The sequence below is a fragment of the Schistocerca cancellata genome, chromosome 4, assembly GCF_023864275.1.
Source record: "Schistocerca cancellata isolate TAMUIC-IGC-003103 chromosome 4, iqSchCanc2.1, whole genome shotgun sequence".
Classification (NCBI taxonomy): Eukaryota; Metazoa; Arthropoda; class Insecta; order Orthoptera; family Acrididae; genus Schistocerca; species Schistocerca cancellata.
Window position 1 is genome coordinate 358953773 of NC_064629.1, and position 1153433 is coordinate 360107205.

The window sequence follows — 1153433 nt, forward strand, 5'->3', positions numbered from 1 at the left end:
TTGTATTCCAATCAGGTACATTTGCTTAAACTATTGTGTTGCTTACTACATACACTGTAGCCATACCCAGGAATATTCCCAGTTTAAATTGTACAGAGGCAGCAATTACATTGAATGTTTAACTCAACAGCTCTATGCAATTAGTGAGACTGTGAATACCTTTTGTTACAAAATAAAATTATGACATTAAGCTCTCAAGAAGACACGGCGTTTTTCTCAGCAGAAGTCTGACATATTAGCGAGATATCCTTTGTAGAAGACGATGTGAAATACCGACGTCGTTGTCATTTCACGGGTGTGTACCGAGGTGGAGCACATCTCGGGTGCAACGTCAGTTAATTATTTTATTTATATTTTAACAGGTCTGATTAGGGCCATCAGGCCTTTTCTTATATTGGACCGGGGTTCCACACATACGGTCCTTTTCTACATCACATTTACGTAAGAACTAACAATTTTAATACGGCAAATAGTGTTGAAATGATCTGAGTGTCTATGGTGACAATATGATTAAATGATTAAATATTACTGACTATGAAATAATACTTGTAATACTACCACTGCTACTAAAAGTGATAATAATAATAATAATAATAATAATAATAATAACAGTATTGAAAATCATAAAAATATTGATAGCGACAGATATAGAAAGAATTTAGAATTGTTCAAAACAGTAGTTTTCTGATATAGCAAGTTCTGAAGGAAGGCAATTTATAGAGACAGCGCCAGTTAAGAATGCTGGGAAATAAGGAAGATGTGGTTGGAAAGAATGTAAAAAACTAAAGAGTGCGTACAGGCACGATGGTAATCATTATTGTTGCTTTAGTAGTTATGGCATGAACTGTCTTTTGAAGCTGGATATGTTATTCAGTTCTCTAATGTTATGTGCAAGATGATTCCAGAGTCGTGTTACTTACTGGTACTGAGCACGACTTCGACATAGTGACTGAACGACAGAGTGGGATACAAAGGATTTTGTTGTTATGGGAACAGGAGTTTACGCTGTGTTGTTCAGACAAGCGCATTAAGTTTGAGGAGGAATATGGAGAAGAACATAAGTCGATAAGACAGTAGAGAAGAGGGGGCGTATGGAAATCAATGCACCTGTCTGCACGCAGCCAGGATGGCTGTGTATATGATGGTGAACTATGATCAAAGAGTCGAACATCAGGGATATGACGAACACAGACATTCGTAATCAGTTCCAGGTGCAGTGAGCTTCTTTTGAACCCGATTTTGAAACTGGAGATGCTATTTGTAGTGGACTGACAAGACAGCCAGTCCACAGTGACGGGTAACCGAAAGGCACGCGTTTACACACGCCGGCTGGCGTTATGTCTGAAACAGGATACGTGATGAATGCTATAAAGAAAAGTACGTAGCTGCTGGAATACTTAACTTTAATCCATCATTTGTATACAGCATTCTGGATGATACAAGTGAGACTCTCTCTAGAAATGGTTAATGGCGCCTTGCTAGGTCGTAGCCATGGACTTAGCTGAAGGCTATTCTAACTATCTCTCGGCAAATGAGAGAAAGGCTTCGTCAGTGTAGTCGCTAGCAAAGTCGTCCGTACAACTGGGGCGAGTCCTAGTACGTCTCTCAAGACCTGCCGTGTGGTGGCGCTCGGTCTGCGATTACTGACAGTGGCGACACGCGGGTCCGACATGTACTAATGGACCGCGGCCGATTTAAAGCTACCACCTAGCAAGTGTGGTGTCTGGCGGTGACACCACACTATTCAGTTCCGTAATATAATGAGGGAGGTAATTCGAGAGTGAGGTTCCTGCTACTTCGAGAAAGTGGCTGGACGATGAAGTGGGACAGAAAGGATTTTGCTCTGGTTGGAATGGCAGTTTCTGATTTGTGGTTAAGGTGAGAGCATTATGACTGAGGAGAGATATGAGGGACCGTGTACAGTGATAAGATAATCAAGGAGACAGAGCGCACGGAAATCTCTGCTCTTGTCTGCATGCAGCCAAGAGCTGTTTATATGATAGTAAAATATGACAAAAGGTCGAACACTACACACGTATCGAACCTAGGCGTTCATATCCAGTTTCACCGAGCGAGGTGGCGCAGTGGTTAGCACACTGGACTCGCATTCGGGAGGACGACGGTTCAATCCCGTCTCCAGCCATCCTGATTTAGGTTTTCCGTGATTTCCCTAAATCGTTTCAGGCAAATGCCGGGATGGTTCCTTTCAAAGGGCACGGCCGATTTCCTTCCCCATCCTTCCCTAACCCGAGCTAGCACTCCGTCTCTAATGACCTCGTTGTCGACGGGACGTTAAACAACACTAACCTAACCCCAATATCCAGTTCCAGGCGCCGTTAGATTTCTTGAGAAAGGCCTTGTAAGGTAATATCGCTGTAACCAATAACTGGAAGTGTAAGTGTTTCTACAAGTTTCTTTTTCAGGTCAAGAGGGAAGAGCTTTTTGTATTTTTATAGATCATGAAGAGATGCTGATGATTTTTTGCATATTGCAGTCACGTGCTCGGCCCAGATTAGATTTTTCATCCATTATTACTCCCAGACTCTTTGATTGAGGAGTGTAATTGATATTTGTCCCATTTACGGCTACAGATGGCAGGGATTTCCGATAATTCGGGCTAATTAGTCTAGCGTGACCAACTAGTATCGCTTTGATTTTGGAAGGATTGAGCTTTAACCCTGTATCCTGCGCCCATTTCGGTAGTGCCCATTGATCGGTATTGAGATTCTCGGTAGCTGGTTTTGGAGGTCATCAGCGTACGTGTGGAATCTGCAGGCAGACAAAACTGGTGGCACATCATTGACTTACATTGAGAGGAGTACAGGACCTAATACCTAAGCCTGGGGGAGGCTTGATACTACCTGCCTCTATTGCGACTTTATGGTGCAGGACACGATGCATTTGCCGGCAAAATGGCAGGCATGAACGAAATTTAGGTTGCTATGTTTGAACAGTAAAATGTCAATTCGACAGTATCAGTCTTTGTTGAAGCTTAAGAAGCAGACGATAGTCGTCTCTTGTACAACCACGGCAAGCTTCAGGTCATGCGTTATCTTTAAAAGGCAGAAGTTGTGTTGCGATGTTTACGGAAATCTGACTGACATTCGTCTAATAGGTTGTGTGTGGTCAGGTAGTTTGTTACCTGGTCGTCGACTGTATATTCTAGGGCCTTGCACACTGCAGGAAGAATGCAATATTATGTCCGTCATATTCGGCAATCTGAGCAATTATGACGCGAATTTCTAGACATCAGAGTTCAAAATCAATAATATCGCCTATCACTACAGTAGCCAAATAAAAATTATCTAAATTTTTCTTCGTGAGAATTGAGTGTGGTTCATAATGATGCACAATGATTTAACCAAAAGTATTTAATCATTCATCAAATGATAAAAATGTTTGACAGAAAGAAACCTATGTTTGGAAGAAGAAAGGAAGAAATGGTCTGGAGAACGTGTTACATCTGAAATGTTGTTATTTATCTAATGACATTGAATTTAATGTTTCCTTATGTTACTAAAACTGGTATTTTTTCCTGCTCTATTTAACTGAGCGGCAAGTGGTCAACACGCAGTTATGTTATTTGAAATACCAATTACGTTTGCAAACTGTAAAATTACTCCTCCTACGCCATGTTAGGTCCTCCATTTCGTATTTGTTTACTGCAAGCATATGAATTAAGGCCCGTATTGAGATCTTACTTGTGTATTAAATATACTATAATTATGAGCTTAGTATTGGAAAGTCACTATTTGGATACCTAAGTCAGACAATTTTTCAAATATCGTGTCCTCAAAAAAAAAAAGAAAAAAAGAAATCACAGCACAAATTGCAGGACACACTCCTCACACGTAGACGAAGAAATTACGTCGTATGAACATGGGTATGGAAACGCTTTGTTTCCATGTCACAGGTCGTTTTCTCAACGAGTTTCAATGAGATCAGATCGTAAATTTTAACAACCGGCATGCACTGGTAACGTCAGTCCTCGGGCAACTGTTGAAGTAGAAATCAACAAAGATTTTCTGTAGATATCTGGGCCGGGATTGCTGACTGTTTGGTAGGGCTTCACTTTCTTCCACCCAGACTCAACGGGCCAAGTTATCATAGTTTCGTAGAGAATGTTCTGCTTGATCTGTTGCAGATGTGCCTTTAGGTGTGCTACAAAACGTTTACGTACTACACGATAGAGCACTCCACATTTTAGTCTTCATGTCCGTCGGCCTCTAAATAACAGATTCGGTGACAGGTGTATAGGTAGAGATGGACCAGTTGCCTGGCTTCCACGTTCTCCGGACTGATACCCATTGGACTTTCGTTTGACGGGGCATTTAAAAGCTTTTCTGTGTGGTACCCCAGTACAGGAATTTCAGAGTCTTCGTGCCCGTATTGTGGAAGGGTGCGAAACCATACGCAATACTCCAGGGAAACATCAGCGCATCTGAGATTCACTACGACGGCGGGTTGGTGCATGTGTCAAAGCCCACGGAAAGCACACTGAGCATCTCCTGCGAGAAGGAGTTGCACATGGTATGCTGGTGCGTTCTGTTCGTGTGTGGTTCCCATGATTAATGAGTTGGAGAGAATCAGCTTTAACATGGAAACAAAGCGTTTCCAGACCCATATTCGTATAACATAATTTGCACGTATACGTGTGAGGAATGTCGCCCGTAGTTTGTGCCGTACATTTGTGTTATATCCTGTATAAACACAATCAAGATACAATGTACTGTGCATTTTGTAGCATTACTGCACAGTAAATTTAAAACAGTTAAGGAGAAAATATTTATATATCCACAGTTCCAGAAAGCATTGTGTTTCAGCACGGCAAACGTTTGTCGTTTCGGGGACAGAGAGAGAAGTGGCAATCTGTTGGCTTGACGCGGCTACTTATGGCTGCATTCACCCTTCTGCTGGTGACTGCAGCGCAGTGTTTTCGACAGTGTTCGGAAGACTTCTACAGAAGAGTGAACCCTCGCGCACCGCGGGCTTTTAACTCTCAGGTCGCATATCTTTTTTTCCGCGACGCTGGCTTTGACAGGTCATATTTGGAGCTCTTGTGCTGCACCGCAGACTGTTAGCCCAAAAAGAGAGAGAGACAGAAGAAAGTACGGGAAAAATACGAAGGCAACAGTTGCCGCTGACAAATCGTGAGATTAAGGGTAGGGTAGGCGAATGTGCTGCCAGAGATGCCCCGTCACATTTCTTTAGCACGAAGGCAGCCGGGCCTCCCATTTATTTCCACATCGACCGTAATTATACGGTAGAAGAATAAAACTTAAGGAAAAGGAGGGAAAAAGAATCTCGGCAGAATGGAACTGTCCTGACATTGCTTTTAGACTGTATCCTTCCTGGCCAGTTCTGACATGTAATCTTTTGTACATCCTGAGCTAAATTAGCGCTGTACTATCGGTGCAGCAGCATCCATCCACACAACGTATGAGTGCTTCCTATACCGACAGGGAGCATCCTCTCCAGTCTGACCTCGATTACTGGTGCCTCTACTGATCAAGTTTGTTTCAGATCATGTACCTAAAGGTTAGGGCTACCGTCTTGCAACGTGAAAAAGTGGAACATCTCCCCTTCCTCTCATATCACTCCTGAACTAAATAAATATTACTTTTTCCCTTTTAAAATTTACTTTCAGATGTCATTTAATTAGTAAATATAAAATATTACTTCATAGACAAATTTTACAATTCTTATTATTATTCAGACAGTAAATTATGATGTGCTGATTTCCACGTATAGTTCGCTTTGCTAGTGAATTGTAAACATCATTGAAGTACTTGGTATTTAAAATTTCATAGTCCTTATACCCTAAAAACTTCCAGCCATGGTAACTAACCTTTGCTGGGTCATCGATCAATACAGATTTACTGTTGCAGAAACAACAAAAAAACATGCCAAATTTAATCGGACACAATCTCCAAGACTGGCTATATTTTATAGCAGTTCAAAATTTAGGGCGGACTTAAAAGCGAAATGCTTATAATAGTTTCCACAACGAAACTTTGTCTCGAAACCTGGCAGAAAATCCAAAGAGATTCTGGTCGTATGTGAAATATGATAACGACAAGACACAATCTATGCCTTCTCCGCGCGATAGCAATGGAATCACTACAGACGACAGTGCTGCTAAAGTAGAGTAACTAAACGCAGCCTTCCGAAATTCCTTCACAAAAGAAGACGAAGTAAATACTCTAGAATTCGAATCAAGAAGAGCTGTCAACATGAGCAACGTAAAAATAGATGTTCTCGGAGTTGTGAAGTAACTTAAATCACTTAACAAACGCAAGTCTTCCGGTCTAGACTGTATACCAGTTAGGTTCCTTCAGAGCATGCTGATACAGTAGCTCCGTGCTTAACAATCATATACAACCGTTCGCTCGACTATAGACCCATACCAAAAGACTGGTAAGTTGCACAGGTCACACCGATATTCATGAAAGATAGTAAGAATAATCCACTAAATTGCAGGCCCATATTATTAACTTCTATGTGCAGCAGGATTGTGGAACATATATTGTGTTCGAACATTATGAATTACTTCGAAGAAAACGGTCTATTGACACGCAGTCAACGCGGATTTAGAAAACATTGATCTTGTAAAAGACAAGTAGCTGTTTACTCACACAGAGTTTTGAGTGCTATTGACAGCGCGGCTTGTAGTGAAATTGCGTGCTTATGGAATATCGTCTGTTATGTAATTAGATTCCTGATTTCCTGTCAGAGAGATCACAGTTCGTAGTAACTGATGGAAAGTCATCAAATAAAACAGAAGTGAAAAGGTTGAAAATTGACGGCTGAAAGGTGTTTAATTTGACATCCTCTATCGAACAGCCGAGACTCGCAACCATCACTAAAAAGATGGACATGCAGAGAAGTAACTTCTGGCGTTCCCGAAGGTAGTGTTATTGGACCTCTGCTGTTCCTCATGTATATAAACGATAGAAGACAATCTAAGCAGATGACGTTGTCGTTTATGGACTGGTAAAATCACCAGAAGATCAGAACAAATTCCAAAACGATTTAGAAAAGATATCTGTACGGTGCGAAAATTGGATATTAATCCTAAACAACGAAAAGTGTGACGTCATCCTCATGAGTGCTGAAAAGAATCCGATAAACTTCGGTTACACAATAAATCAGTCAAATGTAAAGGCAGTAAGTTCAACTAAATATCTAGGAATTACAATTACGAACAACATATTTGGAAAGAACACATAGAAAATGGTGTGGGGAAGACTAATCAAAGACTGAGTTTTATTGGCAGGACACTTAGAAAATGTAACAGCTCTACTAAAGAGACTGTTGACACTACGCTTGTCCGTCCTCTCTTAGAATACTGCTGCGGGATGTGGAATCCTTACCAGGTAGGACTGACGGAGTACATCAAGAAAGTTCAAAGAAGGGCAGCACGTTTTGTATTATCGCGAAATAGGGGAGAGGGTGTCACTGAAATGATACAGAATGAGGGGTGGACATCACTAAAACAAAGGCGTTTTTCGTTGCGGCAGAATCTTCTCACGTAAAACGAGTGAAACTGCTAATAAAGAAAATTTGCATGCAACCTGTAGCAACTCCACTACTTTATTTCTTATGATCGCCGCAGCCCTTGGGCTATGGATCGTTTGTATACACAACAGAAGATTCGCTTTACTGTAACTATCCTACAGTACAACGTCGAAGTCTGAATATTACACATCTCCTCCAGCTTAGATAAATGGAGCAATTCCGTGGCTTTCTTTTTGCGTAGTCTCCGGTGCGAGTTACAGGGTTTATGTAGGCAACTTTCAGTTCATGGACGGTCCTTGAGAAAACACGAAAAACATGTTTCCTGCATAATAAAACCGACTTGCGGATTCCAAGACGCCTATGCACAGCAAATGGCTGTAATTTTTACAATATACTACTAAGATCCCGATCTTAAACAACTTTGAAAATTTTAGTGGCTGGCAGAGGGTTCAATGATCCACCTTCAAGCTGTCTCTCTACCGTTCTACTCTCGAGCGGCACGCGGGACGAACGAGCACTTAAATTTTACTGTGCGAGCCCTCATTTCCCTTATTTATCGTGATGATCATTTCTTCCTATGTAGGTGTGTGCCAACAGAATGAAGGGAGAAAACTGGTGATTGAAATTTCAAGAGAAGATCCCGTCGCAACAAAAAACGCCTTTGCTTTAATGATTGCCACTCCAATTCACGTATCATGTCTGTGGCACTATCTCCCCTATTTCGCGACAGTACAAAACGTGCCGCCCTTCTTTGAACATTTTCGATGTCATCCGCCAGTGCCACTTGATGCGCATCCCACACCGCACAGCAATACTCCAGAATAGGGCGGACAAGTGTGGTGTAAGCAGTCTCTTTAGTAGACCTGTGGCACCTTCTAAGTGTTCTGGCAATGAATCGCAATCTTTGGTTTGCTCTACCCACAACATTATCTATGTGATCGTTCCAATTTAGGTTATTTTTAACTGGAATCACGAAGTATTTAGTTGAATTTACAGCCTTAAGATTTGTGTGACTTACCGTGTAATCGAAATTTAGCGTATTTCTTTTAGTACTCATGTGAATAACTTCACACTTTTCTTTATTCAGTGTCAAATGCCACATTTTGCACCATACATATATCTTATCGAAAACATTTTGCAATTCGTTTTGGTCATCTGATGACTTAACATGGCTGTAAGTGACAGTATCATCTGCAAACATTCTAACGGGGCTACTGAGATATCGTTAACATAGAATAATAGAGGGCCTATAACACTTTCTTGGGGAATCTCGGATATTACTTCTGTTTTACACGACGACTTTCCGTCTATTACTACGAACTGTGACATTTCCGACAGGAAATCACGAATCCAGTCACACAACTGAGGCGATATTCCACAGCCACGCAGTTTGGTTAGGACAGGGCTTCCCTACCTTTTCAGCTGGCGGACCCATTCTTCAGTCGAAAATCCATGGCGGACCCCTAGGTCGTCAAGAGCGCAGTAACTTTAAATTTCAGAGCGAAACCCATGCGAACTGAAAGCTTCTTAATGCAAGTGCCATGTTCCCAATGACCCCCCCCCTCCCCTGCCACCCCCACCCCCAAGTATCAGTCTGTAGTTTAGAGATGAATGAAAACAACTTGAAATTAACGATCCTATTTGAATTCCCACTGTATCCAGACACTTACTAGTGGATTTACTCCCTTTGTTCAACACACTATAGCCTGATTAAAATTACTTGGTAATTGACATTTCACACGTTGGAGCTCCCTTATTCCAAGAACAATCAACGTCAACGTCATGTCCAAACTGTTCGCTGTTGACGAGCTGCCACTTGTGGTCTAGCCGCTTCAGTCTGGAACCGCGCGACCGCTACGGTCGCAGGTTCGAATCCTGCCTCGGACATGGATGTGTGTGATGTCCTTAGGATAGTTAAGTTTAAGTAGTTATAAGTTCTAGTGGACTGATAACCTCGGAAGTTAAGTCCCATAGTGCTCAGAGCCATTTGAACCATTTGAACTTGTGGTCTGTTCACTTCCACTGTTTGCCTATTGTTGTGTAAGGAGCATGCATATTTCGTAACAGTCGTGTGTGTATTTGTGTGTGTGCGCGTGTGTGTGGTTTTTCGTGAAATCCGAAGTAAAATGTCAAATGTATGTAAAAGTTCAAATGGCTCTGAGCACTATGGGACTTAATTTCTGAGGTCATCAGTCCCTAGTCTTACACACTGTTAACCTAAGTTTAACTTCCGCTAAGGACAACACACACACACGCACGCACACACACACACACACACACACATGCCCGAGGGACGACTCGAACCTCCGGCGGGAGCGGCCGCGCAATCCACGGCGACATGGCGCCCGAGACTGCACGGCTATTCCGCGCGGCTTTGAAGAAAAGAGGCAGACCCATGATTCGGGATACAAACACCTCACGAAAGAAAAAAGGCCAAGGGATTGCCTTTAAAGGGCTATTGTGACATCTGTTGTGCAGTGTGTGGGAATACATTCACCCAGTTTATATGCGTTTCCAAAACCGGATTTCGTAAGCCGATGTCCAAGTTCGGCTTTTGGTTGGTCAGGTAAACACTTCAAAATCGATTCTGTAAATCTTCTTTTATAAAGCCGTTTTCCAGTTCCACAATCGATCTTCGTGCCCATGTCAACAGCTCGGAAAGTCTAATTATTTTTACGTCTTTGCGTATCGGCAGCTGTCAGTCCATAGCCAGCAGCTAGCAGGCGGCGTTGCAACAGTGTACTGTCAGTTGGTAGCCGGCAACTGGCAGGCGGCGTGGCAACAGTTTAGCCACAGCTAACAACTTAGGCTACTACTTGGACACTATATCGTGGCCGTCAGCCTCGACTGTAAACAAAATTAGGAAAACAAACAAATAGTCTCTCTTATTTCTACACTCCTGGAAATGGAAAAAAGAACACATTGACAACGGTGTGTCAGACCCACCATACTTGCTCCGGACACTGCGAGAGGGCTGTACAAGCAATGATCACACGCACGGCACAGCGGACACACCAGGAACCGCGGTGTTGGCCGTCGAATGGCGCTAGCTGCGCAGCATTTGTGCACCGCCGCCGTCAGTGTCAGCCAGTTTGCCGTGGCATACGGAGCTCCATCGCAGTCTTTAACACTGGTAGCATGCCGCGACAGCGTGGACGTGAACCGTATGTGCAGTTGACGGACTTTGAGCGAGGGCGTATAGTGGGCATGCGGGAGGCCGGGTGGACGTAGCGCCGAATTGCTCAACACGTGGGGCGTGAGGTCTCCACAGTACATCGATGTTGTCGCCAGTGGTCGGCGGAAGGTGCACGTGCCCGTCGACCTGGGACCGGACCGCAGCGACGCACGGATGCACGCCAAGACCGTAGGATCCTACGCAGTGCCGTAGGGGACCGCACCGCCACTTCCCAGCAAATTAGGGACACTGTTGCTCCTGGGGTATCGGCGAGGACCATTCGCAACCGTCTCCATGAAGCTGGGCTACGGTCCCGCACACCGTTAGGCCGTCTTCCGCTCACGCCCCAACATCGTGCAGCCCGCCTCCAGTGGTGTCGCGACAGGCGTGAATGGAGGGACGAATGGAGACGTGTCGTCTTCAGCGATGAGAGTCGCTTCTGCCTTGGTGCCAATGATGGTCGTATGCGTGTTTGGCGCCGTGCAGGTGAGCGCCACAATCAGGACTGCATACGACCGAGGCACACAGGGCCAACACCCGGCATCATGGTGTGGGGAGCGATCTCCTACACTGGCCGTACACCACTGGTGATCGTCGAGGGGACACTGAATAGTGCACGGTACATCCAAACCGTCATCGAACCCATCGTTCTACCATTCCTAGACCGGCAAGGGAACTTGCTGTTCCAACAGGACAATGCACGTCCGCATGTATCCCGTGCCACCCAACGTGCTCTAGAAGGTGTAAGTCAACTACCCTGGCCAGCAAGATCTCCGGATCTGTCCCCCATTGCGCATGTTTGGGACTGGATGAAGCGTCGTCTCACGCGGTCTGCACGTCCAGCACGAACGCTGGTCCAACTGAGGAGCCAGGTGGAAATGGCATGGCAAGCCGTTCCACAGGACTACATCCAGCATCTCTACGATCGTCTCCATGGGCGAATAGCAGCCTGCATTGCTGCGAAAGATGGATATACACTGTACTACTGCCGACATTGTGGATGCTCTGTTGCCTGTGTCTATGTGCCTGTGGTTCTGTCAGTGTGATCATGTGATGTACCTGACCCCAGGAATGTGTCAATAAAGTTTCCCCTTCCTGGGACAATGAATTCACGGTGTTCTTATTTCAATTTCCAGGAGTGTATATAAGAAGACAAAGCATTTCAGAGAACGTAAGACTTTTTTTCTCAAAGGAAACAATTCTGGCAGAGAAGGTTTACTTTCTACAAGGTGGCACGTGAAAAGTCTCCATTTGTTTACGCTCGCAGCCAGTTGCCACAATATAGTGTCAGAGTAATAGCAAGTAATTGTAATTGAAGTATAGGCAGGCCATATTTTTAACTGAGAGGACGAAATATATTATAAAGCAAAGAAATTAGCTTCAGAGATCATTTTAATTTTCGTAACAAAAATATCAATGCCAACAGAATTCAATTAATAATTATTTTGTAAATGATAGAAGACAGAAACAAATTTCCTACAGTGTTATAGTTCAGGTACGTTCACTGAGCATCTACAAAGAAAAATGCTTTCTTCTTTACTATAGATGAGTCAGTAGGAATAATAATGGAATCCTAATGTGATGGCTGAGGGTGCTTCTGCTGACACAATTTTGAAAAGTTGGGTTCAGTTCTTGACAACTGGAGACGGATGTCTGGTTCCGCATCTAGGCATCTTCGGTACTTAGTTTTGTGGGCAGCATAGATCGAGAATCCAGATTCACACATGTATGCTGTGGCAAACGGAAGAAGTACACGCTTTGCCTTTTCAAGAAGGGAGTAGTATTTCTTGTTATTCAAACGTATCCAAAAGTGTGAGTAACGGTCAATGTCAAAACTTAATTTCATGGTAGGGTCTGTGGCAATTTTTATCAACAACTCATATTCATTTGATGATAGAATGTTCGGCTTTTTGGATACAGTGAATGGGTTGACCACCCATTCGTATTTCTGCAGCTTCTCATCTTCAGCTGTTGGGAAATACTGTTCCAACAATGACATCAAGCTCCTGAGATGTTCCAGGATTTGATGAAACACATTCTTCCCAAGCGCCAATGTTTTGTTTTTCAAAAACTCCTTGAGAAGAGGAAAATACTCGACCTCCCCCTCCTCGACACTCTCTGCCCAAAAATTGATTTTACTCTTGAATGCTCGAACTTTGTCGATAGTATTGACCTTTGCTTCACTTTGCCCTTGGAGTGAAATATTCATTTCGCACGTTTTGGAGAAAATATCTGACAAATAGGCCAGTATACACTGCCAATTTTTGTCATTATAAGGTTTGCTTATTTGGTGTTATGCTCCAAAAGGAAAGCTATGACTTCCAATCTTAATTCGTTCAACCGAGAGAGTGCATTCCCACGTGAGAGCCACCTCACTTCTGTGTGAAGAAGCAGGGAACGATGAAGGCTTCCCATATCTTCACACAGTATTGTGAAAAGTCTCGACTTCAACGACCTTGATTTTATATAGTTAATGATTTGAATGGATTCGTCTAAAACTTTATTGAACGAAGCAGACATTTGTTTCGTAGCTAATGCGTATCTGTGAGAGCACGATCTCTACTGCTGCAATTCTGGAGGACCGGGCGTGAGTCGTGCTTCGGTAGCGCAGATGGTAGAGCACTTGACCACGTAAGGCAAAGGTCCCGAGTTCGAGTCGCGGTCGGGCACACAGTTTTAATCTTCCAGGAAGTTTCATATCAGCGCACACTCCGCTGTAGAGTGAAAATCTCATTCTGGAAACATCTCCCAGGATGTGGCTAAGCCATGTCTCCGCAATATCCTTTCTTTCAGGTGTGCTAGTTCTGCAAGGTTCGCAGGAGAGCTTCTGTAAAATTTCGAAGGTAGGAGACGAGACACTGGCAGAAGTAAAGCTGTGAGGACCGGGTCTGAGTCGTGCTTGGGTAGCTCAGATGATAGAGCACTTGCCCGCGAAAGGCAAAGGTCCCGAGTTCGAGTCTCGGTCGGGCACACAGTTTTAATCTGCCAGGAAGTTTGACCCCCGTATTGTTGCGAAACAGTCGATCAGAAAAGCCGCATTCTCCGGCACTAAACTGTGTATGCGTTCTCATTTAGGAACCGCAAAGGCTGCTTGGCAATACGACCGGAAGTAAAAGTACACATGTTTTTCACACAAAAAAATAGTGATGAGTTTGATTTTCACATTTTTATTCAATAATTTTACTCATTATATTACATGATTTGGTGAAAGGTGGCCGCGGACCCCCTAGAAAGAGCCGGCGGACCCCTAAGGTGTCCCCGGACCACACGTTGGGAAGCCCTGGGTTGGAAGATGCTTGTGAGGAACGGTGTCGAAAGTCTTCAGGAAATCTAAAAATATGGAATCAATTTGACATCCCCTGTCGACAGTACACATTACTTCACAAGTATGGAGAACTAGTTGTGGTACACAAGAACGATGTTTTCTGTATCCGTGGTGACTATTTGTCAACAAATCGTTTTCTTTAAGGTAATTCATAATGTTCGAACACAGTACATGTTCCAAAACCCTACTGCAAATCGACGTTAGTGATATGGGCCTGTAATTCAGTGGATTACTCCAATTTCCCTTTTGGGTATTTGTGTGACTTGAGCAATTTTCCAGTCTTAAGATATGGAACTTTTTGTGAGCGAGCGGTTGTATACAATTGCCAAATATGGATCTATTGTGTCAGCATACTCTGAAAGGAATCTAACTGGTATACAATCTGGACCGGAGGCCATGCCTTTGTTAAGTGATTTAAGGTGCTTTTCTACACTGAGGATATCTACTCCTACGTTTCTCATCTTGGCAGTTGTTCTTGATTGGAATTCAGGAATATTTGCTTCTTCTTCTTTGGTGAAGGAGTTTCCGAAAACCGTGTTTAATAACTCTGCTTTAGTGGCACTGTCATCAGTGACCTCACCATTGTTATCGCGCAGTGAAGGTATTGATTGCGTCTTGCCGCTGGTGTGCTTTATGTATGTCCATAATCTCTTTGGGATTTTCCGCGATATTTCGAGACAGTGATTCGTTGTGGAAATTATTAAAAGCATCTAACATTGAAGTGCGCGCTATATGTCGAACTTCGGCAAACCTTTATCAATCCTGGGAATTTTGTGTTCTTTTAAATTTCGCATGCTGTTTTCGTTGCTTCTGCAACAGCGATCTGACCCGTTTTGTGTACCATGGGGGATCAGTACGAACACTTACTAATTTATGTGGTATATATCTCTCAATTGCCGTCGATACTGTCTGTCTGAAATCATTCCACATATTTGCTGCGCTTACGTAACCAGATCTGAAGAAGTGGAGACTGTTTCTTAAAAAGACGTTAGAGCATTTTTATCAGCTTTTTTAAACAGATGTACTTTGCGTTTCGTTTTGATGGTTGTAAGTGCTACGGTATTCAGCCTAGCAGCAAGTGCCTTGTGGTCGCCAATCTCTGTATTCGTCACGATACTCCCTATTTGTCGAGGATTATTGTTTGCTAAGAGGTCAACTATGCTATCGCAACCGTTTACGCTTTGAGTGGGCTCATGAACTAATTGTTCAAAACAACTTTCTGAGAGAGTATTCAGTACAATTTAGGATGACGTTTTATACCTGCCGCCAGCTTTAAACGTATTTTTCTAAGATAGAGTTGCGTGACGCCTACTTGCAAATTCCATTGGATAAAGAATCACAGAAAGTATTTGTTGTAAATACACAGTTGGGACTGTTCAAGTACTTGCGTTTGCCCTTCGGCAGTGCTTCCGCACCCGCGATTTTTCAACGTTACTTGGAACAGCTGATTTCAAAAGTTCCATTTTGTTCAAACTACCTTGACGATATCGTCGTCTCTGGTCGTACACCAGAGGAACACACAGCCAATTTGCGTACCCTTTTTCGAGTGTTGTCAAAAGCCGGACTCAAGTGTCGTCTCGAAAAGTGTGACTCTTTTCAAATTGAACTGCAGTACTTAGGTCATGTGATAAACAGTCAGGGTGTGTGTCCCCTCCAGTCTCATTTGCTCGCAATCCGTGACCTGCCTGTTTATCGCAATGTCCGTGACCTGCCTGTTTCTCCCAATGTGTTTGAACTGCAGTCTGTACTACGCAAGATGACATACTACATTCGGTTCATACCGAATGCCGCACAGATCGCGGCTCCATTGCATCGTTTGTGTCGCAAAAATGCGCCATTTGTGTGGTCTAAAGATTGTCAAGACGCATTTTAGAAACTCAAAACTGCTTTACTTTGTGGCAGGTGCTTAGTGCATTTTGACCCCGCTAAGCCGGTAGTTTTGCAAGTCGACCCTTCATCTTACGGAATCGGCGCTGTGCTTTCACACAGAATTGGTGCACAAGACAGACCCATTGCTTTTGCTTCGAAGTTGCTCACTCAAACTCACCGCAATTATTCGCAAATTGAAAAAGAACCTTTTGCTATTGTGTATGGCGTGACAAAATTCCATCACTATTTGTATGGTCGCCAGTTATCATTAGTGACAGATCACAGGCCTTTGCAGTCCTTGTTTCATCCGTAAGAGCCAGTTCCTACGCGGAATGCTCAAAAATTGCAACGCTAGGCTTTTTTTCGTTCGCAGTATCAGTATGAAAGTGTGTACAGACCTACGGCAAATCATGGTAATGCAGACGCCCTATCTCGCCTTCCGATTGGCCCTCACTCTGATTTTGATGCATCTGCCCCATCTTGTTGCCAAATAGATGCACAGGACTCTGAACTGCTGGAATCTTTTCCCCTGCAATACAGGGAAATTGCACAGGCCACAGAAGCAGCCGCTGATCTCAAGATTTTGTTGCATTATATTCGTACGTCTTGGCCTCGTTCACTGAACAGCATCCAGAACTCAGTTGTGTGACGATATTTTGCACGTCGGCATAGCCTTTCAGTTCAACAAGGTGTCATTATAGTTCAAAATGACAGTGGACAATCCCATGTGCTTATTCCCAAAGTGCTCCAAAAGGATGTGTTGCGGATGCTCCACCGAAGACATTGGGGAATTTTTTGCACTAAAAAGTTTGCGCGACGGCACTTTACTCGACAGGGCATGGACGCCCATGTTGAACAGATGACGTCACAGTGTCACTCATGCGCGGAGAACCAATCCGTTCCGCTACATTCTAATCTTGGCCTAAGACTAAATCGCCATGGCAACAAGTGCACATTGACTTTGCAGGAGCATTTGCGATGTCTATGAACTTTACCACATCACGTAGCACCATTCAAGCATTGTTCTCCATATTTTGCATAGGTTTGCCAGAAGTAATTGTGTTGGACGAGGGAGCATAGTTCACTTCACGTGATTTTGAATAGTTTTGTGAACGATGTGGCATTCGTCATCTAACAAGTGCTCGGTTTCACCCCCAGTGTAAAGGAAAAGTAGGACGCTTCGTACACACTTTGGAACAACAGATGGTCAAGCTTCACACCACCCACACACGGGACCATGCGCTGCAACTCCTTCACGCCTCCTACCGCTCCCACCCACGAGACGGACCATCATAGGCGGAACTTCTACATGTCCGCCGCCATCGCACGCTGCTACACTTGCTACAACCACCGCAGCACCTGGCGCCGCTAATGGTCTGCAAGTATTGCTAGGCGCAGCGCGATCTTATTCTTTTCAGGGTTTATGGCAACCGTGGGCGCTGGGAAAGATATGCGATCCAGGAACGCACTGGTTCTTATATGTACTTGCTTGCAGGTCCCGATGGTTCACAGCGCCGCCACTAAAATCAAATTCATGCGTGTCATTTGCCCCGTGATTCTGCTGCTTTTCTTTCCGCCGATTCAAGGCCTCACGGGATAGCGCGGTCTTCGCAACCACCCGTTTGCCACCAGGGCAGCCCAGTAGGAGCGAATGGACGATGTGTCCTCGCCCCCGCCGTCCCCGCTGGCGACCCGCCGTCGCCGTCATCGCCCCAGCACACGCCCTCAGGCCTGGACGTGTTCCCTGGCAGCAGGTTCCCGGAGGATCTTCCTGTTGCCTCGCAAGCCACATGGTGGGGTACCGTCGGGAGTACGCCGTCCTGCATAGTCACGGCACCCGGCTCATCTCTACGGCCAGCGTCCTCGCTCCTCCCCGTAGTCATTCGCGTCCACCCTACAGGACAACAGTACGGCATTTCAGGGGAGAGGAATGCGATGGCGTAAGCTGTCACCAGAACACCGATCGACAAAGATGCAGCGTGGAGATCGATAGTAAGTACACTCCTGGAAATTGAAATAAGAACACCGTGAATTCATTGTCCCAGGAAGGGGAAACTTTATTGACACATTCCTGGGGTCAGGTACATCACATGATCACACTGACAGAACCACAGGCACATAGACACAGGCAACAGAGCATGCACAATGTCGGCAGTAGTACAGTGTATATCCATCTTTCGCAGCAATGCAGGCTGCTATTCGCCCATGGAGACGATCGTAGAGATGCTGGATGTAGTCCTGTGGAACGGCTTGCCATGCCATTTCCACCTGGCGCCTCAGTTGGACCAGCGTTCGTGCTGAACGTGCAGACCGCGTGAGACGACGCTTCATCCAGTCCCAAACATGCTCAATGGGGGACAGATCCGGAGATCTTGCTGGCCAGGGTAGTTGACTTACACCTTCTAGAGCACGTTGGGTGGCACGGGATACATGCGGACGTGCATTGTCCTGTTGGAACAGCAAGTTCCCTTGCCGGTCTAGGAATGGTAGAACGATGGGTTCGATGACGGTTTGGATGTACCGTGCACTATTCAGTGTCCCCTCGACGATCACCAGTGGTGTACGGCCAGTGTAGGAGATCGCTCCCCACACCATGATGCCGGGTGTTGGCCCTGTGTGCCTCGGTCGTATGCAGTCCTGATTGTGGCGCTCACCTGCACGGCGCCAAACACGCATACGACCATCATTGGCACCAAGGCAGAAGCGACTCTCATCGCTGAAGACGACACGTCTCCATTCGTCCCTCCATTCACGCCTGTCGCGACACCACTGGAGGCGGGCTGCACGATGTTGGGGCGTGAGCGGAAGACGGCCTAACGGTGTGCGGGACCGTAGCCCAGCTTCATGGAGACGGTTGCGAATGGTCCTCGCCGATACCCCAGGAGCAACAGTGTCCCTAATTTGCTGGGAAGTGGCGGTGCGGTCCCCTACGGCACTGCGTAGGATCCTACGGTCTTGGCGTGCATCCGTGCGTCGCTGCGGTCCGGTCCCAGGTCGACGGGCACGTGCACCTTCCGCCGACCACTGGCGACAACATCGATGTACTGTGGAGACCTCACGCCCCACGTGTTGAGCAATTCGGCGCTACGTCCACCCGGCCTCCCGCATGCCCACTATACGCCCTCGCTCAAAGTCCGTCAACTGCACATACGGTTCACGTCCACGCTGTCGCGGCATGCTACCAGTGTTAAAGACTGCGATGGAGCTCCGTATGCCACGGCAAACTGGCTGACACTGACGGCGGCGGTGCACAAATGCTGCGCAGCTAGCGCCATTCGACGGCCAACACCGCGGTTCCTGGTGTGTCCGCTGTGCCGTGCGTGTGATCATTGCTTGTACAGCCCTCTCGCAAGTATGGTGGGTCTGACACACCGTTGTCAATGTGTTCTTTTTTCCATTTCCAGGAGTGTATTTAGGCTGCCGCCGTCGACCTTAGCGCCCGACTGACTCACTCATCGAATTTGGCGTCAGTCAGTACTTTCGCAGAGCGGTCTCAGTTCACATCAGAGGTTATGACAATACATAGCGACCCGATTAGTGACTATAGCGGCACTTTTACGACTGAAATTTGTAATAGCAAGATCACCGATATTGTTTGCAAAAGGACTATTCTGATGAGTTTGTACCACAGAACATGACTCTATTCCAGTTACGTACATGTTTCCAGTACAAATAAATAAAGTGCCGTATCAATCCACGTGTGCATTTGTGTTGTAGAAGGAGAATACCGGCCACCCATAACAACAGCCTCTCCCTTGCCTCCTTATGGTACAAGACTCTACAGCGGCGACGAGGATACTACACCATACCATCACAGAACTCCCTGCATGCTTCGCAAGTGGAATTACGCACTGAGGATTCAAACGTTCATGGGGTAAACAGAGTACAAATTGGTGGCATTTACATCTAGATATTTCAAACTTGCATTCATCAGTGAATAAGAGTTGTTGTGGTTTGGCAAGAGAACCAACCCGGTACTACAAGAGGAAGCCGCAAGGCACGCGTTTTAGCTCACACAGGCTGGCGTGAGGTCTGGAACAGGACAAGGAAATTAGAATATAGAAAAAACGGACGTAGCTGGTGGAATACTTAACTTTAATCCGTAAATGGTGAACGTCGGTCTGACGGTACATGATTAACAAGATCAATAGCAACTGATAATGGCGCCTTGCTAGGTCGTAGCAAGTGCCGTAGCTGAAGGCTAGGCTAACTATCGTCTCGGCAAATGAGAGCGTATTTTGTCAGTGAACCATCGGTAGCAAAGTCGGTTGTACCACTGGGGCGAGTGCTAGGAAGTGTCTCTAGACCTGCCGTGTGGCGGCGCTCGGTCTGCAATCACTGATAGTGGCGACATGCGGGTCCGACGTGTACTAACGGACCGCGGCCGATTTAAAGGCTACCAACTAGCAAGTGTGGTGTCTGGCGGTGACACCACATTCCTCCCCCGCAAATCGGCGGACGGTTGTGGCATAAGGCTTCCGCCCGCAGTGGGGAGGATCCCATGTTCACGTATGCGACGAGGTGGGGAGCCTAACTACAGGCGAGGCTGTGCCACCCGCACCCTGCCATTCTGACCGAGGGGAGCTAGGAAACGCCTGAAAACCTGCTCCAGGGTGCACGCCAACATGCGGTGTATGCGCCCGTAGAGAGACAGGAGGGGCCGAAGGGTCGACCTCCATCGGGCCGGGGCACCCGACGGGCGAAGACGACATAAAATGGTCCGGAGCGGGCAAGAGTTCCATGTCGGAGGACAACTGGTCACGGGAAGCGATCGGCGGCGCGTGACCCAGGGAGGCGCCCGGCGGTCGCAGCGACGCGTCCACTGCGGGCGTCGCCGGCGGGAGAACAGGCGGCGGCGGCGGCGGCGGCGCGTCGCCATGGGGCAAATTGGAAGGCAGCGTCGGTAATACCTGGGGCTGAGGCGAGCCAATAGATGGGTCCCCAGGGCGCTGACCGGACGGCACCGACGCTGAAAGCAGACGGTAAGCGGCAGATCCCGTGCGACGACAGAGGCGCAGCTGATTGAGATGCCGACGCACCTCACCAGAGGTCCCCAAAACCAGATACATAGCGCGGCCGAGGCAGCGAGGAATGCGCCCTTCGAGCGAACGCCGTGAACCTCGATAGTGACGATAGTAGACAACGTCGCCTGGGGCAAAAGCAGGTGTCTGCCGCTGCACAGGAACCTGAGGCGGCGGATGTAGCAAAGACATCACGGTGCGATGAGGGCGACCGTGAAGCAACTCAGCCGGAGAGCGACCATCTCGGGGCTGAGAGTGATACGAGGACAAAAAGAGCAGTAACGCGTCCTCCCGAGAATGCGACTCTTTCAACTTCAACATCTGTGACTTGAAAGTCCTGACCAATCGTGCAGCGGCACCGTTTGACTGTGGCGAAAACGGCGCGGACGTCAGATGTTGAATACCATTGGCCTTGCAGACTGACTGAAATTCTGCGGACACGAATTGTGCGCCATTGTCGGAAACAATAGTCTGTGGAAGACCTTCAATGCAAAAGATAGCAGATAATGCTTGGATGGTGGCCGATGACGTCGTGGAAGACATCTGGACAACAAAAGGAAAATTACTGAATGAATCTACCACAACCAACCATCGAGCATTCCAGAATGGACCAGCAAAATCGATGTGTAAGCGTAGCCAAGGGGAAGTGGCTTGTGGCCATGCAAAGAATTTCCGTGGTGGTGCTGATTGTTGTTCGGTACACACCATGCAAGAAGAGCACATATTCATAATCGCGGCATCGATTCCGAACCAAGTATAGTGCTGACGAGCAAGTTGTTTCGTTCTCACTATACCCCAATGTCCTTGGTGGAGAAGCCGTAAGACAGAGGACTGTAACGAACTTGGTACCACGACCCTAGACTGATCATTATCAGAACGCAACAGAAAAACACCACGTTGTACAAAAAGTCTCTCCTTGTGAGCAAAAAATCGGCGAACCAACGGATCCCCGATCCGTGACTTTGACAAGGGCCATTGCGTAGCGACAAAACGCAGAACGGTAGCAAGGACAGGGTCGGCAGCTGTGGCTGTAGCTACACGACGAAAATCAATCGGAAACGATTCGACCACGTCATCGGTTTCCGAATCAATGAACATGCAAGCAAGTTTGGAGGAATCGAATGCTCTATCCTCAGCAACAGGCAAACGGGACAACGCATCGGCGTTTCCGTGCTTAGCAGTGGACCGATACAAGATATCGTTGCGGTACTGCGAGAGGAAAATAGACCAGCGAATGAATTTCTGCGCTGTACGTGGAGGTAAAGGCTTGGTCGGATGAAAAAGCGATGTCAAAGGTTTGTGGTCTGTGATGATGGTAATGTGACGACCAAACAAGAAATCATGAAACTTTGCAACACCAAATACGAGAGCCAATGCTTCTTTCTCGATCTGTGAATAATTTCTTTGCGCAGACGACAGCAATTTGGACGCAAAGGCAATAGGGCGATCGTGCGAACCATCTTTGTGCGCAAGCACAGCACCGATCCCGAAATCCGATGCACCCATCATCAACAAAAGGGGCTTCCGGGGATCGAATGGCGTAAGGCAAGTATTGGAAAGCAACGCCGATTTCAACTGGCGAAAGGCGCATTCGCATTCCGTCGTCCAGACGAACGGAACACCTTTACGGCGTAAGCGATGAAGCAGAGCTGAAATGGAAGAGGCGTGTTGGATATAACGGTTATAATAATTAATTTATCCCAGCACATTCTGTAGCTGCTTCAAATTCTGCGACGAAGGCAAGTCTTGTATGGCACGGAGGTGCTCTGGACTGGGATGTATGCCTTGGGCATTGAGTACATGTCCCAGATAGGGTAAGTCACGAGCAAAAAACACACATTTGTCCTTCCGCAAGCGAAGACCATTTTGTCGCAAGACCTGAAATAATGTTCTGAGATTGGCTAAATGTTCTTCTTCCGTCTTTCCGGAGATCACAATATCGTCCAGATAGTTTGCTGCAGTAGGTACCGACGCACAAACAGTTTGTAGATATTGCTGAAACAATGCAGGGGCGGATGCACACCCGAATGGCAGTCTTTTGAATCGATACAAACCAAGATGCGTGTTAACCACCAAAACGCGCTGGGAGTCTTCGTCCACCGGTATTTTCAAGTACGCATCTGCTAGGTCCAGCTTCGAAAAATATTTACCCGGGCACAGTTTGTCAAAAAGATCTTCCGGGCGGAGTAAAGGAAAAGTTGCGGTCACTAGTTGTGGATTCACTGTTGCCTTGAAGTCCACGCAAAGTCTCAATTTTCCGGAAGGTTTTAGCAAAATTACTAAGGGTGATGCCCAGAGAGAAGCCTGCACACGTTCAATGACACCTTGTGATTCCAAATCGTGTAATGTTTTTGCGACCTCATGACGCAGTGCATGGGGAACATTGTGCGCTCTGAAAAAATTTCCGTTGCGCGTTTACTTTCAGTTCCAAATGTGCTTTATAGTTCTTAGCGCAACCGAGGCCCGGTGCAAAAATGTCTGCAAATTCGTCACATAGACGAGAAACACTGTCTGAAGGCACAGTCTGGTTCACTGATAGGACCTGATTTACTATAGACAAGTTAAACAACTGAAATAAATCGAAACCAAACAAGTTCACTGCAGAAGAAGAACGAAGGACGTAAAATGACACAAGTTTTGTTTGTCCCTTGTATGTTGCAAGAAAACTGCACTGTCCTAACACAGGGATACGCTGAGCTGAATAGGTACTTAACTTAACATTTGTGGCACGCAATGGAGGTGTGCCCAGCAGTTTGTAAGTGTCTTGATTGATCAGTGAAACTGCAGCCCCAGTATCTAGCTGGAATGGTATCACTTTGCCGTTAATGTCCAAGTCCCCAAAAAGTTTATTGTCCTGCCGACGACAAGAGCGACTGTCTCGTGCAACGTGAACTGACACTGGTACAAAACCACTTGCGACTTGACTAGAGTTCCGGCGATGTCGACGCACACTATTTGTGGGACGAACACAGTCAATGTTAGAGAGAGTGGCACTGGGTGGAGTGGCATGAACTACGTATATGAATTTCCATGGGCGAAGTGTCGCGGGCCTGAGTATCCTTGGTGCGATTCCGATTCCGGCGAGAAGCAAAAGGCCTGGAATGGTTTTGAGCTTCCGATCTGAGCTTTTTCTGGCAAACACTTTGAACAAGTCCTTTTTTATTACAGAAAAAGCAAATAGGTTGGCGTGACGGGCAATTCTCACGCGAATGTCTAGTAGCACACCACAGGCATGATTTTAGCTCTGCATTTGCTTGCCGGTGTGGTACACGTGGCTGAGAGCCAGGCAGCTTTGGCGCGGCCGAGCGCGAGGACTGTTTACTGTTCCGTGTAGCTCGCCCGGCGGGCCGGTTGGCCTGACACACGGGTGGCGAAGTTTCAGATGATTCCTGAGCAAAGTCAGGTGTGTCCTGCCGATCCAATATGTCCGTCACTTGTTGAAGGGAGGGATTAACTAGTTTGAAAATCTGTTCCCGTATACAAACATCAGAAACGTTCTGTGCAATTGCATCATGCACCATAGTATCTGGATAAGGGAGTCCACATTGACACTCAAAAGCACAATCCCTAGTAAGGTCTTGCAAGATTGCAACCCACTCCCGATTAGTCTGACCGGCCGTACGTTTTGTACGAAAGAAGGTATACCGTTTCGCAACTACATTGACTGATTCTTTGAAATATGCATCTAATGCAGACAAAATTTCTTCATAGAATGGAGTTGCTACGTCGCGTCTGGGAAATAATTTGACTATCACATGCTACGTGGTCACCCCGACGGAGGACAATAAAAATGGCTCTCGCTTGTTACCTTGAATTCTGTAGGCGGCGTGATGGAATCCAAATTGGCGTGACCACTCCGTCCAGCATTCCAGTGCAGCATCAAAAGGACGAAAAGTTGGTGCAATGGTGTGTTGTGGCTGCGTTAGTAGTGGAGCGGCGATCGCCGCATCGTTTTGCATTGCACGTCGACCCTGGACGAACTGTCCAAGGGAATCCAGTAAGGCCTGCGTCTGTTGATTCTGTAAGCGATAAAATTCGGACAGTACATCTGGAGATGGTGGCGAAGCAATTACACAAGTAAATCAGGGCAGGATAGTTACGAACGCGGTGTGGCCTCGTCGCCAAATGTTGTGGGTTGGCAAGAGAGCCAACTCGGTACTACAAGAGGAAGCCGAAAGGCACTCGTTTTAGCTCATGCAGGCTGGCGTGATGTCTGGAACAGGGCAAGGAAATTAGAATATAGAAAAACGGATGTAGCTGGTGGAATACTTAACTTTAATCCGTAAATGGTGAGCGTCGGTCTGACGGTACGTGATTAACAAGATCAATAGCAACTGATAATGGCGCCTTGCTAGGTCGTAGCAAATGACATAGCTGAAGGCTAGGCTAACTATCGTCTCGGCAAATGAGAGCGTATTTTGTCAGTGAACCATCGGTAGCAAAGTCGGTTGTACCACTGGGGCGAGTGCTAGGAAGTGTCTCTAGACCTGCCGTGTGGCGGCGCTCGGTCTGCAATCACTGATAGTGCCGACACGCGGGTCCGACGTATACAAACGGATCGTGGCCGATTTAAAGGCTACCACCTAGCAAGTGTGGTGTCTGGCGGTGACACCACAAGAGTCTTTCCGAATCCCATGCTGTCCAATGTTGATGTGCCGTAGCCCAATGAAGCCTTTTCTTGTTGTAAACAGGGTGCAGTAAAAGTTTCCTTCATAAGCAGCCCTTTTCAGTCTATGCTACGCATGTTAGATAGGGTTCATGTCTGGAGAACATGCTGGCCACTCTAGTTGAGAGATGTCGTTATCCTGAAGGAAGTCATTCACAAGATGTGCATGATGGGGGCGCGAATTGTCGTCCATGAAGACGAATGTCTCACCAATATACTGCCAATATGGTTGCACTATCGGTGAGAGGATGGCATTCACGTAACATACAGCCGTTACGGCATCTTCCATGACCACCAGTGGCGTTCGTCGACCCCACGTAATGCCACCCCAAAACAGCAGGGAACCTCCATCTTGCTTCAGTCTCTGGACAGTGTGTCTAAGACGTTCAGCCTGACTGGGCTGCCTCCAAACACATCTCTAACAATGGTCTGGTTGAAGGCATAGGGGACACTCACCGGTGAAGAGAACGTGATGCCAATCCTGAGCGGTCCATTCGGCATGTTGCTGGGCCCATCTATGCCGCGCTGTATGGTATCGTGGTTGCAAAGGTGGACCTCGTCATGGGCGTCGGGAGTGAAGTTACTCATCATGCAGTCCATTGCGCACAGTTTGAGTCGTAACACGATATCCTGTGGCTGCATGAAAAGCTTTATTCAACATGGTGGCGTTGCTGTCAGGGTTCCTCCGAGCCATAGTCCGTAGGTAGCGGACATCCACTGCAGTAGTAGCCCTTGGGCGGCCTGAGCGAGGCATGACATTGACAATTCCTGTCTCTCTGTATCTCCTCCATGTCCGATCAACATCGCTTTCGTTCACTCTGAGACGCCTTGTTGAGATCCCTTCCCTGCACAAAGCAACAAAGCGGGCGTGATCGAACCGCGGTGTTGACCGTTTAGGCATGGATGAACACGAGCCGTGTACCTTCTTCCTGGGGGAATGACTGGAACTGATCGGCTGTCGTACCCCCTCTGTCTAATAGGCGCTTCTCATGCATGGTTGTTTACATCTTTGGGTGGGTTTAGTGACATCTCTGAACAGGCAGAGGTACTGTGGTTGTGATACAGTATCCACAGTGAATGTCCATCTTCAGGAGTTCTAGGAACTGGGGTGAACCAAAACATTTTTTGATGTGTGTATATATCTAACAGCTCATGGAAATACACTTTCTTTACGACGCAAGCGGTTTCTGCGGCGTTGCGCAGGAACACAGCACCCCCACAGGCAGGCTGCGATCACTGCATTACACTCCGACATATTGCTTGGATTGTGTGACAGGTGATACATCGGTTTTAGCCCAAGATAAATTAGACGTATTTGGAACGGTTTTGTGGCACATTTTAGTACTTAGAGCGGTTTACCAGTACCATACCTTAGAGAGCTGACCGGTCTTTTTGTTTCCCAGATGCAACAAAGCGGGCGTGATCGAACCGCGGTGTTGACCGTTTAGGCATGGATGAACACGAGCCGTGTACCTTCTTCCTGGGGGAATGACTGGAACTGATCGGCTGTCGTACCCCCTCTGTCTAATAGGCGCTTCTCATGCATGGTTGTTTACATCTTTGGGTGGGTTTAGTGACATCTCTGAACAGGCAGAGGTACTGTGGTTGTGATACAGTATCCACAGTGAATGTCCATCTTCAGGAGTTCTAGGAACTGGGGTGAACCAAAACATTTTTTGATGTGTGTATATATCTAACAGCTCATGGAAATACACTTTCTTTACGACGCAAGCGGTTTCTGCGGCGTTGCGCAGGAACACAGCACCCCCACAGGCAGGCTGCGATCACTGCATTACACTCCGACATATTGCTTGGATTGTGTGACAGGTGATACATCGGTTTTAGCCCAAGATAAATTAGACGTATTTGGAACGGTTTTGTGGCACATTTTAGTACTTAGAGCGGTTTACCAGTACCATACCTTAGAGAGCTGACCGGTCTTTTTGTTTCCCAGATGCAACAAAGCGGGCGTGATCGAACCGCGGTGTTGACCGTTTAGGCATGGATGAACACGAGCCGTGTACCTTCTTCCTGGGGGAATGACTGGAACTGATCGGCTGTCGTACCCCCTCTGTCTAATAGGCGCTTCTCATGCATGGTTGTTTACATCTTTGGGTGGGTTTAGTGACATCTCTGAACAGGCAGAGGTACTGTGGTTGTGATACAGTATCCACAGTGAATGTCCATCTTCAGGAGTTCTAGGAACTGGGGTGAACCAAAACATTTTTTGATGTGTGTATATATCTAACAGCTCATGGAAATACACTTTCTTTACGACGCAAGCGGTTTCTGCGGCGTTGCGCAGGAACACAGCACCCCCACAGGCAGGCTGCGATCACTGCATTACACTCCGACATATTGCTTGGATTGTGTGACAGGTGATACATCGGTTTTAGCCCAAGATAAATTAGACGTATTTGGAACGGTTTTGTGGCACATTTTAGTACTTAGAGCGGTTTACCAGTACCATACCTTAGAGAGCTGACCGGTCTTTTTGTTTCCCAGATGCAACAAAGCGGGCGTGATCGAACCGCGGTGTTGACCGTTTAGGCATGGATGAACACGAGCCGTGTACCTTCTTCCTGGGGGAATGACTGGAACTGATCGGCTGTCGTACCCCCTCTGTCTAATAGGCGCTTCTCATGCATGGTTGTTTACATCTTTGGGTGGGTTTAGTGACATCTCTGAACAGGCAGAGGTACTGTGGTTGTGATACAGTATCCACAGTGAATGTCCATCTTCAGGAGTTCTAGGAACTGGGGTGAACCAAAACATTTTTTGATGTGTGTATATATCTAACAGCTCATGGAAATACACTTTCTTTACGACGCAAGCGGTTTCTGCGGCGTTGCGCAGGAACACAGCACCCCCACAGGCAGGCTGCGATCACTGCATTACACTCCGACATATTGCTTGGATTGTGTGACAGGTGATACATCGGTTTTAGCCCAAGATAAATTAGACGTATTTGGAACGGTTTTGTGGCACATTTTAGTACTTAGAGCGGTTTACCAGTACCATACCTTAGAGAGCTGACCGGTCTTTTTGTTTCCCAGATGCAACAAAGCGGGCGTGATCGAACCGCGGTGTTGACCGTTTAGGCATGGATGAACACGAGCCGTGTACCTTCTTCCTGGGGGAATGACTGGAACTGATCGGCTGTCGTACCCCCTCTGTCTAATAGGCGCTTCTCATGCATGGTTGTTTACATCTTTGGGTGGGTTTAGTGACATCTCTGAACAGGCAGAGGTACTGTGGTTGTGATACAGTATCCACAGTGAATGTCCATCTTCAGGAGTTCTAGGAACTGGGGTGAACCAAAACATTTTTTGATGTGTGTATATATCTAACAGCTCATGGAAATACACTTTCTTTACGACGCAAGCGGTTTCTGCGGCGTTGCGCAGGAACACAGCACCCCCACAGGCAGGCTGCGATCACTGCATTACACTCCGACATATTGCTTGGATTGTGTGACAGGTGATACATCGGTTTTAGCCCAAGATAAATTAGACGTATTTGGAACGGTTTTGTGGCACATTTTAGTACTTAGAGCGGTTTACCAGTACCATACCTTAGAGAGCTGACCGGTCTTTTTGTTTCCCAGATGCAACAAAGCGGGCGTGATCGAACCGCGGTGTTGACCGTTTAGGCATGGATGAACACGAGCCGTGTACCTTCTTCCTGGGGGAATGACTGGAACTGATCGGCTGTCGTACCCCCTCTGTCTAATAGGCGCTTCTCATGCATGGTTGTTTACATCTTTGGGTGGGTTTAGTGACATCTCTGAACAGGCAGAGGTACTGTGGTTGTGATACAGTATCCACAGTGAATGTCCATCTTCAGGAGTTCTAGGAACTGGGGTGAACCAAAACATTTTTTGATGTGTGTATATATCTAACAGCTCATGGAAATACACTTTCTTTACGACGCAAGCGGTTTCTGCGGCGTTGCGCAGGAACACAGCACCCCCACAGGCAGGCTGCGATCACTGCATTACACTCCGACATATTGCTTGGATTGTGTGACAGGTGATACATCGGTTTTAGCCCAAGATAAATTAGACGTATTTGGAACGGTTTTGTGGCACATTTTAGTACTTAGAGCGGTTTACCAGTACCATACCTTAGAGAGCTGACCGGTCTTTTCGTTTCCCAGATCTACAGTGGGGTCCGAAATTGAAGCAAGAAACCGCTATTTCTCTGTCCTGTGTCTAATTCACCATATACTCACACAAACTGTCAACAGATGTCCGTATGATCGTGTTCTGTGATGAAGACAGTATTCCGGTCAACGGATAACCATCCCAACGGTGACGTCAGAGCATCTATCAAACGTGATAGTGCTTGCCGGCTAGTCCTACATCCACAATCACTGTGTAGACAGCCACAGACAGTGCAGTATGGCACAGAGAAGACGCCTATCAGACTCTCTGCATTGAAGGGCCATGGGAAGAATGGAAGCAGGTCAGTCGCAAAGTGATGTGGCCCTATTGCTTAATGTGAATGGGTCTATAGTGTCTTGACAGTTTATAGAGACCGAAACTGTATCTTGAAGACCAGAGTAGGGCGGACCGCATGTGACATTAGAAAGAGCGGATCGTTATTTGGCTGTAAGAGCACGACGGTATGGCCTTGGTACTGCACAGAAACTGGCATCTGACCTCGCAGTATCCTCTGGGCGTGTTGTATAGAAGCAAACGGTGTACAGAAGGCTTCAGCAGAATGGACTTTATTGTCGGAGATCTGCTGTTTGTGTATCTCTAACACATCTTCACAGAAGAGAACGTCTAGAATGGAGTCGTAAACATGCCATCTGGACAGTCGAACAGTGGGCCAATGTTCTTTACACAGATGAGTCCTGATTTGTCCTAGAGAGTGATTCTCGACGGATTCATATCTAGAGGGAACGTGGAACACGATTTCGGGACCCAAACAATGTGGGGAGAGACCGATATCGAGGAGAATCCCTAATGACGTGGGCAAGGATTACGTTGGCCACTCAAACACATCTTGATGAAATTGTATGGGTGATTCGACAAGGTTTAGCTGCTATCAGATATCGTGACGAGATCTTTGGAACTCATGTGCGGTTGTTGCGAGATGCTGTGGACCCGTACTTCGTATTAATGGACGATAATGCTCGACCTCACAGAGCACGGGTGGTTGATGTTTTCTTGGAAACGGAAGATGCGTGACCTGCTTCATCTCCCGATTTGAATCTTATAGAGCATGTCTAGGATACACTATGGATACGGGCTGCATCATGTCAGCATCAACCAACCACTCCTCAAGACGTGCGAGCAGCTCTGCCTGAAGAATGGCCTCAACATGAGACTGATGACATCATTCACAGCATCCCCCCTCACTGTCAGGCCTGTATTGCTGCCAGAGGTGGTCACACCCTGAACGGAGCACATTAACCAGTCGTCAGAATGTGTGATCAAGTCTGTTAAGTTGGTAAAAACAAAGACAATTTTTGTCCACAGTTATGCATGTTGCAGTTGTTTACGTTCTTAATTTCTTACACTGTTTCTACTTTAGTATCACCTGTTTATAGTGTTTTGTGACAAAATTAACGGAACCTTGCAAAATTTACGTTTAATTCTGGACACCAGTGTATATCCATTTTAAATGTATCTTTGCGGAATCTTAAAAGATAAGTTGGACGCAAACAGTCCCCATTCATTCGTATTACTGAAGACGTAATGTCCACAGGGCGCCGTGAGCACTTCCAATGTACAGAAAGCCAATCTGTCTCATTGTTAACGCAGCCGCAGAGGGGAGGGGTCTGTGGCGGGGGCGGTGGGTAGGGCGGGGAACAGGATGAGTACGCAATGGACGCCATAGGGCACCTGCTTTTGACAGATAAACGAGTGTAAGCCAGGCGAAGATGTAGCGGCCCCAAGACTGGCGGCACACCATTGATGTCAGCTTGTGGTTGTGAGGGTTGTGACGAGGAAACACAGCTTCCTGCAGACGGTACATTTCTTTTATTTTGGTAGCAAGGGTCGTTACGGCTTGTACAAAACATCATACGCCACCGGACATTAGTTTTAACGTACGTTCAATATGACGAACAAGCAATGGCCACATTCTGACTAAGGGTTCAGAGAACACTTTCTGCTAATGACAAGTACACTGGGTTTGAGTAAGATAACACCGTTAAGGGTTGGAAAGTAAAAGTCAATAAACGATGCGTACTTCAAAAGTAAGGCGCAATATGATTGATGTGACAAAAATTGTTCAGGCAATGCTTGGTTGGTTCCGGTGTCAAAAATCATTTAAGTGACATATTTAAAAAATGAGTCACTAGCATTTTTGAAAATGACACTACAGAATTTCTTGCACCAGGGTCTACGATCTATCTGAGACAAATTCTGAGACATAACTTTTTTCTAGATCTGTCAAACAGTTTTGGAGGAACAATACACCGAATACCGGGATTTTTCGCTTATGTCACAATCGTATAAATGTCGTGCAGCCAAGAAGTTCCCACCGTTTTCCACTGCCCATTACCATCGGAACTAGCAATATGTGATGTTTACACCACTGTCGATGAATCGGGAATGGTGATAACCTCCATGTGCTGCGCCATTCAAACGACTACAACAACAGCACCAAAATTCTCGTACTTAACGTACTTTTACAACGTCATTTATGTTTAGATCTATGTAATAGTTATATAAACTTATCATATCACGCAAAGATCTGCGGTTCCGGCGTAAATAATACCATGTCCCATTAGAAAACCGGTAGTTATCGTTGAATTTTTTAAATATACCTTGTTCAAGGGATTTTCGGTGTCGGTAGTGGACAGGACATTTGGAACCAAGCAACCATTGTCTGAACCATTTCCTTTTCCATCAAAATTAATATAGATTTGGTAGATGCTAGAGCTAGGTTGGTCTGTCTAAACAGCGTGATTCAAAAGTAATTTTACACACTTCGTGGTTGTAACGTATACGTAACAATAGGAGTAAAATATTAAATAAAGTTTTGTATGAAATTACTTTATTTCTGAGTTATGACGCATAATGTCATTTGTGGTAGGAATTACATCATGGACCAGTACAGGCTTTTGGCGTGTCGTGTTTGCCTGCATATCGACTGATCTGGCTTTGCACACCCCTCTTTACTGCTCAGCTGATTCTGGTACGATGTGCTTTTGTTTATTTAACTTCGGGGTGCATGGACCAGTACAGGGTTTTGGTGTGTCTTGTTCGCCTGCATATCGACTGATCTGGCTTTGTAGAACACCGCTCTTCACTGCTCAGCTGTTTCTGGTACGATGTGCTTTTGTTTTTTTTAACTTCGGTGTCGTCCGTTGTACTTTATGGCTCTGTTGTAGTATAGCGGCACCAGACGCACTACGAATCGTACATTCATTCTGTCGATTGTTAGATTCCTGCAGTCGTTGTGTACGGTACGGTGGCGTTGTGTACGGTACGGTGGCGTACTCAGACGGTGAATACGCTGATATGCGCCCCCTTAACAACACACAAGACCACGGTATATGAAAATGTTTTCAAACAGACTTTCACAGCAGTAGACATAAGTTTAAGGGAATATGGCATTCGTGGTTTGCACTGCAGGAGTTCTTCCATCAACTGTATAGTGCCTGCTTCAGAGACAGCAATTTCATCCATTTCACCTGCAGAGCACCATATGCTTGATCCAATGTTCGGTTTTCGAGTACTGTTTACAGACGAGAGCCTCTTTAGCCATGGGGGTGTCGTGAACTCTCATAACATGCGCATGTGGGTATACGAGAATCGTCGCGTCACACAGTTTTTGGAACGTGAATTGGGTGGTCTGCTTCACGCTCGTGGACGAACCAATTTATGGTTTATGCCCAGTGGTGCCTATGTACGTTTCAGTTGGGATACAAGAGAGTATCTCAATGTTGCTTATTCCAATATGTGGATAGGTCGTTCAGGACCAATTGGTTGGTCCACCAGACAGCGAATCTTAATCCTCTGGATTTCTACCATTGGGCCCTTCTCGAGGAGCTCGTGTATGGTGTTGCAATTTAGAACATAGCCCAACTACAGCAGCGAATTGTAAATGGCTGTGCAATAGTGCAGAATGAGATGAACGGAGCCCGCAACGTTACGAGAGCGGTAAGGCGTCAAGCACGTCGTTGTCTACGTCTACATGAAAATCATTTTGAACACGATCGGGGGTAAATTTACAGTGTGCAGTTGTGTTGAATTTCGGGTCCCTTCCGTGTCGTTGCTTTCTGAGAACACTTAATTTTGTGTTCTTTTTTGTGTTACACTTCTGATCCTTACTCTACTGCATAACTCTGAAGTAAAGTAATTTCAGGTAAAACTATACTTAAGATTTTACGTTGATTTTGATACGTATGTTACACCTACGAAGTGTGTAAAGTTGCTTTGGAATCACCAAGAATTAATTTTGTGTTTGAGGTTCACTTGTGATCCCTAATCTATTGCCTATCTCGGAAATAAAACAATTTTAGACGAAACTTTGTTTAACATTTTATTCTTATTTTGATGCGTACGTCACATCCATGAAGCGTGTGCAATTAGTTTCTAATTATCCTGTATAAAGAGCATCAATGAAAGAAATATTGACCAACGAATATTTCACAAAAATAACAAATTATCCTTGCCTGCATCTGACTTACTTTCTCCCTCCTGACTGTATAAATTTCTTGCCTCTCTTTTTGAAAGGCCACAAAGGCTTGTGGCGATAATATTTTCTTTCGTGTAGGGTACTCGAATTAACTGTGCTGTTACTTTGTAAACACGGAGCGATGAAGGGGGCAGGCGGCTAGCGGAAGAGAGAAAGGAAGCACAGAGAGTGCAGGCAGCGGCAAAGGCAGGGAACGCGCCGTCGCGCCGTCACGCCGTCGCCGTGGAATGCCGCCGCCGAGGTGCTACAAAGCGATTCACGACGACGTGAAAGCTCTTTCGAGACCGCCGCCGCTACAAAGGCGTTTATAACCGCCTCGCCTCGCCACGCCTCGCCTCGCCTCCCGTAACTCACTCGCCCCACGGGAAACCAATGCAATAAAAAGCACTTCATCGAACTCACCTTATTAGATGCTTCTCCCCGTTTCGCGTGTTGCAACATTACTAACCTGCTGAGAATACAAATACACAATCTGATCAGAAGTATCCAGATACCCAGTACTGGACATTAATAAGGGGTGCCTCCACCCTCCGCCCTTTGACGGCGTAAACTCCGCTGTGAACACTTTCAATGAGGTGTTAGAATGTCTGTCGAGGAATCGCGGCCAAAACCTCCTCAAGAGCCGAAATCACGGAAGGTTGGATGCTAGAGTCTGAAGCGAAGTCGACTTCCAAACTCATTCCAAAGTTGTTCGAGTTGGCCGGCCGGAGTGGCCGAGCGGTTCCAGGCGCTACAGTCTGGAACCGCGCGACCGCTAAGATCGCAGTTTCGAATCCTGCCTCGGGCATGGATGTGTGTGATGTCCTTAGGTTAGTTAGGTTTAAGCAGTTCTAAGTTCTAGGGGACTGATGACCTTAGAAGTTAAGTCCCATAGTGCTCAGAGCCATTTGAACCATCTTTTTGTTCGAGTTGGTTCGGGTTGGGACGCTGGGCAGGCCAGTCTATTTCAGGAAAGTTATTATCCACAAACCATTGCCTCAACGATGCTACTTGAAGATGGGGCGAATTGTAATACTGATAGGAACAGTCATCGTCTCCAAACTGTTCCTCTACTACACGCAATACACAACGCTGTAAAATACGTGCATGTCCTTCTGTTTTTAGCGTTTTCTTATGCTCAATAAGCAGATCACAGCTTAACCACGAAAAACCCATCCACAGTGTAAGACCACCTTGTCCGTAATACACTTTTGGCATCACACATGGGCGGCCACTGTGGCCGAGCGGTTCTAGGCGCTTCAGTATGGAACCGCGCTGCTGCTACGGTCGCAGATTCGAATTCTGCCTCGGGCATAGATGTGTGTGACGTCCTTAGGTTAGTTAGGTTTAAGTAGTTCTAAGTCTAGGGGACCGATGACCTCAGATGTTAAGTTCCATAGTGCTTAGAGCCAATTGAAACATTTTTGACCATCACACATGATGTCAGATGACGTTCTCTCGACATTAGGCAAACCCAAACGGATTGCCAGAGGGTGTAGCGTGATTCATCACCCAAAATCACTCGTTTCGGTCATCCACGGTCCAGTGACGTTACTCGTTACACCATCTCAAACGTCGTTTACCACTGACTACACAATTATGTGGCTTTTGAGGAGCTGCTAGACCACTGTATCCCACTCATGTTAACTCTCTACAGTAATTCTGCTAGCTGTCTGCTTACATCACTCTGGGAACTCATGTACGATTCCTTCCGCTGATTTCATGCGGTTTCTTACAACTGCACCCCGCAACGCTCGACGGTCCCAATACGTCAGTGCCCAATGTCTGACTAGTCGTAGTTAAGCTGTGGTGGTTCTACGTGTCTGTACTTCACAGTCAATTCACCAACAGTCAACTTAAGCAGCTTTAGAATGGTTAAAAATTAATTGAAGTTATTGCGGTTGCTGCTCTTACTGCTTCTCTACTGACAACTGAAGACTCTTCGCCTCCTTTTATACTGGTGCGTTAGTTTCTTGTGTCATCCAATGGCCAATTCCGAGTAACATAGGGGTGTCCAGATACTTTTGATCAGATAGTGTTGTGTCGCTGATCAAGTAGACTTGGGTTTGTTTGTGTATTTTCTCCGATTCTGATCTCAACGTCTGCAGTGAGAAAAGATGAAACATCCATTGTTTTGATGGCTTGCTTGACGTATTGTCTCTGATATTGGTTTTTTGTCTTCATTGTTTAATACAGTTCCTGCTGCTAGCTTTGTAACAGAGGCTCCCCTTCTGAAATGAACTAGTAGAAGCTTGGTATTGAGTAGCAGTGAGAGACAGTGATGTTATATCACGACTTTCTATACAAAGGATAGTTTAGCTCACATGTTTTATGGAGAAGACGAGTTTTAGTAGAACCAGGCAATCTTTAAGATGAAAGTGTCCTGTTTCGGCCGAAACAAGTCATTTCAATTAAATAGTGATCTACATTGTGCTTCATTTTTTTCAAAAGCATTTATTAGTTTCACACTTTTAGCAGTACTGCAATTGACATATCTTGTCTGACAACAGTAGTTATAGATTCATGTTTTAAAGGTGCGAGAGGTTACTGATCTCCAAAGAACATAAGGTACTGTGATAATATGTTCACTAAAAGATTCCCCAGCAAGATAATGATGCATGACACGGGCGTAAAAATACAAGGTATACCACGTGTATATCCGAGCTATCAATTTTATAAGGCGTAGCTCTGACATACTGAAGAGAATAATCTACAGGAAAATGGAACGACTTGCTGAAGCTGGCTTGTTAGAAAATGACTCTGGGTTCCTCAGAAATATAAAAAAACGTGTCAACCAGTGCTGAGCATATAACAAATGTTAGAAGGTAATTTGGAGTAAGGCAAACCTACATTCGATACAACTGTACATTTACAAAATGTTGATAACTAGAAAATAGCCTATGGAAGTTGACACGGATAAAACATGAGCTGCAGAAGGTTATCAACACATTGTAGAGGTAACGCGCTACTGTTCTGAGTCGAAGAACGTGAAAGCAAGTCAGTCACTGAAAAGAGAGTTAGGAATTTCTCCCGTGTTATGCTAAGAAGATATTTGGCTAGAGAGTTACAGTTCTGTGGGCAAGAAATAACGACTTGAGACCGTAATTTGGCAGAGAACGTGAAGGTTTAGAACATCAGTCGAATCTATAGCGTCTTTAAAAAAGGTTATATGATAAACATAAAGTAAAATAAAAACCAAGGGTAATACTGTGTTGTTGAATGAAGTCAGGAAATAAGACACTAAACGCAGAAGAGGAACGAAATAACAGACGACGACAGAAGAAAAGAGATGGGGCTGTCTACTCATATAGCACATGCTATTGGCCCCACAGCTGCACTGCCAGTTGTCCGGGGGAAAGTAAGCCATGAGAAACTCTTAACTGAAACTAATGAGAATATTTAAGATTACGTGTGCGTCATTGTGCACTGCTAGAAATAAAACACTGATATAAAGCTGTATTTCTGAACGCTTCAAGGATAGATTCTTCGTAATTCGGTTCTAATAAAGCACATTTTTTATTTACATGTTCTCTAATATGGTGGTCTGCTTTACACTACCACCCCTCGAATGCTACCCATATTTCACACTACAGAAATAGTACTCTGGGGTACAGGTGTACCCCAAAAGAAAGGACAACATTTTTTAAATAAGTTTATATCTTAAATAACTCATAAAACTTAAAGTGCATTGCCTTTTATGTAAAGAACGACAGTCGATACAAAAAAGAAATTGATTCACCCAAAGGTAGGGCATATTTTCATTTGATACGTCAGATAGATGAACTTATTGCATACGGTGCACTTAACACTGAACTTGATGTCTTAGGACCTAGCACAGAAGGCATATCTTGCTGTAGATGTTTGTGGTCGGACAGATCTTTGAATTTCATTGTCTATTTTCGACTCACTACATATGCTCTCACGGAGCTGGCAAGACAGAGTTGGGATATTCGGATCATCATCTGCGGTCTTAGTAAGGCTATGTGAAGGTTCTTCAAATATGAAGGCCTAGTCTTTATCATTTTCTTCTCCGGTGCAGTTGAACCACTCTAAAAGATCATATTGTTGACCCCAATAACGAAGGTTCGAGTCCTCCCTCGGGCATGGGTGTGTGTGTCGTCCTTAGCGTAAGTTAGTTTGAGTTAGATTAAATAGTGTGTAAGCTTAGGGACCGATGACCTTAGCAGTTTGGTCTCATAAGACCTTACCCCAAATTTCCACTGCCTGCAATATCTGGCATGTTGCCGTCTGAAATGAGAATAATCGCTTGTTGGCGTTACTCAGCCAGTCAGGCAGGAGCAACAGTCTGAGACAGAAGCAGCAACAGGGAAGTAACCGATTTTGTGACTTTTACGAGTTCCTACCCAGGAGAGAATTTTACCATAATGTCATCTGTGTGCTTTGTTAGTTTAGCTCCTTGAGTTTCTGGGTGCTAACTTAATGTCTAATAGACACAGTTTTCGCGTTAGTTCATGAGCCCACGTGAACAGAAAATGGTTGTGAAAACACACTTGAACTCTTAGCACCAAATAATCCTGAGCTAATAACAAGCATCAAAACGAATACATGGTTTAGTGAACACAGGGTTGTCGTAGCCACAGTCAATATTGTAACCCCCAAATCCTCCAAAAATAGACAAAAAATACGCCAATTGGAAAAAGGAGATAAAAATTCACTTGACGCCTTCCTAAGGGACAATCTCCACTCCTTCCAAATTAAAAATATAGGTGTAGACCAGATAGGGCTTGAATTAAAAGAAACAGTATCGGCAACAATTAAGAGATTTACATCAAATAAATTAACTAACGACGGAACTGATCCTCCTTGGCACACAAAACGGCTCAGAACACTGTTAGAGAACCAACGAGACAAACATGCCAAATTTAAACAGACGCAAAATCCCCCAGATTGGCGATCTTTTACAGTAGCTCGAAATTTAGCGCGTATTTGAATGCGATATGCTTATAATAGTTTCCACAACGAAAATTTGTCTCGAAGCCTGGCAAAAAATCCAAAGAGGTACTGGTCATATGTAAAGTATTCTAGCGGCAAGACACAATCAATGCTTTCTCTGTGCGACAGCAACGAAAATACTACCGATTATAGTGCTGGTAAAGCAGAGTTACTAAACACAGCCTTCCGAAATGCCTTCACAAAAGAAGACGAAGTAAATATTCCAGAATTCGAATGAAGAACTGCTGCCAACATGAGTAACGTAGAAGTACATATCCTCGGAGTAGTTAACAAACTTAAATCACTTAACAAAAGCAAGTCTTCCAGTGCAGACTGTATACCAGTTAGGCTCCTTTCAGAGAACGCTGATACTATAGCTCCATACTTAACAATCATATACAACTATTCGCTCGACGAAAGATCCGTACTCAAAGACTGGGAAGTTGCACATGTCACACCAATATTGAAGAAAGTAGTAGGAATAATTCACTAAATTACAGGCCCATATCATTAACATCGACATGCAGAAGCATTTTGGAACATATACTGCGTTCGAACATTATGAATTTCCTCGAAGAGAACGGTCTCTTGACACACAGTCAACACGGATTTAGAAAACATGGATCTTGTGTAATATTACCAGCTCTTTACTCACACAAAGTGTAGAGTGCTATTGACAAGGGATTTCAAATTGATTCTGTATTTCTACCTTTCCAGAAAGCTTTTGACGCCGTACCACACAAGCGGCTTGTAGTGAAACTGCGTGTTTATGGAATATTGTTTCAGTTATGTGATTGTATTCGTGATTTCCTGTCAGAAAGGTCACAGTTCGTAGTAATTGACGGAAAGTCATCGAGTAAAACAGAAGTGATTTTTGGCGTTCCCCAGGGTCGTGGTATAGGCCCTCTCCCGTTTCTTATCTGTATAAACGATTTAGAGGACAATCTGAGCAGCCGTCTTAAGTTGTTTGCAGATAATTCTGTCGTTTATCGACTAGCAAAATCATCAGAAGATCAAAACAAACTGTAAAACGATTTAGGAAAGATATCTGTATGGTGCAAAAACCGGAAATTGACCCTAAATAACGATAAGTGTGAGGTCATCCACGTGAGTGCTACAATGAATCCGTTAAACTTCGGTTATGCGATAAATCAATTAAATCTAACGGCCGTAAATTCAACTAAATACATAGGAATTACAATTACGAACAACATAAAATGCAGGGAAGACATAGAAAATGTTGTGGGAAAGGCTAACTGAAGACTACATTTTGTTGGCGGGACACGTATAAGATATAACAGATCTAGTAAACAGACTGCTTACACTACGCTTGTCCGTCCCCTTTCCGTCACCAACTTTCTCCTCCGAATGTGAAAATATTTTGTTGACGCCGACCTACACTGGGAGAAACGATCAACATTATAACATAAGGGAAAACAGAGCTCCCACAGTAGGACATAGGTGTTCGTTCTTTCCGCGCGCCTTACGATCTTGGAATAATAGGGAATTGTGAAAGTGGTTCGATGAACCCTCTGCTAGGCACTTAAATGTGATTTGCTGAGTATCCATGTAGATGTAGATGTAGAAAATAAATATGAAAAATCAAGAAGTTAATATTAAGCAAAAAAGTTACCGATGGACGAATGTTGTAAGTATATGAGAAATTAGCAGTTCCATTTCATTTTGAAGATAGTTATCGTGTGATAGAAAATAGTGGAAATAGCCAAGCAGTTCGGCTGCCCTGCGGTACAAATGTAACCCAAACAGCCTGCACTTGAAATATAAGTTCACAAATCCAAACAACGAAGACAGCATCAAGAGTGGCTACGTCATACGAAAGTACTGTGATGGACAAACCTGAGGCACTGCCTAGTGGAAAATGGTTGAAGCGTATTTCCGCAGGTGTACCCCGGTTAGCATTCCCGGACTACTCATAGACATCATGATATTATTGAAGGAGACTTTTGCTTTACATTGTTAGGAAAGCTAGCCTGGAGTCCCGGCAGCGAGCACAAACACACACACACAAAAAATTGCAGCTTTACTCACGTGTGAATAACATAATATGGGATATATTCACTGGGTATGATTTTTCTTGGTGAGTGATACGCGAGATTCGTTCCATAAATAATGCCCCACCATTTTTTCTGAGGAATATTAAATTTTCGCCGGCCGGGGTGGCCGTGCGGTTCTAGGCGCTACAGTCTGGAACCGCAGGACCGCTACGGTCGCAGGTTCGAATCCTGCCTCGAGCATGGATGTTTGTGATGTTCTTAGGTTAGTTAGGTTTAAGTAGTTCTAAGTTCTACGGGACTGATGACCTTAGAAGTTAAGTCGCATAGTGCTCAGAGCCATTTGAACCATTTTTTTTATTAGTTTTCAAGAGGATTTGGTTGTAATATCAGTTAACATTTCTTTAAAGTGTTCTGTCTATTGCAGCCTTACTCACGTGTGAATAACATAATATGGGATATATTCGCTGGGTATGCTTCTTCTTGGTGAGTGATACGCGAGATTTGTTCAATAAATAATTCCCCACCATTTTTTCTGAGGAATATTAATTTTGAAGAGGATTTGGTTATCATATCAGTTCACATTTCTTTAAAGTTTTCTGCCTTTCTGCGTAATATACATCTCATTTTACGCCAGCGTTGCGTAATAGCATTTATTCCCCCTTTTTAGTGAACGCCTTTGTCCTGTGCTGGTAATAATGTTTTCAATCTATGATTACCCGCCCTTCACCTTCAAAATTTGACGATGTAGGGAAACCTTAAGTGACCCAAACAGATGAAACTCCGAGGGGGTTGGGTCTTGGCAGCAGGGTGGATGAGGCCAAGACATCGAAGCCAATTTGACGATGTGTGCTCGGGTTCTGAGACTGAGGCGTGGACGTGTGTTGTCGTGTTGGAGTGAGATTTATTTTGGATTCTTGTTAGACATAACACGTCCGAAACGGTTCTTGAGTTTGCTCAGACTCTTCACATCTGCCTCTGAATTAATGGTTGACCCTTACGGCGAGACGTTTACGAGAATGAAATTATCAATGTCCCAAAAGATTGAGTTTGCCGACAGAGGGAAATGTCAATATTTTTTTGTTTCCAGTGACTACTATGTTGTTTCCAGGTCAAGGTAATGCATCCAGGATTCGTCACATGTAATGGTGCGCGACAGAATGGCATCTCCATTGATCTAAGACTGCTCCAAAAGTTAAGAAGAAATAACTTTTCTTTGAATCTTATGGTTTGTTGTGAGCAATCGTAGAAACTATCTTGAGCACACCTTTGAATATCGAAAACTCGCAATCAATGCACACACAATTCCAGATGTCACTGAAAGGTGTAAAACCAATTTCCGAGCTGCGATGCATCAGTCTGCACGAATAATGGCGTCCGGACAATTCACCGCGTCGGGAGGTGTGGTTATGACAGGATGTCCCGAACATTGCCGACCACAGAGCTCAGTTCCTGCACATCCTGAGACTTAAACTCTCTTTGCCTATCGCCCAACACTATTCCTACCAAGTGCATCATTACTATATACTGCACATGTACTTTTATGATTAATTATCACAGTGTCTTCTTCCACAACCAATATTAAATTCCAGCACGTTCATGGTAACGAGTTTCTTGGGCAGACGCCATCTTGTTGGTACACTACGGCTCTGCCATCTGATGTAAAGTAAAGTAGCAGGGCCAGTATAACGACAGATAATGTTCTTATCCGGAGATCACTTCCAGTGGTAGGATAAGACTACCAGGAACTATGTCCACACGTCTAAGGCAATTGGGCTTGTTATTTCCAAGGTAATCAAACTCTCTCACTCCAGGGAATTCCCACATATCAGGCACTTATGTGTTGTACATTAAGGTCACTGAACCACTGTGCCAGTTCTAGACCAGATAAGGATCTAGGCCAACTGCATGCGTTAAAAATGTTGGGAACCCCTCAACACCCTCCCTATTCACTATAAATAAATAGGAATCAAGCTTCCTCTCACTCCTCCCTGTTTTATTACTACAGAAACTGCGTGAAGCTCGTTATTTGAAGTTAGTGAGAGGAAAGATCATCAGCAGCAGAGTAATCCTAGGTAAAAAGTGGTGGAAAATTGTAGCATAATTTATGAGGTGAGAAATTTGTCATAACAGTGTATGACTGTATTACTGTAATTTAGTGATTTCGTGGGATATACTGTCAAATGGCGGTAAATATTAACATAATTTATGACGTAAGCTACTCTGACATTACTGTATGTGGCTGAATTACTATAAATTGATGACATCTTGATATTTTTTGTAAGCACTCCGCAATATGAAAACTTTCCACTGTAATGTGCTATAATTTTACCAATTTTATCCTGATATTCACGGTTCCATTCTGTGATACATGTAAATATGTGATTTTAAATGTTTCATAATTAGCACAGCATATTACTTTAACTTGATCTGTAGATATTCTGCATCAAACAATTTCTGAAATGCAATATTTACCATCAACTACACTCCTGCTTGTATCTGCTGCAAGGACAGACAGATGATTGCATCCCTATATTGCTATTCACAGTTCGTTAAAATTTTGGCGATTCTCTCTCAGTATTCCAAAGACACATACACACACAAATACGAGACTGATGAATTTCCACAGTCTGATATTCAAACAAACTACGTCGTTACTCCACATTAAAAACGCAGCAGGACGTGAGTTCAAGCCGGCTGGAGTGGCCGAGCGGTTCTAGGCGCTACAGTCTGGAACCGCGCGACCGCTACAGTTGCAGGTTCGAATCCTGCATCGAGCATGGATGAGTGTGATGTCCTTAGATTAGTTAGGTTTAAGTAGTTCTAAATTCTAGGGGACTAATGACCTCAGCAGTTGAGTCCCATGGTGCTCAGAGCCATTTGAGCCATTTTTGAGTTCAACATTTCCAGAATGCGTTTCTTGAAGTAAAATGGAATGGACGCAACGTATCTCCAAGCTGAGACAATGGGCAACATCGTACCACGCTCGCAGTACATCTATATCTGCACCCTGCGAACTACTGTAAAGTGCATGGCAGAGGGTACGTCCCACTATTCCGGTTATTAGGGCTTTTTCCCGTTCCATTCACGTGTGGAGCGCGGGAAAAATGATTGTTTAAATGCGTCTGTGTGTGCTGTAATCAGTCTAGTCTTATCCTCACGGTTCCTAGGGGAGCATATGTAGGGGTTTCTTGTATAATCCTACAGTCATAATTTAAAACCGGTACTTGAAACTTGGTTAGTAAATTTTATCGGGGTAGTTTCCGTTATCTTCAAGAGCCTGCCAGCTCAGTTCTTTCAACATCTCAGTGACATTCCCTCGGGCGTCAAACATCCTGTGGACATTCATGCTGCCCTTTTCTATATACCTTCAATGTCCCCTTCCAGTCCTAATTGGTTCAAATGGTTCAAATGACTCTGAGCACTATGGGACTTAACATCTGAGGTCATCAGTCCCCTATAACTTAGAACTACTTAAACCTAACCATCCTAAGGACATCACACACGTCCATGCTCGAGGCAGGATTCGAACCTGCGATCTTAGCGGTCGCGCGGTTCCAGACTGAGGCGCATGGAACCGCTCGGCCACACCGGCCGGCTTCCTAGTTGGTATGGGTCCCACGAACTTAAGTATTATTCTAGGATGAGTGGCACCAATGATTTTCAAGCGATTTCCTTTGTAGAACGATTGCATTTTCCTAGTATTCTACCAATAAAACCGTGTCTGCTATCTGTTTTTCCCACGACTGAGCCTATGTGAACGTTCCATTTCATATCCATATAAAGTGTTACACCCAGGTATTTGTATCAGTTGTCCCCGTCCAGCTGTGACCCATTAGTATTACGGTCATCGGATACTACATTTCTTCGTTTTGTGAAGTGCACAGTTTCATATTTCCAAACATTTAAAGCCAGTTGCCAGTCTTTGCATCACTTTGAAATCTTATCAAGATCTGAATGAATATTTATGTAGCTGCTTCCTGACAGTACTTCACTGAAGATAAGTGCATGATCTGCAAACAGTCTAAAGTTACCATTAATATTGTTCGCAAGATCATTAACATACAACATGAACAGTAAGGGACCCAGCACGCTTCCCTGGGGTACACCCGAAGTTACTTCTACATCTGTTGATGATTCTCCATCGAAGACATCCTGAATTGATTTACATATTTATTCTGATGCCCCATGTGATCGTACTTTTGATAATAAGCGTAGGTATGGAGCAGACTTTCGGATATCGAGAAATACTGCATCTACCTGACTGCCTTGATCTATGGATTTCAGGCTGTGGGAATAGTGCTAGTTGGATTTCACATGATCTATGTTTCTGAAATCCGTGCTGGTTGGCATGGAGGAGGTCGTTCTGTTCGAGATACCTCATTATGTTTGGCTCAAAATATGTTGTAAGATTCTACAACAAATCGATGTCAAGGGCGGTAGTTTTGTGGATAACTTCCCCCACCCTAATTGTAGACAGGTGTGACTACATTTTCTTTCAACAACTGGGCACAGTTTTTGTTCCAGGGATCTACGATAGGTTATAGTCCACGGAAGGCTAGCTCAGCTAGAAATTGCGTACAGAATTTGATTTTGCATCCATTTTACACTAGTGTCCCAAATAACGTCGCTGCAACTTCAGTATAAGTCAGACCAAAGTAAGTTTGCTGTTGACGCATAAATAGTGTTGGAGTACGTGTAATAAATTTCCACGTAGTTCACCACTCCACCAAAACAAATGCTCGTTACATATAATTATCCCAAAAGTTTAAAATAAGCTCGTCTCTACAGCTGCAACATAGTACCTCCTCTCACATACGTCTCGCAATGGGGAGATCCGGGAAACTGTTGCTGATATGTAGGTCTACCGATAATCACTCTTTATCCTATTGCTGAGTTTCTTAAATCTGTGGAACAATTACATATAAGGAGCATTTGTTTTGATAGCGTGACACACTACGTGGAAATCGAATACAAAGACACTAACACAATTTTTCAGTCGGGAGCAACTTACTGTGATCGGATCCCTACTAAGCTGCCAATTGAAAACTATGAGATGTTTATTTACAGTGAGGCACCAAAAGCTACGGCTGGCAACATCTCAACCTTCCCCAGGTATTTTTCTACTGATATGGACAATCGTTACCAACAGATAGTATTTGCTGGTGGTAGTCATTCTGATCATACTGGTTGCATTCCATAGCATTCCAAGCGTAGAACAATAAGTGAACGAATGGTGAACTAGCTTAAACTGATTTACGTGAAGCAAAGAGTACGTCAGGGGCATGCTTCTATATGTACGCATCGAAACACTTCGCCAGGTAGTCAAAAATTTCTGCGTGGGCTCACAGTCGTCGAAAACATGGCAGATACATTCGAATTTTTCTGGATGTATCGCCCTACCCCACAAGGATGCAATACTCGTATATATCCATCAAGCTACTATATAATGCTCATTTTAATACCTCTAAATAATGCAGAGATTTACTATTGCAAAAAATCAGAGGCAGCATGCTACGGGCTTTGTGTTACTCGCTTCCATAAACGTATATTTCGGACATTAGGGATATACACGATACCAGAAATTAAATTGTAACATAGCCTAAATAATATGGTGAAGTTATAGTTCAGTGCTCGTCACCCGTTATGGGTCAACCTGAAACGTTTTTGTTTCGAGTGGGAAGAAAATCTGGTATTCAGAAACTCTAAGAAAATTTAGCGTTCATTCTAAAAGACAACCGGAGCAAGAACATTGAATATTACTACCTTGTAAGTGGCGAACTGTACGCGGAAGCAGATATCACAGGGTGGGGTGGAGGAGGGAGATCGAGCTAGCGATTTAAAAAATAACTGTAAAAGAAAAATTTTAGTGGTGCAGGAAAGACGACTACAAGTAAATATCATCGCTTCCAAGGATGATGGACGACCACGAGATGAGATGTGAAGCATTTACTGCTTTACAAGAGAATGAAAAAGACGTGAGCAGAAAATACAGATAATATCATGTTCACAGACGGGAATGAATAATTTAGCTGGGAGATGGTGGAAGATCATTTCTAAAGGCTGTAGCACTACCATCAGATGATACAAAGAAACAGCAAAGCTTTAACACGTGTGTACGTATATCTATCAGACATAATCCAGACGTAGACAGTATCCCTCTATAGATCTTATAAAAACCATTCTGGTCAATCATTAAGGAAAGAGTACACATAATCAGCTAGGGAGATCAACGCTGCGGGCACATCTACTCTGAAAAAGAACCTGAATGATCTTCCCTGTTCTCTCAAGTGAAAAGAATAGCCGGCGTGGGTGGCAGAGCGGTTCTAGGCGCTACAGTCTGATCCCGCGCGACCGCTACGGTCGCAGGTTCGAATCCTGCCTCGGGCATGGATGTGTGTGATGTCCTTAGGTTAGTTAGGTTTAAGGAGTTCTAAGTTCTAGGGGACTGATGACCTCAGAAGTCAAGTCCCATAGTGCTCAGAGCCATTTGAACCAAACGAAGAATAACAGATTTCAGGTCGATAACGTTATTTTATGTAGACCCGAAAACCGCATCTCGTGCGGTAGAAGATTAAAACAAACCACTTCAGACATTCTCGGGGAACATACGTATAGTTATTACGAAATGGATTAGCAAACTGCGAATACGTTTTGACGTAAGCTGTACATCTGATTAGTGACACATGAATATTTGTGGCGGAGAGGCACTCGAGCCCTGATTTCCCACTTATCGTGAGCTCTTGCCTTACCCACTTCGGTTATGTGTACACGCCACCGGACTGAACCTAACTTTCATACATCACATTGTCCACATGCCTATGCTGGCAGTTTGTAATTCCCACACTGAGAGAGACAAATTTTTATTATCGTCATTTTAGCCCGTTGACTCATATATACGAACGATTTGCGTAATATTTGTGTTTATACTGTGTCTGTTTATTATATTAAAATGTCCTTCAGATGTGTACGCATATCTGAAGAAACAGACATTGTTTGGCGATTCACAGCTGTTGTAACTGTTACGAAATGGATTCACAAATTGCGAATACGCACTGACGTCAGCTGTTCATTTTGTTCGTGACTGAATATTTTTGTGCCGGGCTAGGATTCGAACACAGATTTCCCACTTGTCGCGGGCCGTCATGTTAATCACTTTGGCTATCCGTGCATGCATTTCTGAAGAACATTGTAATGTAATATACAGACACTGTATAAACACAGAGATTGTGTAACTTATCGGTATATATGCCTCAACGGGCTAAAATAACGTTAGTAAAAATTTGTCTCTTCCTGTGTGAGAATCACAAAGTGCGAGCATAGGAGATACGGACAACAAGACATTTGAAAGCTTGGGTCGGTCTGTGAAGTGTGTGCGGATATTCGAAGTGGTTTAAATGGTTGTCCTGTTGTGATATAATGATTTTAATAATGAGTGATTACTGGAGATAGCCTCAGAAATGAGAGACAAGTAATAAAAATGTTAGATAGTTTTTTTAACTAGTTGTATTCTGTGCCCATTGGCTGCTTTACCTGCAATACCATATGGTCTGCTGGCTAATTGTGGCCGTAGGCAAGAGTTACCTTAGTCCTTAACTCTCTCTCTCTCTCTCTCTCTCGTGGGTGTGTGAGTGGAACGCTGTGGCCGTTACTGGCGGTCGAAAAGCGTTTGAGTTGTGTCCTTGTGTCCTTACGGGTATAGCTATGATTGTACTTCCCTCGCCATTAGGCTGGGTTGAGGCGTTTCGCTGTGTCTAGCAGTAACGAGCATCGTGCCAGTGATTTCTGAGCCATCTGGACAAGATTACATGCCGGTGTCCACAAAGCATTTTTTAATTTTATTTTAAATAAAGTCTTTTCTAGCCTATTCCCGTACAGTGCTAGTGGTGCTGAAGGTTAAAGCGTAAATTTAATAGTGAGTCTGTGTTTATATACTTCAGATTTTTGGTAGTTACTTACAAGTTTGCTAAAGCCAGTCTTATGATGACGTATTGCTTTAATTGTTTTAACATAGCACGATAAGGTTTTTTTTAAATACCGATGACAGTAATTGCTTGCTGTGTACATTTATTGATAGCTTGTGAGTGTACATACCTGAATTTTTCGATATTTATTTATGAGTTTACTAAAGGCAGTGATATAGTGAAGTCACACACCACTAATGTAGGGTTAATGTAGATTTGATACTTAGCAAGAGCGCATTTATTGTAAAATATAGCAATGCGGAAATCTTTTAACTTGCGGTATGCGTACATTTAAAAAATATCACGCACTGCTAATTGTTTAGTGCTGATTATTGTGATAATTTGCTTAAATATCACACTGTGGTAATTGTTCAGTCTTGTATTTCTGAGTGTGTCTTTGGAACACTGAGAGAAAGTCGACAAAACTGTAGCGAATTATTATAAATAGCAATAGAAGGACGCCATCATATGTGCAAGTGCTTACAGAAAGTACAACCAAGAGAGCATTTCTTTTTAAATAATGCATTGCAGAAACCGTTTAGCGCAGTATATCTATGTATTTTGGTAAAATAATGGGTACGGTAATCTTTAAAAATGTAACATTACATACACTGGTGTCCAAAATTAAAGCAACAAACCGCTATTTCCCATTCCTGGTTCTAGTTAATCATAAAAAACGGTCAACCAGCTGCCCGTACGATCGTGTTCTGCACGAAAGATGGCATACCGGTCAACGGAAAACCTTGCCAACGATCACGTCAGGACATCTATGAAACGAGCCCCACGTCCACTATCGCTGTGTAGACAGTCACAGACGGTGCAGTATGGCACAAAGAAGATGCTCTCTGGCGTAGAGGGCCGTAGACAGAAAGGAAGCAGGACAGTCGGAAACTGATTTGGCCCCATTGCTTAATGTGAATCTTTCTGTCGTTTCTCGGTCGTGGCGACGGTTTATAGAGACCGAGCGTGTATTACGAAGACCATGGCACGGCCGACTACGTGTGAATTCAGAAGAAAGGGCCGTTATTTGGCTGTAAGAGCGCTACATTACGGCCGGAAACTAGCACGTGAGCTCGCAGTATCCACTGGCCGTGTTGTATCGAGGTAAACGGTGTGCAGAAGGCTCCGGCAGAGTGGCCTTTATTGTCAGAGACATGCTGTATGTCTACCTCTGATACGTTTTAACAGAAGGAAAGTCTGGAATGGAGTCATTCTTTACATCGTTTTTACTTTACTATCACCTGTTTACACTGTTTTGTGGCAAAAGAAACGGTACCTTGAAAAAAATTCTTTTGTTATTTTAGTTTTGGACACCAGTGTATTTACACGTACCTTAGAATGGAAATTTTGGCATTACGAGAAAACTAGTAAAATTATAGCAAATTACAGTTGGAGGCTTTTATTCTTTGGACTGATTACAAAAAAATAGTGTGATGTGAAGGACGCAATCCAGATACAGTCAGTATGTTTACCTGTACGCTTGAAGGCAATGAGTCTGTGCACTACTACTGTAGCGATCAGACAACTTGCTCTTGTAGCCGAGCAAACTTTCACAATCTAGAAATCAGACGACAAAGTGAATGTTCTTACCATTGAAGGTGAACATCGCCAAACGTTTACAGCAGCATTGCGGTTGTTTGCTGAAGGTATCCTGCTCATGCCAAGCTGTCACGTTTGTAGCTATAGAAATTATTAAAAAAAAAGGTTTTTACAAACAGGAAGTGCGACGAACAAAGCACGTCAACAAAAAACAACAGGAAGCTGCAGCTAACATAGTAGCAGCGTTAAAACACGATGCTCATGTCACTACGAAGTAGCTTGAATGTGTGAGTGGCATCAGTTGTAGCACTCTTCTGCGAATACTGCATTCCATAGCATTTCATCGTTGCCAGATTTCACTCCATCAACACATTCATATCAACGCTTTCAAAATTATTTACTGTTATCCAAATGATGTCTACAAAAACTGCAAAGAAATGCTGAGTTTCTGTATAAGTTTTTGTATGCAAATGAAGCATCGTGTACAAATCATGGACAAATCAGTCTTCCGATTATACACTACTGGTCCGTTGAAAATCCACCCTAACTAAAAGAAGTGGACAACAACGCCCTTGATCTGTCAAAGCGTGGTGAGGGCTATTCAAGAATCGCATCATCGATCCCTGTTTTATTGACCGGACTCTAACAAGCCACGCATATTTCTAGTTCCTACAGGTATGCTGTCGCAGTTATTGGAAAACATCCTACTGGACATTAGGGACTTCATGCAGTACCAACATGACGGATGCCCCGCCCATTTCGCACAGATAATTACAGAAATTCTCAATAGATCATATGGAGATCGTTGGATCGGTTATTCGAAAAACACAAAATAACTTCCACGCTCACCACATTTAAAATCTCTGGGCTTCAGTGTGTACGAAAGATTAAAGCAAGAGGTCTACAAGGAACCATCAACGATTCCTGGAGACATGAAATGGCGTTTTACACGGGCATGTGCTACGACAAGTTTGGATTAAATTCAGTGTGCAATATTGTCTGTCCGGAATTGCTTTATAGAATGTGTCAGTACTTAAGGTCAACCATTTGATCACTTTTTATGATATTTAAAGTTATAAACATATGAATCGCACCTGAGTTATGCGTTTGCTAGCATTTGCAATAATCTAAATAAAAAACCTAAAATCAAAAGCAAAGTTTTGGATCAAACCCTTTAAATTTTTTTATACAAATTCTGTATGGTTTTTTTTTAAACTTAGTTACTACGTTTGTGGCCGGCCGCGGTGGCCGAGCAGTTCTAGACACTTCAGTCCGCAACCGCGCGACTGCTACGGTCGCTGCCTCGGGCATAGATGTGTGTGATGTCCTAAGGTTAGTTAGGTTTCAGTAGTTCTAAGTTCTAGGGGACTGATGACCTGAGATGTTAAGTCCCATAGTGCTCAGAGCCATCAGCCAACTACCTTTGTGGGACTTCTTCTCCTGACGTATGCCGTATTGTAAGCATGTTACTGTTTCATCAACTTCCATTTATGCAATGTCGTTTAAATCTTCTTGAAAGCCTCTGTCCAATGTCACTGAACAATTATATAAGGCGTTAAAAACAACTGTACAGATTTGTAGAGTTATTACAGGAGGTAAAAAGAAAACCTTTTGTTATGCAGTGTGATTTTTTCCACCGTGCACAAAGTCTAGGGATTGATGGATGAGAGGATACGGAACAAAAAACTTATGTTCGGAAATGCATGGCTTCCATGCTAGAGACCATTTATTGAATCATACTTTGTTACAGAGACTGCGGTCTACTACGCGCTGTACCATACAGCCACAGTTATAATATGCATGGTTTCCTACTAGAGAGTCATGCTCTGGCGCCCTCTCCTCCCATAGTAATTGGTAATGTTGTGCCCTATTCACGTCTCTTGCTGACTCACCTTGTAGTGGATGTGGTACAGCGTTGTACACATTGGTTCCATATTCGAAACGAGAGCTTGCTGACATGGTGTTTACTTACACAATGGCAAACGGCAAATGGCAACGGGCGGCGGGCAGCAAGGTTGCATCAAGAGACCTATCCCCGCAGACAACAACCACAGCATTTAATGTTTGCAACAGTGTTTCGCCGTTTGTCTGAGAGAGGGTCGCCCAGGGAAAAGGAAACAGTAAAGGACGTACCCGAAATGTTCGGGCAATAGACTCGGAGGAAAAAGTGATTAACACCATGGAAGGCGACCGCCGTGTCAGTACCAGGCAGTTGGTCCACCAGTACACGGTAAGCCAGACGACCGTGTGGAACATTCTCCTTGATAAGTGTAAGTATCCTTATCACTTACAGCATGTGCAGGGCTTACTAGCGACAGACGTTTCACATCGCTAGCAGTAATGTCACTGATTTTTTCACCAGGTAACCACGATTCCAGGATTTGTGCCATCCACCCTATTCACAGATGAGTCCACCTTTACGCGGAGCGATGTCTTCGATTTTCATAAGAGTCATTTGTGGGATAGTATGAAGAACCCCTCATGGTATGGTGACAGCGAATCATCAGCATCGGTGCAGCCGGAATGTGTGGGCTGGCGACCATATTTTGGGACAAGTCTTCCTTCCACATCGCCTCACAGAAAGGAACTATCGGCATTCCTTGCGGGTGACTTTGCCTCCCAGCCGAAAGAAGTGCCATTGATGATTAGAAGGGTTATTTGGCTGCTACATGATGGTGCTCCAGCCCACTTCGCCGTTAATGTCCGGACGGATTTCAATCGTGTCTTCCTGGTCGATGGATCGGACAAGGGGGCCCAGTTGGATGGCATGATGGTTCACTGGATCACAACCAGTGCGATTTCTGGTTATGGGTCCATCTCAAAAGTATCGTGTATGCAGAGCCCATTCCAGATGTGAAGACACTGGAGTAGTGTATGCATACTGCCTTTGACACTTCGAATGCAGCCTGGCCGATGTGAATATGTGAGACAGATCATGCTACGGCGCGTACACGGATGCGTTGAGGCACTTGGAAACCATTTTCAGCACACTGTAACTGTGCCTGCATGGTGCAGCGCCTGTTAGACCGCAGTCTCTGTAACAGTGTATGATTGAGTAAATGCTCTCTTGCAGCGAAACCATGATTTCCGGCTATAAGTTCATTAGAACATTTTTTGTTTCGTATCCTCTCATCGATCAGTCCCTAGAGTTTGAATACGGTAGAAAAATCACCCTGTATAACGCAAATACCAGAGGTGCTCCGTTTCCCGCTACGGGGCCTTCAAGGGTTTGACGCTGGACTTCTCTTAGGCCAACGTTCACAGCCGTTTTCACTGCTGCGTATACAACCTGTTAACATTGGAATCTGATTTACAACACAATCACATCTTACTGCTAGGTATGGTATGTTATTTTTACTGCTAATACAGTTCATGTGCCTGGATAAGGCTTACATTATTATTGTTCATGTTATGTTGTGTTTACATGAACGTTTCTACTGATGTTTATATGTGCTCGACATCTGTGTACACACTAAACGAGTTAGCTGACATGCATCTCACTTTCCCGTTGATGTCAGAGATCAGATGTTTTTCCTACTTTCCTAGTTCCCTAGCTGTGTTGGGAGGGATGTTCCATTACCGTGGCCAGAACGTTCCTCCAAGCTCACTTCTACGTATTTCTTTTTGCGAGGAGAATTAAAGCGTTTGGTGTATGACACACAGACAGACATTCCAGAAATGCTAGTTATCCGTTTGGCTGAAAGCTGCAGCCACAATCCGTGAAACACCTCGTTGTTTTGTGCGTATTCAACAATCATTAGCCTGCAGATGCCAGTTGTGCATTAACGTAAACGGCTGACATTTTGAGCAACATTTCTGAAACAATATTCACACTTTTAGAGTCAAAACCTTCATGGATTCCTAGCAGAGAACCTGTGATTTTTTGCCACATAAAATGGTGTTTCTTTTTATCTCCTCCAAACACTTTAAAATTTAATGCGTGTTTTTTTACACTTAGAATGGTTCTATTTAAAGATAAAACTACGCTTGTCTCATAATTCGGCTGTTATACACTTTACAAAATACTTTCGTCTGTAAGAAACTTGGCCACGTAGTCTGCTATAACTTATCGGAAATCTCTCCTCGATGTATTTACTCATTCAGATTATATTTTGGATGGCCCGTCTTAACTGCATCAGCTTGCATTTGAAACGCAGATCTCTGAATTGCAGATTGATGATGCGGCGGGACGAAAAGAGGACGAAGCGTGCGCGGTGTGCGCTGCACGGCGCGGCCAGTGGGCAGGCATCCAGCGCGGCTTATCCGGCCGGCTTTACCGAGCGAGACTGCGCTGCAGCAGTTTTTTTACAAGACGTACGACGGCTAATAAACTCCCTGCTGAATTTCGCCTGCCAGATAGCGCGCTCTGCTACTAGCGCAAGCATTAATGGAAATGACAACCTGTATGCTCCAAATGGCTGCATACTAACTTCGCCTCATACCAGGAATCACAACGTTGACCCTTCAAATGTTTTGACTTCTAATGTAGATGAGAGGCGCTTGATAAAACGGTAGGTCAATATCACCTTCATTAAATATTTGACATCCACTGTCGCAAACAAATCCCACGAATCAAGATCATCAATTCTGTACTTGCATAATTTCTAACTTCATTTACCTACATTCCGTTCCTCTTCACGACCCTTCCTACATTGCATTCCTTGGTCCATCTACCATTGGTTCCACATGTCCTGCCATTCCATATGAATTACATTCATAATAACATGTTACTCTGCACTTTTTTTCTGCTGATACATTTACTTGTCTTCTCTCATCTCTCCTGGTCTTTATTTTCCTGGTCATTATCACATACCTTCATGAGCTCGGCATGTTACTTTATGAATTTGGGAATAGAGTTAGAGGGTAGCCAGATTTCCTTACTGTCGCCACCCGTCACCCCCCTTCACCCCCCCCCCCCCTCTCACCTAACTCCCGTTCCTGAGATGGAAGACAGAAGTTATGTACCCAGTCTGTCTATCTCTACTGTTATAACATGTGGGTATGAGAACATTTCAGAAATGGCTGCGAATCGAGCAAGTGAGGGTGGGACGTGGGTACCAGCCTGGTATTCATCTACTCGTATGTGGGAAACTTTCTAAAAACCAGATCAAGGTTGGCCCTCGTCGTTAATCGACCGGGCGAATTTGATCCGACACCGGCACGCCTCCCCGAATCCTGGAAGCGGTGTAGCGACGCGTGTGGCTCTCCAGGGAAGTATCCCTGTATCTCGAATCTCTCATTCGTTTCTGCACTGTTTCCTGAACAACATTCAATTCTTAAACGTTAATTGAATTTGGCAATGCGACATGTGGACACTGCTAATATGCTCTGATTGTTATCGATCCGTCTGTGACGCTTTGGACGCCTATTTTTAAAAATTCTACCACGTTCACCAAAAGCAAATGAAAACATGTTAACAGAATCTTCCGTCGATTCTTGGTAGAACAACATTATAATAAATGAAAAGCACCAGTTTGCTTTTGTTCTACAATATTACTTTTATTGTTAACCGGTTTTCGGCTTGCATGGCCATGTTCAGACAATTACTGAGTGGCTCAGCAAATGTCTGAAGATGGCCTTGTAAGCCGAAAACCGGTTAACAATAAAAGTAACATTGTAGAACAAAAGCAAACTGGTTCTATTCATTTATTCAAACCAAAACAGTTTTATTCTTCTGTTCATTTCATTACCTCTCCAACTAGACTTCGATTTCAATTGCAGACTACGTAGAAGTTTGACAGTAGGATTTAAGACGTCGTGGCACTGTTTTCATCCATTGATTATATATTTTAGGCCTACTATCAAACTTAGTCTACTGAGTTCTTTCATTCGTTCTTAAGGTTGATTTTCACTACTGGCCAAGAGTACAGTATCATGAGAGAAACGAACACATTCCATACATTCTAAAGACTTGAGAACTTCTAGTAGGGCTGCAGAGATCACTTCGTGCGTCATGGAATCTCCCTGCTTGGCTCTTACTTCAATTCTGAATACTAAACTCTTACACCAGCGTCATGAGAGTTGCCTAGACGGCGATGCCGCAGGGACCATACCTGGAGCCAGAAGATCTCAAGCGCCTGTCAGGCCGACAAGCAGCAGCATGCACACCACCAGAGCTTACTGACCGCTGTGGACCTGTTTGTTTCTGCAAGATCACGTAGTCGCAAATAGATCCAGTTATATCCTGGCCCTGCCTGGACGTTTAGGCAAGCGCTGAACTGTGGCAGATCAGTTTATTCATTCGAGTCCTCTGAGTCATTCGCTGACCACAGTAGTGGTCCATCAATCAGAGCTCTCGCTAAGGAAATCTTAGAATCTCCGATGCACTTAGACCAACTGCTGCTTTTTTTTTACTGAAAATCTACAAGAATTGGACCTCATTCCGCCTCGTCGTATCCATATTTGGTTTACCAACATACAAGCTAGTGAAGTACTTGTCCAATCTCCTCGTTCCACACGTAGGACACTGCGAACATCATATTAAAAACTCAGCAAGTTTTATCAGCCGAATTAACATTCTTCGACTTAACTAGGGTGATATGGTCAGTTCTGATGTGGTGGCGCTGTTTATGAATGTGCCTATTAGTCCTTTGTAAGTGGCGTGATCGAGAAATTTAGACACACACTTACAATTTCTTATTTTCTGTACAATGGCCAGTATTACTATGAGACGGACGGTGCTGCAATGGGTAGCACTTTAGCTCCAACTGTTACAAACCTCTTCATGGAGAATTCTGAGGATATTGCCTTAGACACGGCGCCATTGAAGCCTAGTTTTTTCTTTCGGTACGTTGATGACATATTCGTTATTTGACTCTACGGACGTCAGAAACTTGACGAGTTCTCGGAACACCTCAACAGAATTAAGAGTAACATCCAGTTCGCCATGGAGATGGAAAACGTCATTGCGTTGCCTCTCCTCGATGGCCTCGAAATGGGTGCCTTGGCCACAGCGTCTGTAGAAAAACTACCCACACCGATCTTTACTTTCACGCATCAGTCATCATCATCCGGCACAGAACCGCACTGTTTTGCATACATCGGTAGATCGTGCAAGAGTAACATCAGACGCTAATAACCTGCCCCATGAGCTGAACCACCTACATAAAGTCTTCAGAAACGACGACTATAACGATCATTAAGTAAATTAAGTGATTTAAAGCAATAATCCCAATAAGACTACCGACGCGGAGCAGGAAAAGAACTTCCTTTCTTGGCTCTGTGGCTGCGTGTCGGGCAAGATAAGCCGCCTTCTGAGAAAACACAAGATCCAATCGATCTTCAGGCCTACGACAAAAATCAATCAACTACTGAGACCAGTTACAGACGCATCTGGTCTCAGAAAACTAGAGATCTACAAGATACCTTGAGAGTGTGGACAGTCTCACTTTGGGCAAACAGTGGATCAACTCAGAAAAGAGCATTAGATGTTTCATCGCCTGAGCTATCCCCAGAATTCAGCTGTAGCTGAGCATGCTTTAGTAAATGGACTCCGGACAAAATTTGACGAAACGTCGGTCTTGATTCGCACTAACGCCTTCTAGGCTCGTGTAATTAAAGATGCCATTGAAATAAAAATCACCGATAACATCCTAAACAGAGACGATGGCCAGCAACTCATCACGGCGTGGGACCCAGCGGTTGTGCTGTTGAAGGGGGCACACCGAAAGCCGAGTCAACATATTCCCATATGAGGCTACGTCTCAAGCACCAGTGACGTTACATCAGCAGCTAGTGTATATAAGGGACGTACCAGAAGCCTACTGGCAATCATACCACTTGACAATGACCAAGGGATGATGTATCGAAAGGTCGGGTAAATTTTAATCAATTGACGTGGCTCGAGTTTTCTTCTTATTATGTTGTCGCCTGTACAGGTTGTCAACAAACGTGAATTTCTATGGCTTCGAGATCCACTTTAAAGGTTAGCATTTAACGATTATTGTTTGAAAGTCGCTATTGTTAGGGAGTATAAAAATAAGTTTATCCTCATTGTGTGCTCTGCTTGACAACTGCTACTCACGCAGCTACCGGTGTTACCATTCCAGTTTATTTTTCCGATAGGTAAGTTATTTATTTTTCATTGTTTAAATCAATAAAAATGAAGAGAAATCACTGAAGAGAACTACTTGCTTAACCAATATTGCAATGGAACTTAAAAAGCTTCAAATAGAAAGGAGATGTCGAACACCACAGGTTCCTCAGGAAATCATGAAGTGCGGACTCCCACTGTTTGGAAAGGAAGACACTGTAAACAGACCGCAAGAGGAAAGAAAGGGAAAAAGATTAAGACGTTACAAGTGTGGTAGATCAGGGGACAAACCAACCAGTAAGTGATGTGTTGGGGTGCGATAAGTCGACCGCCGGCCGGGGTGGCCGAGCGGTTCTAGGCGCCACAGTCTGGAACCACGCGACCACTACGGTCACAGGTTCGAATCCTGCCTAGGGCATGGATGTGTGTGACGTCCTTAGGCTAGTTAGGTATAAGTAGTTCTAAGTTCTAGGGGACTGATGACCTCAGAAGTTAAGTCCCATAGTGCTCAGAGTCATATGAACCACTTCTTTGATAAGTCGACCTGCCGTGACCATTTTAAGAAGTTTGTGTCAACTATTTGGACAGTGCGGACTAAAATAATACATGTGTCAGAAAGTAAGTTTGGAAATATTGGTTTGGCTGTTATATTAATGAGGCTCATATACAGGTATTACAGTGTATAGTTCAGAAGCTACACTTAATCATTTTTACTGCAGTGTAAGTTAACTTTTGTTTGCTTTCATTAAAATATTTTACGTGGGCATGTTATAAGACATATAGTGCGTTCACGTGTGGAGTTCAGAAATCAACTGAATCCTTCATCATTATGAGGATATATATCGTATTATGTTTCGACGTTGTTAAAATAACATTGAAAACAATGGTCGGTGACACCAATAATGTAACAGGACTTCACGCGACTACTGCAGCCTTAAAGAAACGTGACATGTACATCCTTTAGCAGAGTGGTGGGTAAAAACCTTCTTCTAAATTTCTTAATCGACTTCATTCGTGCGTGGTACACATATTGCTATCGGGAAAGAAATACCGGGGGGAGTAAGAATCAGTAATCTCCTATTGGGGTTGGGCTGTTAACTTGGAGAGAGTAGGAGGGAGGGAGAGATGTATAAAGGGGGGGGGGGAGAGGGCATAGACAGAGTGTGAGGGGGAAGGAGGACATTGGCACAGCTATGAGAAAGGAGGAGATGGACACAGTAAGATTGAAGGGGAAATGCACAGAGAAAGGGGAGAGGAGAACACAGATGGGGGGAGGGGCGGAGATGATGGGGAGAGGAAGGAAAGGAGAAGAGATGGGTAGAGAGAGAGAGGGGGGAGGAGTAGATGGACTTATAGCAGGTGGAGCAGGAGTTGAGCAGAGAGATGGGGTGGACGAAATCAATAGAGAAAGGGAAGACAAACAGACAGAGAGAGAAGGGAGGAAGAGATTGCCTGAGAGAAGGTGAGCAAGAGATAGACAGACACAGGGGGAGGAGGAGATTAATGGAGAGAAGAGGGAGGAGGAGATAAAGGTAGTGAGGTATAGAGGGATCGAGAGGAAGGAGAAGGGAGAGGAGGAGATGGACAGAGAAGAGGGCAGATCATATGGACAAAGAGAGGGTGAAGGAGGAAATGGGCTAATACAAACGAAATAAATACATGTCCGGACAACGCCGGGTATTCAGCTAGTATATAGAGTGAATCACCTAAAACGTACACTGCAAATACCGCGGAAATGGAAAGTGCTGTTGATGTGCGGTTTTCACAGAATGGATTGGTAGTCAGTGGCTCGTATTGTTAGCTTGGCTCTGAGCACTATGGGACTCAACATCTTAGGTCATAAGTCCCCTAGAACTTAGAACTACTTAAACCTAACTAACCTAAGGACATCACACACACCCATGCCCGAGGCAGGATTCGAACCTGCGACCGTAGCAGTCCCGCGGTTCCGGACTGCAGCGCCAGAACCGCTAGACCACCGCGGCCGGCGTATTGTTAGCCAATCAACAGATTGTAATAATAAACACAAAGTGTCTTTTTGTGCAAACATACACTTTTTAAATGATTCAATGCCTATTGACATTAACAAAGTAAAAACGTTGTAAATTAGAATCTCAGTGGTGTTTGTTGCAGGATTCTAGTGCCAGTCGTTTACGACAAATCGTATTTTGGAAAGTTTCCACACCTATACCTGTTTGTGCTATTCAGTCTGCGTAGTTGCTAGGTATGATGCTGTTTTGTTTGTTTACAGTGTACTTGTGTGTTCCTTGAGTGCACTGTGAGTTACTATTCAGTTAGCGTGTGTCAGTCCAAGCAGTAGGTCGAGAGTGAACGATGGGATACACCAATGCAGAAAAAGCCGACATGCTCATGGTGTATGGAGAGTGTACGAAGAATGCAGTTCGTTCTTGTACAGTGTATGCAGCAAGATATCCCAACACACGTCAACCATCGCGACAGCTATTTGTCAATCTCGTCAACCAGTTACGTGAGAGCGTAAGTATAACACCTAGACAACCTAATAGAAGGAAACAAGTGACGAGAAAAGAGGGGTAAATTAATGTTTCTGCTGCTGTTGAAGTTGATCTGCACGTTAGCCCCCGCACAATCGCACGAAGAAGTAGCATGTGTCAGGCAAGTGTCCCACGTATTCTCCATCAGCATAGGTTCCATCCCTGTAACATCTCTCTGCATCAAGAGCTGCATGGAAACGATTATGAGAATAGTGTTAATTTCTGTACATGGACATTAAGACAGGATACTCAAAATGTATCATGTATCTTGTTTAGTGATGTAGCCGCATACACCAATCATGGCCTGGTAAACCACCGAAACATGCAGTATTTGTCTGTTGATAACCCCATTTGGTTTCGTCAGATGGAAGGTCAGCGCCCATGGAGTGTAAACAAGTGGTGTGGCAAAGTGAATCATGAACTCATAGGCCGATTTTCATAGACGGTTTACTGAACGCACACAAGTATCGCAGCCTCTTAACACACCACCTTCCACGGATGCTAGAAGACGTTCCTCTGCAGAATAGGGGGAACCTGTGGTGCCAACATGATGGCTGTCCAGCTCATAGTCCACGAAGTACTACAGTTTGTCTTCACGAATTGCTTCCAAATAAGGATTTGATGTCTGTAGACTTTTTTCTGTGTGGAAAGCTGAAAGACGTTGTCCACAAGGACTAACAACTACACCTGATGATATGCAAGGACGCATTAATGCAGCCTGCTCGGATACCTCCGCTGAAACGCTAACACGTTTGCAGCAGTCATTCCATGTCAGACTGGAAGCGTGTATTGGCTCTGCCGGTAGTCATTTTGGAAACAATCTGTGCTGGTAAATTGTATTTTGATTTTTAGTGTGTGCTACCACAGTTACTGTAATGCTGGTATGGAAACTTTTCAAAATACGGTATCTCGTAAACGACACGCACTATAATCCTGCAACAAACATCACTGACATTCTGATTTACCCTGCTTTCAGTCTGTTAATGTCAACAGGCATTTTTCCATTTAAAACAGTGTGTTTGCATAAAAAATACGCTTTCTAAGTGTCATTAAAATCTGTTGATTGGCTAATAATACGAGCCCCTGTCTACCAATACATTCTGTGAAGGCTGCACATCAGTCGTTCTTTCCATTTCCGGTGCAAGTATTAGGTCATTTCCCCTGTATTATAAAATTTCTCTTGTAAATGCTCTTGGAAAATGAAAATAAGTCTTCATTATTTCAACAACGTTACGATGATTTACATTTACAACTATTTACAACACGGTTTCACACAGTCTAGTTAATTAATGTGGCCACAGGTATTTTCGACGTTAACGCGCAGTAATCACTCACAGGCGGCAGCTGGCAACACTAGCAGTGGAGGGTATATAAAACGTCACGGGGGGACGCGGGAAACAGCACAGTCGTTGTCGTAAAGTGTAAATAGACCGACTTATCGGATATCCAAAACGTAATGATCATTGGCTTTCGGGCCAAGCATGAAAGTATTTCCGTACAGCCAAATCTGTAAACAGTTCGCGTGTCGTTGTGGTTAATATATTCTGTACATGGCAAAATGACGTTAACCAAAACAGACGCCGAGGCAGCTGTGGTGCATGACGAGCCATAGATGACAGGCATGAACAACGGCTTTGGAGATGTGTAAGGGAGAAGAGACGCGCAACTATTTAGCAAATGACGACCCTGCTGAACCAAGGAGCTACCCACAGCGTCTCCTCTACGACCGTTCAGGGAACGCTGCTGCATATGGGACTCTGCAGCAGACGCCTGGTTCACGCACCCACTTCTGCATGGGACGCCTGGTTGATGCGCCCATGCTGACTTCCATACATCGACGACGAAGGCTAGAATTTGCACGCCAACTTAATGTCAACTCAGTGGCGACAGACGGCCCTTTAAGGTGACCTTGAGCAGTTAAACAGAGAACCGACTCGTGGCGATAATATATTAGACCTTTTGGTGACAAACAGACCCGAACTATTTGAAACAGTTAACGCAGAACAGGGAATCAGCGATCATAAAGCGGTTACAGCATCGGTGATTTCAGCCGTAAATAGAAATATTAAAAAAGGTAGGAAGATTTTTCTGTTTAGCAAAAGTGACAAAAAGCAGATTTCAGAGTACTTGACAGATCAACAGAAAAGTTTTACCTCAAGTACAGATTGTGTTGAGGATCAGTGGACAAAGTTCAAAAACATCGTCAGTATGCATTAGATGAGTATGTGCCAAGCAAGATCGTAAGAGATGGAAAATAGCCACCGTCGTACAACAACCGAGTTATAAAACTACGGAAGCAAAGGGAACTACACAGCAAACATAAACGTATCCAAAACCTTGCAGACAAACAAAAATTACACGAAGCGAAATGTAGTGTGAGGAGGGCTATGCGAGAGGCGTTCAACGAATTCGAAAGTAATGTTCTATGTACTGACTGGGCAGAAAATCCTAAGAAATTTTGGTCTTACGTCAAAGCGGTATTTGGATAAAAAAAAATGTCCAGACACTCTGTGACGAAAATGGTACTGAAACAGAAGATGACAGACTAAAGGCCGAAATGCTAAATGTCTTTTTCCAAAGCTGTTTCACAGAGGAAGACTGCACTGTAGTTCCTTCTCTAGATTGTCGCAAAGATGACAAAATGGTAGATACCGAAATAGATGACAGAGGGATAGAAAAACATTTAAAATCGCTCAAAAGACGAAAGGCCACTGGACCTGATGGGATACCAGTTCGATTTTACACAGAGTACGCGAAGGAACTTGCCCCACTTCTTGCAGCGGTCTACAGTAGGTCTCTAGAAGAGCGTAGCGTTCCAAAAGATAGGAAAAGGGCACAGGTCATTCCCGTTTTCAAGAAGGGACGTCGAACAGATGTGCAGAACTATAGACCTATACCTCCAACGTCGATCAGTTGCAGAATTTTGGAACACGTATCATGTTCGAGTATAATGACTTTTCTGGAGACTAGAAAACTTCTCTGTAGGAATCAGCATGGGTTTCGAAAAAGACGATCGTGTGAAACACAGCTCGCGCTTTTCGTCCACGAGACTCAGAGGGCCATAGACACGGGTTCCCAGGTAGATACCGTGTTTCTTTACTTCCGCAAGGCGTTTGATACAGTTCCGCACAATCGTTTAATGAACAAAGTAAGAGCATATGGACTATGAGACCAATTGTGTGATTGGGTTGAAGAGTTCCTAGATAACAGAACGCAGCATGTCATTCTCAATGGAGAGAAGTCTTCCGAAGTAAGAGTGATTTCAGGTGTGCTGCAGGGGAGTGTCGTAGGACCGTTGCTATTCACAATATATGACCTTGTGGATAACATCGGAAGTTCACTGAGGCTTTTTGCGGATGGTACTGTAGTATATCGAGATGTTGTAACAATGGAAAATTGTACTGAAATGCAGGAGGATCTGTAACTAATTGACGCATGATGCAGGGAATGGCAATTGAATCTCAGTGTAGAAAGGTGTAATGTGCTCGAATACATAGAAAGAAATATCCTTTATCATTTAGCTACAATATAGCAGGTCAGTAACTGGAAGCAGTTAATTCCATAAATTATGTGGGAGTAGGCATTAGGAGTGATTTAAAATGGAATGACCATATAAAATTAATCGTCGGTAAAGCAGATACCAGACTGAGATTTATTGGAAGAATACACTTGTTCGCCCACTGCTTGAATACTGCTCACCGGTGTGGGATCCGTACCAGATAGGGTTGATAGAAGAGGTAGAGAAGATCCAACGGCGAGCAGCGCGCTTCGTTACAGGGTCATTTAGTAATCGCGAAAGCGTTGCGGAGATCACAGATAAACTCCAGTGGAAGACTCTGCAAGAGAGACGCTCAGCAGCTCGGTACCGGCTTTTGTTGAAGTTTCGATAACATACCTTCGCTGAGGAGTTAAGCAGTATATTTCACCCTCCTACGTATATCTCGCGAAGAGATCATGAGGATAAAATCAGAGAGATTAGAGCCTACACAGATCTCTTTTTCCACGAACAATACGAGACTGGAATAGAAGGGAGAACCGTTAGAGGTACTCAAGGTACCCTCCGCTACACACCGTCAGGTGGCTGGTGCAGTATGTATATAGATGTAGATATTGAATCACATTTTATGCTCCATCTACATCTACATTCACATGGAAACTCTGCAAATCACATTTAAGTGCCTGGCGGAGGGTTCATCGAACCACCTTCACAATTCTCTATTATTCTAATTTCCTATGGCGCGCGGAAATAATCCTTCCGTGCGAGCTCTGATTTCCCTTATTTTATCATGGTGATCGTTTCTCCTTATGTAGGTCGGCGTCAACAAAATATTTTCACATTCGGAGGAGAACGTACGTGATTGGAACTTCGTGAGAAGATTCATCCGCAACGAAAAACGCCTTTGTTTTACTAATGTCCATCCTAAATACTGTACCATTTCAGTGGCACTTTCTCCCCAATTTCGTGACAATACAAAACGTGCTCCCTTCTTTGAACTCCGTTAATCCTATCTGGTAAGGATCCCACACCGCAAAGCAGTATTCTAAAAGAGGACGGACAAGCGTAGTGTAGGCAGTCTCATTACTAGATCTGTTACATTTTCTAAGTGTCCTGCCAATAAAAAGTAGTCTTTGGTTAGCCTTCCCCACAACATTTTCTGTATGTTCCTTCCAATGTAAGTTGTTCGTAATTGTAATTCCTTGGTATTTAGTTGATTTTACGGCCTTTAGATTTGACTCATTTATCGTGTAACCGAAATTTATCGGTCTCCTTGTAGCACTCACGTGGATGACCTCACAATTTTCGTTATGTAGGGTCAATTACTAATTTTCGCACCATACAGATATTTTTCTAAATCGATTTGCAATTTGTTTTGATATTCTGATAACTCTACTAGTCGATAAACGACAGCGTCCTCTGCAAACCACCTAAGACGGCTGCTCAGGTTGTCTCCCAGATCGTTTATGTAGATAAGGAACAGCAAAGGGCCTATAACACGACAATGGGGAACGCCATTAATCACTTCTGTTATACTCGATGACTTCCCGTCAGTTACTACCAACTGTGACCTCTCTCACAGGAAATCACGAATCTAACCACATAACTGAGACGATATTCTAACAACACACAGTTTCACTAAAAGCTTCCTGTGTGGTGCAGTGTCAAAAGCCTTCCGGAAAGCCTGAGGTACAGAATCCATTTGAAATCCCTTGTCAATAGCTCTGAACACTTCATGTGAATAAAGAGCTAGTTGTATTTCGCAAGAACGATGTTTTCTAAATCAATAAACCGATTTCTTGGAGGTAAATCATAATCTTTGAACACGATATATGTTCCAAAATCCTACTGCATATTGACGTTAATGACATGCCCGTGCAATTTAGTGGATTACTTATACTACCTTTCTTGACTATTGGTTTGACCCGTACAACTTTCCAGTCTTTGGGTACGGATCTTTCGTCGAGGGAACAGTTGTTTGTGATTGTTAAGTATAGAGCTACTGCATCAGCATACTCTGAAAAGAAACTAATTGGTATACAGTCTGGGCAAGAAGACTTGCTTTTATTGAGTGATTTAACCTGCTTCAACAGTCCGAGGATATCTACTACGATGTTAATCATGTTGGCAGCTGTTCTTGATTCGAATTCTGGAATTTTTACTTCGTCTTCTTTGGTGCAGGAGTTTCGAAAGGCTGAGTTTAGTAACTCTGCTTTAGCAGCACTGTCTTCGATAGTATCCCCATTGCTATCGCGCAGAGAAGGCATCGATTGTGTCTTGCTGCTAGCATACTTCACACACGACAAGAATCTCCTTAGATATTCTGCCACGTTTCGAGACAAAGTTTCGTTGTGGAAACTATTATAAGCATCTTGCATTGAAGTCCGCTCTAAATTTCGAGCTACTGTAAAAGATCGCCAGTCCTGGAGATTTTGCGTCTATTTGAATTTGACATGTTTTTTCGTTGTTTCCGCCACAGTGTTCTGACCCATTTGGTGTACCATGGGGGATCATCTCCGTCGTTTGTTAATTTATTTGGTATAAATCTCTCAATTGCTGCCGATACTGTTTCCTTAAATTCAAGCTACAACTGGTCCACGCTTACATCGTTAGTTTGGAAGACTTGTAGAGAGAGGAGAAGTTACTCTCTCACCTATTTTTCGCATACAGGAAATTATTAAAGATGTTGTTACAACCTGACGCCCATTGAGCGAGACTTCAGAAAATTAAAGGGGTGAGCAGACATTGATGGAGCCTGGTAGGGCGCCAAAAGCATAACGTATTTTTATGATTCTTAGCTTGTAGAAATGGCTTGTTGGGAGTTGAAAGCAATTGGCGGCGTCCCCATCCCCATCCACAGCCATACAGGGCAGACAGGGCAGCCCCTCATCAGGACAGTGCTCCAGCAGGACAATGCCATGATACCTGCCAAGGTGCCAGCAGAAGCCTGGGCAGGGGCGACGGTCTAAAGGGATGCATCTACACAGTGGAGCCATAAACCGGGCATTATGTGCAGAGCCACACATAGTAAAAATTCACATATTTTCTCGTTCATCGATACTGCAAGAAGGCAGTGAGACACTTCCCTTGGCCACCCCTGTTGCATAAGAAAACTCTAGCATCTGAGAAACTGTTAGAGATGGAATCTTTATTACACCTCATAGCTAGGACTAACAAGCTCCAAGGCACATGCGATTTAGATAAAGATCTTTGAGATTGTATCTGTTTGCTTGTTGCTGTGGGAAGAGACACGACTTCAGAGAAAATCATCTTTTCCCCTCTGTGAAAACTTAAAAAAGCCAATAATTGGCGGTTTCTTTTTTTCCAGAGATGCACATTTCTTAACTCTTGCCCCAGTTTGACATGAGTTTGTGCTGTCATGTGGGAGGGGAGATTTAAGGACTGCAGAGCCTTGTGATTGGCTGAGGATGGTGTGAAGGTGATGTCGTTCGTGCATTTTGCGGGAAAATGGAATTTTCTTTCGGGATAGGTGGGAAGCTCTCGGGCTGTGCGACTTTGGGATGGCTGGCCAGAGTGGCCGTGCGGTTCTGGGCGCTACAGTCCGGAGCCGAGCGACCGCTACGGTCGCAGGTTCGAATCCTCCCTCGGGCATGGATGTGTGTGATGTCCTTAGGTTAGTTAGGTTTAATTAGTTCTAAGTTCTGGGCGACTGATGACCTCAGAAGTTAAGTCGCATAGTGCTCAGAGCCATTTGAACCAGCCATTTAGTGACTTTGGTCTGGTAAGCACTTGCGGTCGAAGCTCTGGCATGTGTGGTTGGTACTTTGGACCTGTCCTGAGACTGACTTCACTTACGAGTAGTTTAGACTGGCACTTTGTGGGAAAAAGGAATTTTCTTTTTGGATTGGTGAGAAGCTCTCGGGTTGTGGGACTTTGGTCTGGTAAGCACTTCCGTTCGAAGCTCTGACATGTGTGGTTGGTAGTTGGGACCTGTCCTGAGACTGACTTCACTTGCGAGTAGTTTAGACTGGGGAGCCTGTGGTGAAGTTCTTACTATAGCGACAGTGTGACTTCAAACATTTCAGACTACTTGTTTGCTGAGGTCATACTTATTCGTTTTTGTTTTACCAGTCTTGCCATTTGGTATCCTTGTGTGCTCTGTCGCATAAGTGAGGCAAATTGGTCCTTGATACTGCCAGCGAACGGGTGTGTAACACACTGAAATCTACCATGATTTCAGGGCTCTGATAGAGAGTATATTGCGATCCGTCTGCCTGATCGCTAGACTGTGAGATTTTTGCATTTCTTTCGAGGCCACGATCGATTCACATGTGCTGCCTCCACGTCTCACCTCCTCCGCTGGACACATCTCGCCAGCTGTAAGTCACGTTGCTGCATGAAGTAAACAGGGTAACGTCGCACGGGAAAGCGGTCTGCGTGGCACCACCTGGGGAAGGTGTGCTGCCTTCCGAAACTGGGTTAAAACCGCCAGGAGACCCTCTGATTCCCGGAAATCTTCAGAATGTCTGAAGTGCTCTGTGGCTCAGAGGAACATGAGTGGGGCGGGGACGTAATGTCCTATCCCGTGGCCTTGACATGACCCCGGCGCTCAGTAACCCCCTTAGATGGGGTGAAGCTAACACGGGAAGGGCCGTCCATGCATGACGTCAAAACGCTAGCCCTTAACTGGGTGCAATCCTCACTGAACCGCACTGGCCCACCGTGAATTATCAAAAGCGGTGGGTGAGACATGGTCGGCCATGATCCCCCAGTACGTGCGGAGGCCCTCCGGGGAACGTAACTCGGGTTTGAGTGCCGCACCGTCTCGATGATGTCAAACTCCACAACATAAGACCCGGGCCATACCATCATTTTTTATCTCATCATCACTCTCATAACACCTCCGGGCTGTGGAACAGTGAGGGTTGTCGTTGTGTCAAGGAAGGACGTTAAACTCCCGTCAAGGTAGGACGTTAAACGCCCCCAACCCAAGACGAAAGCGAAGGGTGCGTGGCACAGGGGGAGCTGTGACTAACCATCTGTCCCTCCCTCAATTCGCAGGGCACAGGACCAGCTGGTGCTCTGCATGCCGGCGACCTCGTTTGTCGGCGTGGGACCTCGGCGCGAGTCGGCAAGTGCGCTTCGCCCCGCCCGTGGGTAACTGGGGCGTGTTGTGCCAAACCCAGAGGGTGGTGACATCGCCTGGGCCAGGTTAGCTGGGTCGAGACCGTCGAACGACTGGGTGACCGGCCCGCCACCTGAGTGGGAGCGGGTCCTTGGCCTGCAGGTGGGAGCTCGGGCTAGTAGGCGGCGAAGGACGAGAAGTGCATCCGCTTCTCCGGAGTGTGGGGTGCACTTGCCGATGAACACTGGGAGAAATCGTCGGTGACGAGGCCACTGAAGGGGACCAGGACACTGGCAACGGTGTGCTGAACTCGGCGGCTCAGGGATGCCCTTGAGCTAGGGACGAGGTTGGTGAGCGAGCTGCATCTTAGTCTTCCCCCCCCCCCCCCATGCCAGGGGAGCCGGTCTGGGGTAAGAGACGGGCTTCCAACTCCTTTTTCGCTTGTCTAACAATGATGGCCACTGAAGAGACAAGCGACCTAAGTGCGCCCATAAGGGCTTCGATGCTATCTGATCCCTGATCAGTCAGGCCGCAGTGCAGGCAATTAAAAATGAACTGGCGGCATGGGCGATAGCCAATGCAAAGCTAGAAGGGAGAATTGAGGAGCTGGAAAGGGAGAATGAACGGCTTAGGAAACAACCAGGGAAGACATGGGCCGGCGTTGCAGCACAGGCTGCACCAAAGGCCCAAACAACTAAAGAGACTATTGCAAAGGTCTCTAAACGACCGGACACTGCAGTCTTCTTAAGACCATTACCTGGCCAGGACATTAAGAAGGTACAGGAAGTTTTTGCCACCACTGTAAACCCCATAAGAGAAAATATTAGGATTAACAAGGTAAAAGTAACAAAAAATGTTGTTATTGTAGATGTAGCCACAGAGAATGACAAAAACAAGCTTTTAGGAAACCAAAAGTTATGCAAGTCAGTTAAATGTGAACCCCCCCGAAAGCGAAATCCACTTGTCATCCTGTATGACGTCCCAAAATCAATGACAGATGAGGACCTATGTGAGACCCTATATCAACAAAACTTTGAGGACACAGATATAAGCATGGAAACTTTTCTAAGAGATTTTAAACTCAGATTTAAAACGGGACCTAGGGACAGAGACGTTGTTCATCATGTTGCTGAAGTTACAGGGGGATTATGGAGGAAACTAACAGCTATGGGCAGGGTGTACATAGGTTTTCACGCCATAAACGTGAAAGACTACCTAATAGTACCACGCTGCCACAATTGTGGGGACATTGATCATATACATAAATATTGCAGTAGGAAGCCGGCTTGCTCCAGGCGTGGAGAGGAGAACCATGTAAGAAAGGAATGTAGGAAATCCGCTGTATGCATACCATGTACACGAAGGGGCAAAAAGACCTGTGGCACAACCGGGAGGAACTGCCCAACATATAAATTACTCTAACAACGCCTAATCTCTAGAACAGATTATGGCTAATGGCAACAACAAAACCGGATCAACCAAAAGAAAGTCTGCAAGTAAGAAGAAAAGGGATGCGGAAAGAGCGGAGAAATTCAAAGAATTTTTAAAATCTCTCCAGGAGACAAAGAAAAAGGAGACAATTATGGTTGATTCAAGCATCCAAACCGAACCAGAAATAGAGATTGAAGAAGTAGAAGAAATGGTTGATTCAGACAATTTGATAGAGCCTAAGACTCTGGTTCATCTGAGTGTCAACTCAACACTCAACCCAGAAGCAGTAAGCTTCGTCACCAATCAAGAAAAAACTAGCCCGCAACAGATAATCATGGTTGACCTATGCATACAGACGGAGCCAGAAGAGGAAACAGAAGACAGTCTGCAACCGGCAGAGAGTAATAGCATTGTTCCAGTTCAAAAAGGATCTCTCCAAACTGTTGTCCAAGACAATACAATCACGAGTACAATGCAGTTGGAAGCATTTCCGAGAGCCCCAGATCCGGATCCTAAAAGGATCTACCCGAACGTGGAGCTTGCTATGCAACTTTCACGCTTGGAGCAGCCGGCTGTCCTCACCACGGCGCTCAGGCACGTCGTACGTATAGGGCATAAATATGGCAGAAAGGTCACCTTCTCAACAATGGAGGCTGTGGAAAGGATACAGTTAAAGTCAATGAATCTTCCCACAGATTTCGGAGCTCTGCGTGACTTGCTCAGAAGGGTTTTCGAGAGAAGAGATCTACGTGCAATCTGTCCTTGCAAATGGCCGAATTGCTTCAGATTATAACAAACAATGGCCTGATTGCAATTTCCACACTTACTTCCCATAACACCTGAAATTGTAATAGGACAAGTAAACACCCATAATAGTCGGCTGGTCATGCAGGAGCTACGAAAGGTAGTAGAGGAGAGGAGACTGGATGTAGTCTGTCTGCAGGAACCATACTCCCGGGCGGGGGAGATCTCCGTCATGTCTACCACTTGGCAGATAATCTCTACCGGAGAAGAGCCGAAGGCAGTCTTAATAATCACAAACAAGGCCCTAAGGGCCACTAGACTAACAAAGCTATCAAACAGTCACTGCAATGTAGTAGAACTACAAACACCGATAGGATTAATACACCTCGTGAACATGTATTACCAATATGGAGGAAATTTTGAAGATTTCTCGGACCACCTTGCGAGAACCATCACGGCGCTACGCGGGTGCAGGGTTATTGTTACGTCAGACATCAATGCCAAGTCCCCTATGTGATACAGCGGCACAAGGGATGCTAATGGTGAGAAGGCTGAAGAACTAATCATGGCTTCCCAACTTGTAGTGGCAAACAAACCTGGTAATCCCCCCAACTACAGAGGCGGCGGAGGGCAGGGGACAAACATTGATGTCACCCTGGCAACTGCCAACGCCATCAGCATCATTGAAGGTTGGAAGGTTATCGAACACGCCACTACAAGTGATCACAACCTAATTACCTTCTGCCTCAGAGAAGAAGGGTGCTGCTGGGACCTAGGATGGGAAATCCAACTCAAATACAATAAAACCGACTGGGACTGCCTGGCTCGGGAGTGTGATATTCCCGCCATTGCCGGAAGGTGACCTGAATATAGATAGGTATGCCGAAGAGCAGGTAGGGTCTATAGTCAGCGCGGTCAAGGCCGCTGTCCCAACTAGAAGGAGAGCCGTGGCGGCTTCCCCATCGCCATGGTCTGCCGATCTTGAACGTATGCGTCAGTCTGTGAGACGGGCGAGGAGGTACTACCAGCGAAGTGCCGTCTGGCAAGAAAAACAGTTCTGGCTGCAGCAGTACAGGGAGGAAAAAGAAATATTCCAAAAAGAATTAAAGGAGGTAAGAATGAAAAGTTGGGAGAGGTATGTTCTGAGCCAGCTAGCCACTGACCCTTGGGGAATACAATACAAACTGGTCAGGGAAAATATCATGTCCCCTGCGGTCCTCTCGACGATCAGAGACGGAGGCAGAATGACAGAGTCGTGGCAGGAAACTGCTGAAGTTCTCCTGCACACTCTGCTGCCAGATGACGAGGAAAATGAGGAGGATGAACTCCAACAACAAATTCGCAGGGAGGATCTAAATGAATACACCAACAACACCATGGTGTACCTCTTCTCAGAAGAAGAAGTGGCTGCACAAATCAAATCATTGAAAAAGGGCAAAGCACCAGGGCCAGACGGCATAGTCGCGGAGGTGGTGCAGTTTCTCGCCCCTCAGCTAGTGGCGTCTCTCATGGGACTGTTCAATGAATGTCTAAGAACTGGGAGATTCCCTAAAATCTGGAAAAGGGCTAATGTAATAATTATTCAAAAAGGGAAGGATAAGGACCCCACAGAACCCAAATCCTACAGGCCAATCTGCCTCCTAGACAACCTAGGAAAACTGTTGGAGAAGCTATTGGCTGACACACAGACATCACACAGGATACTGCGCGGGATGGGCGACAGGCAGTTCGGCTTTAGGCTGGGGCGATCGGCGTCTGACGCAATTGCCCTGGCAGCTGAGGTCTGCAGCTCAACCCCGTACAAGTATGTGGTAGGCATAATGGTGGACATCAGTGGCGCCTTTGACAACCTGTGGTGGCCCTCGCTCTTCTCCCGCTTGCGTGAGAAGGAGTGCCCAGGGCTCTTCTATGGCTGTCTGAGGAGCTATTGCATGGACAGGGAGGTATGGCTATCGTCGCCTAGCAGAAGAACAAGTAAAACCATCACGAAAGGGTGTCCCCAGGGATCAGTTCTGGGGCCACTCTTTTGGGATATAAACATAGAACCCCTCCTAGAGAAATTACAACTAAGTGAGGACGTGCTAGACGTGATAGCTTATGCTGACGACCTCCTCCTGCTGGTAGGCGGCCGCAGCCGAGAGGAACTTGAGCCTAAGGTAGAGCAAGCAATGATAGTGCTTCAGAAATGGTGCCAAGAAGCAAAAATGAAAGTTGTACCGCACAAATCCACATATGTGTTAATGAAAGGCAGTCTCGTCAGAAATCCAACTGTCAGAATTGAAGGAACTCCAGTTCTTCGGCGTCGAGAGGCCAGATACTTAGGAGTCACAATAGACGAAAAATGGAATTATAATACTCACATAGAAAACATAACGCAGCGAGCACTGGAGGTTCTAAATAATCTCATCAGTATAGGCCATAGAAGATTCCACCTACCTCCCAACTTGATGAAACTATACCACAATAGTATCCTAACGTCCTTAGTAGGATAAGCGAGTGGGGTTTGGGCACACAGGCTTACGAGGGTGCTGCCCGCAGTGACCGTGAGAAGGGTGCAGCGGAACATGCTGTTGCGTTCTGTCCGGGCATATCGAACAACACCTGGAGGGGCCTTATTGATAATAATAGGATTATGTCCTTTAGACATAAAAATTAGAGAACAGGGAGCGTGGTACTGGGTCTCCAAAGGAAAAGTAGATAAGACCAGGGAAATCATGGGGGTACAAGTGGGGGATAAGTATGCAATAAAGAGAAGGGGCGAAGAGTTATGGCAACAGCAATGGACAATTGAGGAAACGGGAAGAAGGGTTTTCCACCTACTACCAAATATCAGAGAAAGGCTTCAAATGAGCCACTTTGAGCCGAGCAGAGGTCTGCTGCACTTTCTTACAGGTCACGGGCAACACGGGCAACACCAGCGTGCGACTGTGGTGCTCCGGATGGAACACCCGAACATGTCGTCTATGACTGCACGTTATATGACGATGTGGCGCTCGAACTTAGAAATCAGTTACCAAACAGAGACACATACACGCTACTGCGAAGTGCCGAGACCTTTAATGTCCTCAACAATTTGGCCAATGAAATATCCAAAAAGATCCTGAGGGATTTTATTAGAAACCAACACGGTTAGAGACCAAAAAATATAACCCGATAAAGACTTAGGTGCACCTGCAATTGCCGCCGAGCGCGGTACTTCAAAAATGGTTCAAATGGCTCTGAGCACTATGAGACTCAACTGCTGAGGTCATCAGTCCCCTAGAAATTCTTAAACCTAACTAACCTAAAGACATCACACACACCCATGCCCGAGGCAGGATTCGAACCTGCGACCGTAGCAGCAGCGCGGCTCCGGACTGGAGCGCCTAGAACCGCACGGCCACAGCGCGGTACTGGCCGGTTGCTTTACGACCGGAATCCGCCGCGTTGTCGGATCAGGGGAGCAGGAGCACCATTCCCAGACTTGACTTATGCACTAGACTCTATAGGAAGTAGTTACACTAGAATAATGTAGAATTAGAACATTAACACTACTAACATAGGTAGGGACTGCAGCGATTTCAAAAGTAATTGGCCAGCCCAGTGCCAGGGGCACGCTCACTGGGATTAGCTCAGTGAGCAGGCCTTATTAGTGGGTTTATATATATTATCTGGCACACCTGTAACGCTGCAGAGTAGCTAGTCTTAGAATAACCAGAGTAGTCAAGTAGTTAGATTGACCCTGTCCATAGCAAGTGTCATTAATCAATTAGTATAAGCTGCTTGTTTTTAATATATATAATAATTGGACCCACTAATTATATAAGGTGGTGGGTTAGTGCGTATCATACAATGTTTGTTGTTTATGAATCATTTGTATCATAATACTTGTTTCAATCGTGTTATAATGTTGTTGTATCAATAAAGATTAAAAAAAAAGAACAGGGTAACTTACTGCCGCTCCGGCATTCTCAGGGCGTACAGATCTCAACCGCCACTTGCTCTCAGCTGCACCTATGTAAAGAAACTTTAGTAGATTTGATCAATCAAAGTCTGCTCAGCGTCAGATCAATTCAGCTTGCATTATCCACATTTTTAGGGGCAGAATACTTGAGTCACTGATCACGTAGTTAAACTGTCTTTGCCAACCAGGCGCCACCCAGTGGAGTGGTTAATCATCTGCTAGTTGTTTAGGGAATTCAATCTATAACTTGTTTAGTATAATTTATGTACTGTTTGGTAAAGTAAATGTTGTTAGTATACTAAATTTTGCCAACAATCTCAATCAATTAAATAGTCAAAAGGAGTTACCTATCATCTCTTAGCAAGGCGTCAAGTGAATTTTTTTCTCCTTTGCTCTAGAGGTATATTTTTGGTTTATTTTTGGAGGATTTGGTGGTTTCAATATTCAATCTCGCTACGAAATCCCTGTCTTCACTAACCCCTGTGTCCGTTTTGATACTTGTTATTACCTCAGGATTATTTGTTGGTAAGAGGACAAGTGCATTTTCACAACCGTTTACTGTTCACGGGGCCTCATGAACTAACTGGTCGAAACAATTTTCAGGGAATGCATTTAGCACAATTTCGGATGATGTTTTATGCTTAGCTCTGGATTTAAAGATGTATCTTCGGCAGCATAGCGAGGGTAAATTAAAGTCACCAACAACTACTTCATTGTGAGTAGGGTAAGTGTTTGAAATCAGACATAAATTTTCTTTGAACCTTTCAGCAATTGTATCATCTGAATTGGGAGGTCAATAAAAGGATCCAATTATTATTTTGTTCCGGTTGCGAAGAATGACGTCTGCCCATACTAACTCACAGGAACTACACTCCTGGAAATGGAAAAAAGAACACATTGACACCGGTGTGTCAGACCCACCATACTTGCTCCGGACACTGCGAGAGGGCTGTACAAGCAATGATCACACGCACGGCACAGCGGACACACCAGGAACCGCGGTGTTGGCCGTCGAATGGCGCTAGCTGCGCAGCATTTGTGCACCGCCGCCGTCAGTGTCAGCCAGTTTGCCGTGGCATACGGAGCTCCAGCGCAGTCTTTAACACTGGTAGCATGCCGCGACAGCGTGGACGTGAACCGTATGTGCAGTTGACGGACTTTGAGCGAGGGCGTATAGTGGGCATGCGGGAGGCCGGGTGGACGTACCGCCGAATTGCTCAACACGTGAGGCGTGAGGTCTCCACAGTACATCGATGTTGTCGCCAGTGGTCGGCGGAAGGTGCACGTTCCCGTCGACCTGGGACCGGACCGCAGCGACGCACGGATGCACGCCAAGACCGTAGGATCCTACGCAGTGCCGTAGGGGACCGCACCGCCACTTCCCAGCAAATTAGGGACACTGTTGCTCCTGGGGTATCGGCGAGGACCATTCGCAACCGTCTCCATGAAGCTGGGCCACGGTCCCGCACACCGTTAGGCCGTCTTCCGCTCACGCCCCAACATCGTGCAGCCCGCCTCCAGTGGTGTCGCGACAGGCGTGAATGGAGGGACGAATGGAGACGTGTCGTCTTCAGCGATGAGAGTCGCTTCTGCCTTGGTGCCAATGATGGTCGTATGCGTGTTTGGCGCCGTGCAGGTGAGTGCCACAATCAGGACTGCATACGACCGAGGCACACAGGGCCAACACCCGGCATCATGGTGTGGGGAGCGATCTCCTACACTGGCCGTACACCACTGGTGATCGTCGAGGGGACACTGAATAGTGCACGGTACATCCAAACCGTCATCGAACCCATTGTTCTACCATTCCTAGACCGGCAAGGGAACTTGCTGTTCCAACAGGACAATGCACGTCCACATGTATCCCGTGCCACCCAATGTGCTCTAGAAGGTGTAAGTCAACTACCCTGGCCAGCAAGATCTCCGGATCTGTCCCCCATTGAGCATGTTTGGGACTGGATGAAGCGTCGTCTCACGCGGTCTGCACGTCCAGCACGAACGCTGGTCCAACTGAGGCGCCAGGTGGAAATGGCATGGCAAGCCGTTCCACAGGACTACATCCAGCATCTCTACGATCGTCTCCATGGGAGAATAGCAGCCTGCATTGCTGCGAAAGGTGGATATACACTGTACTAGTGCCGACATTGTGCATGCTCTGTTGCCTGTGTCTATGTGCCTGTGGTTCTGTCAGTGTGATCATGTGATGTATCTGACCCAGGAATGTGTCAATAAAGTTTCCCCTTCCTGGGACAATGAATTCACGGTGTTCTTATTTCAATTTCCAGGAGTGTATCTACCTCAAATTCGCGACAAGGTAAACTATTTCTAATAGCAACAAACACACCACCCGTGATTAGTCTATCCTTTCAGAACATTGCTAGGTTCTTCGCAAAAATTTTGGCTGAACTCATCTCTGGCTTCAGCTAGCTTTCAGTGACTATAACGATTTCAGCTTCAGTGCGTTCTATCAGCTCTTGGAGCTCTGGTAATTTTCTAACACAGCTGCAACAATTTAAAATTTTCATACCGATGGTTGCTGTACCTACGTTCTTCGTGTGTCTGGCTTCCACCCTTTGAGACTGAAGCCCTTTTTTTGTTTTTCCAAGACCTTCTAACGTAAAAAAACCCGCTGAGTCCACTTCACATACCGCCTGTTACCCGTGCAGCCGCCAGCTGCGTGTGAACTCCTGACCTATTTAGCAGAACCCGAAACCCAACCACCGTATAGCACAAGTCGAGGAATCTGCAGCCTACACCGTCGCAGAACCGACTGAGCCTCTGACAGACCCTCCACTCGCCTCTGTACCATAGGTCCGCTATCGGCCCTGTCGACTATGCTGCAATTGGTCAGTTCTGCTTTCATCTGGCAAACAAGACTGGCCGCCTCTACCACTTCTGTTAGCCACTCGAAACCTAACTACCGAAGCACTCGGTTGAAACTAAATAATTCTCCCCAAATTAGGAACTTATAATATATCAGAAAATCCGTTTACTTTCGGACACAAAAGCAAACGCGAGACCTGTGTCTATTACATATTATATTAACATCTAGAACCTCAAGAAACTGAACTATCAAAACACACAGATGAAATAATACACCTTGCTCCTGGTTAGGAACTCGGTAAAAGTCACAAAATCTGTTACCTCCCTGTTCCCTCCATAGGCGTGTGTAGCTCTGCAACAATCGTCCTTACGGTCCAGACCGAAGGAGGGAGCGTTATGGTGTAGGGAATGATTTCGTGGTATTCCCTGGGTGGTCTCGTAATTCGCCATTTGAGTGGATCAACACAAGTATGCATCTATCCTTAGGGACCATGTCTAGCCCGGCATGCAGTTTGTTTTCTCTTCAGCGTGATAGGATCTATCAGCAGGGCAATGTGACATGACACACGGCTTGCAGTGTACGTGCTTGGTTCCAAATGTACCGCTATGGTTCTATTGTACTCCCCTAGAAACCGAATTCGCCGAATTAAACCCATTCAATAATCTATGGAAACACGTCGATCGGGCTGTTTGCGCCATGACTCTTCAAACGAGAAATGCAGCGCTGATGGTCACGGGACTAGAGTCGGCATAGCTCCACATTCCTGTCGGCAGTTTTTAGAACCTGGCTGACTCTATTCCTGTACGTCCGCGTTGAAAAAGGTGGTTGCTCAAACTTTTGACAGGGGGTCATATTAATGTGTCTGGAACGTGTAATTTTGTCGACGAGAGAGAAAAATCAATTGAATTTACTGTCTGAACGGTTTGATAACCTTTGAGAAAGTCATTCTGTAATACAATTAAAGAATGGTACTGTTACGTCGGTAAAGCTGAATACCAATATTTCTGAGGCAAGATTTTTGGGAAACTTTCTGTCTTCTCTAGTAGTGAATACGCTCAAGGATTTAGGTCAGAATATTTCCATAAGTGCAGTTGCAGAACAAAAATGAAAAGACAGTACATTGCATGTCTGCTGTAGTTGGCTATAATGTGCGACGCAGTGAGAGATGGAGTGAGAATTCATGCTTTTTCTACCGACTGCCCTAAAAAACAGTAGTGGCCAGTTAGCAAATTGTTTTCTGCGGGGTTCATGTACCTGGACGGTAGTGCGGCTAGAGTGAGCTCTGTGTGACAGTTTAACTGATTTATTTCCTGAAACTGTCAAATTATGTAATCTGCTCTCGTGTTTCTTACAGAAGGAAATTTAAGGCATATTTTTGTTATGGCAACCAAAGTGAGATATGTTGTTTATTAAGATTTTTGATGATAATTACAGATAAATTCTTTTTTAATATAGAATTGAAACTAGGAAAAGACGTAAGACTATCTGGCGTTAAGAAAACAAAAAACTGTAAGACGTTAAAAAACGTAGAGAGGTCGATAGCTTGCCTACAGTGCCAGTGGAACGTGTAGGCCTCAAAAGCTACCCAGAGCGCTGCGCCATCGAGCGGCAAACTATTTTCTAATATTACGTATCTATTAGCTTTCGGCGGCGTACAGTGGTCAGAGGACTGTAATGTCTCTCACGCTCTGTTGGGGTATTCCGTAATTAACTGCTATGTTATAGTTTTCAGCGTACGGCTGGTGCCTGATGCTCCAGCCACACGCTTTCCGAATTATTCCCACGGATTGCCGCCCTGTCAGACTCCTGCAGCCGACGCAGCTCCACTCCAGCGTGATATCCGCTGCAGTAACGAGGGCCCCACGAGCACCAGACACAACCAGCACTAGTTTGCCTTCTCTAGCCAAGTGACTCCGCCAAACTTCCTGGTATTCACGCGCCGCGCTGCCTTTACAGGACCGGGGCCTGCAACTCTTGATGATAGCGAATCGAGCTTCTACTACGAGCCTCCGACAACAGCGCATCAGAGCCAAGACTCTGATAGTGCAACCGATTCCGACCTTGCCGACGGCAGCGACACCAATTGTGACAGACTGTGTGCTCTTTCTCGCACCTTCACGGAATGGTGATGTATAAGTGACGTTTTTTTTTCTAATTTATAAGGATGATCTTTACGTTCCTTTCTCTCAAAAATTGTTTGTTTTGTTCATGATTTTGTTTGTCTCTTGTTGAAATAAACATCTATTGTTCATTGCTACCGTGGAATTTCCTTGCTCTCTGACGCACAACTTTCTAGTCAGTCCTTTATGTTAACAATGACAAGGGGTAGTCGTAAGGTTTTAATTACTACGTCAAAAAACACGTTACGTAATTAATTTTTTATTTGTTGGGAGGTACAGTTTTACAGTTGTATGAAATACTGATATTCCTCCTCCGCAGTACCGTAGTACTCTGCTAGAAAAGAGAAAACCACATTGCGCAACCCACTGATGAAGAGAGGAATAGCGTGCTAATTCGTTATCGGCGTTTGAAGGGAAACAACGCTACAATAATCCATACTGAAATGGTGTAAGTGTGAACTACCATTAGCCACAGCAGTAAGGTGGTACAGATGCTTCCAGGGTTGTCAAAAAAAGTCCGAATGAGAAAGAATTAAATGGCAAGCTATATCTCCATGAAGAATCGAGAACTGCAAAATAAACCGAGGCCCAGCATATCACAGATGAGTCGATTGTGGAAAAACTGAAAATCTTTGAAAATGACGAATGTTCGCAACTGTCGGGTTCGGCTACTGTTCACTCTTACCAAAAATGTTTTCTGAGATGAGGCAGCAGAGGAAATGTTGCATCTGTGTCATGCCAATCCAGATGACTTCTTTAGCTGCGTAATCACCATGGACGAGGGCTGTGTGTATCACTACGAGCCCGAGCCAAACGAGAAATACAAATATGTGGACTCACCACTTCCGAAACTGGTGAGAATACAACCATCATTGGGCAAAGTGAAACTGTTTGAATTTTTTGGTACTGCCACAACATGTTGTAAACAGATTTCGCAATTTCCTGCGAGGTTACATGAGCATGTCAAGACAAAGCGTTGCTAGTGCTGCCCAAGGCAAGTTTTTACTTCTAGTTTATTCTGCACGTGACCCACATGCTGCTTCTGATACACAGGGTGTTACAAAAAGGTACGGCCAAACTTTCAGGAAACATTCCTCACACACAAAGAAAGAAAATATGTTATGTGGACACGTGCCCGGAAACGCTTTTCATGTTAGAGCTCATTTTATTACTTCTCTTCAAATCACATTAATCATGGAATGGAAACACACAGCAACAGAACGTACCAGCGTGACTTCAAACACTTTGCTACAGGAAATGTTCAAAATGTCCTTCGTTAGCGAGGATACATGCATCCACCCTCCGTCGCATGGAATCCCTGATGCGCTGATGCAACCCTGGAGAATGGCGTATTGTATCACAGCCGTCCACAATACGAGTCTCTACATTTGGTACCGGGGTTGCGTAGACAAGAGCTTTCAAATGACCCCATAAATGAAAGTCAAGAGGGTTGAGGTCAGGAGAGCGTGGAGGCTATGGAATTGGTCCGCCTCTACCAATCCATTGGTCACCGAATCTGTTGTTGAGAAGAGTACGAACACTTCGACTGAAATGTGCAGGAGCTCCATCGTGTATGAACCACATGTTGTGTCGTACTTGTAAAGGCACATGTTCTAGCAGCACAGGTAGAGTATCCCGTATGAAATCATGATAACGTGCTCCATTGAGCGTAGGTGGACGAAACTAAAATGAGCTCTAACATGGAAATTAAGTGTTTCCGGACACATGTCCACATAACATCTTTTCTTTATTTGTGTGTGAGGAATGTTTCCTGAATGTTTGGCCGTACCTTTTTGTAACACCCTGTATATAGATAGATATAAAAATTTTCCTCACTCTTGTATTCTCCTGACGAGACACCTAGTGACCTCCTCCTGTTCGTTAGGATGAAGAAAACGTTACGTGACCAGGTGATCTGTAAGGTGGAATATTTCCGGAACAGCCAAAATGCAGACTTCCACAACCAGAATCTCCGACGAGTCATCCGGCGTTGAGAAATATATGTCACATTGAAGGATGTAAATGTAGAAGAATGCCAACAGCAGCTCCCTCGTAGCATTTTGAATTTTTCAAGGTAATGATTACAACTTTATAATTATTGCTCGTACACTGCTAGCGTTTGAAATCGTAACATCGTTAAGAGAGCCTGCAATATACGTAAGATCGGCGTAAAATGTACATAATGCTGGGATGATTAAATGATTAGCAATTCACAGCAACCGCTTAAAGCAGGTAGGAGCAAAACCACCCGCATTCTAGATTTATGTAAAATTTCGCAGACGGTTTATCATTTGCAAATCGTACTTCAATGTTGGGTTTTGTGAGAAGATCTTTAACGTCTCGTTTCAAAACGAGAAACGTCTACCAACACGTGTCAGAATTTGACAGTGTCAGTTTCTTGGCGTTTTGAGACTATGGTTTATCTTTTCTTGATACTACTGCCCGCATTGGCACGAATCCCATGAGTGTCAAGCAGATATATCGGTGGGTTCAGGATGGCCTTACTGAAAGCCATGCAAGACCTCAGCGACCCCCGTGAATGACGTCCTAGAGGACAAATATAATGCTTGTTTGACTCTACAGGATAGTACATTCAAGGCACCTTACTTCAGTCAGTAAATCGGCTTCTTTAGATCAAGACAGCTACCTATAAGGGCAGAGCCCCGGTGTTTGGAGCATCACGGACTGTCTGCAAGGCTACTTTTGCAGCAAGGAGAGCAACGTCAACAGCGGTGGACCCAACAAAACTGGACTCAGGAGTGGAGACATGTCGTCTTTTCATACGAGTTCGAGTCCTGCGTACAGCATCACGAAGGACATATACGCGTGCGAAGAGTCAGAGCAGAACTTAGTTTGCAAGATTTCATTCTTCATCGTCATATACGATCAGCATCTGGCTTGACAGTATAGAATGCTATTTGGTACACAACAAGATTACCTCTTGATCTCAGATCCGCTATCCATAGCGGTCGTTACCTTATTTATGTGTTAAGGTTGGTGGTTATCCCATATTGCCGAGGTCTCCATGACATTACCTTCAAACAAGATAACTCAAGATCCCTCGTTGTCAGTTCTGTTATGACCTGCTTCGTTGATAAAGAGGCTGTTTCCCTGGCTAGGAGTATTCCAGATCTCTCACGCACTGCAAACATCGGGTCATGAGCTGCCAGGTGACTGGAACGACGGCATTCGCTAGCCTCTACGACTGATAAACTTATTATACAGCTGAAGCTTTATGTTACGTCGTACAAGTATTTCTCATCCAAATTCAGTTCGACTCGATGGCCGAGCAGGCTACAGCAACTGTTGTATCGAGAGGTAAAAGCTCTGTGAACTAAACCTCGTATAACGTAACCACTAAATCACCTACAAATTTAGTCATATATACTTCCTGATGTGCTGTAGATGCGCAGTAAGTGTAATTTCGTCCTTTTCTGTGCTATTTGGTGTTGCAATTCAGGGGAAAAGCAGTACATATGGCTCTGTTGTTGTTGTGGTCCTCAGTCCGAAGACTGGTTCGACGCAACTCTCCGTGCTATTCTATGCTGTGAAAGCCTCTTCATCTTCGAATAATTATTATTTATTATTTTCATCTCTTGGTATCACATTATCTTTTTTACCTGACACCTTCCTCCCCCCCCTGCCACACACACACACACACACACACACACACACACACACTCTTTTCTCCAGTACTATCTTCAGCATTGTTGTGCAGCATTACGTTTTAAAAGTATCTATTCTCTTATTGTCCAAACTACACTCCTGGAAATGGAAAAAAGAACACATTGACACCGGTGTGTCAGACCCACCATACTTGCTCCGGACACTGTGAGAGGGCTGTACAAGCAATGATCACACGCACGGCACAGCGGACACACCTGGAACCGCGGTGTTGGCCGTCGAATGGCGCTAGCTGCGCAGCATTTGTGCACCGCCGCCGTCAGTGTCAGCCAGTTTGCCGTGGCATACGGAGCTCCATCGCAGTCTTTAACACTGGTAGCATGCCGCGACAGCGTGGACGTGAACCGTATGTGCAGCTGACGGACTTTGAGCGTGGGCGTATAGTGGGCATGCGGGAGGCCGGGTGGACGTACCGCAGAATTGCTCAACACGTGGGGCGTGAGGTCTCCACAGTACATCGATGTTGTCGCCAGTGGTCGGCGGAAGGTGCACGCGCCCGTCGATCTGGGACCGGACCGCAGCGACGCACGGATGCACGCCAAGACCGTAGGATCCTACGCAGTGCCGTAGGGGACCGCACCGCCACTTCCCAGCAAATTAGGGACACTGTTGCTCCTGGGGTATCGGCGAGGACCATTCGCAACCGTCTCCATGAAGCTGGGCTACGGTCCCGCACACCGTTAGGCCGTCTTCCGCTCACGCCCCAACATCGTGCAGCTCGCCTCCAGTGGTGTCGCGACAGGTGTGAATGGAGGGACGAATGGAGACGTGTCGTCTTCAGCGATGAGAGTCGCTTCTGCCTTGGTGCCAATGATGGTCGTATGCGTGTTTGGCGCCGTGCAGGTGAGCGCCACAATCAGGACTGCATACGACCGAGGCACACAGGGCCAACACCCGGCATCATGGTGTGGGGAGCGATCTCCTACACTGGCCGTACACCACTGGTGATCGTCGAGGGGACACTGAATAGTGCACGGTACATCCAAACCGTCATCGAACCCATCGTTCTACTATTCCTAGACCGGCAAGGGAACTTGCTGTTCCAACAGGACAATGCACGCCCGCATGTATCCCGTGGCACCCAACGTGCTCAAGAAGGTGTAAGTCAACTACCCTGGCCAGCAAGATCTCCGGATCTGTCCCCCATTGAGCATGTTTGGGACTGGATGAAGCGTCGTCTCACGCGGTCTGCACGTCCAGCACGAACGCTGGTCCAACTGTGGCGCCAGGTGGAAATGGCATGGCAAGCCGTTCCACAGGACTACATCCAGCATCTCTACGATCGTCTCCATGAGAGAATAGCAGCCTGCATTGCTGCGAAAGGTGGATATACACTGTACTAGTGCCGACATTGTGCATGCTCTGTTGTCTGTGTCTATGTGCCTGTGGTTCTGTCAGTGTGATCATGTGATGTATCTGACCCCAGGAATGTGTCAATAAAGTTTCTCCTTCCTGGGACAATGAATTCACGGTGTTCTTATTTCAATTTCCAGGAGTGTATTTATCTTTCATGTTTCACCTCCATACACGGCGGTACTCCAGACAAATACCTTCAGAAAATACTTCATAACATGATTTCAACAAATTTATCTTCTTCAGAAACGGCTTTCTTGCACCAAGCGAGGAGGCGCTGCGGGTAGCGCACTAAACACGCATTCGGAACGACGACGGTTCAAACCTGCATCCAGCCAACCAAATTATGATTTCCGTGATTTTCTTAAATTATTCCAGGCAAATGACGGCATGGCTCCTTTGAAAAAGCACGGACGATATCATTCCCCATCCTTGACACAATCCGAGCTAGTGCTCCGTTTGTCATGACTTCGATGTTAACGGGACGTTAAACATAATTTTTGCTCTTCTTGTCATTGTCTGTCTACATTTGATATCCTTTCCACGTCAGCCATCGTCAGTTATTTTGCTGCGCAAATAGCAAAACTCACCAACTTCTTTCAGTGTCTCGTTTGCTAATGTCACTCCCTCTGCATCACGTTATTTGATTCGACTACATTTCATTATCCTTGTTTTGCATTTGTTGATCTTCATCTTCTATTCTCCTTCCAAGACACTATCCATTCCGTTCAACAGATCTTCCAAGTCCAATGTTGTTTCTGATAAAATTAAAATGCCATCAGCAAACCTCAAAGTTTTTATTTCTTCTCCCTGAACTTTAATCCTTCCTCCAAATTTTTCTTTGGTTTCCTTTATTACTTCCTCAGCGTACAAATTGAATAAGATAGGGGTAGGCTACAACTCTGTCTCACTTCCTTCTCAGCCACTGCTTGCCTTTCATGACCATAACTGCCGTCTGGTTTCTGGAAAAGTTGTAAATCGCCTTTCGCTCCTTGTATTTTACCCCTGCTACCTTCAGAATTTCAAATAGTGTGTTTCATTAACCATACAGTAGAGCTGTATACCTTCTACTAGCTCTGTTATATTAGTGTCTAACTATTCAAAAGGCACATATGTATTTCAGGGACCAGCACTACATACCTTGTGGAGCAGCGTTTGGCGCCGTTGACTGTCGTTCTGCGGATCGCAAGTTAAAACCCAGCCATCACAAAACATTTGTTATTTAATGTATATCATTTCTATATTTTTCTCCAAATTTCTCATGTATTTAATGTTTGTATTTTCTCGACTATTATACGTTTGTGTTAATAGCGGCACTCTCCTCCATCCAGGTGGGCAGTTCTCTTCACTCTCGACGATGGCGCTCTTACACTGAAGAACCAAAGAAACTGATACACTTGCCTGATATTGTGTAGGGCCCCCGCGAGCACGCAGAGGTGCCGCTACATGACGTGGCATGGGCTCAACTAATGACTGAAGTAATGCTGGAGGGAACTGACACTGTGAATCCTACACGGCTGTCCATAAATCCGTAAGAGTGCGAGGGGATGGAGATCTCTTCTGAACAGCACGTTGCAACACATCCCAGATATGCTCAATAATGTTCATTTCTGGAGAGCTTGGCGGTTAGCGGACGTGTTTAAACTCAGAAGAGTGTTCCTGGAGCCACTCTGTAGCAGTTCTCGACTTGCGGGGTGTGGCATTGTCCTGCTGGATTTACCGAAGTCCGTCGGAATGCACAATGACATGCGTGGATGTAGGAGATCAGACAGAGTGCTTATGTACGTGTCAGCTGTCAGAGTCGTATCTAGACGTATCAGGGGTCCCATATCACTCCAACTGCACACGTCCCACTACATTACAGAGCCTCCACAAGCTTGAACATTCCCCCGCTGATACGCAGTGTCCCTGGATTCATGAGGTTGTCTCCATACCCGTACACGTGCAATCGGCTCGATACAAGTTGAAACAAGTATCGTCCGACTAGGCAACGTGTTTCCATTCGTCAGCAGTCCAGTGATGGTGTCGACGGCCCAGACAAAGTGTAAAGCTTTGTGTCGTGCAGTCATCAACGGTACATGAGTGGGCCTTCGGCTCCGAAAGCCCATATTGTTTATGTTCCGTTGAATGGTTCACATGCTGACACTTGTTGATGGCCCAGCACTGAAATCTGCAGCAGTTTGCGAAAGGGTTGCACTTCTTTCACGTTCAAGGATTCTCTTCAGTCATCTTGCAGGATCTTTTTCCAGCCTCAGCGATGACGGAGATTTGATGTTTTATCGGGTTCCTGACTTTCACGGTACACTCGTGAAATGACAGTATGGGAAAATCCCCACTTCATCGCCACCTCGCAGATGCTGTTCCATCGCTGGTGCGCCGACTATAACATTACGTTCATACTCACTTTTGTAGCAGCAGTAACCGATCTAAGAATTGTTGTGCCATATAGGCGTTGCCAACTGCAGCGCCATATTCTGCCTGTGTACATATCTCTGTATTTGAATACTTATGGCTATACCAGTTTCTTTGGCGGTTCAGTGTAATATCCGTGCATTCAGTGTACGTCTGTATGTTTGTAGTATCCCCTTGCATGAACGATTTCTTCAGTCAGAAATTTAAACCTTCGACTTTACTTTTGCTATCTTGACGCCTTGATAAGAGATGAAAGGTAACTGGTTTGGACTATTTAACTGATTGAGAATGTTGGCAACATTTAGTGTACTAACAACATTTATTTTTCCAAATAAGACATACATTAAATTAAATAAATTATTGATTGAATTCCCTAAACAACTAAAACAAGATTAAACACTCCACTGGGTGGCTTCTGGACGGCTAAAACAGTTTACCTACATGATCAGTGAGTCAAGTACTCTGGGGCTAAAAATGTGGCTAATGCAAGCTGAATTGATCTGACGCTGAGCACTGAGCAGACCTTGATTAGTCAAATCTACTGCAGTTTCTCTACATACAATAAAGATTCCATTTCTTAACATTTCCCAGATGCCGGAGTTTTCTTATACAACAGGAGCAGCTGAGGGAAGTGGCTCACTGGCCTTCTTGCAGTCGGCAAAGATGAAAACATGTGAATTTTTATTACATGTGGCTCTGCACTCAGTGCCCGGTTTACGACTCCACTGTGTTGACGCGTTCCATTAGACCGTCACCCCTGCCCAGGCTTCTGCTGGCGCCACGGCAGGTATCATGGCATTGTACTGCTGGAGCCCTGTCCTCACAAGTTCTGCCCAGTCTGTCCTGTACAGCTGTGGACCTGTCTGGCAAGATTTACTAAGGGATGGGGCCACCACCAATTGCTTTCAACTCCCAACAAGCCATTTCTACAAGCTAAGAAACATAGAAATACCTCATGCTTTTAGCACCCTACCAGATTCCATCAGCGTCTGCTCAGGCTGTTAACTTTCTGGAGTCTCACTCAAGGTGCATCAGGTTGTAATAAAATCTTTAATAATTTTCTGTATGCGAAAAACAGGTGAGAGAGTAAGTTGCCCTCTCTCAGAGACAATCTCCACTCCTTCCAAATTAACTGTCATTTGGTCTCAGTCATCAAACACATACATTCTCAAATGCTCAATGAACAAGGAAGTAACATGTGTAATCTGTTTGTCTTATTACCTAAGTTATGTAAATTTGTGTGTTAGTTGCTATGACATGAAAACAAATAGAGGCACATAATCACTGTCGAGAGCATTAATAAATAAGCAGAAAAAACATGGATCTCAAAATCAACACTATTCAGTTGATACATAACAGAACACAAAAAGATATTACATAATGATATTACAGAAAGGTATCCTATCACTCCCTCCACAAGGGTCTCTGGGAAAACAAACTTAACAATTGAAAATGTCACACGAATTGAGAACACGGCACTAATGCACATGCACAAACTGTGACTGGTAGGTCTGAAGAACAGCAATTTTCACCAGAATAGAATGGCCTCTAACTCAGCACATGACATGGCAGAAGTGGCGGCAGACGTCTCTGGCGTTCCCTCCCGTCTCTGGCTGCATCTGGCATCTTGGCAGCATCTGGCATCTTTGGCAGCTTCAGGATCGCAGCTGGACCCTTGGCCTCATCCTGGTCAGGCCGCTGTCAGCCATCAGGGAGTGGCTTGACTGCGTTGCATTTGATGTGCAACCCGCCCCCTGGAGTAGAAATCCATTTAGCATTAGCGCGACATGCGACAGCCCTACTCATCCCATTCGCCTCTTGAATCGGAACGCTCGCCTGCTTTCACGGGACATCGGATTAGCTCGCCTTTTATCGACGGAACACGTCTGTCTTGGCACACCGCTGAGTTATTTAGGCTCAGCGTGCACTCGACTGTGGTGCCACGGAGTGGCCGAGCAGTTCTAGGCGCTACAGTCAGGAACCGCGGACCGCAACGGTCGCAGGTTCGAATCCTGCCTCGAGCATGGATGTGTGTGATGTCCTTAGGTTAGTTAGGTTTAAGTAGTTCTAAGTTCTAGGGGACTGATGCCCTCAGAAGTTAAGCCCCATAGTGCTCAGAAGCATTTGAACCATTTTTTGTGGTGCCACCTGACTCGCTTGACCCTCGATTAGCAGCATGGCGGGTCGTTGGCCGCTAGGGAGTTGTTGCCTGTGTGTGATGGCGTCCCGCCGTCTGCGCTGGCATGAGACTGGCCGCCTCCACTGGTAGACGACCGGGCTGCTTGACGTGAGCACGTCAGCTGGTAAAGGCCGCTTCTGTCATTGCGGGCGGTCCCCCTCACCTTGGCTGCTACAGCTGACTCATTACGGCTGCCCGCTCCACTCACCCTTCACTGGCTGACATAGGCCGTAACATCCTGTCTGCTGTGTTGGTTCCAGAGTTCAATGCCGGATCCGCACAATCCTCATGTGTGGTCAAGTGCCATATTCTTTTACAGATGTCATTACATCGATATAATCAATTTACAGAAAAAATAATGAAGAGTAAACATTTTTTTAGTTAAAAACTTTTTTCTTTTTTCTCTTTGTAGTATTACTAAGGACACAATATCAGAAATAAATTTAATGATTGCAGTGCCCTGTTAATATTGCATGGACGTAAATTATGTGGTGTGAGGTGTCTCTGTTTGTGTGTGTACGTGTTTTTGTTAGTCATTCGTTAGTTCTACTCCCGTCATGCACCCTAATTTTACGCTGGCGCTACCTCTGAACCTCCACCAAACGTGCAGACTTCTCCCAATAGTAAATAATAACTTATTGTACTACCCTACGCCTTTGCTAACGCTACCAAAGCGAAATTTTATTCATTTTGTTCCTTGTATACTCCTCTTTTATTTTTCGATGTCTGGCAGTGTTGTCCGCTGACGCTGAAGTGGTCAGGAAGTGCGTCTACTCACTCAGATGCTGGTGATTTGCCTGAAATCTTTGTAGTGACATTTATGATTGTGTACACGTACTTTAACATAGTACAAGTATGCTTCCTGTCTCCTTTGTCAGGATCGCAGCTGCTTAAATGAAACACAAGCATATATATATAAAATGCAGCATGCTTGTGTTTCATTTCACCGGCAGCGATCCTGACAGAGGAGACAGACACAAGAGATGTATATAAGTTTCACTCGTTTCATTCATAGTCCATCATATCGTTCCTATTTCTGGGTCTGTGGTTCGCCACTCTAACGTGACTTGCACTTCTCCGTGCTAATTCTCCATACTCACATGGCACTGGCGAAATTCCACCATGAGACAGGCTACACCGCACGACAGGCGATGGCTCATATCACACCGAGTCTTAGAACATCGACACGCGCCCAAAGCGTGGACCGCTAACACCTTACGAAACACATCCGAAGATCGAGGCGCACGTGCTCTATGGCACGATTTACCGTCTTTACACCACGAAAAAAACATAAATTGACGTACATCCGTCCCTTGAGCAGTTTACAAGAAACCACGGAAAGTAAACAGAAACAATTTCATTGGCCATGGTGACTACTGTGAAGGCTCTTCTACGAGAATGCTATGACAGAGTAACACGCTCAATTGTGGTCAAATTACGACAGATCCGCCTTCTCTCCTGGGAGCGGAAATCTCACAACAATTGTGCGGTCCAGAAAAATAATAGCTGCACTCAGCTGTTTGGAATATTCAGTATTGCAACGACCGGCATCAGTGGAAGAGCGGTTTTAGGCGCTTCAGTCTGGAACCGCGCGACCGCTACGGTCGCAGGTTCTAATCCTGCCTCGGGCATGGATGTGTGTGATGTCCTTAGGTTAGGTAGGATTAAGTAGTTCTAAGTTCTAGGGGACTGATGACCTCATATGTTAAGTACCTTAGTGATCAGAGCCATTTGAACCATTTAGTATTGCAACGTGTCTAGTCGGGCCTGCCACAAAATGTGCCAGTTGTTGACGAGATATAACTTGCAACGTAATTTCAATTCAATCTGCCACCTCACAGTGAATGTTGGCGTGAAGATGCCACAAATACGCAACTCATTTGACCACGTTCAACAAGGACTAATGCTGAAAAGTAATGGAAAGGACTAACAAACAAAATAACGCCGAAATAGAACAAATGGAAAATAATGCTAAGCAACACAATATCAACATTAAATTGCGTTAAACAGTTCATCCTTGGAGACTATTTACATACTTCACCTTCTCTGATCTATAAATCTACTTCGTACACTGTCTTATTCTACGAATGGCTTTACATGACCGACATGTTGGATGCCAAGAGATTTCCTTCATTTCAAGGTCACTAGTTCCTGAGAGAGCAAGTGAGCGATTCTCCAGACACGGACAGGTCCATAATAGATGGGATACAGTTTGTGGCATAGCTGTTTCCGTTTGTTAGATATAAGGAAACCTCTAACGAGCACTTTTCGGCCAATTCGGTACTCTATCTCTTGTGCTTTTCTATCCCAACTCTCTTTCCGTACCGAGCGAGGTGGCGCAGTGGTTAGACACTGGACTCGCATTCGGGAGGACGACGGTTCAATCCCGCGTCCGGCCATCCTGATTTAGGTTTTCCGTGATTTCCCTAAATCACTCCAGGCAAATGCCGGGATGGTTCCTCTGAAAGGGCACGGCCGACTTCCTTCCCCATCCTTCCCTAATCCGATGAGACCGATGACCACGCTGTCTGGTCTCCTTCCCCAAACAACCAACCAACCAACTCTTTCCGTATCGCTTCTGCCTCACGCAATCTCCTGAGTGCAAGGTCAACAACTTGTTGGTCTTGTTCTCGAGTTCAGGGGGAAAATTTACAACTTCACGTATGAGATCTGTGGGTTACCTGTTCTTGAGAACTGTTATTGGTGCTAATTTGGGTCCACAGCTCGTGGTCGTGCAGTAGCGTTCTCGCTTCCCGCACCCGGGTTCCCGGGTTCGATTTCCGGCGGGGTCAGGGATATTCTCTGCCTCGTGATGACTGGGTGTTGTGTGATGTCCTTAGGTTAGTTAGGTTTAAGTAGTTCTAAGTTCTAGGGGACTGATGACCATAGATGTCCCATAGTGCTGAGAGCCATTTGAACAATTTTTTTTGCTATTTTAGTGACACCGTTTTGCAACTCGTTCATCACGTTCTGGAAGTCACGTAGGAAAACATCCCAGGTGGCGTGTCGTTTCGCACAATAGATATGGGAGAGGTTTCCCACACTTTTCATCACTCTCTCTACTGGCGACGATTGTGGCTGTCATATGGAAGCGAATATGGGTTTAATTCTGTTTCCGCAACATCTCTTTCCACTTCTCTAACCGGTACTGAGATCGATTATTGGAGATGAACCTGTCGACATGACGACATGACCGACTTGCGTGAGGGAATCCTTGCAGAATGCTCTACATACTGACTGCGCAGTTGCTTTCTTGAGCGGGGTTAAAGTCATCATCATCATTATCATCATCATTTAAGACTGATTATGCCTTTCAGCGTTCAGTCTGGAGCATAGCCCCCATATACAGTTCCTCCATGATCCCCTATTCAGTGCTAACATTGATGATTCTTCTGATGTTAAACCTATTACTTCAAAATCATTCTTAACCGAATCCAGGTACCTTCTCCTCGGTCTGCCCCGACTCCTCCTACCCTCTACTGCTGAATCCATGAGTCTCTTGGGTAACCTTGCTTCTCCCATGCGTATAACATGACCCCACAATCTAAGGCTGTTCGTCCTGACTGCTACATCTATAGAGTTCATTCCCAGTTTTTCTTTGATTTCCTCATTGTGGACACCCTCCTGCCATTGTTCCCATCTACTAGTACCTGCAATCATCCTAGCTACTTTCATATCCGTAACCTCAACCTTGTTGATAAGGTAACCTGAATCCACCCAGCTTTCGCTCCCATACAACAAAGTTGGTCGAAAGATTGAACGGTGCACAGATAACTTAGTCTTGGTACTGACTTCCTTCTTGCAGAAGAGAGTAGATCGTAGCTGAGCGCTCACTACATTAGCTTTGCTACACCTCGCTTCCAGTTCTTTCACTATGTTGCCATCCTGTGAGAATATGCATCCTAAGTACTTGAAACCGTCCACCTGTTCTAACTTTGTTCCTCCTATTTGGCACTCAATCCGTTTATATTTCTTTCCCATTGACATTACTTTCGTTTTGGAGATGCTAATCTTCATACCATAGTCCTTACATTTCTGATCTACCTCTGAAATATTACTTTGCAAACTTTCAATCGAATCTGCCATCACAACTAAGTCATCCGCATATGCAAGACTGCTTATTTTGTGTTCACATATCTCAATCTCACCCAGCCAGTCTATTGTTTTCAACATATGATCCATGAATAATATGAACAACAGTGGAGATAGGTTGCAGCCTTGTCTTACCCCTGAAACTACTCTGAACCATGAACTCAATTTACCGTCAACTCTAACTGCTGCCTGACTATCCATGTGAAGACATTTAATTGCTTGCAAAAGTTTGCCTCGTATTCCATAATCTTGTAGAACAGACAATAACTTCCTCCTAGGAACCCGGCCATATGCCTTTTCTAGATCTATAAAGCATAGATACAATTCCCTGTTCCACTCATAACACTTCTCCATTATTTGCCGTAAGCTAAAGATCTGGTCCTGACAACCTCTAAGAGGCCTAAACCCACACTGATTTTCATCCAATTGGTCCTCAACTAATACTCGCACTTTCCTTTCAACAATACCTGAGAAGATTTTACCCACAACGCTGATTAAAGAGATACCTCTGTAGTTGTTACAATCTTTTCTGTTTCCATGTTTAAAGATTGGTGTGATTACTGCTTTTGTCCAGTCTGATGGAACCTGTCCCGACTCCCAGGCCATTTCAATTATCCTGTGTAGTCATTTAAGACCTGACATTCCACTGTATTTGATGAGTTCCGACTTAATTTCATCCACCCCAGCCGCTATATTGCACTGCAATCTATTGACCATTTTTTCCACTTCCTCAAATGTGATCCTGTTTCCATCATCATTCCTATCCCATTCTACCTCGAAATCTGAAACATTACTGATCGCATTTTCACCTACATTGAGCAACTCTTCAAAATATTCCCTCCATCTTCCCAAGGCATCCACAGGATTCATCAGCAGTTTTCCTGACCTGTCCAAAATACTTGTCATTTCCTTCTTACCTCCCTTCCGAAGACTGCTAATTACACTCCAGAATGGTTTCCCAGCAGCTTGACCCATAGTCTCCAACCTGTTTCCAAAGTCTTCCCACGATTTCTTCTTGGATGCTGCAATTATCTTTTTGGCTTTGTTTCTTTCTTCAACATAACTTTCTCTGTCTACCTGGGTTCTGGTATGTAGCCATTTTTGATACGCCTTCTTTTTCCTTTTACAGGCTGCCTTGACTGTATCATTCCACCAAGCTGTTTGCTTCTTCCTACTTTTACACACTACTGTTCCAAGACATTCTTTAGCCACTTCTAGTACTGTGTCCCTGTACCTTGTCCATTCCTTTTCCAATGAGTGTAATTGGCTACATTCAACTAACTGGTACCTTTCTGAGATCGCTGTTATGTACTTGTGCCTGATTTCCTTATCCTGAAGTTTCTCCACTCTTATCCTCCTACATATGGACCTGACCTCCTGCACTTTCGGCCTCACAATCCCAATTTCACTGCAGATTAAATAATGATCAGTGTCATCAAAGAATCCTCTGAATAGACGTGTGTCCCTCACAGCCTTCCTGAATTCCTGATCTGTTATTATATAGTCAATGACAGATCTGGTTCCCCTGCCTTCCCAAGTATACCGGTGAATGTTCTTATGTTTAAAAAAGGAGTTTGTGATTACTAAGCCCATACTGGCACAGAAATCCAAGAGTTGTTTCCCGTTCCTGTGGCCTCCATATCCTCTCCAAATTTACCCATAACCTTTTCATACCCTTCTGTTCGATTTCCAATCCTGGCATTAAAATCACCCATGAGCAGAACACTGTCCTTGTCCTTTACTCTAACAACTACATCACTGAGTGCCTCATAAAAACTATCCATCTTATCTTGATCTGTCCTTTCACAATGCGAATATACTGACACAATCCTAATTTTCTTGCTAGACACTGTCAAATCTATCCACATCAGTCGTTCGTTTACATACCTTATTGCAACTACGCTGGGTTCCATTTCTTTCCTGATGTAAAGCCCTACACCCCATTGTGCTATTCCTGCTTTGACTCCTGACAGGTAGACCTTGTATTCTCCCACTTCCTCTTCTTTCTCACCCCTTACCCGAATGTCACTAACAGCTAAAACGTTCAGCCCCATTTTACTTGCAGCCTCTGCCAGCTCTACCTTCTTCCCAGAGTAGACCCCATTGATATTAATAGCTCCCCATCTCATTACCATTTGTTTGCCAAGTCGTATCTTAGGAGTCCCTGGTTTGTCAGTTAGAGGTGGGACTCCGTCACCTCCAAAGGTCCGAGGCATTTTGCTCTGATTGTTGCCAGTATCATATTTAATGTACCAGGGAAGCAGGTTGCTAGCCTTACTTGCCCCGAGTCCCATTGGGTTTTACCCCTAACGGCTGAGGGACTAACCGGTGGATTTGGTAGTCTTTGCCGTATGAGCACAAAGGTGACCACGACTCAGAATATGTCCGAGATGCCCAGCCTTATTCCAAAGTAACTGGTATCCCGACTGTCGGGACCACTTACTTGGCCACTCATACGTTGCCCGTGGTTCATGAACTAGGACATGACTACAGGCACCCACACCATGAACCACTAGGGGTTAAAGTGTTAAAGTGAAATACTTGGATGTCAGCTCTACTAACACAGGCATGTAGCAGTACCCTCTATTTGTTCGCAATAGTGGGCCCATTAAATCTCTTGCTGCAAGGTGCTTCAACTTCGATGGGATGAAGTGATATCGAGGTGCTTTCGTTGCCACAGTGATGTGCTTTGACATCTGACAAATTTTTCAGACAGTCAAAACCCTCCAAAATTAATCTGTCCATATTCTTGAAATGGCACAGTGTGCGTAATTTTAAGTAGCACTTCCTGGGTCCAAAATGTTTGTAAATCAGGTGCGTGTGCCAAATGATCTTGTTCACCAGTTCATCTGGAATGCAATTGCGCCAGGGCGCTCCTTCTCCCTCACTTCAAAAGAGCAGAGTGCCCTTTCGTACCATGTAAAACTGCCTTAGTTTTGATTCCCTCCTGTCTTTTACCCTCTTTTTTAGAGCAAGTAGACCTGAATCCTTGTCCTGCTCCTTGCTGATGTCCTTGAGGCTTGAGATTACATAATTCTCAAATGCAGCCTTCTTCATCTAGAACAGGCTGCAGTGTTCATCTTCTAGTGGGTTGGCCTCACATGTTTCTAGCCCCACAGTTGAATGTGACAGTGCCTCCGCAATGTGGTATACGTGTGATCGAAAAGTTATACTCATGGAGCAAGATTGCCCATCTCGTTAGATGTTTGCGAAATTTCTCAAGGCCGAAAACAACCACCAAAGTTTCTACCTCAGTCACCGTATAATTTCTGTCACACCTGTTGAGGACTCGGCTTCCAAAAGCAATGGTTTTGCGCGCCATGTTTCTCCCTTGCTGATATCTTTGGAAAATCACTACAGTAATCCCAGAGTAGGAGCTGTCTTACGCCATGCAAAAGTCCTCCTCCAGGTTGGGGTGCGAAAGAATTGTCGCATTATTCAGTGCGGTTTTCTGGCCTTAGAATTCATCTTCCGAAACGTCGTCCCATTCCCACAGCGTCTTTTTTTTTTTGTGAGTTGGCATAGCCACGGTGTCGCTAATTTCTTCACATGGACGAATCGTTTATAGAAATTTGCGATGCCAAGGAAGCCACGTAGTTGTTTCTTGGTTTTTGGATTGATAAATTTCGTAATTGCCTCTGTTTTGTCCGGGTCTGGTGTGATTCCTTCCGCGGGAATGATATGTCCCAGGAATTTTACTCGTGAGGTTCCTATGCATGACTTCATGATGTTGGCGGTTACGCCGCATTCTTTGATTGTCAATAGGATTTCTTTGAGGATCGCATTGTGTTCTCTCCGCGTCGGTTCCGCTATCAAGAGGTCGTCCATGTAGGTTGTGATCCTTTGTTTGATGGAGGTATTTAAGATGGTTTCAAGTCTGCAGATGAAGACACATTTAAATCCATAACATTTCCCGAATTCAAGGAACGCTGTGTATTTCCTGCACTCTGGGTGGAGCATAATTTGCCAGAAACTGGACCACAAGTCAAGAGATAAAAAACCATAACACCATGGAAATTTTCCAGGAGTTCCTCCAGCTTTTCTTGACAATCTGTCTCTGGCTTATTGATGATATTGATTCGGCGTGAATCCAGCACCAAACAGGTCGAGCCTTCAGCCTCCTCTACCACTGTGAGTGAGTTTGTATTACGTGGAGCTCGTCTTCGTCAAGCATCCCCTTGATCTCGAGAAAAACCTAGGGGTGTGGGATTTGATAAGGAAACATGAAGAATTTAGGGTGTTCCAGCACCCGAAACGTGTACATGAATTTTCGAATTGCTCCGGTTTCCGGTAGAAAGACATCCGCGTTTTTCTTTAATATTCCTTCCAGCTCTTCTTTTTCCTGTGTTGGGATGTTTACTAAATTCCCTAGCATGTGGTCAATAGCATCGAGTACCTCTTGCCGAATCTGCTTATCATCTTGAGTGTTGCGGCTACACTCATAGTGCCACGATTGATTTTTTTTTCTTCTCCTCTTTTTGCTGCATAGTTTAGATGGAGGCATTCGGCAGGGATTGAGTGGTCTGCAAAGGAGATCTTCATGACTCCATCTTTATGTAAAGTCAGTTCTCCTCGCCCTACGTCCAATACTGCCTGTTTTTGGTTTAGGAAATCCATGCCAAATATTACCTCAATTGCCAAAGCCGGGACGACCAGAAAGTTCGCTTCTAAGGTGTGCCCTTGGCAGTTGAACGTCAATATGTTTTGTAACTACACTTCTGTCTGCTTTCCTTTCACAGCACCGGTGATTTTGGTTTTCTTCAACGTGAGTGCCGACCAAGAATGATTCGCAGTGCATTTCTTGTATGCCTAATCCGATATCCCGTCACTTGGCTTCCACTGTCCACATTCCCGGTTAGATTGACCTTGCCGACTGTGATGTGAATGATGGGGTGTCATGATCTCCTTCTCTTCCCGTAACAGTTCTCTCATATCTTCATACTCTAAGAAGTTAATACGGCTCGTTCCGATGGTTTCTGTGGTGTTGCTTTGAGCTTAGTCGGCAGAGGCTGTGTATCAATTCCTGTTTGAATTTTTTCTGCGTGACCCCTGCGATGGATTAGGTGGCCTCAGTTCCACATATTCTCTATGTTGGTCATTCCATTGACCTTGACCGATGTATGTCCTGCTATTGCTTTGCTGTTGGCCCTTAGAATCCTGTTGACCCTGGTTCGAGTTCTGTTGCTCTCTCCAGTTTCCATTTCGTCGGTAGTAGTTGTTGTTATGATTATAATTTCCTTGTCGTCTTCTATTTTCCCATGATGGTTGGTTATTCCCATTGAAGTTTGGATTTTGGTTTCGATTCGATCGACGTTTTCCCTCATTTCATCCATCGTCATTCCTCTGGCGAATCTGGCCAGTTACGGTCATTATTTCTACTTCTTTCCCGCGAGTTCTGAATTTCATTCACGTAGTCGAGTTCGCAGAGCGCACTTTTGAAAACTTCGATTGAATCGCTTGCCAGTTGAACTTGTTCTTTGGCCGTTGATGCGTCCTTTTGTGCTACTGTCTTTACTGGCTCCGTCTGTGACCGTTCATATGACTAATTTGTGTCTTTCCGCCTTGACCTTTCCGTCTTTTTTTCTCTGCCTCTTGTCTCTTCCTTTCTGCCTCTTGCATGAATTGCATGACAGTCTCAAAATGAGGTCCACTGCTAACACCTCCAGATCTAGATGCAGCATTTGTGCACCGCCGCCGTCAGTGTCAGCCAGTTTGCCGTGGCATACGGAGCTCCATCGCAGTCTTTAACACTGGTAGCATGCCGCGACAGCGTGGACGTGAACCGTATGTGCAGTTGACAGACTTTGAGCGAGGGCGTATAGTGGGCATGCGGGAGGCCGGGTGGACGTACCGCCGAATTGCTCAACACGTGGGGCGTGAGGTCTCCACAGTACATCGATGTTGTCGCCAGTGGTCGGCGGAAGGTGCACGTGCCCGTCGACCTGGGACCGGACCGCAGCGACGCACGGATGCACGCCAAGACCGTAGGATCCTACGCAGTGCCGTAGGGGACCGCACCGCCACTTCCCAGCAAATTAGGGACACTGTTGCTCCTGGGGTATCGGCGAGGACCATTCGCAACCGTCTCCATGAAGCTGGGCTACGGTGCCGCACACCGTTAGGCCGTCTTCCGCTCACGCCCCAACATCGTGCAGCCCGCCTCCAGTGGTGTCGCGACAGGCGTGAATGGAGGGACGAATGGAGACGTGTCGTCTTCAGCGATGAGAGTCGCTTCTGTCTTGGTGCCAATGATGGTCGTATGCGTGTTTGGCGCCGTGCAGGTGAGCGCCACAATCAGGACTGCATACGACCGAGGCACACAGGGCCAACACCCGGCATCATGGTGTGGGGAGCGATCTCCTACACTGGCCGTACACCACTGGTGATCGTCGAGGGGACACTGAATAGTGCACGGTACATCCAAACCGTCATCGAACCCATCGTTCTACCATTCCTAGACCGGCAAAGGAACTTGCTGTTCCAACAGGACAATGCACGTCCGCATGTATCCCGTGGCACCCAACGTGCTCTAGAAGGTGTAAGTCAACTACCCTGGCCAGCAAGATCTCCGGATCTGTCGCCCATTGAGCATGTTTGGGACTGGATGAAGCGTCGTCTCACGCGGTCTGCACGTCCAGCACGAACGCTGGTCCAACTGAGGCGCCAGGTGGAAATGGCATGGCAAGCCGTTCCACAGGACTACGTCCAGCATCTCTACGATCGTCTCCATGGGAGAATAACAGCCTGCATTGCTGCGAAAGGTGGATATACACTGTACTTGTGCCGACATTGTGCATGCTCTGTTGCCTGTGTCTATGTGCCTGTGGTTCTGTCAGTGTGATCATGTGATGTATCTGACCCCAGGAATGTGTCAATAAAGTTTCCCCTTCCTGGGACAATGAATTCACGGTGTTCTTATTTCAATTTCCAGGGGTGTATTATGCTCGCCATTATTTTTTAGCCTGCACATAACAAAGTTATTGGCTTGTAATCAGTTATTCTCCTTTGTTTCGAAGTTTTGGGCAGAACGAATATAATTTCTGGTTCATTTTCTGAGTATATTTGACGCACTCTTAGTTTATATGTCATGAGCTCCCAGAATTCCACTTTGATAACTGACCAGAAGACTTCGTAAAATTCATACTGTATGCCGTCAGTGCCTGGATTTCTATTTCATGGCAAGTGCTTTTTAATGTCTTTAGTTTCTTATTCGGATATGGGCTCTAACAACACAGTGACATTTTCGTTGGTGAGGGAAGTCTTGCAGTGTTATAGCAAACTTGCGGTCTTAGTAGGATCTGATGGCTGTTCTCCGAACAGTCTCCGAAAATAGTCCTTAATATCTTCCATATTAGCGGCGTTGTTTCCGTCGGAGGACGTTAATTTCCGATAAATCTCCGTCTTCACCGTCTCCATTTTCTACTGAAGTGGTAGATGCTCCATTGTTCGTCTGGAATGTATTGCTTATCTTTGCATGTGATTATTTTGATTTTAGGTTCTTTCTCCTGTAGTTCTAGGACCTTCTTTTTTAATCTCTTCAATTTGCAAGATCGGTCTTTTCCGTTATTCACTTTTCTTGGAGTTCTCTAACAATCACATAATAGAATTCGATGTTTTTTCTTCTAGGGTGTCTGATCCTATACTCTACGATTCTGAACAGTGTACAAATTCAAGGTTACACCAGTTTATCCCATCATTCATGAACGCTACTAAAGAACCGCTTCTAATGAACCCATGTTCGATAACATTCTCAGCATATATAAAATTATAAACAGCCGACCAGTTGCAATGGATAAAGAAATTCCTTACCTAGGTTTCGACAAATATAAATTTGTCTTCTTCAGAAGAGACCAATTTTACATTAGTAAGGACTAATGTACCATCGCCTTTTTTACAATTGTCGACATAGATCCATGTGTCAAAAATAAAATATAGTCGATTGTGAGCTCTGCAAGATCCATGATCTATTTTATATTTACGTGACAAACCCTAATTCTAGGGCTATATTTTATTTTTGACACATGGATCTATACCGACAATTGTAAAAATGACGATGGTACATCAGTCCTTACTAATGTAAAATTGCTACCTTCTGAAGAAGACAAATTTATATTCGTCTAAACCTAGGTAAAGAATTTCTTTATCCATTGCAACTGGTCGGCTGTTTATAATTTTGTTACGTGAAACCGTTACTATTGTGCAGCTATGTTTAAAATGTTGAAGATTCTCAGAATACTATTTTCGCCCACTCAAGATTGAGCAGGTTGCAGTAACTTGTCCTCTCTCAAGCAGAGTACTCTCCAAGTCCTAGATGGACCACTACACAACCAAGAAAGAGTGCCTCGCAGTTGTATGGGCCATCAACATTATTTATTTGGCAAATCACTCACCGTTGTGGCGGATGACCATTCTCTAATCTGGCTAACTAGCCTGAAGGATCCCTCGGGTCGACTGAAGTGATGGGCACTGAGATTTCATTAATACATCACGTTGATGTACGAAATCGAACTCAAACACAAGAACGCCGACTGCCTCTCAAGGAATCCCTTGGCGGAACCCAGCAGTGTGGAGCAAGTCTCACTCATCGCTGCACCGAATGATATCGCTTTTGATCAGAGGCAAGATCTGCCACTGCTGGAAAACCACAGAGAAACTGAAGAAGGAGGAAATTATCAAAGGAGAATTCCATTTAATAAACAGAACTTTGTGAATCAGGAACTATGTTCTGCTGGGTAGAAATAATTGCGCGTCATCCCATCTCATCTCCGACCAGATGTTCTGAAGTATTTCCATAACGCTCAAACATCTGTCACCTGGGACTCGTGAAGTATCTAGACAGTAACAGACACTGGTACTGCTGTCTAGGTCTCTACCGGTATGTTAGTCTCTATGTGAGCCACTGTAAAGGACACCGTATTTACTTCTGGGGCATCTGATACCTATCACGCCTGCAGCAAACCATTCCACCAGTCTGGAATCGACCTCTTGGGAATGTTTTCGATGTCGACAAACTAGAAGTGGTGGTTAATAGTCTGCAAAGGTCATCTACCCTGCTACGTTGTTATCAGAGTTGTGCCGTCTGGGAATTGCAAAGTTTCGTGTAGAAGAGTTAATTTTTAAGCAGGAAGCACCCCGTGTGGTTATCTCCGATATCGGAAAAGGTTTACAGCCGTGACTAATAACAGAGGTAATTTCACTTCGCGACATGACCCATACGATGGCAACTGTCCCTCACTCGCAAATGATTGTCCTCACAGAAGGCTTTAATAAGAATCTGGAAGATATGCTCTGATATACGACTATGCTGATGTCGAACTGAGAGACTGGGATAGAATGCTGCCCATCATGATATTCATACGACACAAATAAATAAGACTGTACTGGCATCACACCATTCCTTCCGCTCCAGGGTCGCAAGGCCGAAATGACAATGGATACATTGTTCCCGTTTCAGCCAAACGATACTAAGGATGACTGTGTGAAACACATCGTCACCAGGATCAAAGAAGAAAGGCAGCTGGCTCGCATATGGGTCCTGTACGACCAGGAGAACGACCGAGAGTGCTATGACGCTAAACACCAGCTAGTGAGATACAGCAGGGAGACTGGGTATGAATTTGTACCCACGTATGAAAAGTGGGACTGTCATAAAAGCTACTAAAGAGCTACTTTTGGCGATATCGTATCCTTCGTCGCTTGTCGAACGTCTCATACGAAGTCGAGGATAATGGCCCTTAATTAAGAAGTCAAAAACACTGTGTACTGCATTTGAAGCGTTACTATAGTCCTGAGGGTCAGATCGGCAGTGGGTGCTTCTCGTTTAAGGAAACCGAAGACCCACTCGATAATCGCAAAGCTGTGACGGGAGGCGCTACCTCTGATTCTCATTATAGTGATGAGGGTGTGAAAACGCGATTAGAATGCGAGGGTTCTCCAGCGCTGCCATGCAGATGATCTCTTTCAAGATCTAGATCCAAGGTGCTGTGGCTGTCTCGAAAAACAATCTCTGCAACGGGGAGTTGTTGTTTATTCAGGAGAGGGAGCAATGTCGCCAGCTTTGCTGCATGCGTTGTGGAGTAATGGTTAAGGTCGCTGGCTGGCGTTCTGAAGTCGTCAGTTCAGCAACCCGCCTCTGAATATCTTCGATATCTTCCTTTAATCCGACGTAGCGAGGATCGGAGACACTCGAGCAGTATTCAAGAATGGGTCGCAGTAATGTTTTATACGTGGTCTCCTTTACAGATGAAACACATTCCTAAAATTTTCCGATAGACCTAGATCGATCATTCTCATTCCGTAGCAAGTCCTTACGTGGTCTTCCATCTGATATCGCTTTGCAGTGTTGTGCCTAGGTATTTAATCCACGTGACCGTGTCAAGTAGCACACTACTAACGCGGCACTCGAATAAAACGGGATTGACTTTCCAACTCATCCACATTAACTTACATTTTTCTACATTTAGAGCTAGCTACCATTCATCACACCAACTAGAATTTTTTTCTGTCACCACATATCCTTCTACAGCAACTCAACGACGGAACTTCCCGTACCACAGCGTCATCAAAAAATAGCCGCAGATTGCTGCTCACCCTGTTCGCGTCTGGTCATTTATGAATACAGGGAATAACAGCGATCCTATCACACTTCCTTGGGCACTCCTGACGATACCCTTGTCTCTGAAGAACACTTGCCGTTGAGGACAACGTTCTGTGTTCTATTACTCAAAGAGTCTTCCAGTCACTGTCATATCTGCTAACCTAATCCGTATACTCGTACCTTAGTTAACAATTTGCAGTGGGGCAGTGTGTCAAACGCTTACCGGATATCTAGGATTATGGAATCTGCCGGTTGCCTTACGTTCATGCTCGCAGGATATCATATGTGAAATGGCAAGCTGAGTTTCGCCTGAGCGATGTTTTCTAAATCCATACTCAGCAGTCGACAGAACCCTTTCCGTCTCAAGGAAATTTATTATATTCGAAATGAGAATATTTTCAAGAATTCCACAGCACACTGATGTTAATGATACCAATCTGTAATTTTTCGTTACGTGCTTTTGCCATTCTTATATACGGGAGTCATCTGCATATTTTTCCAGTGGCTTGGGGTGCGCTTTACGAGAGATTCGCGATAAATTCAACCAAAGTAAGGGGCCAGTTCTATAGAGTACTCTGTAAAGCCGAACTGGATATACATTCGATCCTGGCGACATATGAAGCCTTTACCGTTTAGTGCTTGGAATGACCTGTACACTAATGCGGAGATGTGGACAGAATTCCTCATGTTGCTTCTGTCGCTTCTGTAACAAGATTTTTACCCTTAGAACACATGAATTCATTGAAGACACTATGAAACATCTTATCTTGAATTACTGCTATTACTGTTCCTGCCTACATATTCTCTTACGAGCTTCACCATATGCTTTTCCTGTAAGAAATGATAAAGGAAGTTATTTTGAAAGATATACAACACCTCAAGAACTAGACACATACATAAAAATGGTCCATGGGATTTCATATGTTTTGCTTCATTCACTAATTCAAATTTTTCTCAGTATACAGGATGTATCAGAAAGATTCATCCGATTTCACAAGATCATAACTCCGGCGTGAATGAATATAGAAACTTGGAGTAGCATTTGATCTATGATCGAAACAAAAATTTTACTTTAGCACTATTTGTAAGTTTCCAGTAGGGTTCCCCTTGAAGTAGCCAGCTAACCCGTTATCTCGTTTCCTTACTCAGAATGCGTCCAGGACGTGGCGTTCATAACACAGCAGCAACCCGCGTCTTGACTTCGTAGACAGTATGGTCCTATACGAACAGTTTAAACACACTGAAACGGCAAATACACTGGCATAACCATAGGTATTCAAATACAGAGGTATGTAAACAAGCAGATACGGCACTGCAGTCGTCAGTGCCTATATAACACGACAAGTGTCTGGCACAGTTATTAGATCGGTTACTGCTGCTACAATGACAGGTTATCAAGATTTAAGTAAGTTTGAACGTGGTGCTATAGTCGGCGCACGACTGATGGGACACATCATCTCCGAGGTAGCGATGAAGTGGGGATTCTCACGAGTGTACCGTGAATATCAGGAATCCTGTAAAATATCAAATCTCCGACATCGCCGGGCCCGGAAAAAGATCCTTCAAGAATGTGACCAACGACGACTGAAGAGAATCTTTCAACATGGCAGAAGAGCAACCCTTCCGCAAATTGCTGCAGATTTCAATGCTGGGATATTAAATAGTGTCAGCGTTCGAATAATTGAACGATACATCATCAATATGGGCTTTCGGAGCCGCAGGCCCACTCGTGTACTGCACGACACAAAGCTTTGCAGTTTGACTAGGCACGCCTGGTCTGAGGCGCCTTGTCACGGTCCGTGCGGCTCCCTCTGTCGGAGGTTCGAGTCCTCCCTCGAGCATGGGTGTGTGCGTTGTCCATAGCGTTAGTTAGTTTAAGTTAGATTAAGTAGTGTGTAGGCTTAGGGACCGATGACCTCAGCAGTTTGGCCCCATAAGACCTTAACACAAATTTCAAAATTTTCCATACTTCGACTGGGCCCGACGACATCAACAATGGCCTGTTGACGACTGGAAACATGTTGCCTAGTCGGACGAGTCTTGTTTCAAATTGTATCGAGCGGATTGACGTGTACGGGAACGGAGACAACCTCATGAATCCATTGACCCTACACGTCATCAGGTGACTGTTCAAGGTGGTGGAGGCTCTGTAATGGTATGGGGCGTGTGCAGTTGGAGTGATATGGGATTCCTAATACTTCTAGATACGAACCTGATAGGTGACACGTACATAAGCATCCTGTCTGATCACCTGCATCCATTCACGTCCATTGTGCATTCCGACGGACTTGGCCAATTCCAGCAGGACAATGCGACTCCCCGCAAGTCCAGAACAAGTCTAGGAACACTCTTCTGAGTTTTAACACTTCCGCTGGCCACTAAACTCCCCAGACATGAACATTATAGACCATATGTGGGATACGTCGCAACGTCTTGTTCAGAAGAGGTCTCCACCCCGTCACACTCTTACGGATTTATGGGCAGCCCTGCAGGACACATGGTGTCAGTTCCCTCCAGCACTACTTCAGACATTAGTCGAGTCCATGCCACGCCGTGTTGCGGCACTTCTGCATGCTCGCGGGGGCCCTACACGAATTAGGCAGGTGTACCCATTTCTTTGGCCCTTCAGTATATATGTAAGTGGAAATCCACTGGCAACATCCGTGTGCTCGCTCAGAAAGTAGAGCGCAGAGTTTTGCACGTAGCCCACTGAAGTCTCTTCCTGGTGTAAGCCGATGATCAGTCGTTTCTCATGTGTTATGTCTGACTTGTTTTACAGCAATGTTTGTGTTTGAAATCATGCAGGATTCAGTTGCCAGAAGCCCACCATGATGGTGATAAACAACATCTAGAAGTTCATGGTTTCATTATGAGCGTGGATAAATAAAAGAATTTCCTTTCACGCTCAGAGTTTAGTAATGAAATACGTACCTTTAAACGAAAAATTTAATCGTCAGAACGTAAGAATACAGGCTGTCCTAGAAGTTATGGTCAATATACAGGAATATGTTACGAACGATCATTCCAAGCAAAAAGGCATAGTAACCGTTTGCTCTAAAGCGCGTACCTTAAGAGGTATGAGCAATTCTTCATCTACGAGAGTGTGAAACAAGTCGCTTCTATTGAAAGCTCTTTGCCTTCCACATTTTGAGAGGAGGTAATATGGATCAAAACAAGAAAAGATTGGCTTGTAAACATGGGTTCTAAAAGTATATTTCACAGTAGCGAAGATGAACAGGTGCTCATAGCTCTGAACGTATGCCCTTTAAAACCTGTATCCACTAGACATTTTTTATTGTTTTTGTTCATACTACCACCTCTTAAAATATGGAAAGCAAGGAGGTTACAGTTGAAGAATTTTGTCTCACATTATGGAAGATGAGGAAGTGACTAAAGCATTTAAGAGATACATTTTGGAGCCCATGTTTATTAGACTTTTTGCTTTAAGGATCGTTTCTGTCATATCCCTGAATATTGAACATTGTTCCTGGGACATTATTTATATATCAGGAACCGGCAACCACATTCTTTAATCGAGAACGATAGTGCCATTCCAAAGATACATGTGTTTTGCTCCGTTTCCAGAGAAAAGATTTGTCTTCTGCGTTAAAGGAGATATATCTTTCTACACTGCTGCGGAAATGTGCCGAAAATTTCATTTTTCAACGAGATAGAGCATCACTGCCTCCACACACGTATAAAAGAGCATGTCTTAAGAATGAGCAGCGCTAACGATGTATGGCCCGTAAGGGGCGGACAGATACGTCATGGCTCCATTAGCCTCCAAGGTTGCCTGAGCTTACGCTACGTGATTTTTTTTGGGGAGGGGGAGGGACATCAGTCTCCGCTGATGTAACTCCCGTTCCAACAACTTCTTGTGAACTGCGACGCCACATACCGACAGTAGTGGATGCGATAACTTCAGAAAACTCACAAAATAAGGGGACGGATTTGATTATCATTCCGATGTTTGTCGCGCGTCCGGTGGAAGGGCCAGTGAAGATTTGTGATAGATTAATGAAAAATTTTATCCTAAAGTAACTGTAAAAATTAATACAAAAAAAGTTAATACAGAGTTGTATGTGCATCGACGTAGAAGATTTGTCCTTACAAAATGGGATTATGCTTTTGAGAATAAAATTTTTATAGTTCAATGTGTAACTTAAAATCCACCCCAGAGTTCTGTTCCCATTCATGTAAAAGTTATGGTTTAGTGAAATCCGATGAATCTTATGAAACGCCATGTACGATCACTACTTCCTATTTCCTTTGCCATAATTCCTACTTTCATTTACTGTTTCCATTCTACTGGCCAATGACAGTTTTATGAGCGCATAGTTACTGACAAAACCACCAGAAATAAGAACTACCTCCATTAGATACATAGAGAGACTCATGTAGCTATGAAACAAGTCCATAGAGACTGTAATATGGTTAGTTAATTTTCCCAATGCTGAGGCCTTCCGAATCTGAAACATAATGCTGGTGTATTGGGAGACATTAATTCTAGCCTAATTATGTGGTATATGGAACCGGTTGCCTTAAGCAATATGGGATACACTCAAGTTTGCGACACCTTCTGCTTTACGATTACACACACGGTACGTGGTCGAACACGTCAAATGACTGAATAATTCGTTTCTCGTTTGCCGTTGGAGTCCACGGAAAGCCCTTTTATGTAAGCGTCACCTTTTCTGGGTTCTGAGTGGCAAAAATTTGACAATAGACACTCGAGGACGGCCTGACACAAGGGTGTGGATACGCAGTCTAAGGGTAAATATGGGTGGGGAAAATATACATAGTTCTGACACATTCTGTATGTACTCATTCTGTCAACGACTTTGTTAAAGAGAGCGGAGGAGCGGACAGAGGTTCAGAACACTCTCTTGTCCTTGGGGTGGGAAAATGCTCCTAAAGGCAGAGTAATCAGCAATGATCAACGGGATGAGAATGCAGAAGCAATGGAAACCACTGCATTACGTATAACGTGTATCCACAGGACATGTGACATGTAATTGAAAAAAATGTCATGATGATCTACCCATTGGCAAAAGATTCCGGAATAGTCCCACATTCGAATCTGCGGGAGGGGACTTCCAAGGGCGAGATGACCACGAGAAATGACTGAATAACCAACGAAAGGATAACGTTCTACGATTTATTTATTTATTTATTTATTTAACCTGGCAAGATTAGGGCCATCAGGCCCTCTCTTACATCTAACCAGGCATTCTACTTATTTTACATTCATATGTTTTAGTAGGCATGTTAAACTACATCTAGTACAAAAAGTGAAATAAACAATTACAAAGGTACACCTGGAAAAATACATACATATAGAGTTTATATTCGTAGATCATAAGCACTGTTATAATTAGACATTAATGAAGAGACAGGTTTTAGATAGGAGTGCTGGCAGCAGGGAGTATGAGGGAGACTCATGGTCAAGGAGGAGAAGAATAGAGAGACATGATGAAACATAATTAAGGAAAAATAAAGGAAAAAAGATTGCGTAGCTAATAGAGATAGATGAAGAGGAAGGCATCTCAGGAGCAAGATAGGAGACGCTAGCTTTGACAGATGAGAGGATTGGCCTTGTACATTAATTTTTAGGGCGTGGAATGTCGGAAGCCTGAACGTGGTAAGGAAGCTAACAATCTGAAAACTGAAATGCAAAGGTTCACTCTAGACATAGTAGGGGTCAGTGAAGTGAAATGGAAAGAAGACAAGGATTTCTGGTCAGAATAGTTTAGGGTAATATCAACAGTAGCAGTAAATAGTAAACGGGAGTAGGATTCGTCATGAATAGGAAGGAAGGCCAGAGAGTATGTTACTGTGAACAGTTCAATGACAGGGTTGTTCTTATCAGAATCGACAGCAAACAAACACCGGCATCGATATTTTAGGTGCTCATGCCGACATTGCAAGCTGAATATGAAGAGACAGAGGAAGTACACTCCTGGAAATTGAAATAAGAAAACCGTGAATTCATTGTCCCAGGAAGGGGAAACTTCATTGACACATTCCTGGGGTCAGATACATCACATGATCACACTGACAGAACCACAGGCACATAGACACAGGCAACAGAGCATGCACAATGCCGGCACTAGTACAGTGTATATCCACCTTTCGCAGCAATGCAGGCTGCTATTCTCCCATGGAGACGATCGTAGAGATGCTGGATGTAGTCCTGTGGAACGGCTTGCCATGCCATTTCCACCTGGCGCCTCAGTTGGACCAGCGTTCGTGCTGGACGTGCAGACCGCGTGAGACGACGCTTCATCCAGTCCCAAACATGCTCAATGGGGGACAGATCCGGAGTTCTTGCTGGCCAGGGTAGTTGACTTACACCTTCTAGAGCACGTTGGGTGCCACGGGATACATGCGGACGTGCATTGTCCTGTTGGAACAGCAAGTTCCCTTGCCGGTCTAGGAATGGTAGAACGATGGGTTCGATGACGGTTTGGATGTACCGTGCACTATTCAGTGTCCCCTCGACGATCACCAGTGGTGTACGGCCAGTGTAGGAGATCGCTCCCCATTGGCACCAAGGCAGAAGCGACTCTCATCGCTGAAGACGACACGTCTCCATTCGTCCCTCCATTCACGCCTGTCGCGACACCACTGGAGGCGGGCTGCACGATGTTGGGGCGTGAGCGGAAGACGGCCTAACGGTGTGCGGCACCGTAGCCCAGCTTCATGGAGACGGTTGCGAATGGTCCTCGCCGATACCCCAGGAGCAACAGTGTCCCTAATTTGCTGGGAAGTGGCGGTGCGGTCCCCTACGGCACTGCGTAGGATCCTACGGTCTTGGCGTGCATCCGTGCGTCGCTGCGGTCCGGTCCCAGGTCGACGGGCACGTGCACCTTCCGCCGACCACTGGCGACAACATCGATGTACTGTGGAGACCTCACGCCCCACGTGTTGAGCAATTCGGCGGTACGTCCACCCGGCCTCCCGCATGCCCACTATACGCCCTCGCTCAAAGTCCGTCAACTGCACATACGGTTCACGTCCACGCTGTCGCGGCATGCTACCAGTGTTAAAGACTGCGATGGAGCTCCGTATGCCACGGCAAACTGGCTGACACTGACGGCGGCGGTGCACAAATGCTGCGCAGCTAGCGCCATTCGACGGCCAACACCGCGGTTCCTGGTGTGTCCGCTGTGCCGTGCGTGTGATCATTGCTTGTACAGCCCTCTCGCAGTGTCCGGAGCAAGTATGGTGGGTCTGACACACCGGTGTCAATGTGTTCTTTTTTCCATTTCCAGGAGTGTATATGAGGATATTGAAAATGTAATTCAATACGTAAAGGGAGATGATAATCTAATAGTCAAGTAGGAATGCAGTTTTAGGGAAAGGAGTAGAAGGAACGTTCACAGGAGAATATGGGTTTGGGGCAAGGAATGAGAATGACTCTATGAAAAATGTAAAGAAATCAAAAAACAAAAGACTGTCGGAAATACTGACTCAGCATATAGGAAAGTCAAAACAACCTTCGATGAAATTAAAAGCAAGGGTGGTAACATTAAGACTGCAACGAGAATTCCACTGTTAAACGGCAGAGGAGAGAGCGGATAGGTGGAAAGAGTACATTTGAGATGAGATAGAAGAAGAAACAGGAGTCGATTTACAAGAGATATAGTGTTAAAAACACATAACAGATCAGACGAAATCTCACTAAACGTATCTGAAATAAGATATGGCACTGCACTGGGAGACACTGCAGCTTTTGACAGTGAAAATGAGATGTCAAGTGAAAGTTCCGTAGTAAATTTCATTGATAATGAAGATATGAAGGTGAAGTTTGTTAGGAAATTTCATGCAGAAAGTCATGAAAAAGCAAAAGCTCCAAATTAATCCTTTAAACACACCAAATGGTTTATTGAAAAAAAACCAATAAATCAGAAACTTTGTGTGGTTATGGACAAACTAATCAAAATTAGTAATGTGAGAGAATAAATCCTCTTATAAATCACAGTTTTTCTTAATGAGCACAAGGAGAAAGGTGATTTTTTCAATGATACTTTATTAGAAGAGTTTTCTGTTCACAAGAAAATAACAGAAGCACATGGACTTAAAGTATGAGGAATGACAGAAATTATTTAATGCTACATTTTCAGAAGTATTATCTAATTATGAGCAAACAACAGAAGCTCACGAACTTAAAATTACCTCTTTGAAGTCTGATGTTGTTCTGTTAGTTAAGGGTCAAAAGAAAATTAGTGAAAATTGCTATTTAAATCATGAGCAGCAGGATGCAAAATTTACATAATGTTTCTGGAGCTCAAACTGATTTAAATGGCAAAGTAGTAAACAACAGGTTAAAAGTATACGTAATGAAAATGATAGCAAGATTCTTATAGAACTCTAGATGATTCACGACAAATGTGAAAATAGGTAAGTGCAGATGTAGTGTCCATGACGAATTACTCCAGCCAAGTCGAAGCAGTAATTAAGAAGGGGCTTGATATGCTGTAGAGGTGGGGAAAACAGGAAAACGATCCTAAACGCTATGCGATCCCTGATTATCACTATTTAAAAGTATGCAAATTACACCGATTTTTGACCAGAGGAAACATATACCCACTGAATGAGGTATTAAGAATAGAATTGGGCGTGTGATTAACAGTCTAGAAGGGGAAGTGTTATCCTGGGAAATGAGGTCAAGATCACAACGTAGTTGCTATGATCAAGTAAAGGTCGAGTAGTGAGTGAAATTGCGCTAGCAGTGACCTGTTTGAAGCCAGAAATTTTGACTGCATGAGTGTAACATTACGAAGAAGCTTCCTAAATATATCTGTAAAGCAACTTGTACGTAGACGATCCGCTGAAATAATATGATTTGATCTCAATCATAGCGTTGAAATTACTAGTGTCACTACAAGATAAGTTAATCAGTAAACCCAAAAAAAAAAAAAAACGTTAACGGAACAGTGCAGCCTGTGTGTCAAATAGATTTGTCTGAAACTGGTAAATCGAACTCAGAGGGTTGGCGCAGAAACAAGAAGAGAGTGGAAAGGCGAAGCGCTGCACAAAGATGAAAACGCGCCACCAATGAGAAATGATGTGACAGCCCAAAATAACAAGCGTCGTCACGGAGAGGACGATACGTCTCAACATGAGACTAATGGGCCACATAAATCACTACCACAAACCCTCTTAGACGAGGAAGTGCTGGACGTAACAGTGGAAGAGGAATTTATTATTGGGAGTCGGCAGGTTTTCATGGCGGTTCAAACAGAACTTAATGAACTAAATATTGAGAAATAACCTAAGGAGACCAGAATTTTGCAAGTGCAGTTGAAAGACAATCACTAGGTTCCCATGTTATTGGCTATGCTATTTCATTTTTTTAGTATTTTCTATCTTCCCCTTCTAGCATTCTGAGATTTATTTGTCTTCTGTAATATATCTTTGATTTAAAATCTAAGGGGATCCAGAATTCCATTCATACACTCTTTCTGTTACTAAAAACGAGGGAATACAAAAGGCTCATACCAAGGTTTAACGTGTGTAGCAACTAGCAACGGAATTACAAAGGAACGTGTGAGGTAGAGCAAAGGAATGCCACCATTATTACTAAAATCTGTTTAAAGGAAATAAGGTTTTAATTGAACGCATGTGTAAATCGGAAAATAAATTCTCCTAGCCCCACACAGATTCCGCATTCCATACAGATAGTCCTGAAAACTTCTGGTAGCGAATTCTTAATAGTTAGGAGAATACTATCTGTAAGAATTACCATGAAATACACGGAACCCATGCAATACATAATAAATGATACATGAATAATACTCTTTCTAATTATTGTCTATTATATGTGCCCCACAATATTTACATACAAGTATTGTCATAATTATTACAAATTCGCAAGCACAAATTTTAGACTCTGTTTATGACGTTAGCGATCTGTATGGGGCTAGGCGAAATTATCTTATATCATTTAAAATGGTTCAAATGGCTCTGAGCACAATGGGACTTAACTGCTGTGGTCATCAGTCCCCTAGAACTTAGAACTACTTAGATCTAACTAACCTAAGGACATCACACACATCCATGCCCCAGGCAGGATTCGAACCTGCGAACGTAGCGGTCGCGCCGTTCTGGATTGTAGCACCTAGAACCGCTCGGCCACCCCGGGCGGCTATACCATTTAGACCCACTGAAAAATGTGTGTCATTAAAAATGTATTTATATTAAAAAATTATTTTCTCCATTTTAATATTGCGTATGTGCAATTTCTCAACGGACTTTAATCATTTCGATGCGATTATATTATTTTATTTAAATAATTATTACTATATATTTTACACCATCCTTTTATCCATAGCTTCGTCCGTGTACGCTTATGTCACATATATTGTACACATCTTCTAATGCCCCTCTTTCTGTGGATCTCCTCTTTCTCCCTCTTTCAGTTAAGCTCTGTCTGTGCTCTCGTATACCACCTGGAAGGCATTACGGTACTACACTCCTGGAAATTGAAATAAGAACACCGTGAATTCATTGTCCCAGGAAGGGGAAACTTTATTGACACATTCCTGGGGTCAGATACATCACATGATCACACTGACAGAACCACAGGCACATAGACACAGGCAACAGAGCATCACAATGTCGGCACTAGTACAGTGTATATCCACCTTTCGCAGCAATGCAGGCTGCTATTCTCCCATGGAGACGATCGTAGAGATGCTGGATGTAGTCCTGTGGAACGGCTTGCCATGCCATTTCCACCTGGCGCCTCAGTTGGACCAGCGTTCGTGCTGGACGTGCAGACCGCGTGAGACGACGCTTCATCCAGTCCCAAACATGCTCAATGGGGGACATATCCGGAGATCTTGCTGGCCAGGGTAGTTGACTTACACCTTCTTGAGCACGTTGGGTGGCACGGGATACATGCGGACGTGCATTGTCCTGTTGGAACAGCAAGTTCGCTTGCCGGTCTAGGAATGGTAGAACGATGGGTTCGATGACGGTTTGGATGTACCGTGCACTATTCAGTGTCCCCTCGACGATCACCAGTGGTGTACGGCCAGTGTAGGAGATCGCTCCCCACACCATGATGCCGGGTGTTGGCTCCGTGTGCCTCGGTCGTATGCAGTCCTGATTGTGGCGCTCACCTGCACGGCGCCAAACACGCATACGACCATCATTGGCACCAAGGCAGAAGCGACTCTCATCGCTGAAGACGACACGTCTCCATTCGTCCCTCCATTCACGCCTGTCGCGACACCACTGGAGGCGGGCTGCACGATGTTGGGGCGTGAGCGGAAGACGGCCTAACGGTGTGCGGCAGCGTAGCCCAGCTTCATGGAGACGGTTGCGAATGGTCCTCGCCGATACCCCAGGAGCAACAGTGTCCCTAATTTGCTGGGAAGTGGCGGTGCGGTCCCCTACGGCACTGCGTAGGATCCTACGGTCTTGGCGTGCATCCGTGCGTCGCTGCGGTCCGGTCCCAGGTCGACGGGCACGTGCACCTTCCGCCGACCACTGGCGACAACATCGATGCACTGTGGAGACCTCACGCCCCACGTGTTGAGCAATTCTGCGGTACGTCCACCCGGCCTCCCGCATGCCCAGTATACGCCCTCGCTCAAAGTCCGTCAACTGCACATACGGTTCACGTCCACGCTGTCGCGGCATGCTACCAGTGTTAAAGACTGCGATGGAGCTCCGTATGCCACGGCAAACTGGCTGACACTGACGGCGGCGGTGCACAAATGCTGCGCAGCTAGCGCCATTCGACGGCCAACACCGCGGTTCCTGGTATGTCCGCTGTGCCGTGCGTGTGATCATTGCTTGTACAGCCCTCTCGCAGTGTCCGGAGCAAGTATGGTGGGTCTGACACACCGGTGTCAATGTGTTCTTTTTTCCATTTCCAGGAGGGTATTTGCACAACACTCTGGTTCTGCAAGGTAGCTGAAATATCAGGCGTTACCATCCTTTTTCATTTCCACCCCAACAGCTACCAAACAAACCGACAAGAAAGCAGGCATTATCTTCCAGTTCTCTGAAAGAAACAAAATCAGCAGATGTAAAGGTAATTTCCGCAGCACCCCAAGGAAATACGATAGGGCCGTTATTGTTTACAGTGTATATAAATGACCTAGTAGAAACGTAGGATACGCTTGAAGATTGTTCACAGATGATGCGGTTGTCTATAACAAAGTAGCAACGACAGAAGACAGTATCGAATTACAGAATGATCTGCGGAGGATGATGAAAGGTGCAGGCTCTGGCAGTTGGTGATAGACGTTAATAAATGCAACGCAATGTGCATACAAAGGAAAAGAAAGCCACTACTCTGCAAGTACATTATTATTGAGACTCTGCTGGAAACAGAATCTACTGTAAGATATCTAGGAGCAACAATCCACAGCGATCTTAAGAGGAATTATCACATAAAACAAATAGTAGTAAAAGCGGATGACAGGCCGAGACTCATGGGAAGGCTTCGAGTACTCTTCGAGTACCACCAATATCAAAAGATATAAAATTTTAAAAATTTTCCCTTAATTAACCTTTATTATCATAGTGAGCAACGAATACAAAAAGAAATTGGCAAAAAGTAAACAATCAATCGTTTTAAGAGGATGGTTTCTCTTTGTAACTACTAGGACAAACAGTTTTCACTCACCAATAATTTCATTTGATGTATTTGACAAAAAAATTCGCATTTATCCTAGACATAATCTGACATTTGCAAACTTCCATGAACTCCTAACGCCTAAAACAAATTACTGTCCTAAATAAAATGTAACAATGGGCCTAACATTCAATAAATTTAGTGTTGAAACCATACATACATTGCTGCAGTGGTTTCATTTCGAACCCACTCGTAAAAGCAGTAGTACAGACTCAAATATACGTTACAATAACTTAACATATACTTACTTTCACTGTCAATGATCCACAGAATACGGCCACTAAAAAAGTAAAAAAAAATAATAAAAAAATCCTGTCACGATCTCTTACAATCACGTGGCACCATCTCCGTGCCGACAGTTGCCTTGGACGTCTAAGAGACAGTGACAATGCACTACGTTTGCAGAAGTATCTCAGCGTACCGCTAGATATCTCTGTCTTGCAACGGCATCGGTGATTTCACCTAAAGGATTAAGAATATGTAACTCTTCCACGAAGGAAGTAGCTTAGTGGCTTATAAGGCGCTTATTCGACCGATTCATGAGGACTGTTTATTAATATAGGATAATTATCAGGCGGCACAGATAGAAGAGACAGAGAAGATACAACGAAGAACTGTGCGTTTTGTCACAGGTTCGTTTACTCGGCGCGGGAGCGTTACCCATGTGCTGAACAAACTCCACTTGTAGACTTTACAACAGAGGCATTCTGCATCACGGGGATGTTTACTATCGATATTTCGAGAGAGCACTTTCCGGGAAGAGTCGGATAACATATTACTTCCTCTCACATATATCTCGCGTAAGGAACACGACGAGAAAATACGAGAAATTAAAGCTAATACAGAAGCGTACAGACGATCACTCTTCCCACGCGTCATTCGCGACTGGACAGGGTAGAGGATCAGTTAGTGGTACCAGAAGTACCGTCCATTAAACACCATTAGGTGGCTTGCAGCGTTTGATGAAGATGTAGACGTAGACGCACGAAGACTGTGAGTCAAATATGTGCCGCTGCTTACTTGTTTTGGTTTCATCCTCAAACTAACATTGGCTTTTGAACCCCGAGTTGGATAATGAAGATGAAACTGAGAAGTGTCACATTACGATTACTGTGGCGTAAATGGAAACGCCATTTTACGGAATCTACCTCCCGTTATCAAAATTTTGCTTTGCAGCATTCTATATTTTAAGCAGTTTTACAGTAGATACTCGGTTTTCCTCAAAATAGTGCTATGTTGCATCTGATATTTCACAAGTTATTGCTATTGTTAACACTTCTTCGAGAGTAGGCACTGTTAACTACAATGCTTGAATACAGCCTTCATCAGGTGCATACGTGATTACTGCGTCACACACTAACGATCCAGAATTGAATTGTTTAAAATTATGATTTTCACAAAAAAAAAAAAAATGACGCTTACAGGTCAGTCGCTTCGAAATCAGCTGCTCACGTTGAATATGACTAATGCGACGTACAGGAACAACGAGAAACATGTGAGCCTGCCTGTTGCGACATGTGTTGGCTGCTCGTAATGCTTAGCGAGAAAACTATGGATACTAGACAATTAAAATACTCAGGTTTATGGCTAGGACGTAAGTTTTGTATAAGACACAGTACTTGGGGTTTAATAAATATTATAAAAGCACTGTTTAGCAACGCCAGACGTCTGTAATACTAGTTCCAGTCTTCATCTTTCTGGATAAAATGAGGCGACTGATAGGGATGTACGCTGTTCTGGCCTGATGATTTGCTGTAGTACAAACTGTGGCTTCTGTTGTTGTTCCAGAGATTACTTTTGAATTTGCTACTGTTACAATCATTCTTGTTGTTGTTGTTACTGTTGTTGAATTTAAAGTTGCAGTTCTCTCAGCAAAAGTTCCACTAATTCTGGATCCACGATCACTGAACTTATTCTGTTGTCCTCTCACACATAATCTAAGTATTCTGATTTTCTTTCTGTTGCACACATTCTCTTTGCAATGAGGTGCTACTGACGTCTACTGAAAAAGATGTTTTCTATATGTTAGTGCACTTTCTGTGTGTTACTGCACTTTCTTCACATGTCTTACACCTGCCTCCCCAGTCGAATTAGCTGACACACAGGTGTGATCATCTCTGAAGCGGCCATTTCAAATTCACTTGTCGGAAGAGGTTTTCATCACTAATGTTAGGGAAGAAAGGGAGGTAGTGTGGGCACCGTACAACTCCTGATCATAAAAAATTGGCTCTGAGCACTATGGGACTCAACTGCTTTGGTCATAAGTCCCCTAGAACTTAGAACTACTTAAACCTAACTAACCTAAGGACATCACACACATCCATGCCCGAGGCAGGATTCGAACCTGCGACCGTAGCGGTCGTGCGGTTCCAGACTGTAGCGCCTTTAACCGCTCGGCCACTCCGGCCGGCTCCTGATCATAAGATTCCGTTAAATTCCAAACCTCTCCACAGTGACTCAGGGAGCAGGAACATGTAACACTGTTATCGTTACCTCTTCGTCGGACAGGGACGTTAAGCTTGGCGACCCCTTCGTGCTATTCGAGAGGAATAGGCTACTTCGGAGCACTAGGTTTCACTCTCTCTACTCTTTTGTCAACGGCGACACAAAAATGACGCTGAAAATCATATTTGGTTATGTTTTTTTGGTGTAATTTTAGTGGTATCCAGTCTAAGTTTTAATTTATAAGTTATTTCTCCGTCATAAATTCTAAGAGAATTTTTTTTTCATGTGACTTCTAGTTGAGAAGCAGCTGAAAGTAGATAGCTGGATTACTTTTAAAAGTAATTTACAGTGGGCAGTTGAAGGCATGGAGTGGCCAGTTGCTTACCTATATGAGGCTGTTAGGTTGAGTTGGGTTGTTTCGGGGATGAGACCAAACTGCGAGGTCATCTGTTTCGTCGGATCACGGAAGGAAGTGGGCCGTGCCCTTTCAAAGGAACCATCCCGGCGTTTGCCTGAAGTGATTAAAGGAAATCACGGAAAACCTAAACCACGGTGGCCGGACGCGTGATTGAACCGTCGTCCTCCCGAATGCCACTCCCGTGTGCTAACCACTGCGCCACCTCGCTCGGTCCCATTACGCTCTAACTTGTGGGTTGGAGATATTGCACTGACGTTGTGAGCTCTATGTTGTTGATTTAGAAAAGATGTAAACTGTGACTGAGACCTATAAGTCTTAAATATATTATGAAACTGAAACTGTCATAAACGTATCATGAAAATGTAATTGTTACCTACTGGTTCTGTAAGCATTATGACAAAGTAATATTGTTTAATGTATTGAGCTACGTATTTCGGTGTATTTCTTGTGACGTGTACTTATCATGCCTTCTTTAACCTCCATGACTGACAGAATATTGCATTTCTTACATATTATTACAAAACGAGGTTCGTCATGCTTTGAGCTACCCACTTTCGACTACTTTTCGAGAGCACCCAACTACCCACAATCAACTACTTTAAAAACTCACCATCCTAAAGGAACACGTAGTTTATCGTATATAGGGGTCTTTTTTCGATTTTTGGCAGGACAAAGAATAAGAGAACAAATGAGGAATATTGTTTCAAATCGTATAAGTGCACAGATCATAATTTTTCAGGAAGGGAAAAAAACGTTTCATTTCCTAACCAAATGAAATATGTTCAAATTCTCGGCAGCAGGACCTAAATATTTAAATTATGTTACAGAATTAGTCTAGACTGAAATAATTCCCCAATGCATGAAGACGCCATTTTAATTTTTAAATAGCATTTAATACGTTTTGAACCAATTCACTGAACAAAATACAGGGTGAGCACAAAGGCTTGCCCTGATTATAACAATTTATTACAGAATAACCGTTTGACATAATAATTTACATTTGATGCCGTTACATAGGTTAGTGTTACTAGTTTTTTTTAGAGACTACTTACATTAGTAAACCTCATCGTGTGCTCCCTTGGTAGCGCGGAGAATGTCGAGGCGGTATTCCAGTTCTACATCTACATCTACATCTACATACATACTCCGCAATCCACCATACGGTGCGTGGCGGAAGGTATCTCGTACTACAACTAGCATCTTCTCTCCCTGTTCCAGTCTGAAGCAGAACGAGGGAAAAATGACTGCCTATATGCCTCTGTACGAGCCCTAATCTCTCTTATCTTATCTTTGTGGCCTTTCCGCGAAATGTAAGTTGGCGGCAGTAAAACTGTACTGCAGTCAGCCTCAAATGCTGGTTCTCTAGATTTCCTCAGTAGCGATTCACGAAAATAACGCCTCCTTTCCTCTAGAGACTCCCACCCGAGTTCCTGAAGCATTTTCGTAACACTCGCGTGATGATCAAACCTACCAGTAACAAATCTAAGAGACGGCTCTGAATTGCTTCTATGACCTCCCTCAATCCGACCTGATAGGGTCCCAAACGCTCGAGCAGTACTCAAGAATAGGTCGTATTAGTGTTTTATAAGCGGTCTCCTTTACAGATGAACCACATCTTCCCAAAATTCTACCAATCCGCCTTCCCCACAACTGACATTACATGCTTGTCCCACTTCATATCGCTCTGCAATGTTACGCCCCAATATTTAATCGACGTGACTGTGTCAAGCGCTACACTACTAATGGAGTATTCGAACATTACGGGATTCTCTTTCCTATTCATCTGCGTTAATTTACATTTATCTATATTTAGAGTTAGCTGCCATTCTTTACACCAATCACAAATCCTGTCCAAGTCATCTTGTATCCTCCTACAGTCACTCAACGACGACACCTTCCCGTACACCACAGCATCATCAGCAAACAGCCGCACATTGCTATCCACCCTATCCAAAAGATCATTTATGTAGATAGAAAACAACAGCGGACCTACCACACTTCCCTGGGGCAGTCCAGATGATACCCTCACCTCCGATGAACACTCACCATCGAGGACAATGTACTGGGTTCTATTACTTAAGAAGCCTTCGAGCCACTCACATACTTGGGAACCAATCGTACCTTAGTTAGGAGTCTGCAGTGGGGCACCGAGTTAAACGCTTTCCGGAAGTCAAGGAATATGGCATCCGTCTGATACCCTTCATCCATGGTTCGCAAGATATGTGAAAAAAGGGCGAGTTGCGTTTCGTAGGAGCGATGCTTTCTAAAGCCGTGCTGATGCATGGACAGCAATGTCTCAAGAAAATTCATTATATTCGAACTGAGAATATGTTCGAGAATCCTGCAACAAACCGATGTTAAGGATATTGGTCTGTAATTTTGAGGATCCGTCCTTCTACCCTTCTTATATACAGGCATCACCTGTGCTTTTTTTCAGTCACTCGGGACTTTTCGTTGGTCAAGAGATTCGCGATAAATGCAATCTAAGTAAGCAGCCAACGCAGTAGAGTACTCTCTGTAAAACCGAATTGGAATCCCATCAGGACCTGGCGATTTATTTATTTTCAACCCATTCAGCTGCTTCACAACCCCAGGGATGGCTATCACTATGTTCTCCATACGGGAATCTGTACGAGACTCAAACGGCGGTATGTTTGTACGATCCTCCTGCGTGAAAGATTTCTCAAATGCTAAATTTAAAATTTCAGCTTTCGTTTAGCTGTCTTCCGTTGCCAGGCCAGACTGATCAGTGAGTGACTGGATGGAAGTCTTCGACCCGCTTATCGATTTTACGTAAGACCAAAATTTCCTTGGGTTTTCAGCAAGATCTTTTGCTAAGGTATGACGGTGGTAGTGGTTGAATGCTTCGCGCATCGCTCTTCTTACAGCAGCACGAATCTCTACTAACTTTTGCCTGTCCTCATTCTCCCGATCTTTCTTGTATCGCGAGTGCAACTGCCTTTGTTTCCTGAGCATTCTCCGAATTGCGCTGTTAAACCACGGTGTGTCTTTTCCGTCCGTAACCCACTTTTTCGGTCCATGCTTGTCCAATGCGTTATTTACAATGCGTTTAATATTTGCCCATAATTCTTCCACGTCCAACGTACCGGAAGTAAATGAAGTCGATTCATTTACTAAGTGGGATGCTAACAACTGCTTATCTGCTCTTTCTAGTAAGAATACTCTCCTAGCCTTCTTGACCGACTTTTTAACTTTCGTAACCATAGTCGTAATGACAACATCATGATCACTAATCCCTGTCTCAACACTGACACCGTCGATGAGGTCTGGTCTGTTCGTGGCGTCCAGATCTAAAATATTTCCATTACGCGTTGGCTGTTGATTTAGCTGCTCAAGACAGTTTTCGGTTAATGTGTTCAAAAGTAATTCACACGACAGCTTGTCTGTACCACCTGTAATGAATCCATAGACATCCTAGTCTATACTAGGTAGACTGAAGTCGCCTCCGACTAATATAGCATGATCCGGGTACTTCTGCGATACAGAATGTAGACTCCCTCTGAATGATTCTAGAACTGTCACGGTAGAACCTGGTGGGCGGAAATAACACCCCACAATTAACTTTATTTCCCCTAGCCCTGTTAAACGTGTCCAGATAACTTCACAATCACACTCTACTTCGACTTCAGTAGACATAATATTTTTGTCAACTGCAATGATGACACCACCTCCTACGGTGTCTAATCTGTCTTTCTGATCCACGTTCAACCCTCACTAAATATTTCAGAACTTCCTATCTCAGGTTTCAGCCAGGTCTCAGTGCCGAGAATAATTTGCGAGCCACACGCTTCCTGGAGGGCAGTAAATTCAGGAACATTATTCCGAACACTCTAAAAATTTACTGCTAATAGCCGGCCGGTGTGGCCGTGCGGTTCTAGGCGCTTCAGTCTGGAAGCGCGTGACCGCTACGGTCGCAGGTTCGAATCCTGCCTCCGGCATGGATGTGTGTGATGTTCTTAGGTTGGTTAGCTTTAAGTAGTTCTAAGTTCTAGGGGACCGATGACCACAGATGTTAAGTCCCATAGTGTTCAGAGCCATTTGAACCATTTACTGCTAATATCTTGATAGCTGAAGTGTCTTTACACTGAGCGCGAACTGATTTCCCTGCCTGCACGTCGACTGGTGAGTGTTCATCAGGACACCTCGCACTACTGCCTAGCCTAAAAAAAAAACCATGTGCACGTCACAAGTACTCTGCTACCCGAGTAGCCGCTTCCTTTGTGTAGTGCACCACTGATCAATCTAGGGGCGTCCTACAATTCCCCACCTAATAGCGCAAGTCTAGAAATCTGCAGCCTAGACCGTCGCAGAGTCGACGAAGCCTCTGGTTGAGACCCTCCACTCGACTCCAAACCAAAGGACCCCGTTCCATTCTGGGAACGATGGTGGAAATAGAGAGCTCTGCTTGCACCCCACGTGCGAGGCCAGCGGTGTTCACCAAATACGCCAGCGGCCTGCACGAAATGAGGATCGCCTCAGAACCCAAGCGACAGGCATCATTGTTGCCGACGTGAGCAATTACTTGCAGACGACTGCACCCCGTACGCTCGATAGCCGCAGGCAAAGCCGCCTCCACATCTTGCATGAGGCCCCCCGGCAGACAAACCGAGTGCACGTTGGATTTCTTTCTTTCCCGCCAGGTGTTTCGTAACATGTGTTCTGTCACAGTACCAACAGCAGCTTGTATCCTATGTTGTGGGTTGGCAGGAGAGCCAACACCGGTATGAGAGGAAGCCGAAAGGCACGCGTTTTAGCTCACGCAGGCTGGCGTGAGGTCTGGAACTGGACAAGGAAATTAGACTTTAGCAAAAAAGGACGTAGCTGTGGAATACTTAACTTTAATCCATAAATGGTGAACATCGCTCTTGAGGGTACATTATTCATAATCTCAATAGTAACTGGTAATGGCGCCTTGCTAGGTCGTAGCAAATGACGTAGCTGAAGGCTATGCTAACTATCGTCTCGGCAACTGAGAGCGTATTTTGTCAGTGAACTATAGCCAGCAAAGTCGGTTTTACAACTGAAGCGCGTGCTAGGAAGTCTCTCTAGACCTGCCGTGTGGCGGCTCTCGGTCTACAATCACTGATAGTGGCGACACGCGGGTCCGACGTATACTAACGGACCGCGGCCGATTTAAAGGCTACCACCTAGCAAGTGTGGTGTCTGGCGGTGACACCACATCCTAGCCTTCAGTTCGTCGACGTCAGCAACTGGTGTGACGAAGATACACAGCCTTGATATAGCCCCAGAAAAAAAAGGCAAGGCGCGTAATATCTTGAGAGCGCGGTGGCCAGGGCGTTGGACCGTTCCTTCCAATCCACCGATCCGGACATTACTCCCCTCTGATGGCACAACGATACGTCACGTACTCGTCTAAGGAGAGAATGCAACAGATTTATTACAACCTTTCCAACCAAACCAGTGCATGTATACAGAAGAGAGGGAATGTACATCATAATGATAAGTGGAGTCATGCTGCCAATTTCTTTGTAAATTTGACTCGATTTTATGATCACTGAGATAATATCATATATCCTCTCAGTTCACAAAGTTTCATTTCGTTTCCTCCTCCCATGCTAGGTGCTTTTTTTTTATCGGGCAATATGGTGTCAATGGTGTTCAGCTGAATTTTTCATTTATAATTTAAATCTATATCTAACTCATCTAATTTACCCAATGAATTATTCGATAAATACAAAGAAGGTATGCTTTCAAGTTCTAATACATATGAAATATTTTATCTTGTAAACTATGTGTTTTAAACCCTCAAAAAATATCTCCATTCTTTCTTCCAATTCTTCTAGTCCAGAATATTCGGGTATTTTAGTTTTCGATTACGTTTCTTGCTTTGTACTATAGCTCAGACAGTCCACATCGCCAACTTTGTTCCTCTAAATTCTTGCAGAATTTCTGTATGTAACTTTAAGTTTACAAGTTTAGCGAACAATGGCTGTTAAATGTAGCTATTTCGCCGTTTTTGTACTCGGCAAATGGCTTTTCTTTTGCTAGATGCAAAATGTCCAGTCCTTTTAAGCCGATCCAAATGGGAGTGGTGGTTCATAAGAGGTTTCCGTGTATCTTTTAATACAGCCAGCCTATTTAAATGCATATTATATGTAACTAGCGTATGGCCACTTCCTATTCGTGTTTACAGTAAATGCTGATATCTTGTATTCTCCACTCACTTCCAGATTTTCCCATATACTTTGATTAAAGCAATTTGTAAGCGTTGCTTACATACCTGCAGTGGCTTATTCTCTTTCCAATAATACTTGATATTCTAACTACATGGCAGCTATTTTCACGGTATACTCGAGTTTGTATTTTTTGACTTCAGCCTCATCCATTTCTAGTTTTCTTTTTCATATGGATAACGCATTAACTGCACGCGAGGGAGTAATTCCTTTAACACTCCAGCTGCGCTAGTGCACACGTGTGCTTTCAGCTCTTTCCGTGCGATTGTGAGGGGAATGCTTTTATCACATTGAGTGTAATAATGTCTGGGCTATCTATGCAGAGAATAAGTAGACAGTACGCTGCTTTATATTTTATTTTTGTGTATAAGCTTATTTCGGCTTTATTGCTTTCGTCAGTACGTCTGGAAACACTCGATTTATTTTTATTTCACATAATACATAATTTATTAAGGTTGAAAATTTACTGATAAAGACAATAAAGCCAAATTAACTTATATACAAAAATAAAATATCAAGCAGCATACTGTCTGCTAATTCGTTGCATAATGTCCTTCTGTGACATGATATACGCTGCAGGTCCCATAGTTAAGAAACTTCCGGACTATATGTACGTCAGAAGTCACTGTTACCGTGGAATTTTTCTGCTGCTCTGGATCATTGAAAGTCCCTGTTTTCTAGCTGAATCTTTTTCTGTTTTCTTGAAAACATTGGGAGACACATTTTACATCTTCGTAAGTCTCGCTTGCACACTTGGACATATACTTCCTCACTCCAGGAATTTTGTAACCATTTTTGCGAGGTCATGTGTGTAACCTTCTTTCAAGGTGACAATGATGAGTGCCTTTTGGTAAAGATCATTGTCAGCAGCATTAAAAGATTGATACGTCTATCGGGAAGCTGTAGACAAAAGTGTGACTTCTCTGAAAAGACGCTTTGTCGACTCTCCTGTGTCCAATGTAGTAGCTGGGAGCACCACTGTTGGCGCTCGTCTCCCTGCATCTGCGTCAAATAAGGCTGCAACAATCGTTGTTCTAACAGTCCATCATGTTCGAAACACTCAGAAAAATTAGCAGGAAGTTTCTCCCATGTTTGTATCGTTGAACAAGATTTTCAAGTTTCCTGAATTATGTATGCTGAATGTCAGTTACAAATCACTTCTAAATTCAGGTTTCGGTTTTCTCGCTACATTCCTTTAATACAATCCTTATAACTATTGAATAAAATTGGTCTACGATTTTATACCGAAGAAACAGAAAAACATCTGTAATTGGAAAGTTAGTAGGGCATAGTTGAAGTCTATGTGTTGCATTCGTTCTTTATAATAAGACTGGCAGAATATTATTATTCACAGGAACAAATCCTAATTCGGCGTTGTGGAGAGCAATAACCTAGATTGAGAAAAATATGTTTTTCCGGATTTAGTATAGCACTACTGTCTTATGCTTACGTTGTCCTTCTGTGTGTGAGTGGTAACAATTTCCACATACTTTAGAGACAAGGAATTAAAACTATAGGTACACAGAAGATTGTTTATAAACTTTTCTCAGACTTGATTGCCTGGAAGGTTTACTTGTACACCTGTCAACTATCGTGTATTCCTGTTGACTCAGTAGAGAAATTGCAAAGCACTGTTAAACACAACACTGCAACTGCTGTGTAATGTATCCAGAAGTTTAGGCCGCACAGAAGTGTTTGTCACAGTGTACAGCAGAGCATATGGTGACTACCGTTTGTTGGGATTTAATAAAGTTAGACAGTGGCAAACACACAATCCATTCTGTAGTTACAAATCATAGTTCCCAATATGGTAGTGTCATGTTCTTTAGTCAAAGAACATATGAAAGTTTCTCGTTGCTGCATGTCATGGCACTTTATAAAACCGATACCATGGTTAGTGATATCTTTGTTCACTCTTGGGCTTGTTAGTTTGACATATAAATTTGTTTTATAGGGTAAACTACAAATCCACTGACGAAGTTTCAGAGGTGATATAATACACCGAAACAAGAAGAAATAAAATCTAGCAAACATGGCCTCTAAAATGCATACTTTATGAGCTACGAGCGCTAGTCTATCTTCGCTATTGTGAAACACATTTATTCTCCTGAAAGCTCTTTTCTTTCATAATTTGACATATGGTTGTATGGATGAAACGAAGTAAAGAGTCCAGTAAACTTGGGCTCTAAAGCGCACACCTTAAGAGCTACGCGCATATTCTCATGTTCCCTATTGGGAAACATATCTCTTCTGTATAAAATATTCTCGGTATTCTTGCCGCGTCAGTTCTAGATAAAATCTCGAAACTATAAAGTTGTTCCGGCACGTGATGACGACCACCTACTTCTTGTATGGTAATAAATTTTATGAAATGACAGACGGTATGGCAATGGGCTCTCCGTTGTCTCCATCACTGGCTAACTTTTTTATGGAGAATTTTGAAGAACGTGCACTAAATTCGGCTCCCCTCCGTCCATCCTTATTTTATCGTTACGTTGACGATACATTTATGATCTGGCCACACGGCGAAGAAGCTCTTAAAGAATTCATTGAACACATGAACAGCATCCATTCGAACATCCAGTTCACTGTCGAGATGGAGATGGAAGGGAGACTGCCTTTCTTAGACGTTTTAGTACAACGACAGACGGACGGGCGTCTTGGCCACTCTGTATACCGTAAGCCGACGCATACCGATTTATGCCTGAATGCACAGAGTTTCCATCACCCTGCTCAGAGAGCCGTTTTGAACACGTTGGTATATAGAGCCAAAACTGTTTCTGACGAGGACCACTTAAGGTTCGAGATTAATCACCTAAAGAACGTGTTCCGAAAGAACGGCTATGGTGCACGCGATATTAAGGCAGCGTTCTCCAAAAGAAGGAAACGTGATAATGCTGCAACCTCACAGGATGAAACACCGATTGCGGTTCTTCCTTTTTGTGGCGCAATTTCCAGCAAAATAGGAAGAGTCCTGCGTAGACGTGGTATTAGACCGATTTTTCGTCCTCCTAAGAAAATTAAGGAGATGATGCGCCCTGTTAAGGACGATCTCGACCTCAGGGTCCCCGGTGTTTATAATATACCCTGTGAGTGTGGAAGCAATTATATAGGTCAGACTATTCGTACCGTTTCCGACCGCTGTGCAGAACACCAACGCCATATTAAAAATAGAGAGCTTGAGAAATCGGCAATTGCGGAGCACAGCCTCACGAACAAACACAAAATATTGTTCGATGAACCTAAAATTCTGTCCCATGCCTCCACGTACTGGAATTCTGTTATTAAGGAGGCTGTTGAAATAAGAATGAGCCAAAAGAACTTTAACCGCGATAGCGGATACCATCTGAGTGGAAACGAGCGCTTGGTGCAGAGAAGCAGCAGAGACGTTCCTTCCAAGGTTTACGTTTAAACGGAATCGGTGGCTCCACCGGCGCACACAGTGACACCGCCTGAGACAGCAGCACGTAATCGCCGACCAATCAGAAGCCGACCAATCAGAAGCCGTCTTCGGGCTATATAGAGGCTACCATAGCAGCAGTGGAGACAGTCAGCTCCTGACGATGACGATGGAGGTAATCGTCGAAAGCTCGAGATTTTATCTAGAACTGACGCGGCAAGAATACCGAGAATATTATATACATAAGTGCCGCCGCGAAAAACTTCGTTCTCATATCTCTTCTAGTAAATAAATGCTCATAACTTTTAAGATATTCAGTTTAGTTACTAGATTTTTTTATATTTTATTTTGTTCCATACTATGACCTCTGCACGTTCGCTGAGCAGTTCTACTTCACCTTGTCTATCTTTATGCTACAACTAACGCTCATTCATTTTAAAAGACGGTCCAAATGTCTTAAACTTGTGACCATAACGTTACTGTTTCGTTGGAAGTCCTCTGGCGCACTGAAATCGTGGTTTGATGTTAGTCACACACCTCCATTTTGTTAAAATTGACAGTAAAAACCTTGCGTTACAACCACATTCATATGGAATTATTTATCTACATGGTAGTGCTGCAATATTCCAGGTAGCGTATCCAGAAGTACATTCATTCTAGAGTCAGCCAATTCCTCTTCAAATTGAATGTGAGAAACTAACTCAGACTGATGAACTTTTTGGTTGCTTTGTAATTTGTTCCATACGGGCAACTGAAAGGCACATCTTTCTCCATAAACTCAGATAGAGAATTGAATTCGTTGCTTAACGGATCACATAATGAGAAAAGAAAGACCCGGGTAAATGAGTTGCAGCTGTCGCTGCTCACAAAATTATTAAGCGATTAATAAATGAAGAATGTTACGTATTCACTACACTGAGAATCTAGGCCCGTTGAACTCCAGTTTTAATTAATGTGTCCGAGCACACCCGTAAAAGAAAGCCACTCATTAAGGTGCTCAATAAAAAAACAAAAGCAAAAGGGAATGCTCTCAATGAAAATTGCCACAACTTGAATGAGCCTTAGAAATGCTTGACATGGCCACAAAAAATGAATGAGGTAAGAATAATGATGATCTCAATAAGTCTCTTAATCGCCACTGGACACGAAATGATTGCTGTGATCATACAAGACATCAGGGGAATGATTTGACATGCAAGTATCTAAGGCTACTCAATCATGGATGACAAATTATACAGGCTAAATAGCAGACAGCCCACTGTCCTCTGCTCAGCGCGGCCTTCCTTAGAAATCGCACTCAGCCCCCCTCTAGGCTAACACATGTCAAGTACATCATCATCATCATCATCATCATCATCATCATTTAAGACTGATTATGCCTTTCAGCGTTCAGTCTGGAGCATAGCCCCCCTTATAAAATTCCTCCATGATCCCCTATTCAGTGCTAACATTGGTGCCTCTTCTGATGTTAAACCTATTACTTCAAAATCATTCTTAACCGAATCCAGGTTCTTTCTCCTCGGCCTGCCCCGACTCCTCCTACCCTCTACTGCTGAACCCATGAGTCTCTTGGGTAACCTTGCTTCTCCCATGCGTGTAACATGACCCCACCATCTAAGCCTGTTCGCCCTGACTGCTACATCATTTCCAGTTTTTCTTTGATTTCCTCATTGTGGACACCCTCCTGCCATTGTTCCCATCTACTAGTACCTGCAATCATCCTAGCTACTTTCATATCCGTAACCTCAACCTTGTTGATAAGGTAACCTGAATCCACACAGCTTTCGCTCCCATACAAAAAGTACAGCCACAGGATTTTTATTTTCCCTAGAAAACGTTTCCCGTGCCTCTTGCTGCTTTTTCCTGTATGACTCTTGCTGTCAGATTGTTATTTCCGTGTAGGAGAAATGGTCTTGTCGCCTTTCTGCCATGTGGCATAGAGATGGAGTAGGAGATTGTACCATATTGATAATTTTTAAATGCACCACCGAGTTCCTTCTTTAACATTGCAGACTGTCCCTTCTCTAACCGCTCTTGACAGTCCTCCTGATCACAGATTTCGAACACCATAATGTCACTAAGTGTTCTGTAATGGGCATACGTTCATTTTAATTCTTCTTGCTAAGGAGCATGCAAATTTTGCGGTAATGACAGTAACACGATTTTCTAGGTTCTCCAATGATAATCTCAGACCTAAGAGTTCACTGACTGGGTTTGTCTTCATCTCTAACACCTAAAAGATGTTTAGCTGTTTAAAATATGTAATGTTGTCACTTCCAACTATCACAAAGTACAGTACAACTGCAGTTACCAAAGTTTCTCATATCTTATGAAGAGCAAAGATTGCGGCACATCTGACTGCGTGACCATGCCCCACACATTTAGAAAGGTGCTGGTGGCACCCATCAAGTGAAGTCTAAGTAACACGTCACATAATCCTGGGATCGGCGTTGCAAACTCTGGATATAAAATTATATTATCCTGTACATATACTGGCATGTGGTGGCACCCTTTCGAGAAAATAAAAAAATCCTGTAGATATACTATGTAAAATGGAATTAGCTAGCTGTAAAATGGCTGTAGTAGAGGATGAGCTGCCCGGGATACTATTTTTTTTTACAAAATGAAGACATGTGATCAAAGTTTCAGTGTGCAAGAAGAATACCTGAAACAGTGATTGTAAACGACGACAAGACACTTAGAACAGATTTTAACATGGATTAGCCACTATTTTAGAACAAATACGTATAAAAAATTTATACGTCCAATAACAAGACCAGGAATGAACAAACATATCGGTACCCATCCTATTGATTTTATAAAATGCCTTGCTATATATCTGCGAGTAACATTAATGTCTTCTTTGGCCAAAGAACGTGGTATTACCAGACAAGAAGCTACTATTTATAGGCAGAGAATGGATGATGTATTTGGCCTTGTGGCAGACTGTGTAAGACTTTAGGGCCAACCAACTGTATTTACAATGTACTCTGTTGTACTCTGTACCAACTGCTTCTGTGTGATGTAAACTACTAGACAGCTTACAGAACATTTGGAGTGTTGTGTTTAACAGTGTCTTACAGTTTCTCTACGGGATGAATAAGAACACGCAGTTGACCCACTATGTGATCAAAAGTATCCGCACACCTGGCTGAAAATGACTTACAAGTTCGTGGCGCCGGTATTGCTGGAATTCAATATGGTGTTGGCCCACCCTTAGCTTTGATGATAGCTTCCACTCTCGCAGGTATACGTTCAATCAGGTGCTGGAAAGGACAGTCCATTACAGGGACGTAACCGTCGTGCAACCACTCGGCCACAGACCGTGGATAATGAACAGGTGCTCCATCGTGTTGAAAGATGCAGTCGCCATCCCCGATTGTTCTTCAACAGTGGAAAGCAGTAAGATTCTTAAAACATTAGTGTAGGCCTCTGCTGTGATAGTGCCACACAAAACGACAAGGGGTGCTAGCCCCCTCCATGAAAAACACGACCACACCATATTACCTCCACCTCTGAATTTTACTGTTGACACTACACGCGCTGGCAGATGACATTCACCGGAAATTCGCCATACTCACACCCTGCTATCTGGTCGCCACATTGTGTACCGTAATTCGTCACTCCACACAACGTTTTCCCACTATTCAATCGTCCAATGTTTACGCTCCTTACACCAAGCGAGGCGTCGTTTGGAATTTACCTGCGTGATGTGTAGCTTATGAGCAGTCGCTCGACCATGAAATCCAAGTTTTCTCACCTCACGCCTAACTGTCAAAGTACTTGCAGTGGATTCTGATGCCGTTTATAATTTCTGTGTGATGGTCTGGATAGATGTCTGCCTATTACACATTACAGCCCTCTTCAGCTGTCGGCGGTCTCTGTCAGTCAACCGACGAGGTCGGCCTGTGCGCTTTTCTGCTCTACGTGTCCCTTCACGTTTTCACTTCACTATCACATCGGAAACAGTGGATCTAGGGATGTTCAAGAGAGTGAAAAACTCGCGTACAGACGTATGACACAAGTGGCACCCAATCACCTGACCACGTTCGAAGTTTGTGAGTTCCGCGGAGCGCCCCATTCTGCTGTCTCAAGATGTCTAATGGCTACTGAGGTCGCTGATATAGAGTACCTGGCAGTAGGTGGCAGCACAATGCACATAATATGAAAAACGTATGTTTTTGGGGGTTTCCGGATACTTTTGATCACATAGTGTAGGTGTACAAGTGAACGTTTCAGACAGTCAAGTCCGCGAAAAGATTGTAATCCACGTTCTGTGTGCCTATAGTATTCATTATTTACCTGTAAAGTATGTGGAAATTTTTTTACAGATTAAAAAAAAAACAACATAATTATTATACATAAGCGTTATATTAAAACTGAAGAAATAAGTTTTCTCAATCTACGCCATTTTTCTTCACAATACCATCAAATATAGATAGTACCAAATTAGGATTTGTTCCTAAAAGTAATGTTATTCTGCAGGTTTTAAGAAAAATAGTAAATGTATCATACAAACTAAAACCATTTCCTGTCAAAGAAGTTACTCATTCAAGTGCAGTTAATTTGTTGTGCATACCAAAACGAAAGCTAGAAGTGGAGGAGATCGAAGTAAAAGTTTGCAAATTATATTATGTGGCGAACATTATAGTAGAGGAGGAAAAACAGAAAGTGTCACTGGAGAAAGAACAAGCTATCGAAAATGTGCAAGCAAAGCTTATAAATTACTTTAAATATGGTTTATGGAAAAATCTGGATATGGCTGAGGAATACAACACGTCAGCATTTACTATAAAAACCAACTGAAAGTGGCATTAGGTTAGAGTACTCAAAGGAAACTTAGGTCGGGAGAACATTTACTATGTTAAAAGATACACAGAAAACCTGTTTATAAACCTCCACTACCTTTGAATCGACTTTAAAAGGATTGTTAAATTGTATCTATACGTGTAGGAGTGAACATTATGCAACTTTCAACAGAGAAGCTATTTATAGAGTCAAAACTAAATGAAGAACTACATTTATCAGCCATTGATTTGCTACACTTGTAAACTCAAATTTCCATCCGGTAATTCTGTGGGGGCAAGAATTGGCAGCATACATCCAAGAAGACGTGTAAAGCTTTAGCCGTAGTGTCAAGCAGCAAATTAAAGGCAAAATTAAAATTCGCAAGTGCTCTGTCCTAGAAAAATTGCAAGAAAGAACGGAGCTAATTGTTAAGGTATTGAAATACATAGCTTACTAGAGAAAATATTAAACACATATTAGAATTCGAGAAAATACTAATATTACATTTATCTTATCCTCAGTGGAAAACGAATTAGATAATTAACATGTAGATTGAAATTATAAGTCTAAAATTAAGCTGGAACTATTAAAACTATTACAACCAAGAATAAAGAAAGTGTAGTTTTCTTTGTGTAATGCATGCACAAAAAATAATGAAGATTGTGTAGAATAATGTTTGTTTTGTTATCGTTAACCTGACAGAAATAGAAAAATGTTTCCTATTTACTTTAATCTATTTGCGTTTTTTGGATAGCAATCTTGAAATGTAACTGAATGCGGGTAGCTGAGTAATCTTGAATAGTAGCTGAAAGCATTATTTCGCACTATATGAAGGGGGAGAGGCGAGGTGAGAGTAAGGGGTATTGCTTAGAAGAGAAGTAGTGCGAAAGGGGGGTAGGACAAACAACGGTACTGTAAATACTTTGATTTATGAGGGAAAATGATGAGTTATAGAAACCAAAAATCTACAACTGTGTGCCGAACCACCGGACAGGAAATCCTCACATAACACTTGTCCACATGCAGTTTAATTCCAGTCAAATTTCACTTTCTGTTTAGTAGGTACCGAGAAACCAGTGCTAAAAACAAAGAACAAGCTTATGTTAATTTCGTTCATCGTATTCCATGTTTCAGAAAAGCCTACAACTGTGTCATTCACGGGTTAAATAATGAACACTGCACCAGTTATTTATTTTTTGATGCTTAGCACAACACATTTCGAGACTTTATTTTCATGTTCAAGTGTATTTGTCAATTTGTACGTTTCCTTGCCAACAAATTCACAAATGCACTTGAAAATAAGAATAAATTCTCGAAACGTGTTGTGATATGCATAAAAAATAAGTAACTGATGCAATTATCATTATTTAAATCATGAAAGCTTATGTTATCTTTGAGCTCTAGGCTGTAGCCGTCATAGCTCGTGACTCTGCACAGAGTTCCGAGCCACAGCGAGCTGTGAATTTTCTCTTCAGTTCAGTTCTACCCGTACTTCTCACATCATGGTTTAGCAATCTCTTCAAATGTGGGGTGTGGGCTGAGTTTCTACTGCAAAGGTCAAAGGCCAGCCGTGGCAAAGCGGTAGGCCCTCCCAAGCGTCAGAAACCAGCAAAGATGCAATTACACGTCCAGCTGCATCTGTTCACCAAGAGGGCTTCTCCGTCTCAACCCGATTCGTATATCCATTACCAGCCGTTTGTAAATTGTGAATGTAGAGCTTAAGATAATTTCTGCTACACTTAATGGATGGTAAAGTTTCTACCTACGTATGGCAGTGTAGTTGCATGCAAGGAGTAAAATTTTCTGCCCAACATGGCGTTCGTAAACTTAAATTTCCTTCTCTGATCTTTTCCAGAATAAATGTGTGTTCAAAGTCGGTTCCTACGAACTGCGTAAAGATTTCATGTAAAATTTACAGCATGTTTTTGCAGTCAGCGAAAACTGTGCAGTATATGTAGAGATGCACATCGAAGGAAATATGTGCATAGTGAAATTGACATCGATAACTGATGTGCCCTAATAAACGGAAAACTGGGGTGGTGGTGGGGGGGGGGGGTGGGTGGAGGAGGGGGGGTGCTGGAGGAGGGGGCAGGGGGGGGGGCAACCTACGACTGCGTTCGTAAGACTGAGTTCATGCATTTCCAATTTTGGTTAAGGTATTGGTAGGAAGATACATTTGCGTTTGACGTCTCGTCAACGGCGATGTCATTAGAGGCGGCTGACAACATCTGTCGGGAAAACGACGAAGAAAGGAATCTCCCATATTCTGTCCAAAGGAACCATCAAAGTAATCGGTTTACGCAATTTGATAAAACCACGGAAACAGAAATCTGGATCTTATTACTGAGAAAAAAAATATTTTTTTTCTTTTAATACTATTCTTTATGTTCAGCCAGCTGTATTCATTATTTTTCACTAAACAGTAATCTAATTCAAGCCAGGCACAAGCCTTCATGATCAGGACGTGGTTTGTTAATCACATCACTGCACAGACACGCAAATGTCGATTAAGATGGAGACTTTTGAGCTTTGAAATCTATTGCAGCTAGTGAAAAATAATAAATACCTATTTGGACGTAAAGAATAATAATGAAACGGAATAAATTGATTTTATTCTCCGTCATAAGATGTTTAGCAGCTGACGTCCCCGTCTCTTCCAGTGATATGGAAGCATCAAAGAAATCTGGATGGTACAAGGGTATCACTTACGGACAGTTGTTATTCGATGAGGTCGAATCGTATCGTTGCTTATCTGAGCTTAGGATATCCTTGCTGTTATCTTTATTTGCCATTGTGGGTTTTCTTCATAGAAATTCTGAGAACTGAATGGTTGATTTTGCGACGTACAACCGTGCCCCGATAATTATTAAAGTGTTCGAGACGGTAGTGCAAATATTAGTAGCATTGTATTTTAAGGGAGGAAAGTTACATTTTATTTCCAAAAGGCAGTCACAAATAGAAATTTATCTGCATGAGTTAGGCTATGTAAAGGAAGTTAGAATCCAGTATAACCACATGTGCTGTACACGCCATAATACTTCTATTACTGCGACCGTAAACCTCAATTACCGGACTGCATTTATCTTAAATTAAATTGCAGTGGAACGTCCGATAGTGGCTGCTGAATTGGAATTACAAGTAATTAGTAGTATTTTGATTCAGGCAATACTGGGTCTGTCTCCGTCACTAATGTTTGAGAAACTAGCGTTATTTGTATAAAACTGCTGTCACCTTAGACTCCCATTCATTAACTATGAATGAATATTCATCAATGATTAGGAAATGTATTGGGGCAATAGGCTACAGACATTACAGTGAGGAGATGAAACTTGTGGGACAGCGATATGCACATATACAAATTCCGGTAGTATCACGAACAAAAGATATAAAAGGGCAATACATTGGCGGAGCTGTCCTGTGTACTCAGGCGATTCATATGAAAAGTTTTGCGACGTGATTATGGTCGCACGACGGGAATTAACAGACCCTGAAAGTGGAATAATAGTGGGAGCTAGACACAAGGGACATTCCATTTCGGAAATCGTTAGGGAATTGAATATTTCGAGATCCACAGCATGAAGAATGTGCCCAGAATACCATATTTGAGGCATTATCTCTCACCACAGACAACGCAGTAGCCCACGGCCTTCGTTTAACGACCGAAAGCAGGACGTTTGCGCAGAGTTGTCAGTGCTAAGAGACAATCAACACTGCAAGAAATAGCAGCAAAAATCAGTGTGGGACATACGACAAATGTATCCGTTTGGACAGTGTGGCGAAATTTGGCGTTAATGGGCTATGGCAGCCGACGACCAATGTGAGTACCTGTGCTAACAACACGACATTGCCTGCAGCGCTTCTCCTGGGCTCGAGATCATATCTGTTGAACCCTAGAGGATTTGAAAACCTTGGTGGGGCTCGAGTGTGGTGCAAACCCCAAGCTGTCAACAAGACACTGGGCAAATTGGTTGTGGCTCCACAATGCTATGGGGCGTGCTTACGTGGAATGGACTGGGTCCTCCGTTCCAGCTGAACCGATCATTGACTGGAAATGATTATTTTCGGTTGCTTGGAGACCATTTGCATCCATTCATGTATTTGATGCTCCCAAAGAACGATGTCATGTCACCGGGCCACAATTATTCCCAATTGGTTTGACAAAAATTCTGGACAATTCGATGCGAAATCACATCGAACATTTATGGGACATAATCTAAAGGTCACTTAGTGCACAACATCCAGCACCGGCAACACTTTTGCAGCTATGGACGGCTATATATATGCAGCATAGCTCAGTATTTCTGCAGGGGCTTCCACCGACTGATTGAGTTCATGTCACGTCAAGTTGCTGCATTACGCCGGACAAAAGGAGGTCCGACACGGTTTTAGCAGCTATCTCATGACTTCTGTCACATCAGTGTATACCAGATGTGTATTCCAGTTGTATTATAACAGGAATTTCAAATTCACTCATCCCGAATGTTAGCCGAACACCTTTACAACTACACACACGCCCTCGTTCGGTTTCAACGTATAAGAAAAACTGTATAGCGGAAATAACAATTTAACCAGTAGGGAATTCACACCAACACAAGTATCTACCAGCCGGGAGCATAAGAGCAACACCCCTTCGTTAAAATTATCGTGTCTAAATCATCTGGAAGTCATTCTGACTTCTAAGACAGTTATATAGGGTGTCATAATTAATGGTCTAAACGCATACAGCTCAAAGTACTAGAAACAAACAAATATCAGTAAACATGGGATCTAAAATGCATACCTGAAGAGCTATGGGGACTTTTTCTTCTTCGTTAGACATCTCTTCTACCAAACAAGTGTTCATAGCTTTTAAGGTATGCACTTAAGATCCATCTTTACTGGGCATGTTTTCTTGTTTTGGTCGAGATTACCTCCTCCCAAAATATGGAATGTGAAGACCTAGAAGTAGAAGAGATTTTCACAGTATCGAAAATGATAAAGTGCTCATAGGTCTTAAGGTATGCATTTTAGTGCCGATGTTTACTGTGACTTTTTTCTTCTAGTATAGCGTACTTTCAGTTGCATGCGTTTCCGGTGTTATTTATCATACGCCCTACATAACAGGTACCAGTGATACAGAGCAATCAAATGACCTGGATTCGTCAAACTGAAAGAGCAGCACCTACAGTAAGTGGTGTATGGTGGCTATAACAATATGCGACGGAAAGGTTTAATGGGCATGAATTGTGCAGCCATGTGCAACGGTGGGCCGTGAATGTATCATGGCGACCAACAGATGTGGACACATGCGTCGAGCCCGTGAAAATGTGAGACAGCTACCACATGTGTAGTAGAGCTGCCCTGTAATGTAACACATAGTGTGGTCATCGCTTCAACTTTGAAACAAAGAAAATAATTAAACATGCGCGCAATGAAGTATAGAGGATCCCCTGTGTATGGATCTGAATGATGAGATCCTCACCGACTAAAGTTCTCCTTAGTACTATAAATGAGCAAGAAGCTAAGGGCGTAAAGTACTCCATATAATTTCATGTCAGCGTAATTAATACAACTTTTTAACGTTGGATAACACTTCAAAAAAGTATCATTCGACATCCCCAAAGGAGAGCTGTCAGATGAAATAAATGACCATTAAAGTAGTTATTGCATCTTGTTAATTAAGAAACGCGGCTAAAAATAGAAAATGCCAATTCATTAATTACGTGGATCTGTGTTCCTGGTCGCTGAGTAAAGTGACAGCATGTATTAAATGTTACTTATAGAAATCAGATGAACAGAATATATCAACATCTAATTATAAGGTAATAATGTATAATAACATTTTAGGAAAAATAATGAATAAATTATTGTATTGTGGTCAAATGACACACTGTGGTGTCCGCATCTAGAAGCTGATGAAACCTTCATATCAGTTGAGTTAAATTTACTGAAATGAATTGAATATAGTAAGCTGTACAACAAAATCAGCAAGTAGCAGATGATCTAAATTGTTTTTGTCAAAGAGCTAGAAATACATAATATTCTAACATCTACAGAAGGCCAAAAATACAAAATTGTCTCTAAGATATAAGAAAGACATTAGAAGACATATTCCACCTCACAGGCCTCATAACAGGTCCACTATAGCCACAGTAAGTTCCTACGTAACTTGCCTCCATATTTGTTTTATAAACACAAATTTCAATGAGTTCAGTAAAGCTTATAGATATTTCTGAGGCATATCTAGGCATATCTGTAGTATTTTGAGTTAAGTGTATTGTGACCACAGTACACGTTTGTCATTAGATTCAAGCTTACAGAAACGGTATTATTTTAACACACACACACACACACACACACACACACACACACACACACACACACACACAATCACTGATAGTCTGAGGTTTTGATAACTTTATCGCATGCATAGACGTACACACTAACACTTGCTCGAGGTCAGATAACAAAAAGGCATCCAAATTAATCAAAATCTGATTTACATTCCTTCGGAAGATATCGCAACCATTTTCTTTCTTCACCTCGAGCGAACTCTCTTCAGTGCAATGACCACTCAGATCTCTATCTAACCTCCCTGATATATATGGAAAGCTTTCCCCTAAGCATCTGCACTGCACAGATTCGGTTAGTTTCTGGAATAATGGCACGTTGTCTGCCATGCATTAATTACTTATTGTTTAGTAATGTATTGACACAGGGCTCTTCGCCTTTGTGAGACTTTCGTCGGCAGTCTGAAAGTTCTTTGTTTTCATAAATGAATGTTTTCTAATAACTTTACTGACTTTGTTTTCTAGCCCTGTCTGTCTTCTCAGTTACGTAATTAATTTCAAAACACCTGCAAATAGCGACGAATTCGATTACCTTACATGGTCAAGACTAAGATTGGAAATTATAATTAATTTCCCACGAACAGGGTAAAGAACGGAGAGACTCCCCTTTCCTCATTTAAACGGATTGACGCCCTGTCAACAGCAGTTACAAGTGAGAGTTCATTAAAGTTACCTTAGGCCAGGACGTGGAGGTGCAGTGTGTTGGTAAAGGGGTGACAGTACCACAAATTTGGTGATGAGTGAATACGTGATACTTTGCCTATCAAATTTATGAGATCTATAGGATTTCCGGACGTGTTTTAGGAACTTCAGGGGTGATGAAAATTTAATTAAGAGTGGAAAGGTGCATGCAGGGGAAAATTGGCGGCTGTGGGATGTGAGATGGAGAACATGACGTTCAAGGACTATCTATCCAAGCAACATTTGAAGAGTCACAAATTGGTCAGATAAAGTTTTTGTAGGTGTGAATGACGCTGGGACGGTATAATCACCATGTTCAGCTTAATATTTCCTATTGCATATAATTTTACCTTCCCGAATGACAGCACATGAAGATAGCATTTGGCTCAGTTTCCGAGGAAGATAACAGGATGAATCGGACGTTGGGCTTTAGCAAACCTGCATCGCGCCATTTCCGAGAAAGAGGCAGAAGAAGTTGAGAAAAGGACATTAGAATGGCAGTGTTGGCGAAAGCTGCGTGGTGATGCTGAAACTTGCCCCGACGGCAGCCTCGCCGGGCGCGAAGTTGCACAAGTAATATTGAGGTGCTCCAGCACCGGAAGCGGCCACCGTAACAGCCTTAATATGCAGCCAGTCACTTGGCGCCTCAAAATTTCACAGCACGCAGCAGCAAACAGCTCTCCAGGTAGCACCAGCAGATGGAGGAGGAACTTCCCACAATATTGGCCACATTTTCGCTGAAGTGGTAATATGGTAAGATAAAATTGAAATCTAGCACCAGTTAAGTAACCAGACTAGCGTACAGAATTTTTTAAAGTGTAGCGGGTCGGAGTTTAGTGACAATAGATATTGAGTGTCAGTGACAGACGGGAGAAAAGGTCATTATTTTGTCACGAATGCTGGGAGGGAAAGCAACAATTTGTGGGCTGTGGAATGGGTACTTTATTTGGCTTAGAGGGCGAGATGTGAGAGAAACAATGGTAGTTCCATTAACATTCATTTATTGCCACGTAAGATCCTTAAACAAATAGAGTAATACAAAGTGTTTTAACGCGCTCAATTCCTCGCGACAACGGAGTAGCGGAGGCGTAGCGTGTAGGTTCCAGTGACCGCTGATGCGGCGACAGCTCGTGTTGTAGCGGAGTGCCACCGGCCTATTCTTCCATTCAGTACCATACCTGTGACCCAATGCGACGGCGGCACAGTCTTCTCGTTGTGAATTCGCTCGTTGCGTTACTAACAAGCGGCTTTGGCGTGACGCGAAGTGCTCCGTCCCGGATTCGAACCAGCGACACTCAGATTCGGTGTCTTCTGGCGGAGTTCATCAACCTCTAGGTTCACAGATGACCCATTTGATGAGGCCACAGTTCCTTCGCCCTCACCAGCCAACTGGGTAAGTACCAGGCCAACTTATTTTGGGTAACATCTGAGATGGCATCTTCTGTGTTGACCTACTGACGCGATACCGACATCTTATTCTGTCGAGCAGCATAGTGGCTAAGTCGTTGTAGTGAAGTATGACGTCCGCTGGTTAACCATCGGTCTTTCTGTCCAGGCGACGTTTTTTCGTGTCTTCTTTCTCCCCTCGAAGGACCCCCTCATGCCCGTTTGTCGGAGGTATTTATTTGGTGTTTTCGTCAATGTCGCGAAGTTTGTAGGACGGCGACTGACTCTTCGGTCCTTGATGTATGCTTATCACGGTGGGCAGAAACGTGACCAATGTCAACACAAGTGCCGTCTTTCCTTCTTCGACTGCTGCCACTTCCGAAAATTGTGGCTTAACGTGTCAAAGTCTCTAAAATGTTCACTTAACCTATAACAAGTCTTTACGAATTTTCCTGTCGGATCTCTGCTTCGAACAACAATAAAAAACACATAATTATTATACACAACCATAAATAACACATAGTTATTAGACAAAAGTATTGTACAACTTACATTCCTTCCCCGGCCAGAAAAATCGTCCTCGAATTTTATCTTATGTCCATGTACAAATGACTAACAAACAAGAAACAAAAACTAAGTGGAAACCTTAGTCTGGCAGGAAAATTATACACTCCTGGAAATGGAAAAAAGAACACATTGACACCGGTGTGTCAGACACACCATACTTGCTCCGGACACTGCGAGAGGGCTGTACAAGCAATGATCACACGCACGGCACAGCGGACACACCAGGAACCGCGGTGTTGGCCGTCGAAGGGCGCTAGCTGCGCAGCATTTGTGCACCGCCGCCGTCAGTGTCAGCCAGTTTGCCGTGGCATACGGAGCTCCATCGCAGTCTTTAACACTGGTAGCATGCCGCGACAGCGTGGACGTGAACCGTATGTGCAGTTGACGGACTTTCAGCGAGGGCGTATAGTGGGCATGCGGGAGGCCGGGTGGACGTACCGCCGAATTGCTCAACACGTGGGGCGTGAGGTCTCCACAGTACATCGATGTTGTCGCCAGTGGTCGGCGGAAGGTGCACGTGCCCGTCGACCTGGGACCGGACCGCAGCGACGCACGGATGCACGCCAAGACCGTAGGATCCTACGCAGTGCCGTAGAGGACCGCACCGCCACTTCTTAGCAAATTAGGGACACTGTTGCTCCTGGGGTATCGGCGAGGACCATTCGCAACCGTCTCCATGAAGCTGGGCTACGGTCCCGCACACCGTTAGGCCGTCTTCCGCTCACGCCCCAACATCGTGCAGCCCGCCTCCAGTGGTGTCGCGACAGGCGTGAATGGAGGGACGAATGGAGACGTGTCGTCTTCAGCGATGAGAGTCGCTTCTGCCTTGGTGCCAATGATGGTCGTATGCGTGTTTGGCGCCGTGCAGGTGAGCGCCACAATCAGGACTGCATACGACCGAGGCACACAGGGCCAACACCCGGCATCATGGTGTGGGGAGCGATCTCCTACACTGGCCGTACACCACTGGTGATCGTCGAGGGGACACTGAATAGTGCACGGTACATCCAAACCGTCATCGAACCCATCGTTCTACCATTCCTAGACCGGCAAGGGAACTTGCTGTTCCAACAGGACAACGCACGTCCGCATGTATCCCGTGCCACCCAACGTGCTCTAGAAGGTTTAAGTCAACTACGCTGGCCAGCAAGATCTCCGGATCTGTCCCCCATTGAGCATGTTTGGGACTGGATGAAGCGTCGTCTCACGCGGTCTGCACGTCCAGCACGAACGCTGGCCCAACTGAGGCGCCAGGTGGAAATGGCATGGCAAGCCGTTCCACAGGACTACATCCAGCATCTCTACGATCGTCTCCATGGGAGAATAGCAGCCTGCATTGCTGCGAAAGGTGGATATACACTGTACTAGTGCCGACATTGTGCATGCTCTGTTGCCTGTGTCTATGTGCCTGTGGTTCTGTCAGTGTGATCATGTGATGTATCTGACCCCAGGAATGTGTCAATAAAGTTTCCCCTTCCTGGGACAATGAATTCACGGTGTTCTTATTTCAATTTCCAGGAGTGTATAATACATTGATTGTGTAATGGCTTGAAATAGATCAGCATTAAGAAAACTTCCGAAAGTAATGTTAGAAATGTGGTAAATGGCGATAAGTAACAGTACAGTAAAGTTGCAAGAAACAATTATTTCTACATACATTTTTAGCAATACACATGTATGCTCAGGATTTTTGTAGCCATTCACCTGGAATTCAATGTAGTGATATGTTATTGTTTGTCTTGGGTTTTCGTCTGCTACGCAGGTATTCAGTACAATGTATAACTATGGACAAGAAGGTTCCAGAAATATCTGTGCCTAATATCATAATTCGCGCTTTCTGTTCCGCTTTCCACCATGCAATATGCTACATCACAGCATTGGCCTCAACCTTGCCTTGTTGTGCAATGATAAGAACATCTAATGACCGCAGGATGGAGGAATCAATAGAGTTGTTTAGGTAAGACAAATTTTGCTGTGCAAGTGTGATTCTGGCCAGTAAATTAGGGGTTAGGATAAGCTGACAATGGTAGAAGCCGTTATGGTTGTGGGTAGGTAAAATTTCACGCCTGAGTGAGAACATAATGTGTCATTAACTATCAATCCACTATACCTGTAATATGGCAGTAGCATTGCTAAGCACATCTTACATAATTGTATTTTATAGCAAAAGGTAAATTATTGTGCATTTTGTATGGACTAGATACCCTTATCAATACATTCTCCTGAAGGACTCATACTTGCTTAAGGACACGGTGTCTAATCAATTCCAGTACTTCCTATTATTTAAAGCTAACAACTGCCTTTCGTGCATTTTGCTAATTCCCTTTTCTGTACCTGATTCCTTGTTAGTAGATTATCGCAAGAATCAGTAGTATACAAAGCTTATATACATTTGCATTAGAATCGTAGATTTTGAGTTGTGGATGCGTAACTGACTGCTCGCGGTCGAAGGTTATATGGGGTAAAGTGCGTATTCTGAGTTGTTGGATCAGCGGTCTTCCATTTTCGCAGTCCATCACGCTTCGGAACAGTATTTGCTACTGTTGGTGGCATGACTCCCTTAAAAGGATGCAACCGGCTTGTATGAACAATAGTTGTTTTCGTGTGTAACTGTAACTTGGCGTTAACTGGTGATGTGATTTCGACAACTTGGTAGGGACCCCGATAATTTGTCACAAATTTTTTCGTCTTTTCTTTAGCAACCTAGGGCGTGGATAGAAAAACCCATTGTCCAATTTTGAAATCTGGATACATAGCATGTACATTGCCTATTTTCTCTTGTCATTATAATGCTCTAGTATTTGCTTTCTGTACTTTTTTCCACATGTTCTTAATGATTCGAGCAAATTTCCAAACTTCTTCTCCATTCTTTCCTTCTTTGGGCTTAATAACATCGAATGGCGATGGCATCTTCCTTATATAAATGCCGGCCGAAGTGGCCGTGCGGTTCTAGGCGCTGCAGTCTGGAACCGCGAGACCACTACGGTCGCAGGTTCGAATCCTGCCTCGGGCATGGATGTGTGTGATGTCCTTAGGTTAGTTAGGTTTAACTAGTTCTAAGTTCTAGGGGACTAATGACCTTAGAAGTTGAGTCCCACAGTGCTCAGAGCCATTTCAACCTTATATAAATAACAACATAAGGCGACATGCCTGTTACTTCCTGTGTTTTGGGGTTGCATGCGCTTACACAGTATGGATTGACGATATCCCAGTTTTGTTTTGGTCGCTGATAAAATAACTAAGCATTTTCCCGATAGCGTGGTGGACGCTTTCTGTCCATCCGTTTGCCAGTGGGTGTAATGAGGTGGTGTGTAATTTACGTACTTCCAGCAAATGGTAAAGTTCTTTCATGAGGTCAGACATGAAGTTACTATCTTGGTCACTTATAAGTGGTTCTGGTATGCTATATTTTAAAATCCAATTATTGACCATAGCCTGTGCAATGGTGTTTGCTTGTTGATCAGGAAGACTTACCGCAGTAAGATATCTTGAGAAATGATCTACAGTCGTTAGTATGTATCTATTACAAGATGGCGTTTTATTAAGGGGACCATATATGTACATTCCTGCTATCTGAAATGGGTGTGATGGTTCCGGGAGCCTCAAATGGTTCAAATGGCTCTGAGCACTATGGGACTTAACTGCTACGGTCATCAGTCCCCTATAACTTAGAACTACTTAAACCTAACTAACCTAAGGACAGCACACAACACCCAGCCATCACGAGGCAGAGAAAATCCCTGACCCCGCCGGGAATCGAACCCGGGAACCCGGGCGTGGGAAGCGAGAACGCTACCGCACGACCACGGGATGCGGGCTCCGGGAGCCTTTGTAACGGTATACGTTGACCTCAATAGTCTGCTTGCTGGGTGCATGATATGCAAGTACGCACATATTGTGCTACATCATGCTTTCTTGTCTCCTGCCAGAAACATTCAGCAACGCATCTTTCAGTAGTTCTTTAACCATCGTGACCTGACAGAATGTGATCATGGGCCTCTTGCAAGACTTCCTGTCAGAGGTGTTTGGGAACTACGATTCACGGCCCATGTCTAGTTGTTCAAAACAGGACCCCATCCTGTATGCAAATCTGCCGTTGTGCTGCATATCATTTGCAATATGCATCTGAAGCCTGTGCTTCTAATATCGCTACCTTTCAACTAAGACAATCTGCTTTGAGATGTTTCTTTCCTGGTTTATGAATAACTTTGAAGCCCATTTCGGACAGGCATATGGACCAACATGTCAAACGACTTGATGGATCTTTTAGCACAAGTAACCACTTGACAGCAGCATGGTCCGTGATTACCATGAATTTATTCCCATACAGATAGCAGCTAAAATACTTTGTACCATAGATGACACTCAGTAACTCCTTTTACTTTGTTGAATAATTCTTTTCTGCTGTATTTAATTGTATGGACGCATAGACTACTGGATGTTCTGCACTGTTAATGTTTTGACCCGAAACTGCTCTGATAGCATGTCCAGATGTATAGCAGAACAGAATAAATTCTTTGCTGAAATCCGGATAGGTAAATACAGGACTGAGTGTTAATTTGTATTTCAGTGTTTCAAATGCTGTGTTGCATTCTGTTGTTCAGAGAAATTTAGTACCTTTCTTCAATAACTACATGAGAGGTCGTGCTATTTCTGCATAGTCTTCTACAAATTTCCAATAATAGTTTGAGAGGCGTAGAAATTGCTGTACTTTCTTCACAGATTGCAGTGTTGGAAAATCTGTAACTGCGGCTATTAGCTGTGAATCGGTATTGATTCCCTGTTCACTGATAACATGGCCTAAATATGTACTTGTTTTAATGCGATGTGACATTTTTCCAATTTAATGTTAATCTAACGTCACTGAGACGTCGGAAAAATTCTCGTAAGTGAATCGCATGCTCCTTGATATCTTTTTAAAATAAGATTACGTTCTCGAGGTATATCATGCATTGTAGAGGTTTTAATCCTCGTAATACACCATGTAGCAATCTTTGGAATGTTGCGGGGGCATTCTTTAATCGGAAAGGTATCCTTAAGAAATGGCAGTGACCTGAAGGAGTGGAGAAAGCAGTTTTACGTCTGTCCTATTGTGATACTTCTATTTAATGGTACCCGCTCCTCGAGTCAATTGTGGAGAAATATTTTCTGTTGCCGAGATGGTCAATGGTATCTACGATATGCGGTAATGGATACACATACGAAATTGTTTTGCTATTTAAATGCCTGTAATCACAACAGAATCTCTAACTTTTTGCACCGTCAGCAGATTTCTTTGACACAATTACGACGTTTGCATTGTATGGAAAATAGGAATACTCTGTTCCACAGTCCTTTAATAGCTGATCCATGAATTCAACAAGTAGCGGCTGTAATTGGTGAGGAACTCTGTATGGTCTCCTATAAATTTGGGTGTTGGAATCCTGTGTTGTGTGATGTTCGTTGTTGTTAGCGGTCCCTGTGAACTAAACAGATCTTGAAACTCGTCCAACACTGCTTCTATCGCATCTCGTTCATTTCCTTATAAGTGCGATATCTTCTGGTGCAATGCAGTTATGTAGGCGGCTGGTTTGTCGCTATCACCTACGTCTGATCAATCAAAATCGTCTACCTCTAAGGCAGTTATGTCAGCTATTAAAATTCCCTTTCGTAACTCCTTGTCTTATGTCCCAAAATTATCTATAGGCACCGGTATCTTCTGTACTCCATCAATTGTTGCAGCACGAACTATACTCCCACGCACAAAACAATGTGCTGTGTCTAATTCATCACTTTCCTCTAACAGCTCCATTATGCATAGTGTGTTTGCGGGTAAAGCAGCATTAATGTCCACCTAAAGTAGCTTTCCTGTACCGAATGGTATTTTATCCCGCGAATCTACCTTCAAGGACATTACTCGCTGTTTAGTTCTTCCTCTTCCAGGGTAGAGGGATCTTGCGCCAGAGCGTCCTTGGTAGCTGTGTCACCTATTCGAGACAATGTCCCCCTAAGCTCCACTGGTTGCTGCCCAAGGTTGATTAAGGCTTGATGTTTATTCAGGATATCTAACCCTGTGAGGACATCATATTCGTTCGCTTACCACTGATACGACTTCCACAATCTCCTGCAATCTTACACCCTCAATGTGAAAGGTCAGTGATGTACAGCCTACTGAACTAATGTCACCTCCAATTCCACCACTTGACTTATAGCTTGGAATGTCATGTCTCCTGACCTCAGTACAGTGTTTACAACATGTAACTGACACGTGAGTCCCAGTGTCGGCTAATAGTCTACATGCTTTACCATGAATAGTGCCTCGCAAGCAGCACTCCGCTTCTTGTAGAATATACTTATTCGCTTCATCACTGCTGACAATTGGTAAGTGTTACTATCAACTTTTCGTATTCTATCCACAAAGCTTTCTATTGTTTCTATGTGTCTTTGGAACTTGGTGTTCAACTACTCCCTACAAAAACGGCAACTGTTCTGCTTTTTAAACCTTTTGAGCAATCCTTGCTTCAATTCTTCAAAAGTTAATGCATTTCGTAACTCCTCGTGATAAAGTACGTGCGCCTTAGCCTCCCCGATTAACCGTAACATTGTAATTTGCAACATCTGTTCATCTGACCAGCAACTAAGTTTAGCGGCTGCTAAGAAATCAGAAAAAATGCTTCTATATCCTCGCTTGGCCTGCCAGGGAAGGGAGTAGAACGGTGGCTGCTAATGAATCTAGTACGGAAGGGGGTGCACTAGATGTCGGCCTATACTCCGATAATCGATTCCACCATTCATCATTGTGAGACCTGAATTGGGCTACCTGATTAAGCAGGTTCTGAATAGCCTCGTGGGCGGAAACTCCTTGTGTCTTACTGATTGTCATTGTGATGCTTTCCTGTTTAACGTATGACCATTCCCACAAATATACTTCCTATGACCACAAGAACATAGACTCTGCTACATAAGAGGAACATGAGAAATTTGATTACAGTTCCGACCAAATAACAAGAAAGTCTGTCAGCATCTGAGAAAAAATTCTCTAGTACCAAATTTCTTTGATTGAATGAGAGCTTAACGTTGTTTGTTCTTAGCACCGAGAAAAAGTTACTTAAAAAAATCTGGAAACAATTTGCAGTCACTAATGTCGTGAAATACCGTCCGTTGGCTGCAGGTTGTAGTCTGCTGTCTGTGGATTGCTGGCGGCCCGTCGCTGGCGACGGTGTCATACATTTCTTGTACCACAAATTCCCTACCATGTACACCTCAAAATAGAGCCCAGGTTATCTGACACCAAATGTAGCGTGTCGGGGTATAGTGACAATAGATATTGAGCGCCAGTCACAGAGGAGAGCAAAGGTCATTATTTTGTCAGGGATGGCGCGAGAGAAAGCGATACCTTGTGGGCAGTGGAATGAGTTCTTTAGTTGGCTCAGTGGGCGAGATGTGAGAAAAACATTGCTGGTTGCGCTATCATTCGTTTATTGACACATAAGATCCTGAAACAAACAGAGTAATACAAAGTGTTTCAACCCGCTCAGTTCCTCGCTGCAGCGGAGCAACGGAGGCGTAGCGTGCAGGTTCCGGTGACTGCTGATGCGGCAACAGCTCGTGTTGCAGCTGAGCACCGGCGGCCTGTTCTTCCATTCAGTACCATACCTGTGACCCAGTGCGACAGTTGTACGGTCTTCTCCTGGTGAATTCTCTAGTTGCGTTAATAAGAAGCGGCTGTGGCGTGGCGCGGAGTGCTCCGTCCTGGAATCGAACCAGCGACACTCAGGTTCTGCGTCTTCTGGCGGAGTCCATCAATTTCTAGGCTCACAGGCGACCCATTTGGTGAGGCCGCAGTTCCTTCGTTCTCACCAGTCACCTGGGTAAATACCTCACGAATTTATTTCTGGTAACGTCTGGGACGGTATCTTCTGTGTTGATCTACAGGGCTATTACAAATGATTGAAGCGATTTCATAAATTCACTGTAGCTCCATTCATTGACATATGGTCACGACACACTACAGATACGTAGAAAAACTCATAAAGTTTTGACGGTTTCTGCCGTCAGAGCGCTCGAGAGCGCAGTGAGACAAAATGGCGACAGGAGCCGAGAAAGCGTATGTCGTGCTTGAAATGCACTCACATCGGTCAGTCATAACAGTGCAACGACACTTCAGGACGAAGTTCAACAAAGATCCACCAACTGCTAACTCCATTCGGCGATGGTATGCGCAGTTTAGAGCTTCTGGATGCCTCTGTAAGGGGAAATCAACGGGTCGGCCTGCAGTGAGCGAAGAAACGGTTGAACGCGTGCGGGCAAGTTTCACGCGTAGCCCGCGGAAAATTGGCTCATGCCACAACTGGAGACCGACAGCGCCGACTTCATCTTTCAACAGGATGGTGCTCCACCGCACTTCCATCATGATGTTCGGCATTTCTTAAACAGGAGATTGGAAAACCGATGGATCGGTCGTGGTGAAGATCATGATCAGCAATTCATGTCATGGCCTCCACGCTCTCCCGACTTAACCCCATGCGATTTCTTTCTGTGGGGTTATGTGAAAGATTCAGTGTTTAAACCTCCTCTACCAAGAAACGTGCCAGAACTGCGAGCTCGCATCAACGATGCTTTCGAACTCATTGATGGGAACATGCTGCGCCGAGTGTGGGAGGAACTTGATTATCGGCTTGATGTCTGCCGAATCACTAAAGGGGCACATATCGAACATTTGTGAATGCCTAAAAAAACTTTTTGAGTTTTTGTATGTGTGTGCAAAGCATTGTGAAAATATCTCAAATAATAAAGTTATTGTAGAGCTGTGAAATCGCTTCAATCATTTGTAATAACCCTGTATATGCACGGTACCGACATCTTCTTCTGTCGACAGCTTAGCGGCTAAGTCGTGGTAGCGAAGTATGATGTCCGCTGACTATCCATCGGTCCGCCGTCCAGGCGACGTTTCATCGCGTCTTCTTCCTCCCCTCGAAGGATCCCCTCATGCCTTTCTTTTTCTCTTAGAGGTGGAGCCACTCCACGCCCACACCGGCATGATGACCAACTTTAAAGGTGTACTGCCATCTCTGCATAAGGGTTATTTTTCACTAGAGTGAGGTGTCGCAGGATGTGGGTACTGCGATGTTTTCGTACGTCTGGTTAAGGTTAACCATTAATAAGCGCTCATCTGGAGATAGATTGGGTCGAAGTCGAACGAAGGGTAGCGGTTTGAAGGGCCGTTTGTCGGAGCTATTTATTTGGTGTTTTCGCCAATGTCGCGAAGTTTCTAGAACGGCGACTGATTCTTCGGTTATTGATCTACGCTTCTCACCTTAGGCAGAAACGTGACCAACGACACGTGCCGACTTTCCATTGTTTTACCTCTATGCTGGTGTGGTCGGGCATTGCCCTAACGTTCTCTTCGACATCGCCAGATAAGTCACGCACGTGAGTTCAGTATGCTGACAGTTCCTGGAGCATTGACCGCGGATGTACGAACTGCGCTGGTCGTTGGTTTCCTTGGAAGCATTGCCCGTTTGCTCGGTCGTTGATCTGTCTAAGTGCTGGCTGCTGCTTCACAAACTCCGCTGGTCATCGGCCCTCTCACGTCGGGCAGAAACGTGACCAATGTTGACACACGTGCCGTCCTTCCTTGTTGGACTGCTGCCGCTTCCGAGTATTGTGGCTTAACGTGTGAAAGTCTCTACAATGTTCACGTAACCTGTAATACGTTTTTCCTTATTTTTCTGTCAGATCTCTGCTTTGAACAACCATAAATAACAAATAATTATTATACATTTATACGCCCTGCATAAGGTTGAATAACAAGTACGATGTCTTTTTCCTCCTGATTTTTATTTGTTTCTGACTAGGTTTCGGCTTAGTGGGCCGTCTTCAGGAAACAAGTAAGTAGCTTTTGCATGGGACTTTTGTTCTTAGGTAACCAAACATTATAAGCAAAGAGGCAATCCACTTGCACAGAGTTTTGTGAATCGAACTTGTTTTTTAACGTTGAAATTAGCATTTGCGCAATGGAAAATATTGAGCGCAATAAATAATTAAACCACACAGCATTACAATATTACAGGTTATATATTCATAATGACAGAGCTTGTCAGGTCTCGACATTGGTTGAGAAACTGTCAAACTGAGCACTCTTCGCATATTTTTCGCACCAAACATGATTTTTAACATTGTAAAATACACTTTACGCAATGACCAATATTAAACATAATAATTAAAATATACAACATTACAGAATTACAGATTATATGGTTATGATGCCATATTTTGTGAAGTCGTGACATTGGTTGAGAACTGTATAAGTGAGCACTGGTCACTTATGTTGTTCAACAAATATATTTTACACTGTGAATTAGAGTTTATGCAGTGGGCGATATTATCAGAGTACATGATTAAAATTCACAATATTACTTTATTACAAGCTGTAATGTTACATTATTGAAGTCTATGAGATAAGCATTGTACGGAATATCTGTAGCACTTCTCTGTGGACCTGGTATCTGTGTCCTTCTTTCAGCATATGTTCGGCAACGTTGGAGTCTGATGTAATCTACAGCCCCAGTTCAGTCAGCCTAATTGCTATAGCCCTACGTGTTTGATCGATATAAAGTTTGATGCAGTCATTGCAATTGGTTTTATGTACACTACTGCTGCTCAATAAATATTTTTTGTCGTTGCTGTTGAATAAGAAATGTGCTAAAGTACCTTTCACATAACATTTAATTTTATAATTGCAGGAATTGTAAGTTTTAGCTAATTTGTTGGATACCTTTCCTAAATATGGGATAGTATACCGGTTGGTTTTAGGTATGACTGTTGGTACACTGTCGCCATACACGGAGGGTAACACGTTTCTTCTTTGTTTTTGTGTAGAACATTGTCAGTTATGTGAGGGATATAGCCATCGTTAGATGCAATAAATTTAATGGTACCTGGCAACATCCCTCCTTTTAAGCTTCACATAATCAACCAGCCACATACCCACAGACATCACAATTACACACATTTCCTACTCCTCACCTTACTTAGCTCACAAGCTTCAACATTATAACAATATAACTTTTAATAATGTAATATTGTGTATTCTAATTACGTACTGTGTTTAATATTGCCCGTTGCATAAACTGCATTTTACTATGTAAAACACGTTTGGCGCACAACATAAATGAAGAGTACTCAGTTTGACAGTTTCTCAATCAATGTCAAGACCTCATCAGCTATACCATTATAAATATATAGCCTGTAATAATACCCCCTCCCCTCTGTCAAATGAACCCCGGAAGTTGCCGTCGGTCGGTGGCTTGTGTACCCCAGCGATATAAGCAGCCGTACGGCAGATGTAACTTCAACGGAGGAGTACTGTTGAGAGACCAGAGAAACGTGTGGCTCCTGCAGAGGGGCAGCAGCGTTTTCAGTAGTTGCAGTGGCCACAGTGCGGATGATTGACTGATCTGGACATGTAAAATCAACCAAAACGGCCTTGCTGTGCTGAGCACAACTGAAAGCAAGGCTAAATTACAGCTGTAATTTTTCCTAAGGACACGTAGCCTCTATTCTATGGTTAAATGATGATGGAATCTTCTTGGGTAAAATATTCCGGGGGTAAAATAGTACCCTATTCGAATCTCCACCTGGAAACTACTCAGGAGGATGTCGTCATCATGAGAAAGAAAACTGGCCTTCTACAGATCGAAATGTGAAATGTTAGGTCCCTTAACCGTGCAGGTAGGTTATAAAATTTAAGAAAGATAATTGATAGGTTGAAGTTAGTTCCAGTGGGAATTGGTGAAGTTCAGTGGCAAGAGGAACAGGACTTCTGGTCAGGTGAACACAGGGTTATAAATACAAAATCAAATAGGTGGATTGCAGGAGTAAGTTTAATAATAAATAACAAAATAGGAATATAGGTAAGCTACTATGAACAGAATAGTGAACGCATTATCGTAGTCAAGATACACTCAAAGCCAACAACCATTACAGTAGTACAAGTTTCTGTGTCAACTAGCTCCGCAGATGATGAAGAAATTGAAGAAACTTATGATGAAATAAAATAATTATTTAGACAGTTAAGGGAGACTAAACTTTAATTGCGATACGCTACTGGAGTGCGATAGTGGGAAGACGAAGAGAGGGAAAAGTTATTGGTGTACATAGACTGAGGAAAGGAATGAAAGAGGAAACCGCGTGGTAGAATTTTGCACAGAGCGTGATTTGATCACTGGTAACACTTGGTTTAAGGATCATGAAAGGAGCTTGTATATGTGGAAGTGACCTGGAGATATCGGAAGATTTTAAATCATTACATAATGGTAAGACAGAGATTTTGGAAACAGATTTTAAATTGTAATTGAATATTTGGACTCTGGCCACAATTTATTAGTTATGAACCGTAGTCTAAAACTAAAGAAATTGCAAAAATGTGGGAAATTAAGGAGATGGGACCTGGATAAGTTGAAAGAACCAGAGATGTTGACAGTGTCAGATGGAGCATTAGGAAACGATTGTCTAGAATGACGAAAGAAATACCGTAGAAAACGAATGGAAACCTTTGAGAGATAAGTAGTGAAGGCACCCGAGGATCAAACAGGTAAAAAAAAAGGCCTATTAGAAATACTTGGATAATACAGGACATACTGAATTTGGTTGATGCAAGAAGAAAATATAAAAAAATGAAGCAAATGAAGCAGGCGAAAAGTGAATTCATAGTCTAGAAAATGATATTGACAGGATTAATGATTAACCAAGAATGGCTAAAGGACATATGTGAGGATTTAGAACCACATTTATCTACGGGAAAGAGAGATACCGCCTACAAGAAATTTTAAAGGGCCTTTCAACAAAAGATAAGCAACTGCTGTATGTGTATCAAGAGCTCAGACGGAAAACCAGTCCTAAGCAAAGAAAGCAAAGTTAGAAGGCGCAAGGAACATATAGAGGGTCTATAAAAGGGAGATGAACGCGAAGTCAGTATTATAGAAATAGAAGAGAACGTAGATGAAGATGAGATGGGAATTATGATAGTACGAGAATAATTTGCCAGAGCGCTGAAGGCGTAGGTCGAAACAAGGCGCCCGGGTAAATGACCTTCCATCTGAACTACTGACAGCCTTGGGAGTGTAAGCCATGACAAGACTCTTCCATATCGTGCACAAGATATATGAGACAGGCGAAATACTCTCAGTCTTCAAGAAGAATGTAGTAACTACAATTCCAAATAAAGCAGGTGCTGACAGATGTGAGTATCAGTTTAATAAGTCACGGTTACAAAATACTAACACAAATTCTTTACAGAAGAGTGGAAAAACTGGTAGAAGTTTACCTCGGAGAAGATCAGTTTGGATTCTGGAACACGCGAGGCAATGTTGACCCTACTAATTATCTTAAAAGGTTAGTTAATGTACGGAAAATCACACAATCAAACTCGTTACGTTTATATCAGTTCTATACTTTGAGAAAGCGCTTGACGTTGTTGACTGAAATACTCTCTCTGAGATTTTTAAGGTAGCAGGGGTAAAATACAGCGATCGAAAAATTATATACAGCTTGTATAAAAGCAGACGGCAGTTATAAGAGTCGAAGGGTATGAAAGGTAAGCAGTGGTGGAGAAGGGAGTAGGACGGGGTTGAGCCTATCCCCGACGTTATTCAATCTGCACATTGAGCAAGTAGTAAATGAATCCAAAGAAAAATTCTACATCTACATCCATACTCCGCAAGCCACCTGACGGTGTGTGGTGGAAGGTACCCTGAGTACCTCTATCGGTTCTCCCTTCTATTACAGTCTCGTATTGTTCGTGGAAAGAAGGATTGTCGGTATGCTTCTGTGTGGGCTCTAATCTCTCTGATTTTACCCTCATGATCTCTTCGCGAGATATACGTAGGAGGGAGCAATATACTGCTTGACTCTTCGGTGAAGGAATGTTCTCGAAACTTTAACAAAAGCCCATACCGAGCTACTGAGCGTCTCTCCTGCAGAGTCTCCGTAACGCTTTCGCGATTTCTAAATGATCCTGTAACGAAGCGCGCTGCTCTCCGTTGGATCTTCTCTATCTCTTCTATCAACCCTATCTGGTACGGATCCCACACTGCTGAGCAGTATTCAAGCAGTGGACGAACAAGCGTACTGTAACCTACTTCCTTTGTTTTCGGATTGCATTTCCTTCGGATTCTTCCAATGAATCTCAGTCTGGCATCCGCTTTACCGACGATCAACTTTATATGATCATTCCATTTTAAATCACTCCTAATGCGTACTCCCAGATAATTTATGGAATTAACTGCTTCCAGTTGCTGACCTGCTATTTTGTAGCTAAATGATAAGGGATCTATCTTTCTATGTATTCGCAGCACATTACACTTGTCTACATTGAGATTCAATTGCCATTCCCTGCACCATGCGTCAATTCGCTGCAGATCCTCCTGCATTTCAGTGCAATTTTCCATTGTTGTAATCTCTCGATACACCACAGCATCATCTGCAAAAAGCCTCAGTGAACTAACGATATCATCCACCAGGTCATTTATGTATATTGTGAATAGCAACGGTCCTATGACACTCCCCTGCGGCACACCTGAAATCAGTCTTACTTCGGAAGACTTCTCTCCATTGAGAGTAACATGCTGCGTTCTAATTGGGAGTAGGAACTAAAGTTCAGGGGGAAGAAATAAAGTCTTTGGCTCTTGCCGAGGCAATTAGGATAGGAAATGAGACTGTTAAAGTAGCAGATGATTGTTATTTTCTGGACAGCAGAATAACTGACGATGGCCGAGGTAGAGAAGCTATAAAATGTATACTGGCATTGGCAAGAAAAGTGCTTTTTAAGAAGGTAAATTTGTTAACGTCGAATATAATACAAGTGTTGGGAAGTCTTTTCTGAGTGTTTGTACGGAGTATAGCCATGTATGAAAGGGAAACATGGACAGGAAACAGTTTAGAAGCTTTCTAAATTTGGTTCTACAGAAGAATGCTGCAGATTAGATGGGCAGATATTGCGCAACTAATGAGGAGTTAGAGAACAGAACTGTGGAGAAGAGAAATTTGTGGCACAACTTCACTAAAAGAAGGAACCGTTTGATAAGACACATTCTGGGACATCAAGGCATCACCAGTTTAGTACTGGAGGGAAGGATGGTGGGTAAAAATTGTAGAGGGACGCCAAGAGATGATGCAAGCAGATCAGATGGATTTAAGTTGTAGTAGTTACTCGGAGATGAAGGGGCTTGCACAGGATAGAGTAGCATGGAGAACTGCGTCAAGCCTATCTTCAGACTAAAGACCACTACAACAAAAGCCTGTAATATTATGTCGTTTAATTATCTATTGCGCTTAATGTTGTCCATTGCATAAAGCGTAATTTCAACGCTTAAAAGCAAGTTTGGTGCATAGCATACTATGAAAGTAGATTGTATTTCTGCTTATAGATTAGATTAGATTAGATTTACTTTCATTCCAATTGATCCGTAGTGAGGAGGTCCTCCAGGATGTGGAACATGTCAGAAAAACAACAATACATGACAAATATTTACAACTAAAACAAATAAGCTAATGTACCATTCCACAGGTCCCAAGTGGAATGATCGTCATTTTTTAATGAACACTAAGAGTCATTTTACAAATACGAATGCACTGAATTTAAAATAAAAAAGTTTTTTATTTATTTATAAGGTAATAAACATGTAATACAACTTCTGTAATACTTATTTACAATGAACACATTACTGCACTGAAATGGTGCAGAAGTTAGATTATACTTACACACAACCACACACACACACACACAGACACAGACACACAAATTTTCAGTGAACACATTACTGCACTGAAATTGTGCAGAAGTTATGTTGTACTTATATACAAATCAGTTGGTTTTACTAAGAAATTCATCAATGGAGTAGAAGGAGTTGGCCACCAATAAATCCTTTAGGCTTCTCTTAAACTGAATTTCATTGGTTGTTAAGCTTTTTATGGCTGCTGGCAAGTTATTGAAAATGTGTGCTCCTGAATAATACACACCTTTTTGTACAAGACTAAGTGACTTTAAATCCTTGTGAAGATTATTCTTATTTCTAGTATTGATTCCATGAATTGAGCTGTTGGTTTGAAAAAGTGATATATTTTTAATGACAAATTTCATTAAGGAATAAATATATTGGGAAGCTGTAGTTAGTATCCCTAGTTCCTTTTGTTACCTACAAACTAGAGTCCCTTACAGACAATAACCAGTTGTTTCCTGAAACTTGCCCAATAAGCCGACAACTAGTTAGAAGCAAACAAAAACTAATAGTACAAAAACAGTGTACTTGATACTCAACCTTAAATATGGAAGTGTTCTACCACAAAGTAACGCAAGAGACCATAAATAAAAATACAATACAGAAGTTATACACTCTCAAGTTTGGAGAGAAGAAATAAAACCTTAGAGATTTGCCAATTACACTGTAATTCTGTCAGAGAAAGCAAAGGTCTTGGAAGAGCAGTTGAACGGAATGGACAGTATCTTGAAAGAAGGATACGAGATGAACATCAACAAAAGCAAAACAAGGATAATGGAATATGTTCGATTTAAATCAGATGATGCTAAGGCAATTAGATTAGTAAACGAGGCTCTGAAAGTAGCAGATGAGTTTTGTTATTTGGGCAGCAGCACAAGAGGCCACGAGGGTTGCGTAAAAAGTTATATATCGTAATCTTTCACCTGCATTGCCAGAAAAAGTGAATTTTGTTCATTATGCAGAGATACAATTTAAAAATAAAAACTTTTACCAGTCCTCTTACTGAAACGGCAGCTAATGATATGTTTGAAAACATTAAAAACTGACAAAGCAAAAATATTTGTCATTACGTTTTCACAATTTTCTGTAGGGGCGAATCTTGTGCTTTTGAACAGTTTTCAGAGTTTCGTCTGTGTAACAGAAGTATTATAATACTCTATTTTCATTTTTAAATGATAGCATTCACTTTTGGCTTGCTGCGGTTTTTTTTCCTAAATTAAAAGTATTAAAAGTTGACCCAGGACAGACCGTCACTTATTCTGCTGACGTCTCATTTGTGAAACGCAGGTTTTCAGCCACCACAATATCTATTCCTAAGAAGAGGTATTCCCCATGGGGTCCCCCATCAGTGGGACCCATCGTTTTCTTGGATCCCACAGAGAACATAATATTCAATAACATTGTGAAATAAGAAGGGTACAGAATAATATAGTGGCACCCCTACGTGGATGATATAATTTGTCTCGTAGATGAAACACAAAACAGGCAGAAGACCTGCACAATAGCATCAGCACAATACATCTACATAGACACTTCACAATGGAAACTGAAGAAAACAAGAAACTAAATTTCCTGGACCTTACAGTAACGGGAAAGGTTAACCGACATAAATTTTCCATCTACAGAAAACCTAAGCCCACAAGAATTGTTATCTATAGCTCATCCAACCATCCGATAGCTCACAAACGTGCCTGTATCACACATATGCACCACACGATGAAACAGAACACTTCTTAAATCTCGAAGATACACACACGAACTTAATATAATCAGAAAAATCGCTGTTGAAAATGAATACAAAACAGACACCTTAAAATAAACGAACAACAAAATAAAAATGAAAGATAACGACAGTGGCCATCCACTCAAGTACACAACCAAAGGGTCTAAAAACACTGATGGGGAACACACAGACAACACAGCAGACCACACCTCATCAGAAAAAAGTACAAATGGTACACACTGATATACAATTATAACACAATACATTAAATTGGAAATATATTGAAGAAGTAATGGATACCAGTAACGTCCAGAGCGAACACTACAGTGCAACAATGACTAAAATCAGAAATGCGGTGTATGCCAAGTCTGCATTTAATCCGTAATGATTACATCTCAAAAGCGCTGGGATGACGAATTCGTCGAATGCAGTGAGGACCGTCGTAAGCTGAAAAAATTTGCTTGAAGTTGTGTTTACCTTTGTGTGATATTCGCTGTGACTGAACTAAGTCTTTTTCACCTATCTGGAAATTTCTGCCTCTGCCTTCTGTCCTCTGAAGTCGTTTTTCTTCTCTGGTGCTTGCTTGATGTTTGCTAGCGCAATGTCTACTATTTTGTGATGTCGTAAACATCGTGGCTTAGGAAATGGTAGAGTTTGTCTAATTCTCTCTGGTGGTAGTTTGTTCTTGAGCGTAAATAAAGAGAAAGTAACGTAGAATCGTTTGGTAAAGAATTAATGATATCCTGAAAAAATGTTGATGTATTTGTCCCATTTCTGTGTTCTTTTCTGACAGCAAAGTCTGCACAATTTACCAGTTTCCTTTGTGATCCTTTCTGCTGGATAAGATAATGCATGGTGATGGGATATAAAAATTGGCTTAATCTTCCTATTGTTCAATCTGTGAAGCCAAAAGCTTGATCTAAATCGATTGTCAGAGGTAACTGTGTCAGCATGTCCCACTTCCCCTAAGAAGTTCTTAACGCATGCCGCTAAGACAGTTTTGGCAGTTGCTTTCCTCAATGGTGTGAACGAAACGAATTTGGACGTAAACTTTACAACTATAACAATGTAGGAATAATCTTTCCTACTACTCGTAACAGGTCTAGACAGGTCAACGGCTGTTAAATGACGTAGTATAACAGTAATGATAGAGTATAACAGAGCAAACTATGAATTATTTGATGTTTTATCCTTTCGACATAATTTACATTTCACTGGAATTCGGCGAATCTGTTTTTCCATGTTGAAAAACTAAGAAGTTTGTCGAAGTATGTAAAAACATTTTCGTGTTCCATAGTGTGCGTAAGTTAGATGACTGTACCATATAAGTTTGCTAACTAAATCTTCAGGAATACGGACAACCTATGTAGTACGCTCAGATTTTAGACGTTTGAAAAGAATGTTGTTTCTTACAAGATTAAAAAAGTCTAATTGCAGAGTTGGTTTGACACGCTACTGTTGCTTAGTGTTTTTCCGTATCGGATCTTTGTTTTGTTGCCTTACAATGTGACTTAAAGTTGGTGAAACGTAATTTTCGTTTGCTACTTGTGATATGTACAGTACGCTGAAATTGGATTGACAAATGTATGTAGGTGAGCCAGTTTGTGTTCCTCCAAGAGATTGTGATCACACCTGTGCTACAAAGTTTTCTACACCAGGAATGTATAAATGATAAAGCTAAATACTTGTAAATACATTGCCCATCTCATTAACCGATCATGAGGAAATTAGGGTGTCCTGAGAAATTGTTAGGCTAGTTGGTCTGTGTAAACTTTAGTGTGTCTTACAAACAAGAACCGTCGAAATTTAGCGAAAGCCCAAATTACTGCTAATCCCTCGAGCTCATTTGTGGAATAATTACATTCAGAGGGTGATAGTACTCGATCTGCAAATGCCATACTTTTTGAACAATAACCCCATTTTCTTTAATCTCATGGAATAGATATACTCCAGTTGCCGTCTTTGGACTGTCAAAAGCCAAACAGAAGTCGAGAAAAAGGTAGGGATGTGAAATTAATCCTTAACCCGAAACATCGGTCTCTCAGATTCCACGTTTATTTTAAATGTCAAGTGTGGCAGCATTGCAAAAAAGCGGGGCTTCACTTTCACAGTACCTTCACCGCAATATTTGCCGCTTGTAAAGCAGCAGTCAACAATCAGTTTTACTTCTTCAGTGAAGACATACTGAGTATTGTTTAGAGGAGTACGTGAAGTTGTGTGCCTGAGATAACGAGAAACATGGCTCGGAGCACTATGGGACTCAACTTCTACGGTTATTAGTCCCCTAGAACTTAGAACTAGTTAAACCTAACTAACCTAAGGACATCACAAACATCCATGCCCGAGGCAGGATTCGAACCTGCGACCGTAGCGGTCTTGCTGTTCCAGACTGCAGCGCCTTTAACCGCACGGCCACTTCGGCCGGCCCTGAGATAACGGATGTTTCGTATTATGTACAAAAATTTGGTAGGTCCAATAGACTTCATGTTTCTAATTACGAGATATTCTGCTTCCAGTGACTGTTATTTTACAGCGTCTTCTTCTATGCGTGAATTTATGTCATGTTTTAGGTATAACACGAATCGACTTTCTAAGAAGAGTAACATATCTGCAGCTAATCCAGATTTGGAAGCCTGGGTGCAATCGCAGTTACGGGATTTAAATGAAGAGGAAAATGGGATCGATGAAGACTCATTTGACGATTTTGATGATGATCCTGATTTCGTGATAGGTGATAGTCACCATGATACAGAGAGTGATACTAGTGAAGAAAATGTTTTATTGGAAGAAGAGCCTGGAACGGTCAATACTACAGATAATGCCTCACAGCAAACAAAGTACTTATATGGTAAAAATAATTTCCAATGGGAACGTTCTGAGCCTGTTAGAACGAAACGAACACCAGAGCACAACATTCTGAAATGAGGAATGCCTGGCCTAACAGCCAAAAGTCGAAGTTTGGGACAAAGTCCTACTAAATCTCAAATATGGGAGAATTTATTAGACGATAACATGATAGATGAAATAGTTTTACATACAAACGTGAAACTGAATACAATAAGGGCAAAGTTGCGGAAAACACTAATCTGTCCAATTACAGAGATACTGACAACGTTGCAACTAAAGCTTTCATAGGACTTCTAAGGATGACATCAATATTCTAATCGTCTCATGAAGATATGTTGTCTCTTTTCGAAAAGGATCTGAGCGGTCGTGCTATATTTGTGGTGACAATCTCGGCAAGGCACTTTGAAGTACCTCTAAGCAGCCTGAGACTTGACGAAGCGACTGCTAGAGACGAAAGAAAGAAGTCAGATCGCGCAGCTGCAATATCAAACATTTTTCAGGAAATCATTTTCAATTCTCAGCAACTATAATGTATGAAAGTCAATGTTACAGTGGACGAAATGTTAGTACCATTCAGGGGAAAACGTCCTTTCAGCGTTTATATGCCTAGCAAACCAACCAAATACGGCATAAAAATATGTGCCAGGCAGACTATGGAAGCGCTTACTTCTTCAATACCTATACATATTCCGGGAAAGATAGTGACGGATGTGGTCGGACAGAAGAAGAGAAAAAACTTGCCAAACCAACTCAGGCTGTTTTACGTCTGTGCAAACCAATAGAAGGAAGCAACAGAAACATTACCGCTGACAACTGGTTTACATCTATAGAACTCATTCGTGAGTTAAGAAAGAGAGGACTAGCATACGTAGGAACGGTCAGAAAGAATAAACGCGAAATTCCCAAAGAGTTTTTGGCTGATAAAAGTGGGCCAATTGGGACGGCTTTGTATGGATTGTCTTCAATGCATCACTCCATTGAAAATGATACTATAAAAAACAAGCCAGAAGTTATTTGTTACTACAACGCAACGAAATCTGGAGTGTATTTTCTCGACACAAAATGTGCCAATTATTCGTCAAACAGACGTACAAGGCGCTGGCCAATGGCAGTCTTTTACACACTTGTAAACTTCAGTTGCGTGAACAGTTTCGTTCTGTATTTGTGCTACAGAGGAAACCCCATGTATACTCGTCTGAAACTTCGCCAAAAGTCTGGCCATGGAGCTGATAGATCCAAATCTAAGAAGACATCTGGAAATTCAAAATTTACCTAGACATACCAAGGAAATGATCCACAAAGTTCTGAGAGACACTCAGCAACTAAGCGAAGGCATAGCAACGTAGAGAATGGACAAAAGGAAGACGTGTATGAAGTGCCCTGCGTCCAAGAAGAGTAAAATGGCTGATAAATGCATTAAATGTGGTCACCCAGTTTGCCTGGAATGCAGCAGAAAGATGCGTGTCGACTGTGCAAAAGAGATGTTTTTTAATATTTCATTTCAGTTGCTTATTATCTTTTTCGAATTTTCTGCAATATTTCATTTATATTTAGGAATATATTGTCTGGTATAAGAGTGGTGAAAATCATATGAAATCTGACACTGAATGACTGCACGTACTTGTGATATTTCGTGTTTATTTTGTGTTATTTTAAACAACGAAGTGTTTATATGGGCTGAAAAGTATTAAACTTACTTATAACATGAATTAATCGACTATTTACTTGAGTTCTGTCAACTTATGTGGAGTTCTGTGTTATAAAATGTTAGGTGGTCTCAGAGACCGCATGTTTCTAGTTACGCACATTTCAGAGATGTTTCGGGTTAAGACTATTTTAAAGCGACAGTTCTTTATGAACCTGTTCGCCCGAGGACCGGTTTGTGTTGTTACCACTAAGCTGACATATCCGTGAGTTTCAAGAATCAATGAAACGACGAGGGAAATTTATGAGGCGAAGAAAACTTCTCACTTGGAGTTTAGTGGCAGGAGTAATAATATCTCGAATGGCCTTAAGTTTGTCTGGATCTGTAATCAAATGTCCTAAAAATTTAATTGAAGTATTTCCAAATTCCGATTTATCCAGACTAACAGTAATCACACGTTTTTGAAAAAATTTCGAGCAGTGAATTTAAAGCGCTGTTGCGTTGGTGCCATGTTTTCTCTGCAATTAGTATGTCATCGACGTGTATAGTGATTCTGTTCTTTAATTCTTCGCTTATAATGCAGTTTAATCGGACGATAAATGCTGCTGAAGAAATATTCAGGCCGAAAGGCAGTTTACAAAATTGGTAACAGATTCCAAAGCAAAGAAACGCTGTGTATTTGCGATAATTTGAATGCAGTTCAATTTCCTTCTAAAAATCGAGAGTGGGAAATATGGTAACACCATGAAATTTCTGTAACAATTAGTCCAACTGTCTGTTTCTGGTACAATGACTTCAATTATTCGCCTAGAATCCAGAGCAAGTGTGAGAGATCCGTCTTTCTCTGGTACAATGTGTAATGGACTGTTGTAAGGGCTAGCTGCTGTTTTGTTGCTGCCTTGCTGAAGCATGGATTCAGTCTCCAGTTTTACTTTATATTTATAAATGGATGAAATAGTGTAATATCTTTCTTCACTTACAGTTCGTAAAGAAATCTTCCAACGGTTCCCGGAATGTAGTTCAAAGCATGTGAGCATGCGTTTGAAGAACCTGCTGTAATTGTCGTTTGTCGTGGTCAGATGTGGCTTTGCAACTGTCTTCTTTGGTCTGTATCACCTCTAAAACGTTTGTTGGGGATTCGTCATCTTTATTTGCATAAGAGAAGTCTGTGTTATTTAACTGTGTCTTGCACCAATCAACGCTTTTGTTTGACGTTAAGACATGATGTCTGTTGATGTCCTGTTCTTCTCTCGATAGGCTTTGTTCAAAGTGTAATGAAATCTGAGCATCTTTATTGTACAATGATATGCAAGAATTGTTGAAATACAATACTGCTTTGTGTTTGTTCAGAAAATCGATACTCAGTATTGCTTCTGTTGTACGTAGAGGTACTATCAGATAGATTCGAAAAAAGTGTGACCTTGTACCGTGAATTCCATATGTGTTTGTGATTTGACATAAACTCCATTCCCTGCAACAGCACCTTTTATTTTAATTTTGGGTAAGGTTAAAGTAGGACAAGATTTCTCTGAATTACATTTGTTGAATTGCTGATAACTGTGACGGGGAGCCTGAGTCTAAAACTGCATTTAAAGTGTGTCTTCCTATTTGTTTACTGACTTGGTAAACGTGTTTCTGTGGTTCTTCATTCTCTCGCAATAGCAAATCTCTGATGTCTTATGAACGGACCATATTTTCAATAGTGTTGTCTGAATGAGTAGTATCCTGTGCCGTCTCACTGAGCGCATCTTCTGGCGCCTAAGATTTCTAGGCATTGTCGACCTCCGTTGCAGCGTCTCTCTGTGTTGGGTGATGAAACTTTAACTATCTGTACTGTTCTTTACTGTTCCGGATTATTCGGACAGTGCTGCTGCTGCTGTGGATGGAAACCGTTGTCTATTTCATTTAAAGAAAGATTTTGTTGGTTATTAAAGATTTCCCTTCTCAAGTTTTTGTTATTCCTACTCCCAGAACTGTTATCTTGATTCTGATAGTGTTGTCTGGTCTCCTTCCAAAAACTGCAAATAAATTCTAATTTGTGTGTGATTGGCCAAGTGGGTAGTAATGAAAAACTTAATTGCTGGATCCAGTCTAACGGATGTAACTCGTTTGCTCTATTTCGACAAACTTTAAATTTCCTTACTGATAAATAGAGTTTGTGGTAAAAGCTGTCATGTCTCTGTATGTCGTAAGAATTATGTCTATTGGAGTAAGTGCTATAATTCTCGTGTGTTCGTGCAAAGTCTCTTTTTCTCATAGATTTGGTTAAATATTGCTGTTGAATATTTTCCTTTTCGTGTTAGTTATAGTTTTCTGTGCAGTTGTGAGTAGAATCCCGAGAAGTTAATCTCTTTTCAATTTCTGCAAGATGAGCGTGACTCTCGCACAGTTGATTCGTTCTGGCGTCGATCATTTTTGTGTATGTTTCAGTTTTTTCTATCTGTTCTGAGTGTGTGCGTGACTTCTTTTATAATCTGGTTACGACGCTAGGATCTACCTTTTTGATATTAGCAATAATTAAAGCTTCGACTTAACGGTATGTGTCAGTGATTACTTTAAGCCATGCATCTACCTCAACCTCTGTTTGCGAAAAACGTTGTTCCAACAACGTGCGTGTTGCTGCAGTTTCCTCGATGCTAGAAGTTACATTCTGAATTTCTGTTTTATTTTATTTTTTTTGTTTATATTCCTTTCAAGTAATTATGGGTTTTCTTTTTCTTGTTTTGCTAGTTCCTTTTGAACAAATTTAACTATAATGTCAAATTGTTTTCTTGTTTCTTTGTAACAATTGCTGAAGCAGAAGGCCAAGGTTGTTCTTCTGCAAACATTTGGTAATATTTGTTGAGTGATGAACCGGTTGTATGACTGTAGTGTCTGAAAAATTTTGCATTGTTTGAGTGGCTGTGGTTTTTAATGGGACTGAATTCATAACATTTGATCTCGAGTTTTGACTGTCCTCAGAGAAAGAAAGGTTCAGATTTGCAAAAATATTGTTATGTGGTGTTTGAATCGTGTTTGATTCATAAGTGTCGGTATTTACTGTACTCTGACGGCCAGGACGGGACGTAACAGCGTCCTGCAATATTGCATCTACACTCCTGGAAATGGAAAAAAGAATACATTGACACCGGTGTGTCAGACCCACCATACTTGCTCCGGACACTGCGAGAGGGCTGTACAAGCAATGATCACACGCACGGCACAGCGGACACACCAGGAACCACGGTGTTGGCCGTCGAATGGCGCTAGCTGCGCAGCATTTGTGCACCGCCGCCGTCAGTGTCAGCCAGTTTGCCGTGGCATACGGAGCTCCATCGCAGTCTTTAACACTGGTAGCATGCCGCGACAGCGTGGACGTGAACCGTATGTGCAGTTGACGGACTTTGAGCGAGGGCGTATAGTGGGCATGCGGGAGGCCGGGTGGACGTACCGCCGAATTGCTCAACACGTGGAGCGTGAGGTCTCCACAGTACATCGATGTTGTCGCCAGTGGTCGGCGGAAGGTGCACGTGCCCGTCGACCTGGGACCGGACCGCAGCGACGCACGGATGCACGCCAAGACCGTAGGATCCTACGCAGTGCCGTAGGGGACCGCACCGCCACTTCCCAGCAAATTAGGGACACTGTTGCTCCTGGGGTATCGGCGAGGACCATTCGCAACCGTCTCCATGAAGCTGGGCTACGGTCCCGCACACCGTTAGGCCGTCTTCCGCTCACGCCCCAACATCGTGCAGCCCGCCTCCAGTGGTGTCGCGACAGGCGTGAATGGAGAGACGAATGGAGACGTGTCGTCTTCAGCGATGAGAGTCGCTTCTGCCTTGGTGCCAATGATGGTCGTATGCGTGTTTGGCGCCGTGCAGGTGAGCACCACAATCAGGACTGCATACGACCGAGGCACACAGGGCCAACACCCGGCATCATGGTGTGGGGAGCGATCTCCTACACTGGCCGTACACCACTGGTGATCGTCGAGGGGACACTGAATAGTGCACGGTACATCCAAACCGTCATCGAACCCATCGTTCTACCATTCCTAGACCGGCAAGGGAACTTGCTGTTCCAACAGGACAATGCACGTCCGCATGTATCCCGTGCCACCCAACGTGCTCAAGAAGGTGTAAGTCAACTACCCTGGCCAGCAAGATCTCCGGATCTGTCCCCCATTGAGCATGTTTGGGACTGGATGAAGCGTCGTCTCACGCGGTCTGCACGTCCAGCACGAACGCTGGTCCAACTGAGGCGCCAGGTGGAAATGGCATGGCAAGCCGTTCCACAGGACTACATCCAGCATCTCTTCGATCGTCTCCATGGGAGAATAGCAGCCTGCATTGCTGCGAAAGGTGGATATACACTGTACTAGTGCCGACATTGTGCATGCTCTGTTGCCTGTGTCTATGTGCCTGTGGTTCTGTCAGTGTGATCATGTGATGTATCTGACCCCAGGAATGTGTCAGTAAAGTTTCCCCTTCCTGGGACAATGAATTCACAGTGTTCTTATTTCAATTTCCAGGAGTGTAAATTGAACTCACTGTTATTAGCAACTTGGTATATCATCTGAAATCCTGCTAGCAAAACAATTAACATAGTGTTCAGATCAAAGGATAAAAAATATGACAGCTGGTCTCTGTAATAGCTGGAAGGAAATACAGATTGTTAGTAAATGTAGCAGTGACAAAGCACATATGAATAGTGTAAGACGAGAGCAGTGCACTTATCTGCTCTCACAAAACAAATTCCCTGACGACTTATCCTTGACGAAAGTCGACATGTGAAAATTAACTTAATTAAAATAATATGGTTGTTGTTATTTAGTAAAAGTTTTACTTGCTGGCAGTGTAAACTATCTGCAAACTTACGTAAACTTTCAACATAGGAATTCGTAAACTTTGAACTCCGTCTCAGACAGTAATAGCATTCTGACTGGAAAAAAAAAACTGAAATTCGTTACTCTTCCTACAAATCATGAAAAAATCAGTTCTCTAGTAACTCACTGCGAGTTTTGAAAATATTTTCTAACGTCTAACAACCATGCCGCAATGCTCCTGTACACGTCAGGCACTTACCTCGTCTTGCCGCTGCAACTGCGTGATCAGCAACATGCTAAAAATAATTCAAAACAAAGACTGCGAGCCATGCAGAGTGCAATGCATGGCCACAGCTGCTGTCACATTTTTTAAATATAGAAACTGAATGATCAGGAGAGGTTTGGTCAACAAGCCTTAATTGGTGTAAAAAAAACAATAAAAACTTTTAAATTACTATTTTCAGAAAATTGATGATTTTAAAACTGGAAAACTTTACACAGAGACTTCCCTTTCGTACGATTTCATGCTTAGCAACAACTTTAATTTTTTAACAGTGCCTCTATACAATAATCACCAATCTGGTCACAACGAAAATGTGTGATTTGTAAGTCCTGGTGTTTCATACAGGTGAAGTTTCGTGTTTTCTGGAGTATGCAATGTATATAGCAGGTATGGTTGGTATCTCAGACTGTAATCCGTGTTCTTTCCATCATCCCTAGCTCTTACACCTCATAATACATCTTGTCAGTAGAAACAAAACTTCAATAACACTGTCCTCACAGAAGTACTTTCATGACAAAATAAATCTCTTTTTAAGATATTACTGTGACTCTACCTTCGGACAAAGTGTGCACAAACAGAACCTCCATGCATCTAGTATAGCTGTGGGTTGCTTTGTTCAAAGAGCGTACAGTCCTTAGCTTCTCTTGTTCCATAAATACATGCAAAAAATTAAAAGAAAATGCTTGCCCATTAAATCGTATATAATGCCCCGTGTGTCTCAAAGCAACATATTTCATTAACCTTGAGCATAATATCCAACGAATCATAATCCACTTCACATAATGTATCATAATTGCACCATAATAAACTATAATAGCATCATAAACCTCCCATGGTAATCCTAAAGCAAAATTACTCATCGTATTTCATATCTATGTCACACAGTATTCCCTAGATTCATCATGTGTATGCATAAGTCTCTGAAATTATCACTCTTCAAGATACGTCCTAAATAGCAGAACACGCAATAGTCACAGATGTTCCTAGTTAATCTACTGGCCATCAGAAACACCTTTCTCAACTCAGGACCACTCATACACAGTCTCTTATTCAGAGTAAAATCAGCAGATACCTATGCTTCTAGAATTCATTACCTACTTCACAAAATACTCAAAAATAACACAGTATTCTGTCCGGTAAGGGTAAAGAAAAATGCCCATCTCAAGTTACCACAAGGCACAAGTAACTTCATTACGTATGCAAACTATCTTCCTAAAGCAAAAAAAATGATTAACTTATAACCTCAAAAGCAAGTCTTCTCTGCTGTACCAAGATCTCAAAAGAAAAGTTCCAATCTCATGAAATAAGATAACAGTATTACATTTCAAACAGATACTTCGCCAATAAACTCAGTATAATACCAGGTGAATACAAATTGTTTACAGATAGCTTACCATTCCATATTGTCATAGTGCAAAGACAAATGCAAAAAAAATTGTCTATTTCCACTGTATTATCACTTTGTCAGACTATGCTTAGTCAATTCAAAGTACTTTTCTTCACACATCACAAATCATAGATCGTCCCTATTCATTAAAATTCCCTATTAAGCAGATTAACAGTAAGAGATACATTTACAGATATATAGATTAGCTGAAGAGTATGGAACAGTGCTGCAAGCTAAAGTAAGAAAATGCACTGCAACAGCTGGGACATCTATGCTCGCCACTGCATGGATATGTTTACCAAAGGACAGTAAACCCCATAGGGTACTCTTCTTTGTACACTTTGATGTTCGATAGATGATGAAGACCTCGTGGCTTATGTGTGAGTATGTATTCAAGTTCCACAGTAATAGAACGTGATAGAAATATTGGTTTGAGTTTTCTACGTCTCAAAGTTGTTAGCCATGTATTAGAACAAAATTGTGGGCCATTATCAGAAATTACTTTGTCAACATGCCATAAGTCTTTCAGAAAATTCTTTACGAATGCTAAAGAAACAGATTTTGCAGTAGCTTTCCGTAAAGGTGTGAATGACACAAATTTAGAGGTAAGCTCAACAGCTAAAAAACAAGTAAATGGCCATGTTTAGATCTCGTTACTGGGCCGAAAATGTTGACAGCAGCTAATTCTCTTAGTTTCACAGGAATGATCGGAAACATTGGTGTTCTGTGCATAACGGTAGGTGGTTTTGCCTTTTGGCACAGCTTGCGTTTTGCCACGACAATGCGAATTCGCTTTTCCATATTGTTGAAGTAACATGTATCCCGTAATTTAACTGCAAGAAAATGTTTGCAAACGAAACCAGCGCTTCTCTGAACGGATGAGTTTTCTCTCATACCGCATTCCAGTCATCATGTTCTGCAAACATATCATGTTCACGAGAGAAGTGATCAGCGTTACGCGAATTAGTGCCTTGATTGTGATTTCCAACGTGATAATTTTGAAACTCCTGGTATCGTTATTGCGACCGATCCTCTCTACGATATTGGCAAACTGATCCTTTATCTTTTTCACGTCGCGTTCATTTTGCTGATTAATCGCAATCAGTTCTTCTTTAAACGTTGGAGAGACTATAATTCCTCGGTATCAGCGAACGGAAACGGCTGATCGTCGTCTGAGTTTTTATCTGATTCATTGTTTGTTTGCGTTACTCTTTGGGATAATTGTTTGACACGTTTTGCGACACTCATCAACTGAATTTACCTCTTTGAAACTTCAGTGTCAGTCTGTAACTGCAGTGATTCGAACTTTTCTGTTGTTTCCTATGTTTGCAATTCTTCTTGTGAAGTCTGAGCCGGCCGCTGTAGGCCGAGCGGTTCTAGGCCCTTCAGTCTGGAACCGCGCTGCTGCTGCGGTCGTAGGTTCGAATCCTGCCTCGGCCATGGATGTGTGTGACGTCCTTAGTTAGTTAGGTTTGAGTAGTTCTAAGTCTAAGGTACTGATGACCACAGATGTTGAGTCGCATAGTACTTAGAGCCATTTGAACTATTTGTGAAGTCTGTTGTCTCTACTCAACAATATAAACGAACTGTACATGATCATGTATGGACTCAGGATTATTAATATCAGACTTGAGTTCCTCGCGTACCTGAGTTTTCATTCGCTCTGACATTTCCTCGAATTTACGATTTAAATGCAATAGCAACACGAAGCATCTCTAACTGCGAAGTCGTCCAACGAAACGACTTCCTATCAGACAGTTCGACAGGTGAAAGTTATTAAATTTTATTTTAAACTTCAATATATTTGTAATCATTATTTGTTCTAGTGAAAGAAGTACGGAAATGTGTGACGTTCCACATCAAATAATAACATTGTTGTGATTGAGGAAGATAAAAGAAATTGATTACTCTCCCTGCAAATCATTAAAAAGTCAATTCTCTGATATGTGACTGCGAACTTTAAAAATACTCTCTAACGTCTCCTAACAACTATATAGCAATACTCCTGTACAGGCAACGTAACTAGTCTGTCCGCTGCAACTGCGTGTTCAACAACATACTTAAAGTAATTCTAAATAATATTGATGTCCACGCAGAGTGCAATGCATGGTCACAACTACTGATACAACTACTTTTATATGTTTTTATATAGAAAATTAATGATCAAGTGGGATAAAAAAAAGAAAGAAACCAAAAAAAAGTTTTCAAATTACTATATTTAGAAAACTGATGATTTAAACACTGACAAACGTTACACAGACCTTTTCTTTAGTTCGACTGTATTACTCCACAAAGTCTATAAACAATAATCACGAATCTGGTCACAATAAAGATACGGATATTACTCTCAGTGTATGCATGCACAAATCTGACAAAATCCGCCCAGTGAGGAGGCAAGCAACAACTATATGAAGCAAAAAGGCATATTACCAAAAATCCTCGATTTACATCAGTCTACTCCAGTGCTACCAGCATTGTCACGGCAGGCTGTGCGACCTCTTCTGTCGCGCGGCTTTTCACCACCGCACGCTGCGTCCAGACATTTCCGATTCCTCTCTACGAATGGTCGCTTGCTACTACTCGCGATAATACTGTAATATATCAAACTCAGAGTTTGTGTACGCAACCCACAGCAAAATAGATGGCCAACTTTCCAAACAAATATTAACGCCCGACTGTCAACTTAAAAGTCCCTATGTCATTCCTTGACTGTTTAAACATTCGTAATGGCCAGAATACTGACTGAATTCAACACTGTGAATCATTAAATTTTTAAAGTAATAAGCTGGCCCTGGAAAAACTCAGTGTTCCCTTTTTTATTGTTTAATTTTCGCTTACTTGTTGCACTATGGAAACACCTTGATACTGCTCTTGTCTTGAAAGTGCATCGCATTTTCTGAGCTACAACTAACTACTAAGATGCTTCTGGTGTAATTTTCTCTCTTTTTTTTTAAAAAAAAATGGCAAAGCATACCTGGTCCAAATAAATCTGAATAAGTAATAATGATAACTTACATTCTGCCGTGGACTTAAGATGGGGATAATGATTTGCGATAAATTATAACATCAGATGCAATTATTTTTCTGATTAGAAAAGTTCTATACTGAAAAATTATCTCTTTCTTTATTCACAAACATTAATATACAAAAATTACAGTTCCTGAGTGGCAAACGTAAGTAGTATTTAACATCAAATGAGATCTTTTCAAACATGCAACTCGTAAAAATGACATTAAATATTCAACAATTAATTCCTACCCCCAAATTCAAATTGAAAACTATGCACAGCTGTTTATCTTTCCCTGTACTCAAGTCTCTGGATTTCTGAACCAAGAATGCGTAACTACTAGCTGCCTCAATGAAGTACAAATCAAATCAATTACCTTGAATTAAATTATCTTCTATTACTCACCAAAATAATCATAATAAAATATTCTTCTCAAAATGCTTTAATTTCTTTCGTCATCTCAAATAATTAATGAGTAAATCAACATGTTCCACTTCCTCAGAATATAACTGCACCCGTACCACACGGCGTATGCCGTAATACTACTCATTACACACCACTGCCTCCTCATCTCACTATTATCAGTACACATCATGTCCCGCGAATCTTGCAGAGCAGAGATTGTCCAAGCAAACCTGTAGGCGACACAGCGTCTCTGATGACAGTGTGCGCTTAAAATTTCAAACAGTAGAAAGGCACTTACGCGTTCATGATAGCCAAATCCTAGAGAAATGACCATGAAATTTTCTGCATGAAATTATCGACGTGAAGTCCATGAATAGCTTCAAATGATTTCCAGGTATCCGAACATAACCATTTCCACACAGTGATCAGTTCAATTGGACCGGAGGACCCAATCTGTTCCATGGAAACACAGCCCACTACATTATAGACCCACCGCCAGCATGCACAATGCTTCGTTGACAGTTGGCTCCGTGTCTACGTCGGGTCTGCACCACACCCGAACCCCGCCATCAGCTCTTACCACCTGAAATCGGAACTCATCTGACCAGGCTACGGTTTTTCAATCGTGTAGGATCCAACCGATATGGTCACTAACCTAGGAGCGGCGCTGCAGGCGTTGTCGTGCTGTTAGCAAAGGCATTCGCGTCGGTCGTTTGCTGCCGTAGCCCATTAACGCCAAACTTCGCCGCACTTTCCTAACGGTTACTTGCATTGTACGTCCCACATTGATTTCTGTGGTTATTTCACACAGTGTTGCTTTTCTGTTACTACTGACAAGTCTATGCAAATGCCGCTGTTCTCGGTCGTTAAGTAAAGGTTGTCAGCCACTACGATGTTAGTGGTGAGACGTAATGCCTGAATTTGGTGGTCTCGATACGTTGAATTGCCGAAATAGAATGTCCCATACGTCTAGCTCCAACAACCATTCCTCGTTCAGTGTCTGTTAATTCCAATCGTGCAGGCATAGTCACATCGGAAACCTATTCACATGAATGACCTAAGTATAAATGAGAGCTCCGCCAATGCCTTGCCCTCTTGTACCTGGTGTACGCGATACTACCGCCATCTATATAAGTATATATCGCTGTCCCATGACTTTTGTCACCTCAGCGTATTTTGTCATTTATAAGCTTACATCTGAACAGGGAGCACAGACTCAGTACAGTGAAGGAGATCCATTTTTCTGGAGTTGAGAACATCAGTCCAAATTTCATTTCTGACCACTATGGACTGATCTGAGTGCTCAGATTCGTTGTGTTAAAGCTATTTTGTCGACTGTACATCGTCGAGATAATGTAGAAACGTTACTTGGTTCATCAATCACCAACAGGTGAACTCACTTGTAGTATGACTAGAATACAGATGCTAGGACAAGTAACTTGCGACGTAAAACGCTGAGCACCACCTCGGGTATGATATGGGTGCAGTCATGATCACGGAGAGGAGCAGAGCTAATAGCGTAAATGTTGTACTGATCACCTAGCATGATCTAATGTCATCTGCATAGCCCACCAGCCCTAACTTTCATTTTTGTAACTTTAATTTAGTGATTTATAAGAAATATCGACTATTTTATTAATAATAAAATTACTGCAATTCCTTCTTCTAATGTATCTGGTGTAATAAAAAGTAAGGACTTCTAATAATTCTGATAGCGTGCATTTTCCTCTTGCGTGTAACAACGAAACTATCTCTTTCAGTTTTGGTTTTGTGTTCATGAGACCCAGAAAATATTAGATACAGGCTCCCAGGTAGATGCCATTTTCCTTGACTTCCGGAAGACTTTCGATACAGTTCTGCACTGTCGCCTGATAAACAAAGTAAGAGCCTACGGAATATCAGACCAGCTGTGTGGCTGGATTGAAGATTTTTTAGCAAACAGAACACAGCATGTTGTTCTCAATGGAGAGACGTCTACATACGTTAAAGTAACCTCTAGCGTACCTCAGGGGAGTGTTATAGGACCATTGCTTTTCACAATATATATAAATGACCTAGTAGATAGTGTCGGAAGTTCCATGTAGCTTTTCGCGGATACAGAGAAGTTGCAGCATTAGAAAATTGCAGCGAAATGCAGGAAGATCTGCAGCGGATAGACACTTGGTGCAGGGAGTGGCAACTGACCCTTATCATAGACAAATGTAATGTATTGCGAATACATAGAAAGAAGGATCCTTTATTGTAAGATTATATGATAGCGGGGCAGACACTGATAGCAGTTACTTCTGTAAAATATCTGGGGGTATGCGTACGGAACGATTTGAAGTGGAATGATCATATAAAATTAATTGTTGGCAAGGCGGGTACCAGTTTGAGAAGCCGGCCGCGGTGGTCTAGCGGTTCTGGCGCTGCAGTCCGGAACCGTGGGACTGCTACGGTCGCAGGTTCGAATCCTGCCTCGGGCATGGGTGTGTGTGATGTCCTTAGGTTAGTTAGGTTTAAGTAGTTCTACGTTCTAGGGGACTTATGACCTAAGATGTTGAGTCCCATAGTGCTCAGAGCCATTTGAACCAGTTTGAGATTCGTTGGGAGAGTCCTTTGAAAATGTACTCCATCAACAAAGGAGGTGGCTTACAAAACACTTGTCCGACCTATACTTGAGTGTTACTCATCAGCGTGGGATCCGTACCAGTTTGGGTTGACAGAGGAGATAGAGAAGATCCAAAGTAGAGCGGCGCGTTTCGTCACAGGGTTATTAGGTAAGCTTGATAGCGTTACGGAGATGTTTAGCAAACTCAAGTGGCAGACTCTTCAAGAGAGGCGCTCTGCATCGCGGTGTAGCTTGCTGTCCATGTTTCGAGAGGGTGCGTTTCTGGATGAGGAATCGAATATATTGCTTCCCCCTACTTATACCTCCCGAGGAGATCACGAATGTAAAATTAGAGAGATTCGAGTGTGCACGGAGGATTTCCGGCAGTCGTTCTTCCCGCGAACTACACGCGAGTGGAACAGGAAAGGGAGGTAATGACAGTGGCACGTAAAGTGCCCTCCGCCACACACCGTTGGGTGGCTTGCGGTGTATAAATGTAGATGTAGATGTAAGGGGGACGCAAATGTTCCCATAAGCCAGAGAGATGAGCTAGAAAAAGAGAGACTACAAAAAGACTGTCAGGAAAAGAGTAAAGCAACAGGAATGGGAAAGTAGGTGATGGAAAAATAATTTGCAACAAGATTGTGGTTGTCGCTTGAAAGGATGTGAAAAAGAAATCTGACGAACAAGGGCGGCTTTTTTAAAAATCATTCTATGATCTTTGTGATCAGATTAAGCAGAAATTATTTGTAAGAAGCTACGTTCAGTCCTCTGTCGTCAGAAGATAGCCATTAAAACTGCTACACCAAGGAGAAATGCAGATGATCAACGGGTATTCATTGGACAAATATATTATACTAGAACTGACATGTGATTACATTTTCACGCAATTTGGGTGCATAGATCCTGAGAAATCAGTACCAAGAAAGGACAGCCCATTTTGTATTATCGCGAAGTAGAGGAGGGACTGCCATGGATATGTTATGCGAACAGGGTGTCAATCATTAAAACGAAGGCAATTTTCGTTGCAGCAGGATCTTCTCATGAATTTTCAATCTCCAAGTTTCTCCTCAGAGTCTCAAAGTGTTTTGTTGGTGCCCTCCTGCATAGTGAGAAGTGATCATCATACTAAAATAAGTAAAATCAGAGCTTGCATAGAAAGATTTAAGTGTTCGTTTTCAGGCGCACTATTCTGGAATAGAACGGTAGAGAAGTAGCTTCAAGGTGGCTCGATGAATCCTCTGCCACGCACTCAATTGTGAATTGCGAAGTAATGACGTAGATGTACATATAGGCCTCCTGTGAACCATGACTTGTACAAGAAGCTAGTGACCACTCGTAAGGAACACAACGGTCAAGTTCCAGAGAACTGTAATATCACTTATTGTGATTATTAGGCACATCGGAAGTTAAAGCGAAAAAAAGTGAACTTTTTCAGTTGATATGAGTAACTCCTGAAGAAACGCAAAGTTATATTTTCTATGTTTCAGTGATCACCTGTGTTGCATTTTCACAAAATTTGTACAGCACACAGAATTATAATTACCACAGTAGTATCATGATGAATAGCAGTTTGCGTTATAATTGAAAATGAATTTTCAATATTCGGTCACGCGGTGTAGCCGCGCAGTCTGAGGCGTCTTGTCACGGTCCGCGCGGCTTCCCCCATCGGAGGTTCGAGTCCTTCCTCGGGCATGGGTGTGTGTGTTGTCCTTAGCGTAAATTAGTTAGATTAAATAGTGCGTAAGCTTAGGAACCGATGAACTTCGCAGTTTGGTCCCGTAAGATCTTATCACAAATTTCCAGTTTCCAAATTCAATAATCATTAACTTTAATCTCAGTTTTCTCAGTTTCTGTAGCACTGTATTTAGTTTGGCCACTGAATGGCACAATAATATATTTTGCCTCGTGTATGAAGGAGGGACGTATTCCAGCATGTATCGAAATTTCACGGTGTTAGGCTCGTGGCATATGGAGACTTGGTTTATCGTTTTGTGATAGTGCTGCCTGCGCCGGTAGCGATTCGCGACCACCATGGAAACGTGGAATCGATTGATTAAGGAGGGACGTAGTCGACACCATGCAGGATCTTAGGGCTGGTCCCGGCGGAGGTTCGAGTCCTCCCTCGGGCATGGGTGTGTGTATTTGTCCTTAGGGTAATTTAGGTTAAGTAGAGTGTAAGCTTAGGGACTGATGACCTTAGCAGTTAAGTCCCATAAGATTTCACACACATTTGAACATTTTTGAACAGGATCTGAGCGGCCGCGAGCACTGACGTAGTTTTCACTCGACTTTGCATGAGCATACAGCCATGTCTCGTACCTTAAGTAAGTAAATGGGCTTATTTCCACTAATAAAAGTATACACATGGGCCCTGCGACGACGTCTGGAGCACCACAGACTTTCAACATGGTTATAATTGTTGCGGCTTCCCGAGTCCCGTAAGCAGAGAGAGCCGTGCAGAGAATGGTGCGCTCAGCAACACACTGTACATAGGAGTGGTACCACGTCATATTTTCAGACGAATCCTGGTGCTGAGTACAGTATCACGATGAAAGTGTCCGCCTCTGGAGGCTCCGAGGACAACGAACAGTGGCAGACCACATTCGTCATCGTCATGACGTATCTGCACATGGCACGATGGTATATGGTGCCACTGGGTACACAAAATGATCTCCTATGATTCACATAGCTGGTAATTTGGGCAGCAGTAGTTACATTTTTTGCGTATTAAGGCTGTTGGCTCTGCTATCTCTTCGAGGTTTCCCTGATTTTATCTTCTGAACAAGCTACCGCAAGTTCGTATGCTGCCCGTGTTGTTCTGACCCTATACAGGTACAGAGACTGTTTTCGTCTGTCGTCCTGCCTTGCACGTTCTCCTGATGTCTAACCCACTGGAAACATCTGGTAACGTGTTGCCAAGAGACTGGCACGCCTTTATGTATCATTGTATTGTATGTATATTGTTTATAAACAATATGCTCAAATGTTTATCAAATGTTTTTACCACGTTTGAGACTACTTTGCGGAACACATTGACACTAAAGTAGTTAATCTCCGTTGTTATGTTAATCTTTAGTTGCGCAAGTGTGTGTGGCCTGTTTTTATACACAATTTGTTTAAGACAGCTATACAGGAAGAAGTCAGGGTACGGAAAGTCAGGGGGGGTGGGCTATAATCCTTTAGAAATGATTAGATCACAAGAAAATTCGCTTAAGAAATGAATTTTAATTTTCTGTCGTGCGAGATGTTTTCATGAAAAACACGTACTTTTTCGGTTGACCAAATTCTTGTGTTTTAACTACTTGTATATTCTCTGATGTTAACCACGTTTCATCAGTGAAGAAAAAGTAGGATAGTGCTGCGATTCCATGAATGTCAACGAACGACAGAAACAGTGTGCAGTGCAGTACGATATACGCTTGTCTTTACTCGGTGCCTTCCAGTCCTGCAGACTACGATCATGAATGCACGACATTTAAACTTCTGTATGACATTTTGAGCTCTACCATATGAAATCTTAGAATGGACTGATAGTGTTTTCAAGCGTTTTGTAGGAAAACGCTGCGTCACATTCCTCACCTCAGTCAGTTTAGCGCCCGTCAGAACGGCCGGTCTCAGGTTCTCCGAAATTGATTCGCATTCCCGAAAACGGGCGATAATCTTGTAATTACTGAACTGTCGGCACTGCGTCATCTAGATATTTCACCCCAAAATCCGACTACAGCAAGTGTATACGAACGACTGGCAAATTACCGTTTGTCAATGAAAACCTGTTGGTGTTGGGAACACCACAAGTTAACCGAGCAACGAACTGCGGAACACAACAGACGTGACCTGTGCCAATTACACTGATGTCTTCGTTTGACGTCTGTAATGCCAACAGTACTACCTTGCAGTGGCTGAACGAACGAATGAAGTACAACTCCACATAAAGACTCATTCATTTTCACGTGCATGACTGTGCGAAAAGCTTCTAGGGGAGGTGGAGCACGTCTTAAGGATTGCAAATTGTATAGAAACCCGTGGGTGCAAACGTCAGGGGTAAAATGTAGCACAGGTCAAAGATCGGAAAGAAAACGAGAGAGTGAATCATTTAAAACATTATTGGACGTAACGAGCACACAGGATGTACGACATGAATAATGTTACAACAGATCCTCGCTGTCTGCACAATCAGACGCCACGCATGCGTGACACCGACGGGCCACTGACTACCAAACACAGTTGAACACACAGCGAGTTTTTTTTATTATAGCAGCTGCGAAGACGATTCTCGTGACGAGATCAATTTCAGATTCCAGAGGATCGCGAAAGATTAGAGATTTTACGGCTGCCCACAGAGAGAAATCAGGGCTCGATAAATCCGGTGAGCGTGGGGCCATGGTACTGGTCCACCACGCCCAGTCCATCGATACGCGAATTAGCTCTTCAAATGCTTCCGAACAGCCATTCCAAAATGAGCAGGTAACCCATCATTTTTTAATCACATGTTTTTTTCTCAGATTTGCTGGAACATCTTCAAGCAAGACCGGAAGAACCTATTCCAGGAAGGTCTGATGCTTGGCTACCGTCAAGTGGCTCGCCCATTGCACTCAGCTGTCCCATACATTAAGTGCAGAGCTGGAAGCTCACCATTTGTATACCGTTTTGTACTCCTCGTAAGCTGGCTCGCTCGACTGAGGGAATACTCACTTCTCCTGCAGTACTTTCGTGTACAGCATCACTTAGCGGCGTACGACGATGTTTGCTGCCATGGTTTGCTATGCAATTCTCAGTCCTTATGGTGTGTGCCATCTCCCCTGTAAGTCTGTCGAACATTTCTCGGACAACCTGTATATGCACAATAAGTACAACCTTGTTATTTGGATTCCGTACCTATCCCGGCAGAAACGGAACCCTCACAGGATCTCTTTGTTGTCCGGTCGTCTACCTGTCCAACTGCGAAAAACTCTCTTTATCAAGAACTGATAGACATATCAAGCTGAAATTTGTGCCAATTACTGAGGCCCACGGTCCTTGATGGTGTACAGAATTGAAGCTTCTAAATCAACGTAATCAGAAGATACGGTAATTTATGCCATACACAGTACTGGTCATTAAAATTGCTACACCAGGAAGAAATGCAGATGATAAACGGGTATTCATTGGACAAATACATTATACTAGAAGTGACATGTGATACATTTTCACGCAATTTGGGTGCATAGATCCTGAGAAATCAGTACCCAGAACAAACACCTGCCGCGCGGGATTAGCCGAGTGGTCTCAGGCGCTGCAGTCATGTTTTTAGTAATTAACATTTTTAAATGTAAGAAACGGCATTGATTAAGTACTTTTTCTATTTTCAGCTGTGCTAAAAATAATAACAAGTTAAAAAAAATCATACTTCCGTGCACTTCTCAATGGTCTGCATTAACTAATTACACCAGCCTCTCTCCTCACTTTCGGTCTGCGGAATTGGTTATTCAGTGGTTTTGGAGGTTTTCCAGTGGTGATGTCAGGTGACTCACCTTGTAGTTGCATACCCTACAATTTCACTGGCACCATGACTCCGGTACGTGACGGACGACAAAAGTTACTACTAACAGCACTCCACTCAGCTCATATCCGATTGACATGGACCCCGTCGTCAACAACCTGCTCGTGACGGAGATCGCCGTCGAGTATTGTGCATCGCAACGCCACGTAGAGCGGAATATCACTACCCTACTTAATGCTGTACAGCAACAGTCGGTGGTCAGTCGTAACATCGAGGACCGTCTTCTAAACAAGTCACTGTCCCGTGTGTGCAACTTTGGTCATTGCACGAACTTGATTGGTTTTAGATGCATCCAACTTCCCAATAGGGGACCGATCAGTTCATGAGGCATGTGATTTCGCGCAGAGGATACACAAATGGGATAAACTGTTGTCCTGATACGTTTGCTATCGCCTTTCACCAGGCAACGAAACAGGAACCTACAGTCTGATCAATGAGCCACCGTTTATTTGATTACAGTATCCCACAGGTGAACTGTAACTTGAGGGTGACAATGAACCAGTCTATCACTCGAACCGTGCTGAACAAATTTGAGAACCACTGTACATTCGTAAGGGTGCCAGTGTGGCCCACAGTTCACGTGACTGCAGTCGATGTAACACATGTCGAAGAATAGAGTAATATGTGCACACCTGAGTTTTCAACGCCTCCGTAAGTTTTGGGCTGTCGTGGATCGGGGTGGCTATGCAACGCTTTCCAGTTTTCGTGTTGTCTACGCCACGACATACTGTGAGTGCGGATTGTGTAGTTAGGTTCGTCTCAGTCGATCAACCAGAAGAACAATTTACTATTTTTTTAAACTTTTGAATATGCTGTCTGTTATGGAGCCATACCTAATATTCTAGAAGTAGTCTGAAGTTAAGTCTCTGATTTCATATTTAGGCTGAAACGTTTCATAGCTCGCCCACTGTTACTTCGGGGGAATATTAGAATTGATTCATCTTCAATCATACATCTGGAGTGGAACTAGTTTTCCCTCCCCAGCACCATCGGTATCAACGGTGCGCTTAGCCATAACCGCTTTATGAGTGTACATTATGTTTCCAAGGGCGTATTACATATTTTTGGCAAGTATTAGTGTAGATTAATACTTATAAAACATGCGTTACATGTGATAAATTTTTATTGGTTGCAGAAATATAACCTACCACAGATGTAGCTTTCCATTTCGACCGTTGGTACCCCAGTTTCTATGGTTTATTTATAAATTCTCAATTTTTTGTCGTTGAAGAGTGAAGTGGTGTTTTAGTTTACTTACTTGAACTTTTCAAATGTGATTGCGATTTTTTGGCAATTTCTATTGCAGCGTTTATGCATACCGGATGTATTTACAAATTCTGAGGATGTTCACATGGTATTTGTGTGAGAGTTTGGTTATGGAAGAGCCCATTCTGACTGTAGAGTATTTGGTAGACGAATACCCAACTGAAGACTACTGAATTCTGACCGTTACTTGTCATTTTACTGAACATTGTGAGACTGGTCCAGTGCCCTGCAAGATTATTGCATCTGAACTTGCGAATGAAAAGCGCATAGATGAAGTAGATGACATAATTCAGTTGGTAGAACGTACTTCGTTAACAAGCACGACAAGAATTTATACATGAATCGGTGTACCATATACAAGAATACGGCGGAAATTACGTATGCACGGACTTTATCCTTATCAAATTACCAAGTAATACCATTAACACTTTTTACTCAAGCAATCATTTTCACTTGTGATTGTATCAATAACATTCTTAACTTACATCGGTGGTCGGACGAATGGCTTCGTGGAGATACATTTTCAAGAACGCATTTCAGTAAATGTGTGGTGTGGTGTGACAGATAATCAGCTGATTGCCCGTGCTATCGAGATTTTCTTAAAAACGAGCTTCAAGTTTACTGAATGAAGTTCTTTTGGCTACAAGAATGGATATGTTCTTGCATCAGGACGGGACCCGTACACATTCTAGTCGTCATAGTCGTCAGGTGACACATCATCTATGGCTAGTGTTTCCTGGAAGATGGAGCTGCAGAAATGGTCGAGTTTCTTGGCCACAGAATTCCCCACCCCATAACCCTCTAGATTTTTTCCTGTGGGAACTGCTGAAAGGTGAATTCCACAACGGAAAAATAAGCAAAAGAGACGATTTAATCGTTCGAATTATGAATAGTGCTTTCGTATAAGAGAATGGCAAGACAGTCTCAGATGATCTATACTTGATGTTCTCAAGGGAATTCGAAAATGCATAAAGTCTGAGGTGAAATTTATAAAAATCAACTTAGTATTTACAAATTTTCCTTTGCTTAACAACTTCAGTGAGCATTTTTTTATAAACTAACAGCTGTTTATCTGTAACAAATAAAAAATCTACACACGTTATAGTGAATGGTTTATTCGAATTGACCTGTATTAAACTGAGCAGGGAGATCCCAGCAAACGCTTCGAAACATCGATGTTACCTTCTAATCCGATTTAAAATAATGAGCTCGTAGCACCTGGTAACCCACGGTGGATGACGGGTTGCTGAAGGACCTTCGGGATTTGTCGGATGCAATTTACTGGAGGGGAAGCAATTACCCTCCGGCCATCGATTGCGCCAGGGGACACACGTTTTCGTTGCTGCCTGGTTAATATGTTCTTTAATGGAATTGCGGGAACTCAGAGGTAATACGCGAACCCAGCGCTGGCAGTGGATTGGTCATCGGTTGCCGACCTGCGTCGTCGGAGGATGGGATACAATTTATCTTCTCATGTCTAAGTTTAGTCCGATATCTGCAGCCTAGCTACTGCTGAAGACTTACATAAAGGCACGGCGTCTGTATCTGCCATACATAGAGTGTATTGTATATAATACTGTATACAGTCACGGGTGAAAGTATACGATACCTGACGCAGAACCGTTCAAGTAAACGTGGGTCAGAAAACGGATCGTTTGCGAGACAACGGCAGAAGTGTGGTTACGTGCCGAGGCTGAGTTCAGTATAAAATATTGTACTAGTTAACATAAATGTATTCGAAATTTATACTTTTCAGTTAAGTCGCCGTCCAATTGGACTCAATTTTCCGCTACAGCCTACCTTACCAAGAAATGTAATACTACTTCAACACGTCATATGTTAAAATTCTCTGCTCAGAAAACTCCATCTCCCGATAACATTTAACTCTGTAAACAATAACACATCGCGGACTGCTTCCTATGCGCAACGAGCATCAGTGATGGTTCGTAAACGCATTTCTACAATCATCTCGCAAAAGGCTCTCTTCTTGATCCACATTTATTGGGCCGTTTTTACTTTTTTTTTCGTTTACATTCACCACTGTGAGTTTTCGTAACTAATTATTATGTTACAACCCGAAGTACTTCGTGCTGTACAATTGAATCACTGCGTGAGGCAATAGATTCACGTAAACACTGTATAAATACAGTAATGTAATGTTTTTATAGACATAAAATAGTGATGCAAAGGTTTACCGCTGCACTTGCTGTCTACAGTGTGTTCCATATTACAGTCTAAATTTCTTCTTTTATTCACATCTAGATCTACATCTACATCTACATAGATACTTCGCAAGCCACCTACGGTGTGTCGGGGAGGGTACCCTGTACCACTATTTGTCATATTCTTTCCTGTTCCACTCGCAAATCGAGCAAGGGGAAAACGACTGTCTGTATGCCTCCGAACGAGCCCTAATTTCTCGTATATCGTGGTCCTTACGCGCAGTATATGTTGGCGGCAATAGAATCTTTCGGCAGTCAGCTTCAAATATCGGTTCCCTGAATTTTATGTCACTGACTAGTTAATAAATTTATTATTTTTGCAGCTGTTATTCAGTAGACCCTTGTCGAAAACTGTGCATTTGCTACAGCTGTCGACAACGTACTGAAACATGGTTAGAAAAAGACTTAGAGTGCTCTTACTGAGATACTAACACGCAGAAAGTGCATGGTTAAAATCTCAGTCCAACTCCTTTCGTGTGGGTTTTCCATAAAATACTTGGGATGTTTGTCAGGACGATTTCTTGTAAAAGGTCAAGGTCCACCCTTCTACAATATAAGCCTATGCTCCGTTGTTTCAAAACTTGCATACATACTTTGTAAAGATTTTTTATATTCAGAGGAGCCACTTGCGATAACTGCTCAGTAATACGGCAGCAACTGCCAAACATTTAGAAATTCTTATTGGAAATGTTCATGTGGGCAGCGTCATGTTCAGATTAAATTCAGCTGAAGAAATTGAACGATTATTCCGAAAAAAATAGTACTTGAAAGCGCAGTATGACAGAAAAAAATTTTAGACTCTTATGTTATCTTACCACTCGATACAGTGTGATTCAGCTAAGCTATAGCACTTACGTATTTCCTGAACTGTTTAGGAGCTCCTAATTCTGGTGTAACCCAAATGAATTGTGAAAAAGTCCTAACTAAATGACGTAGTTTTTGTTCATAATTATATTAGTTACGGAGATATTGGTTCATTGAAGGTTTTTAAATGGAATGTTTCTTCCGCTAGTACTGCAGTACTAAAATAGATTTACTGGTGCTCCACTCCTCCAAATCCGATTAGTAGTTTTGGTGAACTTACAACATAAAGATTTATCTCTTTTGAACATTAAACTCATTGCTATCTTTTGTGGATGTCTGCTTACAAAAGCGGAATAGTGGAGAAAAGTTTAATTTGGAATCGATACTAACCACACTAGAGATCATGAGTTTGGATCGACACAGCAAGCGGAAGGCAAGACTCGTGGTATCTAAGGTTGATGATGATGTTTGGTTTGTGGGGCGCCCAACTGCGCGGTCATCAGCGCCCGTACCAAGTCCCAATTTTGACACAGTCCAATTTTTTTCACAATCCAGTCTAGCCACTGTCACGAATAATGATGATGATGATTAAATGATGAGGACAACACAAACACCCAGTCTCCAGGCAGGGAAAAATCCCACCCAAGCCGGGAATCGAACCCGAGACCCCGCGATCCAGAGGCAGCAACACTAGCAACTAGACCACGAGCTGCGGAGTATCAAAGGATGATTCACCAGTTAAGTGCAATTCTGCTCTTGCTTCTGCCAGAAGCTCTAAAGAGAGGTGCAGGTAACAAATCGAATGGATTTGTAGAAGGTGGAATAGAGGTATGAATTTTATTAAATAATAACTACGTGTCTTTAGTTTAATATCAACATACACACTTAAATAGCAAAATTTCATCAGAAACAGCAACAAAAATGATATCAAGAACGAATGCTGTCTTAAACACTTCCTTAAAATTCCATTCATGCCATGATGTGTTCGAAATGTCGACGTATATTCCATCACACATTTACAAACACTGACGCACGGACTTTTGGACAGATGGAAGAGATTCCTTCAGTATTACAGCACATGGTGCAACAGTGAGATGATTTAAATCCTCATGCATCGTCTGAACTCGTACATTGTCTTTCTGTTTGACTTCATACAACAGAAAAAATTCCATTGGCATCAAATCAGGCAACGTCCATAAAAACTGATGATGCCTTCGCGACCTATCCAGTGGCCAGAGAAGAGCGAGGTGAGCGCTGTCATAGCGACAGGCGCGTTAGTGAGTGGGCACCCATCCTGCCAGTGCCAAATACATCTACTACTCAAGCGATACTTCTCCTAGAAAAGCAGGTAGCACATAGGTACTAAAATGTGAGTATACAGTGTGACAGTTATTGAACTACATGAAAACACACGAAATTAGTTACAAACTACTGCGTGCACACACTTTATTCAACATGTAAACGTGACTACAGATATTCGTATTTAGGTTATGACCTGTTATATATGCTTGCCATAATTGGCGATGATGTGTCGCAGACGAATAGCGAAATTCTGCATGACCGGCTGAAACATCGATACTGTCGACGACCTTCTCAGTGGCTGCTTTCAGCTCAGCAGTGGCTTTGGGGTTATTGCTGTACACCTTGTCTTTAATACAGCCCCAAAAAAAGGAGTAGCATGTGTTCAGATACAGAGAATATGGCGGCCAATTGAGGCCCATGCCAGTGGCCTCTGGGTACCCCTAAGTGCCCCTCCAGGACATTAGACTCTCTCCTGCTTCGATGGGGTCGAGCTCCGTCTTGCATGAACCACATCTTGTCTAAATCAGGGTCGCTTTCGATAATGGGGATGAAATCATCCAAAACGTTGTCGTACCGTTCGGTAGTCAGTGTGCCATCAAGAAATATTGCACCAATTATTCCGTGACTGGACATTGCACACCGCGCAGTCATCCGTTATGGATGAAGAGACTTCCTGATCGCGAAATACGGGTTCTCAGTCCCCCAAATGCACCAATTTTGCTTATTGACTAAGCCAGCTATATGAAAGTTGGCCTCATCGCTAAACCAAACCATACAGCGCATACTAATTCCCATCACGCTCCGCGGCCAACCGTGCAGTTTGAACGACGTAAGTTATGACGATATTATTTCATATAGTTCAATAATAGTCACCCTGAACATTACCTGTTGAAGTTCCGTAAATGAAGTATGGACCAATAGGCTCAAATAACCCTGCATAAAACGTTCACGCAGCATTGCCTCTAATATTCAACATGCTTAAGCAAGTGGGGAGTTGGGGAGTTACACAGGCCTAGTAATGCGCATTCCTCACAGTCCTCTTTCCATGATTTATAGAAGAAGCTTCCTCAGTAAAGAGCATTCCTTGGCGAAAGAGCCTATTGGCCTGATCTCGCATAAGGATGGAGCGAGAGAATTCTATGCGTCGTCAGCAATTCTGACGGTTAATCTCTTGGTAAAGTGAGATGTAAGCTGCTTGTCCACAAAATGCGAACAATGCTGGGCTGACTCGCTCAAGAGGTTCTCACTGTTTTTCTGAAGTTAACATGTCGATTACCAGCAATACCTGCGAAAACATCTGTTTCTTTCGCTGTGCTCGTTACAGACTTATGTTAATAGGTAGACTGCGTTTTGGAACAAAGAATGCAACTGCTGATGTCAGCATCTGCACTTTCTTATCTTCAAAGTCTTGATGTCCGGTTCCAAGGCATTTGTGGTTATTATATTTCGCTGACAACAGCATCAGCAATTCCTTATGACTAATGACACACCCCATTCACACACCCCGCATACCCCTCCCTCCACCCTCAGCATGCATGCTCCCAACCCACTTGTGCCCGCCCCACATCCCTAGTATTCCCATGCAACCACACAGTAAACTACATAAAAATTTTACCCTCCTATCAAGCAATGCTTTTATAATAATGTGATTGTGTATGCATCATCATTTACTGTCCGACATGAAGTGCTGCCATCACCAGCTGCAGTGATCAGATGAGAAGAAGAAAAGTATCAGTAAGTATTTTGTCAATTAGTCTCTAACTATTATTGGTAAGTGTGTTTGCCAACATACTTACAGTTTTGTTCTTATAATTGTTACAGATGAGGACATACAGGAGTTGGCCACATCAAAGCAGCAGTCACTATCCACAGGATGTCTTCCTGACCTAGTGTTCTTGAAGTATCCAATAGTACAGCCATGCAGCAGCAGCAACCAGTGCCTGATCCAGTGCTGGATGAGAACACTCAGAAGTCACCATCTGAACCACAGCAACAACAGCAGTCACTCACCACTGGATGTCTTCCCGACCTTCCAGACTTCGTGTCATCCAACTATGCCATAGTACAAGTACAGTATCGAAGTCAGGCGAGAGTACAGTTATTCGCCAACACATACAATGTAACTGCCAGTGGTTGGTTGGTTGATTTTGGGAAGGGGACCAAACGGCGAGGTCATCTTTCCTATTGGGTTAGGGAAGGATGGGGAAGGAAGTCAGCCGTGCCCTTCTCAAAGGAGGGTTGGGTTGTTTGGGGGAAGAGACCAAACAGCAAGGTCATCAGTCTGATCGGATCAGGGAAGGACAGGGAAGGAAGTCAGCCGTGACCTTTCAATGGAACCATCCTGGCATTTGCCTGAAGCAATTTAGGAGAAATGCGAAAACCTAAAACAGAATGCCGAGACACGGATTTTAACCGTCGTCCTCCCGAATATGAGTCCAGTCTGCTAACAACGACATCGCCTAGCTAAGTGACTGCCTGTGGCTCCGAGTGCGTGAATGTAGACCTTGTACATGACAATGACTTAGAAGTAGTTGTAGAAGTACAAAATTCATTTATCGATGCTAAAATTCATTATTCATGATATGATTGGACTCTCTATGAAGTATGTTGGAACACATAAATAGGATGATGATGAACGAGTATGATGCATCACATAATGCTTCTTACATTCACTGTTTGCTCATAAGATGCCTATGGTAGATATATGCAGTGAGAAAATGCTGGAATTAACTTGATGGGGCATGAATATATATCTATAAAATCAAAGAATTGTTAAACTGAGCCGGCCGAAGTGGCCGTGCGGTTAAAGGCGCTGCAGTCTGGAACTGCAAGACTGCTACGGTCGCAGGTTCGAATCCTGCCTCAGGCATGGATGTTTGTGATGTCCTTAGGTTAGTTAGGTTTAACTAGTTCTACGTTCTAGGGGACTAATGACGTCAGCAGTTGAGTCCCATAGTGCTCAGAGCCATTTTTTTGTTAAACTGAAAGAACTTTATTGTGCATTATCAACTGCAATAGAAAGTGTTGTTGCTGTACATAGGCAAAACGGTGTACTACAAATTTATAGAGCATTTATGCAACAACAGCATTAATAATGTTGTGGTATCAGACGCCAAATGTAGTGGGTGGGTGCCAGGAAGTTTCGTATTAACACATGGCGAGAACTTCCCAAATGATTTATTTGCTTCCACTACAGTGCTCAATTCATCTGCGTCGGCGTCACAAGGCCCCACAATGCTGAGGAAGCACCCCAGCAGCCTGTGCAACACAACGGTATGTCATGCCGGCCTTGGCCAGCCTGCTGAGTTCCCATGATGTCAGGATGGCTGCACCAGCAGCCGACTCAGCGCTGCTCGGTATGAGCTGCGGGCGGCCAGCTGTGTCCTTCTCCTCACTGGCGTGACTGAGACCGTGGTGACGAACAAGTGCCTACTATCCAACATCCGAAGGTGTGGCCTCACCTCAGAAGTCTCCGGCGTGTGTCGGGAGACGAGACGACTGGCCCTCGGTAGTGATCCGAAGAATGGCCTGCCCTGGCTGGCTGCGGACCCCATGTCAGCCTCAGAGAGTCGAACCAACGACCCGCCATGGACTGGGACGCTGACGCCCCATCTGTTGCTGCATGTAGCCTGGCAATGTGACACGCCCCGCTTTCCAGGAGAGCTGCCACACCTGGATGAATCTTGTTAGAAAATTGCACCTATTTATACTCGGCTGTGCGCCTCTGTTTTACTAATCTCGCCGCTTTGCATCACATATGCACAGCACTTGGGTTGACCAGTGGCCCTCTTCTGCCTGTGACTTGCACGATGGAACTGCTGTGTGCGCCCTCTCCGGCAGTTCTACACCCCTGTGGCCTCTGTTTGCTTTGCAACTGCTGGTATGCGTAACTTGCTGCAATCCAGCCCTCACCTGGCTGTAACTCGTGCTCCGAATATTGCACGAAACTAACTTTCCCTATCCTAAATGGTGGTGCCGCTACAATATAAACCAAGCGGGGCAATAAATGAGTATCTGTATTCCTCCTGTACCAAGGCGTGTAAATGTTATGCCTGCTACCATAAAATATTTGAAGGCTCAGTTTACTGAAGGAATGCTCATGTATTTAATTGCACATACAGAAAATAAGTGAAACGTCCCCTTTGACTGTGCTAAAACTGACACACAATATTTTTAGCGCAACGCAATCTGACTTTCAATAATCCCTACAAAATAATGGCCCTGACTAACATTAACTTATACCTTTCACAAATCACTTACCTCACAAAAATCTTCGTTACTCAAACTACTGCAATACAGCGAGCGGCACTACGACCAGCTAAATAAAAGATTCAAACTACTGAAGGCACTAACTACTGATAGGCATAGTTAGCAAATGAAAGATTTTGATAGAGAACAACAATGTATTTACCTTACTAGTGTTCAAAAGTCATAATATATATAGCAGTTCATGACATCCATTCTTGCAAATGTACTGTTTCTGATGGACACACGTCCAGATCATCCGCTCTCAAGAATCCGCCATCTCACTTCCTCACATCCACCACTGCTGGCGGCTCACCTCCAACTGCGCAACGCTACGCGCTCTTAACATCCAGCTGCCCAACACTACAATGGCAGACAACAATGCAAACTAGCCACAGACTGCACACAGCACAGCTAGTGATTTTCATACAGAGTGCTACGTGGCGTTACCAATAAGAAAACCTAAACAGCCTACTTACACAAGTAGTTGGACAGTACTCTGAAACTGATTGATTTTCTACGACAAACTGTTGTTACAATTGTTCATATGTCCTTCCACCTTACTATAACTATGATGGTGAAAACATTAAACAGTATGCATACTGCCCCTCCTAACTGCAGTTCCTCTAAGTTTGGATCTTCCCACTTGTATCATTACCACCACACGAGGGAGGAAAAGGACCCTCCATGGTCTCCACTGCGCATGTCATCTGCAACACTCCATGCTGTTCTGCACTGGTGCCGGCAGTAAGGTCCATCTCTGGTCATTCAGGGCCAGGTAGCAGGCCTCTGTGCAGTGCAGTCAGACGAGGAACTCAACTGTGACTTGCTCCACAGAGCTAGCGCTGTCTGACATTAGGTATGACCTATTTTTAACACACTTCTTACATATCTCTCCTTACAGACAGGGTTCATACAGTGAAGATGTCTCTGTCTAATATAAAAAATTGAATCGTTTATGCATATTTCTGCATCTACCTATTGTAGGAAAGCGTAAACTGATCACTCTTGATAGAATGGACATGTGCAATGCAGATGTAACCGCACATTCTAAAATACTTTGAACTCCCATTCAAACAAGAAAAATAATTCCAGTAAACATGGATCCGGAAATGAATACTTTCTGAGATAACACATGTGTATAGGAAGAGCAGTGCGACACTAGGTTGTGGATATTAGCACAATCGTTGCATTGGTGCTCCGTCTAACGAGTTGTCAGTATTATGATGGTTACTCACAACACTCTAGGTATCATTAGGTGGTTTGCAATTAATTGTGAGATTCGAGTTGAGCTGTAGACTATTGTCAGTTTTCGTCGTGTTTGTGTGCCTTATTGTACAGTACTGTCAACCCTGGGTACGTATTACGGTGTTTTACCTTCTTCCACACATGGATTCGCTTATGTGTTTTCTGTTATTGCGCTGTTTGTACGTACAAATGGTGTAGTACACTTACATCATCTCTCTTCCACCACTTGTTAGCAATGGAGGTCTACTACTTGGCAAGTGATGTGGCGGATATGATATTCTGCTACGGCTTAGCAAACGGAGAGACCGTGTCCTCTACGCTGAAAAATATCCACAGCGCAGAGTGCCCTCTGATAAGCTGTTCGGCAGACTTTTCCAGCGTCTGAGAGTCACAGGTACCCTTGCACCTCAGAAGACTGACAGTGGAAGGCCTCGCACAATCTGCGCCCTTGAAATGGAGTATGTGCTACTTTCAGTGGAAGAAACCCCTGCGACCAATGTGTGGCAATTAGCAGCAGGAGAAGGTGTGTCTCACTCTCTTATCCGGGAAATGGTGGGGGGCAATGGTTTTTCATGATCAATTCCTGCATACAGCCCCTATGGCCACAGGATCATGATGGCAGATGGCAGTTCCATCAATGGCTGTTGAAGAAGTGTGCCGCAGATCCACTGTTCACTTCTAAGAGTTTATTTACCGATAAGGCCATGTTCACAAGAGATGTTGTGAATTTCCATAACCAGCACGTATGGGCAGATGTAAATCCCCAAGCAATTCATGAAAGAGGGCATCAAATCAACACTGTTTCTCAATCAACATATGAGCAAGCATACTTGGCGATAGATTTACGGGGCCATGTGTGCTACCACAATGTTTAACTGGGGTGCATTATCTGGAATTCCTCATTAATGAATTGCCTACCTTGCGTAAGGCTGTGCCACTGCAGCAACGAATACAAATGCAGTTCATGCATGATGACGCACCATCACACTTTCATTAGAAAAAGTGCAAACATCTGACGTAGACATTGCAGGACTGCCAGCTTGGTTGGGGGACCCAACACCTTTGCCTGCTCGTTCCCCACACCTCAATTTCCTAGACTTCTGATTATGGGAACACATGAAGGAACTGGTCTACGCCACGCCAATCAACGATGTACATACACTACAGGGTCACATCATTAATGTGTGCCAGCAGGTAAAATAATAACTAGGTATACTTCAAAGGGTGCATCATTCCTTACGCTGGAGGGCAGAGGGGTACATTCTCATGAATGGGCGCCACATTTAACACCTCCTGTAAACACGTGTTTATCATAGAAAGTATGCATTTCCAGACCCATGTTTATTGGACTTACTTTTCTTGTTATGATGAGTACTACTACCTGTCACAGCATTCGACACTTTTTCTAACACCCTCTATATATGTTCATAGCACCTTTTCCCTCCATTTCTAGAAAACCCCTACAGTTTGTCGGTTTTTGAACAGCCTATGTGTAGGGTTTGAATGGAAATGGAAGGAAAAGGTGCTGTGAACATGTGTCTAGAAATGCATCATTGCCACGTGGAGGAATGTACCTGGAATTCCTGTGAAATACTCTGACTTGACTTCTTGAGAATGTGACTTTGGCAGTAAGACAGGTTACGTGGTTTCTGCATGACAGAGCACCACCCCACTTCTGCATTACAGTTCACCGACACCCCAAATACATCTTCCTCTGGCGTCAGACAGGACATGGAGGCCCTGTAACATGGGCCGCTAGATCACTGGACTTAAAGGTCCTGGATTTTTACTCTGAGGCGTTTGTAAAGCGTTGCGTACGCTGAACTAGTTATTGGTGTGCGGACCCTTCAACAGCGTGTTCACGACGCCTGTAATGCTATTAAGAGAGACGCGGAACATAGAGGACAGTGCAGCAATGCATGATGCGAAGTGTGAAGGCGTGCACTATATTGTACAGAGGCTACTTTGAACATCTGTTGTGATATAGATGTTATGTAACCCTGTACTTTGTTCTGGGACGATTTGCTGTCGTTGCATGCACACCGTCCATTTCTGGACACATGTTCATAGGATTTATTCCCTCGTTTTCCAGTCAGGAATCCGACTGGAGTTTGTCGCTTTTATTAATATTCACCCTGTGTACGGCAAGCTAGAACGAAAAAAACGAATGACTAGAGCTTACTAAATAGATCTATTTGTAATATAGGTCTTTCTTACGAAACATATGTTCCACATATCGGACTATTTCACAGGATACATATGTTCTCAATACAGGAAAAACAATACGCCTCACATGTTGGGTTTGTTTTTGTCATAGAAAAACAAGGTAAAAAACTGTGTATACACAATATTTACAAAAGTAGGCAACAATATATATATACAGGGTTATTACAAATGATTGAAGCGATTTCACAGCTCTACAATAACTTTATTATTTGAGATATTTTCAAAATGCTTTGCACACACGTACAAAAACTCAAAAAGTTTTTTTAGGCATTCACAAATGTTCGATATGTGCCCCTTTAGTGATTCGGCAGACATCAAGCCGATAATCTAGTTCCTACCACACTCGGCGCAGCATGTCCACATCAATGAGTTCGAAAGCATCGTTGATGCGAGCTCGCAGTTCTGGCACGTTTCTTGGTAGAGGAGGTTTAAACACTGAATCTTTCACATAACCCCACAGAAAGAAATCGCATGGGGTTAAGTCGGGAGAGCGTGGAGGCCATGACATGAATTGCTGATCATGATCTCCACCACGACCGATCCATCGGTTTTCCAATCTCCTGTTTAAGAAATGCCGAACATCATGATGGAAGTGCGGTGGAGCACCATCCTGTTGAAAGATGAAGTCGGCGCTGTCGGTCTCCAGTTGTGGCATGAGCCAATTTTCCGCGGGCTACGCGTGAAACTTGCCCGCACGCGTTCAACCGTTTCTTCGCTCACTGCAGGCCGATCCGTTGATTTCCCCTTACAGAGGCATCCAGAAGCTTTAAACAGGGCATACCATCGCCGAATGGAGTTAGCAGTTGGTGGATCTTTGTTGAACTTCGTCCTGAAGTGTCGTTGCACTGTTATGACTGACTGATGTGAGTGAATTTCAAGTACGACATACGCTTTCTCGGCTCCTGTCGCCATTTTGTCTCACTGCGCTCTCAAGCTCTCTGCCGGCAGAAACCTGAAGTGCGGCTTCAGCCGAACAAAACTTTATGAGTTTTTCTACGTATCTGTAGTGTGTCGTGACCATATGTCAATGAATGGAGCTAGAGTGAATTTATGAAATCGCTTCAATCATTTGTAATAGCCCTGTATATATATATATATATATATATATATATATATATATATCACTTGTTATATCTTCCTGTACATATGATACACGTTTCAACAGCTTGGAACAGCCATAGCACAGGTGAGAGCCTTATACAGTTTAACTAAACTTGACATGAAATATTTACTTACAGCTGTCCAGTTCAATAGCTTGGATAGTGGTAGCAAAGTTGATGGCATATTTTAACTACATCTGACACGAAATGTTTATTTGCAACTCCCTGTAAGACATAAAACTAAACTAAAAAGCGTGATCTCTTTCGGTATAGCCAGCAGCAGTAAACATTAACCTACTGTACAGACAAGACACATATGGTGTTCAAAAACAATATGAATCAAATGCATAGTGTGCAAAAAAAAAAAAGTACTCACTCACATGTACATTTTGCAATCACACAAAGATGCACTCAAAGGATAGGTGAGGCATAGTATTCTACATACACACACACACACACACACACACACACACACACACACACACACACACACACACACACACATACTTTTTTCAGCAAATACACAACACACGCCGGCCGCGATGACCGAGCGGTTCTTGGCGCTTCAGTCCGGAACCGCTGTTACAGTCGCAGGTTCGAATCCTGCCTCGGGCATGGATGTGTGTGATGTCCTTAGGTTAGTTAGGTTTAAGTAGTTCTAAGTCTAGGGGACTGATGACCTTAGATGTTTAGTCCATTAGTGCTTAGAGCCATTTGAACCATTTTTGAACACAACATACACACTCTACCACCCAAGTAAACAGCGTGCATATTGTAGAGTTTTCATGTTGCAGTCACATTTGATTCACTTATTGTCATGTCGTGATGGGCCAGTTCTCATTTGCAATTCACTGTGCTCCTTGTGTCTTCACGATTGAACGATGAACTGCTGTACCATATGCAGAGCGCTGCCAGCACCACCGCATAGACACTCCAAGTAGTCTTCGTCCATCAGAGTCACTGATGCCACACACTACACACCCTTAGTTTGTCTAAGGGTGGCACCTGTTGCTGTACAATATGCATTCGTTTTTGATTGGAAAGCTACAAACTTAACATTTGGTGACCCATTCGCTTCGTCTTTCATCAGGCAGATGTTATATCATGAGGATTATCGCTTGCATATCCAGACATGTCGAATGCGTCAGGGTATCACCTTGTTACTTCGTACGGTTTCCAACACTTCACCCAGCAGTACCCATTTCAAGTAACTTTGGACTTGTGAAATAAGTTTTTACAAACTCATAATGGAACTAGTGTGTGTGGAGTTTGGATAGGTCTAATATACATGCACCGAAATAAACATGTTTTGTGAAGCGTAGCGAAACCTTTGCCACAGAACAACGAAATCTTTGTTGAATATTGTGACTCGTTTAAAATTTCGTCTGGCGATACACGAGTATGCTGCTGCATCATAATGCCCTTCGAACTGGTAACTAAGTGAATATCGCGATGTTCTCTGACATTTGGCATAGTTTTGTGGAAAAACAGAATTATTCACAACTTCGTAAAATGTTTCTCAACTTTACTCATCGCTAGAACCCTCTCTTCAGCGTTTAAATAAATGTATTCCTTCAAGTAAGGACAATATTTCAAGGAAATAAGTATCAGCCACAACTTGATAGATTGCTGAAGTTTACGATAATGCAATATGTACCTCGTTTTTCTCTCCAACGTTGTAATCAGCTTGGGTTGGGAACCTTTTTCTGGAACTCGGTGCTCTGTACAAAGTGGCAAATCACTGTGCACATCATGCAGAGTATTAGGGTAAGTTAATCCTAACTCTAGGACGCACACTGTTTCAGAACCCACATACACATATTTGATTTTTTTTACTCACTCTGATGCTTTCCTTATTAGTCACCACAACAAATCAACAGGTAGAAATTGCTGCATGGAATGCCTGTATAAGTCCTTTGCAGCTAACAAGTACATGCTGTAACTTAAATCACCAGATGCAATAAATGTTCACACATTCGTGAGTTTTTTGCCTTCGGATGGCTATGAACACATTGACAAGGCTTTTTGTGAAACCCACATTTGAAAAACAACAACATTTCAACATCAGTCAAGCGATTAATCTTGACTTGTCACTTTTTGAACATAGCGTGCCATTAGAGCCTTGGTGCGATGTACTGATAGACAGGATACAGATCAAATGTGTCCAGGCATACACTCTGGAATCGTTTGAAAATATCTGCAAGTAAGCACACATCTGCGTCCATATAAAGTTTTGCACCTTCATACAAAAATTATATCTGTCGAGCTCCTGCCATACACTCATAGCAGGCCCATACATTGCATTCGAAATAGCAGTGCCTGAAAATTTGCTAGAGAATTTGGTTGTCTTGGGCAAAATATTTGTGTTCAGTTTGTCCATAAATGCAGATACTCGTCAGGTAAACCCCTATTTCGCTACGAGCTGATACTTAACACCATCAGAAAATGCAGCTCGAGTAAGCTGTAAGTCTTCTTGATGCATCGTTTCAGCAAGTTTCTGTAGTGATGCCTGCATGAATCCTAGTGAGTCGAGGAAGCTCAGTGTAAATATATTGGTGATTCTCTTCGAAATCTAAATGTATCTCATACTGGTGTCGGGTAAGAATAATCAGCCAGTGGCTCGACTAGGAAGTAAGCATCACACTCAATTAAATTGTGAATGAAAACGGGTATGTGTCCTGGGAGTTGGCAATTTTAGTTGGATAATTGTGTGCAGCACAGCGGAATTTGACAGTTAGATGACTATGATCCCTACATGATATTTCCAGTTCTTTATCTAATCGCTGCCCGCAAATATAACAATTAACTGTATTCTTGAACAGTAATAGAAAGCAATCAATTTGCATGGTTAGTCTACAATGTACAAATCGTATGAGCATACAACTTCATAGGTGGCTTCAAAGGTACGTGCCTTTCTGTGATAGTGGTATGAGAGCCATAGGGTCCCCCACACGACCTGCCACAGGAGTGTGGAAAACATTCAAAGTCGTCTTACACTGCAAAGGGTACTCGCTTGTTGAGGAGAAAATTCTTAAATTTTAAGATTTTTTATCCTCTGTAGGCGTCACAACACATACTGAGTCCTTGTTAGAGCAAGCGACCAGATGTTTTAATAAACTCTCTTTCGTTTGGAATGCGTTCAGGCACATAGACCAAAATGTCGTTTACCATAATGTGTTGCCATCTGGGGGAACAGAACATGGGAGATGTCCTTGATCCAGCAGTAGTGTTGTTTCTCACCCTTGTTTATTATCACAAAATCTGCGTATTGCATGCTGAACCGCAACTTTAAAAAGTGAAGGGGTCCGAAGACGGTGTGTGTTACAACATCATTAGCTGATTTTCATTCTATCAGGCAATATACATGAATAGATATATGAACAGTCTACTTCTCAAATTTGCCTATCTCCTGCAGCTACATGGGAAATTTAATGCCAGCCTGTTTATAACACCCACTAAGATCTTCCACTTGGCACTGATTAGGGCAGTGTGTATTTTTCTTATAATTCCTTCTGTAAGTCAGAAGTGACCACAGAAAGCGGTACTGGTCTTTGTTTAGGCATTAAAAATGGTCTTTTTATGAGTTATTTCCTTTGGAAGGCGGATATGCAGGAAGCCCCCTCGCATGCTTTATCACACATCTGTATGTGAATGTCCAACTCTAGAGAGGTCTTTACCCAGATATCTCTGTTGAAATTCTCTCTGTGCTGGCTTTAGGGTGAAATCATCAAACCACTCAGTAATTGAAATTCCCCACAATTTCTCATCATTATCATCTTGCTTATGAATGAAGACATTCTTCGAGACACCCTCCTTATGAGGTAAGAGTGAATTGCAGTATATGATTGCATTTAATGGCTGGATGCTGCAAATCTTTTAAGACTTTGGGAAGTTACTTTTCCAGAACGTGCAGACACAGTCATTAAAATAATTGGATCTTCGTACTCGATCGCATTACAAATGTTAATAAGCAAGATCCTGTCTCCAAATGCACCTCGGATCACCGAAAATGGTAACTACGTGCGACATAAATGAACATCCTTATCTTTACTGTTAGAATGGGCAGAGGGGCTGCTACTGGCCAGTACTTGATTGCCACTAATATCACGGATAGTCCATCCCAGTGACACAGCTGTCAGTGATGGTGGTGCTGGTTGCAGTGGTGATGACAATGACATAGACATCGACGGTACTGCCCTGATGCTCCTAGGTTGGGGGCTGTAGCCATTTGGGCCCAAAAGAGGTGATGCAGGTGTCGATGGTCACAACAATGACGGGTCTGGCGATGGTGCTGGTGTTGCCTGCATAAGGCGAGGTGCAGCGGCAATTTCATCCAACGAAGTATTATCAACACTACCTAAGAAACGATATAACAGTCAATAAGTCAATAAGTCGATAAGTATAGATAAAAAAACATTGTCTCAAACACCCACATAAAATATGCATTAACTTTACATATGTAATAATAACTTTGCATGTAATGCGTCATAGAGAACGGGAGAAGGTAGATTCCCATCATACTTGAAGGGGAGGCACTTACTAGATTGAAATGAGTAGGACCTATTCAGCGCTGATTGTATATAGGCTGCTGATGATTTTAATGTGGTTCAAATGGTTGAAATGGCTCTGAGCACTGTGGGACTCAACATCTGAGGTCATCAGTCCCCTAGAACGTAGAACTACTTAAACCTAACTAACCTAAAGACATCACACACATCCATGCCCGAGGCAGGATTCGAACCTGCGACCGTAGCAGTCGCTCGGTTCCGGACTGAAGCGCCAAGAACCGCTCGGCCACCGCGGCCGGCTTTTAATGTGGATTTGTTGAAAACCTCCGTCAGTGGACAATTGCAATCAGTAACATTGTCATTCAATTTAATTCCTCTGTGAACTTTGCAACTATGGTATGTAAATACTCTGAGACTTCTGATGGTAATATCTTCGTAGAAAAATGTAAGTTAAAAGTACACCCAGGCTGAATAACATCAGGAATGGACAGCAACTCTCTCTCTCTCTCTCTCTCTCTCTCTCTCTCTCTCTCCCTCCATCCTCAGCGAACGCTATTCCTCATATCCTTTGACTACAGTCAGGTTTCTTTGCAAGTTGTCAGTAAGTTTGCACCCACTGTCTTTTATCACTGCAACATTCAGAATATCATTTCGTCTTTCATTCAACACTGTCAGATGTTTTCACAAAATCCACACATGCTAGAAACGTAAGTTTGCCATTCTTAAACCTGGGTTCTAAGACGGGGCCTTTATTGTCTCGTGTGCTCCTACATTTCACCTGAATCCAAACTCTTCTTCCCTGGACTCGTCTTCTATTAGTTTTACCGTACCTCTGTAAATAATTCGTATCAGTATTTTGCAATCATGGCTTATTAGACCTATAGTTCAATAATATTCTCATCTGTCAGCAATTGCCTCATTCGGTACTGGAGTTCCCCTTGAAGTCTGAGGGTGGAATAATTTGTCATGGAATTTTTTCCCAAGAATCCGAATAATTTTGAGTAGACGACTCTACTCCAAATGTCTTGCTTTGACTTAGGTGAATCAGTACTCTGTCAGTTCAGTTCAGTCTCCCCTGTTCTGTACTGTCCAAGAATTTTGTTTATCTGCCACTAAGCCTGCTGTCGGTATTAAGCCTTACAGCAGCAAATCTTAACCAAAGCGATTGTGTTCCAACAAGGATTTAAGCGTCGGTAAATGAACAACAGATAGCAACTGAGATGGGACGTCTGTGTAGTTTGTGGGGCTCCGGCATGTCAATGCAATTAACATGTTGTTGAGCAATTCTTTCCCCGTCAGGGATTACGTAAGGGTAATAATGACGGAACAAACGGCTGCTGTCGAATTGTGACCAACGAATGAGCTTTTCAGTTGGCAAGAGCCACTGAAGAGTAGGGCCACGCAAATAATACCTCCTGCTATCAATTTATTGTGTTCAGGTTGCAGTCAGTCAATCCGTAAATTATTCATAACTACACATTAACTCAGACACTTAGATACAGAAATGAGAATAAAATTCATTGGTATATTCGCTTAATGAACTCAGCGGCTGACTGTGACTTGTCTTTCAAATACAAGTAGCAAACACTCAAGAAACAGCTCAGCTGTGGAAACGTGTTTCTGCTCCCACTAGCTAGATACCTGACTACGTCCTGGACTATGTTTGTCAACACCATGATCTTCGAATTACTTCCTGCAGTGGCTGAGAATTATCCTACTATAGTCACTTGGTATTTTCTTATAATTTCAGTTTAATATTTTGATTGATTCTCACTTCAGGGATAACGTAGAGACATTAAATTTAGGGTCCTTAGTCCAAGTGGTTTATTCCAAACTGAAAATACAAGCACCTTCGTCTTTTAGATTGAGAATTACCCATCTTAGATATCACTGGGAAAAATACGGGGCAGGGTCTGTTAGGTTTACTCCAGTTCTGTCGTAAAATGTGTGTCCTGCGAAGAGAATATAGTGGTATCCATCAGTTCAGATATCACTGTGCACAAAATTTTTAAACTTCTCCCTCAAACGTTTTCTTGCTACCTTGATTCAGTACCCCATAGATCTAAAGGTGAGATACTTGCAGATATGTGGACTTGTAAATGGCTGCATTTTCTGCATATAACGAGATTTAAATGTTTTATGAAGACAGTTGAATTATGTTAATTGTGTCACGAAGTAAATCAACTATAGCTCTTTATGAGCTGCCCCCAAAGCTAATTTTTTATGCTTTCTTGATAGTTGTGAAACGCCACTCAAGTATGACCATGGACTGCGCATAAACACAGACTGATTTTAGGAAAATGGTGTAATGTCTCCCTAACCCTTGATTATTTGGAGACGCTTATGTAGTGGATACTTTGTTTTATTATAGAAAACGTTTGTCTTAAGTTTACCAGGGTAAGTTGCAATTCACTTGTTTTAGTACACTGCACATTTTATTGCGTTTTTTCATTAGTTTATTGACCACAGCAGATACGCATGGGAAATAAATTAATCATCAGCAATATTGTCTCAAACATTATCGTACATTATCGATCTTGTTCTCGACTGATTCATATGTTTCATTTTCTTCATGGTTTTTGAGTCCGAGTTTTTGGTCTCTGCGCAAAATTTCCTTGTCCAGTTCGCATTTCTGCTGTGAAACTATGTTATTAGCAGCTTATGAAATTTCTATGTGGATGATCGCGTTTTGCATTCAGCTTTATATTTTCCTTTCATTTGTGTTATTATCTGAAGAAGTGGTGGTAATTAAAGCGTTGTTATTAAAAACTGTTTTTAAGTGTGTTATATTAAAAAGAAAATTATTTCCTCATGATTTTTAACAGCGTCTGGTGAAGCTAAAAAGCGAATCACTTCCGGTTAATGAGGTTTTAGTGTGAAATACAGTTAATACAGATAAACAAAGCTACATACGACTGCTGCTGAAGAGGAGCACTACAAAAAAAAAAAAAAATCTTCCTGCTCTTTATTTATGATGTTCGAGAAGTATTTATGAAGTCATTTGCCTCTTATTTGTAACCACGCTTTAGACCAAAATATAATTACAGAAATGTTAATAAAGTCATGGGCATGTACTCTAGATATTTCAGCAGTGCAGTGGCAACACCCTGTCTTTAAAGTATGAGCCTCATAATTATCAGTCATCTCAGAATTTTAGCTGAGCAAACACGTTCATACTGTAGCTAGTCTGATGGAGAATTGGTAAAATTGTTGGATATGTTTGACAACTATGCGACCACAGGTTTACTCCTGGAATGATTCAGAACTGTCCTGGTAAATTCACTTGATATTTTCTGGTCATTTCCAACAGATATTCTGAATGAGTCTCACTTAAGTTGTAACACTGGGTTATCAGACATATCATTTGATTCCACGAAGTTTGTTCAATACTAATTTTATAATTTTCATTCTGAATAGTCTTTGTTCTCGATCACTTCGGCAATGAAAGCATGCTGCGTGCAGTACCGAGTCGCCAGGTAAGTAGTAATGTTGCTACTTCGTGAAGGGAAAATGCAGTACCTTTAGATTGTTATCTTCTTGGAGGCCTAGAGAATTGGCTGCTTTTCACTTCTTCTCTTGCGGAGCTACAAGCTTCTAACTCGAAAATCAGTAACGAAAACTTAACTTCTTCGTCTTAAGTCTTATCGCAATCTCGATTTACTAGGTGCTAGATCCAAAGGCGAAATACTTAAGAAGTTGTGACATTGCAAACTACATATAACTTATATTTTTCTGCTTATACCGACGTACTTTTTAGTTCCTTGTGAACACAGTTCCACTGATTATGTGTGGCACTGAATAACTGGTCAACTGTTCTCGTCGCTAGACTACTCTTACTGCCATGTTTATACACTGATAAACAAAACCATTGTGACCACTGCCCACTGCGTCGCTGGATGCCGGCTGGTAGTGCTGATGGAACGTTACACGGTAACAAAAGGAAGTAAACGGAGCCGGCCAGGGTGGCCGAGCGGTTCTAGGCGCTACAGTCTGGAACCGCGTGCCCGCTACGGTCGCAGGTTCGAATCCTGCCTCGGGCATGGATGTGTGTGATGTCCTTAGGTTAGTTAGGTTTAAGTAGTTCTAAGAACTAGGGGACTGATGACCTCAGAAGTTAAGTCCCATAGTGCACAGAGCCATTTGAACCATTTTTGAAGTAAACGGCGTAGCCACGGATGGGGATCACCCCAGTGAAGGTATGGGCTCATATTGGAGATATCCATTGAGAAAAGGGGGACTGTGATAAAGGCCAGAGTATTGCTTTTCTGAGCTTTTGAATGAGTATCTCGAAAACGGCGAAGCTGGTCGAATGTTCACGTGCTCCTGTCGTTAGCATCTAGGGAAAGAGATACAGGCACAGTGAAACTACCACTAGGCGCTAAATGGTTGAACGTCCACGACTCTTTCCAGATTGTGGGGCTCGGAGGCTTGTTTGCTCTATAAAGTAAAATAGATGGTGGTCTGTGGCGTTTCTGCGGAAAGGAAGCAATACTGGTGCACGCACAAGAGTCTCGGAGCACACCGTTCATCGTACATTGTTGAAGATTGAGCCACGCAGCAGACCACCCCTACATGTTCACATGTTCATTCAAATTCATAGTCAGTTACCATTGATGTGGGCAGGCGACTAGTGGAAAAATGTCGGCTCTTCAAGTAAATCACATTTTTGCTGCATTAGGTCGATGGCCGTCTCCACAAAGGCTGTCATCGAGGTGAACGGCGGCTCGAAACGTGCAGCGTGCCACAGACGTGGACAACTTGGAGCAGTGTTACGCGATGGGAAACATTCTACTGAGCTTGCATGGGACCTGTGGTAATAATGGAAGATACGCTGACAGCTGCGAAGCACCTTCATCCCTCAATGCTTCATCTTTTCCCCGACAGCGATGCCATCTTTCAGCAGTATAATTGTCTGTGTCTCGGAGACAGAACCGTTATACAAAGGTTTGAGAAGACTATAGTGAACCCGCGTTGATATCTCGGCAACCAAATTCACCTGATGTAAATCCTACGCACCCGCCTGGGTCGCTATCGGGCGCCATCACGGCGTCCGCAAATCAGTGAAGCTGCGCGGAGTGGCCGCGCGGTTTGAGGCGTCACGCATGTCACGGACTGCGCGGCCCCTCCCACCGGAGGTTCGAGTCCTTCCTCGGACATGGGTGTGTGTGTTGTTCTTAGCATAAGTTAGTTTAATTTAGCTTAAGTAGTGTGTAAGTCTAGGGACCGAGGACCTCAGCATACACATTTGATCATTTTTTGAAATCAGCGAATTACTTGACCTGCGCGTAGACATTTAATGCTACATATCTCCACAAATCTGCCAATAGGCTGTCGGAATCCTGATGCGCAGAATCAGTGCTGTATTTCGTTCCAAAGGCGGACAAACAACCTATGAAGCAGGCGGTCAAAATGTTTTGGCGCATCAGTGTATATGTTCGTGGTAATCCCGAAATGCTTCTTGGACAGCATACAGGACGATGGAACAGGCCATATCGAGGTCAAAAGTGTTACCCGTTTGGCTGGCCAGAGTGGACGAGCGGTCCTGGAACCGCGCGACCACTACGGTCTCAGGTTCGAATCCTGCCTTGGGCGTGGATGTGTGTGATGTTAGGTTTAAGTAGTTCTAAGTCTAGGGGACTGATGACCTCAGAAGTTAAGTCCCATAGTGCTCAGAGCCATTTGAACCATTTTTTTACCCGTTTGAGGGTGGTAGAGCGGAAGAATAAATGCTGCAGGGATCTCCAGTCAAGCTCCTGGACGGCTTCTTTTGTCAAATCAGAAGTGTAGACGTGCATTCTCATACAGCAATAACACTTGGAGTTTTCATGCTTCCTTTCTTGTTCTGGGACTACAAGGCATCTCAGGTGTTTGCAACAGATACAAACTGCGTTGGTCAAAACCCTGGGATGCAGTTCTTAACACAAAACACCTTCTTCGCTTTTTCAGATGCATTACGCTACATTTTCAGGATTCAAACTGTTCTTTGCTTCAGCTATGTTTTGTTAGGACCAACCATTATTTTCCTTTTCTGAAATTAACACACAGAGCTTCAAATCCCGCTCTGACTATCCAGGTTCAGATTTTCCGTCATTTATTTAAATCTGTTGTGGCAAATAATGAGATCTTTCCTTCAAGTACACAGCCTATTTCCTTCCCCATCTTTACCAACCGTAGTTTCTCTTCGTCTCTAATAGTCTCATAGGCAGTGGGTGATTTAACTCTATGTTTAAGTTCTTCTTTTTTCCTTACATTACATACTGAATGCAAGTGTCTTCCGAAGGTTAAATTGTCACAGTTGATCGCATGTACCAATATTTGGGTGGGCCAAATTGGTAAATCATAAAAACGTTATTCATCAAAGACCGTTGATCTTGTTGAACATGGCAAATAGTCTATGTCGAAACAATCCTACTGGAAATGGGAAAATTATTTTCTGAAGTGATTTCTTCGGCACACGTACCCCATAAACGGCACAAAATTTCCAGCTGCCTCCGCAGCATGGAACCCCGCATTAAGTACAAAAAGAGTGAAATGTTTCAAATGACAGCCATTTTCCGTTTCACACTCCATTTTCTAATACTTCAACAACAAACTTCATAACTTTCAAATCTGAAACATTGAATAAGTCATAGCAAAACAACACAGAACCTAAAATATAAATGACTATTGATAAATAGACTTGTAGCGATCTGCGTGACAACATGGCAAATAAGATCTCCAGTAACTAATGCACCAAACTACTTTTTTCAAGTAAATTTTGCGTTGGTAGTTATACACTTAAATATTCTGCACGTAATGTGCTGAATGGGGAAAGGTCACTACGCTCTCGCGTACGCGGTTATATGAGACGAAATTCAGTTTAAATAAATAAAGAAAAGTGTGTGCTCAGTGTCTAGCATTTGCGTTTACATCAAATGGTTCATTTTGGCTCTAAGCACTACGGGACTTAACATCTGAGGTCATCAGTCCCCTAGACTTAGAACTATTTAAACCTAACTAACCTAAGGGACATCACACACATCCATGCCCGAGGCAGGATTCGAACTTGCGACTGTAGCAGCAGCGCGATTCCGGACTGAAGCGCCTAGAACTGCTCGGCCACAGCGGCCGGCTTTGCGTTTACTCTGCGCCATATTTACCACTAGACAAGAAATACACTGATCGGCCAGAACATTGTAACCACCTACCTAACAGACGGTATGTCCGCCTTTGGCGCAGGAAACAGCGGCGACGTGTCGGGGCATGGAAGCAACGAGCCCTTGGTGGGTAGTTGAAGGGAGCTGGCACCATATCTACACACACAAGTCACAATTCCCATAGATTCCGGGGTCGGGGGCGAGAGCTCTTGACACCACATTCAATCACATCGCATTTGCGTCCAATCGTGTTCAGATCTGGCTTGTTGCGGGGCCCAGCACATCAACGGGAACTCGCCACTGCGTTCATCGAACCATTTCATCGCCATCCTGGCCCTCTGATATAGCGCATTTTCTTGTTGAAAAATGCCACTGCCATCGGGAAACACGATCGTCGTGAAGGGGCGTACGTGGTCTGCAACAAGTTTACGATACTCCTTTTCTGTCATGGTGCCTTGCACGAGCTCCACGGGACCCATGGATGCCCACGTGAATGTTCCAATGTCCCCCAGAGCATAATGGAGCCACCTGCATCTCTTCTCCGTCATGCAGTGCAAATGTCAAGGAGCTTTCCCCCTGGGAAACAACGGATCCGCGCCAACCCATCAGCATGATGAAGAAGGCATCAGAATTGATCAGACAATAAAACGTTCTGCCACTGGGCCAACGTCCAGTGTCGATGGTCACGTGCCCATTTCAGGCGTAGTTGCCGATGTCGTCGTGTTAACATTGGCACATGCATGTGTCATCAGCTGCGTAGGTCCCTCTTTAGGAGTCTTCGGTGCACTGTGTGTTCAGACATGCTTGCACTTTCACCAGACTTAAGTCTGTTGTTAGTTCCGCTACATTTCGTCGCCTGTCCTGTTTTTCCAGTCTGCCCACCCTACGACATCAAACATCTGTAATGGGTGGCCGATCAACCCCACGACGTGTGGCCGTGGTTTCAACTTGGTTTCACAAGGTGTTGAAGAAACTCACCACAGCACTCCTCGAACACCCGACAAATCTTGCGGTTTCTGAAATGTTCGTGGCGAGTCTCCGCGCCACTGCAATCTACCCTCTGTCAAATTCAGGTAGATCGCCCGCCTTCCCCATTCTACACTAGGACAGCACGCTCACTAGTACTACATGTCTGACCAGCAGTCATTCTTCGCCAGTCGACACTGCTATCGCCTGGACGAGTTTATATAGATAGTAGATCGATGGTAATAATGTTCTGGTGCCCGCATCTCGTGGTCGTGCGGTAGCGTTCTCGCATCCCACGCCCGGGTTCCCGGGTTCGATTCCCGGCGGGGTCAGGGATTTTCTCTGCCTCGTGATGGCTGGGTGTTGTGTGCTGTCCTTAGGTTAGTTAGGTTTAAGTAGTTCTAAGTTCTAGGGGACTGATGACCATAGATGTTAAGTCCCATAGTGCTCAGAGCCATTTGAACCAATTCATGTTCTGGTTGATCAGTGTAAATACACTATTACAGATACTCAAGTGGAAAGCAACACTTCCTTCATAAATTTCCGCAACGTACAGTGTTGCCAGTTCGTGCAGATGGCCGCTATGTGATTTTATTTGAGTGATGAGTACGTTAGGTAGAATGTACACATTGTTGGCTGACGCAGCCATCGATATGAACGAACAAGGAAAATGAATTTTTTAAAGGACATCATATTCCTCGTTGTCTTTAGAAATTATTTGTTTCAGAATTGCATTTTCGGTCTCCAGCCATTTTCAAGCGGTACTGCAAAAGCTAAAAGAATACAAAAATGAAGCACAGGATGTATTTCTATAAATACAAACATTTCACGTAATAAGAAGGACATTACAAAAATGCTGAAAATAATACATCACTTAAATTTTGTTTCAGTACGATTAAATCTTTAAAATCCTCTGACATAACTACAGTATGTGACCAAAAGTATCCGGAAATCCCAAAAAACATACGTTTTTCATATTAGGTGTGCGTTGTGCTGCCACCTACTGCCATTTAATCCATATCACCGTCCTCAGTAGTCATCAGACATATAACTTACAGGTCAACGCACTTCCAGTGAGGAGGCACCGTCTTCGTCGGACCTCAGCGCCGGTGGTAGCCACGATCTAGTGTCATTTTCTTACCTCATTCTGTCACGTTCAAGGTTACTGCGGCTAACATTTACAATTTAGCTCCCACATTCACGAGCAATTTTTAACACTGTTCTTGCACTGGTTACGCCATATTTCAACTCAGTATCCTGTTAGTGCCTACCGAGTTTCCGGTTTTGTACCGATCATTTTTACAGTTCAATTTCCTAGCCGATGCACCATATGTGGGGCGGCGGAGGATTACCGTCGCCGTTTACAAGAGTCTGAAAACTATTTTTGCGGTGAGCCAGAAAGTGATAGAAAACATAGTTACCGTAGTTTCCAGTCTGAAAGACCGTATTATTCTTGTACTCACTGAAAGTAAATGTTCCTACCTGTTATTTACTCAGTGGTATAAGGAACTATGACTATAAATAAAAGTTTTGAATTATAACCGATTAACATATTCAGTAAATGTTCACACTCACAAACATAATAATTTTCCTGAAAATAATAATAATGTCCCTACCGGAAATAGCACTATTAGCAGTTCAGAGGAGACGTCTACGGTAAATTCCAAGTAAAATCATCTATCAGCCTGAAGTCAAATCATGAAAGTTTATTGCTCGCCTTAAAAGTGGAAAATAGTCTCGCCGCTTGCCACAAGGTTTTGTCAGCATTACAGGTGGCGCACAAACAGTTACTTCCATGAAATCTAAGTGATCCAGGACGGTGTACATTGTTAGCGAGTCCACCTCCTGCTTTTACCGCAAACGCGTTTGGTAGCTATCCCGTTGTGTCGTTATCTGAGGCACAGGACTGATCAAAATATTGTCCCAATCAAGTTGAGACTCATAAGCTTTGATTGTGACATACATTTGCCAAGTCCGAACACTTTTGGCTTTCTAGCTTCATCATTTAGCGCCACTTATATTTTCTTAAAGTAATATATTTAGCGAAACATATTTATGAGATCATTCTCAGGCTTCACACTGTTACCATTAATATGCTGAAGCACACACTGACGAAGTTTGGAGAAGTTATTTTAATTTTTAATTTCATTCTTATATTATGGCGCAATACTTTGTATGCCATGCCCAGGCGCATTCTACTGACGTGGCGCTAGTAGTAGTGAACTGGGTTCAGTCCTGCCACACTCGATCGCCTCTGTATCTCTCACAATGATACAGCGCTTGTTTCGCCACAAACTGACCGTCCAGATGAATCAAGGGGCGAAAGTTCATAGATTGTTGCTGTGTACAGGCCTGCGCAGCAGGTGTTGTTAATCGGAGACGAAGGCTGAAATTTGCACGACAGTACCGGAATTTGATGATACTGCTTCGCAGATGTCGGAATATGAAGTCTGCCTGAGGCAACCATCCAGCCTCAACTAAACCCCTAACTGTCATTCTATGCCTACCCCGGATTAAAGACAGGGGAAACCAAAACATACACATAAAATGGCTCCAACGTTGCAATGAAACATTAACAAGGTAAGAGCTCATGTCAAGAAACTGAAAATTGTATTACAGGAAAGACTATTCTGCTTGTGACTACAAGAAACACATTAAGGCTTCTGATACCCATGTGCTTAAGTGGATGTAGGCGCCACAGAAATTACGACCTCAGTGGGGAGAGACACAAAGTTGGAGAGGCTAGCTTTTCAGGTGATCCACACCACTCTTCTTCTTTCAACCTTATCACTAACACGCAAGCAGCTGCTATCGTAGTATGTGTACCACATGTGCTCACTATCATTTCCATCTACTTGCCCTCTCAGAACTATCTCACCAGCGTCATTACTAAGGTTTACCGCCGATTCCTCTTATTTGCGGATTTTAACGCACACAATGTGCTATGGGGATGCTTACCCACACGGATGATCTGTTGAGAACCTCTCGTTGAAAAAGAACCTTCGTCGCGGAGCGTACATTTCAGCACTGCTATGGAGTTGATCTCTACTACTGATCTTTCCATATGCACTCCCGCTAGTCGACCTCTACCAGTCGCTATGTCCTTAGCAGTAGTGAATTCGTGCTAATATTTTATATCCATGACCTAATGAACTGATTATTCCGTAATGTAGCTTTTGTATACCGCCTGGAAGGCGGCGCGTGTGTAGGAGCTGCAAAAGGTAATACACGTCGGTACTGCAAATACAGTTAAAGCACCTTTACTAGTGTATAAACATATGCAAACATATTACATAACTTTAGGTGATGACACGCAGGTGCGACGTTGTGGCTCCACCGTAACTGATACAAAGTCTCAATAGCAAGCTAAGGTGAAGCGATGTTTCCTGGCTGTCTGCACCTGATGAAATGGGAAGAATCTGTAGCGATGCTCGTAGAGCTCTCCAGCTTCGGCTAGAGGGCGCTGTCATCGGTGCCGGTGTCGTAGTGCCAACTTAACTGGTACCTATGCCGTGGCATCGTAGCTACCGATACCACAGTAGCTGTGTATTCAATTACGGTTTGCTTGACTTTCGGTTTTTTATATTCTTCTAGCGGTCTCAGGATGTTTCGCCTGTCTCAGAAAATTCTACCGACAGCATTACTATGTAACTGAAAGATATTATCTTGTCACTACACTAAGTTACTTGCGAATTAGCACGAATTTCGAGTAAGAACTTTCAGCCACAGGGTTATTGTGTGGGAGTGCTGGGGCGTTATAGCACAGAGTGCAGACCGTTGTCAACTGGCTGACAGCCCAGGGCGGTTTCCTCGCTCTGCACTGTGCGCTTTGCTCTTACAGCAGCCCTGCTAGAAGGCTGTCTGTTTAACTTAAAGCAGAAAATAGTTTAAAGGATGCCGTTCTACAGTTAATTCTTTCATCATCCGTGTATTCTATTTCACAGCGTCCTAGTACCCTGTATCAACATCTTCATACATACTCCGCATACTATTGTAGAGTGTGTGGCAAAAGACACTTCGTACAAGTATTATCAGTTTTGTATTTTATTCCACTGAGTGAGAGAAAAATGACTGTCTGTTTGTTTCTGTATGCGCCCTAATCTCTTTACGTTACTCTCATGATCCCTACGTGCGCTATGAGATGGTGACACCATGATAGTAGCACAGTCTGCTTTAAAAAAGATCCACTACAAAGACTCCAGTGGACACAAGTATGGATATGCAGTTAGAGAAAACAGCCCAGTACATGTAACAAAAAACGCACGCGAAGTGGTACTTCAGACAACAGACCAAATACCTGAGGATTTTCTACCGAGTCTCTAACGGCAATTTGAACGCCAGGGGCTCGAAAATTACACTGCAGCCGCCCCTGGCGGGCACAGACCTAGGACGGAACGCCTGACACTGCACGTCACAACAGAACGCTCTAGATTACAGGAGGTCTTAAATGACGACAATCGAAAGATTAAATGTCTAGACATTCAGAACTTCATACACCAAGACTGACAATGGATAATAGCCACAAAGTACTCGCACAGCGCTCCGAACAGCCGCGGCTGGAAGAAAATATTACTGTCGCAGCTGTTGGTCGGCACATGCCACGGACAGAGCGCCTAACTCCGCGCGAACCGCAGGCTGAGCGCTTAGCACAACATAGGCGTCAATGCCGCACTCGTTCCAACTGGAATCAGTATCATACAACATCTGAAGAAGACTACGAATCACGCAGTTGAAATGTCGTGCAAGTTAGATGCTAATAACTGGCAGAAACCCGATTGTTCAACATGACAACGTCTCGCTGGGGAAGCCTGAAGAATTACATATCCACTATATTACCCAACAGATGTTTTAGAGAAGTACATAGTCATTATTTCTAGGATAAACATTTTAGTTCCCCGAGAATTTCTGTTACAGTATCATAGGATCTATACCGACCAACTATGACGATAGTAGCGCGCCACTCAGAAGTAGTCCCACGTCTATTATCATGTCTATTTGATAAGGAATCTAAATACTGGAACAGTAATCCAAAATTGGTCTCATTAACAAAACAAATGTTCAAATTTGTGTGAAATCTTATGGGACTTAGCAACTAAGTTGATCAGTCCCTAAGCTTACACACTACTTAACCCAACTTATCCTAAGGACAAACACACACTCATGCCCGAGGGAGGACTCGAACCTTCGCCGGGACCAGCCAGGTCTCATTAACATCTTGTCTGGGATTTCCTTTCCAGATGCATTACGCTTTCCTATAACCCTTCCCAGAAAGTTAAGTCTTCCATTAGAATTCTCTAACACAAATATTATGTGGTCTTCCCATTTTACCTTCTTCTTAGTACGAGGTGCATTAAAGTCCTAAGGCCTCCGATTTTTTTTTCTAATTAACTACTCACCCGAAATCGATGAAACCGGCGTTACTTCTCGACGTAATCGCCCTGCAGACGTACACATTTTTCACAACGCTGACGCCATAATTCCATGGCAGCGGCGAAGGCTTCTTTAGGAGTCTGTTTTGACCACTGGAAAATCGCTGAGGCAATAGCAGCACGGCTGGTGAATGTGCGGCCACGGAGAATGCCTTTCATTGTTGGAAAAAGCCAAAAGTCACTAGGAGCCAGGTCAGGTGAGTAGGGAGCATGAGGAATCACTTCAAAGTTAATATCACGAAGAAACTGTTGCGTAACGTTAGCTCGATGTGCGGGTGCGTTGTCTTGGTGAAACAGCACACGCGCAGCCCTTCCCGGACGTTTTTGTTGCAGTGCAGGAAGGACTTTGTTCTTCAAAACATTTTCGTAGGATGCACCTGTTACAGTAGTGCCCTTTGGAACGCAATGGGTAAGGATTACGCCCTCGCTGTCCCAGAACAAGGACACCATCATTTTTTCAGCACTGGCGGTTACCCGAAATTTTTTTGGTGGCGGTGAATCTGTGTGCTTCCATTGAGCTGACTGGCGCTTTGTTTCTGGATTGAAAAATGGCATCCACGTCTCATCCATTGTCACAACCGACGAAAAGATAGTCCCATTCATGCTGTCATTGCGCGTCAACATTGCTTGGCAACATGCCACACAGGCAGCCATGTGGTCGTCCGTCAGCATTCGTGGCATCCACCTGGATGACACTTTTCGCATTATCAGGTCGTCATGCAGGATTGTGTGCACAGAACCCACAGAAATGCGAACTCTGGAGGCGATCTGTTCAACAGCCATTCGGCGATCCCCAAAAACAATTCTCTCCACTTTCTCGATCATGTCGTCAGACTGGCTTGTGCGAGCCCGAGGTTGTTTCGATTTGTTGTCACACGATGTTCTGCCTTCATTAAACTGTCACACGCACGAACGCACTTTAGACACATCCATAACTCCATTACCACATGTCTCCTTCAACTGTCGATGAATTTCAATTGGTTTCACAAAACGTTTCAGAAAACGAATGATTGCACGCTGTTCAAGTAAGGAAAACGTCGCCATTTTAAGTATTTAAAACAGTTCTCATTCTCACCGCTGGCGGTAAAATTGCATCTGACGTACAGTGCTTCCATCTCTGGGACGTATTGACAATGAACGCGGCCTCATTTTAAAACAATCGGCATGTTTCTATCTCTTTCCAGTCCGGAGAAAAAAAATCGGAGGCCTTAGAACTTGAATGCACCTCGTATCACCGCTAAACACGTCTTATAGAATGTGGCGTGCTCAAGATGTTCACCACAGCTGGAAATTTAGTCCGTATCTTTCTTTACGGTCGTCCGAAGACGATACTTTACAGTAGACAACATAATCGTCAGCAAACAGTGAGCAACTCTTGGTGTAACTTGAATTCCGTTGGCTTACGTATTAATCAGTGTATGTACACGTTTTACGTTTTACTGGAGTAAATAAAAGGTATCTTGGTTGTTTGTTGAAGGAGATTCGATGAGACAGCTCAGCACGTATTTCAGCTCCTGATCTCGTGCTCATTTGTGTACCAAAATATGCAATGAAACTGGTGAGAAGTAAATATTTGTCTGACTTGTTCGTAAGCTTGTAGAAAAAGTAGCTATAGGATCCCTAACATCAGCACTTAAAGAAATTTCTCTATTTTCTTGTCACGTTAAATGTGGATGAAATGTCAAACTTCCAACAGTACAATCTTGATAATAGGCAACGAACTCATGTTAATTGTTCACTTGTAATGGAATCTTTCATTGCTTTTTGGCAGTCAGCAGCTTTATATTAACAATAAAAATGAAGTAGTTGATCAAATCGATAATCAGGTATCCCAAATCAGTTCTTTGCACTTCCATATTAATTAACTCTTTTATGTAATGTTCCTCACCTTCACCGTAACCCGTGAGATTCAGTTAAGAATTCGCAACTATGTAACAGTTGATTTCATTCCAATAGTAAATAGATTGGAATTTTATCAAATTCCAAGAAGAAACCAAAAAACGGGAAACATACAATGCTAACAATCTCTATCCAGCACGGATATAAATAGTTTGAGAGGGGTTCTGCATTGAGTAAAAATACTTTTTTCTTTTTTACATACATGTTTTTCGGCAAAGTTTTACCACCATCAGTGGGTCAATTTTATTTACTGTTGAGTAACACGAAACGATTTCATCATAAAATATACAGTTTTGAAATTAGTCGTTTTTCATAACGTTTTAATAAAACACATATCTTAACAGCACATACTGATGTACGTATATTTAGATGCCTGTCACCTGCAGTACAGCTGATATTTTGATACACTCTCTCATCTACAACTAACAGCGATTTCTGTATTGTACCTTACATACACTAAACGAAAATGTTAGGCCTAAAATGAAACTGTCGGCGATTGGTGGTGTTATATTAGTTTGCTACCGTTATTCATATGCTACATTCTGCTATCAACACTTCTGCGTTAAAATTATTTTTCAACTTTATTTTCTATGTTGTTATAACTTAATTGTTTTAGAAAGTGCTTCTGATTGTTGGTTGTGAAAATATGTCACTTGTGACGGACTTGGCAAATTCGTGAGTGTGGGGTAGGAGGAAATGGAGGGGAGAAGCATTATACGTAATTTCTCTTTACTTATTACTTATTTCTAGTTCCCACGTTGTATAACTTTATGAGAAGTGAACTCGCAAATACGCAATGTTCCAGCCTTAACAAAATATGCAACTGCTACGCCTTCTTATTCTATACATTCTGGAAAGGAATTTTGAGAATTGTTTTGAGAGTTTTCAGAGATTTGTGTGTGTGTGTGTGTGTGTGTGTGTGTGTGTGTGTGTGTGTGTGTGTGTGTGTGCAGGATGACCAATTTATCTTGACCACCACAAATTGCTTTGTCCAGAAGGAAACTAATAAATTTATCAAGCAAATGTTGTTTAGCTACCAGTGGAATATTAACCAGCATGACTCCTTTTACTAAGTCTTTGTTAGTCATAAGAATAAAACAGCTGTACACATAACTTGTTCAAAACTGTTTCATGTATGTACGTCAAAGCAACATTCAACTAAATAAGAAGACGAAGGAAGATTTAGAGTTTAACGTCCGTGGACGACGAGGTCATTAGAGATGGAGCCCAAGCTCGGATTAGGAAAGGACAAGAAAATAAATCGTCCGAGCCCGTTTCAAAGGAAGCATCACTGCATCTGCCTGGGGGAGCTACGGAAATCACGAAATACCTCAATCTGTGCGACCGAACGTGGATTTGGATCGTCGTCCTCCTGAATACGAGGCCAGTGTGCTAACCACTTCACCACTCTCTCGGTAACTTAATAACAAGCGGCGATCCTTAATACCCTTTTGTAGCACTGTAATTCGTTGTGGGTATAAGGAGATGACGAACTTTGATAGGATTCCAAATGGTGACCGTGGTGAGTGGAACACTGGTCCACCTGTGGGTGAGAGAATTCATTACCGTTTCCAGTGAATTAGTGCTTAAGTGAATTACAATAAGCAGACAAAGTCATGGGATACCTCCTAATATCGTGTCGGATCTCCTTCTGTTCAGCGGCGGGCAGCAAGTAGACATGGCATGGATTCAACAAGTCATTCGATGTCCCCTGCAAAGTTGTTGAGCCAAGCTGTCTCTATAGCCGTCCATAATTCCGAAAGAGTTGCCGTTGCAGGATTTTGTGCACAAACTGACCTCTCGATTACGTCCAATAAATGTTCAATGTGACTCATGTAAGACGACCTGGGTGGTCAAATCATTCGCTCGAACGCTCCAGAATGTTCTTCTAACCAATCACGAACAATTATGGCCCAGTGACATGGTGCATCGTTCTTTGAGAACATGAAGTTCATGAATGGCTGCAAATGGTCTCCATGTAGCCAAACATAACCATTTCTTGTCAATGGTCGGTCCACTTGGATCAGAGAACCTAATCCATTCCTGTACACACAGCCCATACCATTATGGAGCCACCACCAGCTTGCAGAGTGCCTTGCAAACAACTTGGGCCCACGGCTTCGTGGGGTCTGCCCCACACTCAAAACATACCATCAGCTCTTACCAAATTAAATAGCAACTCATCTGACCACGCCACGGTTTTCCAGATGTCTAGAGTCCAACCGTTACGGTCACTAGCCAAGGAGAGGCGTTGCTAGCGATGTCGTGCTATTAGCGAAGACATTCGCTTCGGTTGTCTGCTGGAGTAGGCAATTAACGCCAAATTTCGCCACAATGTCCTAACGGGTACGTTCGTTGTACGTCCAACATAGATTTCTGCAGTTATTTCACGCACCGTTTCTTATCTGTTAGCACTGACAGCTCTACACAAACGCCGCTACACGTAGTCGTTTAGTGAAGGCCATCGGCTGCTGTGTTGTACGTGGTGAGAGGTAGCGCCTCAAGATTTAGTATTCTCGGCACACTCCTGACACTGTGGATCTCGGAGTTTTGAATTCCCTAACGATTTCAGAAATTTAATGTTCCATACATGTAGCTCCAACTACCATACCGTGTCCAAAGTATGTTAATTAGCGTTGTTTGGCCATAGCCACGTCGGAAGCCTTTCCACATAAATCACCTGAGTATAAATGATAGCTCCGCCAATGCCCAGTTCTTTTATACATTATGTACGCGATACTACTGCCATCTGTGTATGTGCATATCACTATTCCGTGACTTTTGTTACCTCAGTGTGCAAGCAAGCACAATACGTCCCTGTGTCTTCTATGTTCTTGTTGGAATATTGCAATAGCCTAGGGGTCCCATGACGGTTCTTCCACCGCGGTCTGGCCTGGTCCCTACTCTTCCCACATTTTTATTCCCCTTGTTGTTTTATGTTTGCCGTTTTTAATGTTTTATCCTTCCTACGCTTTTATCATCTTAACTGTGTTACTCGTTTCCTTGGAGTAACAGACAGTGAGATGGTGCCGGTGGGGTACAGAGGGTGCATCTTCCACAGTATACCACGCTATGGGGACCTCCAGCTGCATTCTGGGCAGAGCAATTCGCTCACCTTATCCCCTTTCACTCCCCTCCTACTTCTCCTTCATTTTATCTATGTCTTATTGTATCTTTCATAAAATCAGGCTTCCCAGGATTCGCCTTTTGTATCATTCTTTTGAGGGTTCTTCCTGGTTCGATGCACACATGATGAAAGAACTTTTGACTTTGCAGATCGTTCCCTTTAACTGCAACAACCAACCAACCTTCGGTTCATAACACGATATACATGCATGGCATTATCTTAGGGACATCCATAGAGTAGATACCACAGAAGCATTACAGGCCCATATCACTAACGCCGATTTGCAGTAGGGTTTTGGAACATATACTTTATTCGAACATTATGGAGTACCTCGAAGAAAACGATTTACTGACACATAGTCAGCACGGATTCAGAAAATATCGTTCTTGCATAACACAACTAGCTCTTTATACTCATGAAGTAATAAGTGATATCGACAGGGGTTGTCAAATTGACTCCATATTTTTAGATTTTCAGAAGGCTTTCGACACCGTTCCTCACAAGTGTCTTCTAACCAAACTGTGTGCCTATGGAATATCGCCTAAGTTGCGCGACTGGATTCGTGATTTCCTGTCAGAAAGGTCACAGTTCGTAGTAATAGACGGAAAGTCATCAAGTAAAACGGAAGTAATATCCGGCGTTTTCGAAGGAAGTGTTATAGGCCGTCTAGTGTTCCTGATCTATATTAACGACATGGGAGACAATCTGAGTAGCCCTCTTAGATTATTTACAGATGGTGCTGTCATTTACCGTCTTTTAAAGTCATCACATGACCAAAATGAATCGCAAAAAGATTTAGGTAAGATATCTGTGTGGTGTGAAAAAGTGGCAGTTGACCCTGAATAAAGAAAAGTATGAAGTTATTCATATGACTACGGAAAGAAATCCGCTAAATTTCGATTACGCTATAAGTCACACAAATCTTAAGGCTGTACATTCAACTAAATACTTAGGGATTACAATTACAAATAACCTAAATTGGAACGATCACGTAGATAATGTTGTGGGTTGAGTAACCCAAAGACTGCGATTCATTGGCAGAATGCTTAGAAGATGCAACAGATCTACTAAAGAGACTGCTTACACTACACTTGGCCGCCCTGTTCTCGAGTATTGGTGTGCGATGTGGGATCCGGATCAGGTTGAACTGACGTATGATATTGAAAAATTTCAAAGAAGGGCGGCTCGTTTTGTATTATCGCGAAATAGGGGAGATAGTGCCACAGGCATGATACGTGAATTGAAGCGGCAATCATTAAAACAAGGGCGTTTTTCGTTGCGACGGGATCTTCTCATGAAATTTCAATCACCAGTTTTCTCCTCCGATTGCGAAAACATTCTGTTGACACCCAAAATAAGAGAAATGAGGGCTCGCACAGAAAAACTTAAGTGTTTGTTTTTCCCGCACGCCGTTCGAAAGTGGGACGGTAGAGAAACAGCTTGAAGGTGGTTCACTGAACCCTCTGCCAGGCACTTAATTGTGAATAGCAGAGTAATTACGTAGACGTAGACGTAGATTCAGGTTCTTCGAGGCATTTCGTCTGGAAGCTGAAGAAGAACTCGTGTGAGAAAGTTGATACAAGCCCTCCGTGTAGGTTAACATTGATGAATGAAGAACCAACAATTATAGTATCAAGCATTCCACACCACACTTAAACTCTCTATTGTCAGCGATGTTCGACCTATCTAAGCCATTGTGTGTTTTCGCTGTAACATTAATGCATGGTCATTATATTTAGTTGTCCTTTCTTTGAAAAGAAACATTCATTAGTTAAAAGAACATCGGAGTAGAAGCTTTGGATAGCGAAGATTTGCTGCTGTGCCCACGGACAGAACTGTACACGATTCTGGAAATCATTCCCATAAATTCTTGGTGTAAATATGTGGGTGAAGGATGGACAATCTGCTATTCAAGCTATCGTGTGCTCACAGGTGAAGTCCTGCAAAAGAAACGAGAACACTAGTATTGGCGGATTTGTATGTGGGAGTTCTCCTTCCTGTTTCCCGAACCGTTACAAGTCGAGAAAATATCCGTCAGGAAATGGGTTGTCGATCTCCATAGAGTTCCTCTGCCTGAGTAGCATTAACCCACTTTCAACCACAATAAAAGAAAGGCTATGGTGGTGCAGACAGTTACAACGACTGCCTTTAAGGTAAACAAAAAATCGTTTAAAAGTACTGCAGTACTGTATTACAAGTATCTGTATGGTAAATAAGAAAACATTATTGCAGTTGCTGTTCTGCTAACTTAAAGACTCCATAGATGAGTAGCATTTCTACCTTCTCTGCGTTGGTGTACATTTCACTCAGACACACCTTAACCTAGCGGCTACTGTTTGCGCCACGGTAGCTGCGTGGTCAACGCTGTGGATTCGTAAGTGGAGGGGCCTGGATTCGTTTCCTGGACTGTCCTTTTGTTCTTATCGGCTTCACAGGCATTCCACTATTGAGATGGCTGTATGGGCACGTCCTGAATGCTAATATAAAAATGGCTGTAGATTAAATGACAAGTTTGTATTTTCCTTGTGTTTCTATTTGTTTACTGTCACCTCTAGCAAATGGGCGTACCTGCAAAATGTGCTGATACACGAGAAGCAAATAAATTTTGCGTTTGTTCTTAATAAGGTTACATTTTTAAGAACGCTACTTTTTTAATAAAATACGAGAACTGTTCGCTGTGATAATTTTTTCACAGGGTCTACCAAGAAAGGAACTGGATTACGGGAAAAATACATGTTGTTATCCAAAAACACATAACGACCAAAGGTACAAAAGAGGTAGCTCTGCTGGTTAACGTACTTTCGTACCTTCACGAAATTTGTGTAATATACACTCCTGGAAATGGAAAAAAGAACACATTGACACCGGTGTGTCAGACCCACCATACTTGCTCCGGACACTGCGAGAGGGCTGTACAAGCAATGATCACACGCACGGCACAGCGCACACACACCAGGAACCGCGGTGTTGGCCGTCGAATGGCGCTAGCTGCGCAGCATTTGTGCACCGCCGCCGTCAGTGTCAGCCAGTTTGCCGTGGCATACGGAGCTCCATCGCAGTCTTTAACACTGGTAGCATGCCGCGACAGCGTGGACGTGAACCGTATGTGCAGTTGACGGACTTTGAGCGAGGGCGTATAGTGGGCATGCGGGAGGCCGGGTGGACGTACCGCCGAATTGCTCAACACGTGGGGCGTGAGGTCTCCACAGTACATCGATGTTGTCGCCAGTGGTCGGCGGAAGGTGCACGTGCCCGTCGACCTGGGACCGGACCGCAGCGACGCACGGATGCACGCCAAGACCGTAGGATCCTACGCAGTGCCGTAGGGGACCGCACCGCCACTTCCCAGCAAATTAGGGACACTGTTTCTCCTGGGGTATCGGCGAGGACCATTCGCAACCGTCTCCATGAAGCTGGGCTACGGTCCGGCACACCGTTAGGCCGTCTTCCGCTCACGCCCCAACATCGTGCAGCCCGCCTCCAGTGGTGTCGCGACAGGCGTGAATGGAGGGACGAATGGAGACGTGTCGTCTTCAGCGATGAGAGTCGCTTCTGCCTTGGTGCCAATGATGGTCGTATGCGTGTTTGGCGCCGTGCAGGTGAGCACCACAATCAGGACTGCATACGACCGAGGCACACAGGGCCAACACCCGGCATCATGGTGTGGGGAGCGATCTCCTACACTGGCCGTACACCACTGGTGATCGTCGAGGGGACACTGAATAGTGCACGGTACATCCAAACCGTCATCGAACCCATCGTTCTACCATTCCTAGACCGGCAAGGGAACTTGCTGTTCCAACAGGACAATGCACGTCCGCATGTATCCCGTGCCACCCAACGTGCTCTAGAAGGTGTAAGTCAACTACCCTGGCCAGCAAGATCTCCGGATCTGTCCCCCATTGAGCATGTTTGGGACTGGATGAAGCGTCGTCTCACGCGGTCAGCACGTCCAGCACGAACGCTGGTCCAACTGAGGCGCCAGGTGGAAATGGCATGGCAAGCCGTTCCACAGGACTACATCCAGCATCTCTACGATCGTCTCCATGGGAGAATAGCAGCCTGCATTGCTGCGAAAGGTGGATATACACTGTACTAGTGCCGACATTGTGCATGCTCTGTTGCCTGTGTCTATGTGCCTGTGGTTCTGTCAGTGTGATCATGTGATGTATCTGACCCCAGGAATGTGTCAATAAAGTTTCCCCTTCCTGGGACAATGAATTCACGGTGTTCTTATTTCAATTTCCAGGAGTGTATTTCTTTTTTTATTTTTTTTTTTTGGTTCTGGACCAGAAGTTATTGAGTTCGTGTAAATAGCTGTGCTTGTAGTGGTGGCTTTCCCTCTACAGAAAACAATGTTAGCTGTTGGTTGGTGTATTGTGAGGGCGACGAAGTTTAACTTTTGTCATCATTATACATATTCACAATAAGACAAAGTTAAGCATTCAGAGGGGGAGGGGGGAGGAGGGAACGAGGCTGAAGAGGGTACGTAATGTTATTGGAGTGATTAAAAGTTTCAGTCAATTTTACAAATAACTTAGCAGTATAACACAACTTATTGGTATGACGTTGCACCCCTCTTCCCTGGATGCTTTCATGTATTCGATTGGAAAGGGTATCATTAAGCCGTTGTTCCTATCCTGAGGCAACCTGGCCCATAACTGTTCTAACTAGTACGTGATGTCCTGGATACTCGCACTAGCACAGTGTGCTCTCTGCCGCCGTTGGATAAGCAGCTGCCAGCAGAAAGTCGTATACTCCTAGATCATTATTTGTTACATAGTTTAATTAATTTCTTTGCATGTTTTTGGTACTTGCATTGTTTAATTCATAAATTTCGGGCGTATTATAGTATTTGAAAGTTGTGGCATCGCGTTTTAGTACCTGAATAGTGTAAAATCGCGTTGTTTCCTTCCGCCGCCGAGCAGTGTGTCAGCAGTGCGCAAGTAGCAGCATTACTGCATATTCTAGGCAATCTTGTATTTTAATAACCGTTTAAATTTTGTGTCGATTTGATTGTGCTCTCTGTACATTAGTTCAGACGTTCTTTGCACAACAGATTTTAGCATGGATAGGGACTGCAACTGCTGTGTTCGGATGCAGGCTGAGTTGGCATCCCTTCGCTCCCAGCTTCAGGCAGTGTTGGCTTTGGTCACACAGCTTGAGGCTGTTGCCAATGGGCATCACTGTGGGGGTCCGGATGGGGGTTTGTCGGGGACGGCCAGCTCGTCCCACGCATCCCCCGATCGGGCTACGACTGTGGCTGAACGGGATACTGCCCACATTGAGGCTGATCCCTCACCTGTGGTAGAGTGGGAGGTCGTCTCGAGGTGTGGCAGGGGGCGAAAGACATTCGGGAGGGCTGAACGGAAGGCCTCTCCAGTTTGTCTGACGAACCGGTTTCAGGCGCTGTCTCAGGCTGATACTGACCTTCGGGCGGACATGGCTGCTTGTCCTGTTCCAGAGGTTGCCCCTCAGTCTGCAAGATCCGGGCGGTCGCAGAGGGTGGGCTTACTGGCAGTTGGGAGCTCCAGCATCAGCCGCGTAATGGGGCCTCTTAGGGATATGGCAGCAAGAGAGCGGAAGAAAACCAATGTGCACTCCGTGTGCATACCGGGGGAAGTCATTCCAGATGTGGAAAGGGTCCTTCCAGATGCCATGAAGGGTACAGGGTGCATCCATCTGCAGGTGGTCGCTCATGTCGGCATCAATGATGTGTGTCGCTATGGATCGGAGGAAATCCTCTCTGGCTTCCGGCGGCTATCTGATTTGGTGAAGACTGCCAGTCTCACTAGTGGGATGAAAGCAGAGCTCACCATCTGCAGCATCATCGACAGGACTGACTGTGGACCTTTGGTACAGAGCCGAGTGGAGGGTCTGAATCAGAGACTGAGACGGTTCTGCGACCGTGTGGGCTGCAGATTCCTCGACTTACGTCATAGGGTGGTGGGGTTTCGGGTTCCTCTGGATAGGTCAGGAGTCCATTACACGCAGCAAGCGGCTACACGGGTAGCAGGGGTTGTGTGGCGTGGACTGGGCGGTTTTTTAGGTTAGATGGCTGCGGGCAAGTACAGAAAGGGCAACAGACTCAAAGGGTGTGGGGCAAAGTCAGGAAATGCGGGGACCAAGCAGCAATCGGTATTGTAATTGTAAACTGTCGAAGCTGCATTGGTAAAGTACCGGAACTTCAAGCGCTGATAGAAAGCACCGAAGCTGAAATCGTTATAGGTATGGAAAGCTGGCTGAAGCCAGAGATAAATTCTGCCGAAATTTTTACAAAGGCACAGGCGGTGTTTAGAAAGGATAGATTGCATGCGACCGGTGGTGGCGTGTTTTTCGCTGTTAGTAGTAGTTTATCCTGTAGTGAAGTAGAAGTGGATAGTTCCTGTGAATTATTATGGTTGGAGGTTACACTCAACAACCGAGCTAGGTTAATAATTAGCTCCTTTTACCGACCTCCCGACTCAGCAGCATTAGTGGCAGAACAACCGAGAGAAAATTTGGAATACACTTCACATAAATTTTCTCAGCATGTTATAGTCTTAGGTGGAGATTTCAATTTACCAGATATAGACTGGGACACTCTGATGTTTAGGACGGGTGGTAGGGACAGAGCATTGAGTGACATTATACTGAGTGCACTATCCGAAAATTACCTCGAGCAATTAAACAGAGAACCGACTCGTGGAGATAACATCTTGGACCTATTGATAAGAAACAGACCCGAACTTTTCGACTCTGTAAGTGCAGAACAGGGAATCAGTGATCATAAGGCCGTTGCAGCATCTCTGAATATGGAAGTTAATAGGAATATAAAAAAAAGGGAGGAAGGTTTATCAATTTAGCAAGAGTAATAGAAGGCAGATTTCAGACTACCTAACAGATCAAAACGAAAATTTCTCTTCCGACACTGACAATGTTGAGTGTTTATGGAAAAGGTTCAAGGCAATCGTAAAATGCGTTTTAGACAGGTACGTGCCGAGTAAAACTGTGAGGGACGGGAAAAACCCACCGTGGTTCAACAACAAAGTTAGGAAACTACTGCGAAAGCAAAGAGAGCTTCACTGCAAGTTTAAACGCAGCCAAAACCTCTCAGACAAACAGAAGCTAAACGATGTCAAAGTTAGCGTAAGGAGGGCTATGCGTGAAGCATTCAGTGAATTCGAAAGTAAAATTCTATGTACCAACTTGACAGAAAATCCTAGGAAGTTCTGGTCTTACGTTAAATCAGTAAGTGGCTTGAAACAGCATATCCAGACACTCCGGGATGATGATGGCATTGAAACAGAGGATGACACGCGTAAAGCTGAAATACTAAACACCTTTTTCCAAAGCTGTTTCATAGAGGAAGACCGCACTGCAGCTCCTTCTCTAAATCCTCGCACAAACGAAAAAATGGCTGACATCGAAATAAGTGTCCAAGGAATAGAAAAGCAACTGGAATCACTCAACAGAGGAAAGTCCACTGGACCTGACGGGATACCAATTTGATTCTACACAGAGTACGCGAAAGAACTTGTCCCCCTTCTAACAGCCGTGTACCGCAAGTCTCTAGAGGAGCGGAAGGTTCCAAATGATTGGAAAAGAGCACAGGTAGTTCCAGTCTTCAAGAAGGGTTGTCGAGCAGATGCGCAAAACTATAGACCTATATGAACTGATAATTAAATGGACACCCTAGCTGCAAACAGGCGTTGATGTACTTCATTGGGGACATGTTGAAAATGTGTGCCCCGACTGGGACTCGAACCCGGGATCTACTGCTTACATGGCAGACGCTCTATCCAGGAGATCCCGGGTTCGAGTCCCGGTCGGGGCACACATTTTCAACATGTCCCAAATGAAGTACATCAACGCCTGTTTGCAGCTAGGGTGTCCATTTAATTATCATTTCATTTCTAGCAAAGCTGCATGGTCATCCACGGTAATTGTTCTTTCGGGAACAGATACTACCGTCATATATATAGACCTATATCTCTGACATCGATCTGTTGTAGAATTTTAGAACATATTTTTTGCTCGAGTATCATGTCGTTTTTGGAAACCCAGAATCTACTCTGTAGGAATCAACATGGATTCCGGAAACAGCGATCGTGTGAGACCCAACTCGCTTTATTTGTTCATGAGACCCAGAAAATATTAGATACAGGCTCCCAGGTAGATGCTATTTTCCTTGACTTGCGGAAGGCGTTCGATACAGTTCTGCACTGTCGCCTGATAAACAAAGTAAAAGCCTACAGAATATCAGACCAGCTGTGTGGCTGTATTTTTAGTAAACAGAACACAGCATGTTGTTATCAATGGAGAGACGTCTACAGACGTTAAAGTAACCTCTGGCGTGCCACATGGGAGTGTTATGGGACCATTACTTTTCACAATGTATATAAATGACCTAGTACATAGTGTCGTAAGTTCCATGCGGCTTTTCGCGGATGATGCTGTAGTATACAGAGAAGTTGCAGCATTATAAAATTGTAGCGAAATGCAGGAAGATCTGCAGCGGATAGGCACTTGGTGCAGGGAGTGGCAACTGACCCTTAACATAGACAAATGCAATGTATTGCGAATACATAGAAAGAAGGATCTTTTATTGTATGATTATATGATAGCGGAACAAACACTGGTAGCAGTTACTTCTGTAAAATATCTGGGAGTATCCGTGCGGAACGATTTGAAGTGGAATGATTATATAAAATTAATTGTTGGTAAGGCGGGTACCAGGTTGAGATTCATTGGGAGAGTCCTTAGAAAATGTAGTCCATCAACAAAGGAGGTGGCTTACAAAACACTCGTTCGACCTATACTTGAGTATTGCTCATCAGTGTGGGATCCGTACCAGATCGGGTTGACGGAAGAGATAGAGAAGATCCAAAGAAGAGCGGCGCGTTTCGTCACAGGGTTATTTGGTAACCGTGATAGCGTTACGGAGATGTTTAGCAATCTCAAGTGGTAGACTCTGTAAGAGAGGCGGTCTGCATCGCGGTGTAGCTTGCTCGCCAGGTTTCGAGAGGGTGCGTTTCTGGATGAGGTATCGAATATATTGCTTCCCCCTACTTATACCTCCCGAAGAGATCACGAATGTAAAATTAGAGAGATTCGAGCGCGCACGGAGGCTTTCAGACAGTCGTTCTTCCCGCGAACCATACGCGACTGGAACAGAAAAGGGAGGTAATGACAGTGCCACGTAAAGTGCCCTCCGCCACACACCGTTGGGTGGCTTGCGGAGTATGAATGTAGGTGTAGATGTAGATGTAGGACACAGTTGATCTACTTTACTAGTTGGTCCCACTCGTGTTGTAATGAGAGCAGACCTGGGGATCTTGCTGGTCACGTGAGTACCTTAACGTCATGTAGACAGTTCATAGACACACGTGTGATGTGTCGACGACGAGCATAGTCCAGTAGAGAAATGGCACAACGGTACTGTCGCACGAGAGGTAACACACACGGACGCAGGATTCTGTGACCTACTGTTGTGCGTCAGTTCCCTCAATCACTACCAGTCGTGATCTGAAGTCACACGTGATGGGTACTATGACCAAACCCATTTTACGTAAACTCGGTCCGTACTTTAATGCGGCGACCAAATGCATGCAATTGCTTCAAGTTTCTTATGTAACAGTTTTCGTAACACTGCTATTTGGTGATCAACTGGTCTTATAACTGTTTGTTACACAGGTCAATGTCGTTTAAATGCATCAAGTACCGTCAAAAGTTTTAGCTGAATAACGAAAGTTATTGATCCGCGTCATCGGCCATTGCGCGCGAAATCGGGCGTTGTAGATGCCGCCTTCTTAGTCTTGGCGCGTGACCTTGGCTGTAGCACTGATCGTAATTTTAGCCTTTGCAGAAGTTATCAGTGTACACAGATGATTCGCCCTACCACTCGTTGGAGTCCTTGCATTGAAGTTCCTTACGCAACTGTCTTTCCGAACTGATATGAGTGCGTACTAAATGGATTATTGTTTAACAGTTAGGACGATCGACTACTAATTTCGAAGTAACTGATAGATGCAGGCGCTCGATCGCAACATTCACTCCGTACTGTCGTATCACTCGCTACTATCGTAGCACTGCTTACCTTCAGTACCGTTTTGATACTGTCAAGACATCCATGCACTGAACAGTCAAAATTGCAGGTGCAGAGAATGATGTGATTTTGTCTTTTGTTATTAAACCCCCTGAAAAATACACTCCTGGAAATGGAAAAAAGAACACATTGACACCGGTGTGTCAGACCCACCATACTTGCTCCGGACACTGCGAGAGGGCTGTACAAGCAATGATCACACGCACGGCACAGTGGACACACCAGGAACCGCGGTGTTGACCGTCGAATGGCGCTAGCTGCGCAGCATTTGTGCACCGCCGCCGTCAGTGTCAGCCAGGTTGCCGTGGCATACGGAGCTCCATCGCAGTCTTTAACACTGGTAGCATGCCGCGACAGCGTGGACGTGAACCGTATGTGCAGTTGACGGACTTTGAGCGAGGGCGTATAGTGGGCATGCGGGAGGCCGGGTGGACGTACCGCCGAATTGCTCAACACGTGGGGCGTGAGGTCTCCACAGTACATCGATGTTGTCGCCAGTGGTCGGCGGAAGGTGCACGTGCCCGTCGACCTGGGACCGGACCGCAGCGACGCACGGATGCACGCCAAGACCGTAGGATCCTACGCAGTGCCGTAGGGGACCGCAGCGCCACTTCCCAGCAAATTAGGGACACTGTTGCTCCTGGGGTATCGGCGAGGACCATTCGCAACCGTCTCCATGAAGCTGGGCTACGGTCCCGCACACCGTTAGGCCGTCTTCCGCTCACGCCCCAACATCGTGCAGCCCGCCTCCAGTGGTGTCGCGACAGGCGTGAATGGAGGGACGAATGGAGACGTGTCGTCTTCAGCGATGAGAGTCGCTTCTGCCTTGGTGCCAATGATGGTCGTATGCGTGTTTGGCGCCGTGCAGGTGAGCGCCACAATCAGGACTGCATACGACCGAGGCACACAGGGCCAACACCCGGCATCATGGTGTGGGGAGCGATCTCCTACACTGGCCGTACACCACTGGTGATCGTCGAGGGGACACTGAATAGTGCACGGTACATCCAAACCGTCATCGAACCCATCGTTCTACCATTCCTAGACTGGCAAGGGAACTTGCTGTTCCAACAGGACAATGCACGTCCGCATGTATCCCGTGCCACCCAACGTGCTCAAGAAGGTGTAAGTCAACTACCCTGGCCAGCAAGATATCCGGATCTGTCCCCCATTGAGCATGCTTGGGACTGGATGAAGCGTCGTCTCACGCGGTCAGCACGTCCAGCACGAACGCTGGTCCAACTGAGGCGCCAGGTGGAAATGGCATGGCAAGCCGTTCCACAGGACTACATCCAGCATCTCTACGATCGTCTCCATGGGAGAATAGCAGCCTGCATTGCTGCGAAAGGTGGATATACACTGTACTAGTGCCGACATTGTGCATGCTCTGTTGCCTATGTCTATGTGCCTGTGGTTCTGTCAGTGTGATCATGTGATGTATCTGACCCCAGGAATGTGTCAATAAAGTTTCCCCTTCCTGGGACACTGAATTCACGGTGTTCTTATTTCAATTTCCAGGAGTGTATTATGTCTAGATACATGAAATGTATAGGCAGTTGCGTGTATGGACAGCCGCCGGCTATATAATGGAATGACGACAGTGAAAATGTATGCTGACCGGGATTCTAACCCGAATTTTCCGCTTATCGTAAGCGGTCGCCTTGCTATTAGACTATACAAGCACTCTTCACGGCCAGCCCCTAACCTTCATACGTCTTCAGCCACGTGTCTACAACCTGCACTCATACATCCATAATGCATATTTCTGTGCAGGGGAGACACTTTAATTGAATGGCGCTTGATCGGTGTCGGTGGATAAATGCATTTTGGAAGTTTAGAACTGACCGCGAAGCGTGCTCCGATAGTGTATTGGTAAGGAGACCGCTCACGATATACAGGAAATCCGGGTGCGAGTTCCGAGGCGGCACCAAGTTTTAACTGTCGCCATTTGATTATGCAGTTGTTGTTTGTCCATTCTCTCAACCGCAAATACATTTCACGTATTTCGTAACGGATGTAGACGCCGTCGTGTCTGTTCTTTCGAACATGCATGCATGCCCAAAGAACATTGCATCGTACTTCTGAACAACACAGGCACTGTAATACGGCGTTATGGCTAGGTTCTAACGATAGCCATACTGTGCTACGAAAGAGGTAATCTGATTTTGATTATTTCTGAAATTTACTGTTAATTTGAAATCATAGCTGTGAACTGTACTTTGTGTCCAAAATTCTAAGATGGAAGCAAGCCAAACTAATGCCAAGCACCGGCAGCCACCTTTAAAATGTTTTACGTGAATGACTATTGAAAATTATTAACTGAACTGTCGTGGAGGAGCAGGAAGAGGAGGAGAAGGAGGAGGAGATTAGTGTTTAACGTCCCATGGACAATGAGGTTATTTGAGATGGAGCCGAAGCTCAGATTAGAGAAAGACGGGAAAGGAAATCGACTGTGACCTTTCAAAGGAACCATCTCCGCGTGTGCCTTAGGGGATTTAGGGAAATAACGAAAATCCTAAATCGGGATGGCCGGACGGGGTATGAATCGTCGTCGTCCCGAATGCGAGTCCGTGTGCTAACCACTGCACTACGACACTCGGTAAATGCTGGATTGTGACTCTCAGTTAGTGGAATGCAGTTTATCGAACGGTAAAACAAAGGCGGATATATCCTAGACACTTATAATTGCTGCTTAAAGAAACTAAATTCTTAGCACTTTATTCTGAATTACTATAATCTGGAAATATTATTAGGATTCTCAAGACCGCAATTTTTATAGAATTTTTTTTTAATGTCATGATACATGACTGAGGATAGTATGTTAATGGAATTCTTAGATAAAATTATGATCACTGTTAAGAGTAAGCTATAAAGTTGATATGTAATGTCCTTTCACTTTGGCTTGTCATTACTGTTACTCCTTCATTAAGTTACCAAACAAAATGAAACTTTTGCATTATCGTGGTTTCCGTCATTGAAGGGTTCCTGGACGATGACCTCACCCAGCTTCTTCACGTCTCTGATAATTTAATACATATGCAGGCTTTCAAACTAATGAATGAAATGAAATGATGCCGGCCCTCAACTACGTGCCCTCCAACTCAACATTGAAATATTAAAAGTTTTGGCTTGTTTCGTGGTCTAGGGGCTGGGATACGTAGTTGTCGCATTGCAGGCGAAATACTGCTGGGTCTACAGTATACGATAAGAATACACACATGAATCGAATGGTTGAAGGTTTCTATCACTCGGCAGTTGCGAATATTGAATGTAACATATTAATTATAAATGAAAGATTGCAATTAAATGAAATCTGCAGGTACTATCATAACGACTTTAAATGATGAGTATGATAGTAGAAGTACTTTTGAGAATGCGGTATATTTCTACAAAACACTTATTGGTGTCGGTGGTCCAGCAATTAAATAAAATATAAGTTGAATAACAGGGAAATAATAGATTCCTACACCACGTAATTAGTTATGAGTAACAACACAGCTCGCGAGATATTCACTTCTAAACGCACACTACGTCTTCACTGTAGAAGCCACGAAAATCTCAGAAGTGCACAAGTCGGCACTCCAAAGTATTTCTATCTGCCGCGACCATGTGCAAACCGCTCTACACTATCCAAGTCTCTCTAACGCGACCGAGCGTCCGTAGCGCCGTCACGTCCAGCACTCCCCGTGTCCTGTGCCATAATCTCGAAACGGTCCTCCTCCCCCACTTCCATGCACTCTTGCCATTAACGAGCGCTGTGATTGGCAAGAGCGCTCCCTCCATGTCTCCAAGCCAATGTACTCTCACAAACATATTTAAGCACATACGAAATACTGGATTTACATTTAAATACTTGAAATTAAATAAATATTCCTACGGTTGGACCATAAACACGCTCTAACACACACTATTAAATACATAAACAAATCAAATAAACATATATCAAGGAAATAGCAAGAAAAGGTAGGCCAGTAGCCTAATGTCTCTGTGCTTTCTAAAACGCAGTAAATGTTTAACAAATTTCTTCACGAATAGCATATATCGGATATAAACAAAGACATAGATGAATAAATACATTTATAATCATGCTGCTACCGTTTTTCGTGTAACTGTGGAGTACTTATGGTTTGACGAGATCGATAGTGACCACCAATAACTCATGTACTAGTCAAGTTACATGCCTGTAATTCATACCAATTTAGGTTTACACTAATAGCTTTCTAAAGACAAGTAGATCGACGAAATCAGATGAAGCGTTTACATTTTGAAAGTTCGTTGCTGGGTGTTACTTGTATAATTTCTCGTCAGTTACTAAACTTTAAACTAATAAAGATATTGGAAATCTGATTACACCATCAGAATCGTCGTGCAAATAATAGTAATGTACATGTTTCCTTTTGAGGTATCATGATTCATCTGGCTACTATTAATTTATATACGAACTGTGAAATGTCTGCCATTAAGGTTCCCCAGAGTCTGCCATCTTTGGCCCTCCCGGCGCACAGCGTCACCAAGGAATTCCCAGCCACGTGCTCGATGGACCACGTGCTCCGGCCGTTGTGAGGCACCACGCGGATGCTAACGAGCTCGGCCCTGCCGCGCGGCCCGAGCGGTGTCCGCCAACTCTGAACTTAGGATATTTCCAGGGCGCCGCAACTCGCCCGTTATCTCACACACGCCAAGTAACATGATGTTTCTCAGAGCCTTTGGTCCAGCGGCAGCTATGGTTCACAAATCTTCACCGCATTTTAAGTCCGGAAATTCTTCTATCTGCGACTTGATGATTGCAGAAATGACTTAATAGCGTGTAAGTAAAAATTCGCACCACTTAGATGAAGACTCGATGTACATTCTGCAACACTATAATTTTTACATCCACTGCCATCGACAAGTGCCTAAACCATTCAAAGTTTGCCCCTGTCTCTCCTTCCGCTACAGTTGCGCACAGCGGTACTGATAACATCCAAACCAATTGCTAGATTTTTTTGGTATTAATTTTCTCTTAATTAAAGCATCAATTTAATCCTTCTAGAACAGTCATTACAATTTGATAAATTAGGTATTACATTTTTTCACAAATTTTCAATACTGTACATATAAAAAAATCATACATTTCGTAAGTTTACAAAGAGATCTCTATTGCCTATGTCTACATATTGTTTTCAGGCTAATCGATCAATATTTGTATGAAAAGTGATTTTGGAAAAAAAATATTTTTGAGGTTTAGTTCTGTTACATACGTCCCACATTTTCTTGAGTTATACTCAAAAGTATAATCACAAGAAAATATCTCATCCAATGACTATACTTCCGTGTGTCAGTTAGTGTATCAACTATCTTATACTTATATACTAGAAACCATAAGTAAGAGAAATATACAATAAATATTTGCAATACATATATAATTTTTACAAACGTTGTATTAACCAATTTTAATCTGTGTATGTAACTTCCATATTCACATTCCATAGAAGTATATGATCTCTTTTATAAAATTGTGTGTGTACCATATACACTTACTTTTCACTGTGTAGTTGTTTCCTACATTTCAGGTGTAACACCTTGTAAATTGTTGTAATTTCTTTCCCTTAAAAATGAAACTGTCTTCAAACGTTTTAGTCTTTTATCTTCTTTTATGCTTATCTACAACAAACATACACCTCACTTTATCAGAGTCTGTATACACAAATAATTCAAAATTTATGACGCATCAACACCTTTCTCTAGGATAATGCACCCTGTAGTGTCCTTTGCTCTATGTTGCTTCCGCTTTTTTCAACTTCTGGTTACTTAACGAGTCCTCTATTACTCATAATATATTACTCACTTTTAAGTACTTTCCCTCATAAACAAGATTTTTCTTCTTATAACCCTATCTTTATATAGCATGTTCGTTTTTTGACATATCTAAAACTTGCAAGACGCTTTTTATAAATTTGACATAGGCAGTATCTTTGCGCATAGATAGAAATATAGCACACAAAGTTCTTTGTGTCTCATCAGGATTATTTTTCAAGTGAGGTATTTTCATCAACAATTCTTGGTTCATATTTTCTTAGATCTGTAATATTCAATACTCTATTGTTTTGTTTATATAGGAATTGTATAGTTCTTTTTGAATTTCGTCAAAGCTCAAGTAGCAAAACCAATTAGTTTGTGGATGATTTGATCTTTTACCTGTTGTTCCTGAAAAATGTGACCCCTAGTCCTAAATCAGAACTATCCACAGCCATATAGAACTGCTCACTTATATCTGGATGATGCAATTCACTGTTTTTGGACAGATTCTCTTCAAACTTATTAAAAGCAAAATCGCATTCAGGGGGCCATACAAAAGCGCTACTGTTTCTCATTAAATTACTTAGGTTGTTCCTCAAGGTAATTCTGATAAAATGAACACATGCCTCGAATGCCTTTTACATGTTGCCATGTATTAGACACGGGACAAGTTCTCATAGCTTCCACTTTCTTTGACACATTCGTAATGAAATTGGTCCATATTATAAACCACGAGAACCTAATTTCTTGTTTTACAAACTCGTACTTCTTCAAACGTCAGTGTCATCCCTCCCTTGACCAGGGCCTCGAACACTTTGCCCATCAGTTTTAAATATTCTTGTCAGTCTTTTTAGCTATGTCTACGTAAATAGTAGCTTGAGATTTTATCGCATTTTGTAAAATGTTGTCTACTGTTCTTATGAATACTGACACCGAGGTGTTTAACCCGAAGGTCACTAATCTGTAGTCATAGCACTTTCCTAAAAAACAAGGAAGCTGAAAACGTTCTTGATTCAGGAGCTAATTTTACCTGCCAGTATCCAGCAGCTAGTTCAAGACTAGTCATAAATTGAATCTCATGAAACCTCTGGAGCAATTCCTCAGGGTTTTTGAGATAGTCTGTCTCCCATTTTACCACCTTAGTTACTGTGAGAACGTCAATAACCACACAGAGTCCCGTCTTTTTTGAAGATAATAACTAGCAATTTGTTGTATGGACTATACCTCTGTTCAGTTATCTCCAATTCTATCCTTATATATATCCCCATTTGCATTGTAGCTCTTTTTGCCAGAGGGACTGTATTTGTAGATTTGAAAAACGGTTCATGTTCAATGACATCAAAATGATGTCGACAACCCATCACTCATCTGAGTGTATTACAAAACACCTTTCCTTTTTATTTCAATACCTGCTATAAATCACCCTTTTCTTCTCCTGGCAAACGGTCAATTTGTTCCCCAATTTTTCTACACTTGGATTTCTCTCGTTCTGATTCCCTATTATTCCGAACATTGTAACTGTCTGAACCATTTCCAAAATTGTAATTGTCATCTTCCCTGATAAATTTTAAAGATTACATTACATCTCCTTCAAATTTATTTACTGATTCAACCGTCACTTGTAGTCTTGTATTTCCTGCTTGGCACATTGTCGCTCTCCCGTCGCAATAAATGGTGACTCGTTGTTTCACCAACCAGTCAATGCCCAATGCTCAATTCCAGCACAGCCAAAAAGTCATTGATAAATAACTGTCCTTTGATGTTAAAGTCAGACATGATCTGATAGTTAATGGCCTTGCTTACCTTTCCGGTGGCCCCTACTACTTTCTCGCCGTTTACCGGCTTTATTTCTATACTAGAATTCTTTGTGATCATTTAAAAAGAGCATTTGATACGTAATTTATTTGCACTCGTGCCTCTAGTAAATCAAATAAATAGTTCTCATAAGCCTCAAAAGGAACGATAATCTTTGACGGGTATCCAGTCTTCTGTTCTGATTACCTTCCCGTTACAAATCCTTTTCTACTGATAGGTCTTTTCATGAAATCCGTTCCACATTTGCTTCTTGACCCTTGCCTGGAAGTTTCTTCCTCCTCTAACCCTCTATGTATATCACTGCGTTTTCTTTCTGTCGAACATTACCATTTCCTCGATTCTTGGTTTCATCACCTTCAACTTTTATTCCTACTGGTGGGTCGTCACGACCGGCGATAATCCCTGTGAATGCACCTTGTAACAAACAAGTTTCCCCTTTATTCTCACTAGCTTCTGTTGCGCTCTCACTATGGTTTTCTTCCTTATTCGTATTCCGTCATGATAACACAAGATTTTCTGTGCATCTATATGCCTCTTTCTCAAACTCACTCACTTCTATCACGAAACTATCACAATCGAAAACTACATTATGACTTTCTACCAGCATGCTAACTGTATCATTTTGCAACATATCAACATTTACATACGTATTTTTGGCCAAAGTTGTTACTCCGTTATCAAATTCCTCATCTTCTTCACTGTCACTATCCTCTGAATTGCTTCCACTGCTGTCTGTTTCATTAAACATATCATGTTCATTGAATATAATTTCGTCCTCGCGGCTACTAATTGGATAGTTCTCACTAACATACCATTCTACTTTTACTTCATAAAAATCTAAATTAGGATGGTTTCCCACTAATCTAATGTTTGGATCGTGTTCTATCCTCCAAAACGTAGATCGAGTCTTTCTACATAATCTGCGAATGGGATTATTTCATCTACATCATCTTTGGCAAGTATCTTTGTGCTATGCCCGTTTTCCTCCTTACTTCCCTTCATGGTAGAGTCTCCTACACGCGACTACCTTCTTCTTTTTGCCATTCTTGAAGCATGTCATAAATCTGACTCAGTTTCTTCCCATGTGCCTCCTCTTCTTCCTCGTCCATTTGTCGGCCATTGTCTCGCGAAACGACAACCTGACTTTCTATCAGTGCTGCCGACCTCCACTATTACAGATTCCTTACTTCACCCTGCTTATCACCATTTGCCTCAAATTCCCAATCGTATTCCTTTCTTTGAACTGGTTTTTGTAACCTTTTACCATTCAGAGAATGCTTTGTTCTCCTGCCCCTAAACTCATCTCGAGTATATATATATTTCCTATCGTCTTAGGGCCAAGCCCTCGAATTGAGTGCAAACCAATTTTCCTTATTACTGTGTATTCTTTTATTATGGTAGTTACCCTATGCGTCCTCTCATCATACTAATTTTTGGTCCATTCCGGCCATCCCTGTCAGACCCATTCACTCTGCTGAAATTTTGTTGTTCTCGAGTTTCGCTTCAACTTTTTTTATTCTCTATCTTTTGAAAACCTCGTCGAATGTTTTATGGTTACCCTCAATGCAACATATTGAGTCATCTGCCTGAGATTCAGATTTTTCTGTCTTTCAGATATTAGAGTTTTCGAAACCATGACTCACGAAAGTCTTTGATAGAATTCCATTCGTTGTTATCTGGCATTCATGTGACGAATAATTTGCACCACAAATTATCTTGCTTTTGGATAGACCATATTCTTGCAAAAACTTGTCTTTGAAATCTATAGACGTCATGTTAGTAGCATCTATATTAAAACACCACATCTTTGCAATACCTGGTACTGCATCAGTTATTACACTGATTTTCTTTCTATTACTCATATCGTTCGGAAGTACTCGTTTACGGTTCTTTACAAAATCTGAAGGGTGCCAAAACCCCTGTTCCTTCAACGAGTCGTATTTCTCTTCTCTGCTCAGCATTTCAGTTTTCTCAACTACTAATGAAACACTGCTAACCCTACCCTGTAACTGTTGATACAATGATTCCATTTCCTTGCGAGTTTCAGTGGTAGCATTACCTAATGTTTCTCGCAGTACTCAATAACCTACTGTATTTCTCAAATCTAAGATATCTGCATTTGTTTCCGCAGAAATTTACATTTTCAGTTCAGGAGCCTATTTGTATCCATCTACCTTAGCTAGATTCTACTGCCTCCAACATACATTTCGTGTATGGACCATGAAGATAAGATTAGACAAATTAGGGCTCGTTCGGAGACATTGAGACGGAGAGACAGTCGTTTTCTCGTCACTCTGTTTGCTAGTGAAATAGAAAAGGAGATGACTAGTACTCGTTTAGGGTAACCTCCGCCACGAACCATACAGTGGCTTGCGAAGTATGTATGTAGGTGTAGGTAGGTAGGACAAGGTGAGGAGGTTCATAAGGAAAGGAAAAGAGAAAGAAGCATAACTGGGAGAAAACAGGAGCGTTGGCCTTGCTCTTTGACAGAGTTGAGGTTCTGGTGAAGCGCTATGAGGATGGCAGGAGGAATTTCTTCAAGATTTTCTTAAGAGTAGCAGGACATCGAATTGTGCGATGAGTGCAGGGCAAAGTTTTTCAGAGACAGACAGCAGCGACAGCGAAAGAGTTTACTCACACATATATTCATGGCTAGTTCTAACCGTCTTCTTTTTTTACTACTTGTACCATGCTGAATTACATCACAATAATTGAGGTTCGCCAGAACGAGTGACTGTGCTAGTTCGTGTTCCACGTACAGTGGAATTATGTTTCGAAAGCTTCTTGAGGGTATAGAGGCAAGTGGAAGTCTTCCGGCATATGGCAACAACACACTCTGCCTAATTTAAATGCTCATCCAAAATTACGCACAAGTTATTCACTACTTTCTGATGTGGTATTGGAATGCCGTCATGTTGAATGGGAGGCAACTGATCGCGGAATTCTGTACTTATTAATTTTCTTTGGGATATTAAGATTACTTGCGACTTTTTTGTATTTAGTTTAAGCCGCAGGTTTTTCACCCATGTCACCACTGAAGACAGATGATGATTCATCTGGGCAGTCGTGGTGTTTACATCTGGCACTTAGGTAGAACTGGAGGTCCTCGGCATAGAAGTAATATTTACAGGAAGCCTGAACCGAGGAAACATCAATGGCGTACTAGGGAAACAAAAGTGAGCCTAAGACTGATCACTGTGGCACTACTGAAGTAACATGTCTCCAGGACAATTTTTGATTCCCACAACAACTCTTTGCTGTTTGTTTTTCATGTAGCTTTCAGACTACTTCAGGGCACTGTCTGAGGAATTCACATGTCTCATTTTTCTGAGCAGTATGCCACAACTGAAAGTATCAAAAGCGTCGATGCGATCTAGTAGAGTCAACGTTGTGGCCTCACGATTGGCATATTTCAGGTCATCAGTTACCTTGGTTACTGCCGTGTTTACGAAAGCCGGATTATTTGTCAAGCTAGTTGAACGGGCACAAGTGATCAGTAATTTAGCGGCAGGAAATATATTCCAGAACTTTGGAAACGGCAGGTAATATGATGATCGGTCGGTAATCACAAGGCGATTATGGGTTTTCGATCTTAGGAATAGGTCGGACCACCCCTTTTTTCCATGAAGTGGGGTATATTCCATTCACAACAGAAAAAATAAATATGTCTGTTGAGACACGTATTAAACTATCGGCTACATTCTTGATGATGGTTATGCTAATAACATCGTTGGTATCACTTCGGAAGAAATTCTCATTATTGATTTTATTGTTATATTTATTGTTAGGTGTTTTAGGTGGAGCAATATTTACAACAAAAAAACATTAAGTTACATAAACACAAGCATATCGTTGCAACTCACTTGGAACGAAAATTAATGGTACGTCAAGTTCTGTGACAGAACTCTTTCTTCATTACGTAATGCTTTATGCAACAGAAATTTTGTAGAATCGTGTCACCGTGAAGCCACGTCTGACTGAACCCTCACAATTTTACGTAAACTCAATCTGTACTTTAAAAGCGCGACAAATTGCGTACCATCGCTTCAAGTTTCTTATGTAACTGTTGTTATAAAACTGCTATTTTGTGAGCAGTTGGTCTTTTAATCGTGTGTTGCACAACTTAATATCGTTTGAAAGCATCAAGTATGGTCAAAACTTCTATGCTGAATAACGAAAGCTGCTGTTCCGCATCATTTGCCGCTGCGCGCGTTATTAACTGCCGCCTGCTTAGTCGTGGCTCATGACCTTGGCTGTAGCACTGATCGTAATTTTAGCCTTTGCAAAAATGGTAAGTGTACACAAGAAAGTCGCCCTATCTTTTGCAGAAGTATTTGAATTGCATTTTCTTCTGCAACTAATGATATTATCACTTTGTTTTACGAACTGAATTGTTTGCCTACTAAATGGATTGTAATTAAACAATGAAGGCGGTCGACTATAGGGATGGGAAAAACCGACCACTTAAAACCGATACCGATATTATATTTCTGAATAACCAGAATTTACCGGTGTTTGTTTAGTCTCAGTTATGACACCTGTTTCTTTTTATTTTTGATTAATAAGCGAGTAAAAATACCGAAATATTATTTAGCCATAGTAGCAGTGCTAAAATTTTTCATTTTCAAATAAACATTTTTTTTAAAAAAGGAGTAATTTTTACTCTTAAAAGTTGTATTGATTCGAAATATTGTATTGTTACAGGAAATCTGAAAAGGGACGAATGCTAATTTAATGACAATGCCGACAGAGACGAGCAGCAAACACAGGGCATAAGAATTGGTATAGCATTGCTGAGACAATAATGCCCGTGTAGCCGTGTGTCTTGGCTTAATGCATACGTGTATGCGCAGTGTGCAGGACTTGCCCCCACCTGGTTTATAAGGCAGTTACCCACTATCATCGCCGGACATTCGTTATACTGCAGTATACCACCGACCCTGGTCTGGAAATACTTTCACGAAGTGACATAGCTATGTAGTACAATCCTACATTCGCTTTAAAAGGTTAAAGATTTGTCTGCCATTTCTATGAAATAATAAGAGGAAGGAAGTTCGGTAACAGTTATAAATTGAAAACTTTACGACAGTTCGTTCATATTATACATTTCATAGACAGATAGTAGCTAACCTGCCGGCTTTGTCTACATAATACGTCTTTATCTGTTTGTAGCCCTTCAAAATGAACAAATTAACACGAAAAACTGAGTTCTTCAACCTCAGCTTTCACCTTGCAGCAGAGACTATTCGTAATGCCCAAATTGTGGAATCATCCCTGATTACAGTACGATTTTTGAGCCGAGTTTCAAAATATTGGAATCAGTTGGAGAATACTGGTGATTTTCTATAGTATTCAGCTACTTATCACTTTTCGAAAACAGAAGCGAACGGTGCACGGATTAAGCTTTCTTTTATTTGCCTATTTAATTTCTTATATTGATTCTCTGTATCTTAAAACTAGGAGAGTCAAAATTTTTGCATCTTTGTTAGATTTGTACGCTTGTTACTGGAAGTTACAGGAATAAAAAACGGAAAATCGGTTGTTTCAGAAACTGCTTATTTTGCGCGGTTTTAACGGTCAGGTTAAACTTGCCCGGAAAAAAACCGATATGTCCAAACACCGGTAGTTTCGCATCCTTTATCGACAACTAGTTCCAAAGTAACTGACAGATGCAGGGGCTCAATCGTAAAATCCACTCCCAGCTATAAGAAGACTGACTTAATCATGGCAGTGCATACTTTCAGAATCGTTTTGATTCTATAAATACACCCATCCGTTGAACAGCCCGAGCTACAGGTGCAGTGAAAGAGATGATTGTGTCTGACCTCACTAAACCGTCTGAAAGAAATATTTTGTCTAGCTCCTTAGTGACAATAAGCTCAGCTCTGAAGGAGCTTAGTTGATTTTAGTTAATTTTCAAATTTACTGTGAATTTGAAATCATAATAGTGAACTATATTTAGCGCTCAAAATTCTAAGATGGAAGCAAGTCAAACTGATTTTAATGCAACGCTCTGGCACATATCTTTAACATATCTTACGTAAATAATTATTGAAAATCATTAACTGGATTGTAACTTTCAGTTAGTGGAATTTATTTCAGCAAATGGAGAAACAAAGGAGCCCAATGTATAGGTACATAAAATTACTGTTTAAGCAAATTGCATTATTAGTATTGAACTGTGAATCACTATAATCTGAAGATATTATTACGATTCCAAATATTGTGATTTTTATACAAGTTATTACTTTTAATGAAATGGCAAAGGTAGTATGTTAATGGAATTCCCAAATAAAGGTCCGATCACTGTTATTAAGTAAAGTACAGGGTGTAAATCAGCGATACATGTCAGCTTAGAATTGAAAATGGTTAGCGTCATATTTTGAAAGATGTTACGGAAACACCTGTAAATCAATCCTTTATATTGCAACTGTTACAAGCTTTAAGAGAAAGTGACAAAGAAAAACGAGCTGAGTTTAACAAAATGCAGACTGAATATGATTTTCTTAACAAAATTGTGTTCAGGGACGAAGCCACCTTTCATACCTACGGTAAAGTGAATCGGCGTAATATATGGGTATGGGGTGAGCAGAAACCACCTCACTTAATGCAACGTGTACGGTACTCATCTAACATAAACGATTTTTGCGCAGTATGTTTTAACAAAATTTACGGTCCTTTCTTTTTTGCCTAGTCAACTGTAACTGGTATGTCGTACCTAGACATGCTTGAACATTATTTAATGCCTCAATTACAACAAAATATGTGCACAGAATTTATTTGACAGCAGAATGACGCGTCAGGAGATTACTGATTTAATCCCAATGGACTTCTATGTATGGGGTTATATTAAAGACAGAATGTTTGTCGCCACGCTTTCAGGAAACATCGACGAACTGCGACAAAGAATAACACAAACACTTGCCACCATACATCAAGACTTGCAACGTAAGCATAGGAAGCAAACAGATTGCGGGCTGGACATTTCTTGTGTTACAGAAGGTAGCACGTCGAACATTTGGCAATAAGACTTGAAGATATGCTGCATTCAGTGCTGTATCAAACATTTCTGTAATTTATTTACCTTTTCAAAATTAAAGGTTACTTTTGCATAACTAATTTATAAGCATATTGTACAATGTAGAAATTAAATGTTCCTCCACTTCGATCTACCGTGACTGTTATTCTTACATTAAGTTACCGAACAAAATGAAACTCTTGCTTATCGTGATTTTCTTCGACGTAAGTGAGATTGTGGTTGCGTCTGTGAAGCGGTGGTGGACGATGATCTCACGCAGCTTCTTCACGTCTCTAATAACTTAATACACGCCAAACAACATGACGCGCCTCAGAGCCATTGTTCCAGCCGCATCCGTGGCTCACGAAACTTCGCTGCCTTACAAGTCCGCAAATTCTTGCATCCACGACTTGGTGATCACTGAGGCGACTTAATAGCGTGTAAGTGAAAGTCGACTGCACTTTGATAAAGATTCGACGTACTTTCTGCAAGACAACAACTGTTTACATTCACAGCCATGGACAAGCGTCTACATCGATCAAAGCCTCGCCAATGCCTCCTCATCTACTACGGTAACGCAAGACACTACCGATAGTGCCAAGCCAAATGTCCTATCCGGTTGCTACATTTTCGAGGTATTAATTTTTCTCTCAATTAAAGCATCAATTAAACCCTTGGAGGTAGAGCAGTTAGTACAGTTTTTAAATTGCACTATATGATCAAAAGTATCCGGACACCTGGCTGAAAATGACTTACAAGTTCGTGGCACCGTCCATCGATAATGCTGGAATTCAATATGGTATTGGCCCACCCTTAGCCTTGAGGACAGCTTCCACTCTCGCAGGCATACGATCAATCAGGTGCTGGAGGGTTTCTTGGGCAGTGGCAGCCCGTTCCTCACGGAGTGTTGCACTGAGAAGAGGTATCGATGTCGGTCGGTGAGGCTTGGCACGAAGTCGGCACTCCAAAACATCCCAAAGGTGTTCTATAGGATTCTGTACAGGCTAGTCCATTACGGGGATGTTATTCTTACGAAACCAATCCGCCACAGGTCGTGTATTATGAACAGGTGCTTGATCGAGTTGAAAGATGCAATCGCCATCCCCGAATTGCTCTTCAACAGTGGGAAGCAAGAAAGTGCTTAAAACATCAATGTACGTCTGTGCTGTGATAGCGCCACCCAAAACAACAACGGGTGCCACCCTCCTCCATGAAAAACACGACCACACCATAACACCACAACCTGCGAATTTTACTGTTGACACTACACACGCTGGCAGATGACGTTCACCGGGCATTCGTCATACCCACACCCTGCCATCGGATCGCCATATTGTGTACCGTGATTCGTCACTCAACACAACTTTTTTCCACTGTTCAATCGTCGAATATTTACGCTCCTTACACCAAGGGAGGCGTGGTTTGGCATTTACCGGCGTGACGTGTGGCTTATGAGCAGCCGCTCGACCATGAAATCCAAGGTTTCTCACCTCCCGCCTAACTGTCATAATACTTGCAATGGATCCTGATGCAGTTTAGAATTTCTGTGTGATGGTCTGGATAGATCTACATCTGTATGGATACTCTGCAAATCACAATTAAGTGCCTGGCAGAGGGTTCATCGAACCACCTTCTGCCTATTACACATTACAACCCTCTGTAGCTGTCGGCGGTCTGTGTCAGTCAACAGACGAGGTTGACCTATACGCTTTTGTTCTGTACGTGTTCCTTCATGCTTCCACTTTACTATCACATCGAAAACAGAGGAGCTAGGGACGTTTAGGAGTGTGGAGACGTATAATACAAGTAACACCCAGTCACTTGACCACGTTCGAAGGACGTGAGTTTCGCGGAGCTCCACATTCTGCTCTCTAACGATGCCTAATGGCTACTGAGGTCGCTGATATGGAGTACCTGGCAGTAGGTCGTAGCAAAATGCACCTAATATGAAAAATGTATGTTTCTGGTGGTGTCCGGATACTTAGGATCACATAGTGTATGTATTACATCTTTTCATCAATTTTAAATACCGCACACAGAAAAAATAGTATATTTTATAAGTTTGCAAAGGTATCCCTATAGCAGGTTTTCACAAGAAACGTGTTACAGTGGCAATCTGTGAACAGCAGGGCGTGAGCAGGGAGCACCGTGAGAACGTTACTCCTACTATCGGCACAGAGCGCAGAGTGGAGAGCCGAAAGGAGAGCCGAGTGAAGAACACAACAGCTACCGTCGCATGTTCGTCAGTCAGTTTAAATCCGTAACCAGTTGCATAAAAATCACTTTATGAAATATTGCTGCTACAAATGAAACACATAAATAAAAATGTACACGTGCCACATTATCTTATTAACGTGTTCTTGTACATTTCTCTTAATTTTCTCTGACTTTGTGAAAAATTATACAAAAAAATGTAATTAAATTTTGAGATTCTAGGGTATCTGGCACTTTTTCCCTTGTAGAATTGCTTCTGTATCCGGAGTAGTTCTTCTTGTGCATTGTAGACGCAGCGCACAGTTTAGATTGCGATCACACAGCGAGTGTCTCAGGCGCGTCTTCTTACTTTTCATTGCAGAGAACAATTGTTCACGAGCATACGTGGAGCCGAACATTGATTATTATTGTAGCCATCTGTTTGCGGAAACGAGGAAATCTATCCTGAAGCTGGCATCTATAGCATTCCAAGTTCTTTTCCTTGTACTGACATTTATCTTTGTATCTGTCACACTGCAGGTCAATAATTTCTAGTTGTAGTTCAGGACGAATCTCTTCAGTATATCCTGGTTATGAAGAGGAAAAAAAGATCAAAATCACTTTCTAATGCCGTTAGATCTTGAAAAAGTTGTTCAAATTCTGCCTTAAGGGACACTAAAATATGTGGATAACGTTGAAACTCTTTGCCGAAAACAGCATCTTAGAAGGACGATAATTTAGGAAAAATGAGCTGGATTTCTTTTAACAGCTGCCATTTTGCATGCCTATCGTTTTGTGTAATGAGGGAAGATTCCTCGCACGGGAGATTGAGGTACGAAGAAATGTCGGTGTTACGCAATGCCGACTCGTCACTGTTGCTATCAGATGGCACCGCTGCCAAAGCTACGTCCGCCGCTCGTGGTCTCGCGGTAGCGTTCTCGCTTCCCGAGCACGGGGTCCCGGGTTCGATTCCCGGCGGGGTCAGGGATTTTCACCAGCCTCGAGATGACTGGGTATTTGTGTTGTCGTCATTTCATCATCATCCAGGAAAGTGGCGAAATTGGACTGAGCAAAAAGGTTGGGAAATTGTACGGGCGCTGATAACCACGCAGTTGAGCGCCCAACAAACCAAACATCATCATCATCGCTGCCAAAGCTGACCCTCCAATATTTCGCATTTGTCGCTTCTTCCGTGTTGTCGCGATCGCACGATGCACGCGGACTTCCCCCACTCCGTACCACACCGTTTTAAAATCTGCGAGTTACTAGGCCCTGCTCTATTTCAAACCTTTACATATTGTTTCAAGACTAATCGATCAATATTTGTATAGAAAATGATTTAGGTACCATACAATATCCACAACAAAACGCCAGGAGTGGCACTCCTGTGCCTCTCGAAAATATTGGGCAAATGGAACCTCTCCCCTGGTCACCGAGCATTCTCACAGACGTTGGTCATCTGGAGTACTGCAGAACCGTGGTTTTGCTGAACAAAATCTGACGCCTTCATTAGCAGTCCACGCTTCCTGGTGACGCATCACTCTAAACGCAGCCGTTTGTGTTGTAGCGTTAATGGCAGCCTACGGATAAGACGATAGTTCCCCGACCGGCTGCTGTTAGTCAGCAGCAGTTGAGTGGGTGACACAGAATGTCGCAGAGAGACCATTACTCGCTTTCGGATGGCAGGCGCGGATCTAAAGGGCTCACAATTTGCTTGGTGTGTAATGCGGCAATCACCTCTTGTAGTGGTCAGACGTGGTTGCCCAGTACCTTGAGAGCGAGTCTGCGTGCCCTAACTTGCCTCTACTGGCAAACTGTGGCATCCGAAGGCCCCACAAGTATGGATACTCCACTGTTCGACCAGCTGGCCAAATGAACACCCACAGTGAGAACCCTTTCACACGCTTTTCAGGTGCTGATAACACGCTTGGTCACTTGAGTATGTGCCATCTCTGTTATCTTCACAGTGATCACTCAATATCTGATGCTGTTGTTAACGCTGATTATGTAGCCTACCAGGCCTGGTAACTGCAATAAACGCGAGCAACACTAACGCACTCTGGTGGCCCTTCTCCCTGTCATATATATACAGGGTGTTACAAAAAGGTACGGCCAAACTTTCAGGAAACATTCCTCACACACAAAGAAAGAAAATATGTTCATCTACATCTACATCTACATTTATACTCCGCAAGCCACCCAACGGTGTGTGGCGGAGGGCACTTTACGTGCCACTGTCATTACCTCCCTTTCCTGTTCCAGTCGCGTATGGTTCGCGGGAAGAACGACTGTCTGAAAGCCTCTGTGCGCGTTCTAATCTCTCTAATTTTAGATTCGTGATATCCTCGGGAGGTATAAGTAGGGGGAAGCAATATATTCGATACCTCATCCAGAAACGCACCCTCTCGAAACCTGGCGAGCAAGCTACACCGCGATGCAGACCGCCTCTCTTGCAGAGTCTGCCACTTGAGTTTGTTAAACATCTCCGTAACGCTGTCACGGTTACCAAATAACCATGTGACGAAACGCGCCGCTCTTCTTTGAATCTTCTCTATCTCCTCCGTCAACCCGATCTAGTACGGATCCCACACTGATGAGCAATACTCAAGTATAGGTCGAACGAGTGTTTTGTAAGCCACCTCCTTTGTTGATGGACTATATTTTCTAAGGACTCTCCCAATGAATCTCAACCTGGTACCCGCCTTACCAACAATTAATTTTATATGATCATTCCACTTCAAATCGTTCCGCACGCACACTCCCAGATATTTTACAGAAGTAACTGCTAACAGTGTTTGTTCCGCTATCATATAATCATACAATACAGGATCCTTCTTTCTATGTATTCGCAATACATTACATTTGTCTATGTTAAGGGTCAGTTGCCACTCCCTGCACCAAGTGCCTATCCGCTGCAGATCTTCCTGCAATTCGCTACAATTTTATAATGCTGCAACTTCTATGTATACTACAGCATCATCCGCGAAAAGCCGCATGGAACTTCCGACACTATCTACTAGGTCATTTATATATATTGTGAAAAGCAATGATCCCATAACACTCCCCTGTGGCACGCCAGAGGTTACTTTAACGTCTGTAGACGTCTCTCCGTTGATAACAACATGCTGTGTTCTGTTTGCTAAAAACTCTTCAATCCAGCCACACAGCTGGTCTGATATTCCGTAGGCTCTTACTTTGTTTATCAGGCGACAGTGCGGAACTGTATCGAACGCCTTCCGGAAGTCAAGGAAAATAGCATCTACCTGGGAGCCTGTATCTAATATTTTCTGGGTCTCATGAACAAATAAAGCGAGTTGGGTCTCACACGATCGCTGTTTCCGGAATCCATGTTGATTCCTACATAGTAGATTCTGAGTTTCCAAAAACGACATGATATTCGAGCAAAAAACATGTTCTAAAATTCTACAACAGATCGACGTCAGAGATATAGGTCTATAGTTTTGCGCATCTGCTCGACGGCCGTTCTTGAAGACTGGGACTACCTGTGCTCTTTTCCAATCATTTGGAACCTTCCGTTCCTCTAGAGACTTGCGGTACACGGCTGTTAGAAGGGGGGGCAAGTTCTTTCGCGTACTCTGTGTAGAATCAAATTGGTATCCCGTCAGGTCCAGTGGGCATTCCTCTGTTGAGTGATTCCAGTTGCTTTTCTATTCCTTGGACACTTATTTCGATGTCAGCCATTTTTTCGTTTGTGCGAGGATTTAGAGAAGGAGCTGCAGTGCGGTCTTCCTCTGTGAAACAGCTTTGGAAAAAGGTGTTTAGTATTTCAGCTTTACGCTTGTCATCCTCTGTTTCAATGTCATCATCATCCCGGAGTGTCTGGACATGCTGTTTCGAGCCACTTACACGTTTAACGTAAGACCAGAACTTCCTAGGATTTTCTGTCAAGTCGGTACCTAGTATTTTACTTTCGAATTCACTGAACGCTTCACGCATAGCTCTCCTTACGCTAACTTTGACATCGTTTAGCTTCTGTTTGTCTGAGAGGTTTTGGCTGCGTTTAAACTTGGAGTGAAGCTCTCTTTGCTTTCGCAGTAGCTTCCTAACTTTGTTGTTGTACCACGGTAGGTTTTTCCCGTCCCTCACAGTTTTACTCGGCACGTACCTGTCTAAAACGCATTTTACGATTGCCTTGAACCTTTTCCATAAACACTCAACATTGTCAGTGTCGGAACAGAAATTTTCGTTTTGATCTGTTAGGTAGTCTGAAATCTGCCTTCTACTACTCTTGCTAAACAGATAAACCTTCCTCCCTTTTTTTATATTCCTATTAACTTCCATATTCAAGGATGCTGCAACGGCCTTATGATCACTGATTCCCTGTTCTGCACTTACAGAGTCGAAAAGTTCGTGTCTGTTTGTTATCAGTAGGTCCAAGATGTTATCTCCACGAGTCGGTTCTCTGTTTAATTGCTCGAGGTAATTTTAGGATAGTGCACTCAGTATAATGTCACTCGATGCTCTGTCCCTACCACCCGTCCTAAACATCTGAGTGTCCCAGTCTATATCTGGTAAATTGAAATCTCCACCTAAGACTATAACATGCTGAGAAAATTTATGTGAAATGTATTCCAAATTTTCTCTCAGTTGTTCTGCCACTAATGCTGCTGAGTCGGGGGGTCGGTAAAAGGAGCTAATTATTAACCTAGCTCGGTTGTTGAGTGTAACCTCCAACCATAATAATTCACAGGAACTATCCACTTCTACTTCACTAAAGGATAAACTACCACTAACAGCGACGACCACTCCACCACCGGTTGCATGCAATCTATCCTTTCTAAACACCGTCTGTACCTTTGTAAAAATTTCGGCAGAATTTATCTCTGGCTTCAGCCAGCTTTCTGTACCTATAACGATTTCAGCTTCGGTGCTTTCTATCAGCGCTTGAAGTTCCGGTACTTTACCAACGCAGCTTCGACAGTTTACAATTACAATACCGATTGCTGCTTGGTCCCCGCATGTCCTGACTTTGCCCCGCACCCGTTGAGGCTGTTGCCCTTTCTGTACTTGCCCGCAGCCATCTAACCTAAAAAACCGCCCAGCCCACGCCACACAACCTCTGCTACCCGTGTAGCCGCTTGTTGCGTGTAGTGGACTCCTGACCTATCCAGCGGAACCCGAAACCCCACCACCCTATGGCGCAAGTCGAGGAATCTGCAGCCCACACGGTCGCAGAACCGTCTCAGCCTCTGATTCAGACCCTCCACTCGGCTCTGTACCAAAGGTCCGCTGTCAGTCCTGTCGACGATGCTGCAGATGGTGAGCTCTGCTTTCATCCCGCTAGCGAGACTGGCAGTCTTCACCAAATCAGATAGTCGCCGGAAGCCAGAGAGGATTTCCTCCGATCCATAGCGACACACATCATTGGTGCCGACATGAGCGACCACCTGCAGATGGGTGCACCCTGTACCCTTCATGGCATCCGGAAGGACCCTTTCCACATCTGGAATGACTCCCCCCGGTATGCACACGGAGTGCACTTTGGTTTTCTTCCCCTCCCTTGCTGCCATATCCCTAAGGGGCCCCATTACGCGCCTGACGTTGGAGCTCCCAACTACCAGTAAGCCCACCCTCTGCGAATGCCCGGATCTTGCAGACTGAGGGGCAACCTCTGGAACAGGACAAGCAGCCATGTCAGGCCGAAGATCAGTATCAGCCTGAGACAGAGCCTGAAACCGGTTCGTCAGACAAACTGGAGAGGCCTTCCGTTCAGCCCTCTGGAATGTCTTTCGCCCCCTGCCACACCTTGGGACGACCTCCCACTCTACCACAGGTGAGGGATCAGCCTCAATCCGGGCAGTATCCCGGGCAACCACAGATGTAGCCCGATCGGGGGATGCGTGGGACGAGCTGGCCGTCCCCGACAAACCCCCATCCGGACCCCCACAGTGATGCCCATTGGCAACATCCTCAAGCTGTGTGTCCGAAGCCAACACTGCCTGAAGCTGGGAGCGAAGGGATGCCAACTCAGCCTGCATCCGAACACAGCAGTTGCAGTCCCTATCCATGCTAAAAACTGTTGTGCAAAGAACGTCTGAAGTAATCTACAGAGAGCGCAAACAAATCGACACAAAATTTAAACAGTTATTAAAATACGAAATTGCCTAGTAAATGCAGTAATGCTGCCACTTGTGCACTGCTGACACACTGCTCGGCGGCGGAAGGAGACTACGCGAATTTACACTATTCAGGTACTAAAACGCGATGCTACAACTCTCAAATACTATAATACGCCCGAAATTTATGGATTAAACAATGCAAGTACCAAAAACATGCAAAGAAATTAATTAAACTATGTAACAAATAAGTGATCTAGGAGTATACGACTTTCTGCTGGCAGCTGCTTATCCAACGGCGGCAGGGAGCACACTGACTGACCGACCGACACTGGCCGTTCAAAACAAAAACAGAAGACAAACGACTACGCGAATTTACACTATTCAGGTACTAAAACGCGATGCTACAACTCTCAAATACTATAATACGCCCGAAATTTATGAATTAAACAATGCAAGTACCAAAAACACGCAAAGAAATTAAGAATTAAACTATGTAACAAATGAGTGAGCTAGGAGTATACGACTTGCTGCTGCAGCTGCTTATCCAACGGCGGCAGGGACAATGTGTCCGGAAACGCTTACTTTCCATGTTAGAGCTCATTTTATTACTTCTCTTCAAATCACATTAATCGTGGAATGGAAACACACAGCAACATAACGTACCAGCGTGACTTCAAATACTTTGTTACAGGAAATATTCAAAATGTCCTCCGTTAGCAAGGATACATGCATCCACCCTCCGTCGCATGAAATTCCTGATGAGCAGATGCAGTCCTGGAGAATGGCGTATTGTATCACAGCCGTCCACAATACGAGCACAAAGAGTCTCTACATTTGGTACCGTGGTCGCGTAGACAAGAGCTTTCAAATGCCACCATAAATGAAAGTCAAGAGGGTTGAGGTCAGGAGAGCGTGGAGGCCATGGAATTGGTCCGCCTCTACCAATCCACCGGTCGCCGAATCTGTTGCTGAAAGCGTACGAACACTTCGACTGAAATGTGCAGGAGCTCCATCGTGCATGAACCACATGTTGTGTCGTACATGTAAAGGCACATGTTCTAGCAGCACAGGTAGAGTATCCCGTATGAAATCATAATAACGTGCTCCATTGAGCGTAGGTGAACGAAACTAAAATGAGCTCTAACAGTGTCGTCGTAACTGCCGTCTGCTTCACGTCTGCTGTGCAGCGAGCTACCTTAATTTAAGTATTAACTGTATTTTTCTTACTTGTCACTTCTTCTTCAGTGTGTATTTGCTTTTAGGAAGCTTTAATTATCGGGTGCTATTAATAGTGTTCCATAGATTTCGTGTTTGTTTTGAATACAGTCAGAGAGAGTCCCTTTAGTCAGCCATAGTGCCAGTAGAGTCAGTGTCGTCGTAACTGCCGTCTGCTTCACGTCTGCTGTGCAGCGAGCTACCTTAATTTAAGTATTAGCTGTATTTTTCTTACTTGTCACTTCTTCTTCTGTGTGTATTTGCTTTTAGGAAGCTTTAATTGTCGAGTGCTATTAATAGTTCCATAGATTTCGTGTTTGTTTTGAATACAGTCAGAGAGAGTCCCATTAGTCAACCATAGTGCCAGTAGTGCTAGTGTTTGTTTTCAATACAGTCCAGAGACAGGTAGTGCTATTTTCATTGTTTTCTACAAGAAGTGGCTAGCAACCACAGTTTAGTGAATAAACAGCCGCCTTTAGTGAATTAGCAGTCTAGTTAAAGGTTGATTAACTCTCTTCAGTAAATTGATTCCTTAGGATGGATAGGATGTGTGACTGCTGTGTACGGGCGCAGGAGGAGCTGGCCACTGTTCGCGAACAGCTGAGCGTGTTGATGGCCGCGGTCAGCCGTCTTCAGGCTGCTGCCTCGGAGTGTAGCGGCAGTGGGGAGTCTGGTGCGTCGCAAGGTACACCCCAGATGTTACATGCTTCACCCACTGTCCCTGCTGTCGAGACATCCTCGCGGGTACTGGGCGCGGTTGGGCCACCCTCTCCCCAAGGGGTGTGGCGGGTTCAGCGGCGTTCGCGGCGCACGAGGCGGAGGGTCAATGTGGAGGCTGGCCGTGTGGCATCGCCCGCTCTGCCTGTGAGTGGACATGTGGCTGCTCCTTCAGCAAGGTCCGAGCAGGCACACGGGGGGAGGGGTTTATTAGTTATTGGGAACTCCAACGTTAGGCGGGTGATGGAGCCCCTTAGGGAAATAGCGGGAAGGTCGGGGAAGAAGGCCAGTGTTCACTCTGTCTGCTTGCCGGGGGGTCTCATCCGAGATGTGGAGGAGGCTCTACCGGCGGCGATAGAGAACACTGGGTGCACCCGACTGCAAATTGTTGCTCATGTCGGCACCAATGACTCCTGCCGTCTGGGTTCAGAGGTCATCCTCAGTTCGTACAGGCGGTTGGCGGAATTGGTGAAGGCGGAAAGCCTCGCTCGTGGGGTGAAATCAGAGCTAACTATTTGTAGTATCGTTCCCAGAACCGATCGCTGTCCTCTGGTTTGGAGCCGAGTGGAAGGCCTAAACCAGAGGCTCAGACGATTCTGCGGAGATCTGGGGTGCAAATTTCTCGACCTCCGCTATCGGGTGGAGAAATGTAGGGTCCCCCTGAATAGGTCAGGCGTGCACTACACGCCGGAAGCGGCTACAAGGGTAGCGGAGTACGTGTGGAGTGGACATGGGGTTTTTTTAGGTTAGAGAATCCCCTCCCTAGGCCTGACAAGACGCCTCCTGAGACGCGGCAAGGTAGGAGTAGGCAAAATGCAACAGGGAATAACAATATTAATGTGCTAATAGTAAACTGCAGGAGCGTCTACAGAAAGGTCCCAGAACTGCTCTCATTAATAAACGGTCACAACGCCCATATAGTACTAGGGACAGAAAGTTGGCTGAAACCAGACATAAACAGTAATGATATCCTAAACTCAGATTGGAATGTATACCGCAGAGACAGGCTGGACAGTGAAGGGGGAGGCATGTTTATAGCGATAAGAAGTGCAATAGTATCGAAGGAAATCGATGGAGACCCGAAATGTGAAATGATTTGGGTGAAGGTCACGGTTAAAGCAGGCTCAGACATGGTAACTGGATGTCTCTATAGGCCCCCTGGCTCAGCAGCTGTTGTGGCTGACCACCTGAAGAATAATTTGGAAAATATTTCGAGTAGATTTCCCCACCATGTTATAGTTCTGGGTGGAGATTTTAATTTGCCGGATATAGACTGGGAGACTCAGACGTTCATAACGGGTGGCAGGGACAAAGAATCCAGTGAAATTTTTTTAAGTGCTTTATCTGAAAACTACCTTGAGCTGTTAAACAGAGAACCGACTCGTGGCGATAACATATTAAACCTTCTGGTGACAAACAGACCCGAACTATTTGAAAAAGTTAACGCAGAACAGGGAATCAGCGATCATAAAGCGGTTACGGCATCGATGATTTCAGCCGTAAATAGGAATATTAAAAAGGGTAGGAAGATTTTTCTGTTTAGAAAAAGTGACAAAAAGCAGATTTCAGAGTACCTGTTGGCTCAACACAAAAGTTTTGTCTCAAGTACAGATAGTGTTGAGGATCAGTGGACAAAGTTCAAAACCGTCGTACATTATGCGTTAGATGAGTATGTGCCAAGCAAGATCGTAAGACATGGAAAAGAGCCACCGTGGTACAACAACCGAGTTAGGAAACTGCTGCGGAAGCAAAGGGAACTTCACAGCAAACATAAACATAGCCAAAGCCTTGCAGACAAACAAAAATTACGCGAAGCGAAATGTAGTGTGAGGAGGGCTATGCGAGAGGCGTTCAATGAATTCGAAAGTAAAGTTCTATGTACTGACTTGGCAGAAAATCCTGAGAAATTTTGGTTTATGTCAAAGCGGTAGGTGGATCAAAACAAAATGTCCAGACACTCTGTGAACAAAATGGTACTGAAACAGAGGATGACAGACTAAAGGCCGAAATACTAAATGTCTTTTTCCAAAGTTGTTTCACAGAGGAGGATTGCGCTGTAGTTCCTTCTCTAGATTGTCGCACAGATGACAAAATGGTAGATATCGAAATAGACGACAGAGGGATAGAGAAACAATTAAAATCGAAGGAGGAAAGGCCTCTGGACCTGATCGGATACCAGTTCAATTTTACACAGAGTACGCGAAGGAACTTGCCCGCCTTCTTGCAGCGGTGTACCGTAGGTCTCTAGAAGAGCGTAGCGTTCCAAAGGATTGGAAAAGGGCACAGGTCATCCCCGTTTTCAAGAAGGGACGTCGAATAGATGTGCAGAACTATAGACCTATATCTCTAACGTCGATCAGTTGTAGAATTTTGGAACACGTATTGTGTTCGAGTATAATGACTTTTCTGGAGACTAGAAATCTACTCTGTAGGAATCAGCATGGGTTTCGAAAAAGACGGTCATGTGAAACCCAGCTCGCGCTATTCGTCCACGAGACTCAGAGGGCCATAGACACGGGTTCCCAGGTAGATGCCGTGTTTCTTGACTTCCGCAAGGCGTTCGATACAGTTCCCCACAGTCGTTTAATGAACAAAGTAAGAGCATATGGACTATCAGACCAATTGTGTGATTGGATTGACGAGTTCCTAGATAACAGGACGCAGCATGTCATTCTCAATGGAGAGAAGTCTTCCGAAGGAAGAGTGATTTCAGGTGTGCCGCAGGGGAGTGTCATAGGACCGTTGCTATTCACAATATACATAAATGACCTGGTGGATGACATCGGAAGTTCACTGAGGCATTTTGCAGATGATGCTGTGGTGTATCGAGAGGTTGTAACAATGGAAAATTGTACTGAAATGCAGGAAGATCTGCAGCGAATTGACGCATGGTGCAGGGAATGGCAACTGAATCTCAATGTAGACAAGTGTAATGTGCTGCGAATACACAGAAAGATAGATCCTTTATCATTTAGCTACAAAATAGCAGGTCAGCAACTGGAAGCAGTTAATACCATAAATTATCTGGGAGTACTCATTAGGAGTGATTTAAAATGGAATGATCATATAATGTTGATCGTCGGTAAAGCAGATGCCAGACTGAGATTCATTGGAAGAATCCTAAGGAAATGCAATCCGAAAACAAAGGAATTAGGTTACAGTACGCTTGTTCGCCCACTGCTTGAATACTGCTCAGCAGTGTGGGATCCGTACCAGATAGGGTTGATAGAAGGGATAGAGAAGATCCAATGGAGAGCAGCGCGCTTCGTTACAGGATCATTTAGTAATCGCGAAAGCGTTACGGAGATGATAGATAAACTCCAGTGGAAGACTCTGCAGGAGAGACGCTCAGTAGCTCGGTACGGGCTTTTGTCAAAGTTTCGACAACATACCTTCACCGAAGAGTAAAGCAGTATATTGCTCCCTCCTACGTATATCTCGCGAAGAGACCATGAAGATAAAATCAGAGAGATTAGAGCCCACACAGAGGCATACCGACAATCCTTCTTTCCACGAACAATACGAGACTGGAATAGAAGGGAGAACCGATAGAGGTACTCAAGGTACCCTCCGCCTTGCAGGTTATGGATGTAGATGTAGACATTAAGTGTTTCGGGACACATGTCCACATAACATCTTTTCTTTATTTGTGTGAGGAATGTTTCCTGAAAGTTTGGCCGTACCTTTTTGTAACATTGTGAGGAATGTTTCCTGAAAGTTTGGCCATACCTTTTTGTAACACCCTGTATACAGGGTGGTTCCTTGATCGCGACCGGGCCACGAAATAAGCGTCAAACGAAAAAAACTACAAAGAACCAAACTTGTCTAGCTTGAAAGGGGAAACTAGATGGCGCTATGGTTGGCCCGCTAGATGGCGCTGCCATAGTTCAAACGGATATCAACTGTGTTTTTTTCTTTAAATGGGAACCCCCATTTTTATTACATATTCGAGTAGTACGTAAAGAAATATGAATGTTTTAGTTGGACCACTTTTTTCGCTTTGTGATAGATGGCGCTGTAATAGTCACAAACATATAAGTACGTGGTATCACGTAACATTCCGCCAGTGCAGACGGTATTTGCTTCGTGATACATTACCCGTGTTAAAATGGACCGTTTACCAACTGCGGAAACGGTCGATATCGTGTTGATGTATGGTTATTGTGATCATAATGCACAACGGGCGTGTGCTATGTATGCTGCTAGGTTTCCTGGACGACATCATCCAAGTGTCCGGACCGTTCGTCGGATAGTTACATTATTTAAGGAAACAGGAAGCGTTCAGCCGCGTGTGAAACGTCAACCACGACCTGCAACAAATGATGATGCCCAAGTAGGTGTTTTAGCTGCTGTCGCGGCTAATCCGTACATCTGTAGCAGACAAATTGTGCGAGAATCGGGAATCTCAAAAACGTCGGTGTTGAGGTTGCTACATCAACATCGATTGCACCCTACCATATTTCTGTACACCAGGAATTGCATGGCGACGACTTTGAACGTCGTGTTCAGTTCTGCGACTGGGCGCAAGAGAATTTACGGGACGATGACAGATTTTTTCACGCGTTCTATTTAGCGACGAAGCGTCATTCACCAACAGCGGTAACGTAAACCGGCATAATATGCAATATTGGGCAACGCAAAATCCACGATGGCTGCCACAAGTGGAACATCAGCGACATTGGCGGGTTAATGTATGGGGCGGCATTATGGGAGGAAGGATAATTGGCCCCCATTTTAGGGATGGCAATCGAAGTGTTGCAATGTATGCTGATTTCCTACGTAATGTTCTACCGATGTTACTACAAGATGTTTCACTGCATGACAGAATGGCGATGTAATTCCAACATGATGGATGTCCGGCACATAGCTCGCGTGCGGTTGAAGCGGTATTGAATAGCATATTTCATGACAGGTTCATTGGTGGTCGCCGGCCGGTGTGGCCGTGCGGTTAAAGGCGCTTCAGTCTGGAACCGCGTGGCCGCTACGGTCGCAGGTTCGAATCCTGCGTCGGGCATGGATGTGTGTGATGTCCTTAGGTTAGTTAGGTTTAAGTAGTTCTAAGTTCTAGGGGACTAATGACCACAGATGTTAAGTCCCATAGTGCTCAGAGCCATTTGAACCATTGATTGGTTGTCGAAGAACCATACCATGTCCCGCACGTTCACCGGATCTGACGTCACCGGATTTCTTTCTGTGGGGAAAGCTGAAGGATATTTGCTATCGTGATCCACCGACAACGCCTGACAACATGCGTCAGCGCATTGTCAGTGCATGTGCGAACATTACGGAAGGCGAACTACTCGCTGTTGAGAGGAATGTCGTTACACGTAATGCCAAATGCAGTGAGGTTGGCGGACATCATTTTGAGCATTTATTGCATTAATGTGGTATTTACAGGTAATCACGCTGTAACAGCATGCGTTCTCAGAAATGATAAGTTCACAAAGGTACATGTATCACATTGGAACAACCGAAATAAAATGTTCAACGTACCTACGTTCTGTATTTTAATTTTAAAAAATCTACCTGTTACCATCTGTTAGTCTAAAATTGTGAGCCATCTATCACAAAGCGAAAAAAGTGGTCCAACTAAAACATTCATATTTCTTTACGTACTAAACGAATATGTAATAAAAATGGGGGTTCTTATTAAAAAACGCAGTTGATATCCGTTTTACCTATGGCAGTGCCATCTAGTGGGCCAACTATAGTGCCATCTGGTTTCCCCCTTCAAGCTAGACAAGTTTCGTTCTTTGTAGTGTTTTCGTTTGACGCTTATTTCGAGAGATATTTGGCCCGGTCACGATCAATGGACCACCTTGTATACTGTCGGGAAAAAAATTAGTACTCCCTTTTAGAGGTTTTCATTTCACTCAAGATTTATTGTTGCAACAGTGCTTATGGAGTGCATTAACTGATTACATTTACAGACCAGTAGCACAAGCGGTTCTGAGATACCAGGTATCGAACCATACCGGAAGACCTACGTTGGTACGTTGTGAGCGTTCACGGGCGGACTGCTGGCGCTGGCAGATGGTGAATACTGTCACGGAATACATTATGCCACGCCTGTTCCACCTGTTCACGTAGTTCTTGTGACGTCCCCGTTCGTTATCCTAATTAGGAACGTTAATTGCTCTAATGACTGTGTTCGGCAATCGGACTCGAAGAGACGGGAAGCGACCATACGCAGTAGCTTTTCAGCAGTAAAACTACTGATCGCTCTCTATATTAGACAGCGCTTGCACATTACCACAAGTTACATTATACATAATTAAACAGTACAGACTGAAAGTAGAGGAAAACTGACTAACTTTATAACTCTTTTGAGGTCACCATGACGGTAAATGGTTAATTTATGTGCAACAATGTCTATCGAGCATATCTACATATACTCACACAGAAATAATTACTTTGTAACACTGGTCATAGGAATATTATATTAACTAGCCTGCAAAGCATAGAAGATGCTTAGCTTACTGTGTTGGAAGATTTTATAAGTGCACTGTCACGAACATTTATTTCGTATCAAAGCTGAAAATATTTAGATCATTCTCCACATCTGACAAAAACTTACACTTTCTGTTTCACCTATTCTTTGAGTTTAACTTTGAATAAACGGAATATTATTTCGTCACATGCGCATTAACTGAGAATTTTCGTAATGTACAGTCCACCACAGTGCTTTCAACAAGAACAATAAAAGTTTCGCATTATCTTGCGATGCAGTCTTCTTAAGTTCAGCATCAGCAGCACGTAACATTTATGAGAGGATTTAGCTAGTTCATACTTTAAGAATTGGCTTCATTTAAGTAATTGGCAAATATTTCTATTAAAATTTCTACCGGCTTTTAACACCACAAAAGATAATCCGTTTAACACACACTCTCTAAGAAAAAAGAATCATTTCCTATCTACACAAATAATAACATTGTAAAATGCGTTTGCCTTAAGAATAACTCAAATAATTATTACTTAAATTGAAAATTAGAATACAGCAGAAATTTCACGACTCAAATATGGCTTCCCTGTATGCAGTCCGTATTACACAAAAGCACATACAAATACAAACTTGTGTGGTGAGCTATGTCCAAGCATGCGTCGATAATGCTACTATAAAAAGCACTTTACAGTGTACACTTTTGCAGCTCTGAATAATACTGATTAATTCTTTGTACCAACAGCCAGTACCATGTATGTTGAAGGTTTGCAGACCCCGGGACTCCACAACATATCTGGCATATACTTTGAAATAAATCAGATTCCATTTCTTCTTAGATCATTACACGTATCTGTTTAGCTGCTCTTTTTGTACAAATGTATTATTCCACTGTTGTCCTCCGAGGCTCCCTTTGATAATTAGCTCAGTTAATACGATACACGCACATTTCGTCTTCATGTCACCGGTTCTGAACTACGGTTCTCTATATTGTATTGTTCTGAATCTACGGTTACTGAAAAAGGCGGGATATGTCCGCACCAATGCATCCCTGAGGATTTTCCTACAGAATATCCGTTACTACTAAAACCATGTCTCCTTACAATGAGAAATACATAACTTTACAATATTCCTAATAACAAAATTCGTTTCACAAAATCAAACAATATAGATTTGCATATTTCACGAATATGGTTGGTTAATAAGCGTCTACAGCATCATTAGTTGCAACTTAAACCCCGATGTAGCAGCACGCTACCGTCACTTCACAACATTTGTTCTCGTTACACCCATTAGATGGTAGATGTGTATAGTTAGCCATGCTCTATGATGCGCCTCTTTACTCACGGGAACAGACAAGTGCTTAAGTGTTACCATCTGTTGCAATGCAATGTTATTACGGAAAGATTTATATAGTTGGAAGTGTACTGTTTATGGACATAATAATGCTTCACGTATTACATTCTGTAAGAGTTGTTGGTTGACGAACCACACAAGGCACTTCTCGTCCCATCACTTTCCACACTTACGCGACTGGAGACAACTCCGAAGATTGTACTGGCCAGGGAAGTTGCTGCACGTTTTGCAGAGCACATTGAGCTTCACGAGCAGTGTGTGGTTCAAATGGCTCTGAGCACTATGGGACTTAACATCTGTGGTCATCAGTCCCCTAGAACTTAGAACTACTTAAACCTAACTAACCTAAGGACATCACACACATCCATGCCCGAGGCAGGATTCGAACCTGCGACCGTAGCAGTCCCGCGGTTCCGGACTGAGCGCCTAGAACCGCTAGACCACCGCGGCCGGCGTAGCAGTGTGTGGGCGAGCATTATCCTGATGGAACAACACATCACCTTCCTGTTGCAAGAACAGCAAAACAACGGGTCTAACAACATTGTGCACGTACCAAATGCTGGTCAGCGTCCCCTCCAGAAACACCAAAGATGAACGACAGATGTAGCTTATTGCACCGCAGTATGTAACTTCTGCGGTGAGACCAATGTGTCTTGAGCGAATGTACTCTACGAGACAGCACTCACCAGGTCTACATCATGTGTCCAAATGATCATCACTTGCTTGCAGACATAATTAGAGTTCATGGCTGAAGACCACGGCGCGCCATTCCATCTTCCAAGTGATCCTCTGATAGCAGCAGTCGAGCTGTGCACGTCGATACTGTGGTGTGAGTGGAAGATGAGCTAGAGGCGCTCATGCCCGTAGTCCCTTTGCTAAAAATCGGTTCGCAATAGTTCGTGTTGACACACTTGTGCTCACAAGCCCTCTTATATGTGGTGTGGCACTGCTGCCTGTACGATACGACGATCCTTGTAGACATCTATGTTGCTTGGACGCCCAGAACCTCGTCTATGGGTGTGTAAAGTTTCACGTTATGTTATCACTGATACCAGAATCGTTGCACAACTATATGAGGGAAAGAGAGAGATACGTAAGCAGCAGAGGATGAGACAGGCAAAAATGATAGGTGCATTGGATACAATGCATGAGACATTGAATTTATTTGGTGAAGGAAGAAATTACGAAAATGCAACAAATAAAGTTGACAAAAGGGAACACAGACTTCTAAAAGTGAGACTGACTGAAAGTACAAAATGGTTGTGCAGGCATAGATAGAGGAGAAATGTCACGTTGTAGAAACATGCATGAATAGGCGAGAGATAGATTCCGCCTGCAGGAATGTTAAATATACTGTTTCAAAATCAAGAGTTCAAATCACAAATGGGTTGTAAGTAAAGAAGGAAAAACTTAATATCGTAAGAAATATACTGAAAGGCTAGTAAGGGATGTGTAATTGAAGGCAACATTACAGAAAGGAGGAAGGAAATGACGAAGAGATGGGGGATATAATACTGCGAGGAGAATTTGACAGTGTACTGAAAGGCCTTAGTCTAAACAAGGCACCAGCATTAAATCACATTGCGTCTGAATGATCGGGACCCGTGGGAGGTTCAGCCATGGCAAATCCATGTCAACTGGTTTGCAAGATGTACGAGTTGGGCAAAATATCCCCACACTTCGCAGTACTACTGGACTGGCAACACAAAACGTAATTGGTCTTCGACCTTGCCAATCAACCCCCACCACCTTCTTCTGTCCACGAATTCTTCCCTGGCTAGTCCCATCATACTCATATCCTCCTTGATCCCGTCAGTCTATCTGAGAGTTGGAGCCTTGGTCTATAGCCTTTGATGTCTTCTTCCACCACCTGCCTGGTGATCCGATCTTCTCGGTGCATTATGAGCATATGCCACTTCAGTCTCTTTAATCACAAGTACAATGTCCAGCAATTTGTACACCTGCAATTCGTCGTTTTTCCTTTTTCTCCAACCATCTTCATCCTTCACTGGTCCAAAAATCAATCTCAGTACAGCATTATCAAACGACATAAATTTTCTATCTATCTTTTGAGACACAATCCAGGTCTCTTCTCCATATAGGACCTCAAATTGTATTTCTGTCCTGCGGATCGTAATCTTCGCGGATCTATATAGCAGCCATTACTTAGGCAGCTTATATTAAATCGATATCAAGTAAACTGTAATATAATACAGTCTGAGGAGAAGACAACGATGCCAACTGGGTGACATAGTGCGGCGTCGTAACTCGTCTGGAAAGAGCATCCACACTTGATTTTGGCCAAGCAAAGCTTGACCATATATGGTAGCACGAAATTTACTTTGCTGTGACTGGCTAAAAGGCTTGAGCCACAAATTCTCTTGTATTGACAGAGAAGTGGGGTGACAAAGGGCCAGGTGGACGGCCATGTCGGTTGTGGCTCTAGCTGATTGCCACAAAATATTGTTTTATGAAAGATTTTAAGAATGTATGGCTATCGTTCAAAAATCTGCAAAATGTGTTAATTATTATATTATTGAAGAGTTGGCATTCCACAAGCAGTTCGATTAGAAATGATTAACCAGTATGTGGAACGTAACGATTTTATGTGGAACGCCCTGTATGTAAGATTAAAGTATTGTCTGAAGCACAGTCTCCTCGAATAATTTATTAAGAATCTAGTATCTCACAATCACTGAATGATCTAAAAGTAACTAATAAGATTTGTGAAATGGCTCACCAGCAGCAAGACAAGAGATAGAAAAGGTTCACGTTGATTTGTTTAAGAGAGTAGACCTACTTAAGATATTTCTGGTGAATACAGGCATACTTCGTTCAGAGCTGAAAGAAATTCCAGAAAAACTGACAGAAGACATAAGGTAGAATTAGAGTCAGTGGTTGAGCCTGAAATAAACCAAATGTTTGAAGCTTGGTCAGAGCAGGAAAAATAGAAAGATAAAAACTACGTAATGTCTGACTATCATATTTGCGAGTGTGTGCGTTTCATAGATTACCTGTCACAGGGAGTATACATCCTGTGCGCCGGCCGGGGTGGTCAAGCGGTTAACGGCGCTACAGTCTTGAACCGCGCGACCGCTACGGTCGCAGGTTCGAATCCTGCCTCGGGCATGGATGTGTGTGATGTCCTTAGGTTAGTTAGGTTTAAGTAGTTCTAAGTTCTAGGGGACTGATGACCTTAGAAGTTAAGTCCCATAGTGCTCAGAGCCATTTTTATACATCCTGTGCCATTCGAACAACAGTTTGAAGAAATATTTCCGAAACACTGGGATGATAAGAAGAAGATTGGTTGCGTAATTAGTGGGTTAGAAAGAGAAGCTCTACGCTGTGGAAGGCGAACAGGATCTATTAACACTGAAGAGCCAAAGAAAATGGTACACCTGCCTAATATCGTGTAGAGCCCCGGCGAGAACGGTGAAGTGCTGCAACACGACATCAAATGGACTCGAATAATGACTGAAGTAATGCTGGAGGGAACTGACGCTATGAATCCTGCAAGGCTCTCCATAAATTCGAAAGAGTACGAGGGGGTGGAGATCTCTTCGGAACATCACGTTGCAGGACATCCCAGATATGCTCAATGATGTTCATTTCTGGGATGTCTGGTGGCCAGCGGAAGTGTTTACGCTCAGAAGATTGTTCCTGGAGCCACTCTGTAGCAATGCTGGACGTGTGGGGTGTTGCATTGTCCTGCTGGAATAGCCCATGTCCGTCAGAATGCAAAATGGACATCAATGGATGCAGGTGACTAGACAGGATGCTTACGTAGTTGTCACCTGTCAGAATCGTGCATACACGTATCAGGGGTCCCATATTACTCCAGCTACACATGCCCCACACCGTACAGAGCCTCCACCAGCTTGAACAATCCTTTGCGGACACGCAGAGTCCATGGATTCATGAGGCTGTCTCAATATCCATACACGTCTATCCGTTCTATACAGTTTGAAGCGAGACTCGTCCGATGAGACAGCATGTTTCCAGTCATCAACAGTCCAGTGTCGATGCTGACAGGCACAGGCGAAGTGTAAAGCTTTGTGTCGTGCGATCATCAAGGGTACATGAGTGGGTCTTCTGCTTAGAAAGCACATTCCGATGACGTTTCGTTGAACGGTTCACACGCTGACACTTGTTGATGGCCCAGCATTGAAATCTGCAGCAATTTGCAGAAAGGTTGCATTTTTGTCACGTTGAACGATTGTCTTGAGTTATCGTAGGTCCCGTTTTTGCAGGTTCATTTCCCGGCGGCAGGGATGTCGGAGATTTGATGTTTTACCGGATTCCTGATATTCACGGTACACTGCTGAAATGGTCGTAAGGGAAAATCCTCACTTCATCGCTACCTCGGAGATGATGTGTCCCATCGTTCTAACTCACTTAAATCTTCATAACCTGCCATTGTAGCTGCAGTAATCAGTCTAGCAACTGCGCCAGACACCTGTTGTCTTGTATAGGCTTTGAAGGCCGCAGTGCCGTATTCTGCCTGTTCACCTATCTCTGTATTTGAATACGCTTGCCTATACCAGTTTCTTTGGGGCTTTCATGAATCAATATCGGTCGAGCAGCACACGAAGTGGAAGCAGAGAGTTCTATTTCATGGTCTTAATTTCAGTGGTAGTGGATGCAGGAGGTATAAAAAGTCCCTGTAGGCCTATTTGGAAAAGACTATGTATCTGTATAATCTACGTAAAGAGCCAGATCTAATTTCAATTATAATAATTAAGTTAGCTATATATAGGCACAGAAAAAGTTATTCCAAAAACAGATGTCAGTACTATTGTTCAGGCATTAGATCAGTTACTCACTGGTAGGTAACAGGCAGAATTTAGAAGTTTGGTGTAGAAACGGATTGAAAGTTAACAGGCAGAACGACATAGAAAGATGAGAAGATTTACCACCCTCAAGATTTAACTTGTTGCCAGATCAATTAGACTCATGAGAGCGGGAAGAGAAGTAGCAGTGTGATGCACAAGGTCCGCATAATTACTGTTACAACTCTCCCAGAAGAGTAAGGAGCGGATTTAATAGAGACAGAGGAAGAGGAAATTACCACGGGGTGATCTAAAGACTACAATGGTCGTCATAATGGAAATTAAGAATAGGAGGTTTCACCTTAGGGAAGTTCAAAGGATGTTCTGGTGAGGTCCACTCGCATACGGCAAAAGATAAGGGACTGTTCCAGATAAACTACTTGAGTCTACTACAAAGAATGAGTCCATGTCGGCTAGAATGTAATACCTGCTAAGATACGAGAAAAGGGTACGTATTGAATAGAGGAGAAGTGTGGTTATGACCCTAAAAACGAGGTAAAAATGGATCTGAGAACGATATATAAATGGAAAGGACAGGTAAGAGACTTGATTTGACTGAATCAGCAAAGCAGAAAAAAGTGAGCAACACCTCTGAGCATGATAGGAGCAACGTTTCACACATCAATGTATTACAAGTAGTACACGCAGAGAATCTGGTCTTTTGTAAATCGAAGGTTCGATCCATACAACAATGATTCGTTAAATATTGATATTTTAAGAACAAAGGTTATGGAAGGAGAGATAATGTTACATTAAAGACTAAAGAACGTATAAATAAGAAACATAGGTAAGACAAAACTATTATGAAATAATCACAGCAGATGAACGCATGGGCTCATTTTTTTTATGTAATTCATGAAGTCATGTTGCACATAGAAAAGGAGTCAAATAAGATCGGTGATGAGGATATATAAATACAATATATATCTTTTTAAATACAATATAATTAACTCAGATGTAGAAGAGAAGAGCGTGGTTGAAGATGACAAATATAAAAAGTACAGTAACTGATAGCAAAACAGCAGGGATTCTACCACTATGCAAAGTATCTAGCTGAAGTCTGCAATGACCCGGCTTGATGGTTCATATTTCTTCCATTTCATTTTGTATATGGTCGTGGGTTCCACCACTATTCTGTCAGTCTTTCAAGCATAATGTCCGTCCTTCTGTAATTACGTATAATACACCAAGGCCGAGGCACATGAAGAAGTGGTGGAGATCATGAACATGAGGTAAATCAAGAGACTCAGCAAGGGAAAATTGGGTGCAGAGAAATATGTTAAGATAAAATTACGTGGGTGGACAGTATGTGCCACAAAAATGTACTTAAATGCTTACTATATGGCAGATGACACAATTACTATCATTGTTATGTTGTTGCAGACATAACAACTCTAAAGTTGAATAAGCACAGAAAATAGACGTGATACTTATGATGATCAAAGTTGATAAATCAAAAGTATAACCAAAGGTACTTGTGAAGGCTGTTATGAATGAAAATTGGTACTAGTGTTAATAAAATAATAAATATAAGTTCTTACAGGAAAACACCTGGATCAGACAGCTGAGGTTACTTAAGTGACTACTGAGTAATGCAGGCGACAACATTATGTCACATTTTAAGAAAATAAGCTTAAAAAAGGTAAGAGAATATTTAGTAATATAGGCAACAGGTAAAAGGCAACATTTTGTTAAAAAATTATTGGGTAGACAACCAATAAGGTGCACTAAATCTTTTGCACTTTTGAGGAAAATACTCCAGATACTAACAAAGGGGTACAAACAGAACCAAAACAGCGTTTTAGCAATTTTAGCAAAAATTAAGCATATGGATCAAAAGAGCTCATAAAAAGGAGACAATTAAAATGAAGAAAAATGAGGATGAGTGCTTCTTAATTACCCTGTTTGTCCAGATTATTATTGCCTGTGAGAATATCCCATTTTGAAGAAACAATTGACGGAGGGTATTTGTAATCCTTATATTAAATTAATACCAGGTAAATTGTAATATGGTGTAATTTGGCGCAGTATGTACAGTCTGGGGAGAGGACAACAGTTCATCTGGATAACCAAGAATGGCGTCTCATTTCGCATGGAAACAGCGTCTTCGCTTGCTATTGGGTGATCAAGGCATGACGATACGTGGCAGCTTGAAATTTTCTTTGAAGTCATTGGTTAAAATGCCGCACCCAGAAGCTGTCTTCTATCAAGAGAGATATAATGGTTCTATCTGATTTTTGTGAAACATAGTTTCACTAAAGAATCTTTCGGCGGAGCTGAGATTGAAATGCAACTCATGTAATGCCGTTGTTCAAAAGTCTTCAAGTTGTATTCATTATGGCATTATTAAGGAGCTATGTGAAGGCAGTTACAGTGAATATTTTCGGACAGGTGATGTCACTGTTCCCACGTGGTCATTTTTGTAATAATTTGATTCAGGCACAGGCTGGATCTGAGAGCTAACGTGTAGATGGACAATTGTTTGTAATAAAAAGAGTTCGATATCGTCCTGATTTTCGAGGTAATGTACTGATAAACATACGAGTACATGTAATGTTGAACGTGCAGTTTTGAGAATTACAGTACTTAATGAAAGGGACCCCTTGGAACAATAATTGTGTGCTCTTTACTGAAAAGTTGTTACGAATTTTCGAATAATTTTCGCCATTACAGCACCATTTCGAAACGAGACCACAACCCATAATATCCACTGCAGCGAGAGAGACGTCTTTACGAGATGTGAGGTGAGTGCTCAACAGACAAATATCGCGAGATGGGCCTCATGTTGTCATGTACAATGACACGTGTGTACGGCTCATCTGAGCATCCAGATACAGAGGCACGTTGGTATAAGGAAGGAGACGCAAGTGTTGTAATTTCATGAATATGTAATAATCCAAACTCAAAAAAGCAGGTACTGAAACGGGTGAACATTAGCGAATTGTTAGTGCAATAAGTCGCGGCATAGTAGAGAAACTGGTAGAAGGTGACTTCGGGGAGACATTTATTAACACGAGAGGCGGAAATGACCATGTAATGTATGTTAGAAGGTATAATGAGGAAAGGTTCACCTACGATTGCAGAAATTATAGACGTAGAGAATGGTTTTGACAATGAAGACTGGTCTACATTCTTTGAAATTGTAATGGTAGCAGGATTAAAATACAAGGAATGAAAGGTTATCTACAACTTATACAGGGCTGAAACTTATCGCCGATATTAATAAACCTGTACACTGAGCAAGCAGAATTAATTTGGAAAAGATTAAAAATTCAGGAAGAAGAAATAAAACGTGGTGGTTTGCTGTTGACACTGTTATCCTATCAATGACTACCATTGACAAGGGAGAGCAGTTCAGTGGATTGAATAGCACACTGAAGATGATGTTTGGTTTGTGGGGCGCTCAACGGCGTGGTTATCAGCGCCCGTACAATTACCCAATCTTTGCTCAGTCCAATTTCGCCACTTTCCTGGATGATGATGAAATGATGAGGACAACACAAACACCCAGTCATCTCGAGGCAGGTGAAAATCCCTGACCCCGCCGGGAATCGAACCCGGGACCCCGTGCTCGGGAAGCGAGAACGCTACCGCGAGACCACGAGCGGCGGACGAATAGCACACTGAAAACATGTTTTAAGATGAACATCAACAAATGTAAAATAACGGTAATGGAATGTTGTGGGGATAAAGCAGGCACTGCTGAAGGAACTAGCTTAGGAAATGAGACACTAAAAGTAACAGATGAGTTTTGCTATTTAGGCAGCAAAAAAATGATGATGGACTAAGTAGAGAGGTTACACAATACATACAGGCAATATCAAGAAAGGCATTTGTGAAAAAAGCGCAATTTGTTAACAATGAATATAAATTAATTGCTATGAAGCATTTTATGAAGATATTTGTCTGGAGTGTTGCCTCATACAGAAGTGAAACGTTTGCCAGAATCAGTTCAAACAAGAAGAGAAAAGCTTTCGAAACGTGGAGACTGCCGAACATTAGTTGAGTAGGTTGAATAACTAATAAGACGGTAACGAACCGAATTGTAGGAAAACGAAGCTATGGCATCACCCGAGTAAAAGAATGGATCGGTTGATAGGGCGCATCCTGAGGCATCAAGGAATCGGCTGCTTGGTTATGGAGGGAAGTGCGTGCGTGCGTGCGTGTGTGTGTGTGTGTGTGTGTGAAAGAGAGAGGGAGACAGAGAGAGAGAGAGAGAGAGAGAGAGAGAGGGAGGAGCGAAGAGGCAGAAGCGAAAAGTAAAAGTTATAGAGGGGTGCAAGGGCTCCAATAAAATAAGCTGTTTGAAATTGTTGTTGGTTACGGAAGTTTCCAGAGATAATGGAACTTGCAAAGGATACGCTAGTGCGGTGAGTGCAACAAACCAGTCTTGGGACTTTGAAGCGGCTGGAACAGTTTCCAGTTTCGCAGCGATCTACGTTAATAACTAAACTGAATAATCAGTTTAGTAACATCTTTAAGTTGAGAGGAGTACTGTAGTTTCGGTAGTAAACCTCCACATTTACTCTTAACTAGCAGAAAGAGAGATTTTTCGAATGTTTGGAGAACTGCTGACTTAGCACTATCGTGCTCACCTCTACGAGTGGCCGCTATGTGGTGAGTCTTGCAAGAGGTACAGTGATCCTAGGGGTAGATTGTGGCGTCAAATTTAGTTTTATTTCATGCGGATAACCGGTTTTTAATTTTTTTAAATGTTTCTGTGAAACCTGTTTCTTATGTACTGTTTTACTATTCATCGTACAGATTGAATGCATTTTATTTCTCGTTCGTTGATTTTAAAAGACTGGAAAGTATTATTCTTCTAATTTGCTTCTAGAGGTCAGGGTTGCGTAAGAAATTTTTGTTGCTATTTGACTACACTATTCACAAGCGAGCGATCGCGTCATCTGCAACCAGCAGTGACGTAAAAACTTTGCACTTGTCGAGCACGTAATTGACTCAACTCTGTACACACATAAACAGGTACGAGGACATGTATTACACTTTCATATATTTTGTTAGGAATATATGATGCCAGAATGAATTTAAAACTCGTTCCCATCCTCCAGTCGTATCTAAGGTTCTTGGGAGGAGTACGTTGATTGTACGGCAAATGCCGGAACTGAGTACCCCTCTCCTAAATACTCCAAGTTGGGAACCCTTCAGCTCTCGTAGTGTACCACTGAAAACAGCCTTACTCTGCAATAGGTCACAATTCGAAGATTCCACCCTGCCTTTAGGGACAGTGGAGGGAATGTATATAAAAAACTGATACTCTGCCCTGTTAAAGAATTATATAACCTTTATTTTTGTAATGTCGTATGAAGGAAATAGCGCCATTGAGTTTATTTAAGTTATGTGTTTTAAGTGATGACAGTATACTGTCTTTCTATACCTTACGACGCCTCAATAGTTCTATGTTTTGTTTAGTTTATAAACAATATCTTTTTTCGCCTTAAAGGTATGCGACTTTGAGACATTTTTAGCACTTTTCATAATATAACTTAAACAAATATGTACTACGAAATGTAATTTCCGTGTATATGGAATTTTACGACATTTGTCCTTTAATTTTCTCAAAATAAAGTTTTTATGTCCAATGAGCCATTCGGAACATGAACTTTTAACTTTCACAAAGCTACTCCGAGGAAAACATAGTGACATGAAGTTTAAAATAGGAAAAACAGGGTTTACTTCATCTGCCACAAAGGTGGGAAGTCCTTGTGTTTCTCTATGAGGCGAAGTTATAACTTCGTTACAATTTTAACAAGTTTTATAAGTTTTCTCTTATATATTGACAGAAAAACACTTGTCACAAAGTTTTTCACTTTGGTGACGTTTATCATTTCAATTTTCTTTAAAATACTAATAATTATAGGCCTACCATAAAAGAGAAAGAAAGTAAACTGCACTAAGTAATTGAATAAAACAAAACTTTTAGACACTTCCTTATGCATGCGTTCACTGTAGCCACATGAGAAAACACAGGTGATATCACTTAAGTTTAACGTAAAACCCTGTTAATAAGATAATTATTTTAAACAGGTAGACAATTGGTTATAATTCAGTGGTACGAGAAAAAAACAAGGTCATGACACATTTCACACAGTATTCTGAGCAACTTTACCTTATGCTTGGAAACAAAGTTATAATGCGAAAGCCGGCCGGTGTGGACGAGCGGTTCTAGGCGCTTCAGTCTGGAACCGCGCGACCGCAACGGTGGCAGGTTCGAATCCTGCCTCGGGCATGGATGTGTGTGATGTCCTTAGGTTAGTTAGGCTTAAGTAGTTCTAAGTTCTAGGGGACTGATGACCTCAGATGTTAAGTCCCATAGTGCTCAGAGCCATTTGAACCATATAATGCGAAATAAAACTTGGTATTGTTTGTAAAACCATTTAGAAATGTCCCAAATTTCGCTAATGATACTGACTTTCTACAATTTCAGTTACCACATATATTTCTTCAGGTTATACGGGCTGTTTCCTTAAGACCGTGAAAAAATTTAACAGGACGTTAAGGATGCTCCACTGAACTATTTGAGGTAGGGAACCTTGGATCAGAGAAACCAGCTTAAGTAGATGTGGAAGTAAACTTGTCTACCGCTTTGTCTATCATCACTGTTTTGCAGCATGTCTACAACTAACATGCGCACAGGTTTACACGTACTGTGTTGTTTATTTATATGTATATTCTTTATGTCCCGCAAGGAAACAAGGAGGACGAGCTATATCTTCTACCTGGCCGTCGGAATGGCCACCTGTCTTGAGGTTAGTGCAGAGAGTTCTTTTTGAGTTGTCGGAGGACGTAGCCTTGACTGTTCATGAGAGATTATGGATACAACATGCGGATGTCCGCAACCATTTCAGTGCTGTATTTCCTGGTCAGTGAATAGAAAGGGGAGGTCCTATTCCATGGCCTGCGAGGTCACCTGACCTGAATCGTCTTGATCAGTTCCTATGGGGATATCTAAAGTCACTTGTGTATGAGACCCTGATGGGTGCCGGTATGGAATTAGTTGCCAGAATTGTAGCTGCCTGTGATGTGAGTGGAAACACATCAGGGATATTTGTCAGGGTGCGTCAGAATCTTGTTGGTCGAAGTCATGCTCGCATTGAGGTTGATGGCTGTCAGTTTCAACACATTTTGTAAGATAAAGTACGCCTCAAACTGTTCGGTGGAGCGCCCTCTATGTCCTGTCAAATTTTTGCAGCGTCTTTCGGAAATACCCTGTATGTAACGTCACAAAGTCACTCCTATAATCACCAGAAATAAGATTTTTCGCTTTCCAATAGCGGAAGATATTTTTCTTCTACATTTCCATCTACATCTACACTCCGCAAACCACCTTGAGGTACGTAGCGGAGAGCACTTTGTGTGCCACTGTCACTTCCCTCTTTTCTGATCCAGTCGCATACGGTTCGCGGGAAGAACGACTGTGGATAAGCCTCCATGTGGGCTCGAATCTCTGTAATTTTATCTTCTTTTTTTTAATACGGAATGATCTGTAAATAATATCTTCACATCAAATGTTCTGCCTTTAGTCAGGTCTTCAAAATTATCAACAGTATGAGAAAATTTCGAAGGAATCAGTAGTTATGTTTTTCCACATTACAATACAATGGCTTTCCAACCAGCACCGCTGTGAAGCATGTACTCGCAACTTCCATCACAACACTATGCAGGAACACACTGCAGCAGAGCTATATGTTGACTGTTGACATGAATTACCGTATCTATACATATTGTCGGTACGTGTTACGCATTTGACAGCATGTGCTACCTAATATGTTCTAAAACGCGGCGCATAAGAAGACGAATTTTCTGGCTCTCATACCTCGAATTCCATTCGTGATAGGTAGGGTCAAGTGTTTTCAATAGCTCTTGGGCTAGGGACCAAATGTATACCGAACAGAAGGATCGACTTAATGTAACTATCCTCCAGTACTGGGTCAAAGGTTGAATATTACGCACTTCCTCCAGCTTATGCAGATGAAGAAAATCGGTTAGTTGTTTATGCGTTAGACGTTGTGGGCATTAGCAACGTCTCCTGCCACTCACGTAGCTCGCGGTGCCGCCCACGAGCTAATTATGAATCGTTGGCTGGAGAGTGCCAGCAGGCGGCTGGCGGACTCCGCCCGTGGCGTGTGGTCCTGTGGAAGTGGCGGCACAGTATTGGGCGCCAAGTCCTGGGCAGTCAGCCAAAGGGCTGTGGGTCGTGGCCCGGCAGCGGCGGCTTCGTAGCTGTATCAGTAGATCTCACGGTGACAAACGACACACGCAGTGGGTGCTGTGACATAGCCGCGCGATGTCACTCATGGGAAATCGGCTGGGCTACTGTTTAAATGCCGTTGCTTGGCGCTGTCTGAACAGGGCCATGGCCGGGATCTGATATAGAGCTCCTGTAGTAAATTCCCGGAGACTGGTGTGGTGTCATCGCGTGGAAGGCTTTGACGCCGAACTGTTGGCTGTACGGCCCGCACGTGGACAAGTACTGGCGCTGGCTGTCGTGGTGCTCCATCTCTGCCTCCAAGTCCTTTCAGAGTTTATCGCTTTACGCTCCTCTCTTCTATGAAAATCTTTTGCCGCCAGATTTTACTGCAACATAGACACTAATTAAATGCAAATATTTACACTTTACGTTTACACCCCCATTCGAGGGGTTAGTTTCGTCCTTTGCATTATTTACGCGTTTCTCCTTTTCGATCGCGCTAGCACTTGGCTCACCACTGAGTCTCAATATTCTCATTTACACTCTCTTCACTATGTTTATACTTTCCTTTTGCCCTATCATTACCATCTTATCAGTAATGAAAACTATTTATAGAACGAAGAGGCCAGTGGTAGCATTTCCATTGTTGCGTTTTTGATCGTACTGACTGGAAAGAACTTTACGACGAACGCACTTCTCTAACTTCGTTCCCACAATATGCATGTAACACATCGTCGTACGATTCTTTATGTTTCTTCGTAATTAACCTCAATCTCTCCACACACAGATAACTCTCTTTCTGACGGAATACAAGTAGTCCAGTGGTCCCGCTTCGTGGGCTCTCCGATACCACGGACCAGCTACAAGTGTCACAGCCTGTCAGCTACTCTCCTGTGACCATAACATATTTTTTACTTCTATATTCCGAGAAATTATTTCCTGGACACCCCTCCTTCCGATAATGCACTTTTGAAAGTACTTCGTAAAACTTTCCCCGGAATGTTCTCACGCAATAATGAATTTCTACAGACACAGTTGGCGTATTTACTGCTATCATGTGCACTGTGTCCTGCACTAAAAAGTTGGTACGAAGATGTCACACAGCCAAGGGCAGATGGGGAGGGGGGGTTCACTGAGCCGGAGGCAGGCGCTTAAATACCGGATAGGGTATGTCATTATTGGCTGGTGGGACCACCTGCTCCACTGTGGCGCCCTCACGCTATACACGGGCCAGGAACGCGGGCAGCCACGGCTTATGGCGCGACGGCTGCAGAGACCACTAGTAGTAATCGAGGTCCATGCCGTCTGGCGCGGATTCGAAACCCGCGGCGCTCGGTACCAGAACTATCTTGCCCAATGACAATTTTGATTGCAAACCAGACAAATCACATCATGTGGCTCGGTATACAGGGCTGAACACCCTTTAAAGTTACATTGCGTACATGTCACTGGTGTTAGGGCTAAGGCCCTTGTGCCTTTGCCAAATACTCACGCTGAGTCTACACCCGACATATTGAAGAAAAAGGAGACTATGATACAAGGCTTCAAGGATAAAAAGATATAGAATTTGTACAGAGTGTCCCAAAAATGGTGCGACTAACTTGTAGGGGAGGTGGGGCACATCATAAGGACTGAGGACTGCATAACACATGTCGTCATACACAGCTAAGTGATGCTGAGCAAGACAGTACTGGAAAGGAACGCCGCTAGGTTCTCCCCGGCTTGCTTGTAGATGTCCCAGAAAATGTGAGATGTAGCCTGTAGTTCTAACAAGATGGAATGCCAGCTCATTTTGACCTGGCTGTCCGTAGGCATTTGAACACGTCATTCTTGGTTCGAGGGATTGGGCGAGGTGGACTGTTTTCCTGGCCGCCATGCTCACTGGATTTATCGAGCTCTGATTTCTGTATGTAGGGAGCCATCAAATCCCTTATCTATCACGCTTCCCTAGAATAATGTGCGCAGCAGTTACCAGAAAAGATACTTCAGGTGTGTTTGTGCGTGTCCAGTAGTCAGTGCTCCGTTCGGTATCAGGCACGCGTGGCGCCTGGTGGTACAGGCATCGAGCATTTGAGTTGTATTCATGTGGTGTACCACGTGTGCTCACTATGTACAATGAATGTTTCAAATGAATCACTCTCCTGTTTCCTTTCCGATCTTCGACCTCTGTTACCACCTTCCCCTGACATTTGTGGCCATGGGTTGCTATGCAATTCTCAGTCCTTACGATGTGCCCCACCTCCTCTACATTTTCGTCGCATCATTTCTTGGACACCCTGTAGGTCGCACATGAGAAAATAAAATGTCTGTGCTGCTACTTACATATTTTGTTGTCCCATTTGAATCGCCACTTGCAGCCATTTTCCTTCTGTCACCAAAATGTGACGGTGCAGAGCAAGACGACCCCACATTGGGCGAGTAAATATAACAGCGCTCAGTAGCCGCGGAGAAACAAGTGTGAAATAGAAAACAGTTCTTGCTTGCCAGGATTTGCGCGAGTCCTCCTGGGGCCCTGTGGGGCTCGTAGATGGTTTTGCAAGCTGGAGACAAACCAGCGGTGAATACAAAAAGTATTTCGTTAGTTTATTCAACTTAGACATTTTTCTGAGTGCTCCCTCTTCTCTGGCGCGGTCCGCCGCTCTCTCATAATATTCCGGTGTTGTAGCACCAGGCAAGAAATACTCGGTTCGCAGACAATAAGCGCTGCAGGGGCAGTAGCATACTGGTCCGGCGTCACAGGCACGCCTAGTGCGTATCTTGGTTTCAAATTCCAGGCTGCAACACAAACTGTCATTTCAAGTTCCAACATAAACACAACCAGCTACTGGAGAATAAGAATTACAATTTTAACATCTCCTTGTTTGTACTCCCAACTGTCGGCAGGTGCTGCTTTCGGATCCCAGTTAAACACAGAAATAACAATCAACTCATTTAATGACTGGAGTCGATTTAAGACATTAAACTTTTGCCGTGTCGCTCAAGAATAACACAGCTCGCTTTGATTAAAAAATCGATATCCAACATCTGACTGTGCTTAGACAATAATGTGATTAGTTACTGAATTCGAATCCCCATCTTGTACTAAACGTTACATCTTATCATTTCAAGGTTAAACATGTACACTCATTGCAGTTTACGAATAGAACTACGAATACCTCATATTTAATGTCTTTTGCATGCTTAGTTGACCAGTGTGTTCGCAGTCCAACACTAAAACTTTCGTCTTATAATTTTAAGTTCAGACTTCCTAATATTTCGATACATGAGAAAAGTTCTATATTTACCAAGTAAGCTCTGTTCGAGTCTCGGTCGGTAATTGAAGCTTTCATCATGTGAAACATTCCAGCTCAGACATTCGCAAATACCACTAATGGTGTCAACTTTGAAAGGTGGCTTTCATTTGTGACATTCATTTCGCAGATTATTCTGCATATTTGGAGTAAATAAACCCATATAATGGTTAATTAGTCTTATTAGGTGGATTAGAAAGAGAGATACGTGATGATTAGGAACATGTCTGAAATAATACGGGCTTTGGTAATGACAATACTTAGTTACATGCTGTAGGTGTAAGCAAAGTGGATTTGCCAGTGGTGGCGGGGAGGCGAAGGCCGGTGAGCGCTGGATGAGCATTGTGCAGGGGCCGGGGGTCCAAGGGGATGCGGCCGCTGACCTGCAAGCATCAAAAGGAACGCCGCCGAGTGCCAGGTGAGAGAGAGAGGGGAAACGTCGAGCACACAGAGAGCGTCCAACGTACGCGCTGGCGCCGCCCGGTCGCGCGCTGTCTTAAGGCCGGTTCCCACTAGGGCTGCCGCGCGTCAAAACCGCGCGTCAGCGGCGTGGTTGCCATGGAAACGGCGTCAGCGGCAAGGCGCGGCGGGCTCTGCGTCGCGGTTTGCCCACGTCGAACCGCTTCCGCTGCCGCGTGACGCGCCCCAGGTGCGCGCCGCCAATCACAGAACGCGCTGAGCGTGACGTCAGGTACGCAACCCCGGGCCACAAGAATTTTCGCCGAACCGCTGGCGCGGACGCGGCGGCAGCTATGAAATACTTATCATCCGATTCCAAGGAAACTATTCGGTAGAAAAATTTGATTCTTGGGCATGTTACAGCCTGATATCTTCTCTCGATAAAGGGCCGAATTTCTTTCCGATATTCGTCGTGGTTACTTGCTGTATCGCATTTACGTAAACCTTTACACGAAATTTTAATGAGTGTGCAGAGGTAAAAACGCATTGCGTGGACTTTGCGTACAGTTCATTTTAGGTAATACATTATTGCGTATGAAATTTAGTCAACATATCGAAATTGTTTTTAAAGCTGAGAGCAGATCGATAGCTATCACCGTTCTCGAGATATTGAATGGTATGTCGGCGGACGGGCTGTGCGGTGACCGCGCGTGGGTCGCTCGCGACGCGACCGATACTTCGTCCTGCTCGTTGTAAACCATGTGGTTGTATCAACTGCAAATTTCGTAAACGGTTCAAGAAATCTAAAAGCGTTTTTTGCAAACGATAACTTGTAAAAAGTCATATATTTCGTCGCATGATAAATATCCAAAATCTGTTTATCTACCGAGATATGAAAGAAACTACAGTTTTTCAGAAGGGATAGATGATTTATTTTAAACAGCATTTAATAGCGTGTGGAATGAGAAGTTAAACAGAAACTAATTTGCTGGTATGTCATAAGATGTAATTTGCTAAGTATCTACAGCTATTGATTATTTCCTTTGGTAAGTAACAAACGTTTTTTTTTCTTTGTCGAGTGTACTTTATTGGTTCAAGACGCGTTTCGCCTTTTACTTTAAGGCATTTTCGGTGGAATCTAGAATGATTCAGTTTTGTTTTAAATGCATAACTGATTACTTACAGTGAATCGAGTTTTTGGCGGACATATACGTTTCCCCTCACCTGGTCACATGCTGGAGGTTGAACTAAAACTTAGATTATGGAACATAAGCACATTTTCATGTTCGCTCTTTTTTCTTCTGTCACTAGCTGTAGACATTTTACCGAAAACACTGATTTGAAGTCGTAACTACAGTGTGTTCACCTCATGCCCCTTCCTGTTTGGTTTCTTTATGTACATGTTGCCAACCTAAAGAATTATATGCTGAAATTGTTTGTTTATTTCTGTTCTCCTTATATCTGTATATGTGTGGGGCTAGCCTGTGATAGTTATAGAAAGTTGAAAGTGAATGCAGCAGTTGTCAGACAGTGGTTAAAAGGTTTGGTGTTCAGCTGATTTCAGTTTTGGTTTAAATGTTTTTGGAGGAGTGCATGGAAGACTAAATTCACTGCTTACATTAACAGATAAAATAGTAGAATAGCGTTTGAGCAAATGATTATTATCAGAATACTATCACCCAATCCCTTTGTCCTCACTCTTTGACGCCTCATAATATGACCTGTCAACTTACCCCTCTTGTAGTCAAAGTTGTGCCGTAATTTCCTCTTCCTACTCTATTTAATTCCGTACCTCTTCTTTAGTTACACGATCCTCATATCTAATCCTCAGCATTCTTATTGATCACCACGTTTCGAAAGCGTCCATTGTCTTCTCGACAGAACTGTTCATCGCCCACGTTTCACTTACAAGGCTGCACTCCACACAAATACCTTTGGAAAATAGTACCCAACCATTAGAATTTATATTCGATGTCAACAAATTTTCTTTTTCAGAACGCTTTTCTTGTTATTCACAGTCTTCATTTTATATCGTCTCTACTTCTGCCTTCTCAATTACTGCTTCCCTTTCAAGTCATTGAAGTCTTAGAAATGCAGTTTGGTTTCTGTACAAGTTGTAGATAATCTTGTGTCCCTGTGTTTTATCGATGACATCTCCAGAGCTTCAAAGAATGTTTTAATTAAGATTGTCAAAACCTTTCTCTAAACATGCAAATGCTATAAACACAGTTTCGCTGTTCTTCAGTGTGTCTACTTAGTTAAGTGGTAGGATCAGAATTGCCTTGCGTGTTCAGACATCTCACAGGAATCTAACATTGTACTTATGTTAGTTTGTACAACCCCTCCCCTGTCTACATATTGCTTCCACTATGTAGCCTTCTCTTATTTGCTTAGTTCTGGCTTGCCAAATGAGTTCTTGACAGTTGTTTCTCCTTTGAGCAAAGTTTTCTTTGTTCTTTCTCATTTTCATTCCCTTATGTTTTCCAAGTGCAAAATCACATTGCAATTTTGGACTTTCTGTCAACGTCATGTTTAGACATTTCTATTTCCAATGGCCTACTTTATTTGCTGCATTTTTATATTTTTCCCTCTTGTCAGATTTAATATTCCACGTTTTATCTAACGATTTCTACTGTACCTTCTTCCCGTTCTCATACTCTGCTGCATTCACCACTTCTTCTCTCAAAGATATCCATTCGTATTCTAGCGGATTCCTTCCTCTGATTCAGTCAGTCGTTGCATTACGCTAACTTTAAGATTATCGAAAAACTGTGGGTATTGACTTATTCAAGTTCCATTTCCTTAATTTGCTACCGTTTACTGTCTCTTTAGTTGTAAACTGCAGCTCGTAACTAATAAAGTACTGTAGGTTTGCGTCTGCACCGGGAAATGTCTTATAATTTCAAATCTGGTTTCGAAAACTTTGTTTCAAATATGTATTATTCTTTCATGATTCTTAAGCAATATGCTAGATAGTGAACAATGATGAACGGTAGTCATGAAATCTGTTTATGGTAAAATGAGAAAACATGCATAATGGAATATGTTAAAGAGTACATTGTACAGAAAATGAAAAATTGGTATGTCTTCACCCAACTAGATATAGTTTTTCAAACGCACCGCGCGTTTCAGTGGGTCCTGCCCCGTACCTCAGTGGCTGTCCGTCATTGGCTACCGCTAACGTCTGCCGCTTCCAGATGGGAACGCCAATTCCGCGAGCCGCCGCGTCAACGCGGAAAACGCTTGCCGCTGCCGTTTCCGCACGCCGCGCTGCCGCGCTCTAGTGGGAACCGGCCTTTAAGGCCGTTTCCCACTAGGGCTACCGCGCGTCAAAACCGCGCGTCAGCGGCGTGGTTGCCATGGAAACGGCGTCAGCGGCAAGGCGCGGCGGGCTCTGCGTCGCGGTTTGCCCATGTCGAACCGCTTCCGCTGCCGCGTGACGCGCCCCAGGTGCGCGCCGCCAATCACAGAACGCGCTGAGCGTGACGTCAGGTACGGCACCCCGGGCCACACGAACTTCCGCCGAAGCGCTGGCGCGGACGCGGCGGCAGCTATGAAAAACATATCATCCGATTCCGAGGAAGCTATTCGGTAGAAAAATTTGATTCTTGGGCATGTTATAGCCTGATATCTTCTCTCGATAAAGGACCAAATTTCTTTTCGTTATTCGTCGTAGTTACTTGCTGTATCGCATTTACGTAAACCTTTACACGAAATTTTAATGAGTGTGCAGAGGTGAAAACGCATTGCGTGGACTTTGCGTACAGTTCATTTTAGGTTATACATTATTGCGTATGAAATTTAGTCAACATATCGAAATTGTTTTTAAAGCTGAGAGCAGATCGATAGCTATCACCGTTCTCGAGATATTGGATGATATGTCGGCGGACGGGCTGTGCCGTGACCGACCGCGGCTCGCTCGCGACGCGACCGAAACTTCGTCCTGCTCGTCGTAAACCATGTGGTTGTATCAACCGCAAATTTCGTAAACGTTTCAAGAAATCGAAACGTGTTTTTTGCAAACGATAACTTGTGAAAAGTCATGTATTTCGTCGCATGATAAATATCCTAAATCTGTTTATCTACCGAGATATGAAAGTAACTACAGTTTTTCAGAAGGGATAGATGAATTTTTTTAAACGGCATTAATAGCATGTCGAATGAGAAGTTAAACCGAAACTAATTTGCTGGTATAACATAAGATGTAATTTACTAAATATGTAGAGCTATTGATTATTTCCTTTCTTTTTTCTTTATCCAGTGTACTTTACTGATTCAAGACGCGTTTCGCCATTTACTTTATGGCACCTTCGGTGGAATCTAGAATGATTCAGTTTTGTTTTGATATGTGATACTTGCAGATTATAAAAGAGTTAACATCTTTTTTTACGTAAATGACTGATTACTTACAGTGAATCGAGTTTTGGCGGACATATACGTTTCCCCTCACCTGGTCACATGCTGGAGGTTGAACTAAAACTTAGATTATGGAACATAAGCACATTTTCATGTTCGCTCTTTTTTCTTTTGTCACTAGCAGTAGACGTTTTACTGAAAACTCTGATTTGACGTCGTAACTACAGTGTGTTCACCTCATGTCCCTTCCTGTCTGGTTTGTTTATGTACATGTTTCCAAACTGCAGAATTGTATGCTGAAAACTAATGTTTGTTTATTTTCGTTCTCCTTATATCTGTATGTGTGTGTGGCTAGCCGGTGATAGTTATAGAAAGTTGAAAGTGAATCCAGTAGTTGTCAGACAGTGGTTGAAAGATTTGGTGTTCAGCTGATTCAGTATTGGTTTAAATGTTTTGTGGAGGAGTGCATGGAAGAGTAAATTCACTACTTACATTAATAGATAAAATAGTAGAATAGTATTTCAACAGATGATTATTATCAGAATAGTATCACCCAACCCCTTTGTCCTCACTCTTGGACGCCCCATAATACGTCCTGTCAACTAACCCCTATTGTTGTCAAAGTTGTGCCGTAATTTCCTGTTCCTCCTCTATTTAATTCCGTACCTCTTCTTTAGTCACACGATCCTCGTATCTAATGTTCAGCATTCTTATGAATCACCACGTTTTGAAAGCGTCTATTGTCTCCTTGACAGAACTGTTCATCGTCCACGTTTCACTTACGTACAAGGCTGCACTCCACACAAATACCTTTGTAAAATAGTATCCAACCATTAGAATTTATATTCGGCGTGAACAAATTTTCTTTTTCAGAACGCTTTTCTTGCTATTGACAGTCTTCAGTCAGGTTTGCGTCTCCACCAGGAAATGTCTTACAATTTAAAATCTGGTTTCAAAAACTGTTCGAAATATATATTATTCTTTCGTGATTCTTAAGCAAGGTGCTGGCGATGATTACATTATGCTCTGTGGGAAATTCTATCAGGTGGCTTCCACTTTCACCCCTTCCACCTAGCCTTTGTGTTCTTACTGTTTCGTGTACCTGCTACCGTATCACATTTTAAATTTTTGTCTCGCTTAACTATCTGAATAATTTCTTTTGTCGTACATTGTTTCAATGTGTTAGGAGATAGTGAACAATCGTGAACGGTAGTCATGAAATCTGTTCATGGTGAAATGAGAAAACATGAATAATGAAATATGTGAAAGAGTACATTGTACAGAAAATGAAAAATTGGTATGTCTTCACCCAACTTCGTCTTTCCTTCATGTAGGTGTAAGATATAGTTAATCAAACGCACCGCGCGTTTCAGTGGGTCCTGCCCCGTACCTCAGTGGCTGTCCGTCATTGGCTACCGCTAACGCCTGCCGCTTCCAGATGGGAACGCCAATTCCGCGAGCCGCCGCGTCAACACGGAAAACGCTTACCGCTGCCGTTGCCGCACGCCGCGCTGCCGCGCTCTAGTGGGAACCGGCCTTTAGGGCCGGTTCCCACTAGGGCTGCCGCGCGTCAAAACCGCGCGTCAGCGGCGTGGTTGCCATGGAAACGGCGTCAGCGGCACGGCGCGGCGGGCTCTGCGTCGCGGTTTGCCCATGTCGAACCGCTTCCGCTGCCACGTGACGCACTCCAGGTGCGCGCCGCCAATCACAGAACGCGCTGAGCGTGACGTCAGGTACGGCACCCCGGGCCACACGAACTTCCGCCGAAGCGCTGGCGCGGACGCGGTGGCAGCTATGAAAAACATATCATCCGATTCCAAGGAAACTATTCGGTAGAAAAATTTGATTCTTGGGCATGTTACAGCCTGATATCTTCTCTCGATAAAGGGCCGAATTTCTTTCCGATATTCGTCGTGGTTACTTGCTGTATCGCATTTACGTAAACCTTTACACGAAATTTTAATGAGTGTGCAGAGGTAAAAACGCATTGCGTGGACTTTGCGTACAGTTCATTTTAGGTAATACATTATTGCGTATGAAATTTAGTCAACATATCGAAATTGTTTTTAAAGCTGAGAGCAGATCGATAGCTATCACCGTTCTCGAGATATTGAATGGTATGTCGGCGGACGGGCTGTGCGGTGACCGCGCGTGGGTCGCTCGCGACGCGACCGATACTTCGTCCTGCTCGTTGTAAACCATGTGGTTGTATCAACTGCAAATTTCGTAAACGGTTCAAGAAATCTAAAAGCGTTTTTTGCAAACGATAACTTGTAAAAAGTCATATATTTCGTCGCATGATAAATATCCAAAATCTGTTTATCTACCGAGATATGAAAGAAACTACAGTTTTTCAGAAGGGATAGATGATTTATTTTAAACAGCATTTAATAGCGTGTGGAATGAGAAGTTAAACAGAAACTAATTTGCTGGTATGTCATAAGATGTAATTTGCTAAGTATCTACAGCTATTGATTATTTCCTTTGGTAAGTAACAAACGTTTTTTTTTTCTTTATCGAGTGTACTTTATTGGTTCAAGACGCGTTTCGCCTTTTACTTTAAGGCATTTTCGGTGGAATCTAGAATGATTCAGTTTTGTTTTAAATGCATAACTGATTACTTACAGTGAATCGAGTTTTTGGCGGACATATACGTTTCCCCTCACCTGGTCACATGCTGGAGGTTGAACTAAAACTTAGATTATGGAACATAAGCACATTTTCATGTTCGCTCTTTTTTCTTCTGTCACTAGCTGTAGACATTTTACCGAAAACACTGATTTGAAGTCGTAACTACAGTGTGTTCACCTCATGCCCCTTCCTGTTTGGTTTCTTTATGTACATGTTGCCAACCTAAAGAATTATATGCTGAAATTGTTTGTTTATTTCTGTTCTCCTTATATCTGTATATGTGTGGGGCTAGCCTGTGATAGTTATAGAAAGTTGAAAGTGAATGCAGCAGTTGTCAGACAGTGGTTAAAAGGTTTGGTGTTCAGCTGATTTCAGTTTTGGTTTAAATGTTTTTGGAGGAGTGCATGGAAGACTAAATTCACTGCTTACATTAACAGATAAAATAGTAGAATAGCGTTTGAGCAAATGATTATTATCAGAATACTATCACCCAATCCCTTTGTCCTCACTCTTTGACGCCTCATAATATGACCTGTCAACTTACCCCTCTTGTAGTCAAAGTTGTGCCGTAATTTCCTCTTCCTACTCTATTTAATTCCGTACCTCTTCTTTAGTTACACGATCCTCATATCTAATCCTCAGCATTCTTATTGATCACCACGTTTCGAAAGCGTCCATTGTCTTCTCGACAGAACTGTTCATCGCCCACGTTTCACTTACAAGGCTGCACTCCACACAAATACCTTTGGAAAATAGTACCCAACCATTAGAATTTATATTCGATGTCAACAAATTTTCTTTTTCAGAACGCTTTTCTTGTTATTCACAGTCTTCATTTTATATCGTCTCTACTTCTGCCTTCTCAATTACTGCTTCCCTTTCAAGTCATTGAAGTCTTAGAAATGCAGTTTGGTTTCTGTACAAGTTGTAGATAATCTTGTGTCCCTGTGTTTTATCGATGACATCTCCAGAGCTTCAAAGAATGTTTTAATTAAGATTGTCAAAACCTTTCTCTAAACATGCAAATGCTATAAACACAGTTTCGCTGTTCTTCAGTGTGTCTACTTAGTTAAGTGGTAGGATCAGAATTGCCTTGCGTGTTCAGACATCTCACAGGAATCTAACATTGTACTTATGTTAGTTTGTACAACCCCTCCCCTGTCTACATATTGCTTCCACTATGTAGCCTTCTCTTATTTGCTTAGTTCTGGCTTGCCAAATGAGTTCTTGACAGTTGTTTCTCCTTTGAGCAAAGTTTTCTTTGTTCTTTCTCATTTTCATTCCCTTATGTTTTCCAAGTGCAAAATCACATTGCAATTTTGGACTTTCTGTCAACGTCATGTTTAGACATTTCTATTTCCAATGGCCTACTTTATTTGCTGCATTTTTATATTTTTCCCTCTTGTCAGATTTAATATTCCACGTTTTATCTAACGATTTCTACTGTACCTTCTTCCCGTTCTCATACTCTGCTGCATTCACCACTTCTTCTCTCAAAGATATCCATTCGTATTCTAGCGGATTCCTTCCTCTGATTCAGTCAGTCGTTGCATTACGCTAACTTTAAGATTATCGAAAAACTGTGGGTATTGACTTATTCAAGTTCCATTTCCTTAATTTGCTACCGTTTACTGTCTCTTTAGTTGTAAACTGCAGCTCGTAACTAATAAAGTACTGTAGGTTTGCGTCTGCACCGGGAAATGTCTTATAATTTCAAATCTGGTTTCGAAAACTTTGTTTCAAATATGTATTATTCTTTCATGATTCTTAAGCAATATGCTAGATAGTGAACAATGATGAACGGTAGTCATGAAATCTGTTTATGGTAAAATGAGAAAACATGCATAATGGAATATGTTAAAGAGTACATTGTACAGAAAATGAAAAATTGGTATGTCTTCACCCAACTAGATATAGTTTTTCAAACGCACCGCGCGTTTCAGTGGGTCCTGCCCCGTACCTCAGTGGCTGTCCGTCATTGGCTACCGCTAACGTCTGCCGCTTCCAGATGGGAACGCCAATTCCGCGAGCCGCCGCGTCAACGCGGAAAACGCTTGCCGCTGCCGTTTCCGCACGCCGCGCTGCCGCGCTCTAGTGGGAACCGGCCTTTAAGGCCGTTTCCCACTAGGGCTGCCGCGCGTCAAAACCGCGCGTCAGCGGCGTGGTTGCCATGGAAACGGCGTCAGCGGCAAGGCGCGGCGGGCTCTGCGTCGCGGTTTGCCCATGTCGAACCGCTTCCGCTGCCGCGTGACGCGCCCCAGGTGCGCGCCGCCAATCACAGAACGCGCTGAGCGTGACGTCAGGTACGGCACCCCGGGCCACACGAACTTCCGCCGAAGCGCTGGCGCAGACGCGGCGGCAGCTATGAAAAACATATCATCCGATTCCGAGGAAGCTATTCGGTAGAAAAATTTGATTCTTGGGCATGTTATAGCCTGATATCTTCTCTCGATAAAGGACCAAATTTCTTTTCGTTATTCGTCGTAGTTACTTGCTGTATCGCATTTACGTAAACCTTTACACGAAATTTTAATGAGTGTGCAGAGGTGAAAACGCATTGCGTGGACTTTGCGTACAGTTCATTTTAGGTTATACATTATTGCGTATGAAATTTAGTCAACATATCGAAATTGTTTTTAAAGCTGAGAGCAGATCGATAGCTATCACCGTTCTCGAGATATTGGATGATATGTCGGCGGACGGGCTGTGCCGTGACCGACCGCGGCTCGCTCGCGACGCGACCGAAACTTCGTCCTGCTCGTCGTAAACCATGTGGTTGTATCAACCGCAAATTTCGTAAACGTTTCAAGAAATCGAAACGTGTTTTTTGCAAACGATAACTTGTGAAAAGTCATGTATTTCGTCGCATGATAAATATCCTAAATCTGTTTATCTACCGAGATATGAAAGTAACTACAGTTTTTCAGAAGGGATAGATGAATTTTTTTAAACGGCATTAATAGCATGTCGAATGAGAAGTTAAACCGAAACTAATTTGCTGGTATAACATAAGATGTAATTTACTAAATATGAAGAGCTATTGATTATTTCCTTTCTTTTTTCTTTATCCAGTGTACTTTACTGATTCAAGACGCGTTTCGCCATTTACTTTATGGCACCTTCGGTGGAATCTAGAATGATTCAGTTTTGTTTTGATATGTGATACTTGCAGATTATAAAAGAGTTAACATCTTTTTTTACGTAAATGACTGATTACTTACAGTGAATCGAGTTTTGGCGGACATATACGTTTCCCCTCACCTGGTCACATGCTGGAGGTTGAACTAAAACTTAGATTATGGAACATAAGCACATTTTCATGTTCGCTCTTTTTTCTTTTGTCACTAGCAGTAGACGTTTTACTGAAAACTCTGATTTGACGTCGTAACTACAGTGTGTTCACCTCATGTCCCTTCCTGTCTGGTTTGTTTATGTACATGTTTCCAAACTGCAGAATTGTATGCTGAAAACTAATGTTTGTTTATTTTCGTTCTCCTTATATCTGTATGTGTGTGTGGCTAGCCGGTGATAGTTATAGAAAGTTGAAAGTGAATCCAGTAGTTGTCAGACAGTGGTTGAAAGATTTGGTGTTCAGCTGATTCAGTATTGGTTTAAATGTTTTGTGGAGGAGTGCATGGAAGAGTAAATTCACTACTTACATTAATAGATAAAATAGTAGAATAGTATTTCAACAGATGATTATTATCAGAATAGTATCACCCAACCCCTTTGTCCTCACTCTTGGACGCCCCATAATACGTCCTGTCAACTAACCCCTATTGTTGTCAAAGTTGTGCCGTAATTTCCTGTTCCTCCTCTATTTAATTCCATACCTCTTCTTTAGTCACACGATCCTCGTATCTAATGTTCAGCATTCTTATGAATCACCACGTTTTGAAAGCGTCTATTGTCTCCTTGACAGAACTGTTCATCGTCCACGTTTCACTTACGTACAAGGCTGCACTCCACACAAATACCTTTGTAAAATAGTATCCAACCATTAGAATTTATATTCGGCGTGAACAAATTTTCTTTTTCAGAACGCTTTTCTTGCTATTGACAGTCTTCAGTCAGGTTTGCGTCTCCACCAGGAAATGTCTTACAATTTAAAATCTGGTTTCAAAAACTGTTCGAAATATATATTATTCTTTCGTGATTCTTAAGCAAGGTGCTGGCGATGATTACATTATGCTCTGTGGGAAATTCTATCAGGTGGCTTCCACTTTCACCCCTTCCACCTAGCCTTTGTGTTCTTACTGTTTCGTGTACCTGCTACCGTATCACATTTTAAATTTTTGTCTCGCTTAACTATCTGAATAATTTCTTTTGTCGTACATTGTTTCAATGTGTTAGGAGATAGTGAACAATCGTGAACGGTAGTCATGAAATCTGTTCATGGTGAAATGAGAAAACATGAATAATGAAATATGTGAAAGAGTACATTGTACAGAAAATGAAAAATTGGTATGTCTTCACCCAACTTCGTCTTTCCTTCATGTAGGTGTAAGATATAGTTAATCAAACGCACCGCGCGTTTCAGTGGGTCCTGCCCCGTACCTCAGTGGCTGTCCGTCATTGGCTACCGCTAACGCCTGCCGCTTCCAGATGGGAACGCCAATTCCGCGAGCCGCCGCGTCAACACGGAAAACGCTTACCGCTGCCGTTGCCGCACGCCGCGCTGCCGCGCTCTAGTGGGAACCGGCCTTTAGGGCCGGTTCCCACTAGGGCTGCCGCGCGTCAAAACCGCGCGTCAGCGGCGTGGTTGCCATGGAAACGGCGTCAGCGGCACGGCGCGGCGGGCTCTGCGTCGCGGTTTGCCCATGTCGAACCGCTTCCGCTGCCACGTGACGCACTCCAGGTGCGCGCCGCCAATCACAGAACGCGCTGAGCGTGACGTCAGGTACGGCACCCCGGGCCACACGAACTTCCGCCGAAGCGCTGGCGCGGACGCGGTGGCAGCTATGAAAAACATATCATCCGATTCCAAGGAAACTATTCGGTAGAAAAATTTGATTCTTGGGCATGTTATAGCCTGATATCTTCTCTCGATAAAGGACAGAATTTCTTTTCGTTATTCGTCGTGGTTACTTGTTGTATCGCATTTACGTAAACCTTTACACGAAATTTTAATGAGTGTGCAGAGGTGAAAACGCATTGCGTGGACTTTGCGTACAGTTCATTTTAGGTAATACATTATTGCGTATGAAATTTAGTCAACATATCGAAATTGTTTTTAAAGCTGAGACAAATCGATAGCTATCACCGTTCTCGAGATATTGACTGATATGTCGGCGGACGGGCTTTGCCGTGACCGCAGGCGGCTCGCTCGCGACGCGACCGATACTTTGTCTTGCTCGTCGTAAACCATGTGGTTGTATCAACCGCAAATTTCTTAAACGTTTCAAGAAATCGAAACGTGTTTTTTTGCAAACGATAACTTGTGAAAAGTCATGTATTTCGTCTCATGATAAATATCCTAAATCTGTTTATCTACCGAGATATGAAAGTAACTACAGTTTTTCAGAAGGGATAGATGAATTTTTTTAAACGGCATTAATAGCATGTCGAATGAGAAGTTAAACCGAAACTAAATTGCTGGTATGTCATAAGATGTAATTTACTAAATATGTAGAGCTATTGATTATTTCCTTTCTTTTTTCTTTATCCAGTGTACTTTACTGATTCAAGACGCGTTTCGCCTTTTAATTTAAGGCATCTTCGGTGGAATCTAGAATGATTGAGTTTTGTTTTGATATGTGATACTTGCAGATTATAAAACAGTTCACATCTTTTTTTACGCGAATGACTGATTACTTACAGTGAATCGAGTTTTTGGCGGACATATACGTTTCCCCTCACCTGGTCACATGCTGGAGGTTGAACTAAAACTTAGATTATGGAACATAAGCACATTTTCATGTTCGCTCTTTTTTCTTCTGTCACTCTAGCAGTAGACGTTTTACTGAAAACTCTGATTTGAAGTCGTAACTACAGTGTGTTCGCCTCATGTCCCTTCCTGTCTGGTTTGTTTATGTACATGTTGCCAAACTGCAGAATTATATGCTGAAAACTAATGTTTGTTTATTTTTGTTCTCCTTATATCTGTATGTGTGTGTGGCTAGCCAGTGATAGTTATAGAAAGTTGAAAGTGAATCCAGTAGTTGTCAGACAGTGGTTGAAAGATTTGGTGTTCAGCTGATTTCAGTTTCGGTTTAAATGTTTTGTGGAGGAGTGCATGGAAGAATAAATTCACTGCTTACATTAATAGATAAAATAGTAGAATAGTATTTCAACAGATGATTATCATCAGAATAGTGTCACCCAACCCCTTTGTCCTCACTCTTTGACGCCCCATAATACGTCCTGTCAACTAACCCCTATTGTTGTCAAAATTGTGCCGTAATTTCCTCTCCCTCCTCTATTTAATTCCGCACCTCTTCTTTAGTCACACGATCCTCGTATCTGATGTTCAGCATTCTTATGAATCACCACGTTTTGAAAGCGTCTATTGTCTTTTTGACAGAACTGTTCATCATCCACGTTTCTCTCACATAAAAGGCTGCACTCCACACAAATACCTTTGTAAAATAGTATCCAACCATTAGAATTTATATTCGGCGTGAACAAATTCAGCATTCAGCATTCTTATGAATCACCACGTTTTGAAAGCGTCTATTGTCTTTTTGACAGAACTGTTCATCATCCACGTTTCTCTCACATAAAAGGCTGCACTCCACACAAATACCTTTGTAAAATAGTATCCAACCATTAGAATTTATATTCGGCGTGAACAAATTTTCTTTTTCAGCACGGTTTCTGGCTATTGACAGTCTTCAGTCAGGTTTGCGTCTGCACAAGGAAATGCCTTACAATTTAAAATCTGGTTTCGAAAACTGGTTGGGCAGTTCATAAGAAAGTGCGGGAAACGCTGAGCGTCAACGCTCGCTGTTTGGTCAGAGAAATTTTTGGATAGGTGGAGAAATTGTATCACTCTGCGAAGGAGATGTGGGAGGCCTTTGCAGCGTTTGGATTGGCTGATGAGAGTTTGGCGGCAAGATTGTCGCAATAGCATCGTGGAGAGCGAGGCAAGAGGAGAGTGTCTGGTGCTGTGAAAGTGGACGGTCGCAAAGTTCGGTAGCTCTGAGATAGGGACTTATATTCTGAATACTGTGCTGTGTATGATCTAGAGTCTGCAGCTACAGTAGGACATCAGCGTCCACGATAGGCATTGCATTGACTACTAGTATAATTGCAGTTGATTCCGCCTTGTAGGCTGGCAGTCACCATTGAACGTAGTCAACCAGTGCACAGAGCTATCATACTGGGATTGCACGCTAGTACAAGACGCACTGGGCTGCACCTTAAAGGTTGTTGAGCCAGTCTTGAAAGCGTTGTATACCATTTAGAGGAAATATAAGGCTTGTGATATTAGCAGTTTCTGAGTAGTTTATTCTGCTCAAGATATTTGAGAGACTTATCTTAATTCAGCTGCAGTCGTCGCCCCAGCAGAATCGATGGAGCCAGCACGCTGGTAGACGGTATTGTAAAACTTGCAGCAGCGGCATAAAGTTCAGAAATAGTTGTTGGATCGTGTTCTTGCCATCCACTGAGCATCCGTGCAGTTTTGCTTACGATTCGTTATTGGTTATTTGTTTTTTTGCATGTTGTTTGGTTTGTTTCTTGGTGGTGGTGTCCGAAGTGCGTATTAATTCAGACACAAATGAGATTATAGGAATGCAGTCAGATCGCATTTACCATTTGCTTATCCAGGGGCATAATTAAATCTAACTTCGCATCAACTTAACATTATGAGCTGAGAGCCAATCTTACCAGTGTAGTATATCTAAGAAGAGTGTACAATTTGTTTAATTTGTTTTTATTCATGATTTGTTCAATATGATCTAATTTCTATCGTGAGATAATTTACAATAAATACAAGTTATTTACAATATCGCTTTTGATTCAGTAGTAGGTGGTAGTTAGCCGTCACTGTCAGAATAATATATTTTATTCTTGTTTAATAACGGCCACTACCTCAATACTAAGTCCTTCCAACTTCTGCCTGTAATGGATGTTTGTCGTCAGTTAGTAGCAACTATGGATGTTGTGTTCGAATCCAGGACTAGAACAGAACATTTCATCCCGTCATTTGAAATTCAGGCTTGTGCGTAAGCATCCTGTGTCACTTTTTACTACATAACATGAGTGATGGGTGGCTTTCAAACGGCAAAAATGTCCACATGCCATCATGAGGGAAGTGACATTAGTAGTGATAACCTAGTCCCACTTTATACACAGAAAAGTAAGCAAGATCTGCCAGATGAAGCAAAGATGGGAAGAAAAACAACTTCCAAATGCTACTTGCGAAAATCAATTGATGAGCTGTGAATTTTTGACTTTATACAGTTTGACACCGTTAATCTCGATTTTTCTAACGGGTTAATTCATGAATCTGCTAATGTAAACTGCTCACACTGTGAACAATGGTTAATAGACTGCTGGAAAACCAGCAGGTGATTAGTGGTTAATTTCCAGTCTTGGGTCACAAACATATGGCATGAGCGTACTGTTGGCATCTTCTATATGCGAGCCGAGTCGGCGCCTAACGAAAGTGAAACCGGTCAGCCCATATTCCCTTTTTTAGTCCGTGTGCAAACAGAGCGTAGGACAGTCTATCTGCACTAAAGGATTTATGTGAACTTGCATTTACTTCCTATAGCGATAAAGGAAGCAGTGACTAACCTTTTAAGGAGTATCCAAGCAGATTAGGACCTTTAAGACACCAAGAAAATATCGAGTCATCATACAATATTGACAGTCCAATCATACCTGCACAATATCGTATTCGCACATAAATTTATTTTTGTCAAGCGTAATAAACGAACTATGTGGTAGAATTACGGACATTATTGTCTCTGATATTTCACACCTTGTATTCAATTCCTGCAACTAACATTCGGGGACCGTATAATCAAAGGTGACTCTAAATAGGCAGGAATTCGAGACATGACGTTTCTCTGAGAATGGAATAGTGTGAGATTCTGACTCCATTTCAATCCGAACGTATTCCTTAAATTTTATGTAATATCACCATGATATTCTTTTTTTCAACAGCATTCTAGAACGTACATGAATTCTTTTTCTGATTATATTACTTCATGGTAAGAGTGCTTCTGCAGTTAACTTGCTTCAACACACTTACTAAGTGCTGGCAGCCGAGGCGGCAACTGAGTCACACTCGATTACAAATATTACTAAGAGCGTACATTTCATTCGCTCAAAGTACTTCGTTACCCCAGAAACTGAGAATGATGGAACCGAAAAGGTGTTGTTAGGCGCCCGGTCTTTAAATAGTAGGATTAGATCGAATCGTCGTGGAACTTTGGAGTACAGAATTTCTTGCAAAATCTCTTATTCACAAAAAATTTAATTTGCACCAAGAGCCCCTGAGTGAATTGTGAGACAGAAGCTGAGCTCTGTAGTGTTATCTGCGCTTAAACAGTTATTTATAAAAAGAATGCCCAGGCATGTATTTACTCCAACCTTCTATTACTCCATCTCCTTCTTCCACCTATCTCTGTCCATTTCTTCCTCCCTCCCCTCCCCCACACACCCTGTCCATCTCCTCCATTCATTTTCTCTATCCACCTCCTCCACCCCCCCCCCCCGCTCTCTGTGCATCTCCTCCTACCCCCTCTCTCTGTCCAACCCCCTCTCTCCCTCATCCTGCCCATCTCCTCGTACATCCTCTGCCTCTTAATCTCCTCCTCCCCTCTTGCTATTCATCTGCTCCTCCCTCCTCTTCCTTTCCATCTCCTCTTTCCCTTCTCTGTGCATCTGCTCTCACCTTTCCCTGCCCATCTCCTCCTCTTCTCTTTCACTATCCTTTCCTCCCGCCCCTCCCTCTGTCCACATTCTCCCCCTCTCTCTGTGTCCATCTCCTCCTACCACTATCTCTCTCCATCTCCTCCTCCGTCCTGACTGTGTCCATCTCCTACTTTCCCCTCACTGTCTGCCCATCTCTTCTTCTCCCTTCTTTCGACACATTGTCACCCTCCCCGCAACAGGAGGCTGGTGGTTCGTACCACCACAGTTCTTTCCAGGTCGTATTTAAAAGGTGTACCTAATTTGGTTGAAATCGTACCAGATGTCTAGAATGAACCTTTTACCCTTGGCTTTGCACCCATCCGAACATGTCAGATATTTTTCATATGTATTTAACATATTTCACTTTTTTTTGTACATATTTTCGCCTATATCTCTGGCGAATTTCACACTGCAGTTTCATTTTAACGCAGCTCAACATTTATGATGTCTTATCTTCTGAACTATGTGTCGCATAATATGAATGTTTTGCAAGAACATCCAATGTACATGCGGCTGATCTCTGCGGAACATGTGAATAGATTTAGTAGTGACGAAGTAAGAAATTAAAACGTCACGCATGAGGCGGCAGTTTCCCACGCATCTCAGTGTTTATGATGTGACGTCTCCTGAGCTATGAGTCGTTGAATGATACATTTTACTATGTACACTCAATGTCATATTTGGATACTTTATGCGAAATTTGTGGCCAACAGTGTTAGCAGCAAAGAAGTAATAAATGAGAAAGCTATTCTTCATACGGCAGTCTTACTACATGAAGAGCATAAACGTAGTAAGTTACTTTTTTCCTTTTATCGTTTTGTAGGGGTTGTCATTGAGAAAAACTTCGCAAAGGCTTATAATTATGTGTAAAATTTGTTGCATATTACTAAGTGCTCTCATTCTCGATTACTGGATGAACAAATTATGGACATTACCACGTCGAGAGCTACAATACTTGTTCGCCGCCCCCCCCCTCTCCCTCTCCTCCGCCACCCCTCCCCCCCCCCAGCCATTTCATAGGTAGGTAAATATAAGGGAGCCTATGTATTAATTGAGGTTAATAGCTATCTCCATGCCAAACTTAATACCATCCGTCAAGCGATTTCAGCGTGACACACAAACACACACACACACACACACACACACACACACACACACACACACACACACAAATTATGTGTCTGTGTAAGGTTACCTGACAGATGTCTCGGCATGATGTGCTCGACGAAGAGGCTCTCAGTGATCTTCTTACACAGCTCCCCCACCCCTTCACCCTCTGTGGTGATTTTGATGCACACAATATGCTTTGGGGCTCTGTGAGTACTTGCCCCAGGGGTAGAGCAATCGAGAGGCTTCTTCTGTCTCCCAGTGCCTATTTGCTAAATACAGGTCAAAACATGCATTTTTGCATTGCAACTGGGTCGTTCTCTGCCATTGCTCTATCGCATTGCTCTCCAGCCATCGCCCACGCTGCTGAATGGGAAGTGGTTGATGACTTACACGGCAGCGATCACTTCCCCATCTGGATTCACCTGCCACATGCAGTGGAACCGGAAAGGAAACTGCTTCGATGGGTGCTCGGTAGAGCCAACTGGGCACTGTATAGTCAGCTAGCCCAGTCTGAACATCAGGTCAGTGTCCAGGAATGGCAGGAATGGGTGGATCATATTACTGAAGTGATCCACCGCGCCAGTGAAGCGTCCATCCCACAGTCCACAGGACAACCGAAGCGGCAGCCTGTCCCTTGGTGGAGCGACGAATGCCGCTCTGCAATCAGGGCTAGGCGGGCAGCTCTGCGTAGGTTCAAATGACGGCCAACTGTAGAGAATCTTGCAGCCTTTCGGGTGGCGAGGGCAAAGTGTCGTCACATTATACGAGAGACCAAGAAGAGGTCGTGGCAGCAGTTCCTGAACACCATTAATCGTTCTACACGAAGTTCCATTGTATGGGAGACCATCAGGAGGATTTCTGGGAGGGGTGGGAGGTGCCCTATGGCTGCTATAATGCGGAATGGTACTCTTCAAACGACCCCAAAAGATATTGCCCAGTCTATGGCGGCTCATTTTGCAGCTATTACTGCAAGAGCCAGTCAGAATGCAGCTTTCCAGCCCCACAGAGTGGCTGCTGAGAGGAGCAGTTTTGACTTCCGCTCACCCAATACAGAAGAGTACAACTGCCCACTTTTCATGTGGTAACTGGATTCTGCATTGTGTGGGGCTCGTGATACATCCCCTGGTCCGGATTGAATCCACTACAGCATGCTACGGCACCTCACAGGAAGAAATAAAGAAATCCTCCTCCGACTTTTTAATCTTGTTTGGATGTCCGGTCACTTCCCCGACTCGTGGCGTGAAGCAATTTTAATTCCTCTTTTAAAACCTGGAAAAGACCGCACGTGCCCAGGTAGTTAGTGTAGTGTTGCCATCACTAGGTGCGTGGGAAAGACTGTAAGGTATCAGGCAAATCCAACACCTTCCATGAAATAAGCAAATGATAAGCAAATCCAGCAGTATGTCACATAGCTCCGAATAAATCGCGACATTAAATTAACCAAAGTAATACAATCAACGAGTTAGCAAATGGAATACCACAGACTAACACAAGAACGCCTAAATGCATGTCATACCTTCCCACCGTGAAACAGACGCAGTTCCGAGGGGAGAAACGAGAACAGAAGACGAGAGCAGAACCGTGATAAGCTAGAAGGCCCTACGATAAGGGACACCCACGTCGCCAGCCAACCGCCAGGACCACCCCTCAGCCTATGTTAAAAGATAGAGCCCTCCAGAAGAACAATATAGATCTTACGATAACACTAAAAGGGCCACACCAGATGCAAGTTTTAGCGAGAGACTTTTTCGCGTCTCTGTTACGTTGCAAACGTTAAAAACATTGCCCCACCACGAAAAGTATAACGTTTCTCATTGGATAGACAGAATATTTGTAGGCGGAGCTTAAGGTTAACATTGAGACCCTGATTGGTCAGATGAAAACACAGCCAGATAGTTTTTTTTTAAACCAACTTCGGTAAAGATAGTTTTTTTCTTTTAAACCAACTTCGGTAAATTGTAGTAAGGAGAAGTTAGTAGAGAGTTGCTTCCGAGACGGCGAGCTGTATGGAGCTGTGCCGCCCGCTGCCCCCTGACGCTGCCTAACCAACGACAAGGTAATTAACGCACGCACATAAAGCTTCACTCAGAACTGCAGAAGTCTCATCTGTTACACCCCCTTTTTACGTAACACTAGTGTCGATCGTCAATTAAATCTCATGGTGTTCACATTTGCTACTTGAAGTAAAAATCTGAAACTCGATGATTTTTCTGTTATATAATTATTGAGAAGCCACATCAGCCACTGTAATTTACGACAAGTTACATAAGTAATTAAAGATAATTGAAGGTCACTATAGACCATTTTGATAGTTTTCTCTTTCGTGAAACTTAATTTAAACCTAGATTGTAGATGTAATATGGCATAGGTCATCCTTCGATCCATTGTAGAACTTGGAAACCGATTCAGGGAATATTCGTTCACATTTTTGTTGAACACAGTTGGTTTTTATCATCCTTTATTAAAACATTTCCTTTTATCAATAACGCAATTTATAAACAATATTTTGTGAGTAGAATAAAATTTCCAATGGTAAACTTAACTGCTTTTTCGACGTTATTTTACCAGCTAACTAAAAATAGGAAAGCCTTGAACCCCTTCCACTAACTTTAGTTAGTATTAAGATTCTTTTACATGGAGTGCAGTGGAGCTGACGCTGAAATCATTACGTATTTGGTTATATCATCGCTAGCCTCACTGAACTCTTCTGAACTCTACATGTCATGTGTGGTCTGGCGTCTCCTTACCAGCAACAGGTCCCAGGTTCAAACTAGTCAATTCCCTAAAAAAACACGCTCAGAGCGTCGTTGCGCAAAAGTGGTAGGGAGACACGACTTAGAATAAACAGACACAACCCAGAATGTTAGAAGACCTTGGAGAGGATGGTCAACCGCCGCCTTGTCTGGATGTTAGAATCCAGACAACTCCTTAGTCGTTTTCAGTGTGGGTTCAGGAGGTATCGCTCCACCTTTGATAACCTGGCCCTCCTGGAGGCGGCTATACAACAGGCTTTCCTGCGCCAGCATCACCTGTTGGGAATATTTTTTGACATTGAAAAGGCATACAACACTACTTGGAGGCATCTTATCATCAGGCAGCTCCACGAATGGGGTTTTCGTGGATGTCTTCCCAATTTTATTCGGTCCTTCCTGTCTCCACGTTATTTTCGGTACCGAGTCGGAGACGTACTGTCTGGTCGCTTTGAACAAGAGAACGGTGTCCCTCAAGGTAGTGTTTTAAGTGTGACGGTCTTTGCCATTTCTATTAATAGTATTACGTCTGTCGTGAAAAGTCCTGTGCAGTGTTCCTTGTTTGTGGACGATTTCTCTGTATTTTGTTCTTCTTCAAGCCTTGCAACGACGACTCGTCAGTTGCAACTCACTCTGCGACGTTTGGATGAATGGGCACAGAAGAGTGGTTTTAAGTTTACAACTGATAAGTCAGTGTGTGTTCTTTTTAACCGTTCTCGTTCCATTTTTGATTTGCCTGAGTTGAGGATGAGGGACACCGTTCTGAATTTTAAAGACACGGTGAAGTTTCTGGGCCTCACTTTTGATTCTAAGCTTACGTGGCTGCCACACATTAGGAACTGAAAAAACGGTCTCTTAAGGCGCTGTCTATTTTAAAATGTCTTAGTCACCACACATGGGGAGCAGGCAGGACTTGTCTGCTCCGGTTTTACAGAGCCTTCGTGCGGTCCCGTCTTCATTATGGATGCACGCTGTATGGTTCTGCAAGACCTACTTATTTAAAGCTGTTGGATGTTGTGCACCATGAGGGGATTCGGTTGGCCACTGGGGCGTTCAGAACGAGCCCCATACCGAGCCTCTGTGCAGAGGCAGGTGAACCGCCACTTCACCTCCGGCGGCGTCTACTAATGGCGCACCAGGCCTATAAAACACTATCCACACCATACACACCTGCATACCACACTGTTGCTAGGCCTCCACTGGAAAGGCTTTTTCGCAACCGGCAACGAGCAACAAGGCCGTATGGGATTCGTGCAAAGGATTGCATTTTAGGGATGGGTGTGGCCAGTTTTAATGTTTCACGTCGAGGTTGGAGCAGATATCCACCTTGGCTCCTCCAGAGGCCCTGACTGATTTTAGATTTGGCAAATTTTAAGAAAGACAGTACATCAGATTTTACTTTCAAATCTTTGTTTTTTAATATTTTAGATAGGCATCATGATTTTACAGTAGTCTACACTGATGGACCCCAACAGGGGGATTTTCTTGGCTGCTCAGTAGTGTTCCCCGAACGTGTCATCAGGATTCCCCATCCCCAGGAATACACTGTTTTTTCCGCAGAACTTCACGCGATCCTGAAGGCATTGGAGCAGATACGGTGTACTCACGGCAATTACTTTCTAATTTGCTCTGACTCACTGAGCGCATTACAGTCACTGCAGAACCTATACCCAGCGGAGAAGTTGGAACAGCTGATTTACGACCAACTGTAAATCCTCCAACGACAGCGTAAGCATGTGTCCTTTTGCTGGGTGCCAGGGCATGTGGGCATACGAGGAAATGAACAAGTTGATCGAGCCTGCCAAGGACGCCTGCAGAATAGCGGAGGTGACACAATGTTCTATTACTTTGCAAGGTGTCGTTTCTGTGCTGCAGCGGAAGTCTATGCAATTGTGCGAGGAGGTGCTGGCGGTGAGGGAAAATAAGCTGCGGTTGGTGAAACCCACCATCCAGCCGTGGTGTTCCTCCTGCCGGTCACCAAGGCGGGACGAAGTGACCCTTACACGACTTCGCATAGGACACTGTCTGTAATCTCCCCCTCACTTATCGACCTTAATGACAATGAAAAATTAAACCGCCTGTACCTATTGGAAATTTGGGGAAAGCAATCGTCACCGAAGTTAATCTGTCGGTAAAGAGGGAGGAAAGGGTTACATCTAAATGAAAGAAAAATGCATATGAGATTGGTGGAAACTAATTTTGAGAAAAGGGCAAAATTAATAAAGAAAGTAAATGTGCGGTCGTCACGTTAACAATTATTTGGCGTTAATTAGATTTTGAGATTTGGGGAAAATTACGGTCACCAGTCCTATGGACAACTACTATAATAACTGAAAAAGAAAGGTTATGGCACACATATTTAGCACTAAAAGCGTGGCAACTGAAGGTTGACACGTGTTGTGTGAAAACTGAAAGTTTGTCAGAAGTAATAAATTTCGCTACACTCTGACTTAATTTAGCAAAAGAATTAATAAAACCGGAAAACTGAAAGTTAATTTAGTGACAGAAATTAATAGTGAGATTTTTTTCTGAAGCACTACGAAATTCAGTAAAATAAGGTTAATCTTGGGCTACCTCAACAATCATTTCAAAAGCTACTTGAATCTACGCAATTTAGAAATAAGAGATTTAACTTTGAACTTGAATTAAATGATTCTGAACAATTAACAATAGTAAAATTTAGTACGTACCAATCTGAGCTGCAGTCACAGGTAAGCTAAAATATGGTAACAAAACTCGCACTCTTAATTTCTGCTTGTGTATTCTAAATATTGTGGCTACTATGAATACTTTAACTGAACTTTGAAATTAAAGCAGTGAAATGGAATGATATTACTTTAATGCTGGGGTATGAATTTCAACGACATTCGGGTTCATTCCAGAAAAGGAAGGGACCCTACTTGGTAATGCAATTTGGACAATGAGCAACAAAGGTCCATGCTAAGTTGCTGTATTTTTGTGATGCAACAGTTTTAAAAGCTGAGGTCCACCATACAGTTCTAAAAGTTTACATGCTTCCAGTCTTCCTTGTTGGTTGATTGAAGGTTTGAAGCCGTCGATCGAGGAGGTGGCGACAGTCACTCATTGTCGGCCGTCGCTGTTGCAGAAGCTGGATGTGGGCGCGCCTTCTTCTCGACTCGGTCACTAGGCGAATCGGGCTCTTGATGTGCGCCAGCTAATGCTTCCCGTCCGCGACACCGTGTCGGAAACTATCATAGCAATTCGAGCGCGATTACATGCTGCCAAACCCCGAAAGCGCGGCAACTCGCGGGAGCGTCACGCAACACACCTGTTCCACCGCCCTACTCCAGCCAGACTCCCCCTCTGCCCGCGCTCCACGCGCCAGAGTTAACACTACCAAAGATCCTAAACCCTTTGGTTCTCCACACGACCTATCGATGTAATCGTTCGATAGCATAGTTTTACCTAGGCAAGACCCAGCGTAAAAATACAAATAATATTTACAAAACAAACCAATTATACATCGGCATAAATGCATAAATATATATATACAAATAGTAAAACAATTACAATATATAAAGAGACAGAAATGTCATATCTTCAGGTGACAAAATAAGGAAAAAAAAATTACAGTACCATACATGGAAATAGGAGGATATGCATTTACGGCGTTACATGTCCTCTTACGCATGCCTTCGTATTACGGCGAGAGGAACCCCCGTTGTGTGATGCCTGTGGCGTACGAATCACTGTACGCCAGATTTTAGTTGAGTGTGATTTATATCGTTCTGTCAGGGCGGCAGTTAATATTAGTGGGGATCTGCCCTCGATTTTAGCCGATGACGAGGTGAGTGTCAAGAAAGTTCTAAGGTACTGTGATGTTTCTGGGCTTCAGCCTAAAATTTTAGGTTTGAATTTTTAGTGTGTTGCCGAGTGGCTGACCACTCCTTTTTATTCTTGTAATAGGCCAGTTCCAAACATGAGCTATGTGTTTCATTTTAACCCCGTCCCCTACGTTCTCTTGCAGTTTTCCTCTTTACATGCTGCTTTCCACTTTGCTACTGTTGACGTGCACACTGCCTACGTAGACTGTCACCTTTAATTTTATTCTTATTTTTGCACTTGCTGCATTTTAGTGACACTCGTCCGTTATTGTTTCCGTTCGGTCGCTAAAGACTACACTGTTGAGCGCCCATAACACCATATCCATTCCATTCCATCCATCTAGGGCGAAATTCACTAGAATAACAGATGAAATATGGGTCCATATATGTGTGAAATATATAGAACACATGTCAAATATGTGCGGTATGTGCGTATGCGTGCAAAGCCAGGGGAAAAAACTCGTCCTACACCCCCGGAGGGATTTAAATTAGATTTGGTCCACATGAAGTTACGATCTGGAAAGAAATACTGTGGTGATAAGTGTCCTATTAGGATGAGCGTGACAATGTAGAGAAGGAATTGGGGGCGGGGGGAGGAGGAGATGGACAGACAGCCAGGGGATATAGGAGATGGACGCTGTTAAAGGAGGGGAGAAGAGAAGGTCTATACAGAAGGGTAAGAGGAGGGGATGAACAGAGAATGGGAAGAGGAGGGTATGAAGAGGAAGAGAGGGGTGAGGAGATGGACAGAGAAGTGAGAGGAGAAAATGAACAGCGAGGGGGTGAATTTTGAGATGGACAGAGAGGGAGGAAAGAAGAAAATGGACTTATAGAATACTGGAATAAATACGTATCCAGCCAATGACGGGTACTCAGCTGGTATACACTCCTGGAAATGGAAAAAAGAACACATTGACACCGGTGTGTCAGACCCACCATACTTGCTCCGGACACTGCGAGAGGGCTGTACAAGCAATGATCACACGCACGGCACAGTGGACACACCAGGAACCGCGGTGTTGACCGTCGAATGGCGCTAGCTGCGCAGCATTTGTGCACCGCCGCCGTCAGTGTCAGCCAGGTTGCCGTGGCATACGGAGCTCCATCGCAGTCTTTAACACTGGTAGCATGCCGCGACAGCGTGGACGTGAACCGTATGTGCAGTTGACGGACTTTGAGCGAGGGCGTATAGTGGGCATGCGGGAGGCCGGGTGGACGTACCGCCGAATTGCTCAACACGTGGGGCGTGAGGTCTCCACAGTACATCGATGTTGTCGCCAGTGGTCGGCGGAAGGTGCACGTGCCCGTCGACCTGGGACCGGATCGCAGCGACGCACGGATGCACGCCAAGACCGTAGGATCCTACGCAGTGCCGTAGGGGACCGCACCGCCACTTCCCAGCAAATTAGGGACACTGTTGCTCCTGGGGTATCGGCGAGGACCATTCGCAACCGTCTCCATGAAGCTGGGCTACGGTCCCGCACACCGTTAGGCCGTCTTCCGCTCACCCCCCAACATCGTGCAGCCCGCCTCCAGTGGTGTCGCGACAGGCGTGAATGGAGGGACGAATGGAGACGTGTCGTCTTCAGCGATGAGAGTCGCTTCTGCCTTGGTGCCAATTATGGTCGTATGCGTGTTTGGCGCCGTGCAGGTGAGCGCCACAATCAGGACTGCATACGACCGAGGCACACAGGGCCAACACCCGGCATCATGGTGTGGGGAGCGATCTCCTACACTGGCCGTACACCACTGGTGATCGTCGAGGGGACACTGAATAGTGCACGGTACATCCAAACCGTCATCGAACCCATCGTTCTACCATTCCTAGACCGGCAAGGGAACTTGCTGTTCCAACAGGACAATGCACGTCCGCATGTATCCCGTGCCACCTAACGTGCTCTAGAAGGTGTAAGTCAACTACCCTGGCCAGCAAGATCTCCAGATCTGTCCCCCATTGAGCATGTTTGGGACTGGATGAAGCGTCGTCTCACGCGGTCTGCACGTCCAGCACGAACGCTGGTCCAACTGAGGCGCCAGGTGGAAATGGCATGGCAAGCCGTTCCACAGGACTACATCCAGCATCTCTACGATCGTCTCCATGGGAGAATAGCAGCCTGCATTGCTGCGAAAGGTGGATATACACTGTACTAGTGCCGACATTGTGCATGCTCTGTTGCCTGTGTCTATGTGCCTGTGGTTCTGTCAGTGTGATCATGTGATGTATCTGACCCCAGGAATATGTCAATAAAGTTTCCCCTTCCTGGGACAATGAATTCACGGTGCTCTTATTTCAATTTCCAGGAGTGTATATACAGGTGAAATGCAAATTTTCGTTGCGACTCCACGTGGTTAACACATACTTATGAAATTTACAGCATGCAGAAAGTAAATTCAGCATCACTAACATGATTTCGTCTAGTGCAGAGTAACACCTGTTAGACTGTCCCGTGTACTGGCGAATGGTAGGGAATGTAGTTTCTCTTCTAGGAAAAAAATCTGTGTGTTGATTACATTTCATACGAGAACCATTCATGATGCAAAATCTGAGAATTACATGCCATTTTAATAATTAATTTCAAAGTATACTATGATATACGATAATAAGTTCTTTATGAAGCTGTTACTTGGGTCTGTAAGATTAAGAAAATTCAACTTTTTATGTGGACTGGCTTTTTGTTGTTTAAGTGTAAGGAAACATTATAAAGCGAATTAAAGTCTCAGGATGAGAAATTGTGCTTTTTAATTTTTTGTATAAAAATTTACTTCATAAATGGGTGTAGCTAGGTGCTTTAAATGCGTCTTTCCTTTGTGTAAACTGCTTTTATTTCTGACGTTTCACGTTCTTCTTTCGTATATCTTATACTGAACAACACATTTTCATTTATTCGTATATTTGGGGAAATTTATGTTACAGGCACCTGTAATTGGGAGAACAACAAACATGTGAATTTACCATTGTAAGTTGCGTTTCTTTGGCATCTCTTGCTGATTATCTTAGTCATTCCGTTGCTGAGGTATCTAGTCAATGAAGATGTTTACTACCAGCAACATTTCATCCAAAGTGTATTAAGAATTTATAACTATTATTTAAGTGAGTAAACGGTCGGAGACATCCAGTCGTGCTATCAAAGTCGTGATGTCTTAGCGTCGTTTATGGTGTGTGGCCTTCGATGGAGACGCTTAGATGTTCATCTCAAGCCCCACTATAACACTATCACTCCTCTCGTTTATGTTCTGAAACTATCTTGTTAACCAATTATGGTATATAGAAGCAGTACAATGTTACCCTCTGCAAGAATTTTGTAGTTTTGACCGTGAAATGCCTAAAGGGTGTAGCCTATCGGACATGTAATTGAATTTACGTAAATGCACAACAGGAAACAGACCCTATTTAGAAACTGTTTTCATAAGCAAATTGCTAAAATGATAAAGAATACGGCCACCAGCCTAATTAGGCATAGAAATATGTAACATTTCTTTTCAAAGAAAAAGATATAAGCAACCCTAGTGGAAAGACACAGCATATACTTCTCTCATACTAAAGCGCAATGAACCCAGTCACAAGCATATAAAAATGGTAAAGTGGGTGCTAACAGTCATAGTAAAGGAAACCTGTCCTCACAAACACCACAGACACTGTTATTCTCTTTAACACAAAATACTTTGTCAATATGAGCAACTTCGTTAACGCTATAAATGCAAGTGAATACTGGACTGGAATTTGTGCATGGACCTAGTCTTATGTTATCCGATGCTTTCTACACAGCACAAATTTAAATGAAGTTCACTTGTATAGATAATCACACTATTCTTTAAAATGAAGTAACTGATTTCATAGATAATGTTATTTCTTATAACTTTACCTTCAGTAGGAACAAAGCAATAAGTGGGTGTTAATAAAGTGGTATTACACCTTTTCGCACATACAATGAGCATAAAATTCAACATAAATTTTATGTAGTAACTTTGTATATTTTGAGCAACTTTCAACAGTGGGGGCTTTTAATCTTTATCACAGCAAACTGACACACTATCTAAAACACTGACTCACCTTTTGAACTATTTCAAGAAGCTGCACAACAAGTTTATTTACCAGGAAAAGCATTTCAAACCAATCTTTGATAACATTTAATTTGAAACCAACCTCAAAATGGTATGTTGCCTCTCCGTTATCATCACAGCCTTTTACTTTAAAGTCAGTAACTAAGCAAATGATTTTAAAAGTACACAAATCTTTAAATTGATATATCTTAAATACTGGGAGGCTTTCACAAAGCTTCACTTGCTACCTCCCTCAACTTTACCAAATTTCACAGCAAATTTAAATTCTCCTTTTCACTAAATTTCGAATAAAATTAATTTAATAACTGTTTTACTTTATGGCTTTAATTTTTCACGACATGGACACTCGGAAATCATAGTTCAAACGGAGAGGACCCTAAGAGGTTTTATGATTGGTAACAAATCAAGGTAATTTTATAAATTTTGTTGTGAGTTACCTTGTATCTTTAACAAATTAAATGTGCTGATCCCACACTTTACAAATCCATAATTCCTCCAATCCGTTGCAGTCATTGCGCAATGTGGTGGCGAGTACATCATGGTATGTGGACTTGCTGGTGGAAGTAATATGCTGTGTCACATTCTTCATAGCGACGTTCCTCAACTTTTTGAGATAATTTCCAGTAACAGAGCATAATAATTAATCCATCAATCTACTGAGGCTTTGGCATTGTGAAGACAAGCACTAAAAGTCTTCCTCGGCACATAATTTCCTTTCCAGAGGGAACCACAACACCTTTTCATACACAAAGAAGTAAGAGCCCTAAGTGAGGACCAGCAATTACAGAGTAGCAAACAAACATTCTAAAGAAAACATATCATTTGTTTATATCGACAGTTCAACATAAAATTAACTAAACAAAACTATTCATTTCTAAATACTGTCATGTCCTGACAGGTAGGAGAGGGAGAAAGGGGTTACTGGTCAGTCTGCGCTCCCGAGCGGTACAGAGCAGAAGGCAGAAGGAAAATTCACAGTGAAGGCATTTGATTGTTTTCTTCTATCTGAGCCAAAACTGGTACAGGCATTTACTAGAAATGCAGGTGGTGAGACTCGGTAGGGAACTCGTTGTGGAGACTCTTGGACAAACAGGATTTTGAAATAGTTGTTTATTCCAAACAGGACTAACTAATACACTTGAGGCTAGTTCTAGGGTTAGAAAAGGCGTGAATAACAGTGTTACAACATAAGCCAGTGCAGAAGTCCCAGGAGTGGATGCTAACCACAGTAGCAAACACGAGCAGCATCTTAAGGCAACAACTTAGTTGTAAAACATAACATACTGAATGTGACACTGTTCACTGAGGCTCTCCAAGAGAGAGAGAGCAAACTTAGGCGGAGCTGGACCGAGGCTGGAGTCGACGGACGCGGATTCGGCGCCCAGATCGTCTGACTGAGAAATCTGCCGAAATGCGGAATCTAGGGGTTGTAAAAAGTCGCGTGGGGCACTGTTTTCCCCACTTAAAGCCACCCAGCCAATCCCGTAGGTTTCTTACAGGTGGCCTGACAATCCCGGTTTAGTTAGGTCCCCTCTACAGCTCCTAAGGCGGGGATGTTAATGCAGTTGCACTAACTAAGTCTGTATTTGGTATCAACATTGTTCAGTTGAAAGTTAAACGTAACTGCTCTGCCAAATAAGGCTTGCAACAATATTTTTATACGTCATTTAGCCCCGCCCCTCGGACTCCACGGAGTAGGGACAGCTAGGTCAACAGTTTTTTGGCGTTTTCGCTCTCTTTCTAACCTTTGTGAGCCTACTGACGTTGCTGTTCTCAGGTCTGGTATCAAGCTGGATTTCTACATCTACATCTACATCTACATTTATACTCCGCAAGCCACCCAACGGTGTGTGGCGGAGGGCACTTTACGTGCCACTGTCATTACCTCCCTTTCCTGTTCCAGTCGCGTATGGTTCGCGGGAAGAACGATTGTCTGAAAGCCTCCGTGCGCGCTTTAATCTCTCTAATTTTACATTCGTGATCTCCTCGGGAGGTATAAGTAGGGGGAAGCAATATATTCGATACCTCATCCAGAAACGCACCCTCTCGAAACCTGGCGAGCAAGCTACACCGCGATGCAGAGCGCCTCTTTTGGAGAGTCTGCCACTTGAGTTTGTTAAACATCTCCGTAACGCTATCACGGTTACCAAATAACCCTGTGACGAAACACGCCGCTCTTCTTTGGATCTTCTCTATCTCCTCCGTCAACCCGATCTGGTACGGACCCCACACTGATGAGCTATACTCAAGTATAGGTCGAACGAGTGTTTTGTAAGCCAACTCCTTTGTTTATGGACTACATTTTCTAAGGACTCTCCCAATGAATCTCAACCTGGTACCCGCCTTACCAACAATTAATTTTATATGATCATTCCACTTCAAATCGTTCCGCACGCATACTCCCAGATATTTTACAGAAGTAACTGCTACCAGTGTTTGTTCCGCTATCATATAATCATACAACAAAGGATCCTTCTTTCTATAAATTCGCAGTACATTACATTTGTCTATGTTAAGGGTCAGTTGCCACTCCCTGCACCAAGTGCCTATCCACTGCAGATCTTCCTGCAATTCGCTACAATTTTCTAATGCTGCAACTTTTCTGTATACTACAGCATCATCCGCGAAAAGCCGCATGGAACTTCCGACACTATCTACTAGGTCATTTATATATATTGTGAAAAGCAATGGTCCCATAACACTCCCCTGTGGTACGCCAGAGGTTACTTTAACGTCTGTAGACGTCTCTCCATTGATAACAACATGCTGTGTTCTGTTTGCTAAAAACTCTTCGATCCAGCCACACAGCTGGTCTGATATTCCGTAGGCTCTTACTTTGTTAATCAGGCGACAGTGCGGAACTGTATCGAACGCCTTCCGGAAGTCAAGAAAAATAGCATCTACCTGGGAGCCTGTATCTAATATTTTCTGGGTCTCATGAACAAATAAAGCGAGTTATGTCTCACACGATCGCTGTTTCCGGAATCCATGTTGATTCCTACATAGTAGATTCTGGGTTTTCAAAAACGACATGATACTCGAGCAAAAAACATGTTCTAAAATTCTACAACAGATCGACGTCAGAGATATAGGTCTATAGTTTTGCGCATCTGCTCGACGACCCTTCTTGAAGACTGGGACTACCTGTGCTCTTTTCCAATCATTTGGAACCTTCCGTTCCTCTAGAGACTTGCGGTACACGGCTGTTAGAAGGGGGGCAAGTTCTTTCGCGTACTCTGTGTAGAATCGAATTGGTATCCCGTCAGGTCCAGTGGACTTTCCTCTGTTGAGTGATTCCATTTGCTTTTCTATTCCTTGGACACTTATTTCGATGTCAGCAATTTCTTCGTTTGTGCGAGGATTTAGAGAAGGAACTGCAGTGCGGTCTTCCTCTGTGAAACAGCTTTGGAAAAAGGTGTTTAGTATTTCAGCTTTACGCGTGTCATCCTCTGTTTCAATGCCTTCATCATCCCGGAGTGTCTGGATATGCTGTTTCGAGCCACTTACTGACTTAACGTAAGACCAGAACTTCCTAGGATTTTCTGTCAAGTCGGTACATAGAATTTCACTTTCGAATTCACTGAACGCTTCACGCATAGCCCTCCTTACGCTAACTTTGACATCGTTTAGCTTCTGTTTGTCTGAGAGGTTTTGGCTGCGTTTAAACTTGGAGTGAAGCTCTCTTTGCTTTCGCAGTAGTTTCCTAACTTTGTTGTTGTACCACGGTGGGTTTTTCCCGTCCCTCACAGTTTTACTCGGCACGTACCTGTCTAAAACGCATTTTACGATTGCCTTGAACTTTTTCCATAAACACTCAACATTGTCAGTGTCGGAACAGAAATTTTCCTTTTGATCTGAAATCTGCCTTCTATTACTCTTGCTAAACAGATAAACCTTCCTCCCTTTTTTTTATATTCCTATTAACTTCCATATTCAGGGACGCTGCAACGGCGTTATGATCACTGATTCCCTGTTCTGCACATACAGAGTCGAAAAGTTCGGGTCTGTTTGTAATCAGTAGGTCCAAGATGTTATCTCCACGAGTCGGTTCTACGCTAGTACGTGCCTGTTGGTTAGAAGCTCTACGGTGGCAACCTACTACATCGTCTAAACGACATATTAAGTTACATGTTAATTCCTTGAAGAGTAACTAACGCCCTGGGGGTGTTGGCATTTTCGCAAGGCTCTCCCCTTACGGTTTACTTCATGTAACAATATCTCTCCCAGTGTTGTGTGTCCTGAGCACCGTCTCTGCTTCCGCACCTTGGAACGCCTGTCCTCCTTTCTCACAGCCTCAAGATAACACTACAGTAGCAAGGAATAATCAATATATTGCAATACAACCAAAGAGTTTGTGTATGAAAGACCAAACATATTACAGCATATCACAGATCATATAGTAAAGAGATTACATTTCACATCAAATACACTACTGGAAATTGAAATAAGAACACCGTGAATTCATTGTCCCAGGAAGGGGAAACTTTATTGACACATTCCTGGGGTCAGATACATCACATGATCACACTGACAGAACCACAGGCACATAGACACAGGCAACAGAGCATGCACAATGTCGGCACTAGTACAGTGTATATCCACCTTTCGCAGCAATGCAGGCTGCTATTCTCCCATGGAGACGATCGTAGAGATGCTGGATGTAGTCCTGTGGAACGGCTTGCCATGCCATTTCCACCTGGCGCCTCAGTTGGACCAGCGTTCGTGCTGGACGTGCAGACCGCGTGAGACGACGCTTCATCCAGTCCCAAACATGCTCAATGGGGGACAGATCCGGAGATCTTGCTGGCCAGGGTAGTTGACTTACACCTTCTAGAGCACGTTGGGTGGCACGGGATACATGCGCACGTGCATTGTCCTGTTGGAACAGCACGTTCCCTTGCCGGTCTAGGAATGATAGAACGATGGGTTCGATGACGGTTTGGATGTACCGTGCACTATTCAATGTCCCCTCGACGATCACCAGTGGTGTACGGCCAGTGTAGGAGATCGCTCCCCACACCATGATGCCGGGTGTTGGCCCTGTGTGCCTCGGTCGTATGCAGTCCTGATTGTGGCGCTCACCTGCACGGCGCCAAACACGCATACGACCATCATTGGCACCAAGGCAGAAGCGACTCTCATCGCTGAAGACGACACGTCTCCATTCGTCCCTCCATTCACGCCTGTCGCGACACCACTGGAGGCGGGCTGCACGATGTTGGGGCGTGAGCGGAAGACGGCCTAACGGTGTGCGGGACCGTAGCCCAGCTTCATGGAGACGGTTGCGAATGGTCCTCGCCGATACCCCAGGAGCAACAGTGTCCCTAATTTGCTGGGAAGTGGCGGTGCGGTCCCCTACGGCACTGCGTAGGATCCTACGGTCTTGGCGTGCATCCGTGCGTCGCTGCGGTCCGGTCCCAGGTCGACGGGCACGTGCACCTTCCGCCGACCACTGGCGACAACATCGATGTACTGTGGAGACCTCACGCCCCACGTGTTGAGCAATTCGGCGGTACGTCCACCCGGCCTCCCGCATGCCCACTATACGCCCTCACTCAAAGTCCGTCAACTGCACATAGGGTTCACGTCCACGCTGTCGCGGCATGCTACCAGTGTTAAAGACTGCGATGGAGCTCCGTATGCCACGGCAACCTGGCTGACACTGACGGCGGCGGTGCACAAATGCTGCGCAGCTAGCGCCATCCGACGGCCAACGCCGCGGTTCCTGGTGTGTCCGCTGTGCCGTGCGTTTGATCATTGCTTGTACAGCCCTCTCGCAGTGTCCGGAGCAAGTATGGTGGGTCTGACACACCGGTGTCAATGTGTTCTTTTTTCCATTTCCAGGAGTGTATAATTAATCAGAAGAAAATTATTTGTCATCTTACCACAGTGTTACACCACCTCCAACTGTCCGAGTGTCTCCGGAAACCGGACGTCGTGGTCATCCATGGCAACGAAACTTACGTTATGGACACCCAGGTTTTCGGCGAATATTTGGATACCGGGAAGTATCACCAGTGTAAAGTCGCGGTCTGCGAAGGAGATGCCGTCCACCAGGCGCTCCGTGTCTGACTCCATCGGTCCACCATATCACTACGAGCTCCACTACCATCTCCTGAAGAGGCGTGTGTGGTTCTCAGACTCTGCAAGAAATGTCTGTCTACTGGTGTTCAAGAACAACGATCTCGTGACGAAGGAAACAAAAGTCCTTCTGGATACAGTGATGGCAGTGGGCAAGTTTGACATCAGGACTGCAACATGCACGAAGTCCCAGAATGGTGCTTGGTGTTGATCTAAATCTGTGTCTCCAAGAAGCTGCCTGGCGTTTGTCCTTAACATCTTCGTTTCTTGAATGCGAGTAGATGCAATATTTACGTATGTTGATCTGACATATTTCAAGTAACGTACTGTGTAATCGGGTAATAAAGCGTTTTATAACCAAATGCTTCGTCATATAATCAGAGATAGAGCAACGTACATGGTGGCTTGTGGGGTCGTGTGGTAGCAAATTGCGATACTGATATAACTCTCACAAGTATGCAAGTGGCTAACAAATTTACAGATTAGACAGTATTCGATGGTACCACGTCAGGTAAGCATAATGTAATTGAATATATTTTTCCCTCTATATTACATGACTCGATTATCAGTATAGTTATAAGCACACAGACCAACACCTGCTTTTATGGAAATGTGTTGCTAAATAGCTTATCGAGACTGATGTTCAAAAATGGTTCAAATGGCTCTGAGTACTATGGGACTTAACTTCTAAGGTCATCAGTCCCCTAGAACGTAGAACTACTTAAACCTAACTAACCTAAGGACATCACACACATCCATGCCCGAGGCAGGATTCGAAAATACGACCGTAGCGGTCACGCGGTTCCAGACTGAAGCGCCTAGAACCGCACGGCCACACCGGCCGGCGAGACTGATGTATTGTAGTGTATGATACATTAGTTTATATATCATCCGACCCAGTCAATTCCATTGTGTATGTAGAAGAACGCATAAAGTTTCAATTTACATTAATTATTCCTAATGAGAATTAGAATTGTAAATATAAATTACTTTAATTGGAGCTATTACCAAACTATTTAAAATTACGAGGGTTACCCAGAAAGTAATCCACCGCATTTTGTTTTTTCTCAGCCGAAAAGAGTTCTACGAAAGCGAAACATCCCGTCTGTATTATTTGAAGTCTGCTGAGTGAGCGCGTCAAGTTTACGTCACTTCCGACAGATAGCGTAGCTGCAGGACAGTTTCAAAATGGCATCATTAGGTGATGTACGTTACAAGCAACGTGCCGTCATTGAATTTCTCACTGCGGAGAGAGAAACTGTGGGGAATAATCACAAACGCTTCTGCAAAGTCTAAGGAGCGTCTGCTGTCAAGAGAGTACAGTTAGTCGCTGGGCACGGAGTTTGAGGTCATCAGAAGGCGGTTCGGTGGAGCTCCACGATTTGTAGCGGTCGGGAGACCATCCACGGCTGTCACATCTGACATGTTGCAGCGGGCTGATGTTGTCATTCGCGAGGACAGACGTATTACGACTCGGCTGCTGGCGCTATATCTCTCAATCAACAATGGAAGTGTGGATGCAATTATCCGCTCTCTTGGATATTTAAAAGTGCGTGCAAGATGGGTCCCGCGGTGTCTAACGGTGGATCACAAATTGCACAGAAGAAAACAATTGTCTTGACTTGCTGAAGTTGAGGGGGAGGCCTTCTTGTCCCCGATTGTGACAGGTGCTGAAACCTGGTTCACCATTTTGAGCCCGAAACAAAACGACAGTCGATGGAATGGCGCCATTCCCACTCCCCAAGAAGAAAAATTTCAGAGCAACTGCTTCGGCTGGTAAGGTCATTTATCACCGTGTTCTGGGACTGTGAAGGTGTGATTCTCACTGATGTGATGCCAAGAGGCGGTACCATTAATACAGAAGCAAATGTCAACACATTAACAAAACTCAAGACGCGCTTCCGGCGACTTCCGCTCCACAACGACCCAGAAGATGTTTCAATTCAACACGGTAACATTCGTCCCCACACAAGTTCAAATAGTTCAAATGGCTCTGAGCACTATGGGACTTAACGTCGGAGGTCATCAATGCCCTAGAACTTAGAACTACGTTAACCTAACTAACCTAAGCACATCACACACATCCATGCCCGGGGCAGGGGTCGAACCGGCGACCGTAGCAGTCGCACGGTTCTGAACTGAAGCGCCTAGAACCGTTCGGCCATCGAGGCCGGCCCCACACAACTCTGACGACCGCCGAACACATCGCAAAACAGTGTTTTACAGTGTAACCTCATCCACCCTATAGCCCTGACCTAGCCCCCTCGGACTTCCACTTGTTTGAGCCATTACAGGATTCTATTCGTGGAAGACATTTTGACGACGATGAGGGACTGATTCACAGAGTGAAGCACCAGGACAAGGATTGATACCGACAGAGCATACACGCCCTTGTCTCGCGCTGGAGGAAGGCCATAGAAAGGGATGGAGATTACGTGGAAGAATATGGTGTGTACATAAAACACTATCCTTTCGTGTATGTAACTCTCATTATGTTCAATAAAGAATTGTTGAAGAAATAAAATGCGGGGCACTACTTTCAGGGCAACTCTCGTAGGTTTGCAGTTGTTTCTAGTGTAAACAAATGTTGCATTTATCACCTTCACTACAAACTGAAACAACTCCAACAGGAGGAACGTTAAATTATAATTTAATTATGTTTAAAAGTAACATTTGTGAAACTGATTGCTAAAAACGCTTAAAATGTAAATTATGATTTGAGGCGATGCACATTTATTACATTTTACTGCGAAACCTTTAAATATACATGGTGTAACAAAAATGATTGCAGAACGCATTCCTCGCACGAAGAAGAACATGGTTCTGAAAACGCTTTCCTTCCAAGTTACAACTCATTTTATATGCCACGGGGTGTAGCCGCGCGGTTTGAGGCGCCTTGCCACGGCTCGCACGGTGGCTCCCCCCCCCCCCCCCCCCCTCCTCTCCCACCGTCGGAGGTTCGGGTATGTGTGTTCTCCCTAGCATAAGTTAGTTTAAGTTAGATTAAGTAGTGCGTAAGCCTGGGGACCGACGACCTCAGCAGTCTGGTCCCATAGGTACTTACCACAAATTTCAATTTCATTTTCTACAACTCATTAATCATAGGAAACACACCCGATCAGAACGTACCAGCATACCACATGCAACTCTTTCTCACAGGAATGTTCCATATGCCCTACGTGGGCACTGATATATCCACCAGCCCACGAGACAATCATGTGGCAACACTGAGTGTTGCAGCTACATGTCTTGTACTGACAGAAGGGTCGTCGTCAACTGCATGAAGCATTGCCGCCTCCCGTTGCGGTGTCCTCGTCCTTGTACCCTTTTCCCGTATCAGGCTTAAACGCCCCCTGTTCCCTAAGTCGACAATTAGTGGCTTCAAAAGTTTTCCTGTCGGGACACCTTTCTCCTGGAAATCTCTCCCGGTGCAAACGTTGAGCGCGAACGCCATTGCCGTTAGCTAACCCTTCTAATGGGCATCTGACATCTCTGCATTTGTGTAGACTTTCATTACACCAGCCAAGTCTGTGATTAACTCTATGCAGTAACCCGTGTGCTTGCAACGGTCGTACCGATTGCAGGAACAGTTGGTGTGACCTGTAAACAAGTAATGACGTGCGTCGCATGGCGACAAGTAAACAAAACACTGGCGGACCACAACGCAACCGGACGTCACCAAGAATGCATGTCCCTATAATTCTAACGTTCAAAAATGGTTCAAATGGCGCTGAGCACTATAGGTTTAAGTGCTGTCCTTAGGTTAGTTAGGTTTAAGTGCTGTCCTTAGGTTAGTTAGGTTTAAGTAGTTCTAAGTTCTAGGGGACTGATGACCATAGATGTTAATTCCCATAGTGCTCAGAGCCATTTGAACCATTTTGCAACCGGTCAGTCAGGTGGATTTCTAGAAGTTTGGACAATGCTGTGAAATTGGAACTTGTATTCTTTAGAAATAATAATAGACGTACGTTCATATGTTATTCTGTGAATAAGTCGAAAAAAGGGACTAAACTTTTAGTTTGAATAATTATTCTGTAAAGATGATATTGTTCTCAAACTGCATTATTTAGATACGAGGCTATCTTCACCAACAGGAACTCGGGATAAAGAGCAGTTACGTATTAATTATAAACGTAGCATTAGCTGTTCTGAAACATTTAAATTTCAAAGACGCTTAGTTACTACTAGAAACGCCTGCAGTTAACTAACTTTAAACTTTTAAATTCAAGTTGTAGTTTCAATATAAAAGCGCAAGAAAGTTAGAGCATTCCTCAGCAGCTGGGGAAGGCCGACTCCGAAGTGGACATAGCTGCTGCTGTCGCCACCGAATCCATAAAGCAAGCCATAAACTTTGCTGTGCCACTGAAAGGGGAGTCGACGGCGCCAGCCCGGCGCCAAGCACTCTAGAATTAAACTGTATCCTTCGATCTGTTCGATAAGTGAGGAGATGTTTGCAGCGAAACTTTACACCACATAAGAGACACATTTAGCGAGAGATACAGAAAACTGGGGGAACAGTATAGGGCATGGATAACTTGATAGCTAATTATCGTCTTTGTTTTCTTAGCTTCTAAGACAAAAAAATTAATTGCTATTAACTGACTGCAGCCGTTTTTCCAGCAAGGACTAGAGAAAATTCATGGCTTTATTTGTGTGGCTTGAAGGGTTGACTTTCGCAAGCGCAACGGGAAACGAACTGATGGGCCTCGGAAGAGGAAGAAAAGTATTACAAGGCGAAAGGGTGGAATTAAGTGTCTGCAAAGATTATGAAACTTATAGTGTAATGGAGATAGTCTTTTGGATTACCGTTCGTGCTATGCACATGTTTCTGCATTTTGCATGATCTGAAACAGCTCTAAACTTTACCTAAATCGAAGAAAATTGATCGCTGAACTCTTAAAAGGAGCATTTCTCTGAACGTTTGGTGAAGATTGATCTGCAGCGCGTGCTGCTCATATTTACACTGAAGAGCCAAAGAAACTGATACACCTGCCTAATATCAGTGCAGGGCCCCAGCGAGCACGCGAAAGTGCCGCTACGCGATTTGGCATGGACTCGACTAATGTCTGAAGTAGTTTTGGAGGAATTGACGCAGTTAATCCTGCAGGGCTGTCCATAAATCCGTAAGAGCACTAGGGGTTGGATATCGCTTCTGAACAGCACGTTGCAAGACATCCCAGATATGTTCAGTAATGTTCATATCCGGGGTGTTTGGTAGCCAGCAGAAGTGTTTCAACTCGGAAGTGTGTTCCTGGAGCCAATCTGTTGCTATTCTGGATGTGTGGGCTGTCGCATTGTCCTGTTGGAAATGCCGAAGTCCGTCGAAATGCACAGTGGACATGAATGGAAGCAGGTGATCAAACAGGATGCTTACGTACGTGTCACCTGTCAGAGTCGTATCTAGACGTATCAGTGGTCCCAAACCACTCCAACTGCACACGACGCACACCATTACAGAGCCTCTACCGGCTTGAACAGTCCCCTGCTGATATGTAGAGCCATGGATTCATGAGATTGTCTCCATGCCTTTACATGTCTATCCACTTGATACAATTTGAACCGAGACTCGTCCGACTAGGCAACATATTTCCAGTCATCGACAGTCCAATATCGGTGTTGACGGGGCCGGGCGAGGCGTAAAGCTCTGTGTTCGTGTAGTGATCAAGGGTACAGGAATGGGTCTTCGGTTCCGAAAGCCCATTTCGGTGATGTTTCGTTGAATGGTTCGCACACTGGCACTTGATGATCGCCAGGCACTGAAATCTGCAGCAGTTTGCTGAAGGGTTCAAATGGTTCAAATGGCTCTGAACACTATGGGACTTAACATCTGAGGTCATCAGTCCCCTAGAACTTTGAGCTACTTAAACCTAACTAACCTAAGGACATCACACACATCCGTGTCCGAGGCAGGATTCAAGCCTGCGATCGACGCGGTCGCGCGGTCCCAGACTGTAGCGCCTAGAACCGCTCGGCCACAACGACCGGCTATGTGAAAGAGCCATGTGTGAACACGTGACCGAGAGGAACCAAGACCAGAACGAGATCAAATTCACGAGCAACTGGGGCCACTCCAGGCCGAATTCGGAACGAATCCTCGCACCAGGCCGTCTGACTGGCTGCTGCAAACCAGAAAGACATATCTCCATCTGACCAGGCCAAACAGTTATGCAAGGCAGTACACTATCAATACCTGCATGTTCACATGCGTGCCTCCTCGGATAAAACAGATAGCGTCATTTTAATGTATCAAAGAAATGAGTTGGGGCGAGAAACAGACATGTTTCAACTGAAGTGAAAAATAACGGAGGGCCATACATTTCATCCGTGGAGCATCCCGTAACAGATAGTAAGGGTGAACTTTAGAGCCACAACTACGCCCTCAAATCTGACATATAACGGGCAGGAACTAAGAAGTACCAACACTTGAGAGGAAACAGAAGTGTGTTATCGGAGGTGACGAGCCGTCATAATAGCAGTGTCATAATAGAAGCCCTTGACCAAAAAAATCTGTCATTTACCGGACTACTCATTATTGGCTCACGAAGCGACAGACATTATTTCATTAAAAACATGGAAAAGGGGGAAGCCCCTGGTCCTGATATGCTCCATATTTAGGAGTTTGACAGTAACATGTAGAACAGTACAAAGGTTTGGCAAACTATAGAAAGGTTTCACGAAGTTTTCCCAGCAGATCATATGTTCCATCATCATTCAGGCGGGGCTCCGAGATATTAATTATTCTTGTTCCAATACTTCGGGTGACAACCTTACAACCATTCTCAATGTCAGCTACTTGCAAGATTTTCAAATCATTTCACGCAATACAGTATTGTTCTGGTGATTTAAAAATATTACAAGCGATTCAACTTGAGAATGGCTGTAAGGTTGTTAGCTGAAATATCGGAACAAGAATTAATAATATTCCAGGTGCTCGCCCGAAATATGATGGAATATATTGAAAGGGTACAGTACCGCCCGACATTGAAAATAGGTACAACATACTTCATTATTTTTGTCAGAACAACACATATTTTTTGGTAATATAACTCAATTTCAATTCATACAGCAAAGCCGGATACCAGTGTGGGAAAGAATGACAACTTATTTATTTAATTGATCACATGAGCACTCCCACAAAATTAATCCCTACATCCAGTTTGGTGAGATCTGTGAAATGAATGAATGTATGGTCGTCTGCTAACTGCAGATAGTGAATGTGAATATATGATCATCTTTGAGACGATCCTTTGGCCACCTTTGGTGGGACCAAAGAGATGAAATTTACCTGAGCTTTGAGTGCCTGAAATGTGGCTGACCAATACAGTAGCAAGGTGCTCCCCCACTTCGGCAGAGGTGCGAGAGGACCTGAAGAACGGCCATGTTTCAGGACTCTGCCGCTGGATCTTGTGCTGTTAAGACCTGTCTTAGGTGTGCTCCGTAAACACAAAAGAGTGGAGACATGGTATGCATGTGGAATATTTAAGAGTAGTTTGAAATAATAATTTCTCTTTTTCAGGAACTTTTGTGGGGAGAATTAGATGTCAGGCAGGTAATATTAATGGGATCGTAGTAATCTTCGGAAGTGACCAACGGTCACAATGAAACCACGTGTAGCAATAAGTTGAAATACTTCCGTGTGCTTAAGTTAAGCTGAATTACTAGCGTGTGTACTATAAGTTGAATTATTTAAGGAATGGCGTGTGCAGGACTTGAAATTAGAGACGAGTACTTCCACGTGGTGAATACTGTGTGAGTCTCAATCTGTGTATGAGACAAAGGATAAAGAGAAGTACTCGTCCATGGTATCAGTTGAGGACTCGCGTGTGTGATGAATATACTCTTAATATTACTTTGCATGTTATGTTTCCGTGTGACGCTTGATTCAAACTATAATACTCTGAGAGAGAAGCAAGGTGAGTCAGCCGTCTATCCAGCAACGCCACTTGGCTTGCATTGCACAGGAAGACGTGCATATATCTCCAGAGTTCATAGTAGGTAAGAAGAATTACGAAGTGGGGCAGTGTCGTGTGAAACTGGGATAAATACTAATTGAAGTGGGAAAGCTGAAAGTGATAGTGTTGCGACTATTTATTGTGTTGTATTCCATGTTGTAGTGTGGTGTATGTCATGTAATTTGGGTATGTGTGGTTTGCATGGGAGAGTAGCTAGGTAGTTGCAGAGGTAGTGGGTTATGCGTGTTCCTTTTGTACCGCTCGGTCTGGAGGAAAGTTTCGTGATGATGGTTGTGAGAGTCCAAGTGTGAGATATAGCAAAAAAGATCCAACATCCTATCCAGAAAGTGCACTGTAGCGTTCAATAATTACGAGACCATAAGATAGAGAATCACCAATGTAAAGACATGCCCACTGGGCGGAATTTCTCATGTGTTATTGTTGTAGGTTATAGAATTTGTGTGTTTAGGTTATAGAATTTATCGGAATAAATAAGATAGTGAAAAGAAAAAGATTGGTGGCCTTTTCCTTCGAATTGTATGTTGTCATGAAATCCAGAATTTATAATGTGTGCGCCACTCATATTCAGTGCGATGGCCACGTGTTGATAAAAGCCGTTATATAAAAAAAGAAAATGTGATATTGCCAGTGCGTAGTCAACAGTCAGAGTTCTGTAAATTACTGATAGTCAAATGTGCGTTTCCGTTGCGCATTATTCATACAGGAGGATAATTTGTAACTTTATTGTGAGTACTAGAGTTCATGTTACTCGACAGATGAGAATGAATCCACTCGCTAGGCAGACCAGTCATCTTGCAGGCCTGACTGCTTGATGCCACAATATGAGCAAGGCATGTGGGTGCCTCTCAATATGAGTTGCCTTACTACAAAAAGTTTTCCGACCGTATGGAGAGTCGCAGATGTAGCCATGCTATGTTAAGGAACTGGAAAGGATGCAATGAAGACAAATTTTTATCGACCAATACATTATCGAGAGAGACATGGGAAAGTGCTAGTGTGACAGATCGTGGTTTAAGCGAACGCTGAACGAGTAGAAATTTGGTAGATCCACAGAAGACGTGGTAAACCTACAGGCGCATATCGAAAGCGCCATGCGATTAGCTGCGATGTAGCTGAACGCCATGTTTCGTCAGCCGCACGGAAAGCCCCACGCACCTCTCGAGTCGCATTCGGAGAGGGCTCGCCAGCACAAAAACGAGTAAGACCCTTGTGGATAGCAGTGATAGGAAACGACTGCCGCTTACTCGGCTTCTTCACGAGGAAGCAGTGCTCTAGTACCAACAAACCGCAGGCAGCTGAATAAGGCAAGACAACAGAGGAGAGATCCTTCTCTACCAAAAAGAATACAGAGACTTACATTCCCACAGTGAGCAGAAACGAATGAAAGAAATCCCATTTTCCGTTTCTACACGCCTCGTTTAGCCACAGTCTGCAGACCTGTGTTCACTATCATACGCTCGGTGAAATACTGATAACTATGAATGCACACTTCTATTTTATATCCTGTAAATTTGAACAGTGTAAAGATGTGAAAATTTATTGCTAATATAGCTCTTAAATCAGCTGTATGACACATGTAAATTTTAATTATTTTCAGGTGATTGCTTTTCAGATTGTTTCCTTGAACTGCAGTTTTCTGGAAATTATGTTAAAACAATGTTCTGAACACTGATCTAAACATATCATTATTATTGTATTGAAATATTTTACTTGTATAACTGTTTTTATTAAAAGCAGGCATTGTGACATAGTGAAAGTGAGTATGATCACAAGTTGTATTGAGGAAGAGGGAGCCAGTAACAAAGTGTGACATCCCTCCTGTGACACCTGTGACCAGGGGAACTGTATGGATGCTTAGACGAACATTCAAGGGACAAAGTGGTACGGATGTTATCTTCTGACTCAGAGGTCCAGGAACGTCACTCAATGGTACTCGCAGCCCTCATTATACGAACGTGTATGGTATGATGTGAAATTGGAGGCGCTGCTTTAGTGTCAACAGGAAGAAGCGTGTAGTTAGGGGCTGTCGCCTATGCTGACGAAATTCTGGTCATGGTGCAGGGCAACAGAAGACTCTAATTAAATGTAGATGTAAGCTGGCTACAAAGAATCTCAGTGAGTGGTGTAAAAGCACTAAACTGCATGTGGAAAATAGATCTAGTTATTTTTGTTTAAAGGGAAGATTGACCGGGACCCAATATTTAAATTTAACGACTTGGTGATACATAACGAAAACGCGAGCAGTTATCTGGAGAAATACGTGGGCGAAGGACGGAATTTTAACTCAAATGTTGAAAAACGTCATATCTGTCGAGAACAAGCTCGTCATCATAGTGCACGGGTTAGCCGATCTTTCACCCGGTATTGTAGAGCTGTATCACGGAAACTTACTTACGTCAGTGATGGAGTATGGTTTCAGCGTGTGTACTAACAGGTTCGATTTGATGAGACCCCCAAGTTGGTGAGAGTAATTCAGTGAAATATCATACTATTATCGTTATGTACATTTGGTTCATCCCTCACCGACGGGCTGTTAATTGTAATGGGAGTGCCTTCATTAGACCTATCAATAACGCAGAAATGTGTTGCTGATGAGAAGGAAATTTTGATAAAATATAGGAGATGATGGGTAAACACCTTCGAAGCTATGTGACTATAAAACAAGAAGTTCTTGATGTTTTTCGGAGCGGTCCAGCAACACATGCAAATTCACAATATTCAAATTAGAGACCTGCATAATTAACTGATCTTGATTGTGCACGTGATCGTTATTTGCAGTAGTATAAAAATCGACTTGCGTCCAATTGGGAAGTAAGGAAATGGTTGGAAGGAAACTGGACGTCGCGGCCAATGAACTGAACATGTCGTCTAATACTATGGTCGAAAGTCTGAATTTTTGGATTAACATACAAACGAATGTTCTACCTTCCCTTCTGAGACTGACTGCGGGTGGTGCATGCAGATATGTCCATAACGTAACGTCAACATCTCTTAAAAGCCTCCTAAAGGTTCCACCGGAATCGACCAACATTAAGTTGCTTCGTTTTATCGATAATAAAATACCTGCACTACGACTGACTCCAGCATCATCCACATTAAGCTGTAAATTCGTCTAACATCATGAAAGCTGTTACGTGTGCCTGGCAAATGCGTTTAAATTCATATTATCCTGTTTGGAGGTAATAATAAGGTTCGAATGAACTCTTATCAATTGCTTTTGGTTCTTACAATATGGGCCAGTTAGATAGAAGATATCAACGCTTTTATCTCTGCCGAAGCAAATGTATTTTCATATTTGATTTTGATTTTCCACCGCATAGTCGAATATGAATTCTGTATTAAATTTTACTCCTTCAGGTAGTGCGATATCGTCGTTTTCAGTGACATTCTTGTACGTGATGCCGTCAATGCTTGAAAGTATTTCCTCCATTAGCTGATATTTATATTAGGGTAGTATTTTTGAAAATACATATACATTCTTGATGCGATTAATGTCTGGACATACTAAGAGACCTAATAATTTTTCAGCAGTCAGATGGGCCAATAATTAAAGATCTGCTGCTGTTCAGCAGTAATGATCCATTTTCTTATTCTGTTTATCAGAATTATTTTCAGATCAGCCAGTTACCACGAAGACCTCGTGAAGTGGATGTTTCGTCTACGACTACACTAACAAACATGGGTTGTCATAGGAATTGAGAACAAAGATATCATTGACACTGTGTTTTTATTTACGTGTAGTCCGATATACACTCCTGGAAATTGAAATAAGAACACCGTGAATTCATTGTCCCAGGAAGGGGAAACTTTATTGACACATTCCTGGGGTCAGATACATCACATGATCACACTGACAGAACCACAGGCACATAGACACAGGCAACAGAGCATGCACAATGTCGGCACTAGTACAGTGTATATCCACCTTTCGCAGCAATGCAGGCTGCTATTCTCCCATGGAGACGATCGTAGAGATGCTGGATGTAGTCCTGTGGAACGGCTTGCCATGCCATTTCCACCTGGCGCCTCAGTTGGACCAGCGTTCGTGCTGGACGTGCAGACCGCGTGAGACGACGCTTCATCCAGTCCCAAACATGCTCAATGGGGGACAGATCCGGAGATCTTGCTGGCCAGGGTAGTTGACTTACACCTTCTAGAGCACGTTGGGTGGCACGGGATACATGCGGACGTGCATTGTCCTGTTGGAACAGCAAGTTCCCTTGCCGGTCTAGGAATGGTAGAACGATGGGTTCGATGACGGTTTGGATGTACCGTGCACTATTCAGTGTCCCCTCGACGATCACCAGTGGTGTACGGCCAGTGTAGGAGATCGCTCCCCACACCATGATGCCGGGTGTTGGCCCTGTGTGCCTCGGTCGTATGCAGTCCTGATTGTGGCGCTCACCTGCACGGCGCCAAACACGCATACGACCATCATTGGCACCAAGGCAGAAGCGACTCTCATCGCTGAAGACGACACGTCTCCATTGTCCCTCCATTCACGCCTGTCGCGACACCACTGGAGGCGGGCTGCACGATGTTGGGGCGTGAGCGGAAGACGGCCTAACGGTGCGCGGGACCGTGGCCCAGCTTCATGGAGACGGTTGCGAACGGTCCTCGCCGATACCCCAGGAGCAACAGTGTCCCTAATTTGCTGGGAAGTGGCGGTGCGGTCCCCTACGGCACTGCGTAGGATCCTACGGTCTTGGCGTGCATCCGTGCGTCGCTGCGGTCCGGTCCCAGGTCGACGGGCACGTGCACCTTCCGCCGACCACTGGCGACAACATCGATGTACTGTGGAGACCTCACGCCCCACGTGTTGAGCAATTCGGCGGTACGTCCACCCGGCCTCCCGCATGCCCACTATACGCCCTCGCTCAAAGTCCGTCAACTGCACATACGGTTCACGTCCACGCTGTCGCGGCATGCTACCAGTGTTAAAGACTGCGATGGAGCTCCGTATGCCACGGCAAACTGGCTGACACTGACGGCGGCGGTGCACAAATGCTGCGCAGCTAGCGCCATTCGACGGCCAACACCGCGGTTCCTGGTGTGTCCGCTGTGCCGTGCGTGTGATCATTGCTTGTACAGCCCTCTCGCAGTGTCCGGAGCAAGTATGGTGGGTCTGACACACCGGTGTCAATGTGTTCTTTTTTCTATTCAGGAGTGTATATACATACTCTAATAGTGATGTAATTCGAAGCTTACATCAAGTGCTGTAAACTCATACATATATTCAGGTATTGGTGTGCAGCACACTTCGAAATACTGGGGCACATTTTTTTCTGTGTGATTCGCAGTTTGTTGAGACAGTCATAATAGACTGGCCAATAATGTTTCCATTTCAGTCACTGATTTAGTGCATGTTATATGGCGTAGCTGCTATACATTAATATCTTGAAGATCAATTCCTGAATGTGAACGAATTCTGTTTCGTTAAAAAGATTGGTTGTTCGTGGAAAATCGTCTGCACTGATTTTGTGATTGCTGAACACCACTGTAGGTTTGTGACTATTTTGAGCGAACATGACAGCAATCGCAATTGATTTGCCACACAGTCTACAGCACTCCATAGAGGATAATACCAGGTTAGTGCACATCAACACGGACTTTCAAAAATCACAGCTGGATGGAATCGACGATCAGACAACATCCCGATTCTAATATGTTTACTTTTACTTGACTTGAATATGAAATTTGACTATGGATATGTATACCAGTTGAGATATTTACAAGATGGCGGAAATGTAGCTTGACACATCATGAGGTTGATGTTAGCTCATCTATCGCACATTACTAACTGAAGTCATTGCTTATGGGTGTTGAATACATTATGTTTTTTCAATGGAGTGTGGGTAACTTCATAAAAAAATAAGTGTGCAATCAATGTATTAAAGTTCTCTGAAAGGGTGGGGGGAGACTAACTGTTGCAATACTTGGTACTATAGGAGAGCAAATATTTGAATTTGCCACCACAACCCTATGTGGAACCTACTGCTTGAATCTACAATTACTACAACTGCAAGTCTACCAACTGCACTATCCCTACTACACATCCTTATTCACTTTGTAGTGGGTGATTATCTAAAAGGAAGTTATTAGTGTACGAGTATCATCTTCAAGTTTGTTTATTCACTGATTAAGTTCCAAGAGTTTCGAATCAATATATTTTTTAGTTACTACGAGAGTCTTTCAATAAGTAGTGCAATACAATGTTCTTCTGAAAGCAGGTTGCTTTCGTTCAGGATTGCAATAGACCATGTTATTCTCCACTCTTTTGGCTACAAAATCCTATTTTCCAAAGTAATTCCCATTCAATGCCACGGTCTTACGCCACCTTACTGTAAGGGCCTGTGAGCTAGCGCGGTACCAATCCACTGTTCATCCTGCTGCATCAATAACCTCCCCATTATCCTCGTACTGCTTTCCATGGAGAGTATCGTTTATTGGACAAAACAGATGGAAGTCGGAAGGTGCGAGATCAGTGCTGTAGGATGGATGAGGAAGAACAGTCCAATGAAGTTTTGTCAGCTCTTGGTGGGTGTGCAGATTTGGGTCTCACGTTGTCATGGAGAAGGAGAAGTTCGTTTGCATTTGTGTGTCGACGAATACACTGAAGTCGTTTTATCAATTTCCTGAGGGTAGAACAGTACACTTCAGAGTTGATTGTAGCACCTGAGAGAGGACATCAATCAAAATAGCCCATTCAGAGACCCAAAAGACCGTCGCCATGAATTCACCGACTGAGTGTGCAGCTTTCAATTTTTTATTCGGAGGAGACGTGGTGTGGCTCCACTGCGTGGATTACCGTTTTGCATCTGATTCGATGAGACTATGTTTCATTGCCTGTGACGATGCTCGACAAAAAATTGTCACAGTCGGCCTCATAATGATGAAGAAATTCTGCACAGATGGTGTTCTGTTATGCCGCGAGGAACCCAGTGGGCACGCACAGCTTTGAGTACCTCATCTGGTGGACGAGAGTATCAGCACTACCAACAGAGACGTCCAGTCGAGCATCGAGGTGTTTAATTGTGATCCGTCTATTACCACGAATGGAAGGGTCCGCACGTCCCAACATTGCAGGAGTCACAGCTGTGTGCGCCAGCTCAGCACGTGGGAGGTCGCAGAGGTTTGCGCGACCTCATTGCGTTGATGACTGGCGCTTCGCCCGCCTTAATTCACTTCCAGGTCTCCGAAGAGAGTCTGCAAGCGCCTATGAACGTCTGCGATGCTCTGATTTTCCGCCAAAAGACACTCAATGACAGCTCTCTGCTTGGGATGCACCTCCGTTACAGACGCCAATTTGAAGGTCATATATAGCCCCACCATCTATCGTAAATTCATGTAGCTAGAGGGTGTGATGCGGTAATGTTCTACGATGTCCCAAAACAAGTTCCTCATTTTTTCAACCGAAGTTGGCCCAGAAAAGAATGTGTTGCTTTAACTACTGAACTCGTCTTGTACATTGTAACTTGAAACACAAATACCCTGAAGAGTGAATTTTCGTGTGTCAGCTGCAAATATGCCTGCAGGTCCTTACACATCTGAGTGCTTTTCATCATGATAACAGCTTTATACCTGCAGGAGGAAAACATGTTAGAACCTTCTATAAGGATTTTAGGTTTCCAGCTATGCTTGGTATAGGGTAAACCATAGCATCACAAATAGCAGGTAGGCAGGGGGGAAAGTATGTTTGGATTTTCAGGTTTCCAGCTATGCTTGGTATAGGGAAAGCCATAGCATCACAAATAGGAGGTAGGCGGGGGGAAAGCATGTTTATATCACCAAGCAAGTTGTTGGAAACAGCTAGCATGTTTATTCAGGCAATGGGAAAACATCTTTTGTCTTTACGATGAATAGTACCCTTCTAAGTATATTTTTATGTTGCATAAAAACAGGTCATCTATTAATAGCAACCCATGCATCAGCCTGTGTGTAACGAGACATGTCTGTGAGAGAAAATCGCAAATATTTCTGGAGGCTTAGATGTCCAGTGGAGAAAAAATCATTGTCCCGGCTCTGAACAGCAGGCTGTCCCATTCCTCAGTGAGATTAGAATCCCCAGCTTAGCACGGCCTTGTCGTGAGCATGCCGTGGACTCGGAGGTGGGCAGTGTGAGGGGAAGCTGGAGCGAGGTAGGCCAATGTGGTTGAGAAGAGGTGGGGAGATGGTGACCATTGCCCACACAATTGGCATCGAGTAGAGACCTAGGCAGCCAGTTGAGGGTACGTAGTGGTGTGCAATAAGTCAGCCACTTATACCTGAAGTGTCTAGCTATCCAGGTAGACGACTACTGCATAGCTGCGGTGGACCGACCTAGCCTGGTGTCGCTGTCAGCTGAGGTTGCATAAAGCAGTCATTTATTCATGGCGTGTGATCCGGCACAACACAGTAAACTGGACTATGCGCTGCATGTACGTTGCATGATGCGAACACCCCATTCAGGCTGCCAATCATTAAATTTTCGGCTGCAAAAAGGGGGCTTTTCACGGTGTGCTCTTTGTTTTTCCGATCCTACCAGTGGTGGCAGGCGGCCATCTCCCCGCCTCTTCTCAACTCCTGCTCCCACCAGCCTGCGTCCGAAGTAGAGCTCCTGTTTACCTCAGTGATGGCGTTTGTGGAGACGACCATCGACATGGTGTAGCAAAAATGTGATGCACTTGAAGAGCCGACGCGTTTCCATAGATCAACGGTCGAATACCGAATTCCGTGACCACTGCAATCATAATTGACGATGTCATTACGTCAACATGTGAACAGGTAGGGGTGACTGCTGCGGAGCTCCATGTTCAGCAATGTACGATGAGCGATGTGCACCGAAACACTTGTGCGTGCACCAGAGTTGTGCTCTTTCGGCAGAGATGCCACAGATCACCATCTGCCCTACTTTATAGAGCATACAAGCATCCGAACCCCACGATCTGTGAAGAGTCCTGAACGTCCAACAATTTAGCTCCCAGTAGTAGTTTCACTATCCTTCAGCCTCTTTCTGTATATTCTCACGATAGCAACACGTGAACATTCGACTATCTTCGCCATTTTCGAGATACTCGTTCACAAGCTCTGCATAATAAAATCTGCTTTTTGTCAAAGTCGCTTATCTCAGTGGATTTCCCCATTTGCAGTCCATATCTTCGCTAGGGTGATCCCCCGTCTGCGTCTGTTCTGTTACCACGTCACGTGCCCGCAACGCCACCAGGGGGCATCCATCGTAGCGGTGGGCTGTGGTCGTAATGTTTCGGCTTATCAGTATATATGTGTCGTGCATGATAAGATTTGTTAATTTTGTGTTCAAGTGTCCTGCACATGCAGTTCGTGTGGAGAAGTCAAATACTGTTTAGTGGATTACAAAGGCACGTTTGTTAAGCTTCACGTCGATTATTAAAAAAAAAACGTGTGTGAAATCTTATGGGACTTAACTGCTAAGGTCATCAGTCCCTAAGCTTACACACTACTTAACCTAAATTATCCTAAGGACTAACACACACACACACACACACACACACACACATACACACACACACACACACCCCCATGCCCGAGGATGGGCTCGAACCTCCGCCGGGACCGTCGATTACTCAAAATGAATCTTAGTGAAGAAGAGAGGATACATATTTTTCAGGTGTTAGAGGACAAACAAGCACGGGATGATAATGAAACTATTAGCAAGGGAACAGGAATTGAATTAATATTGTAGATCAGCGACAAGTCACAGGAAGCTTTACATTTATTGACATGTTTCACTTGACAGAAGTGAGCTTCTTCAGAAATTAAGTAGCTTAATGCAAAAGTTAAAAAATATTTTACAGTTTATAGTGCTGTCGTCATACTTTGATAGGTAATGAAAAGATTGCGACAAACAATGATGAGCCTGAAATGAGACTATGAGCAATAAGGAATGTCGATATGAGAGAAGGGGATGAAAATCTGGATCAGTGGACTCAGGAAGCAATTAAGGAATGTATTTAGGATGATGTGACGTCAAACTGCGGATGATATAACAGTAGGTAGGGTGAAGGAGAAGGACCCTAGATCTGTCAGTATAGATTCCGTACAAAAAGCTAAGAACGAGAAGTGGCCAAATGGAGCCGAGGAGAAATGAGAGAGTGACCTACGTGATGTGGGACAGGACTTTTGGAATATAAGGAGGAAAAATGTGAAGAGTATAAGGACAGACATGAGAGAATTGAAGAAAGATTAGGGAAAATGGATAAAGAAGATTATGGTCGGAATAACAATTTAGTGACAGTGATGAGGAAGTAAATAAAATAACAAATGCAGTATCAAATGAAGATTCCAGTGAACAGGAGGAGGAAAAAATGGTTTCATGTAAGGGCATGCCAAAATGAGTAGCAACAGTGCCAGTGAGGTGGCTGAATTGAAACAGAATATGATCAAGTCTAAGAAAGGATGTGCTCTGAAAAATGTTGTTGACTTATAATTGTGCACAATTAGGGAACACAGTACTAAAATGTTAACGTAATGAACATAGTAAGAGAAATAAAATTCTGGGATTCAGGACTCAAATAAAGACAAATGGCACCAAGGAGATTTAATTAGGGGAAGTCTCGAAAAGGAGGAGATGAACCAGAGTAAACTATAAATGTTTGATAACGTAACAGGTAGTTAATTCTATAGAAATATATGAATTTTTGTTAAGATGTAATGGATTGGTTTTAAGGAAAGTATTTCAAATAAGTACAAAAACGTGTTCAACAGAGGCCATAGCAGATGCGTCCAATGTTGGTTTTAAAAAATCGATTTGAGTAAAACAGAGAATCATTTAACTGATGTGATGAATGATCCTAAGACTAACACAGATAAGAACAAGAAATATAAATGAAGAAAATGCATCCCTTTTAGCCTTCATATACACTCCTGGAAATGGAAAAAAGAACACATTGACACCGGTGTGTCAGACCCACCATACTTGCTCCGGAAACTGCGAGAGGGCTGTACAAGCAATGATCACACGCACGGCACAGCGGACACACCAGGAACCGCGGTGTTGGCGATCGAATGGCGCTAGCTGCGCAGCATTTGTGCACCGCCGCCGTCAGTGTCAGCCAGTTTGCCGTGGCATACGGAGCTCCATCGCAGTCTTTAACACTGGTAGCATGCCGCGACAGCGTGGACGTGAACCGTATGTGCAGTTGACGAACTTTGAGCGAGGGCGTATAGTGGGCATGCGGGAGGCCGGGTGGACGTACCGCCGAATTGCTCAACACGTGGGGCGTGAGGTCTCCACAGTACATCGATGTTGTCGCCAGTCGTCGGCGGAAGGTGCACGTGCCCGTCGACCTGGGACCGGACCGCAGCGACGCACGGATGCACGCCAAGACCGTAGGATCCTACGCAATGCCGTAGGGGACCGCACCGCCACTTCCCAGCAAATTAGGGACACTGTTGCTCCTGGGGTATCGGCGAGGACCATTCGCAACCGTCTCCATGAAGCTGGGCTACGGTCCCGCGCACCGTTAGGCTGTCTTCCGCTCACGCCCCAACATCGTGCAGCCCGCCTCCAGTGGTGTCGCGACAGGCGTGAATGGAGGGACGAATGGAGACGTGTCGTCTTCAGCGATGAGAGTCGCTTCTGCCTTGGTGCCAATGATGGTCGTATGCGTGTTTGGCGCCGTGCAGGTGAGCGCCACAATCAGGACTGCATACGACCGAGGCACACAGGGCCAACACCCGGCATCATGGTGTGGGGAGCGATCTCCTACACCGGCCGTACACCACTGGTGATCGTCGAGGGGACACTGAATAGTGCACGGTACATCCAAACCGTCATCGAACCCATCGTTCTACCATTCCTAGACCGGCAAGGGAACTTGCTGTTCCAACAGGACAATGCACGTCCGCATGTATCCCGTGCCACCCAACGTGCTCTAGAAGGTGTAATTCAACTACCCTGGCCAGCAAGATCTCCGGATCTGTCCCCCATTGAGCATGTTTGGGACTCGATGAAGCGTCGTCTCACGCGGTCTGCACGTCCAGCACGAACGCTGGTCCAACTGAGGCGCCAGGTGGAAATGGCATGGCAAGCCGTTCCACAGGACTACATCCAGCATCTCTACGATCGTCTCCATGGGAGAATAGCAGCCTGCATTGCTGCGAAAGGTGGATATACACTGTACTAGTGCCGACATTGTGCATGCTCTGTTGCCTGTGTCGATGTGCCTGTGGTTCTGTCAGTGTGATCATGTGATGTATCTGACCCCAGGAATGTGTCAATAAAGTTTCCCCTTCCTGGGACAATGAATTCACGGTGTTCTTATTTCAATTTCCAGGAGTGTAGTTATCTCAATCTGAGGTAGTCAAAAGATTTGTGGTATATAACGATTTTGAACCGTGTATAGAATGATAGTTTTTCCAAGTAAGATATCGAGTAATAGAGATATTATGAAAATGCTAATAATGTAAAAAAGAGATTATGGGAACACTGAGAGAGCGCTTCATGAAAAAGCTTATAATAAAAATGAGCCTGAGAAACGAGGACGCAGTGAGAACTCTAAAATTTGACTTTCATTACTTTTTCTTTTATTTTAGAAATTTTATTTGCTTATAAGTCGGATTTTGAGAAGATTTTTGGCTATCTCTAAATATGTTATAATATTTCTTATTAAAACATGTAAATAAATAGGGGCACTTATGAAGTGGGACTAAATTTACCTTGTTCTGATAAGGCAAGAACCGCAGTAGTTGCTAGCTTTAAATCTGACAGCTATTGTGCATTTTTCTGTGGCTGTTGTGGCTGTTGTGGCTGGTTTGTTCACAATATCACATGAGTTGCATGCGTTGGGTGCGCTAATGTACACTCCTGGAAATTTAAATAAGAACACCCTGAATTCATTGTCCCAGGAAGGGGAAACTTTATTGACACATTCCTGGGGTCAGATACATCACATGATCACACTGACAGAACCACAGGCACATAGACACAGGCAACAGAGCATGCACAATGTCGGCACTAGTACAGTGTATATCCACCTTTCGCAGCAATGCAGGCTGCTATTCTCCCATGGAGACGATCGTAGAGTTGCTGGATGTAGTCCTGTGGAACGGCTTGCCATGCCATTTCCACCTGGCGCCTCAGTTGTACCAGCGATCGTGCTGGACGTGCAGACCGCGTGAGACGACGCTTCATCGAGTCCCAAACATGCTCAATGGGGGACAGATTCGGAGATCTTGCTGGCCAGGGTAGTTGATTTACACCTTCTAGAGCACGTTGGGTGGCACGGGATACATGCGGACGTGCACTGTCCTGTTGGAACAGCAAGTTCCCTTGCCGGTCTAGGAATGGTAGAACGATGGGTTCGATGACGGTTTGGGTGTACCGTGCACTATTCAGTGTCCCCTCGACGATCACCAGTGGTGTACGGCCAGTGTTGGAGATCGCTCCCCACACCATGATGCCGGGTGTTGGCCCTGTGTGCCTCGGTCGTATGCAGTCCTGATTGTGGCGCTCACCTGCACGGCGCCAAACACGCATACGACCATCATTGGCACCAAGGCAGAAGCGACTCTCATCGCTGAAGACGACACGTCTCCATTCGTCCCTCCATTCACGCCTGTCGCGACACCACTGGAGGCGGGCTGCACGATGTTGGGGCGTGAGCGGAAGACGGCCTAACGGCGTGTGGGACCGTAGCCCAGCTTCATGGAGACGGTTGCGAATGGTCCTCGCCGATACCCCAGGAGCAACAGTGTCCCCAAATTTGCTGGGAAGTGGCGGTACGGTCCCCTACGGCACTGCGTAGGATCCTACGGTCTTGGCGTGCATCCGTGCGTCGCTGCGGTCCGGTCCCAGGTCGACGGGCACGTGCACCTTCCGCCGACCACTGGCGACAACATCGATGTACTGTGGAGACCTCACGCCCCACGTGTTGAGTAATTCGGCGGTACGTCCACCCGGCCTCCCGCATGCCCACTATACGCCCTCGCTCAAAGTCCGTCAACTGCACATACGGTTCACGTCCACGCTGTCGCGGCATGCTACCAGTGTTAAAGACTGCGATGGAGCTCCGTATGCCACGGCAAACTGGCTGACACTGACGGCGGCGGTGCACAAATGCTGCGCAGCTAGCGCCATTCGACAGCCAACACCGCGGTTCCTGGTGTGTCCGCTGTGCCGTGCGTGTGATCATTGCTTGTACAGCCCTCTCGCAGTGTCCGGAGAAGTATGGTGGGTCTGACACACCGGTGTCAATGTGTTCTTTTTTCCATTTCCAGGAGTGTATGTGGAGTGATTGGGTGCATAGCGGGTTGCATGCATACTACTTATTAACAACGTTGGTGTTATATACTTGTGAGCAACGTATGTACAGTCAAGGAATGATATTTACGTAATTTTTTCCGCCTGCTTGATGCACGCTTGAGTAAAAGCACAAAGCTAATATACACTTCTGGAAATTTAAATAAGAACACCGTGAATTCATTGTCCCAGGAAGGGGAAACTTTATTGACACATTCCTGGGGTCAGATACATCACATGATCACACTGACAGAACCACAGGCACATAGACACAGGCAACAGAGCATGCACAATGTCGGCACTAGTACAGTGTATATCCATCTTTCGCAGCAATGCAGGCTGCTATTCTCCCATGGAGACGATCGTAGAGATGCTGGATGTAGTCCTGTGGAACGGCTTGCCATGCCATTTCCACCTGGCGCCTCAGTTGGACCAGCGCTCGTGCTGGACGTGCAGACCGCGTGAGACGACGCTTCATCCAGTCCCAAACATGCTCAATGGGGGACAGATCCGGAGATCTTGCTGGCCAGGGTAGTTGACTTACACCTTCTAGAGCACGTTGGGTGGCACAGGATACATGCGGACGTGCATTGTCCTGTTGGAACAGCAAGTTCCCTTGCCGGTCTAGGAATGGTAGAACGATGGGTTCGATGACGGTTTGGATGTACCGTGCACTATTCAGTGTCCCCTCGACGATCACCAGTGGTGTACGGCCGGTGTAGGAGATCGCTCCCCACACCATGATGCCGGGTGTTGGCCCTGTGTGCCTCGGTCGTATGCAGTCCTGATTGTGGCGCTCACCTGCACGGCGCCAAACACGCATACGACCATCATTGGCACCAAGGCAGAAGCGACTCTCATCGGTGAAGACGACACGTCTCCATTCGTCCCTCCATTCACGCCTGTCGCGACACCACTGGAGGCGGGCTGCACGATGTTGGGGCGTGAGCGGAAGACGGCCTAACGGTGTGCGAGACCGTAGCCCAGCCTCATGGAGACGGTTGCGAATGGTCCTCGCCGATACCCCAGGAGCAACAGTGTCCCTAATTTGCTGGGAAGTGGCGGTGCGGTCCCCTACGGCACTGCGTAGGATCCTACGGTCTTGGCGTGCATCCGTGCGTCGCTGCGGTCCGGTCCCAGGTCGACGGGCACGTGCACCTTCCGCCGACCACTGGCGACAACATCGATGTACTGTGGAGACCTCACGCTCCACGTGTTGAGCAATTCGGCGGTACGTCCACCCGGCCTCCCGCATGCCCACTATACGCCCTCGCTCAAAGTCCGTCAACTGCACATACGGTTCACGTCCACGCTGTCGCGGCATGCTACCAGTGTTAAAGACTGCGATGGAGCTCCGTATGCCACGGCAAACTGGCTGACACTGACGGCGGCGGTGCACAAATGCTGCGCAGTTAGCGCCATTCGACGGCCAACACCGCGGTTCCTGGCGTGTCCGCTGTGCCGTGCGTGTGATCATTGCTTATACAGCCCTCTCGCAGTGTCCGGAGAAGTATGGTGGGTCTGACACACCGGTGTCAATGTTTTCTTTTTTCCATTTCCAGGAGTGTATGATTACAGCGTTATTGATCTGGGGTTAGACGCTAAATTATATTTACACCCATATGCTTGAGTAAAAGCACAGACCTAATATATGATTACAGCGTTATTGATCTGGAGTTAGACGCTAAATTATATTTACACCCATATGCATGCACTAACACACACACGCACGCAGGCACGCACACACACACATACACACACACACACACACACACACACACACACAGACAGACACACACACACACACACACACTCACGGGCGCGGCACGAACGAATATACGCGGCACACACAATAGTTTTAAGGAAAATATTTTGTTTTTATCCTAGTACATTTTTTTAAGTTTTTAGTCGTATAAGACACAGCTGCCTGATTAGACGTTAGGTATGGGCGCTAAGGATTTACGCCCATATAATTGTATCGTCATCGCCAACTGTACAACTACTGCTAATTTCAGATGCTTTGCACTGAATGGCAAACTCCAACACTGTTGGTTTTGACAGAACAAAAGCTTTATATTCTGGGGGTATCTGACTGCTGAAACACAATGTTACTACTTGTTATTCTAAGAGTGTCTAGAATGTGAAACAGACATATAATTCCATGTTCTGTCACAGTTGGTAACAGATAAGGCTACTGAGCAAATATTTACCAGCTTGTTTATGATGTTACGAAAACTGAAAAGTACAGTGCTAATCGCAGTCGGAACACAAAGAATTTCTCCAGTAGTTTTCAAGCAAGAAACGTTACGCTTCGTTATAGCTTGCAATCAGTTATTGTGTTACCAAGTGCGTTTACGCCTGTCGTTCTCGTTTCACTGCTTTCTGCTATCGTCGCTCTCAGAGTTATTGTTACGACCGATACTGTGGCGACACCTCAATAACAGGCACACCGTTACCTGTTCCACTTCTGACCATAAATTTTCTTATGTAGCTTGATGTACAAACCGAAAATCACATTTATCGAGTTGAATGGCAGTGTAGACAAGAGATTTCTAAATATAACAACCACTCCACACTGACTGATTCTTGCCTATTGTTTTCAGGTATTGAGCAAATACACCTTATTTCACGAAGGGGGACGTCATGCTCATAAAGGGATTATTCATACCTGTCTCATACCTATTTTGATCCGATTCCGTGACAAATTTAACTTTTACATCATTAATTGGATGGAGGGCGCTCGACACCCATTGATTCCATAATCTCTATACTACATTCTAACAATAATGTCTTTTATTTTATCTGCAGTCTCACATTTTATGCAATGATAATCAGTTTCATTCAACTGCATGACAGCTTTGATCCATTGCAGTAGCAAGGCAACCAGTCATTATCAGGTGCTGTACATAGCGTCTGTAAGTCTTCTAGGTGCCGTGATAGAACACTACGTCCGTAAGACACTGACGCTACAGTAACATTAGTGATTTACAAGCGATTCTACAGCAGCTGAAATTGTCTGGTTGCTCTTAAACGGCTATTGTTCCCAACATGTTCTATAGTTGAACGAAATGAGCCATCTTTCGGCCAAAACGCTATAGTGACTTGTAATAAAAGAAATTTCAGGCATTCACTCCCCGTGCGTTTTTGTGCTGAACAGTATGTCAAGCTTCCACTGATTATAAATCTTTCTAAAGACTACTGTGAGTAAAGCCGACATTTACCATTAACTACAGTGTCGTACAGCACAGAATAGTAACGGATAGAAATTAGAAAATTTTTATTAAAACTCACTCACATTGCCAAAGACAGAACCAAATCATTCCAGAGACAGAGGGTGAAGCAGGAAGCGAGACAGTGTGTCGCAAGTGGGTCAGGTTGTCGACACATTACGACACCATTTGTCGGGTGAAGAAACACAATCAGTGGAAAGGAGACTACGACGGGTAACCAAAGGAAGTGAGACACGCATATCTGTTAGATTGTACGACATGTTGCAAGAAACTTTACATCTTTCACTAAAGCACATAGTGAGAAAATGACTCGGCAGTTAATAGCCTGTTACGTCAGTAGAGCAGAATAAGGAGGACACATGCGGTCATTACGAGCTGAAAGTTGCCACGATAGCTCATTTTAAATATCCCAGCTCTCCAGCTCTAGTCATTAGTTGATTATTGGGACCGATGGCATTCGCAGCTTTTGATTCCACGATTACAATACTGTAGTGAATCTATGTCCTACATCCTCCAGCACAGACTATGTGTGGGGTCCTGTCCACTCATCTCATAAAGGGTGCCTAAGGCATGCTGCGTTCTTGGAATGCTATACAACAATTCAAGCAAATCACATTAATAGTTTTCATTACACTAAAGAAGATAGATAAGACTTATCTTTGTATTACAAGAACGTGTCGCAGGCGATAGGCGACAGGCAAACAGTCAGTATCTTTCTCTATATACTATGTCCATACAAGCAATGGATATGGATCACTAATAAATGCTATCGTAGTGCTCTTCTAGAGCCGGTGTAGTACTGTGAGGCCGACGCTAGAAGAAGCGGCGCTTACATTTCCTTAGGTTGTTCCTGTCGTGGTGCGCTCCTAGTCAGCGGGCTATTGGCTGACGTCGTCCCACAGCCTTCTCTGCTGTTGTGTTCTTCATCTTCGTGCCGGCGCTTGTGGTTACGCCGGAACCCTATGAACTAGCGGATGATGTACTCGAAATATACTCCAGCATCCGGCCCGAGACGACTTCGAGCTAGGCAATGGCCGCGCCTGCTCGCTAGCAGCCTGCCGCAGTACTGGGCTCGCTAAACATCGTCTGGGCTTACAACCCCGGAGCTGAACAGGTGCCAGCTAGAATCCAACACGCAGCTGAATGAGCAACAGCCGAGGCTGATGCGGAAGAGCAGCGACTTGTAAACAGTGTTTAAATGGTTGAACTCTAATAATATTTTTCTAGCGTCGTTCACACTTCACAGGTTCCCAATAGCTATCCCGTCGTCACGCAGAGCTGTCTCCACTCGGCCCTTGGTAGGAGTGAGGTGGTGCAGTGTTCAAGGCACCCGACTCACTGCTGAGAGGAGTGGACTTCAAACCTACTGTAGGCCGCCAAACGTACCTCCAATCTATGTGAAGCAAAACTGGAAATTTGTGGTAAGGTCTTATGGGACCAAACTGCGGAGGTCATCGCCCCCTAAGCTTACACAGCATATTCTGAAAAGAACCTAATTGTTATCCAATCTGGATGGGAAGATTTTCTTTTATTTAGTGATTTAAGTAGCTTCACTACTCCGAGGATATCTACTTCCGAGTCACTCGTGTTGGAAGTTGTTATTGATTCAAATTTTGGAATATTTACTTCGTCTTCCTTGGTGAATGAATTTAGGAAGGCTGTGTTTCGTAACTCTGCCTTAATAGCACTGTCATCGACTGGACTTCCATTGCCATCGCGCAGAAAAGGCATTTATTGGTCCTGCCGCTAGTAAACTATGTATACGACTAGAATCCCTTCGGATTTTCTGCCAGGTTTCGAGACAAAGTTTCATTGTAGAAACTATTATAAGCATCTTGCATTGGATACTACGAACCAGATCACGCGTAACCGATTCCGTATACGGTGAGGCGTCGTCGTGCAGCAACACGAATCCTTTCGAAATCAGTTCCGGTCGTTTCCCCCGAATCACGTGCTGCAACCTTTCCAGTGCGGAGCAATAACTAGGAACATTCACAGTCTTACCATGTGTCAGGAAATCAACCAGCAGCAGATCCTACGGGTCCCAAATGCATGTGCCATAAATTTCATCTTTCTTATGAAGCTGAGATGAGGTGTGTCTCCATAACATCGATGCTTTCATCCTGCCAGGTGCTTCATGGGGCACCCATGTTTTATCCACTGTGTTAACACAGTGCAGAAATGGAACAATCACTGCCTGATACAACATTAAGTGCTGGAGAGGAAAGCCCATTCGCTTGGGCATGTTTTAGTTGTAGTGGTATTCAACCAGAACAAGTTTTCCTGTTGTGCAATATATTGCCCATGATATCCAATAAACTGCCAGTGGAGATGTTCAGACTGTGTGCAATCAGCTTCACAAGAATTCAAAGATCGTCTTCAATCAGCACTTCTACGCGTAATACGTCATCTGTGGTGAACGTGCTCAGCCTCCTGGACCTTTGCTTGTGTGCCCTGCCTTCATCAAGTTCGTGGTGGGAAAATCACATTTGCTTTTGCGGCAATACACTAGGCTCTGTAAGCGTTCACTAGTTGGCGATGATTTTCAGATGGGGGTGTTTTCTTTAAACACAAAAAAACTTCTTACATTTCGCATTTCATCAGTGCCTGTAACATCAAACTCTAGTACGAAGCGCAGTGGCACAGTTTACACTGCCTATCGGTGCCCTTTAAAATTTTTGATCGTCCCTTCTCTACAGATTTGGAATTTATTGTGATCAGCCAAAACATTTGCCCACCTGCTTAATAGACCGACCGCGGTGGCCGAGAGGTTCTAGGCGCTTCAGTCAGGAACCGCGCGACTGCTACGGTCGAAGGCTCGAATACTGCCTCGGGCATGGATATGTGTGATGTCCTTAGGTTGGTTAGGTTTAAGTAGATCTAAGTTCTAGGGTACTGATGACCTCAGGTGTTAAGTCCCATAGTGCTCAGAGCCGTTTTTGAACCTGCTTAATAGGCCGTCGGTCCACTTCTTGACCGCAACGCTACAGCTATTGTGCGTGGCATGGACCCGATAAGTCCTTGGCACGTTTCCGGAGCAATGCGACACTAGGTGTTTACGCGCACGTAGTACGCGTATTCCACAGCAGTGAAGGGGTCTTCTATTACCAGCACAGGTGCCAGTGAGGCCATGGTGAGTGCCCCTCAATGCATAATACTGCCCCAACCGGGGTGGCTCAGAGCACGTTTAGAGCAGCTGTCATCAGAGTAACAGGGAGAACATGGCAAGTACCATAACCCGATTTCCCAGAAATGGAAGAGGGCTCAAAATAAGTGAAAACGTGTCTCGGCTTATCCATAGATACTCGACCATTTCTGAAAAAACTTTTGCAGGTACATTACGTATCTTTTAGGAAGTGAATATTTCAACCGAGGCGGTAGCACTGTGCTAATCGACGCGTCTTCACAGTTTTACGCCCAGCGTTAGAATCTGGATTATAATTTTTTTTTCATTTATCTACCCATGTCCGTGGAAGACTGCTATATGAATGTTTTTCAGTGTATACTGAAATAACGTTGTCGTTATTCGTCTACTAATTTGAATTTTTTCGGTGAAATTCCTGTAGTGTATCTTAATTCATAATCAATAGCTAGTACCAGTCTCCGGAAAAGAGACCCGTTATTTATTGTTTGCCACGAAATTATTGCCAAAGCGTGAAATCTTCAGCAATGTTAACGACTTTTCTTTCCCGAGAGAGATTCATACGAAGAAACGTCGCTGTGGCAAATCTGCCTTCGCGCGATGTTCTTGGTGACCGGAATTTCTATGCTTCGAATGTTTCTACGATCAGTATCATCCAAGAGAATGCACGAAAACCCACCGAAGAGTAAGCGTAAGAGTAAAACATACGAATTAAGAGATTTTATATAAGAGTGAAGTGTAAGAATATGAGAATTTAAAAAAAAATGTAAACCCTGAAAGTGCCATACACATATATATTATATAATACATGTGTTGCACTTATCGTAAAGCTAGTTGTGATTTTACAATTGACATAACGCCCTTGTATTCAATAACTTAACAAGAAGCATTCGTATAGTGATCTTCTACAGGCATGGGTAGATAAACGGAAAGATTAAAATAATAGCCGGGTTTCAAACACGGGACGCAGAATTAGTAAACTACGATGCTAGCCATTGAAACATCAGGTGCACTCAGCTGATGCCCTATAAAAAGCATTTACATTTTGTCGATAATTTAGCCGGCCGTTTACTCAGAAACGATCGCCTATCTACAGATAAGCCGAGACACATGGTCACTTATTTTGGTTTCATTTCCACTGAGCCAAGTTTCTGGGAAATCAGATTATGGCACTAGCCGTGTTCTCATCGTAAGCGACACGTTTCCATTGATCCACGGTTCACTGCGGAGGATCCCGTGTACGCTGCAACAGTGGTTGACAGTGTCCTTGTGTCAACATGGGAACCCACTGTGTTCGTTTACTGCGGAGACCCATTTTGAGCAATGTGCGCTGAACTGCGTGCTCCAAAACATTTGTAGCTGCACCATAATTGTACTCCGTCATAAAATCTTACACATACCGCAGAATGTACGGCTTCATAGAGTGCAAAAGCCTTCTGTGTTGAGGCGTGGGCTTACATCACTTTGTCACCTGCTCGTCGGAAGCGTCCTTCAACTCTATTCCATAGATACTCACGACGTACAACCGACTACCTTAACCCTTTCAGAGACGATGTTTACCAGGTTCCGTGTCATAGCAATTTGCTCGTATGTCAGTTGATTTCTCCATTTTCTGTACTACCGTCTCTAAAATAATTATCCATCCGTCTTTGCCATGCTTATAAACTCCCTTTACCGCGTCGCGTGCCCGTAACGATGACAGGCGGCATTCAGTCTTCGGTGGGCAGTAGTTTAGTTTCGTCAGTATAATTCGATAATTCGCAGTGGGTATTCACACACACGTGAGAACTCTTGTTCTCTTATTTGTTGAATCAGCCTCGTACATGCAACGTGAGACTCGTATAGGATGATAAACAGGCTCTACGGAACACAGATTAAATGAGAAGCATGATTTCGAATTTGAAAATTGTTTCCCTATTGCATATTCAGCGAAAGGTTTCTGAGACAGCATTGTTACGGATACTATTTAAGACAGAGTGTCACAGAATCTACTTATACGGATAAAGGATCTGCCCCCAGGGTAAGTTGGCAGGCCACGTTGCAAGACGGTAACGACTGTTCGTCGTCGGTCAGAGGGCGGAAGCTGCCAGCCGCGTAAATGGGGCCGAGAGGCCGTTAAATTGTTCTGGAGTGGCAACGGCCGTTAAATGGCCGTTGTGAGCCATGCCTTTATCTGTGTTCGGGCTATGACACACCGGCACTGCGCCAGTAGATGGCAAGAGGGAATGTGCGCCCCAAAACGTTGGGGAATTCTGCGGATTGACGCGTGTGGTATATAGAGAAGATTTTATTGCGTCGCCGCCCCGTTACATCCTTTTGCAAAAACTCTAAAATCAGTAAAATTGTTTTCAGGAAAAACGAAGGTAAGTCACGTTTTTAGCTTCTCGTCGAAGAGAAAATCATTACAGAAGGAGTGAAGTCCCGGTTTAGACAAGCACGGGGCAGGAAGTCAGGTGCGGCCTTTCCGTAGTAACCATCCCACCATTCGCTTCAAGTAATTCAGTGAAGATTCGAAACACCCAAATTTAAATGTTTGTGCGGCTATTCAGACCACGCTGTTCTCGAATACAAGCCCACTGTCTTTCCACTGTGGCACTTTGCGCAATGGTAAAAGCTTTAACGCTTCGTCCTCTCTTTAAAATCAGTTCGTTTATGGAAGCCTTGTCTCGTAGTTCTGAGCCACTGACAAAGATTAGTAAAGAAATTGTTCTTAACGTTTCATCTGTCACTGCTACAGAATTTTCACATAAAAATTATTTCAGTATTTATTTTTGAGTAAATGGGGCGTCCTTAGGATAATGAAGTACTTATATAATTTTATTTTAAAATAACGTAACATGTTGCGCTCAGTGAGATGCAGTTACACTAACGCACACCTATTTTATGAACGATGGGGTACAGAGCCAGCCGGGGACATTAGGCAGCCGGCCGCGGTGGCCGTGCGGTTCTGGCGCTGCAGTCCGGAACCGCGGGACTGCTACGGTCGCAGGTTCGAATCCTGCCTCGGGCATGCGTGTGTGTGATGTCCTTAGGTTAGTTATGTTTAAGTAGTTCTAAGTTCTAGGGGACTTATGACCTAAGATGTTGAGTCCCATAGTACTCAGAGCCATTTGAACCATTTGACATTAGGCCTAGTTCCCATGGGAGCTGTCAGATTTCACTAGAGGTTAACTGAACCTCTGCTGTTCGCAGTTTCCACCGTTCACGAAGGAAACCGTGGCTGTCACGAGGGCAACAAGTAACCTGAATATTACTGCGCGTGGAATTCCCTGGTTAGTGACCGTTAATGAGCTGTTAATGACGTAAGAGCTACTGTGGGAAATGTAGAGGGGCGCGAATTATTTCACGGACGCCATGTAAGTAAAACAAGTACTAAAAAGGCTAGGTAATTTAAAATAGTACCATATGGAAGGAAAAAAACAAGGCGAGAAATCACGTTTAATAAATTTCTCAGTATGTTGAAAGCTGTATTAATTAGTGGCAATTAAACTGTATATTCACATCTGTTTTTTTTAAATACTAATAACCCTTAAAGACTTTAACTAACAAAAACGGGTCCAATGATAGCGCTTTGACTCCGTCATCGAAGGACTGTGCTCAACATGTTATTGAACAAATTTAATTTGAATAATGAGTAGGAATATTAGTGTCGGTGGTTAAAAATCAATTCAAGTAACGATAGTTAAAAAATAGCAATAAGTATAGTACAGGATAATAAATCACAGATGAAATCTGTAGATTTATAATTCTTTTTACGTTCAAGTAGTCAATAATGAGTAACGTCAATTCTGAGTCACTAATTATAATAACGTACAGATAAGCCCTAAACTAACTGCGGCAGCAAAATTCCAGGGACACCACAGGAACGCAGTAAAAACTGCAGTTCTGACTGTTGTATAACATATTAATACTATGAAGATCCGCTTCAGTGTCAGTAATCTCTTATCTCTTACACGACTGGCTTCGATGCACAAAGCATCATCTTTAGGTGCCACCAAATTAATAATGAAAACATAAATAAGTGGAAGTTGGGACAGTCACTGATGACGGTCCACACCCACGCCGAACAATCGCGTGGGAGCGCAGGCCAGCAACCCTAGCGCTCGCCTCCACAGCTGACATGAAAGTGCAGGGTTGCAGGAAGCCAGCTGACCGCAGTGGTGGAAGCAACTGACGTAAGAGCCAATGTGATGGGGAACAGAAATAGACAGCTGGAAAGACGCAGGAAAATAGGACTGACTGGTTAGCCCACTTCCATAAATGTGGTTTACAGGATCGATAAAAAAAATAAAACTACGAATGTAAGAATAAATATAATAACATATAAGGGTTTGGCAAAAACGCCTAAAGGTCAACGTGACAGAACGCTTAATAATAAAAGCTAAAAGATAAAAATACAACTAAATGTATCTAAACGTTAAGCACTAAGACGACGACAGATGAAGTTTGGCAAGAAAATAATGCCAACCTTTAAAATTGGTAGTGATGTGTAGAGTCGTCTCTAACAACCAAAGCAGGGTCTTAGTATAAAAAAATAGTCAGGATTAAAATAACATACACAACAGGAATAGCAACGTAAATATATAAAACGGAACGGTGCATCCTCACAGGACCGGATGTAATAAAAATAAGAACAACTAAAAAGGATTATAAACTAGAAATAGAGAAAGCGAGTAAATAAATTAAAGCCTACATGTAATAAATGAGAACACGGATATAGTAGGATGTGTCGTTAAAATGAAATAACATAAACTGTATTAAATGCATCTCAACGTTGAAACAGTTTGTCAGTTATTAGGAAATGTAAGATTCGAAGACGTACATAAGTGTGACTCAGTTAGTCCTTAAGAAATTCGTAACTACTTGGAATAAACTTGCTTTTACTCGTAGTTTGCTCATCTAACGTTACCTCAGGGCTCTGGTGCAGATTGTGCTAAGTTTCTGTTTCTCCAAAGAGTCAAGCACTCGTTCTTTAGGATGTTGGTAGAGGATGCTAAAGTATTTGTTAACATCAGGGATTGGCTGTTCACAGTGTTGTGGCTTGGCAAGACAGCCAAGCCACTATGACGGGTAGCCGAAAGGCACGTGTTAAGCTCACGCAGGCTGGCGTGAGGTCTGGAACAGTTAAAGGAGTTGAGTCTAGTGAAAATAATACGTTGCTGCTGGAATACTTAACTTTAATTCATAATTGGTGAACATCGGTCTGACGGTACATGCATCACAAGATAAATAGCAAAGGATAATGGCGCCTTGCTAGGTCGTAGCAAATGACATAGCTGAAGGCTATGCTAACTATCGTCTCGGCAAATGAGAGCGTAATTCGTCAGTGAACCATCTCTAGCAAAGTCGGCTGTACAATTGGGGCGAGTGCTAGAAAGTGTCTCTAGACCTGCCGTGTGGCAGCGCTCGGTCTGCAATCACTGACAGTGGCGACACGCGGGTCCCTCGTATACTAGCGGGCCGCGGCCGATTTAAAGGCTACCACCTAGCAAGTGTGGTGTCTGGCGGTGACACCACACACAGACCTTAACGTGGCCGTTTAAAGTGAATTTAGAGTTACTTAGATCCTGGTGCTCCTTAAGGCTACAGCAAACGTCCGTCCTATGTATTGATAGTCACAGTCTTCACTCATAATTTTGTAGATATCCGATTGTATGTATGGTCTTTGTTATGGGTTCCATACCACCTGAATTGAAGGCCGACGTGGTATGGCGTATGGAGAGCTGGTCTGAAGACAGCCTTCTTTAGCCATTTATTCACTTTTATAGATACAGTTCCTAGGAATGGAACTTTGCAGTATTCACTGTTCGTATCCTTATTAACAGATGTAAGGATAATCACTCAGTTAATGCTGGTGCGCTTCTTCTGCTGAATCTGCTCGTCGAGCGATTCAAATACTTGTGTTGAATAGCCGTTAGTGTGAGCAATATATTTAATGGTTAGGAGTTGTCTGTTATGATTTTGTGTGCTCAGAGGAACCAATAAACTAAAATAATAAAGGAACAAAAGTTTGGCACTGCAGCATATACAGAACTAATTGAATTTTTTGAGTTTGTTTTAGCTTATAATTTTCTCACCTTTAGCGGGAAAATATATTATCAAAAGATGACCTTGGGATGGGCAACAGTCCAGCTGACACCTTAGCAGATATTTTTGAGAATGATTTAAAACATAAAGCTTCTGCAAAGTTTCCACAGCTACAGGAAGAAAATATTTACTATAAACTTTATGCCGACGATATTTTATTCAAAATGTGTGTGAGATGTTATGGGACTTAACTGCTAAGGTCATCAGTCCCTAAGCTTACACACTGCTTAACCTAAATTATCCTAAGGACAAACACACACACTAATGCCCGAGGGAGGACTCGAACCTCCGCCGGGACCAGCTGCACAGTCCATGACTGCAGCGCCTAAGACCGCTCGGCTAATCCCACGCGGTTATTACCGTTCGAGGGTGACGCCAATGAGGTTGACGCATTTCCACAATCAGCACGCACTTTTACTACGGAAGTAGAAAAAGAGAACTCTATTAATTACCTAGACCTGACTACTAAAGAAGTTCATTAATTACCTAGATGTGATTATTAGAGAAGTTGTCAACGAACATAAGTTTTCCATGTTCAGAAACTTACATCCACAGGTATTATCATCAGCAGTAGTTGATGCCACCCTTCACCATATAATACAGCCTTCTTTGACTCAATGTTTCACTCGCCCTTCAGCCAGTAGAGTTTGTCTCTGGTTCAGATGCTAAAACAAAAGAAAGAAAGCATGTTCTATGAATTTAAAATTATTTTAGAAGGTGATGTTAATGGGAGAATATAAGTAGTATAACGGTGTATTCTTGAACGATTTAAAACCAGTGATAAGATAGTAGTCTGAAAGTACAGTTAAAAAAATCAAGAAACATTTGAATAACACTAAACACTTAAAAAGCAATTGCAAATCGCTGAACACGACAGAAGACAATTAAAAACGGTGCACCGTACACTTTAACTAAAACTGAAAAATGATCTGCCCAGGTACAGTAGATTGTAGATGAAAAGGAGAATGGATATGGAGGGAGATAGAAGAGTGTTGGTGATGAGGACTGAGGACTGGTAAGAAGTGGAGACGAAACGAGGATGCCTGTGGGGGAGGAGGAGAGCAGTGTAACTGATTTTGGTATCTAAGATTTGAGAGGAAAAGGAGGTGCGGAGCGACAGCGAAGCGGGAAACGTGGGGGCGTGCTATGGGTAGAGAGGGAGGAGGGAGCCCTTGGGCGAGTTGATAGCTTGGTGTGTGTTCAGAGTTGGTAGAATGGGCACATCTTACGGTGGAGTTCGTATTCCTGGCGAGGGAGATGGTTGAAATTTCTTTGGAAGAGGACGTGGAGGGGAGCAGGTGAAGGGCTGGTGAGAGGTATAGGTAGAAGTGTGGCAGTACACTAGGATTGGAAAGGAGAGGGGACACAATAGGTTTGCTGGAGACGAGTTTACGGATGGTGTAGATTATTCAGAGGCGTTCAATGTCAGTGAGAAGACGTGGGAATTTAATGAGTTGGTGAAGGCTCCTTGTCGGTAAAGGTATGCAGATGTGGAAAGTAAGACAGAAAGCATGTTGTTCGAGGATATGGAGGGGCTTACAGGATTTTATAGGAGCGGTTATCCATACAACATTTCCATAACAAAGAAATGAACTGATTTATAAATGTGAAGGACAGTGGAGAGGTGTAGTCCCATGTTTGGCTAGTTAGTAGTTTCATTCTGTTCTGGGCTTTCTGTTGGATGGTTAGTAGGTGAAATTTCCATGTTAGTTGCTGGTTGAAGGGTGGTCCAAGGTATTTTAATGTGTTAGATACCTGGATAGGGAGGTCGTAAATGGCGAGGTAGAAGTCATGGAGACAGAAGGTGCGGGAGGGTGCCCCACAATTATTTTTTGGGGTTAGGAGGGATTAATCTCAAGAAGCCACTGGTTGCACCAGGAGGGAAACTGAATGAGGTGGATTTCGAAGGGCTGTTGGGTTTTGTGGAGCTCAGGGCAAAGGGCGAGGAAAGTGGTGTTGCGAGGGGAGAGAATGGAACCCTGGGGCAATCCTGCAGTGGGGTGGAAAGTACAGAAATTGGTGTTGTTAACTATGACTTACGACGGGTGATTGGAGTGGAAGGATGCAGTAGGGAAGACATATTTGACTGGAAGCTCATAACTCTGGAGTTTGAAATAGAAACCATAGTGCCATATGCAGTTGTATGCTTACGCTAGGTCAATCGAGACAAAGATGGCGGATTTACAGTTGTTGAGCTGGTGGGACAGGAGGTGCTTGAGGTACAGGAGCTTATCATCATCAGAGAAGGAGGTATGGAAGCCACCGTGGATAATAGGAAACAGATCCTGTTGGTGCAGATGGCTGTGAATGCGTCAGGAGAGGATAGATTCAAATACCTTGCTGAACACTGAGATGAGACAGATGGCATTGTACAAGGAGTTATCAGTGGAGGGTTTGCTTGGTTTCAGGAAAAGTAGAATTCTGGAGGTTTTCCATAGATCAGGACAGTAGCCCATAGTTGTTAACAATTTTTGGACAGAGACTGGGATGAGGTGCATTGGGATGGGATAGTGTGTAGGATATGGGGGGGAGGGGGGAGACATGTGAATGGTCATTTCCAATTAGATCGATGACTTCTGTAGTGAGTCGACCAAGCAGGTTGGGAGAGGCTAAGGTGACCTTTGGAGTGGTGTTGCTTTCAGGATGGGTGGGCTGTGGAATGGAAAAAAATGTCACGTTGGAGGGATTTGGTAAAGTAACACTACCACCAAAGGTCTGCGGGTGATCTGCTATGAATGTTTAGGTCAGTGGCAATTATGTAGATGGAACAGCTATGGTCAGTGTGGGTGAGGATATCATAGGGGATGTGATTATTAGGTTGGATGTATATGGTAGCACAGGTGAGAGTTATGGTTTTGAAGAAGAGACTAAGGATAAGGCGTTCAGTGGGATTATTGAGTAGCGGTTATGGCTGAATGGGGATGTTTTGTGATGGTCAATTGCTACTCATCCTCTGGCCAGGGAGAGGCAGTTAACATCTTAGTGGAGGATGTATGGAGAGGTACGGATAGTGTGGTGTGATTGAAGGAACCTTTCATTGATGATGGTATCGATGTTGTGTTCGGACAGGATATGCATACAAAAGGGGCTTGTTGGTCATGCCATGATGAGAGGCTAGGTAGCAGGTTGCAGGGGTTAGGGGTGCAGAGGTTTGTACAAGTGTGTCAAGACCAGTGAAACTGTAGTGGACCTGGTTCCAGGAGTATGTGGCTGGGATGTTGAGATGGAATACTGAGCAGGCAGCAAGGGAGATTCACTGAAGGGTGTGTGGTCGTTGGAATGGGTTAATAGTTTGTAGGACGATTGTAAGGAAACAGGTGGGGATGGGCAGATGGGGTGTTGGGATGGATGGGATGAGCAATAAGATGGACAGGCACAGTTAATTCATAATAGAAAGGGCAATCAAACGGTTTAAAATTAGAGATGGTAAGATAGTTTGTATTAAAATTAAGTGAAAGTCCAAATACACATTAGCTGTTTATTGTGTTGTCACTGTATGACGATCGGTTCCATACCCTGAAGGTATATCTTCAAGTCATATCTGTATATAGATAAAAGTTCTAGTAGTCAACATAACCTACCAAACAAAATAGAGAGTGAACAGATAATAAAGTGATGTACTCACAAAACAAATACCGCATGCGCCACGAATTCCAAGGTACAAGTGCGCGTAAAAACATGTCACTCCTCGGTAAAACCTTGGATGAAACGGCAGATGGGTATCCAACCCGAACCATGCATGATCGCTACTACATCTACAAAACACAGTCAAAAGACGAGCCTAGACAGCACATGACGATCCATTTATGATAGGATAAAACCTATGAGAACACAATATTGCAGAATGAATGTCATGTATTTTAAAACACGGCTTGCGGTGTCGGTAGAGTATAAAAGAGAATAAACGTTCCATCGTCAAAATCTGCGGGAGGAACAAAGAATAAAAACACACACAGTTCTTGGGAGTCATCAGCATACTAAATTATACTGTCATGCATCAAACAGAACAACACGATACAGCGCTAGTTACTCATTGAACACTGTGAAGCCAAGCACACGGCATCCTTTCGCGAGTTGAAGATCGCGACATCTGATGGTAGAAACCACATTAAAAGAACACACAGACTGGACCTTGGGAATCGCTTATCAAAATGGATCTTAGTGTCAAACAACAATCCAGTCGAAGAGACAGAAGATATTAATCATTATACTTATGAAAAGTACGATACAATTGGAATTAATTAAAACGAAGGAAACTGAACTGTCTGGTTCCGTCCACAACAAGATAATAGAAACCGACTTAGGTCCCAGTCCTTGATGGCAATATGTATTAAACCAATAAAAATGTAAAAAATATACGAAATACAGAGAACATAAAAACCAAAATATCTAAAATGGTGTTAAGTAGTAGTAGACTAAGTTGACATAAAACTAGCCCCTATTGTTGTCGATGTAACCAGGTTGACGACTCCCAAGAATTGTGTGTGTTTTAATTCTTTGTTCCTTCTGCGGATTTTGACGGTGGTATGTTTCTTCTCTTTTATACTCTACCGACACCGCAAGCTGTGTTTTTATATACATTACGTTCAGTCTGCAATGTTTTGTGTTCATAGGTTTTATGCTGTCATGCGTGGATTGTCACCTACTGTCGAGGCTGGTCTTCTGACTATCTTCTGGAGATGTATTAGTGATCATGCATGGTTCAGAATGGATGCCCATCTGCCGTTTCATCCAATGTTTTACCGAGGAGTGACATGTTTTTACGTGCACTTGTATCTTGGAATTAGTGGCACCTGAAGTATTAGTTTTGTGAGTACATCGCTTTACTTTATTCGGCAGGTTATGTTGACTGCTAGTGCTTTTGCTTATGTAGTTTCATTCTATATGCAGATATGACTTGAAGATATATCTCCAGGGTATGAAACAGGTCGTTATGCAGTGGTAACATAATAAACAGCAATTCTAATATAGACTGTTTCACCATATCTAATTTTAAATATTGTCCTTCACTTCATGTATAACGTTTTTAGCTGTGGCTGCCTGACCTGTTAGCTTATATTTGTAACACAGTTAATTCAGGTTTGACAGATGCAACCACCTCCCCGGCTGTGATCTCAGGGCCAAGCTTCATGATCATGGCAGTGAGCATGGGAGTCGGTGGGGAGGCAGTGATTGTCTGGGTGGGAAGTTGGTGGTGACACGACTGAGACTGGCATAAGGACCAAAGGTAACATGGGGCAGTTTGAGGAGAATGTCTGTGTGGAAATTGGGATTGGTTAACATGATGAGAACCGAGTCTTTGTAGGGGATGATTTGGGTGACAGAAATGTGTGTGACATACTTTCTGCTTTTGAAGGTGAGGGATTTGGGGTTTTGCAATTGAGGGTCAGGGCAGGATAGGAGAATGTTTTGGTCAGCCAGAGGAGAGGGTGTAAGAGATGGAGCATTGTCTGTGTGTTCAGTAATATCAGGGTTGGTTTGATGTTTTTTAGTGGTAGCGCTGGCTGTGATGTCTGGATTGGGTCACTTTTGTGCTTTTTGGTAACTATGGGATTGGTTTGCAGTTGAGGAATAGGAAAGTTTGGGATGTGGGGCTGGGCAGGTCCTTCCAGTGGGCTGGAGTTAGTGAGGCTGCTGGTGGATGGTGCCATGGTGTCTGATGTAGTGAGGGTGGCAAGGCGAGATGTAGCTCATGCAGATGTTGCAGGGTAATTGGTGAGTGTGGGAAATGTTGGGAGTAGAGAATCGGCAAATAAAAAAGAGAAGGGTACGGAAGGTGTCATGTGGAGGAGAGGGTAGTCGGCTGTTGTGACTGTGGGTGGGGAGGAGACTCTGGGGAATGGAGTGGACATATTGTGGCTGGCTGGAGGAAGCGCTCCTTTTAGTGATGGTAGGAGCTCCGGAGTGAGAGTGTAAATGATGGAGGTGGCTCGGATGTCCATCAGCCGGCCAGTGTTGCCGAGCAGTTCTAGGCGCTTTAGTCCGGAACCGCGCGACCGCTACGGTCGCAGGTTCGAATGCTGCCTCAGGCATGGATGTGTGTGATGTCCTTAGGTTAGTTAGCCCAGCAGTTCTAGGCGGTTTAGTCTGGAACCGCGCGACCGATACGGTCGCAGGTTCGAATGCTGCCTCAGGCATGGATGTGTGTGATGTCCTTAGGTTAGTTAGGTTTAAGTACTTCTAAGTCTACGGGACTGATGGCCTCAGATGTTAAGTCCCATAGTGCTCAGAGCCATTTCAACCATTTTGATGTTCATCATGGGTTGAAGAGTCAGATATAAGTTTGATATGCACTGGCGATGGAGCATCGCTGAGATGGTGTAGGGTGGCCTCTACAACGTCTGAGATGATGTGATGATGGCAAATGAAGAATGGTGGTGGTGGAGACGAGGTCTGGTATATGGCAGCAGCGAGGAGACTGCAGCAGCAGTGGCAACGACGAAGACAAGGACCGGGACGGATGCAGAAAGGTGGCGGCGCCAGAAGCAGAAGCGGCAGCTGGCACCAATGATGGCTGGAAGCTTGAGGTTTTGCAAAGAACGATGTCAGTGGACAACGGTCAACTACAAACGAGTGATTTGGTGTGGTGAACGTTACCTAAATGGTTCAAATGGCTCTGAGCACTATGGGACTTAACATCTGAGGTCATCAGTCCCCTAGAACTTAGAACTACTTAAACCTAACTAACCTAAGGACATCACACACATCCAAGCCCGAGGCAGGATTCGAACCTGCGACCCTAGCGGTCGCGCGGTTTCATACTGAAGCGCTTAGAACCGCTCGGCCACACTGGCCAGCGAACGTTACCTACCATCACTGATGTATGGAGATGATGCTGTTTGGGTATAGGTGGTATTCTTCATGGTTATGTTTGGGCAGCCTCATGCCACAGAAAATGATAGATGTAAAAGGATGTAAACACATTTTAGCACTTTTTGTACTGTAAAACAGCAGAGGAGTAGTTTCGGGACGATGATTGTTAGCATTAACATGAGAATACTTCGTGTCACAAAGCAGAATCTGTGAGACAACGGTTTGTGGAAAATAATATTCCTGAAATGGACTGGTCTGCCTCGAGTCCTCACCTGAACCCGATTGAACCCAGTTCGGCTGCGTTATAACATTGATTCTGGCCCAGACCTCAGTGTCCAACATCACTAACGTCTCTGGTTTCGGCCACTGAGGAAACCCTTCCTATAGAGACATTTAGATGTCTCATTGAAAGTCTTCTCAGCAGAGTTTAAGCTGTAGTAAACGTGAAGGGTGGACACATCCCTTATTAATTTTACCAAGTTGCAGTTTTTTCTAGTGCAATTTGTTGCAGTTGTTGTAACGTCAGCCAATTGAAAGTGATAAGCAATAACTCACATGATACTAAAATAATATCTATTGAAGAGTAGCTTAAATTATAGTTCGAATTTTGCAATAGTTGTAGAGGAAAAAGAAAAATACCCAACTGCAAAATGGGAAGTATCATATAATAATATTCCATTTGTTCGGAGATGTCCGCAAAAAGTGCATTTTGCAGATTAGAAAATTTTGAAAATAGTTCACGTGCTTATTGTATGGAATTTCACATATCAAACGGCATGCACTGGATCTTTGGAACAGATGCTAAGCGATCGTAGTCCATTCCACAGAAGAAGGGAAAGTATAGATGGAACTGTAGAGCCAGTATTATGTCTGCACTCATGTTCCTTGCAAATGTGAGAAACGTGGAAATACGATGTTGCATCAACAACATGTTGACGTATGTTTAATAATCACATTTTTACCTGTTAACTCAGCAAGGCAGCGTGTTATAAAAACAAGAGGACTCATTGTAGTAAGTTGTCGTTGATACTGCACCGTCACAGATATCATCATCATAATCGTCATCATCTTCATCGTACCTCTTGCCTTCGAAAAATCTAAGTACAACGTCCACCACATACAACTAATAGATTGTATATATTTTGTATGTCAATTAGTTGTTATAATACAAGAAAGCAGAGATTCCCTATTAAAGAACATGTACGCACTGCAAGCTACCGATGATGGAGAAGAAGCAGTGCCATCCAGTTCTGAGCGTGTGAGGTGTCAACATCGAACTTCGAGTGACACTGCTCATTCATCTGAAAGACTGCAAGATACATTTCAAGTCAATATTTTCTACTATCAGCCAAGCTAAACTTGACATTCTCAACAGTAGCTGTGTGTACGTAATAGAGTATGGAAAAGTGAGTAACACAGACACAGCCAATTTTAGAAATATTGATACGTAACTTTTATCGTGCTTAGTAGAAAAAAATTTCAGTTTATTTTCATGGACTATTATGCCACGGAAGAATGTGAGATATTAATATTACATCTACATCTACATCTACACACATCAAAAAAGTTTTGCATCACCCCAGTTCCTAGAACTCCTGAACATAGACGTTGACTGTGGACATTGTATTACAGACACAGTCCCTTTGACTGTTCAGAGACGTCACTAAACCCGCCCAAATATGTAAACAACCATGTATGAGCTGCGCCTTTCAGACGGAGGCGGTCCGACAGCCGATCAGTTCCAGTCATTTCACCATGAAGGAGGTACACGGCTCGTGTTGTCTGTAGTTCAATCATGCCTAGACGGTCAGTACCGTGGTTCGATTGCGTCCGCATTGTTACTTTGTGCCAGGAAGGATTCTCAACAAGGGAAGTGTCCAGGCGTCTTGGAGTGTACCAAAGCGATGTAATTCGGACATGGAGTAGATACAGAGAGACAGGAACTGTCGATGACATGCCTCGCTCAGGCCGCCCAAGGGCTACTACTGTAGTGGATGACCGATAACTACGGATTATGGCTAGGAGGAAACCTGACTGCAACGCCACCATGTTGAATAATGCTTTTCGTGCAGCCACAGGACGTCGTGTTACGACTCAAACTGTGGGCAATAGCCTGCATGATGCGCAACTTCACTCCCGACGTCCACGGCGAGGTCCATCTTTGCAACCACGAAACCCTGCAGCACAGGACAGATGGGTCCAACAACATGCCGAATGGACCGCTCAGGATCGGGCTTCACCGATGACTGTAGCTATGCCTTCAACCAGACAATAGTCGGAGACGTGTTTGGAGGCAACCCGGTCAGGCTGAACGCCTTAGACACACTGTCCAGCGAGTGCAGCAAAGTGGAGGCTCCCTGCTGTTTTGTGGTGGCAGTGTGTGGGGCCCACGCACGCCGCTGGTAGTCATGGAAGGCGCCATAATGGCTGTACAATACGTGAATGCCATCCTCCGACCGATAGTGCAACTATATCACCAGCATGTTGGCAAGGCATTTGTCTTCATGGACGACAATTCGCGATCCCATCGTGCACATCTTGTGAATGACTTCCTTCAGGATACCGACATCGCTCGACCAGAGTAGCCAGCAGGTTCTCCAGACATGAACCCTATCAAACATACCTGGGATAGATTGAAAAGGGCTGTTTATGGACGACGTGACCAACCAATCACTCTGAGGGATCTATTTCGAATCGACATTGAGGAGTGGGACAATCTGGACCAATACTACCTTGATGAACTTGTGGATAGTACGCCACGACGAATTCAGGCATGCAACAATACAAGAGGATGTGCTACTGGGTATTAGGGGTACCAATGTGTACAGCAGTCTGGACCACCACCTCTGAGGGTCTCGCTGTATGGTGACACAAGATGCAATGTGTGGTTTTCATGAGCAATAGAAAGGGCGGAAATGATGTTTATGTTGATTACTATTCCAGTTTTCTGTACAGGTTCCGGAACTCTCGGAACCGAGGTGATGCAAACCTTTTTTTGATGTGTGTACATACATACTCTGGAAGCCACTGTATGGTTCATGGCAGAGGCTACCTTGTACCACTACTAGATTTTCTTTCCTGTTCCTCTCGCAAATACCGTTATGAAAAAGAAAAAAAGGGTATCTATATGACATCACTGACAAGACTGCCCTTGCAATACTGACAATCTGCACTAACGCTTGCACTTTAAAGGTCAATTGTCAACCACCTTGGATTGTGACATCAGTGATGTCCGATACTGCAATCCAAAATCTATCTGCGAAGTTGACTGGAATGCCCATTCCGCTGACATCAAACCGGAGATTATACCTGGCCGCCGGTCCACCGTAAGACACATTATATTGTACTGTGCTCAGGTAGTTACCTCGCTTACACGACACTTTCGTGACCTGACTTTTTACCATATTTCAACTAGACTACATTCTGGATTGCTGTTATACTGATTACTCGCGGATTTACTGCAGCTGGAGTATCTGGGTTAAACTCGTGGTTTTTTCTACGATTTACAGAAACGTGGAACAGATTGATTTTGTGAATTATTAAGTGACTACAGTGTATCCATGTTTTCTGTGTAATAGAGTATCTGTCGCCTCATTGTGGGTGTTGTATAGTCGAGTGTATGTGAGGACAACAGACTAAGTTTAGTGACAACGGATTCGGAATTCATGAAACTGTAGCAGCGCTGGCTGCAGCTTCAAAACCAATACCAGGCACGACAAGAAGAACTACAAAATCAAATGTAGAACAACAACAGCAGCAACAGCTTATACTTCAGCAGCTCATGAAAAGAACACCATCCTCCGTCACTATTCGCACCATTTCATCCAGAAGACGAGGACTGCGTCTCATACTACTAACTACAGATATCTGCAGTTCAACTTCCAGGAGAGTAACATAACCAACGTTGCTAAACATGTAGTTACTAGCGACCTCCACCTCCTCCCATCGTTAATACTGTGTCTTCTAAAAATTTACAACTGCTGGATAAACCAGAGTATTTAGATTTGTCTGATATCCGTAGTTTGCTATCTAAGTATTATGAGCATTAAACACAAATTGCAGAAGTTATACTCCCATTTTTTTCGTTTTCGCTGCGGATGTTGTCTGTTCAGTCGGCAGTTACATTTTTTACCGACTTTATTATGCTTTTAGTAGATCATGACAGTTAATTTCGGAATACTTCACCTGTATCTACTGTACTCAGACTGATTGACTCAAATAAGTTTTTCAAGCTACCTCTTTACATGTCCACTGAGACAGTTTCGCGTCTTTGGAAGGCCAGGCTATCTTTTAAGCCAATGGATTCTTTCGTGGCTTAGGAACCGCGAGGAGTAATTGTGTGGACCGGCTTCCGTAATTCTGTTCTGGTTATGGTACTGTTCGGTGTTCTGTGTTGGCTAAAGATAATTTTACTTTGGGAGGAAGACTGGATTTGTATGGTGTCGATCTAACTTGATTTGGCGACGAAACAGTAGTGGAGAACTTACATGTAATTCTTTCGAGTACTTGTTGTGGTGAAGCTTAGGTGAATTGGTTAGGTTATCTTTGAACTGTCTGCAAAATTACTTCATAATTTATTCGCGATTACTCCGTGATCAGGAATGTGGCGGTGTTAACCCACATGGCAAAACTGAACTTCGCAAATTACTCAATTTTGATTAAATGGAAGCTGTTGATAATGAGGAATATTATCCCTTGAATCCGTTTTGCTATGGATTCAAATTTCTCACCCTGTCCTGAAGTAGAAAGGAGATGATATATTAAACGTAGTGTACTGGGAACTAAGTATCCGATTGCTGAATGTGAAATCCACGCATGTTGGTCTGGCTTTGAGAACCTGTGTGGATTTCTAAGTTTATTCCACCATTTTAGTAATAATAAAGACACATTAATGAGCTTCACTCAGAATTATTTCTGCCAAAACCTCGTCTTTTTTTTTTTTTTTTTTTTTTTTTTTTTTTTTTTTTTTTTTTTTTTTTTTTATCTGATAGAGCGCCATGCTGTTACAGTGTCATGTCGGTTTCAGCTTCTTGTTTCTAATCATCCCTCATTAATATCCTAATTTATCATGAGCTTCTCGTTGAATGAAAGTTGCAGGTGTCTTGTTTATTTTCTTTTTCTACGATATTAGTGCTCATATGCTGAAAGGTAGGTCACAGCTGCAGCTCTGGCCATCGGTGTTCACTAAATGTGCTACAGAATAAACTGGCACCTTATTGAGATATTAGATGGAAATGATATCGACAATTTACGTATTATTACTGATGGTGCAATGTTTAGTTCACACATAGAGTCAATGATTACATAGTGGAGGGGATATCCTTAATGGTCTGCTCGACGCTACAAGCGGAAGACAAACTCTTATTTAGTTCTTGATAAGTTTTGTGACGAATCGTTAATTATTGCTTAATATTCAAATGAGAATTATGGAAAATTCTATTTCGTTCTGCTTAAATTATGTAAGTCTGTGTTTGTGTGACTACTCTATTAACCATTGCAGGTCATATAACGCATCCATTTACATTCTGGATCCACTTAACGCATAGCTTAATATTTTAGAGATCGTCTATTCACTGCTCATGGATGTAGTTCACTTCGTGGAGCACACAAAACTTACAATATCGGTGTACCCTGCCATAATTTACTTCTTGTGTTCATATGATTGCTGCACATAAAAAGGCTTTTTAACATGTAATTCTATGAGGATCACCAAAATTAGAGTTTCAGATCATCTTCATAAAATCTTTTTTTCCCTTGAGCTGCTGACTGCTTTACAGGGACGATTCTTTCATTTAACCGTCAGTGATTATCAGCATTTTGCTTAATTTTTTCACTTAATGGTGTCATTTAATTACGGCGAGAACATAGAACTTCATACGTAACAGTCATGTTTTGAAAGCAACTTACTGATAGATAATTATGTGCATACTAAGTACACATTGCCTGTCGTATCTTGAAAGCAACTTACAGTTGTGATATTTTTGAAGTTGCATCTTTTTGTGGTTCAGTGTTAATAGCTTTGTGTTACCTGGTGTGTTGTTTGAAACATTATCAGTCAAATAAGTTAAAACTGAAGTCTGATATTTTATGTACATTTCATGTATGGAAACGTCAGTGTTAGAAGATGTTATTCTGGTGAGATTTTGCGAGGCAGAATTAATTTTCATTTATCACTGAAAAGAGAAATAGAAATTATATTATGAAATCAATCAACATAGTGTGGAGAAGTGATGGAATATTTTGGAATTTGTATGTAACTAAGACTTACTATGTGCTTTAAATACAGAGTGGAACCTTTCTTTTGTTTCAAAATATATGAAGCTGCAGAATTAAACCGTGGAAGATTACTTTCAGGTCATTAGAAAGTGAAATTATGCCATTTTCTTATTGAATTTCTTCAAGACAAGGTGAAACACATTTTGCATTCTGGTAAAGTAATAATTTTATACCTTGAAAGTTGAATTTTCTGGAATGAATTGTGCCATATGGTATCAATATTTTCAGATGTAGATATTGGTTCATTATGACCGTATTTTGTTGATTGAAAAGAATTGTAGGACTTTTATTTACTATTTCATGACTAATTTGTCAGTAAACGAAAGCTTGAGTGGAACTCTGTTGGCGTCTTGCACATTTAATAGTGTTATAAGGCAACCAAAAGAGGTACTTTGCTTGGTAAATCAGTCTTCGTAATCTGAGGTGCAGATCTGGGAAGATTTCGCCACCCCCCACCTCCGCCTGTAATTTCCGATGAACGCGTTGTGTTACAGAGCTGCTTCAAGAGACAGTATCAGACAATTGAAGTGTGCTAAAGAGATTGAGCATACTGTAATTTACCTAATTTATTTATTTAATTGTCTATGAGAAATGTTTAATTGGGACTTAATGAAATTCGTGAGTGAAACTGACTCGTTATATTTTTGTGCGTACTGCGGAAATGTAAAGACTGTTTGGCCTTTTTTGTAGTTCAGATGGTACTTTTGATAATTAATTTGCAGTGTTGTTTTAAATCCCTCACTTCCATAGTGCTATTTTGTTCAACTTTATTTTTCATGTCATTTTTTTCTCTTACTGAGTACCTGATTTCGGAGCTGTACTGTTCTGCTGATTAGTCAGCTTGAGCAGTCGTACACCTTGTCTCGACAGTTAAATACTTTGTAGGGTTGTTGGAGGTTCACTGCATTATTTATCATTTTTGTAAATAGAAGTTGGACTTGTGAAAACGTTTTGTTTGGGGTGTCTGTTGAGGTGTTACTTTCATGTGATTGTTCACAGTCTGGTCGTTATATTAATCATTTTAGGATGGCGAAGTCTGCATTTAATCAAAGGGAGGAAAGCAGTGGTCATTTCAGGAAGACTCAGGGAACAGTAAGAAATCTAGGGTGACTGAACCATCTAATTTTAGTATCTGGTGCAGTGATGTTGGTAAGGGAGGTGAAAGAGTGTCCAATAGTGATCCACCTATTATGTCAATTAGCCAGGTAGCAAGTATTGCCGCCAGTGGAACTGATGACGTAAATCAAAGGGTCAATAATGTTGTTATGAATGAAGGTGCATTTGTCTCTGTAATGATGCATCCACTTGACTCTATTAGTAGTTGTGGTGTCTCAGGAGGTGCTTTCTCTGCCTCTACTTCTTTCCATGTTCAGACTGAACACTAGCACCCTTATGACCAATTAGTAATCATATTTGGTCTTAACGTGAATGGATTATTACTGGAATTATGGAGAGAATTTAAGTAACATATGAATAATATAAGAGAGCAGAATGAGAAGTTAGGGTGAACAATGGAAAGAATGGAGACTAATGTGAGATATTACAAATCAGCGTAAAGGAACTACAGGCCAGTAATATAGACTCGGGTAAGGTTACCCAGATAAAATGGAGGTTAGTAATAAAGAACTGGGAAAGGAATTAGGAGAAAGAATAGAAGTAAGTGCCAGGAAATTAGCTGGGAGATTAGGAGCAAATACTAAGGACCAGCAAGCTATTGCTATAGCCTTACAAGGACAAATTCATAACTTAGAGCAATAATTTGAATCAAATGGGGAAAAGTTTAGAGAGAAATTTGTTGTAACCATGGACCTTGCTGTTGGTGGGGAGGCTTGCGTGCCTCAGTGATACAGATGGCCGTACCGTAGGTGCAACCACAACGGAGGGGTATCTGTTGAGAGGCCAGACAAACGTGTGGTTCCTGAAGAGGGGCAGCAGCATTTTCAGTAGTTGCAGGGGCAACAGTCTGGATAATTGACTGATCTGGCCTTGGAACACTAACCAAAACGGTCTTGCTGTGCCGGTACTGCGAACGGCTGAAAGCAAGGGGAAACTACGGCCGTAACTTTTCCCGAGGGCATGCAGCTTTACTGTATGGTTAAATGATGATGGCGTCCTCTTGGGTAAAGTATTCCGGAGGTAAACTAGTCCCCCATTCGGAGCTCCGGGCGGGGATTACTCAAGAGGACGTCGTTATCAGGAGAAAGAAAACTGGCGTTCTACGGATCGGAGCGTGGAATGTCAGATCCCTTAATCGGGCAGGTAGGTTAGAAAATTTAAAAAAAGAAATGGATAGGTTGAAGTTAGATATAGCGGGAATTAGTGAAGTTCGGTGGCAGGAGGAACAAGACTTTTGGTCAGTGGAATACATGGTTATAAATACAAAATCAAATAGGGGTAATGCAGGAGTAGGTTTAATAATGAATAAAAAAAATAGGAGTGCGGGTATAGTTAACGCATTATTGTGGCCAAGATAGACACGAAGCCCATGCCTACTACAGTAGTACAAGTTTATATGACAACTAGCTCTGCAGATGATGTAGAAATTGATGAAATGTATGATGAGATAAAAGAAATTATTCAGGTAGTGAAGGGAGACGAAAATTTAATAGTCATAGGTGACTGGAATTCGAGAGTAGGAAAAGGGAGAGAAGGAAACATAGTGGGTGAATATGGATTGGGGGAGAGAAATGAAAGAGGAAGCCATCTGGTAGAATTTTTCACAGAGCATAATTTAATCATAGCTAACACTTGGTTCAAGAATCATGAAAGAAGGTTGTATACATGGAAGAATCCTGGAGATACTAGAAGGTCTCAGATAGATTATATAATGGTAAGACAGAGATTTAGGAACCAGTTGTTAAATTGTAAGACATTTCCAGGGGCAGATGTGGACTCTGACCACAATCTATTGGTTATGAACTGTAGATTAAAACTCAAAAAACTGCAAAAAGGTGGGAATTTAAGGAGATGGGACCTGAATAAACTGACTAATCCAGAGGTTGTACCGAGTTTCAGGGAGAGCATAAGGAAACAATTGACAGGAATGGGGGAAAGAAATACAGTAGAAGAAGAATGGCTAGCTTTGAGAGATGAAGTAGTGAAGGCAGCAGAGGATCAAGTAGGTAAAAAGACGAGGGCTAGTAGAAAACCTTGGGTAACAGAAGAAATATTGAATTTAATTGATGAAAGGAGAAAATATAAAAACGCAGTAAATGAAGCAGGCAAAAGGGAATACAAACGTCTCAAAAATGAGATCGACAGGAAGTGCAAAATGGCTAAGCAGGGATGGCTAGAGGACAAATGTAAGGATGTTGATGCTTATCTCACTAGGGGTAAGATAGATACTGCCTACAGGAAAATTAAAGAGACCTTTGGAGAAATGAGAGCCACTTGTATGAATATCAAGAGCTCAGATGGAAACCCAGTTCTAACCAAAGAAGGGAAAGCAGAAAGGTGGAAGGAGTATATAGAGGGTTTATACAAGGGTGATGTACTTGAGGACAATATTATGGAAATGGAACAGGTTGTAGACGAAGATGAAATGGGAGATACGATACTGAGTGAAGAGTTTGACAGAGCACTGAAAGACCTGAGTCGAAACAAGGCCCTGGGAGTAGACAACATTTCATTGGAACTACTGACGGCCTCGGGAGAGACATTCCTGACAAAACTCTACCATCTGGTGAGCAAGATGTATGAGACAGGCGAAGTACCCTCAGACTTCAAGAAGAATATAATAAGTCCAATCCCAAAGAAAGCAGGTGTTGACAGATGTGAAAATTACTGAACTATCAGTTTAATAAGTCACAGCTGCAAAATACTAAAGCGAATTCTTTACAGACGAGTGGAAAAACTGGTAGAAGCCGACCTCGGCGAAGATCAGTTTGGATTCCGCAGAAATGTTGGAACACGTGAGGCAATACTGACCCTACGACTTATCTTAGACAATAGATTAAGGAAAGGCAAACCAACATTTCTAGCATTTGTAGACTTAGAGAAAGATTTTGACAATGTTGACTGAAATACTCTATTTCAAATTATAAAGGTGGCAGGGGTAAAATACAGGGAGCGAAAGGCTATTTACAATTTGTACAGAAACCAAATGGCAGTTATAAGAGTCGAGGGGCATGAAAGGGAAGCAACGGTTATGAAGGGAGTGAGACAGGGTTGTAGCCTGTCCCCGATGTTATTGAATTTGTATATTGAGCAAGCAGTAAAGGAAACAAAAGAAAAATTCGGAGTAGGTATTAAAGTCCATGGAGAAGAAATAAAAACGTTGAGGTTCGCCGATGACATTGTAATTCTGTCACAGACAGCAAAGGACTTGGAAGAGCAGTTGAACGGAATGGACAGTGTCTTGAAAGGAGGATATAAGATGAACATCAACAAAAGCAAAACGAGGACAATGGAATGTTGTCGAATTAAGTCGGATGATGCTGAGGGAATTAGATTAGGAAATGAGACACTTAAAGTAGTAAAGGAGTTTTGCTATTTGGGGAGCAAAATAACTGATGATGGTCGAAATAGAAAGGATATAAAATGTAGACTGGCAATGGCAAGGAAAGCGTTTCTGAAGAAGAGAAATTTGTTAACATCGAGTATAGATTTAAGTGTCAGGAAGTCGTTTCTGAAAGTATTTGTATGGAGTGTAGCCATGTATGGAAGTGAAACATGGACAATAATAGTTTGGACAAGAAGAGAACAGAAGCTTTCGAAATGTGGTGCTACAGAAGAATGCTGAAGATTAAATGGGTAGATCACATAACTAATGAGGAGGTATTGAATAGAATTGGAGAGAAGAGTAGTTTGTGGCACAACTTGACAAGAAGAAGGGACCGGTTGCTAGGACATGTTCTGAGGCATCAAGGGATCACAAATTTAGCATTGGAGGGCAGCGTGGAGGGTAAAAATCGTAGAGGGAGACCAAGAGATGAATACACTAAGCAGATTCAGAAGGATGTAGGTTGCAGTAAGTACTGGGAGATGAAGAAGCTTGCTCAGGATAGAGTAGCATGGAGAGCTGCATCAAACCAGTCTCAGGACTGAAGACAACAACAACAACAACTACACAGTTAAGGGAGCAGTTTCATTCAGACGCTCATGAAAGATTTTCTGCTGTTAAAACTAAACTCGCAGTTCTTGAGGAAGGTCATAGTAAATAGCAGGTGCTTGTTAGTGTACAGAATAAGCAATTAAAAACTGATTTTCCAATTTTAAAGGAAGAACGTGTGTAGAATAAGACATATTTTTTAGAGATTAGTTATTGTGCCCAGTCACGAAGTTATTGATCATGTTCAAGAGCAGAAGAGGTGAATTTTGAGGAATCTAAGACTAGTTCATAGAAACAGATATAAGCAACAGGCAAGAGATCCTGAAATAAGTCAACAAGTTTGCTACCTTGGGAACTTCTGTTACACAGTTCATTGTTTATGCTGAAAGAGTTCACGTGGTACACTCGTTGATAATATTCACAAAACCCCTCGCCTCTTCGCTATGCTCAACTGCACAGCTTTACTTCGTGTTAACACTGTGTAACATGCAAGGAGATGAAATACTACCAATATATTGTCTATAAGCGTGAACTCGAAAACGATCGGAACATTTTTGACCGTTTTGGATAATCTGAGGGACTATATGTGTGATGACTTATTTATCTCTTATGTTTATCTGCTGCGTTCAATAAACTAACGTAAATACACTATTTTGAATGCACTGTACCAATATAAATGAATTACAACTTATCACGATAACGTTACTAAAGAGTCTTGTTTTATTTAATAAAACAAACTATCCCAGATTGTCACGAATTACCAAGGTAATATGTACTTCCGGCTTCGAAAATGTCTGTGTCTACGTTCAGCCCACAGTCATACTGTAGTATTACAGAACTACCATGTAAGTATGCAAATGTAGCAGAAGGGGTAGATACGTAACAAAATCCAGTTAAAAAATCCTTCAGTACCACAGTTAATTTAATGCAATAGAGTGAAGCAGAAAAAGTAGACACTAACAAATGTGCAGAGCTAAAAATCTTATCTCTAGCTGGATTAGAACCGAAATCGAATGCATTATTCTACCTGAAGAGCGAACTCTCTACCGCTAAGATAGCATACATCTGCGTCAAACATTGCCCGTTTACGTTCCCAGTGATGTTCAGGACAGAGAATTCGTAATGTAAATGACATAGTTAGCCGCAATTTCTGTTGGGACGAGCTTCTTGGACTTAAAATCATAAATTTACTACCGCTATGTCATCCGAAATGTGGTGCTACAGAAGAATGCTGAAGATTAGATGGGTAGATCACATAAGTAATGAGGAAGTATTGAATAGAATTGGGAAGGAGTTTGTGGCACAACTTGACTAGAAGAAGGGATCGGTAGGTAGGACATGTTCTGAGGCATCAAGGGATCACCAATTTACTACTGGAGGGCAGCGTGGAGGGTAAAAATCGTAGAGGGAGACCAAGAGATGAATACACTAAGCAGATTCAGAAGGATGTAGGCTGCCGTAGGTACTGGGAGGTGAAGAAGCTTGCACAGGATAGAGTAGCATGGAGAGCTGCATCAAACCAGTCTCAGGACTGAAGACCACAACAACAACAACAACAACAACAACATGTCATCCCTTACAAGAAAATAATTCAGAATACCTAATCTAAAAAGCAAAAAATATCGAATGAATTTACCAGGTCAATTCCCAATAAAACCCGGAATTAAACTGAGAGTCGCACAGTTGCCAAACATACATTACAATTTCGGCAATTCTCCATTAGACTAGCGACAGACAGAATACATTTGTTTGGCTGATGTGAATCTTGAATCGCCTGACAGTGGGGAAACTCTGCCTCCGTAGACACAGTACCACTGGCTGCCACTTCACTCTCTGGGAGAAGAAATATCTAGTATAGCTCAATGAGTCCGTAAGTATGATTTGGGTCTGAAGCGTAGTTACGAGTAATATGCAGATGCACTGACTGCAACTCGAATGTCATAAATCATTTCCGGGGTTCTCCTCTTCCGTAACTGTCATACGTATTATTCCCATTCTGTCTTAAGCAAATTACAAACAAAAACCACATTCACTGGAAGCGATTCGCTTTTTTAGCATCACCAGACACTATTATCATCATACATTAATAACTCTCATTTTAATATCATATATCCGGAAACACTTTTCCTAACGAATGTTTCCATTGGCACCACCTATAATACATAATAACGCAAATAAAAAGACAACGTAACACTTTTTTGTGGATTTTCACGTTAATCAAATCTCATATGCTGTGAACAACATATATTTGTAGTTTGAAATCACAAAAGCAAACAGTGAAAGGGAATTTTTCGGAATGAATGAAAAATATAACTCAAAGACCGCTAATATAATTAAACAAGTGGGTCATTACAGTGCAAGTTCGATATCAGATTCTGATAACATGAAAGGAAAAGCAGTTGTGATGAAATGTAAGAACAAGGAACAAAAGATGCCGACAGTAAAGTGTCAAATATGACATTCACAAGCAGAACTGTATAACATGTCACTCTTCGACAAAACCAAGGAGACGAAAAACATTGTCTACTCTTAATGATTACAATATGGCTATGGTAATTCTCTGTTAGTAATAGCGAAAAGTGCCTGATGAATGAGCTTCACAATTTTCAAACAGCTTGCGATAGAGAGGAATCAGAATAACAAGAAGAGGTGACCCTAGATGAGCATGGGACGGAATATCTGTGGAGTATCTCACAGCTGACGCATTTCGTCCGTAGGTTTCTTGGTTGTTACACTAACGACCCCTGTAGCCTATCATAACATTTATATGTGAACTATCGAGGTGCAATTGTTAAAGCAGATTGCTATTTTAAATATTACGACCCTTGGGACCAGATCTGACTCAGTTGACAACGCTAATTGTAATTTAATTTCGTCTTGTAGGCTATTGGAAAGGTTTAATAAAGCTTTCAAGATAGTCACTGCGCACATCAACTTGTCTCCTGAAACAACTGCTCATTATCTCTTGCTTAACTAATGGCTGATGGTCACATAAATAGGGTAAAGCCAGAACGAGAAATAGTCACTGAGACTGGACGTCTCAGTCTTTACATCTCTGCAGAATAACTTGAAAACGTTAAGTACTGGGAAGGTGACGAATTATATTAAATTAGGTTGACAAAATAAATTTCATATTTAGAGACGAAAACTAAATCATTTGTTCGGTAAGTATTTCCGTTTTGAAATCGTCCCTACACAGCTGACAAACGCCAAATACGTGTAGCTGAAGATTTCTTCAAATGTCTTTACATTTAGGTATTTAGATCCTTAAAGATGTTGCCTTTCCTAATAATAATGACATTAAGGTATGTGAATGTAGCATATAATCGTATCCCTTCGCACATTGCTGGTAATGCTTCGATTTTTTATGCTTTGAACTAAAGTCACTCGTTATTTTCTTTTCATTTGCATTAAATAGTCTGAGTAACAGTCATTTAAGATATGACATAGAGGAAGCAGTTTTATGATTTTGAGTCCGGAAACTCATTCCAGTAGAACGTGCAACTAACTTCGGCATTTACATTATAAATTCTCTGTATTAGCCATCACTGGGACAACAAGGGAGTGCTGTTTGATGCAACTGTATGTTACCGTAGCGGTAAACTGTTCGTCCTTCAAGAGGAAGTGTGCTTTAGTTTTCGGTTTTAATCTCGTTACAGACAATATTTTTGCCTCTTCTACGAAAGAGCCTCTAGCAGGTAAATCGACAAACAGTAAAGAAATTCTTAGACAACTTCTCCCTCAAACGTTTTGTCGCTACTCTGTTTCTGTACCCACTATATCAAAAATACCTTGCTGAATTGCACACTTGTTAGTATCTGCTTTTTCTGATTCTCTCAACTGCATTGACATATGATTTGTTAACTGAATTTTGTTATGCATCTACCACTATTGCTTAATGAATTCTCAAAGTGAATTTAAGAATTGTGTTACAAAGAAACAAAACAATTTTTACACGGGCCTTCTCTAACAAAGCTTAAATCACTAAACCGTAACCGACAATGTGCTGTTGGACATAACACACTGTTACAGTAAGTGGCTGTTTAGAGAGGTGCGTGCCTCTCTATTGATACTGACCTACCTGCCAGTACTGCATCTTATAATGCCACCCACGCTATCACGATCCATCATACTCAACTAACATTGCCTGCAGTGTAGTTATCAGAAAATCGCACTCCTTACATGTGAACTATGCCATATTAAGTTTCCAACACAACGACACACTTGACGAATTATACTACACCTACAATTAAAGTGAAACTACTTTCGGTAAAAGTTATCTATATTGTGGATGACCAGAATTCTCAGAATGAGTGGTTGCACACTCATAATTAAGTCGAAATAAAACAAGGATGGCACTTATCTGAATCAACGATCTGTTAAGACCCCAACTCTTCCTAACGGCAGAAATTATAATTCCTGATGCAGCGTCAAACAGTGGCAATGTAGGTATCGGAATAATTAATAGTGTATATAGATTTTGTCAGATATTCTTTAAGTGTAGGTATAAGAAACATTTTAGTAAAACAGCTGAGTCTGACACATGTCCAGCTTTCGGTATGTGGGGAGAGTGTTTCGGTGCCCGCAGCACATTGGCAGGCACATGTAAGAGGGAAGGTCGGGCGTAAAAGTGTGGCGGCGGTCAGTCGTACTGCAGCTGGAGACCAGATATCGTGATGCCTGGTGGAGGTAGCAGCAGGTGTCCTCGCAGGTGAGTGGAGTGTTTGATGCACCACAGCAGCGCAATAGGCAATGCAGCGGGAAACCACGAAACTACTGGTTGCAATGTAGGCTAAGCTCTCACTACAAACTGTTGGAAACATAGTAAATCTTAAATTCAGATTCTCAGATCAGATTAAAGACCCACTAAATAACAAATTACGAGACGATGAAATAGTTGATATAATTAGTATTAAGAGACTATTAAGTAGTAAACGAGTTTTTAGTCTACATATGAATCCAATGAGCTTATTATTCGACTAGGAGACAAGGATAGAATTTTCACATATTGTAACTTTATAACCAGTGGCAGAGAGAAATCAGGCGCTCCTCGTGGAGTGGGCCGAGATAACTGGTTTTGCGTTATCAGATAATGGTTGTTCAACTGATTAAAACTGAACAAGCAATCCCTGAGTTGAGCAAATTTGTCTTGTGGTAGGAGTTTTGCGATGGGACACCGTTTGATAGACTAATAAGGTGCCCAGTACTTGAACAGATCTACCGAAATTTAACGACATTTTTTTATAAAATTACTGGTCTACAGAAATTCAATGGGAGTTGCTAGTGGACCTCTGTAGTGGTAGCAAATATCAAGCAGATTGTGAGACCGTAAATGAATTTTGTGAATTTTGGTGGAAGTGAATAAAATATCTTGATGCTGGTATGGCTATCGGATTGTTTGCCATGGGTATAAAATGAATGTTTCCATTCTTCATCCACTGGCAATTGCTAACTATACCTATGGGCAATCACGAGCGGTGTGCGAGGTTCCTGGCACGGTTGGAACGCTTGCATGGTAGAGACGCCGGCTGCGGTGGCCATGCGGTTCTAGGCGCTCAGTCCGGAACCGCGCGACTGCTACGGTCGCAGGTTCGAATCCTGCCTCGGGCATGGATGTGTGTGATGTCCTTAGGTTAGTTAGGTTTAAGTAGTTCTAAGTTCTAGGGGACTGATGACCACAGATGTTAAGTCCCATAGTGCTCAGAGCCATTTGAACCATTTGAACCATGGCAGAGATATCAGCCAGGAAAACATGTAGCCATGGTGAGATGAGACGTGACCGGTACATCTTAGGTGTGACAGGGAGTGTTCGCATACTGCACATGACAGGCGACAGAATATTGTACGGTGTGAGGAAGAGATGGAGTACGAAACTCAGCCTACTCCTTGTGAACTGTTACTCTAGACAGTGTCTAAATGCGGGATCGGCCGGGGGCAGAGAGGTTCAAGGCTCTATTAGGTAACGAAGATTCGTCAAAGAATAGGTACGGAATTCGGGTTAACACAGTACAACCAACAGCTGCCACAAATGACCTTGGTGGCGAGATGCAGACGATAGTTGAAGTAATAGTCCCAGCACCCTAGGCACCAGGGCAGTTAGCACGGCATGCGAGCGAATTTGGAAAAGAAATGGTGAGAGGTACCCTGGAAGTGTGTTGTCATGAGACAAAAGGACAGCATGCATGGACCGGCTGGAGGTGTGACCAACACGGGGGATACAAAGGTCTGGAGGCGGGGATGTGTTCAAAATTGCATATTTATTTGAAGAGCAAATAACAACGGCAGGAGAAACAGTAACCAATAAATATTCATTGAGTCAGCAAGTGTGGGACTATGATGTTCAAAACCAGATTTTCAAAATTTCAGGAATGAACATTATTCTGAAGTACAAACGAGAGAATTTGCACTAGCAGAAAAAAAAGCACAAAAGTGCCGAGAGGACAAAGCAATGTTTTCTCTAAGTCTGTGTTTGAGGAAAATTATGAATATGTGTAAGGCGGTTGTATAATTTTGCCCCGTAACATACTATTTTAAATATAGAAACGTAATCTACTCATTAAGCGGAGGAGTTTGATACCACGTATGCCCTACGTCAAGTAAAGTGATACTAATTTGCATAGTATGGAGAGTAATCATTCATACGTGGCTGACATAAACTCGATACTAACAAGCATTCCCTAATTTGCATGGTACCATCATGTAGTATCTCAGTCACTGTAAACTGAAGTGGATGCAGGGAGTTCCCAGCCGTCGAGAGAAGTAGAACATGGAACGCGTTTCGAGAGGGGTCAAAAAAACCGATCCTTCACAGGGGGAAGACAGGCACCATTAGCGGAGCCCCAAGCTGGTCGTATATGACAGTGAGCAGCTAACAACAGGACATTAAGCAAGCTTCTCTGACCCACACCTGCGTGAAACGGAAAGAAACAGCATAGCAACGGTCATTATGGTCGCTATTAGAGTTCCAACACACGGAATCCGTATTTAAGAACAATGTTGACACACACAAAATAAAGTTAACAACGGGTCCGAGACGACTGGACAGAACACACGTAGGAAGACCACTCCTGATGCCTGGGAAAGCTTCTAGGAAAAGAATGCTTTCAGAGTCACGACAGGAGGTCTTTGAAAAGCTCGATAAATATTGTCACTATGTTTCCGTTTTCGAAACAGAAAGCAGGACACAGTGGAAAGCACCGCTGTTTTTACCACATAATCGCATATCGCGTGATGAAGGCGTGGAGAACATGAGGGTGTACGTGGACAGCTGGTGTATGGGCGGAGTCTGAGAGGATAGGAGCAAAACATGAATGCTATAGGCCAGAAGGAAAATAGTCTGCACCCCCAATGTGCTTCTCAAGCCTCACTGGGCCAAGAAACACCGCAAGTCGTACTACAATTATCATTGGCTGCAAAGAGTTTTGGTAGGGGATGATCACAAGGTACAGTGGGGGGAACCAAAAAGATATACAGGATTGTCTCGTCAGTGAGAGGGGAGAGGTCTCTTCAGACTGGGCTGTGGGTAGAAGGGAGAGAGGTCTCTTCAGACCAGGACTGCGTGTAGACGGAACACTTCCTGTTCTATCGGCCTAGGAGGGCTTTTTAGTGAATATTTGCATTCACAGGGTCCGAAAATCTTGTAACATCTCTGAAGTGTAGATTACGGATTTCGACCCAAGTTAGTTACGTTCTGCGAAACAATTAAAGAGGGCAGAGGTGTACACGTCACTAAGCCAGAGGGAGTGGACGTTGCCAACAGTTTAGCTAGGGAGAAACACAGTTTTTCGCCTCACGCTAACTCAGGGCAGTTTCCCACTGCTAATACCGTCATGGCCAAAATAGTATTGAGGTTTACAGGTCCTTACAGAGACGATGCGCCGCCGTCATTATACGCCACTGCCGACTACAGCAGCCACCGACAAAGCACGGTAAATATTGCGTTTGCTCAAGCGCTCAGTAAGAGAGTCAGTAGCTTCTGCTTGCACTTCAGTTCTATTACAGATTGGAGGTGTGTTATGTATTTTCTTCTCATACCGTCATGTCCATGCTAGCCACGTATCGCGTGTGTGTTCATGGGGCTTAAAAGTCGAGAAAAATACCGGTAAACATCCGTTATTGTCCAGCTAAAGTAGTATAGACAATAGGGCATACTGAGGTGTTGCGAATGTAATATTTTGGAGTGTAAATTGTTTTGGGATCATTGTATTGTAAGTTACGCTAGTAGTTCTTTTCTCAGGTAGTAACGCTCTTGAAAGGTTGTAATTTGTTCATGTTTATCACGATTAATTTCATTCAGCTTGTAAATTCATTGGCAGGATCTTCCTAATTATAAAGGATTTTCCAGCGTCACCAACTACACACTTGAACCCAATGTGTATGGTGATTCTGTAATAAAAGGATTTAGCACAGATAATAGTTGTTTGTGTTTTCTAGAATAGAGGCTACCCCTTCCTCACTGAAATATTTTATTGCGTGTATGACCGCTGTTATACTGATGTCTAATCGTGACTCCATCCGTGATCTCCTTACCTTGCAGGGCCTGGGTTCACAGGTACTTTAGTTAGGTCAGATATCTCCATGCGTGGCAACTGGCAAGGATGGGTCAGAGTGACCAGAGGAGTACGTTAGATTTGAATGACGATTAAGGATAGAAAACGAGGACACTGAGCTTTTAGACTCGCAAGCTGATTGTGATGAGACACAATGCATTCGACAACTGTCCCTTCATGACAGGCTGTTTATTGTATTCAAATATTTGCCGTTAGGAAGACTAAATCCAAAAACTGCCACAGTTAGTCCAGATAAATACCCATCAGCAGAAGATGAGCCTGTTTTTCCATTTCAGCTGAGGTATAACCTATTACTGCTGTAAGTGTAGGTGGTTCTGGAAAGTAAATTGTTAGTAGATGGGAGATTTTTGGCCACTGCAGTAGATTTTGACAAATAAATTACTATGGTAGTGTGGTCAGTTTCCAATGCGAAAATATTTGCTATTTCCCAGGAAGTGACATTATCTGTGAAAATTGTAGATGTAGCCGTGGAATACATGTTCCTAATATTTACAAAGCTCAGTGTGAAATTGCTACATGACATAGAGTTTTTAAATGGGGATAATGGTGAAGTAAATTTGGATTTATGTGCTATGAAGCATTATATAGATGGTAAATGCGTTGTGGTACCTTCTATACAGCCAAAGGGCTAGCTAACGATTGCCTGCAGAGGTCAGTATCCCAAAGCCAAGGATGGTGAGTGTGGGGAGAGATTAATTCTGATACAAAGAATCAATTGAGACACTAAAGAACATGACCTAGTCATAAGAGGGCAGAAGCATATTAGAAATGAGATTACGTAGAGAGTAGAAGGTATGTCAGGATTGTCAGAGGCCCATAAGGTAAATTTAAAGACAAAATTATTATCGAACGGAAATGTGTTCTCTGTTCTCCCAGTGTGGTGATGGACTCTGAATGTCAGCTGAAAATTTTAGCCTTAGACGTACTCAGTGTCTTTTGTGCATTGAGACATTGTGCAGGACGAAATCATTAGGATATTACCTTGGGGAGTTCTTGCAAGAGCGAGTAGCGAGTATACATAAGCCCCTTATTTGTTGTTCTGAAAAAGGGGAAAAAGGGGAGTAGTGTGCATTTAGTTTCAGAGGTGTATAACTTAAATGTAATAGTCAAGAGAGAATGTCATAGGCCTGTGTCTGTTAATGAGTTACTACAACGGTGTCATGGCACGAAGTTTTTGTCATCCATAGATGTGATGTATGCTTATTGGTACAGCCGATTAACAGAGTAGTTGTGGAAGTACACTATATTTCTCCACATGGGCTTATGCTATCATTTTCGAGTATTGCAATTTGGGTTGAAAATTTCGGCATGTGTATTTGTAAAGGCCATACATGAAGTTTTGGGTCCAGAATTGATGGAATAGCTTCATGTTTCTGTTAATGACATACTGTTAGCCACACTGATGTGTGCTCCTCCGCATTGAATACTGTTATAAAGATTGTTAGATGCTATGCAACAAGAAGGTACGAAGTTGAAACTCAGTAAAGCAGAATTAATAAGGAGGAGCATACGTTTTTAGGACATATAACTGATGCAGATGGTATTACACCGTAAGCAGCAAGGTTGAAAGGCGTAGAAGGATTCGCCTATCCAAAGAACGAAAAGGAACCCATGGCCTTGCAGAAACACTTTTGGGTTTTATTGTCGGTTTCTTTCATCCAGCACTGAAACAACTACTCAAGTCAAATGGACCAGCCTGCCCGGTTAGCCGTGCAGTCTAACGCACTGCTTTCCAGACAGGAAGGCGTATAGGTCCCTCACACGAATCCGCCCGGCGGATTAGTGTTAAGGTCTGGTGTGCCGGCCAGTCTGTCGATGGTTTTTAAGGCGGTTTTCCATCTGCCTCGAAGAATGTGGGCTGGTTCCCCTTATTCCGCCCCAGTTACACTATGTGCGCAAACACTTTCTCCACATACGCGTACACCATAATTTATTCTACCACGCCAACACTGGGGTTACACTCGTCTGGTGTGAGACCTTCCTGAGGGCAGGGGTCCACTGGGGTCCGAACTGCACAATAACGCTGGGTTCGGTGTGGGGCGGCGGTGGGGTGAGTGGACTGCTGTAGCCTGTTGTTGGGTTGTGAACCACTGAGGGCTACGGCGGGAACAGAGCCTCTCCGTCGTTTCTAGGTCCCCAGTTCCATACAATACAATGTGCCATATAAGTGGCTGGAAGAATGTGAAGCCTCATTAAAGGAACTGAAGGCTCAGTTGCTGCAGTGTCAGATTTTATATCATCCAGAATTTATGAAGTACTTTTATATGTCTTTGGATCCATGTAGATATGGAACCAGTGTGAAGATCTTTCAAATGGAAGGGAAAAAAATGAGTCCCACCACCATGTCATATCCATTGCCAGCAGGACATTGACAATGGCGGAATGCACTTACTTTGCGGCCAAAGATGATCTGCTGGCGATGCCAGCAGGACACTGACAATGGCGGAATGCACTTACTTTGTGGCCAAAGAGGATCTGATGGCGATATTCTATGGTATTTAGGAACTTGAGGTTTACCTGACAGGAAACCGTACAACAGTGTTAAGGGATCATACAGCACTGAGTTTTATGAAGAGAAGTCGTTTGACACATCCTTGCTTAGCTGGTTGGGCGATGTACCTACAGGAATCTGACACTGAGGTAAGGTACATAAAAGGCAGGAACAATGTCACAGTGGATGCTTTGTAAAGATAACCGGCAGAAGGAGACATAATGGAGCAAGGGATAAATTCGGGACGTTTGAGAGACTTGTTCACGAAAGGCACCAGGAATGAAGCGACTACTCAGCGAGTATGTATGGAAATTCGTAGAGAGCAGAATGAAGACGATCGTCTAAAGTATGTGAAACAGACTTTGGGATCGAATCAACAGCCAAAGATGAAGGTGTTTTATGAAATACATCAAGGAATACTTTTCCAAAGACGGAAAAAATATCAGAAGGTATGGAAATTGTGTTCTCCGAAGCAACATGCAGACGAATTGATTGACATAATACATGGAAGTTATGGACATTAAGAAGTCTGCAGATGTGTAGCGAAATTATAGGAGACGATACATTTTGAGAATATGTGTAGACGTGTGTAGTGGTGGATCAGTGCTTGGGAGCAATGTCGGAAGTTGAGGGCAGCCTTTGTTCCTATTCAAGGTCTTTCTTCAAAGTATCCAAGTGGACGCACCTAGGAAATTAATGGCAGTGAATGTCTGTCTGATGTCTGTTGTCGATGTTCAGCACAGGGGTGTACTTAAGTTTTTATAGCATTGGATGTTTCCTCCAAAGGCAGTCGTTTATATCCGATCAGAAGGGTGAAGACCAAAATTTTGATAAATAACCAAGAGAAAGAGTATTTTGCATATCAGTAAACCAGATGCTTTGCATTGTATAATGGCCTCCAGTTTACTGTACATAGTTTTGAAGAAATGTTAGAATGGAACAGGTTTAGAAATGTAACATTTTCCGCATTTTTGCTTCAGGGCAACCAAAAGGAGCGAATGATGAGAAAGTTAAATCGTCTATGCAGGACAATCTGTCATAGTCGCAACACAATCTGGGCCAATTTTATTCTGGCTTTGTAGGAGGTGATCAATAACCTCTGCCATTAAGATACAGGTTTTTTACTGTGCAAACTAATATTTATGCAGAAACCTACAAACATTACGTGGGAGGATGTAGTCTTTCTGGTGAGTTCCCACTCCAGATGAGATCGGAAAATTAGCCAAGGAATTAATATTAAAGAAGGCAAAAAAAAAGAGAAACAAAAACGTCATCATGAGAAACCTAAGCCAATTGTTTTACAACTGGGTGACTTGGTACTAGTGAACATAAAAGAGAGGTCTTGTGGCGATTTCTCCACACACACAAATGCATATCGCTTTGTGTAGTGGTTGGTTTAACAAATGTACTACATATCGAGAGGTATGTACAGTAAGATTCTGATGGAGATACGTAGAGGAGCTCTTACTCTTTAAGAGACTTAACAGCATTGGCACTGTGCACACTTCAGTTGTCAAGAGCAATTCTTATTTTCCCTGGTCTAGTCTCTTCTGTGATCATTTTTTTGTCTTTTGACCTAAGATGGGTAGGGAGTTTGTCACTTTTTAATATAGCGTAATTTTAGGACGAATTTAGAAAGAAGGGCTATGTGAGTCGAGCTGGTGGTCAGGGGAATAGGAAGTAAGTCTTATAACTCTGTCAAGAAAGATGTAAAGTACAGATGGTTGCCTCAAAATGTATTAGTACAAAGATAAATCTATCTAACCCAGCATAAACAGTCTAAATGAACGTATGAATGAGTTTTGGGATATATTTTAAAGTTATATGGTTGATGGTGCCGTACGGGGGTGAGAAATGTGTGAATGCTGAAGTATGAGGCAAGGTGTTTATAAGATGGAAGATCTGGAATTGTTTTGGATTTAGTGATTAGAAGTTCCAAAACCAGTCTCATAAAGAACTTGCACATTCTAGTCAATCGAGACTTTTGTTGTGAGATCATATAACATGAAAATTACCAATGAGATCGCTTGATATGTCAATGGAACAAATTACATAGATGTGGCATCACATAATATGAAAATTATCGATGAGATCGCCCCACACAGGGTGCCAACAATTAATTGATATCAGTAATTAAATGAAGTCAAACATAAGAGGTTATGAGATTAAGTGGATGATGTATGAATGGAACAGACTGCTCAGATGATTAAAACATGGAAAAAATGTATTTATTTCAGTAACGTTTACGCACCCCAAAACAAAATTACAAATCTCAGGAACGATTTGACTGGGCATGGACACGACTAATTTATTAAGGGAATAGAGGGAGGGACAAATCATTTCACGATTATTCGTGATCATCCGCCGTGTGGAGCTTTCGGCGGCAGGCGCTGCGTCAGTACGGCGCGTCGCCTCGGAGCTGAACGGCGCGAGTCACTTGCTTTCATCAGCAATCGCGGCTCTGCGACGGGGCCCAGGTACAATCTCTGCGTTGCCTGGCCGTTGTGGGTTGCGTGGTCAAAGCTGCAACATCACGGTGTCGGAAGGCGGATGCTGGCGATGGATGAAAGTGCCCCCATGTCCTCTTGCTTCCATGCTGTCTCACTCACTGTCTACTTGACTCTTCATCCATCTCTCAGCTCAACGGTTCCCCGATATATTCTCCTCTCGCGGCGCTGTCATTGGCGGCTTCAATCTGCGATGCCACCCAATGACTGAACGGCGTTTCATAACCACTTTCTCTGTGCTGGGTGGAAATATCCTATCTAGCCAGTGATGGGGTGTGACTCGAGAACTGGCGTCTTTCTCAACATTTCACATTCTCCCAGTGTTATCTCCGTTCCAAAGTTGTTGTGAGAGCAACCACGCATTTCTTTATAACCGCTATCTCTGTACGAGGCATGTATGTGCTTCGTCTCGGAGTCAGCTGGCGTCCATAGTTTATTGTACAGAAACATCTTTTTAAGAAGGGTGTCTTCTTTCACACGCCTCCCCGTGCAAATTCTTTGCGCTTTGTATACGCTCCTGCCAGTGCCTGTGGGATGCTGGAATGCAGATAAAACTACTGCTGGCAGGCCAGAAGAATTTACATGCTTTCACGAGTGTATTCTTGACGTTCCATCCTAATGGCTGCACGGTTCCATCATTTTCCAGTGTACTTCTCAATGTCCGCCAGGCTCTTCGCAACGTATCCATTCTTAAGTGAGGCGAGGGCGTCAGTTGGCTACCCCCTGTGTGCTTGCAGAATGACTGCAGTGTCCCCTTCTCAGGCGCTCTTTGTCTCAGCTATAGGCAGTATAAGTCGGTCAAAGAGCCTCCGGGCCGAGGTATCACAACATAGTGTGAAGCCGAAGAAGGTAACTAAAATTGTAATTTATGATGGGTCAGATGACTGTAGGTTTGGTAAGTGAACAAAGATTTATAATATTTCTACTGACAAGGGGAAGTCTCAGACACGGCCAACCGATTCGGCTCAAATTTGGCAGGTCGCTTGTGTACAACCTAAAACGAAGGAAAACTACGATATTTTGGGTCAACACCCCCGCAATTTTGAGAAAATCACCCCTAAAGCTTATGACGAGCAATTGACTCACAATTGTGGGGATCGATAGATAATTGTAAATACAGCATTTTTCATCATCAAGTATGGGATCCGAAAAAGTATACTTTTTCCAGAAATCGAGGTAAGAAACTATTACAACTGCCGCTTCAGTACCCAAATGCTAATGCTTTTGGCCGATAGCACTGTTACTTGTCCTCATTTTTCTTCGAACAACTACACTACTGGCCATTAAAATTGCTACACCAAGGAGAAATGCAGATGATAAACGGGTATTCATTGGACAAATATATTATACTAGAACTGACATGTGATTACATTTTCACACAATTTCGGTGCATAGGTCCTGAGAAATCAGTACCCAGAACAACCACCTCTGGCCGTAATAACGGCCTTGATACGCCTGGGCATTGAGTCAAACAGAGCTTGGATGGCGTGTACAGGTACAGCTGCCCATGCAGCTTCAACACGACACCACAGTTCATCAAGAGTAGTCACTAGCGTATTGTGACGAGCCAGGTGCTCGGCCACCATTGACCAGACATTTTCAGTTGGTGAGAGATCTGGTGAATGTGCAGGCCAGGGCAGCAGTCGCACATTTTCTGTATCCAGAAAGGCCCGCACAGGACCTGCAACATGCGGTCGTGCATTATCCTGCTGAAATGCGAACAATAGGTGACCGAGACGTGTAACCAATGGCAACCCATATCATCACGCCGGATGATACGCCAGTATGGCGATGACGAATACACGCTTCCAATGTGTGTTCACCGCGATGTCGCCAAACATGGATGCGACCATCATGATGCTGTAAACAGAAACTGGATTCATCCGAAAAAATGACGTTTTGCCATTCGTGCACTCAGGTTCGTCGTTGAGTACACCATCGCAGGTGCTTCTGTCTGTGATGCAGCGACAAGGGTAACCGCAGCCATGGTCTCCGAGCTGATAGTCCATGCTGCTGCAAACGTCGTCGAACTGATCGTGCAGATGGTTGTTGCCTTGCAAACGTCCCCATCTGTTGACTCAGGGATCGAGACGTGGCTGCACGATCCGTTACAACCATGCGGATAAGATGCCTGTCATCTCGACTGCTAGTGATACGTGAACCCACCAATTCCATACTCTGCTAACAGTCATTGGATCTCGACAAACGCGTGCAGCAACGTCGCGATACGATAAACCGCAATCGCGATAGGCTACTATCAGACCTTTATCAAAGTCGGTAACGTGATGGTACGCATTTCTCCTCGTTACACGATGCATCACAACAACGTTTCACCAGGCAACGCCGGTCAACTGCTGTTTGTGTATGAGAAATCGGTTGTAAACTTTCCTCATGTCAGCACGTTATAGGTGTCGCCACCGGCGCCAACCTTGTGTGAATGCTCTGAAAAGCTAATCATTTGCATACCACAGCATCTTCTTCCTGTCTGTTAAATTTCGCGTCTGTAGCACGTCATGTTCGTGGTGTAGCCATTTTAATGGCCAGCAGTGTAGATGGATGGTACTTGTCATATAAACATTCGAAACAAATATACTCACAGAACCAAGAACATCTAATGAATGCAATCTTTCGACAGCTACACTGTTGCTTCCGAAGAATAGGCGGAAAACAAAGTTGACATACATTTAAAAGTATGTCTTTTCCGGGAATTAATTTTGATGGGTACCACGCATACGATATCATTGTCTGAAAAATCGGTGCTGAAAGTTGGTTATGAATTATTCTATGGATAGTTATTGCATACGCGCAGTTGTACAATTTCCGCTGGGTTTCCAGAAGCACACTGCAATTCTGAAGCCTGGAAATAAAGGTTTTAACCTGGCGATAGAAATAAACATCACACGGCTGGCACACAGGTGTGAAGTTTGGCGGTATTAATTTTACTGTGCACGTCGGCTGACCCTCGCCATCTGTAAACATTGTGTCAAATATTGTAGTACTAGTTTGGCCACTCCAGGAATCCAGTATTAGACAAAACTTGTTATCAGAAAAGTATGGTTTCAAAATATGCTCAAGAAATGTTCTGTAGATCGCATACGTCAGTTTCCCGGATTTGGAGCATTTTTCAACGAGTCGGTTAAACGATTGACCTCTTCTATAACCCGAGGACCAAATGTAACATTCGTTTCTTGTAAACACAGGAAAACCTTAGGCAACACATTTCCAGAGGCTGTGATGGCATGTTGCGCCGTGAACGAATGTGTTAGTTTGTTTTTACTACTAACTGCGACCAGGGTTCGTTTTTCTCCCTTATGTGATAACGTGCGTCAAATGTTCACCCGATACTACCATCCTGTTTGATCGGTGTTGATCACGTAATCACGATTAAAACCGGTCATAAGTTCAAATGGCTCTGAGCACTATGGGACTCAACATCTGAGGTCATCAGTCCCCTAGACTTAGAACTACTTAAACCTAACTAACCTAAGGACATCACGCACATCCATGCCCGAGGCAGGATTCGAACCTGCGACCGTAGCAGCTGCGCGGTTATGGACTGAGCGCCTAGAACCGCTCGGCTACCGCGGCCGGCCCCGTCATAAGTGACGCCGTTTGCGTGCTGAAAAGAGCCGCCACTTTCTGTATAACTTTTGTATTTTGTACCTCCTTGTGAGAGACGTGTTTAGTGACGTGCCGTTGACGAATTTTATACTCCGATTTGAAATTTCTTACCCAAGATAAAGATGCAGCAAACGTAAAATCCTTGTTGGCCGCATGCACCTGCAGCCCACTCCTGAAGTATTCTCGTTGTTACATTTTCGTTACGACAACGAGATTCGACAAATCGGTAGTATGTCCACTTATTTATCGCCTGGTGTTTGTCGTATCTTGTCCCTCCTTTAACGATATCGCTTTCCCACAATTTCAAGTCCTTCTTCGTTTTCAGGGCTGTTGTTGCTCCATTCTTTTGCAGTGTTTGTAAGTTCCAATTTAGATGATTCCTGTCTAGCACTACTTTATTTTTACTTCAAGGGGTATGGCACCGTAGTTCAATCGTTTAGTAACCGGTTCGCAATACTCATCGGGAACAAATGAAACACTTATTCCCAGTGACGTGGAGATTTCCAAAGTGTTACGACAATTTAGCGATTCACTAGTCGGGATATCTTCCAGTGAATCACCTTCTGCTTCGTCTTCATGCTATAGTACTTCAGTATCAAGAAAAGTCATTTCGTTCTTCAGCTCCAAAAATCACTAGACGATAGCCGCGCCTATCAATGTGGAACTCCGAGAAACGGAACTGCTTGCTTCCGGTATTGCATTGATAATGCATCTGTCTTGCAAGACCTTTACAAACCAAAACAAGGCGTCAGTAACTTCCCGCTTGCCATCGTCTGTGACAGGCTCCCAACTATAGATTACAGCGCTAGTCGAAGGGTGTACATACTCCATTATTCAGATTATGCACCTGAAAGATATGACACAACAAACAATAACTAGTTACTACGGCATAAACAGACGAGCTAGTTACTACAAACTACATACAGTACTCGTCATATGTTACTTACGGAAGAACACTGTATTCAGTCACAAAACGTATTTCATTCGGCGGATTCAAAAATGGTTCAAATGGCTCTGAGCTCTATGGGACTTAACATCTATGGTCATCAGTCCCCTAGAACTTAGAACTATTTAAACCTAACTAACCTAATGACATCATGCAACACCCAGCCATCACGAGGCAGAGAAAATCCCTGAACCCGCCGGGAATCGAACCCGGATTCGGCGGATTAACGATGGAAAAATCACTACATGTATTCGCGAGGTTCATGGCAGCCTAATGACGGAAATCAACTCTTTCAGATTGACTTCTATAAGTCTCGTGCTGAACACCTTCACCCTACCAGCTTCACAACTATGATATGACGAAGACGCAACCGAGACAACATAACTCTCCACGCGTGCATTCTGTCCCGTGCCTCGCTGTAAACAAGCGTCGCGCGGTTGCCTGTCTGTGATCCCTCGTGAGGAATTCGCAGCACTCTTCCTCGGAGTTGTTTTCATGTGACTAGGCTCAAAAGTTTAATACTTTACTAACTCATGGCGTTTGGTAAATTAGTTTGCCTACCTTATTATTATCATTCCTTATTGTTTTACTTACCTTATTAGCCCTCCTATCCCTATCAATTGAGATATGGAAAAATACAAAAAAAATGGCTCAAATGGCTCTGAGCACTATGGGACTTAACATCTATGGTCATCAGTCCCCTAGAACTTAGAACTACTTAAACCTAACTAACCTAAGGACAGCACACAACACCCAGCCATCACGAGGCAGAGAAAATCCCTGACCCCGCCGGGAATCGAACCCGGGAACGAAAAATACAAACGAAAAGAATAACATCCGCTAGGTTTCTTCGAGATTCGAACCCAGACCCGGGTTCTTCGATTCTCAGCCAGTTACCTTGGCCGTCGCGCTTTTTTTTATGAAGTGAAGGACACCGTCGAGCTCTGCTCCTGTCACAGCCACAGGAATTCTGGGGACAAGGAATACTTTGGTTCATGAAACAGTGGGAAGTGGTGCTCAAGACTCTAGTGATTACTTCTGAATGAAGACATCAGTTATAGCCATGGCAGTGTTTCATACCGTAATTGATCCTAGTACGTGGAACTTGCAAAGTGTACATTTAACTGATCCACAGTTTTGGTTACCTGGAAAGATTGATGTGTTGCTAGGAGCAGAATCTGGCCCTCACATTCAAAGGTAAAGAACTATCTCCACAGGGGTAGATCATCCCATGCTTCAAGAGACAGAACTAGATTGAGTCATATCAGGCCAGTATCAAATGGTAGAGTACACAAAATTGTCACTGCGGCTTGTCATGTTGTGCTTCGTACAAAGTGACACGGATGCTCAAACAAACTCAATTTTGGGAGGCAGAAGAATTACAAGTTAAAACGACAAAAGAACAGGACAGTATGAAGCACGTTTCACTGAACACATGACGAAAGATCCCACAGGCAGATTTGTTGTCTGCCTTCCATATCGCCAAGAGCAAGATCATCTAGGTGATTCTTTCCTCACTGCAGCAAACACCTCTCAGACAGAACAGAGTCAAGCGAGAGAACTGAAGCTTAAGGGAAGCTACACTGACTCCATGAAGCGATACGACGACATTTGAAGGGAACCGTTTGTTAGAGTTACAAGAAATCATATTAGATGCAGTATGGAACCATGTAGGTATTATGGAGAATCCAGTTCATCTTATATCACGAGGAGCGTCTCCTGAAGATCTCCAAGAAAACAGCCTTCGGTGGGAGTTGTAACGCCGGAAATGCATGTCCTCCTATTTCCATCTATTGTACTATGAATTTTTTTCCTTATTTTGGTACCTGAAGATATGACATTTCTGTGTCTTTATATATTGTAATTGTTTTACTATATATATATATATATATATATATATATATATATATATATATATATATATATATATATATAAGGTGTTACAAAAAGGTACGACCAAACTTTCAGGAAACATTCCTCACACACAAATAAAGAAAAGATGTTATGTGGACATGTGTCCGGAAACGCTTAATTTCCATGTTAGAGCTCATTTTAGTTTCGTCAGTATGTTCTTCCACCTACGCTCAATGGAGCATGTTATCACGATTTCATACGGGATACTCTACCTGTGCTGCTAGAATATGTGCCTTTCCAAGTATGACACAACATGCGGTTCATGCACGATGGAGCTCCTGCATATTTCAGTCGAAGTGTTCGTACGCTTCTCAACAACAGATTCGGTGACCGATGGATTGGTAGAGGCGGACCAATTCCATGGCCTCCGCGATCTCCTGACCTCAACCCTCTTGGCTTTCATTTATGGTGGCATTTGAAAGCTCTTGTCTACGCAACCCCGGTACCAAATGTAGAGACTCTTCGTGCTCGTATTGTGGACGGCTGTGATACAATACGCCATTCTCCAGGGCTGCATCAGCGCATCAGGGATTCCATGCGACGGAGGGTGAATGCATGTATCCTCGTTAACGGAGGACATTTTGAACATTTCTTGTAACAAAGTGTTTGAAGTCATGCTGGTACGTTCTGTTGCTGTGTGTTTCCATTCCGTGATTAATGTGATTTGAAGGGAAGTAATACAATGAGCTCTAAAATGGAAAGTAAGCGTTTCCGGACACATGTCCACATAACATATTTTCTTTCTTTGTGTGTGAGGAATGTTTCCTGAAAGTTTGGCCGTACCTTTTTGTAACACCCTGTATATATATGCATTTATGTCGATGTATAATTTCTTTGTAAATATTATTTGTATTTTTACACTGGGTCTGGTCTAGGGAAAACTATGCTATCGAACGACTACATCGATAGGTCGTGTGGAGAACCAAAGTGTTTAGGATCTTTGGTAGTGTGAACTCTGCCGCATGGAGCGCGGGCAGAGAGAGTCTGACGAGAGTATGTCGGTGGAGCAGGTGTGCTGTGTGAAGCTCCCGTGAGCTGCCGCGCTTTCGGGGTTAGGCAGCATTTACTTGCGCTCGACTAGCTATGATAGTTTCGGACACGGTGTCAAGGACGGGAAGCATTAACTGGCGCACATCAAGAGCCCGTTTCGCCTGGTGACCGTGTCGAGAAGAAGGCGCGCCAATATCCAGCTTCTGCAACAGCGACGGCCGACAATGAGTGACTGTCGCCACCTCCTCGATCGACGACTTCAAACCTTCAATCAACCAACAAGGAAGACTAAAAGCACGTAAAGTTTTAGAACTGTGTGGCAGACCTCAGCTTTTCAAATTGTTGCATCAAAAAATACAGCAACATAGCATGAACCTTTGTTGCTCATTGTCCCAATTGCATTACCAAGCAGGGTCCCTTACTTTCCCGGAATGAACCCGAGTGTCGTTGAAATTCAAACGCCAGCATTAAAGTAAATTCATTCCATTTCACTGCTTTAATTTCAAAGTTCAGTTAAAGTATTCATAGCTGGCTACAAAATTTAGATTACACAAGCACAAATTAAGATTGCGAGTTTTGTTACCATATTTTAACTTACCTGTGACTGCAGCTCATCTTGGTACGTACTAAATTTTACTATTGTTAACTGTTCACAATCATTTAATTCGAGTTCAAAGTTAAATCTCTTATTTCTAATTTGCATAGATTCAAGTAGCTTTTGAAATGATTGTTGAGGTAGCCCAAGACTAACCTTATTTTATTGAATTTCGTAGTGCTTCAGAAACAAAGTTCACTATTAATTTGAGTCAGTAAATTAACTTTCAGTTTTCCGGTTTTATTAATTCTTTTGCTAAATTAAGTAAGAGAGTAGCGAAATTTATTACTTCTGACAGACATTCAGTTTTCACACAACACGTGTCAACCTTCTGTTGCCACGCTTTTAGTGCTAAATATATGTGCATTAATCTTTCATTTTCAGTTATTATAGTAGTTGTCCATGGGACTGGCGACCGTATTTTCCCCAAATCTCAAATATCTAATTAACGCCAATTAATTGTTAACGTAACGACCGCACATTTTCTTTCTTTATAAACTTCACCCATTTTCAAAATTAATTTCCACCAATTTCACTTGCATTTTTCCTTTCATTTAGATGTAACCCTTTCCTCCCTCTTTACCGACAGATTAACTTCGGTGACGATTGCTTTTCCCAAATTTCCATTAGGTACACGCGGTTCAATTTTTCACTGTCATTAAGGTCGAGAAGTGAGGGGGAGGTTACAGAGTGACCAGCCTGACTTAAAGAAGACACCACTTCACGGCCTGTAACTTACCTCTAACGATTTTGCATCTCAAGAGTTGCCACAAGAAAAGGCTAAAGTCCTCTAAGACATCAGCGGAGCAATCGGAGATGGTCTCATCTGTCAATTCTCGACATTATCACGATTGCATAGGATAATGCCATACAGTCTCCGGTTTATTAATAACTGCAAGACTGCAGAGGAAACAACAGTAATTACTGAATTGTCTCACAGTGAACTGCAGGACGTCTTGCTATGGTTTGTCAGAATAACACAACAAGCTGTACATGCAACGGAAATCCAACAGTCAGGGACCAACGGGCTAGTAGACAGTAATAGAAAGCTCAAATCACTGTATTGTATTCTTGATGACGTGAGATTACACAAGTTGGAGGCAGGCTACGAAATGCTTACCTGTAATATGAGGAGAAGCATCAACTCATACTGCCACTTCACCATCACCTCACGAGCCTAATAGTGGGAGCTGAACATCGTCGTCTTTTCTGCACTGAGCGTCAACTGTTCCCTACACATCTCAGGAAGCAAAAATGGGCGCCTAACAAATGTTCAAATGTGTGTGAAATCTTAGGGGACTTAACTGCAAAGGTCATCAGTCCCTAAGCTTACACACTACTTAACCTAAATTATCCTAAGGACAAACACACACCCATGCCCGAGGGTGGACTCAAACCTCCGCCGGGACCAGCCGCACAGTCCATGACTGCTGCGAATAAAGACCGCTCGGCTAATCCCGCGCGGCGGCACCTAACAGACGAAGGGCAGTACAGCATGTTCTGTGTCAGTGCTTGACTTTTCAGGGATGACTGGCAAAGCCTGCACAAAAGTTCATGGGAAACTAGGCATTCCCTTGTTTAGAAGCTGTGAGGCCTTTGTTCCGTTGTGAGATTAATTACACAGGACCGTACTAAGTGAAAACTGGCTCGTGGCGATCAAAATTAAAGAAATGTGCTATGTTGCCCCTATTTGTGTGCTTGGCGATACAGGCGGTGCATCTGCAGGTAGTTGGCAATATGACTACTGATGCATTCAGAAACGGTTCAAATGGTTCAGAGCGCTATGGGACTTAACTGCTGTGGTCATCAGTCCCCTAGAACTTAGAACTACTTAAACCTAACTAACCTGAGGACATCACACACATCCATGCCCGAGGCAGGATTCGAACCTGCGACCGTAGCGGTCACGCGGTTCCAGACTGTAGCTCCTAGAACCGCACGGCCACTCCGGCCGGCTGATGCATTCCTTCAATAATCATGTGCCTCTAACCATAATACCACGCCGTTCACATACAACACTCGGCATTTGTATCGTTTTTCTTAGGTTCTCCTAAACGCTTTTGTCTAACGGCATGTTGTTAACTGAGGCCTAAATGCAACATATTGTACCAAGAGTGGCGCTTCTGATAAATCTTTAATGCACCATTGTCTTGAAACGGCATACTGTCATTCTATCGGCGCTGTCGGCGAAAAGCGTTTACCATGTGGGTACAGACGCGGCAGTTCTAAAAGTTTCTTTCCGGAAAAGTTTGCGTTTGCGGACCCCATACCTGATGATGAAAAATGCTCTATTTACAATTATCTATGGATCCCTTCAATTTTGAGTCATTTGCTCGTCATAACCTTTAGGGGTGATTTTCTCAAAATTGCGGGGCTGTTGACCCAAAATATCTTACAGTCCTTCGTTTTAGGTTGTACACTAGCGACCTGCCAAATTGGAGCCAAATCGGTTGGCCGTGTCTGAGTCCTTCACCTTGTGAGATGCCTTGAGCTTCCGGAGTAGGATAAAATTTGCATGTTGAAGATGTATACGTTTAGGTCTGTGATATGTGTTCAAGGAGACTGAACTGCCATGAGCGCCAGTGAAAGAATCTTCGAAGCACGTACGTACATGTATGTAGAGGTAAGGGAAAGAGAAGTCATATGCTCCAGAAGGTTCGATATACAGTAACTAGAAGTAAAACAGTAATAAACTTTAAATAAAATGTTCTTAGAACCGGAGTAGGGGGATAATACAGATGATATTACTGAAAAGCTTCTAACGTTTTCAGGATGTGGAGGAAAGCGAGCATTAAATGTCAGGTTAACAAATACGTAACTGGGTCAGGAGCATTACCGAACTTGGGAAAATGTTAAGATAATAGGTGGTCATCTCAGACCATGGCAAAACTGATTTTGGCACTGCAGCGCCATGGCTGAAGGAGTCGACAGCATTACGTCAATGTGGTGATCGCTGTGGTCCTCCCATGTCCCCTGAACATATTAGACCTCAAGGTGGCGAAATAGACCCACATCCCAATTATGTCTACAGTGTAAAGCGGTTATGCATGTGAAAAGTGACTCGAGGTGAATGGAGGATATGAAGAGTGAAAAATGCAGCGGCTAAGCAAAGCATATACAAGCAAACTGAAATGACATATCGAACGGTCAGGTACTACAATTAGATTTAGATGTTAGTCATATGATCAGGTTCCAAAATATTCATAATAACAAATAAATGTTCTGATAGGGTGGCGAGTAATAATGTTCATCGTTGGAAGTGGAAGTGAAGTCCAATGCTTCTTGACAGAGCGTAGGGGAACCATGCAGGAGACACGCACTGCCGGACTAGGTAAGGTCCTAATGGAGGTGGTTTGCCGTTGCCTTCCTCTACCGCAATGGGGGTGAATTACGATGATGAAAACGACACAACGACACCCAGTCATCTCGAGGCAGGTGAAAATTCCTGACCCCGGCGGGAATCGAACCCGACACGCCGTGCTCGGGAAGAGAGAACGCTACCGCGAGACCACGAACTGCGGACATGTACAGCATTAATGCCAAAATTAGTACATAATTAGTATAAGTAGTGAATACTGCCAGGATCCACTGAAAATGGTTGCAAATTATGATGTTAAAGGGAGTAAGAGGGGTAAAAAGATAAGCACATAATAGTCATAATGAAAAAATTTAGTTTATCGTATTACTTTTTAAAAAACATGAAAATTTAAAAACAGTGTAGGTGGGATAAGGCGTGACAGAGTCCTCTCTTTACGCTGTGCACACACTAAGTTCATAATAAAAAAAAAATTAAACAATTAAGCATAATAATTAAGGAAAGTAATTTTCTGCAAAAAATGTTAAATGATACAGTATTTCATTACACTTAGAAAGGTGAAAATAGTATAACAATCGGAGTATATATAGTGAAGGTACTTGGGTTTCAACTCAGCGAGCCTATCCGAATTTGCTCTGCGGCATCTGGAGATCAGATAGGGCGTTTGTTGGTAGGCATGGACAGTGGCGCCCAAACATTGCCAGTCAGCACGGTTTACTAAACCAGCGACTCTGGAAAGTGGAAGGGCAGGCACAGCAATACTGGAAGACCACCTGAAGTGAAAGTTGAGACGTAGTTTTCAGGGGCAGACTCCCCTTCATTTTGGTTGCTGCGGACGAGGCCATCAGCAGACTCAGCCCAAGGGAAAATAGTCCTCTTATTGCGGCCGACAATAGGGAACTTGTAGTATTTATTATTGTAACGTTTAGATTTTGTTTCCATGTCAGTAAATTGTGATATAATTACAAGCGGAAATAACATTCGGTAAAATGTAGTGTCTGACGTCACTGCCATTAAGAATTGGGAGCAGTGCGGCGACACGTCATTGTTGGATGAGACATGGCTCAGACGTTGTCCGAATGGATGTGTGCCGAATGTCTGGGCCCGTCGGGAATGCACAGTAAGTTTTGTTAAGGGCTCATACTGTGCTATTGATGTTATCTAAGTTAAACAACGGGGGCAGTGAACTTTATGAATGTGTTGTAAGTATATCTGTGCTGGTGGCAAACTGCTGAAGCCTAGACGCAAGTAGTTAATGAGCAATGCTTGTGTCGCGTGTGGTGTATCACTCCCGAGTATGAAGGCAGGCTGGGCATAGCGTACTGACAAGCTGTTTACTACTCAAGTGCTGTGATAGTGTCGTCACTGGTTAATTTGTGGTCGTGATCGTAGTTTACTGAAATTAGTCGGCTTGGAGAATATCTGATTATTTCCGTACTTTGTTGTGGCTTTTATAAAACATCATAAATTCTTACAAGCGTGGTGTGTGTGGCATTTGTACCACTGGCATGGACAGATTCGTTTTCGAGCAAGCTCTGTGATTCCAGATAATCACAGTCATTGATTTCGTGTCGTTGTAGCTTCGAATGTACAACCACTCATTTGAGAAATCTGGGCCTTAAAAATATAAATAAATTTTACTAGAATTAGATTTTTCTTTGATTGTAGGTGAGGTACAATTTTCAATTGTGGCTTTGTTTAAAATCAGTATCAGTAGAGGGGCCGCACCCCTGTAAACAACCACTTACTGTAACAGTTCCTTCTCACCAACACTATGTTGGCAGCTATGGTTTGACGTTGTAAGTTCTTTCAGAGGCGGCCGATGTACGAGTTGTTATATTCACTTTAGGAATCAATCTAACTACGAGAAGATATTAGAAATGCTACAAACTGGAGTTTGAATAAATGGGATTAAGTAGATAACGTTTCGTCTCTTAAAATTCTTTGTTAGGCAGTGGTAATTATTCTGAAAATACAAGGTATGGGCTGGGTAAGCAAAAGGTTAGAAATTCCTGATTACATTTTATTAAGATTAAGACTGTGGACATTCCTTTTGCGTTTTGCGAAATGATTATGTGTGTAAGTCTGAGACATCATGTCCGTCGTGTCAGATGTGCCGTAAACTCTGCCTCATAATTAAGTGCTGATTTTGAAGTGAATAGCACAGTGTTAATTTAAAACGCTAGTTCATACAGTTATCTAAGTGCCTGAGCTTCATAGTTACCGAAACAAAGTTGTCTCGAAGTGTTTTGCTTCCATACGAAGAAGTTTTAGAGTATACAAGTTATTTTCCGGGAGGGGTTGGTGCATCGCGAGGCCGCCACCTCCTGCTGGCACGAGGTACGCGGAGGATCGTAGTCGGCAGAACAGCCGCACCCGGGAGCGCGTCACTCGCCACGAGCGCGATGACGTCAGCTGCGTCGCGCAGCACGTCAGCGGCCGTCATGTCACGTAATCTGCTCCAGCACGGTGCCAACGAAATTTCCGGCCCCGTGGCGTGCTTCACAGTACGTGACGCTACAGGAATTATGAGGTGCAGCGACCGTCTCCAGCGGATAGCCACTTACTATTTCGTATAACTTTAATACTTAGTAGCTGTGCGCTTAAGCAGCCCATCGTCTCGAGAATATATGACAATGTTAAGGACTTTATTGACATACTGATTTCCTGTCTGGCCCAGAGCGTAACTGAACGTTCGCGCTGTACACTGAAAAAAAAAAGAGAAAAACACCGCGAAAGAATTATCCGAATGGGACGGAAATCGGTAGATCTGATTTACATATATACACAAACAAATGATTATAGTTTCAGAAAAACTGGATAATTTATTGAAGTGAAAGAGCTTCAGAAATTGAGCAAGTCAATAATGCGTTGGTCCACTTCTGGCCCTTATACAAGCAGTTATTCTAATTGGCATTGGTTGACACAGATGTTGGATGTCCTCCTGAGAGACATCGTGTCATATTATGTCCAATTGGCCCGTTAGACCTTCAAAATTCCGAGATGGTTGGAGGGCCCTGCCCACAATGATCTAAACGTTCTCACTTGTGGAGAGATCTGGTGACCTTGAGGGTCAAAGCAGAGTTTGTAAAGCATAAACAAGAAACACTCGCCGTGTGTGGACCGACATTATCTTGCTGAAATGCAAGTCCAGGATGGCTTGCCATGAAGGACAACAACACCGGATGTAGAGTATCGATGATGTACCGCTCTGCTATAAATCTGACGCGGAAGACAACTAAAAGCTTCCTGCTACGAAATGAAACGGCACCCCAGACCTTCAATCCTTATTGTCGGGTCGTATGACGGACGACAGTCAGGTTGGTATCTGACCGATGTCTGGGGTGTCTCCAGACACGTCTTCGTCCTGAAATCCCATTGTCTGGAGGAGAATTGTCTTCAGTGAAGACTCCCGCATCGAACTGAGCCCGAATGACCACCAAAGGCGAAGTGACTATCTTTTACAGAACATTGAAATTTAACGCCGACTTCATTGCGAAATGCTTATAATATTTTCCACAACGAAACTTTGTCTCCAAATCTGCTAGAAAAACCGAAGAGATTCTGGTCGTATGTAAAATATGCTAGTGGCAAGACACAATCAATGACTGCTCTGCACGACAGCAATGGGAATACTATCGGTAACAGTGCTGCGAAAGCGGAGTTACTAAACACAGCTTTCCGAAATTCCTTCACCAGAAAAGGCGAAGTAAATATTCCAGAATTCGAATCAAGAACATCTGCCAACATGTGTAACTTAGAAGTAGATATCGTCGGAGTAGTGAACCAACTTAAATCACTTAATAAAAGCAAGTCTTCCTGTCCAGATTGTATTATCTAATGGTATCCTACGCTGAGTTACCAGCGTTGCAGGTCACAATCCTCCAGGATGTAACAGATAGACAAATCGTATTAGCAAAGCTCCCATAGCTGACTTATCTCTTCCCTTCAAATACTTTTACATTCTCGTGTAATGAAGATGCACTGACGGTCCGCCTGTGACAAAGGTCCTCACTTGACATATCCAGATCATCCTCATCCAGGATGTCCAATTTTGCAATTAATAAAGTTTTTGGTAGAATCACCTGGTAAGAGACAAAACTAGCCACACTGACTAGAGCCGTGCAATCCCCATCTATTTCTTATACATGGACCACTCTTCTATACGCGAAACAACGTAATGTATCCATCTGTAATTGAATTCCAACGTCTCTACGTCACACAACATCGCACTCAGAAGATCTGGTCGCACACTTACCCACACTACCTCTCGGTACTTCATCATGAGTACTGAACTTCAGTTGCACGTGCCTGCAGTTTATTTGGTACCACCTTAATGGCTGGTACACTGTGCGACGATATAGTCGTTCCTAGCTGGAATAATGTCCCACTGAGACCGATCGTTTACTGCGAAACATCAGTTTTTGCGTGATGCTTATCCAGAAAATCTAGTCCCGGATGGCGCTATACTCCTTACCAAAATGTGGCAATATTTCCATACAATCCTGAAAATTCCTTGCTCCATGACTGAAACTGAGCAACGCTGACCATAATGACGCCACATTATTGTCCCCTGCTCCACGTAACTTATGTCGTGGAGACTTCAGTCTCTTCCCGCCTAGGAGATCATGGCTAGCTATGAACACATGAGCAACCGACACACGAGCCCCTGTGTCCACAAAATACCTGTATTCCATTTTGTTCACTATGGACATAAAGCAGCACTCCACCTCTGCATAACCTTTTGCTGTTCTGTGTTTTATAGGAAACGGTGTCTGGTGGTTGACGTACTCCCATCGGCGTTTAACGAACACTTATCGTGGTGCTGCCTACTTTGCCTCTGACTCTGATAGCCGTGAGCCCCTTGCTCTTCAACATTGCATTCATAACGCTTAAGTTCACGACATTGCTTTCTAGCATGGCTCATATGTCCACATCCTTAGCATTTCACATCCCAGAAAAAAACAACCACTACGCTATCTTGTCCTTGGGTCACAATGTCGACCTCTTCCAGTTGCGGAGCAACCATAATAGCGGTGGCTAAGTCCTTTGGGCTTTCCATTCTTGTTCTCCTTGACACGTCTGCTGAAACTCCTTAAAATGCATCTAGAGTCTTGTTCTCTGCTTCTTGCAGAATAATTCTGTCTGCTTCTGCGATGTGCTTAAGCTCATAGGTGTCAGCACTGATTTCTCCAATTTTGTCTGCGAATGCCTCTACCGATTCGCTTTGTTGCTGAGACAACCCATTAAGCTGTTATCTAAAAATGTTGCGCTATTCTGCTTGCGCCAACGTCAATAAAGCCCCTTCTTAAGCTATTCAAATGTCTGTGCTTTATTCAGCCCCTCATGATACATATTTTGCTGCATCGCCAACTAACAAAAACTTAGCTATGTCCAAGAATTCTCTCATCTGGTCAATTACCCAATTTGTAGGCAACTTCCCGGTCGTCAATATACAGTGACACATCTTCAGTTGACTTACCCGAAAAAGGAAGGAGGGAATATTAGGCTTTAACGTCCTGTCAACATCGATGACGCCGCACTCTGTGGCCGAGCGGTTCTAGGCGCTTCAGTCCGGAACGACGTGACTGCTACGCTCGCAGGTTCGAATCCTGCCTCGGGCATGGATGTGTGATGTCCTTAGGTTAGTTAAGTTTAAGTAGTTCTAAGTCTAGGGGACTGATGACCTCAGATGTTATGCCCCATAGTGCTTAGAGCCATTTGAACAATTTGAAGATCGACGTCATTATAAACAGCCGAAGAGGAGTCACTAGATTAGCTGCAATGGGATCCACAAAAGGGATAGGTGCAGTAACCAAAGCTTTTGCTTCCTCTTCCTCGTCTTGTTCATGTTCATTCACGGCTTTTAAAACGTCTACCTATTTTTGCAATACATCAGTTATCTCCCTTAGCTAGGCAAACTACCTCGCCAAGACTTCAACTGATTCAAGTGTTATCATCGGTCGTATTTCTGAAATTTGTGTAACCTCTATCTAACACACAATACAAATGAAGGCATCATCAGTAACACACAGACATGTATACAAGAACAAACAACACTAACCCTTACGGTGCATTACAGCCCAACGTGATTCAGGGCACTGACAGATACACTTCATGGCCATTCCTTCGGCATGTGCTTACACACACACACACACACACACACACACACACACACACACACACACACACACACGCACACATACGGCTGGCACAGCTTTCGTGCATGGTAAGTCATGTCCAGCCAAATTACAATTCTGGCATCTCACCGGTCGTAGATAACATTCTCTATAATGTGCCCTAAGTTGCAATAAATGCACAGGCTTCTGTGGCTTTACAAACTTGACCTTTAAATTTCGCTGCACGATTTGCTTATTCACCAAGACCACAAAGAGAAGAAAAACAAAAAAAAAGCCAGAACAAAAATTCACTCACCAAAGCCGCACCGCTAGACTACACGCTTCTACAGGATTCGTGGCCCTGGACCCAGCCGCAGATTCCAGTGACAAATTCTGTCACCAGATATAACGACCGGGAAAGTCGGTCGTTGTGGTCGGTGGCGGTGATGGCAGATCGAGGTTAGGAGATCGATGTAGCACCACAGAAGGCGACAGTGCACAGCAGTGAGGTGGATGGATGCTTTCCAGACACCCAATGTGATGTCAGAGAAACAGTACTGACAACGGAATGTTATCTAGAGTACAACAGCAGTCGGTGCGTCGCTCCAGGCAGCCTGCGCTCTTAGGTCGAAAGCAGTACGCGCACAGCCAGTGGATACTGTCGTCAGTGCGAGGCCAGCGTTGTCACGGCGGTTGACATCAGAGGCGGCTCTAGGCCGCTGAGGCAACAGATCGTTACCCGGCACTGCCTGGTGGCAGCCAAACGTCCCGGCACAGGGCGCACTGAGGCGCACCAGGTCACACAGTGGACCTCAAAGCAGGGCAGGGAACCCACAACAGTGGCGTCTGCCCGCAGGGGCAGAAGTGCGCAACAGGAAGTCCGCTCGATCGTCACATAGCGGATGAGCAGCCGCACGTCTCCAGTCTTATACTGTAGGCCACAAGGACGCCTTCTGGACGAAAGGCGCTAAGTTGGCTACGTCGGACTCGGAACGAACAGCGACGCTGTGGCTAACAGCGGTAAATCCACCAGGCTGAGACTTGCAGTTCCATTGAAACTTTTCACTGTTAGACGAGTAGACAGAAGGCTGACATAGTCTCCTCCTCGAAGTCGGACATCGGCAGACTGAGCCAGTATGAGAATCAGGATCTCATTTGGGGGATATTTCTCAAGTCTGCTGGCTAGTGCCACTCCTGCAGCAGCACTACCACACCAGAAAAGGCAACAGGTCGTAATAGCCAGTCGTCGTCATGGGCTGGCGATGACTTCATTCGTTGTGCTCTTTTTGTTTAGTCAGCCAGAGCTGTAATGTTGTCCAGCTTCACCCTTAAGAAGCACTGGTTAGCTTCTCCCGCTTTGTCACGTTCCTGGGTGAGCGTTGTTGCAATCTGAATAATTCTTCTTGTCGTATAATGTGTGGTCACCACAGTGACGGCACCTTCCCCCATATGACGCCATTTTGCTGCACAAGCTCAAGACGGCTCAGTGCCCCAGACTAGGCTGTTGCTAAACTTTCTTCCTTTCTGTGGCTTCTTGCGTTACCAGGGAAGGCGTCTTTATTTTTACCCGGTGCATTAATTTGCTGCGGAGCAATGTGTTTATATGTCCCTTCATTATGTGTGATGAAGAACAAGTCAGGGTGCGATAAAGCTATAAAGTACCATCTCTTAGGTCGTCTCAAGTTTTATTTAAAGATTGTTACATTTCCATGAACAATTGATTTTATGTGAAGAACTCTCAGTGTATGCGTAAGGCGATAGGCATTTTATCGCAACTAAAAGAACTGTGTAGCCTTGATGAAATGTAAGTGTTAGAAGGGGACTCTAATTCATTCTTGTGTACAATATAGTATGTGTAGATTTCTCAGGTGATAATTATTCCATCCTTTAATTATTAAATTTTTTGTAATGGTTATTTTTCGTTTTGTAATTAACGATGTAGGAAGCAAAAAAATTGTAGTAATTTCCCCCACTTCAAGTTCTTCAATGAGCGGGACGGCAAAGACACACGACCTTTATGGAAACGGGTGCTTTCATGTATAATGAACTTTCTCCAGGATCGGCATAAGTCTCTTATTTGATCACAGACGATCAGTAATGCGTCACCTCTTTCTACTAGAACGAGGCATCTTTCGACATCGAGAAAGTACAGGCTTACCTTACCGAGAGCTAACCGCCAATGAAAACGGTAGGCGGCCAAATTCGGTTCAGCTCCGCCCCTATTTGCGGGGCAAAGCTACTCCTTTCTTTTCCGTTGTCGGAGACAACATGCTGTACCATGCAGTTATGCAGACATTTTCCTAGTGTAAATATGGTACTTGATCAGAAAACATCGGTATTTTGGTTAGTTCGCAGTCAGCCACAAGCACTACAATCGCATTCATACAACTGGGAACTATGACAGAAGTCAGGTTAGATAGAGTCACATCTATTTCGACTGTTTTTGCGCACATGTCTCACATGCGGCATATCGTGTCTTCGTTGCTGTTATATATAATTGGAACCATGGTGATATGAATCCATCTCCGTTTAAGGCATATATAAACGAATGTGATAAAAATAGCATTTCACACTCATTTCCTAGTTTAAAAAAAGAGCTGTTATTTTATCTCTACTGCGAATCTGAGATGTCGTTCAAAAGTAATGTTAGCTATTTTTATTCTATGTTCACCCACGGCGAAATTTTATAACTATTATATTCATAAATTACAATTTTTATTCATTTTAGTTTTCGTGAATTCATTAACTCACACATATTACTAGTACAACGAATCTCAACAACGCGTATTTATGTCCATGTTATAATTCTCATGTACTTTCATGACGTGGAACTCTTTTTGCTTTTTCATTGTAAACACATATTAGCGAATAAACTGTGATCTACGTAATTGTCTTTTATGTTTCTGTGCAGGTTTCTGCAATGAAGATATATAATTGCATCTTAAAATATTGTCAAAGATGAAAGCTCTTCAGTTAAGTCTTTACAATGGGTGATTCTGAAAGTAAGGAGAGATTAAATATTTGTTTACTGTCATAAAACATCAAAGAGCAGTCAGTCTCTGCTTTAGGGAATTTATTTGAGGTTCTGCAAAGATAAACATCATGCGAGGCCAAGCTAGAGCTTCACAAGTGACATGCAAAATGGCTGGAGCGTACAAAAATCAGTTATATATTTGGATAGAGTATTGGAGGACGAGCTAAGAGCAACAGGTAAACCACAAGCTGGTGAATGCAGTAGGGGAGAGTGTTGAAATTCGGAAAACTTTTCTGAGTTTTCGACTCTAGCCAGTCCTGTTACACAAGTTAAATAAGATTTTTTTATTTCATTTTGAAATGATAGAATTCACTTTACGTGTGCTGCAGTCTTTTTCCGAAATAACAAAAATTATTTCTGAAAAATAAAGTTTTTCCAAATGTGAAAAATTGTCTGAAGGTAAAACATGGTAATATACCGAGGAACAATTAAAGGAACAAATATTCTACTCAAATTTAAAAGTGTTGCGGGAGATAAAATTTTGTTAAAACTGTACTACATACCAATACTCAGAATGTGCAAACTAATTAAGAAGTAGCGTTATCGAAAACCAGTTACAGGTTACAACGTTCTGAAGGACAGATAGAATTGTTAAGACATTAAAGAATCCATGTTCAGTTGCAAATACCACGTGTTCCAAGTTAGAAGACCTGTTTCCAACTGGCAGAATGGTGCATGACCTGAGAAGTATGGGTTAATCCCTATACTTACTTTCTTTATTTAGTTTTAAAATTATACAGAATTTTACTCTCCATGTAACTCTGTAATTAAGAATTAACAGTACTCTCCAAAAAGCGTTAACTACGCTGGTGTGCAAAACTTAAGGACGAACGTAACTTTAGCCTAAAGTGTCACTGATATGTATATTGCACCATTCATAGAAAGAAATGCTGCAGTGTAGTGCAGAAGGTAACTGAAAGAATGTGGTGTGCTGAGATACCACACAAGAAGAGTTTGCGACAGGTGGTACCAGAAGTACCGTGGGCGTCCGTGAGCAGCAGGAACATCGCTGCACGCAAACCAATCACGCTGCCCGCGAGAGTCACGCCCCCTGGAGCGCCAGAGTCACCAGGAAGAAAGACGCGCGTAAGTACCCGTGCGCGAGCAGAAGTTCTCACTTACACATTGTACGTCAGTTCGAGCCTTTCTAGGGAATTCCTGCAGAACATTCGTATTGTCTTCAAGTCTTCGCGCCGTGGAGTGAGATAGAAACAGTTGCCGATAGACAGACAGCATTTAGTCTTCAGTAAAAACAGAACAGGGTTCAAATGTGTGTGAAATCTTATGAGACTTAACTGCTAAGGTCATCAGTCCCTAAGCTTAGACACTACTTAACCTAAATTATCCTAAGGACAAACACACACACCCATGCCCGAGGGAGGACTCGAACCTCCGCCGGGACCAGCCGCACAGTCCATGACTGCCGCGCCGCAGACCGCTCGGCTAATCCCGCGCGACACAGAACAGGGAACAAAATTATTGCATATGGACAGAGACTGCCGACCTAGACATTTAACTGAGTTCTGTTAGTTTGGAACTATTCTTCGAATAGTACAAGGCAGAAGATTAGTTTTTCTTCAACTTCAATTCAAACAACATTATTTATTTTGTATTCATGGTACTGTAGTCAACACAGAACATATAGTCTGAACCTGCATTCTACAACTGCTGTAACCAGCGGGCGGTGGTGTGATGGTGTGGTCGTGTTCTTCATGGAGGGGGCTTGCATCTCTTGTTGTTTTACGTGACACTATCACAGCACAGGCCTACGCTGATGTTTTAAGCAGCTTCTTGCTTCCCACTGCTGAAGAACAACTCGGGGATGGTGACTGCATCTATCAACACGATCGAGCACCTGTACATAATGCATGGTCTGTGGCGGAGTGGTTACACGACAATAACGTCCCTGTAATGGACTGGCCTGCAGGGGAGTCCTGACCTGAAAACCTTTTGGGATGTTTCGGAACGCCAACTTCGTGCCAGACCACACCGACCGACATCGATACCTCTCTTCAGTGCAGGACTCCGTGAAGAATGGACTGACATTCCCCAAGAAACCTTCGAGCACCTGATTGAATGTATGCCTGCGAGAGTGGAAACTATCATCGAGGATAATGGTGGGCCAACACCATTGAATTCCAGCATTACTCATGGAGGGCACCACGAACTTGTAAGTCATTTTCAGCCAGGTGTCCGAATACTTTTGGTCATATAGTGTACATAAAATACAGATATCTAGCAAAATATGCGAATTATATCCTACCGAAACTGATCATTGTCCAGTGTTTCACTGTTTTAGCTCCGTAGCGTACGGGAAACGAAGTAAAGTTGACAATGGGGCCAGTATGTACGATGATTTGCAGACATATGCAATTTCCAGCACCATTGGACGAGAATGATGTCACACACTGCTCATTTTTATCATAGAAAGGTCTCTGATTATCTTATCTCCGAGAAATGATATGGAAAGGCAGAGTGGAGTGGCTTAAGAAGGGGTTGAGAACGTGATCTGACAAGCTGATGATGCAATAAAATACTGACCGGTGACTGGGAGAACTAAATACACTCCTGGAAATGGAAAAAAGAACACATTGACACCGGTGTGTCAGACCCACCATACTTGCTCCGGACACTGCGAGAGGGCTGTACAAACAATGATCACACGCACGGCACAGCGGACACACCAGGAACCGCGGTGTTGGCCGTCGAATGGCGCTAGCTGCGCAGCATTTGTGCACCGCCGCCGTCAGTGTCAGCCAGGTTGCCGTGGCATACGGAGCTCCATCGCAGTCTTTAACACTGGTAGCATGCCGCGACAGCGTGGACGTGAACCGTATGTGCAGTTGACGGACTTTGAGCGAGGGCGTATAGTGGGCATGCTGGAGGCCGGGTGGACGTACCGCCGAATTGCTCAACACGTGGGGCGTGAGGTCTCCACAGTACATCGATGTTGTCGCCAGTGGTCGGCGGAAGGTGCACGTGCCCGTCGACCTGGGACCGGACCGCAGCGACGCACGGATGCACGCCAAGACCGTAGGATCCTACGCAGTGCCGTAGGGGACCGCACCGCCACTTCCCAGCAAATTAGGGACACTGTTGCTCCTGGGGTATCGGCGAGGACCATTCGCAACCGTCTCCATGATGCTGGGCTACGGTCCCGCACACCGTTAGGCCGTCTTCCGCTCACGCCCCAACATCGTGCAGCCCGCCTCCAGTGGTGTCGCGACAGGCGTGAATGGAGGGACGAATGGAGACGTGTCGTCTTCAGCGATGAGAGTCGCTTCTGCCTTGGTGCCAATGATGGTCGTATGCGTGTTTGGCGCCGTGCAGGTGAGCGCCACAATCAGGACTGCATACGACCGAGGCACACAGGGCCAACACCCAGCATCATGGTGTGGGGAGCGATCTCCTACACTGGCCGTACACCACTGGTGATCGTCGAGGGGACACTGAATAGTGCACGGTACATCCAAACCGTCATCGAACCCATCGTTCTACCATTCCTAGACCGGCAAGGGAACTTGCTGTTCCAACAGGACAATGCACGTCCGCATGTATCCCGTGCCACCCAACGTGCTCTAGAAGGTGTAAGTCAACTACCCTGGCCAGCAAGATCTCCGGATCTGTCCCCCATTGAGCATGTTTGGGACTGGATGAAGCGTCGTCTCACGCGGTCTGCACGTCCAGCACGAACGCTGGTCCAACTGAGGCGCCAGGTGGAAATGGCATGGCAAGCCGTTCCACAGGACTACATCCAGCATCTCTACGATCGTCTCCATGGGAGAATAGCAGCCTGCATTGCTGTGAAAGGTGGATATACACTGTACTAGTGCCGACATTGTGCATGCTCTGTTGCCTGTGTCTATGTGCCTGTGGTTCTGTCAGTGTGATCATGTGATGTATCTGACCCCAGGAATGTGTCAATAAAGTTTCCCCTTCCTGGGACAATGAATTCACGGTGTTCTTATATCAATTTCCAGGAGTGTATGTGCTTTAAGTTCCTTGGTTGACCAGTTTGCTAGACGATATCGAAGTTTTCCTGGAAATCTAGGAACAGGGTATCAACTTGAACTGTGATATTTACTTGTTCCGGCATCTCCTGCACGAACAGAGTAAGGTGGGTGTTATACGAACGCTACCCGTAGAAAGTGTGTTGATTCATACTTAGGAGTTATTCTTCTACAGCACACTCTTCGCACACGAGAACAATATGTACTCCAGAATTCTACAACGAGTTGATATCAGTGACTTAGGTTTGTAGATTTTGCGACCTACCTGGGGCGACCCGCACAGTTCGTTGCTCCAGCGCCCCTGCGTATACAGTTGATTCGCTTATTCAGTTCAGAAGCTTATAGGTGACCTATCAGTCCTGTGATAATTCCCCTTTCGGGCGTTTTGAGTTTTGTGTTTTCAAATTCGTATTCACTTCTTTCATTATCTGTCATTTTAATTTCCGTCCCACGGTCTAAGTTTTGGACTTCAGTCGTTCAGTCGACTCGCCCAGACACTCGCTCCAATGCTGACGATAGCATTAATTATAGAGTTATGATACAGCCGAATATCAAGCAGTAACTAGTAACCTGTAGCGTTGGCATAGGAAACTAAACACATAATGTTTACTGCCTTTGCGAAAATCTAGCTATATGTGGCGAAAAATTTATAATCTGATAACGATGGACACCCACATATATGCTAATATTGTCTATTTAACACGATTCTTTGATTAAGAATGTTAGAAATTATTGCATTGACTGGCATTATCGTTTGTAAGACGTTCAATGAATTTCCGTACTTTCTTACGTATGTGCTGATCTCCTTCGCTTCCTATTTTACGGAAATAGCACTATATTACAAGTATACAGTTCACACAAGCAGATACCTTCCATACCTTTCGTACATTTCATATAATTTAAGTTATTGTTAATTCTAGAAGAAATGGCATTTTCAAGGTCTTCACATCAACGATGGCGAGACAATTTTAAGATAACTTAGCATCACTTTGCTTCGCTTGGGGACAAAGGTTTGAGAGCTGTGCTGAGAGGTACGAGAGTGGCGGCAACGCTGCCGGTCAGTGACTGATGAAGAAGTCTCTTGCCATGACAGATTGCCACATGGTCCTTCACAGATGTCGCTGAACCGTGCGCTAAATGTCGACAGCTTAGGACAAAAAACTGGAGCGAAATGAGTCACAGAGAATGAAGTAAGCTGCATAAATTAAAGTAAGGCAGTTAGAGAGGAATTTAAAACGTGTTGGTCCAAACAAAGTGTGAATCTCGTGTGAATTTACTTTGCCTCCCTAGCAGTTAGTTATGATTTAAGAAAACCTACACTATCATTTTGTGACAACAGTACTTAATCGCTACTCTATCGATAATAACTGAGCAATGTACAAGCCAGAGACGAAATTTTGAAGCACAATTTAAGAAAAAACTCTCAAGGTCAGAGGTTTTCTAGATCAGATCCTCCATAAATAGAAGGCTTCAATTAATAAGTCATACTCAACGAAGATACGCAGATCCTTGTCACCAATATTCCATAGTATGATGAAAATCATATCAATTCTACAGCACACTCTTAAAATCAGTTTTGTAGAACACGTGTAGTGTTAAACAGACAACCACTCTTCCAAATACGGTGTACAAATCTGTAAAGGATCCGTACCCTCGAGTAATTTAATAGTCCCTCCACTGTTAAAATCGTATAGTTCCTGGGGCGACTTGTACAAACGGTTCACGGATTGTTAAAAATTTAACATATCTCAGTAGGGCAAGTTTGGTTTACTCAGAAACGGGTTGGAGACTGTTTCCTGCTGCATACAGGGACGACGCTGTTAATTGTCGAGTTGTCAGCCACTGTCCTGATACAATTGATTTACAAATCGACAGAGTCTTCGTATAAGCAGTTTAGATTAATACACTACAGTCTTATTCAGTGGTAGTCGTGAGCATAAAGGTAAACACACAAGCATATCACATTCTGACAAGCTTTAACAGAGCAAATGAGATGTTTAAAGTGATTCATCTACAATGGGTATTGGTATAAGACGAAATGCCAAAGCAATCCAAATGGAAATACTGTAAGAAGCGATCAAAAAGTTTCTGTTCGATAGCCGCAAACGCAGATTCGGAATGCCAATCAGAGAAAATCGCCGTGAGCATTTCCGCAATCATCTCACCGGCGCACTAGGCTGAAGATACCCGTTTGGTAAAAGAAAACGTGTCCAGCTGCGTGAAGAAGCCCGTAACTGCCTGATGCACATCCTCATCCGGCTGGAATTTTCGACCTTTCAAGGCCTTTTTAAGGGCATTAAGAGGTGATAATCACATGGAAAGAGACCAGGACCATAAGGCGTGTGCTGTAGTGTCTCTCAGTTGATTTGGAACGACTTCTGCGTTATCTCATTTGGAATATGAGAACGTACGTTATCATGATGCAGCATCACTCTTTGTAACCATTCCACAACAGTGGTTTTGACAGACATGCTCTCCCACATACATTTTTCATCCTCTGATAGATGTCTACTAGTGTTTTTCCTTTGGCAAACAACAAAAGAATAATAGCATTTGGTCCTGTTGTGACGCAGTTGATAATAACGTCGCCAGAGTTCACGTTCCGCATTTACCGCACGCACGGCGAAAAGACTCGAACACCACACCAATCCCTTACCTAAATGTCGGTGTTTGTACACAGCTTCAGAGTCGCGCTACGATGCATATCCACTGCCGCAACGCCCTCAACCGGAAACGTTTTCATAGCCCTTATTAACCGAACAGTGATTTTCGTATTACACTTGTCTTCTATGCAGCAGCAGAATGAAATATGTTGGTACACCAAGAACGTTAACTCCAAAATCATTTGTTATTAAGCGACACCGAGACAGATTAAATGCTATATTTGGTTTCTTAGTGGTAATCTCACAAGAAAAGATATTGTCACTATGAACAGATTGCGAGCAGATCACATGAAAACTAATAAAAATCCTTTACGTGCGACAACCTTTTAAGCGAAACTCTCTAGAAGTGCAGGATTCAATAAGAGTTTAGGGTAAATACAGAATAGGAAGTCTCTAAAGTCAGGAATAACATAGACATTGATATTTTTAATGAGTTGTTAATTTCCAGTATTTATTGTATATGAGTAGTTCGTAACACTATTATCCATATTAATTATAATGGTTTTATCTAACTTCCTTGTCTAGTTTTACTTAATGTGACTTCTGTATAATCATGCTCTTTGATGTAACATCAATGCAAGTGTTTTATTCATTACTTACGATAATTTATGTAATTGTAACTAACCTATGCATGTATCAAAAGCAATACACAGCAAGAGAATGAAAATGTTAAAACTTTACTTGTAATACCGGTTCGTGTATAGGGAAAGTAGTGTTGCGGCCACATGTAGTAAGCGTTGCTTCACGCAATGGATAATGGAAAAACAGAGGCACGCCCGCGACCGAGGCGTTGGGAAATAAGCACGCACAGATAGCCTTGCTGACAGCAGCAGTCTACCAACAGACTGACTCGAGGATGCATACAGACCGAGCGTCGAGCGAAGCCTGGAGAGTGCTGAGTAAGGGGAAGCACGCTAAGTTACGCTGCAATATACTGCGGTAGTAATACAAAAAGCTACCACTGAGGGTAAAAAACGTCCTCCTGCCGGATGTAAATAGTGGAGCGCAGGCAGCAACAGACAGAAGCCATTAGGAAGTAGCTCGGATCCGAGGACGGACGTGGTCCGTGTCTGAATGTTCAATCTTCGTAGGTGACGATTCCGGAAGTCTGTTCCATCTCGCAGGAGTCATCCGTTCGCCGCCAGATGTCAACTTCAAGAGGTCGGCCCGAGTTCGGTCGGCACCATGGGTGACTAACTACGGCGAGAACTTCCAGCAGGACCAGCCGCAGCGCGGTCTTGGGCACAGGTGCCGCTGGGGACTGACTCCCGGACTTCACGGCAGCCCGGCCCCATGGCGCGTGGTCCATGCATGACGGGACCTCGCGGAAATCACGACTGACGGCTTCGCAGCCGCCGGTGCAGCAGGCGTCGGCAGCTGACCTCACGGCGACGCGGCTCCCTGGGCGTGCCCGTACTGGGGGCGCCGAGCAGAGACGAGTTCATCTCAACCACAGGGCATCCTGACTTCAGCGGAGCACTGGTGGCCTAGGGCTCCCGAGTGCGATCAGCGGCGCGCATGCGCGCATTGTCGGAGTATCTACACAGCAGCAGCCAGGCGGAGGGATCCGCAGGGCTGGGCAGCGACGACGAGGGAGAAATTGTAAAGAAAGTTCAATGAATAATTGTAAAACTCCACGCCGCCTCAGTCGTTGGCGCAGCCAGTGTGTCTGCTGCTAACAAGTTACAGTAGGTTTGTAGTCATGTGGAACTTGGAGGTAAATCTCTTCGCAACGGAACTGGCTAGGTGGGAATAGAAAAGGTGGATCTGGCGGTCGAACTACCAGGCTCTTGTGTGGCATGAGTCAGTCAGTGGCTAGCAGGCATAGTGTGCTCTTGTGAACCGAATGAGGTAACTAGAACTGCAAGGTTATATAACATAGCCTCGGATGTGGACGTAATTTGTCTCATTCATGGGGTACTTTGGCTGGCTCTGGACTACGAAAACTCGACTCTAAGAAGAGAATTTTCAGAGCTAGTTACACAGAAAGAGCCATGGATACTTCTGCCGCCTTTTTTCAATAGCAGAGAAGACCGATACTGCCACCACCGTCATCTCAAATTACCAGTTGAGTAATGTATAATTGTATGGGCCAGTGTGACATTCCTGGCTGTGGTGGCCAGTATTTTGTCTTGCTAGAAGCTCGCCTTGATGCAGCTTGATACACGTGAGGTAGCATATGGAACAAAAGTGGAGTGGAGTACAAGCAGTAGATGGTACAGTATGTACTATTCCCTTGGGAGAGACCGCCAATAGTACTGAACTTGCTTCTGATTGGTCGCCACATTCGGGTGTTAGGCGCCAAAATGCCTAACTTCTCTTATTAATTATTTGTATACGTTTCATTGTATTTAACCCAATTTTCAGTATGACAGTCTCTCATGATTACCCTACGAGTCTAACGTTTATGTTCATTAAATTTCACTAGTTTTGAGAAAGAAGAACGGCATCTCCGCCGAAGAAGATCCCATGACCGTCGAGCTGTCTTCTGCGCTGGAGACAAAACTTTAGAAGACGACAGGTTGGTGGATAGAACGGTTAGGGACTCTTATTCAATGATATTACAATAGAAGTGTTTCGGACACCTTCTGGACACTTTGACGCGCCTGGGAGACGAATTATTTAGGCTGTGCTAGTCACTCTGTTTCGGGTGTTCTTCAGAACATGACATTTATTTCTGTTTCGGACGGACGTGTCGTACTCTATATCGAAAGCTGTCAGTTACCACACTATTAAGAAAGCTATGCCGACTGTTGTAGAAGACAGTGTAAAAAGCGATATTTTAAAATCTAAAAAAACAGGATACATTAATGAGAGGTGTCGCCTATCATCATTGTCAGTACTACAGATCTTGCCCTCTGTAGATACAGAGCATCCCACAAAAGAAGCACAAACACAGGTTCAAGGTCGATATGACAGTACAGCACCTCCGCCGAAGAACATCCCATGACCGTCGAGCTGTCTTCTGCACTGGGGACAAAACCTTAGAAGACGACAGGTAGGTAGATAGAATGATTAGGGACTCTTATTCAATCTCTACAGATCTATCCAGCTTCCTGATCTGACTTACAATATGACAACGAAATAATTTATACATGGGAACTCTGGTGGGGATCGTGTATTTAAAGAAGAGGCTACTATCCATTAACGAGAAGTATGAACCGGATGAGATGTGAAAATCATAGTGAGAACAGTGAACTGTAATGATTAACATAAAACGCCCAAATCAGTAGCGTATGAAGAGTGAAAAAGATAAAAAGCGCCACTGTGTGTACGGTGAAGTTATATCCTATTTGAACTTTTGGAAGTTTCTTTGAAGTCTTAGGCAACAAAATCGATAAACACCGCTAATTAATCCAACTCGCGTAGTTGAAAGTGAAAACGCGAAAACGAAAATCGAAGTGTAAAGTTGTAAGTGTGTGCGTGGTTCAAACGGATTACGTTTTATTCCACCGCTACGAGAAACAACGCTTCAGGGAGCAGTTAGCACAGCAGCATACAGTAGGCGAGGCAAATGACTTGGAAGCAACACCTATCGCCTCCACCGGCTGCAGAGCAGCGTCAGAGAGCGGCGAAAGGTATGGTACGCGTCTGTGGTCGACTACGGCAGCCGAAGACACCCAACATGACAAAGACAATGCTACGAGCAGCAGCATTGCATCGGACAAGAAGGTAGCGTGTACGCTAATCACTTTACAGCTAGCTATAGAAAGCTAGTATTAACACCCATAGGGATTTTTAAGAATATTGTTAAATTGTTTTATAATAATTTCCTTAATAACAAAGTGTCGGGGGAAAGTGAAATGCGGTACAATCTTAGCATCAGGGAGGCAGTGCAGCCTCAGGGTAATGAAACTGAAAAGGCAAGCCAATTATAGGGCATGCATGACGATATTGGTAATGTAAGTAAGGAGAAAAGAGTAGAAAACCAAATGGGTGGTAGCTATCTACCAGAATCATCTGATGTATAAACTGAAGTTTAAAAAAAAATTAAAATTAAAATTCAGATAGCAGCAAAGGTGAAATAAGAGAGGTGGAGACATGAATGTTAATAATAAGTTAAATAAGGTGAACGTTGATGTCAGAGGTGATGACTCTGACGCCATCATTGCTAATGAATCAACAAGTAGAATAAGTTTGTTAAGCCATCGAACAGCATAAGTTGATACATTATCTACACAAGATAATAATAAAAGTGTAGTTGAAATGTTGGAGTTAGTATCTGGGCAAAAAGAAATAATAAAGGATTGAAATGAATTACAGAAAGGGTAAAAATTACTAAATGATAAAATAGAAGCAACAAACGAGGAGATATCAAAACTTAATCGTAAGTTTCAACATTTAGAGACCAGGGTTGATTCTCATGAGACTAGAGTAGGGGCTTGTGAAAAAGGAATTGAGCATGAGAGTAAAGAATGGGAGCAAAAATTAGATAAGTGTAAGCAAGAGGTTCATCATAAGATCGATGATGATGTAACGAAAGTAAATTATCTCATGCAAGCTCAAGATACTTTTGTATTGTGAGTTAGGTATGAAGTCATTAAATTAAGTAATTTCAGTGTAAAATAAACAAAACTTGCAAAGATACTCATGAAAGACAAAACAAACAGGTTGTAGACTTAAATGATGAAAATATAGGGCGTATAGTATCACGAATAGAATCTGTTTGTAATACGATTCAGGGTCGTTTGAGACAAATAGAACAGAAGGTAAAAAACTTACCTCAACTAAGTGAGAAGAGTAAAAACATAGGAGATGTGGAAGTTGCGTTAAAACAGAAACTCGAAACGTGGATTGAATGGGGAAAATGTAAGGGGGTTCTTAATTTTAACGAAAGTAGTCAGTAACGCCAATGGTTACAAATTTTATAACTTTTACAGCAAAGGTAGAATACATCCTGTTGCTTTCATTCGTCAGTTTGAGGGTATCATACTTGCCAACATTACAGAACAGCAGAAAATCAAATTTGTAGCCAGTCGTTTTGAAGGTGACGCAATATCATGGGAAACAGGAGCCAGTAACACATGTGAAACATACCAAAAATTTGTTAGAGCATTCTTAAGACAATACTAGTCCACAGATACACAAAAAAGTGTAAGAACAGAAATATTTGAAGGTAAGTAGGAGCTTTGAAATCAGTGATTGTGATAGTTATAAGAAGTACTTTCAAAACTACTGGGAAAATAACCAATATTTAACTGATCCTTTACGTGAATCTGACTTAGCAAAAACGATAGTTCGTAAGTTTCCAGTGTCTGTACAGGAGAAACTAATTCATGTCAACAACAATAACGTTAACAACCTCCTGTATATATTAGCACAGTTGGACGCGCTTTAAGGCAACAGACAAGCGCCGGAAGGCTGGCGTAAGAACAGGTGGTGTGCAGTCCGCTGCATCCTCTGTGACTCATGCATGTCGAGAAACCTCAGGGACAGTAACACTCTTTGCATTGCTACGTAGCTGACATCTACCAGGTACCTGAGTTAACTAACAGTTTACTCCCTTTCTTTTCATTCTGTTTGTTCTTCCCTCTCCATCATTCTGAACCAAAATCTGCCATCAATTCTTCTTCTCTATTAAAAAAAAATAAATAAAATAAAATAAAATAAAAGAGACACAAAAAGGGTTAAACTGAAACAAAAGACGTACTATTTGAATAGTTAAGCAACCAATCACAGACTATACTTACGTATCACGAAAGATAACTTGCAGCATAAAGTTCGCAAAACAAGTACAGAACCTAGGCTATACGACCTAAAATCATCATCCATACAGGCAGCAGAACACCCTGTAAACCACATACAGAAAATTTTTATACGTGTTATGAAACACAAGGAAATTACCTACGCGTATATACAGAGAAAACAATCCTCTACATTTCTTTATTTAGCTGGCTTACAGCTGACGCAGAGGAAAAGGATGGCGCCAAACCAAGTAAGTCGCTGATGACCACGCCGTTTAGCACCCGAAAACTACAAACCACACACACACACACACATCAAGTAAGTGGACAAAGAACAAACAGTACACAATGGTCCTGAGAAGATTAGATTAAACTTTATTAGCAACAATTGGTAGATGGTCTGCGAGTGGTTATAAACAGTGATGAGGTTTCAGCTGCTATACATATATATTTAGGCTATGATGAGTCCAGCCACAGTTAAAATGATAATAAAAGAGTTTTGGATCGACCACAGAAGTCGACCACTCGTATATATTGATAGGGAATAGGGAGGTAATAGGTGACGTGAGAGTCGGCCACACATTTAGGGATTAGTAGCGGAGGTATTTCCGTTGAACCATTATCTTCAGTTCTCTTAAAAGACTGTGAATCTTGTTTGAATTCCTAGTTAAGTTATCAAATGAAATGAAAATAAAACCTGAAGTATAAAATGAGAGCTATTCTCATATCATTTCCATTTTCGATATGTGGACGCAAGATAGCGGTGCGTCGAGCGGCGTTATTAACTTGAATGAAAGTAAGCGCTGACTGGGATGAGTCACGCCTGATGCGTAACGGCAAAACATTAACAGCTGGTGCGAAAGTGCACTGACCGATGAGTCAAGGTTAGGAACACTAGCCACGCGAGGAGACAATTCAAATGAAAGCCCTGTAGTCACCATAGCAATTACAAAGTCTTTGTAAATATTGTTGTATTATGTTCAATGCAACATTATGTACAGGGTCTTTCAGAAGTGGTGGTCAATATTCAGGGATATCACAGGAATGATCATTCGCAACAAAAAAGTCAAGTAAACATGGTGTCTAAAACGCATACCTTAAGAGCTATGAGCAGTTCTTGATCTTCGATACTGTGAAAGAAATCTCTTCTACTGCGAGCTCTTTGTTTTCCTTATTTTGGAAAGTGATACTATGGACCGAAACAAGAAAAAAAGTCCTTAAAAGTTATGAGCACTTGCTCATTAGAAGAGTTGCGTTTCAAAATAGCTCTTAAGTTATGCGTATTAGGGCCCATGTGAGCTAGACATTTTTTCTTGTTTTAGTCCATACTACCACTTCCCAAAATATGGACAGCAAAGAGCTTGCAGTAGATGAGATTTGTTTCACAGTATCTAAGATTAACAATTTTGCTCATAGCTCTTAACGTATGCGTTTTAGACCCCATGTTTACTTGACTTTTTTGTTTCGAATGATTAGTCCTGCAATATTCTTGAATATTGACCATCACTTCTGAAACACCCTGCATATTGTGAAACTACGTAACATCAATGTATGAATTTTATGTATGGACACTTATATGCTGATATAATTTAGAGTATTTATGAATTCTGCGATAGTAAACAATATATATGGACGGCCTAGTGCTAGCATAAGTAAAAAAAAAATTGAGTTTTATTAGGTAAAAGTGGACAGCTCTGCACCGATGTTACATGAAAATCATGTGAGGGCTATTAGGTAAAAGTGTACGGCACTGCGCTGATATTCGATGAAATACGTGTGTTGTGTAAAGATGGATGGCATTGCGCCGACAACATATATTGTGTGGTTCCTATTATAGATAAAGATCAGTAAATGTAGTTAGTGTTCATGAGGAGATTTAATGGTCGAGGTGCCGATGTTCTCTGTTGAATATCAAGACTACAAAAAATTTAAAGGACAGCTATGTGCTGAAAACCATAAATGATATTTTGTAGTACGAAGAAGTTCATTATGTAATGTGTGTTTAGTTAAGGTTTCTTTGATGGAATTAAGACGTTTAGCATTAGTAAGTCAATGGTTTTGGTCAATTGGGCTCATATTTTAGGAACAACAATTCCCTAAGTTCTTTTTTTTTTTGAGAATTAGCATGAACCAGGGAGTTGGAGAGCTACTAAGGGACTCGAAAATGCAGTCAACTTTTTTTTTATATATGGGGTAAAATTTTCTCATTTCCAAACTTGTTAGTTGTCTTCGAGAACAGACCAATTTTGGAAAGCAAAGAAGTAAGGGGATGTGTGAAATTCCTGGCTGTGGACACCAGTATTTTATCTTGCTAGAAGCTCGCCTTGATGCAGCTTCATACAGGTGTAGTAGCATATGCTACAAAATTGGAGTGAGGTACAAGCAGCAGATGGTACAGTATGTACTATTCCCGTGAGAGAGCCTGCCAGTGGTACTGAACTTGCTTCTGATTGGTCGACACATTCGGGTGTTAAGCGCCAAAGCGCCTAACTTCTCTTATTAATTATTATTATTATTATTTATATACTTTTCGCTGTATTTACTCCAGTTTTCAGTGTGACAGTCTCTCATGGTTACCCCATGAGTCTACCGTTTTTGTTTATTAAATTTCACTGTTTTTGAGAAACACACACTACCGTTCATTAATTTCAATACACCTAATAAACGACATCTAGTTCTCTCTAGGTAAGGTCTAACACCATGGGTATGGTTGAGGAAGCAAAGGAATAGTACAACAGTTGCACACATGCCATGATTTTTATTTGTGGGCATAGAGATACAATAGTACCCAACAAACAATGTGGTGTACATAAACGTTATCTATATATCTCATACGTTTGTTTACCTATTTGCCGACTGACGCCGCATTTGGTGCACCTGTGTGGTTTCCTGTAGTGATGTGATGTCGGCAGCGAACGGCAAACATTGCTACGATTAATAACAAGTGGTTCCTGCACGTCACTTCCTTCGTGGCATTGAAGTGTGCACATCGCTAGTATCACTCCACGAGTGGAGATATCCATAGAAAAACGTGTGCAATTGTATCACTTAGCCAAGAAATAGATTCAAAACAGCGCCCCAAATTCTTCCTGAATTGGTAGAAATGAACACGACAACAGTATCTATTGCAACGGTAAAAAAGGAAACTGACTGAAGCCGGTCTGAAAGGATCTGTCACAGCAAGAAAACCTCTTCTAAGGCCCATAAAAAAACAGAAGATACTTGAATGGGCTAGAAAACATCGTAGTTAGACATGGGAAGTGTAGAAGAAGGTGTTATTCACCGATGATTCGAAGTTCCAAATTTTTGGAACCAAAAGGAGAATGTTTGTTCGCCTATTTGTAGGGCAACGGGTAGCCCAGCAGTGTGTTCTACCTAGAGTTAAACGCGGTAGAGGTTATATTATTGTTTGGGGATGTTTCGCCGGAGATAGTGTTGGCGACATTTTGAGAAATAGGAGGATGTACAGATCAGAAGAAGTACCACCGCATACTTCAGTATCATGCAGTACGAAGTGGATTGCACTTAATAGGGAAAGTGTTCACTTTACAACAGAATAATGACCAAAACATTGATCGGCATACTGTACGAACTACATTGCATCAAAGGAAAAACGTAAAATACTGAATGATGTGGTATGGCTGTCCCAAAGCCCTGCTTGTAATCCCATTGAAATGGTCTGGGATGAAGTGGACGGAGATATCAGGGAGGTTAATATATCCAGCAAGAAACATTGCTGGAATATTGTTAAGCATATGTGGAATCATATGGGTTTACGACACCTACAAAAACTTATGGTCTGCATGCCTCGAGTTTGTGAGGCAGTCATAAAATCCAAGCCGGCCGGTGTGGCGCTTCAGCCTGGAACCGCGCGACCGCTACGGTCGCAGGTTCGAATCCTGCCTCGGGCATGGATGTGTGTGCTGTCCGTAGGTTAGTTAGGTTTGAGTAGTTCTAAGTTCTAGGGGACTGATGACCTCAGAAGTTAAGTCCCATAATGCTCAGAGCCATTTGAACCATTTTTTTGCTCCCTGCTATATCCGTAGTTTCCGGGTAAGTAAATTCAGTGAGCTGATGGTTAGTTTCATAGGCTTGAACAAATCTTTTAACATCCAGCAGTTCTGGGCGATCTAGTTTACAGAATCACTTGCTGCAACGTTGAGTCAGGAATTTTCTGAACGATAACGCCGCTAAACATTTGAGAAACAATGTAGTACAAAACAAATCGCATTGTTTTGCCAAGCATTTAAGTTCAACAATAAAATAAAGATACGACTGCTCTGATTTTTTAATCTTCTGTAAAAAGCAAGAATCCGGAAACAGTGTTGTTTCTGACCTGTCGAGATGCATCTAGAGCTTATTTGCAACGTCTGTGAATGAACGGTCGGTGAGCGCAGTAGCAGTGAAGAATTGGGATACTATAATCCTACCATAACTATTGTAATTTGATATGCTTTTACCTAAATAACATAAAACCCGGTCTCTGTGTTGCCACGTATAAAACTGTTACTAAAGTTAGTTTAGTTTTCAAATAAAGTACACTATGGAAGGATAGTCCTGTTAATAAGAAAAGCTAAGCAAGATAGTTACCCTTTTTACAAGATTTGGCCGTGTGTTGTGTATAATAGATAATTAAATTAGATTATTCAATTCTTTCTCTGAGTTCTTACCCAGTAGTTAGAAAGAAACGACGTACGAATAGTGTGTTATTGAAACTAGCACAACTCACTTCCAAGTTCAAGAATGATTATTCACAGCTTAAGTTAATGGTTCACGCTGTACAGCAGTAGTATACAAAAAAAACCTTATTTGCTGGCTGTAGGCTTGAGAGTGGCGAACAATTATAGCTGCTACACTCCCACAGTACGGCCTACAAGTGCCTTGCTGTATGGGCTCAATTTCTCTTCTTGGCGTCGTTCAATTTTACATACAGTAGTCCAACAACTCGCAGGTATGCCGTAAGCCGTTTGCAGTCCTCATACGAGGCATTTTTGTACAAATTTGCAGGCAAATCTTCTCCTGCTCTAGAATGGTGTTGGCTCAATCACCGCTGCCAACAGACCTACGAGTACTTACTTACAGACTTACGAGTACTTCCCGCGCTTGCTCTTGGTAGCGTGCCAATTCGCCCTTGCCACCGTTTCCTGTCCTCATAGACACTTTCGTTTCAACCAAAAGCACACTGGCTTTTACATAACATCTACGTCTTTCATTGTTCCTAAGCGTGACCATTTCTTACAATTGTCAAATTTACATCAACATGAATAATTTACAGACACAAATATTTTTAAATGGAAATGTCATCAGAAAATTATTTAACTTAGAAAACAATTTTCATAGTATTTTACATACATTACTCACATACAATGCAAAGAACTTCAACCTCCAGAACAGTACACTTTACTTTGCATATACATAAAATATAGCACCAATAGGCGAAAATTTTAAAGCAAAAAATTATAAAAATTTAGGTGAACCATAAACAAATAGTGCCACAGTATGAGAGTATGCATCTCAGTGCTGCACCCTGTAATAAAGAAGACTCTGCTCCTAGACTCACCAATAATGCGGTAGATTACGAAGATTTGTCACAGTCACTCGGCATGAATGAGGAATGGCTCGATATCTTTCCTGTAAGCTTCACACGGCGGTGGGATTGCTCCACTGTCTGAAGCCTTAGGTGTTTTCATCTAATTGGAGACAATCTGCAAAAACTACAGTTGTCTGTCAAGAAGGGCTTCCTTCGTTTGTCTCGTTGTCGTGTCCTGACATAGGTAGGAGAGGAAAAAAGGGGTTGTTGGTCAGTCTCCGCTCTCGAGCGGTACAGAGCAGAAGGCAGAAGGACAATTTACAGTCAAGGCATTTGATTGTTTTCTTCTATCTGAGCTAACACTGGTACAGGCATTTACTAGAAATGCAGGTGGTGAGACTAGGTAGGGAACTCGATGTGGAGATTCTTGGACAAACAGGGTTTTGAAATAGTTGTTTATTCCAGACAGGGCTAATTAATACATTGGAGGCTAGTTCTAGGGTTAGAAAAAGCATGAATAACACTGTTACAACAGAAGCCAGTCCAGAATTCCCAGGAATGGATGCTAACCACAGTAGCAAACACTAGCAGCATCTTAAGGCAACAACTTAGTTGCAAAACAACACTAACGAACGTGACACTGTTCACTGAGGCACTGCAAGAGAGAGCAGACTTACGCGAAGCTGGACCGAGGCTGGAGTCGACGGACGCGGATTCTGCGCCCAGATCGTCTGACTGAGAACTCTGCCAAAAGGCGGAATCTAGGGGTTTTAAAGAGTCGCGTGGGGGCACTGTTTTTCCCACTTAAAGCCACCCAGCCAATCCCGTAGGTCTCTTGCAGGTGCCTGCCAATCACGATTTAGTTAGGTCCCCTCTACTGCTCCTAAGGCGGGGATGTTAATGCAGTTGCACTAAGTAAGTCCGTATTTGGTATCAATATTGTTCAGCTGAAAGCCAAACGTAACTGCTCTGCCAAATAAGGCTTGCAACGTTATTGTTATACGTCATTTAGCCCCGTCCCTCGGGCTCCCCGGAGTAGGGACTGCTAGGTCAACAGTATTTGGTGTTGTCGTTCTCTTTCTAACCCTTGTGAGCCTACTGACGTTGCTGTTCTCAGGGCTGGTATCAAGCTGGCTTAATACAGTAGTACGTGCCTGTTGGTTACAAAGCTCTTCGGTGACAGCGTCTACACGACATATGAAGTTACATGTTAATTCCTTGAAGAGTAACTAATTCCAGAAGTTACATGTTAATTCCTTGAAGAGTAACTAATGCCATAGGACCGCGTCTGGGGTCGTCTGCATTTTCGCAAGGCTCTCCCCTTACTGTTTACTTCATGTAACAATATCTCTCGTACTTTCGTGTGCCCTCAGCATCGTCTCTGCTTCCACGTCTTGGAACGCCTGTCCTCCTTTCTCACAGCTTCATGATAACACTACAGTAGCAAGGAGTAATTAATATATTACATCGTCTTCTCTACTGATGCAGAGATGACTGAATCAACTTTTTGCACGGATTCAGAAAAAGAACACAGAAACAGAGAAGTAATGCGCATGACAGTAATCAACAGTAAAAACTTGACATATACTCATAGTCTACATTCCTGACAAAATCATTACTTTCATCACTTTATCCTCGTCACAACTGTAAAATTTGCGAATAATCCCAAAATCCAAGACTATAATGTACAACGTCTTTATTCTAAGAAAGGATAAATGATTACTCTTCGGATTAATTTTCGGAGAAGTGAGATTCCTTAACCTTGGCAACAATAGATCGGATACGTTATGTATCTGGACGTTAACTGGAGTAACTAGGGTTAACTAGTAAACAAAGAGAATACAGTAAAGCAGTGAAGACTGTGCACAACACAGTTCTTGTATTAGGTCGTATTAGTGTTGTTGATGTGAAAAACCTATCACTTAGTCACTTAGTAAATGAAACAGCGTGGCTGTTGTATTCCTCAACTGAAGTGTTGAACAGTCCGTTTCCAGGTCGGCTTCGCCACTGTTAGAGAATCCGTAGCACAGTTCCTGATGTAGTTCAGGTGAATAGCAACCGGTCAGAGTTCAGCATATTGACTGGGCGCTGTCCAGGAAGTGTAGTTAAGAGCAAACGTGCCTCCTGCCTGTTGTATCGCAGTTTGATAGCCTGTAGGGCTGTGGCCAATTTAATATGTACTGCTGCTAATCGATAGGCTTTCTTTCTATCACCGCTTACGTTGTGATCGGGAAACTTCCTTCATGGCGTCCATAGGCCGCAAGGTATCGCCGGCCGGGTCGTCCTCGTTGTATATACCACAGCCTTGGAGCTCACACCTATGGTATCTTCTGTCTCCACGGTGTTATGATCGGAACGAACATAAAACAGTGTACAGGCTTAATGAAGAAGAACGAAAAGCACTAATTCATAATGACAGGATTAACATATTTCAAGACACATTTGTAGGTCAGCATGTCGTCAGTAGTGGTTCAAAAATTGTTTAAATGGCTCTGAGCACTATGGGATTTAACATCTGAGGTCATCAGTCCCCAAGAACGTAGAACTCCTTTAACATAATTAACCTAAGGACATCACACACGTCCATGCCCGAGGCAGGATTCGAACCTGCGACTGTAGCAGTCGCGCGGTTCAGGACTGAAGCGCCTACAACCGCTCGGCCAACACGGCCGGCGTCAGTAGCGTGTCTCAACGAAAGGCATTAGAAGTATCACATCATAGGACCCAATCAGAAAAAAAGTATATATCAGGATGGTGCATTGGTACGTTGCGTTTCTCTTTTGCATGTCGGTATTCCAGTTGCTAAGTGTTTGTTTATCCATTGTTCTTTTTCATTTGTAGTTTACTGTTGCTGTTTAAGTTTACATATTTTCATTTTGTCATCTGGAGATACTGAGTGAAGCTGTGGATGCTATAAAATTGATTGCCTAATGGAGAAATCGTAACATTTCCGACACATTCTTCCCTCTGAGTTCACTAGAGGGGTGACAGCAGCGGAGGAAGCCAGAAACATTTGCGTCGACTATAGGGATAATACTATTGGACAGAGCACGTAAACAAAGTGGTTTCTTCATTTCAAAGAGCATCGCTATGACATTAGTGACTCTCCATGTTCAGGGAGACCTTCGGGGTTTGATGAAAATGTTTTAAAAGCATTAATCCACAATGATCCACGTCGATGTACTCGAGAGAAAATCAATAGGTGGTCGTATGTGCCTCCCTGCTTGCTCGTCATCAATTGGCTCGTGAACAACACCGACAATACGTATCCCGTATCGTTACTGGTGACGACAAAAGCAGTCGTTATACTAACGCAAGGGAAGGAAAAGAATGGCTGAGGCCAAACAAAGCAGTAACTACGTGTACAAACACCCACACGTAACCATAAAACACAATGCCATGCATGTGGTGGAACAGCGGCGGTTTGGTGTACTACGAATGGCTTCCCCGAGGTGTAACCGTCACTGCTGACATTTATTGTCAACACCTGATACGTCTTGCAGTAAGAAGTCAAGTACAACGACCAGGATGACTGCGTGGAGTGATGCTACTCCACGATAACGCCCTCCTGCATTCTGCTAGACTGACGAAAAACTCTGTACAGGACTTGGGTTGGGAAGACATTCTGCACACATGTTATTCGTCTGTTCCTGTGCCCCGGATTTTCAGCTTCTCCGCTCTCTGTCGAACAGCTTTCGAGGAACTTCCTATATGGATTAAAATGCGCTCCGAACACGACTCGACGAAGTCGCCTAAAAACCACGTGATTTCTACAGTCGCAGAATCGAAAATTTATTGCAGCTTTGGCATATTGTTGTAAATACTGAAGGAGAGTATATTATTGGTTCGGTTATGTGTATCTGTTGTGTTGATTAAACTCATGGAAAAATGCTACTAACTTATGCACCAACGTAGTACAATGTCGTCGATGTTAAAATTTGTCGTGGGTATTAAGATTGAACCCGTTTTGCTATGATTGGCGTGAAAACCAGACACTGAAAAAAGTACCTGCTTTGTGAAAAAATGATGAAGTGTTACAGTGACAGTAGATTTCATGTAATTAAATGTGTGTAGTACAATAATGAAATAGGATTACCAGGAAACAAGTGATAATGAAGTGTTGTGATAAACGTCCTTTAGGCCAATGTATGCACACACGAGGCAGCTTCAGTTGACTGAAATCCTTGTGGACGATGAGTAAGGGGGCACGTGAAGTCGAGCATCGCATTTAAAGAGCGCTGGACATTTCGGTGCTAATAGGCACTCGGTAGATGGCGGCAAGCTGTGACGTCTGACACGCAGAGAAGTTACGGTGACGTAGGCATGGGCGTGTCACAGCAAGAAAAGTAAACATCCCATGTGTACGGCATGTGTATAGTTTGAATGGACATGAGTCGCAGGCAATAGCATAATGAATAATATTTAATGACAGTGTAATAATAAAATGGTAAAGAGTGCACATCTCATTTTAAAAAAGATGCAAAGGAAAATGAGTGAAATCTGTATTTCGTGTAATAAGAGTATTGCAAAAATAATATCTAAATCATCAATGCTATCAAAACTTTATGTAGCAAGAATATTTAAAATGTTGATTTAATGTTCGATTTGTGAAGGACCTTATTATCAGGTATTGCATGATTTCCAGCTGCATGAAAGGAGCTCTTTGATAAGTCTATATTTATGATTTTACAGAATGGTTGTGAAATACAGCACCTTCTTTGTTAAATTTATTGTGTTTGCCTTTTGATAAATTACAGACAGCTGACAAATATCGATACTAAAAGAGCATGACAAATAGGCTTTGAATATTGCAATGATATGAAAGAACAGGAAAATAATATGCCTCTGTCACATTTCTATAAATCTGTAAAACTTTGTTATTTATCGTAAATTCCAACGAGGTTAGTTGGAGAAACATTTGTGTTTTGGGCAGTTCGTAATAAAATTCTGTATTTGTTCTGACGCATAGGAAACACATAAATTTAGTGTACAAACAAAAAAGGAAATGACTGAATTTGAATGCTAATGTTACGAACTTTAATACCGTTATTCCACTATTTACAAAATTGGCATTTTTCAAAAAAATTTTTGAAGATGAATCACCGAGGGGGATAAGTGACGCTCCTATTATTTTGGAAAACATTTTATTTTCTAAACTTTACATTTTATTGAGACGCTGCAGCTAGCAGAAGTAATTTACTGCCTTAAGCTGCACCACAGATTACTACAGGACAGAGTCAGAATGTAATTCGCACGCAAGCGTTAGTAACGTATACACTATACGGCATAGCAGTGATTCATTGGAGTGAGGAGGTGCATGCTAGCAATGAGAAAGAATCTCACTTGGTGACCTGCACATCAGGAAATCACATACATTCAGGCACAAAACAGACAAATTTATTTATTAAATAATAATTGATAAGATCCACTTTTGTCAGACTAAACGCTAGATGGAGCATAAGTGTTATTAAAGCTTCAATACTACAGTTCCGCTATGCAGTAAATCAAGTGAATTAGCATAGAAATGAAAATCATCACCGAACACATACAAGCAGCTACGAACTTGTACGACGTATACACGAGATTTTTATTGCTTGCCAATTTCGACAGTCAGCGATAGGACATTATCCGAGTCTCTTCTGCTCTTGAATTTTAGTAACTTTTGTGATAAATTGTTTCAATTATTTTATGGTGTTCGTTAATAAGTTCACGGTAATGGCATACTGGGACTCATTTCAACTTGATTATCTATCCATCCTCCATAATTATAGACACCCATGTTGCCTGCTTGCATCTCCAAACGAATCCAGTGCACTCCCAAAACTCTTTTGTGGGACTACATCAACGAGAGGTCTTCGTTGAACAGGTAGGACAAAGCCCCACGTGCTGATTTATTGAGGTTATCCAGGAAAGGGTTAACTTAACTTACGAATGAGAAGATATTACCTGTTGTAAATCACGTCACATATACCACTTTCTACGGATTCGTGGCTCAATGGACCACACTGTATATACCGGGTGATCAAAACGTCAGTATAAATTTGAAAACTTAATAAACCACAGAATAATGTAGATAGAGAGGTAAAAATTGACACACATGCTTGGAATGACATGGGGTTTTATGCAGGATGGCGCTCCACGCCATATTGCTAGGCGCGTGAAAGATCTCTTGCCCGCGTCGTTTGGTGATGATCGTGTGCTCAGCCGCCACTTTCGTCTTGCTTGGCCTGTCAGGTCCCCAGACCTCAGTCCGTGCGATTATTGGCTTCGGGGTTACCTGAAGTCGCAAGTGTATCGTGATCGATCGACATCTCTAGGGATGCTGAAAGACAACATCCGACGCCAATGGCTCACCATAACTCCGGACATGCTTTAGTGCTGTTCACAACATTATTCCTCGACTACAGCTATTGTTGAGGAATGATGGTGGACATATTGAGCATTTCCTGTAAAGAACATCATCTTTGCTTTGTCTTACTTTGTTATGCTAATTACTGCTATTCTGATCAGATGAAGCGCCATCTGGCGGACATTTTTTTAACTTTTGTATTTTTTTTGTTCTAATAAAATCCCATGTCATTTCAAGTATGTATGTCAATTTGTACCTCTCTATCTACATTATTCCGTGGTTAATTCAGTTTTCAAATTTATACTGACTTTTTGAGCACCCGGCATATATATATATATATATATATATATATATATATATATATATAAAAGGTGGTCCATTGATAGTGACCGGGCCAAATATCTCACGAAATAAGCATCAAACGAAAAACTACAAAGAACGAAGAAACTCGTCTAGCTTGAAGGGGGTATTATATCTCTTAAAAAATAATGTAACTATTTATTTAGAGGAAACACTCTCCTAGTAAATTTGTTTGTTCTTTGATTTATCGTGATCTGTTACTGATTTTTAGTGAAGTTAGTTTTTACGTTTAGTTTTAAAAAAATATATACAAAAGAGATATAATAAGCAAAATAATGAATTTTGTAGGTAGCCAATTACGTATTGTATCTGGTTTTACCGAGCGCCAGGCTCCCTACAAATTACTGTAAATGCAATAGCGTAGTATTACTCCGCCCTGAAATTGTTACTATCACAGAAAATAGACAAGTTTTCATAAAATTATTTCACTGGATTCCTTCAATTTATCTCACTGAATATTTTAACATAATTTCTTTCGCTCCGGCTATCAGACATTGTGCTGTGAAAAAATATTTTTAAATGTACCGCGTAATGGCGGCTAATTGTTAACAGTCAGAGATCACTGTTACTCGCTCCGCAGCAGCTGGAAACATGCTAAATAATTTTCATTAAATATTCTTTTCATAAGATAAATGTGGCGTAGGTTCTTGAAATAACACACGGAGATCACTTTATACTAATATATTCTTACTAGGACACAGTTTACACCATTAAATATTTGCAATTACGTTACGACAGGAACAAATGCTAGCGCAGTACAATAGCTTGGGTACCTTATTCCAGCTAAAACCAAAACGAACAGAACGAAACAGACTAGACAGAAGAATGAGCATTGCATTGTGTTTTATACTCTTACAAAGATAATAATACTTCTTTTAATTACTTACACATTATAATCTCGTACACGGAAAATAATGTCTTTTCTGCATCTATCGATCTATATTTTATATTTTTACAGTTAGTGTTATTACCTTTCGCAGATAAATCGATGTTTGCAGTTCATTTTGAGTCACATACAGTCATTTTTATTTATGTTTCACCTCGATAATGGTGAATATTGCAAAAGGGACACTACACGGTCCCCTGGGCTACAAGGAACACACTACTTAATGTTTGGTCCTTGTAGACCACGAGTGTCACTTTTATTTTGTTCGTTGGTCACTTTCAGTTCACTTTACCGTGTATTAGGTCATGGGTACACGTTCATTTTGAGTCTTTTTACATAACATGGCTGGGGACAGTAACAATATAAACCCCAGAAAAACCTCGGCAGAGCTGATAGATTCAACCCATTGTGTTACTGACATAAGTTGGTTCTACATGTTTTGGTATTACAAGTATTTACATCAAATATAAAATTTTCTGAAAAAGAAACAAACATATAGTCTTTATATGAGAGTGTTCATCAAATTTTTTCTATTATGTTGGTAATATTTTGAGTTTTTTTTATTTTTGTCGGCGAATTTCTCGTCGTGTGGTGTGGATGACGCTGTATGTCGCTACCGCGATGCCTCGTGGCCGTTGCCATGGAGCGTCGGCTGAAAACTGTTGTCTTGTTTCTTGTCCGTAGCCAGCGGTCAGGATGTGGACTACGGATCGACGTTATTTTGTCTGCGTGGTGCGTCTGCATTGTTGCGCACCGCTCGTTAAAGTTTTCAGCACGGGAGAGGATGTTGACTCGTGCAAATCATGAAACAAATGCACATATGTTATAGAACGGATATTGTAAGATGTTATGGCTGTGGGTAAGAATTGATTAGTGAACATTATTGCATCATCGAGGCACAGGCTCAGTTACTTGGTATTTTCGTGTTCGTTTGCACGTACTGGTGCTGAATAATGCAGGAGATATGATGCTGAAGTAAGCACTGCACATCCCTGTTGTCAACACTTCGTATGGAATATTTATGTTTCATTATTTTTGTTTGACGGCGTTCCACTGTAGTTGCCATTGCAGTAACGTCCTACTACGTGGTCCGTGACGTCATATTAATTGTTGGCGCACAGGAGGTAGCGTCCAAACCAAAAATGTTGTCTGTACAGTTTCGAACACACAGTGATCACAGTTTTGTGTTTTCGGTCACTGCACACAGATATGTTTTGTTAATGTTTGTACCTCGCGTTTTTTCATTTGTACAGCACATAAGTGTTCACTGTCCAAGTTGATCACTAATACAGTTCTCAAAGTTCTCACTTCCTCCGCGAATAAAAACATACTATTATAGTTCCTGTTAGTATTGCTTACAGCATGACTTTGATACAATTGTATTACATGATTACTGTTTTTTTTATATATCGCATAGTGACACAGATGTCTGTTCGTTTACACAATATGTTACAATGAAATTTCACAGATCAAAAGCACTTTTGTTCTGTTATTGCATACAATTAAGTGTTACATCATACATGCAACGGATTCTGGCCTGACTTGCAATACTTTTATACTTGAGCATTAATAAATTTGTCATAGGGTATATTCATTTGGGGATTAGGATCGCTGCGCATGTGCTTGCTCCATAAGCTGTTAGCGTAATCGCGTATCCTATAAAAGGTTTGCAACTGTCAAAAACCGACTCTAAAGTGGAGCTCTCATTTAATGTCAAATATTGTGGCTAGATGCTTATACTTTCTCTTTTAAGTCAAAGCACAGCATCACAGATGTCACATGGTATGTGCACAGTCTTTTGCATACACCATTTCTATTCATTTTTCACGTGACAGATTAGAATATTTAGTGCATTCTTTAAATAAACATTTATCACACAGCATAATAAAATTTATAGTTACTAACTCTAATAACCACTGAAAAACATCTTATACCTACTGATTATGTTTCTAAACCAATTCAATCATTGGACTAATGGTCCTTTAGCTTCTTTTTACTCATTTTTGTAGGCTGATGTGTAAACCATTCCTAGACATAAAGACAAAACATCTTACATACTAAGCACAAACAAAACATCAAATTCTTACAACTACACAAAAATATGTATTGAAGTCTGTGCAAAACCTACATATTACACAAAAATACGGTAAACCATTCATGGCCTATTGTCAGGTACCACAAATTTCTTTAAGTCCTTACAGCGATACAATCCTTTGATCTTTTCATAAGCTTGCTGACACTCTGCGGACCAGTTCCATGTGACATTTTTTCGCAATAAGGTGAGCAAGGCTTCATTGTTGAGCAGCTGATTCGGCACAAAACGTCGGAAAAAGGAGACTAGTCCGATAAATGATTTTAACTGTTTTTTGTTTGTGGGCTGTGGGAATTCCTGATCGCTTGTATCTTCTTGGTATCAGGCATTATTCCGGAAGGTGATATGATGTGTCCAAGGAATTTAAGCTGATCCCTCCCAAATTTTGATTTTTCAAGATTTTCAGTTATTCCTGCTTCTGCTAGCTTTTTTAACACTCTTTCCAGGATTTCTATATGTTCTTCCCATGTGCTTGTGGCCACTAGAAGGTCATCCACGTAAAGAGTAACTTTTTCTAGCAAGTCTGCACCTAGCGCTTGGTCCAATGCCATAATGAATACCCCTGCGCTTACGTTGAGTCCAAAAGGTAACACTTTGAATTGATAACTCCTTCCATTGAAAATGAAGGCGGTGAATTTTCTAGATTCCTTGGTTAGCGGGATTTGCCAGTAACTACTTTATCTATCGAGGTGAGATAGTTGACTCCATAGATTTTCTGTATTTGTTCTTCTAAATTAACCGGTCTCGTCCTAACGGATACTATAATTTTATTAATGTTCCTGGCGTCTAGGACAAGTCTGATATTTCTATCTGGTTTGGCTACAACTACCAGCGGACTGCTGTACGGCGAAAGGGATGGTTCTATTATACCCCATTCCAGCATTTTTTGTATTTCTTTGTTAACTGTCTCCCTTTTCGTCCACGGTACTGAATATGATGCTTGGAAGAATATCGCATGGGGAAACACATCTATATTATACATATACCCTTTGATGATTCCAGGTTTTTCAGAGAAAACATCACTGTAGTTATTCAATAACTGTGCGAGTTGCTTTCGTTGGGATTCAGTTAGATAACATGATTATTGTGCTTTGTTGTTAAGGGTTTCGGTCCAGCGAAGCGTTTCGTTGTGAGCTACGTCCGAATAATATTCTCCCTGGCCCTTAAATTGCGGCTTAACTGAAATATGGGCATCTCTTCGCTTTTTACTCGTACGCTCGGGTAATCTTTAACGGGTGTACTTACTGTTCGTGTTAAATCCAGTACAATCCGCTTATTTTCATTCAGTAGGGAGATCTTCCCGCTGGAGAAATCAATTTTTGCTTTCTTCTCGCTCAGGAAACCTCCCCCCAGGACGCAGGTTACTCTCAATCCTTTGACTACGAGAAAGATACACTTTACGTTATCTTCCCCTAGGCATAAATCTACCAGCACCTGATTCTGAACGTTTTGTGCTTGTGCTCCCATGGCTCCAATGACACAGCAGTTTTGTACAGGAAATGTCGGTAAGTTGCGGTTTTGGCTCAAGGTTTTGAATAGATCATAGCTCATAACATTAGTAGTGACACCTGTATCTATGTATATTTCTACTGGAAATTCATTAATTCTAGCTTTTATGATGGTTTGTACTTCAGTTATTTCTTTTTTGTTACATTGTTTTGATTCCATAAGTAAATCACGTTGTGTACTGTTTCCATCTTGGTACCTCAGTAATAATGTATTATCTTGAGTATTGTTTATAGGTGTGCCCCTGTTTTTTCGCCGACCATCAATTGGGAGCTTATTGTGGCCGTTGTTCGTTTGACGGTCTTGCACTATGGTGGTTTCCGTCGGTGGGAATTTCTACTATCCTTATGCTGCTATTCGAGTCTGTCCATGTTTGTGGTATTGCATTAGTATTCTGCATAGTATTCCTATTGTCACACTGGTACTGATTACCGTTAGGAGGCGGTGGTGGTGGCATAGAAGTTTGCATCCACTGCACCGGGTAAGTGCGGTTGTTGGCACTACTGCTTTGTTGCGGCCATTGACCCTCATTTCGACGTTTGTTATTGTAGTTATTATTACTGTTACTGTAGCCGGGATGTCCTCTATCTTCCCACCTACGTTTTTGATTGTAAGATGGTTGACCGTTTCCGTTCTTCCTGTTTTGTTCTGCGGATTGATCTTCCTTTCCATTTCCGTGGCTTCCAAAATTGGAATTGTTGTTGCCATTTTTAAACTTGCGTGGTGAACCATTACTGTTCTCCCGGTCTTTATTTATCCTATTTTCTTCCTGGGAGAGATTGATTTCGTCCAGCACAGACAAGTACCGTTCCCGGTCATTTTCGGGTACATTTATTAATTTGTCTCGTATATAAACGGGCAATCGTAATTTTAAGATTCTGACCACATCACGGGCTGATATAGGGTCATCCCAATATCTAGTTTTGTTGATATATTTTTCAAAATATTTACGGAGTGTACCCTGTTTGTGGTTGTACATTTGCGGGCTGTATACTTCAGTCCTCAGGCGTTCTTCAATAGCCTTAGACCAGTATCTGTCTAGAAAAGATTTTTCAAATTGTGCCAGGCTATGGCAATTTTCAATGACTTCATTTGCCCATAAGGCAGCGTAGCCTTGTATGTGTGCGATTATGAACTGAAATTTATGGCGTTGATTCCAGGCACTCGGTAATACTTTTCAGAATCCTTTTATGAAGATTACCGGATGCACTGTCTTCTTTTCCGCGTTAAATACTTGGAATTGTCTGTGTTTTATTAAGCTTTCATCAATGTTGCCTGTGGAAGTAGAAGCTGCCCCCGCGGGGTTATGAATAGGAATGCTTCCTGTAAATTGTATGTTTTCTCTTTCCGAGTCACTTTTTTGTTGGTATGAACTGTACGTAATGTTCTCATTACCGTACACGTTCCTAACAGGCGTGCCACAGTTGTTGTTAAGCATTTGCAAATGTACACGCTCGAGTTCAGCAATTCTGTGTGTCATTTCTTGCTGCCACAGCGGTACTGGCAATTTGTATCTCGCTTCGCTTTTTTTCACCTGCGAGTGGTAGCGTGTCTACTGTGGGTTGTTTACATACAGCTGCTCCGTTAGTTACTTTTTGCAGAGCAGACTGTATTTTGCTTTCTACACGTTCTGTGATCTGGCTTCCTTTTTCAGTGAGCCAGTCATGGAACTCTTTTTCTACTTTCTGGGCTTGATCATTTAAATTTCTATGGTTTCTTTTTGTGTCATTTCTAAATTGTCCATTCGGATCGCAAGCTGTTCGACTTCGTCCCGGATGACTGTGTTCGCCGTCTGAAGCGTCTGCACATCTTGTGCTATGTTGCTTACAATGTTCGGCAGTTCGGTATGGGCTTTCTTTATTTCTGTCATTTCTGAATGTATCTTTGCGAACATTGTACCTATACTTTCTTTTCATAAGACAAATGTGGCGTAGGTTCTTGATATAACACACGGAAATCACTTTATACTAATATATTCTTACTAGGACACAGTTTACACCATTAAATATTTGCAATTACGTTAAGACAGAAACAAATGCTAGCGCAGCACAATAGCTTGCGTACCTTATTCCAGCTAACACCAGAACGAACAGAACAAAACAGACAAGACAGAATAATGATTTTTTTTTCCTTTATTGAGTTTCAATTGCCCCCGAAGGGGGCAGGCTGGCAGCAGCTTAGTACGCTGCTCTACAGCCTACAGACTTTTATTTTAAAAACGGAAGAAGAAAAGAAACAAAAAAACAGGCGATAAAACGGTAAAGTAAAGTGTAAAATGGCGGAAAAATGTGGAAAGTTAAAACAGAAAGCAAAAGGGGTTGGCAATGTTAATAAAAGACACAGGAATCAGACAAGTAACATAGTACACACACATTTAAAAAACACGGCGACAGTCTGGTTTCTGTTTGCAAGAGATAAAAAGCACACCCAGCGATAGTATGATGGCCGTTCGCAACACTTCCCAAAAAACACAACACATAACACTCACTGTAAAACACTCACTGTAAAACACTGCACGAAATGGGCGGCACAAAGATGACACTCCCGAGCCAAAGGCAGATGGGGGGAGGGACCTGGAGGAGGGGGAAGAACAAGGAGGGAGGAAGGAAAAAAACGAAAAAGGGGGGAAACCAAGGAGGGAGAGGACTAATAAAGGGGGAGAGGGGCAGGGCAGACGCGAGAGGGAATGAGAGGAGGCAGAGGAGGGAAATGCAAAAGGACTCAGGGGAGAGAAGGGGGCAGAGAGAGGGGAGGTGGGGAAAAAAGAGGATGGAAGGGGGGAGAGGGAGCCCAGGAAAAGGACAGAGGAAAGGAGGGGGAGTGAGGATCAGAGTTGATAGGAGGGATAAATGGAGGGAGAGAGGGCATCATCCGGGAGGGGGAGTTAATGGATGCCACCTTGGGAAAGGAGATGAAGGGTGTAGAGATGGAGGGTAGGGGGGAAACAACAGTGAAGATGTGGCTGGGGGCAGGGATGGGAGAGGTGAGGAGCAACCAGGGGGTGAGGGGAATCACGGCGGCGGGAGGTGTAGAGGATGCGGATATGTTTGAGGAATAGGAGCAGATGGGGAAAAGGAATGAGATCATAGAGGATCCGCGTGTGGGACGGGAGGCGTATACGGAAGGCGAGGCGGAGTGCATGACGCTCAAGGATCTGGAGGGACTTATAGAATTTGGGGGGGCAGATATCCAGGCAGGACTGGCATAACAGAGGATGGGATGGATTAAGGATTTGTAGGTGTGGAGGATGGTAGAGGGGTGCAACCCCCATGTGCGGCCAGAGAGGAGTTTGAGGAGTCGGACGCGGTGGTGGGCTTTGGATTGGGTGGAGCGGAGATGAGGGATCCAGGTGAGGTGACGGTCAATGGTGAGGCCAAGGTAGGTGAGGGTGGGGGTGAGGCAGACAGGACGGGCGCAGACAGTAAGGGAGAAATCCAGGAGCTGGAAGGAGCGAGTGGTATGACCTATGATGATTGCCTTTGTCTTGGAAGGATTGATTGTCAGGAGCCACTGGTTACACCATGCAGCAGAAAGGTCAGGGTGATTCTGGAGAAGGCGTTGGGCCCATTGGAGGGTAGGGGCGAGGGCGAGGAATGCGGTGTCATCAGCATAATACAAGAGGTGTACTGGAGGGGGGGTTGGGGCATATCTGCCGTGTACAGGAGGTAGAGGAGAGGGGAGAGGACAGAGCCCTGGGGCACACCTGCAGAGGGGTAGAAGGTGTGGGAATTGGCATTATGGATGGTAACATGGGAGGGGCGGTGGGAGAGGAAGGAGGCCATCAGACGGATGTAGTTGATAGGAAGCGTGTAGGTTTGGAGTTTAAACAGGAGAGACCAGGATGCCAGACACAGTCGTAGGCCTTTTCGAGGTCAAGGGAGACAAAAATGGCGGAGTGACGGGAGTTAAGCTGGAGGGAGAGGAGATGAGTGAGGCGGAGGAGTTGGTCATCAGCAAGCCTCCATCTGATGCCTCTTCCTATCGTCCTATCTGTCTCACATAGGTGTTCAGCAAGCTCTTGGAATTCATCCTTTCCCGGCGCACCCATCACCTCGATAATGGTGAATATTGCAAAAGGGATACTACTGGGGAAACCAGATGGCGCTATGGTTGGCCCCCTAGATGGCGCTGCCATAGGTCAAATGGATATCAATTTTTTTTTAAGTAGGAACCCCCAATTTTTATTACATATTCGTGTAGTACGTAAAGAAATATGAATGTTTTAGTTGGACCACTTTTTTCGCTTTGTGATGTATGGCGCTATAATAGTCACAAACGTATAAGTACGTGGTATCACGTAACATTTCCCCAGTGCGGACGGTATTTGCTTTGTGATACATTACCCGTGTTAAAATGGACCGTTTACCAATTGCTGAAAAGGTCGACATCGTGTTGATGTATGGCTGTTGTGATCAAAACGCCCAACGGGCGTGTGCTATGTATGCTGTTCGGTATCCTGGACGACACAATCCAAGTGTCCGGACCGTTGGTCGGATAGTTACGTTATTTAAGGAAACAAGAAGTGTTCAGCCACATGTGAAACGTCTACCACGACCTGCAACAAATGATGATGCCCAAGTAGGTGTTTTAGCTGCTGTCACGGCTAATCCGTACATCTGTAGCAGACAAACTGCGCGAGAATCGGGAATCTCAAAAACGTCGGTGTTGAGATTGCTACATCAACATCGATTGCACCCTACCATATTTCTGTACACCAGGAATTGCATGGCGACGACTTTGAACGTCGTGTTCAGTTCTGCGACTGGGCGCAAGAGAATTTACGGGACGATGACAGATTTTTTCACGCGTTCTATTTAGCGACGAAGCGTCATTCACCAACAGCGGTAACGTAAACCGGCATATTATGCACTATTGGGCAACGCAAAATCCACGATGGCTGCCACAAGTGGAACATCAGCGACCTTGGCGGGTTAATGTATGGGGCGGCATTATGGGGGGAAGGATAATTGGCCCCCATTTTAGGGATGGCAATCGAAGTGTTGCAATGTATGCTGATTTCCTACGTAATGTTCTACCGATGTTACTACAAGATGTTTCACTGCATGACAGAATGGTGATGTACTTCCAACATGATGGATGTCCGGCACATAGTTCGCGTGCGGTTGAAGCGGTATTGACTAACATATTTCATGACAGGTGGGTTGGTCGTCGAAGCACCATACCATGGCCCGCACGTTCACCGGATCTGACGTCCCCGGATCTCTTTCTGTGGGGCAAGTTGAAGGATATTTGCTATCGTGATCCACCGACAACGCCTGACAACATGCGTCAGCGCATTGTCAATGCATGTGAGAACATTACGGATGGCGAACTATTCGCTGTTGAGACGAATGTCGTTACACATATTACCAAATGCATTGAGGTTGACGGACATAATTTGGAGCATTTATTGCATTAATGTGGTATTGACACGTAATCACACTGTAACAGCATGCGTTCTCAGAAATGATAAGTTCACAAAGGTACGTGTATCACATTGGAACAACCGAAATAAAATGTTCAAACGTACCTACGTTCTGTATTTTAATTAACAAAACCTACCTGTTACCAACTGTTCGTCTAAAATTGTGAGCCATATGTTTGTGACTATTACAGCGCCAAATATCATAAAGCGAAGAAAGTGGTCCAACTAAAACATTCATATTTCTTTACGTACTACACGAATATGTAATAAAAATGGGGGTTCCTATTCTAAAAAACGCAATTGATATCCGTTTGACCTATGGCAGCGCCATCTAGCGGGACAACCATAGCGTCATCTGGTTTCCCCCTTCAAGTTAGACAAGTTTCGTTCTTTGTAGTCTTTTCGTTTGACGCTTATTTCGTGAGATATTTGGTCCGGTCACTCTCAATGGACCACCCTATATATATATATATATATATATATATATATATATATATATATATATATATATATATATATATATATATGCCGGGTGATCAAAAAGTCAGTATAAATTTGAAAACTGAATAAATCACGGAACAATGTCTATAGAGAGGTACAAATTGACACACATACTTGGAATGACATGGGGTTTTATTAGAACCAAAAAAATAGGTAAGTTCAAAAAATGTCCGCCAGATGGCGCTTCATCTGATCAGAATAGCAATAATTAGCATAACAAAGTAAGACAAGGTTTGATTTAGAGAGCTCATTCACAACATGTTCATTTACACACAGTTTTAGAAAGGGTAACGTATTGAAATGGCGATCTTTCTTTTGGTGGGACTTATCCAAATTGTGTACATTGTGGAACATCTCCTTCATGTAGAGTGGAGCGACGTGATATGTCAGTTTTAACCGGCACTATTGTTTAATAGTGTGCTTCCGGGTGTTATGCTCAGTTGTTTCCATTTCCGGTACAATATTTCGACGACTGACACATTCGTCTTCTTCAGGTACTGAGAGTTTAACAGTTACGAGTACTCGCTGTCTGGAACCAAACCAGATTGTGAACTATTGTTGGTTTCTTTCTCTTCCCTCGGGCTGCTGTTCTGCCTGCTGCCATTTTTGCCAGATGTTCAGCTGTTAGTTTCCTGTTGGTCTTCGGCTTTGGAGCCTCCTGAAAAACCTAGAATTCCGTTATTGCCTTTGTATACTTGTCCCTATTCATTGCGTCCATTTCTGTAGGTCCTAGTTCACCGAGGTCTTTCTTTATCCCTTGCAACCAAGAGTTGGGTGCTTTTATCTGTTGAATTATATTGAAGATTTTCTTCGTTAACCTGCCATCATCCATTCTCCCCAGATGACCAAAGAACGTCAGCCTTCTCTTTCTCATTTCCGTTGTGACTGGTTTAATAAATTGGTAGATAATCTCATTGCTCAACTTTACCTATTTTTCACCATTCCTCAGAATTACTCTTTCCTTCTTCTCGAGCTCATCTGTTAGTCCTTTGTTCTTGCGGGAGAGTGTTTCTGTTGCATACTGACCTTCTGTTCTCGTCACTGTATTGTAGTGTAATAACTTTGCATTTCGAGATAGGCATTTTGACAGATTCTTTTTCTATGCCAGTATCCGTTATTTTTTTTCCCAGATATTTAAAGTGTTTGACCCTTTAGGTACAGCTAATAATTGTGTGCAATTCTTTGATTTCCTTATATTTGTTAGACATGAATTTAGTTTTTCTTGTGATATCTGTAAACCAAATTTAGCTGCATTCTTGGCTAAGATATCTATTTTTTATATTGCATCTTCTATATTTGTTGATAGGAGAGCAATACCATCTGCAAAAGCTGGTGCATGTATCGTAAGACCTTTAACTAATCCTCCAAAAGAAATTCCCTTTACTTTTTGTTGTGTGTATTCCTCCAATGTCTCCCTCATAATCTTTTCCAAAGTGATGTTGAATAGAACTGGGGAGAGTCCATCCCCTTGTCTCATACCCGTTTCGATTTTAAAAGGTTCAGAAATGTTGCTTCGAAATTTTATTATGGACTTAGTATCTGTCAGTGTTTGCATTTTTCTATCTCTCTAGTTTCTCTGTCAATTCCAAATTCCTCCAGAGTTCTTATGAGGCTTTCTCTATCTATGGAGTAATACGCTTTTCTAAAATCAATAAACGTCGTAACATGTGGTTGACCAGCAAGTGTTCTAATTATGTTTGTAAGGTTAATAATTTGCTCCGAAGAGCTCCTCCCTTTTCTAAATCCACCCTGGTATTCTCCTATCTGTGCATCGTGACTGGTTGAGTCCTATTTAGTAATATCTTTGAAAGGACTTTGTACGGAACGGGTAGAAGGGCCCCCTGTAATTGTTCACATCTGATCAGTCACCCTTTTTGGGGCTCTGAGCACTATGGGACTTAACATCTGAGGTTATCAGTCGCCTAGAACTTAGAACTACTTAAACCTAACTACCCTAAACGCGTCACACACATCCATGCCCGAGGCAGGATTCGAACCTGAGACCGTAGTGGTCGCGCGGTTCCAGACTGAAGCGCCTAGAACCGCTCGGCCACACCGGCCGGTAGTCACCCTTTTTGTGAAGTGGATGTATAAGTGCCGTCCTCCAATCTTGTGGGACCTTCTCGATTCACCAAATTTCCTTAATAATTGTACCGAGGTGTAGTGCTACTTTTTCCTCACCCAGTTTCAAAAGTTCAGCTGTGATTCCATCGTCACCAGGTTTGTTGTTCTTGAGGGATTTTATAGCTTGCCGAACTTCATTTAGAGTTGGTGGATGTGATTCTGCATGGTTTTCTTCTAGAGTTTTGAATTCCGGTTTCTCTGGAGGCGCTCAGCTGAGAAGATCTCCGAAATAGTATGCTAAGATGTTGCAGTTTTCCCTGATTTGACACGAAAATTTAAATTGGGTGGTTCGTAACCTTTCAGGTGTCTTTTGGAAGTTTGGTAATAGTCTCTGAATTTCTTTTGAGTGAAGTACACCAGTATTTGTTGAAGGGATAGTTTTTCATACAGTGTCTTTTCGTTTCTGATATTGTAGGATGCTATTTTTCTGCCTTCTCCGAAACTTTCGAGGTTGTTTTGTGTCGGATTCGATTTAAATTTTTGCCATGCTTTTGTCTGTTTTCCAAAACTTCATTGCACTTTTCATTTCACCAGATATTCTTGTGTTTAGTTTTGGTTGGAAGAGATTCTCCTGCAGCATTCATTGTTTGAGACTTCATTTCGTCCCATGTCTCACCTTGCAATTTTGATTTGAAATAATTTTGAATATCTGCCTCAATATTCCTGGTATCAAAATGCTTTCTCATTGGTTTATTATTATTTATTCCTGAGTTTGGGATGAATTTAATTTTAGACATAACAAGATAGCGATCCGTATCTATTTCGGCTCCTTTCTGTACCTTAATACGTTGAATTGTCCTAAATTCTCTTCTAGAAATGGCTGTGTGGTCACTGTGTTTCTACATTTGATCGTCAGTGCTTGGACGCTGTTGGACGTAGAGCTGAGGATTGTTACGGACTCCGTTATATTTCTTCTAACAATAAAAGCTGTACCTCATAGAGGGCATTTTTCAAAGATTTTTATAAATTCTGTAATTCCCCGTTTCAAAAGAATTTTCATCAGTATAGCGAGTATCTTGTAGTGCCAGAATTAGGATATTATGGTGTTCAAGTGCTTGAGTCAGTTCTTGATGTTTTCCCGTTTCGATCAATGAGTTAATGTTCAGTGTTCCTATATTATATTTCTTCTTGAATTTGAGTTTTTCAGGTTCTTTTGATAAAACAAGAGCAGAAAGTGCAGGCTCCCTAGAATCCGAAATGCCTGCTTGCGACCTGAGGTCGAGCGATTTTGCTCCCTGGGGTAATTTGTTCTCGTTATCACTCATAGTCCACAAAATTTGTAAGGTTGAAGTGGTGGAGCTTTCTGAAGAAGGCTCGAGACACAACTGGAGTGTTAATGCAGAGGGTTTGTGTTTGAGCCGTCGAGAGCTATTTTATTTCGCTCAAGTCCGCTGGCAAGGCCAGAGAGGACACCCCCCCCCCCTCCCCTATCCACCACCTGCGGACTCTCCACGTCGGAGTAGCACCTCTCTCATTTTTTTCCTGATCTCCGGAACTGTGTGAGTTACGAAGTCGATCAAGATCACCACAACGGATGATTCTTCTGCAGAAATTCGGGTAATCGTTTGTCACTAATTTTACTCACTGACGTGTGTTGCCAGCTAGATGAAGATGTCCTACCAGAAATTCAAAGTGATTATAGCCAGTCATTGTTATCTGTTTCTTGGTTTATTTCCTTTCTTGACAAGCATGCCCTTGAGGACATTCTGTTTGCAAATATCTGTACGAAAATTTCCCAATGTTGTGAAGCAGATAACATTAAATAAAAGGATGTCAGTAGACACACGACTTTCAAAACTCGCACAATGTACCACCTCTCAACTACAGTTTAAGATCCTGTGTTTAAAAAATTCATAAATATTCCCAAAATTATAATTTACAAACTCGGCAAAAGTTATCAACTTTTCAGATATCCTGTTTGAATTATGGTTTATTTGTTAAAATGAAAAATAATTTGACCACTACAGAGGCCTTACTTCTGACTGGTAGATAAGTATACGTAATATTAGTATCACTGAGAATATGCAATACCAGTCGTACCTTATAAAATATGTCCAGTTACAAGAAAGACACTGCAGAAAATATTTCAATCTAGATAAGGGCTATTAACATGAAATAAAATATCAGTTTTAGAATATCTGCCATAGAATTGGACAATCTTTCAAAATTAGTTAGTTTCATATTCCATGTCTCATTTGCACGATAAATCATAATGACGTGAAATGAGTCATTTTACATACACATAACAACATAGTTTTTAAATATGGCCACATGATGGACATTTATGAACGACGTTTGTTATTTTTTGTTTATTTTTCAAAATGATCACAGATGTGAGTTGGTAATTCCTACCCACCACCTTGTACACATAAATGGGGAACAATAGTGGAACTAGAATTGAGCCTTGGGGAACCCCATACGTGATATCTCCTCAGTCAGACTAATGTCCCCAGACTACACTGGCTGAATTACTAAGTTAACCTCTCTTCATTATTTTGGTTAGATATTACCACGTACTTTGGTGCTCTTTGAGAGCATAGATTCTCATGTTAATTGTCAAAGATGTCTGTAGATTATTTTAGGAAGCAGAAAATGATTTTCAGTTACATTATATTTTGTTTCCAATAAATTTATATGCATGTGTAAATAATTAGAAGGTGCTGTATCGCCTCGCCCAAAACTCAATTTTACTGCGCAACCTGCCTAAGAGAAGAAATCCGCAGATATGACATATCATGCAGCTTCAAGGGATCGTCAGTTAAGTAATGTCGTAATTAAAATTTCCTCGAGAAAATTGAGTCTCATCTTCATCCACAATAATGATGGAATCTGAAGAAATTAACGAAAAGTTATGCTACGGTCGGGACCTTAACCTAGATCTTCTTGCAGAGATGCTAGCCATTACACCATCGCAGCACTGCAGCTAACATTGCTGCACGGACTACCCTAGTCCAATGCCCTCCCCAACACCAACTTCAATTCACGTCTTCAGCTTATTTTCCCCTTCTTAGATCGTCACTACTGCCGAGGCTCTCCACCATTGGGATATCACCACAGCGTTGGACATAATGAGGAAATCCTGTACCTCAAGTGTAGGTGATCCATAGTTCGTGATGGAGAGAGCACTGGACTTGGGTAGTCGGTGCAGTAGTAATTGCTGTAGTGCTGCGCTCGTGTTATCGCTAGCATTTCTGCCTAGTAAGCAAGGAGAGCCGGGTTCAAATTTTATTTCGCATCTTCAGTTTCCATCATTAATTACGTAAGGGGCCGAAATTTGAGGGGGAGGGTGGGGTTAAAAGTTGTAGAAGGAGACCAAGGCTCAACTACGGTAAGCGGGTTCCAAGGGATTTAGGATGGAGTAGCTATGCAGAAATGAAGAGTCTTGCAGAGGATACACGAGCGAGGATAGTAACATCAAGCCCGTCTTCGGACTGAAGACCTTAACAACAAAATCAATAACAAGAATGAGTTTCATTTTTACAATTTCTCAACCTGACAAGAAATCTTGGAAACTTTATTGCAGTATTTCAATTTTTACTGAAGACGAAACGTAGACTTTTTTTCAGAATTTCAAATCTTAAAATTATCTAACGGAAATTTATTAATCCTCGTTCTATTTTCTTTAATAACAGGATCAAATCAGATAAAAATACACTCCTGGAAATGGAAAAAAGAACACATTGACACCGGTGTGTCAGACCCACCATACTTGCTCCGGACACTGCGAGAGGGCTGTACAAGCAATGATCACACGCACGGCACAGCGGACACACCAGGAACCGCGGTGTTGGCCGTCGAATGGCGCTAGCTGCGCAGCATTTGTGCACCGCCGCCGTCAGTGTCAGCCAGTTTGCCGTGGCATACGGAGCTCCATCGCAGTCTTTAACACTGGTAGCATGCCGCGACAGCGTGGACGTGAACCGTATGTGCAGTTGACGGACTTTGAGCGAGGGCGTATAGTGGGCATGCGGGAGGCCGGGTGGACGTACCGCCGAATTGCTCAATACGTGGGGCGTGAGGTCTCCACAGTACATCGATGTTGTCGCCAGTGGTCGGCGGAAGGTGCACGTGCCCGTCGACCTGGGACCGGACCGCAGCGACGCACGGATGCACGCCAAGGCCGTAGGATCCTACGCAGTGCCGTAGGGGACCGCACCGCCACTTCCCAGCAAATTAGGGACACTGTTGCTCCTGGGGTATCGGCGAGGACCATTCGCAACCGTCTCCATGAAGCTGGGCTACGGTCCCGCACACCGTTAGGTCGTCTTCCGCTCACGCCCCAACATCGTGCAGCCCGCCTCCAGTTGTGTCGCGACAGGCGTGAATGGAGGGACGAATGGAGACGTGTCGTCTTCAGCGATGATAGTCGCTTCTGCCTTGGTGCCAATGATGGTCGTATGCGTGTTTGGCGCCGTGCAGGTGAGCGCCACAATCAGGACTGCATACGACCGAGGCACACAGGGCCAACACCCGGCATCATGGTGTGGGGAGCGATCTCCTACACTGGCCGTACACCACTGGTGATCGTCGAGGGGACACTGAATAGTGCACGGTACATCCAAACTGTCATCGAACCCATCGTTCTACCATTCCTAGACCGGCAAGGGAACTTGCTGTTCCAACAGGACAATGCACGTCCGCATGAATCCCGTGCCACGCAACGTGCTCTAGAAGTTGTAAGTCAACTACCCTGGCCAGCAAGACCTCCGGATCTGTCCCCCATTGAGCATGTTTGGGACTGGATGAAGCGTCGTCTCACGCGGTCTGCACGTCCAGCACGAACGCTGGTCCAACTGAGGCGCCAGGTGGAAATGGCATGGCAAGCCGTTCCACAGGACTACATTCAGCATCTCTACGATCGTCTCCATGGGAGAATAGCAGCCTGCATTGCTGCGAAAGGTGGATATACACTGTACTAGTGCTGACATTGTGCATGCTCTGTTGCCTGTGTCTATGTGCCTGTGGTTCTGTAAGTGTGATCATGTGATGTATCTGACCCCAGGAATGTGTCAATAAAGTTTCCCCTTCCTGGGACAATGAATTCACGGTGTTCTTATTTCAATTTCCAGTAGTGTAGAAGTACAGTGAACTGGATTAGAAACGCAAGGCACCTTCCGTTCATTTCTTATTGTACGGAAAAGGAGAGTCGTGAATGATGGAAAGATCTAGTTCATTCCAGAGGATGAACGGTTATGACCCGACCCCTGATTACAATGCTTTTACCATCCCTGGTGCGATCTGCAGCTTGAGTAAGGTAACGGGTCTGTGTAGTGACACGACTATACTGCAGAGTCTCTAGAGGACTTACAATCTGCATGCTAATCTGGCTGACAGCAGTTCAGTTCTTTCAGACACTTCTGCAGATTGTGGTATAATTTTAATCACCAAGATACGAAAATACTGATGCACAGGGATGCAGGGAAAAGGTAGCAAATATAAACCTATGGGAGTATAGATTCACAAATTTAACAATTTTTATTAAGCATATAGAAACTCTAAGGAAGGGCATTATGCAATTCTGCAAGATAGCATTAGTTACACTATGTGATCAGAAGTATCCGGACACCCCCATATTAGATGAGTTGTGCAGCCAGGTACTCCATATCTGCGACCTCAGTAGTCATTAGACATCGTGAGAGAGCAGAATGGGGCGATCCGCGGAACTCAAGGACTTCGAACGTGGTCAGGTGACTGGGTGTCACTTGTGTCATACGTCCGTATGCGGTTGTTGAACTAGACAAACATTTATCTGCAGCGAATTCATCTAGAATCAGTCACCTCTTTAACTGGCTGGAATCTAGAAACATCTAATGCTAAAACCATTGGTTTCGAAAAGATTATTTATACCACGTACTTTGGTGCTCTTTGAGAGCATAAATTCTCATGTTAATTGTCAAAGATGTCTGTAGATTATTTCAGGAAGCAGAAAAGGATTTTCAGTTATATTATAGCTTTTATACTGTATTTTGTTTCCAATAAATTTTATGAATATGTAAATAATTAGGAGGTGCTGTATCGAATCGCCCAAAACTCAATTTTACGGCGCAACCTGCCTAAGAAAAGAAATCGGCTGATATAACATATCATGCAGCATCAAGGAATCGTCAGTTAGGTAATGTTGTAATTAAAATTTCCTCGAGAGAATTGAGTCTCATGTTTATCGACAATAATGGTGGAATCTGATGAAATTACGAAACGTTGAAGGGACACGCACAGCACAAAAGCGTACAGGCCGACGTCGTCAGTTAAATCACACAGACATTCCAATCTGCATCAGGATTCACTGCAAGTACTACGACAGTTAGGCGGGAGGTGAGAAAACTTGGATTTCATGGTCGAACCGGTAAATGCCAAACGACACCTCGCTTGGTCTAAGGATCGTAAACATTGGACGATTGTACAGTGGAAAAACGTTGTGTGGAGTGACGAATTACGGCACACAATATGGTGATCCGGTGGCAGGCTGTGGGTATGGCAAATGCCCAGTGAACGTCATCTGCCAGCGTGTGTAATGCCGACAGCAAAATTCTGAGGCGGTGTTATGGCCTGGTCGTGTTTTTCATGGAGGGGGCTTGCACCCCTTATTTTGCGTGGCACTATCACAGCACAGGCCTACGCTGATATTTTTAAGCACCTTCTTGCTTCCCACTGTTGAAGAGCGATTTGGGGCTGGCGATCGCATGTTTCAACACGATAGAGGACATGTTCACAATGGACGGTCTGTGGCGGAGTGGTTACACGACAATAACATGCCTATAATGGACTGGCCTGCACAGAATCCTGACATGAAACCTATAGAACACCTTTGGTATGTTTTGGAACACCGACTTCGAGCCAGGCCTCACAGACCGACATCGATACCTCTCTTCAGTGCAGCACTCTGTGAAAAACGGCTGCCATTCCCCTAGAAGCCTTCCAGCACCTGACTGAACGTATGTCTGCGAGAGTGGAAGCTGTCATCAACGCTAAGACTGTGCGAACACCATACTGAATTCCAGCATTACCGATGAACGGCGCCACTAACTTATAAGTCATTCTCAGCCAGGTGTCCGTATAGTTTTGATCATATAGTGTATGAATCAGCTACAGTCGATTGTTCAGTAGTCGAGAAACTATTTTAATTATCTATGTACTGCTGCGATTTCAGTGTGATGACTCTTCAGCAGTATAGATTCAGAGTATTTCGTTCTCCTCTTAGCAACATAAAAATTGTACACTGAAACCCTTACGAGTTCTTGATCAATGTACGCTACGAAATACTGTTAATTGAACATGACTAATACCGTATGGTACTACAAGATACTTGCGTCTCTTAGATACGAATTATATGTTGGTTATCTTGTTGACTACCATTGTCCATTGTGTCAGAGTTTATTTCCTGTACATGAAAGTAATATTCTTTCTACCCTTCACCCAAGAGGGTAAAAATGTGTCATGACTCTAGATTGTCGTCCATAATTACGCAAATCAAACTAGTTGCAGTCATTAAATCCCCTTTAGTCAAATTTAAGCTCACTAAAACAGATGTGAAAATCTAATTCTCCAACCATCACCACATACATGACGTATAGTGTTCTTCGCTATTAAATTACGTAAAGTGAAATTACAAAAACAGCCAATATACACTCCTGGAAATTGAAATAAGAACACCGTGAAGTCATTGTCCCAGGAAGGGGAAACTTTATTGACACATTCCTGGGGTCAGATACATCACATGATCACACTGACAGAACCACAGGCACATAGACACAGGCAACAGAGCATGCACAATGTCGGCACTAGTACAGTGTATATCCACGTTTCGCAGCAATGCAGGCTGCTATTCTCCCATGGAGACGATCGTAGAGATGCTGGATGTAGTCCTGTGGAACGGCTTGCCATGCCATTTCCACCTGGCGCCTCAGTTGGACCAGCGTTCGTGCTGGACGTGCAGACCGCGTGAGACGACGCTTCATCCAGTCCCAAACATGCTCAATGGGAGACAGATCCGGAGATCTTGCTGTCCAGGGTAGCTGACTTACACCTTCTAGAGCACGTTGGGTGGCACGGGATACATGCGGACATGCATTGTCCTGTTGGAACAGCAAGTTCCCTTGCCGGTCTAGGAATGGTAGAACGATGGGTTCGATGACGGTTTGGATGTACCGTGCACTATTCAGTGTCCCCTCGACGATCACCAGTGGTGTACGGCCAGTGTAGGAGATCGCTCCCCACACCATGATGCCGGGTGTTGGCCCTGTGTGCCTCGGTCGTATGCAGTCCTGATTGTGGCGCTCACCTGCACGGCGCCAAACACGCATACGACCATCATTGGCACCAAGGCAGAAGCGACTATCATCGCTGAAGACGACACGTCTCCATTCGTCCCTCCATTCACGCCTGTCGCAACACCACTGGAGGCAGGCTGCACGATGTTGGGGCGTGAGCGGAAGACGGCCTAACGGTGTGCGGGACCGTAGCCCAGCTTCATGTAGACGGTTGCGAATGGTCCTCGCCGATACCCCAGGAGCAACAGTGTCCCTAATTTGCTGGGAAGTGGCAGTGCGGTCCCCTACGGCACTGCGTAGGATCCTACGGTCTTGGCGTGCATCCGTGCGTCGCTGCGGTCCGGTCCCAGGTCGACAGGCACGTGCACCTTCCGCCGACCACTGGCGACAACATCGATGTACTGTGGAGACCTCACGCCCCACGTGTTGAGCAATTCGGTGGTACGTCCACCTGGCCTCCCGCATGCCCACTATACGCCCTCGCTCAGAGTCCGTCAACTGCACATACGGTTCTCGTCCACGCTGTCGCGGCATGCTACCAGTGTTAAAGACTGCGATGGAGCTCCGTATGCCATGGCAAACTGGCTGACCCTGACGGCGGCGGTGCACAAATGCTGCGCAGCTAGCGCCATTCGACGGCCAACACCGCGGTTCCTGGTGTGTCCGCTGTGCCGTGCGTGTGATCATTGCTTGTACAGCCCTCTCGCAGTGTCCGGAGCAAGTATGGTGGGTCTGACACACCGGTGTCAGTGTGTTCTTTTTTCCATTTCCAGGAGTGTATCTGCGAGAGACAAAATATTTCCATACGTAAATAATGTACCATAGACCCGGTATTCACATTCATGACTTTAATTGAAGCAAATACAATTCTCCCCTGTGGGTCTGGGGGTTAGAATAGGCCCGAGGTATTCCTGCCTGTCTTAAGAGACGACTAAAAGGAGTCTCAAACATTTCGGCATTCTGTGATGGTCCCCTGTAGGAATTCACTTCCATTCTCCAAAATTCCTCCGAAGAGCGACCCAACTGGGGAAGGGTGGCTTACATGGTGCATCACGTCCATCATGCACTGAGACCTTCAGCATTCTTTATTGTCGCAGTTCTGCAGTTCCGCTCATTTTCCATCTGTTGGGCGAGGACACTTTCCTGGTTGCGTTTTCCTCCATCCATTGTGCAGTGTCGTTTTCTCCACCGACGATGATCATGGACTTCTTTGCACCTCACATCCAGCACAGAAGCCAGTCCGTTGTGTTGGGGCCGCCATGTACCCTATTGGTTGTAGACCCCTGACTACACAGGGATCGCTCTGCTGATGCCTGCGCCGTTAACTCCCCATGTATGCCAAGGAGTAGATGCTCATCTCCCTGCGGTATTGGGACTCCTGGCAATGGTCATTCTGCCAGGTGGCCTTTGTTGAGGCTGGATGGCACCTGTGCGGAGGGCCCCTGGTCGGAGTGAGTGGCATCAGAGTGGATGACACCCCATTAAGCATACTACGTCATCACTTGCTGGTGGTGAAATACCTCTTGTCTCTAAGCGATCAAGGTCTCAATTTAATGCACGGAAGTATGGCCCCAAATGGTTCCCCTCCCTGGCCATACCATGGGAGGAACGCCAGGCTAAGGATTGCCGTGAATCTTATTTGCCCCAGTACCTCATACGTATGAGAGTTGATGGGGAATCCTTCATGTCGATGAAGCCTCAGTTTTTTGTGGAGCATTTAGAGGACAAGTTTGGGGAGGTGGAAGGATAGTCCAAAATGCAATCTCGGTCTTGATAAAAACAGCATCCTCTGACCAGTCTGGCGACCGCTGCAGGACCTAAATCTCGCTGGACCCTGAGACACAATGGATATAGAATGCTCAGATACTCAGTTGGTGGCAGCAGGTGACCCTCAGGCGTAAACTGCCTCCTTTATTGCTCCATGCCTTCCCAGCCTCACTGTGACTTCATCCTGGAATTGCGCCGATTTTTCCACCACCTGGCTGAGCTATGACAACTGTTAAGCTTTACATTTGCTTTCTCCATTGCCCTCCAGGAAATCTCGTTCCTGGCAGTGCAGACCCCTGCCCTCTGCAGCTATAGGGGATATTACAAGAACCGTGGCGAATATAGTAGAGTGTGGGGTGGAGTTTGCGTCTATGTCCTGAACTCAAAATGTAGTGAACGTATGCCCCTTCAAACTCCCCTTGAAGCTGTGGCTGTCAGGATAAGAATGGCGCGGGAAATAACAGTCTGCAACATATATCTTCCTCCAGGTGATGCAGTACCCCTGAACATATTGGCAGCACTTATTCATGAACTCCCTAAATTTAGGAGATTTTAACGCCCATAACCCCTTGTGGGGTGGCACTATGCTTACTGGCCGAGGTAGAGATGTTGAAAATTTACTGTCTCAACTCGACGTCAGCACTTAAATACTGGGGCCCCCATACAATTCAGTGTGGCTCATGGTACTTCCTCGGCCACTGATTTATCACTCTGCAGCCCAGGACTTCTCCCATCTGTCCACTGGAGAGCCCTCAATGGCTTGTGTGGTAGGCGTCATTCCCCCAGATGCCTACCCAGATGGGATTTAAACAAAGCAGACTGGGAAGCTTTCACTTCTGCTGTCACCGTTGATTCTCCCCCACACGGTAACATCGATGTGGTGGTTGAGCGAGTAACCAGAACGATCGTTTCTGCGGCGAAAAATGCGATCTCTTGTTCCTTAGGGTGCCCCCGGCGAAAAATAGTACCTTGGTGGTCGCCGGAAATCACTGAGGCCACTAAAGAGTGTAGGCGAGCTCTACAGCGACATAAGCGGCACCCATCCCTGGAGCACCTATTAGCTTTTAAACGGCTCCGGGCCCCTGTTCGCCAGCTCATAAAAAGACGGAAAAAGGAGTGTTGAGAGAGGTATGTCTCAACCACTGTGCACAGTACGTCGCCTTCACAAGTTTTGACGAAGATCAGACGTGTGTTTGGGTACTAGACCCCGACAGGTCTCCCTGGCATTAACATCAACGGCCTATTATCTTCAGACGCAAACGCAATTGCCGAGCACTTTGCTGAGAACTATGCTCGAGCCTCTGCGTCGGTGAATTACCCCCCAGTCTTTTGGACCCTTGAACAGCGGATGGAATGGAAACTCTTCACATTCACTGCACGCCACAGGGACCCATACAAAGCTCTATTTACAAAGTGGGAGCTCCTTAGTGCCCTTGCACATTGCCCCAACACAGCTCCTGGGCCAGATCGGATCCGCATTCAGATATTTAAACATCTCTCGTCGGACTACCAGTGATATATCCTCGCCATCTTCAACAGCATCTGGAGCGATGACGAGAGAGGGCCATCGTTTCGGTGCTTAAACCTGGTTAAAACCCGCTAGATGTGGATAGCTATCGGCCCATCAGCCCTACCAACGTGCTTTGTAAGCTGCTAGAACTTATGGTGAGTCGGCGGTTGTGTTGGTTCCTGGAGTCACGGAGCTCACTGGATCCATGCCGGGGTGGTTCCCGCCAGGGCCGCTCTACCACTGATAATTCCGAACAGCTTTTTCCAGACGCCAACACATTATTGACTTCTTCTTAGATTTAAAGAAAAATTGTGACACGACGTGGAGACATCATATCCTTGCTACATTATATGAGTGGGGCTTCCAGGGTTCGCTCCCGATTTTTATTCAAAATTTCCTGTCGCTCCGTACTTTCCGTGTCCAAGTTGGTGCCTCCCATAGTTCCCCCCGTAACCAGGAGAATGGAGTCCACCAGGGCTCCTTATTGAGTGTCTCTTTATTTTTAGTGGCCATTAACGGTGTAGCAGCAGTAGGGCCATCCGTCTCACTTTCTCTGTATGCAGACGACTTTTGCCTTTCCTGCTGGCTCTATCCCACGTAAGCTGGTGTGTTTCTGGCAACAGTTTTCATCGATCGTCATTTTGATCTTTGAGTCGACTTCGATGCTTATTTGTCTGCTGCTCATCTTTGGCGCTGCTGGGGAGGTGTGTCGGGATCGGCGGTGAGCGAAAGTCACGTGTTACTGTGTACGTAGGCAGGACGGCGAGTGGACGAGTCGGACGACGAGGGAGCAGAGGCCAGCGGCTACGGCGTGTTGAGTCGTGAGGGCAGATCCACCGCCCATGGTGATTTGGTTTTCCTAGAGGTCGGAAGGACAAGCTCCTTCGAGTCTGTTATAAGCTACGCCGGCCGATGGAATTGGAATCGCCGAGTTGCTTCGGTGGGCAGCGTGCAGCTTAATTGAATATGCCAGTGTACTAAAAATCCTTTTGAATTGTTCTATTTGTTTATCACTTAGCTCGGTGTCGTGACTAACTATCTTGACGGCAGTTAAGGAAGTGTGGCTACGCCTAACCAACCGACATGAAGCGTGGTTAAAGACGTAGCTAGAAATGTAACGAGTAGTGAGTAAGTCCGGCTGTGGCGTTTCAAGACACGCCGAGATACGTGCTCTATTCTACCCTGTAGTTCATTTGGTACTTTGGAATGTAAATGTGCGCCGAGATAATTCTTGTCGTCTTAACTTTAGGGCATGATATTTAGCGGACTCATTAATCAAAGTTTTAGGGCTGGCACTGGCCAAGTATCTCACGGAGGCTAATTTGTTTCTATTCAGTTATATTGATCACCTGTTCTCTAGATAAGATTGTGTAGTTTATGTCTCAGAATATTGTCTGCCGATCATGTGTGTTGTGTTACAGATAATTGGCAGCGGTCGACGCGACCACACTGGGTGCAGAGCACCACACGGGCAGAGAGATATTTAAGGCCCTGTTCTTTCCTTTACATCTTGATTTATGTTGCCACTGTTGCGTGATTCCATCTTTCCGGTGGAGAATTATAGCATCTGAAGTTCAATTACAGTGCAAAGTTGAGTACATTTCTATGTCATTTCCTGTCTTGTGGATCTCTCGTATTGATTTGAATCCTTGGTCTGCTCGCGTCTATCGCTGATTCACACGCAATATTGAAGCTACCTCATTTTAGGGGTATTGTCATATGGTCACATTCTAGTTGTTATCATTGTAAGAATATTGTTGATTAATCAACTGAGTAAGTAAATTTGAAGATTGGGTTGGTCAAAATTAAAGCACCTCCTTAATTATTTTAGTCATTTGTATATAGTTTCGCTTAGGAAAGTTGGCTAGCCAAACCTTAAAAGATCTGTGTTCTTACGCTTAACCTGTTCCTCAGCTGATTGGAAATAATGAGCGTTCTGATGGGAATTGTATGGACATTTGTGCTATTTAAGTAAAGCTTACCTGAGTATATTTACCTAGTCATATTCAAATTTCAATTTTTATGGGTCTTGTTCCGGTTAAAGAAATTTATTTGTTATTTGTCCAAGAGATCTGGCCTTGCAAGGCAGTCTCCTGTATTATTGTGATTGCGATTTTATAATGCTTTTGATTGTAATAAAATATGTAGCAGCTACAACGGCTTTCTATTGTGATTCTGATGTGTCACTACCATAACACATTTCACCACGGCTTCCGGTTTTCAGCCACAGAGTCGTTTGTCATGCACTTCTGTCGGCGTCGTACCGTTCATCCGGAACCAGAAATTACCTTGATGACGGTCCACTCACTGTAGTGGAGACATATCGATTCTTAGGATTGGTTTTCACGCTCACTTAACTTGGCTCCCTAATCTTCGTCAGCTTAAGCGGAAATGCTGATAGAACCTCAATGCCCTCCACTACCTGTGCAACACCAACTGTGGTGCAAATCGCTCTACACTGCTGTACCTCTGCAAAGCCCTTGTTCAATCCCGCCTTGACTATGGGAGTCTGGTATATGGTTCGGCTGCGCCCTCAGCGTTGCGGTTACTAGACCCAGTGCACCACTCCACTGTTGAGTTCGACTAGCGACAGGAGTTTTTAAGACGAGACAAGAGACTAGCGTACTGGTGGAGTCTGGAGTCCCTCCATTGCAGATCAGGCGTGCACAACTGTTCGCCAGTTACGTTGCATACATTCATAGCTCTCCTGAGCATCCAAATTACTGTCTCCTTTTCCCAACCACGGCGGTTCATCTCCCGCATCGGCGGCGCATGTCAGGGCTTACAATTGCGATTCGCGTTCGATTCCTTCTGTTTGAACTGGAGTCCTTCCTTTTACCACCCCTACTCTCGTCCGTTCACATACACTTCCATGATGTAAACCTAGGCCGCAGCTTCGTCTGGACCTTTCTCATTGCCCTAAGGAGTCAGTTAATCCCGCGACTCTCCGCCGTCACTTCCTCTTGATTCTTGACAAGCCCCAGGGCTTTGAAATGGTTTACACAGACGGCTCGATGGCTGATGGTCACGTTGGTTTTGCCTTTCTTCACACAGGACATATTGAACAGCACTCTTCACCAGATGGCTGCCGTGTATACGCTGCAGAGCTGGTGGCCATATCTCGTGCCCTTGAGCATATCCGTTCATGCTCTGACGAGCCGCTTGTTCTCTGCACTGACTCCTTGAGCAGCCTCCAAGCTATCGACCAGTGCTACCCTCGCCATCCTTTGGTAGCGTCCATCCAGGAGTCTATCTATGCCCTGGAACGGTCGAATGGTTCAGTGGTGTTTGTCTGAACCCCAGGATACGTCGGAATCCCAAGCAACGAACTTGATGACAGGCTGGCCAAATGCTCTATGCGGAAACCGCTTGTGGAGATGGGCATAGCTGAAATTGACCTGCATTCAATATTACGCCGCAAGGTTTTTCAGCATTGGGAGACGAATGGCATAACCTTGGTATGCACAACAAACTGGTTGCCATTACAGAGATTACGAATGTGTGGAAGTCCTCTAAGCAGGCCTCTCGCAGGGACTCTGTGGTTGTCTGCCGGTTCCGCATTGGCCACGCCTGGGCGACCCACGGCTATGTCTTGCGCCTTGAAGACCCACTTGAGTGTCAGTGCGGCACTCGGTTGACAGTGGCCCATATTTTGTTGCGCTGTCCTACTTTGACTGCCCTGCAACGAAATCTTCGGTTACCGTACTCGTTACCGTTAATTTTAGCTTACATCGCCTCATTGGCTGATTTAGTTTTACTTTTTATGCGTGATGGGGGAGGGATTTATCCTTCTATCTAAGTTTTAGCACCTGTCGTTTGTTCCTCTGTGTCCTCGACTATAGTGCTTTTAGGCTAGATATTTTAATGTGTTGCAGAGTGGCTGGCTTATCCTTTTACTCTCGTGGTTGGCCAGCCACGGTCATCTGCTCTCTTGTTTTAATCACTTCTACCTGTTTCTTGCATTTCTCTCCGGTTTTCTTGTCCTGTTTTGTTCATTGTAGTGTTTGTTGACCTTGTGTGGTTCTCGTGGTTTTTTCCTTTCTAACTGTTTTGTGCTATGAGTGTCGTTTGTTTTATTCTTTCTCTTGCGTGATTATTTTAATAGGCACAAGGGACCGATGACCTAGCAGGTTGATCCCTCCCCCCTCCCTCCCTCTTTAAACCAACCAGCCAAATACAATGCTAGTAAAAGCATGGCGTCCAGTGCTCGCAGCAACCGGGAGAGCTATCGTTGTGCAGTGTTTTTCTATACAGGTTCACTAACAGAGACAAGTCGCATGCACCACCTGTCGGTGGATTGTACGTATTTGTTCGGTGTATATTCACACTGTAACTGTTTGTCCAACTGTGCTCTAGAGACACTGCTAGAGCACCAGCCTTTTGTATGCTGAGACCAGCGTGGAAAACGGCATAAAATCAATGCTCAGGCTCACCGATGTCTCATACGAACAGTCTTGAGGAGGCATTCATTTTTGTTCTGGTCTGGTTCACTGACCTGTCTCGCAAGCTAGCAGGCTGTGGGTTAACAATATGCGCAGGCCTGACAAACGCAGTTTAAGCTTTGTACTTTAGTGATCCAGTTCTATAATGGGATGCTTACGTAAATAGGATCACGGACAATTTCCTGCCGTATTCTTGTCCCATCTAGCTTTAATAGCGCTTCTAATGACTCTTACATGGACAGGATACTTAAATTTTAAGTTCCTTGTTTTTCCCTGTAAAAGAAAATTCCTGCGACTTAGCCAAGTAGCCAGGGGAAAAGTTCAGGGCTAAACGATTCTATGGCTCATCTCAGTAGAGTGTAGAGACTTCCCGCCATCTGAATCTCTCTAGAATCTCCCGGGGCGACTAAGCTCTCTGTGGAAGTGAGTAACGGCAGTTTCATAGTTCTCAGCAGCTTCCTAACCGGTTGTGGCATAATGCTTCCGCCCCTTCGTCCCGAAGTGCTCTGTAAACTGGAAATCCCTACTTCTGTACGCACAAAACTCCACGTGGGTAATCAAAAGCGTTACTTTCGTTATGAAAAGCGCTTAACGCAAAAATTCACATTGTAAATGGATTCAACGATAACGTGACTCTGAACCATCACTGACTTTGGCTTTGTATCGATCTTCATATCTGATTAACGGCAGGTATGTACTCCCTGAGAATGTATTTCCTTACACGAAATATATACGAGGCTATCATCGACAGAGAGAGACGGGCGGGAGCTTTCTTACTACGTATTTATTAGATTGGAACCTAATTTCGTAGCGGTTTTCCTTAAGTTTAATAAGTATAACAAATAGACTTAAAGAGACTTTTGTCATCATTAATATAGTCTCCTTCACTATTTACAACAGTCTGCCAATGATGGGGTAATTTTCCGATTCCGCGATTGTAGGAATCACGTGGTTTTTAGGCGAACAACCCATCGAGCCGTGTTCAGAGCGCATTTTCATCCGGATAGAAAGTTCCTTGAAAGCTATTAGACAGAGAGCGGAGAAGTTGAAAATCCGGAGAGCAGGAACAGATGCATAAGGTATGTGCGGAATGACTTCCCAGCCTAACTCCTGTACAGCGTTTTTTGTGACTAGCAGAATGCGGGCGGGCGTTACCGTGGAGTAGCATCACTTCACGCAGTCTTCCTGGTCGTTATTATTGGATTCCGTCTCAGTTGTTGACAATAAATGTCAGCAGTTATGATTACACCTCGGGGGAGCAATTCGTAGTACACCAAACCGTCGCTGTTCTACCACATGCATGGGATTATGTTTTATGGATGCGTGTAGGTGTTTGTACAGGAAGTTGCTGCTTTGTTTGGTTTAAGACATTCTTTTCTTTCCCTTACGGCAGTATAACGACAACTTTTTTCGTCACCAGTAACGATACAGGATAGGAATTTTCGGTGTTGTTCCCGAGCCAATTGATGACGAGCAAGCAGAGATGCACATATTGATTTTCTCTCGAGTACACTGAAGTGGATCATTGCGAATGAATGCTTTTAAAACATTTTCATGAAACCCCGAATGTCTTCCTGAACGTGGACAGTCACTAAGGTCAGAACGATGCTCGTTGAAACAAAGACACCATTTTTTTACGTGCTCTGTCCAATGGCATTATTCCTACAGACGACGTAAATGTTTTTGGTTGTCTCCGTTGCTGTCACCCCTCCATTGAACTCAAAGAGAAGAAAGTGTCGGAAATGTTACGATTTCTCCACTTGCCAGTCAATTTTCTGGCGGCCACAATTTCACTTACTGTCCCCAAATGACAGAATGACAATATTTAAACTAAAACAACAGTGAACTAGAAATGAGAAATGTCAACAGAAAAATAGACTCATAGAAACCGGATAACAAACATGTAAAATAAAAAATAAACACTACGAACCTACGTACCAACCTAATAATTTCGTTAATCACTACCTAAGAAGGATTGTCGCTGGACCTGGCATCCAGTGGAAACAGTTAAGAGGAGATAATCTCCTGTTTATCGATTTCAACGAGTAGAGCTCTTAGTGTATAATTCGATAATTATATGCATTTTCTGACTGACATATTACTCCTAAAGGAGAGTTACGGTAGCTGCTAGGAGAAATGGAACAGTTAGAATTGCATCAGATGAAACTTTGTGCTTTTCTGTTTCATGTACGGGACGATGAAAAAGTCGCTCATTCGGTCTTTGCTGCACGATTCCTCACATACTAGGAATACAAAAATGTCTTTCTCAAAATATCGCCATGCGCATATTTCTGGCAGTAAATGGACATTAAGTATTTCAATCTGGCAACACTCTAATCACATGTTCAGCAGATCGGAGTAGTGATGTGGAACTAGTGCAATGGATAGTGTTTTAAGTTGGCATACAGGAGGAGGAGGGTTCGATTCTAGGTCGGGGCATGTTTGCTTTTATTTGCTAATTTTAGTCCGCCATATAGTACTGTAGTATACATCGTTTCTTAAGCCATATGAATCCAAAATTTACATGGTACATGTGTGGAAGCTACTTGCAAAACACGTTGTTGGCCTTACTGGTGACGTCACGCCAGCATGACTTGAACATAGCAAGAATAACAGTGGGTACTAATCGATGGGACCATTGGGGAAGAGCACGCAAAAAACGTGTTTGGAATCTAGAAGATGTAGTGGTTTGAAACAATTTAAAAACTGACCAGTGAAAACGATTGTTCTTCCATTTCTGTGTTCGTGCAAATGTTTTGTAGAAGACCCGTTATTATAGCTGTATGACGATTAAGAAACGAATACCGTACCACGTAGACTACATTTAGCAAATAAAACCAAATACGCTTCGACCGAAAATTGAACCCTTGACCTTCTGCATGCTAACCCAAAACGTTACCCACTGTACCATTTGCACAGCAGGGCTCCCGTTTGTTGACAGGTAGCTGCGGCATATGTGATTACAGTGTCGCCAGACTGCTAGTCTTTAACGTCCATTTACTCCCGGAAATATGTGCAAGGCGAAATTTTGTGACAGACAAAAAGTGGTTCAAATGGCTCTGAGCACTGTGGGACTTAACATCTATGGTCATCAGTCCCCTAGAACTTAGAACTACTTAAACCTAACTAACCTAAGGACAGCACACAACACCCAGTCATCACCAGGCAGAGAAAATCCCTGACCCCGCCGGGAATCGGACCCGGGAACACGGGCGTGGGAAGCGAGAACGCTACCGCACGACCACGAGCTGCGGACTTTGTGACAGACACTTTTGTATTGCTAGTATGTGAGTAATCTTGCTGTGAAGTCCGAGTGCGCGAATTTTTCTTCGCCTTGTATATTCTCATCCACTGAGATGAGCGGGAAGTGTATCGACCGCAGCCTTACTTAGTAGAGATCGTAAGTTGTTGTCAGCAGCTAACGTCAGGAATAGCCAAAGACGGGGCTAATATTCGATGAATAGAGTTGCATGTTTTCCAACTTTACAGCTATTGTAGAACGGGTGCGCACAGGCAGTGGCCAGAGAGACCCTATGTACTAAGGTGCAAACACCACAATAAAAAGTTGTTAGTAATGGATCATCAATAACCCGCCAGGTTAGGCGAGAGTAGTTCGCCGGCGGCCGGCGTGGAAGTAGGTTGGTTGTTTCGGGGAAGGAGACCAGACAGCGAGGTCATCGGTCTCATCGGATTAGGGAAGGAAGTCGGCCGCGCCCTTTGAAAGGAACCATCCCGGCATGTGCCTGGAGCGATTTAGGGAAATCACGGAAAACCTAAATCAGGATGGCCGGACGCGGGATTGAACCGTCGTCCTCCCGAATGCGAGTCCAGTGTCTAACCACTGCGCCACTTCGCTCGGTACGTGGAAGTAGGACGTAGTGTGGTGTGCGCTGCGCCGTCTTTGCTTCCGCGTGGTAAGTCTTGCGCTTGTTGCAGCTTATAGCTCTGTTTATAAAATACTTCGAGAAGTAATGAGTAGTATGCAGTGATGGCCAAACCATGTCGAAAAGATACATTGAAACTTACTTTTGATACTTGCTATGATCGACCCAAGTCGTTTGAAGTAGAGAATTGGTTAGAAGAAGATGGGAAGCTCTCCTTTAATGATATAATAGGGATCCACCTGTCGATTGTAGCTCGTGTTGTGTTCGTAAAATTGAGTAGTGCCGAGTTGTGCGAGAAAATAGTTGAGTCTTCCGGAGGTGTCACGAAATTTAAGCAATCTGATGGAAACGTGGGTGAAGTCACCGTTGCACATGTTGGTTTCAGCATTCCCACAGTTCGAATCTTCGAGTTGCCGTTTGAGATTACAGCAGAACAAATTAATGCCGTAATTTCACCCTTCGGGAAAGGACTCAGCAACTCTGCCGAGAAATGGTCAAGCGCGCACAAATTTCCAGTACTAAACGGAGTACGGCAGCTTCGAGTAGAGTTACAAAAGCACATCCCGTCGTACATCAATGTCTGCGGGTGTAGAGGGATTGTAATTTATGACGACCAACCGCGAACCTGTGCGGCCTGTAACAAGTCTGGGCATGTTCGCGCAGAACGTATACAGCGGCACGTGGCACAGCTTCCGGTCGGCGAGGCCGCCAGGCCATCGGCAATGACAACACTGCCTGGAACTTGTGCCGCCGTGTCACACGCACGGCCGATTACTTCCTCAGTCCCAGAATCGTGTGCAAATACATGTATTCCAGACACTGAAATTCCGATGGACGTCAGTGCCATCATAGCTGACGACCTACAAGAGTCCCGTCAGTCTACAAAGACAGTTGAAGTTCCACTGATACATGCACCTGCAACTGTAAAGGAAGCAGATCCGCCGGAAGCTGAAGGCCGAAACTCCTTGCAGGAAAGCGAAACTAACTTGGATACCGAAGAAAGTCCGTCGAGAGGCAATTCTCCAAAGGAAAATAAGAAACGCAGGCTGGCGCGCAAGGTGCAGAGGAGACAGCTCTCATACTACGACAAAAAAGCGAAAGAAATAGGTAGTAGCTTAAGATCGATAGCAACACGAAAGCGACACCAGTTTCTGAGGAGCGTTACTCTTCTCCGCTGGAAAAACGAGACGTCCAAGGAAAGCTAACAAAGAAAGCATCCAACCGCTCCCAAGAAACGAGCCACTCTCCTGAAGATTTACTCGTCCCACCCACGACGACAACGTCAACCAGCTGGGCACACGAAAGCGACCTTAACAATGTGGATGAATAAATGAAAGAAGTTTCCGAAACGAAAACAGACTGTACGCCAGCCCCAAAGGAGGCTGATTTCTTCAACGAAGACGTCTCCGTGAACGGGCTTTTTATAGAACAAGGACACACCACCGAAACGTTTGCTACCGGTGAATATTATTAAAAAGAGTTTTAAAGCTGGCACTTGCGAGATAAAACGGAAGAATGTTTTTTTTTTTTTAATTTGATCAAGTAGAACGAACAATGTCTGACATACAAGCATACAAGTTTGCTACAGTAAACCTTAATAAGATTCATAGTTCCTTTAAATTACAGAACTTAAAAGATTTTATATATGCTTCTCACAGTGACATTATCCTTTTACAAGAAATGACAGACATTGAGCTTGACAACGTACCTGGCTTCAACGCCATAACAAACCCAAGGCATGGAACGGAAATGGGCACAGCTCTGTTCACAAAGGAGGGCATAGTAGTCCAAGATGTGGTAAAACTACCAAACAGTAAAGGCATAGCGGCCACAATAAACAAGATACGACTCATTAACGTATATTCCCCTTGAGAGTCCAGCAACAGGCACCGCAGACCGGAGTTATTTAAAGAAGAAGTAGTCCCTCTGTTTGGAACTGGGAGGAGATTTTAACTGAGTTTTGCATGCCAAAGACCAAACTCCCAATTTCAACAAGTGTACTGAACTGGAACGTACAGATAATGATTTAAGACTAATAGACTCATGGGAGCATATGCACGGTGCAACAAGCGACCTACCGAGATAGAGGCACATGGTAGCTCAACATCTCACATCTGGAAGACCATGTTTGTCAGGAGGCATTTTACAAAGTATGGAGAGAGTGTGGAAGCAAATTTCTCTCGTACAACTCTGGCACTGACTTGTGGCTGAAAGATGATAAACCGAAAATATGGAGGTTTTTTATAAATTACTGAAAAGACAAAAACTTTAGGTACAAATCCACTATAGAATTCAACTTTAACTGTCTAAGGAATTTGTAGAAGTCCGATGAAACACTTGTGGGCAACTACGAAATAATTAATCAAATTAAAGCAAAAATTTTGGCACTTCGGTATAAACAGCTGGAAGGCTACCAAATAAACTCGCGTGCCCAGAATATAGCACAGCACGAGGTAACTTCCATTTTTCATGTCATTCGTGAAAGCAAAAGGGCGTCTCGCAAGATATTATCTGAAATAACAACTGATGATGGAAGGAAGCTGATGAAGCAAAGAGAGAGTAAAGAGGCAATCATACAGCACTTTGAATCCTTAATGTCTAGTCAACCAGTTGACGAACCGCTTCAAGTCGAGTTAATGATCAACATCAAAGGCAATGTAGTCTACGTGGAAGCACAAAGAATTTTATCGCAAATTCAGTGGCCTCGTAAAAGCCAAGTTTACTCTCATTTGCAACGAACTACTAAATCCCGAAAATGACATCCCGAAAGAATTTCGAGAGGGACTCGTAGTGTTAGTGCCAAAAAATACCAACACGAAAACTGAAGCGCTCTGAGGCCAATTACGTTTTTAAATAGGGATTACAAAATATTTGGTAGCATCCTCGCTCGCAGGCTGAAAACCACAATGACCAGCGTCATCGGCCCTTATCAAACAAATGTGGGCAAAGACAGCAAACTTCTGCAGACCCACTGTGATTACAGGGACCTAGTTTCAACGGTCGACGTGTACAATATAAAGTGTGCACTCATCTCATCAGACTTTGATAAAGCCTTCGACAGGGTTAATCATCGTTTCTTCCTTCGGACCATGGATGCAATGGGCTTCCCACCTAGATTCATTGCAGTAGTACGCAATACATTAACGAAAAACTCAGCCAGATTTGTCATCAATGGACACATTAGCCACCCGATTGAAGTCACCGGCTCCTGTAGGCAAGGGTGTCCAATGTCAATGGCACTCATCATCATAGGCATCGAACCCCTGCTTGCCTCCCTTATGAAACATCTCCAAGGACTACAAATAAATGAATAAAAGATCGTGTGCAATGTGTACGCTGATGATGTTGGTTTACTAGTAGTGAATGGCACTGAAGTGGAGAGCGCACTACAAATAGTAACAAAATATGAAAGGCATCTGGTGCAAAACATAATAGAACAAAGTCGGGGATTTTCAACATCGGCCGTGGCATTGGTACACAAACGAAGGGTCTGTTACAAGCGCTTGTAAGCATGAACTGTCTCTGCATAGATTTTAAAAGAAATATCAAGCACACTATTGCTGCGAATTATCGAAAATTACTTAACAGCATACGTGCCTCTGTACAAGCACATGTTGTTGTTGTGGTCTTCAGTCCTGAGACTGGTTTGATGCAGCTCTCCATGCTACTCTATCCTGTGCAAGCTTCTTCATCTCCCAGTACCTACTGCAACCTACATCCTTCTGAATCTGCTTAGTGTATTGATCTCTTGGTCTCCCTCTACGATTTTTACCCTCCACGCTGCCCTCCAATGCTAAATTTGTGATCCCTCGATGCCTCAGAACATGTCCTACCAACCGATCCCTTCTTCTAGTCAAGTTGTGCCACAAACTTCTCTTCTCCCCAATCCTATTCAATACCTCCTCATTAGTTACGTGATCTACCCACCTTATCTTCAGCATTCTTCTGTAGCACCACATTTCGAAAGCTTCTATTCTCTTCTTGTCCAAACTAGTTATCGTCCATGTCTCACTTCCATACATGGCTACACTCCATACAAAGACTTTCAGAAACGACTTCCTGACACCTAAATCTATATTCGATGTTAACAAATTTCTCTTCTTGAGAAACGCTTTCCTTGCCATTGCCAGTCTACATTTTATATCCTCTCTACTTCGACCATCATCGGTTATTTTACTCCCTAAATAGCAAAACTCCTTTACTACTTTAAGTGTCTCATTTCCTAATCTAATTCCCTCAGCATCACCCGACTTAATCTGACTACATTCCATTATCCTCGTTTTGCTTTTGTTGATGTTCATCTTATATCCTCCTTTCAAGACACTGTCCATTCCGTTCAACTGCTCTTCCAAGTCCTTTGCTGTCTCTGACAGGATTACAATGTCATCGGCGAACCTCAAAGTTTTTACTTCTTCTCCATGAATTTTAATACCTACTCCGAATTTTTCTTTTGTTTCCTTTACTGCTTGCTCAATATACAGATTGAATAACATCGGGGAGAGGCTACAACCCTGTCTCACTCCTTTCCCAACCACTGCTTCCCTTTCATGCCCCTCGACTCTTATCACTGCCGTCTGGTTTCTGTACAAATTGTAAATAGCCTTTCGCTCCCTGTATTTTACCCCTGCCACCTTCAGAATTTGAAAGAGAGTATTCCAGTCAACATTGTCAAAAGCTTTCTCTAAGTCTACAAATGCTAGAAACTTAGGTTTACCTTTTCTTAATCTTTCTTCCAAGACAAGTCGTAAGGTCAGTATTGCCTCACGTGTTCCAACATTTCTACGGAATCCAAACTGATCTTCCCCGAGGTCGGCTTCTACCAGTTTTTCCATTCGTCTGTAAAGAATTCGCGTTAGTATTTTGCAGCTGTGACTTATTAAACTGATAGTTCGGTAACTTTCACATCTGTCAACACCTGCTTTCTTTGGGATTGGAATTATTATATTCTTCTTAAAATCTGAGGGTATTTCGCCTGTCTCATACATCGTGCTCACCAGATGGTAGAGTTTTGTCATGACTGGCTCTCCTGAGGCCATCAGTAGTTCTAATGGAATGTTGTCTACTCCCGGGGCCTTGTTTTGACTCAGGTCTTTCAGTGCTCTGTCAAACTCTTCACGCAGTATCTTATCTCCCATTTCATCTTCATCTACATCCTCTTCCATTTCCATAATATTGTCCTCAAGTACATTTCCCTTGTATAAACCCTCTATATACTCCTTCCACCTTTCTGCTTTCCCTTCTTTGCTTAGAACTGGGTTGCCATCTGAGCTCTTGATATTCATACAAGTGGTTCTCTTCTCTCCAAAGGTCTCTTTAATTTTCCTGTAGGCAGTATCTATCTTACCCCTAGTGAGACAAGCCTCTACATCCTTACATTTGTCCTCTAGCCATCCCTGCTTAGCCATTTTGCACTTCCTGTCGATTTCATTTTTGAGACGTTTGTATTCCTTTTTGCCTGCTTCATTTACTGCATTTTTATATTTTCTCCTTTCATCAATTAAATTCAATATTTCTTCTGTTACCCAAGGATTTCTATTAGCCCGCGTCTTTTTACCTACTTGATCGTCTGCTGCCTTCACCACTTCATCCCTCAGAGCTACCCATTCTTCTTCTACTGTATTTCTTTCTCCCATTCCTGTCAATTGTTCCCTAATGCTCTCCCTGAAACTCTCTACAACCTCTGGTTCTTTCAGTTTATCCAGGTCCCATCTCCTTAAGTTCCCACCTTTTTGCAGTTTCTTCAGTTTCAATCTGCAGTTCATAACCAATAGATTGTGGTCAGAATCTACATCTGCCCCAGGAAATGTCTTACAATTTAAAACCTGGTTCCTAAATCTCTGTCTTACCATTATATAATCTATCTGAAACCTGTCAGTATCTCCAGGCTTCTTCCATGTATACAGCCTCCTTTCATGATTCTTGAACCAAGTGTTAGCTATGATTAAGTTATGCTCTGTGCAAAATTCTACAAGGCGGCTTCTTCTTTCATTCCTTCCCCCCAATCCATATTCACCTACTATGTTTCCTTCTCTCCCTTTTCCTACTGACGAATTCCAGTCACCCATCACTATTAAATTTTCGTCTCCCTTCACTACCTGAATAATTTCTTTTATCTCGTCATACATTTCATCTATTTCTTCATCATCTGCAGAGCTAGTTGGCATATAAACTTGTACTACTGTAGTAGGCATGGGCTTTGTGTCTATCTTGGCCACAATAATGCGTTCACTATGCTGTTTGTAGTAGCTAACCCGCACTCCTATTTTTTTATTCATTATTAAACCTACTCCTGCATTACCCCTATTTGATTTTGTATTTATAACCCTGTAATCACCTGACCAAAAGTCTTGTTCCTCCTGCCACCGAACTTCACTAATTCCCACTATATCTAACTTTAACCTATCCATCTCCCTTTTTAAATTTTCTAACCTACCTGCCCGATTAAGTGATCTGACATTCCACGCTCCGATCCGTAGAACGCCAGTTTTCTTTCTCCTGATAACGACGTCCTCTTGAGTAGTCCCCGCCCGGAGATCCGAATGGGGGACTATTTTACCTCCGGAATATTTTACCCAAGAGGACGCCATCATCATTTAATCATACAGTAGAGCTGCATGTCCTCGGGAAAAATTACGGCTGTAGTTTCCCCTTGCTTTCAGCCGTTCGCAGTACTAGCACAGCAAGGCCATTTTGGTTAATGTTACAAGGCCAGATCAGTCAATCATCCAGACTGTTGCCCCTGCAACTACTGAAAAGGCTGCTGCCCCTCTTCAGGAACCACATGTTTGTCTGGCCTCTCAACAGATACCCCTCCGTTGTGGTTGCACCTACGGTACGGCCATCTGTATCGCTGAGGCACGCAAGCCTCCCCACCAACGGCAAGGTCCATGGTTCATGGGAAAACTCGATGAACTTCAGAAAGTAAGAGTGTAAAATGTATACATCACTTCCAAAGTTAATTAAATGTATACATCACTTCAAAAGTTAATTACAAGTTGTGCCACCAACTGCGACTTTGTCTACAAGTATCGCGTCTGCACTAGGACATTTTTTGAGCCGCGGACGTATTTTCAAAGTCAAATATGACACTCTGATGCTCCCTACGAAATGTGGTGGGTTAAATCTCACCGATGTCAGCAAAAAAGAGCAAGCCTTATACCTTTCTACCACATACAAACAGTGGAAAGAACGAAGTGGTACCCTTGCTGCACATTTGTTAAACGAAATAGCTCCTGCCGACGTAAGGGTACCTATGAATGTCCAACACATACCCAACGGACTATACCACTTGAAATACTTTTTAGTGAAATACAACTACATACAAGCAAGGATCCCTGAAAAAGACATCATGAAAATGAAAGAACTTTACAATAACTTGATGAAAGACAAACCCAGAAACGATGTAGAAAAAGTATCATTGCTATAACTGGGAAAAAATATGGGAAAATATTCACTGCCGGAACCTGCAAACGTATGTCAAGTCGACCTGGTACTTTGCTGTCAACAGGAAAATTACGACAAACTCTAAACTTCACTCTTTTCGATTGGCAGAGTCACTGCTGTGTACATTATGTAATATACCAAATACCGAAGAGCATAGATTGTTGTGTGACAAGGTAGAAGACATATGGCTCTACATAAGACAAAAGACAGCGAGCATCAGCAGAACCACGCCAAACGCCGTTACGTCTACTGAATTTTTAAACCCTGACAGTATACCTTACCCTAAAGCAAAACGAAACGCAATCAACTGGTTGAAAGGTCAAACGGTGAATTACAACCTAACAAAAGAATCAGGCAATAGGGAGGACTTCTGAGTATATCTTACAACTTGTGAGCGTGTGGGTGCTATTCTGTCATTCAGCGCAACGGATTAATCTGAGATGTACCCTTCACCCTGTGGCTCCTGCAAGATGCAATTTCCACCCCCACACTACTACAGAAGTCAGACAGACGCTCCTAAAGTTCTAAATAAAATGCTTGAAAAACTTTCAGCATTAAATATCTTCTGGAGTCGCCCACTGTAAGGAAATGACACAAAAATTCACAAAATTTCTTACGTAACTAGTGGGATACTTGGGTGCTGGAGTAGTGCTAGTTAGTGTAAGAAAAACATGAATCTAACAAAAATTAGTATTTGTTTTGCAAAAATTCTGAGAAATCAGAATGGTACTTTTAGTTATGAATTGAACAAGTTATTTCTGGGTTCTTTTCGGAATATGAAGCTACCTCTCAAGGATACGATTCGCTAATGAAATTTCTATACAAAGTTTAGGATTGTTATTGACCTGGCAGAATGGCTGAGAGCCTCACCTACTCAACTTGAATAATTATCCGTTAGAATTTTGCTAGGTACGGTCGAGGCTGTCGTGTGTGGAATGCCGTTAAGTGTACTGTTGTGGAGGAAATATGGGGCTCGCAAGTGTGTAGTGCGTATTACCGTAAGCTGCGATGACTGCTGTCTGTGCCGCTCGCTGCTGACAAATAAGATAACTCTCGTTCTATCTGGATTGACCTTCGCCAATCAAACTCTCCTTACTCCTTGATGAAGTCAAGGACTCCTATTCGCCCCTAGTCTAACTATTGGCGTGGTACACTGGTCAGATAACCAGTCGACTGCGATGCCACTCAAAAATTCGCTTGCAGGTGTTTAACTATAACTCTGTCCGTTCACACCGCACAGTAAGTGTAGCGGCCAACACAGTGAACAACGCTTAATCGCAAGGACTCAATATAGAGTCACACTCCGATTCGCCTCGACAGAGGTGCTCTCTCAGTGAAGTACTGAGGAGAGACTTGTTCCTCGCTCTTTGAGTACACGTACGATCACACACGCTTTCGTTACGTGTTCTTGCTGCAAGAGCGACAACAGAACGGCCCCTCTCCATGCCAGACGTGAAGGGGTATATCTTTCAGTCTCTTCCATTACTCCTTCAGCTCAAGGCGTCAGGATTATCGTCTGCCAATCAGCATTGCTCTTCTAAAACGGGAGAATGACGTTTCGTTTAAGGCGACCAATCCGGAAATCTGTAGCATCGATGTTTGGCGTTTGCTGTCTCCTTGTGAAAATCTCTGAAACTGCATGTTATGTTGTAAAGAATGCGTAGGCTGGGTGCTCCCACACAATTTAGCGGAATTTGCTTTTAAGCCGAACACGGGGTTGTCCCGTCTGCTGTATGGGTGGTCGCGCACCGAGATAGATAGGTTGAGTCATCCTCTGAAGGGACCAGCCTCCTGGCGTGCGGTCTGCCTCTTTCGAACTAAAAGCTCCTGTGACCGTCGTGTGTGGAATGTACGTGTGTACGCCTGCCTCGAGTATTTCAACCACGGTGCGCTTACTTGTTATTTGCATATTGTTTACATGAATTTATACAACACTGACTTTATCTTATCGAGTTTGGGTTAGAATGAAGCGTCTTGACGTGCGGAATATGATTGTGAGGGCGGGATATGTAAGCAATGAACGTCAGGAGACCACGACGTCTTACAAACTGAGCACCACAAGTTGATGTGTGCTAAAAAATACAAAGAAAATTTTGCAAATTTTTTAACCAAAACCATACTGTACACAATAGAAGTGAGTAATTTACATTACACAACCAAACATTTCGTATATTAGACGATTTTTGGTTAAAGTTTCTACTTCACGTAGCAGGAGGAGGTATCGAAACAGCAAGCAAACTGAGAAGCTCATCAGCATAGACCAGTTAAGCCCATGTGTATATATTACTTTGTTTTGAGGAAAGCATACAACAGAATGATGAAACTGGCAAATACCTATTATTTAATAATTTTTTCTTTCTTTTTCTTTTCACAAGAAGACAGTTTTATGTTAATTGTATGTCAAATCAAGCAGCAGAAGCCTATTTTACTTAATTACCTTCCTGAAGAAGAAAATTGTACATATAAGCAATAATGAGTTTGCTTCTTTCCGTTTTTCCACACACTGGGAAAGAAATTTATAGATGCAGTTACGTTTCCATAAGAATTATGTAAATGCCTTCTCAATGGAAATTATATCTATTTTGTTCAAGCCATGTTGCAAACGAAAGACAACAGAAGGGGCATACTTAGTTTGCTGTTCAGAAGAAGCGCCAAAAAAGAAAAAAGAAAAAAAAAAAGGAGTGCTAATATGCTGCTTCCTGGACTCGGGTAGGCGAGCCGGCCCCAGATCGAACCTGTCCAGTGGATTATTGACGAGGATTAAATTAGCAGTAAAGCTCTATTTGTTTTCGTAACAGCTTTCTAACATGGCTGTCGAACCACAATGGGTCTACCACATCCCTCACAATTTTGCTTGGGACACACTTGTATAGAGCCTGGAAGTGGTTTTTAGGCGGTTTTCTACATCCCACTAGGTGAATACCGGACAGGTCCCCACGTCCCGCCTAAGTTCCATGACTCGTAGACGTTTGAAACACGTTCACAATATTTCATGATTTATCCTAGACGCAGACAGCTGTGGTACACTGATTATATCCCAGGGCTACAGGGTGCCGCCAAGAAGAGCTCAAGCAATAATGGATCATCAATGAGGGAATCTCCGTTTATCTGCTAGTGACGCTAAGCAATAAGGAATGACTACCAGTAGGATATTGTCCCTGCATACAAGTCATTCTGAAACATTTGGTGCGCTGAATAAATTAATTTGCCGAGGCCAAAACTCGGCATTGTTCTTATCGCCGATTTCAGTGAGTGTGTATTCACAGTTTCGTTTTATTACACTGAGATACCGAAGTCAGTTCGAAAACCGTTGAGGAACTGATGGTTTATCAACGAGCAACGAGAAGATGCTCAAAAGGGAATTACTACAATGGACACTAGCACAAAAAATGGATCATGGGACAAACTGTAAATGAAGTTATTACGATTGTAGTGCAAATTTAATGGAGGTGGGCAGCACATAAATCGATGATAGGTGGATCAATGGTTCAAAGAGACGATTAAGAGATCAAGATGACAACCTAATGGAAGGTAGAAAGGTCACAGATCTCAACGCTGCTTGTGCAAAAAGGGAAAGTCTAGGATCTATCGTCGCAGACCCTTAAAAATGAATGGGGATCACAGAAGAGATGGGTGAGGACTCACAGTATGCATTATGTAGATACATAATCGGCAGTACCACTAATGTGCTGTGAAACAGCATTACAACACCATGCAGAAACAATTTAAAAATTTAGTCGATAATTGAAGAGATAAAAATTACAATGATGGACAAAAGGTTGTATGGAAGTCATTGTTCTGTGCATGAAGGAGTACCTTGTGTTAAATACACAGGCATGACACATGTGATGGTCTTGGTAGGGGGAATTGTAAATTTTCTGAAGTCGCACGCATTGTTACCTCGTCTGTTGCAAAAGTTTTTGACGGAATTTGACGAAGAGTATGGAGTGTTATACATTACTGTAAACTGCGTTGGTTAAGTCAGATCAGCTATGCAGTTTTTCTGCAAGCAAACGGAAAGCACGAACCAAAATTAGAAGATATGCAATGGCATACAGACATTTCATTTTCAATAGAGTTGACCCCAGACCACCGTCAGTAAGATATTGCCAGAAAAAAGCAAATTATTTCTGATTTCATGGCGAAAGCGTAAGCATAAAAAGAAAATCGTATTGTGGAAAGGACAACTTCTGAAGCGTAACAACATCCATTTCCCTAAGGTCATTGGCGTTATGGAGATGTCAATTTTAGACAACTGTTCCTGGCGTTGACAGAAGGCCAGGAATAGCTTTCTAACCGTTTGAGGATTCTGAAAATCTGTCATCTGTTTCTAAGCTGTTTTTGAGGCCGTTTACCTTTTCAGTTGAAAGCGTCCCTGTGACCCACAAACGGAGCAGGTCGGTCTGCAACGTATTCCCTGTTTAAAAGACAGATTCTCTTACGTGAAAACTGTCCAGGAGACCCACATTGTTTTCCTCAGGAAGAATTCCCGTATCTCCATAGTGAAGATGCAAATCTGATATCAACGTTTCCATTAGCATACACGGACGGAAAAAATAGCAACACCAAGAAGGAGTTATCCGACATAAACGAAAGCTGGTAGGCATGTTTCTATGTCCTCTCAGATATCGCGTCAGTCGCGTAAGACTGGTGTTAGTGGGGCCAAAAGGAGGATGTAAAAAGTGTTTGCTTCAAAACACTCTGTAAAGGTCGTGAGCGTTAGTCACTTTTGGGATTTGTCATGGTGAGCTGATGTTAGCCAAGAATGCGTTTAAGATGACAAAGACGCCAACATAAACACGCCACTCAGTTTGAACGAAGTCATGTAATAGGGCTACGAGGAGTTGAATGTTTCTTCTGCGATATTGCAGAAAGACTTTGTAGGAATGCAGTCACTATACAAGATTTCCGGCAGCGATGGCTACGAGAATGTACGGCGCAAGAAAATCGGCCTCCGGAAGACAAAGTGGCACCACCGAGAGGCAACAGCATCGCGATCGGCATATGGTTCTGGCGCATTGTATTGCATCGACAGCTGTTTGAGCAGCGGTTGATACCACATTGACACAACGAACTGTGACAAATTGGCTACTTGAAGGACAGCTCCGACTCAAACGCCCTGTAGCGTGCATTCCACTGACCCCAAACCAACGCCATTTGTGTCTTCAGTAGTGTCAATTGAGAGCTGATTTTAGGGCAGGGTGGAGGTTTGTTGTGTATTCTGATGAAATGTGGTTCTTTGCTTCTATCTCGGTGCCAGTGATGCCCGTGTGTTGGTTAGAAGGAAGCCAATTGAGAGCCTGCAACCATCCTGTCTAGCATGGTAGACACACTGGGCCTATACCTGGAGATATGGTCTGAGGTGCGATTTTGCATGACAGCAGGAGCACTCTCGTGGATATCTCACGAACCATGGCACAAAAATTTGTACGTCAGTTTGGTGACTCGACATGCTGTGCTGCCATTCATGAACAGCATTCCATGGGTGTTTTCCAACAGGATAACGCTTGCCTGCATACCACTGTTGTAACCCTACATATTCTACAGGGTGTCGCCATATTGCTTTGACCTGCTCCACCCCAGATATGTCCCCAATCGAGTACATACAGGGCATTATCGGACGAGAACTCCAGCGTCATCCACAAACAGCATTAACTGTATCTGTGTCGACCGACAAAGTGCAACAAGATAATAATCCATCCCACAAACTAACATGCGGCACCTGTACAAGACAGTTCATGCACGTTTGATTGTTTGCATTCAACATTCTGGCAGTTACACCGGGCCGGTCGGTGTGGCTGTGCGGTTCTAGGCGCTTCAGTCTGGAACCGTGTGACCGCTACGGTCGCAGGTTCGAATCCTGCCTCGGGCATGGATGTGTGTGATGTCCTTAGGTTAGTTAGGTTTAGGTAGTTCTAAGTTCTAGGGGACTGATGACCACAGTTGTTAAGTCCCATAGTGCTCAGAGCCATTTGAAGCCATTTGTTACACTGGTTATTAATGTAGCAGCATTTCACATTTGCATTGACTTCTCATGTTTAATGAACCAGTGATACCGCAATGTTAATACTTAAATATGTTACCTAAACAAATGTATTCCCGAAATTTCATTACTTTACATTGACTGTATTTCGGTGATGCTATTTTTTCCCGTTAGTATATGTGCGTGAAATCCTTTTTTCGCTTACGAAACTAAATAAGTCATGATTACATTTCAACCTTAGTGACGAAAGTCTGCGAATCTGTCTGCGTCAGTCCATATTCCGAGTGTTTGTGCAAGCTTTTGGGTGAACATTAATAAAACTGACAAACAGTGGGGACAGATTCTTGAATGCAAATGGAGGACAAAAGTCCTATGAACATGTGTTCAGAAATGGACAATGTGTGTGCAACGACAACAAATCATCCCGGAACACAGTACAGATACTTAATGTCCACGTTACATCAGATGTTCAAAGCGGCCTGCGTGGGATTGCGTGTGATAGGGACAATAGCGGTTGTCTTGCAGGATGCTCATAGCTGTACTTTGGCTCACACCATGTTGGCGGGCCACTTGGCTGGAGCTCGTATAAGGGTCCGTCCCAATATCCCATAGAATCCGCACCTCGAAATCTGGTGTACGCACGGTCCGCTGCCCCCTGCACGTCCATCTGTGGTACAGCCGCGCTGCCTCTCAACTGTTTCCACCTGCTTGGTCGTACATAAACACCATCTTGGTTTGTTTCCAACAGTGATACCTGGCCACTCTGCTGCTTACAGTACGCTGCGTCGGTCACACAGCCTGCAACACAATGGAACACACGGTACGTGGTCAGAGGAACTGTCATTCGTCAGCGCCATCTACCGTGTCAACGATGCATTGGACACATGTTTACAGGACCTTTTTTCCTCGATTTCTTATCAGAAATCTGTCCCCACAGCAACTTAATTGCAACTAAAAAGTAATTAAGTTGCGAGGTGCCGGGGTGGAGAAGAGTTTGTACCTCTTTTATTCTGACGAATTTTGCACGAGAACGAGACATGCATTCGACCCCCTCCTTACCTACCACCTAATTAACTATGCACACAATGGTAACGAAAGGAAATGATGGTGGAGCCCGCTAGTTGGTAAAATAAGGAGTGCACACTCACGATAATTTAATAAAAATCGTAATCTACTCAGATAAAAAAAAGAGAACTTTATCATAATAAACAACAGGAAATGGGGTTCTGCATGTATCTACGAAATGATAAGCGGATTAAATAATACAATGAGATTTATTATACATCAGAACGTAAAGGCACATGATTATCGTTACAAACAGTAGGTGAAGGATAGGGTATACTGAACTATCATGAGAATAAGAGTTGGCTCGAGAACAAGGCGCTCATTGTCGTCAATAGTGTGATGATAATGACTAGAGGTCCTAATGAATCAAATATTACTCTCCTTGCTATATTGCAGTATCGCGGTTAGTAGGGAGAGTTCAAATGGGATCACATGGAGAAACAAGCAAGGTGGACTTGGAGAAAAGCGAGTGCGCGTTGCTGTAAAGCACTTCTGTATAAAACTGATAGGTCCTACAATGACAGAGCCACAAAATACTGTACCAATCCTGAAATCTGTTGCAGGTCGTCAATAGGCAGCTTTCTGATGATGTAGGCGCTGCCTTCTGCTGTGCAGCAACTCTGTTCCATCCCCTGGCCTCGAAGGCTGTCCGAGAATTCTATGTTCTGCCGAAAAAGTGCTACTAAGTCGTAAGACCGTCCGACTCTCACGAAGATCAGATCCCGAATGCCCTGCGCCCGTGCAACGCAAGAGAGAAGCTAACATTGCTCATCTACCTACTACCCTAGAAAACCGTAAATCAGCATTCAGTGCTGAATCCAAAATTCCCCCACACTGTCTCAGAACATCATTCGCGCCAACAGCAACTGTTCCTTCCAATTTCGAGCAGGGCTTTATGACGTGAACTAGCCTCAGTTTAAGTTGACCAATCATGCCTCCGCTATTCAGCTGAGGCCACTAAACGTGCCGTTTGACTGGCTAAAAAAGAAAAAAAGTCCACGGGGCATCCGGCGCCAGACAGTCGCGCCCAGCAGGGTACGGTCCACAAGTATTCTCAGAATCATGAGGACAATGCAGTCAGTCAGTGCCAGCAGTCTTGGTTCCCGACGCGCCAGAACGGTAAACACATAAACTGAAGCGACACTAAGACGTCTCGCAGGTCGTTTCACCCTGAATACAATAGGCGAAACTCGTCCGCCAGTTGCTTAAGCCCACTGATGTATTCGCAGAAGTGCAGTCCCCAACCGGAAACTCAGTGTGTCCCGTTCTCTGGTGCTCGCCTCGCACAGGCCACCCAGGGATGTAACCGAACATGCATAGGAATCAAGTGAAAAGTATTTTTAGCTCTCAGTACAAATACTCGCATTACAATAACATTATTCGGCCAGTTATCATCGTACAATGACGAAAAAAATTAATAAAATTAATGAAAATGACAGGCAACATACAAAAGAGGGCATGGAACCTCTCAAAGTAAAGCTAAGAATTTGTTTTATTTGTGGTCAGTGTTGTTGAGAAATATGAAATATGAAACAAAGCTGCATGCCGCATATGGCCCTTCTGCAGTTCGCCCCCGTTTCCGCTCCTCCCTATCACAGTTTGGCATGGTAAACGGAGAAGTGCGCACTCAGCGAGAGCGATGTGTACGTGTGACATCAAAATAATACAAAGATGCAGTGCTAAAATTATAATAGGTCAACACAGCCGAAACGAAAGTATAGTACAGTTGATTGCGGAATTCACATGCATTCTTTGGAAGAAAGGCGTTGGTATTCTCGTAAAACTCATTTGGATCAATTTAGAGAAGCAGCATTCGATTAAGATCTTTTTACAGTTGTAGTAACACTATGTCCCCTCTCTTAATTATGAGAATAATGTACGAGAGATTATGGTCTGTACAGAGGCATACAGACAGTTATTTTCCCCACTCTCAATACGCGAATACAGTAGGACAGAAAGTCGTTAGTATTGGTATAAACTACCTTCATACGCATACTGTACAGCGGTTTGCGAAGTAGGTGGTTGTATGTTCATCTTGAGTTATTCATAGAGAGAAGTAAGAATGTTTAGCCAGAGGTTCAACATGTAGAAGATTGAGCAAAGGGACACCTAAGGATGCACCATGAGTTGATGATCAATTTACATAAAATCCTCATTTTAAAATGTGGCTGAGTGATACATGTTATGGAACTCGTCAATGGCCTCTCTTTTTCCAGTACCAGAGTATTCGATACATGCGATAAATTTGACGAGTCGACCCCATAGAGCTAAAATTGTGATCCTTCATTTTATATAGCTTTAACGGTATTTATAAGAAAGTGTTTTACACTTATATTCAAAGTACGTTTTCCAACATATGTATTCGAATATGAACCTGGCATAAATGATAATGAATTTGTTATTTCTAGAAGAATTTGATTACTTATTAAATATTGCATGTATTTCGAAATTTAGTTATTGAGTAATAACTGTATTTGAAGTTATCGAGATTGAAATTGTTGAGCGTAAATTTTAAAAATATTGTCATCATGTAAGTCATTTGTTATGTAAGGCAGTCACTCAGATATGCATATAATCTTTCTTCTTGTTAGCTAGTGGAGTGGGATGGCTGTTGTATGAGGTTGTCTGGAAAAGAGCTATGTGAATGTTGATTTTGTTAGACACACTCACACACAAACACACACACACACACACACACACACACACACACTCGCTGCATTGTGTTGGTAATTCACTTACCAGGAAGATAATCCTTTGAAAGTGTGCAGGAAATGTTATATTTGTGTACATTTTGTTTTACTAGTTTTAAAGAATTCTGCAGTTAAAGAACCGAATTGATCCTTAAAAATGACTAAAAATCGTCATCTTCTTGTTTTGGCCATTTTGCATTCAGTCCTCTGTTTGGACACTTTGTCTTTGTTTTTCTTTTTCAGTTCTTCTTTACTAGTCCGTCAATCGCGAATGGTTTTTTCTTGTTGTTGGAGGTCAGAAATGCCCCTCAGCTGCACTGTTTCCATGTTCTTCTGCATATACCGTTACTTCCAGTTTACAGCACGTATCATTTGAGTTCCTTTCGTTTTTTATCCATTATAAAATTAGCTATTAACAAAAGTATTCTATCGTTACCGATAGCACAAGTCACTTTCAATTCAAGTTCACTGGCACCGTAGACTGCAGTGATGTATCACAGGCTAGGAAATATTCTGAGTTTGTGACGCCGGGCGGGAGGGACAAGATGTTAGCAAGTTTCTGAATGCCCGCCACTCATGTTTGTCGCGTCGGTGCACTGTTGCTGTAAGTTGAGTCCAGTGTAGCCAGGTAGAGATAGATTTCCCGTGGCATCGAATACATGGCTATTTTTAAGACTGGGGGAAACTTTAAATCAAACATTGGACATTTTAATGTTAATTTCGAGTGCAAGACATCCTTGACTTTTTGAGGCAATTTTTCGAAGAGAAAAGTGCGTCTTTAGAATCTAAGGCACTTCCAGACAACAGTGTCTGCTGTAAGCAGAAAATGTATGAATCTTCGAGAAAACAAAACAATAAAAATTATTTTCAATTTGATCATTGGAAATAATATAAAACTAGATCGTTGTGTGAAACAGATCTGCAAACAAAATTTGAATGACCGATGATTTTTCCTATTTAGGAGGTGCCTCCATTAGGTACTGTAAAACAAAGTAAGATGAGTATACAGACTAAATACCTTTACTAGTTGCCATAGTAGCCCCTATTGCCCACAATACAAATTTAGCGACGTTTATAAATGTGACCTCTTTACGAATCAATGAAACGACTTTATGCCCGTCAGAATTTGATGCGGGTAACTATGCTCTGAAATTAAATGACGAGCGGCCTGTGAGGCCCTTCGTGGTGAATGTTGTTGTTGTTGTTGTGGTCTTCAGTCCTGAGACTGCTTTGATGCAGCTCTCCATGCTACTCTATCCTGTGCAAGCTGCTTCATCTCCCAGTACCTACTGCAACCTACATCCTTCTGAATCTGCTTAGTGTATTTTTCTCTTGGTCTCCCTCTACGATTTTTACCCTCCACGCTGCCCTCCAATACTAAATTGGTGATCCCTTGATGCCTCAGAACATGTCCTACCAACCGATCCCTTCTTCTGGTCAAGTTGTGCCACAAACTTCTCTTCTCCCCAATCCTATTCAATACTTCCTCATTAGTTATGTGATCTACCCATTTAATCTTCAGCATTCTTCTGTAGCACCACATTTCGAAAGCTTCTATTCTCTTCTTGTCCAAACTATTTATCGTCCATGTTTCACTTCCATACATGGCTACACTCCATACAAATATTTTCAGAAACGACTTCCTGACACTTAAATCTATACTCGATGTTAACAAATTTCTCTTCTTCAGAAACGCTTTCCTTGCCATTGCCAGTCTACATTTTATATCCTCTCTACTTCGACCATCATCAGTTATTTTGCTCCCCAAATAGCAAAACTCCTTTACTACTTTAAGTGTCTCATTTCCTAATCTAATTCCCTCAGCATCACCCGACTTAATTCGACTACATTCCATTATCCTCGTTTTGCTTTTGTTGATGTTCATCTTATATCCTCCTTTCAAGACACTGTCCATTCCATTCCGAGCCCTAAAGTCTCCAGGCGAAAAGGCTGGAGCATCACGAATTGCGGTAACTTAGGGTCCCTCCACCATGGTGGGAGGCAATTCTAACGTAAATAAGGGATATATGTCTATATTGTAAGCAGTAAATTTTTAAGTTATGTGAAGTATTAACGAATATATACAGCTTTCCAAACTTATTCAATTTTTTTTATGGTTCGTAATTGAGGACACGTTCCTCCTCATAGATCTGGAAGCTCAGTCTGCTCCTAGATACGCTTCCTGATTTCACAACGACGCTTTAAGGACCTGTTTAAGAGAAACCTCTTACTACTCCATTGTCCAACGTCTCATCAGAAACAAGTCATGTTAAGAGGAGCTTTGACTATTTGACTAGCAACGAACGTAAAACACGCGTGTGTATCAGCTGTTGTAAACTCTTTCAAATAGTGGTTTAAAGCAACTGTTACGGCTCGTGAATTGGGTCGTGTGATAGTCTGATTCATAATAATCGGAGTAGCGAAATTTGTTTTAGTGCAGAGGATGCGGTTCGTGGATTACAGCTAAACAGAGCAGCTTCGTCGGCATGGCGAGTTTCTTCAACTGTTATAGCGCGGCACTACCGTCGTTTATCAACACTGAAGCCATGAAAGTGCGCGGAAATGGGCGCGCTATTGAAACTTGCACGACTGATCGTCTCACCAAAACCGGCCTTTCCATCAAAACAGCAGTCTTCCGTTTCTACCGAAGTTTTGATCTTCCCAGAAAAACCTGTCACTATCGACTATGTTCTGAATACCGTTGTAAGTGACTAATTAAAGCGGTAAGGGACATAGTTTCTGACATCAACATCTCGCATTCCTCTCGCATATCTGGAGTCAACATTTGTATATTACAAGAACTGCTGAAAATGTAGATCGATTGGTTCAAGAGTGTAATTTGTGTGTTAAAGAGGTAATGACGCCAGTAAGGCGTCTTCAAAATGCCAGTACACCAGTTGTTTTTTTCTAATGTATTTCTCTTTATTAGTAACACTGTATTCGTTAACAATATATCTAAATGGGGACGTATACTAAGGCATGCCAGAGATATTCCAACCGGATCCAGGGTTCTGAGGTGCTCTCGTGTATAATCATTTCGTCCCACTGCTCAGTTCATATTCGATAATTTAAGCAAAGTACCATCCACTGCAGAGATTCCCTATGAAGGAAATTATTTCAGAGTGAATGTTGCAGTTGATGACGTATGTCATCATTGCAAAGGTGTTGGTCATATTAAGAAATACTGCTCGCAGTTACTGATTATTCCGAAAGGAGAAAGCGAATTTTATGCTCTCGAGCATAATGTTGCTACGTAAACGTTCGTACCATTAGTACAAGAAGCAGCTCCAAATCTTCCTCTGCCCCCTACACAGTCTGGAAAAGAGCAACATACATCTGACTCTTTTGCTACAGTACAACAAATATCATCATCGGTGTAAGAAGTAGTTCCTAAAATTCCTATACCTCCCACGCAGTCTGAAAAAGAGCAAGATATATCTGACTCTGTAGATAGCGTTCTAGAAATATCACCTAAACACACTACAAGAAGTCGATCTGATTTCGATTTCACTAAGGAAACTGTCAACAGTTCAGTCGTCACTAATAACAATATTTCTTCCAATGAACACCAGATCAAAAATCTGTCAAATGCAGCTGTCAGTGCCCTACTGCGGAAACTAACAACTCACGTGAATTTTGCGAGACTGATGAATCATACTAAAGCTCACATAGCGTCACGTGCAGCAGCTACTCCTGAAACTCTACCTGCATCTGGTGCTACACACCAAAACGATGACATGATAGATACGGAATCCGAATGTGGTTCGTTAGCTTCAGACTCCTCAATGAGAGGTGTGCCACTGGCGGAAGATATCCATAAAGATTACCTCATTGTTCAAAAGCATTCAAAGCCTTTTTGGAAGAAACAAGAAATCACAAAATAATACTTCAGATAGCAAAACTATACACTACAGATTTTGTAACTTTGGAACAGTTAATTGATAAACTACTTACAAAAACGAAAGCAATCGACAAACGTCGTCACCTTCAGCAATTTTTAAGTGCGATTAAAAAAGAAACGGCCGCTAAATGTCCCTGCGTTCGGGCAAGAACAATTCAATAGCATGGATACATCCGAAGTAAATAGTACACAACGCAAACAGAACACTGATTATCACTAATAGCAACATCAAATAGAAGCCAAACAAACTGGTGTCTTAAAAAAAAGATCAAGTGCATACAAATAGATCTACAGCTCTCCAGGCGTGCAACAGCTAACATAACGCAGCTTATTATACAATATCAGATTGACATTGCTTTCATACAAGAACCATATTGTTATCAACAAAATGTAGGTGGAATCACTAGAGGCTACAAGATATCTAGCGCAGATGACACAACAAAAAGGGCAGCAATACTTATAACCAACAAAGTTATTGATTACGTAATGATCAGCTACTTGTGCAACGAAGATACAGTATTTTTAAAAATAGTAAAAGAAAATTTGCAATTTTTCGTAGTACCGTATACTTAGACATCACAAAATTCATCAAAGTTGATCTGAGGAAAATTGGCGACGTGATAGCCTACAATAAAGGAGTTGGTTTAGTAATTGCTATGGACAGCAATGCAAGATCTAACATGTGGCATGATACAGCAACCAATTCTAGAGGAAGGAGATGGAATAATTTGCGACGTCCTCTAATCTGTACCTACTGAACGATGGGAATCACGGACCACCTTTTAAAAACAGTAAAGGAAAGAGCATTGTTCATTTAACTATGGCCACCTCTCATCTACTGCCGATGCTGAGCCAATGGACGTGTGGTGAAGAAGAGAGTTGCTCCGACTACAAGACTATTACTTTTATCATAGGAGTGTGTCTAACAGCATATGCTGGAAGCATAATTCAAACAAAAAAAATATTGTTTGAGACGAAATCCTGAGAAACTTTGACGGGTACTTGTTGGAAGAACTTACGCACAAATATTTATCATACACGGACTTAACACAACTTAAAACAAATAGACTAAAATTTGCCAGTAAAAGTTCAAGCTCAAACAAATACTGAAACTCATATCACAGAATTTGAAGATGTTCTGGGTACGAAGATGATCTGGGTACCTCATGCAATAAAGCAAAATTATCTGAAGCACAGAACTGGGAGAAAATCTGTCCCCTGGTGGATATGTGAATTAACTGCAGTGAGAAAAAAAAACTAACGCATTAAGACGAATTTATCAATGGGAAAAGGACGGTGAACAGCTGATGGAGCTACGAAGACAACAATATTGTAAAGAGAGGAAGGAATACAGCACAGCTACACAGAAAGCAAAAACAAAGTCCCGGAAGCAATACTCCAACTTGATCCCAACAAATAACCTTGGAAGGCAGTCTATTGAATCGTATCGGGGAAAATGAGAAATAATACTCCCATGACAATGCTAAGCAAAAGTGATAACACGACAACAACTGGTTTAACCGAAACTGCCACCCATATATTCGAATATTTTGTGACTGAGGACGATCAAAATCAAGATACGGAATACTATAAACTAATAATATCTCGCATGCTGCGACCCAATGGAACGGTAGATCATTTCGCTTTTAGACAGATAGAAATAGAGAAAGTAATAATTAACTTGTCTTCAAACTAGACTCCTGGTGAAAATGATGTTAATAGCAAGATCCTTCGTTGATTGTATAGCGTTTTCACAACTACCTTACTACCTAATAAAAGTTGCCTAAAGAACTCTGGCTTGCCGTGATTGAGGAAAAGGGCCAAAATAGTACCCATTCTCAGGCCTGGTGCAGAAAACAGCATCTACGTGTCCAAATTTCGTCCCAATCAGCCTTCTGTATACGGCGGCAAAAGTATTGAAAAAGCTATTAATTAACAGAATTATGCACCATGTGTTCTCTAACAATCTCCTAAGCAACAGTCAGTATAGATTTACTCCACGGAAAGAGACGGCCGATGCATTTTTGGCTGTCAAGAACTTCGTAGAGGAAAGCATGAAAATATGTAATAGTGGTCAGTCTTGATGTTCAGGGACTTTTGCCGCAGCCTGGTGGCCCAAAATCCATAAAGCGCTCCTCGAATAACCTAAAAACTATTTCACTTGCAGTATAGCAGTGTTGGCGTTTAACAGTGAAACGTCCCCTTAGAAAAATTGTACAAGACTGTGCTTAAACTGACTCACAATATTTTTAGCGCAACGCAATCTGACTTTCAACAATCCCTACAAAAGAATGGCCCTGACTAACATTAACTTATACCTTTCACAAATCACTTAACTCACAAAGATCTTCGTTACTCAAGCTACTGCAATACATCGAGCGCCACTACTGCCAGCTAAATAAAAGATTCAAACTACTGAAGGCACTAACTACTGATAGGCATAGTTAGCAAATGAAAGATTTTGATAGAGAACAAACAATGTATTTACCTCAATAGTGTTCAAAAGTCATAATGTATATAGCAGTTCATGACATCCAGTCTAACAAATTCCAAAACTCCGCCACTTCTCTCCCCACATCAACCACTGCTGGCGGCTCACCTCCAACTGCGCCACGCTACGCGCTGTTCGCATCCAGTTGCCCAACACTACAATGGCGGACAACAATGCAAACTAGCCACAGACTGCGCACAGCACAGCCAGTGATTTTCATACAGAGCGCTACGTGGCGTTACCAATAAAAAAACCTAAACAGCCTACTTACATAGCCCCCATGCTTCCCCAAAAAAAATTTTACAAATTGATTTGGGCAGTGGCCAATACAGATTTGAAAAAATTTTTCATAGTTAGAATAACAAAGATATCAAATGCACACACTTATTGATACAATGTTGGTCATAAGCTAAAATTTTATCACAGTCCATAAAGACAGTCCTGATCATTCATCACAGTAAAATTGCAGTGCAGTCTTGAAGAATTAGTGTTGTCCTTCCAACGGAAAGACAGTGCTGACTCTTGACATGCAGACAGGTAATGGGCCACAACAGAGCAAACCCACAGCAGAGTCAGTCGAAGTTTTGCAGAATATTGGTAGGTAGGTTGTCACATAGGAGACCCACTGTAGTCTTGGTAGAGAGTATGGTATTGGTGGGCCACCAGAAGTGCAGACCCACTGCAGTCCTTGTAGAAATAATGGTATTGGTGAGTTATCAAAAATGTAGACCCACTGTAGTCCTTGTAGAGATGGCTAGCAGCCGTCTGCTGTGACTGTGCAGGTGCACAATCACCATTGAAGAGTCTTGCGGACAATATAGCAAGTCCATGAACCACCACTTGTGCACTCACAATTTTTTTTAAATGTTCTTAGAACCAGCAATGCTGTTGAGTAGTCCCTTGCTGAATTATTAACACACATGCAAACACTAACAGTCCCTACTTCTCACATATTGTCCATATACTATGACAAACAGAAACGTGTGCAGTGAAATGTAACTTACAAGTTAATAATATGATGAACTGGTGTCAATTACAATTTTATAACATAAGAATCAATTACAAAGGTACAAAATACATCATTAAAGAACATAACAGTATAGATAACATTTGTAGTAAAACAGGCTTTACAAAAGAATAGAAATAAACATGTACATCAGTGTTACAGGAATTATGACATAAGTAAATACATAAAAGATCAGAATAACTTTCGAAACATCAACTTCACACATGAGCATTAAAACAGAACTGAATAAATAATGTCTAAACATCTTTACAAAGAAAATAACATACTATTTGAAAAATTCTACAACATAAATCTTATTAACTAAACACATAAAGACAGGAAAAAGACAAATACACAAGGATACATAAACACATAGCGGAATAATACGAAAGGAAAGACAGGGTTCGTTTTCAGGGTAACATTTGGTACTGCAGTCCAACCCAAAACTTCATTCGATAGATCGTCCCTCTTACTTCAACATTTGCTCCAGCCAACAAAATCCTATCCAAGCATGCTTTCTGTATTCTGTTCATATCATATTTCAAAAATAGTTTTTCTCCACTGTACACTACTTTTTTGGCCAAATCATTTTCTTATAGCTTCTCAATGCATTTCTTCCAATCCATCATAGTTAGCTGCTTATATAGTCTACCCCTCTTAAGCTAACTTAAATCTACTGAGCTCACATATATATACATACTAAGAGACGAGGGAATGCAGCAGCGCAAAACAGTTAACACAAACAGCAATGACAAGAAAAATGGAAATTGGCAAAGCAATTGCAATATTACAACAAATATAAGGCACTGTGCAGCAAACAAGAAAAATAAATCCGTAGTAAAACTGGCTTAACAGCCTAATAAAAAGTCAAATTCAGCAACATTATGCCTGGCAAACAGCAGCAGCAAATGCAATAACTTATATCTAAACATGACAAAGCTCAAGCAGAAAAAATATTACAGTAAAAATGGCCGTGTTTAATACCTATGTCACATCTTAACACTAGAGTGATGCATCACTGTAACTTGCTCTAGCAGACAAGTTACCAAGTCACTGACAAAAATTATGTATGCAATTCCTGTGAAGTGGAAATGTCTTATTGTGCTCCCTCATTTTTTGGAGTACATCCATCATAAAGTTATTTTTTACTGGATCTGTAGGCACAAAATATTTATATTAGTACATCTATAAAATTTTATTTTAACCAATGCTGCAGTGCAGCTAGGAACTAGATATTAAACAAAATAGGCAAAGCAAGGCATGAAACATCATTCACTAGCCATACGGCATTTCATAATGCAGTAAACAATCTTTCAACTAGCAAGACAATAGACATGAAATGTTTATCATCATTTCATTTCAGTAAATATCATAAATTAAGAACTCTACTGTGTAATCATGTTTTCAAGTTTGAGGGTGTCGTATTTACGATGCTTTCTACAAAGGAATGTCAATAGCGAGGATAATGGCCTCTTTTTTTTTTCCTCCACCTGTGCCTCTGAAAGGCACACACTAATGGCTTTTTTCCATGCGTCTGTCGCGCAGCTGGATGCCCATGACGCATTACGTGAAGGTGGTCACTTAACTTTCTTACCGAAATATTTACGACAGCAGTTTCCACTACAGTGACAATCTCATATAAAAATATTTCACAGGTCAAGAATTTGCGTTACAAATCTGTAGAAACAAAATCCTATTGATATAACAGTCTCCAAAAAATATTCGTCGGCATTGTAATACATTCACGCATTTACATACATTTCATAACTCTTAAAGTACGATTCTTGGTTTCCAACAACCTTTTTCACGAACCAGACTCCCTAAACACTACTCATTATTCCTTACCTAATTCGTCAACACTTCTTCAATATCTCATCATAACAGATATGTAGCATAATCAAATAACTCATGTAGCATCAGCTTATTGATCATAAACATACCGCAACAGCATGATACACATAGTCATCGTAATAATATCATAAGATCTCAGTCAGTTCTCAAAATCGTCATAGGTTCCTCCCATAATTTCAAAACCTAAAAAAAATTCTCTGCTCATGTAAAAAGTGTCGTCTGCCTCAAACGTACTTTAAAAATCGTGATCCCATACCAGATATATCATCCAAAGCTCTCATAATATCACAATGGGTCCGAAAAAATATGAACAGTTCACAAAGTACAGACAAAATTTAATTTTGTAAGTGTGAAGTAATCCAACTCTATAATTGCGTAAACATGTGTCACTGACATAGTAAAAAAGTTTGTCTCTCTCAGTTAAATGATCAGATAGCTGTGTATTTATGTGTTAGAGAAATATGGTACCAATGTGTAAAGTTGTGTAAGCAAATACCATATTACCTAGGGCTCCTTGTGCTTGCCAAACACATGATACACAAAGCAAGCGTGTACCCTCCTGAGGATTAATGTAATTATACCCTCAGGTGTTACAGATTACAGCAATGGAATGAAATGTATCACGGAAAACTTTCTTGTAACTCAAAAATCTTGAAAAATAAATGGTTCAAGTACAAAATTAATCACTCAACTGTCTGTCCTGTAGCACTAAATGTGCGTCTTGCTGTAAGATAATCTCTGTGGAAGTGTCGTAGTTATCGTCCTCCGAAAGCTAAGTTCTGCAGAAGTGAATGTACTTACCTCATGATAAACAAAAGTGAAATGCTTTGCGTATAGATATCGCAGTTGTTACGCTTATTGGCATGATGAAGTAAGTACTGTGCTGTAACGTATTGTTGTGCTACGGAAAAGGCTGTCTCCTTGTAGCTATACCACAAAAGTTACTACTAAATTATGTTTTACTTTCCAGAATAATACAGAAAAACTGTGCAGATATGAAACAGAAACACCGCAAAAGCACATTGTAAATTGTCACTCATTAGTAGCGTCGTGATAAAACCGTGTAGCTGTCACATAAACTAACCACTGTGTCATCTGGTATCTCACAGAAAGTACTTTAAATCCAGAATGTATTTTCAAGTAAACCAAAATGTTGCATTAAAATCTCATTAGCAGTACCAGTATATGTTCTGAGTATGTAAGCCTTATAGTCGTTACGTAGCCGTGCAACTAACAAGCAAGAATGTACACACACAATAACACTGTGACGTCTGTTCAGTATAACAGTGCATTCGCAATTTCTGTTTAAATACGTTCTCTTGGTTCTTGACTGGATATTTAACTTCAAACATTGTTGCATGTTACCAGTATCTAAGTCTGACAAAGCATACTAGAAATGTGAAGTGAAAAGTTTTATGGCAAAGACAAAGTTAAAAAGCAGATTCTCTCTCAGTAAACGGTTTTACATGTGAAATGTAATACTTTACTCTTCCTAGTACACAGAGGTTCAACTTGAACGGAATTATCATGCGGTATACGTCGGTGAGGAATGCTAAAATTTTTCTCAAGGTTAGCGTTTATGTTATTTTTCTCTGAGCCAGCCGGCGCACGCAGCTGCCTGCGGTGCGAGTCATTGTCTGTTCCTTTGTTGGCGTGCGTTGTTATTGGGATTAGGAGACCTAACTTCTACAAATTCACCTTGATGAAAGGCCCTGCCCTGTTTGAAGCTCGCCAGTTCTGATGGAATTCGGGTCTGTCGTTTTGTCGGTAGTTTACATAGTTTCTTGTTTGTCGGTCATGTGGTGGAGAATTTCTCCCAGAATAGTAGCTGCGTGTTGGACCGTTGCATCTGAAGTTATTCTGTCTCCCTTGATAATAATTATTTTGGTTCCCATATTGTCTGTTCCTATGGTTGTCTCTGTCACATTCATTACTACGGAAAAGCGATCTTTCTATGTAACTATTATTCTTCCAACAGTTGTCATACGGATGGTGTCTGTTTTGGTCACGATTTGTGTTGTGAGAATAGCCTTGTCGTGTCCAGTTATTATTTCTTTCATCGCGGAATTGTGACGGATGTGACCTGTAATTGTTGTGTTCCTGGTTTCGCGTTCCGCGATATCCGCGATTGTCAGTGTCAATTTCCAGTTCTTGTAATAGTCCCTGAAAAGCTTCAATTGCGTCTTTGCAACTTCCTACTAAAGTAATATGTCGTAAATGTTAAGGTAATTTGATTAAGCAAATGCGGATGAGTTCTGAGGGGCTGTATGGGTTTGACAGGTACTGATTCTTGTGCAATATGTCTTCAAAATATTTCACAAGACTCGAAAATTCAGATTGTTCGAAATGTTTCATCATTATGATGCTATGTTTTACTCAGTCTTGTGTAGCTTGAGACCAATATGCTGAGAGGAAGGCATGATAAAATTCTCCTTCACTGTGACAATCGTGAATGACCGATCGCATTCTTACAGCTGGTTCATTCTCCAAGTAGCCACACCTAAATTCTATCCTGTGCTCCAATGACCAGTTAGGAGGAAAACAATGAGAGAATTGATGAAGCCATGCTTGTGGATGAATGTCGTTGTCAGAATTCTTAAATGTTTTGAATTTACGTTTAGTAATGAACAGCTTATAGTCGAAATCATCGTGTCGGCGAGTCGCACTGCGCTCATTGTTACTTCGTTTCGGCGGTCCCATCTCAAAATCCAATGCGCCTTGCCAATTTCTTTCATAATTTCCGAAGTGTCCTGTGTTATTATTTTGTGGTTGTTCCGTATTTCTATGTCCCTCTTCCCATACTGGAGCGCGAGTGTCCTCTGAAATATGCAATTCTTGTATTACCTGCGTCAACTGATCATGTACTTCCCGGATTTCTCTTTTGTACTGTGTATTGATTTGATTTTGATTTTGTTTGAATTTTCTAATTTGTTCATACTCTTCTGTGTTAGTGAAGGCTACGGGTCTTGTGTCATTCAGATCATCATCTACCTTTGTAGATAAGTTAGTGAACTGATCCGAAAGTTCGGTTACTTTCTCCGATAGTGAACACATTTCCTCAATGTGTTTTTCTAAACGAAGTTTCAGAGTGTCCATTTGTGTTGAAATCGAATCTACTGTGTCCTTTAAGTTTTCCTGACTTTTTGCAAGTTGCGTAACCGAATCGGTGGATGCAACTGAGTCAATTTTAGCTAACAAGGTCTCATGATTTTCATGAACAATGGTTAGCAGTTCTTTTATGGCTGCTTCGTGATTCTGTAATGCATTTTCATGCCGCAAAAAATAGGTTGAAAATGCTCAAAAATTTGTGTTTTTACGTCATTACAGACTTTTTGACATTTCGATTCAATGTTATGTAACTCAGTAGTTAAATCTTCCCGTGTTTGTTCAAGTGTGGTGTCTAACTTCAGAAGATTTTGTTCCATTGTGTCTAACTTTTGAAGATTTTGTTCCATTGCGTCTAACTTTTGAAGCTTTTGCTGAGTTTGTCCCTGATTTTGTTCCATTTGTTGCATTAATTGTAATAATAATGTATTAGTGTCTGGAATCTGTTTCTCTATGCTTTTTGGCAGTGCATTTTCACCGGCAACATTCACATTTTGACAAGCAGAAAATGTGTCTTGACTCATTTGAGAAAACGGTGAGGACCCAAAACCTAAGTCTACAGTATTTGCAATATTGTGTTCTGTCATTTCCGATTCCTGAGGCGAGCTGTTGCCGACCGATCGATCGATAATGCTTCCCTGTTCACTACCTGTTTCACTGTCTACACCATTATTTGCCTCCCACTCCATTTCCCTATGCACAGTTCCCAAATTACTACTTCGAATGTCTGTTAATTCACTACACAGTGGTGCTGATAAGCTACGCTCGTCGTCACCATTATTTCTCAATTTACTTTGGAGCCTAGTGATACGTTTTTCACACGCCATTATTGTGACAATATTTCACACGATAACAGAGAAAAGCACAATTTGAAGAGCAAAATAAGAGAACACATTAACATAGCACTGAAAATAATATCTAGTTAATTGCAAGCGCAGCTGCGAAATACTTGGTGCAAATCTACATGCATGCCACAACTGTTTTACAGTACAACAATGAAAGACTGCAACTACAAAGGAGATTATCTCTACAATTACGCGCTGGCAATAAACAATAGCTACACTAATTACACAAACTACAAGAAAAAAATCAGAAGATTCCAGTGAGGTATTCTCGGCTAAGGGTCGACATATGAAACGTCCCCTTAGAAAAATTGTACAAGAGTGTGCTTAAACTGACACACAATATTTTTAGCGCAACGCAATCTGACTTTCAATAATCGCTACAAAAGAATGGCCCAGACTAACATTAACCTATACCTTTCACAAATCACTTACCTCACAAAGATCTTCGTTACTCAAGCTACTGCTATACAGCGAGCGCCACTACTGCCAGCTAAATAAAGGATTCAAACTACTGAAGGCACTAACTACTGATAGGCATAGTTAGCAAATGAAATATTTTGATAGAGAACAAACAATGTATTTACCTCAATAGTGTTCAAAAGTCGTAATGTATATAGCAGTTCATGACATCCAGTCTTACAAATTCCAAAACTCCGCCATTTCTCTCCCACATCCACCACTGCTGGCGGCTCACCTCCAACTGCGCCACGCTACGCACTGTTCACATCCAGCTGCCCAACACTACAATGGCAGACAACAATGCAAACTAGCCACAGACTGCACACAGCACAGCCAGTGATTTTCATACAGAGCGCTACGTGGCGTTACCAATAAAAAAACCTAAACAGCCTACTTACAACAGCATCAAACTAGAAAAGAAGGTGAATGGCCCAGGTTTTTGAAACATACGGCAAAAGTCTGTGCGTCGTTTGGACTACACAGCAAACAAAAACATGGTAGCATCTACGGATGACTTAATCGTATTGAGCAAAGTGGATACTGTCATTGTTGGTGAGGAACTCTGCAATAGAGAAATGGAAAAAATATCACAACTTGGGCCCAAATCAACAAGATTCGTTTTAATGAGAAAAAATCGAAAGTAATGCTATTAACAAGGAGAAAGTGTAAAGACAAAGCAACAGTTAGTATCGTTCTAAACAATAGCGTTTTGAAAGAAATTGAACGATTAAAATAATTGGGTATAATTATTGATTCTAAGTTTATTTATAATGGAAGTATACAGCACATGACTTAAAAATGCATGAAACGTATCATTACTTATCTAAATCAGCAAGGCTCAACTGGGGACTTGATTCAGGAGCAATGAAAATAATTTTTACAATGCAATATTGTCATATGCAGCTCTTGTTTGGATTCACGCACTAAGAAGGAAATATATCTGTATGAAGATTCGAAGAACCCAACGCTTGATCAGCATAAAGATTGCTAATACATACAGAACGACGTCTACTGAAGTGTTGTGCATTTTAACAAGCCTTTCATCAATAATTATTAAACCTGAACAATATAAAACTGAAAATCCTATAGATGTTTAAAGATGGGAGTTATTCAGAAAATGTAACAGGTTCAGTAGTGATAATAATGATGAATGGCACATCTGCCTATCGATTGAAGTACGCGCTAAAGAATGGGTGCACCGTTAACCAAGCAGAACAATAAGCTATCTTGCGAGCCTTAGAGAAACTAGAGAACTTATTCGAAAAAAAATGTCAGAATGACTGTTGTAATTCGCCTTTCGTTAAAATTACCGCAGTCATCTAATCTTACAACAACGTTAACTGGCTATGGAAAATGAATGTCTTATTACAGTCGGTTCAGGTTAGCCCCAAGTGCTGCCTGTACGTGCCGAGAGGGTGATAAAAAAGTGAATCACCTGTTATAGTTGTGTCGCGAACTTAATACAGAGAGAGTGCCCCAAGAATGTATATTGCAGGAAAGGGAGACAGCTGGCGCATCGATAAACCAGTTTTACTAAAGCTATACATTATTAACGATTCCCAGCATGTGAATATTTATGTTAGTAAAAGCTAAAAAAGTGATGTTCTACCTGAAAATCTTATATCGATCATAAAGAAGTTTGCTGCTGTAAATTTAATTTTAGTACATCTTTTATCATGTTGTACCTGGAAACCTATCGATCGTACTGAAGTTTTCTGTTGTGAATAATTTTCGCCCATACAATTGTAACTTACTGAAATTGGACTTGTTCCTTATGTAACTTGGTATCTAAACATGTAGTATTACAAATATTGTAGTGGGACATGTTGAATAAAGAAAGCTCATGTTATCAACAAAAATATGATTTTTATGCACCTTCACTACTACTACTACTATTACTACTAGTTAGGCTATCTTTGTGAGGAAATGTTATAAAATAGTTTTATTTATCACAGTAACCCAGAAATTATCTTGCGCGCATTTAAATGTTTTCCTACGTTTTGTGTTATCTTTTAAACGAAAATATATGAAGCTTTTGTCTTGTTCTGTGGAATGTGGAGGATCGTAGTTTGTTGTAAATAAGTGTTAAGCGTTTTTGTTTCCCCAACATGTTCCCAATTCTCGAACTCCTAACTTTGGGTTTATGGAACAACAGCGTATCTACATCTGCATATACATCTACATCCACACCTACTCCACTGTTTGCAGATTACAAATAAGTGCCTGGCAGAGGATTCATCGAACCACGTTTAAGCTAATTGTCTACCGTTACACTCTTGAATATCGAACACTGAAATCTTTCCGTGCCGGTTCTCATTTTTCTTATTTTATTACAACGATCATTTCTCCCTATGCAGGTGGGTGACAGCAAAATGTTTTCGCATTCAGAGGGGAAAGATGTTTATTGAAATTTCGTGAAAAGTTCCTGCCGCAACGAGAACCACCTTTCTTTACCAGTTCCCACCTCAACTCTGGTAACATATCGGTGGTACTTCCTACCCTGCTTCGCGCAAATATAAAACGAGCTGCCTTTTTCAAATTTTCTCCATGTCCTCCGTCCCTCCCATCTGATGCGTATCCCATAGTGCGCAGCAGTATTCCGTAAAAGGACGGACAAGTGTAGCGTTGGCAGCCTCTTTAGTAGACCTGTTGCGTCTCCAAAGTATTCTGTCGTCCCAGTTTAAATTAGTCGTAGTTGTAATCCCGAAGTATTTAGTTGAATTTACAGCTCTCAGATTTGTGTGATTAATCGTGAAACAGAAATTTAGTGGATTCCTTTCAGTGTTCACGTGGATGACTTCACACTTTTCATTATTTAGGGTGAATTGCCACGTTTTGCATCGTATATATGTTCTGTCTAAATCATTTTACAGTCGGTTTTGATTATCCTCAGCAAAAAATCAGATAGTCTCCTAAATCATTTATATAGATTGAGAATGGCAGAGGGCTCATAACACGTACTTTGGGAACGCCAGATCCCACTTCCGTTTTATCGATGACATTTCGTCAAATACTACGAACATCTCTGATAGGAAATCACGAAACCAATGGCACAACTAAGACGATACGCAATTTGATTAAAATTAATTTGCGAGGAACCGCATTAAAAGCCTTCTGGAAATCTAGAAATATGGAATCATTCTGAAACTTCCCAATCATTACTTCATATGAATAAAGAGGTAGTTGTGTTTCACAAGAACGATATTCTCTTAGTCCATGCCGACTAATCGTCGATAAATCGCATTCTTCGTGGTAACTCATAATGTTCGAACATAGTATATGTTCAAAAGTTCTACTGCAAATTCACGTTGGTGATATGGGTCTTTCTTCAGCGGATAGTCTTATTTTTTTCCTTGGTTATTGATGCAACCTCAGAAACTTCCTAGACATTAGGTACGGATCTTCCATGGAGGAAGCGGTTGTAAATGATTGCTTTATATGGAGCTGTTGTACTGGCATACTCTGAAAGGAACCAAATTGGAACGCAATCTGAACCGAAAGCCTTGCCTTTATTAAGCGGTTTAAACGGCTTCACTACACCAAGTATGTCTACGTCTACTTCTAAGTTATTCGCTTGGCAGCTGTTCTTGGTTCGAAATCTGAAACATTTACTACGTCTTCTTTGGTTATGGAATTTCGAAATACCGTGTTTAGTAACTGTCTTCGGTAACATTATCATTCCTATCGCGGATCTGAAGGTATTAACTGTGTCTTGCTGCTGGTGTACCTTACATATGATTCGAACGTCTTTGGATTTTATGTCAGATTTTGAGACAGAGTTTCACTGTCAAAACCATTAAAACTATCTCGCATTGAAGTCCACGCTAAATTACAAGCTTTAGCAAAAACAACACCAGTCTTCTTTTAAATTTGCCAGGTTTTTCCGTTGCTTCCGCGACAGTGTTCTGAGTTGTTTTGTGTACCGTGGGGAATCAGTACCATCTTTAATTTATCTGCTATACACCTCTCAACAGCCGTCGATAGTATTTCTGGAGTTCAAGTCATATCTGGTCTACGCTTACATAGTCATTTTGGAAGTAGTGGGGACTATGTCTTAGGAAAGCGTCAAGCTAATTTTATCAGCTTTTCTAAATAAATATATTTTGCGTTCATCTTTGGTGGATTTCGATATTACGATATTCAGTCTTGCTACAACGACCTTGTGATGACTAATTTCCATATTCGTCTGATGTACCCTATCTGCTCAGGACAACTTGTTGTTTAGAGGTCGAGTACACTCCTGGCAATGGAAAAAAGAACACATTGACACCGGTGTGTCAGACCCACCATACTTGCTCCGGACACTGCGAGAGGGCTGTACAAGCAATGATCACACGCACGGCACAGCGGACACACCAGGAACCGCGGTGTTGGCCGTCGAATGGCGCTAGCTGCGCAGCATTTGTGCACCGCCGTCGTCAGTGTCAGCCAGTTTGCCGTGGCATACGGAGCTCCATCGCAGTCTTTAACACTGGTAGCATGCCGCGACAGCGTGGACGTGAACCGTATGTGCAGTTGACGGACTTTGAGCGAGGGCGTATAGTGGGCATGCGGGAGGCCGGGTGGACGTACCGCCGAATTGCTCAACACGTGGGGCGTGAGGTCTCCACAGTACATCGATGTTGTCGCCAGTGGTCGGTGGAAGGTGCACGTGCCCGTCGACCTGGGACCGGACCGCAGCGACGCACGGATGCACGCCAAGACCGTAGGATCCTACGCAGTGCCGTAGGGGACCGCACCGCCACTTCCCAGCAAATTACTGACACTGTTGCTCCTGGGGTATCGGCGAGGACCATTCGCAACCGTCTCCATGAAGCTGGGCTACGGTCCCGCACACCGTTAGGCCGTCTTCCGCTCACGCCCCAACATCGTGCAGCCCGCCTCCAGTGGTGTCGACAGGCGTGAATGGAGGGACGAATGGAGACGTGTCGTCTTCAGCGATGAGAGTCGCTTCTGCCTTGGTGCCAATGATGGTCGTATGCGTGTTTGGCGCCGTGCAGGTGAGCGCCACAATCAGGACTGCATACGACCGAGGCACACAGGGCCAACACCCGGCATCATGGTGTGGGGAGCGATCTCCTACACTGGCCGTACACCACTGGTGATCGTCGAGGGGACACTGAATAGTGCACGGTACATCCAAACCGTCATCGAACCCATCGTTCTTACATTCCTAGACCGGAAAGGGAACTTGCTGTTCCAACAGGACAATGCACGTCCGCATGTATCCCGTGCCACCCAACGTGCTCTAGAAGGTGTAAGTCAACTACCCTGGCCAGCAAGATCTCCGGATCTGTCCCCCATTGAGCATGTTTGCGACTGGATGAAGCGTCGTCTCACGCGGTCTGCACGTCCAGCACGAACGCTGGTCCAACTGAGGCGCCAGGTGGAATTGGCATGGCAAGCCGTTCCACAGGACTACATCCAGCATCTCTACGATCGTCTCCATGGGAGAGTAGCAGCCTGCATTGCTGCGAAAGGTGGATATACACTGTACTAGTGCTGACATTGTGCATGCTCTGTTGCCTGTGTCTATGTGCCTGTGGTTCTGTCAGTGTGATCATGTGATGTATCTGACCCCAGGAATGTGTCAATAAAGTTTCCCCTTCCTGGGACAATGAATTCACGGTGTTCTTATTTCAATTTCCAGGAGTGTATAATGTACGTTTTCTTATCATAGTTAGGTCATTTGTAAAAATATCTCAAGCTTCAGCCAGCTTTCGGTACCTATAACAATTTGAGCTTCACTGCACTCTAATAGAGCTTGGAGCTCTGGCTTTCTCCCAACACTGCTACGACAATTTACATTTACAGTACCTATTGTTGCTAGGCCTACTCTCGTAATTTGTTTGCTCTGCATCCTTTTAGACTGACGTCCTTCCTGCAATTTTCTGAGATACTATAGCTAAAATAAACGCTCAGTCCAGTCAACACACCCTGTGCTACGCTTCCTGAGTGTAATATATTCCCTGACCTATTATCGGAACCCGAAAACACACCAAGCTGTGGCGCATATCGAGGAATCCTTAGCCTACACTGTTGCAGAACCGTCTAGGCCTCTGGTTCAGATCTTCCACTCGGCTCTGTACCAAAGTCCGCAGTCGCTCCTGTAGACGATGCTACACATGCTGAGCTGCGCCTTCACCTCACAAGCAAGACTGTCAGTCTGTATCTCTTTAGACAGCAGCCAGAAACCAGAGACGTTAGTACCGGCATGAGCCACCACCTGCAGCTTTCTGCAGCCTATGCTCTTCAAGGCATACAGAAGCACCCGTTCCACAACTCTGATGACTCCCTCCGGTTTTGCATGCTGGACGATTTCCTCTCCCTGTCATTCTTGTACCTAAGTGCCTCTATTACATGCCTAGCGCTTGAGCTCCCAACTACCAGTAAACCCACCCTCTGTAACTATCCAGATGTTGCAGGCCGTAAGGCTCCCTCTAAAACAAGTTAAGTGACTGCATCTGACTTAGGATCAGACACAGATAGCGCCTGAAACCTGTTCGTCAGACGAACTGGGGATACGTTTCTATCGCCTCACTAACAGATAGTCTTTCGCTGCCTTCCACACCTACGAACGACCTCTCACTCGACCATGGGTGAGGGGTGAACCTCAGTGCTGGGCGGCCACAATAGTGGACCCGTTGAGTTACACGTGGGACAGGCTGGACGTTCCTTGGATCTCCAGCTCTGGTATCCCACAGCGACTCCCAATAGCAAGAGACTCAAAGTGCATCACCGAAGGCAGCATAGCCTAGAGATGTGAGCGAAGGGTCACCAACTCAGCTCGATCTACACACTGCAATCACAGACGGTTTTCGTACTTAAGCTGGCGGAAATATACACTAGATAGCTTTTAAAAAGCGGAATTTCTATGCCGTCACAAGAACATTTGGGGCTTCATATAGAGATTCTCGGATTCTCGGTCCAAACCCTCAATTGGTTTCCTCTGTTTGTTGTTGTGGTCTTCAGTCGAGAGACTGGTTTGATGCAGCTCTCCATGCTACTCTATCCTGTGCAAGCTTCTTCATCTCCCAGTACCTACTACAACCTACATCCTTCTGAATCTGTTCAGTGTATTCATCTCTTGGTCTCCCTCTACGATTTTTACCCTCCACGCTGCCCTCCAATACTAAATTGGTGATCCCTTGATGCCTCAGAATATGTCCTACCAAGAGAGCTCTTCTTCTAGTCAAGTTGTGCCACAAATTTCTCTTCTCCAAAGTTCTGTTCAATACCTCCTCATTAATTTATGTGATCTACCCATATAATCTTCAGCATTCTTCTTTAGCACCACATTTCTAAAACTTCTATTCTCTTCTCGTCTAAACTATTTATCGTCCACGTTTCCTCTAAAACTATGAAAAGGTGCGTAAGCAATTTGCCAGATGCAGAGACCGATGGCTGAATCGTGTAAGTGAAATTGTCTTTGTAGTGCATCTGCATAGTCACTCGAAAAGAAGCTCTCACAAACAGTCAAAGAGCGTACGTGCCGTCAGCAAACGCCGGTCTGTTGAGTCGGTGCTTTCGAGTACGTACTGCTTGGATCGCTATATGCAGAAAACAGTCGCTGCGAAAAGTTCTTCATAACATGAAGACGGTGATTTCAGGACTTGTTTCGTACGTTAATAGCTGTTTCTGAAGACTGTTTTGAAGATTATAAAAGAATTGGAACATTCGGTAATACGCCTTGTTACCATCTCTTGGGGCCGTCCCGTCCTCCACCACTTCTCGCTAGCCGGTGCTGCAATTTGCGGCCTGCTGTATACCGAGGTTCGCCAATGGGGTACAAGACTGTACCACTAGTTGGCGACACCATAGACCACGTCGCGAGTCTGCCGAGAGCTGCTCGTCCTGGAGCTATCTTATTGGTGCCTCCTGTTATACCGTATAAGCCGGCGCCGACAGCTCTGCAGCAGCCTCGTCTGCCGTTTGCTACTACTATGGAACTGTACATCGCCGCACGACTTCTGGACCTCGCTACCCTTCAGGACCTCTCTCTCTCATGGAACTCTCTGTCGCCTATTACGCATCGCACAGATTTCTGGACGTGGCCATCAACACTGACGTTTCTTCGGATTCACCTACGGACTGCATGTATTTGTCAGTGTTCACAGAACCTGTGGTGTTGAACAAAGTTGTTGCCAAACTGGTGTGAGATTTTGCATTGTGTGTAAACTACATCTGTTTACAAATAGGGAAGATGATAACCGTTAACCCAGTTAATATTTGCTGAGATCTAAATGATAATTTCAGCAGTACGCAATTCCACGAGAGTTCTATCAGTACTGAAGAAACGGAACTGAAAGACACCATCGATTTATGACAGCATTCGACAATTATGGAACAAAACGGTGGAATACGGTTTGATGGATCGGAGCTCCATGATATAGCAATGAATGATGATGATTATTATGTATCTGATATTGAAACACATCGGAGTCCTCGTCCCAGGTAATGTCCTTTCTTCAGAAAACAAATTAAATTTCTAATATAAGAAACCTGCGTTTGAATTTTGGAAGAATGGAAAGAAGGGAAAAAGGAGCTTCATCCAAGCAGCATCAACATTGCAAAATTACTTAACTGAAACCGCTGTATCACTAGGAGAAGTTTGTTCTTCATGATGGCTCAAAACGTGATAAGGTGAAAGTAAGACACTGCTGAAATTTACAAGAAGTACTAGAAACTATCGATCATTGACTGGATATCCACGATAATGACTTTCGAAAGAGGGGCTTACAAATGAGCAGGTAAATAAAGTTACATAATCTCAAGGAAAGCCCCAAATGGCTATTGAATTTTAAAAATGCACATGTAACTGTCTCTGGAAAAACAACGAAGTTTATAACTAGACACTATAGAAACGATAAAAATGACCACGACTAGGTCACTTTACGATTTGTAGCGTGAGTTAAGAAGCACATCAGTGTTTAGGGGTCTGAAAATGTGTGCAACTCTGATCAGAGCGGATTCAACCTGGAGTTGCGCTCTGGACGTACTTTGTTACGAAAGGGTGCAGAGAAAGTTGAATCGATAGTGCAATCATTGTCATCAATTACTCACAACTACACAGTTCAGCCTACAGTCTTTGCAGATGGTAAATTGCTTACTCATCTTTTCATAGTTTAAAAAAAGGAGACTTTGGACCAAGAATTGGATAATTCCTTTTTCAACACAAAAATATTCTTGTGACGGCATCGAAATCTGGTAGACTAACGTCTGATCACGTCAAAAGATATTTGCAGAAGTTTTATTTCCCAGTGAGGGAGAAAAATCTGTAATATTGTTAGATTCCTGGGGTGATCAGTGTGGAAGGACCGTTTTGAGTGTCATCTGTTTCAAAATTCTCGACGGAGTAGGTACAGCAGGTGGACGTATACGGTTTTCGATGTTGGAAGAATCTTCTGATTATGTTTGCAGATCTATTTCTGCTGCATAGGTATAATGTCAATCTCCACTTGCGAAACAAAATAATCAAGCTGCAGTCGCTAGTACGCAGTCAACTCTTCACCCAGGTTTCCCATTGTACTGAAATATGATTAGTACGCATCAGGGTATTTAGAGGATCGCCCGCCACAATTTACGATACCTGCTGATTTTTTTTTTTTTTAATCGTGATGTAAACCGTGTGTATTATGTGAAAAAATGCCGTTTATTTTGTGTGCATGATGGGCAAAAATGTTATGTTTTAAGCATTTCTTTACAGATTATCATTATTTAACGGTACTGTATCATAATAATGAGTTATTTATTATTTTTTATGAACAGAATACAGATATGTGGAACAATAAACTAAAAGACAACGAAAGAACGCGAACTGAAAACGTAAAATAACAATTTACATAATACAACTAAAATATGTACGACAAATAATTTGCATACTAGTGAACGTTTAGATACTTTAATTAGGAATGTTGGACATACTTCTGCAGCACATTTTGTATAACGTATTTCCCAAAACTCGTATTACGGAAACCAGTTTTATTAAACATGGATGTATGTGACGTGAAAGCTTCCTTAATTTATCTTGTAACTAAAGTTTCCATTTTCAAAATTCATTAATGGTGGTGGCGTAGTTAGCAAATTTTCAGATATTTTCAAAACCTGATTATATAGTTTTCCAGAACGTTAATTACAGTTCAACTTTTATACCAACCACATTTTTTTATATTTCACTTTTTAGAAGCTGTTCCCTCTAAACCTGATATTTCAAATTGCATTTCGGGGTGTGTTTTACGCATTAGTAGTGAAATTGGCACAAATAAAACAATATATATTTCATTATTTTGCCCTTCTAAACACGCGACAAGTTTCGTCAAGACCCTTCATTGACACTTAGGAATATTCCCTTGTAAGTCCACCACAAGCAAGTTTTCAATCGTCATGAACGCCACAGGGCACTTGCTTGTTATTTAATCTGAACCTGAGATATTAAAAATTTAGTGCTGGACTGGGATTCGGCTTCGAATCATTATTTTCGCGAAATTTGATCCTTTCAGGACTACACAATTTCATCATTTCGTTGTTTTCCCCATATTTCAAACTCTTCTACATCTCCACAGAAGGTGCGTCTAGGGTTTCGAATCCTGGTCTGGAACAGAAGTTGGCATCATGTCGTTTCAAGCTCTAGCACTGACACACCTAACTATTTCTGAAAAATAACTTAAATTTTCAACATCTGTTTGCGTGTTGTTAACAATAACGGTGGGTGCCGGTTTTGTCTCCTAACAGACTGAGACCTTTTCATCAAATTGATTCGGGTTCTGAGATGTTGCTCCTAGGTACTGGTGAAAAGATGTGCAGCGTTTGAACCCCAGTCAGCAAAGAAAATTTAGTCACTTCTTTTCTAGTTCAGATATGAGTACATGGCGCAATTGGTTAAAGAAATCGATATTTAACTTCTATCCGTGGCTAGAAAATAAATAGGAGAATTCCTGGGTTCAAAGTCTAGTAACACAAAAAATTCAAACATTTCGTAACTGGTGAAAAAAAATTATGTCTAACATTTCAATGTGCTTAGTTAATACAGTATACCGATTAAGAGCTGATTTGCAGATCGCGTCCAACACAGAACTTTGTGTCACATTATCTCAAGTTTCGTCATTTGCGCAGTTTGTTACTTGTGAATGAAACCATATTTAACATCTTTTGCGGTTAGTTAACAGAGACACAAGTTGCTGGATATGAATGCCGGTTCAGTACAAAAATTTTAGTCATTAAATTCAAGCTGAGACTTACTGACTGATAGGGGCCAAAAATTAGATAGTTAATGTCTTCTAATAACTAGTGAGCAAAAATGCTCTGTGCCGTGTCCTAGACTCGATTAGGCACGAAAGCTTTGCTTGGTTAGCGTTGGCTATAGGTGCTAGTTTGAATTCATACCCACAACGAAACATCTGAAATTCAAATACGTGAGCAACTTGCTGCTCATGAACCACTTAAATCTTTACTGTCCCTTTGTGCTAGATGACAAAGACGATAGGTGACTTTCAGATTGCACATATATCAACGTGTCGTCATGAGTACGGTGAAATTACTAGATGTGTTGTTGATGTTGAAGCTTCTATAGAGCACTTGACTCAGTTAATCTTGGTTTTCCTAATTGATTATTTCATCAAATGTGTAATGCAAAACCACTCTCCAAGCGACCGACGGGATATAGGTGGCAGGAAAACCTTTTCGAGAGCAAGAATACTATAAATTATCACAGGAGTTAGGAGTAATAGTTGTCTCAGACGCTAATGAGAGTGGTAACATTTTTGAAACGTCACTTACTTTAACAAATCTGAGTTTACTAGCGATACGGCCTGTCTCGTCTCTGACAACGTGTTTCCTGATATTTGCAATATTCTGGCATTAATTTACGTCTGGAGATATTGTCATACGTAGCTGGGTTCTCTGGAAGTCTCTTGAGGCAAGTATTTTGCATGGTAAAGCGACTGTATCAAAAGAACAGTACAGGACGAGCAAGAAAGGTACGTTATGAAGGATTCATGCGTATCAGACGGAACGCCGTTAAGGCTGTTCCGATACTTTGGAGTTTGATAGTTCATCATTACTGCACCTGCGTTTCAATAGACGCAAAACATATGGAGAAAAAAGAGGATCTGGACGTATAGTTTCTTGTACGATAGATACGGGAAGTTTTACGTCTGTGAAAAATAGCGTGAAAAATTCTAGTCTATTGCCAAGGAAAACTAGTGAGCACTACAACGAAGTCTGTTGCATTAGCCCGTTTTAATTGTATTCACCCACATGATTTTACATTTCTGAAGAGATGTCTGTGACGAACAAGCGAAAATGAACACTTTAGGGAAATATGATGTGAGGTAACATCAAGCCAGAGGAACAAATGCTTGTAGAAACGACGTGATGGTAGAATTATCGATTTGTAGACGAGAGAAGTGGTACAGTGGGTGAAGCGCTGCCAACGTCATCTGTACAAACCGTCGACGGGCTCATTCCTCACCCAGCTGCCAGCGCGGGGGTCGCGCCCTTTCTGGGCACGGCTTCTTGGCAAGCGTCAGAGCGATAGCTGGTGATTAACGGCGCCGCTTCAGTCTGCTAACGTACGTTACTTAGGGGCGCTCATCTGGAAACAACCTTCACAGAACACTGACCTCGCTCGCTGCTATATTCTTCGTGTCCTAGAGATGTTATAATTCTGTCTAACAACTTCTTGGACGGAGATCTAGTTATCCTGCGGCGCTCAGGTTCTTCCTACCATCAGTTCCATCAATAATACGGGCACATACTTCAAGTATAAATAGAGGTTTAATTTCGATCAAGTTGTCTCTACTCACGCAGAAGTAAACAGTTATTGGCGTCTTTAAATTCCTGACTCTTATTAATAAGTTAAATTTTGACGCCAAACTGGAAACATAGAACACAACCTACCAGGAAAGTAGATAATCCCACCGGCAAATCATTAGTTACTCCCTGAAAATAGCACACTAGTCGCTTTGGACCGCTACAGATGGTGTTCAGCTGTACCAGGGATCACTGGAACTTGCAACGCTGACTTACGTGATGGCACTGAAGTGTTGTGTATATATCAGTCCAGCGCATGAAATCAGCACAGTAAGATGGGTCCACATGGAAACGTGACGAAAAGGCAGAGAGGACTGTCACGTTATGACGTTCCCATGACCACACCACGAAAAAAATTGCCAGATTTGTTTGTGTATCAATGCAAACTGTCCAAAGGGTTTACTAGGAACGGGGTACCACACGCAGCCTTGTAATGCTGAGTAAAATGAGCGGTCGTTACAATATCCTAATATTGGAGACGAGTGTACCGCCTGGTCAATGACAGTAGGTTTCAAATCCGACAGGAATTGCCTCTCTGACTGAAATGAGGTCCATCTCAACCAGTTCCCGGGGCACGGCGTACGACAGACATTTGATATTATTTTTTCGCAAAATAATGTTTCTCACAGCGGCAAATAAAGGTGAACGTCTTCACTGGAGCAAATAACATAGAAACCGCACTGCAGCTGTCTCGAGTCAAGTCTAGTTGTCCAGCAAGTAGCGATTTCATAGGCTTTTCAAATGACGCAAGACGTCGAGTACATCGACAGCCCAATGAAGTGTTTAACCCGCAGTGTGTGGTGAGTGTATTTCTGGCTAGACATGGTTCTGTGGTGACACGGAATAGCTTTCCATACAATGTGTCGGGCTCACCCATTACGGTTACTGTTAATATGAACATTATAGGTGATCAAGTGTTGACTTTTCTTCTTCGCCTTCAAGATGAGTGTTTTGTGGACACTCCTGTCGTCCAAGATGAAAGCAGCCGCATTCACCATCTGCACATTTAAGTTACTGGGCTGATGAAAACTCAGGCAGCCTGTAGCACCTCAACTGATCCGCTAAATCACCCAATCTATACTCCATAAAAACGTTTTGGTCTATTTGCAATAGTTGGTGAAAGGTAGCAATCAGCATCTCCGAAATCTGGTAGCTCTGTGGGACATAATCATCATCGCTGTAGCTCAATGTAGCATCCTGAAGAAACAATGAATCTCGTGTTCACCGAATTGAGGCTATTTTCAATGCTAGAAACGTTGTTACATGGGTCTATGTAATTTATTCGTCCGTTGAGCTCTGTCCTTGCTGCAGCATGTCAGAGACCACTATTTTATTTGCTAATTGACACAGCTTCTAGTAAGAGGAGACTTATTTTCATTTTACTATGTGCTTTTGGGTATATATTTTTAATTTTCTTGTGTGTTTATTTATTTACCAGGCACAATTCAATTAATAGATTGTATTGTATTATACTGTATGTTAAGCGGAGGCCTAGAAACGATGGAGTGGCTCCGTCTCCGCCGCAGCTGCAGTGGTCCACAAACCCACGACGGCTACCGCAGTCCACTTCACCCCTCCGCCGCCACCCAGGGTTACTGTGCGGTTCGGCCCCAGGTGGACCCCCCCCCCCCCCAGGGAACGTCTCACATCAGACGAGTGTAACCCCTATGTTTGCGTGGTAGAGTAATGGTGGTGTACGCGGACGTGGAGAACTTGTTTGCGCAGCAATCGCCTACATAGTGTAGCTGAGGCGTGATAAGGGGAACCAGCCCGCATTCGCCTTGGCAGATGGAAAACCGCCTAAAAACCATCCACAGACTGGCTGGCTCACCGGACCTCGACACAAGTCCGCCGGGCGGATTCGTGCCGGGGACCAGGTGCTCCTTCCCGCCCGGAAAACCGTGCGTTAGACCTCACGGCCAACCGGGAGGGCTTAATAATAGGTTACTTCTTATTTTCAGCTAATGATCTATTCGTCTATGAAACGGTAAAGTAAAAAAATGTACTGCGTAATATAATAGTTTAATACATAAACCAACATAAGTAAACAAATAATTGGAATAATAATGAAAGTTTAGATATTTTAATTAGGTATGTTAAACATACTCCGACAGAACGTTGCGTACAACTCATTTTCCAAAAATGATATTACAGAAACTATCTTCATTACACATGGACGTTTGTGGTGTAAAAGATTCTTTAATTTATGTTGTAACAGAAGTTCCTATTTTACAGATTCCTTTCATCTTGGTAGGATAGTTTGAAAATTTACATTTTTTAAAAAATTGATTATACACTTTTCAATAATGTTAGTTCATTTCAACTTTTGTATGAAACACATTTTTGTTCTTTATCGTTTCGAAGCTATTCCCTGCAAATTTAATATGCCAAATTACTTTTGGGGTGTCCTTCATCCGTTGAAAGTGAAACTGGGCACAATAAAAAAAATGTATTTTATTTTGCCCCCTCTAGACACCCGGCATGTTTCATCAACTTCGTTCACTGACACTTGGGAACGCTCCCTTGTTAGTGAGATGTTTGTCTCTGTCATGGTCTAACGTAAATCGACAACACTCCATTCAGAAGCAAAGATACATAATTGACATAATGTTTATTGTGGATATGGATCCACGTTTCTACCTTAGGTTCTTCACTTGAGCAAACCACAGCTGAAAAGGGTCTGTTCATGCCTGAAAAGTAATAAGGTAGTGAAATCAAGTAGACATTGATTCCACACCTTATTCATAACAAACTACCATCAATCCAACAAACCAGCGAATTCCGCATGCTGCTACGTCATGTTATACTATGAACACAGGAGGCCCATACTGAATGATAATTCTCACACCTTGGAGCGGCTTACTGGCCGTTCAGTCATTAGCCAGTAGCCTAAGCTATCTAAAGCATATATCCGGATGATTTTGTAATCACTGAAATAAAATCATATAACCTCGATCTGCTGACATTGCAGGATGCGGTAGTTTCTGCAGAAGGTGTTACTTCCTCTTGAGTTGTCCGGCCGATGTATATGTACGATACAAAAACGTCTCCCACAAAATTTCGTCCTGCGCATATTTGGGGCAGTAAATGGACGTTAAAGACTGGCAATCTGACAACACTTTAATCACATGTACGGTAAATACTTCTGTTATGATATAACACTAATGCTGTGCAGTTGGTGCAGTGGATAGCGTTTTAGGTTAGCATGCACGAGTCGAGGGTTCGATTCTGGTTCGAGGTTTTCTTGTGTTATTTGCTAGAAGTAGTAAGCGTAGTACGGTATCTGGCGTCTTAGTCGCCATACAGCGATGACAGTGGGTCTTCTACAAATCATTCGCAGTTACGTACTACGATTACGGAAATGCAAATACAACCGTTTTCATTGGTCAGCTTTAAAAAAACCTTTCGCATGTCGTGGAGTCGAATTTTTTCACACCAATCCATCTCCTAGATTCCAAACTTGTTTTGTGTGTACTCTCCCCCAATGGTCCGGCACATTAATACCACCTATTATTCTTGTCAAGTTCAGGTCCATTACATTTTGTTAGGGCCTTTAGTCACCAGTAGGGCTAGCAACGTGCTTTGCAAATAATTTGGATGAGACCACTGAAGGAGAGTACACACAAAACAGGTATGGAATCTAGTAGATGTATTGGCGCGAAACAATTAACATCAATACATACACTGAAGCGCCAAAGAAATTGGTATAGACATACAGAGGAATGTAAACAGGCAGAATACGGCGCTGAGACTGGCAACGGTTATATAATCCAACAAGTGTCTGCCGCAGTTGTTAGATCGGTTACTGCTGCTGCAGTGGCGGGTTATCAAGACTGAAGTGAGTCGGAATGCAGTATTATAGTCGGCGCACGAGCGATGACATACAACATCTTCGAGGTAGCGATATATTGGGGTTTTCCAGTACGAACAATTCACGAGTGTACCGTGAATATCATGAATCCGGTAAAACAGCAAATTTCCGACATCGGTGCGGCCCGAAAAAGATCCCCAAGAACGGGACCAACGACGACTGAAGAAAAGCATTAAACGTGACAGAAGTGCAACCCTTGCGCAAATTGTTGCAGATTTCAATGCTGGGTCGGCAACAAGCGTCAGCGTGCGAATCATTCAACAAAACATCACCGATATGGACTTTCGGAGCCGAAGGCCCGTTCGTGTAACGTTGCTGACTGCACAAAGTTTTACGCCTCACTTGGTCCCGTCAACACCGATATTGGACTGTTGATGACTGGAAACATGTTGCCTGTTCGGACGAGTCTCGTTTCATATTGTATCGAGGGGATGGACGTGTACAGGTGTGGAGACAACCTCATGAATCCATGGACGCTGCATGTCAGCAGGGTCTGTTCAAGCTGGTGGAGGCTCAGTAATGATGTGGGGCGTGTGCAGTTGCAGTAATATGGGTAATATGGGACTGCTTATACGTCTAGATACGACTCTGACAGGTGGCACGTATGTAAGCGTCCTGTATGATCACCTGCGTCGGTTCATGTCGGGCGGACTTGGGCAATTCCAGCGGGACAATGCGACACCCTACACGTCCAGAATTGCTACGGAGTACCTTCAGGAACACTCTTGTGGGTTTAAACACTTCCGCTGGCCACCAAACTCCGCAGACATGGACATTAGTGAGCATACCTGGGATGCCTTGCAACATGCTATTCAGAAGAGATCTCCGCCCCTTAGTACTCTTATGGATTTATGGAAAGCCCTGCGGGATTCATGGTGTCAATTCCCTCCAGCACTACTTCAGACAATGGTCGAATCCATGCCACGTCGTGTTGCGGCAATTCCGCGTGCCTGCGTGGATCCTACGCAATGTTTGGTAGGTGTATCAGTTTCTTTGACTCATCAGTGTATAACCAATGAAAACGGCAGATTTCTGTTTCTGTGTTTACAGTATGTAATTTCAAATGTTTTGTAGAAGACCCACTGTAATCGCTATGTGAAGATTAAGATGCCAGATACCGTACCACGCAGACTACGTTTAGCAAATAAAAACAATTAATTCTCGAACTAGAATCGAACTTTCGACCTCCTGCATGCTAACCCAATACGCTGTCCACTGCACCATCTGCACAACACAGCTGTGTATACTGACAGAAGTAGTTACTGTACACGTGATTACAGTGTTGCCAGATTGCTGGTCATTAAAGTGCATTTACTGCCCGAAATGTGAATTTTGTGGTAGACATTTTTGTATTGCCAGTATGTGAGGAATCGCGCTGCAAAGTCCGAATGCGCGAATTTTTCTTCACCCTATACAAATATATAATGTGAAATCTAATGGTAATGTACCTTTTTTTTTGGAGTATACACCTAGATTCCTACAGAGATACACGTGAACTCCTACAGAGATTTTTGGTCCCCAGAAAATTCATAATATGCACGGATAATGCACAGATATTTACTGTCCGATCAGTAGTATCAGGTTACTGTACGTAATGCGGTACTGAGAACTAGATGTCACGAGAGCTTAACCTGCCACTATGAATAGAGGCGGGGAGTACTGTGTTGTCAGTAGAGAAACAGTAACAGGACAGCGCTCATCAGCAGAGTCCCGTGACTAGTCTTTGGATGTCACCTGAGTAACAGATCCATCACGGAAATTTCAACACTTCTAACGCTGCCCAAGTCTACTGTTAGTGACGTGACTGTGAAGAGGAGTCACGAAAGAACAACCACAGGTTAACCAAAACCAGGCAGCCCTCATGTACTAATAGACGGTAACCGTCGAGCATTGCGGAGGGTGAGAAAATATGAAATCAGAGGAAGAAATTACCTTTGAGTTCCAGTGTACTACCAACAGTCCCGGTACCGCAATGACTGTGTGTTTGGAGTTGAAAACAATGGGGTACAATCGTCGAGTACCTCCTCAGAAGCCACACATCTCTTTCGCCTCTGCTTGAGGTGATGTAAAGAGCGACATCACTGGACAGTATAAATTATGACTGGAAAGAGTGATTTGGAGGATGGATCACGCCTTACTCAGTGGACGCCGATGGAGGGTTTGTGTTTGGCGAATGCCTGGAGAACGTTAACCTGCCGTCATATGCAGTGCTAACAGGGAAGTACAGAAGAGGTGGTGTTGGGGTATGGGGGTGTTTTCCATAGTTAGGGTGTAGTCGCCTTACTGCGCTTAAGAAACCAATAAATGCGGTAAGTTACTAAAACTTATCACAGCATTGTTATTGCGTACTGTAGAGGAACAGAAGATGAACAATGTACCCTTTCTTAAAGTAGCTTGTCTGACTCATTGGTTTGTGGATAACAGCATGCATGAAATGAACTTGCCTGCCCAGATACCAGACCCCTACAGTCGCCAAGATCGTGCCAAGCAGGTATTCAGCGAGTTACGGCCCGCAGTGGACAGTGATGGACAGCAGCTCTGCCAACTAATCACTTAAGCTCCCTTGTTGACATCGGAGACATGCGCCCATATTAGCCTCCAATCCTACCAGGGGCCCTATTCTGTATCATTCATACCGATCGGTGCATTAGGTTAAGCTCGGTAGTGACGACATTTTCGGTTCTTTATCTGAAGTTCCTATTCAGTAGCCGGCCGCGGTGGCCGTGCGGTTCTAGGCGCTCCAGTCCGGAGCCGCGCTGCTGCTACGGTCGCAGGTTCGAATCCTGCCTCGGGCATGGGTGTGTGTGATGTCCTTAGGTTAGTTAGGCTTAAGTAGTTCTAAGTTCTAGGGGACTGATGACCACAGCAGTTGAGTCCCATAGTGCTCAGAGCCATTTTTTTTCCTATTCAGTAACCTTGTGAGGCCTGTTACGGATCAGTCCTCCTGCCAATTTTTCGACAACTGTACCGAGACGTTTTGGATTTCGGTACGGCCCTGTCGTTCGGTTCGGTGTGGCGTATTTACACCTAGAATTTGTTATTTTAAACATATTGAGCGGTTTTAGCTTCCGATTTAGTGATTGATACTGGAGAGTCACCAGGACACTTCCGAGTGGAAAGTGAGTCCATAATAGACTACATTGCTTTGTTAGAAATATGGTTTTATTGTTATTACTGTGAACGATTATAACAGTTTCGGTCAATATGCTCACAAAATACTGATAGTTTTACGTAATTAAGAGTTTAAAAATCATTACGTTTCAAAATGTCAGCTCTGCTTACGTATATCACATGAGTGTTAGCTGAAATTACTAGTGACTTTGTGTACTTTTTTACGCAAATGGTTTAATTATTAAGTACCGAAATGCATTTAAAACTTAAATAACAATGCAAAGGAATTTTGTGAAGCCTGATAGAGGAAACCTTCCAAAATGTCATGTATTTGCGGCTTACGCCTTCATCTTTTAAGTGAATAGACTATACTACCACTTCTACCTCTCCACTGCTTTCTGTAACTTAGCTCACTTTTGCATTCAATATTTTCTGATTTCCTTCTATTCAAATGAATAAATGTAATGAATCTGGCATCAGAGAAACGTAAATGTATATAGTAAACAACATAAGCAAGTGCTAACGGACTCAGCCTGGGAGACATTCGACATTCGCAAAATACAGAGACAAATCGAAATAATTACCTGAACAGCAACGAAAATCAAAAACAGAACAGATTGTCTTACTGAAAAGCGTAACATGAAAACTGTTTTGTAAAACGAAATTCGTTATCTTGTAAATAGAAGTCCATACCGGTTAAAAAAAAGTGCTAAAATATTTTTTGTGTTTGTAACACATTCTGAGACTTGGTTAATCGTCAAAGTCAAGCATTTTTCCGAAATATTCGTTGTTATGTACACGTAAGAGCGCGCTTTCTCAGTAACGAGTATCTAAATGGTTCAAATGGCTCTGAGCACTATGGTCATCAGTCCCCTAGAACGTAGAACTACTTAAACCTAACTAACCTAAGGACATCACACAACACCCAGTCATCACGAGGCAGAGAAAATCCCTGACCCCGCCGGGAATCGAACCCGGGAACCCGGGCGCGGGAAGCGAGAACGCTACCACACGACCACGAGCTGCGGACTAACGAGTATCTAAATTTTCGTGACTTCCATATGTTTAAGAAATGAAAGATGAAATTTCTGTGGGTGAAGCAACTGACAGTGACATTAAATTTTATCTTGTCGCAAATAATTCACCATTTTTTTTCCTAATACCTAGCCATTTCCCAGTTTGTAGGACGGGCTTTCAAATAGAAAATGTGATGAGTGGCCGTCAACTACGTACCCTCATTCTCAGAGTTGAAATACACTCCTGGAAATTGAAATAAGAACACCATGAATTCATTGTCCCAGGAAGGGGAAACTTTATTGACACATTCCTGGGGTCAGATACATCACATGATCACACTGACAGAACCACAGGCACATAGACACAGGCAACAGAGCATGCACAATGTCGGCACTAGTACAGTGTATATCCACCTTTCGCAGCAATGCAGGCTGCTATTCTCCCATGGAAACGATCGTAGATATGTTGGATGTAGTCCTGTGGAACGGCTTGCCATGCCATTTCCACCTGGCGCCTCAGTTGGACCAGCGTTCGTGCTGGACGTGCAGACCGCGTGAGACGACGCTTCATCCAGTCCCAAACATGCTCAATGGGGGACAGATCCGGAGATCTTGCTGGCCAGGATAGTTGACTTACACCTTCTAGAGCACGTTGGGTGGCACGGGATACATGCGGACGTGCATTGTCCTGTTGGAACAGCAAGTTCCCTTGCCGGTCTAGGAATGGTAGAACGATGGGTTCGATGACGGTTTGGATGTACCGTGCACTATTCAGTGTCCCCTCGACGATCACCAGTGGTGTACGGCCAGTGTAGGAGATCGCTCCCCACACCATGATGCCGGGTGTTGGCCCTGTGTGCCTCGGTCGTATGCAGTCCTGATTGTGGCGCTCACCTGCACGGCGCCAAACACGCATACGACCATCATTGGCACCAAGGCAGAAGCGACTCTCATCGCTGAAGACGACACGTCTCCATTCGTCCCTCCATTCACGCCTGTCGCGACACCACTGGAGGCGGGCTGCACGATGTTGGGGCGTGAGCGGAAGACGGCCTAACGGTGTGCGGGACCGTAGCCCAGCTTCATGGAGACGGTTGCGAATGGTCCTCGCCGATACCCCAGGAGCAACAGTGTCCCTAATTTGCTGGGAAGTGGCGGTGCGGTCCCCTACGGCACTGCGTAGGAGACCTACGGTCTTGGCGTGCATCCGTGCGTCGCTGCGGTCCGGTCCCAGGTCGACGGGCACGTGCACCTTCCGCCGACCACTGGCGACAACATCGATGTACTGTGGAGACCTCACGCCCCACGTGTTGAGCAATTCGGCGGTACGTCCACCCGGCCTCCCGCATGCCCACTATACGCCCTCGCTCAAAGTCCGTCAACTGCACATACGGTTCACGTCCACGCTGTCGCGGCATGCTACCAGTGTTAAAGACTGCGATGGAGCTCCGTATGCCACGGCAAACTGGCTGACACTGACGGCGGCGGTGCACAAATGCTGCGCAGCTAGCGCCATTCGACGGCCAACACCGCGGTTCCTGGTGTGTCCGCTGTGCCGTGCGTGTGATCATTGCTTGTACAGCCCTCTCGCAGTGTCCGGAGCAAGTATGGTGGGTCTGACACACCGGTGTCAATGTGTTCTTTTTTCCATTTCCAGGAGTGTATTAAAAGTTTTGGCTCGTTTCATTATCTAGGGGCTGGGATACGTCGTTACCGCATTACAAACCAAATACAGCTGAGTCTACAGTATACTATATGAATATACACATGAAACGAATGGCCAAAAGGTTCATATCACACGGCAATTGCGAATTTTGAATGTAACATAGAAATTTCTACATCAAAGTTTGCAATTAAAAAAATTTGCAGGTACTATCTTAACGATAGCAGAAGTGCCTTTAAGAATGCCGTCTATTACTGCAAAACACTTATTGGTGTCGATAATCCAGCAATTAAATAAAAAACAAGTTGAATAACAGGCAAACAGTAGAATCCTACTTGATGTTCAAAATGGTTCAAATGGCTCTGAGCACTATGGGACTTAACATCTGAGGTCATCAGTCCCCTAGAACTTAGAACTGCTTAAACCTAAATAACCTAAGGACGTTATACACATCCATGCCCGAGGCAGCATTCGAACCTGCGACCATTGCGGTCGCGCGGTTCCAGACTGAAGCGCCTAGAACCGCATGGCCACAACGGCCGGCCTACTTGATGTAATTAGTTATGAACAACAACATAGCTCGCGAGATATTCACATCTAAACGCATACTACGTCTTCACTATGGAAGCCAAGGAAATCTCACGAATGCACAAGTCATCACTACGAACTAAGTCATCTCCCACGACAACGCGCCAACTGCTCCACTCTCCAACGTAGTTCCAGCGACCGACTGTCCTGCTCCCCGTCAAGCACTCCTTTTACTGTCCAGCATTCCTCCCCCACTTCTATCCAGTCTCCCCATTAACGAGCGCTGTGATTGGCTAGAGCGCTCCCACCATTGCTTCAAACCAATGCACACTCACAAACATATGGAAACACATACGAAATACTGGATTTACATTTAAATAACTTGAAATTAAATAAATACTTCTATGGCTGGACCATAAACACTCTCTGACACTCATTATTAAATACATAAACAAATCAAATAAACATGTAGCAAAGGCATAGAAACAAAACGGTAGGCCAGTAGCCTAATGTCTCCATGCTTTCTAAAACACAATAAATATTTTACCAATTTCTTCATGAATAGTGTATGTCGGATAAAAACAAAGATATAGATGACTAAATATATTGATAAGCATGCTGCTACCGTCTCTTCGTGTAACTGTGGAGTACTTATGGCCTGACGCGATCAATAGTAATCGGCCACTTCGACCTCCAATAACTCATGTACTATTCAAGTTATACGGCTTTAGTTCATACCAATTTAGGTTTACACTAATAGCTTTGTAATGACACGTCGATCGACAAAATCGGATGAACCGTTTAGATTTTGGAAATTCATTGCTGTGTGTTGCTTGTATAATTTAATGTCTGATACTAAACTTTAAAGTAATAAAGATTTTCAAAATCTGATTACACCATCAGAATCGTCTAGCAAATAATGGTAATGTCGATGTTTCTTTTTAAGGTATCATGTTTCCTCTAGCTACTATTAATTTCTACATGAACTGTGAAATGTCTGCCATTATGGTTTCACAAAGTCCGCCATCTTTGGCACTCCCGGCATACAAATCTCCTTTATCACCACAAAGAACAGTCCTTGTCACAGCTTCAACATGGAATGCCCAGCCACGCGGTCAGCCTGGACCACACGCTGGGGCTACCCCTCTTGCTCCGGCCGATGCTTGGCACTACGCGGCCACCGACGACCGGCGGTCCGCCGAGAGGTCCCGCACGGCCACGCCAACTCCGAACTCAGAATATTTGCAGCGCACCACATCTCATACACCTCCACTTATTAACATTCTGGCTTGCCGGACTGTTCAGAAGTAGCACCCTTCAGTTCATACAAGCACATATAAAACAAATTACAAAGAACAGAATTAAATGATTAAACCGCCAGCCCAGTAGTTTTGTATCCCGCCTGGAAGGCGGCGCGTGGGTCTGCTCCTGTAAACTGAAGGGTATTCCGAATGTACGAAGTGAGTAGGAGCAGGAAAGGGTGAAATGCCTGGTGCTGCAATTAGGTTATAATTCTTTTACTTAACTTTGCGTACAGATGAGCAGTCTGTAATTGCTAGACCCCTATGAAGCAGAAACAATGTTGCCAGGTCGCCTCCTCGGAATCATATGGGCTGAATCTGGAGCGGAGCTCGTAGGTCTCCACAGTGTCGGCTAGAGGGCGCTGTCGTCAGTGTCGGTGTCGTAGTGCCAACCTAAGAACTTGCACCTACGCCGTGGCATCGTAGCTATCGATAGCACAAATAGTGTTTACAAAATTTTTATAGTGGTGTGGGAGCAGCATGAATTTCGAAATAAACTTAAACTAACACAAATTATGAACGAAACGGCATATTAAATAAATGTCTGCATTTAACTTACGTATAAACAATTTATTTTGGACAAGAAATAAAATATTTTAAATGCACTTTCACTTATGTGCCATTTTCTAAGCACTTTTTGTGTCATTCACTCAGCGCTAAGGCGCCTTCTCGAACTAATTTTTCAGTCGCACTGCACACGCTTTTAGTACGAAGTATTGATCAACTCACATCAGTCTTTTGACCAAGTGCCTCGTAGAATTCGTTCTGCCTCTGAATTCTGAGCTTCTCCATTTATTGTGACAAAGCTGTCTACTACGAAAACTAAAAGAGGAAACCCGTCAGCAAACCATTTCCCAAACCCATCCAGGGTCCTCGCTAAAGATTCCCTTCAGCTGAAACGATACTTTACGAACAAAGTCACAAGGCAAACGACTGAATCACAGTAAGATCAAATTCCCACAAGTTCTATTTAATTGCCTTTAATAAATCCTTGCTACCTACATGCATCAAAAAATTGCATGCACACACAATTACGATTTTAATACCCTCAGTGCCTACACTTCCCCCACTTGCACACGTACAGTGCCACAATAAACTAACAAATTATTAATGAATCCCCAAGTGAAACATAAATTATCCCTCCAAAATTGCTACCACTAATTACAAATTAGAATAGCTTTCATTTTTCCCCTTTCTCTATATACTCTTAACTGCATCAATCACTGCATCATTCACTTCCCTACTTCCTTTACTAGACCACTCACTACACAGCACAGTATCTGGAATTTATTTTCTCCACATTTAAATTCTAAAATTATTTGTTGTCTTAATGGCCTACTCACACTACCAACTGCTGTTTTAATCCGAACGCCAGTGATTGGGAAGATTACTAGTTTCCTATTTTTGATCATGTTCATAAAACTTTCCGACACCACTGACACATTACTACCTGATTCTAGAAGTCCATCTACCATTTCTTTGCCAACTTTAATTTCAATAATTGGCTTACATTTACTATTTCCTTTCGTTCTAAATATTTTTCCCTTAATAAATCATTTTCTATATCTCATCTCTTCTCTTCCAATTCTAGCGTACACACATCCTGTTCTATCCATCGTGCAATCTCATGTTCATCCCAAAATAATTCATTAAATATTTTCTTCGCTCCAAATTCATTCCCTCCCTTTTCTAAACCCCTAGCAATTTTAAACTTCTCTCGTTTCCACATATACGGCAGTAACGACCATAACGTTCTACCATACCAGCCCCAATCAGTCACACTAAAATCACATTCCTCATTCATATACCAATTCGTACGAGCTTCATTACACAAAGATGGCCGCCGAGTGAGATCACAGATATTTTCTTCGTCAGCTAAAAGAACTTATTTAAGATAAAGTAGTGTCAAATTTAAATTTTCTTTGTTTTGTATACTTGCTGCAGTGTCTGTTCTTGTCACACAACTGAATATTAGCGTCCAAGCAGCGCATGTTCTGGAAAAAACTTATCCTTTAGCTGAAATCTCGATAATGATGACATATCCCCGAAATTTTGCGTGACATAAACACAAAAAAGTCTATTCAAGTTTTCTTGATAGTGCTAAATTCGTTTAAAAAAGACTGCTACTAGTTTCATCAGCGTCTATTGTCGCAATAAAAGTATTGTTAAACGTTTATAAATCATATTTAACTAAAACATTTCGTATTGTTTACTGGTTAGATAGACGCGATCTAGGCCTAAATTTTCCGAGTTATAAACGTTTAAAAACCTGAACAAGCACGCCTGATAACGTGAATTCTCCAAAAGCAAATAAATTACAAATTCATTCTTCTTTCATTGTATCTCTAAATCAATACAAAAACAACAACCACATCACATAAGACGTTTGTGTCGTTTTATGTTTACACACAACCAATCTCGCGTACTTGAAAAATTTAAAACATTCCTTAAACTTAATTATTTTTTTATTGCGGAACAGGAAAGGAAACTCTATCCCTTCAGGTACAGTTGGAAGAAGCGAGGAACGAACTCATAAGGATCAAGGGGGATAGGAGGGGGGGGGGGGGAGAGTGGTTGGTAACTGGCAGCTGGTAGGAGGATAGATTCCTATCGTGATCTGACCACTGCCAGAGTTAAGTGTATAAGAGCCTCAGGTAGAACGAGGAGCAGAAAATGTGCAGCACACTTCAACTGAGGCCAAGAAGTCTAGGAATGTACAAAATGTTAGGAAGAAGAAAGTGCTGCTGCTAGGTAGTAGCCATAGAAGAGGTGTAGGCCCTCAGTTACAGGAAAGTTTAGGGGCAGCGTACCAGGCTACCAGTATCTTCAAGCCAAATGCAGAGCTAAGTCATGTGATAGAGGACCTAGCGTCTTTATGTAAGGACTTCTGCTTCATAGGGGTCTAGCAATTACAGACTGCTCATCTGTACGCAAAGTTAAGTAAAAGAATTATAACAGGGATGGGGATTATGACATAGGTGGTGATCTGGACAAGATAGCTTCCCTGAGTCATGACACCAACGTACACTTTGTTGAGTTGCTCCGGCGTCGTGATCGACCACACCTTGATGGAGCGTGAGGCGAATCAGTTTGGGGTTAGGGATGGCTCTGAGGACAGCCAACTTTTCTCACGTTTCTCTGGTGTCCGTCGGGACTATCAACAGATGGCGTTTCGCTAGGCATTGCCTACACCTAAACACGACTGGGAAGAAAGATTGGTACAGCTGATTCATGAAAGTATAGGGGGTAGATCTCGGGCCACACATTGTCAAATACCTGTTGTCATAGGTAGGAAAAGTAGGTCTTTTTTAGGATAAATCCAGATAACAGGTTTCCCTGCCTAAAGAGTAACTCCAGCACTTTAAAAAATACTGAAACAATCACTCACAAGACAGATTTTAGCACCTCAAATATTACACATAAAAATATTGAAACAATCACTCACAAGACAGATTTTAACACCTCAAATATTACACACACCAGATGCCACAAAGAAAAACAAACCATTGGAAAGAGTAACATGGGCCATTTCACAGACTTAACAATTCTCCATCAAAACATGCAATCAATAAAAAATGAGATATAACAATTAGAAGTTGAGCTCGAACCTTTGAACTGCACAGTAGTTTGTATTGCTGAGTACTGGTGTAGAGACACAGAAATCCAACATATAGTATTATCGTTGTATGAAAAGGCAAACTTTTACTGCAGAACTACTTCAAGGAGTGGAGGATCATGCATTTATATCAGAAAAGGAACACAGTTCAAATCAAGACATGACCTCAGTACCGTAAGTGAAGAGCTACACTTTGAAATATTAGCTATTGAATTAACAGGGCTTGATATCACCAAGAAAATAATCATTTTGTGTGTGTATAGATCTCCCACTGGTAGTGTGGACATTTTTTCTATAAGTTAACAGAAGTTCTAGATAAATTCTCAAGTACAAAGGTCAATATAGTTCTGTGTGGGGACCTTAACATCAACACTAACATCATAAATGAATCCAGCAGCACCTTCATAAACATCCTTCAGAGTTTTTTCATGTCCCTATTGGTCAATAGTGCAACAAGGGTTACCACAACGACTTCATCAGTAGTACCATGTGGCCACTAATGTGGACAGGGAAACATGTGATGTAACTGTAAAAGATCTCGGACTATCAGACCATCTCTGTCAAATAACAACAGTAAAGTCAGGCATCGAATCATTCCCTAAACTACAAGCCTACAAACGACATCTATCAGAAATCAAAACAAAAGATTTTTCAAAAGAACTAGAAAAACAAAGCTGGGACGAAGTGTATAAGGAAACCAATGTGAATACGAAATTCTCTAAATTCTCTATATTCTTTAAACTGAACATTGAAAAGGCATTTCCAAAAGTATGCATGTCTGTATCAACATCTCACAAAAGCAGATGGATAAAAGCAGGTATTAAGAAGTCCTCCCAAACACTTAAACACCTCAGTCCCATGAAAAAGATTCCCAATGATCCAGAATTCTTAATTTTCTATCACAGATACAAAAAGATCTATAGAAAGGTGCTGACTGCTGCAAAAAAAGTCGTTTAATGACAAAATAATACATAATGCAGAGAATAAAAGCAAAGCAGTCTGGGGCGTTACAAGAAAGGAAACGGCGAGAGGCAAACCAACACAATAACATACTGCTAAGGGAGGGGGATAAAGTAATAAATCATCCAAAGCAGGTATCTAATGACTGGTTTCGATCATTGATAGGGTACAAAAAGCAGAGATAACACTTACTTCAAATAGATCTAAAAATTTAGTAAAACACTTATCAGAACCCAATTAAATTAATATAGGGGTTCCACAAGGTAGCATATTAGGACCAATACTGTTCCTGATATACATCAATGACTTTCCCAGTAGTGTTACTCATGGTGAAAAAATCCTGATGACCCACTGAGTCTTTTAGTTACGTATTATTCATATGTAGACTCAATTCTTAGCTGTGGCATTCTTTTTTGGGGAACAAAAATGCACAAAACATGAACACAATTTTCAAACTCCAGAAAAGAGCCATAAGAATAATAACCGAAAATACTAGTCGAGCTCATTGTAAACATCTGTCCAGAACACTGGGGATTTTAAATGCTCCATGTGAGTAAATTTGCCAGTCAGTTGTACACATCAAAAATAACATTGGTAATTACTGCACAAACAGCTCTGTCCATGACCATGCAACAAGAGATAGATTCAACTTACATTTACCAAGAAAAAATAAATATAAAACTCTAAACAGCATTTTCTACCAAGGAATAAAACTGTACAATAAATTACCAAGAGGGATTAAAGAAATTTCAAAAATACACTTATTTAGAAAGGCAGCTAAAAAGTACCTGTTACGCAATACATTTTATACAGTGAAGGATTACTTAGCTAAAACAGAGTAGGGGTTTGATAAAAATGTTATTCAAATAAATAATAATAATGATGATGATTATAAAACATCCAACATTCCACATAATACCTTCACTTTATGTTTTGTTTCCCCTCTACTTTTCTTCCTGAAAATACTTACCCTCAAGCTATGCATAGCACAATACTAACACCTCGTCCTCTTTTTGAGCTCAACATCCCACTCATTATGGAGGGATGACGATTCAGCTTTTCAGGATAGCAAATGGGAAGTTGCGGTACAGAAAATGGCCCAGAGATCACCAGTGTGTGTGTGTGTATGTGTGTGTGTGTGTGTGTGTGTGTGTGTGTGTGTGTGTGTGCGTGTGTAGTGAGTGAAGTGTTATGAAACAATGTGTGTATAGTGTATGCAGTGACTGATAGTGAGATATGAGTGAACAATGTGGCATTACATAATTTAATAAGTTATTTGTAAATAAGTATTGTATACCAGAAGTAAATCTAATGATTGTCTCTAACGAGAAGTCTGTAAATATATGTGTAAACGAATTAGCTTATTTTAAATTGATCTAAATTTGTAAATACTTTGACATGTCCTGTATCCTTGTAAAAAGAGATCTAGGATGAATAAAGCTACTACTACTACTACTACTACTACTACTAAAGTACCCATATCCACACTATTTACTTCAGCCCTCTCTAAATTTTCTGTTAGTTCTTCCACACATTTCACCGATTCACTACCCACAGCATGATTAACTTTACTGTTTTTCCCCTCCAAAATATCGACCCTTGCAACTTCAACGAAATTACACATGAATTCACTGTTAAACACTTTATCTTTCTGAAACAATACATCGATGCTTAAGCCATCATCACCATAAATATTCATCTCAGCAACCTTATCTTCTGATACACCATTTAAATCACTACATAAATTCACATCAGAAACCGTACTTTCCTCCGTCGACAAATTAACTTGACGTGAATGGTACACAACTTTATCCTTCACCGCTACATTACACAAATTGCTGCTACCTTATCGTACAATTTTGGGGCTTCAAGACTTGCTACATTCCACTATGATCGGACAAAAATCAGCACACACTGACATTTCTACACACTTTTCATCCAGATTAACCCCCGTGCCTACTTTACATATATTCTCACTTCGTCTGTAATTTTCCCCATATCGACGGACACATTTTAATTTATCATCAATTGCTTTTTCAAGGTTACCCATAATTTTTTTCAACTTCCTCTTTCACAGGGGAACCTGTTTCAGATCGCATTGTACCCATATCAATCCGAATTGTATTCGTAAGTGTTTGCAATGTGCCCATATCTGTTCGAAATGTACCCACATCTGTTCCAATTGTACTGATATTATTTGACATTGTATTCATATTATTTCCCAATCCCTGGATCATTTGCATTAGCTGAGACATCATATCTCCCCCACATTTATTCCCCTTGCCTGAATTCCTACTAGTTACACTTTCGCGCTCTGATTTCGGACTAACTGGCTCACTTCCGTTTTCCGAATTACCCATACTAGGTGATTGTTTTCTATTCGCGAGCTCTATAAGTGGAGCTTGAACTAACTCACTATTTGTACAGGCACTTATCTGATCTGAGATGGTTCTCTCTGCCATGGTGATGCCGTCGGTTGTAGTGGAAGACGACACTGAAGACTGCACTGGAGCAGTCGAAGACGCTGCCATCGTACTGCTGTTGAACTGCGTCCGCCACTGGAGAAGTCGCCTGATGTAACTGCAGCCGCCGGTTACCACGTGTTCCAGCCCTCTCCGATACCGCTGTTCATTAAACATGGTAACCGCTACTGTTCCCTGCACTCAACTTATTTAGACCCTGAGCCCCCACGCAAAATTGCCTCTAACGTGATAGATCAGGACCTCTGTCGATAGCATGTGTTAATTGTAAAAATTACTGCGTTATTTCACTATTTCCAGAAACCTACTTGCGGAAAAAACGGATCTCACACTGTGTTTCGTGCGAGGTTCACTCGACAGAAATCGCTACTGGTTTTTCAAAGATTTTTACACTTCGCATAGTACACTGAATAACAGAGAACAAAGGAATTACCACTTTTAAGAACACAAATCCCGGGTGAGAAACCTTCAATTGCGGGCTTTCAAATAGAAAATGTCATGAGTGGCCCTCAACTACGTACTCTCAGACTCAGAGTTGAAATATTAAAAGTTTTGACTCGTTTCATTATCTAGGGGCTGGGATACGTTGTTGCCGCATTACAAACCAAATACAGCTGAGTCTACAGTACACAATATGAATATACACATGAAACGAATGGCCAAAGGTTCATATCACACGGAAATTGCGAATGTTGAATGTAACATAGAAATTTCTACATGAAAGTTTGCAATTAAAAAAATATGCAGGTACTATCTTAACGACTTTAAATGATGAGTACGATAGCAGAAGTACCTTTAAGAATGCCGTCTATTACTGCAAAACACTTATTGGTGTTGATGGTCCAGCAACTAAATAAAAACAAGTTGAATAACAGGCAAACAGTAGGTTCCTAGTTGATGTAATTAGTTATGAACAACAACATAGCTCGCGAGATAATCACATCTAAACGCATACTACATCTTCACTATGGAAGCCAAGGAAATCTCACGAGTGCACAAATCATCACTACGAAATAAGTCATCTCCCACGACAACGCGCCAACTGCCCCACTCTCCAACGTAGTTCCAGCGACCGACTGTCCTGCTCCCCGTCCAGCACTCCTTTTACTGTCCAGCACTCCTCCCCCACTTCCATCCAGTCTCCCCATTAACGAGCGCTGTGATTGGCTAGAGCGCTCACACCATTTTTTCAAGCCAATGCACACTCACAAACATATTGAAACACACACTAAATACTGGATTAACATTTAAATAACTTGAAATTAAATAAATATTCATGTGGCTGGACCATAAACACACTCTAACACACATTATTAAATACATAAACAAATCAAATAAACATATATCAAAGGAATAGAAACAAAAGATAGGCCAGTAGCCTAATGTCTCTGTGCTTTCTAAAACACAGTAAATATTTAACCAATTTCTTCATGAATAGTATATATCAGATATAAACAAATATATAGATGAATAAATATTTTGATAAGCATGCTGCTACCGTTTTTCGTGTAACTGTGGATTAGTTATGGCCTGATGTGATCAATAGTAATAGGCCACTTTGCCCTCCAACAACTCATGTACTATTCAAGTTACATGCCTGTAGTTCATACCAATTTAGTTTTACACTAATAGCTTTGTAAAGACACGTCGATCGCCAAAATCGGATGAACCGTTTAGATTTTGGAAATTCTTTGCTGTGTGTTACTTGTATAATTTTCTATTTGAAAGCCCGCAACTGGAGGTTTCTCATACGGATTTGTGTCCTGCAAAATCGTAATTCCTTTGCTCTCTGTTATTCAGCGTACTGTGCGAAGTGTAAGTACAGTCAGATACTAAACTTTAAACTAATGAAGATATTGAAAATCTGATTACACCATCACAATTGTCGTGCAAATAATGATAATGTACATGTATCTTTTTAAGGTATCATGATTCCTCTGGCTATTATTAATTTCTACATGAACTGTGAAATGCCTGCCATCTTTGGCACTCCCGGCTTACAAATCTCGTTTATCGACACAAAGCACAGTCCTCGCCACAACGTTAACATGGAATCCCCAGCCACGCGGTCGGCCTGGACCACACGCTGGGGCTACCCCTCTTGCTCCGGTCGATGCTCGGTACAACGCAGCCGCCGACGTACCGCGGCGCCTCGAGAGGCCCCCGCACGGCCACGCCAACTCCGAACTCAGAATATTTTCAGGGTGCCACAACTCGCCCGTTACCTCACAGTAGCCAGAACAGGAATCGAAGAGCACAACGTAAAGTGCTGCGAATAAAACTAACAGCAATCGTCTTTATACTCTAGCCCGTCACAAGTATTTATCTGCGATCGAATTCTTAAATTACAGTAGACAGAGATGAAAGCTTTCAGCGACAATATTTTCAGACTATGCCACCATATATGTAACATTTTGATTCATCAGATGCACGTTATAAACTACAACGAAGTTCTATAGCTGCACTCGTCACACGCTCTCGAAAAGGCGTTTTTTTTTTTAAATTTTGTTTTTATGAACCAAGTCGTTGATGTATTGTATAGCGAAGTAGGCTAAGGCATAATTTGGATCCATAGGATCGAGTTACAACCACATTCTATGTATCTTCTTATTCTTTGACACTCTCTTAAACAATTTTTCAGGCTCGTCTAGATGTGTTCCTTGTATGCAACTAATTGAAAGCAGTTTGTTTATTGCCACACACGTTTCGCTTCTTTTATTTGTGAAGCATCTTCACGACTAAAAGAAGCGAAATGCGAATGGCAATCTTCATGAAGAAAGAAGTGTAATGCGTATGGCAATAAACAAACTGCCTTCAACTAGTTGCATAGATGGAACGTACCGCCATGAATTTTGAAGCAACTAACGAACGACGGAAAACAGAAGAAAATGACAAACTTTTCGGTTGTTTCTATAGATGCATTTGTACAATGTGGTATTACACTCCATTCCTAACTCATATGCCGAAACGTAAAATCGAAAACAAGACGTCGATATCAATGAGAATAAAATGACAGAATGTGATATTTATGACAGTTTCCGGAACCCAGTCAATATTCTATCGTTATCATTCATTCTTAGAAGCACCTGGTCAGCGAAATTTGAACAGTATTTCATACTCTAACCACACTTTTGGGTACTGTGAAGAATGGCGTGCCTGTGTTGGCTGCTAGCCGCTTTGGGTTCATGCTGCTGTGGCGATGCTGTGTGCATGCGCTGATCTGTGATTGGTTGGCGCGAGGAGAACTGACAACAGCGTTTCGGTTCGCTAGGACCGTTCGGTATGGCTTCCAACATTCTTACAGAACAATGTTGGGACTCTCCTTCGAAAACATGACTGTTCGGTGCGCTTGCATACCGAACCGATCGGAAAATGGCAGAAAGGTACAGAATAGGACTCCAGGAGTACTCGTTGCAATGCAGAGTTCACCCACGGCTTTCAGTTAGGACTAGAGACCATGAGCATCTGTGTCGCATAGAGGAACGAGTCGATCCGCAGCAATGGCCCCACTTATCACAACAGCCTCTTGGCCCCACTCGTCAACCTTTCCGCAAGCTAATAGTTTGATGGCGGTCCCTGCGCCACACCAGTGATGACCTGTAAGTTGGCACTGCAGGGTCTCTCCAGTGAGACTTTCGACTCCATAGGAGATCGTAGATGGTTAGGCTCGCAGAAGGTCGACTGACACAGACTCTCTGAATCACAGGACAGCTGCAACTGAGATCATTGATTAACAGAGGCGTTATATTTGTTCTGGTGTTTTCTGTGTGCTCTGCTGTGGTGGGGGTAACAACGATATCTTGTATACTAGTTTTCTTGTGGGGTGAGCTCTGCTAGTGGCTTCAGGTTTTCGTAACTTTATCTTTCAGACACTCTTTTCTGCTGAATCAGTGACTGCACATTTGCTGTTGCATTGTAAGTGGGCTTTCTTGTCGCACTCTGCTCTGTTAACATTATGGTGGCATTTGCCTGTTGCCATGATGTCACTGTGTTACGTTTGCAGACTAGGGCGCTTGGCCAGTCCCGCTTGTTGCAACTGGTTCTGTGTTCACCTTATCCTGCTTAGCATTTCCCCATAGCTGGCAGACTACTGGTCACTCATTCATACAGCTTGTCTTCTGCCGTCACCAGTGTGGAAGTTTATCAAATGTTTAGTCTTCGCCTGCGATACTATTCTGGGGCTCGACAGTACGGACTTGAACCCAATCTTTGGAATGAGAAAGAACGTTGGTTTCGTTCCAGACCCCAGCATCCAATTTCACCACTTTCTTTGGCTTCGTGTCTTAACGAAGAATTGGCTACTATTTCACCCCAGACGTTCAGATATGTCATTAATAGTCTCTCCAGAAGGCGAATGATGAACATACCCCATTTCAACGTTCTCTAATAGGTATCTGGTTAATGTTGATCAGACAGTGTAAGCCAATAGCTTTGTGCGTCTGTTAGACGATATTCTCTGAAAACGGAAAATATTTTCACTTTTTTCCAGTCACCAGGAACTCATCACCACCTCCAGCGATCTACACCACACTGTTGCTAGGAGCGGAGAAAGGTCTTTTGTATACTTTACTTAGAATTCCGTGGCCTCCCATGAGGTTCACTGGCACTTCCTGTGTTCAAATACTTCAGCTGACATTTTTCCACGACTTCACATATTTCCATATCAAATATTTTGACGCATTCATTTTTGATACTTTTGGAGTGACTTTAATCCCATGGCGCTCATTTAAGAGAATACAGACATTCTGCTAATGACATTAACAAAAACATCACCATTCTTTATAAAACAGAAATAGGTCGATTACTAAACATTCTGGAAGAAACTGAGATATACCCTCAAATGACGAAACACCCTGGCCACATAATGAACAATTAAAGTACCGATGTAAATATAATACTTTAACAGCGTTTTCAACGTCAACTTCGGTTTGGAGTCTCTCCATCTCCTGCATCAAAAAATTGACTTATTTCACATGATATGTTGGATCAACATTATATTCAAGACGGAACTGACAAACTTGTATTCGCCCTTGGCCTTCATTGAGAGTGTTATTAGATGTCCTCCTGAGGGATACTGAGACAAATTCTGTCCAACTGGCGTGTTAGATCGTCAAAACACCTAAATGGTTGGAAGGCCCTACCCATAACGCTCCGAACGTTCTCAATTGGAAAGTGAGCCGGCAACCTTGCTGGCAAAGATAGGATTTGGGAAGCACGAAAACAAGCAGTAGAATCTCTAGCCGTGAGCGTGCGGTCATTATTTTGCTGAAAAATGGTTCAAATGGCTCTGAGCACTATGGGACTTAACATCTGAGGTCATCAGTCCCCTATAACATAGCACTACTTAAACCTAACTAACGTAAGGACATCACACACATCCATGCCCGAGGAATGATTCGAACCTGCGACCGTCGCGGTCGCGCGGTTCCAGACTGAAGCGTCTAGAACCGCTCGGCTACAGCGGCCGGCATTTTGCTGAATGTAAGCCCAGGCTGGGTTGCCATGAAGGGTAACAAAACGGGGCGTCGAATATTTTCGGCGTACCGCTGTACTGTAAGGGTACCTCTGATGATAACCAAAGGCGTCCTGCTGTAAAAGGAAATGGCACTCCGGAACATCACTCCTGGATGTCTGACCTTATGGCGGGCGACAGTCAGATTGGTACCCCACTGCTGTCCAGGGTGTCTTCAGACGCGTCTTCCCTGGTCATCGGGGCTCAGTTCGTAGTGGGACTCATAGTTGAAGACAATTCTACGCCAGTCAATGAGATTCCAGGCCAGTGATAAGACATGAGGCGCCTTGCACATCAGTGGGATGCCAAGCTGACTGTCGCCTGCCATATGGGCTGAAATCCAGGAGTGAAGGTGTGGGATGCCATTTATTTTCATAGCAGGATCCCTTCGGTTGTCATACGAGGCACCCTTACAATACAGTGGTACGTGGAAAATTTCCACTCTTCGTTTTGTTGGCATTCATAGCGAGCCACCCTGGGCTTGCGTTTCAGTAAGGTAATGCTCGTCTGCACACGGGGAGAGTTTCTATTTCCTGTCTTCGTGTTCCACAAACCCTACTATGGCCAGCAACGTCGCCAGATCGCTCCCCAATTCAGAAGTTTAGAAGCAAAATGGGTAGGACCCTCCAGTCATGATTTTGAGGCTCACATCTACCGATTTCCATCTCATACGTATAATTCGTTTGCGGTGCGTCTTTTTCTCTCTTTAATTTTTTTCAGATTGTACCTTACTCGTACTTTTTTATATATTCTTCCCTTGCATACTAACTGTCCTAATGTGATATTTTACGTAGAAGAATGCATGTCAAAATGCTTATAAACACGATCTCAGAAATAATAAAAATTTGTAATGTAGACTCTTTGGCCAATTTATCGTTCAATGTTTACATTACACAACAGTTATGTCGTATGTGACCAATAAAATCATTGTCTAAGAATAGACAGCCCGCATCTCGTGGTCGTGCGGTAGCGTTATCACTTCCCACGCCCGGGTTCCCGGGTTCGATTCCGGGCGGGGTCAGGGATTTTCTCTGCCTAGTGATGGCTGTGTGTTGTGTGCTGCCCTTAGGTTAGTTAGGTTTAAGTAGTTCTAAGTTCTAGGGGACTTATGACCACAGCAGTTGAGTCCCATAGTGGTCAGAGCCATTTGAACCATTTGAACCATCTAAGAATAGACAGCAGTAACATGCATGACGACTTGTGTACTGTGAGGCATTATAACATATTAACATAGATACGTCTATAATTGAGATCTAGGTATGCACATGGTTGTTTGCTTCCTAGATGAAGATCAAGTTGAAGATCACAAAGAAATTACAACTGATACACATGCTATTGATACAAAGATACATAACGTAATTTGACTTACTTTTCTGTCCGCCCCTGGCAGCTGAGTGGTCAGCGCGATTGAATGTCACACCTACCGGCCTGGGTTCGATTCCCGGCTGGGTCGGAGATTTTCTCCGTTCAGGGACTGGGTGTTGTGTTGTCCTTATCACATCATTTCATCCCCGTCGACACGATAGTCGCCGAAGTGGCGTAAACTCGAAAGACTTGCACCAGGCGAACGGTCTACCCGACGGGAGGCCCTAGCCATACGGCATTTACATTTTTTACTTGTGTTTCTGCTGTTATACACTGAAGAGCCAAAAAAACTGGTTCATCTGCCTAATACCGTGTAGGACCCACGCGAGCACGCAGAAGTGCCGCAACATGACGTGGCATGAACTCGACTAATGTCAGAAGTGGTGCTGGAGGAGTTGACACCATGAATCCTGCAGGGATGTCCATAAATCCGTAAGAGTACGTGGGGGTGGAGACCTCTTCTGAAATGCATGTTGCAAGGCATCCCAGATATGCTCAGTAATGTTCATGTGTGGGGAGTTTGGTGGCCATCGGAAGTATTTAAAGTCAGAAGAGTATTCCTGGAGGCACTCTGTAACAGTTCTGGATTTGTGTGGTATCGCATTGTCCCTCTGGAATTGCCCCAGTCAGTTGCAATGCACAGTGGACATGAATGGAAGCAGGTGATCCGACAGGATGGTTACGTACGTGTCACCTGTCAGAGTCGTATCTGCACGTATCAGCGGTCCCATATTACTCCAACCGCACACTCCCCACACCATTATAGAGCCTCCACCAGCTTGAACAGTCCCCTGCTCACATGCAGCGTCCATGGGTCCGTCAGGTAGTCTACATACCCGTACACGTCCATTCGCTCGATACAGTTTGAAACACGACTCGTCCGACCATGCAACATGTTTACAATCAGCAGTCCAATATCAGTGTCGACGAGACCAGGCGAGGCGTAAAGCTTCGTGTCGTGCAGTCATCAAGGTTATACGAATGGCCCTTCGGCTCCGAAAGCCCATTTCGATGATGTTTTGTTGAACGGTTCGCATGCTAACGCTTGTTGACGGCTCAGCATTGAAATCTGCCGCAATCTGCGCAAGGGTTGCACTTCTGCCGCCACACTAATGAGTGTTAGCAGATTTTCCGGCACAGCTTCTGCGAATACGAAAGAAGTGATAACATTAGTTTTATCCAATAATGTCTGAAATATTCGTCTAATGTACGAAGCTATCATTTTCTATCTGGTGCTGATGAAACACATTTCACTACATTTAGTTCCATTGATACAGTTTCAGTCTGAATGTTGTATAATTCACGTTTCAGTATGATTCTTTTCACTGAAGTCATGTTATTTTTCACAGCTATTGTGGGCGAAGACAATATTCGTGAAATACAGTGTACCCTGGAAAGTATAAATTTATTTGTCAGTCTACTTCTTCGACTTACATAAATACGTGTTATAGGACACCTTATAAAAATTATTAACTGCACGTAAAAGCGTTTAATAGCCAAATAGGTACTCACGTGTATGACCCATCGTCTGCCGAATCTGATGCGGAGGGCAAAAAATAATTATATGTACATGGACATCTACAACATGACAATTGTATATACACTGAAGTGCCAAAGAAACTGGTATAGACATGCGTTTTCGAATCCAGAGATATGTGAACAGACGCAATACGGTGCTGCGGTCGGCAGCGCACATAAAAGACAACAAGTGTTTGGTGCAGTTGTTAGATCCGTTACTGCTGCTAAAGTGGCAGTTTATCAAGATTTAAGTAAATTTGAACGTGATGTTATAGTCGGCGCACGAGCGATGGAACACAGCATCTCCGAGTTAGCGATGAAGCGAGGATTTTCCAGTACGACCATTTCACGAGTGTACCGTGAATATCAGGAATTCGGTAACCCATCAAATCTCTGACATCGCTGCGGCCCGAAAAAGCTCCCCAAGAACGGGACCAACGACGACTGAAGAGAATCGTTCAACGTGGCAGAAGTGCAAATGGTTCAAATGGCTCTAAGCACTATAGGACTTAACGTCTGAGGTCATCAGTCCCCTAGACTTAGAACTACCTAAACCTAACTAAGCTAAGGACATCACACACATCCATGCCCGAGGCAGGATTCGAATCTGCGACCGTAGCAACAACGCGGTTCCGGACTGAAGCGCCTAGAGCCGCTCGACCACAGCGACCGGCACGTCTTCGGAATGGAATCCCATTGACTAGAGTAGAATTTTCTTCACTGATGAGGCCTGTTTCGAACTGAGCCCCGACGATCAGAGAAGACGTGTCTGGAGACGCCCCAGACCGCTGCGTGATACCAATCTTACTATAGTCAACCATTCGGCCCGAAAACCAGGAGTGATGGTTTGGGGCGCCATTTATTTTCGTACCAGGACTCCTTTGCTTATCATTCACGGCACCCCAGTGGAATGTCGGCAATATTCTACGCTCTTTTTTGTTTTTTGCCCTTTATGGCAAGTGATCATGGATTTACGTTTCAGCTAGATAAAGTCCTCCCTCACTCAGCCAGAATCTCTACTACCATTTTCGTGCTTGGCTGGCAAGGTCGCCGGGCCTCTCCCAATTGAGAACGTTTGAAGCATTAGGGGCAGGGCTCTCCTACTAGCTCGGGATTTTGACGATCTAACGCGCCATTTGAATGAATTTGGCACTATTTTCCCTCAGGAAGACATCCAATATCTGTATCAATCAGTGCCAAGCCGAGTAACAGCTTATACAATGGCTAGAGGTTAATCAAAGCGTAATTGACTTGCTCAACTCGTGAAGCTCATACTCCTGAATAAATCATGCAATTTTTCTGGAATTATAATTATTTGTTTGTCTGTACATTACATCACATCTACAGATTTCCGTTCCATTCACATAATTCCTTCATGGTGCTCCTTTATTTCTTAGGTTGTGTAAAAATATGGTACATACAATATTTGCAAAAGATGAATTAGTTAAATGACAATTCCAGTTTATAATTCACATGTTATACAATAACTGTAGTACACCATCAGCTCGTTTCTGCGCTGTGTCGTTTTCAAGAATTGCCAGTTTAAATGGTTTGAATATAGCTTTAAATTTCTTACATTTCTCAGATTTTTACATTATTTGCATTTTTCAGGTACAACAAAAAAAAATCACTATTATTTTCCAGGCAGTTGTGGCCAAAGCCAATGTATTCACCTTATCCATTAGCGTAAAACGTTTATGAAGCTGTGGATATAAAGCCCGCCTCTGCCGTTTAGTAGCAGAAATCACATGGTGCTTTGATGGAATTACGTATTGCGGTGTTGTTTTAACGTCCGAATCAAGCAGACTTTGCTTGTAATCAATAATGTTTAATCTATTAACAGAAGAGAGTTTTATGTGTTTTGTTCTGCGCATTATGCATGCAGACTCTCTCAAGAGGATACATATTTGCTTGTGGACCGACAATTTCTGTAATACGTTCTCAATTCGATTCACCTGTCACTACTCCAAGCCCTGTTTTATTTAACAGCGGATTATCGTTATCTGTTTCTTACAAGGAAACCAAAAGTATCAAACACTGTGTGGATATCATTCTTGATATCATCGTAAATGTATGGTGCCGTAATGTAACGGATTAAGCTGTTGGTGTCTGTGCAGCACAAGTTAACTTGATTTGCTGGGAACTTGTTTTATTCGAACCCTAGTGAAAATAGACAAGAAGGGTTTTCGATTATGCAAAATAGTCTTTACCACTGCAATGAGTTTATCAAAGGCTACGATAAGATTATTCTGTTCGATCCCAACTAAATTCTCGTTAAAAATAATACACCGTTCAAAATTTGATTTAGCTATTAATTCGCAGGATGTCACAAGTTTTATGTTTTGCATTTTCACACATTTTTCATGACTTTTCCAAACACACTATTTTCACCAGCTTAAAAAAATTCACGAATTAATTGATTGCACAAAGTGCTTTTGTACATTAATCTCAATGTATGGCTTCATTTATGATTACTGCCTAAATGATAAAATTAGATGAATATTTTCTAAAAGCAAGTAACGTTGGTAACATTGTTTCTGGTTCCTGTAACACAGCTTTTTATCACACAAGGTTCAAAATCATTTCTTTCGTTTCTTGCTATGAGATGGTGGTGACATTTTTTTCAGGACTAAGGTCTCATCTGAATTAAAATCGTTAATTCTTTCAAGATATTCGAGATTCACTTCTATGCTGGATCAGTCTGACACGGTTCGATCGTCCCCAGCTGTAAAGACTATTCACATGAAAACATATGATATAAAAATTCGTCGCTTTTGTCACCCTAACTGTCCATTAAACTGTTGTTGGCAATAGGATGTCAGCAATGTCAATGGGCAGTACCACATCTAATGCCTCTTTCAACAATCTGGACGTGTTCGGTTTCGGTTACATGCTGAAGAGCATCCCATGCCAAAGGAAATGAGGTAATGAAATGCTCAAGATCCAGTTCATACGTTTGAAGACATAGACCATGAAAATTTTCAGACTCATTGTACAAGAGTAGCACGTCAGTTCTAAAACACAAGTTAGACCATCACGCCTTGTTGTCAGGCCGTATGGCGGACGACCCTCAGGTCCCACACCTGTGCAGGCTCAGTTCGAAGCGGGACTCATTATTAAAGACAATTCTACTCCAATCAACGAGATTCGTCTGGAGACGACCTACATATCAACCTGACTGTTGCCCGCCATATGGCTCGACAAACAAGAGTGCTGGTCTGGGAAGCCATTTCTTTTCATAGCAGGACCTCTTTGGTCGCCATCCGCGGCACCCTTACAGCACAGCGATACGTCGACGATATTCCGCGCCCCGTTTACTTGCCCATCATGGCAAGTCATCTTGGGCTTACATTTCAGCAAGACATTGATAGCTCACATATGACGACAGTTTCTACTGCTTGTTTTTGTGTTTGCAAAGCCGTACGTCGGCCACTAATTGAGTACATTTGGAGCATTATGGGCAGCGCCCTCCAACCAGTTCGGGATTTCGACGACTAATGCGCCAGTTTGAAAGAATTTGGCACGATATCCCACAGGAGGACATCCAATAACTCTCTCAGTCAATGCCAAGCCAAACAACTGCTTGCATAAGGGTTAGAAGCGGAACAAAGCGTTACTGATATGTTCAATTTGTGATGCTCTTTCTCTTGATTAAATCTTACAATTTTCTGTTATTGTAATAGTGTTCTTCAACGCCAGTGAGCTTAGGGAAATAGACGGTGTTTTTTGTCAGAATTTGTGCCTTCAGGAATGTGATTTTCTTTGTAAATGCAGCCCCATCAAATCAGAAATAAGTTGTAATGTGGGTAGTATACAATCAAGTCTGCTTACAATATCAGGTCTGATATTCTTTATGGATGTTCTAATTTTCATTCCTTCTCTCTTTTCCTTCATAAATTCTATAATACCGGAATTTAAATCGGATAATCGTTCCAGGCATGCTGCTAGACCTAACCAACGTACTGTGAGGTAATATTTGTAATTCCCATGCTCTGCTGTTGCAAACGACAGCGCAACAATGCGTGCGAGATCAGAAATTTTACTGTTTATATCTCTAATTTCATCACGTGTTCCACGCCTGCAAATTTAGCACAAAGTGCTTCTTCATGTTCAGAATGATGAATCCCGTTCGTCGATCTATGTAAGCTTTTCCTCTTTCATCGTCCACTAAAGCTTTAAATTTCTTCTGCGTGGTGTCGTAACGACATTTAATAGCAAATATGCGGTACCCGTTGGATATGCGACTGCATGATAGATACTGAGAATTCCCTGCGATTCCCATTCATTTTTAAAGGCATGTACCGGTAGAGCGCTAGACTACCACATTTTGTGCAAACAGCCACTGGACCTATGAACTTCCTTAATATTCCGAACAAACAGTCAAGGTTGAATATCGCTGACACCTCGATTCTGCCGAACTCTAGAATGTCATCGCGAGCGAACAATGCCAGGCCGCAATGCTAAATGAAATGTCGCGCTGTACCGCGCACGTCCGAGAAGGACCAAGCTTTGCCAATACCGAACGAGCCTCGGTCCACATGTACGCTGCACTTGTGCAGCTTGGCACCCTGTCTCCGACCCTGTTCTATGGAAATGCGTGCAGTATGGAAGCGTTTTTTAAAACGACTTGTGAGTATGAAATTCCTTGACGCAAAACGGAGATGAGAGTGAATATTACTTTGTCAACAGAGAATCGGTAACAACTGAATGGCTGTAATTTTTCGGGTAACGGAAGACGAAAACACGGAAGAAGACGACTACGAGTCGGTTTCATACCATTTTCTGACATGTATTGTCAAAAACTGGTAGACTGCTCGCGAAAACTCCACATAACACCAGTTTTCCGCCCGCCTGCCAAAACGCGAGCTTTGTTAGGGACAGTGATAGGCAACCGGTGTCTCAAATAAGCGAGGGTGTACGAAGTTCCGTGAGATCTTATACTGGACAAACGATGCGCACAATCGAAAATCGAGCAATAGAACGTTAGCGCCACACCCACTTACTACACACTAAACACATCTGACTAACAGAACACTGCACTGGAAATAGATATAAAATAAATTACCCGCAGATACATTTTTGGACTTCATTTTCTAAGAAGCAATTGGAGTTCGTGGGACCCATAATTTTATCAACAAGGACACTGGTCCCCAAATTAGCAAGGCACAGGAGCCATTACTATATTAAAAAAAAAAAAAAACGTTGCACCCGGACGCCATATGCGACGTGTACGCCTGGTGGAGGGCTATCGAGACTCTTCCCTCCACCGATTCATCAGCACGTACCTCACCACGGCTCGGAACCAGCGAAGCTTGATCTCTTGACCGGCGGAATAGTTCTCCGCTGAAACATAGTGTACTTTCCACTTTCCGCGATCGGTTCCGGCAGTACACCCGAGAACCATGGAAGCAGTACTATAATACTGTTGCTTCATTGTAGTAAGCACTACAGACAGATGAAATTCGCTGATTGTGTTGACGAAGAAGATGGTGAGGCAGATGTGGAAATGATGTACGTACTTTTTTATGTCATGCACACGTACGTGAGATGAAAGGCAGAGGTAGAAAGAGAGAGAGATGGGGAGAGAGGTGATGGTGATGATTCAGTGGAATTATTATGAGAAACGAAATTTAATTACGAGAGAATACTATATTTACAGAGGTGGAAAAGTGTGTGAGTGTGCGCGCGCGCGCGCGTGTGTGTGTGTGTGTGTGTGTGTGTGTGTGTGTGTGTGTGTGTGTGCGTGATGGCGATTATTTGCACAATTCATAGAGAAATATCTTTAAACATAACGCCATCACTTATACCCCACTCAGAGGCAAATATCTCATATATCTTATAACTGGATGGCCGGCCGGGATGGCCGAGCGGTTCTAGGCGCTACAGTCTGGAACCGCGCGACCACTACGGTCGCAGGTTCGAATCCTGCCTTGGACATGGATGTGTGTGATGTCCTTAGGTTAGTTAGGTTTAAGTAGTTCTAAGTTGTAGGGGACTGATGACCTCAGAAGTTAAGTCCCATAGTGCTCAGAGCCATTTGAACCATTTACAACTGGATGCCAATTCAGGTGAAGTAACTTTTTCGGGAATACTAGATTTCTTCGTGCTTGGTGCCATTTTTACACTGTTCAAGTCACTGACTGCCTCCTTTTATGAGACTGGCTGGAGAGAGTAGGAAAAGGGGGAAGAGGAAGAGGAGGGTAGAGGGAGGCAAAGGTGAGAGGGCGTAATTTGTCACCTCGTGGCGTTGATGATGTCGTTGATACGACTGATAACGTCGTCAACAAGGATGATGACGTCTCGGCTAAAGAGAACGGGGCTTTCGACGTAGTGGACGGGGCACTGATCTGTTCATGTAACATCACAAATGTAAAAAAAGTGAGTCAGAGGCGGTATACATTACTACTGCAATGCAAGTAATCTTAGGAATGAAAATAATAGGAAACACAGTGAAGCTGAAGCGAAATGGCTGCAGGGAAAAGGTGAAAAATTATGAAAAGAAATAGTGGTCGGCAGGAAAGATCCCACATACAGAAAAGTGAAAATAAAGTTAGGTGAAATTAAAATTCAGGGCGTTAATGGAAAATGAATTCTGTTGATTAACGAAGAGGAGAGAGGGGACAGGTGGAGAGAATAGATTTAAGGAGGGGGGAAGTGTCAGATATCGTGACTGGAGTAGAAGTGGATGTTGATTAGAAAGAAATAAGGATCTGTTTTTGGAATTAAAGTTTGACAGAGTTTTGTAAGAACTGAGAACAAACAAAGTGGAACTGAAAACATCCCTCAGGAATTTCTAAAATCATTGGGTTAAGTTGTTACCAAATGGTTACTCAAGTTAGTGTGTAGACTCTATGAGACTGGAGACATAACTTCTGATCTTACGAATACGTCAAAGGCAGATAAATGGTAGACCTGTCGCACAACCAATTTGACAGTAATGCAGCCAGGTTGCTGATAAGAATAATGCAAAGTCGAATGGATAGACAATACAGCAGCTCTTAAATGTCGATCAGTTTTGCATTAGGATATGTAAATGCACCAGAGAGGCAGTTCTAACGATGCGCTCAATAACACAGCCAAAACGCAACAAACAGTAACACATCTTCATTGGATTTATCGATCTAAGAAAAGGATCTGACAACGTAAAGTGGTGTAAGATGGTTGAAATTCTAAGAAACGTAGGAATAAGCTGCAGGGAAAGAAAGGTAATTATGATACACAGTATGTACAAAGAACCAAGAAGGAGCAGTAATAATGTAAGACAGAGAGATGAATGCTCAGAATCAGTCTTTTTTCCCTAACGGTCTAACTGTACATCGAAGAGACAAGGACGGCGATGAAAGAAAGGTTCAGGAGTAGGTTTTATTTACAGGGTAAAAGGATATCAACGATTAGACTCGTCGATAGCGTTGCTGTCTGTAGTGAAAGTAAGGCAGAATTACAGAACTTTTTCAGTTGAGTGAATTGTCTTTGCGATCACACAGTGTACACTAACAATAAACCAAGGAAAGAAGAACATAGTGAGGAAGATCAGAAATTAGATTAGCAACGAGCTTAACGTCAAAACTAAGGACCACGTAGTAGATAAAATGAGGGACCTTTGCTACCTTGGAAGCAAAATAACACATCATAGACGAAACTACGAAAATAAAAAAAGTAAACAAGTCTACTAGCATCAAACGCAGCACTCGAAATGAGGAAAGTGTTCCTGAGAGTTAATATATAACACACAGCGTTCTGTGGAAGTGAATCATGGATTGTGGGAAATCCAGAAATGAAAACAATCGTAACGTCTGAGTTTCGTAAAATATTGGAGAGAAAATCCTCAGCATTCGCACCTCTGTCAACGATACAATGGCAAGAAAATAAATGAAAACGTATCACTCGATTCGAAGACATGAAATTTGTAGCTTATCTCACAAAACACCGTTAAGTCCTTCCATAGTGTACCTTTTTGTAATGGGCTTCTGACTGACTAAGTGAAATCCACTAAAAACCGATAATTATAATTCCGATCGTCAACTCAAATTACCTGTGTAACAAATAAAACAACCTGATATTTTGGGAATAGATCATCAACTATTAGACAACATTTTACTGGCTTTACTAGGAGGGGCTACGGCAGCATTTCACAGCTCGGGTTTAGCGAATCTCCGCTTTACGGAAAACGAGGAAGCCGCTTAATAAATGTGATTTACAGCTATTAAATCCGCTGGAGAAACGCCGGTGGAAGTGAGTCTAGAATAAAGTGCGTTCTCCGGTGGTATTTACCCGAAGCTCGTTACGTCCGGAGCTGCTGCACTACACTGTGTTCTGGTCTACTTCTAAATGCGGTTACGGATTACAGTATGACTGTTAGTGCCAGCGACTTAGCGGCATAATCAGGTAAAACTGGCTTTTGTTTTTAATTTCCGCCGCAAAGCATCCGAGTAAACGTAGCCGGTTTCCACGGGCTAAAATTTCTCCTCCTCTGCTCTCTAATTAACGGCCGCAGCTTATTCAGCAAGTGAAATCTCACTTCTCCGTAAAAGGACCTATTGTTCGCAACTTTAATGAACTCGGGATTTGCGAATTCCTGTTTTTGAAAAACTTTGGCCGACATTTTCGAGCGATGTGTGAACTGTTTGCGCCTGTTTAGCTGATGGGACTAATATAAGAAAATCCAACGTGCATTCTTCTTATTTTGATTCGGGTTACAACAGTCGTTGGACTAAAAAAAGCGGATGAAGGATCAGGAAACAACCAACGAGTCTCGATCTATCAATAACTACTTTCTATTTTTAGACAGTCGTGCTCACACTTATAACCATTGTTGTTGCTGGCGCCATCGTCGTCGTTTATGTTGTTGCTTCTGATGTAGTCTACAGTTCGAAGACTTCTTTTGATACAGCCTTTCACATTATTTTATCCTATGAAAGTCTTTTCGTGTGTGCATAACTACTGCGGCCTCTACACATTTGGGCCGGCCGTGGTGGCCAAGCGGTTAAAGGCGCTACAGTCTGGAACCGCGTGGCCGCTACGGTCGCAGGTTCGAATCCTGCCTCGGGCATGGATGTGTGTGATGTCCTTAGGTTAGTTAGGTTTAAGTAGTTCTAAGTTCTAGGGGACTGATAACCTTAGAAGTTAAGTCCCATAGTGCTCAGAGCCATTTTGAACTCTACACATTTGAATGTGCTTATTGTACTCAAACTTTGGTCCCCCTCTGCAATTTTTATCTCTCACATTTCCCATTATTATAAACTCAATTATTCCTATATGTCTCATGATGTGCAGGTTGAAGTGTTGTGTCTTGGGATACCTTTCACTCTTTCTGCTCTGGGGAGCCCTGTAATAAAAGTTAAATGTATTTTCGTATTCCAGTTGCAGATAACACCATTCACTTGATGTGTGCTACATTGTTTTCTTTTCCTGAAATTACAAACATTACCCAGGTAAATTAAGCTTTTCGCAAACGTGAATGGATCGTACACCTAGCCCCTGCAATCCCATTACCACTCCTACAGCCGTGTACCAAGGTCCGTCGCCATCCTCGCCTACTCGTATACGGGCTCCAGCGATCACAGGAAAACAATCTTCTTTATACATAAACATGCAAGTATGTTTTGTCTCCAGCAGTCGCCAGGTGGCACAAGCCTCGCCGCATGTGTCGCTGCCAGCACAGGCATGACATCACTGCCCCCAGTCATATGCCTCGAATCGTTGGTCGGTGTATATATCTGCAATCCATCTGCTACCACTCAGCTTGTCTATGTCAATCCACATCGGGAGTCGCTCCGTGGCTATATGATGAGCGTCTGCACCCCCTCAACACTCAGCTCCCTTCATCGAGTACACCAATCTTTCTCGATCAACGCTGCCCGCACTTCACAGAGCGTCTGAGTCAGAGTCATCCGCCGAAGATCGAGGGCACAGCGCAGGACGCGTGTCAAACTGTTGAACCCTCGCCGAGTGCCTCCTCCACATCGATTCATGGACGTTGCCTTCGTTATCTTCTCCAACCCCTCCTCATGGCTACCGGGACCATATCTAGCAGCATGTTGTTCTCACTCAGTCATGAATACAGAACTTGCGAAAAGGACTGTTGGTTTTCAGGTTTCATTCCCCAGCTCACACAGGGTAGCCTGTTTTTGTAATTCATCCTTTCACACTGTTGCACACATTTTTTTCTTTCTCTTTTCGCTATGGCACAGTAGTCCCAGGTTTTGTCGGCACAGTTGCTCCTTGTACAGTCTATGTTGTGCAAAAACGAACCCATGTGGTGCCACACCGACCTTTTGTTGTAGTTTCTCACTCGCCCAGTCGCTGCCCCATCACAGATGTGAAGGCCAAAAGCGCCCGTCACTTCAGTTGTTCGATGACGCATTGAAGCCTTCCTCATCCCACTAGAACAGTATTTTCTGGTCTCTGAGCTTCGTGGGGCCTCTCATTGACAAGCTGTTCTTCGCTTTTAGCCTGTCGGTTTGGCCTATAGCATCCATCAGTCTGTCAACCCTTTGGTCGATCTTCCCTCCTTCTGATATACTCACTTGCAGGACCAGCTCACAGCGTACTATCTTGTCTGCTGCAGATGTCATGCTTCTGCATCTTCTGTGTCCCCTTAGAAATCCCAGCTCCACCATCCCACCACTCCTGCCGTCCTGGATGTTCTGCTGCATCCGCCATTACCTGAGATGCCATCGCTGGGGAAAAGTCGCAACTGGCTTCATTGCCTGTAGACACTGGCACTGTTGGCTCCAGCCCTGTTGATGCCAGTCCATTCAACACCTGCCCAGTAGTCACCTGCACTGTCAACGCAGACGCTGTCACCATAGACCCTCTCTCCTGTCGTCCAGCAACCCTTCCCTCCACGTGGCCCTTTCGCCTCCTGTTCCGTTTTACTTGCTTAACATGTGACTCCACGGCACATACGGCGCCTTCTCTAGTTTTCCAGCTTGTTCGCTATTCTCTGCCTTCTCCAGACATGCTGCCGGATGTGACCTGTCGGATCTTCTGCTTCACGCCAGGTTTCCGCTTCCCCGCACCCTGCTGCCCTTGACAGATTGCCAGCTACTTTACACTGAGGTTTCGGCGCAGGCCTCACGGATGTTTCGCCTTTAGCATCACAGCCGTCCCTCCACAATGCCAACCTACTGCGAATCTCTTTCCTCTGCAGCATCTTCCGTTCGTCTTTCTTCCAGCCGTAGCTCCCTTAGCCCAGGCCTCCAAGATCTCTGATACACCTCCCAGCGATCATCTCGCCACTTCGGGATGCCTCTTCCCCTGTGGTGCCAAATTACCTCTGAGATGGAGCGTTCAGTCTCTCCCTAAAGTTGGAGGGATATCTCACGGATAGCACCTGCAATCCAATCACCACTCACAAAACCGTGTAACACGTGTGGACGCCTTCCCTGATTGCTCACTGCACGGGCTCTGGTGATCAGACTACAGTTTTAAAACTGCGTATGCTACCACAGACCATCGTAAGTAAGTGTAGACTGCGCTAGTTTTCCTAGAAGTCTTGGTCAATTACGATGGGAAACGCGTAACCTGTACGTTAGATGTGTTGCATACATATCGGGCGTAATCTCCTTTCCAACCCTTTAACTGGGTATGCGATCAGTGTTTTACTAGATTCCCATAGAAACCGGAAGCTAGACACTGAGTGACAATATGTAAATGGCCACGTAACCTATGAAATATTTTTGCTCTAAAAAGTTATTCCCCTGTCTGTTGCTTAGAAATAAACAGTATTTACAGCAAAATTTAAACTGTTAATATTTAATTCAGATTTTATTTGAAAATTGTTGATTGATAACATAAAATAGAGGGATGTTGTAGTGAAAATAGGAAAATTGTATAGATTTATCTTGTAGCTCTAGAAAACGCTATTTCCTAAAAAAGGTTAAATTAAAAAACAGCAAAACAAAAACATTCCAAACATCACTTAAATACTTCGTCAAGCTTATATAAAACATGTTTGTGTTACTGTTATCAATAGCAGGAGATTCCAGCCTTTGATCATGATGAAGAACCTTCTATTGAGTACAAAATAACAACAGTAATTATATAGACTTCTTCATGTTTGTGCATGTAAACTGTACATGCACTGAAAGTAATTAATTATTTTGGTTCAGTAAAAGTGTAGAAGATATTCGTCAACTAATTTTTATTGCTTATAAAATGTAATTTGTATTTTGTAAGGATGCATAGTAAAATACACAGTGGACAAACAATGAACGATGTGAGGTTCTAATAATGTGCAGAACAAACAAAATACAGACAAGCAGAATACAAAGAGAAGTCTTCAGCTTCCAGTTCCCCTCTCACTCATTCATTTACATTACTTTCCCATCAATTCTACCGATACTACCGGTAATCCTACCATTCACTACGTTATTTGTGCTCTGTACCAAAACTACCGAACCGTAGTTTTGGTTGAGCGCAGCTCTACATAAGAGAAATACAATGTGTCGTACACATCAACAAGTGGGATTGTTTTCCCTCCGGGTCTCTTCCAGCCGCGAGATGGCGCGAGCCTCGACACACGTTGGCACTACATCTAGTTCCCGCCAATCACGTGCCTAAAAGCGCTGGTTCGTATATCCATCCGCTACACGGCAATATACGTCGATATTCGGCCCATCTAAGGCAGTCCGCTCCGTGCCTCAATGTCAGCCTCCCCGCATTCCCACAATATGAAGCTCCCTTCGCCAAGCGCGCCAGTCTGTCTGGATCAATGCCGGCCGCACCTAGCGGCCACCCTAAGTCGAAATTCACCATCCAAGACTGAGGAGCACATCACAGGTCGCGTTTCAAACCGTCAGGACCCCGCCGATTGCCTCCTCCGTACCCCTTCGCGGTATGTCGCCTGCGATGTAAGAAAGACTGAGTAGCACGTAGCAGGTCATTTGTCAAACCGTCAGGTCATTGCACGGTGCCTCCTCAACACCGCTTCGTGGGACATAAAAAAAAATGGTTGAAATGGCTCTGAGCACTATGGGACATCTGAGGACATCAGTCCTCTAGAACTAGGAACTACTTAAACCTAACTAACCTAAGGACATCACACACATCCATGCCCCAGGCAGGATTCGAACCTGCGACCGTAGCGATCGCGCGGTTCCAGACTGAAGCGCCTAGAACCGCTCGGCCACACCGACCGGCCGTGGGACATCAACTCCGTCATCATCTCCTCCATCGTCTCCAAGCCCTTCGCCTTGCCGCACTTCATTCTACCACTGATTGCGTCCATCTACAACCATTCCTAGGACGTTCCACTGTGCAATGACTGACTCGAAGCCTGCACCAAGCTATGCACCTAGAGACAGTTCTTGTGTTTTGACTGGGTGTTGTGTGATGTCCTTAGGTTAGTTAGGTTTCAGTAGTTCTAAGTTCTAGGTGACTGATGACCATAGCTATTAAGTCCCATAGTGCTCAGAGCCATTTTTTTTAAGTTCTTGTGTTTGTTCACTGAGTTACTGAAGTTCTAATATTCTGGCTAGCTGGGCTCGTATCTAGTAGTGCGTTCTTTCCACTCGGTCTCCAACACAAAGCTGTTCCAAGGTACAACATGGTCATGTACCTAGGACCAAATATTCTATTCAAATTTCAAAATGTAGCACTAGTGTAAATGCCGTCAATACAGTATTTAATGGTGTGTATGTTACATTGATACTCTACTACATACCAATATTAGTAAGTGAAATCAAACCGAGAAGAAGGATTGTTAGGAACTAACACCTAATTTCCATTTCGAAGAGGGAAAGTTGTTAAGAAATTAAAGAAACTCAGTTCATTTGTAAATATGACCTGTTGCATAGAAGATGACCTACAGTTTTAAGGCACAAGGTGATGAACAGCCATCGACGTATGGCTTAACGTCCACACGCTATGCAAGTAGTTTTAAAAATATAGAAAATTTTATCGACCATAACTCTGTAACACAAGGATTAACAGTATCCTTCAAATAGCTTTATTGTATTGTACGAAACTTAAATACGAGGTGCTCGTAATATTTACAAACAGTGTGCAAAACACAAATTCATGTTTCAAAACAACAAAAACAGTAGAAAATTCTGGAAACTGCTTATGGTGGTCTTTAGTGCATGTTCCTTCGTGTAACTTTAAAATCGGTCAGTAGACTGAAACACCGACTAAGAAACATCATCTGTTCATGGGTACAATACACTCCAGGTACAACAACAACCCGCCCCTAATATCAACCTACCCATTCGTTTGTCAAATTTCGACATAAAGCTCACTTCTCCGCAGTTCCATGTGGTACCACTTTACTCGTCATCCGATCTATCTGTTTTATATTCAGCATTCTTCAGCAACAGTATATTTACAAAGTTGCTATTCGCTTCTTCTCTGTACTGTTTTACGTCCACGTTTCATTTCCAGGCAACGCTACACTCGAGACAGATACTTTCAGAAAGCACTTCCTTTCAATTTTCTTCGATGTTAATAATTCTCATATTCAGAAAAACTTCCCTGCTAGCGACAGTCCGCATTTTATATGTTCATTAAATGTAAATCATGTATGTTTGTAGGAAATAAGTACTTCTATAAATGTTAGCAAATGAATCTTATTATTTAATTTCACTTATGATGTCAAATAACAGGTAAATTAGTCCAATATTGAAAGAAACTAAGTGTAAAAATTCCCATAATTTAGTGAAAATTTCCTCTATTGTCGAATTCAATATCTTATACTTAAGTTAGTCCTCATCGTCGTAATCTTACATAGAAGGATTGGGTATCTGCCTGTACTGTCACCACAAATCTTCCGTCCATCGTTCCCTTATCTGACCTGCACTGATGAGCGAAAACGTTATGGCCTCCTGCTTCCTAGCGTGTTGTTGGTCCACCGATGTGAAGCAATATATCATCGATTCTACGTGTTGTGGATTCGATAAGTCCTTTGTAGTTTCCAGAGGTATGTAGCACCATATGTCTACGCACTGGTCACGCAATTCCAGTAAACTGCAGGCCGGGGACTTCTGGGCACATGGCTGGCTCCCGTTAGCGTTCCGGATTTGTTCAATGAGGCTCAGATCAGGTGGATTTGGTGGCCAAGGAGTCAGTGTGAGTTCATTACTGGATTTACGACACGGGTAGTTATCCTGCCGGAAATGGCCACCGCCGTCGAAGTCATCAAGCATGAGGACATGTAGGTGGTTCCCTGGTAATATTTGCCACTGTAGGTCCATTGGAAGCACAGCTGAATGACTCCAGTATCATAATACTGCCCTCACGAGCCCAAGTCCGTGGAGCGGTTCGTGATTCTAGCAGCCGTTCTCCTGGACGTCGACGTATCCGGAGACTACTATCTGCGCGGTGTAAAAAGAAACATAATTCATACTACCAGATAGCACGTTTCTATTGATCTTTGGGTCATTTTCGATTACCCCATGCCTAGTGCAATCGTAGTTAATTATGTAGTTTGGTTAGCATGGGAACACTTAGGGGTCGTCTGCTGTGCAGACCCATATTTAACAATGTGCGCCGAAACAGTTGAACTAGCACCATCGTTGTACTCTGTCGTCAAATCTGCCACAGATTGTCGCCTATCCTGCTTTACAGAGCTGGCAAGTTTTCGACCTCCACGTTGTGCGATTAGGCGTGGACTTCTAACACCTTATGCCTATTCCTGCTTTCACCGTCCTTCACCAACATTTCATAGATTCTGAGGACAGGATGAACGGGAGCAGCCAACAGTTCCACCATTTCAGAGATGCTCGTCCCCAGGTGTCGGACCATAAAAATCTGTATTCTGCTAGATTCGCTTATGTCAGTGGATTTGTCTATTTTCGGCCAGTATCGTCGCCAGAATGATTCCACATTCGTCACTGCTTCGCTTATTCACTTTCTTTATCGCGTCACGTGTCTGTCCACATCTCCACCAGGTGCTATTCATTTGCGCGGTGGGAAATGGTCATAATGTTTTGGCTCGTCAGTCTACGTCTCTCCTTCCTTACGGCTTGTAGTAGTACAGAATTTCTTTTTCCTCCTTTCCTTTCTTGTCTACCCTATATTCCACTTGTACCTCCGCCCACATTGCCTACGATTCATCACTAAATTAATACATGTTGGCGTTCCATTCATTATAAATTACTAAATAAATCACTGCAACACACTACGGTAAGATTCTGTCGTATTAACTTGTGTTTACTTCTTTGAAAATAAACTGTCTGATGGTTTGAGTTACAGAATTTGGTGCTAAAAACTGAACTGAGTCATATTCGCGACGTATAGAGTCAGCACTGACATATCTAGAAGTACTGCTCTCACGATCAGGAAAATAAAGTTCCTTGATGCGGTCTTCCTATTTTCTTCATGATCTGTCCCTCATAGTACTGCAAATAATAGAATTTTTCATTCTTGGCTGGTATGATGAAACGAACGAGCTATGCAGCGCATTTCTTGCGTTCAGATGATATTCTCCGTTTGCTTTTGTCATCCATAGACTCTTCAGCATTTGTAGCAACGCAACATATCTAGACATTTCTATTCCCACTCAACGACGTATCGCACGGGTTCCTTCTTCACTCTTCCTACATTCGAGCTTGTGCTCCGTCTCTAATGACCACGATAGCGATGGACATTAAACAGTTGTCATCCATCACTTCTATTCCGTTCTTTTTCTGTTGCCAATATTTCACAGAGGAAGGTCGTGGAAACGAAAATGTGAGTTATTGTATGTCTTATTCTTGTTGCGATGATATCTGAATCAAAGAGACTATTTTTGCTGTTAGTTTTGTTCGTTATCGAGTCTCTTTCCATTCAACTTCATTTCTTTATCTTGTGTGAAAGGTACAGAAACTTCATGAGACTTTCGAAAAACTTTCCGTATAGATTACATTTGGTTTTCCTGCTGTCTCTGTCCTTCTCCAAAAGTTAGTGATTTCTTTTCACTAAAATGCAACGACTATTCAGAGAGATTCCTATTAACTATGATATACCGACTATTCAGAGAGATCTCTATTCATAATGATGTGACGACTATTCCTTTCACCTGATTCAGTCTCAAGGAGCTGTGTTGCATTAAGTAACTCTGTTCGACAGACCATGAAAGAGTACTACTTTATCCATACAGAGATCCCTGGTTGCTTACTTAATTAGTTATTTAAAAATCCTACAGATCATTAGAATGATACATCATTAGCATGATATATCGTGACGGCGCAGAACAGTCCAGTTTACTGGCTACTAACAAGTTAAATTTAATACTGATTAGATAGTAAAAAGTGCATTCGTGTAGCATGATTGGCTGGGAGTGCCACAAGAGAGATGTTCAGCAGCCCATTTAGACGTCACTTCGGGGACTTTCGAGCTCTTAACCCACCCCAGCGATCTTACTAGGGAACTGGGACCTACAATTTGACATGGAATGAGAACCACGTGTCGTCCCTGAGATATTTTCAGATCATTGTGAGGTGAACGCTAGCGGAGAGCCGAATTGAAAAATTATTGTGCCTAACTGAAATTCGATACTGTGACATTACTATCTCTGTGCTCGCACTTTTCAATTGGACCGTCACGGTCATCATCTTCCAGTCACGGATAGAATGACTGCCTGTTCTGACGTCGTCACTCTTTTGTTTGATTTGTATATCTTTTGTCTCTTCATTGGTATGACATCACTTAGTTTTGAATTCTTCTGGAGTTAAAAGCGCATTATTTATCTGCATTAATTTCTGTGTCTATTAATAATTTGAGATTTGACTTACCGACAGAGTCTTCATCTCTCGTAAGGCCTGTTTCTGTTGCTGTCACTTAGAAACTACACTTCAGCAGTTCGTATTTCTCTTCTTCGTTCCTAATGACACATCTTTCACGCCCATGTGTTAAGACTGGTACTGACATTTTTTTTGTAGTTCACGGATCTTTTTATTGTGCCAGGCGTTGATCAAAATTTATTTAATTACTTTCATCTTTATTGTAATTTTCTGTGAGGTCACATCCCAAAACCAAATAATATTACCGTTTGTTCCACAATCAATTTTCAGTGATAAATATAGTCACAGTTCAGTCTCTAACAGTGAAATCTGTCATCTTCGTTTCCTTAACTGTTATTTTAAAAATCGTACTCAGTAGACTGTGTACACTACTGTTTTAGTTCATTTCATTTAAGTGAATTTAATAAAACTGCCAACGCTGAGTTACTCCTACATTTCATACAGGCTTGAAAAGTACCATAATTCGTCACTGCACGGTGCATTTAATTTATCTCAAGATCTACTCTTGGCTGCAAAACCGTCATAAGGGAATGCGTGTGCATGGATGCCCTTTATATCCCGTGATATTTGCGGGCTACTCGCTAGGCATGGCTCGAGCAGCGCGGTCTTTCCCCAAAGCAGAAAGAAAGGCACCGATGGGCGCTCCGTGCTACATTCAGCCGGCTGTGGGCCTTGAGGGGCTTGCCGCGGATTTTCGCAGCGCTTTCGGCCCAGTCTTCTGGGAAGTCTTATCCGGCACCAACATGACACTGTGACGCTAAACCGGAAAGGAAACCTTACATCGGCCGACTCTAAACGATTACAAAGCACAACGAGGTAGAAAGATTATAACTAATCGTTCCATTGACATCGAGGTCACAAGAGACAAACAGTAAATGGGGAGGCAGTCTGTCGTAATGTTGCTGGGAGAACCCACCGGATGAAGTAACAGGAAAAGTGTGCCCTTGCGCAAGTTACTCCTCTCATGTTAAAACAAGCAATTGGCATACTGATTGAATAATAATTTCATCTTCTCAGTTTTGATATTGGAGAATTTATCTGACGCTGCTTAATCAAAAAAAAAAAAAATGGTAGACTCTTTGCTTAAAAGTGTTGGATGTCAGTCGCTATCTTCTATGTTTGTGGCAAAACTTCATTTTTATGTACATTTTATGTCTTCACAACTGGTCTTGGTTATCCGTCCAAGTATACTAATCGATAGTTTTGTTTTCTTATTTACTGCATCCTCAAAGAGTTAATGAAGGAATGTGTTCAAAATGTCCAAATGTGTGTGAAATAGCCGGCCCGTGTGGCCGAGCGGTTCTAGGCGCTTCAGTCTGGAACCGTGCGACCGCTACGGTCGCAGGTTCGAATCCTGCCTCAGGCATGGATGTGTGTGATGTCCTTAGGTTAGTTAGGTTTAAGTAGTTCTAAGTTCTAGGGGACTGATGACCTCAGATGTTTAGTCCCATAGTGCTCAGAGCCATTTGAACCATTTTTTTGTGTGAAATATTATGGGATTTAACTGCTAAGGGCATCAGTCCCTAAGCTTACACACTACCTAACCTAAATTGTCCTAAGGACAAACACATACACCCATGCCCGAGGGAGGACTCGAACCTCCGCCGGGACCAGCCACACAGTCCATGACTGCAGCGCCTAAGACCGCTCGGCTAATCCCGCGCGGCAAGGAATATGTAGAGAATTACTTTGTCTATTTCTGCAAAGTTTCCAATATGAATATTTCAGTTGGCAACAAAGTGTACTGTTGCTATGAAACTCCCTGGCAGAAAACTGTGGACCTGAACACGAACCCGAATCTTGGCTCTTAGGGTCAATGATGTTACATAATGAACTTATCAGGTACGGCCCACGCTTCCATAGCATCAGTTCTGCCAGAAACTATATTACGCAACGGTCTAAGAAGCAGGAGAGACATAGTGAGTCGTACCGAGATAGCTAATCTGGTGAAAGGATCGACAACGAAATGCAGGGGTTTGAGTTCGAGTCCGCGTCAAGTACACGGTTTCTGTCTGCCAGAAAATATGTCTTATTTGTCCATCTATTCTTTAAGAAGAATTTTGTTTTACTGTCATAATTATCTGAATTAATATGTATGCGATGCTTCCTTTGAAACTCCTTTGACAGCAATTTATTTCGTCTTCAAGGACTTCCTTCATACCTCGGGGAAACTGTAGTGTATATAGGGATTATCTTCAGATACGTTCGGCTTTCTTCGAATTACTTTGTCTTAGATTCCGTACAGCACTCTGTATGTTAATTTGTAAGTTCATTAGACGCATTTCATCTTTATAAAGGTTGATTTAGCTAAATTGTGACAAATTGTAAAAAAGAACCCCGAGAGGATAAGGACTAAAAGTGTTTGTGAACGCAGTTCGGGTCCGTGCCGTAGATTTTTCGTGAAAAGGAGGGTATAAATTCGTTAGAAGTATTTCGTATTAATATGTAATTTAATTAACGATCTCTTTAATAAAAAGATTACACAGAGTGGTCCCGTTGATACAGGATAGATAAATTACGAGTTCGTACCGTCACTGGCCGCTGTATTCCCTATGGGCCAGCTATGTAATCCCTTTGCGCAGTTTTTTCATTTCCTTTTCGATGCTGCCATAGCTCTCGCATTCACTCAGCACCGGACGTTATTGAATTCCAGGATTTATTTTGCCGCGAGCTTTCGTCGGACTTCTGTCTTCTGCAATTCGGAGCATATTTACAAGTCTTATGAGACGACATCTTTCATTATTTTGCAATTTTCAATCAAATTTCAGTCATATTCTAGCGTCTATTTTTATTATCTCAGTTTGTTTTCTAGTAGTGCTCCGCAAGCTCTTCACAGTGACACCCAAATCAACATCCTAGGTAAACGCATTTCTACGCTACACTAATTTATGACATTACACAAAGCTGATTTGTAACAATCAAACACTTGCTCCTACAGTGGTACGATGTCGTCACAGGCAAACCAAATACTGCGTGACAAACACGTAGGAAGATGATCTATCCGTTGCGGGCTCAACGATTGTTTACGCATTATTAGTCTCTTAGTTATTAGCGGTTAACATCTGAGGGTATTTTTTCACACAAGGAAGTTCGACGAGTGAACAGATGTTTCAACGTCAGAACAGGTGAGGTGAACATGCGTTCCAAGGGCAGTACATACACTTGAAGATGGAGACAAAATATCTGTGACAATGACTCTGATGTCAGCAGCAGACAGGTGGCCCGCCAGCATGGGGTAAGTGTCACACCCCCTGCAGGCGCGTGCAGGCCTTATTACCTACGTACTTTCCACCATGGCGACGGTTTTGAAGTTGGTTCGTCGCACAGGCCACCATAGTGCTGGGATTTCTGTCATCCATCCTATTTGTAGAGGCTACCTTTAAGTGGGTGGTATCGTCAACTTTGACAACACTCACCTGTGGGCTACGGCCTCACAGGCGAGGCATATCTCCACTTGCTGTGGGTGACCCCTGCCTCGCCCGCTTGAAGACGTGCCTTTGGGGTACGCAGGCTAAAGTCACTGCTACACGATAGTGCTCCAGATCATTGCTCTCTCTCTCGTGTGACGCTAAAATACTAGTACAGCAGGATATCCCCACTTGCCCATTGTTCTCATGGGCGCTTTAAGTCATTGAACCCAACACTGTCAAGAAGCGCTGATGACCTCGATGTTGAGCGCCCACAAACCCCAACATACACACACACACACTGTCAAGAAAGGGGAACCTCCTTTGAAATGCATTTGCTGGTGTTTGTCCTTCTCACTCTTTTCCTTCTTATCATCTCAGGGATCATTTCCTGCGGTTTGTCTCCGTTTATTAAAATCACACTGTATAGTACATCACTTGCAGAATAAGTTCCAGATTCATACAGGGTGTACATAAAGTCCGGGAACACTTTCAATTATTTATTGCACGAGAACCAAACATTGTACAGATGTCATGAGACACTCTGAAAGTTTTCCTTTTTTAACAAACATTCGATATGCGAAACATGAGTGACCCGGAAGACGTCAATACGGTAATCGAATTCTTGCCATACCCTTCCCAGCACGGCATCGTCGACTGTGGCAGTCGTTCCCCGTATTCTCTCCCGGAGCTCTGCTACATCACGTGGTAGAGGCGGTACATACACCAGATCTTTAATGTGTCCGCACAGAAAATCTCTTACGGAGTGTGGTCTGGTGATCTGGGAGGCCATTTCATGAAACAGCTGTCCCCTTAGTAGCACGGCCGATCCATCGATGCGGCAGCTCCGTGTTCAGGTACCCACGAACTTCACGATGAAAATGGGGTGGAGCCCCATCCTACTGAAAGATGAACGGAGAGTCCTATTGCATTTTAGGCAGCCATTGCTGCAACATGTCCAAATAGGAATATCCAGTGACAGTGCTCTCGTCGAAGAAGAATGGCCCGTACAGTTTTCGACGTGACAAGGCACAAAAAACATTTACCTTTGGGGACTCACACTCAAATTCAATGCATTCGTGTGGATGCTTCGTACCCCAGATTTGACAATTATGCCTGTTCACTTTCCCATTAATGTGAAAAGTGGCTTCGTCGCTAAAAATTAAGCGATCAACAATGCCATCCCCATCCTCATTCAATTGTTGCAATTGCGAAAAAAACTCAAAACTTCTGCGCTAGCTTCAAGTTGATTGGTTTCATAGACAGCTGCTGTCGCTGGACTTTCCACACTGTCATTGGAGCCATTTCGAGTTCACGTGATGCACGACGCACGGACTTCTTTGGACTCCTTATGAATGTCCCTCGTACGCGCTCCACATTTACTTCACTCACACTGGGACGTCCGCTTCTCTTTGCCGGGCACTAACCACCCGTAGTAACGCATTTGTTGTGCCAGTGATAAATGGCCTTCCTTTATGATGGATTCTTACTGTACTTCGTTCTAAACATCCGTTGAACAGCTGGAGCACGCTAATTTCTGTCGAATTCCAACACACAGAAAGCTCGCGCCGCACCTGAACTCGCCATGTTTGCGACTAGCGCTGACTATCGGCAAATTACCAAACTACACTGTGGCGGTATACATGAAAAAAACTTTCTGGGTTTCTCTTCAAAATGACATGTGTATGATATCTGTACAATGTTTGGTTCTTGTGCAATAAATAATTCGAAGTGTTCCTGGACTTTATGTACACCCTGTATTAATATCGTAATATTCAACTTTTTTTCCGTTCACGTGTAAGACAAAAATGGCAGCAGATAGCTGATTAGTGTCTGGTTAAAAGCTGAGCAGCATAAAGAATTGTAATGTAATATGCACAAGTAGATGAAATGGTTACATATAGTTTGAGTACACGATCGGCAATAAATCACTGAAATTATTCTAAAACTTCAAATATCCAGGAGCCCTCGTCTAGAGCAGCCTTGGTCAAGATTTGCGTAACCGAGTCTATTCAGCACTCCGGCTTCCACCAACAATGCACCGTTCCGAGTAGTTGTGTGCGTGAGGCGGCTATATGCTGAAGGCTATACGTGCGAGAATAGGTATGTCAAACACATTGAGTCTGTTTCTAATAAGCAGACCACACAGCAAAGGAATTTTTGTGTTTTATTATATTTGCACTGCGCAGAGTTCAAAACTCAAATTTCACTACTTACAAACAAATCAACCCAACTACCACATTCCTTGAGATAATCTACTTCGAAGTTTTCCGAACATCTGTAATATCCTAATGCAAGTATGTCTTTCGACAGGACACGTGACTGTGTGGAAGAATGCTCACCAGCAATATGGAGGACCAGGTTAAATCCCTGAATGTGATAAATTTTTAAAGAAATTTGCATGTTCTACAAGCATTGCCGTGAAGTGTAAAATTCATATGGATGAAAATACTAGTAATTTATAATTTTTAAAAATTTAAACGATCCTCATTATGCAAAGTTTTGGTTGAGCTGTTTAGCATACCCCTAAGACACTACAAGTCCTAGCTTTTTATCACTGGTGATCTACTGGGAAAGAGAACCTCCCCATAAGATCATGCAATTTTAAAAGGAACAATGTCACGTGATGGATAACGTCTTATTAAATGAAAATTATTAGGGCGGCCAAATTAAGCATGAAAGTACAGGTAGTACACAGATACATTAATGGAAGAACTCATTTACCTACAAAAGGAAAGTATCATTGACTGTACCAATTTGGTTTATTGCTATAAGAAATCAAGTAAAATTATTTATACATTGAATGATGGATGTAAATATTTAATAAGTGGTCAAAAGTGCTACAGTTATAAACTCTAGCCTTGGTATAGTTGGGTAGACATACCAGAATATAACACAAAACTATATCATCAATATGGTCAGCTACCATGAAAATGGGCAACGATTTGAAGACAGGACAAGGAAAAGCAAGAACGAGCACCTATAGTTTCGCCAGAGTGTGTGATGGGTACAACTAGATGGCCGCTAATGTTTAAAATGTGCGGTTAAACCCTGATGCAATTTAACTAGTTTCGTGTTCTCCTCGCCTGGGACGTAGCGTCGATAGCTCATGCTTACCACTCTGAAAATGAGCGAGTGTGGCAGAGTCCATATGAACCTTTGTACTCTGCTCTAATTCAGAGACATCTCGCTCCTACAAGTATACTCTTCAGCGTATCTGAAGCAAGCGTACTCTTACTAATCCCACCACAAGCATACCCTGCAATCTCTCTTCAGTTAGTGTTTTCTGACCTTACTCTCCAAACATTGGCTTGTTCTGCAAGCGTAAGAATCTTGCTGACCAGTTTCATCAGACCTTGCCATTTCCGATCAATAACAATTTTATAAACAGGTTTAATAAATTGCTACTCTCATGCATTTTGTCATTGTTAACGGATAATGGTATGGTGTGAGAATGAAGGTAGAAGATCTGTTCCACTACATGACAGATTTTCAATCCAGGCCAACCAAAATTCTTGCATGTAAACACATGTGGAAAAAACGCACGTTATACTGAAATAGTTACTGTCTGTCAGTAACAGATCCTGTTATCCAGATTTTAATGAACATTCCTGTGTGGTGTGGCCATAACCAATGGTTTGTCCCAAGGTCTCAAGCTCTGAGTATTGCGTTTTGGATACTATTTCCTTTTTTGTTGTGCGTGGTATTCAACTGGTGAGTTTCGTACCATGTATCATGGGTGGAGAAGCCTAGTCTGCTGCCAAGGTGACAACATGAAAATATACATGAACACTTGCGGCGGGGCGGGGTCGGTCTGTCGTTCATTCGTCTCCTTTGCTCTCTCTCTCAGTGACTTTCATCGAACAGTTCACCTGCCTCTATATTTCTTCCTTCCGAGCCGGCCGGTGTGGCCGTGCGGTTAAAGGCGCTTCAGTCTGGAACCGCGTGACCGCTGCGGTCGCAGGTTCGAATCCTGCCTCGGGCATGGATGTGTGTGATGTCCTTAGGTTAGTTAGGTTTAATTAGTTCTAGGCGACTGATGACCTCAGAAGTTAAGTCGCATAGTGCTCAGAGCCATTTGAACCATTTTTTCTTCCTTCCGACGTCCCTTCACTCTGCAGTAGTAGATATGAGCTAGGCAGTGCAAAGCAGCGTTGATGAAACCAGTACCTAATATCTACCACACAGACGCCGCGTAATTCAAGTTGAAATCAGTTCCTGTAAGTTCATTTTCACAAATTTCGGGTGGTAGGAGAATGCAGTTTAATTGCAGTAAGCATCTGAAAATTCTATTAACGTCTTTTTATTCATAAGGAAGCTGATAAAACGGCTATCAAGTCCATATTTAATAAGGCTCTATTATTCCAAGTTCACCGTCTATTCAACATGTTTCAAACGGAAAAGCTGCCAGAATTCCTGCAAATCCGTCCCGATTAATTTTTGCGATCTAACAGTCACTGACCCACAACTATTAGCGAGATTAACATTCGGTCGTTTCAGTGGTCTTCTATGTTAGAAGTTCTCGCCAAAGTATTCCATAAAGAACACGGAATATGCCACGCGGAATTGTCACTATGACCAAAAGATGACACGCTTATAAAACTTAAACTAATTAATTCCGAAACATCGCACTTTCCTCAGAATGTTCATAACTTAAACCGCTTCAGCCGCAACACGTTCTATCTGAAATGATCTCACTAGCTCTTCATTTTACATACTATTTTCGTGGAGACATCTAGCTTGGTGTTACTCGGAAGCAGGTTAGCGAGCGACTCTCTCGATGATCCACCCCTCTCTTCTGCCTATCTAACTACACTCCTGGAAATTGAAATAAGAACACCGTGAATTCATTGTCCCAGGAAGGGGAAACTTTATTGACACATTCCTGGGGTCAGATACATCACATGATCACACTGACAGAACCACAGGCACATAGACACAGGCAACAGAGCATGCACAATGTCGGCACTAGTACAGTGTATATCCACCTTTCGCAGCAATGCAGGCTGCTATTCTCCCATGGAGACGATCGTAGAGATGCTGGATGTAGTCCTGTGGAACGGCTTGCCATGCCATTTCCACCTGGCGCCTCAGTTGGACCAGCGTTCGTGCTGGACGTGCAGACCGCGTGAGACGACGCTTCATCCAGTCCCAAACATGCTCAATGGGAGACAGATCCGGAGATCTTGCTGGCCAGGGTAGTGGACTTACACCTTCTAGTGCACGTTGGGTGGCACGGGATACATGCGGACGTGCATTGTCCTGTTGGAAAAGCAAGTTCCCTTGCCGGTCTAGGAATGGTAGAACGATGGGTTCGATGACGGTTTGGATGTACCGTGCACTATTCAGTGTCCCCTCGACGATCACCAGTGGTGTACGGCCAGTGTAGGAGATCGCTCCCCACACCATGATGCCGGGTGTTGGCCCTGTGTGCCTCGGTCGTATGTAGTTCTGATTGTGGCGCTCACCTGCACGGCGCCAAACACGCATACGACCATCATTGACACCAAGGCAGAAGCGACTCTCATCGCTGAAGACGACACGTCTCCATTCGTCCCTCCATTCACTCCTGTCGCGACACCACTGGAGGCGGGCTGCACGATGTTGGGGCGTGAGCGGAAGACGGCCTAACGGTGTGCGGGACCGTAGCCCAGCTTCATGGAGACGGTTGCGAATGGTCCTCGCCGATACCCCAGGAGCAACAGTGTCAGTAATTTGCTGGGAAGTGGCGGTGCGGTCCCCTACGGCACTGCGTAGGATCCTACGGTCTTGGCGTGCATCCGTGCGTCGCTGCGGTCCGGTCCCAGGTCGACGGGCACGTGCACCTTCCGCCGACCATTGGCGACAACATCGATGTACTGTGGAGACCTCACGCCCCACGTGTTGAGCAATTCGGCGGTACGTCCACCCGGCCTCCCGCATGCCCACTATACGCCCTCGCTCAAAGTCCGTCAACTGCACATACGGTTCACGTCCACGCTGTCGCAGCATGCTACCAGTGTTAAAGACTGCGATGGAGCTCCGTATGCCACGGCTAACTGGCTGACACTGACGGCGGCGGTGCACAAATGCTGCGCAGCTAGCGCCATTCGACGGCCAACACCGCGGTTCCTGGTGTGTCCGCTGTGCCGTGCGTGTGATCATTGCTTGTACAGCCCTCTCGCAGTGTCCGGAGCAAGTATGGTGGGTCTGACACACCGGTGTCAATGTGTTCTTTTTTCCATTTCCAGGAGTGTATCTTTGCGCGGGAACCGCTTAATTCTGATTGGCTACTGATCAGAATGACTAATTACAACGATCCTTCCATTTCATTCTCGCGGCAAAACTTGCCTTAGCCAACCACTAACCAGATAGTCATTTACGTCATTACAATTTCAATTTCTAATATATTGTTTAATAAAATAGAACGAAATGCAAAATATTCTTTAAATTAATATAGAAACTTTTCCGCTTCAGACTTTTATTCCGGCTGCTCTCTTACAAAAGAAAACGCACATCGACCTACATCACCAGCATCGTGGTTGCAACACAATTTTCCCACGGTTTAATTTATAAGGTTTTACATAATATGACATTAAGTTCTAATGCATGTCCCACAAACACTCTCTCATTCATTCCCACGTATGCACACAACAAAATAATAAACAAATAATAATTTTGAATGATTTTATAGTACATAACGTAAAGTAATTAAAATTTTGAAAAGCAAATTCCAATTAAGTGATTTTATATACTGTGAGTTTTGTTATGACTCCAAATGATAATAAAAGATATTCGGTTATTGTTCCTAAGTTTTGAAACGTAAGTGTCGGTTTTAGGGCATTTAAGTAATTTTCTCAATCTCTGAAACTATAATAGATAAAAAATTCTGCAATTTTGACAGGATACCTTCCTTAATAACAAAAGATTGCGTACCAAGTTTGAACAAAATCGGATTATAATTACTACGGTTGATTTAGATTCGTAGGGGGTATGAATTTGCATACCGACTGAATGTTACTTCAGACCGTTCTCATGGCTGGTAACGTCAGCTGCGCTGTGAGCAGAGCGAAGAAAAAACATAGCCATCCTGAAGCCACCGTGCTACACGGCTGTGTGCCTTACTGCATAGAATGTTATCTCGTAATAAATGTCAGTAATCTATCCTTCCCTAGATCAGGGTTCAGTGCCTCATGTTACTGGCTTACCTGAATACTGTTTTAAAAAATCCTCATAGGCATGATACTCCATCACGTCTGGTGAAATATGAAAGGTTCGGTGCTCCGCCGCTACCGGTAATACCCACAACTGTCATCTAATAACAAAACTACAACACGCAAATCATTCTCATAGGGTAAAATTACCCAGTGTCTCATCCGATGCTTATATTATTGTCATCTTCCAATATCGTCTCAGTGGCTACTGGAAGTCGTCCACATGCAATTCTTAACAAACTCTTCCTTATCATCCAGCTCTGCTCTTTCTTTCACACTCGAACACAGTTGTGAGAATGGTTGTTTTTTTCTCTGACATTGCCTATTCAGTATATCTTTGAGGTCACTGGCCTGTTCATTTGTGGCTCCTGAGGGCCACAATATCTACTACTATGTTATGTATATTGTACTATCCACAACTCATATAAAAAAACTTACGATTTATAAACTTGCTCTTACTGGATCCCTTTCTCCTCTTCAGCACAGCTTAATTGTTTCAGCAAACTTACTTCGTCTCATTGCGCTCTACAGCTTTTGTGGCGTCTCAATGCAAACGTTCAACTTGTGCACACACACTAGGCTTCCTGAATCCAGACTACATGGCACAGCTACTTTTCCAAATGCTATAGGAATTACAGGGTACGCAGTGTCATTTGGTCCGTTTCCGAACGGAGGGACATCTTCTGACAGTTTCTTCTTGAAGTCTTCTTAATTTACTAGTAAGGCTCCTGGAAGATGAGTCCCATCTCACCGCGTAGTTGGAGCCTCAACCACTAATCAATTTCGCCTTCTGTTCCTCTCGTCTTCATTTTCTCAAGGATTCCTTTGCGGACCTGGACCACGTACTACTACAATTCCCTCACACTCTTGTGTCTTATCACCGTGTCCTCCGTAATTTCGTCTCTCATCTGCCCAATACCGTGACGCCCATGAACTATGAGGATTGTTTCTATGCCATTTGTTTCCAATTTTGTGGGGCACATAGTGTGTTTGCATAGAGTGGACCGGTTCTGTACCATCAACTCCACGATCATAGCCGAGCTCTTTAAGTAAACGCAAAAACTCGCCTGCTTCATTCATCCCACGACTGGCCAACGTAATACTTTTGTGAATCCTGTTCGGTAATTTTCTTTGGCAGATACATTTAACTCCTTCTGCCCAAATAGTGCATCGCATCGAAGAATTGGTTTGTTTTCACCATTTCTTTGAAATACTAAGCTGACTTACGAAATTGCCATCCTGCATAAGACTCCATCATCAGAACGCCTAGTCTCATATGCTCCTTTTGTTTTTTCTCCCAAAACTCGTGCTAATACGCCTGTCTAATTCCTCGTACATCCTGCATTTTGGCACGATCACACGCATCATGGCGGCTGCCTCTTCCCGAAGACGCACTCCTACGATATCGGTTTGCAACTGGCAGGCCATGACCTCAGAAGTCCTTCCTAGACATGTCGAGTCAAATTTTTGAAAACAAACTCTTCGAGCTATCCAGGAACAGCGCTTGTTTTTGTAACAAGCGAAATGATTTCTCATTTAGTCCTCTTCGACCTCTTGATATTCTATTCCCATCGATATGGCTGACCGTATATTCACATATGTCGATTCTAGATCGTCATGTGCATGACTAATTCTGTCTCTTGATTGCCGTGGTTTCTCCTTTTCCCTCAGCCTATCTTATTTATTAACGTCTCTCCAATCCTCGTACTGGTACCTGAAACACTGTTAGAGTCTCTCTCCTTAAGCAATTCTACCAGCGCTTCTCTATTATGACATCTGATGTCTACTTGTAATCCCTTAAATTGTAACAACACGCTTATTTTCTCCAGATCTCTCAAGTTTACAGGAATAGCCCTACCTGACCCTGCATCACTACGTAACGATCACTGCTCATTTCTTGGGTTACTAATTTACTCCTACAAGTACTGATTTGTTTCTTAACAATCTATTTAATTGTGCCTTCGGATTTCTTAATTTCTTCCCCGATCTATTTATTCAGTTCTACCTTCTTTCCGTCACACCCTTGTACATCACCCGTTAACGGCTGTTCTTATTTCTTGAAATGTTTACTATGTTCTTTCAACTGTCCTTCAGTCGTTTTGAACTGTGCATAATTCTTCTTGTCTTGCTGTTTAATAATCAGTGTGAATGCTACGAAATTTTTGTCCATCTTTTTGTAACACACTTCCGCTCTTTTATGCTGTTTATTATTTTCTAATGCTACCTCAGTTAAGAATGACTGGAGATCAAAAGATGTCATACGATCGGTAACACTCATTCTCACAGTCGCATGTTCAGCGTCCACGGAGTTTTCCGCTGCATGTGAGACAGTCATATCCTCTCCACATAACAGCTATGCTTCAAATTATTCCTTCTTCTCCTGTATGTTATCCAGTTCAGTATCCGTCAATACCGATCCTTCCAAGTTGCTCTCACGATTTTCTCTAACATCACCATGCTGCGATCTGTCTTGCTCGACTTCCATGGACATCCCAGGAATAACCAAATTTCTGACATAGACATTCCATGAAACACAATGAAATGCTACGAAAAACACAAACACACTAAAATATTACCCCCAAAAGTGCAACGTGGAAACTCAGGACAGTGATATACTCTGCTCATCTGCCCCTGCAGTGTGACAAGTAGAATTTAGCTCAGCGCAATCAACTTATAGTTAATTTAAATTCTTGGAGTTCCTTTATTATTGTTGTTTTCGTGTTTACTTTTCAGGTTAAAATGCGACCACTAAGCAAATGATTCAGATCGTGAAATTCTTTGATCTAAAAACTGACTATATATATATATATTAGAGGATACCAGGCTTAGAAAATCTTGGAAAATGGTTGATAAATTCCTATTTATCAACCTAAAAATTTACTGCATATATCAGAAGATCGCGGGATTCCAAAAATAAATCCTGGTCAGAAGCCACCAGATTTCTGTTTGCGGAGTCAGTCGAGCTATTTAACGTACCGCTTAGACGCTACACATCCTATCCCTGGTGACATACTGGGAGAGGGAAGCTCCCCATAAGATCAGTCAAATTTAATAGAAACAATGTTAAGCAGTGGATAACGTCTTAGTAAATAAAAATTACCTGGATGGCCCAATTAAACATAAGTTTGTGAGTACCACAACCGGCACGATGCACTGCTGGAAAAAAATAGTACATTCTTTTAGATGTTTCCAATTCACTCAAGAATTATTGTTGCAACAGCGTATAAGGAGAAAATGAAATGATTACACTTACGTATCAATAGCACAAGCAGCTGTGAGGTACCAGGTACCGACCCATTCTGAAACACCCATACACGTTAACTGATGTAGCCTCCACTGGCGGCATCAAGTCAATCGTACAGCTGGCAGATACTGGCGTGAAATACGTTATGCCCCGCCTGCTTGGCCTGTTCATGTAGCTCTGTTAGAGTTGTTTTGACGAGTCTCACACCCCTGTGGCCGAGCGGTTCTAGGCGCTTCAGTCTGGAACCGCGCTGCTGCTACTGTCGGTCGCAGGTTCGAATCCTGCCTCGGGCATGGATGTGTGTGATGTCCTTAGGTTAGTTAGGTTTAAGTAGTTCTAAGTTCTAGGGGACTGATGACCTCAGAAGTTAAGTCCCGTAGTGCTCAGAGCCATTTGAACCATCAACGTGGGTTCACAATAATACTCTTCAAACTACTGAAGTCTAGCTCCGTCTCCGAGACACGGGCATTTATTCTGCTGAAACATGACGTCGCCGTCGGGAAGATATCAAGCATGAAGGAATGCAGGTTTTCGATTACTACCACAGGTTCCATGCAAGCACAGGAGAATGTCTCCCATAGCATAATACTGATCCCACCAGCCAGCGTCCGTGGCGCGCTACACGTTTCGAGCCGCCGTTCACCTCAATGACGGCGTTTGTGGAGACGACCATCGACCTAGTGTAGCAAAAATGTGATTCACTCGAAGAGCCGACAGGTTTCCACTGATCGACGGTCGACTCCGTATAGTCCCGTGCTCACTTCAGACGTAAAGGACGATATCGTTGGGTCAACATGTGAACACCTATGGGTGGTCTGCTGCGGAGCTCCATGTTCAACAATGTACTGTCAACGATATGCTCCGAAACACTTGTGCGTGCACTACAATTGTGCCTTTGGCAGTGATACCACAGATCACCACCTATCGTACTTTACAGAGCAGATAAGCCTCCGAACCGCACGTTCTGTGAAGAGTTGTGAAATTCCAGTGGTAGTATCACTGTCTTCCTACCTCTTTCCGTAGATGCTCACGACAGTAACACGTGAACATTCGACCAGGCTTCGCCGGATTCGAGATACTCGTTCACAGGCTCTGCGTAATAACAATCTGCCCTTTGTCAAGGTCAGTTATCTCAATGGATTTCCCCATTTGCAGCCCATATCTTCTCTAGGGTAATCCCCCGTCCGTGTCTGCTCCGCTTACATAGTTTTGTTACCGCGTCACGTCCCCGGAACGCCACAAAGCTGCATCCAACGTCACGGTAGGTAGTGGTCATAATGTTTCAGCTGATAAATGTGTATCCTGTCAATCTGGAGGTAACAAGAGGGTACATCCGTAGCCGAAATCGAGAACAGTCTGACAAAATAAATCGAAAGCAGACTTTAATATGCAGAGTCTAGGAATCTCTTTGAGAACTTATGATGATGAGTTTCAACTGTCGAAAAGTAGTCGTTATGTATGATCAATAAATGACCGCTATCTGTTCCGAGAAATATTCCATATCATGAATTAGAAGCTGATATTTCTATAGCATTAATTATCATTTAATAACATCAATCTTTACCATCATATTTGTTACCAAATGATTCTCTCCTTCCAATAAAAGACGTAAGGAATTCAAATAACTGGTGTTGTCGACCATAACTCAGTTTGAAATGATAATTAAATCAAGGACTTAAGCTGCCGACAGGCTTTGATATACATCAACGGGGACAGTTGAAAATGTGTGCCCCGACCGGGATTCTAAGCCGAAATCTCCTGCTTACATGGCTGACGCTCTATCCATCTGAACCACCGAGGGCACAGTGGACAGTGCGACTGCAGAGGGATTTATCCCTTGCACGCTCCCCGTGAGCGAACATGTCCGAAAGAACAGATACCACCTTCATATAACTCAGTTTTTTCCCTAATGGTTTCCTTAAGTTCAGCCAGCATTGACTCTCGTTCGTTAGAAGACAAGCACGTTGGATCGTCTTTGTGGGTGGCCTTGTAATGGTGTTACAATGAAAGCTCCTCCAACTCAACAGTTTGATGGCGTATTAAGCATTTAGCATAGCATTCAAACCATACGAAAAGTAAAGCAATTGCCGCGCGGGATTAGCTGAACGGTCTGACGCGCTACAGTCGTGGACTGTGCGGCTGGTCCCGGCGGAGGTTCGAGTCCTCCCGCGGGCATGGGTGTGTGTGTTTGTCCTTAGGATAATTTAGGTTAAGTAGTGTGTAAGCTTAGGGACTGATGACCTTAGCTGTTAAGTCCCATAAGATTTCACACACATTTTAGTAAAGCAATTCTCATTCAGCTTTGAATGATGTGACTCCCAGAATTTTTCTTTTTTTTGACAAGTACGTAAATACCATTGTGTTCCTAATGCAGCACGTAATTTTGATTTAATACAACTGGTATTGTTAGCAAACTGTAATAATCTGACTGGCTTACTGTACCCCCATCACCCCCCCCCCCCCCCCCCCATACCAGCCTTTCCCACTCAGCTCCTATTACCAGGCAAGAGCGTAGCCGATGTTCTCTGCTTGCGCTGTTTGATCAGGCTTTACATCAACATCTACAATCTACAATTATTATTCCAATCTCGTACAGCGCGCGGAAGAAACGAACACCTATATCTTTCCGTGCGAGCTCTACTTTCCCTTATTTTATTACGATGATCGTTCTACATATGTAGTTCGGCGTCAAAATATTTTCGCACGCGGAGGAGAGAATTGGTGATTGAAAACGAAAAACGCCTTTGTTCTACAGATGTCCACCCCTAATCCTTTCTCTTTTCAGTGACACTCTTTCCCCTATTTCGCCATAATACAAAATGTGCTCCCCTTCTTTGACCTTTCTCCATGTACTCCGTCAATTCTCTCTGGTAAGGATCCCATACCGTGCAGCACTATTCTAAAAGCGGACGGACATGCGTAGTGAAGGCATTCTCTTTAGTAGGTCTGTAACATTTTGTAAGTGTCTTGCCAATAAAACGCGGTCTCTAGTTAACCTTCTCTACAACATTTTCTGTGTGTTCCTTCCATTTTAAGTTGTTCGTAATTGTAATTCCGAGGTACTTAGTTGAAATTACGGCCTTCAGATTGGTCTGATTTATCGTGTAACCGAAGTTTAACGGACTCCTTGTAGCACTCATGTGGATGACCTCACACTTTTCGTTATTTAGTGTCAATTAACAAGTTTTTAACCACACAGATATCTTTTCTAAATTGTTTTGTAATTTGTTTTGATCTTCTGATGACGTTACTAGTCGATAAACGACAACATCATCTGCCGTCTTGGCTGCTGAGATAGTCTCCTAGTCCTAACGCTAGAAATCACATCTGTTTTACTTGGCGATTTTCCGTCAATTACTACGAACTGTGTTCTCTGTGACAGGAAATCGCAAATTCAGTCACATAACTAAGACGATATGCCGTAAGCACGCAATTTCACTACAAGCCGCTTGTGTGGCACATTGTCAAAAGCCTTCCGGAAATCTAGAAATACGGAATCAATCTGGAATCCCTTGGCAGCAGCACTCAGCACTTCATGTGAGTAAAGAGCTAGTTGTGTTTCACAAGAACATTGTTTTCTAAATCCGTGTTGACTGTGTGTCAATAGACCGTTCTCTTCGAGATAGTTCATAACAGGGGGGTTACTATTTTTAACGGGGGCCTGGAGGGGTGGCACTTCCTGCCCCGTGGCCGTTTCCCGAATTCTGTGGTTGGTTTGCATTTCGCCTGGAATTTGCAGGCGGTTGTGGCCTACTATTTGGACAATGCACGCTTTGGTGACCCATGTTCCTGCACTGATGACAATATGGCACGCGACATTGCTCTGTCACATGTCCTTGTCTATTACAGCGCCCACACTTAGTATCGTTCGAAAAGACACGTCGGGGCTCGCTTTGCCGCGCGGAGACGGCCTCAAATCGGCTCGCCTCCTCTCTCAAGAGTGCTAATCGCACGGCTTCGTGTAAGGTGCGGGGGGAAGCTACCTTGATTTCGCCCCCTATTTGAGGGTTTATGCCACGAATAAACACGTCTATTGCACGACATTCTGATTCTTCCAACAGAACCTCGTTACGAGCAGAACTGTCACTTAGTGCGTACGTGTGGCATGCGACGCTTCTAATCCTGTCCGCGAATGCTTCTAAATCTTCACCCGGTTTTTGCTTAAGGGTGGAAAGCAAGTCGCGATAGTAACTAGTACCACGTTTGTCTGTATACCTTTCAATCAACCCTGTTGCAAGGGACTGGAAGGTAGGGGCATTTTTCAAGCTCTCAACCGACTGCACATAGTTCCGCGCTTCGCCGGTGAGTTTCATTTTCATCACGTTTAAGAGAAATTCATCTGGCCAACCGCAAAGCTTTCCGATGCCCTGGATATTCTGGACAAGCGTTTGAATATCCTCGTGCGGCTTTCCAGCGAACGCCGGAATAAACGCTACTGCTGGAAATCTCTGCACCAAAGTAGAGGTGGCTACTGCCACAGGTGATTCTGCACTAGTGAGTGATGGAGTCACCTGCTTCGGCTGTTCTTCCACTAGCACTTGCTTAGCAACATTATATTGCGGAGAAGCCATTTTCAGACCATCTATCTGTTGCTTAAGGTCCGCGTTAGATAAAATTAATTGATTTAACTGGGACTGCAGCGCCAAGAGGGGATCTTCATCCTCTCCGGCTGCTCCTGCCTCCGATTGCTGCCTGGTGATCGTCATGTTACAATAGTATGGGCATCTACACCACCGTAGCGTCGCTAGCGACTTACATTATTTGGTGGCGTGCAGACGACGGACGGCGGCGGTGTCGACGAGCGGCGACAGGCGCGTTGATCACGCGCTGGCGCAGCAGGCGGCGGGCGACAGCACGGACAGCTGCGACAGCGGGGCGGCGCGAGGGCCGCACCCCGGACCCCGGCGCAGGCGGTGACCCGTGGCAGCTACGGACAGCGGCGGCGGCGGCGGCGTCGGCGAGCGTGACTGCTTTGCGGACCCTCCTCGGCTCGCGTCCGGCGGCGAACTGCGTCACGCTTGTGGCGCGCTAGTGCGCGGCCACGCACATTCTGCAACGCAGGCGACCAGCTGGCACGCGCATGGCGCGCTGCAGCCTCGCCACGTTCGGTCTAGTTTCCTTTACTTGCTCAGACTCGCCCTCTTTGTAGTACTCATACTCAACTGATCAGTTGATTTTACAACCGTAAGGTAGGTCGCACCCCACTTCTGACACCACTTGTTCGTCAGGATAGAGGTCAGGAGCGGAGGGCGTTGTGAAATGAAAATTAATTGAAGTGGAATGGACCCAGATTATTCTTGTAATGATGGTACAGTGGTGCCTACGTAGGGCCGAGCAGCCCCAAGAGGGGTTGCCGTCTGCTCATCAGAGAGGCAGAGGCTAGAGGAGCGACTACTCGGGGCCGGGGTCAGAAGCTAGCTGAGCGGAGCTGTTCCCAAGCCGCCCTCGCCGCTCCCGGCCGCGTCCTCACGTGATCACACGATTAGTCTCTGATTGGAGGATTGATTCCGCCAACGCGCCTTGCTAGTAGCGTACCCCCGTCAGCGCAACCAACCCGTGGGACTTGAGTCTGACCGAGGAGCACGTGGCAGGAATGTGCCGACCATAGTCTTCCGGCCAGCACCCTCCGGCCAGCCCAAGCCGGCTACGGCCGAACATTATGCATAAAAAATTTATTTAATAAAATTTTGTCGGGAATGATCCCTCTTGGGGGGGTCTCCTTTCTGCACATTACTTTTTTCGACAAATGAACTGCATTTTACATAAAAATCACTATTTTTGATTCCCTGTTGGTTTCCTCGGCAGCAACGCTAACAATTTCTGCTGAAACAAATAAAAAATAAATCTATTACTGTCATGTAATGATTTCACATCATTCACTGGGTCAAGCGTTTCTTCTGATGTTATGAAGTCGACGCTGTTATTCTAGCCCATGCCTAGAAACAAACACATCTGCAATGTCTTCATGTTCTTTCTCTATATCCTCACGTGAATATCTATTATCTTCTGATATATCATTTTCAACTTCATCTATTGCTGTGATGTGGTCTTTGTCGATTGCTTCCATTTATTCATTTAATTAATTGTGTATGTCCCATTCGTTTTCGTTGATACTGACATCGGAATTGTGTAGAATGTCTAGTATCTCCTCTGCAATTAATCCTTTGGGCATCTTCATTTGCCGCTGAAACCTGGACTCAAGTAATTTCAGCTCAACGGTGAACGTCTAATTCAAATTAACAGTAGTATCTGAAACAATAGAGAACAATATATGTTATTTGAACCAACAATGGTAAAACTCAGCAATGGAAAAATTAAATACCTGGGATGAATGAGAGAAATATTTCATAAAACCATCTTCCTTGAAACAATACGAAAATAAGATATTTCATGCCATTCGGCATACTCTCACAACAAAACCAATATAAACTACCAATAATAAATACGAAAACAAACAAAAATGCGTCAGTCTCGATCGTAACCATCGACGCCACAGCCCTCCCCCCTGAAACGGCGTACCGTCGTGGAATAGGGCTTCCGACGGCCAGCAGAGGGACCCAGGGGCGGAGCAATTGAGGGGCGGATAGCTGAACTGCCGGGACGTGCTGCCCACCGCGTTCCTGAATTGCTCGCGAGGGGGCGAGGAAAACGCCCCTTGCAAAACCTGCCCAGGACACACTGCCATTGGGTATGCTCAGACGAAGAGGCGGAGCAACAACCCCCATGGGCGACGGCGGCGGCAGCGCGACGTCAGCCTCAGCGTCCACCGGCTCCGGCACCGCGGAGGAACACGACGGCGACGGCAGCCGGAGGTGGGGCCGCGGCCGTGACGCGAGGCGCAGCAGACCGCACCGGTCGCACAGACACAAGCGCCCGCGCCGTAGGCGCAAGCGGCGGAGGCGCCGTCGGTGGAGTCGCAGCCTGTGGCGGCGGAAGCCGCGAAGCACCCGGTTCTGCCGGAAAAGAACCAACGGCTGAAAACCGAGGACGGCACGAACGGATCTGGTTCCGGTGTCGCTTGACAGTGCCGGAGGGACCAGAAATTACAAACAAGGCGGGGCCAAGCTGGCGAAGAATGCGCCCCTGCTCACAGCGCTGCCTGCCAGAGAAAACACGATAGATAGATGCGGTGCCAAGCCAGAACGAGTCGGAGCAGCGGGAGAGAGCAGCGGCGGGTGCAACAGCTGCAATAGCGACCGATGTGAGCGGCCATGTAGCAGTTCCACTGGAGAACGGGCGCCGCGAGTCTGGGTGCGATATGAAGCAAGGAAAGTCCATAGCGCGCGCTCGCGAGAATTCGTGGTGCGCAACTTGTTCATCAGCGACTTAAATGTACGCACAAAGCTTTCAGCCTCGCCGTTCGACTGGGGGTGGAATGGGGTTGAGGTCATATGGCGAATGCCACTAGCAGCACAGAATGCTTCAAACTTGGAGGATACAAATTGGGGCCCATTGTCGGAGACAATAACTTCAGAAAGGCCCTCAATACAAAAATAGACGTCAATGTCCGAATCGTACTGGCAGATGTGGTAGAAGACATAGGTACAACAAAAGGAAAGTTGCTGTAAGCGTCAATGACTATCAACCAGAGGGTGTCCCAGAAAGGACCAGCAAAATCAATATGAACGCGCTGCCAAGGTGCAGTAGGATTTGGTCACGCAAAGAAGCGCTTGCGAGGAGCAGATTGGTGCTCCGCACAAGAGCGACAATTAGCAAGTAAATTCTCAGTTTGGTTGTCAATACGAACCCAAGTGCCGTGACGACGCGCTAATTGCTTCGTCCCCACTATACCCCAATGACCAGCATGCAATGCGGAGGATTTCTGACTGCAATGAACGAGGTACAACGACGCGAGACTGATCTTTGTCAGTTCGTAACAAAATAAGACCGTGGTGTAGAGACAAGTTGTGACATTGCGCAAAGTAACGTCGAGCAAGGGGATCACTAATCTGCGTAGCAGACGGAAGCCACTGAGTATGAATATACTACAAAACAATCCGCAAAGAAGCATCAGCAGCTGTTGCGGAAGCAAAGCGACAAAAATCCACTGGAAAACCATCAGCGAAATCCTTATCTTGCGAATCAATGAACACGCATGAAAATTCAGAAGAATCAAACACCTCGTCAGGACCGATAGGTAGACGAAACAAAGCATCGGCATTATCAAGCTGAGCCGTAGACCGAAACAAAATTTCATAATTGTAATTAGACAAAAACAAAGACCAACGTTGCAACTTTTGTGCAGTACAGGCTGGGACTGGCTTTGACGGGTGAAACAACGACGTCAGAGGCTTCTGGTCGGTGACCAAATAGAGCTTGCGACCGTACAAAAAATCATGAAACTTGGTCACTCCATATACAATAGCTAAAGCCTCTTTCTCGATATGAGAATAGTTTTGCTGGGCAGAACTCAACCATTTAGACGCAAAAGCGATCGGGCGATCGCCAGAAGTAATGCGGTGCAAGTGAACACCTCCGATGCCGTGAGAAGACGCATCAACAGCCAGTACATCTGGTTTGGAGGGATCAAACTGACTCAAACAGCGATCGCTTAACAAAGCAGATTTGAGCTTGTGGAAAGTAGCGCCACATTCCGAAGACCAAACAAAAGGAATGTTCTTACGTCGTAGGCGATGCAACGGTGCTGCAATGTGCGCTGCATTTGATATAAACCGAACATAATATGTAATTTTGCCTAACACAGACTGAAGTTCTTTCAAGTTCCTGGGTGCTGGCCAGTCCCTAATCGCACGGAGATGTGACAGGGAGGGGTGGATACCCTGTCTGTTAATCATATGTCCTAAATACTGAATCTCAGTTTGAAAAAAATTCCACTTGTCTCTGTTACACTTGAGTCCTGCTGCAAAAGTACACTAAATAAGGCACAAAAATTCTGCAGATGTTCGTTAGGGGTACGACCTGATACCAAAATATCGTCCAGATAAATGGAACAACCAAGGACAGTGGCACACTGCTGCTGTAAGTAAGACTGAAAAATACCAGGAGCCGAAGCACAACCGAACGGAAGGCGGCGAAACTTGAACAATCCAAGGTGGGTGTTGATCACAAAATATCGCCGCGACTGTTCGTCGAGCGGAATTTGAAAGAAGGCGTCCCGTAAGTCAATCGTTGAAAGCAATCTACCCGCACCAAGCTTACCCAAAATGTCTTCAAGACGCGGCAAGAGAAACGTAGTTACCATCGTCTGGGGACTGACTGTAGACTTAAAGTCAGCACAAATACGGAGACGACCGTTTGGTTTTTACACACACACTATAGGCGAAGCAGAAACAGGTTCAATGACACCACTGTCTTGCAACTGCTGAAGTTCAGCAACTACGGGGTCGCGCTGTGCATGCGGTACCGGTCGTGCGCGCCGGAAAATAGGCATGGCATTGTCTCTAATAACAATATGCGGCGCAAAGTCTGTGGCACAACCAAGGCCATCAGAAAATAGTTCAGCAAAATAATCGCATACTGCGGCCACACTGTCTGCATGGTCATAAGCGTTGACGCAAAGTACATTGTCCTGAATTGCGAGGCCTAAAAGTTCGTATGCGTCCGTGCCAAAAATGTTTGGAGCAGTACTAGAGTGGAGCACATGAAAAGACACAGTTTTCGTATGTGGCTTGCAAACTACACACGCCTAGCATTGAGATTTCCTATCCAGTAAATGCAGCCAGCGTGGAATGCGAACGACGAAGCGGGGCGAACCAAGGAGGTCATACGTCGATCTGCTGAGTAAAGAAACAGACGCACCAGTGTCCAGCTGCATGCGAAGAGAACACCCACAAATGTTCGAAGTCACAAAAAGTTTATTCGCATCGTGCTGAATGCGAGAGGAAACGTCCGGCAAAACTTGTTCATGCACACTACGTGCTGTAGAAGCACGTGAAGCAGAAGGCTTTGAAAAAATGGCGTTAATGTCGAGCAGGAATAGCACAATGTGGTGTAGGGTTTCACATCAGGAAAGAAATGGAGCCCAGCGTAGTTGCAACAAGGTATGTAAACGAACGACTGATGTGGATAGATTTGACAGTGTCCTGCAAGAAAATTAGGATTGTGTGAGTATATTCGCATTGTGAAGGAACAGATCAAGATAAGATGGATAGTTTTTATGACGCACTCAGTGATGTAGTAGTTAGAGTAAGGGACAAGGACAGTGTTCTGCTCATGGGTGATTTTAATGCCAGGATTGGAAATCGAACAGAAGGGTGTGATAAGGTTATGGGTAAATTTGGGGAGGATATGGAGGCCAACAGGGAACGAAAGTGCAGGAGGTCAGGTTCATATGTAGGAGGATAAGGGTGGAGAAACTTCAGGATAAGGAAATCAGGCACAAGTACATAACAGTGATCTCAGAAAGGTACCAGTTAGTTGAAAGTAGTCAATTACAGTCATTGGAAAAGGAATGAACAAGGTACAGGTACACAGTACTAGAAGTAGCTAAAGATGTCTCGGAACAGTAGTGTGTAAAGGTAGGATGAAGCAAACAACTTGACGGAATGACACAATCAAGGTAGCCTGTAAAAGGAAAAAGAAGGCGTATCAAAAATGGCTACATACTGGAACTCAGGTAGACAGAGAAAGTTAAGTTGAAGAAAGAAACAAAACCAAACAGATAATTACAGCATCCGAGAAGAATCTTAGGAAGACTTTGGAAACAGGATGGAGACTTTGGGTCAAGCTGCTGGGAAACCATTCTGGAGTGTAATTAGCAGTCTTCGAAAGGGAGGTAAGAAGGAAATGACAAGTATTTTTGACAGGTCAGGAAAACTGCTGGTGAATCCTGTTGATGCCTTGGGCAGATGGAGGGAATATTTTGAAGAGTTGCTCAATGTAGGTGAAAATACGATCAGTAATGTTTCATATTTCGATGTACAATGGGATAGGAATGATGATGGAAATAGGACCACATTTGAGGAAGCGGAGAAAATGGTCAATAGATTGCAGTGCAATAAAGCGGCTGGGATGGATGAAATTAAGTCGGAACTCATCAAATACAGTAGAATTTCAGGTCTTAAATGGCAACACAGGATAATTGAAATGGCGTGGGAGTCGGGACAGGTTCCATCAGACTGGACGAAAACAGTAATCACACCAATCTTTAAACATGGAAACAGAAAAGATTGTAACAACTACAGAGGTATCTCTTTAATCAGCGTTGTGGGTAAAATCTTCTCAGGTATTGTTGAAAGGAAAGTGCGAGTATTAGTTGAGGACAAATTGGACGAAAATCAATGTCGGTTTAGGCCTCTTAGAGGTTGTCAGGACCAGATCTTTAGCTTACGGCAAATAATGGAGAAGTGTTACGAGTGGAACAGGGGATTGTATCTATGCTTTGTAGATCTAGAAAAGGCATATGACCGGGTTCCTAGGGGGAAGTTATTGTCTGTTTTACGGGATTATGGAATAGGAGGCAAACTTTTGCAAGCAATTAAAGGTCTTTACATAGATAGTCAGGCAGCAGTTAGAGTTGACAGTAAATTGAGTTCATGGTTCAAAGTAGTTTCAGGGGTAAGACAAGGCTGCAACCTGTCTCCACTGTTGTTCATATTATTTATGGATCATATGTTGAAAACAATAGACTGGCTGGGTGAGATTAAGATATGTGAGCACAAAATAAGCAGTCTCGCATATGCGGATGACTTAGTTGTGATGGTAGATTCGATTGAAAGTTTGCAAAGTAATATTTCAGAGCTAGATCAGAAATGAAGGTCTATGATACGAAGATTAGCATCTCCAAAACGAAAGTAATGTCAGTGGGAAAGAGATATAAACGGATCGAGCGCCAAATAGGAGGAACGAAGTTAGAACAGGTGGATGGTTTCAAGTACTTAGGATGCATATTCTCACAGGATGGCAACATAGTGAAAGAACTGGAAGCCAGGTGTAGCAAAGCTAATGCAGTGAGCACTCAGCTACGATCTACTCTCTTCTACAACAAGGAAGTCAGTACCAAGACTAAGTTATCCGTGCACCGTTCAGGCTTTCGACCAACTTTGTTGTATGGGAGCGAAAGATGGTTGGATTCAGGTTACCTTATCAATAAGGTTGAGGCTACGGATATGAAAGAAGCTAGGATGATTGCAGGTACTAGTAGATGGGAACAATGGCAGGAGGGTGTCCACAATGAGGAAATCAAAGAAAAACTGAGAATGAACTCTATAGATGTAGCAGTCAGGGCGAACAGGCTTAGATGGTGGGGTCATGTTACTCGCATGGGAGAAGCAAGATTACCCAAGAGACTCATGGGATCAGCAGTAGAGGGTAGGAGGAGTCGAGGCAGACCAAGCAGATGGTACCTGGATTCGGTTAAGAATGATTTTGAAGTAATAGGCTTAACATCAGAAGAGGCACCAATGTTAGCACTGAATAGGGGATCATGGAGGGGCAGAAGCTACCTGGATTCGGTTAAGAATGATTTTGAAGTAATAGGCTTAACATCAGAAGAGGCACCAATGTTAGCACTGAATAGGGGATCATGGAGGAATTTTATAAGGGGGACTATGCTCCAGATTGAACGCTGAAAGGCATAATCAGTCTTAAATGATGATGATGATGATGATGAAGATGTCCATAGGCTGACGATGGGAGCTATGATCACGGCGGTTTCCGTTGCGTTGACGTCCACGCGATTCACGCGAACGTGAAACAGTCTGAGAATTAGTGTGTCTCTTACTACTCACAGCTTGCACATGTCCTTTCTTATTGCTAAAATAACACTGTGCATGATGCGATGGGCAACTGTCCCGTGGGTGGGCACGATAGCAGTTCGGACAAGATTTCAGTTTCTTAGTGGGTGTTTGGTTGGAAAATTGTTTACTTGCGCACGAGCGGCGCGGCGTGACTCCCTGTACCGGGACAGGGCGGGAGGGCACGTCTTGTGCCTCGTTAATAGTACACACACACGAGGTCACGCGAACGCAGAAGTAGCCATATCTAATGCATCATGGCTGTCTAGCAAGTCTACTAGTTCCTGCAAAGACGGGTTTTTAAACCTTAGGAGAGAACCCTAAAGGATAAGGATGTCAAGACGTACTATATCATTATTCCCTGCTGCGAGGCACTGAAAGTACTAACGCCGATGCTGGTAAACTGGGAACGAAAAGAAAACGCATATAAACTTAACTAATAATGCGCGTTTTCCTTACAGCAGCAGGTACGTGACGTGAGCATAATGCTGTTCAAGCAAACCTGCTCTTTGAACGCCAGTGGGAATAAGCTTGTTAGTGCTGGTATGATATGAAATATGGAGTTCCACCGAGTGATAGTATTTGAAAACTCTGGATTTAGTGTCGTCAAAGAAATATTAGCCATGGATGAATGGCGTCGACTATGTGATGTGTCAATGCAGATTGTCCGCAGCTCGTGGTCGTGCGGTAGCGTTCTCGCTTCCCGCGCCCAGGTTTCCGGGTTCGATTCCCGGCGGGGTCAGGGATTTTCTCTGCCTCGTGATGACTGGGTGTTGTGTGATGTCCTTAGGTTAGTTAGGTTTAAGTAGTTCTAAGTTCTGGGGGACTGATGACCTTAGATGTTTAGTCCCATAGTGCTCAGAGCCATTTGAACCATTGTCAATGCAGATTTCGGCCTTATTCCACAGAAACGTTTACTCCCCCTCGATGATGCTTGGTGAACGTACAATCTCTGTGTGGGACTTCCATGGTGCAGTTAAAACATTTAACAACACAGAGTGCATACATCTACAGGAGAGTACTTTTAAGAGTTTAATGAATGCCAGCTGTGCAGTACAGCATGAGGTAGAGTGTCGACAAAGGTGGCATTCATACATCTACAGATTCTATGAGACATTGTCGAATAATCTACTGGAGAAAACACGCCAAAGTATCCGCCCATCAGAAGAAACTATAGCTCAACTTTACGACGCATGCTGTGTATCGATGAAGGTGGAAGCGTATGAATCAACATTACCAGACGTGGGCACTGAACTACGCTCTTATTTAAGCTCGTTTCTATATCAAACTGTATGTAAGAGTTTATAAAAACCATTGCATTCCAATGTAAACAAACAGTTGCCACCATGATCGAATGAACGAAACAACATCACCACAAGTGTCTTGTAGTACGCTACCGGCCCTCCAGTGATGAAGTTGGAAACCAGAAAAACAAGACGAATGAATCATTACTTCCCGATATAACACAGGCTTTGGTTATTGGGCCTTCGGGCACTGAGAAAACTAATCTTGTTGTAACACTGTTAACACATCCTGTCAGAGTTCCTTTCGAACTCGTATATATTTTTATAAACTTCTGCAATAGATTTTGCACGGCATTGAGGGAGTAACGTAGCAGACGTTCAGCGAAAGCAGTGATATTCTACCGCCTGAAAAAGTAAAACCAAACAGCGTATTCATATTTGACGACGTCTCAGTAGAAAATCACGATGAGATCCACAGATATTTCTGCTTTGGTAGTTATCTGCAAGTCAATATATTTTATTTGAATCAGACATACTCAAAGATCCCGAAGCAGTGTTCCGGCATAGTGCGAACTTTATTATCGCTTTCAGACAAGACAATCTGAATTTAAAGCATTTTTGCCAAGCACATGTAGGAACTGACATGTCATTCAGCGAATTCGTTATCATACATGGGGAGTGGTGAAATAACTCACGGCATTGCTTTCTGGTTATAGATAAAACTAGGATAGTGAATGAGAGCCGCTATAGACGGAAATTCAATCAGATTCTGCATAAAAGGCAGTTTATCGAAACGTAACTGTATTAGTATACTGTACACAATGGACAAATTTGTATGAATGTCACATACTTGCGCTGAGTGCACGAAGCACAAACGCCTATTTGACAAATTATTGGAACAGGAAAGTTGTGTCGAGGCGGGGCTATAAATGTCGAGGTGATGAATGCTAGCAGACAACAATGTGAACTATATGTCAGTGAGAAAATTGAAGAAGTCAACGTAAAACAAGCAAATATGCGCGAATATATCAAGACGATAGCTGAGGCACTTGCCTTCCATAATGACTAATAGTCTCAAAGTATATACAAATTGTAAAGAATCTCGAAAACCGCATAATGTACAGCATCATTCCGTTGACAAAGAGTAAAGTTGTCGAGGCGCGGAAGGCTATTCGACGGAAGTTACGATTGTTAAAGTTAGAGCAGTTACAACGAGATCAGCATCTCTTGGAAACGTTTAAGACAGTAACCAACAGTCTGAAACGGCTGTCACGAACTATGGAAGGTGGCAGAAAAGAAGAAGAAGTAGTAGAAGAAGAAGAAGCAGAAGATGAGGAAGTAAATGTTATTACTGACTTCTTTATTTGTTACAGTAACGGTGAGATACACAGAGCAGACGGGGTTAGCAGGACGAAACCACATACAGTATTTCAGGTAAGCACTCATTACGTTTAATCCAGAATAAAATAAGAGTTGGGTTATTAGTACTAACATTCTTAGAAACATCGAATGTCAAAAAGTATACCACGAAAGATGCAAGAGCGTATGGTTAAATATTACGCATGACCAATGCACACACGGCCCCAAAACGACGAATTAAAGCCTGGAGGAATGACAAATACAAGAGTATAATTAAACGGGCGCTAGCAGCTACACATAATTCGGATAAAGCGACTGAAGTACAACATAAAAGACAGAAAAATCCACCACTAGAGTACATATATTGCGATGAAGCGAATGAAATGATAGATAGATAACGACTACTTACGGCATCATCTACCGCAGGGAATGCAGGTGGCACGAACGAAGTATTATCAATCTTATCTGAAGTTTGAGTCAAGCACTTCATCGAATAATTATGGAATACTACAATGTAAGCATTAATCTTACACGACCGTCTCGTAAACTACTCGCTGCTAACAGGAATTGTACAACGAGTGGTATAAATATAGAAGCATTACACAACATATAACGCATTATACAACGATATCTCAAAGAGCAAATATTGTTGCAGACACACAATTGTTTTATGACCAGTGTGGACGATTTGAATTTAAGGATGTGGCATTCCTTGCATTCTCCGACGCCGGACAGTACTAACTAGGTGTTCAGCAACTGTAACGCCACCCAAACTGTTTAGCACAGTGCAGTGTGCCGAAACCCGAAAAGCTGCGGCCTGGAGGACTCGATTTTACCACGCAAATCGGTGACGGAATATGGTTTTGTCGCCCCGAGCGAATGATGATAAAGACAGCATAGCTTACGTCAAAGGCCGAGAGAGGATTTCCTCGTCTCATAAATTTATGAATCGGAGAACGTACAACTATTATTCAACTGGCTTACGAATAAATAAACTGTTTCTTAAAAAAATGTATTTGTTTATTGACTTCCTATTTCCCACCTCCTCCGTTACAGGCTTTAGGGAGCAGGAAACATCGTAACAGCAGCCACTGGCAGAAAGCAGCAGGACCACACACGGAGAGCGAACTTCGTTAAATTGCGCTAGAACATTATCGCGGTGCTGCATAAGCACTATGTGCAGAGGCATTGGATTACAGGTACCGTGAATATGAACGTAGCAATGGTGGATTTCACGTACTTATGTATGCGAACGACAGCTAACTCCAGCTCTCACGAAAAGCGCGCACGTAGCGGTACGTGCAGACGAGGCCACACGTGCGCCTCTCGCTCCCAAGGAAACCACCAACATCAGCGCAGCACTGGATTCGTATGAACGTAGATGTCTGCTTCTCTCTCGGTACATGTGTACCTATACTCAAGACCGCGCGTCCCCTGTATATAAATCAGCGCTGAATGGTTCCATTTCATTTCAGTCCGATCAGCCATGAAGCGCCCTGCACAAGCTGTTGACGAAAGCGCTGGTAGGCGCGCTCGTTTGTCAGACGATTACAGCTTGGTTCCAAGCATAACGTCACCGCTGTTCGATGATCAGACAATGCCTTTTCCCATTAATGATTTACGTGAAGATGAACGTAAGACTTCATATATTCGTGTAATTTTTTTCGTGTTTGCGCGTGATACTTGTTACTTTTTTTCTGCTATTGGTAAGCAGATGGATATTGATCTGTCACAGCAAGCCCCAATGACACTATTTTCCTCTCAGAGCTTATGGGGGATGACACCAGTTGTTGAAAGGCAGATACATGAGTGGTAGTATTACCACTTCTTCTATCAATAATAGTAATTGTTTTTACGGCTTTTTTAGATACACTTGATGCTGATATTGCAAGAGAAGTGGAAACGGAACTAAACCTAAAATACCAGAATATAGCAGATGTAATATTATGATTAATATTGAGGTTGATGAGTGGCAGATAGCACTTATCATCGGTGGCCGTGGACGTAAGTGTCAGAATTTAATTATTGTTTGTGGATTTATATACCTATTGCTTACATTTGTGTGTGACACTAATAAATTTTGGTTCTTCTTCTTCCGTTGCAGGAGGAAGTGGGCTCCTCGTTGATGCGGGCTTCGACGTCTGCGTGACCTAGGCCTAGTAGCAGCTGGGCGGTGCTGTCGACGTCATCGTCGTCACTCCAGCCGGTCCTATCAGGCTACTGACCCCGGCCTAGCAGTAGAAGGGCGGTTCCGTCAACTTCATTTTGGTCATTCCATCCTGGGTCAAGCAGTAGTAGCCCACAGCCCGTCTTGTTCACCAACATCAGGTAAATCACGCAGACACATTAGACTACTCTGTGGTTGCTGGCGCTTTCAGGGATAGGGTCTTACAGACTTGATAACGTCAGTGCTGTATTTCGAAACTCAGATACCGTCCTACTTGCATGCCAAGCAGTGTTGGAAAGGAGGCTCCCAAAACAAGGTAGCAATGATGCTGCAGGGACAAGTATCATCAAACTGTTGGGGGAGGATAGTGTGATATCATAGGACATGTAAGTTGCATAGTGGCATGGAACTTATATCGAGAGCGTCATACTAAACCGTTTTTCCAAATGAAGGGAAGAGGGTGTGGTAAGGCACTTAGCAGCGTACTCCTCTTTGACGAGTACTTGCATTTTTTCATCCAGTTAATGGGGAGTCCAGTTTCATCCCTCTTCCAGATTACATTGCCGCTTTTCATCAATAATTCATCAGCATCGGTGTTAATACTTACACTGCCTCGCAGCGGGGAGTGTTGGAATAGTACGCCTTGACATCCTTACCCTTTGACATTTCTCTCATGAGTCGGTGAACTATTTATCGGTCGCTGTAAACATATGTTTTCGCTGTATCTACTACGATTATTATTATTCCAGTTATTTTAAAAATTATCTTACGACGTTTTCATCAGTCGTTGTCAACACGCAAAGACAACGAGAGACTGCCGCACATTTCTATTTGACCTACAAGCTGGTGAGTAACGAAACGTAATGACGATTGTAGGTAGGTCAATAGTCACACACTTACTCTTCATACGTAATAGCGTTACATCAAGGGCGTGGAGGTGCAAGGGGGCTTGGGAGCCTGGGGCGTGAGATGGGGCAGCTTAATGCAAAATTTGCAGAAGTGAAGGGGGGCGGGGAGTTGAGGAGTGGAGGTGGTGGTGCAGATGTCAGCGAAATAAGACATGCAGTCGAGTCTCGCTCCCACGAATGAAGGGGTGGCGCTCAGGATTGGGGGGGGGGGGGTGATTCATGCAAAATTTGAAGAAGCACTGGGCTCTCCCCTCTCCTCGTCTCCTTGATTTTGCCACGTGACACGATTTCGTAATTCCTGGAATGGCCATGGACATGAGAAAGTGCTGATGCTGACGTCAGCGAAGTATGACACGTACAATTGCTTCAGATTTCCCAGACCTTTACGTTGGGGTCAAGGTTATCTCGTCTCTCCTTGCCATGCTACTGCCATTTCTAACACTGCTCCTGAAAAGAAGTAAATCCCACATATTACGAAGTACACAAAGCTGATTGAAACCTGAAACTGATAGCTGTGAGATTTTTTGTGAAAATTTAAGTGTATGTCGAAAGGATAGGCTAATGGGAAATGGAGGTGGTGGTTTCGTTGCAATGGAAAAGAAACTCAAATCCATCCAAACTGAAGCTGCATGTGAGGTTGTTTGGGCAAGACTCAGTATCAGGGGCGGGCATAAAATGGAAATTTGATCATTCTGTCGCCCACCAGGCTCACATCCTTATGTTATCAAAAGCTTTAGAGAAAACATCAGTTCGCCGGCACGTAAGTTCCTCAATCAAATTGTGAGCATCACTGGAGAATTTAATCGAAAACAATCAATTAGAAAAACTACAGTTGTGTTAGTGGTGGGCGTTACAAGATATCATGTAAAACATTTCTAAAAGCCTTCTCTGAAAACCACTTAGAACAGATAGTTAGTAACCTAACTCGTGATGAAAATGTGTTATATCTAATGGCAACAAACAGACCAGACCTTCTTGAGGATGTCCACATCGAAAATGGTACCAGTCACCAGTTCATAGGACAAGTAAAACAAGTGTAAATATATGTCTGAAAACTAGATGAAAAAACAGAAGAGCCATATCTCAGTGAGTAAATTGTAACTTTCAAAACAGGACAGGTGCATGTAGAGGAACTATGTCTCAAGTTTAAAAGAAATGTTACTACGCACGAGATAGATACGTAGGCAGTTGGACAATATTATGCGAGAGATCTTCCGTGATATACAGCCACTGTAAAGAAACTTCTAAAGAAACAGAGACTGCTCGATAATGTGTGTAATACAGTGTACAGGACTATACACACAGAGATGCAGAATGAAACGCGTCTGGCAATCAAGAGAGCAATGAGTAAAGCCTTCTATGACCACCGAGGCAGAGATCGGTCAAATCATCTTTCAAAAAGCCCAAAGAAATTCTGGACGTACGTAAAGGTTTTAGTGGCACCAAAGTTAGTGTTAAGTCATTCACGAGATAGGAACTGTACTGAGGGTTGCAAAGCAAAAACTTAAATGCTTAACACCGTTTTCAACTGTGCGTTTGCAAAGGAAGACCCAGGAGAATTTACGTTATTTAAGTCTTGTATCACTAAAAGGTAAATGATATAAGCGATATTTTTAGTTGTGTTGAGAAATCGCTGAAATCACTAACACTGAACGTAGCTCCTGGGGCCCGCATCTCGTGGTCGTGCGGTGGCGTTCTCGCTTCCCACGCCCGGGTTCCCGGGTTCGATTCCCGGCGGGGTCAGGGATTTTCTCTGCCTCGTGGTGGCTGGTTGTTGTGTGATGTCCTTAGGTTAGTTAGGTTTAAGTAGTTCTAAGTTCTAGGGGACTGATGACCATAGATGTTAAGCCCCATAGTGCTCAGAGCCATTTGAACCATTTTTTTTAAGCTCCTGGGACCGCTGGATTCCCTATGAGATTATATACTCAATTTGCGGCTGAGTTAGCTCCTATTTTAACTATAACCTATCTTACACCACTGGAACAAAAAGAGCGTGGCCAGTAGTGAGGAGAAAATCCAGGTCACATCCATTTATAAAAAGATTAGTAGAAGTGATCCACAAAACGATTGTCCAACATCCTTGACATACATTTGTTGTAGAATCTTAGGACATATCCTTAGCTCAAACATAATGAGATATCTCGAACAATATGACGTCTTCCATGCCAACCAACACGGATTCGCACATGCCCGCGAAAGGCAAAGGTCCCGAGTTCGAGTCTTGGTCCGGCACACAGTTTTAATCTGCGAGGAAGTTTCATATCAGCGCACACTCCTCTGCGGAGTGAAAATCTTATTCTGGAAACATCCCCCAGGCTGTGGCTAAGCCATGTCTCCGCAATATCGTTTCTTTCAGGAGTGCTAGTTCTGCAAGGTTCGCAGGAGAGCTTCTGTAAAGTTTGCAAGGTAGGAGGAGGTACCGGCAGAAGTAAAGCTGTGAGGACGAGACATGAGTCGTGCTTGGGTAGCTCAGTTGGTAGACCACTTGCCCGCGAAAGTCAAAGGTCCCGAGTTCGACTCTCGGTCCGGCACACAGTTTTAATCTGCCAGGAAGTTTCAGGCTAAAAGATGCTCAAATAAGGTAAAAAAAATAGGGGAAAAGGTACTGGTTTATTCAACTAATCCCACGAGTTCTCTTTCCTCTATTCTAGTTTACTGAATTAGAAACAACTGCATCAAATTATAACTCATGAAAAGAAGGAAAAAGATGAAGCTGTTGTACTTCAAGACATTGAGTATCTCTACAGTCTCAAAAGAAAATCTGTTTATATTAGGAGATAGAATTTTTTTGTAGATGCTAAAGCTTCTTTCGACATCCAGAGGAGCCAGTGGGGCAAACCATATATTCATTCTGAATGGTAACTCTACCGATGTGGCGAATTCATCAATCTCTGGTTTGTTCTGAACACTAGAGGCAAGTTCGTCTTTGGCAAAGACATCGACCTGCTCCGTCGTGAAAGTAAAAATATCCCACTGTTTCTCCTTTTCCAGACCTTGTTCTTCTAATTGTTCAATAGCTGCACTCAGGTACTTGTAACTATAAACACAATATAGTTCTCTCTGCAAATTATGTACTTTCTCCTGTAACAGAAGTTGCTGTGGGTGGAGCCAAAGAAAGCACAAACTCTCTAAATTTGTCAAAATTCTCACACAGCATAGCAGCACACTCAGTCGAAGATCCCCAACGAGTAACAACACGGAAATTTTGAAGGTGTAGACCAGTGGTTTCCCTGTCGGCAACAATACGACTCGGAGCCTTCAGGAAAATGTTCTACGGGGCAGAGATGAAGTGATTTGCAATATCGTATTTGTTCCTTAAGGATTCACAAAATCTACAAAGGACATGAAGTAAGTATGTCACATGCTTCAACTTGGGAAATAAATGTTTCAATTGGTTAACAGCTGAAACTATGTATGGAGCCTGGTCCGTAACCACAAGAAGAAGTTTTTCAAACACGATGTCAGTAGGCCAATGTTTTCGACAGAAGTCCTTAATTCAAATGTTCAAAAGTGTGTGAAATCTTATGGGACTTAACTGCTAACGTCGTCAGCCCTAAGCTTACACCCTACTTAAGCTAAATTATCCTAAGGACAAGCACACACACCCATGCCCGAGGGAGGACTCGAACCTCCGCCGGAGTCCTTAATTGACTACACTACTGTAGTGGCATTGGCTTTCTGCAGCTCATACATTTTTAACAACATGGTCATAATTTTCTCCCCGGCTAAGGGAAAAACTAAAATGTTGAAAACATATCGTTCCATTGAGTCTATGCCTTCATCCACAATGACTCTCACATCGCAGTCAGATTCTTCCTCCTTGATTCTTTGTAAGGTTTCTTTGTAAACAGGCGCCATGTAGTTTTTTTCTTAAAGTACTCTCGTCGGGCATTGACACGTTTGTGTATTTTCCAAGAAATCCCTTGAAGGTTGGAGGGTTCGCCTTATTGAGTGGAATTCCTGCTTGTGTAAGAATTCTGTTGAAACGTATTTCGTAATAGAGGTTACCGCCATTTGTTTGCTTGAAGAGTCTTATTCATTTGATGCTTAGAGCTAGAAATATGTTGGTTGATGCGATCTCGTTGGTGTTTTTCATCTAACAAAATTCCTGAATCGCAAGAGTACGTCGCATAATAGTTCCGCAGTGTCTATGAAACCTTGTTTGAGTTCCTCACCCAGAACAATAAATCTGGCAATGGACACCTTTGACATGATAAAAGTAGTAATGTAGCAAAGAGCTAGCACCCGTTCACGTGCTAACTCAATGCGACTGTCACCCAACACTCTTGAGCCCACACGCTCACTTGCTGTCCACACTCTCTTTTATATCACCGCGACATTTACCAGAATGTTCTCATTCATGCTGGGACTCCAGTCTCAGTAATTACCAGTAGCTACGAGCAGAACCCAGTTTCAACTATCGGAACTACGCGGGTGCAGTCACTGCCGTCTCTGCGAGACCAGCCTCCGCCTCCATGCCTACAGATGACGTCTCTCACATAAACTCATATTGATGAACAGCAGGATACTGATTCTGATGAGATAGAGTTGCTCATTCTCAGTTACATTACTGCGGGCTACTTTATATCTGTAAAGCGAGAGAAAGAGGTTTTGTCGAACACACAATCATTTTCCATTGTTGCAGACGTGCTTTCAACTTCGGCCCGGTGTTTACTGAAAGAGGTCGGCTTACTGTTAGCACCTACATAACAAACTGAGGAGACGTTAATTGAAAGATAAATATTTTATATTGATTTCAAATCTTGTAGAATAAACGGGAATGGAACTTAAAAGTAAAAGTGGGGGAAAAGAGGATTATGGGCATGATGGGGGGAAACGGGATAAAGGTCCCAAAAAAGGGATAAAGGTGCCAAGAAAGGGAAAAAGGTGCGTGAAAAAATGCCTCTTTTCGCAACTAGAAACAAAATTTCACAGTGATATCTTTCAGAACAGCTTTAATTTACCGTAAGAAAAAAGGTGCGCACCTAAAAATCCTAACCCTAGTGATTACTGTTTGTTGTAGAGGCAAGGCACTGCCTGGACATGTTTGGTTCTTGTCCCAAACACCTGGCGTTGAAAAGTCCATTCACTATGCTGTCCTAAATTGGTTCCATGGACAGGTCTCATTCTTGCACCGCTCAGCAAAGAAATTTTCAAATTTGGGAATAGTAGTAAAATCTCATTTTCGCGAAAAGTGGACGTATTTGGTTATTGCATCAATGCCTTCCAGCATAAAACTGTAGTGAGACGAAACCGAAAATAAAAAAAAAAACAAAAAATTAGATCACAAGTAATTGTTTTGGATGCTCAACATCAGACCAAATATGAATGCAGACACCGACTGAGTTGGTGCAGTGTTTGGCACACAGAAGGACAACAGTTCAAACCCGCGTCCGGCCATTATGATTAAGGTTTTCCGGGATTTCCCTATATCGCTTCAGACAAATGCCGAAATGGTTTCTTTGAAGGTGCATGGCCGATTTCTTCCCCATCATTATCTAACCCGAGCTTGTGGTCCGTCTCTAATGGCCTCTTTGTCAACGGGACGTTAAACACTTATCTCTACCTCCCAGGAATGCAGACAGAAAAGTGAAGAAGAAGTAGCCTTAATACATGTAGTTTGGTTGCATTCATGTAGCAGTACTGCTACTGTGTAATTTGAATATTTGGCTGTTATTGCTGTTGGTATTATAAGGGATCAAGTCCGTGTTTTACTAGTGGTTTATTTAAGGTCCTGCGGTATTTTTTGCCCGACAGCGAATTTAGTTTCGCATTTTGATACCTGCAACGTCTCGTCAGTGTGCTGCTTCGGCCTGAAAAAGGTCATAGCACACACTAGCAACGCCTTTGACGTCTTGCGTTACACGCAATGCAGGCTTAGCGGAAGCGGCGCGTGTCGGCTTACGGAAGCATTAGCGCTGTCCGAGGGTGGCTGTTCGATTCCCGGCGGCGTGGGCGCGTGGCTGTCCTTTTGTTCCCATTGTGCCGCCACCCTCTCTGCTGAGTACGCCACTCTTCCGCCGAACAATGGCACGGAAAAACACACAACTAGCAGAATGAAAGGCACAAAATATCTGTTCACCCCAACAATAGTACATTCGGACGGAACGCCTATTTTGCAGTATAAACCGGACACCCCCGTACGTGTGGCCAGAGATGAATACAAATTAATGTGTCCAGTTGGTGTATAAGGACACTGCCTGTTCTAAATGAAAATCGTCTGTTGATTATTTGGCTGGAAGATAAATGCTTTGTCAGCATTATGTGCGTTTGTTTTCCATATCACGTCATGTACACTATTTTGATTGATTTGTTGGACGAGAATTCACATAGTACGAGTGCACAAGTGTGAGTCGATCGAGTTGTTAACCTAAGACAGTTCCAGAACACATGGAGATATCGAAACACGGTTTTCGACAAGTGATAGTACGAAGCCGTCGCAGACGGAACACAAGCCTAGACTGGGAAAGAAGGGGTAGCCAATCAGCCACGTCATTGTTATAGAACATCTCGAACTTCGACTAAAGCGTTGCAGGAGAAACACTTTAAATCTCATAATGTATATGTACTGACAAACAAAATTCTATACGAGACTGGGACATGAACGCGCATTAAAGTGTTATTGAAAGTTGAGTGAAGGCTATACGCGTTCTCAGATAGATTAATAGCACTCAAAACAAAGAAAGCCATAAAGCATTTTAGAAAGAAAAATTATTGGATACTTGATAAAAACCCACTGCTCTTTTTGGATGCCACCTATCAGTTCTATCAGTCCTACTTGATAAGGGGCCCAGATTGCCGAGTAATAGTCAAGAATCGGTCAAATGACGGTTTCGTAAGCTATTTCATTCGTCGATGACTCACCTTTCCGTGTTCCTTCTGCTGAATCTCAATATGACATCTGAATTGCCGACAACTAGCTGCATACGCTCGTTTCACCTCAAACTGCTTCGGACACATGCTGACAGATATTTAATGGGTGACATTTCTTAGAGGTTGTTCGCTAATTACGTTATCATGCAATAAGTGATACTTACGCACAGCACGCTAAGCATATTATGCATGGAGCTAGTCCCTGTTCCAGTTATCTGTTCCCTGAGTGACTCCGTAGTATTTCATTAACAGTTTCATGCTTCTCAACTACCCTGCATCAGCTGCAAAAAGTTTCACGGAACACCTCGCTACAATTTCCGTTCCGTTTTTCGGAAAGTCATCTGTCTAATCACCAAACTAGTACGGCATTTCGTAAATTCGTATTGTGTTCTCTAGGGGGCAATGAGGAGCCTACCATAATGCTAACTACATGGCATAGGACTCAGGGCCGCTTCGTACTACCTGAAGGAACTCATCAGTGATCAAAGCGACCTGAATTTAACAATATTGCTGTTTGCAGAAACATTTTGATTCGTAAAAAGGAGGGTTTCCGTCTCCAAAGTTTATCATAAAACATGTTCCATAATTGTGCAACAGATTTACGTTGATGAGAAAAAATATGACCACTGCTCACAGCGAAAATGGATGCCACCTCATGGCGTTGCGTGCACGTGATACGGTAAAGTAGGAGATGTGCGATACGAACGAGAGTTGGTAGGAGTGTTTCTACATCTGAAAGATGATGACTATTCAAATTTAGCCGTAGAGTGGCGCTAGCAGCGCCACTATGAGGATGCGAATCAGATTTGCGTTAAATACACGTTGTAACAGTTGTCAGTGTTAGTTACCTTTTCGATCGAATGTGGTGCACTGATGTTAGTCAGATATGCCGTTAAGATGAAAAAGACACCATTATCAAAATCTCACTAATATCAAGGGCTAAGAGAAGCTGGATGTTTCTTCTGCGATATTACAGAAAGACTTGGCAGGAATGTACCCATTGTACATGATTTCTGTCAACGGCTGTCACGAAAATGTACGAGCGCAAGAACACCGTTTTCCGGAAGCCCACATGGAATTACCGAGAGAGAGGACCATCGTGTTCGGCGTATGAACCACTTGCGAGATATGTTGATAAGACATGAGCAACTAACTGTCTGTCGTTCAGTACCAAAGTCATAAGATAATGATGAGTATTTGCCCCACGTCTGGAGAGAGTCTCCACATTTTCCATGGACGGTTCGGGTGCGTTCAGAGTAGTCTAAATTGCCCGAGGCCGTTCAAATCAAAGGGGCTTCTCCTCGACGCATTGCTGTGTCAGGCATACTGGAAGACAGTTTTGGTTCCAGCAAAATTTCCACATTCGATGGCACTGGATTCATTTTCAGAAGAATCTTGGCTTTGATAAGAGGGGACGTCTTGGTCTTAGTCTTTCCACTCCACAGGGAATACATGTATTCCCTGTGGAGTGAAAAGACTAAGACCAAGACGCCCCCTCATTCAATAGCTGAAGGTCGGGGCCATTGCCAGTCTTCTGGTATACATGTGGTAGCACACTATTCCGTCTGGTATCGACAGACAGAATATGACTCAAGGTAGGTAACTGGTATGTGGTTGGAGATCGTATTGACCCACTAATAATACGCATAGATTCGTTAACTTGAACATCTATCGTTTTCACATGTATACTGTTAAGCCAGACAGACGCACAGTACTCCTCTGTAACGTACATAAATCCGAGTGCCGATGCTCGAAGAATATCTGCCGACCATCCCCAACTAATGCCACAGAGCTTATGAAGAATGCTATTTCTGCTACTGAGCTGATCTGATATTCGCATTAAGTACTCCTTAAAAAAGAGTATCCTGTCTAACGTATCCAAAGGTATTTTGGATGAATGCTATGAAGAATTGTGTCTGCCTCAAAACAGACCTCAAGGACTGTGTGTGCCAAGCTATTGGAGAGATGAAAACATGCAACTTCTGTATTATTTGAGAGAGGTTGTAACCTCAATTTATGGCATATTAACTTAAGATGTTTAGTTCAGAAGTTTGTATTCATTCAATTATTTCGAAGGTTTTGTGCAGGGTAGATATTGCACAACCATCTGCATAGTCCAACTTTCTGGAGTGTGTTGGAGAGAGAAAAATAAAAATTAAGCAAGAGAGGAGCGAGGACGAATCCCTGCGATAAGTCATTATTCATTGCTTTTGGACAGCTAGTGTCTTTTCCTGTAGTTGCAGTAAATGTCATTCAATTTTTTTGTCCAGCTGCATGGAATAAGTTATAATAATTTATAAAGCAGCCCATGCTTCCAGATCGCGTCGTATACCGCACTTAGATCGATCTAAGCAGCTGATGATTTCTGCTTCGCTTGATATCCTGCTTCAACGAATGTTGCTAGTCATAAAAATGGGGAAGTCCACTATCAGCGGCTATTCTGACAAAAGGCAAATTGTTATGCCCCGTCCCCTTGAAACGAGCATCTCGGAAATGGCGAAGGTGATCGGCCTTCCGAATGCTACTCTGATGTGTATCTGTCGAACGTGGTTGAAGGACCGTGAGATTATGGGTGGGCAACAAGTTGTTGAACGTCCACGCCTGATACTTAACGGCACTGTGAAGCGGGATGGGTGTTGGTCTGTTGCAGGTGTGATGACAGAGTACAGTGCTGATGCAGGCGTAAGTCATTCGAAGCACACCGTTCAGCGCACGTTGTCGAAGATGGGGCTCTCCAGCAGGCAACCCTTACGTGTTGCCAAGTTGGTCCAACGACATCAACAATTATGGTCGCAGTGTGAATGGGATCATCGAGACTGGACCGGGTATCAATGGAAAGCATTGCCTAGTCAGAGGAATCACATCTTGTTCTACTGAGTCGATGGTCTTCTCTGGATACACTGTCATCAAAGCAAACGGCTGCCGAAACATCCATCGCAACACAAACGGAAACCAGTAGAGGCAGTGTTATCCATTGGGGTCATTCACCTGGGCTTCCATGGAACATGAGGTAGTAGTAAAAGCCACCGTGACAGCTGTGGACTATGTGGTCATTATTGCAGCCCACCTGCACTCCTTAATGCTTGATGTTTTCCCGAACCGAAAGAGATGGTGTCTACCACCAGGACACCTTTCCGTGTCACGAGGCCAGAATCGTGCCTCAGTGGTTTCAGGAGGATGACAGCGAACACTATTTAATAAATTACTCACCAAATTCGCCTTATCTGCAACCGATATGACGCTATAGGGTGTCATTTCCGCTCCCACAAGTGTCCAACCCATAATTTACAGCACTTGTGTGACTGTGACCAATGTGTAGAAATTTTATGCTAAATGAGTCCGAAAACCTACCAAGCACCTATCGGATCTATGCTATGCAGAGTCGCTGCTGAATTGCGCTCCTAAAATGGACCCACACGCTATTAAACAGGTGGTTATAATGCTGTAGCTCATCAGTGTATGTGGGCGTTACAGAACTACAGTTAAGGACATCCGATCCGTGACGCTGGATATGACCTGCACCTTTACCCAATCTCTTTCAAGGTTTCATTGTTCCATTTGCCAACGATACCTTCTGTTCGAAGGCGAGAAAGCATTTCCACAAAACCTCTATAGAACTGCACAATTATCTTGCACAATAATTTTGCAAAATAATCTCACTACGGCTAGTCATATTTCCTGTATTGAGTGATGTAAATTTATTTTATATTTAATTTTTCACCTCAGTGTTCGTATGACGATAGAAAGGAGGCAACGCTTTACGATCTTTCCCGTAAAAGAGGGAATTAAGTATTCCAGCCTTCTCCTTGTCATCTCCAGTTTAGGTACCGGAATGAACACTGAGCGACTGTATAGACAATTTTGAATCATTTACTGATATTCTGAAGATCTAAACTACCCAATTATTTTGGTCAGATCAGTACACAGAATTTTCTATCGAATTCACTGAACGCTTTTCATATTTATGTCCTTACGGTCATTTTTCCTCTGTTCAGTTCCTGTTAGTGAACAAAGCTCTGACTTCATTTAAATAACTGATGAATATCTCTTTGCTTTCGTAGCTACTTTTTAACTCGAGGGGATCCTTCCTATCCATCGCAGTCAAACTGTCTAAGACGTATTGAGAAAGACTCTCTAACTTTACTCACTGTTGGAATGATCGTCTCCGTGACATTCCTTAATCCACTAGTGTCCTCTGGGTGGTGCTAAAGAACAGTCACTTCCACGTGAATATCTGAGGCCGAGAAGCAGAGGTAGCCAGATAATCTCAACGATCTCCAGGCTAAAATTAATTTGTCACAATACATGGACTCACACAGTTCTTCTCAGGACCCTACAACTATAAACCTTGACTCTCTTATCAAGACCGCGCGACTGCTACGGTCGCAGGTTCGAATCCTGCTTCGGGCATGGATGTGTGTGATGTCCTTAGGTTAGTTAGGTTTAAGTAGTTCTAAGTTCTAAGGGACTGATGACCACAGATGTTAAGTCCCATAGTGCTCGGAGCCATTTGAACCATTCTTATCAAGATCTGTCAAATAAATATTGAAGGCATATGTAAATCAAAGCGCCAAGTCATACAGAAGTATTTATCAAAACATAATGTCGACGTTATTGGCGTACAGGAAACTCATACTGAAAATGAATATCAAACGAACCAGAAAGGAAAAATGTCTGACTTTCACATACTAACACCAGTGTACCATCGTGCTTAAGGTATTGCAGCATACATTCAATCGTCAATCAAAAACGTCCTTTTCTGATCTCAGTGTCAACCACGAAGTTACAGACAAATGGAAGCACTAACAATAGTTAACTTACCAAACGTCTAGTCGTCATACACAATGGAAGTATAAGGGAAATGATGAAAATGGTTATGTAATGATATGAAATGATCGTGTGGCATTGTTGACTGGGAGGCCCCTTTGCGGCTGCACGGTACCTTTCGTCCTTTTTACCAGCACCTACCTGTGAACTCGTTGCCGGTAGGGAAGCCGACCAGAAACCTACCATACTGCAACTCGCACCAGGCTGCATACAACGTAACTATTCTAAGAATCGGGAAAAGGTCTTAATTTTGAATGAAAGGTGAAAATACTGGCAAAATTTCGGTATATTCTGAAGTCTGATAATTTACACATTCACTGCCAAGCCCGTGCTAATCCTAACATAGTCATGTACAAGGCTTTTCATTCACGTTCGCAAGTTTATGGTAACGTATTTCCCGAAATCTAAATAGCTACTAAGCACGCATTGTTCTTAAATGAAAATGCTCTCCACACTATTAAGTTTATCTGTGTCTAATTTTTAGTCACACATCTGCTCAATATGCCCCGCGGAATTACTGTCTTTTCTCATACTAAAAATTACTTAAAATATTCGCACTTTCTAAAAACCACGCCGGAATAAATAAGCCTTCTCTTCAAAGCACTTTTGAGGCATGTAGCACGACTAAAACCGACAAATTAAAACTTCCTTCAGAGCTCATACTACACTCGACCGTACCATTGAAAGGCTGGGCTCCGACTACTTTAGACTGCTGTAAGCATTATACAGTGTGGTCGGAAGTTCCCGTTACAGACTTCTAGGACTTGTAGAGGGAAGTGAGTACATCGTATTTTGAATAGGAACCCACGTCCGGAATCATCATCCAGCGAGACGACAGAACGTCAAAGTAATAAGCGCAGGCGTCTGTAAATATACGTAGGCACGGGGTGATTCCGTGATGATGTTACAGACTTTCTAGGATGATGGAGAACGATAAATGTATTAATTTGAAGTAAGGATCCCTGCACTGGAAACGAGCGAGTCGAAAGTTATAAACTAAAACCGTTCTGATACCTCTGACAGTCGAATACATGTACCGGTTCTTGTGTTGTGAAGAGTGTAGGGTTGGTAACTGTCAGTAGAGGTAGTGTGGAAATAAACGAGAAAAAAATGTCCAGTGAACGTGGGCTCTAAATTCCATAATTATGACCATTCGTTCATCTTCGCTAATGTGAAACACATCTCCTCTACTGAGCAAGTGTTCATAGCTGTTAAGGTGACGCCACATTGGGAGACTTGTGTGTCAATGATGATGAATGATGGTGTGGACAACACAACACCCAGTCCACGAGCAGAGAAAATCAACAATCCGGCTGGGAATCAAACCCGGGCCTGCTGCATGGGAGGCAAGTACTTAACAACTCAGCTGAACTGGCGGACGGTGACCTAGTATCGTCCAAAGCTCGTGGTGCCATGTCAGAGTAAACAATTCGCACCGGTATCACAGAAGTTAGTGCTGTATCGCTGCAATTCGTACCGACGAGTGGGAAGCGATGGCGGAGCCTCACCCTCGCTCCTAGCTCTGCAGCACCACTGCACGGGGGCCGGTATACGCTGAGATGACAAGAGTCAGGGGATATCTCCTAATATCGCGCTGGATCTCCTTTCGCCCTGCATAGTGCTGCAACTCGAGGCGGCATGCCCTCAACAAGTCGCTGGAAGTCTCCTTCAAAAGTATTGAGCAATGCTGCCTCTATAGCCGTCAATAACTGCGAAAGTGCTGCCGGTGCACGATTTTGTGCACGAACTGACTTCTAGATTACGTCCCATAAATGTTCAGAGGGATCCAGATCGGGCGATCTCGGTGATCAGTTCATTTGTTCGAGTTTTCCAGAATATTCTTCAAACCAATCACAATCAGTGGTGGCCTGGTGAAATAGTGAATCATAGTCCCTCATCTGCCCTATCCTCTGCTACACCCACCCTGCCTGGATCTCCGCCCCTCCTACCTTTTACAAATCCCTTCAAATCTTCGAACACCATGCTCTTCGCCTCGCCTATGGCGTCCATCTCCCCTCCCCCATGCGGATCCTGTACGACCTTATTCCGTTCCCCCACCTCCTCCTTTTACTCGAACAGATACGGATCCTCTACACCTCCCGTAAACTAGATCCCCCTCACCCGTTTGTCTCTCACATCCTGTCCCACCCCCGTCTGCTGCCGCGCCTGTATTTCCACGTCCCACCTTCTCTCCATCTCTCCACTCTCCGTACCCTCTCCCAAGGTGGTTTCCACCATCTCGCCCTCCCTGATGATGCCCTCCTCCCCTCTATATACCCCTCCTGTCAACTTTGATCCTCCACTCCCACTTATTGTGTTTTTTCCTCAGGGCAACCTCTCTCCCTTCTCTCTCCCTTCCCTCCCTCCTCCATTCCTCCTCCTTCCCCTGCCCGGGCTTCTCCTACCCCCATACCTTCATTCCTCCCCCCAATCTCCTCTGCCATTGGCATTTCTGCTGTCCCCTTTCCCTCCCCTACCACCATTTTCTCCTTTTGGCAGGTCCCCAGACTCGCACACATTAAGTGAACATTCGTGCGCCAGAGATCATTGCCATCAGTTTTTCGTGTGTGTGCCGCTGTGTTTGTGATTCAGTGTTCTTCGACACCCACGATCCTTTGCTCATGTGTGTCATCTAAATCATCAGTGTTTGTGCACAGTGCCGACAGCTTTCTTATTTTCGTCGAGTGTGAATGGCTTCATGTTTTTAATTACTGTGTCTACTGTTGTTTTTAACCACCATTATGTTACTTTTCTGTCTTCATTGGTTTTTTCTCTTATTGTACTGCTTGTGACTGAAGAGCGGAGTAAAATTCGCTGCTGCCAGCCCACCTTGTATGAGGTGCAAAATAACAATTAAAGGAAAAAAATCTAACATTCTGCCTTTAGTGTTGGATTCCCTCCTTCGAAGGCACCTACCCTCATGGTGTGATCTACGTCTTCGTAGCACTAGTTGCTGTTGCTGTTACATTTGGTGTCTGTCGCCTGCTGCTGCTGCTGTTGGTGTCTATCCATCGTCGTCGCCACTGCCTGGTGTCCGTCCGTCTGTTAGTCGCCGTCCATCGCCTCCGCTGCCTCCTGTCCGTCCGTCGCCGCCCGACCGACATCGTCCATCGCCGCCGCCGCTGCCTGCTGTCCGTCCGTCACCATTCGTCCACCATGGGCACTCCCACCTCAACTGTCATCTACACCTCTCCCTCCCCCTCTTCCATAGTCACTTCCTGGAGTGCCGCACCTGGCCTTCCTCCTTACACCTCACCTCCCCTTCTCCCACTTACCCATTCCCCTATTTCCTCCCCTGCTGTGTACCCCCACCTCTACACCCTCCTCCAGCCTCCACACCCTCAACAGCTCTCACTATTTATTACCCCCGCCCTCACATACGCCTCTGTTGCCACCTCTGCTGCCATCCCTCAGGTGGTCAGCTTCCCCTCTCTCACCTACCCCATCACTTCATCATCTGCATCCCCCGCACGCATCATATCACGCCAAGCCACCATCGCCACCGCTGAACCGGCTGCTTCTCCCGGCACCTCCACTACACCACAGGGATCTGCCACCTGCCACCTCCCTCTCCTCCCCGTCCCACTCCCCTCCTCAAAGCCTCCAGTCTCTGAAAAACCCCAAAAGCGCGTCATTACCGACTCTGCTCCTGCCACTTCCCACAAAAAGTCAACACCACCTCCCCCTCCTCCTGTCATCTCCATGGACACCACCCCTCCCTCAGCCACCCATACCCCAGCCCCCACCCTCCACACCTTTGTCTTGTCAAATTCTGATCCTTGATGCCCGTACCCTCACCATGGAGATACGAAAGAATTTACCTGGTCCTCCCATCTCCCAACTCATTCCCCGCAGGGACTCAGTCCTTATCAAGTCCTCTTCCCTTCCTTTCACACAGACCTCCTCCGTATACTCCCATGAGCTATGTTTGGCCTCCTTGCATCTCTGACAGCCTTCCTCTCCACTCCTTGTCAGCCCCAGCCTCCCAGTCGCCCCCTTCCCCACCTACACCGCTGTGACCACCAAGATGAGCCCGGTGATCACAGAAGATGAGGTGTTGGCGAAACTAAACTCCCACCCAGACCTGGAAATTCGCTCTGCCCACCATATCCACAATGCCTCTGGTCCCACCTACCTCATGCGGGTCTTCTCTGAGTCAGCCCCTCCATTGACCCTCTCCTCACCCAGGGTGGCCTGATTTACCACCGTCACCACCCTGTTGACTCCTCCAAATCCCCAATCCTACTGCTGCCAGCAGTGCCTCATGTACAATGACCACCTGACCCCCAACTGCAGAAAACCCCCCACCTGTCCCCATTGCAAGGCCTCCCACTTTCTTAAAAACTGCCCCAACCTCGCTGCTCCTCCTTCCTGTAAGACCTGCAATGGCCCCCATCCCACCTACTCCCACAAGTGTACGGCCAAACCTTGTCCAGGCACCCCTGAGCTTACAATCCCTGTCCATCCCATTGACCCCTCTGTCCACCCCAACAATTCCCTCCGTCCACCCCACGGCCAAGGACATCATTCGGTTCCTTACCGTTGTACTCCAAAACATTCATGCTTTTCAGCGCACCCACACCTTCCAACAAATCTCCCTTGCTGCCTGCTGTATTTTCCACCTGAACGCCTTTGCTACTTACTCCCACAATCAAGCCTGCTTAACCTTCACCAGCCTAGACACCCTAGTTTAAGCCTCTTCCCTTCCCTCTCTCCCCCCCCTCTCTACCCCCCCTCTCTTCCCAAAATGGCACAACACGAGTGTTGCATCCTCTTCTAGAACATTCGCTCCTTCTGCTCCAACAAATACCTACTCATGCACACCCTCTCCTGCCACCAGGTCAACACCTTCCTCTGGAACGAAACCTTTCTCCTGCCCCACCATTCTGTCCGTACCTCTACCTATATCCTCCACTGCGCTGACGCTCCTGGTCCTCGTGCGCAGGGTGGAGTCGTGACTGGCTACCTTAAGCATATCCCCGTCCGGCCACGACCTCTCCTCAATGACCCCACAGAACACCTTCTCCTCAGCGTCATCTTCCCCTCCCTCACCATTACCTGTCCCACCATCTATGTCTGCTCCACTACTCCTCTTCAATATGACTTCATCTCGCACATTGATCACACCTTCTCTACCTATGTGATTGCCGCCGACCTCAACATCCATAGGCGCTCTCCTGCCGCCCTTCAGCGGTGGCATAAGGTCCTCTCAACGATCCAAAGTGACCTTGTTCCCCTTCCCCAGCACACCCGACCCAAAAGTGACACCACCCCAGATGTTGTTATTGCCTCCACCAACCTCCTTGGATGTATGGCTGTCATCATTCTTAACCCCACAGGTAGCGATCACCTACCCATCCTTCTCATCATAATGTCTGCTCACCACCCCCCCTCCGGCTCCCCACTCTGCACCCACTCCCAAGTTCGTCCATTACTACCACCGTGCCAACTGGGATGCCACCTGGGAATCCATCTCCACCCAGGTTGAAAGCCATCCCCTTACCTATTGCCATCTTGACGACATCATCCATGCGTCGTCCTTCCTTTAGAAGGTAATTACTAACGCCGTGGTGGCCCATGTTCCTACTAAAACCAACCACCCCCACCATCCCACTCTCCTTCTGCGGGCTGTCCTCTTCCTTCCGCCTCTGTCGCTCCTTCCTGCCCACTCATGACAGGGATACACTCCAACACCACCAACAGACACAGCGACACGTATGCAACGAAACGCCGACACTGGCGTCAGACCTGCACACGACTCAACCCCACCCTCCCTCTCAACTCCTCCAAGTACTGGTCCGCCTCCATTCCCTTACTGGGTCCCATTCTGCTCCCCACTATCCCCTTCTCTATAATGATCGCCCCTTCCTGACAACCTTAGTAAGGCCAACCACTTTGCTTCCCACCTTTCTGAAGACTTCTCCATCTCAGATGATCCCCACTTTGATTATTCTCTTTTCCCCACCATCATGCAACGTTCCAATACCTTGGTCACTCCACCTGCTCCTTTTCTCCAGTACTTGTGGCAGTTGCCCACCCCCCCTGACATCTACACTCCAATCACAGCACAAGACATTAAGCTTCTCCTCTGGTAACGCAACATGGCCCCTGGTCACGACTGTGTCACCTACCGCCACCTTAGAGAAAGCCCCTATTCCTTCCTGACTGTCCTCGCCCATCTCTATAATGTCATCCTCTCTACCGGCTTCTACCCTGACCTTTGGAAGACTTCTCGTGTCCTCTTATTCCTCAAACCCAACAAATCCCCTTCTGCTGCCTCTTCCTATCGTCCCATCTGCCTCACCTCCATCTTCAGTAAGGTCTTCGAATCCATCCTCTCCTGCCATATCAATCAGCACCTTAATCAACACCACCCCCTCCCCCTTACCCAGTGTGGCTTCCGACCGTCCTTCTCCACTGAAGACCAACTCCTTAACCTTGTTCACCTTCTCTCCCTCCAGCTCAACTCCCATCCCTCCGTCATTTTTGTTTCCCTCGACCTCCAAAATGCCTATGACCATGTATGGCGTCCCGGTCTCCTCTTTAAATTCCAAACCTACACCCTGTCTATCAGTTTTGTCCGTCTGGTCGCTTCCTTCCTCTCGTGCCGTCCTTCCGATGTCACCCTCCATAACACCAACTCCCGTATCTCTTATCGCACTGCTGGTGTCTCCCAGGGCTCTGTCCTCTCCCCTCTCCTTTATCTCTTGCATACGGCTGATATACCCAAGCCAACCCCACCTGTCCACCTTCTCAAGTATGCTGATGACACAGCCTTCCTGGCTCTCTATCCTACCCTTCAACGGTCCCAACGCACCCTCCAAGCCCACCTGAACCAGTTCACCACTTTGTGTAACCATTGGTTCCTCCGTCTCAACCCCTCCAAAACCCAGGCAATCGTCATAGGCCTCACCAGACGCTCCTTTCGTCTCCATGATTTTTACCTCACCCTTTATGGTTGTCCCATCCAGCTCACCCCCACCCTGAGATACCTTGGCCCCACCTGCAACCGTCACCTCACCTGGACGCCTCACCTCCAGACCATTCAGCAGAAAGCCCATTCCCGCCTCTGCTTCCTGAAACTGCTGTCTGGCCGGACATGGGGATTGCATCCCACACATCCTCCACACCTGCAAATTCCTCATCCATCCTATCCTCTGTTATGCCAGCGTTCTACATTCTACATTCTACATTTATACTCCGCAAGCCACCCAACGGTGTGTGGCGGAGGGCACTTTACGTGCCACTGTCATTATCTCCCTTTCCTGTTCCAGACGCGTATGGTTCGCGGGAAGAACGACTGTCTGAAAGCCTCTGTGCGCGTTCTAATCTCTCTAATTTTACATTCGTGATCTCCTCGGGAGGTATAAGTAGGGGGAAGCAATATATTCGATACCTCATCCAGAAACGCACCCTCTCGAAACCTGGCGAGCAAGCTACACCGTGATGCAGAGCGCCTCTCTTGCAGAGTCTGCCACTTGAGTTTGTTAAACATCTCCGCAACGCCATCACGGTTAGCAAATAACCCGGTGACGAAACGCGCCGCTATTCTTTGAATCTTCTCTATCTCCTCCGTCAACCCGATCTGGTACGGATCCCACACTGATGAGCAATACTCAAGTATAGGTCGAACGAGTGTTTTGTAAGCCACCTCCTTTGTTGATGGACTACATTTTCTAAGGACTCTCCCAATGAATCTCAACCTGATACCCGCCTTACCAACAATTAATTTTATATGATCATTCCACTTCAAATCGTTCCGCACGCATACTCCCAGATATTTTACAGAAGTAACTGCTACCAGTGTTTGTTCCGCTATCATATAACCATACAATAAAGGATCCTTCTTTCTATGTATTCGCAATACATTACATTTGTCTATGTTAAGGGTCAGTTGCCACTCCCTGCACCAAGTGCCTATCCGCTGCAGATCTTCCTGCATTTTGCTACAATTTTCTAATGCTGCAACTTCTCTGTATACTACAGCATCATCCGCGAAAAGCCGCACGGAACTTCCGACACTATCTGTTGCCTGGATCTCCTCACCCACCCGCTTTTAGAAGGCCCTCCAAATCCTCGAACGCCATGCACTCCACCTTGCCTTCCGTATCCGCCTTCCTTCACTCACACGGCTCCTGTATGAGCTCATCCCCTTCACCCACCTCCTCCTCTTCCTCCAACATCTCCACATCCTTTACATTGTCTGCAGGCTTGATCCCCCCACCCCCTGGTTTCCTCCTTCCTCTCCCCCCACCCCCGCCTTTTGCCACACCTCTATCACTGTTCCCTCCCTATCTCTACTTCCACACCCTCCATCTCCTTCATCAAGGCAATTTCCAATGCCTCCCCCTCCTGATGTTGAACTTCGCCGTGACATATACCCTTCCTTTCAACTTTAACCTGGCCTGGTTTCCCCCCTCTCCATAGCCCCTTTGTCCTCTTCCCTCCTTCTCCAAGAGCGGATTTTCCTCCTTCCCCCCCCCCCCCCAAGACCCGGCACCCCATCCTTGCCTCTTTCCCTCGCACATCCCTCCCTACTTGGCCCTCTTCGGCGCGCCACCTTCCCATCTCCCCCCTCTCTTACCCTTCCTCCCTTCTTCTGTTCTACCTCATCTCCATGCGCCTGGCAGATCCTCCATTTTGATCATCGTCAGAGTGCCACATCAGTGTTGTGTTTAGTGCTGTTTCTCCTGTGCGTCGAGAGGTGTGAGTTTAATTGTGTGCTGGCCTTGTACTTAGTGTTACTGTCAGTGTTTGTTATGTGATATGTCATCTGTCGATACTTTTATGCTCCGGTCATACTGTGCCTTGTGTTCTTTTAATTGTCCCAGTTTGTGGTTTTTTTGTGTGCGCTACTTTTCTATGGTTTTTGTCTCCATTTTCCAGTCGCCCCTTTTTTGTCTATTGTCTTCCATTATGTTCCCCCTTTTCTTATATAAATGTTCATCATGTTTTCTCCTTTGTTATTTTTAAATGTCTTCTATTGTTTGTTCTATGTCTTTTGGCTGAAGAGCAGCGCATATGCTGCTGCCAACCTGAATTGAAATACAATAAAAGGACGAAAAAGCTAATATTCTGGCCTGTCTAATTATTGTTTTAATTAGTGCCATGAACCCTTTGCTTCTTTTATTTTCACTTCGCAACTTTTCGCCATGTTTCAATTTTAACCAGTCGCCGTTTTGTCACCTGTTTTTATTGTTTTATAATCTTCTCATGTTTTTAATGTATGTAGGCCGCAGAGCGGAATATTAAGCTGCTGGCAGCCCATCTCCCTATGTGGGGGGGGGGGGGCGGTGGGGAATCGTAATTCAATAAAAAAAAAGCTACCATTTTGTTTCCCTCGACCTCCAGAAGGACTATGATCGTGAATGTCATTCCATGTTCCAGGTTCCTTTTCAAGCTCCAGACCTACACCCTTCCTATCAACTTCGCCTGCCCCATTTCCTCCTTCCTCTCCCACCGTCCTTCCTCGGTCATGATCCATAATACAAATTCCCATAGCTTCTACTCTACTGCAGGTGTGCCCCAAGGCTCTGTCCTTTCTCATCTCCTATATCTCCTGTACACTGCTGATATACCCAAACCATCTCCACCTGTCCATCTCCTTCAGTACACTGATGACACCGCCTTCCTGGCCCTCTGTTTTACCCTTCAAGAGATGACACTGCCTTCCTCGCCCTCTGTCCTACCCTTCAGCAGTCCCAATGTACCCTTCAAACCCACCTTGACCACTTATCCACTTGGTGCAGCAAGTGGCTCCTTCGGATCAACCCTTAAAAGCGCAGGTATTCGTCATAGGACATACCACCTCCTCCTTCTGTCTACACTATTTTTACCTCACCATACATGGCTATCCAACTTACTCCCACCTTGAAATACCTTGGCCTCACCCTTGATCGTCACCTCGCCTGAGCTCTCCATCACCTTACCATTCAATTCAAAGCCTACAACAGACTCCACCTCCTAAAGCTCATGTCTGGCTGGACATGGGGATTGTATCCTTCCACCATCCTTCATACCCACAAATCTTTCATCCCTCCCAACCTTTGTTATACCAGTGTTGCCTGGATCCCTGCCCCTCGTAAATTCTATAAAGCCCTCCAAATCCTTGACCGCCATGCACTCCACCTCACTTTCCGTATCTTTCTCCCATCTCCCACGGTCCTCTATGACTTCATCCCTTTCCCACATCTCCTTCTCCTTGAACCCATCTGTATCCTCTACACCATCTGCCGGCTCGATCCCCCTCAACCCCTGATGTCTCCTTTCCCTTCCACTCCTCACCTGCTGCCGCAGCTCCACCGATGTGTTCCACCCTCTCTGCATCTTCACACCCCCATCTGCCAAAGAAACTTTCAGTGTCTCTCCACTCTGGATGATGAGCTTCAACTCGGTATTTATCATTCCTTCCAGCTCTGACCCCCTCTCCCTCTCCCCTCCTCCTTAGGGCTCCCTCTCCTCTCCTCCTTACGGCTCCCTCTCCTCCCCCCCTTGCTGATTCCTCACTCCCACCCCCCCTGTCCTTCTCGCTTGTTCTTTCCCGGCCTGTGTGCTCATTCCTGGATTGCTTCCTCCCTCACCAGCCCTGTCTCCTGTCCCTTGGTGTGCTACCGGCTCACCCCTTCCACCCCTTCCTGCCCCCCCCTCCTCTGCCGACGCCCACCTCTCCTTCCTCTTTTCTTCTTCTCTGCTCTCCCCTCCCTTGGCAGATCCTTCCATTTTTAATCCAGTTTACTTCCATCGTGATTTGGTGCTCGCCATATGTGCTACTTCAGTACAGTGTGTTTTTAGTTTAGTTGTTCCGTGTGGCTCTTCATACTGTGGACGCTGCCTTTTATCATGCTCTTACTGCCACCAAATTTTCTGTACTACGTTTTCGTCCAGTGTGATTTTACCTATACGTTGATTTTATGCAAATGGATTTTGTTTATGTAAAGGTTTTTTAAATTACCGCTACCAGTCACAAACTTAGTTAACTATTGTATTATTTATTTATTTTGCTACATGTTTCGAGGGAATACCTCATCTTCAGGCTAAATGCCATTAAAAAACAATTTCACGTTAAGATTATACTGATGTTACATAGTCATTTAATAAATGCTTTGGTTACCCTGTGGAAGAAGAGGAAACTTAGTAAGAGGCGGTGTCACTTTGGAATCTGGACAGATCTTTGCATGAAAATGTTTTGTAACAGTCACTCACTTTGTTCTTCTGGCATGGCAGTCTCGTTGTGATGAGGTGAGGTGTTTCCATTTCCGTGGCTCTCTTGGCTTTGATCACTGTTCACAAATTATCACTAACGTAACAGTAACTTGGAAACACCATCACAAGAACAAATCTGTAGTGCAGTGGACAAGATGGCGGTTAAAATACAGCTGGTTTCGATTTGACTCTCGATCTGTCGATCTATGCGGTGTCAGATGTTTACATGTCTTCTTCACGTTTTGTTATCGTATTACAGATAAGGTTGACAAAATACATTACAAACTGAGCACCTGTTACAATATTATTGTACAAATCATGATATAAACTAATTATTTTACATATTTCTAAGCTATTGTTGGGGCTAGAATCTAAATGTCATCATCTTTTATTCTAAGAGTCTTGTAGTGAAATTGGAAACGAAATGTGAATTTTTGAAGTCCGTCATTTCATTCAGGATCTCGTTATTCCCAGTGTGGCCATGGATAAATATTTCCATTTCTTCCAAGATGTCCATTTTCCAGCTCTTTTCTAAATTATGTAGTACTTTGAGATTGTTGTCTGCTTTACATTGTGCCCTGTTTCATTTATATGTTTCGCTACAGCTTATTTATTCGGTTTGCCAAGTCTGAAACAGCAGGTTTCAAAAATTTCTTCCCGTTTGGCCAATGTGATATTTGTTGCAGTGACTGCACGTAATTTTATAAATTCCTGATTTGCTAAGTTTCTCTGTGGGATGTGAGATGTCATGTATCAGTTTCTTCTATAAGTTGTTGTTAGTGGCAAAAGTATCCTGATGTCTGTTATTTTAAACAGCTTGGCTATTTTGTCTGATATCACACGTAAATATGGTAATGTTACATACTTGGGTTTTTAGATGTTGTGTGAGGAAGCTGTTTCACAAGGGTTTTTTTTTTTTTTTTTTTTTTTAGTTGTGCGTTGTGATAGTGTGTCTATTTCATGTTCGTAATAGCTGTTATTATGTGCAATGCATTTGATAGTGTCATTTCTCTCTTATAGTTGACAGCATTAAGTGGGGAATTTCTGTGCTCTGTTTAAGAAGGATCTGAAAGCAGCTTGTTTATGTGAGTTGTGATGTGTGGTAGATTTATTAATGACTGTGTCTGTGTATGTTTGTTTTGTGTATACACTGATATTTAGGGTTTGGTCTATGTTACTGTCATGTCTAGAAAATTAATTTTGTTATCTTTCTTATGTTCTACAGTGGACTGGATATTGTTGTGTATATTATTGAAACTGTTTAATAGAGTTTCTATTTATTCATCTGTTCCGTTGTATCCAATGAATGTGTCATCTATGTCTTTGTTGTTGAAAAGTTTAGTTTCTAGGTGGTTAATGAAAATTCCAGCAATGATTCTACTTAGAGGACTTCCCATTGCTAGGCCTACATCTAGTTTAGACGTTTTACCATTAAATGTGAAATAACTGTGTGAAAGAACAAGCTCTAGCAGTTTTTATGTGTGTATTTTATGCTAATGCCCCTCGTTAAACTTCTTTTCTGTGTATGTTTACTCCAAGGTTCTCCCCACATCATCTTTCAACTTCATCTTTTATTTCATTATTTGCTTTTAACGTTTCTCCTGTGTTACTTATATTAACCCTTAGCTGAAGAGAGGCGAATTGTGCCGCTCCAGCCCACTCCTGCCTACATGGGACATAGTTATGAAATGAGAATGAAGAAAAAAAGGCTAATCTTCCATCTCGTTGCTGGCCTTCTGGACGGCATTCTTGCCATGGGCTAGGCAGCTCACAGTGTACTCCCAAAATGGGCACATTTCGTAACTGTCTGGTCTTTAAGCAACGTGCAGTAGCAAGATTTCAAATTGAAGAAAATCTCCATCTCCTCATGGAGATCGAGATATCTGTCTTCTTCTCTCGTGCGTAGCAGTCAAAGCGTTGTCAAGTTAGGAGGAGCATGGCCTGTATCGGCCAGATTTGCTTCAAAGTTGGATCTATCGGCAATATCTCTCCCATCCAGCGCCACATAACTCACGATATCTTACTTCGAGTTTTCTCCCTGTCTGCCCCACGTAAGTATCATTACAATCAGCACGCTTTTATCTGTAAACCTCTGACTCTGCAAAAACGTTAAATTTGTATGTATAATTGACTAACATTTTATGGAGCCTATCTTTAGTTGAAAGTGACGCCCACACTCATTTTTTTTTAATCATACCAATTCTAGTACTAAAAATCCGGGTAGTTATTCACTCTATCTATATACAATGTAGTTTGAAATTGAGTTATGAATCGGCTTCTGATAAAGGTAATCTAGGCATTCTATTGACGGCAAAATTGAAATACGACTTTTTATGCTTTTCTGGATGGTTAGAATTATGATCCAAGACTGTCTCAGTACACGTATTCCTCCATAATTTTCCGAAGGCGTGCCTACCATTTTCATTTCTTATAACTAGGTCTAAAAATTATAGAGTCCTCCGTCCATATCTGAACTGTAAATTCAATTTTCTCATGTAAGTTGTTTAACTTACTTACTATTTCATCAATTTCAGTATTGTCCCCCTTGATTAATAAAAGTGTATCGTAAACATAACTGTAGTAATGAACCCTCTTGCTAGCTAGTTCAGAACAATTACGGAAAATTTTCGCTTCAACGTAATTAATGAAAACGTCAGTCAGAAAACCTTAAATTGCGCTACCTATACTTAATTCATCTTTTTGAAAATATATTTTATCATCAAACCAAAAATAGTTACATTTTAATCAGAAAGAAAGTAAGTCTCTAAATTCTACAATTTCCATCTGAGATATACTATCTTGTCTTTGAAGATTGGCATGACAATGTCAATTCTCTGATTTTCAAGGACATTCGCCTATAAGTTTACAATGTCCAGTGAAACAAACGTCATATCGTCTGTTATCGGTACACCTTAATCAATTTTGTTAACTCTATACTATTTTTTACTGAAAAATGTCTATTAAATTTCTTATATTTCTTAAGAAATCGTAGGCCTTTCCTAGCAATCTTGTATAAAGGGCCTTCCCCTCCCATCTATGATCGGCGTTATCAGATTTAATTCCTTACGAAACTTACGAGGATTAAATGAAATGTAATGCCTCCACCTTCTTTAGTTGGGTTTGGATGGGAATATTTTACTAAATCAAATGCAGAAATAATTCTTAGAATGTGATCTTTAATTACAAATGTTACCTTTTCCACATAATCACCAGCCAATTGGATACATTTCTGCCAACAATAAACAAGTTTTCTGAAGGCGTCACGGAAGAAGTCGACACACTGTTTCCGTAACCACAGTCTCACGGTTCTCTCAACGTCTTCATCAGAAGCATAATGATGTGCCCGCAGATCGTCTTTCATTATCGGGAACAGATCGAAGTCAGACGGTGCTGAATCTGGACTTTACGGAGGATGGTTGTGAAACTCGGTGGTTGCTCTCACAGGACGTCCAACTCTTTGCTTGTCACGCAGGTCAGATGTTCTCACCTCAACATCTTTAAATTTACTCGCCCAACGACGCACAGTACTCACATCAACACAACCACCATGAACTGCTTTCATTCTCTAATGAATCTCCTTTGGGATGACACCCTCTGCTGTCAAGAATTCAATGACTGCACGTTGCTTAAATCGCATTGACCGACAGTCTGCACAGGGTTCCATACATTACACTGTAACAATACAACCGTTCAATGCTTAGCCTTTCCGCCAACTGGAGCTGTAGAGAAGAGGCTACGGAACAAGTCAGTACCTGCCGCATACGAATGCTGCCAATTGTTGAATAGTTACGAATTGGAGGCATTACTTTTCAGTCAATCCTCGTAAATTGTGCCCTCAGTTTGGGTGCACAAGGGTTCATTACTTTAAGAACATGTGCCCCTTTAGGTGAGAGAATTTCATTATATGAATTAAATATTTTCTATTAACTTTATCTGAATGTCATTCGTGGGGTCCCTGTCAACGCTGTCAATCCAGTTTTCTCGAAAAAATTTTAAAGTTTTCTCGATATACTCATTTTTGGAAATTACTATATCAATATTACCTTTATTAGCTTTCCTGGTAAGAGCCCCATTAACAACTAACTTCTTATTGATGCCTTTCACTAATTTTATCTCATTTGTGGAATTGTCCGTTATCAGATTCTTGCTAACCAATTTATCAACTGCAGCTGTCTAGGGCATGGCAAGAAAGCTGTCCACAAGGGCAGCAACGAGACGGAAGATCAGTCTTTTTTTTTTTTTCTTTATTGTGATTTCATTCCTTTGCCCAATCCGCCGCTCTTCAGCCGAGTGAAATTACAGTTAAAAAGGAGGCAACGATACATATAAAAGGCAGTAAAAATAGGGACATAAGAACATAGTAGATGGAGAAAATAGAAGTAAAGTATACACTGACATGGAGACGTTCATTGTGGGACAGTTATAAAAAGTCGACATAAAGGTTATAAACACATTTGACGATTCTTGGAGCACATGAAGTACACTGAAGTCATACGCACAAGATAAAAGCTGACCACAGCATTAAAAAAGTCCAGAATGAAAACACTTTAAAACCATTGTAAAAGACGGAGCACACACAACGAAGAATAAATGCTGCTGGGAGGTACCTGCCGAAGAGGAAGGAGACCTCAGAGGAGGAATAAGAGGGAATAGGAAGGTGCAGTGGGGAAGGGGTTCTGGTTGGGTTGGGATGAAAAGAAAAAGGGAGGTCGGGGATTGCACCAAGGGGCAGGAGATGGGTGGGGTGGGAGATGGAGAGGGTAGGCCATTCACGAGGGAGCATAGAGACAAAGAGGGGTGTGCTGGAAATGAAGGGAGGGTGGAGGAGGGAGGAAAACCGTCCAGGGGAATGGAAGACGAGGGGAGAGAGAGCCCTGAGGAGGGGGAAAGATGGGGTTAGAGCTGGTAGAAGGGATAGATATAAAGGTTAAGCTCATCATCCAGGATGGGTAGGTGCTGGAAGTTGCTTTGGGAAAGGAGGTGGACAGTGTGGAAATGGAAATAGGGTCGAAAACAATGGTGATGGCACGGCAATGGGCTAGGCTTAGAAAGGATAAAAGACACCAGGGAGTGAGAGGATCAAGTTGGTGGTTGATGTACAGGATGTGGATGTGTTCCAGGAAAAGGAGAGGATGTGGGAAGAGAAGAGGTTGTAGAGGATCCATGTGGTTAAGACAGGAGGTGGATATGGAAGGCGAGGCATATTGCATGGTGTTCAAGGATTTGGAGAGTTTATAGAATCTGAGAGGGGCAGAAACCCAGGCAATGCTGGCATAACGAAGAAAGGTACAAATCAAGGATTTGTAGGTGTGAAGGATGGTGGAAGGCTGCAATTTCCATGTCTGGCCAGACAGGAGTTTCAGGAGGTGAAGTCTATTGTGGGCTTTGTGTTGGATCATAAGGAGATGGGGAGTCCAGGTGAGGTGATGGTCAAGGGTGCGGCCAAGGTATTTCAGGATAGGTGTGAGGTGGAGAGAATGATCATAAATGATGAGGTAAAAATCATGAAACGGGAAGGAGCAGGTGGTAAGACCTATGATGATTGCCTAGGTCTTGGAAGGGTTGATACAAAGGAACCATTGATTGCACCAGGCAGTGAACTGGTCGAGGTGGGTTTGGAGGGTACGTTGGAACCGTTGAAGGGTAGGATAAAGGGCCATGACGGTGGTGTCATCATCAAAATGGAGGAGGTGAACAGGTGGGGAGGTTTGGGCATATGTGCAGTATACATGAGATAGACAAGAGGGGAAAGGATGGAGCCTTGGGACATGCAGGCAGTGGGATAGAAAGTACAGGAGTTGCTATTGTGGATAGTGGCATAGGAGGGACGACAGGAGAGGAAGGAAGCAACGAGATGGTCGAAACTGATGGGAAGAGCGTAGGTCTGGAGTTTAAAGAGGAACCCAGGATGTCAGACACGGTTGTATGTGTCCTGGAGGTCGAGGGAAACGAAGATAGTGGAGCGGCAGGAGTTAAGTTGGAGGGGAAGAAGATTGGAAAGATTAAGGAGCTGGTCATCAGCTGATAAGGAGGGCTAGAAGCCACACTTGCTAAGAGAAAGGAGGCGGTGCTGGTTAAGGTGATAATGAATAAAGTGGGTGAGGATGGACTCGAAGACATTACTGAACATTAAGGTGAAGCAGATGGGGGCATAGGAGGAGGTGTCAAAGGGGTTTAGGCAACAGCAGGACATGGAAAGTCCTCCACTGGTCAGGGTAAGAGACAGTGGATAGGAGGACATTATACAGGGTAGCAAGGGCAGACAATAAGGAGGGGGTGAATTCCTTGAGGTGGCAGTAGGTGCCACTATCATGACCTGGGGCAGTTTTACATTTTGAGTGGAGCATGAGTTTGATGTCATGTGCAGTAATGGAAGTGTTTATGAGCGTGGTAACTGGAAATTGGAGGCGAGTGGTGGGACAGAGAAATCGGTGAATTCAAGGGCTGTGAGCAAGAGGGAGTAATCGAAATGGGGATCTTCAGGATTGGAGAAGTCCTCGGAGAGGTGGGAAGCAAAATGGTAGCCTTACTGAGGTTGTCAGGGAAGGGGCGGTTGACATGGAGAAGAGGGTAGTGTAGGGGTATGGCTAGCATTAAGGTGGTGGAAGGCAGACCAGTATTGGAGGAGTTGACATGGAGGGCAGAGTTGAGGTGTGTATGTGTCTGGCACCAGTCCAAGGGTTTCTTTGCTGTAAGGAGGTTACGGATGTGTCGTCGTAATTGCCAGAGGCAGAGGGGTGTATCCCGGTCATTGGTGTGGAGGAAGGAGCAGTAAAGTCTGCTGGCTTCATGGAGAAGAAAGATGGCCTGTGGAGGAAGAGTAGGGTGGTGAGGGTGGATGAGTTTGGTTGGAGTGAGGGCCTCCACAGAGTCAGTGATGGGTAACATCAGTGGGATGGTGAAAGTTAAGAGGGTGGCTTTCGACCGGTGAGGCAATGAATTCCCGATAGGCATCCCAATCCGTGCGGCAGTAGTCATGGATAGACTTCGGATGGGCAGCAGAGCGAGGGCCAGGAGGGGAGCGATGGGCTGAGGAGATGGTGAGAAGAACTGGGAGGTGGTCGCTACCAACAGGGTCGAGGACATTCACAGTGATACGACCAAGGAGGTTTGGGTAAGAGAAGACGACATCTGAGGTGGAATTGCTTTCGGGATGGATGTGCTATGAGAGGGGAGCAAGGTCACCGTGGAAGGTGGCGAGGAACTGATGCTACCAACGGAGGGTGGCAGGGTCATGGCTGTGGATGCTGCGTTTGGTGGCAATAATATAGGTGGAGAAGGTGCAGTCAAAATGGGAAATGAAGTTGTAGGGGAGAGGAGCGGTGGGATGAATATAGATAGTGGCACAGGTGATGGTGAGGGAGGGAATAAGGATGCTGAGGAGAAGGTGTTCAGTGGGGTCATTGAGGAATAGTTGTGGCCAGGCACGGATATGCTTCAAGTGGCCAACAGCGACCTCGCCTCGTGCAAGGGGAAGGGGGTAGTCTGTGTGGTGAAGGAGATAGGGAGAGGTGCGGACAACATGGTGGTGAGGTTGGAAGAAGGTATCGGTAAGGATGAAGAAGTCGACCTGGTGCTGGGACAGGTTGTGCATGAAAAGGTATTTGTTGGCAGGGAAGGAGCGAATGTTTAGGTATAGGAGACGGTATTGTTAGCGGACGAGGAGGCGGATGGGGGGAGGGAGCGGAGGGAGGAGGAGAGAGAGGCTGCAACGAGGGTGTCTAAGTGGGTGAAGCTGAAGTGCGCCTGGTTGTGGGAGTACGTAGCGTGGATATTCAAATGGAAGACGGAGCGGGAAGCAAGAGAGATCTGCTGGAGGGTATGGGGTCGTTGGAAGGGGTGGATATTCTGGAGGAACGGAAGATCAGCCCGTATGACGCTCTTACACAGTGCAATACGCTGATTCACGATATGAGTGTAAACTTGCGCATTTAGGCAAGCCTCTTCTTCAGCAATTTTACTATAAGATATTTAAGAAGTTTCCTAACAGCAAATGGTGAATATTAGTTTTACTTTTTATCCCTATTTGGCATATGTCTGGTTATTCATTGAAGTTATCATACTCGCCCACTTTGTCGCTATTGAAATATAATGTCAGTTGCTCACGTGAAAAATAGTAGTATTACCCGTCTGGTATATCATATGGGAGATTATTGTATTTTTTAATGTCATTTTATTACTTTTAGTGAATGCCTGTTAAGAATTTACGCTGATAATGTCAATCATTAGGTTACTCAAGTCTACGAGTATGATAAGAGGGGGTAACGTCCAAATGTAAATGATTAATCATTTAACATTTAATCGATGTTTTTGGAAATGTAAAATGACTGTTTGTGATGTTAACTGTTACGTATTTATTTTAAAGAAATTACTATGAGCTTTTACGTTACGTATAGTCCTATAAAGTTTTACATTTATGTACTTTACGTCAACTGGCGTAACTTTATTGTATATTCTTTTATTACGCCCGTACCGCGTTTTTCAAAGTTTTGCTACGACATTTGACGGTAAAAAATCATCTGATTTTGAAGGTTGTTTTTTTTATGTAAGCTTTGGTTTTTCTATTGGTGGTATTTGATGTTGGTGTGTTGTACGCTTTGGAATATAGAAGGCACTATGATGCTTGTTTTTGCAATACTGAGCTTAGCTAGTTGGCCGTATAAGCTACAAACTCACTGTACGTTGGATGGACAACTGCTAACGTTAACTGCTAAGGTTACAAGATAGGGTTTTCCGTAAATTATAATTTATTGTAAGCAGGAAAAGCAAAGATATTTGTTGGAAGTAATCATCACAGTAAATCTTACACCTCATAGAAAATGTTGTGCTACTATGATATGAGCCTACAAGGATCAAATAATTTGGTATGTACGAATAATTTGGTATGTACGAGGATTGCATATTACTATACATTTTTCTATTTCTGTATTTTTCATGGTAGTTATAAATAGGGCCACATTTTTGTAAAGATCTTAATTTCTGATGGTTGTTATTAATGTTTAGCACTCAAGATGGTCATGCAGTGACCGAAATCGATCTGTAAAATAAAGAATTTCAATATTTACGACATATGCTGCCATTTATCCTAAATATATTAACAATAGTACTGTCGTGGTGCACACGGTTCCCAATAGAGTTAGATATCAATTAGATGGAATTGTACTTTTGAACACTGAATTCTTTGTATATCGAGAGAAGAGTTTAGTAAATGTGTGCATCAACTGATGGTTTCATATTCGAAGACAGTTGTAAATATTCGGCACATTCCTGTGGCTACGGACTGTGTGAAGTTAAGTATTTTTTTATCATTCTTGCAATAAACTGAAGTAATATTTAATATGTTGCTGTTCCTATCAACCATTCCCAGAGCAATCAATGCAACCCACAGTTATTACCAGACGACAGTAGTTTCCTTAGGTCGTAAAAGGTGAAGCCACTGTGAATTGCGTAGAAGGCAATTATTTAAATTTGGTGCTAGATGTAAAGGATAAGGAAACATTTGTATCAGCAAATTTGAGAGAGGATTATATTCCCGATCTATGCTCTGTAACAACTAACGAGAATAAAGTACCTTGTAAAAATTCCCAGTCTCTATTACAATACTTCCCACACAGTCAACACCTTCCAATCTTGATTGAAATTGGCACAAATATCGCACTCGTTTCATCCGTTCCTCGACCTGGGTGAAACGCTAGAAAAGCAACGTAGGATGTATTTGTTAAAAACAATCTGCACAAACGTCTTCGTTGGATTCTGCCAAAAGTAAAAAACTATGGGAGCTTGTTTACGTTAAGGTAAGTGCAGCAAAGAAGTCCCTCTTCAGAGTCTAACGAAGGAATTTATTGCAGGTTGGAATGAAACTAAGTAGGAACAGCACAATGAATCTATAAGAAGTGGTGAACCGGAAACAGTGGTTAACCTACATTATAAACTCGATACTGACAGACGTGCTAAGTGGATTGAGACTGATGAGTCACTCCATTTTCAAACATCAAGTAAAGAAGCATGAGCATTACTAAGGAATTTAGCTGGAAACAATGTTAAAGTAAAGCGACGACACTCATACACTATGTGATCAAAAGTATCCGGACACCTGGATGAAAATGATTTACAAGTTCATGGCGCCCTCAATTGGTAATGCTGGAATTCAATATGGTGTTGGCCCACCCTTAGCCTCGATGACAGCTTCCACTCTAGCAGGCATTCGTTCAATCAGCTGCTGGAAGGTTTCTTGGGGAACTGCAGCCCATTCTTCACGGAATGCTGCACTGAGGAGAGGTATCGATGTCGGTCGGTGAGGCCTGGCACGAAGCCGGCGTTCCAAAACATCCCACAGGTGTTCTATAGGATTCAAGTTATGACTCCGTTCGGACCAATCCATTACAGAAATGCTATTGTCATGTAACAACTTCGCCACAGGCCGTTCATCATGAACAGATGCTCGATCGTGTTAAAAGATGCAGTCGCCATCCCCGAATTGCTCTTCAGCAGTGGGAAGCAAGAAGGTGCTCAAAACATCAATGTAGACCTGTGCCGTCAGAGTACCGCACAAAACAGCAGGGTGTGCAAGCTCCCTCAACGAAAAACCGACCACACCATAAACACCACCGCCTCCGAATTTTACTGTTGGCACAACACACGCTGGCAGATGACGTTCACCGGGTATTCGCCATATCCACACCCTGCCATCGGATCGCCACATTTGTGATTCGTCACTAAACACAATGTTTTCCCACTGTTCAATCGTCCAGAGTTAACGAGCCTTACACGAAGCGAGGCATCGTTTGGCATTTACCGGCGTGGTGTGTGGCTTATGAGCAGCCGCTCGACCATGATATCCAAGTTTTCTCACCTCCCCTCCTAACTGTCATAGTACTTGCAGTGGATCCTGATGCAGTTTGGAATTCTTGTATGATGGTCTGGATGGATGTCTGCCTATTACACATTACGACTCTCTTCAACTGTCGGCGGTCTCTGTCAGTCAACAGACGAGGTCGACCTGTACGCTTTTGTGCTGTACGTGTTCCTTCACCTTTCCACCTGACTATCACATCGGAAAGAGTGGGCCGAGGGATGCTTAGGAGTGTGGAAGTGTTGCGAAAACAAGTATGACAGTAGTAACATCGAATCACCGGACCACGTTCGAAGTCCGTGAGTTCCGCGGTGCGCCCCATTCTGCTCTCTCACGATGTCTAATGACTACTGAGGTCGCTGATATGGAGTACCTTACCGTAGGTGGCAGCAAAAAGCATCTAATATTAAAAACGTATGTTTTTGGCATTGTCCGGTACTTTTGATCACATAGTTTATATCAGCTAACAGGATTGCGTCACATCTACTGTCATCATCGAGAGCACCGAGGGATCAAACTCATACGCGTACAAGATACATCAGATGGAGACCTACACTGCTTAAAAAGAACACTAATGGCCAATCTGAATTCTCAAGAACTTTCTCTGAATTTGAAAAATCTCCTGCTCTTACAGCTCTAAAACTCGGAGAGGCACCGGGAAACGATGAAGTCCATCTCGCATTTCTTTTGCATAGTCGAAAGTGAGCAGAAATATGGCTTGCGGATTTATGACGACTGGTGTTCAATACAAAACAAAATGAGGTCAAGCGATCAAAAATCGTAGCAATACTCAAGCCCAGCAAAACATCATACCAGCCAAAGAACTACTGCCCAGTCGCCCTATTGAGCATTGCTTACTAGTTCTTTAATAGAATTTAATAGAAATCTACACAGTCGGATTAGTCCAGCGATCTTTCAGAACCTTCCTGCTGCGCAAGCTGGATTACAACCAAGACGGAGCTGCGCTGATCAAGCCTTCTCATTAACAAAATTTACTGAAGCAAGACATCAAACGAAGCAGAAAGCATCGGTTGCTTTTGTTGATCTAAGTGCAACGTATGATTTAGTTTGGAGACATGGAATGCTTTATAAATTATTACAACTTATCCTTTGCAGACGGACAACAAAGAAATTGACAATATATTAGCTGGAAAGAAATTTACTGTAACTCCATGAAAAGACAATGTCTGTGGAAAAGTATTGAATAATGTCTTACCACAGCGATCCAGCGTTGCTCCTCTTTCGATATTTCTACAACACAATCCACAGTTGGGGTATGCGGACAACTAGGCAGTAATTACCTTTGAAATAGCTGCAGAAATCCACACTTCTGGTGTAGACATCTTTAGTCAAAATTTCCATAACTGTAGGTTACAACCAGATTCAAATAAAACAGAAAAAATGAGATGAAATGCCGTGTGGCTATGGCCTCCCGTCGGCTAGACCGGTCGCCTGATGTAAGTCTATTTAGTTGACGTGAATTCGGCGGCTTGCGTCTCGATGAGGATGGTATCATGATGAAGGCAACATAACATCCAGTCCCCGAGAAAATCTCTGACTCAGCCGGGAATCAAATCGTGGCCCCTCGCGTGGCATCCGGTCGCACTGATCGTACTTTTTTCTATAAAGTTTAGCAGAAGTCCGACATGGGATTTAAAGAAACTAGGGAATAGTGTGGTCTCTAACGCGCTACCTTAAGTTTACAGAGCACGGAGTTTACCATTTTTTTGTTTACCCATTTTTAATATAATTGTAATTAATTGAGTTGTTTAATATACAGTTAACTTATATAGAAATAAAGATCATAACCACTGAGAGTGACACACTTTACATATAGGCAAATAGAATTAATTAGATGAAGTACGAGAGAAGTGTCTGAATGTTCTGGCAAACAGGAAATACATTTTACAAAAAGCGATCAATAATAGTCAGCTTCGGGCTGGTGGAGACAAAGTAGGCAGGGGTGGGATCCCGAAGCCTGGCCAGAATGGCTCTCCCACCCTGACACTGAGATACTCCCTCACATAGCCCCATATTTTTTTCTTTCTTTCTTGTGTTTTAAGTTTCCAAAAATAATACCAATAGCGCAAAAGGAGGGAATACAGAGGAAAAACAGATAAGCGAAAACAAAAGCGCAATGAGAGCAGCAGCTGGTGCCAGAACTGATGAACGCCCTGTCTTTGAAAGGTCAGATTCAGAATGGTGCAAAGAGTTCTTGAAATCGGAGCAGTTGCAAGGAGGACCAGTAAGCCGTAGACATAAACTGGCGAAAGGCCAAATGGTCATCATCACCTTCAGCACCAACGACAAAATTTATAAAGTGGCCAATCAAACAAAATGCGGTATTAGTCCTTGCCCTCGGAAAAAAAGAAGTAGCCACCCGCAAAATCATATCAGTGGAATATGCAGCTTCTGTAGAGTGAGTAAGGAAAGCCAATTGATTCCTGAGCCAGGACCTGTTTGCTAGGTGGTCACGACAAATAAACCGGTGCTGCAGAGTATCTAGGGACGCACACCTACTGCATCTATCTGTTTCACTAATCCTGATTCGATGCAGACGCTCGCTGGTGGAAATCAAATTGCTGACTGTCCTGTACCAGTGGGAGACCACTGCCATTGATAGAACTGGGAGGTTAATATTAGTCCACATAATTTTCAAAGATATTTGCGATGTTAACTGTTCAACGGATTTGGGGCAGGGATTCTCTTCCCAGCGGGTCAACAAAAACTTGGTCTTGAGCACCGGCCGCTGCAATATTTCAGGCCCCAAATAGCTAATGGCAAGGTAGAACTCTCTAATGTGTCTCGCCTTAAAATTTAGACAGCTAAAGTCAACATGGGAGTGAAGTCTTGCTGGACGTACTAAGATGAACAGTCGAGGCATAAAAGTGTGTAAGTCCAGATTGACCTTCGAAATGGTGTGTTTAATGTATAAGACAGATGCCTTCCTCATAATGTCGGAAAGGCCCAATCTGCCGAGGGAACCTACTTTCGTCACAGTGTCGTATCGCAACCTGAAGAGATGACGCACCCATAAAAGGCGACCCGACAACTGCTTCAGCTTCTCAACTATCAAAAAGAGAAGCGAGAAAAGCTGTGCGATGTAATAAGCGTTGCACAACACGTACGCATCCAAAATTCGTACCTTCTGAAGAAGCGTAAGAGAGTGGCGTTTATGTTCGAGGGTTGCCTTCTGGATTTTATCAGTAACCGATTTCCAATTGAGACTCACCATTTGGAAAGGACAACGATCAAAAGCAGTTCCCAGTAACGTATGACGATCCACAGCAATGGCCCACGTGATTACGGCTCCATTTAAACCCCGTAAAGACATCGAGAGTGGGCTCCTCTGTGGCACTGCTCGACCGATGAGAATCGAAGGCGTCAGTTGCCAATTCATAACTACCAAAGGTGCAAAGATTGTGAACTTATTGTATAACTCTCTACAAGCCTCCACAGTAAACCCGATCATCTCCAAAATCCAAAGCAAAAATTCAAGATTTACGCGATCGACAGCTTTACTAAAAAACAAAAATGAAAAGGCACAGTGGATGGAAGTAACGGCAGCAACCGAAGCCACAGCACAGTAATCGACACAGGAGTGATAATAGAGCAACCAGGGAGACAATTCTGATATTCATCGACGACAGTCGTCAGCTAGGCAGGAATCCTGCGATTTACCGTCCTCGCCACAGGCTTGTCATCAAAATTCAGTACGGGAGAGTACGAAAATTATCAACACTATTACGACCAAGATGTTTAGGTATCAACACATTTTTCTACAACGTGAATGGAGCGGTCAGAAGTGCCCACATATCACGTCTTCAACATGTACGTGTATGTGACACCGAAGAGGGGCCAAAAACGCACATCAAATTCCTTTGGGAGCCCATCCATACCGGCTGGCGATTTGAGAGAAGGAGAAGTAACAGTAAGATCATATACGTCATCTGGGTGAAAGGTGACAAAGAATTCGGTGTTCTGTTCAGGCATGAATGGCGTACCTAGGGTACCAATAGCTGAGTCGAATGGGAAGTTGCTAGGTGTATCCACATTGTAAGAGAGTGATAGACAGACACGGTTCATGTGGAGGTGGGACAGGAGAAGGTACAACTAATTCATCACCATCCTGAGTGTGGCGCCGCTTATTATGAATCGCGCGCCGTCCAAGCAGCTGCAGGAACTGGGTCAGGCTTTGTTTGCAACTTCAAAAAGTTATCTGCAGTGAAAGTGTAAAATGTTGGATGATCGCCAGAAATGAGAAATGATGTAGCTCCAAATTCGTTACCAGAAGAGACAAAGTCACCAACCGTCAATTTACACTGCTGTCCCAAAAAAGACCGCGAAACAAAAACTGTCCGAGAGCGTTAGTTCGGAGATGGCCACTTTCATTGCATCGCCACCTGTCCGCTGTACGTAACATGAATACGACAGCCACAAACCTGCAGATGAGACGAAACGTTCTTCTTCATTTGCAATTCCACCGAACATATGCCGCTATAGCACTGTAGCTTGTGTAGACTTGACTAACGTTCACGGCGAATACCTCTCACGTCACCATATTGCACCAAAACTTCCTTAAGAAAAACGTCTTTTTCCGGAGGAAGATAGAATATTCGAACATTCGTATATTAAACGTTCGCATTATCAGGCAGCACCATACTGACCGAATCATCTCATGCCGAAAGGGACGCTGAGTACCATGCTATAATAGGAAAATGTCTACTTGTAGGGGATTTACGAATTTCACAAAAAACACATAAATCTCAGTATCAGAATAAGCAGTATGCACTTGGCCCGAGGTAATATGAAAAGTATGAATTTCTAAAGAACCGGGGTGCACGTTACGTGTCGACTTGTCAAACGAAAAACTCATAGTTCTAATCTTGGATGCCACTAAAAAGAAACAGGAGTGGACTAGGCCGCTGTCAGAGATACACTCAAAGAAGGACGGAAATAGACAATAAAGATGTCACACACACAAAGGACAAACTCCACTGAAGCGAGAAACTCCCGATCAGCGAATACGTAAACAGCGACCTGCTCACTCGACGCATCAGGCGGAACTCGGCCACTCAGTTACAGAGGCGGACAAATAAAACAGAGGCTGCATGTTGGTTACTGCTGTGTGGTTGCTCTGCCTAACAGCATCCCATTCAAGAAAACCAGTTGCGACTTTGATGTTGCTCGTATGTTACGTATCTGGGCTATGTCCGGTTCTGTTTAAAAAGAGTACCTCGGTGTGGTCATAGGGTCGAGCCACGCACGTCTGCTTTCATGTGCCGCAGCTAACTTGCTGTAGCTGTAAACCATCTATGCATAGGCTAGAAATAAAAGTAACACATGAATATAAAATAAAAGTTAAATGAACAAAAGCCGGCCATTGTGGCCGAGCGGTTCTAGGCGCTTCAGTCTGGAACCGCGCGACCGCTACGGTCGCTGGTTCGAATGCTGCCTCGGGCATGGATGTTTGTGATGTCCTTAGGTTAGTTAGGTTTAAGTAGTTCTAAGTTCTAGGAGACTGATGACCTCAGAAGTTAAGTCCCATAGAGCTCAGAGCCATTTGAACCGTTTTTTAAATGAACAAAAAGGGTTCTATTCCAACATCGTTAATTGATAAAGACGACAGAGAATTATGTTGAATAATGTTTATTCAAGAAAAAACATCTCAAATGAACGGGAAGTGGTCCTATGATATTCATTTAAAATACAAACAGAAAATACACTTGCCAAATGCAGAAAAGTTACATTGAGAACGTTACGTGAAAACTAAGTCCATTTCGTGATCACAATACACGAAACATTCACCAGCTCAAAACAGTTAGGAGTCAAACATAATGATTCAAAAATTAACACACACGGTATAAACAATAGCAAATCATACTCCGTCTGCCCTGAGGTTTCTTAATATAACCAGAAAAAAGTAGAGTCCTACTCTGGAGCACATTCAGACCTCTCGAACTATAAAGACGCTTCAGACTTATGATAGCAGCCATTCACCGCCCAGAATCAAGCACCTCCACGATCGCATCACGCACGTTAATGTAGACAGGTGTGCCATCCACAAGAACTCGTCATAAAATGTCCAGAATCGCTTCCTTGAGCTCTTTACTCGACAAATCCCACTTTCCACCTGACTCCCGTAGTGTCCCAGTTCTATCTGCTTTTCCACTGGCTAAAGGTCACCCCTTCCAAAAATACATAGTTTTTAAGCTCTACAGACATGATCTGATTCAAGTTGGCCACCTCTTGGACTAAACTAATATATTAAAACAATATTTAAATCAAGAAAGGTCATAAACATTGGGTTACACTCAGATCATTTACATTAAATATAAGTAATAGTTGATTCAATAAGCCAGAATTCTTGCGCAAGTGTTTTCACGATAAATGAAAACCGATTGTACTTAATTATTGTTTAAACAGTTGTTTATGCCTTCTTGATGGAAGCGTCTTTTGGTTCTCTTTGCAATCGTGGTGTCCGCTACCACAAGTGACTGACCACTTATAACTAATAGAGCTTGTAATAGCACTTACAGTCAACATTTAAAGAAAATTACTAGCAAAATAGTAAACTGTTCGTTAAATAACTACACAAGTATGACAATGCGAGGTATTGGATACTTTGTTCTGATCAACATTTGCATACTGGAACAGATAGAAAAGATGTCGTACATCAATAAAAAATAGATACAGCTACGTAGGTTTCAGGGATGATAGCTATAGCACAATGCTATTATCTGAGAAGTCGTTTGTTGAAATAGCGTGAAGCGATTAAAAGTTATTAATTTTGAGGTCCATTGTATAAATATTTATTCACTGTGAAATATTAACTTCGTTTTTTTAAAGATATTTAAATTATTATTGTGTCGTTGGATGTGCCTCATTTTTCTGGAATGTCCGATGTATTCAGAATTGCATTTAATACTTGTCTGCAATACTGTACACCAGAAAACCGCTGATAACGCATCAAACTTAGCTCGACTGTCTGCTGTTTGCTGGATCTTGTGAGGCGAAAAGGATTAAGTTCAAGATACCACCTTTTAACATAGTCAGGACTCTTATGGAAACAGAATTCAATGCAATTGATAAGTGGAAACTCTGCTGGCGACAGAACTGTCCTCCACAATGCCAAAAACTACCCTGCATCTTGAAGAAACCCTCTGGATTCGTCCAGCCCTGGAAATTTGGAATACCTTGAACGGCATCCGAGCGAGCCATGGAAGATGTGCAGACACTCTCCATAAGGGGACAAGTTTTCATCACCATCTTGCGACTATGATGTGGAACGACAGCCAGATCATATTTTGTATCAACGTGTCCCACCAATACTTACAAGAGTCGTTTGGAAGATTTGCTGACAGCGACGAGTAGTGTAATAAAAATACATAAAAGACCTTGATATCCATCTATAGCTGTTGTCTTTTGTATTGTTTTATGCTGGAAAGCTGTGTTAAATGTTGACATGTAGTAGTTAGTAACATTTGTATATGTATTGCCATACGATACAAAAATAAATAGCCCAGATTTTCAACCCCAAAGAAGAATGTTTGATGATGAAATTTGTTTCCTGGTGCGTTCCTTTTTACAAGTGCAGTTAGTCTTAATCTAACGAGTTAATGGTCCCTGCTTTCGACATATACAGTGACCGAGTCGGAAGCGCGTGCCCATTTGTAACCAGAAAGTCGAGAACTGTACCTTCACGATTCGGTTTTCTAACAGCTCATTATGATTCTCGAATAAGGCGCATAGTACAATGTCACTCGCGTCTCCATCTATGCCATCCACTTTCATCACTTAAGTTGTCTAATCTATGGCCGATAACCTCTTCCTGATACTACAGCATCTATTATAAACTTCCACCAACTGTTCTCCGAAACACTCTAACACTAATCTGAGGTGTGTGATCATAAAAACATCTGATCCGTTTGGCCTCCTTTTGACACCATCTCCAAAATCATTTGGTGTTCGGAATTTGTTATAACCTTACTACATACGATACGCAGCAATTGCACAGCAGCTGTCGTTGCCCATCCCGTCTTGGTGACACATACTCCAGTCGAAGCTAATATTTAATTACACTGTGTACAAAAACAAAATTTTTATACATTACGCTATGTAAGAAACAGTATATCTTCGTTGGTAAAACTATGAGGTGGAAGGACATTTATATTTTCACTACATAAATATGCGAGCACGAGTAATAGATCGGTTACTTCACTCTGAACTTTTATTTTCCGTAGCAGCCACCCTTAGGTATAGTGTGCGAGGGCAAAAGTTTGTCTTCGAGCTACTTAAGGACGTTAAATATTCGTGTTGGTGGAGGGAGGCCTGAGTTTGTTGGTGGGTAAGTTTTATGGAGTACGACACGAAACAAGACAACTGCATACAGGTGATATGTTGCGACTATACTAAAAACAGAAAGTTATTCTGCGACGAATACCGTAGGAGTCGGCGTTGACGCTATCGGCCACCATTTCGACCTCGAATGAAAGCAAATTTCACTCCGCCGGTAATTGTTTGCTCTGTTCATACCTGAGGTCCAGAAAACAATATACAGTCGAGTACAGTTTGGTGCGCCTCTTGGTTTTCAGAAAGCTTAAGATACTCTTCTGTACTGTTGCTAAGTACAAAATTTTTACTATTACTAATCGTATGGCAGTTACACATCACCTTAGATATATAAATAAAATATGTACATTACTTACAGATTTACAGATACATTAATTACATAATTTATCACATTTACTGCAGAGTCCGAGGGGCTTTCGGAGTACGAATTTTGAGGGCACTCTTCAACACTGTATCTGACTGTCTTGGGAAGGAACAGATGTAACCCGCAGTTGCAGTATTTCCTCATCTGTATAGCAGGTCACCTCTTCTCTCCCACGGTTAGTCCTAATCTTGATGAGCGTGCTTCGAGTCCTCCAGGATATATAAAGTTCCCGTGGTTTGTTGTTGACCTGAAGAAAGCTACGGAGCTCTGCTGGAGTATTATTACACAACTCTTTCGTCCAGAATTCGTGGGTATTGAAGTTATGGTCCACCAAGTTGATAGCTGTTCTGACTGGGAGATGTCTGATGCGGAGTTTGTTGATTCACATAGCAGCTAGAGGCAGTTCCACAAGGAAGTGTACGCCGTTATCTGTATGAAATAAAATACAATGTTATAAAAATATGTTTACATGAAAATAGCTGTTATTGCTAATTGCACTATTACCTAGTAGTTAATCCAATCGCTGCCATTATCGGTTATTGTTTGTCACCTTAGCCCTCTCCCCGGTAAATCGTCCACGTTTCCAGCTATAAATATCGTTTGATCCACTTCGCAACGAATGTCTTTGACTTTCTAAGAGTTTTGGCAGTAGCACTATATGAAAACTTTGGTCCCTTTGGATGATTTACAAGGAACACTGCCTCCTGACGCTTCAGATATTTCGCACGTATTTCAGACTGCAACCGACAAAACCAAACATTCAACACTCACACTGTTTATCTAAACACTGTGCAAAAGCACGTTGATTATAGATTCGAGACCGCTATCAGAGATGTCGATGTGGAAGTTGCATTAAAAATTATGGCGTACACTTTCTTGTAGAACTGACGGTATGTCCTCATGAATGGTAGCTGCTTGTTGTTGCAGAATTTATTATAGTCCTTCGGAAGGGTAGTATTTCGTCTCTGGTTAGGGGGTGGAATGCAACTCAGGGCAGGTAGTCAGAATACTGGAGTGTACTTGATTGTGCTAGTAACATTCCACATTGTTTAATTTAGTTCCGTATCTACCAACTTCGTGAGGCTACTGTTTATCCAAACAGAGCTGCAATATTCAGCCGTTGAGTACACAAGATCAAGGGCAGATGACAGTAAGGTCGAAGCCACAGAGTCCCATGCTGTTCCACACAATTTTTGCTCAGTATTATTTCTCAGTTTAGCTAAGGTCTTTGTTAGACGCTGTTTAAATGGCAGAGTTCTGTCAAATATAACTCCAAAGTACCGTGGATATTTGTTATGGACTTGGCTATTACCAGCGAAAAATGCGTGCAGTTCACGGTTGGCTAGGGTATTACTAGAATGAAAAAACTTGATTCAGTTCTGTTACGGTTGGGCTGAAGTCCCCGTTTATGAAAATATTGTCATATTACATTTTTTCTATTTTGAAATATAGCTATCACACAGTCATCAGCGTAACCAAACTTCTTGGACTGAGTGGCTGGCATACCTACAACATACTAGCCACAGTAGCGTAACTAGGACTGAAACGGAGAGAGGACTGAACCTTGAGGCAGACTATTGTTCAGGTTCTTTTGGTCACTAGTTGTCTTGCCTATAATTACCACAAATTGTCCGTCAGTGAGCATGTTCTAACAAAGTTGTGCTACTATTCTGCAGGGTATCACACGGAGCAGCTGATATACAACACCCTGCCTCCACGCGGTATCATAAGCTGCAGACAGATCAATAAATACAGCATATGTCTTTACTTCTTTCTGGAAGCCAGCTTCTATGTCAGTTGACAACGAATGTACTCAATCCACGCAGCTACGGTTTGGTCGAAATCGAGCCTGTTCAACAGGAATCTTTACAAGTATCTCGAAACACAAAATACGTCTGTACGGCAGATAAGCGATTGGGCTGCAGATTACTATGAGAAAGGACTTGATATCGTTGTTAACCAGGACACATCGCCAGAAGAAGTACTGTCGTCGGAGTATTTCGAGATCGTGTGAGAATGCTACTGCTTTTCAGGATATGCAGGGTGTTAAAAAAAGTGACGAATACTTTGAGAGGTCGTAGTACTCATCGAAAGAAGAAAAATAAATTCAGTAAACATGGGTCCGGAAACGCATACTTCTGAGCTAAACACGTGTTTATAGGAGGAGTTCAATGTGGTGTCCATTCATGACAATGAACCCCTCTGCCCTCCGGTGTACTGAATAACGTACCCTTTGAAGTGTACCCGGTTGTTGTTGTACCTGTTGGCACGCTTTGACGACGCGACCCTGTCGTGTTCGCACACCGTTGATTGGCGTGGCGTGGACCACTTCCTTCAAGTGTCAAAGAAATGTGTGTGAAATCTTATGGGACTTAACTGCTAAGGTCATCAGTCCCTAAGCTTACACACTACTTAACCTAAATTATCCTAAGGACAAACACACACACCCATGCCCGAAGGCGGACTCGAACCTCCGCAGGGATCAGCCGCTCAGTCCATGACTGCAGCGCCTTGGACTGCTCGGCTAATCCCGCGCAGCTTCAAGTGTCAACATAAACAGACGTTGACGGGATTGAGGTCTGGGGAAAGTGCAGGTAAGTTGTGCCCCCACCCCCGACCAATCCAGTGGTCCTGAAATGTCTGCGTCAGATGTTCGCGTACATTGTGACGAAAGTGTGCTGGTGCGCCATCGTATATGTACCACACTTGTATTCGTATCTGCAATGGCACAGCCCCCAGCAAAGTAGGTAATACATTAATAAGAAATTCCCGATAATGCGCCCCAGTAAACCTTTGTGGTATCACATATGGCCCTATTAATCTATCGCTAAATACGCCTGCCCCTACGTAGACTAAGAATCGGTGTTGATGCCCTGTTTCCTGAATTTCTTTAGGATTTACATCTGCTCATACATGTTGGTTGTGGAAGTTCACAACACCATTTCTTCTGAACTCTGTTTCATTGACAAATAGAATCTTGGAGATGAACCGTGAATCTGCGGCTCTCTTCTGCAGTAGCCATTGACAGAACCACCCTCTGTCATGATAATCCTTTGGCGTTAAGGCGTCTCAACGCACTCTAGATGGTATGAGTACAGCAATACTGTTCATGAAGAACCCCCCCCCCCCCCCCCCCGCCAGATAAGAGAGTGAGCCACGTCTTCTGCTGCCGCTGATCATCGCACACTGGTCTCAGGGATTTCTTTCACACAACACAACACGCTCTCCTTCATGTCATCATGTCAGTCTTGCGGACTGTGTGGGGCCATCCACTGTCAGTCTTCCGAGATGCTAGGATTCCTGGGTCCCTCAGACGTTGGAAAAAACTGCACAACAGCTCATTAGAGGGCACGCTACGCTGTGGATATTTTTCAGCGTAGAGGACACAGGCTCGCAGGTTACGTCCATTTGCTAAACCATAGCAGCCATTCGTATCCACCATTTCACTTGTCGAGTGGTAGGCTTCCATTGTTAACAAGTGGTTGAAGAGATAAACTGCAAATATGCTACAAAATTTGTACGCACAAACCACAAACAGCGCGATATCAATAAATACTGAATTGTATCCGCGTTTGGAAGAAGGTGAAACACCATGATACGTACCCAGAGTTGACAGTACTGTACAAGAAGGCACACAAAACCAACGACACCCAACGTAGCCTACAACACGACTAGAACAACACAGCTGACTGCAGACCATCGAATGTTAGGTAGAGTACTATGAGTAAGACATCATAATACGCACACGTCATAATTAACTGAGCGCCAATGCTACGACTTTGCTAATGTCCGCAACAAAGCGTCACGCAGCCTTTCCTGTAAAGAAGTATGCCTTTCCGGCTTCATGTTTATTGGACCTATTTATCTTGTTTCGATGAGTACTACTACCTCTCACCTCTCAGAAATTTCTAAATTTTACTTGAACATTGTGTGTGTGTGTGTGTGTGTGTGTGTGTGTGTGTGTGTGTGTGTGTGTACTTGAGATTGACGATTAACAGGCTGAAAACAGTGGTATTTGACCGGAGTGACTTAAGGTGAAACGAGCATACAAATTTATCCTTGGTGACTCAGATTTTTGGGAGGAGTCCACAAGAAGTTTAATACACAGACCATAGAGTTCGATCAAAAAACCCATTTCCTACCAGTTCTTGAGAATTAATCGTCGCTATGACACCATAAGCGTTTTGCATTAACGGAAGAGATAGAAAAGATTCAAAGAAGAACTGCACGATGCCCAACATTTATCTTCTCGTTATCGCGCTCATGTCGTATATACTGAAGATATGCAGTGTACCATATCGTAGCCTGTTACTGAGTAGTGTCGCGTAGGTTTTAAAATGTACACCCCCTGCAAGTATCTTTGGTATTTACTGGCCATTTAATAGCTTGTTCCAAACAGTGATAAGTTTAGCTCCATTACGCGGGAGAGCGTTTGATGTTGATCAATCAAACTGTGCGCACATGGGGCTTTGTGTGTGGATGCCGTTGTTAATATTGTTTTCACTTCACCCACAGTAAATGGTTCGTGTAGTTCCGTATTTTGCTGCACTATTAATGAGCCTCTTTCTCTGTGGTATTGTATCAGTTCGCTACTTTCTCGACTGGGAGATGGATAACACAGTCTCATTTTTGTTTTAATGGCTCTGAGCACTATGGGACTTAACATCTATGGTTATCAGTCCCCTAGAACTTATAACTACTTAAACCTAATTAACCTAAGGACATCACACAACACCCAGTCATCACGAGGCAGAGAAAATACCTGACCACACCGGGAATCGAACCCGGGGACCCGGGCGCGGGAAGCGAGAACGCTACCGCACGGCCACGTTTTGTTTTAATTCTAGGAAGATAAATCTCAGTATTTATGCCCGTGTCTTGTGCAAATTAAACTCTGCGTCCTGTATGCTACGATTAGCCGAGACTGCATGCGCCTGTGTACCTTCATTATGTGCAACACTGAAGCTGGAGACTGATATAGCGCCTGTACTTTTCGTGCTCTAATTTTAAATACTTAGACCCAAATACTTAAACTGAATGAAGGTCTATGTTGATGATTTTTGCTTTATACCGGCGAACTGCTTGTATTTTATGAGACAATTGTTATAACTGTGGCAGAGTTCTGCGAAATGAAAATCCTCATTCTTTTTAATTTATTCTTCCCTCTCTCTCGTTTTTGTTTTGTAAAATCGTATTATCCTATAGTTTAATAACACGTCCAACATTGTAGGTCGTTATGGAATTGTCATTTAGCGGTTAATAGTTTTTTTTTCTATGTGGAAGTCTCTATTTCTTATTCCTCAAGGAGTTAACAGTCTAGCCTTCATAAGCTATACCCTCTGCGAATATTTTGCGGAGAGTGCCCAATGATGGTATACGCTGACGGAAAAAAATTGCAACACCAAAAAATAATTAATGTAGAGGAATGAAATTACGGGAAAACATATGTCTATGTAACATTTTTGAGTGATTACCATTGCAAGATCACAGGTTAATGTAAACGCAAGGTAAGCCACTCCAGGTGTGAAATGCGAGTATATTAACAAGCGGTGCAACCGCCAGAATATTGAATGCAAGCATACAAATGCTCATGCATTGTGCTGTACAGGTGCCGGATGTTAGTTTGTGGCATGGAATTTCATGCATGTTGCACTTAATCGGTCAGTTCAGGGATTGTTAATGCTGTTTATCGATGACGCTGGAGTTGTCTGATGAGTATTTTGCATAATAACAGAGGTACGTGGACGACGTTATCCTGTTAGAACCCCCCCCCACCCCCCCCCCCCCCCCCCCGGAACCTTGTTCAAGAATGGCAGCTCAACGGGTTTAATCGCCAGACTGCCGTACAAATTTGCAGTCAGTGTGTATAGGATAATCACGAGAGTGCTCCTGCTGTCACACTAAATAGCCCATAACTCCAGGTGTAGGTCCCATGCGTCTAGCACATAGACAGGTTGCTTTCAGGCCCTTAGACGGCCTCCTCCTAACGCACACACGGCCATCACTTGCACCAAGGCAAAACCCGCCTTCATTAGAAAACACAACAGACCTACATCCTGTCCTCCAATGAACTCTCGCTTGGTACCACTGGAGTCGCAAACAGGGGTGGTTTGGGGTTAGTGGAATACAAGCTACAGGGTGTGTGGCTCGGAATTGTCCTTGAAGTAACCAATGTGTAACAGTTCGGGGTGTCACTTTGGTGCCAACTGCTGCTCAGACTGCTGCTATAAATGCAGTACGGTGCGCCAGTGCCATACCCCGAACACGAAGGTATTTCCTCTCAGTAGCGGCACGTGGCCATCCGAGCCCGGTATTATTACGACCAAACACTCCCGTGACCACAGATGCCAGCAGTCATGTTCACTGGCTACATTCCTGCCAAGTCTTACTCTCGTAGCCTTACTACACGACCCCGTTCAAACTCAGTGAGTTGTTGATAATGGCGTCTTTGTCACCTTAAAGGCATTCTCACCACTACCAGTGTCAAAGGCTACTAACGCTCGTGGCCATTGCAGCGTGTATTTAAAGCCAATCTTATTTACATTCTCATAGTGTCGCTTCTGGCGCCACCCTAGGCTAGGAGCAAATTGAGACGCGTATAGCGCGTGTGGCGCGGCGCGGCGAAGCACGCGTTTTTGTAACTTCACAGGCCGGTTGTTCTGGCCGAGCGGTTCTAGGCGCTTCAGCCTGGAACCGCGCGACCGCTACAGTCGCAGGTTCGAATCCTGTCTCGGGCTTGGCTGTGTGTGATGTCCTTAGGTTACTCAGGTTTAAGTAGTTCTAAGTTCTAAGGGACTGATGACCTCAGATGTTAAGTCCCATAGTGCTCAGAGCCATTTGAACGAATTGTAACTTCACAAGTTCAAATGGGACCGCGAAAATTGGGACGCGACGCGACTGGGACGCGACACGCGCCTGCGCCAGGTCGTGCGGCTTTGTGGTTGCGGCACAGTTTCTCGCGCCTCGCGTCACGTGAGCTAAGCGGGAGGGGCGAGGCGGGGAATGGGAAGGCAGTCCTGCCATATGCTTACTTTGGCAGAGCGCAAATGGGCAGCGGAAGTATTGCCCATCCCAAAAATGAGCCTTACGGTATAATGAGTTTTATTGTCACCGATTAATGTTTCGTTTTGCACCGTTTAAGCGTTCCATATATTTTCGTTAGTTCATAATAGCTTTCAGTTACATATATCTGTATACTTTTTTGTTTTGTTTATTCTTTGTCAAAACCAATGCACAGTTCAGTAACCGGTGGGCCATTAGCCACTGGAAATATATCTTCTGCCTCCACATTGTTTTCATATCTTAAGAAGGGACAGACGATTCGTCGTGAGGGTAGTGAATAAGGAAGTAAGGAATATTATAAAAATCATGCCATCTAGAAGCAAGGCAGGACAATAAAACAAAGTTATCTACTTGCTGCCTGTTATGCTGACGTATCTCTACGACGTGCTACAAAGGCGTAATTTCCACAAGTATGACCCCTTTGTGCTCCTGGTAAAAAGCGTCCGGGATATGAAGAACATAAGTTTCACTATCATTATCTGGATATGGGTAGAATAAGAGACATTATACTACATACATGCGGAGATCACATTTCCACTGCTAGCCAGAAACAGTCGAGAAGCCCTCATAAATAACCATGATTTAATCGGCTCGTCGTGACGAGAAAAATTATTTAAGCGGTTGCATACGCGCTATCAACATCAATAAATTAATTACACAACAGGCTACACAAACGAAGCAGTGGTCGGTATTATTCCAAAAGTATGAGTATCCTGAAAGAGTGTGGTGATTTGATATATTTATTTTGGTGAAATGTATTGCTGATGAAGGCATATCTACTTTCATGCCAACGTTTTTCGAACGGCGTGAACTCTTCCTCTCACAAAACACACTTGGCTAGCTTCCGCATTCCTGTCGCGCGTATTATTCTCAGCTGCTGACGATACACTCCCTATTGTGTTGTGCCACGTATCAGTTGTTTACTTTTATCAATAACAACTGTTTTATTCGCGAATCAACCATTGTCGGTTTGGCAAGACGTAGGTGAGTAACAGCACCAGGGATGTGCGTCTCATTCCGCCTGAAGGGTACGCTGTTCATTACTTTAATACAGCTCAGATGACGCTTTGACCGAGCGGTTCTACGCCCTTCACTCTGGAGCCGCGCGACCGCTACGGTCGCAGGTTCGAATCCTGCCTCAGGCATGGATGTGTGTGATGTCCTTAGGTTAGTTAGGTTTAAGTAGTTCTAAGTTCTAGGGGAATGGTGACCTCAGATGTTAAGTCCCATAGTGTTCAGAGCCATTTGAACCATTTGAATTCAACATGTTAGCTAAATTTCATACGTAGCAACATATGGTGTAATATGCACCAAACACAAAATCATAGCGGCCCCTATTTCTCATTGCAAACTTTTTGAGTTTTGCATAGTGTCTTACTAAAATGTGCATACATCAATAAGCATGACCATTAGAGAGATGATGGGCACTTCGCCACGAAGCTGACACATAACCCTACAAGTAAGACAAAAATCGAATATTTTCAGTGAATAGTTTCCGTAAAATCGCTTGAGAAAGATAACAGGGTGCGCGCGCTTTGGTTATGTCAGCGCAGAGCGTCGCCTATCGGCGTGTGTAATGTACAGGGCTATTACAAATGATTGAAGCGATTTCATAAATTCACTGTAGCTCCATTCATTGACATGTGGTCACGACACACTACAGATACGTAGAAAAACTCATAAAGTTTTGTTCGGCTAAAGCCGCACTTCAGGTTTCTGCCGTCAGATCGCTCGAGAGCGCAGTGAGACAAAATGGCGACAGGAGCCGTGAAAGCGTATGTCGTGCTTGAAATGCACTCACATCAGTCAGTCATAACAGTGCAACGACACTTCAGGACGAAGTTCAACAAAGATCCACCAACTGCTAACTCCATTCGGCGATGGTATGCGCAGTTTAAAGCTTCTGGATGCCTCTGTAAGGGGAAATCAACGGGTCGGCCTGCAGTGAGCGAAGAAACGGTTGAACGCGTGCGGGCAAGTTTCACGCGTAGCCCGCGGAAAATTGGCTCATGCCACAACTGGAGACCGACAGCGCCGACTTCATCTTTCAACAGGATGGTGCTCCACCGCACTTCCATCATGATGTTCGGCATTTCTCAAACAGGAGATTGGAAAACTGATGGATCGGTCGTGGTGGAGATCATGATCAGCAATTCATGTCATGGCCTCCACGCTCTCCCGACTTAACACCATGCGATTTCTTTCTGTGTGGTTATGTGAAAGATTCAGTGTTTAAACCTCCTCTACCAAGAAACGTGTTAGAACTGCGAGCTCGCATCAACGATGCTTTCGAACTCATTGATGGGGACATGCTGCGCCGAGTGTGGGAGGAACTTGATTATCGGCTTGATGTCTGCCGAATCACTAAAGGGGCACATATCGAACATTTGTGAATGCCTAAGAAAACTTTTTGAGTTTTTGTATGTGTGTGCAAAGCATTGTGAAAATATCTCAAATAATAAAGTTATTGTAGAGCTGTGAAATCGCTTCAATCATTTGTAATAACCCTGTAAGTACGCGTCGCAATATGCGTTGGACCAGCGCGACATGTACGGAACGTGCGCGTCGCGCTGTAGTGTCGTGTCACGTCACACGTGATATACGCGTCTCAATTTGCGCTTAGCCTTGCGACTGGCGCGACATATGAATAGCCATCATCTTTCAGATGTAGAAACACGCTTACCAACTTTCGTTTATATCGCACATTTCCTTCTTGGTGCTGTGGCTTTTTCCGTCAGTGTAGTATTTCGCGCTGTCTGAAAATTACAGAGGTCAAAACTCGTGTTCTTCTACTTTGGGTACAGCGCCACGAGATAGGTTCTGTCACGAAGACTGGCTGCTTGCACTGAAACACATGAAAAAACTTTAACAGTGGGATGAGTTTTAGTCGACGTATCAGTGAGTTGTAATAGATGTACTAGTGTCTGGAATTCTTAACGGATTTTACAATTGGGGAATTTATCACCGCGTTCAAGGACACAAATAAAAATATTGAAAAAGATATTACTGAAAAGCAGAGTGCTCTTCCCTTGATAGAAGTCAGGCCTGACTTCATGCTTGGCGTTGGTTCCTCTGGATGCATAAGCACATCGGAAAAAATATTAGTCTCCCACACGCGACATTAAGCTAATACCTTGCAACATCGTCTCTACCCTTGATAATGGCCTCATTCGTCAACGAAGAGATTCCACAACTTCCTTCAAGTAAGTCACATACAGCGGAAGCTACTTGTTGATTATACTCTGTGAAGCTACCAAATTACTTAGATGCTGAGTATGGTGTCGTTTGGTAAGTTGAAGACGTGTAGTGTCATGTGACGCTGTGAGCAGTGGCCGTTTGACATATATCCGACTCCAATGTCCGTTGCATCCATTACTATTAACAGCGTTCCCTCAGAAACTGATTGAAATGAACCTGCATTCATTGTTAGCAGCAATACGGTAGAGTTTGAAACCGACTGTCATTTACAGGGCATGATACTGGTATCCGGATCCTGTTGGCTAGGATCCTTTTGCAACCACTTACCTCCGCGGAATGTTACATGGCAGCTACTGGTACACCACACGGCATTCCTGCTAGAAACCTTGGACAGTCTGTGTTGCTACACCGACAGATCTTAGAACTTCAGCCATATTGTAACGTCTCCACATCGACATATTTACGACCGACTAGTAAATACACACCGCTTCACTGTCACGAAATGGTGGCACTGGAGGTTCACAAACCACATGGGACCAGCTCTCCAACATCGATACGCACCTAGGCACCAGCCTGCTCCTTAAGAGAGTGAATAATATACTCGTGTGCAAAACTTATGGCCTAAAGTCACTTCCGCATAATGTGCTCTATAAAACTTCGACCATACATAGAAAGCAGTGTTACAGTATAATGCAGAAGGTTACTGAAAGAAATACGTAATGAGCCGAACAAAAATGGCATTTTTATGCAAAGACAATAATTACATTGAATTCATCACGATTATTTATGGTCCTCTGGACATTTTAAGCGGCGGACAGGGTCACTAATAGCGTGTTTGATCGCCACGGACAGCAATGCATATGCTGCAACATGCTCCCACACTGGCCACTAGCTCGATAAGCATTTGTTGTGGAAGGGCGTTCCATTCCTGCACCAGCATGGTTGACAACTGCCCAGCGCGTTCTTACACACATCTATATCTCGCTGGGATTTAAAGCTGGCGAACGGGAAGGCCAGTTCATTAGCCGAATATCCCCTCGTTCCAAGAGGTCCTCCACCTGTGTAGCTCGGTGTGGTTGTGCTTTGACATCCATAAAAATGAAGTCTGGGCTGAATGCATCCTTAAAACGAGGCACATGGAGAAGTTCCTAAGTACGTTACAAAATGGTTCAAATGGCTCTAAGCATTATGGGACTTAATATCTGAGGTCATGAGTCCACTAGAACTTAGAACTACTTAAACCTAACCAACCTAAGGACACCACGCACATCCATGCCCGAGGCAGGATTCGAACCTGCGACCGTAGCAGTCGCATGGGGTTCCGGTCTGAAGCGCCTAGAACCGCTCGGCCACAGCGGCTGGCGGGTATATTACGTACCCTCATATGGCGAGAGATGGGAACACGTAATGAACCCAGGAACATTGTTGGAGATGATCGTTTTGGTGGTATAAGTGTTATGGTATAGAAGGCATAATGTCGCAGGGGTGCGCTAAAATCTAAAGTTTTGAAAACGGTAGACGCACCGTTAAATGTTATCGTGACCCTGTTGTCCTTCCTCATGTGAGCATTTCTAGCAATGCATTCGACCCTGATATCATTTTATCGATGTCAATGCGAGACCGCATCAAACAGCGCAGGTATAATATTCTTGGAACGAGAAGATATTCGGCGAATGTACTGACCTGCCCGTTCTCCCAACTTAAACACAATGGACCAGGTGTGGGATGCGATGGAGAGACGTACTACAGCACGTCCACAGGCACCAAACACCTTCCAGCACTAGTCGACCGCGCTGCTGGAGAACTGTATCACCATGCCACAAAAAATCTTTGTCAACCTTGTTGTCAGCGCTGAAGAACGTTGTGGACCATGGATTGCCAACCGCAGTGATCACACACCCAATTAAAAACCATGTTCTGCCTTAGTAACGTCCTGGGAACCGTTATGAATCACAATGACAATAGTGTAATTATTTACGTAATTTACATTTGTTGGTGTCAGGATCAGCAACCCAATATATTTGTAATATATTAATTAAGTTTACTTCGGATTTGAAAGTAATATTTTAATTAATGACTAGTTTCGTACTTTCCGTTCATTCTCAAACCTTTACCTATATTATTTGATATAATGTTATCAACAATCAATTAAATACAAACATTTTGTGTGCACAGATTACAGTAGTGGAATAAAGCTTTTGTGTCATACCTGAATGTGTAATGTTTCATTGTACATAATACATTTGTTTTTACATCAGAAAAACATAATAAATACACTGAAGAGCCAAACAAACTGGTGCACCTGCCCCACATCGTGTAGGACCCCCGCGAGTACCCAGAAGTGCCGCAGCACGACGCGGTATGGACTCGACTACTGACTGAATTAGTGTTGTGGGGAGTTGACACCATGAATACTGCAGGGCTGTCCATAAATCCGTAAGAGTACGAGGGGCGGAGACATTTCCTGAACAGCACGTTGCAAGGCATCCCAGATATGCTCAATAATGTTCATGTGTAGAGAGGTTCAAATGGCTCTGAGCACTATGCGACTTAACTTCTGAGGTCATCAGTCGCCTAGAACTTAGAACTAATTAAACCTAACTAACCTAAGGACATCACACACATCCATGCCCGAGGCAGGATTCGAACCTGCGACCGTAGCGGTCGCTCGGCTCCAGACTGTAGCGCCTAGAACCGTACGGCCACTCCTGCCGGCCCTGTGTGGAGAGTTTGGTGGCCAGCGAAAGGATTTAACTTAGTGTTTCTACAGCCACTCTGTAGCAATTCTGGATGTGTGGGTGTGTCGCATTGTCCTGCCGGCATTGCACAAGTCCGCCGGAATGCGCAATGGACATGAATGGATGCAGGTGATAAGACAGGATGCTTACGTATGTGTCACCTGTCACAGTCGTATCTAGACTTATCAGGGCTCCCATATAACTCCAGCTGCACACCCTCCACACCATTACAGAGCCTCCACCACCTTGAACAGTCCGCTGCTAACACGCAGGGTCCATGGATTTATGAAGTTGTCTCCATACCCGTACACGTCCATCTGCTCGATACAATCTGAAACGAGACTCGTCGGACCAGGCAACATGTTTCCAGTCATCTATAGTCCAATGTCTGTGTTGACGGGCCCAGGCGAGGCGTAAAGTTTTGTGTCGTGCAGTCATCAAGGGTACATGAGTGGGCCTTCGGCTCCGAAAGTCCATATCGATGATGTTTCAATGAATGGTTCGCACGCTGACACTTGTTGATGGCCCAACATTGAAATCTGCTGCAATTTGCGGTAGGGTTGCACTTCTGTCATGTTGACCGATTCTCTTCAGTCGTCTTTGGTCTCGTTCTTGCAGGATCTTTTTCCGGCATCAGTGATGTCGGAGACTTGATGTTTTACCGTATTCCTGATATTCACAGTACACTCGTGAAATGGTCTTACGGAAAAACCCCCACTTTATCACTACCTCAGTGATGCTATGTCCCTTCGCTCGTGCAGCGACTATATTTCTACATTCATCCCGATTAAATCTTGATATTTTGCCATTGTAGCAGCAGTAACCGATCTAACAACTACGCCGGACACCTATAGTCTTATATAGGCGTTGCCGACCGCAGCGCCGTATTGTGCCTCTTTACATATCTCTGAGTTTGAATACTCATGCCTATACCAGTTTATTTGGCGCTTCAGTGTATTACTTGACTAATACGTTGTCTTGGAACATTCAAGAAACTATAGGCGTCCTTAGTAGTTCATAAAAAAAGACAGGCACTTTTAGTTGTTTGTGTGTCCAGATGCCTTTCATAGATCTAAATGTTACAACAAAGTGAACTGATTCTGTGTTGGCAAAGGTCTCGGACATTATCGAACTGTTTTTAAATTGCTGATATGTCATAAGCTAACTACCTTACTGAATCATGAATCATTTTTAAAACGAGCAAAAATACACTCCTGGAAATGGAAAAAAGAACACATTGACACCGGTGTGTCAGACCCACCATACTTGCTCCGGACACTGCGAGATGGCTGTACAAGCAATGATCACACGCACGGCACAGCGAACACACCAGGAACCGCGGTGTTGGCCGTCGAATGGCGCTAGCTGCGCAGCATTTGTGCACCGCCGCCGTCAGTGTCAGCCAGTTTGCCGTGGCATACGGAGCTCCATCGCAGTCTTTAACACTGGTAGCATGCCGCGACAGCGTGGACGTGAACCGTATGTGCAGTTGACGGACTTTGAGCGAGGGCGTATAGTGGGCATGCGGGAGGCCGGGTGGACGTACCGCCGAATTGCTCAACACGTGGGGCGTGAGGTCTCCACAGTACATCGATGTTGTCGCCAGTGGTCGGCGGAAGGTGCACGTGCCCGTCGACCTGGGACCGGACCGCAGCGACGCACGGATGCACGCCAAGACCGTAGGATCTTACGCAGTGCCGTAGGGGACCGCACCGCCACTTCCTAGCAAATTAGGGACATTGTTGCTCCTGGGGTATCGGCGAGGACCATTCGCAACCGTCTCCATGAAGCTGGGCTACGGTCCCGCACACCGTTAGGCCGTCTTCCGCTCACGCCCCAACATCGTGCAGCCCGCCTCCAGTGGTGTCGCGACAGGCGTGAATGGAGGGACGAATGGAGACGTGTCGTCTTCAGCGATGAGAGTCGCTTCTGCCTTGGTGCCAATGATGGTCGTATGCGTGTTTGGCGCCGTGCAGGTGAGCGCCACAATCAGGACTGCATACGACCGAGGCACACAGGGCCAACACCCGGCATCATGGTGTGGGGAGCGATCTCCTACACTGGCCGTACACCACTGGTGATCGTCGAGGGGACACTGAATAGTGCACGGTACATCCAAACCGTCATCGAACCCATCGTTCTACCATTCCTAGACCGGCAATTGAACTTGCTGTTCCAACAGGACAATGCACGTCCGCATGTATCCCGTGCCACCCAACGTGCTCTAGAAGGTGTAAGTCAACTACCCTGGCCAGCAAGATCTCCGGATCTGTCCCCCATTGAGCATGTTTGGGACTGGATGAAGCGTCGTCTCACGCGGTCTGCACATCCAGCAAGAACGCTGGTCCAACTGAGGCGCCAGGTGGAAATGGCATGGCAAGCCGTTCCACAGGACTACATCCAGCATCTCTACGATCGTCTCCATGGGAGAATAGCAGCCTGCATTGCTGCGAAAGGTGGATATACACTGTACTAGTGCCGACATTGTGCATGCTCTGTTGCCTGTGTCTATGTGCCTGTGGTTCTGTCAGTGTGATCATGTGATGTATCTGACCCCAGGAATGTGTCAATAACGTTTCCCCTTCCTGGGACAATGAATTCACGGTGTTCTTATTTCAATTTCCAGGAGTGTATTATTGTATTTAATTCCGGGTTGTTCGTTTATCAGTTTGGCCGGTTCCTTAAACTTCCGTTTATATAGTTCCAATGCTTGAGCTACGTCAAACTTCATTCCTTTAGGTGGCACGTGCCAAATTTTCATAGTGCTGTCAATACATCCATTGTATGTTTTGTGATTCGCAAATGATGTTCAAAAGCAGCCTTGTTGTTAGTTTTTTGAACTTGTGTCTTAGTTTAAACGTTAAATAATAATCTGCAGTTCGCAACCGTTTATCCTTTCTTTTTTTTTAACTGTTTAGGGAAAGCGTGCGGCAGTTTCCCGGTAATACGGCCAAAATACTTCGATGTAGTAGTTTTTTTCTTTTCTTTGTGTGGGTCTTTCTCGCTTTTGCATATTTTGAGGATTTTTGTAACTGAGCTCCTAATAAATCCATTGGTCCCAACTACTTGTTGGAGGATGGATAACTCCCGTTCAATTTACGTTTCATCTAATGGAAGCTTGCCTAGGTGAGCTACCATAGCAAATGAATACATCTTTTTATGTTGTGGTGTGTGGTTGAGTCGTCCCTTGTTACTGCATTTGAGTGTGTTGGTTAACGATAAATGGAAAATTTCTACTTATTTTCTGCCCTTGTTACTGTTAAGTCCAAGAAGCTAATTTTCCTTTCGAGCTCCTCTTTTAAAGTGCATTTAATACTGTGATACTGCTGGTTAATAGTCACATGCAGGGTATGCAGATCCTCCTCCCGTCCCTTCATTGAAATAAACGTAGCGTTTGTACATAACTATCTTCTGTATCAACAGCGGGTTATTCTGAAACACCGCCGTCTCTGTGTTTCTGATTATGATAAATATGTCCGCTAATATCCCATAGAAGCAACTGCCCGTCGCCAAATCATCCTTTTGTTGGTAGACTTACGATTAATGGTATTACGTCTGTTATTCTGGTGTATTCCTTTACTGTGTGTGTCTTAAAATAGCTCAAACTAAGCACCCGTGTTTTATGCAGAAGGACACGAATAATGAAAGGATTGTTGCGTGCCCAATCGCCTGCCGAATTTTGGAGAAATGACTTATCTTATTAACTACAAGGTTCAACTTGGCTAGTAACTAGTATACATGCATCCTCGTAGCTGGATTTACAAGGGAACGCCAGTCAAATCACGTCAGTTTTACTCGGAAACGATCAGATGTGACATCGCAGCGCTATTGAAACTAAATGAGAAACAAAAGGAGCGCAGAACAGTTGTATCCCGAAGCCACGCCACATACGAAAGCCTACCTACAACCACTTGTAGTGACTGACAAAGAAACCTTGGTAGCGACTGAAAAATTACACATGAAAATTCCTTGGACTAATGATGGGTCAGAATTTAATCAGTGCAGGTGGCAAAATAATCACTTTCAGGGTCTGTTCAGCCCCATGGGCAGGGTGAAACACTGTCCGGCACCACATGCAATCAGCCACAAAACAAAGGTTCACTTACTTTATGAAAATTATGTTCGTGAACAATAGGAAATGCTAGAGAACAATATTGAAACAATTCATATTGAAGAAAACCTCTGTGGGTGTTTTTTTTAACACCACGACATATGTGAAACATTCACTGGTACCATGTGCAACCAGTCACACCGGCAGTTCGACTCAAATTCGAACTACCGTAAATGACTGAAAGTCATTATTAAAATCATTTATAATGAAAAATAAAAACAGTGGTGATATGTTTAACAGAATGAGCTACATCAAACACTCTCTAGTAACACGTGAAATCAGTTACAATGAAACACTGGCTTAGTTATGAAAGTTATTGGAAATGTTAGAAGAAAATTATTTAAACAAACATAACGAAGAGGAAGCACTGTAAGAATCTGTTTGAAACCACCAGACCGAACAAAGTCCTACGTAGCCACATGTGGTCAAGCATCACAAGAAGAGATCGTCTAATTTAAGGGATTAAATATCACAAAACATCAGAAATTATGAAAAGCACCCCTCAAACTAGTTGAATGCAGAAGAGATTGTCATCAATTACATCTAACTAGCCACAACATTGTAAGGGCCCTGAACCATAGTGGTCAGTCCAACGCGTCAGGAAAACCTCATCCAGATGGCCTTCCTGTGACCGTTCGCAAGAAGAGTGTCCACATTTTCTTGCTGCGCTTCTTGCTTCTCACTCCCACATGCACGTTCTCCCAAAACCCAACGGATACTATAAAACACGTAACCTTATGCCAACCTCTGCAATCTAACAGAGCTTTACCTCGCTGGCCAGCGATCTCCCTATCTATTCACAAGGCCAAAGATACCGTAGTTACGTCCTTCGCAAACCGTTACGATTATGGAGGTTGTCAGTCAAATACTACCAGCACTTCTATTGTTAATAGCAAGAAGGGAATGTGGCAACATTGTACGTGGCAACAAGATACACGTGTCTGTCATTTCTCTCATTATTTTTCTTGTTTTATTCTGTTTGTGGAAGCAGTGGTCTAATATTTCTCGTCTTACGAAAAAGTCTGCACAAAACTCGGCTGATGTGGTTCACCACCCAAAACGTATTTAGAGCAAATAAGTATGAATGTTTGACTATGAATTATTGCCAGGCATTCTCAACTCTTTTCGATCTGAAGAGCAAGTCAGTGTGGGTGTTTGGCTATGAATTATAGACAGGCATTCCCAACTCTTTTCGTTATCTTTTTTAGATACTGCAGTCGAGAAAGGAGAAGTGATTGGAAGAGGGGTGATGCACATACCTGTTTATTTATTTAGATTTTCATGCCACACATTTATTGTTCACATTCCGCATTAACATTTACCCATACACTCATGCATGTTGTGGCGGCACAGAATACAGATGAAACACAGCAAAGATACCTCAGAACATAGCATTCATTCGAGCAAGATACAAACAAATACATAGGTGAACCTAAGATAAATCATACATAGATCAAAACTACAACATTAAAAATGGAATATATAGACAAGGACATCCTAATGCAATATATAAAAATCTTTCACAATATATATAAATGGCAGGAACAGTTTAAATACACAACAGAGGACAGTTGTACTCCAAATGTTATGTAGTTGTTGAATAAACATCACTATGCATCTAATTATACATAAAAAATTAACAACTTTCCTTTTTTACAACTAATCAAGTAATGTTAACTATTTTTATATCCACAGAACCATAATGAGAATGTTGTCGTAATCAGACTCAGAAAATATTACACGAATAGATACGAAATTAAGAGAACACTTTTTGGAATCATTTGATGAAACGTCTTAACCTCATTTATGTGGAAAAACAAACCATCACTCCAAACATATGTGTTGTCAGAGAAAGAAATATCTTTTTTGAACTATTATGATGAAATTATCATTATACTTAATATGAGAAGAATAACATGACTATTTCAAAAATGAGAATAGCGTCTATATACAACGTTCTCACCTCCACAAGTATGGAAACACAGTAATGAGACTCGTTGCGAAGTGATCCCTGATGGCCAGCGAAGACTGTTTGCACAAGGACCAATGCATTGTTGACTTGTTCAGTTTGTGAAGATATACATTTTAAAATATGAGGAGAAAAACCTTGCGCACTCATATCACTACTATCTTTTACAGTATCAAGTAGCTAACCTGGTCGGTAGCTCTTGGCCTGAGTCCTTCCCCTCTCTAGGCAATTACAGTCACACAAAAATAAACTACAATGAATATTGACTGATGTTCAAGGAAAGGTAAGTCACATAAAATTGCTGATATAGAAAACCACACTAGCAAATGTTCATCAGGGACATAAGCACCCACAGTAGACAATGTCTCGAGTGAGGGTCCTGACTGCACTTATGATTTCTTTGCCTCATCACAAATATGGGATATTGCTGTCTGTAGTCTGAATTCTAACGAGCCAATCAAGTTCTATGCAAGTACTTTGTGGGCAGTCAAGTGTCTCAACAGTCATTCTAAGGTTACGCTGTCACAACGTTGTTCTACATTTGTGGTTGAGGCCCATCACTCTACTACTGCTGGCGTAACTTGGGCGACATATCTACAAAAGTATAATCTAAACACAAGAAAAGAATCATTACAGAATATATTCTTGAAAGGAGGGAAACACAAATCCCCATCAGTTGCAATAAGTAAATGATAAAAAAAATTAGCACATGAGAACCTTCAGAAGCTGTCCTGACATAACAAAGCTGACCTATTCACATTTGTTTTTCTTCTCTATTTCTCCATAACTATTTGTGGGTACAACAAGTGTGATAACTCAGTTATCTTGCACGATATCGTCACTATTCTTAACGACGAGGTAAGTGCAAACTGCTATTAAGGAACAAGATCAAAACCAAGTGGATGAAACTGCTAGGCTGCGCTAGACGCATGATACAACATGCATTGAAATCACTTCTGAGGTCTACATTGACTTGTCTTTTTGTAGTGCTCAAATTCACTTCAGTGGCGGACGGTCGTCATTGCTCACATTCTTACTTGGATCTGGTGATCGTATTTCTACAACATCAACAGGTGACCCTTTCCTCTCTGGTTCGCGTCGTCTCTGTCTGATATGATGCCCATTATGCCTAGAGAAGTTACCCCAGTTTCCTTTGTTCTCATTGTAAGAATGGAAGTTGCCTTTGCCTCGCTTACGAAATCTGTCGTTACGATTACCATTTCGGTATGTCTGGTTTCGGGAACTCGTCTGTTCTAGCTCTTGCAACAACCCTATGAAAACTTCTACGTTATTATTACTTCGTCCTGTAGGGTCGGTAGTTTACTGACAATTTCATGTAAAAGAGGCGAATTATATCGTCGGGAGTGAATGACTAGTCCATAAATTAGGTTTTTAGTATTCCTTCGAAAAATTCTGCTGGGCTGTTGAAATATGAACCATCAAAAGTTTCTACTCGTCACGATGTCGGGATTTACTCATCTTTCACCATACCTGACCAGTAATTTGCAAAGAACACTTCCTTGAAGCATTGGTATATCTTGCAGTCTGGTACCACTGGTCACACGCATGTTGTGGGTCCACTTCCAAGATATCCAAATACAAATTCCAGTCTGTGATGGAAAAGCTAAGTAGGTGTCTACCAATAACCAAACTGCTCTACACATACTTGAGGATGTACCACATTTCCAATGTCCCTAATCACGTGGAAGTTTCATGCAGATAAGAATGCTTGTTATCAACAATATCGGTCTCTTGTGACATCTTATGAGTGCCCATAGGAGAGTAACAATTTTCTGATGGCACGTGATGATCAAGAGCATACTGTTAATCACAGTTTATCTACACACACACACATATTCCTTTCCGCGCACCGAATTTTCCTTTAGTGGTGCTCCGTCACTACTAACGTTCTCACTGTCCCATAAACCTAACACGTAAGCAAACTTTACTTTGAAGACTTTGTGTTCATTAAACACTGCGTGAATGTTCCTGCGCTGCCGTTCCTTTATCGCATTCTGATTCATCCAAAATTTAAGAAGGGAACGTAATTCCTCAGTTCCCGCAACACGAGTTGTTGGCATATTTGCCGAACCCTCTCTCGTATTATGGACTTCTTGTTTGATCGCGTCTCAGTTACTAAAAGTTAGCCTCACAACTGCTCCTACCAGATTACAATCAACTTCTTTCGAAATTTTGCGGAGCTTTTCCACTACTGCATTTAAATCTCTCTTGACCTCTGCTGCTCTATGGTGCATTGTTCCACACGGTCGACGTCATTCTCTATTGTCTGGATCTGGTGTAGCTACGTTTCCAACTCGGCTAACCGCTCCTCTACACCTGTTATCTCTCCTTACAGAATCCAAATGGGCTTATGGCACCGATTAAACAGATCCTCCGGTTTGTCTGAAATATCCTATTCTGTTATCTCATTTATTTCCTGTTCGGTGTCCTGCAGATCCTTCTTCAAATCTTGTTTCATTACTTGTAACGATTTCTTCAATTCCTGTCTCATTTTTCCTAAATAGTCTAACAGCATATCATACTTGTCTTGACCGTAATAAACGTCTGACGTAGAAATTTATGAAAGATATTGTTCCCACTCAGGGGAAATCAATCGATATACCGAAGAATTCAACAAAAATATGACACCGTCCCCGTAAGATACTGAAAATCTGCGATCGACATTTCATAAGAGATCGTCAAGGACAGTATTCCAAAGCAATGTATCCAATGACTAGATAAGAATGCTCATACAAAATACAGTGAAACCTACGTTTTAAGTGAATACAAATGTGTGGACACTGTACTTAATGAGTCAGCGACGTAGGTTCCTTCATGTATCTGGAAGCTTTTTAATATATTATGTGGACAATATTTTTAATCGAACATTCAAGAGAAGTAGCTTTGATATGTTGTATCCAGAAGCGGATTTTTAGATGAATACTTCGGAACACAAGACAAGTGATCGTGAATAACTCTGGGAAATGTGTAGCTATCTCACCCCGTTGTCTTTCACAGGTATAGAAATCGCAGGCGGCGAAAATAAAAGGATCTTGTCCCAGTCTGTGGGCGCAGTAAATGTTAAAAGGTCACCGGGATTTAAAATTAATTATCTCTCCAGCAGTCGACCATGGAGAAGTCGGCTTCGTCCTTAATAGCAAGCGGTTCCTGACTTGCTGGATAATGTGGGAGGATATCACAATTCCAATAATAAATAAGGAGTAACACAAATATTGATATGTTTTGAAATTAGAATGAACTAAAACACATTACTTAGCCAAGGGTAACCTTTCCTTACATTACGCTGTGATAAGGACGCAGAGCACTTGTACTGAATCTGTATCTAGATACACAGAACTACGATAAATCCGGAGAAAGAGTATTGAACCAGCTAACGCACTAACAACCATTACGGGATATTTTCGTAGTTTGATCAAGGTAAAACCGCCAGGGACTGCTGGCATGCATACAAAAAACTGAATAAAAGACTACCAATAAATTAAAGTAAGTACTGGAATATCCCAACTAAAGTCAAACTTTTCGTTTCCTAGCTCCAAGATAAATTCAGTATACCTGATACTTCCATCAACATTACGCCGTATGTCCGGAAATGCATTGACACAGCAACTGTTCATCTTGTTTCTAACTTCCAGTACCAATACCTGAGACCCAGAGTCGTGAAAAATGTAACAAATACTTATCATCCATAAGCCCAAGAAACCTCTTACCGATTCCTCCTGTTACCAATCCATTAGCCTTACGTCAGTATTCTGGAATCCACCCTCTTCAAAAATATTCGCAAACATCTCAGACGAAACGTCCCACTTTTCAACACTTAGTGGACTTCTGCCCCATATTTTTCGCAGATATTAAAGTCCTACAAATAGTCTAGCTCACTGCAATGTGTCAACCCCCATTATTCCTGTCCCTGTGTCCATGTATGGAATTCCAACCTCCTTTTCAGACTCTACTACTACATACTTTTAATGAACCACATTTGTGTCAATCCTACGGGCCCGGGTTCGATTCCCAGCTTGGTCAGAGATTTTCTCCGCTCAGGGACTGGTAGTTGTGTTGTCCTATTCATCATCATTTCATCCCCATCGACGCACAAGTCGCCGAAGTGGCGTCAAATCGAAAAACTTGCACCTAGCGAACGGTCTACCCGGCGGGAGGCCCTAGTCACACGACATTTACATTTACTTAACAGCCCCGTAGCTTACTAACCGTTCATCCTTCGTAACTATCAATAGCATCATCCACTTACACTTTCTCAACCAACTGCAAGTGTTCTACAAGGATAAGTTCTTTCACTGCTCTGTTATCTCCCACACACAACTGACATCCCAAATTCCTCCCTCTCGTTCCATGTAGCTTCTTAAATATGCTGTCCATTCCACCTTCCATTCGTTCGATTGATCCCTTCATCTTTACTTCAACGTTTCCACCTTCTGGCGTAATCAGGAGTATCCCTCCGTTAACCCTGCAAAATACCAAATAATACTTGTCGGAAAAGAGATCCATATTTTTCTTCCTTGAGACATTTAATTAACAATTCAAACCCATCTACTACACTTAGCTGAGATAATTAGTACCTTGGGCTAACACTCAACAGAATACTAATTTGGGGCCGCCTCATTCCTATTAACAATGCAAAGAAAGTACAAAATAGACTGAAACTACTAAGTATAGGAAATTAATCTTATTATAAAGATGCATTCATACAGGATTATCATTCACGTTGTCCTTACCTACACTGATGTTTCATGGTCCTCCGCTCCTTCCCAGTTTTACCAATGTCTCAGAAACTTTAAACTACTGTCATACCCATTATGCCAAACAAGAACTTTCTCACCTGTAGCATTGCAGATGAAGAGTCCAACCTATCCTCTTCATGACAAAACGAAATACTGCTATATCCTAATTCCTACATTCAAACTATTACTTCCTTCACCCATACACATATCGTATGCATTTTCATATGACCTCCCAACCCATGTTTATCTCACAAAAATCGTTACTTATAGTTATCAGTAGACACGACTACCACCTGCCTAAGACAGCAGAAGAGTTGATCGACTTTTATGCTATCAAAATTTTATTTTTACATTGTTTCTGTTTTGGTGAAACAAAGCTTCAAGAGCGGCAATCAGGTCGCTTTTAGCTCGTCTCCTATAAAGGGTAACATAAATAAGGGACAGATAATAAATCAAGTACTTATAAACGAGACTGTTTTTAGATTATCGTTCTCTGATTTGACTGGTTGCTAGTTTAGGACTAATTACTTTTCTCCACTGAAGAATACTCAGTTCTGTGACTACATTATTTTCAATTGTAACATGGTCATTTAAAGTTTAGTAAAGGAAGAAGCGTCATCACGTCTCATTTTCTGTCTGCGATAAGGCGTAACAAAACATGGACCTGGATTGTCCTAGTGTTACCAAGTCCGGCAGAAACACGGATTACTTGAAATGTTTGTTTTCAAATAATAGTATTATACAGATATTCGTGTTTTGTACAGTAGTGTAGAGTGTTTCCTAAGTTATTAAATTTGCATTAAAGAAATTCTATATCATTTTCAAATTGAAAGCTTCGTATGATTGTACAGGTCCAATTAAAAAATCGTGGCAGTTCTTGGCATTTAAATGTTTTGCAAAAAACTATCTGCCAAGAGAAAAAGACAAACTTAATTTTATGCTTTTGCACGTAGCCCTTGAACGAACTATGTAGCACGCGGTTTGATTTTTCTCATGAGTTGACATAGCAGTCATAATTACCAATGCTGCTGTAATTTTTATTTTCGTGTGACTTGTTATGCACTGGGGGTGGACAAAAATGTCGAAACACCTTAAACACGACACATTACCATGTCTAGTTCGGTATAGGAAAACCGTTGACATTCAAAGCAGCTTCCAGTCGTTCCGGAATGGATAACCACAAATCATGTATGATTGTCAGGGGAATCTCCCAAAGACTGGCAAATTCAGATAACGATCATAGAGGTGGATAGCGATCACGCATCCTTGACTTCAAAGTAGAAGATTAAGACTCTATATCATTGAAATCTGGTGACTTTGTGGCCAGGGGAGTTGCAACAATTCATTCTCGTTCTCACAAAACCAGTCCTACGCGATGTTAACTGTGTGAATAAGGGCCTTGTCGTCTTGGAACACAGCATTACCTTCTGGGAACCAATATTGGTCCATGGGATGAAGCTTATCACCCAGAATGGTCACCTTATCCTTGGCAGTAAATCTGTCTTGAAGCGTAACATGGGGCCCATGGAATAACACATTATATGGCTGCCCAAATTGTTACTGAACCCTCGCCATTTTTCACTCTTGGCAGCAGGCAGTGTGCATCGCCAGACGTAAATTCGGCCGGAAATTGGAAACAGTGTGAAACATCATTCAACACATCAAATGACTTTCATCATTGGTTCATCGCGCAGGTTTTACCTCTTCGGCACTACGTTTTCCTGTTACGGACATTTCCATCACTGACAAGTCGTTTTGGAATTCCAGCACTTTCGGCAATTCCCGGCTTATAGACCTCACTTCGTGTTGTTTTGGTGCCGACAGAGTTCGTGAGCGTGGCATTCAGTTCTGCAGTGTCTCCTTGCAGCTGTCTTCCTCTTTTTTCGTCACAACACTCTTCAGTGACCGTCTGCCACAAGCACTTCCCACATACTTTCTTCCGAGATGTAGCTTAGTGGATGATGTTTTCCAGCTTTCCCTGTAAGCGGCATAAATTTTCGATACGGTGCCTCTTGAAACTCCAGAAACTTCCGTTCCCTTTTTTACAGAAGAACTCACCATACGAGGAGCAACAACTTGCCGACGTTCTAATTAACCTTGCTCCGACATAATGCACCCACAACTACACAGCAGCAGGATTTGCTGTCATTTACATTTATATCTAAGCATGCATTTCTCGCGGTTTCTCCGTATTTTAGTACAAACCCTGTGCGTTTCTCAGCAACATTAATCCTCAAAGGTTGAGTAGTAATTAGGCAGGTCTGGACAGCTAATGTTCGTGAAGGTGACGGATATTTAAGAAAATATAGTGTTGTTGTAGCTTTGAAGCTGTCACAATCACTACATTTAGGTGAAATCTTGCGGTGTAGCTGTGGTTATTTATTTAAGCTTACCACTGGGGCAACAAATTGGGATGAAGCAGAGTAAAGGACAGTTACCATTCACGTTACCACAATACCGTTACCCCACAATCTGGAATCTGGTCTATCTCTTAGATATTATGGGATTTTTAACTCTGTCCCACTATTCGGAAATAGAGACGTGCGGTCGTGTTTGCGCAGTCCCACTACCAGTAGCGCGTAAATCACAGAGTTTACAACACGTGTGCGCTACAAATCACGAACATACCTCCCCGTTCCACATGGGATCACGTGACGCAGTCAGTTTTTTACAGTTCATAAGAAAGATGCCAACACGCCTAGAGAAGAACCATTAATGCGGAAGCCTACTGCTCTCATCTTTTACTTCCCCCCCGTTGGGGAAGTGTGAGGGGGGAGTTTGTAGGCTTTCGGCCTTTAGTCCCCTGTGAACGTGTGTGTGATTTTTCTATAGTTTTTTGGTGTATGTGATATGTGATGATTGTTCTGTCTGTGTCTGGTACTTGCCTGAGGTAAGCGAGTTGACTGGTGTTATATAGGAAGGAACAGGATTAGGGATTGGGTGTTGGGATTTTCTCTTCGACTTGCGAAAGCCTGCAGAGGCGCGGAGTAGGCCGATCGCCGGCCTGTGGGCCTCACTCCGCAGGCTGTCCAATAGGCCGCTGCAGCTACGACGAACCAAGCACTGAAAACTATCACTGCAATGGATGACGCCTTAGACTCGGCCAACTTGACAGTACAGCTCCTGGATTCGGAAGATGAGCAACGCTTCAGGCCTCCAACAATTGAAACTGCAGTGAGAAAACGTAAGAAGGGCTCCAGCTATTACCGCCAACTTACGAAGCAACTCCACCATTAGTAGTTCAGTTTAAAGAGAACTACAGGCAGATTCAATAGCTTATACGGAACAGGACAACCACTGTTTTCAATGTAAAGATAGTTGTCAGAGACCTCTACAAGATGTCACTGTATACTGCTGAAGATTTCCGACGAGTTGTACTCCGTGATCTGTACTTCAATATCTAGTCCCGATCACTTAAAGGAAGAACTTAAAGCACTCAACTTGTCAGTAGGGACGGTCGTAAAGCTAAAATCACCGAATACAACAGAGGATATACAATTATTCCTGGTTATTGCAACTAACAATTCGTAAAGCAGAGAGCTTTTGCAGATGACACCCCTCGCCAGTCTCACGGTGCGAGCAGAAAACCTAAGAGCTGAAAGAAACACAGTGCAATGCTACCGGCGCCAGAGCGTCAATAACACTGTACGGCACTGTTCCCTGTCAGACAAGAAAGTGAAGTGTGCTGGCAACCGCACTAGGCGTGACTGCTCGCTCTCATGTGGTTCGACGTCGACATGCGCACTTTGCGCGTATGTTACTAGCTTTGGCGGCTGCACCGAATGGTAGCGCGCTGTAGCTTGCGAACGTTAACAAATTACTGACGTCCAACAAAAGAAGAAGTCGAAAATAAGTCCTGTTGTATCCTATGTGCCAACTCCCGCTACTACGAAAGCAACATCATCCACACGACGCACTCGAGGGGTAATTCACAACCACTATCAATAGATATTCTTGCATCCATAACTGATCATAGCAGAATACATCTAGAATGACAGCTTCCAAGGATCGCAGCACTAAACGATTGCTCAGTGGCCTCCACCGAAATGTCGAGGTGGGGATAGCAGCATATCGAACTCGAGAATACGCAAATACAAGTGTGATCACTACCCTCCATCTCGATGATGATTATATAGGATGATTCAGCTGCGCTTAACTTTGTCTTTTTATGCAAAGAGCAACGTTATAGATGGCCTCCAAAAACTACCCGCTAGATTTTCACATTATCTCGCTCGCTACGCGCAAACTATTAGTCCTAGAGAAAAAATGAGCTGGACCTTTGGGAAGGAAATTTAGTATAGTTAAATTTTGTGCAAGGATACGTTTCCGCTACATGTCGTAATTTTCGAGTTTCTCAAGAAAAACTTACAAAGCTGATCCTCAAACGCACCACTCTCAGTCCCCACCATTCAGAATTTCTGGTATGTTGTTTATGGCACTCCCACCTACCACTGTATAAATATTTGCGACTGCAAGAATAATTTCCTATATTCGTCTTTTATTTGTCTTCATTGACTGGCCTCATTAGGCCATTAGCTTAGTCGAGCAATTACAAATTGTAACATTGACGTTTGTGTAAATTTCACCTAACGATTTTGAGAGTTTTAACAGTATAAAATGAAAAATTACATCTTTGTATTGCAGGGCCTTTTCACTACGAAACTACTGTGCTTTTAAGGGTTAAGTTTGGATCGGACTGTCGACGAAATTAATTTTAGCTTAACGTTTACAGAGGTCGTTCTCTTTTCATTGCTCTCACGGGCACGTTGAAATTAATAATGTGAACGAAGTAGCCGACCGTGCTGGTGACGGATTAGCCCAAACAACAGAGACCAAGAAAGGTCGAATATCGGAAATAGTTCGTGTAGTTGGAAAGGTTTTTTTTATAGTGGTTGCGGGGAGGGCTATGAATAACATCCTAGATATCTAGACTATTGAGATATAAGGATGTGTTGGAGATGCGTTTGAAGGTCTCTTTTGTACGTTTTTCTTGAATATCTCTAAAATCGTGATCTCTAGTGAAAACGTGTCCCGGTACAAAATTTAAATACATTAAATTTAGCCGGCCGTTGTGGCCGAGCGGTTCTAGGCGCTACGGTCCAGAACCGCGCTGCTGCTACGGTCGCAGGTTCGAATCCTGCCTCGGGCATGGATGTGTGTGATGTCCTTAGGTTAGCTGGGTTTAAGTAGTTCTAAGTCTAGGGGACTGATGACCTCAGATGTTAAGTCCCATAGTGCTTAGAGCCATTTGAACCATAAAAGTTCCTACATAAATGCTCTACTCATTTTTATGTGGAAGTAATAGCTTCCGCGTAACGAGCCAGAGAATACGAAAATATCGCGCGGGTTTTTTAGGCCATCGTGACATTGCAGGTAGCGTAAAAAGATAACGACAGGGGCAGTTGATCCACCCTGTATCTGGAGGACAACCAATCACTTCTACTGACGCACTAAGTGGCTGCCTCTGTTTCAGGACGGCGACAGGATCATCAGTGACCCAAGTGACAAAGCAAACACTTTTGTTAATGCGCTTGCTGTAATTTTCACAGCTGTAGACGATCCAGTAGATGCAGCGGATATCGCGTTGTTGGCTGGGCGGCTCTCACACTACGTTGCGGGGAGACATGAAGAGGACGAGGTAGAACAATCATCAGCTGAAGAGGTGATATCTGTACTCCACAGCTTCAACACCGCGTAATCTGAGTCCCCGACGACTTCAATAATGTGCTATTGAATCATATTCCACCAGCTTCTGCTTCACATCTGATCAGCATATTCAACGAGATTTTCCGGACCTGTGACTATCCCAAGGTGTGGAAACATGAACCGATAGTGTCCATACCGAAGACTGTCGAAGATCTGGGACCGGCGCAGAATTATAGACCTATAACAACTCTATTCAAGGGCTTGGAGAGCGTGTATCTCAAAGAGCTACAGCGTTACGTCACTTACGAGAAAATACTACCCGATGAGCAGTTCGGGTTTCGAAAAGGTCATGCAACAGAATATCAATTCCTACAATTAGTGAAAGAGACTTCGATGCTCAGGAGCGTGACGAGTACTTCCGGGCAGTGCTCCTCGACTTTTACAGGGCGTCTGATAGTGTGACATGACGGCCTCTTGTTCAAGTTACTTGAGCATACGATGCCGGTATCACATATCCGCCTTATCCGCACCTATTTCGAGGACAGGGCTTTTCACGTGTGAGGTGAAGCAGGAATGTCCACAGTCTGTCGTATCTATACAGACGTGCAACACTGATCGGCCTTTGGACCACTTCTGCAGCCACTCCACATTGCTTCCGCACTTAGGACCGGCCGCGTACCGCTCACTCTCACGCTGATGATGCAGTAATTTTCACCCGAAGAATTAATGCCAACACTTTCCAAAGTGACTGTAGCTCGCCTCTACAAAGCGGCACCTTAAATTCAATGCTACCACAACGCACCCCTTGGTAGTTACTCGCCGCACTATTCTCACAAACCTACAAACCTCTCACCTATCAGAGGCAGCCTTCTTCCACGCAGTGATACGGGTCGATATATCAGGGTATGGAAAACCACCTTTTAACGTGGAGCCAGCATATCCGAGACGTCAGGAACAAAGCCATCGGACGACTCAGCAAGTTGTATCTGTTGTGGGTTGGCAGGAGAGCCAACACCGGTATGAGAGGAAGCCGAAAGGCACGCGTTTTAGCTCACGCAGGCTGGCGTGAGGTCTGGAACAGGTCAAGGAAATTAGACTTTAGAAAAATGGACGTAGCTGGTGGAATACTTAACTTTAATCCATAAATGGTGAACGTCGCTCTTGACGGTACATGTTTTACAGTATCAATAGTAACTGGTAATGGCGCCTTGCTAGGTCGTAGCAAATGACGTAGCTGAAGGCTATGCTAACTATCGTCTCGGCAAATGAGAGCGTATTTTGTCAGTGAACCATCGCTAGCAAAGTCGGTTGTACCACTGGGGCGAGTGCTAGGAAGTCTCTCTATACCTGCCGTGTGGCGGCGCTCGGTCTGCAATCACTGATAGTGGCGACACGCGGGTCCGACGTATACTACGGACCGCGGCCGATTTAAAGGCTACCACCTAGCAAGTGTGGTGTCTGGCGGTGACACCACAGTATCCACCGCTGAATACATCTTCCATCTTACCGCCGCTGCTTGCTACCACATTGCACAAGGCGCGGTCCCACCCTGTACTGGAATGTACTGCTGTTATGTGTGGTCAAGCAGTCGAAACGCACATACAAACGCTACAAAGACTGCACAAGCACGTACTGTGGTTGGTTCTGCACCAACCAAGGACCTTACCGACAGCTCAGCTGCATGAAATGGCTGAAGTCCCACGCTTAAGGATCGCTTCAGGCAAATGCCGGGACGGTTCCTTTGAAAGGGCACGAGCGACTTCCTTCCCCACCCTTCCCTTATCGTATGGAACTGATGACCTTGCCCTGTGTTCCCCTCCAACAAATCAACCAGCTAATCAACCCACGCCTAAGGGAATATTTTACAGCGGCTGCGGTCGCACAACATGACGCTAGGCCGGAAAGTTCAGCGTAGCGTTCATATAACGTGGCCAAAACAGCTTGGGGCACAGGCAACAGCTGCTTACTTATGGCAGGTTAGATAAACTAGACGACAGTAATAGCTAATGCACAAAAAAGGAGTAAGCACTTACACAAGTTGCGAACTCCAAAAATAGCTGGAGAATTATGCATAACGCAGTCAAGAACCGTCGCATGTATTCATGTAGAGGACCACTTGCGAGTCGTTACTTCTACTGCGACCACTGGGGCCGAAATGGACTTTGAGAGGTTTACTGTGCCGGCCGGATTCTCACCTACAGCTCATAATCCATTACGCCTGGACTTGGTTCCGACTATTCTACTAGGGGGTTTCTAAAAGTAAGTTACACTCGCAGCGCTACACTAAGACCACTGGTCGACATGGTAACGGACATAGATGACCTGTATTTCCTGCAGACACAGTGCTGCTGCGTTATATGTAACAAGGGCGTCACAGTGATGAAGAAAAACGGCGCGGCAGCTATAAACGTTACCCAAAGTTGAAATACGCGATTCTTGTAGGCAGAACGTCTATATTTCAAACAGACTCACCGTGAGATTCTGGCGTTGTATGGACCAAGTACAATGTCGTATCCAGCCGTGGTGAAATGGTGCCAACAACTGAGCAAGTCCACATTGACATCGATTGTGCTGATTGGGAAGTAAGGCCTTCAATATTGTCCACAGACGACAATGTCCAGGTAATGAAGGAACTAATGAGCGACAATTGCAGAGTATCCGACGATGAGGACGTTCATACAATTGTTCTCGAATGGATCCGTGATGAAGAAGCGGATTTATATAGTCGAGGAACTGTGCGATTGGTAGAACGTTCCAACCATTTTTTACAGAGATTTGGTGACGTTGAAAAATAATGTAATGCACTTGTGTCACTTTGAAGTCTAGTGCAGCTTTCAATAAGAATTTCTTCGGCTGCCATAATAATTTATGAGTTACTTTTTGAAGTCCTCCTGTGTTTATGTTCTGTATAACCAGTGTATTGTTCTTAATTAATTAGCTGTGTACCATGACTCAGCGATGGCGAAGAGGCTGTACGAACGCGCAGGGATACAAGATGGACGTTACAGTTGTAGAATTGTTGAGAGCCCAGCAACAGCAGATAGCGGCTCAAGAGGAATGGTATCAATAGTAGATAGCCGTGCAGTAACAGCAGGTTGAAGCCGTAACAGTAGCTATCACCGCAACTATTCCTGTAACTCCAAGATGGAGCTGACGACTGGGAAATGTACCTGCAGCGACTACGTCACCATTTCACTGCCTTCCAAGTAAACTATCCGTATCTGTAGAAATCCTTTTTCCTATCTTGGTCGTCTCAGGAAGCTGTGTATCATCTCAGGAAATTAGATCCCCTTGCAGATGTTGATAGTTTGTCGTTCGCGAAGATTCGCAAATTGCCGGCAGAATATTACACACGTAAGTGGCGTACGATGTTGTTCAGGGTAGAATGCTATCAAATTTGAAAAGTGGAGACTGAATAATACTGTATCTGTGTATCTGTGTAGCCTTGAGTCATCAGAGTAATTATGTATGCTAATGAACACAGTAAGCTATCACATGCAGATTCTATAATTAAGGACTAAATTACTCGTTACACTCCAGGCTAAGAAGTTCGCAGTCAAGCGTTAAAATCTCCAGATCCTTTCTTGGACGAAGTGCTTACAACTGTAGAAAGCTTAGCATTCACCAAGATACTGAACAACATTAGTAAACATACTCGAACGTTTCCGCCTTGTGTACGCCTAAGAGGGACAATCAACAGGCACAGCCAACAAGGAAGTGGAGTACAGCGAAGGATAATTCTTACAAACAACAAAGTTCACGGATTTGCGCACCGTAGTGCGAAAGAGACAAGCAACATTCTCAAATCGTGGTTTAGACGCAGGGTTTTGATCCAGCAACTCTAGCCACAGTTCAGTGTCGCGTAATTTCCGAGTTTCGTTACATTTTCTTCGGTAGCCACGCCTTCAGTGTTCTGTGCGATATAATGTTTGTTTCTTGTTGACCCACAGTTCAGGAATAAGTCTGTTGATACTGGAACCTGGAAAGAGAACACACGAGTATAAATATTTCATTATATGTGGCATAAAAGAGTATTTAGATTGATGTCAACGAATAAGAATTCTCGACTTTCATGACTGAGTGGACGTTTTAACTACAATCCCTTTTGGGAAAGCTATTTGAAGAATTCTTGTGAACACTCTCACTCTAGTCCTTTCTTGCAAATGTATTTGCAGTTCATAATATTATTCGGTTGTGACATGTGGTGTAGAGGGAGCGTCTTTGATTAGTAATTAAAAAACCTCGGTCCCGGATTCGAACACAGCCATCGTTCACCTTTTCAAAACAAATCATCAGCAATGGCGGCCGAAGATTTTCGGCATAAGTATTGGCCTTGTCAAAGAGTGCAGGGGAACTTACAGAGATTCAGGCCACACTCTTGGCCTCAGGATGGGAAACTGCCCCTAAATGCGGAAGAATCAGCAATGTTCAACGGCATGAGGATGTAGAAGATAATGGAAACTACAGAGTTAAAGACACAAAATGAGTAGCCACGGGGCAAGTGACCTGTAACTGGCAAAGTGTCACGATGATCTCTCCATTGGTAAAGGATTCCCAACTAGTCCCCCATTAAGACCTCCGGCAGAGGACTGCCAAGGGAGAGGTTACCATGAAAAAAAAAAAAAGAACGAAATGATTAAGGTTCTAAGCAAAAATGGTTCAAATGGCTCTGAGCACTATGGGACTCAACTACTGTGGTCATCAGTCCCCTAGAACTTAGAACTACTTAAACCTAACTAACCTAAGGACATCACACACATCCAAGCCCGAGGCAGGATTCGAGCCTGCGACCGTAGCAGTCGCGCGGTTCCGCGAGACCACCGCGGCCGGCAAAGTTCTAAGCGCCGGGGAGTAGAATGTCAGAAGTTTAAACTTGGTAGGGAAGGTAGAGAATCTGAAAATGGATTGGTAAGGCTATGTCTAGATGTAGTGGGCGTCTGTGAAGTAAAATGGAAAGAAGACAAGGGTTTCCAGTCAGGTGAATGTAGGGTAGCATCAACAGCAACAGAGAATGGTATGACAGGATAAGCATTTGTTATGAATAGGAAGGCAGGGCAGAGAGTGACTTACTGTGAACAGTTCAGTGACAGGGTTGTTCTCATCAGATCGACAGCAAACCAACACCGACAACGATAGTTCAGGTACGTATGCCGACGTCACACCCGTAGATAAAGAGCTAGAACAAGTATTTGACGATATTGAACAGGTAATTACGCACGTAAAGGTAGATGACAATCTAGTAGTCATGGAGATTGGAATGCGGTTATAGGGGAAAGAGTAGAAGAAAGTGTTGCGGTCGAATATGGGCTTGGTACTTGGAATGAGAGATAAGAAAGACAAATTGAGCTCTGCAATAAATATCAGCTAGTAATAGCGACTACTCAGCTCAAGAATCACTCGAGGAGGAGGTATACTTGGGAAGGGCGGAGAGATACGGGAAGATTTCAGTTAACTTACCTCTCGCTCAGGCAGAGATTTAGAGATCAGAAACTGGATTGTAAGGCGTACCCAGGAGCAGATATAGGCTCAGATCACAATTTAGTGGTGATGAAGAGTAGACTAAAGTTTAAGAGACTTGGCAGGAATAACCAATGAGCAAAGACATGGGATACGGAAGTACTAAGGAAAGAAGAGATACGCTTGCAGTTCTCCGAGGCTACAGATACAGCGATAACAAGTAGCTGAGTGGAAGAGGAATGGACATCTCTACAATGGGCAGTCACAGAAGTTCGAAAGAAAAACATAAATACGAAGAAGGTAACTGCGGAGAAACCATGGGTAACAGCAGAAATACTTCAGCTGATCAATGGAAGAACGAAGTATAAAAATGTTCAGGAAAATTTTGGAATACAGAAACACAAACCATTTAGGAATGAAATGAATAGAAAGAGCAAGGATGCTAAAGTAAAATGGCTGCATGAAAAATGTGAAGAAATTGAATAAGAAACGATTATCGGAAGGACTGACTCAGCATATAGAAAATTAAAATCGAGGGTAGTAACGTGACGAGTGCAAATGGAATTCCACTGTTAAATATAAAGGAGAGAGCGGATAGGTGAAAATAGTACATTGAAGGCATCAGTGAAGGGGAGGACTTTTCTGATGCCGTGATAGAAGAAAAACCAGGAGTCGACATAGAAGAGATAGGAGCTCCATTGTTAGAATCAGAATTTAAAAGAGCTTTGGAAGATTTAAGATCGAATAAGGCAAACGGGATATATAACATTCTAAGAGAATTTCTAACATCATTGCGGGAAGTGGCAATGAAACGACTATTAACGTTGGTGTGTAGAATGTATGAATCTGGCGATATACCATATGACTCTCGCAAAAACATCCGAAGACTGCAAGAGCTGACAAGAGCGAGAATTATCGCACAATCAGCTTGACAGCTCATGCATCCAAGTTGCTGACAACTATAATTTACAGAAGAATGGAAAAGAAAATTGAGGATGTGTTGGATGACGGTCAGTTTGGCTTTAGGAAAGGTAATGTGACCAGAGACAGTTCTGACGTTGCAGTTTATAACAGAAAAATCAAGACACGTTTATAGGATTTGTCGACATGAAATAAGCGTTCGACAATGTCAAATGGTGCAAGTTGTACGAAGTTCTGAGAAAAGTTGGGGGTAAGCTCTAGAGAAAGACAGGTAATATGCAATATGTACAAAAGCCAAGAGGAAGTGGAACTGTTCAATCTATATATCGAATGATAGAAATAAAAGTTCAAGCGTGTAATTAAACTTCAATGCGAAAGGATATCAGTGATACAGAATTTGGATTTAGAGTAAATCGAAGAAAAACGAAATTAAAGAGAAGTAGCAGAAATGAGAACAGCGAGACACTTACCTTCAGGGTTGTTGATCACGAGTGGATGAAGTTAAGGAACTGTGGTACCTAGGCAGCAAAATAACCTCTGACGGACGCACCAAGGAGGACATCAAAAGCAGAAGAGCACCAGCAATAAGGACATTCCTGGCCAAGAGAAGTCTACTAGTATCAAAGATAGAAATTAATTATGAGGAAAAAGTTTCTGAAAATGTGCGTTTGGAACACAATATTGTGTGGTAGTTCAACATGGATTGTCGGTAAACCGGAAAAAAAGAGAATCGAAGCATTTGAGATGAGGTGCTACAGAGGAATGTTGAACATTATGTAGACTGATAAGTTAAGGAATGAGAATGTTCTCCGCAGAATCGGCGAGGAAGGGAATATATGAAAAGCACTGACAAGAAGAATGGACGTGACAATGGGGGACGTCTGTTAAGACACAACAGAATAACTTCCATGGACCTAGAGGGAGATGTAGAGGGTAAAAACTGTTGAGGAAGACAGAGGTTGCATTACATCCACCAAATAATTGAGGTCGTAGGTTGTAAGTGCTTCTTTGATATGAGGAGGTTGGCATATGAGACGAATTCGTGGTGGCCGGCAGCAAACCAGTCAGAAGACTGATGACTCAAAAAACATTTCCTTTGCATTTTCTTTTCATACTTTTTATGAAAATATTAGTATATATACATGTTGTTGTTGTGGTCTTCAGTCCTGAGACTGGTTTGATGCAGCTCTCCATGCTACTCTATCCTGTGCAAGCTTCCTCATCTCCCAGTACCTACTGCATCCTACATCCTTCTGAATCTGCTTAGTGTATTCATCTCTTGGTCTCCCCCTACGATTTTTACCCTCCACGCTACCCTCCAATACTAAATTGGTGATCCCTTGATGCCTCAGAACATGTCCTACCAACCGATCCCTTCTTCTGGTCAAGTTGTGCCACAAACTTCTCTTCTCCCCAATCCTATTCAATACTTCCTCATTAGTTACGTGATCTACCCATCTAATCTTCAGCATTCTTCTGTAGCACCACATTTCGAAAGCTTCTATTCTCTTCTTGTCCAAACTATTTATCGTCCATGTTTCGCTTCCATACATGGCTACACTCCATACAAATACTTTCAGAAATGACTTCCTGACACTTAAGTCTATACTCGATGTTAACAAATTTCTCTTCTTCAGAAACGCTTTCCTTGCCATTGCCAGTCTACATTTTATATCCTCTCTACTTCGACCATCATCAGTTATTTTGCTCCCCAAATAGCAAAACTCCTTTACTACTTTAAGTGTCTAATTTCCTAATCTAATACCCTCAACATCACCCGACTTAATTCGACTACATTCCATTATCCTCGTTTTGCTTTTGTTGATGTTCATCTTATATTCTCCTTTCAAGACACTGTCCATCCGTTCAACTGCTCTTCCAACTCCTTTGCTGTCTCTGACAGAATTACAATGTCATCGGCGAACCTCAAAGATTTTATTTCTTCTCCATGGATTTTAATACCTACTCCGAATCTTTCTTTTGTTTCCTTTACTGCTTGCTCAATATACAGATTGAATAACATCGGGGAGAGGCTACAACCCTGTCTTACTCCCTTCCCAACCACTGCTTCCCTTTCATGTCCCTCGACTCTTATAACTGCCATCTGGTTTCTGTACAAATTGTAAATAACCTTTCGCTCCCTGTATTTTACCCCTGCCACCTTTAGAATTTGAAAGAGAGTATTCCAGTCAACATTGTCAAAAGCTTTCTCTAAGTCTACAAATGCTAGAAACGTAGGTTTGCCTTTCCTTAATCTTTCTTCTAAGATAAGTCGTAAGGTCAGTATTGCCTCACGTGTTCCAGTATTTCTACGGAATCCAAACTGATCTTCCCCGAGGTCGGCTTCTACTCGTTTTTCCATTCGTCTGTAAAGAATTCGTGTTAGTATTTTGCAGCTGTGGCTTATTAAACTGATTGTTCGGTAATTTTCACATCTGTCAACACCTGCTTTCTTTGGGATTGGAATTATTATATTCTTCTTGAAGTCTGAGGGTATTTCGCCTGTTTCATACATCTTGCTCACCAGATGGTAGAGTTTTGTCAGGACTGGCTCTCCCAAGGCCGTCAGTAGTTCCAATGGAATGTTGTCTACTCCAGGGGCCTTGTTTCGACTCAGGTCTTTCAGTGCTCTGTCAAACTCTTCACGCAGTATCGTATCTCCCATTTCATCTTCATCTACATCCTCTTCCATTTCCATAATATTGTCCTCAAGTACATCGCCCTTGTATAGACCCTCTATATACTCCTTCCACCTTTCTGCCTTCCCTTCTTTGCTTAGAACTGGGTTTCCATCTGAGCTCTTGATGTTCATACAAGTGGTTCTCTTATCTCCAAAGGTCTCTTTAATTTTCCTGTAGGCAGTATCTATCTTACCCCTAGTGAGATAAGCCTCTACGTCCTTGCATTTGACCTCTAGCCATCCCTGCTTAGCCATTTTGCACTTCCTCTCGATCTCATTTTTGAGACGTTTGTATTCCTTTTTACCTGCTTCATTTACTGCATTTTTATATTTTCTCCTTTCATCAATTAAGTTCAATATTTCTTCTGTTACCCAAGGATTTCTACTAGCCCTCGTCTTTTTACCTACTTGATCCTCTGCTGCCTTCACTACTTCATCCCTCAAAGCTACCCATTCTTCTTCTACTGTATTTCTTTCCCCCATGCCTGTCAATTATTTCCTTATGCTCTCCCTGAAACTCTGTACAACCTCTGGTTCTTTCAGTTTATCCAGGTCCCATCTCCTTAAATTCCCACCTTTTTGCAGTTTCTTCAGTTTTAATCTACAGGTCATAACCAATAGATTGTGGTCAGAGTCCACATCTGCCCCTGGAAATGTCTTACAATTTAAAACCTGGTTCCTAAATCTCTGTCTTACCATTATATAATCTATCTGATACCTTTTAGTATCTCCAGGGTTCTTCCATGTATACAACCTTCTATCGTGATTCTTAAACCAAGTTTTAGCTATGATTAAGTTGTGCTCTGTGCAAAATTCTACCAGGCGGCTTCCTCTTTCATTTCTTAGCCCCAATCCATATTCACCTACTACGTTTCCTTCTCTCCCTTTTCCTACACTCGAATTCCAGTCACCCATGACTATTAAATTTTCGTCTCCCTTCACTATCTGAATAATTCCTTTTATTTCATCATACATTTCTTCAATTTCATCGTCATCTGCAGAGCTAGTTGGCATATAAACTTGTACTACTGTAGTAGGTGTGGGCTGCGTATCTATCTTGGCCACAATTATGCGTTCACTATGCTGTTTGTAGTAGCTTACCCGCATTCCTATTTTCCTATTCATTATTAAACCTACTCCTGCATTACCCCTATTTGACTTTGTGTTTATAACCCTGTAGTCACCTGACCAGAAGTCTTGTTCCTCCTGCCACCGAACTTCACTAATTCCCACTATATCTAACTTTAACCTATCCATTGCCCTTTTTAAATTTTCTAACCTGCCTGCCCGATTAAGTGATCTGACATTCTACGCTGCGATCCGTGGAACGCCAGTTTTCTTTCTCCTGATAACGACGTCCTCTTGAGTAGTCCCCGCCCGGAGATCCGAATGGGGGACTATTTTACCTCCGGAATATTTTACCCAAGAGGACGCCATCATCATTTAATCATACAGTAAAGCTGCATGCCCCCGGGAAAAATTACGGCCGCAGTTTCCCCTTGCTTTCAGCCGTTCGCAGTAGCAGCACAGCAAGGCCGTTTTGGTTATTGTTACAAGGCCAGATCAGTCAATCATCCAGACTGTTGCCCTTGCAACTACTGAAAAGGCTGCTGCCCCTCTTCAGGAACCACACCGTTTGTCTGGCCTCTCAACAGATACCCCTCCGTTGTGGTTGTACCTATGGTACGGCTATCTGTATCGCTTGAGTGTAATTTTGGTTTATTTTCACTGTACGTAACGTAAAACCTGGAAATAAAAGAAAAATAACGTTTCCGAATAAGGGCTCGACCCCACACCCTTTGTATTACTGTTCTCTGTTATTTTCGCGGTGACAACCGGTACCTGGAAACAGTGCTAACATAAATTGCTCTTTCCTCCTTAACCCGCGCCAGAACAGTATTTTTCTAAACTTCTGCTCATCTGGAGGTCCCATTTCTCTCACTTTCATTTCTGTCCAACGCTTACATATACGAGAAACGGGCGCCTTGTAAGTGTGGTTCCACATTCTAGATACAGTAGATTCACTGCACAGGCTAAATTATCAAGGAGATGGGATTTATTTCTCATAAGGGAAGGATGTGTATCCAGTAGAGATGAAAAATTTGGAAACGTGTCCAATAATATGTTGTGTTTAGGAGCAGTGTGATAAAGGACTCTATAAAACGGACATGATCATTAATATCCAGCTTGGGGAATTTTTCTGAAAAATTTATTAGATGAAGTGAAGATTGCCTTTCTTACTATATATTGTAACACAATGTGGTATATTATGCAAATTTTGCCTTGAGACTGAGACTCTGAGAGGTGAGGAAGTGACTAATATTTTGGCATGCCTAAATTTTCATTGAATATTGTGAAAACAGTTGTCCTGTAATTGAAAATGGCACAGTCTGTATTTTTGTCAGATATCTTGGTTTTCCCCTGACATCACTCACCTCAGACAAAAGATGTTTGTTTACCCTTCAGGTCCAAACATGCTTGTTAGATGAAAAATGTTTTTCTCCTGCCAGTCTGAGTCAACAATTCTGGGACAAAGGGCATTGTCTCCCAGTGTCATCCTTCTCTCCCTGTACCAGATCAAGGACAAAGGGTATTGTCTTACCTGAGACAAAGGATTTTTCCCCTTATGTTAGTCCAAGCATGTCTACTATTCACAGCCAGGACAAAAGGTGTTTGTTTCTCCTACAGATTCAAGTTAGTGTGCTAGACAAAAGATACTGGTCGCAGTCTATTGTTTTTTCACCATAAAACTAGTAAATAGCCTGAACTTGCCTGCTGACATATTTAATAACCTTTCCAAAGCGATTACTCCCTCAGATGTATATGGTTATTTTCATAACAGTCAGCTACGTTATGTATTTCACGAAGGCAACAGGTGTCACACACATACTGTTTCTCCTAAATCAAAATCGAATTCCCCTGATTTTGGATCTGACCAAGGATATAAATGGTTCAAATGGTTCGAATGGCTCTGAGCACTATGGGACTTAACTTCTAAGGTCATCAGTCCCCTAGAACTTAGAACTACTTAAACCTAACTAACCTAAGGACATCACACACATCCATGCCCGAGGCAGGATTCGAACCTGCGACCGTAGGGGCCACGCGGTTCCAGACTGTAGCGCCTTTAACCGCTTGGCCACACCGGCCGGCGACCAAGGATATAAATGTTCATGTCTTCATTCTTAAACAAATTCCTTACTGGGAGAAGAGTGTGTGTTCAGTTCCACTGTCACTTCTCCTCCTGACTGCCATGCCGCCCTACACCACCACTCTCATCCACATGCTTCCATGGTAGCAGACTAATCTGTGTATGGCACTGCTACTACAGTGGACTGGAGAGCATCCACTGCAGAGTCAGCTGCAGTGACCATTGGCTCGATTGCGATAGTACCCAAACCTGCCGCTCTTTACGCTACTCTCACGCCACCTGTACTGCTACAGGTAATTCTCTCCCTCCACCACAGCACTCCACAGACTGACACGACCTAGACGCGGGTTTTCCACTCTGACGGTGCCCACTAGTGACACAGTGCATGACGTTACATCACTAGTCGCTACCCCTACCCACAGCTGCTGTCCAGGCTGTCCAGTGCCGGCCAGCAGCTGCTGCTTCCTTGCTCAGCCAAGTACTGGTTGCGCACACCAGTCAGCATCAGCATGCGCCTTAACTGTGCACTGAGATTACAGATAGCAATGGGACCAGACCTATTCCATTCATATCTGAGACGAAAACAGGTGTGTCCAAATCTGAGTGGATTGTAATTTATAGCCAGAGTGAAATATGTTTGTTTCACCTTACAGGTCGAAGCCTGTCTGTTAGAGAAAGGTGTTCTTCTCTTGATAGTCTGAGCTTGTGGTTTTCTGCAGACCTTTATCACATTCCAACATAAAAATATTCTTAGAATGGTTACTACTAATAGGCGTGAGAGTGAATGCTCGGCATTGTCAGGATGCTTAAACATATCATCATCCTGCTGGTAATGGCCAGTTCACTATATATACAGGGTGTGATAGGTATTAAGTGCAGATATTTTTATGTGTGGTACCTTAATATGTACACACATCAGCGTGTTGATGTTTTTTCTCTGCATCAGTGTCCCCATAAACACATCACAAACTTTATGACCTGATGTTTTCTGCATGGACCTAACTACACAACTAAGTGGACTATGCCTTTCAGTATAGATTACCTGTTTTGAATCTATGCATCCGCACTTCAACGTCTGACCTGCTGTCCAGAGGAAAATAAATATTAATGGTTTGCTTTGCCAAATATATTTGGAGGTACCAACCAACCTAAAACCATACAACTTGTTAACAGCTGTAATTGTTAGTCTTAAACTGTTGTAAGGTCTGATGTAATGTTATTCACTACACCAGCATCAGTTACCAACAGAAATATCTGTACTTATACCTGCTACACCCTGTATGTACGTATAGCTGACCTACTCTCAGAGAACATGCAAAACCCCTTAGCATACTTTTCCACTCCTTATTGTTCACTTATAAAGAAAAGTTATCAGCCCTGTAACGACCTGCAGCGGTTTTTGTAGCTGAGCAGCAACAATTCACTTGTTACGGTTTTAGAGCTTCAAGTTACCGCACATACTGCCTAAATTTTGGCACTATCAGCACATTAAACGATAATAAATGAACCTTCCAATCTGGTAATGAGACAACAGATCGATTCAAAATTGGCAGAACGCAATCAGCGAATATAAAAGCTTGAAGATGATAACCATACATTAAAAGCCTTCTTGTTTCACCACAATCAACCTAAAAAGTGAATATAGGTGTGTGGTCAGTGTAAAGTAATTAGTGTAAAAATGGTTCAAATGGCTCTGAGCACTATGGGACTTAACATCTGAGGTCATCAGTCCCCTAGAACTTAGAACTGCTTAAACCAAACTAACCTAAGGACATCACACACATCCATGCCCGAGGCAGGATTCGAACCTGCGACCGTAGCAGCAGCGCGATTCCTGACTGAAGCGCCTAGAACCTCTCGGCCACAGCGGCTGGCGTAATTAGTGTAGTCATAATTCTTGTAGCAGGTTCCACATAGAGTTGTGGTAGTAGGTCCATTCATAGATTCAACACGAACTCCTTTCCTACCAAAGGTTCAAACATAATTCTAACATTAGGTCCCCCTCCCCTCACATACAACTGCAAAACATCGACCACAGTTTTTTTAATGAAGTTACCGACACAGTATTGCAAAAACCGATGAAGACTTGTCAATAGGAGTACACATTCATTTTAAGTATATCTTGCATTCTAAATTCATGTCGAAGATAATGTGTCAGAGTCAGAATGTTCTCAGATCGTGAATTAAACCCAGCTGTGATTTTGGAAAAGCTACTTTATTGTGATGCTAAAATAATATTATCCCCTGCAGAATTGTGTAGGCTGTGTGACAACTCACTAGTGATTACATGCGTGTTTACTCGAAATGCTCAGACACTTGCAGTAGTACTGGGTAATCACCTGATCAGTATAGGTGACTTCCCACGAATAAACAAAATTTTTAACGAAACAGAATTTACTCACATGCAGGAACGGACCTGCAAGAATTTAATGCATAATTGTTACACCATACATCACGTACTCGACCAGAGACAGCTGGCAGCCTTACCTTTGTAGATTCTATGAAACATTGAGGACCAAATACTGGAATTTTTGCTGAAAACCACGAATCCCGTAGAAAAAGACATAGCTCGATATTTTAACGCATGTTGCACAGCCGTATATGAATCTATCTATGAGTTTACAGTACTTGATGTAGGCACAGAATTGTGCTGTTGTTTGAGTGTGTGTATACACCCAGCTATCTGTTGATATAAGTGAAGTGTATATGACATTTGTGTTCTTCTTTTTCCTAAAAGAACTTACGTATGATAGTGTATCCACATAGTATTCAACATCAGCTGATGGGCAAAATATCACCTTCACAAAGAGTTTGTTGAAAATGATCTTTCTGAGAATACTTCAGAAAAAGAGAAAAAGAAGAAGGATCACTACTGTAAGACAGAATCAGGTCGATTATCTTTGGGCCATCTGACTGCAGGAAAATGAATATTCTCATATCCCTCCTCATGCTTACAGATGATGTTCACTTCAAGTACTTGTATATATTTTCGAAAACACTGTTCCAGACCAAATATTGTAAGTAGGCTGTTTAAGTTTTCTTATTGGCAACGTTACGTAGCGCTCTGTATGAAAATCACTGGCTGTGCTGTGTGCAGTCTGTGGCCAGTTTGCATTGTTGTCTGCCATTGTAGTGTTGGGCAGCTGGATGTTAACAGTGCGTAGCGTTGCGCAGTTGGAGGTGAGCCGCCACCAGTGGTGGATGTGGGGAGAGAAATAGCGGAGTTTTGAAATTTGTAAGACTGGATGGCATGAACTGCTATATATATTATGACTATTAAGGTAAATACATTGTTTGTTCTCTATTAAAATCTTTCATTTGCTAACTATGCCTATCAGTAGTTAGTGCCTTCCGTAGTTTGAATCTTTTATTTAGCTGGCAGTAGTGGCGCTCGCTGTATTGCAGTAGTTCGAGTAATGAAGATTTTTGTGAGGTAAGTGACTTGTGAAAGGTATAGGTTAATGTTAGTCAGGGCCATTATTTTGTAGGGATTTTTGAAAGTCAGATTGCGTTGCGCTAAAAATACTGTGTGTCAGTTTAAGCACAGTCATGTATAAATTTTTCAAAGGGGACGTTTCAATATGGCTACCTGTGGAAACAGTTTCTGGTGTTGTAAAATTTGAAATTTTTCCCTGCGAATCAACTGTTCAAAAAGATTTCGGGCTTGCAGCAGGTCATTGTAAACTTCATTGCACGGTATTTCAGCTGGACAACTGCCAGCCATCTTCAGGTGAGCCGAACGAGGACTGACGAAGATGTTCTCTGCTCCAGCTTACATAGTGCGCTGATAGTACTGCCGCGCATGCGTTGCAGTAGCGAAGCGGCAGAGCCCTCGCTGGTGGAACTGCGAGACTCATCTGCCGTCGGTATTGTCGCTGACCGCAGCTATCGAAGTCTTCTGGCGTCTTCGTCTCGAGCAAATTTCTGAGATGACGGGATTCCATGCGTTATTCAATTGGTAACCACTGTCACAGTTCATTAGATTTCCCGCAATGCGTATTCCAACTGATTCGTTGGTAATGGAGTCCGAAAAAGTTGTTCCAGTGGCTGAAATCGAAGTTTTATCGTACTCCATTGAATGTCCGTTAGAAATACAATGTTCCGCAACTGCAGACTTACTGGGTTGCAGTAGGCGAGTGCAACGTTGATGTTCTGTACAACGCTCTTCCACTGTACGCGTTGTCTGTCCTATATGGGCCATACCACATTGACACGGTATTTTGTAAATTCCCGCCTTCCGCAGTAACAAATCATCCTTCACCGATCCCAGCAAATCAGAAATCTTAGAAGGAGGACGAAAAACCACTTTCACATGAAAATTTTTAAGAATCCTTGTCATCTTGAAAGAGATATTTCCGACAAAGGGAAGAAAAGCTATGGATTTGGCTAGCGCGTTCTCCTCTTTATCCACTTCCCGGTTCCTGGGTCTAGTTGAGAAGGGCCCGTCAATTTTCCGGGTCAAGTACCCATTGTCTCTGAACACTGTCCTCAAATGTGCCAGTTCCTTAGGCAAATTCTGTGTATCCGACACCGTGTGTGCCCTGTGTACAAGGGTTTTAAGTATGCTCATGGTCTGGGATGGCTGATGGCAACTTGAAGAATGCAAATACAAATCAGTGTGAGTGGGCTTGCCATCACCCATCGAACTACTGCAATACAGCGAGCGCCAATACTGCCAGTTTAATGAAAGATTCTAACTACTGATGGCACTAACTACTGATAGGGATAGTTGGCAAACGAAAGATTTTGATGGAGAAAAAACAATGTATTTACCTTAATAGTGTTCAAAAGTCATTTTATATATATATATATATATATATATATATATATATATATATATATATATATATATATATAAATCAGTTCATGACATCCAGTCTTACAAATTTCCTTTTTCTGATGGACACACGGCCAGATCGTCTGCTCTCAAAACTCTGCCATCTCTCTCCCCACATCCACCACTGCTGGCGGCTCACCTCCAACTGCACAACGCTACGCGCTGTTCACATCCAACTGCCCAAACACTACAACAGCAAATATTCCAATAATGCAAACCAGCCACAGACTGCACACAGCACAGTAAGTGATTTCCATACAGAGCGCTACGTGGCGTTACCAACATAAAAACCTAAACAGCCTACTTACATAGCCCCAATGCTAACCACAAAAAATTTTACAAATTGTTTTGGGAAATGGCCACTACATATTTGTTAAAAAAATGTTATATAAACGCTAATAAATATATCAAATGCACACATTTATCGAGACAATGTTGGTCAAAAGCTAGAATTGTCACTAAAGACAATCCTGATCATTCATCACAGTTGTAATTATAGTTTTTTTTTCAAAGTCTGAGCAGTAAAAGAAAATGCACACAGAAGTAGTGGAGTTCCATGCAGTCTTGAAGAAGTAGTGATGTCCTTGCAATGGAAAGACAGTGCTGACTCTTGACATGCAGACAGGTAATGGGCCACAACAGAGCACACCCACAGCAGAGTCAGTCGAAGTTTTGAAGAATATTGGTAGGTAGGTCATCACAGAGCAGACCCACTGTAGTCCTGGTAGAGATTATGGTATTGGCGGGCCACCAGAGGTGCAGACTCTCTGTAGTCCTTGTAGAGATAATGGTGCCGGCCGGAGTGGCCAAGAGGTTCTCGGCGCTGCAGTCTGGAATCGCGTGACCGCTATGGTCGCAGATTCGAATCCTGCCTCGGACATGGATGTGTGTGATGTCCTTAGGTTAGTTAGGTTTAAGTAGTTCTAAGTTCTAGGGGACTGATGACCACAGCAGTTAAGTCCCATAGTGCTCAGAGCCGTTTGAACCATTTTTTTATAATGGTATTGGTGGGCATCAAAGGAGCAGACCCACTGTAGTCCTTGTAGAGATGGCCAGCAACCATTTGTTGCGACTGTGCGGGTGCACAATCACCATCGAAGACTCTTGCGGACAATATAGCAAGTCCATAAACCACTACTCATGCAGGCACAAACTTTTTGGAATGTCCTTAGAACTAGCAGTACTGTTAACCAGTCCCTTGCTAAATTATCAACACATGTGCAAACGCTAACAGTCCCTTTTTTAACTTCTCACATATTATGCATATACTATGACCAACAGAAACGTATGCAGTGAAATGAAACTTAATTTGAAGAACTGCTGTCTATACAATTATTAATTTACAACATTAGAATATAATTGCAAAGGTACAAAATACACCATTAAAAAACGTTATAGTACAGATAACATTTGTAGTAATACTGGCTTTACAGAAGAATAGAAATAAACATATATATCAGTGTTACAGGAATTATGACATAAGTAAATAAATAAAAAAATGAGGTGAGCTTTCGAAAGATTAACTTCACACATGAGCATTAAAACAGAACAGAATAAATAATGTCTAAACATCTTTACAAAGTAAATAACATACTATTAGAAAAATTCTACAACAGAACTTGTCAGATAAACACATAAAGACAGGAAGAACACAAATACACAAGGGTACACAAACACATAGCGAAATAACACAAAAGGAAAGGACAGGGTTTGGTTTAGTGCAGCATTTATCGAATTTATTTGCAAACAAAACTTTCTTTGCTTCTTGGAGATCTCCCTTAGTTCTTCATTGTTCCCAAAAAGCACTATCTATACCTGTTGTCACTAAACCCTACTGTTTTGTTCATATCCTCTTTCAAAATAATTATTCTTCATTGTACATTACTTTTTTTTCAAACTTTTTTTCTTATAGCTTCTCAATGCATTTCTTCCAATTCATCACAACTCATTCTCTTACATACCCTACCCCCTCTTAAGCTAACTTAAATCTACTGAGCTCAGATATATATACTAAGGGACAAGGCAATGCAGCAGCACAAAATAATTAACACAAACAGCAATGACAAAAAAATGCAAATTGGCAAAACAAGCAGCAGTATATCTAAATTAGCAAAGCAAATGCAACATTACAACTAATATGAGTCATTGTTCAGCAAAAAGAAAAATAAATCAGTAGAAAAACTGGCTTAGCAGTGTAATACAAAGTGACAAATGCAATAACTTATACCTAAACATGACAAAGCTCAAGCAGAAAAAATGTTACAGTAAATATATGAAATGTCTGATACCTATGTCAGATCTTAACACTAGAGTGATGCATCACCTTAACTTACTCTACCAAGAAAGTTACCAAATAGTTGAAAAAATTATGTATGCAATTCCTGTGAAGGGAAATGTCTGTTTGTGCTCCCTTTTCTAAGAAAGTAGATCATAAAATTATTCTTTACTGGGCCTGTAGACAGATAACTTTTCTATTAGTACAATATTAAATTTTATTTTAACCAATGCTGCAGTGCAGCTAAAAACTAGATATTAAACAAAATGAGCACATATATACATAAAGCAAGGCATGAAACGTCATTCACTAGCCATATGGCATTTCATAAGGCAGTAAGAATCTCTCAACTAGCAAGACAATAGACGCAAAATGTTTCTCATCACTTCATTAGGCATTTCAGTAAATATCAGAAATTACGATCTCCAAAGTGTAATCATATGTTTTCAAGTATGAACGTGTCGTATTTGCATTGCTTTCTACAAATAAATGTCAATATCGAGGTTAATGGCCTCTCCTTTTTTTGTTGTGCCTCTGAAAGGCACGGCTTTTTTTCCAGGCGACTGTTGTGTAGCTGGGCGCCCACACTGCATTACGTCAAGGTCACTTACCTAGTTTACCGATATATTTACACCAGCAGTTTCCGCTACAGTGACAGTCTCATATATATAAAAATTTCACAGGTTGAGAATTTACGTTAGAAATGTGTAGAAACGAAATCTCATGAATAGCAGTGTTGCGATACTCATGTTCATTTATACCTGAAAGCCCGATTCTTGGTTTACGGCATCCTTTTCATTAATCAAAGACCCTAACCATTACTCATCATTCATATACATATAAACACGTAATCACATTCCTGATATAGCATCATCTTATTGATCATAAACATACCTCCACAGCATAACACACATCATCGTCGCAATAATATCATCATAACACCTCAGTCAAATCTCGAAAACGTCGTAGCTTTCTGCAATAATTTCAATACCTAAAAAAATTTCTCTGCTGATTTCAATATGGTCATCTAACTCAAACGTACTTTAAAAATCATGATTCCATACCAAATACATCATTCAAAGCTCTCATAGTATCACAATGGTTCCGAAAAAATATGAAGGGTTGACAAAGTACAGACAAAATATAATTTCATAAGTGTGAAGCTGTCCAATTGTGTAATTGCGTAAACACGTGTCACTGATGTAGTAAAAAAAATGTTTGTGTCTCTCAGTTAAATGATCAAATAGCTGTGTAATTCTGTGTTAGAGAAATATGGTACCGATGTGTGAAGTTGTATAAGCAAATACCATATTAGCTAGGGCTCTTAGCGCTTGCCAGACGCTTAGTACGCAAAGTAGGCGTGTACCCCCTGAGGATTAATGTAATTATACCCTCAGATGTTACAGATTACAGCAATGGAATGAAATGTATCACGGAAAACCTTTGTATCTTTGTAATTTAAAAACCTTAAAAATAGATGTTTTTTAAGTACAAAATTAATCACTCAAATACGTGTACTATAGCGCTAAATGTGCGTCTTGTCGTAAGATAATCTCTGTCATTACTTAAGGGTAAAAAATGTGCCAAGTGTCGTAATTATCGTTGTCTGTAAGCAAAGTTCTGTAGAAGTCAGTGTACTTACCACGTAATAAACAAAAGAGAAACGCTCTACGTATATATATCTTAGTTATCACGTACATTACCGTGATCAAGAAAGTACTATACTGTAACGTATTGTTGTGCTATGGAAAAGGCTGTCTCATTGTTGCTACACCACAAAAGTTACTACTAAAACATGTTTTACTTTCCAGAAGAATTCAGAAAACTGTGCAGATATGAAACAGATACAGCTCAAAAGCAATAATATAAATTGTGTCACTCATTAGTAGCGTCGTGATATAATAGTGTACCTGTCAAATAAACTAACCACTGTGTTATCTGGTTTCTCTCAGAAAGTTCTTTAAATCCAGAATGTATTTTGAAGTAAACAAAATGTTGCATTAAAATCTCATTAGCAGTACCGGTATATATTCTAAGTATGTAAGCCTTATAGTCATTACGTAATCGTGCAACGAACAAGGAAAAATGTACACACAATAACACCGTGTCGTCTGTTCACTACAAAAATGCATTCATAATTATTGATTTCTTTCATAATCCGTTCAGATGGGTTACAATGTGGTGAGTACAATGAAATAAAAGCACGTTCGATTTTATGATTTTGAAGCGTGCGTGACCAAACTGCAGATCTGAATTGCGGTCCGTTATCTGAAATGACTTTGGCAATGTGGCCAACTTCATGTAAGAAATTTTTAACAAAGGCGTTGGATACAGACCGTCCAGTAACGGTGTGAAAGAAAGTTCAGCAGCTACTAGAACGTACGAAAATCCATTCGATGTTCTGTCAAGGGGTCTCAAGATATCAACAGCAGAAAATTCTTTTAATTTAGAAGGAATGATAGGAAACAACGGAGCACGATGTGAGATAGTAGATGGTTTAGCCCTTTGACAAAGTTTACAAATTGATAAGACTCTTCGAATTCTCTTTTCCATATTGTTAAAATAACAAGTCGTCCGAAGAATATGATAACATTTTCGTGGACCAAAATGTGCGTAGCTGAAATGAATGTACCAAATGAGCTTATTAACAAAATCGTCAGGAATGCAAAGTACCCATAGCTTGTCATCAACAGTGCAGCGTTTGAAAAGTATATTGTTTCTAACCAGATAATAATGCCGAATCTGCGTGTTTATCCTTTCATGCCATTTACTTTTGATGTCTTTCCAAACTGGATCCTTATTTTTTTCTACTTTAAAGATGCGGTGATGAAGTTTTCAAAGGTGACTTTCTGAATGTAAAAAATACTGAAATTTTTTTCGAGGTTTCCTTCTGTGTTACTTTTCTCAAGCCCAGCCGGTGCACGTGACAGTGCGTCGGCAACAATGTTCACCTCTCCGGGAATATAGACTATTGTGAAGTGGAATTCTTGCAGAAACAATGCCCAACGTTTTAACCTGTCATGATTTAATTTTGAAGACGTAAGAAACTGTAATGCACGATGCTACGCGCTTTTCACATCCAACTGCCCAAACACTACAATAGCAAATATTCCAACAATGCAAACCAGCCACAGACTGCACACAGCACAGTCAGTGATTTTCATACAGAGCGCTACGTGGCGTTACCAACATAAGAACCTAAACAGCCTACTTGCAAGATTCAATAGTTTACACGAAAGGAAGTGAGAAATTTTTATGGATACCTGATATTTACAGGTACACCTTGGTTGCGGATGTAGAAACATGTGGATGTCATCCATTGCATCGTCTAAAACTGAGGAAGAAGTAAAAGAAGACAAAGAAGAAAAAGAAGGAATTTTTGTATACACACTGTATAATACAAAAGTACTATTTATTTGGATTATAAATAAATTATTTTAACTGTCTATCACATCTTCATATTTCATAAATGCACCCCTAGCACTCTACCAGAAGAGCCACTGCAACATGTGTCTGCTCCCAGTGGATGCTGGGACGGTACTGGCTGAAATCTACCCCCACCACTGCTCCGCTGTCCTTTTCTATTTAAAACGGCCCAGCAGTCTCAGTTTCACATCAGTCTACTCCCAGAATTCGCAGGTGAAGTTTATACCAATCTCAGTTGCCATCATTAATCGGTCAGGCAGTGATACTGGTAGCAGCAGCAGTAACAGGTGCCCTCGTTTTGAAGGGGAGGTCGATGTTGACAGTGTTTCATCGAACCTCTTTGTGATGTGGCGTTTCCTTCTTCAGTGCAGCATATCGCGGACAGTGCGAATCTTTTATGTAAGGTTCAGCTAGTTTTTATGTTCATGTATCTGTATCTCCGACACTTATTGACAGCTATGTTCTCGCATTTTACTTAACCAGTATTGTGCTTGCAGTTTCAGAATCAGTCGATTATTGCATTAAACCAATAACACAACGCACAGCTTCGACAGTACCAGAGGGGTGGTGCATAAACATTGTTCATGACATTGAGATGCTGGCTACAACATCTCAGGGTATCTGTGACATCGTATGCATTTTTCTCATAGTTTTTTACTTAACCAGTATCGTTGTTGTTGTTTTAGGATCGAATAATGTTATGGTACTCACTGCATTTTTGGCATCCCCAGCACTGTAGGGCTGACAGCTAGACATTAACCCATGTATTGAGACGTTAGCCACACCATCTTAGGCCACTGACGACGGTAAGTAACTTATACACTAATGTGACAAAAGTCATGGGATAGCGATATGCACATATACATATGGCGGTAGCATCACGTATACAAAGTATGGTAGGCCAGTGCAACGGCAGAGCTGTCATTTGTATTCAGGTGATTCATGTGGAAAGGTTTCCAACGTGATTTTACTCGCACTACATGAATTAACAGAGTTCGAATTCGGAATGGTAGTAGGAGCATGGGACATTCCATTGTGGAAATCGGTAGCGAATTCAATTTTCCGAGATCTACAGTGTCAAGACTGTGCTGAGAATACCTCTCACCACGGACAACTAAGTGGCCGACGGCCTTCACTTAACGACCGAGTGCATAGAGTTTTCAGTGCTAACAGGCAAGCAAGACTGCTAGAAGTGACCGCACAAATCAATGTGGGACGTACGATTAACGTATGCGTTGGGATAGTGTGGCGAAGTTTGGTATTATTTAGCTATGGCATCAGATAACCGACACGAGTGCCTTTGCTAACACCACGAGATCGACGTCAGCGCGTCTCCTGCGCTCTTGACCATATTGGTTGTAACCTAGATGACTGGAAAACCTTGGCCTGGTCAGACGAGTCCCAATTTCAGTTGGTAAGAGCAGATAGTAAGGTTCGAGTGTGGTGCAGAGCCCACAAAGCCATGGACCCAAGTTGTCAACAAGGCACTAAGCAAGCAGGTGGTGCCTCCATAACGGTGTGCGCTTTGTTTACACGGAATGTACTAAGGCCTCTTGTCCAACTGAACCTATCATTGACAGGAAATGGTTATGTTCAGCGACTCTGAGATCATTTGCAACCATTGATGGATAATATATTCCGAAACAAGGATGGAATTATAATGGATGGGAATGCGCGATGTCATCGGGCCAAAACTGTTCGCGATTGGTTTGAAGAACATTCTGGACATTTCGAGAGAATATATTTGGGTACCTAGATTATGAATCCCAGCGAACACTTGTGGGACATAATCGATAGATCAGTTCAGGCACGAAGTCCTACACCAGCAGCACCTAGTGCCACCTATCCACTGTCCTCGTTCATGTCCTTCAAGCTCGCTACTTCGATATTCCCACAGGCCACCGAATGTAATTTTGCATCCACACTGAAGGTGGTGGATTCATTGCCCATTGGGGCAAATCAGTTATATAAATACGTGGTGTCTGTTCTTTCAGACTGAGGATAGGTGGCGTTAGGTGAGAATGTAGATCAGCTGGGAGGCGTCTGAGATAGTCCCCCCTTCTTGCAGCGGTGTACCGTAGGTCTCTAGAAGAGCGTAGCGTTCCAAAGGATTGGAAAAGGGCACAGGTCATCCCCGTTTTCAAGAAGGGACGTCGAACAGATGTGCAGAACTATAGACCTATATCTCTAACGTCGATCAGTTGTAGAATTTTGGAACACCTATTGTGTTCGAGTATAATGACTTTTCTGGAGACTAGAAATCTACTCTGTAGGAATCAGCATGGGTTTCGAAAAAGACGGTCATGTGAAACCCAGCTCGCGCTATTCGTCCACGAGACTCAGAGGGCCATAGACACGGGTTCACAGGTAGATGCCGTGTTTCTTGACTTCCGCAAGGCGTTCGATACAGTTCCCCACAGTCGTTTAATGAACAAAGTAAGAGCATATGGACTATCAGACCAATTGTGTGATTGGATTGAGGAGTTCCTAGATAACAGGACGCAGCATGTTATTCTCAATGGAGAGAAGTCTTCCGAAGTAAGAGTAATTTCAGGTGTGCCGCAGGGGAGTGTCATAGGACCGTTGCTGTTCACAATATACATAAATGACCTGGTGGATGACATCGGAAGTTCACTGAGGCTTTTTGCAGATGATGCTGTGGTGTATCGAGAGGTTGTAACAATGGAAAATTGTACTGAAATGCAGGAGGATCTGCAGCGAATTGACGCATGGTGCAGGGAATGGCAACTGAATCTCAATGTAGACAAGTGTAATGTGCTGCGGATACACAGAAAGATAGATCCTTTATCATTTAGCTACAAAATAGCAGGTCAGCAACTGGAAGCAGTTAATACCATAAATTATCTGGGAGTACGCATTAGGAGTGATTTAAAATGGAATGATCATATAATGTTGATTGTCGGTAAAGCAGATGCCAGACTGAGATTCATTGGAAGAATCCTAAGGAAATGCAATCCGAAAACAAAGGAAGTAGGTTACAGTACGCTTGTTCGCCCACTGCTTGAATACTGCTCAGCAGTGTGGGATCCGTACCAGATAGGGTTGATACAAGACATAGAGAAGATCCAACGGAGAGCAGCGCGCTTCGTTACAGGATCATTTAGTAATCGCGAAAGCGTTACGGAGATGATAGATAAACTCCAGTGGAAGACTCTGCAGGAGAGACGCTCAGTAGCTCGGTACGGGCTTTTGTCAAAGTTTCGAGAACATACCTTCACCGAAGAGTCAAGCAGTATATTGCTCCCTCCTACGTATATCTCGCGAAGAGACCATGAGGATAAAATCAGAGAGATTAGAGCCCACACAGAGGCATACCGACAATCCTTCTTTCCACGAACAATACGAGACTGGAATAGAAGGGAGAACCGATAGAGGTACTGAAGGTACCCTCCGCCACACACCGTCAGGTGGCTTGCGGAGTATGGATGTAGATGTAGATGTAGTAAATGTAGATGTAGCTGCAATAAAAACTGTGCCTGGATGACGCAGTGGTTACCACAACTGCATAGTAAGCACGAGATTCTGGGTTCGAATTCGGCTCTGGCACATATTTTCACGTGTCGCAGTTGAGTCCGCATGAAGTCTTGATGAAGGTGACATCAATAATTCCTTACGTTCGTTACTCCTCCCTCCACCTTCAGTTTACATACTATGTATCACAGCTGCAGATTCCGTGCAGTGTCTGTTCTTTTAGACATTCCAGAAAGTAGAGACATCACGAATTCATATAAATGACTCGCTTGGTGGACTATGAATTCACCGCCCTCAGTGCAGATGCACAATTACATTCGATGTCCTATGGGAATCTCAAAGGAGCAAACAGGGGAGACATGGATTAGGACTGTGCATAAGGAGCGCTGGGTGAGAATGTGGGTCAGCCTGGAGACATGGCAAGATAGTCCGTGCAGTTGCAATAAACACTGTGTCCGGATGGCACAGTGGTTAATGCAAATGCCTAGTACGAAGGAGACCCTGGGTTCTGGTTTGGCACACATGTTCACTCATCGCCACTGATTCCACATGAAGTCCTGGGGCAGCTGACATCAATAGTCACTTTCCTTCCCTGTCTCCCCCTTCCATCATCAATTTACATAATTTGTATCACAGCTGCGGATTCCATGTGGTGTCTGTTCGACCTCCAGCAGGAATCTTAAAGTGGCAAGCGTGGAGGACATGGATAGGGACTGTGCATATGTGGCGCTAGGTGTTGAAGTGGGTAGGTCGGGAGGTGTGCTGAGATAGTCCAAGTGGTGTCTGTTCTTCCGGACATGTCGAAAAGAACAGATATTACGAATTCATGCATGCCCATTCTTTATGCAGTTGTACAGGAGTTAATGTGCGAATCAACTGCAACAGCAGTAAGGACTTCAAATTCCCCCTGTACTGCCGGCAGCTGTTCCCTTCTCTTACGTTGTCTAGGTGTTACACTACCATTTTCACGTAACTGCTTGAAGAGAATGATAAATAATTGTTGAGGTAGTCGACGTATATTGGAATATCTTGCCACGTACACCATACAAGAATGAACTGCATTCTTCCTACATTCTCCATACACAGGAGCATGTCGGTTTTTTGCGCATTCGTGAATTTCATCGTTCACTCACAACTTACTGCTTAGACTGTCACACACCAAGTGGCTAGCAAGGCGCAGTACACTCAAAGAGCACACAAGTACACTGAAAGCAAACATAACTAAATCGTACCCAGCAACTACGCAGGTAGAATGTCACAACTAAGTGTCGGTGAGGAAAACTTTTCAAAATACGATATCTCATAAACGATTCGCACTAGAATCCTACAATAAACACCAATGACATTCTAATTTATTTTATTTATTTATTTATTTATTTAACCTGATCAGATTAGGGCCATCAGGCCCTCTCTTACATCGGACCAGTGTTTCACACATGCAGCATTTCACACATCAGAGTTACATCATGACAATACTTTAAATAAGAAAATTAGATTACTCTAGTCACAATATGAATAAAGAATAATGACTAAGACCTAATAAAGTAAGTACTGGCAGTATTTTTACGACAGGTACTATACATACAAATTATGATAAAAGTAATAATAGTTACAGTAAAAAAAATTAAATAATAATGATAAACATGAGAAAAATTGGCAATAGTAATGAAGATTTGTGCAGATGTACATTAATATCTTGGTGTGTAAAGTAGATGTTTACTAGTATAGCGAGTTTTGGGGGAGGGAGACTTAAGGAGGGGGAAAGAGGGAAGTAATGAGGTGAAGTGCATTCGTGTACAAAGGAAATCATTACTGTTGCTTAAGTAGATACGTCATTAACTGTTTTTTGAAGCTGGATATGCTTTTAAGTTCTCTAACATACCGAGGGAGGTTATTCCAGAGTCGGGTTCCCGCTACTGTAAAGGACTTGGAGAAGGCGACTGAGCGATGCAGTGGAACAGAGAGGATTTTATTATGATGGGAACGTGTGTTTCTATCATGTTGTTCAGACATAAGCGTTAAGGACGAGGAGAGATATGAGGGACAGTGTACATTTATAAGGCAGTAGATGAGACAGAGTGTATGGAAATCTCTGCGATTGTCTGCACGCAGCCAGGACAATTTTGCATATGCTGGTGAAATGTGATCAAAAAGTCGAATGTCACCGATATATCAGACACAGGCGTTCATGACCAGTTCCAGACGTCGCGAGTTTTCCTGAGAGAGGCCTTGTAGGATAATATCGCTGTAATCAATGATTGGGAATACAAACGTTTGTACTAATTTCTTTTTCAGATCGAAAGGGAAGAGTTTTTTATATTTTTGTAGGACATGGAGGGATGCTGATGCTTTTTTGCACACTGCAGTTACGTGCTCTGTCCAATTTAGATTTTCATCTATTATTACTCCCAAACTCTTTGCTGAGGGAGAGAAGTTAATATTTGTTCCATTTAGGATAAGAGATGGTACGGATTCCCGATGTTTTGGGCTAATGAGCTTAGAGTGACCAACAAGTACCGCTTGGGTTTTAGATGGGTTTAGTTTTAGTCCTATGTCCTGTGCCCATTTTAATAGTGCATCTAGATCAGTATTGAAGTTTTCAATAGCTTTCTTCAGATTGTTTGGTTCCGCACTTAGATACAACTGAAGGTCATCAGCATACATATGATATTTGCAACAAGTCAGAACCGATGACACATCATTGACATACAGAGAGAAGAGTATGGGACCTAGTACTGAGCCTTGGGGAACGCCGGACACTACCTGCCGCCATTGTGATTTTATATTCCCGGACAGGACGCGTTGCTGACGAGATGTCATGTATGATCGAAGCCATTGCACTGCACTTGGTGCGAAATTTAGACCGCTAAGTTTGGCTAGTAAGATGTCGAAGTCGACAGTATCAAATGCTTTGCTGAAATCTAAGAAGCAAATGATAGTCGCTTCTTGTCTGTCCATGGCAAGTTTCAGGTCATCTGTCACCTTTATTAGTGCGGATGTTGTGCTTCGATGTTTACGGAAACCTGATTGGTACTCGTCTAGTAGGTTGTTAGTAGTTAGGTAGTTGGTGAGCTGGTCATGGACTATATATTCTAAGGCCTTTGATAGTGCAGGAAGAAGGCAGATGGGGCGGTAGTCAGAGGGTGCTGTGGCGATGTCCTTTTTGCAGTGGCTTAATTTGTCCCAGTTTCCAGGCCTCAGGGAAAACACTTGTGATTAATGAGTCGTTGAAAATGTCTGTTATAGAGGGCAGTAGTTGATCAATAATAAGTTTTACCATCTGGATAGTGATGCCATCATGTCCAGTAGATGCTGATCTAATCCGCATTATGGCTTTCTTGACGGTATTGCAAGTGACGTGCCGTAGATAGAATTTTTCTTTGCTACAGTCGATCATCCCCACCCTACTTTTAGTTTGTTTATGTCAACAGACATTGTTCTACTTTAAAAATTGTATGTTTGCTCAAAAAGTACACTTTATAGGTATTATTACAATCTGTTTATTGACTTACGGCACGAGCCCCTGACTACCAATCCATACTTTGAAAACCGCACATCAATGGCGCCCAGCAAATTTTCGGTGATTCACTCTGTTTATTTATTTCTAATGATGACGCAGGTGTTGGTGATTGGGTTGGTAGTTCCAATTCGTCAAGCATTTCTGAAACAGCACAGCAAAACGGTCAGTAAGTATCAGAGCATTTACACACAAACACAAACACACACACACACACACAGTGACAGAGCTAAAAGGGCCACAAAAAGTCTGTGTCGTCATTCTCATCCTCAGACTCTGATAGTTGCCTTGTGAGGATCCAACGACCCACAAAGAAATGCACGCTTTTATATACACTGTGTCCAAAATTAAAGCAACAAGCGGAAGTTTTGCAAGATTGCGTTTATTTTGCCACAAAACAGTATTAACAGGTAATAGTAAGGTAGAAACAATGTAAAGAACGGAGAACGTCGACAGCTGCAACACGCTTAATTTGTAAGTTGGCCGTTTAGGTTTTTATGTTGGTAATGCCACGTAGCGCTCTGTATGAAAATCACTGAGTGTGCTGTGTGCAGTCTGTGGCTTGTTGGACTCACTGTTGTAATACTCGCTATTGTAGTGTTGGGCAGTTGGCTGTGAACAGCGCGTAGCGTTGTGCAGTTGGAGGTGAGCCGCCAGCAGTGGTGGATGATGGGGAGAGAGATGCGAGAGTTTTGAGACGTTGCTAGAAGCGGACGATCTGGACAAGTGTCCGCTAGAAAAAGGAAATTTGTAAGGATGGGGGTTATATATATATATATATATATATATATATATATATATACTTTTGAACATAATTAAGGTAAATACATTATTTGTTCTATATCAAAATCTTTCATTTTCTACATGTGCCTATCAGTAGTTAGTGCCTTCAGTAGTTTGAATCTTTTATTTAGCTGGCAGTAAGGGCGCTCGCTGTATTGCAGTAGTTCGAGTAACAAAGATTTTTGTGATGTAATTGATTCATGAAAGGTATAGGTTATTGCTAGTCAGGGCCATTCTTTTGTGGGGATTATTGAAAGTCAGATTGCATTGCGCTAAAAATATTGTGTGTCAGTTTAGTGATGATCAGAATTAGTAAAGAGAAAAATGTCTGAGTACGGTCAGATTTGCTCAGCTGTTTGAAAAACAAATAACTTAAGAGGTTTCCCATCACTGTCATTTATAATTTTTTCTAAAGTGCTGTTTCTAATTGTAGACAAAAATCTTCTTCGTTTCTTCCAACTTAACGGATTTTCACACACTTTCTGACAACTGGTTAATGTGCTCATTATGGGGTGTGACCACCTCTGGCAGCAACATAGGCCGTTTCCAAGGAAAAATCAAGCACCAGGGCTCTTTGAAGTCGAGAATTATCGCCCGTCAATAGGAAGTCTTGGCCCACACTACCTCCCAACAACCCCACCCGAGGTCCCAAGATCTCGTCATGATACCTCACAGTAGTTACGCCCTGTCGATTCATTCGTACAATTTCATAAGAGGTGTTCGAGTGTACACATACAGCAGGTCTTCGACATTAAAGGCCACTCTGCCAAAGCCTTTTGTACACCGTTTCCCTCGATACGACACGTCTTGTGGATTCTGCGAAGTCAGATGCCAGTTGCTGTGCAGTATTACGGCGATACCGTCGTGTCCTTACAGCCAAAAAATGGTTCTCCCTTTCTGATGTCAAACGTGTTGGGCCCTGCTCTGGTCTTCAGGATACAGTTTCGATCTCTATAAACTGTCGCCACATCCGAGAAACAACAGAACGTTTCACATTAAGCCATCTCTCCCAATCAGTTTGCGACTATCCCGCTGCCATTCCCCCTATGGCCCTCCACCGCAGAGTCTGGTTGGCTTCTTCTCTATGCCATAATCTACCTTCTGTAACCGTGTACACAGTGATTGTGAATGCGGATTATCCGACAAACTCAACTCTGTTTTATAGGTGCCCCGTCGTCATAGTTGGTGTGTTTGTTCGTTGACCGGAATGCTATCTGCCGTGAACAGGCATGGGAAGGCGAAACAGCGGTTGGTTCCTTTAATTTTGGACTGTATGTGTGTGTGTGTGTGTGTGTGTGTGTGTGTGTGTGTGTGTGTGTGTGTGCGTGCGTATGTGTGTGTGTCTGCGTAAATTTTCTGATATTTATGGACTGTTGTGCTGTCCTGTTACAGAAATGCTTGACGAATTGGAGCTACCATCCACTCACCAACACAAGGGCCATGACACAGCACACAAGTGGCTCACCATGTGTAGTAGCAGTGACACTCAATGGACCACTATGAGAGGCAGCAGCACCATCATATTAGCGTCACCACCACCAGCAGGAACAGCAGCACCACCATCGCCAACACCTGGACCATCGGGATGGGGTCTTCATATTATTAGTGGCCATCAACTATCAGCCAGCAGTAGGTCGTCCATCTGTTCTGACAGTGAAGATGTTCAGGTATGGTACACATACCATTTTCAGTGATTCAACATGCACTTGGAGACGAGATATTTATTACCCAGATCCATAATTGGTCGGCTACTGAGATCTGATCATTTTCGTGAAAGATTGCCTACCATTATGAAAACAGAACTTTTCAAGATTTTAAATAATGTGCAGTATCCCGCAGTTAAATGTAGCACAATGATGTGGTGCAACTTCACTCTCCCATCTAAGGAGGGTGTCTCGAAGAACGTCTTCATACATAAATGAGATGATAATCAAGAGGTATTGTGGGGCACCTCAGTAGTTAAGTTGTTGTATGATTTACCCTAAAGCACTGCAGTCATGGACTGTGCGGCTGATCCTTGCATTTGAAAACTACACGCCGCGCGGGATTAGCCGAGCGGTCTGGGGCGCAGCAGTCATGGACTGTTCGGCTGGTCCCGGCGGAGGTTCGAGTTCTCCCTCGGGCATGGGTGTGTGTGTTTGTCCTTAGGGTAATTTAGATTAAGTAGTGTGGAAGCTTAGGGACTGATGACCTTAGCAGTTAAGTCCCATAAGATCTCACGCACATTTTACCCCAAAGCCAATACAGACCCAGCTCTCTGAATGTAAAAAAAGACATATGGGTAAAATTCTCAGCATAATTCTGCATTTGAACATTCATGTACACGTCCTTGCATATCCCACTACCAAAGGATATAGCTGATAAAAAGGCTGTCATTAACATAAAAATAACGACAAGTACTGTTTAGTGTGGTCACTTCTAGTTTTCAAAAGAAATAAAAAGAAAGATGCACAGCTTATACAAAAATGCCATGTGGATATTAGTGGTTATTATAAACATGATGAAATTAATTTCCTTATGAGCCTTCAGGAAATTTGAGATGCAGAATACTCATATATTTATTTAAGTATATGGAATGAAGGAATTCAAGTCAGATAATGGTATTGTTATACACGAACTCGTTGGACCCCTTCACCTTTCCAAACTCACTGGTAGCATATCACATGTGCAGATTTGTTGTTAACATCCAAGGATAAGAAACAACACTACTGTTGGATCAAAAGTATGTCCCACAATAACAGATGGTTATCAATAGCATTTTCACCCTAGGCACCTGATCTCATTTACTACAAGTGAGCAACTAACATTGTATTGTTGTATTGCTCTATCAAGAAATGTAGAAATACTTACTAAGGAGAACAAATTTTTAAAGTTTAAGAATTTACTCCACAAGGAGTAAGTGCAATTAGCCATATATGCTGACTTTCAACGTTTTGTCGCTCCTGTGGCGAGCTGTGAGTGTGATTCTACTACCTCACATACGATTCTCATAGAATGGCATGCACATGATGCCAGTCATAATCATTTTGAATTATACATTGGAGATAATCCTGTGGAGTGGTTGCTCTCTGAGCTTGATAACTTTGTAACAAAAGTTTATATTTATAACAAAACCATTGGTATGACCAAAACTTGTAAGGATGAATTACTGTGCAAGAATGCCCTTGACTGCTATATTTGTGGGCAGCCTTTAGATAAAAAAGCAGAAGCACCACGTATGGATCATTCTCATTTAAATACCAAAATTCACAGCGTTGCATACAATGCATGCAACTTGAATCACCAACTCACGTGACACATACACATTTCCATCCACAATGTAAGCTGGTACGGTTTAATTTCCTAGTCTGATGGCTGTCTAGTAAGGAATTCACCAGAGTGCATAAAAAAATTAAATATGTGCCAGGAGATTCTGTAACGATATACGTTTTAGAGATGGATTACACGTAGCCTATAAATTTTATTGATGCTGACAGCGATTACCCACTATATAAAGAGTACCGACTTCCAGGAATCGTTTCCCAGCCTAAGCTGAACGAAATACAAATTATCGTTCAAAATGGTTGAAATAGCTCTGAGCACTATGCGACTTCTGAGGTCATCACTCGCCTAGAACTTAGAACTAATTAAACCTAACTAACCTAAGGACATCACACACATCCAAGACCGAGGCAGGATTCGAACCTGCGACCGTAGCGGTCGTCTGGTTCCAGACTGTAGCGCCTAGAACCGCACGGCCACTCCGGTCGGCCAAATTATCGTAATCTCCAGCATTGTCTCCAGATTGAAACTGGATAGAATGACCTGCGGTATTACCTTCAAGCAGCGTCCCTGGTTGAAGGAATACATTCATTTAAACGCTGCAAAGAGGGCTTCTGTGACGTGTACACTTGAAAAAAGTTTTTACAAACTTATGAATAATGCAGTTTTAGACAAAACTATGCTAAATGTTAGAGAACATCACGAAATTCACTTAGTTACTCACGGGAAAGGACATTATGAAGCTACAGGCTATATAGCTAGCCCAAATTCCAAATGGACTACAATCTTTAACAAAGACTTCGTTACTCTGGAGATAGTTAAGATTTCGATATAGTTTACAATGGATGTTTTTTGGGGTGTCTGTGTATGAGACCTGTTTAAACTTCTCATGTACCAGTTCCATTGTGAGTTTGCAAAAAATCATTTTACAGATCCAGAGTTATTTTAAATGTATACAGACAGCTTCGTCTACTGGGTGAGGGGCTGTGATCCATATGAAGTAATAAGGTGTCATCCTCGGGCACTCGATATGTTTGAATATGCAGTCGATACTCCGTATGTCATAACCCCTGCAAACAACAAGGTTATTGGCCTGATTAAAGACGACGATAGTGCGTTACTAATTGTGGAGGTTGTAGACCTCCGCCCTAAAATGTCTGCATACCAATCATACACAGATGCCACTGTCAGATGACCGAAGGGTGTGCAGCATGCTGCATGTGGTGTCAATGGCTTTCATGTTTGGGGACCAGTTGAAGTGCCTGCGCAGTGCTCCATCTCCTACTCCATATTTGGCGCAACAATTCAGTTTTCATCAATCATGAAGATAATCGGAACGTCTTGGACCGTTGACAAGTGGGTTTTCTGTGATGTCAGGATTAAAACCCTAACATACACACACTATTCACCTGAGTGACAGAGTGCATAATTATGTGGAACAGTATGACCTGTCTACCACAGTACACGTAGGATGACAATTATTGAACCATATGAAGAAAAACACAAATTAGTTACAAATTACGGCGTGCACAAACTTTATTTAACATATAAACGCTCCTACAGATATTCGGATTTAGGTTACGGTATATTCGATACGCCTGCCATCATTGGCTGTGATGTGGCGCAGACGAGTACCGATTTTTTACATGACTCGCGGAAGTGCCGAAACATCGGTGCTGTCGATGACCTCCTGAACGGCTACTTTCAGCTCAGCAATGGTTTTGGGGTTATTGCTGTACACCTTGTTTTTAATATAGTCCCAGAAAAAGGAGAGCATGTGTTCAGAATCCTAGAATATGGCGGCCAATCGAGGCCCATGCCAGTGGCCTATGGGTACCCCAGAGCCAGAATGCGGTCTCCAAAGTGCTCCTTCAGGACATCAAACACTCTTTGCTTCGATGGGGTAGAGCTCCGTCTTGCATGAACGACATCTTGTCGAAATCATTGTCACTTTGGAAAATAGGAATGAAATCATATTTCGAAACCTTCACGTGACTTTCGGTAGTCACCGTGCCATCAAGGAATATCGCGCCGATTATTCCGTGACTGGACATTGCACATCACACTCACACGTTGAGGGTGAAGAGACTTCTAGATCGTGAAATGTGGATTTTAAGTCCCGCAAATGCGCCAGTTTTGTTGATGAACCCATTCAAATGAAAGTGGGCTTCATCGTTAAACTTGACCATTTATGTGCATACTAATCTCCATCGTGCCCCGCGGCAGGCCATGAAGTTTGAACGTCCTAACGCGGTGTTCAGAAGTTATAACGACATTGTTTTATATAGTTCAATAATTGTCACTCTGTGTTTAAAAAAAGTGCTACATCCTTCGAAGTGGTAGTACTCATCGAAACCAGAAAAATAAGTGCAGTAAATGTGGATACGGAAGTCCAATAAACATGGGTTCGGATATGCATACTTTCTACATGACAATGCACTCCTTTGCCCTCTGTCTTAAGGAATGACACACCCTTTGAAGTATATCCAGTTGTTGTTGTACCTGCTGAAACAAACTGAAAATGCGATGCTGTAGGGTCTGCACATCCTTGATTGGCATTACACAAACCTACTCCTTCAAGGGTCCCCATAATCAGAAGTCTAGCACATTGAAATTGGGAGAACGAGCAGGCCAAGGTGTCCCTCCCCCCCCCCCTCCCCCAGTCCATCCAGCGGTCCTGAAATGTATGCATCAGGTGTGTGCACACATTGAGATAAAAGTGTGTGGTGTACCATCATGTATGAACCACATTTGTATTCGTTGTTGCAATGGCACAGCCTCCAGCAAGGTAGGCAATAAATTAATGAGAAAGTCCCGATAATGCGCCCCTGTTAACCTTTGTGGCAGCAGCTATGGCCCTATCAATCTATTCCCAAGAACACCTGTCCATATGTTCATTCAGAATTGGTGTTGTTGCCTATTTTCCTGATTTTTTTATGGATTTGCATCTACCCATTCATGCTGGTTATGGAAATTCGCAACACAATGTCTTGTGAACCCTGCCTCATCGGTAAATAAAATCTTGGGTGTGAACAGTGGGTCCGTGTCACAGTTCTGCAACAGCCATTGACAGAGCCACCGTCAGCCACGACGCTCCTGTGGCCTTAGGGCCTAAACGCACAGTAGATGATACGGGTATAGCACCTGTTCATGAAGTACCACTAGATGCGAGTATGAGACACGCCTTTTGCTGCTGCTAATCGTTTTACACTGGTCCGAGGGGTTTCTTTCACCGAACATAGCACACGCTCCTCCATGTCAGGTGTGCAGACTGCGCGGAGACTTCCACTGTCAGTTCTCTGAGTTGCAACGGTACGCTGGAAAAGTCTTCCGAACAACGTATCAGAAGGCACTCTACGCTGTGGATATTTTTCAGTGTATAAGGCATGGGCTCACAGGCTATGGCCATTTCCTAACCCATAGCAGAATATCATATCAACCACATCACCTGTTTAGTAGTAGGCGTCCATTGCTAACAAGTGGTGGAAGAAAGAAAATGTAAATGAACTACACCATTTTTACGTACAAACAGAGCAATAACAGTAACACATTCGGAAGAATGTAAAACGCTATGATAGGTACCCACGGTCAACAGTACTGTACGATAAGGCACACAAACATGACGAAAACTAACGTCTCGAACGCCACAAATGACTGCAGACCACTTAATGGTAGGTAGCGTGCTGTGAGTGAGACATCATAGTACGCTGATGACACATTTGACGGAGCGCCAGTGCAACGACTGTGCAAATATCCGCAAACAAGCTTTACAAAGCCCTTTCTATAAACATATGTTTCTTTCAGAAAGTATGCGTTTCGGGACACATGTTTATCGGACTTATTTTCTTGTTTCGATGAGTATTATCATCTCTCAAAGCATTCGACGATTTTTAACACCTTTTATACAGGGTGTCCCAGCTATCTTGTCCACCCAAAATATCTCTGGAACAATAACAGCTATTGGAAAACGACTTTCACCGGTATCAATGTAGGGCTGGGGCCCATGAATGTACATATTTGGAAACATTCTAAAACGAAAGCATATGTGTTTTTTAACACAAACTTATGTTTTTTTTAAATGGACCTCCTATATTTTTTCTCCAGCAATCCATAGCATGACAAAGCACATACACAATGGCGTTGATTGCATAGCAATATTCCCATTACATCCCGAGATATTAAGACGCGAAGTTGACGCTTGAAACACCCGACATGCGCTGCTAGCGCACGTCCTGCACCTCGATATCCCCAGGTATGCTGCAGCTCTTCTTTGTTCTAATTACGATGAGATATAGGTATTAGTGGGCGAGATTTAATGACTTTCATAATATTAATAATAATGAACATCATAATAATAATATTATTATAGGTACAAATAATAATCCAATTAAATGCTATAGTGCGATAACACTTTCGTTTATACATTGTACGCGTTATTTTCATTTAAGTTATTCTTACTGTGCATGGGATGTGCTCCAAAATACTCAAAAACTTTGCGGGAAATATCGGATACGTTGCATATTGGCCTTTCTACGACACGTTGTACCTGTAAAGCTCCCACAGTTCTTAAACGCATCTCTGTGCGTCTAAAAATATGCGCAGAATGTACACGTCACGTTGGAAAACGTTGTGATTACAGCCTTTACGCCTCAACTGTATTGCGGTGCGTCTCAAATGGTTCAAATGGCTCTGAGCACTATGGGACTCAACATCTTAGGTCATAAGTCCCCTAGAACTTAGAACTACTTAAACCTAACTAACCTAAGGACATCACACACACCCATGCCCGAGGCAGGATTCGAACCTGCGACCGTAGCAATCCCGCGGTTCCGGACTGCAGCGCCAGAACCGCTAGACCACCGCGGCCAGCCGGTGCGTCTCCCCATGGAGTAGTATCATATAGGTGAAATCTTTGCTGGAGTACACTGCAGTTGTTACCTGTTTGACTGCAAGACCTGAGTCGAACTACAAACAGACGCCATCCAACCTTATCAGAGCGGAACCAGGAGGAAAATGAACGCAGATGGTGGCTCGGCTCGGTGGAGGTTCGCTTATACGTGTTCATCCCCTTTGGACAGCAGTGACGAGGGAACCCTTCTTGCACTAATGTGTGTGGGAAACATAAAACTATGTATGTGTGTGTGTGTGTGAGAGAGAGAGAGAGAGGGAGAGAGAGATTGCATAATGTGTATATGAACTAGTTTTTTCTTTACTTAACATATGTTTCGGTACATACTGTTAATACTCGTATGCTTTTTTGCATGCTGTGTGTGTGAGTTACAGTGTTTTGCACACTGTGTGTGTATTGCATACATAGTCTGTACAGCAGGTTACGTTTTACTGCTGCTAGCTGCACCAAAAAAGATGTCATTTAGTTTTATGCGCTGTCTGACAGAGGTTCTGTAATAATATATTCCATATCTTCTGTGATTAAAGTGCATCAATGTATAAGTTCATCAACCGTGTTCCGACAACATTATAAGCCGTACTATGGCCATTCAAAGCTGTTAGAAGAAAAACGTAAAAAACGTGTATCAGCTACGGAGGAAACAGAACCTGTGAGTCATACTTTAGTACATATTTCTGTAAGTCGTTAATTTATTTGTTGTAAATAATGTATATACACTTTTTTGTTCCTTCTCCTTTCTGTTTGTTGAAATAAATATTATGTAAATTCCAACATATGGGACTTTCTTTCTGATAAGGAAATGTGGTATCTGAAATCGATCATCATGAGCAAATAAATCTAGTTTATTTATACTCTTTGTTCCCGAATTGGTACACTGGGAGGTGGGTGGCCTTGGCAGACAATCCCCTTTGCCGCAGAATCACAGGCTCAGACTGGCAGGAGAAAAGCATGTTTTATCTAATAACCATTCTTGGACCTGTAGAACAAGCAAACATCCTTTGTCTCAGGTGAGTGTCACCAGCGAAAATCAAGGCTATCTCTCAAAATGCAGACTGCGCCATTACGCCAGGTCAGCCATCTCGAATTCCAGGATGACTATTCACCATCTTGGATTTCCTGCCAGCTTAATCTTAGGACAATATCACTACTTCCACAGTGATGTCATAGAACTAGGGACAATCACCCAGTAGCACAGTGGGGGTATTTTTGAATTTCCTACGAAATTTTGAATTTCCAACCACTTTTTTGATTGCCGTCACTTTATACATACAGCGATTGGCCTATGTCAGAGGGGTTGTCGGGGACAGGGAGGTCGAAATCGCAACAATGTAGAGCACGCCAGAATTGGTGCTGCCTATCTTGTGTTGTGCATTACAAATATTTACATGTTGTTTAACACGGACATTGTGGCAGTATTTGAACTTCTCTATTTCAAAATACACCATACTACGTTTTTTCAAAGAACTTGCCATATCTAGCTACTGTACCCCTACTCTGCTGTGAAGAATAAATTGCACTACTTAATAGTCTACAATACGCAGTCTAGGAATTCATCACATGCTATCAGTTTTCTATAGCTTTTCTTAAGTGCGTTACATCGTTGGTCGCACCAGATCAGGCTGCGGATTTGTGGAGCTAAATGACGTAAGTGAATAATGAACTGGAAGGCACTGCACCGCCGCAATTGTTGACGGTGCTGTGTCAGTTGGATGACAACGTTGAAACAAGTGGAAAGATTCGAGAGTGGCAGGATATGTGCCGGCACCAGTTTGCACCCTCTTCGTACCCTTCATCCGAATATCGCGACCACAACACTACAGTGTACAAGCAACCATGACGGTCATCCATACTACACAGATACACATGTAACACATCGCAACATGTCAGAGGAAGGCAACGGTGAACAACCTCCACCGTGAACTCACCCAAGACGGCAGTGTCAGTTTCCAGTACTTGCCATCAGCGCATTTTTCTTTTGAATGGAATTAACTTCGCCTTCCCTCTTCATCTATATCACTCAGTTTGCCGGCGTAGTGGTAATACACTGGACTCGTAAACGGACGGCCTGTGGCCCAAATTCCCTTACGAGCATCCTAATTTTACAATGATTTCCTGAAATCGCTTTAAGAGGATAGAGAGACACTTCCCACGAAACGGCTTGGCAGATTTCCTTTCTGAATTCGAGCTTGCACACTGTCCATAGATACATCGTCATCGAAAGAGCGTTAAACCGTAGTTTTGTTGTCTTCTTCCACTCCATCTCAATATTAATCTTAATGTTAAGGAGTGGTATATTTTTTCTACGGTCAGTGAACTACTGAAAAGCTTCGACGCCTTGTGGCTAGACAGTAAACGTGACGAAATAAGGGGCTAACGAGGTGGCGCAGCGGCTAGCACACTGGGCACACTTTCGGGAGGACGAGAGTTCAATTCCGCATCTGGCCCTCCAAGTCTACGTTTTCTGTGGTTTCCCCTTAAATGCTCCAGGCAAATCCTAGGATGGTTTTTTGCAAGGGCACGGCCGATAACCTTTCCCATACTAACCCAAATCTTCCATCCGTCCTTCTTCCTACGAAATAAGACGACAGACGGTGGGAAGATAACGGTCTGAACTGGAACTGATGTCCAAAGACCTACTGTTTGCCTGCAGCAGGAATACCCCATCACGTGTAGAACAATATAACTCACTGTAACTATGGTAGTACCTATATTCAGTACTTCTGGCTCATTTTCCATTTTCTAGCTCACTCATTCGTTTCACTCGTTCCTTCACTAGAAAATTAACCGTACCCAGAACCTACTGAATCTAGCTACTGTAATCCACTTTTTCGGCTCTAACTCACTTAATTTCATTTGAATTACTCAGAAAAATTAATAAAAATTAATATTTTTTCATGTCAGGTTCACCAATTTTCAAAATAATAATTTTTTCATACAAAAAGTGAATGTAAGAAAACAAAATTTAATATTTTTTTATAAACGGTGAATGTAAGAAAATAAAGTTTCATATTGTTTCATAAAAGGTTAACGTAAGAAAATAAATAAAATGCATTATGGTGAATGTGAAAATGTATCTTTTACTTTTACAGGGTGTAATTTTTTCAGGTTGGAATTATACATTGAAAGTCCAAAATTTTCACATTGTGAATGCAGTATCCTGAAAGTCATTATTTCTATTTTCAGTTTTCTTCATTCCTCTATACATCATTTTCATCCATTCATTTGCAGTTCATTGAAAATTCCAATAAGTAACAGATTTAGAATATCTATCTGGAAAATAATTTTAAACTCGTTATTAAGATCTATAAAATTTAGTTCTCCATATCTAGTACATAAATATTCATATCTAGTAACATAATGCAAAACATTTATCTCTAACTCAGTTTTTTAAACTCTTTTGAGACACTTGTGTTGTTGAGCTTCTTGATTATAGTCTCCATTTATAAACAAAAATTTTGATTATATATTTTATAATTTGTGAAGTGACTTAAGTCTCAGACTCCATAATATCCATATGGTAATATATCTATTCTATTTTCCAAAACATATCTTTTCTCATGAGAAGGAGTCAATGCTTTCTTGTTTTTTCAACTGTGTATATTCAGTGTTTTTCACTTCCAATCTTATTAATTCTTCTGCACTGTTCTTTAATGATAAACAAACACTCTTCACAATCTTCTAAGCTTAGTATTTTTTTACAATACATTTCTTAACTCCTTTAGATTTTTCCTCTATTTTATCACCAACTTTATAAGCTACACTTTTGCTCTATTATAGGTAAGTTAGCACAGCATTATGCTTTCAGCTACTCAGTAGCAGCTCCTTTCTAATTTTTCTATTTTTTAACCCTTATAAATTCTAGCTATTCTTACACAAATCTAATATTTTTTCCTCTCTAAATCGAAGCTGAAAATAAAGTGTATGTAGCATATGAAAAAATATTCAGTAAGACAACTTTTCAGAAATAAATTAAAACAGCAAATGAAAGATTTGTATTATTGTTGCTTACACAAAATATAAATAATGATAATCTTAATACAAACATTGGCAGTATTACCTATACAAATGGAGAACAAAAATTAGAGGAATTTAAACCAATTATAGAACCATATTGTGACAATATTACAATTGTAAAACAAACAGATTTTACAGACTGTGGAGGAGAAATGAAAAATAATAAGTTACTCCTAAAAAAAGAAGGTTATGGAACTCTTAGAATTTTTTTAAATCTAGATTTTTAAAATTTAATTTGGCTGGACACGGACTTACAGCAAAAATTCCTTATTTTTTAGATTCTAATATACCAACAATTAAAGGTACTAAACAAATTATTAATAAAAATAGAAAAGTTATTGAACAAAAATATAAAAATCCTATAGCTATTGCTTATAAAATAGGTTTAGCAGATGTTAAATTAGAAACACTTTTAAGAGAATTACCAGAAATTGTAGAAGAACTTAAAAAGAAACATTATTATTTTTTGGATTTAGATATTACACAAGATTTTGCAGGAATTTTTAGTAAAGAAGAATTGACCGAATTCTAATTTTCAAAAACAATGAGAATATAAAGAAGTTCGTAATACAATAGTAAACAACAACAATTCTGTTGGAAAAGACTATTTAACATGGAGTAATTCTAATTCCAGAGCAAAAATATGCAATAAATTTATCTATCAATTAACAAGTCCTGCAGTTAATAAACAATTAGATAATCATATAATAGATTTTTAAATTTTATGGCCAGGAAATTAAAAGAAACATTCACCTCTACATTAGCTAAAGCAAATGGAATTACAGGACTGGAAGCATCAATTTGTATGTATATTAAGCTAGATTTCCAAAAGGAACACGAATTTGATCCATTAACAGATTGTTTAGAACTAATAGGAAATAATACCAACTATTTCCAGAAAGCTTAATTTTTTTCTGTTCCACTAGCTAACAAGTGGGCAAAATTAACAGATACCTTAAAGAACAGTTGTTGTCTAATTTGCAACAATGGCTTGCAGTATGTTTATTGAGATCACAAAAATAAAGAAATTAACAAGAACACAAATAGAAATTGAAACAGAAAATAAAGAAGAAAGAGAAAAATTACTTAAATTTATTTCATCTGCTTTTAACTTTAGCTTCTTAGCTATTAACTGTATAGAAATTTTCGAAGAGACAGAGAATATAATTTCTGTGAAACAAACATGCTTTATAAAATAAGCAGACACACAGTTTTCTAAATCCAAGAGTCTGCTTTCTACAATACCAAAAGAAATAAGTATTAAAGAATTAGGATTAGCTCGTACCAAAAATATTATTCCATTTGTATGTAGAAAAAGAATAAAAATAACCAATAAACTTTCTCCATTTCCTATTAAAAAATTAAACCGATTAATGCAGTGTATTTGGAATCAACTGAAAAATTAGAACAAGAACTAGAAAATTGAAGCATACAAGAAAGAAAACTATAATATTTGGATAAAACACAATCTTAATAGGAAGAACACAAAAATATTTTCGAGAAGAAACAAAAAATAAGAGGAAAGAAAGAGGAAATAAAAGAATATTTTAAATGGCAATAGATATCTTTTTCAAAAAGTGGAGTTAAAAAAATTTATGCTTTCATGGCAAATGATAAAAACAACTATCAATGCATTGGTGTTTCGGGTAAAAAATGGTAAAAAGTCTGTATATGTTATTAAGAATGCCAATAATAATATATTTATCGATATAAGTAAAGACAGAGAAAATTTAAAGAAAAGATGGATTTATTTGTAATCCATACAACAGTTTTAGAGAGGAATTAGAGATTTTTTACTGACCTAAAGAAGAACCATGTTTGGAAATAAAAACAGATGGTCTTTCCACTTTTAAGAGACATTCATTTCCTCAAATAATTTACTTAAAAACAATAATGATTTTCCAATACAAAGAGAGTTCATTGTATAAATAAGAAGATAAGGAAATAATGAAAGACATAAAAAAGGGTTAAATATTAGGAAATATAGAAATTAAAAACTGTTAATGACCAGAAGATCAAGAAGAAGGATTAGAATTAATTATGTCTAACATTACAATCGATAACTATATTGGGAAAGAGTGATATATTTTAAAATTCTAAAAATACCAGATTTCTATTGCTCTAATTATTGGATGGACGAAGAAAGTAGAAATAAAAATATATATGTAAATTACAAGATTAAAGATAAGATTGATAAAACTAAAAAAACATCAAATATATATCAAGGAAGACTGTTGTTTAATTTTTATGTGCATACGATTGCAACTGTATCTATTTTAACTGTTTCGAATTTTCAGGAATTACTATATTACTCTGCTTAAAAAATCTAACATTAATTGTAATAATAAGTTTATTGCAGCCAAATAGTCATACAAATTCAATGTACAGTGATAATAATAAGATAAATTAGAAATTTCACATATTGTGATTTGCATAGTTACTAATTGTTCGTGTCCTTTTGGTACAGAACTCTATATGGTAACGTTTGCAAATTTGATGACACAGTTTACACTCACACATTTCATGATATGACGTGTTGTTGCAAATAAGGTAGTGGAAACCATGGACTGCCAATCTGGTGACCACATGTCTCATTTCGAAGTTTTCCTTTGCCCAATCACAGCACGTGTGCTGTAAAATTCTGGAGATATGTCTTCCCTTCTTTCCTTCAATGTTTTAAGTAGACTTTTCTAGGCGCTGCTATTGGGTAGCATCAGGATTGTCCGAAGGTCTTCAATGAGGACGGGTTCCCTCGCTAGCAGGTATAAAAGTCTCGATCGTGTTGTTTTGGACACTCCTATTGCTTTCTTTATATAGGTCTCCTTCACTCTTTCTAGTGTTGTTAGGTTGTTCATTGTAAGATGTGGTCCAATAATTTCTATGCCGTACGTCAGTAATGGGAAGATTTTGGCTCTGAATAGCGCCATTGCTGTCTCTAGGCTAAGGGATCTGATGTATTATATTTCATGTATTGCCATTATTGCTTGCATTGCTTTCTCTGTTACATGTTTTGTGAAACATTTTGCAGTTGTTTGTATTGTGAGTCCTAGGTACTTGTAGTCCGGTACAATCTTCAGTTTTCTCTCTCGTATAAAGATCTCAGCTGATGCAGGTGTTCTTCCTCCATTTCTGAGTACCATCATTTCTGTTTTCGCCACATTTATTTCGAAGCCGTGTTCGACACAACAGTCTTCCTTATCGTTTATCGCTTCTTGTAACTTTACAATATTCTTTGCACCTATTACAATATCGTCTGCATATGCATATGAGACTACACCCTCTCTTTGGGGTATTCTTACAATTTCTTCCGCTGCAAGGATAAATAACAGAGGACTCAGTGGGTCTCCCTGTAGTAGTCCGTTTGATTGGAGTATCGGCTCCGATAGGGAGAGATTGTCTGATATTCTTACTTCGTTCCATTGCCGTATTGCGCTTATAATTCGTGTCCAGATGTTGTTTTATCCCAGGTTTTCCTCTAGTTTTTTGGTAATTAATTTTCTATTTATAAAGTCAAAGGCTTTTGTAAAATCTATGAGGTCTCCCTGTAGTAGTCCGTTTGATTGGAGTATCGGCTCCGATAGGGAGAGATTGTCTGATATTCTTACTTCGTTCCATTGCAGTATTGCGCTTATAATTCGTGTCCAGATGTTGTTTTTTTCCCAGGGTTTTCCTTAGTTTTTTGGTAATTAATTTTCTGTTTATAAAGTCAAAGGATTTTGTAAAATCTATGAATACTGCATAGAACTTTTCTCTGGCTTCAAGGGCTTCCTATACGCTCTTTAGCAGGAGTTCTATTGCTGTAGGAGTTGATCTTCCCTTTCTGAATCCCATTTGGCTTTCCTGGAGGTGTTCGTCGATTATTTGCTTAATTCTTCCTGTTATTATTTTTGTGAACACTTTGAAAGGTAAGTTTTCTAGGGCTATGCCTCTGTATTTGCTAGGGTCCTTGGGGTTTCCTTTCCCTTTATAAAGCACTTCTACTGTTGACTGTCTCCACTGTTCCGGAATGGAGGCTGTTTCTATACGCTTATTGTAGAGTTTTGTCCATATTGGCGTTAGTATTTGGGCAGTGTCTTTCAGATATTCGCTATAAAGTCTGTCAGGGCCTGCAGCGTTTTTATTCTTAGAGCTGTTAATGGCATCTTTGATCTCTTCCGTGGTCAATGGGATCCAATCCACAGTTGTTTGCAGCATTGTATCCACTCTGCCCTCCGGTCACCCTCTTAGTCCTTCCTTATTCAGTACGTTGTCGAAGTGCGACTCCCACATTTTCATGTCTATGTAATGTTTTTCCGCTCGTTTTCTGGGTCGTAGCACAATGTATGGGTCTTTTGGGGCTTCCTCCACTAGTTTCTTTCCTTCTTTTGCCCAAAATGATTTCTTCTTCTCCTTTAGAGTTTTCTTATAGATGCTTCGTTTTTCGGCGTAATTCCTGAGGAGTATAGGGTTCTCTGCACACTTTTTAGTTGATATAAGCTTCTTAGTACATCTTTTCTTAGACTGTGACACTCTATGTCGAACCATTTTTTCGCTCTTCTTTTGTATCTGGGGTTGGCGGCTTGTCTTAGGAGTTCTCCTATCGCTTCTGTTGCCTCCTCTAGTCGCGAATTGTCTATTAACAATTCGATTTGTTTTATATGATCGGATTCTGCTTCCACTTTCCCGACGTCTATTGTTCTCGAGAGTGCTTCTTCCTCCTTTTCTTGCGTTTTTCGCCATGCTCCTTGGATATTTATTTCCAGAGGGATATGTTTCCGAAGTAGTGTGTTGTCTGCAGTCTAGAGAGGTGATATATTACCCCTGATTGGTCCCCTTATGAACGTAATGTCTATTGTACTTTTGCTGTTGTGGGAAATATATGTAGGTATGTTGGGATTGTTTAACAGGATAAAGCCTTCTTCCTGCAACTTTTCCACTGTTACTTTTGCTTTGTAATTTTGTACATCCATTCTGTAATTTATGTCTCCAGCAGTAATTAGTTGTTTATTATGTTAACTCTGAGTGATCAGCTGGCCTATTTCATCTATTATATCAATGCATGTGTTTTTCGGTTGGAAGTATGCAGATATTATTATATGTGTTTCGTTTCTGTCAGGAGTGCATGTTCTTGTTTGATAGTTGCAGTTATTGGCGTTAATTCCGGTTTTATGAGCACAGTTATTCCTCCACTGGGTCTTCCTCTGTCGCGTTGTTTTTCATGGAGATGAGTATAGTAAAATTCTGGGTGTTGCCAGTCTTCGGTGAAGAATGTTTCTGTTAAGACTGCTATATCATATCCCTGCAGAAAGTCTGTTGGAGCTGCGTTGGTTGCACTTTTTAGACCTTCTATATTCCACAGGAGGATCTTTAAGGTTCCTACTGCTCCTTCTTCTTTGCATTCTTTTGGGCTGCATTCTTGTGTCTTATGGGAGAGGCACCCCTCCGTTTTCTCGAAAAAAACGGGGAAAACCTGCTGGCCAGAATTCAGGTTTATTCACCAACTCTAAGTTGTGAAAGGGATGCCTACGTTAAAAGACTTCGTATTATTGTTTTCTGCCAGTTCTTCACATTTCACGTTTTCTTTGATTCCTTTCTTATTGAGAAATAGTTTTATTGAGTCCGGTGTTGTCTCAGGTTTAAGCCGTCCTACATAGAGCCAGGCCGTATTTTCTGCAGCTTGTAGACTTGCGTCTCGTCGTCCAGCGCCAATCAGCGTCTCCCGTTGCTTATTTTGTCTTCTCTTTCTCCTATGGGTAACTTCAGTCCAGTGTTCTTCATTTCCATTCGTTTCCGTTGCTTGGTATTCTCGCGTTGTGGATATTCGTAAGGAAGTCTAACTAAACTTGCTATATGTTTGCGAATATAATAACATCCAAACGCATAACAAGGATTAATTAAATTCCCATCTTCTGTAGAATAAATATTATATCCTAAATAACTAAATAATAACATAAGTTGTTCTTTTTGATGGTCTCTGTAGTTATGTAAACAAATACAGCTATTTCCGAAGGTGCAATATCTTTGGGAATAATTAGTTTTTTCATTTAAATCTAATCAAATTTATTTATGACTTACTAAATATATGCAGTAATGAATGGAGAAATACAAAAATGCTAGTATTTTAGAGCTATTCTACAAGAAAAAGTGCATTAAAAAGATACAATAGAAAAATTAAACAGTTTGTTAGACGAAGAATATCAAGTAGAATGTTTGGATTTAATTTTATTTAAAAACGGTTGTGTAAAAATAACAGTTTACGATAAAGGATAAGATACATTTGTAGAACTGAAAGATTTAAATAAACGTAGTAGAGAGAAATACATAAAAAACGTTCTTAAGACAATTAACAAATGTTACTTGGAAGAAAGCGATTCGAACTCTACTGAAGAAAGCGAAACAGATAGCGATAATTATTATAAAGACGATTTTCCACAAGAAGAAGCTGTAAAAGGGCACAATGGTGGTCGAATTTACCGATGAAGAATTTAATTTTTATTTATTGTTTTGCTTGTTTAAGATCTGTTACGCTTAAATTTTTAATCTCTGGATTTCCATAATAACTTTCTTTAAGAAAAAATATAAGACTAGTCTAAATGCGCCCCCACAAAAATTCAAATTTTTTATTAAAAAATAATGGGGAGTTTATTCGCGGCACACACAATAATTCAACACGCACTGCAGTGGTCGGAAAAATCGACGCTAAAAAATTAACTCGAAACGAAGATAAATTGATTAACGATAAATTTCTCTTATTGGAATAGAGACTGAATTAATCGACTTAAAAACGGAGGTAAATTAATTAAACTCGAAACGAAGATATATTAATTAAAATCGAAACGAAGATAAAATTAACAAATACTTTTCTGTTGAACGATGATCAATTTAATTCGAAACGACAATAAAACAACCAACCAAACGTTAAATGATCGTTAGGCGTTAAAATTTATGTTAATTATATTTATGCTAACGTTTATGTATAGTGATACGCACTATATCACGGAATCTGTCCGTTTTTGGATATAGGTTTTTCTCAAATCTCCATACATCAGACGCCCTATTAACATCCTAGAAGCTAGTAAGAGGATTGTTGAAATAACCTGAATAATACACTACTGGCCATTAAAATTGCTACACCAAGAAGAAATGCAGATGATAAACGGGTGTTCATTGGACAATTATATTACACTAGAACTGGCATGTGATAACATTTGCACGCAATTTGGGTGCACAGATCCTGAGAAATCAGAACCCAGAACAACCACCTCTGCCCGTAATAACGGCCTTGATACGCCTGGGCATTGAGTCAAACAGAGCTTGGATCGCGTGTTCAGGTACAGCTGCCCATGCATCTTCAACACGATACCACAGTTCATCAAGAGTAGTGACTGGCGCATTGTGACGAGCCAGTTGCTCGGCCACTATTGACCAGACGTTTTCAATTGGTGAGAGATTTGGAGAATGTGCTGGCCAGGGCAGCAATCGAATATTTTCTGTATCCAGAAAGGCCCGTACAGCACCTGCAACATGCGGTCGTGCATTATCCAGCTGAAATGTAGGGTTCCGCAGGGATCGAATGAAGGGTAGAGCCACGGGTCGTAACACATCTTAAATGTAACGTCCACTGTTCAAAGTGCCGTCAATGCGGACAAGAGGGGACCGAGACGTATAACCAATGCACCCCATACCATCACGCCGGGTGATACGTCAGTATGGCGATGACGAATACACGTTTCCAATGTGCGTTCACCGCGATGTCGCCAAACACGGATGCGACAATCATGATGTTGTAAACAGAACCTGGATTCATCCGAAAAAATGACGTTTTGCCATTCGTGCACCCAGGTTCGTCGTTGAGTACTCCATCGCAGGTGCTTCTGTCTGTGATGCAGCGACAAGGGTAACCGCCACCATGGTCTCTGAGCTGATAGTCCATGCTGCTGCAAACGTCGTCGAACTGTTGGTGCAGATGGTTGTTGTCTTGCAACCGTCCCCATCTGTTGAATGAGGGATCGAGACGTGGCTACACGATCCGTTACAGCGATGCGGATAAGATGCCTGACATCTCGACTGCTAGTGATACGAGACCGTAGGGATCCAGCACGGCGTTCCGTATTACCCTCCTGAACCACCGATTCCATATTCTGCTAACAGTCATTGGATCTCGACCAACGCAAGCAGCAATGTCGCGATATGATAAACCGCAATCGCGATAGGCTAAAATCCGACCTTTATCAAAGTCGGAAACGTGATGGTACGCATTTCTCCTCCTTACACGAGGCATCACAACGTTTCACCAGGCAACGCCGGTCAATTGCTGCTTGTGTATGAGAAATCGGTTGGGAAATTTCCTCATGTCAGCACGTTGTAAGTGTCGCCACCTTGTGTGAATGCTCTGAAAAGCTAATCATTTGCATATCACAGCACCTTCTTCCTGTCGGTTTAATTTCGCGTCTGTAGCACGTCATCTTCGTGGTGTAGCAATCTTAATGGCCAGTAGTGTGAGTGAACAATCACGATTACTAAGAGTAAGTGAAAGTGTCCTGTGGTAAACACCTTTCCGTCGAGACTTAAGTCGTGCCTGTGTATACTAATCGAAGTTATCATTCTCTTGACATTAGCGAACAACGTTCTAATGGCACCTTGAACCCAGTACATAAACTCCGCAGCTTCTCGGCGAATATTGAGAATATTGACTTACTCTCTGACTCTTTCAGTAGTTCTAAGTTACTTCGACTACCAGAAGCACAATACGACTAGCCACCAGAACAGCTACTTGAAAGCACTGGACAACAAATTTGTCACCCCCAGGAGATATTACACGAATGACGTGTAAAACAACATCTAACCTTGATAACTGTCTCGAGTTGGCGACGAAGAGAGCCTACATACAAGTGTCGTCAGGTATGGAATATCAAGCGGAGGCCACACATTGATTATTACATGGGATTAAGATGGGATGATTTGGTGGACCGGTAGAGATGCGGTAGTGTACACGAGTAGTCGTCAGATCAGTAACTCAAAAGTGGCCCCCTGCGAATAGAGCTGTTGCCATCTTGGAAGACGAGAGTATCCACAAGAAATTCATCACAAACAAGCAGAGAAAAGGACACTTTCTCATCGAGGGTGTTGAAATGGTCGATGTTCACAGTAACATGAATGAAAGGGGAAAACACATCCAAAATATTACAGAAACCTCATTGGGACGTCGGTGTATTCCACGCCCTACGTCATTTGAAAGTGGTAAAACCGCTAACCGCCAGAACAAACTACAAGCCTCCAGGCAGGCACTGTCCAATTTCAGTATTGTTTCACCCATTACAGACGTGCAGCTTTATTTGCCGCTTTGAACAATGGCTCGTAGCGTATTTCCCTCCGCTTTGTCTGCTCCGAAACTGGTTGAACTGGAGCATAATTCATTGACATTAGGATCTCCTATCGGGCTCAAAATCAACTGCGACTGACAAGGCGTGTCACTCGACTCAGGTCCCTGAAAGTTTTTTTAATGTGTGTATGTGTGTGTGTGTGTGTGTGTGCGTGTGTGTGTGTGTGTGTGTGTGTGTGTGTGTGTGTGTGTGTGTGCGTGTGTGTGCACGATCTATGTTCTTACTTCGTGTTACTTGGCTCCGTGAGGTAAACTGTTCGTTATAGACACGTTCTACTGTCCGATTTAATAAACGAATAAACTGATAAATTGGGCAACTTCATTCACGGTGTAACACGTATAAACACGATAGGTCCTTTCTTCTATTCTGTCACCTTTCCTCGACGATCCGTATCACTGTGCTGTTTCCATACAACAGACAGGAACGTTCATTCTTTTATTTATTCATTGTAAATTTAAAAATCTGCAACGAAACGTTATATAACAGGTCGTACATACTGTAGTTTTCGTTTGTCACCTTTTTGGCTGTTTTCGTTTTGTTATTATGTGTACCGTTTGACACGGAATAAATACTTTTTTAAAATAACAAATAATTTGAGGTTGGAATATAAATAAAATTTTGTTGTTTTAAGAAAAATGTAGAAATATTTTAGGAGAGACTTGTTAGTGCCACCACCTTTTATGACTGGCGGTGAATACCTCGGACACACAGGCATATACACAACGTACGAGAATCATATCCGCGTTGGCGAATATGGCTAAACGTTGGCTGCACTATGAATTGGTGGCAACGAAAATTACTGCCAGGCCGTGGCTCGAGCGCGTATTTTCCGCTTGACGCGAGCGGTCACCTTGACTGCCTCGGCCATCCGAGCACGTTCCCTGCACCGACGCACACTTCCATTTAACCGCTTTCGTCTACGTCCAATACTCGCACAGATACTGTACATTCCGAATAGGAAGAGGCATATGATTAAAATCGAAGCTCAGTTATCAGGCACGAAATATTATATTTGGAGTGCCCGTCTTTTTCTAATGTACTTTGCAATGTCCTTCAAACACGCATGTCTGACGGAAATTGCAAAGTAGATCAGAACAATACAGTCACTGCTATTTAGCAGAGACACAGCACCTGACTGTCATCCGAACGACAGCTCTGGTGGTTCACCACCCACAATGCTCCAAAGCAGCCATGTTCTATTTCTCAGTGATAGCTATTATTTTGTCCTGTGACCGAATGTATAACATATATTTGTCTAACTAGGGAAGTCCAGTCCATATAATATACATATAGTATTTGCTGGCCCAAATCTTTGCCGGCCGGAGTGGCCGTGCGGTTCTAGGCGCTACAGTCTGGAGCCGAGCGACCGCTACGGTCGCAGGTTCGAATCCTGCCTCGGACATGGATGTGTGTGATGTCCTTAGGTTAGTTAGGTTTAATTAGTTCTAACTTCTAGGCGACTGATGACCTCAGAAGTTAAGTCGCATAGTGCTCAGAGCAATTTGAACCCAAATCTTTAGGGTAAAAATAATACATACGGCAGAGGATCCTGAATGGAGTTCTTTGAGCTAACGAAGTACGAGACCAATAGTAAGAAGTGAATATCTCACAAATAACGAGGTCTTGAAGGGGCAAGAGATGAGAGTCACCTCTTTGTGAACTGTTTATGCTGCACGACAAGTAGTTGCCAGCAATATTTACTTTAGCAGCGTTACCTACAGAAGCAACAGAAGTGTCCACAGCGTTTACTCAGGTCGACAGTTCATAACTAGAGCGTCACAAATTACAAGAACTTTTCCATATGCATTTAATCTATGGTGCGCGAGGGATGTAGGGTCCAGAAAGCCGAATGAATGTACAGAGAATTATTTAGAAGGACGAGACATCGTACTGGAAGAAATATATCACCAGTGATATACATTTAGGGAAACGTAAGAGGTTAAAACCACACAGGCCTGGCCAAGATTCTTTTCAAACAATTATTATGGTGTTGGATCCTGCGAGTGAATATTCATCAATAACGATCCATCAAGTTCGCCGTTCTCACTTGAAAGTGAGTACTTAATGTGATATTCTCTGTCATCCGTATTTTTTGACCGTAGATATTTGATTCTTGAAGCCTTCACCTGCCATTTTCTTCATTACCTGTACGATTGAATAATTTCGGTCTTAGGCCATTTTCATGTACCGTATTTTATGAATGATTTTTTGGTAACAGATTATGTCATGTACGTCGTTGCTCCTATGACATCATGTTATACTCATAAATTAGTTGACCGAGCGAGGTGGCGCAGTGGTTAGACACTGGACTAGCATTCGGGAGGACGACGGTTCAATCCCGCGTCCGGCCATCTTGATTTAGGTTTTCTGTGATTTCCTAAATCGCTCCAGGCAAATGCCGGGATGGTACCTTTGAAAGGGCACGGCCGACTTCCTTCCCCGTCCTTCTCTAATCCGATGAGACCGATGGCCTCGCTGTCTGGTCTCCTTCCCCAAACAACCCAACCCATAAATTAGTTCGAGGTGTTCACGTTAGCCGGCCTGGGTGGCCGAGCGGTTCTAGGCGCTACAGTCTGGAACCACGTTACTGCTACGGTCGCAGATTCGAATCCTGCCTCGGGCATGGATGTGTGTGATGTCCTTAGGTTAGTTAGGTTTAAGTAGTTCTAAGTTCTAGGGGAGTGATGACCTCAGAAGTTATGTCCCATAGTGCTCAGAGCCATTTGAACCATTTCTTCACGCTATTTTAGGAACACGTTACTTTCGAGCAGTTGTTGCAAAGTTTTGGAACACAGCATCATCATTAGGCAGCAAACTGAGTCACATAATTCAGTATTTTCATCGTGGCAGCACACCAGCAACCGTTACGAAATTGTCTCGAATGAAAAACAGCCCACAGTTGCACTAATTATGTTTATTCTAAATCTTGATCATGGTTTCTGCTATAATAGTATAGCCTTCAGAAGTCTTAAGCTTTTAAAAATGGAAAACTTCTTAGCCCAGCGGCTGCGTCAAGATCAATAAAATAAAATAACTTCAACAAACATAAACATGTTTCGATCATAAGTAAAACTACGTACATATGGAACCGTATGTCCTCCGCCACTACATCTGTTATACTATTTGCTGTTAGATTTGGAAGCATCTGACCCACGTTACATTTCAAGGCGGTGGGTTACTCTGTTCTGTTAATGAAATAAATAAATGAATAAATAATGATACTCAATTCATTAATGCTTATGCACCGTGAGACACCACCAAATGTCGCGATCGGGCTAGGTTCCATTCCGCTGACGTCGACCCCCTCTGACAAGGACGGTATGAACACAGTATCTTCGCCGGTGTTTTTAATTGCGTCCTTCATCCCAGTGATCAAATCCAACATTACACGCCTTGTCTGGAATTTGGTATGGTGATTCACGATTTTCACTTGTGCAACACTTGGCGACAGCTCTTGACAAATCCATATTAACAGACCTACGGTGATCGGTCTGCCACACAAATATGTGACTCAGTGTCTTACACAGGGAATGGTGGCCGTCGGAGAATGACCTCTGGCCGTCATGATAACGGTTCCTGTTTCTGCGGGATGCATCTCCATCCTCAGTAAGTCTGGCGTAGTAGCGGCCTTTGGAAGACGGACGTAACGCACCTCCAGAAACCGAACTGCCGTCGGCAAGTCACGTTTATGTGGGGCAAACGTGAACGACGTCACTCCCGATATCATCCGATCTTTGGTATGGTGGCTTCTCTGCTGAAGACCGGCCGGCAATCTGTAAGACACTTACGGAGTTTGGGAACGACGCAGCAGCGTGACACGCTCACGGACCCCGTAGCCCTACGCCATCGGTGGAGAGACAACGAGAAGGACGCCGAATCAAGGCTTACATTCTATCGTTGACGAAACGCCGAATAGAAGGCGCCATAGCCCGCTCGTGATGAAACGATCGAACGGTGCAAAGGTGTCCACCATGCACCACATTGTGGCGGACATGTGCCAACACCGCCTACAGTTAATCACATGATTTACGACGCGAGACAGTCGCTCCTGTACAACCCAAGCAACCATAGTGAAAGCCATGGAGGATCATTTTCATCTTTACCAGCAAGGAACCGCAAATGACGAGGCCACTGCGGAAGTGTTACAACAGGTGGCACGCACTATCGACAAGGCAGCAGTGACGACACTAACAGAGGAAGTCTCGCCTGAGCAGGTGGAGGACGCATTGGACAAGGGCGTGGTCAATAATCCACCAGGGCCTGATAGATTACCGTTCGAGTTTTATCGGACCTTCTGCAACATCATGATGCCCTGCTGGGTTACAATATCCCCAGAACGCATGTCCCTGGACTGCACTGTCGCACCTACTTTAGCCGAGAGGCTTCTCATACTGGTAAACAAGCCGGTGGGAGGACATCCTGCGGCACCTTCTGGCAGCAATCAGCTCTCAGGTTCAGGTCAACTGACAGACGGTAGGCCCGAAACCCACTAAGAGGTCTGTACGACAAGCTTGCGCCTTCCTTTCTACCTATATGCAATAGCGCTCAAGCTACTCCTTGGTGTTCTCAACCGCAGGCCATCTGGCATCACCCTGTGGGATATCACCCACATCTACAGAGCATACGCCGACGATCTGTTCCTGCTGCTTCGTTCAACCGATGAAGTCCGCACTATACTAAGCTGGATCGAGTGATGTGGACGGACTGCAGGCAGTCTTCTCAACATCAATAAGTCGGCAGCGCTGAATACTGAGTGTTGTCTCAGGCTCAGCGCTGTTGCTCCCCTCCCGCTAGTTACTGAAGTGAGATATTTGGGAGTCGCGTTTACAAAGGATGTGATTGGAAAGGCTGTGGCAAACTATCGATGATTACTACAGATCATATGGGATGATGGTATACCAGAAAACGTGGCACTGATTGTCCCTCTACGGGCTGTGATAGGTTGCAGACTTCCGGCGGCTTTCACTTGTCTCCTATCCACAGGACACATATCGTATTTAAAGTACTTATGACACTCTCACGTACCCCTGCATGAAGAAGGACTGGGGCTGGTTAACGTCCGGGCACATGGAGCTGCCGCCTGTATGAACAATACGTAGGAACGATGGAACAGTCAGCACACCTCTTTCATGGATCTTCTATTGGAGGTTATGAAGCTGGTCTCTCACTGCCCACTTGTGTCGGTGGCGCCGGCCGGAGTGGCCGAGCGGTTCTAGGCGCTACAGTCTAGAACCACGTGACAGCTACGGTCGCAGGTTCGAATCCTGCCTCGGGCATTGATATGTGTAATGTCCTTTGGTTAGTTAGGTTTAAGTACTTCTAAGTTCTAGGGGACTGATGACCTCAAAAGTTAAGTCCCATAGTGATCAGAGCCATTTGAACCATTTGTGTCGGTAGCCCTTTCTCCCATAAGTCGACTCTCATTCCTGACTACAGCTATGTGATATCCGATCTCCCAGCAAAGCGGCCCCCGATGGCAAGAGATTTTGGTATCACCCTTCTGCGGGCAGTTCCGCGTAACGTGGTAGAAACTAAGTACCGAAATGCCCATTCACCACGGGCGTGGAAAACGATACGTTACCATTTTCTGCCCACCATCGTTCAGTCGAAATGGCATCAAGTCACCAACAACAAATGAGCGAAAGGACACCAGCTCCAATCTGTTGGATTTACGAACTTATCCCTTTGCCGTGACTGTCGCCTCCTGCAAAACCGATGAACACCGCTTCAAATGCATATCGTCGTCCGGCACAGATCTTCGCTTATTCCTTTCGTGTCACGCCTGACGTGGCTGAACCTCATACATGTCTGTCCGAATTACTATTACTTTCCTCGAAGTGCTCATATGGTTCAAGGAAATGACCATCGACTACGTCTTCGGCGATGGAGAAAAAGTGATCTCGATTTTTGGTAGAATCTGCAAAACGCTCACAACGCTCTTGAACGCACACGCAGGTACTGTACGCTCTTTGCAAACTGTTTACTAAGTGTTTTCATTAACTACCTTCCCGCCCCTCTTGGTTGGGAAGCGCCAAGCTTATTTTCACGTTCTGCTCAGCATCACATTGAAAACATAATAATTTAATTGTAAGCAGAGAGGAAGGAAAGAGATAGGCTGATTCATAGAAAGCTCCATTCATTGATTCATTGGCAGAACGGCATGAACCTGTTGTAGATATTTTAGGCGGCGTTGTTGAAGATTCACATCGCCAATGGCAATGGACAAGAAAACTCCAGTTGTACCATTTCTTGAAAAAAGATTATTTTGGTTGAAGTAGCACAAGCACTATACAAAAGCTACTTTAGTGTCTCTTCTAACTAACTTTTTTTTGTAACACTATGTTTTATAAGATTTTCATTTTGTACAAATTCACAAATTATAACTATGTAATAAAAATAAATTTGTAAAAAATTTTAAATAATTGTAGAATTGTGAATCCTATTACCTTGGGAGAATTTTTGGGAGTAATTAGTGGCAACGCCTAAAGAGGGGTACGCCATTTTTTATTTTTTTATAGTAAAGTAAAAGTGGTTCTGTCAAGTAAGAGTAGTTTTTTAAGGTTAAACATAGTTAGAAAAGAAGATTGCCGCAAAAAAGTATAAAAGTAAAAGAAGGAGTATGGTTCCAGCCTTGGACTAAAAATAGTAGCTGAACTGAAAAAAAGTAGTTTCATTGTAAAAAGGAAGTGGTAAGAGATGGTAAGGAGACGGCTCACGTTAAGCGGAAGATCCGGGTTCGAGTCTTGGTCCGTCACAAATTTTCACTGTCGTCATCCCATTATACAGCAGATGGTTGTTCATATTGGTAACTGCGAACACATGCGCCTGTTCCTTCGGACATGCATATCCAAAGGAACATTGCATTGTACTTCCGAACGACACAGGTACTACAAAATCACATTTATCCGCCAACATCGGGACAGTAACTATGTTCCAAAATCCTGCTTTATATCGAAGTTAATGATATGGGCCTGTAATTTAGTGGATTACCCCTACTACCTTTCTTGAATATTGGTGTGACCTGTGCAACTTTCCAGTGCTTGGGTACGGATCTTTCGTCGAGCGAACGGTTGCATATGATTGTTAAGTATGGAGATAATGCATCAACATACTCTGAAAGGAACCTAATTGGTATACAGTCTGGACCTGAAAACCAGCTTTTATTAAGTGATTTAAGTTTCTTCACTACTCCGAGGATACTTACTTCTACGTCACTCATGTTGGCAGCTGTTCTTGATTCGAATTCTGGAATATTTCCTTCGTCTTCTTTTGTGAAGGCTTTTCGGAAGGCCGTGTTTAGTAACTCCGCTTTGGCAGCACTGTCTCCGATATTATGTCCATTGCTATCTCACAGAGAAGGCATTGATTGTGTCTTGCCGCTAACATATTTCACATACGACCAAAATCTCTTTGGATTTTCTGCCAGGTTTCGAGACAAAGTTTCGTTGTGGAAAATATTATAAGCATCTCGCATTGACGTCCGCGATAAATCTCGAACTTATGCAAAAGATCGCCAATCTTGGGGATTTTTCGTCTATTTAAATTTGGCATGTTTGTTTCGTTGTTTCTGCAACAGTGTTCTAACCCGTTTTGCGTACCAAGGACAATCAGCTCCGTCGTTTTTTAATTAATTTAGCATAAATCTCTCACTTGCTGCCGATACTATTTCTCTCAATTCAGTCTTGCTACGACAACCGAGTGTTCACTAATCCCTGTATCCGTTTTGACGCTCGTTATTAACTCAGAATTATTTGTTGCTAAGAGAGCAAGTGTGTTTTCACAATCGTTTACTATTCGAGTGGGATCATGAACTAACTGCTCGAAATAATTTTCAGAGAATGCGTTTAGCACAATTTCAGATGATGTTTTATGCGTACCTGCGGAATTAAACATGTATCTTCACCAACATATCGAGGGTAAATTAAAGTCACCACTAACTATAATCGTATGCGCCTGGTACGTGTTTGAAATCAAACTCAAGTTTTCTTTGAACTTTTCAGCAATAGTATCATCTTAATTGTGAGGTCGGTAGAAGGAACCAATTATTATTTTATTCCGGTTGCCAACAATGACCTCTGCCCCTACTAACCCACAGAAACTATCTACTTCAATTTCACGACAAGATAAACTATTTCTAACAGCAACAAACACGTCACCGCCAACCGTGTTTAGCCTATCCTTTCGGAACACCGTTAGGTTCTTCGCAAAAATTTCGGCTGAGCTTATATCCGGCTTTAGACAGCTTTCAGTGCCTATAACGATTTGAGCATCAGTGCTTTCTATTAGCGCCCGGAGCTCTCGTACTTTCTCACCACAGCTGCGACACTTTAACACTGTTATACCGATGGTTTCTGTACTCGCCAGGGTAGCCGAGAGCACTAACACGCTGCTTCCTGGACTCGAGTAGGCGCGCCGGCCCCGGATCGAATCCTTCCGGTGGATTTAACGACTACGGCCGGTGTGCTGGCCAGCCTGGATATGGTTTTTAGGCGGTTTTCCACATCCTGCTAGGTGAATACCGGGCTGGTCCCCACATTCCGCCTCAGTTAGACGGCTAGCAAACATCTGAACACATTCGCATTATTCCATGGATTACACCAGATGCAGACAGTTGGGGTACACTAATTCCTTTCTGGGGGGGGGGGGGGGTATGTGGTGGCAACAGGAAGGGCATCTGGCCACCCCTTAAAATTAACATGCCACATCCGATTAACCAGCAGACCCCACAAGGTGAGATAAATCTTCGGTAGAGAGAGAGAAAGAGACTTTTGTTTGCTGTATCAGTTTTCGTCCTGTGTTAGGCCTGCATCCTTCGTGACTAAGCCCTTCTTGTGTTTTCCTGAGGCCCTCTAACCTAAAAAACCAGCCAGCCCACGCCACACAGCCCCTGCTACCTGTGTGTCGCCTCCTGCGTATAGTGGATACCTTACCTATTCAGCGGAATCCGAAACCCAACCACCCTTTGGCGCAAGTCGAGGAATCTGCAGCCTATGCAGTCGCTGAACCATCTGAGCCTCTGATTCAGACCCTCCACTCGGCTCTGTGCTAGAAGTCCGCAATCGGTCCTGTCGACTATGCTGCAAATGGTCAGCTCTGCTTTCATCTTGCAAGCAAGACTGGCAACCCTTACCACTTCTGTTAGCCGCTTGAAACCAGAGAGAATCTCTTCTTATCCAAAGTGACACACACCATTGGTACCACGTGAGCCACCACCTCAAGTTGGCTGCACCCTGTGCTCTTCATGGCATCTGGGATGACCCATTCCAAGTCTGGAATGACTCCACCCGGTATGCACATGGAGTGCACATTGGTTCTCTTTCCCTTCTTGACAGCCATTTTCCTAATAGGCCCCATAACGCGCCTATCAATAATCCCACCCTCTCTGATTGTCCATATCTTGCGGGCTGAGTGGTTTCCTTTGAAACAGGATAGGCGATGGCATCTGGCTCAGTGACAGTGTCAGCCACAGACAGCACCTGGAACCTGTTTGTCAGACAAACCGGGGAGGCCTTACATGCGGCTGCCTGCTACGCCCTGAGGTGACCACCCACTCAACCACAGGTGAGGGGTCAACCTCAATGCGAGTAGTAACTGGGCTGGCCACCAGTGACGACCGATCGGAGGACTCCGACGTGCTGGACGTCCGTTGGATCCCCACAGCCTGCCGTCAACATCCACTACAGCCTCAAACTGTGTAACCGAAGCCATCACACCCTGGAGCTGAGAGCGAAGTGTCACCAACTCGGCTCGCCTCCGCACATAACAGTCACAGTCCCTGTCCATACTAAAGCCTGTCGAAAACTAAACTATCCAGATAAAAATGGTTCAAATGGCTCTAAGCACTATGGGACTTAACATCCGAGGTCATCAGTCCCCGAGACTTAGAACTACTTAAACCTAACTAACCTAAGGACATCACACACATGACCGTAGCAGCAGGGCGGTTCCGGACTGAAGCGCCTAGCACCGCTCGCCACAACGGCCGGCAAACTATCCAGATAAATGGACTATCGGCATGTGCTTGCGGAACTCTACTGTAGACACTGACGAAAACGCAGGAACTGTGTCTAATAAATTAGAATAACGCGCAGAGATTCAGAAACCTAACTACCGAAGCACTCAGGTGAAACTAAATAATTCGCCCCTGATTAGGAACTTGTAATAAGTCACAAAATCGGTTTACTTTCCGAGGTAAACGAAACGCGGGAACTGTGGCTATTAGATATTAAATTTACATGCAGAAACTCAAAGCACAAACCATTAAAGCACACAGATGATATAAAATTCGCTCTTGGCTAGGAACTCGTAAACTTGTTTTATTATGATGATCATTTCCCCCTATGTGGGACGCAGTCAACAAAATATTTTCATATTCGGAGGAGAAAGCTGGTGATTGAAACTTCGTGAGATAATTCCACCTCAACGTGATGCGCCTTTGTTTTAATGATGTCTACCCCAAATCCAGGTTTCTTTGGTGAAGGAATTTCGGAAGACTGTTTAATAACTCTGCTTTAGCAGCACTGTCATCGAAATTACTCGTATTTCCACTGATATCGCTCAAAGAAGGCATTGATTGTGTCTTGCCGCTAGTGTACTTTACATACAACCAGTCCCTTGTAGGGCATTATACACGCTGGGTGTACGAGTGCAGGTTGTAGGCACATGGTTGACTACATATGGAGGTTTTGAGTCTGGCCGTGATGTGTGCGGATAGCCTAATACAAGGCGACCGCTCGAGATAAGCTGGAAATCCGGGTGCGAGTTCCGGTTCGGCACAAATTTTCGCTGTCTACATTCCATCATACGCCTGATGCTTGTCCAAATTCTCAACTTCGAATATATTTCATGCCCTGAAATGCATGGCCGGATAAGGGAGAGTTTTATTGATTACTGTGCGGCTGGTCCCGGAGGAGGTTCGAGTCCTCCCTCGGGCTTGGGTGTGTGTGTTTGTCCTTAGGATAATTTAGGTTAAGTAGTGTGTAAGCTTGGGGACTGATGACCTTAGCAGTTAAGTCCCATAAGATTTCACGCACATTTGAACATTTATTGATTGCTGCTAGAATGACTTCCAAGCTGAAACTTTTCCAGTTGAGAAAGTAATAGATGTAGTACATGGCCTTCGGCGACAGGAACCCTCCGGCTGAGACAAAATTCCTGTTATTTAGAAATTATAAAGTCTTTTAACGACTGTGCTAAAAATTCTGTACAGTTGATGCTTATGAAGAGGACTGACCAATGTTTGGAACGTACGAAAGTGGTATTGTCACGGAAAGAACTACAAAGTGTACTTACAATTCCTAAATCATTTCGCCCCTTCTGCTTAACTGAAGTAACGGACAAACCTCTATAAGGAACTGGTCTGTGACAGACTTACGTTTCTCCATTTTTATTTTATGGGAGTGATAGTTGGGATTTCGAAAAGTTAGATCGATGACATATATAATTGACTGAATGGGTTAACTGGTCTACATTCAAACCTGGTAGTCGCGCGGTCTGAGGCGTATTATCACGGTCCTCACGGCTCCCCCCGTTCTCCCTCGGCCATGGATGTGTGTGTCGTCCTTAGCGTAAGTTAGTTTAAGTGAGATTAGTATGTAAGCTTAGGGACCGATGCCCTTAGCAGCTTGATCCCACAGGATCTTACCACAAATTTCCAATTTCTATTCAAACCTAAAAGTACCCAGCTGCAGTCATAGTAAACATTTATCGGTATTTTCACAGTCTCTGCCATACATCACTCCTTGCCCATTTATAAGAAGCATACTGTCGATGGCTACTCTATGAATTCCTGAAAAACTACTGTAAGCATGAAATGATGACCCTGTCGTCCTCAGATATATCAATAATATGAATGCTGTATGCAGGTTCACCTCAGCGTAAGTATTACATTACACTCATCTTTTATGAAGTAAATATAAGACTAGCTCTGATATCCTTATATAATGAAAACACATTTTTGAGGGCGATGCCTTACACTTGGGACCTACTCCTGTTAATGGCAGGCAATATTATACTGGAAGAAAGTTATAAGTTATTCAGATCTACTTTGGACAATTTTATGCAAAACTTGCGATTTTTCCAAGGGAGTCAAATTAACTATTATTAAGGGGGCATTGTAAATAAATACCATGATCAGCATTCAGGAATCCAGTGTAGAAAGGGAAACCAATGCGAGATATTTGGAGTTTTCCACAAACATTGAGCAAACAAGTGCAAGAGCGACATAAATACTAAGCGAACTACTAAATGAACTGAGAAATATTCATTCTACTTTGGCGATTGGAATCGTTTGGGATACTCCACTTAAAAACAATAAAATAAAATATTACTAGCGAAATCTGCACGGAAATGTTTAAACTACAGAGTAATGATAATGGCATGAAAAATTAAATCCATGTCATTCTGGCATTCAAACCCAGATCTCATCTGCTGTTACCATAGCCAATGACGCCATTTGAACACATCCATAAAACCGACTAGAACTGCCAAAGCGATCGATAATTCTTTTCAGTTATCCCCATGGGTATCACCATCCTCGGGTCTGTGATACAGGCATCTGTTCCCCAAGAGGTAGTGTTTTCATATTCTGAAGAGGTGATAGTTGAAAGGTGATTCGGAGCTGGAGACGTGGTCGGGTGGCTTGATTTTGTTAACAGAAAGATGCAAACCATTGGTTAAAAACATATATAGCAAGGATGAGATTGATACTTGGTGGCCGGCCGGGCGGCCGAGCGTCTCTAGGCGCTACAGCCTGGAACCGCGCGATCGCTACGGTCGCAGGTTCGAATCCTGCCTCGGGCATGGATGTGTGTGACGTCCTTAGGTTAGTTAGGTTTAAGTAGTTCGAAGTTCTAGGGGACTGATGATCTCAGAAGTTAAGTCCCATAGTGGGGTTGGGTTGGGTTGTTTGGGGAAGGAGACCAGACAGCGAGGTCATCGGTCTCATCGGATTAGGGAAGGATGGGGAAGGAAGTCGGCCGTGCCCTTTCGAAGGAACCATCCCGGTATTTGCCAGGAACGATTTAGGGAAATCACGGAAAAAATAAATCAGGATGGCCGGACGCGGGATTGAACCGTCGTCCTCCCGAATGCAAGTCCAGTGTCTAACCACTGCGCCACCTCGCTCGGTAGTCCCATAGTGCCCAGAGCCATTTTTGGATAGTTGGTCTTCAAGTGTTTAATAAACGTGAAACAAAAGATTTAACCGTAACTCTGTGGAAACAGCAATGGGAAACCTCGTTCGCTGACGGAAGAACATTTCACATGTTTCCGGACACCCGAGAAAAATTAAAAATAACGTTTTTCCAGACAATAAAGAAGATGATACTTTTTCTCATTGTTCATGGACAGTTTTTCACAACGGTAAAAAGTTAACTTAGTTGTCAATGTGTGCTACAGGAAAGAACACCAGATCGTATAGTTTCAGGTGTAATATGTGTGTAAGTTGTCTCTATGGAGAGACAATAATCACACGGCTGGCATTTCTCTGATATAATGAAAACTTCAACAGCTAATGGAAGAACATAACACATAAAGTCTGAAAGTGGCCCTGGGAAATAGCTGTAGTAATATAATATAATAATTATAATATATAGTCAAAAAATGCACAACAAAACAGTGCAAATTGACAATGAAATTGTAGAACAAGATGAACAGCTTTTGTATTTGGCGTAGTCAAAAACTGGAAATTTGTTGTAAGATCTTATGGGACCAAACTGCTGAGGTCATCGGTCCCTAAGCTTACGCACTACTTAATCTAACTTTAACTTACGCTAAGGAACACACACACACCCATGCCCGAGGGAGGAATCGAACCTCCGACGTGGGGAGCCACTCGGATTTGGGGTAGTTAAGAACACGACTGTATCGATGAGCAAAGAAATGAGTAGAAGAGTAAAAATGACCTGCGGTGCTTTTTGTAAGCTAAATAGAGATTTCAGAGCTAGCTTTCCTACATGTTTGAATCGGGAAGTGTGAAATTAGTCTATTTCATCAGTTGTTTCTTAAGTCAATCAGACATAGACCTGTGGTGCGAAATCAATTAAAAAACAACGAGTAGCTCAGCGAGAAAATTAAACATACATGATGGCAGTTTCTAGGAGAGACAGCAACCAGATTAATGGTCCGGAGAACAGACTGCAGTGGAAGACGAAATTATAAATTTCATGACAGTGAATCAGGGGATGACAGAGTTTTGAAACCAAGTAAAATGATGGTATGTCGATCGAGGAAGAACTTTGACGGATTTCAAGAGATAATACAAATCAGTAATGAAAACTGGGTGAATGACATTAGAACACGTTCAGGAGCAAAATTATGCGTGTTGCTGAAACCGTAACGCTCGGAGAAGCCTAGCAGAGGCCGTTATGGAGCAATTTATGTCAGATTGTTGGTGACGACGAAACATGCGGAATATACACAAGACCATGTCCAGAAAAGTGAAAATATTGCACTAGAGTTACAAGCTGAAGCTTGTCTCCTAATACTCCCAATTTTAACAGGGCTAATTTTATAAACAGTTCCGTTCTCATACACTGAGTGTAGATTAAATTGTGTTAAATGTTCTATAGTGATAATTTTGAGGGTATTTTGTTGGAGTTGTTAGTTAAGGTGTATTTTTAGGTGAATTTAGATTAAGCAGATCATAATACACTCATGTCAGACTCTAGGTAATGTACAATGACGTATAAACAATAGTATCAATCAGTCAGTAAAGTCAGTTGTCATTTATACTTGGATGATGGCCAATGAAGCAACTGGGTAGACAAGATCATGTTCATATATCAGAGGTTGTTATACGGATTGCGTCCCGAATCCAGTCGTCAAAAGTCCCGAAATCTGACGTCCGAACGGCCTATAAGACGAAAGCCATCAACCCACCTGTGTGTAGTCCAGCATTCGAGGCGAATACCTAGAAGTCGAAAGTCATCTCCTCATTGTAAGCTCCCACGCAGTTCAACCAAGCATGTGACCCAAAGCACAATGACAGAGGTACTGATTTATAATACTAGAATTTTTGTCGTGATTTATGATGTGCACTTCGTTACGTGGATGTACTTGGTTAGGGCTGTTAATAACAACAAAGTATCGCAGGACAGGAGACCAGTTTACAGAGCTCTGTGACCATAGGGATACAGGATGTTTCACAACTGCTATTACAAGTTTCTAGGGTTTGTAGAGGGCAGTTAGAAGATAAAGTTTTGGTAAGTAATCCATGTCTGGAAATCTAACGTTTGGATGTAAAATTACGGATCTTTTCAAATCTCTCGCATCACTGTACACACACGGCGGAGGCAGTGAGCTGTAACCTGCGTGCTCCACAGGAGCCTGTGGCGTGGGAAATGTTTCGAGTACTCGTCGTGTTCTGTTCTATGTTACGAGGAACGTCCTCTTCAAAAATCGTGAGTGCGGCTCGTCCGTGGAGCAGCACAGCCTACCCTCCCAGGTCCAGACGTACCAGTTCCACGCAACCATATATGGAAGAAAATGATATGTGATGTATAGTTACAACAGGGGCTGACGACGGCGACTTCTTCTCAGTTTGTGTACGTACTGTGAAGCGGGAGATTTGAAAGTTATGGGATCTTCGAAATTGTTTTATATCAAAGCGGTACATTTTCGGGTATTGGTTCCTTCTCAGAACTTTATCTACTAAGTCCCCCCACAAATCCTAGAAACCTATAACTGAAATTGTGAAACATCACGTTTATTTTTAGCTCATCCTTTCTAGCCTTAGACGAACCGATCGGAACCGACCGATCCCCTAATCACCTAGTGCCAGAGCATTACGGAGGGACGTCACGTTAGCACTGCACTCACCCGGCTAGTTCAGGGTTCTCAGATATTGGAGCCGGTACTTCTAACTCTTCCATTTCGTCAGTAGACTTCACGAGACTGAGTGGATACTGTTCCACTACTCCCACCAAGGTCAAATCCTTGGCAGTACATGGGATTGAAAATAAGTCTTCTATATGGCAACCAGACACGCTGACCACTTAGCTTCGGAGGCGGACACCCTAATATATAGAAAACTATTTTTTTTGTGAAACTTGCATAGAAGTAGCTCAAACGTTTTTAGAATCCAAGCAATGGGCAACGAGTTAACCAATCAATCAGGTAAGCCAGTTGACATTTATTGTTGTATGATGGATAATGCAATCACACCTGATCGTCTCTATGTACGATGTCTGGAACCGAGTCACCTGCTGTGCTAGTGTCCTTCTGGAAAAGACGCGACAGTACATCTAACCACCCTCACAGAGCCCATGCCTGTTGGCCCAACATCACGAGATGGCGAATTCCTACTCAGTCCACTGGGCCTCAACAGCAAGTTGCGATACCGGAGGTGACAGTTGGCTGGCGGACGGTTCCCAACTGGAGGAGTGTGGGGTCCCAGTGACGGGGAAGGCCGCGGGAGGAACCGTAAGGCGGGCATGCAGACTCGGTCGCGTGCCCCCAAGGACGCGCTGACACCCGCCAAGAGCCGCAGAGGCTGTCGCGTGCTTGTGGGTGTCGGGCGTCCATTGATTGCGGTGTAGCGTCGTGTAGAGGGTTGTGCGCTTATCGATCGCGCCTATGCGCGCGGCGCGGAGCGGCGCGGCGTGCCGGCGCGACGGAGGCGGCCGCCAGTTGTCCGCCGGCAGTGGACTCGACAGGTCGCCACAGCCGCCGCCTCCACAGCCAGCCCAGCCGCAGCCGCCCCCGCCGCCCTCATAGCGCAGCACTGCGTGCCCTCTTTGCTGACTGCCCGCTGACAACGCAGACTAGCGCCCATGATTGGCTCATTCTGGAACCTGTGCAGAGCGTGCCCATCCATGCCGGTGGATAAGGTACGTGTACCCGCTGTCCCGCGCCTGCGGCGCCTCCCGGACGGCGGCCGCTGCAGCAGCGGCGTCTGCGTCCGGCGGCCGTTGCCAAGTACCGCGACGCGCCACGCTTTGCGCGAGCCCGCTGCGGCCTGCGCTCACTGCCAGCCGCCCGCCGCTGGCGAGACCAACTTTTTGATAGGCACGCTGTTCGGCTAGCCATCTGTGTGGCTTCCTCGTTAGGAACTTGTCCGGCTTCGGCGCTTTTCTGCGTGAGCTTTACCGTTAAACCTAGCCACTTCCGGCCCCGCCAGGTCTTCTACCGCTAGACGTCTAATTTTTGCAGTAAATAAATAGTCGTCTGTCGCACTGAGCACTTTCTCGCGATCCTCCGAGAGCTATCATTCGATATAGGACATTTTCTGACACTGTCGGAGGTTTCCTTCTGCCGCCCGTAGCGTAAGGGTGTTTACGGCAGAATAGCATGCTCCGAAACAAGTCTGAAGCTTTTTGCCCGTCACTGCCTTTTACACTAGAGCAAATTTTTCTGTGACAGAAAACTTTGAAAATCCTAGTACTCTGCTGCAACCCCCGTTTATTTTGAAAGATAATACAATTTAAAGAAAAAAAGCGAGAAAAACTCGTTTTAACTAGCTATTACTTAATTTTAAATCGTAACTAATAACACAAAAATCTTAATAAAATTCCTTAAAAGTAATTAGTATCTTCAAAATGTCGAAAAAACAGCACTGTTATTGATAGTTCTTAAAGGAGCACTTATTCGCTTCCCACGGAACACCGGCGTCCCACAGAACACAACTCGGGGGAACCATACACTACAAGGAGAAAGAGTGTCGATGCATTTCGACAAATTTCAGGTAGCGCTGAAGATTGCGCTTCATAGGGGACTTGTTAGTTTCAAAAATTCAGATAGAGAGAAAGATGGAAGTATCGGATGTAGTTGGTGTGCGAGGAATGCTTCACGCCTTTCTTCTGGAAGGGTGTCGTGCAAGAAAGATCGCTGCTGGCCCCAGAAGCAGGGCGGCGCAGTGACGCCTCGCAATGCGCCAACTCTGCGGCGGCCGGCATCCTCCTTTCGGGTCGTTTACTCTTCGTGGTTATCTGTACAGCAAAGACAGACATCTGCAACGTGGCTGGGAGTTGCGGTGGAAAAGTTCACTTAACAACTAATTGCTTTCTTTTCCGCCCACAGACCTTCCAACTGTACGTGGAAAGATCCTTACCACCCTCCAAGCCTTGAAACGTTTACCCCCGACGTTAGCATGTCCCTCTGCAATTCGAGATTCATTTTTTTCCTACATTGAGTTAAAACTCCTGGAACAAATTTTCTATTATTTCTCTTCACTTTTACTGCCTTTCTCAACATTTCCGGCGCAAACAGTTCAGATTTTCACCATCTGGAATAATTAAAAAACTGAATAATAGAGAAATGGTATGCAGTCTGCTTGAGTAAATCAGATAGCCTCGAAATATTTACTGTTGAAACATAATATAATCGTTTTATGTTGCAGGAACGATACAGAGCACTTAAATTTGGACGATAGCTGCTGATCTTTGGGTTCAAATCTGCCGAATTTATACACGTCGACCAGATTTAACCTGCACCGTAGGAGCTCATCTCAACACTTTCGCTCATCTAACAGCGCCCACATTTCGGTGACAAATGCGAATGGATTGGCAGAAAATAGGCTTCCCTGGCAGTGTTGTGGCCTCACTGTCGGCAGACCACAAAACTGAAAACAGTGTTTCACAATACTTTCAGTTATTGTAAGCTAATGTAACTGTGCACTCGTGTTCAAACAATAGGCAAACGAACTATTTTCCCATGTGTACATCCTCTTCCGGTAAATGAGTGTGGATTCTAGTACGTACAGGTGCCCCCGTGCCCGTCGTTTATTCTCAACTCTACAAACCTCCGCGATAATTTAAGGAGTATCAGAATGATAGTTTCGTGTAACGCCGCATGAATGGATTTTCATTGGCATTAAAAGCTCAGCACGCACCTTCCGTGTTTGCCGTACGTAGTACTTCCAGTCACGCACACAACTTCTTTCAGTCAGTGGTTCATTTAACTTCTTTTTAAGTTTGTATAAAAATAAAACTGGGTGGTAAAAATTTATGGAGCACCACCCCTCATCGAACACCTTCTTTAAGTATCAGGACGTTATCGACATAGTTCGGCGACTGACAAGTGAAACCGCTTAGAGACACTTTGTCACGATGCAAAAAAGGAAGGAAAATGTATTCATCAACAGCTCATATATCAATCGTAGCGTCTTCTAGTGGCACTCATTAGCAGCATTTTGCTTCACATCCGTAGAATGTTAAAATTGTACATGGCTGTTCAACTCCTTATCTAAATGCTCAGTATCAAGTAAAGATAGTAATTTTATACGTATTTTCACTCAATTCGTTCTGACAAATGTTAATCTCATTTCCCCTTTCGGAAGTCTTCGCTTCGCTAAAAATTTTCTGCTGAATTGTAGGAGAATGGTCAGTTCTTTGGACTTGCTGAAGTATGTGTGGCGTTCCCTGAAGTCACGTCGTGTTGGAAGGACATATATATATATATATATATATATATATATATATATATATATATATATATATATATATAAGAGCTTTAACTTTTTAGTGTAGCAGTGATAATGATATTATCTCGAAACAAACTGTGCGCTTGAGACTTCGACAACGTATTGGAAAGTAATCTTTAAGGTATCGCAAGGCAAGTACAAAAAAGTAGAAAAAAGAAAATGTGAAAGATCTTAGACAGTCGTTTTCAGACGTCTATTACTAGATTTAGAATAACTGTACGTAAGATATCCTTAACGTGTATGCAATAAAATAATTTGCACTGTGGTGGTGAATGATGTAAATGAATAATAACGAGTTTTAGTATACATGTCTAAATGAAATCTAGATATTATTTCAATAAAACAGTCTACATCGCATGTAAGTTGTACATATTTCGTTTCGTGATCAGGCTCAGTCATCTGCACATACCATCTTCAGACCCTTTTTTTACTCCGTAAACAAGAGTATTACATATTGTAAGTGATCAAGGAATGATTACAATCACAGAAGTAAGATAACATAAAAGAAATGGCCGGTACACCATTGGCGCGAGCAGAAGCTGGTGGTCTGGAGCAGATCGCTCTGGGGCGTGTTGAATACTGCCGAGTAGAGCTCAGTCGCTCTTGGTTGTATACCGAAAGCTTTCACCAAGGATATTTCAGCCATTTATTTTATGTTATTTTACTTCTGTGACTGTATTCATTTCTCAATCACTTACAATATGTAATACTCTTGCTTACAGAATTTAAAAAATGATCTGATGGGGAAAGACCGAAACAGATCACCAAACGAGATATACACAACTTACATGCTCTCTGGACTGTTTTATACCGAAATAATTTTAATATGATTTTAGCGATCGCTGTTTTCCTCAGGACAGTGTTCCAAAAAATTAGAAATCAAGAAAATTTATCATTCGATTAACAAAGTTTTGATTGCGAATGGAGAAATGAGGATTGGGGTTTAGCGTGTGATACACAGCAAAGTCTTAAAAGATGAAGCAGATCCTCAAGTTGAGTAAGAAAGGATTCGTTGTTGCAAATTTAAGAAACAATCGTAGCTTTTATCTGACTGAGTTAGGTAAAACGCGTGAAACGTGACTCAGGATGGCCGGAAGAGAATAAAAAACTGACTCTACCAAAGAAGAATCCAGTGTCATTTTCGTGGCGCCATCTCACTGTGTTACATTCCGCTCTTGGACTTTGAGGTCAGTACGAGTACGGTCCAAATCAACGGGGTTACACAATGCAGAAAATACGCAAAACCAGACACAGTTACAGGTGTCCTCCTTCACTTTAACTAGACTCACCATGCGACCATAGTTTTTAGGAGGAACTCTTGGATGTGTACCGAACTCTGAAAGGTTGTGATTACATCACACGTAATTTTATTCTTCATTTGACACGCGGCATGGTGTCTTACTGTTAGCATGATACGGAATATCGAAAAAGCCTTCAAACTGAAGCACATTACATTAAGAAAGTCACTAAAAAGTCAGAAATTAACTTGCATAATTTTGCTCTACGTATAATGATAACGTGGAAAAAGCCCCTAAAACAAACTTGCTTGAGAATTCAAAACCTCTTTCGGTTAGCTCTATAATCGATTCCCATTAGGTGTCATCGTCGACGCTCATCAAAAGATTACATCGTTCTGTTTTGGAAGCAGTATGTAATATTCGCACCGTTTCGTTTAATATCCTTGTTTCGTCACGACAGATGATCTAAATATCAAAGTAACCTACCTAAAATTTACCATATATGAGCAGTAAACGATTCTAAATATTGCTGGCATTTTAGCAAAGATGCCGTAGATCGGGAGAAACATAGAGAGTGTATTAAAAACGTGTTGTAATTTACAATGCAAATTGGAAGAAATAGCTTCATTAACCATTCACGGACAAATTAAAGTAACACTTTACATTATGCACTTTGCATTATGCAGATCTATCTAGACTAATTTCTTGTCATTCAGACCTAAACAAAAACAAAAAAATTTTTAAAAAAAGTGGGTTCGCGGGTTTCTAAGCACAGTATTATTTGTTTCCGATTTTGTATACAGTGCATCATGTTTTCGACAATGGAGTTACTAGTGAAGCCAAAATCATTATCTGAATGTGAACAATACAATCTTAATGTGAACATTACAATCTAAGATCTGAAACTGGACGTAAACCCCGAAATTCAATAGTACGCCTGTCATCACCGGAACCAGTTCCTCAATGAATTAGAGAGGATACATGATAAATTTAGGCAATTAATTTTATTGGATACTCGTTTGTATATGAATCAATGCAGACCCTAATCTTCTTTTCTACATTCATTAGCGAAGTGAATGTTTTTGACAGATAACGTCACAGGCACGCGTAATTCGATAATTATTTCACTAAAAATATAAGCGCTTCTTCAATCACCTGCTGCAGTCACTCGTGATGATGCGTTAATGGATTGATTTTAATACAAAAATTCGATAATTATTTCACTAAAAATATAAGCGCTTTTTCAATCACCTGCTGCAGTCACTCGTGATGATGCGTTAATGGATTGATTTTAATACAAAAATACAGCACGAATAGTCAGTAGGAATATTTCCTCTTGGTGGAAGGGTGATTATTAAATAAATATCAAAAGAAACAGAAATTATCCTACATTTCCAAGCGACGTACGCAAACTTGCCGTCTCATGTGAGGACAGATTAATGGTGCTTAACTGAGTGAAGTGCAACGTTATTGACAAAAAGTCAATGAAATTCAATTTCATTTTACGTTTTCTCCAACAACTTCCGCTCACGACCAATAAAGCTGTTCAGATACCGTGGGATGAATTTGTAACTTCAAAGATCCCAGTGCGAAATATTATTGTACTTTTCACCATTAGTACTCTACAGAAGTACCTTATTTTAAAATTATGTAAGATGTTGGTCACAATTTTTGAGCTGTACTATACGTGTTTTGCTTCTGTAAAGCAGAATGGGTCGGTTAAACTGCGTTTATGAGAAGCCGGTTTTGCAGTAGCTTTGTAACAACGGACACCAATCTGCCTGAAAAATTTCTGCAGAAAATCTCGAACCCAGTACAGTGTGACAGATCTACAGTAGGAGGTAGAGAAGTTCACACTAAAAACATGGTCGTGGAAATATCTCGTAATTATATATTCTTTCCACCAAAACTGTTAGATATGACAAAAATTTGAGTTGTAGAGACATGCACGTTACTTCCTGCCTCTTTTAAATCACACCGAAACAAAGCATAAGAAACACTAGCTATTTGTTATCAGCACGACGTCCGACATACTCACAGAACTGTAATACCGTTGCAGCACAACTAACGTTTGCAGTAAGAGAAATTTTTCAAGCAAACTTGGCAGTATTGTCGTCGACGAAATTTTCATCACTAAGAAATGTTTTATTTTCTGACGAAAACATTTCTTCTGATACTAAAAATCATTTTAAAATGAAGAAATAGTACACAACTTGACACACGAAACTACTAAAAGCAATGAAAAAAAAATTAGAAAGTGCAGTATCTCATTAATTTTCTGTATGATTAATTTCCGCAACTTTTTACCTACTAACGCAAGGCAAGTACGCCTACTTTTTCTTGGTTTTTCGAAATATAGCCTCACTTTTTTAACGGTATTCGAGAGGCTTTGAAGGAGGTATGCAGTAATAGAGCACGAGTTATGTTTTACATAGAAACTTCTTCGATTAAATGGTAAATAAGTTAAATAAGACGTCAAGACTTCCCGTTGGTGGAATTCCTTTCCTGTTGTCACATAAAGCTCAAGTAACTGATCAGAACTTGCGTTTTGTAGTTTTTCGTAGGTTTCGTATTTCCTGAATTTTCTTTTCTACTGTAACAGCTGTAACAAACCTTACATAACCACACTTCTCTTCATAATCCATCTCTAGTCCCTTTAAAAAGGTTTAAAGTACCATTAAAATACTTCCTTCAGTATGTCAGAAGCTACTTACCGTTAGAGTTAACATCCATGCAGCAAATTGCTCGTTCCTTAACTTATCCATCACCATCATCAGCCATCTGGCATCCAGTGCTAGGTAAACGACTACTCTAGACTTTTCCATGATTTACCATCTTCAGTTACAAGCATGTATGTTTTCTGATTTCATGTATCCGCCTACCATTAAGTCATCGACGTTGTCTTTTCTTAACTCTTGAACTCCAAGAAAGAAATTCTTCGATCCATCTACCAGCCACTCTCATGGTTACTTGACCCTCGCCTTCCCCTTCGGTTCAGTTTCTTTAATTTAAATTACGCCTTACATCCTAGGTGGTTTCTTAGTCGATTTCTTAGTTTTCCTATCACTCTTATCAATTTACAACCAGATCTGTTCATTGATGAGTAACCCTCAGTTTTGAATGGATTATCACTGCCGCAAGTCAAAATTACTAAGAGACACAAGTTATGGTTTTCCCTTCTCAGCAATTTTGTGTGGATAGTTTTGACTACTATATTTGTCGACCGAAAGAAGTCCACACAATTTCTACTCTATGGTTTATTGTTTCTCCAGTTAATCTAGTCGGTGTCGTCATCCACCTTAAATACAAATTCTCATCAGCTGCATATGTGAAATAATTGTTAATGTGTACTGTTTTCATTTCTATGTAGTTATCGGACGTATTTTTAGTTTTACTATAATTAATTTGCAGGAGTAGTATCTAAATTCCCTTCTAACACCGTCGTTGTTGAAGTTTATCTGCAGTAGACACAAACAGTACAGTGACATCAGCAAATATAATTCTTTAACTAATACTACCCCTTCCTTATAATATTTTACAGTGCTGAAACCTACCACTTGGACTACAGAGAATAGTTTTCGTTGTATATAACCTTTTCACTTGCCGTCTCTGTTTGAGGAATTTCTCACTACCCTGATGCAACTTAATGGGATTTTTACTATTGATCTTGTTTCTCAAGAGCTCATTGCGGAGATTCTGGTACAACGGAGTCAAAAGCTTTCTCAGAAACTCTGAATACCAGACGGAATATTATTTCATAATCATCACTCAGTTGCATAAATTAGTTCTCGGCTTGCATTTAACCACTGTGCTATGTCTGCCGCTAAAGTCGACTGTTCTAATAATCTTTCTTTGTAATGTTTGCTAACTTTAATGAGTATCTCCTACGTTATGGGGAGATGCTGGTCAGTCTATGGTTTTGTTGTAACTTGTCTTTCTACTTATTTGCTTATTATCACCTTTCAAAAATCGTCTCGACATCTCGTACCATTTATGAAATATTACGGATATCCGTATTATGTTGGATAATCTGTATGGACGTTCCATGTCTGAGGTACTTGCAGTAGCTGAATAAGGGCTATAGTTACGCACTATTGTCAGAGGCGGTTTATCCACAACAGATAATAAGGGTCCCCATATTCTTACCCCGCATCCGCGCTCTAAAACAGTTCAGAAGTAAATTAATCTTCTGAAGTTTTGAACTGAAAATTATTATGTTGTTTAAGACTGTGTGTACATGATTGTGCAGCAGGTTAACGAACAACTGAAGAACGCAATGATCATAATTCTATTACATTAAATCACAAATTTGCATAGGAGTTTGAGTTCCATATTTCTAACTTCCATCGCAATATTATCGACAGAAATTGTTTATTTGTTACTTTTAAATAACCCTCTGCAAAAGTCATTGTATACCCTCCCATCAAACGACGAAGGTCACTGAGTGAAACTGTCGTATAGTCAGAATTCCTTTCAGTTAAACATAGTTGCAAACTAGCTAAGTTAATGCTGTTTTTGTAATCCTATTTATGTTCCTTTCACTAATTTAAAGTTCAGCCTGTATGACTTTACTGTAGATTTGTATATCATCTTTCAGTGGATTTCTACGAGTTTCACATCCGCTTTTAAGTGTTTGACTCACTGAGATACACCACTGTGGTCATTCTCTCATGCCGAATGACTCAGTGTCAGACTTCCCGCTTGCACCATTAACAACAACGTACATCAGGTGTTTCACGACGTTTTACTGTACATCACACCCCTACATAATTCTATCCAGGAATTCAAACTGTGGAACTTTATAATAAGAAGCGCCTTGTTTTTTTATGGTGAGCTGTAATCAGTTTCGAGAAAGTCTGTACAGTTCAGAAGAAACCGTGAGTTCGGTTCTGTTTGATTGCAATTCGATTGATGGAAAAATATTGTAACAACTCTTCACAGTAAGTGGAAACAAAAGTATGAATAACCTGGTCGCTTGGTGAGTTTCAGTGTATACACGACGTAAACAGGTAGTCGCAAAAAAGTTGTATTTCAGTTCAGTTATCTAGTACCTTATTATTTCTAACAGGCACACTAGTACTTAAATTCGGGAAATAAAATTTTATTAGATGTTATAGAAGTAAAAAATACGTCAAAAAATTAGTACAGCGCTACGCGCCTCTCGCGATCTTAAAGAGTTTCTGATTGTTTTCAAAAATGTGTGGGAATTCCTAAGGGACCAAACTGCTTAGGTCATCGGTCCCTATTCTTACACACTACTTAAACCAACTTATACTAAGAACAACGCACACACCCATGTCCGAGGGAGGATTCCAACCTCCGGCGTGAGGGGCCGCGCAGTCCGTGACATGGCGCCACAAACCACGCGGCCATTTCGCGCGGCTCTGATTGTTTTGTCAATGTTAAATATTCTCCATAAAGTTATAAAGCTATTGATGATTAAGTGTATGTTAAGATGCTTTGAGAAGAATCAATTCGTGTGTCATGTTATTTAAGAAAACACACAGTCGTTTGCCCTGAGTGTTTCAGGAATTACGGATTTTTTTATTAGAGATGATTGAGTACCTTAGATACGCCTTTACGACTGTGCCGACGTAGCCCTCGCTCTGCTTAGCATTTTACATAGATTTGATGCGGGTAGCCAATTCTTCAAAACACCTACTTTAATTTATGAGGACGACCTGTTTTGAGCTGTTACCAGCACACACAGTCTTATGCGTGTGTTAGCTAACACGAATCAGCATATATAGCTTCAGGACACACAGATTCATGCTTTCGGCAACTGAATGGGACGGTGCAGAAATGATTGACATTTTCCATAAAATATCCCGGCGAAAAATGATTTACGAGTGTGCTCTGTAAGCCAGGAGCAAATGCAATCCCATCCCTGAAATATTAGAAGTATGCTACCTTCTGAAAAATATACATGTTGAGAATATGTGTATGCAGTTCAAGCATAAGGATTAATACAGCTATGAAAAAAAGATAAGGTTTTAGCAACTTACAAAGTCATCTTGACCCACTTCAGGTTTGAAACATCCGTCTTAAGATGGGTGATACGGATTACTTTTATTTTTAAGCCTGTCTCTGGAGGGGTTTTAGTGTGTTTCTAAGCGACACAAACGTCGTGTATTACTAATAAAACTTCTCAGATCTTGCTGACCCTAACAGACGTGCCGATATACCTGACAGAAAGGAAATCATTTTTGGAGTTCAGTATGTATTGCTCGTGGCACCACATCCCAACTGCGATTTTTCCTTAATTTGATGCTCTTCAAGATTTGTCCTTGCAAAAAAAAAAAAAAAAAAAAAAAAAAAAAAAAAAAAAAAAAAAAAAAACTTCTGAGGTCATCATCAGTCCCCTGGACCTTAGAACTACTTAAACCTAACTAAAGACATCACACACATCCATGCCCGCTCGGGCACTCCGGCCGGCTTGTTCTTGGGTAATTACGGTATAAGACATATTGTGAGTCTGCCTATGGCCGGTTGTTAGGAAATGACTATAATGCTCATTATGTCACCTTAATTGAATTTTTCAGCGATATATATGGCGCTCGTTCATCAAACCTCATTCTGAGAACCTGCTTTCCCAATAAACATTCACAGGGTTGAAGAATATACGACCAGTATCACACTACTAAATGACCCGATGAGCAGGCATGAAGAATAAAAAGCATGTAGGAGAAACTGAAGGCTAAATTTGTAAATTCTTAACAGACAGCGATTTTTAAATAAATAATTTACGTCTACAGTGTGGCAGGCTGCTGTTTCTCAGTTGCAATAACTGTGGTAGTAGTACAGCACCCTGAAATGCCCACACTGTTTGCAGATTGCAAATTTGGTTCTAGATTAAGTATAGTGTGAATAAAATTTAGTCATGCTATTCTCTAGAAAAATGTATCGATAGGAATACGTGGACAACGACGATATATAATGTACGCCAGATGAAACCGTGATGACCCCACCAGATTTCCCGATACGACTGACAGCAAGCAAATCATTTTTGGAGTTCAGTATATATCACTAGTGGACCTTCCCAGCTGTGCTTTTTCTTTACTTTTCTCGTACCATAGCAGGTTGTTAAACTAGTTTAATTCACTCCGCCGGGTGTGCTTGTGATACGAATCTCCATCACGCTTAGTTTACAATGCGCTTTAACCATGACTTTCTTGTATCTCATATTGACATTTATGTCTGCTGTTCAGCACCGCCACCTTGTCTAGTATGTTATCCTACAATTTTTCCAGTCTTATTCTAGATCTTCCTTTCCTTATGTTGCGAGGATTCCTTCAGAGCAATAACTCGAAGGCAGCTGGCTCTTCGACATGTCCAAACATTACGATTTGTCCTTTAGTTTCAGTTACTGGCAGCATTTGTTTCCTTTTCTCGGCAAATGTTAGCGCCTCACAAAGCAAAACGGGTAAAACGACTATTTAGGACAGAGAAGGAGAATAGTCTTTATTTCATAATCTGAGAGAATACGAAAAATGCCCTGCTAGCGAGTGCTACCCAAAGCCTAACAAGTCGTGAAAGCGAGCTGAAATTAGTGTACAGAACTACCAGGACAGAGACTCGATGTAAGGTGTACTAAGTCCCTATTTATTTCACAAAATAATAAAAATAGCCATATAAGGAGTGTCCTGCGTGGCCGAAAATGGAATGGCATCGATAAGAGAGAGGTCATCAATTGTGCAGGGCTACGTATCGTTAGGTTGGTGTACCGCGGTCCCTCGTCCGCACCGCCTAGTACCTCATTAGGACGGGCAGTGGAGCGTACTGCGGTGCCACTGCAGTACGAACGACTCACAAGTCTGAATAAAATTCCGAGGCTTCGTCTCGCTCCAAAAACATGCTGTGTAATTTCATTGTCACAGATGCTATTATAATAAGTTGCCAGAAAAGAAGTGGATGGACATTGTAGTTTTCGATGCATAAGAGTAACAAAATATCTCTTGGGGAGAATCCCTCGGTTTCAAAGGTTTGTGAAAGAGGAGAGATCGAATACCATCAGTACTAACTAACTTAAAAAACGTCAAACTGAGTGACAGCTGAATCCTGGGATAACATCAGGCCGTGAGATCAAGAGTATCCACAGCGCTCCCAAAAGGGACCGAAATTTTCTCGCTCAGCTCGCGACGCTCAGGTCGCGATGCCTGCGATTGCATTGGATTAGGGGAAAATTATTAAATGTTATTATCGTTGACAGTATTCTCATTCAGAGATAGTTATTCAAGTTTCAACATTTCCGAAGTGGCTCATGGATAGCAAAAATAAATACCTTTTCCTGCTATCCTCGCGAGTGGATGAGTCATTTAGTCCTGTGAGAAGTCATCATCATCATCATCATCATCATTTAAGACTGATTATGTCTTTCAGCGTTCAGTCTGGAGCATAGCCCCCCTTATACAGTTCCTCCATGATCCCCTATTCAGTGCTAACATTGGTGCCTCTTCTGATGTTAAACCTATTACTTCAAAATCATTCTTAACCGAATCCAGGTACCTTCTCCTCGGTCTGCCCCGACTCCTCCTACCCTCTACTACTGAATCCATGAGTCTCTTGGGTAACCTTGCTTCTCCCATGCGTGTAACATGACCCCACCATCTAAGCCTGTTCGCCCTGACTGCTACATCTATAGAGTTCATTCCCAGTTTTTCTTTGATTTCCTCATTGTGGACACCCTCCTGCCATTGTTCCCATCTACTAGTACCTGCAATCATCCTAGCTACTTTCATATCCGTATTCCATTCATTTCTGAAATACGATGCAAAACATGTATCACAATACATCAGGTAAGAATTTTAAAATTGTGTTCTGTATATTATTTTAATACTACATTGATATAAAGAAATCAGCTTCTTGTCTTACATGGAAAATATAGAGACGTTTGGAATATCAAACCAGATAATATCAAACCAGGGAAATTGATTTGATAAGGTAACGGAGCGGTACAGCTTAGGTTGTAGTAAAACTACAAGCTTCGCGTGATTAAAAAATTCCGGATTCCAAAGTCACTACTTCCCGAACGCCACAGTTCATTAGTTCCGCTCAAAATGTCTCCTCGTTAACACTTAGTATCACATATCCCACCTTGTTTTCCCTACAGTTTCCATGATCCACAGCTACGGCAATAAAAGAAAACGAACATATGCATACCGTTCATAAACCTTTGTTTCGCTCTACATCGGTTTCGGTTTCAAAGATCATTCTTTAGTATTACACTGTTCCAAAGACGTTATTCGTGCCTCATGCTTTACTGTGAATCCACAACATAAATTAAATGGTAAGCCTAAACACATCAAGAACCTACATTATTCAAAGGAAAAATTAAATTACAATAGGAGACATTATTGAAATTATATCTAACGTAGGTAACGGGTTAAATATCGGACTACAGATTTTCAGTATGTATTATGAAGTGTTGTTTACAGCACAATGAAGTAAGTGATCCTTGCAGTATTAAAGTGCAGAATATTTGTTTCAAATAGTAGAATTTTGTATTACATATGAGTTTTCGTATTTATGTCACATAAATTATATATCGTTTAAATGAACACCACAGGGTGAGCAGGTGGAGTCACAGCCAATAATGTTCATTTATATTATTCATATGAGAAACGACGTCCCTAAATACTGCAAAAATTACTGTACAAAACTTAGGCTGCCTGTTATGTAATAAATAGTGCCCGAGTGACAGTGAGGTGTGGTGATAACACATTTAATCTTTAGTCTCAGTTAGGTACCACACTGTCAGTGCCTTGTATCATATTTTGATTCCCCTATTGTTTATTAAAAGATCTTTATTTAATAAGCATTTTTGACAGTTCTTTGGCGATTCTAGATAATTTGTTTCATAGACCACCAAATGGTGCTAATACCTTATTTGTAATAGTGTAACCTTAAAAATGGACTTGGAGCCTGAAATCGTGCCTGTGTGAAATAATAAAATGTAAAACATAGATCAAATGTGTTAGCTGTGTAATGATTACAATTTTGAAAAAGAATGAATAATCAATAAAAGGAACATCACCGATTTGCAAGGTGTTACAAGTATCATCATTCGGTAATGCACAGAAATAGAAATGATTTGCTTATCAGTGGTCCACTTTACTCGAAGTAATTTCTGTAATTCCATACAACTGTTCACAGTGATATCTTTAAACGTCCATTTAGCGAAAAGTGCGCCTCTTACATACACAGTGCATTCAATAGGCGGTCTCAATTAATTTTATTTCTATCAGTCGGCAAATCCAAGTAAAGGTGGACGTTTGACGTGAGTCAGACACACCGGTAAAAATTTAAATTTTCTTGTTGTAATTATCTTTATTTAAAAGAAACGCCGAATATTTATCTGTGCGTCTGTGGAAGCTGCCTTACACTACCGTCTTCACTTCCCGAAGTTTTCTCGCGTCTGGCGTATTGTACAACCAGTGGTTGTTGGTATTTATTACTTCTTTTCATATATTATGATGAAAATTGGTTTTTTCTTCGCTGTTATCAGTTATTGCAGATGATAAAAATTTGATTTCACATTCCACAACTCGTTTTTTTCGGCTTTTAGAAGTGTGACTTAACTGACTGTCTTAATTTTGTTTTCGTAAGACTTCGTGTGGTAGGTGAGTTCAGAAAAATACAGCTACCATAAAGCTTCTGTGAAATCACCTGTAACGCAAATGACCACCAATGATTCTTTACTAATAAAGCAAAAAGCGCCTGGTGAAAAACTTCCTTAATTTTCAGTTCGCTTAACACAAGAAAGGCCAAATAATACTCATTACGTAACAGACGCTGCGTAAAGTAGTCAGCGAAACAAACCAAACAAACATAGCAATAAGTTTCACTTTCTCTGTATGCTTATTTGCCATCCGGTGTTGATTAACCCGTAACTTCTCTTCTGTGCTGCCGTGACATTTACGCCAGAAAAGGGGAGAGCGTAGCATGTGGCATACAGACGAACCACCTTCATCTGACATGTATTATTTCCTGTTCTCTTAAGGGAAAAACGAGAAATGACTTGCAATGCTGCAACTCTTCCTTCTCTGCAACTTGAGTCAGCTTCTGTCGCTTGAAATAATCGGAGAAAGTCTGTCGGAATAACATTTAGGGTGTATGGTTCAAAAAACCGTGTAGTAAAGCATTAAAATGAGAAGCAAAGAAAACGGAAGGAGGGAATTCTGTATAAATGGTGGCAGAGAGATATCTTTGAAAGATTTGAATTAACACTCAGCCGCCATTCTGCGCGCATTAGACAGAAAACTCGATTTCTTTTGAGCCTTTAAGTCTGTATGCAAGAGGAGCTCGCTATTAGCACTGTGTTGAGGAACGAGTCGCTCCCCTCCTTGCAGTAGCCAAATGAACGGTCGCGTGGCCACTGCATTGCAGATGTTCCGATGCCTCCGCGGCACGACGCAGGTAGCAGACTGCTTTTCGCTCATAGAAAGCAGCAAGGTTACAAACACCTGTGCATCTTGTAAAGCAGTAATTTTTTAATGCATTAGTTGCCAGTAGCGGAACTTGCGGCCTACGGAAACCCTCACTCAAAGGGAAAACATAAAAGCTCAATCTGGACACTCCTTCTTGGGCGCCAAACTTTTTTTCAGTTAGGCCGGGATACATAACAAGCATCTACCCAGAAAATCGCTACATTTCTTTATTAACAGACATTTCGTCATGTTCTGTCCGTGACTGGAGCTTTCAGGTTATGGATAGTTTTACCGAAATATACCATTTTCAGTCACAGTACAGGTCGAGTCAAAAGTCCTTGGACACCTTCATAGGTTGGAAGATTAAAGGAAAAATTGAAATGTTATGATGGGAACATAGGTTTGATGTGGTGTCGCTACTTTTGGAGTGAATATCGTTCACGGCCGCCATCTTTAAATCCGCCATTTTGGATTCAAGTCTTTTTTTTTTTTTTTGGGAAAGGGGGTGTATGACAAACTCGCTTAAGCTCTGGAATGTAGTGGTGTAATTTGGCTGCAATTTTATTAAATAAATTAGTTTTTGTCTATGTTGTACAGTTTAAAGGTTATTAATTTTAAAGGTGGGAAATTACCTTCATACCGACTGCTACAACACATGTTCTTCGTGTTGTCCATCCCGTGCAATGCACAACTGTAGTCGCCGCAACCACATTAATAACTTCTAAACTGTACAAGATAGACAAAAACAAATTACACCACTCAATTCCAGAGCTCAAGTGAGTGTTATTTGATGTGTCATACACCCCCCTTCCCATAAAAAAATGACTTGAATCCAAAATGGCGGATGTCAAGATGGCGGCCATTGAATGACATTCACTCAAAAAGTTGCGGCCCCACGTCAAACCTATGTCCCCATCATCACATTTCAATTTTCCCTTTAATCTTCCAACTTATGAAAGTGTCCAAGGACTTTTGACTCTTCCTGTATTTAGTTTTATGTATTAAGTCCAGCGCGTTATGGAGCTACAAACGCATTAATGTTTTTGGGCGACACGCATGCTTCAGTTTGTCCGCTTGCCATAAATGTACGAAGAAAGCATCTTGGGAGGAACTGCTGAACAAATAAAATATTATTCAACGCTGATAAAACATTATTTGTTCATTAATCACACCTAAGACGCTTTTATCGTTGTACTAACACCTGTATAGCTCATTTACTGCTGGATGATAAACTGAAGCAGTTATAACGCCCAGTACGTCAACATAGTACTTGAAAACTGAATTTTCTCTCAGAAACACAGGAAACGGCGTACTACTGCTATAAATACTGTATACGGGGTCTTATTTTCTGATATACTTCAGTTTAATGTAATATACAGAGCGTAGCAGCGCGTTCTCATTCATATATCTCCGTCAGAAGGCATAACAGAATTATGGCAGTAATAAAAATTGCGATTAAGTGTAAAATCACTTCACACTCTTTCATACGGTATACCAAGCAGTCATATCCTTAAAATCAATAGTGAGTAGTGAGATGAAAATACGGTCTAAAATGTTTATCTGAATTATTATTAATTATATAATTATACCTGAAATAGAAACGCCGAATTTTTGCAATCTTGTTGGAAACTAAATTGTCATCCGAATTCCAGGTTTGTTCTTATATATTTCTCTTTTTCGTCGAAATGTTTGTGACGTAGTTAGATGAAGTTACCAATGAACTTGATGGGAGACGTTTACTTTATTAATTCTCCTTTCTGCAGCCTAGAATGCTGCACAGACATTGGTCCTTTTCTTCAGTAACGAGAAACCTTAATAAAAACTTTTAACACCTACTGTACTGATCCATTTTTGACAAGTCGTTACACTCTAAAGTTCATTCCATTATTATACCACAAATTTTGTAACGGGTGATACTTCAGGTTTATTTTCGTTCCGTGTGCCAGTTCACTTGTTCATTATCAGCAAAAGAATATAAAACTGAAGCTACAAACTTCTTGTTAGAATTATGTCGAAACTTGTTCTCAGCTGACTGTGAAGTACCTCCCGCTGTTCACAAAACAGTGAAATCACCGATTCAGTAAAGACGTGAAACTAACTGCGGAGAGTGAGAGTTAGTTTCCACTGGATCCATTAATTTCAGCGTGCGTACAGTAACTATATACTGTAGGAATAAATAAATGTGACTATTTTTATTAAATGTACGTTACTTCCATCTAAAATGAATCTATAAAAACGCCAGTTTATCAGTCATGCATCGTCGTATGATTTCCACTTAACAGTTTTCACATATACCACACTGATTACAAAAGTATTACCCAGCATAAGAAATGTCGATTCCTCTTCCAACACAGTTCCGCATTTTTCAAACATTTGTAACGCAAGCGTAGAATTGTCAGACGTTCTTAGTGCCAAATCTCGTATTTGTCAAGAGAATAAGAAAAACAATATATCTCGTTTTGCACATACCGCATTTTCACACATATCATCATCATCATCATCAGCCAATTCAATCATTAGATGATGTGGCCTCTTCGAGTCGTGGACTCAGGTAGGCTTTCAGCAGTCTTCTCCAAGTGGGACGGTCTTGGGCAGTTCTCTGCCAGGTGTTACCAGCGATCTTCTTGATGTCTTTGTCCCATCTGTCTGGTGGTCTTCCTCTAGGCCTCCGGTGCTCTCTCGGACTCCACTCCAGTACTAGCTTCGTCCACCTGTTGTCTTTTCTTCTTGCGACGTGGCCAGCCCACTGCCATTTCAAGGAACCTACTCTCTCTAAGATGTCATTAACCTTCGTCACAGACCGGATGTCATCTGCCCTTTTCCTGTCCTTTCTTGTATAGCCCAGCATTGATCTCTCCATGGCTCTCTGTGCTGTCCTAAGTTTCCCTTTTGTGAATGAGTTCAGTGTCCATGTCTCGCATCCGTACGTCATCACAGGAAGAATGCATTGATCAAATACTGCTTTCTTCAGATTTACTGGCATTTTTGATCTGAATACTTTTGAATTCTTCCCAAATGCTTGCCAACCAAGCTTGATGCGTCGATAGATTTCTGGTCTTATGTCTCCCTTCATATTTATAATCTGGCCAAGGTAGACATATTCACTGACCTCTTCTAGTAGACTGTCCTTGACTTTCACATCTCCAGCTGGGACCCATTTGTTGGATATTACTTTTGTTTTGGAAAGGTTCAAGTTCAAGCCAACCAGCTGACATTCCGATGCAAGATCTGTAACTAAGTTTTGGAGCTCTGCGAAGTCTTTGGCCAGTAAGGCAATATCATCAGCAAATCTCAAGTTGGTAAGCCTTCTTCCATTAATTCTGATTCCCTTACCTTCCCAGCTCAGCTTTGACATAGCCATTTCCAATACAGCAGAGAACAGTTTTGGGGAAATGGGATCGCCTTGCTTGACACCCCTCATGATGCGGAATTCTTGAGTTGATTCGCCGATGTTAACATAAGCTGAAGAATTCTCGTAGATTTTCCTGAGCACTTCAATGTATGCTGCTCCCACACCTTGCTCACTCAAAGCTTGGAGGACAGCTACATGGCTAACGGAGTCAAATGCCTTTTCAAAGTCAACAAAGGCAATGCAGAGAGGCATTTGGTATTCATTCGCTCTGCTTATCACTTCACTAATGGTCAGAATGTGGTCAATAGTGCTAAAATTGCTTCGGAATCCAGCTTGTTCTATAGGTTGGGCTAAGTCTAGGGTGGAACTAATTCGATTTAACAAGATCTTTGTAAAAATTTTGTACAAAATTGAGAGCAAGCTGATAGGACGGTAGTTTTTAATATTGTGAATACTTCCTTTCTTGTGTATCAAAATAATCTTAGCCTTGTTCCACGATAGTGGGATTGAAGCATAGTGCAGGCAGGAAGTAAATACTTTTGCCAAGTGATTTATTGTTACCTCTCCTGCCAGTTTGAGGATGTCAACGCTGAGCTCATCATCACCCGGCACTGTTCTCTTCTTCATGCTATCTAGAGCACACTTGACTTCCGATGGGAGTATATCTGGAACACTAGGTATATCATTTAAATTAGATACACTCAAATTTTCCCCTGTATTGCTATACAAATTGCTATAAAAGTCTCTGATGAACTTCAAAACCGCCTCCTTTTCAGTGATTCGACTGTCATTTCCATCGAGTGCGATAATCTGCTTTTTACCGATTGTGAGTTTGCGTTTGGCTGACTTTAAACTTGTCTTGTTCTCCAAGCTTGCTCGTAAGGTGTCTTCAGTGAATTTCTGTATGTCAGTTTTCATTTCTCTTCGCACTGCCTTACATAGTTCGGAGTACGCCACCATGTCACGATCGGTTTGGATTTTCATTTCTCTCCTCTGTTGTAAAAGGGTTTCAGTTTTGGCACTGAATTTCTTTGGTTGTTTATTTTTTTGGCATAGGCCACCGACTTCTTGTGCACTTGAAACAATCATTTCCGCCAAATCACAATCTTTAGTTACGTGGAACTTGCTTTGGAGGACTTCTTGGAATTTCGAGGAATGTTCTTCCAGGTTTTTGAGGTTGATTACCCTTCTCTTCCCTTTCATAAGTTTACTCCTTTCATTTCTTACATTGAGTTCGACCCTTGCTCTCACAAGACGGTGATCACTGCCAGTGTTGAACTGATTTAGCACTGATACGTCTTTTACAATCTGCGGAATATTTGACAGAATAAAGTCTATCTCATTTTTGACACTGAAATTTGGGCTCCTCCAAGTCCATTTTCGGTCTGGGTGCTTCTTAAAGAACGTATTCATGATGGACATACTGGTGTACTCAGCGAACTGGACTAATCTCTCACCTCTGTCGTTTCGGTCGTCAATCCCATAGTTGCCCACCACTGTGTCGCCTTGTTTCTTGGTGCCAACTTTTGCATTGAAATCGCCAATGACCATCTGGAAGTGACAATCACTACCTTTTTTACAGGTGTTATCCAGACTTTCGTAAAAGGATTCAATTTCTTCGTCAGGGTGACTTGAGGTGGGAGCGTACACCTGAACAATCTGTATTTTATACCTATTCGACACCTTCAGGACCATTCGAGCTGTCCTGCTGGAAGTTCCTTCTAAGACAGATACTCTATCAGCAATATTCTTGTTGATTAAGAACCCAACTCCATTGAGTTTTCCTTCTGGGTCGCCACAAAAGTAAAACAAGTTGCCAGAGCGCAAACGGAGACAGTCTTCCCCTTTTCGGCGAACTTCGCTTAAACCAACAATACTCCAGTTGATTTTTGTAAGCTCTTTCTCGATCTCTTCTAGTCTGTCGTTGCCTATTAGAGAGCGACAGTTATATGTACAGACGTGAAGAGTCTGTATCTTCTTCTCAGCACCACTTGGTGTTTGGGACATCAAAGTTGCTCCCACCCGGAGATCCGACTGTGGGGCTATTACTCCGGAAAATTTAACATTAATGTCACACAACATAACTCGAAGGTGAGAAGCATAATCGCCACGCTTGCTTCAGAACGGATTGGCGATATAATTTCCAGGCCGCCCCTGACATGGGGTACAGACACCTTTGGTAGGCCGCTCCACTAGAGTACAGACGCCACCACACTGCTAGTTTTGGTCCACCCCGGGTATTTCATTTCCCCGGTGCCACCCATATCTGGGAGGCTTTCCCCTATCCGCCACCTGGGGAGGCGCCCGATGGGGGACTAGCAACCCCACACGGGATTTTCACACATATAATTGAGACAATATCCTGATACCACAGAATTATCCTGTTCACCACATCGTTGCAAGAAATAATGAGAGAAATTAGAAAATAAATATTTTTTAAGAACGTTCTAGGTGCCATACCACGGAACTGACTGGTTCCAAATATCCTAAAGATAAATTTTGCTTCAGTTACCATTAATACTGAGCTCTTTATTTGTGATAATACAAGTACAGAAATACAGCAGTAACGTTTCAACTAGTAGAACTGTAGTAAACAAAACCATTCACTCATTTACTTTTTACAAGAGAACAACAAATTTAATTTTAAGAAAATAATTTTTCAGAATTTATGTCTGTTTCTTACATAACTCGATTCATGGGATCGCGCTGATAACCTCGCCGTTGAGCGCCCGTAAGCACCAACACCATTCTTGGGATCAGGTACTACAAAGTTTACTGTAGAACTTTCGGTGCTGTTAACGAAGAAATGGTAGAGCCGTAACATTTCCTTCCTGGCAACTGATAAAAATCGTTGATCTTTCATCTGAAGTACGGCCCAGAGTACATCGGCTATATTCTTTTCTCTTTTGAATACATTGACATTTTTTCTTTCTTCTGTTTCAGAGGGGCAATTTTTAACAGCTATTTGAGATAGATGACTATCAGATACTTTGATCATACTGCGTTTGGAGATCTTACACACCTGCACTGACAACAATGTCTCAGCAGCATATTTAAGATCCAAGAAGACAGTTGTACGCATTGCAATTACATCAAATGGCTTCGTAGCTTTAGCTGACTCAACAATCGTGTGTAAATCTTGCATAACAAAGACTTTGAGGAACGGCACTTGGAACTCCAGATGTAAGCACTGATTGGCACGAACACCATATGCCATCTACCAACGACTGTCTGAAACATTTTTTTCCGTGATTTGGTATTTAGAATAAGTCTAGAGTCAGACAACAGAAAATTGAGATCACAATGGTACTGTAAACTTGTTTTGTGAAAAAAAATAGTACTTGAAACGGTTGACATTTACACTCAACAATTGTTTTCAGTTTTCTTTCTTAAGCGAATCAAAGTAACTATAAGCTAGTTCTATCGAAAAATTGTCTTCGATCGGGCTACAAGTCTCTCATCTTTAGTTAACACATAGTATTTGCAGAATTTAATGTATTATCAGCTATTAGATTTATTATAGTCAAGGAGGTGTTGCTCGCAACGAATTAACATTTTAGGCTCTCATTTGGCTTTTCTACACGATTTAATAATTAGAATGGTTTTACAGGTTCATAAAAGCGATTAACAGATCGCTACCAATTGACTGAAAGATAATATCTGGAAAAATAGTTTTTCGTGTGTGGATTATATTATTCTGTTGATTCGGATATTAATTTATACTTAATAAGTACTTCAGTTCTTTTACGAATTATATCTGTTTCATAATAGTATAGAATGTCTGATTCAGGATACTGACATTAGGAAGTGAGATGAAATTCACGATCTAGCTGTAGTAACACAAAACATATTGTTCAGTTTGTTACAGTGAAACAAAACACGTGAACGAACGTGAACACTTTAAAATCTCTGTGGAAGTAGTTGTAATTGCTGAAAATAATTAATGTCATTTCTGTGTCAAAGTTAAACAAACTAGCTTTGCCGGGAAGTTGTGCTAAACAATGTTGAACCCTCCAACGTTGACATTTACAAGTCGAGCGTATCAGAAAATTCCAAAGAAGAAAGCCTTTTCAATCCAAAGAAATGTGGTACTGTTGACACTACCTCTGAGACTAACAAACACATTATGCCGCTTATTCTAGACCAAGGCTGGTGACAATGCACATATCTGCATCAGTTACGCCAAGCGATTCGTTGAATGAGTGACTACCGTTTGACTGCTGATAGATCCCTCACGTAAACCGTATTTCATTTCTTAACTGATGTAAAGACGTCGTCGCTGATCTCTGATACAAAGGCAAAAATTAACTAATTCAGTCAGTCTCTCTCTCTCTCTCTCTCTCTCTCTCTCTCTCACACACACACACACACACACACACACACACATACACATACGCACACGGAACCTCTCTCTTTCTTTATACTGCAGTTTATCCTATCGTAAGGGTCCCACATTTTTTACGATTTTGCAAACTGATTTTATTTTTACTTTGTGGCTGTTTGTTGACCTTTCTGTATTTACAGTCGTCAGTGAACCTAAAAGAGAGAAATATTCTGCACTATCTGTTCGTGAATCGTGAAATGTTTGATCTGTGTGTAATCAGGTTCAGCTGTTAGTGTATTGTATTTTCGGAGGCGGAGGCTGAGGACGAGAACAGCATTTGCCTAAACGGGTGTGGACAGCAGCTTAAGAACTAAACTGCGTTTGGCCGACGCACCAGATTAACTGCCGTCGATCCGCCACGGGAATTCGATCCGAGTCTGGCACATTGTTGCATCTGGCAAGCTAGTGGTTCAAATGGTTCAAATGGCTCTGAGCACTATGGGACTTAACTTCTGAGGTCATCAGTCCCCTAGACTTAGAACTACCTAAACCTAACTAGCCTAAGGCCATCACACACATCCATGCCCGAGGCAGAATTCGAACCTGCGACCGTAAGAGCAGCACGGTCCCAGACTGAAGCGCTTAGAACCGCTCGGCCACAACGGCCGGCTGCAAGCTAGTGCGCTGCGTGTTAAGTTGTACGAACAGGTCACACTTAAACGCGTTCAAAATCGTATGAAATTTTTTAAAGCTCTGCTAAGTTATACCTAGATGTATATAGGAAATTAGAATCATTTTTAGCGGTTCCTATGGTCTCCGGTGGTTCGTCACAAAGTATCTTTTAAAAATACCCTTAAAACCGTAAAAAGCCTGTAATACGAAATCATTCTGACGCGAAATGTTTCGATCATAGGCGCACGGCCGGCCGAAGTGGCCGTGCGGTTAAAGGCGCTGCAGTCTGGAACCGCAAGACCGCTACGGTCGCAGGTTCGAATCCTGCCTCGGGCATGGCTGTTTGTGATGTCCTTAGGTTAGTTAGGTTTAACTAGTTCTAAGTTCTAGGGGACTAATGACCTCAGCAGTTGAGTCCCATAGTGCTCAGAGCCATTTGAACCATAGGCGCACGTCTGCATACAGATGCAAAAATAGTGTGATCTGGCTGCCGCCGCTGTGGGAACGTTTTAGCATAACGTCGTTGTGTAACTCTTCCATTGCATTGAGTGAACTCATGCACGGGGCGTACAGCGACCAACTCTTCATCAGTGAACCTATTCATAGCACTGTGCATCGGTGTTAACGTACGACTAACACTGCTGGAAAAACCAACCCGAGAAAGGAATGTGCAGTACTGAGTGAAAGCTGGAGAACAAGTAGTAAAGTGTTCATTACTGTAGTCAACAGCAATCATCGTGGGCGAATGGAACACGTTTGTTTCCAACCAAGTCACACAGCGTATACCGAAGACATTTCCACCGCTATGAAAAATGTTTCTGTGTAATCCAAAGGTAAATGACGGTATGAAATCATGGATGGTTGGTTGATTGATTTGTGGGAGAGACCAAACAGCGAGGTCATCGGTGCCGTCGGATTAGAGACAGATAGGGACGGAAGTTGACCGTGCCCTTTCAAAGTATCCATTCCGGCATTTGCCTGAAGTGATTTAGGGAAATCACGGAAAACCTAAATCAGGGTGCCGGATGCGGGTTTGAACTGTCGTCCTCTCGAATGTGAGTTCGGTGTGCTAACCACTGCAGTACCTCGCTTGGTAGGAAATCAAAAGAAATGTAATAACGCTGTAACTAGTCACGTGGTTCGCTGAAACAAAAATACTCATAAAATATCCCTGAAGAACTAGAGCAACCCGGCCGTGGTAGCCGAGCGGTTCTAGCCGCTACAGTGCGGAACCACGCTGCTGCTACGGTCGCAGGTTCGAATCCTACCTCGGTCATGGATGTGTGTGATGTCCTTAGGTTAGTTAGGTTTAAGTAGTTCTAAGTTCAAAATGGTTCAAATGGCTCTGAGCACTATGGGACTTAACTTCTGTGGTCATCAGTCCCCTAGAACTTAGAACTACTTATAACTAACTAACCTAAGGACATCACACACATCCATGTCCGAGGCAGGATTCGAACCTGCGACCGTAGCAGTCCCGCGGTTCCGGACTGCGCGCCTAGAACCACTAGACCACCGCGGCCGGCAGTAGTTCTAAGTCTATGGGACTGATGACCTCAGATGTTAAGTCCCATAGTGCTTGGAGCCATGTGAACCATTTGAACTAGAGCAATTTTGCCTGTGGAGATTGCATTCATCCTGTGTACTTGATATCATCTGAATGAATATTAGATTTCTCAACATTTCGGTGACATTCTCACTGTGACTATTCGTGTTGCCCGTCTTGGTATACGTTCAATATTTCCTGTTGGCGCTATGTCGAATGAGTCCCATACACTTCAGCAATATCCTAAGATCATGGATACGTGGTTTTTGTAAGCAATCTCCTTTATAGAATGCATTTACGCAGTATCCCACCAATGCACCAGAGGCTGCCACCTACTTTTCTTACGATTGTGATAATTCCATTTCATATCCCTACAAATCTGTGTTTTGTGAAGCGCAGAATTTTACATTTACGAACATTTTAAGCGATTTATAGATCTTCCCCCCCCCCCCCCCTTTGACTGAATATTTGTGCGACTTTCTTCAGATTGCACTGAAGCTCCGTATAATTGCTTGATCTTCGAAAGAAGTCTGCAGTTTCTATTCCCTGTCAGGCCATTAACATACAACATAAGTTGGAAGGATCCCAACACGCCGGCCGGAGTGGCCGTGCGGTTCTGGGCGCTGCAGTCTGGAGCCGAGTGACCGCTACGGTCGCAGGTTCGAATCCTGCCTCGGGCATGGATGTGTGTGATGTCCTTAGGTTAGTTAGGTTTAATTAGCTCTAAGTTCTAGGCGACTGATGACCTCAGAAGTTAAGTCCCATAGTGCTCAGAACCATTTTTGATCCCAACACACTTCCCCTGGAGTACAATGGTTTTCTTCTACATCAGTCGATAATTTTCCGTGCAAGATATCATACTGCATTCAGATCATCACGACATCCTCAATCCAGTCCAAAATTTTGTTTGACACCTCCTTACTACTATACATCAGTTAATAAGCGTTGATGAGCATCCAGGACATCGAGGTTTCCGTAGTTTCCTGGATATCATGTGAGATAGGAGCAGGCTGTATTTCGTAAGAGCGATATTTTCAGATTCTATGCTCATTGAAATGATGACGTCAAATCTCCTCTAAGCATATAATTCCGTCTGAGTCCAGAATAAATTTTTCGACACCCACAGAAATCTAATATAAATTATTTACTTATATGGTAGCATTATTTAGCCGTGCATAGTTCGTTAATGTGCCAAAAAACGGCAAAATCGTATTTATACGTGTTCACGATGTTGTTGTTGATTTTTTTCCTGGCTTTTCTTCAGCTCTGCTCCTTTGATTTCCGTGTCTTAGCCGAATAATTTTTGGAGAATATATAACTTAGTATCGTTGGGAGATGATACTGTGAAATAAAGTGAAACGTTATTCATCAAAATAAAGACCGATTATAGTTGAAAACGACGTCATGATACCGGGATTATTCGTAACATTAAAACTGCGGACGTTAGAAAGTAAAGTCAGATATGTCTAAACGTGCAAACATTTCATACACTCATTAAAACATAATTATGTGCCTCATGCCTTTACTACTAGCAAATAAGTTTATCGTTTGGAGCTGAGACTGCCTATACGACATTCACATAGCTGATACGAAACAACACCCTAGGTGATACGAACTCAGTTGTGTTTATTAGATATAGGCGAAGGTTTCAATGTAGATACACATACATTCATAGACTATTCATTTCTTATTTCGTGTAGTACTTTTTACACGTGTTTATGTCTTATCTATGATTATATTCAGACATGGAACTTTAAATATTAATATTCTTGCCTTCTTTCTTTCTTTTTTAACATAAGTGCTTTATTAACCACCTGTTGGGATAAGTAGCCACTCTAATGTGAAGACTGAAAGTTAATGCAAAAATTGTTTCCAGAATAATATTTCGTTCTGTAGCTGAGTGTGAAATGATTTGAAGCTTCCTGGCAGATTAAAACTGTGTGCCGGACGGCGAGTCGAACGTTGTATTTTTGGCTTTGAGTTTGAAGTTGGCGCTGCAGAATGAAAATTCGCTCTAGAAACAATCCTCCATACTGTCGCTAAGTCGTGTCTCTGCAGAATCCATTCTTTCAAAAAAAATGGTTCAAATGGCTCTGAGCACTACGGGACTCAACTGCTTTGGTCATAAGTCCCCTAGAACTTAGAACTACTTAAACCTAACTAACCTAAGGACAGCACACAACACCCAGCCATCACGAGGCAGAGAAAATCCCTGACCCCTCCGGGAATCGAACCCGGGAACCCGGGCGTGGGAAGCGAGAACGCTACCGCACGACCACGAGATGCGGGCATTCTTTCAAAAGTGCTAATCCCTCAAGATATGCAGGAGAAGTTCTATGAGTTTTGGAAGGTAGGGGATCAGGTACTGGTGGAAGCAAAACTATGAGGCCGGGTCTTGAGTTACTCTTGGATAGCTTAGTTGGTAGAGGATATTCCAGAGAAAGGCAAAAGTCACAGTTTCAAGTCCCGGTCTGGTACACAGTGCGAAGAAGTTTTGAGACACGGAGAATATAAATTATGGAACCTGAAGCATTGTAAAACGTAACGATAATAATATTTTAGTAGACTATTAGAGAAGCCGGAGTCCTTAGGATCTGTTTCAGCTTTCGTGAACATCATGTGAACGAAGTCCTTCACTATTTTTTTCAGTTACCGGTCACTTATTTATTGACATTATTAAATTTCTATCTTTTAATTTCTCTATTGATCACTTGAACAAATTTTTCCATATCGGGTTCTGCGACCACGAATTTATTAAAAGACAAATTCATTTTCTGCCTCGTCGTGATGTAGTCACTGCCATTTATATTACACCAACAGCTCTTTTCGTCACTTTGCCACTTTCATGTTCTACTCCGATCGTCGTAAGTTTCACCGTCACCCTCCCGTGAGTGCATACAAATGCGCGTCAGGCGATGATGCAGTCGACGTGAGCGAGAAATTAGAACGACAGGAGGACCCTTTGAAAAAAGTGCAGTGTTGAAATCTGCTGATCTTCTATTGGAAGTGACACTGCTTGAATGACAGCCAAGGTGGGAAGTAAAATTGTCTTTTATTTTATCATTTGATTTTTTTCTTTTTAGACCATTCTGCTGTCAAGCAACAGCCGTAATAATAATAATAATAATAATAACAGTGTCTTATATAGTCGGTGCTTCATATATAGATGTTGAACGTCATTTTCAGTTATACACAAATAAAAATAGCGGAGCACGCAGAAGACATGATCGGATGTCAATTTGACTACGTACATGTGCACACCATCGGTGGGTATGTAAATGGTTCGAGTTGCATAATCCTGTGACAATTAGAATGACCACCAGAGTACAGTAGCGTCCTTACCAGGACTGGTAGGGTATAAAAATGGCACGAAAAGAGTCAGAATTAAAGCGATCACTGTGAGAGGCACGGAGATATCGCCTACACTTGTGATGCAGCGTTATCAGCACCTGGAATAGGTTGAAAGGTTTCCCTTTGTGAGTCTCCATTTGACCTGCAGGCCGAATTGTGCAATATCTAGATTTTTGGGACATTCTTATGTGATAGTGGCCCAAAGCTGTACTGTACGGGGAATGTGGGCAGGCATATTCGTCGCCCAGGTTCCTGTCGACCACGGCTGACCACCACGTAGCAGGATCACCTTACCGTGCACCATGACCATCGTAACCCCTTTACATATGCTCTTGCCGTCCGAGAATAAGTAATGGGCTCTCGGCTATATTCTGTGTCAATCCGTACCATTGATCGGAGACTAACAAGAGACGAAATAGTGAATTTCCGTCCCATGCGTATGCTACTTTTAACACCACAACATAAACGGCTGGGTTCTGAGAGGTGCCCTGACTGGGAAGCTTGGACTGCTGATGAATGACTTCGTATTGTGTTCGGCGATGAATCGCAGTTTTGCACTACTTCGGCTGTCCATCGTCTACGAATACGGCGGCGATTTGGGGATTAGTCCAGTTCCTCGAATGCGTTGCAGAGTGGTGTTACTCCAGAAGTCGTGGTGTGGGGACCAATCGGCTACGACGTCAGGTCACGGCTGATAGTGACTGAGGGTACTCTGACGGAACAACGGTACTTCACGGTCTTCTTGCGTCCTCTTGTACTACCTCTTATACGACAGGATAGTGGCGTAACGTCTCAACAAGACTGTGCTCGTCCTTATATGACGTGTGTCTCTATAAACTGTCAGCATGATGTCGAAGTACTCCTGCGGCAAGCACGATCCCCAGACTCGTCCCCAATACAATGTGTGTGGCACCAAACTGGACGTCAACTCCGTCCTAGAACCAGTATTCACTAAGTCTACATCTACATCTACATCTACATCTACATCTACATTTATACTCCGCAAGCCACCCAACGGTGTGTGGCGGAGGGCACTTTACGTGCCACTGTCATTACCTCCCTTTTCTGTTCCAGTCGCGTATGGTTCGCGGGAAGAACGACTGTCTGAAAGCCTCCATGCGCACTCGAATCTCTTTAATTTTACATTCGTGATCTCCTCGGGAGGTATTTGTAGGGGGAAGCAATATATTCGATACCTCATCCAGAAACGCACCCTCTCGAAACCTGGACAGCCAGCTACACCGCGATGCAGAACGCCTCTCTTGCAGAGTCTGCCACTTGAATTTGCTAAACATCTCCGTAACGCTATCACGGTTACCAAATAACCCTGTGACGAAACGCGCCGCTCTTCTTTGGATCTTCTCTATCTCCTCCGTCAACCCGATCTGGTACGGATCCCACACTGATGAGCAATACTCAAGTATAGGTCGAACGAGTGTTTTGTAAGCCACCTCCTTTGTTGATGACTACAATTTCTAAGGACTCTCCCAACGAATCTCGACCTGGTACCCGCCTTACCAACAATTAATTTTATATGACCATTCCACTTCAAATCGTTCCGCACGCATATTCCCAGATATTTTACAGAAGTAACTGCTACCAGTGTTTGTTCCGCTATCCTACAATCATACAACAAAGGATCCTTCTTTCTATGTATTCGCAATACATTACATTTGTCTATGTTAACGGTCAGTTGCCACTCCCTGCACCAAGTGCTTATCCGCTGCATATCTTCCTGCATTTCGTAACAATTTTCTAATGCTGCAACTTCTCTGTATACTACAGCATCATCCGCGAAAAGCCGCATGGAACTTCCGACACTATCTACTAGGTCCCATAACACTCCCCTGTGGCACGCCAGAAGTTACTATAACGTCTGTAGACGTCTCTCCATTGATAACAACGTGCTGTGCTCTGTTTGCTAAAAACTCTTCAATCCAGCCACACAGCTGGTCTGATATTCCGTAGGCTCTTACTTTGTTTATCAGGCGACAGTGCGGAACTGTATCGAACACCTTCCGGAAGTCAAGGAAAATAGCATCTACCTGGGAGCCTGTAACTAATATTTTCTTTGTCTCATGAACAAATAAAGCGAGTTTGGTCTCACACGATCGCTGCTTCCGGAATCCATGTTGATTCCTACAGAGTAGATTCTGGATTTCCAAAAACGACATGATACTCGAGCAAAAAACATGTTCTAAAATTCTGCAACCGATCGACGTCAGAGATATAGGTCTATAGTTTTGCGCATCTGCTCGACGACCCTTCTTGAAGACTGGGACTACCTGTGCTCTTTTCCAATCATTTGGAACCTTCCGTTCCTCTAGAGACTTGCGGTACACGGCTGTTAGAAGGGGGGCAAGTTCTTTCGCGTACTCTGTGCAGAATCGAATTGCTTTCCCGTCAGGTCCAGTGGACTTTCCTTTGTTGAGTGATTCCATTTGCTTTTCTATTCCTTGGACACTTATTTCGATGTGAGCAATTTCTTCGTTTGTGCGAGGATTTAGAGAAGGAACTGCAGTGCGGTCTTCCTCTGTGAAACGGCTTTGGAAAAAGGTGTTTAGTATTTCAGCTTTACGCTTGTCATCCTCTGTTTCAATGCCATCATCATCCCGGAGTGTCTGGATATCCTGTTTCGAGCCACTTACTGATGTAACGTAAGACCACAACTTCCTAGGATTTTCTGTCAAGTCGGTACATAGAATTTTACTTTCGAATTCACTGAACGCTTCACGCATAGCCCTCCTTACGCTAACTTTGACATCGTTTAGCTTCTGTTTGTCTGAGAGGTTTTGGCTGCGTTTAAACTTGGAGTGAAGCTCTCTTTGCTTTCGCAGTAGTTTCCTAACTTTGTTGTTGAACCACGGTGGGTTTTTCCCGTCCCTCACAGTTTTACTCGGCACGTACCTGTCTAAAACGTATTTTACGATTGCCTTGAACTTTTTCCATAAACACTCAACATTGTCAGTGTCGGAACAGAAATTTTCGTTTTGATCTGTTAAGTAGTCTGAAATCTGCCTTCTATTACTCTTGCTAAACAGATAAACCTTCCTCCCTTTTTTTAATATTCCTGTTAACTTCCATATTCAGGGATGCTGCAACGGCCTTATGATCACTGATTCCCTGTTCTGCACTTACAGAGTCGAAACGTTCAGGTCTGCTTGTTATCAGTAGGTCCAAGATGTTATCTCCACGAGTCGGTTCTCTGTTTAATTGCTCGAGGTAATTTTCGGATAGTGTACTCAGTATAATGTCACTCGATGTTCTGTCCCTACCACCCGTCCTAAACATCTGAGTGTCCCAGTCTATATCTGGTAAATTGAAATCTCCACCTAAGACTATAACATATTGAGAAAATTTATGTGAAATGTGTTCAAAATTTTCTCTTAGTTGTTCTACCACTAATGCTGCTGAGTCGGGAGGTCGCTAAAAGGAGCCAATTATTAACCTAGCTCGGTTGTTGAGTGTAACCTCCACCCATAATAATTCACAGGAACTATCCACTTCAACTTCACTACTAACAGCTACAAACACGCCACCACCGGTTGCATGCAATCTATCCTTTCTAAACACCGTCTGTGCCTTTGCAAAAATTTCGGCAGAATTTATCTCTGGCTTCAGCCAGCTTTCTGTACCTATAACGATTTCAGCTTCGGTGCTTTCTATCAGCGCTTGAAGTTCCGGTACTTTACCAATGCAGCTTCGACAGTTTACAATTACAATACCGATTGCTGCTTGGACCCCACATGTCCTGACTTTTCCCCACACCCTTTGAGGCTGTTGCCCTTGGTGTACTTGCCCGAGGCCATCTAACCTAAAAAACCGCCCAGTCCACGCCACACAACCCCTGCTACCCGTGTAGCCACTTGCTGCGTGTAGTGGACTCCTGACCTATCCTGCGGAACCCGAAACACCACCACCCTATGCCGCAAGTCGAGGAATCTGCAGCCCACACGGTCGCAGAACCGTCTCAGCCTCTGATTCAGACCCTCCACTCGGCTCTGTACCAAAGGCCCGCAGTCAGTCCTATCGACGATGCTGCAGATGGTGAGCACTGCTTTCATCCCACTAGCGAGACTGGCAGTCTTCACCAAATCAGATAGCACCTGGAAGCCAGAGAGGATTTCCTCCGATCCATAGCGACACACATCATTGATGCCGACATGAGCGACCACCTGCAGATGGGTGCACCCTGTATCCTTCATGGCATCCGGAAGGACCCTTTCCACATCTGGAATGACTCCCTCCGGTATGCACACGGAGTGCACATTGGTTTCCTTCCCCTCTCTTGCTGCCATATCCCTAAGGGGCCCCATTACACGCCTGACGTTGGAGCTCCCAACTACCAGTAAGCCCACCCTCTGCGACCGCCCGTATCTTGCAGACTGAGGGGCAACCTCTGGAACAGGACAAGCAGCCATGTCCGGCCGAAGATCAGTATCAGCCGGAGACAGAGCCTGAAACCGGTTCGTCAGACAAACTGGAGAGGCCTTCCGTTCAGCCCTCCGGAATGTCTTTCGCCCCCTGCCACACCTCGAGACAACCTCCCACTCTACCACAGGTGAGGGATCAGCCTCAATGTGGGCAGTATCCCGGGCAGCCACAGTTGTAGTCTTATCGGGGGATGCGTGGGACGAGCTGGCAGTCCCCGACAAACCCCCATCCGGACCCACACAGTAATGCCCATTGGTAACAGCCTCAAGCTGTGTGACCGAAGCCAACACTGCCCGAAGCTGGGAGCGAAGGGATGCCAACTCAGCCTGCATCCGAACACAGCAGTTGCAGTCCCTATCCATGCTAAAAACTGTTGTGCAAAGAACGTCTGAACGAATCTACAGAGAACACAAACAATTCGACACAAAATTTAAATGGTTATTAAAATACAAGATTGCCTAGTAAATGCAGTAATGCTGCTACTTGCGCACTGCTGACACTGCTCGGCGGCGGAAGGAGACTACGCGATTTTACACTATTCAGGTACTAAAACGCGATGCTACAACTCTCAAATACTATAATACGCCCGAAATTTATGAATTAAACAATGCAAGTACCAAAAACACGCAAAGAAATTAAGAATTAAACTATGTAACAAATAAGTAAGCTAGGGGTACACGACTTGCTGCTGGCAGCTGCTTATCCAACGGCGGCAGGGAGCAGTTACGACAGTTACGGCAGTTGTGGGCCAGGTTGCCTCAGGAGACGCTTGAACGGTTTTATGGTACCCTTCTCAGCCAATCACTGCATACATCCAGGCCAGAGGGGATGCAATGTCTTTCTCATAAGTAAGCTGATACTGCCAAGTTCTTTTTAAAATTTGAGTCGATTTGTATCAAGGCAGTAATAAATTTTTGTTGCCGTCTCTCCATATGTGTGTTTCGCTTTCTTTTTTTTGTCAGGCAATGTATACTCACCAAAGGTGCCTTATATATATATATATATATATATATATATATATATATATATATATATATATATATATATATATATATAAGCGAGGTGGCGCAGTGGTTAGACACTGGACTCGCACTCGGGAGGACGACCGTTCAATCCCGCGTCCAGCCATCCTGATTTAGGTTTGCTGGGATGGTTCCTCTGAAAGGGCATGGCCGACTTCCTTCCCCATCCCTCCCTAATGCGATGAGACCGATGACCACGCTGTCTGGTCTCCTTCCCCAAACAACCAAACCAAACCAATTAGTGTAGCACGTGGTTAGTTTTGAGAGATATAGAAAACAATAGTATAAAAAGATAAAAAGTAACTAAAAATTAGTGTAACTATTTATGTTATCGATATAGGACTGTTATATTGTACATACGATGTTGAGCGTATCCACGATGTGAGATTTATCGACATGACGATGAATAACACTGGTATGTAGCTGGATTTTATTTTTATATTCTTTTATTTTTTTATTTTTGTACTATTGTCGTCTATATTTCACAACATTCACTATCATTTACAATGATTTGTAATTATGTGTACTCGTACAGTATACCTTAAATCGGTGTTAGTAAAATACGAGTTTGATAGTAAATTAAGTTGTTGTACGTAGCAGCAGTTGTTAATATTTTCATGAAATTATACTGCATACATTAACAGCTGTGGTACTTTTTCAGTGTGAACAGATGTGTTTTACAGTAGTGAAGAAGAACAGGTGCTCATAGCTCTTAAGATATGCACCTTAGAGCCATTGTTTACGGTACAATTTTTTCTTGTTTTAGTCTACACTCCACCTCTGAAACTTTCCTACCCTACAGTCTTAGCAATATCAGTTCCGGTACATGTATACCAGTGTCAGAGGTCTTCGAACGATTTTCACTTATATCTTTCGACTCGGTCGTTTCCGAAACAGGGTCCCTTATCTCAAATTTATAAATTAACGTTCTCCATGATACCTGAAAGTTTGTAACATCGTCACGGAATCACCGTGTTTAGAAGGTCTTTACAATGGAAACAAGCTAGAGGACAATGTTGTTGAAACCAAAGAGAAAGTAGATGAATTTGAGATGGGAGATAACAGAGACAAAATGCAAGGACTGAAAGGTTATTTACAATATGTGCAGGAACGAGTCTGCAAGTATAAGAGTCGTAGGATGAGAAAGGGAAGCGCTGAGAAGAGAGTGAGACTGGGTTTTAGCCTATCCGCAGTGTTAGTCAATCTGTACACCGAGCAATCAACAAATGAAATGAAGGAGATATTTGTTAAGGTAACTAAATTTGAGAAAGAAGACATAAAAAAATTTAGGTTTTCCTTTCACGTTGTAATTCTCTCAGAGATGACAAAGGACCTGGAAGAGAAGTTGAAGGGATTGGGTAGTGTCTTGAAAAGATATAAGATTAACATCAGCAAATGTAAAGTAATGGTAATGGTATGTAGTCTTATTGACGAGCGATGCTGGGGGAATTAGACTATGAAATGAGATAATGGAAGTGGCAGATGTGCTTTGCAGTTTGTATAACAAAATAAATGATTATGGCAGAAGTAGAGAGAATATGAAATGCAGGCTTCAACAGCAAGGAAAGAGTTTCTCAAAAAGAGTAATTTCATAAGATCTAACATATATTTAAATATTAGGAAGTCTTTTGTGCAGATGTTTTTCTGGAATGTAGCTTTACGTGGGTCTGAAACGTGAACGATAAGCAGTTGCGTCAAGACGGGAATTGAAGCTTTTGAAAAGTGGTACTATAGAAGACGGTTGAAGATTAGATGGTTTGGTCGAATAACTCATGAGGAGACACTGAATCCAACTGAAGAAAAAAACGTGTGGTGCGTAACTTGACTAAAAGAAGACGTCTGTTGATTGGAGAAATTGTGAATCATCAAGGTATCGTCTGTTTGATTTTGGTGGCTAGTGTGAAAGGTAAAAGTGTAGAGAGAGACCAAGGCTTCAATAAGGTCAGGAGCTTCAAGTGTACGAAGGTTGTCGTAGTTATGAAGAGATGAAGAAATTTGCTCACGATAGACTATCGTTGAGCGCTGTGCGAAAGAAGCCTTTGGTACTAGAACAACAACAACAGGAAACGTATTTAAAATAGGAGCTGCATAACAGTGCACACCTAACAGTGCAAAATCATAGAAACCTAAAAGAGCGAGGCATGCCTTCTTGATTCAGTACTTACGTCTCGGAATTAATATCTGTAAATGTTTTAGCGGGACTCTTTGTATTAACAATTTAGAAGACTTATTTGTTTGAACTGACATGGACTGTATTTATTAAATACTCAGTAGGTTGCCTACTATTCCTATAAAAATCAAACAGTCCAAATTAACCTACATTTGCCTCGAAACTGACAACATTATTTCTTATCATATTTGTGTGATTTCTGGGGCTTATGTCCTACTTGCTCCTGTGTGGTACTTTTCATTCATCCGTCTGTCTACGCCAGCTGCGACAAATGCAGTGGTACTGTGATGCTGAAAACCACATTTAGCGTTTGCTTCACTAATTCGCTGTCAGTGATCCACTGTTTTCACGGTAATGGAAGTGATACCAGTATGCGAATGAGCGGTATGTCCCAGCTAAATCGTTTGATGTCTGTACAAGAATAACTCAGTGGCAGGACGATTCAGCAGTGCACTAAGGCTAATGAACTACTATGGCAACCGTTTGCGGCATCTCCCCACAAAGTCAGACGAATGAAACACTATACAGTCTCTCCAGCCTGGTCCAATGTTATTTGTGTAACAAACGCAATTAAAAATTTACTTTAAATTCGGTAAATAAAAGCTATCGACAAACAAAATCTCTAGTGCCCGTGGAAACCGACTGCGACCGTCGGATACAGTTTTCACTTGTTATGCATTATCTATTTACACACAATTTTTGGAAATTGTAAATGTTAGTAAGATAAGCTCCATTATCGTTAGAATACGCGTTGCCGAATATCGAGCTCAAACTGAAAGCATTTCTGTGTTCATGAGACTACAGGTACAACCTCCCTCCTATTTATTTAAAATATGCTGCATATCGTAGCATTTCCGTCAAAGACCGTAATAAATGTTTTCTCAAATAACTGAACTAAGAAGTATTGTTAAACACTACTGTAATTCCGTATAGATCCTCACTGAATTTATCTTGTCAAGTGGTTGTCTTAGGAATTAAATACATTCCTCTATTTTAATTTAAGAAATAGACAAAAAGGAAAATTTAGACACTCTGCGCTTTATCCCTTTACACAAGATACCATCACTTCAGATCGAAATGAATTTATTTCGTTTGTAAGAGTGCTTATACAAATGTTGTAACCATATTCTTATATTTAGTAGCGGCTATAAAAAATTGTTTCACTTTAATTGTAAGGAAGATGTATTCGTTTCATTGATGGTTTTTTGTGACTATGTTAATGTCGAATAATATGTAGAATGTAAAATAACATTTCATTTTGGGAAGGTTAAATGAAAAAAAGACGAGAAAGGAAATCACTTTTCGATACAAAATAGAACTTCAGGTATCTTCCCGCTAGCTTCAGTTCAATATATCGCGTTATCAAGCTTCCACAGTCTTTCTTTCAGCACGCTACCTATAATGCCATAATTATTTGCACAGAACATTGCACAAGTATATTTATGTCTTACGTATACGGAATCTAGACGAGGAAACCGTTAGGCTTTTTCGGTTCTTTGAGTCTAAAATAATGCTCATAGTTCGTAAACCACAATTTTCAGTACATTTTTTGTTGTTTCTAATTTGGATTGTACTGTCTTATACCTGCCGTTGTATGTCTCACGTTCTCTTTGTGAGTGGCAACTACTTTTTGGAGACACCTCTTTTTCTTCAATCGTCCATTACAAGACTGTTACTATTGTGCAGCACCACAGCTCTTGCCTTAACGTCTCATGCGTATTGAGTAGAAATGTACAGTTTCTATTCTTCATGTTTCTCCTTTAACACCTTCCTGATATTACACTTCATCAACACAAAGTACATTTTAGTTACTTAGCAGGCGATTACATTATTCAAAATGACTATTTTACGCGTCAAATCACACATCATTCCCTTTTGTAATATTACTTACGACCTACTATTTCTAAAGTTTCTGTATTTGGCTTTATGCAAGAAGCTATATTCTGCAAAGAGCATGAATATTAAGAGATAGCTGATGTGGAAGGAGCATTTCTGCCGCATCATTCTATTTCCTCCTCATATAGTTCATGAGACAATAAATCTCAGTGTGTCTACGAGCCGTCGTACTCCCCATGAAGAAAATTGTGCCCAAAATCATAATATCCATTAGGCTTTGTCCTCAACCGAGTCTTTATGACATTTACAGTTCTAAAGTGTAATGTAAGGCTATTAAAGTTGAAAGCGACGTAATTTTTAATTATCACATCGAATAAAGTGATGATTGAACACATATTGCAAAAAACGATTTATTTTTGTACCTATGTATGTGCTGCTGATCGTAAGCCGTAATTCGATCGTGACTTGATTTATCCTCCATTTTTGCCAAGACAGTAGTCTGTCCAAACACAGTATAAACGCCCTTAAAGTGTTCATTATGCTAAGCCAAATCGGCTACCGAATATCTGTAGCTCATCTCTCATTTTTCATTTGAAGTAGGATTTCCACGTTTTGACAGTTATAGAAACGGTTTTGACGTCTAGTACGTAATTTCGACTACTGCAGCTAGATCTAAGTTGATAACAAAAACATTTCTTCTCCAAATAGGTTTTTTGCAGTATAGAATCATATATACATTGTGGCCGCAGTAAAACAACCAAGAAATGGCCGCTTCAAACACCGATCTTAACATTACGGGAAGGCTGCCCATCGTATTGATGAAGTTTTCTGCTGTCCATTGGTGCCTGTTCACCCAGAGTTCACAATGTCCGACTCAGCTCCTAATCATAAAGAATGGAGAACTGAGGGTCATTTAATTCAGAAGACATAGGCAGAACGAAACACTCACAAATTTGTATGGAAGTTTTGACACATGTGTAACAGGTTAAAAAATGTTCAGACTCGTTTACAGTGGTTTTCCATCGATCTCTTGTATAAAGAATTCATTATCACGACGTACAGAAAACAGCTTTAGAGCCAGTTTTGTTTTGGCCATATTGTGTAAGCAACCTGACTACACAGCTGCTGTTCAAATTTCTGTTGTATACAGAGATTATGAGACTGTATTTGGTAATCCAAATTTGAAAGTGTATGACTTGTTCGCATACCAGTACGGTATAATTCCAGCAGTGAACGATACAAAACATATTGAGGAAACCACTTAGCTCTAGATCATCAGCACTGGACATACAAAAAGAAAACTTTTCCAAGGTGTTTTCTCAGCTGGTGATGTGCTACTGTTTTCATTAGTTATTAGTTTGGCAGCAGAGAGCACGCTTCCGTACTGTTGCCTAGAAAACGAAGTACTTGCAGGCTAAATATGCCAACAGATATGCGGTGATAGTCAAGATCAGACTAAAAACGGCACTCATTGTGTCGTTCTAAAGAGAAAACGTCGTCAGAAGCTAAATGGACCTCACCGTAGTATGGCAAGGCCGCTCAAGATCACAATACACTCGGTGTCCTAAATCCTGAGCGCTAAAAAGCTATAGAAAAAGCTATAGACGGTAAGAGGACATCACTAAGAGCTAAATGCTGAGACAGAAGTGAGCTCAGATAGCGAATTGGGGCAAAAATCACTAGACAGTTGAAAGTGGCACTTAGAAAGCTTTTGAAAGGGCAACGAGGAAAGCCTATTTTAAAGTCTTTGCAACAAACGTCTAGGATAATAGATGTGCAACAACTATTGTTAGAGATAAAATTTTCGTTGGCGCTTTCCAGCTTCGTTTTTCGTCATTTAACACAGGTTATGCCCCTGAGAGGTGACAGGGCGTAAACAGGCTGCGGATTCATATGCAGTATGTGTAGTCCGCTATCCAGTCGCCTGCTCGTCGTGAAAGACGATAGGCCGAGCAAAATTGACGTACCTGATTCGATTCTACGACATCTTTCTCCGCTTAGAGACACTCTTATGGTTTTCTTGTTAAAACTGATTCTGTTAAAGTACGGAGATAGGTAGTGCGCAGCACACCAGCTTAGTAGATCCTACTAGTACGGTGAACTCTCGTCCTCTCAGAGGAAATGAATACCAAAGGAGCCTAGCATAACTGGAAAGACCAAGCGAATATTTTTCCTCGAACAAAAGTTGTTCCCGTTGACATGATCTATCACCCCTAGACTACCAAATGCCATTATATCTTTTATGGGCACAAAGCTTTTATTTTCCAGTTTTTGGTGTTTCCAAACAGCTCTAATTTTTTCTCCGCAGATTGGTTTGTTTTTCTTCAAACCAGTTTGTCCCTGGTCTAGTGGTGACTTCATTCTCTCGCAGTTCTTTCAATTTGCTAATTTTTTGTCTGTGTGAGTTTCTGATAAAAACGTGCGACAGCCTTATCTAATTTCTTTCTGACTTTCTGGACCCATTTTATGGTTTCGAGTTGTATGTACTCCGAAAATTAAGTGAGTGAGGCTTGTTGTTGGGACGTCTGTGGATGTGAACATAAAGTTTTAATTTTCTTTTTGTGATGTTGGCCGCAAGATTCGATACTTTATGGTTAGTTCTTCGGGATTGTAGTCTGTATCCATCTTCTGTTACTTTGGCGTCGTATATCTGTTTTAGAAGTATGCGTTCTTCTTTTACAATATCTTCTATATCACCATTTTTGTGAAGTGTAAGGGATTCGCTATGGTACCAGGCTTCAGGCTTGAAAACTGCGTCATAGTGCCTGGTTTTCATGTGTGGGGACATACATTTTTTGTTGTATATGTTTCAGCATTTACCGTAAGCTCTCCTAGCTAAAAAGAAAATAGCCAGGAAGACTAATGCTCATTTGTGCAACTACTGTAGGCTGTTGATGATCGTTCAGATGGCTCTCAGCACTATGAGACTTAACACCGTAGGTTATCGGTCCCCTAGACTTAGAACTACTTAAACCTGAGTAACCTAAGGACATCACACACATCCATGCCCGAGGCAGGATTCGAACCTGCGACCGTAGCAGCAGCGCGGTTCCAGACTGAAGTGCCTAGTACCGCACGGCCACGTAGGCTGTTGACCCTGAGGTATCCTGAGAGGAAAAAAGTGGTGAAACGTGTGCCTGTAAACCTTAAGACAGCGATCACGAGTCTAGTCGTACCACCTACAAGAAATATTTCAGTCTGCCTTTAATCTAGCCTTCACCTCTCAACGATGTGAAGATTCGCTAGGAATGACACTTGGTTCAAATTTCACATTACAATATAGGTCCCCGTTCCCCAGTAGGATTATTGGTTCGAGTCCTGGTCGTCACTAACTTTCAACTGTAACGATACATTCATTACAATTTTTGGTTATTGTTCGTCGAGCGATATCATTATCAAATTGAATTAACGACAGGGAGAAAAGAAAGTCAGAGAGCTGTGCGACTCGTCACTGGTTTCCTTAGTCAGAATAAAGATGTCAGACACTCAACAAACTGCAGTGGGAGGCGTGAAAGGCGATGTTTAACGCGGAGAGCCTAACTCATAAAAATACTCCGACCGCTCAAGCTGTGGAACTATTCAAGAGGAATACGCACGTCTCGAGTAATGACCATGTGGCTAAAATCAGCGAAATCCAGGCTCATAAAGAGGAGCACGGACTGTCCTTCTTACTACATACACTCACAAGGGAACCATCAGATCTGTTAATCACCGATTTTGATGAGTCTTAGGTACACAACGAAATCAAAAGTATCCGGACACCTAGCTGAAAATGACTTACAAGTTCGTGGCGCCCTCCATCGGTAATGCTGGAATTCAGTATGGTGTTGGCCCACCCTTAGCCTTGGTGACAGCTTCCACTCTCGCAGGCATACGTTCAATCAGGTGATGGAAGGATTCTTGGGGAATTGCAGGCCATTCTTCACGGAGTGCAGCACTGAGGAGAGGTATCGATGTCGGTCGCTGAGGCCTGGCACGAAGTCGGCGTTCCAAAACATCGCAAAGGTGTACTATTGGTTTCACGTCAGCAATCTCTGCAGGTCAGTCCATTACAGGGATGCCATAGTCCGTCCATTATGAACAGGAGCTCGATCGTATTGAAAGATGCAATCGCCATCCCTGGATTGCTCTTCAACAGTGGGAAACAAGAAGATGCTTAAAACATCAACGTAGGTCTGTGCTATGATAGTGCCACGCAAAACAAAAGGGGTGCAAGCTCCCTCCATGAAAAACATGAGCACACCATAACACCACCGCCTCCAAATTCTACTGTTGGCACTACACACGCTGGCAGATGACGCTCACCGGACACTCGCCATGCCCACACCCTGCCATCGGATCACCACATTGTGTACCGTCATTCGTCACTCCACACAACGTTTTTACACTGTTCAATGGTCCAATGTTTACAGTCCTTACACAAAGCGAGGCGTCGTTCGGCGTTTACCGGCCTAATGTGTAGCTTATGAGCAGCCGCTCGACCATGAAATCCAAGTTTTCTCATCTCCCATGTAACTATCATAGTACTTGCAGTGTATCCTGATGCAGTTTGGAATTCCTGTGTGATGGTCTGGATAGATGTCTGCGTATTACACATTACGACCCTCTGCAACTGTCGGCGGTCACTGTCAGTCAACAGACGAGGTCAGCCTGTATGCTTTCATGCTGTACGTGTCCCTTAACGTTTCCACTTCACTATCACATCGGAAACAGTGGACCTAGGGCTGTTTAGGAGAGTGGAAATCTCGCGTACAGACGTATGACACAAGTGACACCCAATCACCTGACCAACTTCGAAGTCCGTGAGTACCGCGGAGCCTCCTATTCTGATCTCTCACGATGTCTAATGACTACCGAGGTCACTGCTATGGAGTACCTGGCAGTAGGTGGCAGCACAATGCACTTAATATGAAAAACGTATGTTTTGGGGGGAGTCAGGATACTTTTGACAACACAGTGTATATTGCAGGGGCCCTGTCTTGGGTAACTGTCTAGCGGCTTTTCATGCGACGGCCCATAGTGTCCGAGAAAATCGATGTTGAAGTTTTATGCGGATCTCCTATACCCGTAATGTTAGTTTTACCTCTATTCAGCGAGCGTAGTGCAGCTGCTAAGTGTTACGGCCATAACGTTGGAGGTACGGATGCACCCCTCCTTTCTGTTTGTTTCATCGTATATAACATCATGCAAAATACTTAAAATAGTCAGTTTCGTAGTAGAAATTTACTAACAAATGTCAGTTTGCGGTATACAGGAACTGTGAATTCCGTAACGGTCCATGAGAAAGAAGGGACAAAAAGAAGAGAGTCACGTCTAGGAAACGCAGAAAGAGAACGTTGTCTAAATATTTTGAGTTTTAACTGTGAACCATAAATGGAATACACTTTTGAAGAAAACTTGCTGTAATGATGGATTTATTAGTCAAATTACTACGACGAAAATAACTATCCTGAATAACTTTCATGACATACGCTATTTAATGATATTCCTTTCAAAGAAACTGAGAAACAAATATACACGGGAAACACTTAGACTTCTGCCACCAGCGTGGTAGACGCAAAGATTAACCGATGTGCTACCCTCGCTTGGTCGAAACCTGACTAACGTTACAGCAGTAGACAGTAACCCTAAAACTTCAACATCGATTGTCTCGGAAGCTATGGTCCGTCGCATGAGAAGCTACTAGCCTACTAGTCACGACAGGTCCACTTACAGCATTCCGTAAACTCATCAAAACGCGTAATTAGCAGGTCTCATGGTATCCTCGTTAGATGAATGTCTGCGGGAAGCAAAGAAAGATTCCTCCATTCCGCCCCGAGATCTGTGACGTTGATCGTCAGAAAAATATTACACTTCCTTGTCAGCCTTTTTGAGTATCAATTTACATTGTTTATCGAGTCACAGTTTCTATATTTTTTATGTACAGTACCAGTGTGAGGAAGGAAAGTTCCTGTGAAACATGAATGCAGACAGCACACACACAATGCAAGCAAGAAACGGACCCGAAACTTTATCATTGCCGATATCTTCACTAAATAAGCAAACTGTGTATCGCAACGAGAAAACAAATTTCTCTAGCTGCATACACAGAATCAGATTTAATGAACTGTTAGTACAGTAGATACTGATTCCATGAACATACAAACGAAGGATGTCTTCTTTCATTTCTCTAGCGTTTATTCCATCTAGTACGGAGGCCATGTTGTCAAGAGCTGGCAGTTTTTTTAATTAATGAACTTCGTGGTCATATGCCTTTCGTGACACCAACGTAGTCAAAATGACCTAAGGGCGGGGAGCACTGTGTGCCATCTATCTGTGAACGGTGTAAACTATAGTCTCTGTATTATTCGTATTTTAACTGTGTATCGTGTTCTCTGTGGCGAAGTTTGGTGACAAGTACAGAATGTGCCTAAACAAGCGTGGGAAACCGCCTAAAAAACAACAGGCCACGATCGCTAATTTGCAGCGCAGATACGGTCCTGGCACGGATCAGCTCCTTCTCTCCCTGGCTAGCATCCTGACCGTTACACAATACGAGTAGTACACAATGGAGAATTTGACCTATATTATTTCGGAACTATTAGTACACAACACAGGATTGATGTTTTAATATCTTACGTTGCACCGGCCGTGGTGACCGAGCGGTTCTAGGCGCTTGAGTCCGGAACCGCGCGACTGCTACGGTCGCAGGTTCGAATCCTGCCTCGGGCATGGATGTGTGATGTCCTTAGGTTAGTTAGGTTTCATTAGTTCTAAGTTCTAGGGGACTGATGACCTCAGATGTTAAGTCCCGTAGTGCTTAGAGCCATTTGAACCATTTCTTACGTCGCTCAAAGCTCTTCAGCTCAGTCACTGTTACAACGTTGACGTAGTTGTAGTCATGAAGTTATTTTAGAAACAACATGCGCTGCTCTGTCCAGATCATGTCACCTCACAGAAGCCCAGTTTCTGGCATGCACGTTCTTCTCAGCTGTAGGCTTTATGAACAGAATATAAATAAGGAAGAGAGAAGAATTATACTGTTTGTGCGTTCACAGGTACGCCAAGCCGCATAATACACGAATGAGTGAGGAGGAGCACAGGCCCCTTGATAAGTCCCCGTCCTGTCACATTAATGTGACCACCTCCTACATTCGATGTCAACATGCGATAACCACCCACAGACGGCAGGTGGAGTCACTAGCAGTGAAATATATGTAATGTGTGTCAAGGGAACGCGGCGAACAGTGCATTCATTGTCGTAATGCGGAAACAGAGTGATTTATCTGACGTCTGAAAGGTCATGATCACTGGATTTTGGGCGAAGGGTGGAAGCATTTCCGACTCGGCTTATTCTGTAAACTGTTCATCTGTCGCCGTGGTTTAAATATACCCCGCATGGCAAAATAGCATTATCTTAAACCGGCTCCGAGGCAACTGTGCTATTCAAAGAGCCACAGATGACAAGGAAGAATGACGGCTGCGGAAATGTGTACGGGCGAGTAGACGTCTAGCTGTTGAACAGCTGACCGTCTAGATGAAGCAAGGGGCTACAGACAGTCTCCTCAGCGACCGTTCAGCGAATGTTGCTGCGTATTAGCCTAAGCAGTAGGCGCCTGTTTCATGAACCAATGCTGACTGCCGTTCATTGGCGACGGAGGCTGTAATTTGCAAACCAATACCGAAACTGGACGTCCACTGAATGTCGACAGGTGGCCTTTTGAGACGAATCAAGTTTTATGCTCCATCAGACAGATCGGTTTGGCGTTTACGACGTGAAACGTCTGAAAGTGAACAGTTTGCAACAATCGCCGGAAGGGCACAGGCCGGAGGAGGGGGCATTATATTCTGTGGAATGTATTCGTGGCTGTCCCTGAGCGATCTCGTCATTCTGAAAGGCGTAATGGATCAACAATATTATGTATGTATCCTTGGGGACCATGTTCACCCCTACATGCAGTGTGTTCCTACTCGGCACGATGACCTCTACAAGAGGACAATGCAACTTTTCCCATAGCTCGCAGTGTGCGTGCGTGGTTCGGAGAGCACCAGAATGAGTCTACAATACTCCCATGGCCACCAAACTTCCTGGATTTAAATGTAATGGAGAAAATGCGGAACGACCCAGATCAGGCTGCTCGCAACACCGATACCTTCCAGAACCTCACTGACTCGTCTAACAACAGTCCCCCCCCCTTTTTTTTTAAAGCGTCCCTTCCATCTCTGGTCGGGAAAAAAAATTCTTTATTCTTTAATATACACTCCTGGAAATTGAAATAAGAACACCGTGAATTCATTGTCCCAGGAAGGGGAAACTTTATTGACACATTCCTGGGGTCAGATACATCACATGATCACACTGACAGAACCACAGGCTCATAGACACAGGCAACAGAGCATGCACAATGTCGGCACTAGTACAGTGTATATCCACTTTTCGCAGCAATGCAGGCTACTATTCTCCCATGGAGACGATCGTAGAGATGCTGGATGTAGTCCTGTGGAACGGCTTGCCATGCCATTTCCACCTGGCGCCGCAGTTGGACCAGCGTTCCTGCTGGACGTGCAGACCGCGTGAGACGACACTTCATCCAGTCCCAAACATGCTCAATGGGGGACAGATCCGGAGATCTTGCTGGCCAGGGTAGTTGACTTACACCTTCTAGAGCACGTTGGGTGGCACGGGATACATGCGGACGTGCATTGTCCTGTTGGAACAGCAAGTTCCCTTGCCGGTCTAGGAATGGTAGAACGATGGGTTTGATGACGGTTTGGATGTACCGTGCACTATTCAGTGTCCCCTCGACGATCACCAGTGGTGTACGGCCAGTGTAGGAGATCGCTCCCCACACCATGATGCCCGGTGTTGGCCCTGTGTGCCTCGGTCGTATGCAGTCCTGATTGTGGCGCTCACCTGCACGGCGCCAAACACGCATACGACCATCATTGGCACCAAGGCAGAAGCGACTCTCATCGCTGAAGACGACACGTCTCCATTCGTCCCTCCATTCACGCCTGTCGCGACACCACTGGAGGCGGGCTGCACGATTTTGGGGCGTGAGCGGAAGACGGCCTAACGGTGTGCGGGACCGTAGCCCAGCTTCATGGAGACGGTTGCGAATGGTCCTCGCCGATACCCCAGGAGCAACAGTGTCCCTAATTTGCTGGGAAGTGGCGGTGCGGTCCCCTACGGCACTGCGTAGGATCCTACGGTCTTGGCGTGCATCCGTGCGTCGCTGCGGTCCGGTCCCGGGTCGACGGGCATGTGCACCTTCCGCCGACCACTGGCGACAACATCGATGTACAGTGGAGACCTCACGCCCCACGTGTTGAGCAATTCGGCGGTACGTCCACCCGGCCTCCCGCATGCCCACTATACGCCCTCGGTCAAAGTCCGTCAACTGCACATACGGTTCACGTCCACGCTGTCGCGGCATACTACCAGTGTTAAAGACTGCGATGGAGCTCCGTATGCCACGGCAAACTGGCTGACACTGACGGCGGCGGTGCACAAATGCTGCGCAGCTAGCGCCATTCGACGGCCAACACCGCGGTTCCTGGTGTGTCCGCTGTGCCGTGCGTGTGATCATTGCTTGTACAGCCCTCTCGCAGTGTCCGGAGCAAGTATGGTGGGTCTGACACACCGGTGTCAGTGTGTCCTTTTTTCCATTTCCAGGAGTGTATATGATACATAACAACCTACCACCTTATGCAATTAGTGGGTCCTAGTTGATACAATTTGGTGTTACTACTACAGCTTACTCTATGTTAGTTTTCTTTTGCTCTCACTATGGGCACTACTGTTATGTTCTTCTATGTTATTTTATTCTACTTACGCTAATCTACATCTACCTGCAGCGTTACAGATGTGCCAGCGTTGTATAAACATTTGTTAGTGGCCCTGTTCACCGAGCTAATCCCGGTGAAAGTGCCCCTGGCACCGGGCTGGCCGGAGTTGTTGATCGCTGCAGTACTATACCAATTTTGTTATCCTAGCTTGCCGCCTTGCGAAAAATATTTATTCAAGTTTTTGAAAGGTCGTATGATCAATTTGACTGGACAATGTACTACTTTTACGCCTATGTACCCCTCGCCACACATTATCCGGTGGTTTGTGAAGCAGAATGTGGCTGTGGATGTTATCCACGAGATCGGGGCAGCAATCTCAACGTTGACATTCTTTATGACTGGCGCGTAATGAGGAAATGGTGGCGAGCAAAGCTCGGAAGCCGCGGTCGATGTGGTTTTGGCAGGCGGAGATGCGGAGTTGGTGCTTTATCGGCGCATGCGGCCGCCAGCCGGCGGTCACGCGAAGTCGTATGGCTGCCCGCTGCCGCTCTGCACTGCGCCAAATACCGCGCTACCTGCCCCGGCCACGCTACGCCACGCTCTATCAAAATTTACACTCCGCGGCAGAGACATCCTCCACACAGTCTGAATCTATGCTCTGCTATCCGACCTACATTCTTATTAAACTTTCACGTCTCATTAACAGCGAGGTCGTTTCAGACGGGCCACTAATTTCTTCCTGGTGCAGGCAGAGAGCAGACTTGCAGAGGAGTTTGTTTAAGAAGCCATTGCGCCATTAGCTATCAGTGATTATTTTCAGACAGAACGGCGCAAATATACAGGGTGAGGCACCAAACCTGCTAATTTTTCCGTAATGGATTAAGTACAATGGAGAAAGTACATTTTTATCACTTGTATAACAAATTATTAATTTTTGTGAGCTAGGTTCAAGTGCCGGCCGGTGTGACCGTGCGGTTCTAGGCGCTTCAGTCTGGAACCGCGTGACGCTACGGTCGCAGGTTCGAATCCTGCCTCGGGCATGGATGTGTGTGATGTCCTTAGGTTAGTTAGGTTTATGTAGTTCTAAGTTCTAGGGGACTGATGACCACAGATGTTAAGTCCCATAGTGCTCAGAGCCATTTGAACCATGTAGGTTCAAGTGGCTCTGAGCACTATGGGACTTCTGAGGACATCAGTCCCCTAGAACTTAGAACTACTTAAACCTAACTAACCTAAGGACATCACACACATCCATGCCCGGGGCAGGATTCGAGCCTTCGACCGTAGCGGTCGCGCGGTTCCAGACTGTAGCGCCTAGAACCGCTCGGCCACACTGGCCGGCTGTGACCTAGGTTTTGGGATGTTAGACCACTGTCTTGCATTACTGGCTAAGATATTATTGTACATATTGGTACAATTACAGACAAAGCAAAAAAATTTATAATGATGCAAATTTACTGCTAAAACTAAATATAAAAAAACAATATACTCACTGCTCTATAGTATAATGCGCAGAGGGCCAACTTGGGTACTGAGACCCTAACAGCGAGCCTACGCGGCAGAGTTATGATTGTCAGCCGATACACCTCCTAAACCGATTGTTGTTTTAGGTGGTTTTCTCTGCTCTTTTTTAGGTAAGTACTGAGCTGATCATCAATATCAACCTCAGAATATACGACTCGCCAACAGTTACATTACGGAGCCACACACAACGATGTTTACACAATCCACGCGCAGATGGCGCACAAGACTTCCTCCATCGGTTATCTGACGACTGTGACCACAGGAAAAGAATCTAAACACACTGTTCAAAACATAAATAAACTTGCCAAATCATGAAAACAGTGGACCCTGTACAACGAGATAAACGCTATGACAGAATATTACAGCGAGTTGCAGGTTTTATAGGCGCCGCGCGGGATTAGCCGAGAGGTCTAGGGCGCTGCAGTCATGGACTGTGCTGCTGGTCCCGGCGGAGGTCCGAGTCCTCCCTCGGGCATGCGTGTGTGTGTTTGTCCTTAGGATAATTTAGGTTATGTAGTGTGTAAGCTTAGGGACTGATGACCTTAGCAGTTAAGTCCCATAAGATTTCACACACATTTGAACATTTTTTAGGTTCTATAGGCAGTAGTGCTGGTCAGGCATGGCTAGGAAAACTCCGTTGCAAGATACAACATATTTTATTTCGAACTGAGCACCACCGTCCGAGGACTGTGACGCTCCTGAATACACCGTCTGTAGGTACCTGATCCCCCGGCAGTGCGAAGACGTTGGACGGTCGCTGCGTCGGGCTGTTGGCCATTTCACCTTCTCGACTTCCTTTGCTGACACTATTTATCTCCGTCATGAGGAGACCACGGCAAGTGCCGTAACCTGATTTTCCAGAAACTTCGCTTAGTCGAAGAGGGGTAAAAATAAACGATACGTGTTTCACTTTATCCCTAGATACTCGACCGTTTCTGAGAAAACGGCCCCCAAAATTTTCGACCTAATTTAGATGCCTTTTAGGGCGCATTTATCTCCACTGAAGTGCTGGAATAGTGGATAGCATCACGGTTTCACACTTTTCGCCCATGTTCGAAACCAGATATTATTTTTATTTTTGTTTCTCACTTATCTACCCACGACCGTAGAAGATTACTATACGAATGTTTTTCGATTTATAATGAAATACCTGTATCTTTATTCGTCTACTAAGTGTATGCCTGGTGAATGAATTAAGAAAAAACTATAAATGAATAAGAAAATTATTTTAAATCGTTTTCGGTGAAATTCCTGTAGTGTATTTTAATTCATAATCAATTACGAGCGCCAGTTTCCGGTAAATTGAAGGGTTATATGTGTCAACACTTGAAATCGTCAGCAGTTCCAACGATGTTCCTTTCCATTCATACAAAGGAATGTCACTGCGGCAAACTTACCTTCACGCGATGCTCATAGTGTCCGAAAATACTATGTTCCGCACGTTTCTACGATCAGTATCATCCAGGCGAAAGCACAAAATCTTTCTGAAAAATAAATATAACAATAAAATTCGAGAATTAATATAAGAATTGATAAAAGAATGAAATATGAGAATATGAGAATTTAAAAATATTGTAACACCTTAAAATACCATACACACGTGTATAATAAGTGTATGACACTTATTGTGAAAACCAGTTGTAATTTTACAATTAATACAACACCGTTGTATCCCCTAACCTGACTTTCAAATAAATAAAAATGGAAATAAAATACATAATAACAATTATCGGGTTTCGAACTATGGATATGCATGTCGGCTTATTTTGACTGCTCTTCCTCTGAGTGCGTGCCTGAGTTAGCACTATGTGGCCCTCAGTGAGCAGTGCCAGCGACGCATGCGTCCACTGGATTCTCGTACGAGGCCACTGCTATCGGACTAGAAACTCGCCCTGGTGCAGCAGGATGGAGCCAGTACCACCCTGGGCTGCGAACCGCAGACGTCCTAGGCAGAAGTTCGTTGCTGCGGTGGAGCCTGGGGGACGGCTCATTCGTTGTGTCGTCCTAAGTCCACGGGAGCGTACTTAGAACCATGAGCTGGTCTGGTGGTGCAGGCCGTCCAGTCTGGCGTTAGCTGATGGCTGGCCCATAACGTGATCGACTCTTGTGTGGAGCCGGCGGAGCCGAGCGGTTCTAGGCGCTACAGTCTGGAACCACGCGACCGCTACGGTCGCAGGTTCGAATCCTGCCTCGGGCATGGATGTGTGTGATGTCCTTAGAATAGTTACGTTTAAGTAGTTCTAAGTTCTAGGGGACTGATGACCTCAGAAGTTAAGTCCCATAGTGCTCAGCGTCATTTGATCCATTTTTCCTTGTGTGGACCCGATGCCGCAGAAAGTGCTGCCAGACTGTGCATAGCTGTGCTACAATCAGAGGGTATTTGTAGTGGTTAATAGCACAGTTGTTGTTCAGATTCATTGCTTCCAGGCAAGTACAATTCAACACCTCTGTGTCCCTGTTGTGTGAAACCACTCCGCAGGCTGGCTTGTAGTTGCAGACACTTTCTACAATGTCACCGCGATCGCACGGCTTAGCCGAGTCGGCTTACGATGTACAAATAAGCTCGCTTGTGAAATTACATATCAGAGCATCTGTGCCTCCCTGTTTGCCTCACACATGGCTGCAGTTGAGCTGCTTTTGAATCAGTAATGCCTAAAATTTAGCGACGGCTGTACATAATTCCCCTCTTTGGAGAGATCCGGACCCCACGTCAGAACCTGTGACCATTCTGCCAGGGAAGACTTCACACAAAAAGTTACGGCACACATTAGTTACACTTATCCTCCTTTATTAAGCAACAATGCTCCAAAGGTGACTCACATTCCCTCTACATTTCTCAGCCTATCGGGCCGTCCATCCATCCTTAAGCTGCTACACAATATATCCATTTTAGTTTGAGTTACATTTTTAACATTAACCCCTCCAAAACAATAAACAACTACTTATACAAATATCCCCTCGTCGTCCCATTGTGGAGTCTCATACTCGAAGCAACAATGCTAGTCTTAACACCACTTAAAGTACTATGTCTTTCAAAGCACAATTAATTATATACTACAACACTCTTATTAATATATGTTGCTTCTTGCACCCCTCGTACGTCCTCATGTACGAACAGTTAACCGGTCCAAAGGTATCTGATGTACAGGAGGATCGCTCTGACGAGCAGTCCTCTGCCTAAGATAGACTAAGTTTGTTCAAAACAGAGACAACACTAACACTGTACCTGTAATTGTGACGCGTATGTTCTTGATTATGTGCTGCTGCTCCGATATTGCTGTACACGTGAAAACATTGAGCTACTGAAACACTTCCCTCTTGCATGTCTGCTATTCAGTGTAAGCATAGGATTAGGTTATGATCCAACGTTTCATTTAGGTAGGTCATATTTCTCACTGGACGGATTGCTAGTGGCTTCTATGCCAATACAACTGCGGCTGCGTAATGTTCAACCTGGTTTCCCACGTAACAGAGTCTGACAAGTGACACGTATGCCCTGTTGTGTCACAATCCATCCCGTTAATAACCATTCCACTCTCCTGCAGTTGTAAACGTTTAACTCCCGAGAGCTTACCTTGCTAATAGCAGTTCACTGCCACAACTTCGGTTCTGTTCACAGAATAAACACAGTGCGAACTCGCTTGCTGAAAATAGAGTCGCGGCATCAGCACGTCACGTGAACAATCCTAAGCTTCTGCTGTACCCAAGTACAAAAATGGCTCTGTGCACTATGGGACTTAACATCTGTGGTCATCAATCCCCTAGAACTTAGAACTACTTAAACCTAACTAACCTACGGACATCACAAACATCCATGCCCGAGGCAGGATTCGAACCTGCGACCGTAGCGGTCACGCGGTTCCAGACTGAAGCGCCTAGAACCGCATGGCCACACCGGCCGGCATCTAAGTACAGTTGCGTCTCGCACGTTCTGGAATCTGTATACACTCTCTGGGTTGAGCAAATGGTAATCCCCTCCCTCAGATAATGTTCGAGTCCGCGACCGTAGCGGTCACGCGGTTCCAGACTGAAGCGCCTAGAACCGCATGGCCACACCGGCCGGCATCTAAGTACAGTTGCGTCTCGCACGTTCTGGAATCTGTATACACTCTCTGGGTTGAGCAAATGGTAATCCCCTCCCTCAGATAATGTTCGAGTCCGGCTAGAGACATCACCGCATGACTACCACCGTCTTCTGCGGTCATCAGTATCTCTTGTGTCTTTACGTGGACAAACTTCCCCAACGTTCCCCACATTAACGGATATGCTTGTATGGTGTAACGTTTCAATCTGTCTCACGCGTTGCGATATCTGTCTTGATCTCGACTGCTACTGTAAGGTAATACAGTGGCAAATTTAAATTCTCTAGTTCAACTACAAGTTCCAATTCTGGTGGCAGCTCCTTCTGCACTTTCTGCAGGCCTGCCAAAAACTGACCCAGCATTAAGAGAGTTTCACTCAGCTGCCCATGAGCCGCTTGTAAGACTACTTCCTGCAACTCTATCACCGCTACCCAAGCATCCCACAAGATATCAGCTAAGGATTGCAACATTCTTGCTACTGCCATTCTCCTATCCAAACTATCCTCTCCGAGCGTGTGTAACTTCCAGGTTCCAGTTCACAGATTTTACTGTCGTCTTTACCAGGGCCGTATCCTCTGTTATTAATCTTCGTAACACCAGTGAGTTGCTCAAGACTACTTGTTACAAGATAGTTGCCGGCCGCTGTGGCCGTGTGGTTGTAGGCGCGTCAGTCTGGAACCGCGAGACCGCTACGGTCGCAGGTTCGAATCTTGCCTTGTGCATGGATGTGTGTGATGTCCTTAGGTTAGTTAGGTATAAGTAGTTCTAAGTTCTAGGGGACTGATGACCTCAGCTGTTAAGTCCCATAGTGCTCAGAGCCATTTGAACCATTTGAACAAGATAGTTAACTGTATAGTGTGCCATTCCATGGTCACCTTGTTCCTCCTTGCTGGATCACTCCACTCTCTCTGTCGTATAATTAGTTCCCGGATGTCACCGACATCCGCAGACCCGAAAACCGCAGTAGACTAACCCCTAAATCTAACCACTCTCGCTTATGTCGCTGTATTATGCCTGGCATTACCTCCACTATCTGCTGAATTTGCTTTCACAATTGCTCATATGAATGATGCAACTTACCGTACTCAATCCTAATTTACTTCATCCCTTATTTTCCTTCGATCTCCTTCCGTAATTATATAAACACATCTTCCAAACGTCTCACCTTGTAACGCGTTTCCAAAGCGTTCAATGTCAGCTTCAGTGCCCTATCATAGCTTGAGGGTACTACACCCTCTTGTCGTGTGAAAAATACTCCAATTGTCAATTGCAGTACCCGCAATGCCCACCACTCCTCACCTGGTGAAGAGGAGAAAAACTCTTGTCATCTTTACTTAAACCCACGGCAACCTTGGAATTGGACTCCAATCACTCTCCTCTCCCCTCCGAATGGTCTGCCATCTCGTAGACATACAAAATAAACTCAACCCTAAAATAGCTAGCTTACACACAAACGAACATCGAAGTATAACAGTACATATAACATGAACAAAAATGCTTTCTCCTATCCTCAGCCTCAACAAATATGCTAAACACTTATGCTTCTAAATAACATGTACATCTAACACGAATGTAAACTACTCTCTTCCAGTTATTTTGTCGAACGGCGACGGCATGTACCTCGCATAAACTACCTCATATGGTGATTATCCTGTAGCAAAATGGATTTTTGATTTATACGGGCTTACAACGAACAGCGCACACACTTCCCAATCGTTCTGATATGCGTTCACATGACTCAACATCCCTCCGACTGTGCGATGTACCCTCTCCGTTCTAGAGGATGTAGTGGATTTTCCAGCGACTTTCTAACTTATAGCCAATTACACAGCTGTTTTAACGAATTCGGCATAAAGTTTGTCCCCTAATCAGTGAGCATAGTCTCTGAAACTACAATTCTGAGCACTCAGCTGTTGGCTAATGCTTGTGCTATCATTGCTGCCAGTTGATTACGGATTGTTATCATTTCGACAAATCGAGGAAAATGATCAGTAATACGCTCCAAAACAATAAAAGAAAAACCACGACACACCACGAAGGAACTATCCGAATGGGATGAAATCGGCAGATGTGATGTACATGTACAGACAAACAAATAATTAAAATGTCAGAAAAATGGGTGAGTACCTTAAGAAATAGAGCTTCCCAAATTGAACTAGTCAGTGCCGCTTTGGTCCACCTCTGGCCCTTATTATGAAAGCAGTTATTCGGTTTGACAGAGTTGTTGAATGTCCTCCTGAGGTATATCATACCAAATTCTCTCCAGCTGGTGCGATAGATCGTCAAAACCCCAAGATGACTGGAGGGTGCTATCCACAATATTCCAATCGTTCTTAGTTGGGGAGAGAGCCGGTGACCTTGCTGGATAAGGTAGGGTTTGGAAAGCAGTATTCGGCTTATCATTGATTGAAACAGTTGTTGGATGCCATCCTGAGGGATATCGTGCCAAATTCTGTCCAATTGGCTCTTTATATGCCTCAAAATCCCGAGCTGGTTAGAGAGCCATTCCCATAATGCTTCTAACGTGTTCAGTTGGGGAGAGCTCCGGCGATCTTTATGGCCAAGGTGGGGTTTAGCAAGCTCGAAGGTAAGCGGTAGAAACTCTCTCTGTGTGCGGGCGGGTACTAAATTGCTGAATTGTAAGCCCAGAATGCCTTACCTTGAAGAACAAGAAAACGAGGGCGTAGAATATCGTCGACGTACCGTTGTACTGTAAGATTGCCGCGGATGACCACCAAAGGGGTCCCTCTATGAAAAGGAGTATCACTGCAGACCTTCAAACCTAGTAGTCTTGCCATATGGCAGCCGACAGTCGGGTAGGTATCCCGCCGCTGTCCGGGGCGTCTCCAGACCACATCTTCGCTAGTCGCCGGGGCTCAGTTCGAAGCGGGGCTCATCACTGAAGACAATTCTACCTCACTCAATGAGACTTTAGGCCGAAGACGTGCCTGCGGTCGCACAGACAGCGGTGGGATACCCACCTGACTGTCGCCCAACAACCAGGACTGACGGTCAGGGGAGCCATCTCTTGTAATAGCAGGACCCGTTTGGGTGTCATTTACGGTACCCTTACAGCACAGCGATACGTCGACGATATACTACCCCCCGTTTTGTTGCCGTTCGTGGCAAGTCATCTTGGGCTTACATTTAATCAAGATAGTGCCCGCCCACACCAGGCAACACTTTCTGCTGCTTGTAAAGCCTTACCTTGGTCAGCAAGTTCGCCGGATCTCTCTCCAACGCAGGAGGACATCCAACAAGAGTATCAGTTAATTCCAAACCGTATAACTTCCTGCATTTGGGCCAGAGGTGAACCAATGCATTACTGACTTGCTCAATTTGTGAAGCTTTAACTCTGGAATAAATCATCTAATTTTTCTGATTTTTTTCCTTAGAATGTAGTTGACACAAATCGATGCCCGGTTGGAGATCTGTTGAATTTCCCGAGGACGTCCAGCCCAATAATTTTAAAAGCATCCGTTGTTTCTGGTAACATCTGCAAAGGTATAAATTTGTGACTCATATCTGCCCATTGCCCGCGTTGTACACAACTCCTTACGTACCGATGTACATCATCTTTCCTAACTTCCACCAGTAGCGTTCCGCTACTCGCCTATTCGTTGTCCGGCAACCCCCTTTTAATGACAATATGTGGGCACGTGCTTCTTTCAACACTTCTTCTTTTAGCTTGGCTGGCACTACTACCCGCAGCCCCAACGTCGTTGTCTTACACAATAACTCGCCACTCACAGTGAACTGCGGCTTCAGCATACACTGTTTACACTTTGCGTCGGTGTTACAGTACATTCACAGTCATCTAACATTAAAATAAATTACTGGCAGGCGTTACATACTTCCATTTAGCTTATAATTTCTTTAATTATTGCTACTTCTTTGCATTGTTTTCGGTTGTATGAGTATGCTCAATAGTATCTTTGCCAATAACGCTAGAATTTGTGATAATCACCCGAAACTTAGGTCGCAAAAATAAATAATTAGTGGATAAGCGTCATAAACCTGTTTTTCTATAATCTACAGGTAAATCTGTACTTTGCAATCCTAGCCGATGGAGGAGAGTACATCCAATTGTATCAGTTATTAGGAGTTATTACCATTCCAACTGCAAATTTCTCTAATCTTGCCTCCGTGGTCTCTACGGGAGCGATGCGTAGATAGCTTTAATACATTCCTTGGTTCCTCCTTTAATGCTGGTTCTTCAGGTTTTCTAAGTAGACGTTCGTGGGGTAGTTGGGGTCTATCTTCATTTTTCTGTCAGTTCAGCATCACTGTGACGCCCTTCTTTGTCTCTCTTCAGTATCCGCTGACAGTACTATTACGTATAGGTCCTACACATTTGAGCAGTGTTCTGGCATAGGTAACTGCATTTTCCCAGTATCCTGGCAATGAGTCGAAATGTGCCACCTGCTTTCCCTACAACTGGTCGTATGAGATACTTCCACTTTTTATTCTCGGAAACTGTTATACCCAGGTATTAGTATGAGTTCATTATGGTCATATTTCAACAAGTATCCACAGTGAAGTCAACAGGAATTATGAAATTTAAAATATTGTGATTCTGTTTTACACACAGATGAATTTTTAAGGAAGTTCGCCCTAAGTGCAGTATAGCCTCTCACGACAGCAACACGAATTGCAGTTCTTCAGATATCAATTATTTTTTCGAATGGAACTACGAAGTGGTGTCAGACTACAAACCTAAAGGTCTTAATTTCTATCTTGGGTTGGTCCCTGGGGTCGTCTGTTACATACCGCTCCTCCCCTCTTTGACAGTGAAAAACGTCAAGGTGCTCTGTAATTCCATGTTCAAGTTTAACTGCAGGTGCCCCTGAAACTGGCAAGGTGAGTCAGTTACAAGGTCAGAGGGAAACATTTAAGGCATTTCTACTAAAGCACCGTCATGTTCGAGCAAACATTCCGGTGGAGCTAAACTTTGCTTTAGTTTCGTACACTTTAAAGAGACAGTTCAACAGCAATTCACCCTCCCAAGTACGGTAAGCAATTTTGGTGGAATTTCGCTATTTATAAATTGGGATTTCTTTGTTTGAGACATCATGCTGCTTGTTGTGTCATACGTAAATTTATTATGTCGTAACCAAACGAGGAAATATGTCTCCCAGGTGATTTAGGTCTTGCTTCCAGATGATGTCGACGTCTTTCCAAGATATTTCAGCTGATAACCATTCATCCATCTTCAGGTAAGTTTTGCACTGGAGATTTCTGGTGCATGTCGCTGACTTTATATCAGAACTTAGCACGGTGGGACATGCACATAGATTTTCGCTACATGACTGTCCTGTTCCGGGTCAGAAGCTCCCTGAAAATATTGCTCCATCTGAGGTGCACACGCACATACGCAACGGTGCCACTGCACGGGCGCCTTCTGTCGAACTGCAAGCCTGAGGACTTAAAATTAATTATCATTGGAACTGTCATCAGCTGATTTTTTTCGCTGAAGATATCTGAGAAATTACCGTGTCCGCAGATTCCTTAATAACTGAATCAAGGTTTTCTTGGCAGAATAAGCCACAGAATGTCCTGTAGAGACACAATGTTCGGTTATGGTGGCCGACTTACAGCTCTCCAAAAGCCGAGAGTAGCGAGTGTGGGACGTTCCGAGCACCTATCCTCAACAGAAGACGTGGTCTGACCAATATAGGCTTTGCCACATTGGCATGGTATTCTATAGACTTGATCCTTCCGTAAACCCAGGCCATCGTTTGCCGAGCCTAGAAGAGCACAGGTTTTTGTAGGTAGCCAGAAGATTACTTTAAAATAATGTTTCTTTGGGTTCTGCCACATTTAGGTGAAGTATTGCCGACGTACGGACGAACGCCCCGTGCTTTATCAGCTGCTTCTCTTGTGAATGGTAACGTATACTCCTCGTTAAAACTGTCCTGAGTGAACGTGAAAAAACTCACATCTTCAAAACATTGAGCTACGTGATTCTTGTAACCGAGAGAGCGAACTAGCTACTCCAGCTACCGACGACCACATGAATCAATAACTTACAACTGGCGCCAGGCTAAAATTTTAGTTTCGATTCGTAAGATAATATTAACCCAGAGTCTCTGTCTCCATTCGTATAAAAGATTCAGTCTTATGAAACTTGATTTATCTTTTTGAAACTTCCTGTATATTTACAAGAAACTTTTTCTAGTTTAGTGTGGGACACATTTTTGAAAAGTGGTAGACGACTGTGCTAGTGAGTGACTTTCCATCATTTCTTTCTTAAAAAACTTTAATTCCACCTCTGAAGGACGTGATGGGTTGAAGTACACTTGGGTGCTTCACAGCTGGTTGTGGTTAATTATGTTGTTGCACAGTTTATTTTCTAATAGGAATTTTTGTTTAATTTATGACTCATTTGTCTATTATATTTTTGGGGAGAGGTGATACTTCTGTTTCATTTTAGCCCCATAATCTGTTTAACAGCTGTTTGCTGTTCGAGTGTTTGGAATCCCCATCACATTGGATTAAAGCAGACATTAAGAAAATTCAGAGACGTGGTGCTAAGTTTATTAGCGATATGTTTGATCAACATGCGAATATTACGGAATTGCTCCTTGAATTCAGATGGGAATCCATGGAGGGAAGATGACACTCTTCTCGCGAAACACTAGCGAGAAAGTTTAGAAGATCGTCATTTGCAAGTGACTGCAGAAAAAGTCTACTGCCAGTTCAGTGAACTGAAGCGTTGAGGAATCCGTAGGGATGTAAGTTCGTATTGTTGACCTTGACTACATCTCCTCAGAGAGAAACTTTTGTCGAGGTGTGCACGGAGCCTACCGAGTGATGAGTCCGGCAGTCCAATTCTGTGTGGGTATATGGGAGTAATACATCAAAGTCATCCTAAGTGGCTCTAATTACAATCATTAGGGAATAATGGAAAGCGTGAAGTAGATTATGTGGCAACCAGTATAACTTGTGAAATAAAAGTTATTACACGCACGGTAAACACTGTGTTGATGACAGAAATTAAGTAAGTTCAGTACGGTGGATTAACCCAGAATAGCCGAAGGTAAAGCGACTCTATATTTTTCCGCACGTGTACGCTCTAGGCGTGACCTCTTTACTCTGTGTGTTTGTCGAGAATGTATTTGAGGCGCAAGCCTTACGTGAGCCTGTGGGTCGCTTGGCCAGCAGAAGCCATATTCATGTTCGATTGCCGCACTGTGGTCTAGATTTGAACTAGGACCCACCACGTCTCGTAACGCAGTGTGCTGTTTTTAACGTGAAACAGATATGAAGCTGCCATTATAAGAAAACCTGCGAGACTTTTAAGTGGAAGAACCAAATTTCAAAAAACTGCTGTCGCCTTATGATCACTAGACCATGTTGCCTATAAATATCTCCTGAGGATTTTCAAGAAGAATGCAATATTTTACCCTCGGGGATTTTATTTGTTATTACTGTCTAGATAAAAACACAACTGTATTAAACAGCGTTGCTTCTGTCAATATTACTTACGCTGCGATGAAATTACTAGCAAGAACTGATGATATTTGTGGTGACTTGATTACTATATTTTGTATAAATAACGAAAACGCGATACGTAGGAAAAAAATCTTACTTGTTACACGAAACAGTAGCAATTAGAAGCTTGGAACCTGAAAGATTAGCTGCCTTACAATATATCAAGTGAAAAGACCATACGAAATTAATTTCGCGAGTGACAGGAACTTTTTTTTTTTTTTTTTTTTTTTTTTTTTTTTTTTTTTTTTTTTTTTTTACAGCATAAAGCCGTAGTACATCCGTCGAGAGCCTTTCCTCTGTACGAAATGAAACATAACCAAAGTCGCTCAGGAGAGGGGTTGCCTATTAGAGTCTGCATCGATATTTACTAAAGGAGTGTTCCCTGTTCTGACAAAAGTATTTTGAAAACCTTTGAAGCAACAGAGCATAATACTTGACGGGTTTATGACGTAGGGCGTCCCAGTTCTTAAAAAGCAGCAAGACTACAGACACTATCACGCACGTCAGATTCTTTTAACGTTATGGAAGATGTGTTGTGCTCATATATGATAACGTATCTAGATATAGAATAGGGATTTCAAGGGATTTTTAGATATACAATAATTCCTGTGTAAGAGTCAGCAAGAATTCCACAAAACCTGATCGCGTGCTGGTCAGTTTGCTTAGCTCTTTCACTACACCCAGACGGCGGAGTCCAAGCTGATCCCGTCTTCCTTGACTTCGAGAAAAAGCTTACTCTATATTTCTGCATTGTCATTTTGTAAGTATAATACCTACTTATGTCACACCAGACCAGATATCAGTCGGCCACAGTATATAGCAACTCGGATGATGGTTCTTCGGTCGGCTTGCCGTGAGTCCGTATCACGGTCGTCGTTATGTGCTACATATTCGTCTCTACTCTCCAGATCTACATCGGTCATTATATTCTCTGTTGCTTATTATGTTAAATCTCCTCTGCGCCAACATTAATTTTCAATTCTTTTTACATGTTTTCAAGCTTTTAACCCGTCATGTTCGATAATCTTAGATAAATAATCTTTGATTATTTGTTTCAGGGTAGTTAAATGCATGGAAGAAACTTTTTTCTGCAGTGTCTTGTTTGATTGCATTCCAGACTACTTCTGTAGAGTTCAAAACACAGTGGTGGGGTGGGAGCCTCAGAACTGTATATCCCTTGCACTTCAAAACTGCATCCGCTTTAAAAATAGGCTTTCGCTTATTACAATGCACAGTTCGTAAAAGCTCATTTTTCCTTAAGTCTGCTTCATAACTGATTTTGTTCTGAATGAATGATGCAATTATGACCATTTTTCGAGTTGCAGTAGCGGGATTTTATTTTTTGGAAAATTAGGATACGGTGCATTATCATGAACAATAATAGTACCATCTGGCATGTTAGGAATCAGAGTCTCACCTACTCATTTGTGATAATTATCCCGTTTCATATCATTGTGATATTCTTGGGGTTCAAATTTCGAATCAAAAGTAGCTCTGTTCCCTCTACGAAACTCATTGCTCCTCCAGAGTGAACAGCAACAGCTTTATGGCCTAAACCTCTATTAGTGACTATACTCGGAACTTATTTATGCTGCCAGCGCTTTTAAGTAGTATACGTACGCACCCACGTTTCGTACGTGAATACGACTAGTTTATTTGGCACCTTTTTATTATTTCTGATTGCCTTCAAGTATTCTGCACGCTTTACAACACTGTAGGAAAGTTCTGTTGGTATAGTTCCTTTATTTTTGCATTGTTTGAAAAGACATCGCATCGCTTTCAAAACTTTCCAAAATGTTTCCTTAACCGCCCCCCCCCCCCCCCCTCTTTCGAAAATTTATCTCAGTGTTGGTATTTTCTTCTTCTGCTAATAATACTCCAAAAATTTTCTTCTAACAAATGCTTTATCTAAGTCACATAGAGAGATTACTTTTCTATAATGCCTTTGTTTTCTAGGAGTTTTAACGTTTTCCCTGTTATCTTTCGCTTTCTTAAAGTATTTGTCAATGTCATTTATTGTTCTTTCTGACTTTCCTACCATTTTTGCCTCCAGCAAGATTGCTTTTCTCTTTTTACAGTCACCTGATTCCGGTTTTTTGCTCCTAGGCAAAACTGTACAACTTTTAATAGAAGCTCTTTTCACCTGAACGTATCCACTTTCACGATATCTTCCTGTGTTGTCCACCGTCAGCGGCATTCACAGTTATGGCTAACATTGCGCTGCACTTCTTTCACGTTCTGTCGCTGCAGTCCGGAACCGCGGGACTGCTACGGTCGCAGGTTCGAATCCTGCCTCGGGCATGGGGTGTGTGTGTGATCTCCTTAGGTTAGTTAGGTTTAAGTAGTTCTAAGTTCTAGGAGACTTATGACCTAAGATGTTGAGTCCCATAGTGCTCAGAGCCATTTGAACCATTTGAACTTCTTTCACGAGGACAAACTGAACTACATGGTAGTAAATACACAACTAACATGAAAGCATTTCCCTTAGTCACCACTGTACTTGGTTACTGTAAGGTCACCGCGTGTTTCCGATAATGGCCACGGCGGGGGGCCAAATGAACTAGTATTGTGGTTTGGTAGTATGTGACTGGATGAAAGACTTGTTATTAAGGAGAATCCATGAGGTGATTCTCAATGAAAAGACGTCATCAGAAACGAAGCTGACACGTTGAAGAGTGATAGGACTGTTAATATTCGCTATGTAACTGCCAGATATACTATGCCATCAAAAGTATCTAGACACCTGGCTGAAAATGAATTACAAGTTCGTCGCGCCCTCCATCGGTAATGCTGGAATTTAATATGGTGTTGGTCCACCCTTACCCTTGATGACAGCTTCCGCTCTCGCAGGCATACGTTCAATCAGGTGCTGGAAGGTTTCTTGGAGAATGGCACCCCATTCTTCACGGAGTGCTTCACTGACGAGAGGTATCGATGTCGGCCGATGAGGCCTGGCTCGAAGTCGGCGTTCAAGGCATTCCAAAGGCGTCCTATAGGATTCAGTTCACAACTCTGTGCAGGTCAGCCCATTACAGGAATGTTATTGTCGTGTAACCACTCCGCCATAGGCCGTGCATCATGAACTGGTGCTCTACCGTTTTGAACAATGCAATCGCAATCCCCGAATTGCTCTTCAACAGTGCGAAGTAAGAAGTTGCTTAAAACATCGATGTAGGCCTGTGTTGTTATAGTGCCACGCAAAACAACAAGGGGCGCAAGCCCCTCCATGAAAAACACGACCACACCATAACACCACCGCCTCCGAATTTTACTGTTGGCACTACACACACTGGCAAATGAGGTTCATCTGGTATTCACCATACCTACACCTTGCTATCGGATCACCACATTATGTACCGTGATTCGTCACTCCACACAACGTTTTTCCACTGTTCAGTGGTCCAATGTTTACGCTCCTTACACCAAGCGAGGCGTGATGTATAGCTTATGAGAAACCGCTCCACCATGAAATCCAAGTTTTCTCACTTCCCGCGTAACTGTCATAGTACTTGCAGTGGATCCTGATGCAGTTTGGAATTCCTGTGTGGTCGTCTGGATAGATGTCTGTCTATTACTCATTAGAACTGTCGGCGGTCTCTGTCAGCCAACAGACGAAGTCGGCCTGTACGCTTTTGTAATGTACATGTCCCTTCACGTTTCCACTTCACTATCACATCGAAAACAGCGGACCTAGGGCTGTTTAGGAGTGTGGAAGTCTCGCGTACAGACGTATGGCCCAAGTGACACCGAATCACTTGATCACGTTCGAAGTCCCTGAGTCCCACGGAGCATCCCATTCTGGTCTCTCACGATGTCTCATGAATACTAAGGTCGCTGATATGGAGTACCTGGCAGCAGGTGGCAGCAAAATTCACCTAATATGACAAAAGTATGTTTTTGGGGGTGTGCGGATACTTTTGATCACATAGCGTAGCATCAGTAGCTCCTTGAGCCTATTTGCAGACCAATAAATATCCCACCATTAGAAAATAGTTGTGAAATGCGGAACACCTGAAATGTTGAACAACTGAAGATGATAATCGTGTGGGGCCAAAAGTGAATCTGACCATTTTGTTACAGAAGTGTAATGTTATGACCCTAAATAGGTGAAGGTACATAATTTTTCTGATAACACCATCGCTTAGTTACTCTTAATTTATAAATACTGATCAAATACAATATAAGAATATCCGAGCCTGATAAGAAAACTATCCGCCTCAAACAAATATGGCGCTCGTTTCAGTATATTCTTTAACACAATAAGTGTTGCGCATAGCTTAAGTCAGGTGTCGACTCCATACAAGTGCTCAAGTTGCTTTTGTTTTGTTCAAATGAATGAAGTGGAATAAAATGCCGGTATCAACTTCTCTGTTCTGGATGGTCCATCGTCAAAGAAAATTTATCGCTGCCTCAAAAAATCTGTTCATTCACTCTCAGCATCTAGGAAATTAGTGACTGAACAGAAACGTGCATACTCCTCTCGAATATGAACCACGTGAATGGTGCCCCAAAAAAGGAGCCACAGAAAAGAGTGCAAAAAAGGATTTCAAGATACAGGACGTCAGAATTGACGGTATTAAATATTTTATACGAAGAATGAACCATGAGAAAGTTTGCACAAGGCAAGTGCTTCATTTTTGGAATGCTTCGGTCTTTCGAAATTCCAACTGGAGGTAACGAGCGAGATAGAGCATTAGGCAAGACATTGGACTTACTTTCGGGAACTATGCTGTCAAATTCCAATACGGCCATCCAAATTTGAGTTTTACATCCGTTTCCTAAATCGCTTAAGGTGATTTCCAGCGTGGCTCCTTCGACAGAAACACGCACTACGGTTAAACAGCATGCAAACTGGAACCCTGATACATAACAGGAACAAAAGTATCCCGGCACTCTATGTAATGTGGAACTGACCACTAGATTTCACGAGAGGCGGACCCAACAGTATAGAAGGTTGGGCTCTGACAGCGATCGTTTCGCGCGCTCCCTCTGCAAAGCAACCTGTCGTTGAGCTCACTCCCTCGGTGCATTCCATGCGACTGTCAGAATGTAAATTTATCGTGGAGCTGGGTTAGGGCGCATTAGGGCTAGATAAGAGTTCGGGACTATCCTGAGCATGAGACAGTGTCCTTGCCGCTGGAGATCCCGCCCGCTTCTTCTAGTCAAAGGTCATGGTAGACATCAGGCCAGAAGACGAATCTGCTTCGTCGGTCGCGTCTGAGACATCGGCTATGCCACCGCCTCGCAGGTCGACATCAACGAGCTACCAATGGAACACCAGCAACTCATTCAAGACATCTCACACCGAGTCACCCATCTTAGGGCGGTGGGAAAGGGAGTCATGCACGGCATCACCACAGCGAATCTGATGAATATGCCCAGCCAGGAGAACTATGTGGGTCGTCGGACGAGGAGTCGACGTCGCCAGATGCCTCTGACAACGAGATCCCGGACGAAGACACACCCACCGTTTGAAGGCACTACGGAAAACCCTCTCGATCAAGAAACGGTGGACGACTGCGATTTCACATTTGTGACCAGGAGTCGAACAAGTGTCACCGTGCCAAGACATTTGAACCAACTGGGACGCGTACTGAAGACAGCAAGCAGAGTGAGCAGGACCAGTCGCCATTTCCAGTGCTTACTCAGAATACCTTTCCTGGCACTCGCTGCTGAAGAGGACATGGACGTACAACCCACGATGGCCAACACAAACCACTCCACGCCCCAGAGACGAGTAAACCGCCGCCACTGATGGTGCACCATACCTGCAATTACTTACAACTGAGTACAACCCTCAGAGACACCGTTGATGCCGGCCTTCCGGCGATTTAAAAGGGAGCCATACTAAATGTTGTTTCTCTCGGCGACTGATTACCAGAAGGCAGAGCCTTCCTGGACCGACATAATTTCCACTATTTAACGCACCAACTCCCGAAGATGCTTAAAAGTGGTCCTCAAAGGATTGCCAAAAGGGGTACCTGTGGAGCAGCTGCACCAAGAACTCACTACGAATGGCTATCAGGTGACCAATGTTCATCAGTATATCAAACTTTACACGTCAACGAAGAAGCTACTACCAATGCCTACTTTTGTTGATTCCCTACCAAAGAACAAAAAATCCGACACCATGTACAATGAGCGCTACCTATCAGAAATACGGGTCTAAGTTGCAAGTGACAAGGCAAAAGGTGGACCGAACCAATGTAAAAATTGTTTGTGGTTTCGCCACACGGCGAAGTATTGCCACCTGCCGCCACGCTCCGTCAAGTGCACGGGCCCATACGACGCCGTGTAATGCAAGCTACCCCGACGGACAAGGACACCTGCTCACTTTGTGGCGCCACAGGACATCCCGCGAGGTGGAGTGTCTACCTGGTCTACCTAAAGGAGCTTAAACCCTTCGCAAAACTTGCTTCCGGGGCCGCTGCCTCGCGCCCGCAGTGTATTCCAAATTTGCAAGTTTCCACAGCTTCCATCTTCATCGGTGGCCCAGAACGCTCTACCTGGAAGTCCACAGCAGCAATATTTTTGGACTGGGAGAAGGTATTTGTGAGGGTGTGGCTGGCGAAGCTGATACAGAAGATGGCTACCCAGACCACCATCTCTGACTGCTATATTCAAGTCGTGGATAGTATCCTGCAAGGAAGGTCCATCGTCGTCGCCATCGATGGAGCAACATGGAACCAAAAAGCCTTACTCGCCGGTTTCTCACAAGGGTTGGTTCTTTCGCCTGTATTGTTCAACATATACATCAACGACCTGCCCGTGGAGGCCGGTACGTTCTTAGCCTAATTCATCAACGTTATGGCCTTTTTCCCTAGGGTCCGCCCACAATTCACGAACTTCTTCCAGCTCCAGAGGCAACTGAGGCGTGTCGTCACTTGGTGCAGACCAGACAAATCCATGTGAAATGCGACCATAGCAGTCTACTTTTCTACCGGATCGGCTAGAGCTACAGGGCCACAGGAAACCTTGGTCGTCCCATTCCTGGTACCTGGGAGTTACCTTGGACACAGGATTGTTTTTATTTAGGCACATAGTAGTGAAATAACAAAAAGGACTCCAGATGGCGATAGCGCTCTCCCCCTTCTTCATCAATGACGAACTCGCACCGTAAATGAAACTTCGACTATATAGAGCCATGTTCTCCCAGTCTCATTATACAGTAGCACCACTTGGGGCATCATGTCAGCTACACAGCTTAATTGTCTCCATGTCGTGCAAGATAAGGTCCTCCGCTGCATCCTTCGGGCATCCCAGTGGGAGCGCATATTGAACCTTCATGCGACCACCCACTGTGACACCATTAGGAAAGCGATTCACAGGAAAGCTTACACCCTCTATACAGAGGTTAATACACTCTGCCTTGAGCTCCCGCAGATCACAGGCGATGTCACTGCACACCTACAACTAGGCCAACGCTATAGAGTACTACTTAGTCTCTTAGCGCCAGCGGATTAGCGTCGACCTACCTGTCTTCCTAGGGACTGAGAAATGCAATTGACACGCCACCAGGAATGTTGGGCCTCTGAAGCCCACACGTGCGTCTTCCTTTAAAGAGTATACTCTGATTACAAATAACAATATGATACAACCCTCACCTCTGTCACCTATCCATGGCAAGTCGCAAGAACGATGGGCCTGTTATACCACAAAAAAGGTAGAGAAGCAGTTAAAAGCAGAATGGGCCACACTGGGTAGCTGAGTAACAAATCCACCAGGGACACTTCAACCCTTTCAAAGCTGCCCAATTGGAGTGTTGGCGATCCGATTGTGATGTGGAAACGCGAAGGAACAAACGCAGCTGAGCCAAGACGACGCAGACCTAACGTACCGAGGAACAGGGACAGTCGAGCACTGTAAAACATACATGAAATCATCGGCAGGAAACACAGTGACGAATGGCGTACAATGGTCGAGCAGGCCAGACATTTCTGTAGTCGACTCTAAGCGACGCTTGAAGTGGAAGCGACGCCACTGCACAGTGGATGGCTGGAACCGAGTGATTTGGAGTGATGAATCAGGCTGTAGCCTCTGGCAATCCGATGGAAGGGTATGGATTTGGCGAATGTCTGGTGAATGTAACGTATCCTCACATGTAGCGTCAACAGTGAAGTACAGAGGAAATTTTGGTACATCAAGGTAGGTGTGGTCACATTATCGAGCGTAAGAAAACGCTAAATACGAAAGAATATGAATCAACTTTACCCAAGTGGAACTGCTTTGAGATGAGTTAGAACGTCGACTTCGCTCCAGGCCCCACGGTCCAACATGCCCATCTTCTCTGGCTTGGACTCTTGAGAAAGAGAGGGCTTCCATTTTTCCACAGACATCCAGAAACCACAATGAAAGTGTTGCCATCAGAGTTCAAATCATCATAAAAGCGACGGGTGGGTGTACCCCATATTAATATGCACTAATAGGTTTCAGGATGCTTTTGATTCGATACTGTATAGGTTAACATTACTGTGAAGTTGTTTGGTAACGCCCATGAGGGATAAATCACCAAATTTGCGATAAAATGAAGAGTTTATTTCCAATACGAAACTTTCTCGCTTTGTGAAGAGACTTCTTTTATGAATTTAATGTAAATGTGAGCCCAAGCACAACAGTGAATGTTCAAATTATGGAACTTTATGCAAAGTTTGTAGTACTCCTGTAAGGTGCCTCTCCTCACAGCAGTCGTTTACGCAAGTAATATGCTTGGCTAGATGAGCGGCATTTGTTTCAGTATCCCGAGAGAGTGTCGCTAACTCTGCCGGCGGCAGTGCAGATGCCGGCAATGCGCCCGCTTCTAGCTGCGATGCCTGAATTATGTACTGAGCAGAACGGAATGTACTTCGCCGCGGGCGCAGGAGGGGGAACGCAGGGACAGACAGCCCCCAGGGTTGACAGAGGCGTCGGGCGTCGCCCGCTTTGCTCTGCTGTCCCCGTGCGCCTGCTTTGTTCAGCCAATTTACACCCAACAGTTAATTCGCTCTCGTCATCATCTCGTTCTATTGCTGGACAAGAAGACAAGGGTGTTACGTAAAGACACTTTTTCTTTCACTCCTTTCGAATTTGCCTCAATGTCGAAACCAGAAATTGGAGGACAATATTATAATGTTTCTCGGATGAAACGAGAGGCATGTGCGATCTTCGTCATATTTTTAGTGCACGGCTATGCATTTTACGCTATTACGTCATATTCACTGCTAAATTTAACTGTATTTGCTGTCGTTTGCCGTGTTGCCACCTAGGTGTGAGGTGCACCTCAGTTTATCTTCGCCTCACATGTTTCGTGTAGCACGACCGCACGACCACTTACTGCCCAGGTTCTGGTGTAAAATTAACCGTTAACAGTTTTGAATTAGAACTAACAAAAATGTTCAGGGTTATGCGTGCACAATTGTGCTGTACTTTTAAATATTTCTTTGAGATTAAATTATGTATATTTACGAAATTTTCATGAATCAGTTTGTTGTAACTCCACTATACAAAACTTCATTTCACATCTTACAAATTACCACATGAGATTTACTTATATGTTCTGTTCTACTTTCGTCTACTGCATACTTTTAAGAAACTGCGCCAAAATTTTTTATACAGATATTATTTGCTTTACAGTGAGAAAATGGTTTAATGATACTGTTCGTCAAACGACGTAGACCACTGAGCGAAATAGTCATAAAACCGTAATAGTTCCCAAGTGTGGCAGCTGTTCCTTTTAATTAAGTTTGGTGATTTACGGCTAACTTAGTGCTGTTTTGCGATTCTGTTTTACTTTCCTTTAATTTTAAGTTCGGCCTCAATGTGCTTTTGCTGTATGTTTGTCTACCACATTCCAACACATTTCTTGATGCAACAGAGAAATCAGCTGAGTCATCCATCATCTAATTAAGTCAGCATCGCTACCATAGTTCTTCAGTCATAGACATAATCTCTGGTAGCATATAGATGTTTCGTGACTGCGTGATGTATGCATGAGATGATTCAGTGACTCCTTAACTTCTTTCCTAAAAGTTTTTTTAGGGTAGTGTACTTCCTGATTGTCACCCACTTCTGGAGTAACAGGATACTTAGCCAACCACAGTCTGATAACGACATGATTGTTACAGTAGACACACAAAATAGCTGCTTATAACGATTAATCTTTATTTACATTTACGACAGACTGTTTCGGCTTTATCGCCATTTTCAAGTACGTCTAGATTGATGTGACGTCCATATTGCGTCGTTAGTGAACCGTTTTGTAATTGTCACTGCTTTAATAAGATCGTAAATGTTGCTGTCAAGATGTTAAAATTAACAGTTTAATAAAGCACATACAAAACCAAATACCATTTATCACCTGTTATTACTGCTACCACATCTAAATCACTATTAAGCCAGTTACACAGACGATTTATCCATTAATTCTATTAATATGTACGTATCGTGCATTTTATTTGGTCAAAACGGATAATTTTAAGACCTCTAGTTAAACAAAACTGTATTAATACTACCGTATTAACTCTCATATTATTTGTAGGGTGCAAATATGAATTGATATTCTAGCCTCGAAACAACTGGTCATGATAATAAATGTACACATTGGCCTGTACAGTGTTATATCTTCTATGTTAAGAGGCGTGACGCTCTCACGGTGAGAACGAATTTACGGTACTGATGAAATGAATCTGGGAGTAACGAACTGGTATATCTACGGTATGAATTGTATGCGGGAAATAAAACATGGAAATACCGATATGTAGCCCTGTTCGGTACTCCGAGTCCCTGCTCATTCATCCCATAGAAATTTACTAATTGTAGAACGAAAGGTTATGCCCGCGTCGGTCACTAATTGTGGGCAAGAAAGAAAGCATGCAACGAAACATATAAGACAGCACCGAAATGGTAGCTCGAATTTCGTAGACTAACCGTTACTAAATAACGAATACATACGATTTTGTATAGCTCTACCACAAATACTACAGTACCAGGCTGTGCTCCGAATGTTTTAAATTAGTTGAGACTGTTATGATGAATAACTAATATAAACACTAATATAAACATTCCAAACAGTTTCGTCAGTGATAAGTAATCTGTCAGCCTGACACAATAGATATTTCTTCCATAACTTGGGAGAGTTCTATCCCGTTCCGAAGTTCGTATGATTCAGTTCGCAGCCTCTGTATATCTTAAGCATTTAAGGGCAAACTTCGCCTGGTGACCCAATCGACGGCAGTAAATTTACTGACAGAAAGGTATTCCTCTAAACCGCAAATTTCGTGAGGGAAAGACGAAAGTAACAGGGGGCGTAAAAGAAGGACCAATACTCCCACTACTTATTATAAACAAATAATTTGTCAGATAGGATCAGCAGCGCTACTACATTTGTCAATGACAGTGCTATTGCCTGCAGCGAAGTATCGTCGTTGGATGATCTTAACGCAATTCAGAAATACTTGGACATAATATTCACTCTAGATAATGAATGACATAAACGTAAGATAACGGCCATTACAAAAAGTATGAGCCTGACAATAGTCGATTACAAGTGTAATAGTAAGAGTCTGTCACAATGTTTAACTGTCTGGGAGTAAAACTGAGAAGCGATATGAGATGGGACGTTGATGTAAAACCAGTATTAGTGAAGGTGAAAGGGAGACTTAGTTTTCTTGGAAGTGTCTGGGTACGTGCGGTGGATGTCTAAAGCAAATCGCATACAAGATGCCAGAGTGCTACTACAGCGGTTCGAGTCCTTATCAAGTAAGTATGACAGTAGGCATCGAGTTGATTCAGTGACCCATTGTTGACGGCGTAAAAGGTCGCTCTAGGCCATACTGCTCGTATTGTGTAATACAGGTACTCAGGGAAGGAAAATAGGTTTCTTTGAAAAAAGGCAGCATTGTTTTCTACAATACATTTAGAGCACAGCTTTTCAAGAAAAACAATACAACTATTCTGCTGCCATCAGTGTATATCGAGTGGAATCATAAGAATAGGATAAGAGAGATTAGGGCATGTATAGGTAGTCCCCGATCTATCCGAGAATGGTATACGACAAGAAGTCTCTGATATTACTGTGAAATACCTTCCACGACGAACTATCCACTGCCTTGCAGAGTATATATGTAAATGAAGGTATGGACCTCGACTTACCATCGTGAAACAATTTAAGAAGGAATGCTGTAGTATCCTAAAGCAGCTACGAGATGTTTTAAAATAATAGCAGTGATACTGTCTTATGATACGGCAGGTGTACCTAGTTATTCGCAGGTATTATCAGATATACAGTTCTTCGTTCCTTATGCCCTAAATGGCCCTCGTAATTCCACAGGTTTCATTACTGACGAGATCTGCAAATTGAGCTTCGTCGTAAATAAAAGAACAAGTGCATCTCGTGTAACGTCAAACTAAGACACTAGAATATAGCGGTAAAAACTGAATACCTGTACACCACTTAACAACCTCTCGATGAACTACAATCAAGAGGATTTGGATATCCCGGAAAAGAGAATGCTACGAAAACTCATAGGTACGTTGCAGACTGAGGGCGGCAGGAAACTCCGGAGCAACAAAGAAGTGTACCAGAATGTGGAGAGAATTTGGGAGACAACGAGGAAAATGAGGCTGATATTTCTTAGACACCTGTACAGAATGGACAAAAATAGGTTATCCAGACAAATATTTGATTAACTCTGGTACAAGAAGACCAGCACGACGTGGATTAAAGAACCTTGGAGAAAACTTGAGAGGCCCAACACCGCAGAAGCCCTCATGCTTTAACGGGACATGTGTCGAAAGTTTAGAAGGGTTTCAAGTTGAAAAAGGAACTACAAAGAAAATGGACGAAAGAACAAACGTAACGGAATAACACCCTACGAAGGAGCACGGGAAACAGAGGAAACTCCGGAAAAAGAGGACAAAATGACATTCAAGCGTCATCCTAAGTGGTCAATTCGCCAATAAATAAAGGAAACGTTATTGATTAGAGGAGATAACCTGTAACTGGTGTGTATTAAAATACAGCGTATACAGGATGTATCATAATTAATGTCGAACGCGCATACAGTTGAAAGTGCACGATACTAGAAGCAAAAAAGTCTCAGTAAAAATAGGGTCGAAAACGCATACCTTAAGGGGTATGAGCAATTTTTCATGTTCGATACTGTGAAACCAGTCTCTTCTATTGCAAGTTCTTTGCTTTTCATATTTTGGGAAGTGGTAGTATGGACCAAAATATGAAAAAAATTGTCCTGGAAACATGTGGTCTAAAACGCATACCTTAAAAGTTACGAGCACTTGATCATTAGAAAAGTTGTGTTTCAAAGTAGCAAAGATGAGCAAGTGCCCATAGCTCTTAAGGAATGCATTTTAGAGCACATGTTTACTGGACTTTTTTTTCTTGTTTTGGTCCATACTACCACTTCCCAAAATATGGAAAGCAAGGAAATTGCAGTAGAAGAGATTTGTTTGACAGTATTGAAAACGAAAACTTGCTCGTAGCTCTTAACTTATGCATTTTCAACCCTAAATTTACTGAGACTTTTGTGCCTCTAGTATCGTGTACTTTCAATTGTATGCGTTTACGCCATAAATTATGATACACCCTGTATATTGCTATTTACTATTTTTTTAGATTAAAAGCGATGTGAAATATTGCTGCTTGATTTTGAGTACTTTGCCATGTACATTGTGTTTGTAAGCTGTTAGTGTGCATACGACGATTGATGACACCCCAGAAAAATATCAAGGGGTCAAAAGCTGCTTAATCTGCAGTACACTAATATACAGTAACTTTCAGTAAGTCAGAGACAATTCTGTATGGATTAAGTGCCAGCCAACGTCATAAATAGTTTTATAATCATTAATTTTCAGGTTATTGAACTTGGACATAACACTTAATGAAGAGCAGTGAAACAAACGAAAAGCAACACTAGATTGGATGTCTCCGTGCGTAACTGTCTTTATCCTGTAATCAAGCTTCTTGAAATTAAAACTATTTCCCAGACCTTTTTTACCACGAGCAACGCTCGTACCATCTGAGAATACTGCTACTGCAGATTGCAATAATATTCCTGCAATTTTGGCAGACTCCACAAAGCTGCAAATTCATATTACCTGGGAGTTCCTCCTAGAAATCCACTTTTAGTAGAATTTCCTTGACCTCACTACACCCCCATCGTGGTCATAAGTTCCTTAATACAAAGGATAACACTGTTCTGAACATATCCTAGGAGGTGATATCTCAGAACAGGTTTCACTCTCAAATGACAAGGTAGCCATTAAACATATTTGCTAAGGAAACAACACAATCAGAATATTCACTTCACACTGTACGACATTCCATACGATAAATCAATCAAAATTATTATAATTTCTAAAGGCTAGGCTCCAAATGACTGCAACCTGACTAGCAGTTACTTGTCAGTTACACCGCATAACCTTGTTAAGTCCGAGCAAGACGGTGATAGGATGTTAGTTCAAGTTCCAGTCTAGGCATTTAGATTTTCCGTGGTTTCCCTGTGCCGCTTAAGCCATATAAGGATTTCTTTGAAAAATACGCGGCTTATTTCCTTTTCCTGGCACCTTTGTAACGTTCAGTTCATATTACACATACAGGATGACTTTCCGATCTGTTAGAAAAATCAAACAATCTACAGATAATACTGAAAGGAATCGAAAATTTCTGTACCGTTGTGTTACGCAGACCAATATTTATGGAGCTATCGCTAGTTTTCAGTGGCTCACAAACAACGGGTTGAAAGAACACAAAATTAATTGACACGTGAAATGAAGTCCATTTGTGAACTGAACGAAAGAGGGACATACGTTACGTCTTGTGGGCTTGTTCAGACAGCTTCACTTTTGCTACTACGTGGGCTCTTCCCCGTGTCACAGACTGTTCCAACCATCGTTCCTACGAATCAAAAACTTTGGCATTGATTACTGACTAAACCGTTGGCCTAATAATCGAATAAAAAATTAATTTTTAGCTGCCAGTTAGATGCTCTTTGAGAGGCTAAGTTTCAGTGTGCATAAAAAAGATACACTGTGTAAGTTATTGATTTACGTGTTACTTTTGCATGCAACTTTAGCACTTCCCTCACAGCTCTGTCGCTCTCATGCTGCCTCATTGCTATACGGGATGGAAACGCTTCTTCCCTCTCCCCCCCCCCCCCCCTCTCCCACCACTGCCGCGCCTTGCACCGCACCCAACAGCTCTTGGTGTAATCGCCGGCTTATCCAGTCCTACCTGCGAGCGGCGAGAACAGAATTATCTACTCTAAGTGCGCATCTGTCCTACAGTAGAATAATCATCCCCTACTATTAGATGAAATAAGTAACACAGTGGGTATTGCGAATGTGAGGCACAAAGCCTCACAACCCAATTGACAGCACGAGACCCGCAGTACCTCTTTATTGGCTGAAGCGCATTCACTTATGGTAAAACACCCGATTCGAGTACCCACCCAGCCCACAGACTCTCTTTCTCAAACATAGTATCTTTATGACAGAAACGTGAACGTCTTCCTAAACAAAGCATTAAACACCACAAATAAGAAATCTTACAGACGAACAAATATGCATCGGAATTCTTTCTTTTTTTAATAAGTGATTAGTTCTTTAGCTAGACATACATAAACTCATATTAACGTATTATCTGTATGTTTCTGTAAATGTCATTATCTGTCTTATAGTGGCGTTGAGGTCCTTACGGATAATGTACAACCCAAGTATTACTTTTTTTAAATACCCATCTGGCACTTTTTAACTTTTTTAAATGAACAAACCGCCATTTGATTTTATTGTTGTTTATTTAACTGCGCTCAAGTTTTCGGCTATTTATGCCATTTTCAAGTGATTGAGTTTACGTCATTAACATATATGTAATTAACGTCAAGCTCGGAGCTCGGAACTCAGTTGTCCTGCAATATATGTTAATGACATAAACTCAGGCACTTGAAAATGGCATAAAAGGTCGAAAGGTCGAAACCTGGGCCGTAATTGAATAAACAACAATACAGTCAAATGGCAGTATGTTCAGTTAAAAACTATTGTATGACTTTTGCTCAGCGAGATCAAAAACTGTTTACTATCTGAAACTCTGGTCCTCGAAAATGAAAGATAATATTTCACGAAAGTAATGTTCTCTTTCTTCCACCGACTCTGTTTTTCAGTTTCCTAAGCATACCTCAACAGTTTCGTATGTAAGTGACCGGCTAATTATAACCGTACTATTAGGTTTCTGGCCAGCCGGAGTGGCCGTGCGGTTCTAGGCGCTACAGTATGGAGCCGAGCGTCCGCTACGGTCGCAGGTTCGAATTCTGCCTCGGGCATGTATGTGTGTGATGTCCTTAGGTTAGTTAGGTTTAATTAGTTCTAAGTTCCAAGCGACTGGTGACCTCAGAAGTTAAGTCGCATAGTGCTCAGAGCCATTTGCACCATTTTATTAGGTTTCTGAGTTCGCTTGGTGTTTTTTTCAAGAGGGGTAAGCATAAGAGATATACTAAGGATTGTATTTGATAGTGTTGATGGCTATTATCTTTGTGGGTGTTGGAAACACGATGAGATTTTTCCAATTATATTGCAAGTTTTCATTTGTTACACTTGTTTTCTTTATGTAAACGACACCTACTTGTACAGGTTGCGTGATTCAGTTCAGACGCTTCTTACTAACGCTGTAGCAGAAGACGTCTGAAATTCATTTCTTGTTTACGCACTTTTTAACATAATTATTCTCGTTTCAGATGAGATATCATTTGCTACACCAAGCGAATTTTTATCTAGCTAGTTCTGGATTTCTTAACAACTCTGCAAGAATAACTTCCGCCATTACTATTTGCTAATATTTATCTAATTTCTGTAAGGAATTTATGATCCTGAGTCAAAGTACTATGTCGTTCCATATATTCCACTAATAAGACAGGAATGTTCAAAGGCTCTGAGCACTATGGGACTTAACATCTGTGGTCATCAGTCCCCTAGAACTTAGAACTACTTAAACCTAGCTAACCTAAGGACATCACACACGCCGGCCGCGGTGGCCGTGCGGTTCTGGCGCTACAGTCCGGAACCGCGGGACTGCTACGGTCGCAGGTTCGAATCCTGCCTCGGGCATGGGTGTGTGTGATGTCCTTAGGTTAGTTAGGTTTAAGTAGTTCTAAGTTCTAGGGGACTTATGACCTAAGATGTTGAGTCTCATAGTGCTCAGAGCCATTTGAACCATTTAAGGACATCACACACATCGACGCCCGACACGAATGTTCAGATGCAGATCGAATATAGAGTATAGGCTAAGTATACAATAATACGTTGAACAGTAAATGCTTTACTTAGGTATCAGGAAGTCTGTTACTATGAAGTATGCTAAAACATAAACTACATCGAAAATTAAAGACTTCTTCGTGTAATGCGGCTGTTAATGTTACTTTTATATGGAAACGTTAGTCAAATTACTAATACTGAAAATAGAAATTTGATATAACAAAAATAAAAGTAATAAAACGAGAGAATAGAAAACATAACAATCCGAGGGCGTTGCTCGCACTGCACGCACAATCATTTGTAAACAATAAGAATTCTCGCAGCTATACCGCTCTTATTGTGGGTACCACCTGACTTTAAGTTTCTTTGTGATTAACACTTGACGTGCAAATAACGTACTGGATTCTACCTGTTTAGGACTCCTGAAATCATCACGACTTAGGGAGGAAGAAAAATTCGTGTTCAACGTTACGTCGAAGTTCTGATTGTTAAAGGTAAAATTTTTGCTGGATTGGAGTAGATTTGCGAAGAAAAAGCAGCTGTGGACTGCTGTAGGGTTTATCTAGGGATTTGCTTGAAGTGATTCGTGAAAACAACGTTATCACGTAAATCAGGTTGTTCGGACTGGCATTCGACTCCTACTTCTCCCGAACGCAAGTCCATTGCCTTCGCCGCTTCCTGTTCTCATTCATTTACATGGGATTATTGTCTGTGTTTCAGAAAAGTGGTATCTCATCGATAACGTGCTCTTTTGTTTTCGCTTTTTCTTTGGAAGAGGATGGTAGGGGGAGAGGGAGTTAATCTGGTGTAATCTCCTTGTATACAACTTCATTCCCTCCGAACCACTAAATACGTTTGCCAGGTCATTAACATGTGTGAACACTAACCGAGTACTCAGCATTGCCCGGGTATGTGTTTATTCCAACCTTCTGTTACTCCGTCTCCTTTTCCCTTTCTCTACTCAACTCCTGCTTCCCCAACTCTGACCATCTCCTCCTTCCCCCTCCATATGTGCACTTCCTCCACAGCCCACTCTCTGTCCATCTAGTCCACACCATCTCTCTGTCCGACTGCTTCTCCCTTATCTCTGTCCATCTGTTCCTACCCCTCTCTGTCCATCGACTCTTCCATCATCTGTCTGTCCCTCCCCTCCTCCTCCTCTATCTGTACATCTGCTCCACCCCCTTCTGCCTCTCCATTAGCTCCACCCTCCTCACTGTTCCACAGCTCCTCCCCTCCCCCGTCTGTCTATCCATCTCCTCCTCCCACCCCCCACCCCCTCGCTCTCCATCAGCACGCTACCGCTCCCACCCCAAAAGGAGGTCGGTAGTTCTCACTCCAAGCGTATTTCATTCCAGATAATAAGTAATATGTGTACCAAGTTTTGTTAAAATCGATCCACGAATTTGGGAAGAAATTTTTCTCACGGCTTTACTTGTAGTCTCACTTGTCTCATATATTTCACCTATATTTAACATATAGCACTCCTATTTGTACACATAATTCACCTATATCTCTAGCGAATTTTACCCTAATTTTTCGTTTTTAGCGGCTCAAAATTTGTGACCTCGTATTTCCTGGACCACCGAATAGAGTTACTAGTGACGAAGTGATGGATTAAAACCTCATGCATGATATGGCAGTTTTTCTCGCGTCTTAGTGTAATTGCCGTCATATCTGCTGAATTATGTGTCGTACAATCATATGTTTTGTCACCTATATTTAATGGTATATGTGAATACTGTCTGAAAAATTTGTTGCGAATACAGTTAGTAGTAAGTAAGTAATATACTAAAACTTCATGCGGCAATTTTATTGCATGAACAGCGAAAATGAAGTAAGCGATAAATATTTTTCCTTTCACCATTTCTAGGGGGTTTTAGCGAGATAAAGTCTCGCAAAGGTTTGAAGATAAATACATTATTTGTTGCTAATCACTAAGTGCTCTCATTCCCAAGTAGTGGATGAATATCATCGGTCTATTTGCGCGTTGTGAGCTACGCTTCTTTTTCACTCACACCCCTACACCTTTGAGAGGTAAGTGTTTCTTAGACCCCACAGTGGTTCTCTTCAGACAGCGAGTGATGTTTGAACCAAGTCTGTTTGAAATTGATCCCGTGGTTTAGGGGGAGGTGTGGAACATACATAAATACATACATACACAGATATACACATTTTTCTAATAGGTACGCATTCCGTGAATATAGCGATCCTGTCACACTTTTCAGGAGTACACCTGGCATTAGTAAAGCTTCGGTAATCAGACCAACTGCATAAATGTTTCGATAGTCGTTATGTAAACTTTTTGAATTCTAGGTGACGCTCCGGACACGCACCGAAGGCTTTTCGGAACGCGATAAACACAGCTTCAACCTGTACTACATTATATCGTGAACAAACAGACCAAACTGAATTTCTCATGATCGGCGCTTGCGTTGGTTCCCACAGACGGGTTGTTCCGAAAACAAAAATAAATAAATAAACACCCGAGTATTTGAGCACTGAAAATTTCATGCCTACATCGGGCTTATACATTTCTGCATCACTGATTTAAGAGCTTGAGTGATATTCAAACAGTGGTATTGTACTACATTTCACTTGCCTAAATGAAATTTTAAGTGCAGAATGTGAGATATCTGCTTACATCCGATGAATTCCTTTTCAGTTCCAGGTTAATTTACGACTGACTACCTGAAAAGTCAGCTATTACAGAAAAGAAGGCAGGAAGATTTTGGTTTGAGTGTTCCGGCGAATAACAGATGATTAGAAAAGGGACACCGATTAGGAATGTCTAGGGATAAGACAATGCCTTTTCGTCCTTTTCGAAGGAAGCATTTGAGCAATTTAGGCTAACTATGGAAAAGCTAAATGTGGATAGCTGGACAGAGATATGAATCGCTGTCCTTCTTAATGCAAATCCATTAACTCACAACTGCGGCATCTCGCTCGGTTATGGAGCAACACTTATCTTAAACATTCTGAAAGACCTTTCGCCGAAATCACTATGTGGAAGGTGTGTTTGGTATCACGCATAGCTGTCATTATAGACACAAAACTTGGTGTTACTGTAATTATTCTTTCATCGTATTTTGAACCGATAGTGTAGTTACATCTTCTCAGAACTTACAGAATGTTACTGGGAAATCAAAAAGGCGTTTTGCCTTCCTTAAAGGCTTAAACTTCGAAGCGCTGGTGCCATAACTTTTCTTTATTGTATCGTAGCAATCTTAGCAATTTATGAGATGCCAACAGCCCCAGGAATTTTATTGCGTCATATTTTTCTCATTTCAGTATACATCACGTCGTCGGCTATGGAAAGGTTGGGAAGATTGCATCCGTCGTCTGTGTATACGCATTTCTCCATCGCCGGGATACGATCGACCGCTTTCACGACCGATTACCCTCAGATATGGGCGGTCGTCGCCGTATACAGATTTCGTGGCAGGGGCCTCAGTATTCTGATCACTGCTCATCTCAGTACACAGCCAAAGGCACAAACGAATAAAGCAATTTACATTACCTCAGCAAGAGATATCTCCGGACTATAGAAAGGCTGGAGAATAGACACACACTAATTAGTTCGTGGAGTAGTTACTGGTTTAATGAGAACTCTTTCTTCGACTACACACTTCTCTTCGTGAACTGATACCATAATTCGCAATGTGATGAGTGACTCTTGACTATTCACCGATCGATGTAAAAGCAGGTGATAAAATTATTCTTAATTTTTTTATTGTTTCATAAATAGCTGTGATTCGTTGGAATTTATTTGAAATTCAGAAGATGGATGATTTTGTTTACGAAATGCAGAACTATAGGACAGTAATTGTAACAGAAACTCAGAAAAAGACTTCACTAGTGCTTCTTAAAGATACTATTGAAGTTTACAATGGATCGGACTCCAGTACTTAGCGTAAGCATTTATCGGTGAATAGCAAGGTGGTTTAAAGGAGAGTCGATCCACAATGATTAACATCTTTCTTACCAGAACAGTCACCGAAAGTATAAGGCGAAGATCTGCATCTGCTTACATTGTTGCTACTTTGTCCGAAGAAATGAGTGAGTCTTCAATGAACAGGGTCTGCCTCCTTGTAAATGGGCAAGGCGCAGAGTTTATCGTTATTGTCAGCAATCAAGCCAGAGTTAGAATTCTGTTCCAGCCACTGATAGTGCGAAGACGATCCTATGTTAAGGTCACAGAATTCGAGTACCTTAGAGCAGTTACCACAAAGGACATATATCAACGCTCGGAATCGTTCTTGCTGTGGTCTCAGGCACTTATTCAAGACTATGATTTGTCGAGGAAAATCGAACTACAAATGCACAAGACACTCATTCAAGCAGCGATACTGTCTGCATCCGGACCATACAGTTTTTGTAGTTAAAACTACAAAGGAAAATTTTCTGTATCGAATAAAGAAGGGGCTTGATAATTATGGATTAGGAACAATTGTGACTTGTAGGAAATGTAAGGAAATGTACGAATGCCCAAACATTGTAGCCCCAACTAAGAGCACACGTCTAATGTGGACAGACCATGTCATTGGAATCGACAGCAGTCGATTGTAAAAGTGTCTGGTTTAGTCCTGGTTGGAAGAAAGCCATAATGAAGGCTAAAGAAATGTGGACAGATGGACGAGGTCCCGCTGCGAAACGGTGTTCAGTAAAGATGACACTAAACAGCAATAAACAGAATGCAGTGAGGAGGAGTCTTGTAAATGCGTCCCTTAATGATGATGGTGAGGACTTTAGAAAAAGCATCTGCATGATACAATCGAATAACTACCATGAAATAGCGAGAGCAGGGCCGCTAAGACGCTGAATCGGTTTCAGCAGGATTACGCATTAGTTATCCGTCATGTCATCCATATTTGAACTTTGCTTTGCATCTAAAACTCACCATTCGAATGTTAAGATTGTTCATTTGAAAATCCCCCCCTTCCCCCCGCAGGCACTTCTTTTCCTCAAATTTGTCCAACCAAGCTAGTTTTCCACCTCTAAATATTTCTACGTGGATTGTACTTTAAACCCATAGATATCCTTCTGTACCACAAAACTATTTGAAAACTTAGCTTTTTCGATAATTAATTAGTTGAAGTGTGATGAAGTGCATGTTATCATGAATATCGTTAACATATTACATTAAACAATCTCAAGTTCATGAGTGTGCACCTGCCTGACAGAAAATAGAAGCTGTTGTGAAAATCCGATGTGAAAACTGACGCCGCAAATCCGACGTACAACATGATTTCTTTATCGATGTTAACTTATGTATAATTAATCGACAAAGGAATTACAGGAGTGCACCAAACCCTACTGTATTTCTGCCGGCAAATAATAGTGGCACGAAACAGGTACTGGAATCGATCTACAATAGCACAGCGCACACTACACCAGCCACAGCAAACACAAGATATTTAAAAAAAATGGTGTCCTGAGCTTTCAGACATCAGTGTCGACATCACCATTGGCCTCTCACATTCTACAACAGGAGTGTTTGCTACCACCTCGAAAGTGTCGGCTTCACAGATACTACTGCCACCACTCTACGAGACACTTCATTATTGCTGAGTGATGGGATATTAGACTTAGAACATTTATTCCTTCCGTATAACCATTTTACTGTATATTCTACCAATATTCAGCAAATTTAATCTCTATAAGTACGGATTTATTAGGTCATTGGCAGCTAATACTTGTAAGGATGAAGTTTGAGACATTTGATACATTCGAATTTTAAACTTCATTCGGAAAAAAACGAGATCCAACTCTCCGTCGGTCTTTGTTCGTTATTCTTCTTCAGGAACGTTTGAGCTTATCGGCTTTCGCAATCTTGTCATCTTCGTCGCCGTCGCTGTTGCCGTCGTCTCCTCTTCAAATAACCAGTCTCCAGCTTAGCTCTCGGTCGTTATTACTTTGTTCGCAAACGCAGTTGTTTTCTGTAGGTATAAGGCATCTGAATACGAATATTGTGGCCTGATGTAACCACTTAATCAAGGCGTATTCTCTGATATTTCGATATAATATATCCACTCCAAATTTAGATTTTGCCAGTTGTTACATATCTGGACGGTAACTTATCACGTAAACGACTTACAAAACGTTCCAGGACTTTTTCAAATGGATGCTACAAATGACTGAAAATTTTCTGGAGCTCTCTTGGGAGCAGTTTTTAGCATTTGCGTTGTTCTCATTTGCAATATAGATTCATTTTCTTGCTTAGATGACACTTAAATTTTAATACTATGTTTCTAATCATAGTAGTTACTTACTTCTAAACAATCTTCTATATATAAAAGGCAATATCCTGACTGACTGACTTACTCATCATCATCTAGCTCAAACCGCTAAGGACATAAACTTGAAAGTTGGAAAAAGTGTGGGTCTTATATCTTTCTTTTTTTTTTTTTTTTTTTTAAATGTCGCTATTAAGGCAATTTTGAAGCTAGCCCCACGAAAATTGGTATTTGGTTTCTCGGTCAGAAATGAAGAAATACGTCTTCCAAAATTTTTTTGAAAATTTAACCCTATGGGGGTGAAATAGTGAGTGAAACCTTTTTTAGAAAATATATCGTGATTAAACTACGACTGAAGTATTTTTAAAGCTACATCTATGAACATTGGCATTTGACTTCTCGCTTACAAATAAAATCTACATGTTTCAGTGTTTTTGAAATTGAATCCCTAAGGAGGTAAATAGAGGAGGAATAGGGTCAGACTGATGCACGGACTGGTAATGGCCCAGTTCAAGCCACTGAGGATAGAAACTTGAAGTTTTGAGAAGGTATGGATCTTATACTGTAGGCATCGTTTAAGAAGGAATTGTCGCAAATTCCACTCCTAAGGGGGTGAAATATGGGATGAAAGGCTTTTTGAAACTATGTCGCTATTAAGAGAATTTTGAAGCTAGAACTAAGAAAATTGGTATTTGGTTTCTCAGTCAGAAAATAAAAAATTACGTGTTTCAGCGTTTTTGAAAATTCAACCATTAAGGGAGTAAAACAGTGGATGAAAGATTTTTTTTTTAAATAAGTAATTACTAAAGAACTACTAAGGGATTTTTAAGGCTCCAGTTATGACAATTGGTATTTGACTTCTCGGTTAGAAATAGAAAAATTAAAGAAACGTGTTTCAGTGTTTCTGGAAATTCAACCCCTAAGGGAGAACAATAGGGGATAAAAATTTTTAAGAAAATATTCCGTTACATTAAACAAATTTTAAAGCTAAAAATATGAAAACTGGTATTTCACTTCTCAGTTAGATACAAAGAAACATTTGTTAAGAGATGAAAGTTGTTATGGAAATATCTCAACAAGAATGCAAAAGACGTGATTGACAAAGACTTTGGACTCCAGCTTCCAGAATGGCTTTTTGGTCAGAAGTAAATTCGGAAAAGATTATGCTTTTATGGCCTTAATTAGCGTGTGAAGCTTCGAAGGTGGAGCAGTTTGTGAACAACATAAAAATTCGATTAAATTAAAAAAAAATCTCTGCAAGCCATACAGGCTACGCTAGCGAAGCAGCGGGAGCTAAGCATTTTGGTAACGAAAATTTATTCATTTATGTCGTAAAAATATTTTCAAGTAATGCATATTTATATAATATTAAGAGAAATACAGATCTCACCAGCAATTGGGCACTGATTTAAATTCTGGGGTGACAAGTGAAAATTTCTGCCAGACCGGAACTTGGACCCGAATTCCGCACTCTACGCTATTGGTCGAATTAATCACTTCCGTTATCCGGACAAGCTTCCATTTCCACCCAAATTATCAGCTTCTCGCATACCCCATATGTAGTGTCCACCGTCCATTATCCTCATTGCTCACAGCTTTACCTGATTCCCTCAAGTTTTCGGATATAGTGTGCATACATATTAAATTTATCATTACCGTAAAGGCGCATATAACAATGCAATGTATATTTAATTCAATTTTGTACATAAAACCTACGCTCATTCGTTTTATGTTGAGTGCAAAGATAAATGAACTTATTGTCACATTTCTTTTATAGCATCCAAACAGCGGAAGGATCTAGCATGTTATCACTCTTCACTTGCCTAATACATCTAAAAAAACGCATGTACACGAATACAGTATAACATATAACTTGTTCCCACTGATTTTGTAGATAACATTAGTAATATTTCACTGTATAAGTTCAATTATAATGTTTTTTCCGTTGTCTTCCCTTCTTCGACCACTAATTATTTCTATACTGAAACGTTCGTCCCTTAGTACTGAAGGCAAATAACAAAATTTTAAAAAAAGATGCGTTATTACATCAGGGAAAAATTTCAGGTTTCTAGTACTACTCATTTTGCCATACGGATATATACCAACCAAACTGAAGTAACTGAAATGAAGTAAATCAAGTTAATGAAGTTGCGATGCATTTAACGATATCGATGAACACCTTCCACAAATGCTTCACCTGCAAAGTAGTGAAAATATCGTACAAATATTATTCTGGTAAGTGGTTTCATTCTTTCTGAAAAGTTATCAGTATTAGCGTTTCGTGTCACATCTTCAGTGATTGCATCCACATTGAGTTCATTAATTTCATTATAGTGAATTGTGTTGGTATACATCCCTGTGCCATGGCAAGCCGTCATCCTCTACCAAATCGTATCAAGTTAGCAGCCGGATCACGTTATGAGACTGAGATGATGCTTTGGTCATGAGTCACGTGGCCAGCTTGTGAAATTAGGGCTGTATGAAGAGTAGCACTAGGTAGCGCCTGGCGTATATGCGACACTGCAAGACCGCACCGTTTGATGGGTTGCCGCACTGTCAGGTCGGGTTATCATCGATTCGATTTTACAGGCCACCTTGTATAGGCATCACGATGGTAAACAGCGTTCACGCTGGTTAAAAACACTATACTAATTGACTACGTAGTCTAACAACTAAGTGAAAACTATTTAACGAACACAGATGACTTGTTTATGTTCTCAAAGGGCCTGAAAATCGTCAACATGCGATGAAACAGTTGGTACACACAGTGGCAACTATTTAACCAAGGGATGTGATACGATCGTTGATGTTCCACCAAGTGTGTCAGCTTTCCGTACACAATGGGTTTAACTGCCCTTGTGCATGCCCAGCTTAACATCATATTTAAGCGGAATAAGGAGCTTAACAGTGTAATAGATGGTTGAAAACAAGCTCGTAAAAAAGAGTTTTGTCTATTTGGACCTACATGATCACCACACACGTACAATCTCCCGTAAATTTATTCCACTTCTTCTTGATGCTTCTGTTAACGTATTCTCGCTTGGAGATTGTAATGAAATGCAGCAGGTATTAGAAAACATTTACATCCCACGGTTTGTTTGTTTAAGTGTGAATGAATCCAAGATACTTCGTACAGCACGTATCCCTCATGTGGTTTGAATAATTAGCAGTAATCTTTCGAAGTGGTGTGAAATAGGACGAAACAATTAGTAGAGACCGCGAATAGAAGACGATCTGTACTAAGCTTTCTGGCGAAGGGCTGTGTATCTGCGAAAGAAAACTGTCTCCAACACGCTGCTGTCAAGAAATCTGGATTATTGCTTTAAGGTTTAGAATCCTTACCAAGTATGCATGACAGCAGTCATTGTCAGTATTCAGAAAAGTAATGAAATGAATGGAGTCAATGGAGATGAAATAACTGAACACGTGGTTATATAAAACGACTTCAGTGGAAATTATTCAGAAATGTGAACATACAATGCAATGAATATATTGTGGCATTCAAAACATACCTCAGACTGATATTACTACGACATATTTACCCAAACGAAGGTTCGACGATTCTGGGAGCTTTCACTGATATCGTTCCGTGCATCTTCTTCCTCACTGCGGGATGCATAAAACCCACAGGTAGGGGCAGCTGAATCACTCTGTACAAGGAACGCGAACAGCTTCAAATGTTGATTGATCATTGTGAAGGCCATGGAGATACTGCGTATTCGTGTAAGACAGCGTTACGATCATTTGACAGAGTTTGAAAGGGGTCCGATTCAGGCTCTATATTTGGCCGCATGATCGAATCATGAAATATCCAGACTTGTCTGACATTCGAATGTGACAGTGGCATTGGACTGGATGGGAACGAGAGAGCAGTCATATTCGTCGTTAAGGTTCCGGTCTACCACGACTGACCACTACAAGGGAGAATCAATGTATTTGGCACCAAGAACATTCTAACAGCTTTAGGTCTGTGCCTGCAAGCCGAGAACAAGCGAAGGACTACTGCGACAGTCTATGTCATTCCGCTCCATATGTCAGAGATGAATAGCATCTGGAGTAGGAATTACCGTCCCATGAGCAGGCTGCCGTTAACAACACAGCACCAACGGCTGGATTTGGAATGATTCCCTGACTGGGATGCTCGCACTATTCTAGAATGACGTCACATAGTGTTCAGCAATGATTCACGCTTCTGCACTACTCCAAGTGACAATCGTCGGGGAGTGCAGCGACAACGTAGGAAGAGGTCCCATTATTCAAATGTTTTCTGAGTCTCAGCGGAGTTAATCCTGGCGTTATGGCGTCGGGCGCCATCGGGTATGACTTCAGATCAAGGATCGAGGGAATTCTGATGGCACAACTGTAGGTCACTGACATCCTGATGGTTCAAATGGCTCTGAGCACTATGGGACTCAACTGCTGAGGTCATTAGTCCCCTAGAACTTAGAACTAGATAAACCTAACTAACCTAAGGACATCACAAACATCCATGCCCGAGGCAGGATTCGAACCTGCGACCGTAGCGGCCTTGCGGTTCCAGACTGCAGCGCCTTTAACCGCACGGTCACTTCGGCCGGCGGACATCCTGAGTCTTGACGTGTTACCTCACTTGTGATAGTATCTTGGTGCTGTTTTTCACAGGACAACGCTCGTCTCTGCATGAAGCGTATCTCTAACAATTGTCTGCTTCATGTTGAGGTAATAGCGTGGTCAGCAAAATTACTAGACCTGTCCCTCTTAGAACATGTGTGAGACCATCTCAGACGTCAACTCCGTTCCAGTGACAGTATCCAGGACATGAAAGACCAGCTGCAACAATTGTGGACCATCTTGCCTCTGGAGAGGATGCAAGAGCTTTATGACACACTTACGAACTGAACAACTGCTTGCATCCAGGTCAGAGGGGGTGCAACGTGATACTGAAAAGTGGTCAAATACTACCAAATTCTTTCTAAATCTGACTCGACTTTGTAAGCACTGAAATAACGTCACATTACCTCCCATCCGTTAAGTTCCATTTCAGTTCCTTCTCCTCTTAGAACTTTTTTTTTCGGGTGGTGTACAGGATTAATCTCCAATCATTCCCGAAAAATATTGATCGTGAAATTGTAAATTCTATGGCATTTCCCTGATTAATTAAATTTAAATATGTCAGTTTCATCACGTCCCCGATTACCTTACTTCAAAACAAAGACAGACGTAAGTATTATTTTTTAAATCACGCAAGTACGTAGTGAAGCATTTACTAGATGAACATAGTGGTTTATTTTGTCAATACTTATAAACGTACTATCTTGCAATTAACCTTCCAGAGTTATCGCAAGACACCTTTACTGAACTGTGTTCAAATGATTTATCAGTTCTCTTTTAGTTTCTTTGTTCCTATATGTCTTCCTGTTTTGTAACACGGAGTCGAGGTTCTGCTGTAAATCCTTAAGGAGATACTTCTGTTTCACGTGTGTACCCATGTAGTAGTTTTACAGTAGCACTTCGGTAGCTTTCTAGGATATCAATAGTTCTCTTACAAAAATCAGAAAATTCGTCTTCATAGGACGAACATTATCCCTGGTATCCTTATATCATTCATGGACTGTAGTGATAGGATTAGAGCGTTACGTAAGAGGCAAAGCGTAACGGACGGCAATAGTAAACGAAGGAATATTTGCGCCTTGAGTGGGGAGGGCAAAAGATACCACGCTTATGGAGAACGGAGGCATATGTAAGCAAATGTGTGAAATCTTATGGGACTTAACTGCTAAGGTCATCAGTCCCTAAGCTTACACACTACTTAACCTAAATTATCCTAAGGACAAACACACACACCCATGCCCGAAGGCGGACTCGAACCTCTGCCGGGATCTCACTTGGGCATGGGTGTGTGTGTTTGTCCTTAGGATAATTTAGGTTAAGTAGTGTGTAAGCTTAGGGACTGATGACCTTAGTAGTTAAGTCCCATAAGATTTCACATACATTTGAACATTTTGAACATATGTAAGCTGTCCAGTATAACTCATACACTACCGTTACGTTTGCAAGGCTTAGTGTTGAGAACAGACTCTACTGGCAGTGTTCGGACAATGACACGTTGGATTTGAAATAATTGAATTCGTGTGATGGCGGTTAACCGGATAATACGCAATGCGAATGCTGGTTGTCGTATTAATTTTCGTCCCTAGTTTTCTGATGGCAAAGAGAGATGTGATATATTCATGAGCTTCTTCAGTTTGGGAGGATATTATTGATGGTGCGTAGCTGATAAAGATTTTTCTAGACATAAATTTTTCATAGCTACAGTTGACTTCTTCATTAATTTATTGTATCATAACCCGCTTCGAGATAAAAACCTAATTAGCAAATACTCATCATCATCATGTGGCTTTAGCAATTATAAAGCTGCCACAAAATATTAAAACGAAAGCCGAAGTTCCATACGCTCACTGAAACCAAATCATACGTGTCTAATCCACTAGACATCATATGCAGAAGTCAGATCAAATCTAAAATGAGGAGCTTTCATTAGATATTAACAGCCAAACAAAAATCACGTAGGTCTTCCCATGCAACCAGTAATGTGCAAAGATTGTTGAATTCGACGATTTATTTAGTTTATCACTTTTGTCCTGACTTCATTGTGAAATTATATAGCTTTTTCTTCGATGTGCAAACACATTGTCCTATTTAAAAAGAAATATATTTGCTTCAGTGTCTCGGTAGTTGAAGAAGGTACCAGCACTGGTCACACAACTTCGCTGAAAATATTGGAATATTAGTCTGCCGCTGGAGAAGTTCCTGGCAGGCGAGAAGCAGCGCGCCGCCTCTCTTCAGTCTGGCGCGTCCTCTCGTGCAGAGCTTTGTGAAGCGTCAGCACCGTCGTAGCTGTCCTTCAGTCTTCCGTTTTGTCTTTTTCTCCATTTGTCTTGCGGCGCCAGTCGTGCTGAAGCAGCAGGATCTGCAGTATACTTCGTCCCTGACAGTAGCTTACACATGTGAGCCATCCTGCGTTTTCATCTCAAATACCTGTTTATTCGGCAAAGATATTGGTGATCAAATTTCCCGTCCCAGACGCTTAGTAAAATTAAGGCGAACGTGTTGTTGTAATATCATTGAACACCTGCGTATGTACTTCAACTTCACTTTTAAAAAATGGAACACTGTAGTTTAATTTAACACCCGGAAATTTCTGACACTCTCTAAATGAGCTCTGTCAAATGTCCCACTAAATCTGATCTACATAGGTACTGAATCAGGTGCACATAATTCTAAGTCGGTGAAGCATTGTACCGTTTTTTAATTAATTTCTTCATTGCCTTTCAGGGCTCTACCCATGCAGCAAACATTTAATGTAATTCATAAAATTTCTGGAAAACCTTATTGACATTTTAGCTTTCAGAGAGGCAAAAATGACAGATAGTGCTTTAAACCGCGAGAACATCCGAAAAACAATACTTCGTATATATTTTCAATCTTTTACCCCCAACTTCTTTCTGGACCTAAGAAATAGTTATATAAATGTAATTTTGTAATCGCAGATAGCAATTGAGAAGCAAAGAAAAAATTCTGACTGCAGTTTGAGGAACAGAAGAAACGATGATTTTTTTCTTCTTCTTTAGTTTTGCTGAGCTACGAACCATGTTATTTCAATGGTATCTTTCCTTGAGTTTCGACTTGTAACCAATATTTTCGATTTCCTTTTCGGTGAGCCTGCTACCTGTTTCAGTACCTTACGGCTGTGTCATCTCGCTCGCTATACTGGTTGGCTATTATTTTATTGTCTTCTTGTGACTATGTCTAATTAAGATAAAAGTTGATTGTAGATATTTGAGAAGAAAAACTCAGAAACCTAATTCCGTTTGTTCAACAGTCACGCTAGGTTCGAAGGGACACTTAAATTCACAACAAATTTATTAAGAAGTTGAAGCTGTGTTCTTTTATTCCAACATACCTTTACCTGAGGAATACTTTTGATCGAGAATATGGATGACTGTTTCCTGAAGAGAGAATGCCTCAAAGAAAAATGTGATCTCAGTCCTCGACACGATGTTACATGGAAGTTCCCCTCGGTGTGTCTACGTCAAATCAGAAAGACGAGGTCACCAGGAAGTAAATGAGGTGGGGTACATTTTTCAAGCAAATGAATTTTTGCAGAACTGTCTATTCCACATGGAAACACATGACTGACGACAAATCAGTTCCCCATTCTGTCGCTGCAAATGAAGTTTCTCAAGTCTTTCCAGAATCACTTTCCGTTAACTCTACGTTAAAATCTAACCATTGCTTCCTTCCTTCAATTCACGAACAGTGCTTGTACCCGTGTCACTGTCAGCATGTAGAGCAGGTAAAACAAAGAGCCAGGAACTTTGTGGTTGGCTAATTATTAATGGTGAAACGGGTTCACACATCGATTTTAGTGAGTTTATCTTCACTACCTAATCTACCCATACAATTATTAGTTGACGTTGCAGCTTTACAATGGCCTGAAATCTGCTGCGAACATTTTCAAATAGGTATGTCTTTGCCTGTTGAGTAAAGGCAGCCCATTCTGACTCATGAGCCGTAACCGGAGTAGGTAGTGATGTTGAACGCTGGGATCCGGAGCGAAGTCGACGTTTTACTCCATCCCAAATGTGTTCCATTGGATTCAGGTCTGGAGTCTGTACTTCAGAGATGCCACTACACGTGATGCCAGGTACTATTTTCCTGGATTCGCCAAACCCAGACCTTCCCATCGGATTGCAATAGGGTACAGCGTGATTCATGACTCCAAATAACTCGTTTTCAGTCATCCACTGCCCAGTGGCATTTTTCTTTACATCACTTCAAGCTTCGCTTTAAGTTGACTATAGAAGTGTGTGGCGTAAGAGGAGCTGCTCGACCACTATATTCCATTCTCTTAACTCTCTATGCACTGGCACTGTACTAGCTGGACTGCTAGCACTTTAGAACTCACAAGTGACTCCTTCTGTCGCTTTCATGCACTTTCACAACCATCTTCCACAATACTCGACGATCCCTCTCCGCCAGTATATGAGTCCTACCTGGTCCCAATTTGGCTGTGGTTGTTCCTCCACGTTTTCACTTCATAATCACATCGCCAACTGTCAAATTGTGCACATTTGTAAGGGTTGAAATGTCCCTGTTCGATTTGTTTCTCAGGCGAAATTCAGTGACTAATTCACTGTGCTCTCCCGACTGATCATTTCCGTTGTTACAGCTTCTCTACAGTCAACACAATACTCCCCACCTCCTTTTTCTCCGGCAGGTCCACCTTTCGTATTATCTAGTAGTCAATTCCGCATTACATAGTGGTATCCGGATACTTTTGATCTGATAGTGCACATTTGGCTATAACGGGACTGACAGCAATCGCAGCTCTGTCTCGTGAGCGGGTGAAAACCGTAACACTTGCGTCGTCAGAAATTTCAAAATCTCTTCCTTCCTGTGCGGTGCGGTGTCGTTGATAGTCGTCACATTGTCCCGTTTCTTTCAGTAGCATAATCTTTTGGTAAAAAACGTTCAAACGCACTTTTTGGAACGGGACCCTCACACCTATCACTATTTAGTCTTACAGAATTTCCGTAAATACTATTCTTAGTTTTGGATCAATCGCAGCATTACCGACATATGGCCACCAGAGTTCTCTTTACAGGATTATTCTTTACGAGGTTTGCAAAACTCTGAATTCTGCGGAAAAAATGTAATGTAGGGTGGTAGTTAACGATCTTTTTTTGTGCGACCGTTAGAAAGGAAAACAGGCACCAGCTTAAATCGCAGATAAAACGTGTTACTACCTCTTAGCTATCTGAAAGAGGAGACGTGTCTCCAGTATAACGACAAATATGCTTTTAAAGTAACTTACCGATTGTTCTAACATATGAATCTGAAACCAACACAGTAGTGAAAAAGTATGAGGAATCTCCCAGGGTATGCGACATGTGAACTTTTGAGAACCAGTGAAAGACCCTGTCATTGGAGAACGGCAAATCAGAAAAAAACATGCAACTACTTGATCTGTCTAATGAATACGAAATTGCAACAGAAACAGAAGCTAAAAGTATTAAGTATGTTACTCATCTACTAAGATTACAAGAAGTCAGTTTCTTTACGCAGGTGGTAGAAGAATCCCTTAAATAAGGATGGGCGATGTTTAATGTAACTTTTGAAATAATACTGTTGTTAATCTTAACTCTAAATCAAATACGTACTATGATAGATGCTATTCAAATCCTAATATGATGGAATTCGACAAATGAGTCGCCTTCTTTGATAGCCATGGAAGAATTATTAATTTTTCTACTACAATTTTCCTCTCGTCGGTAAGATTTCAGTTATTTAAAGCAAATGAGTAAGGTTCTTGACTTAACACTGTAATTGGAAACTTCAGAGTTCCTTCTCGTATCCTATTACTAGCCACTAGCTCCATGCGATCAGGATGTTATTCGCGTGCCTGTAACGAATTCGTTCCTTGGGAATCAGTTACCTGTTACATCGCAATAGCCTTTAATAGCTCCACGGTGCTGCATCGTATTCGTTACTTCAGTAACAGTTAATGAGTGCTTGGTACTGCCGGGCGTGCAAGTAGTGCCGCTGTTTCCCCACGGAAGACTTGACACGTTTACAATTGTGCGCTCTTGTGAGTAGTCTTAGACTCGCACTTAACCCAACTACTGCTTTGCCGTAATGTGTAAATGTGGCTATGGTAATTTTACATTCAGTTTGGGTTCTATGTGGTTGTCAACACCGAATAAAAGCTACAATTGTAGTTATTTTTGAAGATATTTTTCTGTAAGAGACGAATGAATCAGGTACGCACCGTACAACTTTTGTAAGTCAACACTAAATTTCAAATACGCACACTAAGATTTTTGTAAGTCATCCCTAAATTTCAAAACGACTGTAAGGAACCTTAGGAAGATGATAGTGCACAATAAAACCTACAAATTCAAAACCATCGTAGTTCTCCCTTAAGCAGAAACATGTAGAAAAATCTTTATTTTTAAATGTGGGGTGTTATTTGTTAAAGGAAAAATGTATGTCCTGTTAGGGACTTGAATGAATCAAAATTCAAAATGATTTCATTAACCTCATAAAACACTTTAAAGACCATACTACAGCACCGTAAACTGTTTCGATGGTTTCAGCGTACTTCATTGCCTACGTGGAATCTACTAAGTACTTGGTAGGTATCAGGAACCCATTATTTCGTTGCACTGGAAGGTTGTGATCAATTACTCTTAATCAATAGCTCGACCCACTGCAATTCAGGACGAACAAGACCACGAGGGTGGCTGAGAATAAGATTTTTAGATGATGGAAAGAACATAAAACTTTTAGAAAATTGATAATTACAAGAAAACAGTGTAAAAAGAAACAGTTTGCGAAATTTTACTAAGTAAGCTAAGTGCTTACGCAGTTTGTAATTACTTCTTCGTAATAATAATGATAATAATAATAATAATAATCTGTAGTTTTAGTTTTCGGATGCTCAGTGTTAATGTGGAGTTTTCAAATCCATCTCAGTGATGGGTACTATAAACATGTTTCCCAGTTTAAAATTTATCTCCATTTATCATTATTCACGTATGGGCTCAGTAGAACCACCTGACGTACAATCCATCAATGTCACGTTTGATGGCTAGCCTTTCTTTGTGCCCAAATTTGTTTCATCCTTTCAGAATGGAGTCTCTTTCTTTCATCAGACCACGGTGTTCCAGTACGTTTTCTAATTTCCCTCTGAACAACTTTCCAATCAAACATCTTTTGTCAGAATGTTTTCCTATCTGTAAGGTATACCTGAGTTATACCGGATGCTTTAAGATCCTTCTTAATCGCAGCAATCCATTTCATTGGCTCAGTTTTGGCCTTACTTCTGTTTTCGTAGAATTTTACTGTTTGTTTTGTCAACCTAGTGGGTGCCATTCATTTACTGTGTCCATAAAATTTAAGTCTTCGTTTGATCATGTCACCATGTATGTCTGTGTTTTCTTCTATTTCCTTATTACTTCTCAGCCTATAAGTTTTTCCATTAGTAATTTTAGGGCCTAATATTTTTCTAATAATATTTCTGTCTTTCTTTTGAACGTCTTCAATATCCATCTTCCTATTTAAAATTAAAGTTTCTACTCCATAAAGACATCGAGGTTTGATTACAGTGCTGTAATGTTTAAATTTACTGAATTTAGAAAGTGATTTTTTATTATAAATATTTTGTGTTACTCTGAATGCAGTTGCCATCTTTTGACACTGAACTTCATTTACAGCCTTTTCCAGGCCGTTTTCTTGCATCATTCTCCCCAAGTATTTAAACTTAGATACCCTTTTTATATTTCCATATTTCGTGTTTTTTCGAATGATATTTGTAGTCCTACCTTTTCCCAGACTTCTTTATGAATTTCAATTTATTCTTGAGCTGTGGTAACATCCCTAGCTAAAACTGCCAGATCACCTGCAAAGGCGAGGCAATCTACTCTAATATCACTTCTATCGAACTTGATTGATTGGTCTATATTTTGAATCGAGTTTTGTTCTCGCCATTCTGTAATTACCTTTCCCAAAACACAGTTAAACAGTAATGGAGAGAGTACATCTCGCTGTCTAATACCGTCTTCTCTGGATGCTTTGTTGTTTTTAAGTCTCTTAGTTTGTTTAGTTATTTCGACTTCGTCAGGTGCTTTAGACTTAGGGTTGGTGTTATGAATTTGCTGTGGTTGGCATTTATTCTCTGGTTCTGGACAGTTCAACAGTTTTTCAAAAAATCAGCAAGTAACTTACAATTTCCCTGGTTGCTAAGAGCCAAACTGCCATTTCCAAGACTGCAAAGACTTTGAGTTGGTAACCAGTTAGTTTTCTTTTTTAATATTTTATAAAAGTTTCTTGTATTGTTCGTTTGGAAATCTTTTTCGATTTCCAAAATTGGCGCATTTTCGTAGTTTCTTTTAGTCTGTCGGATTAATTTAGATGTTCCTTTTCTCACAGTTAGAAATATGTTGTGCTTCTTTTCAGTTTTCTTACTATTCCAATTTTCGAATGCCTCATGCCTAGACTTAAAGGCTGTTTCACAATCCTCGTTCCACCAAGGGTGTTTTTGTTTTTTTTCGAAGCGGAATTAAATTTTGTGCTGCTTCGATGAACTTTCCTTTTAGGATTTGCCAATTGTTGGATTGTTTTTTGTCAAGTTCACTTATTAGACTTGGGGTTATTTTAGCAGTGTCAAATTTTGGGATACATTTTTGGTTTTGAAGAGTTGCTGAGGATGAAGTTTTACTTTTATTCACGTTAGATAGTGGTCAGAATCAATATTAGCCTCTTTCCTAACTTGTACATTTAAAATTTCTTTGTAGTTGGGGTACAAAATTACTACAGGATTGATTTGAAATTCCCCAATAAATTTATTGGGTGCCCTGAAGGTTTTTTGTTTAGGAGGGTTCTTTTTAAAATGTGTTGCCATGATTTAAGGTTAAAATTTTTGCGTGTTTCAACAAGTCTTTGGGCATTTTGGTTTGACCATTTATGCGCAGGAAATCCACCCACCGTTTTGTTACAATTTTTTTCTCTTTACCTAATTGAGCATTAAAGTCATCCATTAAAATTTTAGCATTGTTTGAGGGCATTTTCTAGTTGATGCTTTCTGATGTTTCCCAAGCTTCATTAACGTCGTAATTTTTCTACGTTTATTCTCACTGACATATGGACATTAATTACAGTGTATGCTTTATTTGCGCATTTAAGAGAAATTGTCATTAGTCTATTATTAATGGATTTTATCTTTGTTATTAAGTTTAAAATATTTTCGGAGACTGCAAAAGCAACTCCCACATGTGGCGCATTATTAAGTATTCTTTTATCAGTTTTACTTTTAAAAAGACGATAAATGCCGAAGTCCATGGTGTTATTGTCCGTCATTCGTGTTTCTTGAAGTGCCACATTTTAACCTTCTGTTCTTTTAATGTATCTCCAAACTTATGAAGTTAACCTTGTTGCAAAAGTGCTTGTATGTTAAGTGCTCCAAAAAAACTATTTGTTTTGGTTTTAAGTTAGCCACTTCCTCTGCTGTATCACATTGCATTTTAACCTGGCAACCCCAGAATCCGAAAGACCAGTTGCGCCAGTGATACCGGGGTGGATTGACCACCTGGGGTAATCCTGTGATTATCAAAATGCTCCATGATGATTGTATCTGGAATGCGATGGGGTTGAGAAGACTCATTAAGTGAACTCAGAATGTTAATACTGGAAGCGTTAGTTCCAGAATATGAATTTCAGCCACACCACTGGTGAACAGACGCTGACCACATCGCCGCTAGCTACAAGACAGACGCTAAGTGTGTTTGGTTTGGTTTTCTCCATTAGGTTCTCCCGCTCTCTCTGCCGTTGGGAGTTAGGATTCCTCTTCCGCCTTTGCGACCGTTGACCGAGCCTCACCTCTAACCCTAGGCAGGACCCCTCACAGGGTGCTACCATTCGGAGCCAGATGGGCCCAGGTGTTTTTTACGAGGTGTTACTCTTCCCCCTACTCCTTCGTCATCACTTGAAAGATGAGGCCCCGGGCTTGGGACCGGCAGTGGCGGAGTCTAATCTCCATTTATGAGTACCTAGAAACGAAACTTTCTGTCAAGGTGAGCCAGGCTAATTACTGCAGACGAACATCCGTTGTTCCCACCGTTTCATTCAAGAATCGCTCCTCCCCTTTGTGGGGTGTGCGCTGAGAGGCACATTGAAATCATGCACAGTACTCTTAGCTTGCTCTCTCCAGACTGTGTCATTGAACAAGGTAACCCCCATCCTGCAGGCTCACAACTCATACAGAGCTATTAAATGGAACGTGCCGTATGCTGTCGGTTTTAAGTAACGTGATTACAGAAAATTTCACACATATTTATTGTCCCTCTTCAGTGTACTATTGACGTTTTAATACATTTCAGTTTCATGGTATAATTTTTCAGTATTTGTCTCCAGAAGTTACTGATTCAAAAGAGGTTTCGACTGTCCATCTAACAGCCAAGTTAGCTTGCTTCAATTTTCCTCACATGTATGTACAAATAACGGTCGTGACACTTCAGCTAACGTACACTTTCAAATGAAACTTCCTGGCGGATTAAAACTGTGTGCCGGGCCGAGACTCGAACTCGGGACCTTCGCCTTTCACGGGCAAGTGCTCTACCAACTGAGCTACCGAAGCACGACTCACGCCCCGTCCTCAAAGCTTTACTTCTGCCAGTATCTCGTCTCCTACCTTCCAAACTTTACAGAAGCTCTCCTGCGAACCTTGCAGAACTAGCACTCCTGAAAGAAAGGATATTGCGGAGACATGGCTTAGCCACAGCCTGGGAGATGTTTCATCTCATTCTGGATACACTTTCAAATGGTTCAAATGGCTCTGAGCACTGTGGGACTTAATATCTGAAGTCATCAGTCCCCTAGAACTTAGAACTACTTAAACCTACCTAACCTAAGGACATCGCACATATCCATGCCCGAGGCAGGATTCGAACCTGCGACCGTAGCGGTCGCGCGGTTCCAGGCTGAAGCGCCTAAAACCGCTCGGCCACACCGGCCGGCTAACATACACTTTGCTAGAAGATTTCAGAGAACAGATTACATGTAAGTGAAGTACTTAAGTCTCCAGCAAGAACAGGTAATCGGTCTCCAACACTACCAATACCTCTGAAACATTTCCCTGTTTAATTTAAATTATGAAGTTCTTTTGTGATGATAAAACGAATACGGAGTTAGGTGGTTTCAGGAATAAAAGTCTCTAACGACCTCATTGTCATTATATCAAGATGTCTCAGTTGTCGCGCATCAGAGCGCAGAATCGCTAACTACTCTAACTTTTCCAGCTCATACAAGCCAGAGGAAGAAGTATCATTCGTCCGTGACTTTGTGCAAACAATGTACGTATATCTGTATAAGCGAACTGCACATTCAACCATTAGTAAAGCTGTGATTTTTAAACAGCCGCATGTTTCTCAGTGTCACCTATTCACCTTTTATTACGTCGTCGTCTCGGTCTTTTCTTATCTGTTGGAACCCATCAGCGAACTTGCTTGTTCCATGTAGCATACATCACCTTGGCTACATTGCCAATCATTTCTATTTCATGTTGATTACAGTGATTGTTACCGCTTTTTAAAGAGATAGTTATTTGCGCTGGTCGTTCTAAAAATTAATTTATTTAAACTTTAATAGACAGTATAAACCCTTAACCCGCGAGGTGACTTTTCTGTAACATATACCAAGAGGTGGGGTCTCTGGGACCCCTATGTTTAAACCGAGATTTAATCCAAAAATATTTGAAATTTTTAATTTACGCTATATAACATCTATTTTTACAATTATATAAGAGTTGTTTAAATGCTTCTAGTTTATTTTATTGCAGTAAACAAAGCCTGCAGCATTTTACTGTTTATCACTCAAAAGCACGTCATTTTGTGTGTTTGTTTTAAATAATACATATAAATAGACTGTCAGAGTACTGAATTTTACATTCTGAAAAATTTTAAAATCTCTAGAACAAATAAATTTCCAAATAAAACCAAATTCCAGGGTTTAAATTTGCGCATAAAAATTCCACCCTATAGACACAAAGAGAAAGTCTGTCAAATTGACATTCATTGCTGGGAACTACATTCTTCTTATCACTACTCAGAACACATTCGATTTTAACAGACACTTTAAGTATTTCATTGAAGAAACAGTCGGGTTCCCATCACAGCCTACCTGAAGTCCTTCCTCTGAAAGATACTCTTGTTCGATAGTAGAACTGTGATAACTGGGTAATGTAAAATCGTCGTCTTTTTCGTTTATTTCTTGGCCTCTTTCACTGACACATTGCTGCACAGACCGACTAACAATTTCATTAAACTCGGGGAAACTTCGTACCAATACATTTTGAGCTATACGGTCCCGTACTGAAGAAAACAGGTACCGGTACGTAGTTCATGAGGTCTAGGAGACTCCAACACCTATCAGTAACACGCATCAACAATAAACACAGAAGGTGATAACGCAACCGACAACAAACATCGTAGGCTTGTCAATTTAAGGAGGATAGGGGGAGTATACGAGTAGAAGCATCCCGCCACAGCTGGCCTTGGAGAGCGAGTTCGAAAATTTTCGCGCGGTCTAAGAGACCACACCTCGTGAGTTAAGGGTTGATGTTCCACAACAATATTTATTTGACAGTTCGTTATGAACTGGCTTTGGGCTTCCTTGGCCATCGTCGAATAACTTAATACTAAACAGACTAAGCACACAGCTTCAGCAAGAGTTCATAGCTGTACAGAGTTTGTTGTACAAAGATATATGAATTTTACTACTATATAGATACAAAACACGAGCATAATGTAATATCCGAAGAGGCTCTGAACAAATAAATATTATATTACAGTTCATTAGACCTGTTCATTACATTCACCAGTTTGTGCATATAATATAGAAGTCTGTGTCATTATGCACTCGTACAACATATTTGGCTTATACATTAACATGCTTATAATCTTTGAATATAGTGTAATATAAGGTTTTCTGGTTCAGAGCCTCTTTGGGTATTACATTATGCTTGTGTTTTGTATCGACATAGTCGTATAATGTCACATATCTTTATACAACAATCTTTGTACAGCTATGAACTCTCGCTGAAGTTGTGTGGACTATCTGTTTAGTATAACTGTATCTGACGGTGGCCTAGGATGCCGAAAGCCGGTTCATATCGAATTATTAAATAAATATTTTTTTTTTTTTTTTGGTCATCAGTCTACTGACTGGTTTGATGCGGCCCGCCACGAAATCCTTTCCTGTGCTAACGTCTTCATCTCAGAGTAGCACTTGCAACCTACGTCCTCAATTATTTGCTTGACGTATTCCAATCTCTGTCTTCCTCTACAGTTTTTGCCCTCTACAGCTCCCTCTAGTACCATGGAAGTCATTCCCTCATGTCTTAGCAGATGTCCTATCAATCCGTCCCTTCTCCTTATCAGTGTTTTCCACATATTCCTTTCCTCTCCGATTCTGCGTAGAACCTCCTCATTCCTTACCTTATCAGTCCACCTAATTTTCAACATTCGTCTATAGCACCACATCTCAAATGCTTCGATTCTCTTCTGTTCCGGTTTTCCCACAGTCCATGTTTCACTACCATACAATGCTGTACTCCAGACGTACATCCTCAGAAATTTCTTCCTCAAATTAAGGCCGGTATTTGATGTTAGTAGACTTCTCTTGGCCAGAAATACCTTTTTTGCCATAGCGAGTTTGCTTTTGATGTCCTCCTTGCTCCGTCCGTCATTGGTTATTTTACTGCCTAGATAGCAGAATACCTTAACTTCATTGACTTCGTGACCATCAATCCTGATGTTAAGTTTCTCGCTGTTCTCATTTCTACTACTTCTCATTACCTTCGTCTTTCTCCTATTTACTCTCAAACCATACTGTGTACTCATTAGACTGTTCATTCCGTTCAGCAGATCATTTAATTCTTCTTCACTTTCACTCAGGATAGCAATGTCATCACCGAATCGTATCATTGATATCCTTTCACCTTGTATTTTAATTCCACTCCGGAACCTTTCTTTTATTTTCATCATTGCTTCCTCGATGTACAGATTGAAGAGTAGGGGCGAAAGGCTACAGCCTTCTCTTACACCCTTCTTAATACGAGCACTTCGTTCTTGATCGTCCACTCTAATTATTCCCTCTTGGTTGTTGTACATATTGTATATGACCCGTCTCTCCCTATAGCTTACCCCTACTTTTTTCAGAATCTCTAACAGCTTGGACCATTTTATATTGTCGAACGCTTTTTCCAGGTCGACAAATCCTATGAAAGTGTCTTGATTTTTCTTTAGCCTTGCTTCCATTATTAGCCGTAACATCAGAATTGCCTCTCTCGTCCCTTTATAGTCGAACTAATACTGTTTATTCACATTTTTAGTGTGTCTACGTTCCTCCATGAACCGACGGAGTATTTCATAGACGTTAATTAATTTATTCTTAATTGTGACTGGCAGTTTCACCGGCCGGAGTGGCCGTGCGGTTCTATGCGCTACAGTCTGGAACCGCGTGACCGCTACGGTCGCAGGTTCGAATCCTGCCTCGGGGACTGATGACCTCAGCAGTTAACTCCCATAGTGCTCAGAGCCATTTGAACCATTTCTTTAACTGGGAGTTTCGACATTCACGTTATTTTCAAATACCTAGTATGCATGCCTGGGACTGAGTACAAACGACATTAAATACCCTGTCATGATGGAGAGATTTAGACGACATGGTATTTACGATGGACACCAAAGGTTTAAAACCGTTTGTCACGGTATAGAATATAATAAAGTACATTTAAACAGCCAATTCTGAGAATGACCTCTTTTAAGAAATTTATATCGACTGAGATCGCAGCAGCAGCAATATTAATTACCTATTCTATTCAAGTCTGTTCCCTGATCAATTTGTCCTATATCACTGTCTCTCCGTTTTTGTGATATGTAATATCCTTGTCTCAAACCTTTTACAATGATATTCTGATAATGTCTGATGGATGGTATACTTCTGATGAACATATTCTTCCGAATACTATAATAGCTTAAAGCAATACCTTGTTTGTCAAATTTTGCAGAAACTGAATCAAAAGCTTTCTCAGAATCTATGAATCTCTGTCAAAACGATAATTCGTACTCATTTCTACGTTCTATAGATTAATTCACAGCTTCGAAATTGTCAGTTCTAATACGTAAACTTGTAACGTCAGATTGTTCCTTTGCTCGATTAAAATACATTGTTTGGCCTTGTGATGTAGCTGTAAAGCGCGTGCCTGAAAACCCAAAGCTCCCAACATCTAATCCCGATCGGACCACGCATTTTTCTGTGTGGCTTTCATCTGGCCTTCACTTGTCAGTGATTGAGGAATTGCCAGGAACGACATACGGTTCTGATTCCAACTTAAAATGATGCTTCGTTTCACCGATTGGGTAACGGGGGTTGATTATGGATACGCAAGTCATCGAAGTAGTTTCCAATGCTATACACAATCTGTTTTTTGTAAAGTACAAAGGGGGCGCTACTTAGCTTATAGTTTACTTTATAGTTTCGCTTGCCTCATTCACTGTGATGTAGAAGAACGGTCTGTCGCCAGAAGCTACATTTTAAAAAATTATATTGAAGCAAAATAAATATTGTTAGTGTTCTTTCTCTGTTTTTGCACGTATGGCATCACAAATCACACCATTACGTTATGAGTCAAAGCCAACGTCCAGAACCGATATTCTCAACCCACACGACAACAAATAGGAAACGGATTCGGTAAGAACCAAATGAAATTAAAAACGAAATTTACTAATACTTACGTAAAGAGCGAAAAACATTGCAGGTAAGGATAAGATAAAATGATAGAAATTATCAGATGGGAGAGGCAACTCTGCAACAGAAGACGAGAGTTTTAATTAGATACATGACAGAATACAAAGCATACGAAACCCTTAGGAACTGTCAGCGGCGAGATGTGGGAATAATGTTGAAAATGTAGTTAGAGAAGCAATGGCAAGCAATATGAGTAAGTGGAAGATTATTCGCTTCATTAGTTAAGATGATAGTATATGATAGAAACTAACAACAAAGCCAAATTGAACTATCATTCGAAGATTTCCTTACAATTCGTGTAATTAAAGAAATGAATAAGAAACAGGGATACTTGTCAATGAAAATAACATTCCACATATACACAACCGTTCAATGTACGAAGAATGTAACGGGCCCTGGGGACGACGGGGTTTTAATAGATGTGAATGAAGTTGGGCGAAAGATAATGTAAAAGAACTTCCAAGGTTATTTGCAGAATGTCTGTTGAGGAAGAAAATTCCTCTAAATTAGAACAAAGAAGCGTTACCCGACGTCTTGCCTAGATTGAAAGATTACAGTTCGGTTGTGAATTGTCGAAGAATGTGATGTCTTGAGAATAGGTATGACTCTTGTCAAGAGACGTGTTTTACGCATATTGGATTTCGATGAGTAGTTTATGTACTCTGTTTCCATGACGAATGGGTAAAAGGAAGCGGGTGGTATCGCCAGGTTAAATATTTCATTATTTTTTTCCGTGAAGAACATTTTACCGAAAGACATGTGGTTCTAGTCGACGAATTCTACTAATTAATGTACCACTGAAAGTTTCTCACAGGATAATCGTTCTTTAGTTTTTGTCCATCTTTTGTGTTGAATTCTCTTGTTATCACGTAGTAAGATGCTTAAGACATCTGTACGCGTTTGTAAACCTCTCGTTTAACGTGTAGTGAAGAGTGAGATAAAGTACCCAGTTTCGGGATAAAGTAAAAAAAAGTCAAGTTAGTGTTGCTATGTAGTGTAAAATCAGTGAATTAGTTCCAAAAAACCCCATGATTTTGAGCTGGATTTTGAAGCTGAAAGAAGACAGGGTTTCCATGTGACAGTAGTTTTTGTTTTGGTTGGGTGCTCGCACCTCTCTGTGTGGCATTTCTGAAATGAATGTAAGAATCAGACACTGATGACCTTATGGGAGTGTGTGTGAAATATGACGGATTTTGCAAATACAATTTTGTTACTCCCCTTCCGCGTATCTGATGCAGTTTACATGACACTGCGAAACAAACGAATATCGTAATTTAGGTTATCCTAAACTTGGAAGCAGGTCTTACGGCACTGGTCATTTCTTTCAGATGGCTCCCGGAGTTTGGAAGCCATGGTGTGTAGGTTATATGCGGAAAGCTTATAAAGATACTAGAATCGAAGGTAGCTCGAATTTTCAATGTTCCATTCTCTAAACTAGAAAATCATGTGAACCACGAATCTAAGACGAGTGAAGAACTTTATAGTATGGAGTAAAAGACAAAGTGTGCTTTAAATGCAGACGTGAAATGTGAAGAGATGAAATATTATAGAATAAATGAAATAGAAGATTCTTTTGGTTATAGCCATCGGGCATCAGAGTGATAGTTTATTAGTTGGCAGTCTACAACAATTTGGATCACCTGTCTACAGTTACAAAAGGGATGGATGGAACAAGTGATTTGGAGGATCTATGAGGTGTCGTCATAAATTCATGTTACATAGGCCTCTATCAGTTCCATTGGCACATCTCGGAAGCCTTACCTCAGAAAGTGTAGCTGCTTTTTTCCCATTATTGAAATAAAATTGCTCCTAATTGATCCTGAGCCAGCAAAAATATTTAAAACAGATGAGACACGTACATCAATTGTGCAGGGAACAAGGTTCACGGTCATAAGCACGAGAGGCAAACAGGCTGTTCGCAGATTGTCGCCTAGTGAAATGGGATATGGATGAATGCTACTGAAAATATTACGTTCTTCATATTTTTTTAACATTCCCAAGGAAACATAGGATACAAGAATTACTGCACGGGTGGCCTCCGCAGCACTGTTCTGGTTGAATTTAACCTCAGTTATAGCTGCAATGGCTATAAAATTTTATACCAAATTCCTCGACCAAAATAATTTTACTGTCAATGAAAAGTCCCGTCTGCACACATTCTGTTGAGAATCATTGTTTAACGATCCTATCTTCACACGTGTACTGTTGATAACCACAAAAAAATCACGGGAAAATCATTTCCCCCGCAACCTGCACCGCTATAAAGTCTCTGTATAGTTCCCGCGACCACTGCCTACCATTCAACGACTCTCGTTTCATTTCGTGCATGAAGAACTGTCATCGTAATAAGTGGACCGCACAACACAAATCTAGAGTTCTCAAAACACAAATATTTTGCAAGTTACTGCTTCATGTTCACACCTAAACTTGAACAACAGGAAGAAAAAGAGGTATGAGTAGACTCGTACAGGAAACCTGTGTTTGAGTGTATTTCAGCAAACAGGTTAAAAATAACGATGAACCCGTCCGCTTTGATCCCCTGGATTCCCATCTGATAACTTTTTAGTTACTCCCGTGTCACTTAACCGAGCCACGCGCCCTGTCCATCTCAATCCGGCTGATTTCACTATGCTTCTAATACACTCCTGGAAATGGAAAAAAGAACACTTTGACACCGGTGTGTCAGACCCACCATACTTGCTCCGGACACTGCGAGAGGGCTGTACAAGCAATGATCACACGCACGGCACAGCGGACACACCAGGAACCGCGGTGTTGGCCGTCGAATGGCGCTAGCTGCGCAGCATTTGTGCACCGCCGCCGTCAGTGTCAGCCAGTTTGCCGTGGCATACGGAGCTCCATCGCAGTCTTTAACACTGGTAGCATGCCGCGACAGCGTGGACGTGAACCGTATGTGCAGTTGACGGACTTTGAGCGAGGGCGTATAGTGGGCATGCGGGAGGCCGGGTGGACGTACCGCCGAATTGCTCAACACGTGGGGCGTGAGGTCTCCACAGTACATCGATGTTGTCGCCAGTGGTCGGCGGAAGGTGCACGTGCCCGTCGACCTGGGACCGGACCGCAGCGACGCACGGATGCACGCCAAGACCGTAGGATCCTACGCAGTGCCGTAGGGGACCGCACCGCCACTTCCCAGCAAATTAGGGACACTGTTGCTCCTGGGGTATCGGCGAGGACCATTCGCAACCGTCTCCATGAAGCTGGGCTACGGTCCCGCACACCGTTAGGCCGTCTTCCGCTCACGCCCCAACATCGTGCAGCCCGCCTCCAGTGGTGTCGCGACAGGCGTGAATGGAGGGACGAATGGAGACGTGTCGTCTTCAGCGATGAGAGTCGCTTCTGCCTTGGTGCCAATGATGGTCGTATGCGTGTTTGGCGCCGTGCAGGTGAGCGCCACAATCAGGACTGCATACGACCGAGGCACACAGGGCCAACACCAGGCATCATGGTGTGGGGAGCGATCTCCTACACTGGCCGTACACCACTGGTGATCGTCGAGGGGACACTGAATAGTGCACGGTACATCCAAACCGTCATCGAACCCATCGTTCTACCATTCCTAGACCGGCAAGGGAACTTGCTGTTCCAACAGGACAATGCACGTCCGCATGTATCCCGTGCCACCCAACGTGCTCTAGAAGGTGTAAGTCAACTACCCTGGCCAGCAAGATCTCCGGATCTGTCCCCCATTGAGCATGTTTGGAACTGGATGAAGCGTCGTCTCACGCGGTCTGCACGTCCAGCACGAACGCTGGTCCAACTGCGGCGCCAGGTGGAAATGGCATGGCAAGCCGTTCCACAGGACTACATCCAGCATCTCTACGATCGTCTCCATGGGAGAATAGCAGCCTGCATTGCTGCGAAAGGTGGATATACACTGTACTAGTGCCGACATTGTGCATGCTCTGTTGCCTGTGTCTATGTGCCTGTGGTTCTGTCAGTGTGATCATGTGATGTATCTGACCCGAGGAATGTGTCAATAAAGTTTCCCCTTCCTGGGACAATGAATTCACGGTGTTCTTATTTCAATTTCCAGGAGTGTATGTTGATCCTTACGTATGGTGTATAGTACATGACTATACCTCCTCCTCCTCCATCTTCTCCTTTCACAGGATTGGCCAACGATTCTTCGAAATACCTTTCTCTCAAAGGCATCTACCATTCCTTTATCTTCTGACGTTGATCACCAAGTTTTCCAGGCATATGTAAACACTGATCTTGTAGCCGGTTTATTGATAGTTAATTTAGTGCAACGAGTTAAGAGTCTTCAAGAAAGTAGTTTTTTAACACAAAAAAGGCTCTGCTATAAGTCTCCTTCGTAAGAGGTGTCATTAGAGTTACTGACTGTGGACAGTAAATGTTTAAACTGCTCAGTTCTCTGAAAAGTATAATCGCCCGGTGTTATTAAGAGTGGCATATTCTTGTATGCTTCCCCAGCGGTCATACATTTTGTTTTCTGTTGGCTGATATTCAGTTCCATATTCCTAATGACCTGTTTAAGTGCGATGGAAGTCTCCTCCACTGCCTTGCTAGTTCTTGCGATTACGTATATATATATATATATAACCCAAAAAAGCTATTATCTTCATTGACTCGAGATCGTTTCCCTGCACAGCGGATTTGGATCCCCCATTCACGAGACACATCAGAGCGTCTCATTGCCATACACCGTCTTGTGTATCTAGTGGATCAGACACGATTCCTCTAGTTCTTAATCCCCTCTGTAATTGGGACACCTCTACTACTGTTCTGCGGCTGATTTTAGTCCTGATGGGGTATTTTCCTAAAAAGGGCCATTTCTTGTTGCTTTGTTGGTACCTTAAAGTTATAATTTGGGCTTATATTGTTTAATTTATGTACCGCTATCTGCAATTTATCTTCATTGTTCTGTATGATAACGTGGTCGTTGGCAAAAAGCTTCGTATTTAGAAACGTGTCTGTCCCAATTCCTATACCTATTCGGTATGTTGTCAAGACGAGGCCGCAAATACTAGTGAAAGATGGAGAAGGCATGATCCCCTAAACCGGGAACTCACTGTTTTTAATGAGTTAATCAACTGCATGTTTTAAACAAAACATTTTGACAATTAGTCAAGAAGAAGTGATTTCTGTATATTCTGTCCCTTAACTGACGGTATTCTAGAATTTGTTTCAAATTTCTATCCTGTGAAAAGTATAATTTTATTTCATTTTAAGAAAAATACAGACTAAACAGTCTGCAACTGAATATATAATATTTAATTCACATCGAGGAGAAGTAGTCAGTTTCTTTACAAATCTAATTTCTAAAAAGAAACGGATTTCGAAAAAAAGTGCCAACAAGAAAAGGTAAAATTGTGCATAACTAAATTTAAAAGCAAACGCTTCGCTAGATATTAAAAATATAGCGGAGAAACTCGCCGATAAGGGGGTTTCCAGATGGCACAAGGACGGGTTAGAAAGGCTGGTATGGACGCACAATAACAAAGGAGAAAGAAAATGGATAACGTGCATGATTGCCATATGGAGGACCCACATTCAGTTCAAGATACTCGTATGGACTTCTCCTCGGTAGGACATGATTTAGGAAGTATTTTAACGGGAAGTAGCCTGCCTAGCCGGGCAACGGCCGGGGGAACAGTGTGCTGATCCATTTTCCCTCTATATCGCATCGGAATGGCGCCATATGGCAGAGTATGACACAGTGGCCCGGCAGCGTCGCGTAATCTTCTGGGACAGATCACGGAGTACAATCCTAGGCAGTGAAAATTTGGATACTCCAGTCGAAAATTACCTTTCATTCAGTAGCAGTTTGTTTTACGCTCGAAGTATTCAAAATTGGGCACTTCACCTTAAGCTTCATCAGCGGGGCGGCTGAGAGGCACGCTGCTGAGACGTTTACGGGCCTCAGTGCCTCCTTCTGCAAGCAGTGCAGACTTTGTGAGACAAAGGCCCGCCGTGTGTGCGCTTAGAGATAGCAAATAGAATACGAGGCGTAACGAGGGCGCAGTTAATGAGCCAGGAGGGCGTAGGATGCGTGCGACAGCGCCGGTGGAGGGGGATGGAGGGGCGCCGAGGGAGCGGCGGCTATTGAACCCGGGCCGGCGGCCGACGAGACGGCGCCAGCCGCCAGGCGCCGCACCGCCTCCTCCGCGCAATAAAACCGACTTTACGGCGGATTCGGCATTTCCTTCCCTACTGTACACCACTGCCCGTCCGTCCGTGCAAATTTACATTTAACGCTTGGCGAAAGCCTACTGATTCCAGAAACCTGAGTCCCAAGCGGAGCTTGGTATTCTGCTGTGTCCTACCCCATAGAGACCGTTAAGGAACAACTACACTAATAAAGCTTTTCTAACTGAAGACTTGACGTCTCCCTGCCGCCGTTGGATAAGCAGCTGCCAGCAGAATGTCGTATACTCCTAGCTCACTTATTTGTTACATAGTTTAATTCTTAATTTTTGTGTTTTTGGTACTTGCATTGTTTAATTCATAAATTTCGGGCTTATTATAGTATTTGAGAGTTGTAGCATCGCGTTTTAGTACCTGAATAGTGTAAAATCGCGTAGTCTCCTTCCGCCGCCGAGCAGTGTGTCAGCAGTGCGCAAGTAGCAGCATTACTGCATTTACTAGGCAATCTTGTATTTTAATAACCGTTTAAATTTTGTGTCGATTTGTTTGTGCTCTCTGTAGATTCGTTCAGGCGTTCTTTGTACAACAGTTTTTAGCATGGATAGGGACTGCAACTGCTGTGTTCGGACGCAGGCTGAGTTGGCATCCCTTCGCTCCCAGCTTCGGGCAGTGTTGGCTTCGGTCACACAGCTTGAGGCTGTTGCCAATTGGCATCACTGTGGGGGTCCGGATGGGGGTTTGTCGGGGACGGCCAGCTCGTCCCACGCATCCCCCGATCGGACTACGACTGTGGCTGCACGGGATACTGCCCACGTTGAAGCTGATTCCTCACCTGTGGTAGAGTGGGAGGTCGTCTCGAGGTGTGGCAGGGGGCGACAGACATTCCGGAGGGCTGAACGGAAGGCCTCTCCAGTTTGGCTGACGAACCGGTTTCAGGCTCTGTCTCAGGCTGATACTGATCTTCGGCCGGACATGGCTGCTTGTCCTGTTGCAGAGGTTGCCCCTCAGTCTGCAAGATCCGGGCGGTCGCAGAGGGTGGGCTTACTGGTAGTTGGGAGCTCCAACGTCAGCCGCGTAATGGGGCCCCTTAGGGATATGGCAGCAAGAGAGGGGAAGGAAACCAATGTGCACTCCGTGTGCATACCGGAGGGAGTCATTCCAGATGTGGAAAGGGTCCTTCCGGATGCACATGAAGGGTACAGGGTGCACCCATCTGCAGGTGGTCGCTCATGTCGGCATCAATGATGTGTGTCGCTATGGATCGGAGGAAATCCTCTCTGGCTTCCAGGTGCTATCTGATTTGGTGAAGACTGCCAGTCTCGCTAGTGGGATGAAAGCAGTGCTCACCATCTGCAGCATCGTCGACAGGACTGACTGCGGGCCTTTGGTACAGAGCCGAGTGGAGGGTCTGAATCAGAGGCTGAGACGGTTCTGCGACCGTGTGGGCTGCAGATTCCTCGACTTGCGGCATAGGATGGTGGTGTTTCGGGTTCCGCAGGATAGGTCAGGAGTCCACTACACGCAGCAAGTGGCTACACGGGTAGCAGGGGTTGTGTGGCGTGGACTGGGCGGTTTTTTAGGTTAGATGGCCTCGGGCAAGTACACAAAGGGCAACAGCCTCAAAGGGTGCGGGGCAAAGTCAGGACATGAGGGGACCAAGCAGCAATCGGTATTGTAATTGTAAACTGTCGAAGCTGCATTGTTAAAGTACCGGAACTTCAAGCGCTGATAGAAAGCACCGAAGCTGAAATCGTTATAGGTACAGAAAGCTGGCTGAAGTCAGAGATAAGTTCCGCCGAAATTTTTACAAAGGCACAGGCGGTGTAGAGAAAGGAGAGATTGCATGCGACCGGTGGTGGCGTGTTTGTCGCTGTTAGTAGTAGTTTATCCTGTAGTGAAGTAGAAGTGGATAGTTCCTGTGAATTATTATGGGTGGAGGTTACACTCAACAACCGAGCTAGGTTAATAATTGGCTCCTTTTACCGACCTCCAGACTCAGCAGCATTAGTGGCAGAACAACTGAGAGAAAATTTGGAATACATTTCACATAAATTTTCTCCGCATGTTATAGTCTTAGGTGGAGATTTCAATTTACCAGATATAGACTGGGACACTCTGATGTTTAGGACGGGTGGTAGGGACAGAACATCGAGTGACATTATACTGAGTGCACTATGCGAAAATTACCTCGAACAATTAAACAGAGAACCGACTCGTGGAGATAACATCTTGGACCTACTGATAACAAACAGACACGAACTTTTCGACTCTGTAAGTGCAAACAGGGAATCAGTGATCATAAGGCCGTTGCAGCATCCCTGAATATGGAAGTTAATAGGAATATAAAAAAGGGAGGAAGGTTTATCTGTTTAGCAAGAGTAATAGAAGGCAGATTTCAGACTACTTAACAGATCAAAACGAAAATTTCTGTTCCGACACTGACAATGTTGAGTGTTTATGGAAAAAGTTCAAGGCAATCGTAAAATACGTTTCAGACAGGTACGTGCCGAGTAAAACAATGAGGGACGGGAAAAACCCACCGTGGTTCAACAACAAAGTTAGGAAACTACTGCGAAAGCAAAGAGAGCTTCACTCCAAGTTTAAACGCAGCCAATACCTCTCAGACAAACAGAAGCTAAACGATGTCAAATTTAGCGTAAGGAGATCTATGTGTGAAGCGTTCAGTGAATTCGAAAGTAAAATTCTATGTACCGACTTGACAGAAAATCCTAGGAAGTTCTGGTCTTATGTTAAATCAGAAAGTGGCTCTAAACAGGATATCCAGACACTCCGCGGTGATGGTGGCATTGAAACAGGGGATGACACGCGTAAAGCTGAAATACTAAACACCTTTTTCCAAAGCTGTTTCACAGAGGAAGACCGCACTGCAGTTCCTTCTCTAAATCCTAGCCCAAACGGAAAAATGGCTGACATCGAAATAAGTGTCCAAGGAATAGAAAGGCAACTGGAATCACTCAGCAGAGGAAAGTCCACTGGACCTGACGGGATACCAGTTCGATTCTACACAGAGTACGCGAAAGAACTTGCCCCCCTTCTAACAGCCGTGTACCGCAAGTCTCTAGAAGAACGGAAGGTTCCAAATGATTGGAAAAGAGCACAGGTTGTCCCAGTCTTCAAGAAGGGTCGTCGAGTGGATGCGCAAAACTATAGACCTATATCTTGACGTCGATCTGTTGTAGGATTTTAGAACATGTTTTTTGCTCGAGTATCATGTCATTTTTGGAAACCCAGAATTTACTCTGTAGGAATCAACATGGATTCCGGAAGCAGCGATCGTGTGAGACCCAGAAAATATTAGATACGGGCTCCCAGGTAGATGTTATTTTCCTTCATTTCCGGAAGGCGTTCGATACAGTTTCGCACTGTCGCCTAATAAACAAAGTAAGAGCCTACGGAATATCAGAGCAGCTGTGTCGCTGGGTTGAAGAATTTTTAGCAAACAGAGCACAGCATGTTGTTATCCATGGAGAGACGTCTACAGACGTTAAAGTAACCTCTGGCGTGCCACAAGGGAGTGTTATGGGACCATTGCTTTTCACAATATATATAAGTGACCTAGTAGATAGTGTCGGAAGTTCCATGCGGCTTTTCGCGGATGATGCTGTAGTATACAGAGAAGTTGCAGCATTAGAAAATTGTACCGAAATGCACGACGATCTGCAGCGGATAGGCACTTGGTGCAGGGAGTGGCACCTGACCCTTAACATAGACAAATGTAATGTATTGCGAATACATAGAAAGAAGGATCCTTTATTGTATGATTACATGATAGCGGAACAAACACTGGTAGCAGTTACTTCTGTAAAATATCTGGGAGTATGCGTGCGGAACGATTTGAAGTGGAATTATTATATAAAATTAATTGTTGGTAAGGCGGGTACCAGGTTGAGATTCATTGGGAGAGTCCTTAGAAAATGTAGTCCATCAACAAAGGAGGTGGCTTACAGGGTGTTTCAAAAATGACCGGTATATTTGAAACGGTAATAAAAACTAAACGAGCAGCGATAGAAATACACCGTTTGTTGCAATATGCTTGGGACAACAGTACATTTTCAGGCAGACAAACTTTCGAAATTACAGTAGTTACAATTTTCAACAACAGATGGCGCTGCGGTCTGGGAAACTCTATAGTACGATATTTTCCGCATATCCACCATGCGTAGCAATAATATGGCGTAGTCTCTGAATGAAATTACCCGAAACCTTTGACAACGTGTCTGGCGGAATGGCTTCACATGCAGATGAGATGTACTGCTTCAGCTGTTCAATTGTTTCTGGATTCTGGCAGTACACCTGGTCTTTCAAGTGTCCCCACAGAAAGAAGTCACAGGGGTTCATGTCTGGCGAATAGGGAGGCCAATCCACGCCGCCTCCTGTATGTTTCGGATAGCCCAAAGCAATCACACGATCATCGAAATATTCATTCAGGAAATTAAAGACGTCGGCCGTGCGATGTGGCCGGGCACCATCTTGCATCAACCACGAGGTGTTCGCAGTGTCGTCTAAGGCAGCTTGTACCGCCACAAATTCACGAAGAATGTCCAGATAGCGTGATGCAGTAATCGTTTCGGATCTGAAAAATGGGCCAATGATTCCTTTGGAAGAAATGGCGGCCCAGACCAGTACTTTTTGAGGATGCAGGGACGATGGGACTGCAACATGGGGCTTTTCGGTTCCCCATATGCGCCAGTTCTGTTTATTGACGAAGCCGTCCAGGTAAAAATAAGCTTCGTCAGTAAACCAAATGCTGCCCACATGCATATCGCCGTCATCAATCCTGTGCACTATATCGTCAGCGAATGTCTCTCGTGCAGCAATGGTAGCGGCGCTGAGGGGTTGCCGCATTTGAATTTTGTATGGATAGAGGTGTAAACTCTGGCGCATGAGACGATACGTGGACGTTGGCGTCATTTGGACCGCAACTGCAACACGGCGAACGGAAACCCGAGGCCGCTGTTGGATCACCTGCTGCACTAGCTGCGCGTTGCCCTCTGTGGTTGCCGTACGCGGTCGCCCTACCTTTCCAGCACGTTCATCCGTCACGTTCCCAGTCCGTTGAAATTTTTCAAACAGATCCTTTATTGTATCGCTTTTCGATCCTTTGGTTACATTAAACCTCCGTTGAAAACGTCGTCTTGTTGCAACAACATTGTGTTCTAGGCGGTGGAATTCCAACACCAGAAAAATCCTCTGTTCTAAGGAATAAACCATGTTGTCTACAGCACACTTGCACATTGTGAACAGCACACGCTTACAGCAGAAAGACGACGTACAGAATGGCGCACCCACAGACTGCGTTGTCTTCTGTATCTTTCACATCACTTGTAGCGCCATCTGTTGTTGAAAATTGTAACTACTGTAATTTCGAAAGTTTGTCCGCCTGAAAATGTACTGTTGTCCCAAGCATGTTGCAACAAACGGTGTATTTCTATCGCTGCTCGTTTAGTTTTTATGCCGTTTCAAATATACCGCTCATTTTTGAAACACCCTGTACAAAACACTCGTTCGACCTATACTTGAGTATTGCTCATCAGTGTGGGATCCGTACCAGATAGGGTTGACGGAGGAGATTGAGAAGATCCAAAGAAGAGCGGCGCGTTTAGTCACAGGGTTATTTGGTAACCGTGTTAGCGTTACGGAGCTGTTTAGCAAACTCAAGTGGCAGACTCTGCAAGAGAGGCGCTCTGCATCGCGGTGTAGCTTGCTGTCCAGGTTTGGAAAGGGTGCGTTTCTGGATGAGGTATCGAATATATTGCTTCCGCCTACTTATACCTCCCGAGGAGATGACGAATGTAAAATTAGAGAGATTCGAGCGTGCACGGAGGCTTTCCGGCAGACGTTCTTCCCGAGAACCATACGCGACTGGAACAGAAAATGGAGGTAATGACAGTGGCACGTAAAGTGCCCTCCGCTACACACCGTTGGGTGACTTGCGGAGTATAAATGTAGATGTAGATGTCTGAGAAGCACCAGACAATGAGTGAAACTCATTCTGGATCATTCACTATGTTTACCGTTTTCGATCTTGTGAACATATTGCAGACCGTCAAAGCAGAAAGTTTAGACAATGATTTAATTCCTGGCGTAATTTGCAACGTCAGTGCAGTAACTACGGTGGCAGCTTGCACTAACAACTGTAAACAATAGATATGCATCCGTCCGGTCAGCTGTTATCAGGCAACGTCAAGTAGTGAACGTGCAACCGTAACGCGTCACCGTTGTTGTGTCACAAAACGCAGTGGTGCAACATCTCTCAATCAAGCATTCGAGACAGTCTCCAAGATGTTTTGATGAAGAGGAACGTGTGTGCGAAGATCGTCCGGCACACATCTCGTTTCCAGAAAGAACAACTCGTGGATGCCTGCTCCGCCCTGACTCAAAAGTGAAACGTGGACAATTCTTTTCTGGGAAAGATCGTCACAGGGGGCGAGATTTGAGATTTGGTAATATCATTACTAACCTACCATAAGCCGACAAAGCGCAGATGTTCACATAAAGGGTCACCGATTTGACGATACAACCGACATTCAAGCCAATGTGATGCGCGAGTTGAACAACATCCCGAAGAAGGACTTTTCTTACAGCTTTGCATGGTTGTATAAATGTTCTGTGGGTTATACTCAAGTGTGGAACGGGGGAGGGAGGAGGTTATATGGAACACCAGAACCGTTAAAACCACCATCTTAAGTCTTCTCTATTTTTTAGTAACTCTATATTACTGAACCCTCCTAAAATTTAGGATTGCAACTTGTACCAATTCGCGAATCCCGCCACCTAATATTGTCCGTATAGTGTGTAAAACTGGACATTTTGTCCTTATTTCGTATGTGACGTGACACTGGAGACCTCATAATCGTAATTAACTAACGCATAAACTATAAATTATTAATTCCTTTGAATAAAATATGTAGTAGCAAAATTTACGAGCATTTAGTAACAATGTAACATTTCCCACCCTTTAGTGTTATAGGGTTAAACCAGTCTCGAAACTCTTTAGACTGACAGGGTGTTCAGATATAAGGCTACTACTGTAAAGTGGAGCTTGTCCAAAACGGTTACAATAGTAAACTGTTGTACCCTCATCCTTGCAGACGAAATGCCTTTCGCAGCACTAATCTTGTATCTGAACATGGTCTATTCATTAAATCCAATCCTGTAATCAAAACAGTAAACATAATGAACGATTCAGACAGTGTTCCTTTTACTGTAATAACATTTTCATTAGATTTCTATTCTCCACAAAGCATCTGATGGTGTGTGATGAAGGGTACTTTGTGTACCGCTGTCGCTTCCCCTCCTTCCTGTTCTAGTGGTGACCGAGAACGATTATTGCTAAACTTCCGCCTGAGCTAGAATTTCTCTATTCCTACCTTCACGGGCTTTTCGTGAAACATACTTATGGGGAAGCAATATACGTGTTGACACTTCTACGAACGAACACTTTTTCAATGTTAACAGCAAATCATAGCGTCTGCCACTGGAGTTGAGCGACTACGTCTGCGTGGTGAATTAGTCCTTACGAAACGTACTCGTGAAGAAACTCGCTGATCTTCTTTGCATCCTCTCTATTTCCTTTATCGATTGTATCTTGTAATAGTCGCAGACAGGCGAGCAGCATTCAGTTAGCGGTCGAATGAGGGTTTTGTAAGCAACATCTTTCGAAGGTGCTCTACATTTCCTAAGGATTCTTCCAATGAAAATCAGTCTCACATCTCCCTATGATACGATTAGTTTTGCTCGATATTTCAGTTGCAGACTGTTCCTTAGGCGTACTCCCAGACGTTTAATGGAGGTGACTATTTCCAGAGATTGTTCGACAACTTCTAAATCATATAATCGCGAGTATATCCACCTATCAATTCGTAATACGTGACATATTATGAACTGTAATAGTTGTATAACGCTCCAGTGGGATACGCCCTGAGTAGCTCTTACTGCAAAAGGTTTCTCTATTTTAGAATTACATGCTGTTTTCTACTTGCTAATAACTCCTCATTCCAATTACAAAGCAGGTCTGATATTCCATACTATCATTTTGTGAAGGAAATAGAAGATTTGTAAGTATCAGACTAGATTTTACTGAATCCACGCCTTCTGTGGATTTAGAGTTCAACAAGTCGTCCTTTTCGAGTTTAAGTAGACAGATGCGCGGTCCATTCACACTAATGTGACCAACGCCCATTTTCGACGTCAGTATGCAATAACCACTCACAGACGGCAAGTAGCAACTTTATCAGTGGAAGGAATGTAAAGTGTGTCGTAACAATGCGGAAAAACCATCCAGTCGTTGTCGTAACGCGGAAATGGAGCGATTTATCTGATGTCCAAAAGGACATGACCTTGGCTTTCGGCCCGAGGGTGGAAGCATTTCCGAAATGTCTAATTTTGTAAACTGTTCGCATGCCGTCGTGGTTTAAGTATACCGCGCTTGGCGAAATGGCGCTATCCAAAACCAGCATCGAGGCGACTGTGGTCCATTCCGGCCATAGATGATAGGGGTGAACGACGACTGAGGTGATGTGCACAGGCTAATAGATGTACAACGTCTGAGTAACTGACCGCCCAAATGAACAAATAAGCTACCAACAGTGTCTCCTGAACGACCGTTCACTAAGCGTTGCTGTGTGTAGGCCACCGCAGCAGGCGTTTGGTTCATGCACCCATGGCTGACTGGCGTTCATCGGCGACAAGGGCTGTAATCTGCTAGCCATTGCCGCAAATGCACGTCTACAGAACAGGGACAGGCGACCTCTTCAAATGATTCATTTTTATGCTCCATTGAACAGATGGCCGTTGGCGTATAGGGCGTGAAAAGTCTGTAAGCAAACACCGTGCAACAGTCGTCGGAAAGGACCGGATTGAAGCTGTAAGCGTTATAGTCTGGGGAATATTTTCGTGGTATTCTTTAGGTGATCTCGTCATTCTGGAAGGCGAAGTAGATCAACTCAAGAACGCACTAATTCTTGGGGACCATATGTACATTTACATGCGGATTGTTTTTCCTCGGCACAATGGCATTTACCAGCAGGATAAAGCAACGTTTCACACAGACCGCAGTGCACGTGCGTGGTTTGAATAACACTAGGATGAGTTTACCGTACTTCCCCGGCCACCAAACTCCTCGGATCTAGCGGCAGTCGAAAAACTTTGGGACCACGTCGATCGGGCTGTTGGTGACTTTGATCCTCATCCGAGCAACTTAACGCAGCTGTCCACAGCAACAGAGTCGCCATGGCTCCACATACCTGTCTGTACTTTCCAGAACCTCACTGACTCTCTTCCTGCAAGTCTAGCGCTGCAGAATGTCGTTCTTCAGGCTTTCGACAGGTGGTAGTATTAATCTGACTGCACAGTATATGATTCCAAAAGAACCCCAGGAATTGATATACGGCCGTAACGGTGTACGATACGCATAAATGATCTACTGGATAACGTTGGTATGGACGATGAATTTCTCTATAGGATTGTTCCAAAGCCGGGAAACTGTTGCGAAATCACGGAAAATCTGCAGAGGATCGAAGACTGGTGCAGGGACTGACAGTTTATCTTCAGCACAAATAAGTGAAGCATGCCGCTCGCGAATAGGCGAAGAGAAGAATTACGTTTCGATTACCATTTTGGCGATAATTCACTGGCATCATTAACTACCGTAAAATATGTACATAGTGTTACAAAACGATACCGACAAACTTCGAGGGCTTGTAGAGGGTACCTTGTTGAAGAAACTGAGGACAGGAACCCGTGTCCTGAAATATCATTTAACGACGCCAAAGAGCATCAAAGTTAGAGATGCCAGCGCCTGCCGCTTAGCCACCTCTTCGGCAACTAACGTGACCTCACGCACTGACGTCACGAAACAGACCTTACAGCATTCTGGACGTCAGACAGCTCCGAAAGCGTCTACGCCTGTCACAACCACACTGCAGAGACCGCTAACGGCAGAGGTGGCTGAGGGGAAAGACAAACATACGCAGTAGAAACACAGTGCTTATTCGTAGGTTGTCTCGTGCTGTTGTGCCGCATCATGGAGAACATCGCTTGGGCCGAGCTGCGCGATATACATTTCGTTTATGGCGAGGCGAGAGAAAATGGGCACGCGGCTTTACGCGCCTTCTGGCAAAGATAGCCAAATAGGCATCAGCCACTCCACTTTACGTTGCCGCTATTCATCAGCATCTGGGTGAAACGGGTGGTTTCAAAGGAGGTCAAAACGGTGGAGGCCGTATTCAAAGTATACGCTCGCCGCGATTTGAAGAGGACGTATTTGAGAGATCCGATGCAGACCCATCCACAAGCACTCGCGATGAGGCACACGCGTTGCAAAGTAATTACATAGCGGTGGGAAGAGGGAAGGCATCCATTCCATTTTCAGAAGGCACAGGCGCTGAGACGGCATATGATTTTGCTCTGCGTGTTGAGTTCGGCCAGTGGTTTTGGCAGCGTTGCGCGTCGCAGCTGTATTACTGTGGGTATGTTTCGCACACGGACGAGGCGTCCTTCAACCGTGAGAGTATGTTCAACGCTAACAGTTGTCAGATTTTGGCAGAAGAGAACCCCCACGCCACTCACTAACGAGGTCATGAAAGAAAGATTGCCATAAATTTATGGGCTGACATGGTACACGATTACTTCATTCGCCCCTAGATGCTTCCTCCTTCACTCACAGATGATAACTATGCAACTTTCGTTCGAGAAGTGCTACCGGAATTACTGGAGGTTGCGCCGCTTGCAGATCGTCGACGTATGTGGTAACAGAACGATATGGCACTCACACCCTTCAGACTAGCTACCATTACTGAAATCGGACACAAGTTTGTAAATCGCTAGACTGATCGACGTAGCATGTAACTTGGCTGTTTCGGTCGACTGACCTCAAGATGCTGGTCTTTTCCTTGTGGGGTCATCTGATGAATGTGTCGTATGAAATGCCAGTGGAGTCAGCGAAAGATTTAGTTGAAAGGATTCGTGTATCGTGTGAAGATGTTCACATCGTGCCAGATACCTTTGAGCGAGTGTGTCAGTCAGTCGTACCCAGGTACTTGCTGCAATTGTGGATACAGGCCTTTTGAAAACATCTCTCAGTTTTCTTTAATTTCCTTTAATAATAGAATAAATACTAATATGCACTCCTTGAAACTTGTTTTATGTTGCTTGTCACAACGAATACTCTTATGTTTCCCCCTCTGTCCTTCGCATTAATATTTCCTTTCTTTCAAACTAGTTACGAGCGCCTGATTCTCGAAACCTCTATCATTATTCATTGAACACAACTGGTTGTTGCAAACTACAGCGTAGTAATTTCGATGTTCTCGGTATCTTCTGTTACATCATGTATAACGAAAAACAATATAGATTTAAGAACGTCCCACGAGAAAAACGAAGTGCAGATGTAAACTCACGTCCGAAACCGTCATCCTCCGAGACAACAGAGCATCACATTCATAGGAAACAAGAGCTGCCTACGCAGCACCTAGCTTCATCCTCTCTCCTGGCGATCGTGGTAATAAGTCGCGATCACTAACAAACAACACAGGTCTGTTGCGTGACGTTCAGCCAGCGGCCCGTCCGCATACAACTACACGTTTTCACCGAAGGGGTTGCCAAGCGCTAGGCGCCGGATCCTGCGACTTACACCCTCTGTAGCGTCTGACGTTATCGGATACGGATTCCTGCCGTCAATTTGTTCCTCGACACACCATTTACAACCCCTCGGAAGTTGGTATCGTTTTGTAACACTCAGACAATAGGACTGGCCACCCGGAGAGACCATTGGGCAGATTTCAGGCTGAGATTCATTGAAGAATCTTAGCCGCGTGGAGTGGCCGCCTGGTTTGAGGCGCAATGTCACTGATTGCGCGGAACCCCCGCCGGGAGTTCGAGTCCTACGTCGGACATGGGTGTGTGTGTTGTTTTCAGCCTAAGTTAGTTTAAATTAATTTAAATAGTGTGTAAGTCTAGGGACTGATGACCTCAGCAGTTTGGTCCCTTAGGAATTCAAACACATTTGAACACTTTTTTGAAGAATCTTACGGAAACGTAATCTACTCACATAACATTGGTTCTACAGCCTCTTATATATTTATTAGTGGTCTGACCCCTTTAACAGGTAGGATTAATAGAACAGACAGTTAGTATACACAGAGAGGGGAACATTTCATCACAGATTCATTTAGAAAGTGCTAAAACAGTACAGAGATCCTCATCTAACTGCAATGGCAAATGTTAAAAAAGAAACGTCTATCACAAAGAGGATATCTGTTAAAAATTTGAGACCACGCTTTCCAAGAAAATTCACCGATCATACACTGGTGTGCAAAACTTAAGGATGAAAGTAAGTTTCATATGATGTGTCACTGTCAAGTAATGTAGCTCGATGAGACTTGGGCCACACATCGGAAGAACTGCTACTCCATACTACAGACGTGACTGAAAGAAATACTCAATGAGACGAACGGAATTCACACTTTTATTCAGAGACAATAATTACACCGAAGTTACTGCGATTTATGATGCTCTCCTGGACAGTAAAAAAGACGGGACATGATACTTAACACTGTGCGTGATCACTGCGGACGCCAATACCTCCTTCGCAACGTGCTCCCATGCTATCCACAAGGTTGTTAGTGAGTTCCATTCCCCCACCAGCGAGGTTGACAACTGTTGGATGTTCGTTCGTGCATATGGACGTGTAGCAGTAGGTCTCCACAACGCATTCAAGAGTGCTCGATAGAAATTTTAGTTGTGGAAAAGGGCAGACGAGTCCATCTATCGAAAATCCTCTCGTTCCAAGAGCTGCTCCACCTGCGCTATGCCGGTCCCTGTGGCCGAGCGGTTCTAGGTGCCTCAGTCCTGAACCACGCGGCTGCTACGGTCGCAGTTCGAATCCTGCCTCGGGCATGGATGTGTGTGATGTCCTTAGGCTAGTTAGGTTTACGTAGTTCTAAGTCTAGGGACTGATGGTCTCAGATGTTAAGTCCCATAATGCTTAGAGCCATTAGAATCAGCCTGCGCTATTTGACGTCAGGGCTGAATGTACCCGAGAAAAGGAGCACGTGGGTGAGAAGTACATTGTCCCGTTGACCGGTGTTCAAAGGTTTGGAGGTCAGTATGCCTATGCAACACCTACGCAACCTTCCCGCACCGTAACACCAGGAGTACCATACTGACTACGTTCGACAGGGCTGGACGTATCCTCATATGGCCAGAGTTGGGAACACGTAATGCATCTAGGAACACTGCTTATTTCGATGGTCCAGGTGCTACGGTGTGGGGAGGCGTGATGTTGAACGGGTGTACTGACCTCCAAATCCTTGAACACGGTACACTCATTGGGAAACTTCATTATGACCCTATACTCTTTCTCCATGAACTTTTCAGGGTCTCATTCGGCCCTGACTTTATTTTCATGGATGACAGTACGTGACCGCATGAAAGTGTGCAGATGGAGGGGTACTTGCAACGAGAAGATATTTTGCGAACAGACTGGCTTGACCGTTTACCCGGCTTAAATCCTAACCAGCGTCTGTAGGATTCACTGCAGCACGTCCATATGCACCAACGACCATCCACCAGCTGTCAACCGTGCTTGTGGAGACCTTCTTACCAGCTGGTAGCCAGCATAGGAGCACGTTGCAGAGAATGCAGCTCCACCGTCAGTGTCTGTATGTGCTATAGAGAAGCATGACCTGCCTTTTGAAACGTCCAGAAGGCATCATAAATCACAGTGGAATTATTGTCTTCGAATAGAAGTGCCATTTCTGTTCGTCTCACTACATACTTCCTTCCTTTACCATCTTTATTATACATTAGCAGTTCTTTCAACGTATGGTACTAGTTTCATAGAGCTATGTTATTTGCCACTGACACATTACGCGGAAGTTACTTCGTCCTCGAGTTTTGCGCAGTAGTGTTTTACTTCGTTTGACGTACAGGTTGAGGCAAATAAAAGTGATTCGATGAAAACAATTCCAGGGTACAAAGAAACACGGCAGGGGAAAGGAAATGCAGTACTAACCTGACTACAGTAGATGTTGAAAGTGACCCCTATTCATCTCTTGGCACTTTTGGACCCCAGTCAGCCAGCTGCTGAAGGCGGACCGAAGCTGGAATGCTGGAATTGCTGCAGCCTTATCCGAAATGTTCTGCCGCAGTTCTGGAAGAGTATGAGGGTAGTTGCGATACAGCTTAGACTTGAGGGCTTCCCACACAAAGTAACCGAACACTCACACATCCGGGGACCTGGGTGTTCAGTTAGGGCCGCGACCAGACTGGCCTCTGCTAAGAACTCTGTCAGACGTGAATATTGTGTAAATGTGCTCCAAGGTTCGGCCGGCTGCACGGGCAGTTCGTCCATCATGTTACAAGTAACTATAGTTCTTTTCTACCTCCGTTACTGCTGCCACAAATGGCATGCACTCGTCCGGACCACAGTTGTTTGCCCCACCCTGTACATATTGCGAAATGACTACGACGCAAAAATTTGAGGAATTAGAGCTCATAGGATGAGTACTAACGGTCAATCTGCCCACACACTGTTACCGAATGGAAGAGGAAAGAAGAGAACTGACAGTAGTACCGGAAGTAGCCTCCGCCACACACCGTAAGGTAGCAGTCGGAGTATGAGTGTAGTTGTACACCACATTATTATTTGTTTGGTCATCAGCTGTGCGTTTAGCAATACTCTTAACCAGCGGGTTATGTGAGTGAAGAGATGAAAGTCAGGGGAAGCCAGGTCTGGGCTATGTGGTGGGTGAACAAACACTTCCCGTCGCAAGGGCTGCAGGAGCGTCTTCATTGCCCCTGCAGTGTTCGGCTGCAAATCGTCACGAAAAAGGAAATGCATGACAGTTACGTTAGGTGGGCTGCACGAAATCAGGCGAGATCTCTCAGCTGGACTTCACACTTGGCAGGGACGCTAATTTACATACACTGCGTACTCAGAACTGAACAGTGCGATGTGACGCTATAGACAGGCATACTAGAGACACTGTTCAGCACATGTGCGCAAAGCTTCACCCTATTTCACTATAATTTCAATTTCGCGACCGGTCAGATTTGGAAATAACAGGCCTCCCATTACCGCAAGTATATTTTTTTTCTCTCCAACTGTGAACTTATACTGTGACATCAAAATCCATCCAAAATTCTGCCAATTTGCAGAGTCTGTAATCAAAGATGGCTTAGTAGACGCCTGGTAGGCTAGTATTTCTCAAATAAAATGCGCTTTAGACTATTGCAACGCTGCATTATAATCGAAAAATGTTTGTAAATCCATTAACAGTGTACTGTGCGCTTTTACCTTTCATTTTAGTAATTTATTTTTATTCTCTTTTGTACGTGGGTGTTGGCCTGTCACCTTGTTGCCAGAAATAGACAGTAATTAAAACCTCACTGCGCTGTTTGCCATATACAGTACAAACCAACAGCTACCTTCAACTCGTATATCTGTCAGCAGCGTTAATTGCATAACAGAGAAAATTAGTCACTTTATTGCGAACAGTTTTTTTCTCAAAAAAGCTGCCGTAGGTGTTTACTGTTAGGTTAAATGGCACGAAATTTCACAGTATGAGCGTCCGTTATGTATATTTGCTGTTTTCTTGGCGTTTTTCTGTATCACGTAGAGGAGTGTGTTGTACCTTGGTACACTTTTCAGACTTCCACCTCTAGCCATCCATGTAATAGAAGTTTATTATATTTTCTTATTCCATTTTTAAATTATGGCATTCACTTTTTATATGCTACAATATTTTTCTGAAATTACAAAAATTACTTAGGAAAATTAAAGGGTTTTGAGATCTGAGAATGTGTTCCAAGCATTTCAATCGAGGAAAACTTGTCAGTTCTGTGTTTAATGTTCAAATGTGTCTGAAATCTTATGGGACTTAACTGCTAAGGTCATCAGTCCCTAAGCTTACACACTACGTGACCTAAATTATCCTGAGGACAAACACACACACCCATGCCCGAGGGAGGACTCGAACCTCCGCCGGGACCAACCGCACAGTCTATGACTGCAGCGCCTTAGACCGCTCTGTGTTTAATAGTTTATCTATTATATTATTACTCTACTAGACACAGGTAATCGGAGATTGAAAGTAAATTTCGCAAGAGTATAGTCGAAAACCAGATACAGGTTAATTACATTTTGAAACTGAAGCTACTGGAAACTAACACAAATGTCCATTTTCGAAAAAGGGAATTTTTTTAAGACATTAAAGAAACTCAGTTCAGTTGGAAGTATCACATGTTTCATAGTAAAAGACGTTCTGGATCAAGGTATAAGATGCTACTCGACTGGCGAAGTAGGACTTAACTGTTCACATATAATACAAATAGTTCTTCAAATGTATATCATGTTACTCATCACATATTTCTGTACCTCAAGAATTAACAATATAATCCAAAAACACTGAGGTGACAAAATTCATAGGACACCTCTTAATATCATGGTGGACCTCCTTTTGCCCGGCGTAGTGCAGAAACTCGTCTTGGCATGGACTCAGCAAGTCGTTGAAAGTCCCCTGTATAAATATTTAACCATGCTGCATCTATAGCAGCCAATAATTGTGAAAGTGTTGCCAGTGCATGATGCTGTACACGAACTGAATTTTCCATTATGTCCCATAAATGTTCAATGGGAGTCATGTCGGAAGGTCTGGGTGGCCAAATCATTTGCTCGAATTGTCCTGCTCTTTCTTCAAACCAGTCGCCAACGGCTGTGACCCGGTTACATGACATCTTTGTTTGGGAACATGAAGTCCATGAATGGCTGCTAATGATCTCTAAGTAGCCGAACATAATAGCCGGACATAACCATTTCCGGTCGACGATCGACTCAGTTTGACCAGAGGACACAGTCCATGCCATGTAAAGACAGCCCACAACATTACGGAGTTACGACCAGCTTGCACAGTGCCTCCTTGCCAGCTTGGGTACATCGCTTCCTGGAGTCCGTGCCACACTCGAACCCTACCATCAGCTCTTAGCAACTGAAATTGGGAGCCATCTGACGAGGTCACTGTTCTCCAGTCGTCTATGATCCAACCGCAGGCGATGTTGTGCTGTTCTCACAACTTAATTAATAATCGAGGTACAGGCGTCAAACCTTTTTCCCTGCAAATACACTACCTGATTAAAATCATCCGAACGCCTACGTGTAATTCGGAATAAAAGACAGATTTCTGTAGTCAGTGGTAAGCAACGTTTGAGGTAGATGGCTGGAAACGAGTGATTTAGAGTAATGAATCACGAGAGACCGACCCGCCAGCGTAAAAGGAAGCAGTGAGCATTGCGTTGTCAGTAGAGAAGCAGTGATAGCAGACTCGGTTGGCCAGGAGAGTTCGGTGACTTTGAACAGGGACTAGTCATTGAATGTCCCCTATGTAACATATTTATCAACGACATTTAACCCTTATAATGTGCCCCAAGTCGACTGCTGTGATAGTATATTGAAAATGGAAAGGAACAATCTCAGCTAAACGAAGACCACCCAGACCTCATGCACTGAAGGATGGGGACCGTCGAGGATTGAGGGGTTGTAAACAGTCGCAAGGAATCAGCGGATGGAGTCACTCGTGATTTACAGCGTATGACGAGCAGTCCAGCTATCACAGTGACAGTGCGTATGGAGTTAAAAATAATGGGTGCGACGGTCGAGCAGCTCCTCATAAAAGACAGATTTCTGTAGTCAGTGGTAAGAAAAGTTTGAGGTGGATGACTGGAAACGAGCGATTTAGAGTAATGAATCACGACACATCCTGTTGCAGTCAGATCTACATCTATATGGACACTCTGCAAGTCACATTAAGCGCCTGGTAGAGGGTTCACCGAACCACCTTCACAATAATTCTCCTAATTCTCTATTATCCTAATCTCGAACAGCGCGCGGAAAGAACGAACACCTATATCTTTCCTTGCGACCTCTGGTTTTCCTCATTTTATCATGATGATCGTTTCTTCCTATGTAGGTAGGCGTCAACAAAATATTTTCGCATTCGGAGGAGAAAGTTGGTGATTGAAATTTCGCAAGAAGATTCCGCCGCAACAAAAGACGCCTTTGTTTTAATTATGTCCACCTCAAATCCTATATAATGTCAGTGACACTCTCTCCCCCATTTCTCGATAATACAAAACGTGCTGCTCTTCTTTTAACTTTCTCCATGTACTCCGTTAATCCTATCCGGTAAGGATCCCACACCACTCCGCTGTACCCCAAAAGAGGACAGACAAACGTAGTGAAGTCAGTTCTTTAGTAGATCTGTTGCATCTTCCAAGCGTTCTACCAATGAAACGCAGTCTTTGGTTCGCCTTCCCCACAGCATTTTCTATGTGTTCTGTGTGTTATGGAAGGATATGGGGTTGGAGAATGCCTGGAGAACGTTACCTGCCATCTTGTGTAGTGCCAACAGTGAGTTACGGAGCAGGTGGTGTCACGTATGGTGGTGTTTCTCGCAGTTAGGGTGTGGCCTCCTTAGTGCGCTTAAATGTGGGAGGATATTAACCCATTCCACAGCACTGTGTATTGCATGAAGTAAAGAAACAGTTCTAAGACGATGGTTGTATCAGCATAACCTATACCCTCTCGTAAAGAGGCAATTTGTGACAATGGGCAACAATTTTCCTGAAACGGGCTGGCCCGCCCAGAGTACAATGCACGTCAAGTGGAAATCCTTTGAGATAGCGCATCGGCTGTGCTCCAGACCCTAGCGTCCAACAGCACCACCCTTCTCCCGTTTCGGTTGTTGAGGAAGAATGGGCTGCCATTCCTCCACAGACACTTAGACACTTCTTAGAAAGTGTCGTCAGCAGAGTTCAAGCCGTCATAAAAGCAAAGGGCGGACATGCCATTAACAGGTGTACGGATACTTTGATCTATTAGTGTATGCTATTTTATCTGTTGGAACTGAAGATCTAGTTGAGAAAAATTCAGCGACATTCCTCTTTTGTAGATCTAACAAGAAATCATGAAGTAAAATTATATTGATTATAAGGATTTATGTGCTGTTGTTGCGGCCGCTGAAAGGCCCGCTATCCAGAAGTTTACCTCACTGTCCGAGGAAACGTATGCCGCCGAGCAACTCTCTATCGAAATCCGTGTCGTCGAGACAAGAGATGCGACGTCATTTGTGGGTTTTCTTTCGGAGAAATTAACTGAAGTTTAGTGGTACCACTGTCTATGTAGATCAGGTTTATTATGAGGAATGTCGCAATTCATTTACAGTGTGTTCCTAGTAAAACATCCACGTAGTCGAATTGTTAGTGAGGCATACACCATTTTCAGGAGAACACTGCCACTTACTGATGAGGAACTGCTTGACGTGTTCTTAATTTATGGCGAATGTAACCAAAATACATCCGGACTTTGGAAAAGTACAAGCACTGACTCACTAATCTATATACGAGGGGAGACTGCTACTAACGAAGCTGCAGAAATAGCTATTGATGCAGCTGCTGCAATGAATCCGCATGCCAGTTCTCGTTAATTTCGAAGACAGGTTAGTACCAGCCAAATAAACGTTCCATCTAATCTTACTAGTATTGATATTAGTCGTCCCGTATTTCTCTGCATGGGATATATTCCGTGGGTTCTCCATCGAGTCAATAATTTTGTGGAGACAGTTTTTTTTTATCGATGAGGCCACGTTACAGGTTACTGTAATGTAAGTCTGAGAAACATGCACAACTGGCCAACGGAAGAAACCGTACTGGCTTCATTCAGTGTTGAACCAACGTCAGTGGAATGTGAAAGTGTGCTGTGGCATAATCAGCGCGTGATAGGCCCCTGTTTCATTGACGGTAAGTTTAACGGGGAAAAGTACGCACTTCTTTGATAAAAAAAATGTGCCCTAAAAATTGTCAAATAATGTAGCCTTACAACGAAAGATTTCAATTTCAGTTCCCTTATTATCGTCTTCGCTCTTCACACTTCCACGTGTTCTAAAAAGGACGTAGACAAAGGGCAGAGGGGTGGGGGTGTCCATCGGGTCGCCCCCCACCCCAATCACCAAAATGAAATTACACACGACCTGGTTGCCGTGTAGTAAAACTGAAAGATATTTTGATTTCCAGTAATACACACTATGGATAGTCAGCAAGTCCAACGATAGACTTAAGCTATCCACAGCGCTATCGGGTACAGCCAATCGCTATTGTAGCAAAACCAATTGTTGACCTTGCTTGAGCTCACTTGTTTTGTTAATCAGTTCAGTTCTTACTTGCAGGTGAATTTGACGTAAGTGCTACCATTTATTGTTTTTGTGCTGTTGTGATTGTTTCTAATTATGGATAAATTTGTACCGAGAAAGAAGAGGGAAACGGATTTTGATTCGTCCGCTGGAGTTATAGTACGTCAAAAATATGTTCGCACCACCATAATAGCCTAATTACCTATCTATAGTTGTTTAATGTTCCCACTGAACTCGCCATTTGGAGGCTGGTAGAACGTTGAGGTTGCAATATTTCAGTGTTTCACTAGGCAGCGGAGCGGTAAATACCATTATAAATAACATTTAATTAAAACTAGTGCATAAAAATACACTTGAATTTTTCTGTGTCGCCCAAAAATCACGTTGATCAACAAAAAATCGCCCAAAAAACGATGATTGCATTTCTTTAAGAAAATTGCTTAATGTTCTATCATTAATAGCCCAAATGGCTAAATATTACCGAATCTAGTCACCCGGGTGGTACTCACTTATGAAAACCATTTCCGATACGCCCCAGGATGTGGAGGAGTTTGTGGAGAGCGGAAGGGGTCTGTATTGACGGCACATTCTACAGTTCCTTCAGTTCTAAAAGATTTTTTCAGTGGGCTGCTTGAATTCGTCTGAGCCAACTTAGCCAGCAATTCCATGCACAATTAAATCTTAAAATATGCATGCAATCATGCACTGTCAAATAACTAAAGACGCACAATTAAAGGAAAAACATGCACTGTCGGGGAACAATTTTTTGTCGTGATGCATTATATTTTATTTTAAAACAATGTACAGCAACAATTTTTTCCAAACTCACCACCGAATTGGGGTAGCTCTGTTTGTTTAACCGCTGAGCTAGCAATTCCTGGATTCGGGAGCAGAGTTGGCTTAAATCCATCCGTCTGCAACCTTCAAAATGTTGTTCTGTGGCTTCCTATTTCCAATTCAGAGAAATGTCGGGGTTGGTTCCTTATTATAGACCACAGCCAATTCCTTCCGAATACCTTTCTTTCACAACAGATACCAATTCCCTTAAAGATTCAGACCCTCTGCTTAAGTGTAAACAGCTGCATCGAAGGTGAGCCGAGCATCTCTTCGAAGCCTCCTGGCATGATAGATAAATAATGATATAATAGGTATGATATGATAGATATAATAGATAAATAGGAATCCAAGTTCTTCTCATTTACGCTCGTGCATTTGTCTGCCGCTACATTCTTTAACGCAGATAATGATCTTTCTTACATTGCAAGAAGTGACAGATGCATTTTTAAATGAGGGAATTTGGGAAAGTGTAAGGTTGAATTATTCTTGTTGCTTTGCATTTTCGTCAACAAAAATTATTCTAGCTTCTCTGTCGAACAGAGATCTCTTTATTCCAAAAGCCCTGTAGGTAATAAATATATCCCAAAGAATTAGCGCTCGTCCACTCCTGATATCTTCTTGAGCTTAAATCCAGTCTGAAGGAAGAAGAATGTAAAATGACCTTGGAAGGTGAAGGGAGATTGGAACATTACTGCTTCTTTGTGGTTTGCTAAAATACTTGCTTCCAAGTAACTAGATTATATCTAAGCTTAGTGGTAACTCCGAGTTCATTGTCGAATAAAATGGTTTATCATTCGTTATGGAAATTTTCAGAATAAGTTAAAAACGTGGGTCTTTTTAAGGTCGTCTTTAACAAATCGGATCACCCCATACGATTTTACTTTATAACTACTTCAACAGTTACAGGAAGTAACACAAACAATAAGTTTCATTCAAAATTTTTGTGCATTTAAATGTACAATACTGGCAACAGAATTAATTGAAGTTGCAGTTGGTAGGATGCATACCGGATCTGTTAACGAAGAAATTTGTTAGATCATTTCATAAATTCACGCCCTCCACATTTTAAGTGTTTTATTCTCGGTGTATGATTTACAAATGAAACAGCGCAGTGGAGATGCTTCAGGGCTTGCGTTTAAGAAGAGTGGTTTTCAGGTTCCTTCCTCGCCATACTGTTACAGCTTTTCTGTGATTGTCCTAGTTCAGAAAAGGCAAATATCGAATGGTTATTGTTAAAAAGGACACCGCAAATGTCCTTCTTGATCGATGTCCATTCCGAACTTAAGTTATACCGCAAACCAGTGTTACTTGGACACAGCTTTTACGTATTTCTTCTACATGTTCTTGCAAAACCATAATTATCAAAAACTGGTACTGGTAACTGTATTGCTGTTGATCTACAACTTTTGTGCGTACTGTTTGCGACAGTTATTATTATTATTATTATTATTATTATTATTATTGAGTTTCACAGTTTAAGAAGTAAAACAAAACTGGGTACAAGCAGCCCTTAGGTTGGGTTCTTGAACCCATATTCTATTTTACCATGCAACTACATCATTAACATGTGTTGGATTCAAGTAACACGTAGGATCTTTAAATAAAACCTAGATGTCCTTTTACAAAATAATTTTATTACAAAAATTCTCTTAAAAAGTAGAATAATGGAAATACTTGCTTTTGGAGGGTTATCTTCTCATGACACCATTTATAATTTAGAATGTCTTTTTGTTCAGGCCAATACCATAATTCTTTTGTTTGCTGCATAACTCGACGACAGGCCGTTGTCGTCTGTACTTGACACTATGCCACGAAATTCAGAATTCTACCATAAAACGATTACAAAGTTGTCTGCCGGCCGGGTTGGCCGAGCGGCTCTAAGCGCTACAGTCTGGAACCGCGCGACCGCTACGGTCGCAGGTTCGAATCCTGTCTCGGGCATGGATGTGTGTGATGTCCTTAGGTTAGTGAAGTTTAAGTAGTTCTAGGTTATAGGGGACTGACCTTAGAAGTTAAGTCCCATAGTGCTCAGAGCCATTTGAACCATTTACAAAGTTGTCTTCTTTCAGTGCCTAAGATAACTCTCTTTTGAATCACTGTCTTCTCTTTTATTCCCTCTTTTTGCACCGCTCGTCTTAGTTTTTTTCGCTGTTAAACAGACTAAAATCACTTTCTCCTGATAACTGGAGACTGAAACTATCAGCATCTTCTGATGTTGATTCAATGAGGACTGTTTTGATGGTTTCTTGATTTTCTTGGTATTCTTCTTCCCTTTTCCTGCGGTTGTTTTGTTTGACATTTTTAACATGTTACCATAGAGTTTCAGCATTTTTGCAGTTGTTCATCTGCAAAATCATTTTACTTGCGGCTCCCAGGCAGTCTTCTGTATTCAGACAGCATAGTGAGCCTTAAACCTGTAAAGAAATAATCTAAATAGTTCCACACATATTCTGTATTAGGTACAAATTGAAAATAGCTTGTCACAATTCGTAAAAAGTGTTTTTTTTATTTTTATTTAAATGAAGTATGTACATATCTATGGGTTATTTGGACCCAAATTGTCGTGGGTATAAGTAGCCCTTGTATTTCGTTATCAGTACACCAGCATACACTATGATGAATACCATTTTAAAGGTGATTTATAATTAAACTTTTACATAGAAATTACATAAAGTGTTATTTAAGGAATAAAACTGTGCACTTACTATATTCAAAATATCGGCTCTTCTCATGTTGGACAAAGAAGTTGTAAGACGAGAAAAACGGTACATGTGTTATACCATCAACATAACCTCCACTGAACTCTAGCAGTAACTCGTGGAAATACATGGAGTGTGCCAGAGCCTGCTGAGTTCTGGTACCTCGTTGAATATTTCAACAAAGCAGTTCCAGGGACGGCTTAAATCACATTAACGTTTTGCGTTCTGTTAACCCCCAAGGGTCCAAGTGACCCTTATTTATGGTCTCTTTCGTGTCCTCGTCGTCATCGAGAAGTTAAAACCTTTACCTCCCTTCCTCTGTTCCGTCGTCACTTCACAGGCGTAGGAAGATAATGATTGTTCATGTCCCTGCCTGCGGCCCTTTAGGGTTTATCTGCAAGCATATAGCACCCATAATCAATTGTACTGACAGTGTTGTCCTCTCCCCTCCTGCAGGTAACTTCGTGCCCAAATGTTCGCGCACCGTCTGCTTCATAGCAGACATAATCTATGATTCCTCTTGTGTCGTAGTAGTATGCATTGACGATTAGAGGGTTGTAAGGTTCTTCTTGCTGACATTCGGTGGCACGTTACACTGCAGAATGCATTCTCACGCTGGGGAGTTGCCTTCTGTTGTCCCTGTCCGTAATTGCCATAGGCCCAAGCACGCTCGTGCACGCTTCGTAATTTTTACAAAACACATACTGACATCTCAACAGATTAGGTCATTTCCTATATATCAATGACCATGAAGTTTATGTTGCTTTTTATTGTAGCAGTAGTTAACTAAGTGCAGTGGCGTGATGTCGTTTTTTTCCAAAACTTATTCGCTTACCTCATTCAGTACGGCCTGCCTTGAAGCGATGTATAATGTTTAACCTGGAAAAGCTGTTTAAAAGACAAGTTGCACGATACGCGTCAGAAAGGTGAATGAAATTTATTTCCTCATGACTGTAAAGAGTGTTCGTTCTATTAGGTCTGACTGAAGCTACTAAATGAAACAAGATCTTGCCTGAATATCCGTGCTGTATTTTCACTTTAACAATACAAAGGATTCTACGAAGCACTCCCCAGCACACAGTGGTGACGCTCCACTGAATGCTGTAGTTAGAAGACGCGGAGTCGTCCTAGGGCAATGAGCAGAAATTCCAGCTGACGTAATGAAGGAAACGGCCGGCAGTTCCTCTTTGCTAGGGTCACTGGCTTTGATTTATTCGAGATCCCCTGTTCGTCCGACCGCGATGCCCTTAGACCCTCAGAACTTCGGATAATCTGAGAAGCGGGGCTGTAGGGGAATTGGTGCAGCAGAATAAGCTCGCCAGTGTTTCGCTCATCACTCTACGTCAGGCCATCTTAGAACTAACTCGTTACGCGACAAGTGCGTATTCCAAGCACGTAATAACATCGTACCGCTTTTGACAACTAATTAAATGTTTCGAGCAAGTCCCTACTTAGGCGTCTGATATATGTGGCTCAAATACAAGTTCAGAGGACGCAACTTGGCTGACACAGTTTCTGCAGATGCAGTATTACATTAAACTTCCCGTCGACACCGAGGTCATTAGAGACTGAGTACAAGCTCTTATTGCGGAAGGATGGGGAAGGATACAAACTGTGCCACTTGAAAGAAAATATGCTGGAAGTCGCTTCAAGAGAATTAGGGAAATCACAGAAAACACACATCCGGGACTATAACCTCCGTTCTCCGTCACATCGTCTGGCCTGTGTCAAAAAACTCCCAATAAATTAACTGACGACGGCAAACGAAAATAATGACATAAAATGCAGACTGGCAATAGCAATAAAAACTTATCTGGAAAAGAGAAATTTGTGAACATCGAATATAAATTTAATGACAAGAAAGTATTTCCTGAAAGTATTTGTCTGGTATGTACACTTTTACGGATATTATTCCTTAACAATAATGTTGCGCTACAGAAGATTGGTGAAGATTAGATGGGCAGGTGGAATAACTAAGAGGTACTGATTCGAATCGCGGACATAAGAAATTTATAGTTCTGTAAAAAATGTGATAAGCTGAAAGGACACGTCCTGAGACAACATACAGAGTCCGCCAGAAAAATATATACACATTTTAAGGAACGTAAAGTATTACTTATGAGTTTATTTTACATTTAACAATTTATCACACATGTTGTACAACCTTCAGTTTAGCAATTGCTTACTTTATATGTTCAAAATGATCACCGTTGGTGGCTATACACTTAACAGAACGACGAGCGGTAGCCGCAACTATGCGGCTGCACATGCCGCTGCACATGTCGCTGTAATCTCCTGGCGAAGTTCCTCCAGTGTGAGTGTCTTACGTCGGTAGACGTTATCTTGCACACTTCCTCACAAGTAAAAGTCCATAGGTGTTAGATCTGGCGACCGTGGAGAGAACTCAATGGGCTCTCTTCGTCCAATCCAATGCCCCGGAAATTGTGATCCAGGAAAGCTTTTACGGCTAGGTGGTAGTGTGGCGGCGCCCCGTCCTGTTGGTAGAAGAGCTCTTCATCAGCTCCATAAAGCGCTTCTACACATGGCAAAATCGATGCGCGTAACATTTCCAGGTACACTTCTCCAGTGACAGTAGCATCAAAGAGAAAGGATCCTACTAAGACTCTAGATGATAGTCCACACCACACATGAACCTCTGGTAGACTGATCGCCTTATCCACACAAACATATGGATTTTTCGGTGCCGAGTACACACCGTTATGCCGATTCACGGTTCCATTAAGTTTAAATTGTGCCTCGTCACTCCACAGTACTTTCGTCACAAATTGTTCGTCATCATTAATCGCGTTCAGTAATCGTGGAACGTAAACTTTCCACTTTGCAGCTTTCAGAATTCTTCGTACACTTGTACTGCTAACCCCCACTTCACGTGCACATTGTGTAACAGACTTCCGTGGAGAATTAACAAACGTTTCCAACACGAGAGCCAACGAAACGCAACTTTTAACGTACGCTGTCTTCATGATCTTCCTTTGTGAATATCATAAATCGTTCCAAGCAATTCAAACTTGTCAATGATGCGTTTAATTGTTAGGCGAGTTGGCAGCTCTCTTTAAAACTTCCGCCTCCACTGACGTTGCACTTCAACGGCATTGTCAAACTTGAAAAACCACTTCACAATACATTTTCTTTGCTCGAATGTCAAGTGTGCTCCAGCCATCTTGTTTTCTCAATGCCGAGATGAAAGTACTAACATCTGTTGAGCCAAAGACCACATTACAACACACTTGTAACTCAAATCGAATGACAATATCGATATATCGACAGATCCTGACAAGGAGTGTATAAATTTTTCTGGCGGACTCTGTATACTTGTTAAGTTTGAAGAACACGTAATTGTGGGTAGTACAAACTGTGGAGCGAGTCCAAGGTTTGCCTACAGTTGACCTAGGTTTCGGTAGTTACAAGTAGACTCGCACAGGATGCAGTATTATGGTGAACTGCATCAAAGCAGGCTTCGGACTGATAACCACAACAGAGAAAAACTGCTATGAAAACAAAAACGCCATTTAACGCATTATGTCGTTATTAATATGAATGTTTTTGTTAGTCATGTTTAGGTACTACTGGACCACATAATGTTTAACAAACGGCATTTCATTATTTTGATTTAGTCTTTCTCTGAGCTCATATTACTTTCATTGTCTTAGAATGTGAAGTTTTCCTATACCGTATTACAAAAAACGGCATTATGTCTCTTCGTTAAGCCTCATTGCTACATCTCACTCCGAGCAAGATAGTGTGCTATGTGAAACATTGTGCGAGATTCTCACTACTAATACACTCAGACACGGTCTGTAAATCGATTACAAGTGCAATGGTCAGCGAATCTTAGTATCTTTCTTGTAATATACGGTTTAATAAATGGCTACGCAAACTGACTTTGAGCTGCTTCCAACAAGCATATCTCTTCAACCACGTAATTGAAGATGATGATAATGATGCCCCATTAATTCCAGTGAGCACTATCGCTGAAACATTATTGATATATAAAGGTGGATTTTAACTATTAGTGTACAATAGGTCAGTCTCTCTCGTTCCTAGTGATTATTCAATCGTATGGGACTTGTTATTTTCATAATTTAGTAGTTTTTTATTTCTTACTTGTAACTTTGTGGCCAAATGCCCGTCCTGTCGCAGCAGCAGTCAGTTAACCTAAGACAATCGTGTGAACTTTGTTCTGGGTGTAGTATTTTAACTGTTTGTGTATCGTTGAGAGAGGGGAACCAGCCCAACATTTGCCTAAACAAAGATGGAAAATAGCATAATAAGCACACTCAGGCTGGCCGATGTTAGACTCGTGTGGCATTTCACGTTCCCTGCCGTAAGTGAATACCAGCGTCTACCGCGACTTGCGAGACCACGAGACGTTTCTTCGAGCGGCTAAAGGCGATATCCCGGAACTTATGCTAACCCCTGTGTTCTGTGATGAGCTTTTGAGTCCAAAGCGAACTGTTCGTTCTAGGCGTAGCAGTAGCTAACTGTTTGTTGTCTATACTAGTAAGACATGTCTTTGTTTAAAGTTGTTACCAAAGATCTCGTAAAGTTCTTGATCGATTTACTTCATATTTTTACACGATACTCTAGTAAACATTTGGACAGACATAGGATATATATATTTAATATATATAAGGTATAAATATTTATAAATATATAATGGGGAAACGTTGTTAGAACAAACCTCGAAAGACTCCTGATTGATTTACTTCAAATTTTTACACAATACTCTTAGAAACATTCAGACGCTGCAAACGTTGTCAGAAAAATCTCTAAAATTTCTCTACCCATTTTCTTCAAACTTTACATGATACTCTAATAAACATTCAGACACGCCTAAGCTGTATATTTTTTAAAAGGACGAGTACAGGTAAAACCAACTGCGAGAAAGGAAAACCTGTACTATGAAAATGTGCTGTTTTGTTTTCTTTCTCGCAATACCGTCAGACAAATTGTTTCTCCTGTGTACAAAATAGGCTATTTTCCTTTGTTAAAAATATAGTTCGGTTTGTTGTTATTCGGAGTGAGACGCAAATCTCATTTACAGTCAATATTCTCACAAACAACTTTTATTTTTAGATAGTTAAAGTTTAAAAATCATTAAATATCCAGATTTTGTCACGTGACCGTAAACGCTGTTTTTTTTGACTGACGGTCCGGTGACGTCGCAGACTAGGAGTAAGACGAAGCTGTACGAGTTTTATATGACGGGTAGACGTAGTTCTTACGTTTTTAACTACTTTTTCCGCAAATAATTTAGATATTTAGTGATAGAAAACGTATTTACAACTTCTAAGTGACAACAGAAAGCAGTTTTGTTAGCGCTGATAGTGGAAACCTTACGAAAATTGATGCGTTTGTGCTCCACTCATTTAGAGCGGCGATATGTGCAAGAACGGACATTCTTTTCCCTGCTCCCTGCAACATCATTAAATCCGCTCAGAACTAAGGAATTGTGGAGCTTTTGAAAATGGGTCCGTTTTTTGTGTCTAGATTGTCGACTACCGGTCATGAAATGCAACCCAAAGCACAATAAAATTATCCCCGGCAAATCTTAGTGTTGATTTCCGGTACTGAAGGACTCAGTAGACCAGATCTAACAAGCATGGGCTCTGTGGCGCAACGGGTAGCGCATGTAATTACGGATAAGGAGAACGCAGGAAGGGTCACAATTTTTTCAGAGTTTTACGTGAAATGTGAAAACAGCGTTAGCAAGAACTCATTCTATCATTTGTTTCGATGGTGGGAAGTATAGTCCATAGCTTCACATTAATCTTAGTCTGAGCAATGGACAACTGATGATAAATGCATTTACTTTGTTTGCAGACAATTAACTTTTTTGGAAAGCATTGCTAGGATTGAAGATATCACCGCACTCCTGCAATACAGCGAGGTGTAGTACGATGAGGTTTTGTATGCGGAGAGATATGAAGCATCTGCAACATGCAGGTGACACAAATGTAAGGGCTGTGCTGTTTGTGAGTGTATACTAACGTCAGTGTCTGAAGCAGACTTAACTTCATCTTATGTGAGATGACGAAACTTCAAAATCTTAAACAATAAGGATCCTAGCTGGACAGTACGAAGATACAAAAAAGAAGGAAAAAACACATTGTTCCTAATCAACTATAAAGCGCGTGGTCACATTAACCAGTGAATACCTTTTTCAATATGGCATATGTAAACAGCTATTGCAAATGTAAGCGCATGTAAAAGCAAGGAAAACTCAATAATACTCTGTTTCTAATTGGTGCGGTGAAATTTTAAAATTGTGATTTGGTTTTAATATGATAGTACTGTCGATTTGTTTTATAAATACGTTAAGATATTATTGCAGGCTAGATTCGAACCATGGACATATTGATATTGTCTTTTCATATTCCATAATCCACCCATCTACGAACCGAACTACCGACGGTGTGGAAAGAAGTGGGTCTAACGATAATTTTTACTAAGAGTTTAATTTCCTCGACAGACGCTGCCTTCTTTGTAACAGGGGGGAAGCGTATCTAGGAGGTAAATTAATGTTAGCTTCAGAGTGCAAGACACTTTTAATTAAGGAAACTTGGTCATCGATGTGGTGGCATTTCACCGGTACAGTCCAAACAATTGTTACACACCTTCTCATTCTCTGAAACATTCAAAAACCATTTTTAAAGAGTTTTTATGGATGTATTTGTACAGTATAGTACTACATACTATTTGTTATCCATTTTCAGAAACGTAAGTTACAAAACAAGACATCGCTGTGAATCAGCTTTATGACAGCAGGGGCAGCGAGATAGTCAGTGACGTCACAGGCATCACATGACTCGAATGGAGCGTTTTAGCGGGCTTTCAAATTATTTGAATTTCATTTCCGTTTTTATAAAAGAATGCTGAAATTCGAGAAGGAAAACAACATGTTTTGAGCATAACATGACGTAATTAACAATTTAAGACGATTTTCAGAAAACAGTCAAATACCCTATAGTCAGAAAACGTCTGAAAAGCTAGAAAGAGTGTTGCAGGATAGGCTGTGCTGAATAATAATAGTCCAGAAAAAATTCGATACGTAGGGCCGTTCCCGAATTAATTAGCATTGAAGGTAGCCGATCAGGCCGTTGCGTGCGCAAGTTCAAGCGGCCCGCAAGAGACGGTGTCGCCAAACGTGTTTGGTTTTCTAAAACATGGAATGGTAGTAAAGATCGAACCCGAACTAAAGGCTGAGCAGTCTCGTGCTGTCATTTACGCTATGTGACCAGCTGACACTAATTGTGCCTAGTGTGCAGCTTGCATTTCTGCGCGCAATGGCCTGATTGGCTAAATTCGATGCTAGTTAACTCGGAAACGGTGCAACATATTGATTTTTAATGACAATTATTTCTCAGAACAGCCCACCCTGCAACGCCCTTACAAGCTTTTCAAACTGTTTCTGACTGCCCTGTATATTCGTCCTCCTTCTATATAATTTTGAACGAAAATTGTATACACAAGTATGTGCTGTTTTTTCTCGTCCTCACCGTCGGTTTTATAGGAAACAGGAAAGTTGTATTGAAGACTTATCGACTTATGATTGAAATACTACCGTAGAATCTGCATTGTCCGAATTTTTTCAATCCTGCCAGTTCGCAGAATAAAACTATGCGAAATACTCTCGCTGTCGCTACTATCCTCATAGATCCAGCATTCGATGAAGTATCTCTCATATCGCATATACCAATGATCCCAATCGATTTACCCATTCATTTAATAGACTTCAAATCCCAATCGAGATTTCGTTTGCAGTAACAATAAAATAGGCTCAAGGTCAGAGAGAGAGAGAGAGAGAGAGAGAGAGAGGAGGAGGAAAATCAAATGGTTCAAATGGCTCTGAGCACTATGTGACTTAACATCTGAGGTCATCAGTCCCCTAGAACTAGAACTACTTAAACCTAACTAACCTAAGGACATCACACACATCCATGCCCGAGGCAGAATTCGAACCTGCGACCGTAGCAGCAGCGCGGTTCCGGACTGAAGTGCCTAGAACCGCTCGACCACAGCGGCCGGCTAACTCTTGGTATACCTTGTCACGGTGTCAAGAGAAAAGTCCATTGCTTGTGTGACATCATTGGTAGAATGTGGTATGTGCAGCACTCCCAAGTCTTCCATTATAGTGATACGCCTGTCTTGAACTCGACTGTCAGCCCAATGGTTACTACAAGTGCTGTCGACATCACAGCCATGCCATTTGGGAATACTATCAGTTAACCGATTGTCTTTTAGGTAGCTTCTAATAAATCACCATGCAGTGCAGACGATTTTCATTCATACAAGTTCACTATTGTGGTAATTTCGGGTAGTGGCGGATGAATATGTAAAAGGGAAGAAAAGACAGGAAGACACATATACACTACTAGACAAAACGTTTCTGGACACGTATTATTGGACATTAATATCGTGTGTCCATCCTTCGCCTTTATGAGAGCTGGAACTCCGCTGGAGATACTTCCAGTAAAGTTTCTGAATGTCTGTGGTGGAATGGCAGCCCATTCTTCCTCAAGAGCCGAAATCAGACAGCTCAGTGATGTTGGAGGCTGGGTCTGGCGTAAGACGGCGTTCTATCTCGTCCAGATGTGTTCCATTACGTTCTTGTCGGGACTCTGGGCAGGCAAGTCCATTTCAGGAATGTTATTATCTACTAACCATTGTTCAGAGATGCTGCTTTATGACAGGGTTCATTGTGATACAGACACCAACAACAATAATTAAAATTATAATCTCTTATGGCTCAACGGTCTGGTGCAAGTCTTTGAGTTAGTTACACTTCGGCGACTTGGCGACTTGAGTGTCACTGAGCCAACGCACGCGCCGTTCCTAGGCAGTCATCCATTTAAGTATTAACCAGACACGACGTTGCTTAAATTCGGTGATCGGGTGAGAACCAGTGTATCCAACGTGGCGAGGATGCTGGCGTCACGTCAATACGATCTTCTTTTGCGAAATGTTTTTCTATTGTATACAGTGCGCAACAGTGTAAAATGTGCTTATATCCTACCACGTTTGGTGTTTTATTAAGAGCAAAGAGTGGATACCTCCCTAATCCCATATCGCAGCACCAACCCCTCTGTACTTCACAGTTGGCACTACTTGTGATGGCACGTAATGTTCTTCAGGCAAGTGCCAAACCCAAAATATTCCATCGGATTGCCACAGGGTATATCTACATCTTCACCTACATAGATACTCCGCAAGCCACCGTGCTATTAGTAATTTCCTTTACTGTTGTACTTGCAAATAGAGCGAGGGAGAAACGACTGTCTATACGCCTCCGTATGACCCCTAATTTATCGTACGCGCAACATATGTTGGCAGTCTGCTTCAGATGCAGTTTCTCTAAATTTTCTCGATAATGTTTCTCGAAAACAACGTCTCCTTCCATCCAGGGATTCCCCTTTGAGTTCCTGAGTCATCTCTGTAACACTTAAGTGTTATTGAAACCTACTGGTAACAAATCTAGCAGCCCGTCTCTGAATAGCTTCAATGTCGTCTCCCAATCCTACCCGGTCGCACCAGCGTCCTGCATGCCGTTTCCTTTGCAGATGAAACTCTCCTTCCTAAAATTAACCCGATAAACCGAAGCCGACCATTCGCCTTCCCGCCCACTTCCTCACTTGCTTGTTCCATTTCATATCGCGTTGCAGCGTTACCGCCGAGATATTTAAACGACTTCACAGTGTCAAGCAGGACACTAGCAATATTTTTCCGAACAACACAGGTTTTCTCCTTCCTACTCATCCGCATTAACTTAAATTTTTCCACATTTAGAGCTAGCTGCCATTCATCACACCACCTACAAAATTTGTCTATGTTGTCTTGTATCTTCCCACCGTCACTCAACTTCGACACCTTACCGCACACCACAGCATCATCAGCAAGCAACAGCAGATTGCTGCCCGTCCTGTACGCCAAATCTTTTATGTATATAGAGAGTAACAGTGGTCCTATCACACTTCCCTGGGGCACTGCTGACAATACCCTTGTCTGTGATGAACACTCGCAGTCGAGAACAACATACTGGATTGTATTACTTATGAAGTGTCCAAGCCATTCACATATCTCTGACATTGTTCCATATTCTCGTACCTTCGTTAATAGACTGCATTCGGGTACCGTGTCAAACGTTTTCCGGAAATCCAGAAATATGGAATCTGTCCGTTGCCCTTTATCCATAGCTTGAAGTATATTATGTGACAAAAGGGCAAGCTTAGTTTCACACGAACGGTGCTTTCTAAAACCATGCTGATTCTTGGACATAAGCGTTCCAGTCTCAATAAATATTAATACAATCGAAATGAGAATACGTTCAAGGATTCTGCCGCAAATCAAAGTTAGGGATATTGGTCTGTAATTTTGCGGGTCGTTCTTTTACCCTTCTTATATACTGGAGTCACCTGCACTTCTTTCCAGTCACTTGGAACTTTGTTCTGGGCGAGAGATTCACGATAAATGCAGGCTTGGTAAGGGGCCAGTGCTGTCGAGTACTCTTTGTAACACCGATTTGGGATTCCATCCGAACCTGTTGATTTATTTGCTTTCAGGTTTTGAGTTGTTTCTCAATACCAGGGATGCTTATTACTATGTCCATAGGGAAATGTCTCTGATGGTCAAACGACGGTATTTCGGCAGGATTCTCCTGTGTGAACGATTTCTTTAAAGTGAAATTTAAAACTTCGGCTAACTTTTTGCTGTCTTCAATTGACACGCCAGACTGTTGAACAAGTGACTTAATGGAAGCCTTAGACCCGCTTAGTGATTTTACATAGGACCAGAATTTTCTTGGGCTCTCTGTCAGAACTTTTGCTAAGGTTTGTCGGTGGTAGTTGTATATTTCGAGCATAGATCTTTTTACAAACACATGAATCTCTACCAACTTTCGCATGTCGTCATCTGAGCGTTCTCATTTGAATCGAGAGTGCACCAGCCTCTGCTTCCTTAGCGTGTCCGGCCTATTTGTAGTTGCAACGTCTAAGATATTTCCATTGGGTGTGGGCTACCGAGCTAGTTACTCAAAAGTATGTCGCACGACTGTCTGTCTGTACCCTCCGCAATGGTTCCATAGACATCTCAGTCTATCCTCCAGAGTTTAAAGTCGCCTCCAAGTAGTATTGCATGATCTAGGTATTTACGTGTTACTGACCATAGATTTTCTTTGAATGGCTCTAGAGTTGCGACAGAGGAATCGAGTGGCTAATAAAAATTGAAACAATTAGCTTCGTTTCACCTACATCTGTCATATGCGACCAGACAACTTTACTGTCACAGTCAATTTCGACCTCAACAGAGACAATGTTTTCGTCAACTGCAATGAACAACCCCCCTACTTTGGCCTCTAATCTGTCTTTCCGATATATGTTCCATGACTTGCTAAATACCTCAGCGCTTTCCGCCACAGGTTTCAGCCACCTCTCAGTCCCAAGCATAATTTGAGCGCGAGAACTTTGCTGGAGGGCAGAAAATTAGGGAACTTTATTACGAATACTTCGACAGTTTACTGACGAAATTTTGACAGTCGAAGTATCTTTATTATGAACGTCGTCTGACGTCCCTTGCTGCATATCGACTGGCGAGTGTTCATCAGAGCACCTCAAACCACTGTCTAGCCTAAAAAAGCCTCATGCGCACTCCACAAGTACTTTGCCACCTGAGTAGCTACTTTCTTTGTAGTGACCTATCAACTGGAGTCCTACACATCCGCACACGATAACGCAGGCCTAGAAATGTGCAGCCAAGACCATTACAGAGTCGAAGAAGTCTTTGGTCGAGACCCTCCACTCGGCCTCAAATCAAAGGACCCCTGATCAGCTATGGGAACAATGCTGCAGACTGCGAGCTCTGCTAGCACCCCACGCATGATGCCAGCAGTCTTCACCACCTCCGCCAGCCGCCTGAACGAACTGAGGATGGTCTCAGAACACAGGCAACAAGCGTCTTTGGTGCGGAGGTGAGCCATAACTTGCTGACGACTGCACCCTGCACGCTCGATAGCACTAGGCAAGGCCACCTGCAAGTCTCGGATGAGGCCCCCCAGCAGAAATACAGAGCACAAATTGATTTTCTTTCCGGCCCTGATCGCTATAGCCTAAGAGTCTCCGTAAAGCGCCTAACGTTGGAGCTCCCGCTAACTAGTAAACCCCTCCCCCAGTGGGCCTGCTCGGACACGGCTCAAGGAGTGGCCACCTGTACACTCAAAGGATGAATGGACGTAGCAAGGTGGCCAGTCTCCACACTGGCCCTTCGCTTCGAGAGACGCGAAGTCGTTACTACCCGCCACTTACACTTCAGTGAGGGCGGATCCACAGCGTCGGGTGCGCTAGGAAGAGCCTCGAAAGCAAGTCCGTAGACAAAACAAGCAACACCTGAGGTGACCCATGCGACGCGCCAGACTCACAGCCATCGCTACACCCCAAGGCAGCAGCTGAAAGTCAAAAGCGCATTCAGCTGTTCGGGAACTGTGGCCAGCTCCTCCTGCATCCGCACACAGCTTGCACAAACCCTAACCATCCTAGCAAGACTAACTGGAGAAGTAAACTATAAAAGCAGGCAGCATCCTAGATATACCGCTTGCTACCCCTCTGATGTGCCACCAATGGACGCTGATGCTTTAATGAGCTATGTAGCTGGCTGTTCAGTGAGCAACTACTGCGCTACAGAGTGAATGAATGTACACTGCAAAAACGCGAGATTACAAATCTTATACAGAAAACACTTACGAAATTTAATAAATATGCTACGAGCAAAACACAGATTACGATAAGCGCTTAACTTGCCGCTCTGTAAAGTATATGAGCCGAGAGTTGGAGCTTGGAGCGTGGTTCAGCTCTCCAACTCTCTCATATCCAGTCATCCACTAGCCACGCCGTCAACTACTACACTATCTCAAGCGTCTGGCGTACGGTGAGTTACTCGTCTATTTTATCAAATTCTTTTTAACTCCATATGACTATCATTCTGCTAGGTGGAGAGCTGCTAGCCCTTTGAATCTCAGAAGTATCTCCTTCGGCAGATATCATGCGACTGTTAACAGCCACACTCTGTAATGCTCGATGGTCCATGTCCACCAATAAATGAGGTCTGCCTGGTGTCGGTTTAGCTTTGGTTCTACCTTCGACTTTCCACTTCTCAATCATATCATTACATTCGACTTGAACAGGTTTTTAAGGGTTTAAATGTATCTGATTGGTGAAATCCAATGACTAGTCCACGTTCGAAGTCACTGAGCTGTCGTGAGTGACCTATTCTGCTGCCACAGCTTCTCCAGCGATAACACAATACTCCATGCCTCCTTTTATTCTTGCGGGTCCGCCTCTCGTGACTTCTAGGTGTCAACTACGCATTTCACAGCTACACTGAAGCGCCAAAGAAACTGGTATAGGCATGAGTATTCAAATTCAGATATATGTGTACAGGCAATAAACGGCGCTGCGGTCGCCAACGCCTGTATAAGACAACAAGTGTCTGTCGCAGCTGTTAGATCGGTTACTACTGCTTCAATGGCAGGTTATCAAGATTTAAGTGAGTTTCAACGTGGTGCTACAATCGGCGCACGAGTGATAGGACACAGCATCTCCGAGGTAGCGATGAAGTGAGGACTTTCCCGTACGATCGTTTCACAAATGTAACGTGAATATGAGAAATCAGGTAAAAAGGTAAAACATCAAATCTCCGACATCACTGTGGCCGGAAAAAGATCCTGCAAGAACGGGACCAATGACGACTGAAGAGAATCGTTCAACGTGACAGAAGTGCAACCCTCCCGCAAATTGCTGCAGATGTCAATGCTGGGCCATCAACAAGTGTCGGCGTGCGAACCATTCAACGAAACATCATCGATATGGACTTCCGGAGCAGAAAGCCCACTCGTATATTCTTGATGACTGCACGACACAAAGATTTACGCTTCGCGTGGGCTCGTCAACTCTGACATTGGACTGTTGATGACTGGAAACATGTTACCTGGTCGGACGAGTCTTGTTTCAAATTGCAGCGAGCGGATGGACGTGTACGGGTACGGAGACAACAGCATGAATCCATTGACCCGGCATCTCAGCAGGGGACTGTTCAAGCTGGTGAAGGCTCTGCAATGGTGTGGGGGTCGTGCAGTTGGAGTGATATGGGACCTATGACACGTCTAGATACGACTCCGACAGATGACACGTACGTAAGCATCCTGTTTGATCACCTGCATCCATTCCTGTCCATTGTGCATTCCGACGAACTTGGACAACTCCAGGAGGATAATGCGACACCCCACACATCCGGAATGGATACAGAGTGATTCCAGGAACACTCTTCTAAGTTTAATCACTTCCGCTGGCCACCAAACTCCCCTGACACGAACATTATTGAGCAGATCTGTGTTGCCTTGCAACGTGGTGTTCAGAAGAGATCTCCACTCCCTCGTACTCTTACGGATTACCCCTGCAGGATTTATGGTGTCAGTTCCCTCCAGTTCTACTTCAAACATTAGTCGAGTCCATGCCACGTCGTGTTGCTGCACTTCTGCGTGCTCGCGGGTGTCCTACACGATATTAGGCAGGTGTACCAGTTTGTTTGGCTGTTCAGTGTATGTCCGGATACTTTTGATCAGATAGCGTAGGTTTTAGCTTTGTCGAACAGTACTGTCGTTGCAGTTTCCTTATGTTGCATTATTAACAACATTTGGTTCTCCCTATACTTCATTAGACGCTATGAAGAGTTTCCCAACTTACCTCAGGCGCTGGAGCAAAAACCGTCGACTAGCGGCTGAAGGTTGACATTTATACGGTAAAATGCCGACGGGATACAAAATCCTCTTCACGTCAGAGATCCTCCTTAGCTCCAACTTGGGCCGTTGAGGCAAGCCAGGGGTATTAAAACTAGCAAACTAGCACTGAGAAAATTAGGCGCACCAGTGTTCTCCCTACTCGTGCTGTCGACAACTTTCACCCGTGCGTAACTGCTGTCAGCACCCAGTTCTTAACTGGCAGGCCCTTGTATTTTCTCACGTTTTTGGAACACATATAACGGCCAGCGAGAATAAAGTATTAAAAAAATTGACGCAAGGCTGAGACACTCTCGTAAATAACGAGTATCTTCTAGAAACAGTAAGTAGAATGCAGCGAGATTGTCGAAGTTAATCAGGAGACGAGGTAATCACTATAGAAGAACCGATGAAGCGCATTAGCAGTCTGAATAACAAGTCGGTACCTGAAGATCATGGAACTGCGGCATAACTGCTGACAAGTGAATCTGATGCTCCTACGTCAGTTCTGTCACACAGAGGTAATGTTTAAAGAATGGACTGGAGTTCTGATATGGTCAGTCTACAAAACGCTTAATGACAGACTAGAACAACTACGAAATTACATCACTCCTTAGCATAGTATATGACATACTCTATATAATTTTGTTAAAAAGACTAAATGATTAATAGAGCATATTCTGAGATAGCGATGGTAAAAACATTGTGAGCATGACAATGACTAATTCTCCCCATAAATGCACTTAAAAACCCATATGAAATCCTCTAACATGAAGGCCTACATCATATCTTAAAGTAGTCAAATATATCGAGTACCCCGATAAACGAAACAAGAATGGGTTTACGAGGTTGGCTTCATGGTGTAGAGCATTAAAATGAAGTGTGAGTTCATACAGGGTGGTTGTTTAAACTGTTGCTGCAGTGAGACATCAGGCTTACGGAAAACGTTATGTGACTGATACAAAACTGAATGGACATACTAGACATTGGGCCTACTAAGCACATGTCATTGTGGTGATGCGTCAAGACAAAAACGACATGAAAACTGTACCAGAAGGCATCACTTCGCATGTAGAAAAAGTGCCTTATCGCGAGTTTTCTTGTTCATGATTAGCTGATTTCGTTGAATATAATGACAAATCTAAACAAACGACACATTACATTCTCTAAAAAGGAAGCACATTACTGGAACAACAAACTCAATCCTGAACAGTATAAAGCGACGTAGTCCATGAATCAGATGGGTACATCATGAATACCTATCTGTGAAGATGAGTGGTTTTAGGCCCCTCCAGTGCCGAATCCGTCGTTGTTGTTGTCCATCACTTGAGAGTCCGACCCCGGTAGCTGAGTGGTCAGCGCGACAGAATATCAATCCTAAGCGCCCGGTTCGAATAGCGGCTGGGTTGGAGATATTCTCCGCTCAGGGACTGGGTGTTGTGTCGTCCTAATTATCATCATTTCATCCCCATCGACGAGCAAGTCGCCGATGTGGCGTCAAACTGAAAGACTTGCACCCGGCGAACGGTCTACCCGACGGGAGGCCCTAGTCACACGACATTATTATTATTATCACTTGAGAACTAGATGTTTTCCGCTGAAGTTCGACAAACAATTAAGGTCAATTTTTCTCACATCTATATATTAGGTGACATGAAAGCACTCTTCTCTAGATGTTGGAAGTGTAAAAGTGAATAAATAAAAAATCGTCTTATTTGAGGAGTAATCATAAAATTTCATTGTCGCCTCGAAAAATCAAGCTTCGTCATGAAAATTGGTGACCGTGTTAGTTCTTTACATATTCACCTTCCGATGTGACACATTTCACGATTATTTTCCGTGTACTTCCACAAACTCAGCACGGATTATTGCAGCGTTCTTCCCCTTCAAAAGCAGAAAACCATTTCCCATAGATACTCAATGTTACCAGTAGGCTACACCATTTTCTTTTGGCTCCTCTATGGGAAGTGCTACAGCATTGTACAGCAGTAGAAACTCTCGCCGTTTGCGAAGGGGCATTATTTTGCTGAAATTTAGGTCCGGGATGGTTTGCTATGAAGGGCAACAAAATGGGGCGTAGAATATCGTCGACGTACCGCTGTACTGTAGGGGTGCCGAGGATGACAACCAAAGAGTCCTGCAACGAAATGAAATGGAACCCCAGCCCATAATTCCTGGGTGTCGGGCCGCATGGAGAGTGACAGGCAGTTTGGTACGCCACCGCTGTCTTGCTGTCTCCAGACAAGTCTTCGCTGATCATCGGTGTCTGGAATCTCATGACTCTCCCGCCATATTGCCCGACAACCAGGATAGATGGTTTGTGGTGCCATGTCATTTCATAGCAGAACCTCTTTTTTTGCCATCCGTGACACCCTTACAGCACAGTGGTATATCGAGGATATTCTACGCTAAGTTTTGTTGCCCTAATGGCAAGCCATACTAGCTTTAAATTCCAGTAAGATAATAGTTAATGCTGCTTGTCTTCGTGTTTTCCAAGCAGCTCGGGATTCTGATGATATAACGCGCCAATTCGACAGAACATCCCTCAGGAGGACAGCCAGTAACTAATTCAATGAATGGAAAGTTGTACAATTCCTTAGATAAGGGACACATGTGAACCAACGCGTTGTTGACTTACTCAGTATATGAAGGTCTTTCTCATGAATAAATCATCCAATTTTTCTGAAACTGTAGTCCTTTCTTTGTGTGTATATATACGTCACAGCTACCAATTTCCGTGCCGTTCCGATAATTCCTTCGTTGTGCGTCCTTTGTTTGTTTTCTTTTCTTTCCTAAGAGCGTAACTGAACAAATGTAATTTGAAAACAGCAAGATATTGCAGATAAGAAGTAAAACAAAAGTCAAGTCGAAATTGCAACTATTAAAGTGAAGAGGATAATTGGGAGTAAACGGTAACAGGAACATGTTAGATTACGCTGTGATAACCTAAACCTTTGGGCAATGTCTTCGAGAGAATATGAGATAATACTATGAAAATTTGTCCATCTCCGTAGTCGTGTGGTCAGCGTGCCTGATTGCCAATGTGGAGGAGCCGGGTTCGATTCCCCGTACTGCGAAGGAGATTTTCTTAGTAGAAGGACTGGCACGGAATGAACTCACCCTCGTTCTGCCAGTTGAGAAGCTACTTGGCGGAGTAGCAGCGGCATCAGGTTTGCTAACACGACAACGGCCGAGAGTGATGTACGCTGATCCCTACCCTCCCATACCTCATCAACATGACGCCATTGTTGAAGGACAGCACGGTTTTCAGACGGTTCCGATTGGCCGGTCTGGGGTGAGAACGGCGGTGGTGCTCTGTGAAAATTTAATAGGAGAAGTAACTGAAGGTATTAAGCGTAAAAGCCTGCAAGAATGCAACGACATTATTTGCTAACTTCAATTGTAAATAACTCGGAAACAGCGCAACGTTTCAGATATTTTACTAAACAATTATTTCTCAGCACAACTCCCCTGCAGCGCCCTTACAACCTTGTCATATTGTTTCTAACCACCCTATATGTTTTGAAACTGTATTTCATTAAGTGTTACACAAGTGATTTTGCTTGATGTGCGATTCCCGTGTGATTTCATGAGGGTTGCTATTGTTCTATTACTATTTCACATCTAGAGTAACGTTCGAAAGTATATTACTAATCTGTTCAGGATTACTTACCAGGGTTTTGTCAAGTGACGTAAGACTTTTTCTTCTCGAACTGCTTCCATGCATTGTCTTTTACGAAGAGTTGTGATGATAATTACTGTTTACATTTATACAGTAAGTAAACGCATGGTTAACGAAAGTGAATGTTTACCGTGAACTAGCGATCGTTCGTGAAAACTGTCAACGTTTACGTGAGTGTGGTTGTACTGCCTTACTAAGCCATATTATATTCGAACTCTTGTGTATTTTTAACGGGATTATACATTAAATATCTTCTATCCAGTTTTGAAAACTGGGGAAATCGTTTTGGCACTCACCTATTTCAATTTATTCTCTCTGACGTAAGATAACTTATCCATAATTTAGATCACATTTGCACGGCAAAAAATTATTACAACATCAGTGAAATCGGCAGGTGCAGTTTCAGTTTAACAGAACACGATTAGTATTATGCTCGTGTCCATCGCAATAGGACATTCATGTAGCAATATTCCAAACAGAAGTTTTACGGAAGTTTCGTGTTGAAATTAAATGATACGATAGATTATTTAATGCAAGTGTAGGAAACTATTGCCCCACCTCAGTACATCAGTAGAAAGTAATAGTCACAATGACATGATCTTCTGTTTTGGCAAAGTAAGGTTCAATGTCCCGTATGACAAAAGCTCACATCACACCAATATGTTGCAGCTTGGCGAAAGGCTTTCATGAACAACATCTCGGTTGCTCACTGCCTAGTAACATTAGTAGTGTTCACCCGGTAACATACCCAAAAATTCTTTATATCTATGTTGGTCGCCATTTGTTGGTTGACTGCTAATCGTCGCCATTGAGCGTTCTGTCTCAGTACTGCGGATACAAACTTAAATTAACAAAGAGTAGCGAGCGTACTCTTTTTCTGGATACCTTGGCCACTCCTTAGAGAAAAAAAAACTCCTCATCGCCCTGTCGGTTTCTTTTGCAGACCTGATCCAGTCTCTTCAAAGCTTGCAATCTAAGTTTGTAACTTGTGTTTTATTGCGTCAGACCGTAACGCCCTACCAGGAAATATGTCATAAGTCGCTCTACACAACTCGGATTACTGGCGTCCTTTAAGCCTTTCACGATAAAGTCCCAATGACACCCACTTCCCTTTCCCAGGAGTATTATATGGCTAGATAGTCCATTCTTCAAGACCTCGTTTCCGCAGTGCTTCTACCTGTTACTTTTTGCCATAACTCGGTTAAAATTTTCTGTATCTCCTTATCGTCATGTGAACACTTCGTTGGCATTGTTTTTTGACTGATCTGGCGAGGGACGAAATTAAATCATAGACTGATTGAAAACTGAAAACTAAATAATTATTCCATTACACAGAAAAGATACTTATTTCTATTGTATGAAATAGACAAAAATTGTAATCGGATGTTGCACATGCTTCCAGAGACCGATATTAGTACTTTACAAGCTTTGGTCTCCAGTAGCTTTCACTTGCTATATGCTTCAACAATGCCCACTTTCTAATCAACAAAATGTAGGTCTCTGTAGGGTACTCTTTCGTTTACAACTTATATTCAGCTATGCTAGCGAAATCATCACGTCTGGAGATGAAAGAAGGTATCTCCTTAAACATGTGTTTGTCTCGAAAAAATTCTGCAATTTAGTTTTCGATAAACGCTAGATAATGCCCATAAACAGGAGAAAAACCGCGACACTATCCTATTATAAACTTATAGAACAAGATACATCATTTAAATATTTGGGGATAATGCTAATGAGCATTGTTTAATGGGACTAACATATAAAATCAGTAGTAAGAAGGGTGTATGGGAACCTTCAATTTGTTGCAAGATTTCTGACAACGTGAACTGCGTCTATAAATGAAACCACATTCAACAGATTATTGCGACCTATTTTAGAGTACTCTTCCAGCGCTGCGATGCTTTATCAAATAGCTATGACAGCAGATACAAAACGAACTCAGGGACACTCCTCTAAGTTACTAAAAGATCGTTACAGGCTACGTGAAAGCTAATGCGACATGTCGGAAAACAGAGTGGTGAATTCTAGAAGAAAGTGACATTGTACTCCCGAAATCCTGAACTTATAGAAACGGTATTCGAAAAAGACTATGTTACAGTTCTGTTGCCCCTGTAATATAATCTCACGTAAGGATTGTGAGAATGTGATAAGACAGATTACGGTGCATATAGAAGCATATATACAGCCGTTTTCTCCTTACCTCATACACGAATGAAATACACCAGAAAATCGCTATTGTCGGTAAAAATCTGCATTCAGCAAGGGCTTACAGTGGCTTGTGAAATATGAATGCAGATGTACAGGGGTGGAAAATAATACGGAAACATCAAAGACACAACACATTACCGTACTTAATACTTTGGAGGAAGGACATATTACTTTATCTTTGACCAATCCCTTCGGACCAAACTCCAACTTTCATACTAAGTATCATAAAAATACCTCAGTACACTTTCAATCGATTTATAGAATGTCTTTTATAAAAAACGTATGACAAGTTTATTTTACGGTGTAATGCGGGCCATATCTGAGATGTAGTTTTGAGATTATCCTTAAACAATATAGGAAACCACGGTAAATCTAAACCTGGATGACTGTATTAGTTTTTGAAGCCCGCTCCTCCCGAATACGATTCTAATGTTGTAGCCGGTATTCCACCCGGGCTTGATCACTTCAACAAGGGGCTTAAGATTCTTTTCAGTTCCGCAGGTTACACATGAAGTCCCGTTTTATTCTGAGAGAAACTGTTTGCCTGTGTCAAATCAAATGACTGCATGTTATAATTGAGCAATTGTAATTCTTGTGAATTATTTGTTCATTGAGTCACACGTACGTCAGTTTCTTGAGAAGATAAACACATGTTATTATTCTGTCTGTCTGTAATCAGTCTACCATTTTCTCGTGTAAACATAAATTTCATGGAGATTGCCTCTGGTTACACAACAGCGACAAATCTGGGGATACATAATCTGCCATAACGAACATGCATTACGACCTGTATTCAGTGGCTGGATGGGAATTAAATCTTTTAGTCTGGATGTAAAGCTATCCAGGCTAACTGAAATATTTCATCCCAGAATGACCTGATCCCATTTCTTCGAGAGGATGCCTGCCATCATTCTGCATGGTATCATTTCAAATAACGGTGATAAAGCTCCGTGACGTCATAGCTGAGCTCTTCAACTGTGCAGAAAATGCTGTTTCAGTATATATTTACAGCAACATATTAGGATGGTGCAGAAGTTCGTGAGGTTTCTCTGTTGCATTTTCGCATTCCGGTTGCTACGGGTTTATTTATCGATTGTTATTTTTTATTTGTAACTCACAGTTGCCATATGAGTTTACATATTGCCATCTGGAGATAGTGAGTGGAGCTGTGGACGCTAGAAAATGGAGTGCCAAGTGGAGAAATCGGAACATTCCAACATGTTCTTCTGCTTGAGTTCAGTAGAAGGGTGACAGCAGCGGAGGCAGCCAGAAACATTTGCACCGTGTATGAGGATACTACCACTGGACAGAGCATCGCAAGAAAATGTTTTCCTCTTTTTAAGGAGGATCCTGTTGTCATTAGTGACTCTCCACATTCAAGAACACCTTTGTGGTTTGATGAACGTCGTAAGAACGCATCAATCTGCAATGATCCACGTCAGTGTACTCGAGAATGTGATGAACTGTGATCTTTCCACCATCGTGCGACATTTGCACGCAATAGGAAAGACACAAAAATCACGTGTGTGGGTACCGTATGCTCTAAGCCAAAATCGCAAAAATCAGCGGGTGGCTATATGTACATCTCTGCTTGCTCTTCATCAACTGGCTCAAGAAAAACACCGAAAATTCCTATCCCGTATCGTTACTGTTCACGAGAAATGGTATCTTTATGCTAACATTAGGATAAGAAAGGATGGTTGAGTCCAAACAAAACAGCAACTCTCCCTGCAAAGACCTGCGCGCATCCCCAAAAGGTAATGTTATGGATCTGGTTCAACAGCGACGGTGTGGTGTACTACGAATTCCTTCCCCGAGATGTAACCATCACTGCTGACATTTGTTGTCAACAACTGAGACGTCCAAGAAGAACGACCAGGAAGACTGCGTGAAGTCGTGCTACTCCACGATAATGCCCGCCCGCATACTGACCGGCAGAAAACGCTATCCACGAGATTGGTTTGGAATTCATTTCGTAACCACCTTACTCACCCGATCCTGCGCCCTTAGATTTTCACCTTTTCTGCTCTCTATCGAAAAATCTTCAAGGAATTTCCTTTCCGGACGAAAATGTGCTCCGAACATGATTCGACGAGACCTTCGCCACAAAATCTCTTGATTTCTACAATCCAGAAACTGAAATGTTACCCGAGTGTTACTAGACTGTTGTAAACAGTGAAAGAGAATGTACTGTGTATGACTAAATTCTCTGTTATGTGTCTCTGTTGTGTTTTTAAAGTTACGGTGAAAGCTACGAACTTATGCACCAGACCAATGTGTTATCTAGATAAACGATTTCGGAGACAATGTGAGCAGCCGTCTTAGGTTGTTTGCAGATGACGCTGTCGTTTATCGACTAATAAAGTCATCAGAAGATCAAAATTGCAAAACGATTTAGAAAAGATATTTGAATGGTGCGAAAATTGTCAGTTGACTCTAAATAACGAAAAGTGTGAGGTAATCCATATGAGTGGTAAAAGCAATCCGTTAAACTTCTGTTACACGATAAATCAGTCAAATCTAAAGGCCGTAAATTCAACTAAATACCGAGTAATTACATTAATGAACAACTTAAACTGGAAGGAACACACAGAAAATGTTGTGGGGAAGGCTAACCAAAGACTGCGTTTTATTAAACTTAGAAAATGTAACAGATCTACTAAGGAGACTGCCTAAACCACGCTTGTCCGTCCTCTTTTAGAATACTGCAGTGCGGTGTGGGATCCTTATCAGATGGATTGACGGAGCGCATCGATAAAGTTCAAATAAGGGCAGCACGTTTTGCATGATCGAGAAATAGGGAAGAGTGTGTTACTGAAATGATACAGGATACTCGGAACCTTTGCCTTTCGAGTCTCGGTCCGGCACACAGTTTTAATCTGCCAGGAAGTTTCATATCAGCGCACACTCCGCTGCAGAGTGAAAATCTCATTCTGGAAACATCCCTTAGGCTGTGGCTAAGCCATGTCTCCGCAATATCCTTTCTTTCAGGAGTGCTAGTTCTGCAAGGTTCGCAGGAGAGCTTCTGTAAAGTTTTGAAGGCAGGAGACGAGATACTGGTAGAAGTAAAGTTGTGAGGACGGGGCGTGAGTCGTGCTTGGGTAGCTCAGTTGGCAGAGCACTTTCCCGCGAAAGGCAAAGGTCCCGAGTTCTAGTCTCGGTCCGGCACACAGTTTTAATCTGCCAGGAAGTTTCACCAACTTTTTCCTCCGAATGCAAAAATATTTTGTTGACACCGACCTACATACGGAGAAACTATAACCACGATTAAATAAGGAAAATATGAGCTCGTACGGAAATATATAGGTGTTCGTTCTTTCCGCGTGATGTATGAGATTGGAATAATAGAGAATTGTGAAGGTGGTTCGAAGAACCCTCCGCCAGGCAGTTAAATGTGATTTGCGGAGTATCCATGTAGATGTAGATGTAGATGTAGATGTACCTCGTAAACACGTAGCGGAGGTTACTGGGCACAAGTATAAGCGGCTTTCTGTCCGATTCGCGTTTTCACCATGGGAAACATTACGGTATATGACTCTGTGTGCTTCATGATCACTCTTATCTTATTTTAATGGGCCCTGCGTGTGATATTTAATGCTGGCAGCAGAACTCTCGTAAATTCTTTCTCGAATACCAGTTCTGAATTTACCAAACAAAAATTCGCGGGAATAATGCTGCCTTTCTTCCATAGTTTCTCATTTCAGGTCCCCAAGCATCCCTGGTAAGCTTTTTATGTGGGATATCGATCGGTTACGGTCGTTTCAGAGGGTCTCTAACTTCTTCCGCTGTCTGCTGGCACACCTACTTGAAACTCCAGACGCTGAAGCAGTGATTTGTAATAAGTCGCAGTAGCGTACGTATGATCCAGAACTATGCTGCGCTTAAAAATATGTTGAAACTGTTTCTGGTACAATCTTTGAAATTTATTCGTAATAACAGTAAAAATAACTGGTATCATACTTCAACAGCTTAGCATTTCATTTTGTTCTCTTTATTGTTATCCCTGTGAACTCTAACTTCTGTCTTAGCCCTTTCGTTTTGAAGTAATCCTTCCCATCTTCGCCTCTTTACTCATAGCTCGTATTCGTGTACTATTATGTCTCGCCCGTCGTCTTTCTTACTTTTAGCCCACTGCTACTATTTACCACAGTCCGATTTTTTTGTTACTCTTGCTTTACTAGCACTGCTTCCGAATCTAAAACGAAAACTGTCGTTAGTGTCACTGTATCTACAATTTCTGGCTCTTCCCGAGCGATGTGGTGCTCTAGTAGCATCGAGGTTCCTGAATCCTGTTTTGCGATCCAAATTTAGGTTTCTCGTTATTCATCTAAGCTGTTTAAGCCAAATGCCGAGACGTTTTCTCTGGGATGCACACAGCCGATTTTTTTTTCTCCATCCTTATTATATTTGATCTTTTGCTCTATCGTCATAATCACGTTAAACCTCAAACTTCCTTCTTTCTGCCTTATTACAGTATTGATGCAGGATGGAACATTATGTCGAGCAACATCTATTCGCGTAAGTCACTTTATCACTATTTCTAAAGAACAGCTGATTCGTTGTTAAAGTGGTCCTAATATGACCGAATAAAAAAATGTGTGATTTAAAAAACAGCTTCTGCTAATGTATGATTTCCTTCACATCTGCTCCTACATTAGTTTGCTTCTTTCCTCATATAGTGGACATGCTGGGTACTCGTAAATTCACGTTACATACTTGTAGGACCTGTTAAGGGGAGTGAGTACATAATATTTTGAATAGGTTCAAATGGTTCAAATGGCTCTGAGCACTATGGGACTTAACATCTGTGGTCATCAGTCCCCTAGAACTTAGAACTACTTAAACCTAACTAACCTAAGGACATCACGCACATCCATGCCCGAGGCAGGATTCGAACCTGCGACCGTAGCAGTCGCGCGGTTCCGGACTGAGCGCCTAGAACCGCGAGACCATCGCGGCCGGCATTTTGAATAGGAAGCATGTCCGGAAACGTACCGTTTCAGTGCTACAGCCGTTTGAAAATATATTTGCTAGGTAGGTAGGCAACAGGGGAGTCATGATGGGGGGTGGCTACGTCGGATCTGCTGATGTCATTTGACGTCTGTCCTACCTCTCTGACTTCGTGCGAGCCTCATTCATGTGTGCGTGAGTTTCAGAGTAACATGGCTGAGTATACGTTATCAGTATACGCCGACATGATACTTGTGAATGACAAAGCTCGCAGTAACGGCAGAGCTGCTCGTCGCTCTTATCAAGATTGCTCTCCACAACGTCAGATTCCATCGCATACGCTTTTCGCCCCAATTACGCAACTGCTTCGAGAAATAATACATTCATAGTCAACAGGCGTGACTTCGATGCTCCAAGAAGACGCCGCACACCCGAAATGGAAGAGGCCGTACTGCATGACATTGAAGCGAACCCATAAACGAGAATACGAGCGATTTCTTTGGCTATTAATGAGTGGAACTATAAAACAAATAATGTACTAGGTCACGCTTAGTTCATTACTTGTAAAAGAGGTCGCGTTACCGATATGTTCTCAAATTGTTGTAGCACGGAAAGGGTACGTTTGGGGACGTGGGCTACAATTCAAAACATTATCTACTCACTCCCCTCTGCGAGTCCTAGAAGTTCGTAGCTGGAATTTCAGAAAGCGCCGCATATACCAGTTATTCCGTCAACTTTATAGAACAGTTCATCGAAATTTGTGATGATTAAAAACGACTTGCACTCAGTTAAAAAGGATAGTTCCTGTGAGAAACGCCTGAAAGAGCGTATCTATCCTGAGAGATGGAGGCATTACTTTGTGTCCTCCACGAAATTTGCAGTGTGTAAGACGGATCAGTTTCTATGTTTTTCTGAAAGGAGGGTAATGATCGATTGTAATCAGCATTAACATCGCTTTGTTTTTTGTCCTCTACATCAGCGTTAGCGACTTTCTGTATATTTAATATTATTCCTTAGTCTCAGGCTTCAACGTGGTTACCAGACGATTAAGACAATCTGAAAACCTAACACAGATTTTGTTGTGATATCATAATCTCCTCTTGATTTCTCTACTCTACTTTCCTCCTCACTTGTAGTGCCTGAAAGTTTTTTTTCCGAACATAGGGTGTTGGAGCCCATAGACAAATTAACTGTGAACTGTGTGTAACCATATAACAAACACAAGCCTTTATATGTGAGATTAGCAGTAAACTAGGTTCAATTCGAGTCTCCTAATGAAATTGATGACTGTTAAAAATATCACAGCATGTTCAAAAAGTTATTGTTTTACACATTTCCCGTTGAGCTTAGGAAAGGAACGGTAACGTCGAGTAAATTACCTGTTGGTCGCACGTATCGCTACGCATATGAAATGCAATGGGGAAAATTTTAATGGAAGAAATATTAATGTAAAGAATTCAACTGTGTATATGAATACCGTTTTGACATTAACAGTTCTGACGGGATATTTAACAGCTCTAAAATTCCTCGCAGTGAATACACCCTCAAAAATTTTAATTGGAAATGACAGATGTGGAAATTCATTATGTGAGCTGATTAATCCCGGCATTCAATCAATTTAATGAAATTTCTTTGAAATAACGAGATGTTAGTCCAAACTGATCGAAAGTGACTACAACAAAATGTCACCATTACGACGAATTCAATTGAATATACTTTTCCAAATGACCGTTTAAGTTAATTACACGAAAGTTTGTGCGGTGACACATGCAAAGTTATTTACTTTACTGCTCGCACTTAGTGAGCCAACATTTTAATTACTAAATCTTACGAACTACTTCGAATGAAAGTCAATTAGCATGATGTTATCTCCAGGCAATGGAAACTCTGTAAGTATCTTCTATTTGGGACCGTGTACAAAATCGAAACCTGGAGAACAAGCATTCAGTGCACCTAGTATAAGAGGTGCGTACATGAGAACTGTATAGCAACAGTTAGTGTTACCTTCTTTGTTTACAAAAAAGTCAGGGTTTATTTAAAACTGACATGGAATAATCCTAAATTATTTGTCTAACAACTTATGTAATTGAGAACTTTTGACATTGCACTGTGTCAGCAATCGTGAATAATTTAATGATTATATAGAATCCGCCCCGATTGCAAATACACTCCTGGAAATGGAAAAAAGAACACATTGAAACCGGTGTGTCAGACCCACCATACTTGCTCCGGACACTGCGAGAGGGCTGTACAAGCAATGCCCACACGCACGGCACAGCGGACACACCAGGAACCGCGGTGTTGGCCGTCGAATGGCGCTAGCTGCGCAGCATTTGTGCACCGCCGCCGTCAGTGTCAGCCAGTTTGCCGTGGCATACGGAGCTCCATCGCAGTCTTTAACACTGGTAGCATGCCGCGACAGCGTGGACGTGAACCGTATGTGCAGTTGACGGACTTTGAGCGAGGGCGTATAGTGGGCATGCGGGAGGCCGGGTGGACGTACCGCCGAATTGCTCAACACGTGGGGCGTGAGGTCTCCACAGTACATCGATGTTGTCGCCAGTGGTCGGCGGAAGGTGCACGTGCCCGTCGACCTGGGACCGGACCGCAGCGACGCACGGATGCACGCCAAGACCGTAGGATCCTACGCAGTGCCGTAGGGGACCGCACCGCCACTTCCCAGCAAATTAGGGACACTGTTGCTCCTGGGGTATCGGCGAGGACCATTCGCAACCGTCTCCATGAAGCTGGGCTACGGTCCCGCACACCGTTAGGCCGTCTTCCGCTCACGCCCCAACATCGTGCAGCCCGCCTCCAGTGGTGTCGCGACAGGCGTGAATGGAGGGACGAATGGAGACGTGTCGTCTTCAGCGATGAGAGTCGCTTCTGCCTTGGTGCCAATGATGGTCGTATGCGTGTTTGGCGCCGTGCAGGTGAGCGCCACAATCAGGACTGCATACGACCGAGGCACACAGGGCCAACACCCGGCATCATGGTGTGGGGAGCGATCTCCTACACTGGCCGTACACCACTCGTGATCGTCGAGGGGACACTGAATAGTGCACGGTACATCCAAACCGTCATCGAACCCATCGTTCTACCATTCCTAGACCGGCAAGGGAACTTGCTGTTCCAACAGGACAATGTACGTCCGCATGTATCCCGTGCCACCCAACGTGCTCTAGAAGGTGTAAGTCAACTACCCTGGCCAGCAAGATCTCCGGATCTGTCCCCCATTGAGCATGTTTGGGACTGGATGAAGCGTCGTCTCACGCGGTCTGCACGTCCAGCACGAACGCTGGTCCAACTGAGGCGCCAGGTGGAAATGGCATGGCAAGCCGTTCCACAGGACTACATCCAGCATCTCTACGATCGTCTCCATGGGAGAATAGCAGCCTGCATTGCTGCGAAAGGTGGATATACACTGTACTAGTGCCGACATTGTGCATGCTCTGTTGCCTGTGTCTATGTGCCTGTGGTTCTGTCAGTGTGATCATGTGATGTATCTGACCCCAGGAATGTGTCAATAAAGTTTCCCCTTCCTGGGACAATGAATTCACGGTGTTCTTATTTCAATTTCCAGGAGTGTAGAAATCGAATGTTGACCTAGGTTTCAGCGCGGATAACCACGCCTTCTTCGGAACACCTTAAAACTACAAAATGTCTAAAGAGGCATGGTCCAACATTAATACAGAACGCCCAAAAGGGCAAAAGACTCGCATAAAATATAAAATAAACGGTATGTGTGTACCATGTCAATAGCTGTACTTAGCTCAAACGTCAGAAGCCATCTAGGAGGATTATGTCATGAGTGAAAACAATAGCTATTCAGTGAAAGAAATTAAGAGTTGTAGTTAACTATTACATCTATGTCAAACTGAAATTTGTAACTCAGTTGATACTATATTGAGTAGAAAGCGAATTATTGCAGTCATTATCGACCTGTAGGTTTGGTAAATCGTACACTCTTTGGTTAATTAAATTAACTGAAGTGAAAGAAAGGAATATTTCTGGTAATAACGTAATTGAAGGTATGTAAGTTCCTACTTTGTTATGTTAATGGTTAATTTCTTGTCCAGCATGTGGAGCATGTAGATGCAGGTTCCGCTGGTGTGGTATTGATTTTGAATAAAATGACAAAATTGCTGTACTTTCATTTTTATTTCAGAAATCATGCCCGGTTTCAACTCCAAGGCCATCATCCACTAGGTACGTCGGACGTCCTGAGAGAACACAGAACAACAGTTGAGTCGTTCTGTGTTCTCGCAGAACGTTTAACATATAACCACTGGAAATGTGAAACTGTTGTCACAGTTTTATTCAAAATAAGTCGTTAAACTCTAATAATATTTCTATTAATGTATGTAATATACATAAGGAATTACATTTTCTCTGTAAAAATATTAAATTTATGTTTATAAATTCATCTAACAATAAAAAATTTTCCTTGAGATCTTCGTGGTTTACTTCTAACTATAAGATAGTTAGATAAAGAAAAAGGAAAGTAACATATTCAAAAAGCAATAGTTAAGTTATAAATCTTAAATATGGAACTATATAAACATAGAACATAACCAACAAAAAATGTACTATATACAAGGTTTCTCTTCAGAGTAGTCAGATACAATTTCTCTGGTGTTCCGGCAGTTATTTTCAGTTTCTTCTTTGCAGCAACAAAATATATAGCCCATCAAGCCTTTCATTCGACGTTCAGTGCCAACAGAAAATGTCGGTTTGTTTCCCGTTACGAGCAAAATTATTTTTAAAGTGGAACTGTATGTTTCCATTAGAAACAGCGGTCCAAAATTAGTCTAGTGCTGTAGTTGTTTTAACAATACGTATTAACAGGGCAGTAAAACACAAAGAGAAACGAGCACTCCAGCAGCAGTTACTGATCAGCGGTGCTGTGTGGCGGTAGGAGTCAGTGCGGATCTGGGTAGTACTGTACCTGCTGGAGTATTGGTTATCCTCCGTGTCGCTGTTAATATATATCGATAAAACGAATATCGCACTAGACTAATTTGGGACCACGCAATCGAACGGACATGTAAAATTCGGCTTTAATAATCATTTTGCTCGTAGCGGTCAACAGACAGAGGTTTCCTGACGGCACTGGAAGTCGCTTGAAAGAAGTGTTGTGCAGTATTTGTTTGGGCTGACACCAGCTATAAATGGCAAAAAACAAAATTGCAAATATCTGCTGAAACACTAGAGAAAATGCACTTGCCCTTCCGTAGGAGAGACGCCGCGTGTAAATGAGGTAAGATAATCCAAATAAGAACCTAAAACAACCACAGTAATTTTTGAAACAACAAAAATAAAACAGTTTACAGTATTTTCACCATATATACAATGAAGCACCAAAGAAATAGGCATGCGAATTCAAATACAGAGATACACTATGTGATCAAAAGTGCCCGGACACCTACAAAAACACACGTTTTTCACGTTAGGTGCATTGTGCTACCACCTACTGCCAGGTACTCCACATCAGTGACCTCAGTAGCCATTAGACATCATCAGAGAGCAGAATGGGGCGTTGCGCGGAACTCACGGACTTCGAACGTGGTCAGGTCATTGGGTGTCACTTGCGTCATACGTCTGTACGCGAGATTTACACACTCCTAAACATCCCTAGATCCACTGTTTCCGATGTGATATTGAAGTGGAAGCGTGAAGGGACACGTACAGCACAAAGGCGTACAGGCCGACCTCGTCTGTTGACTGACGGGAGGACGGCCATCCTGATTTAGGTTTTCCGTGATTTCCCTAAATCGCTCCAGGCAAATGCCGGGATGGTTCCTTTGAAAGGGCACGGCCGACTTCCTTTCCTAATCCGATGAAATCGATGTCCTCGCTGTCTGGTCTCCTCCCACAAACAACCCAACCTCAGTTGACTGACAGAGACCGGCAGTTGAAGAGGGTCGTAATGTGTAATAGGCAGACATCAATCCAGACCATCACACAGGAATTTCAAACTGCATCAGGAACCACTGCAAGTACTACAATAGCTAGGCAGGAGGTGAGAAAACTTCAATTTCATGGTCGAGCGGCTATTCATAAGCCATAAGCCACACATCACGCCGGTAAATGCCATACGACGCCTCGCTTGGTGTAAGGAGTGTAAACATTGGAGAACTGAACAGTGGAAAAACGTTGTGTGGAGTGACGAATCACGGTACACTATGTGGCGACCAGATGGCAGGGTGTGGGTATGGCGAATGCCCAGCGTGTGTAGTGCCAACAGGTGGTGGTGTTAGGGTGTGTTCGTGTTTGTCATGGAGGGGACTTACACTTGCTGTTTTGCGTGGCACTATCACAGCACAGGCCTACATTGATGTTTTAAGCACCTTCTTGCTTGCCACTGTTGAAGAGAAATTCGGGGATGGCGATTGCATCTTTCAACACGATCGAGCACCCGTTCATAATGCACGGCCTGTGGCGGAGTGGATACACGACAATAACATCCCTGTAACGGACTGGCCTGCACAGAGTCTCGACCTGACATCGATACGTCTCCTCAGCGCAGTGATGTCCGCCCCGATAGCTGAGTGGTCAGCGTGACGGATTGCTGTCCTACTGGTCCGGTTTCGATTCCCGGCTGGGTCAGAGATTTTCTGCGCTCAGGGACTGGTTGTTGTGTTGTCCTCAACATCGTTGCATCCCCATCCGGCGCACAGGTCGCCTAATGTGGCGACGAATGTAATAAGACCTGCACAAAGGCGGCCGGACCTGCCCCGCAAGGGGCCTCGTGGCCAATGTCGCCAAACGCTCATTTCCATTTTTCTAGTGCAGCAATCCCTGAAGGATGGGCTGCCATTCCCCAATAAACCTTTCAGCACGTGATTGAACGTATGCCTCCGTGAGTGGAAGCTGTCACTAAGGCTAAAGAGGGGCCAACACCGTATAGAATTCCAGCAGTACCGAAGGTTGGCGCCACGAACTTGTAAGTCATTTTCAGCCAGGTGCTCGGATATTTTTGATCATATAGTGTATGTAAACAGGCAGAGTACGGCGCTGCGGTCGGTAACGCCTATATAAGACAACAAGTGTCTGGCGCAGTTGTTAGATCGGTCACTACTGCTACAATAGCAGGTTATCAAGATTTAAGCGAGTTTCAAAGTAGTATTATAGTCGGGCACTACTGATGGGGCACAGCATCTCCGAATTAGCGATGAAGTGGGGATTTTCCCGTACGAACATTTCACGAATGTACCGTGAATATCAGGAATCAATTCTCCGACATCGTTGCCGCCGGAAAAAATCCTCCAAAAACGGAACCAACGACGACTGAAGAGAATCGTTCAACGTGACATAAGTGTAATCCTTCTGCTAATTGCTGTAAATTTCAATGCTGGGCCATCAACAAGAATCAGCGTGCGAACCATTCAACGAAACATCATCCATAAGAGCTTTCGGAGCCGTAGGCCCACTCGTGTACCCTTGATGACTGCACGATATATAGCTTTACGCCTCGCCTAGGCCCGTGAACACCGACATTAGGTTGTTGACGACTGAAAACATGTTGCTTGGTCGCAAGAGTCTCGTTTCAAATTATATCGAACGGATGGACGCGTATGGGTATGGAGACGACTTCATGAATCAATGGACCCTTCATGTCAGCAGGGGACTGTTTAAGCTGGTGGGGGCTCTGTAATGGTGTGGGGCGTGTGCATTTGGAGTGACATGGGACCCATGATAGTCTAGATACGACTTTGACAGGTGACAAGTACGTAAGCATCCTGTCTGATCACCTGCATCCCTTCCTGTCCACTGTGCATTCCGACAAAAATGGCTCTGAGCACTATGAGACTTAACTTATGAGGTCATCATTCCCCTAGAACTTAGAACTACTTAAACCTAACTAACCTAAGGACATCACACACATCCATGCGCGGGGCAGGATTCGAACCGGCGACAGTAGCGGTCGCGCGGTTCCAGACTGTAGCGCCTAGAACCGCTCGGCCACTCTGGCCGGCCTGCATTCCGACAGACTTGGACAATTCCAGCAGGGTAATGTGACACCCCACACGTCCAGAATAGCTACAGAGTGTCTCCAGGAACTTTTTTCTGAGTTTAAACACTTCCACTGGCCACCATAGTCCCCAGGCATGAACATTATTGAGCACATCTTGGATACCCTTCAACGTGCTGTTCAGAAGGGATCTCCACCCTGGCGCACTCTTACTTATTTATGGACAGCCATGTAGGATTCATGGGGTCAGTTCCCTCTTGCACTGTTTCTGACATTAGTCGAGTCCATGCTAGTTCATTTTGCGGCACTTTTGCGTGCTCGCGGGGACCCTACACGATATTAGGCAGATACATCCGTTTCTTTGGCTCTTCAGTGTATAATCCTCCGTACTGAAAATTATATATATATGACAATATTTATAAAAATGGAATGTACTAAATCTAAAATGAAAATTATTACCAATATAGAACTATTTAAATTATGTTAAATTACGAAGTTCCACTCAATAAGTACTACATAATAAATTACTACCTAATAAATACCTGATCTATAATTTAAAATTCTAGAAAAATATTAAAGAAAAAACACAAAGAACAGATAAAAAGTAAACACATGGCTTAAAGTGAAAAACTTCATGTCATTGTTTCCATAAAACTACGTTTCCATCAACTACTTAATTCTAGCATTGAACAAAGAAATGTTCACATTTAGGTAAAGAAAATTTAAATGTAATCAATAAAAACGTGTGTCTTTGATGTTCAGACCAGGAGCCCATCAGAGTTCAAATGGTTTGATCTTTACTATATATCTTTGGTATTCAAATGGGGAATCACACACACATCTTTCAGCAGTCCAAAACGGTCCACCAAATATCCAAATAACACCTTCGTTTCTAAGGAAAAAATCAAGTTTTCTTCAGTCCGTAGGCTGATTTGAGAACCAGTGCTTTTCTAGGCATTGTCCTGTTAGGTGTAATTTCCTTGACTCTCTCCAGTCTCTCAAACTGGATTGCATAGCCAGTCTTAGGAGAACTTAAAGTTTATAGTGGATCCGAACCACGTTACAACTTGGCATTTATGGCGGAACAAATAATTTCCAGAGGTGAAAGAAGCTATATTCGATTTAAAGCATTTAAAGAATTGACTGGTGAACGCCAGACCTTTGGATAACTAGTCTGGCAATTACTCATTAAACCATCCACCACTAGCGCCCATCGACTACAGCAACGCTTTAATCACGGTTTCTATGTTACATCCACAGTCTATGTGCTCACCGAGCTCTCCGCGGATATCCTTCAGTCACGCCGATATCTATGGTATACGGTAAGTACCTCGATTTCGGGGAAAACCGTCACAGGGGTAGCCACAGACAGTCGCGGTTTGTAGCAACACACAGACGGACCACATACAATCAAATTACTCGCTTAATCTACACCTACATCTTCATAGATACTCCGCAAGCCACCGTACGGTGCGTTACGAAGGATAACCTTTGCCATTATTTATTATTTCCTTTCCTGTTCCACTCGCAAATAGAGCGAGTGAAAAACGACTATCTATATGCCTCCATATGAGCCCTAATTTCTCGTATCCTATCTTCATAGTCCTTACACGCAATGTATGGTGACGGCAGTAGAATCGTTTGGCAGTCAGCATCAAATGCCGGTTCTCTAAATTTTCTCAATAATGTTTCCCAAAAAGAAAGACGTCTTACCTCCAGGGATTCCCATTTGAGTTCCCGAAGCATCTACGTAATACTTGCGTATTGTTCGAAGCTACCAGTAACGAATCTAGCAGCTCACCTCTGAATTGCTTCCATGTCTTCCTTCAATCCGACCTGGTATGAATCCCAAATACTTGAGCAGCACTCAAGAATAGGTCGCACCAGCATCCTATATGTGGTCTCCTTTACTGGTGAACCAATCTTTCCTAAAATTCTCCCAGTAAACCGAAGTCTCCTATTCGCCTTCTCTATCACAGTTCTTACATGTTCGTTCCACCTCATATCGCTTTGGAACGTTACGCCCAGATATTCAATCGATGCTGGACAAACATTTATTGTTCTGCTTTCAGTATAATATTGCACTAACCAATCAGTCCTTAATTGTGTAAGACTTGTATGAGGAACACGCTATAGGCTAGTGAGCTGTTTACTGACGCCATCGCGTGAGGTGCCTTGGATCCAAATTCGATAAATATAGGTGAGTTGTTGGCGGCGGTTGGAAGGCCACGGATCAGGATGACCAACCAGCGGTTTCTAGGTTTCATGTAGTATATTCCAAGTCGCATGGACATCGTCATCAGGACGAAATCGGGTGCTGCATGCCACTAGATAAGAAATCCCTAGGGGAAGACTATCATTTTTGCAGCTTATTACAAAAAATGCCTATAATTTGTTATTAATTGAGTGGCTATACTCGACGCCCAGGAGTGTTGGAAAGTTTGTTCTTATCTCTATTCCTAACTCTAATACTAAGTTATCATTAGAAATTGCTTCTTTAAATTTGGTAACAGTATAAAATCTTACTTCACTGACAACTTCATTGAAATCGTGTATCTCTGCTGTTATAGGACCCATAGTAGTCTCGTTTCGGGAGAAGTGCTTATGGAGAGTACTGTGGCCACAGACTAAGTAAAAGAGCTGCCCCATCATCATTTCACGTCAGGCCCGCTGACCCCTGGGCGAGTGCTCTGCCCTCGCCCAGCCGCCGTATGCAGCAGGGTGCTGCTAACAAGGAGTTTAATGGAAGAGAGCTGATACAAGAGAGAAACCAAGCTCTCGCAAGAACAGCAAATGCACCCCTCAGGAGGCAAACTACTCGAAAGGATTTGCGCTGTTCTTAACAACTACAGAAAAAAGGTGTGGCAGAACAGATTAAGCGAGTTTAACAGCAGATACGTTTTATACATACAGGTGCGTAAGAAGCTCATTTTCTCAATAAATTTTACTTACCTCTTGAAATTCATCATCGAATACAAACTTTTTTCCCACCGAAATATTTCTTCGAACTTGTAAACAAGTTAAAGTTACTTGGTGCTTGGTCTGAACTCTACTGTTGATGCGGCAAAACGTGATACCCGAAAGAATGCAACAAACGCTACGAGGCACACACAGCTTGCGTGTGCAGAGAAAGATATAAATATTGTAAGAACTGTGCATTATGGTAAATAGAAAGTAATCTTTCTTGACTAACGGCACCTGAAATTTTACAATTTACAACTTGCATCAAACCAACTACTATATCTGTGAATAATGTTCCTTGGATATTTCACAGCCTTTAAAAACATGATGCACGTTAAGGCCCACTGAAAATGACTTTGAGGTAACACTCTTAGACGAACAGTTTTCGAGACAAATTTGCGGTAGTTGTTCACAACGTTGCCTGCCACGGACACGACTGTGTGAGTATTTAACAGTCATTGCTGAAGCTATAGACCACCAGTTTCGATATACAAGTGATAGTATTGACCTTTCCTGCATCAGAAGTTCAGTCGCGAGGGCCAGCGTCGGTGCCGACCAATGTCTTGTATGATGTGGTAGTAAGAATGTGTCGTGTCCTGCCCACTCGTCTCTTATAGGGTGCCTAAAGGATGCTGCTCTCTCAGATAGCTATACAACAGTTCAATCACATTGATGGTTTTTATTACAATAAAGTAGATTGACAATACTTAACTATGGGTTGCAAGCAATTGGTCACATGTAAATAATCAATGTCCTTTCCTATTACAATGTTCATGCAAATAATTCACACAAGTACATATGGATCACAAGTAACTGCTCTTCTAGTGCCTCTCTTCTAGTGCGTGGTTTCTAGGCCGGTTCTGCTAGTGCGCGTCTTCTACTGCCCGGGTCTACTAGTGCTGGCCAAGGCTGGCAGGAGCCGTGCTTACATTCACTTCGGATAGAGGCCGCTTCTGTCGTGGTGCGGTCCTAGTCAGCGGTCTACTGGCTGACGTTGTCTCACAGCCTTCCCTGCTCTTGCGCTCTTCATCCCTCCCCCTCCCCCCCCCAAAAAAAACAAAGACCGCACTGTCTTGCACAGTACAGGATACTCCTCTGACCCACCTCTTCCCATCCGACGGACACCAAATGTGGCGCTAAGTTACTGCTGACCTGCCAGACTGTACCGCCCTGCTGCAAAAGCTTCCGATGAAGATGCAAAGTCAAAAAGGGCGGCAAGAAAAGAAAGGGAAAGGAAAGGGAACAAAGATTTAACGTCCTGCCGACGGCGAAGAACACAAAGATATGGGAGGGAAACGTCCGTGTTAATTTTAAACGAAAGTACTATCCCGTCACTCGTCTTATACGATACAGAGAAATCTCGGGAAACATGATTCTGAATACCAGGTCGGATATTTCAACCTTGCCTCTCCGGAATGCAAGAGTGAGTGAGCGTCTCGCCGATAATACTGACCGAACGTTGCTCCAATGATGAGTATTCCCACTGTTCATAGTTCGTGAAAGTGTGATCGGCCAGCTGTCATAGTATCATACGGCTAGCGCCTGCGATTCGACTACCCTTCAGACAGCTGGTAGCAGACGTGGCCGTTAAACGGACTAAGATTATCACAGGGAAGCGAGTTCCTCGGGCGTGGAACAACAGTCGACCAAAGGCTGCACTTCAGCGATTTGGTTGGTAAACACTGCAACATACCCCGTACTGCCCGTACCTTTCATCGTATGATTTTCACGTCTTTGGGGAGCTGAATAAAGACATCCGTGTATACCAGTTTCAGTCGGACGAAGGAGTGCAAGAGTGGGTGCGGTTGTTGATTCGTCAACGGCCGACCGCGTTCTACGAACCTGGAATCGATTATCCCTCTCCCAATGGGATAAATATCTAAAAGTATTGAGTGATGACTTTCTGACTGCTGGAACCATTCCATGGTCAACATGTGGAGGTTTGTATCGTTACCATTTGACTTTGCCTCATACTTCATGACCCATAATGATTCTTCGAAATACTCAAGTATACGACTTGACGATGGATCTGCATTAATTCTCATAATTAGATCGTTGTGACGCCGCACAGCATTCCGGTGTCACAACTCCTCGCTATACATGGTGGTTCATAATTCCTATTACACCCGTATAGAGGTTGTAGAACGAACTTAGTAGATAAATTCTGACAATCTATGTCCGGAAGTTTACCGTTTGGATATAATACAAGTCTTAATATCGGATCACTTTCAAATATTCCGCTTTAGAGTACGCACACAAACTCATGAGGATGATGTTTGGTCTATGGGGCGCTCAACTGTGCGGTCATCAAAGCCCGTACAAAGTCCCAATCTTCTACACCGTCCAATCTACCTCCTTCACGAATGATGAGGACAACACAGGCCCCTGGCAGTGAAAATCCCCAACCCGGCCGGGAATCGAACCCGGAATCCCGTGAAACAGAAACTGACAAGAGGGCATCGCCGTCAGATCCTGTTGTAATTACTATATTAGACATCATGCTGCGAGAAAATGGTACGTTCACAACTAGAAGTGTTGACTGCGGTGCTCCACGGACCCTCCGCCCTCTCGACTTTGAACACGACGTTCTTCATTTCGCAGAACAGAAGGCGACGGCGAGTACTCGAAACATTGCCCACGACATGGACTGCTGCACAGCACACAGGTGAGATCTCATTGTCTCAGATGCGTATGTGTGTGTGTGTGTGTGTGTGTGTGTGTGTGTGTTTGTCGTGAAGCGACAGACTTGAAAGTGATCCTATCTTCAAACTTATGTTAGATCCAAGCGTTACATTTCCAGACATGGGCTCCTTAACAAAATTACATCTACCAAGTTTCTTATACAACGCCCAGACGCCTATAACAAGGGTTTTGAAAGTCTTTAAATTCTTAGACTGTAGTCGACTCAACGAAGGAAAATTAATGGAAAAAATGTGTACAGTCGGCAATTTTTGTACAGTGGTAGCAGGCAGTGCCTTTAAAAATATCCTGACCGATGGGGAGTGAACGTTGGGGTGGGAGGTCTTTTAGAGGTCACTTTTTTATGTTTTTCTTGAATAACCCGAATACTGCGATTTCTAACGAAACTTATCGCAATGCAGAATGAAACTACATTAAATTTTTTATCAAAAGATTTTACTCATGTTTCTCTACTCTGACAGTTTCCACGCTGCAAAGGATGGAAAAATTGTAGATTATTGGAAATATTATTTTAAAGGCAAAAATTAATCATTAGCTTTAAATGAAGAGGGTTAAAAATAATTATTCAATGATTGTATCGCGTCTAAGAGCAATAGTACCGTATTAACGAATATATTGTGTTCAGGGAGTGTAACAGGAAGGAAGGGGGAGGGTGCGTGGGGTAGAAGCGTGAGAGAAGGTAAGTCGCCAGATTGTGTTCACGCGCTTCCGTCCTTCAAACGTCTGCAAACTGAAGATCGAACAGGTGATTATCCAGTTTGTCTACTCCACTACGTGAGAAGAAGCAACAAGAAGCACAAAGCTATACCGACCCTCCAAACCGCACCTCATGAGTCAGTGGCGACGCACTGCGCAGAAATTCCCAGGGGGTGTCTATTTTCACAAAACGCTTTAACATGGTATGCAGATACGTGTTACTAATATCACTGACGCAAGAAACGCATGCGGATAGATTCTCCGTAAATCTCTGCGCACGATTCTGCTCTGTTAGAGGGAAAATTGATTCTTTGTCATCCTGTACGGCAGCTGTTCCTCCGGGAAAGGCAAATTCCCCCTCTACGAGCGCTGCTCGCTTTTCAGTTTACAGACAGCCAATTTCCTGTCCAATTCTCTTATGCAAATAGACAAAATAGCTTCACTGAGCACATGTTTACGCAAGGTGTCCGAGGACGAATGGTCAATGTTGCGCATACGACAGAAACGATCATTCGAAGCAAAAACTTCTAGTAAACCTGGGCTCGAAAACGCACACCTTAAGAGCTACAGGCTCTTCTTCACCTTCGATACTGTGAATCACATCTCTTCTATTGCAAGCGCTTTGCTTTCCATATTTTGAGACGTATGGAGCAAAAGAAGAAAAAAAAATCCAGTAAACATGGGCTGTAAAATGCATACCTCATGAGCCATGAGCATTTGTTCATCTTCGCTATTGTGAAACACAGTTCTTTTTCTGACCCTTTTTGTAAGAATCTTAATGTAGCTTAATTTTTTACTGGGGAACATTTTCCCTACAAGTCGCTGTTTTCATGTTATTCAAGAAAAATATAAAAAAAATTACCTTTGAATGCTTCTCCCACTCCAACACTCACATCCCATCGGTCAGGAGTTTTAGTATTTTGTTCATGGTACTCCCTCTAACGACTGAGAAAATATTTGCGACTACATGAAATTTTTTCCCCAGTCGATCTTACTTGCTCTTCGTTGAATGGCATTCGTAATAGCGGTGGCATACGGGAGCGCACAGGTGGCGCCGTGGTATGGTACCGTATCAGTTGGTGTCTCGTCCCAACAAAAGGCACTTAAGTGCCGAACTACGGTTGTTGTCGCGACGGTGATTTCACTGCGCTCGTCGGAACTCGCAGTTGGAACAACAGACAAATATCAGGTTCCTCCAGAAATTAGACAAAACACCGAAACGCTTTAAATGATGCAGCAAGTTTACAGCGACGAGATATTCAGTCGCAGTATAGGGGGTATCGACGTGTTTTGCAAGGGCGAGACAGTTGGGGGATGATGTGCGTACTGGTCACCCAAAAACGGTTCCAAATAAATGAAAGATAAAGAGGAGGATATGTTGGTGCGTGCCAACCACTCCCAAACGGTAGACGGTCTCGCAGCAGTAGTAGGGGTCAGATTCGAACCTGCAACAAACTTCTGACAGATGACCTGAACATGACGCTTGTTACCCAGCACAGTGTGCCACTCAGCCTAACGCAGTATGAACGTGATGATTGCATGATAGTTTATGGGAACCTCATCAGTAGTGCCGACGGTTCTCAACCGTATCATAACTTGAGACGAAACGTGGTGTTTCTTGTACGGTCCGCAACTGAAGCGACAGTCCATCACCTGGAAAACGCCCGTATTTCCACGACAGAAAAATCGGCGACAGGACAGCCCAAAAGCCAAGCTGATGCTTGAACTGCTTTTTGAATCAAATTAAACTGTTCACATGGAATTCATTCCAGATGGTGCAACGGTATAAAAAGCCGCTGCAAGGATATCCGCAATTCAAATCGGCGTAAGTATCCTGAGCTCTGGCATGAGAAGAAATGGCTGTCGCTACTCAATGTCCCTGCACATCACTCTACCCTCATCCAAGAGGAACTTGCAAGGGATTACAGTACAGCTTTTCCCAAAACAGCTCCGTAACTGTATTAGTAACCACTGTTCAAATTAGACTACCACGTCAATTCAAATTACAAGCAATGCATGAAAGTATGCATGTAACTGAAACGAAGACCAGTGATTTTGAATTTAATAAGTATTTTTTCAATTTAATTGTATATCGTGGTGAAAGCTGTGTGTAGCTTTTCTGTGACCAAAGTCCACTCGCTGGCGGTGAGAACGCGAGGGCAACAGGAGTAGAATAGCAAGTGAGTCGCGTAACGGTTTTCCGATGAAAGGCAGAGTCCCTGGCGGATATTCACTGAGCGACAGCCGCTGTTTGGGAGCGGGGAGTAGGAGGCCAAACACGCCAAGTAGTAAACTCGCATTGTGAGAAGCAGCGAAAAGAATGCTTTCTAGAAAAGACAGGGACCTGCAAGGTGGTGGGACAACATGAGACACTCAGAGAGAGCGGAATCTGCTTGACTCCAAGGAGGTTAGCAGTAATTGATATGTAAGCTCTGTAAGGGATCCCAGGATTTGCTTACAGAAATTGCGAGTGTCTACGTACAGACGCTATCATTGGCCTAAATTTTAACTAACCTCATGCTGAGAGATAATTTCTGCTTTCAGGTCTTCTGTAAGAGAGAAATACATGTTACTTGTAAATCACAGCAGATTATTTAAGAGAAGGGAGGTTTCTAGTATTTTTATGAATATTTGATTGGTTGGAACTCGAAAGGTCCACAGTAACTGGCTAACGATAATTCGGTGATGACAGAACTATAAAGGATTTAGAGGGTGAGTTACAGGGACTTCTTCTTAGAGCTCCAGGAAGGGAAGACTTCGTCTCTGTCTGCACTTCCTGCACACAATGATTTAGCTGACAGTCATCCTGACATTCTTTCCCAGAATCAATCACAGACGCTGGGGCCGAGTTTGTAACTATCAGCTACCACTGCAGCCATTCTCTGCATCTGAGTTTTAGAATAATGGTAAGCACGTGCAGCATTTGCGCACGATGTGCCGAGGCCGATGTGAAGTCATTTGTTTCGACTGTCCGCCCCCGGTAGCTGAGTGGTCAGCGCGACAAAATGTCAATCCTAAGGGTCCGGGTTCGATTCCCGTTTGGGTCGGAGACTTTCTCCGCCAAAGAACTGGGTGTTGTATTGTCCTAGTCATCATCATTTCATCCCCATCGACGCGCAAGTCGCCGAAGTGGCGTCAAATCGAAAGACTTTCACCCGGCGAACGGTCTATCCGACGGGAGGCCCTAGTCACACGACATTTACATTTTATTTATTTGCTTCGAGTTAGAGATTTGCTTTCCTATATTCAATCTCGAATTCAGCTAGTGAAGTCAGCATGTGCCTAGGCAGGGGAATTGGTGCTTATATGTACCTTCTGGGTAATTAATTTAAGCTATTAGTGGACTCAGCAATCACTGGCGGTTTTACACGGACACATATATTCGTTAGACATCATTATCATTTCCTTTCTAATTCCACCGATGTTGAAAGTACTATTGTCTATGTTTAACAAGCCATTTGAACCATTGTACACTTAATAATTACATGTATTATCTGTTCAATGTTTGGAGCCAAGGCCACGTGTTGTAGCAGTAAAAAGAACTTTATTGTGGCCTTTTGTTTCTTTCCTTAGCTAGATGACATGGACCCATCCGTAGTTTACTTTTCTCCTGTATACCTAAAAACACTGAACATTCTAGAGGGTTCCAGGAGAAAAATAAACTGCGAATGGAAACCCGTGTCCGCAACAGAGCATCGCATTCATAGGACGCAAGGCCTGTCTACGCAGCAGCTAGCTCCATCTTCTCCACTGGCAACCGTGGCAATCGGTCGCGATCACTGAATAACAAACAACGTTGCGAGACCTGCCCACGGTCCGTCGGCTACAAAATGAAGTTTGCTGCCGAAGAGACGGACTAGTGACAGACATCGGCGTCCATAACTTCGACACTATGTAGTATCTTTGGATGATCCTTCCGGACACGGGTTGTTATCCTCGATTTGTTCCTCGAGACACGCTCTACAACCCTTCGAAGTTTGCCGCAATATTTCTGAGGCACCCTGTGTAGTCCATGAGGTCACCAACGCTCAGTCCAACTGATCACATCTACGATGCCACGAAGCCAAATGTACCCAGCTAATCCTTGATTTGTGAACGACAGTTGTGAGAGTCCCTGCAAGACGCGTCACCAGGGCTGATGGTGCTACACGTTGATAGCTGTGTGTCTCTAATTCACTTCGTTATGAGTAAAAGTCCTTCGTGTTGCATACGTGGATGCAAGAATAATTCCTTATATAATTTTTTGGAAGCTGTACATAAAAGAATCGCATCTTCCTGAACATTATTCGATCGATGTGCAGATTATTTGCGTGCTGGTGATACAGATTTTCAGGGGTGATGAAGAAGAAAAAATGTTGCAGTTTGTGATAAGGAATTCCGGTGCAGGAAAAACTAAGTCGAAAGATCTTATCTTTCGACTGAGCCAATGTGTTGTAAGGTTCGCTCTCCAATCGGTTACGAGAAGCTACAAATCGTTATTCGTAAAATATAATAAACGTATTTGTTATGCATGTAGAAGGATCGCTGAGTACCACCCAAATCATAAAGTAGGCGTACATCACTGGAGATCTAGACTACGCATTCAGTGAGCATTGAATTGCATATAGCTTCAGTTCTTACACGTTTGTGCCTCCAGCATGATGGAGTTTAGCTCACTTTGCACATATCGTTCACGGAAACGTGTACCAGACGTTCACAGAAACGCGTAGAAGAAGAGAAAATGACCATCTCGTTCACCTGATCTAAGACCACTTGGCGCCTTCTTGTGGGATCGTGTAAAATATCTTGTCTATGATACGCCTGTCGAACCTGAAGAGGATCTTTTGGTAAGAATTCCTACTACATGTGTCACTGTTCAGACAGCACTACGTTTGTTCAAATGAGTACGCAACAACTTTGTGTAATGTAAAATAATTGCAAAAAATTACAAAAAGTGTTTATTGGAATTTTTATGGTTGTCAACAGACCAATGGTAAATATAAATTTCCCTCATTTTCGGTTATAGCTGTTTGCTTTGTCGTTTCACTACTTCAGATTATCCACCACCCCTGTAAGTTTTTTAGCATCGCAGACGCATCGTTTATATATTTTTCCAGGGCTGCAAGAAGAGGGGGGCTGAAAATGTGAATTTGACTAAAAATGCTGAGTAATTCTGTAAAACATTATTCCAGGCCTCAAAGAATTCACATTTTCAGTGCTTCTCTTCTTGGAGTTCTGAAAGAATATTTCATAGAATTACCCAGTATCTTTATTCAAATTCATATTTTCAGCTTTCCTCTAAATCTAAAGTCTAACAGTGTTGACCATAATACCTGAGCTCCGTAATGCGCAGTTAAAGAGTGCTGAAGTATTTTGCCCATGTCGGGATTGTGCTCTGCAGCCGCTGTATTTGCGGTACTGATCGAAAAAAGGACTACATAGTAACAGGAAAGCAAATAAACATATGTAAACGGGTTCTTCCGAATGTATCCATTCTTTTGGTGGTTTCCTTACAAGATTAAACAGAAAATATTTTATTTGCGTTAGGGTTCAAAAAATGGCTCTGAGCACTATGGTACTTAATATCTGAGGCCATCAGTCCCCTAGTACTTAGAACTACTTAAACCTAACTAACCTAAGGACACCACACACATCCATGCCTGAGGCAGGATTCGAACCTGCGACCGGAGCGGTCGCGCGGTTCCAGACTGAAGCGCCTAGAACCGCTCGGCCACACCGGCCGGCACGTTAGGGGCTTTTAATGGTTGACCACCAGACAGAGAACGTAGAAGAGACAGTCCGTTCAGACTATGCCACCAAGCAAGTGGGTCGTAAGAAGTGTACCAGAAAATATCACGCCGCTCTCTAACCATATCGACTTCCCATTCAAGAAAACTAAGTACTTCCTATGCCATACTCAGCTTGCAGGAAAAGTAAGTGCTGTTACGCATCAATATAAAGGTCAAATCCTCCAAGTTTACTATTATGATCGTTGCAAACTAGTACTTCTCAAGGCTTTCGCCACGTTATCCGCTAGGTTGAATTAAGTTGAAATTAATATTTGACCCCTTAATCAGCAATTTAAAGTATTGTATAATGTTCCCATTTCCAAATTATACTCCCAACCTGCTTCATTTACTGATGCAGATCGCAAAATCAACTGCACATTCAAGATGATTGCGTAACAACATAAGGGAACAAATAAATAGAGGTAAATGGCTTCATGTGAATGCACTACTTCTTTTGGTGCGCTCCTTTTGACGCTAAACAGAGGAAATATTTTATCTGCATTCGGGACACGGTAACGATTTCGATGCTAGAGAACGTATTGGGGACAAAAGGGCGCCCCTTACCTGGCTGCAGGAATCGGGGAGATGCCGAAGCAGAGATGAAGAAAGCGTCCCAGATTGGCAGGAGAGCACTTTGTAGGGCGGGCGGCAGCGCCTTTGAAAAGAGCCGAGACAAAGCGGCGCTGCCTCTGATAAGGCCGGGCCAGCGGCAGCTGCCAGCAAAAACGCGCCGCTCACTGCAGTGCTGGCTGCTGGGCCACAATCGATAGCACCAGCACTGCGCCCACCGCCGAATAACGCCCGACATCTCTTCCTTCAGCCGTCCCCCGACACCTCGATACGGGATGGTAGTTCTTCGGATTTTCCCGGCGAAATTCGGGGCTTAAACTTTTCTGAATTTGTCATTTTCTCTTTTCACGCTGTTCCGACAATTTCCCAAGTTGCCTTCGTCAGGCGCCGAAACAGACTTCGGTGCTCCCTGCGTTGACTCCGAACAAACTGTCACGGGTCGGCTGGGCTGGAATCCACACAGAGAGCAACGAAACCTGAGCTCAGTGCCTTACAAAGAGAAAAAGGGAAGTAGTCGAAATGTCGTGCAAAGAGTAAATGACAACTTGGTCACAAACCCAAAAACTTGCACAGCACTTCTGTTCTACCATGGTCACTTCAATCGTCGATGTAGGAGTGGAAGAGGTAACTCTCAGTGCCATTCCGATATGATCTACAAACTATACGTAATTTAACTCACTGTAAATTACACTCTACGACAAGAAACGACGCACAATCGAGGAATGGGACGGAAATCGGTTGACATGATGTAGGTGTATAGACAAACAAATAACCAAAATTTCACAGAATTGGATTATTTATTCAAGAGACAGAGTTTCATAAACTGAGCAAGTGAATAACGCGTTCTTCCACTTCCGGCCCTTATGCAAGCAGTTATTCGGCTTCACATTGATTTATGGAGTTACTGGTTGCCCTCCTGAGGGATATCATGCCAAATTCTGTCCAGCGGCGAGTTAGATCGTCAAAATCGCGAATTGGTTCGAGAGTCCTGCCCATAATGCTCCTAATGTTCTTAACTGATGAGAGATACGGCGAACTTGCTGGCAAAGTGAGGGGTTGGGAATCGCAAAGGGAAGCAGCAGACACTCTTGCCGTGTACAGATAACCGTTATCTTGCTGTAATGTAAGCCCATGATAGCTTGCCATCAAGAGCACCAAAGCGAGGCGTAGAACATCGTCCACGAATCACTATACTGTAAGGGTGCCGCGTATGACAGAACACTCTATAAAATAGAATGGCATCCTAGACCATCACTCCTGGTCGTCGGGCCGTATGGCGGACGACATTCGCATAGGTATCCCATCGCTCTTCGAAGCGTCTCCGGACATGTCTTCTGTCTGGAATCTCATTGACTGGAGCAGTATTGTCTTCAGTGATGAGTTCCGCTTCGAAACGGGCCCCTATGACCAGTGAAAACGTGTCTGCAGTCGTCCCAGACAGCAGTAGGATACCAACATAAATTGTGGCCCGCCAACCGGGATTGATGGTCTGAGGTTCCATTGCATTTCATAGCAGGACCCGTTTGGTTGTCTTCCGCGGCACTCTTACACGATAGCGGTACGTCGACGATATTTTACACCCAGTTTTGTTGGCCTTCATGGCAAGCCATCGTGGGATTACACTTCAGCAAGATAATACCTGCCCGCACATGGCGAGGGTTTCTGCTCGTCTTCATTCTAGCTAAACCCTACCTGGGACAGCATGGTCGCCAGATCTCTGCCCAACTTAGAACATTATGAATAGGGCCCTCAAATCAGCTCGGGATTTTGACGATATAACGCGCCAGTTGGACACAATTTGGTACCATATCCCTTAGGAGCTCATCCAATAACTCTATCAGTCAAAGCTAAGCCGTACAATTGCCTTCATAAGGGCCAGAGGTGGACCAACTCGTTATTGACCTGCTCTATTTGTGAAGCTCTTTCTCTCGAATACCTTATCCAATTTTTAAAATAGTTATCAGTCGTTTGTCTGTGCATCACAACTACCGATTTCCGTCACATTCGGATAACTACTTCGTGATGTGTCTTTTGTTTGTCTTAGAGCGTATTATTATGTGTTTTGAAACTCGCTAGCTGAAGAGCGAATGTGTTACCACTGACAGGCCACGCGCTGCGCGGGTGGGCTTAGGGCGATGAAACAACAATGCGTTTTTGCAGCGTGTGACAATCCACACTGCCTTCATTCTGTACGCTCAATTTCCCGTGGCAGTCGACCTGATAGGGAATCAGCACCAGTGGTATTCCAGACCACGATGTTACAAGTGTATTGCAAGAAATGTTTTTCATAGACCAACGATAGTTTCCTAATATCCTAGCTTACTATTTGTTTTAATTACAATTCAACCTTCGTTTCATATCGACGTAGACAAACAAATTCAAAACGTATCAAATCCATGCTGGCCAGTCGCATTAATGTGACCAACTGTCAAAAGCCTAAATAACACTTTTTGCAGCACGAACGGCTGCGAGACGCGCAGGAACAGTCTATGAGGTTCTGGAAAGTACCGACAGGGATGCAGAACCGCGAAAACTCCAGTGCCGTGACCAGCTGCGCTAAATTTCTCGGTTGAGTATCCATGGCACGTTCAGCGCAATCGAGGTGGTCCTACTGATTCTCGTTTGAGTTTACATCCACAACCTTTGATGGCCAGGGGAGTACGGTAAACTAATCCTAGTGCTCTTCGAGCCACGCACATACATCGTGAGCTGTGTGACGCGTTGTCCTGCTGGTAGATGCCATCGTGCTGAGAAAAAACCGTCTGCATGTTGGGGCAGATATGGTGCCCAAGGATAGATGCATACTTTTGTTGCTCCGCTGCGTCTTCCAGAATGCCTAGGTCACCCAAGAAATGCCACGAAAACATTTCCCTGAATATAACGCTCCTTCTCCAACCTGGACCCTTCCGGCAATTGCTGCAAGGTGTTTGCTTTCTGACGTTTCACGCCATTGACGCCAGTTTGCATCTGTCCAGTGGAGGATGAAACGTGATTCGTCTGAAAAGGCTATCTGTCACCACTCAGTCGACGTCCAATTTCGATATTGTCTTGCAAATTCCAATCGATGAACAGCAGTCAGCATGGGTGCATGAACTAGGCGCCTGCAGTGGAGGCCCATCCGCAGCACGTTCGCTGAGCGATAGTCGACGAGACTTGTTGGCAGTCCTTGGTTTATCGCGGCGGTCAGCTGTCAACAATTGCACGCCAATGCTCCCGCAAACATCTCTGCAGCCGTCGTTCTACGGCCCGTGGTGCACCACGTTTGGATAGCACAATTTTGCCATGCGCGGTATACTTTCACCACGGTGGCACCCGAACGGTTTACAAAGTAAGCTGTTTCGGAAATGCTTCCACCCTTGGCCCGGAAGCCAGTGATCATGCAGTTTTGGACGTCAGATAAGTTCCGTTTCCGCGTTACAATCACTGCACTGTTTTCTGCATCCTCCTCATGCTAGCGCTTCCACCTGACATCTGGAAGTGTTTACTGCATGTTGACGTCGAAGATAGGCCGTGGTCGTATAAATGTGACAGGACCGTGTATACCTACATCTATATTCTGCGAGCCACCTTATGGCGTGTGGCTGAGGGTACTTTGTATAAAACTGTCACTTCCCTTCTTTCCTATTCTAGTCGTAAATAGTTCTCAGATAGAACGATTGTTGATAGGCTTCCGTTTGAACTCGAATTTCTCTAATTCTGCGTTCATGGTGTTTTCACGAGGTATATGTAGTGGAGACAAATATATTGCCTGGTCCTTCTGTGAATGTACACATAAGGAATTGTTTACAGTAAATCACATAGCATCTTCTCCGATCTATCTTCTATGTTCGATGTATATAACTTCTATATCTCCTATTTATCTTCTATATTTGTATGAAGTCCCCCATCGTGGTTTCTGCCTATATGCTCGGGCTAATCTCAGAAATTGCTGTAAGGGTCTGCATACAGTTTTGACTAATGTGTGGAGTGAATGACGTGGAAGATTACGGTGTAAAATTTATAGATATTTCCTGCAAATTGGCTGAACTATGATGAAATAAAGTCTCGTGTTGCTGTGAAAATAACGTCTTAGCCGTCTAGCGGTGAGGGGCAGAACTCCTTAGGATAAAGTCCCTTACCGCGTTTTTCTGTCTGTATGTCAAGGCTAATCTCAGGATCAAACGTGGTGATTTTGATACGATTTTCACTAATAGATAGATAATTCATTGTTTATAGTTATGACGAATGTAAAAAATATATATTGTTACCTGTTCCATATTTAATTGACGTCTGCGGTGAAATCTCATGGCAGTGATGGGACCTAAGAGCTGTTTGGCTTAGAGAGCCTATACACAGAGTGAGTCAGAACTCCACCGACAAACTTTCACAGATTGTTCAGGGATACCTTGTGAATATTTTGGTATAAGAGGGCCGCGCGGGATTAGCCGTGCGGTTTAAGGCGCTGCAATCATGGACTGTGCGGCTGGTCCAGGCGGAGGTTCGAGTCCTCCCTTGGGCATGGGTGTGTGTGTTTGTTCTTAGGATAATATAGGTTAAGTAGTGTGTAAGCTTAGGGACTCATGACCTTAGCAGTTAAGTCCCATAAGATTTCACACACATTTGAACATTTGGTATAAGAGGCCTAGCGTCTCTGGAAGCACGTTTCAGAGTTAATGCATTTGGTTTGCTTTCTTTCCCCAATTAGCTTTGTATCTGTATTGCACTGAAAGCAGTATAAAACATTATAAATGTTGAAGATATGCGCTACGTCTTATTTTAATTCTCCCACGGTATATGCTATTGATAGCCGAAACGCCCTCTTCAACTCGTTCCCGTCAAGTTTGAATTCAGTACTGCTCGGTTATTTCTAGGGTTTTATTTTTTTGCAGTGTCAGCTGAGCGTTAAAAGTGATGGACAGCAGTACTATGAATAGAATTACTTGTGAAGAGTGGAAGATATGCACTTCGTGTATGAGTTCACTGAATGCAATGGAAGACTGGCACATCGACGCTATGCTGAGCTGTTCCTGCACCAACGGCAACCACGTCATATTACTTTTGCAACGGCCTTAGGATTGTTGCAAGACAGTGCATTTTGTGTTTCATATTTTGGCACTTTATATGTCTGGCTTTTTCACTGATGTAAAGTTTCGTTCGCAGAAAAAGGAGTAATTACATTAAGAAATAGAATACATCATAATTACATTATAACTCTGTAACGAACTTCCGAATTGCATGTGTCCCTTATACCAATATACTCGAAAGGATTCCTGAGCAGCCTCTGAAAGTTTTTCGATGGAGTCCTGGCTCTCTAGTCATCTAGAGAGGATGCGGGATCTGACGGCAAAACCCGTAAATAGCCTCCGTAACTCCAGAGAACAGGAAAACTTGACCAGAAATTGTACATCTTACTTATTAAAGTCACCGTTTTTCTGTCTCATTGTGAAAGCTAATTTCAGGAACTACTGTCCAGATTTTCATGCGGCTTCCTCTAATAAACAGACTGATTCACGAGGAATGTTTTTGTATATCACAACATATTATAAGCAAGTCTTTCAGTCGTAGGTACTTAGTACTGTCCGTTTGAAACTGAATCGGGTCGCCAGTCGAGAAATAGACATGTACGACGTAAAAGAGAAAATTTGCGCCACAAAATTATATATAGTAACAAGAGCATGTAGATTACGAAACAGAGCAATTATATCTTATTGAGATCATTTAGAAAAAGGATCTCATATAGATGTATCGTATCTGTCTCGAATACCCCCGTTTTATAACTTTCTTGCAGTTCTACATATCTATGTTTGTCCTTTCCGTTAATGAACGTCGTTTTTTGCTTTGTATCGCCAAATGAACATGACCCACGAAAAGAGAAATTTACTGTACCTCACATCGTTAATGCACGATGCTGCAAAGCGATGGAATGGCATTCTTCGTAAATCGCAGTACCCGATGGAAACGGTCCCTCTGCGTTGCTGACTGCAAACAAAAGCTCACTCGCCAGCATTGGCGGTTTGTAATTCCCAGTGGCATACCACAGCTTCGCTTTCAACGCTGCACATTTGTAACAGGTGCGTTAACAGACACGCAGCGAGCTTGATGAATGCACATTAAAATGATATAAACGGTTATTTGAAATTCAGAAATGGTAACTATTATATTTAGTTATATGCGTAAACAGTCCACCTCCGTAGCTGCGTGGTCAGTGCGTCTGATAGCCATGCGGGACCCCGAGTTTATTTCTCGGTAATTTTCGGATTTTTCCTTGGGGTGAGTGCTGTGAAGTCCACTTAGTCTCGTGATGCCAGCTGATGAATTAATTGAGTGAGAAGTACAACTTTAGGGTCCGGAAAGCCGACAACGGCCGGGAGGCCAGAGTGCTAACCTTATGCCCCTCCGTACTGTATACGAATGTCGCCACATGGTAGAGGGTGACACGGCAGCCGTTCGGCATGATGGGGTCCTCTATGTCTGATTACGGAGTTTAATTTCAGTATGCTTAAATACTGTCTCATGTTAATTGAGACAGTTATCGTGCACAAAAATGTATATAAAGGTTTCAGTCACACTTACGGCAAATGTTTAAAGATTCATAAAGGTGATCGCTTCGTGCTTTTTGCGGAGGTAGGAAGACAATAGAAGCGTTGGCAACTATCTTGATCCTTACTCGATCAATAATAACTATTGTCTCAGGCAGCAATCGAGACGGACATAAAATGAATGGGATTGGATAGTCTATTGGCCAACCCAGTTCGTTATGTTCATTGAGTGTTGATAGAACCATTATGATACAATTTGGGATCGAAGGGATGCAACGCTGTCTTTTCGTTCGTACATAACTGCGTTGATGTAGGCGTACAAACAGGCACACGTATCGCGTTAGCTGATGCCGATGTGTATCAATATTTATCGACTCATCTCTCCACATAACAACTTTCGATGCTTAGAGTGTCCAATAGTGGTCTTCCTGCGACAGTACTAAGCCTTACAACTATTACATGAATTCAGTAGAGACAATAGTTCTCGCACTCTGTAGCAAGGAAACGCTAGTGGCTGGCAGATTTGCTTGAATTTTGGTGACGCACACCACTGAATGGTAGGTTGAACTGTTGCAGTGTGATTCGTCACATCGAATAATACTCGTACAGCACATGCAATTTGTATGTGACCTCTGTAACTCACAAATTTCGTATCGGAGAAGGTACTGGCATATACGGTTTTCTCCAACACTATGAACTCACTGTAACTTCTTGGCACCATGGTCTGTGAACAGCTCGGTGCTCGCGCGATTGTGTGGCATGGTGTCACAAGTATTTGTTTACGAATATCAAAATGTTGAGCTATTGAGCGTTACTCATCCTGTTATCCGAATGGCCATTTCAAAGCATTAAGTGAGGTATGCAAAACATATGCCACAAATAGATAATAAACGAGAGAGTAAGAACACCCCCCCCCCCCCCCCCCAGACGCACACAGGGAGAGAGAGAGACATTGAGAGAGAGAGAGAGAGAGAGAGAGAGAGAGAGAGGAGGGAGGGGGGCAATAGGTGACAGAGAAGTAAAATTGACGCCCAGACGACGTAGGAAAACAGTCGAACACAAGCTGCAGCCACTAGCGCCGCACGAATATAAACATTGTGTTTGAAGTCCAGTGCTTAACATTCTTGTGGATGTTGTCACTAAAAACAGAATTTACAGTGTTTTTGAGCCTGTATTTTTACGGGAGGTACAGTTACTCGAGGAAAAACACCCTGAAACTAACTATAAACGCTCACGAAATCCTCTCGTTAAATATTTCCACACCCAGCGAGATTACAGCAAACAGAATAAAAATTAATAGCTACCACCTACCTTGTTGCAATTGACAAGCTATATGACTGGTAATGAAGGTCTTCCAACACACGTTCGACCGGTAATCACCGTAAATGTTTGCAACAGATAAAAAAATTTTAGATCTAAATTTCATTCGCAAATATTAACGTAAGACATCTCGTAGTTTTAGATTTCATTTGCATAAGAACGTAATGTTGATTGCACAAAAGTACTGCAAAATATTTGGGAGAGAAAAGTAATGCAATGACAATTTGTGTTCCGCATAAACAGACGGAACACAGTGCCACAATTAGATGCACACGACTAAGAGAAAATCTCAATTATTGGAGGTGCATATCATTTTCAAAGAAACATATTCAACAGTAGTTCCGTTCCATACATGCTCACTGACCGACTACGACGTGCGTACTAGGAAGTGATTATTGAATCACCTATTTGACTTCCTTATTCCATTAACAGCTGCAGCGTAGGAGGAAAGATTGAGTATATTGTTCTGTATGTACTATTAGCAGTTTAATTTTGCTTTCACGAACTCTGCGAATGCGACATGTACGAATCTGGAGGTTAGTCGCAGTTTCCACCCTAAAAAGCGTTTCTTGCAACTTCCTAATCAGCTTCCCACAAGAAATTAGCCTCCTTTCTATGATTTCTGTCACCTCAGATTTTCCAGCATATCTGTTCGGTCATTCACTAGTCACACAAACCTGTTTAAACTGGCTCCTTCTTTCTTGCTTGGTACGCTTGATTTCCCCTGTTAGTCTGACCTGATTTGGATTCATTACACTTGCACATTATTCCAGTATCTGTCGTGCAACTGTTTTGGGAACGGTATCTTCCATAGACAAACTGTGGTTTCCCAGTGTCCTATCACTAAATCTAAGTCATCGTGATCGTTCTGCTTCATACCGCTTTTCATTGTTACTGCAAGGTATTCGTATAATTTAAATGTCTCCATTTGTAGCGAAAGATAGCCATATCTTTAATTTTCGTGAAGTATACACTTGATCAGTTCTCTACCCCCCCCCTCCCTTAAGTACTTTGATAAATTGTTCACATCTAGCAGAATATTTCTATAATTTTTCTAGGAGACTACCTCTTCGTTATGACAGTGGCGTCAACTATTAAGTCTGAGAAGATTCTAAGTAAGGGTATTTGCTAAGTCGTTAATACATATCACGAATTTTAATAACAGTGCTACTATTCCCTCGAGCATGCCGAACTTCCTTTTCTGTCCGCGGATAGGTTTCCGAACCCTTGACAAGGATTTTAAATAAAGATCAGACTTACTTTTCTTCCGTCTGCCTCGTTTCCATTTGACTGTCTCTTGTATAAGATTCATGCGATGGTTTCGAACCCAGGAAATCCATATTAATATTTCTCTTACTTACAGCAGAATCATTAATATGGCTTTCCTGGGTCCGAAACCCCGAGGATATAACTACCTGAATTCTTAATTCACTTGCATTAGCATATTTCCTTGTCTGTTTGGTTAGATGAGGTAGGTTTATAGTCCGGTACCGACATATGTGTAAAATAAATCAAGGTTAGCGTTTTTTCGTCGGCATTGAAATAATTGCAAACGGAGCACTGCCACGATGGTTATACATAAACACCGGATAATCGAAACCAAAACTGTAGAACTCCGCTCCTTCCACACTTACATCTGTGTCACGTCGCGCGATTATTCCGACGGATGAATCATCTTCAACAGTGCCACAGTTATAGCCACACCAACACTTCAATGCGCGGTAACATTACTGGGATGAAATTTCTTCCAGCACCGATATTTCAAGTGGAGTCCTCCTATGCCACCGTAGAGAGTGTAGTTTGTGACCTTTACATCGGAGGCAGTTTCCTTGTATGAGAAACTACGCTGTCTGCCGAAAATGTCAAGGGCACAGAAGAGGAAAAGGAAAAATAAGGAAACTTCGCTGTTTGAGAGGGAACGCGATGTTATTTCAGTGATTACAATATCTAGTCAAATTTACAAAGAAGTATGGCTGCTTGATTCGGGGGAGGAGACCAGACAGTGAGGCCATCAGTCCAGACGGATTAGGGAAGGATCGGGAAGGAAGTCGTCCGTGGCCTTTCATAGGAACGGTCCCGGTATTTACTTGAAGCGTTTTAGCGAAATCGCGGAAAACCTAAATCAGGATGGCCGGATGCAGGTTTGAACAGTCGTCTCCACGAACGCGAGTCCAGTGTGTTAACCATACTGCGCCACCTCTTTCGGTGCTTAGGAGTATGAAGCTGCTTATCGGTATGACGTTGCACATACTTTGGCCTTGACATACGCACTGATTCGGTGGGGGCGTTGTCATAATGCCGTTGTTTCGTCTCCTGAGGCGAAATGACCCACAACAGATTTGGAGATCATGCTGGCAATGGGGTACCTCAACATCAAGCAGACAGTTCACAGGTACATGTGTCACGTGTGGACAAGCATTGCCCTGTTGAGGAATGGCACCACGCTACTGTTGCCTGAGAGGTGACACGTGAGGACACCGTTGCGCTGTCAGAGTTCCCCCAGTCACTGTTAGCCATGACCTGATGTCACACCCGATGGCTCCTCACACCATGATGCTAAGAGTAATACTCTGCAAAACACTGGAGGAATGGCATCTCTTCACAGGTCGTCACCATACTGTCCGGCGATGGTCATCGGAGTAGTGCCGAACAGCGATTCATCGCTGAATACAATGCGACGCCATTCATCAGCAGTCCATGTTTGGTGGTCACAGCAACACTCCAAACGTAAGAATATGTGATGTTGTGGAAACGGTAGTCGTCGCATGTGACGGTAATTCCTCATTTCAGCCGATAATGCGGGATGGCATAGAATGCTGTAGAGACACCATTACTTGTTCCCTGGTTGTAGGTGCAGATTTGAAGAGGTTACATTGTGCATGGTGGACAATACGACGATCCTCCTTTGTGGTGGTCAGATGTGGTCGTCCAGAATCCTGACTTCGAGAACAAGTGCCCGCACGTTCCCCCGCTTCGCTTAGACGTTCAATGGCCCACAAATCTGGATCTTGAACGATTCGACCAGTGGGCCAAATAAAAACCTACAATGAGGCCACTTTCACACTCTGTGAGGAGTTGCTGTCAGTGTCTCACGCCTGGATGCGGCATCTCCATTTTCCTAGCGATCACTCAACATCTGGCGTTCTTCACGCCCCTTATGTAGCCTAAACAGATACAATACTGTTCTACCTGTCACAAAGAATTTCAACTCTAATAATTTACATACCCACCTACTGTGGGTACGAAATTGCACTGACATCGGACCATGTCTTTTGGGTGCTTCAATTTTTTTGTAGTCAGTGTATTTGACTAACGATATAAACAAAATATGTAATCACGGAGAGTCTACTTAGAATACACAGAAGGTTTTCGACCATTTATGGAAGGAGAATTATTGGGCTCTTCTTTGATCACAAAAACCGAGGGAGGTGGAGCAGTTTTTAAGGTGCTGGACTCACATTCGGGAGGACTACATTTCGAATCCCCGTCTGGCCACCAAGACAGAGGTTTTTGCGGCTTCCGTAGATCGTTTAACGCAAATGCTGGCATCGTTTCTTGGAAAAGCACACGGTCAAATACAGTCCTCTTTCTTTCCCAAACCAAATTTGTGCTCCGTCTCTAATGACCTAATAGTTAATGAGCCTTCCTTCCTTATTTTATTGAAAACAGACTACTTTGTAGGGCCTGCTGACGTTTCGAGCCACTAAATTTACACTGACACGTCACATCACGTATCTTGGCGTCCGTAAGAAACTTTGTACCATGTCAAACGTGTACATTATAAAGCGTTTTTAAGTTGGACCTAGGTGACATTATTTCCCGCAGGCTTCATGTGGACGTCATGTGTTCCAGTCAGGTTTGCTGTAAGGTTCCAGCGAAACGATAACAGGGATGTTCAGAGATAGAATGATGGATTCCTATTCATCATCATCAGTTTCATCACTCACTTAGCATCCAATGCATGAGAGAGGCTTCCTCTCGATTTTTCCAAGCATTACAACCTTCAGTTAGACGCATCCAAGGTGTTCCCGTATAGCCGGCCGGAGTGGCCGAGCGGTTAAAGGCGCTACAGTCTGGAACCGCACGACCGCTACGGTCGCAGGTTCGAATCCTGCCTCGGGCATGGATGTGTGTGATGTCCTTAGTTTAGTTAGGTTTAAGTAGTTCTAAGTTCTAGGGGACTTGTGACCACAGCAGTTGAGTCCCATAGTGCTCAGAGCCATTTGAACCATTTTGTTCCCGTATGTTGTCTAAAGTCATACATCGACATTCCATCATGAATCTAAGTTCTTCCTGTTTATTGCCTAAAGTCGTACACAAACATTCTATTATCCATCAAAGTTGTTATTTGTTCTCTAAAATCATACATCCAAAGTTCATTACGCCGTCGTCTCTGTCGTTTGTTATCACTTAAATCCAGCAAAGGATTCCTTTTCCATCTACCATCAGCTTGGATACATATTTCCGCCACCTCCATTTCTTTTTCACTACAGTCACTATTATATCGTCCACTCCAGCCTGTTTCCCGATCTATCCATTTCTTTTTCTAACTCTCTTAATAATTCCCAACACGCTTTCTCCATCGCTCGCTAAGACACCCTCAGTTTTTGATTGATTTCCAGATTAAAATTCCATGTATCATTGCCACAAGTTTAAACTGGCGATACATAATGACCATAAATTTTCCTTTTCAGAGACATTTAGTTATGTGTAAAGGACGTTCTTCTGGTTACTCTGTTTTACGGCAGCAAACTAGTTACCCAAACATTATGAAGTGAGCCTCAAGTGTAAAAGGTGGAAGTTAATATTAGATAGTTAGGAACCTAGACGACAGGTGTCGGTGACGTTTTGACGAAATATCGAAACGAGCCCCTAAGCCTCATCCTCTACGATGTTCAGAATCAGAGGCCAGGTGAAATCCGCATGGTCCTTCTTCAAACCGACATTCGTTCCCGGTCTGCTGAGCACGCACTCCCAATAGATGGTCTTCTAAAAAAGTTGCGTGATACACGGTTTACAGCATACTTACCTGTAGCCTTTAACATAGCAAAATCTAACCAGAAATGAACTTTCGTACCTCTTCCTCTGCTAATCTCAACAAAATGTATGACTAAATTGTGAAAAGTGGAAGTTAAGTGCCGGTTTGGGTGGCCGAGCGGTTCTAGGCGCTGCAGTCAGGAGCCGCGCGACCGCTGCGGTCGCAGGTTCGAATCCTGCCTCGGGCATGGATGTGTGTGATGTCCTTGGGTTAGTTATGTTTGGGTAGTTCTAAGTTCTAGGGGACTGATGACTTTAGAAGTTAAGTCCCATAGTGCTCAGAGCAATTTGAACCATTGAAAGTTAAGTACATGTGGAACTATGACTAACTAGCTGGCGATACGTCCCTGCACCATGGGACAACTGTGGTCTTATTTTGCCATTACACTAGATTCCGAATTCATTGACTGTGTTTAAACACTTGCAACAACACTTTATGCTGATTTGATCCTAACAGTGTCTCGTCAATAGACCTAAGTATTTTTATTTACATCGAATGTTTCACGACATTCGGGGTTAGTATGCTGAGCTGTGACTCGAACCCGGACACCTACCACTTGTCAGAGCTATTTCAACTAAGAAGTGAGGATTTCAGTGACTTCCTGTTTCGCAGCAGTAGACTACAACTACCTTCCTCCTTTATTCCACATCCAGCAGAGATCAAGTTGTAGAGATACGAACATTGTGGAGAAAATGGCGTAAACACAACATCAGATGCTATCAGACTGCTCTGCCTGCGCGAATCACGATTCAAATCGACTATCTAACCGGTGTCTAAACACTGAAACTGTATTCTTAATCGCGAACGCTATGCTCTTCTTCCAGAGATATGCTCAACAACACTGGGTCAGGTGACCTAAGACTACACGAGAATTACCGTTAAGTGCTCCACAAACCATTCTTACATAAATCGGGAGTGAGCGCACACATCACCAGGGTGGTCCTGCAGATGAACAAAAGGATGCACACAATTTCGTCATAGGTTTCTGTATCGACACGGTGGTGGACGAATCAGGAGCCTCACTTCACCCCATATATGTGTCCACCACCTGCCTGAACGGTGCCCATTTAGTAAGCACGTGACTCGTGTTGTTTTCGACATGCTCGTATGCTATCATGTTGTGTAAAGGACCCATCAGTTCAGGGGACCTTTCTAAATGCATCAAGCGTCCTAAGGTGCTGTGCCCTGTGATGAACTGTGAGTAGAAGAACGCATTTGGGGTGATGGTTTCTGTACCACATAGTTAGCAAGAGGCTTCGGCTGCTCTCGGATTATTGTTGTCTCTCATTAGAATGCCAAGTGATTTGCTGCTTTGAGGTCCATCTATCGGCAGAGATAGTCAACGGCAACCCCTATTACCATCACTACCAGCAACTTATTGCCCACCTCAGTTGACTCTAGGGACAACCTAATCGATACACGGTTGATAGGGCGACACGTGAAACGTCCCATGCATGGTTTGTCCTAAGGGCCGGGCATCCAAGACACGGCTGTGCTCCAGCGGGCAGATATCGCGCACCACTTTCACGTAACACAATAGTATAAGATTTAACGATATCCCAGTCACAAGGTGTGTCAAGCTCTTTCATTCGCTATGGAAATCTGAGTGTGCCCTTTCCAATACACCAGCTATCCCTAATTCAGTTGCGCAGGAATAAACATGCTTCAAAAATACATGGCCCTCTCCTCATCGTTTCCTCGCTTCTCGAGTGTTTCATTCCATATTGGATATTAGGCTCTGGTTGTAAGGATGATTTAGTCGATTTATTTATCCGAGTCGACGTTTAATTTGATTCGTAAGACCTCGTATTCTCTTGCATAGCAAACCATTTTCCTTCTGTTGAAGTACATCACAAACAAGCTTGACTTTTCTTTAGCGCTGTCACATATTTAACGGAATTAAAGGTTCATTCCTTGTAGCGCGATGTTTTGAAGAAGATGTCTTGAAGGGGAAAGCAAAGAAATATTTAAATATTATCTTTCCTAGTAAAGATATTTTTCGGGCAAGCTGCAACGATCAGCAAGTGAAGGAGTTGCCAAGATCCTCAGAAAGACTTACGTAATCAAAATACTTCAACAACAACAAAAAAAAGAATAAAGGTTTCTCGCGTGTTCATGGAATTATTTGTCACTCCATGTGAGTGATTATTTTTCTGACATTGCGTTTTTACTCTTTCATAAAAATCAATGAACTCAGTTGCAGAAAAATGGAACGTTGCCTGTAGTTGTGCTCTTCAGATCAAGCGTTGAGAGTGAAACCCATATCAGTCCACACACATCTATATTAATTCCTTCCTCCGTTCAAAAGATTTCTGCATGTAATTTCCACTGAGGCTACACGGAAAGGCCTGTTTTTGCGTTCCGGTGTAGAGCAAAAGCAAGTGTAGAGTGCAATGTTCTTCCATTATAGCCGAAATGATTGGATTAGGTGAAACGTTTCACAGGGTAAGGACATAGTTTGTAACCTCCCCCTCACTTATCGACCTTAATGACAGTGAAAAATTAAACCGCGTGTACCTAATGGAAATTTGGGAAAAGCAATCGTCACCGAGGTTAATTTGTCGATAGCGAGGAAGGAAAGGGTTACATCTAAATGAAAGGAAAAATGCTAATGAAACTGGTGGAAATTAATTTTGAAATAGGAGTAAAGTTAATAAAGAAAGTAAATGTGCGGCCGTTACGTTAACAATCAACTAGCGGTAATTAGATATTTGAGATTTGGGGGAAATTACGGTCGCCAGTCCTAAGGACAATTACTATAGTAACTGAAAAAGAAAGATTATTACACATATAATTAGCACTAGAAGCGTGGCAACTGAAGGTTGACAAGTGTAGTGTGAAAACTGAACGTTTGTCAGAAGTAATAAATTTCGCTACACTCTGACTTAATTTAGCAAAAGAATTAATAAAACCGGAAAATCGAAAGTTAATTTAGTGACTGAAGTTAATAGTGAGCTTTCTTTCTGAAGCACATCGAAATTCAGTAAAATACGGTTAGTCTTGGACTACCTCAACAATCATTTCAAAAGCTACTTGAATCTACGCAATTTAGAAATAAGAGATTTAACTTTGAACTAGAATTAAATGATTCTGAACAATTAACAATAGTAAAATTTAGTACGTACCAAGCTGAGCTGCAGTCACAGGTAAGCTAAAATACGGTAACAAAACTCGCACTCTTAATTAGCGCTAGTGTAATCTAACTATTGTAGCCAGCTATGAATACTTTAACTGAACCTTGAAATTAAAGCAGCGAAATTGAATTATGTTACTTTAATGGTGGCGTTTGAATTTCAACGACACTCGGGTTCATTTCGGAAAAGGAAGGGACCCTGCTTGGCAATGCAATTGGGACAATGAGCAACAAAGGTTCATGCTAAGTTGCTGTAATTTTGTGATGCAACAATTTTAAAAGTTTGAAAAGCTGAGGTCTGCCATACTGTTCTAAAACTTTACGTGCTTCCAGTCTTCCTTGTTGGTTGATTGAAGGTTTGAAGCCGTCGATCGAGGAGGTGGCGACAGTCACTCATTGTCGGCCGTCGCTGTTGCGGAAGCTGGATGTTGGCGCGCCTCCTTCTCGACACGGTCACCAGGCGAAACGGGCTCTTGATGTGCACCAGATAATGCTTCCCGTCCGCGACACCATGTCAGAAACTATCATCGCAAGTCGAGCGCAATTACATGCTGCCAAACCCCGAAAGCGCAGCAACTCGCGGGAGCTGCACACAACACACCTGCTCCACTCGCTACTCCAGCCAGACTCCCTCTGCCCGCGCTCCACGCGGCAGAGTTAACACTACCAAAGATCCTACACTCTTTGATTCTTCACACGACCTATCGATGTAATCGTTCGATAGCAGTTTTCCCTAGGCAAGACCCAGCGTAAAAATACAAATAATATTTACGAAACAAACCTATTATACATCGACATAAATGCATAAATATATATATACAAATAGTAAAACAATTACAATATGTAAAGACACAGAAATGTCATATATTCAGGTAACAAAAATAAGGAAAACAAATTTATAGTACAATAGATGGAAATAGGAGGATATGCATTTCCGGCGTTACAAGTTCGTGGTCAGAAAACTGTCCCTTATTAACACGCCACGACAAATAGTTCCTCAGTAGTGTGGGCAGTTTGCTTTATTGTTTATAAACATATGTATATTTAGACAGCTGGCTTGACAAAGCTAAAAAGAGAGAACCTATTTCCGAACAGAGTGACTCTCTTGTGAGGAGAAATGCCATTGTGAATGTGCATGTTCGCTCTGTGAATTGAAAGCGCTGCAAGTTTGTCGAAGCTCGCGGAGGAAGTGCGAGATGACTTCTGCATTCCGGCCGACTTACTGAAATCAGTTCTCAGCAATTCTGCTGAACGTGCTCACGGTTAAATTAACCTGCGTAACTCTTAAAGTTTTAAGTGGTTTCTAGAAAATCTCGAATATCGCTGGAAATATTAAATCCGCCAATAATGAGACCTTTCTAAAGACAATAGCTGGCCAAGGAAAAGAAACTACGCAGGAAATTCATTTCGATGCCAAAACTTCTGAAAAGTAAAATTAAATTCAGGGTGATAGAGCAGACTTTTAGTGCTAACATATTATGCTTCCCACGACTACTCAGAGGGCTGTTCCTGTGGAAGCTACCATAATGTACGTCATCGTATGATATGGTCATCGACATACAGAAAGCGCAAAGATTTTTGGTTTGAACAATAACGAATGGACATTCATAAACGGTAAACTAACACCGCTCAGCATACTAAAAATATTGCAGATGTTAATGAAAATATAGACGTATAGAATAGTCTACAAGCGTATCGCATCTATAAACGTTAAAGAGGCGTAAAATTACCATTCACCAAACAAACTTGCTTTGACTTCGTAGGAAGAAACAGTGCAAAACATGATTTCCGTAGAAGCTCTCTTTGTTGACTTGCATCATTATAAATCGTAAAAAAATTACGTTCCTGGAGTATTCTGTGTCGAAACATGATGTGTGAACTAAATTCAGAACGTATGAATGATGCTGACATGCTCCTTGCCTTTACCTACAGACTGCATTTATTTTTGCGTAAAGCACGATTTTTTGCACTGCAGAGAGTATCAGAGACACTCCTACAAACTTATTAAGTACTCAGATATAGACAAAGAGCGAATTCCACATAAAAATATGCCCGAACTTCTCATTATTGCTGATTTTTGCATTTGTTTACGTCGGAAATTACGAACGCGTAAGTCAGCCACATGATGAATGTTGCACTGTAACAACATACCATTGAATATAAAGGTGTGTATTGTATGTTCATAATACCGAAAGAAGAACCCACAGGGCACTGAATAAAAGAAAGTGCATCTGGCTGTAAATTAGACCTAAATATACGACTTAAAAAAAGTGGTAGCTAACGTTCAAAATGGTTGAAATGGCTCTGAACACTATGGGACTTAACTTTTGAGGTCAACAGTCCCTTAGAACTTAGAACTACTTAAACCTAACTAACCTAACGACATCACACACATCCATGCCCGAGGCAGGATTCGAACCTGCGACCGAAGTGGTCGCGCGGTTCCTGACTGTAGTGCCTAGAACCGCTCGGCCACACCGGCTGGCAGTAGCGAAGGAAATGAATATATAATTATATTATGCTGATGCGAAAGACGTGTGAAAACGTGAAATTGATTTGGCGTAAATAAAGTTAAAAATGACACGCTACTCTACTTTTCAAGTAACCATAGATCATAGATAAATTAACTTTTGTATCCTTTATCGACATGTTCGAACATTATCTTACCCCAACAGTTCATCCACATTACTATCTTTCTCTACTTCTTCTTCTTCTTTTTCTTCAGAACGGAACATTGCATTGGTGGCGGGTGTATCACAGGCAGACGAAGGAGAGAGAAGGGATATGCTGTCTCCGTGTACAAGTGAGCGTCGCTTCACAAACTAGTAGCTGTTTTGTGGATCTTCTCGAGGCCTAAATTATGGCCATTTGAAAACATGGTTTATGCTTAACTGCCACGTTCGTCTCCATCACTTCAGTAACTAACGCATGACTGCACTTTGACTTGCGGTACTTCATCTGAAGTTACGTTTCACGGCATTTACGAGAACTGTTTGAGTTACACTGAAAGGAACTTGCAGAGAACAGGCTCTAACAAGGAGTTTTTATATCTGTCTGGTAGCTGAGGACGATCTTAAATGTGTGCTGAACTCGCTAAAAGTATGGTGTTTGGCAGTATGTGCCAAGAAACGAATACGTCATTTTAAGTTCTGTTTACACAACAAAGCTAGAAATCATTCGTGAAGGTTTGTTGTTTTGTCCTAATACACCGAGGTGACAAAAGTTGTTGTGCACCTCCTAATATCATGTCGGACATCCTTTTGTCCATCGTAGAGCAGCAACTCGACGTGGCATGGACTCAACAATTCCTTTCAAGTTCCCTGCGGAAATATTGAGCATTGCTGCCTATATAGCCATCCGTAACTGAGAAAGTATTGCCAAAAAATGGCTCTAAGCACTATGGGACTTAACATTTGAGGTCATTAGTCCCCTCAAGTTAGAACTACTTAAACCTAACTAACCTAAGGACATCTAACACAGCCATGCCCGAGGCAGGATTCGAACCTGCGACCGTAGCAGCAGCGCGGTTCAGGACTGAAGCACCTAGAACCGCTCGTCCAGAAAGTGTTACCGCTGCACGATTTTGCGCATTAACTGATCTCTCGATTATGTCCCGTAAATGTTCGGTGGGATTCATGTCGGGCGATCTAGGTGGCCAAATCATTTCCTTAAATTGTTCAGAATGTTCTTCAAATCAATCGCGAACAATTGTAGCACGGTGAAATGGTACTTTGCCATCCATAAAAGCGAACTCCATGTACAGCTGCAAGCGATCTCCAAGTAGCCGAATATAACCATTTCTAGTCAATGCGCTGTTCAATTGGACCAGAGGACCCAGTTCATTCGATGTAAACACAGCACACATCATTATGGAGCAACCGCGAGCTTGCACAGTGCCTTGTTAACAACTCGAGTCCCTGGCCTCGTGGTATCTGCGCCACACTCGAAAACTACTATCAGCTCTTACCAACTGAAATCTGGACTCAGTTGACCAGGCAACGGTTATCCAATCATATAGGATCCAACCTATACGGTCACGAGACCAGGAAATGCGCCGAGGTTTATGTCGTGCTGTTGGCAAACGCACTCGTGTCGGTGGTCTGCTGCCATAGCCCATTAATGTCAAATTTCGCAGCACTGTCCTAACGGATACGTTCATCGTATGTGCCGCATTGATTTATGCAGTTATTTCATACAGTATTTCTTGTCCATTAGTCCTGACAAGTCTACACAAACGTCGCTGGTCTCGGTCGTTAAGTGAAAGCCGTCGGCCACTGCTTTGTCCGTCCTGTGAGGTGATGCCGTTTTCTCTCGGCACGCTCTTGACTCTGGATGTCGAAATACTGAATTCCCTAACGATTTCCGAAACCGAATGTCCCATGTGTCTAGCTCCTACAACCATTCCGCTTTCGAAGTCTATTAATTCCCGTTGTGCGACCTTAATCTCGTCGGAAACCTTTTTACATGAATCACGTGAGTACAAATGACGGCTCCGCCATTACACTGCCCTTTTATACCTTGTGTACGCGATACTAACACCATCTGTACATGTGATATTGCTATCCCATGACCTTTGTCACCTGAGTGTAATCTTATCACCGTAGTAACGTATTTCCTAACGCAGTAACTGCATGAAAATACTTACTAAAATGTACTATCGTGCTTGACAATTCCGATAGGAAATGAATGTTTCACTTGGTGGAATTCCACGATCGCGACGCTACAGACGACCTGTACGCGTTTAATCCCTTTCAACAGAAGAAATGTCCCCCTTACAGCCACAGGCTCTTCTGCACTAGTTACTACAACACCATTGGCCTGTAAGCTGTTTGCCTCGACTTTATTAGAAACCACTGGAATCGACTGTATTCTCTGGACGCATACTGGACATATTTTTACATTAAGTGCCTGAAGATACGCATTAGAGATAATTCAAAGAAACACATGTTGGATTTGAAAAAATGTGCGTATATTCGAGGGAAGTGTTGCAATATTTATATTGTATGTGAAATTTGGAAATTTTTGGTAAGGTCTTATGGAACCAAACTGTTGAGGTCATCGGTCCCTAAGCTTACACACTACTTAATCTAACTTAAATTAACTAACGCTGAGGACAACACACACGCCCATACCTGAGGAAGGTCTCGAATCTCCGACGGGGGAAGCCGCGCGAACCGTGACAAGGCGCCCAAACCGCACGGCTATCCAGCGCGGCATGTATGTGAGACGTCAGACAAATGTGCGTAATTGTATAGGTACTTTTCTTTGCTTTGATAGCTTTATGACGAGTAAAATGTGCACAAGTCTCCTTGACAATTTAGCTTCCTATTGCGCAGTGCTTCTGATGACTTTAGTCATTACGGTTTTTCTCCAGCCACTTGCGGCCGTAGTGGGCAGACAAAACACGTGGCATAGCCACAAGGACTGCCGTTACCAGTGCCAGAAACAAATGCAGAGTGATATAAAATTAATTCAGATTATCTGAATTCTCATTCATGTTGCTGGCGAGATAACAAGCTGATTGATATCGAGCAAGGGCACATCAGTTGCTTAATTTAAAAGCTCCCTAATTTAATTATTCGATTTGACCATTGAAGCTAATTTTCTCCGACCGTCAAACCACACCGATGTCATGTCCACAAAGCGAATCATTGGGTTACGATGCAAAAAAAAAAATGGTTCAAATGGCTCTGAGCACCATGGGACCTCACGTCTGAGGTCATCAGTCCCCAAGAGCTCAGAACTACTTAAACCTAACTAAACTAAGGACATCACACACATCCATGCCTGAGGCATGATTCGAACCTGCGACCGTGGCGGTCACGCGTTTCCAGACTGAAGCGCCTACAACCGCTCGGCCACATCGGCCGGCTTCGAATAATCAATGACATTTCTTCCCGCAGGGAAGCCAAAGTGACCCGCAAGAAGCGCCGATGGTTCCGACCTGTTAGGCGACGTAGAAGGAAGACTGGTCTCAAAATACGGTCGCCAGTTATACCGGCCCACACATTCCAGCTGCACCGATGCTGATGATTGTTGTCACCATATCATGGGTGTTCTGCATACTATCCCACCGGTGACTGTTATGATGTCCTTAGGTTAGTTAGGTTTAAGTAGTTCTAAGTTCTAGGGGACTGATGACCATAGATGTTAAGTCCCATAGTGCTCAGGGCCATTTGAACCATTTGACTGTTACGAAAGCTGAAGATACCACTACGCATAAAGGTGGCATCATCTGTGAATAGGATCGTGGTTGCCTGGTTAAGAAACCAGTGACAAAAATGCTCCTCATATGGAAAGTCTGTCGCTAGTAAGCTATGCACACGCTATAAGTGATAAGGGTAGTAACAATTGGCATGGGGAACGTTCCACACGGTCGTCTGGCTTACCCTGTACTGGCGGACCAACTGCCTGGTACTGACACGAAGGTCGTCTTCCTCAGTGTTAATCTCATTTTCCTCCAAGTCTGGTGTCCGAAGATTTCGGGTACGTCCTTCATGATGTCCTGCTACCCGAAGCGACTCTGTCTCAGACAAACGGCGAAACACTGTAGCAAACATTAAATGCTGTGTTTGTTGTCGCCGGGGATAGGTCTCCTGATAGAGCCTTGCTGCCCGCCGTCCTTTGCCATTTGCCTTTCCGAAAGTAAACACCATGTCGGCAAGCTCTCGCTTCGAATACGGAACCATTGTGTGCAACGCTGTGTCACATCCACTAAAAGGTGAGTCAGCAAGGGAAGTGAATCGCACACAACATTACCAATTACTACGGCAGGAGAGGGCGCTATGGCATAAGGCATACGGAACAGTACCAACCTCTGGGAGGAAACCATCCATACTGTAGCTGTGCTGAATGGTACAGTGCGTATTAGACCGTAGTGTCTGTAACACAGTATGACTGAATAAATGGTCTCTAGCATGGATTACGCCTTTTTTGTTCCGTATCCTCTCACCGATCAATCCCTAGAATTTGTACACGGTGGAAAAAAAATCACTCTGTATATAAGTCGCTATCCCAAAAACACAACTTTGATGGTGGAATATGGCATACTTCTGCGTATGATCTGTTTCCAGAAGACGCTACAACGCCATTTGAATTATAGTCGGGTTCGCAAAGAGAAAACCTACTAGGTGCAGCTACTACGCCCATTGAACGACTGACAAATGTGGGAAGGGCTGTTAGTGGCTCGAGTCGCTGATTTCAGTCCTCAAACTGAGATATTTATACATTTTTGGTTGGATACTGAATCAGAATTTGTAGCCAGTGAGCATATTGTACATACGAAAAAGGTAGGAGTTTTGTGGTATTTGTTCACGAGGTCAAAAATTCTTGCGTATTTCTATCACATTATTCTTGAAAAATCTTCCGATTCGACATTTCTTCTGGGTACACAGCGCGTAGCCAATTTTCAGAAGAAGGCCACGGGATGGAAGCTGGAACGTCGGATAGAAAGATCTGCAAGAAGGAAGCGGTACTAATACCCAAGAACAGCACATTGTTCACAGTTCAGAGTCTTAGTGGTGCCTCAAGAGAGTGGATCATATTTACATGACAGGGGATTGGGTGCACTTTGCCGCGAAAGGGAAAGTGGGATGCTACTTGAAACAGAAGTACAGTATCTGGTTTCGAAATATTATATTTATAGACGTAGAATGGTGTCCTAGGCACATACCTCCTGATAATGACATCCAGTAGTGACGTCGGCAGAGGACAGCCCAGTCGACATTAAAAATGTTTTACTTAGATCAAACACACAAAACCAAGAAATCCTGAGTATTTTACTTTCTACAAACAGCGATGACACGTTGAAAGCCTACATGAGTTGTGTTTCGACTAGAGATATATAAAGTGCCCCTGTTAATCCGACACAATTAAACTTTTCTCCTCAAAATAATGAATAAGGAACTTATTAGCTACAAAATTAAACAAGAATCACTATCAATTCAGTTTATTACATTGAAAATACATGATAAAACACCTGGCAAAGATTGGCAGATCGGAACTAATGCCTAGGAGAGGCTGGTTAAGGGATCTGGGGTCCGATTATAATGACCACCTAACAGTAAAAGACAATTATAATCGCGATTTCCTATCGTAATTTCCCAGATGTTAGCACTGAAAGGGGTATACGTTTGCAGCTATGTACGGATTCAGATCATAATGGTCGTAAAATCTGCAAGCGAGTTCTCAGAATGAAGCTTGAAATTACCGAAATTCAAAAGAAATGGCTTGATTGTCCCTACGGTTCGTCTCACTCTCACAGATAAAAGTCACATTGTTAATCTGCATGTGGGGACTGAAGCGGCACTGGACTCGCATTCGGGAGGACGACGGTTCAATCCCGCTTCCGGCCATCCTGATTTAGGTTTTCCGTGATTTCCCTAAATCGCTCCAGGCAAATACCGGGATGGTACCATCGAAAGGGCACGGCCGACTTCCTTCCCCGTCCTTCCCTAATCCGATGAGACCGATGACCTCGCTGTTTGGTCTCTTCCCCCAAACAACCCAACCCCAACTGAAGCGGCTGCAAATTTAGTCTTTGTTCGTGTATGCGATCTAGTGATTTTCTAGCTACTGGTTCTTAAAAGGAACACACGCATTTTCACTTTTTCGTTTGTCATGTCATTGCGATTGGTTGAACTATGAATATTCCGAGCGCCGACTAGTAAGAAGATGCTTTAAAAAAGCTGGTTCCCTCTCTGACTCTGATTTCAGGCAGTTAACCAATAACACTCTCCACTCTTTGCGCTGGAAAGATGTGTGCTGCTCTCTCTTTCTGTCTCTCTCTCTCTATGCGGCTACTGAGTTGATTCCTAGGTAGCACAGTCGAGTCTCTCTCTCTCTCTCTCTCTCTCTCTCTCTCTCTCTGTCTCTCTCTGTCTCTCTAACTTCTAATTTATTTACGTTACCGAGATCTGGTGGCTCTTTCATTGTGTTAAACATTCTGTTTTTGCAGTGCCTGTGTTCGGTGGCATCCCTTGACTTCCAAGAAGGCCTGACTACGGGATCTCACTCCGGCGGGCCGTTTAGTTCAGAGAAGCCTTGTTTTCTACATTCTGTTCACTAAAGCGTCTTTCTGGACCTTGCTAAAATAGCATTGCTCCTCGTTCTACATTCAAAAACACTCTGGTGGTGGCCCTACAGTATAGGAAATCGCATTTGTATTGTGACTTCATCGACCGGCAAACAGTTGGGGCTCCTCTAAGAAAGACTGGTTGACCGTGGGGCAGTGACCTGTGTAGCTGTCGACTAGTGCCTGCAGAGAATCCTCCAGGGGGTGGGATCCCCTGTCCGGCTGATGTTAACCGCTGCGTCCTCGTGCGCTTATAGCTCAATTTAAAATGCTTCCAGAGTGGGCTGTTATTTAAGTAGTTCACTTACCAAGCAATCGTGCATGCAGCACTTTCTCAAGTGTCGTTTTCTGAAACATTTAGTTTTTCACTTCCCTACAGCCGATTTTGCGTGTTCATTCCACTTTCTGTCGTATCATACGAGTGTTCGTTGACATATAACTTATGAGACGACGTCCAGTAGTCGCTGATGACGTCGTAATGGGAACATGTATGATTACTGCCTTTTTGTATCATTTAGCTTATGTTTCGCTATATTTTGGGTGTGATGCCATTCATTACACTAGGAGAAAATGTTTGTTGAGTCAGTTTGGATATCTGTATATGCTTTTGTAAAGCAACAGCATCGGCACTGAGCAAATTAGTGCTCAGACTACTTGAAAGTACATTTATCTGTATTGTAAAGAAAAACAACATTGCTTTACTTCCAGGTGAACTGCCAGATGTTAGTTGTGTTCGAGATCATCAGTTGAGGCTAATGTACTGTTCTGAGTCTGATAAGAAATATGCGATCCAATCATCTATATGTTTGGGTCGGCGTTTTCGAGTAAAGTTTCCTTGAGCACTAAGGAGTACAAATCAAACGGTGAGAGAACGTGCTGGAATAACGTGCGACGTGCTTCGCTTAATGTGGCTGACACTTTTTGCCACAGAAATCTTCTTTCTTACATTTTCTATATAAGACGCTTCATCCCACAGAATTTGTATTTTCGAGTTAGTATCTTTTGTAAAGGAAACTTCAGTGCTGAGAAATTTTTAACGTTCCATATTTGCTGAGACAATTCGTTACATCCCTATACAGCGAGTTAGAAGTCTTAAGCAGTCTTTCGAGTAGTAAAAGGTTCACTCCCAAAGGCATTTTCAGAGATCCGCTGAAAATTTGATTGCGAACTGTCTTGAGGCTGGCGGGTCGGTACTTCCCTCAGTCGTAAAGTGCAGCCCGGCCGGGATCTTTGTCAATAACGGCGTAGCGAATGACCGCCACTAAATCTGGAAGCAAGCGATGTACGACCAGCAGCATTAGGCCTGTCGGTATAAATGCCAAGGCGGTTATCTGGATCGTTTCTCCGTCTAATCCTTCGGAACGATGTTGGCAAAGTTCCGTGCTGAGCACATGAGAGATGATCAGATCAGACGACGTAGTTCATGAGGCTGTTACTACTGTCAGGATAATGCGTTCAAAACATCAGAAGTATTAATGACCCGTCAGCAAAATGTATCCAGCAGTACAGAACTACTTAATAGTTACTTCCCTGCAACGAGATGGTACGATGGCCGAGACTCGGAAGAAAAGGCTTTCAGATCTTTGTACGGCCGTCCTGATTTTGGTTTTCTATTTTTTCATTGAAATATCTTCGGGGGTTGTCTCCATTAACACGCTACCTTCCCGTCTTTTCTCCTAGTCTTCATCGCAACTATCGCTCCGTCATTAACGATCTTGACGGAAAGTTAAAATGGTTCAAATGGCCCTGAGCACTATGGGACTTAACGTCTGAGGTCATCAGTACCCTAGAACTTAGAACTATTTAAACCTAACTAACCTAAGGATATCACACACATCCATGCCCGAGGCAGGATTCGAACCTGCGACCGTAGCGGTCGCGCGGTTCCAGACTGTAGCGCCTAGAACCGCTCGGCCACTTCGGCCAGCCGGAAAGCTAAACTCTAATATATCTCCTTTTCATATTTTCTTTCTTTTATTCATGCTGATGTCATAATTATTTGCATTTTCTATAAACCATTGGTGCTAAGACTATGACTAATTTACGTAATGGATTGCTGTGTCAGAACTCCTGAATACTAGACGTACCATTTCACTACATTGAAGAGAATAAAAACTGTTTCATTGTAAGATACTGTTATATTAACCGTTGCCTATTTTATTTGGTATTGAATCACTATTTGTAAATCTTAAAAGATTACGACTACCAGACAATTTCAGAATACTGATAAGGAAACGTTTATGCACGTGCATTAGAGCAGCTCGTTACATTGCACGTTCAGCATATTACAATCGACCTCACTGGTATCTTGCACTTCATAACTTCTTCCCCATTTATTTCATTTTTTTTGTATATGGCACTTTGTGGGAATCTAGTTGCACTTTCGGGAACAAAGTCAAGTTGTTTCAGAGTTCTGAGTTCAACAACGATTGATGTTGTTGTCTTCTGCAATTTATTAGGCCATTTGTTTACATGTATTTAGTGTCTACCTTTTTTTTCTATCTCTCTTCATGCCTGTTCCATTGTTATGGACCTTCTGCCTAGCTAGCTAGTTGTCTCTTGGTATATTGTTCCTTAGTGTCTTACCTAATTGAAGTTTATGTTACTCTTCTTTCATACTATTCTAGTTTTCTTTTAGTCTATAGTTTCTTACTGTCCTACCATCTTGATCTTTATCATCAAGTTCTTCTATTGTCCTTCTTGGAACTTCTATTTCCTACGCCACATAAGTGGAGTCAAAGTTCCCACGTCTTATAGATTCCTTACTTAATCCCAATTTCGCACAGCTTTTAGATTGCTAACCATTAAAATTGTAACACCATGAAAGTGTCATACAAAACTATGCCAGACTGGTATCAAGCATACAACATACCTGGATATGAAAATCACTAGCATTTCAGCACAATCGCACAAAGTGGGCAGACGTAGCTCCATATGTTCCTGCATGAACTGAAAGACTGCGCAGTGTTTCTGTCATTCAGAGATTACATTTGAAAGATGGTCGGGTCGGCCTCTCTCTTCTGTAAGAAGGTGAAGCTTTTAACGCCACGTGTCAGAAACTGACTTCGGCGGGATAGTAGTCTGTAGATACTGTGTTTTATTGTTCCGCCGTGATCGGGATCCCACGACTGTCACGTGGATATAGAATAGACGAATACAGGATTTCCATTCTCGACGCCACGCAAATCTCAGAGGCCCCACGTGGCCAGAACCGCAGAGAACAGACGGCTCACTTCTCCATGCAGGCTGTTATGGCCATGTCACTAATTTTGAGTCAGGCAATGGATTTGATTGCAGAAATACAAGCATGCGCACGGGCAGTGCAAGAGCGTCTGGAGCACCGCGGTCTGTCCACACGGCTACCATATTGGGCATTCCCTGGATGCTCCATCAGAGAGAGCCGCACGGGCAGCGATAAACCGGTCAAAGGAGGGACACCATGTCGTGTTTTCTGTCGAGTCGCTGATCTGCGTGCAGCAACACAACGGATGTAGCCGTGTGTGAAGGCTGGGAGAACGACGAACGTTGCTAGCCTGCATTCATCATCATCATACGGGCCTAGTACTGGCATGATGGTATGAGGTGCCATTGGGTACACAACACGTTCACCTCTGCTTCACATAGACGGCACTTTGAACAGCAGGCACTGAATTTAAGACAGGTAAAGTACGGTGTCTACGCCCTACTTTCGACGTCTCTGTGGCGCTATCTTTCAACATGATGACGCGAGAGCTCTAGTTGCTTGTGCTGTTATGACCTTCCTCAGTACAGGAGTGTTCGATTGTGGCCGTGGCTACCGCTTTCTGCTTACCTCTCAGCCACTCGAAACATCTGGGGTTGCCAAGAGACTGGCACACTACAATTTGCCAGCCAGCACGATTGGTGGACTCTGTGAGAATGAGGTACTCTCAGCCAAGTTATGTTCGACTCAGTTCCTAGCCAGCTCAAAGCTAATTTTTCTACCAGAGGTGACAGATAATACGTACTGCATTTCACGTACTACTTATCGTCAAATCACCTTCCGATTTTGTTATATATTGTTCCTACTGCACCGTATACGAATAATATGTAAATTTTTGTTATTTACTATCTTTCCTGTCACTGAAGTTTTAATGGCCTTCAATGATTGTGAAACAGCTAAGACATGCCACCGATATATATCCAGGACGATTAAATACACTCAAAGACAAAAAAAGAGACGCACCATGAAGGAGTTATGCAAACTGGTCGCAAACTGATATTCATACAGGTATCGACGGAAAATGCAAAATTGTAAACTTTGCCAGCCGATGTATGAATGTGTGACACTGCAGCGCAAGTTCAACGTGCAACTAGCAAGAATAGTAAACAGCTTTCATAGTCAACAGCAAACATTTTTCCATGATGGCATTCACCGTATTGTCTCGCAGTGAGATACATGTATTAACGACTGTGGTGCTTATTTTTGAAATAACAAACTTTTTTTTATTGTCTCGTGTTCATTTGGCTTCCCTTCATATAATATTCGTAAGATAGTTCCATCTTGTAAGTAGAAGAAACATTAATATAGCGTTCCTGGATGATAAATCCCGAGGCTATATCCAACTGAACTGAATTGTTCTGTAGGTTTTCCACTAACGAATAGACCACATAAACTGCCTTGTAAAGTCACCGGACGTGGCCCTCTTTAAAAAAAAAAAAGTGACGGTTGTACGTCCTCGTCATCAAGGCAGTTAGCCAAGATCCCTGCTCCTTGTGACACATGACGTTCCACCGCCAGGCAACACAGTAGTCACTGTAGCATGGCAAAAGCTTACGGTAACAAGAGGAATGGCGGCCCTTACCAGTCCCCAGGTCAGCAACCTCAGGTTGGCCAAACCCGTACCCAACCAGCGAAGAATGAACTTCCTGATGTGTTCGCCATTTTGCGCGGGCTGGGAGGCGCCTGTGGCTTGTCGAATACCATGGACGCGGCGGTATTTATCCCACTGTTGCGTTCGTTAAATAGTAACCATTTGTCACAATTTAATTTCTTCTCTCCACAATGGGTCTCTGAGTTGATCATTTATTTCACTTATTTCAAGTCAGTTAATTGTACTGAAGCTGAAATGCCTCACTCTTCACATGAAAACTCACGTGTATTTCCACATTACGTCGAGCTACATACAAGTAGAATCTGCCACAACGATATAAGAAAACTAGACTCTCTTTAATTTTCTCTGTAATGTAATAATCAGTCTCGTAAATTTACATAAGGCCGGGAGAGCAGTGCGCTGATCACATGCCAATCCACATCCGCGTCTAGTGACACCTGAGAGCCGAGGATGAAACGGCGGCCGGTCGGTAGGCCTTCATGGCCTGTTCGGGTGTAGTTTTGTTTAAAAAAATGTTCAAATTTGTGTGAAATCTTATAGGACTTAACTGCTGAGGTCATCAGTCGCTAAGCTTACACACTACTTAACCCAAATTATCCTAAGGACAAACACACACACCCATCCCCGAGGGAGGACTCGAACCTCCGCCGGGACCAGCCGCACAGTCCATGTTTTGTTTTTTAGTTTAATGATGTAATAATACAAACCAGGCCAAACAGAACATGCAAGCTGTATATGCCGGTACTTTAAATTCAATAATTTTTAAATGTTAAGCGATAACATAAAAGTACAGATATAAATACAATGAGCACAAAGAAATAATCAAATAACAATAAAAAACAGATATCTTGGAATTATGATTTGGACATACTTGGCCGTCAGAATTGGTTTTATGTCTCATTATACCTTTTTCTGTGACACTTGCAAAGAAAGAAGCATAGCTGACCCTTTAAACTACACTCATATCCACTCTAGAACATTTTTGGGGCACTTTCTGAATTCAGAACGGAACAAAACGGTCTCCTCCATAGCAACAATTCTTCATTCTGGAAATATTGACTAAGAAAAACTTAACTCGCGCTCTTCACGCGTGACACAGCATGAGCCTTCTATAGTGTGTTGACGAATAATAGCTTTTGACACTACAACGAAGAATATCCTGCTAAACAACATAAGTTCGTTTGGGGTATCTAGCCAAATTCATGACTATGATAAAGTCACTCTAAAACGAAAAAAAGACAATACATTATTCAAGACAGAGAATCGAACAGAGACCCACAAGAAATGTCAGATACGATTACATCGTAGGGAAGTATTTCAGAGGCCGCTACTCTCTGTGTTGCATATTGATGAATTAATAGATAATCTTACCTACAATCCCTTTGTTATCTGTGGATAAATGTTATACGAAGACAGTTTAGTAACATCCGACAAGCACTTGAGAAGAAACAATCATGGCGAACGATTAAGAAGTAGCTGTAAATGTTGCAAAACGTGAAGATATGCAGACTGACATTCACTCTGCAACTGAGCGTACGTTGTGTTGAACTACCTGACGGATTAAAACTGAGTGCCGGACTGGATATCACACCATCGACTTTGGCGGTCATTGCTCTTATCACATTAGTTATTCAGGGAAAACAGGACTCCTCCCCACGGTCGTACTTCTATCAGCACCTCTCTCCCACTTTCGAAACTGTACAGAAGCTTTTCTGCATACCTTATTCTTACTGGACTAGCATTTCCCAAGAAAAAGAAGAGCATTGCCAGTAAAAGGCAATAGTTCAGGTTGGTGGCCCAGTCTAGCACACAGTTTTAATGTGTCAGCAAACCAAAAACTGTGCACCTTCCGCTGCAGAGTAAAATGTTTATTCCAACCTCCATACTTCCGTGGTAGGTACCGTCATATTTGAATCTGTGAAGAGAGGTCGTACCCTATGCCTAAGCAGTTAAGCTGAACGGCAAATGCGTGTCATAGACTACCGGTTCGGAGCACTATTTTACTTAGAGAGGTTCATGAAGTCGTGATTTCCGTAAAAGTAAAAATAAAACAGCGTTTGACAACTCGACCGAGAACTCGTAATCAGGATCAGTCACGCTTTAGAAATGTCTAACATAATTACATGTCTGGTTTCTGAATTTAAAGTATCGCATTGGTTGAGTTCGTGATAAAGCAAATGACGCTGCATTTCGCGGGAAACGCACCGACACTGTTCTCTCCACTGTCTGTGACAGACTCATCGACTTTGTGAGTTTCCAGAAACTCTCCAAATATGTTAAACATTTAAGCCTCTTAGGAAATCAGCTCTCTAGCTGGAGAACGATTGCCTTGTTTCTCGTCCGCGGTCATCCTCATTGGTTTAACCTCATTTACCTCTAATAATCACTCCCTTGATGCTACCGCCTCTCAGAACCACTGGTAACCGAATTTCTCAAACCTCATGATCAAGAAAGTTACATTGCGTCACAGGTAACTCTCTGGACACAGGTGCAATGAAAGTTTTTCCGAGAGATTTGTGGAAAATTCCCCCACCTCCAAAGGCTCCCGACAAAGGAATAATACCAGTTTCCATACGGTTCGAAACAACACTGAAGCTCGAACCTGTTTCAGCGACTATGGCGGTGTATTGCACCGCACTTGAACCACCTTGATAATATGTTCCAGATAAAAATGCAAATAGAATAACTACAAACCATCCGTATTGGCACTGAAAAGTGTATATTCTCACTAAGAGGGTAATGAAGACTCTATAATAATCGTCTCGATCTTTAATATAAGTAAAATGGAATGCTGCAGATCTCATACATTTAGAATTTTAGCCATAGAAGAATCCTGTTGATTTCTGCTCATTCGGTTGCCTTTAAAAGTTCACAAGAAGACAGTTTTTTTTTGTCGCAAATATCAGTTGTGAAAGGGGTTCGCCCACCGTACACAACGCAGCGCAAAAGGGAGCAGTGGTGTGTTCCACCGGCTATTCGTTAGCTGTTGGGTGGGACATAGATGGAAGGCTACACGCCACCGCTACCACTAATGCTGAGGAACGGCGCGCAATTTTAGCTCTCCCGTGGCGGACACTTTATCTCGCTTTCTGAGGGGAAATAGTCGCGAAACGTGGCGGATATAGCATCTAATAGCGGTTATAGGGTTGAAGTTTCTGGCGAAAACCACTAACGCAATAGCAAGTGCGCTATTTAGTGTAAAGGAGAAAATTAATTGGACAAGATAATATGCTCAAGTATGCAATAACAAAATTCAAGGGAAACATAGGGCATACTATCTCATTCCAGTGTTAAAGCGTGCTACCTAAAGGGTGAGAATGTATACGCATTAGGGTTTTACTTACGTCTATACTGCGCAAGCCACTATATGCTGATGAGGAAAAACATTACGACCACTGCCCAACATGACACTGAATGCCACCTGAAGGCATTGCGGGACGTGACGCAGTAAGAAAAGTATGTAAGCTGACAAGAGACAAATGGGGAACCATTCTAGTCCTGATGTAGGCAGAAAATGGAGAAATTACTGACATAACCGACTTTGATTAATGTCAGATTCTTATGCACCAATGAGTGGGAACGATCACCTGGGAAACGTCGAAGCTGAAAGGCTGTTTGCGTACTCCTGTCGTGAGTATGTAAGGAAACTGTATGGAGAACAGTGAAATCACGAGTAGGAGACAAGATGTTAGACGTCAACACACCACCACTTGATGTGAAGTTCAAAGGCTTCCCCAATCTGCAAAGCAGGATAGGCGAAAGTGTGTGGCAGAACTGCAGAGCACAAGCTGGTGCAGGCACAGGAGTTTCGGTGTACACCGTCCAGCGCACGTTGTTGAACTCCGCAGTAGAAGACTGCTACATTTCCCCGTGTTGACCAAATGGGTCAAATGGCTCTGAGCACTATGGGACTCAACATCTTAGGTCATAAGTCCCCTAGAACTTAGAACTACTTAAACCTAACTAACCTAAGGACATCACACACACCCATGCCCGAGGCAGGATTCGAACCTGCGACCGTAGCAATCCCGCGGTTCCGGACTGCAGCGCCAGAACCGCTAGACCACCGCGGCCGGCCCGTGTTGACCCATCGACACTGTATCATCGAGGCTGGGCAGTAGATAGATGGAAACGAGTCATCCGGTCTGCTGAATCACGGTTCTTGTTTCATCTCGTCGATGGTCATGGCCAGATACGAACGGCTGCCCGAAAAGTGCACCACGCCAAGATCTCAGGCCGGTGGAGACATCATTATGTTTTGGGGGACATTCACCTGAGCTTCCATGGGACTTGTGGTAGTAATCGAAGGGACCATGGTAGCTGGAGAGTACGTGAACGTTATTAAGGACCACTTGCAGCCGTTCGTGCTTTATATCTTCCTCGACGATAATTATGTATTCCAGGCGGATAACTGTGCCTGTCACAAGGCCAGAATTGTGCTACAGTGTTCTGAGGAGAATGTTGATAGTGAACCCACGTAGATGTTATGTCCACCAAATTCACGTGATCTGAACCCGATGATATATGACTGGGACGCTATGGAGGGCCAGCTCTGCGCCCCTGAACCACCGGTCCGTAACTTACGCGAACTGCGTGATTTTTGCATAGACCTATGGTGCCATTTAGCTCTAGAAACTTGCCAAGGACTTGTCGAATACATGTCACGCAGAATCACTGCTGAATTCAGTTCCAAACATGGATCACTACCTAAACATTAACCAGGTGGTCATAATTTTTTGCCCCATCAGTAGGCCTAAGCAGTAACGGCCCTGTAACACTAACTTGTGATATCTTCGAAATTACGTTTATATTTACTGACTTCGTGTTGAGTTCCGGCAGGAAGGAATTCTTGAATCCAATCTCAAATCTAGCCTGATACTTATGTAACGTCGTCCTTCGTTCACTGAACGGCAAAGTAGAACTGTATGGACAGGATTACAAGTGGAAATTGTCAGATATTAAATACATTGCGGTGTTAAATGTTCGTTACGGCTGATATCTTTGGTTTCAGAGCCGCCATGATTGTTGCGACCTGTTTTGTCTCAGACACAGTAACGTCGTCGACTGTAATGTTAGCCTAGTCCTACTTCAAACAGGCAAACATCGTCTGACTGAAACTTCCTGACAGATTAAAACTGTGTGCCGGCCGCTGTGGTCGAGCGGTTCCAGGCGCTTCAGTCCGGAACCACGCAGCTGCTACGGTCGCAGGTTCGAATCCTGCCTCAGACATAGATGTTTGTGATGTCCTTAGGTTAGTTAGGTTTAAGTAGTTCTAAGTTCTAGGGGACTGATGACCTCACATGTTAAATCCCATAGTGCTTAGAGCCTTCAGGTCAATACGAAGGAATCAATATTTGATATTGCAAGGAGGGGTGAGAGCGATTACACATACTGAAGAGTTCAAATATCTTACAGTAAGGCTCACACAGAATGGTAAACAAGATAAACAAATTAATTCAAGGATAATTGCTGGAAAGTTTGCTACTGGAACAATTAAATAGTATTTTATGGGGTCAACAGAATAGAAACGAAACAAGAGAAAATATTTTCAAACAATTGTTAGTTCATGATGAAGTCTTCTCGGGTTATCAGCCGAGTCAAGGCGTCGTTCTGCGGCAACGTCTCAACAGGCTTCCTAGTTGCCATTTTCGCCTGAAGATGACAAGTGGGAAACTTGTTGAAACGTTGCCGCAGAACGACGCTTTGACTCGGCTGGTAACCCGAGAAGACTTCATCATCGAGATTCGCCGAGATTGTCTAAATTCGCAATTGTTGGTGCATTATGACATATTGATCACAAGTGTGGACAGTTAGATCCTAGTTAATGAAAAAAATATGGCAACTAAGATGGGCTTTTGGAGACGATCTGTAGGTAAATCGTGGAGAGAAAAGGTTATAAATGAAGCCATCAGGAGGAAAATAGGATTTCGCGACTTCGATTACTGATTTTATAGAATAAAAGCAGCTCATAAGATAAGCTCATACGAAAAAGGTATCAGAAAAGAGGGATTGCCCCTACGGATCACGGAAGGGAACTACCAGGAACAAACAGGACAGGGAGCCCACCGGATACGTGGACACAAGGAAGTGGCATCACTTAGGAGAAACATTGAAGAAAATTTATCGACAGACAAACACAAACTGCTAATGAAAATCAAATCTGATGTATAATCTTGGGTTACTCCGGTAACAACATTGCAAAACCAAAAATAATACATCTTTTCATACGGTAATTGAAATGATCAGCCTACATTGTGAAATTTTATCAGCCACGTTTGTGTCGCGCAGTTGTAGTTTTAACCTCTCATCACTACTCCCAGGATCAGTGGCGTTAGTTGGAACGTGACTAGGAGCTCTGCAGAGGGAGGAAAGACAGAAGAGACGAGAGAGGATAATCTCGGCTCTGCGTATTGTCGTGGACTCGTTGCTAGTGAATTAATACTGGAAGTAATTTCCGGCAGACAGGCAGACGGGCAGACGGGCATTGTCGCTGTCGCTGTAGAGCAGCCAACCTTTGGCTGCAGCTTGGCTATCTGCCAGCCACCTTTAGGTCGCACTGCCTGCAGCCGCCGGCAAAGTTTTCCTGTTCCTATATAGTGCTACGAAGTTAGAGCCAGTGCACATTCATACATATCTCCTGAGTGGGTGAAATATGTGTCGACCATAATGAGTGAAATTATCGAAGTCATATGATAATTCAGATTCATACACTACTGCCGACAGCTGTGCGCTATCGTAACATGTGATCCCCCTATCTAAAAGCAATGAATACAAAGTTAAATTTTTATAAAAGGTTATTCGCACATTCTGAGAAAGTCGCACGGCAGACCACATACACTGCCTAACAAAAACGTGTAGCTCTCAGAAGATATGGTCGTATATCAATGTATGCTCGTACACATACACAAAGTTGGCGGACGTGCAAATGATTAGAGTTGGAATTATGTGTGAGAGATAGAACGGCCACAAGAGTGCAATAGCGTTTTTCATGTTTCGAGTCTTTACCACTTCCAGCAGGGCGTGTACCGTCTGTGAACAACACCAGATGATGAGTGATCACTGCGAAGGATATGGAGATTCTGCCTAGCCGTGTGAGCTAACGTTATCAGCAACTGACAGAAGTTTGATAGAGGCCTCATTCTCGGTCTCCATGTAAACAGTCGATCGAATCGTACAATATTCAGATTTGTGGGACATTCGGGTGTGACTGATGCTCGATGTTGGACTACATGGGAACGTGACAGGAGGCTTACATCTACATCTACATCTACATTTATACTCCGCAAGCCACCCAACGGTGTGTGGCGGAGGGCACTTTAGGTGCCACTGTCATTATCTCCCTTTCCTGTTCCAGTCGCGTATGGTTCGCGGGAAGAACGACTGTCTGAAAGCCTCTGTGCGCGCTCTAATCTCTCTAATTTTACATTCGTGATCTCCTCAGGAGGTATAAGTAGGGGGAAGCGATATATTCGATACCTCATCCAGAAACGCACCCTCTCGAAACCTGACGAACAAGCTACACCGCGATGCAGAGCGCCTCTCTTGCAGAGTCTGCCACTTGAGTTTGTTAAACATCTCCGTAACGCTATCACGGTTACCAAATAACCCTGTGACGAAACGCGCCGCTCTTCTTTGGATCTTCTCTATCTCCTCTGTCAACCCGATCTGGTACGGATCCCACACTGATGAGCAATACTCAAGTATAGGTCGAACGAGTGTTTTGTAAGCCACCTCCTTTGTTGATGGACTACATTTTCTAAGGACTCTCCCAATGAATCTCAACCTGGTACCCGCCTTACCAACAATTAATTTTATATGATCATTCCACTTCAAATCGTTCCGCACGCATACTCCCAGATATTTTACAGAAGTAACTGCTACCAGTGATTGTTCCGCTATCATATAATCATACAATAAAGGATCCTTCTTTCTATGTATTCGCAATACATTACATTTGTCTATGTTAAGGGTCAGTTGCCACTCCCTGCACCAAGTGCCTATTCGCTGCAGATCTTCCTGCATTTCGCTACAATTTTCTAATGCTGCAACTTCTCTGTATACTACAGCATCATCCGCGAAAAGCCGCATGGAACTTCCGACACTATCTACTAGGTCATTTATATATATTGTGAAAAGCAATGGTCCCATAACATTCCCCTGTGGCACGCCAGAGGTTACTTTAATGTCTGTAGACGTCTCTCCGTTGATAACAACATGCTGTGTTCTGTTTGCTAAAAACTCTTCAATCCAGCCACACAGCTGGTCTGATATTCCGTAGGCTCTTACTTTGTTTATCAGGCGACAGTGCGGAACTGTATCGAACGCCTTCCGGAAGTCAAGAAAAATAGCATCTACCTGGGAGCCTGTATCTAATATTTTCTGGTTGACCACGTTTGACGCAACAAGCTCATCGCAACTCCTTCAGATCTTCGCCTGTCACCCGAAAACAAGTAGTACACTCCCTGAAACCTTCTGTGTCATCCCGTAACATTGGTCGAAGATCAGCAGCTCCCACACTAGGTATTTACCGTCCTACGCGTAGGCAAAATACAAACCGTGGCGTTTCGTGACCCTGAGGCATGAACTGCTGGTGAATGGCATCTCACTGGGTTCAGCAATGCCGGGGGGGCGTCTTGGGCGTCTTGTCACGGTTCGCGCGGCTGCCCCCGTCGGAGGTTCGAGTCCTCCCTCGGCATGTGTGTGTGTGTGTCGTCCATAGCGTAAGTTAGTTTAAGTTAGATTACATAATGTGTAAGCTTATGGACCGATGACGTCAGCAGTTTTGTCCCATAAGACCTTACCACAAATTTCCAAATCTGTTCAGCAATGAATCTGAGTTCTACATTATCACGAAAAACGTAGTCGGCGGGTATGGCGACAACCTGGGAAGTAGACCCACACTTCAACTCTCTTGGAGACGATCATCGGTGTTAAATCTGGCATCATGGTGTGCGGAATCATCGAGTATGAGTTCGGGTCACAATTGGTAGTGACTGAGGGAACTCTGACGGCACGTGTGGGTCCCCATGTGCTACCTCTCATGTGACAGCATCGTGTTGACATTTTTCCACAGAGTAATGCTCGTCACAAACAATAAATGCCTCAGTGAACTGTCTTCGTGATTTTGAGGTACTCCCGTGGCAATCAAAATCTCCACATGCGTCCGCGATAGAACACGAGTGGGATCATCTCGAGCGATAATTTTGTTTACAGTACAGAACAATCAACATACGTATACTGTTGGTAACAATCTTAGGACATTAACGAACAATAAAAAACTTAAAAAAACTAAACAAGTATTTCTTATTACTTAACTTTTGTGACTTCATCTTCGTCTTATATCTGAGCTTCGCACGTATTATATCATGTTACAGAATATTCATTACACAAAAGTTTTTGATAATGAAATGCATGCATTGTTTGTCTTCCGATTTCTTTCTTCTTGGACAGACTTGGCATATAGCACTTGTTTTTTCACCGTTGAAACTTCAGTTTCATTGGTAAATCGTTTTATAACTTGCTGTAGAGTATGGGACACATTTTAGATTGTACTCGTATGCACATCTTCGTCCAGTCACACAAAATTCTTTCTTCTTGTCTGCCCATCTATAAAAATAGAAAATAATGTTGTTGTTGTTGTTGTTGTTGTCTTCTGTCCTGAGACTGGTTTGATGCAGCTCTCCATGCTACCCTTATCCTGTGCTAGCTTCTTCATCTCCCAGTACTTACTGCAACCCACATCTTTCTGAATCTGCTTAGTGTATTCATCTGTTGGTCTCCCTCTATGATTTTTATCCTCCACGCTGCCCTCCAATGCTAAATTTGTGAACCCTTAACGCCTCAGAACATGTCCTACTAACCGGTCCCTTCTTTTTGTCAAGTTGTGCCACATACTCATCTTCTCCCCAATTCTATTCAATACTTCATCATTAGTTAGTTAACTCATTTCGTATATACTTGGGCGTCGTAAATAATAAAAAATACAATAAACCAAGAGCAATACACATAAAATGACGTTTTAAAAAACATGAAAAGCGAATTCTATACTTACGTCGACACTCGCGCAGTGAGCTAAATGCCGACGTCGATGATCGGCCCAACCAACTGCGAGCGACACCCGCACACTGAAACAACAGTTTGTGCATGTCGGAGGACGTATAAAACACGACTGCTGAGCGAACGAGAACCCTGTAGGCATTACTGACAAAATACAGTGACTTAAAATTTCTGTGAGAAAAATGCTCATAACGTTAGTACTCGCGGGTTAATCGAAAGGTTTACATTTCAACAATATTTCTTCTAATTAAGGCAATATTTCGTGCTGAACACAGTGGTGGTTCGTAGCCACGCACTCGCAATTATTTTACAACTTCTCGTTTGCATGTCCATATTTTTGCTTCTAGTATCGTTCACTTTCACCCGTGTCAGTTTTCACTGTTAACGATCTTTACTTCTGTATTTCACTGCTGTTAAATGAGTGTAGCGCTTCGTATCCTCCCAGCTTAAAATGTTGAGAGATTTTATCTTTTTACTCACCTGAACCTATAGATACAGTGCAAATTGTAAACAATTTATGAAATTTTAAAACGCAAAGAACAGTTTTAAGATTTACCTTTTAAAACATCATCTCACTTAAAATTTAACCTTCAGGGGTTGTTCGGTATAGTGTTCTGTGATTTTTAGAAGCACTTACTTAGTAACGTAAGTGTAGAGCAAGTTTATTTAGTCCTCACACCATCCTAACTTGTCTTGTTCTATTAATACATGTTTGAAACTGCCTCCTACAGGTCCTTACCGACAGCATTTATTTCGTTTTCTTTGTAAAGGGGCATAGAAAATGCATGAAGGGAAGCAGCTGGAAGTATTACTCGGACATGCTAACACAGCTCCAGTCTTCTGAGTCTCTAAACGCAGCCACCGAGGCGTGATGTGGCACCTTATCGGAGAGCTAGCAGCGTACACGAAAGAAATATTAATCTTGAACACATGAATGGCAATGTTGTCCCAGTAACCAGAGCGGAATGAGGCCTGAAATTTATGGAAGCTCTAATATTGCGTGTGAGGCACAGATATGTAATATACTGCGGCACTTCGTGATTACAGGGAACGTTCATTCCTCTTTACCATTTAGATAGGGAGTAATTATTTACACCCTATCGCCCCCACAGTGAATAAGGCCATATGCGTTATGGAATATACTAATTTTATGGGCAGTAAGGTTCCTTGCTTATCACAAACCGGAGACATGTATGTTACTGTAAGCGCGTAATATTGAAGAAAGGCAACCATTCGGATATTACATAGTTCGCTTCTTAACTGACGACAATGATAACGCAAATAAAAAAAAGAAACAAGTAAATGAGCATGAGAATTTAAGCACATCAGGTGAAAGAAAAGTATCTGTAGAGTAGAGGAACTGAACAGATCCTTCAAAAGGTCAGTGATTTCATTGGCCAATCGTAACCCCCCAGCTTAAAATGTTGAGAGAGTTTATCTTTTTGCTTACCAATATTTATAGAGCCAATGTAAATTGGAAATACGTAATTTATGAAATCTTAAAATTCGAAACTTGCTGATCTGTATCGACACCAGTGACACCAGTGCTTTGCGAGAAGGGGATACACTGTGTGCCAAAGAAATATGCTGTGCCTCTGTATGAGACCGAATTTCTCTAATTTCAACACCATGATCGCGGTACGTGAGATGTGTGGGTGCTTCTGCAAAACAATTAAAATGATTTTAAGACCGGCTGAGTAGGCAAGATTACATTGGTGGCATACGAGGGGTCGGCACATAAAAGATTGGCCGGTGTCAGGTGTAAGATATGTCCGCTCAGGTGAGCCATCCGTCAGGTGGAGACGTAATGCTCGCCTGCCCCCTGGGTGCTATTCCAGAGAAGTAGCGTGTGTGCCGGCCCCTCGCCCTTTTTCATCAACACGAACGTGACACAACTCTGTACGCGTAACAACCGTCCAGAAAAACTTGACACCTCATAACAGGTCGGAAATAGGCAAGAGCAAACCGCCTACACTAAGATCTTCTCCAATACACCTACTTCCAGAGTATGGTACTGACTTTGACTTACTTGTATAGTCTCCTCGTATTCATCACAATACGGACAGCCTTGGGATACCTCCTAATATCAGGTCGGATCTCCTTTCGGCCAGCGTAGCGCAGCAACGACGTGGCATTGACTCAACAAGTTTTTGGAAGTACTCTGAAGAAATATTGAGCCACGCTGTCTCTATAACAGCCCATATTTGCGAAAATGTTGTTGGTGCAGGATTTTGTGTACGATCTGACTTGTCGATTATGTGCATAAATGTTCGATGGGATTCCTGTCAGCCGATCGGAGTGACCGAATCATTCGATCGCATTGTTCAAAACGTTTTTCAAACGAGTCACGAACACTTGTGGTCCAGTGACATGGCGCGTTGCCATCCATACAACTTCCACCATTGTTTGCGAACGTGAAGTCCATGAACAGTAACAAGAGGTCTCCAAGTAGCCGAACGTAACCATTTACAGTCAGCAATCGGTTCAGTTGGATCAGAGTTTCTAGTCCATTCTTTCTAAACATAGCCCACACGGTTATGGATCCACCGTCACCACCTTGCACTCTGCCTTGTTGACAACTTGGGGCCATGGCTTCATAAGGTCTGTGTCACACTCGAACCCTACCATCAGCTCTTACCACCTGAAATCGGGAGGCATTTGACCAGGCCACGGTATTTGTCATGCGGCCATAATCACGTGGGATACCGTTTCACATGACTCACCTGGGTACAAATAATACACTCCTGGAAATTGAAATAAGAACACCGTGAATTCATTGTCCCAGGAAGGGGAAACTTTATTGACACATTCCTGGTGTCAGATACATCACATGATCACACTGACAGAACCACAGGCACATAGACACAGGCAACAGAGCATGCACAATGTCGGCACTAGTACAGTGTATATCCACCTTTCGCAGCAATGCAGGCTGCTATTCTCCCATGGAGACGATCGTAGAGATGCTGGATGTAGTCCTGTGGAACGGCTTGCCATGCCATTTCCACCTGGCGCCTCAGTTGGACCAGCGTACGTGCTGGACGTGCAGACCGCGTGAGACGACGCTTCATCCAGTCCCAAACATGCTCAATGGGGGACAGATCCGGAGATCTTGCTGGCCAGGGTAGTTGACTTACACCTTCTAGAGCACGTTGGGTGGCACGGGATACATGCGGACGTGCATTGTCCTCTTGGAACAGCAAGTTCCCTTGCCGGTCTAGGAATGGTAGAACGATGGGTTCGATGACGGTTTGGATGTACCGTGCACTATTCAGTGTCCCCTCGACGATCACCAGTGGTGTACGGCCAGTGTAGGAGATCGCTCCCCACACCATGATGCCGGGTGTTGGCCCTGTGTGCCTCGATCGTATGCAGTCCTGATTGTGGCGCTCACCTGCACGGCGCCAAACACGCATACGACCATCATTGGCACCAAGGCAGAAGCGACTCTCATCGCTGAAGACGACACGTCTCCATTCGTCCCTCCATTCACGCCTGTCGCGACACCACTGGGGGCGGGCTGCACGATGTTGGGGCGTGAGCGGAAGACGGCCTAACGGTGTGCGGGACCGTAGCCCAGCTTCATGGAGACGGTTGCGAATGGTCCTCGCCGATACCCCAGGAGCAACAGTGTCCCTAATTTGCTGGGAAGTGGCGGTGCGGTCCCCTACGGCACTGCGTAGGATCCTACGGTCTTGGCGTGCATCCGTGCGTCGCTGCGGTCCGGTCCCAGGTTGACGGGCACGTGCACCTTCCGCCGACCACTGGCGACAACATCGATGTACTGTGGAGACCTCACGCCCCACGTGTTGAGCAATTCGGCGGTACGTCCACCCGGCCTCCCGCATGCCCACTATACGCCCTCGCTCAAAGTCCGTCAACTGCACATACGGTTCACGTCCACGCTGTCGCGGCATGCTACCAGTGTTAAAGACTGCGATGGAGCTCCGTATGCCACGGAAAACTGGCTGACACTGACGGCGGCGGTGCACAAATGCTGCGCAGCTAGCGCCATTCGACGGCCAACACCGCGGTTCCTGGTGTGTCCGCTGTGCCGTGCGTGTGATCATTGCTTGTACAGCCCTCTCGCAGTGTCCGGAGCAAGTATGGTGGGTCTGACACACCGGTGTCAATGTGTTCTTTTTTCCATTTCCAGGAGTGTAGCTCCGCCAATGCACTGCCCTTTCATGCCTTGTGTATGCGGTACTGCCGCCATTTGTGTACTTGCATACCACTATCTCTAGACCATTGTCAAATCAGGACAATGGACACAATCACTTTGCGGAGAAAATGTACTGACAGTGCTAACGGTGTACGAGGAACCGTAGACGTCTGTGAACAATCCCTCTGAAACCTCCCAGCTTAAAATGTTGAGAGATTTTATCTTTTTATTCACCCGTATTTATACAGGCAGTGAAAACTGGAAGCACGTAATTCATGAAATTTTAAAACTCGAAATTGTACATGGTGAAACACAGTTTGGAATATTTCCCACCCCTTCTAAAACATTGTTACTTTGTTACACAAATAAATCTGTATCATTTATTTTCATATTTCCTGTATGGCAGACACTTTCAAGTTTGTATGTTGCTTTTGTTCTTTGAAAATAACACTACTTCTGGTTTGTTGGTTCGCTGTTCCTTAACAATCACATGGCCCGCAGCTCGTGGTCGTGCGGTAGTTGTGTTCGCTTCCTACGCCCGGGTTCCCGGGTTCGATTCCCGGCGGGGTCAGGGATTTTCTCTGCCTCGTGATGGCTGGGTGTTGTGTGATATCCTTAGGTTAGTTAGGTTTAAGTAGTTCTAAGTTCTAGGGGACTGATGACCATAGATGTTAAGTCCCATAGTGCTCAGAGCCATTTGAACCATTTTTTTGAACAATCGCATGGTCTCTCTCTCTCTCTCTCTCTCTCTCTCTCTCACACACACACACACACACATACACATATGCGCGTACGTCCAGAATAATGGGAGAGCAGACCTGACTCATTGGTTATACCGCGTCAGGCCAAAAATATTCGAGACTGGATTCGGAAAAAAAAGAAACAAAAACGTTAAGATTTAAGTTTCAATGCTTCAGGTGTTCTATACAGTCCCCCCCCCCCCCCCACACACACACAATTAAGTACGACTCACAGAATTCTCAACAACAATGTAACTGTCAGAGAAGTCCGTCTATGAGACGTTGCTCAATTCGCACGTCGCATTGGCTTGAATGTTGAATATGTCGACAGAGCGTTGATCCTTCATGTTAATTTCTGCACTGTGCAGTTTTGTGGAAAGGTCGTGTTGATAGTAAATCTGATCACACCTGATGATTTTTTTTAGAGAAAAAGAATTGTCCACGTTTTGCATTTCTACCAATTTGCGGGAGGCGTCCGCGTGAATGTATCGTCTACTATTAAAATTCAGAGAAGAGTAAAAAAAAATTTGCTTCCTCCTACGTATATATCACGAAAAGACGATAAAGAAAAAAGTAAAATCATTCGACGATAAAGAAAACATTACAGTTGTTCGAGCCCTTACGGAGGCTTAGCAGCAATTGTTATTCCCACGAACCGTACGCTACTGGAGCAGAAAAATGGGGAAGTGACACTGGTACACAAAGTCCCTCAGCCACGCACTGTAAGGTGCTTAGCGGAGTATACATGTAGATGCAGATGTACAGATTCGGCAGATGCGAGAAATAATGTGTGGTGTAAACATACCGTAATAATAGTACGCTACTGTACCCGACACGGCGTAATTTACGTTCTGCCGGAAGATACATCCTGCGTGTTAAACAAACGCGAAGGAATACGTTGCTCACTTTCATGTTAAACCTACAATGAATACAATGAGCAGAGTATACAGATATGCTCTGCTGAAAAAAAAAGGGAACATAAACTAGGCCTGACACAAAATTAACGATGCTGATACCGCAGGTTTGTGTACTTAACCAAATACTTTCAATCAGTGGTGATCTGCATTGGTTCGTTCCTCTGCATGTCGTTGGCTACGTAGAAGCTCCGCTGATTTTACTTTCCTACAGATCTCAGGAACACGGCTGTAGAGAAGTGGTCGACGGCTGGCGCTGCTCATCAGCGTCACAGCGTAAGCACCAGCTTGAAAATGGAGAAAGGGCGCAACCTCATACACCGCGAAACGTGGGAAACATACGTCTTTAGCAATTCGATCAGTTTCGTTCCTTATCTTATTTCCGATATTGGCATTTCCATATTGAAGGATCGTGGAGTATCCTACCTTTAAAAATGTGTTTAATTTCTATGTTTACTTAAATACAGCACAGTACAATAATATAATTGCGCTTTTGTTTTTTATTTTGAACTTAGATTCACCTTCCTCTTTCAATTTTTTGCGGTTGGTACTCCTAATACAAAGGTAATACATTTGTCAAGAGGCGATAATATCTGTGTCGATCATTCTCTGACAAATTTTATTGCGTACCAAGGTCTGAAGACAGAAAGATGGAGTACTTTCGCCATTGGAAGTCACGATCTAATTTTAGGAGCAAGAGGTTTTCTTATTTTGGCGTCATAAATCACGTCTTATCGTTTTCGTGACCAAACAAAGGCGTGGCTTCTGCAAGGCTGTGCGTAGTGTAGTTGTGAAGGCGTGCAGCAGCCTGTCTTCCAGAACGGTGCCCAGATAAGCCAGCATGCCGCATCGATAGCGCCTCCAGCCGGCAACTGAGCACGCCGATAACGTGGCCCGTTAGTACGTCCTGCTGGCCCACAACAATAGTCCACTTTACACTCTGACTAGCCTCGGCTAATACCAAGACACAGCGACTGGGTGCCCGACAGAGAAATCTGACCTAGACACCTCAAATGTGTCCGCGGTACGTTTTACAAATGTTTACGGTTCGTGGTTGGTTGTCAAAGACGCAGCAAAGCTCGTTACAAGAATTTCCATACACTCATTTAATGTACTGTGTAGCAGGATTTAGTATCTGGAAAACCGAACAAATACAGGTTGAATCTGAACTTCGAGAGCGAAAAAGCCGTGTAATATGCTATCTCCAAAACGTACAACACGAACCACACTAGTATATAATTCCGTGTGACTCAATAGCCTGCTGGTGCAAGTCTCTCAATTGGACGTCACTTTAGCGAACTGTGTGTTCCTGTCCAACCCTAGTAATCATATGGGTAACAGAGACCTATAATTTAGTGGAATACAAACCACGTGTCGTTCCTGGCGAATATTCACAGCACTGAGAGGTGAAGACTAGGCCAAAGACAGATTAAAAATTTCGTGGTTCGACCGGTATTCGACTTTCCCATTTTCAAGCACGCGCTCTACCACCAGAATACGAGACTCAACAACGCAAAGTAATGCAACAATCTTCAATCGATGCACGAATACTATGATGTGGCTGCTATCGCTCAGAAACGGCTCAGCGGAGCGTCGTTCCGCTCTCTCCCATTGCTTTCAGTGCATATCAACCACTTCTTCACCAGAACAACGGTAAAGCGACATCTATGATCACAAATGACGAATATAGTTCAGTGGAGAGACAACCGCAAGGTTTTGCAGTAACGAACCTGTTGTAAGACTTAAAACTATACACGCCAACCTGCCGTGTTTCGGTTTCAAGAAAACTGAATTGCTCTCTTGCAGAAATAAACCACGGGAAAGAAAGGAAACTCAGTGAACTGCGAATGCAAGTTTTTCTGAACAGTTAGAACGTTCGATTAAGTGTACAGCTATTCCCGAAATGGATAGTGACCGGTACCAACACGTAACTAAATTCTGAGTGTTGATAACTGGGCCGCACTGGACTAGCCGAGCGGTCTAGGGCACTGCAGTCATGGACTGTGGGGCTGGTCCCGGCGGAGGTTCGAGTCCTCCCTCGGGCATGGGTGTGTGTGTTTGTCCTTAGGATAATTTAGGTCAGGTAGTGTGTAAGCTTAGGGACTGATGACCTTAGCAATTAAGTCCCATAAAATTTCACGCACATTTGAACATTTGATTTGATAACTGGAAAAAGTGATGCTAAGCCGTAGAATGTCAGATAAATTAAGCAACACTATGTTTGATATCAATTATGGAAATTTTATGTTGCGTAGTAGCGATAATTTCTCGCCTTTCCCTGCGCTATTCGACATGGCTACCAGCAACGCTCATTTCTGTACAACAAGAGTAATGGTTCAGTTATTTTTCGTTTTAGTTGGGTGACCTGTTTTGCTGTAATTAGATATAACTTTTTATCTCACGTAAAGGTCAATGTGGTTTCTACAATGTGCGTGCTATTTTCATCGTACGATGACAGGAAGATAACCATCCTTCAATTTTTTTAATGTTTGGCTTTTTGGCTTATAATCTGCGAGCCACACACCCATCTCGCAGTGTTTTTGGCAGTTTTTTTGTCGTGATTTTACAGGGTAATGTAAGATTTATTAAAGTTTGTAATTGTTCTTAAAATTAAAATTAATATTTTGATGAAGGATAATTGCTGTATTAGTTGTTAGTGGTTGATGACACCTAATTGACTGTTGCAAGAAATCCGATTCCTGTTTCGTATACAATCTACGTGCGAATAAAATGTGATTTATATATTTTATTCTACCACATTCACAGGAAGAATTATTTCGTACGTGTATTCGGTGAAGATGGCTTGATAAAATCTTAGTCGAATTACGAAACTTACCAGCTTTTTACACCCCCTCTCCGTGTGGAACCATATATTTAATGTCAATAACAGACCATCGATACTTCTTAGAAGGGAGTAGCATCAATACTCCCTCGTATACGGATGTTCATTTGTGTTCTGATCACGAAAAATTCCTCCTTTACTTTTCTATCCCTGTGGTGTGCTTACTTAATGAGCCTGTGGAATATGGGATATAAGCAGTAACCTAATGAAACACACTGAAATATGAAGAGGATTTACTTAGTTGCAGCAGCGCGGAGTGGCCGCGGGGTTAGAGGCGCTATGTCACGGATTGCGCGGCTCCTCCCGCCGCAGGTTCGAGTCCTCCCTCGGGTATGGGTGTGTGTGTTGTTCTTAGCGTAAGTTAGTTTCGGTAATGTGCAAGTACAGTGACCGATGACCTCAGCAGTTTGGTCACTTAGGAATTCACACACATTTGAACATTTTTTAGTTGCAGAAAGTTTAATTTCTACTGATGTTACAAACAGTTTTAATAAAATCGTTATGAAATATTCGACAAGTAATTCAGGTGGATAAATTGCGTGGTTATTTATGGAAACATGTTTCTGTCTGTGCCAAAATCTGAGTTAATTCAAACATTTGTTTCCCTCTTCGCGAATGCTTCTCCCGACATTTCTGATGGAACGAGCCTGTCAGTGTTAAAAGAAACACCTCTCTATCAGTGAACTGGAATGATTGCAGACTGAAAGAGCGGAGAAAAATTCCACTGCAGACGCCGCTCACAAAAAGGAATCTGCGAGTCGGCATTTGTCGCAGTGAGACAATCGGCGTACCAAACGATATTAGCATTACTGAGTACATCTGACAAACGGCAAAAGCCATTACAAGAAAGAAACGCAATGAAAAGAAAGAAACGCTATGCCAGCAGAACAATATAGGAGGATGTTTCTTACCGATATCAATTGTGGTAAACATGACAATTTATTAGACGCCACGACAGCTTTTGTTAACACGATAGTAATATTTTGATTGTAATATACACCTTGAGACAAAATAAGTCATTCTCACGTAATATTTACTGCCAAATTTGAGCACCCTGGAAGAAGTGTTAAAACACTTCCCTCACTGTCTGTAGAACTTAGGGTGAAGTCGACGTCCAGCCGTGCTTATTTAAAGTTGTCGTAGTTTTCGTAAATCACTTGATGCGAAAGCCAGATGATTACTTTCATTGCATAACGGCCATTTTTCTTCTCCATCCGATCCACTCAAGCCTTATACACTGTCTCTAATGACCTCGTCGTTGACGAGACACTAAATGATGAATTTAGACCAAGGCTATCGTTAAGGAGTATAGCTCTGTTTCACTTACACTACACAAGTATCCTATATGCCGTGATCGACAAATGTCTTGGCGTCCATAATTACAGTTCGAGTTTCAAAATGCTGCAGAATGAGAAACACTGACATCAAATTTGAACAGCATATTATTGACGTAGGGGAAAATTCATGGAATAAAAATTTCGAAAATATCGAAAATTTTACTGATGGCTGGCGCTGCAAGAGTCTTAACATACACTATGTGATCGAAACTATCCGGACACCTGGCTGAAAATGACTTACAAGCTCGTGGCGTCCTCCATCGGTAATGATGGAATTCAGTATGGTGTTGGCTCACCCTTAGCCTAGATGACAGCTTCCACTCTCGCAGACATATGTTCAATCAGGTGCTGCAAGGTTTCTTGGGGAATTACAGCCCATTCTTCACGGAGTGCTGCACTGAGGATGTCGATCGGGGAGGCCAGGCATGAAGTCGGGGTTCCAAAACATCCCAAAGATGTTCTATAGGACTCAGGTCAGAACTCTGTGCAGGTCAGTTCATTACAGGAATGTTGTTGTCGTCTAACCACTCCGCCACAGGCCGTCCATTATGAACAGGTGTTCAATCGTGTTGAAAGATGCAATCGCCATTCAAGAATTTCTCTTCAACATCGGGAAGCAAGAAGGTGCTTAAAACATCAATGTAGGCCTGCATGGTGATAGTGCCACGCAAAACAACAAGGGATGCAAGCCCCCTTCATTTGAAGCACGACCACACCATAAAACCATCGCCTCCGAAGTTTACTGTTGCCACTACACACGCTGTCAGTTGGCGTTCACCGGGCATTCGCCATACCCACACCCTGTCATCGGATCGCCTCATTGTGTACCGTCATTCGTCACTCCACACAACGTTTTTCCAATGTTCAGTCGTCCGATGATTCGGTTCTTACACCAAGCGAGGCGTCGTTTGGGTTTTACCGGCCTGATGTGTGGCTTATGAGCAGCCGCTCGACCGTTAAATCCAAGTTTTCTCACCTCCCGCGTAACTGCCATAGAGCTAGCAGTGGATTCTGATGGAGTTTGTAATTCTTGTGTCATGGACGGGATAGATGTCTGTCTATTATACATTACGACACTCTTCAACTGTCGGTGGTCCCTGTCAGTCAACAGCAGTAGGTGGCAGCACAATGCACCTAATATGAAAAACGTATACTTTCGATCGCATAGTGTAAAGGGAGTAGGCTGCTAATGACGGATGAACCGCAATACAATTGCTGTGGGTTGAGTTGCACATTGCAACATTCGTATTGTTCGGTGTGCATGACTGCACAAGTTCAGCAATCAACAGCTGTGAGAATCTTCGTTATGCAAGCTCATCCACCACAACAAAGGTCGTACCACAGCGAATAGGAAAAATTGGCTTTTAGTTGTCCTGAGACCCAAAAGCAAACACGGATTAAGATTAGGTGATCTAGACAACCAGGCTGTAGGGAAATGTCAGTTGCCGGAAAGCCTTTGTAGCAGCCGCTTCAATGACTGTGCTATGTGCCGAGGAGTGCCATCTTGCATAAAAATAATGTTACCAAAACATCCACAATGTTGAAGGGTTGGAATGACAGTGGTGCGCAAAAGTGTCTTGTTGCATTTACCAATGACACTACGGATAATATAACCTTTAGGACTCATCTCCTCGAATAAATACGAACCTACGATAAAGGATGTCATTAATCTGCACCACAGAGTCACCTTTGCAGAACGAAGTGGTACCGGTTGATTGTGTGCGGATTTTACATTGTTGATATTCTGCAGTTCTGCGTATTGACATGTCCTTGGAGATATAAATGGACTTCGTCTGTCCACAGAATTTTCTATGGCCATTTACTGTCCACTTCCACGAAATGGTTCAAATGGTTCTGAGCACTATGGTACTTAACTTCTGAGGTCATCAGTCCCCTAGAACTTCACACACATCCATGTCCGAGGCAGGATTCGAACCTGCGACCGTAGCGGTCGCGTGGATCCAGACTGTAGCGCCTAGAACCGCTCGGCCACCCCGGCCGGCCCACTTCCACGAGATCAGTAAATTCCAGAGTGAACGTTTGTCTCACTGGCAGGTTAGCAGGAAGCAACTCCTGTACGTGGATGATTTTGAATAGATAGCAATGCAAAATCTTTCGTAAGATTTTATGCGCCATGCTCACAGGCATGTCTAACGTTCGCACAATTACCTGCTTGCACACAAACGCTCGACCGCTCCTGCAGCGCTGTGGCCACGCATTTGGCAGACATCGGATCAACGGCTTTCATCCCTCTGCCACAATCCTCTTCAAAAGCATCCATCTTTTCGAATCATTATCTCCAGAACCTTAGCGGACATTGGACAAGCGCCTTTTCATACCTTTGAAAAGTGGCAGCCAAGATTTCGGCTCATAGGCCATAGACGGGCCCGAGTGTTAAAGCGCTTTGCCTCGCTTCACATTTTCCCCACTGCCACGCCATTCTGTCTGAGCGCAAAAAGGAGGAGGGGAGAAACTGCGAACGCACCGCATTCAAAAATCGCAGTGCTGTCGTACTGCAAACTATTTGGTTTTATATTTCACATTTGTCAACAACGTAGGTCACAAACAAAACCAATTTTCAGTATTATTTAATTATTTTTCGCTGAAGACACAATACTCCTATAATTACACTACTGGCCGTAAAAATTGCTACAACACGAAGATGACGTGCTACAGACGCGAAATTTAACCGACGCGGTTAAAGGCGCTGCAGTCTGGAACCGCAAGACCGCTACGGTCGCAGGTTCGAATCTTGCCTCGGGCATGGATGTGTGTGATGTCCTTAGGTTAGTTAGGTTTAAGTAGTTCTAAGTTCTAGGGGACTAATGACCTCCGCAGTTGAGTCCCATAGTGCTCAGAGCCATTTGAACCATTTTAACCGACAGGAAGAAGATGCTGTGATATGCAAATGATTAGCTTTTCAGAGCATTCACACAAGGTTGGCGCCGTTGGCGACACCTACAACGTGTTGACATGAGGAAAGTTTCCAACTGATTCCTCATACACAAACAGCAGTTGACCGGCGTTGTCTGGTGAAACGTTGTTGTGATGCCTCGTGTAAGGAGGAGAAATGCGTACCATGGCAATACGGAACGCCGTGCTGGATCCCAACGCCCTCGTATCACTAGCAGTCGAGAAGACAGGCATCTTATCCGCATGGCTGTAACGGATCGTGCAGCCACGTCTCGATGCCTGAGTAAACAGATGGGGACGTTTGCAAGACAACAACCATCTGCACGAATAGTTCGACGACGTTTGCTGCAGCATGGACTATCAGCTCGGAGACCATGGCTGCAGTTACCCTTGACGCTGCATCGCAGACAGGAGCGCCCGCGATGGTGTACTCAACGACGAACCTGGGTGCACGAATGGCAAAATGTCATTTCTTCGGATGAACACAGGTTCTGTTTACAGCATCATGATGGTCGCATCCTGTTTGGCGACATCGCGGTGAACGCACATTGGAAGCGTGTATTCGTCATCGCCATACTGGCGTATCACCCGGCGTGGTGGTATGGGGTGCCATTGGTTACATGTCTCGGTCATCTCTTGTTCGCATTGACAGCACTTTGAATAGTGGACGTTACATTTCAGATGTGTTACGACCCGTGGCTCTACCCTTAATTCGATCCCTGCGATGCCCTACATTTCAGCAGGATAATGCACGACCGCGTGTTGCAGGTCCTGTACGGGCCTTTCTGATACAGAAAATGTTCGACTGCTGCCCTGGCCAGCACATTCTCCAGATCTCTCACCAATTGAAAACGTCTGGTCAATGGTGGCCGAGCAACTGGCTCGTCACAATACGCCAGTCACTACTCTTGATGAACTGTGGTATTGTGTTGAAGCTGCATGGGCAGCTGTACCTGTACACGCCATCCAAGCTCTGTTTGACTCAATGCCCAAGCGTATAAAGGCCGTTATTACGGCCAGAGGTGGTTGTTCTGGGTACTGACTTCTCATCATCTATGCGCCCAAATTGCGTGAAAATATAATCACATGTCAGTTTTAATGGATCAAATGGCTCTGAACACTATGGGACTTAATATCTGAGGTCATCAGTCCCCTAGAACTTAGAACTACTTAAACCTAACTAACCTAAGGACATCACACACATCCATGCCCGAGGCAGGATTCGAACCAGCGACCGTAGCTGTAGCGCGGTTCTGGACTGAAGCGCCTAGAACTGCTCGGCCACCACTGCCAGCCATGTCAGTTCTAGTATAATATATTTGCCCAAGAATACCCGTTTATCATCTGCATTTCTTCTTGGTGTAGCAATTTTAATGGCCAGTAGTGTATAATCTACTACAAACCGTCAGCATACAGACAGACACATGCAATTTCAAAAAGTTTCTTTCTCAAGTTGCTCTGTAGTGGTGACTTATTTACTTTCATAATCGAAAAAAGGTGTCTTGCCCAAACATGTCAATCAAAATAATGTAGTGCTTTTGCAACTTTATTACGGAGACTTGAAAAGTCTACCTGAGGCAAACACTGCAGACATCCTGGACAGTCTTAAAGTAAATAGATTTGTCATTGAAATTGGAATTACCTTGTAGATCCATCAGTTACATTGGTGTATTCACAAGGGCGCTTTCAACTGAAACACCAAACGGTCTTAAAACAGCACAGCAACAGATATAAGATTGACACTGTTCTCAAAATCTTTATAAAACCATCCTTGTAATGCCACAACGAATTCTTCTAACCTCGCGTTTCTTTAACGGCAGTGTACTTTGGGAGTTGACTGTCATTGTCGAAATGTGTCTTTTCTACAACAGGATTTTCTTTTTAAGTACATCCACATCAAATCAGAAAGAAGCAACTTGCAGTGTGTACGATCGGCCGTGTGCAGTCAAGTCCACTTAAAATGCAAAGGCTGTAATTCTAATTTTCGTTCTTGTACTCCTTTCTGTTTCACAAATTCTACAATAGCGAGTTTTAAATCGAAAAAGCGTTCCAGGCATGCCCCTTGACTTAACCAACGAACTTTGCATTAATATATGATGTCTCCATACTCTTCATTCACTTCCACTGAGAACGGTTGCAACTGACAGTGGAATAATGCATGCGAGCTCAGAAATTTTACTGTTCGAACGACCAATTTCTTCACTTACTCCAGACCTGCAAATTTAGCACAATGTGCAGAATAATGAATCCTGTTTATCGATCATTGTAATTTTTGCTCTTTTTCACTGTCAAATAAATTTTTAATTTCTTTCTTCATGGTATTGTAATGTCGTTTCGTAGCAAATACATAGTACCCATCGCTTATGCTAACTGACAATTTTATCCTTCTCTTCTGTCGTTCCCATTCATTTCAAAGGTTTGTGACGGTAGATCGTTAGACTGCCTCTTTTTGTTCAAACAACGATTGGACCTGTGAACTTTCTTCATTCCACGCACACACAACGAATGTTAAAATGCGGTGACAGCACGAATCTGTCGAACTCCGAGAGTTTTGGCGATCGAAAAATGCCGCACCGCAATGCTAAATGAAATGTGGACTGATCAAATCCGAGTGGCAGACCGGGATTTGGTGTTGACGGGGCCCGTGCATGCTGCAAGCAGGATGTTTGGCACACCGTGGCCGGCCCTGCCTTTGAGTGTCCGGAACTTCCTGAGGACTACAGGCGCACAGTCGCGTTCCTGTAGGACGCAAACTGGGCAACAGCCGTGTGCCGCGCGTCTGCTGGTGTGAATATTCTGACGCTTACAGAGCCATCTATTGATCAAATTTCCGTTGAATTTTTTTCTGTTCCATGACGTTTGCCCCTGCGTCAGCAATATGGTGTTCAAATCTGACGTCGTTCTGAGCAGTGGTTCTCTTTCTACAGCGTTTTGAAACTGGAAATGTAATTATGGACTCTCAGAGCATCTAAATTAGCACAAGGGACAAAAATGCTGTCAGCCCCGGAAGATATCACGCTAATACCGCCTAGAGCCGTCATAATGGTCTCAATTCTGCAAGGAAAAGAATCCATAAGTTTCTTCAGATATGCCAAACCCAGTTTGAGCAACTCATTGATAATTAGATCCCGTAGAGTTACCAAGCTGCCAAGATGTCAAGATGTTGTTACGTTTCATCTGCTGCTCCAAATAGTAGGAAGCGTTTCTGTAGGATTAAGATCGGGCCACTTGGCGAGTCATATGAGGTGCGGTAGTGTGACTGAGTATTCGTCAGACCAGGCAGTTTCGCATGTAGACCTGTCAACCCGTTTGTTGCAAGACGGGCGTATCCTTAGCATAAACAACATGAAGACATTTGGTCAACGGGAATTTCGAAATAAACGTCCTGGTTTATGTTCACGATAACCATAATGAGTGGGCCCAAGACGCAGTACGAAATACACAACTGAAACGACATAGAACCACGGCTGGTCTAAACTACACCCTCACGCACGACTGGTTAAGTGCCTCATTGCGCCTTAAAAACACTCAATGTATTGCATGATTTGAAAAGAGGAGAAGTCGCGACTACAGTGAGTTACTGTCCAATTTCTGTGTTGACTGGCCTATTCGAGACATTCTGCTTTATATCTCCTTGTAAGAATTGGCCTTTTACGAACTACCCGGCAAAAAAGTATCCATTGCAATGGAATTCCCTTCGTGGTGTTTGTTCGAAAACTGGTTTAGACGAATCTGCACCAAGAAGGAGTTGTGCGACATAAATGAAAGTTGGTAGGCGTGTTTGAACAGCTAAAAGATGATGTCTATCCAAAATTCGCACCAATCGCTTAAGAGTGGGGCTATTAGCGCCACTATGAGGATGCAAATCGGGTTTTCTTTAAAAAGACGATGTAATGGTCGTGCGCGTTAGTCACCTTCGGGACTGGACGTGTGTAGACTAGAACGCCTTTAAAGCGACAAATACGCTATTATCAACAGCTCACTGAGATGGGACGATGTTGCGTAATGGGGCTACGAGAAGCTGGATATTCCTTCTGCGATACTACAGAAAGACTTGGCAGACATGTAGCCACTGTACATGATTGCTGGCAGCGGTGGTCACGAGAATGTACTGTTGCAAGATGACCGGGCTCTGGCCGGTCATGTGGCACTACAGAGAAGGAAGACAATCGTGTACGGTGTATGGATCTGGCAATCATATTGCATCTGCAGCAGCAATTTGAGCAGCAGTTTGCACCATAGTGACGCAAAGAGCTGTTACAAAATATTACTTCAAGGACAGCTCCGAGTTAGACGCCGTGTTGCATGCATTCGTCCTTCCCCAAACCACTTCAATGCTGTTGTGATAGAGCTCATTGGAGGGTAGGGTGGAGGTATATTGTGTGCTAGACACACTGAACATATACCTGGAATTGTGTTCTGGGGTGCGATTTCTGATGACATCAGGAGTACTCTCGTGGTTTTCCCACGCACCCTAATTACTACAGTCTGGTGATTAGACCTGTCATGCTGCCATTCATGAACAGCATTCCAGGGGGTGTTTTCCAACAGGATAACGCTCGCCCACATACCGCTGTTGTAACCCATCATGCTCTAGAGAGTTTCGACATTTTGCCCTGGCCCGCTCGATCACCACATCTGTCTCCAGTCGAACACATATTGGACACCATCTTATGACAACTCCAGCGTCTTCCACAACCAGCACTAATCGCACCTGCATTGACCGACTAGGTGTAACAGGCATGGAACTCCATGGCACAAACCGGCATCCGGCAGTCGTACAACACAGTGCATGCACGTTTGCGTGCTTGCATTCAACAGTCTGGCGTTTATATAGGTTATTAGTGTATCAGCATTTTACATTTGCAATGACTTATCTCGTGCTTATGATCCTCGCAATGTTAATGACTTACAAGGGAATGGTCATACTTGTCATGTCGAAACCTGTGTTGCTTTTTTTACTACTGTGAGTTAACATTGCAAGAAGTCTGTATGCAGAATTTTAGCTGCTGACATGACCTGGAAGTCTGTAAACAATATTATGAAGTTAGACATTATTGTCTCATGGTTTCCGCGCTTGTAACTGCCTCTTGTACACCCCTGACCTCTCTCGCTACGTTATACCAACGCCATCTAGGGACAAAGGTGGCGTCAGCTAGGCGCCGCTCTCTTGCCACAGCAGTGAGAGAGCTGATTCCCCCAGTGAAAGCGATCGTATGATAATTAAACATTCGTTGACAAATATGGCTGATATGTTGTCTACAACATTCTTTCCAAATAGCTATGAAATACACAAATAAATGTACGGTTTAGAACACGTCCAAATTTTATTTCTTGTAATTACCGCAAAAATGCGAAATATTGATACAATGTTCAAAACAAAGGCTTTTTTGTGCACCAAGATCATACAAGCAAAGACGACATATGACAGCCCTGCGAATCACAGACGTTGTTAGATGTCCGTAGACAAAACTGCGCTGGTGTTAGGAGTGAATCAGGCCTAGTATCAGTATATTTCGAGGAGTGCCACGCGTATTTAATCAAATTCTGAAACCGTGGGGAGAAAATTGATAATGTACTACTGATTGCAGCTTGACAATATTGTCACGGTGATAGACAGAAAAATGCAGTGATCTGCACACAATAATTTTCTCTGTTAGTTTTCAGTAAAATGCCTTCCACTGACGGAAAAATTCTCTGTCTAAAGGTTGAATTACGTTCGTCGTGCCGGGTGGAATCTGAAGTATCTCTACTTCTTTGTCAGGGTGAGCTCGAAATACAGCTTTTAATGAATCAGACCTTTTATGACCTGACCACGAATCTAGAAGGAGAAGAGATTTGTTCCCGCAGAACGGAAGAAAAGCACGACGCATGAGAAGTGTAGCGTTTTCATTTCCCATTTTTCCAGACTTCGATGGGTCTACCACAAGATAGTTTGCGTAGAACATTCTCCTTATGACACGTGGTCCAAAACGTCCAGTTGGTTTTTGAAGATCACATATAGTTTAGGCAGCAATGAACCATCCAGACTAATTATGGGCATTATAGTGTATGAATGGGTGAGCGCAGTTGTGGACAGCGCAATCGCCTCAATATGATTTTGCCCTTTGAATGACAGTGTTCTTTTCGCACGCATTTCTTTTTGAAAACCTGACTGATCTGCATTGTAAACGTACGATTCACTGAAACTAGCGATCTTATTTTTCGCATTCGTAAGAAAAGCTTCTATCATTTCGATTTGTGTCACTTCGTTTTCCTACCTGTTTCTCGATACAAATTTTGTTATTTTTCTTGCCACAATTTTATCTGATCTTTTGAAGCGACTAATCCAACTTTGAGAAGCTGTAAATTTTTTAGCGCCTATCTCTTTGGCAATCTCTAATGCCCTATTACGCAAACTTGTATCGCTGACACTAAATGACTGTTGTCTGGCATCGGTAAATAGCTCAAAAAGTCGCGCATTTATCTCCGTCGCAATTTCCAGTCGGCTCATACGTCGTCCAGCGACTTCCTTTTTCCATCTATACAATTCACATTCAGAACGGACAAAGCGATACTTATTTTGAACAGTACTGACACGTAGGCGTTTCTTACCACTTTCGTTCAACCAATACGTCACCGCTTTTTCTTTGTCTGATAAGGTAATTGTAGTTGCTGGTGTTACTTTCGGAGATAATTGACGATGGTACGTGGCACTAACACTCGAAGAGTCTTCATGAGTGCAACTTTCGTCGGTGTCTTCGCCGTCTGTAGATTCACAGTCTGCAATATGTGTGCTTCAGTTGTTTCTAGCGACATGTCTGCGCCATTTACATGTTCGTCTAGAAGTTTAACAACCATGTCGCACAACACATAGTCTTCACGCGTGTTTTCTGTTGATTGCTTCATTTGGCGTCTGTGGTATATCTCCATGGCAAGCAGCAAAACATTTACAGGGTTCGCCATCACCTGTGAGGGGAGATTGAATGTTCACCGTAAAGTGGCTTGCGTAGTATAGAAGAACATGTACAGAACATCTTTCACATCTCTAACCAGTTTCAGGACGGTATGTTTCGAAATACGTACCAAAAATTAAAAGGACGTGCATGCCACAGAAGCGAATATTCGTTTCCCCTTTCCACCAAAACCGGGCAGCGATATTCCTCTTTAGTGAACGCCGCGATAAGACGGCCGCACTTCCCGACCATGCGCACAACGCCAGCGATTCGCCATTTCCAGGGGTGGCCAGCCGTCACTACAAGCGCCAAGCAGGAAACACAGCCATGTTCGTGATTTTTTTAGGTGACTTCCAGTTCATGTCAGCAGCTACAATTTTGCATGCGGACCTTTTGGACAGTTAAATAACAGTGCTAAAAAAAGCAATACATGTTTGGGCATGACAAGTCTGACCATTCCCTTGTTAGACAAATGTATTCCAGAAATTTTATTATTCTAAATTAATAATTTTTTGACGCTGCGGTTTATTTCCATCAGTGTACGCTGCATCTCTCTGAGGTGGGCCCTGACTTGTGACACCCTCTCTGTCTATGGCTGTCTAACTTATTTGGTGAACACAGCAGCTATGATCCTTTTACGACCACTGCTATTACGCAGCGTCACATCCATGTGGGGAGCGCTGTAGCAACTGGTACTAGCTGTTTACCATTTACAGTGTTCCAAACCGACCAGTGTGATCTTTCAATGGGCTGCCTCTAATTTGTCCGGTGAGCTTACCTAAAGCGCAACACACTGTACAGTGCGTGGCAGATAGTGCTTTGTACCACGACTAGTCATTCACTTTTCTGTCCCACCCGTGTATGGAGCGAGGGAAACATGACTGTGTGTATGACTACATGCAAAATTTTTCTCCGCATTCACAAAAAAATGCAGTAAACGTACAGCTCGTAGAGCGGGACAGTAGTACACGATGTAGCTGATATACACTCCTGGAAATTGAAATAAGAACACCGTGAATTCATTGTCCCAGGAAGGGGAAACTTTATTGACACATTCCTGGGGTCAGATACATCACATGATCACACTGACAGAACCACAGGCACATAGACACAGGCAACAGAGCATGCACAATGTCGGCACTAGTACAGTGTATATACACCTTTCGCAGCAATGCAGGCTGCTATTCTCCCATGGAGACGATCGTAGAGATGCTGGATGTAGTCCTGTGGAACGGCTTGCCATGCCATTTCCACCTGGCGCCTCAGTTGGGCCAGCGTTCGTGCTGGACGTGCAGACCGCGTGAGACGACGCTTCATCCAGTCCCAAACATGCTCAATGGGGGACAGATCCGGAGATCTTGCTGGCCAGGGTAGTTGACTTACACCTTCCAGAGCACGTTGGGTGGCACGGGATACATGCGGACGTGCATTGTCCTGTTGGAACAGCAAGTTCCCTTGCCGGTCTAGGAATGGTAGAACGATGGGTTCGATGACGGTTTGGATGTACCGTGCACTATTCAGTGTCCCCTCGACGATCACCAGTGGTGTACGACCAGTGTAGGAGATCGCTCCCCACACCATGATGCCGGATGTTGGCCCTGTGTGCCTCGGTCGTATGCAGTCCTGATTGTGGCGCTCACCTGCACGGCGCCAAACACGCATACGACCATCATTGGCACCAAGGCAGAAGCGACTCTCATCGCTGAAGACGACACGTCTCCATTCGTCCCTCCATTCACGCCTGTCGCGACACCACTGGAGGCGGGCTGCACGATGTTGGGGCGTGAGCGGAAGACGGTCTAACGGTGTGCGGGACCGTAGCCCAGCTTCATGGAGACGGTTGCGAATGGTCCTCGCCGATACCCCAGGAGCAACAGTGTCCCTAATTTGCTGGGAAGTGGCGGTGCGGTCCCCTACGGCACTGCGTACGATCCTACGGTCTTGGCGTGCATCCGTGCGTCGCTGCGGTCCGGTCCCAGGTCGACGGGCACGTGCACCTTCCGCCGACCACTGGCGACAACATCGATGTACTGTGGAGACCTCACGCCCCACGTGTTGAGCAATTCGGCTGTACGTCCACCCGGCCTCCCGCATGCCCACTATACGCCCTCGCTCAAAGTCCGTCAACTGCACATACGGTTCACGTCCACGCTGTCGCGGCATGCTACCAGTGTTAAAGACTGCGATGGAGCTCCGTATGCCACGGCAAACTGGCTGACACTGACGGCGGCGGTGCACAAATGCTGCGCAGCTAGCGCCATTCGACGGCAAACACCGCGGTTCCTGGTGTGTCCGCTGTGCCGTGCGTGTGATCATTGCTTGTACAGCCCTCTCGCAGTGTCCGGAGCAACTATGGTGGGTCTGACACACCGGTGTCAATGTGTTCTTTTTTCCATTTCCAGGGGTGTATTTTCTTGTTTGGTTTCGCTTTACTAAGGCAGAGGTGCAAAGTCACAGCAGGTTCCGCTGAGTTGTAGCCTACCGGCTGCCATCCGCTCGCAGTAGCTGGAATAGTGCGTCTGTGCTGACTACGTAGCTGTAGTTCCGCAACGAATCGCTTTTGCCATATAGCTATCTGATGAATTTTGCTCGATAGCACGTGCGCTAGCCTCCTCCGCGCTTGCTATCAGTTTTTTTTCTAGCAGCTTGAATATGTGTTGTTAAGCAGTTGTTGTGGTGTTGCAGCTGCACTCGGAGTACCGGAGCACTTACAAGTGGCACGAGTACACGGGGCCGCGCCAGGAGGTGGTGCGCCGGCCTCCGCAGTCGCAGACCAGCCCGCCAGCCGCCAACGGTAGGCCACTGACACCTGCACTTCTTCTTCTTCCTCTTTGCCCATTTCCGCTGCCAAGGGGTCAGCATTACTATATACGGATTGGCAATGTTGTTGGCAGTTGGTGGCCGGATACCCTTCCTGACACTACCGGGACAGAATATGTATATCCCATTTGTCTGCGTCTAGAGTAAATTTTACGTTCAAGCACAAAATGTAACTGTCCTGTGACTAGGGCCACCCGTCGGGTAGACCGTTCGCCGGGTGCAAGTCTTTCGATTTGACGCCACTTCGGAGACTTGCGCGTCGATGGGGACGAGATGATGATGATTAGGACAACACAACACCCAGTCCCTGAGCGGAGAAAATCTCCGATCCAGATGGGAATCGAACTCGGGCCCTTAGGATTGACATTCTGTCGCGCTGATCTCTCAGCTACCGGGGGCGGACTACGTTCAAGTGAAGAACATTTTTCGGAATGTTTGGGTATCGTGTATCTGAGATTGGACGTAGGTACCAGCTCTATGTGCCTAGATGAATGTTGGAAACCGCATAAAAACCACTTCCAGGCAGCCCCGATCACCAATCCTCGTTGGTAATCCGCGAGGCTCATCTCTCCAAATCTCGGATGTGACGCTTTAAAGAGCTTTTTTTTAGTACGATGAAATTTTTATATTAAGGAATGCACTGAGGGGGGAGGGGGGGGGGGGGCAGAGAAAGCGGGGTTCGTCTTTCGAGGCCTTCGCATAAAAGGGAAGAAGGAGAGGAACGGAGGTTCGGGATGGAAAAGAACAAACTTAGCGCTATCCAGAAACAATTTCTTTCAGTCGATAAATACGACGTAACGTCGTTACATGAAGAAAGAAAACAAAAGTGAGTCTGCCCTCCGATTAAAAGAAAATGAACATTCATTGTGGTATTACTTGCAACTAGTGTCCTAACGTTGTCATATCATCCGTGCATATATTCTCGTGTCCTTTTTTGGGTCACCGTTGTTCGTTCCACAGTCATCTGCGTTCAACATGTGCATCGTCGCTGGCCGTAGATGATCCAGCTGCGCGGCGGGTTATGTAGCGCACTCCAGACGTAGTTCGAAAAATATTGTCTATGTTTGTGGTTCCTAACTATCGTGCAATGCCGTTCCTATATATAGTTCCAAAAATCAAGTACATACTTTCGTCCGTGACTGAATAAGCAATTGACGGTATGCCCTGAAATCCATGTGCCGGCGTTGGTCTTGGTCCTCGGATAGTACGTCTCGTCCGGAAGAAGAAGATATTGAGCGATGACATGTGTCTATGTTACCTGCAATAGAAAAGTCAATATTTGTGTGATGAAATGCCAGACTGCAACAGCCTCCCCGCAGCTATGTAGGTGTCCGTCTCAATCACATTACAATACATAAGCGATCGGCTATCCGCGTCGTATCACGGGTACTAACTTGCATCCCACTTATTTTATGGCTACGCTTAAGTACTTTCCACGAATGTCTGTTTAAAATATAACGTTAACAGTCAGTAAACTTTACGATTTTATTTGTGACGCCTTTCAGTGGTTTTATTCCTCCATAGGTGAAAGTTCCGGTGTTTAGCTCAACTGCATTGTTTCCAGGAAAACCACAGATGTCGAAATGCCTGGAGTTCTGCACCTGTCCTTTGTGTACTTTACTCAAGAGCTCTGCATTTCAGCGTTCACATTCAGTGTTTGCACTCTAATTAGAGCGACCAAAATCCGTCTTCAACAGTAAATTTAAGTCGTGTTCTCTATTTATGGTCAAGTTGTGTTCTCCATTTATGGTTGAGCTGTGGATTCCGATGGTTCAATATGCAGTATGGAGTAGCGAGAGAATGACGACGTTTATCGACGGAAATCATGCCAGTGTTATAGTGCTCAAGCCGGCCGGTGTGGCCGAGCTGTTCTAGGCGCTACAGTCTGGAACCGCGCCGCCGCTAGGGTCGCAGGTTCGAATCCTGCCTCGGGCATGGATGTGTGTGATGTCCTTATGTTAGTTAGGTTTAAGTAGTTCTAAGTTCTAGAGGACTGATGACCTCAGAAGTTAAGTCCCATAAGGCTCAGAGCCATTATAGCGCTCACGAAACCGTGGGCTTGTGGTTACGGTAATGAAGACAGGTTACTCTTCAAAAATCCAGTTTTTACGTAATTTTAAAGCAGCATAATACTAAACTTAGAAAGTTGTACTTTTGAAATCAGGTTTAGTAGGTTATAAAAATTATACAGAGCTTTTCATGAAGCTACCTCTTCAGCTTTACGATTTATTCAATTTTTTTCGAAATCTCAAAAGCGCAGCGTATTTAAGTTTGTAATTTGGTTCAGTTTATCATAAAAATATATGGTATCAGTTTTCATGAAGCTACCTCTCTTACCTTCTGAATTATTAAGTAAAAACCAAATTTCTTGCCAAAAACTGGCAAAAAGAACTAGATTAACTTACCTTAGTAAACAAGATACAAAGCATTGTATTTGACATAAGTAATAATGAAACTGAACCAACTTTCACTATGATATTCAGTAAGGGTATTTAGAAAGAGACACTTCAGATACCACTATCTACCCTCGGTTCCATCTGAAAAATCCAGAAGTCTAAAGTTGAAAATCTACCGGCTGGGAAATTTATACAGTATAAAATGGTTAAAATGGCTCTGAGCACTATGGGACTTAACAGCTGAGGTCATCAGTCCCCTAGAACTTAGAACTACTTGAACCCAACTAACCTAAGGACATCACACACATCCATGCCCGAGGCAGGATTCGAATCTGCGGCCGTAGCAGTCGCGCGGCTCCAGACTGAAGCGCCTAGAACCGCTCAGCCACTCCGGCCGGCAGAGCAAAGATTAATGATTTTCAAAATCAATATTTGTGCGAGTGAACTTGTCAGAATATACTGCCCCGTTAAACGACAGTAGCCTTTTGTTTATCGTCATAGTTCCTCAATCGTTTGGGTATCAAAACTGGCACAAGACTATAAGACATTTCAACTTATAGAACTAAATGCCGCCCCACATGATAGAATAAAAAGTTCAGCACTGTAGTGTTCAAACCACTTCCAGGTCCATAACAGCTTTGCTTTTTCTTTAACGTAAGTAATTTGCAATTTTAAAGCACATTGCAGGGAAACTAATATATATTGATAACTTTTATGAATTATGAAATAAAAGTGGAATTTGCACGCGGCATTTTGAGTCAATAGCCACTAAAAGATAAAGAGTGGCAGCTGTAGAAAAATCGGTTGCACTATAACCGATTTATTTACATCAAATACGTGTGTCTGGGTTATAGCTAGACTGATTGCGTTGTCCTTTACAGAACTTATGTCGACACAGTCAGTATACCGGAAGCCTCTTCTAAGACTCGACCAAGTATGGTGGCACAGTAGTAAGACTCCAGATACACTGAAACGTCTCAGGCTACAACCCGCCTGTTGGTTCTATTCTTATTAATAGTACTAGTTACTCAATCGAGGATATGTGGTTTTTCATTTTTATGTTAGTTAAATGCAGGTTTTGTTACGCTATGTGGTCGTGGTGTGCAAAATGTGGGGTCTTGGTGGCATACCTGGCCCCTCCGATAAACGAGTTACCTGTGGCATGGATGGCCTGGTCCCCCATTTCCCTAATTAGTCGGAGTGGGAGAACTGACGTGGTCTTTCGTAGAGGCAAAGGGCGAGTTCTTTTGCACCGGCCAAGGCTTCCACAATTTTCTCAGGTGGGGATTTCACAGCACATTATTGTAAATTTGTTTGAACTGGAAAATCACGTAATTGGCTTAAGTAATAACAAACTTTTAGGAAGAGAGAGGGAAATATTTGCTACGTCGCATCTCTTTGGTAGCATTGTGAACATTCTGTTTGTTTGGGCTGTCAGTAACCTGTGATGAGTTTTCTGCAGGGAACTCAGAGGAGCGTCGTTTTTGAGATATTCTAGGTCGGCACACGAAGCTGAACGGTACTCTTAGCTAGGACGTGAATGTGAATCAGAACAATAATCTTGATCGGCACGGAGCCTTAGGAGTTCTCTGTGGCTGGACAGGTGTCGAGGGGAGAAATTCATCTTCCGTGTGGTCCGTGTCAGCATTTGCAAAGCAGATGCCATCTGCAGTTTCTGAGGTCGCGACCTCTATTCCTCTTCTACAGTTGGTAATTCTGGCAGTAAAGCGAGGAGAGACGCTAGTGACGAGATAGTAGCAGGTGCGTTTTCAGTTAAAGCACGGAATTATCTCGCCTTAAACCATGCTCTGGCAATTGACGGTTTAACCATGACTCAGTTATTTGGGTTTCCGAGTTTGTTTTCCTAACCTCACCAGAACGACGCAATGATCGTGTACAATGCGGAACCGCAAACTTAATTTACTTGACTGAACTCATGAGTTAGTTGCCAGACTATGTTCTTTCCTTCTACATAGACTTTTCCACAAAGTTTCCAAGAACTGTTTCATTATAGGGACTTCACATTACGATTTCTACTCATCTACAGTATATGAGTGAGTTAACTATCACTTTGTCATGTGCTGTTCCTCCTATTGAATATTTTGTAATAAATGATGGTCTAAGTTACTCCTGACAAGAATAGGATACAGAAGAATGGACAAGTAAATTGATGATCTGTTAGACCATGATCAGATTGTCTTTGGGAAAGGTAAAGGCATGAGACAGGCAGCTATGACGTTGCGGTTGATAATGGAAGCAAGACTGAAGGAACATCGGGACACTTTCATAGGATCTGTTGACCTGGAAAAATCGTTCGACAATGGCAAATGATGCAAAGATATTTGAAATGCTTAGAAAAATAGGGTTAAGCTATAGGGAAACATAGGTAATACACAATTTGTACAAGTACGAAGGGAGAACAATAAGAGTCCACGTCAAAACATGTGTGCAACCAGTTCGGATTTTCAACGGCATCTTAGTTCAAATAGTTCAAATATCACGACATCGAGGGCCAGTTTGTCGTACGAAAGAATACAACGAGTACAGCTGAGTGATAGCCTTTCCCATGGAATCAGTGTACATGTCGACTCCCGACGAGAGATTAGATTGCTCGTCCATTCCACTCGCTTTTCTGATCACCATTTCACACGACTATTACTTCTACATAAATGAACATAAAAACTTAGGATAAACGGCTTTGCAAAAGTATTTAGAAAAATTCGGGGATGGTTTATTTGTGAAAAAAAGGCCATAGCTGACACCGGCACCTGGCTCCAAACTTCCCCGACGTTGACAAACAAAATCTGTACTTGCTTCCTCGGTTGCCAATGTCGAGTGGATGCAAATTAAAAATAAGTTAAATGGAGGACAAGCTATGAAGTCGAAACTTCCTGACAGATTAAAACTGCGTGCCGGACCGAGACTCGAACTCGGGGCCTTTGCCTTTCGCGGGCAAGTGCTCTACCATCTTTTTTTTAAATCTCATTTTGTTCGTCGCATCTGCTCGGGGAGGACGTCGTATGACATCCGTTTAAGTTCGTTGTTGATCAATTAACTCAGTTTTTTTTATTACAGTGGGCAGCTAACCCTCTGAGCAAACACGCTGAGCTACCGTGCCGGCAAACCATCTGAGTTACCCAAGCACGATTCACTCCCCGTCCTCACAGCTTTACTTCTGCCAGTATCTCGTCTCCTACCTTCCAAACTTTACAAAAGCTCTCCGCGTTTTCTGGACGTTCGCGGTAATACTCCACTTTCAGCTAGGTCGATACACAGGGTGATCCGCGTGAGGCATAATATTCCTTTTATCGTTATAATCTTCAAAGAAATGACGACGCGGTTTGCATATTTAATGTTGTTATATGGTAGGGCTACAGACATTCGATGTATTCAATCTCTGGTCTGTCTTTTATTACTAAGAAGTTTACATCTACAGTTGTTGGACAAAGCTATGGAAACATTGCGAGACACGCATGCTTCAACATAAATGCAGAAGCTAGGTACGCCTCCAGGCGGGCTATTGTATTTGACCACGAACGGAACCTCTGCAATGCCCTCGATACCTTGCAAGTATCAGTCATGATCAGAACGGTGTTCTGTGTACCTGTGAGTGCATTATGTCGGAGGTGAGTGAATTCGAACGTGGGCAAATTGCTGACGTTCATACGGTGGCTGCTGCCGTGGCCATATTAGCCGCAGCGTTTGGTGCTTCAAGAGGCACCATATCGAAGATTTATACCGCATACAGGGAAAGCGGAAAACACCGTGCGCTAAGTCACAACATGGCCGAAAATGTGTGTTGAGTGATAGTGACAGACGCTCACTGAAGAGGATTATGACGGAAAATAAGAGAAAGACAGCTGTAAAAGTCGCTGCAGAACTGAACATTGCTTTCCCAATCCTTGACAGCACCAAAAACACTCATCAGCGATGCACATTCCTGTAACAAGAAAACGTGGTGCCGAAGCCTTAAACCCTGCAAAATCGAGCAATGGAAAGAAGTCATTTGGTTGGATGAGCCTTGTTTCAAACTCTTTCAAAATTCTGGCTGTGTTTATCCTTGGCGTACGCCACCACATGCCGACGATCCAGACTGCTTGCTGCCAAGAATTAAACATGGCGGGTGTCGGTGATGATATGGACAGCCATATCGTGGTTTTCCATGTGTCCCATGGTTACTCTGCGAGGATGCATTACTGCTAAGGATTATGTGACCATTTTGGCCGATCAGGTCCATCTCATGGAACAATATTTGTTCCCCGATGGTGATGCTGTGTTCCAAGACGAGAGGACCCTTTTCACACTGCTCGCATCGTCCAGGACTGGTTTTGTGAGAGCGAGGATGAATTACTGCGCCTCTCCTGACCACCACAATAACCAGAGCTCAGTCTCATTAAGCCTTTGTGGTCTACTTTGGACAGAAGTGGGCGTGATCGCTATTCACCACAATCATCCTTACCTGAATTTCTGACCATTTCGCAGCAAGAATGATAAAAGAGTCCATTTAAAATCGCACAGGACCCGTTTTATTCATTCCGAGTACACTGGAAGCTGATACGAATGCGAACCGTTCTCCTGCACCATAGTAGTTGTGACAATGTGTTGTGTTTCTGGTGTTTCCATGTTTTTGCCCACCTTCTGTTCATCTACACGACTACTGTGCAGTTCACACTTAAGCGATCGAGAGAGGGTTCATAGCACCGCTTTCAGACTATTTCTGGACCGTTCTCCTCTCGAACAGGACGCGTGATGAATGAACTCCCAAATATTTTGATGCGGGTTCTAGTTTCTCTTATTTTGTCACGATCGTCGATTTTCCCTGTAAGGTGAACTTGGGAAGGGAAATGCCAGGGTGGTTCCTTTCGAAAAAGACACGTCCGATTTTCTTCCTCGTCCGCAAGATTTAAACCCTATTCTCTTTTCCTCCAGAATGAGTTTAGGAAGTCAATTTGAAATACGTATATATCTCCCTAATAAAATGGACTTCTATTGTGAGAACAGCTGTGATTTTATCAGATCTCCGGGTCCACTTATATGAAAGGCACGTGACGTTTTCCCATAGATATAAACAGAGGAATGGCCGCATAGTATGGTGTGGTTTAAATGAAAACCACATAACAACAACACAGCTCCTTACACTAGAATTATTTGTTTGTTGATACACAGATTATAAAGATCTTATTGTTAATTCCATCTCAGAATGAAAAATGTATACACAGGATTTACTTTCTAAAAGACGCACTTCACAATATACCCTAGTAACGAAAGCTAACACAAAGACCATTTATGTTCTACCATCGTAGACTCGGTACTGATAGTGTCTCCAGGGATTCCACATTTATTCCCTAATTCACGGTCTTAACAGGCCTGAACGATGTTCTAGGACCGGAAACATTAAACGAAATTGAGAGAACGCAAGTATACAAGTTGAAAAAAATGGTTCAAATGGCTCTGAGCACTATGGGACTTAACATCTATGGTCATCAGTCCCCTAGAACTTAGAACTACTTAAACCTAACTAACCTAAGGACATCACACAACACCCAGTCATCACGAGGCAGAGAAAATCCCTGACCCTATACAAGTTGATCACAGACTATTCTAGTGCCAGAGAAAACGGTAGTTGTTAGATTCCACCGACTGACAACTCTGTGTTGCAATGTCGACTGTGCTTCTATGTAATTCCAGCGTTGTTGTTTTGTTTCACTGTACTGTACTAGGCTTGTTATATAAGAGTGAACTTCATCTTCAAAGGAGGATTTATTTTAGCTCCAGGTATTTTGCAAATACTACGTTTAAAAAAGTTAAGAGATGCTTGTATGCCGTGACTAGCAGAGAAAATTATATGAGGGATACTAACTTAACTTCGAAGCACGGCACAGACAGGAAGTGACACGAAGTGACAGAGAGAGAGAGAGAGAGAGAGACGAGGGGGGGGGGGGAGATGAGTCTGGGTAGAAAGCACAGAGAGCAAGAGATCCCTTTAATCTTCTCTGTGTAAAAAAAAAGTGTGAAATGTTACTGTAGTAAAGATGGTGGCTTGTCCTTCCCATTGCGTTGATTCGTTCTAGGTCGCTGTCCGTCTGTGCATGTTGCTGCCATCCAAAACCCTATCGGTTGCTATAGATCCTGAGGCTAACGTAAACAGTGTGGTAGCATAGTGGTTAAGATATCAGTCCTGCATTCTGCAGGAGTGGGGTTCAAATCTCCATTCAGCAATCCATCTTCGAGATTTCTGTGAATTTCTTTATCGCTTCAGCCGAATACCAAAATATTTCCTTACAAAAGAAAATGGCGATTTTCTTTCCTATACTTTTCCTAGCAGTCTCCAATGATTTAGTCATAAACAAGGCGGAAAAACTCAAAAATATTCCATCATCATTCAGTAGATACCTGATTTGTGTGTACAACAATATTGTCAGGCCAACAACCGCATCCAACGAACGTATTTTCCGATTATAAAGTATACGGTCTTGCCATCAGAAGTGCTACAATATTTCTTCTTTGAAGTGATTTCACGTGTCCCTTGTCTATTATTATATATTAATTACTTACTGTAATGACTGTCGAGCAATCTAGATATAATTCGACGTTTCTGTACAACGGAAAACCCGCATTACTGGCTGAAGCTCTCAGAGGGAATCACATTTAACAGCATGACCATCTGAAACATTTGTCCCTCCTAGCCTTCACAGTGACGTTTTACGCTAACACGTGCCTGAATCCTACTTCTCCACTAATTTCGCTAGCGCACCAACGCCGTGGGCGTTTCAGAGTTCATGTTGTGTCAGGATTTCAATTTTAGATTTTATTGTGATTATCATTACGATGCGTGATTGGACCCTATCCGACACGCGAAGCTATTATATTTCAAACTTCAGAGTTTCCAACGAGCTCTCATTTTTTCTGCCTGGGTGCAGGTCTAGTGGAGACTCCATTCCCTGACAGTACTTGCGATTTCCTAATTTTTTTGTCTGTATAAGTTTCTGTTGAAAACGTCTGTTGTACTTCCATGCGCCTTTCCTAAATCCTTTCTGGTCTGCTCGAACCAGTGTATAGTTTTGAGTTTTTTTATGTACGTTGCAATTTTGTGAGGCTAGTTGTTGGGAATCTGTGGATATGTACATAAAATTTCAGTCTTATTTTTCTTATGGCTGCCGCGAGATTAGATATGTTTTCGGTTGCTTTTTGGAAATTTAGTATGTATCCATCTTCTGTATTTTTGGAGCCGACTATCTTTCTCAGAATTAGTACTTAAGTCTGTTGGAATAATTGTGCAAATGTAATGGGAACGCATGCAGCGCTAATGCGAGCATTTTAGAGCATTTCTCCAGTGTCTGAAGTCCTTATCCAATTGACGTGATGTCCGCCGCTCGTGGTCTCGCGGTAGCGTTCTCGCTTCCCGAGCACGGGGTCCCGGGTTCGATTCCCGGCGGGGTCAGGGATTTTCACCTGCCTCGAGATGACTGGGTGTTTGTGTTGTCCGCATCATTTCATCATCATCCAGGAAAGTGGCGAAATTGGACTGAGCAAAGATTGGATAATTGTACGGGCGCTGATAACCACGCAGTTGAGCGCCCCACAAACCAAACATCATCTCTCAATTGACGTGATAACTGATAGCCAAAGAATTCAGAGAAGCGCAGCTAGTATCGTAACAGAGATGCCCAGGAGACTTAAATGGGACGCTGTAAAAGTCAGGCGGCATTATTCTCGCGAAACCCAGTTGAGTAACTTTTGAGAAGCGATACTCGAGGAAGGTTGTACGACAATTCTGCTGACACCATCACATATCTCGCATACGCATACGTATACGCGTATGCATTAAAGGGTTACGGGACATGTAGATGCATATAAATATTCAGTTCTTTTTTTGCTCAAAACGCTGTTTGCATAGGACAGAAAATTACTATCATTGGTATGCAAAGTAGTGTGGCATGCGGGATAAATATCTACAAGCCGCCCGGTGTGGACGAGCGGTTCTAGGCGCTTCAGTCTGGAACCGCGCGACCGCTACGGTCGCAGGTTCGAATCCTGCCTCGGGCATGGGTGTGTGTGATGTCCTTAGGTTAGTTAGATTTAAGTATTTCTAAGTTCTAGGGGACTGATGACCTCAGAAGTTAAGTGCCATAGTGCTCAGAGCCAAATATCTACAGGTATAGGAAACGAATAGCCTCTCACTCTATCTAAAACCTCATTATTGCAACATGTGGTGACATTGTAGTCAAAGATTGCATACAAGACAACGAGCGATTGGTAAAATATCGTGAGCGATACGTATTTACAACGACTTCGTTCCCGTCTCGCGTCGGTGACGGTAAATGTTTAAGGACCACCAAATGTCAATCTTGAGGGCTTTTCACTTAAGTGTTACTATTTGTAAATGAATCTGAGCTACATCTCGGAGCTAAAGTGACTCATAAAAATACTGCAGATCTAGGAAGAGTGTTTGTCAGATGTAGTTGACCAGAATAAACGGATCGTCCGCTCCTTGTCACTGGGGCCGATCAATGACGCAGCCGACCTTGTTTTCGTTCCTCGCGGGGAAAACTGCAGCGTCAACAAGTCTGGAACACAGGGGGAGAGATGATAACTGGCAGAGAAGACGTTCGGCTGACAATTTCGCTTTATAGCCAGGCTCCGTTTCTACTAGGTGAATCTGTAGCAGTATTGCATAAAATTCAGAAAAAATGGTTTACTACAATTCTCAAAATATGCACGTGATGTACTTCAGAAAATAACGTTTAAATATCTGGTATTATGAGACTTACGAAACTAGGTATGACTACGCTTTATCTTATGTTTGATAATTAGAGATCAAATTTGCACATTAGTGCTTGAGAATTTCCTGATTGAAACACGTTTTAGGGCATCGTCGGGTTTAGAACACTTAGCTACCGTTCTAAACGCTTTTACAATAAAATGGGGATATTGGAAGTTATTTCTTTTGGGAAAACTTTCTACACAGTTCGAAGAAGGAAGGGAGATCAGAGTTTAACATCCCGTCGACAACGAGCTGCCGGCCGCGGTGGTCTAGTGGTTCTGGCGCTGCAGTCCGGAACCGCGGGACTGCTACGGTCGCAGGTTCGAATCCTGCCTCGGGCATGGGTGTGTGTGATGTCCTTAGGTTAGTTAGGTTTGAGTAGTTCTAAGTTCTAGAGGACTTATGACCTAAGATGTTGAGTCCTATAGTGCTCAGAGCCATTTGAACCATTTTGAACAACGAGCTCATTAGAGACGGATCACAAACTCGGATTAGGAAGGAAATCGGCCGTGCCCTTTGAAAAGAACCATCCCGGCACTTAGGAAACCCTCGGAAAACCTAAATCTGGATGGCCTGAATCAGATTTGAAACGTCGTCCTTCAAAATACGAGTACAGTGTCCAACCAATGTGCCATCTCACGCTGTGCTCTATTCGTTAACAGGACACGGGTTAGATACGGAATATGACACGTCCTCACTACTGTTCAAAGTAAGTTATGGGCAAAGTGATCAATAAATGGAAAAAACGTATGTAAGTGTATAATTTTTGCTAGATGTTCACATATCAATATTCATCTTTACTGAAGCCATTCAATCGGTAGAGAAAATACGTTAAATAATAACAGCAACGGACTCCATATTACATGGACATGGCGAAGTATACGGAAGGAGCGATACTGGGATTCAATAATCAATCTTCATTCGCCCATCATCATCATCGTTAGTCGATTTACTCATTGCTGCTTGCCGTGATCTCTTTTCTTCATTCACTTCTGAAGTAACTGGATCTTTGACTAGACGTCTCCATCCACAGCGAACTTCAACTCTTCTTAATTTAAAGTATAAGAGTATGCCGGTAATCTTCTCCTGATTGAACCATCTAATTCCTGCTCTTCTTCGTGGATTTATGCCTTCGATTTTACCTTGGAAGTTGGTCTTTTCTAAATTATTCCCTTCTCCTTTCAAAAAGTGCCCAAGGAGTTGACAATAGCTTTGGAAGATAAACTTTATCTGACGCTAACACCTTCTATAATGTAAGAATAGGTTCTTCTTTATTTCAATGATACCTGTAACATCTTCTTCGAACACCACATTTAGAACAATAAATTTAGTTCTTATCACTACTTTTCACTGTCCATGTCTCGCAGCCATATAAGAACACATGGAACATCTTCGTTGTTTTGTCACATTTAAGTGAGTTTAACCATTGCAGATTGGCCTAGGGCAATCCGTCGTTTTATTTCTTTACCAAAGCTCTCGAAAATTATTCAAGTGGCCAAATTCAATAGTTTTAGTGAGATTATTAAACTGGCAGGGCCAAGTCGGAAGCTAACAAAGAAACAATTGCAAAACTACAAGGAGAATTAAAATCTCACTTCAGACAAATGCAATAAAACATCTCCATCAAGCTATAATATTATCAGACTATTTGTAAGCAGGAGCACTTCACGTACTTTGAACTACTACAACTGGTGACAAATCTCTAATAATAAACATCGAAAAACAATAAAGACAAGTTTTGAGGCAAATATGAATATAGAACTTGGATGACGAAGAAAATAAAGAAACACTATCAGGCTACAGACAAAATGACAGATACAATCAGGAAAGAGAGATTTCAGTTTTATTGTCTTTTACGATGAATGAGTAACAGCAGGCTCACAAAAAAATTCTGAATTTAACTTTATCGGCGAAGAACTGAAATAACTGCCGAGCAGAAATGCATGAAATCCTAAGGGAAACTGACATATTTCAAGGAAACTTTGAAAATAACATAATTTCGAACCATAATACAGAATCATGAATTTCCCGAGATGCCCTCTCGACAAGCTACAGAACCGACGGTAGAATGGAAGATGCCTCTTAGCGAAATCATGAAGGGGTAATGATAAGAAGAGAAATGCTTCGTAAGTTCAAATGCGCTTCCTATTTGGGTACAAAAAATTTAAAAAATGTAAAGGAGGGAAATACTTAATCCTTACATGAGCAGTGGTGTCTGTATCGGTAACTTTCATTGGCCACTGACACAAAAGAAGTAAATTAATGATTTGTTACATTAAATACCAAAAACTGAAATTTATTGCAGCATTTGGATCTTCACCTTGTCTGCCAAAGATTCTTCTTCTGTGCCTGCTACGGTCGCAGGTTCGAATCCTGCCTCGTGCATGGATGTGTGTGATGTCCTTAGGCTAGCTAGGTTTAAGTAGTTCTAAGTCTAGGGGACCGATAGCCTCAGATGTTAAGTCCCATAGTGCTTAGAACCATTTGAACCATTTGATTCTACTTCTGGTTGTAATCTTACGGCCTGGAACTGCTGGAAATATATCGTTTCAGTTAATTTCAGAGTCCATGATAAACGTAAAGGTGCAGGGAAAGCCTGTGGCGCAAGTCCGTGTCCAAACTGTCGGCCTGACTGCAGGTAGAAGGCAGCCGTTCTATTCGCCGCGGCACTAGAAGAGTTGGTGGGCCCCTCTCCCCAGCCGTTTGCCAAACCCGCAGCCCTCCCCCTCCCCCTCCCCAGAGTCCATCGAAAATATTAACGGCACTCATTTTGACAGCAGTATGAGTGGAGCTAGGGCCGCACTGGAGGGACTAGATCGAGGAAAAATCTCCGTCCCTATCCTGAACTGAACCTAGGACCTTCTGGGTCGGTGTCTAATGCTCCACCCACCAGACCATCACCGCCACCAAAGTCTTCCGTAAATAATAAAGTGAATGTATAATAACTATTGCATTTTTCTTACATTTATTCAATAATAAGTACATCGGTGGGTGATTATTTGAACCTATCACACTGAAAAAGTTACTGTTAATACGAAATTAATGACGCTGCTTCTTGTCAGTAGCAAGGAAAAGCCATCACCTAACGATCTCGAGTAGTTTCCTAAGGGTAGTATTGTTGGATACACAAAACGTGTTTGGGTGGCAGATCCGAGAGCCATACACTATCTGATCAGAAGTATCTGGACACCTGTTACCGGTCATTGATTTGGAGTGTGTCTACCCTCCGTCTTTATGACAACTTGAAGTCTGCTGAGGACGCTTCGTGTTGTCGACTGGGGACGTCCACTTTGATGATAATTTCGCTGCCGCTGAAAAGGAGTAATACAGGTGTCCTGGTGTGGACGGATGCATGGATTCTAGAGCAGTACAGACAATGAAAGTAACACAGAATAGTGAATAGGAAAATATATTACTCAATTTTGGTAAAGCTGATTATAGCATTGCAGAATGGATTGCAGCCCACCTGCCCTCTGTTGACTACTTTTCCGTGAACACAAATTAAATAATTTTCTGTGAACTAAAGTCATAAGAAAACTAATCTTCTGTCTTGATGCACTATTCGAAGAACAGTGTCAAACAAACAATACTCAATTAAATCTCTAGGCAGGTGGTCTTTCTCCATACACGATTATTCCATTCACTGTTTTGTTTCTGCTGAAAACTAACCGCTGTCTATTTATCAGCCACTCTTTCGTTTCACTCGCAGACTTGAAGACATGACGAACATTCTGCAGAAACTCCCTAGCAAGACTCGGACTGACTTCCGACTTGCAACTGACAACTTCTGCTGGTGCGCGGTTACTTAAGCGCACATCTCTCTTGCTGGTGGCGCTGCCGTTCCTGGGGACGTTATTCTCTCGGGTAGCGTGATTGGTTGGCACGCAGCGATGTTTCTCCTGCGGACGGATGTTCACCCAACTTCTGGCATCAACTGTTGCAGAATCTTCTTGTGTGGTATCTCACAAGGGAATGGTCAGACTTGTCATGCCGAAACATGTATTGCTTTTTTTAGCACTGGTATTTAACTGTGCAAAAGGTCCGTATGCAAAATTGTAGCTGCTGAGTTGAACTGGAAGTCACTTTAAAAAAATCACGAACATGGCGCCAGCAGTGACGGCTGGTCACCCCTGGAAATGGCGAGTCGCGAGCGTTGTGCGCGTGGTCGGGAAGTGCGGCCGTCTTATCGCGGCGTTCATTAAAGAGGAATATCGCTGCACGGTTTTGGTGGAAAGGGGAAACGAATATTCGTTTCTGTGGCATGCACGTCCTTTTAATTTCTGGTACGTATTTCGAAACATACCGTCCTGAAACTGGTTAGAGATGTGAAAGATGTTCTGTACATGTTCATCTATACTCCACAAGCCACTTTACGGTGAACATTCAATCTCCCCTCACAGGTGATGGCGAACCCTGTAAATGTTTTGCTGCTTGCCATGGAGATACACCACAGACCCCAAATGAAGCAATCAACAGCAAACACGCGTGAAAATTATGTGTTGTGCGACATGGTTGTTAAACTTGTAGAAGAGCATGTAAATGGCGCAGCATGTGGCTAGAAACAACTGAAACACTCGATATTGCAGACTGTGAATCTACAGACGGCGAAGACACCGACGAAAGTTGCACTCATGAAGACTCTTCGAGTGATAGTGCCATGTACATTCATCTCCGAAAGTAACACCAGCAACTACAATTACCTTATCGGACAAAGAAAAAGCGGTGACGTATTGGTTGAACGAAAGTGGTAAGAAACGCCTACGTGTCAGTATTGTTCAAAATAAGTATCGCTTTGTGCGTTCTGAAGGTGAATTGTATAGATGGAAAAAGGAAGTCGCTGGACGACGAAAGAGTCGACTGGAAATTACGACGGAGATAAATGCGCGACTTTTTGAGCTATTTACCGATGCCAGACAACAGTCATTTAGTGTCAGCGATACAACTTTGCGTGATTGGGCGTTAGAGATTGCCAAAGAGATAGGCGCTAAAGAATTTACAGCTTCTCAAAGTTGGATTAGTCGCTTCAAAAGATCACATAAAATTGTGGCAAGAAAAATAACGAAATTTGTATCGAGAAACAGGTCGGAAAATGAAGTGACACAAATCGAAATGATAGAAGCTTTTCTTACGAATGCAAAAAAAAGGTCGCTAGTTTTAGTGAATCGCACGTGTACAATGCAGATCAGTCAGGTTTTCAAAAAGAAATGCGTGCGAAAAGAACAATGTCATTCAAAGGGGAAAAACATATTGAGGCGATTGCGCAGTCCACGACTGCACTCACCCATTGATACACTATAATGCCCATAGTTAGTCTGCATGGTTCATTGCTGCCTAAACTACATGTGTGTCTTCAAGAACTGGACCTTTTGGACCACGTGTCAAAAGAACAAAGTTCTACACAAACAATCTTCTCCAGACGCATCGAAGTCTGGAAAAATGGGAAGTAAAAACGTTACACTTTTCATACGTCATGCTTTTCTTCCGTTCTGCGGGAACAAATCTCTTCTCCTTCTAGATTTGTGGTCAGGTCATAAAAGGTCTGATTCATTAAAAGCTGTATTTCGAGCCCACCCTGACAAAGAAGTAGAGATACTTCAGATCCCACCCGGCAAGACGAACGTAATTCAACCTTTAGACAGAGAATATTTCCGTCAGTGAAAGGCATTTTACAGAAAACTAACAAAGAAAATTATTGTGTGCAGGTCACTGCAATTTCCTGTCTATCACCCTGACAATATTCTCAAGCTGCAATCAGTAGTACATTATCAATTTTCCTCCCCACGTTTCCAGAATTTGATTAAATATGCGTGCACTCCTCGAAATATACTCATACTAGGCCTGATTCATTCCTAACACTAGCCCAGTTTTGTCTACGGACATCTAACAACGTCTGTGATTCGCAGAGCTGTCATATGTCGTCTTTGCTTGTATGTTCAGGTGCACAAAAAACCTATGTTTTGAACATTGTATCAATATTTCGCATTTTTGCGGTAATTACAAGAAATAAAATTTGGACGTGTTCTAAACCGTATATTTATTTGTGTCTATTTCATAGCTATTTGGAAAGAATGTTGTAGACAACATATCAGCCATATTTGTCAACGAATGTTTAATTATCATACGATCGCTTTCACTGGGGGGAATCAGCTCTCTCACTGCTGTGGCAAGAGAGCGGCGCATAGCTAACGCCACCTTGTCCATAGATGGCGTTGGTATAACGTAGCGAGAGAGGTCAGGGTTGTACAAGAGGCAGTTGTAAGCGCGAAAACCATGCGGCAATAATGTCTTACTTCATAAAATTGTTTACAGACTTCCAGATCATGTCAGCAGCTAAAATTCTGCATACAGACTTCTTGCAATGTTAACTCACAGTGGTAAAAAAAGCAACACAGGTTTCGACATGACAAGTCTGACCATTCCCTTGTCAGTACACCTCACTTTCAGTGAGGTGTCTCAATGCATTTGGAAGAATGGCAACCCATTCTTCCTCAAGAGTCAAAACCGGAGGAGTTAGTGACACTTGTCACTGGGGTTTGGAGCGTAGTCCCCATTCTAAATCATTCCGAAGTGTAGAATTAGAAGGAGAATCAACACTGGTCGTATTTTTTTTTTTTTTTTATTATCCGCAAAATCGATTTTCGGTCACTTAGTGACCATCCTCAGTGCTGTAATATACAATTAAAATTGGTAGGCACTGGTATCAACAAGCTTAGAGACACCTCAGTGAAAGTGTGGTGTACTGAGATACCACACAAGAAGAGTCTGCAACAGCTGATATCAGAAGTACAGTGAACATCCGTCCGCAGCAGAAACATCGCTGCATGCAAACCATCGCTCTAAGCTTGTTGATACCAGTGCCTACCAATTTTAATTGTATATTACAGTACTGAGGATGGTCACTAAGTGACCGAAAATCGATTTTGCGGATAATAAAACAAAAAATACGACCAATGCTGATTCTCCTTCCAATTATATCTAATATTTGGTCGTGGTGCACAGAACACTCCATGGAGTCGCCAATCAATCCCAAAGTGTCTCATTAGTTCACGTCGGGACTCTGGGCCGGCGAGGAATTCCTGCATCCAATCATAAATCTGATCCGATACTTGTAAGAACATATGTTGTTAACCAAACGAGTAAGTGGAACTGTCCAGAATGTCTTCCGGAAGTCAACGAACACGACATCAACCTGAGCACCTCATAGACGAACAGAGTGAGATGAGTTCCGCAAGATCTCTGTTTACGGAAGCCATGGTTATTTTTATAGTGAAAATTTTCGTTCTCCGAAAACTTCATAATGCTTGAGCGTAAATCATGTTTTGTAACTGAACAACAGATTGACGTCAGTGGTACAGACCTATAATTATGCGCGTCTCTCCAACGACCATACTTGTACACAGGAATGACATGCGCATCTTTCCAATCGCTACCTACTCTTCGTTGCTTCATTGACCTATCGTAAATTACCGATACAAGGGAAGCGAGCTATTTCGCGTAATCTCTGTAGGAAGTCACTCGTATCTCATCCGCCCCATCTGCATTTCCACTTTTGCGCAATTTCAGTTGATTTTCTGTTTCGCGATTGCTTATCTCAATATTTGCCATTTCGGGATTCGTGCTAAGATCGAGGTGAGGAACCGTATAGCGATCTTCCGCGATGAGATAATTCTGGAAGATCGAATTCAGTATTTTAGCATTCTCTCTGTCCTCTTATGTATCAGTGCCAGTGTGGCCACTGAACGACTGAATAAATGTTTGATTCACTTACTGGCTTTATATAAGACCTCAACTTCTTAGGATGTTTTGTGTAATTATTTTGCAAAAATTTACTTTGAAAACCATCGCTCTCCTCACGTTCAGTTTTATCCATTTTTTTTCATCTACACGTTGACTTTACTTAAATGGGAGATTCGTCTCTCTCTTCTTTGGCAGCAACTTTTTAATACGATTACTGAACCTCACTGAGTGTTCTACACTCTCAAAATCCTTTTGGACACATACCTTTGCACAGCACATTGCACAAAATTTTTGAGTTTCACCCTTTTGTGTTCCACATCTTTACCTTATGAGATGTCGTCCACTTAGATACTCTGCAATTTGTATCCTGTCACTCTTGCTAACCAAAAACATTTTCATGCCTTTGTAACATTGCTTGTAATATACGTAGCCATTGACGCTATCACAGCCTTATGATCACTGATTCGTTCCTCGGTGTTAAATGATTCAAAATGTTCGAGTGAGTCAGTTGCTACGAGGTCTAAGATACTGCAGTCGCGCGTCGGCTACTTTACCTCTCTGCTCGAAGGAATTTTCAGACCATACGGTATGAATGGCCTCACAAAAATCTCTTTCTCGAGCAACAGTTACAGTTGCATGACACTCTCACTCTACAGCTGCATAGTCTCCTCCTATTACAATAACATGATGAGAAAACTTACGTATGTCCTTCCACTTGTCTCTGAAGTGCTCTGCTACCACAGCTCCTGACGCAGGTGATATATAAAGGCATCCGAGTACCACATTTGACCCATCTTCGATGCTTGTTTTCACCCAGACTACTTCATATTCGGCATATGTAATAACCTAACTAGATATTATCAAGTTTCTTACGGCAATAAATGCGCCACCGCCTCTGGCGCCTATCCTGTCCTTGGCATATACAGTTCAGATTGCAATTAATTTTTTCTCTGCTAAACACTTACAATTTCGCCCCACTTTCTGTTTCTAATACTACGTGACGTTATTACCTTTTATACGTAAGACTAATTCTGGGGTCTTACCGTGGGTGATCAAGCAGTTTATTAACAATTCATCAACACCTTCTTTTTCCGATTTTTAAGGCCGGAAGTTCTCCTCTGGGAGTAATGTAGCTGATCGGCCTTCATTTTGGTAGACATTCCATCATTGACCTTAAGGAGGCATTCCACTCTCTACTGCCCGAGTAGCTTCTTCCTTTGTGTAGTGCATTCCTGACTTGTTGAGGGGATCTCGCAAGTCACCACCCTATAGCGGAAAACAAGAAATTGGCAACCGAGATCATCTCAGAACCGTCTGCGCCCCTGGTTTGTACCTTCTACTCGGCTCAAACCCAGAGGACTGCGATCGACACTGTGTACTGTGCTGCATATTGTGAGCCGTACTCGCATTCCGCGCGCGATGCTAACAGTCTTTACCAATCCTGCCAACCGCCTAAAACAACTCAGGCGGCAAGCGGCATTTCTGCCGATTGGACCCACTGTATACAGACTATTGCACCCAGTATGTTCAATAGCCTCAGCTAGAACTTCCTCCATATCTCGGACGATGTATCCCGGCAATCGTACCGAGTGCACACTAGCATTCTTTCCCAACACGCCTGCTATTTCAATGAAGGACTCCATTACCAGCGTAGTTTTCCCCCTTCCCATGACCAAAAATCTTCTTCTCTCTAATTGTCCAGACTTTGCAGGTGAAATGGCCAGTGGATCAACAGACGGGGCATCCCGTGGTGACTCAGATGTGTTATCAACATAGGACATCACCTCGTACACGTTACTAAGGTGTAAGAGGGCAACCGTACGTCAGCTGCCAGTTTCACCTTCCACCTAGAGATACGTGAACCCATCACAGTCCGCCACTCACCCTAAAGTGAGGACGACTGTTCAGACGCATTGTCATTGAGGTTGCTATGGGATTCTAGCGGCACCAAAAGTGACACAGCTTCCGCAACTGGTGCCCCAACATTGTCGAAGCTTGTGGCAGCTGCCCGGCCTTGTCGATCGTGTCCAACGCAGCTGTAGCTGTTTCCGAGCAGCGGCCAATTCGTCTTATGTTCTCACACAACAAGCACAGCACCTACTCATTTACCACGACGTATAAACTATACAAAATCAGGAATGAATTTACTAACCAATAAAGTGACACAAGCGCTCACAGCGGCTGAAAACTACACTACGAAGTCTACGCGCTCTACACTAATGATAAAAAATAAGCAACCTTTTACAACTAAATAAATAATAATTCTAAAAAGAGGTAAAGAAACAGCTCTTGTTAACGTCTACTCAGAATCTCGTAAGAATACCACTAAACTGAATGACCTATACAGTCTTTGTACAAACTGTGAGCTGCTGGCGCTGATCTCTCAGTTCTTCAACAGGAACTCTGCTCCATATCATGAGTACCTAAATATAAAAGGCCACCACCAGCCGAGGACCACAATACTTTGATGACAGGGATAGCTGCCGGCTATCGGGAATCTTAACAGCGAACAGAACTAAGAGCAGCAAATCACACGTCAGTTTAGTGTGAGACAACAAACCACCTCACCAGTGTATGGAATAGAAGACAACGCACCAAACGTACATTTCCACTTGCTGCACTTCATAGTGGGGCATACGAGACTCTCTTCCTTCATTTACTTTCCTATTCAGTTTTATCTGTAGACTTTCCACCTGCATTACGTGTTGTTTACATGACTGGCTGTGGGATATCGTGTAGCGGTGTAGGTAATCCACCCATCTAACATTTCATTCTTGTAGTAGTTTTTTCTCACTTAATGCATCTGGTCCTGACAAGGGGAACTGCTTTTTGCTGGGGCGTGAACAGGGAAACTTTCACATGTTCTGGAAGAGTTGCCGGCCATTTAGATTACAGGTTCTCACGTTAGTGAGCCGCATGGGCAGCCGCACGAACCTTTGCAGGGATGTCCCTCTGCCTCATCTTCCACGGACAGTGAGTGACCGAACGCAAGACTGATATCCTCAGTATCGGAACGAGAAACCATTGGTAGAAGGGATGAGAACTTAGCTTTGTTAGTAAACATCGGGTGGAGCCCTCAGCTGTCATTTTGCTTTTAGGGTGCTTTGTGTGGTCTCCAGACACGTTACCTCAAGCAAAATATATTGCTGCGCGTGTGTCTGCAAATTTCCAAACTTTGCCCTACCCGTGGGAATGGTGTGCGAAGCGGAAAAATATTTCCAGAATTTCCGACAAACAAGTTTGGACGTGGTATCGGGGCGACACACGCCTGCCATTTCCATCTACACGTATCTCAATGGCGGATATATTTTAACTTCATGGTGGTAGCTAGGGAACGGACTTCCAGATCCCTGACAGGAACAGCCCTTTCTGGGATTGGCTATAAAAGATTTCGTGGGGTGCCTTTCCGACGTCTGAAGGAAGGCTATCAAAAATCGAGAGAGGCTCTCGGTAGTCATATTGGGATTCGTATGAGTATTCTAATTCGAACTTCCATTTGGTGATGTTAGTCTGAACTCCGCGCTCATGGGCTCACTCCAGCAACAGCTAGCAGCTCCCGCAGTTCGGCGCACCGCGATTTGTCGGCAACCATCCCAACGGCAGTCGTGGTAAGACTGCCGTTCTGACTTCGGGAAGCGCGATATATCGAGGGAAGAGGAGTACATTTCTGGTTTTTAAATTTTTGTCTTCCTAACTTGATCTAATGCTTTGCACAGTCGTATGCAAGGTTTTCTGCAGTCTAATTCTTGCTTCAAAGCGGATTTTTCTCGGTCACCACTCAAGTTCGTTTCGCAGTCGATTTAACTCATTTGAGTTCACCCGCCTACTGACGTTTCTTTCTTATTCTTCCTTTATTCGTTGATCTGTTGTACGTTCTATTCAAGTGCATAACTTTTTGTGTAATTTTACAGTTTTGCAAGCGCGGTTGAAAGCATAACTCGTGTTTTTTTTTTCGTCTGAGCATCATATCAACCATAATTTCCCAACTTCACGCTGGTTGCGATCCTAACAATCATTAACTATGTTGTCGTTGTTCTATTTTAATTACGTAAATTCATTCTCAAGCTGTTTTATAGCGTCGACGTTTATATGTCATGAGCGATATTTACACATTATTTGAATAAATATTATTGTACCAGACAAAATACGATCATTCAGCAACCATTAAAGTAAGTTATTCAACTGAAGTGCCCGCGTCTTCCAACCATAAGCAATAGGCGAGGCCGCTGACGAGTTCAGGAACTTAGCAAATAAAGTTTTCCTACGTGCGCGGCAGTTGATTTTCAAAGTAGTCCATTAGCTTCACGGGAGTAATCTATCTGGAGTGATAGATTCAGCAGTCTAATCTGCATAACTACGGAGCACCTGACTAGCAAGAGGTCGTGTTCATAGCACATAAGGCTTCTGGCAATACCATCATATAATGTGTGTACATTTGTTCGCCCACGTCACCTGTACCTTCAAGGCGACTATATACCCCACCACCACTCCATAGTTGTGTTAGAAGTTTCTTAAGAATTCCCCAAAGACATTTGCTATTTCATTTGCTAACGGAAGAGGTTTTACTACTTCGTCGGGGTAATCGTAGCCACGATCCTGGGAACCGGGGTGTACACTCACTGCCGTTGCAAAAAAATGGTTCAAATGGCTCTGAGCACTATGGGACTTAACATCTTAGGTCATCAGTCCCCTAGAACTTAGAACTAATTAAACCTAACTATCCTAAGGACATCACACACATCCATGCCCGAGGCAGGATTCGAACCTGCGACCGTAGCAGTCACGCGGTTCCGGACTGCAGCGCCTAGAACCGCAAGACCACCGCGGCCGGCACTACCGTTGCATGGTTAAATAATGGTACAGCTCGGTAGCTATTACTATGCAGCAGGTAGCGTTCCGACCATAGCTGCAGCATGCAAGGTGTACATTTGGGCACTTCGAAGTTTTGATCTTGTCTTGTGGAACTTTAAACGTGCTATGTTTGTAGTATATGCTATGATTCCACGCTAAAACGTTTCTCAGCATGTACACCAAGATTTATTGATATAATAAGGAGAAAGACAGAGCTGTTGATAGCTTTTGCAAACTCAGTTTTATGAAATTAAATGGGTAACCTACACTCCTGGAAATTGAAATAAGAACACCGTGAATTCATTGTCCCAGGAAGGGGAAACTTTATTGACACATTCCTGGGGTCAGATACATCACATGATCACACTGACAGAACCACAGGCACATAGACACAGGCAACAGAGCATGCACAATGTCGGCACTAGTACAGTGTATATACACCTTTCGCAGCAATGCAGGCTGCTATTCTCCCATGGAGACGATCGTAGAGATGCTGGATGTAGTCCTGTGGAACGGCTTGCCATGCCATTTCCACCTGGCGCCTCAGTTGGACCAGCGTTCGTGCTGGACGTGCAGACCGCGTGAGACGACGCTTCATCCAGTCCCAAACATGCTCAATGGGGGACAGATCCGGAGATCTTGCTGGCCAGGGTAGTTGACTTACACCTTCTAGAGCACGTTGGGTGGCACGGGATACATGCGGACGTGCATTGTCCTCTTGGAACAGCAAGTTCCCTTGCCGGTCTAGGAATGGTAGAACGATGGGTTCGATGACGGTTTGGATGTACCGTGCACTATTCAGTGTCCCCTCGACGATCACCAGTGGTGTACGGCCAGTGTAGGAGATCGCTCCCCACACCATGATGCCGGGTGTTGGCCCTGTGTGCCTCGGTCGTATGCAGTCCTGATTGTGGCGCTCACCTGCACGGCGCCAAACACGCATACGACCATCATTGGCACCAAGGCAGAAGCGACTCTCATCGCTGAAGACGACACGTCTCCATTCGTCCCTCCATTCACGCCTGTCGCGACACCACTGGAGGCGGGCTGCACGATGTTGGGGCGTGAGCGGAAGACGGCCTAACGGTGTGCGGGACCGTAGCCCAGCTTCATGGAGACGGTTGCGAATGGTCCTCGCCGATACCCCAGGAGCAACAGTGTCCCTAATTTGCTGGGAAGTGGCGGTGCGGTCCCCTACGGCACTGCGTAGGATCCTACGGTCTTGGCGTGCATCCGTGCGTCGCTGCGGTCCGGTCCCAGGTCGACGGGCACGTGCACCTTCCGCCGACCACTGGCGAAAACATCGATGTACTGTGGAGACCTCACGCCCCACGTGTTGAGCAATTCGGTGGTACGTCCACCCGGCCTCCCGCATGCCCACTATACGCCCTCGCTCAAAGTCCGTCAACTGCCCATACGGTTCACGTCCACGCTGTCGCGGCATGCTACCAGTGTTAAAGACTGCGATGGAGCTCCGTATGCCACGGCAAACTGGCTGACACTGACGGCGGCGGTGACAAATGCTGCGCAGCTAGCGCCATTCGACGGCCAACACCGCGGTTCCTGGTGTGTCCGCTGTGCCGTGCGTGTGATCATTGCTTGTACAGCCCTCTCGCAGTGTCCGGAGCAAGTATGGTGGGTCTGACACACCGGTGTCAATGTGTTCTTTTTTCCATTTCCAGGAGTGTAGTTTGAAACAGCGCCAAGTGCACATACTTTTAAAATGTAGCACATCCTAGCAAAATGTAATCTTCTGAAAACATTTGCTTAGTTCACCACAATAATAAGCTTCAAAATTGTTCGTAAGGTATTTGAGTGCCATATGCAACATTTACTTTCATAAGGAGCTGACTCCGGAGGTAAAAAACCTCTAATGGCACGCATACTAGCGAACGCGGCACACCACAGCAATTGCTAAATGTGTGTGTGAATTAGATGTACGTCATGAACTCCTTCTGTAAATCCCCTTCCATCTGTCCATTTCCTCCCTCTCCCCTTCCTCTCCCTGTGCATCACCTTCTTCCTCTCTCTCTCTCTGTCCATCTCCTCGCTCCCCATGTCTATGCCCCCCCCCCCCCCCGTTTCTCCTCTCTGTCTTTCTACGATGCTCTCTGAGCCTGAGCCATGTTTATTGTTATTGCCAGCGAAACCTTCATTGGAAATAGAGGCCGCTTAAAATGAAGGGATAGATCAGGTGGTATCGTTGGCGCACGGCGTGTGCTGGATGTGTGAGGATCGTAACTTCAGTGAGAGTATTTTACATAGTTTTAATCTGCAAGTGGGTAGGATTACAAAGTTTCGGACTATTCAGATTCCGTAGCAGTATTCTAATCATAAGTCGATAAGCCATTAATACACCTTTCCCGTTTTCTGCAAAACAGACGACAAGAAAGAAAAGAAAAACAGCACATTGCCATGTGTACAATTTTTGTTTCAAATTATACCTAATCAGAAGGAACCTATATGTGAGAAACTGTCTGTCTAATGGTTTACATGCTTTGCAACCGCAGGCAAAACTGACTGCAAAAAAGAAAACTAAACCGCACGTTTTCAAAGCACAGCTTTTTCTTTCTCGAAGTCGCCTGTAACAGAAAACCTGTATATTTTCGTTTACAAAATAGTGTATCGAGTGTAAATTTGAAGTAAATGTGTCAAGAATTTTTCAGAATTTTTGGTAAAATCGCTTCCCCTTTATACACTCCTGGAAATGGAAAAAAGAACACATTGACACCGGTGTGTCAGACCCACCATACTTGCTCCGGACACTGCGAGAGGGCTGTACAAGCAATGATCACACGCACGGCACAGCGGACACACCAGGAACCGCGGTGTTGGCCGTCGAATGGCGATAGCTGCGCAGCATTTGTGCACCGCCGCCGTCAGTGTCAGCCAGTTTGCCGTGGCATACGGAGCTCCATCGCAGTCTTTAACACTGGTAGCATGCCGCGACAGCGTGGACGTGAACCGTATGTGCAGTTGACGGACTTTGAGCGAGGGCGTATAGTGGGCATGCGGGAGGCCGGGTGGACGTACCGCCGAATTGCTCAACACGTGGGGCGTGAGGTCTCCACAGTACATCGATGTTGTCGCCAGTGGTCGGCGGAAGGTGCACGTGCCCGTCGACCTGGGACCGGACCGCAGCGACGCACGGATGCACGCCAAGACCGTAGGATCCTACGCAGTGCCGTAGGGGACCGCACCGCCACTTCCCAGCAAATTAGGGACACTGTTGCTCCTGGGGTATCGGCGAGGACCATTCGCAACCGTCTCCATGAAGCTGGGCTACGGTCCCGCACACCGTTAGGCCGTCTTCCGCTCACGCCCCAACATCGTGCAGCCCGCCTCCAGTGGTGTCGCGACAGGCGTGAATGGAGGGACGAATGGAGACGTGTCGTCTTCAGCGATGAGAGTCGCTTCTGCCTTGGTGCCAATGATGGTCGTATGCGTGTTTGGCGCCGTGCAGGTGAGCGCCACAATCAGGACTGCATACGACCGAGGCACACAGGGCCAACACCCGGCATCATGGTGTGGGGAGCGATCTCCTACACTGGCCGTACACCACTGGTGATCGTCGAGGGGACACTGAATAGTGCACGGTACATCCAAACCGTCATCGAACCCATCGTTCTACCATTCCTAGACCGGCAAGGGAACTTGCTGTTCCAACAGGGCAATGCACGTCCGCATGTATCCCGTGCCACCCAACGTGCTCTAGAAGGTGTAAGTCAACTACCCTGGCCAGCAAGATCTCCGGATCTGTCCCCCATTGAGCACGTTTGGGACTGGATGAAGCGTCGTCTCACGCGGTCTGCACGTCCAGCACGAACGCTGGTCCAACTGAGGCGCCAGGTGGAAATGGCATGGCAAGCCGTTCCACAGGACTACATCCAGCATCTCTACGATCGTCTCCATGGGAGAATAGCAGCCTGCATTGCTGCGAAATGTGGATATACACAGTACTAGTGCCGACATTGTGCATGCTCTGTTGCCTGTGTCTATGTGCCTGTGGTTCTGTCAGTGTGATCATGTGATGTATCTGACCCCAGGAATGTGTCAATAAAGTTTCCCCTTCCTGGGACAATGAATTCACGGTGTTCTTATTTCAATTTCCAGGAGTGTATATTACATATATGTATTTATGTATTATATACTCTAAAGAAATATATGTTCTATGTCTGTCCGAATTTTCGTTGCAGTATCGTGTGAAAATTAGAAGCAAATCGGTCACTATCTTTTGGAGATATTTGGTAACAACGTTAAACAACGACTTATCTTTATATAGTAGTATTGATTAATTAGTTAATTTGTTTAGTGATAAATTCATTTCTTTCTATATTTTTATGTGTAAGACAGTTGTTTCATCCTGCAGTGGCATGTGAGCTTTGATGTGAAAAACGAACAGAGAACTGTACGAGAATAACGGATAACCTGTGAAAGTCAAATTATAAAAAGGAAACAGTCTAATTAAATTTCATGTAAACCTTCATTTCAAACATTTTCTAACAGTGTTAATGCGGCTACCGAGGAGACTTGCACATGGCCTATATAACACTTCTGTGAAGAATAATCTGCCGAAAATTGCCTCGTCAAAAGACAAAGGCCGCTCGTCTGATGACAGCAATACTCATCAGACGTCAAATACCAGATGCACCATCACAGCCACCATTCAAGATTTTTAAGCTTTATTACGTCATTCATCCACGGGCTCTCCAAATCTCATAAAGCTATAGGCTCTGAACTGCAGTCATAATTCGTGTATGAAATGCATTTTTATTCCCGGGCACCTTTTCATGAATGTTTATCGAATTCGCAGAGGTGAATAGCAGTGGCAGAAAATGGACTGAAATAGCAAAGGTGCCGTCAGCTTTAGCCTTCCGCACTGACGTCACAGTTGCCCAGCAACCTACGTCATTGTTCCTTGCTAGCAAAGTGGTAAGTGAATAGCTGCTGGACAGCTGTAGCAGCGGCATTTGCATAATTTGTGGACGTTTCGTGGCGTCAGAATTCATTTGAACATTTTACGAAGGGTGAAGTGACGCAATGACGCGTTCATTGCATGAAACGACATTTACGACGTAACTCAGAGAAGAATTCCCTTTTCGCAACGTTTGCAGAGACTTTAGTCTAAACCCAACCGATATCGTACACGAATAATTTAAAATACAATACAACGGAAAACAGGCAAAGTTACAAATTTATTCCAGCATGCTGGAAGTTCGTAATTAAAAATTTGTCCTATCGCTCCACCTTCCAAATTATCCTGAAAAATAAGATACCGATTAAGTGGTGCAGTAGTAAAAACAGTGGATCTCATCATGTTCAAATAGCCCTCCGAACATCCAGCTTTAGCCTTTCCGTGGATTTCCTAAGTCGCTTAAGGTAAACGTGTTTATGATTCCTTTAGAAAGGACATAGAAAATTTCCTTCCTTATCTTTCCACTATTCGAGCTTGTAGTCCGGATATGTTGATATCATCGTCGACAGGATGCTAATCTATAGATGCTCCAGTCATCACCAGGTATCTATAGCCCAAAGTTAAAGAAATTCCACGATGGAGCGATATTGCCCCACTTATCAAAGTAAGACGTATGCAGGGTGTCCAAAAGTAAGTTCTCCGACAATAGTGTGTCGTATGAAACTCGTTCCGCTTGAGAACATCACAGGGTAACCATATTAGTTTCATCTTAAATGAACCTGCAATCTGTGAAAAAAGGGTAAACTGTTAATGAATTCCTACTTTTTCTGTTGTGTTATGATACTATGCTCTAAACTAAGTAGCTTTTTTTAAAAAATTCGTTATTCCTGCTTGTTATCGGAAGATTCAATGTTAAAATGCATCTCCTGAGATCTGATTTGTTGTGTCCGGTAGCTTTCCAAAATGACTGACTTTATAGTTACGGCTATAGATCGTTCGAGTCGAACACAACAATCAAATAATTAAGTATTCATGGCGATTAAACTTGGATCGGACACATAAATTTGAAGTACCACGGCAAGAGCTTCACACATCAAAAATTGTTACAATTCATAATATATAAGTTATAACCTGTTTAATAAAGTTGAAAAACGTTTCTGTATATACTGCTGCTCCAACGCCAAGAAACTAAGGTAAGACGAAACGCATGAAGACCTGCAGAGCATCCACGCCCATTGCACTGACGGGCAGTTGGACCTTACGTGAGTTTTCCAATCTCGAGGCTTCAAAAAGTCGTTTTTTTCTTATTTTGACCCGTTATAGTATTAATAAGCTGTGATCAAAATGATTTTGTCGGGAAATTATTCCTGGGTTGGACCAAGTCATGGTACAAAAACATCCTCAATACATCACGGGAACGCCTCTGGCTTGTTCTACACCCTCCACACACTACAGATTGAACTCCTCATTGGGTCGACGGTGGACTCGACACATAGCATCTCTGAAAAGAGGAAAAATCGCTACTCAGCGTGTCACACTACACGCTTTCAGTAAGATACTGTTCAGTTTCCGTATTGTTTCACCTAATGAATATGTGTAGCTTCATGCGCTACTGTGAACTATAGCCATTTGCGAGGTACTGGACTCCATGTATCCATTGCATGCAGTTCCCATCGTAAAGTTTACTTGGAAACTGGTGGAAATGGACATGTCTTTACTGACTGTAACAATTCTTTTCGTGTTTGAAATCGAATTTACTTGGCCTGGCCTGAAACTCGTCTCCGGGCTCTTTCAGTCAGGATCCTTTTACAAACATTGTTCTAAAGTCGTGCTACGTTGGTGTCAGACATGTTGGAAAGTTTGCGTTGATACACCAACAAACTGGGCAACTTCATTCAGCGTGTGGTCACCGGTACCTCGAAACATGATACCTCACTTCTCACATACTGTTGCGTGTCCACATAAACCCACCTAACTGCGGTGATTCTATACAGATGAGCGGCACTTACGTCACACATCACTGCCATGACGTACTTCACCAGCCGAGAGTCACATGACCGCCCAGTACCAGTTCTACACCACCTACAGCGCGCCAAGCGACGAATGTGCTCTTTTATGAGGGCGATTAATGTTAATACGGTGAGATTACATCTCACGAAATGAAATGATCGTGACTGTAAAATCAGCGAATTTAATCGACAGTTTTCCTTCTCGCTCACTATTCGTGAATGGGGAGAGGGGCGAAAAGATTGTGACACATGGAACAGCTTCCCCAGCAGACCGTTAAGAGGCTAGCAGAGTGAAGTTGTAGATGTAGTTTGAAAACAGCAGTTGGACACGTCCGATCAAAAACTTTTTGCACCACGAAAAGAAATCGCCTTGCTTGAAATTCAAAACCCCTGAAGACAGTCAGGTAATACGGCGCCTTTACCCAGCCTCCGTAGCTGAGGGACCAGTGTGGCTGACTGCCATGCAGAGGACCCGGGTTCATTTCCCGATACTAACAGAGATTTTTGCTGTTACGGTGTGCATTCGGCTTTGCGAGGCCATCTGTGGAGCTACTCGGCGGAACAGGAGCTGTTACAGGGTCAAGAACCCCAGTAACGACAGCGGGAGTGTTGTGCTGAACCCACGCCCCTCTATACCGCATCCGATGACGCCATTGGTTGAGGATGACATGGCGATTGGTCGGGTTCGATTGGTGCGTCTAGGATAAGAACATGTACCCACATAATTCGCGTGATCGGCAGGACGATAAAATTAAAGTAGTTCAGTCCTGTGCAGAGCAGAGGGTTGCAGACAGTCCATACCCTTCGAACCTTTTGCATCTCGAATAGATGAGACGGGCTTCGCATATGTATATATATATATATATATATATATATATATATATATATATATATATATATATATATATATATGTACTCCACAAGCTGGTGCTCAGTGCTTGGCAGAGGGAACTTCGTGCCAATGTTACCGATTTTATATCTTCTTCCAATAACGTACTGAGCGGCGGAAACTGGATGTCTATATTCCTCTGTACACACCCTTAACCCCTCTTCATCGTAGGATGATGGTAAACGAGTCGTCGGACAGCCATCCTTGAACACCAGTTCTCCAAATTCACCCAGAGATTTCCGATTAACGTCTCAGAGAGTCTGTTTTACCCTTAAAGCTGTTATTGGTTTACATCTATAAGAACTTGTTTCGATTGTTGCCACGTGTCTCTGAATTGATCAGATGTCTCGTCTTGTATCGTTTTGATAAAAACGCCAAACACTTAGGCAGTACTCTGCAACTGCTGTCGCTGGTGTACTGTATGAGATAGGCATTAAAGATGTACCACGATTCTCTAGAATTGTCACAAGACATAAAAATATTCTATTTTCCTTCCATGCTACTGATTTCACATCTCTGGGACATATTACATTGCTTGATAGTGTTACACCAAAATACTTAAACGATATGATGTGCCCCAGGTGTTCGTCATTAATCTTACAAACAACATACATCTATCCACTTTGGATCCATTTTTGTCAGTAAGGTGTACTCAAACTTAACAGACCACTATAGCGGTTACGCGGCTATGATTTCATAATACTCCTCTCTGCTTCAAAATACTTCGAAGCAGAAATTAATACCTAAATTTATTACTGAAGTCCATATCGCAAAGCATCTATGAATAAATAGGTGTAAATTCTTTCTACGATGCTCCATTGCCGGCCGCTGTGACCGAGCGGTTCTAGGCATTTCAATCCAGAACCGAGCTGCTGCTACGGTCCCAGGTTCGAATCCTGCCTCGGGCATGGATGTGCGTGATGTTCTTAGGTTAGTTAGGTTTAAGTAGTTCTAAGTCTAGGTGACTGATGACCTCAGATGTTAAGTCCCATAGGCCATTTGAACCATTTGATGCTCCATTGTCCATAGAAGATGTATCTAAAAATGTTGGTGAAAGTTATCGTCAACAAAAAAAGCAGAGAATGTGAGAAATATTCCTTTATTCTCCCTCTCCGTAATTTCAAGCTCTCACAAGAAGGAAAAACAATATCATACATATATGTATGTCCGGAATGTTTGTCAAATGCGTTCCTTTTAGCATTCTCTATCGGCGGTTTCAGCGGCTGGGACAGGCCTGTGGGTCAGCAGTAACGAAAGTACCAAGAGGCATGTAAGTAAGGATATGGCGCTGGAGTGATGGTACTCCGAGGCCGTCCTTCTGGTGGATGCGATATGCTACTTCTTTCCCTCTGCTAGTCCTTCAGATACCACTTTTTCTTTATATGCTACGAGCTGACTTTAAAAAGTAAGTTACACGTTATTATGCCCGGCCAAGTATCGTTTATCTAATTTTGCACTACATTTCGAACTGACGCAGATAAGCGACACTGTTTTCCAACATAGTCACCAAATCTCTGTAAACAACCAATCGTTCAATTCCTGGTCGGTAGGAATTCGCTTCTTGGTTGCAGAACCATTAGAGAATATCCGTGCGAAAGATAATCACCCTTAGCTGCTTTGAATCACATTCAGCTTTCATCGAATGGTGCTGAACGGTCCCTGGTGGTTCCAGCCTGTACACGAGAGCAAAAAGTGCGGTGGAGCTGCGCACCAAACGGGTGTGATCAGCCCTTAAATGTCCTTAGAGAAGAGTTAAATTGTCCAGGGGTGTCAGCAGCCGGCCGCGGTGGCCGTGCGGTTCTAGGCGCTCCAGTCCGGAACCGCGCGACTGCTACCGTCGCAGGTTCGAATCCTGCCTCGGGCATGGATGTGTGTGATGTCCTTAGGTTAGTTAGGTTTAAGTAGTTCTAAGTTCTAGGGGACTGATAACCACAGCAGTTGAGTCCCATAGTGCTCAGAGCCATTTTTTGGTATCAGCAGTGTCAAAGGTTGCCCTAACTGCCTGTCTCTTCATGCATCTGACAAAATGGATACTTGAGAGATTGCGGAAAAAGGTTTTCATGGTCGTAATGCACGCACTGAAACTCACTTACATCATTTTAAACAGTTACTATGGACGTATCTCAGCAAAACAAAATATACATTTTCAAACATTATTTCGTTGTCTCAATGTACTCGATTGGGAATCTTCTATTAATTATATAATTTGACCTCAGTTATTTGGCACACTCTGTATACCTATTTGAGAACAAAGGTACCCATACTAACAAAAATACTGCAAATCAGATATGAAACTACATTTAGGAAATCAAAGTATACATCAATGTTAACAATTAAGTACAGTAATTCATGGCATTTAAAATCCTTATTAAGAATAGAAGGTCGTCTAAATCGGAGGAAATTACGGTCCTCAATACCTTTCAGACGGTTGGCGCAGATATATGGCAGTGACAAAATCTTCGTCAAAGTCAGACTTGAAAAATTCTTTCGAGGTGGATATACAAAAACTGTACCGCCTAACTTGCTATGCGTGATCCATTTTTTCCAATAACCATCATCACCGGAAGTTGGAGATCGAAATTTTGTACTCACTGGACCTTGATGCCGTAAAATATGCTTAATATTATATTGATACTGCACTTGTAAAACGAATCCTTTTGTGTCACCGAGCGAGGTGGTGCATTGGTTAGCACAATTTACTTTCATTCGATCGACGACGACTCAAATTTCCATCCGGCCATCCAGATTTAGGTTTCCGTGATTTCCCTGAATGCCTCCAGGTAAATGACGGGATGGTTCCTTTGAAAAGGGGCGCGACCGATTTCCTTCCACATTCTTTTGTAATTACTGTCCATGGGACGTTAATCCCTAATCTTCCTTTATTCCTTTCCTTTTCAGACGTTAGAATTTTGGCACCACTCCATCGTTCGTTGGCTAGATTCGATGTTTATTTGTTACTCCTTAGTGCCATGAGAAGAAGCTTCACACTACTTTCAGCTGGGTACAGAAGACCATTCTATTTTATCATTGTGCGTTCGGCACTCCTCTCCACTTTCATGCACTTGCATGGATTTTTACCAGACGTTGTCATCTAGGTAGCTGTCCATTTACAGAAAGTTATAGGCGCACATTGCCAAGTCGGCAGCTCATTTATGACATGATAGAATACGCCAATAGTAATCAGTGTCCTCCCTTGGGCATGGATGTGTGTGTTGTCCTTAGTGTAAGTTAGTTTAAGTAGTGTGTGAGCCTAGAAACCAATGACCTCAGCAGTTTGGTCCCATAGAACTTACCACAAATTTTCTAAAAATTAGTTCTAATGTTCTAGCTGGCGCAAATTTGTTCTGTCTTACCACTTCTCTGCAAAGGTCAGCTGAGTTGAAGAAATATTCAAAAACACTTGCTTTATTGTTCTAGTCAGCTACGAAGTTTTCTGCATATCGGCAATAAAATTACACGTATGTAAGTTTATTTCCCACAACCAGGAAACAGGTAGTATAGCAGTAAAGATATTAATAGTAACGTGGAAGATGTGTTAAAGTTGCGTTAAAGTTATTCAAGAATAATTATTTGAAAAGTGTGGACGACTTAATAATTAGGCGCGTGCACTCTTTAATGTTCGATACTTATTTAAATTTAACTGATTAGATAACTAAATCAGTTTCACTTTCGTGATTTGTTTACATGGTCTTTAATCGTCATTAGGTACAGTTACAGCTGAACAAGCGGTTTCTCACATCGTGTTTTGGTTGTACGGCACCACCATCCAAAGGCATTTTCACCGCAAGGGGAAAGTGAAAACTAGTCTAAGGAACAAACAAGGTGTATCTTAACGTGAACAGCCATTTGATGACGAACCTATCGGTTGGAAACCAGTAATGGCTGATGGCTCTCGATCTTCCACCATAATTGAGTCCATCAACATAAGGTAGCCAATATGAGGTAGCCAAGGAGGTGGAAACGTGGGTTCTACTATGCAAAGACTGCTTGGTAGCTACAACAGGAAAAAAATTAATTATCAGGAGTGCAAAATATGAATGTATTTATTACTTAACTTTGCTGTGGTCCATGATCAGTTGGTTAACAATCATAGAAGACGCGATTAGACGAAGCGTCTGTAAAATAACACAATTTACAAGTCACAAATCTTGCAATGACGAATTAATCTCTCGTAATCTTGAATGTCGAATCCGGTGAATTTGAAGACTAACTTCGAACTGGGTTACAAAAACTTGATGGCAGCAATGACTGAGCTGCAGACGATGACTAACATCGGCGCTGGCTGACCACTGAGCGCAGCTACGAACTGTAGACTGCACTTCTCTCCTACTGCACATGATGTGGCCTAGCGGTGCCTCGCGGCGAGCATAAGTACTACGACTGGTTGTGTACTCTTTGGCTAACACTGTCGTTCTTCTGTTCCGTTTATTGAGAGAACCGCATCCGGTGGATCGATCTCTCAGGCAGCGGTGTGGTAATATGACTGACGACATCACAATGGCGCTACGTATGTGAGCAAATAGCATTACTAAAAGTGGCTGGTTGCTGTTCTATTCTCTGCTACAATCAGCTTGAATAGTTTTATAACTACTGGGAAGAGCTTAGCGCAGGCCTCTTACGCTGCAGTGCACTTTCAGATATACTCGTGAATAATGTGTTACAGGCCAGAAGTTTCCGAATGTAGAATGTCAATATTTTTCAGTATTCGATCTCTGACATAGTCCCTTATATGTCGAGTCATCGTTTAGCACAGCTACAAGAGTTAATTAGAAATATGGGGATAGGTGAACTACGGTAGCTGCAGAATGTGGGATATTACACGCAGGCCCTGCTTTCGCAATATGCGAAGCACATCATGTCAGCTCTAATACGTCCAGGATTACTGCACGCTACATGTAACCGTTGCAAATGCTCACACCGGCGATTATTTCATTCGCAGCATGGCCAAAATCTGTTATTCGTCGAATATTCAACATCTAGTTCAATCCTATTTTTGCATTGTTATGATGTGATAATTTTCTACTTACTATTTCCATTATTTTTAATATTTTTAAATAAATTTAAATGGTGAAAATATACACTCAGGAGTTAACAAAACATGCACATACATGTGTCCTCGATCCCCCTTTTCGGTTGACAAATGTGTTTTATAATGAAAGGGATAATATGGAGCTGTTTTAAGTCCAATTTGGTAATGTATAAACTGTTTCTATATATGGTTATCGTTTTATGGTACAAAAAAGTAAAATACCCACTGAAAAACTCTGGATGTAAATTGTGGTGCCTGAATTGACGGAACCACATATTCAGTGCATAACTGACAGTTAACACAAAATGTTATTAAGAAATTATAACAACAATAAATTAAAAATGATTTAAATGAGCACGAGTTGAAATACTTCACAGTTGAAGCTCATAAACGAACCATGCTCACTCCAGTTCGCTGCGATGTTAAAACTCTTTACAGGAACACTGCACAGGACATCGATGTCAGGACAGATGTGTAACTCTCCGTGAACCACAACATTCGTTAGGTCTTGGAACGTCAACGATATCCCAGATGCACAAATTTTTGTTGCATCTAGCGACACCAGTCCCAGATTGGTTCAGAGATCTCCATGTGGTTCATCTCGCCTTGTAGCCACCCGCGATAGATTCTGATAGTGTGTTATAAAATGAACGCAGTAGTTTCTGTTGGTTGATATGATCTAGCGATGAACTGTTTGAAAGTTATTTCATATGGTGTACTTGTGACTGGTTTTTCACTATCTATGGAATTATTTTCTGTCAAAAGTGTTGTAATTTGTGTTGTATTTTTAGCAGCAGTTCTTCAAATGGCACCACTAGTATCTATGTGAGATACACTTCTATGTTAGTTAAGTACCTGATATTACTCTTATAGGCCACGAAATATCTGTAGTCTAAGAACAACGGTAATAAACAAAATCTATTAATAGTAATGTTGATTACAAATTCCTTATTCACACTCGAAAATCTTCACTAATTATTGAAAGAAAAGGGGGAAAGGAGTCCTATGAATTTTAATTTCGTGTGGTTTCCATAGCTTGTACCTATTTTTGGTCTCTTGTGTCATTACTACAGGATCAGTGGGTAGGGTTGGTCCTTAGAATCGGAAAAAACGAGACAATCTGCTTTGCATTTCGCCATAAGTGCTATCGACGATTAGGCGCAGCCATCAATACAGAGGAAATTTAATTTTATTTCCTTTTTATCTGTATTCATCTTCTACAATGAATTACCGATGAACTACATTGGACTCGCATTCGGGCTTACCGATCCTTTCGTAGTCCGAGCTTGTGCTCCGTCTCTAATGACCCTGTCAAAAGTATGTTAAACTCTAATCTCCCTTTTTTCTTTTACAATGAACTGTAGCATAATTACCAACCATTTTCTCAACGTTTTCCACTGTACTTGGGTTTTGTTTTTAATTATTCGTGAGAATGTGATTTTCCGGATGTCTTGGTACAATCTCGGCAAAAGTTTTCCAACGAATTCTTCAATTATTTGCTTCTTGTAAATGTCTATATAGATATGGTCGATAGATTATATGAGTAGTGTTCCTCGTCCAGACATTAATGGGCCAAGTGATATCTACCGGACGTTGTGGGATCATCAGCCTTGCGGCGGCGTGCGGATGAGGTATGCAGGGGCATGTGGTCAGCACACCGCTCTCCATGCCGTTTTGCTGTCTTTCCAGAATGTGGATGCGCTACTACTCCACCAAGTACATCTACATTTACATCTCCAGCTCCTTATTTAGCATCACGAGGCTGAATGCACCCCGAACCAGTCCTCTCACCAAGGAAAAATCCTTGGCAGTACCGAGAATCGAATCTGGGTCCTTCGCATGGCAGCCATCTACGCAGACCACTCAGCTATGATGGTGGACGATAGATTACATGATTCTGATTAAAATATAATAGCTCAAACTCTTTTGGGGCCAGTCACCTATTTTATGATGTTACTGTCTTCAGACGGTTAATTAAGATGTAATGGCTATTTTATTCACTTCAAGAAGAAATACAAATGATCTTTAAGCTTCTAGATACCTATAAAAGCTTCCTGAACTACTGCAATTTGTCTCTCTCTGTCTCTCTCCGTCTCTCTCACCTCACCATGTAATGTGTAAAATGACATTCACACACAAGCGTGAGATTGTACCTGAAACAAGTCTTATCTGCGGTGTTTCATTTTAAGTCAGTAAGCACATCTATGCAATGTCTTTTGTCGTTTCTCCGGTTATGGTCATCGCGAATAATTTTATCCTTGGTTTTGGCGATACATGAGATATATAATGTTTGCGTACAGCGTCAGAAGTTCGCGCCGGCGATATTTAGTGTATTCAGGTCACGCGCCTTCAACGTGACCGAAATATTCACAGCCGTTTACTGTGGTACACGTGGGCTCTATGCCAAGAAGCCCCGGAAACACCAATGCACGATCACAAAACGAAGGCTTCAGACTAGCAGCTCTCTTCATTTTTCGCCAAGGTATGTTAAGAATTACAGCATCTCCTTTAACGGCGTTTCTTTTTTAATTAAAATCGTCGGTGGCAATAGACACCAGACAGAGAGGCTTGCGTAACTCGGAATAAATTGTGGATGCGATAATTTCCCAGCATAGTGTCATCTGAATATTAGAAAGGAACAAATCATCGGCAACATCGTAGACTTAATAAATACCACTTAAGTATACATATTAATGCAGTAGTTGCCGCATATAGCGGAAATGTAAATGTGAAGTACTCGCTAACCAGCACTAAATGTTCAAATGTTGTTCATAGGTTAACAACTAAAGATGCCGTTATTGAGCCCATAACTGGCTAGCAACAGTTTTTTTTGTTTCAACACTTCTCGTTCTGTTGCTTCATACGCCTATTTTTAAGCTAAACCCATTATATTTCGCTTCTTCACCACTAATGGTTAACTAGCACGACGTCGCTCGTGTAAATATTTCAGCGTTTTCTTCACTTCCGCTCCTGATTTATTGCACGACAAAGTAGAAATTACGACACTTCTAACATGCCGATGACCATCTTAGAAACTCGAACTGTTACCAATATCTTTCTTTACTGAAGGAAACAATATCACGACGTCACATTACGTAACATTTTCGTATGTTGCAATCTGGGTTTTAGGTGACAAGACATATTTTCAGATAATTTCATCGTCTAACACTTGTTTTAACACGTAATGCAAGTTTGTGTTGAAAAGTCGTTTGTGGAAGAATTTCTCTGGAGCATTGACGTTGTTGCTGTTGTTGTTGTGGTCTTCAGTCTTAAGATTATTTAGTGCTGCTCTATATGTTAGTCTATCCCGTGGAAGCCGCTTGATCTATGTGTAACGACTGCAGCCTACAGCCATTTGAATCTGCTTACTGCATTCGAGCCTTGGACTCCCACTACAATTTTTAGCCCCCATGCTTCCATCCATTACCAAACTGACTATTCCTCGATACACCAGGGTGAGTCCTATCAACAGACTCCTTCTCTTACTCATACATTTCTTTGCTCCTCAAATCGACACGACACCTCTTTACTAGTTGTCGATCACCCTATTTACCCTTCAGCACTCTCCTATAGTACCACATTTGAAAAGTTTTTCTGTTTATCCCTGTCTGAACAGCTTATCGTCAACGTTTCAATTTCATACAATCCAACAACGTAGCCTCGTTGAATACACCGGTTCTAGGCAGATCACCGACATTAAGCAACGTCGGGCAGGGTCAGTATTTGGATCGGAACCCTCAGGGCACGGCTCGTGTTTTTGGGGAACTGAGAATCCATATTTTGCGATAGCGATATCTCTGCACCCTCAACTGGTGACTATGTAGTGTGCAATGTCCAGTCACGGAATAATCGGTGTGATATTCCTTGACAGCACGGTGACCACCGAACGGTACGTGAAGGTTTTGGATGACGATTTCATCCCCATTATCCAAAGTAACCCTGATTTTGACAAGATGCGGTTCGTGCAAGGCGGAGCTCGACCCCATCGAAGCAGGAGAGTGTTTGATGTTCTGGTGGAGCACTTTGGGAACCGCATTCTGACTCTAGGGTACCCAGACACCACTGTCATCGGCTTCGATTGGCCACCATATTCTCCGGATATGAACACATGCGGCTCCTTTTTGTGGGGCTATATTAAAGACAAGGTGTAGAACAATAACCCCAAAACCATTGCTGAGCTGAAAACAGCCATTTAGGAGATCATCGACGGCATCGATGTTCCGACGCTTCAGCAGTTAATGCAGAATTTCGCTATTCGTCTGCGCCACATTATCGCCAATGATGGCAGGGATATCGAACATGTTATAACTTAGATCCGAGTATCTGGAGTGACGTTTGCATGTTGAATAAATTGTGTGGAGGTCGTAGTTTGTAACTAATTTACGTTTTTTTAATATAGTTCAATAACTGTCACCCAATAACTTCGGTATGTCTCTTGCCTATACCCTGCTGTCTTTCAGCCTTCCCTTCGTTGCTTAGCACTGGTTTGTCATCTTAGCACTTAATGTTCATACAGATGCTTCTCTTTTCTCCAAAGGTCTCTTTAGTTTGGTATCTGTCTTTCCCCCAGTCATGCACGCTTCTACAGCTATAAATTTCTCCTTCAGTCATTCCTCCTTCGTTGTTCAGGCCTGTTTGTCAATCTCATTTTTCATACGCATGTATTTCCTTTCGTTTGCTTCACTCAGTGAACCTTTACATTTTCTCCTTTCGTCAATAAATGCAACATCTCGTGTGTCGTTCAAGTATTTCTGTTATGCCTTGGGTTTTTGCCTGTTTGATCCTCTGTTGCCTTCACTATTCCATCTCCCAAAGCTACTCGTTCGTCTTATTTAGTATTCCTTTCCCTGTGACAGTCAATTGTTATCTAATGCTCCATTTGTCACTCTAGACATTATGTGGTTCTTTCAATTTACCCAGACGCCATTTTCTTACTTTCCTACATTTCCTCCAATACGTGCAGTTTTAATCTGCAGTTCCCAAACTCAAAACTATGTCCAGAGTGCACATCTGCCCCTGGAAATGTTTTTCAGTTTATAATCTGGTTTAGAAATTTCTGTTTTACTATTGTATTATCTATCTGAAAAGTACTCGTGTCTCCAGGTCCCTACCACTTAGACAGTCGTATTTAATTATTTTTAAACAAAGCATCTGCAATGATTAAATTGTGATCTGTTGTTCAGGCCTGTTTGTCAATCTCATTTTTCATACGCATGCGGCCTCCACTGTCAGTCCCTTGTCCCAGTCTATGTCCTCCTATTATTTTTCCTTTCCATCCTTTCGCTTCATCACCTGCGGAGCGAGGCGGCATATAAACTTTTAGCATAGAACAGAAGTGAAACGTTGACATTAGCAGCACAGACAAGATGAGAATAGGACCTTCTGAAACTTGGAGGTCCAAAATAATGCTGAAGATCATATGAGTAGATCGGATAATTAACGAAGACATACAAAATCGAATAGGCTAGAGAAGGAATTTACGGCACAGCTTGAATAACGTAATCGGTCTGTTGATAGGATACGTCTTGTGGCATTAAGAAGTCGCCGATTTGATCATGGAAGAAAGTGTGGGAGGTAAGAACTGTGTTGGAGGAGCAGAGCTCGAATACAGTAAGCGGATTCAAATGGATGTAGGCTGCAGCTGTTTTGCACAGAAAAACGGTCTTGCGATGGACGGACTAGCGTGGACCATCTTTCGGACTGATGACGATGACAAACACAACACCAAGGATGTCTGCTGTGGTTAAGTCACGTTTTGTAAGTAATGATATCAGGCCATGGAAACGAGAGAAATTCAGGACGGCCAGTACGAGAAAAAGAACGAATTTTTGTTATAAGCATATTATTGTCTCCGTAGTACCGCAACGAGTTTAATGGTCAAGGTATATGACCTACAGTTTTGCTCTAAGAGCAAGGAAACTACGAATCCATTATTCGGTCATTTTATCTCTAAACCCCGTACAAAAATAGCGGCAACACTCAAAAAGATTGAGTGTCGTTTGTTTTTACATACACCAAATCTCGCGTCCTTGACAAACTTGATAAATCTTTAAAGATAAACTAGATTCTTCTTTCGGAATTGACTTTGAGTGGGAAATGTGGGAGCTGTTATAGGATCGTGAAGATGGGGATTGTTGTCAGTCTTGTAGGAAATATTTTCACTAATAGGTGGGGGGGGGGCAGTGGGGAGAACATTGGGAAAACAAACTACACTGTTCATAGTAGGTGCGTTTTGACTGAGGAACACAAAAGGCAAACCTGTCCCCTTCAGACACGTTTGGAGCAAGCAAGGAAGGAACTTATTAGGATCGAGGTGGACAGAGTGGAGGAGGGTGGTTGAGAACTACCTTGTGGGAGGAAGACATTGCGAAAGAGAATGGGACCTGATAGTTTAACTATAACTGTAAAAGCAGGTGTCTTTCACTGTCAGAGACAAGTGGAGAAAAGCTTCAGGCAAGATTAGGAGCAGGAAATGTGTGGAACTCTGTAACCGACGCCAAGAAGCCCACGAATGCCCTAAGTGTCAGGAAGAAGAAAGTGCTGCTGCAAGGCAGCAGCAATGGTCGAAGTGTAGGCCTTCAGTTACAGAAAAGTTTAGGGGTAACGAACCAGGACACCAGAGTTTTCAAGGCAAATTCAGGGCTAAGTGAAGTGATAGGGGACTTTAGGTCTTTATGTACGGATTTTTCAAGATGACCATGTAGTTATAGTGTGTGGGGCAGGAAATAATTTGATAGGCATGGGGCATATAAGGAAGATAGTTTCTCTAACTCGTGGCGCTAATGCACACTTCGTTGGGCTGTTCCAGCTCCATGATCGGCCACATCTTAATTGAGCTCTGAGAAGTATTAATGTGGGATTAGAGACGCCAGTGATGGCAGCCGACATCGCGCATGTTGCGCCGGTGCCTGTCGGGACTATCAGTAGACATGGTTTCACTACGAATGACTACATTTAAGCAGGACTGGGAAGGGAAGACTGGTGCAGTTGGTTCGTGAAACTATAGGGGGTGGATATGGGACCACGCATGGCCAAATACCTGCTGTCACGGGCAGGAGAAGTAGATCTCTTTAGGATAAATACAGACAACTTCCACTTCCTAAAGAGTATCTCTAGCAGTTTAAAAAAACTATGAAACAATCATTCACAATATCAATTCTGACTCACCAAATCACACACATACAACATGTCTCAAAGAAAAAAAAATTAGTACAAGTAACATGGGACATTTCACAGACTTAACAATCCTTCTTCAAAACATGCTATCAATATAAAAAAAATGCAGTAGGTTGAAGTTGGACTCCAATCCTTAAACTGTACATTAGTTTGTACCACTGAGCACTGGTGTAGAGACACAGAAATCCAATATGTAGTACGTATTACTATTGTGTGAAAGGACACATTATTATTGTATGACTACTTGGAAAGGCTGGTGATCGCTCATTTATATCAGAAAAAGAACACAGAAGACATGACCTTAATACATTTTCAAATATCAGCTATTAAAGTAACAGAGCTTGATAACACTAAGAAATTAATCATTTTGTGCGTGTATCGATCTCCCAGTAGTTGTGTAGACACTTTCTTCAATAAATCAGGAGGATCTCTAGATAAAATCTCAAGCACAAAAGTCAACATAAATTTGTGTGGAGACTTAAACATAAACACAAATATCATAAATGAAATTAGAAGCATCGTTATAAATATAATATCCTTCGGAATTTTGGCATGTCACTGTTGGTCAATTAAGCAACGACGTTACTACATGCATCAATGACTGAGCAGTGGCGACATAGAAGGAAAAGTTTGATGTAGCTCTAAAAATCCTGAACTACCAGACCACTTCTGCCAAATAGTTACAGTAAAATCGGTTATGGAAAAATACCCTAAACTGCAAGCTTACCCATCCTTGTCAGTCTAGACATGTAAGTCTGTAAAAGTTTGTGTATGTGAATTACTCTATTTTTATTTTTCTTAAATGGTAATACCGTGACATGTCCAATATCCTTGTAAAATAGATCTGTTGATAGATAAAACTACTACTATTACTGCTGCTCATACCACTTTTACTCGGCGAAGCTGTACAATAGATGCGGTAACGGATTCACATATTGCAGAAACAGAATTCCAAGCCCTACCACGGCATCTAGATTCAGACTTCTCAGAATCTTCTTTAGTCACCTTAGGGAATATTTGGATTGTTCTATCGTCGTTGTCCAAAGATGCTAGTCTTCCGTTTGAAATGATGTCGTCGACGAGGCAATGAAATACGTTGGGAACTTTCACATTTGATAATTTATTTTCAGAGCAAAAAGTTCTCCATTAAATTTAATGTATTTTATTTGTATGTTAAATATATTGTATATGTTTCGCTAGAATGTTAAAATCGAAGATGCGTCCTTTACTCAAAAAATACAATTTCCTAATTGTAGCTATTCCTCGATGCGAATTGTGCAATGAATGTGAATTCGTACCTCCAGGTTTCAGTTTGTGGGTGTATGGAAATTCGACAAAACAAGTTTCTTGTTTAATATACGTACCTGGATGAGAAGCTACGTTATCGCTGTAGGCAGTAAGGATCTGTGGGAATTTTAGAGTTCATCTTTTCATGTATTTGTGAATTTTAGTGAAACAAAAAGCGATTCACTATGTGATTACATATTACTTTATGCTGTTAATGGCGATAGTATACTAAGTGTGCAGAAATCTTATTTCTAACATTTGTAGATCGATTATCAAATGCGTTTGGATGTAGACATCGTTCCCACTTCTAGATGGTAAACGTTGCGTAGTAAGAAACGCGATTATGAAAGGCATACTTCAGAAACTACTACGTTTAAACATCCGATACCAACAGAAAAAACTGAACTCTTACAGAAGTCGTTTGAATACATTTTGTGTGACTCAGGCAACGGACCTTAGATTTAAGCGACGAATAAATTTGTGTACTGAATGATTTACAAACATAGCGGAAACGATACTTTGTGAAAGTGTCGTTTAATTGACCAATAATCTAAGCGTCTGCAGGCAAAGTAAATGCAATTTTCGTCAGAAAACCGATAATGGAGAGTGGCTGGTGAGAGCGGCTGCTCTTCCCTTGTAACGCCTGTCATCGCGTAAGAGCCTTAATGCCACTCCCTCCGGCAGGCTGTGAGGGCAGCAAATTATCGGGCCTTAAAACTATTTCGACAGCAGCTGTACCTAAGAGGATCTCGTGTAAGGTAAAATACTACCGATAATGTGTTATTTATGTGGAAGCAGTAATCCTCAAGGGAGGGAACAACGCTGATACTGAATAATATTTTAAAATTTAGTTTTCATCACGTATATATAAGCCGTACTGAGCAAAGAAAATCTAACGCATACCATATCTAGGAAGTTCTTGGCCCTCTAAATAAAGAAAGAGACGACAGACACGTACGTGTGCTACGTATCTTCACTGAATCTTTTGTTAATCACATGAAGTGCGTGTGCTATGACCTTGAGGGAGATTACGGTTCCGTAGAAACTTATCCCACTGTACGTACTCTGGAGATAGAAATGCTACCGTCTTCTAAATCCATATATAGTGTAAAAATGGATGTATCTGTGTGTACGTATGTGTGTGTTTGGTGATGATGATGATGATGTTTGGTTTGTGGGGCGCTCAACAGCGTGGTTATCAGCGCCCGTACAATTACCCAATCTTTGCTCAGTCCAATTGCGCCACTTTCCTGGATGATGATGAAATGATGAGGACAACACAAACACCCAGTCATCTCGAGGCAGGTGAAAATCCCTGACCCCGCCGGGAATCGAACCCGGGACCCCGTGCTCGGGAAGCGAGAACGCTACCGCGAGACCACGAGCGGCGGACAGTGTGTGTTTGGTACCACGCTAGTGACAAAAGATGGAACTGCAAGAGCGACTTCGTCGATGTTCGCAGGTTACTTAAATAATTGTATTCTATCTTGAGGAGCCTTATGTCTTATATTAATGTATATTTAAATTTGTTAATGAATGAATTATATTTTAGTAATGTCATTGTTTATTGCAGCTTTTATCAATGCTATTACTGGTATTAAGTGAAAATTTTCAAATAAGAATGCTGAGGCCCTCTGTAGAAAATTACAATCTAGAAATGTGTGGATATAGATCGACTGGGAGTACATGAAGGTTCACACTAAAATCTGTGTTGAAATAGTTCTGAGCTAGGCTTATTTTGGAGCTATATATGTCCTGTTAGTATTACGAAGTTGTTATTATCATTGTGAAATGCGTGATAACTTATATGTCTGGAAATAAGTGTTAGGAAAACTGTGTGATGTTGCTTTCGAACTTAAGTGCCTTTGAAGCATCACGAACGTTGTCTTTCAGTAACGGCTTATTGCTCATAAACTGTTCCTGTTCCGGAACCTAATCGTAGTTTTTCTTTGAAGAGTTTATTATGAGGATTTTGGTAACAAACTGGATAATTGTAATATTAACGTTTTAATAAATGTCACTCTGTACTCATTTTCCGAGTTTAATTTGAGTAGTAGAAATTCTACGGAATAGTGTGTGTGTTTCACATTTCCTCCTAAACCACTTGACCGATTTCAGCCAAACGTGATATACTTATACCTTACTGCCAGTAACAGTTGCTGTAGGAGTAAGAATCACCTACCTATGAAAGCGTTGGTGGTGGTGGTGGTAGTGAAAAAGAAGCGTAGCTTGCGGCGCGTGAATTCCCAGATTTTATTAATTTAGTATTTGACAATGAGAGCACTTAGTGACTTACAACATACTTAACACATAATTTAAAATCTTTACGACAACTTTTTCTCGCAAACAACCCCTACAACATGATCAAAGGAAAAATTTTATCACTTGCTACTTTTCCGCTGTTCATGCAGTAAAAGTACACCCTAAGACATGACGTTATAATTTATTACTTCTTTACTACTATTACCAAACTTTATTTGCGATACACTTCACAGACATAATTCATACATATCACTCAATGTAAGTGCAAAATTATATCATTGTAGGACAAATAGCTTAGGAAGTATAGCGTCATAAACAATAAGATGCGTGGGAAAATGCCGCGTCATGTATGACGTTTAATATTTATTTGGTACAAACTCTATTCGCAATCAATTTGGCAGACAGTATTTATTTATGTCGCTGAATGTACCTGCAATGTTATACCGTTGTACGACACATAGTTCAGCAGATATGACCTCATTAACATTAAGCACAATGTCAGGCACTGTTTGGTACGGGCGTGGACGCACAGCTATGAATAAATACCTGCGCAGCGCCGGGATTCTCCGTTAGTGATTTATTAAAAACCTGAGACATATAATGCGAGCTGAAACCCAATTTACGGAAAACGGTAATAACGCCGATAGTAAGAGGGCTATTCAGAAAGTAAGGTCCGATCGGTCGCGAAATGGAAACCGCTGTGAAAAACAAAAATGTTTTAAGTTTGTTTGTGTGGCCATCCTCCGCAGCAAGCATTTTGAGCACATATTTACTGGACATTTTTTTTTGTCCATACTGCCACTTCCCAAAGTATGGAAAGCAAAGAACTTGCAGTAGAAGAGATTTGTTTCACAGTATCGAAGATCAGGAAATGCTCATAGCTCTTAAGCTTTGCGTTTTAGATCCCATGTTTACTTGATTTTTTTGTTTCGAATGATCATTTCTGTCATATCCCTGAACATTGGCCATCACTTCTGAAACACTCTGTATAATGCTACCGGTGGTCAGTATATAAACCACTGATTGTATTCATATGGCCATCCAAACATTTCGAGTAAGTATTCAAGATCATACCGGACATTCATCTGAAGCAAAGTGGTGCTACGGAAACATCACTCATTATACTATGAGGTTGCATGGATTAATGCCAGTTACAATGACTGCAGTTAATTGCAGGTACTATGAGGAGCTGCCACAAACCCAGGAACGCCATAGGGGACAAAGTTGTACCCTTTTCCACAAAGCCGCTGGTACTTCTTTCCAACAATCAAGCGAGGTGGTACAGAGATTATTGTAACATATTCTTATAAGGGAGGGGCGAGTTTCAAAACCTCGTTGGTCCAACCAGATGTATGTTTCCGGAAGTTTCCTTAAATCGTTTCATGCGAGTGCTAAGATGATTCTTTCGATAAGGTCGCGAACGACTCCACTGCGAATCTTTCGTCCATACAGAAACTGCTCCTTTTATAATTGCCACGACGTAGCCGAGACATTGAACTCTGTCGTTCCTTGTGGCTTTCCACTTATTTCAGTAAGATGCAGTACAAGCGCACGCTGAAGAAAACATTGCTGCGTAGCACGTCAAAAGAAGTTTCTGCCTTCGACTGCTCGTTTGCCCGTCGTGTCACCTGCTGGCCACGTATGCCGCAAGGTTGCACGGCAATCGATAGGTCAGCGCACTCCAGGCCACAGTACTAATGTACTCGTACTGCGAACGTAGATCGTCGATATACATGTAACATATTTCAGTCTACAGTAAATTACAGAATAATCCTTTCACATTCATATTTTTCGGAAGCTCTGTGTATCACTGTTAATGACATGTAGCCTCATATCCCAACCCTCCCTCAATGTTTTTCAGGGCGCCGGAATTATTTTTCTTCCACCACAGTTGAAAGCTGTAAAGTATTCCGCACTCTCCAATTTGAGATATCTCAAGCGAAATAATTATTCAATACAATGCCTTAATACTTTCATTTACTTGACTTGCTTCACAGGTTACCCAGTAATTTCGTAAAAATGGATAGGTTATGTTCGCAGTTCTGAGGTGAAGGAGTTACAAAGATGCCATGAACAGGTCTAAAAGTCTACGGTTAGCGGTAAGAAATGAGAATATCTAACTATATCTAATGGAAATGAGCGCATGGCATCGTTGGTTGGGTGGCCCCATCCGGGGAAGTTCGGCCACCAAGTGCAAGTCTTCTTTCAGTCGACGCCACATTGAGCGAGCTGTGCGCCGGTGATGAGGATGAAAGGATAATGAGGACAACACAACACCCAGTCCCTGAGCAGAGAAAATCTCCAACCCTGCCGGGAATCGAACCCGGGCCCGTTTGCATGGAAGGCGAGCACGTTACCATCCAGCTAAGCAAGCGGACGTTTTTCAATATGTTCTATACCTAAATGTGCTTATTTGAAGCATAATACATCGGTAAAAGCCCCTCAACTCTATGTTAGGTAGTAATAGTATGCGGGAATGGTAGAATACAGCCACTTATTAATGCTGTAACACAGACGTAACAATTTCGTGTACAATGAACCCCTTTGTATCTTACACTTCTTCTTTTCCATTTCTCAACTTTTAGAAGCAGGCGTACCTGCAGTTTATAAACAGGGCGTGGTGCATCGAGTAATATGCATTTGTAAGTTAGTGCGCGTTACAGTTAGAAAATATGACGTGAGGAATTAACAATACCAATTTATACGTTATCACTCAATTATACGACTCCTGATCGTTCGTGAACGTTTCCAAAGAACTGTAATTTTAAAACAAGCGTTGGATGCAGCCGTTGTGATTTAAAGTAGTTGTGTGAATTAAGGTATCCGTAACGCATGTTCAAATGGTTCAAGTGGCTATGAGCACTATGGGACTCAACTTCTGAGGTCATTAGTCCCCTAGAACTTAGAACTACTTAAACCTAACTAACCTAAGGACACGACACACATCCATGCCCGAGGCAGGACTCGAACCTGCGACCGTAGCGGTCTCGCGGTTCCAGACTGCAGCGCCTAGAACCGCACGGCCACTTCGGCCGGCGTAACGCATGTTCTTACTGTCATTACTGCACCATCTAATTAAATGAAACTATTCTATGTCGAAAGACAAACTACACGTTTTTTATAAGCGTGATGAAAACTGCAGTTCTATCCTCCAAGATCGAACGTGAGCGCCATTAATTGTTACTACGTGATGGTTCAAATTCTCAGAATTTACGTATAGGAAGGTATATTCTGTGACATAACATAATAGACCCGATTGGTGTTCCGTTGGAGTAATTTAGATTAAATATATGGAACCCTAAGGGAGTATCGACAGACTGTGATGAGAAATTGTTACGTGATTAGCTCATTTTTCCTTTTGCTGTTACTATATTCCTTTTACCCCAAACAGAATGAGGTTGGGCCTCACAGGTAGATACTTCCTTTCTATCTTCAGCCAGATAGTTTTAAAACATATAATTTAAAGACATTGAAACCGTGGCAAATATATGATTTAAAAGTTAAAATAACGATAACTTCCCTTGAGTTTTTTTTATATATATATAAGGCCGATTTTCTTGATGATTACATAGATAAAAAGTGTCTTTCCCTGGTATTGGGTATTGTTGGTGGTTCTGGTGGTACACAATTTCGGATTCTTAGGGAGTAAGGATGGATGATAAGTGGGAGTTGGGGATTTCGAGGATGTACTGAGCAGTAGGTGGAATGGATTTTCGTAGGATGGTAAGCAGAAGGAAAATGATGGGGAAGAAAACTCTGAACCAAGTTGTTGGGAGGGAGAGAGAGGCATGGTCAGGGAGAGGATTGTTCTTTAAAGCTGGATATCGTGGCGGATTGTATGGTCAGGTAGAGGGATGCCAACGCGGCAGAGGACGAGGTTTGGTTATCAGTTCGGAACAGCTTGGGTGGTTGGTGTCAAGTGTGCAGACAGTTGATCAGTTTGGGAAAGAGTCTTAGGAAATAAAAAGATACAGGATTCGAATGAGTGCGGGCAGAAGTTCGAGGATTCAGAAGGAGTAATAGAAGTTTGTTGGGGCGGAAATCCAGGTGGCTTTGTCATAGCAAGAGTGGTTCACCTCTTTTACTCAAAACTAATTTTTAATAGCACCTTTTTCGAGCTCAACTCACAAGCACTGACTCGAGCTACATCTAACATCCGACTGTTATACATGAGCCCTTTCTCAGCGCTACCCACTTAACCAGATGCAAGGTGAGTTATAGCCACGCGTGCTTTACGGCGTTCCTTGCATAATACAGTATCCATCGCAACTGAATATGACGTAAGGGAGTCAGTCATCACTGCGAGTGTGATTACATTTACCTTCTCTGTGTTACCTGAGACGGCGCGTAACTGCCTTCAACTGTACTGCGGTAGCAGGTCATGTAAAGGGACCACTTGTGTCTTGCTGCGTCAAAGCAATACACAAATTTTCCACCGATCTAGTGTTTTCACGTACTGTTTTTGTCGTCCCAGCACAGAGGTAGCGCGTAGATCATGATTTCTCTGGTTTTGCTGTAAGGCTTTCAAGCGACTACGAGGGCATGATGAAAAGTAATGCGTCCGAATTTTCTATGTAAAAACTCTTAAAGCATTTTTAATAAAACAAACGTTGTTAATATTCTACATCATTATTATTCATGTCTGCATATTTCCACCCTCTGCCGCTAGAGGGCTCCGAATTGTAGCGCGTAACATGGCGGTGTGTAACGTAACTATGTCGCTGCGTGAGGAACAGTGAAATGTTCGAATTAGAGGAGTTCGTCCACAACATGTAGCAACCTCTCCTTCAGTATAACAATGCCAGACCACACACGAGCGCTGTGACATATGTAACAATCCGACACCTTGGGCTTACTGTCATCGATCATTCTCCACACCGACACAACTTAGTCCCATCCGACTTTCATCTGTTTCTAAAACTTAAAGGACACTTTCGAGGACTTCTCTTTGATAATGATATAGCGGTTCAAGTAGATTGTGGCTCTATCAGCACACTCAAGCTTTCTACAGCGACGCTATCAACAAAATGTTCCCTCACAGGGAGAAATGTGCTCGTCGCGAAGGGGACTATGTTGAAAAATAGACATTAAGAATAAAGTTGAATATTGTCAACAACTTTTGTTTTATTTTAAAAATCTTTAAGAGTTTCCACATAAAAAAATTCGGATGCATGCCCTCCTACCAGTAAAGAGGCTAAAGCTCTTTCTTACTAAAGTAATTATGGTCGTAGTTTAAAGGGATTCCAGCAGTTCTTTTATTATGCACACATTCCCAAATAAAATTGTTAAGTACACAGTGATATAATGTAGTAGGCGAACGCTTACAGAAATTACATCTCAGGTTAAAGACATTCTGATCGGTCAAATACAACGTTTCCTCATTTTCGAACAGAGTAGCAAATATTCTTAAAATTTCACACAACAAGTTATACACACACAAACTCAATTATACTCTGCATTGCTCACAAAGTTCCGATCTTCTACGTGCACTGAAATACTTCCTCCTAGCTGCTCGGCCTCTCCGCTAACGGCCGGCCGGAGTGGCCGAGCGCTTCTAAGCGCTACAGTCTGGAACCGCGTGACCGCTACGGTCGCAGGTTCGAATCCTGCCTCGGGCACGGATGTGTGTGATGTCCTTAGGTTAGTTAGGTTTAAGTAGTTCTAAGTTCTAGGGGACTGATGACCTCAGCAGTTAAGTCCCATATGGCTCAGAGCCATTTTTTCTCCGCTAACGACTAAACAACTTGGTGCGAATAACTTCGCTAGTCGGTCATTCGGCGCGACGTCAATGACACATGTATTCATTCGCCTCTTCCTAGGCACTTGAATGTTCTCAAGAATTTTATAATAAAAATGATGTGTTGGCTACGCAGTGATAGCGCAGTATTAAGGGGTTCTTCCGTATTATTATATACAAAATCTGAGTGTTGATTTAACAGTATTTAACCAACGAAACAATAGTTTATCGCGCTGGTAAGGAGACAATCCCTCCGTCTTTCAGCACAGTAACCAGTCAAAACACAAGCCGATTCAGTTAGGAAAATTCCGCAGCATCTGTCGTTACTACCTAACTCCACTTTCTGAGGTAATGCATCAGCTACCTACTGTGTCTTATTTCAAATGAGATGTGATATGTGGGAATAGAGGTATGCCTCTAAGAGCCCTCTTACAGCTTTATGAGAGAAAATAATCGCTAACTCAGACACCCGGAGTGAATTTTTTGTTACAATATTGCCTATGTCTGACAGCTGAGTGTCGTTAAAAATTGTATTTTTCCTAATTATAATTAAATTTCTGAAATTGTAACTAATAGTATTCAACCACGCAAATGCTCAAAGATCCATCTAATAATGTGTGAGTAAGATTGCAGATACGGCCATCCATTGATTTTAGCTGCTTTGAATTAGAGCAAGCCGTACTGCCGTATCCCAACCCACGACTGTTAAACCTCGCCCACTGAATGGAAATGTCACACGAATTTTCAGTGGATGCTGTTCATCACATTTGCCAATTATCGAGCGCACTGATGTGAACCATCACGAAGTACACCGTATAAAAGTTTTTCGTCAAAGCCCATGGGCCTTCCAGAATGTGGAGAATGATTCACGTCAGTACTATCCCGTTAATACGCGAAAAACGTTTTGCGACGTGATTTCTGCAGTGAACTCCCCCCACACACAACACAAATGTTTCGAGCAGCTTAAATTGCCTTCACCACTCTATTGAAACCAGAGCTAACAGTCCATCTGGAAGATTAGACTTTTTCAATTTGACACTTCATTTTTCAACGCTTAAGCAACACTCGTAACATTAAAATATGCAAAATCCAATAACTAAATGCAAGGAAAGTAGTAGCACTTCAAATTAAAAGGATAACTGGTAGATAAACTCATAGCAGCCAGTGCACCAACAAGCCAGACGAAATCGCTACGAACCAGCTTAATATTTTAAGACAAGTTTTAACCGTGATGATGGATTAAGTGCTCCAATATTCCTTACGTCGTATTCTTCATAGGCTGCTGTTGTTACTTCACGATGTTCAGGCAGTTTATCGAAGATATTTCACGCACTAACTAACAATAAATAATTTATGCTTGCCAATGCGAGTGCAGCAATATGAGCTGTAGATCATAGTCGAAGGGTGCGATGCCTCACGATAACCTGGAAGCACTCCGCATGCCAGCAGGCGGCTTCTAGTGACCGACACCGGTTGTTCTCAGCCGGCCAGGAACTCAAGTACTCTTTCTCAGTAACGTTTTTAGGAAGGTTTTTCTTTGACCGATGCATCAGAAAGTGAAATACATTATCTTTGCACATCCAGTAGATTGACACTTTTAGCACAAAGGCTGACTGTTGGTAAATATGTCAGAGAAGTGATCGAACTCTCGACTTCGCTTTCGTATAGCGCCTTGTTGACCGCTACACCACGAGCGCATACAGCACCAGTATAGCTCGCTTCCGATCCTTCAGCCTGCCAGTTCGTGCAGATAGTGAACTTAAGCTTCTGAGAAGTGGCCTACTTTATTGCTGCCTCAAGTGAACAATTCGAACCAGGTTTTCTGTCAAAGACCCACCTTTATTCGTACGTAAATATTTATACTGTATATATCAGGCATTTTGAAGCATTGTCACACATTTAACTTGTAAATTTGTAAGCATTAAGTGAGATAATAAAAGTTAAAGTAATGTATTTTCTACATACACTAAAAGAAGATATCATGTTCTCTTTTAAATTTATTGTTCTGTTTCGTGTATTGAGTGCAGGAGAACTTGATGGCGCCACCAGTGCCTTGAAGTTATCCTCTATTGATCACAAAAATTAATTACGTTAGTTTAACTATGGGCGAAGGGCACAAGATACGTTAGATCATTAAACATTATAAGTATTGCAAGACATATATTAATGTATATACCGCTTTATGACACGTTTGAGTTATGCATAATCCTCTGGATGTTCATTACATTTTTTTCTATGGTAGTTCTGCCAGTGGTTTTCGAAGAGAACCAAAACCAGTCACAATAACTAAAAAGAACTTTGATAATCCAGATATAACTGTTATAATTTATGGGGATCATCGATCTCAAGATATCGTCAAAGTTAAAAAAAATAATTTGTCATGTTTCGTTCAAATCAGAATCATAAATGGGCTTCAAAGACAGGGTAATCGATTTACGTTTTGGGAGTGTGAAAGATCACATTTAAGTACACTTTGTCCTGCGAAGCTAACTATTTCGGTGCTCATAATTATAAACATGGCTGCAAGAAAAAATGTAAAACCAGCGAAAACCATAGATACATTGTATAACCATCAGGATCCTATCGGAACCGTGTTTCTAATTATAAATACTGGCACAAACTACTTTCCTCCCCAAATCGATGTGTGTAATTATATTCGTTGGTGATGGAGGACATATTGATACACTTTACGACCTCTCTTCCCGTGAATCTGTAGTTACTTTTATACCGATAATAAGTGAATGTGCTGTGTAACCTTAAGTACTTTGCCGTATTTTGTGCAAATGTCGAGTGAGGAGAAGCGAGCTTGCGTCCGATTTCACACCTCCGTCGCGCCATCGAGATTCAGGCCAAAAACTTAAAATAGAACCAAGCGTCACGAGTCCTAGAACATTGTTTATCACAACCTTGTTGGAAACAGCTTGTGCTCAGGCTGTAATCATGTTGCCGGAGTAACACTCCTGCCATTTTCCATTGTACATGTGTGGAATGAAGATAAAAAGACGTACTTCTCATGTGCTGAAACTTTTAAGTAAACATACACTCGAAAATTTTTTTCCTTCTGCTGAAGTATTACGAGGAGAGCTATGACGCTGGCAGAATTATCATCGTAAAACCAACGTTTGTGCTTGGTTCATTTTTACATTCTTCAGTTCCTCACCAATGTTGGGCGACTGTTATCGATACAAAATTTTCTACTGATGTGCCATCTTGAACTGCATTTTAATATTGTATATGTTTAAACGCTGAAACGTTTGCGGCCAGAAATAGCGCCTGGTACAGAAACCTCACGTAATCAAGTATAAACAGGTCAGTGGGAGGCGTAGAAAGCTCTGTTCACATCCGTTTCCATCAGCATAATAGATTATTGGACGTCGGCATGTCTTACTTCCATTCCATATGCACGAACAGTCATGGACGTTATAACCTTGCGCCTGTATTTGATTTCTGAAGCAGTTTGAGAACAATAACTCCATTTACTATATTTCCACTAGATTACCGCTTGCGCTGAGTCATACCACAACAACTGCGACGCGTAATCACTGAGTTGACAGAAAACTAATTCAGTGAAGTGAAATATGTCTCACGGTTCGTTACACCATGTGAGTCGTATTCACTGGAGAAGCACGAGAAAAAGGGCTGTGTGTGTGTGTGTGTGTGTGTGCGTCTGCCTGCCATTAATATAAAATTTTATCCAGTAGTTCTGTGAGAACTCCAGATTGAGGTTTACCAAAAACGAACGTGAGTGCACGCATTACAAAGGAACCCGCTAACAAAAAACGACAGTAGGTTTCCTAGCAACGGGAGCAGTATCGTTCGTCTTGTCAGGTTACATATTCCTACATTCCTCACTAAAGGTAAATTAACATTCTGTGAATGGAAGTTTCACAAAATGAAGGCTGTAATCATTTTCCACGCAGAAGGCATCACCAGTAGATTTATCAAACTTTCTTCAACGCTATGTGCTATGATGTGAAAAAAAAACTATGCTGACCTTCCTTGAATAGCTTATAAATTCCCCATTTTAAATTCATGCTTAATTTTACTAAACCATCTCACTTAAGGTATTTCAAAATGGTTCAAATGGCTCTGAGCATTATGGGACTTAACATCTGAGGTCATCAGTCCCCTAGAACTTAGAACTACTTAAACCTAACTAACCTAAGGACATCACACACATCCATGCCCGAGGCAGGATTCGAATCTGCAACCGTAGCAGTCGCGCGGTTCCGGACTGCAGCGCCGAAACCGCGTGGCCACCGCGGTCGGCAAGGTATTTCAAATCCGTCTATGGCACTAACAAAAATGATTATTTATTCTATAATTATTTAATCTACCATCGTTTATAATTTTAAAACATCGCCAATGGTCTGGAAATAAAACACATTTACAATTTTGATTTGGTTCTGATTACGTCCGAAAGTGTCGTCTGCATGACATTTGCCAGATATTCACTTTATATGAAACCGTTATTCTGATCTGCTCTCTATCATATGTGTATGGTCCAAATAGCTCTGAGCACTATGGGACTTAACTGCTGAGGTCATCAGTCCCCTAGAACTTAGAACTACTTAAACCTAACTAACCTAAGGACATGACACTCAGCCATGCCCGAGGCAGGATTGGAACCTGCGACCGTAGCAGTCGCGCGGTTCCAGACTGAAGCATCTAGAACCGCTCGGCCACATTGGCCGGCGATGACATGCACCATAAATTAAGAGCATATCGACCAACTCCACTTTAGCGACTGGCATTATATTGTTGAAAATTATTTATGCACTACTAACTATTCGACTATGAGGATGTTTTACAAGCAACATTCTGTAAATGAATTGGGACATTCCTCATATAAAAACGTAATCTACATAGACAGTAGTTCCACTACACTTAAGTTAACTCCTCCGAAGGACAACTTATAAATGACGACGTACCTTCTGTCTCGACGAAACGGGTTTGCTTCGAGAGTAGCGTAAACGTCACGTACCTAATGCTCGGCGACGTAAATGGCCTAAACTTTAGTTTGGCAGTTCATCCAAAGGCAGAAACAAGAGCAGATCAATTCCTATAATCAATGTACTTCTACTCTGTGATTTCTTGTTAAATTTACAGGAGAGTTACATCTCTGAATTTGTCTCGCCGAGATCTCCCATTCTGGTCACAAAAAACAGCGTAGTTCCATTTAGAAGGAAAGCTAATTTGACGCCTGTACTCGACTTTTTATGATGTTATGAGAATGCTTCTTTTTTTTTCTTGAGCCCTGATCACTGTTCCACGATTAGGTTAGCCTAGAAAGGGGAGCCAGAAGTAAAAAGTAGCCCACATCAATTATAACATTTCAATTGAAACAACAAATGGTGTTCGTAGGATTATCCAGTGATTGTAGTCCACTTCAGCTGCCTTCCATAAAGAAGAATGCACAACAGGTAAGACGCTTACTTGTGAACTGGTTGCATGAGAGAGCGAAATTGGTTTTCAGTGTGTCGAAACACAAACTTTGTGAAATATATTCTTCTGCTGATTTTCAGACAAAGGAATTTATTGTAATTAAAAAGCTGTTTAATTAATATGTTGTTTATTATACGTTAATTTCGTGTGGGGTTCAATGTGTATTTTTTCGTATGGTCGGAGCTGCTTAGGCTGAATCTTAACATGGCGAGATGGGAGTTTTAACGGCGTAACAGTGTCCCAAGAATGAGTTACAACTGATCTACAGAGACAAAGAATCGTTTTGATGTTCACTTCTCCGCAATTTTGCTTATTTGAATAGCATCTACAAGATACGTATGTTTAGTGAGTGGTCTATATTAACGTCGAGATTCCAAAAGTAGGCTATAATCCACAAAACTGTGCATTCAGTGTGGAGGACGGGAAGAAGCTTGTTTGCGTGAAGACCATGCAGCCAGCTGCCAGTCTGTATTATGGGTTGCCTGTTACAGGTGTTAGAAAGTGAGACGATCAGTGCACAGAGGTATGACGTGTAAAGGAAATGGAGGGAATAGATTGGCTGAATGTCTTTCTGAAACAGAGTTGAGAGAGTGATGAATATGGTGTTGAATGTTTCTGTTTCGTCTGCATTGATAATTATAAAAAGAACAGATCGGGAAAGAAATAGGATGCATTGCTTAAAATCTTCGGAGTCCACAAAGGAATATAAACGTTACGAATGATTCTAAGATAATAATTTGTGTTTACCACCAGCCTTTCTTAGAAATGTTATAATAATATGTTTTAAACCCTAATGTTATTTATAACATTCGCATGATTACTTTTAGCTTTGTAAATAAATGTTACACTGCAATTCAGAATTGTCTTTCATTATGACGTCTTAAAAATTATAATGAATATCAATTAATCGTTAGTGGATTTGTTTTATGAATAATCTATGTCATAATGTATTTTGAAGAAGATACAACTGTAATACCACTATTATATTCATCAAATGGATATGTTGCAGTTGTCCCCGACCTGTGTTACAACATCTGGGCAGAAATGTAACACACAAACTTTTCAAGTAGAAATTTAAATAATATGTAAGACATTACGCAAATATTGTTAATGAAGACAGAGTCATAATTACAAAGGAAAATGAACTGCATGGGCCAAATTATATAATTTTTCTATCGTAAGTAGAGCGTTCATTACAAAAAAATATACTTCGTTAAAAATCACAGCAATCCCCCATATATTCAATAGTGCGTATCACAAATTTATGAATGTCATAATACTGAAATGGGTGAAAAAATGGGTCCCAGTGAAACTAATAAATTACTGCATGGTTCTATAATAGTATGACCTTTCTTCCTGAATGCAGTGAGTGTGAGTACTGTGATATTATGACGCAAACAACCAGGATTTTGCCCTGCAGCGCACAACGCTCAAGTAAAAGACGGATCTGACAAACAGTTAAAATAAAATCTGTAAGGAACTTCCATTTCTATGCGCGCTATGCTACAAAGAGATATTTTTCTTCTGGAAACTTACTGGTGGCAAATGAACAGGAAATGATATACTTTATAGAGTTTTAACGAGGTGTCTGTGTTGAAGTCATTAAAATAGGCAAATCTAGTTTACATTTATATCTCCTTAAGTGTCAACGAAGGAGGTTGGGACACCAACAATGAGTGTAGCAAGATCTCTTAAAAGCTTTTGATTATTTGTCGTCGAATTTATCTTGGCAAAGCCACTTATCACCCATGCAATCATTGTCGCATGAAGAGACTAGAAGAGAATATTTTAAGATAATCATTTGTCGAAGAAAATTGTACGACTCGGATGGGGTGAGGGAGGGGGTTAGCAGGTAAGGGAATGTGAGAAAGGAGAAAGGAGGGAAGGCGAAGTGTCGTTTAGCATTCTGTCGATAACGATGTCATTAGTGACGAGCATAACTTCCGTGACCTTTCAAATAAACCATCCAGGCTTTCGCCTTAAGCGATTTGGGGAAATAAAGGAAACTTAAATGTCGATGGCCGAAGGGGGATTTAACCCGCCATCGCTTTGGTACTAATCCGGCTCAGAATGAAAATAGGTAGCAATTTCAGTTTGCTTTTACGAGGAATGTAGTTCTGCGTCTCTCAAATGTCAGTAACTTTGTTTAAGAACTGCAACAGCTAGTTACATTTTAATTCCATTTATTTAATTAAATTTTGTTATTTTTCTCTTCCTCGCCTATCTAATTCTTCATCTCCTATTGTCTCAACGTGTAAGAATTGTTAACCTCTTTCCCTTTCCTCCCTTTTGATTAACCCGTAAATAATACAGTAAAATGACTTGTGCTCTAGCTGGCTTCGATTAAGAAAATAAAGAGCGGCTCAGTGATTAAACGTTGAATTTCGAAATGCAACTCAATTATCTCTTCGTTTGCTTCTCACACTGATCTGTACATGGTTGTGAAAGCCAAGTTAAAGGTCACCGCAAACAATGGCATTCATTGCACCTCCAAAAAGACCATATGTCTCAGAGCACTGTGATTACAAAGCCACCTTCGTGTTCAGCAGTGCTTTCGTTAAAAATATTCCTTCATGAATAACCTGATTACGCTCAAGCAGATCACGGAAAACCCAAATCAGGATGGCCGGACGCGGGATTGAACCGTCGTCAGCCGGCTGTTGTGGCCGAGCTGTTCTAGGCGCTTCTGGAATCGCGCGAGTGCTACGGTCGCAGGTTCAAATGCTGCCTCGGGTATGAATGTGTGTGATGTCCTTAGGTTAGTTACGTTTAAGTAGTTCTAAGTTCTAGGGGACTGATGACCTCAGATGTTAAGTCCCACAGTGCTCAGAGACATTTGAACCATTTTTGAGACATATTAGTGGACATTAATAAAGGTTGTGTCCACCCATCGCCTTTATGACGGCTTGAACTCTGCTGGGGATACTGTCAAAGGTGTGTCTGAATGTCTGCGGAGCAACGTCAGCCCACTGTCCCTCAAGAACGGACACCAGAGAAGGTAGTGATGTTGGACGCTGGAATCTGGAGAGTATTTGACGTCTAACTCTTCCCAAAGAGTTTTGTTCAAGTCGGGACGTTGGGCAGGTCAGTCCGTTTCAGGAATGTTATTATCCACAAACAATTACATCATAGATGCTACTTTATGAGACGGCGCATTGTCATGCTGATACAATCAATCAACTTGTCCGGACTGTTTTTCTACCATACACGGTACACTATGTTGTAAAATATGATGATACCTTTCCGCATTTACCGTTTCCTTAAGAGCAACAAGGGTACCACACCCTAATCACAAAAAACACCCCAAGCTCTAACATCAGCTTCTCCCTACTCCACTGTTGTAATTGCACATGGTGGCAGGTAACGTTCTCCAGACATTCGCCAACCTCAAACATTTCCATTTATTGCCACAGCGTAAAGCGTGATTCGTCACTCCTAATCACCCGTTTCCAGACATCCACTATCTTGTGGTGTCGCTGCCCACACAGCCTCAAGCGTCGTTTAACACTGACTAAAGAAATGTGTGGTTCCGCAGTGTTCGACGCTCCTTTTATGTCAGTACGTGAGGTCATCTTGGCCTTGGTTTAGCTGTGGTTGTCCCTCCGCGTTTCCAGTCCATAATCACATCACCAATAGTCGATTTGGACAGCTTTAGAAGAGCTGAAATGTTCCTGAGGGATTTGTTACTCAGGTGACATCCAATGATTAGCCAACATTCGAAGTCACTGAGCTCTCCTGACCGACCCATTCTGCTATTACTGCCGGCTTCTTTGGCCGAGCGGCTCTAGGCACTTCAGTCTGGAACCGCGCTGCTGCTACGGTCGCAGGTTCGAATCCTGCCTCGGGCATGGATGTATGTGATGTCCTTACGTTAGTTAGGTTTAAGTAGTTCTAAGTCTAGGGGACTGATGACCTTAGATGTCAAGTCCCACGGTGCTTAGAGACATTGGAACCATTTGAATCTGCTATTACCGCGTCTCTACTGACAACGCAAAACTCCCCGCCTCCTTTTATGCTGATGAGTGAGGCTTTCAGGACATCCAGTTGTCAATTCTGCATTTCATCAGGGTATTTGGATGCTTTTGATGAGGTAGTGTACTTTGTCTGGCTGGACTGAAAAACTGACCGTAGGCATATACGAACGTGTAGTAGACTCAATGCCAATCTGTTTTTTGTTACATATCGTCTACATGGTGTTTCACTTTCGATGACCTACAGTGTATATGTTGTTCTGTTCCGATTTCTTCAAACTGCCTCTCTATACCTGCTCCTGCTCAGGCACATGCAAACGCGCTTCCTCATCACGCAATTACAGCAACTGATAGCCATCCTTCCTTAGACGCTCCGAAGGAAGTATACCGTTCGTAATTTCCAATGTTCTGAATCCTGGTTCTTCATTCACTGATCGGGCATAGCACAAAGCTTTGGCCGTTTCGTGGTGTTCTGGCCGCATGTTTTTTATTGATATGCATAGCCAGCTCGTAAATTTTCGAATTAGTTATCCTTAATGCATAGGTAAGTATTCTGACAGCTCTTAAATTCTTAGCTAGTGCATCACTCAGAACTGCAAATGTTCTACGCTACTGTGCTGCGCCTCAGATGATTTATCTGTTGTGAGAGAATTACACTCTGACGAGAAAAAGACTGGCGGTAAGACAAGGCCATTGTAAAGTCAATGAAAGCAGCCCTCCCGATTTCCGACGTGTAATTTTGGGGGGCGGCACCACAGGCTTTTATTTGGGGCCAGCAGAGCGCCCTTTTGTTCAGTGCCAGCACCTCGACTCCTTTATTCGGCGCTTATCATTTCCTCGACCTACACCCTGGCGGATCGCACAGTTGAGCAACTATACGCTCAATAACGTCCTTTGTCTGCACGAGAAAATTCCTATCAGAAAAGCGAACGTCGACCTTTCTGAATACAGCAAGGATTTTAGCTCTCGTTGAGTGCCTCACTAGAGAAATAAGCATTTATGCCACTTGCGAAATTTTCTGGGTAATTCCGCATCCGAATTTCATGCAACTATTCTTCTGTCGGCACACTATTTCCAAAAACAAGGAAAGATGCCGTTTGAAAGCAGACAGCTGCATTGGAATTTTTCACGACTTGGAAGTAGTACCGCCAAAATTGAGAGTAAGCTCGTATGCGTAATGTGGTCGTGCGTCATGTTGGCGGCACTGACCTGTGTTGTATTCATGGCGGCAAGTGCTGCCAGGGTACAAGCCCGCCGTAAATTCCGTACTGCATACGATCTGTTAACCTGCTCTGCTTCGCAGAATGGCCGTTCCACATTAACAGGCTTCCTCCTCGCTCCATTCCACGGATAACTTCGCGTATTATTGACGTAGCCGGAGCTTCATAATGCAAGAACGAGCCGCAGACGAGCCTGGTGCTATGGCTGGTGACAGCGACATGCCTGGGCAACCTAAATAAATAAGGGCTTAATGTAATACCACAGTAGGTATTCGCACAAATCAAGATTTTAATTTATTAGCCATTTGCTGAAAGTGGGTTGTGTAAATTAGATGATGTCCCATAAGTCAATAAATGACGCATCAGTATGGATTGTGGTATAGCTGTCATGCAGAAAACATAACTTTCGCTAATTTTTTAAAGTGAACTTTCACTATCCGTGGCATGACTGTGGAAGTGACCGAGATTGCTATAGGATGATAATGAGTATAATTACTATTTTGTCATTAAAGGGAGAAAAGCTAGGGGCGTAAAGTATCTGGGCGTCTTATTGTGACCTAGAGACGTGAAGGTATGACTCTCATTTTAAAGAGGACATTTCAAATCATTACTCGTCCATTCTTATCAAGAGCTTACTAAGTTTTCCTAAATTGTTTCTATTAATGGCCAGCACGTTGTTACACTCATACATAAATCTACACAGACTATAATCTGAACGTTAGACATCATTTCGACAAATATGGTGCAAGTAATCTATGCATGGTTTAAGCAGGTTACTCATTCTGACTGCCGTATCAGCCAGCCGAGATATGGTCAAAATTGTAGCAAACACACCGATGAGCCATATGACCACTGCCTACGACAACGCTGAATGGGGGGAGGGGAGGAGGGGGGGGGGCTGGTAACATTACAGGCATGCGACACAGTAAGGAAAGCACTTAACTGGTACTGAGACAATTGCGTAATCACCCAAGCGTGACATGTGCCTCAAGTGGGAAAATCCTATGACAAAACGGCTTTGACAAGGAAGGTTCTTACGACCAGTCGCGTTGAGACGAGTATCTCGCAAACGTGGATACTGGTCGGCTGTTCGTGTACTACTTTCGTGGGTATCTATGGAAAGTGGTTGAAGATACCGCCATGAGTAGGTGACAGAGTAATGGACATCCACGTCTTGTTACACAAGGCAGAGGTTGAAGGCTTGCCCCCTCGGTAGAGTAGGATAGGCGGCATACTGTGGCAAATCTAACGGCAGACTAGGCACAAGTGTTTTGGAGCACACCGTTCAGCGCACATTGTTTAACATGGGCCGCCGCAGAACACGACCACTACATGTTCCGACGTTGACCCAACGACAGGGTCAATTACGATTGAATGGGACACGGTATCATCGGGATTGGATCGTGCGTCAATGAAAATGTATCGCTTATTTGAGTGAAGCATATTTCTTGTTACAACAGGTCGAGGGTCGTGACCGCCTACACCGCCATTCAGGCGAACGGTTACTCGAAACATGCCCCGCGTCAAGGACACAGACCGTCGGGTCAGCATAACGCTATGGCAGGGGTTCTCCTGGGCCTCCATGGGGCCTCTGGTAGTGTTCCAAGGAATCATAACAGTTGTGGTCTACGTGGAAATTTACCTGAATCTCCTCACATGTTTATGTCTTTTCCGATGGCGATGGAATCCTTCAAAAGGATAAATGTCCATGTCACAAGATCAGAACCCTGTCATAGTGTTTTTTGGGGAACCAGATTATGAACTGACGTTGATATCTTACCAATCATTTCGCCTGACCTGAACCCGATGTAACATATATCGAAAGCAATCGGGAGCCAGTTAAGCGTCCACAAATCACCGGCCCGTAGTTTACGGGAATTGTGTGACATGTTTATAGACATCGCATGTGACATACCATCAGAAACCGACCAAGGACTTATCAAAACCATGACAAGCAAAATCGCTGTTGTACAGCGTTCCAAACACACAATTAACCAGGTGGTCATAACGGTTTGGCACATCAGCATCCATAAAATTAGTGAGCATTGTCCGGGAACGGGAAGCTTCTGATTGGGTTAAGCTCCTGCACCAGTACCACAATGGCTATCGTTTCGTATCTGCACCACATGAGCTAATACTCCTGCCACAACCTACGTTTACAGCTACATCATTTGCCTGGCGGAGGGTGCATAGCTTTTTATAATAATCTCCTCCCCATCATTATTCCATTCGTGGACGATAAGGGGCAGAAATACTATTGACACCCTTCTGTGTACACTGGGATTTTGTTAATTATACCGCCATGGTCACTACGCGAGAGGTTAGTTCGAGAAAGTAACATACATCTGGATTCGTTTTGGAATTTTATTTCAGACAATAATGCTCCCCTTTGTTCTTACAGTGCGAGTTTCATATACCAGATGTCGAGACCCATTCGGAGAGCTGAGCAGCCAACATGTAAGATCAGGGCACATTTCACTGGTCTGTCGAGAACTACATCCTTCTTCCGCAAAATGAAGAATTGTCATAAAATATCGTTTTGTTGCGGTCTTCAGTCCAATGAATGATTTTATGTAGCGCTCCACCCAACTCTATCCTATGCACGCCTATTCGTCCCCGAAAAACTACTGCAACCAACACTCATTTTAATTTCCTTCCTACATTCATCTGTTGGTCTCCCTCTACAACTTTTATCCCCACACTTCCCTCCAATACTAAACTGATGATTCCTTGATGTCTCAGAAGTGCCCGAACATCTCATCTTGCTTTTAGTCTAGCTGTGCCACAAGTTTCTGTTCTCACCAATCCGATTCAGTACCTCCTCATTAGTTATTAGATCTACCAATTTAATCTTCAGCAGTCTTCTGTAGCATCGCGTTTCAAATACTTACTTTCGATCCTTGTCTGAACTACTTATCATTCACGTTTCGCTACCGTAAAAGCCTGCATTCCAGAAAAATACCTTCAGGAAAGACTTCCTAAAACTTACATTTATGTCGATGTTAGCAAATTTCTCTTCTTCAGAAGTGCTTTCCTAGATACGGCTAGTCTGCATCCTCCCTACTTGGGCCATCATCAGCTATTTTACTACCCAGAGAGCAAAACTCATTTATTATTTTTAGTGTCTTATTTCCTAAGCCAATTCCCTTAGAATCATCTATTTTAATTTGACCACTTTTTATTTACATTTGTTGATGTTCATCTTATATACTTCTTTCAAGACACTGCCCATTCCGTTCAATTGATCTTCCTAGTCCTTTACTATATCTCACAGAATTACAATGTCATCGGCAAAACTCAAAGTTTGTATTATTCTTCCTGAATTTTAATTCCTTCTCCAAATTTTTATTTGTTTTCCTTTACTGTTTCGTAAACTTGCAGATTAAATAACATCAGGGATAGGCTACCACCCTGTCTCACTCCCTTTCCAACCACTGCTTCCCTTCGTGCCATTCGGATCTTATAATTGTCGTCTGGTTTCTGTACAAATTGTAAATTATCTTTTGCTCCCTGTATTTCACACCCGCTACATTCAGAATTTCAAAGAGTGTGTTCCAGTTAACATTGTCAAAAGATTTCTTTAAGTATACAAATGTTATAAACGTAAGATAGCCTTTTTTCAACCTATTTTTTAAGTTACGCCGGTAGGTCAGTATTACTCCGCGTGTTCCTACGTTAATCCTAAACCCAAACTGATTTTTTCGAGATCAGTTTCAGCCAGTTTTCGCATTCTCCTGTAAATAAGCCGTGTCAGTATTTTGCAACCATGACTTACTAAACTCATACTTGGGTAATGTTCAGACCTCTCATCACCTGCTTTCTTTAGAACTGAATTATTACAGTTTTCTTGAAAGGTTATTGCGCCTGTCTTACACATCTGTCACACCAGATGGAATAGTTATTTTGTGGCTGTCTCTACCAAATATATCAGTAGTTCTGAGGGTATGTCTTCTACTACAGGGGCCTTGTTTCTACTTAGTTCTCTCAGCGCTCTGTCAAGTTCTTCTCCCATTATCCCATCTCCCATCTCATCTTTATATACTTTATCTTCACTTTCTGTAATATTGGCTCATTTCCCTCGAATAGCACTTCTATATATTTCTTACACTTTTAGCTTTCCCTTCTTTTCTTAGTACTGGTTCTCCACCTTATCTTTTGGTATTTATACGCCTGCCTCTCTTTACTCCAACGGCCTCACCAGTTTTGTTATGGGTAGTATTTACCTTTCCTCTAGTTATATCGGCGTCCATAGGCTTTGCATTTGTCCAGTAGCCATTACCGCTCATCCACTTGGTACTGTCTTCTAATTTTTAGTTTTCGTTATCCCCTTTCGCCTGCTGCATTTTCTGCATTTTTATATCTTCTCTTTTCATCAATTAAATTCCGTATCTGCTATGACATCCAAGGATTTCTAACAGGCCTGCTCCTTTCTTTTACACCGAGCGAGATGGCGCAGTGGCTATCACAATGGATTCGCATCCAGAAGAACGACGGTTCAAATTTCCGTCCGGCTATACAGATTTAGGTTTTTTGTGAATTCCCTAAATCGCTCCGTCCAAATGCCGTGGTAGTTCCTTTGAAAAAGGGCAAGGTCAGTTTCTTTCCCGACCCATTCTTACTCGAGATTGTGCTCCATGATCGCTCTAATACTCAGGCTGACGACGGGACGTTAAACACTACTCTTCCTTCCTTTCGTTTTTTATCAATTTGAGCCTCTGCTGCCATCATTATTTCATCTCTCACAGCTACCCATTCTTCTTCTATTGTGTTCTTTTCCCCTGTTTCAGTCAATTGTTACCTGAACCTCCCTTTGAAACTCTCAACAACCTCTAGTTGTTTGAACTTATCCAGATCCCAGCGTCCTATCTTTTTGTAATTTCTTCACAGAACTTCACTAATTCTCAGTATGTCTAACTTGACTCTCTCAGTTTCCCTTTTTAAGTTTTCTAACCTACCTATCCGATTACAGCATACAACTTTCCACTCACTGTAGTGTAGAGTTCGAGTATTGTTTTTCCTCCTGAGTAGCCCCACCCGGAGATCCAAACAGGTGTCTATTTTACGTCTGAAACATTTTACCCGCAAGTATGCCATCATCACTTAACCATACAGTAGAGCTGCATGACCTCGGGAAAAGTAATGGCTATAGTTTCCCCTTGCTTTCATCCGTTCGCAGTACGAGCACAGCAAGGCTATGCTGGCTGATATTTCAAGGCCAGATCAATCAACAATCTAACCTGTTGCCACCGAAAATACTGAAAATTCTGGTACCCTTATTCAGGACAGGAACCACATGTTTGTCTGGTCTCTCCACAGAGATGCCCTCCACTGTGGTTGCACCCGCGTCACGGCTATATGTGGCGTTGCGGCACACAAGCCACCCTACCTTAGCAAGGTCCATGGTTCATGGTGGGAAGATCATAACATAAATGCATTACTTACATTCAGGCTGATTTTTCTAACGCTAATTTTCGTATTAACAAGTTAATTCGCACAGGGTAGTTACGAAAGGCCGTTTGTTTCCTCAATTACTCGTGGCCCGCGAGTGAATTCCAAGGTGTTGTCAGAAAACCTATTGTATAACCGGAATCCCCTTAAATCCAACTGTTCCCAACAAATGCACCGACATTACTGTTAGTGACAGGCGTAGGATACCACTAGTTCTAGATGTCGGCCAAAGCTTCTGTTATGTAACTGAAAGAGATTTAGGGGGAAAATGAAATGATTTATTGCAGATATGTGTAAAGCATGGTGATATTACAATTACAGTTGGAGACGTAACTAACTTCTAGCGAATAAGTGCAAAATTAGTCTCAATGTAAATAAAAATATCACTTAGAACACGTGTACGCCTACATGGTAAACACAACGTGATCTAGGGATACCTGACAAATGCATCAGAAGAAGTTAGCTGCACCAATTACTTCAACGCCATAGCAACTGAAGCCAAAAAATAATAAGTCATAAAGAGGAGATGGCAGTGTCTATCAAACGATAACAGGAACATATAGATAAATTCTGCCCGATGTAAACTGCAGTCTGCATATTTTTGCTTTAGCCATACATTTTTCAACACTTTCTGTGGGATTTTGTATATCATTCTGTCTGAAGATTACTAGGCCAGATTATCAGAATCTGTCTGAAGATTATCAAAACATATTAACTAACAAAAGCCTGTTGAACCTAGCGTAAGAAGTGTTCAAACATGTACTGATAAAGCAAAAATAAACAAACAATCTTTCATACGGAGCGATTATTCTTCAGTTATTGTTAGCATGCACGGAATGTAAGATGAGCTACATCATCCAAAATATGGTTAAGAGCAACATGAGTGAGTATGTTTAACTAAATAAAACTGTTCGTAAATGTCTTTGGGAAGTTGTCAGAAGGTACAAAAACACTGGGCAAGAGAAAAGATTCAAAACTATAACAGTGCAAAAGAAAAAGAAACTGATGCAGATGCAGGAACTGGGTAGACGCATCTTTACGCTGTCATGAAACTCACTATAGCTCTTTGCTTTTCTTTGAAGCCTCAATTTTTCTGTATTCAACATGAGTGAGTGCAGTGAACGGTCGACGTGAGCACGTGTTCGCTCCGTCGTGAAGTGGGTGTGCGCTCATGATTCTCTAGAGGCGAGTTTAGGCTCAGCGCTTTTACAGAGACCACAACTTCTTCCATAGGCAATCTTATTACGATCCCTTCTTACCATTTTACAGCATCCAGCTCGTTTCTTCTTGAAATGATCATAGCATGCAATTGTGCGACATATAGCTCATGGGATGCGACATTATAAACAATGACAACCATACAAAAACTAACTTTTGCTTAAAACGGAACACAAACTACCCGGACTATATTAATCAAGTGTTTGATAACTAGAGCACTTCGCGACTTGCAACAAATTGTAAAAATAACTTCAGACGTTTGATAAACTCTTTCACGCTTACATTCTTAACTTCAGATATTTAATACATCCACTCAGTTGTAAAATAATCAGAAATTTGAAGATGTTTTATGCATGGTAGCTCGCTCCTTTAATGAATCGTGGGGCGACTGGTAGTTTATAAAACATTATCTAAAACGGTATTCTCCAAACGGTATATTTCAATTGCCTTCGCCCACACCACACACGATACATACTTCCTTTGTAAATGTTACACGGTACACAGATTGCTCCACTGCTGTCCCATGGAGAAACAGGCGCTGAGGAGCGCCCGTTAATTCGCTCGAGGACAAGCGCTGCTAGTATAGGCTATCCGCCAGCTAACTTCGTTGCACGCGTTCTGCGCATGCCCGCGGGCGGCAGGCCACGTACGATACAGCCCAGGCCGCAGCTCTCCGCCAACCACTGCCCGCAGGCGCAACGGTTGCCCGTGGCCGGGCTCTAGAGCTTCAACTGCCTACTTTAAGAGATTCACTTACAAGGAGACGGAACGACCGTGGGTTCCGGGATTTGTCCGAAATTTTGTTTGGTGGAAGAGGACCCCTAACACCTCACGTGGTTAAAATATTAGGACGCACTACTCGGAAAATCCCGAGAAAAATCGATTCAAAATTTCTTAGGTGCATTATGAGTTTAAAATGTTAGTCCATTGCCGAGCCGCCGTCTGGCCTACATGGTTAGCGGTCGGACCCTTATGGCAGAGGTCTCGTGTTCGATTCCTCCTCTGGCACTTTTTTTTTCCTTCTGTTGCTTGCAAAATTGCAGCGTATTGTTACAGGAGAATCGTGAAATTAATTCCCGGGAAGGCCGTATAAAAATTCATTCTATAATTCACCGTCAGTTACCGTCACCAATATTCAGAGACATGATTCAATATGCCTGGTTTGCCTCAAAATTATCAGAAACTCAAAACATTTTCGTAAATGTTAATGGAGCATATTTTTGTACAGACTTATTGCAAACGCCCTGTGATTGTAAAAAATCCGGTGTTATATGTTGCGCAAGATGACGCAAAAATTATTGCATTGTTTGTTTTTACGATAGTTACCACTGCAGATTTTGTTTATAATTATTATATGTATAAAAATTGAATGTCCCCCAATCGAATTTGTTATTCTGATAAAACACCCGATGATTCTCCTTATATACTTTACAATGAAAAATGGAAAACCCACCGCCATGAATTGTGTTGTTGGATAAAAAGAAAATAATTTTTATTCAATTATGTAACTAATTTGTTAAAGATAATGTAGGTTTGGGAAACTTTCTGAATAATTGGTGGAATAACAAAAGAAAATGAAACAGAAGAAAAAAAGTGCCAGAGGAGGAATAGAACCCGAGACCTCTGGAATAAGAGACCGAGCCCTGACCATTTTTTTTTTTTTTTTCCTAGGGGGTTCCACTACGGGCCGAACCGCACAATATCCATGGGATCGGTGTGGGGCGGCGGGGAGGTTAAGTGGACTTCAGTAGTCGTCGTGGGGTTGTGGACTACTGCGGCTGCGGCGGGGACGGAGCCTCTCCGTCGTTTCTAGGTCCCTGGTTAACATACAACATACAACAAAAACAATGTGTTAGAGGGATTCGAAACATCGCCTCGTTCATAACCACTTTTTTTTTTTAGAGGCTACCCCGTTTTTTTTTACAGTTTTGTAGGTTTTGGAAACTTTCTAAATAATTAGTGAAATAACAAAAGAAAATGAAACAGAAGAAAAAAGTGCCAGAGGAGGAATCGAACCCGAGACCTGTGGCGTAAGAAACCCAACCGCTAACCATCTTTTTTTTTTTTTTTTACTACAATTATACTGGTTTCTCCTTCCAGTAAACAAAAATGAGTCTCCTTCGTCTTGTTGGCGAAGAAGCAATCTTTTGGAACAAAAAAAAGTTTCTCAAAGCCAAAATCAAATTTCTTTATCCTTTAAGAACAAATTATGAGGAATAATATTTTTTTTATTTTTATTTTTATTTTTATTTTTTTTTTTTTTTTTTTTTTTTTTTTTTTTTTTTTTTTTTTGTAGTCGTCGTGCGACTTGTAGTTAAAGTCCAGTTCTTACAGTAGCTCCTGAAGTGTATCCGCCTACAGCATGCCAGCTCGTCCAAACGTGTCTTCTCATGGCGTAGGCGTGGGTTCTGGGTAGCAGATCTATTTAGTTCGGTTCGGTTTATACAGTTTTCAGCTTCTCAGGGCTTGGACGTTCCAGCTACTAGGTGGGTCATCGAAAGTGCTCCGTAAGAAATTGGAAAAATATTGTTTATAGCGTGGGTTGCGTATCAGGACGCAGTGTCGTTCGTTGAGATAAGTCCAATATCCTAGCGTAGATATGTCGCCAGAAGTAAAAAGATATCGGATCGTGTGGCCACAGATCCAATTCACAGAGTGAGTTTTGGCGGAGGGGTAGAAAGTCTTATCGGGGTACAAAAGCATGTGGACGTCGATCTGAGCCGGTGTCTGGCGAGTAAGAAATTCCAAAATTCGCCGCGCAAGTGTCTAGACGTCGAGCGCTGTGCCACAGTGGAACCGGTGGACATTCGTGTCATCCGCTCCACAGTGGGTGCAGAGGGATGAATCGGTGAGATGGATGCGGTGCAGACGATCTCGGTTAACTTGTTTGCCATTCACGGTGATGTACCACGCTGATTGAACGTCTGATTCGAGAAAACGCGCATGGATCGCCTTCCATATGTGTCGCCACACGTACTGTGGATACTTACGTTCGATGGGGTTGGACGGGCGGCACTGTTGTAACAATTCGGAGACTGCTTTCGTGAGGTACAAACGTGTAAGTGGTAAGGACCGGTAGACAAAGCTGAACTCCAGGAAAAATCGTTGGATGTAATCAAAGGGGGTTGGAATGGTCGATACCAGTACTGGGGCGGACAAGGAGGCTGGTGCAAAGTTGTGAAGCAGGTGGCTAGTAAGGCTCTGCGGCAACGATGTCAAAGCTTTAGTTGGGAGCTGACGAATAGTGCCTTGACACGAGTCGGCACGTGGATGAGTCCCACTCCGCCACGATCTCGTGGCAGTGCAAGGGATTCATACTGCACCTTGAATAACATCCCCGAGCTGACGAAGGAGCCGAAAGCCATCAACAGTCGTCGCGCCAGGAGATTTGGGACTGGTAGTACTTGAACCACGTGTGGTATACGGGAAGCATGATACATGTTCACGTATTGCGCGCGTTGGATAACGTCGAGAGCTCGTAGCCGGTGATATGCGAGATTTGCTCTGATTGTCTGTAGCAAGCGTCTACCATTGATAGTCGCTGAGCGGCGCAGGTCTGCTGTGAAATCAAGTCCAAGACACCGTATGGTGGCGGCGACACTAAGGGGGGCAGCGCATCTCTCCGGCAAGCCCTCACCAATGAGCAGGACCTTGGATTTTGAAACGTTGAGGCAGCTCCCCGACGCTTCGCCGTAAGTCGCCACCCATGTCAGTGCTGCTCGTACTTCATCTTCACTGCGCAGATGTAGTACTATGTCGTCTGCGTAGGCTGTACAACAAAAACGGTGGCCTTGCACAGCCATGCCTTCCAAACGTTGGCGCATGCCCTGGAGCTGGGGTTCCAAGGCGAAAGCATACAAAATCGTGGAAAGAGGGCATCCTTGTCGCACAGATCGTGCGATGACCAGGGACGGTGTAAGGCAACCATTGTACATGATTTTAGAGGCTGCACTACTCAACAGGCGCATAACAACTGTGACAATACCGCCAGGAAAACCCATATGCTGAAGAACTGTCCGTAAATAGAAGTGGTCAACACGGTCGAAAGCCTGGCTAAAGTCCAGTGAAGCCAAGGCGCCAGGGAGACGCTGATAATGCGCTAATGGTATCATGTCTCTGTAACGACAAAGTGCCGTACGGATGATGTTGTCGCCTCCTAGGGAAGTCTGGTCGCAGGATGTGACGTAACGTGCGACCTTCTTGAGTCGCGATGCCAGTAGCCGTGTGAATATTTTCATGTCGCTGTTGAGCAAAGTAATTGGTCGATAGTCCTGGACCCTCGATAACCCGTGCGGTTTATGTACGGGGATAATAATGCCTTCAAGAAAGGCGCTCGGGACCACTGTCATCGGTGACATCAGCTCTTGTGCGATTGCTGTCCACGTGGAAGCCAACAAATAGTGAAAATTTTATAAAATTCGATGGGTATACCGTCAGGTCCAGGAGATCTGTTATCGGAACCCGCCTTGATAGCATCTACCACTTCATCTGTGGTTACGTCGTCTTGGAGGTCATGCACTGCATCCTCCGTAAGAGTGTTCGTAGTAAGCTGAGCGACTTCTGTGATCAGTGCTGCAGAATGCGGTATGGCTGCGATAGCCCGGCAAAATGAGCATGCTTTGTTGGGTGTTGTGCCGGCGCCCTTCCAAATCAGTGAGGACTTGGATCAGAGCTCGTCGTCGTCGTTGTCCTTCCTGAAGGAGGTGGTACATCGACGGACGTTCTTGAGGGATTCGATTAGAAGCTCGAGAACGGACTACAGTGCCTTCCAAGTTACGCCGCATGATCAACGAGATCTGCGCTTTCGTGCGATGGACCATCGACTGCCGGGCTGGCGAGAAAGGCATCGTCGTACAGTCACGTAGAATGGTGTAGTAGAAGTGCAGGGTATTAGTTTGCCACGCCTTTAATTCCTTCCCATAACTCATCAGAGTCTTCCGGAGGGTCGGCTTTGCACAGGAGAGCCACCATGATAAGGTGGAGTCATAGGCCCAGGAAGCTGACGACGTGAACATGTGCCGGTCACGTACTTCCGGAACGGGTGTTGTGGATTCCACAACATGAGTGGCAGGGGGACCGCCGTCATCATGTCGCGGGAGTTGGTCCGCGGACTCTTGTGACGAGTTAAAATCCCCACCGAGTACCAAATCGTCCTGCGGACCGGTGAAGAGGGGTGTGACGCTTTCGGTAAAAAAAGTTTGTCGGTCATGAGGCGTCCAGTGCCGGACGGAGCGTAGATATTAATAATACGCACGCCGAACAGTGTGAGAGCCATACCTCGCGCAGTGGGGAGGTAGATGACGTCCTCTGCAGGGAGTCCGTCGCGTAGCAGGATGGCGACGCCGCTACCAGTATCGGATGCGGGGGAAACATGGGCGTTGTATCCGGTGGGAACTAGGAAGTCAGCCACAAACACCTCTTGTAAGAGTGCTACATCCACATCCGCAGAGTAAAGAGTGTCTCTGAACATGGCCAGTTTATGGGGGGCACGAATGGTGGCAAGATTCATCGTGGCGATACGATATTGCTGTGTACGGCTGTCCTCAGTATTTGCACAACGTGCGGTAGAAGTAGCCGGCAGGTGGATACCCGCCGGTGGTCCCGCAGTGGTGATAATTACTGGTGGGGCGCCAGCCCCAGTGTCGCCGAGGTGGACTCCTGTGCAGACACGCTGGCAGTCTGTTCCACTTCTTCTTCAACGTCATCGGCCCAGGAAGCTGACGACGTGGACATGTGACGGTCACGTACTTCCGGAACGGGTGTTGTTGAGGATTCCACAACATGAGTGGCAGGGGGACCGCCGTCATCATGTCGCGGGAGTTGGTCCGCGGGCTCTTGTGACGAGTTAAAATCCCCACCGAGTACCAAATCGTCCTGCGGACCGGTGAAGAGGGGTGTGACGCTTTCGGCAAAAAAAGTTTGTCGGTCATGACGGCGTCCAGTGCCGGACGGAGCGTAGATATTAATAATACGCACGCCGAACAGTGTGAGAGCCATACCTCGCGCAGTGGGGAGGTAGATGACGTCCTCTGCAGGGAGTCCGTCGCGTAGCAGGATGGCGACGCCGCTACCAGTATCGGATGCGGGGGAAACATGGGCGTTGTATCCGGTGGGAACTAGGAAGTCAGCCACAAACACCTCTTGTAAGAGTGCTACATCCACATCCGCAGAGTAAAGAGTGTCTCTGAACATGGCCAGTTTATGGGGGGCACGAATGGTGGCAAGATTCATCGTGGCGATACGATATTGCTGTGTACGGCTGTCCTCAGTATTTGCACAACGTGCGGTAGAAGTAGCCGGCAGGTGGATACCCGCCGGTGGTCCCGCAGTGGTGATAATTACTGGTGGGGCGCCAGCCCCAGTGTCGCCGAGGTGGACTCCTGTGCAGACACGCTGGCAGTCTGTTCCACTTCTTCTTCAACGTCATCGGCCCAGGAAGCTGACGACGTGGACATGTGACGGTCACGTACTTCCGGAACGGGTGTTGTGGATTCCACAACATGAGTGGCAGGGGGACCGCCGTCATCATTCGTTGACAACGGCGAGGACACGTCCCTGGCTGGAAGAGTAGGCGTCACAGGAGGGGCGCCTGTTGCTGCCACATCGCGTGACTGGACGCAATGTGGGAGATCACCGTCAGACATCAGGTCGACATCTCGCGGGGCCGCCTGAGAAAGGGCGTCATCGGAAGGCGTTCGTCGTCGTTTCCTGTGTTTGCGAGGCGACCGCTGTTTTCTGATGTGGCCTTCTGAATCAAAATGTGGTCTCCCGTCGTCTGACGCCGAACCCGTCTCGACAAAGGCAGACGTCGGCACGACACCGAGGTCGACGTCCATGGTTCCAACAGGAACATCGGTTTCGGTCTGCAACCCGGACGGTCCTGAAGCGAGCACTGGAGGCGACGCCGTGCTTGTTTCTTCGGCGCGTTGTGCTGCGGCGGGTGGCGTTGACGGTGCTGCTGGCGCAATCGAGATTGGTACGACGGGGTCCTGTGCAACCTTGGCGTAGGTGATGGGTAAGGACGTGACCGTCGAAGCCTGGGTCTCTTCACGTAACGGCGTCTGTATTAAACGGCGGTGTAAGCATTCGGAACGTACATGTCCCTCCTGGCCACATTCTGCGCACGTTCGTGGCTGTCCATCGTACATGACGATGGCCCTCACACCGCCAATCAGCAGGTACGATGGGACATGTTTCGTCAGCTCAATTTTTATTTGCCGGACGCCATTTAATACGGGGTAGGTCGTAAATGTTTGCCACTTCTCCGCGACGTGACCCAAGACGGTGCCATATGGTTGGAAAGCGGCAATGACCACATCCTGAGGCACCTCGAACGGGAGCTCAAACACCCGCTATGTCCGGAGACCGAATCCAGCATGGGCGACTGTCACAGCACCCATATGTCCATCAGAGTGTTTAAATTTCAGTCCGGTGGCATGACGGTGAATTATGTCATTGCAAATTTCCTCCGTCGATATCTTGATGTAGACAACACTTCCAGTGATGGAAAAATGTATGCCGATTACGTCCTGGGGGTTCGAACGTAGATCCTCACGTATGAACTGTTCGACTTCGAAAGCTCTGGGTCGTGGATGTTCGGCCTGAAACGTTACTTTTATCGTTGCACGGCGATACGAGTGTGCCATGGTGTACGTTAGTACTGGACTCGACAGACACAAACACCGCGACGCGGAAGTAAACACCGCCGAGAGCGGAGCGTCGGACGGCGCGCGGAGCAGCTCCGCACGGTAGCACGGCTGTGAGCCGACTGTATGACCTCTGGCATAAGAGTCCGAACCCTGAACATCTAGGCCAGACGGCAGCTCAGCGATAAACTAACATTTTATACTCATACAGCACCTAAGAAACTTTGGATCGATTTTTCCCTGGATTTTCCGGGTAGTGCGTCCCAATATTTTAACCACGTGAGGTGTTAGGGGTCCTCTTTCACCACACAAAATGTCGGACAAATCCCCGACCCCATGCTCGTGCCGTCTCCTTGTTTGTGTGAAAACTTTTACTTTGATATTCGATGTATAATCTCTCGCTTTCAACCCGATGGGCTCGAGGTTGCAATATAGGTCGGACAAAGAAAGAGCTGAGAGTCCAACTGTCGCATGGACGTCATGGAGAACGGTCCGAGCTGGCTACAAGTTGCGCACATGCCACTCGATGGCGTCGCAGACGTGGGCCGTAGTAATGAGTCAAGAAACCTGGAACCAAACCACCTGCTCATGTGATCTTCACACCACTCTGAACAAAATTCAGAAGTGATTGGGTGGTGAACTGTCTGCAAGTGAGCAAAGAGAGGTAAATGATTTTATGGGGAAGGACAATGACAGATATGTCAAATTCATCCCATGTAATCAACTCCCTTCCCTTACACCGACTCCCCCCCTCCCTCCCCCCCCCCCCACACGCACACAACATGCACACAAAGACCACCAGCTCGAATCGTTCCCTGTTGGCACCTGGGATGCGTATCCTCATCATACTTTTATCGTTTTTTTTTGTACTGTTATTGTTCTGGATTGTTTATCTTGCCAAATGTTTTTGTACCGTCCGACAACTTCCCAAAGATATTTACGAACAGTTTTATTTAATTCACCATACCCACTCATGTTCCTTATAACCATATTTGGATGATGTAGCTCATCTTACATTCCCGTGCATGCAAGCAATAACTGAAGAGTCACTCCTTCATATGGAAGACTGTTCGTTTATTTTTGCTTTACCCATACATGTTTCAACACTTCTTATGCTAGGTTCAGCCTGGTAATTTTCAGGCAGAATAACATACAAAACTCCATAGAAGATACCACAGAAAGTGTTGAAATTTGTATATCTGAAGCTAAAATATGCAGACTGCGATTTCCATTGAGCGGAATTTCTCTGCATGTTCCAGTTATCGTTTGCTTGATACTGTCATCTTCTCCTTATGACTTGATATTTAGGGCCTCAGTTGCTATGGCGTTGAATTAATTGGCGCAGCTAACTCCTTCTGAAGCATTCGTCGGGTATCCCTAGATCACGTTGTGCTTCTGTGGTTTACCATGTGGACGTGCACATATTCTTTTATTTACATTGAGATTAATTTTGTACTTATTCGCTAGAAGCTATTTAAATCTCCTACTGTACTTACAATGTCACCATGCCTTTATACGTACCTGCACATAATCATTTTATTTTCCCGTCACTTGGATGTGTGGCCATGTCCCCGTAGTTGCCAGTCCGGGGCCTCAGCGCTCTTGTAGAGACCACACCTTTTTCCGTAGGTACGGCATTTTAACCATTTTAAAAATGGTTCAAATGGCTCTGAGCACTATGGGACTTAACATCTGTGGTCATCAGTCCCCTAGAACTTAGAACTACTTAAACCTAACTAACATAAGGACATCACACACATCCATGCCCAAGGCAGGATTCGAACCTGCGACCGTAGAAGTCACGTGGTTCCAGACTGAAGCGCCTACAACCGCGCGGCCACATCGGCCGGCCTTAACCATTTCAGTGGTTTTCATTTTATAGTCTCAGGCTTGTTTCTGTTTCGGTGGCCCTAATAATTTTGATGGCTCATTCAGCAGTATATGTGTATACTGTCTTTAAAACGTGTAGCGGATAGTGTTACTAATTACGAAGTAATAAATTAAATCATCATGCTTGAGGTTGCAGTTTTACTGTACGAACAGCGAAAATGTAGTAAGCGATAAATATGTTTTCTTTCATCATTTTCTAAAAAGTTAAGTACAGATTTGAAATTAAGTGTAATGATTGTTGCAAGTCATTAAGTGCTCTCATGCTCAAATATTGGAGAAATGAGTTGCGCCGTCTTAAGACGTGTACACACTTACTAACTGTAATATTTGATTTGTTGTGTTAAACCATTAACATAACAGTTCACCTCTTCATAAGTAGATTATAACAGCATTTTGAATTTTTAAATTCGGTTAATAATCACGCGAAATACTGAAAATGAAATCTTTGTTGCCCCTGAAAGCCGTTAGATAGCTAACCTGCAATTGGGATAGTGAACCATGTGCTGGTACATAGCATTCAGATATTTCATTCAGTTTTGACAGCTCCACAGAGTTATTTAAGTCTAATGTTCTTATGACACTGCAGCAGTGGTTACGCAACACGATTGTCTGGTGTGGAGTCTGATGAAAAGTAAAAGTAAATGGACTGAAAAGTTGTATATCTATAGATCTGGCAGAGGGATAGTTTCCAAAGGAGCCACTCTCAATTCTTTGTCGGAGTGTCTGCATTTTGAGCTTTGAAATGGCGGAACCACTTGTGAATGTAAGCTAACAGATTTTGTGACGGAATAAGACTTTACTTGGACCCCCATGTCGTATAAGATGAGCGCCCATGTTCTCGTCGCGGTTTTAAGCTGTCAGGATGTTTCACAACAGTGCATACTCTGCAGCAGATTGAAAGATTCAGTATGCAGCCTGTGACTTTTTAGCTTATCCTGCTGTCCTTTCGGATACTCTCAGCGTGATCGTGGCTGTCTGCAGTTCGTGGTAGCCAATTTCAAATTCGTTTAAAATAAACAATCGAGTGAGTCGGTAGTCATCACGCATATCATGTAGCCATCAGTAGCCGGTGTAGTGCACAATGTGGAAAATAATCACATAATCTTCCATTCATGTACAGCAGTCGTTCCAATCACAGTGCAGAGGCCAATACAAATATGGTTTACTGCCGATGCTTTGCAACTTTTAATTACTCAATTTCTGAATAAATTAACGGCGTGTTACTGCGTTTACTAATTCACCGAATCCATGTTTCCGTGAAAACACGATTTCAGCGAAGATTACTAGAATTAGTATTCGCTATTTCATTGTTTTCCAGATTTATCCATCGTGTCGAACACCTTCCCGATTTAAGAGAAAATTCGGCAACGGCGCAAGGCGCTATTTGATCAACTCTTTATGGCCCTGTATTACTATGAGCCAGATTGTTTCAACAACATTGTTCAAATTGCTCGATGAATTCACTAAAGTTTTCTTTCTGTGAGCACTGATAAGTGTTTCTCTTGTCCTTTTATGTAAATACTTGTCCTACCGGTTATTAGGTTAATTAAGAATCTATTCAAATAGCATAAATGAGAAATGTTGATGTGATAAGCAGAAGTCATATGTGCCTCCGTAAGCAGTATCGTTAAACGTAGTTACGTAGTAGAACTGGAGATATGGGTTGACTGTGTACAATTGCTCAGCTATTTTTCAGACACATTGTACAGAGGGTGGGACAAACCACGGAGAAACCAAAAAACGGCTCATTACCACGCTTAATAAGGTGTAGGAAAACCGTTGGAACTCAAAACAGCTTCCACTGTCTCGGAATGCATACGTAAAGGTGAAATGTGGTTTTCAAGGGAATCTTATCCCATTCTTCAAACAAATAGTGGCAAGTTTCGGTAATTATGATGGAGATGGATAGCGATCACTCATCGCTCTCTCCAAACTAAAACTTGTACAAAGGATCAATAATACAGAGATCTTGTGGATGTGATGTCCAGATGTGATGTGACAATTCATCCTCAAGCTCAAAAAACCAGACCTGGACGATGTGAGCTGTGCGGACGGGGTTCTGTCGTCTTAGAACACAGCGTCGCCACTGGGGAACAGGTATTGTACCATGGGATGATCCTGGTAAGTCAAAATGGACACACAATACTTGGCAGTAGTGCGATCTTACAGTGTACCCACGGAGCCAATGGAATACTACGATATTGTTGCTCAAATCATCACCGAAACCCCGCCATGCTCCACTCGTGGGAAGTAAACTCGACCAGAAGTTTGAAACAGTGTCAGACTCACCCGACCAAATGACTTTCTTCCATTGCTCCCTAATACAGGCTTTATGGCTTCTGAACCACGTTTTCCTTTAAATGCGCATTTGCATCACCGGTTAGTGGTTTTGGAATTCTAGGTCGCCGTGCAATTCCCACCTTATGATGCTCCCTTCGTGTTGTTTTGGCCTTGAGAGGGTTCATGAGAGCGACAATCAGTTCTGCAGTGACTTTTGCAGCTGTCGTCCGCTTCTTTTTCGTCACACTCCTCTTTAGTTACCTTCAATCACGAACAATCAACACACACTTTCGTCCGTATACAACTTAGCAGATTATATTTTCCGCGGTGACTGTATGCATTATAAATGTACTGTGCCTGTTGAAACACGTAACACTTGGGCTCCCTTGGTTACGGGTACGCCCACCGTACGAACATCAACAATGTGCCCTCATTCGAATTCACGTGGCTCCGAATAATGCACTCGTAACTTCACAAAACCCTGTCCTGACCACGAATGACACTTGCAACATATTGACGACATTCCACAGGTTCCGTCTGTGGTAAAATACAAGAGCGAAACCTGCAGTACTGGTTACAATCTACATTTATGTTAAAGCATGCCTTTCTCGCGGTGTTTCCATATTTTTGTCCAATCCCTGTGTTGAAAAAATGTTGGCGGGCATTATCCTGCGACAAAATGATGCCTACGTGGACACTTTGCGAAAACTGAAGCGTGCCATCAAGTCGAAACGCCCAGGAATGTTGCCGGACGACGTAATTCTGGTATACTTACTTACGATATTAAAAGAGAGAATTAATCATTAGAACATATAAATTACAGTATGACGTAATCTCACGGTGAATACAACGAAAAGCGAGTAACATAATACTGCGTTATGAGGCTCGGTATTTGGAGGAACAGGATGCCTGGATTCAAATCCGCTTCAATCCATTGCTCCAACCTTATATATTCTGTAGTGCTCTCATTTTTCCTCGGTCATAACAAATGGTTGAATAACTTATGTGCTAAACTAGCTATAACAAACTACAGGTTCCAAATTACTTTCTATAATAAGTTTTACATAACTTCTAAATATTTGAAAGATATCCTTATTAACCACTAAGAAGATGACATAAGGAAATATTTTTCATTTGCGAGACTGGTTAGTATGTTCGCGATGTCATGAATCCTCCTGAGAGTTATCGTTGCAAGGGAGGTTACCAGGTTCTTTAGTCACAAATCATGAGAAACATGCTTCTGTGGACTTAAAACTCGTCGCGTATTATATGTTGACGTTGTAGCGCCACCAACTGCAAATGACATCAACGCAACACATCTGTAAATCGTTTGCGCTACCGAACGAACCTTGCGAAGGGCATTGTATGCAGTGACCACATCTTTAGAAGGCTGCGTTAAAGTAGAATGCTGAATTTTAGATGTATTGATCGAGTAAGTAATGCACCGAGACAACGAGGGAAAACGTCTAATAAATGAAAAAAAAAATGATCGAAGAGAGCCGGCCATTGTAGCCGAACGGTTCTAGGCGCTTCAGTCTGGAACCGCGCGACCGCTACGGTCGCAGGTTCGAATCCTGCCTCGGGCATGGATGTGTGTGCTGTCCTTAGGTTAGTTAGGTTTAAGTAGTTCTAAGTTCTAGGGGACTGATGACCTCAGATGTTAAGTCCCATAGTGCTCAGAGCCATTTGAACCATTTGATCGAAGAGATAGAGTGATTGTTGCGAACCGTAGCTGACGGGACGGTAGAAGCGAAGTATTTTCGTGGAAGACTTATACATGAGAATTCAAGAAGGATAGTTGATGATGTGGCACCCATCAGTAATACTGAAACAAAGAGAGTAACGTCTTCCGTGTAAGCCTCACTGCCTCCACATATTTGAGGAAAGAAATCGTTCCACCAGACTCTATCTTAAAAGCGTACTTCAATAAGCGCTAATAACTTCGAGCGTGGCTCGTTCTCAAGTGCATAACAGATATGGAGGCACAGTCCACGTCAAACAGAAATCTGCACTGATGGCAAGCAATTTTCTGTTATGCTCCACAGAATGGGCCACGCTCGAAACTAGTAGTCCTTAACAAAGTAGGCCTACATTTTTAAAATACAGCCTCTTTACGCTGAAAGACGATGTCTTTCAACGTAAAGAGAATAGCTGGTAAGAGTCGGAATGGAGAAGTGAGTGAAACCAACCTTAAGACTCATGATCGATGCAAGAAGACATGTGGACAGTGGTGGAGTTAAAGGCGATTAGTGTGAGAATACATAGTGTTCATGCACACAGTAGCGTTTTGAGTGCTACATTGCCTTTTTAGGCACGGTCAATATGGCACGGCCATACTCCGCCTTGAGGTATATCCGATGCAGACAACTATAGGAACATATAAATCAACGAGGAGTTGGAACCACGGTCATATTTTGAATTCTCACGAACACAAAGCTATACTAGACGTGAAAGTAACATCAAGTACCAGAAATATTACTCGAAGGTGTGGTGGAGCCTTTTCAGTCTAACACTTAGCCATCAGGCCAACAGTTTTAGAATATCCAATACGTTACAGTTCGTTTAACCCATCAGGAAGAATGGAGGTGAAATGCCCCACGATAGTTACGGTGTTATCGTTGATACTGCGGCGTGATTATTTTGTTCGCAGCTTTTGCACAGACATTTCCGATTCGTGAGCACATTGCGAGCTAGTCAAGAGCGATAACAGTGGTGTGGACAACGCTAGTGTGTGCTGGTCGGCGCGGCTGCTTGTTCGGCGCGGCCCATTGTTTTGAGAATCGATACGGCCGCTGCGGAGCGAGGTGCGACAAATGCGAGAGATCGTTAGGCGTGATTGAGCGCGCCACGTGTTAACGTTGACGCTGTCACGGCTATCCAATCACTGGGCAGCGGATGCCCGCTGCAGCTCCCCGCTAGTATAAGAGGTCTCAGGGGACTGTTCGCCGCGACGTCAGTACTCCCTCCAGGAACGTCGGAGGCATATTCGGACACGAACATCTTTCGTCGAAGTATCACACACCTTCCTCCCAAAAAGTTCTGAAACAAATTTTATTCCTGGCGTATAAGCGACGTCAGCGCAATAACTGTAGTTGCAGCATAAACTAACAACTGTAAACAGCAGATGCACATTCGGCCAGTCAATTGTGATCAGGCAGTGATAAGTAGTGGACGCGCGATGGTAGTGTATCAGCGTTATTGCATCACAAATCGCAATGGAGCAAGGAACTGAACATCTCTAAATCAAGTGTTCAAGGCATTCTCCAGAATGTTTTGAAGACAGGAAAAATTTGTGCAAAGTTTGTCTCGCTCATGTTGATTCCCGAAAAGGAAATAACAACGTGTGAACGCCTGCCGCGACTTCATTGAAATGAAAAACGCGGATGATACTTCTCTAGAAAAAATCGTCATGGATGTCGAGACTTGATGTTATGAAAACTAACCTACCACGAAACGACAAAGTGCAGAATGAGTCTCTGGTGGTTCTCCAAGAGCGAAGAATGTGTGGCTGTGATGTGCAAGTTGAGCACCATCCCAAGGACGGACTTTACTGACTGTTCACGTGGCTGCCTTGAGTTTGGCTGAAACTTTGTAGAACACTGGATGCATTAATATCACCATCTCAACTTTTCTCTATTTGTTATTAATCCAGCCTCGACTTTTTTGAACCGACGGCGTACATATTTCTTATCAGCAAAATTGACAATACTGTTCCCGTTCTATCCACCATCATCAGATCTCGTCTCCGAGATTTTGCGATTCGTCAAGAGGGGATCCCATTTGTGGGATACGAGGGTCATCCAGAAAGTTATGAGTAACCCATTTTTCTGTAGATTTTTAAATGTTACGCACCTTAGTTTACAGACTTTACCGTCGCTTTTCATTGTGGTTCCATTTCTCTGCGAATATTTTTTCACGGTTCTGTAAGTGTGAAAATTCCCTCTAAGATGATGATGTAGCTCTTTGCTGATGTCTTCCAGCGTTGTCGTCACAGCTACTCTTCCTTAGAACCGAAGAGATAGTAGTTGGAGGTTGTAAGGTCCAGGATGGTGAGATAATGCAGAAGACGTTCAGGTCTAAATATTCTGATGTTCTCCACTGTGGGACGAGTAGAGAGAGACCGAGCATTATAGCATCGCACGGAGACAGCCTCAGGGCATGAATTGTGTAGTGCATGACGGAGCTCCAAACTACCTCTATGTGGCTGACAGCATTTATGATCTGTTGTGGTTCAAGAAAATCGATCAGATTCCAACCGTCTTCTTCCCCAGCAGATCGCACTGCCCTAGCTTCTTTCTTGGCCTTAAATCAAAATAATGGAATTCGATGCATTGGCATTTTGTTTCAGGATCAAAACGATGAAATGAGCTTTAATCGACTGTCACAATACACATCAGAAAATTTTCTCCTTCAATTTGAAATCTCTGAAGAAGGCTTAGGTTGATGGTTCTTGTCTGAACATTGTGGTATTCGGTCAGTAGTTATTATACCACACTGGGAGAAACGTAGTATAATCCAAGTTTTGAATAATTTTGTACGCTGAACTGTGTCCTATTGCAAGTTTTGTTGACATTTCATTCACAGCCTCACATCTGTCTTGTTGCGTCCAATGCAGGCAAAAAGGCGACTGCTGCGAACCTCATATTGGATGTTAGGTGAGGTACCATCTTTGAAGTGTTTTGCTAATTTGTCGCCGACGTAAAAATGTTCCATGTGCAATCTGAAGCCTGAGATGAAGTTCAACATCACATTTTTCCTTTACAACAAGTTATACAATGATGGCACGCTGTCGAAACAAAATGTCGATGAAGGCCAGTTTGTAAAAGCCTGTTGTCACGCGGTAGAAGTTAATAACGTCATACTGTATAAGGTCTCTCGGTTGTGGTAATGCAGTCGTCTTTATTATATGGTTGGAATCGTATTTGTAACAGAAAGATTCTCAGTATTTTCAGTAAGTCCATCGTAGTTACAAGCCCATGTAAGTACCTAGATCGTTTCACGATCTGTGCTAACGAGTAATGACCACGATTCACCGGGGCGACAGATGTCGGAGTTGAGAAGGATGGAAAAACTTTGACGAAGGCGACTGTCGTGGAGACGTTTCACGAACTTGGAATGGGAAGGGTGTAAAGAAAGTGGCCTTGTACTTTTCAAAGGAATTACGTGATTTAACAGAACCTAAGTCTGAGTCTCGATAATGGAGAACTAATCCCTGTTCCCTAAGTGTGAGTTCATTATTTAGCAGTGGACCGCCCCGACAGTGCTGTGAGTACAGGTTACGTAAACCTATTCCAGCCACAAGGGGTAGGCCGGCGGCCTGAGGCGCCTTGTCACGGTCCACGCGGCTTGCTCTCATCGGAGGTTCGATTCCTCCCTCGGGCATGGGTGTGTGTGTTGTCCTTAGAGTAAGTTAGTTTAAGGTGGATTAAGTAGTGTGTAAGCCTAGGGACCGATGACCTCAGCAGTGGCGCGTATGTGTGTTGTCCTTAGAGTAAGTTAGTTTAAGGTAGATTAAGTAGTGTGTAAGCCTAGGGACCGATGACCTCAGCAGTGGCGCGTATTCATTGTCGAATGTTATATCATGCACGGACTGTTGAGAATGTGCTCGAAACTGTTTGTGAAAGAGTTTAAGCTGGCCTGAAAGTGTTCAGGTAAAACTTCCAGGAAAGTCTGCATAACAGAACTTAGTGGCAAAATGGTACAAACTGGCTCTGTAGCGAATAAAAACTGTACATATCCGAAAAGAGTTCAAAAACTAGAACATATGGCTCAAATGAAAGAAAGCATGGAGTAAAGTCCTACCAAATCTCAACTACATATACACTTATCAACTAGAAAATTATGACTACCGACCTACTATCGATATCAACCCGTTGAGGCGATAGCAGCGTCAGCTGGCTGTCAGACATCTACATCTACATCTACATTTATACTCCGCAAGCCACCCAACGGTGTTTGGCGGAGGGCACTTTACGTGCCACTGTCATTACCTCCCTTTCCTGTTCCAGTCGCGTATGGTTCGCGGGAAGAACGACTGTCTGAAAGCCTCTGTGCGCGCTCTAATCTCTCTAATTTTACATTCGTGATCTCCTCGGGAGGTATAAGTAAGGGGAAGCAATATATTCGATACCTCATCCAGAAACGCACCCTCTCGAAACCTGGCGAGCAAGCTACACCGCGATGCAGAGCGCCTCTCTTGCAGAGTCTGCCACTTGAGTTTGTTAAACATCTCCGTAACGCTATCACGGTTACCAAATAACCCTGTGACGAAACGCGCCGCTCTTCTTTGGATCTTCTCTATCTCCTCCGTCAACCCGATCTGGTACGGATCCCACACTGATGAGCAATACTCAAGTATAGGTCGAACGAGTGTTTTGTAAGCCACCTCCTTTGTTGATGGACCACATTTTCTAAGGACTCTCCCAATGAATCTCAACCTGGTACCCGCCTTACCAACAATTAATTTTATATGATCATTCCACTTCAAATCGTTCCGCACGCATACTCCCAGATATTTTACAGAAGTAACTGCTACCAGTGTTTGTTCCGCTATCATATAATCATACAATAAAGGATCCTTCTTTCTATGTATTCGCAATACATTACATTTGTCTATGTTAAGGGTCAGTTGCCACTCCCTGCACCAAGTGCCTATCCGCTGCAGATCTTCCTGCATTTCGCTACAATTTTCTAATGCTGCAACTTCTCTGTATACTACAGCATCATCCGCGAAAAGCCGCATGGAACTTCCGACACTATCTACTAGGTCATTTATATATATTGTAAAAAGCAATGGTCCCATAACACTCCCCTGTGGCACGCCAGAGGTTACTTTAATGTCTGTAGACGTCTCTCCGTTGATAACAACATGCTGTGTTCTGTTTGCTAAAAACTCTTCAATCCAGCCACACAGCTGGTCTGATATTCCGTAGGCTCTTACTTTGTTTATCAGGCGACAGTGCGGAACTGTATCGAACGCCTTCCGGAAGTCAAGAAAAATAGCATCTACCTGGGAGCCTGTATCTAATATTTTCTGGGTCTCATGAACAAATAAAGCGAGTTGCGTTTCACACGATCGCTGTTTCCGGAATCCATGTTGATTCCTACATAGTAGATTCTGAGTTTCCAAAAACGACATGATACTCGAGCAAAACACATGTTCTAAAATTCTACAACAGATCGACGTCAGAGATATAGGTCTATAGTTTTGCGCATCTGCTCGACGACCCTTCTTGAAGACTGGGACTACCTGTGCTCTTTTCCAATCATTTGGAACCTTCTGTTCCTCTAGAGACTTGCGGTACACGGCTGTTAGAAGGGGGGCAAGTTCTTTCGCGTACTCTCTGTAGAATCGAATTGGTATCCCGTCAGGTCCAGTGGACTTCCCTCTGTTGAGTGATTCCAGTTGCTTTTCTATTCCTTGGACACTTATTTCGATGTCTGCCATTTTTTCGTTGGTGCGAGGATTTAGAGAAGGAACTGCAGTGCGGTCTTCCTCTGTGAAACAGCTATGGAAAAAGGCGTTTAGTATTTCAGCTTTACGCTTGTCATCCTCTGTTTCAATGCCATCATCATCCCGGAGTGTCTGGACGTGATGTTTCGAGCCACTTACTGATTTAACGTAAGACCAGAACTTCCTAGGATTTTCTGTCAAGTCGGTACCTAGTATTTTACTTTCGAATTCACTGAACGCTTCACGTATAGCCCTCCTTACGCTAACTTTGACATCGTTTAGCTTCTGTTTGTCTGAGAGGTTTTGGCTGCGTTTAAACTTGGAGTGAAGCTCTCTTTGCTTTCGCAGTAGTTTCCTAACTTTGTTGTTGTACCACGGTGGGTTTTTCCCGTCCCTCACAGTTTTACTCGGCACGTACCTGTCTAAAACGCATTTTACGATTGCCTTGAACTTTTTCCATAAACACTCAACATTGTCAGTGTCGAAACAGAAATTTTCGTTTTGATCTGTTAGGTAGTCTGAAATCTGCCTTCTATTACTCTTGCTAAACAGATAAACCTTTCTCCCTTTTTTTATATTCCTATTAACTTCCATATTCAGGGATGCGGCAACGGCTTTATGATCACTGATTCCCTGTTCTGCATTTACAGAGTCGAAAAGTTCGGGTCTGTTTGTTATCAGTAGGTCCAAGATGTTATCTCCACGAGTCGGTTCTCTGTTTAATTGCTCGAGGTAATTTTCGGATAGTGCACTCAGTATAATGTCACTCGATGCTCTGTCCCTACCACCCGTCCTAAACATCTGAGTGTCCCAGTCTATATCTGGTAAATTGAAATCTCCACCTAAGACCATAACATGCTGAGAAAATTTATGTGAAATGTATTCCAAATTTTCTCTCAGTTGTTCTGCCACTAATGCTGCTGAGTCGGGGGGTCGGTAAAAGGAGCCAATTATTAACCTAGCTCGGTTGTTGAGTGTAACCTCCACCCATAATAATTCACAGGAACTATCCACTTCTACTTCACTACAGGATAAACTACTGCTAACAGCGACGAACACTCCACCACCGGTTGCATGCAATCTATCCTTTCTAAACACCGTCTGTGCCTTTGTAAAAATTTCGGCAGAATTTATCTCTGGCTTCAGCCAGCTTTCTGTACCTATAACGATTTCAGCTTCGGTGCTTTCTATCAGCGCTTGAAGTTCCGGTACTTTACCAACGCAGCTTCGACAGTTTACAATTACAATACCGATTGCTGCTTGGTCCCCACATGTCCTGACTTTGCCCCGCACCCGTTGAGGCTGTTGCCCTTTCTGCACTTGCCCGAGGCCATCTAACCTAAAAAACCGCCCAGCCCACGCCACGCACAGTGTATGTTGTATCAGTGAGCATGCTGTCCACATGTAAAATGGAGAAGGCGCGCGATCTATCTGAGTTTGACCGAGGGCAGATTGTGATGGCCCGGAGGCTCGTCACGAACATTTCGGAAACTGCATGACTTGTCGTGTGTTCGAGGAGTGCTGTGGTTATTGTCTTTAACAAGTGGCGAAACGAAGGTGAAACCACATCTATACATCGTAGGGTTGGGTGAACTCGTAAAACAGGACATGAGGTGAACAGTTCCGGAACTAACAGCGGACGTTAATGCTGTGTAGAGTACAAGTGTGTCTGACCACACAGTGCACCTAACACTCCTAACGGTGGGCCTTCGTAGATGACGACTCATGCATGTGCCAATGTTAACATCACGACATCGGCAACTGCGAGTGAAAAGGGCACGTGACGTACTGGACGTTGGCGCATTGGTAGAGCGTTTCATGGTCTGATGAAGCCCGATAACCTGTTCATCAAGCCGCGCGGGATTAGCCGAGCGGTCTAAGGCTCTGCAGTCATGGACTATGCGGCTGATACCGGCGTAGGTTCGAGTCCTCCCTCGGGCATGCCGCACATTTGAACAACAACCTGTTCATCATGCTGATGGGAAGGCACCAATCCGTCGTCATCCAAGAGAACAGCTCCTTGACACATGTACTGCGGGCCGGGACAAGCTAGCGGCGGCTACGTAATGCTCTGGGGAATATCCACGTGGGCATCCATGGGTCCAGTGGAGCTCGTGCAAGACACCATGGCGGTTAAGAGGTATGTTACACTGGTTACAGACCACGTACAACCCTTTATGACGATCATGTTTCCCGACGGCAGTGGCATTTTTCAACAAGATAATGTGCCATGTCGAAAAGCCAGGGATATGGTGGAGTGTTTCCATGAACACAGAGGCGAGTTCCAGTTGACGTGCTGGCCCTCCAATTCGCCAGATCTGAATCGGATCGAACACATATGGGATGTGATTGAACATGGCATCAGAACTCATCGCCCCCTCCCCGGAATGTACGGAAATTAGGTGACCTGTGTGGGCAGATTTTGTGCCAGCTCCCTCCAGCGGCCTACCAAGGCCTCATTACTTCCATGACACGACGCATCGCCGCTGTTATCTGTGTAAAATATGTACATACCGACTGTTAGGTAGGTGGTCGTTATGTTCTGACTGATAAGTTATATGTGCAAATGGGAATTAAGAGATAGTCGATTTATCGAAAACGACTTGCATCGGTATTTTCATGAATTTACTGTTGTGCACGGCTTAAAGCGTTCTTGCGAACTTGCGCATTTTGAGTTCCACTGACGGTTTCTGAGTGAAGTGGCGTCAGGACTTCCGGTTCCTCAGTCTTTCATTTCTTCAGACGACACTTGGTTTAGCCTATCTGAGACTATGAACTCACAGAAAGTGTGCCGTTATGTACCAGAAAAACCCAGTCAGTACTTTGATGCATAATCACAAGATTGGGGTCTGCTGCGCAGTGTCTGGTGCCTACATCGTAACACTATGTTTTCACCAAACAGTTAATGCTCACTGATATGTCCAGAAACTGTTTATATTCACAGAAGGTAAACGGCTCTAGGGATATTTTCAGTAAGACGGAGAAACAGCAAATACCGGCCTTGACAACCTTGTTACGAGAGCATGAGTTGTTTGGCGAGGAGAGGACAGTCAGCAGAGGTAGTGCAATCTCCTGGCTACCTTGATCACATGACCTGTCTCCCTATTATTCTTCACTTATGGGGCAAACTGACGGGTCAGTTATACCTTAATAATCATTATAAACTGAAAAGCTACAACAGAACATTGAAAACGCTGTTGCTGCTATCCCTCAGGCAAAGCTGCTAGGCTTGTCTCAAAGTTTGATAAATCGGGCATATCGCTGCATCGAAGTTAACGGCGGCTATTTCCAGCATCTTCTGTGATGTTTCGTAACAAGGGTCCATTCCGCGTCAGTCGTATTGAAAATATTTTCCAGGTCAGTTCTATTTTGCAGTATGAAAACTGATGGTTTTCTCGGAGAATAAAAACAGAGAAATAGTCTTGAAAGGAGTGTGGAAGATGATTGTTATCAGATTTTTTAAGCCTACTGTCTAATAGCGAAGAAATGGCCATGGCATCTGCAGTGAAGTCTTTAATTCCTTCTGAAGATGGCTCATTAGGTTCACAGCCGAAATATTATTGGAATGGGGTTCGGTCAGTATTGGCTGGATTACGCGTACTTCAAGTGGACTACCGAAGACTGTAAATCACACTTTAGTAGCACCACGTTAAACCGGTGCTTGGCAATTGATTTCCTTGTATGAGTGAGCCAGGGTAGGCTAATGTGTTAACTAATACGGCAAAAGCGCTTTCATGCAGGCCATTTCGTTGGACAGGGCCTAATCGAATGTAAGCTTTTTTCACGTTATGGGTGGAAGCGATGAAAGAGACGGCAGGACGGCTAACACGGGGTGGTCTGGCGAGTTGCCAGGGGCGGGAATATTCCTGCCTGCGCTGCACTGCGGCGGTGGCGGGTGCGGTCGGCGCCCACACACTTCCCACAGCCCTCCCTCAACTGTCACATTCTGACCTAGCTCATACGTGGTTCGCAGCCTCAACTTCAATTTGCTGTCACCACGATGTAAAGAAGACAGGACAAAGTCCAATGTAGAGGCCACAGACTTTCTGTTTGATGCGACGAACTGTGGCTTGTTTAAACTTTGATAAATGTAAGCTAATGCGGATAAATAGGAAAAACATTCCTGTAATGTTCAGATACACTATTAATTGTATGCTACTTGAATTAGTCACGTTGAATAAATACAAGACCCAACAAAAGAAATGAAGCGTCCGGAAGAGGAGTAGGAAACAAATGAAACTTCGTGTGTTGAGAGGGTATGTGATGTAATTTCAGCGATGCAAAAACGAGTCAAATTTAAAAAGAACTTTGCAGTATGAGTTCACTTATCAGTATGACGCTACGCTTCCTACGGCCTGGATGTATGCATTGATTGATTGGGAAGAGCGCCATAAAGCCGTTCTTTTATCTCATGCGTCAAGCTGGCCCGCAGCTGTTGTAACTATTCCTTAATATTCTGCATACCAGCAATTGGACGGAGTGATCCCTCAAATGTTCTATCGACGACTGGTCTGAGGCTCTTGGTAGTCACTGGAGTACCTCAACATGACGCAGATATTTCAGTGAGACGCTTTCGACGTTCATTGTCATGTCAAAAAATGGCACTACGATACTATCGCATCAGAGGTAACACATGATGTTGCAATATGTCCACGACGTACCGTTGTGTCAAAGATGTTCCCCCATTCACTATGAGCCGTGATCTGAAGTAATGCCCAATGGTTTCTCACATCAAGACGGCATAAGTAACATTGTTGTGCCTCTCCAAAACTTTGGAAGAATAGAAAACCTCTCTAGATCGCCGCCACACTCGCTAACGATGATCATCGGTGGCAGTGCAGAACCGCGGTTAACCTCTGAACACAATGCGACACAATTCAGCAGCACTCCATGACTCCACCTCAAAGCATCACTTCAAACGCAGCCTTTCTTCTGCGTTAACGACAGCCTACGCCTAGGATGGTAGTTCTTTTAGTTCTTTAATCCTGCTGCTGATAACCTCCGACGACACATTATACTGCACGGAATACCTTATTTGTTCACGAAAGGCAGCTGTGGATGTGAAAGAGATACGATGTGCTTGGTCTGCAATACGGCGGTGCTCCCTTGTGATGGTCAGACGTGGTCTACGGGAAGCTTCACGATGAGTATGCCTGCCCTCGTGTTTCAAATTAGTCCAACATCGGTCCACTGACACATCTGAATGGCCGAAGAATCTGGATATTGGACGATTCGATCAGCCAACAAAATCTAGACACACAGTGAAGCCTCTTTAAAACTCTGTCTAGTGCTGATAACGCTTCCTCACTCAAGTACGTGACATCTTCCTGTCCTTCACAGTGATCACTCAACATCTGACGCAGTTCACGCCCCTTATATACGCTACCAGGTCTAGTAACAAAACTCAGAGCGAACAAAACTAACGCAATCCGGTGACTGTTCCGCTTGTCACGGAAAACTGCAGCTCAGTTATCTTCATAGCTGCCGGTGGTGTGCGCTTAGGTCTTGCGCCTAACCTGCCTGCAACCCAAACTACATCTCAGTTCGGCAGGCAGCCTGCTTACTGTTTGTTGCGGTACACTCTACCACCAGACGACGACCAAAGCACTAATAGAGGCCGCTGGCGCCACGGACCTCTTTCTTACGCCATCCACGCAACAGGAAGCAAGACTGAATGTATCGCGGCCGTATTTGGACGGCGCACGGGCCTGGGCATACCATCCCACATGATCCCACCTTTGTATGAACGTACCAACACAACTGTCTCATCCCTCGCACCAAACTTCCAGCACTTACACAGCACTCCACGAACAGGACTAAAGATGCCAATAATAGCTGATAATATTGCACAAACTTTTGCTAAGAACAAAGCAGGACACTACACCCAGTCACTATACAATTACCTACTGCCACCTCAAGAAAGGTTATTAACCAGAGCAGTGGAAAACGTCCAAAGTTCTCCTCTTGCTGAAACCTGATAAACCACCCTCGCAGGCGTAATCATATCGACCTATCAGCCTCAAGTTAGTTTTCAGCAAAATGTTTGAAACTATTCCTACCCAACGAATCAATCAGTTCGTTGTCACTCATTAACTCATTCCTAATACACAATGTGGCTTTCGTCCCAACTCTTCCATCGACGACCAGCCTCCTAATCTCCTATGAACTGAATAAACGAAAGTCTGCCGTATTTGTCTCCCTAGATATCCAAAAAGCCTTCGACCGGGTATGGTATTCTGGACTGCCCTTCAAACTATAAACCTATGCATTCCCAGTTAACTATACCCGCCTTATAGTATCTTTCCTTCAACATCGTCCTACATAAGTGACAATCAACCATGCCCGCTCCCACATCTATAGCTCTGTTACTGATGGGCCTCAAGGCTCTCTCCTCTCACCCTTTCTTTACATATTGTACACAGCAGACGTTCCCAAACCACCAACCCCAACATACCTCCTGCTGACGACATCGCCTACCTAGCCACTCTTTAACTCTCCAATGTTTCCCTACAAAGCCACCTGAATATCGTAGGCAAGTGGTGTAATACGTGGAAACTTCAAGTCGGCCGGTACCACTCGGCGTTTCCGTCGTGTAGATTTCCATCTCTCCCTCTACAAACAAGCCGTTCCTCTGGCTGACACAGTAAAGTATTTAGAACTAACCCTCGACAGGAAACTAACACGGCACGTACATCTCTTTACCATCCAACAGAAAGTCCGAAACCGACTAAAACTACTAACAGGCTGCCCCTGGGGTCTAAAACCTTCTTCTGTTATCCTCACCTATAAGTCTCTCACCCACCGCCCATCCTAACCTAGGCTAATGTTGGCTGGATCTCTGCCTCCCCTAAATTCTGTAAGTTCATTGAAATCCTGGATAGACACGCACTCCGCCTCGCCTTCTGCATCCGCGTACCTTCCGAGCTCAGAACGTGTACCAACTCATCCACTTCCGACACCTTATTCTCTTCCTAGACCACCTACTGATCCGATACGTTAACCGCAAAATCCAGTCCCAGCACCTAATTTCCCACCCACTAATCACCGATCCAGGTACCCTGCTGCGACACTACAGCCATATTCCACCTCCCATACACCTCTATGACTTATCCATCGTCTTCCACCTGAATTTTAAAAAACTCCCACTCCCCAACGATTGAATCCGTCCCGAGATATACACATCTTTCCAACCCTAATCACAACGCCCCAACTCACACCATCTTATAATTGTCTCCTTCCTCCTTCATCCACCGCGCTGAGTGACTGTATATAAAATCGTCAAAAGTGTGTTAAAAACCATCAGTATTTTCATCTATATGTGCTCCCGGGTTCTATTCCCGACCGGGCTGGGGGTTTTCTCTGCCCGGGGACTGGGTATTTGTGTTGTCCTCATCATTTCATCCTCATCATCATCATTCGTGATAGTGGCTACATCGGACTGTGTAAAAAATGGGACTGTATGAAAATTGGTACTTTGTGCGGGCGCTGTTGGCCGCGCAATTGAACACCCCACAAACCAAACATCATCATCTATGTGTGTTTTACAAACCCTCGTTTATTGTCACTTGTTTTTACGTAAAAATCGTCGCTATCGTCCATCTACCTATTTTTACAAACTCATCTGCTATTGTCACCTTTTATATGTTTTAACCATTTTACCATTTTAAACACAGTTTCTGTAACCTTTGACTGATTTGCGGTTCTTATCAGTTGTCAGCCTGCTCCCGTTGTGGGGAAAAGGAAAAAACGTTGGGCAGCGAGTTCTCGCCGGGCGAGCTTCTTGCGCCAGGTGCCGAATGTTGCGTCTCAAAAACTATTCGCCTAAATATTATGACATACACATATTTGAAACGGTCTTTTTAAGCCCATCATGTTACGCTAAAATTGAACAAAGGGTTCCACTTAAAAAAATAACCAAAGATGGCCTCATATCTCTATAACAAAAAATAGCACAAACATGAAATATGATGTATTCAAGTAGCTCCTCTGTCCCTGCAATTCACTGTCAAAGCTGCATCTTTGTATCTATTACGGTTAGGGATATACAAGAGGTGTTATGACTTAGCTACCTCACCTTATACACTCCTGGAAATGGAAAAAAGAACACATTGACACCGGTGTGTCAGACCCACCATACTTGCTCCGGACACTGCGAGAGGGCTGTACAAGCAATGATCACACGCACGGCACAGCGGACACACCAGGAACCGCGGTGTTGGCCGTCAAATGGCGCTAGCTGCGCAGCATTTGTACACCGCCGCCGTCAGTGTCAGCCAGTTTGCCGTGGCATACGGAGCTCCATCGCAGTCTTTAACACTGGTAGCATGCCGCGACAGCGTGGACGTGAACCGTATGTGCAGTTGACGGACTTTGAGCGAGGGCGTATAGTGGGCATGCGGGAGGCCGGCTGGACGTACCGCCGAATTGCTCAACACGTGGGGCGTGAGGTCTCCACAGTACATCGATGTTGTCGCCAGTGGTCGGCGGAAGGTGCACGTGCCCGTCGACCTGGGACCGGACCGCAGCGACGCACGGATGCACGCCAAGACCGTAGGATCCTACGCAGTGCCGTAGGGGACCGCACCGCCACTTCCCAGCAAATTAGGGACACTGTTGCTCCTGGGGTATCGGCGAGGACCATTCGCAACCGTCTCCATGAAGCTGGGCTACGGTCCCGCACACCGTTAGGCCGTCTTCCGCTCACGCCCCAACATCGTGCAGCCCGCCTCCAGTGGTGTCGCGACAGGCGTGAATGGAGGGACGAATGGAGACGTGTCGTCTTCAGCGATGAGAGTCGCTTCTGCCTTGGTGCCAATGATGGTCGTATGCGTGTTTGGCGCCGTGCAGGTGAGCGCCACAATCAGGACTGCATACGACCGAGGCACACAGGGCCAACACCCGGCATCATGGTGTGGGGAGCAATCTCCTACACTGGCCGTACACCACTGGTGATCGTCGAGGGGACACTGAATAGTGCACGGTACATCCAAACCGTCATCGAACCCATCGTTCTACCATTCCTAGACCGGCAAGGGAACTTGCTGTTCCAACAGGACAATGCACGTCCGCATGTATCCCGTGTCACCCAACGTGCTCTAGAAGGTGTAAGTCAACTACCCTGGCCAGCAAGATCTCCGGATCTGTCCCCCATTGAGCATGTTTGGGACTGGATGAAGCGTCGTCTCACGCGGTCTGCACGTCCAGCACGAACGCTGGTCCAACTGAGGCGCCAGGTGGAAATGGCATGGCAAGCCGTTCCACAGGACTACATCCAGCATCTCTACGATCGTCTCCATGGGAGAATAGCAGCCTGCATTGCTGCGAAAGGTGGATATACACTGTAGTAGTGCCGACATTGTGCATGCTCTGTTGCCTGTGTCTATGTGCCTGTGGTTCTGTCAGTGTGATCATGTGATGTATCTGACCCCAGGAATGTGTCAATAAAGTTTCTCCTTCCTGGGACAATGAATTCACGGTGTTCTTATTTCAATTTCCAGGAGTGTATATATAAATATAAATATATATATATATATATATATATATATATATATGTGTGTGTGTGTGTGTGTGTGTGTGTGTGTGTGTGTGTGTGTGTGTGTGTGTGCGTGTGTGTGTGTCGTTGCCGAAGAGTGATCGTCTTTGGCGATTTATTCTTCTATGATAACAGGTTCATTTAAACACCTTGTTCAATGGTGGTTGGGTGGTTGGACATACAAATGGGTCCTTCAGCCTTTAGTATTGGTAATTGTCAGTAGGATAGTGGATATCGCTACATTGTTGCGGATTAAGTTTCATATAGCTAATTAGTGTAGTAGGTTTGCGCTGCGTCCTCCTATTGTACTTTGCCTGGTGGGAGTTCGCTGATGGCTCCTGGGACTTTGTATTTATGCCACCGTTGGGAAAAGATTTGAACAAAGGCAGCAAGTTATCGGATGTGAGCTCGTTTCTTACCTAGATTTTAAAACAGTTTCCTAGTGCGTTCTTTGATCTTCTCGCTGAGGAGTTGTTCACGTAGTCCCTGCTGGATCGCTCTGGTGCTGACCCGTCTCGGGATCCCACTGCTCCATCTTATGCGCTTGCTCTGCAGCGGCTGGAGTTTGGGAAGGTTTGTGATACATGTGGTTTCTCATGACGTTGAACCACAGATTGATGGCGATTGAACTGTCGCTTTCTATAATTTCAACTTCGTATGTGGGTTAAGGTCCCTGCTGGTGAAAAACGTTCTAAGGGCGTTGATAATCTTCATGATTGTGACCTTCCTCTCCTGCAGGAAGGAGGGGGGGGCATATGTTATCCCTTTATTTAAGATGATCCCCAGGTATTTAACTGTTGGGGACTACGGTACTTTCTGGCTGGCGATGTTGAGTTGATTACGAACCTGCGGTCTCTTCTTATTGAATAAGATCGCCGCGGCCTTGGTCAGGTTCAGTTTTAATTTTACACAGCTTCGCCCAGTCTTCCGTAACGTACAACTGGTGTGGCATACATACTATCAGTTGGTAGATGTTTCTGCCAGTGGCTAGGAAGGTCATGTCGTCGGCGTAGCGACTAGCAGAGAATTTTGGCTCCATCATAGTATCACTGACTTATAAACTTAAGAGGAGCAGCGAAATGACTGACCCTTGAGGGATGCCAACTATCATTCTATTCAGTTCAGATTTCTTCCCATCTATCTGGACAAATAGTCTACTATCACGCAGGAAGTCGTCTACCAGTTTGACGTAGCAGTTTGGTATGTTAGTCTGGTGGTTGAGTTTCATAATCAGTTTGTCTATAAATAAGTTATCGTACGCTTTTTCTATTTCGAGAAAGACACCAATCGTTCATTTTCTCCTATTAAGGTTTAGCTGTATGGACTCCTTAATGCGTAAAAGCTGCTCCGACCTAATGAAGCTGTCGACTTCCAGATGATCTTTTACCCGTTGGAGGAGGACTCATTCCAGGACTTTGCCAATTCTATGTAACAGGTATATTTTCCTGTAGTTTTCTGGTAAAGGCAGGTCCTTCCCACATTTTGGAATGGGAGCCATGTTAATAGTTTGCGACACGGACGGGAAGCATTCGTCGATGAGGCAGCTGTGGATGATCCTAGTGAACAGAAGAATGGCCTTTCGTGGCAAGTGTTTCGACTAGGAGTTAGTGACGTTGTCTTTGCCCGAAGCGAAACTGCGTCCGACGAAAATATTCATTCAAGTAGTCGTTAGACTCTTCTCTCTTCTTTTTCGTCCACATCATTCTGTGGCGGGGGGGGGGGGGGGGGGGGGGGGGCGTGACCGACATCTACTGTTCGCTGTTCGTAGACAGTTGTGTACAGCTTATCCTGCCCGAGAGTATCGTATATAAGGAGATCGGGCGCTCGTGTCGCCCACTTCAATAGTCTTTGTTGGCGTAGGTTCCTCACAAGTTGCCATTCTTCCCAGGTAATCACCAACAGTGTGTCCATTTTCGCTTCGCAGAGATTCTGTCGCCATTACTCCATTCTCTGGCGCAGTTCTCGCGAGAGCCAGTGCATCCGGAGTCTCTCCTCCGGGTTGCTATAACGTAGCCAACATTTTCTGTAGGCGTCCCTGGTTTTTTATGTCTTCCAAAAAGATTCCAAGCGGTGCTCTGGGAGAAAGACCTCTCTCGCCTTTTAGTCGTTCTTAAGATTTTGGTCGTTAGATTATCGATCACTCCATCGACCTCTTGAGTGGTGAATACAGCTTGCGTCGGACGTACGTTGCTGCACAGGTAAGTTTCAAACAGGCTTCAGTCGAGGGTTCTGGAGCACGCTGGAGGGGTGAGGAGGCTCCCTCTTCCATACCTTGATGACCATAACAGGTTTGTGGTCAAACGACAGGTGGTTTATCCACCGAAGCTGTAAAGACGGACGAATGTTTTTAATAATCGCGTTGACCATTACGTCCGATTGCTGGAGCGTAAAGTTAGAAAGACGCGTATATAAGAAGGGTAAAAGGACGGTCCCGTAAAATTACAGATCAGTATTCCTAACTTCGGTTTTCTGCAGAATCCTTGAACATATTCTCAGTTCGAATATAATAAATTTTCGTAACACTGAGAAGCTCATGTCCACGAATCAGCATAGTTTTAGACAGCATCGCTCGTGCGAAACTCAGCTTTCCCTTTTCTCACATGATATGATGCGAACTGTGGATGAAGGGCAACAGGAATGTTCTATATTTCTAGATTTACGAAAAACGTTTGACACGGTAGCCCATTGCAGACTGTTAGTGAAGGTACGAGCATATGGAATAATTTCACAGATATGTGAGTGGCTCAAAGACTTCTTAAGTAATATAACCCAGTATGTTGTCCTCGATGGCGACTGTTAATCAGAGACAAGGGTATCGCCAGCAGTGCCCCACGGAAGTGCAATAGGAATTCTATTGTTCTCTATACACATAAATGATTTGGCAGACAGGGTGGGCAGCAATCTGCGGTTGTTTACTGATGATGCTGTGGTGATTGATGAGGTGTCGAAATTTAGTGACTGTAGGAAGATACAAGACAACGTACACAAAATTTCTAGTTGGTGTGATAAATGGCAGCTAGCTCTAAATGTGGAAAAATGTATGGTAAAGCTAATGAGTAGAAGGAAAAAACATGCATTGTTCGGATACAGTATTACTAGTGTCTTTCTTGACACAGTAAAGTCGTTTAAATATCTGGGCGTAACGTTGCAAAGCGATACGAAATGGAACGAGCATGTGACAACTGTGATAGGGAAAGCGAATGGTCGACTTCGGTTTTTGAGAGAATTTTAGGAAAGAGTGGGTCAACCGGAAAAAGAGACCGCATTTAGGACGCTTGTGCAACAAAGTTGGATTGAAGGAAGACATTGAAGCAATTCAGTGACGGGCTGCTAGATTTTTTTTGGAAATTTAGAAATTTGTGGTAAGATCCTGTGGACCAAACTGCTGAGTTCATCGCTCCCTAAGCTTACACACTACTTAATCTAACTTAAACTAACTTACGCTAAGGACAAAACACACACCCATGCCCGAGGGAGGACTCGAACCTCCGACGGGGGGAGCCGCGCGAACCGTGGCAAGGTGCCAAAGACTGCGCGGCCACCCCGCGCTGCCCTAGATTTGTTACCGGTAGTCTTAAATAACACGCAAGTGTTATGGAGATACTTCGGAAACTCAAATGGGAAAACCTGGAAGGAAGGCGACGTTTTTTCCGACAAGCGCTATTGAGAAAATACAGAACCGACATTTGAAGCTGACTGCCGAACGATTCTGCTGCCGCCAACATACACTGCGCTTAAGGGCCACGAAGATAAGATACGACAAATTTGGGGTCATACGGAGGCATATAGACAGTCGTTTTTCCCTCGCTCTATCTGCAAGTGGAACAGGAAAGGAAATGACTAGTAGTGGTACAGGGTACGCTTCGCCACGCACCGTACGGTTGCTTGCGGAGTATCTATATAGATGTCAGTATAGATGGTTCAAGGGGTCCCCGTATGGGTACTTGACGCTCGTTTAACAGGTCAAACAGCTGTTGTCCATTGGGGTTGATTCGACGACTGTTCCGCGACGTATGCTTGGAGTTTAAATCTCCTCCCGATCACACTTTGTCAAATCTATCGAACACAGTGTGCAAGTCTCCTGCGACAAGCGTCTTCTTTGTGCTGATGTATCCAGAGACGAGCGTAATCTTGCTAGCTGCTGTTAGGATGGCGACAACAGTTGTTTCTGGCGACTGCAGTGGGGCAGACCTTCTAGATGGTGGCATTATGTGGGGACGACGTACGCCGCTGGTAGTTATGGAAGGCGTCGTAAGGGCTGTGCGTGAACACCATCCTCCGACCCATAGCGCAACCATATTGGCGACCCATTCGTCTTCATGGACGACAATTCGCGCCCCCATCGTGCACATCTTGAGAATGACTTCCTTCAGGATAACAACATCGCTCGACCAGAGTGGCCAGCACGTTCTCCAGTCATGAAACCTATCGAACATGCTTGGGATAGATTGAAAAGTGCTGTTTATGGTCGACGAGACCCATCAACGACTCTGAGGGATCTACGCCGAATCGCCGTTGAGGAGTGGGACAATCTGAACCAACAGTGCCTTCATGAACTTGTGGATAGTATGCCACGACAAATACAGGCACTCATCAATGCGAGAGGTACCAGTGTGTACAGCAATCTGGACCACCAGCTCTGAAGGTCTCGCTGTATGGTGGTACAACAGGCAATGTGTGGTTTTCATGAGCAATAAAAAGAGCGGAAATGATGTTTATGTTGATCTCTATTCCAACTTTCTGTACAGGTTCCAGAACTCTCGGAACCGAGGTGATGCAAAACTTTTTTTGATGTGTGTATCTAAGTGATACTTTGTCCAGTTAGTTTGGTAGACGGCTTTCAAACTGCCGGAGATCTGTTCCTTCAGCTCATTGCTGAATTCCACATGTTGTTTGGTGTAATCAGGTGGCAGTTGTTTCTGTTGCGATTTCTCTGATTCCGCCTTTATTGTCCTTCCGACGTAGTCGGCTGCTTTTGCGGTTCCTCACTGTGTTCAGGACATGTTAATAGCGACGTGAACCTGTTGGAGTTTTACAGTGTGTTCACACGTTTCTTTTGTGGATTTGTGTTATCCTGGGAGCGGTGGTGATGTTGCCTCTTGTACCGAACGGACAAAATCGCCTGCCTCTATAAGGGTGGTGTCCCCTCCGATCCCCCGTCAAGTCGGTGTTATCACTGTACGCCAACTACGTTAACAAGTCCTGTTCCACGTCGTGTTCCTTATCAGAGAAGTCGTCGCACGGTGTTAATGGGTTCACTTTGTGGGTAAAGCTGTCGATTTTCCGCGGCGCCGTCGGCTTCCGTGACCTCTGTTGTGGCATTTGCTGGTGTGTTCCGTAGCTTCGCCTCGCAGAAACCGCAGTCTTAGCCAGAGTCGTCCTCCAGGAAGTTCCTCCTACCACTGTCAGTGTCATCGTATGCGGAGCGGCTGATGGGCTCACCGACGGGTCAAGCCCCGTCGTCCTGCGATCGACCGACTCCTGCGCACTGCATCGGCCGCGCGCGCTCCTCTGTCCGTTCCCCTCGGCACAGTGTTCTCGATTGAGTAGTATTACTAACATCTACCGAAGAAGTAATGAAAAACATAAAAGAAAAGTTCAGAAGTGGAATGAAAATACCGGATGGAAGGATAAGACTTGCTGATTACATCGCTGTTCGCAATGTAAGCGGCGAAACATTACAGGGCGTCTCCAGAATGAGATTTTCACTCTGCAGCGGAGTGTGCGCTGATATGAAACTTACTGGCAGATTAAAACTGTGTGCCGGACCGAGACTCGAACTCGGGACCTTTGCCTTTCGCGGGCAAGTGCTCTACCAACTGAGCTAGCCAAGCACGACTCACGCCCCGTCCTCACAGCTTTACTTCTGCCATTTGGTAGAGCACCTGCCCGCGAATGGCAAAGGTCCCGAGTTCGAGCCTCGGTCCGGCACACAGTTTTAATCTGCCAGGAAGTTTCATTACAGGGTGTGTTGAATGGAATGATTATTCGTTGGATAGTATGGATTGCATGAGTATGGATTGAAAATAAACCAGAAGAATACGATAGTATTGAGGAAAAACAGATGAGATTAGTGACAAACATAATATTGAATCTGTGGACTGCATGGTAGATGAAGTTGAAGGATTCTGCTACCTTGGCAATGAAAGAACCGATGAATAAGAAGCAAGGAGGTCATAAGAAGCAAAATAGCACAGGCAGAGAGAGTGTACATCACTAACAGGAGTCTGGTATCATCAAACCTAGGACTTAATTTGAGAGAAAAATTTCTGAGGAACTGTTTCTGGAGGGCAGCATTGTGTGGAATCACATAGAGTGTGAAAACCAGGAAAGGAATGGATTATAAGAGTTTGGGATATGTCATCAGAGAATAATGTTGAAAATGAAGTGGACTGATAAAAATGTGGTTCTCCGTAGACTCGACAATAAATGGCGTTTAAGCGCTACTGTGACATGAAGAGGTTAGCACAGAAGAGAAAATGGCAGGCAGCATTAAGTCGGTCAGAAGCCTGACGACAAAAAAAGAGGAATTTTTATACGAGGGGTACCAAAAATAAACCGGAATAACATTGTCGTGGGCTTGTGTAGTACACATTTCTACTGCTAGACGAGTGTAGCGCAACTCATTGACAGTTCAGTGCCGCCTGTGATGTCGACTTGGCTTGTTCTTTTCATCTGCAGTGATTGCTTTCTTTGGCACTGTTTTGTTCTTGTTTCGTTTTTTATGATGGCGAGTTTAAATGAACAACGTGCAGCTGTGATATTTTGTTTTCTACCCCCCATGAACCATGGACCTTGCCGTTGGTGGGGAGGCTTGCGTGCCTCAGCGATACAGATGGCCGTACCGTAGGTGCAACCCCAACGGAGGGGTATCAGTTGAGAGGCCAGACAAACATGTGGTTCCTGAAGAGGGGCAGCAGCCTTTTCAGTAGTTGCAGGGGCAACAGTCTGGATGATTGACTGATCTGGCCTTGTAACATTAACCAAAACGGCCTTGCTGTGCTGGTACTGCGAACGGCTGAAAGCAAGGGGAAACTACAGCCGTAATTTTTCCCGAGGACATGCAGCTCTACTGTATGATTAAATGATGATGGCGTCCTCTTGGATAAAATATTCCGGAGGTAAAATAGTCCCCCATTCGGATCTCCGGGCGGGGACTACTCAAGAGGATGTCGTTATCAGGAGAAAGAAAACTGGCGTTCTACGGATCAGAGCGTGGAATGTCAGATCACTTAATCGGGCAGGTAGGTTAGAAAATTTAAAAAGGGAGATGGATAGGTTAAAGTTAGATATAGTGGGAATTAGTGAAGTTCGGTGGCAGGAGGAACAAGACTTTTGGTCAGGTGATTACAGGGTTATAAATACAAAATCAAATAGGGGTAATGCAGGAGTAGGTTTAATAATGAATAAAAAAATAGGAGTGCGGGTTAGCTACTACAAACAGCATAGTGAACGCATTATTGTGGCCAAGATAGACACAAAGCCCATGCCTACTACAGTAGTACAAGTTTATATGCCAACTAGCTCTGCAGATGATGAAGAAATAGATGAAATGTATGACGAGATAAAAGAAATTATTCAGGTAGTGAAGGGAGACGAAAATTTAATAGTGATGGGTGACTGGAATTCGTCAGTAGGAAAAGGGAGAGAAGGAAACATAGTAGGTGAATAAGGATTGGGGGGAAGGAATGAAAGAGGAAGCCGCCTTGTAGAATTTTGCACAGAGCATAACTTAATCATAGCTAACACTTGGTTCAAGAATCATGAAAGGAGGCTGTATACATGGAAGAAGCCTGGAGATACTGACAGGTTTCAGATAGATTATATAATGGTAAGACAGAGATTTAGGAACCAGGTATTAAATTGTAAGACATTTCCTGGGGCAGATGTAGATTCTGACCACAATCTATTGGTTATGAACTGCAGATTGAAACTGAAGAAACTGCAAAAAGGTGGGAATTTAAGGAGATGGGACTTGGATAAACTGAAAGAACCAGAGGTTGTAGAGAGTTTCAGGGAGAGCATTAGGGAACAATTGACAGGAATGGGGGAAAGAAATACAGTAGAAGAAGAATGGGTAGCTCTGAGGGATGAAGTGGTGAAGGCAGCAGACGATCAAGTAGGCAAAAAGACGCGGGCTAATAGAAATCCTTGGGTAACAGAAGAAATATTGAATTTAATTGATGAAAGGAGAAAATATAAAAATGCAGTAAATGAAGCAGGCAAAAAGAAATATAAACGTCTCAAAAATGAAATCGACAGGAAGTGCAAAATGGCTAAGCAGGGATGGCTAGAGGACAAATGTAAGGATGTAGAGGCTTGTCTCACTAGGGGTAAGATAGATACTGCCTACAGGAAAATTAAAGAGACCTTTGGAGAGAAGAGAACCACTTGTATGAATATCAAGAGCTCAGATGGCAACCCAGTTCTAAGCAAAGAAGGGAAAGCACAAAGGTGGAAGGAGTATATAGAGGGTTTATACAAGGGCGATGTACTTGAGGACAATATTATGGAAATGGAAGAGGATGTAGATGAAGATGAAATGGGAGATAAGATACTGCGTGAAGAGTTTGACAGAGCACTGAAAGACCTGAGTCAAAACAAGGCCCCGGGAGTAGAAAACATTCCATTAGAACTACTGATGGCCTCAGGAGAGCCAGTCATGACAAAACTCTACCATCTGGTGAGCACGATGTATGAGACAGGCGAAATACCCTCAGACTTTAAGAAGAATATAATAATTCCAATCCCAAAGAAAGCAGGTGTCGACAGATGTGAAAGTTACCGAACGATCAGTTTAATAAGTCACAGCTGCAAAATACTAACGCGAATTCTTTACAGACGAATGGAAAAACTGGTAGAAGCCGACCTCGGGGAAGATCAGTTTGGATTCCGTAGAAATGTTGGAACACGTGAGGCAATACTGACCTTACGACTTATCTTGGAAGAAAGATTAAGAAAAGGCAAACCTACGTTTCTAGCATTTGTAGACTTAGAGAAAGCTTTTGACAATGTTGACTGGAATACTCTCTTTCAAATTCTGAAGGTGGCAGGGGTAAAATACAGGGAGCGAAAGGCTATTTACAATTTGTACAGAAACCAGATGGCAGTTATAAGAGTCGAGGGGCATGAAAGGGAAGCAGTGGTTGGGAAAGGAGTGACACAGGGTTGTAGCCTCTCCCCGATGTTATTCAATCTGTATATTGAGCAAGCAGTAAAGGAAACAAAAGAAAAATTCGGAGTAGGTATTAAAATTCATGGAGAAGAAGTAAAAACTTTGAGGTTCGCCGATGACATTGTAATTCTGTCAGAGACAGCAAAGGACTTGGAAGAGCAGTTGAACGGAATGGACAGTGTCTTGAAAGGAGGATATAAGATGAACATCAACAAAAGCAAAACGAGGATAATGGAATGTAGTCAAATTAAGTCGGGTGATGCTGAGGGAATTAGATTAGGAAATGAGACACTTAAAGTAGTAAAGGAGTTTTGCTATTTAGGGAGTAAAATAACCGATGATGGTCGAAGTAGAGAGGATATAAAATGTAGACTGGCAATGGCAAGGAAAGCGTTTCTCAAGAAGAGAAATTTGTTAACATCGAATATAGATTTAGGTGTCAGGAAGTCGTTTCTGAAAGTATTTGTATGGAGTGTAGCCATGTATGGAAATGAGACATGGACGATAACTAGTTTGGACAAGAAGAGAATAGAAGCTTTCGAAATGTGGTGCTACAGAAGAATGCTGAAGATAAGGTGGGTAGATCACGTAACTAATGAGGAGGTATTGAATAGGATTGGGGAGAAGAGAATTTTGTGGCACAACTTGACTAGAAGAAGGGATCGGTTGGTAGTACATGTTCTGAGGCATCGAGGGATCACAAATTTAGCATTGGAGGGCAGCGTGGAGGGTAAAAATCGTAGAGGGAGACCAAGAGATCAATACACTAAGCAGATTCAGAAGGATGTAGGTTGCAGTAGGTACTGGGAGATGAAGAAGCTTGCACAGGATAGAGTAGCATGGAGAGCTGCATCAAACCAGTCTCAGGACTGAAGACCTCAACAACAACAACTCGGTAAAGATGCTACTGAAAATGTTTTATTGTTGAAAGAAGCTTACCAAGATGACGCTATGGGAACAACTCAAGCGTATGAGTGGTTTACTCGATTTAAAAACGGCAACATGGCAATTGATGATAAACCTCGTTCTGGACGTCCATCAACTGCCCGAATCGACGAAAATAGTGAAAAAATTCGAGAGCCTGTATGCACAGACCGTCGACAGACAATTGATAAACTGTCAGAGATTACTTATCTTGGAGCTCGGCTCACCGAATTTTAACGGGAGATTTGGGAATGAGAAGATTTCTGCCAAGTTTATTCCTCAGGTTTTGACTGATATCGAAAGGAACGTCGAGTTCAAACACCGCGCTTTGAAACAACAGCTTGAAACTGATCCACATTTCCAGGAAGGCGTCATTACTGGTGATGCTATGGTTATGCCCCAGAAGCAAAGTATAGTCAAATCAATGGCAGACGTCATCGTCACCCCGTCCAAAATAATGTCGTCAAGTCAAATCAAATATCAAAACAATGCTGATTTACTTTTTTGATGCCAAGGGCGCAGTTCACTCAGAGTTTGTTCCCCCAGATCAGACCGTCAATCAAATCATATATTTGGACGTTTTGAGAATACTGCGCAACAGTGTTCGTCAAAAGAGCCCCGATTTGTGGCAGACAGGAGAGTGGTTCTTCCACCACGACAACGCACCTGCACACAGCCATCTCTGTTAGACAGTTTTTAGCTAAAAATTGAATGGTTCCGCCTCCCCACGCACCTTACTCACCTGTCCTGGCTCTGTGCAACTTTTTCTTATTTCCACGCATGAAAAGGGGCATGAAAGGACACCGATCTGACGACACTGAAGAAGTCAAAAAAACGAGGGAAGAGCTGTCAGCCGTTTCTAAGGATGACTACAAAAATGTTTCGAACAGTGGAAGAACCGGTCGGACAAATACATTAGTTGTGATGGAGAATATTAGTTGTGATGGAGAGTACAGTTGTAATGGTGAGTATTCTGAAGGGGATAAGGTTGTTTTGTACACAATTTCAAAATATATAGGTTTCAAAAATTTATTCCCGTTCTTTTTGGGTACCGACTCGCGTAACGTGGGATGCACACAAGGGCAGTTGTTAGAGGTGTCGAGATCTGCTAGCATCCGAGTTCCATTAGCGGCCCTTGAGTAGCCGGTACGGTGTTCAGCTCTGTAGTCGTCAGTGGGCCATCCATTGTATTGTATTGTATTGTATGGAACTGGGGACCTAGACAAGACGGAGAGGCTTCGTCTATAGCCCGCAGTGGTACACAACCCAACAACAGGCTACAGCGGTCCACTCACACCACACCGAACCCAGGGTCGGTTCGGCCTCCAGTGGATCCCCCCCTCCCCTATGCCGGGAACGTCTCACACCAGACGAGTGTAAACCCCAACGTTTGCGTGGTGGAGTAATTATGGTGTACGCGTACATGGAGAAAGTGTTTGCGCAGCAATCGCCGGCATAGTGTAACTGAGACGGAATAAGGGGAACCAGCCCGCATTCGCCGAGGCGGATGGAAAACTGCCTTAAAATCCATCCACAGACTGGCCGGCACACCGGACCTTAACACTAATACGCACTACTTCGTGCCGGGGACCGGCACGCCTTCGCCGGCCGGGGTGGCCAAGCGGTTCTAGGTGCTACAGTCTGGAACCGCGCGACCGCTACGGTCACAGGCTCGAATCCTGCCTCGGGCATGGACGTGTGTGATGTCCTTAGGTTAGTTAGGTTTAAGTAGTTGTAAGTTCGAGGGGACTGATGACCTCAGAAATTTAGTCCCATAGTGCTCAGAGCGATTTGAACCGGCACGTCTTGCCGCCCGGGAAGCAGTGCGTTAAACCCCACGGCTAACCGGGCGGGAGGGCCGTCCATACCCTCACATAAGGGTAGCGGGCGTATGTTAGCAGCAGAAACGTGCCGTCTAGGTACGAATGAGACAAGTCTTTTCAATTTGAGTACCATGAATGCTATGGGAACTGGCGAAGAAGAAGAGCTAACTTGGGCTCCGCAGAGGGTTGTTCTGAATTCTGGACCACTCGAATCCTGCGTTCACGACCACTGAACAACTGTTTCAGCATCACAGCCTCTGTCTGTTTCTTCGTGCTCACTGGTAGGCAGATTTTACTAGTGTTCTATTATTTCGCTTCGGAGGCTCTGACCATTGGTTTTTCTGGGCTAGTCTCCGAGGCGGTTTGTGAAGCTGCCACCCTATTTAACTTCTGACAGACTGATTACTCTTTCTGAGGAAGGGCTATTTGGTTACTAGTTACAATGCAACGCTCTCCGAAAATTAATAAAAAAATAGTTACGTTCACTTTTCACCAGCAGATTTTTCTCGTTGATGTTGATGCTAAAGTATATAGCCTATGTGCAAAAGTTTTCATTACACAGTATCTGTGATTCATAAGACAGAATCAAATGTGACTGTTGTTTTATTTTGTTTGGGTTGATTTTTTTTTCAAATACCAGCGAACTTTGTTACTCACGCATTTTATGTTGGTATTTTATTTATTTTCAGGATTTGGATTGGAACTGCTGTTGTTGCTTGTGAAGAATACCGTAAATAGTTTTCTGCTCGCAGAGTATTGGACCGCGGTATACTTACTCGTGTTTTCAACAAATTCTGTGAAAGTAGCTGGGTTCAAAATACATAGATTCCATATTACCGATCAGTTGCACCAAATGTCGATGTACAGGGTGCCTAAATAAAATTGTCCCAGAAAGTGTGTTTCTCGCTCCGTTACTATATAATATAAATATAAACGAGTTCCTTAGAAACCTCTCCGAAACGAGTGCGAAACCAGAACGTACTGCTCGCGTGAAAACTAGCCTGCTGAAAAATTCGACAAAACCGCAATGTTGCTTATCTGTGGAGTTGGAAATAAAATGATTGTCGTCCCTGAACATTATCGGAAAGCCTTTCATCATTGTCGCGCCCGCATGTGTCAGAAAATCCTCATTTATACATCGAAAGGCCGTTTCATGAGAATAAGATGGGTTTTTGCTGCGTAGCTTCGGGGCCAGTTTTATTTTGCAGTGACGGAGATCAGCTGTGACAGCGTTCAGTTTACTAGGCTATCATCTACCGAGCATTAGTCGTGCCGAATTTCGACTGTGGATACCTGAGCTGCGGCTCAGCATCCTATTCTTCTCATCGTCATCCCGACACATACCGATACAAGTCACTTCCAGTCCATCTGAGTGACGTGTTCTCCACCCAGACGAAAGCTACTTTGGTATAAACGGGTTAATCCTCACTTAATACGATGTCATTACAATAACATGACTGTTTTACTGAATAGTGATCTGTTTTCAGAGGACAAATTCTTGCAAAATGTTCAAGATCTAACAAGCACGTGAATAACATTCAGTTTTTGCATTAAGAAGAATAGCCTATCTTACGTTCCCAAGTAATGAACGCGAACACATACATCACCAATAGCACATCGACTCAAGGCCTGGATATGAACCAGTGTTGTTTATTATATTCGATAAATCTCATCCACACAATACCTTAGTAGAGTACCTTTCAAATTGAGGTAGCATCGCATTACTCAGCGATGATTCAAAGAGGAGGAAAGCGGCTGCTTATTTTGGGCTCTTGCAGGTCGGAGCGGACAGAAATTTAATCTCACATTTGATATCACAACTTTGACGACGAAGTTTACTGCCCTTTCAAAGCACTACTCACAACAATCAGAGTATGTCATCGTACTCTCTAGCTCAAGTGAGGTTAAAGCCACTTGCAGCACTGACGAAGACTACATAGTAATCGTAGAATCGTTAGAATGTATTGGAACTACTTACCCAGTTCCACAACGAACAAAAGAATGTGTGAATGATTTGTTCAGAGCACATTGTGGTATACAAGGCAATTGGGGGAAACATATATTGGCAGAAGAGGCAGTTCGTGATTTAAGAAGTTCAAATGGTTCAAATGTCTCTGAGCACTATGGGACTTAACTTCTGAGGTCATCAGTCCCCTAGAACTTAGAACTACTTAAACCTAACTAACCTAAGAACACCACACACATCCATGCCCGAGGCAGGATTCGAACCTGCGACCGTAGCGGTCGCGCGGTTCCAGACTGTAGCGCCTAGAACCGCTCGGCCATCCCGGCCGGCATTTAAGAAATCCACAGAGGCTCATACCAGTTACAACTTATCTTCGCATTCAGTGATCCGAAAGATAGAGCTCCAGCTAAAGGAGTGGAAAGTGTCGTACAAGACCCGAGGACTAGCGTACGCAGCAATATATTTTATCAGTCGACACGTCGTTGGTATGACCATAAGCTGTGCTCACAACTATTTCAGATGATGAGCTTGGAATATCTTAACCAGTAAACACCCAATTTTTTGAAGAACCGAATTTCCATGTATAGCCGGCCGGGGTGGCCGAGCGGTTCTAGGCGCTACAGTCTGGAACCGCGCGACCGCTACGATCGTAGGTTCGAATCCTGCCTCGGGCATGGATGTGTGTGACGTTCTTAGGTTAGTTAGGTTTAAGTAGTTCTAAGTTCCAGGGGACTGATGACCGCAGCAGTTAAGTCCCATAGTGCTCAGAGCCATTTTTTTCCCTGTATAAAATATCTTCAACATCTGATAACTTTACAAATGAGTTAATGCGTTAAATATATGGTGTTCGGTACGTAAGCGAGAAGAAGTTTGGGAAAATTGTGAAATCATGCTTAAAGTTTTTTGGACGTCTCTAAGTGTTATGCCCGCATCTCGTGGTCGTGCGGTAGCGTTCTCGCTTCCCACGCCCGGGTTCCCGGGTTCGATTCCCGGCGGGGTCAGGGATTTTCTCTGCCTCGTGATGGCTGGGTGTTGTGTGCTGTCCTTAGGTTAGTTAGGTTTAAGTAGTTCTAAGTTCTAGGGGACTTATGACCACAGCAGTTGAGTCCCATAGTGCTCAGAGCCATTTGAACCATTTTTTTTTCTAAGTGTTATGATTATGAAACACTGTCTGAATATAGCGTAGGTAACTTGCGCTCCATGTTAAGCAAAAGCTAGTTTTTCATGCATCTCAATGTTGTTGACGTCATTCTTCCTTAACAGTGTGTCGTACAATGATATAATCTAGCAGGTACATACAGTGGGCTATATGGGTACAGTGTACAAACTGTGTTCTGAATAGAGTCGGTAGTAAGTAGTAATAAATCAGAACGCCATGTCTAATGTTGAAGTTTTGCTGCATGAACAGCGAAACGGTAGTAAGCTTGTGCAGAGTGTCAGTGAGAAAATGTTTCGCAAAGGTTTGAAATTATGTGAAAAGTTTGTTGGAAATCGCTAAATGCTGTCGTTGTCAAATACTGGGTGAATAAATCCGGGTATTTGTGCGCCACCATTTACGCCGCCTGAAGTGATACACACGCTTTCTAATTGTAATTCTTCACTTATTGTATTAATCTTTTAACATAAAAGTATTCTTCTTAATGAGCAGATTGTGACAGAACTTTCAATTTTTAAATTCGCTCAACAAATACGCGAAATATTGAAAGTAAATTTTTGTTGCCCCTGCAAATCGTTAGATAGACAACCTGCAAATGCTGTTGGGACAGTCGCATTGTGACACTGGTAATGGCCACTGTTGTATTGGCGTGTGTGAGTCTTCCTTCCTAGTGCGCGAAAAAGAAAAGGCTATGAGTCACCTCTTATCTACATCTATCTACATGACAAATTTACAATCCAGTCATAAGTGCTTGGCAGACTATTTCTCGATCGTTCCATTCGCGAATATCACGCGTGAGACATTAAAAATTAAATCTTCCCGTACCAGCTATGATTTCTCTTCTTTTATTACACCGATTATTTCTCCGTTTATAGGTTGGTGTCAACAAAATATTTTCTCTCTCGGAAGAAAAAATTGGCGATCGGAAATTCTTAAAAAGATCTCGCCGCAACTAAAATCTCCTCTGTTTTAATGATTGCCACTCCAAGTTGATTATCATATCCGTGACACCCTCCCCCTATTTGATCTTCTGATGACTTTAATAAAAGGTAAATGACAGCATCATCCGCAAACAATATAAGAATTCGAATGTTAGAACACAGTATAGTTTTCAAAATACTACTACAAATCGATGTCAGTGATATGTATCTATAATTCAGTGGATTACTTCTGTTTCCTTTCATATGTATTGATGTGACAGGCTTCGGGTACGGCTGTTTCGTATAGCGAACGGTTGTGTGTGATTGCTAAAACTGGAACTGTTCCATCAGCATACTCCGAAAGTAACATAATTAGTACACAATGTGGACCTGAAGACTTGTCTTAATTAAATGACTTAAGTTAACTGAATTTTGTTCTCAATTCAGCTGACGTGCACCTTAATAATACTGTAAATTACGATAGTTATTAACTACATAACAAAACATATTATGGGGTATATGTCTCATGATTGTAAACAATTGTGAGCGTGGGAGACGTAGTGTGTCCGTGCACTTGTTAAGAAGTGGTTATATTATGATGTATTAGTCAGCAATGTATAATGTGATATATTGTATTTGTCCGGCGTTCAAGGTTATACAGTGGATTGTAAGAGGTTGCAGTCAGCTGCACACACACACACATACACACACACACACACACACACACACACATACATACATACAAACGGTTGTGATCACAGCGTCAGGCATCTCTACTACAACAGAAAAACGACAAGGTAAAAACTACGTAATCACAAAACTCGGTGTTTCCCTGTTTATATTTACTTATATTTATGTTTCGGCCGGTATATATCGTTTTCCAAGTCTGCCTTTTATTTCTATGAACTCGTCATTCAAACTCTTGATTACTTTTTCATTTTAGAACGACAAAGCTTTTTAATAAATTCAAAACACAGTCGTACAGGTGCTTCAAAATTAAGCAAGATGGCTATAGCTTAACAGTTATTATAAAAATCTGTTTTTGCATAGCAGACCATTACGTATAGCAGCAATAAATGTTTGTTAATTAGTCTCATTAAACATTTTTAATGAAGATTGCGGTAATAGCGTTCAAATGTGGTCATAATAAAACGTGTAAATAATATTAAGGAAGGCAAATAGACAGCACATAAAAGAAAGGGAAAGTAAACACAGGGCAGGTTGTCTTCAGAAGGCCTCTAAAGTTGATGTACGACACACTACTAGCCCGCACATCTTTCACTCTCGACTCGCCAGATGGCACTGATTTCGAAGTCTCTCATCTTCCTTCCTGCGTCAGTTGTCAGAACTCTCACTTTTTATCTCCTAATGGGGACCCCAGAAGGTCCACAGCTTTACGAGGGGCACTTTTTCTTTCTTTGCTCTCTCCTTGGTTCTGTCTAGTAGGTGAATTAAGATTTTTTCCTGCCCGCGTTATCTGTGTGGTTTCTTTTCTTTAGTTCCCATTCTTGCACTCAGCTTCAAGGCGTACTCTTTCCTCAGATTCTTCCTGCTGAAAAGAAGCCGCTATCTGCTGTCTTTGGAGTGTCAATGTGGCGCTCTGCTGCAGCCACTCAATTATTTGCACCTGGCAGCACTTCTTAACATCTGAAGAACGCTGATCCTCCATCTTTAGTGGATGCAGCCTGCATTCAACTAACTCAGAGGGATGGAGTCGTCATTGTGCATATGAAATTTTGTGTGTAATGAATGCAGTATCATAGAACATAATTAAATGCCTAAACGGTATTACTGAGTAAGAAGATCCTACACTGACGTTCTTGACATACGTTACAAATTAAAAAACAGTTTCAGCACGTTTTTCTAGATGTATTGCTACAGATTATGTTGTACAGTGCGCCGTTCATGACTAGATACGATAAGTTAGGCATATGTCATGATTTAAACAGTAAACGCCAATTTTCTGTCTATCAATGAGCACTACAAAGTAACTTTTGTCTGGCGTAATAACGATTGCCCCTATCTATTTCTTGCAAGTTTTTCTATATGGATTTAACTGTTACTGCCTCTTTGTTATCTCCCTGTTTGCTTCTGACCACTTTCTTGTTTGTTTTATGATTCTCTGATCAATCCTGCACTTCCTGCTTTGGTATGGTTTTTTCCTTGTTGTGTTACCGTATGCACTGGTTTTGTTACGGTTTCCCTAGTTCGCATCTGTCGATTTGTTCTTTTTAATGCTACTTTTAAGTCCTTTCTCTAACAAATTTGTTTCTATTTATTGCCACACGGCTTGAATAACGCCACATTTCACCGTCGAGAGGTGCTTTACTAAACAACCAGTTTCGGTCCACAGACCATCATCATGTTCATAAAAGCATTTACAATATCATATTAAGCTACATAATCAATGGCGTCAAATAGCGAAATCAATGAATTTGTAATTGTTCTCTAGTAGTAAAAAATTAGATCGTCAGCCATAAAATTGTGTAAAATGTTCTACTCATACATATTTCATTAACAGTCAGCCTTGGTTGATTTCCTACTCTTTTTACTTTTTTTAAATTGTAAATTGTGTACTCTAGTGCAATTCTTCCATGGACAGTAATTGTCATTGACGTAAAATAGCATGACATTGCGAGTGTTACGAACTACCAGCCACAACAGAATATAACAAAATCTGTCGTCTCCTCTCTTGTTCTTCGAAATTTCCCTTTGGATACGCCCTTACTTTGCCTGGCCAGCTCGAACTTGTACTTCCGTCGATCGTATTATCTGCTACCATCCTTAATTGATCTTTATTAATGACCAGCTGTCCCATACTAAAAACGCACACCTGCTAAGGCAAGTTCCTTCTAAAAACTATCGGGAATAATGCTTAGTTTGACAATATCTCCTACAGTATGTGCGTGCTCTGTTATGCATGCTGCACCGCCAAGTTACATTGTGCATTTCCGCTTATATGGGCATCAACAACAAGTGTGACGTCTCTTCTACAACCTTAATGGCTGTCACCGCCCATTGAGCTGTGTTTTTTTTTTTTTTTCACTGTCCAGCCTCCTCTGATACAGACGCACTGCGGCTTTTAGACTCAGCTGCTTTCTTGTCCTAAACTTACCTGTGTCCTCTTTATGGATCTATAATCACATTCAACTTAATTCATTTACGAAAACTTTGATCAGAACAGTTAGGTAGGAATTTGAATCCTACTCCACACTTAATGTTTATCTCCACTCGATAAGTCAGCTAGAGGAATGGAGGAAGAATGGAGAAAGGTGACGGTTTACTGGCTGGTCGAGAATAAGGTAATTATGGATGGCGCATTAATTCTGATAATAGAAGAAGAGGGAACTATTTCGATAGTCGCCAAAGTAATTACAAAAGAGCAAGGAAAACCGACCGAGCGAGGTGGCGCAGTGGTTAGCACACTGAACTCGCATTCGGGAGGACGACGGTTCAATCCCGTCTCCGGCCATCCTGATTTAGGTTTTCCGTGATTTCCCTAAATCACTTCGGGCAAATGCCGGGATGGTTCCTTTGAAAGGTCACGGCCGATTTCCTTCCCCAAACTTCCCTCACCCGAGCTTGCGCTCCGTCTCTAATGACCTCGTTGTCGACGGGACGTTAAACACTAATCTCCTCCTCCCCCCCCCCCCCCCCAAGGAAAACCGAAATTTGTCATTCTCGATTGCCGTCGCCGCTAAGAGACATTTCAGGCACGAAGGAAGAGTTAGTCATAACTGAAGCAGACACGACCATTCAGCTCTTCTGTCTGTTTGTCTTCCGATGACGTGTTTTCCAGTCTTCCGCTTGTCATAGAAAATTCGTTTCCACACGTGTATTCCTTTTTCTTGTAACCTCAGTTTCACTTCCATAAACTGGGACTGCAAGTGACAAATTTTGTAAAACTTTACCAGTACTTCCTTTCCCACTTTCCTTCTTGAGGCTCCTCAGATAGTACAGTTTATTAGATTAAATATCTTATTTTGACAATCAATTCGATGTTTCTGCGATATAGTCCAGGAACTATTAGATAAAGGTCTCATCTAGACATTTCCGTGTATTACGCTATCCAGCTTTTCGCAACCATGTCGTCTCTTCAAATTTTCTAATTTAGCCTGCGCTGCTCCCATCAGGTCATCATTTTGATCGTAGCTGGTCTCTTGGAAGCCAGTAAAAAAATGGGACTCCACTAATTTGATGCCACGAATCGGCTTCTATAAACTGAAAATTACAGTATCGGATCTAAATTAGCAGCACATCCTTATGTAACCTGGAACTGACCACTGCATCTCATGAGAGGCAGACCTGCCAGTATAAAAGGAGGCAGAGAAGCGGTAACTGCAGACTGGATCGCTCAGGGGAGCTCAATTACTTCAAGCGTGGACTAGTCATTTGATGTAACTTGAATAATTCATCAGGGACATTTCAACCATTCTAAAACTGTCGAAGTTTACTATTGATGATGTGATTCTGACATGGAAAGGCAGAGGAACAGCTGCACTTACACCTGCAGCAAACAGACCTCACTTACCGGGAAATAACGACTCTCGACATTGAGGAGGATGGTTGTAACAAATCACATGAAAGCAGCGGAGGGAATCGTTCGTGAGCTGCCAAGTGCTACCAGCAGTCCAGCTGTGGCAAAGAATATGCGTAGGTAGTTGAAACGAACGAGATATAATGGCTGAGCATCTCCACAAAAGTTAGTGCTACGCGATGCTTAAGGTGGTATAAAGAGCGATGCCTCGGGACAGTGGATGACTAGAAACGAGTGATTTGGAGTGAAGAATCATGCCATACCCTGTGGCAATCCAACTGAAGAGTCTGAATTTGGCGAATAGGTGGAGACCGTCACATGCCATCATGGTTAGTGCCAAAAGTGAAGCACGGAGGAAGTTGTGCTAGTACAGGGAGGTGTTTTTCGTCGTTAGCCCTTTCTCTGTTACAGATCCACTCCTTGCATTCTGTGCTGCAGCGGCTTTTGTTATGTCTATACCGCTCGCCAAATGTTGGTGCTTCTGCTGAATGACGGCATTCCGGCCGATATGAAATACCTATCATCTGATTTTTGGAAAACTATTAGGCGAAAAAAATTGATTTTTGCACATCTTACTGTCTGATATCTTCACTCGAAAAATAATTATATTTCTTTTCGTTATCCATCATACATACTGTGCTGCGTCAAACTAAGCAAAAAAGCAAAAAAAGTCGATCAAGAAGGCTAGGAGAGTATTCTTACTAGAAAGAGCAGATAAGAAGTTGTTAACATCCCACTTAGTAAATGAATCGACTTCATTTACTTCCGGTACGATGGACGTGGAAGGATTATGGATAAATTTTAAACACATTGTAAATCACGCATTGGAGGAGTATGAGCCGAAAAAGTGGGTTACGGACGGAAAAGACCCAGCGTGGTTTAACAGCTCAATTCGGAGAATGTTCAGGAAGCAGAGGCAGTTGCACTTGCGGTACAAGAAAGATCGGGAGAATGAGGACACGAAAAAGTTAGTGGAGATTCGTGCTGCTGTAAAAAGAGCGATGCGCGAAGCATACAACCACTACCACCGTCATACCTTAGCAAAAGATCTTGCTGAAAACCCAAGGAAATTCTCGTCTTACGTAAAATCAGTAAGCGGGTCGAAGGCTTCCATCCAGTCACTCACTTATCAGTCTGGCCTGGCAAGAGAAGACAGCAAAACGAAAGCTGAAATTTTAAATTTAGCAATTGCGAAATCTTTGACGCAGGAGGATCGTACAAACATACCGCCGTTTGAGTCTCGTACAGATTCCCGTATGGAGGACATAGTGATAGACATCCCTGGGGTTGTGAAGCAGCTGAATGGGTTGAAAATAAATAAATCGCCAGGTCCTGATGGGATTCCAATTCAGTTTTACAGAGAGTACTCTACTGCATTGGCTCCTTACTTAGCTTGCATTCATCGCGAATCACTTGCCAAACGTAAAGTCCCGAGCGACTAGAAGAAAGCGCAGGTGACGCCTGTATATAAGAAGGGTAGAAGGACGGATCCTCAAAATTACAGACCAATACCCTTAACATCGGTTTGTTGCAGGATTCTCGAACATATTCTCAGTTAGAATATAATGAATTTCCTTGAGACAGAGAAGTTGCTGTCCATGCATCAGCACGGCTTTAGAAAGCATCGCTCCTGCGAAACGCAACTCGCCCTTTTTTCACATGATATCTTGCGAACCACTGATGAAGGGTATCAGATGGATGCCATATTCCTTGACTTCCGGAAAGCGTTTGACTCGGTGCCCCACTGCAGACGCTTAATTAAGGTACGAGCATACGGGATTGGTTTCCAAATATGTGAGTGGCTCGAAGACTTCTTAAGTATTAGAACCCAGTACGTTGTCCTCGATGGTGAGTGTTCATCGGAGGTGAGGGTACCATCTGGAGTGCCCCAGGGAAGTGTGATAGGTCCGCTGCTGTTTTCTATCTACATAAATGATCTTTTGGATAAGGTGGATAGCAATGTGCGGCTGTTATCTGATGATGCTGTGGTGTACGGGAAGGTGTCGTCGTTGAGTGACTGTAGGAGGATACAAGATGACTTGGACAGGATTTCTGATGGGTGTATAGAATGGCAGCTAACTCTAAATATAGATAAATGTAAATTAATGCAGATGAATCGGAAAAAGTATCCCGCAATGTTTGAATACCCCATTAGTAGTGTAGCGCTTGACACAGTCACGTCGATTAAATATTTAGGCGTAACACTGCAGAGCGATATGAAGTGGGACAAGCATGTAATGGCAGTTGTGGGGAAGGCGGATAGTCGTCTTCGGTTCACTGGTAGAATTTTGGGAAGATGTGGTTCATCTGTAAAGGAGACCATTTATAAAACACTAATACGACCTATTCTTGAGAACTGCTCGAGCGTTTGGGATCCCTATCAGGTCGGATTGAGGTAGGACATAGAAGCAATTCAGAGGCGAGCAGCTAGATTTGTTACTGGTAGGTTTGATCGTCACGCGAGTGTTACGGAAATGTTTCAGGAACTCGGGTGGGAGTCTCTAGACAAAAGGAGGCGTTCTTTTCGTGAATCACTACTGAGGAAATTTAGAGAACCAGCATTTCAGGCTGACTGCAGTACAGTTTTACTGCCGCCAACTTATATTTCGCGGAAAGACCGCAAAGATAGGATAAGAGAGATCAGTGCTCGTACAGAGGCATATTGGCAGTCATTTTTCCCTCGTTCTGTTTGGGAGTGGAACAGGGAGAGAAGATGCTAGTTGTGGTACGAGGTACCCTCCGCCACGCACCGTATGGTGGATTGTGGAGTATGTATGTAGATGTAGACGTGCCAAGAAATTTTAAAGAGTTCGCAGACATAAAATCACACTGCGCAACCTTTGCGTATGGTTGATTTTAGCCCATATAGTGCAGTGAATCAAAAGTAGATAAAATATCTAAATTTTATTTAAAACCGAGAGCAGACTGATATCTCATTTCTTTCGAGTTATGGGGTTTTATATGCGAAGGACAGTCGGTCGTGACACACCATGTTCCGTCCACGTGAACTTGGCGGCTGCTATGAAATGCATAGCATCCGTTTTACGAAAACTATTAGATGCAAAAATTTGATTTTTTTCACATCTGACAGTCTGATATCTTCGTTTTATACCGGTGTGAATTTTTTTCTTTATGTGCAATAGTTACTGTGTTACATGAAATTTAGTAAAACATTGTGGGAAATTTTAAATATGTTTCAGAGGCATTAAGTAAAAACTTTGCGTATGGTTGATTATAGCTTATGCATTGCAGTGAATGAAATATAGACAAGATATCGAAATTTTATTGAAGACTGAGAACAGAAGAATATCTGATTTCGTTCTCGAGTTATTGGGTTTAGTATCCGAAGGGCGGTCGCGAGATGTTGCCATTCACGTGCTTACGCATGACGAATCATATGGTCATAACAATCGTTATATCTCTAACGATTCAAGATATCGAAACGAGGTTGTCTGCAAATGGCAGCACACAGTGCGGCACATGCGTTGAATAATAAATACTAGAAACTTTTTATTCACCGAGATATGAAAGTAACTCATCCGCAGCAGTGAGAGGCAGGCGACTCAGGACCCATTCAGACGGCCATAGCACTGTAACAAAATACAGGGCGATCAAAAAGTCAGTATAAATTTGAAAATTTAATAAACCACGGAATAATGTAGATATAGAGGTAAAAATTGACACACATGCTTGGAATGACATGGGGTTTTATTAGAACAAAAAAAAACAAAGTTCACAAAATGTCCGACAGATGACGAGTGAAAGATCTCTTGCGCGCGTAGTATGGTGGTGATCGTGTGCTCAGCCGCCACTTTCGTCATGCTTGGCTTCCCAGGTCCCCAGACCTCAGTCCGTGCGATTATTGGCTTTGGGGTTACCTGAAGTCGCAAGTGTATCGTGACTGACCGACATCTCTAGGGATGCTGAAAGACAACATCCGACGCCAATGCCTCACCATAACTCCAGACATGCTTCACAGTGCTGTTCACAACATTATTCCTCGACTTCAGATATTGTTGAGGAATGATGGTGGACATATTGAGCATTACCTGTAAAGAACATCATCTTTGCTTTGTCTTACATTGTTATGCTAATTATTGCTATTCTGATCAGATGAAGCGCCATCTGTCGGATATTTTTTGAACGTTTGTATTTTTTTTGTTTTAATAAAACCCCATGTCATTCCAAACATGTGTGTCAATTTGTACCTCTCTATCTACATTATTCCGTGATTTATTCAGTTTTCGAATTTATACTGACTTTTTGATCACCCGGTACAAGCGTCGCGCGTATACATGTCCACATCACCTGGGGAATATTGTAGCAAGACGTATATACACAGCCACAGCAGCGAGACGGTTAGTTTGTGGTAGAAGAGCGATTCGGAGACGGTAATTGTCTCTGCATGACATTGCAGCCTGTCATACAGCAGCGTCTGTGAGGAAATCGTGTGTGGACAGTATCATTCCTGAAAGGGACTGGCCTGTCCTGAGTCATGTCCTCAACACAATGGAACACTTCGCTCCAGACTGCAGCGTCCAACGTCACAAGACAATCAGACACCTTATTCACAATGTCCCTGGCAGGGTTGAAATCCTCATGAAGGCTAAGGGTGGACGAGTTCCATATTAATGTCCACTAATAACTCTCTGAATATTTTTGATCATATAATGTATGTTCCAGATGGATTTTGTAGAAATTACATCCACAGTCTGCATTAGTAAACTCAAATACGAATATTTATTCCACAGATAAGATCAATATTCTGTGAGCCGAATTAAAAAACAAGTTTAGTTATAGATGATATAATCTTGTCGTCCAGAAAATCTTGTTATAGAATCTTTCCCGATATTATCACGGTTGCCAACCCACTGTCGTTGTGGTTAGCAGATTTGCCACACTAAAAAAATGCAGTCTGCGAAAATTCCACGTTCCCGTTCGGCTTCGTTGCGAGCTGTGAACGACATACGTTCCTTAGGTGACCCGCTACTTGGTAACTCTATTAGTGGAACGGCCCGAGTTTTAGCAGCAAGAAACGTGCCCGACACGCCGCGCCGCTGCAGCGATAATGGAGTATCGGCTGGCCTGGCCTCTAATTGCCCATTTGGCGGCGACGCGGCGATGGCGAAAAACTGCGTTACCAGCCTCATCACGCGCCCTAATCGGAATGCGTCTACCTTAAATCGGTTAACGATTATTGGCTGGCGACAGGATAGGCTTGTATGGGCCGCTCGTATGAATAACGTTTCTCCGTGAGTATGTTTCAACGTTACCCACACGTCACAGATACAAAGAGTGGAATTAAGATATATGAAATGCCATCCTTTAAAGTGACACTTCGCTAGGATACATATACATTAACCCTCTGTGATTCTTACGATACTGTATGTACCGAAGAAAAAACTAGAACTGAGAAAACAAATAAACACGTTATAAGGACGTAAGCTTCCAAGTCAAATTGAATGAAATTATATTTAGTATCCAACAAAACTATTTGTAAGACTATAAGATAAAACCATCTTAGGAGCAGTCCTCTTCCGACCAACGAATCTGCTGCGTTCTGATCATCGTCTTCCCTATACATCCTATTTGTGTTGCCACGTACAACCGACGTCATTATTCTCATCAGTGGACAGGCCTCTTGTCTTTGAACAGTCAAGACGTCTGTGATTAGGTGATTGCATGTGCTGGTCGAACCGGTGAGTCGCAGGGAACAGTGTGTGCTGTTGAATTTGGGGCTTGAAGAGCTGCTGATGGTGAACTGACAATTTCTTTAGCACTGGTTTCTTTGTAACAACGAGATAGGATCTGAAGTTGGGAGACATTTCCGAAACCGGTCGTTCTGAATTAAAAACAGCAAACAACGACAAACATAAAATAAGCCCATTTTGTATAAGTAAGGATCACGGATAACTTTCTGTGACAAATATGTGCAATTTTGATGAATTTCTTGTTTTCCGCTGCTTTGTAGTCGGCTACCAAGCATGCACAGGGGCTTTTTGAAAACTGTTGAATTGGCCACTGTCCAGATGATGTTGCGCTGTTTCTGGTTTGCGGTTTCCCTATTACCATGACATTTTCGTCCACTGATGTGCGCGTGCTTATCGGTCTCACGCTTTCACCTTGTTAGATGTCGCAACATTCTCACCGAAGTTCGTAAACGCTCTCAGCGCGGAGAGCATCTAGAGAATCCCTCGTAGACCTCTTATCTTGCTACTGACTTGAAGCATTTGCTTCATTCCTCCACGGTGCAGCACATTACCTACACGGTCTCTGACGTCTCTCACGTAAGATAAGCGAGCAATAAGGAGCGTTCTCCTGTTTCTTTTCTGCCTTGTCTCCGCTGTACGTCGTGGCTCGTTGTTTGTTCTTATTATTGTATTCATTCGCACGGGATACTGTCCAGAGTTCGTGTAGTTCATGTTGAAGGTTATGAGTATCGTTTCTCTAGTTACCTCGTGGCATCTGCGTACGCAACGCAGCGTTCTTCTGTGCTGGGCGGTGGTTCGACACTGCATGCATCAACTATCTCTTCCCTATTCTTTCGATTTTGAATGAAAGAACACTCTGAGTGCCTAGTTTATGTTCATGATACTTCAAAATGTTACTTTTAATCTGATATTGGTATCTATACATACATGGAAAACAGCGATTATTACAATAGTGGCAGATGAATTCTTACAAGTAACTTTCTTTTACACGTAATGGCACAAAAAACACTGGTGTGCAAATAACATAGCTCTATGGAATTTGGATCATATACAGTATAGAAAGAACTGGTACAGTATAATTCGGAAGGTATTGAAAAAATATGCAATGAGATGAACAGAAGTGACACAAAGGCAATAATTACATTTAGGTCACCGCAATTTATGATAGTCCCCTCCACGTTAAAAAAGGCGGGGCATGGGAGTACAGAATCACAATAACACCTGGACCACCAAAACGATCGTGTTCGACAATGTTCCTTGGTACATTAAATTTTCCCGCCTCACGCAATATGAGGATACGCCCAGCATTGTCGAACATGAACGTTTTGGTGGTTCAGGTTTTATGGTGTGTGGGGGCATAATGTCGCATGGGAGTAATGACCTCCAAATCGTTGAACGCGTAACCAACTGGCCAACGTTATTGCGACAATGTACTTTTTCCCATGTACATCTTTTTAGGGATCCATTCTCCCCTCGCTACATTTTTCAGGATGAAATGCACGACGGTATCGAATTGCGCTGGTGGAGATGCTCAATACGTGAGGATATTTCGCGAATGGAATGTCTTGCCCATCGAGCACGTGTGGGGTGCGTTGGTGACGCATGCTGCAACCCATCCACATGTAACAGCGACCTGTTATACGAACTCCTTCCTAACCTTGTGGCCTCCATGTGAGCATGTTGTAGAGCGCGTATTGCCATCCGCGGCGATCGCACACCCTATTTAGAACTACTTCCCGCCGTTTTTAGTACTGGGGGGGGGGGGGGGGAAGCGTGGGGGATAAAAATCTAGAGGGGGACCAAGAGAAAAATACAGTAAGCAGATTCAGAGGTTGTTACTAGGAGAAAAAGAGGCTTACACAGGCTAGAGTAAGATGGAGAGTTGCATCAAACCAGTCTTCGGACTGAAGACCACAACAACAACAACAACAATGTTACTTAGACAAATGTATTCCCGAAGTTTCATTACTCAAAATTAATTATTTTTTGCCACTGTGATTTTTTTCCATCATATGTATCTTAAATTTTTCTTTAGGATATCTGCAGCAAATAATCTGTTCTTCAAATGAGACTAGTGAGGTTGTGCCAGCGACAAGATGAGATCCAAATATACCTACATATGTACCTTATATGCTCCTCCCGTGCTCTGCTCCGAGACATTAATAACATAGTGATGATTGAAATTACAATGTTAATGGGAGTTCTGATGAAAATGAAATTTCCCACTGCAGAATACTCTAAATGCGTATGAGAACCTTGGCTGCAATAGAAGAGAAAACAGTGCTGAAACGTTTTGACAAATAAAAAAAAGCGAAATTCTGACACTAGTACTGATTTATTATCTAGACAGAACCTGTCGTAAAAAAGACACACTTACTTTCATAGGAAACACTTGGAAGAAAACATATCTTAATCGAAAATACTGACAGGTAATGTGATGCTAGTATTGTACGACAGTAAAACTATTCGCTATTGTAATCAGCCATGAATAATCTATAAGAAAAGTCTGAACGATATTACACCACACAAAGAATGAGAAAGAACATAAAGCGAATGCGGTAATGATAGAATGGGAGATGTTGCCTTAGCCTCACAGAAAAACCTATACTGACACTTAGAAGGGACGGAAATGTAACATGCATTTCTGCGATTTAAAGTTATTTTGAGATATTGAACGAATTATATCTCAAAACTATGCAAAATATATATTGTGAATGATAAGAAAGACGAAAATAATCTGAAACAAACCATAATACGAAATATAAATAACGTTATTTAGCGCAGTCGAATGAAAACAAGAAATGAAATTCGTAGTCACATCTTTGTTTCCCTCTAAATGTTGACATGTGTGAGTACAAACATTTCCAAAACGGACGCAGTACGTTGAAAAACACTCCATTCCAAAACTGGTTTCGCATATCGTTACAGGAAAACTGCCCTATTACAGTGGGAAAATAATATTTCTATGTGGATGTAGGTTCCAGCCTACCACAAAATGTCATTGTTTTACGGCAAATTGCGTATCACTTCATACACTGTATGCTGATATGCCACTGTTTCGAAAACGTATTCTTGACTTCGACAGATATTAAAATTTTCACATTGAAGTATTATTTTTCTCAAACACACCCAATGTGTGCAACATGACGATAATTTTAATAGTTAAAAGTGGAGTCATAGTAAATGCATGTGTCCTATTTTCCTGCAGCTTTCACAGAATGCTACATCTAGCATTTCAAACCCTTTTGACCAACAACTACTAATGAATAGGTGAAGAAATTATTATCCATTTCAGCCACTTAAAAATTAAAGCGTTGAAAATATTCTTCAGAAAGAGGTCGTCGTTTCAACCAGACAAAAGCCGCCAAAATTAAATTATTGCCTATTTACGTGCCTGTGAATTTTATGGAGTCGCCGTTTTATTACAAGACTCCCCACCTTAAGTTCATGAAACTGTTTCATTAAGGCATTAAACTTGGTTGGAGTGTAAATTATTCGAAGATTAACGACCCTTGCCGTTATCGTGAAATAAACAGGTAACTAACTCACTCACACAATGCATTTTTCAAGATTAAAGCTAGTGCGGAAAGTCATCTTGATAGCACTGGGATGTACTTCTACGTCAGTTCCCGAATCTGTTAATAAAAGATCATCAGCCTACAGCTTCACTGTAGATTAGGAAATCTATTTCGAAACAGTATATTTTGTTGCCCACACATTATAACGAAGCTTTATGTAGTCTTCTTCCCTCTTTGCAACAATTTTTGTGTTTTAGAAACAAAAAAGCATCTAAACATGGAATATATTTCTTCATGTCCAATCGAACGCTCTTATAGGAAACTTTGTTCGCTGTAAACCATTTAATTAGACTTGTATCTTTGTGTTCACAACACGAATTGCAGGATAAATCATTTGTCTGATAGAATTGAGCAGTACTTTAATTTAATGTCAAAAGTCCTATGACCAACTTCCAGTTAAGCTTCGCTAAAATTCCATTCAATTTATAGTTCATAAACAAGGGTATTTTTGCACCAGACTTGGACACGAACTTTGATATCAGTCACATTTACTCAAGCATTAAATTTTACTTATGGTTTGTACTAAAATGGTCTATAGTAGTTTGCACATATGAATCTCGTGCATAATTAACTGACAGTTGGAGTAAAGTTAATTAACTGCGTCATTAGAATGTTGTTTATGTCTTTTAATGTTTATGACCCTTCCAATGTGAGTTTTTACTTTTATTTTCGCAACGGCTTTAATTGTTTTATGATCTAATCGTTAGATCGTCAAAATCTCGAGCTGGTTGTAATGCTCCAAACGTTTTCAACTGAGGAGAAATCTGGTGACCTTGCTGACCAATGTGCGGCATGACAAGCACAAACACAAGCAGTAGAAACTCTTACTGAGTACAGAAGGGCCTTATCTTGCTGCCATGTAAGCCCAGGATGGGCTGCCATGCAGGGCAACAAAACGGGAAGTAGAATATCGTCGACTTGCCTCGGCTGACAATCAAAGGTGTCCTGCTGCGAAAAGAAATGATACCCCAGACCATGAGTCCTGGTAGTCGGGCCGTCTGGCGGGCGACAGTCGGGTTGGCATACCAATGACGTTTGGGGCACTTCTAGACACGTCTTCGCTGGGCATCGGGGCTCAGTTCGAAGTAGTACTCATCACTGAAGACAGTTATGTTCCAATCAGTGATACCCCGCCAGAAAACTTGTCTGGACATGCCCCAGACAACTGTGGGATACCAACCTGACCGCCGGGCGCCATACAGACCGGCAACCAGGAGTGATGATCTGGGGTGCCATTTTTTTCATTGCAGGACACCTTTGGCACCCTTACTGTACTGCGGTACATCGACGATATTTCATGCCCCGTTTTGATGCCCTTTATTCCAAGCCATCCTGGGCTTACATTTCAGCAAGATAATGCCCGGTGAGAGCTTTTACTGCTTGTCTCCGTGCTTGCCAAACCGTACCTCGGCCAGCAAAGTCGCCTGATGTCTCCCCAGTTGAGAATGTTTGGAACATTGTTGGCAGGACTCTACAACAATCTCGGGATTTTGACGTTGTAACGCAGCAACTGGACAGAATTTGACACGATATCTCTCAGGAGGACATTCAACAACTCTATAAATTAATGCCAAGCCGCATCATCCAATTTTTCTGAAATTGTAATTATTTGTTTGGCTGCACATGTACATCACATATGCTGATATTTTTACGGGTCAGTTTTATTTTGCCCGCACTATAATTTTAGGAGAGGTAGACGTGAGTGTGAGATTTATTGTAACACTACCAAAGCAATGCAACTCTCATACAAAGGCGTTTACAAACAAACGCCTTGTTCGTCAGAAATGTTTGGAATCCTCATCAGTACAGGCCTTTTAGTTGATAGGATTTATAGATCAGATCCGAAAAAGGGCGCACGTTTCATTACGGATTTGATACGTAAATGCGAAAGCGTATCGGGATTTCTGAGAGGGTATTAAATATTATTCATTCCCTTATTTTCATTTCTTTATCCATACGGCTTCATCTATTGTCCGCCAGTTTCATTGCTGCTAATTTATTAGCCACTGGGCTCTAACTGCGGGCATACGAATGCGAAAATCGAGAAATATGCCAAAGTATAATATTCGACCATGAGTAAACTGCTTGTTCAGTCATATATCACCAGGTTCCAGTTGGGGTGTTTCCGTATCTGTTCATACATGAACGGACACAGAAATAGTAAACAAATAAGTTGGAAAACAATAATTATGCTGAATTGATAAATAAATGAATGAAAAAGGAATAAATAGAATTTCAATTCGTTTTTGAAAGTCTCAGCAGCTGATTTCTGCATAATATTCCATCATTATGAAAGCTTCAACATTTTCTCTGAGTTAATTATTCAACGCCACATTCAGAAGTTACAAGAAAGTTGTTGCGCATCACGGTGAGGGTTACTGTAAAAACTCCGAGAACGTATCTTCCAAGAAGACTGAATAAACATATTACTGCCTCCCATATATAACTTATATCTGAGAAACATGAGCACATACGTAGGATTACGGAACGTCATTTTTCAGCGCACCATTCGTGAATAGAACAGGAAATGGGAAACAGGACGACAGTAGCTCAGGTACTCTCTGGCAAACATTGTAAGGCAGCTTACGAAGTATTGACGCAGATGCAGTTGCAACAAGAAACGCTGGAAAGCTGTAGAACGAGAGACTCGGCGCTAGCTCCGGGGAGACTCAATGTTTTCGACATTGTGCAGCGAAATTCAGCTCTGGGACGCAAGGTATCTGAGAGTCAGGGCACTAGAGAAGCGGGGTAATGGATTCGGTGGAGTGCGATTCATTTAATCTGCCCTCATTGCCCCGGGCCGGGCCATTGTGCGGATATCCCAGCTCGCGATATTGTGCTCGCCATCGGAACTGCCCCCACGCAAGCCACCCGGCGTCGCCTCCAACATCATCAGCGCACTGCTGTAAGCAAAGTCCACTGCACCCACGAGACTGTGCCGATATTTTTCGTCATATTCTGAAGTGGTCTCCCAGGAGACTACCCGCCTGCTAATGGTTGATAATAAGGCTGCTCTCAGCCTGAGTGTCTCCAATTCCAGTTCCTGTGGGAAAAAAATGTTCATCATAGCAATTGCCCCACAAAAGGAAGTTCAAAAATCTATATCAGTTCTTCTTTAACCTCTGAAAATGATGTGTACGTGTGAAAAACCCCAAGCTGTACCTTATAGTATGGTAGGTCCCCCTGTAATTCAATTGTTACGTCATTTCATAGATCGGAGGAAGGCAAGAGAATACCGACTCTGTTTAGGACCATTCCTTTCAAAGCTCTGCGGTGTTCCAACAAACCGTTTGGATGATAACAACTTTATAAAATAACTCGAATGGGAAATTACATAGTATAAATCCTACACACATATGTTTAGTCAAAACCGTAGTTTACCTTCTATGCTTCCTGTAGATAAATTCGAGTGAAATGACATTCCGCTTCAAGGTTCTATAAGAAATAAGTCAAAAGGTAAAGACCGTCTTCTGCCCCTAGACGTGTCAATCGGACCCCACTAACCGCCGTGTAATTCTGTGCCAATGGCGTCTTCGGATGCGGTGTGGAGGGGCATCTACATCTACATCTACATCCATACTCCGCAAGCCACCTGACGGTGTGTGGCGGAGGGTACCTTCAGTACCTCTATCGGTTCTCCCTTCTATTCCAGTCTCGTATTGTTCGTGGAAAGAAGGATTGTCGGTATGCCTCTGTGTGGGCTCTAATCTCTCTGATTTTATCCTCATGGTCTCTTCGCGAGATATACGTAGGAGGGAGCAATATACTGCTTGACTCTTCGGTGAAGGTATGTTCTCGAAACTTCAATAAAAGCCCGTACCGAGCTCCTGAGCGTCTCTCCTGCAGAGTCTTCCACTGGAGTTTATCTATCATCTCCGTAACGCTTTCGCGATTACTAAATGATCCTGTAACGAAGCGCGCTGCTCTCCGTTGGATCTTCTCTATCTCTTCTATCAACCCTATCTGGTACGGATCCCACACTGCTGAGCAGTATTCAAGCAGTGGGCGAACAAGCGTACTGTAACCTACTTCCTTTGTTTTCGGATTGCATTTCCTTAGGATTCTTCCAATGAATCTCAGTCTGGCATCTGCTTTACCGACGATCAACATTATATGATCATTCCATTTTAAATCACTCCTAATGCGTACTCCCAGATAATTTATGGTATTAACTGCTTCCAGTTGCTGACCTGCTATTTTGTAGCTAAATGATAAAGGATCTATCTTTCTGTATATTCGCAGCACATTACACTTGTCTACATTGAGATTCAATTGCCATTCCCTGCACCATGCGTCAATTCGCTGCAGATCCTCCTGCATTTCAGTACAATTTTCCATTGTTACAACCTCTCGGTACACCACAGCATCATCTGCAAAAAGCCTCAGTGAACTTCCGATGTCATCCACCAGGTCATTTATGTATATTGTGAATAGCAACGGTCCTATGACACTCCCCTGCGGCACACCTGAAATCACTCTTACTTCGGAAGACTTCTCTCCATTGAGAATAACATGCTGCGTTCTGTTATCTAGGAACTCCTCAATCCAATCACACAATTGGTCTGATAGTCCATATGCTCTTACTTTGTTCATTAAACGACTGTGGGGAACTGTATAGAACGCCTTGCGGAAGTCAAGAAACACGGCATCTACCTGTGAACCCGTGTCTATGGCCCTCTGAGTCTCGTGGACGGATAGCGCGAGCTGGGTTTCACATGACCGTCTTTTTCGAAACCGATGCTGATTCCTACAGAGTAGATTTCTAGTCTCCAGAAACACAATACGTGTTCCAAAATTCTGCAACTGATCGACGTTAGAGATATAGGTCTATAGTTCTGCACATCTGTTCGACGTCCCTTCTTGAAAACGGGGATGACCTGTGCCGTTTTCCAATCCTTTGGAACGCTACGCTCTTCTAGAGACCTACGGTACACCGCTGCAAGAAGGGGGGCAAGTTCCTTCGCGTACTCTGTGTAAAATTGAACTGGTATCCCATCAGGTCCAGAGGCCTTTCTTCTCTTGAGCGATTTTAATTGTTTCTCTATCCCTCTGTCGTCTATTTCGATATCTACCATTTTGTCATCTGTGCGACAATCTAGAGAAGGAACTACAGTGCAATCTTCCTCTGTGAAACAACTTTGGAAAAAGACATTTAGTATTTCGGCCTTTAGTCTGTCATCCTCTGTTTCAGTACCATTTTGGTCACAGAGTGTCTGGACATTTTGTTTTGATCCACCTACCGCATGTAGTCAACATACCAATCTCCAGAACGTCTTCGGTTTCGTTGACCTTGAAACCGCTGCTAATCGGTCCAGTAGCTTTCAGTTGGCCTTTCGAGAATGAGTGAACCCCGCACCAGTCCCACCACCGACGAGAAATTCCTGGCATTACGGGTACCGGAAATCGAATCAGGGTCCTCGCACAATGAATACAGCGCATAAAAAAGTTCTACGAGAATATTCGTTCTGGAAAAATTGGAGTTGGTATAACTCTTAATGAACGTTGGAAACTGTTTAAGTAACTTGATGTAGTAACAACATTTTCAAGCTACACTTATCTTACTTTGAATCTGCTGTAAACAACTTGGAGGAAATTGAAAACAACCGTTCCTTATGGAAATCCGGTTACAGTTCATGCAGAATTTGCAATTGAGTTAGCTCCAATATTTACCCTAACTTACCGATGATCCCTTATGGATGAACATGTGCCCTTCGATCAAGAAAGAGGGTCCGTCACACCTATTTACTCAAAATACAGTAGACATGATCCATACACTTTCCGTTCTGTATCACTCACTCCTATTTGTAGTACACTTCTAGAACATATTCTGAGTTAGAAGATAGTGAGTTATCCACAACAGTGAGTTATCTATAACAGCCTTTATGAAAACCAGGATAGATTCTGAAAACTTCATATGATACGCAACTCATCTTACACGCAACCTTAGCTTTCGTGGGTGGGTCAGTAGATGGATTATGCATTTCTAGACTTGTTGAACGTATTTTTAATCAGTATCGCACCGATTTCTACTAAAGATAACACATCGATTATTGCATATTTAACAGGTATGTGACTGAAGTGAAAATTTCTTGACAGGTAGGACTTAGTACTTTATTCTGGATGAAGAGTCATCCACATATACTGAAATAAAGTCGAGAGGTCACAAGTGAAGTTCAACAGATATCATTTTTGTTCATTTACGACTTTGCGGATGGTATTAGTTGCAATATCAGACTATTCGTAAATTACACAATATTTGTAATAAAGCTTTAGCCTAGAAAGCCTATACTATCGTCCAGTTGGAGCTTAAGAAACTGTCAGCATGGTGCAAAGAATAGTAAGTGTAAAGTTCTACACGTCATGATTAACGAAATACCAGTAAAGACAAACTTATAAATATACTGCCGAAAAAAATAGTGCGCCTGGGAAGACGATGTAGCTTTTGATCTAGTGTCAGCATATGCCACATGGGGATAATAGATGTGCTGATAATAGTTCCATCGTTGTCCGCCTACAGATTGCACAGTCAAATGTTTTTTATTCCAGTCTTTGATCACAATATCAATTTTTTTGACGATGACCGGTTTCAGTCCGTAATGACCATCCTCAGATCTTTTCTACACCATGGCCTTATCACTTTAGGACATGGTGTAGAAAAGATCTCAGGATGGTCATTACGGACTGAAACCGGTCATAGTCAAAAGAATTGATATTATGATCAAAGACTGGAATAGAAAACATTTCACAGTGTTGGATCACTGTTCGTATACGCGACTATGTCGCAGCTGGTGAGATTGCACAGTGGCATAGCTACCAGAGCGCCGTCTGTGTCAAACCTTTAATAGGGAATGCGCACAGCCAGAAGTCTCAGTGTGGTTCAAACGTGTGAAGCAAGCAGGCAACCAAGCTACAGAGACGCACACGTGCTTCCTACAGTCAACTGGGGAAATTAGAAAGGGGATAGTCCTTTCGAGGAATTGCCACAGAAGTTCAGCGTTTTGCGTTAGTTGTGCAATGATGCTGGTAAAAGCAGCGGTGGCAGATCGTACAGCTACCACACCACAGGGTAGGTTAGGTTAGGTTAGGTAAGGTTAGGTTAGGTTCTGTTGCGAAAATGTTATTAACAGTGGGACTACAGCCACGCACCCCTCTGGCCTGGCCACTCACGTCACACCATCAAAGTAGTCGTCTCGACTGGTGCGTCACGGGATTACTTGGAAGATGAAATGGTGTGCCGTGGTCTTCAGCGATGAAATCAGATTTTGCCTGCACGTAAGTGATGGTCACTTACGCATACGACGTACACCTGGTGAGCACTGTCTCGTATGGTGCATTCTTCGAGTCCTCCCTCGGGCATGGGTGTGTGGGTTTGTCCTTAGGATAATGTAGGTTAAGTAGTGTATAAGCTTAGGGACTGATGACATTAGCAGTTAAGTCCCATAAGATTTCACACACATTTGAACACTTCGAAGATACATTGACCTCACCCAGGCCTTATGGTTTGGGGGACGATTAGCTATAAATCTCGTTCACCTTTGGTGTTTCTGGAGGGGACGCTAGCCAGCGCTTGGTACGTGCGGAATGTTTTTAGACCCATTCTTGCCACAGGGAGGTGATGTGTTGATCAGAAAGGATATTACTCGCCCACACACTGCCCGTAAAACTCAACATGCTCTGCAAGACGGGCAGCAACTTCCCTGGCCAGCACGATCTCTGGGTTCATCTACATCTACATTTATACTCCGCAAGCCACCCAACGGTGTGTGGCGAAGGGCACTTTACGTGCCACTGTCATTACCTCCCTTTTCTGTTCCAGTCGCGTATGGTTCGCGGGAAGAACGACTGTCTGAAAGCCTCCGTGCGCGCTCGAATCTCTCTAATTTTACATTCGTGATCTCCTCGGGAGGTACAAGTAGGGGGAAGCAATATATTCGATATTTCATCCAGAAACGCACCCTCTCGCAACCTGGACAGCAAGCTACACCGCGATGCAGAGCGCCTCTCTTGCAGAGTCTGCCACTTGAGTTTGCTAAACATCTCCGTAACGCTATCACGGTTACCAAATAACCCTGTGACGAAACGCGCCGCTCTTCTTTGGATCTTCTCTATCTCCTCCGTCAACCCGATCTGGTACAGATCCCACACTGATGAGCAATACTAAAGTATAGGTCGAACGAGTGTTTTGCAAGCCACCTCATTTGTTGATGGACTACATTTTCTAAGGACTTTCCCAATGAATCTCAACCTGGTACCCGCCTTACCAACAATTAATTTTATATGATCATTCCACTTCAAATCGTTCCGCATACTCCCAGATATTTTACAGAAGTTACTGCTACCAGTGTATGTTCCGCTATCATATAATCATACAGTAAAGGATCCTTCTTTCTATGTATTCGCAATACAATACATTTGTCTATGTTAAGGGTCAGTTGCCACTCCCTGCACCAAGTGTCTATCCGCTGCAGATCTTCCTGCATTTCGCTACAATTTTCTAATGCTGCAACTTCTCAGTATACTACAGCATCATCCGCGAAAAGCCGCATGGAGCTTCCGACACTATCTACTAGGTCATTTATATATATTGTGGAAAGCAATTGTCCCATAACACTCCCCTGTGGCACGCCAGAGGTTACTTTAACGTCTGTAGACGTCTCTCCATTGATAACAACATGCTGTGTTCTGTTTGCTAAAAATTCTTTAATCCAGCCACACAGCTGGTCTGATATTCCGTAGGCTCTTACTTTGTTTATCAGGCGACAGTGCGGAACTGTATCGAACGCCTTCCGGAAGTCAAGGAAAATAGCATCTACCTGGGAGCCTGTATCTAATATTTTCTGGGTCTCACGAACAAATAAAGCGAGTTGGGTCTCACATGATCGCTGTTTCCGGAATCCATGTTGATTCCTACACAGTAGATTCTGGGTTTCCAAAAACGACATGATACTCGAGCAAAAAACATGTTCTAAAATTCTACAACAGATCGACGTCAGAGATATAGGTCTACAGTGTTGCGCATCTGCTCGACGACCCTTCTTGAAGACTGGGACTACCTGTGCACTTTTCCCATCGTTTGGAACCTTCCGTTCCTCTAGAGACTTGCGGTACACGGCTGTTAGAAGGGGGGCAAGTTCTTTCGCGTACTCTGTGTAGAATCGAATTGGTATCCCGTCAGGTCCAGTGGACTTCCCTCTGTTGAGTGATTCCAGTTGCTTTTCTATTCCTTGAACTCTTATTTCGATGTCAGCCATTTTTTCGTTTGTGCGAGGATTTAGAGAAGGAACTGCAGTGCGGTCTTCCTCTGTGAAACAGTTTTGGAAAAAGGTGTTTAGTATTTCAGCTTTACGTGTGTCATCCTCTGTTTCAATGCCATCATTATCCCGGAGTGTCTGGATATGCTGTTTCGAGCCACTTACTGATTTAACATAAGACCAGAACTTCCTAGGATTTTCTGTCAACTCAGTACATCGAATTTTACTTTCAAATTCACTGAACGCTTCACGCATAGCCCTCCTTACGCTAACTTTGATATCGTTTAGCTTCTGTTTGTCTGAGAGGTTTTGGCTGCGTTTAATTTTGGAGTGAAGCTCTCTTTGCTTTCGCAGTAGTTTCCTAACTTTGTTGTTGAACCACGGTGGGTTTTTACCATCCCTCGCAGTTTTACTCGGCACGTACCTGTCGAAAACGCGTTTTACAATTGCCTTGAACTTTTTCCATAAACACTCAACATTGTCAGTGTCGGAACAGGAATTTTCGTTTTGATCTGTTAGGTAGTCAGAAATCTGCCTTCTATTACTCTTGCTAAACAGATAAACCTTCCTCCCTTTTTTTATATTCCTATTAACTTCCATATTCAGGGATGCTGCAACGGCCTTATGATCACTGATTCCCCGTTCTGCACTTACAGAGTCGGAATGTTCGGGTCTGTTTGTTATCAGTAGGTCGAAGATGTTATCTCTACGAGTCGGTTCTCTGTTTAATTGCTCGAGGTAATTTTCGCATAGTGCACTCAGTATAATGTCACTCGATGCTCTGTCCCTACCACCCGTCCTAAACATCTGAGTGTCCCAGTCTATATCTGGTAAATTGAAATCTCCACCTAAGACTATGACAAGCTGAGAAAATTTATGTGAAATGTATTCCATATTTTCTCTCAGTTGTTCTGCCACTAATGCTGCTGAGTCGGGAGGTCGGTAAAAGGAGCCAACTATTAACCTAGCTCGGTTGTTGAGCGTAACCTCCACCCATAATAATTCACAGGAACTATCCACTTCTACTTCACTACAGGATAAACTACTACTAACAGCGACAAACACGCCACCACCGGTTGCATGCAATCTATCCTTTCTAAACACCGTCTGTGGCTTTGTAAAAATTTCGGCAGACTTTATCTCTGGCTTCAGCCAGCTTTCAGTACCTATAACGATTTCAGCTAAAGATTTCTGTCAGCGTTTGAAGTTCCGGTACTTTACCAATGCAGCTTCGACAGTTTACAATTACAATACCGATTTCTGCTTGGTCCCCGCATGTCCTGACTTTGCCCCGCACCCTTTGAGGCTGTTCCCCTTTCTGTACTTGCCCGAGGCCATCTAACCTAAAAAACCGCCCAGTCCACGCCACACAACCCCTGCTACCAGTGTAGCCGCTTGCTGCGTGTAGTGGACTCCTGACCTACCCAGCGGAACCCGAAACCCCACCACCCTATGGCGCAAGTCGAGGAATCTGCAGCCCACACGGTCGCAGAACCGTCTCAGCCTCTGATTCAGACCCTCCACTCGGCTCTGTACCGAAGGTCCGCAGTCAGTCCTGTCGACGATGCTGCAGATGGTGAGCTCTGCTTTCATCCCGCTAGCGAGACTGGCAGTCTTCACCAAATCAGATAGACGCCGGAAGCCAGAGAGGATTTCCTCCGATCCATAGCGACACACATCATTGGTGCCGACATGAGCGAACACCTGCAGATGGGTGCACCCTGTACCCTTCATGGCGTCCGGAAGGACCCTTTCCACATCTGGAATGACTCCCCCCGGTATGCACACGGAGTGCACATTGGTTTTCTTCCGCTCTCTTGCTGCCATATCCCTAAGGGGCCCCATTACGCGCCTGACGTTGGAGCTCCCAACTACCAGTAAGCCCACCCTCTGCGACCGCCCTTGTCTTGCAGACTGAGGGGCAACCTCTGGAACAGGACAAGCAGCCATGTCCGGCCGAAGATCACTATCAGCCTGAGACAGAGCCTGAAACCGATTCGTCAGACAAACTGGAGAGGCCTTCCGTTCAGCCCTCCGGAATGTCTTTCGCCCCCTGCCACACCTCGAGACGACCTCCCACTCTACCACAGGTGAGGGATCAGCCTCAATGTGGGCAGTATCCCGGGCAGCCACAGTCGTAGTCCGATCGGGGGATGCGTGGGACGAGGTGGCCGTCCCCGACAAACCCCCATCCGGACCCCCACAGTGATGCCCATTGGCAACAGCCTCAAGCTGTGTGACCGAAGCCAACACTGCCTGAAGCTGGGAGCGAAGGGATGCCAACTCAGCCTGCATCCGAACACAGCAGTTGCAGTCCCTATCCATGCCAAAAACTGTTGTGCAAAGAACGTCTGAACTAATCTACAGAGAGCACAAACAAATCGACACAAAATTTAAACGGTTATTAAAATACAAGATTGCCTAGTAAATGCAGTAATGCTGCTACTTGCGCACTGCCGACACACTGCTGGGCGGCGGAAGGAGACTACGCGATTTTACACTATTCAGGTACTAAAACGCGATGCTACAACTCTCAAATACTATAATACGCCCGAAATTTATGAATTAAACAATGCAACAACCAAAAACAAGCATAGAAATTAAGAATTAAACTATGTAACAAATAAGTGAGCTAAAAGTATACGACTTGCTGCTGGCAGCTGCTTATCCAATGGCGGCAGGGAGCACACTGCAATCGAGCACGTGTGGGATACGATGGGACGAAAAGTGACTCGTGCAACTCGACAAACAACGACTCTTGCAGAACTACGTGAACAGATCGAGCAGGCGTGATATAATATGTCCCAGGATAGTATTTGTCCCCTGTACGATAGACTGGCTGCCAGAGTCAGCGCCTGCATCGCCGCTCGTGGAGGCTACTCCACGTACTGTTATGGGTGTTTCAGCATGAGTCGATACCTGGTACCTAAGAACCGCTTGTGTTATTTATCTATATATGAAATCATTTCATGTACTCCATATGAACTGTTGCAACAAATCTTGGGTGAACTGAAAATGTCGAAGAGGGTGCACTAATTTTTACCGGCAGTGTATTTGGAAGTAAGTTGTAGATGTGTAGTCAGGTAATCTCCGTATTATTTAAGGCTTCGATTTATTGTTGCGATACTTAGAACCTGCAGTTTATTTTAAAAAAAGAAGTCGGTTGGAATGTACTTGTAAGGTCTGTAGAGGAATATTCTTTTTATATTTATAAGACTACAGTCACTGTAAATTTCTTAACAGAAGCAATTTTCTCCACGCATTTCATAATAGCGTGTAAATTCAGACACCTACACTTTTCCTTTCCTAGGCGATTTTGCTGACTCCCTCAAAGACAGCGCGCAAACCAAACAAAATAATCCTACCTAAACATCACATATTTTCATTGCGGCTACAGCAACTGTTGCATCGAGTGAAACCTGCGTAGCGACTATTAGCACTTAAAATAAATGGCCCGACGGCCGTAGGGTCTGCATGGTATGCTCCTTCTCTTCCGTATCCTCCAGTGTGCGAGGGCATGCTCAAAAGTAATGCCTCCGAATTTTTCTATGTGAAAACTCTTTAAGCTTTTTAAATAAAACAGACGTTATTAACATTTTACATCTTCATTCTTGAACTTATTTCTGCCAACGAGAGACCAATTTGTTGATACCGTCACAGTAGAAAGTTTGACTTTGTTGACGGAGCCACAATCTCACCTCTGTTTGCAGTACTTCATCTCTATCTGAGCGAAATCCTCGAAAGTATTCTTTAAGTATTGGTAACAGATGAGAATCGGATGGAGCCATATCGGTACCGTATGGAGGGTGATGTATGACAGTGAATCCAAGGGGACGTATTGTTGCAGATGTCGCAGCGCTCGTGTGTGGTCGGGCATTGTCATGCTGAAGCAGGGGATGCTCCATGTGTGGAAAACTCTTCGAATTCGAAACTCGATTACAGCACACCGTTTCTCACGCACAGACACAGTTACACTACATACCGCCATGTTACAAGCTACAGTTCGGAGCTCTCTAGCAACGGAGGGTTGCAAATACGTAGACATGAAGAATAAATATGAAAACAGTTAATAACGTTTGTTTCATATAGAAACCTTCAAGAGTTTTCACATAAAATTCGGAGTATTACTTTTGAGCATCCCTAGTAAATGCATGTCCACAAGTACAAGGGAATGGTAGTGAACACTGGCGAATCGCCTATTCGCGTGTCCCTGCGTTCGCTCCCATTCGGTCCGGTAGGGTCGCGTCTAAGCGCAGGGTATCGAGGCTGCCTAGGGACCCACACTCAAAAAAATTAAAACAAAAAATCTCTTTGTTACAATTCTGTGGTGCACGTCCCCTTATAATCGTAAAATACATAAACGTAATTTAATTTTTTTATAGTAAAACAGCTCTGCAGTGGTTACATACCCCCTAGAGCGGCACCTGCCCCTCGACAGCTTACTATGGAGTAAGCTGCGTGATAATTAACAGGACAGTGGTCGAAATCGGTTACCAGTAAATAAATAAACATCTTTATGCGGTTGGGACTGTTTCACTATAAAAAAGTTAACATTTGCTATAACCGCTGACTTTCTAATAGAAACAAGGTAAAATGTTTAAAAAAATTTTATAAACGTAATTATTTTGTACGCAATTATGCGGCTGAATTTTTCACTGCGTAGCTGATACGAATTAAGTTAACATTATCGTATCATACGACGCGCTCCGTAGCACCAAATTCCTACTGGCAACGGGTCAAACGCTGGCAAGACAGCGAAGACTTTTAGAAGAATGGTCAACGGAAGTTTAGCAGTTTGAAGTGAGAGCGACTTAAGGAAAGATCCTCTGTTTGCATACTTCATTTCATCCAAGTCGACACCCGTTAAGCGTCAAGCATGTTTTACTAACATCGAAATCACTCTAAAAATACATCTATCACTTACGATGACAGACATCAGTTGAAGAAGGTCATTCTCAGAATTTATGTTGATCAAAAAGAGGCTTCGAAGGCCAATGTTTGAAGACAGACTCAATATTTTGGCTTCGCCCAGTATTTAACGTGATAGGTTAAGAGAACCAAGTTATGAAAATATTTTAAGTACCTTCATTAGTATGTAGTGTACGCACAAAGCAATTAGATAGAAAGATTATTTAACACCTCCCCATTTTAATGCTGTCTTACAAGATGTGAGCTAGTGTGGAGGTGCGGGCGATCATGGGTCAGATTGGGAGAGACTGAGCGCAATGTATGGGCCCTGATAACCTCGACGTTGAGTGCACCTAAGGCACATACACACACACACACACACGCACACACACACACACAAAATATCATTTAAGACTTATTATTTTAGAAAGTATTGAATTCGTATCAAATGCAGTCAAAATTTGCTTGATTAATACATTCATTTTGTTATCATACATTAGGGCAACAAACATGTTTTCTTAAAGTTGCAATACGTTACTTTTAAAATTGCATCGTCGAACTGTAAATCATAACTGCAGTCACAATACAGTTACATAAAAACGTGATAAAATTATATCTAATGTTTTAACCACATACAAGTTTTATGTTTATGCTAATGTTATTATAACGTGATCAGTAATTTCTCGGAAATGTATGCTCTCTCACCTATACATTGAAACTCATTCTTTTCGAGAGGCAATGAAGCTTTCTACTTGAGTAATTCTTTCTGTGGTGGTTTTCTTTGTCATCATGTCATGTAATGACATGCAGCCGATGTTTTTCCTCAAATTGAGTAACCTATTATAACATCTGTTGTGATGATTTTTTAACTGGTTTGGATTGTCTTTGTCTGGTGACCGATTAAGCAACCTTCCGCTACACATTTATCTCCTGAGCCTGCCTTTGTCACAACCACGTCTCTTGCGTCATCTCTGCGTAATGCGCTTGATATGGACTTCCCTGTGACCACGCCCACTTCCAGCAATCACGAAATGGCCCTGCCACCGCCACTCGCATGAAAACTTCTATAGCTGTCACTAAATCACCGACATTTTATTTAAGAACTTGTATTTTGTTGTTGAATTCTGTGTTTTCTGGAATGATGGCTTCATATCAGAGATATGTGATGTATGTTTTACTACAAGTTATCTAGTGTATGTTAATGGTTCTGAGTTTTGTTTTACATCAATTATAAGATGTCGTTCTAATCATCGAGAGGTATCAGCAATAAATATCTAACGACTGCATAATTATATAGTTCCTCAACTAATAATATCAATCCGCCCCTCACCTCGCTATATCCCACAGATTAAAGTCGCATTAACAAATAATAATGCTTATATAATAAGACTTAATTTATATATAATCGCAGTGGTGTAAAGAAAATAGTGAAAATTTTAATATTTGCGTCATAGAAGCCATTGAGTTCTTGTACTTCGGGCAACGATTATATGGACACCAAAAGAAATAAATATGAGAGCAGAATTAGCTTGGAGTCATTTTGCGTCAACTAAATGATGCTTAAACGACGATTCCGGATTGACTGAAACGAAAAGTTTGCAAACATTTTGAATTACCAATTTTGGATAACGACAAGGACGCTTGTTTTCATTCTGGTAACCAATCAAACTTTAAGGTTGCCCGCCCGGTTAGCCGTGCGGTCTAACGCACTGTTGTCCAGGCGGTGTGCCGGCCAGTCTGTGGATGGCTTTTAAGACAGTTTTCAATCTGCGTGGACGAATGCGGGCTGGTTTTCCTTATTCCGCCTCAGTTACACTACGTCAGCGATTGCTGCGCAAACACATTCTCCACGTACGAGTACACCATAATTTACTCTACTACGGAAGCATTGGGGTTACACTCGTCTGGTGTGAGACGTTACCGGAGGGTCCACTGGGGACCGAACCGCACAATAAACCTGGGTTCGGTGTGTGGCGGCGGTGGGGTGAGTGGACTGCTGTAGCCTGTCGTGGGGATGTGTACGACTGAGGCTACGGCGGGGACGAAGCCTCTGTCTCGTTTCTAGGTCCCCAGTTCGATACAATACAATACAAACTTTAAGGTTGCTCAGCAAGTAATGAAGTAGTAAAGTTGGTAATTACTAAGAGAGAGGAAAAAATAAATAGATCTAGAAACATACTGCAGTAGAATACGTAATTATAAGTGTAATCAAAATTAATTGAATATGTACAGCGATAAATAAAAACTTATACAGTTTAAGTTTTTACTGGTCATCCAACACTAATACAGCTTCCATCCAAAGCACTCCAACAACCCAAGGGCAAACGGCAAAGTCAACAGTGGAAACATCCCACATCTCTCCCGCCAAAGAAATCTAAAGCTGTTCACACAAGTTCCGGTAAGGTCACGATGACCTTCTTCTTCAACTGCACGGGCCCCTGCTCGTTCCTCGAGCGTGAAACCGCAATCAATGCGCAGCGCTATGAAGACACTTTGCAGAAAATTCAACGCGCCATAACGTCAAAACGCCCTGGAATACTGTCGGATGAAAGCATCCTATTACACATTAACGCCCGCCCCCACATTTCCACGGGAACTAGGTGTTTGTGTTGTCCTCGTCTCATCATCATCATCATCATTCGTGATAGTGGATAGGTTGGACTGCTTAAAACATTGGAATGTGAAAAGTCTGGGACGTTGTACGGGTGCTGACGAACGCGCAGTTGAGCGCCCCACAAACCAAACATCAACCCACATTGCCAACCGGACCAGGACGCCGCTTCAGTGATTCCTCCGCACACCCATTGTGTGATTTTCAAAGCTTTGGCGACCTTAAGAAGGACATGCGAGGACTTCGTCTTCAGTTGGACGAGGAAGTGCAAGAATGGGTGTGATTGTGGATCTGTCAGCGGGCTACCGCTGTCTACAAAACAGGAGTTCATTGTCTCGTGTCCCACTGGGATAAATGTATTAACGTGTGTGATGATTAAATTTGAATTGCACCATTCCAGATTCCCATTGTGGCGGGTGTTCGGTTTTCGTTTGACTGCCTCATATGGTAGAGCTGGTCTTCCATCAGTATCGGTCATAACGATGAAGTGGCCCCACAGAGTGAGAGGCAGGAAACCGAGGGATTTATAACAGTCAATGACGTGATTCCGCTCGTACTGGTGACCGAATATGTTACCGTTTTCTAGCGGTCTTGGTTAGTCTAATGTTTAATATCAGAGCGTTCCTTTATGCAATGTTTGCAGCCTGAAAGAGGTTGTTGCGTCACCCCTGTGGGAAAGTTGTGGAGTTACTATACGTAGTCCTGTTACAGAAAAGCGTTGTGTCTGCTCTACATTGTCGCCTAAGTGCTTTATGAGTTGTTCCTGACGTTCTCTCTCGCACACCCTGCGGCTATGAGCTCACTGCTTTGCTTGTACTTCATTTCTTCAGAGTACTCACACTTTTTGCACCACCACTGCGCACTCGACGGGCGTGCTCTACCTGGCAGTAGGTTCCAACAAAATTTCACTCCGGCACTTAATTACTATTCTGCTGTGCATCAATATTTTTGTAGTCGGATTGTATGGTACTGGGGCTTGGAAGAGAATTATATCTATAATAGCTTGTGGTTATCGCTTCGTGAGGACAATCACGTGAATTTTAGTGACATTTAACTTAATCCGCCAGAATGTTGTCCATGTTTCGGTATCCCTGCAGTCATGCTTCTTATAATATCTGGTCGTCCGCGCTTGCAGAAGAATGCAGAATCGTCTGCTTGTATTTCCCGATGCGAAGTCACTGATAGGCCTCCAGCTTTAAGAATACGCAGCATAGTTTCTCTCCGGCTTTGATACAGTTCTGATAACGGCTCTCTTCCAAGCTGAGATATAGCTTTTCTGGGTAACGATGTGCGGGTTACGCATATAATGGCTACTTGAGGCAGTTCCTTGAGCGTCTTTGCGCTGATTTGGTTTTTTTTCCGTGTGCTTTCTTGCTTTTCTGGTGTTTAAGACTTCTCAGGATTCTCTTCTCGATGATCCCTCCGATCTTCTGGGCTTTGTATTGTAAATAAGCTGCGAGATTTTCGGTCAGTCCTTCCTCCATCAGTACTATTTCGGCGGCGTTGCTTAGTTCCGCCATGAGGTCGAAGTTGTTTTCAAACACATCAGCAATGGCATTGGCTTATCAGCCGAGATGTAAGCCTTCCCATTGAGCTCTTAATGGTGGCAGTCTAGTCGGTCTCTTCATGAAGAAAGGAGCGAGATCTAAAGGTGAGACGTTTAGTTGAATGGAGGTCACCAACTATTCCGCTGCTCTATCAGCTATGGGGCAATGGAAGGGGGTCATTTGATAGGATTAGTCTTGTTTCACACTATTTCCAACTTCTGGTCGAGTTTAAGTCTCAAGAGTGAAATATTGTGATTCGATGACGATCTGAGCCGCCCTGTTGTGGCATTCAAGGGCGCCCTGCTTACCCTGCAACGTAGCGTTACTACCAAGGGTTGTATGACCATTTTTGGTGATCAGGTCCATCCATGGTACAATGCTTGTTCTCCAGTGGGAATGCTGTGTTTCAAGACGAGAGGGTCCCTGTTCAGGCCACTCGCATGAGCAATAAGATGAATTATCCCTTCCCCTTTGGCCACCCCAGTCACCAGATCGTAGTATAACCCAGCCTTTGTGATCTACATTTTAGAGCATTGTGCGTGATTCTCTATCCACCTCCATCGTCGTTACCTGAACTTATCATTATTTTGCAGGAAGCGCGGTATAATATTGCCTTGAAAACCTTGCAGGACCTCTGTTTACCAATTCCGACACGACTGGAAGGTGTTTTGAATTCCGACGGGTTTCATACACCTTAATAAGCATGGTAACGTGTTGTGTCTTCGGCGTTTCCTTATTCTTGTCCACCTCCTGTGTATGTCGATGGCATCCCATGCTGCTAAATCGGTGTCTTCCATTTGTCTATTTCTGAACATTACCGGTATGTATATTGCTGGCTGGTGGTCTTTAGCATACCTCTGACGACCTCTTGTACGGGCGCGGCGATGATTGATAGTAGTTCAGATACATAGTAAACTGTCGTGGAAAGCCCACGTTCAGGATCTTGCTCAAAGACTTAATGCTGCCATTTTTACTATTTGAACGGTACCTGAAGTAAGTGATCGTTTGACATGAAAATTAGTCTACTTTACTTACTTTCATTTGTTATGTCGTATAGTGTTATATTTTGGGTAACTATTTCTGTTCTAAAAGATATTTTTGGCTCAGAAACTGGCGGTTCGGTCAATAAATGGTGTAAGTTCGTGAACCACTTGTCGGCCCCTATTCACTAATCTGGGTATTTTGACATTGGTCTCTAAATATATATATTCTATACTGTCGTTTCTTGTTAACAATATCAGCTTATTCCCAAGAATAAGCAGCTTTCACTTAGTTAATACTCGGCAGAAATCCAATCTGCATTGGGTTCGGACTTCATTAACTCTCGTGCAGAAAAGTGCGCGGTATACTGCTGCATCCATTTTCAATAAGCTACCACAAGAATTCAAAATTCTTAGCAGTAATCCACTCGCTTTCAATTCGAAACTGAAGAGTTTCGTCATGGATCACTTCTTATACTCTGTTGAGGAGTTCCTTGAAAAATTAAGCTGATTCTATGTTATATTGTTTTCTGCATTTACTGAAACTTATTGCTTGACTGTTTTTGGGTTCACAAATATTTTATTTTTTAGTGTTATCACTTTTATATTGTAAATTATTGTACTTACACGTTCCATGACCTTGGAAATTTGCTCCTCAATTTGGTCCTACGGAACAGACGTGTATATAAAGAAATAAATAGTTTGGCGTGGGTTTCGTTAACATCAGCGACAGTTTAACGGTGTGATTAGTGATTCAGCAACTTAAAATTGCTTCGCTGTGATACGTGCTAGTGTTTGTCGTTGTCGTCTCTTTGGTTGCTTCGCGGCAGTCTTCTGTTCTGTTTGAGTAGCAGGTATCCCTCTGCCGACGACAGCGACTAATAAGTGGGTTCTGGTCCGTGAAGTGCGTCGCTCCATTATTTGCGGCTTTGTTTCTTGATTTCTGCTTTTCTGCCGTGGCGGTGCAAGGAATACTCTGTTATGTGTGTTTCTTATTGTTATCCTTGGTTGGTTGGTTGGTTGTTTGGGGAAGGAGACCAGACAGCGTGGTCATCGGTCTTATCCGATTAGGGAAGGATGGGGAAGGAAGTCGGCCGTGCCCTTTTAGAGGAACGATCCCAGCATTTGCCGGGTGTGATTTAGGGAAATCACATTTTGTTATCCTTGTGTTGTGTGGTTTGAGACCCGTCTGTTGTTATTTTGAATTTTTGTATCTTATGCAGCCTATATACCTGCCTAGATGGTCCAGTGTAGAGTTTCTTGATAGTGGGCTTATCCACTGTCGTGTCCTTGTCCGCATTTCACACGTCTGAGCAGCGTAGTACAATTACGTTCCACGTGGTCGAGTTCCTGACAGTCCTAGCAATGACTGGGGCCTCTGCTAGTTTGTAGAGTTTCGACTGTTACAACGTAGTTGTAAAATCGTTCTATGTTGAGTAGTCGTCTGTGCTTCCACGTGTGTGGGATGATAATGAATCGCACTGCAGTTCTCTTCTGGGAGCCTGGTATTTTTGCCAGTTGACGACCGTTACAGCAAATTTATCTCCATCTACTCTCTCACGCCTTCGTGGGGTATAGATGTTGGGATACCTTTGATGACTGCTATGATCCATTTTGGCTTTATTGACCGAATCGTATAGCACGATAGCACAACCATTTCCATTCCTTTGACGCCATCAGCTGTATTTGTGTGCGTACGCTTCAATTGATCGCTGCCGGCTTGTTTGGCTGTGAAGTGTAGAATGGAGCTATTCTCCAGCCAAGTATTCAATTTATTATAATTTTCTGTGTACGGAAACACAATGGATGGTATCTTCTGTCTTGTTCTTGTCGTTGTTGTCCAGTGTTGACATCTTTTTCTGTTTGTTCTTCGTCTCGTAGAACGTTGAACGAGTTGTCGTTTTCTAGCACTGGTGGTGCTGGTGATGAGTTCTGTCAGTCTGGGTTGCTTCTTCTTCGACGGTTTCATGCAATCTCCGTTTCTGGCTCCTGATGTGTCGCTTGTGGTGGTTACATCAGTGTTTCTACTTAGGGTCGCAGGTAGGTAGTTCTAAATATTGGGGGGCGACCGATGAGTCTGCCGACGGAATGAACTCTGCCGGACAGTGATCGTCCGACTCCTGAGCGCGTGCATCACTTCTCGCCTCAGAATGATCCCACTCGCTTCCGCCTGCTCTGCGGACGGTTACGTTGTCATTTTATTACTTCCCCGAGTGGCCGACTTACGTGACCGACGGTCCCATGGGATGGTAGTATCACGAAACCCACGACGTCCGCGGCCACTGCCGTAGTCGCGCCCTCGTCCATTGATGACAACAAAGATACGAGAGTATCCAGGTGAATGACAGTAGGTCAATCAAGGAAGCCCTCTTATGGATCCCAAGAGATTAGAAGACATTCCTAAGACCACATAATGGAATACAGCTACACGACATTAGAAAACGTGCTAGAGTAACACGGTTTGCTGAAGACTGCAATGCATAAAGAAATCAAGGGGAGACACTTATCCATCAGTTATGTCAAACGGCTGATGTTGATGAATTCTTGCGTAATATATATGTGTAACATTTGGCTGTCTGATAACCTCAGTCTTTCCCGATCAGACAGGTGATACGATTTTCTCAACTCCGTTTTCATCATCGGTATCTTACTATAAAATTAAAGCCGTAAGGCACTGTTGGCTGGGAGTCTCCAAAAGGCAGGATCTAAGGCCTAATTGGAAATTTTTTTCTGTCCTTCGCGCACAATGGCATCTTTCCTTTTGAAAGTGTGAAAATTGTGTGTTTAAGTGTATCCGATAACTGCAGTTGATTGTAGAGGGTGTGTGTAGAGTGCTGTCATGTTTGTGCTGGATAAGACAAGGAAGAGGTTGAAACCTGGTGCCATCACATGGCTTGCTCCTGTCGAATAGCACCAAGGGGTTCGCCGAGCTCAGCAGCCCCAACCGACGGACGGACGCCCATCAAGTGCCTCATGCTTTAACTTCATGAGACACTGCGGAGAGGTTTGCAATTTAATCCAGGACATTGGCGCAAAGTTTCCTGATCAGAAAATTTACACCACCACCCTCCACCCCATTCCCCCTTTTGCACAAAGGCAAAGGGATAGAAGCGAAGAGCACGTGGCGTACTCGAGCGGTTGTCTATCCAAGTACTTAAGTACTTGCTTAACTTTGTGATCTGACGACAACCTGTGTTTGCAACGAGTAAAGACGGCTGACATGAATTCTTAGTCTCTGACGCCATCAACATCTCTCTACGCATATTAAATATTGCGTCATCATTCCATATCCGGCAGGTTCAACATCTCGGCTTCTCCTCTCTATAGCACTAAGTCATTCTCCATTCTCTTCAGTATTACAGTAACAGGACTCTGGAACAAACTGTCCAATGGACTCCATAAATTTCTAACCCGTATCTGTTTCACTACTCTTTATGTGATTGTTCAAGTATTCAAGGCGTATTGAACTATCCACAAAATTACGAGAATGGAGTAGTAATACTTTGATGTTAATATTTCAGCTGTAAATCATTCACCAGTCTTCAGGGGGAGCCAGACGGACCAACAGCAAAGCCTTCCCGCTCACCTTGCATGCCGTTAAGGCGAGTCAAGTCCGTATGATCAGATAGCAATTCATGGTGAAAGCGACAGAGCAATGTGCTACCGTGACTCCTCTGTGAAGGAAATTTTTCCACAAATTCCCGTCGACAGGGGGCAGTACCTATGTCTATGAGAGATAACTGTTCGCAGTTGCTGGGTCTCCATGTTGTCAAACTTAAAACCATGATCAAGATAAATTAAATCGTTCGTCAAACGTATTTCATTAGCTTCCCTGGGAACTGAATCCTAGAATGACGAATGATGAAACAGATGTGTACACTATAACTTGGCTTGCCTGTATACAGTGCTCGAACAATGCTGATTTATTCTCTGTTCTTTCTCCCATCCCAACCGAGCGACGTGGTGCAATGGTTAGCACACTGGACTCGCATTCGGGAAGACGACGCTTCAAACACGCGTCCAGCCATCCAGATTTAGGTTTTCCGTGATTTCCCTACATCGTTCCTTGCAAATGACGTAAACATCACGTTCCATTTAGTCAAACGTATTTCAGTATCTTCACGTCTGATTTCCTTTCCCATCCTTCGGACAATCCGAGCTTGTGCTCCGTCTCTAAAGGCCTTAATGACGGGACGTTAAAATCAATCTTCCTTCCCTTCCATCCCACCTGCTGATATTATCCCTACTATTTTCCGTACTTCGTCGGTACAATAAACTTTTCCTCTATATTTAATTCCTTCTCTACTGTTGCCATGCATTTCTGTTAGTACGAGGGCGTGCTATAAGGTAATTCCTCAGCTATTTTAATGTAAAACCCTTTAATTTTTTAAACAAAACAAACGTTATTAATGTTCTACATCATTATTCATGTCTATATATTTTCAGCCCTCTGCAGCAAGAGGGCCCGAATTGTAGTGTGTAACACGACAGTGTATAAAGTAACTATGTCGATGCGAGAGAAAGAGCGTGCTGTAATCGGGTTTCGAATTCGAAGAGTTCGTCCACACATAGAACACCCTCTTCTTCAGGATGACATTGCCACACCACACAGGAGCGCTGCAATAATCCGACGCCTAGGGTTCACTATCATCGATCATCATCTACACGGTGCCGACCTGGCCACATACGACATCCATTTGTTTCCAAAACTTAAAGAACACCTTCGAGGTCTTCACTTTGATAGTGATAAAGTGGTGGAAGCAGAGGGGAGATTGTTGCTCCAGCAACAAAGTCAAACATTATACAATGACGGTATCAACAATCTGATCCCTCGTTGGGAGAAGTGTGTTCGTCGCAAAGGCACTATGTTCACCAACAGACTTTAAGAATGAAGATGTACAATGTTAATAACATTTGTTTTATTTAAAAAGCCTTGAAAGTTTTCACATAAGAAATTTGGAGGCGTTATTTTTCAGCACTCCCTCGTATACCATCAGTGAACCCTTAGTACTTCAAAGAATGGAAATTCCATTTATAAATCACCTTCAAACTGATTAATTCACAAATGGGCCTATGTGCTAAATATTTGTCGTTAAGCCTAAAAGCGGGAAAAAGACTAGAAAAATTTTGAAATTATGTTTAAATTTATTGGAAATCGCGAAGCGCTCCCATTAGCAAATACGGGTTGAGTAGAGTCTGGGTAATTTGCGCTCCGTTTCAAGTCAAAGTAAAATTTTTCGCCCATCTCAATGTTGATGACGTCATTTCTCCAGAATTATAAGACGTAAATGATATAATTCTACCGGTACATTCTGTTGTCTATGTGGATACTGTCTGCAAAATGAGTTGTGAATAGACTTAGCATTAAAGAAGTAATAAATCGAAACGTCATGTCTGACGCGACAGGTTTACTACATGAAAAGCGAAAGCGTAGTAAGCGATAAACGTTTTCCCTTTCATCATTTTATGGCTCTCAGCGCGAAAAAGTAATATAATGATTTCAAATTATGTGTAAAGTTTGATTCAAGTGACTGAGTGCTTCCATTCTCAAACACTGCATGAATACAGTGTGGGTATCTAAAGCTCTGTAAGTTGCACTGCCCCAAGACTTATACACAGTTTCTAATTGTTGTCTCACTGCGCTATACTTTCAGCATAATAATACAGTTTCTCATTGTTGGCTCACTGCATTACATTTTTAACATAATGGTATACCTCTTAATGACTATATAACGACAGCATTTTAAGTTTTAATTCTGTCAGATATTGAAAATTAAATTTTTGTTGTCTTTGAAAGGTGTTAGATAGGCAAACCGTAAATGGAATTGGGTGCCATGAACCGGGTTACTCGTTTAGTAATATACATTACACAAATTCGACAGAAACGTAATGAGAAAAATAAGAAGTAAATAAACTGTAATTAATAAAAGCATGGTGTGATGAGGCCACCTAAATGTGGAACATATGTATTTTCCGACTGTCGTAATAGCCAACGCTGACTTCGTCTCCCATAAACGATGTTCTAAATCGAAGACATGACGATTAGCTGCCGCGTAAACAAGTGATACATGCATTATTCACGTGTTTGGAAATTGCCTTGGAAATTCATTACTTGCATGTGGGTAAAGCCCTGTGCAGTGCTAATGGTCAGAGGCGAAATCCATTTGGATACAGGTCCAGTCGAGTGCAGCACCCATTTACTGAACGAACGTGCAGTAGTGGCGGTCGCTGTGAAGCTGGTAAATTAAAAAGGCCCTTGCTGGCATTACGAGGACTCAAAAGTACTTGCAGCCGGGGTAGCTGCATTTGCTACGAAGTCGCACCGCGCTGAAAGCCACGTAATTACTGCTAGCGACGGCACAGACAGCAAAATGCTCCGTACATGTCCCGCCAACCATGCCCAGCAAATGATTAACATACACATTTCTCTCATCCATATCTACCTTTTGTTAAGTGGCACAATATTTCCGTTGCTCAATTTTGGTATAAAACGTTGTCGAAACCGAAATAAGGGGAGATACAGTAACACGACTTACTACCACCTGATCACCAAAGCGACATGCACCCGAAGTGCCGTCGCTTGATGTCCAAGAATGTTAGGGCCAAAATTGTGCAGACGTTATGCAATCCCAAAGTAAGTATTTTGAGATACGTCAATGGTATGGAATGCATAAATGAGCGGTACGAGGTCTACAATAAGCAATGCGTGTGGAATACGTGTTTGTAAACTCCTTACCTTCCGTAACAAATAACTACGTTGGTGGTGCTATCTCTAAAAAGAACAGACTATCGTCTGTGATGGGTCCATTGTTGAGTTACGGCTATTTACATTTCACGACTGGTTGTCGACGATAGTCTTCCTCGTTACAAGAACTTTTAAACAGGCAGTGCTTACATGGCATATACATAGAGGTTACAAAAGTCATGGAATAACGCCTAATATCGTATCGGACTTCCTTTTGTCCATCATAGTGCAGTAACTCGACGTGGTATGCACTCGACAGGTCGTTGGAAGTCCCAGGATTTATTTATTTATTTATTTTGTGAACGAATTATTGCGTGCCATAAATGTTCGGCGCGATTCATGTCGGACGATCTGATCTGAGTGGTCAAATCATTAGCTCGAACTGTCCAGAATGTTCTTCAAACCAATTGCGAACGATTGTGGCCCGGTGACATGGCGTATTGTCATCCAAAAAAAATCCCATAGTTGTTTGGGAACATAAATTATATGAATGGCTGAAAATGGTATTCAGGTAGCCGAACATAATCATTTCCAGTAAATTATCGGTTCAGTTGCACCAGAGGACCCACTCCATTTCATGTAAACGTAGCCTACACCATTACTGAGCCGCCACCACCACCTTGCACAGTACCTTGTTCACAGCTTGAGTCCATGACATCGCGGGGTCTGCGCCACACTCGAAACCTACCATCAGCTCTTACCAACTGAAATCGAGACTCATACGACCAGGCCACGGTTTTCCAGTCATCTACGGTCCAACCAATATGGTCACAAGACCAGGAGACGTCGTGCTGTTAGCAAAGGTACTCGCGTCGGTAGTCTTCTGCCATAGCCCATTAACGCCAAATTTCGTCGCGCTGTCCTAACGGATACGATCATAGTACTTCCCACATTAATTTCTGCGGTTATTTCACGCAGTGTTGTTTGTCTGTTAACACTGACAACTCTACGCAGACGTCGCTGCTCTCGGTCGTTAAGTGAAAGCCTTCAGCCATTGCGTTGTCCGTGGTGAGAGGAAATGTCAGAAATTTGGTATTCTCAGCACACTCTTGTCACTGTGGATCTCGGAGTATTGAACTTCCTAACAATTTCCGAAATGGAATGGCCCATGCGTCTAGCTCCAGCTACCATTCTGCGTTCAAAGTCTGTTAATTCCCATAGTGCTGGCATAAATCACTTAGGACACCTTTTCACATGAATCGCCTGGGTACATATGACAGCTCCGCCTATGCACTGACCTTTCATACATTGTGTAAGCGATGCGACCACTATCTGTATACGAGGGTTGCCCAGAACATTATGCACCGCACTTTATTTCTTCAACAATTCTTTATGAAAATAATGAGAATTACACACACGAAAGAACGGTGTTTTATCTGCAAACCCTATTTTTCCAAGCAATCTCCATCCCGTTTTATGGCCTTCCTCCAGCGCGAAACAAGGGCGTATATGCCCTTTCGGTACCAATTCTAGTCCTGGTGTCGGAGCCAGTGCTTCACTGTGTTAATCTCCTCCTTATCGTCCTCAGAATAATTTACACGAATGGCATCCTTTAATGGCCCTAGCAAGTCGAAGTCCGAGGGGGCTAGGTCAGGTGCTTCAGGTGTGACAGCCGTGGATGGTTTCCCGACCACTGCAAATCGTGGAGCTCCACCGAACTGCCTTCTGATGACCTCACCCCTCGTGCCCGGCGTCAAACTATACTTCTGTCGACAGCAGATGCTTCATAAACTTTGCACAAGCGTTAGTGGATATTCACCACAGTTCTTTTCTCTGCAGTCAGAAATTCAATGACGGCACGTTGCTTTTAACTTACATAACCTACAGCGCCATTTTGAAACTATCCTACAGCTACGCTATCTGGCTGAAGTGACGGAAAGTTGGCGCGCTCACTCAGGAGACTTCAAATATTTCATACGTAACGTTTCGCATTCGTAGCATTGTTTTCGGCTGAGAAAAAAATGCGGTGCACTACTTTCTGAGCAATCCTCGTCTGTGCATATCGCTAACTCATGACCTTCGTTACCTCCGTGTATCCTACATCCAACTTCGCCGCGTGGGATCAGCCGAGCGGTCTGAGGCGCTGCAGTCATGGACTGTGCGGCTGGTCCCGGCGGAGGTTCGAGTCCTCCTCGGGCATGGGTGTGTGTGTTTGTCCTTAGGATAGTTTAGGTTAAGTAGTGTGTAAGCTTAGCGACTGATGACGTTAGCATTTAAGTCCCATAAGATTTCACACACATTTGAACATCCAACTTCTTTTTCTAGTCCAGCATATCAACTAAAATCTTTGTGCTTGATAGTAGCCTATACTTTAGACCATGTGCTTTCCACGTGTAATTTGTTTACGTTTCTGCATGTTGCAAGCACGTGGTATTATCTGCTTGGAGAAAGCTGTTTATCACAGTGTCACAGATAATGGTAATTACTGTTCGTTTTTGGTCATTCTGAAGTAGAACGTGTATAGAATATGCTGTAACATGCTAATATACCCTGCACTATCGAATAAGCGGTAGTTTATTCCAGTACAACACAGCGATAGATTTTCATGTAACACTGGGTCTAATTCAAGTGGCATAATTTCGATAATTTTTTTTGCGTTTTGTGAGTATTGTGGCTATTTCAGTTAATTTCTAATGTAAATAGTATTTAATTTGTATATATGCTAAAATTTTGGTGACTCACACGAATCTTTTACTAAATTTTCAGTTTGGGCTTATTTTGTCCCTGAATAATGCACTGGCCATCAATAAAAACTTTTCGTTCACAAAATATGACCTCAGGACTGAGAAGGTTAATGTTAACTGTAGCAAAACTCAGTGTCGGGAATGCCGAATGGCTGTGCAGAGAAAACACCGCAACATCTTAACTGAATGATTTATCTCCGTGGACAGAATCTTACAACAAACTGGATCGTTCATGCCGCAGAGAGCTGCCCAAGGTTCTCGACAAAGAACTGTTCGGGCAGAAGAATTCGAGGAGATAATGTTAGAGACTAATCATAAAGAAAGGGTGACGTGCATGCCCCTCAGATACAGACTTCGAAGAATGCGGTGCAATTTTTTGTTGCTCACGGATGAAGCCACTTTCAACCGTGGTGGTATTTCAATTGAGCCAGTAGCCATGCTGCGGCTATAAAAATCCATACTCAGTGCTCAACTCAATTCACCAACAACTATTCTCTATCAGCACGAGGACTGAAATTATTTTTTGCTAAATTGGGACAAACTGCAGAAAACGACGCCTGAGGGATAATAAGGAAAGAAGGTCGTATGACATACGGCCGGAAATACGGTCCAAGGGAGATACATCAACTTGAAGATGGTGATAAGAAATCTTTGACAACGTAGTTTCAGTGATTGAAAGCGCTCATTAGAACACACCATCCTTGTGGGAATGTTCTGTATGTACTGGTGTTTCAGCTCTATACTCAAGACTGTAGTGATCTGGAGCGCTATCATGTAGGAACCACATTATCCTTCGTACTACCAAAGGCACGTCTGCCAACTGGGTGCAGGGTCTCCCGCAGGAGGTGCAGATTGCCTCGGCCGTGGCCGTTGTGGAAGAACCAGTAGTTACCACTAGGCAGTCGCCATTAACCACAGCCCACACTCTGAGGCTGAACTGGTGCTGATGATTCGCTGCTACCATACGATGGGGATTCTCCGTAGCCCACAGGTGGATATTTCGAACATTGACGATACCACCCCTCGTAAAGTATTTTTACCTGTAAATAGGACGTATGACAGAAATCAGTGCACAGTGGCACCCTGTGCGACGAACCAGCGACAAAATCTTCGCTGCGCAGGCAAGCTCGTAGATAATAAGGCCTACACGAGTTGTATTACGGATAGTAGCAGATACCGTGGAGAATGTTCCACACAGTTGTCTGGCTTACCCAACCAGGCCACCTACCGGGTACTGACGCAAGGGTAGCTGTCAAAGATCTTTTCTCTCCATCTTCAAGTAGGTGTACATCCCTTGGACCGCATTTCCGGCCGTATGTGCGTATGACCTGTTTTATTCCTCATGCTCTCAGCGATCTTTCCTAAAGCTTCTCCGCATTTAGCAAAATCACCTTGTATAGCATCTATAGAGCCTTATTTCCTGCAACCCCGTTTGAATGGTGCATGTTACCTGGTATCAATTGAAGATGTGCTCACCAGTTGTTGGAGACGTCTTGTTGACAGTGAAAGTATGTGGTTTCAACACGACGATATCTATGCCCGTGAGCGCTTCAACAACAGATACTTTCAATGGTCGATTGTAAGGGTAGGTCCTGTCCCATAGAGCGTCATCATTCTATTTCACATTTACGGATTTCTGAGGGGTTATATGAAGCCATTGTTATATGTAGCTACAGATGAAAGTGAATAGGACGTCAGGGATAAAAAGATGACGATTATGGATTTAGGGCGTTAAATTGCATGGTCATCAGTAGCCCTATACAAAATAATTAGAGAAGAGTGTGATTAATATTGAGTAACATTGTATGAAATTGTAGAACTGAAGCATATGTCGAACAGATATGAAATACATTATGGAGCTCCATAACAATACGAAGCACAGAAAAAAAACTGTTCAGAATAACCGTCGATAAAAACCGTTATAAAACAGCAGAACAAATATACTTAAAGGGATTTACTGTAGCTTGGTGACCACTTGATAACGGATGGCTCAACTTCACTCTGATATACGCTAAAATTCATTGCGGAAGGGGCACGGACAAAGTACCAAACAGTAAAAGCTGTGCGGCCCGAGTCTTATAGTCATTTAAAATACTAAGCAGGTTATGTGTAAGACGCCGACTATCCCTCAGGTTAAAAATTAAAACACCTTCGATTAAAATATGGTGAATCGACACCTGTGTTTCCTAGATTTCACTCACTGGAGAGTCCTCCACACGCAGGTTGAAAGCATGTACCAAGGAGTTTAGTCCCAATCTTAACCACGCAAGGAGTACCTCTTCAGCTCGTCATGGAGGTAGTCGTATTGACCGCAGCTTATTTCCCTTCACTTACAACCACTGAGCCTCTCATCAACGCATGGGCCACTCGCAGGGGTACTGAAGAAGGTGAATGTATGAGAGAGGTAGCATCTTTGACTGTCACATCAGGAAGTTCATTACCCCGGATTTCCAATTGCTGGTAACCAACAGACAGTTATCTCCTTCACCTAATTTTGCATATCCTGGACGATGTTGTCTGCTGGCAAGAAGAGTGCTTTCGGAATTGGAGTAGATGAAGAATTTCTTACCATGATGTTACTCATCTCTTCCAGTGCCCTCAAGATAGTAAACAGTTGTGCCTAGTACATACAAAATTGCTCTATGCGTACTACTGCTACGAACCGATCGGAAAACATGACTGAGCAGCTGATTAAGCCCCCCGCTTAGGTCCATCAGTGTAAACACGAATAAAATGAAGGTGAGGATTTAAAATCCCATAAAATTAATTTTTAACATCGTTATCTGTGGTACATCTCTTAAACCACTCATTCAATTTTAAAACTAACCTGGACCTCTGCACCAGCCGCAGGATCCCGCTACTCCATCCATGCCTTAATTCTATCGGCTTGTAAGGCCTCAAGGCTCTTTCTGCCATGGATCCCACATAACCTCATTGTCTTTCCAGAGGGGATCAGACAAGGAAATAGACAAGCACTTACGTGCATGGTGAATTATTAAGAGAAGCTGACGTAAGGATAGTGGGAGCCCACCAGCCTCCACCCACAGGCAATGAATTGTCCTCCCCCCTCCCCCCCCCCCTTGACATCCTAATAATTACGTCACGGTACATCAGTCACACCATGTAGCCTCCTACTGAAACTCCGTCTCTAGTGAAAGCTGAGGTCACTCTCCCCTTTTTAGGAAAAAGCGGGCTCTGCATGACGGTATCTGAACAGGTTTTCCCTAACTTTACAGCCGCGATAATTCTTTTTTCCTACTGTGTAGAATCATCCTCTCTCACCGTTAAAATTTAGTTTGCCGTGTATAACCTGGAAAGCTGTTTGGTGAATCTACTAACAGCGCTGATGTTTGCGTTTGCTGCAGGTACCAGCGCCAACGGCAATACATCGAAACTCCGGCCGACGCGATCCACCGAGGAAGAGTCAACCACCGTCACATCTGGTGAGTAGGAAACCAGCTGCACATACACCTTCTTGCATTTTCATCTCAATAACATGAGATTCTACGCTGATAAAAGATAAAGAAATATGCTTCGACTATGTCCGAGATGCAGGTCAATGAGTGCAGGGCAATTTCTTTCCCACTGCTTGGAAGCAACTACGACTAAATACGAGTATACACCGTCAACGTTCAACATATAATTAGAGTAAATCTGTTTCCTCCATACAGTACAGATAGTCTGCCATTGAATTAAGGAGAACAAGATCCCTGCTCCTTTCTTATTTATAGGTTACTTACGTTCCAGCAGTATGGGCGGGTAGTCACGGTCATGTTATCACTAATCAGCCGTTGAATGCAAATTTTAAAGGTACATTGATAAATATAAAACCTTTATCTGAAGCTTGATGAGGTGTTGACGATGTATGAGTATGATGGTGCTAGGGGCTTTGTGTAACGTTTTCCAGGTAAGGAATCTGGATGCAGGTGGGAACGAAAGAGAAGTAAAAGGAGATAGGATGCAGTATCAGGTTTGGGAAGGGCCAAGAGGTGGGATGTATTGGTAGTACGCTGGTAGGGTTTCACTTATACTAGGGAAGGCTGTGCAGCTGCCTTTATTTGGAGTGGAACAGGGAAGGGCCAAGAGGTGTTAGGAGGCTGGTATGGTTTTATTTATGCTAGGGAATACGGTGTTCAAGCTTGCATTTGGAATGAAACAGATAAGGTCTTTAAAGTTGATAGGATGAGTAGCTGTCACCTATGATCTCATGATCTGGGGGCGGAAGACGGTTCAAAATATCCTGAGAAACGACATGGCTTCTGCGGAGACATAAGGAAGGTGGAGCGTCGTGGTAGGCGGGCGGCAACAGGCCAGGGTTCCCATGACTGTGAGATGCAGTCGTGTCTTGCGGTCTGATCTTGTGAGAAACACGGCACTGACGATGCAATTTCATGTGTTTGATGCGAACACTAGTACGCAAAAATGACGTGATTGGCGAAGTGGAAAAAGTAAATAATAAAGTAATTCATCTCAAACTATTAACTTCTATGACACACTTTCTTTAATACTAATATTGTTCGTTACTGTTTCGACACATCCCATCAAACTACCTGTTCACATGAAGGATTGCCTGAAAGTAGTGCCTCCGAATTTTTTACGTGAAAAGTCGTAAAACTTTTGAAATAAAACAAATGCTATTAATGTTCTACGTCTTTATTCTTCTTGTCTATTTGTCAACATAGTCATTCTGGCGACGAATACATGTCTCCCACCAGTTTGTTGCGAACCTTCCAGAACTAGCACTTCTGAAAGAAGCTTAGCCACAGCCTGGGGGATGTTTCCAGAATGAGATTTTCACTCTGCTGCGGAGTGTGCGCTGATATGAAACTTCCTGGCAGATTAAAACTGTGTGCCACCTCTCGCAGGAGAGCTTCTGTAAAGTTTGGAAGGTAGGAGACGAGGTACTGGCAGAAGTAAAGCTGTGAGGACGGGGCGTGAGTTGTGGTTGGATAGCTCAGGTGGTAGAGCACTTGCCCGCGAAAGGCAAAGGTCCAGAGTTCGAGTCTCGGTCCGGCACACAGTTTTAATCTGCCAGGAAGTTTCAATCATAATAACGTCTGTCTTATTTAAAAATCTTTAAGAGTTTTCACAAAAAAATTGGAGGCATTACGTTTCACCATGCACTCGTGTAAGTAAACGCGTAGTCGCCGTGTTCACTGGATCGTCATCGCCTGTGCTACGCAAAATGCGGCAATAAAATCATGCATTTTATACAGTTTTTGTCACCACTGTTGTACGAATCTTCGTGGCACCACACATCAAGTTTTCGCAAAGGCATACAATTTTTCACGTAAGTAGCAATCACAAGAATTTATTCGGTCCTTAACCGATACTAAGCGATCGTTGTACATCATTAATAGAACTGCTGCAACCCTGTAACACCTTTATTTCTTGTAAGAAACCATCTATTTACTTATTTTTTTCCAAAGTGACAAGAAACTGCTGCAGTGAATTTTTTTTCTTTTTTTTTTTGCCATCTGAGGAAACTGAGAAGCTGAACAGATACCAGTTGTCCAATGTGAAGTACAGGGTATTGATTAGTTGATTTCTCCTTGTGATGATAAAATACCTGAAGTTCCAACCAAACAACTACACACTGTCTGTATTTTAGAAAATAGGTATTATATTAGCAACAAAACGCCATTATGAATGCGTACGTAGTAATGCGGGCTTCCAAAAGATATTTCGGCAGTTCGTAAACTACACTATTCGTTAACAGGTCACCAATGAGCACATTTTGTGATCCTTTCCTGCTTAATCGCATCTCGAACTTGAGTTCGCGATGAGTTCCTGAGGACCACGCGATGCTGACCGTACGTATCATTCGGCTGCGGTATAGTGGGGAAGGATTCAGCGCACATCTCTCCCCGCCGTTTTCACCTTTCGAGACCTTCGAGCCGCTGCTCCTTATTCGAGTAGCTCCTCAGTTAGCGTCAAGAGGCTGAGTTCGCCATTGGCAGGAACTGACGCCCGGTCCTCCGCATAGTAGTCAAACGGTGTGACCTCTCAGCTACAGAGGTAGACCATCTGCCGTTACTCAATGAAAATATTTTTATCTGCTTCTACCATTTACAACTCCAAGACAACGAACTGTGTATGTTTGTCCACACGTTATTAGGCTCATAGAAACGAACGGAAGCTGTAAGTGAACGATGCAGAGAAAGAAGAAGAAATGTCACATCTTCAGATAGTGTTACGTGTTATGAAATAGTATAACAAACGGCTACACAGAGAATTACATTTTCAAAGTGATTCTATTTAGTGTTGTAGAACTTCCGCCTACGTTTGCTATGTTTGTATGTTTATCTCGTCTTCACTTCCTGTGTGTGATACACGCACATAAAAAAAAAAAATGTTTTGCATCACCTCGGTTCCGAGAGCTTAGGAACCTGTACAGAAAATTGGAATAGAGATCAACATAAACACCATTTCCGACCTTTTTATTGCTCATGAAAACCACACATTCATGTTGTACCACTATACAGCGAGACCTTCAGTGGTGGTTGTCCAGATTGCTGCACACACCTCTAATGTCCAGTAGCACGTCCTCTTACATTGGCGTATGCCTGTATTCGTCGTGGCATACTATCCACAAGTTCATCAAGGCACTGTTGGTCCAGATTGTCCCACTCCTCAACGGCTATACGGCGTAGATCCCACAGAGTTGTTGGTGGGTCACATCCCCCATAAACAGCCCTTTTCAGTCTATCCCTAGAATGTTCTATAGTGTTCATGTCTGGAGAACATGTTGGACAGTCTAGTCAAGCGATGTAGTTATCGTGAAGGAAGTCCTTCACAAGATGTGCACGATGGAGGCGCGAATTGTCCTTCATGAAGACGAATGCCTCGCCAATATGCTACTGATGTGGTTGCACTAACGGTCGGAGGATGGCATTCACGTATCGTGCAGCCGATACGGCGCCTTCCATAACCACCAGCGGCGTACGTCGGCCTCACAAAATGCCTTCCAAAAACAGTAGGGAACCTCCACCTAGCTGCACTCGGTGGACAGTGTGTCTAAGTCGTTCAGCCTGACCGGGTTGCCTCCAAACACGTCTCCGACGATTGTCTGATTGAAGGCATATGCGGCACTCATCGGTTAAGAGAAAGTGTGCCAATTCTTAGCGGTCTTTTCGGCATGTTGTTCGGTCCATCTGTACCGCGTTGCATGGTGTCGTGGTTGCAAAGATGGACCTCGCCATGGACGTCGGGAGTGATGTTGCGCATAATGCAGCCTATTGCGCACAGTCTTAGTCTTAACACGACGTCCTGTGGCTGCATGAAAAGCATTATTCAACATGGTGGCATTGCTGTCAGGGTTCCTCCTAGCCATAATCCGTAGGTATCGATCATCCACTGTAATAGTAGCCTTTGGACGGCCTGAGCGAGGTACGTCATCAACAGTTCCTGTCTCTCTGTATCTCCTCCATGTCCGAACAACATCGCTTTGGTTCACTCCTAGACGCCTGGACTCTTCCCTTGTTGAGAGCCCTTCCTGCCACAAAGTAACAATGCGGACGTGATCAAATCGCGGTACTGACCGTCTTGGCATGGTTGAACTACAGACAGCACGAGCCTTGTACCTCCTTCCTGGTGGAATGACTGGAATTGATCTGCTGTCGGACCCCCTCCGTCTAATAGGCGCTGCTGTTGCACGGTTGTTTACGTCTTTGGGCGGGTTTTGTAACATCTCTCAACAGTCAAACGGACTGTGTCTGTGATGCAATATCCACAGTCAACGTCTATCCTCAGGAGTTCTTTGAACCGGGGTGATGCAAAAGATTTTTGGATGTGTGTAGCATCCGATTCCGTATCTGTGCTTGTGTCTGCGTCGTTTACTATGTACTGCTGATCTGCCTGACGTGGAGCCTGTCTTATTCTAGCGTATGGTCTCTCCTGTTTGTATGCCGCATATAGTGCTCGCCATACTTCGTCTGCGATGTTGTTTATAGAGTCCCAGTCATCTGGTCTGTGTATTAACTAACCGATGTTCTGGTTTCTTAAACTCGGTCTTATGTGTCCAAGGGCATTGCAGATGAGCACTGTGTGTTCAGGTGTGCCATTCTCACCACAGGCGCAAGTGTAAGTCTGTTTTAGGCGAAGCCTGAGTAGATGCACAGAATACGGGCCATAGCCCGTGAGAAAATGCACCATGTCTCGTGTTGGATTTATGTACTTCAAATTCATCCGCTCTTGTATATTCGGGAAGAAAGAGTAGACTCGTATCCCTTATCAGTTGTGTCCCATTCTCTCTGCCATATATCAATTCGCCACATGTTTAATTTCCGTTTGTAGGTTATGTCTTGCCCAGTTATTTCTCTTATTTTGTCGCGTCTTCCCCTCTTCAGCCAGTAGGCAGCTGCTCTGTGGTGAATTGTAATATCTATAGGGAAAACTACCAGTATCACGCACAGTGTCTCAATCGAAGTCGTGCCGAAAGCCCCCGAGATCCTGAGTAGAACACTCCTCTGGCCGCGCCTCACAATGGCTTTATGGGCACCTAAGCATAACCGATGTGCCCTAGCACTACCCGCGAAACAACGTATTGACTCAAAGAGAGCTGTGTCATATGTACTCATTGTCAGAAGGGGTAGTGTGTATCTTTTAGTGTGCAGTCTGGCAAGTTTATGCATGAGTTTCGATGCTTTGTTAATTGTCAGTCTGGCACGTCAATTAGAGTGTAAATGTTCGTCAACATAAATGCCAAGGTATTCTGTCATAGCTTTCCTTTTTATACATCTGTTGTTTAACTTTATAATTGGATTAATTTTCAGTGTGCCTCATAGAGGCGGGTAAACAGTTTTCTTTTGTTGCTGTTGTGAGGGAGAGATGGGAAGAGAAACGGGTGGAGCGGGGATGATCCTGTTGCTTGGATAAGAAGCAGAATGTCATAATTGTAGGATTTCTCCGTAGAGGTTACACAATCGGTTTTTTTTCTTTCTTTTTTTTTTTTAATCAGCAGTATAGAATTCAGGCAGAATCAAAGTTTGAAGGGTGTTGCCATTCAACATTTAGAGCCTTTTTTACTTCTTTCGGAAGTTTAGAAAAGACATGGATTGCATAGGTCACATCCTGTACTACGTAAAATCTTGTCACGTCCGCTTGATATGGACATCTGACACGGTAGCGCATGGCGAAGCGCAATTTCGTCAATAATTCGAGATTTTGCGCGACCCGCTTCCGACCGGACGTAATCGAGTTAGTGCCGGCGGACCGCGAAAACCAGTAATGGCAGCAGGCCGTGATGCGGCTCACCGCGACCAATCACGGAACCGGAATCTGTGGCGACAGAGAAAGCGCGGACCAATCAGAACGAGGCTTAGCTCAAGCTTCCGAAATAAATGCCTACTGATTTTTTTAATTAACAGGTGATCAACCAATGGTTGCAAAGATACTATTTTTATTTCTTCAAAGAATTAAATTTATTCTCATGTGACAGCATTATACGCATTTGGTTCTTGGGTACATCCCTCTTTACATTTAAAACTGAATTCACAGAAACACGCAAAACACAAAATGCTAATATAGTACAGATTAAATGACACATTATGCGAGCCTTTCCTCATCAATTTATTGATCTGTTTAAAATTTCGATCGCTGTCTCGGCACAGCGGGATACGTCAGCTGAGTAAGAAAGGAATAAAATCAGAATAACTAAACCATGTTACCTCGTAACTTTGATAGAAAGGTTTACTCAGTTGCCATTAAACCATAGCTAGCAAATCACAGTGCTAGCAAATCGTTTAAGAACACTCAAAATGTGGATAAACTTAGTGACAGCTGGAACACGGTTTACTACACTAAGTCCCCGCCGCCACTGAGTTTATTTACTTTTCACCGGGATACAAATACACCGAATCCTGACGGAAGATAATAAACAGATATATTTTGAGCAGTGGAAGAAACTAGTGGATATCTAAGACATAATTTGAAGGCAAAAACCTCAGAAGAAGTTTTTAAATATTTGCAGCGTCAGTCCTGTTCCGTTTGTCTCACGCTTTGCTTATGATATACGCCCGCTGCAAACAGTCTATTTACTTTTGTTTTGTTGTTGCCCCATTTAATCAGATCTGAAACAGACATCATACCAGTTGCCTTAACAACAAAGAAATCGAAGGTGTTGCATAACCTAACAACAAAACAATAAATTCCTTCCACAGCGCTCTGCCACCAAAGTGCTAAGCTGTGAATATCCAGATACTTGAAAATATCAAAGTTCAAGAGCTTTAAGCTCGTCCAACGATTTTTAACATATCTTAAATTTATTTTGTTTATACCTTCTGCCCAATACTCACAAGTATAGTTCAGCCCGTTAGGTTTTTAATTATATTCGGCCTTGGAAACAGAGCTTACTGGCCAAAATAATTAAAATATAACTTTTGAATAAAGAACGATAAAGACTTGTTTCAGCCATAAAAAATACCTTCCAAGTGATTCACCAAATTTATAAACAGTAAAAAGTTTAAAGATAGAAAAACTGTGGTTCGTGGCACGTCTTGAAATTTTTACAGGTTCTTGAATAAAGTTTTAACTATGACTTTATTTACGTTTAAGTATCGCTCTTTTTGTCGCCACATTGATCGTCTGCTCACCTTCAAAGCCGGAAATTAAACAGTTACGTACACCAAAAGACTGTACACATATAGCTTCTAACACATGCCATAGAACGTAAAGGGGGACACTCTATTGCACTCGTTCAGCTCAGAAAACTAGTGATTCAGCTGCGGAAGCTTCACAGGCCATACACAGACGCTTTACTGCGGTGAGAGTTGAACTGTGTGCTATCATTCGTTCTTAATTATTTTGTCCTGTGAACACCACTTGTGTATTATAGTGAGCACTGCTGGTTCCAGTCAATAAAATGGTTCAAATGGTTTTGAGCACCATGGGACTTAACATCTGAGGTCATAGGTCCCTTAGAACTTAGAACTACTTAAACCTAACTAACCTAAGGGCATCACACACATACATGCCCGAGGCAGGATTCGAACCTGCGACCTAGAGGTCGCGCGGTTCCAGACTGAAGCGCCTAGAACCGCTTTCTTTTTTTTTTCTTTTTTACTCATTTTGTTCACTTTTGTTCGTTGCATCTGCTCGGGGCGGACGTCGTAAGACATCCGTGTAAGTTCGTTGTTGATCGATTAACTCAGTTTTTTTTTATTACAGAGGGAGCTAACCCTCTGACCGAACACGCTGAGCTACCGTGCCGGCGTACCGCTCGGCCACAAAGCCGGCTCCAATCAGGAGAATTCATTCAGGTGCTGTAAGCATTTCCCTGCAGTTGTCTTTCAGGGCTGCTAACCGACTTACAAAAAGTTGACCCTTACGATCAATCGAATTTGGAACATGGTAAAAATTCACTTAAACAAAAATTTTGATGGTGTAACTGAACAAGGGGGTGTGGCACATTAACACGAACGTTGTTGACCTTATCGTGGAGAAAACCATGCGTGCTACCGCCAGGCCCAGTATAACGCAAACAACTGAATAAGAAAGAGATTTGCCCACAGTAATAGCATTTGTAGACAAAGGAAGGGATATTCAGAAAATGTCCGGTGAATGAACATTGACGGCGTGTGCAGTCACTCTTCTCTGTCTCTAACACTGTTGTCTAATTCAAAAGGAAAGTAAAAAAAGGCACACAGAGATCTCTTGAATTTCTTCATGGGAGCATTCTTCTGTGAAGAATAAAAACTGTCAAAGGGACACTGAATATTCATCGGGGTGTTGTGAAGCGTCTTGGCAAACGAGAGCGTCAAGATGGAGGGCACAGGAACCGGTTTCCCCGCTCGCTTTTTACGACGCTGAGAGAAAGCTCTGCAATTTACCTCACAAAGCAAAAGCTCTTCGAGTTTTGGTTCTCCAGCATTATGGAATATTACTGTCTCGTGCTAACTATTGACAAACGAGACGTAAAATTTTAAACAAGCGCGGACAAGTGCTGTCATTGTTGTGTTGCCTGCAGTTGTTGCCGAATGGTAGTGCAGATATCTATATCGCGTTTTAATCCTAAAATACAAATATTTTGTTATAGAGTTTCACTGAGACGTTGGCTGTGATTAATGTTCAGTTTAAAGTCTGATATTACTACGCTTATGTTCTCCCTCGGATTTGCCTAAATGGGGCAGGTGACTGAAAGACTTGTAAAGTATGAACGATCTCGTTCGATCTCGACGCAAAAGATGACTCTGTTCGCGTTACTAAGGACCTATGGTAGTCGTGATGGCGCATTTGTGTGCGAATATTGAATTGCGTCCTTACGCTACGGCATTATCCATCAAAAATTATCAGCTTAGTGGCAGTTGACGAGCAATTTGTACCACACGTGTTCATGTGCTCCTACAGGAGGCACAAGTGGACGAATTTCAAGGGAAACGACATGCTGGAAGGTTTTTATCTATGAGGATAACGAATGCAGACGCGCGTGTACTCAGATTGTTCCTGCTTAGTAGGTGACTACCATTAACCCAACATATTTGCAAAACACTCAACAGAAGAAATAAGATTGGAGCCAGTAATATAACTATCTGATTCCACATACAGTAGACGAATGAATTTGCTCTTGTTCTAACAGCAGCGTACGGCAGATAGGCGTCTTTTGGAAAAATGCGCAGGTCATTCCCGCTGTCGTGAAGGGACGCCGGTCAGACTCGCACAGCAACAGGCCTTTAATGCTGAAATTAGTACCTCGCATAATTTTATAATAGGTTTTATCTCGCGTATTATTTATGGAGGCCGAAAATACTCTTTATTGAAATCAAAATGAATTCCGCAAACAACTATCATGTGAAACCCAGCTTGCTCTGATCTTCCACGAGGCCCGGAAGACAATAAATGGCGGCGCCCGGGTTGATGCCGTGTTCCTTCATTTCCGGAAGACGTTCGACACGGTTCCGTATTGTCTCTTAAAGAGAAGATGAGAACGTACGGAATATCAGAGCAGACTTGTGATTTGTTTTAATATTTTCTGCGAAAGCAAACATGGAATGCAATTTCTAACGGAGAGAAATCATCAGACGTGAAATTAACTTGAGGCGTAATACAAGGGAGCATTGTAGGATTATAGAACCGTTACTTCTACAGTGTATTTAAACGACCCAATGAATACGGTCGGAAGTCCCATGAAGCTTTCCGCAGATGTTTCTGTTGTAAGCAAATAAGTCACAAGGCTAGAAAATTGTAGCGAAATCCAGGAAAACTTGCAGAGGGTTGACGGTTCTTGTAGGGATTCGCAGTTGATCCTCAACAAATGCAAATGTAACGCATTAGGAAGAAATAGGTGGAAAGACCTATTATCATATGGTTATACTATTTCAGAACAATCGCTGTTAGCAGTCACATCCATTAATAGTTTGGAAAATGTAAAGGGAGTGATTTAAAGTCGAACGGCCACGTGAAACCAGGCGCCGGAAAGGCAGACGCCAGACAGACTCATTGGAAGAATCCTGAAGAAGTGTACTCCACCCACGAAGTGACTAATTTGCAAAACAATCGTTGGACCAATACTTCAATATCTCTCGTGAGTCTGGGACCCGCGCCACGTTGATTTGATGAAGGAACAAGAGAATATCCAAAGAAGAACAGCGCATTTCAGAAGTTCGTTTACAAGGCGTGAAGGCGCCGTGGGCATTCTCATCCAATTTCACTGGCAGACGGTAAAAGAATGGAGTTGAGTATCACTGTGTAATGTTACTGTTACGATTTCGAATGTGCACAGTCCTAAAACAATCAAACAATAACATTCATTGTAAGTATATTACCTGAAAATGCCATGAAGGCAAAATTACGCGGAGGATTACCAATAGTGACTCTTCCAGCGCACCACACGTGACTGCGACAGGAAGGGGGTAGTGACAGTAGCACACATAATAGCCTCCACCACACATCAAAATGGATATAGTTGTAGAGGTAGATGTAGATGTTGGATTTTTTGCGTTAGACCTCGGTTATTAAATTGTTCAGCGGAGCGCAGAAAGTTCTGTATAGTATACAGGGTGAGGCACTTAAAATTGTTTTTTTTAATTTATTTATTTATTTTTCCGTGGGACCAAATTAAGGAGAAGTCTCCATGGTCATGGAACGAGTCAATACATGAAATTATAACACGATAGTAGAAACAGATAAAATTACATATAAGAAACATATTCAGGCGACAATTCGTAAGTTTAAATAAAGAAAATCAGCAATAGAATTTGTTTAATTTTTCAGCTATTCCAGGAGCTCCTCGACAGAATAGATGGAGTGACCCATGACGAAATTCTTCAGTTTAGACTTAAAAGTGTCTGGGCTACTGCTAAGAATTTTGAGTTCTTGTGGTAGCTTATTGAAAATGGATGCAGCAGAATACTGCACTCCTTTCTGCACAAGAGTCAAGGAAGTGCATTCCACATGCAGATTTGATTTCTGCCTAGTATTAACTGAGTGAAAGCTACTAACTCTTGGGAATAAGCTAATATTGCTAACAACAAACGACATTAAAGAAAATATATACTGTGAGGGCAATGTCAGAATTCCCAGACTATTGAATAGGGTTCGACAAGAGGTTCTCGAACTTACACCACACATAGCTCGAACAGCCCGTTTTTGAGCCAAAAATACCCTTTTTGAATCAGAAGAATTACCCCAAAAATAATACCATATGACATAAGCGTATGAAAATATGCGAAGTAGACTACTTTTCGTGTTGAACTGTCGCTTATTTCAGATATTGTTCTAATGGTAAATAAAGAAGCATTTAGTTTCTGAACAAGATCCTGAACATGGGCTCTCCACAACAGCTTACTATCTATCCGAACATCTAGGAACTTGAACTGTTCCGTCTTGATTATAATATGCCCATTCTGTCTGATCAAAATATCGGTTCTTGTTAATTTGTGAGTTAGAAACTGTAAAAACTGAGTCTTACTGTGATTTAGCATCAAATTATTTTCCATAAGCCACGAACTTATTTCATGAACTACATTATTTGATACTGTTTCAATACTACACACAATACCCTTCACTACCAAGCTAGTGTCATCAGCAAACAGAAATATTTTTGAATCACCTGTAATACTAGAAGGCATATCATTCATATAAATAAGAAACAGCACTGGCCCCAGCACCGATCCTTGGGGAACGCCCCACTGAACAGTGCGCCATTGGGAATGAATATCACTACCACTCTCAATACTGCGGAGTATTACCTTCTGCTTTCTGTTCTTAAAGTAAGAGGCGAACCAATTGTAAGCTACTCCCCTTACTCCATAATGGTCCAACTTCTGCAGTAATATTTTGTGGTCAACACAGTCAAAAGCCTTCGTTAAATCAAAGAAAACACCTAGCGTTCGCAACTTTTTATTTAATCCGTCCAAAACCTCACAGAGAAAAGAGAATATAGCATTTTCAGTTGTTAAACCATTGCTAAAACCAAACTGTACATTTGACAGCAAATTATGTGCTGATTCTATATCCCTGACCTGTCTCTGCAGACCAGCCACTTCGTTTACGACTGACCATATGGTTTTAATTTTATCCTGAGACTTAGGCATTCTATCTGCATACCACATACTTTTTGCCTTCCTAATAACTTTCTTAAGCACCTTACAATATTGTTTGTAATGGGCTGCTGCATTTAGATTGTGACTGTTTCTAGCGTTTTGATATAATTGCCACTTCGTTCTACAAGATATTCTTATCCCTCTAGTCAGCCACCCAGGCTGCCTGTTTGTGCTAGTACCCCGTTTTGAACGTTATAACGGAAAGCAACTATCAAAGAGCACGAGAAAAGTCTTGAGGAAAGCATTATATTTATCGTCTACTGTATCAGCACTGTAAACATCTTGCCACTCTTGTTCCTTGATAAGGTTTACAAAGGTCTCTACAACAACTAGATCAGCTTTCCTAAAAAGTTGATAACTATATTTAACTTGTGTTGTAGCACAAAAATCTTTTAGAGTTAAAATTTGTGCATCATGATCTGAAAGTCCATTCACCTTTTTGCTAACAGAATGCCCTTCTAGTAACGAGGAATGAACAAAAATATTGTCTATGGTTGTTCTACAGTTCCCTTGCACTCTCGTTGGAAAGAGAATATGAATTAAGGAGGTCTACCAGCATCCTCTTCCTTTCCCAATCACTTATACAATTAATATTGAAGTCACCACATATGACTAACTTTTTGTATTTCTTATAAAGTGAACCACGAACCTCCTCTAGCTTTAGCAAAAATGTTGTGAAATCGGAGTCTGGGGATCTATAAATAACAACAGTTAGAAGTTTAGCTCCACTAAATTTAACCACACCTGCACAACATTCAAACACCTTTTCCGTGCAGTACTTTAAAACATCAATTGACTCAAATGGAATACCGTTTCTCACATACATGGCTACTCCCCCGCACCGCAAAGAGCTCCTAGAAAAGCTGCCAGCCAACCTGTATCCTGGTAAAGGAAGCCACTGAATTATCTCCTTATTTAAGAAGTGTTCAGATATACCAATAATTTCAGAGTCAACATCTATAAGCAGTTCACTAACTTTATCTCTAATACCTTGTATGTTTTGATGAAGTATACTAATTCCCTCATTTATCGGATACCTAAGCTTTGTAGAAAGTGGTTTCTTTGTTAGAGAGACTTCGCTTAAGCAGTAATATTTGGTGACATACACATCGTATTCAAAAAAGTCATAATAAACGTTATTCACCTCGAAGAGGGACATCCATTAGCATAATGGTTGACCCTCCTGCACCACCCCCGGGGGTGGTAGGTGGGGTGACTTTGAAATCTTAAATAAGGATCCCTGTTTTTTATTGTAGATTTGGATTCTCCGTGAAAAAATATGTAACTTTTCTGTGAAATATTTCTTTAGCTTCATGAAAGATGGCGCTGAATCGGCACACATGAATATGGGGGTGACAATTGTTGCAAAACGGTAATATCTCAAAAAAATACACATCCGATTAGGAAAATCAAAGATATTCGGGAAAATGCTATCAGGTGACACCGTCTACCCTCCCGCAATGCATTCTTAGACTACATTTAGCGTTACCCTGCAACAACGACGTGGATTTAGTAGTAATGTGTCCCCTTCAGGGTGCTTGATTTTGGTGAGCCCCCTTGCCTCCTTGCCTCTCAGTATCACGGGATGCTTGAGTACTGTGACTCCCCTTGCGTCTCACTGTCTCGGGGTGCTCGATTACTGAGAGTCCCCTTGTCTCTCACAAGTGTTTCAATGCAGCATATGTTCGAAATGTTGTTCGTTGTTTCTTATGTACATCGCAGTTCTGTGTCTGATTGACAATCCGACATATATTAGTGTCTCTGTGTAATGTTTGCACATTCATTGCGAATACGCTGCCGCATATCTTCGGGGGTTGTTGGTACATCCACGTAAACTCTATTTTAGCTATCCCCACAGGAAAAAATCGGCAAAAGTCAAATCGGATGAACGTGCAGACCACGGTTGAGGACCTCCTCGTTCAGTCCATCGACCTGTATAGTTTCGATTCAAAACTACTCGAGTTAGTCGTGAATAATGCACTGGGCATCCATCGTGTTGAAACCACATATCGAGTCTCGTCTGAAGTGGAGCATCATGCGTTAGTATGGGTAAAACATTATCCACAATGTCTCTGTACATTTGACCAGTCAGAATACATTCTATGAAGTATGGGGCAATTACCTGCGTACCTAACATACCACACCACACTTTGACACTCCATGGGCAATGATGTTCGACTTGCCTTACCCAATGGGGATTCTCCACTGACAAATAATGCATATTATATGGGTTCACTTGATCACAATTCGTAAAACTATAATAATATTATCTTTGACTGCCAGTTGCTCCTGTATCGAGTTGCAGGAATTCAGGCGATTGTGAAAATCGTCACCATGCAGTTCTTGATGCACCGATAAATGAAATGGATGCCATCTGTGTGCATGCAGATTGCGTAGAACACTTCTTTACGAAATTCCTGAACCCCAAGCAATTTGCCAAGAGGTAATGTGAGTATTTGCAGCAACTGCAGCTAAAACATTCACTGTGTTATTTTAGTTTGTCACATTCCACGACCGGACTCTTTCTCTAGGTTTATCACTTTGTGTTTCAGTAAACAGGAGGACAATGCTACGAAACCTCGTTGCAGACGGAAAATTCCCATCGGGGAACAGAGTGGCATACCTTCGACGAGCTTCTTCAACACTTCTATGATTCTAAAAGTACACGGCAATTATATAACATATAATAAGCATATAATAATAAGCATATAATAAGCACAAACATTATCGGCCCTAGCTGAAATCGTTAACATCGTGGAATAACTGCGAGGAGTCCGAATCATTGAAGTAACATGCAGTCTGACCGCGGACTGAGCGCATGACCACGGTCTGTGCTTCATTCGATTGTGGGAGGGGTCACATGATAGAATTATCAAAAATATGAAAAAAGTGCTTCGATTGTCTTAATCGAATGTGTATTTGTTTGAGACAGCAGCAACTGTCACCACATATCCATGTTTTGCCGACTACAGCGCCATCTATCATGAAACGAAAGAAATGTTTTATTTTTTTCACGGAGAATCCAAATTTGCAATAAAAAATAGGGCTTCCTATTTAAGATTTCAAAGTCAACCCCCTCCCCCCACCTCCACCTCTCGCCCCTGGGGTTGGTGCAGGGGGGGGGGGGGTCTAGCGTTTGTTAATGGATGTCCCTCTTCGAAGTGAAGAACGTTCATTACCACTTTTTTTTTAATCCGATGTGTATTTCGCCAGATATTCCGACATACAGTTTTAAATGCCTCACCCTGTATAGCTAGACCACTGTCACTGAAGACAACGAGGAAGCTGAAACTGATCACAAGGTAACGTCACGGTCGAAAGTCGAACAATAAGTCACCAAGCAGGACGCCACAATAAACAGTTGCTGTATAATGCGAGCCACCTCCTACCGTCTCTGTCGAAATAATTATACGGGGATCATAGTTCATTAAGTCAAAGATTTTGTAAATCAGGCTGCTACAGAACGGATATTATAAGCGTGGAGTACATTCTGTGAAGTATTCAGCCACAAGCTTGATGGATACGCTACTACACCAGCTTTTCCCTAATACTGATATCAAACCTACGATCAAGAGAGCTCTTTAGCGTAACTGTAACCGTGCATGGCATGTACCTGAGCAATGTAAGGGCAGACACCTAGTGGCCATACAACCGGACATCTCTCCTTGACCACGGTTCCACTGTGTGAAGCTTAGTGGACGACGTTTGACTTCCATCATTCGATTTAGGCTGGGACACAGATTAAGAACTCTTGATCCTGAACCTTACATTGAGGATCAATCTGACGTGGCAAAATTAAATCGTACAACACTGGCATGCACTAAATAGAAAGATGCACAAGAATTACTCTACAGGAAAGTTGTTGTAAGTGGGTTTTTCCCTACCTACAAATGCAACCTCCTTACTCTACCGATTCGATGCAAATAAATACAATCTCATACCGAAATATTTAAATGATGCCGATATAGGAATTTCAACGATAAGCTGATGTTGCCCAACTACTCTTATGGAAGTAGCCCGCTAAGAAAATTGTGTTGTAACTTCGTGTATTTATTTTAAATTAAGAACGTGTATTTTTACACAAAACTCAATTCATTGTTCCTTTGTGAAATTTTAAATTGTGTTAACTTCGTACCGCTAAAAATATTGCTGGCTGTATGGTCAGTATTACCTAAAGCCAAAATAAATAAATAATAAAAAAAGACCTTCGGAACTGCCATGCGAAATACCATTAAGAGGTTGTCTATCACAGTATTAAAAAGCGACTTCTCGCCGCAATTTGTTCTTCGGTAAATCAGGCAGATGGTTCAAGCACTTCTACACACGAAAGCCTCTGTCTGCGAAATGCCAGAATCTTCAGGATTTGAACAAGTAACCTCACATTCTTTAACCAAGGCGTACACAACTTGTGTCATTAAATACTTTACACCACAAATTATCCTAATCTAGAGAAAAGTTAGAGTAATGGTTTAACTCCTTCCTCACACACATGCTAGGTTCACGAAATTCAGAATCATTGCAGAATATTAAAACATCGTAGCTTTTGCACGTAATCAACTTAAACAGTAAAATTAAAGCTCTATACTTTTACTTCTGTGAACACTTAATTTATAAAGTGGTGCTCTATGATGGTGAATCTTACACAAATCTCTAGAATGCACGATAATTTTGTAATACTGTTCCAACTGCTCAGCCGAGAGTCAAAAACAATTTTGTTCCTACGGCTTGTTCGAGAGTACTGGTAATGGTACGGATAATGTCGAGCAACGATGTCAACACCTGAAAGCCTCTTCAGGGTGTTACAAAAAGGTACGGCCAAACTTTCAGGATACGTTCCTCACACACAAATAAAGAAAAGATGTTATGTGGACATGTGTCCGGAAACGCTTAATTTTCATAATAGAACTCATTTTAATTTCGTCAGTATGTACTGTACTTCCTCGATTCACCGCCAGTTGGCCGAACTGAAGGAAGGTAATGTTGACTTCGGTGCTTGTGTTGACATGCGACTCATTGCTCTACAGCACATCAGTACGTAGCATCAACAGGTTAGTGTTCATCACGAACGTCGTTTTGCAGTCAGTGCAATGTTTACAAATGCGGAGTTGGCAGATGCCCATTTGACGTACGGATTAGCACGGGGCAATAGCCGTGGCGCGGTACGTTTGTATCGAGACAGATTTCCAGAACGAAGGTGTCCCGACAGGAAGACGTTCGAAGCAATTGATCGGCGTCTTAGGGAGCACGGAACATTCCAGCATATGACTCGCGACTGAGGAAGACCTAGAACGACGAGTACACCTGCAATGGACGAGGCAATTCCTCGTGCAGTTGACGATAACCCTAATGTCAGCATCAGAGAAGTTGCTGCCGTACAAGGTAACGTTGACCACGTCACTGTATGGAGAGTGCTACGGGAGAACAGTTGTTTCCGTACCGTGTACAGCGTGTGCAGGCACTATCAGCAGCTGATTGGCCTCCACGGGTACACTTCTGCGAATGGTTCATCCGACAATGTGTCAATCCTCATTTCAGTGCAAATGTTCTCTTTACGGATGAGGCTTCATTCCAACGTGATCAAATTGTAAATTTTCACAAATTTGTGGGCTGACGAGAATCCGCACGCAGTTGTGCAATCACGTCATCAACACAGATTTTCTGTGAACGTTTGGGCAGGCATTGTTGGTGATGTCTTGATTGGGCCCCGTGTTCTTCCACCTACGCTCAATGGAGCACGTTATCATGATTTCATACGGGATACTCTACCTGTGCTGCTACAACATGTGCCTTTACAAGTACGACACAACATGTGGTTCGTGCACGATGGAGCTCCTGCACATTTCAGTCGAAGTGCTCGTACGCTTCTCAACAACAGATTCGGTGACCGATGCATTGATAGAGGCGGACCAATTCCGTGGCCTCCGCGCTCTCCTGACCTCAACCCTCTTGACTTTCATTTATGGGGCCATTTGAAAGCTCCTGTCTACGCAACCCCGGTACCAAATGTAGAGACTCTTCGAGCTCATATTGTGGACGGTTCTGGTACAATACGCCATTCTCCAGTGCTGCATCAGCGCATCAGGGATTCCATGCGACGGAGGGTGGATGCACGTATCCTCGCTAACGGAGGACATTTTGAACATTTCCTGTAACAAAGTGCTTGGAGTCACGCTGGTACGTTCTGTTGCTGTGTGTTTCCATTCCATGATTAATGTGATTTGAAGAGAAGTAATAAAATTAGCTCTAACATGGAAAGTAAGCGTTTCCAGACACATGTCCACATAACATATTTTCTTTCTTTATGTGTGAGGAATGTTTCCTGAAAGTTTGGCCGTACCTTTTTGTAACACCCTGTATATGGAAACTACTCGCTCTTGTTCGTACCCTGACCCTCTACTCACCGTAAAATTTAAAGCGGCTTAAAGTAAATTTACGCTGCATTAACGAAGGACCACTGATGTAGTAAACTTCTTTGTCTCTAACTAGATGCCTAAGTTCTGAAGCAAACAGACGGTGGCTCTGTTTTCAGATTTCGGGCTGGGAATGACATATGGCAGACTGAACCTTCTGCTACTTGGGGCGAACGATTAATATCGTTTTTCTTTGAGTTAAAGTTATTCTTCAGGTTTTATCTTCATTTTTACAAGATGATTGTCGGTATGGCATCATATTCACATTGCCCTTTCTTTCTTTTTTTTTATTTATTTCCACTGTGAAAATAACTTCGAAGCTTTGACGATTACTATATTTTAGTGAGTGACACTTAATAGCAGCGATCGGGCAATTTATGTGATTTCTCATTTTACTGCACTTCTAGCCAAATGCCAGTTCTGCGTGTTTGGTCGTCCTGGATGTTGGTTTCAAGGAGTTGGTGGGTTCCAAGACAGAGAGCAAAGTAATGAGCTGCACAGGAAGTGTTTGGTTTTACTTAAGTTTCATAACATTAAGTTCAGAGCACAATCCAAAGCAAGTTCTTGAGATAGGCCAGTTCGTTATTCACAATAACAACAGAGATTGAATAACAACGCTTCCACGACACAGGCAGAACGGAACTAACAGGCAGACTAGAACTTTTATTAATTCTCAAAAGTGACAGCGTAAGGTTTAGTTTTCACCATTTTATTTATAACACTTGGGAAGGACTTGTAAAGGGCATAGGTATGTAAATCTCTCCGCTGAGGCTTTGTTTATTTATGTATGGTGTATCATTTCTAATCTCCTATCAACTAATGGCTTGGGGACTGTATCGATGCCAGAGTTTTGCTCTTGTGGCACCTACTTCTCGGTCGTAACGTATGAATGTCAGAGTTGGTCTAATTTCTCATGAAATATTGTGGACTTGAGTTTGATCACTTCTATAATAGATTTCATACTCAGCTGCTTGTGCAGTGTCTGGATGGTTGGTTGATTTGGAGGAGGGGACCAAACAGCGAGGTCATCGGTCCCATCGGATTACGGCAGAATGGGGAAGAATGTCGGCCGTGCCCCTTAAAAGGAACCATCGCGCCATTTGACTGAAGAGACTTTGCGAAATCACGGAAAGCCTCAATCAGGATGGCCGGACGCGGGTTTGAACCGTCATCCTCCCGAATGCTATGCGTGTGTACAGTGAAGTCCTAAGTATCTAATGAACGACTTTATTTTGTTGTACCGGAATGACCTGCATTTGGTCTTGCTAGCGAAGCCCCATGATATGCTTCCATGAAGTGTTTTTGAGGGTGCAGTGGCTTTGTAAAGGATTAATTTTGAAATGTTGAGCTCCGTACTTCGAAATAGTGGCATCAGTTTCCTCACCATGCTAGAGATTATAATTTTTATGTCTTGCACATGTCTATGAAAAACAAGGTGCTGATCCAATGTGTCTCCCAAATACTTGACAGTTGAGCTCCTTGGCATCGCTTGCCCTTGGATAGCAAGGTTTCTGTCTAGTTGTGGACGTTTTGTGCTTTGTATGTTGCCAATGTTTTCGTCAAGTTATGTTGATCTTGTTATGTCTGCACTACTCTGTGGTGAGGTTCAGATGTGTCTGTAGTCTTCTGACGTTGTCGTTATGTTGGCGTCCACTCGTAAACTACACAGTGTAATCAGCGAACAGTGCAAAGTTGACGTTTGCAATCGTCGGCATGTCGTTGATGTAGATTGTAAACAAAAGTGGCGACAAGACCGAGACTTGCGGAATTCCGCCCTCTACTAGTTTGATCACCTATCTGATGCCTTCAGTTTGCACTCGCTTTTTCTGTTGGGGAGAAGGCTTGCTATGAGTTTAATATATCTGTATGGTCTCGTTGTTTGGTCTCTCATCTTCCGTAACAAGTTCTCAAGCCAGACTTAGCATATGCAGACGAAATTCCTGTGCGGCGTCCCTTGGCGGCGCTGGCCATGCTGGCTGAAGACGGTGTGTCTCGGAGCCGGCCGCAGATTAGCAGTGCAGTCACATGGGTTACTGCCAGCTTCTAAATGTGGACTGCTGCGACTTGGTATCGAAAGCGCACTATAACCATACTGTGGCTTGCATTGCATGAGAAAAATATTACTTGCATTTGCAGGACACGCCGCTTAGTCTCCTTCTTTTTCCTTTTCCTCCCTGTTGCAAATCAAACCTGTTTAGCCGGCCGCTGTGGCCGAGCGGTTCTAGGCGCTTCAGTCCGGAACCGCGCTGCTGCTACGGTCGCAGGTTCGAATCCTGCCTCGATCATGGATGCGTGTGATGTCCTTAGGTTAGTTAAGTTTAAGTAGTTCTAAGTCTAGGGGACTGATGATCTCAGATGTTAGGTCCTGTAGTACTTAGAGCCATTTGAACCAAACCTGTTTATGGCGGCTGACTTGATACAGAACAGTGTAACTTTAGTTTTACATCTTGTATTAATTAATTATTAAGCAGTTCAGTTGGACGTATTTGTGATAATTCATTATGAAGTAGAACGTGTCAGCCGGTTAACATTTCCTATATGAAAAAATGACTACATGCTGGCCACTTACATATTTAGAGCTTTTTCTTTAATTTTGATCCACAACGGAAGTTGGTAAACGTAACCTAAGAACTTACAAATACTCTTTGTTCATAAATTTGTGTACAGAATAAAGGAATTATGACGTAGAAATGATTTTAATTCGTTTTAAAACATTCACTTATGCGAACGTCTTTAATTCTCAAGAGGTACTCAGTCATCTTTGAGGCTGCATACTTTACTCTTTTCTGCGTAAGAGTCAAGTTAATTTGTGTACAGTGAAGGCTACTTTTTCTACTACTGTTTTAAAACCGTCACTGAGTCTTCCAGAGGAACCTTATAATACAGTAAATATGTGATGAGAATGTTATCAGTATGCAAAGTTTTTGAAATAAATGTCTACAAGAGGTTCGATGACGGAGACAAGTGCAACAAACACTTTTTGTCTTTCTGTGAAGTACCCCAGAAGATTAGTTGGTGAATGGAAGTCGACAAAGTAAGCCAACTTTCTCATGTGTTCATCATCAAAATTAAATGCAGAGCAAATGTTGCTGATCTCAGGCGTTTGAAAAGATCAGTAGTATGCGCATTCCAAGCTCTCATCAGTATTCACAGCAAGGCATTTTCAACATTCAGTACTGTATATTTTATTTTCCTTGCCTCAAATTGATATTAATTATGATATCTCCTTGCATTGCACAGATTCTAATGAACAGTGTTTATTCTAAGTAGAGTGCTTCGTCATTTATTAAGAACTATCCTATACTTTTTCAGAATATTTCATTTACTGCTCATCCTGTTGTTGCAGCTCTAGTGGGCCTGATTATGATACTTGCATCACAATCAAAGAGTACTGTTTGTCTTATATCAATATGAGATGGGAGACTACATATAATAAGGTCAGGAGTGGTCCTAATCTTGAAACCCAAAGAACGTTGTTAGGCATATGTCCCCACAGAAAGAAGTTTCATCACGAAAACTAATTAGGTATGTAACATGAATCTGTGCTTCCTGTCAGAGAAAAATGAAGTGGACCATTTACTCATCGTATCTTGAAAGTCAAAAACTTCAAATTACTCCAAAATAGCGTTGTGATTGGCACTGTAGAATGCCTTAGATAGAATACTAAAAAACCGTTTTGAAATATTATCATTCATATACTTCAACACATGGTTGATGAAATGGTAGCTGGTCTGTTCTCCAATTGTGACTCATATTTACAGATATGTTCAAATGTTCTTGAGTGCATTGCTGTTTGAAGAGGAGGTTAATATGTATAATTCCCTGTAAGTATTTCACTATTATTCAAAGATTAAAAGTTCAGTCAAACAACATCTTTGCCATTAGTTCACGATTTAACTGTCAACATGTACAGAAAGCAGTCTGTTCCCTTGTCCTGACGAATAGTACCCTGCATAGAAGCTGCAGATCACTTGGAGCTGCCTGCAAATTTCAATAAAATATAGATTGTTTCTTTTAGAAACAATAAATCGGAAGACAAATTTAGTGATCAAGTTTAGCGGACTCCTGAGGAGCAGTTCACATGAAGAACGGCATTAAACTGTAAAATTCTACGCCGGCCGGAGTGGCCGAGCGGTTAAAGGCCCTACAGTCTGGAACCGCACGACCGCTACGGTCGCAGGTTCGAATCCTGCCTCGGGCATGGATGTGTGTGATGTCCTTAGGTTAGTTAGGTTTAAGTAGTTCTAAGTTCTAGGGGACTTATGACCACAGCAGTTGAGTCCCATAGTGCTCAGAGCCATTTGAACCATTTTTGTAAAATTCTAAGCGTTTAGTTCCAGAGTGCCATAAGATTCAATGCGATACTAGATTAGCGTTAGCACAGTCCATAAAAGTTGAGATGCTGCTAGAGCCAAGCAAAACTGCTGCCATTCTGATGGAAAAAGCCACGCGAGAAAGAAAGACGTGCACTCTCGGCCGCTGATGGATGATCGTTACGCAAAACATCATTAAAGGAATTTCCCTCACGGCAGGGGTGTTTAGGACTAACGGACATTGTACGGCTAAAGACCTACTCATTCACGCTGTCAGTAGCAAAGTGAATTAGACAGAAGACTTACATTAAGTTTTGAAGACGAGCATCAGTTTATGCAAAACATCTCCAGCGATACATTCAGATATAAATGGTTCAAATGGCTCTGAGCACTATGCGACTTAACTGCTGAGGTCATCAGTCCACTAGAACTTAGAACTACTTAAACCTAACTAACGTCAGGACATCACACACGTCCATGCCCGAGGCAGGATTCGAACCTGCGACCGCAGCGGTCGCGCGGTTACAGACTGTAGCGCCTAGAACCGCTCGGCCACCCTGTCCGGCATTCGGATATGAGTAAGGTTAACTTTATTCTGTTTAACTTCGGTTCGCTTTTCTACAACATGCACAATCTGATCAAAAGTGTCTGGACAGCTATTAGAAGACTTTAATATGGCGTGTGTCCACCTTTCTTCTTTACGCCGACTTCATCCCTGCAGGAGACACTTTCAGTGAGGTGTCTGAATGTCTGTGGAGGTACACGAGTCCATTCATCCTGAAGTGCCGGAACCAAAGAAGGGAGTAATGTTGGACGCTGGGGTCTGCAGCGAAAGAGACGTTCTAAGTCATCCCAGAGCTGTTCTAGTGTGTTCAGGTCGGAACTATGAACAGGCCAGTACGTTTCAAGAATCTTCTTGTACGTAAACAACTGCACAACTGCACAGGGTCCACATCCTAACCACGAGCAACATAGCAATACCGTAACATCACCTCCTACGTACATCACTACTGGCATTTCACATGATGGCAGGTAACGTTCTCCAGGCAAACCCTTACATCGGATTGCCGCAGGGTGTAACATGATTCATCTCTCCAAATCACTCGTTTCCAGTCATTCACTGTCAAGTGGTGGCGTTCTTTACACCACCTTATTTTTCGCTCTTTACTGACAACAGATACGTGTGGATTGTGAGTAGCTGCTCGACCATTGCACCCCATTCCTTTTAACTCACTACGCACAGTCATTGTGCTACCTGGACTGCTGGTAGAAATTTGGAACTGACGACTGATTCCTTCCGCAAATTTCAAGTGATTTTCTACAACCATCTCTAACATTCTGAGTGGTGTCTGTTTGTTCTATATCGTGTCTCCCTAACACTTTCGCGCAACGACGCTCTGAGCGTGTTTTTTAGGGAATTGACTAGTCTGAACCTGGGATCTGTTGCTGGTAAGGAGACGCCAGACCACTCTACATCACATGTAGAGTTCAGAAGAGTTCAGTGAGACTAGCGATGATGTAACCAAATAGTTAATGATTTCAGCGTCAGCTCCACTGCACTCCCTGTAAAAGAATCTTAATACTAACTAAATTTAGTGGAAGGGGTTCAAGGCTTTCCTATTTTTAGTTAGCTGGTAAAATAACGTCGCAAAAGCAGTTAAGATTACCATTGGAAATTTTATTCTACTCACAAAACATTGTTTATAAATTGCACTATTGATAGAAGGAAATGTTTTAATACAGGATGATAAAAACCAACTGCGTTCAACAAAAATGTGAACGAACATTCCTTGAGTGGGTTTCCAAGTTCTACAATGGGTCGAAGGATGACCTATGCCATATCACATCTACAATCTAGGTTTAAATTAAGTTTCACAAAAGAGAAAACTATCAAAATGGTCTACAGTGACCCTCAATTATCTTTAATTACTTATCTAACTTGTCGTAAATTGCAGTGGCTGATGTGGCTTCTCAATAATTATATAACAGAAAAATCATCGCGTTTCAGATTTTAACTTACATAGAATTATTTCCAAGAATTGCTTTGACAAAGAAATATACATACACAAGTATTGAGATATTATCCTAACAAATGGTACAAATGTTTAAAAAAAAGGGAAAACATCCAACAAGATAATTTTTTATTCTTTGTTTTTATAAGGAGAAAATAAGTAAAATATAGTTATTCTTTTATTTTTATGAGGAGAAAATAAGTGGCATATAGTTTTAGTGTTTATTATGCCTTACTTTTGTTCTTTATATACTGTCCATTTCAGAACTAATGACTTATTTTTATCGATACTCTATTTTTTACTTAAGTCCATAGTCAATGACTGTTATTTTGTAGTTTATTAGCTATCTGGTGTGCTTAGCTTATTTAGTTTTTCACACTTTTCTTTTGCACAATTCCTACATCACATAATTTGATTTCACACATTCACATAATCCTATGAATGTTTACGCATGAGGTTGGCGAATGTTTTTTGCACGAAGGTGATGGACCTGAGCGAGATGGATGTGGGCAAGTATTTGATGTACAGCTTCGTTCATTGTCCTTGTTGGCTTTGCAAGTGTTTGTTGCTGTTGTGGAGGTCCCATAATGGAATGGAGCTGTGAGTGCTTACTGGCTTTGTATGCGTGAAAGTCATCGTTATGCGTCACTGAAAGCGGTCGTTCTTCATTGTAATACTTTGCAGACGACTAGTTTACAGTACGATAGGGATTTGGGAAGGTATGTTGTCTATTCTTCACCCATCTTCTTTCTTGGTCTCAATCTTGCAAATCATCAACTTCTGTTCTTCCTGCTTTTTCTCTGCTTCTTACTTGCTTCTTGGTTCTTCTCTGGGCAGGATATGGAAATATTTATTGATAACTAGTCGCTTTGAAGTTCTCCTCTTAGTAACAGTTTGATAAATTGCTTGTGCATGTCAGTTTTACTTTTTTGCAGTTTTCTTCAGTTTCGTGCATCAGCGTGCTGTTTATTAGCAGTAGGGTGACTTTTACACATATTTTTTTTGCCAGTGATGGCTTGCCCAAGCGGTCTTCTCGTCAGGCCGTTTTTTGCTCACTCCGCTGAGTTGGGGCGTTCGGAGACCCTTCTGCTGTTCGGTGTCCTGTCGTGTCTCTGCAGGGTTCCGCCACTGTGTGGTTCGGTGTTCTGTCCCAGCAGGGTTCCGCCACCCTGTGGTTCAGCTTGTCAGCAGATTTATTTATTGCCCACTTCAGCTACAAGGGCCTTCTGTTCGTCTCGCTGTCCTTTTCCTTCTCTCGATGCTTCTGCCTTGTAGGAATCGTGTCTTGCTAATTACGTCCTTTCCTTTCTTGATACTTCTCGCGTTGCAACTTGTGGGTCGTTGCATATCGTCCTTGCTGGAGTTTTTACAATGGTTCTTACAAAAAGTTTTACTTATAATCATCTAACATATGTCTAGTACCTACATTCTTTTACACCTTCTTAAAAGCTTTACAAATTTCGGCGCCCTTTCCATGTTACAATTCTAAGATATTTTGAGTCTTAACGTCTACAAGAATCCTCAAATTCGTTTTTTATTTTTTGTGTAGTGTCGTGGTGTATAGCATTTTAGTATTTCATGCTGTTAGACTATCTACACTTTATCCCTTCACCTTAATCTATGGTACTATTGGTGTTATTTTTGTTTTTGTTTTTATAGAAACTACTTTCTCTTTCCCACCTTCCTCTCTCTTCATTCTTCTTTCTCCTGACGATCTTATCTGCAACATAATCTTGAAATATTGTGCTGATTATTTACCAGTAATAAAATTAATCTTCAAACTTTTTGATATGGCTCACATGGTGAAGTCCTAAGGTTTTGCCTGTTTTTGGGTTCATTAGTTCCACAGCATTATCATGAGCAATTCGGCTAATTATGACAGGTCCTTTGTATGCAGCATAAAACTTATGTATTTTGTGTTTCTGCTTGCTGGAGAGATGGTGTGTTTTTACAAATACTTTCTGGCCTACTGAGAATGTTCTTTTAACTGCTGTTCTATCTCCTCTTTGTATTCTTTTAATGGCTGCCTTTCTGATGTTGGAGAGAGCTGTTGCTATGACTTGTTTGTGCTGTCTACGTGGTACAATAGGAAATCTAACATTTTCTCTGGTTGTGTTTGGGGGTTCAATATTTTTAAGTACAGTAACTGGAGGTAGTAGTGTAGTGTTATGTGGCATTTCATTTATTACTTCTTGAAAATCTTTAAGGTTTATATCCCAAGTGCCTTTTGCCTGCATATAATCGGCATAAAGTGCCTATGTCCTTCATAGATTGTTCTGCTGGATTTACGCTAGGTTTGTACTTAGATATGTAGATAGGTTTTATTTTGTGTTGTTTTAACGTTTTCTGCCATTGCACTGATTTGTATTGTGGGCCATTCTCCGAAATTATTCGTTCCACTCGACCTACTTGTCTGAGAAAATCTTGTCTAAATGCTTTACTTATAGTAAGACCTGTTGCCCGTTATAATGGCGTCAAGGTAACATATTTAGAAGTAAGTTCCAAAACCACAAATATGAAAATATATCCATTTTTTGTGTGTGGGAGGGACCCCATCAAATATGTTGCAGCTATTTGTTTTAATCTTTTAGGGATTATTGGAAACATAGGTGGTTTGGTTTGGAAAGTGACGTGTTTAGTCCTCATAAATTTTTTGCATTTGACTAATACTGTTCTAATTCGTCTTTCCATATTGGGAAAATGGCTAGTTTGTTTTATTTTTAAAAAGCATTTCTTTGGTCCAAAGTGGCCATTACTTAAATGTGTATACCATATGTACTTATTAATTAGTTCATCTGGGATATAAATTAACCATTCATTCGTTGCAAAATTTCGTCTAAAAAATAAAACATTGTTTTTTTACGAGATAGTGCTGTCGAATGTCTGGAAAATCCTTACTTCTCCACTTGTGTATGATTCCTAGTATTTCGGGATCTTTGTCCTGTTCTTTGCCTATGTTTTTCAATGCTGTCGTAATGTAGTTTTCGAAAGGTACTTGTTTCATATAGTACATTGTAAACTGGTCTTCTGCTG